This window comes from Rhinatrema bivittatum, chromosome 8, assembly GCF_901001135.1.
Source record: "Rhinatrema bivittatum chromosome 8, aRhiBiv1.1, whole genome shotgun sequence".
Lineage (NCBI taxonomy): Eukaryota > Metazoa > Chordata > Amphibia > Gymnophiona > Rhinatrematidae > Rhinatrema > Rhinatrema bivittatum.
This window is the reverse complement of record NC_042622.1, coordinates 257,963,140-259,060,099: the sequence shown is the minus strand read 5'-3', so window position 1 is coordinate 259,060,099 and position 1,096,960 is coordinate 257,963,140. Positions and strand designations below refer to the sequence as shown.

Sequence of the window (1,096,960 nt, the reverse complement as noted above, 5' to 3'; positions counted from 1 at the left end):
ATCTCTAAACAAGCCTCCATGCTAGCAGAATCCCTTATCTCAATTGCATATACAGAACACAGCAAGACCCTCACCAAATGCAGAACAATTAACCACAAATTAGAAATGTTCAGACAAAATGAAAACTCCAAGAAGGCAGACACTGTCTACAGTGCAACCCTGGAGAAACAGAAATGCATGTCCTCCTATACAGTGCAAAATTCAAGGATAGAAGAAATACATATTCTCAAAACTGAGAAAGAAACTAAAACACTTTCCATGAAAGAATAAACAAGAAAAAATCTGTCTAATCCTGGGGGAAAGAGGAGAAACAGCAGCTAGAGCAGCCCTGGCCACCAGGACCAACACTAGAACCTTTGTTATTTGTCTTCTATACTGTGCAATTCTTTCCTTTTACCATGTCATGTATTACTTTGCTAACACATGGACAGATTTTCAGGCCTAGAAACTTACTTTGCACGTCAGTGCTGTGGGAATCGAACACACACATCCATTTGACAAATGCATAAAATGACAAGTCACATGAGGCCGAATATAAATCTTTTAAATAAATATGAGTGTGTAGATACATGCAGATGTGTGCATGTATGCATTTGCACATACATATGCAAGCATATGGCAACATGATGGCAAAGTTGGCCAGGAGCAAGTGCCATGCACTGCCATGCATAAGGTTCCCAATTCAATTTTTGAGTGGGGGGTCTTCTATTTCCTGGATTAGTTGAGACTAGAGATGTTGTGGAATAAGTGTTTACAGCCCTTGGGAGAAGGGAGCCATGGTCATTGTTTCAGTGGATGAATTCAGGGCCCATGATTGCAGAGTTGACCATAATAGGTTGGCAAATAATAAGCATATAAAAGACCACATATAAGGTGATATCTTTTTATTGGACTAGTTTAATACATATATACAAATGGGGAAGGGAAAAGAAGGCTAACACCCCTGAATATTTACAAAGGAAGGCTTATGGTGCCAGATTGCAGCCCTGATTCTGACTGATCTGGAAATACAAAGGGACAGGAGGAAATTGCCAAACAAAATATGACCACAGGTAAGGACTGTAAGACTCATCCAGTCTGCCCAGTTTCATTCCTGGCTTTCCCTTTGCTTCCTTGAAACTGAGATCCCCTGGGCTTCTGCCAGGCTTCCTGGAATTCTGTTACTGTTTACACCCCGGTCCCTGGGAAGCCACTCCATGTATTCATCACCCCATCTGGGAAGAAGGGCTTCGAACAAGATTTCAACCTTCCCACCAGCTGCCTCAGGCCTCCTTTTCTCTTTGGCAGCTAGCAGGATGGGCTCCACCAGCCACTGGAAGTGACACTGATGAAAGTATGACAAATTAACGGAGAGAATCGGGATGGCCATGAGCTGAGACGATGCTGAGTTTGGAGCTCCAACTCCTTTTCACTTCTCGTGAATGCTGTCCGAGTTGCCTTGTACTTTGTAGTTGTTTGACGGTTCAGTTCTTCCTCACGGTTGCTGAACTCACTGTGATGGCTGAGCAGAGAGTCGGGCATGTGCTTTTGGCAGCGGGGCACAGATCAGTTGCCGCATTGGCTTAGGAGCAGGAAATGTGGGTGAGTGAGCTTAATCTCCCTGCTGTAGATGTAAAGTAATAGGTCCACCTTGGAGGTTCCTGGAGCTGAACTCCAGCCTTGTCAGTGAAGGAGATTACAGAGGGGAAATGTGTTACGCTTCACTAGAAGAAGAATCCTGTTCCTGCTTAATAAGACCCAGAGTATCCCAGCTAACAGAGTATCCTGGGGAAACTAAAGGAGCTCAGACTGCTACCATTAAATTGGAAGCTGCAGTTACAATTTAAAGTGGAGAAGACTAAGTCTTCATTTAAGTGTAACCCTTTGCCAGGAGGTTTGCTGTTTCCCCTAGGGTCATAAAAGTATTTGTTAGTCGGGGCTACTCTCTCCATCTTATTCCTTCTCTCTGCAGGTCCCAGGGAGGGAGTTCTTGCTGTGGAGGTAAAGGAAATCCTTGTTGGTCCAGGTGATGGAGGGGTTCTCCTTAAGTGTGTGTATTTCTTGAGTATTGTGTTCTCCTCACAAGTTGGACCCAGACTAGGTGTTCAAATGAAGTTTACTGATTATTTCCAAAACATCAGTCACTGTCCCACATGCTTGCTACAAATGAAACTATGTACATAGTCTTTCTGCTGGTTTGCTTCTTTCCTTCTCTCTAGTTCCTGGGAAGGAGCTTGCCACTGTTTCCTCATCCCTGTACAAACAGCCTAGTAAGATGGGGAATTCGAATCACAAAAGATCCTACCTGAGTCCAAAGTTCTGTCTTTTGTCCACATCCTGGGTCCTGGTCCCTTGGGAGTCTCCAAATCTTGATGTTTCAATCTCATACTCTCTCTCTTTTCTCTGGGAGAAAAGTCTGATGTTTTCAGTCCTGAACAAAGTTCACTATCTCCTTACTCCAAGTTGTGAGGAGGGGTAGGGAAAAAAAAAACCTCCGCACTAACAAAAAGGGGAAAAAATCTAAATGTCTCTAAGTCCAAAAATCCCACATTGGGTAGTGCTGTCATAGGGAGTAGAGAGGTAGCTGACAGGTCTCCAGCCCTTGCCTCAGGATTGGGGCTTGTCCCTCTCCCAAAGCACAGGGTGTTCCCCAGAATGAGAAAAAGTATCCAAAATCTGATTAGAAGTCTCCAAATATCTCTCCTTCAAAAATGATGCAGACCCTCAAGCAGGGAGTGTACTGATATGGAATCTCCTCTGAACGTAGGAAAAATACCAAGTTGGGTTAGTGGGCCCAACTCAGCAGGGTGAAAGGTAACTAAGGAACCCATTACTCTTCAAGAGCCAACCCAAAATGACCACTCTCTCTATACCTTTAGCTCCACCTTATGTCCTTAGGATAGCCAATCACATTGAGCTCATTGGAGAGACTGAAAAAGGAATGGAAAATCCTGCTATGCTGTTATTAATCCTGATGGCAAGAGACTTTGGGCCATTTAGTGGCTAACCGAAGGGTTGGCCAGACAAGACTTTTGATTCCAAATTTTCCACACAAGAGAAGGAATGAATGTAAGGAACATTTGAAGCAGACCCACAGTGAGCATCAGCACGTTGTAATTCTTTCAATGCTTAGCAGAAGTATAATTAAAGAGCATGCTACCGCCAGAGAAAAATGGAAATACAGAGAATTCTGTTAAAATGAAAACTCTGAGCTGTATTAATGTTCCTGTTCTTAGAGATGTTTCTCCTTTGGTTTATGGCAACGTTATGTGCAGGAAATGTTGAAAGTTCCATCTGAAGCTCTTCCTCCATAGTTGAATGTAAATTTGTTACTGTTCCTTAAATCTGAATCTGTTGGGACATTGGGATCCCAAGCCAATGTGACCCAAGAACTTGAGAAGACAAATGACCAACTAGAGGGAACAAACCACTTAGAAAACGTTAATCGCTTTTTGCAGATCAGAAAATCAGCTTTTATCCTATTACTTGAGCAACTCCGAATCAAGACCAGATTTAAGCTTTTAGCACATGGTGGTGCCCCTTGGAAGCTGTACCAGCACACTGCCCTAAAGCAAGCAGGAGCAGCCTCATCTTTGGCCTGAATATTTGGCACCTTCAAATGGGCCGATGCAATAAAGTGCGCACAGCTTGCTACGTGGTTGTATGCGCATTTTGGACGCGCTAGAATAACTCCCAATGCAATAATGGGATTGGCATGTCCAAAACGCGCGTCCAAACTAGCGCATAGCTAATAGCACTCATCACATGTAAATGCCCTGTATTATGCGATTGCCCCCATGCAAAAAATCTCCATGCACTTGTTTTCTTGAGTGATGAGCTTGTGATTTCTGACTTCCTCACAATGAGGGCAGTGTTGATACTGCACACGGAGCTTGCAAACTCACTTTTAAAGGGAAACCTCCATGGTGGACTGATGGCTTTACCTGAGGTAAAGAATGTGCAAGGATGTCAAAATTAAATCCCCATGAATATCTTATTGGACCTGTCCTAACCTCGCCCCATAGAATCACCATAAGAGATCAGGGGCCAGGCCTGGATTTGACAATAGGCACAGACCTAGTGGCAAAACTCAGGAGGGGGGGAGCAGCAGGCTGGCTGAAGATTTACTGCTTCCGGCTGTGCTGCAACTCACTCAGCAGAGAACAGCCCTCTGCTTCCTGATCCAGCTCCTCCCCAGGCAGCACACAGGGAACAGGACGAGCAGGGAGTGAGCAAAGGTTAGGAGGTTCTGGATGGGGAAGCATTGAGGGGTGAGAAGAGAGGCTGGGGGATGAGAGTGGATCAGCGGGGGAGGAAGGGGCAGTGTTTGTGTGTGTGTGAGAGAAGGAAAAGGTAGTTGTGACTGTGTATGTGGATGCCACATTGAGAGGTTAGAGAGGGGATACCTGTCTCCTCCCCTTCCCGCTGCCCTCCCCTCTCATTACAATTCAGGTTCCCTCTCCCTTGATCTCAGATTCTATCTCCCAGATCCTGGAAACACCCCCTCCCCCCTCCCCCAACATGTCCTACTCCCTTTCTCAATCTCAGCACCACCCTCCTTCTCTCTTTTTTCCTCCCATCCCAAATTCTCGATTTTCCCTCTTTTCTTAATCTCCCATCTTCCATCCTCCCCATCCCCAATCTTTTCTCACCATTCTCCTCCCATCCTCAGTCCCCTTTCCTTCTCAAACTTCTCCCTCCCTCCTTCAGTTTCCCATTCCTAATGCAGCTCCTTATCTCTCTCAATCCCTGGTCCTCTCACCCTCTCCTTCTCTTCTGCCGATCTCTGAGACCTTTTCTCTGTAATGATACTTAAAATACTTTTTCCTCACCCATAAAAAAACATAAATGTTACAGACACAAGCAAGATTGGAAGATTACTTAATTTTTACAACATAATATAAAAGATGGAAATGTCTGCCAATATACTTGAGAATTTTACAATTTCTTCCACAGAATCTGCCCTTGAGCTGAAGTAGCAAACTGTGAGGCTGTGCCTCAGACCTTTTGTTCCCTGTTGTCTGATCATACTGAGGGAAGGCAGGGGCACGACGGCAGCTGCAGTGCCTAGGGGTGGACTCTGGCAGGGAGGCCTTGGATGGCTGGGGACACATTTGCAAATGCTTTCCCCTCTCCTGAACCGGCAAGAGAAAGACGTGAGGGGCAGCACCTGGGGCCCGGTGTCTGCTTTGATCGTGCCCAGCTCAGAGTGGCAGTTGAGCCCCAGGTGGCAGAGAAAGAGGATGGGACTCAAGGTGGTGCTGCTCATTTCCTTCTGCCAGCTCAATCAGCGCAGGAGAGGGAAGGGAGGGGAATCTGTGGGGGGGGGGGGTGAAAAAGGATGAGGAATGAAAGGTTGGGGTGTGTCTGAAAGAGGTCTGGGGGAAGCAGCAAGGTGTGTATGGGAAAGAGAGGCTGGGGGATTTGGGGTACGTAGTCTCACAATGGAGCAATACATTGGCATTATGATATCCTCTGTTTTATTTTGCATTCCTTTCCCAATAATACCTAACATTCTGTTTGAAATCCTTGGCCCTGTGTGTAGTGGTTTTCAAAAAACAAAGTACTATCCACATTGATGCCAAGATCCTTTTCCTGGATGGTGACACCTAATTTGGAACCCAGCATTGTAAATCTATAGTGTGGATTATTCTTCCCTACATGCATCAATTTGCACTAGTTCCCATTAAATATCATCTGCCATGGAGACAACCAAACCCCGGTCTCGCAAGATCCTCTTGTAATTAATCAAAATTGGCTAGTGATCTGACAAGTTTGAGCAATTTTGTGTCATCTAACTTCACCCATCACTCCCTTTTCCAGATAATTTATAGATATTTTTAAAAGCACTGGTCCCAGTACAGATCCTTGAGCACTCTACTATTATGTACTTTTCTCCACTGAAAGTAATGACCATTCAAGCTTACCCACTAAATCCCGCAGGAACTTGGGATTTAGTGGGTAAGCCAATTCACAATTCACAATAGGACATTCCCTTCAGCCAATTCACAATTCACAATAGGACATTCCCTCCTATCCCATAACCATTTAGGGGTAGATTTTAAAAGAAGCGCGATCAGCCTACTTTTGCTTGCGCATCAGACTCAAGCAAAAGTACGCTGGATTTTAGTAGATACGCGCGGAGCCGCGCGTATCCACTAAGGGGCGGATTTTCAGAGCCCTGCTCGCGTAAATCCGCCCAAAACCGGGCGGATTTACACGAGCAGGGCCCTGCGCGCCGGTGAGCCTATTTTACATAGGCTCACCGGCGCGCGCAGAACCCCGGGACTCGCGTAAGTCCCGGGGTTTTCGGAGTGGGCGTGTCGGGGGGCGTGTCGGGGGCGGGGCCGGAGCGTGCGGCGTTGCGGGGGCGTGTCGGCAGCGTTTTGGGGCGGGTACGGGGGCGTGGCTACGGCCCGGGGCGGTCCGGGGGCGTGGCCGCGCCCTCCGTACCCGCCCCCAGGTCGCGGGCCGGCGCGCAGGAGTCCCGCTCGCGCGCGGGGATTTACGCCTCCCTCCGGGAGGCGTAAAATCCCCCGACAAAGGTAGGATGGGGGTTTAGACAGGGCCGGGCGGGTGGGTTAGGGAGGGGAAGGGAGGGGAAGGTGAGGGGAGGGCAAAGGAAAGTTCCCTTCTAGGCCGCTCCGATTTCGGAGCGGCCTAGGAGGGAACGGGGGTAGGCTGCGCGGCTCGGCGCGCGCAGGCTATACGAAATCGATAGCCTTGCGCGCGCCGATCCAGGATTTTAGCCGATACGCGCGACTACGCGCGTATCTACTAAAATCCAGCGTACTTTTGTTTGCGCCTGGAGCGCAAACAAAAGTAGGCTATTCGCGCTCGTCTGAAAATCTACCCCTTAAATCCTGGATCGGCGCGCGCAAGGCTATCGATTTTGTATAGCCTGCGCGCGCCGAGCCGCGCTGCCTCCCCCCGTTCCCTCCAAGGCCGCTCCGAAATCGGAGCGGCCTCGGAGGGAACTTTCCTTTGCCCTCCCCTCACCTTACCCTCCCTTCCCCTACCTAACCCACCCACCCGGCCCTGTCTACACCCCCCCCTTACCTTTGTCGGGGGATTTACGCCTCCCGGAGGGAGACGTAAATCCCCGCGCGCCAGCGGGCCTGCTGCGCGCCGGGCCGCGACCTGGGGGCGGGTACGGAGGGCGCGGCCACGCCCCCGGGCCGTAGCCACGCCCCCGTCCCCGCACCCAAAACGCTGCCGACACGCCCCCGGAACGCCGCGACGACCGGGCCCGCCCCCCCCCCGACACGCCCCCGACACGCCCCCCTCCGAGAACCCCGGGACTTACGCGAGTCCCGGGGCTCTGCGCGCGCCGGGAGGCCTATGTAAAATAGGCTTCCCGACGCGCAGGGCCCTGCTCGCGTAAATCCGCCTGGTTTTGGGCGGATTTACGCGAGCAGGGCTCTGAAAATCCGCCCCTCAATGTACTGAGGAGTCTCTCTTGATGGACCTTCTCATATGCCTTCTAAAAATCCATGTACACTATTTCAGCCAACTCACCCTTGTCCACAGATTTGTTAACCCCTTCAAAAACATCTAACAGATTTGTAAGTCAAGATTTCTCTGCAGAATCCATATTGTTTCTGCCCCATTAGTCTGTATCTATTATATAGTCAATAATTTTGTTTTTCAAAATAGATTCTATCATTTTATCTGGTACTAACGTCAGGCTCATTGGCCTGTAGTTTCCCAGATCAAATCTGAAGCCTTTTAAAAACGGGAATTATTATATTGGCCACCTTCAATCCTCAGATACCGTAGATGATTTGAATAAGAGGTTAGAGATTACTAGTAGCTGTTGCGCTCCTCCCGAGGCTAGAGCCATGGGAGGCGCTTACCTGCGTGGCCCGAAGGCCGCAGAAGCCGGGGCCTTGCCTGCTTCTTCCCCAACGCCAACCTCTCTTCTCCCCGCGGTCCAGCCGCCATCTTGCCGGCACGGCAAGAGCCATGCCGGGCCCCCCTAACACGACAGGAGGCCACCGACATCCCTTGCTCCCTCCGGAGGGAGGGGCCCTCATTTCCGGTCTTTCCTGCGGCAGGGGAGCCACTTCCGGAGGCCTTCCGGTGGCCTGGACGCCGTCGCTCCCTCCTCGACGGGCCATGCTCTGAGGCCTAACTCCTCCTCCGCTCCCTCCTCGATGGGCCATGCTCTGAGGCCTAACTCCTCCTCCTGCAGGGCAGCGGCAGGGATGCCGCTGTCCAAGGTCCTGGACTTCCTCTTCCTGTTTCTCCTAGGGGGCTCTCTTCCCTTCCTATAGGGATAGCGGAGGTGGGGCCCTCCTGTGGACTCCTCCCCAGCCTACAAAAGGCTCCTCCTGTCAGTTCCAACTTGCCTTCGCAAGGAGCTAATCCTCCAGGAGCAGTTCTCTCCAGGACTTTCTGTCTGCTCCAGCTTGGCCTCTCCGTGATGTTCTGAGTTCCTTGATGTTCCAAGGTCCTGCTCCAAGTTCTGTGATGTTCCAAGTTCAGTGATGTTCCAAGTTCCTTGAATTTCCAAGTTCCTGTTCCAAGTTCTGTGATGTTCCTAGTTCCTGATGTTTCGTGTGGCTCCACCGTCCCGTCCCTGCATGGTCCACGACCAGCCCGGTGGGGTTGTGTAGGGCTTGCAGTGGCCGAGTGGTCCGCGTCCACCCCTGCTGGGGTGTGTAGGGTGCTCGGTGGTATTCCAGTGGTTGTCGCCGAGGAACCTCCATGTCTCCGATCTCCTCAGCAGTGCAGGTCTCCGAGACCTTGTTTTAATTCTGAACTTGAATCTGAATGAGAATTCTGCTCTCTCCTGGGTCGGAGCTCCTTGCATGTGCTCATCTTTTAACGTCTGAGTCTTCCTAGCGCTCAGAGTCCTTCCAAGTCCTCGTCTGAGTCCTCGTCTCATCGGTTCTTCAGTTACAGTCCTCGTCTTGTCAGATCTTTAATTCAAGTCCTCATCTCATCTCCTGTGTCCTTCCCAGACTTGGACTTGTCTCACCGCAGGGGCATACACCACTTGTTCCGCACTGGGGAGTGCCCCCTAGCGCTCCCTTCCAACGCAGTGCAACAGATTGCGAAGGCCTCCGAGTGCCCCATGCTCAAGGCCGCCCACAGCGCAACAGTAATAAGTCTGCAATTTCATTTTTTAGTTCTTTCAGAATCTGGGATGTATACCATTGGGTCCCAGTGATTTGTTACTCTTTAGTTTATCTATTTGCTTCATTACATCTTCCCGGTTCATCGTGATTTGATTCATAAGAACATAAGAAATTGCCGTACTTGGTCAGACCAAGGTTCCATCAAACCCAGCATCCTGTTTCCAACAGTGGCCAATCTAGGCTACAAGTACCCAAAAACTAAGTTTATCCCTTGCTACTGATGCAAGTAATAGCAATGGCTATTTTCTAAGTCAACTTGTTTAATAGCAAGTAATGGACTTCTCCTCCAAGAACTTATCCAAACCTTTTTTAAACCCAGCTATACTAACTGCACTAACCACAACCCCTGGCAACAAATTCCAGAGTTTAATTGTGTATTGAGTGAAAAAGAATTTTCCCCGATTAGTTTTAAATGTGCTACATGCTAACTTCATGCAGTGCCCCTTAGTCCTTCTATTATCTGAAAGAGTAAATAACCATTTCACTTTTACCCGTTCTAGTCCTCTCATGATTTTAACCATCTCTAACAAATCCCCCCTCAGCTGTCTGTTCTCCAAGCTGAACAGCCCTAACCTCTGCAGTCTTTCCTCATAGGGGAGCTGTTCCATCCCCTTTATCATTTTGGTTGCCCTTCTCTGTACCTTCTCCATCGCAACTATATATTTTTTGAGATGTGGCGACCAGAATTGTATACAGTATTCAATTTGCGGTCTCACCATGGAGCGATACAGAGGCATTATGCCATTTTCCATTTTATTCACCATTCCCTTCCTAATAATTCCTAACATTCTGTTTGCTTTTTTGACTGCTGCAGCACACTGAGCCGATCATTTCAATGTATTATCCACTATGACGCCTAGATCTCTTTCCTGGGTGGTAGTCCTAATATGGAACCTAACATCATGTAACTATAGCAAGGGTTATTTTTCCCTATATGCATCACCTTGCACTTGTCCACATTAAATTTCATCTGCCATTTCGATGCCCAATTTTCCAGTCTCACAAGGTCCTACTGCAATTTATCACAATCCACTTGTGATTTAACTATTCTGAATAATTTTATATCATCTGCAAATTCGATTACCTCACTCATCATATTCCTTTCCAGACCATTTATAAATATATTGAAAAGCACCGGTACAGGTACAGATCCCTGAGGCACTCCACTGCCAACCTCCCTCCACTGAGAAAATTGTCTATTTAATCCTACTCTCTGTTTCCTGTCTTTTAACCACTTTGAAATCCACGGTATGCACAATGGGACTTTGTGATACTAGGAGACAAAATATCTCTAAAGACAGTGCTGATAGAAGTGGTGTTAGCTGGCACTATATGTTAAGGTGGCATAGAATGAAGCAGGATAAAAGTACTGCAGGAAACACGCTGCATTTTCGGATCTCTATGGATAGAAATTTCATATGTAATAGGGAAGAGTAAAGCAGGAGAGTTATACTGTCATCCACTTTACCAGAGTGCTGAAACAGACTATGAAATACTAACAGAGATTAGACAGGCTAATAAAATTGGGAACACAATAATTCCAATCACCCTGATATTTATTTATTTATTAAAAATGTATACCCACACAATCTAACATTCTTGGCAATTTACAAGAAAGCATACATAATAACACAAAATAAATACATATACAATCATACAATTGCTATCTTTCCTGATGTTGTCAAGGAAATGCAACAAAAGGGGAAAATGTTTCATCTAAAAAAATAAACAGCCGATGCAATACCGTGCGCTATGGCCAGCGCACAGCTCAACACGCGATTGGATGAGCACCCAATCGAGGTGTAGCTAATAGCGCTCATCACCTATAAACTCATGTTGATGGGACCCGTACTTTTCAATATATTTATAAATGATCTGGAAAGAAATACGACGAGTAAGATAATCAAATTTGCAGATGATACAAAATTGTTCAGAGTAGTTAAATCACAAGCAGATTGTGATAAATTGCAGGAAGACCTTCTGAGAGTGGAAAATTGGGCATCCAAATGGCAGATGAAATTTAATTTGGATAAGTGCAAGGTGATGCATATACGGAAAAATAACCCATGCTATAGTTACACAATGTCAGGTTCCATATTAGGAGCTACCACCCAAGAAAGAGATCTAGGCATCATAGTGGATAATACATTGAAATTATCAGTTCAGTGTGCTGCGGCAGTAATGAAAGCAAACAGAATGTTGGGAATTAAGAGAAAGGGAATGGTGAGACCGCACCTTGAATACTGTGTACAATTCTGGTTGCCGCATCTCAAAAAAGATATAGTTGTGATGGAGAAGGTACAGAGAAGGGCGACAAAAATGATAAAGGGGATGAGGAAAGGCTAAAGAGATTAGGGCTGTTCAGCTTTGAGAAGAGACGACTGAGGAGGGGATATGATAGAGATGTTTAAAATCATGAGAGGTCTAGAACGGGTAAATGTGAAACAGTTATTTACTCTTTCGGATAATAGAAGGACTAGGGGGCACTCCATAAAGTTAGCATGTCGCACATTTAAAACTAATCGGAGGAAGTTCTTTTTCACTCAACGCACAATTAAACTCTGGAATTTGTTGCCAGAGGATGTGGTTAGTGCAGTTAGTATAGCTGTGTTTAAAAAAGGATTGGATAAGTTCTTGGAGGAGAAGTCCATTACCTGCTATTAATTAAGTTGACTTAGAAAATAGCCACTGCTATTACTAGCAACAGTAGCATGGAATAGACTTAGTTTTTGGGTACTTGCCAGGTTCTTATGGCCTGGTTTGGGCCATTGTTGGAGACAGGATGCTGGGCTTGATGGACCATTGGTCTGACCCAGTATGGCATGTTCTTATATTCTTATATTAGCTGCAAAAAATAAATGTGCACCTGACGCGCATATTTTTACTCTCAAATATTAATGTTTGCCCTGGAGAAAATACTGCTTTTCTGTAATTCCTCTGACTTAATATCACGGCAATATTAAGTCGGAGGAGACAAAAAGGGAGAACCCTAAAAATATAAATAAATAAATAAAGTGTGCCAGCAGTCAGGTTATGAAAACGGACACTCGATTAAGAAGCATTCGTTTTCCTAACCTGCTGACAGCCACCTCTCCTGGGCATCCGATGCCGAGGAAGCACTAGGGATGCAAAATTTTCCCTAGCGCCTCCTTTTTTAAATATAAAATCGGGTGCCTGGGAGAGATGGATTGGCACTCAATCATGAATGCCTGTTTAATGTGCACTGATATTGCATTGGCCTGATAGAGTGTCTGCTTTAGGAGTCAGTTTTCTGTTAAAATCATACACAACTCAACTGTATAAAATATCACAAAATAACATCCACATAATAATAAAATAGACAATATAACACATCTACAGTAACAGACAGATCCATTATTGCAAACTTACAGAATCTTCTATATATTGCAGGCAAATCATCTTATATCATTGATTATAAACTTCCCTAAACAAGCATGCTTTTAGCTGCTTCTTGAATCTCAACAGTACTACCTCATTTAATCTCTTCCAGCAAAGTATTCCACAGTATTAGTCCTGTGACTCTAAACATACACTGTCTGGATTAACAGAGGGTATTTCCAAAAGATTTTTATATGATTTTTTTATATTGATTGGGTAAAAATCTCACTAAGGCATGCAAGGGAGGTTAAGCCTTTAGATGCCATAAATGACTGCTTCATGAAGCAGCTGGTCCTGAAATCAAGAAGGGGAATTACTTTAGATTTAGTTCTCAATGGAATGCAGGTCCTGGTGCGAAGGGTAATGGTGGTGGAGCCATTTGCCAATAGTGATAACAAGATTATGATAAAATAAGGAAATTAGAAGGAAACTAAAAGAAGCTATTGCAAAGGTTAAAAGTTTGCATAAGGCATGAGGACTGTTTAAAAAGTACCATATTAGAAGCCCAGTTAAAATGTATTGCACACATTAAAAAAGGTCAAACATGACTGCCAATGTGGTGAAACGGTGCTGTGAAAGAGGGTATGGGTGGAAAAAAGGCATCCTTTAGAAAATGGAAAGCAGGACTTTCTGAGAAAAACAGGAAACAAAATAAACACTGGCAAGTTAAATGCAGAACATTAAAATGGCAGAGAATTTGAGAAGAACCTTCCAGGGACGCTGCTAGGTTTTTGTTGCCCTGTGTGAACAATTATTGTGCTGCCCTTTCCACCCCCCACGATTCATTCAGGCTCTGTCCTGGCCCATCAAATAAAGCCAAGCAGACTATCAGGGTCAATTATCAAATCACGTTAGGGCCTTATTGCAGGCCTTAGGGCCCTAACGACCGTGATAATGCCATAACTCCTGTGATAAATAACTCATCATGAGATGCGTATGCAAATTTTAAAATTTTTCACAAGTGGGAGGAGTTTGGGCAGAGTAAATTAAAATTAGGGGTGCCTAGCGTTGCGTGCAATAGCATAATACTATTGAGGGCTAAATCCCCCTTAAGGCACTTCTCCACATGGGACACAAGGATACCAAACCAAATTTAGTAGGAACAAATATAAATGTAGTATTGCATATCCTTGGGAGACACAGGCAGTCAGACCTCTGCTTATGTACAGCACCAGCTCCTGTCCCCCATCCTCTTCCCAACCCCTTTATCCAATCTTCCTCCCTTCTACCCCATCCCTGATCCCATTCTCTTCCTCTCTCCCCATCCCCTATTTCAATCTTCCTTCCTTCTTCTACCCCATCCCTGATCTCCCCATATTCTTCCTCTCCCCATCCCCTATATCCAAGCTTCCTCCCTTCTTCTACCCCATCCTCTTCCTCTCCCCAACCCCTTTATCCAATCTTCCTCCCTTCTTCTACCCCATCCCTGATCCATCCTCTTTTCTTTCCCCATCCCCTATATCCAATATTCCTACCTTCTTCTACCCATCCCTGATTCCCCCATCCTCTTCCTCTCTTCCCATCCCCTATATCCAATCTTCCATCATTCTTCTACCCATCCCTGATTCCCCCATCCTCTTCCTCTCTTCCCATCCCCTATATCCAATCTTCCTGCCTTCTTCTACCCCATCCCTGATCCCCCATCCTCTTTTCTTCTCTCCCCATTCCTGCGTTTAGCTCAAGGTGAGTTACATTCAGGTACAGGAGGTATTTGTCTCCTTCCCCCCCATCTATATTTGAGATCCCCGCTCATAAAATCAAAATCAATTACACAGACACATAAGGTTGGAAACCTACTTAATTTTTATTATGCAAAACAAATGTACATTATGTAATATAGAAAATTATTCAAATATATGCAAATGTACCATAAAACCGCTGCAAAATTTTCTAATTCTTGTCAAGCCCTGGGCTGCCGCACAAAAACCTTGGACTACGGTTTACACTTGAATACTCTTTATTCTTCCTGGTTTGTGGACTTCTAGAAGTTGAAATGGATAGAATGGTTTATTTTTCGCCTTTTCTTATCTGATGTTGTATTTCAGTTCTCACTTTGTTTCTTTGAAGACATTTATCTTTATTGAAAATCTGAAGTAGTAACAAATAGAAAGTTAGCATATATCACCCTCCATTGCCTCAGGTACACACTGAGGGCTGATTTACTTTTCTCCCATTCTGTGTCTATGAGAAAAATGCTTAGTAGATCAGATCCTTAGATTGTAAACCTTCTTGGGACAGGGAAATACCTATAGTACCCAAATATAATCTGCTTCGAAGAGCCTGAAAGCCAGTATAGAAAATTAAATAAATAAAATAAAACAGGTCCAGAACGCGCTGTCATCTTTTCTGATGCTTGTAGCGCATGAGTTGTGGATTCCTCCCCATGTCAGCTGCGGGAGGGCTCATGGCTGAAGTTGACGGTGCACATGACTACATGCTATTGGCTAGGCATGATGGGATGTTTACCTGTGAATAAGGCCCTTTAAAATTGTCCCATGCCCTGAGAGGGGAAAAGGCAGTGCTAGGGGTGGAGCGCAGGACGGCTCAGAAAAGCAAGCACAAGAATACCATTTTCAAATCTATGCACCTGCTTTTCACTGATGCATTTATTTAGATTTAGCTCCTTTTTTAAATTGATATTTCAAGGTGAGTTACATTTAAGTACAACAGGTATTCCCTGTCCCCAGAGGGCTAACAATGGAAGTTGAAGTAACTTATCTAAGGGCACAGAGGAGTATCAGCAGGATTTGAACCCTCAATTCCCTGGTTCTCAGCCCCATGCTCCAAGCACGAGGTTCTCCTCCACTTGCATGCTCTGCTCCTGGAAAGCAAGTGGCTTAAATACTCCCCGAGACACAGGAAGTGTCCCTTTGAAAATCAGCTTGCAGGTCTTCGGGTACTTTGCTCCTGTGGGCCTGTAAGCAGCTGCCAGACATTGAAACTTCCCTCCATATGGTTCACCCTGCTTACAAGACAGCCATGCCACACTCTCTGCTCACAAGTCAGTAACACCATGCACTCTGTTTACACCAGACAATATTTGCTGCTACTACACAGTGAGTGTCCAGGTGCTTGCACACTAGCCTGCTCCCAAGAGCCTGTAATTAACTGGCCCAGGCTGCTGTCCCTGCCCCTTTCCCTTCCTCACACTGAAGGATGGAGGGTTGCATGTACAGACCCTACCCTGAGGGATCAGCTTGACAACTGACAGGTACTTTGCTAAGAAGTAGTAATTGTAGCCATGTACAACTCCAGATGTGTTTCTCTGCTCTGTGACTCCTTGCAACTACTGCCTGGATCAGGGCTGCCTGAGGCGCAGGATAAAATGGCACCCTGTCCTCCAGCACCCAAAAGGGATGCATTCACAATCAATCAATCAATCAATCAATCATTTATTTACATCACGCTCTTTCAGCAGATGAGATCAAAGTGTGTTACAATGCTGCAGAAAAGGGTCTCCACCACTAACATTATACATAAAACGGGGGATTCTGCCACATATACAATTATAGTCATTAACTAGAGGGAATGTAGAAAAGAGGAACCAGCGATATGCAAAACAACATCCAATATCATCTGAGAACACCAACTACGAAGCAATCATAGAGGTCAAAGTCAAACAAGGAGTGGGGAACAGCCTTCTGCTGAGGGCCAAAGGCCTCCATGAAGAACCAGATTTTCAGAGTCTTCCTGAGGGTCATCAGGTCCAGAGAGCATCTTATGTCCAGAGGCAGGGACTTCCAAAGGGTTGGGACTGAGCCAACGAAGGTCCTTTTCCTCATGAAATGAGTCAGATCTCCTTAGAGACAGGGACGATCAGGCAGGTGTTTGGTAGCGTGCGTAGAGGGTGAGCCGGTCATATAGGGAAAGTCGATTGGCCAGGTAGGTGAGGACCTTGAAGGCCAGGACCAGGATTTTAAAAAATGGAATGGTGTGAGATTGGCAGCCAATACAGGGTTTTCAGCAGAGGAGTGACTGGATTGAATTTACTGGCAGTGAACAAGGATTGTGCCATGGCATTCTGGATAAGTTTGCAGATGGTGAATGAGTTTTTTTGTGGAGGCCAGTATTAAAGAGATGTATTTATTCTTGGATTTACTAAACCACCTTTCCCTTTCCCCAAGAATTCAACGCCAATATGTAACATAAAACAAATTACAATATAACAAAAATCAACAAATTGCAACGTAAACATATAAAGAAGGATATAATAAATAACATAACCCAAAAACCAGTCAGCCCCACACCAGTCTCCCTCTCTCTCATCCTCAATAGTCTTTCTCACTCCCAACCAGTGCCTCTCCCAATATCAACCCCCCGAAACATGGCATGAGAAATCCGACTGCTGGCTACGTGCACATACTACGAAGCCCAGAGATGCACATGCCAGGATAGGTCGTGCTCTCAGAACCAGAGCCACAGAGGTGCGAGCTCTTCCCCCCAGTGCTGCTGCCAGAGGGGTCTGCATAGCACCTTCCAGATCTCTTCCCCACTCTCCCCCCAATCCTCAGTTTCTTTGTGTTTTCTCCCATTTCTGCTTCCTGACTCCCACCTCCCCTCCCATGAGCTGCTGCCATAAGAAGGAGCATAATGATAATTTAAATAAGGCCTCCGCCTAGTTAACCTCAAGATCCCTGGCGGCCAAAAACGGTAGCAGGAGGCAGGCGCAGCAAACATGCAACAGCTGCAGCAAGAAGAGTAGAGCCAACCACAGGGTCCAGGACTGCGTCGTCCACAGAGGAGCTGGAGTTCTGCAGCACTAGGCAGACAGCGTGGTGAGCGCCTGTATAGCGACATCAAATGGTGGCGCTCTCATTAGTAGGAGGCCTTTTTTTTTTTGTCAGCTCTCTGGCTCTGGTTCCTTTAGGGATATTTTGGGGTACACTTACAGCCGCCTGACTGCCTGACTGGCTGATGCGTTAAGAACCTAGGTGTTGAATTTCAGTGCACAGTTTTAGTGCACAGGTAACATTGTTTGGTTAATGCATTGGGAGTTAAAATGTGTGTATGATGAATTAAGCATATTTTAACTCAGGGGGGAGAGGCATCCATAAACATACAAAAAAACATACATAGAAACATAAAAATGATGGCAGAAAAGGAATAAAATGCTCCATCCAGTCTGCTCAGCAAGTTTCTTAGGGTGGTATCTGCTGCGCTGTGTAGGTTACCTCCATGTTTCTCTTAAGGGTAGCAACTGCTGCTCTAGGCTGTTATCCCCGAGCCTTGCGCTCTGCTTCAACGACAGGAGGAAAAGGGAGATGGAATTCAGACAGCAACCGAGGGCCCTGACTTTTACGGTCTGCGGAAAATAAGCCTGGGGGTAACTTGCTGGTGCTGCAGTTACTACCCTTAACCAATAAACCTTGATACTGCTGATGCAACTTCATCATTGCTCTCTGCTTCAACGGCAGGGGGGAAAGTGGAATTGGATTCAAACAGCAATCAACGAGGGCCCCGACTTTTAAGGTCTAGGGAACTGATGCACAGACATAAGGCAAAAAAACACAAGACAGCAAAACATGTATCCCTGAAATCACCAGACTTATCCGGCTATCTGGCCAGCTTCACCGAGCAGGAAACCTTTCTTTTGTTTTCACATCCCTCTTGTTTTCAGTGCCAGCCCAGCAATGCCAGAAACGTTACTCCTAAAGGGGTAGATTTTCTAAGGGTTACGCGTGTAACCCCCGAAAACCTACCCCAACCCCCCCCCCCCCCCCCCCCGCGCACGCCGAGCCTATCTTGCATAGGCTCGGCAGCGCTTGCAAGCCCCAGGACGCGCGTAAGTCCCGGGGCTTTCCTGGGGGGGGGGGCGTGTCAGGGGCATGTCGCGGCCGGCGCGGCATTGAGGGCATTCCGGCGCGGCCTCCGGACCAGCCCCTGGACCGGACCATGGTGCGCCGGCAGCCGGCCCGGCGCACGCAAGTTACGCCTGCCTCAGGCAGGTGTAACTTTCGTGATAAAGGTAGGGGGGGCGGGCGACAGTAGCTTGGTTTCTGCCTAAGAAACTGCCTGTGCCTTCGTAGAATGAGCCTTAACCTGTAGTGGTAAGGGCTTTCCTGCCTTTATGTAGGCCGCCTTGATTACTTCCTTGATCCAGTGGGCTATGGTAGCCCGCGAAGCCGCTTCTCCTTGTTTCTTCTCGCTGTGAAGAACGAACAAGTGATCCGTTTTGCGCACCGGTTCCGATCTTTCCAAGTACCGCACTAGCAGTCTGCCGACATTTAGATGGCAAAGAAGGCGTGAGTCTTCAGAGTCCTTATGTTCATCCAAAGATGGTAGTGAGATGGTTTGGTTCAAGTGAAACTCGGAAATCACTTTCGGTAGGAAGGAGGGGACAGTGTGCAGCTGTATGGTTCCAGGAATGAACCTAAGGAACGGTTCCCGACAGGATAGTGCCTGTAGTTCGGAGATGCGACGAGCTGAACATATTGCCACCAGGAATACCATCTTCAATGTTAAGAGGCGTAGTGTTGGTCTGAAGGAAGCCCCCGCTAGGAAGTCTAAATCTAGATTGAGATTCCATAGAGGCACCAGCCACTTTAGGGGTGGTCGGAGTTGTTTAACCCCTTTCAGGAAGCGGACAAATCCGGATGGGTTGATAGCCGGATACCGTCCACTTCGGCTCTGAAGCAGGACAGTGCGGCTACTTGGACCTTGACGGAGTTGAGTGACAACCCCTTCTTCATACCATCCTGTAGGAACTCCAGAATCATGGGAATCTTGGCTGTCTGCGGAAGTATCCCGTGGTCCTCGCACCAGGCTTCGAATACTCTCCAGATCTGTATGTATGACAGGGATGTGGAGAATTTGCGCGCTCGAAGCAGGGTGTCAATCACGGTCTTTGAATAACCGCACTTCTTCAGGTGAGTCCTCTCAAGGGCCAGACTGTAAGAGAGAATCGAGATGGATCTTCGTGGTAAATCAGGCCCTGCCAGAGAAGATCCCTGTGTGGAGGTAGGCACAGAGGGTTCCCCGCAAGAAGTCTTTGCATGTCTGCGTACCATGGTTGTCTTGGCCAATCCGGGGCTACTAGTAGAACTAATCCCCTGTGGTGTTCTATCTTGCAGATGACCTTGCCCAGTAGTGGCCATGGGGGGAAGGCGTAAAGTTAGTCTTCCTCTGGCCAAGTCTGGACGAGAGCGTCAATCCCTTGGGAGTGTGGCTCTCGTCTGCGGCTGAAGAACATGGGGACTTGGGTACTGAGACGGGTGGCCAGTAGATCCATGGATGGGAGGCCCCAGCGATTTACTATCAGTTGGAAGGCTGTGGTCAACAGCGTCCATTCTCCTGGGTCCAGGCTCTCTCTGCTGAGGAAGTCTGCTGAGAAGTTGTCTTTTCCTGAGATGTGGGAGACCGAGATCCCTTGTAGGTTTGTCTCCGCCAATGCCATGAGAGGGTCTATCTCCAGAGACACCTGCTGGCTCCTGGTTCCTCCCTGGCAGTTGATGTAAGCAACCATTGTCGCATTGTCCGACATTACTCGAATTGCTTTGCCTCGGAGTCTGTGGCTGAATCGCAGGCACGCTAGTCTGACTGCTCGAGCTTCCAGGCGGTTTATGTTCCATTCCGCCTCTAACTTGTTCCATTGTCCCTGCGCTGTCACAGTTCCTGACAGTGGGCTCCCCACCCTCGCAGGTTCACATCTTTGGTGAGCAAGGTCCAGTTTGATGGGGATAGGCTTACTCCTCTGCTTAGGTGGTCTTCCTGTAGCCACCACTGGAGCTGAAAATGCACCTCTGCTGGTAGTTGGAGGTGAATTGAGTAGTCCTGGGACAGTGGGTTCCATCGTGACAGTAAGGAGCGCTGGAGCGGTCGCATATGGGCCCTTGCCCATGGGACGACCTCCAGGGTTGATGCCATGAGGCCGACTTGAAGATAGTCCCATACCTTGGGGCGTGCATTGGTCATTAATCGTCATAATTGTTCCATCAGCTTCCTGCTCCTCGGGGGAGGAAGGAAGACTTTGTTCTGTTTGATGTCGAAAAGGGCCCCCAGGTACTCTAGAGATTGAGAGGGCTGCAGACTGCTCTTGCCCATGTTCACGACCCAACCCAGTTCCTGCAGTAGGCTCTTGACTCTGCTGGTCACCTGCCGGCTCTCTTCCGAAGACTTTGCCCTGATCAGCCAGTCGCCAGGTAAGGGTGTACCAAGATCCCTTCCTTCCTCAGTGTTGCTACTACAACCACAGTGATTTTGGTGAAAGTTCTGGGGGCAGTTGCTAGGTTGAAGGGTAGTGCTCGAAACTGGTAATGGTGACCCAGTATCGCAAAGCGCAGGAAGCGCTGGTGATCCTGATGGACTGGTATATGAAGGTAGGCTTCGGAGAGGTCCAGGGAGGTTAAGAACTCTCTCTCCATTATTACGGAGCGAAGAGTTTCCATGCAGAAGTGTAGTACCCACAGATGACAGTTGATGTTCTTGAGATCCAAGATGGGCCGGAATGATCCTTCCTTCTTGGGAACAATAAAATAGATGGAATAGTGCCTCGTATTTTGTTGGGGCATGGGAACCGGAATTATTGCCTTCAGGCAATAACACTTGCCTGAAGTGTTGCCACACTTGTTAGAGTGTTTTCCACTGCCAGTCTCTTGGTGTGGGAGTGGCAGGGTGACATAAATTTGTCTCGAGGAATGCTGCGGAACTCCAGAGAGTAACCTTCTCGAATGATATTTAGTACCCATTTGTCTGATGTTATCTCGACCCATCTTTGGTAGAAGAGGGCAAGTTGACCCCCTATCTCCTCTTCCTGTGGATGGGTCGGCCCATTCTCAATGTGGAGCATGGCTGGAGCCTGCTCCCCGGTCTGCTCTCCTCTTGGTCTGTTGGTTCCGAAAGGGCTGGGACCTTCCGGAGGGATGAGGTACCTGGAACCGCGAGTTCCTGTAGGGACTAAAGCAATGCGAGCCTCTGCCCTTGGTTCTTCTGGGAGAGTGATGCTGAGATCTTTTACTCCTATCTTCTGGTAGCCGAGGCACTGGGGATTCGCCCCATTTGCTGGCTAACTTCTCCAATTCACTTCCGAACAAGAGAGATCCTTTAAACGGCATTCTTGTGAGATTCATTTTAGATGTCGTGTCCGCAGACCAATTCTGTAGCCATAGTTGTCTTCTGGCTGCCACTACCAAGGCAATGCACCTGGCTGAGGTGCGCACCAGGTCTGAGCTTGTGTCCGTCAGGAAGGCTGCTGCAGGTTCCATCGTCTCATCTGTATACTTTCCGGAGTTATTTGCCTCTCTCAAGAGGAGCAAGCAGGAACATGCCACCAGTGCGCAGCATGAAGCAATCTGCAGTGTCATTGCTGTTGCGTCGAAGGCCTGCTTAAGGATGGATTCCAATCATCTGTCCTGAGTGTCCTTCAATGCAGCCCCTCCCTCAACGGGAATCATTGTTCGCTTTGAGATGGCACAGACCATAGCGTCCACTTTCGGGAAACGCAGGCATTCCTTGGTCGCTGGCTCTAGAGGGTATAGGGCTTCCAAGGCCCGACCCCCTTTGAAGCTGGCCTCCGGGGTATCCCACTCCAGGTCAATCAGTTCCTGATGGCTTCCATCATTGGAAAGTAGCATGAGGCCTTATGAAGGGACACCAAGATGGGGTTCTTCTTTGGTTCCGCCATAGGGTCCATGCCTGGAATACCCAGCGTCTTCAGAGTCTGGGAAACAAGGACTGGTAATTCGTCCCTGTGGAAAAAGCGAAGCATGGTTCGGTATGGTTCCATCCCTGGAGGGATTTCTCCTTCTTCCAGGGAGTCGCCGTCATCATCTGAGGTGTCTGGGTCCCTGTCAGGGAAGTTCTTGGTTAGGCGAGGCATGTCTTGAGGCATCCGAGCAGGGCTGGGAGGATCTTGTGCTTCCAGCAGTGGTTGAGCCCGGGGCACAGCCGGGGCTGATTGCGCCTGAATGAAGGCTTGCAAGCCTTGGAAAAATCCCAACCATGAGAAGGTCCCTGGGTCCATGTTAATCCCAGAGGGAGTCGGAGTAGGGGCCCCAGAAGTGCCCTCCTGTTGAGAAGCCATCTCGGAGATCTTGAACGAGGTCTCGGAGGTCTTGAACGAGTAGATGTGACTCAGTTATTTACACTTTCAAATAATAGAAGGACTAGGGGGCATTCCATGAAGTTAGCAAGTAGCACATTTAAGACTAATCAGAGAAAATTCTTTTTCACTCAACGCACAATAAAGCTCAGGAAATTATTGCCAGAGGATGTGGTTAGTGCAGTTGGTATAGCGGGGTTCAATAAAGGTTTGGATAAGTTCTTGGAGGAGAAGTCCATTAACGGCTATTAATCAAGTTTACTTATGGAATAGCCACTGCTATTAATTGCATCAGTAGCATGGGATCTTCTTAAAGTTTGGGTAATTGCCAGGTTCTTGTGGCCTGGTTTGGCCTCTGTTGGAAACAGGATGCTGGGCTTGATGGACCCTTGGTCTGACCCAGCATGGCAATTTCTTATGTCTTTATGTTCTTATGAGATGCACAGATCCAGGGAGCTATCGTCGGTAGTAGTTCCGGACCCATTCCCCGATAGTAAGGGACCAGGCTTTGGTTCCCCCTGGGCTTCTTCACAATGTTGACACAGGTAGGCCTCCATTTCAGTCTGCATGACTCTTATGTGGCAGGCTGTGTAAAGAGAGTGCCTTCTTGGGCGCCAGTGCCATTGTGTTTGCGCGCATGAAGTTGTAAACGCGGCTGTGCGTGGTTATGCACACGGGTGCGCTCAGTTGTGCGCATTGAGTGCGCATGCCACTGTGCACGTAGCTGTGCGTGCAGCTATGCGTGCATCTGTATTGGATGCGCGCAGGTTAGGCGCATTGGTCGCCCGGCCTGCCCCGCATGTACCGCCGGTCGAGAAGGGAAGATGGCGCCAACGACCCCCACACGTAAGATGGCGCCCTCCGAAGGTCTCCACATGTGTGGACCTTTGCACCAGATCGGGGTCTAGCCCAACCAAGGCTGCTCAACTCGATCGGTGCTCCCTTTTAACCTCACTGGAAGAAGAATTCAGTACAGCAATCCGAGCTCTGGAGACCAGAGACCTGAATTTAAAGATTTTTTCTTACCTGGTCTCGGCGCTTACCGATTGTGTGCCAGACGGTCTCCAGCTGCGGGGGGGAGAGGTAATTACCTTCACCGCCGTGCTCGTTTCTGCACTCGCTGCCTTTCAGCCACACTGGGGGCTAGGTCCACACCGGGAACCGGCTACCAGACCAAGACACACCTCTGAGGGATATTGGAGATCACCTCAGGAATTCTTGACTGGGGGAGGGACCCTTAGGTATCACCACAGGAGAGCTGGGCTCGGGCTTCTTTAAGGTAAATTTTGTTTCTTCTCAACACTATTCTAGTGTGTGGGATAGTGTCCGCATCTACTAGGAGACGGAGAGAAACTGAAGAGCTGAGGTTACTGCAGAGGTATATCTAGAGTGACGTCAGCTTTAAAATCTGACTCCGTCTCCCTTCTGCTAGAAGAGCACAATACCCACTGGTCCTGAGTCCATCTGGCTACACGCTAGGAAAAAATGCATTGGGCCTAAACCTAGGCCCGTAGCCTAAGGCTGAAAGGGCCATGGCCTAGGCCCGAGAGCGATGCTGGGGTCTCAGCCTATGTCCAGCCCGATGCGGGGGCCTCAGCCAAGACTCGAAAAAGGTCTTACTTAATCCATTGGTATCTGATGACCCAGGCCCATTGCTGCAACCCAACCAGGAAGCAGGGTTCTGACACTGGGGCCTCGGCCCAGACTCATAACCACGACCCGATCTGGAGGCCGTGTCCCGACACCTGGATCTCGGTCAGCGCCCAAACCCAGGCCTGCTAGTGCAACCTGCCGGGAGGCCATATCCCAATGCCATGGCCTTGGCCCAGACCTAGGCCCGATGCCTGGGCCTGGCCTGGAGGCTGAAGCCGGGGCCTCGGCCTAAGCCTCACGGTGCAACCCCAGTGGATGGTGTCAGAAGAGGATGACGAGGCAGAAGCTGTGAGGCCTGGGTTCCGGGCCAAGTCCCCGGCGTAGGGACCCTGCTTCCAGGTTGAGTCGCAGCAACCGGCCCAGGTTCGATCTAGGCCAGGTTGCAGTGACATACGGCTCCCTCGGCCTAAGCGAGGCTGAGGCTTTGGCCTGGACCTAGGCCTCACTGCTGGATCCCCACTGGACCGGTTAAATAGGGGCCACAGGGATCCTGGCCCTGGCATTTTTCCAGGAGGGTGGGAAGCCCCATTTTCATTTTTTGACCTTTTTTTAAAATTATTTAATTTGTTTTTTTGTCATGAAGTGAATCGTTTCCCCACAAACGAAATTGGGGGGGGGGGGGGGGGGGGGGGAAACCCTCCCAAAAATGAAAACAATTTTTTTCCCCTGCACATTCCTAGGAGAGAGAGAGCGAGGCAGGTTCTTGGATTAAGGAAGAGTTGGGGAGTGGGTTCCAGGATCAGGTGAGAAGGGAGAGGTAGGAAAGGAGCTTCCAGGATTTTGGGGATGGAATCCAAGATCAGGGAAGGGAGGATCTGAATTGCAATGAGTGGGAAGAGAGGAGGGAGATATCTTTCCCATGCTCCGGTCCTGCTCTTTCTTGCATCCCCTCTCTAGTATCCCACCCAATATGACATACACATACACATGACACCAGTCCTTTCTCTCTCACACACATGAACACTGCCCCCTACCCTTGTTCCCCTCTCTCTCACACAGAGACCTACATAGCAGCCGAGCCTCCTCTCATCCCCAGCCTTTCTTCCCACCCTTCAGTTATCTCTGCTCTGCTCCTCCTAATCTCCCCAGAATGATCCTTCTTTGTTCTGTCTGCTGCTCCCTGAACACTGCCTGGAGAGGAGGAGCTGGAGTAGGAAGCAGAGGGCTGTTCTCTGCTGAGGGAGATTCAGATGAAAGGCAGCAAATCTTCAGCCAGCCTGCTGCTCCCCCAGACTTTTGCCACCCCAGGCACAGATCTAGGTTGCCCATTGACAAATCCAGGCCTGCTTCAGTGATGCCAATCTGCTCAAGTTACTGGTGGTCGGTCACTTTTTCACTCTCTTATTAGAGTGGCAATGGAAAAAGAAGTGCGGAAGGTGTTTTGTACCGCCAATAAACCTTTCCCTCAGTGATCCACGTAGGCCCTGTGTAAAACGTAGCTTTGTGGCTCTCCTCTGAGACTCCCAGTCGGATCTGCTACGTTACTAATTAAAAATCTCTTTTTGTTCCGCACCTGGTGCCTACCCGGTTTGCAGCGGAGAGTGCAGTTATTTATCCGGATGTGAGGCGGAGTCCTCGGGGAAGGTTTAAACAGATGCAGGGGGCTATTGATGTCAGCCTGCATCGGAAATCAATAGCCTGGGGTTAAAAAGCCAGGCCTCGCGTGGCAGGCGGCGGGGAGTCCCAGGAACCCACGGGTACAAGGCTAAACTCAGGGCTCGCTCTCCCGTGCAAGCAACAGGAGAGCGGCAACGCTGCCTTTCTGTTCCCTCTGCTCTCTCTCTCTCCTCGCCCATTGGTTTTTAAGCCCTCACAGTAATAGACCGGGGAGAGGGCGAGGGGAGCGCCTGGCAATAGGGGTGGGAAGGGACCCGACTGGGGGGGGGGGCTTTCTAGGTGATCGGGGGGGGCGGGGGCGCCGAAGTAAAATTGAAAGCGAAAGTGAAGCTCTCGACACGGGGTCCGAGGTCATCGGCCACTCCCCTGCCCTCCACGTGGCAGCCCTTCGCCGGCTCCGAGAAAAAGGATTCGATCTTCCCCAGCAGATTCCGGGATCTGTCATCCTCTGAGCCCGACCGAGATCTGGGGGAAACGCCCCTCTCTCTAAATTACAACGCAGACCACAGCCGGAAAGACGAGGGGAAAGCACGACAGAGCCGGTGCAAGGCACCCTCCCTGGTCTTCCCTCCTCCCCCCACCCCCATTTATCTGTTGGTATCGTTGCCAGCATCGTGCTCCCTTCTTTGGTGGCACTGGCTCTGGCCCTACAGCCCCCTTACCTTCCTTCACCTTCTGCCCAGCATCTCCTCTGCCCCCCCCCCGCATTCCACACCCCCCCCCACCACCCTCTCTGTAGTCAGCATCCGTTCTCCCCACCCCATCATCTCCCCAGCACCCTTTCTCTCTCCACCCTGCTAACCAAATCAGCATTCTTGCTTTTTCGTTCACTCTCTCTCTCCCTCTCAGCATTCATTTCCCTCTGTGCCCTACACAGGCTGCCTCCTGCTTTGCCCACCCCAGGCATTGTGCTCCGCTTCAAGGGCAGGGGGGAAATAGGAAAAGGGGAATTAGATTCAGACAGCAAGAAACAAGGATATTGAATTTGGCGGTCCGGGAAAACAAACATAGGGGTAACTTGCGGATGTGGCTGTTACTATCCTTAACCAATAAGCCTGAAACTCTTGATGCAAATCTAACTTTGCTCTCTGCTTCTATGGCAGAAGGTAAGACTCAAACAGCAAGCAACAAGAGCCCTGACTTTGATGGTCTGGGAAACTGATAAGTATGGGGGTGAAATTTCCATGAGCTTGCTGGGCAGACTGGATGGACTGTTGGTCCTTTTCTGCTGTCATTTCTTTATATATTCCAAACTGTGGGTTGGGACCCCAAATGGGGTCACAAAACCTCCAGCCGGGATCACAAATGCCTCAAAGGGCAGTCCTCTCCACACATCACCAGCAGCAGAAGTAGTGGAAATCAGCATGGGATGCACTCAGGTCCTGCAATGGTCCCGCCCTCGCTTGAGTTTCCACGTTAACAGGAAGCCATGTGTGAGGAGGGACTGGGGCCACTGCAGGGCCTGTGAGCTTTTACTGGCTCACAGATCCTGTGCTGACTTTCTTTACTAATGCTGCTGCCAGTTGCAGATCAACATCAGGCATTGGATCAGTCATTGGGGAAGAGTGGGCAGAGTGTGCACAGGTCTGTTCAGGTTGTTACTTCTCTATCCTCTCCCATTACTGAACTTACCTAAGAGAAAAATGTTGCCCTATCATCAGCCTGCCTTCGCTTCCCTCCAGTTGTCACCCACTTATCACCTAATGTTTGGATGGGGGCTCTTTGAAGGGAGGGATCAGATACAGGAAGGGTTTGAGGGTTGGATCAGTGGGAGAGGGATTGGCTGTGGTAGGAGAGGGGGGGATGCAAGAGAGGAACTAGGGATGAGAGTATCAACTGAGGGGGGGGGGGATATGTGAGAAAACAGAGAGGAAGGGGGTTACAAAAATGGCTTGTAGGTGAGAGAGGTTAAGTGGGGAGGATGTAAAAAGCTGGAATGGGTGAGCGAGAGGCTAGGCTGGGAAGGGGAGAGGAACTGGGGGATGTAAGAGATCAGCTGGAGGGGCAGAGGTTGAAAGGCTCCCTGGAGGGGGATGGAGGTTGAGAGAGGGGATCAGTTGGAGTGCAGTTATGGTGAGTGGAGGGATTGTTGGAGGTACAGAGAAGGGCGACCAAAATGATAAGGGGAATGGAACCTCTCCCCTATGAGGAAAGACTAAAGAGATTAGGACTTTTCAGCTTGGTGAAGAGACGGCTGAGGGGGGATATGATAGAGGTGTTTAAAATCATGAGAGGTCTAGAACGGGTAGATGTGAATCGGTTATTTACTCTTTCGGATAGTAGAAAGACTAGGGGGCACTCCATGAAGTTAGCATGTAGCACATTTAAAACTAATCGGAGAAAGTTCTTTTGCACTCAACACACAATTAAACTCTGAAATTTGTTGCCAGAGGATGTGGTTAGTGCAGTTAGTATAGCTGTGTTTAAAAAAGGATTGGATGCTAAAATGGGGTCACATTGGCTAAAAGTTTGGGAAGCCCTGCACTAGAGACAGGATGGGCTCTGCAGGCGGATGGCCCTCTCTCTTCTCACCTCCATTTGTTTCCACCAGTCTCTCTTTCCTATCACACACTCACGTGCGAAACCCCCCCCATTCTTTCCACAACCAGCTTGCCCTCCTTCCCAGGGGCGGCTCAAGGCAATCTGCTGCCTGAGGCGAGGGATGAGATGGTGTCCCTGACCCCCTCACATACACACACATACATATTCTTATACACACCCACAACCTCTCTCACAGACACTGACACACTCTCATATACATACATGCTCTCACTCTCATTGGCTCACTCACATACACACACACACACACTCACCCAGGCAAGCTCCCATTCATTCTCACACCGCTCTCCCCTCCTCCAGGCCTGCACACATTCTCCCCCCCCCCCCACACACACACATACAGACCCCAGGCAGGCACACACACACACAAATCCTCAGGCAGGCACTAATTCACTTTCACATACACACACAAACTCAGGCAGGCACCCATTCTCACACAGACAGACCCCAGAAGGCACCCATTCATTCACGACCCACAGCCAAGCAGTTACACATACACACAGGCTCTCACCCTCCCACTGACACACATGCACACACATGGTCTCCCACACCCACACAGCCTCTCATCCCCCTCCAACACACATACAAGCAGTCACCCACCTGCACGCACACACAGGTGGTCATCCACACACGCCCATAGCGCCTAGACTTTTTCAGCCGTGTCCTCCTCCTCTCTTGGGTTGTCAGTCTCGCGGTAGCAGGAGATGACGAGTCGCGTTTCTCCTGTTATCTCCTGCTGCCACAGGGCCAGTCTCGTGGCAGCAGATCATGTCGAGAAAATCACGACTCCTGCTGCCTGTGGTTGCCACTGAGCGAACTGGGTAGGGTTCGGTTTATCCCTGCCCAATCTGTTTGACTTTGGAGACAGGGTGAGGCAGCAGTTGCAGTACAGGTATTTTGAAGGGGGGACTCTTTGCCGCTCGAGGTCGCCGCCTCACCCTGCCTCATGATAGAACCGCCCCTGCTCCTTCCCCATGCCTGCCCCCCAACCAGCCTTTACCCTTTATCCCCATTCCTCCCCTGCTAGCCAGTCTCTTCCCATCTTGCAGCTGCTTGCAGTTTCTGCCAGAACAACCCCTGAATGATTGATATCTTTCAGCACTGTGCGGCTTTCATCGAATCTGAAGTGCACGGGGCCTGTGCTCCTGCACTGATCTTGCAGTCGCAGTCTTGCAAGGGCAGCATAGACACTATGTGGCTCTGCAAATGCTGCACAGTGGCACAAAATTGTTCCCAGAGAATGTACTAGAGCTGGAGTAGGCAACTCCAGTCCTCACATTGAGCAGGTTTTCAGGATATCCACAATGAATATGCATGGGGTGCATGCAAAAGTATCTCACACATATTCAGTATGGACATCCTGAAAACAACTAGATTGTGGCATTTGAGGACTGGCATTGCCTACGCCAGTACTAGAGCAACCCATGTAAAGTGTTATTAGGACAGATGCCATGATGTGAGGCAAAGATTTCTAGCCCCCAGCAAAACCTGAATGCACCTGTTCTACAGTATTGATTATAAGGGGATGCACACTGTGTACCGTATGCTCCATAGTGTTAGTTACAGTACAATCCATTCTACAATAATGTCACTGTCCGTGCATGCTTTCTAGTGTTATAACATCACACGATGTATAGTACGTACTGAATATAGTACTGTTCCTAACCAGAAGAGCTTCCAGGGAGGTTCCAAAGCCTCCAGCAAAATGTAGGAAGCACAGGGACTAAAAATGTCCATCTGATAATGCTTATTATAAAAGATATGGGCACTTACCTATTGTCTGCCACCTCTTCATGTTGCTGTACATTGTGACCTCATTTCCTCTACAGGAGGGCAGGGTCCCAGGAAGTGAAGGGGGTCTTCATACACTTTGGAGCATTTCTGACCAGCCCATGGCTCTGATTTTAATGCCCCCCCCCCCAACCCTCTCCAAGCATTTTGTGGTTAACAAGAACAGGGAGATCTATGAACATTTCATGATGCCTTGTTTGGTACAGAAATTTGCACATGGTTGACAATGTTCATTATTTGAATTTCTATGTAATAAATCATTAAACATTATAAATAGTTTTACCCTTTAGGAAATTAAGTAAAAAAAGGAGAGCTGCTCACCACAGGCACTAACCAAAGATGGGGCAGTTTTAAACATAATCCAGTGCTCCTGGACAGTCTTGGCTCAGCCTCATGAATTACTTTCAATGCCTCAGCCCCAGGTCACTGCTACTCCCAAACTGCAGCACCTCAGGCTCAGCCCCACAGGTCACTGCTACTTCCAAACTGCAGCATCTCAGGCTCAGCCCCACAGGTCACTGCTACTCCCAGGCTGCAGCACCTCAGGCTCAGCCCCACAGGTCACTGCTACTCCCAAACTGCAGTACCTCAGGCTCAGCCCCACAGGTCACTGCTACTCCCAAACTGCAGCACCTCAGGCTCAGCCCCACAGGTCACTGCTACTCCCAAATTGCAGCCTCAGGCTCAGCCCCACAGGTCACTGCTACTCCCAGGCTGCAGCACCTCAGGCTCAGCCCCACAGGTCACTGCTACTTCCAAACTGCAGCACCTCAGGCTCAGCCCCACAGGTCACTGCTACTCCCAAACTGCAGCACCTCAGGCTCAGCCCCACAGGTCACTGCTACTCCCAAACTGCAGTACCTCAGGCTCAGCCCCACAGGTCACTGCTACTCCCAAACTGCAGCACCTCAGGCTCAGCCCCACAGGTCACTGCTACTCCCAAATTGCAGCCTCAGGCTCAGCCCCACAGGTCACTGCTACTCCCAGGCTGCAGCACCTCAGGCTCAGCCCCACATGTCACTGCTACTTCCAAACTGCAGCACCTCAGGCTCAGCCCCACAGGTCACTGCTACTCCCAAACTGCAGCACCTCAGGCTCAGCCCCACAGGTCACTGCTACTCCCAAACTGCAGCACCTCAGGCTCAGCCCCACAGGTCACTGCTACTCCCAAATTGCAGCCTCAGGCTCAGCCCCACAGGTCACTGCTACTCCCAGGCTGCAGCACCTCAGGCTCAGCCCCACAGGTCACTGCTACTCCCAAACTGCAGCACCTCAGGCTCAGCCCCACAGGTCACTGCTACTCCCAAACTGCAGCACCTCAGGCTCAGCCCCACAGGTCACTGCTACTCCCAAACTGCAGCACCTCAGGCTCAGCCCCACAGGTCACTGCTACTCCCAAATTGCAGCCTCAGGCTCAGCCCCACAGGTCACTGCTACTCCCAAACTGCAGCACCTCAGGCTCAGCCCCACAGGTCACTGCTACTCCCAGGCTGCAGTACCTCAGGCTCAGCCCCACAGGTCACTGCTACTCCCAGGCTGCAGCACCTCAGGCTCAGCCCCACAGGTCACTGCTGCTCCCAGGCTGCAGCACCTCAGGCTCAGCCCCACAGGTCACTGCTACTCCCAAACTGCAGCACCTCAGGCTCAGCCCCACAGGTCACTGCTACTCCCAAACTGCAGCACCTCAGGCTCAGCCCCACAGGTCACTGCTACTCCCAAATTGCAGCCTCAGGCTCAGCCCCACAGGTCACTGCTACTCCCAGGCTGCAGCACCTCAGGCTCAGCCCCACAGGTCACTGCTACTCCCAAACTGCAGCACCTCAGGCTCAGCCCCACAGGTCACTGCTACTCCCAAACTGCAGCACCTCAGGCTCAGCCCCACAGGTCACTGCTACTCCCAAACTGCAGCACCTCAGGCTCAGCCCCACAGGTCACTGCTACTCCCAAATTGCAGCCTCAGGCTCAGCCCCACAGGTCACTGCTACTCCCAGGCTGCAGCACCTCAGGCTCAGCCCCACAGGTCACTGCTACTCCCAGGCTGCAGCACCTCAGGCTCAGCCCCACAGGTCACTGCTACTCCCAGGCTGCAGCACCTCAGGCTCAGCCCCACAGGTCACTGCTACTCCCAGGCTCCAGCACTTTAGACATCCTGACATTTTTTCAGGGTCCAGGCTCTGTTGCCACCCTCCCTTCACGCTCTGAAAATTAGTACACCAGTATTTTTTTTTTTGACAGAAGACACCTGTACTAGTGAAACTTCAAATCCAAATTCAGTTTCTTTAAGCACCTAACCAATTCCATATGCTTGTGTAATTGGGACATTACATAGCAGCGTCAGTGGTATTATACAAAGTCACCTTAGTTAGTGCTGAGATGAGGCCATACTGACCACCACCTAGCTGCTTCTGGTTTGGCCTGTGTTTGGTTCTCTTCTGCTCCAAAGTCAGCATTTCGCTGACTCCTCCCTACTGACTGATGGCATCATCCAAGGCTCAGACCCTTCTTTTTCATGGTATTGGTTCTCTTATCACAACGGTTAAGAACATAAATTTCATCATGCTGGGTCCAACCAACCATCCAGTGAGACTGCATCCAACAGCAGCCAATCCAGATCACCTGAACAAAGTATTCAGAATATCCTAATGGACAGATCCATTCCCTGTTATTCATCCCCAGTTACCGACAGTATGAGGTGATGTCCCCCAGTCCTATCTGGCTAACCATTATTAATAAACCTCTCCTCCACACCATTTTTTACACTCAGCTATACTACTGGTCTTGACCATATTCTCCAGCAACAACTTCCACAGCTTAATCGTGTGTTGATTAAAAAAAATACTTTTCAAATTTTAAATCTGCTGTTAGCTGCATGTAGTATTCCCTGGTTCCCTATTAACCTGTTGCATCCCACTCATGATTTTATAGACCTCTATCATATCCCTTCATCGTCGTGTCTTCTCCAAGTTGAAGAGCCCTAAGCTGTGTAGACTTTCTTCATAGGAACTATTCTGCCCCCTTTATCATTTTTGCCACTCTTCTCTGCACCTTTTCTGGTTCTGCTATGTCTTTATTGAGATAGAGTGATCAGAACTGCATACAAGGTATGCTTGCACAATAGCTTGATATAGAGTCAATATGATATTCACAGTTTTAGTTTCTATTCCTTTCCAAATAATTCCTTTATAGACATAGCTTAAAACATTATAGAGAAAAACAGAATGACTAGGGGCATTCCATGAAGTTAGCAAACAGCACATTTAAGACTAATCAGAGAAAATTCTTTTTCACTCAGTGCACAATTAAGCTCTGGAATTTGTTGCCAGAGGATGTGGTTACTGCAGTTAGTGTAGCTGGGTTCAAAAAAGGTTTGGATAAGTTCTTGGAGGAGAAGTCCATTAACTGCTATTAATCAAGTTTACTTAGGGGCGGATTTTAAAAAGCATTTACATGCGTAAATCTGGGTTTTACGCATGTAAATGCACTTTACTCGAGTAAGTGGGCTTTTGAAAATTGCTACAATATATGCCATTGAATCGTCCATAGGATTTATTCGCATAAGTGCACTTTATGTGAGTAAATGGCTTTTGAAAATTGCTACAATAGTAGTTACATTTATGCACGTAACTCCTTTGAAAATTACCCCCTGAGAGAATAACCACTGCTATTAATTGCATCAGTAGCAGGTTCTTGTGGCCTGGTTTGGCCTCTGTTGGAAACAGGATGCTGGGCTTAATGGACCCTTGGTCTGACCCAGCATGGCAATTTCTTATGTTCTTAGACTAGGTGAGCACTTCTCAAAGGAAGTTCATTTCCTTAATCTCATAATCTGGATACTTAATGTGAACTTTAGGAAAAGTCAAGAACAGAAAACATTTGAAATTAGGATGATCAAACTTGTTGAAACAAACATATAAGGACTTAATAAGGACAATGGCTTGCTCACCTATTAGCAGTTATAAGCCTTTTCAGCTTCTAAATTCTATTGTCTCATCACCTGTCATTGACACTCACTCCCCTTCCCTTTACTGAGCTGCTTGGTGGTAACCTGCACAGAATGGCAGTTACTACCATAAGAAACTTGCTTGGCAGACTGGATGGATCAATTGATCTTTTCCTGACATCATTACTATATTACTATATAATTTTTAAATGGCCCACATAGAATTAAATAAAGACTGCAGATACTGTGCAACCGCAGACTTTAGCCTGAATGGTGATTAGATCTGCTTTGAAAAGGCACAGGTTGCCCCTGAAGGCATATCTTTCTGCATGTATGTTTACATATATACTTTTAAAATCAAAAAAGTGTGCATGCAAATGCTTTCCTTGACCCAACTCTGTCCTGTGAGATGCCTCTTGCAAGTATGTATGGAATTGTGTTTCACATATGCTTTGACTCCCACCAATAACTCCTCTTGATTTTCAAAGAGCAATTTACATACATAAAATAGGGGTTGATGCACATAAAGTGGCTTTGAAAATCCAGTCATGCAGGGCCATTTTCAGTAGCCTGCATCGATGTAAAGAATGTGGGTATTCTTACTGTGCGTACCTTGTAACTAATTTTTAGGGTTGTGTATTCTCCAAGGACAAGCAGGATGTTGGTCCTCACACGTGGGTGACATCATCAGATAGAGCCCCGATGCGGAAACTTATGTCACAGTTTCTAGAACTTTGATTTGGCAGACTAAGCAAGCCCAGCATGCCCTAAGCCACGCATCCACATGGGGGTCCCTCTCCAGTCTCTCTTTTTCCGCAGAGCTGTAGGCATCGCGATGGGAGTGAGCTCACTCTGGCTGTTTTTGGCCTTTGGCGGTTTTCACGTTTTTTCCTTCGTGGTTTGCAAAGCCGTTTCCCTCTTGGTGCTTCCCCTTAGTGCTCCTAATTAGAGTTTTTGATGCATCTGGTAAGTTTCCTTTCACGGTCAATTCTCCCACAGTGGTGTTGGTACGGTGCCTGCTGGCCATCAATGCCCGCCACCATCGATTTTGCAGCCCTTTTATTTCATCCCGTCATGGCCACGTCTGGTTTTCAGCTCCCAGTGCTTGAGGACCATGTCCATTATGGACCCTTAGGAGATATATGTCCTCTACCTGGGAGCATCGCATAACGTCCAGGGTTGCCAATTATGTGCACAGATGACCCCAAAGGGACGACAACATCGGCTTGAGAAGATGGAATAGCTCTTCGGGCTGAAGAAGACCAAGCCAATGGCATCGATGGGCCTTGTAGCCGTACCGATGGACACCATGACATTGACATTGGTGGGACCATCAGTTTCATCAGTACCACTGGTGAATAGTGCCACCATCAATCACCAGGCTGAGGACATCGGGATCCTCATCAATGGGCTCGGCACCGGGGAAGGACCGGTCTAAGCATCAGGAGAAGCTGAAGAAACATGGGTGCCGATCTCTGTTGATGCATGGTGCCGGGCATGGGGACACACTGGCTTATGCTGTGATGTGCCCAAAGTGATCCCCCGGTGAGAAGTGCCAGTCCTCCATTGGTGCCGGGAGTCTGCGATGGTCTCCAACAGTCCTAATGCCAGTCATTGATCTGCCTCTTGGATCCAAAAAAGATCTGGTCAACCCTCCTTCCTCCCAGTCAAAGTTGGCACTGGCAATGTTCGTGGAAGAGCTGGAGCGCCGAGTCCAGCTGATGGTGGAATAGGCGCTGCAAGGCGTCAGTCCTCTGGTACAGACAGCTCTGGAGCTGGTACCAGCTGTCCTGGATCTGCTGCTGGAGAAGCTCAACGTGCTCATCGATGCGTTACTGAACCAACTGGCTTCCCCCTACCGATATGGTGGTTATTGCTGGTTCCATTGGAGGAGGAAGCTCCATCTAGGCTGGCAGAGACACTGAGGCCCGTAGCCCCTGCCAGCTTTGCCGGTGCCTGCACCTCTGGATGAAGGCCGAGCACCTAGGACCCCATCCCCTGTGGCTTACAGTCACTGTGACCCTTGCCTGGGGAAAAGATACCTCAGAGTCCTCCGAGGAGGGCTCAGAGCGTCTCCCATCAGATCCTTCTTCTCCAGAAGAGTGAAGGAAGTCTCCCCGAGGACTTAACCTTAACAGGTTTTGTGAGGGTGATGGCGGAAGCCATCCCGTTTCAATTGCTGACAGAAGAGGATGCCAGGCACAAAATGCTTGAGATCCTCCAGTTCAAGGAGCCCTCCTAAGGAGATCGTGGTGGTCCCAGTATAAGAGATCCTTAAGGAACTGCTGCAGAGGATATGGGAACACCCCCTCACAGTGCCTCCAGCGAATAAGAAGACTGACGGGGTTTACCACATCCAGAAGGCTCCCAGATTCAATAAGCAATAGATGCCCCACCAGTCAGTGGTGGTTGAATCTGCTCTCAAAGAGAGCCAGAAAATCTCAGACCCATTCCTCAGCATCCCCGGGGAAGGACCACAGAGCGATGGATGCTCTTGGAAGAAAGTCTTTCAAGAAGCCATGTTTATTGCCTGCACTGCTTCCTACCAGCTCTACATGAACCAGTACTCGCGGAACATCTGGAAGCATGTGCAGGAGGTGGCCGAGCAGCTGGCTCAACAGCAGCATGAAGCCCTCATGTCGCTGGTGCATAAGGGCCTGGAATGCAGAAAGCACTAGATCCGAGCGACCTATGATGTTTTTGAGATGTCATCGAGGGTCTCTGCAGCGGGAATTGGAGCCCGCAGAATGGCATGGCTGCAGGGCTTGGATTTCCAAACAGAGGTACAGGAAAGACTCGCTAATGTGCCGTGTACTGGGGAGAATCTCTTTGGAGGTAAGGTGAGGGACATGGTGGCCCACCTCAGGGACCCACCATGAAACCCTATAACAACTCTCTGCCAGTACTCCAGATCCATCCTCCTCTTCTAGGAGGCTGACGAGAAGGGGACAGAGGAAGTCTTTCTTTCGCCAGAAGGAATACTATGTTCTGCCCCCTTGCTTCCTTCAACATCATCAGGGCTCCTGCGGCCATCCCAGGCAGCAGAGAGCCCCCAAGCCCCAGCCAGTGCCTCAGTCAACTCCAGGGATGGGGTTTTGACTGGGTCGTAAGGAGCATACAGGAGCATACACCAGTTCCCTGTACACAGGATGTTGGATCTTGTGGTCGGGGGCAGGCTGCAGTTCTTCACAAACTAGTGGCCCAATATAATCTCGGACCAGTGGGTTCTGTCCATCGTCTGTCAAGGCTACTAGTTGAATCTACTGGGTATCCTGCCAAATTGCCCTCTGAGCCCATTTTGGGGGCCGTAGCGCATCAGCTATAGTTAACTCTCCTTCCTCTTTAACAGCCAGAGTGGTCAAGCCTGTACCACCAGGGCAAAGAGGGTGGGGATGCTACTCCAGCTACTTCCTAATTCCAAAGAGAACAGGAGGATTCCATCCCATCCTAGACCTAAGGGCCTTGAACACATTTCTAAAAAAAGAAAAGATTAAGATGGTTTCTGTGGACACCTTGATCCCTTTTTGCAAAAAGGGGACTGGTTATGCTCCCTCGATCTAAACGATGCATGCACTCACATCCATATCTTCCCCAGTCACACAAAGTATCTCCGATTTGTGGTGGGAAAACAGCACTTCTAGTACCAGGTGTTGCCATTCGGACTAGCGTCAGCCCCACGAGTCTTCACAAAATGCCTTGCTGAGGTGGCAGCGCACCTCCGCAGGCCAGAGGTGCATGTTTTCCCCTATCTGGACGATTGACTGGTTAAGAGCACATCTCAGGCAGGGGCCGTCAGTTCCATGCACTTGACCATTCGGATGTTGGAGTCGCTACCCAAAGTTGCATCTCGGCCATCACCTCAATTGGACTTCACAGGAGCCCTGCTAGACATGGCTCATGCCAAAGCCTTCCTGCCTCTTCAAAGAGCTGTCACTTTGATGACTATTGAGGCAGAGATTCAGCAGAGCCAGCATGGCACATGTTGAGGCTATTGGGCCACATGGCTGTAACTGACCATGTAACTCCCTTGGCATGATTACACATACACAGAGCCCAATGGACCCTGAACCTCTGTGGTGCCAGGCCACACAGAACCTTCAGGACAGCATCCAAGTCACCCCGTCTCTCCGGGACGCGTCCTGCTGGCAGGAACTTGCAAATCTGGAATGGGGGATCTCTTTTCAAAGTCTTCCTACCCAAATTGTCTTAAAAACAGATGCTTCAACCCTGGGCTTGGGAGCTCATGTAAATGGGCTCAGACCCAGGGGTTCTGGTCTGCCTAGGAAAGCTGTTACCAAATCAATTTCCTGGAGCTCCGAGCAATAAGGTCCATGCTACGGACTTTCAGAGATTGGCTGTCCAACAAAGTTGTCCTGATGCAAACCAACAACCAAGTAGCCATGTAATATGGCAGCAAGCAGGAAGCATTGGATTGTACTTCCTGTGTCAGCAAGTGGTCCAGATCTCGTCATGTGCTTTGTCCCACGGCATGGTGCTCAGGGCCTTGTACTTGACCGGGACGGGGACAGTGGGAGCAGACAGGCTGAGTTTAGCCTTCAGACCCCACAAGTGGTCCCTGGACCAGGGGGTAGCAAATCAAATATTCCGCTTCTGGGGGAGCCCAGACGTAGATCTATTTGCATCCCACTGCAACAGGAAGGTGCCTCAGTTCTGCTCCCTGCACAGGTCAGACAGCAAACCAGCCTCAGACACTCTTGCCTGTCATTGGGACAAGTATCTTCTGTACGTGTATCCTCCGATTCCCTTAGTAGTGAAGATAATCTTGAAGTTTCATGAGGACAATGGGACTAGGATCTTCATAGCCCCTTTTTGGCCTGGACAAGCTTGGTTTGCACTCCTTCAGGAGTTGTCCATCTGGAGACCCATCAGTCTGGGGACTTCCCCAGATCTTATCATGCAAGATTGATGCAGGTTGTGGCATTCCAATTCCAGGCTCTGCCGCTCACAGCCTGGATGTTGACAGGTTAATTCTGCAACTGCTCAATCTCTCAAAGGATACATCACGGGTCGTGGTGGCTTCTAGAAAGCCTCATGCCACAGTTTTCTATGTGGCATGAGCAGAAGGCCCTAGCCCCGTTCTCCTGCCCCACCTTCTACACCTATCAGAAGCTGGCTTAAAAACCAACTCTGTTAGAGTTTATCTCAGTGCAATTGGTGCATACCATGAAGGTGTAGATGGCACTCCCATCTCTGTACAGCCTATAGTTGTATGATTCATGCGGGGCCTGCTTCGATTGAAGCCTCCCCTAAGGCTTCCCGCTGTGTCTTGGGACCTCAACATGGTGTTAGTTCAGCTGATGAAAGCTACTTCTGAGCCGCTGCATACCTGTGACCTGAAGTACCTGACCTGGAAGGTAATATTTTTGGTGGCAGTCACCTCAGCGGGCAGGGTCAGCGAGTTCCAGGTCTTAGTGGCATATTCACCTTACACTAATTTTTATCATGGTCTTGGTCTTGCGTATGCACCCTAATTTCCTGCCTAAGGTGGTGATGGACTTCCATCTTAACCATTCCATCATCCTCCCAACATTCTTTCCCAGGCCCCATTCACACAAAGGTGAACGAGTACTGCACAGTTTTGACTTCAAGCAAGCATTAGCCTTCTACCTGGAGTGGACAGAAGGTTATAGACAGTCCACCCAACTTTTTTTCTTTTGATAGGAATAGGTTAGACTTTGCTGTTGCCAAGCAGACACCATCCAATTGGCTAGCAGATTGCATCTTGTGGGCCATGTCAAGGCTCATTCTCTCAGAGCCATGGCAGCGGTGGCCCACTTGTGAGCAGCTCCCATGGGGAAGATCTGCAAGGCTGCAAAGTAGAAGTTCTCTCCACACATTCACATCATATTATTATCTGAATAGGGGTGCTGATGTGACAGTAGATTTGGCCAATCTGTCCTTAGGAAACTGTTTGAGGTATAGAACCCAACTCTTCCCACCTAGTGCCTGTTTGGGTTCAGGCTGTCTCCCTCCTCTATTACCAACAGTACTGGTCCAGTTCTGCCCGTTGACACCTGGTTGGATGTCTTTTGGTCCCCTTTTTGTGTTGGGGAGCAGCCTGTAGCTAGGGATTCACCCATGTGTGAGGACTACGATCCTGCTTATCCTTGGAGAAAGCTGAGTTGCTTACCTGTAACAGGTGTTCTCCGAGGACAACAGGATGTTAGTTCTCACGAAACCCGCCCACCACCCCATGGAGTTGGGTTTCTCCTAATTTTCAGTTACATAGAGAATTCTATGTTATTAGACTGGAGAGGGACCCCACATGGAGCAGTGGTTTAGGACATGCTGGGCATGCTCAGTGTGCCAAGTCCAAGTCAAGAAACTTTGATATAAGTTTTCCATTTCGGGGCTCTATCTGATGATGTCACTCATGTGTAAGGACTAAGATCCTGCTGTCCTCGGAGAACATCTGTTGCAGGTAAGCAACTCTGCTTTTGTTTGAAATGAAAAAGAAATTGTCAACAACATTGTCTATTTCATTTTATTTCATTGATACTGCGAAACAGAAAAAAATGCCACTTTTTTTTTATTTCTTGTAAGTGTACACTAATGTCCGTTTACTGTATACTAATTGGATTTAGTGTGCAATAACTGAAAATGTTACAAATAAGTTTAAAAGAGTCAAATGGGGGCGCATTTCGTTAGCTAGAGCTATGGTTCTGCATTCCCACTGGCTGTCTCTAGTTACTTTTTTGTATTGCCAAGATTGCAAGTTGGTGTGTGGGAGAAGGTGCCATCTGGCTGATTACAAATGTAAATAAACAAGTAAAACTAACATCAAGTTCAAATCAGCATATGCATGCAATGCAAGTGCATATGTTGAATTTGCAAATCCATGTTCATTTTGGTATATACATACTTTGAATCACCCAATGCTGCTTACATTTTTTTTTTTTATAGTACATGGTAATTGGTAAAAGTATATTTTGATTCTGCCAATTATGTCTTTTTTTTGCTAATAATTTTTTAGTGCAGATTTATTAAGGGGGCTCTGGTTGTTTTCTGCTTTGTTTTGTGTGAATTGAAGAGACAGCATAGCTCTTTACTCTTTTGAGAGAGATAATAGTTTAATTTGATTTGATTTAGTTAGGCCTGCAAGATACCACATTAGATTTAGTTAGGCTTGCAAGATACTGCATTAGTGAATAGGCTCTGTGGTATGCAACATACTAGCAATGTGGTCTTGCACTAACTGCTACAGTGCTTTTTCATTAATCAGACAGTTTCACCGTCTGCTTTGCCCTCAGTGTGAGATTTTAATATTCTAGTTTTCTGTTTGTCCTTCGTCTTCTGGTCTGGCCTCTGCCCTAAACAACAAGAATACGACCTCTCTTCCACACACATGACTTCAGAACGATCCTACAATCAATCATTTTCGTAAAGCTGGACTATTGCAACACCATCATGCTTGGTCTCCCTTCATCACACACCAAACCATTACAAATGGTACAAAATGCCTCCGCCCGTATACTCACCAACACCAGGAGAAGAGAACACATAACACCTATCTTGATGGACCTCCATTGGCTGCCCATCCACTTCAGAATAATCTACAAGGCCATTCTCACCATTTTCAAAAACATCCATCAATTAGCCCCAATCGATCTCCATATTCCCCTCCGATTACACCATTCCACAAGACCGACAAGAGATGCTTACAAAGGATCACTTCAAGTACCTCCAGCCAAGACTACCAGACACATCACGCTTAGAGATCGGGCATTCTCCACAGCCGGTCCAACATTATGGAACTCCATTCCCCCGGATCTTAGAATGGAACCCAACATCTCAACATTCAAGATAAGACTCAAAACGTGGCTGTTCACGCAGGCCTTTCCTAACTCCAACCCCATCTAATCTCCCTTCACACAACAAGCTCCGCTAGTATTAGCGTTAACAGCCACCTTTCAAAATGTTATTTATACTTATATTTTACTATCTAATCTTCATTTCCCTTCTCATTCCTAGTTATTGTTTTCCCTTGTTTTATGTAACTGCTTTTCTGCACTTTTGTTAAATGGTAAAGTTTCACCCCTGTTTCTTGTGAACCAGCATGATGGGACCACCGTCTTGAATGTTGGTATATAAAAAACTTAAATAAATAAAATAAATAAATAAGGTACTAATATAAAAGAAAAAATTTGAAAAATACTGGAAAAAATTATTTAGAGAGGCTGAGTACACATCTGTGCTGTGCTTTGTCAAAAAATGACTGTGGAAGCTCATGAGGCAAAGCCCACACAGGATTTCCTACACATGCTCAGTAGAACTCAAAGCTTTATGAGATAGGAGAAACAAGTCCTTTGGTGCCACTGTATGATGTCACCCACATATCACAGCTAATTCCATCTGCTTATCGATGGAAAAAGCATTTTTTTGTGCACAGATAGGCCTGTATACCCTGTATCAATCTGGACATTCTTTTGGGAGCCCACCACTCTCAGAGTGCTCCAATTTATATTAATATCTGGTGGTGGGTGCACACAGCCAGAAACTGCACAGTGCCGGTTCTCAGGATATTGGACCATTGGGTGCTCACTCCTCGAGGGCCTATCTTCTTCATATCCTGCACCACGGACCTTTGGTCCCACCAGTCTACCATCAGGAAGACGCCTTCACTCTGTGAGTACCTCTACGAACCGGCGCTCCAACTCCACCCACCAGCCACGGCGTTACCCGCACTGCAGGCTCTTGCCTATCGTGAACATCTGGGTGAGACTATACTTCTGAGCCTGTTGAGCATTTTGGCACCTCGTGGATCAGTGCCTTACCTTCCTGCTTTACATCTGTTTACAGCAGTACAATAAAGACTCTATCATTCTGTGTCTGCTAACTGTGTCAGCCTATTGCAGTGGTTCCCCACGGGGCTCCTCCCCGTGGGTGGAGTCATCTCCATTGTGACCAAGGGTCTACAATGCCTCAAACACAACAGATTGTTAATTCCATAGACTCGGCTCAGCTCGCAGCACTGCAGGCCATTCCTGGCCTAGCCCAGCGGATTATAGAACAACAAAAGTCTTTGGAGAACCTTACTACTGCCTTCAATCAGTTACACACTCAACCGAACTCCTCAGCTCCTCCTGTGAAGGAGTTGCTGTCACTAGTGGTAACCCTTAAGACCACTGTGCCTTTATCTACACCTACCCGCTTTACGGGTGAAGCCAAGATGTGCAGAGGGTTCATCAATCAATGCAGCATGCATTGTTTTACAGCCTACCTACCCTCTTTCTCACTGAGGCTTCGAAGACCACCTACATCCTGTCGTTCCTTGAAGGACGAGCCCTGGCCTGGGCTTCACCATTATGGGAACATGAAGATCCTATCCTGAATGACCTATCAGGATTTCTACAACTTTTTAAGTCTGTGTTTGATGAACCAGCTCACCAAACCATCACTGGATCCGCCTTGCTCAACCTTCAGCAAGGTAACAAGCCACTTACAGACTTTGCCATTGAATTTAAGACTCTAGCATCTGAACTGCATTGGGACACTGGATGCCTATGTGCCATATTCATGGAGGGTCTCAACTCTCGCATAAAGGATGAACTTTTGGCTCACGATTTGCCTGAATCCCTTGAGTCCCTGATGGAACTAGCAGGGAGAATTGACCGCCGTAACTGCGATCGTACTCAAGAGGCTAAGAGTCCACGAAAGTCTACAGTGGGGGCTAACCGTCCAAAACTTGTGCCTATTGCTTCCAGCTTACCGTCTGACCCCTAGAGGAAGAGCCTATGCAACTAGGCCGAAGCCACTTGACCTCTAAGGAGAGACGTTACCGCAAGCGCATGGGCCTGTGCATGTATTGTGGCCAATTGGGCCACGCAGTCCAAACCTGTCCCATTTGGCCGGGAAACTGACGGGCCTGGGATCTGCAAGACTTCTCTTTCTCCTCCATTATCTTTACCTGTATCCCTGCTTTGCGGAGGTCTCGAGTTTCAGACTCGAGCTTTTGACTCCGGTGCCGGAGGTAATTTTATTCTGAAGCGCTTGGTCGAACATCTGAGGATTCCTACCACACCAATAGATAAGCCTCTGCCATTGTCATCCATCCATGGAGAACCACTTCCTGGAGAAGTTTCATTGACCACCCAGGCCATTGGCCTGCGCACTGGAGCCCTACACTCAGAATCAATTTCCTTTTTATTGTTGGAAAAAGCCATGCATCCGGTGGTGTTGGGCCTGCCGTGGCTTCAAGACCATATGCCACAATTTAATTGGGCTACCTTGGAACTCTCCCGGTGGGGACCAGACTGTCATGGTCGGTGTCTTGCTGAAGTTTCACCGCTCATCTGCATGCCTACCACTCCATCATTACCTGGCTTACCTCCACAATATGCCTCCTTTCAGGATGTTTTTTCTAAGCAAGCAGCTGATGTGCTTCCTCCACATCGAGTTTGATTGTGCCATAAATCTGAAGCCAAATTCTGAACCTCCCAAAGGAAGAGTCTACCCTCTTTCTGTAGCTGAGACCAAAGCTATGTCTACCTACGTACAGGAAAATCTACAAAAGGGATTTATCAGACCTTCCAAATCCCCTGCTGGTGCAGGCTTCTTTTTTTGTAGGAAAAAAGGATGGCACCTTACACCTCTGCATCGACTACAGGGGTCTGAATGAGATTACCATCAAGGACAGGTACTGTCCTTGATGTTTGATAAACTCCAAGGAGCCAAAATATTCTCCAAATTGGACCTAAAAGGAGCTTACAACTTGGTGCGTATTCGAGAAGGAGACGAATGGAAGACTGCTTTTAACACCCGTGATGGACACTTTGAATACCTCGTCATGCCCTTCAGTTTAATTAACGCACCTGCAGTCTTTCAAAATATGATGAACTACATCTTACGGGACTTACTGTATCAATGCGTAGTAGTATAGCTTGATGATATACTGATCTTTTCTGAGGAACTGCAAAGTCATCAGGAGGATGTTAAGAAAGTCCTAAGACGCCTGCGTGAGTACCACCTTTACGCAAAGCTTGAGAAGTGCGAATTTCACAAAGAAGCTGTACCCTTCCTGGGATATATCGTTTCGAAGAATGGTTTTCAAATGGACCCCAAGAATCTTGAGAGTATCTGGGACTGGCCTCAACCCACAGGCCTGAAGGCAATTCGTCGCTTCTTAGGATTTACCAATTACTACCGCTCCTTCATTAAAAACTACTCATCATTGACAGTCCCTCTAACTGCTATGACCAAGAAGGGAGCCAACCCTGCCAATTGGTCTCCTGAAGCCATCTCAGCCTTCATGATGTTCAAAGAGGCTTTTCAAAAGAAGCTGTCTCCCCACCACCCTGACCCACACCGTCCTTTCATCGTGGAGGTTGACGCATCCGACGTTGGTGTGGGGGCGGTTCTAAGTCAGTACAACGAATCCAATGTGCTCCATCTTTGCTCCTTCTTTTCTAGGCAATTCTCGCCTACTGAGAGAAACTATGGGATAGGAGACAAGGAGCTTCTCACAATCAAACTGGCTTTTGAAGAGTGGCATCCCTGGCTAGAAGGCGCACAAAACCAAATAGTAGTATACACCGATCATAAGAATCTAGAGTGCCTTTGACATGCTCAACGACTCAACCACTGTCAGGCAAGATGGTCCCTGTTTTTCAACAGGTTCGATTTCCTTCTGAAATACCATTCAGGAGAAAAGAACACCCAGGCTGATGCCCTATCACGCTCCTTCTCACCTCAGGATGTGCCAGATGAACCCTGTCATATCATCAATCCCGCAAGAGTGGTTCTCGCAGCCACCCACATGGTACCTGCTGGGAAGACGGTGGTGGCCAGAAGTTTAAGAAAAAGACTGTTGAAATGGGCATACGATTCTAGTCTGGCAAGCCATCCTGGACAGAGTTGCACCTTAGCAATGTTGCAAAGATACTATTGGTGACCAACCATGAAGAAGGACGTGCAAGCATACGTGGGTTCCTGCGCTGTCTGTGCCAAGCAAAAGCCACCACCCGGGCGACCTTGGGGTTTATTACAACCTCTACCATCACCGGATGAACCTTGGACCCATATCGCTACTGATTTTGTAGTGGACCTGCCATCATACAATGGCAACACCATATGGGTTACTGTTGACCATTTCTCTAAAATGGCACACTTTGTAGCATTACCAGGATTACCCTCTGCTACTGAATTAGCTAAAATCTTCATTAAACACATCTTGCATCTTCATGGGATGCTCAAACATATCCTATCCAACAGAGGAGTACAATTTACTGCAAAGTTTTGGAGAGCATTATGTCAGAAGTTTGACATCGCTTTAGATCTAACCTTTGCCTACCATCCTCAGTCTAATGGTCAGACTGAGAGGATGAATAGGACGCTGAAACAATTTTTGCGATCCTATGTCAACTCTAGACAGAACGACTGGGCTGAATTACTGCCTTGGGCAGAATTTGCCATCAATTCACATCCTGCTTCTTCAACAGGGTCTTCCCCTTTCCAACTTGTCTACAGGAGACAACCTTTACCTCCGCTGCCTATTCCATTGACAGTAGCCTCTCCTGCTGCCCAAGCTACCGCAGCAGAATTATCCCAGCTTTGGAGACAGACGAAGGAGCTCCTTTTTAAAGCAGGACAAAAGGCAAAGAGGACCTATGATGCCCATCATCAAAAGGCACCCCAGTTCCAGCCAGGCGACAAGGTCTGGTTAAGAACAAAATACATCCGACTCAAGCTCCCTTCTGCAAGATTTGCTCCTTGCTTTGTGGGACCTTTTGCCATCCTTCGGCGATTAGGAAATTTAACATACAGTCTCAAACTGTATCCATCAATGAAGATACACAATGCATTTCATGTATCTCTACTAAAGTCAGTAATACTCTCAGAGTTCTCCAGAAAGGAACCAGAGCCCACCAGCCTGGACATGGATGATGACAGTGAATATGCCGTAGACAACATCCTTGATGTATGTAAAAGAGGCAAGACATGGGAGTACCTCTTCTCTTGGGAGAACTATGGCCCAGAGGAAAACTCCTGGGAACCAGTGGCCAATATTATAGACAAGGAGATGCTATGCCAATTCCACCTGGCACACCCACACAAGCCCAGACCACCTGGAAGAGGTCTTGGAGGGGGCCCTTTGAAGGGGGCTACTGTTGCGTCCGGTCGCAGTGGTTCCCCACAGGGCTCCTCCCCGTGGGCGGAGTAATCTCCATTGCGACCAAGGGTCCACAATACCTCAAACACAACATGTGGGTTAGTTAGTGGTGGGGAAGGGGAGGAGACATCCAAACTTTCTCCTCCCTCTTATGTGCTCACTCACTGATACACACGCACACATGCACACTGGCTTTTTCACATTCCTACACACTTGCTCACGTGTTCTCTCTCACACACACACACACATGCTTCCATGCTCCCAGATATACAATCTCTGTCACATTCTCACACATACTGTACCCACTGGCTCACATGCATTTTGTAATGCTCACACACCTGCACCCTGGTTCACTCTTGCATGCTCACACTGGCTCAACCATACTTTCTCATCCTCTTACACATGCATGCTCCCTCACACAGACTCTCTAATGCTGACAAATTCTCTCACATGCTCACACACATGCATGCTCACTCACACGCACTCTCAGTCAATTTTCACCCTCTGGGCCTCTGAATTAAAAAGAAAATGCTTTTACTTATACTGATAGGGGGGATCCAGTCTGGGTTGCCTGTTAATGGTCCTGGAAGTGCCCCATCGTGTGGGCTGAAAGGCCCCAGTGTGGGAGGTAGAGGAGAAGGGTGGTGAGTATTGTTTTGCTATGGCTAAGCATAATGGGGGCCTGCAACCAGACAGCAGTGGGAGACCTTCAGCTGGCAGTGAGGTAGTGGAATGGGAGATCTTCTGGCTTCCTTCCGCTTTCAGAGGAAGAAACAATAGCAGAGAAGCATGAGGAAGCCGCAACAGTGCTTCCTGCCGCTGCAGTGAAGCAGTGGGAGGGACACCTGAGAAGAGTAGGGAGGAGAACCCAGGCCCGTGCAGCCGTGATGCTGATTAGGAAGGAGAGCGGGAAACAGGTAGTCCCATGCTGCTATTAATGCTGCTGCTGTGAAAATGAAAAAGCAGACCACAGCAAGCATAGGGGGAGTTTGCAGCTCTCAAAAAAATGCTACTGCGCAGCTGTCTTGGTCGCAGTGACTCCACGAGCATGGGGCTGCTTTGACCAACACCAACCCATGTGATTAGCTAGATTGGCCCACCAAGGCATGCCAGAAGCCCCACTAGGCCAATCCGCCCCTGGAAAGAGAGATTAATTGAGGAGTGACTGATGAGAGAGAGACTGGTATGAGGTGTGACTGGTGAGAGAGAATGGTTGGGGTGGGTGACTGTTGAGACAGGGAGAGACGAGTGTGTGTGACTGGTGAGAGTGAGAGACTGATGTGGGGCGAGTGGTATGAGGGGTGACTGTTGAGAATGAATGAGATTAGAGAGACTGGTGTGAGGGGTGACTGTTGAAAGACGAGTGGGAGTGAATGGTGAGAGAGGAGCTGGTGTGGGGAGACTGGTGTGATGCGAGAGAGACAGACTGGTTGGGGGTGTGACTGGTGAGAGAGAGACAGGTGTGTGGTTGGCAAGGATTTTACTGGTGAGAGAGGGAGAAAGGTGTAAGAGAGAGACTGATTAAGGGGTGACCGGTGAGAGGGACTGGATTGGGGGTGACTGGTGACAGAGGGACTGATGTGTGGTGTGAGATGAGAGACAGACTGTTTGGAGTGTGACTGGTGAGAGAGAGGGAGAAGGGGGGACTGGTTGGAGGGCAGGGGGTTACTGGTGATAGACGTGTGTGGATGTGACTGTTGACAGAATGAGAGACTGGTGTGTGGGGTGAAAGGTGAGAGACTAGTTTGGGGGGTCTGGTGAGAGGAAGACTTGTGTGTGGGGGGGTCTGGTGAAAGAGAGAGACAGGTTGGAAGGTGACTGATGAGATAGAGAGACTGGAGTGGTGGGTGACTGGTGAGAGAGGAGGACTGGTATGGGCTAACTGGTAAGAGATGTGTGGAGAGGAACTGGTGAGAGAGAGAGATTGGTTGGAGTGGTGACTGGTGAGAGAGAGAATGACTGATGAGAGTGAGAGACTGGTGTGGGGGTGAATGAGGAGAAAGAGAGACTGGTGTTAGGAGGAAGTGACTGATCAGAGAGACTGGCGAGGGGGTGACTGGTAAGAGAGAGAGAGACTGGTTTGGGGGTGTGATTAAAACACCTTCATTTTAAAAAAGGCTGAAGGGAGGCAGTTAGTGCTCCACTGCTTATTAACATACCAATGTACATGATCTTAATGCGCACTGACCATGAAATTAGGGAATAAAACAAAAAACCCAATGAATCATTTTAAAAATGAAATCAAGTTAAAAAAAAAAAAAAAGACAAAATGAAAATGACATTAAAAAAACCACACTATACACCCCTACTAATTTTCAAAGTGAAACAATATGGGTAAGTTCCTTTTGAAAAATAACTAGCATAAAAATTTGCACGCTAAAAGTGCATCTATATTTTGCATCTGGTGATTGGAAGAGGATAAAATAATGTGTGCCACTTAACCATGCCCTAAGAAATGCTTCTTTTTAATGTGGCTACAAATACGTGTTGGGAACCTTGCACATTAATTTTAGCTGCTCCGAGGAAGGCAACTTTCAGATAGTGATTTACCCACATAAATAGCTTTTAGGATTGTCCTCCCTGTTAAGATTTTTTTTCCTACTTGCATTACTTTGCATTTTTCTACCTCAAATTTCATCAGCCATTCAGATGTCCAGGCTCCTAGGCTTGCAAGATCCTCCTGCAATTTCTCACAGTTCACTTGTGTTGTAACAACTTTGAGTAATTTTGTGTCATCTGATAATCTGTTCATTCATTTTTCCTTTTTCGAGATAACAGTTTCCTCACTGACCCAATGAAGAAATAACTCTCAAAAGCTTGTCAGAGATGTATTAAGTTAGTACAATAAAAAGGTATCACCTCAACTTTTGTTGACCTTTATTTCCAGATAATTAATGAATACATTAAACAGTGGTTCCAATATAGATCCCTGAGGCACTTTGCTATTCACCTTTCCCTATTGGGAAACACTGTTTAGTCCTACTCCATTTCCTGTCCTTTAAGTTTACCAATCCACAACAGAACATTACCTCCTAGCCCATGACTTTTTAATTTCCCAAGGAATCTCTCGTGAGAACTTTGTTGAATGCCTTCTGAAATCCAGATACACTATACTATATCAACTGGCTTGATCTTATCCACGTTTATTTACTCACTTCGGACAACGTTGCATGTTATCCATAGGGCTGCTCTCTCAATCATTCAGAATAGGCATCTTTTCCTGCTCCCCCACTCACATCCTTTCCCTCCAGCAGGGCTCCCCAGTTCCTCACCCTTTCCTTTGGGCCATCTCCATAGAAAAGGAAAGCTGTGAACCTGAGGGACCATGCTCTTCAATGCTTTAAAGATTCCTTCCTCTCTCGCGCCAAGCATCGCATCTCTTGCCACAAAACTGATTCACCAGCCTCTCCTTCAAAAGCTGTTCAACTCTGAAAGTTGCTATAGTTGAGAAAAGGAAGCAAGTTCAAAAAGGTTCCAGACCTGTAACCTGGTAGAAAATCCCTAATGATGGGGACACAGGCAGAGAAGGCAAAACCCATCTTGCATTTATCTTATCCACTTCCTTAATATGTATCATACCACATTCTATGGCTATTACTTAATTTGTTATACGCCACAAAATGCTAAATAAAATAACTGATAAACAGCCTTCTGGCCCAGTGTCATGCGGAGGAATCAGAGTTATAGTCCTGGGTCATGTTTTTTCCTCCCAGCATTGGCCAAGGTTGGGGATGCGGCTGAGGAGTTTGAGCCATTGCTCAATGGTGACACTTAGTGGACAAATTCAGTGTGCACATGAACCAATTTCTGGAGACCCCCATGGTCTCTGGCCTCTGACTAATGAGAGTCACTGCTCTGGCTGGGCTAGATAACGATGGGGCTTATATAAAACTAGAGGGAAAACTCCTGGTAATTGCACATGAAGGCGCTATAGCCCAATAAAGCTGTGTTCCAACTGAGATGGAACAGGGCTTTATTTATGTTCTTATGAATGGGAGAAAAAGGTCAAAGTAATTTAATAAAACAACAGCTCATTTGTTCTTTGCCTACAAAATTTCCCCAGGGCTCTGGGGAGGAGAGATACACTTTGGAGAGGATATATTCCTACACCTTACACAGCACAGGTCTTGTTCAAACCAGTGGTGGCCACAAGAGTCCTACCACGCTGTCTCTCTAAAGCACAGTGTGCAAACGGGCAATTGCAGCTGAAAAAGTGAGATAGCACCAGTTTAAAAGAGAATGGGCCTAACAGCATGGTAGAGCAGCATGGGGGCACCCGGGGGGTTTGGAGCGTAAAAAGTGCCAAGTTGGGTATTATAGGGACTTAGATTGTAAACCCTCTAGGGACAGGGAAATTCCTTCTTTACCTGAATATAACTTGCCTTCAGCTGCCAATGAAAAAGGCCTGAGCTAAATAAAACTAAACTAAACTAAAATAAATACCATCTAGCCCAGCATCTCATCTCTGAAAGTGTTCCCAGAATTATTAGTTACACCCTTTAGACCTAAACCAGATGCCATCCTTATGCTCCCTGTACATGCGTAGTGACCTGGCCTCCACCCAATCTCTAATATCTGTTTATGACCTAGGAGTGCATTCAGACCCTTCTTCAACATTGCTTTGCAGCAGATTCCACAATTTAATTACACGCTAACTAAAAAAAATATTTTTGTGTTAGACGGTGAGCAATTAAATTGTGGAATCTGCTGCCATTAGATATAACCACAGCAAACAGCATAACAGGGTTCAAAAAGGGTCTGAATGTGCCCCCAGAAGACAAGGACATAAACAGATATTATAGATTGGGTGGGAGCCAGGTCACTATGTACACTGCCTTTACATTTCCGCCAATTCCTGCCTCCTTCCCAGCCCTCACATTTTAAGAGAACACTGCTAGTCCTCTGACAATCCCAGTCCATTTCCAAATGTAGGTCTGGCCTCCTAACATGCCCAACCCTCATCTTGGCGATGCCCAAATTAAAACAGAGCACACCACACACTGCACCAGGGTCCCTTTAATAAAACCTGAAAGGTAGTGTAACAAAGGAGAGCAAGAACAAATTATAAAAGAAAAAGAAAGAAAAAAATCTTACCATTTACAACCACAAAAACTCTGTACAGCTCTAGCAGTATATCCCGGGGCAGGGTGTGTGTGCGTGTGTGTGTGTGAGGACAAGTGCAGTATCTTACACCTATTTATAGAGAATGTCATAGTGGCCCGGCCGGTACAATAAATAGACGTTGGGCTCCGAACCCTCAGGGAACACGTGGTGGTTGGTGGCGCCCCCTTCGCCACGATCCATGTACTCCACTAGGATGGAGACATTCAGGGCCTGGGCCAGCGCGATGATGTGAATGTGGTCGCTCTCCTTTGCCATCGGCTCCACTTCCTGTGCCGGAGGGAGGGGGGGGGGGGGGTGGAAGGAGACATGGGATTAATAACACGGCGAGACACGAGGCTGCTGATAAATTCCCTTTTATAAATACGCTCCTGAGTTTGCTCTTTATAGAAAGAGCATTGTACTTATGATCTCCCAGAAGCTGAATCCACACTGCCCCACCCCCTCAATCATTCTCTTTTCCTTGGCGTCCTGCACGTCCCTGGCCTCACAGCCTCACCTGCTGACAGAATTCCTTCACTGTCCGGCCGCCCTCGATGAAATGCTGGAAGAACTGGTGCTCCCGCTGCAGGTAGCCTGAGGTCAGTAGCCGCAGATACACCACTAGGTAGTCTGAGACACTCTGGTCATTGAAGGCTCCCAAAAGGTCTGAGATGGAGCTGCGCTTCTCAACCAGCTCAATCAGGTCCATAAACTGCCAGAACAAAGAGAAGCAGTTGAAGTAGCCCAAGCCCCTTCCTCTGCTGCTCCACTAACCACATTCTTCTGGCAAGGTTTATGTTTGTCAGATTCAGTCAAAAGCCACTCAGCATATTGCATAGTTACCTGATAAAAAGTCATTTAACATACTGCAGCATAGACACTACCCCCCCCCCCCCCCCCGGGAAAAATTTCCCACTTTGCTGCTGCATCCCAGTGCACCCGCCCTGCCTCCAGTCCTCACCGTGTTGTGGAAATCTTCAATGGTGAATTCTGTGAAGCCCTGGGTCACCAAGTCCTCTTTGCTTTTGGCAGATATCTCTTTGAACCTTGTGGTGGGGAGACAGAGAAACAGTGGGGGTGAACAAAGAACAGTCAAAAACATGAGCAGCAAAAGGATCATTCCAAAACTTCTCTTTGGTCACTGTTTTGAGTTTTCTATTCTAGCAGGTCAGGGACACAGCTACACTTGTATCAGCAGTGTCCAGTGCAACCCTTTGTACACTGATTCCAGAGAGTCCATTTTTCTATCAAGTTGTTGCTTCTGCTTCAAGGAAACTAGAGACAAGGAAAGAACTAAAGTCTTGGTGTAGAAGTGAACCTATGTTTTAGCTTTCAGCCCTAATTCACTGGTTCAAAAAAAAAGTGTTCCTGCAGAGTGGAAATGGAATACAAAGATTAGTCTGGGTTCTTCTGGCAGCTACTACCTGCCACTTGGATTATCACTCTCTAATGGTATCAGTACTCTGATGTCACTCCCTCTCTCATAAGCCCTGTGGAATGCCTCTGTATATCCAACAAGTTTGCCTATAGTCAAGATTTTTTTTCTGTCATTTTCTCCATTTTCTAGCTATGAGATCTGGTTCTTTAAATTGTATTCCTTTTCTGCTTCTCTATTCCAAGCTACCCCCCACAAGAGTTTTCCTTCAATTAATGCTCTCTTTCATGGAGGGTGAAATTACTTCCTACTTGGTAATTTCATTTCCATGAGTCCAGTCAGACCAGTCCAGACAAATGGTTATCCTCAATGATCAGCAGGTGGAGACAGATCAACAGGTTCGCTGATGTCACCCCTTAGAGAAATCCATGCTGACACCCAACCAGTCAGTATTATCTGTAACAAGCTAACTGTGGACAACTTCAATGCAAATTAAAACATTAAAATGTTTTTAATTAATTCCCAGCATAAATAAGGAATTAGGAGAAACAAAGTTTCATAATAAGCATGAATTCACTCACCTGAGCAGAAGTAGAAAATTGCAGTCCTGTACTATTATTCCAGAATATGCCTGCAAAATTACAACGGATTGGCCACATAAGGAGGATCCTGGACTGGTCTGACTGGACTCAAGGAAAGGAAATTATCAGCTAAGAGGTAATTTCATCTTCCTCTTCATCCAGTCAGGCCAATCCAGACAAATGGAATGTACCCAAGTTACTCCTGAATAAGGCAAGATGCTGCTATTCCCCCCTCTCAATACCTCTCAGGCAAAGAATGCTTCTCCCTGACACTCATGCCTACCAGAGGGATATATGGAAGACCAAGTCACTGCTTACAAATCTCCAAAGCAGATATCAACCTAGTTCTTCTTAAAGAGCAGCCTGATTCCATACAGAATGCCTCCTCACCTGTCTAGGTAAGGAACTACTGAAAACTATATGTGTAGCTGGAAAAAAACAATGCACTACTATAGCTCTAGTTGATGCGCCATCTTTCTGCACTGAACTATTTAATATCCCCCCTCCCCCCCAAAAAAAGAATGATCGAATCTTTGAAGACAGACATTTTCAGGTATCTCCAAGGTACCCAAAGGAACAACAATCAAAAGGCAATGACCACCTTTGGCAGAAGGAATAAAGCAGAGTTGCTTACCTGTAACAGGTGTTCTCACAGGACAGCAGGATGTTAGTTCTCACATATGGGTGACATCATCAGGATGGAGCCCAATCACGGAACACTTTTGTCAAAGTTTCTAGAACTTTGACTGGCCCCTACTGGGCATGCCCAGCATGGCACTAACCCTGCATCCAGCAGGGGTCTCCCTTCAGTCTCATGTAGAGTAAAAGAATGTGCGAAAAATAAAACAACAAATTGCAAGTGTACCCAACTCCGCGGGGTGGGTTTCGTGAGGACTAACATCCTGCTGTCCTGTGAGAACACCTGTTACAGGTAAGCAACTCTGCTTTCTCACAGGACAAGCAGGATGGTAGTCCTCACATATGGGTGAATAACGAACTGAGGATGCCCGTGCATGTACCAAAAGCACCCAAGGACGTGCAACAGGCACAACAGGGGCGATTTTGGAGAACGGGCAGCCTGAAAATCCCAGCGGGCCATTGTAGGAAGTTGGGTATTAAGCTGAGAATAGACTGTGCAGAACCGACTGGCCAAAAAGAGAATCTTGTACACCAGCTTTGTCCAGGCAATAATGGGCTGTAAAGGTATGGAGAGAACTCCAAGTAGCAGCCCTGCAGATGTCAGCAAGAGGTACAGATCGAAGGTTTGCTACCGACGTTGCCATTGCTCCCTGTAGAGGAAGGCCTGCTTGTTGGTAGCAGAAGGAAATACAGTCCGCCAACCAGGACAGGGTCTGCTTACCCACTGGGATATCCAGTTTAATTTTATCAAAAGAGACAAACAGCTGGATGGACTTCCTATGGCCTGCATAGTGCGTTCCAAATAAAAGGCTAACGCACGTTTGCAGTCCAAGGAATGCAGAGCCTGCTCACCTGGATGTGAGTGGGGTTTAGGAAAGAAAGTAGGCAAAACTATAGATTGATTTAAATGGAACTCAGAGACTACGTTCGGCAGAAATTTAGGATGAGTGCGAAGGACCACCCGATCATGAAGAGATTTTGTGTAAGGGGGGTATGTTACTAGCGCCTGTAGCTCACTGATCCTGCGGGCAGACGTCAAAGCAAAAAAGGAAAAGGACTTTCCAAGTAAGATGTCGTAACTCGCAGGAGGAATAAAAAACAGAGAAGCCGAAGTCCTCAAAAGTATTTATTAGAAAAACAATATTCCAGTAAGTGCCTGACTCAAGGCCTGAGTTTCGCCTAATCGAGGGCTGCTTCAGGGGCTAAAATTTTTTACCTTATCCCATGCTAGTCTACTCCCAGACCATGGTCCAGGATTAGAAAAATCTCTGGTATTTTTGTTTTTTTGGAGTTTTGGTTTATCTATAATTCTTATTACGTACGCCTTGTTATATGTATCCCACATGTTCGATGTAATTTCTAACTTTAGTTCTCTGTAAACCGACCCGATATGTACTATTACATGAACATCGGTATATAAAAGCCTTTAAATAAATAAATAAATAAATAAATAAATAAATAAATAAAATAAAACAATCATTGCATGGTTTAATTAAAATATAGTACATAAGCAACACACAGAAAAAAAATTAAAAAAGAAAGGAGGTCAACATGCAACAGAATAAACAGTGGAAGGACAGAAAGCCATATTTAGAAAGAAGACCATGGCACTTATTACCTGTAACTCGCAGGAGTGCAGAGGCTCAAACGGAGGTTTCATGAGTCTCGCTAAAACCACATTAAGGTCACAAGCTGGGGCTGGGGGACGGAGAGGTGGCTTGAGGTGCAACAAGCCTTTCATAAAGCGGACTACTAAGGGCTGTGTCAAAATAGAGACATCCCCTGTACCCCGATGGAAGGTGGCCACCACACTGACATGTACTCTAATGGAGGAAGTTTGTAGACCCAACTCCGAGAGGTGCCAGAGATAGTCTAAAAACTGAGTTGTGGGGCAGATAAAAGGGTCTAATTCTTTTGAAGTGCACCACAATGAAAATCTTTTCCACTTAGAATGATAAAATTTTCTAGTAGAAGGCTTTCATGAAGCTATCAGGACCTGGGATACAGAATCCGAAAGATTGAGAGGCTGCAAGATTAGCCTTTCAACATCCAAGCTGTCAGCGACAAGGCCTGAAGGTTCGGATGGCGCAGCTGTCCGCTCTTCTGAGATATCAGAGATGGATCTGTGCCTAGACAAATTTGCGGACACACTGAGAGGTCGCGAAGGATGGGGAACCATACCTGTCGTGGCCAGTAGGGGGCTATTAGAATCATTAGGCCCCTGTTTCTGCGTAGCTTCACGAGAGTCTTGCTGATGAGAGGAAGTGGTGGGTAGGCATAGAGGAGGGCCTGTCGCCCAGGAAGGGTGAAAGCATCCCGTGGTGGAGTTTTGTGACTGCGATGTAGGGAGCAGAAGTTCTCCACCTTGCAATTGTGAACTGACGCAAAAAGGTCGATGCTCGGATACCCTCACTTCTGAAATATCCAATCCACCACCGCGGGGTTGAGGGACCACTCGTGGGGCTGAAATGTATGACTGAGTTTGTCCGCTAGAACATTGTCCACGCCCGCCAGGTAGGTCGCTCTCAGCAGCATGGCATGAGAGAGAGCTAAGGCCCAAATTTGTGCTACTTCCTGACAAAGGAGGTTGTTGATGTACCACATCGCTACCTGATTGTCCGTTTGGATTAGGATTGTTTTGTTGGATAAGCAATCCTTGAAGGCGCAAAGGGCATATCTGATCGCTCGGAGCTCCAGAAAGTTTATTTGATGTTGTGACTCTGCTGCAGTCCAGGTTCCCTGAGTCTGCAGGTGATTGACATGTGCTCCCAAACCTAGAGTGGAAGCATCGGTTGTTAGGATTATCTGAGGTTCTGGAGCTTGAAACGGCAGCCCTTTGAGAGCAGGTGGCACTCTTGGATTCACCATGCCAGTGAGAGACGAAGCTGCCTAGTGACATGGACAATGTTGGACATTGACTGATGTGCCTGTGACCACTGGGATTTTAATGTCCACTGCGTTATTCCCATGGCAAGTCGAGCCATTGGGGTAACATGGACCGAGGACACCATATGTCCCAGCAAGACGAGGATATGACGAGTGGTCGTGGTTCGGCGAGAATGTACAGTGAGCGCCAACACTGCCAGCATATGAACTTGGTCCCTGGGAAGAAAAGCTTTCGCTTGGCAAGTGTCGAGATCCACTCCGATAAAGGAGAGGAATTGAGACGGAATTAGATGGGACTTCTGATAATTGATTAGAAATCCCAAGGACAGTAGGAGCTGCACCGTAAGATGGAGGGATTAAAGAACCACCTCCGGAGACTGAGCACTCAGTAACCAGTCATCTAGATAAGGATAGACGTGAGTGCCTAGTCTTCTTAAGTATGCGGCTACTACTGCCAGGCATTTCATGAAGACACGAGGGGCCGATGTCAGGCCGAATGGAAGTACTCGGTACTGGAAGTGTTGGCTTCCGACGAGGAACTGAAGGTACTTTCTGTGAGACGGAGTAATTGCTATGTGCATGTACGTGTCTTTGAGATCTAGAGAGCAAAGCCAATCCCCCTGTTGGAGCAGCGGTAGAAAGGAGCCTAAGGTTACCATCCGGAACTTCTCTTTCCGAAGATGTTTGTTTAGGGCATGAAGGTCTAATATGGGGCAAATGCCTCCCGTCTTTTTTGGTATTAAGAAGTATCGGGAGTAGAAGCCCTGTCCCCTTTGCAAAGGAGGAACTGGCTCTATGGCATTGGCTTGCAGGAGGGAAGCTATGTCCACTTGCAGGAGATGAGAGTGGTCAGAGGAAGTCCACCCTGGTCGAGGTGGAGAGTCCGATGGAATGGAGAGGAAGTTTAGATGGTAACCTTGAGCAGTCCTTGGTGATGTCTAACCACCTGGTGGTAAAGTGGCAGAGTCGGCCGCCGACCGGCAGAGGGGGAAGAGGACAGTCGCTCTCTAGCGGGGAGTCAAAACCCCGAGGCAGGACCAGGCTTGCACAGGTGGCTGTGTCTTCTGAGACCTGGGTTGTCATGGTGGCAGCTTCTGGAAAGGTCTGGATGGACGAGACCGGGAAGGTGGAGGATAGTATCTTCGGGCCTTGTAAACCGGTCTCTTCGCCTCCCTCCTAAATGGCCGTTTAGAAGAGGCAGAAAAATCAGCATGAGCAGCGGAAAGTTGTCGCAGCGTTTCATTATGATCCTTCCGCTGTGCTATAGTTTCTTGGATCTTCTCTCCAAAGAGATTATCTCCTGTACAGGGGAGATCCGCTAAGCGGTCTTGAACTTCCGGGCGTAAATCCAAGGATTTCAGCCAAGCCCAATGTCTCACACTTATTCCAGCTGCGGACAACCTGGACACTATCAAAAACGTCATAAGCTGACCGGACTTCATGCTTACCTGCATCGAAGCCTTTTTTGACAATGGAATTCAGTTGATCTTGAAGCTGCTCCAGGAGAGATTCCCAAATTCCTGTAACTGCTTTAACAGATTTCTATTGTAATGGGTCATATACAACTGATATGCCACAATACGAGAGAAATTTTGCTCCTTCCCGGGAGGTGCTGAAGAATGAGGTTTTGGACATTTAGCCCTCTTCTGGGCAGATTCCATCACTACTGAATGATGCACCAACTGCGTCTTTTGGAAACCAGGAGACGGCTGCACCAAATAAGTCACATCCATCTTGCGGTTAACAGGAGGGACCGTCCTGGGATGTTCCCAGTTGCGCTGCAGAAGATCCAGTAGAACATCATGTACTGGGATGGACATTATTTCCTTCCACAGAGGAATGGGCGAAGGAGAAAGGGGAATCTGTGATTTCCCTAGTGCCACCGGCAATGCACCGATGAGGACACTCAGCTTGTCGAGGAGAGGAACCGTGCCGGAGCCAGTACGGGAACCGATGCCGATGGCCTCGGAAGGTTCTGGATGGCTTGTACCACTGCCTCTTGCACCATCCGGTGCAATTCCTCACAGAACGCTGGAGTGGTGAACCCCAGGTCCCGGTGGAGTCTCGGCTGCCGCGCCCACCGAAGGCGGAGAACGCCTCGATGCATCCGGCTTAGAGGAGGGTTGAGGCTACTCAGCCCAGGGCTTCTTCCTCGGTGGCTCGATTCCAGACGTTGAAGCCACCGGTGTCCCCGATGTCGATGGCATAGATTTTCGATGTCTTGTGCTTCCCTCGGTGCTCGGCCTTACCTGTTTCCGGCACCAATGATGGGGACGCTGAAGACTTAGACACCGACTGAGAGTCATCGGTATCAGATCGATGGCACGGTGTAGCCTGTGACGGCGCCGATGAAGTCTTAGATGGCGGGCGCTGCTTCGTGTGGAATAAGAGCACCATTTTCTCCAGTCGCGCCCGGCGGCCCTTCGGCGTCATTTGGGCGCAATTGGTACACGAGTCTACGTCGTGCGTCGGGCCCAGACAACATACACAGACCAAATGGGGGTCTGTGAGACATTGTCCTAGGACAATCAGGGCACCTACGAAAACCCATCGCCATCGTTGCCGTCAAAAATTTAGGCCGGCTGCGGTCGGTGCCGATGAGGCCTATACAGGTCCCCGACGGGAAACGACCGAAAAACGGGGTAAAAACCTACCTCGCGGATGCGGCGATCGACGGTGGAGAAGGAGACCCCAAGGGGATATAAACTTTTGCAAATTTGCAAAAACTTCCTGAGAGAAATTTCCTGACAGGAACTTGTGAAAGGGCTCCAAATCCACGTGGCAAAAGCTGCACGCAAAAAAAGAGACTGAAGGGAGACCCCTGCTGGATGCAGGGTTTATGCCATGCTAGGCATGCCCAGTAGGTGCCAGTCAAAGTTCTAGAAACTATGACAAAAGTGTTCCATGATTGGGCTCCATCCTGATGATGTCACCCATATGTGAGAACTACCATCCTGCTTGTCATAAGAACATGCCATGCTGGGTCAGACCAAGGGTCCATCAAGCCCAGCATCCTGTTTCCAACAGTGGCCAATCCAGGCCGTAAGAACCTGGCAAGTACCCAAAAACTAAGTCTATTCCATGTTACTGTTGCTAGTAATAGCAGTGGCTATTTTCTAAGTCAACTTAATTAACAGCAGGTAATGGACTTCTCCTCCAAGAACTTATCCAATCCTTTTTTAAACACAGCTATACTAACTGCACTAACCACATGCTCTGGCAACAAATTCCAGAGTTTAATTGTGCACTGAGTGAAAAAGAACTTTCTCCGATTAGTTTTAAAAGTGCAACATGCTAACTTCATGGAGTGCCCCCTAGTCTTTCTATTATCCGAAAGAGTAAAAAACCGATTCACATCTACCCGTTCTAGACCTCTCATGATTTTAAACACCTCTATCATATCCCCCCTCAGCCTTCTCTTTTTCAAGCTGAAAAGTCCTAACCTCTTTAGTCTTTCCTCATAGGGGAACTGTTCCATTCCCTTTATCATTTTGGTAGCCCTTCTCTGTACCTTCTCCATCGCAATTATATCTTTTTTGGGATGCGGCGACCAGAATTATACACAATATTCAAAGTGCGGTCTCACCATGGAGCGATACAGAGGCATTATGACATTTTCCGTTTTATTCACCATTCCTTTTCTAATAATTCCCAACATTCTGTTTGCTTTTTTTGACTGCCGCAGCACACTGAACAGACGATTTCAATGTGTTATCCACTATGATGCCTAGATCTCTTTCTTGGGTAGTAGCACCTAATATGGAACCTAACATTGTGTAACTATAGCATGGGTTATTTTTCCCTATATGCATCACCTTGCACTTGTCCACATTAAATTTCATCTGCCATTTAGATGCCCAATTTTCCAGCCTCACAAGGTCTTCCTGCAATTTATCACAATCTGCTTGTGATTTAACTACTCTGAACAATTTTGTATCATCTGCAAATTTGATTACCTCACTCATCGTATTTCTTTCCAGATCATTTATAAATAAATATTGAAAAGTAAGGGTCCCAGTACAGATCCCTGAGGTTCTCCACTGCCCACTCCCTTCCACTGAGAAAATTGTCCATTTAATCCTACTCTCTGTTTCCTGTCTTTTAGCCAGTTTGTAATCCACAAAAGGACATCGCCACCTATCCCATGACTTTTTACTTTTCCTAGAAGCGTCTCATGAGGAACTTTGTCAAACGCCTTCTGAAAATCCAAGTATAATACATCTACCAGTTCACCTTTATCCACGTTTATTAACTCCTTCAAAAACGTGAAGCAGATTTGTGAGGCAAGACTTGCCCTGGGTAAAGCCATGCTGACTTTGTTCCATTAAACCATGTCTTTCTATATGTTCTGTGATTTTGATGTTTAGAACACTTTCCACTATTTTTCCTGGCACTGAAGTCAGGCTAACCGGTCTGTAATTTCCTGGATCTCCCCTGGAGCCCTTTTTAATTATGGGGGTTACATTAGCTATCCTCCAGTCTTCAGGTACGATGGATGATTTTAATGATAGGTTACAAATTTTTACTAATAGGTCTGAAATTTCATTTTTGAGTTCCTTCAGAACTCTGGGGTGTATACCATTCGGTCCAAGTGATTTACTACTCTTCAGTTTATCAATCAGGTCTACCACATCTTCTAGGTTCACAGTGATTTGGTTCAGTCCATCTGAATCATTACCCATGAAAACGTTCTCCAGTACGGGTACCTCCCCAACATCCTCTTCAGTAAACACCAAAGAAAAGAAATTTAATCTTTCCGTGATGGCCTTATCTTCTCTAATTGCCCTTTTAACCCCTCGATCATCTAATGGTCCAACTGACTCCCTCACAGGTTTTCTGCTTCGGATATATTTTTAAAAGTTTTTACTGTGAGTTTTTGCCTCTACGGCCAACTTCTTTTCAAATTCTCTCTTAGCCTGTCTTATCAATGTCTTACATTTAACTTGCCAACGTTTATGCATGATCCTATTTTCTTCTGTTGGATCCTTCTTCCAATTTTTGAATGAAGATCTTTTGGCTAAAATAGCTTCTTTCACCTCCCCTTTTAACCATGCCAGTAATCGTTTTGCCTGCTTTCCACCTTTCTTAATGTGTGGAATACATCTGGATTGTGCTTCTAGGATGGTATTTTTTGTTTTAACAATGACCACGCCTCTTGCACACTTTTTACTTTTGTAGCTGCTCCTTTCAGTTTTTTTCTATTTTTCTCATTTTATCAAAGTTTCCCTTTTGAAAGTTAGTAGCAGTAGAGGAGGACCGGAAGGCTCATCTGCATACTGCTCCCAGCATCCCCCGGGAGAGGAGTCCAGAGGTCACCGCGAGCGATCCAGGGATTGACTTCCACAGCCCAGCTTCCAGAGGCCCCGCAAGGTTTGCAGTAGAGGAGGACCGGAAGTGCGCACCGTGAGGCGTGCGAATCTCAAATCCCTCTTTTGAATGAGTGAAGATTAATTCAACCGTGGTTTAAGAGGATTGGTAAGCATAATTTTCAGAAATTTTTGGGTTTATAAAAGTTTGGTGAACGGTGAAATTAAGGGATATATTCTTTAGAGTTTTTGTGTGTCTGAAGTAATAAGCAAGCCAGAGATAGTTAATTCTAGTGTCTGTCTTTCCCACCCACTCAACCCCTGATTTTTAGGCACAAGACACTTTCTCATTAAAAATCAATCAGGGTCTTATCTAAAACATAATATTGTACCAGCCCTTATTGAAAGTTTAATTATCCCCTTGTAGGACACTAGCTGATTAATTACTAAATTCACCTGTAAATTTAAAGTACTCTCATTCCAACTCCCTTATTATCCTAAACTTAACTAGGAACTCAATAATACTAAGATGAAGGCAGCAGTCCAGCAGCAAGAGGGGGGCTTTCCAGTCTTTTGCATTGAGTGTCACATGTATGATTTTTTACCCGCCGGTGAGAGATTGTGTGTGCACTCGGTGCAAAGAGCTCCTGGCTCTCAGGGAACGAGTCCGATCTCTGGAGGCTAGAGTAGCAGACTTGGAAGAGCTGAGGGAGACAGAGAGGTACATTGACGAGACCTTCAGGGACATAGTAGCCAAGTCCCAAATCCATTCTGGCAGCCCCAGTGCTGCCTTGGATCAGAAAGGTCTCCCAGTAGGAGAACATCACCCTGGTGTAGCAGGAAGTGATCCTGTAGCAAGGACCTGCTCTCCAGGTGATGTATTGTCCTCTCGCACTGAGGACAAATCTCCCAGGGCTACTGCCCAGGAGGGAAGGGTTAGGCCGGTCATCATAGTTGGTGATTCAATTATCAGAAATGTAGATAGCAGGGTGGCTGGTGGACATGAGGACTGCCTGGTAACTTGCCTGCCTGGTGCGAAGGTGGCAGACCTCACGCGTCACCTAGATAGGATTATAGACAGTGCTGGGGAGGAGCCGGCTGTCGTGGTACATGTGGGCACCAACGAGATAGGAAAATGTAGGAGAGAGGTTCTGGAAGCCAAATTTAGGATTTTAGGTAGGAAGCTGAAATCCAGAACCTCCAGGGTGGCATTCTCTGAAATGCTTCCTGTTCCACGTGCAGGTCCCCAAAGGCAGGCAGAGCTCCAGAGTTTCAATGCGTGGATGAGACAATGGTGCAGGGAAGAGGGATTCAGCTTTGTAAGGAACTGGGGAAACTTTTGGGGAAAGGGGAGACTTTTCCGAAAGGACAGGCTCCACCTTAACCAGAGTGGAACCAAGCTGCTGGCACTAACTTTCAAAAAGGAGATAGAGCAGCTTTTAAACTAGAACAAGGGGGAAAGCCGACAGTCACTCAGCAGTGCATGGTTCGGAGAAATGTATCCTTGAAGGATACTAATGAAACAGGAGAGTTAGGGCATCCCAACAGAGAGGTTCCATCAAAAGCAAACATAGTTCAAATGCCTATATGTAAAAAATCACCAAAGCTAATGATTACCGAATTATCCCAAACAACTGAAAAGCAGGTTGTTAAAACAAGCAAAAACCACACTTTGAAATGTCTGTATGCCAATGCCAGAAGTCTAACAAGTAAGATGGGAGAGTTAGAGTGTTTACCAGCAAATGATGAGATTGACATAATTGGCATCACAGAGACTTGGTGGAAGGAGGATAACCAATGGGACAGTGCTATATCAGGGTACAAATTATATCGCAATGATAGGGAGGATCAACTTGGTGGGGGTGTGGCACTTTATGTCCGGGAGGGTATAGAGTCCAACAGGATAAAGATCATACAAGAGAGTAAATGCTCAGTAGAATCTACATGGGTAGAAATCCCATGTGTGTTGGGTAAGAGTATAGTGATAGGAGTATACTACCGTCCACCTGGACAAAATGGTCAGACAGATGATGAAATGCTAAGAGAAATCAGGGAAGCAAACCAATTTGGCAGTGCAATAATAATGGGAGATTTCAATTACCCCAATATTGACTGGGTAAATGTAACATCAGGACTTGCTAGAGACATAAAGTTCCTGGATGTAATAAATGACTGCTTCATGGAGCAATTGGTTCAGGAACCTACAAGAGAGGGAGCTATTTTAGATTTAATTCTTAGTGGAACGCAAGATTTGGTGAAAGAAGTAACGGTGGTGGGGCCACTTGGCAACAGTGATCATAACATGATCAAATTTAAACTAATAACTGGAAGGGGGACAATAAGTAAATCTGCAGCTCTAACACTAAATTTTAAAAAGGGAAACTTTGATAAAATGAGGAAAATAGTTAGAAAAAAACTGAAAGGTGCAGCTGCAAAGGTTAAAAGTGTTCAACAGGCTTGGACATTGTTTAAAAATACAATCCTAGAGGCGCAGTCCATATGTATTCCGTGCATTAAGAAAGGTGGAAGGAAGGCAAAACGATTACAGTCATGGTTAAAAGGTGAGGTGAAAGAGGCTATTTTAGCCAAAAAAAATCCTTCAAAAATTGGAAGAAGGATCCATCTGAAGAAAATAGGATAAAACATAAGCATTGTCAAGGTAAGTGTAAAACATTGATAAGACAGGCGAAGAGAGAATTTGAAATGAAGTTGGCCATAGAGGCAAAAACTCATAATAAAAACTTTTTAAAATATATCCAAAGCAAGAAACCTGTGAGGGAGTCGGTTGGACCATTAGATGACAGAGGGGTTAAAGGGGCTCTTAGGGAAGATAAGGCCATTGCAGAAAGACTAAATGAATTCTTTGCCTCCGTGTTTACTAATGAGGATGTTGGGGAGATACCAGTTCCGGAGATGGTTTTCAGGGGTGATGACTCATACGAACTGAACGAAATCACTGTGAACCTGGAAGATGTAGTAGGCCAGATTGACAAACTAAAGACTAGCAAATCACCTGGACCGGATGGTATGCATCCTAGGATTCTGAAGGAACTCAAAAATGAAATTTCTGATCTATTAGTTAAAATTTGTAACCTATCATTAAAATCATCCATTGTACCTGAAGACTGGAGGGTGGCCAATGTAACCCCAATATTTAAAAAAGGCTCCAGGGGCGATCCGGGTAATTATAGACCAGTGAGCCTGACTTCAGTGCCGGGAAAAATAGTGGAAACTATTCTCAAGATCAAAATTGTAGAGCATATAGAAAGACATGATTTAATGGGACACAGTCAACATGGATTTACCCAAGGGAAGTCTTGCCTAACAAATCTGCTTCATTTTTTTGAAGGGGTTAATAAACATGTGGATAAAGGTGAACCGGTAGATGTAGTGTATTTGGATTTTCAGAAGGCGTTTGACAAAGTCCCTCATGAGAGGCTTCTACGAAAACTAAAAAGTCATGGGATAGGAGGCGATGTCCTTTCGTGGATTACAAACTGGTTAAAAGACAGGAAACAGAGAGTAGGATTAAATGGTCAATATTCTCAGTGGAAAAGGGTAAACAGTGGAGTACCTCAGGGATCTGTATTGGGACCAGTGCTTTTCAATATATATATAAATGATCTGGAAAGGAATACGACGAGTGAGGTTATCAAATTTGCGGATGATACAAAATTATTCAGAGTAGTTAAATCACAGGCAGACTGTGATACATTACAGGAGGACCTTGCAAGACTGGAAGATTGGGCATCCAAATGGCAGATGAAATTTAATGTGGACAAGTGCAAGGTGATGCACATAGGGAAAATGCACATAGGGAAAAATAACCCTTGCTGTAGTTACACGATGTTAGGTTCCATGTTAGGAGCTACCACCCAGGAAAAAGATCTAGGCATCATAGTGGATAATACTTTAAAATCGTCGGTTCAGTGTGCTGCAGCAGTCAAAAAAGCAAATAGAATGTTAGGAATTATTAGGAAGGGAATGGTTAATAGAACGGAAAATGTCATAATGCCTCTGTATCGCTCCATGGTGAGACCGCACCTTGAATACTGTGTACAATTCTGGTCACCGCATCTCAAAAAAGATATAGTTGCGATGGAGAAGGTACAGAGAAGGGCAACCAAAATGATAAAGGGGATGGAACAGCTCCCCTATGAGGAAAGGCTGAAGAGGTTAGGGCTGTTCAGCTTGGAGAAGAGACGGCTGAGGGGGGATATGATAGAGGTCTTTAAGATCATGAGAGGTCTTGAACGAGTAGATGTGACTCCGTTATTTACACTTTCGAATAATAGAAGGACTAGGGGGCATTCCATGAAGTTAGCAAGTAACACATTTAAGACTAATCGGAGAAAATTCTTTTTCACTCAACGCACAATAAAGCTCTGGAATTTGTTGCCAGAGAAGGTAGTTAGTGCAGTTAGTGTAGCTGGGTTCAAAAAAGGTTTGGATAAGTTCTTGGAGGAGAAGTCCATTAATGGCTATTAATCAATTATACTTAGGGAATAGCCACTGCTATTAATTGCATCAGTAGCATGGGTTCTTCTTAGTGTTTGGGGAATTGCCAGGTTCTTGTGGCCTGGTTTTTGGCCTCTGTTGGAAACAGGATGCTGGGCTTGATGGACCCTTGGACTGACCCAGCATGGCAATTTCTTATGTTCTTAAAGTTTAGCACGAGAGCCGTGGATTTGCATACTGTCCCCCTTCCAGTCATTAATTCAAATTTGATCATATTATGATCACTATTGCCAAGTGGCCCCACCACCGTTACCTCTCTCACCAAATCCTGTGCTCCACTGAGAATTAGGTTTAAAATTGCTCCCTCTCTCGTCGGTTCCTGAACCAATTGCTCCATAAAGCTATCATTTATTCCATCCAGGAACTTTATCACTGTAGCGAGTCCCAGGTACTCTAGTGATTGGGAGGGCTGCAGGCAGCTCTTAACTGTGTTGACGACCCATCCGAGATTCTGCTAATGAATAGCATTAATTAGCAGAATCTCGGGTGGGACTGAAACAGATCAGACAGAACTGATATAGATAGGGTCTTGTAGTAAAGACTCATTGAGTCTCCAAAATCTTATACCCGCATCATAACGATCAAATAATATGTCCACCCACACAGGAGCATGGTCTGACCATGTAATTACCCCTATATCGGCAGCTTGTATATTATGGATGATTGTCTTGTCTACCAGGAGGTAATCCAGCCTACAGTAGGAGTCGTGGGGCGTGAGTAGTAGGTATATACCTGGGAAGTAGGGAATCGCGCCCTCCAAGCATCTATGAGGTGGAGATCCATCATCAGAGATCTCACAACTGTATGATAAGCTCTTGCTAAGGAGGAGAAACCTTTTGATGTATCCAAATTGGGAGAGATAGCCGCACTGAAATCACCACCCACCATTAGGTTACTCGTTGTAGATATAAACAGGATTTTGCGAAGTTGCGTGAAGAACTTCCCCATATCTTTGTTTGGGGCATAGATGTTAACTAGTGTATAATTAATGCCATTCACTACATGTAGTATTAAATACTTTCCCAAGGGGTCTTCAATGCTACGGACACATTCACAAATAAAGTTATTTGAAAACATGATGCAGACCCCAGTATATTTCAAAGACTTACTACAGGGAGAAAAGAATATTTGAGAGAGTTTAGGAGAATGGAGGAGATGTTCATATTTTCGTGACAGATGTGTTTCTTGGACAAAAGTAATATCAGCTCTTAATATCTCTAGCTCTCGAAACAAAGTTCTTCTTTTATAAGGGGAGTTGAGACCTTTAGCATTACTGGAGAATATTCGAAATGGTGGCATCTGCCTTAAGGAATAATAGTAATTTTAAGAAGTCAAAAAGACTGATTCCAAGCCAAAAGGAAAGCGAGGGTAGAGTAATGCTCCTCAAACATCAGAAAATGTTTTCAGGAGCCAAAGAGAATCAACAAATGTCATCCCAAGACCGCAGATTGTATTATAGAAACAATTACTCATACTGGTCCAGTTTCTGATACAGATAAAAGTATTTATACAAGATAACAACAGAAAGATCAGGTGGAGGGCAGCATCCCAAAGTTGTATTACATCCATCCCCAAAAAAGAGCAACTGACCTGCATAAACCTCCCTGCAGGCCTTTTCCACTAACATCAGTGGGGGAGTTACTATCAACAGTTTGATGGGGGGTCCTAACACCACCCAGCAAATAAATGAACATAAGTAGAAAGCTAGACAATAGCATCTAGTAAATGTCTGAAAAATATATAGAAAGAAAGCATAAAGAAAATGAAATGTCAGACAACCTGTAATTTAACCTTCAACAGGAAAATAACAAAGGTTCATAAATATCTATCATGAAGAGCTTTACAGTAAAAGTCAGATTGTTCCCTTATTAGGCAGGGAGCCTCCTAAATGATGTCGAAGTCTGCTGTTGCGTTTCCCAACTCTCTGCCAAGTGGGGATAGCAGCTCTTACGGTGATCGATTTTGCTGCTTTTGCTGGCATCTTAGAGGAAGTAAAACCTTGAGGGGACAAGATGGAGACGGCATCCTCGGGAGAGTGAATCTTATGTGTAATTCCCTCTAAAGAAAAGGAGAGGCCAAACGGGTGCATCCATCGGTATTTGATGTTGTTTTTTCTTAGGAAGATAGTCACTTCTTTTAATTCTTGGCGATTTTGTAGTGTGGCTTGTGAGAGGTCTGCGAAGACAGATATATCCTGGCCTTCCCACTGCCAAGTGGACTGCTTTTTAGCAGCCTGAGCCACCCTTGCGCTTTGATGGTGAAATTATGAAAACAGACCACGACATCCCTGCTGCGGTTTGTCATGGGAGCTCTTAGAGCACGGTGAGCTCTGTCTAGTTTAATATCGGGAAGTTCAATATCAGCCTCAGCCTTGGATGAGGAAAATAAATTCTTACAGAAGCGAGTAACCAAGTTAGTGCAGTCCTTATTTTCTGGTAACTCCTTGAAGCCCTGAAATCGCAGATTGCTTCTTCTTGCACAATTTTCAAGGTCTGCTGGCTTTTCTTTGATTAGCAAGTTATTATCCTGTGTCTCGGAGCAAGTTTCCTTTACATTTTTAGCCACTTCAATTTGCTGGTCAAGACATGAGTCCAAGTCATCCACACGATGGCCTTGTGAAGATATGTCCTTGCATATTTCCTCCATTCGGTTGAGCATTTCCTGGCAATATGATTTGATGTCTTTCTGTAGCTCTTGAAACCACTCTCGGAACTCGGCCCAAGTCAGGAGTTCATTTTCCTCATTGATAAGGGTATTGGGAGCAGACAAGTCCCCCTCGGGTCCCGCTATGTCTGCGCCATCTTCGCTAAGGTGCGTGCTCACGCCACCGTCCTCCGCTATAGGGATGCCATCCTTCTGAAAAGAGAAGCGACGGAAGTCGAAATTTTTCCATTTGGCAGCCATAACAGCGTTTCCCTGTATCTAATGGTAGGTTGGAGTACTCGATTTTGTTAGTATGTAGCTTAAATGCTAGTAGGTTGGCTGGGTAGTGAAGGGAGCGCCGAGGCTAAACTACCATCTTCACCAGTGATGTCATTTCCCCCCTGCCAAGATCTTCCTAACCAATCACCAAACCTCAACCAACTTCCAGACTCTCACATACGCCAAACCATGTGGAACATTTTGTACCCCTAAAGGGTATTTACAGCCTTCTGAGAATATTCCTTCTCTGACAGATAAGCCCTCTCAAGGGCGAAGCTGTAAGACAAAACCAAGACAGATCCTCGGGAACCACCGGCCCCTGAACAGTAGGCTTCTGTTCTGAGTCAACAATAATAGTGGATCCTATCCAGCATCCTCATTACATCTGCATACCAGGGACACCTAGGCTAATATGGAGCTATCGATAACATTTCTTCTGCTTTCCGCTTTTTCTTTCCTTTTTTGTTTAATCAGCTTTAACAATAAGCATGAACCAGGCAAAGGCACAGGGCTCAGGAAAAGGGAGGGAAAGATAGCCTTATGTAGTCTTTTTTTTTTTAAAGGATGAGGAAAGACCATGGAAGAAGAGAAAAAAATGGGGAAGCAGGGGTAGAGGCTAAATTCCAGCAACTGGAGCCAGAAAGACTCTTGTTCCAGTAAATGGAAGGCCCCTGATTCACTGGTGTGTTCAGACAAGGGAGGGAGTGCAAGACTTTCACTTCAGGAGCTGCTCATGCACATTTTCATCTTCTTCACCCAGCTTGCCTAACATCTGCTGGAGTCATAGAATACCGACAGGTTGAGTCATCATGGAAGCCTATATAGGGTGGCGTCAGCAAGCCTGTTTTGTTTTCATCTACTGTTTGGGAGGCATAAACCCATGCTTCTAGACTGGGCTGGCTGGCATGAATTTAGTATTCCTCTTCAAAATACTCAGTATACTCACAAACACATCACTCATTCCCAAACTACATAAACTGAACAGTCATACCTTATACATAACTAAGGTGAAATTTGAGAGTAGTAGAAAATTATACTATAACCACCATCTGAAGGCATCCTTTAATAATTCACAAGATCTATATGAAGTAGTTTCTAGATTAACTAATCTGCCTAGAAATGTGAGTTATCAAGATAATCTGAACTGTGAACAATTTGCTCAATTCTGTCTGATGAGATTAGTCCGATTTGTGCATCAGTTGGTTACAGTGTTAGGAAAATCTCACATGTGGCTGTGGAGTCAGGTTGGGATTGTTTTCAACCCCTGCTGAAGTAAACAAAGCTTTGACTAAAGTCTTCAATTAGTCTTTTAGATAGTTGTCCTCTATGGGTTTTACATAGACTAAAAAACATTTTTTGGAGATGCTCACATCTTTAGTCAATCTCTCCTTGGCAAAGGATGTAGTTCCAGACCAATTTAAAAGAATAATTAGAAGTCCAATTTTAAAGAATTGTGATTTGTCAGTTAAAGAACCATCTAGTTAGTTACAGACCTCTCTCTTACTGTCAAAAATTCTAGAGAAAGTTCTAATGACACAACTAGTAGATTACTTGACTGAAAAGCAGGTCTTAAAATTACACCAATGTAAATTTTGTGTTGGATATAACACAGAGATCTTACTGTTCTCTGTAGCTGATTTTGTGCTGAATGTGCAAAAAGATGCTTGGCTGCTTAGGGAGAGAAATGGTCAGCAGAAAAAGGGAGGTGATATTGCCCCTGTACAGGTCCCTAGTGAGACCTCACCTTCAAAAGGATATAAACAGGATGGAGTTGGCCAGAGGGTGGCTACTAAAATGGTTGGTGGTTTTCGTACTAAAGCATATGGGGATCTAAACATGTATACCCAAGAAGAAAGGTGAGATAGGGGAGATATAAGAGATATTCAAATTTCTCAAAGGTTTCCATGCACAGGACGTGAGTCTTTTTTTTTGTTAACAGAAAGGAGGATCTAGAACGAGGGGGCATGTGATGAGGTTGAAAGGGGGTGGACTTAGGAGTAATCTTAGAAAATATATCTTTACAGAGAGTGGTGGATATGTACCAGCCTCCCATGGAGGAAACAAAAACAGTATCTGAATTCAAAAAAGCATGGATTAAATACAGGGAATCTCTAAGGAAGTGATGAGAATTCTAATGCTAAATTAATTGGATGGCTGGGCTCTACGGTCTTTTTCTGCCATCATGTTTCTATATGAATTATAGTGAGAACATAATATTGTTGTTGTGATATTGGATATGTTGTGTGCTTCTGACTCTGTATCATATGTCATTCTGCTGTGATGACTGGAAGAAATAGGAATTGGTTTACATCATTCTTAACAGGGTGTTTACAAGTGAAGGTGGGTCAACAATCTTCTTCTTAGATCCCTGTGCAGTGGGGTGTGCCACAAGGCTCATCCTTGTCAGTGACCTTATTTAATATTTATTGGCGCTCACTGTGTGACAAATTGCAGGATCTAGAGGTTTTTTTCAAAGCGCATGCAGATGATATATAACTATCGTTCCCCATAGGCACTAATGTTGATACTACTTTTGTTTATATTTCTGACATTCTGCAAATGTTAAGTTCTTGGATGAAAGATAATCATTTGTTAACTGTTACAAAGACCAAGACATTATGGATTTCTTGTCCATCAGTATAACCTCCCCCTTATTCTGCAATTTTGTTTTCATTTCATTTTTTCATTTTATTAGAATTTAATATCCTGCTTGATCAAACATGTTACCCAAGCGATATTACAGATAAAAAATACGATCATAATACTCAAAAATTATCACATACAATCACCACACCTAAAATTTAAACATAAAATAATAGCAAACAAACAGATAGGGGCGGATTTTCAGCGCCCTGCTCGCCGGTAAGCCTATTTTACATAGGCCTACCGGCGCGCGCAGACCCCGGGACTCGCGTACGTCCCGGGGTTTTCGGAGGGGGGCGTGTCGGGGGGCGGGCCCGGTCGACGCGGCGTTTCGGGGGCGTGTCGGCCGCGTTTTGGGGGCGGGTACGGGGCGTGGCTACGGCCCGGGGGCGTGGCCGCGCCCTCCGTACCCGCCCCCAGGTCGCGGCCCGGCGCGCAGCAGGCCCGCTGGCGCGCGGGGATTTACGTCTCCCTCCGGGAGGCGTAAATCCCCCGACAACGGTAAGGGGGGGGGTGTAGACAGGGCCGGGTGGGTGGGTTAGGTAGGGGAAGGGAGGGTACGGTGAGGGGAGGGCAAAGGAAAGTTCCCTCCGAGGCCGCTCCGATTTCGGAGCGGCCTTGGAGGGAACGGGGGGAGGCAGCGCGGCTCGGCGCGCGCAGGCTATACAAAATCGATAGCCTTGCGCGCGCCGATCCAGGATTTTAGTGGATACGCGCGGCTGCGCGCGTATCTACTAAAATCCAGCGTACTTTTGCTTGAGTCTGATGCGCAAGCAAAAGTAGGCTGTTCGCGCACCTCTTAAAATCTACCCCATAGGGCGTAGATTTGTGCGCGCAACCCGGCGTGCACAAATCTACCCCGATTTTATAACATGCGCGTCGGCTGGCTGCCGGTGCACAATCCCCCGGCACGGCCGCTGTGCTGGAGGCCTCGGTCTTGCCCCCGGACCGGCGCCCCGCCCATGCCCCCTTCCCGCCCCTTTTTCAAAGCCCCGGGACATAGACACGTCCCGGGGCTTGCGCATGTCGCCGGGCCTATGCAAAATAGGCTCGGCGCGCACAGGGCTTTTAAAATCTGCCCCATAATGTTTTCAAAAAACATAATACTCTTAGCAGGCAACAAATTAGATGCTATCAAATGCCTTGTTAAAAAAACCAGGTCTTCACAGACTTCCTAAATTTCAAATAATCTGGGAGTAAATGGATGTCAGATGGTAAAGCATTCGATAAAAACGGAGTCTGGTAACTAAATGAGGATTCTCTTATGGCTTCTAAACAAATAACAGTTGGAGAGGGGATTGTAAAGCAACCCAGATTGAGAAGAATTTAACAACCTTGAGGGAATACAGGGGATTAACAATTTAGAAAAATAAGAAAGAAATCCAGAAGAAAGAGTCCAAGATACAATACAAAGCACTTTAAACTGAATTCTGTAAATAACCGTCAACCAGTGTAAATATTTGAAATATGATCATATTTTCACAAACGTATGATCAACCTGGCAGCCGTGTTCTGCACCAATTGCAAACGCTTCAAATGATTATTAGAAATTCCCAATAACAAAGAATTACAATAATCGATCTTTGAGATCACAAAAACGTGAACCAGTAACTTCAAGTCTTTTGTTTCAAGTTATGGATAAAGTTTCCTAATATATCTCAAGGAGGAGGAGGATTTCTTAACTGGAGAAGAAATAAAATTCGCCAGAGAAAGAGAAGAATCTAACCGTATGCCCAAAGAAACCACCATAGACTTCAAAGGAATAGGAATATCTATCATCAAAGGTACTGCAGTTGGAGAGAAAGACTTTCAACAAAACTAAACCGCCTCAGATTTTAAAGGATTAACTTGTAATCTATGATCAGTCAACCAAGCAGCTAGCCTATCTAAACAAGTATAGTTTTTCCTAAAAAAACAAAACAAAACAGTAATTTACAAATCATCTGCATTAAGCGATGTTCGAAGACCCATATCTTGAATAAAGATAGCCAAAGGAGCAACAAAAATATAAAAAGTAATGGAGACAAAATTGAAACCTGGGGAAATCCAAATGGGAGTTTAATTTCATTAGAAATGTTTTCATTCCAATTCACATGAAAAGAACATTCTGACAAAAAAGAAAACCAATTCAGGGCCTTGCCTGCAATGCCAATTTCACATAATCTTGAAGTGAGTAACTGATGATTAACAGTATCAAACGCTGTACTCATATCTAAAAAAAACTGTCAGTGCAACTTTAGATGACTCAAAATTAAGTATATCATCATTAACCATAGAAAAAAAGAATGGTTTCCGTACTATGTGCCCTCTGGAAACCTGATTGACACGGATGAAGAACATTGGTCTTACCACAAAGTCACTCAGCAGGTTAAAAACTACCCTCTTGATACGTTTTGACAAGATAGGAAGATTAGAAACCAGCCTATAATTAGACACTTCTGATGAATCCAGTTTCTTTTTTAAGCAGTGGGCGAACTCTAGCCTTTTTTAATTGATAGGGAAAAATACCTGTATTAATGAAGAATTTATTATAGCTGTCAATGGAATAACTAAATCCAAAACTGAATTTGAAATTAACTTTGAAGTACAAGGATCCAATTTAGCAGTAGTTAAACGAACCGACTTCAAAAGAAAATTCACATATATTATAGAAATGGGGTTAAAAAGCCAATAGTTGAGAGCAGCCAGATATTTATATTTCTGAAATCTGACCTGTTCCTACAGGTAACACTGGGAAATTGTTATTAATTTTGTCCACTTTATAAAAAAGGACACCGCAAATTTGTCAGCAGAACAAGAATTCAAATATGGAGGACAGGGAGATGATTGGTTCGCCATATTAGAGATTACTTGAAATAATTGTCTTGCACAACAATCAGCAGAACTAATCTTTTAGAAATAAACTTTTTTTTAGCTACCAAAATAGCCTATTGATAAGCCTTATTTGATTTTCCCCACTTCTTTTTATTTAGAAGAGATCGATCCTTCCTCCAAGTCGTTCAAAACGACAAATGTGCCTTTTTAACAACCTAAGACTAGGATGATATTATGGTTCAGTTTGACGAAAACAATACTTAGTAATCCTAGAAGCACTATTATTATTAGCCTTAGATAATGTTTTATTCCATTGATCGATTTGATCACCCAAAAAAATTGACTCAAAATCAATAAATAATGGCTATAAATCCTTGGCTAATGACTCCATATCTAAATTATTTAAATTTCTAAACTGAATAGTATTACCTGAAGAGCAGCTTGGAACCTCCATATTCAATTGAAATAAAACTAATAAGTGTTCAGACCACGGGACAGAAATACTATATAAAGAATTAGCTTTTAAAGCTTTCTGATGAAAAAAAATGAGATCCAGGGAATGTTCTGCCTCATAAGTAGAAAATTTACTAATTCTTAGTGAAAAAATAAACAAATTTCTATCCATTGATTTTTGTAATGAGTTCCAAAATTACCAGATTCTTAAACTGAATTGACATCTCAGAAATAAACTCCATTGTTTCATAGACTGATAAAAAGAGGAGTCACGTGGACTATAAATAAGAAGAAAGCCCAATTTTGGAGCCAGATTTGATTGTAAAAAGAATAGCATCAATATTTATTTATTTATTTATTTATTTAAATGATTATATGCTGAGATGCTCTTAGTGATAAATTCTCTCAATTTCAAATCGGTACGAAAAATTACTGCAACTCCAACTCCAGAACATCTATTTCTATTAAAAAAAAAAAAAAAAAAAAGGAGGTCACGTAATGTGGTGAGCGCGTGAAGACGTGTTCTTCTGCTGCTCCGGGGCCCCTCTCCCCATATCGCTTTACATCAGCCTTCCCCCACACACTGAATTTGCTGGATTGGGTACTGCAGAGAAATCTAGGAGTGCTTTACAAGAAAACAGCGAAGATAGGTGGTTTTGGTACTACAGATGGCCACTAAAACTCTCCAGAAAGAGCAGCCTAGAAATGTGGGAGGCAAAATGGCGGAAGCCGTGAGTGCCCCCCCCCCTCACCACAGGTGGCTGAAACAGGTCACTTAGCGGCGGTGATATTGGCAGCGATGGACGAGACGTTAGAGAAGCTGCATACTTGTTTTGATGATATTCAGGCGCTTCTACAGGACAATACTCACCGCATAGACCCATATAAGCGCAGTGGAGGAGCAGGTACAAGCTTTAAAAGCGGACTTGAAATGTGAATCTGTTATTTACTCTTTCAGATAATACAAGGACTAGGTGGCACTTCAGGAAGTTGGCAAGAGGCACATTTAAAACAAATCGGAGAAAATTATTTTTCAATCAACATACAACTAAGCTCTGGAATTCGTAGACAGACTGGTTGGGATCCTGCCAAACACTTCTTCTGGTGGGAGACTGCTGCTAATCTGTGCTTGGGTGGGTGTCTATGAAGCCATACTTTGAACAATCTTTGGTTCTAGCCTTTTCCCTGAGCTAAAACAGTGGCCCAACTCCTCCTGAGAGCAGCCACGCTCTCCTACAGGAGGCAAAAGGAACCATGTAGTCTCAGTTCTACATGACCTAATCTCCTTGTGCTAGGAAAGCTTTCACTTAAGCAGTGGCTTCCCAGGTGCATGGAAATGAGATTACCAGAAATGAGCCTGCAAGGCTCCTTTCAGCACACAGACATTAAATCAGTAAGCCCGAGTCTACATGGCTCCTCTTGGCATCTGTAGGGGAGCATGGCTTCCATTGGGAGGAGGTCGGAGACATTTTCACTGCTTGGGAGAGGGGGAGGAGGGAGGAATTTGAACACAGCAGGCAATTCTGCCTGCACTGGCTTCAGTGTGTTTTGGAAAAGATGCCTCAGCAGCTGTTCAAGACACCTAAAATTAAGATGAAAATCGGTTTAAACTAAAAATGAAGGTCCCTATTGGTATTGAACCTAGAGTGACGGACTGTGTTAGAAACTGACTGTGAGAGAGAAGTGACAGAGATAATGATAGATGGCATTTACTCTGAGGAGGGGTGTGCCTCAAGGATCAGTCCTAGGACTGGGTTTTTTTTTTGTTAATTTTTTATTGAGGTCAGAGAACAATAATGCTTCACACATGGTCTTGCTAAAAACAATGGTGTACACACACAAGTACGAAAAGTGAATGTTCATACAACTTTAACTAAACAACTTATTTCTACTCCAACATTTTTTATACACAGTCAACCCCTAACATTATTTCCCCCCAGCCATCTTCCCCTTTCCCTCCCCCTTCTCTTTCATGATTCCAGAGATTATACAACTAAATATACCTCATCCCAGATCAGACATTAAGTATGCCTTAGCAGCCCACAATGAATGAGGTTGCCAATCTTTGTTAAATTTCAGTAGTGCGCTTTTTTTAATAACTGGGAGTTTCTCCATATAATATATCCTTCCAAGGCGAGAACACACAGCCTCCGAAGAAGGACCAGCAGATTTACACCAGCATCTAGCTATCAGCAATTGTTGCAATAGCTGGCTAAGACCATCCGTCAACTGAGAGTCAATAGTGAACATACTGAGCAAAAAATATTTTAGGATCTCTGAGGACTTGTATGTCAGAAATCTACAAAAACAATTGAGTCACTGCATCCCACAATTTCACCACCTTCTGGCACAATCATCAAAGGTGGAAGAACGAACCCATCTCATCTCAATCCCTCCAGCAACGATCATCTACCTGAGGATAGATTCTGTGGAGACGTTCAGAGGTAAGATACCATCTAAATAGCACCTTAAATCCATTCCCCATATTCTGATAAGATATCGAGCTTTTTTTTTTTAAGCCAAGAAACACTGCTCCCATATACCTCATCCACAGGTTCCCACAAATCCTTCTCCCAAGCTCATAAATAAGCTGGTTTAAGCTTTAAATCTGCATTCAATAATGCATAAATCTTTGAGATGGACCTTGTCAATTTATCTGCCTGATCACAGTATCCTTCTAACAGAGCCTGTCCTTTCCCAAGCTCTATTCCTATCCTCTTCTGGCCTAGAAAGTGGGGTAGCTGCATATAGAACTGATCCCTATCAGTCCAGGGACAGGTTTGCTGCAGAATGTTAAAAGAAACCACCCCGAGCTCCCCAAACTTGTTTTAAGATCGTCAATCCCAGGCCATTCCAATGCCTACTCACCGCTAAATCCACTCCCAGAGGAAATGCCTTATTATATAAAAAAAAGCAGTATGATGATTTAATGTCTTACTCCCCACTAAAAGCGACCTCCAATTCCACCACACTTCCAGCATCAATTTAAAGAAGGGTGAAAGGTCCACCATCAACGGTTTACCTCCCAACCAAGTTCTCGTGTTCAAGTGAATAGTCCCTGCAACATCCTGTGCCAACCTAACCCAAGGTTTAGTTCCCTTCACCCTGTGCCTGTCCAGCACTGCCCGTAGCTGAGTTGCCATATAGTACCACTAGTAGACAAGGGACTCCCAAGCCCACCTCTTAATTTACTCAAGTATAACACTCCCCTTGCCACCCTTGGGGGGGGGGGGGGGCGCCTATGCTTTCAGATAAAGCTAAAAATCTCTCTCTGCCAAGCACGCAACAATTGCTCAGAAACCACAACTGGGCGTGTCTGGAAGAATTAACATATCGAAGGTAATATATTCATTTTAATGACTGATATCCTCTCCAACCACAACCATCCCATTCTAACCCATTTATCGAAATCACAATGTATTGCAGACATCAACCCATTTCAATGGAAAACGTTGTCTCAAGTTGGATTCTATACTTATTCCCAGATAATTTATCCAATCCTTAGCAATCCTAAAGAGTAGATATGAATGCATTTGATTGACCTGATCCACAACCTTAGATAGGTTCAATATCTCTGATTTATCCTCATTTACTTTGAAACCAGATACTTTCCCATACCACCTCAACTCTTTCAACAATATTTTCAACAAGATATCCGGCTCGGACAGAGTGGTCAACCGCAATCAAGGTCACCTTATAATTCACAGAACCCACTTGAATACCCCTAACCCTCTCTTCACACCTAATTCTTTCCTCAAAAGTCTCCAAAGATAAATGCAAACAGAGGAGATAAGGGATATCCCTGCCGTGCACCTCTCAACCGACAGGGATGGTCTCACCAGAACTGACCACCCTTTGGGAGGAAGGCTCATATTCACCAGAACTGACCACCCTTTGGGAGGAAGGCTCATACTCTGAGCAAAAAGAACAAAAACTTGGTTTCTTGACTATAGAACTGCAGGTTTTGACCGAGAAATACTGAGGAACTGCAGGTGGCAAAAGTGGTTATGTAGACGTACCAGTAAAAAATTCTCTCTATCTTCATCTGCTGGCAGGGAAGCAAAATCCAGGAGTCTGGACTGATCCGGGTATGTACAGGGAAATAGCTTTTTAATCCAAGTAATGAAAGACATCCCCAACTGCATCTTCTCCATCATCCTGAACCCTTTCTCAACATCTACCGTTAACAAAGTGGCAAGAATCTTTTCATCTTGAGCCCTCCAAATCATATTAAGAACCCTTCTCACATTATCTGAAGCTAACCTACCAAGAACAAACCCTGACTGGGTCAGAGAGTATTAACGGTGCAATCATCCTCAACCTATTGGCCAAGATCTTTGCTAATATTTTCAGATCTATATTGATAAGAGAAATAGGCCTATAGGACCCACAAAGAGTGGGGGTCTCACCCAGGTTTAGCCAAGACCGTGATGCCCGCTATATTTGAATTAGGTGATAATGTGCCCTCAGATCGAAGTGCATTGAACATGGCCACCAAGGGATTAATTAACATTGGTTGTAGCACTTTATAGAATTTAGCAGTGAAGCCGTCCTGGCCAGGGGTCTTTCCCAGCTTCAGATTTTTAATTACCTGCATCACTTCTCTCATGGTTATTTCCATTCCCAGGGCTTCCTGACAATCCTCCGGCAAAAAGGGTAAAGATATACCTTCTAAATCAGTGTTCATATATCTGCCTCCAATACATTCTCATCAGCTGAATATAAATCCTCATGGAACTCATTAAACCTACATCCTATATTGTGTATCAAATAAAAAAGTACCATCCCTATTCTTAACCTTAGTGATACGATTCTGAGTAAATTTTTCTTTTAGTTTTTGCACTAATAGGCAGCTTGGTTTATACCAAATTCAAAAAATTCCTGCTTGACGAGGTCCATCTGGAAGGATTTTTATCCTAATTCATGGCTTGCAATTCTTGCCTCGCAGTCTCTAAATTAGCCAACGTTTGTGGCTCAGGTGACCACTTATGCCGCAGTTCCAGCTTGGCTATCTTCTGCAATACATGACTTGCCTCTTTCTGTTTTCACTCAAGAGGTGAAGCTGAGCCCAAATGGAAATAATCACCGGCATTTGATGTTCTCCTTTTGCATAATAGCCATCAAGTCCTTCAAATCCCTTCTCTTCTGGATCGTGATCTTAGATAGGTCCTGAAAAATTTCAACTATGTGGCCCTTCCACGTATCGAGCCTATCTGGCATGCTTGCATCAGGACTTTCTCTTTAACCGAATAGCTATGAAAGCATGCTACTGTGTTCCTCGGTAAATTTCTTCGGGGTGATCCCAAAGAGAATGAGTTTGTTCAAGTTTTATCACCGGCAATTCAGCATTCTCAGCACTAGAGCCTAAGACAGCTATACATACACTGTCCATCACTTGAAAGCAATCTGCAAATTCTAAGGACATAAGAATTTCCATATTGAGTCAGGCCAAGGGTCCATCAAGTCCAGTATCCTGTTTCCAACAGTGGCCAATCCAAGTCACAAGTACCTGGCAAGTACCCAAACATTAAATAAATCTCAAGCTACTATTGCTTATTAATTAAAAGCAGTTTATGGATTTTTCCTCTAGGAACTTATCAAACCTTTCTTAAACCCAGTTACACTAAATGCTTTAACCATATCCTCTGGCAATGAATTCCAGAGCTTAACTGTGTGCTGAGTGAAAAACAATTTTGATTTGTTTTAAATGAGCTACTTGCTAACTTCATGGAGTGCCCCCTAGTCCTTAATTTACATTCGTTTTTTCAAGTCCTTTCATGATTTTGTAGACCTCTATCATATCCCCCCTCAGTCATCTCTTCTCTAAACTGAACAGTCCTAACTTCCTTAGCCTTACCTCATAAGGGAGTCGTTCCATGCCACTTATTTTGGTTACCCTTCTCTATACTTTCTCCAGTGCAACTATATCTTCTTTGAGATGTGGCGACCAAAATTGCACTCAGTATTCAAGATGCGGTCTCACCATGGAGCGATACAGAGGCATTATGACATCCATTGTTTTATTTGCCATTCCCTTCTTAATAATTCCTAACATTGTTTGCTTTTTTGATTGCCACAGCACACCGAGCAGACGATTTCAATGTATTATTCACTGTGACGCCTAGATCTCCTTCCTGGGTAGTAACTCCTAAGATAGAACCTAACATTGTGTAACTACAGCAAGGGTTATTTTTCCCTATATGCATCACTTTGCACTTGTCCATGTTAAATTTCATCTGCCATTTGGAAGCCCAATCTTCCAGTTTCACAAGGTCCTCCTGCAATTTATCACAATCCGCTTGAGATTTAACTACACTGTATAATTTTGTGTCATCTGCAAATTTGATCACCTCACTCATCGTACCCCTTTCCAGATCATTTATAAATATATTAAAAAGCACTGGTACAGGTACAGATCTCTGAGTAACTCCACTGTTTACCTTTTTCTATTGTTAAAACAGATGATTTAATCCTACTCTCTTTTTCCTGTCTTTTAACCAGCTTGTAATTCACAAAAGGACATCACCTCCTATCCCATGACTGTTTTCTTAGAAGCCTCTCATGCGGGACTTTGTCGAATGCCTTCTGAAAACCCAAATGCACCACATCTACCGGTTCACCTTTGTCCACGTTTATTCACCCCTTCAAAAAAAAAAAAAAAAAAATGTAGGAGATTTGAGAGGCAAGACTTCCCTTGGGTAAATCCATACTGGCTGTGTCCCATTAAACCATGTCTAGCTAAATGTTTTGTGATTTTATTCTTTTTAACAGTTTCCACGATTTTTCTGGCACTGAAGTCAGGCTAACTGGTCTATAGTTTCCCAGATCATCCCTGGAGCCCTATTTAAATATCGGGGTTACATTGGCCAATTTCCAATCTTCAGGTACAATGGATGATTTTAATGATAGGTTATAAATGAATTGAAACAGGTCTGAAATTTCATTTTTTTAGTTCTTTCAAAACCCTGGGGTGTATGTCATCTGCTCCTTCTGAAATACATTTGATCCTTAGGTTCAACCGCCTTGACCTGTTCTCAAGATCTTCGATGCTATCACCCAGTTCTGAATTTGAGCAGCCCAGCTTATCAAATATAATACAGCACTGCACCACATCTGAGGGCCCGGTCATCCAGACTTGTTTCAAATTCCTCCACTAGGCATCCTAGCTCCATCATGGCCTCCTAGCTCCATCATGTCACTTCGCATTTCAGCTGCTGTGTCCACTATCTCATGTTTTATTACCATTATATCGTTCCAAAGTTTATACCAAGATCAGAACATCGCTCTAGATGGCATCTCACTCTCCGACTGCTCCAGCAGATCTTGGTCTACCTCTGCCTGACCAGGCTCTAAGTCCACGCCATCTTGTAAGGACCCTCTGTGCCAAGCACCGCTGCACTTGCATAGAAGTTTTTAAGGTCAATTTTTTTCTTCGATGCTACCATCGAGTGAGTCTTAACAGTATACACAACCATAATTTTGCCTGATACTCGCACCACAGCTCTCGCAAAGTGGGGATGTCTTAAGATTAGGTCAGGACCTAAGATCTTAAGCTACCATAGTGCCAGATGATGTCATTTCCTCGGGATGGTTCTTTTAACATTTTCATAAGCGATATAGTGGAAGGATTGTCAGGAAAGGTTTGTCTTTTTTGCCAATGATGATACCAAAATCTGCAACAGGGTAGATAGCCAAGGAGGTGTGGAAAACATGAGGAGGGGTAGAAATAGCCTAGAAACTGGAGAGAAGATTTAATGCTAAAAAATGCAGAGTTATGCATCTAGGCTGTCAAAATCCAAGGGAGATGTACAGTATTTGAGGCAAAATTCTTCTACAAACTAAAGAGGAATGGGATTTGTAGGTGATTGTATCTGATGATTCTATCTGATGTATCTGATGATCAGACAAAAGCCAGAAAGATGCTTGACTGCATAAGGAGAGGAATGGTTAGCAGAAAAAAAGGAAGTGATATTGCCCCCTATATAGGTTCTTGTGAGACCTCATTTGGAATAAAGTACAATTCTGGAGGACGCACCTACAAAAGGATATAAACCGGTTAGAATCAGTATATATACCCCTGCAGGGACATCAGCTTGCCAGTATTCTCTTCAAAAGTAAACTGTGGACAGACTAGCAAAAACCGATTAAAAACAGATAACCATTACAATACTCAGCCAACAGGAAACACTGTATTAACACTAGTCTAGGGACTGGATTAACACTTACCGGCAATCCCTTTAACATGTAGCCACACAGGAGGACCGTAACATAATCATTCGGCATCCAAGGGTGGGAAGCTGGATTCATCTGACCATCCTAAAGAAAAGGAAATTATCAGGTAAGTAGTAATTTCTCATTTCTTAGCGTCTGGTCAGATGAATCCAAGACCAGTGGGATGTACCAAAGCTATTCCCAAATAGGGTGGAAGGCTGCCCACAGTCCTGTCAAAACCGCACGTGCAAAGGCTGCATCCTCCCGGGTCTGCATATCCAGATGGTAATACCTAGAAAGGGTGGGTAAGGAGGACCAGGTCGCAGTTTGGTAAATGTCGACGGGAGACCACAATCTAAATTCCGCCCATGACACTGCCTGAGCCCTAGTGGAATGAGCCTTAACCTGACTAAGTAACGGCTTTTCAGAATCTACATACACGGCTGTGACTACCTCCTTAATATAGCAAGCTATTGTAAGAAGGGAGAGCCAGCTTTCAGGCTAGTACCACCATGGAGGCAAAGAGGCAATCTGTCTTTCATAAAGGCTTAGTAATCTCCAGATACCTGACGATATGTCTCTTGACATCCAAGAGTCGCAACAGATGATATTCCTCTACATCTCTTTCCCTATCTAGAGACGGCAGGGAGATAGACTGATTCAAGTGAAAATCAGAGACCACTTTCGGTAAAAAAGAAGGAACGGCATGCAGCTATACTGCCCCTGGAGTCATGCAGAGGAATGGCTCCTGGCAAGGCAAGACCTGCAGCTCAGAAATTCTACATGCAGAACAAATCGCCACAAGAAACACCATTTAAGGTCAATAACTGCAAGGAAAGGCTATGCATCGATCTAAACATATGGCCTGCTAAGAAATCCAACACCAAAGACTCTTTTTCAAAGTAAAGCAATCCCCAGTAGGGAGAGGCAAGTCCAATATCTGCTGGAGATGGAGAATACTGACAGGTTGTCACTGCAGGGGTATATATACTGTTATGTCAGTTTTCTCCGTCTCCATCTGCTAATAGAGATGCATAATCCACTGGTCCTGGATTCATCTGACCAGATTCTAAGAAAGTTCGGTGTGGAGTTTCAGATGGCAAATTGGGAGACGATAAGGATAACAACACATACCTCCATATGCTATGCTTCATGGAATGTATCGGGAATAAGTTCGGTATATAAGCACTATAAAAGTTTGCAATATGCAGCCCCAGAAGGTGCAAATAGCACTGTTACAAGAAACTCGCTTCACTGAAATTGAGCACAGGAAGCTACGCCAAGCGTGGGTTAGAGACATTTATTCTACACAAATAAGAGAGCAGCTGGCATAGCTATTTTGATCGGAAAACAAATCCCTTTCCAAGCTCAATGAGTTGTGACAGACCTGGAGGGAAGATTTATATTGATCAGTGGTACTATATTTGATCAATTAGTTATGATTTGCAATGTATATGGCCCTAACAAGTATAGATCCTCAGGTAAAAGCTTAATAGGGGATCAGAGCACTAAAGGAGTCTCATATGTTTGTAAACACCTGGAACTAGTTGATGGCTGGAGAACACTATGCTCATTAACTAAGGAATATACACACATTTCCAGGGCCATGGAACATTCTCCGCTTAGACTATTTACTTATTGGTAGTCAACACGTCTCTAGGGTGGTAAAAGTGGGTATGTGACAAACTGAAATCTCAAATCATGCGATGGTTTGGGTAGACAAAGAGGGTTTCCACACACACACCCCCCCACCCCGGAAACTAAAAGGTTGTGGAAATTCCCAAGGTATTTGTATAAAGACCCAAATTTTTGCACATTTTGGTTTAAAAAAATGGATACATTTTCAAGATTTAATGACGCTCATAAGGAACAGCCTACTTTGTTTGGGAAACCAAGAAGGCGGTATTACAAGGTGAAATAATATCCTTTGTAGTAGAGAGGAGAAAAGCTATGGCAAGGAAGATCCTATAGTTGGAAAGGCAATTATATATAGTCAAACGACTGTACAAAAGTAACCCTAATCATACTAACAAAGAAAGAGGTTTAGAAATCCAGACATCACTTAATTCTTTATTGCATAAATGGGCACAAAAATCAATGTTATACTATAAAGCAAAATTTTATCATCATGATAACAATTCTGGCAGACTGTTGGTGAATCTGACTTGCAGATGTGTTAGTCTAAATTTAGTAAGGCTCTAGGATGATCAGGCCTACTATGAAAGTTTATACACAGCGACTCCCGCTAGTATATCGCAAATTGAGGAATATTTAGGAACAGTCAACTTGCCTAGTCTTACAAGTACGCAAAAGGAGTTTCTGAAGGCCCCTATTCAACAGGAGGAAATTCAGAAGGGAATCAAGCAAGCACAGTTGTTAAAAGCTCCGGGACCGGACAGATACTCTGGAGAGTTCTTCAACATATCTCGTTACCCCCTAGGAGAAATGTATGGTGATCTAATTGAGAGAGGTAATTTTCCATACTCTCCAAACATGGCAATTGTGACAGTATTACCCAAAGTGGGGTGTGATCGCTTACTAGCAAGGTCACACAAACCAATTTCACTCTTAAATGTTGAGGTAAAACTGCTGGCAAAAATTAAAATGAAAAGCATTTGATAAGGTATGTTGCATCTTCGACACCCCCTATTTAACTATTTATGTTATGATATTCTAATAGAACCCTAGAAAAACAGCTTTGTTACCTTACAACGATGGCACAATTCACGATATCTTATACAGATGCCATAATTTCCATAATGTACTACTTTCACTGAACAATATTAGGTTGATCTGTATTATTACTTTCTCCACTGTAAAACTTTATGTTGATGTTGACAATATTCAAAAACTGTTAGGATGCCCTGTACAATTATCTTCTCTGTAAAATGTTATATTGATGTTGACAATGTTCAAACCTATACTGTTGTTATTACTGGAAAACATTGTTATACCTGTAAACCGTAGTGAAGACTAGTACCAAACTATGGTATATAAAAGCTTACAAATAAATAAATAAAGGTAGATTGGCAATTTATGTTCACAGTTTTGAAGTTAGTGGGAACAGAAGTTCCCACTAAAATAACAGAAGTTATTTTCTCAGAGTGATAAAGGAAAATTAGTTCTTACCTGATAATTTTCGTTCCTGTAGTACCATGGATCAGTCCAGACCATGGGTTAAGCCCCCATTCCAGCAGGTGGAGACAGACCAAAGTTCTAAGGGCAGCCCATATAAGGACGGAACCCACCCTGGAACCCTCAGTATAACCATTGTCAAAGCAGAAAATACAAGATCAAGCAAGTAACAGGATAACTAGTAATTTAATTTAAACCAACAAAATAACAGAACAATTGAATGAACTGTGTAACTAAACGCTCTTGTATATCTACCCCCGATCATCGTAACGATGCTTCCGGTGCCTATTAGTAGATTCCAGGAAGATGATGCAGGGATCAAAAAAGAGAGAGTCCTATAAGAAAAAAAAAAAAATAAATAACAGGAAGAAAATTCGAGCGGCCAGAAGAAGAACGGGTGGGTGTCTGGACTGATCTGTGGTACTACAGGAACGAAAATTATCAGGTAAGAACTAATTTACCTTTCCCTGTACGTACCCGGATCAGTCCAGACCACGGGATGTCCCAAAGCTTCCCTTATAGAGGGTGGGACCCAGACAGTCCCGCTCGAAGCACCTGCCGACCAAAGGAACCAAAGGCTGGAGCCTGAACATCGAGTCGGTAGTGACGAGCAAAAGTATGAAGAGATTTCCATGTAGCCGCCCTACATATTTCTTGCGGCGACACATTGAGACTCCACCCAAGAAGTCGCTTGAGAACGTAAAGAATGAGCTTTTAGGCCTTCAGGAACTGGTCGGCCCTTGCAAATGTAGGCCGAAGAAATCACCTCCTTCAACCAGCGAGTGATCGTAGCCTTAGAAGCTTGCTTCCCCCTGTCGGATCCATTCCACAGGACAAAAAGGTGATCGGAAACCCGAAAATCATTAGTGACTTCAAGATAATACAATAAGACTCGTTTGACATCGAGATGATGAAGATCACTATTACCAGACGCCGCGATATCCTCTGGTGAAAAAGCAGGAAGTTCCACAGACTGGTTAACATGAAAAGACGAAACAACCTTGGGTAAGAAAGAAAGTACGGTCTTGAGAGAGACGTCAGAGTCCGAAAAACGCAAGAAAGGGTCTCTACAGGATAGAGCTTGAAGCTCAGACACCCTCCTGGCAGAGCAAACAGCGACCAAGAAGACAATCTTGAGAGTCAAGTCTTTGAGAGTGGCTCAATGGAGAGGCTCGAACGGTGCCGAAGAAAGAGCTCGAAGAACCAAGTTTAAAACTCCACGAAGGACAAATAGACCGAACAAGCGGTTTCAGGTGCTTAGCGCCCCTGAGAAAACGTACAATATCCAGATGAGAGGCAACTGCCCGACCTTTGATAGAGCCCAGGAGGGAACCAAGAGCCGAAACCTGAACTCGCAGGGAGCTAACCGAAAAACCCTTGGAGAGACCACGCTGAAGAAAAGTGAGAATAACCGCAACCGAAGGCGAACGTGCCGAAACACCCAACTCCTCGCAGATGTTTTCAAAAACCTTCCAGACCCGGACGTAGGTAAGTGATGTCGACTGTTTGCGAGACCTGAGGAGTGTGGCAATAACTTCATCCTTATATCCTCTTCGTCTCAAACGTCTCCATTCAAAAGCCATGCCTCTAGACAGAAGCGATCCGCCTGGTCGAAAAATACGGGACCCTGCCGCAGAAGATGGGACAGGTGACCGAGATGAAGAGGTCCGTCCACAGTGAGATTCACCAGATCCGCTAACCACAGCAGTCGGGGTCATTCAATAGTGGAGGCCATGGACCCCAGAACCTGGAGATAATTCCAGGCCATTGGCAGAGCAAGAGAGAGAAAATTGCGCACTTGGCCCCTGAGTTTGAGCGATTGGTCCTCCGGAAGAAACACCCTGCCTACTCGAGTGTCGAACTGCGCCCCCAGGAATTCCAATATCTGGAGGGTTGAAGCTTGCTCTTGGGAAAGTTAATGACCCACCCCAGAGAGGTCAGATACGATAGGACCTTGCTGACCGCCAGCTGGAAAAGAGACTTTGATTTTGCCCGGATAAGCCAATCGTCCAGGCAAGGATGGACTAGGACTCCGTCTCGACGCAGGGTGGCCGCCACTACCACCATTACCTTGGTGAAAGTGCACAGTTCCGTGGCAAGACCGAAGGGGAGTGCGCGAAACTGAAAATGTTGGCCTAGTATCTCGAACCGAAGATACCGCTGGTGATTGCAGCAAATCGGGATGTGTAAATAGGCCTCCATCAGATCGAGTGAGGCCAAGAATTCTCCGGATCGAACTGCCGCTATCACCGCCCTCAAGGTTTCCATCCAAAAATGGGGAACCTTGAGAGCCCGGTTGACGCGCTTGAGATCCAAAATTGGATGAAATAAACCCTCCTTTTTGGGAACGACGAAGTAGATGGAATATTGGCTGGACCCTTGTTCTTCCACTGGGACTGGGACTATGGCCCGCAGTTCCAGCAGCCTGCAGAGGTTTTGTTTGACCGCAGGCCTCTTTCGACTTCCGCAGGGGGAGACCAGGTGAAGATCAGGTAGGTCTCGAGCAAATTCTAACACGTAGCCTTTTTCTATCACCTCTAGGACCCACTGGTCCGTCGTTATGGCGGCCCATTCCCCGAGAAACTGGGACAGTCATCCACCTAAGTCTCGAACGGAGGAATGAGCCGGCCCCATCTCACTGAGAGGAGGGCTTGGTGACCGAGTGTTGCTGGCTACTATCCCTGAAAGGCCGACGTCCCCGAAAGGAATGAGGCCAGGATTGAGATCGGGAAGCATTACCTCTCGGGAACGAGCCCCTTGCCCTTGTAGAAAAACTGTGTTGCTCCCTAAATCTAGTGCGAGAGGGTAAAAAGGACTTAGACTGTTTTGGGCGGTCCTCCGGCAACTTATGAACCTTATTTTCTCCCAGGGATTTGATAAGATGCTCTAGGCCCTCACCAAAAAGCAACTGGCCCTTGAAGGGAAGGGTTCCCAACTGGGTTTTGGAAGAGGCTTCCGCAGACCAATTTCTCAGCCAGAGGAGGCACCTGGCCAAGACTGTGAAGACCATTGCCTTGGCTTGCACTCGCAGAAGATCGTACAGGGCGTCCGCCCCATATGTAATCACTCCCTCCAAGCAATCCGCCTGCTCCGCCTCTGCAGGCGGGAGGTCTTGGGTGCTGAGTAATTGTTGAACCCACCTGAGGCTTGCCCACTGCATGAGACTGCCGCAGATTGTCACCCGAACTCCCAAGGACAGAACCTCAAATATGCGTTTGAGGTAAAATTCCAACTTGCGGTCCTGGACATCCTTTAGAGTCGTAGCCCCAACCACCGGGATGGTGGTATGTTTGGTAACCACCATGACAGAGGAATCTACCTTGGGCATCTTAAGTAGATTCAAGCAGTCCTCAGGAAGGGGGTAGAGCTTGTCCATAGCCCTCCCCACTCGGAGTCCCACCTCAGGGGACTTCCATTCCTTAAGGAGCATCAGCTTATGCATAGGGTGAAAAGGAAAAGTACATGGAAGAGCCCTGAGTCCCACCAGGACCAGGTCCATGTTGGCAGGCATTGCGGCCATAACCGTATCCGCCGGGGGCAACTCAATTCCCAGTTCCTGCAAAATGAAGGGAATGAGCGGTTCTAGTTCCTCCTTTTGAAATAAGCGTAGCACCCGAGGATCGTCCCCCTTGAGAAGAGGCATGGGGGTGGCTTGCTTGTGGGAATGACGGCTACTACCTGGAGATTAATTATCCTTATTCAATAAACATACACACAGTTAATGCGACTCCAACATTGCTCTATGCTTCAACGGCAAGAGGAAATGGGGAAAAAAGGATTTGCATCCACAAAAAAGCAGGGGAGTAGCTTGCTTGTTACGGCGGTTTCTACCCCAAACCAAATAAGCCTGAAACTTCACTTGGAATACATATCCAGCATAGCTCACTGCTTCAACGGCAGGAGGGAATGAAGTAAAAAGGATTTATATTCAGACAACCAACAAGGACTGAATTGCACAGGTAGGGTAAACAAGTGTGGGAGTAGCTTGCTTATTACGGCGGTTACTACCCCAAACCAATTAGCTAGATACTTTACTTAGATGCAGCTCCAGCACTGCTGTCTGCATCGTTGGTGGGAGTGGAAGGGAATTGGAACCAAAAAGTTACAAATAAGGGCCCTGACCTCAGCGGTCAGAGTAACATATAAGTATGAAAAAAATAGGTGTAAAAGCTTGCTGGGCAGACTGGATGGGCCGTTTGGTCTTCTTCTGCTGTCACTTCTATGTTTCTATCAGGCCGATACAGTACAGTGTGCTCCGGCGGAGCACACTGTTAATCCGCGATTGGACGCGCTAATTTCTGCCGGCACCGGGAAAGTGCACAGAAAAGCAGTAAAAACTGCTTTTCTGTGCACCCTCCGACTTAATATCATGGCGATATTAAATCGGACCTCCCGAAAGTTAAAAAACATAAAAAAAAAAAATTTGAAATAGGCCCGCGGCTCACAGGTTCAAAACCGGACGCCCAATTTTGCCGGCGTCCAGTTTCCGAACCCGTGGCTGTCAGCGGGCTCGAGAACAGACACCGGCAAAATTGAGCGTCGGCTGTCAAACCCCCTGACAGCCGCCACTCCTGTCTGAAAAGACAAGAGCGGTATCCCTAGTGCCTCTTTTTACTGCCGGGCCTAATTTAAATAAATTTATTTACTGAATCGCGTGCAGAGGAAAGTGGCCTGCGCTCGCCCGCTCTCCCGCAATTTTACTGTATCGGCCCGTATGTTAGGAAGCAGCGGGTCAACATCTGGATCTGGAATAGAGACCGGCTGTGGCAGATCCAGAGGCGGCGGGACTCCCGGGACCATCCTAACCGAGCCCTGGCCCTCCGGCGCCTTCGGAGGTTGCAGAGGAGAAATTTGCATATTTTTTGGTGGGGGGATCCAGGGATGGATCTTCCTCCTGCTGTAAGCTGGCTAAATAGGACTTGTGCATAAGAAGCACAAACTCCACGGAGAAACAAGACTTAGACTTCCCGGGGGGGGGGGGGGGAAGGGTAGGGGGAGTAGGGAAAGGTCAGTCACCCCTCCGGGGCATGAGGGGGGCTCAAATCCAGAGGAGAAACTTAAAAAAAAAAAAAAAAATCGGGCTCACCTTCCTCCTGCACATCCAATTCTGCATTTGAGCCTGCTTCCAAGATGGCCGCCGTTCCCGCGGTTTTCCGGGCCAGGAACAGCCTGGCCACGCGGTGGGGGACTCGCCCCCGGGTCGCTGTGGGCGAGGGGACAGATGAGGGACCCTCCCCACCCGGTAGGCACTCTGAACAGAGGCCTCCGCAAAAAAAACGTGTGGCAGACTCTCCACATGCTTTACAGGCACTGGAACGGGGCATCAGCGCTGAAGAAAAAAAAATCGCTAAAAAAGTAAAAACAACTGAGCTGTGCAGGGCTGAAGTTGGTCAGCGGAGGCAGCGACTGAACTCTGCACACTATCGGAGCTGTCCACAGTTCTTAAAAAGTAACAAATACAAGTAACAAATACGGCCCTGCTTGTACCCTTTTTTTTTTTTTAAAACTGCTCAGCTAAGCCAGAGGAAAAACACTCCCTGAGAGGGTACTGTTTTACAGTGGACAGCTAGATAATGGGGGAGGGACTGGACCACCGGTATCACCCCAGATGGTCACCAGGAAAAAGGGGCCGAGGATGGGCAAGCCCCATCCCTAGGCTCCCAGCAGAGCGAAGAGACCGAACTGTCTCTGTGAGGAAAAAAAAGGGAGAATACTTTCAAAGTCCTCTTTTTTTTTTTTTTTTTTTTAAAAACAAGAATTTAATACTTGCTTGATCCAGACCAAAAGTAAAGAAAATCCCCTCAGGGAAACTAAGGGAAGAAGAAGAAGGGGAACCGTAGGTTCAGCTGCCTGCACCTGCTGGAGATAGACGAATACTGAAGGGGTGTAGGGATGGCTCTATCCTGATATAGGATACCCTCACAGTTTTGGTCTGTCTCCACCTGCTGCACAGGAGGCTCAACCCACGGTCTGGACTGATCCGGGTACATACAGGGAACCTTGTAGACATACCATATCTTTTCTGTATAAATTGTTGCAGAGAAAACAGGGGGACTTGGGTTATTCAGCTGTTATGAAAGGGTGGAAACGAACTTCTCAAGGGCCAACACAATAACCCCAAACATATTGTTAAGGGAAACTCACTTTAAATTTTTACCACGGCCCTACAGTTCTCAAGTGCAGGCATTTCGAAGTGCGTTATCAGACTCTGGTATGTGCTTAAAGTGCGGTCAAGTATCTGGGACTTTAGGACACAGCTTCTGGTCTTGTACATATATACAACAATTTTGGAAAGGGGTAGAAGTATGTTACTAAAATTACTGGAGTAACTATAAGCATTTGTTGTACAATCTCTTTTATTTGATGATTTGAAAGGATATAATTTTAAGTCTAGATATGTTAAACTTTGGGTAAGAAAGGTCTTACGTTTGGCTAGAAAATGTATATTGCTAATTGGTTTTCCCAAGATGCAGCTGAGATGAGACAACTTCGCAATATAGTACATATGTGATAGAAAAATATTTAGAGCAAGTGGACATGACGAGGAAACAAACTCTTTTTGCTAATTTGGGACTTTTACCTACAATCTTTATCCTCGCAAGCTTAAACAATATGTCTGCTCCTACTGATTAAGAATTGTTTATGGAAAAGAAGCTATATTGTGGTCAGCTATGCTCTATTGCTAGATATAGATGGCTTTGGGGGGTTGGGAGGGTTTGTTGTAGGGGAAGATAACTTATTATGAAAAAAGTGTCATTTCTTGTGGAAGTCTGAGGGGTGCAGAGTCGACCAACCCTCAGACTTTTTCCTACTGTACTATGTTTGATTAATAAAAAAGATTTAAACATTAGATCTGCAACAAATTGGAAATGCTGGAAGGAGTGAGAGTCTGGAAGGAGTGAGAGACTGAGACGAGATTTAAGGAAGCTTGAACAGTGTTCGAAGATATGGCAGCTGGGATTCAATGCCAAGAAGTGCAGCCATGCATCTGGGGTGCAGTAATCCAAAACAGCCGTATATGTTGGGGGTCAAAGGCTGATTATGCATGGACCAAGAGAGGGATCTTGGGGTGATAGAGTCTAGCAATCTGAAGACAGTGAAGCAATATGACAAGGCAATAGCTAAAACCAGAAGAATGTTGGGCTGCATAGAGTAGGGAATAACCAATAAGAAAAAGGAGGTGATAATTCCCTTGTACAGGTCTTTGGTGAGGCCTCACCTGGAGTACTGTGTTCAGTTCTGGAGACCATACCTCAAAAAGGATAGAGACAGCATGGAGGCGGTCCAAAGAAGGGCAACTAAAATGATGGAGGGTCTCCATCAAAAGACTTATGAGGAGAGGTTGAAGGACCTAAATACGTATACCCTGGAGGAGAGGAGGTGCAGGGAGATATGATACCGATCTTCAGATACTGAAAGGTTTTAATGATGCACAAGCAACAACAAACATTTTCCGTTGGAAAGAACTAGGGGTCATGAAATGAAACTCCAGAGAAGACGACTCAGAATCAACATCAGGAAATATTTCTTCACAGAGAGGATGGTGGATGCCTGGAATGCCCTTCCAGAGGAGGTGGGAAGACAAAAACGGTGAAAGAATTCAAGGGGCATGGGATAAAGACTGCGGATCCCGAAAAGCTAGAGGATGGAAATGAAGAAACGAGTGGATGGGGGTAACTTGCTGGAGTGGCAGTTACTACACTTAACTAATAAGCCTTCATACTGCTGAAGCAACTCCATCATTGCTCTCTGCTTCAACGGCAGGGGAAAAGAGGAATTGAATTCAGACAGCAATCAACAGGGACCCTGACTTTTATGGTCTAGGGAAACAAGCATGGGGGCAACTTGCTGATGTGATTGTTACTATCCTTAACCAATAAGCCTGATGCTTTTGGTGCACCTCCAACATTGCTCTCTGCTTCAACCGCAAGAGGTAAAGGGGAACTGGACTCAGACAGAAATAAACAAAGGCACTGACTTTTACGGTCTGGGAAACTGATAAGTATGGGGGTGACCTGTACGGTACAGAAGATACTACTATAACATTGCTGGGCAGACTGAATGGTCCATTTGGTCCTTTTCTGCCTTCATTTCTATATTTCTATGAACTCATAAGCAGAATATAAATGTTTTAAAATAAATAAATATACACCCTCATACAAGCTTCTCTCACTTGCTCACATACACACTTCATGAAGATTCCCTCTCTCTCACACACACCCTCCCTCGGTTTCTCTGTCATACACTTTCTCACAAAGACACTATCTGTCTCTTGCACACACACACACTTCACACAGACTCCTCTCACACACACACACATGCACTCACACACTGGCTCCCAATCTGTCAATTATACACATTTCCTCATACAAGCTCCCTCTCTCTCCCACCACCCCCACACACGCCCCTTCGATCTCTCATACACACACAATCCCTCTCCTTCACATACACACACCCCCGTCATACAAACTCCCATTCTCTCACTCACATACCTATTCCTTCATAGAGGCTCCCTCTCTCTCTCACATACTCTCCCTCTCTCAAACACCCCCTCACACCCATCTGTCTCTTGCACACACATACACACACCCCCCTTCACACAGGCTCCCTCTCTCTCTGGCACACACTTTTCATACAGGCTCCCAATCGGTCACTCATTCTCACTTCCTCACATACACATAGAGGCATCATCACGCCTTCAAACACACACACCCCTTTCCAATCTCTCTTTCTTTCGCTCACAGGATCTCTCGGTCCCTCATTCTGGGCCTCTACCGCAAGCTTTCTCCAGCCTCTCTGTCCCCTCTGTCTTCTGCAACCTGCAGCCCTGCTGGGACTCATCTTTGGTTGTGAGCAGGATGGGCTCCACGCATGGCTTGTTGGGCTTATCTTTGGACATGAGCAGAATGAGAATCTGCGTGTGACCCCTTATGACTGCTCTTTGCCACCCCTTCATGGCTGACGTTCTAGGCGATTGCCTAATTCACCTAATGGAAATGCTGGGCCTGTAAATAGGGGAACTATGATTAAAACAACTCAATACAAACCTGTTGCCGTGTGACATATTTCAGATATTTCCCTGTTTTATGAATGCCCTGGTCCAGTTTATATGAACGTAGTTTTCACTGCTGTTGCATTTTGTTTCTCTCCATAACATCATCAAATCTGTCCCTTCTTTTCTGAACATGCTACCAAAATTTTTATCCAGTCTCTCATTACCTCCCACTTAAGACTGGTGCAATCTGCTCCAAACAAGTCTCCCATTGAACCATCTCTCTCCACTACAATCTATCCATAATTCATCTGCACCACTCATCTTCCTCTAATGCTATTATGACCATGTCACTCCTCTTCTCAAGTCATTACATTTCCTCCCCATCTGCTTCCACATAAAGTTCAAGCTCCTCTTACTCACCTACAAGATCCCTCACTCTGCAGCTCCTCACTACCTCTTCTCTCCCCTATACCCTCTTTCTAAATCCCCATTCATCGGACAAGCCGTTCTTATCTGTACCCTTTTCCTCCACTGCCAGCTCAACTCGGCACCTTCCGCCTTGTTGCATCATTTGCCTGGAATAACATTCCTGAGATGGTGCGTGATGCTTCCTCTCTGGCTATGTTCAAGACCCTCCTAAAAACCCACCTTTCTAAGGCTGCTTTTAAATCTTGAAGCCTGGCTACAGCCTGCTTGCTTTTAACCATTTCCTATAATACATTTCCTGAAACCTCCTCTTTGTCTTTTGTGTGTTTTGACTAGACAGTAAGCTCCAGAGAGCAGGGATTGTCTCTTATGTGTATCTGTTTAGTACTGTGTACACAAGATCAAAGGGGTTTACATACATTCATCTAGTAGTACTATAGATATAAGTAGTCAGAGTAGTAGGGAAGGGCAGAAGCCCTTATTGTTATTTGTGTCATTCTATCCCATTAGTATGGTATTTTAATGTGCCATGCCTGTATTACTCCTGGGGAAATTCTGTGTTACACAGTTGCGCAAATTCTCCTCCCACACAAAAGTTTGCATTTGCCTCACAGAATTATATACGAGGATCAGAAAGCAGCAGTCATGGCACTGGAGGCCTGCGTGAGCCAGGAATAGTGTCTGCGTCAGATGGAAGTGAGAAAGAAGCAGTGATAGGCTGGGAGAATCGGCATTGGCCCACTCAAGTAGTATCAGCCTGCAGTGTCAGCCTTGCCCTGCAAAGCCTGAACAAAAGAGGGAGTAATAGGAGGAAGACAGCAAGCTTGGAAGAAGATAGGAGAGAGCCTGTATCTTGCTACAGAGGGGATTGCAGACAGATAGAAATCTAGGGGGTCTTGCTAAAGTGGGGGTGAGGTCTTGCTTGAGTGAGGGAAGAGGGAACTTTCTCTCTGTCTGCCTCCGAGGAGTGAAACCCAAGATGAAGGCAGATCACGAGAAAGCTGTGGGGTCTTGCTAGGGTGAGAGAAGAAAACTGGAGGAGCAGAGAAAGAGCTGGGGGAGGGTTCAGGTCTTGTGTGGAAGCAGAGAAGAGGAAGCTGGTCTTGCTAGGGGGAGGAACTGGGGAGGAGGGATCAAGCCTGGGAGGGTGGGAGGAGAGATCTTGCTGGGGGTGGGGAGAAAGAGAACTAGGGAGAAGGGGTTAAGCCTGGGGGCACAGCAGAGAGAGTGAGCTGAGAGTGCTCCAAAGAGTGTAGGAGAGAGAGAGAGAAAAGTGAAATTACGTCTTACCCTGATAATTTCCTTTCCTTTAGGACGAGCAGGACAATCTACACAAGAAGGTGATACAATCCTGCCAGCAGATGGAGACAGAAGTCGCTGACGTCACTCCTCTATATAACCCTGCACAGATATCAGAATGCCAATATTCTTGGAAAAGCCAACTGTGGATAACTAAACAACACTTAAATTGAAAAAATCAATATATTCTGAACACACTTTTTTTTTTTTTTTTTTACTTCCAGGAGACCAAAAGCACTGGGCTCAAGAAAAGCAAATCCACTGACAACAGCAGAAAAAAATACAAATCTATCAGAAAACTTCAATAATCCGGAGCCTTTAATGATTTCCAAATATCTGCTGTCCCAAAAAAAAAAAAGATGAACAACAGTAAGAGCAGTTGCAGCCCCAGGCGGTAGCGTGGACTGGCCTGCCTATCCTAAAGGAAAGGAAATCATCAGGTAAGAAGTAATTTCACCTTCCTTATCATCTAGGCAAGCCAGTTCCACCCAAGCGGGATGTACCAAAGCTATTCCCCCAGAGAGGTGGGAGGCTGCCCACGTGCCCAAAAGGACTACCCTTGCAAAAGATGCATCCTCCTGTGTCGAAACATTCTAACGATAGTGCTTGGAGAAGGTATGTAAGGAAGACCATGTTGCAACTCTATAAATATCTAATGGAGATACCAACTTTAATTCCACCCAGGAAACAGCCAGCACTAATTGAATGCACCATAATTTAGCCTGGGCAAAGGCTTCTCCTCCACCACATAGGCTGCTGTTATGATCTCTTTAATCCAACATGCAATTGCTGTTATGATCTCTTTAATCCAACGTGCAATTGTGGCCCGAGAAGCCACTCCCTCTTTCTTAAATCCCACTATACACGACAAATGATCAGTTGTCCAGAAAGGGTTAGTGAACTTAAGATATTGTATCAGAATCCTCCTAACATTCAAGGGACGGAAAACATGATAATCTTGCTCATTGTGCGACCCATCAAAAGAAGATAAGGAAATGGATTGATTTAAATGGAAGTTCAAAACCACCTTCAGCAAAAAAAGAAATCACCGTCCTAATTCAAACTGTGTCCCTCCCAGGTAATTACCAATAATAGTTCCAGTCATGAAAAAGCTTGCAATTCGGAACCTCTTCTTGCTGAACAAATCATGACCAGAAAAACTGTTTTCATAGCAGCAAACAAAGAAAGCAGCCTAAGGGGACGAAAGGTGGAACCCATCATAAAGAATATCACCAGATTCAAATCCCACAGTGGCACTGGAAAAGGCAATGGAGGCCAATCTGGAAACATCCAGATGCAAAGAGAGAAGTTTACCCTGAACATGCCCTCTGTAACAGGCCAAGGCAGCTACAGGAAAATTAGTTCTTACCTGTTGATATTCGTTCCTGTAGTACCACGGATCAGTCCAGACCATGGGTTGAGCCTCCTGTCCAACAGATGGAGACAGACCAAAACTGAAAGGGTATCCTATATCAGGACAGAGCTTACCCTGCAGCCCTTCAGTATAACCATTGGCAAAGCAGTAAAAGGTATAAGATCAAGCAAGTAACAGATTCACTATGAAACTTTGTAAAACAATCAAACAATAGAACTATTGAAGGAAACTGTGTGACTAAGCGCTCTTGCATGACTACCCCATATCATCGTGAAAGATGCTTCCGGTGCCTATGATGAGAATCCAAGAGAGCCATGAAGAGCCACAAAAAGATTTCTACAAGAAGGAAAGAACAGTAAATAGTTCAAGCGGACCGAATATGGGAGGGCGTCTGGACTGATCCGTGGTACTTCAGGAACGAAAATTAACAGGTAAGAACTAATTTTCCTTTCCCTGTACGTACCCGGATCAGTCCAGACTATGGGATGTACCAAAGCTTCCCTACAAAGGGTGGGACCGAGATAGTCCTGCTTGAAGTACCTGCCGACCGAAGGAACAAAACACTGGCGCCTGAACGTCAAGGCGGTAATGACGAGCAAAGGTATGCAGGGATTTCCACATAGCCGCCCTGCAGATTTCCTGAGGAGAGACTGCTTGACTCTCCGCCCAAGAAGTAGCCTGAGAATGCAAGGAATGAGCTTTCAAGCCCTCAGGGACCTCCCGGCCCTTACAGAAATACATTGGAGAAATCACTTCTTTCAACCACCGAGCGATTGTAGTCTTAGAGGCTCGGTCGCCCCTCTTTGGGCCGCCCCACAGAACAAAGAGATGATCTGAAATCCAAAAGTCATTGGTAACCTGGAGGTAACGTAGCAAGATGCGTTTAACATCCAAACGACGAAGGTCATTACCTCCCTCTATATCCACAGAAGAAAACGCGGGAAGTTCCACCGACTGATTGACATGGAAAGAGGAAACAACTTTCGGCAAGAAAGAAGGCACGGTTCTGAGAGAGACGCCAGAGTCCGAAAAACGCAGGAAGGGTTTTCTGTAAGACAGAGCTTGAAGCTCTGTCTTACTCCTGGCGGAGTTTTTGACCCTTAAAGCCGCCCCTGGCTTATGTCCACTTACTCCAGGGGCTTATGTCCATTTACTCCTGGCGGAGTAAATGGCATCCAAAAACACAGTCTTAAGGGTCAAGTCCTTGAGAGTAGCCCGATGGAGAGGTTCAAAAGAAGCCGCGCAGAGAGCCCGAAGGACCAAATTTAGATACCACAAGGGACAAATAACCCGAACGGGCGGCTTTAAGTGTTTAGCGCCCCTAAGAAATCGAATATCCAGGTGCGAGGCCACCGCATGGCCCTCAATGGTGCCCAGGAGGGAACAGAGAGCGGAAACCTGAACGTGCAACGAGACAACGGAAAGGCCCTTGGAGAGTCCCCGTTCAAGAAAGGTGAGAACCATAGAGACCGACGGCGAGCGTGCCGAGACACCCGCTTCTGCGCAGGCATTTGCAAAAACTTTCCAAACGTGGACATAAGCCAGGGGCGTAGACCGCTTACGAGCTTGGAGCAGAGTGGAGATAACCTCTTCTTTATAGCCCTTACGTCTCAAACGGTGCCGTTCAAATGCCATGCTGCTAAGATAGAAGCAATCCGCCTGGTCGAAAAATACGGGACCCAACCGAAGAAGACGAGGAAAGTAGCCGAGATGAAGGGGACCGTCCGTCGCTAGATTTACCAGATCTGCGAACCACGGCCTGCGGGGCCACGAGAACGACCGGTCCCCGATGAAGCTCTATTTTCCTGAGAATTTTTCCCACGAGGGGCCAAGGTGGAAATATGTAAAGGAGAATGTCGGACGGCCAAGGAAGGGCCAGGGCATCCACGCCCTCCGAGCAATGTTCCCTCCAGCGGGTGAAGAACCTGGGAGCCTTGGCATTGGCTAAGGTTGCCATCAAATCCAGGTGAGGGGGACCCCACCTGCAAATAATCAGACCCATTGCCTCCTCTGATAACTCCCACTCGCCAGGATCGAGACATTGTCAGCTGAGGAAGTCAGCTTGAACATTCTCCTTGCCTGCTATGTGAGAGGCCGCTAGGTGATCCAAGTGCCTCTCCACCCAGGCGAAAAGCTTGCTGGCTTCCAGAGCCATCAGGCAACTTCGGATACCTCCCTGACGATTGATATAGGCCACCGTGGTGGTGTTGTCCGAGAGAACACGGACCGCTTTGCGGTGGATTAGGGGAAGAAAGACCTTGAGGGCCAAGCGTACCGCCCGGGCTTCCAGGCGATTGATATGCCAACGGGACTGTCCTGGGGACCAGTTTCCTTGAGTTATTTATTTATTATTTATTTATAGATTTTTCTATACCGGGGTACGTAAAAAAACATCACCTCGGTTTACATTCAAACAGTAATACAGCATTGCGCTTTACAATTTAACATGGTAACTGAACAAATACAATACAGTATATAACTATGTATTAAAAGAATATTGTTGTTTGAGATTGGCAGACCGCCCCCCACCCGGAGAGGCTGGCGTCCGTTGTGACTATGACCCACTTGGGAGTCAGAAGAGGCATCCCCTTCAGGAGATGCGCCAGCGACAGCCACCACTGAATGTCAGAAATGGTAGAGTCAGAGAGGGGGAGGATCTCCTGGAACTGTTCGGACACTGGGTGCCAGCGGGATAACGCTTTCTGTAAAGGACGCATATGCGCAAAAGCCCAGGGGAAAGGTTGATAGTGGAGGCCATGGTCCCCAGTATCTGCAAGTAATCCCATGCCATGGGGAGCGGCAGAGAGATAAAGCTGCGCACTTGATCGGTAAGTTTGAGCACCCGAGCGTCCGGGAGGAACACCTTTCCTACCCGTGTGTCAAAGCGAGCTCCCAGGAATTCCAGGACCTGGGAGGGTTGGAGACTGCTCTTGGGGAAGTTGATAATCCAGCCGAGGGAAGTAAGGAGAGCAAGAATCTGGTCGACAGCTCGTACGCAAAGAGCGGATGACTTGGCCCGCATGAACCAGTTTTCCAGATAAGGGTGGACCAGGACTCCTTCGCGGCGGAGAGCCACCGCTACTACCACCATAATTTTGGTAAAGGTGCGGGGGGCGGTGGCAAGGCCGAAAGGAAGTGCCCGGAACTGGAAGTGTTGATCCAGAATGTGGAACCGAAGATACTTTTGATGGTCTGGTCAAATCTGAATGTGCAGGTAAGCCTCCGTTAAATTGAGGGAGGCAAGGAACTCTCCCAGATGGACTGCCGCTATCACTGCCCTCAGTCTCCATTCGAAAATGGAGCACCTGGAGGGCTCGGTTGACCCGCTTGAGGTCCAGGATCGGACGGAAGGCGTTGTCCTTCTTGGGCACGACGAAGAAAATGGAATACTGGCCGGCGCCTTGTTCCTGCACCGGTACCGGGATTATCGCCCTCAGATCCTGGAGCCTGGTCAAGATTTGGCACACTGCGGGCCTCTTGAGTGGACCGCAAGGGGAGATGAGATGAAGATCCAGTAAGTCCCGGGCAATTCTACTGTGTAGCCTTTTCCTATCACCTTGAGGACCCAGTGGTTGGACGTGATTTTGGCCCATTCCTCGTAAAACAGAGAAAGACGCCCATCTAAGTTTCGTGCGGAGGAATGGACTGGCCATATCTCATTGTGGAGCAGTCTTGGTGGTTGGGTGATGCTGACTCCCATCTCGGAAGGCACGACGGCCACGAAAGGAATGAGACTAAGACTGGGACCTGGAAGTACCACCCCGTGGGAAGGAACCGTGGCCACAGGTGTTGTACTGATGCTGTCCGCGGAAGCAGGTACACGTGGGAAAGAAAGACTTAGACTGCTTAGGGCGGTCCTCCAGCAGCTGGAGGACCGCCCTAAGCAGTCTAAGCAGCTCGTTCCAGGTCCTCTCCGAAAAGCAACTTGCCCTTAAAGGGAAGTGTGCCTAGCTGTGCCTTAGATGAGGAGTCTGCGGATCAGTTGCGCAACCAGAGGAGGTGTCTGGCCGAAACTGCGGAAATCATTGCCTTGGCCTGAATGCGAAGCAAGTCATACAGGGCATCCACGCCATATGCAATGGCGCCCTCTAAGCATTCTGCCTGCTCCGCCTCTGCAGACGGGAGGTCCTGGGTGCTGAGTAATTGTTGCATCCACCTAAGGCTTGCCTGCTGCATGAGACTGCTGCAGATTGTCGCCCGGACCCCTAGAGCTAAGACCTCAAAGATACGCTTCAGATAAAACTCGAGCTTGCGGTCTTGGACATCCCACAACGCTGTGGCGCCCACCACTGGAATAGTGGTATGCTTGGTGACCGCAGAGACAGAAGAGTCCACTTTTGGAATCTTCAGCATGTCCAGGCAATCCTCAGGGAGCGGGTAAAGTTTATCCATAGCCCTCCTGACCCGGAGGCCCGCCTCCAGGGTTTCCCATTCCCATAGGAGCAGTTTATGCATAGGATGGAAGGGGAATGTACGCGGGAGTGCCTTAAGTCCCGCCAGGACCGGGTCCGCATTTGGTGGCATTGCTGCCGTCACAGAATCATCCGGCGGAGCATCAATCCCCAATTCTTGTAGAATGAAAGGTATGAGAGGCTCCAGCTCCTCCCACTGGAATAACCGGAGGACGCGGGGATCGTCGCCCTCGAGCGGGGGGGCCTGAGCCTAAGCCTCCTCATCAAATTCATTAAGAGGGTCCACGGGGGGCTGTGGAGGGTCCACATGGAGGGGGGCTCCCGGGACAACCCGCACCCGTACAGGGCCTTGCGGATCCGGAACCGCGGGAGGGAACGGCGCGGGCATCAGAGGGATTTTCAGAGGGGGGAATTGGGGGGGGGGGGGTGTCCTCCTCCTCCTCCTGCAGGCTAGCTAAATATGATTTGTGCAATAGGAGCACAAAATCAGAAGAAAATCGGGCCAGAGATTATTTTCCTGCGGGGGGAGGAGGGGGGGCAAGGGAGTCGAGGGGGGTCCGGGGCATCCTTCTGAGTGCACACCGGGCTCAAATCGGGGGGTAAAACTGGCAAATCTCACTCCTCTGTCCCCTGTGAGGCAGAATCTGCATCAGGAGAAAAACCCAAAATGGCCGCCGTTCCCACGGTTTGCCGGGTTGGGAATGGCCTGGTCATGCGTCGTGGAGCCCGTCCCCAGGCTTGAGTTTTTGGCGCCGCCGCAGAGGGTTCTCCCCACCCGGGAGGCATCTGGAGCACACCCCATATCTCTGGGGAGCCAGGAGGCTGGCTCTCCACAGGTTAAACAAAAATTTGAACACGGCATGAAGAAAGCAGCACAGCCACGAGAGAAATCAAAAACAGCTGAGTGGGGAGTCCCAGAGGAGAGGAGCAGGAGATCGAACCCTGCTCCCTCCCTAAGAGCCAAAACCTTTCTGCCTCTGATTTTCCACTGAATTAATAGTATTTATTTACTATTTTTCTTTTTTCTTTTTTTTTAAACTGTAGAGATATAGATTAGCAGGGGAATGCGCTTCCCTGAATATGCACCCGAGGTATAGACGTCCCGGGGCAAGGCAGAAGGCTGAGGGGGAGTGACTGGCACCACCAGTATCGCCCCAGGTAAGGAGGTCACCAGGAAGGGAACCTAGGCTGAGCAAGTCAAGGGGCAAAGCCCCCCTAGGAACCCCAAGAGCGAGGGAGACATGGCTGTCTCCCTGACACAGTCAGAAACAAATTTCAATTAAAGATCTCTTCTTTTTCTATATATATATTATTTTTTTAATCAAATAAAGAACAGGTAATACTTGCTTGAGCTTGCTCCCTAAGATAGAAGCAAAGAAGAAAACCCCGTAAGGGAAGGGCAAGCTAACAGGGAACCACAGGGTGAGCTGTCTGGCATCTGCTGGAGACAGACAAATACTGTAGGGCTGCAGGGTAGGCTCTGTCCTGATATAGGATTCCCTTTCAGTTTTGGTCTGTCTCCATCTGCTGGACAGGAGGCTCAACCCATGGTCTGGACTGATCTGGGTACATACAGGGAACTGCACCTTGAGCATATTCAGAGCCAACCCTTTAATCAAACCTTCCTGCATAAAGTCCAAGATTAAAGATACCCCTATTTTAAGAGAGTGACATGCGTGCTCCTTGCACCATTTCTCAAAAATTCTCCAGACTTTGACGTAGACCAAAGAAGTAGAAAATTTTCGAGCCCGTAACAGGGTGTTCACTACCAGCAAAGAATAACCACGTTTCAACAGCCAAGCCCTAAGGGCCAAACCATAAGACAAAACTGATCCAGATTTTCGTGAAAAATCGGTCCCTGATGCAGAAGGTCCTTCCGCACCAGTAATCGCAACAGTCTATTGACTATCAGATCCTGGAGATCTGCAAACCATGGTCTATGTGGCCAATCCGGAGCCACCAGAAGAACTACAACATGATGTCATGCTATGTTTTGCAGTAACCTGCCAATCACTTGCCATGGAGGAAACACATAAAGCAAGTCTGTCTTCGGCCATGACTGCACAAGGACTTCGATCCGAAGAGCTTTGGAGTCCCTCCTTCAACTGAAAAACCGCTGAACCTTTGTATTGTCGTGGTTTGCCATTTGCTAGAGCCAGAGAATACTGGCAGGCTGATGTCAGTGCAGGACTATAGATAGGAGTGACGTCAGAGAGTCAGTGATCTCTGTCTCCATCTGCTGGCAGGACTGCATAACTCGCTTATGTGGACTAGCCTGCCTAGACGATAAGGAAACAGGGGATTGGGTTCAGTCTGCTCAGGCAGAAAGAAAGCTGGGGGGGGGGGGGGGGGGGGGGGGGGGGGGAGAGATGGGAGAGGGGTCAACCCTGGTCGGAGTGGGAAGAAGTGAGCAAACAGGAGGATTAATCAGAGAGGTAGGAGAGAAAAAACATGGGAAAAAGGATTTGATCCATAAGAGGGAGAGATCTGGGGAGCATCATTGAGCATAGGTAAGAGCAATTTTGAGGGCCAGACCTTATTGATTGGAAAATTCTGCACAAAAAATTAAAAAATCTGCATCTTTGAATAATAACTTTTTTCACATTGTATTATGATTTACCATTCAAAGACTGTGATTATATTGTTTTATCTGAATAAAGTCTACAGAATTTAAAAATATTATGTGCAGAATATTTTTATATTTTTGCACAGAATTCCCACAGGCATACTGTATGGATGGACAGATAATTCAAACCAAAATACAGCCGCCAGAATTTTTGTAGAAGTCAAAGCTTCAAACCACATAAGACCTATCTTAAGACAGTTATACTGCCTATCAGTTGAAAACAGAATCCAATTCAAAACTCTATGCTTTATGTTTGGGTGTGTTAACTATATGGCTCCTGTTACCTTTCCCAGCTTTGTTTTCCTAAACCCTAGCAAGAGAACTCTGTTTTTCCCAAATGCCCCTTCTTTCCTCCCCACCTCTGGCTGCCACTAGATTAACCTGCAGTGGACTGCATGCAACAGCTGCTTCATCTCCAAACTCTGGAACAAGATACCCTTTTCCTTATGCCAAGAGACTTCTTACCTCACCCTTCAGGAACAGAGCCAAGGCCTGGTTATTCAGCCAGACCTTCTCCTAGCTCCACCTCCAAACTGTGACAAAACTACGAGAGCCAGTAAAGAAAGCTCCAATCATTCCTTGACTGGCAGACCCAGCATGATCCTCTGGCGATCCCTCTTACTTAAGGACTTCCCCTGCCACATGGCGCTAGGTTCCTACCCCCACCCCCCCCCCACAATTGCATTATTGTATCTTTCACTTATCCTAACTCACATTCCACTACCACCCTTAATTTCCTATTTCTCCTATACTCCAAAAATATCCTGACATGCCCTCCTACATATTACCTTATCTAGGTTATTTACATTGTAAATTGTTCAATATTGTAATAAAATCTAATTGTAATCTTGAAAACTTCTTAGTACAAGCAGAATATCAAATGTGTATAAATAAGTAAATAAATCAATAAGTCTTGCTCCCTTTTTCTCCAGCATGCTTACCGCTGCAGCTCCTTGCTGTCATCCAGCAGGGCCTCCAGATGAGAAAAGCCGAACGCCCGGTAAAAGCAGTTACCATCCGGGCGTGTCTTTCGGATGTATGTGTACTTTTTGTGCAAATCCTGATGAGAGCAGGGGACAAAAGAAAAAACAAACAAACAGGAGTATAGTGAAATGATTAGAAGGATCCGCCACCCCCACTTTACCCTGTTCACTCCTTTCATGCTGCCAGATTCTTCACATAAGGCTTGGGGGTAACCACGGAGCGGCAGTTACTAAGATAAGAAACTTGCTGGGCAGACCAGATGGACCATTTGATCTTTTTCTGCTGTCATTACTTTGGGGCCGATGCAATATGGTGCGCTGAGCCGAGCGCACTCTTAACGTGCAGTTGGACGCGGGTACAATAGGCGCTAATCAATCCCCTAATGCAGTGGTTCTCAACCTTTTTTCGGCCGGGACACAGTTCTCACATGCGTGACACACTGGACATGTGACCGTCACGGGGCTATTTGTAAACATACACTCTGCATCCACGGGAACAACCTTGACCTTCAGCAATGGATGCAGAGGAGAACTAGGGCATTACCCATAGAACTCACCATGCTAAAAAAAAAAAAGATATTCTGGTTCTGATGACATCTCAATAAAAGCAAAACAAACTCCCTTTACTACCAGGCACAATAGCCCTCCTTATTAAAAGGCAATAATTTACCACTGATGCATATCCTATTGAGAAAACACAACAAATAAGATTCATACAATTACCTACATGCTAGTAAAATACCTCACCTCGGTCACACACACAGAACCGACTGACACCAAGTACAGAAAGACCACACATTATAAATATGGAGACAAACTGGAATGACAAACCAAAAAAAGCCACTCTTTTGCATGCAGTGCAAACCTGGAGAAACCTGGAGAAATGGAAAGAAAAATATAGCACCTAACAGAGTCAGTCACAGGATCTGCAATAATGCACAGAAATTAATCTGCAAAAAGTTACCCCTGCATTATGGAACACATAACAACCCTATCTATGAAAAGGCAACACTAAAAATATTAAATCAAGTCCTAAACACTAATACACCTCCTATTAGGAAAACAGAACAAGCCAAGCTGCTATAGATCCCCACACATAAATAATTGTAAGGTATATTAATAAATGTTTCAAAACAACTGATGAACAGAATAAGGTCAAGCAATTAAAACTCATAAAAATTATTTAAAATTGTCCAAATATCAATAAAATTTCAAAAACAGCAGACACATAATACGCAATAATTAAAATGGCAGTCAACCAAGAAAAATAAACTTAAAATGCCACCTTTACTTACCCTCTCCAGCAACTCTCCTACTCCTTTCCCTTGAAGGCACATACCAGGAGCAGCAGCGGCTGCTGAAGCTCTGTCCTCACGGTCCTCTTCTTTAGGGCCCACAAGTCACTCACATGCACATACCCCAATTAAACCCTACAACCAGTCTGTCTCACACACAGACACCAGTCACCTCCCTGCCCAGTCTCTCTCCCACACACACACCCGTCACCTCCCTGCCCAGTCTCTATCTCTCTCACACAGGAAAATTGGTTCTTACCTGCTAATTTTCATTCCTGTAGTACCACGGATCAGTCCAGACAGTGGGTTGAGCCTCCTGTCCAGCAGATGGAGACAGAGAAAAACTGAAAGGGTATCCTATATCAAAACAGAGCCTACCCTGCGTCACTTCAATATAAATTATCAAAGCAGAACCCCAATGTAAAAATGAACTAGAGTAAGATCAAGCAAGTAACACAACTTTAACAATCAAACAGAACCTAAGGTTCAAAGCTAAGTAGACGCTCTTACATAGGAGATAGTATAATGAGTACCTCCGGTGCCTTGTAATTCAAGTAGGCAGAAACCAGTTCCAGATCCTGTGAAAGAAAACATTCGAGCAGACAATTACGAGCAGACATATCAAGGGATGGAGTCTGGACTGATCCGTGGTAGTACAGGAATGAAAATTAGCAGGTAAGAACCAATTTTCTTTTCCCTGTACGTACCCGGATCAATCCAGACATTGGGATGTACCAAAGCTTCCTTAAACAGGTTGTGACCGAGACAGTCCTGCTCAAAGCACCTGCATACCGAAGGAGCCCAATACTGTCGCCCGGACATCAAGGTAATAATGAAGAGCCAAAGCATGCAGAGATTTCCAAGTCACTGCCCTGCAGACTTCTTGCGGAGAGACCGACTGACTTTCCGCCCAAGAGGTAGCCTGTGAACGCAAAGAATGAGCTTTGAAGCCCTCCAGGACCAGCTGGTCTCAACAGATATATTCCGATGCAATCGCCTCCTTTAGCCAGCGAGCAATCGTAGCTTTAGAAGCCTTGTTTCCCTCGTTTAGAATACTCCATAGGACAAAGAGATGATCAGAAACTCGAAAGCAGTGCGTAACCTGTAAATATTGCAGCAGTACTCCCTTTATGTCAAGGTGCGGCAGGTCACAGACAGAAGTGCCTGCAACTTCCTCAGCGGAAAACGTACGGAGTTCCACCAACTGATTGACATGAAAGGAAGACACGACCTTTGGCAAAAAAAACAGCACCTGAAGCTCGGACACCCTCCAGGCGGAACAGATAGAAACGAGGAAAACCGTCTTAAAGGCTAGATCTTGAAGCGCAGCCCGCTGGAAGAGCTCAAAGGGCGCCTCACAAAGGACCTGGAGCACCAAGATGAGACTCCAAGAAGGACAAGTAGCCCGGACAAGCAGATTGAAAGCTTGGCCCCTTTGAGGAAGCAAACGACATTCGGGTGAGACACCACAGCATAATCATCAACAATCTCCAGAAGAGATCTGACGGCCGAAACCTGTATTCTCAAAGAATTGAAAGACAAACCCTTGGAAAAGCCATTCTGTAAGAAAGAAAGAAAGAACATGGGATACCGGAGACTTACGCGCCGACACTCCAGACTTGGCACAGGCCGACTCGAACACTCTCCAGACTCGGACATACGCGAGAGAGGTGAAAGGCCTAAGGGACCGCAACAGTGAAGAAACAACCTCTTCTTTGTAGCCCTTCCTCCTCAGACGCTGCCGCTCAAAAGCCAGGCCGCTAGACAAAAGCGAACCGCCTGAATGAAAAATACTGGACCCTGTCGGAGCAGATCTGGGAGGTGCCCGAGCCGGAGAGGAGCGTCCGCCGCGAGGTTCACCAGATCCACGAACCACGGCTGCTGAGGCTACTCCGGTGCTACGAGAATGACAGGTCTTGTGGAGTCCTATCCTTCTGAGAACCTTACCTACCAGAGGCCAAGGTCAGAACACGTAGAGGAGAACATCGTGGGGCCAAGGAAGAACCAGGGCATCCACCCCTTCGGAACAGTGCTCCCTTTGGTGACGGAAGAATCTGGAAGCCTTCGTGTTGCTTAGAGTGGCCATCTGATCTAGATGAGGGACCCCACACCTGTGCACAAGCAGATCCATTGACCCGTCAGACAATTCCCACTCTCCGGAGTCTAGACGTTGCCGGCTGAGAAAGTCGGCTTGGAAATTCTCTGTCCCCGCTAAGTGGGAGGCTGCCAGCCAATCCAGGTGACGTTCCGCCCAGGCGAACAGCTTGCTGGCTTCCAGGGCTACCGGACGACTCCTGGTGCCCCCCTGCTGAATGATGTATGCTACAGTGGTGGTATGATCGAAAAGGACTCGCATCGCCTTGCGACGAATCAGGGGAAGAAAGACCTTGAGCGCCAGACAGACCGCCCGGGTCTCCAGACGATTAGTGTGCCACGGGATTGTGCCAGGAACCAGCAGCCCTGCGCAGACTGAGCTTGACACACCGCTCCCCAGCCGGAGAGGCTGGTGTCCGTTGTCACAATGATCATCCGAGGAGTTTCCAAGGGCATCCCCTTCAAAAAGTGGACGGGAGAAAGCCACCACTGAATGTCGGCGATGGTAGCATCGGAGAGCAGCAGGGGCGTTTGAAAACTCCTCCAAGACTGGCTTCCAGTGGGACAGCAAGGTTTTCTGTAAAGGACACCTATGCGCAAAAACCCAAGGAACCAAGTCTATAGTTGAAGCCATAGAGCCCAGTACCTGGAGATAGTCCCAGGCCGTGGGAACCAAGAGAGACATCAAATGTTGCACTTAATCCATGAGCTTGAGCGCCCGAGCCAAGGGTAACAGCACTTTGCCCATGTGGATGTTGAATCGGGCTCCCAGGAATTCTAGAACCTGGGAGGGCTCGAGGCAGCTCTCGAAGAAGTTGACTATCCAGCCAAGGGAGGAGAGAACCGATAGAACTCGGTTAACTGCTGTCACACCCAGTTCCTCTGACTTCGCTCGGAGCAGCCCGTCATCCAGGAATGGATGGACCTGAACTCCCTCCTGCCGGAGGAAGGCTGCCACCACCACCATCACTTAGGTGAACGTGCGGGGCGCGGTGGCTAGACTGAATGGGAGCGCCCAAAACTGATAGTGTCTGTCCAGAATGTGGAAACGAAGAAACCTTTGGTGTTCGTGCCAGATTGGGCTGTGAAGGTAGGCCTCTGTGAGATCTAGAGAAGCGAGATATTTGCCCATGCGAACTGCCGCTATGACCGCCCTCAAGGTCTCCAGGCGACCATGGGGAACCTTGAGACCCTGTTGACCCTCTTGAGATCCCGGAGTGGCCGGAAGAAGTCATCCTTTTAGGGGTCAGAGCGCTGTCCGGATCCCTGCTTGTGTTGAGGAACTGGGACTATGCTGTCGGGCATCTGGCACACTGCCGGATGCTTTCGCACTGAGAGGCCAAATAGAGGTCCTGGAGATCCCGAGCAAACTCTAAAACGTAACCTCTTGCGAGCAACTCGAGGACCCACTGATTTGAAGTTATCTTGGCCCATTCCTCGAGAAATAGGGACAGATGACCACCTAAGTCTGGAACGGAGGAATGGGCCGGCCTCATTCCGTTGCGAGGGCTAGGAAGCGGGGCCCTGGTGGGTGGTGTCACGGAAGGGTCTCTCGAAAGGGCTGGGACCATGCCTGACCCCTAGTGGCAGCATTTCGCTGAAAAGCACCCCAGGGCCTGGATCCGCACTGGCCCCAGAAGTGTAAGCGCAACGGAACAAATGACCTGGACCATTTGGGGCGGTCCTCCAGCAGCTTATGCATCTTATTGTCACCTAAGGAATTAATAAGCTGTTCCAGGTCCTCACCAAAAAGCAACTTACCCTTGAAGGGGAGAGTGCCCAATAGGGCTGTCAAAGTGGAGTCTGCAACCAAATTTCTCAGCCCAAGAAGGCATCTGGCAGATACCATGGAAATCATGGCTCTGGCGTACACCCGGAGAAGATCGTAAAGGGCGCCAGCCCCATACGCAATTGTGCCTTCCAGTCTCTCTGCCTGTTCCGCCTCTGCAGACGGAAGGTCCTGGGTGCTGAGTAATTGCTGAACCCACCTGAGGCTTGCCCGCTGCATGAGACTGCTACAGACTGACGCCCAGACTCCAAGCGCCAGAACTTTGAAGATCCTCTTGAGGTGGAGCTACAGCTTCCGATACTGCAAATCCTGCAACGCCGTGGACCCCACCACGGGAATGGAGGTACGCTTGGTGACTGCGGACACCGAAGCATCGACCTTAGGCACTTTCAGCATCACCAGGCACTGGTCAATGGAGTGAAAAAGGAAAAGTGCGCAGTGGAGCCTGCTAGGACCGGGTCCACGGTGCAAGAAGACGAAGGAGTGGGGGGCTCCTCTGGGGGAACATCAATTCCCAGTTCGTCCGGTACAAAGGGATTGAGCAGTTCCAGCTCCTCCCTTTGGAACAGCCGCAGGACCCGTGGATCATCGCCATCGACCGGTGTGCCTGGAGAAACCAGGTCAGCATCAGGATCCGCATCCGGTATGGGGGGACGGGTGAGGGGGGGTCCGGAACGCCCGATACAGTCCTGATCCTAGTAGCATCCTGAGAATCTGGAGCCCTAGGGCCTGTCTCGTGCCCACCCGAAGAATCTTAGCCGGGGGGGGGGGGGGGGGGGGGTAGGGCCTGGGAGGGATCAATGTTTTCCTCCAAACTAGTCAGCAAGAATTTATAGAACAATAAAACAAATTCAGGGGAGAAAATGGTACTGAATTGTGCCAGGCCCGAAGGGAGGGGAAGAACCGCAGGGGGGGGGTGTCAAAAACCGGGCCCGGAGACCCCACGGGACTGAAATCGGGTGGCGAGGAGTTAAAATTTGGCTCTGCAGGGCTTGTATTAGCATTGAGCTCCGCCGACAAAATTGCCGCTGTTCCCGCGGGTTTTCGCTCGGGAGCCAGCCTAGGAGCGCGTCTCATGGCCCGACTGAGCTGGAGAATTTGTTACTGCCCCGGAGGGTCCCTCTCCTCCGGCGAGACATGCAGTGCAAAGCCCGTCGCGGGAGAGCCGCGATTCAGGCTCCCCACCGGCAAGACAGGCAAACAAAAGTGGCAAGACTCCGTGGGGGGGGGGGGGGGGGGCAGGGCACCACGCTGGAGTCGTGAGGAGAAACGGCAGTGCCTGGCTGACCACGAGCTGAAGCCAGGAAACAAACCCTGCTTCGCTCCTTCCCCAGAAGCCGATTATAACGCTGCCGATCACCTGTAAGTCTGCTTGTCTGCTTGAGAGAATTAAATCCTTTATTTTTGTTTGAGCTGTAGAACTTTAGGCAGACAGGGGAGCAAAGCACCTCCTTACAATGGGTGCAGACTAGGCAGAGAAAAGGGGGAGTGACTGGACCATCAGTATCACCCATGCAGCCAGGCTCTAGGTAACCGGGAAGTGGGTCCCAGGCTGAATACTCAAGGGGACAATTCCCCCCTGGGACCCAGTAAGAGCAAGCAGAAAAACAAGTCTCACTTTAAAACTTTACCCTTTTTACTTTCTTTCTTTCTTTTTTAAATTGGAATATCAATAATTGCTTGATCCAGAATCAACCCAGTGGGAAAGAGAAGAGAAAGGAATCCCGAAGGAGCTGAAAGAGAGAAAACTAGGGAATCGCACGTTCCACTGTCTGAATCTGCTGGAGACAGAGAAATACTGAAGGGACGCAGGGTAGGCTCTGTCCTGATATAGGATACCCTTTCAGTTTTTCTGTCTCCATCTGCTAGACAGGAGGCTCAACCCACTGTCTGGACTGATCTGGGTACGTACAGGGAAACACCCATCACCTCCCTGCCCAGTCTGTCTCTCACACACACCTCCAGTCACCTCCCTGCCCAGTCTCTCTCTCTCTCTCTCTCACACACACACACCCCAGTCACCTCCATGCCCAGTCTCTCTCTCTCACACACACCCCCAGTCACCTCCCTGCCCCAGTCTCTCTCTCTCTCACACACACACCCCAGTCACTTCCCTGCCCAGTCTCTCTCTCTCACACATACCCTAGTCACCTCCCTGCCCAGTCTCTCTCTCTCTCACACACCCCAGTCACCTCCCTGCCCAGTCTCTGCCTCTCTCACACATTCGTTACCTCCCTGCCTTGTCTCTCTCACACACCCATCACCTCCCTGCCCAGTCTGTCTCTCACACACACCCCAGTCACCTCCCTGCCCAGTCTGTCTCACACCCCCCCCAGTCACCTCCCTGCCCAGTCTCTGCCTCTCTCACACATTCGTTACCTCCCTGCCTTGTCTCTCTCACACACCCATCACCTCCCTGCCCAGTCTGTCTCTCACACACACCCCAGTCACCTCCCTGCCCAGTCTGTCTCTCACACGCACCCCAGTCACCTCCCTGCCCAGTCTGTCTCTCACACGCACCCCAGTCACCTCCCTGCCCAGTCTGTCTCTCTCACACACCCCAGTCACCTCACTGCCCAGTCTCTCTCTCTCTCTCACACACTTTGATTAGAGCCCTAATGCTGTGTTTCCCTTTAATTTCGCAGTGGCAGATTTCCCAGGGCTGCAGCTGCCTTCTTAGCCACACTGAAGCAGCAAACATTTAACTGTCATCTATTAATGCCTAACAAAATCTAAGCAATGGTTAAACTGGTATTATTTATAGCACACCCAACTGCCATCAAGTTTTGTTGGACCCTTAATCCTAGAGTCAGTATTAACAGCAGACTCTCTTATGATATAGGGTCACTTTGCTTTTATTTAGTAACACTTATGTTTTGTTCTTTTTTATATATATTTTCATTAAAAACCAGTCGCACAAGTTTGCTGACGAGCTTCAAGTCTTAACAACTGACATATTATATTTCCGAAGTAGTGCTGAAAAAAACAAGGTATCTGGTCACAATCCCAAAAACTTTTTACAACATGATACTTATCGCCGAAGAATGCGTCAAAGTCCCAACACAGCCATGTTTCGGACCCCAAGGTCCTGCTTCAGGGGAATTACTTCTTCCAAGCTTATCTGTAACATCCATACAAATCCATAAACCGTTCCATCAGAATATCCAAATGGCTATTCCTGTGTAACCCTTTTCTTCCCGCTGTCTGGGTTCACACTCGCACAATTCAAAAATGGCGACAGACCGGAATCTTATAGACCCCTCACCGGAAAACATGGCAACACCCTCAGTCCTCAATCAAGTCCTCTTCCAAACGAGTGATTTCTACAAGAAAAGTCTTCCACCATGTCCAGCAAATAAATCACGCCCCTCCATTTCTTCAAAATTCTTCCACCTCATTAGTGAAGTCCTCTATTTTGTCCGATCCCCTCTTTACTCCAACATTCAATAAATCTTTTAAAGTATGACTCCCTCACAGGTGTGTGTGTGTGTGTATATATATATATATATATATATATATATGCGGTATATATGGCATCTTCAAAGTGCTCATCATAACGGGCAAAATAGATTGTTCATAGCCATCACAACAGACTAATACATTGTTCATGGCAAAAATGAATGCCTCAGCCCACACGGGGGCCAAACCATCCATGGGCTTCCGCAACCCGATCTTATACTTCCAAAAAATGTCTCCAACAACTCTCTTCTTTTCAAACAAACCTGAATTAAAAACCCACAGCAAACTCTGCAAATCAATGGGTTAAATCAACGAATACCAGTTAATTTTCTCATTAAGGCCATAAGGGACCATAGAATTCAAAGTAAAAATCCAATGATGTTCACGCCTATTAAGCCAGAATTGTATATCATCCCCTCTAGGATTTTGTTGTACTTGCTCTAGAATAGACCACAGTAGATCGGTAAACGTATGATTCTCCTTCATAAAGTGTTGTACGAGCCGAGCTGTGAGCTTCAAAGTTTTAATACAACTCCTATGTTCAATAAGTCTTGTCCGGATTTTTCTCTTGGTCCGCCCAATGTAAATCAAATTGCATGGGCATTGTATAACATAGATAACACCCTCTGAATCCCATGTAGTAAGAGTCTCCAAGTTTACCACAACGTCTGAGTGTGGGGACTGCCATTGGTCACCCATAAGAGCTAGAGGCACATGTCACAATTACCACAAATCTGGTGTCCCTCAGTTTTAAATTCTGTCAGAGTGGAGACAAATGTAGATTTCACAATCAAATCCCGAATATTCTGTCCTCTAAAATACGCAAATCTAGGACCAGACTGAAAAACACGATGTAAAGACAAAACTTGCCAATGAGAACATATAATATTCACTACAGCATTAACATGCGTCGAATATTTCAGTGTACACGTAAGGTTCTGAGTGCAAGGCCGCTGTTGGTATTGTAGCAGTAATGTTCTATTTGCAAAAAGTGCCCGCTTGAAAGCCTTCTTGATTACAGAACTGGGATATCCCTTCTGAGCAAATCTGCTAGATAGAGCCACTGCCTGCATCTTAAACTCAACCGTTGTGGAGCAAAATCTCCGTAGTCGCAAAAACTGAGAGATAGGTAATCCATCCTTCAGTCTTTTGGGACGATGACTTGAGTATCATAAATAATGGTTGGATGTTACAGATAAGAAGCTTGGAAGAAGTCATTCCCCTGAAGCAGGACCTTGGGGTCCGAAACATGGCCGTGTCAGGACTTTGACACGTTCTTCGGCGATAAGTATCATGTTGTAAAACTTTTTTTGGATTGTGACCGGATATCTTGTTTTTTCAGCACTACTTCGGAAATATAATATGTCAGTTGTTAAGACTTGAAGTTCGTCAGCAAACTTGTGCAACTGGTTTTTATTGAAAATATAAGTGTTACTAAATAAAAGCAAAGTGACCCTATATCATAAGAGAGTCTGCTGTTAATACTGACTCTAGGATTAAGGGTCCAACAAAACTTGATGGCAGTTGGGTGTCCTATAAATAATACCAGTTTAACCATTGCTTAGATTTTGTTTACAAATAAGGTTACTGGAATACACAATTTGTGTGTTGGTGGGTGTGGTTTGTGATCTATTAATGCCTGCCAGGAGCAGGCGATAATAGATGTACACATCAAAAAAAGAATAAAAAGAAACGAAAAAAAAAAACTGACAATCGAGCCCATCACAAAAACCAACGCCAAGTTTAACGGTGTCGGTTTTCGAGACTAGAAGAAAGGCATCCATTTCTGCTGGCCATTCCTGACAGTACAGGTGCTGCAAAAGCTCAAAAAAAAAAAAAAAATTCCTTAGCAGCAGATAGCTACGAAAACCAACACCGGGTTTATCAGCGCGGGTTTCCCTTACTGCCGTACAGTGGTCATGAAAACCGAAGCCGGGTTTATCAGCGCGGGTTTCCCTTACTGCCGTACAGCAGTCACGAAAACCGACGCCGGGTTTATCGGCGTCGGTTTTCATGACCGGCGTACAGCAGTCACGAAAACCGTTTGGGTTCGTGTTAGCAAGGATGCACTAAGAGTCACAAGCGACCCTAGCGCATCCTTGCTAACACGACCCCCTAATTTGAATATTGAATAGCGCCCCCCTTTGGGGGGGCCATGCGTGCATTAAGAGAGCGGGCGCTGACTGTTCAGCGCCTGCTTTCTATGTGCCTTTATTGCATCGGCCCCTTTGTTAGATTCGCCCTACTCATAGAAATCTGTGAAATGTCGGCTGAAAAAGAGCCCTTGGTCCACCCAGCCTATCCCTTTTTGCCTCCTTCGCATGGTACAACCAGCTAACTACTATCAATGCACAGCAGGTTCTTCTTTATTCTCCAGGTCTCTGCATTGTGATAAGCTTGCATGAAAGCTTCCATGTAAGACACTGTGGGTTCTGCATCCAGTGACATCCCTCAACCAAGAATGGCGCCGCCTTTGGGGCATAAAGACACTGTGAAATAGAACTGGTTTTATGAGTTCCAATCTTTCTTCCCAGGAAACAAGGATGCCTCTGGAACAGCTTTACAAAGGATAAAAAAAAAAGTGCCTCCTGAAGACCCATGTCCTCAGTCCTGGCCTTTTACTTCTCTTTACAGCTGCAACCCCACCCTTTTCCCATCCTTACTCCTTTTTGTCTGTGAATGCAAGGCCGAGCACTCACCCTGATTTTCTGTTGATATACGTCATCATCCTCCGCATACTCTTTGTACAGCACAGATAGCTCCAGCCTCTCCGACACCAATGCATTCTGAACCGCAATCTGCCAGGGAGGACACACAAGTGATCTTCCACTGCCTGCAGCCCTAAGTAACAAACCCCTGGTTAATCTCCCAGCCTCTAATGAATAAAACCATGAGCTCACAGAGTACATACTGAAATCTGCAAGCTACTTTGTGCTTTCTTAGCTCTCCCCTCCAGTTGATGCCAGGAAACTAATTGAGCAAAATCAAAGTTCTCACCCCCAGGAAGCCCTCATCCCATAACCTTACCTCCTGTTGAATACGGTCCTGCTGAGCCATTATAGCTTCATCATAAGCGAGGCAGTTCACTCCTGAGTAAAAAGATGCAACAGACCAACCAGGAATCAGCAGAAAAGCAAAGTTCTGTGTAGACGACCATGTGTGAAGTCCCTTCCCATTACACAAAGATATTATTCTGCATTTGGGTGATGGAGGGGTCTTTCAACACAACACAGACTCAAAAAGAGAGAGAGGACTGGTGCAGTCTACTGTCACCTGCCTGGGGAACATGCCCAACCTGCAACACATACACACTGTCCTGTCATGAGGGAGATAGATAACAGCATAAAGCTTCTGGTCTAAAGGATAGATGGGAGAAGCACAGTCTAGTCCACATTGTTTCTGGTTTGGGTGGAAGCGGGAGAGGAGAAAAAGAATGGCTGGAAAAGGACAGCCAGCTTTCTGAACTCTGTCTCACCATCATTTTGGAGGAGGTCGGAGTTTGCCTATTGTCTCTTTTGTTGGAAAGACAACTATAATGATGGAGAGGAAAACCTGACCAGGATCCTCTGTCCCAGATAAGGGAGTATGGATGGGGGAGAGCTGTACCTTAAAAGAAGAGGAAAGCCTGGTCTCAGAAAGCAATGAAGGGTGGATGAGAGAAGCTGTGTCCTGGGGTCACGGGGGTTGTAAGAGGTTAAGGGGAGAAGTGGTCGCTGTGTGGATGAAGTTATATTATTGGTGGGATTTGTCATTGGAGAGAGGTTATAGATGAGTTGTTATTGGGGGAGAGACATAGATGGACTTAAATTTTTGGCAAGGACAGAGACATAGTTGGGGCTAAATTATTTGTGAAAGGAGGGAAGATGGGGTTATGCTAGGAGTGCTGGTGGAAGGGATGAAGATGGGAGTTATGTTATTGGGGGGGGGGGGGGGGGGAGGTTGCTAGATGGGTTTATGTTATTGGGCAGAGGGTTGAAAGTTGGCATTATGTTATTGGGCAGTGTAGATGGGTTTATAGTTGGAGGCAGAAAGCTCCCAAGTTCCAAAAGGATGATTTTTGGCCAGTCCTGGTTTTGAACTTATAACCCATGTCACTTATTTTTCTATTTGAAATCAGCACTTCAGGTACAGAATGCATCAAGATGGGGTTGTCAGAAATCCAGAACTGGCACTAAATCTCCTTCCTGGAACTGAGAAACCTGACAACTCTGCAGGGATATAGATGGGGTGATGTTACTGAGGAGGTGGCAGATGAGGTTATATTACTGGAGGTTGATAATAGGGTGAGCATGGTTGGTAGATGGTGTTATATTGGGCATGTATATGAGATGATGTTATTGGGCAGTTTGGTAGATTGGGATGATGTTACTGTAGATTGATAGGGGGGTGATGTTATTGGGTGAATTAGTAGATGAAGTTATGTTGTGAGTATATAGGGGGTGATGTTATAGGGGGTTGGTAGATGGATGACTTTACTGGGGAGCTGGCAGGTGAGGTTATGTTGGGAATGTATATGGGATGGGGGGAGTTGGTAGATGGGGTTTTGTTACAAGTGTATATGAGATGATATTATTGGCGTTTAGTAGATGGGATTATAGCTAAAGGCATACATGGTGATGTTACTGGGGGGGGGGGAGCTGGTAGGTGGGATAATGGGGGTGTATATGAGATGATGTTACTGGGGTTTGGTAGATGGGATTAGAATTGGAGGCATACATGGGGTGATGTTATTGGGGGGATGGTAGATAGGGTTATAGTTAGGGAGAGATGGGGTGAAGCTACTAGGGAGGTTGTTGGATGGAGTATAGTTAGAGGTATATATAGGGGTAAGTTATGGAAGGGGTTGTTGGACGGGATTACAGTTATGTAGGGTGTTTTGGGGGGGGGGTTGGTAGATGGGGTAATGTTATTAGGGGGAAGGGGCATTAGTAGATAGGGCGAAGTAATTGGGGAAAAGATTGGCGGATGAGGATATGGTTGGGGAGAGGTCCCGGCCGATTCTTTGTTTCCTGGCTCCTCCTTTCTTAGGCTGCGACCTCCCTTTTCCCCCCATCTCTCCCTTTCATTACCTTCCGTGTCTCCCACCGTCTCTTGCGAGCGCTGCGCCTCCTCTGCCGCCATCTTTACCCGCCTCCCTCCACCCGTTCACCGGCCCGGGTCACTCGCTGCCTCTCTCAGCGCCTACAGCTTTGCGGGCCAAGCCTCGCTCTGAATCACCTCGGCAACGCCCCGCCCCCCACTCCTCTGCCGGTAGCCAATGAACGCCCGATGTCTGCCGAAGCTTCCGCCTCCCAAACCGAGGCGTGAAACCCAAGGGCCTCCCTGGGACAATGGCGCCTGTCTCTGGATTGGCCCTGAAGTAATTTCAAGTTTCGTTTTTAAATAAACACAAACTACACAAGTAACATACACGTCTCCTTTTTTATTTCTAGTTTTAGCCGTGGCGTTTTAGCTTACGTCCTAATGCCTACGTGGGAGGAGTAATAAGGGAAACGGTCCAGTCTTGCTGATGGAAAAAGTCATCAAATCAGAACTCCAACTCTATGCATGCAAAAGGTGGACTGGCTCAGTCTCTTCACATTGACTGGGTTAAAATAGCAAACTTAACTCATCTGGAAAGAGGAAACAGAACATGCATCTATAATTAGTTTGATATACAGACCTATTTACAGGCAGAAGACATGGATCGAGAATGCGTGGAGGATATTCACAAAGTTGATATGAAAGGGTAGGAAGCACTGTTCCCTGAACTATTAGCTGTCCCATCCCCTAAGCTTACATACCTTGAGGAACCGGCGGATGCGCTTTCTTTGCTGCAGGACCTCTCCTACGGAACGGCCTACCAACGGAAGTAAGGTGTCTCCGAGTAAGAATACTTTAAAAAAAAAGCCTTAAAAACCTTCCTCTTCAAAAAAGCATTCCCACACCTAAACGATAATGGATTGCCCCCAACATGTTCCTCTTCTGAGAATGCTACTTAGCTGACTTCTGACCAGGTTTCTTGCCCCCCTTGTCTCAAGTAAATGACCTCCCTCGTACATATATATTGCTCGCTCCCCCCTTAATGAAGAATTACGTAAAGTCCTGTTCTCTCCTGTCCATTTGTTTATATTCATACTGTACCTCTCTCTGACTATAGGAAGGCAGGTAATAAATGTTTCTAAATAAATAATGGAATCCACATCATAGGGGGCAATACCGAATCCACAGGCCGATACAGTACCTGCCCTTGGACGTGCGTTTTCCCTTACCCCTTATTCAGTAAGGGGTGGAAAACGCGCGTCCAACCCACGGAACCTAATAGCGCCCTCAACATGCAAATGCATGTTGATGGCCCTATTAGGTATTCCCGCGCGATACAGAAAGTAAAATATGCAGCCATGCCGCACATTTTACTTTAAGAAATTAGCGCCTACCTTTGGGTAGGCGCTAGTTTCTGCCGGCACCGGGAAAGTGCACAGAAAAGCAGTAAAAACTGCTTTTCTGTGCACCCTCCGACTTAATATCATGGCGATATTAAGTCAGAGGTACCGAAGGGTAAAAAAAAAAAAAGAAAAACAAAATTTAAAATGGGCCGACGGCTGTCGGGTCGAAAACCGAACGCTCAATTTTTCCGGCGTGCATTTTCCGAGCCCGTGGCTGTCAGCAGGCTCGAGAACAGACGCCGGCAAAATTGAGCGTCGGCTGTCAAACCTGCTGACAGCCGCCGCTCCGGGCTAAAAGGAAGCGCTAGTGTCCCTAGCTCCTCCTTTTGCCCATTTCTACCGCCGGGCCTCATTTAAATAGAGAATCGCGCGCACAGGCGAGTGGGCGTTCGTCCGCTCTCCCGCGGACTTTACTGAATCGGCCTGCCAGTGCTTATGAAAGGGGATGTTTCTGGTGGCAAAAGTCAATGAGCATCTGCGATACAGTGAGCACTACCTGGAATGAGTCAGTATTAGAGCACAGGTGATGTGGTTCATTCAAAGGTAAAAATGATAGACTTCAGTAAAACTACCTTTGTTAAAATGGGGGAGTACTTCAAGGAGTCATTAGCTGGATTAGAAAATCTAAGGGAAGCAGAAGAGCAATGGGCAAAACTGAAAGCAGATATTGTAAAGGCAACTAACCTTAATGTTAGAAAAACAAATAAAGGGAAGAGGAAAAAGAGGCTGTTTTGATTTTCTAAAGAAATAATTAAAAAGGTAAGGAAATAAAGGTTAGAATTCATAGAATACAAGAGTGCGCAGAAGGAGGAAGACAAGCAACAATATATGGAAAAGCTAAGAGAAACTGGGAAGATAGGAGACCAAAGACACAAACGGAAATAAAAAATAGTAAAATAAAATGGGGTTAAGACTTTTATTTAGATATGTTAGTGATAGGAGGAAGTGTAAAAGCATATTGTGAGACTCAGACAGGAAGAAATATATAAGAAGCTAACGAAGTAAAAGCTGAGTTGCTTATCAAATGTTTCTGTTCGGTGTTCATTGAGGAAGGTCCAGGAATAGGATCACACAAAACGGATGCAAATAAGATTGGAAGTGAGGTAAACCTCAAATTTTAAAAAATGTGTGTTCATGAGGAGCTAGTTAAAGTAGCTAAAGTGATGAGGCCAAACAGGGAATATCTATCTTTTCAATGCTTCTTTAGTCAGGAGTAGTTCCATAAGACTGGAGATAGGCAGATGTTTCTCTTCACAAAAGGGTAAAAGGAGGCTGTGAATTACAGGCTGGTAAGTCTGACCTCTGTGATGAGTAAATTAATTGAATTGCTGCTAGCAAGGAATATAGTGCTGTTTCTGGAATCCAATAAATTACAAGATCCTATACAGCCCAATTTTACCAAAGGCAGATCTTGTCAGATGAATCTGATCAATTTTTTGGATAGGTTAACCAGAGAGTTGGACCAAGGGACAGCCTTACATGTCCAATAAGGATTTCAATAAGGAGTTGGACACAGCTCAATATAGGCAATTTATAAACAAACTGAGTGTCCTTGATATGGGCCCTAAAGTGACTGCCTGGGTTAGAAAGTGGTTCAGTGGGAGGTGATAAAGAACGTGGTAAATGGAGCTCATGCCGAAAGGGGCATTCCTCTTTATGTATTTATTTAAAATGATTTATTCATCACACTTTCCCAGACAATACGGACAGTACTGATTGTTGTGCTACACCAACTGTGCTTTTCACCCATTTCAATAATTTATTTCCTGTTTGAATCTGGTATGTTCATCCTTCAAGAAATGAATTCAACTATTTAAGTACTATTACTGACAGGCCAAATTCTTCAAACTGCTTTGAAATAATTTTATGCTAGTTATCAAGAACGAGTATGTAACTAGTGCCATGTAAATGTGAATTGGTTATTTACTCTTTCAGATAACAAGGACTAGGGGGCACTCCATGAAGTTAGCATGGAGCACATTTAAAACTAATCGGAGAAAGTTCTTTTTTACTCAACGCACAATTAAACTCTGGAATTTGTTGCCAGAGGATGTGGTTAGTGCAGTTAGTATAGCGGTGTTTAAAAAAGGATTGGATAAGTTCTGGGAGGAGAAGTCCATTACCTGCTACTAATTAAGTTGACATAGAAAATAGCCACTGCTAGTACTAGCAGCAGTAACATGGGATAGACAGTTTTTGGGAACTTGTCAGGTTCTTATGGCCTGGATTGGCCACTGTTGGGAGACAGGATGCTGGGCTTGATGGACCCTTGGTCTGACCCAGTATGGCATGCTTTTATATTATGTGTTGCAGAAATCAGTCGTAAGATTGTTTCTTTTCAACATTTTCATAAGCAATAAGAACATAAGAAAATGCCATACTGCGTCAGACCAAGGGTCCATCAAGCCCAGCATCCTGTTTCCAACAGTGGCCAATCCAGGCCGTAAGAATCTGGCAAGTACCCAAAAGCTAAGTCCATTCCATGTTACCATTGCTAATGGCAGTGGCTATTCTCTAAGTGAACCTAATAGCAGGTAATGGACTTCTCCTCCAAGAACCTATCCAATCCTTTTTTAAACACAGCTATACTAACTGCACTAACCACATCCTCTGGCAACAAATTCCAGAGTTTAATTGTGCGTTGAGTAAAAAAGAACTTTCTCCGATTAGTTTTAAATGTGCCCCATGCTAACTTCATGGAGTGCCCCCTAGTCTTTCTATTATCCGAAAGAGTAAATAACCGATTCACATCTACCCATTCTAGACCTCTCATAATTTTAAATATCTCTATCATATCCCCCCTCAGCCGTCTCTTCTCCAAGCTGAAAAGTTCTAACCTCTTTAGTCTTTCCTCATAGGGGAGCTGTTCCATTCCCCTTATTATTTTGGTAGCCCTTCTCTGTACCTTCTCCATCGCAATTATATCTTTTTTGAGATGCAGCGACCAGAATTGTACACAGTATTCAAGGTGCGGTCTCACCATGGAGCGATACAGAGGCATTATGACATTTTTCCGTTTTATTCACCATTCCCTTTCTAATAATTCCCAACATTCTGTTTGCGTTTTTGACTGCCGCAGCACACTGAACCGACGATTTCAATGTGTTATCCACTATGACGCCTAGATCTCTTTCTTGGGTTGTAGCACCTAATATGGAACCCAACATTGTGTAATTATAGCATGGGTTATTTTTCCCTATATGCATCACCTTGCACTTATCCACATTAAATTTCATCTGCCATTTGGATGCCCAATTTTCCAGTCTCGCAAGGTCTTCCTGCAATTTATCACAATCTGCTTGTGATTTAACTACTCTGAACAATTTTGTGTCATCTGCAAATTTGATTATCTCACTCGTCGTATTTCTTTCCAGATCATTTATAAATATATTGAAAAGTAAGGGTCTCAATACAGATCCCTGAGGCACTCCACTGTCCACTCCCTTCCACTGAGAAAATTGTCCATTGAATCCTACTCTCTGTTTCCTGTCTTTTAGCCAGTTTGCAATCCACGAAAGGACATCGCCATCTATCCCATGACTTTTTACTTTTCCTAGAAGCCTCTCATGAGGAACTTTGTCAAACGCCTTCTGAAAATCCAAGTATACTACATCTACCGGTTCACCTTTATCCACATGTTTATTAACTCCTTCAAAAAAGTGAAGCAGATTTGTGAGGCAAGACTTGTCTTGGGTAAAGCCATGCTGACTTTGTTCCATTAAACCATGTCTTTCTATATGTTCTGTGATTTTGATGTTTAGAACACTTTCCACTATTTTCCCTGGCACTGAAGTAAGGCTAACCGGTCTGTAGTTTCCTGGATCGCCCCTGGAGCCCTTTTTAAATATTGGGGTTACCATTTGCTATCCTCCAGTCTTCAAGAACAATGGATGATTTTAATGATAGGTTATACATTTTTACTAACAGGTCTGAAATTTCATTTTTGAGTTCCTTCAGAACTCTGGGATGTATACCATCCGGTCCAGGTGATTTACTACTCTTCAGTTTGTCAATCAGGCCTACCACATCTTCTAGGTTCACCGTGATTTGATTCAGTCCATCTCAATCATTACCCATGAAAACCTTCTCCATTACGGGTACCTCCCCAACATCCTCTTCAGTAAACACCGAAGCAAGGAAATCATTTAATCTTTCCGCGATGGCCTTATCTTCTCTAAGTGCCCCTTTAACACCTCGATCATCTAACGGTCCAACTGACTCCCTCACAGGCTTTCTGCTTCGGATATATTTTAAAAAGTTTTTACTGTGAGTTTTTGCCTCTACAGCCAACTTCTTTTCAAATTCTCTCTTAGTCTTTTTGTGGATGATACCAAAATCTACAACATTATAGACAGCCAGCAGGAAGTAGAAAACATGAGGAGGGACCTAGCAAAACTTGAGGAATGGTTTAGAGCAGTGGTTCCCAACCCTGTCCTGAGGACCCCCCCAGCCAGTCGGGTTTTCAGGACATGCATGAGAGAAAATTTGCATGCACTGCCTCCATAACATGCAAATGTTCTCATATGCATATTCATTGTGCATATCCTGAAAACCCGAGTGGCTAGGGGATCCCCAGGACCGGGTTGGGAACCACTGGTCTAGAGTCTGGCAGCTAAGATTTAATGCTAAAAAATGCAGTCATGGATTTAGGCTGCAAAAGCCCAAGGGACAGGTACAGTCTAGGGAGTGAAATTCTTCTTCTGTGCACGAAACAAGAGGGGGCAATTGCATCTGATGATCTCAAAGTGACATCAGCCAGAACGATGCTTGGGTGCATAGGAAAAGGAATGGGTAGCAGAAGAAAGGCGGCAATATTGCCTCTGTGTCCCTGGTAAGACTTCATTTAGAGTACTGTGTTCAGTTCTGGAAATGGCACCTTCAAAAGGAGCTAAACAAGATGTAGTCTTTCCAGAAAGTGGCTACTAAAATACAGACATAAAGATCTGTTCATGTATACCTTACAGGAAAGGAAAGATAGAAGAAAGACTTTTAAATACCTCAGATGTATTAATGCATAGGAGGTGGGTCTCTGGGATGAAGATGAAAGAGGGTAGACAGAGGAGCATAAGGAAGTATTTTTTTTTACAGAAAGATGGAGGATGCATGAAATAGCCGCCCAGTGACAGAGGTGGAGATAAAGACAGTATCTGAATTCAAGAAAGCATGGGACAAACACAGGTGATTTTTGGGGGAGTGGTAGGGATTATAGAGCTGAACAATTATGTGGATAGACTGTATTGTCATTTTCTGCCATCATGTTTCTATGTAAAGGCAGAATATAAATCAATGAAATAAATATATACAGAGTCACAAAGTGACCAAGTATAATGTATTCATTCCAGGGTAACAGAGGTCTCTAGAATCACTGCTCTTGGCTACAGACATTCAAACATCAAAATACAACATACACGTGAGTAGAGGTGCAAATATAGTGAAATGTCACACTTACAATAACAATTTTGCTGACTAGATCCTGCAGACAGATCAGTAGAAGAAAATACATCAGCACTAGAGAAGTTAGTATATACCACCATGGGAAACAAACTTAAAAGTTGGTCCAGCTTGGTTTAGAATCAACACTCTCTCCTTTACATAGTGTTAGGCCCTACAGCCTTTCACGCAGGCCTTTAATTCCACCTATCCCTTCTCCTCCATAGTTTGAAATATCGAGCTTGCTTTTGTGCGGAAAGGTTCCCATGTTTTAGGAACATCATAGAAAAATCTCTGGAATAGAATGTTAAAAGTTCCCTAGTGTACATTTCCCACCACAGCCTCAGCCAGAGAGACAGAAAGGGGATTGCTAAAGACCTCCAATGACAGGCTACAATCCCCCTGGCTGCCACTACCATATGAATAACTAATTTCATCCCACCCCGGCTGTTTGGAAGTGCTCATTTCAGTCAGCAAACCACTGTTGAATCCCTATAATATGAGGGATGCCCACGCTAATTTCAGTCATTGTCCACCAGATATGGAAAAAGAAGCCTTTTTCCCACAATTATGCTAACATCGATCCCAAGTGGAGAGACCCATCTTGGCTAGTCTGGCATGTAATACAAATGGTATACCAATGTGCAGCCATTTTCTTGAGTAGTGACACACAGTGACTTACCTTTTCTAAGCCTTACAAAGCTCTTTGACCATTCCTTGTCCAATATGTCTCAGCCAATATCTTTCACCCATAGGAGCTTAATCCGTTTCAAGGGGGGGGTCTACCACTTCCTCAGTTCATAGTCTGTATAGGCTAGAGATTAGAGCTCAGCTAGAGCATGGATCTAAGGCAATATTTTCAAAAGATAAGGGTCTACCCACTAAAATCTCAAGAGGAGCACTAAAATGTAAGCCCTTCAAATTGCAAATAATGAACTCTGGGATATTGATTGCACAGCAAGTCATGCATATCTTTCCACCGGACATACATTCATCTTCACTGAATAGTTGTCCCATAGTTAGGATCCTTCATTTTCAATTTAAACCAATTTTATTTTATTTTTATTGAAATTTCACATTTTTAAACAAACTATACGATAATATTCTTATACAAAGTGTAATTATTACAAGTACCATTTCCTTATCTCTTTAAAAGAAATCTAATAGGTAATAAAGTCATGAGAGCAAAGGGATTCAAACATCATACTCAGGAGCATATTAATAGGAAAAAGACCAGGAAATATACTTGCTGCTATTTTCCCACCGTATATCACTTTCCCCCTATCACACAGCTTCTTTAGGGTGTGTGTGCAAATATGTACGCAGTTGTTCAGGGTTAGTGAAAATAAATCTATTATTCAAATGCTTTATTAGACATCTACAGGGATATCTTAATTGAAATTGTGCCCCTATTGCTAGTACTTCAGATCTCATTTCTATAAACCTTTTCCGTCTCAGTTGGGTGCGGCGTGCTATGTCCGGAAATATCCTTATAGCTTGCCCATAAAAAATGGACTTTTGATATTTGAAATGCAGTTTTAACACTGCATCTCTATCTGTTTGTGATACAAATTGAACTAACAATATAGCCGTGGAATTGATTTTAGATTCAAAAGATTTTTCTAGAAATTCGGTTAAATTTAATTCCTCTAAAGTCTCTCCATTTTTTACCTTACTCCCTCCTTCTGTTTGTGATAAATAATATAGTTTACTTAATTTGGGAAAATCTTCCTCAGGGTATTTCAAGATGTTTTTCAAATAACTATGGAATAAATCCAAGGGTGTAATCAAATGACTTTTTGGAAAGTTCAACAATCTAAGATTAAACTTTTTTAACTGGTTTTCTAATATCTCAATTTTATTTTCGTGATCTTCTTCAGATTTAATTAGGTTTATCTGAATCTTTTGGAGTTCCCCCATATTTTTATCCATTGTATTAACACATTTCTCAATTTAAACCAATTTTCAACCATAAATTCCCATTTTCTTTCAAAGGTAAAAATCAGTTTAAACCCATTTTCACCCTTAATTTTATACTGACTGAAGAGCTGCTCACACAACATTTGAACACCTCCCATCACTGCTGGAAGTAAATGCAGATTGAAGAGGTACTGTATTTTTAGTTCCACCACACCAGTGCTTGTCCTCCAGTATCACGGATGCCTTTCAAGTCTTATCTCTCCCCCATGACCAGCCAATGCCCGCTGTCCAGCCGCCCCCCCCCCCCCCCCCCCAGAAGCAGTCAAAATTCTTGTATTCTCCAGCCTTCCCCCACCTAAGGCATCAGCTGTCCAGTGCCACCGATTCATTGCTGCATTTGAAGCAACCCCCTCCACTGGTAGCATTTACTGGCAGACACAGAAGTGCAGCTCTGCGGAGTGTGGGCGCAATAAGCATGCAGCTGAAGGAGCAGCCTGAAGCTACCTCCGCCATGGAGAAGGAATGTTGTTTTGGGAAGGGGGGGGGGGGGGAATATCTTTTGAGGATTTTTTTTAATGCATGGTGGCATGTTCATTTTACTTCTACAGCAAATGATCGTAAATTCTGTTTATTAAGAACATAAGAAATTGCCATGCTGGGTCAGACCAAGGATCCATCAAACCCAGCATCCTGTTTCCAACAGAGGCCAAACCAGGCCACAAGAACCTGGCAATTACCCAAACACCTAGAAGATCCCATGCTACTGATGCAATTAATAGCAGTGGCTATTCCCTAAGTAAACTTGATTAATAGCAGTTAATGGACTTCTCTTCCAAGAACTTATCCAAACCTTTTTTGAACCCAGCTACACTAACTGCACTAACCACATCCTCTGGCAACAAATTCCAGAGATTTATTGTGCGTTGAGTGAAAAAGAATTTTCTCCGATTAGTCTTAAATGTGCTACTTGCTAACTTCATGGAATGCCCCCTAGTCCTTCTATTATTCGAAAGTGTAAATAACAGAGTCACATCTACTCGTTCAAGACCTCTCATGATCTTAAAGACCTCTATTATATCCCCCCTCAGCCATCTCTTCTCCATGCTGAACAGTCCTAACCTCTTCAGCCTTTCCTCATGGGGGAGCTGTTCCATCCCCTTTATCATTTTGGTTGCCCTTCTCTGTACCTTCTCCATTGCAACTATATCTTTTTTGAGATACGGCGACCAGAATTGTACACAGTATTCAAGGTGTGGTCTCACCATGGAGCGATATAGAGGCATTATGACATTTTCCGTTTTATTAACCATTCCCTTCCTAATAATTCCTAACATTCTATTTGCTTTTTTGACTGCTGCAGCACACTGAGCAGACGATTTCAATGTGTTATCTACTATGACGCCTAGATCTCTTTCTTGGGTGGTAGCTCCTATCATGGAACCTAACATCGTGTAACTACAGCAAGGGTTATTTTTCCCTATATGCAACACCTTGCACTTGTCCACATTAAATTTCATCTGTCATTTGGATGCTCAATCTTCCAGTCTTGCAAGGTCCTCCTGTAATGTAAAGTCCCCTTGTGATTTAACTACTCTGAATAATTTTGTATCATCCACAAATTTGATAACCTCACTCGTCGTATTCCTTTCCAGATCATTTATATATATTGAAAAGCACCGGTCCAAGTACAGATCCCTGAGGCACTCCACTGTTTACCCTTTGCCACTGAGAAAATTGACCATTTAGTCCTACTCTCTGTTTCCTGTCTTTTAACCAGTTTGTAATCCACGAAAGGACATCGCCTCCTATCCCATGACTTTTTAGTTTTCGTAGAAGCCTCTCATGAGGGACTTTGTCAAACGCCTTCTGAAAATCCAAATACACTACATCTACCGGTTCACCTTTATCCACATGTTTATTAACCCCGTCAAAAAAATGAAGCAGATTTATTAGGCAAGACTTCCCTTGGGTAAATTCACATTGACTGTGTTCCATTAAATCATGTCTTTCTATATGCTCTACAATTTTGATCTTGAGGATAGTTTCCACTATTTTTCCCGGCACTGAAGTTAGGCTCACTGGTCTATAGTTACCCGGATCACCCCTGGAGCCTTTTTTAAATATTGGGGTTACATTGGCCACCCTCCAGTCTTCAGGTACAATTGCTTTTTTTTTTTTTTTCTCTGTCCTGGCTTCTCTCCACCAAAATAAATTCACTATATACCTGGAAAAATTAGCAATTTTTTCTACTGATTTTCTCCTGTGTTTGTTCTTATAATAAATCCTGATACATTTCTGGGAAAAAAAAATGTTAAACTCTAAAACCCAAAAATAAAGGTCCCTAGCCATAGTGTAGAGTTCATGTTCCACTCAATATGAGAAATTACACCTTGTAAAGTGCACTGGGACATCTGCATGATCCAAGGGAGGAAATTGGGGAGGGGGGGGGGGGGGTGGGAGAAGACAGGGAGATAATTGTAATTCATATGTTTTGGCTAGGGAAAGAGGCGAGACCCTTTGTTCTGGACCCAGTCTTTTTTGTACTAGACTAGCCCCCACTGATTCTGCCAATTAAGGAACCAACTGGTCTCCAAGTCACAAGGAGCCAGCACATCAAGCACAGTTTTTCCAGCTCTTGTTTCAATGCATGGTCAGAATTTCAGCAGCCATTTGGGGGTGTTTGGAAGTTCTACAAAGTGCCTCAGAAACATAATGTGCATACAGCTATGCACATTATGTTTCTGTTATAACTTTTTAGTACATTCTGTTGCATTATTTCCTCCTATGGCTGGATGTCAGCTGCATCTGGTTAGATATACTGCTGTTATTGTATATTGCTGGTTAAATAAAAAGTTTAAAACAAAACCTGTATTCAAAAAGCTTTGGGAAAAAAATAAGACCTAGTAGCAAGGAAGAGACAAGACCAGAGAGTTTGATCTTCTGTGGAATCATAGTAGCAGGACCCAAATAGGCAGAGTGGTCGTGGGGGAAAAGGAGAAGGAAGAGAAGAACCAAGCTGCCTCTTATCTGCCAACATCTGATATGTTTCTGTTCCAGGGAGGCATAAGGCCAGGCCTCATTTCCAAAGCCCATAAACGAGATAGCTGCACCAAAAGGACTTCAAAAAGGGGTCAGTCACCATTAAACTAGAAACCAGCAACTGAAAATGTTAGCCAAGAGAGGCAAAACCTAAAATTAGGTTACCAATCAATGGCACCAAGCATAAGGCTACCGATTCTGGAGGTTTATATACCACTTATCCCCACCCCATCTCTTTCTTTCTTTCTTTCTTTATCTATCGAGTTTTATATACCATAGTTTCAATTAAAGACAGACAATTGAAGATGGGGAAAACAAAGATTAAAATTAGTAAATTGAAACATTAGTATGGGAATAGGTACATTTAGAGGCCGGTATCAGAAAGTCAGATAATGGTATTGATCTAGGTAACACTAATAGCGCTAGTAGGTAGTAGTTAGTGGCAGATAATTGGAGTAGATATGTATATCTATACCTGCAGCCTACATTCACAGAGAGATTGTAAAAGCCAAAACCATGGACTATTCAAGCATATAATATGAAACAAACACAAAAGGCCCTTGGGAAGGAGAAGACCTAAAATAGGTAGACACTAAGTGCAGACTAGGTATATTTTATTCTTCTATCTTGCATACATGTAATATTTATGCCAACATCATGGATGTAACCAAGCTATGATTACAGATTGAAGAGTAGCAAAAACATTAAAAATGCCATGTTACAGTACACTGTCTATATAGGGACCTTTGGTAAGTCTGCCACAGTGCAGCAAATCACATTAAACATGTTTTACTGTAATCCTCAAGTAATTACTAGAATGTCCTGTCTGTTTCACACCTAGATTGTAAGCTCCATAGAGTAGGGACTATATATTTTATGTATCGTTGCAGGGCTGCATATGTCTGGTAGAGCTACGGAAATGTTGAGTAGTAGTAGGCAACAGACCAAACAGGACAGGTGCCAAGAAAGGAGAGTATCTAATAAGTTAACCTGTATCCAAGCCGTAAGTATAAATAATGAAAAAAATTAAAAAGGGATCTTTTTCTGTTGACGTGCAAGCTAATGGCCCCCAGGCCAAATATACCAAAGGTTCAGGGTGACCCAGTGTCCTGTTTCTTAAGAAATTGTCCTATACTCAGTTTAAGCAAGAAAAAAAATTACACACACAATTGTCCTGTTTTCAATTCAGTCATACACAGAAAAATAAATTTAGCTGAATTTTATACATAACATACAAGAGCAAATTAAGGATTTTAAAAGGGGGAGGTGCAGATAAAGTGTTGCATCATATTCTCCTCTCTCTATTTCCCCTCACTCTCTCCTGTTCTCTTCCACTTACCCCCTTCATTTCTCTCTACCTTGTTCACCAACTGAGAGAAACCTCTAGGATGCCTAAGGAGAGGCATAACTAATGGAGGCAATAGTGCCTTTTGTACATGCAATTGGTAAGATCTCACCTAGAAAAACAGAGTCCAGTTGTGAAGGCTTTACCTACAAAATAGACAGGCCTGAGGTGGTCCAGAGAAAATGGTGCAGGGTTAAACAAAAGCCATATGAAATGAGACTTAAGGACCTCAACATGTATACCCTAAGAAAAGGTCAAATGGGGGGGGGGGGATAGGAGAGACATTCAGAATCCTCAAAGTATAAATCAGGTACAAGCAGCAAACTTTTTCAGATGAAAGAATGCTCTAGAACAAGAGGTAAACTCAGGAGCAACATCAGAAATATTTCTTCATGCAAAGGATGGTTAATGCATGGCAAGATCTTCCAGAACAGGTGGTGGAGACAAAAAAAAAAAGCAACAGAATTCAAGAGAGCCTGGAAGAAGCCCTAGTAGGAACAAGTGAGGGGAAAAAACCAGATCAAAGAGATTATGGCATTGCATGAGGAATGAAATAGAGTAGACTAGATGGGCCTTTTGGTCCACATCTGCTATCACATTCATGTTTCTACCCCATCTCCACAGGTTGTCTTTCTTTTCTTCTTTAAGTGCATCTCCATACCTTATCCTTCTTATTCATCCACCACTCCTTTATTTTCCCATCTCCTTATTTTTTCCTCATACCAAGGTCCTTTTCATTTCCCTCAGGTTCTCCATCTCCTCTCCTTCAGTTCCTCTCAGTTTCTTAGGGTACAAGGAACAAGGATGGAGGTAGGCCTTGCTGGTGAGGAGAAATAATTCATAGCTAGAGAGCATTTCCCTTACAGTCAATTATTCAGATTCTACAATAGCTGGAGAGCCCCACTTCTTGCCCCTCACTCAATAGCTGGAAAGCAGCCCATCACAATCTCTAGAAGCAATTAACATGAGAAAATTTTAACCCCAGCATTTCTCTGGTAATCCACAGCACAAAGGAGAAATTACGTCTTACCCAATAGTTTCCTTTCCTTTAAGGAAAGTAGGCCAATCCACACCAGTGGGTTAAGCACTCCTTCCAGCAGATGGAGACAGAGTAAAGCTGACTCGCTGACGTCACTGACATATAACCCTGCCCCAACATCAGCCTGCCAGTATCTCTAGAAAAGCCAAACTGACTTGAACATAGACTATTAACAATCAACCACTCATGCTTCAACCAACTGGGAAACCCTGAGCTCAGCAAAAAAGTTCACATCAACTAATCTTTGTGGCTGGTTATGTCACTTATCAGTCCTTCAAACGAATGAACAGAAATAAATCATCTGCTTATAAAAGGACACACTAAAAGTACATAGACAGTCCAGGGAGGGTTGTGGATTCGCCTACCTTCCGCAAAGGGAAAGTAAGTAGTAATTTCTCCTTTCTATGCACTCAGGCAGGCCAATCCACACCAGTGGGATGTACCAAAGCTATTCCCGAGAAGGGAGGGAAGCTGCCCGCTATCCCATCAACACCTCAACCATGAAAGCCCTAACTTCCAAGCAATAATGCTTGAAGAAAGTGTGTAAGGACCACCACATCGCTTCCCAGCAAATCTCAATGGGAGACAACTGACGAAACCACATGAGCTCTAGTGGAATGCATCCTGACCTGTCTAGGTAATGGGACACCTTCACTCAACGGGCTATAAGCACCTGCATCTCAGATTCTCCTTGTTTTACCTCCACCATAGAGCACAATCAGTCAATCAGACTTCCTGAAACAGCAAGTAATTAAGTACCGCACCAGATGCCACTTGACATCCAAGGCATGCCAAAGATTATAATCCTGCTCATCTCCATCCCTGTCCAGGGTAGGCAGGGAAATAGACTGATTCAAAAGAAACTTCAAAATCATTTTTGGCAAAAAAAAATGTACAGTCCTAAGTTGTACCACCCCCAGAGTCATTCATAGAAACGGCTCATAGCAAGAAAGAGCTTGCAGCTCAGAGACCTGCCATACCAAACAGTTTTTTTGGTAACAGTTTATTTTCAAGGTGAGCAGCCACAAAGCGATCACACAGTGGCTGAAACGAAGGACCCACCACAAAAAAACCCCCACAAGACCCGATTAAGGTCCCAAAGAGGCACCAGTAGCGACAAGGGAGGATACATTCCTACCTGGATACATCTGGATGGGAAAACAAGGGTCTACCATTGACCCCCGCCCCCTATAGCAAGAACTACCTGCACTTTGAGTATTTAAGACCAAGCCTTTAACAAAACCTTCCTGCAAAAATTCCAATATCAGTGGAATTTCAACTTTAAGAGAGTGAGAACCTCGCCCCTCATATCAACTCTCGAACACTCTCCAAACTCTAACATAAGCTAGTGATGTAAAAAACTTCCTGGCCCAGAACAAAGTGGAAATCACTGCAGAATAACTACACTTCAGCAGCAAAGCCCTCTCAAGAGCCAAACCAGATCCAGATCAGTGTGCAGTATTGGGCCCTGATTCAATGCCAAAAAGTGCAGTCACACATCTGGGGTACAGTAATCCCTTGTTTTCTTGGAGAAGTCCATTACCTACTATTAATTAAGTTGACTTAGAAAATAGCCACTGCAATTACTAGCAACAGTAACATGGAATAGATTTAGTTTTTGGGTACTTGCCAGGTTCTTATGGCCTGGATTGGCCACTGTTGGAAACAGGATGCTGGGCTTGATGGACCCTTGGTCTGACCCAGTATGGCATGTTCTTATGTTCTTATCAAATCTTGTGTTTTAATCCAAAGAGTTGTATGTGAGGGGAGGTGAAGGGATGTTGAGCATGGAGCAAAAGATGTACCTTGGGGTGATAGTATCTAGCGATCTGAAGTCTGTGAAGCAGTGTGACAAGTCAATAGCTAAAGCCAGAAGAATGCTGGGCTGCATAGGCAAGAGGAATAACTAGTAAGCAAAAGGAAGTGATAATCCCCTTGTACAGGTCCTTGGTGAGGCCTCACCTGCAGTACTGTGTTCATGTCTGGAGACTATATCTCAAAAGGGACATTGACAGGATGGAGGCTGTCCAGAGAAGGGCAAACAAATTGGTGGGTAGTCTCCATCAAATGACTTATGAGGAAAGGTTGAAGGACCTAAATATGTATACCCTGGAGGAGATTAGGTGCAGGGGAGATATGATACAGATCTTCAGATACCTGAAAAGTTTAAATGATGCACAATTAACAACAAACCTTTTCCATTGGAAAGAAATCAGTAGAACTAGGGGTCATGAAATGAAACTCCAGGGAGGACGACTCAGAACCAACATTAGGATATATTTCTTCACAGAGAGAGTGGTGGATTCCTAGAATTCCAGAGGAAGTGGTGAAGACAAAAACAGTAAAAGAATTCAAAGGGGCATGGGATAAACACCGTGGATCTCTAAAGGCTAGACTCTAGCCGCTAGAGGATGGAAATGAAGAAATGTGTGCATGGGGATAACTTGCTGGGGTGGTGGTTACTACCCTTAACCAATAAGTCTTCATACTGTTGATGCTACTCCATCAGGGCTCTCTGCTTCAATGGCAGAAGGAAAAGAGGAAAAGGGAAAATAGATTCAGCCAGCAAACAAGGACACTGAATTTTGCAGTCAGGGAAAGCTAATAAACATGGGGTAACTTGCTGATACAGCTGTTACTACCCTTAACCAATACAAATGAAATTCTTGCTGCAACTCCAACATCGATCTCTGCTTCAACAGCAGGATGTAACAGGGAAATGGACTCAAACAGAAACCAGCAAAGGCCCTGACCTTGATGGTCTGGGAAATTGGTAAGTGCAGAAACTACTATAAGCTTGCTGGGCAGACTGGATGGACCTTTGGTCCTTTTCTGCTGTCATTTCTGTGTTTCTGTTTCCAATGCAATAGATCCCTCCTGAATGACAGTCTGAGGGGACTGTCCAGATATCCTCTGAAGATCGGCATATCACGGCCTCCAGGGCCAATCTGGAGCCACCAGAAGTACGATTTCTGACTTGCAATCTACTGAATGATCCTGCTTATCATTAGCCATGGTGGGAAGGTATAACACTCCGCTCTGTGGCCAAACCTGAATGACAGGATAGATTCCCAGCGCTCTTGGATCTCTTCTGCAACTGAAGAACCATGGTACATGTGTGTTGTTGGAGCTCAACAACATCAAATCCAGGTACAGCCAACCAACACATGAGTTGAAAGGCCTCATCTGCCAACTCCCACTCTCCTGGGTCTAAGACCTGTCTGCTGAGGAAGTCAGCCCAAAAATTGTTCTTCCTGACAACGTGGAAGGCAGATATGTCCTCAAGATATTGTTCTGCCCATACCCTGAGCGCATCTACCTCCACAGACACCTGTTGGCTTCTAGTTCCACCTTGATGATTGATGTAGACCACTGTCATGGCATTCTCTGACATTATCCTTACCGCTCAAGCTTTCAGCCACACAGCGAACCACAAGCATGCCGGTTAAATTGTACACACTTCCAATGGCAAGTGGAGCCTCACTGTGTACTCCTGTGACTGATTTCAGCAAGAGATCAATGCATGCTAAGGGGCCGCATGTGCGCTCTCGTCAAGGGAATTATGTCCATTGTGGCTGTCATCGATTTCAGGACATGCAGGTTAAAACCACACTGTCAGGTGAATAGTCCTTCTCAGGGCCTGAACTTCAGTAATTATCTTCTGAATGTAATTCTCTAGTGGGAACACTCTGCCCTGCTCCATATCGAATCACAGGCCGAGATACTCTAGTGACTGGGATGACTAAACTGCTTTTGGCCAAATTCACCACCCAGCCTAGCTCCTGAAGCAAGGAGATCACCTTGTGAGATGCCAAGTGACTTCTGCACTTTTGGCCTGAATCAACCAGTTGTCCAGATACAGATGGACCAGAATGCCCTCCTTGAACTAATATGCCACTACCACCACCTTGGAGAAGGTCCTGGGTGCAGAAGAGAGCCCGAAGCACAGGGCTTGAAATTGATAACATCCCAGAATGGCGAAGCATAGGAAACTATGTTCCTAGCAATGGTACTATAAAAATAGGCTTCCATCAGATCACGAGACGTGAAAAATTCCCCCTTTTGTACTGCAATTACAGAACGTAAAGTTTCCATCCCGATGCGAGTCACACGCAAATGTCGATAGACTCCTTTCAGAATCAGAATGGGCCGAAAAGATCCCTCTTCCTTCTTGGGAATGACAAAACAAATAGAACGGCGCCCTATATTTTCTTGCAATCTGGAAATAGGAATTATAGCCTTCAAATCCAACAGCCTCCTTAACAGTCTCCACTGCCACTCTCTTCTGTAGAGAGTTGCATGGAGAGACCATAAATGCATCCAGAGGAATTTAGAGAAATTCTAGAGCACAGATGTCCCTTATCACTTCCAAGACCCAATAGTCCACCCTAATCTAAGCCCACCTATCTCCCGATTCAGTAGGTGAGCCCCCACACCTTCATTGTGAAGATCAAGATGCTCCAGACCTGGAGCCTGCATCCTTATGAGGCTTCTTAGTCTTCTGTAAGGATGAAACTGACGGGAATCTCTGGAGTGGCCCTTGGCCCCAAAAGACACACCGCCACTTTCTTGTCCTCCAGCAATCGGGGAACCTTGGCTTTGCTCCAGCTATTTGCCATCTTCTCCAATTCACTTCTGAATAAAAGAGAACCCTTAAAGTGTACCCTTGTGAGACTGGACTTGGTAATAGTGTCTGCCGACCACTTTCATAGCCACAACTGGTGCCTAGCTGCTATCATGGAAGCCACCCCTCTAGCAGCCATTCACACCAAGTCACAGCCCACATTGGCTAAGAATGTGGCTCTCTGTTCCATCACAGATCCACCATCAGACTCCACTTCTTGGGTCTCCTGAGAGATGCAAATCAACCTGAGACACCTGGTAGTATATCAAGAAGCAATTTGCAAATTCATTGCCATGGTTTCAAAGACCTATCCTAATCATCCTTTAGAGCTGCCCCTCCAACTGGGATGGTGGGTCGCTTTGGTAAAAGCAAATACCAAGGCATCCACCTTCAGGAATCACAACTGTTCCCTTGCCTTCAGATCCAAGGGGTACAATACCACCCAAGCATGCCTCTTTTAAACCTTACCTCTGGGGTATTACATTCAAGGTCAATTAACTCTTGAATTGGGATTCAGGAGGGGAAAAGAACAGGATGCTTTGAATCTTCGGGGTCTGCAGTCTTGGCAACTCATCTTTGTGAAAAAACCGGAGTAGAGTCCCCTGTGGTTCCAAATCAGGTGGCATTTCTCCCTCTTCCAAAGGTGAGAAAGCCAAGTCCCCATCGGAATTATCTGACATGTCATGATCTGCATCACCCTGAACATCTCCATGGATAGCCTCCCTGTGGCAGTTGCCTGCAACGGATGACAAATGGGAGGCCCGAAAACGCAATCCCTTCTTAGTAAAGTGCTTTGCCTCCGCTGAACACCCCTGCAGAAAACCTGCAAGCCCTGGTAAAATTCCACCTAGGAGGAAGAGGATGGATCCATCCCAGGGCCCATAGGACCAACCCTGGCATTCTTCAACCCCTCTCCCAAGGATGCCCAACCAAATACTTAACCAGGCCCAACTCTGCTTAGCTTCCAAGATCAGACAAGATAGAGTGCATGCAGAATGGTGTGGCTGAAGGCCCTCTGCCATAGGGAACAAGAGAGAAGGGGGAACTGTCGCTATGTTGCCTCCCACCCCTGCAGAGCCACTATAGTCCAAGCTGTCCCAATGTCAGAAAAACCTTTTAATAATCAAATCACCTTGAGCATCTAAACAGTGCTGACACCAATATAGAGAAAGTGATGGCTGGATTGCCCTTATATGACAAGCTTCAAAGATAAGGTGCTTAGAGGTTTGGGGGTTTTTTGGTCCCTGGCCCCATAGTTTTCCTGAGCTTTTCTCTAAGCAGCTTCCTGTGCGCACACCAATGGTGTGGTGCCCGGGTGTACCCGCACAAATTTAGGTTGTGGCCTTATGTGCATGCACGTCAGGACACCGTCGCACGGCAAGAATGCCTAAGCGCATGGGGAAAAAACACCGCCGCAGCCTACCATGCAGCTGAGAAGCAGGGCCTAGCCAAAAGCTGCTCAACCCAAGCCTGAGCCGCCTTCACTCTTCACTAACTCCCCAGAGATGTGAACGGGAAAAGGGGTTAAGATACGCAGAGCGAAAAGACAAGGAAAAGAAGGACCTAGTAAGGAAAAAAAATAGGGCTCAAACTTCCCGCAACTCTTTTTTACCTGAGCTCAACTTCTTGGCTGATGTCACGATTTGGGTTACCAGCTATATGGGGGGGGGGGGGGGGGTGTTTTACAACCTTCACCACCAAGCAGTTTTATTTATTTTTTTAAGTCTATGCCTGGCTTCCAGACAAAGCCCTCAGAGAGGGAGCGAACAGGTGTCACCTCAGGAGTGCATCTAAATCTTTTTTTTTTTTTTTTTTTTTTTAAACCACAAGTATTCCCCACAAGGGATATGCATGTCCACCATCTAACTGGAGACTGAGAATCCTGGCAGGCTGTCGGGGCAGGGCTATATGTCAACATCAGTGACTCAAGCTTTACTCTTACCTGTTGTTGGGAGTAGACAACTCACTGATGTGGACTGTTCTGCTGAGTGCAGAGAAAAACACAAAATGCCACTCCCTGAGCAAAAAGTCTGTAGGCAGACAAAGAAGTAACATTCTTCACAGCTAACTCACTAGTCCTATTCCCCAAAACTATCCTAGCACTAATAAAATTCATACTGGCTGTACATCTGTAGTGATCCTTGGGAGCACTAGCCACTGTCTTCCTCTACTTGTTTGATATTAGCTTTCATGTCTTCATACTGGTCACCTGTTTCAAACCTGGAGTTGAAACAGCAAGCACAATAGCAAGTAAACCCATCCAAGACCTACAGACGAAAGAGCTTGTGGGAGAGAAGTTAAAGCGAGGGAAGATGTTTGCTTTTTTAATTATCAAAATTTCCTGAGAATTTAAAAGAAAAAAAAGGAATCTATGACGATTAAATATCAAATCATCTGAGTGCGCACATTATACCAGGCATGGCTTCAAGCATCATTACAAATGTGTGAGGCTTAATAAATGGTTATCTAATCAGCTGTCACAAGGACAACTCCCAGTCTGCCATTGCCAGCAGACCCATGCTCAGGAAGACACCAGATAAAATGAGAATTTGAGTTAAGGGGTCCTGCCTTGTCATGGACCATCAAGAGTGCCCCAGGAGTAATTTATAGAGGCATCAGATGAATTTTAACTTAAGCACAACACAGCCAAGAAGGAAGGATTTAAATTAATTGTTTTATTTGTGTAAGACTTCTCACCAGCTGCATTTCAACAAAAATCTTGTACATTAATCTATCAGTAATGGTCCCAAACATAACAGTAAATACAAGCTTAAAGTTTTCTGTCCAAGCCCCTGGTGGCCCTCTTCATAGAGTGAAGGAGACCTTGAATAGGCAGACCCTCAGGAAGTCAGGATGACAGAAAGTGGCTTCAACCTTGTTCAGTCTCTTTTCTTGTATGTCTCGAGGTTGGTCAGAAACCAGCCCGAAGGCAACAGGCAAGTCATCCCAAATACTGTCAGTCCGATAATGGTTTCCTGCAGCAGAACAGAGAAGAATATCAGTGCTGTGACACAAGGCAAAGGAGAGAGAGTCAGAAATACTGTAGAATCTTCACTCAAAATCAGGCACATTAACTAGGTAATGTCAACATCTCATGGTATTTCATTTCCTTCTTTGACCACAGAAATTATTAACCAATGGCAAAGCAGCTTTCAAACTGCTCAATGCCAATAGGAAGATTGTTTTAAAAATACTTGATGACATTACAATGTGCTTTGACTTCTCTGAAATCAACTGGCCTGTTTCCTATAGGAAAGAAAAAGAAATTCTAAGTGTAAGATACACCTAGAGCAAATTAAAGAGTGAATCAGGGGTTGCTGGTCTTTCTATATGTGGTACAATCTGAATGAAACTGGATGAACAGTTCAAATGTTTTTGGGAGAGTACAGACATAATCTAATAGGGCTAGTCAAAGCGGTGGAGGAAGTCTTACCACCCCATGTCTAAGGTGTTTCTCTGCACACAGTGTCATAACCTAATTTATTAGCATTTTACCAACCACTCTACAAAACTATGGTACACCTATCAGAACCAGGTACATTATGCCACTTACAAGTACACACCCATTATCAACAACTAACCCTGAACATTCTAATTGCAAAATAAATCCAGAGAATCCCATTAGCTCCATTTTTATATCAAATGCCATGTCACAATCCATTTTGCTGTCCTCAAACCTATTTTGGTTTCCCAGCTACCATCTTTTATTTCTATTTTATTGCTGTTCTGTTTCTCCTCTAACTCCCAGGCTTCAACACACAGTCTAGTCACAGTTGGTGACAGATCAAAGTTGTGCCATGCTGGGTCAGACCAATGGGTACACTGAATCCACCAGTGGCCAACTGAGTTCACCTGGAGGTATCCAGCCAATCCAAATCTGAAAATTATTTTTTTTTAATTTTGATTTATATTCTGCTTTTCAATACTTCAAAGGCTATCTGGCTAATAATTGTTTATGGAATTGTCCTCTAGAAACCTGTGCAAACCTTTTTTAAACTGTTATACTCCTAGCTTTAACCACATTTTCTGGCAACAAGTTCCATTGCTTAAATTATGCATTGACTGAAAAATGCATCCGTTGTAAAATGTGCTGTTTCAGGGAGATTCCCCTAGTCATATTTGATCGTATAAATAACCATACCACACACCATTTTATAAACTATCATATTCTCATTATGTAGTTGTTTCTGCCAGTGGAAGAGCCCCAAGATGTTTAGCCTTTCTTCATAAGTGAACTGATCTATTCCTGTAATCATTTTTGTTGCCATTCTCTGTGCCTTTTACTTTTTCTAGTTCTGCTGTATCTTTTTTTAGACGCAGTGCAAAGAATTGTACACAATACCCATGCTGCAGTCGCACTATGAATCAATACAGCAATATTATGCTATCCCAGTTTTGCTTTCTATTCTTTACCATTTAATTTCTAACATTCTATTTGTGTTTTTGGCTGAGCTAAAAATTTCAACGTGTTATCCACAGTGTCCTCGGACCCCCCGATGACTCTCTGCTCTTCGGGTCCCAACAAGTCTCAACACCATCGCCCCATAGTCTCTTCCTGTAAATTCGAAAGGATCTTGAGAAAAAAAATGTAGTAACGGGCAGCAGGTATAGGACACGTAACATAGCCTACTCACAACGGTTCCAATCCCACCGTCGCCATCTCTCCATGTGACCTTGCAGTGAGAGTTGAGCTGCGACACCTACAAACGTAGGTTCCAATCCCACTGTTACTACCACCTCTCACCATGTGACCCTTGAGCTAGCAAACATGCAGACTTCGGCTCCAATCGCAGGTCTTTTGTCACCAACGTGCCCAGATTTGGCACCGCCAAGACCCTGGATCCATTCTCACTACTGCCGTCAACTCTGACTTTGTGATGACATTAAAGCACCGAGTCTCAACCTCATGGCCGCCACCAATTTTACATTTGACCGTTAGCCCTGCCCTTCCCTTGCTTACAACGATTCCTACGTGCCCCTTGGCAGGTTTGGATGCAATGCTGGCCCGTTGAGAGACATTCAGACCGGTAGGGAATCTCCCTCGTAGCGGAGCAGCGCGGAAACCTCTCAGCAGCGTAACAGCAGACATGGCTACCAGCCCAAGCACAAACCGGAAGTAACGCCAGAAAGGGATGCGCCGAGCTAAGGCGGAGGGCAGGAAAAGGCGAAGGACGCGTGTGTTCTAAGCCTCGTTCTGAATCTAAGCCGTAGGGGGAGGAAGACGAGAGTGAGGGTTGGAACACTCAAGTCAGGACGTGTGCGTTCTAAGCCTCGTTCTGAATCCAAGCCGTAGGGGGAGGAAGACGAGAGTGACGGTTGGAACACTCAGGTCAGGCGCTGGGTGTTCTAAGCCTCGTTCTGAATCTAAGCCGTAGGAGGAGGAAGACGAGAGTGAGGGTTGGAACACTCAAGTCAGGACGTGTGCGTTCTAAGCCTCGTTCTGAATCCAAGCCGTAGGAGGAGGAAGACGAGAGCGAGGGTTGGAACACTCAAGTCAGGCGCTGGGCGTTCTAACTTTCTTTCTGGGGACCATAGGTTCTTCTTGCAGGAAAGAGAGGGAAAGTAGAAGTTTGTTGGTTGGTTCAGTTTTTTTTCTTACTCACAGTTCTCCTTTTTCTCTAGGTTGTTTACACTTTTTAACCTTAACATACAATATAATAGCAGGTAAGGACCGTAATATTCATTTAGTCTATCCAGTTTAATTACTGTTTCAGTACAATAGTTTAGGATTCAATGGATCTGTGGTTGTTCTTCACTCCTAAGGAGCCTTCTGGTCCTGGCTGCACTCCTTTCCCTAAGATGATGTTTCTAATGTTTCTCCTGAATCTAGCCCCTCTGAGCCTCATAGCATAACCTCTTCTAGAATTTTCTTTTTATTAAAAAAGGTTTGCTTCTTGTTTATTATCTATACCTGTTTGAATGTCTATGATATACTGCTGCTGCTGCTTCCACCACAGCTTGTAAGGTACATATAGGCCATAGGGTTGCCAGGTAATTATGAAAGAACAAGCACTATTTTTTTTCTTTTAAGAGTTATATTCCACTTTTCACAGTGCTTCAAAAGTGGATTACATTCAGGTACTGTAGGTATTTCCCTAGCCCCAGAGGGTTTACAATCTAAAGGGTAGATTTTCAGAGGGTTATGCGTGTACCTCCCGAAAACCTACCCCAAACCCCCCCTGCGCGCGCCGAGCCTATCTTGCATAGGCTTCCGGCGCACGCAAAGCCCTGGGATGGGGGGGACGTGTCGCGATGGTGCATCATCAGGGGGTATGATGCAGCTGGTGTGTCATCCAGGGGTGGGGCCATGGGCATGGTTCCAGCCCGGGGGCATGGCCGCTGCCTCCGGACCAGCCCCCAGACCAGAACATGGCACGGCAGCTGGTGCGTGCAAGTTATGCCTGCCTTGAGCAGGCGTAACTTTCGCAACAAAAGTAGGTGGGGGTGTAGATAGGGCCGGGGGTGGTGGGTTAGGGAGGGGAAGGTGGGGGGAGGCCGAAGGAAAGTTCCCTCCAAGGCTGCTCTGATTTCCGAGCGGCCTCGGAGGGAACTGAGGCAGGCTGCGCGGCTCGGTGTGCGCAGGCTGCCGATTTGGGCAGCCTTGCACGTGCTGACCCTGGATTTTAATGGATACGTGGGTATCTATTGAAATCTCGTGTACTCTTGTTCAAGCGCGCGCAACTTTATAAAATCTACCCCTAAGTTTGTACCTGAGGCAATGGAGGGTAAAGTGACTTGCCCAAGGTCACCAGGAGTGACAGCAGGACTTGAACCCTGGTCTCCTGGTTCGTAGCCCACAGCTCTAACCCCTATGCTACTCCTCCACTCCCAAAAATAAAACATTTGCCAAATAAACAAGCCTAAAACACATGAGATTAAAAGTACTTTTATTAGAAGGTATTTATACACAGAAAACCCTTGAAAATACTTTTGTGAGTTTAATGGAGGAAATATAGAAACATAGAACACAGAACTGCAGAAGACGACCAAACGGCCCATCCAGTCTGCCCAGCAAGCTTTCACACCTATTTGTTTTCATACTTATCTGTTACTCTGACCGCTGAGGTCAGGGCTCTTATTGGTAACTTTTTGGTTCCAATTCCCTTCCACCCCCACCATCGATGCAGACAGCAGTGCTGGAGCTGCATCTAAGTGACGTATCTAGCTAATTGGTTTGTGGTAGTAACTAACCACCATAATAAGCAAGCTACTCCCACGTTGGTTTACCCTGCCTGTGCAATTCAATCATCTTTACTTCATTCCCCCCTGTTGTTGAAGCAGTGAGCTGCACTGGATATGTATTCCAAGTGAATTATCAGGCTTAATTGATTCGGGGTAGTAACCACCATAACAAGCAAGCTACACCCATGGCTTGCAATAGTATTTAACCCCTAAAATATCAGATTTTTGTGGATTACATGACATTACACAGATTGTTTCAGACAGTATGTGCTAAAAGTAAATTTTCAAACTCTCAATTCATTATTCAGTATTGGCTTCTATCTAGCCACCCTTCCATGCAGGCCAGTTGTATGGTTGACTGGTGCACCACCACTCCAGTCTCAGCCACTGACCGCTGTAACTCCTTCAAAATAAAAAAATGGCCCCACACTCATTCCCCCCCCCCCCCCAGCACATCTGGCCTCCTCAAACTCATTCCCCCTCCAGGTACCTCTTCTTTTTGATTGTTGCCAGCTGAGTGCTTCACTCTCTTCAGCATTCAAGCCTGCCATACTGTATAAAATGTTCCTTGGTCACCTGATGCTGTTGCTTGCTGTCAGTGCCTGTCTACCCATGTGCTCCTCTGATGGTGGACAGGCCTCATTGGCAACAGCAGCCAGTCACAGGGACAGCTTGGCACAAGTCCCACCCACCAAGCCCAAAAAACACTATTGACAGAAAAAAAAAATACCCAATAATAAGCAACCCAAAACTGGAAAAAAAAAAAAGTAAATTGCTGGAAAAAGAAAAAGCCAAAACTCATGGGAAATATGTGTGAGGTTGGCAACACTGATGTAGAAACTATGGAGTCTCCACTAGATGGCACTAGTTTCCAGCCATTGTTTAGACAGCAACAAAAGGGCATACATTAGATGCACCATATCCCCCAGAGGAGGTCTGGATTGGAAAACCTTTGAGGCACAAGGTGGGGCGAACCTTGTGCGTTGTGGACCTCAGGTACTGTGGTAGGGAACCCAGTCCAAGTCCACTTGGAATGCTTATTACCCCATTCCATGGAGGATAAGAAAGTTTCAAGCCCCTACCTGGAGGGTCACATACAGAGGCAGATATTCTTTAAAACCTGACTCCTGTATATCTGAGGACCCTGGATGTACTTGGACAATGCATGCGTTGCACCTATTAATTCCTTTGAAATCAATCACAGTACCATTTCATTTGAACACCCATCCAGAGAGTCTAGCCTGTTTTGTAAGTGCACCTGTCCCAAAGAGATACGGTAACACACTCACCTGGGAGATCACTACTGTCTGGGCTAAGAAGGCTAACCCCTCCGCCGCTGAAAAGAATTCAGCCCTTGGGGACAGAGAGTAGGGGAAATGGCAGAGAAGGTAGCCCCCAAAAGAAATTCTTTTGTGTGCTCTTAGGATGACAGTCAAAGCCACTGAAAAGGGTTGCATATACATATTTAGGCCAATCCTTAAGTTTCCTCTCTTAAGATATTTGGTAGCATTTCTCTGGATCACCTCTACGCTGTCGATATCCTTTCAGAGGCACAGCCTTCAGAACAAGACACAATGCTCCAGATAAGGTCTCACCAATGATTTCTACCTCTCCTCTATGCACCTCAGCATTCCTTGACTGCTGCTTTGATACTTTGTTTTGCTACTTTAAAATCCTTAGATATGCTTATCCTGAGTTCTTATAAGTGCCTTATCATATACAGCTCCCTTGGATATCCACACTCCAAATAGATTATTCCTTATTCTATCTCCTCCTCATGTCATAAGAACATAAGAACATGCCATACTGGGTCAGACCAAGGGTCCATCAAGCCCAGCATCCTGTTTCCAACAGAGGCCAAAAACCAGGCCACAGGAACCTGGCAATTACCCAAACACCAAGAAGATCCCATGCTACTGATGCAATTAATAGCAGTGGCTATTCCCTAAGTAAACTTGATTAATAGCAGTTAATGCACTTCTCCTGCAAGAACTTATCCAAGAAACAATTTCTTATTAATTCCTCTGGAATATAGCTTATAAGATATTGATCAGAATTGGTCCCAGGTCCAGGGCCGGTGGAAGCACTAGGACCCGCACCCCCTAATGGTCCGAGCCCTAGGCCCTAGCCTAGCTCACCTAGTGATAAATTCAGCATCCATTTTCCGAACCTGACTGCCGGCACCGTAAGGAGTGAATAAATCAATATTAAAGTGTTGGTCACTTAGTATTAATTTATTTACTTCACTTATTGCCCATTGGTCCTTTTCACTGACATGTCAGTGAAAAGGACCAGTCTCCTTTCAGGACAGCCTTCTGAAAGATGATTGGCCCTATCACTGACATGTAACAGTGAACAGACCAATCGGTAATAAGTGAAGGAGTGAATAAATTAATATTACATGTCCAACGCTTTAATATTGATTTATTCACTCCGTCTGACCTCCTCTAAGCTCCCTCAAGGGTAAGGGAGCTTAGGGGAGGTCAGACACAGTGCCGGCAGTCACTGTATCTGACCTCCCCCACTGTGTCTGAAAATGGACGCTGAGTCCATTTTCCTAACCCGTGGATGTGCGCCGGTTAGGAAAATGGAGGCTGATAAATTCAGCATCGGTTTTCTTAACTGGGGGACAGCCACTGACAGCAGACCTCTCTTGGCGCATGCTGTCAAGGAGGCACTAGAGGCACACAATCACCCCTAGCGCCTCCTTGACAGCGCAAGCCCTAATTTAAATATTGCATCGTGCCCTCAGGAGAGGTACTTGGGGGCGCATTAGGAAAGCGGGCGCTGAATACTCCGCGCCCGCTTTCAGTGCACCTTTTTTTGCATCGGCCCCAAGGTACCTAGGGCTCCGAATCCCCTTGCACCAGCCCTGCCCAGGACAGATCTCACTGATACTCCACTGGTCCATGTGAACTTTATTTACCATTAACATCTATTGTCTATTACTCAACCAGTTTTTAATCCATTCAACCACTTTGTCCCATTCTAGGCTGTTCAGTTTATTTATAAGTCTTGCTGAAATCCAAGTATACTACATTCAGCACACACCTAATTCTCTTTGATCACCCAAGGAAATTGATCATATTTGTTTGATACTATTTCCTTTTGGTAAAATTATGCTGCCTCAGCTTCTGCAACCCACTGTATTCAAGATACTTTACTCTCCTTTCCTGTAGTAGAGTCTCCATTAAGTGGACTATAGTTTCCAATCTTTTCTCTATTTCTGCTGTTATAGAGATAACAATTGTACCTACAGTACCTGAATGTAAACCGGTGTGATATCTCAATTGAGATCGAATGTCGGTATATAAAAATAATAAATAAATAAAATAATTTCCTTTCCTCTAACGAGGGCAGGCCAATCCCCACCAGTGGGTTATGCACCTCTGCCAGCAAATGGAGATGGCGTAAGAAGCTGATGTCATGGATATATAGTCCTGCCCCAACATCAGCCCGCCAGGATCCTCTGGAAAAGCAACACTGTAGACAAACTAATTAAACTCAAATTTGATTATTTCTTAGAGTGTAGACAGATGGACTCAGGACCAGTGGTTATGCTCCCCTGCCATCAGATGGAGACGGAGCAAACTGACATCACGGTATATATACTTTGCAGTGACACCAGTCTGCCAGTATCCTCCATCTCCAGCAGATGGTGGATGTGCATCTCCCTATACGGATTGCTTCAGATTTTGGAAGGAGAATTTAAAATGGAATAAGGAAAGCCCCACTCTCCTGCAGTGATACCATATGGTCCCTCCCCCAGTTGAGAACTCCTGAGGTTATTTCCATGGTCCCTCAGATGTGTGCCTTAGTCCGGGAGCTGGGTTTCCCCAGCATGGACTTAGCTGATTGTACAGCTTAAAGGCAGCGGGTGCAGGAGGCCAAGCATGGTGGTAACAGCACATACCCTCTCCCTCACAGCCAGAGACTGACTCTGTACTCAGCCGGGAAGGCTGAGCTCAGGTAAGTTAAAAAAAAAAATGTAAAGGCAGACACAGTGTAGAGGGGTTTGCAGGACTTCCGCCGGTCTCCGTGCTCAGCGCACCATTCTGACGTTCGTTCAAGCACCCATGGGGGTTAGGGGAACTGGGCAACCTGTGTTGAGCATCCCAGTGGGCTAAGCCCCGGAGTTAGGCTTCTTGCCTGTGCGCTGCATGGTAGGCCGCAGCGGCAATTTTGCACACTTCTGTGCATTCTTTACTGCCCTCTACAGGACATCGGTGTGTGCATTGATTCGGTCCTGCACACACACTGTGCACTCAGTTTTGGGCGTGCCTTTTGCACACAAATTTTTAAGCATCAGTGATGCTCCCAGGCTTTGGCAAAGTTTGTGCATGCGCTTTTTGCGGCACTTACTCTTGGGTTGCCTAATTTTTGTGCACATACATTTTGTGCACATTCTCTGTTACCTGTGCACTGGTGAGCAAGAAACCGAAGTGCCTTTCACTATGCGTTGCCTGTCATATTCGGGCATCTCAGTCTGATGTGTCTTCTAACATGTGTCAGCACTGTTTAGAGGCTCAAGGAGAGTTGTCTTCTCCTGATTTTGCTAATCCTGGATTCTCCCAGCCTGATGATTGTTGTGACTGTCGAAATCCGGAAGTGGATCCTTGGGCCGACCGACGCAGAAGGACAGTCGGGAGGCAGAACACACACTGGAAGGTCTTGGTCTTCACCTGGAAACCCGTGACCCCTCCAGAGGAGCTGTGGGAGCCCGGGTCGCTAGGACTTAGGAGTCTTCGCCCTGGAAGCCCGAGGTCCCCCCAGGAGGAGCCCGTAGGGACCCGGACTGCTGGGACTTAGGAGAAGGAGCAGGAGGACCCAAGAAGCGGAGTCACGGACCGGAGTCAAGGCAGGCAGGCAGAAATCCAAGAAACCAGGCAGGAGTCAGAAACCAGGCAGGCAGGCAGAGATCCAAAGGAACGGGCGGGCAGGCAGGCAGGAATCAGGAACCAGGCAGGCAGGCAGAGATCCAAAGGAACGGGCAGGCAGGCAGGATCTGCAACTAGAGACTCGGCGAGTGACCACGTTGCAAGGCAAAGCAGGAAGAAGAGAAGCTGGTTTAAATCCCCCGCCGGCGTCTGACGTCAGCCGAGGGGCGGTTCAGCACATCCGAGTGCTGGACCTTTAAGAGATCGGCCCGCGCGCGCGCTCCCCTGCAGGGGGAGACGCCGCTGCCATGCGGCTCGGGAGGCCCAGGATCCCGCGACTCGTGGCGCCCGGAGGGCAGGTAAGGGCCCGGTCACTAGGCCAGTGACCGGAATCGTAACAGTACCCCCCCTTTTACGCCCCCTCCGCAGGGGACCGGGTTTCCCGGGGTTGTCCAGGTGAAATTGGGCCAGCAGAGATTTGTCCAGTATGTTCCGTGCAGGTTCCCAAGAGTCCTCCTCGGGGCCGCAGCCCTCCCAGGCCAGTAAATACTCCCATCAGCGATTGTGAAAGCGCACATCCCGTATCTCCTGTACTTGATAAACAGGTTCCTCAGGTGAGGTGGCCAAGGCCGCATCCGGAGTAAGCCGATGGAAGCGAGAGAGCACCACAGGTTTCAACAACGAGACATGAAATACGTTGTGGATGCGCAAGGATGAAGGAAGACGGAGCCTATAGGAGACCAGGCCTATTCGTTCAGCCACCGGAAAGGGACCACAAAATCTGGGAGCCAACTTGCGAGATCGACCCGGAAAGTGGAGGTTCTTAGTACTCAACCACACTTTGGTGCCGGGTAAAAATACTGGTGCGGAGCGTCGGTGGCGATTCGCAACTCTTCGTGCTCTCTCTGCTGCTGTAATGAGCCGGTGCTGAAGGACTCTCCAGAGACGATGAAGTTGGGTGGCCACCGTCTGGGCCGCCGGCGAAGGGACATCGATAGGATCTGGAACGGGTGATCTGAGGTGGCGCCCGAAGACCGTCTGGAAGGGAGACTGACCCGTAACCGAGTGCATGTGATTATTGTAGGCGAATTCGGCCCAAGGCAGAAGGGAGAACCAATTGTCCCTCCTCTCAGAAATGAAGCTGCGAAGAAACGTCTTGAGTGAGCGGTTCATCCGCTCGGTCTGCCCGTTGCTCTGGGGGTGGAACACGGTGGATAAGTTCAATTATACCCCAAACTTCTTGCAAAGGGCGCGCCAGTAGCGGGCTGTAAATTGGGGCCCTCGATCGGAGACAATGCTCTGCGGGAGACCATGAGCCCGAAAGATATGTTGCGTGAATAGAAGTGCCAGCTCCGGCGCTGATGGAAGCTTGGGTAAGGGTACCAGGTGAACCATTTTTGAAAACCGGTCCACGGTGACCCAGATCACCGTGTTACCCTCAGATGGAGGCAAGTCTACCACGAAGTCCATGGCGATGTGAGTCCAGGGCTCGGTGGGAATCGGCAAGGGCTGCAAGAGTCCCCAGGGTCGTCCACTGAGTGGTTTCTGTCTGGCACATACTGGGCAGGACGCAACATACACTTGCACATCTTGTCGTACCTTGGGCCACCAGTAATACCGATTCAAGAGGGCTAACGTTCTTTCCCTGCCGGCGTGGCCCCCCATGAGGGAGTCATGGGCCCACTCTAGGACTTTCCTACGGTCTCGTCGAGGGACTACCACTCTTCCTTGAGTGGATACGCTGGTGCTGGCTACGAAGATCCTGGCCGGATTGATGATATACTGCGGGGGATCATCCTTCTCCTCGAAGATGGTGTTATGGGATAGGGCATCGGCCCGCACATTCTTCGAGGCTGGCCGGTACTTGAGAATGAAGTCAAACCGACTGAAAAATAAGGACCATCGAGCTTGCCTGGGGTTAAGACGTTGGGCCTGCGAGAGAAACTCCAAATTCTTATGGTCAGTATACACAGTGACCTGATGTTGGGCTCCCTCAAGCCACTGCCTCCATTCTTCGAAAGCCAACTTGATGGCTAACAGTTCCTTGTTGCCTATTCCGTAATTACTTTCGGCAGGGGTGAATTTCTTAGAGAAATAGGAGCAAGGTAGTAATCTCCCTGTGCTGGAGTACTGAGAAAGCACAGCTCCTACAGCCACACTGGAAGCGTCTACTTCCACGACGAAGGGGCGTAGTTGATTGGGGTGGCGCAAGCAGGTGTCCAAGAGAAAGGCCTCCTTCAAGTCATAAAACGCTTTACACGCTTCAGGAGTCCAGTGTCGAGTGTCCGCCCCCTTCTTAGTCAGAGCAGTCAGCGGTGCCACCAGCCGCGAATATCCAGGTATGAAGTGCCTGTAGAAATTTGCGAACCCCAGGAAGCGCTGTAATGCTTTCAAGCCAATGGGTTGGGGCCACTTCTTGATTGCGGACACTTTTTCGGGATCCATGCTAAATCCTGTGGCGGAGATAATATAACCTAGGAAGGGCAAAGAGTCCTGTTCAAATAAGCATTTTTCAAGTTTCGCATAAAGATGTTGATCCCGGAGAATCTGGAGTACCTGTCGGACCTGGAGTCGATGAGTGTTCAAGTCTCGAGAGAAAATGAGGACATCATCCAGATATACTATGACACAGGAGTATAACAGTTCTCGGAGAATCTCGTTCATGAGATGCTGGAATACGGCAGGAGCATTACATAAGCCGAACGGCATGACCAGGTACTCGTAATGTCCGTCCCAGGTGTTGAAAGCGGTCTTCCACTCGTCCCCGGGACGGATACAGACCAGATTATAGGCCCCTCTTAAGTCCAACTTAGTAAATACTCGAGCCCCTTGGAGTTTGTCCAGTAGTTCCGGAATCAGCGGTAGCGGGTAGCGGTTCTTCTTGGTAATGGTATTCAGCCCCCGGTAATCGATGCAGGGCCTCAGTGAACCGTCCTTTTTGGCTACAAAAAAGAATCCCGCCCCAGCAGGTGACTTAGACGGACGGATGAACCCCTTCGCGAGGTTCTCGCTGATGTAATCGGACATAGCCCTAGTCTCAGGCTGGGATAGAGGGTACACTCTGCCCCGTGGCGGAACTGTACCAGGGAGTAACTCAATAGCGCAGTCGAAGGGACGGTGTTGAGGTAGCAGTTCCGCCTTTTCCTTAGAAAAGACGTCGGCAAAGTCTGCATAGGGAGCCGGGAGTAGGGACCCGACGTGTGCCAAAGGAATGGGTGGAACCACTTCTGATTTGATGTAGGAGCGGAAACAATGAGAACTCCACTGCGTAATCTGTAGTTCGTCCCACCGGATCACCGGAGAGTGTTGCTGAAGCCAAGGTAGGCCGAGGACTACCGGGTATACCGACCTTTCCAAGACCAGGAATGAAATCTTCTCCGTGTGCAGTAACCCGGTCTGTAGTGTGAGTGGAGTCATGGAAATGGAAATACTACCAGGCAAAGGGGTACCTTGAATAGAGGTAACCCGCAGTGGTGGTTCACGGGGTCGCGTGGATAACTGGAGTTGATGGACAAGTTCTCGAGTAATAAAGTTCCCTCCAGCTCCGGAGTCAATGAGAGCCCGCGTCTCGAAGGAACCCCCCGGGAACTTCAAGGTTACAGGTACTGTACATTGAGGAGCAGCATTAAGACAGCCCAGGAGACACTCCTCCATCACTCCTAGGCGCGGGAGTTTTCCGCCCGTTCTTTACACTGTGAAAGGAAATGTCCCTTTCCACCGCAGAACAGACATAGTCCTAAACTACGGCGGCGGCGTTTCTCCTCCGCAGACAGGGACGTTCTTCCCAGCTGCATGGGTTCTTCAGCGGAAGGTTCGGAGGAAGCCCCGGTGGTCCGAGGACTCGGGGTGAGTGGTCTCAAGAAGACGGGAGCCAGAGACGTCATTCGTCGTGGGGGGCGAATCTCTTTTGCCCTCTGTTGCAGGCGGCGATCTATGCGCCCTGCGAGTTCTATGAGTGCATTGAGGTCTTCCGGAAGATCCCTGGCCGCCAATTCATCCTTTATTCGGGCTGCTAGGCCCTCCAGGAAGATTCCACGAAGAGCGTCGTCACGCCACCCCACCTCCAGTGCAAGCGTGCGGAAGTCGAGTGCTTACTCCGCCAAGGTGCGTGCTCCCTGCCGGAGCTGCAGCAATTCAGAAGTTGCCGAGGTCTGGCGAGCGGGCTCGTCGAAGGCCGATTTGAAGTTCGCTATGAAGCTATTAAGAGTGGCATCATTCTTCTCCCACATAGGTGAAGCCCAGTTCAGAGCCCTGCCGTCCAACAGGGAAAAGATGTATGCCACCTTGACGTCATCTGTAGGGAACTGGTTGGGTAACAAGGCAAACCGCACGAAGCACTGGTTTAGAAAACCGCGACACGCCTTGGGGTCCCCAGCGTATCGTGAGGGAGCAGGAAGTTGAGTGGGAGTTTGGAGCGTGACGACCGGAGCGGGTGCCGGTACTGGCACCGGTGCAGGAGGTTCCACATCCATGCGAGTAGCCAGACGCTCCACAGTGGCTACTAAGGAGTCCAGTACCTGTTGCTGTTGTACCAGCCGTTGAGCAAGCCCCGGAATGGCCTGGAGACCAGCGAGGTCTGCCGGATCCATGGCCTTGCAAACTGTTGTGACTGTCGAAATCCGGAAGTGGATCCTTGGGCCGACCGACGCAGAAGGACGGTCGGGAGGCAGAACACACACTGGAAGGTCTTGGTCTTCACCTGGAAACCCGTGACCCCTCCAGAGGAGCTGTGGGAGCCCGGGTCGCTAGGACTTAGGAGTCTTCGCCCTGGAAGCCCGAGGTCCCCCCAGGAGGAGCCCGTAGGGACCCAGACCGCTGGGACTTAGGAGAAGGAGAAGGAGCAGGAGGACCCAAGAAGCGGAGACACGAACCGGAGTCAAGGCAGGCAGGCAGAAGCGGAGTCACGGACTGGAGTCAAGGCAGGCGGCAGGCAGGCAGAAGCGGAGTCACGGACCGGAGTCAAGGCAGGAGGCAGGCAGGCAGAAATCCAAGAAACCAGGCAGGCAGGCAGGAGTCAGAAACCAGGCAGGCAGGCAGAGATCCAAAGAAACGGGCAGGCAGGCAGGAATCAGGAACCAGACAGGCAGGCATAGATCCAAAGGAACGGACAGGCAGGCAGGATAGGCAACTAGAGACTCGGCGAGTGACCACGTTGCAAGGCAAAGCAGGAAGAAGAGAAGCTGGTTTAAATCCCCCGCCGGCGTCTGACGTCAGCTGAGGGGCGGTTCAGCACATCCGAGTGCTGGACCTTTAAAAGATCAGCGCGCGTTCCCCTGCAGGGGGAGGAGTCTTCGGCGGCGTCTCCCTCGTGGAGACGCCGCTGCCATGCGGCTTGGGAGGCCCAGGATCCCGCGACTCGCGGCGCCCGGAGGGCAGGTAAGGGCCCGGTCACTAGGCCAGTGACCGGAATCGTAACAGATGATGGTCTGGTTAAGGATCTGTCTGGAGGTATGCTGGATCTTGGAACTTCCTTGACTGGTTCCTCCACAGGAGATGGCAGTTCAGTAGGCCCTGCTCCAGTTCCTTCTGTGTTTGGCCTGGATTCGGCTGCCTTTTCTTGGGTGAAGTTTTTTCAAGGTTTGCAATCCTTTCTTCAGGCGCAGTCCTCAGCTTTGCTCACTCCTGTCAGGTCGGATCCTCCCTCTTCCAGTCCTATGTTTAAGCGCCAGAACACACCTTGGTTCGCTGTGGGTAATCCTGACAGGAACCCGTATGGCACTGATGATGAGGCAGATCCTGATTCCCTGGAAGATGGGGAAATTCCTCCGGGACTGGAACCGTATTGGACCATGTTGTGATTCTTTCATTGAGATGAACTGCCGGCCCTGATTTCTCAGATCTTAAAGATGCTGGTTGTTCCTGGTGCAGATTCCATGTCTGAACCGAAGAAGAATCCTATTTTGGTTCCCTTGTGTAAAGCCTGTTTTTCCTTGTTATAGACGCCATTCAGGAATTGACTGATCTTGAATGGGGTGCCCCAGAGGAAACTTTCAAAGGGGGTTGCAAATTGGAAGGCCTGTACCCCCTGGATCCAGCGGTGAGGGAGCATTTGCATTTTCCCAAAGTCGATACACTGGTCTAAGCCATCTCTAAGTGGACGACTATCCCCATGGAGGTACGAGCGGCCCTGAAGGATATACATGAAGGCAAGCCTTTGAAGCAGTGGCGATGAATTTACAGATAGCTTCTTATTGCAGCCTAGAGGCATGATCTTGTCTGCTTCTCTCTCAGGAAGTTGATGATTCTGGAGCAGATTCCAGAGCGGTTATGGAACCCACTGCCACCTTTTTAGCAGATGCGGGCTGCGATTTGGTCTGTACGTCGGCCAGAGGAGTGGCTTCGGTGGTAGCGGCCAGGCATCAACTATGGTTGCGCCATTGGTCCAAAGCTAATCTTACAAAAATGACTTTTAAAGGCTCGCTCTTGTTTGGGAGTTGGAGAAATTGGCCAGTAAGTGGGGCAAATCTCCGGTCCCTCGGTTGCCGGAGAATAAGAAGCAGTTGAAGTGCCCCTCTGGTATAAGGGGTTGTTTCTGGGGTGCCAAATACTTTCGTCTCTACAGAGGATCGACCTTTCAGTGAACTCGGCCTTCCAGGAAGTCTCAGTCCTTTCGTTCCCGATAGCCCAAGAGAGGAGCGGGCTCGAGTGTGAGATCCTTCCGAGCTTCCCAATGAAGGTTTTTCGACCCACCTTTGAGAACAAGAGATAGGGGGATGCCTCTCTCTCTTTTATCAAAGTTGCGTCGAGATCACGTCGGATCAGGGGATCATGGAGGTGATACGAGAATGATTATGTTGGAATTTCACTGTATTCCTCGGAACACGTTCATGTTGTCTCCTTGCCACTCCCCGCAGAAGCAGCAGGCAGTGGAATCTACGCTTCTAAGGCTCCTTTGGCTAAGGGCTGTGGTTCCAGTGCCTACGTCTCAAAAAGGTATGGGGCGATATTCCATTTATTTTGTGGTGCCCAAGAAGGAGGGCTCCTTTCATCCCATCCTGGATCTCATTTTTGCATAGAAACATTATGCTCAGTGATAATGGCCATGCAGTTGAGGGAATTTCTGTTCTTCCTGGATCTGTCTGAGGCCTACCTTCATATTCCCATCAGTTTGGAGCACCAACATTTTCTGTGGGTTTTTTTTGGTGTTGGGACGCCATTATCAGTTTCAGGCGCTGCCTTTTGGTCTAGCCACTGTTTCCAGAATGTTTTCCAAGGTTATGGTGGTAGTAATGGCAGCATTGAGAAGAGATGGGATCCTGGTACACCCATAATTGGATGACTGGCTGATTCGAGCCAAGTCTCAGGAAGAGAGCCGCCTGGTGACCCCTAAGGTGATCTCCCTGTTGCAGGAGCTTGGCTGGGTGGTGAACCTGGCCAAAAGCAGTCTTCAGCCATCTCAGTCATTGGAGTTTCTGGGTGTTCAGTTTGACACGAGGCAGGACAAGGTTTTCCTGCTAAAATTACAGATTCAGAAATTGATGTCACACGTGTATCAGTTGGTAAGCACTATACGTCCAACAGCGTGGTCCTATCTACAGGTCTCAGTTTGATGGCGGCAACACTGGAAGTGGTGCCATGGGCGAGTGCACATAAAAAAAATTTATATGCACCACCACTAAAGACTGTTTCTACAAGCTCCTTGTCCTTAGAAAGCTGAAACCACTTCTCCACTTCAATGATTTTCGGATGGTTTTACAAGCCATTATACTAACAAAAATTGACTATTGCAATTCGCTCCTTTTTGGCCTCCCAACCTCATCCATCAAACCCCTCCAAATGATTCAAAATTCTGCAGCCAGAATCCTTACCAATACGAATAAAAGAGATCACATAACCCCCATACTCAAACTCCTCCACTGGCTGCCAATTAAGCAAAGGATTCTCTATAAAGTGTACATAGCAATTCATAAATCCATTTACAACATATCCCCTCTCCACTTAAGCACCCAACTACGTTTTCACTCTTCATCCAGACCTATCAGAGGAGCTTATAAAGGCACACTCTATGTACCTTCAACAATATCCTCACATCAGAAACGTGCCATATCTTTAGCAGGCCCCGTCCAATGGAATGTGCTCCCGCCAGACAACCGTCTAGAGCTCTGCCATGCCTCCTTCAAAAAGAAAATTAAAACCTGGCTCTTTAGCCAAGCTTTTCCAGAACTATGAGCATATTTTTCACCTCCAGCTATTAAGATTTTCTCTCCGAGGCAATCTTCATGTTCTTTTCTACTACTTGACATTGATTCTAATCCCTTCTGCAGAACACATTTGACTTAGACAGTTACGCCTTATTTTATGATTTGGATGCTCAAAGAGACTTTACAATATTTTCAATGTTAATTTCTGAAACTAGTTTACCCTGTCTCCAAGTTCCTTAACCTTATTACATGTACCGCCTCTTGTCGTAATTTTTGTTCTGTTTCAATGTAAACCGATGTGATCTGTATTTCATACAGGAACACCGGTATATAAAAATCTAAAAATAAATAAATAAATAATGTGCGTCCTCTTCAGTGCTCACTGCTATCTCGTTGGAACCTGCAGTCTCAAGACTATTTGGTTTGGCTCCACTTGCCGATGGAAATCTGTTCCCACATCCAGTGGTGGTTGCAGGAGGCTCACCTGAGAAGGTGTGTTTCCCTGACCTCCCCAAACTGGTTGATATTCACGATAGATGCGAGTCTCCAGGGTTGGGGAGCTCACTGTCAGGAGCTGAAAGCCCAAGAGCATTGGAATGCCAAAGAGTCCCTCTGGGTCATCAATAACCTGGAAGCCCAGGTGGTCCGGTTGGCATGCTTGCAGTTCAGCCAAAGACTGCAGGGTCAAGTGGTCCAAGGGATGTCTGACAACGTAACAATGATGGCCTACATCAATCAACACGGAGGACCCAAGAGCCAGCAAGTGTCGCATGATATGTGTGCCTGAGTTTGAGCCCAACATGGAGACGGCAACTGACCCAGAATCCTCTGCTATCTTAGCCTTTCTGGCTATGTGAACTTTAAATTCCCTACTGAACCTGACCTGGAGGAATTCAAAGGACACCTGGACAGCAGTTGAAACTGGCGACAATTTGTGATGCCTAATTATAGGGTCACAAGAGCAGAAGGCAACGGTTAAAACCTCAGGCTAGAATGTTGGTTATAGGGGCAACATTAACAGGGGCATCTGCAAACACAGCCTAAGATGTAATGATTGCCCTGAACAGCAAGATTTTAACAGAACGAAGGATTATCTAAAGAGTGATGGTAAATGGGCAACAACTTGGATAACTGGTCAGGGTAGCGTAGGGATACTCTATCATGCTGTTGACATGACAATCAATGTAAATGATACTCCAAGTGGACACGCACTTGAGGATTTAAGTTAGTTGTTAAGTGCTGCTTTAAGAAAAACTGCCCCATGTTGACTAGTAACTGAAATACAAGGTCATGGTCAAGCCCAGAGACAGAAAAACAGGCTGTGCAATAGTGCTGAAAAGAATGAGACTGCAGAGCAAATGTGTGAGATAAGAAAGTGCCTGAGAAACTACAAGAACAAAGAAACTAATGAATAAGCAAAATATGTAACGTCTGAGGGGCGCATGAAGGAAAATTACCAGAAAATGTAGGAATGAGAAAGAGGGGGATGTGCAAGCCATGCTAGCAGTGCTTAAAAGACAAAGGTAAATTTAAAACGATCAGTAGATTGGCACTGCCTGAACAGTTAAAATTCTGTGAAACCTTGCTCCATTTACTCCCATAAGGAAAACACAATCTTGATTTCCTTATAGTTTCCGCTATCTTAACTTTGTATGCATGCATGAAATAAACAAATCCTGCCAGCTCTTATAGATCTCTAAGCTACTTAATAAATGTTATGTTTTGAAAGTGAAAAGCAGTTCCATCTTTGGCTTTGTGCCCTGTCTGGGGAAGAGTCCAAACAGGGGTAAGTTTCAACACAATTTAAGAATTTCTGACCTAGTACTGTATTGTATTTTACCTATAAAAGAAGGATCAGTTCATGTATACAACAAGATGTTGGTGGTCAGTTTGTCAGAGAAATGGCATCCAGCAGCTCCCAAGAATACTTATATTGCTCAAAAAAAAATTATACTTTCTACAAAATCTAAGTGTTCTTGTATTCATGGGGAAGCGTCATAAGCATTTTGGCGCTTAACACGTAGGAAATAGACCAATTTATGGATTGGGCAGAATGACATCTTGTTCAGTTCAGAGTTAACAGTCTGCTTGGGATTAGCAGTCTGTTTGTTATTTAGGAGAGTTGTGGGTGGATCCTTGGACCGGTGGCAGATGACCTCGCCCCCGGGGGAAGATCTCGAGAGGGACCACCGGTCAGGCTCAGAGTATGGAGACAGACACACACTAGTTCTTTTATTAGACAGTTTTCTGAACCACCAGAGGTGGCAGTAGTGAGCTGGAATGCCCAGCTGGGCTGTAGTCCCTCAGATACTGGAACAGCGATCCCTGGAGGCTGAGCTGTAGAGAAACTGAAATATAGTGAGTAGGCAGGGTATGCAGGGTTCATGTACTGAACCAGATGGTAACACTCACACAATGTCTCATAGAAGCCCAGGAGCTGGAATGAATAGGCCCTTGAGGAGCGAGTACCTGGTTCCAGGGAAAGCTCTGAGAGAGCAATGGTAACTCACTGATGTAGTTGGCAGTGATGACTTCCAGGCAGAAGAGAGTACCGAGGGCCCTCGAGGAGCGAGTACCAGTTCCAGAATGTCACCTGAAAAAAAAGGAGAGAGCGAGGCCCTCGAGGAGTGAGTACCCCTAGTAAGTCCAAGGAGGCAGAGTAACCCTTGCTAACTTGAGGTGTTAGCAAATTCTAAGACCTTATATATCCATCGCGGGTGGAGTCATCTTCAGAGGACGCCCCCGAGGTTCGCGCCATCGCCGGTACTTCAGTCGGGGCCGCGCCGCGCGCGCACGCCCCTAGGCCTCCAGGAAACATGGCGGTCTGCAGCATTCAGCCGTCCAGGGACGCCGGAGGACTTCGGCAGGAGATCACCGTGGCAGCCAATCGGCTCTCAAATTGTGCTTTCCAGCAAAGAGGGAAGCATAAATGCTAGATGTTGCTCTGCCCACACCATGAGAGCATCTATCTCCTCCAACACCTATTATAGAAACATAGAAACATAGAAACATAGAAATGACGGCAGAAGAAGACCAAACGGCCCATCCAGTCTGCCCAGCAAGCTATGCACTTTTTTTTTCCTCTTACTTGTTACGCTTGGCTCTTAGTACCTTTTAGTTTTATTTCCCTTCCACCCCACCATTAATGTAGAGAGCAGTGTTGGAACTGCATCTAATTGAATATGTAGCTTAGTTAGGGGTAGTAACCGCCTCAATAAGCAAGCTACACCCATGCTTTTGTTTACTCGACTATGTAATTTAGTAACAACGTTATCAGAACCATGAGAGGCGGTGCCAAGACGACTGAGAAAACAAATAATAAAAAGGAAGTACATTGACATTTTCAGCATATTGCAGGGGAGACGCAAAACGGCTGATCGGAAGAAGTCCAAGGAAGGGGCTACATCAGGGGAAAAGGAACAACGAATCCCCAAGACCATTGCCAATTGGATCACCGCTTTCCTTGGTTCAGCCCTGATGATTGATATAGGCTCCATCTTCATGTTGTCTGATAAAATCCGGACCTCCTGATCCTCTAGACGTTCAGCAAATTACAAGCACAATAGACAGATCACCCGCTTGTTTCCAAGTGGTTGATGCTCCACTGCCACTCCTCGGCATTCCACTGACCTTGCACCATCAACTCCTGACAGTGAGCCCCCAACCAGAAGGCTTGCATCTGTTGTGAGCACTAACCAATCCGGCATCTCCAAAGAAACTCCCTTCCTGTGATGATCCACCTGCAGCCACCACTGTAACTAGGCGCTCACCTCTAATGGCAGAAGTCTTACCATGTAGTCCTGTGACTGTGGGCTCCAGCAGGAAAGCAACACGCATTGAAGAGGTCACATATGAGCTCTTGCCCAGGGAACTACTTTCAATGTGGCCACCATCAAACCCAGGACCCATAAATAAGACCACACTGTCGGGCAAGTAGCGCTTATTAGGGTGCGAACCTGAGCAATCAACTTTTGAATTTGACTCTCCAGCAGAAATACTCTGCCCTGCTTCATATCAAAGCGAATGCCGAGATACTCCAGCGTCTGAGATGGCCATAAGCTGTTCATGACAAGGTTCACCACCCAGACTAGCTCTTGTAGTAAGAAGACTACCTTGCAAGAAGCCTGGAGACTTTCTTCCACGATTTTGGCTTAAATCAACCAGTCGTCCAGATACGGGTGTACCAGAATGCCATCCCTGCACAAGATCACTGCTACCTCCATCATGACCTTGAAGAAAGTCCTAGGCACAGTGGCCAGCCTGAAGGGCAAGGCCTGAAACTGGCAATGGTGACCCAGAATGGCAAACCGTAGGAACTATTGATGATTCTGGTGAATGGGAATATGCAAATATGCCTCAGTCAGATCCAGAGAAGTGAAGTATTCCCCTGATTGTATTGCCATTATGATGGAGCAAATAACGAGTGACTCACTTGAGATCCAGGATGGGTCGAAAGGATCCCTCTTTCTTGGGTATGACAAAATATATGGAATAGTGGCCGATATTTTGCTGCAATTCGGGAACGGGAATCATGGCCTGCAGGGCTAACAGCCTTCTCAATGTAGTGTCCACTGCTACTCTCTTCTGAAGGGAGTTGCATGGCGATATAAAGGCATCTGGAGGAATGCAAAAAGTTCTAGAGCAAGCCATCCTAAATTACTTTGAGGATCCACTGGTCCAACGTGATCTGGACCCAGTTCTGATAATAGTGAGATAGACAGTTGTCCATCTCCTGCACCAGCAGGTGAGTCTGTGGACCTTCACTGAGAAGATCGAGAAGCTCCACCTTTGGAGCTTGCAACTTTCCAAGGCTTTCTGAGGTGAAAGGACTGAGATCCACCGAAAGGATGAGATTTCTGAGAAGAAGCTCCCTATAAGGTCAAAATCGCATATGGTCATGAGAGCGACCACTTGCTCAAAAGGACCAAAAAGCCAGCTTATTCTCTGCCAAACAAGGGACCTGGGCTTCCCCCAATCTATTTGCCATCCTTTCCAACTCATTGCCAAACAAAAGGGAATCCTTGAAGGGTAGCTTGGTGAGACTGGACTTAGACACAGTGTCAGCCGACCAATTTCGCAGCCACAGCTGCCGTCTAGCTGTTACTATGGAAGTAACTCTTCTGGCGATTGTGCAAACCATGTGCCATGAAGGCAGCACCCGAATCTATCACTGAAAAGGCACTGCCAGAGTCTTGCGAAAGATGCAAGGTAGCTTAAGCCATCAAGGTACAACAAGAAGCCATCTGCAAATTCATCACCACGGCCTCAAAGGCGTGCTTAAGGATAGCCTCAATCCAACTATCCTGAGCATTCTTTAGAGATGCCCCTCCTTCTGCCAGGATGGTGGTTTGCTTAATGATTGAACACACCAACACATCCACTTTTGGGAAACGCAACTGCTCTCTGGCCTGTGACTCCAAGGAGTATAAACCCACCAATGTGAGAAAAATAAAAGTAGACTGATGCCTTGGAAAGATTTTTATTAATATAGTAATAACTGCCTGACTCTGGCCAAGTTTTGCTCATAGGGCTACATCAGGGGCTCTTGAAATCAGATAAGCAATAGATTATGTATTCGGGCACACTGTGTAGTGTTCAAATTTGTACACTGATTCAATTTTATGGAGTGATTATGGAATGGTTATTGGATCATATCTTGTAAAGTAATCCTTGAATATTCATATCCACGTTTAAGTGGTACAGACCGCCACAGTGTCTCTGTCCGCGATTCGTATGCAGTGTAGTATTGCAGTCTTACTGCACACAATAGAACATTCAATAGAAAAGAGCTTCAATACCAATAGCGCAGTGAACACAAATCAGTGAGATATGATCCAATAATAATTACTCCATAAAACTGAATCAGTGTACAAATTTTAATACTACACAGTGTGCCCGAATACATAATCTATTGCTCATCCGATTTCAAGAGATCCTGATGTAGCCCTATGGGCAAAACTCGGCCAGAGTCGGGCAGTTATTACTGTATTAATAAAAATCTTTCCAAGGCATCAGTCTACTTTTGGTTTTCTCACATCCGTGGCTACCTTAGACCGACTACCGCTCTGTTTTTGGAATCCTTCCTTATCTCGTATAAACTCACCAAGACATGCCCCCTTTTAAAAGTCGCCTCTGGTGCACTCCATTCAAGGTCATTCAACTCTTGAATAGCATCCAGGAGAGGAAAGAAACATGAAGCCTCTCGTAGGGTAAACAATAGAGGCTCCTCCTCCTGCATATCTGAAGAATCACTCCCAGCCACTCCAAGGGTCTTCAGAGTCTGAGAGATCATATCCAGCAACTCATCTCTATGAAAGAGAGAACTATGTGGCTCTAAATCCGGGGGAATCTCCCCTTCCTCAAGGAGGGAGCCAGCCAAATCATCATCGGTTTTATCTTAATCCACATCAACTTGAACACTGTCAGGATGTGCAATGCCACGGCGTTTGCCCAAGGTAGCAAACACGGGAGAACTATGAGCATGTGATCCTGACTTAGAAGGTATTGCCGACTCAGAAGGATGCCCCTGTAGGAAGGTTTGTATTCCCTGAAATAATCTGACTCAGGAAAAGGAAGATGGCTCCATACCAGGCCCCATAGGCCTGAACCTGATGTCCTGAGTGCGCGTCTCCCCTGAAGACTTCTCAGCCAGTGGATCAACCAAAAAAGGGGACACCCTTGTCAGATTGAGGGGATGGACCATCATCGGCAAAATCAGAAGGAGGTAAATTTCCTTGCGCATCCAGGCAGCACTGACAAGGGCTGTAGAAAGCTCAGGCTGTATTATGTAGCATGCAGCACAAATAGCTAAGCGCTTTGACTTCTTTGGCACCAGTACCATAGTTAGTATGCGTTCAATATACACACAGTGGCAGGTACACACTTAACTACACACACAGTTATGCGCTTAACAGAACACACAAAATGCGCTGAAATACACACATAGAAAACACGCAAGTAGAAGAGTACAAAACACACTCAGCGACGCGCTAACTACGTGCACAATTATGCACAAAAATATGCATACAACGGGACATGAATTTAGGCGCATAAGAAGGCGCGCAGATGCGCACTGATGTCACATAAAAACATGCGAAGAAACCACTACAGCCTACCAGGCGGCCCAGAAAGGAAGCCTGAGAGTGGGCCCTAGCCAAAAGGATGCTCAACCTGCTTTGCCTGAGTTGCCTCCTCACTCACAAAACTCCCCAGAGATTTTAGCAGGAGACTCCGAACGCCGAGGAGAAGAACCCAGTAGGAAGAAGCCTTACTAACTCCACTCTTATTTTTTTTTAATGAAAAGTTTTACCTGAACTCAGCCCTCCTTGGCTGAGAGCAGGAATGGGTTCCCAGTTATGGGGGGAGAGGGCAAAAGCTTTCACCGCCGAGCCTCTCTCAGCCTGTAACCACAAATTTATTTTTTTTTTAAGTTCACGCCCGAATAAGGCTACTGGACTAAGGCTCTCAACTGAGGGAGGGACCCAACAGTATCCCCTCAGGAGGCAAGCGGCGCTATATAATCGGTCCGTCGATCTTCTGTTTTCCTCTATTTCTCCTTTATTTATTTATTATTTTTTACAGGCAATCCCCAGCAGGGAAACGCATATCCATCTGCTTGAGACGGAGAATACTGGTGGGCTGATGGGGCAGGGCTATATATCCATGACGTCAGCCTCTTACTCCGTCTCTATCTGCTGGCAGAGGTGCAAAACCCACTGGAGGGGATTGGCCTGCCTGAATGCAGAGGAAGCTGCTATTGCAATTATAATTGGGGGTGGAACTGGTGCTAAAGCAAGGAGAGGGAAGCTGCTGTAGATGCTGAGCACTGTTGGGGATGGGATGGCCTAGGACAGGTTCTGGGCAGCAGGGAAGGAAGAAAGAAGGGTTGTGAGGGCAGGGTACTGGGTGGGGGAGAGAGGGGGCAGAAGCAAGAGGGGGGTCAGGGAAGCATGAGAAAGGGGTGGTGGGGGCAGAGGGAGGAGGTGAGAGGGTAGGTACAAGGGGCAGAGAAAGAGAGAGGAGGGAGGTTGTAAGGGAAAGGTGGATAATTAAATACATTGTGATTTTCTGTGACTCAGTATTGCTATGAGAACCACCAGGATGGGGGTAGCAAATTCAATCATTGGGCCTTGGGCATCAGAGATTCATGGTGTGCCACAGGTCCCTTGTCTCCTCCTAGTCTTACAATCCCACCTCTGCTCTTTTTCCTTTCACTGATGTACCTGGAAGGTCTTGTCACTTCGCTCTATCACCTTAGTTTTCTTCTGCTTTACACACACCTTTTGCTGTTTTGTTTACCTTCTCTGCTTCTTTCAACTTTTCTTCCCTGTGCTCCTCTTTCTGAGATTCTCTATACCTTTTGAATGCTAATCGTTTTGTCCTTACTGTTTTAGCCATCTCCTTGGAAAACCAGAGTAGTATCATTTTCCTCATTTATTTTCATAACAAAAATTTGTTGCCCTTATAATGACTCCTTTTAGTTTAGTGCACTGTTCCTCTATTTCATAAAGATCTTCTCTCCCTGCCAGCACTTCTTTAAGATACTTCCCCATTTATCAAAGTTGGTATTCTTCAAGTCTGGGAACCAGACCTTTATGTGACTTCTCTCTGTTTTGGCTCTCATAATTAAATCATACTATCTGATGATCTCATGAGCTCAGGTGACTGCCTACCTGTTCACTTAGCATCTTGGTCCTTCTCTCAAACGGATGCAGACCATCTCTACAATATAATCTTATTATTTCATGTATGACCCCAATCCCTAAGATAACTAAGACCCTCTTCTTTCCTTCAGTTCTTCAGCCATACATTGAAGATCCTGGGGCGACATACCACTGAAAATTAATCTGCACGGTCTTGGGGATTGGATTAGGAGGGAGGTCTCCAGGATTATTGTATTACAAATGTTCACATTGGCCAGTTGTAACTTGGGGTGTATAAGAAACTCTGCACCTCAGGATATGTTTTGTTTCTGTCAACTTGCATCTGTTTAATAAAAAAAGGTTTGAAGGATCTAAATACTGTGGGGCGGATTTTCAAAGGGTTACGCGTGTAACCCCGAGAATCCGTTCCTGCGCGCGCCAAGCCTATTTTGCATAGTCCTGGCGATGCGCGCAAGCCCCGGGATGCGCATATGTCCTGGGGCTTGAAAAAGGGGGTAGGGCATGGGCGGCGAAGTCTGGGGGCAGAATGGGGGTGGGGCTGGAGCCTCCAGGCACAGCGGCCATTTGCTGCTGTGCCCGGGATCACGGGCTGGCCGTTGGCTGGTGCGCGCAACTTACGCCTGCCCAGAGGCAGGCACAACTTCTAAGTTAAAGGTAAGGGGGGGGGGGTTTAGGTAGGGCTGGGGGGCGGGTTATGTAGGGGAAGGGAGGGGAAGGTGGGGGGGGGGGCAGAAGGAAAGTTCCCTCCGAGGCCGCTCCGATTTCGATGGCGAAACCGAACGATGGTATATAAAACTCGACAAATAAATAAATAAATATCTCCCTACTCTACCAAAAACCACTTTCCTACATTATAGCCAATGGCTGTAAATCGAATCCAGTAAATATAGGAAGAGGGGTTATCTCCCTTGCTATATATTTTATCTATAGACCCACTAATACGGAAAATAGTTCTTTCTTCAGATATAACTGGCTTTTCTCAAGATCCAACCTCATTTAAAGTAGCAGCGTTTGCGGATGATATTCTGATCTTCTTGACGCAACCCTATACATCTCTCCCCCCCTAATGACCTTGCAACACGCCTTCGGCAAGTTCGTAGGTCTAAAAATAAACCACGATAAATCAGAAACCCTAGATATATGCAGCAATATCCTACAGCAGTGGCCAGGTCCCTTTCCATTAAAATGGATATCTGGGGCCATGAAATACCTAGGAATCTGAATACCGGCTGCCTTAGATACACTATACACTATAAACATCTCTCCGCTTATAGAAGGTACGTCTAAGGTCTTGTCAAACTGGAGGAACCTACCACTGTCCTTATGGGGCAAAAACCACCTCTACCAAATGATGATAGTTCCAAAATGGCTCTACTTACTCCAAATGGTCCCAATTTAGATCTCTAAAAAGGATTATAGGGAAACTGAAAAACTCCTTAGAACATATTTATGGAAGGGCAAGAGAGCTCGCCTCCCACTGCAGGTACTTTCCAGACCTCTTGTACAACAGGGTCTCAGGTGCTCGAATTTAAGGCAGTATAACTTTGCCTGTATGCTTCGCTGGATACGAGACTTTATAAGCGAAACACCTCACTTCCTACCGTATACTCTCCTTACACGCTGGTATGGGACTCCTTCTCTTAACTATATAGTAAAATCTATACCCCAGGAACTCCCGACTAGCCTGAAAGCCCACTTAATAATAAGCACCTGTAGAAAAGCATGGTCTTTTTTGTGCAGACAGGTAGGTCACCCCTCCACTATCTCATCTCTTTTACAATTCAGCCATAATCCATTATTTCTTCCAGGTTTAGAGAAATCAGTTTTTGATGCCTGGAGGTCGAAGGGGCTGATCAGTTTTTATCAATTTTTTTCTCCTCTTACCCAACAGCTGCTTAGTTTTCAGGAACTGCAAGAGGCATACCAGATACCTCAACAACACTTTTATGCTTACTTGCAAGTGAGACACTTCATTGAACAAATGGGCAACACAATTCGAGAATCGCCTTCAGCTCTCTTACTTCAGAGGATAGTTTTGGATTCGTCAAAAAGAGGAGCAAAATCATTAATAGCAGTATTTCGTAAAGCTCTACTAGAAGCCACTAAAGATGAGGGGGCCACACACTATTTATCAGAGATGGAAAGACTGGCCACACTTTCACCTCTCTTTTTCTGAATTTAAGAAATGTTTTTCAGAAATCATGTCCATATCAGAAAACATTATCTTACTCGAAATACAATTCAAATTTTTGTAGTATTATTATTGGACCCCTTTCAAAGCACACAAGGCACGTCAAGCCCCTTCGGATAAATGTTTAAAGTGTAGAAATTCCCCAGGGGACTATGTCCATATGTTTTGGGCTTGCCCAATAATACAATTCTGGCATCAGGTGGGAAAATTTGCAACCACGATATTGGGCCAAACTCTTTCAACAGACCCAAACGTATGGCTTTTTGTGACCCCGCTCCCCCTTGAGTCCGCACTAGGGACGGACAGCGTGCTCCTGGTTAAGAAAATGGGGCTCATCGGCAAGAAATTGATATTAGTAAATTGGATAAATAATATTCCCCCTTCGTTTGAATTATGGCTTCAACAGCTGATTTAACTATTTACCTTCGAATTTCTTTCTGCAAAAAAGAGTTCCGCTAAACGTTACCATACCATTCTAAAGGTTTAGAGGCCGTTTTATAACTATTTGTCACCCACAATCAAGGATACACTGATTAATATATAGCAATATGAGTAGGGGCTATCTCCCACCATAATTTCTCTTGCTTGGGTGCTATGGAGAGACACCAGACAAATCCTCGTAGAAATTTGCAATAGGCTTTTGCTGCATTGGAAATGTGTTTCACAGTTTACAACTGTGGTATCTACTAGATTACACACAAATACAGAATATGTATCATGGAATGTATATAAAAAAATGGGTAAGGGGGTGGGTTAGGGGAGGGGAATGGGAATGGGAGGGAAATTTCCGAAGAAGGGAGATTTAAGACTTTCCATTTTGTGAGGCAGTGTCTACATTTGTTCAAAGCTCTTGTGGGCAAACATATTGTATATTGTAATTGTATATTGTAAATGTTATTTGCCTTCAATGTTCAATATACCTTTTGCATTTATATATTGTAAGTAAAATTTCTAATAAACATGAGAGAAAAAAATATTTATAATCCACTTATAATGAAATCATGCTAAATAGAATGCCCTCCTAGAAGAGGTGGTGAAGACAAGAATGGTGTTGGAATTCAAAAGAGCATGGGATAAACACTGTGGATCCCTAGAGGCTAGAGGATGGAAATGTAACAGTTACTATCCTTAACAAAAGGATTGGGGGTAACCTGCACTGAGCGGCAGTTACTACCCTTAACAGAAGGCATGGGGATAACTTGCACGGAATAGCAGTCATTAACCTTAACAAAAAGCATGGGGGTAACCTGCACGGAGCGGCAGTTACTACCCTTAACAAAAGCCATGGGGGTAACCTGCATGGAGAAGGTTGCTGAGCAGACTGGATGGACCATTTGGTCGTTATGTGTGGTCATTTACTATGGTACCATGTCCTTTCCCACTGCCTAAAATCATCCCCTAAAGTTCTTGAACTATGTCTGTACTACACTAATTTGGCTCATAGTCTCATTTTTTGCCCGTTTACTGCTAAATTCATTAAGTGCATCAATAATTTGGATTTTATACGGCAACTCACAACAGCTTCACAACACAAGATAAATGGAACATAAATCAATGGAAGATAAATCAAATATCAGATATTTGAATACATTAAACAGAAATCCATCAATGATGAAGACTTTATCGTTACCCTGGCAGGGAAGGTATAGGGTGGGTTGCTCTCCTCAAGTGTGATTCTCTCCTAAGAGTAATGAAGGAACATAAGAACATGCCATGCTGGGTCAGACCAAGGGTCCATCAAGCCCAGCATCCTGTTTCCATCAGTGGCCAATCCAGGCCACAAGAACCTGGCAAATACCCAAAAACTAAGTCTATTCCATGTTACTGTTGTTAGTAATAGCAGTGGCTATTTTCTAAGTCAGCTTAATTTTGCAAGTAATGGACTTCTCCTCCAAGAACTTATCCAATCCTTTTTTAAACACAGCTATACTAACTAGAGATGTGAATCGTGTGCCAGATCGTCTTAACGATCAGATTCGGCTGGGGGGGGGGGGGAATCTGATCGTTAAGATATGTGAATTGGAATCGTTTCCGATTTCAATTCACATCGCTAATTTTTTTTTTAGGGAGGCCCATGCCGCTAAAAAAAAACAAACCACCCGACCCTTTAAATCGACCCCACCCTCCCGACCCCCCCAAAACCTTTTAAAATTACCTGGTGCTCCAGGGGGGCCTCGGGGAGAGATCCAGGGGGGCCTCGGGGAGAGATTTCCCGTTCCCAGGCATCAGCTGTTCTAAAAAAAAAAAATATGGCGCCAATGCCCCTTTGCCCTTATCATGTGACAGGGTATCCGTGCCATTGGCCGGCCCCTGTCACATGGTAGGAGCACTCAACAGCCAAAACAACAATAGGGGCTATGAGTAAAGATGGCCGGCGCCATCTTTAAAGATGGCGCCAGCCATCCAGTGCTCCTACCATGTGACAGGGGCCGGCCAATGGCATGGATACCCTGTCACATGGTAAGGGCAAAGGGGCATCGGCGCCATTTTTTTTTTAGAACAGCTGATGCCTAGGCAGAAAGCAGCAGGAGAGCTGGAGTCTGTGGCACCAGCATGGTCTCTTCTTCCCGCCCCCTGCAGCCCGGCCCACGCACACGGGAAGAAGAGACCATGCTAATGCGGGCAGCATCAACCTGAAGAAGAGAAGAGAGGTGCAGCCTGAAGAATGAGCAGCGCAATGCTGAGCAAAAGAGGAGCAACGTCAGCCCTGCAGCCAATGGGACTCCTTTCTTGAGGCCGTGAGGGCTGTAAGTGGAGGAGGCTATTGCTGCTGCTAAAATTGAAAGTGGGGGAGGCTGCTGCCTCTGCTAGTTCGGTGGGGGGAGTGAGCAAGCATATGGTTTGAGAACTTGTGTGTGTGAGAGACAGCATGAATGTGAGTGATTGAAAGCCTGTGTGATTGAAAAACCTTTGTCTGAAAGAGTATGTGTGTGTGATTAAGAGCCTGGGTATGTGAGAGATAATGTGTACATATGATTAAGAGCCTGTGTGTATAAGTAAGAGAACATAAGAAAATTCCATACTGGGTCAGACCAAGGGTCCATCAAGCCCAGCATCCTGTTTCCAGCAGTGGCCAATCCAGGCCATAAAAACCTGGCAAGTATCCAAAAACTAAGTCTAATCCATGTTACCATTGCTAATGGAAGTGACTATTCTCTAAGTGAACTTAATAGCAGGTAATGGACTTCTCCTCCAAGAACTTATCCAATCCCTTTTTAAACACAGCTATACTAACTGCACTAACCACATCCTCTGGCAACAAATTCCAGAGTTTAATTGTGCGTTGAGTAAAAAAGAACTTTCTCCGATTAGTTTTAAATGTGCCCCATGCTAACTTCATGGAGTGCCCCCTAGTCTTTCTACTATCCGAAACAGTAAATAACCGATTCACATCTACCCGTTCTATACCTCTCATAATTTTAAACATCTCTATCATATCCCCCCTCAGCCGTCTCTTCTCCAAGCTGAAAAGTCCTAACCTCTTTAGTCTTTCCTCATAGGGGAGCTGTTCCATTCCCTTTATCATTTTGGTAGCCCTTCTCTGTACCTTCTCCATCGCAATTATATCTTTTTTGAGATGTGGCGACCAGAATTGTACACAGTATTCAAGGTGCGGTCTCACCATGGAGCAATACAGAGGCATTATGACATTTCCCAACATTCTGTTTGCTTTTTTGACTGCAGCAGCACACTGAACCGACGATTTCAATATGTTATCCACTATGACGCCTAGATCTCTTTCTTGGGTTGTAGCACCTAATATGGAACCCAACCTTGTGTAATTATAGCATGGGTTATTTTCCCTATATGCATCACCTTGCACTTATCCACATTAAATTTCATCTGCCATTTGGATGCCCAATTTTCCAGTCTCACAAGGTCTTCCTGCAATTTATCACAATCTGCTTGTGATTTAACTACTCTGAACAATTTTGTATCATCTGCAAATTTGATTACCTCACTCGTCATATTTCTTTCCAGATCATTTATAAATATATTGAAAAGTAAGGGTCCCAATACAGATCCCTGAGGCACTCCACTGTCTACTCCCTTCCACTGAGAAAATTGTCCATTTAATCCTACTCTCTGTTTCCTGTCTTTTAGCCAGTTTGCAATCCATGAAAGGACATCGCCACCTATCCCATGACTTTTTACTTTTCCTAGAAGCCTCTCATGAGGAACTTTGTCAAATGCCTTCTGAAAATCCAAGTATGCTACATCTACCGGTTCACCTTTATCCACATGTTTATTAACTCCTTCAAAAATGTAAAGCAGATTTGTGAGGCAAGACTTGCCCTGGGTAAAGCCATGTGTGTCTGTGTGTGACTGAAAGCATATAATTGAAAGCCTGTGTGTTTATGTGTGAAAAGACAGACAGCATGTGTGTAAATGTGTGATTAAGAGCCTATATAAGTGAGAGAGAAAAAGCATGTGTATGTGTGTGACTGAGCACCAGTGTGTGAGAGAGAGCTTGTGAGTGACAGTGTTATTATTTGTGATAATTGTGGGTGGATCCTTGGGCCAGTGGCAGATGACCACGCCCACAGGGAAAGATCCCGAGAGGGGCCACTGGTCAGGCTCAGAGGTGGGAGACAGACACACACTAGATCTCTCTATAGGAGCCTGGCTTGGTCTGTTTTCCTAATAGGAGGAGTATTGGAGTCTTAAGGCATGGTGTAATATTTTCAGTTTTGCCTTTAAGATGGTTACTGTCTGAGTGCTGGAAATTGGTGCTGTTTTGGTATGGGATGATTACTATTTATTCAATTTCAATCTTAGAGAAGATAAGGCCATTGTGGAAAGATTAAATGATTTCTTTGCTTCAGTGTTTACTGAAGAGGATGTTGGGGAGGTACCCGTACCGGAGAAGGTTTTCATGGGTAATGATTCAGATGGACTGAACCAAATCACGGTGAACCTAGAAGATGTGGTAGGCCTGATTGACAAACTGAAGAGTAGTAAATCACCTGGACCGGATGGTATACACCCCAGAGTTCTGAAGGAACTCAAAAATGGAATGTCAGACCTATTAGTAAAAATTTGTAACCTTTCATTAAAATCATCCATTGTACCTGAAAGACTGGAGGATAACTAATGTAACCCCAATATTTAAAAAGGGCTCCAGGGGTGATCCGGGAAACTACAGACCGGTTAGCCTGACTTCAGTGCCAGGAAAAATAGTGGAAAGTGTTCTAAATATCAAAATCACTGAACACATAGAAAGACATGGTTTAATGGAACAAAGTCAGCATGGCTTTACCCAAGGCAAGTCTTGCCTCACAAATCTGCTTCACTTCTTTGAAGGAGTTAATAAACATGTGGATAAAGGTGAACCAGTAGATGTAGTGTATTTGGATTTTCAGAAGGCATTTGACAAAGTTCCTCAGGAGAGGCTTCTAGGAAAATTAAAAAGTCATGGGATAGGTGGCGATGTCCTTTCGTGGATTACAAACTGGCTAAAAGACAGAAACAGAGAGTAAGGATTAAATGGGCAATTTTCTCAGTGGAAGGGAGTGGGCAGTGGAGTGCCTCAGGGATCTGTATTGGGACCCTTACTGTTCAATATATTTATAAATGATCTGGAAAGAAATATGACGAGTGAGGTAATCAAATTTGCAGATGATACAAAATTGTTCAGAGTAGTTAAATCACAAGCAGACTGTGATAAATTGCAGGAAGACCTTGTGAGACTGGAAAATTGGGCATCAAAATGGCAGATGAAATTTAATGTGGATAAGTGCAAGGTGATGCATATAGGGAAAAATAACCCATGCTATAGTTACACAATGTTGGGTTCCATATTAAGTGCTACCACCCAAGAAAGAGATCTATACATCATAGTGGATAACACATTGAAATAATCAGTTCAGTGTGCTGCGGTAGTCAAAAAAGCAAACAGAATGTTGGGAATTATTAGAAAGGGAATGATGAATAAAACAGAAAATGTCATAATGCCTCTGTATCGCTCCACAGTGAGACTGCACCTTGAATACTGTGTATAATTCTGGTCGCCGCATCTCAAAAAAGATATAATTGCGATGGAGAAGGTACAGAGAAGGGCTACCAAAATGATAAGGGGAATGGAACAGCATGGAACAGCTCCCCTATGAGGAAAGACTAAAGAGGTTAGGACTTTTCAGCTTGGAGAAGAGACGGCTGAGGGGGGATATGATAGAGGTGTTTAAAATCATGAGAGGTCTAGAACGGGTGATGTGAATTGGTTATTTACTCTTTCAGATAATAGAAAGACTAGGGAGCACTCCATCAAGTTAGCATGGGGCACATTTAAAACTAATCGGAGAAAGTTCTTCACTCAACGCACAATTAAACTCTGGAATTTGTTGCCAGTGGATGTGGTTAGTGCAGTTAGTATAGCTGTGTTTTAAAAAGGATTGGATAAGTTCTTGGAGGAGAAGTCCATTACCTGCTATTAATCAAGTTGACTTAGAAAATAGCCACTGCTATTACTAGCAATGGTAACATGGCATAGACTTAGTTTTTGGGTACTTGCCAGGTTCTTATGGCCTGGATTGGCCACTGTTGGAAACAGGATGCTGGGCTTGATGGACCCTTGGTCTGACCCAGTATGGCATGTTCTTATGTTCTTACTTATCTTTCCCTTGTGTCATTCTAAACAATAAATATAATACTGGGCCTTTATTTTTTATTTCCACCGTGAATTGTATTGAGCAGTGTGTCACAGATGTGTGATCTGTCAGGTGTGTCACAATGGGAAAAAGGTTGAGAACCACTGCCCCAACCAATACAGCTCAGCTGCTTCCTGATAAGTGAGCCCTGGAGGCCTACAACTATTCCTGGCTTCACGCAGTCAGAGGTATTTTTACTCCCTGGCAGTATTCAGATTTTTGCAGCTAGCAGTGTGACAGAGTTCAGAGACTTCTCCCTTCCCAGCTTCTGCACATACCATGTGCTGTCTAGCTACTCCCTCCCTTTCATGCAGCCACTTGGGATAGAATTATAATCACCTCCTAGACAAATGCATGGACTGACAGGCATGAATACCAAACAACTTCTTTGTAAGCGAGAGAGAGAGAAAGAAAATGCATCTCTCTCAATGCAAGGATATTAGGTGCCCTAGGTGAATCTTCAGTCCTGGGCCCTTATACATTTGCCTAACAGCAGCACCTCTGGCACTGAATCCTCCTCCCTCGCTATGATCAGCAATCACCTCTCACTCTGTGCTAAATCCTGCATCTCCCTCCCTTTGTCGCCTGTCCGCAGTGCTCAGCATCCCTTCTCTATCCCCCAGTCCAGCATTTCTCCTTTCTTCCCTTCATTCCAAGTTCAGCACACCAGCATCACCCCCCTCTTTGCCCTCTTCTTGTACTGCCCCCTACTTGCCCAGAATCCACTCTACCCACCTAGCATCCTCTCTCCACAACTTTCCTTCCTACCCACCCAGCTTCCTCTGTTTCCACCCCTCAATCTATCCAGCATTCATTCACTTCTCTCTTGTGGTGCCATGCCTTAACAACGGGTAAGCAGCATCTGAAGGTTACTGGGGATTTTGTACCCCCCCCCCAAAAAAATTTCAGTGCCTTAGGCACTGCCTAGTTTGCCTAATGGAAGAATCAGCATTGTGCATGTTTGCCTTGTACAAACTCATCATGTTCCTAAAGTGCACTATAGAATAGTGGACAGTTCCTATGAGACTGAGCAAGCACCACCAGAGAGCTGGGGCAGGGCTTTAAAACAAAAACTGGGAGAACAACTGAATTGTATGTTATCATTTCTAAATTCCTTTTTCTTGAAGTGAAAATTCCCTTTGTAAAGGGCTACACTGCAGTAATTGTCCTTACTCTTCTGTTCAATGCCCTCCCTCCCCTCTGGCTAGGGCATTCAGCCCTGGTTGTGGGCAGATGTGACTTTAGAGACCACTTAGTATTGGGTATAATTGATTAGATAATGAAAAGGAGAAAGACAAATTGGTATGGGCTCTCCGTGTATAATTTTTGAGAGGTTTGTGTACAGCAAAGGAGCAAGTGACATTATTAGACCAGATTATCATATAAATATTACAGGTCCTGGGGTTTTTCTTCAGAGGAGAGGTCTCAAGTCCCCACCACCCCTATAAGTTTCAATCTCTAGCCCCTGTTGCCTGTTTCCATTGCCTAAAAAGCTATGGGGCTATGACTTTGTTTGTGTCCCATACTGGACCAGCGTTAGGGGTGTGTGACTGCACAGGATGTTATGCCCAAGGGAGTACCCCCATGCCACCCCCCCCACACACACACAAGCACCCTTCAGCTTGTCTTAATTCAGGCTGCAATTAGCAATCAATCCCCTGGGGCCTGAGCAGTTGCACAGGAACATAAGGTAGTGCTTGCTAAATAAGCAGGAGTTTCGAAGAGGAGGATCTGTTTTGTACTATAGCCGCCTAAGGTCAAATGGAAGCAGACCCTAAGAACCAAGTTTAGAAGAATTATTGACTGTCACAGACAAACAGAATTAACCAGGAAGCACCCCCGAGGAAGAACTGCTGCCTGCATGGAAGAGCCACCACTACCACCACCACAAAACTGAAGCAAGACTAGGGGACTTAGTCTGCAGGTAGGAGGAGGGATTCCAGAGGGGAGACATCACAGTGAATCTCCTTTACGAATATCAGCTTGTGGGGAGACAAGGGAGGACTTTGCAGTTGGGCAGAGGTGGTGGTGGAGGAGCTGCTGCTGAGCACTGGGGTGAGAAAGAACGAGGTCAGAGGAGGATTGTAGGAGATACAAGTGCTGGGTAGAGTACAAGGGATGATGGGGAAAGGAGGTGGCAACAAAGGGATACTGGTGTTGCGGAGGGGGGAATATATTTTATAAATACATAAATAAAAAATGTGTTTTTTATGGAGGGGGAGGAAGCAGGGAAGCACAAAAGGAAAATAGGTTCTTACCTGCTAATTTTCATTCCTGTAGTACCACGGATCAGCCCAGACTGCTGGGTTATGCCTCCCTTCCAGCAGATGGAGACAGAGAAAAGCTTGAAGGGCACCCCTGTAAGTAGGATGCGCCATCTGCAGCCCCTTCAATATAAACAATATCAAAGCAGAATTAAAGTGGTAACAGGAATCCAAAATTTAAATGGTCAAACCAAATTTATGAGACTCAACTATGTACAAAATAAGCGCATTTGTGAAATCTTCATCCTGCTATATAGTGTGACAGAAAAAAAATCGATAAACTCTCGAGCAGAATCAAAAATCCGGGCGGGCGTCTGGGCTATTCCATGGTACTACAGGAACGAAAATTAGCAGGTAAGAACCAATTTTCCTTTCCCTGTACGTACCTGGATCAGCCCAGACTGCTGGGATGTACCCAAGCTGCCTTACATGGAGTGGTACCTAGAAAGCCCCGCTCGAAGCACACCGCTGCCAAAGCTCTCTGAGTCGGGAGCCCAAACATCCAAATGGTAATGCCGAGCAAAGGTATGCAAAGATTTCCAAGTCGCTGCCCTACAGATCTCCTGAGGGGAAATTAATTGACTTTCTGCCCAGGATGCAGAGAACGGAGCAAATGAGCCTTAAGACCCTCTGGAACTGCTCGCCCGTGACATATGTATGCTGAAACAATAGCATCCTTCAACCATCAGGCAATAGTAGCCTTGGAAGTTTTATGCCCTTTTCTGGGACTGCTCCACAAGACAAAAAGGTGATCCGACAGGCGAAAATCATTAGTGACCTCCAAGTAACACATCAGTGCCCACCTGACATCCAAGCGTTTCAATTCTCGAGCATGTAGAGAATTCTGATCCAAATCCAGAAACACAGGCAATGCAACAGACTGGTTCACATGAAAAGCCGATACAACCTTAGGCAGGAAGGATGGCACAGTTCTAAGAGAAATGCCACAATCGGAAAAACCTAAAAAAAGGCTCGCGACAAGATAAAGCCTGAATTTCCGAAACTCTCCAAGCCGAGCAGATAGCTACCAAATACACCGTTTTGAGGGTAAGGTCCTTCAGAGTGACGCACTTGAGCGGTTCAAAAGTAGGGTCACACAACATCCTAAGGACCAAATTCAAACTCCAGGATGGACAAACTGCTCGACGTGGTGGATTCAAATGCTTAGCACCTCGAAGGAAATGAACCATGTCCGGATGAGCTGCTATGGACGCACCGTCCACCTTCCCAAGTAAACAGCCTAACGCCGCCATTTGAACCCGTAGAGAACTGAAAGCTAGCCCCTTCGCCAAACCCTCTTGCAAGAAGGCTAGAACGTGGACTATCGAGGCCCGCCTAGGGGAAACATTCGACCTGCTACACCAAGAGTCAAAAACCTTCCAGACTCAGAGAGGTGGAAGTTTTGCGAGTCCGCAAAAGAGTGGAAATTACCGAATCCAGATACCCCTTCTTTCTCAACTGCCGCCTCTCCTAAGCCAAGCCACTAGACAAAAGCGATTCATCTGGTTGAAAAATACTGGACCCTGCTGCAGGAGATTCAGAAGATGACCCAGACGGAGCGGTCCGTCCACTGCCAGGTTGAGGAGATCTGCGAACCACGGCCTCCGTGGCCATTCTGGAGCCACCAGCACCACCTCTCCTGGATGGGCTTCTACCCTTCTCAAGACCTTGCCTACCAGAGGCCAAGGAGGGAATGTGTAGAGCAGAATGTCACGAAGCCATGGGAGGACAAAAGCGTCCACCCCTTCCGCTCCATGCTCTCTTCTGCGACTGAAGAAGCGCGGTGCCTTGGCATTCCCCTGAGTCGCCAGTAGATCCAATCGGGAAATCCCCCACCGATGAGATATCAATGCAAATGCCTCATCAGACACCTCCCATTCTCCGGAATCTAATCTCTGATGGCTCAGAAAATGCGCCTGTACGTTGTCTACTCCGGCAATGTGCGAAGCTGCTATCCTGGGCAGATGAATTTCTGCCCAGGCCATCAGCTCGTCCGCCTCCGCAGCTACGGGATGGTTCTTTGTGCCTTCCTGTCGGTTGATGTATGCTACCATCGTTGCATTGTTGGAGAGCACTCTCACTGACCGAAGATGAACCAGAGGCAAGAACTGCTGCAAGGCCAACCGTACTGCCCTGGTTTCGAGACGACTGATGGACCCTTGCGCTTCCTGCTGCGTCCACTGGCCTTGCGCTGCCTGAGATTGGCAAACTGCCCCCCAGCCAGAAAGACTGGCATCCGTCATCATAATAGTCCACTGAGGGACCTCCAGATCCCCCCCCCCCCCCCCGGGACAAGTGTTCGGGGCTCAGCCACCAAGCTAGGCTGGACCTGGCCGGTTCCTGGAGGGGTAAGGGGACTTGAAAAGCCTCTGACTTGGGGTCCCAACGTGAGAGCAAAGCCCTTTGCAATAGCCTCATATGAGTGAAAGCCCACGGGACCAACTCCAGAGTAGACGCCATAGAACCAAAGAACCCTGGGAACTGGGAGGGACAAGAGACGCCGAACTTGCGACATGAGTTTGTCTATCCGTTCCTGCATCAGGAATAATTTCCCAATCCAAGTATTGAATCTCGCCCCCAAAAAATCCAGGACCTGGGCAGGGGACAACTGGCTCTTGTCCGCATTGATGATCCAACAGAGTGCGAAGTGTCTGCACCACCTTGGCAACCGCCGCCTCGCATAGTTCCTTTGACTTCGCTCGAATGAGCCAATCGTCCAAGTAGGGATGGTCCACGATCCCCTGGTGATGGAGAGCCGCCGCCGCCACGACCATCATCACCTTGGTAAACGTGCGTGGAGCGGTAGCCAGCTTGAAAGGAAGTGCCTGAAACTGGTAATGCTTGCCAAGGACCATAAACCGGAGATACCACTGATGGTCCTTCTGAATTGCAATGTGTAGGTACGCTTCCCTCAAATCGAGGGACGCTAAAATCTCCCCTGCTCCGACAGAGGCAATTATGGAATGTAGCATCTCCATGCTCTTTGACCTTCTTCAGATCTAAAATCGGACAGAAGGGCCCCTCCTTCTTCGGAACCAGAAAATAAATCAAATATCTGCCGGTTCGAAGTTAGTCCGAAGGAACCGGAACGACCGCCCTGAGGTCTAACAATTGGCGAAGCGTGAAAGACACTTGGCGCCTTTTCTCCAGGGACTCGCAGGGCGACAAACAGAATGTTAGGAATTATTAGGAAGGGAATGGTTAATAAAACGGAAAGTGTCATAGTGCCTCTGTGTCGCTCCATGGTGGGACTGCACCTTGATTACTGTGTGCAATTCTGGTCGCCACATCTCAAGGGAGATCTAGTTGCGATGGAGGGGGTGCGGAGAAGGGCAGACAGGATGACAGGGGGGATGGAGCAGCTTCCCTAGGAGGAAAGGCTGAGGAGGTTAGGGCTGTTCAGCTTGGAGAGGAGACGGCTGAGGGGGGGATATGATAGAGGTCTTTAAGATCATCAGGCCGATTCAGTAAAGTCCGCAGGAGAGCGGGCGAATGCCCGCTCTCCCAGCACGTGCGCACAGGCCACTCACCTGTGCGCGCGATACAGTATTCAAATGAGGCCCATTGGTAGAAACGGGCAAAAGGAGGCGCTAGGGACACTAGCGCGTCCCTAGCACCTCCTTTTTGACAGGAGCGGCGGCTGTCAGCAGGTTTGACACCCGATGGTCAATTTTGTCAGTGTCGGTTCTCGAGCCCACTGACAGCCACGGGCTCAGAAACTGGATGCCGGCAAAATTGAATGTCCGGTTTTCGACCCGACAGCGGCCGGCTTCAAATTTTTTTTCTTTTTTTTTTATCTTTTTTTTACTCTTCGGGACCTCCAACTTAATATCACCACTTTCCCGGTGGTGGAAGAAATTAGCGCCTACCTTTGGGTAGGCGCTAATTTCTGAAAGTAAAATGTGCAGCTTGGCTGCACATTTCACTTTCTGAATCGCGAGCGAATACCTAATCGCGAGCGAATACCTAATAGCTAATAGCGCCCTCAACATGCATTTGCATGTTGAGGGCGCTATTAGGTTCGGCGGGTTGGAAACGCGTTTTTCGCCCCTTACTGAATAAGGGGTAAGGGAAAAGGCGCGTCCAATGACATACGGCCTGTATGAGAGGTCTTGAACAAGTAGATGTGAATCAGTTATTTACACTTTCGGATAATAGGAGGACTAGGGGGCATTCCATGAAGTTAGCAAGTAGCACATTTAAGACTAATCGGAGAAAATTCTTTTTCACTCAACGCACAATTAAGATCTGGAATTTGTTGCCAGAGGATGTGGTTAGTGCAGTTAGTGTAGCTGGGTTCAAAAAAGGTTTGGATAAGTTCTTGGAGAAGTCCATTAATTGCTATTAATCAGTTTACTTAGGGAATAGCCACTGCTATTAATTGCATCAGTAGCATGGGATCTTCTTGGTGTTTGGGTAATTGCCAGGTTCTTGTGGCTTGGTTTGGCCTCTGTTGGAAACAGGATGCTGGGCTTGATGGACCCTTGGTCTGACCCAGCATGGCAATTTCTTATGTTCTTAGATCTTGTAAGGGACAAGCAAAATCTAAGACATAGCCGTGTTCTATAATGTTTAGAACCCAATGGTCCGAAGTTATTTTGACCAACTCCTTGTAAACCAGGGACAGCCGCCCCCCAACGACCGGAACAGGGGAGTGGACCGGCACTATTTCATTGGGAGAACTTGACTCCTGTCGCCCCTGTGGCACCGCCGTCTCGGGCAGGTCTATGGCCAAGAAAGGAAGGAGACCCAGTCTGTGATCTGCTGGATGACTGTCTTTGGCCAAACGGAGCCGGCTTAGACTGGCGAAACAGCGCTGCCCCCGAAAACACGACCGGGAAGCGCCAACCCTCTGGAAGCCTTTGGCCTATCCTTCGGGAGATTTACACCATATTGTCCCCCAAGGACTTAATGAGCTGCTCCAAATCATCTCCAAAAATTAATTTCCCCTGAAACGGAAAGGCACCCAGCTGTGACTTGGAGGAAACATCGGCCGACCAATTACGGTGCCATAAATGCCTGGGGGCTGACACTGCAGAAGCCATAGTACGCGAAGACGTACAAAGGAGATCATACAAGGCATCCGCCCCATACACTACCGCCGCCTTCAAATGATCAGCCTGCTCCGACTCCTCCAGGGAAAGCTCTCTGGCACTCAGTTGTGTCCACCGGAGACTCACACACTGCATTAAACTACTGCAAACGGCCGCTCGAACCCCCAGAGCCGACACTTCGAAGCACCTCAAGCTTACGATCCTGAGGGTCCTTAAGGGCAGCCACCCCAACCACTGGAATAGTCGTACACTTGGTGACTGCGGATACGGCCGCATCCACCTTGGGAACCTTAAGGAGGTTGAGAGAGTCGTCCGGCAGCGGGTACAATTTTTCCATAGCTCTGCCTACGCGAATGCTAGCTTCCGGAGTATCCCACTCCCGAAACATCAGCTGGAGCAACATAGGATGAAAAGGAAAAGTCCTAGCTGAGGGACGAAGACCAGACAGCTCCGGATCCACCATGCCCTGATCCTGAGGAGTCTGTGTCTGACCAGCCGGCATGCCCAACTCCGCTAGGACATATGGAATCATCGGCTCCAACTCACCTCTACGACAGAGCCTAAGGACCCAAGGATCATCCCCTTCCACCGGGGCCACACACTCGGAATCCTCATCCACCTCTGCCTGAAGCAGATCCGCCAGCGGCAACGCACCCTGGCTCCCAGAACCGGACCCTTCCCAGCCCACCCGAATCTGGGGGGGATCCAGCCTAGGAACTTGCACGGGAGGAGAGGGCCCAGTCCCAGGCCTCCCGGAGGCAGCTCAGGATCCCCCATGGGAATAAGGCTAGCTAAATATGCCTTATGTAACAGCAAAATAAAATCAGCTGAAAAAGGATGCTGATTTTCCTGAGGGAGGATACCCAAGGGAGCAGGGAAGGTGGGAAAACAAATCGTGGGGAGATCCGGGGCAAAAATCATGTGGAAATAACTGAGGAGGGAGATTCCCTCCCCCTGTCGAGCTATCTGCATCAGCATCTGCAGCTCCTAAAATGGCCGATATTCCCGTGTTTCGCGGGAGCGAGGCAGGCTGAGTACCACGAGGCAGCATCAGGGCGCCCACACCATTGGACAAATGCGCCTGCCTCCCCCTTCCGCCAGCCACTGCCGGGCCCTCGCCCCCGCAGAGACACCGGGAACAGAGGCTATCTCGGGAGAGCCATGCTGCCGGCTCCCCGCAGGCTTTAGAGGCCGAAGCATGCGGCATTGCTGTGCTGTAAAGGAGGGAAGGCCACCAAAGTAACCATTGGAGCCCGGGAGGCTGAAGAGCAGCGCAGCTCTAAAAAACGACGCGGATTGTTCCTTTTTTTTTTTTTTAGCACGTTGGCCTCACCAGAGCACAACCCACAGTTGTCTCTGGGCCAGGGGAGGAGGGACCAGCCCACCGGTAAATCCCCCCCAGTCACTCACCGGCTGCTGCTCCTGGTATACTAGAGCGAAGAAAAGACTTTCCAGCAGGCTTACCACCGAGGAGAAAATGACTCTGCTCCTTGTGAGGCCCTGCTCTTTTTTTTTTTTTTTCAGTGCACGCATGTTATAAAATCACGCATGTTACAAAACCAGCATCCTAAAGCTGCAGCACTACTGGGCAGACTGGATGTGCCAATTTGTTCTTTTTCTGTTGTCATTTACTGTATTACTACAAAAATCTTGAGTCCCATCCATTTGTTGGATATTTGTCTATCCAACTACTGTGCTTTGTCTTCCTGCCAGAGTGTTGCACCATGCTCAGTGCTAACTGAATGCTAGTCATGCTCCTTATAAATCAGAATTTCTTTGCCTTGACCAGAACACTCTCTTTCTCTTCAGACCCACCTCTATTCTGCTGGCTAAGAGCACCAAACTTTATAATGCCTTAAAAGTCAAGTGATGTAAGACCATAATAACCACCATCCTGAGTGAGACCAAGGGCCCATCTTGCTCAGTGTCTTGTCTCCAACAGAGGCAAGCAACACGTGCTTGGAAGAAGTATGTAGGAAATGGGCCATGGGTAAATGTGTCATCCTTGTTACCCTTCCAATTTCCAGCAACCATGGATTTAGGGATACTCTGAACCTAGGATGATGTCCCTGATTGATCTGCCATAAATCTGTCTAATCCCTTTTAGAACCTAGATGTGTTATATTGTCCTGTGTCCTATAGGTGTATTTTAGGACATAATACAGTAAAACATGAGTGGGACTGCACATGAATTTTCACTTTTCTATATAAAAAACTTTTTCATCTACTCTCTCTCTCTCTCTATATATATATAATTTGCTAGCATTTGTGATTTGGTCACTTTGTCAATCACACTGAAAATCATAATTTTCTTCAGAGTTTGGGCAGAAGGCATCTGATTTGGTGTCCATCTCATCCCATGATTTTCCACCCAAAATGGGGCCATAAGAATGGATATTGCAGTTTAAATATTTGACTGATTACTGTGAGTTCCTACAGCTCTGGGTAGTGAACAACATGCAGTGAAATGCAATTAGTGCACACTAAATGCAAATAATCTGCAATAAATAGTTTTTTCTACACTGCATGTTGCCAGTTGCCAAGGATAAGAACTCTTGCACCACTTATTCCCCAGCCCACACTGTCCTTTTTGCTAGTAAAAAATAACTGTGCTGTAATTTCAAGCCAAAGTAATATGCAATTTCACACTTCAGTTCTGAACAGAATTAAGGTATATTTAACAATTCCAGATGTTTCTGTCTCACTAGCCCTACAGCACTTTTTCAGTTTTCAAAAGTTGCAAACTGGATAAATCAGAAAAACATTTTTTTAAAAACCCAATGTAAAGTTTGCAGTTAGAAAAGTAAAATATGCTAAATTATAATAAATCCAAGAGAACTGAACAAAAATGCTCAGAATTCCAATCAAAGTATCACAGATTGATGTCCTGGGCTGGCAAGCATAGCAGATTCATTTCTCAATTGAAGAATAAATTGGGCCTCAGGAAGCTGTAGCTAAAACTACATGGGTGCATTTATTCATGCTAAGTGTTTTGGTCAGTGATCCTTGATGGGCTTTTATTTTGCAGCTTGAACCAAAATAATTCTGTCATTTTCCCCCGTGGGACTTATCTTTGGGGTAAGTGGGAGTGGTAACCAGGAATAGATCCATATGTTGACTGAATGTATACAAGTCACAGCACGGGACAAATGTGGAGATAGCTGGGATGTGGTGGGTGGGGGCTGTCTGCCACTGTGCCTCTATATATGGCAAAGGAATGTCTTTTACCATGGTCACCACAAGCGTGCACTCCTCTTGCCCCTACATGGTTCTGGACATCAGGGGAGGGAGATGCTGGACCCTTTCCATCTGGTACTTATGAATGGCTTGAGAACAGGTGGTTTGGATCTTTTCCAAATATGGGGTATGTGAAATCCCCTTAATGAGCAGTGAAAGAGGATGGTCAGAGAGAGCCAAGTGGGTGGTTTCTGCCCCCTCCCAGAGAAATGGGTATAAATGATCCTGTGCCAGTTGAGAAGACACCATCCAAAGCTGCCTTCTCCTTTTTCAGCCTGTCTCTGCTCTAGGAGCCGGTAAGAATTTCTTAGAACTGTGGATTTCCTGCAGCACTCAGGCCTCAAGATGTTACTGCAATGGAAGTCAAGCTTTTTATTAATAGCTGCTGAGTCTTAGGGAAGTGAATCTGGAATGGGCTGCAACTGTGTGCTGTAGGGGTAAGGAGACAACGATTATGTAAGCAAAGGTTTACAGAGATGAATAGAAGGGTGCACAAGGTAAGCAGTGTGCAGGAGGGTAAAAGTAAAATAAGGAAAAAGATGACAGAGTAAGAGACAACTAGAGGAAATCAGGTAGAAGGAAAGAAAAGAGAAAGAGAAAACAAGAAAATGGAAGTGAGAGGAAATAATTAGGAGAAAGGAAGAGAAGGTTTTTCTCTCAGGCTGAAAATAAGAGCGAGATTCTTGTAGTGTTCAGAAAGCCTGGCCAGAAGAGCAAGTAATCCTCCATCCCGTGATCTGAAGGAAGACCAGAAGGCTTGGGGGTAGGCAGGAGGAAGCAGACTGTGAAATGATTGGAGAATAGCATTCTATTCTTGGAATTAAAGCAGTGGGCCATTTGCTGAACGCACTCTCAGGACAGACACACCAGTGGTGGCTTTACCAGTGCTGTTAGGCAGGGCCTATCTACAGACAGCAGATTTAGGTTTGAGGATATATAATATACATGTGTTTGTTTATTGTCCTTTTGTCACTGTTTTAAAGCAGCAATGCTAGCTAGTTTGAAATATCAATTTGCCTGCCTCTTGGTGTTCGTGCCAGCTTCCCTTTCTTGTTTTGCCCTTCTGTAACTTTTTTTTTTTTTTTACTAAAACGCCAGTTCCTTCCCCTGCTTTCCTTGTCAGATTTATAATGAATTCATGGAATCCAGTTAGATGAATTTAATGTTAAAATGGAAATCACATATGATCAGGGCAGATTTACCAATAGGCAGAGTAGGCAGGTGCCTATGAGCCGATGTCTCATTTGACATAAACAGCTACAGTATTGTGGGCTTGTGTGTGTGTGAAGGGAAGGAGTGGCAGCTAGCAGATCACTCTGCTGCCCATTATGGTTCATATATCATGGGCAAATCCTCAGTGTGACAACAGTAAGGGTAAAGGGCCATAAAAAAGGGATTGGAATGAGCTCTGTTCATAATGCATTTGGTCTCTCTCTTCCACCATCACCAGACACTCAGCACTACCATGTGTGATGATGAGGAGACGACTGCCTTGGTATGTGACAACGGCTCAGGTCTGGTGAAAGCTGGCTTTGCTGGTGATGATGCTCCCCGTGCTGTCTTCCCCTCAATTGTTGGCCGCCCCCGTCACCAGGTAAACAGCTTTCCTCCACTAACTAGGATTCTTTCCCTCGATCACACCCAGAAGGAAGGCAAGGGTTCCTCAACGTAACAGATATTCTTTCCTCAAGCACAGCAGCTGCTTAGCCACCTAGAGGTAGAAAAAGTGGTGGTCAAATATGTTTGTATGGTTGCCTTCAGACATTAGATTTGTGCCACTCTATGACAAATCTCAGCCTATTCACTGAAGTCCTTATTAAAAGGTGAGATTAAAAAGCATGATGTTCAGGGGAAAGATGTTAGAATCTCATATCTTTACATGAAAATTTTTATTATTTGCCCATCAATAAGGCAACTGGGGTCACTTAAGACTATTTGAAACTGCAATATCAGAATGAAGTAGAGAGTGGTTTAGTCTTTCCCAAAAACCCAGATTAGTGTGCTACAAATTTGTTAAATGAATAAATAAGCCTGGTCATATTTTAACTATATATATGCTGATGTAATCCACTGAGAATTGTACAGCAACGTAATATAAATTTATTAAATAAATAAAATAAATACAAGTTTTGTCTTGTAGACTTACGCTGATGTTAGATCACAGGGATGTACAAATCCAAGACAAATCTTGATCCACTGCACTAAGGCTGCTTAAGTCAAAAGGTTAATTTTGTTAGTCTATGACCATACCTAGAACACACGAGCTATTGTGCACATGCACCCAGCTGCAGTTCAAGCATGACTTCCCCTCATTTCTCTCCTCTCTCCTCCAGGGCGTCATGGTGGGTATGGGTCAGAAAGATTCCTATGTGGGAGATGAAGCCCAAAGCAAGAGAGGCATTTTGACACTGAAGTACCCTATTGAGCACGGCATCATCACTAACTGGGACGACATGGAAAAGATTTGGCACCACACCTTCTACAATGAGCTAAGGGTGGCACCGGAGGAGCATCCTACCCTGCTGACAGAGGCCCCCTTGAACCCAAAGGCCAATCGTGAAAAGATGACTCAGATCATGTTTGAGACCTTCAATGTCCCAGCCATGTATGTTGCCATCCAGGCTGTGCTGTCCCTGTATGCTTCTGGTCGTACGACTGGTAAGAGAACTCTTCTCACTCACTCTCTGTTCTGCTGTATACTTGCAACTTATTTAGCAACACCTATGTTATGCATTTTCAACAATGAATTATTTTCTTTGCTTTCACAGCTGAGCTTAATGCATCCCCCATTAAGGATAAAAATATATATTTTTTAAAGCATATATTAGTCTAAGCTCAGAAAAGCAGTGACCTTTGGAGGCCAAGACCTTTCTTAGCTAGATGTTGATATAGGAATGGCTTCATTGTTGGTTTATATTTCTGTTGCACTGTTAATATTTTTCATCCTTCCCATCATAACCTTAGAACACCAAAACCAGGACAAGGCCCTATAATGTCCTGCCACACTCCTCTCCTTCCCTAGATATTCCCCCCCCCCCCCCCCCCCCCAACCGCTCATCACAATGCCAGAAAATTGTGGCCAGACAGGGCACAACATACAATGGGAAGGGGGAGGGGGGGGGAAGCACATGAAAGTGCCATACAAGCAACAAAACAGGGCTTCCATAAAGTGTTTTCTAATTTTGGCAGTCAATTAAAATATTCCACATCGCGAAACAAATTATTCTCTTGGTTTGGGGACCCAGTTGTTTCCTCCTGCTCCTTTGGGCTTCCAGCTCAATTGGAAGTGGGGCTGGGATCCGGTGCCATGAGCCCTCATAGGCAAGTATATGATGATTTTTCCCCCCATTTAAAATCCCTGTGCCGCTTATTGTCATTACAGTGACATCCTCAGCTGGGTGCCATATACCACAGCTCCTTTGGGGAATATAGCAATCATAGGCCCTAAAGCCAACCACTAGCTGTTACTGTTGCACTATGTCCAACTCCTCCCTTTTCCCCAGTCCCAGCAGGCATGGGGAGCAGAAGACCTGACCCAGGAATGAAGCCCAGGTCTCCAACACCATATTGTGCAGCATTATCACTGAGCTACCAGGCCTTTAACTTATTTTAATGGTGAAAGTTGTAATAAGGCAAAATTAGTTACACACTGAAGGTGTCAGGGTAACAGGGCCTCCCATTTGCTCATCATTTCCTCTCTTCCGCTAGGTATTGTCCTGGATTCTGGGGATGGGGTTACCCACAACGTCCCCATCTATGAAGGTTATGCCCTACCCCATGCTATTCAGCGCCTGGACCTGGCCGGCCGTGATCTCACAGACTACCTGATGAAGATTCTGACTGAGCGTGGCTATTCCTTCGTGACAACTGGTAAATGCCCACACCATCCTGGGTTCCAAAACTGAGATGCCCTCTCATCTCTTCTCCAAGGTGGCAGAATGCAGCAAGTGTAGGGAAAACTTGGGAGAAGTTACTGGGCCTACGGGAAGTGGGGGTTTGAAAAGTGTTGCTTTAGTTTAATTTTTAATTCTATTCTAGATTTTAGACAGAGATAGCGCTTTGAGAGACTGGTAGAATAGGTGATTACACCTAGCTAAGAGACAGGCCGAGCCCCATTAGGCTTATAAACAGAATCTAGCATCAGCTCAGAAATAACAGAGCTCTATTCTAGGCAGTCTCACTGAAATAAGAGCATAAGAATTGCCAACCAAAATTCATCCCCAAGTGCAGCAACAGCATAACAAATGATGGCACCACTATCTTTCCCTTTGGTGTTCTTGATTTACCCTCCCTTTTCTCCTTCTCTACAGCCGAGCGTGAAATTGTGCGGGACATCAAAGAGAAGCTGTGCTACGTGGCCCTGGACTTTGAGAATGAGATGGCCACCGCTGCTTCCTCCTCCTCCCTGGAAAAGAGCTATGAGTTACCCGATGGCCAGGTCATCACTATTGGCAATGAACGTTTCCGGTGCCCTGAGACCCTCTTTCAGCCTTCCTTCATTGGTAAGATGCCATTCCCCACATTCCTAGTCTACTGCACCCCCTGTTTTCTATGCACATCCCAGAAACAGGTCTCTGTTGGAACCTGCTTGGGTAGCTCATTTCTGCATTATGTGAAAAGCCTCAGCCACTTTGCTCCTGCTTACCTTGTGGCATCCTGGCACATGGCCATGTTGTTGGCATTTACCAATCTTTGTACGATGCTGGGGCTCTGCCTGAGAAGGGCTGAAGCAGGCATGGACAACAGGATATGTGTCACAGTTGGCCTAAATGCTGACCTAGCAGGCACCTGTAGAATATGCCCATTGTTCCTGGAAGCTCTACTCCTTGTACACCATACACTACAAACCTTTTACCCTATTACTAATGGCAAACAGGAGTGTAAAAAGCAGGGGAGTGCTGATTTTATTGCCCTACAGCTCTTACTCCAGAAACTTGTAACAATGGGCCCCTAAACTCTCATTCTTCTGTATTCTACTCGAAGGTATGGAATCTGCGGGTATCCATGAGACCACCTACAACTCCATCATGAAATGTGATATTGACATCCGTAAGGACCTCTACGCCAACAATGTGATGTCAGGTGGTACAACCATGTACCCTGGGATTGCTGACAGAATGCAGAAGGAGATCACTGCCCTGGCACCCAGCACAATGAAGATCAAGGTAAGGAAGTTACTTCAAAGTGCTGTAATCAGTGACTGCTGCTAGGGGATGACAAAACCCCTTCCCCCAGAAAACATGTAACTTAATTGGTGTCCATTAAGTAAAGCAAGACCATTCAGTACTTTAATCCCATTAAATAGGTTCTGGGGGCCAGCCTAATGGCAAATGCTGTTCATATCCACATAGAGCACCTGGCTTAGGGTCCCTCCATGGTGGGTGAGAGCTAGGAAGGGAATCTCACTTATTACTTAACAGCAAGACAAAACAGCCAGATGTAGAATCCATGTTAGCCAAGGTCTGGATGAAGCTGGCCAAGGACTGTCACTGTACAGGCTGGGCTGAGTTAGAAGGGGTGGATATAAATAATATAAACTCTCCAGCACGTTGGGAATGAAGGTTCAGGGTATTGTAGCGCAATAGAAGTCTGTTCCAATTGAGGTAGAAGCCTAAAGGAGCAGGGAACAGGGAAAAACTCAGCTTGATGGCTCAGCGTAAGAGAGCAATGAGGCTATAGCACTGCAGAAGACTCAGCAAGTATGGATTATCATCACTGACCAACTCTTCCCTTTCTCTAGATCATTGCTCCACCTGAACGTAAATACTCTGTGTGGATCGGTGGCTCCATCCTGGCATCCCTGTCCACATTCCAGCAAATGTGGATCACCAAACAAGAGTATGATGAGGCAGGACCCTCCATCGTCCACAGGAAATGCTTCTAAACTGAATGGTTGCCCAACTCTGGCTTTCCTGAAGAGTTTACTGGCTATGTTCTCCCTCCTCTATCATCAAGGCAGCTCACTAAACTCTGCCCTTCCTTATGCCTCTTCATGCTGCTGCAAGAAATAAAATATCAGCCTAGTAAGGAAACTAAGGGCCAGATGGATTAAGCTTTTGCTCATAGACCACAAAATGGGAAACATCTTTTACTATATCAGGCACTACAGGGGGGAAGTACTGAACAACAAGACTATTATCGTCCATTCAGCCCCAGCTCTCATGGCACATGCCCAAGATGCTGTCAATACCATGTCCATCTGTCTATCCACAACCCCAGATTTACAACACTGCTCCCTTTGCCTCAATCTGTAAATGCTTCCAACTTTTTTTTTATTTATGAAACTACAGTTGTCTATAACAATAAAAACTAATTAAAAAAAATATCACCAGAACTGTAAATTGCTATTAGAATTATCACTATAAGCTCAGGAGGCATATTAATGTGCTCAAAGATGTAGCATAACAACAGTACCACTAAGAGACTGTCATAATTCAGATGGGTTATACGCAGCTACAAATGTACCTCTGCCAGTGCATCTCATTCCTGTCCAAATCACCCTCCATTCCACTTCAGAAAGTCATAGATACACAGCTATGCACCTCATTCTGTCCTATTATAGCATAGAGACCCACAATACAGCTCTGCCAATATATCCTACTCCTGCCCTTGTAATTCCAGAACAGAGCTTTAAATATATATGTGAGCACACATCAGAACACTTATTTACATAGTCAACAATCTCTGTTTTTCTCTGAAGTGAATACTTACAGCTATTGCCCTCCAAAGTAGATGACCTTGCACAGCAGTATATTTTGATATTTGTATTTGACATCTCAGAGACTACAGCATACAAGATGTCATGTCTTTATGACATCAGAGGTTCCAATTGCTAATCAAATTCATGCTGACTTCTCTGGAGCCATTGAAAAGCCAAGTTTTTTTAAAGTCCTGTGATGGTATTCTCAATATGAGAAGGAAATTACGGTGTGCCAGCTCTCTCCCTTTTTCTGATTTTGAGCATGTCATCACCCCAGACTGTTATTTGCTTTCCGCTCTCCTTTGCTTTCCACATTTTGTCACCAGAATCATGACCAGCAAATCCCATTTTCCTCTGGGGCAGCTCATTCACTCATTTGAGATCTGGTCCTTTCAGCTAATCTTCAGAATTCTACCACATCATAGTTCAAGTGCTTAAATTTTCTTTATACTCTTTTTACTGTAAGCCCATATTACACTTGTCTTTCCTATCTACTGAGCTGTAGCTACTCAGCTTTTTATCTTAAAATCTATTTCCTCTTTGCAGTCCCAAAAATCATTTGTATTCCAAATTCTTCTCTTCACTTTTGTTAAACATTTTCCAGCTACTGAAATAATTATATTACTTGATCTGGTTCAATTTCTGCAACAGCTATCGCATTAGTTTGTTTTTTTTTCATTATGATTTTTATCTTCTTGGTTCAAGCTCATGCCATACTCAATTTATCTCTTATAGGTCTCATTTCTTAAAAACCATTAATACTACATCATTAGCATAATTAATGTTAGATTTATACCACTGATGTCAAAGGTTCCGAAGAAACTAGAACTGAGCTCTCTGCACTTTTGGAATTACAAATCAATTGGTCAAAAAGTTATAGAACTAGGGGTCATGAAATGAAGCTCCAAAGAGGCAGGTTCAGGAGCAATGTCACAAAATACTGTTTCACTGAAAGGGTGGTGGATGCCTGAAATGCCCTCCTGTGGGAAATGGTGGAGGAAAAAAAAAAAGTAACAGATTTCAAGAAAGCAAGAGGATGGGAATGGAAGCACTATGGTAACCTGCATGGAGAACATAAGAACTGGCGTGCTGGGTCAGACCAAGGTCCATCGAGCCCAGCATGCCACCTCCATGCCTATAAATTAGATCTTAGGACCTATATTCCTCTTACTCCCAAGGCTAGCAATGGCTTTCTTTAATCTAGCTGGCTAATAATGTGCTATGGAGTTTTGGTCCAGGGACTTGTGCAAACCTCTTATATTCCACTGCACTGAGTGAAAAAGTACTTTCTACCATCAATTTTGAACCTGCTGGTTGTTAGTTTCATAGACTGTCTCTTTGTTTTAGCAGTATTTTAAAGGGTAAATAACCATCCTTTATTTACCCATGCCAGCCCACTCACGATTTTAGAAACTTTTATCATGTCCCCTTCTCAACTATTTCTTTTCCAAGCTGAAGAGCCTGAGCCTACCTAGCCTATCATCATAGGAAAGATGTTCCAGCCCCTCTATCAATTTTCCTGTCCTCCTCTGCACATTTTTTTAGTTCTGCCATGTCATTCTTGAGATTGTGTGATCAAAACTGGCAGATAGAGCCACAGTACCACTGTGCTTTCAAGAAGGCACTGGGGGTAAATTGCATACAGCAGCAGTTACAGCCAAAGAAAAAGCATGAGCAATGCTTTGTGCTTCTTAGAAGGCATTCAAGTAAGCTGCATGCAACAGTGGTTACAATCTTAAACAGAAGGGATATAAGTGGAATGGTCCTGCATGGAGGGACCAGTGATAAACCTAAACTAATGAGCATAGGTAGGCTAGGTTATTAATATGGAAAAGGCTGCCTAGCAATGAGGGTGGAGGCCATCGCTAACAGATTTTGGGTGTGCTTGGGAGGATATGGAATGGTAGGAAAAGGATACAGAGGTCAGTTTAAAAAATATGAGGAAGGCAAGTTGGTGTTGGCTTGCATACAAATATATAAATATCAAATGGCTAGACTAATGGGCCATTTGGTCTTTATCTGCTATCATTCATTATGTTACGTGACTACTTACAACCAATTAGGAGTCAAAAAGCACTGCAAATGTTCTGCACATCTATGGCACTGCAGTGCAGAGATGGAAAGCTGTTTGTCCAGCTGTATTTGGGGGTCTATGGCTTTGCTTTTACAATCACTATCAGACTACCACCCATGCAATATGGACTCACTGCCGTGTGATAACATCTAGCAAGATTAAACCAAACAATACAGTGGAAGGAAATGTGAATCAATAGCCACACCATGCCCTTTGATCTACAGGAAAGGGGATTTTTAATGGATTACTCATTTTACACCATGTAGTCCATTACTCAGCCGCTGTGCAGCTTGGCTAGTTGGCCGGATAAGTGTTTCCAGTTAACTTAGAGCTGAATTTTAAAACGGGCATGCGTGTAAAATCTGGCAGATATGCGTGTGACCAGGCTATGCGCGCACCAAGTGCATTTTAGAAATGGCCCAGTCACGCGCATATCTGCCGGTACATACAGAAGTGCTGGCAGATCAAAAAGGGGCAGGCCGGGGGCGGGGTCTGGGCAGGGAAGGGGCCCCAGGGCCATTTAGGCCCTGTCCCAGGGAAGCACGTGCTGGCAGTCAGCCAACATGTGGAACTTACTTCATCTATTCAGATGAAGTAAATTCTGAAATAAAAAAAAAAGGTATGAAAGGGTATAGGGAACTGGGAACCAGATAATCACGTCGCCATGCATAGTTTATAAAATTCCGCCCCCCATGAGCAAGTGAGTCCCGACCCACCTGCATATGCACGCGCGGATTTTAAAATCCGGTGCACATGGGAACCATATTTTATATGTGCACCCTGACACGCACATGTTATAAAATAGCCACATCCATGTACGCATGCCAGGAACTGTCCACACATGATTGCCCATGTTTAACCTATATATTCAGCAGCATGGCCACACTGCTGAATAAATATATATATATATACATATACACATACACACCCTAAAATATGCCAATATGCAAAAAGAACTATTATACCCAAAGTCAAATATTCTAATTATTTCAGGAAAAATCTCAGTCCAAAAACTCAATTTATTAATTTCTTGTATTTATACTACGTACTTTAATACCATCCCCCCATAATTTAAACATTCATACCAACCGTATACACACCAGTCACACTTCACTAAAAATTCAGAATACAAATATCACAGTCATAAAAAAAATTCCTTAGTAATCCTTAATCTTGTCATCCACATTGCTTAACAGTAGCGTTAATTTTTAAGCCCACAAAGGCACCTTATTCACCCACCCAACAAATGCCTAAGTTTCACCTAACAAAAGGCTTCATCAGGGGAACATTTCATATCAAATTTTCTTAAATTCAAATAAGGTGACATAGCAGTATTGAAAGTCCATATACATATCTTAAAACACAAAGTTCTTTTCACTTTCTCTGGCTCCTGCCCAACTTGATCCGTTCAAATCAATCATATCCATTTCATCTTGCTTCCGATACAATGTTTCAACTTGTAATGCTATAGCATATGGTACCTTCTAATGGCTTAAAATTTAACGCCAACAGTCTCCAAAGCCTTATTTCAAGCAATGGAGGTGGTCAGTGGTTGTAGTGCATGTTGACACTTAATAAAATTAATATTCCTGGGGGAATGCTTGGGGGAGGAGCACTGGTGGAGAGCAACACCGGGAGATCTAGGCCAGTTGGGAGACCAAGGCGGGCCGTTCCTTCCCTCCCCAGACGTCGCACTGACGTCATTAATGAGGGCCATGGCTGCCTCTTCAAACCTCAAGGCAGTGTGGCGCACAGCTGCCGCTGGTACATTACCAAAGAGGCTCAGCTTTGTTTTGTTCCCTTGATAGTTTGAATTTACGGGTAAGAAAAGGAAATCAAAGCCTATAACATCATCTCCTGCTCTGCATACAACTCATGGCCCCCATGGATGATCACATATTGAGACTGATACGATGTCATCGATAGAGTGCACAGTGAACTCCTCTGGAGTTTCTTTGAGTCCAGGCATAAGCTGACCAACTCTACAACCTCTTGGAGCTGCGTTCCACATGCAGACCTCAGCTGCTTTGCAGAAGTCTCCTACTGGGGTTGAAATTCCTGAGGTAACCTCTCGAGTTTCTTTAGCGGCAGCACCTGTGATAACATCTGAGTCCATAAGTAGTCGGTTATTGATGAAGACCTTTCCTAACCTAGTGATGTGACTCTTTCAGACTTGTGGAGGTTGATAACTAAGTTCATTAAGAATGTGTCACATGTAATTCAGCAGCATGGTTTACTTCTTTCTGAAAATACGTCTCTTTTAAATCTGCAGGGGAAAAAGGTGTAAGAACTAGGAAAGTCAGTGTCTACTTTGAATTCTCAAGTTTCTTTATTACAAAATGCAGAAGCAGCCCATATTAAAGACAGTCTGTCTATTCATAAGGAAGTGGAATTGTTAGCAAATTTATGGAAAGCTAGGAATTTGCGAATTGTTAATTTCCCATGTACTAGGTTATTATCAGGTTTGGAATTATTTATAAAATTCTTAAAAGAAAATCTAGCTTTTCTTGAAGAGAATTTTCTAGCTATATCTAAAGCTTTTTATTTACCTAGTTATAGAAATGCTGCTCAGAAAAAGAATGGTAAAAATGAAGCATCTATTGATAGTTCCGGAATCTCCACTTTTTTTTTTTTTTTTTTTAGAAGAATCACTTGATTTAATTACTACTAGGTCAACACTAGTAGTGTCTTTCTGTGCTGAACAAGATAAAGATCTAGGATTTCAGAGATATTTCAGAAATAAGGATATATTCTTTTGTGGGCAGAGAAAGTGTACATTTTTCCAGATGTCTCTTGAACTACTCAAGCTTGAAGAAGACACTTTCTTTCCTTAAAGAGTAAGGTTTTGGCTCTTGGAGCCTATTTTTGAAATTTCCTTGTAAATGGCCTTATTTCTGATCAATCTAACAAGTTTGGTTTTTTTCATCCTGCTCATCTGGAGACCTTTATATTAGATAAAAATATTGGACAGGAGCTAGTAAGCTAGTAACTTAGGCCTGGATTTTCTAAGTTCGCAGAACTTGGAAAATCCGGCAGTAACAGGGGGCGGCCTGCAAAAGCCAGCAGCGATCGCACCACCGTGGTGCTATCACTGCCGGCTCTCGCAAACCAATAGCGCCACCGTGAAAGGTGGTGCTATTGGCCGCGTTACTGACGGCGATAAGGCTCCTTACCTTTTCGCCGTCAGCAATGTCTTCGCGGTGTCTGCCCCGGTGCCGCCCCGACTCCTCCCCTTCCGGAGTGGACACCACCCAGAACCCGCCCCGATCTAGGTATCACATGCGAAAAATCCCTTTTCGCGTGCGATATCTTTGGAAAATGACCCCCTTAGTTCTCTATGGTGGAACAACTTAGGCTGGAAATGTAATTGTATATACTCTTCGAGCCATTATTTTGTATTCTTATTATATCTTTATTGTTTCCTTAAATACTCCCTCAATTATTTGTTATATAATACAAATCAACAAGTGATTTTTTTTTTATAATTACTATTGTATTTTTTCTGTTTCTGAAATGTAAATATTTTTTGGTTTCATTGTAATATGAACATTTAATAAAGAGAAAATCGAAAACAAAAATTAATGTTCCTTCATTTTCTACAAACTTAAAATTCTAAAATATTTTCATACAATTTTATATTTTCAAACCCCAGTGCTGACTACAACATATCTCTTATGTCAGCCAAAGTCAGTTACACAGCAGGACAAAAACCTTCCTCTCTCACCCCAGGTTTTTTTCTCGAAAGATGGTAATCAGCCACCCTCAACCGGACTTCTGGATTAAACCTCAACTTAATAAACTCAGAAATTTTTTCGGGATACCACGTTGGATAAACAACAGATCCTCCCACTATTATATCATTGGTTTGAGGAAATAAGTGTTCCTAAAATGGCCCCTTGCACCCTATTATCATCACCACTTAATCACCAAATTTAGACTTCTAGGAGCCACTGTTTGCCAGTTATATATATATATATTATCATTGTTCACAGCGGCGAAGAGCTAGAGATACATTACCTCTTCTAAAAAACTGCATTTTCTGGATAATAAAGACACACAATTCATCTTCCATGTGTCCCTTGTCCAGCCAGTGTTGTACCATTGGGACCTCAGCCTTTTTTGTTCTAATGCAGCTTTTATGCTGTATGATCCGTGGCTTTACAGCTCTTTTAGTATGGCCAATATACATTTTATAACTCAGACAAACAACAGCCTAAATCACCTGTACAGAATTACAGGTAAACTGCCCTCTCAGGATGTTGCAATGACTTGATTTTAACATATTAGACAACTACACAGTTACCACATGGGAACTGTTCCCACTTAGCTGGATCCTCCCTCTCCATAGGTAAATCAGTCTCTTAAGTTGCAACTCCTAGTTTTTGCAAAAATAGGTTTCTCTTTAAACATATCGTAAACAGACAACATATACCAATGTTTTAAAAAGATTCCCTGATCTTCCTTTCTGCGAGTTGAATAAGGAAACACACAAATCAGCCTATCTAAAGGATTCTTGATGGAAGGTTGTAAAATTGACTCCCTATTTGCATAACACGCTCTCTTGTATGCACGCTTGATAACCGACCAAGAGTAACCACGCTGCCTAAAGCGGGTATGCATACGTATTACTTGCTCCTTGAAATCTCCCACTGAAGTACAGAGATGCCTCAATCTTAAAAATTGCCCCACTGGGATATTTTCTTTAAGTTTCTGCAGGTGGTGACTATCAAAAGAGAGTAACGTATTTCCATCAGTATCTTTACAAAAGACTTGAAAGTACTTAGGCTACGTTCGTCCTTAATAACCACTATAATCCAAAAAAGTTACTCTCTCAACACTACTGTAGAAATGGAGGTTCTCATTTAAGCCAACCCTCAAATTCCACCAGCTCTGCTTCAGACAACACCCAAATGTAAAACATATTGGGGCAGATTTTAAAACATACACTCGCGGCGTGCACAAATGTACGGCCAATTTTATATATAAATAAAATCAGGGGTCGGTGCACGCAAGGGGGTGCACACTAGTGCAACTTGTGCGTGCCGAGCCCTCGGGGAGACCAGCTGGCTTTCCCTGTTTCCTCCGAGGCCGCTCCGAAATCGGAGCGGCTTCGGAGGGAACTTTTCTTCCCCCTCCCTTCCCCTATCTGTCCCACCCCCCATCCCGAAAAAAAAAGTCCCGTACCTTTGTTTTTGAAGTTACACCTGCCAGAGTGCTGTGCCGGTGCGCAATCCCCTGGCCGCTGTGCCGGAGTCCTCGGCCATGCCTCCCAGACCGCCTCCGGTCCGCCCCACCATGCCCCTGGACCGCCCCCTGCCCGCCCAGTCAGAAAAGCCATACGCGCGTCCAGGGGCTTTATGCGTGCCGCCGGGCCTTTTGAAAATAGGCCCAGCGCGCATAGGGCTTTGAAAATCTGCCCCATTGTCAATAAATTTCACCCATATTCTAATGTGACTCCAAAACACAGAAAGATAGACAAATTGTTCTTCAAAACACAGATCATAAAGCATAAAAGCTGCATTAGAACAAAACAAAACTGAGGCCCCAATGGTACAACACTGCCTGGACAAGGGACACATGGAAAATGAACTGCATTTTCCTATTATCCAGTAAAGGCAGTTTTCTAGAGGAGGTAATGAGTCTCTAGCTCTTCACCACTATGAACAACGATATATATTTAACTGGCAAACAGTGGCTCCTAGAGGTCTAAATTTGGCGACTGAGTGGGGAGTTTTTATTGAGGTTGGTATTGAGTGGTAATAATAGGGTGCAAGGGGTCCTTTAGGAACACTTTTTTCCTCAAACCAATGATATAGTAATGGGAGGATCTGTTGTGTATATAAAGTGGAATCCCAATAAAGTTTCTGGGTTTAAAAAACTGGGGTTTAAATCCAGAAATCCAGTTGAGGGTGGCTGATTACCATCGTTTGTGAAAAAATCTGGTGTGAGAAAGGAAGGCTTTGCCCAGTTGAGGGTGGCTGAATCACCTGTGCAAAAACCTGGGGTGAGAAAAGAAGATTTTGTCCAGCCTTCTGACTTTGGCTGAAATAGAGGTATGATGTAGTCAGTAGTGGGATTTAAAGATATCAAATTGTATGAAAATATTTTAAGAATTTTAAAAGTTTGTAAAAAATAATGAAGGAATATTTATTTTTACTAACAGTGGCAACATGCGCTACAATGTTACCACCCCCATTGCTTGAAATAAGGCTTTGGAGACTGATGGCGTTAAAACTTTAAGCCATCAGAACGTACCATATGCTATAATATTACAAGTTGGGACATTGTATCAGAAGCAAGATGAATTTGATACGATCGATTTGAACGAATCAAGTCAAGCGGGAGCCAGAGAACGTGAAAAGCATTTCGTGTTTAAGATCTAAGAATGGACTTTCAATGCTATGTTACCCGAAAAGAATTTAAGAACATTTCATATAAAATGTTCCTCTGATGAAACCTTTTGTTAGGCGAAATTTAAGTCTTTGTTGGGGGTGAATAAGGTTAAAATTGGTGCCTTTGAAGGCTTAAAAATGAATGCTATTGTTAAGCACTGTGGGTGACAAGATTTAATGATTGCTGAGGATTTTTTTTTTTATGACTGATATTTGTATTTTAAGTTTTTAGTGAAGTGTGATTGGTGTGTATGTGGTTGGTATGAATGTTTAAATTATGGGGGATGGTATTAAAGTATGTAGTATAAATATAAGAAATTAATAAATTGAGTTTTTGGATTGAGATTTTTTCTGAAATATTTAGAGTATTTGATTTTGTGTACAATAGTTTTATATACATACATATACATATATATATACACACACACACACACACACACAAAGGGAGCTATCAAAGTTAGTTGGATAAGTTTATCCAGCTAACTTTAGGAGAGGTATACAGGCTAAGCAGACTATGGGGATCATTTTCAAAAGCGACTTTTCGCATGCGATCACTAAATGGGGGTGGAGTCGACCCCGGCAGAGGAGGAGTCGGGGCGGCACCGGGGCCAACTCTGCGGAGACATTGCTGGCGGCAAAAGATAAGGAACCTTATCGCCGCCAGTTTCGCGCCAAATAACTACATCTTTTATGGTGTAGTTATTCGGTGCAAAAGCCGCCCCCCCCCCCCGCCCATTACCGCTGGACTCTCTAAGGTCGCAGACCTTAGAGAGTCCAGGCCTAAGTCAGAAAAATTATCTGGCTAACTCTGAATATCTGATTTAGCTGGATAATTTATCTGGCTAACTCAGCGACTCCCAGTTACAACCCAGACTTATCTGGCCAAATTTTAGCCAGCAAAAAGGTTATCCAGCTAAAGCTTCTGAATATGAACCTCCATATTAAATAAAAACTTAAAAAGGTAAATCACAAACTAAGAAGAAGGAAAAATATCCCTTTTACACACTGAAATACATGACAACAGATGGACAAAAAATATAAAAATTAAAAGGTGGAATTCATAAAGGTGCTGAAACTTTCAGAGCACACCTTAGGTGCAAATTTTCTGCCTAATCTCCTATCATGCAGAGAAATCTGCCACTCTTGTAAACTGTTACATTAGCTGAAATACTGAAACTGATAAATGAAGAATATGAATCCTAAATTACTTTTAGTTTTTGGTTGAATTAGGCCTCCTAGATAGCTTCAACCGTGCTGATAGCATTAGAATGCAATTTACTACTTTTTTTGTCCATAATTGGAATAGTACACCTCCATAGCGTGCATTAAAGCATTTTCCAAAAGTGATTCCCAGGGCCACTGTAGTACAGCTGTGGCAGGCAAGAGTATGCTGTACTGCCCCCTAGTGGTCCTAGCTTGAAAGAAGGGGGGCATTTACAAGAAAAAGACATGTGACCTACATTCAGTCCCTGAAGAGATCCATATTCCCAATGGCTTGTCCTGAATCTGTGTTTCTAATAGCAATAATCTGGTTTATTGATTTTTGGGTGTAAAAAACAGTTCTTCCTGACTTCAAGCTCCATAAGTCTCTACAACCCAGGAAGAGAGGGTGAGCAGCTGGAAGCAGAGTAGACATGAATTCAGTTCTGCCCTGTTACTCTGCTGGAGTGAGATAGATTCTCGTGGATAAGTCATACAAGTAGCCATATGGGTGACATTGATGGTGCCATTGCAGAAAAAAAGCGATGCCCTATCTAGAGTTGACATTTTTCAAAGGACTTTCAAAGCATGCACTAATGTTCCCTTGCCATGCCAGAATTTCCCCTCAGTAGTTTTCATCTGCTCTGGTGAATGGTTGAACAGAAAAGTTTGGAAACTTTCTCTGCCAAACAATTTTCCTATTTCCTAATTTGAGTATTCTTCGCCCAAAACAATTTTATTTCATCTAATTTCTTTTTATCCAAAGTGGTTTCTCTCAGTTTAAAAAAAACATACATCAGACAAATCTGCTAAACAAGGTAAGGTTCCTTAAAAAAAATGTGCAGTGTGTACTCAAAAAATGGCAGTACAAGATTGCCATGATGAGTGTCTATTGTTTGTATCATATTGAATACCTAATTTCCTGCAAGCCATGCTGAGAAATGTCTCTGAGAGTTTTGATGTATAGAAGGATGAAACTGAAATTACTCTGAGCCACTCTTTCAAATGAGAACTTGGATAGCTCTATTTTAGGAAATTCTAAATCCTCCAGTGAAAAGAAATTTAAAAGAAAGCAAAAATCGGCATCATTTAAGAGTCACACAATTCTAAAAGTGAACCTAAGAAGTGTCAAGTAGAATAACAAAAGCATGAACTAAAAATGGCAGCATCAGCTACTCTTTTGATCCCTAAATCAGATAGTGTAGCCAAACTGGAATTGAAAAAACTATCAGCTTCAACAGTGCAGAGTAAAAAGCACTCTGTCACCACTAGCACCAGTAACGGTGTCCCCAACACCGAAAAATAATTCTGAGAGTTTGGTGCCGAAGTCAACACTCTTTAGTGCCGAAAATGCACAGCTCAATGCCAAAAGTGACAAGTCTGAGTCATTAAACAACACTGTCACAAGCGCTCTGATATGCTAGCAAATACCATGATCTCCAAACACCGTAGGAATTGATAAGACAACACAAATTAAAATATCTTTCTCCTACAACCTGGCATTCATCTAAACATAAAGACCGATTCCCCTCTAGTGTGAAGCCCATAGGAAACAACTGCAGGTATGGGTTATCCCACCACTGCCAGAGACCCTTATTAGAAAATTGTGGGATTTTTATTAGAAACTGTAGTCCATATTCAAAAGCCATATAAACAGATAACTCAAAAGCTATCTAAATGGTAAATATGGCATACTTAGCGTCTTATCTTGCTAAATTATAGCTAGATAAGTAATCTGGCTATAATTTAGCCGGATTAAAAAAAGGGTGTTCTAGGGAAGGGCTGAGAAATCCGGCTAACACAGTGCTTCAGAGCTAAAATTAGAGAAGACAGCCATACTAGCTTACCTGGCTGAAAAAGAAGAATGTGCCAAATACCTTTTATCAGATCAATTTATGACACATTTGATGTCTTCCAAGACTACAGTAGTTGCAATAGCTACCATACAATTTGTCTAGTTGAAAGCCTCAGGTTTGAGAGAGGACATCTTTGAAAAGATAAGCAGACACACCATATTTGGGAGACAGTCTTTTCAGCCAAATAGTCACAGACTATAGATGTCATTTAAAGCCATTGCTCAGCTATGCAGTCATTGCAGTCAGTGGCATCAATCTACTCAAAGAACAATCCAACAATTTTAATACAAAAGACCACAATTATTATCAGAGATGTAGATATTCCTTTCCAGTACTACAGACAAAGGCTATACCATCAACCTCAGTCACAGCCCCAACAACCTCTGCAATCATAAAGGTCTCAGGGTAGGGGACGTGATCAACCAAGACAACCAGTCACAGTTAAAGCAACCTCAGGGATTTTAAATAGAATTCTTCCCCATATCTCAGTGGTAGGCAGGCTGCAATACTTTGCTGGAAGATAGAAGATAAGAATGGACAGATGGATACTGAGAATTATAAATAAGGGATGCCTAATGAATTTCTGTTATCTTCCATAAAAATCAAACATATTCAGAGATTCATCACACAAAAAGGCAGATGAAGGTGCCCAGTAGCTGATGTCTTCTAAAATGAAAAGCAACAGAAGTTGTACACAAAAGTCAAAGAGGTCAGGGATTTTATTAAAGATTCTTCCTAGTACTGAAAAATTAGGTGGTCAGAGACCCATTTTGGATCTCCAAAAACTAAATAGTTGCCTGAAGAAAGAGAAATTCAAGATGAATTCACTGGAAATAATTCTTCCACTCTTATAAAAAGGGGATTGGCTGACCACTTTAGATCTAAAAGATGCCTACTTTCATATTCCCATTCCTGATTTGCACAAGCAATACTTTTGTTTCATCTTCTCAAAAGAAAGATTACCAATACAGGTTACTCCATTTCGATCTCTTAGCAGTTCCAAGGATTTTACCCAATGCTCAGCAGTATTAGCTGTACATCTCCAACAAAAGAGCATTCCAATGTTCCCAGAGCTAGATGAATCGGAAAGCCCTAGTTTTCTCCTACCTTCAATCCTTGAGTTCTCTCATCAATTGGGAGAAATCAAATTTAGAGCCAGCTCAAGTGACAACCTTTCTAGGGACAATCTTTAATACAAGACTTCAGAAGGCCTTTTTGTCAGAAAGCAGGCTCAAAATCCTCAGACATTGTCAAGAAAGTTGCAAAACACCAGGTCTTCATGCAAAAGTTTGCATGAAGATGCTCGATCATATGGCTGCAACAGTTTTCGTAGTTCCCCTACTGAAGCGGAATGGCATCTAAAAACACATTGGAATCAGTTGCTTCAACCTCTATGCCACAAGATAATTATTACCTTGTCCACGAAGAGGTCAATACCATGGTGGACAGAATCAGAATATCTGAAAGTTGGTTGCCTTTTCGTCTTTCATCAATGCTGACTGGAAATTATGACAGATACATCACTCCATGGGTGGATAACACATTTTCAGGGTATTTGCACCCAAGGAGCCTGGACATTTCGGGAGATGACTTTCTATATCAAACTTACTGGAGTTGAGAGTGATACATAAAGCTATTCAGGTATACACGACCTAAATGAAAGGAGCAATTGTCCAAGTGAGAATAGACAATCAGGTCACCACGTACTATATAAACAACTTATTTTTCTATGCACTTGTTATAATTTGTAATGTATACTCTTATGTTTTAGTTATGTTCGTTATAATGTATTGCTCACCCCTTGTTTTATGTAAACCGACATAATACGAACTTCCGTGAATGCCGGTATAGAAAAACACAAATAAATAAATAAATAAAATAAATAAGGTGGAAATGGGTTCCTTTCCCTGTAGAAATGGTCAATTCAAAGGAAGGGTACCAAGCCCATTTACATGAGCTCCCCACCCCAGGGTAGATGCATCTGTGGTTAGGACAATTTGACTGGGGAGACATCGAAACGAGATCCCCTTTTCAAGATTGAAAACTACCCGTCATCAGAACAATGAGACCCGGAAAGGCGGGGTGACCTGGATGCAATTTTGGAGGCTCTGAGTAGCCAGACGACACTGTGACCTCAGGGCCCATTTGGTTCTGTGCATGTATAAACATGCCAAGGGAATAACATGGATGGTTGCTGCTATATGGCCCAACAGCCTCAACATGTGCCAGGCCAAAACCTGCTGACAATCTCTGCTGCAGTGGTCACCACGGCGACAGCAATCTGGCGGGGCAGAAAGGCCTAGGCCTGAGCCATATCTAGCAGGGTTGCTATGAAGTCCAATTGAGGTGACAGGCTGTGATGGGACTTTGGGTAATAAAGAATGAATCCTAATGACTCCAACACTTGAGTGGTCAAGTGCATGGACTTGGTGGCCCCTGCCTGAGATGTGCTCTTGACCAGCCAATCGTCCAGATACGGGAAGACATGCACACCCAGTCTGCGGAGGTGCGCTGCTACCACAGCCAGGCATTTTGTGAAGACCTGCGAGGCGGACGTGACTCCAAATGCCAACACTCGATACTGGAAGTGCTGTGTTCCCACCACAAATCAGAGATATTTCCTAGGAAGATCTCGATATGAGTTTGTGTGTCCTTTAGGTCGAGGGAGCATAGCCAGTCCCCTTTTTGTAAAAGGGAGAGATCAAGATAACCAGGGAAACCATCTTGAACTTTTCTCTTTTTAGAATCTTGTTCAAGGCTCTTAGGTCTAGAATGAGACGGAGTCCTCCTGTTGTCTTTGGAAAGCAGAGTTGCTTACCTATAACAGATGTTCTCACAGGACAGCAGGATGTTAGTCCTCACATATGGGTGACATCATCAGGATGGGGCCCAATCACGGAATACTTTTGTCAAATTTTCTAGAACTTTGACTGGCACCTACTGGGCATGCCCAGCATGGCACTAACCCTGCATTCAGCAGGGCTCTCCCTTCAGTCTCATGTATAGTCAAAAAGCATGTGGAAAATAAAATAATAAATCGCAAGTGTAGCCAACTCCGCGGGGTGGCGGGTGGGTTTTGTGAGGACTAACATCCTGCTGTCCTGTGAGAACAGCAGTTAGAGGTAAGCAACTCTTTCTCACAGGACCACAATCGTGGCATGCCGACTGGTCATAGTCAGAGCCCATGAGATGTAGCAATAGTTGTGGCTGTCGGTAATCAACATCACCTTACGGCATTGGTAGTACTTAAAGCTAGGCGGTTTTGGCCCCATAGTAGCACTGAAAAGTGCTGTTTCTTCTACTTTTTTTTTTTTTGAAGAGAACTTAGAGGGGAGTCAGGAGAGCTCCACGTGCATTCAGCAGCATGGAAAGAAGAGACTGCGTGGAACGAGGGATCGTGCGGGAGGATGTGCACAGCCGCACAGGCAAAGCTCTGTAATGGCTAGGAGAAGCTCTGCCTAATGACTGCCAGAGGACATCCCAGACAGCATGGCTAATTCAGCCCTGCTATCAACGGGAAACCTGCCTTCTGCAGGATGTATTACTTAAGATGAATGTGATTGGTGGATCGACAGTCCTCAATGTGTAGTTGTACGTTCTAAACTACCAGTGTGTTCCTCATGAGTGTACTAACCCAGAGACCTACAAAAATTGTGCACACATCTGGAGTCTTTCATCAAGATCATCTGTCCTGGTGAAAAACCTCTGACCAAGGACTCACAGTTTTTGCTGGTTATTTGTAGCCTCCCCTCCTCCCTATTATGGATAAGAAAAGAGGTAACCGGAGACTGTGACGTCACGAGCTTGAATGGCAGCTTGACTCTGGAGCTCCAGCGAGCCTAGCGCAATCAGCACGAACAATCAGCATCCATCCACTCTCCAGCTACACGAATTTTGCCTTAAACGCCTGGCTTTTACCCTGCATCCATGACATCTAAAAAAAAAGGCACCAATTTGCGGCAATTCTCCTACAATAAGGGGGAAGGAGGATCTGAGACCTTAATGGCGGGGGACAAGCCGGCGTTGCTGGGAAGTCAAAGCGTGCAGGACGAAGAAATGGCAGAAACAACGATAAATCCAGACTCTATCATGCCAACGCGGACTGAATTTAGGCAATGGTTCCAGGACTTACGCCAAGACATGAAAAATAATAAACGTGAGATGTTGGAAAAAATGGCGGAGATCCGGGAGGAAATGGCCGACATTGGTCGGCGGGTAGATGACTGATGTCAGGCTGGATGATCAGGAAGTCAAAATAGATAAGCTCCAGCAGAGGGGCAACTCCCTGCACCAAACTACGGTGGAAATCTCAGCTAAATTAGAAGACCTGGAGAACAGGAACAGAAGGTGTAACCTTCGATTCCGGGGCATACCGGAGACTGACTCCTACAGTTACTGTTCCGCAGTGATCCGCTCCCTGTGCAGATTTTTTTTAACACAGGAACAGAATGGAGGGCAAGCGGACAGCCCGAAGGCTGTGGATATTGAAAGAGCCCACCGCACTTTGGGACCCCGACTCGGCAATCTGCCGAGAGACATTATAGCCTGCTTTCTCCGCTTCCCGCTAAAGGAACGTGTATTAGCTGTGGCGAGGAAGCAGAAATCATGGGAGTGGGAAACTCATCAGGTTTCGGTCTTCACCGATCTCTCCCCACTAACCTTGAAGCAGCGACAAGAATTCCAGCCGGTGACCTCGGTTCTTCGGCAGGAAAACCTCCGGTATCGTTGGTTGTTTCCTGCGGGCATCTCTGTCACTATTAAAGGAACCACAACGAAAGCTACCAACGTGGAGGATGCGGCGGCCATTTTGACTACAGCCGGGTTCCAGGTCAAATTAACAGCGCCACAGCAACAGCGGGAGAGACCGGCAACGGGTGGAGAATGGAAGTAGTCGGCTGCGGCGGCACGCAAGTGGATCCACCCGCTCCGAGGGGGACTGATGGAATGGACTATAAAGTCTAGGTATACTATAAATGCAAAAGTTAACTTTACCAGCGACCAGCTGATGCAGCATGGGCGGTGCACGCGCAGTTGATGCAGTTGACGCCCATGCTGCATCAGCACTGTAAGTATGGTTACAATCACAGTTTATCCATGATTTGATGCAGGACTGATTGTTATTTGGAAGGTTGAAGGCGTTACTGGAGTCTGAGTTTTCTGCCATGTAGACTTCACTGTTCTCATATACCTTTCCTGTTAGGCCATACAGGGTTGGCACATGCAGGAGGGAATAAGAAGGGGGAGGGGGGGAGGGAAAAGGGAGTGTGAGACTGCGCTTTTCATTGTCTTGTGTGGGCAAGATTACTTGGGTTTCTTATATAGCCAGGCAACTTACACATGCTTATAGCTTCATAATGATTCACTTGGCAAGGCAGCAGGGCCAATACCACACGGGGAGCACCAGCAGGCCGGGCGCCTAGTTGGACCATTTAGATCAGATAACCTTTAATGTAACATGATGGCCTTACGATTCTTTTCTCTTAATGTTAAAGGATTGCAGACACCCCGCAAAAGGCAGTTACTCAGGCAAGACATAATGGACCAGGAGGCAATGGTGATATGCTTGCAGGAAACACACCTAAAAAAGCGCTATGAACACCTCCTTGATTGGCCCATGTTTTCTCATAAGTATTTCTCAGCGGCCTGTCAGGCGTCTAAATATACAGGAGTTTGTACGCTATTTCGCCAGGGGCAGGATTTTACAATCCATAGACACATAGGCGACCCCTTGGGATGTTACCTACTAGTCTGTTTTGATTATCAGGGCACCACTTTCACTCTACTGAATATTTACGCTCCCAATACTAACCAGAAGGATTTCTACCTGCAGCTAGATGCGCTACTAGATAAGGAAGGGACAGGAGTGATTATGATAGTAGGTGATTATAACCTCACCACAGACCCAGGCCTAGATAACTCAGGCGGCTCACACGAGGGTACCAAGCCCCATAGGAAGTGCTTAAAATCCCTGATGTCTAAATGGAATCTTGTAGATGGGTGGAGACAGAGGAATCCCCTATTAAGAAACTACACATTCTTTTCTTCTCCTCACCAAAAGTATTCCCGAATAGACTATTACCTACTTGATAGGTCCCTGATAACCAGGGTTGGTGATATGGATATTAATCCAATAACCTGGTCGGATCATGCGTCCGTTACGACAGAAATCAGAACCACCCCAGATGGGACAGGATTTAAATCCTGGAAACTCAATGACTCCCTCTTGAATGACATGCATTTTTGTCAACAGGTTCGGGATGCTATACGGGAGTACTTTGATTCAAACAAGGGGGACCCTGCTTTGATGTGGGATTGTCTAAAAGCAGTGCTGAGAGGCAGATTCATATCTAGAGGTGCACATGTTAAAAAATCCCAACAGCAAGATAAGCAAAGAATAATAGGGGAGATAACACATTTAACACAAGAACACAAAAGAACGCTATCCACACGTGTTTACCAGCAGTTGCAAAAAGCTAGGGAGGATTTGAGGGTCATAACTGACAAGGAACTAGCAGCCCAACTATTTCTACGGAAGGTGGAAAGATTTGAATGGGGCGACCGTTCGGGGAGGTTATTGGCTAGGTACTTGAAGTACAAGCAAACACGGAACCAAATACTAGCAATCAGAGATACCGCAGGGGAACTTATAACGCCGCCCCCGGCCATACGCAGTAGATTTCAGGAATTCTATGGTTCCTTATATGCAGCGAAAACCCATATTTCCTCTGATCATATCCAGGGATACCTGGACTCTGTTACCCTGCCATCATTAGCTGCGGACAAGAAAGATGCCCTGGATAGGGAAATATCCATACTCGAAATTCAGCAGGCTATAGGGGACCTCAAGGCGAATAAAGCGCCGGGCCTCGATGGCTTTACTCCCCAGTTTTACAAAACATTTTCGGCCTCTCTATTGGAACCCCTGAGGGAGCGCTTTAACTTCCTGAGGGAAGGTGGTCAGCTGTGGCCGGGATCGAATGTGGCGGGGATCATGATTTTGGGAAAACCTGGGAGGGATCTCACCCTATGCGGATCATACAGACCCATATCCCTAATAAATATTGACCTTAAATTACTCGCTAAAATACTGGCGAACAGACTGAATAGGATTATGACTAAAACTTATCCACTCCGACCAGGCAGGCTTTATACCAGGTAGGATGGCAGCTGACAACATCCGAAAAATTACTAACCTGATGTGGTGGGCCCGAAAGGAACACCAGCCCATGGTTTTGCTGTCAGTGGACGCGGAAAAGGCCTTCGACATGGTGCACTGGTCTTTTTTGTTCACCACCTTAAGGGCCATGAACTTTGGTGATCAATTTATCAATTGGCTTCAGCAGCTCTATACTCTGCCGACAGCAAGGGTTAAAGTCAATGGGGTCTACTCAGAGGCCTTTCAAATTCAGAGAGGGACGAGGCAGGGCTGCCCTTTGTCGCCGCTACTATTTGCCCTGTTCTTAGAACCTATGGCGATCAGAGTGCGAGCTAACTGTGCGATAAAGGGCGTAGAGCTCGCCGACCGTGTGTATAAGATGTCCCTGTTCGCAGATGATATCTTGTTCACCTTGTCGGAACCGGGCACTTCTTTGAGGGGGGCTCTTGATGAACTTAGCGCTTTTGGGGCGGTGTCCGGGTTCAAGCTCAACATCAAAAAATCTGAACTGTTAAATGTTACATTATCTGCTCCCGAGCTAACGGCCCTGCAGACCCAGTTTCAGTTTCGCTGGGCGCTCACCAAAATTAAGTATTTAGGCGTCTACATTAGTAAGGATCCGGGTGATCTTTATAAACTTAACTACCCGCCTCTCATACACCAAATCTTTGCTGACTTAGATAGGTGGTCCGGGCTCTACCTGTCGTGGTTTGGTAGAATTGCATCCGTGAAAATGAACCTTTTACCCCGCTTAGGCTATTTATTCCAGGCACTACCTATCCCCATATCAAAAATAGCACTCATCAGATGGCAGCGGCGTGTTTTCTCATACATTTGGAGAAGGCGCCCGCCAAGGGTATCTAGAAAGGTCATGTATCGTCCCAAAGAGAGGGGTGGCCTGAGTGTCCCTAACTTGCAGGGGTACTACGCGGCGGCCCAAATCAGGGCCATCTTTGATTGGCATAGAAAAGGGGAACAAAAACAGTGGGTGGTCATAGAGCAAGCTTTATTTGGTAAGACTCCTCTACGATCTATAATATGGCAACCCAGGAATACGCTTCTCCCCTGGAGTTGTATGACGATCTCAACCCAAACCTCTCTATTGGTATGGGAGCAGTGGTGCAAACAACTGACAGGAGCACGAAGATATTACTATAGCTCCTGCATCCAGACTAACAGTCTATTCCAGGCAGGCACCTCTCCTGGTCCTTTCCAACTCTGGCTACGGAAGGGAATAACCAGTTTCGGACAGTTATGGGATGGGGACCGTTTTATCTCATTTCCTGCCCTTCAAGCCAAATATGACCTATCTGGGCTGGATGTCTATCCCTATTTACAGATTCGCCATTTTTTTCAGACAGAGTTGATAGGCCGGGACTTAGCCATGGGCAGAACGCAATTAGAAGCCTGGTGCGACAAGGCTGACAGCCTGAGAAAAGCTATCTCCCAGGTCTATAACTATCTCAACAAAGACCCACAGCAGAAACCTGCCTTTGTGAGGGCTTGGGAGAGAGACTTAGGGCAGACCCTTTCAGAAGACACATGGGACCAAATCTTCCTTTTTACTAAACGAGGCCCTTCCTATTCCCAACTAGCTGAAAATCGTTATAAGGTCCTCTTGTGCTGGTATTGCCCACCAGCTAAAATACATAGGTTCAACTCTGCATATAGTGGCAACTGTTGGAAGGGGTGTGGCATGGAGGGCACATTCTTTCACATGTGGTGGGCCTGCATTTATCTACAGGACTTCTGGACCCAGGTTACTCAATTAATCAGGGACATATTGAAGATAGCAATCACCCTTACTCCGGAGCAAACACTGTTAAACTTACCTTATGATGTCACCATAGCCCAAGGGAAGCTGATCTCTTTTATCCTATCGACAGCAAAATGTGAAATAGCTTTGGAATGGCGAAAGGTGGGTCCCCTGTCGGTGGAGAAGGTATCCCACCGATTAAGCCAGTTGAATCTAGTATATGCACAGATGGGATGCACCAAACCCAGGGACGCAATACGGCGCCAGTACTGTTGGCGACCCTTTAGGGAATGGCAAGAGAGGGGGATGGGGGTTGATCACACCGGCTAAACGACTCTTACCAGATCCATCTCAAGGGAATCGTCCCACTGACTGAGAGCCGCTCTTGCCATGAAAAAAGGAAAATTAGTATCTTACCTGATAATTTTCATTCCTGTAGTACCACGGATCAGTCCAGACACCTGGGTTGTGACTCCGCACCAGCAGGTGGAGACAGAGCAAAACTTGTGAGGCTTCCCTACATATAGTACGGTGCCACCCACAGCCCCTCAGTCTTACGTAATGTCAAAGCAAAACTGCAACCATACTATTTAACAAGATTACCCGAAAAAAACCGGGCCGGTTCCACAACAACCCCCAGCCAGAGCAACACAGCCGGAACTAGAGGCTAACAATCGAAACAAATTGAACCGCAACTGAAGTAACCGAGTGGACTCTCCGTTCTGCAGAAAAAAACATAAAACATTCAGTATCTGTATCTCCTGGGCGGGTCCCTGGACTGATCCGTGGTACTACAGGAACGAAAATGATCAGGTAAGATACTAATTTTCCTTTCCCTGTACGTACCCGGATCAGTCCAGACACCTGGGATGTTCCAGAGCCACAAACTACGGGTGGGACCCGGAGAGTCCCGCTCGGAGAACTCTCCCCCCAAAGCTCCCCGAGTCTGCCGCTTGGACATCCACACGATAATGCCTCGTGAAAGTGTGCAGCGACTTCCAAGTCGCTGCCCTGCAAATCTCCTGAGGAGAAACCAGAGAGGACTCTGCCCAAGACGCAGCGTGTGACCGCGTGGAATGAGCTCGAAGCCCCACCGGGACCGGCTTACCCCGCAGAAGATAGGCCAAAGCAATAGCCTCCTTGAGCCACCGAGCAATCGTAGCTCTGGATGCTGCTCCACCTCTATTGTGACCAGCGTACAACACAAAGAGGTGATCCGAGGTTCGGAAAGGGTTCGTAACCACTAGGTAGCGGAGAAGCACCCTACGAACGTCCAGCTTTCGTAACTCCTGCGAACCTCGGGCCTCCGGAAACGCCGGAAGCTCCACAGACTGATTCAAATGGAAACTTGACACCACCTTCGGCAAGAAGGAGGGAACCGTCCGTAAGGATACTCCCGAATCTGAGAAGCGTAAGAATGGCTCCCTACACGACAACGCCTGTAACTCTGAGACCCGTCTCGCCGAAGCTATTGCCACAAGAAAAACCGTCTTCATGGTAAGGTCCTTCAGCGTAATCCGCCTCAGAGGTTCAAACGGAGGCGAACACAAAGCGGAAAGCACCCAATTGAGGCTCCAGGACGGACAAGGATGACGCAATGGAGGACGTAAATGTTTGGCGCCCCAAAGGAAACGGGCGATATCCGGGTGAAGGGCCAAAGACACCCCATGAACCTTGCCCCGAAGACAGCCGAGCGCCGCTACCTGGACCCGAAGGGTACTACAAGAGAGCCCGGATGAGAGGCCAGCCTGAAGAAAAGCAAGGACTTCTGACACGGGAGCTAGCATAGTATCTACCCTGCGGTCCCGACACCAGTTCTCAAAAACTGTCCACACGCGGACATAGGTCAAAGACGTCGACTGCTTTCTGGACCTCAACAAGGTAGTCACCACCGCAGCAGAGTAACCCTTCTTTAATAAGCGACGCCTCTCAAACGCCATGCCGCGAGACAGAAGTGATCCGCCTCCTCCAAACAAACGGGGCCTTGACGGAGGAGCGCCACGGATCCCCGAAATCGGAGAGGTGGACCGTCTGCCAGGAGCAGAAGATCCGCAAACCAAGGTCTCCGTGGCCACTCTGGCGCCACCAGGATGACGGGCGTCGGGTGCAACTCGATGCGGCGAAGGACCTTGCCGATCAGTGGCCACGGAGGAAATACGTACAGCAACACGTTCGGCGGCCACGGAAGCACCAACGCATCGACCCCTTCGGCTCCTCGCTCTCGCCTTCGGCTGTAGAAACATGGAGCCTTCGCATTCTGCGCGGTAGCCATCAGATCCATGCGTGGCTGACCCCACGTCCTGCAGATGAGTTGATAAGCTTCCTCCGCCAACCCCCATTCTCCGGGATCCAGATGATGGCGACTGAGGAAGTCTGCCTGTACGTTGTCCACCCCGGCGATGTGCGATGCTGCAATGTTGGAGAGGTGCCGCTCCGCCCAGCTCATCAAGCGGCGGGCCTCTTCCGCCACCAGCCGGCTTCTCGTTCCTCCTTGGCGGTTGATATACGCCACTGTCGTTGCATTGTCCGACAACACCCTGACCGCCTTTCCCCGGATCAGCGGAAGGAAAGATTGCAGTGCCAGCGTTACCGCCCTGGTTTCCAGACAATTGATGGACCATCGTGACTGCTCCCTGGACCACAGTCCCTGTGAGCGCCCCAGACAGACTGCTCCCCAGCCGGAGAGACTTGCATCCGTCGTGACCACTGTCCAGTCGGGCATGAGCAGAGACACTCCACACCGGAGATGGTCGGGATGTAACCACCAGCGAAGGCTGTCCCTCGCGATGTCTGTAAGGGGAAGCGGGAGCAGGAACTCCTCCGACACTGGCTTCCAGCGGGATAGTAATGCCGATTGTAACGGCCGTAGATGCGCAAAAGCCCAGGGGACCAAAGCCAGAGTGGACGCCATCGAGCCCAGGACCATTAGGTAATCGCGCACCAAAGGCATCCGGAGGGCCAGTAAACGTCGCACCTGGCCCTGCAGCTTGCAGACTCGCTCCTCGGAGAGATAGACTCTGCCGCGTTTGGTATCGAATAGTGTCCCCAGATACTCCAAGGACTGAGAGGGAACCAAGCGACTCTTGGCTAGATTGACCTCCCATCCTAGGTTGCGTAAGAGCTGGAGGACCCTGTCGACCGCTCGCTGACATTGAATTGCAGACTTCGCCCGAATGAGCCAATCGTCCAAGTAGGGGTGCACCAGCAACCCCTCCCTCCGGAGCTGGGCCGCCACGACTACCATCACCTTGGTAAACGTCCGGGGAGCGGTGGCCAGACCGAAGGGAAGGGCTCGGAATTGGTAGTGTCTGCCCAGTACGCAGAATCTGAGGAACTGCTGATAAGCTGGCTGAATGCCTATGTGCAGATAAGCCTCGGTGAGATCTAAGGACGCGAGGAACTCGCCTGGTCTCACCGCCGCTACCACCGACCGGACCGTCTCCATCTTGAACCGGGGAATGCGAAGGCACCTGTTTACACCCTTCAAATCCAGAATGGGACGGAAGGTGCCTTCTTTCTTTGGTACGATGAAGTAAATGGAGTACCGACCCTGCCGTTGTTGGCTTCACGGGACGGATGGCTCCCAGGGCCTCCAGCCGTCGCACTGTGTCCCAGACCGCTACGCGCTTGAGTGTCCCCTTGCACGGAGACACCAGAAACTTGTCGAAGGGAACTCTTGCAAAATCTAAACCGTAACCGTGTCTTATCACGCTGAGGACCCACTGGTCCGACGTTATCTTGGCCCACTCCTCGGCGAACATTGTTAATCGGGCTCCCACATTCGGCACGCCCGCGAGATGCTGCCCCGAGGAATGGACCGACCTCGTTTCATTGTGGGCCCTTGGATCCTGCCCCCGGCGTGGATCCACTCTGCCTGCCAAAGCGTTTCCCTCGAAACGACGGGGTCCAGGAGGTAGACCTGGCAGAGGAGGCAGGCCGGTAGGAGGAACCAGACGATCTCTGTGGTCGCGATCTTCTAGGCCCACGAAAGCGAGACCGATTGGAAAAAGACGATCGGGTCCTGTGCCTGTCCTCCGGCAGCCTAAAAGCCTTGTTCTCACCGATGGACTGCATCAGGTCGTCCAACTGTTTGCCAAACAGCAGCCTGCCTTTAAAAGGCAGCGCACCCAGGTGAGCCTTAGACGAGCCATCCGCCGCCCAGTTCCTCAGCCAGAGGAGGCAGCGCGCCGAAACCGCCGAGACCATGGCCCTGGCCGAAGTGCGCAGCAGATCATGTAACGCATCTGCCCCATAAGCAATGACCGCTTCCAGCTGGTCCGCCTGCGCTGATTCCTCCGCCGAGAGACCGGCATTAGCCTGAAGCACCTGTGCCCAGCGTAGACCTGCCCGCAGGGCAAAATTAGTACAGATCGCTGCACGCACTCCCAGCGCGGAAACTTCAAACACCTTCTTAAGCTGCATCTCCAGCTTTCTATCCTGGATATCCCGAAGGGCCGTGGCTCCTGTGACTGGGATCGTGGATCTCTTCGTCACCGCCGAGACCGCTGCGTCCACCTTAGGAAGACGGAGAAGTTCCAGCGTGTCCTCAGGGAGCGGGTATAGCTTGTCCATGGTCTTACTGACCTTCAGGCCCAATTCCGGGGTATCCCACTCTCTGAAGAGGATGTCCGACGCAGTAAAGTGGAAAGGAAAAGCGACTGCCGGCCCCGCAAGACCCAACAGCACTGGGTCCATATTGGCTCCCTGCCTGGACTCCACCGGCGGAGCCTCTATGCCCAACTCCTGCAGAATGGCTGGAATCAAAGGAGCCAGTTCCTCCTTCTGAAACAACCGGACCACCTTCGGATCATCCCCCTCACCTGCCGGAGTCCCTTTACCGGCAGCCGGCGGCTTCGGACCCGCAGCATCCGGGTCCCCCGGCCCCCCCAGGGGCTCAGGAAGCTGGTCTTCGTCCCCGAGTCCGTGGATTCACTGTCTGTATCCTGAGGGATGCCCCGTACCGGGCGCTTTCCTGCCGGGGGCTCCGAAGAACTTTTGGACCCATCCGCAGCCTTCCTCTTCCGGGAAGCCGGCCTACGCACCGACTTTCCCACTGCCTTTCTTCTTTACCGAAAAATAAAAAATCGCTGACGACCACGGCAGAACACGGGGACAAACGGAGAGCCGGCTCAGAAATAAAACAGTGCGTTTTTTGTTTTTTTTTCTTTTACTTGCGCTGTCCTGGGTCCTGATGTGTTGCTCCCGCGGGGGTGAGTGAACCGGGCTCCCCGGTGTCACCCCCGACGCTGCTGCCTGTGACCGGCCGGGCCCTCGACCCTCAGCAGCGGCCTCGACCAGGGGGGGATGGTCCCCTCAGAACCTCTCAACCCCCCTGGGAGGCGACCAGGTGAGGGAGACTGCTGTCTTCTTGAAATCTTCTTCCTTTTTTTTTTTTTTTTTTTTAAACACCAAAGAAAAACTTCCAAAACAACTAATCCCTGACTATCAATAGAAAAAAACCCCAGGGATCCCAGAGGCTGTGAGTGACCCTGCACCACCTGCTGGAGACAGAGTAAGACTGAGGGGCTGTGGGTGGCACCTTACTATATGTAGGGAAGCCTCACAAGTTTTGCTCTGTCTCCACCTGCTGGTGCGGAGTCACAACCCAGGTGTCTGGACTGATCCGGGTACGTACAGGGAAATGGATATATGTTAAGGATATTGTTTGCTAAGCTCACACTTCTAGGGGGTGGGGATTGGGGGGGAAGGGATGGGTAGGGGATCATAAATTACTTTCACTATACTCGTAAGTGCACACATGCATTGTTCAGTTATGTAAGATGGATCTTTATATTGTATAATTTGTTATATGCATTGTTATATTTATGCTTATTCAATAAAAATGTTAATAATAAAAAAAAAAGAAACTGTTAAAAAAAGAAAAGAGGTAACCATAAAAAATGTCTTGAAACCCAAAAGAGCACTTGTAAAGAAAAAGCACCATTTTATAGGAAAGGAATGAAGCAATGTCTATTCTGATGCCCCATAGGCCTAAATCCCTGATAGGAAGACAGGTGGCACCTTTGGGGCTCCCTTCTTTCCTCAACAAAGGCACTCACAGTATCACAGGATTTTCAAGGAAGTGAGGGAGGAAGCGGCAGTGCGAAGCATGGCAAGTGGTGGGAAAAATCCACCATTCTCCATAGAGAACATTCTCTCTTTGGTTTCATACGGATATAGTATAGTCCCAAACAGAGGTGTCTCCACTGCTACCGCCTGGACAGGACCATCTGCTTGCACCAACATACATCACAGCTCACAATTTTACTATCCTCCTTTCCAATATTGCATTGCAAAACAAAACTTAACCAAAAAAGGCATTTAATAACTCATTTTTTTCCTCCTGCAAAAGAAAATATAAACATCATATGGCCTTATACTTAACAGGATCTACTAAAAGAAAAACAAAAAAACCCCTCCTCTTTCATTCTACAAGGCAATGGAAGTCAGGTCCTGCAACTCAACTTTCTGTAAAGTCTCTACCAATGCTTAAAAAAAAAAAAGAAAAATGGAAAAAAATAAGGTACCCATGGAGAGAGCACTAACAGTCTGGAATGATCTCCCCCAGCACTCAATGAAGGGAAAAAATCAAGGTACAAGAATCAGGTCTTGAGGGTGTCTTGTACACGTAGATATTGTGATCTCCAGTTTATGGGTTATAAATCACTATAATGCTTGCATGGCAATGGAACAGAGTTCAGAATGTGTTCCCCGCTTTCTGCAGTTTGTGTCAAGTGAAAGACAAACACATCCTGAGCTCTGCAGTTTATTTTCACCTTGCAGTAACTAAGAGCCAGTGCAGGTTAGAAGGTCCCATTAGCATATCCTTGAATCAGAGAAGCAATCTCATAAAGGTATTCTAGCAAAAAGAGCCACTTAGTGCCATTGCACAGTGGTGACCCATCAGCCCAGGTGATGAAAGCAATATCATGGCTAATACTTTATGTTAAGGATGACCAATTTGAACCAATCACGCCTGACATTCTCACCAACACAGCTGCTCCTGGGGCACTGGGCCTAGAAGGATCTGTCCAGCACTCTGTCTTCTATCTGGAAGGTTTCAGAGTATGCTCCAGGGTTCCTCCTCTCAATATGTCTTTTGCCCTCTTCCATCGCCATAACATTGGAGCTTGAGTGTCTGTTTTCAAGGCAGGAACTAAATTTCCTCCTTAGTATTAGTGTCTGGAAACTAGAATAGTTTATGGCAGGCCAGTTTCAGGCTTCCAGACAGAGAAAGGGGGAAGGCGGCTTTTTAGGAGCCTTCAGTCATTGACAGCAACCTCCACAGTGACCAATGCTGTGTGGATGCTGGCCCTCACCATACTTTGTTCTGCGGCTCAGGATCTCATAGCTGCAGTCATCCCCGCAGCACCCAGAAATGCTCGGGGAAGTCTCGTCAATTTCAAATCTGTGTTTAAAAACAAGAACAAAAAAAAACAAACAAATAAATACACAACCATAGTTTGCTTCTATTTCTCTTCAAATTTCATTATTTCTTTCCATCAAATAGAGAAATTTAGTCTTGCCCGATAATTTCCTTTCCATGAATCCTGCTATACCAGTCTAGATATATGGATTTTCTCCTCCTGCTAGCAGATGGAGACAGAACACATACCTTTTTTTCATGGTACCACTGGTAGTTACCATGGTGCCAACTCCATCAAAAAGCCAATATTCTTATGTCAAAGCATGGAAGAATAAACAATTCTTAAATAACTTGTACATAAATTTGAAATAATCCTTCCAATCTTTTCTTGGATAAATATAGAAGCAGCCGATGCTAGCTTTTTTGCTGCCCTGTGCAAAAATTATTGTGCTGCCCCCACTGCCCCCATTTCATTCATTCTGTCTCAGGCCTGCCAAAAAAAGCCCAGCTCCTTCAAGCAACCTAAACTTTAAAAACTGTCACCCTCTACCTTCCGGGTCTTCATCCCCTCCCCCGGAACCCACTGCTGGTACAAGAATATTAAGTGCCCTAAGCAAATCTTATACCCTTGCACCCCCGCCTCCTGCTCTCTCCACGTATATGGTTAAAAATTATGCATTTATAATTGAATATTCTTTTTCATGTAAAATCTAAGTAAATTCTTCTGAGGTAAAAAAAAATATCAAATATTTGCATGTACTTCCTTGGTGCCAACTAGAAAATCCTACAAAAAAAAAAAAAAAAAAAAGACGCTTGGAACCCTTATGGCATTAGGGCTACTGTAATGCGTGTTAGATGTGGGTTTGACCCTCAGAAAGCCATGAGTAATAAACCTCCCACACCAAACCAGCACTTACTGCCAGTACTTAAAAAAGTAACAACTCTATACCAAACCCTAACACACCAATATATCTCCTATTAGGAAAATAGAAGAAACCAAGCTGCTACACGCTGAAATACCCCTCCTCGATCACACATGCAGAACACAGGCAGACCTTCATCAAATACAGGAAAAAGAAACCATAAAATATAAATAGAAACATGCAGGCAAAAACTGAATAGGAAAACTGCAACAAGTCAGACTCTATGCAATGCAACAACGGAAAAACAGATATCACCAATCCTCAGCCATTATATAGAAACATAGAAACAGAGAAATGACGGCAGAAGAAGACCAATTGGTCCATCCAGTCTGCCCAGCAAGCTTCACACTTATTTTTTCTCATACTTATCTGTTTCTCTTGGCTCTTAGTAACCTTATGTTCTAATTCCCTTTCACCCCCACTATTAATGTAGAGAGCAGTGATGGAGCTGCTTCCAAGTGAAATATTAAGTTTGATTAGTTGGGTAAGCGGCAGCATAGCTCTCTGCCATGAAGCAGAGGGCAATGCTGGAAATGTGTGAAGTATCAGTTTTTCTTCTCCCCTGTCATTGAAGCAGGGAGTCATGCCGGACATGCACCGAAAGTGAAGCATGCCTTGAAAGTCACATTAACTATCATCAAATATTGAAAAGCCTAATAACTGATAATACCTATAGCCCATGAACCCATCCCTGTTTTTTTTCTTTTTTTGTTTGTTTTTTTTTAATTGGGAGATGGCTGCCCTTCATCCTTCCGCTCTGTGAAGGTGGACACCTACCACTGGCCACTGGCATCCCGCTCCGTGAATGCCTCTGTGGCTACTGCCGCTCCGTGCAGTGTTTTACTACCTGCTCTTTATATGCGTCCTCTAGACCTGATGGATCCCATCCCTGTTTTTTTTTTTATTTAATTGGGAGATGACAGCCCTCAATCCTTCCGCTCCGTGAAGGTGGAACACCTACCACTGGCCACTGGCATCCCGCTCCGTGAATGCCTCTGTGGCTACTGCTGCTCTGTGCAGTAGCCACATTAAACATTGAAATCAAGAAATAATTGAATCTCCTCTCCAGGTTCTCTCTTCTCTCTCCTTTCAAAACAGTTGGTGAATGGAAGATCCAATAATTAAAAACTCAAACAATTTACTTTAAATTTCTCAAACACCAATAAAATATTTCAAAACAGTAGACATCAAACAACATCCAAAAATGAAAACTAATAAGGATAAAATAATTCACACTCGCCATTCTGGAAACTTTTCATTCTTAAGTCACTCTGAGATTGTCGTGGATTAGTGAGAGAGGGATGCATAAACTTTCTCCTCTCTTTCTCTCTCATATATCTATATCTGTACATACACATACATATGCTCTCACTCATACACGCACATGTTCACTCTTACATACACATTCCCTCTCATATACATTCTCACTCACACACATGCTCACAGATGCTCCCTCCTATATATACACGTTCACACACATTCCCTCTTACACACACACATACACAGAAGATCCCTCTCTCACACATATACATGCTCAGACACACACACTCGCACACACACACGGTCAGACACACACACGAAGAGAAAACCCTATGCTTCAATACAGGAAAATTAGTTCTTACCTGTTAATTTTCGTTCCTGTAGTACCACGGATCAGTCCAGACAGTGGGTTCAGCCTCCCTTCCAGCAGGTGGAGACAGACTAAAACTTGAAGGATGCCCTATATCAGGACAGAGCCTATCCTCTACCCCTTCAGTATAACGTATGTCAAAGCATAAAACAACAAACCCAAGAATAGGATCAAGCAAGCAACTGTAAAGCTCAATGGAGCAAATATAGAATAATGTAGAAAAACATGGTATACCTATACGCTCTTGCATCAACTTGGTATAAGAAAACAACCAAGGCTTCCGGTGTAATTGCCCAGTAATCTTGCACAAAGAAAAACTAGGAAAATCTGTAGACCTGCAAGAAAACAAGCTTCGAGAGGACAGAAGACAGACAGGGAAGGGCGTCTAGACTGATCCGTGGTAATACAGGAACGAAAATTAACAGGTAAGAACTAATTTTCCTTTCCTGTACGTACCCAGATCAGTCCAGACAGTGGGATGTACCAAAGCTTCCTTAAACTGGGTGGGACCGAGACAGTCCCGCTCGAAGCACTTGCCGCCCAAAGGAACCGAACACCGGAGCGTGTACATCCAGACGGTAGTGCCAAGCAAAAAAATGTGCAGAGATGTCCAAGTGGCAGCCCTGCAAATCTCCTGCGGGGAGACAAACTGACTCTCCGCCCACGAAGTAGCCTGAGAACGCAGGGAATGGGCTTTCAGACCCTCAGGAAGCGGACAACCTTGACAAAGGTATGCCGAGGAAATGGCTTCTTTCAACCAATGCACAATCGTGGTCTTAGAAGCCTGCTTACCCCGGTTGGGACCACTCCAAAGGACGAAGAGATGGTCCGATACGCTGAAGTCATTAGTGACCTGGAGATGACGAAGCAAGATTTGTTTGACATCCAGCCGATGGAGGTCACCACCAGCCGTACTCGCGACCTCCTCCGGAGAGAACACGGGGAGTTCTACCGACTGGTTGATGTGAAAAGCGGAGACAACCTTAGGTAAGAAGGAAGGAACCGTCCTGAGAGAGTCCCCGGAATCCGAAAAAAGCAAGAAGGGCTCCCGACAGGACAGCGCCTGAAGCTCGGAAATATGGCGAGCAGAGGAAATAGAGACCAGAAAGACAGTCTTTAGAGTAAGATCCTTGAGCGTAGCGTGGCGAAGAGGCTCGAAGGGAGCTGCACAGAGAGCACGAAAGACTAGGTTGAGACTCCACGATGGACACGTGGCCCGAGAGGGGGGGGGCAGAGGTGTCTAACGCCCCTCAGGAAACGAATCACGTCAGGGTGAGCTGCTAAGGCATGACCATCCACCCGACCCAGGAGAGAGCCGAGCGCAGAGACTTGAATGCGTAGCGAACTGAAGGAGAGGCCCTTAGAGAGACCCTTCTGAAGAAAAGAAAGAATCAAAGGAATCGAGGCGGAGCGCACAGGGACACCCGCCTCCGTACACACGGACTCAAAAACTTTCCAGATGCGCACATAGGCCAGAGAAGTCGACTGCTTCCGGGCTTGCAGCAGGGTGGAGATGACCTCCTCCCTATAACCTTTGCGCCTCAGGCGACGCCGTTCAAAAGCCAGACCGCTAGACAGAAGCGATTGGCCTGGTCGAAATATACAGGCCCCTGCCGGAGGAGACGAGGAAGATGACCGAGGCGCAGGGGCCCGTCCACCGCTAGATTGATGAGGTCCGCGAACCACGGCCTTCGCGGCCACTCGGGAGCAACGAGAATCACCGGTCCCCGGTGGAGCTCGATTCTCCTGATAACTTTCCCCACCAGTGGCCACGGGGGAAACACGTACAGAAGGACGTCCGTTGGCCAAGGTAGAGCCAGAGCATCCACGCCCTCTGCGCCGTGCTCCCTCCAGCGGCTGAAAAACCGATTGGCCTTGGCATTGCGCAGAGTCGCCATGAGGTCGAGGTGAGGAGGACCCCACCTGTCCACTATCAGAGCCATGGCCGCGTCCGAGAGCTCCCACTCTCCCGGATCGAGTGACTGCCGGCTGAGGAAGTCGGTTTTAACATTGTCTTTTCCGGCGATGTAAGAGACCGCAAGGCACTGTAGGTGACCCTCCGCCCAAGCGAGGAGACGGCTGGCTTCTAAGGCTACCAGGGGACTGCGAGTGCCCCCTTGGCGATTGATGTAGGCAACTGTGGTGGAGTTGTCGGACAGGACTCGTACCGCCTTGCCACGGATCAGGGGAAGGAACTCCTGAAGAGCCAGGCGGACTGCCAAAGTTTCCAGTCGATTGAAGTGCCAGCGCGACTGAGTCTGCGACCATGTTCCCTGGGTGGACTGAGAAAGGCAGACCGCACCCCAGCCCAACAGGCTGGCGTCCGTGGTCACTAACGTCCACTGTGGAGCTTGAAGAGGCATCCCTTGCAGAAGATGAGGAAGAGACAGCCACCACTGTAATTCGTCGGCAGTAGAATCCAAGAACGGAAGGACTACGTGGAACTGCTCCGACACTGGCTGCCAACGGGACAGCAAAGCTTTCTGTAATGGACGCATATGAGCAAAAGCCCAGGGGACAAGGTCGATGGTAGAATCCATGGATCCCAGGACTCGGAGATAATCCCAGGCTGTCGGGGAAGGTAGGGCAATCAAAGTCTGGACCTGATCGATCAGCTTGAGGGCTCGTGCCAGAGGTAAGAAACCTTGCCTACTCGGGTGTCGAAGTGGGCTCCCAGAAATTCCAACTCCTGGGAGGGCTGAAGCTTGCTCTTGGAAAAGTTCACTATCCACCCGAGAGAGGCAAGGAGCTCCAAGACGCAATCCACCGCCCGCCGGCAAGAGGTCTCCGACTTGGCCCTGATGAGCCAATCGTCCAGATAGGGATGGACGAGAATGCCCTCCCGGCGCAAGGCCGCTGCTACTACTACCATAACCTTCGTGAAGGTGCGAGGAGCGGTCGCGAGGCCGAAGGGGAGAGCTCGAAACTGGAAGTCCTGGTTGAGAATGTGGAATCGGAGATACTTCTGATAGTTGCGGTGAATGGGAATATGAAAATAAGCTTCTGCGAGATCGAGGGAAGCAAGGAACTCTCCGGGGCGGACTGCCGCAATGACCGCCCGCAGGGTTTCCATGCGGAAGTGGGGGATCTTGAGAGCCCGATTGACCCTCTTGAGGTCCAATAATGGACGGAAGGACCCGTCCTTTTTGGGCACGGTGAAGTAAATAGAATACTGGCTGGCGCCAATTTCCTTTTCCGGGACTGGGACCACCGCTCCCAGATCCAGAAGCTTGGAGAGAGTCTGGACCACCGTGTCCCTCTTGGCCCGGCCGCAAGGCGAGAAAAGAAAGAGATCTGGAAGTTCCCCGACGAGGTCGAAAGCGTACCCGTCTCTGATAATGTCGAGGACCCACTGATCAGACGTGATCTTGACCCATTCCTCGAACAACAGGGAGAGGCGTCCGCCGAGGTAAGGAACCGAGGAATGGGTCGGCTGAACTTCATTGCGTGGCAGGTTTAGCGGTGGCACGCACGGGCTGGCCCTCGCGAAAGGGCCGTCTGCCATGAAAGGACTGCGACCAGGACTGCGCACGAGAAGACCCCCTCGCAGAACCGCCCCGCCCCCGAGAAGCGAAGCGACGCCGGCCCCTGAAGCGAGAGCGAGAGGCCGCGAAGGATCGGGAAGACTTAGGGCGGTCCTCTGGGAGCTTATGGACCTTGTGAGCCAAGGAGTCCATAAACTTCGAGATCCTCGCCAAAGAGCATCTTACCTTTGAAGGGCAGCGTGCCCAGCCGGGTCTTCGAGGACTGATCAGCCGACCATTGGCGTAGCCAAAGGAGCCTCCGTGCCGCCACTGCCGAAACCATCTCCTTCGCCTGGACACGGACCAGATCGTAGAGGGCGTCCGATACGTAAGCGGTTACTGCCTCCAGACATTCGGCTTGTTCTGCCTCACCTGGCGGAAGCTCCCGGGCGCAGAGTAACTGTTGGACCCACTGGAGGCCCGCTCGCATCATGAGACTGCTACAGCAAGACACCCGGACCCCGAGGGCCAGAACGTTGAAGATGCGCTTCAGGTGAGCCTCCAGCTTACGATCTTGTGAATCCTTCAAGGCCGTGGAACCTGCTTGGCCACTGCAGAAACATAAGAATCCACCGATGGATATCGCAACAGCTCCAAGCCCTCTACCGGGAGGGGACAGAGCTTATCCATCGCACGCCCCACCCGAAGCGCACCCTCAGGAGCCTCCCATTCCCGCAGGATAAGGAGCTTAAAGCATGGGGTGGAAGGGAAAGGCCGAGGCCGGAGCCCGGAGTCCTCCCAGAACCGGGTTCATATCCTTAGGGAGCAAGGCCATGAGATTATCCACGGAGGGACTCTCCAGACCCAGCTCCTGCAAAACAAAAGGGAGGAGGGGCTCTAATTTCTCCTTACGAAAAAGACGGAGGGCTCTAGGGTCATCCCCCTCTAAGCGGGGGGGGGGGGTGCATCCGCCGAATCCGAGGAAGCAGCGGGGTCCGAGGACATGGGAGACACCGGGGGGAGGGCACCCCCGGGACCACCCGCATCGGTCCCTGGGGCTCCGCAGCCGGTCCAGTGGTCAACGGCACTGAACGAGGGATTTTTGGCAGGGGAAGCAAGGGGGGGGGGCTTTCGTCTAGCTCGTGCAGGCTAGCTAGATAAGATTTGTGCATGAGGAGGACGAAATCCGCTGAAAAAGGGACCCTGGATTTGGAGGTGGGGGGCGAGGGAAGGTCAGGACCCCCCTCCTGGGCACCCGTGGGGGCCAAATCGTGGGTTAAATCAAAAAAATCTGGCCCCCCAGCCCCAGGGAGCACTGAAATCGGCCCCAATGAAAAATCCAAGATGGCGGCCGTTCCCGGGCTCTGCCGACCCGGGAAAGGCCTAGCCATGCCGGGAGGAGTGGAGCCCCGGGCTAAATTTGCTTGTCCTGCCGAGAAGGGACCTTCCCCACCCGGCAGGCAAGCAGTGCAGAGGCCCTGCTGCAAAAAACGCGAAGAGGGCAGCCCACAAGAAAGGCAGGCTGCAAGCCGGGACATAGCTAAGCCGCGGCTGAAGAAAAAAAAGCTGAGAAAAAAAAAAAAAAAGCTTGATTGACAGCCTGCACAGCAGGAGAGAGCAGGCGGGAAACCTGCTGCCTCCTGCTTCTCTGGCTGCCAGTTCTAGCCCTACTCTGACCAAAAAAAAATTAAAAAGCTGGTCAACTGCTGCAAATAAGTTAGAGGTAGGTGAGTACCTGCAACTTATTGAAAGTTTGAAACTTTTTTAAAGTCTTTTTTTTTTTTTTTTTTACTGAGCACAGCAGCGGGTTAAAAACCCTCTCGGCAGCCAGAGGGGGAACGAGGCCCGGAGAGCGTCGTTCCCCACACCTGGAAGCGTCCACGGACTCAGGACTATGCAGGGAACCCCCTCCTGCAAAAGGGGCAAAGCCCCCCTGAGCCAGGCAAGAGCTGGGAGACGGACATCTCCCACACAAAAACAGTAAAAGCACTAAAAGAAGGCAAAATTTCCTTCATAGATTTTTTCATTTGTTTCTAAAACAAGCGAGAATCAAAAGAACTACTTGCTTGAGCCGAAAAAGAAAGAAGAAGAGGCTGACTAGCCTACAGCAGAGAACCGAAGGGGAGATGCTGCACCTGCTGGAGACAGACGAATACTGAAGGGGTAGAGGATAGGGCTCTGTCCTGATATAGGGCATCCTTCAAGTTTTAGTCTGTCTCCACCTGCTGGAAAGGAGGCTCAACCCACTGTCTGGACTGATCCGGGTACGTACAGGAACTCAAATTTTCCTGATATAAACTGAAGAACTTACTGCTCAAAAAGAACTTACTACTATTTAGATCTCTTATTCCATCAACCCTAGAGCTTGCATCTCTCTCAGCGCTCCCTCTTACACACACCGAACATATGCCTCCTCTCAAACGCACATGCTCAACACCCACACATACTCCGCCTCTGCTCAGACACGCACATACACAGACATGCTCAGACACAAACAAGCTTAGACACACACAGGTTTCCTCCTGCTCGTACATACACTAAGGACATCTCCCAGCAGCCCTGGCCTTCCACTTCTTCCGCGGGGAAGGTTGGGAGCTGTCCGGTGGCTTGTTTTTTTCTTCTGGCCATCCTGCAGCTCATCTTGACCTTGCGTCTCTGCATCTCATCTTTGCTGCGCAGCAGATTGGGAACAGCCACGCGGGCCCTGCAACTCTCTCCTCTTCACCGCTGTGGCACTGCGGCTTCTCCTCTTCTTTGCGGCGCAGCGGCACTAGCATCTCATTTAACTCTGTCATGGCCCTGAGGCTGCCACCCCCTCCAGGCCACCGCCCTATGGAAATGAGGCTTGTACAGTGGGTTGCGGCAGCCCTGCAGTCATATGATGAGCTGAAGAAGTAAGCAGCATGTTTGCTGAGCTCCCACTGCCTCTGTTCTCTAGATTTATTAATTTTTTTTAGTGTACTGTAATGGGTAACATTTGTACTTTGAGATGGCCAAGTATCAGGTTAAAAAAGATCCATACATGGCTGATCAAAGCAAACCAAAAAGGCAAAGCAAATGAAAATAGATGAAATGATGATCGTAGAGGAGACCTGGTCTAATACAAATTTCTTCCCCAGTGGCTGTCAATGGAATTAAGGCGATAATGGAAGGTTTGGCAGATAAAATTTCTAGAAAACTGAACTTATGTCTTGAAATTGTTGTGAACAAAGTAGCATAGTTAGTTTCCTCTCTGCAGACTAATTGTACCCAATTGAATGAGCTTGAGTCTAGAGTTCAGGAACTGGAGGAATAACTGCAGCTACTAGGAAGACTGAGAAGCTGGAATGTGGACAAAAATGTCTTCTTGAGAAGCAGGATATCATCAAGAATCAATTGTGCCACAATACTCTGCACATTATAAGCCTGCCAGGAAAAAAACAAACAACCAACCTTGAAAGGTAAAATGCAGCAACATTTTTCCAAATGGGGACAAAGAATGGCACAATGAAAACTGACAGAGCGCATCAGGCACTAGCTGCAGTTCTAAAGAATAGTGGAGAGCCTCTTGCAGTGATTTTGAGATTAAATAGCTTCATTGACAAAAAGAGACACAGCAAAAAATACTGGCAATCTCTCATTCCAGGGACAGAGAATCTATTTTTTCGGAGATGTCTTGGTGGCTTTATAGCATAAAAAACAACAAAGCTCTCAAGGAGGAGTTGAGACAATGATCCATTCAGTATGCTTTACTTTATCCTGCCAAACTCCAAGTTGTCTTTGAGGATAAAGGAGAAATTAGTTCATAAAAGTATTAAGAAGTTGTCATACTGAGTAAGACCAAGGGTCCATTAAGCCCAGCATCCTGTTTCCATCAGTGGCCAATCCAGGTTACAAGTTCCTGGCAATTACCCAAACATTAAGTAGATCCCAAGCTACTAATGCCAGTAATAGCAGTGGCTATTCCCTAAGTCAACTTGATTAATAGCAGTTAATGGACTTCTCCAAGAACTTATCCAAACCTTTTTTAAACACAGCAACACTAACTACATCCTCTGGCAACAAATTCTACAGCTTAATTGTGCGTTCAGTAAGAAAGAATTTTCTCTGATTTGTTTTAAATGTGCTACTTACTAATTCATGGAATGCCTCCTAGTCCTTCTATAATCTGAAAGAGTAGCCATTTCACAAAATTATTCAGAGTAGTTAAATCACAAGCAGACTGTGATACATTACAGGAGGACCTTGCAAGACTGGAAGATTGGGCATCCAAATGGCAAATGAAATTTAATGTGGACAAGTGCAAGGTGTTGCATATAGGGAAAAATAACCCTTGCTGTAGTTATACGATGTTAGGTTCCATATTAGGAGCTACCACCCAGGAAAAAGATCTAGGCATCATAGTAGATAATACTTTAAAATCGTCAGCTCAGTGTGCTGCAGCAGTCAAAAAAGCAAACAAAATGTTAGGAATTATTAGGAAGGGAATGGTTAATAAAACAGAAAGTGTCATAATGCCTCTATATCGCTCCATGGTGAGACCACACCTTGAATACTGTGTACAATTCTGGTCGCCGCATCTCAAAAAAGATATAGTTGCGATGGAGAACGTACAGAGAAGGGCGACCAAAAAGATAAAGGGGATGGAACAGCTCCCCTATGAGGAAAGGCTGAAGAGGTTAGGGCTGTTCAGCTTGGAGAAGAGACGGCTGAGGGGGGATATGATAGAGGTCTTTAAGATCATGAGAGGTCTTGAACAAGTAGATGTGACTCTTATTTACACTTTCGAATAATAGAAGGACTAGGGGGCATTCCATGAAGTTAGCAAGTAGCACTTAAGAATAATCGGAGAAAATTCTTTTTCACTCAACGCACAATAAAGCTCTGGAATTTGTTGCCAGAGGATGTGGTTAGTGCAGTTAGTGTAGCTGGGTTCAAAAAAGGTTTGGATAAGTTCTTGGAGGAGAAGTCCATTAACGGCTATTAATCAAGTTTACTTAGGGAATAGCCACTGCTATTAATTGCATCAGTAGCAAGGGATCTTCTTAATGTTTGGATAATTGCCAGATTCGGTTCTTGTGGCCTGGTTTGGCCTCTGTTGGAAACAGGATGCTGAGCTTGATGGACCCTTGGTCTGACCCAGCATGGCAATTTCTTATGGTCTTATTTACCTGTTCTAGACCTCATTATTTTATAGACCTCTATCATATCCCCCCTCAGCCATCTCTTCTCCATGCTGAACAGCCCAATCCTCTTTAGCATTCCTCATAGGGGAACCATTCCTTCCCCTTTATCATTTTAGTCACCTTTTTCTGTACCTTCTCCAGTGCAACTATACCTTTTTTGAGATGCGGTGACCAGAATTGTACACAGTACTCAAGGTACCGTCTCACCATGGAGAAATACAGAAGCATTATGACATTTTCAGTTTTATTCACCATTCCCTTCCTAATAATTCCTAACATTCTGTTTGCTTTTTTGACTGTCACAGCACACTGAGCAGTTGATTTCAATGTATTATCTACTTTGATGCCTAGATCTTTTTCCTGGTGGGTAGCTCCTGATATGGAACCTAACATTGTATAAGTACAGTATGTGTTATTTTTCCCTATATACAACACCTTCACTTGTCCACATTAAATTTCATCTGCCTTAGTGGTGAACGCTCTCTTGAAGCTTCGCGAAGACAAGGGGACTATGATCTAAATAGCCCCTTATTGGTCAAGTTTGGTCTGGTTTCCACTCCTATGGGAGTTGTCCAACTGGAAACCGATCATTCTGGGGATTTCTCCAGATCTCATCGTGCAAGATCGAGGCAGGTTGCGGCATCCCAGCCTCCAGGCCCTATCGCTCACAGCCTGGATGTTGAGAGGTTAATTCTGCAACTGCTCAATCTCTGAAAATGTGTTTCGGGTCCTGGTGGCTTCTAGAAAGCCTTCCACTAAAAAGTCCTGTGGACTGAAGTGGAGGAATGTGTGTGAAAGAGAGAGGATAAAATCTTTGCACACCCTAACCCCCTAATCCTTGACAATCTCAGGTTGACTAGAAATAGAGTTTCCAGTTATGGACAGCAGGGACCTTTTTTTTTTTTATCCTTATTAGTTTTAATTATTGGGGGGTGTTTGATGTGTGTGCTATTTTGAAATATTTTATTGGTGCTTGGGAAATTTTTAAAAAAATACCTGATTTTAATTAAAATAAGTTATTCTATTTGTCAATTTTAAAATATTATTTTATTAGTAGGATTTTACTATTATAATTGGTGCTTTATGTTTCTTGATTTTATTTAACAGCTTTTCTATACCGACATTAAAAGTACACATCATATCGGTTTACATAATAACAAAAGGTGGAAAATGCAAATAACAGGGGGTGGATAAACAAGAGAGGGCTCAATAACAGCGAACCTCATAACTAAAGGAATAGGAGAGAGGCGAGATAGGTGGTAACATGTTTAACTAAAATACAAGTGTTACAAGATTACTCATTTTACAGGATTGCATGTGGTTTTATAGTGATTTTGTAGTGATTACTGATTTTATTTGTTTTATGAAGAATGGTGGTTCTGTTTTCCATTGTTACACACAGAGTCTGGCTTCTTGGGGTTTCCATTTCAGTTTTTGTCTGCATATTGCTGGTACTAATTTGTGATCCTTTATTCTGTAGTTGGTGAGGGCATGTCTGCTCTATGCTTGTGACCAAGAAGAGAGATTCTGTTAGCATGTAGTATCTATGTAGGGATCTATAGCAATTAGGTTTGTTTTGTTTCCCCAGTAGGTGGTATATTGGTATTCTGGGACTCAATGTAATATTTACCTGTGCTTTCACAGGTAAGGTTCTTGTCGTTTGAGTCCTTGGTATTACATTAAGTTAGGTTTGCTGTATAGATTTTGCGTATCTTTCTTTTTTGCTGGGTTTTGTGTTAGTTCACAACATGTCTGGCAGTGGAAGGTGTTTGTGCTGCTATTACTATGAGGTGACACCAGAATTAAAAAAAAAAATTTTTTGTATGTGTTAGTCGTCCTGTCCATGGGTGGCCGCGGCCGGCTCCCCTCATCACCTCCTCTGGTGCCGGGGCCGTCGTCTGGATCCGTACGGCGGCAGGGAGACACTCCTGCCGCACACCCCTGGCCTCCTCCGCCCTTGCGGCTCCTGCCACCGAACCTGCGCCGCACTCCACGGCAGGAGGGACGTTTCCTGATCCCCCTCTTCACGGCACCAGGCCGCAGGCCAACGCCTCCAGCAGCTCACTTCAGGCAGGGCCCTTCTGAGGCGCGTGACCGCACCTCTTGCAAACTCTTAAAGGGCCAGCACCGGCTAGATGCAGTTCAGCCCTCTGGATGATGTCAGGAGTCTGGGACTACTTCTACTTCTATTCCTCGACTTGGCAATTTGTCTGCTTCGCCTTGGTGAAGTCTTCTGTGCTTCTTTGGTGCTTCTGAGTCCTGTTCCTGCCTACCGAGTCCTGTTCTTGCTCCTGCTCCATTCCTTTGGCTCCCACGGACGGATCTTCTGGCTTTGGACCCCGGACTGGCTCTCAGCGACTCTCTGACATCTGACCCCGGACTGATTACCGGTGACTCTCTGGCTTCCGAACTTGGACGGACTATCAGTGACTCTTCCAGCTGTGATTCCACCTTCTTCACAGGGGCCCACCTAAGCCCAGCCGGCCCCATGCACCCAAAGGCTCAACCCCGCGGGGAATGGGGTTGGTATTGGTGAAGCTCCAGCTGGCTCCTGCATCAGCTCAGCCTTGCCTCCTGACGGTGGAGACCTGTGGCGGTCCGCCCTCTCAGGTAGCGCCAACTCCCCTTCAGGCAAGGGGTCCAAACTCTCCTCCGTCAGCACAACAGATTGCCAAATCCATGGACCCGACCGAGGCCTCTGCCCTCCAAGCCATTCCAGGCCTAGCTCAAACGATCCTTGAGCAGCAGAAGTCCCTAGAGACGCTTGCCTCCGCAGTAGAGAATCTAAATCGGCGGTTGGACTCCGCAGCTTCTAAGGTCACCGCCACGCCACCGATGCCTATTGCCTCTCTTTTGGTACCAGGAGGTTGCCCGGTGATTTCCCCTATCTGCTCCTCCCCGCTTCGCGGGGAGGAGCAGATAGGGGAAATCACAGGGGCAACCTTAATCAGTGCAGCATGCACTTCACCCTACAACCAGCCCGCTTCCCAGAGGACATCATGAAGACGACTTACATCTTGTCTCTTCTCGATGGGAAAGCCCTGGCCATCGCCCTTGTGGGAACGTGCAGATCCAGTTCTGCGGGATTTGAACGGCTTCCTGACTCTCTTCCGCACCGTATTCGAAGACCCCACTTGGCAAGCGGCATCTGGGGTGACCCTTCTCCACTTACGCCAAGGTTCTCGTACGCTATCAGAATATGTCATCGATTTTTTAACCTTGTCCACCGAGCTCCACTGGGATACTAGTTGCCTGAGGGCCATTTTTCTGGAAGGCTTAAGTCCCAGAATCAAGGATGAGCTTGCAGCCTTGTACGCGGATTTGTTTTCCAAGAAAGTGCCAGGTCCTTACCACCTCATCGGTCCGTTGACTGCGCGATCAATCTGCTACCTGGTCCTCACAGACAATTTTACATCCCCTCCTGTTAATCTCGACTGTGGCGTTCCCCAAGGATCCTCCCTCTCTTCCACCTTATTTAATATTTACATGCTCCCCCTTACAAACCTCCTCTCCAACCTTGGTATCACACATTTCATCTATGCGGATGATGTGCAAATCCTCATCCCTTTCAAAAACTCTGTTCTCACTGCTATCCAAAACTGGAACACCATTCTCGCCTCAATAAACCAGCTCCTCACTGACATGCACCTAGCCCTCAATCCGCAAAAAACTGAGCTCCTCCTCGTCTCCTCTAGACATGCAGCCACACCCACTCTCTCCACCCTACATTCCCCCAACCTTCTCTCTGACACAAGAAACCTGGGTGTTATACTTGATAACCAACTAACCTTCAAACCATATATCAAATCTATCCTTAGCAGCTGCTATTTCAAACTACAAACCCTCAAAAAACTCAAACCCCTTCTCTACTTTTCCGATTTCCGTACAGTACTCCAATCCATAATTTTTTCAAAGATTGACTACTGTAATGCTCTCCTACTTGGACTCCCTTCTACCCACATCAAACCTCTACAACTCCTCCAAAACGCTACTGCTCGCATCCTCACCAATGTCAATAAGAGAGACCACATCACTCCCACCCTCATTGATCTCCACTGGCTTCCCATTCACTCACGAATTATTTACAAGACCCTCACCCTCATCCACAAAAGTATTACTAACGAACACTACAACTGGCTAAACCCACCCTTCCTCCCTCGTACCTCCACAAGACCCACCCGTGCTTCCCTCCGTGGAACCCTTATCCCTCCCTCCATAAAATCCACTAGACTCATCTCCACCACCAACAGAGCCCTTTCCCTTGCAGGCCCCTCCCTCTGGAACTCTATGCCTCTTGACCTACGTACCAAAACCTCCACACCTACTTTCAAAAAGAAACTCAAAACCTGGCTTTTCCTCCAAGCTTACCCCCTTTCCTCATCAGCTCCACCAACTAACATGCTAGCCCAACCCTCATCTCTCTCCAACATCCCCCGTTCAGGTCCTACACCCAATACCCTCCCCTTCTAATGATTCATACAATTTTGTATATAACAAGTGTACATATTTCTCCCTCGAATCCCAATTCATATCTTATCCCCCTGTGTCTGTTTGCACCCTCCCCCTGCCCCCCCCATTTGTCTCGACTACCCCCCTCCATCCCTCCCTTTAGATATTTAGTTATTTATTCTGTTACTGCGTTTATGTTATACACCGTTCTCTGTAAAGGCTACGCCTATATATCTTTTGTTGTAAGTTACTTGTAAACCGGCACGATGTGCAAACGGTTGCCGGTATATAAAATTAAATAAATATTATTAAATATTAAATATTATCCTCTCTCACCTACTGAGACCCAGGTCATGTCCCACTACATTCAAGAAAACCTAGACCAAGGATTCATCCGCAAATCCACCTCTCCAGCACGTGCAGGGTTCTTTTTCGTGGGCAAGAAGGATGGGACGCTCCGCCCCTGTACTGATTACAGCAGTCTGAACGCTATAGCACTCAAGGATCGCTACCCCACTCCCCTTAACTCGGAGCTCTTAGATAGACTCCAGAGGGTGCAGGTCTTCACCAAGTTGGACCTTAGGGGAGCCTACAACTTAATCTGTATCAAGGAGGACGATGAGTGGAAGATGGCCTTCAATACTAGATGGGCACTATGAGTACCTAATCATTAAGAGTCCGATGAAGATTGGATGCAGAGTAGCTGGGTACGGAGAGCGAATCCCATCCGTGAGATTCCCCCTTGCTAACTCAAAGGCTAGCAAACAGTGTACGCTTTAAATAACCGGGCAGCGTGAAGTCATCACAGGGGGATGCCCCTGAGGTTCACGCCAAGTAGGAAATAAGAGTGAGGGCTGCGCGGCGCGCGCCCTAAAGTACAGATAGAACATGGCGGGAGGCAGCGCCCAAGCCGGTCTGGGGACGCCGGAGAGGACGGCAGCCAGACGCCGCGGCAGCCAGACGTCCATTAACAGCAAGAGGAGGAGCAACAGGAGAGAGGTAGGAGGAGTGCAGCCGGACAGGGATGGTTGCAACACAGGCTCAGCCGGCTCCACCTAGGGTTCGACCAAGAGACAGGAAACAACAAAAACCCTCCCAGTCACCATCTTTTTGAGAGATGCTTGCTTTTAGACCGCACCTTGAACACCATGTGCAGTTCTGGTCGTCGCATCTGAAGGAAGATATGGTTGCACTGGAGAAAGTATAGAGAAGGGTGACCAAAATGATAAAGGGGATAGAATGGCTCTCCTATGAGGAAAGGCTAAAGAGGTTAGTGCTGTACAACTTGGAGAAGAGACGGCTGAGGGTGGGGATATAATGGAGGTCCAAAAAATAATGAAAGGACTTGAACAGGTGAATGTGAAATGGTTATTTACTCTTTTGGATAATAAAAGGACTAGGAGGCACTCCATGAAGTTAGCAAGTAGCACATTTAAAACAAATCTGAGAAAATTATTTTTCACTCAAAACAATCGAGCTCTGGAATTCATTGCCAGAGGATGTTGTTGGAGCACCTAGTGTAGTTAGTTTTAAAATAGTTTGGATAATTTCCTGGAGGAGAAGTCCATAAACTATTAATCAATGGGGAGTAGCCACTGCTTTTTGCTGGCTTTGGTAGCATGGAATCTGTTTGGTGTTTGGGTACTTGCCAGATGCTTGTGACTTGTATTGCCTGTTGGAGACAGGAAGCTGGGCTTGATGGACCCTTGGTCTGACCCAGTATGGCCTATCTTATGTTCTTATGGTGTGGGGTCTCCATGGAATGACTTATGAGGACAGGCTGAAGGACTTAAATATGTTTACCCTTGGTCTGACCTAGCATGGCAATTTCTTATGTTCTTAAATTGGAGAAATGCTCCTTCCATCAGGAATCAGTTCCTTTTCTTGGCTATGTGGTATCCAGCCGAGGGTTCCAAATGGACCCACAAAAGACCAAAAGTATCCGGGACTGGCCTCAACCTACTGGTCTCAAGGCTTGCGGAGATTTCTCGGATTCACGAATTATTACAGTTCCTTTATTCACCTCTACTCCACCTTGACTGCAATTCTTACAGCCATGACACAGATGGGAGCCAATTCCTCACATTGGTCTGCTGAAGCCGTTGTAGCCTTTGAGAAACTTAAGGAGGCATTCATCCAAGAGCCATGTCTACGCCATCCCAATCCCTGACAACCATTTATTGTTGAGGTAGATGCTACGGATGTTAGAGTTGGTGCTGTTCCTTAGTCAACACAGTGACACCCACACATTACACCCCTGCTCCTTCTTCTCTCGGCGGTTCTCCCCGGCCGAGAGGAATTATGGGATAGGAGACAAGGAGCTACTTGCCATCAAATTAGCATTCGAAGAATGGCACCCATGGCTCGAAGGTGCACATCAGATAACGGTCTACACTGACCATAAAAATCTTTAATACCTTCGTCATGCGCAACGCTTGAACCACAGACAAGCACGCTGGTCCTTATTCTTTAACTGATTTGATTTTTTTGCTGAAATATCGTCCTATGGACAAGAATACCAGGGCAGATGCACTCTCCCGTTCCTTCGTCCCAGAGGACATACCGGACATACGTCGACACATCATTGACTCTACAAAAGTACTGCTTGAAGCTACCCACACTGTTTCCTCTGGGAAGACAGTGGAACCCCTCTCTCTCAGGATGAAGATCCTCAGATGGGTCCACAACTCTCAGCTTGCAGGTCACCCGGGACAGTCCAGAACTCTTATCATGCTACAGAGACACTATTGGTGGCCTTCTATGAAGGAGGATGTGTGGGTCTTCGTTGAGTCATGCCCTACCTGTGCAAGACAGAAACCTCCAACTGGCCATCCCTGGGGACTTCTCCAACCACTGCCCGCTCCTGGTGGTCCCACAAGGCTCCTCCCTATCCTTCACCCTTTTCAATATATATCTGTTGCGCCTTTGCCAACACCTTTCAGACATGGGCCTCAAGTTTTTCCTGTACGTGGATGATGTCCAAATCCTCATCCCAATACAAGAATCCCTCCCCAAATATCTAAAGTTTTGGGAAAATTGCCTCTTGTCCATTAACATCCTCCTCACCAGTCTCCACCTGGCCTTAAACACCTCAAAAACAGAGCTCCTCATCATATCCAGCCATCACAACCCTATGCCCCTGTACCTTTGCGAACCTGCCCTCCCATGACCTCTTTCCCTCATACTGTACAAGACCTAGGGGTCACTATTGATTACCAACTAAACTTAAAAAAGCACATTAATACTACCTTAAAAGAAGGCTTCTTTAAGCTCCATGTACTCAAAAAACTTAAACCCCTGCTCCATACGCATGACTTCTGCACAGTTATTCAAGCGACCCTGATCTAAAAAATGGATTATTGCAACTCCTTACTCCTAGCCCTACCATTCTCTACAATCAAACAGCTTCAAATGTTGCAGAACACGATAGCCAGAATTCTTACTAACACCCGTAAATCTGATCACATCACCCCGGTTCTTAAAGAACTCCATTGGCTCCCCATCTCCTCCCGTATCCAATACAAAACCCTCACCATCATCCACAAAACCCTCCATAACCACAATCTCCATTGGCTTGATGATGCCCTCCGCTTCCGCCCCTCTAACAGACCCACCAGAACAGCCCACAAAGATATCCTTCATACCCCTACACTGAAGACCGCACACCTCACCAGCACAAGGGAGCGAGCCCTATCTGTTGCAGGCCCAGCCCTTTGGAACACCATGCCCCTGAAATCCATCTAGAGTCATCTACTCAGACATTAAAAAACAAAAACTTAAGACATGGCTCTTTAAACAAGCATACCCTGAATAGGACTCTTATTATTCTTCCCTAGCTTACCTGGCCCATAGCATCCCCTGTTTCCCCTTATGATAATTTTCATTGAATAGACTCTTTTTGTACTCACCCAACCTGTAAATATGCCATTCTTCCATGTTATCGTGTATAAATGCAAAACTTTGTTCCATGCTATATTTGATTATCTTGCAAGTTATTGTTCCCTATAGTTAATCTACCTGTCCTTTTTTCGCCCCCTTGAATATTTGCTCTCTACCTTTCTCTCTGCTCCCCTGTCCCTGTTTTTTGTACTTTCTCTGTTACATGTAAACTGATATGATGTACCCACGAATACCGGTATAAAAAAGCTGTTAATAATAGTGAACCATGGACACACATTGCAACGGACTTTATCGTTGATTTGCCCTTATCCAACGGTAATAATACCATCTGGGTCACCATCGACCGTTTTACAAAAATGGCACATTTTGTGGCACTGCCCGGCTTACTGTCTGCTCCAGAGCTAGCTAAGTTGTTTATCCGGCATATCTTCCGTCTACATGGCATGCCTAAACATATCCTCTCAGATAGAGGTGTGCAGTTTACAGCTAAGTTCTGGAGATCTTAGTGCAAGAAGTTCGACATCTCATTAGATTGAACGTCAGCCTAATCACCCGCAAGCCAACGGACAGATGGAGAGAATGAATCGCACTTTAAAACAATTCCTTTGTGCCTACATCAACGCCAGACAAAGCAACTGGTCAGCATTGCTTCCCTGGGCCGAATTCGCTCTGAACTCACACCTTGTATACCTAATGTTACGCCTGTCGGTTGCAGACGGCTGCGACCCTCTCATGCTCACCTCTTTTTTTTTTTTTTTTCCCCCGCTCCATTTAGTCTGGGAAGAATGGCGGTGTCTTCCACTTCACAACGACCTCTCCCGCATCAACCAGGCCAGCATGGGTGCTGCCAGCCACCATTTTGAACCCGGAGTTACCTAGGCGCACGCGTGCAAGGGCCTTATTTGAATACGTCATGGCGGGAACATCTGGGGCGTCCCCACCCGATGATGTCAACCCACTAGCGTTTTTAATCGAACCAGTCCTTGCTGTGCTCTACTCATTCAAGGACTTCCTGTTCCTGTTTTCAGCTTTGGCAATTGGACGCTCGGAGTACCCGCTCCTCGGGGGGCTCCCCAGTGTTCCCGGCTAGCCGCTCCTCGGAGGGCCTTCCTGCTGCTGGATCTGCTTCTCAGATCTAACCTGCTCCAGGAACCTCCAAGTTGTGAGTACTTCTACAGATATCTTTATTTCTGCATTACACTGAGGAACCTACACGGTGTACCCCAATGCTCGAGCCACTACCACCTATTTTCAGTGAGAGCCTTCACCTTCCTGCTTTACAGTATTCCTGCTGTTGTAAGTTTGACATGTTTGTGGACCCTTGGTTGCTGTACTGATGACTCCTCCCACGGGGAGGGCCCCCGTGGGAAAATACAGCAATAGGCTGACTCTTCAGTAATGACTACAGAGAGAATGGAAGCTTTATTATACAGCAGTTGGCAAGGCCTGAGAAGCAGCCTGCGTTCCTCAGCCAGTGGAGTAGGTCTCTGATTAGTTTAGCCCAGGATCTGAGTTGTACCAAGTAGAGATGAGCTTTTTTGGTCTGATGGAAGACAGTCGGAGCCCTTTTTGGAGGACTCTGAAACATCATCCTCCCAGGGGTCATAGGGTTCCTCATCCTCACTGTAAGCTACAGGGGATGGGGCCCTCTGTGCTCGACCTTCATCCAGAGGTGCAGACACTGGTAAATTTGGACAGGGGACTGCAGGCCTCAGTGTCTCTGCCGGCTTAGGTGGAACTTCCTCCTTCGAAGAACCAGTAATGACCACCGATTCCATAGGGGGAGGCTTCTGTGCCCTGTGGGCACAGATGCTGTTCCGGGGACAGACACCAGCTGAATATGTTTATTTTATTCTGCTTTTCACACTTTTTCAGCATTTCAAATGCAGATTACATTCAGGTACTGTAGGTATTTCCCTATCCCCAGAGGGCTTACAATCTAAGTTTGTACTGAGGCAATGGAGGGTAAAGTGAGAGACAGTGGGACTTGAACCCTGGTCTCCTGGTTCATAGCCCGCTGCTCTAACCACTAGGCTACTCCTCCCCTCCTTGAGCTTCTCCAGCACGGGTACAAGGCAGGTGGCACCGGGTCAGTGTCATCGATGCCACAGGACCAAAACCCTGCAACGCCCGCTCCTCCTCAAATGTTGCTGATGCCAACAGCAACTGGGAGGAAGGGGGCATGGACTGGCATCAGGACTGGTGGATTGCTTCGGGGGCATTGCAGCATGAGCCAGTGCATCCCGTGCCCGTCACCGTGCTTCAATGGGACTGGTGCCGTTGCTTCTTTGGCTTCCCTCAATGCTCAGCCCAGTCCTTCCCCGGTGCCAAGGCTGAGAAACATGACATCCTCGGCCTGAAGGAGATAGACAGTGATCGGTCGCTGGCGCCCCTATCCAATGTCACCCCAATGTCGATGGTGCAGCTTCCAGGTGCATTGATACTGTCGATGGCGCAGACTTATTTGACTCAAAGAGCTGCTCCATCTTGTCGAGTCGAAGCCAACGTCCCTTTGGATGCATCTGGGCACATAAGCGGCAACCATGGATGTCATGCAATGCCCCCAGGAAGAGGACACATCTCATGTGGATCAGTGATGGACATGGCGCTTGGGCAGCAGAGGTATTGCCTGAAACCGGATGTGGCCGTGTCGGGATTAAACAAAAGAGGTGGAAACCAAAACTCATGACAGTGGGCATCGATGGCTAGCAGGCACCGCCACTGCATAGTATCAACTGCAAAAGGAAACTTACCTTGACTAGTAAAACTACAGGAGGGACCCAGCGATGGAATAACGAGAGAAAAAACTATGAAAAACACAAGTTTTCCAAAAGGCCAAAAACTACCAGAAGTGAGCTCACTCACACCACAAGGCTTATAGCTCTGTGGAAAAAGAAAGTGGCAAGAGACCCCATGTGGATACGTGGTATAGGGCATACTGAGCATGCTGTGTGCCACAGGTTTTCTGCATCAGGGCTCCATCTGATGATGTCACTCATGTGTGAGAACTACCATCCTGCTTATCCTCAGAGAATAAACCAACTAACATCTCTCCCCACTTCCATGGATGGATTCTAGATTGATTTGTGGTACTACAGGAATTAAAATTAGCAGGTAAGAATCATATTTTCTTTCCCTGTATCTACCCAGATCAGTCCAGACTCCTGGGATGTACCTAAGCTCCCTATTCAGGGTGAGACCTGGAGAGTCCCGCTCGCAGAACTCTCACCAAAGGCCTTGGAGCACAGGTTTGCAACGCTTAGAAAGGCTGTTCACTGGCGCCAATTTACACATGCACTGCCACATAATGCTGCGGTCTGACTGACAGGGACCCCCCAAGCCACCGCCTGAAGCGTCAACCCGAGAAGCTGCTGGAGCCTCAATTCTCCCTCAGACACAGTGCTCAGTTTGAAGCATCTATTCCAAATGTTTTTTTGGGTTTGGATTTTTTTTTTTTTTTTTTTTTAAACAAACTGTACTGCCCTAGTAAGGAATAAAAAAAAAGATACTTTCATGAATGGTGGCAGAGCTGGCTGCAGGCTACATAGGGCTCAGCAGAGGAAGGAGGGACCTGGACCACCAGCTGTCCTAAATCCCTAGCATAAGCAACACTTGAGTCATCAACTCTCTGCATGGGCACCTCGATCAGGAAGAATGGCCCCACCAAGATCCGACAACCTCCTGGGAGGACTCTTCCAAACTTCTATCTTCTTTTCTTCATTTTTTTTTCCAGTCTACTCCAGAGTTCAGGTTTTTCACCTCTACCATCTGCTAGAGTCAGAGAAATACTGAGGGACTGCAAGTGGCACACTATGTTATGAAGCAGTGTCAGTAAAAGCAAGTTTCCTTACCGTAAACTGTGTTTTCCATAGATAGCAGGATGAATTAGCCATACTGTCTGGGGAGCGCCCTCTGGCGGCCCCAGTGCAGGAACTTCTCATAGAACGTTAAAAAAAACTTCACTCCTGCACGCCTGTGCGGTGCCTTCCCGCTCCTCAGTTGATTAGATAGTAAAGGAACAGGAGCGTATAGGTAGGTAGCATAGAGCATGCAGAAGGATAGAGAGCATCCAGGGAGGTGGGTGGGAACGCATGGCTAATTCATCCTGCTATACAGAAAACACCGAATACGGTAAGCAAACTTGCTTTTTTCCCCCACATATAAGCGGGCTGAATTAACCATGCTGTCTGGGAGACCCCAGCTAGGGAACGATGAAGCATAGGTGGATGTTCCATCCGAAGTATTCCGCATGTTTGGACATGAGGCGAATCGTCTGTCCTTCGTACGCTTGTGAGATGTGGACCGTCTCTTGAAGATTTTTAAGAATTCGTAGCATAATGCTTCAGTTGGGCAGGAGAATCTCCTGCCCAACTGAAGCATCCGAACTTGATGAAGGCAGTAGTGAGACGTGAAGGTATGCAGCAATGACCACATGGCAGCTTTACATATGTCCTGGATTGGCACTTGCCCAAAGTGGGCAATCAAGGTCACCATCGATCTCAACTGATGTGCTTTAACTTTTGATGTCAAGCGCTCTGGCTTCGTAGAATAGCAGAAGTGGATGCATTGAGTCAACCAGTTAGCTAGTGTTCGTTTGGTGACTGGAAACCCTGGGGCATTTGAGTTGAAGGAGAGAAAAAGTTGCAAATGCCAGTTGGGCGCACTAGTTCTTTGCTTATAGCAGGCTAGTGCCCTTTTGCAAGTCAGGTGTGTAGCAGGGCTTCTCGGCTGAATGCATGTGGTTTAGGAAAAAACGTCGATAACGTGATGGTCTGATTGAGGTGAAAGGCCGATAGTACTTTTGGAAGAAAGGATGGATGGGTCCATAAAGTGACTTTGTCATGTAAGAACTGCAGATAAAGTGAGTAATACACCAATGCTTGTAGCTCGTCCACTCATCTTGCCGATGTTATAGCTACCAAAAAGAGAACTTTCCGCGTGAGAAATTTTAGGGAAAAGGTTTGCATTGGCTTGAAGGGTGGGACAACGCTCAAGTCCCAAGGTACAGGAGGGCATGAGGTCGGGGGGCAAAGCCTCAGAGCACCTCTCATGAAACAGGATATGAGTGGATATGGAAGTTCCCTGAACAGTCAGGTGGTAGGCTGATATGGCGCTGAGGTGTACTCGGAGAGATGACACTGCCAGCCCAGAGATGTACAAGTGTAGGTATTCCAATAGTTGTTCTGGTGAGGAATGAAAGGGTCTAATGACACTGAGCTGCACCAATGACTGTATCTGTGCCACTTAGCCACGTAATTCTTTCTTGTGGACAGGCTTCTTGAAGAGATAAGAATGATCTGAATTTCCATCCTGATAGGAAGATGGCTCATTACTTCCCTTTCAATCTCCATGCTGTCAGGAAATGTGCATGGGATGCAGTAGCAACCCTTCCTCCTGTGTCAGTAGATCTACTCTGTTTGGAAAAAGGACCGGTGGTAGAATGGAGAGGTATATGAGGTAGGCGTACCAGGGTTGTCTGGGCCACGCCAACACTATGAGAACCAGATCAGACCTATCTGCAATGCATTTTTGGATCGCTCAAGTGTCGGTTGCGAACCTGAAAACAAAGGTAGTGCCAGGAAAAGGGGTGCATCGGAATGTGAGCATAGGCATCTTTGAGGTCTAATGAGCACATCCAATCATTGGGTTGCAGAAAAGGCAAAATGGTTTTCAGAGACGTCATCTTGAACTCCCGTTGAAGGAAATGATTCAGGCCTCTGAGGTCCAAAATTGGCCTTAAACCTCTGCTCTTTTTGGGGATGAGGAAGTATTGGGAATAAAATCCATGGTGCTGCTGATGTCAAGGCACCTCCTGAATCACCCGCTGATGAAGCAGCGACTGGAATTTGTGACTGAGGAGAGGTAGGATCCTTTCCCCCCTTCACAGATGGAGAAAGGTGTGACATCGGAAAGGTTCAGAAATTTAGGCAGTACCCATTCTGGATGTGTTACAGACCTTGCTAAGAAGTTAGCAATCTATTAGCGTTCACCCCGCCAGGAGGGCAGAGCGAGGGGTCTGGTAGAGGTCAGTTCCTCCCAAAGGGAGGAGGAGTTAGTAATCGGTTAGTGCTCTGCTCCACCAGAGTGGAGTAGTAGCAAACTGTAAGCTTTGTTCCTGATGAGCCAGTAACGTGTATGATCTCCACAGGGAGTTAGCTATCTGATATGGATCAGCTTCCGCAAAGAGAGGAGTAATGGTCTGATATGGTTGGCTCCCACAGAGTGGTAAAAGATAATACCGCTCTATTAGTGTAAGGAGTAACACTTAGTAGAAATAGTGAATCCCTGGGCCGATGGCAGATGACAGCGCCCTCAAGTAGAGATCCTGAGAGGGACCACCGGCTAGGCTGGAGTATTGAGACAAACACAGATAGTTCTTTATTAGACTGGAAGTAGAACCACCAGAGGTGGCAGTAGTGAGCTGAAGTGCCCGGCAGGGCTGAAGTCCCTCTGATACTGGAACTACGATCTCTGAGTTGCTGAGCTGTAAGGAGAGACTATAGGTAGTGAGTAGACAGGGTATGCAGTGGTAGATGATACACTCACACTTGTAGATATTTGTAATGTCTTCTTATGCAAGAGAGTCTTCAGTATTCAGGAACAGGAGCCACAGGCGAGTACTGGTTCCCAAAGGCAGTCTGAAATAGAACTCACAATCACTGTGTATGGGATGGCTTCTGGAATAGAAGAGAGGCTAGGAGAGATTTAGGAACATAGGCCCTCATGGAGCGAGTACCGGTTCCTATCTGTTAATCTGTAATAGTAATCCATAAGATATAGGTATGTGATATCTTCTGAGGAAAAAGGGGGTTTGAGAAAGGTATTAGGAACATAGGCCCTCGTGGAGCGAGTACCGGTTCCTATATGCAATCTGCAATGGTAACTCACGAACTCCGTACCTGCGATGTCAGACTGAAGGGAGTCTTACAGATTAGGAACATGGGCCCTCGTGGAGTGAGTACCGGTTCCTGTTTGTAATAGGATTCACAGTGTTCAGGTCTGCGATCGCCTCCAGGCAATAGGAGTCTTCTGAAACATAGGCCCTCGAGGAGCAAGTACCAGATCCCTTTCAGCAATCTGAAATCAAGAAGAGAGAGAGCGTTGCCCCCGAGGAGCGGGTAATCCTGGTAAGTTGGAAAAGGCCAAGCAATGGAGAAAGGTTTCCCCTTGCTGACTCGGATCGTAGTTGCAAGTAGCGTGGACTGCTGAAGCAAGTCCCGTTGGAGTTCCTTGCTAACTCGTTTGAGGTTAGCAAACAAAGACCTTTTAAATTGAAAACTGATTACATCACTACGGGGGGGACGCCCCCAAGGTTCGCGCCCTCGCCGGTACATCTCTGGAGCGCGTGCGCGCACGCCCTTACATCATCAGGAACATGGCGGATCCGTGGCGTCAGGCCAGCCCGGGGATTCCAGGAAACAAATGGCGAGAAGCAGCCGCGGCAGCATCTGTCCGTCAGACCTGAAGGGAGTCGCCACAAGGTAGAGAGGGTGGAGCGAGGGCAAAAATAGGCAAGAACGCAACAGGATGATATTGAGAACCCAACGATCGGATGTGATTTGAATCCATTCCTGGACAAAGGAAGTAAGGTGACCTCCTACAGTTTGCTGTAGCTATGGCTGGGTTATTTTCAAAAAAAGGCTGTTGGGATTTTGCCAGAGCTGGCGCCGGATTCGGTGCACGCTGGGACCATCCGCAACCACTTTGAGTTTGTTGTGTTTGTGGTCTTTGTACTTGGTAGGAAGGCGATCTGCAACTGGAGAATGGCCTGTAGGATCGTCGTGGATAAAAGGGCTTCCAGTAGGCAGGGTAGTAATGCCTCGCAGGCATTATGTTCTGAGGGTGCTGTAAGGAGGACACCGCTATACTCTGCTCCTTGAGCTAGGGCACAGTTTCTCTGAACTTATCACCAAACAAGTTATCCTACAGACATGGAAGGTCCACTAGTTTTTCATGGATGTCGTCCTGAACTGCGCTTGTTTGAATCCAGGCCAGGGCATTCTTCTGGCGGTAATAGCCGTCGCCGAAGTTCTGGTGGACATGTCAAAGCCTTCATAGATTGTCCGAAGTAAATGCCACAGGCATTCCTCCATATCAGCGACAGCCTGGCACTGGGTCCCTTAGGTTGGTCACTATCTGGCTTTAGGGATTAGAGTCGCTCATATAGATACTGGGTTATATAAAACTGGTGGTGTTGGATCTTGGCATTAAACATAGATCCCTGAAACACCTTTTTCCCCAAAGTCATCTAAAATAATGGCAGTTCTTACTCGGGGGGGGGGGGGGGGGGGGGGGAGCTGGAATACAGAAGGGTCTTTCTGGCCCGCTTCATCATGGATTCAACCACTATTGATGCATGCGGCAATTGGTCTGGGCCAAAGAGGGCAAACTTCTGCAGCCCAAATTTCAAATCCGTCTTCCTAGAGGTTCCAGGGGTAGAAAATGGCAACTTCCATACCTTTTCCATAAGCCTGTCAGGACATCAAAAATTTTAATAGAACATAGACCTCAGCTCTGGGGTCGGTAGTTTCTTAGTTACAAGGTTTAGCATGGCTCCTACCTTTTCTATGAATTTTGAATAGGACAAATCCTCCAGGGGTGATGAGGGGGTCCTGCGACGTACGACGGTTATGCGTCGGTGGCAAGTTCTGCAGCTTCGCTTTTGCCTTTATATGCAACGATGCATGCGTCGACTTCGGATGCATTAATTGCATCTGAGTACAGTCTGGCGCATGGTGCATCAGTATTTTATGCTTCTGCGCTGAATGCGCAAATCGATGGTTTGCATCAGAATAGTTGCCTCGATCGTGTCCCTGCATAGTATCTGACGCTCCAACACTGCATTGGCTATCCCGTAAAGGCGGTGCGGCCACTGCACATGGAGACTGGCCATTTTGTTTCGGCTCTGCCAATGCACTGGATATAGCCAGGGCCCTGGCTGAGTTCTCCAGGATCTGCTAGCCCTACCGGCTGTTTCAGGGGCCTTGGCCCTTTAGACTTACTCGTGGAAGGTTCCAAGGAAGATAACCTCTTTCTGCCATCCGGCCTCCTGGGCCGAACGCTGCATAGGGGCATAAGACCCCATTGGGACCACCTCTGACTCCTGGAGCCTTGCGATCTTCGCGGCACGCTGCCGCTGCGCCCTGGGCTACATCCTGCTGTAGTCCCAGCTGGATGCCTGATTGTGATCAGGCCCTAAGCATAAATACCAATAATTATGTCCGTTGATGACCGACATAATTTTTCCACATTGGCAGAACTTAAACCCAGGCACCTTCGGGGTCATGGAAGCACTGAAAAGTGCTGTTTGGGGTTCCCTTACATGAGGAATTAGAGGAAAGAGAGAAGAATACAGGAGAAGAACCCGCGACCGTTCCTGTGCGGGAAAATACATGCAGGGGCGAAGTTTTGAATGTTCCATGAGAAGTTCCCGCACCAGGCAGCTAGAGGGCACTCCCCAAGACAGCATGGCTAATTCAGCCTGCTTATCTGCAGGAAAAAACTCTCTGTCTCAATCTGCTGGAAGGAATGCAAAATCCAGGAGTCTAGACTGATCTGGGTATGTACTAAAAGTTACCTTTTTTCTCATGCCTTACAACATCTGTCTATCATCAGGACCCATAGAGCACAATCTTTGTTAAATATCCCACCTACATCAGTCTCTTGTCAGGAAGCAGTCATACATGGCCTCTGTCCTTAGTCTTTTCCCACTCAGCTCTCATCAGGAAGCCATCTACCTTGTACCATACCATCCACCTCTTATCAGCCAGCCATCACACTCATTGCTTTGTATATTCTCCTTTTCCTATGTCCCGTTTCATACGTAGAACAGGTGCTGTAGCACTCTCTGGTGACAGAGAGGAAAAAAAGCATTCAGTGCTCGTTATGAACGATCAAATGAGATTCAGTGGGATCATAGTGCAGCCCATAGGCACCTAAACCATAAGGAGAAGCAAATATTAGCAGCTTACTGTAGTGCTTCCCGGAAGAACTGGTAGGCACTGTGGTTGTGTTTGAACACTGTTAGCATGACTTTCTTCATCTGTGTGCTGGAAAGGGAGCAATCAAAGATAATCAGTGGTTTGATAGGACTGCACCAATAGCCAATGGACCACCTAGCCCAGCTCAGCACAAAACGCACAATAGCTCATCTCAATAGCTGTACCAAAAACTTTTCTACTGCTGGATTATATCCAAATGAGTGTTATATTAGCCCTCATCCCCCATACTAAGACACCATGTGGTTTGCAGCGAGAAACTGACCTGTTTGCCATGAGCTGTAGGATCTGTATAAGGAACTTCCCCAGGCCTTTCCTCCTCACCTTGATTTCTAACTGTGCTTCATAGCTGGTGAGAGAGAGATCAAGTACAATTATCAAATATCCTAATCATATTATGCCTTAATCTATCTTACCAATGGTATTATATTTATAATTTCTGCCTGCTCTAACCTATCTTTCCAGCTGATTAAGCCTCCAAGTTCTTACTCCCTGATGAATGTAACTTTGCCTCTTCCACTTCTTTTGTTGACTTACGTTATTTGTCGCTACAGTTTTTACCCTGTTTGATGTAAACCGATCCAATATGGTTTTTAACTATGAAGGTCGGTATAGAAAAGTGTTAAATAAATAAATAAATCATGGGTTCACAACATCTGTCACCTGGGAAAAAGTAAAACTGCTTACCTTGTAATAGGTGTTATCCCAGGACAGCAGGATGTAGTCCTCACATATGGGTGACATCAGTAATGGAGCCCTATGTACAGAAAACTTCTATAAAAGTTTCTATGAAACTTTTGACTGGCACCAGAGTGCCTACTGAGCAAGGCCAGCATGTCATGATATTCCCTGCCACAGGGGTCTCCCTTCGGTCTTGTTTTGTAGCAATTAGCGTTAGCCAAAAATAAAATAATAAAACGTATCGGACCCAACTCCGCGGGGTGGCGGGTGGGTTTCGTGAGGACTACATCCTGCTGTCCTGGGATAACACCTATTACAAGGTAAGCAATTTTGCTTTATCCCAGGACAAGCAGGATGCTAGTCCTCACATATGGGTGATTAGCAAGCTAGAGGCTGAGTCATTTTGTAGTGAAGCAACAGTGAAGTATTGTTGATGAAATGAATCAGCCAAAGATCACAGCAGGTTGGATGTAGAAGGAGTTGGGATTACACTGGAAACAAGTTCTTTAAGACAGATTGTCCATAGGCTGAATCTTGTCTTCCTTCTTTGTCTAAACAATAGTGAGCTGCAAAGGTGTGAAGAGAACTCCATGTTGCTGCTTTACAAATGTCCAGAATAGGTACAGAGCGAAGGTGCGCTACTGAAGTTGACATTGCTCTGACTGCATGTGCTTTTACTCGCCCTTGAAGAGTAAGGCCTGCCTTCTCATAACAAAATTGTATGCAATCTGCTAGCCAATTTGACAAAGTATGTTTACCCACTGGTTTACCAGGTTTGTTAAAATTAATCTGAGAAGTTTTTTTACTCAACACACAATTAAACTCTGGAATTTGTTGCCAGAGGATGTGGTTAGTGCAGTTAGTATAGCAGTGTTTAAAAAAGGATTGGATAAGTTCTTGGAGGAGAAGTCCATTACCTGCTATTAATTTCACTTAGAGAATAGCCACTGCCATTAGTAATGGTAACATGGAATAGACTTAGTTTTTGGGTACTTGCCAGGTTCTTATGGCCTGGATTGGCCACTGTTGGAAACAGGATGCTGGGCTTGATGGACCCTTGGTCTGACCCAGTATGGCATTTTCTTATGTTCTTATAGGATACAAATAGTTGACTGGATTTCCTATGGACTGTAGTGCGGTTTAAGTAGAAAGATAATGCACGCTTACAGTCCAAGGTATGTAAGGCTCTTTCTCCCTGGTGAGAATGAGGCCTTGGAAAGAATGTTGGTAAAACTATAGATTGATTGAGGTGGAATTCCGTGACTACTTTTGGAAGGAATTTAGGATGAGTACGGAGGACCACCCTGTCATGTAGGAACTTTGTAAAGGGTTCGTATGTGACTAGAGCTTGTAGTTCGCCGACCCTTCTAGCTGATGTAATGGCTATAAGGAAAACCGTTTTCCAAGTGAGAAATTTAAGGTCACAGGTATCTATGGGTTCAAATGGAGAACGCATAAGCCTGGTTAAGACTACGTTCAGGTCCCATTGTATGCTTGGGGAATGAACTGGAGGTTTAATGTGAGTTAGGCCTCTCATGAATTTACTGACGAGAGGCTGTGTAGATATAGGTGTGTCTCCCAGCTTGCTATGATAAGCTGAGATTGCACTCAAGTGTACTCTTACAGATGAAGTCTTAAGACCAGAGTCTGAAAGATGGTATAGGTAATCTAGTAGTGAGGTAGTGGGGCAAGTGAAAGGATCTAGTGCTTTCTGAGTGCACCACAAAGTAAACCGTTTCCATTTGTAAGAATAATTATTTCTAGTGGAAGGTTTACGTGAGGCTATTAGCACTTGAGATATAGTGGTTGGAAGGTTGAGTGGTTGGAAGATCAAGCTTTCAACATCCATGCTGTCAGGGACAGGGATTGAAGGTTGGGATGGCGCAACTGACTCTGTTCCTGAGTTATGAGATTGGGAGCTACTCCCAGGCGAACTGGATCCCTGACTGAGAGATCTAGAAGTGTGGGGAACCATACTTGTCGAGGCCAGTAAGGGGCTATGAGTATCATGGTCCCCTTGTCCTGTTGAAGCTTCACTAGAGTTTTGGTTATGAGTGGTATCGGTGGATACGCATATAACAGGCCTGAGTTCCAATGGCGAGCAAAGGCGTCCCTTGGTAGGCTGTTCTGCTGCCAGAGGAGAGAGCAGTAATTGTTCACTTTGTGGTTCAGATGGGATGCAAAGAGATCTATTGTTGGTTGACCCCACCGTTGAAATATCTTGGTTGCTAGCGTTGGGTCTAGAGACCACTCGTGTGGTTGGAAGTGACGGCTGAGGCGATCCGCTACTGTGTTGTGGATGCCTGCTAGGTAGGTGGCCCGTAGAAGAATTGAGTGTGCTAGGGCCCAGTCCCAAATTTGAGCTGCTTCCTGACAAAGGAGGTAGGAACCTGTTCCCCCTTGTTTGTTGATGTACCACATGGCTACTGTGTTGTCCGTTTGGATCAGAACAGTCTTGTGTGAAAGGCAGTCCTTGAACGCATGTAGTGCATAGCGTATAGCTCGAAGCTCCAGAAAGTTTATTTGAAAGGAGGCTTCTTGTTTTGTCCACGTGCCCTGCGTCTTTAGATGACCAATATGTGCTCCCCACCCTAAGGTGGATGCATCTGTAGTTAAAGTCATTTGTGGAACTGGTTGCTGGAAAGGTAGGCCCTTGAGCAAGTTGATCCTTAGACGTCCACCAGAGAAGGGAAGAGTTCAGATCTTGTGTTATCTGAATGGGAGTGGACAATGGTTGAATGGCTTGAATCCACTGATCTTTGAGTGTCCATTGCATTAGTCGCATGGTCAGTCTGGCCATGGGAGTGACATGAACTGTTGAGGCCATGTGTCCGAGTAGGGTGAGGCACTGATGAGCTGTAACTCGAGACTGATTGCGAATAGAGTGCGCTAGGAGAACGAGCGCTTGAGCACAGTCTCTTGGAAGAAAAGCTTTTGCTGTGATGGTGTTGAGATCTGCACCTATGAACTGCAACTGGTGAGATGGTGAGAGATGGGATTTCTCGTAATTGATGAGGAATCCCAAGGAGTGAAGCAACTTTATTGTGAGCTTGAGAGAAGTGAGAGCTCCGCTTTGTGTTTGACTCCTGATGAGCCAGTCGTCCAAGTAAGGAAACACATGCACTCTTTGTTTGTGAAGATGTGCCACCGCTACTGCAAGACACTTTGTGAATACTCGAGGTGCTGAGGCTAGGCTGAATGGTAATACTCGATATTGGAAGTGTTGCCCTTCCACCAGAAATCACAGGTACTGTCGATGAGGGGGAAAGATGGGAATGTGAGCGTAAGTGTCTTGAAGATCCAGAGAGCAGAGCCAATCTCCTTTTTGAAGAAGAGGTAGCATGGTGCCTAACGATACCATCCTGAATTTCTCTTTCTTTAGAAATTTGTTGAGATTTCTGAGGTCTAGAATAGGACGTAGGCCTCCAGTTTTCTTTGGAATGAGGAAATATCGGGAGTAGAATCCTCTGCCCCACCGAGGCCTGGGAACTTGTTCTATGGCCCTGGCATTCAGAAGGGTGGATAATTCTGCTTGTAGAATTGTGGAGTGATGAGACACTGTCCAAGATGAAAGAGGAGGATTTTCGTTTGGTACAGTGAGGAAATCCAAGCGGTACCCTTGAGCTCTAATTGAGAGTACCCATTGGTCTGTTGTGATGGAGGTCCAAGTTTGATGGTAATAAGCTATTCGACCTCCCACTGGTAAGTGTGGAAGAGGATTTTGGGAATGGTTTCTGCTCTCTGGCTGGTTTTCAAAAGCCTGACGTGGATGCAGTAGGCGCAGGCTGCTGGGGCCTAGTAGGCCTCTGTCGAGTTTGGGAACGCTGTGTAGGGCGTTGCTGTCTGGCTCTGGTAGCAGGAGGATAATATCGTCGAGGGCAATAGTACGGTTTCCTGACTTCTCTTCTAGGAGGCCTCCTAGAAGGTTGATGTGTCTCCTGAGGAAGTTGAGACAACTGTTTCAGGGTTTCCGTGTGGTCCTTTATGGTTGCCACCGCCTCTTTGACCTTGTCTCCAAAAAGGTTTTCCCCTAGACAAGGTAGGTCTGCCAACCTTTCTTGTACTTCTGGTCTGAGTTCAGAAGATTTCAACCAGGCCCATCTTCGAGCTGTGATACCTGATGCCGATAACCGGGAGGCTGTTTCAAAGGAATCGTAAGTGGCTCTCACCTCGTGCTTGCCTGCTTCTAGGCCCTTATGCACGAGGCGAAGGAAACCGTCCTAAAATTGGTCAGGTAAATGTTGGGAAAGTGTTTCAACCTGTTTCCACAGGTCACGTTGATACTGGTTCATGAATAGTTGGTATGAGTTTATTCGTGAAACCAGCATTGCTCCTTGGAAGATTTTTCTTCCTAAGCTGTCAAGGAAACGACTGTCTTTACCTGGAGGTGTGGAAGCATGTTGTTTGAGCCTCTTAGCCTTTTTCTGGGCTGATTCAACCACTACAGATTGGTGTGGCAATTGAGACTTTTGGAACCCTGGAATGGGTTGTACGAGATAAGTGGCATCAACTCGTTTATTAACTGCTGCCACAGAGCCAGGGGGCTCCCACATCCGGTACATTAGCTCTTGCAGGACCTCGTGCACTGGAATGGCTAGTATTTCTTTAGGGGGATCCACAAACTGAAGGACCTCCAAGGTTTTCTGCCTAGTGTCTATTTCTGAGAGGAGAGAGAATGGGATAGTGTCAGACATTTCTTTTATGAAATTAGAGAAGGAAAGATCTTCTGATGGTGATTTCCTTCTGTCCTCTGGTGGTGAAGGTTCAGATAGGATATCTTCTTCAGATGATATATCATTCTCTGAGTCAGTACCAGTATCTAGTGGATGTTCTGATGGTCTAAGTGGATTAAATGGGACCTCAGACATTGGGGTACGTGGTCTGACAGGCGGAATAATTCCTGATGGACCAGGCAGTGGTTCTTGATGTGGATCCAATTCCTGAGGTGAAGCAGAAAAAGCCTGAATTAGGGAATCCAATTTATCCATTAATGGTTGAAAAATGGAGGATTCTTGAACTGTCATCGATGGTGGCATCGGTGCCGGTGGCCGAATGGGAATCGACGGCATCGTTGGCATAGACGCCAGAACCGGCACCATCGGCATCGACGGTTGCGGTGGAATCGGCATCGAGAGCACCAGTGTTGGATCCGGGGATGTCATCGGGATCGGTGTCGAGGGCATCGCTGGTGTAGATGGCTGAGGTCGTGGCATCGCCTCGATGAAAGCATCTCTGACCGCTTGACGTATATATACATCAAGTTCCGCCCGCATGGATGGTGAGAACAGAGCACCCATGGGGGGAGGTGGTGGCGGCGATGCCGGTACCTCCTCAGAGCCGAGGAGGCACGGTTCCCTGCGCCGGAATCGGCGGGGATCGCCCTGTCGATGGCTCTGAAGCCTGACCCTGGAGCCGAGGTTTCTTAGTCGGTGTACCGCCCTCTGTCGATGGCTCACCGGGTATCGAGGTAGCGGATGCCGTATGCGGCCTATGATGCCGATGCTTGTCTTTTTCGCGGGCTTTTTCACTGCCCGATGTCGACGCCCTGGACGATGGTGAGGGGGAGGAAAGGGGAGCGTCTCCTGACTCACCTGGTAGACGTTTTTTAAATACGACTTTTCGAATCGACCCAGCCGGAGACGATTGTGTTGAGGTGGATGGAGCTGATACAATCTGTATTTTAAACAACTGCTCCATTTTCTCCACTCGTAGACGTCGGCCCTTTGAAGTCATCGTGGCACACAAGGGACAAGTTTTTACATCATGCCCTTCACCGAGACAGAGGACAGTCCTGGTGAGGGTCCGTAATGGATATGTTCCTGGTGCATTTGGGACACTTTTTGAAGCCTGAAGCCATTTTGGGGCCGGACAGCCATCGACGGCCAATGACTCAGGACAAAAAATTTGGAAAAAGCGGAACGGAACCGCGAAAATGGAAAAACTTACCGCGATCGGTGTTACTAAGGGGAGACCCTTTGCGGTTTGAAGTTTTTTAACTTTTCTGTAAGTAAAAGTTGTGGAGAATTCCACAGGACTCCTAACGACCGCGAGGCTAACTGCTTCGCGGAAAAAAGAAGACTGAAGGGAGACCCCTGTGGCAGGGAATATCATGACATGCTGGGCATGCTCAGTAGGCACTCTGGTGCCAGTCAAAAGTTTCATAGAAACTTTTATAGAAGTTTTCCGTACATAGGGCTCCATTACTGATGTCACCCATATGTGAGGACTAGCATCCTGCTTGTCCTGGGATAAAACAGTTTCCTTAAGGAGAGAGGACAAGAAAGTTGATTTTCCTGTGTTAATTTGGCCTATCTTAACCCAGTGCTACTCTGGTACCAGGGTAGAGATAGACACCAAACTCTCAGAGAGCTACTGAAGTCTAGAGTAATTCATCCCATATGTAGCAAGCAAAACACATCAAAAACAGAACTCCTTAAGTATCCTGTGTGCATCCATGCGCACATGGGAAAAAAAAAAAAAAAGTCAGGGCGCACCAGTATAGGACTTCATCTCCGCACTCCACATCGAAACGGAAATGAATGAAGGCCACTGGGGAAGGGCCTTCCTCCCACGCAATCAAGTACCATGCTCTTTCATCTGTCAACTCGTCCCGCTTCTCCCGGTCCTTCCACCCCCACTCGCTCTGCTCATATCTGTGGAGGAGGGAAATAAAAACAGTGCTCTAAGATTCTATGAAGACTACTGAGAAAGTGCTCGAGGTCACACACTACTGATGGAGCCGTCCTGAGAGTGGCACATAGAATAAGAACATAAGAATGGCTTATTATATGTGGTTTGAATGAAGACTGGGAAGCAGAGAATGACTGGTTATCTCACATTGCGTGGCATGAACATCTTATGCCATAAGAAACATCTCATACGTCCTAGAAATCTCTAAATCACAAGGAAGAAATTAATCAGAAGAAATCAATAATACCTGAATAACTAATGAACTAATTGTTCTGCCTACCAGTTTACTAATTAGAGATGGGTGCAGTTCAAACATGGACCTGTTTAGAATGTGGAGTAGATAAGTTTGTGCAGGAAGTGACATATGCCAAATAAGAGGAACTGTTTAGAGACCACGATACATTTACCTTGCCTCACACAAATTCTGATTGCCAGCTTAGTGTATCTGCAATACCACAGCAAGCCTCTACCCTCCTCCCCCATGCGGGAAATCCAGGCTTACGCTGCTGTTACCCATGTTTCTCAGGGCTCTATATGATGTGGAAGACACAGTCTATTTTCAAGGCCCCCCATGGAGGCCTGCCAGGCAGTTAACACCATTGCATGTCTAATAAGATCACCATGTTTCTCTGCTCTCCCTCAGATGCCTGACCTAGCTAAAGGTACTTACAAGCTTTCCATATTAGTTTTAGTTAATTCAAAGGCCCAGTCCACTGTTGCTTGGTCCAAGCTGGAAACTCTCTTGCATTCGATGGATATATTTAACCTACAATAACACAGATAACATAGTAAATGAAGGCAGATAAAGACCAAAATGGCCCATCCAGTCTGCCCAGGAAGATGTTTTAAGGTTGTAACTCTGCTCTATGCAGGTTAGCCCTGTGCCTTTGATTTAGGGTTATAATTGCTGCTCCGTGAAGTTACCTCCGTGCATTCCTTTTACTGCTGTTTTTGGGTTGAACTGCTGCGCCATGCTTCCGCTTGACCGTAGGTATCCTCTGCACCCATTATCCTACACCCATCTGAATTCCATCACCATTTTTGAGTCTACCATCTTCTCTGGAAGGGCACTCACCACCTTCCCTTAGAAAAAATATTTTCTGATATTGTTTCAGAGTCTACTCTTTTGGAGTAGCACATCATGACTCCCTAGTTTTATAAGTTTATTTCTATTGGAAAAGGTTTTTGGTGCATTAATACCTTTAAGATATTTAAATATCTATCATATCTTCCCTCTCTCCTCTCCTCTGGTATATATATTTAGGTCATTCAGTCTGAACTCATATAGCTTTTAATTGCTTTTTTCTGGACCATTTCTAGTCTCTCTCTATCCTTTATGAGATATGCTTCCAGAATTGAATACAGTACTCTATGAGGCTTCATCAATGACCTATGACCTTTACAGAGGGATTATCACATCTTTTTTTTCTAGTGATTACCCCTTTCCCTATGCCCCCTACCATAATTCTGGCTCTGACCATACTGTTTTATTATCTTGAGATTATCAGACACTATCATCCCGAAGTCCTTCTACTGGTCAGTACCAGCATCTCACCCCCCATCGCATATAGCACTTTTGTGATTTCTACACCCCAAATGTATGACTAAGACCACAGCACAGAAGAGCTTACACAAACACTATCCTGTCACTATCCACACAAAGACAGATTTACCCTCCTAGACTAACTGCCTCTGTCATGCTTAGAAATCATTCACCTGGGGAGGAAGTGACGCCACTGTCGGTAATGGTCGCATGATCCCAGAGCTCCCGAGCCAACCCTTCTAAATCCCTCTGCATCGGGTTCCTGCAGGGCAACACCGTCTGATTTTTTTATCCTGGCAGCTTCTTGTGGTGCAGCGATGGCAGCTCAGGAAAAAATAGACCTGCAAAAATTTTCTTTCGCAATTGCTGCTATGCTGCATGAGTCCAGCACAGACAGCGGAGAGCAGGTGAGCGGGGATGGTAGCGCCGGAGCGGGGGATGGTGCACTGAGCAACGTAGATTTTTTAAAATTGGTTTGGAGAGCTCTGCAGCGATATGGCAGGCTTAAAAAAAAGAAATTCATGGCCTGCTGGCAGAATTGAAGGGGAACTTGGCTGACCTGGGGAGGTGGGTGAAGGAGACTGAAGTCCGCATGGAAGACCAGGCCTCGGAGCTTGCAAGCTGCAAGCTCTCTCAAAACAAACTCCTGCAATACAACTCTGATTTATTAAACCGGACTGAGGACCTGGAAAACAGGTCGCGGAGAGCTAACCTGAGGTTCAGGGGGATCCCGGAGAACCCTGAATTTGCAATTGGTGTCTAGCATATGTGCACAAGTCCTGGGTTCAGATTCGGAATCTCCTGAAGCACTGGAGGTGAAGCCGGAAAGAGCACACAGGGCCCTGGGAGCAGCACGTAATAAATCACTCCAGGGATATAATTGCCTGCTTTCATAGATTTTCTCAAAAGGAGGACATTGCTCTGGCAGCTAGAAAATCAGGGCCTGTGTTCTGGAAGGGTCACAAGGTGGAAATATACCAGGACTTGGCCATCTCTACTATTCAAAAGCACCGGGAGTTCAGAAATTGTGTTGCTATGCTTTGCAGTAACAATACCAAGTATAGATGGTTATTTCCCTTTGGCCTGAGTTTCACTATCGCTGGAGTGACATCTCGGATCTCTAAGGTTACAGAAGCAGCAGATATTCTTCAAGCAGTGGGAATTGCCATCACCTCTTCAGATGGTTCCATATCTGCCGGTGGAAGTACTCTATCACGCAGCGACACACCTAGATGGCAAAGTATGGAGAAAGGTAGCAGGAGACTCTGATGACACTCGGGAGGCTCACAGTCATCCAGGGATCACCCAGCATGAATTGCTTGGACGTTTCATGTTTATTACTGTCCAGTTATGCTGGGGTCAGGTGCTTTATGGTTCTGCTTGAAGCTCTTTTGTGATGTTATATCTTTTCTTTTATAATGGGGCACGGGGGATGTTTTTTCCATTTTTTCCTATTTCATAAATTGTTCCTGGTGGGGGGGGTCGATTGGGGCAGGGATGGGGTGGCCAGACATGACGACCACCTCATTCCTCCAGGAGGTGATCCACATAGGTGGAAAGTGGATCGGTTATAGGGGGTATTTGGAGTTGAGGGTTTTGAGAGGGGAGAAGGATTTACTTAGAAATTTGAGCACGGTAGCAATTTGGTGCGTGGGCATGTAAATATTGTGAGTTGGAGTGACTTTTTAGGACAGGATTTACAGAGGGAGACATATTTCCTTATTAATATTTTAGGATGGAAGATCTTCGAATAATTTATATTAATGTTAAGGGGCTTGACATTCCATCTAAGAGGAAGCTAGGAATTGGCAGGCCAATGTTATTTTCTGTGAGGAGACTCATCTACTTAAACACACAGAACATCTACTATAGGACAGACTCTTCCCCCAACAATATTTGGCTCCTGCTTCTGTTAAAAAGAAATATTGCGGAGTGGGTATATTATTTGCACGTTCTCTAGTGGGAGTTAAGGACAGATAGGATGTGGAGGGCAGATTTATAGCTCTCAAAGGAAAATTGGTTCTTACTTGCTAATTTTCGTTCCTGTAGTACCATGGATCAGTCCAGACCCTGGGTTTTGTCACCAATCCGGCAGAGGGAGACAGAGAAAGATTTGACTGACTGACTTATACCCTGGGGTGCCACCTGCAGTCCGTCAGTATTGAACGATATCAAAGCAGAAGTCTAACCATTAAAATTAACTGGTTAACTATACTGTATATAACATACTTCCTAATCACAAACCCTAAGTGGAAGCAGAATCTCAAGGAACCGCCAAAATAAACAAGCAAACATTGAAATAGTAGACAGCATAAAATGCAGTTTATACACCAAAAACAGTGAATGAGCGGACTCTCCGAAAAAAATTGCTATACACAGACATAACGGGCTGATCCATGGTACTACAGGAACAAGAACCAATTTTCCTTTCCCTGTACGTACCTGGATCAGTCCAGACCCTGGGATGTACCAGAGCTGTTTTACTCGGGGTGGGACCCAGAGAGTCCCGCTAGGAGAACACCCTCTCCGAAGGCTGCCGAACTCAGAGCCTGGACATCCAAACGATGACGATGAGCAAAAGTGTGCAACGACTTCCAAGTCGCTGCCTTACAAATCTCCTGTTGACATTCCGCCCAGGACGTAGCTTGCGACCGAGTGGAATGAGCCCTCAAACCGACCGGAAGATCCCGATGAGCCAGAAGATAAGCGGACCGAATGGTCTCTTTCAACCAGCGAGCAATCATAGCCCTGGAAACTTTATGACCCTTACGAGGACCACTCCACAGTACAAACAAATGATCTGACATTCGAAAACTATTGGTACCTTCAAGATAACGCAACAGCACATGTTGCACGTCCAGTTTCTTGAGATCCTTGGAGGAAGGATCTGTATGATCTAAACACAGAAAAGCTGGAAGCTCTACCAACTGATTTAGATGAAAAGAAGAAACAACTTTGGGTAAAAAAGAAGGCACAGTTCGCAAGGAAACTCAGTCATCGGAAATCCTAAGAAAAGGCTCTCTGCAAGACAAAGCCTGTAACTCCGAAATTCTACGAGCCGAGGAAATGGCCACAAGAAAAACCACCTTCAACGTAAGATCTTTCAAAGTCGTATGTTTGAGGGGTTCAAAAGGTGCAGTACACAGAGCCCTGAGAACCAAATTTAAACTCCATGCCGGACAGGGATTCCGAAACGGAGGACGTAGATGCTTTGCGCCTTGGAGAAAACGCGCTACATCCGGATGCGCCAACAAGGACACTCCACGTACCTTACCCCGAAAGCAACCAAGGGCTGCGACTTGAACTCATAAGGAACTGCAGGACAAACCTTTCACTAAGCCAGCTTGCAAAAAAGACAAAATGTCTGATATGGAAGCCTGCTCCGGATCTAATTGGCGCTCACGCACCAAGTTTCAAAACTTGGTGCGTGAGCGCCAAGTTTCTTCACACTCTCACATACGCCAACGAGGTGGAAGGCTTACGAGAACACAATAAAGTAGCCACCACAGCATCGGAATAACCTTTGTTCTTTAACTGGCGCCTCTCAAAAGCCATGCCACTAGACAGAAGCATTCGACCTCTTCCAAACAAATGGGACCCTGAGACAATAGGCACGGTAGATCCCGAAATCATAGAGGACCATCTAAGCGCCAGACTGATCAAATCCACGAACCACGGACGAAGTGGCCACTCCGGTTCCACTAAAACAACGTCCACTCGTTGTACCTCTATCAGACGCAGGACCTTGCCAACCAGAGGCCAGGGTGGAAACAATTACAGAAGAACGTCCTGTGGCCAAGGGATGACTAGAGCATCTACTCCTTCCGCTCCTCGCTCCCTTCTGCGGCTGAAGAACCGAGGGGGCTTTGGAATTCTGGAATGTTGCCATGAGATCCATTGCTGGTCTGGACCACTTGTTGCATATGAGCTGAAAGGCTTCTTCGCACAGCTCCCACTCCCCCGGGTCGAGATGATGACGACTGAGGAAGTCGGCTTGGACATTGTCCACTCCAGCGATGTGAGAAGCTGCGATGGTGAGCAGATGATGTTCCGCCCAGGTGATCAGCTGTTGTTCCTCCCGCGCCACCAGTTGGCTTCGAGTTCCTCCCTGGCGATTGATGTACGCTACAGTGGTCGCATTGTCGGAGAGAATCCGCACCGATTTCCCCCAAAGGAGAGGTTGGAGAGCCTGCAATGCCAATCGTACCGCTGTGTCTCTAACCAACTGATCGACCACTGTGCTTCTTCGCTGGATCACTGCCTCTGACACACCGCTCCCCAGCCTGAAAGACTGGCGTCCGTGGTGACTACAGTCCACTCCGGAACCTCTAGAGGAACTCCACGCCGCAGATTATCCACCTGTAACCACCAATCCAGATTGGATCAAGCCTCCCCTGTAAGGGGGAGAGGAAGGCGGTATTGTTCCGAAACCGGGCTCCATCGGAAAAGCAACGTGGACTGTAGTGGTCTCATATGCGCAAAGGCCCAGGGAACCAACTCCAGAATGGATGTCATTGAACCGAGAACACGCAAATAATCCCGCACACTTGGTATAGGAATGAACAAGTCTCAGATTTGTGCTTGGAGCTTGAGGAGGCGATGCTCTGGAAGGAACACTCTCCCCCGCAGAGTGTCGAATAGTGCGCCCAGAAATTCCAGCGACTGCAAGGGAACTAGGTGGCTCTGGTCCTCGTTGATTACCCAACCTAGGGATTGCAAGAGGTCGATGACTCTGCTGATCGTTGAGCGACAAAGAGACTCCGACTTCGCCCTAATTAACCAGTCGTCCAAGTATGGATGGACCAAAAGACCTTCCTTCCTGAGTTGCACTGCTACCACAACCATCACCTTGGTAAATGTTCTGGGAGCTGTGGCTAATCTGAACAGGAGTGCCCTGAATTGATAATGCTGCAAAATCTGAGAAACTTCTGATGATCGGCGCAAATGCTGATGTGAAGATAAGTCTCGGTGAGGTACAGAGACACCAGAAACTCTCCCTGGTGTACGGAGGTTATGACTGACCTGAGGGTTTCCATTCGAAACTTGGGACTCCGTAGGCAACGGTTGACTCTTGAGGTCGAGAATGGGACGAAAAGCTCCCTCCTTTTTTGGAACAACAAAGTAAATTGAGTAACGACCTCTCCATTGTTCTGGTCGAGGAACTGGGACGATAGCTCCGAGATCGCTCAGACGCTGCAGAGTGTCCCTTACTGCCCGACGTTTTTCCAGGTAAGAAACCAGAAACCGGTTGTGAAGCCACCAAACAAAATCTAAAGCGTAACCTTGACTTATCACCATGAGAACCCACTGATTTGACGTCCATCTGGTCCATTCTCTGTAAAACAGAGACAGCCTGCCTCCTATAACTGGACCGGGGAATGGACCGGCCCTATCTCATTGGGCAGATTTTGCTCCACCTGCAGCTTGGGAATTTCCTGGTCTTCCAAAAAGGCGGCCACGAAAGGACCGAGGCCAATTCTGCTGCCTCCTGACGACTGCTTTGCAGGTGGAGCCGATGGACGAGAAGAACGGAATCTTCGACCAGACCGAAAACGAGAGCGGGATAAGAAGGAATTTCGAGCTCTAGGACGATCCTCCAGTAGTTTGTGAATCTTATTCTCTCCTAAGGACAGTATCATATCTTCCAAGTCTTTCCCAAAGAGTAATCTTCCCTTAAAGGGCAAAGCTCCCAACTGAGCCTTTGAGGATGCGTCCGCCGACCAATTCCTCAACCAGAGGAGTCTGCGAGCAGACACTGATGACACCATAGAGCGAGCCGAAGTCCTGAGAATATCATATAAAGCATCTGCACTGTAGGCAAAAGTAGCCTCCAATCTACCAGCTTGTGCCTCCTCCTCGTCAGAGAGGGAAGAATTGTTTTGCAACGACTGTACCCAATGCAGCCCCGCTCGCAAAGCCAAGCTGCAACACATAGCCGCCCGCACACCTAGTGCAGAAATCTCAAAAATTCACTTGAGCTGTACCTCCAGTTTACGATCCTGTAGATCTTTAAGGGCTGTAGCTCCCATCACTGGAATAGTTGTCCTCTTAGTGACTGCTGACACTGCCGCATCTACCTTGAGAAGCTTCAAAACCTCCAAGGCCTCCTCTGGTAACGGATATAGCTTGTCCGTGGCCCGTCCTACCTTCAGACTTAATTCAGGAGTGTCCCACTCCCGGTACAAGAGGTCAGTGAGAGAAAGATCGAAAGGAAAAGACGTCATCAGACCCCTAAGGCCCAACAACACTGGATTGATATCACCCACCCGAGAGTCCTTCTTCGGAGCCTCAAGACCCAATTCCAGTAAAATCACCAGGATCAAAGGACTAAGTTCCTCCCTCCTAAAAAGGCGGACCACTTTGGGATCATCCCCGTCCGCTATGTGAGGGGCAGAACCACTGCCCTGACTAGGATCCCCTACGAGATCCACAACCGGCAGGGACTTGTCCCGGATATTCAATGGGTCCTGCTCGGAGTCATCCGAAGTAGTAACCGTGGAGTGAACCGGCCCTGAGCAAAGAGGACGCTTTGGAGCAGAATCAGAACCAAAACCACTTGGTCTCTAACGTTTTGAAGGCCAGGCCCTCGAATCCTGCACAGAGGAACTTTCTCTGCGCTTCCTTCTCTCCTTCTTGGATCTGTAGACCTTATGGAGGAACCTGATAAAATCCCCTGAAAAGGAGGAAGAGGAATTTGAGGCCTCCTCGAGGCTCTCGTCCTCTGAACCTGCTGCATCTTCGCACGGCTTGTCCACCTCCAGGAACGGCCGACTGCCTTGACAAGGGAAGAGGATCCGATGCTCCCTGTATGGCTTGCTGTGTTGCCGCTCGCATGGTACTGAGCAAAGCCTCTGTACCTGCACTGCAACGAAACGGGTCCGGAGTAGGGGAGCAGCCGCACCGAGGCTTCAGGGCTGCGCGAGCCAGCCGACTCGTATCCTTCGCGGCTGAAATAGACGGGCCTTCCCCACCAAGGAGGCAAGCAGAGCAGAGACTCTTCCTTGAGAGCCACGCACGGCATGAAGGAAAAAAATTGAAAAATGGCGCAAACAAGAAATAAAAGAAAAAATACACCCTGACGCGAAAAGAAAGTGCTCGGCGGCGCCGTAGGTTGAGTTAGTGAAAAAAAAACTACAAAAAAAGCTGCCGACCAAACAAAATATAAATATATATATATATTTTTTTTACCTGAGAAAATGCCATGGACCCCGGGAGCTGCTCCAAGTAGGGTGAGTGAGCCGGGCCCCCCCGGTATCACCCTGGCCAGGACTGGTTGCTGGGTAAATAACCTCCCCAACTCCGGCTACCTCAGAACCAAGAGGGATAGCCCTTTCAGGAACTCCCGACCTCCTGGAAGGCAGTGAAGCGACTGCTAACTGAAGTTAGACCATGCGACTTTTTTTTTTTTTTTAAATAAATCTTAAAGGAATAGTCTCAAAACAAAAGACCTGTTATACCTCACTAAAAAGAATTCCTAAACAACCTGACAAAAAAACTACCACAGACTGCAGGATTTGGCACATCCACCTCTGCTGGGAGACAGAGAAATACTGATGGACTGCAGGTGGCACCCCAGAGTCAGTCAAATCTTTCTCTGTCTCCCTCTGCTGGATTGGTGACAAAACCCAGGGTCTGGACTGATCCAGGTACGTACAGGGAAAGTGAAGATTGGTAGCGGATTGTTTACACTTCTTACTCTGTATGGCCCAAACACCGATCAGGGTCCTTCCTTTTTACGCATTTCTGCTCTGTAAGGGGAATGGGCTGAGGGCCAGGTAATAGTAGGGGGTGATTTTAACCTCACTAGATCTCCCCATCTGGATAATTCTGGCTCTGGAGGGGGAGGCCTCAGATCTCACAGGCAGGTATTAAAAAATCTGATTTCTTAGAGGAGTTTAGAGATATTTGGCGGTTGAGAAACCCAACCCAGTGTAATTATACGTATTTTTCCCCATGTGCATCACTATTTCTCTCGTATAGATTTTTTCTTAATTGATTATCATGATGAATGTGTTATACCGTTTCTGTTATTTGTTCCAGACTCTGCCGGTGGGTGTGCCTAACTCTTTGTTGGCACTCTGGCAACAAAAGCTTCTCAGATAAATTTGGAAATACAGGCCATCTAAAGGCACTAGCTCAGTTCTCTATCAGGACAAACTGAAGGGGGGGGGGGGGCTTGCAGGTTCCATATTTGAAGTGGTACTTTGCCGCGTCCCAGTTAAGTGTGTTTATACATTGTCATAAAGAGGGGGAACTGAAGCCCTGGGCTCACATTGCTGCACAGGGTGCTGGTGATCCTCTGTTACATATTAGGGCCGGGGGGAAGAGTTATTCTTTCTGGCCTATTGCCTTTCTCACAATTGATTTTGAAGGTTTGGGGGAAATGGAGGTCTTGGTCTGTATAAATGGGAACATTTGTGGAATGGCCAGAAATTTATATTCTTTACTGAATTGCAACATATATACCAGTTTCCTGATACCGATGCCTACAACCAGGTCTGCCATTTTTTTCTCCTCCTCTACAGTGGGGCTGGAGCTTAGAAAAGGCAGATCTCTTTTTGAAAGCTATGTTTTTCAGCGCTGGGTCCAGCAAGTGGTATTAGCCGCCAAATGAGAAATTGCTTATTGGTGGCGTAGGCCCACTGCTCCCTCCCTATCTGATGTGCAATCTAGATTGGATAGGGTGTACTATTTGGGGAAGTTGACAGCCATCAGCCATACGTAATGAACGGGTTGCCAGTTTTGAGAAGATTTGGCGCCCATTCATATGTTGGTAAGCACGGTCCCATATATGAGCTTTGAGTATGTGCGAGGTTCTGGTGGGGGATGGTAATTGGGTAACGTTACTTTTGCACCTCTGTGTTTGCTGAGCTGCTTCTGGGCCTCATTCACCTGTTTTCTGTTGTATACTCTCTTTGTGGAATGTTTATGTATTTTTCTTATTCCTTACCGCTTGTAGTCTCTGGACTTTGACTGCAGTCTCTAGTGCACATATCTTTCCCTTAGTCATTTTGGTTAGCTTGTCTATGCCTCTGCATCACTTCACCAATTTCTAGCTTTGGGGGGAGGGGGGGGGGGGGGAGGAAGAGAGGCAGGGTTGGGGTATAAAATGAAAATGCTCACAGAGGTTTTATAAAACGTTTTTACTGTAGTACTTACTTCCTTGGTATTGTTATATAGCCTTGTTGTATTAAGGATTTGTACATTGATTTTCTTTTGTTGTGATTAAACATTTAAATTAAAAAAAAAGAAAAAGAAAAAGAAATCATTGTCCTAGCAGAGGGGTGCTCAAACTGGTCCTAAGGGTCCCTCCCATCCAGCTGGATTGTCAGGATAACCTTAATGAATATGCAAAAGATTTATTTGCGTGCACCACCTCCTGTGTATGCAAATATTTCTCATGCACATTCATTAAGGATATTTTAAAATCCAACTGGGGGGGGGGTGGGGGGGGGAGGCCATAGGACCGATTTGAGCACCCCTGCCATAGAAGAAAGCAGACGTGAGCTGAGCCATTATAGTGAGCAGGAACGCAAGTACACATAAGCAACCCCACAACTTCACTGGTATCTAGTCATCCTGTTTTCTTCCTCAGCTTTGTAACTATCTGCCAGGCTCTGTTAACACTCAAGGCAACCTGTATTTTGACAAAAAAACAACTACTGTTTCTCCTCGTCTTTTCCAACCTCACCTAGTAAACCTAGAAGGCAAGTATTTTACTCCTCCCCTATCTACAGTACTATTTAAAAATAGCATCCTTCAAAGAAGGGATTCCTGTGTTTTGTCAGTCACTTACTTACCCATTTCTGTCATACTTCTTGAAGACAGGGAAAGCTTCCAGGGGGTCTCCAAGCTGTCCAAAAAACAAAACAAAACCCCAATGAAACCAGGCAGTCCTAACTCATGAGGGGAAGGGATACAGAGGAAGCTTTGTCATATTTTCTCTCAATAGCAAGAGAGAAGGCAGCTATTTCCTGGGAATTATGGAGCAGGTACACACAAGCAAGTAATCCTTACAGTGTGCCAGTTTCTGCAACATGATTTCAACTACCAGAAGAAAAATGTCACAGCTGTCTTTAACCATTGCCTTCTTTTAAAGATAAATAATCCTGAAATGCTTGTCCATCATGTTGGATGGGGTGAGAAAGCTAATAAATGTACAACTTTTTCCATAATGTATAAAATCTTTCAATAAAGGACATTTTTAAGAAATTATAGCTGAACTCCTGCATTATTCAAAACAAACTCATTAGGCTGCTATTTGCTTTTATGGCTTGGTTTTCAAACGTTCAAACTGCAATCTGGGCAGCTTTGTCACACACTAGTATTTTCAAGGGATTGCGAGAGAAGAATAAAAACAGCAAAAGCAGGTATTCTGTAAAGTTTGCTTACCGTAATCCATGTTTTCCGTGGACAAGCGGGACATCAGTCACAGATGGGATACATCATCTAATGGCATAGAATCGGGCCTGATCAATAGCTGAAATTTCTGGAAGCACCAGTCTGTCAGCATCCAGTACCATTAGACATTGCATACTCAGTCTCTTTCTAATCGCTCATGCGAACAGTTGGGTCTGATCTTCTCTCATGTTTTTTTTTCACTATGTCCAAGGCAAGCTCTTGCAAGGGGGTTTGTCTTTTTGACTTTGTCCTCAATATAATAAGATATCGTTGAGGGATCTTCACAAGGTTTGTCTTCTTTGCTTGGGACCTCATCATGATTCTTCCAAATTGTAAGGCAAGTGGCTGCATGTCTCAGGGTACGCTGTTACAGGGACATTAATATCAAATATGACTTCTCCACCTCATTGGAGAAAGTCTCACCGCTCCAGTAGCCACGACTCCAGAAATCCTCCGGTTCTCTTAGTGGACCTTACCCGTAATCCAGCCAAGTCTCATTGTTCCTCACACAATCTACAACTCAGTACAGACAGCGACCATGAGCTCTGTTATGCTCCAGGAGTCTTCACATCTTCCTCCGGACACAGACCATCTCTTCGAGGGTCCTCATGAGTTCCAGCCATGGAGCTCTTCCGCCCCCCGCATGGTAGCCAGGCTAAGGCCTCTGGGCCTGCTAAGGTGCTCAAGGATGTTGTGCCTATTCAAGGGCACAAACACCAGGCGAAGAAGGCATCTATGCCAAAAGCACCGCAGGATTCAGCGCTGCCCAAAGCGCCAGCTACTTCAGCACCAACCACAGCACTTAAAGATACCACACCTTCAGAGGTGCATCTCAATCTTTTGACTCCAAGGTGCCGAAGATCTCTGTGCTATACAGGCCACTTACTGCGTCCGTGCTGTTCAAAGCGCTAAAGGAGTCCATGCCATCTCTGGCACAGGGGCAAAAGGTGGTAACCAAGGTGCAAAAGAAGTCTGTGCCATCAGGAACTCAGCCAATTGACATCAAGACGAAACCAGTGCAGGACACACCTGGGCCGTCGCATCCTGATTTGCCTCTTGAGCTAACTCCAAGTTTCCGGGCCTATGTTTCCAGTATAAATTGTTCTTGAAAAGGCAAGGGATTGGTTTGCTCCATCGGAACATCTCTCTGACTTGTCTTCCTCTCATCATGATCCTGACCTATTGGATCCTGTCACTAGAGAACATTGGCAGACCTTCTTCCGGCATGTCTTACTGGATGCTCTGGATCCTCCTCCTCCTCCTATGCCTCACACACCATCTCCTTGCTTTACTCCTGTACCTTGTCTCCTCCACTATGTTCTCCGAGGCTTCTAGACAGGGATCGGCCTCGACCTTTTTCCCTTTTCCCTCCACAGACGTCTCAACCAAGATCCAGGTCTCTGGACTCTTTAGACTCTCTGTACTCTCCAATTGGTTCCCCTGCTCCATCCTCTCCAGATCCTACAAATTTAAGATGAAAGCAGCAGTCCAGCAGCCTGAAGGGGGCCTCCCAATCTTCTGCATCGAGTGTCACATGTATGATTTTTACTCGCTGGTGAGAAATTGTATGTGTGCATCCGATGCAAGGAGCTCCTGTCTCAGAGAACAAGTCTGATCTTTGGAGACTAGAGTGGCAGACCTGGAGGAGAAGATGCAGACAGAGATATAAATATGAGACTTTCAAGGGCATTATAGCTAAGTTCCAACTCCAATCTGGCAGCTCTGGTGCTGCCTTGGAGGAGGAAGGTCTCATGATTGGTGAGCATCAACCTGGTGCAGCAGGAAGTGATCCTGTAGCAAGGACCTGATCTCCAGATGGTGCATTGTCCTCTTGCACCTAGGATGCGTCTCCCAGGGCTATTGCCCAGGAGGAAAGGGTTAGGTCGGCCATCATAGCTGGTGATTTGATTATTAGGAATGTAAATGACTGGTGGGCATAAGGATCGCCTGGTGCCTACCTGGTGCGAAGATGGCGGATCTCACGCGTCACCTAGATAGGATTTAAGATAGTGCTGGGGAGGAGCTGGCTGTCGTGGTACATGTGGGCACCAACAACATAGGAAAATGTGGGAAAGAGGTTCTGGAAGCCAAAGTTAGGCTCTTAGGTAGAAAGCTGAAATCCAGAACCTTCAGAGTAGCATTCTCTGAAATGCCCCCTGTTCCACGTGGCGGTCCCCAGAGACAGGCAGAGCCTCTGGAGTCTCAATGTATGGATGAGACGATGTGCAAGGAAGAGGGATTCAGTTTTGTAAGGAAGTGGGGAACCTTGTCTTGCCTCACAAATCTGCTTCACTTTTTTGAAGGAGTTAACAAACATGTGGATAAAGGTGAACCGGTAGATATAGTATACTTGGATTTTCAGAAGGCGTTTGACAAAGTTCCTCATGAGAGGCTTCTAGGAAAAGTAAAAAGTCATGGGATAGGTGGCGATGTCCTTTCGTGGATTGCAAACTGGCTAAAAGACAGGAAACAGAGAGTAGGATTAAATGGGCAATTTTCTCAGTGGAAGGGAGTGGACAGTGGAGTGCCTCAGGGATCTGTATTGGGACCCTTACTGTTCAATATATTTATAAATGATCTGGAAAGAAATACGACGAGTGAGATAATCAAATTTGCAGATGACACAAAATTGTTCAGAGTAGTTAAATCACAAGCAGATTGTGATAAATTGCAGGAAGACCTTGTGAGACTAGAAAATTGGGCATCCAAATGGCAGATGAAATTTAATGTGGATAAGTGCAAGGTGATGCATATAGGGAAAAATAACCCATGCTATAATTACACAATGTTGGGTTCCATATTAGGTGCTACAACCCAAGAAAGAGATCTAGGTGTCATAGTGGATAACACATTGAAATCGTCAGTACAGTGTGCTGCGGCAGTCAAAAAAGCAAACAGAATGTTGGGAATTATTAGAAAGGGAATGGAGAATAAAACGGAAAATGTCATAATGCCTCTGTATCGCTCCATGGTGAGACCGCACCTTGAATACTGTGTACAATTCTGGTCGCCGCATCTGAAAAAAGATATAATTGCAATGGAGAAAGTACAGAGAAGGGCTACCAAAATGATAAGGGAATGGAACAACTCCCCTATGAGGAAAGACTAAAGAGGTTAGGACTTTTCAGCTTGGAGAAGAGACGACTGAGGGGGGATATGATAGAGGTGTTTAAAATCATGAGAGGTCTAGAACGGGTAGATGTGAATCGGTTATTTACTCTTTCGGATAGTAGAAAGACTAGGGGCACTCCATGAAGTTAGCATGGGGCACATTTAAAACTAATCGGAGAAAGTTCTTTTTTACTCAATGCACAATTAAACTCTGGAATTTGTTGCCAGAGGATGTGGTTAGTGCAGTTAGTATAGCTGTGTTTAAAAAAGGATTGGATAAGTTCTTGGAGGAGAAGTCCATTACCTGCTATTAAGTTCACTTAGAGAATAGCCACTGCCATTAGCAATGGTTACATGGAATAGACTTAGTTTTTGGATACTTGCCAGGTTCTTGTGGCCTGGATTGGCTACTGTTGGAGACAGGATGCTGGGCTTGATGGACCCTTGGTCTGACCCATTATGGCATGTTCTTTTGGGGAAGGGAGGAGTCTTTTCCAAAGGGATGGACTCCACCTCAACCAGGGTGGAACCAGGTTACTGGCGCTAACCTATAAAAAGGAGATAGCAGGGGGGAGGCGATGACATCACTGAGTGGGATGGCTGCTTAAGAGGAGAGCTCCCGCACACCACGAGCCTGTAGCAAAGAAAATCGCCATTCATCTTCTCTTATTTGGACTGATTTGTAGCATATCATCTCTCCCAGAACTTTAATTCATGTCTACCAAAAGAAAAGGGGCAGATTTGAGTAAATATTCCTATCTAAAAATGAAAGAAGTTCTGGAGGGCCTGGGCAGCGGCGAGGAGCCTGTGATGGCGGACCATTCTGAAGAAGACTCAGACTCTCAGAGTGAAGAGCAAGGATCGCAAATACCAGGGTTACCCACCAGAAAAGAATTTCGACAATGGTTTAGCGATCTCCGGAGAGACATGAAGTCTAACAAAAAAGAGCTTCTAGAGAAAATAGCGGAACTCCACGATGAAATGGGAGAGATAGGTCTCAGGGTGGATGAATGTGATCTTAAATTGGATTTTCACGCGGACAAGCTAGAAAAATGTAATTCCCAATGCGATGATCTGACCAAGAATGGGGAAGACATTGAATGTTAAATACAAATTCATGGATGACATAATTGCTGTTTGAATATTCTGTATATCATCTATGTATTGTATCTTAAGATATGTAAAATTTAATAAAAATAAAATAAAAAAAAAAAGAATAGGGAAGACTTACTTTTAAAATTAGAAGACCTGGAAAACAGGAATCGAAGGAGCAATCTCCGGTTTCGCGGGATTCCCGAAACAGAGACATACAGTGATTGCCAGGAAGTGGTCCATTCGCTCAGCCAATTCTTTTTGGCACATGGTGGAGGAAGTGGAACAGACACTACACCGTCAATAATAGAACTTGAACGGGCGTATCGCACTTTGGGCTCCTGTCAGGGAAACCAGCCACGCAATATAATCGCTTGTTTCCTTCGCTACCCTGTGAAAGAAAACATTTTGGCGGCAGCAAGACAGCAACAATCTTGGCAGTGGGAGGGGGAGACGATCTCTGTATTTGCAGATTTAGCACCGGGAACTCTCAAAATGCCGACAGACTTACCAACCGGTCACCACCATCTTGAGGAAGGAACACCTTCGCTACCGGTGGCTGTATCCGACGGGGATCGCAATCACCATTCAAGGAACTACGACTCGGGCAAATACCCCGGATGAAGCGGCAGCCATTTTGAAAACAGCCGGCCTTCCAATCAAAACGGTCCCGGAAGTTGAGCACAAAAGTCAGCCGGAGTCCCCAAGATGGCAAAGAATAGAGAAGGGCGGCAGAAGGTTAAGACGCAACCAGGAGACATTGGACAACAACGTGAAGGAAGGCGCGGGCTGACCATCTCACGGACAATTATTTGAGAGGTTATCTTGGACTTGAGCAACAGTTAATATGAGAACTTGGTAACAGTTTTCCATTTAGTTTTAACTGTTTCATAGCAAATGCGCTCACATAGGCTGAAGTTATATGTCTATTGGGAGGATAATACTGCAACAGGAGGGAGATATGGATGGCAGAGTTGAACATTGATGGTGGCGTGGGGGTCGTTGCTATCCCATCTAGGGACGTCTATCGACCTTAACTGCTTAGGCAGAGACGCCAGAGTAATCTGGCCATTACAAAGAGGGGAGGGGGGTAGGGGAAGGGAGAAGGGAGAGGTACATAGTGGGACACAGGGATGTGAGAGGGGGTATGGGATTGTGAGGTGGGAGAGCTACACTTATAAGTTTAGCGTCACTATATACAGAGGAGGAGCGGTTCGGGTTGGAGGATCTCGTAGGGGGGACGGTTAGAGAACATGCAGATCATTCTGCTATTTTCTATAGGTCTAATGGTGCTTGATTTTATTTCTTTAAACGTCAAGGGGCTTAATACTCCCCACAAATGACACTTGTTAAAAGATGCCTTGCAAAACCAGGCAAGAGGGGTTATATGTTTACAGGAAACACACCTGCGGAGGAGATACGAACACCTGGTAGACTGGCCTATGTTTGCATATAAATTTTTCTCACCGGCGAGTAAATTACATAAATATGCAGGGGTTTATATTCTTTTTAAACAGGGACAAGACTACATTATAAAGTCACATATTGCAGATGACCATGGTAGGTTTGTTCTGGTTAAATTTGAATATCAAAGGGAATTGTTTTCTCTTCTGAATATTTATGCTCCAAATACTAACCAGACAGATTTCTTTAATCAGTTAGACCAGCTACTTACCAAAGATGGAGAGGGCCATATTGTAGTGACAGGGGATTTCAACCTAACTCTGTATCCACCACTAGATAATTCGAGTGGACAAAGTCCAGGAACAAAAATGGCGAGGAAGAGATTGTGGTCCTTTCTTTCCAAATGGAATCTTATAGATGTCTGGCGGCAGAGGAATCCTATTGAAAAAAATGATACCTTTTTTTCCACCCCGCATCAAACATATTCCTGCATTGACTACTACTTCGTGGACAAATCCATGATAGGAAAGGTGGGGGGCAGGGGGGGCAGGGGTCTATAGATCCCATAACGTGGTCTGATCATGCTCTCATTAGGTTAAAGGTAGAAACTGTGGCAGATGGAAAAGGCTTCCGACCATGGAAACTAAATGATACCCTAATAGCAGATGATGAGTATTGCAAACATATGGAAGGAGATATCACTACATTTCTCAGCCTTAATGATGGAAACCCTGGGGTAATTTGGGATTGTCTGAAGGTGGTGATAAGGGGAAAACTAATCTCCAAAGGGGCGCATGAAAAAATATTAAGACAGCAGGAGAAACAAAAGCTATTGGGAGAGATTAAGTTGCTAACGGAAAAGTATAGACAAACACTGGCGAAGGCTACCTACGCAAAGTTACAAAAACTAGAGACGCATTGCGAACAATCGCAGATGTTGAAATCAGAGCTAAATTGTCTCTAATCACTCAGGAGAAATTTGAGTGGGGTAACAGATCCGGGAGACTGTTAGCTCGTTATCTGAAACAAAAACAAACACAATCCCAGATTATTGGGATCAGAAGCATCGATGGGGCGTTGCTTGTATCCCCCCCGGATATCAGATACCATTTCCCACAATTTTTTGGAGACTTATATGATGTGAACCCCCTGATCCATACAGATCACATAGAAACTTACCTCCAGGAAATAGATTTGCCGCATCTAACCGAAAAGGAGCGTGAGTATATGGACCGGGAGATTTCACAGGGTGATATCTCCGAAGCCATAAAAGCCTTAAAATAAACAAAGCCCCGGGATTAGATGGCTATACCCCGCAGTTTTATAAAAAACTTGTGTCCGTGTTAACAACCCCAATGCAGAATTTCTTTAATTATTTAAGAGATGGACACCCAATGGGAGAGGGGTCTAATACTGCTGGAATTACCATCCTGGGAAAATCTGGGCGTGATCTGACAAACTGTGGTTCTTATTGCCCAATATCACTAATCAATATCGATTTGAAGATAATGGCCAAAATATTGGCTTCTCGCCTCAATAAGATCATAGCCCGGCTGGTACATACGGATCAGGCGGGCTTCATACCCGGGAGGATGGCGGCTGATAGCATCCGAAAAATAGTGGACTTAATTTGGTGGGTGCGAGACCAAGATATACCGACGGTACTGCTGTCAGTTGATGCCGAAAAGGCCTTTGACATGGTACATTGGCCATTCCTGTTCCGTACCTTACAGAGGCTAAATTTTGGTCCGTATTTCCTAAATTGCTTAAAGCAACTATATACAGATCCTAGGGCTAGGGAGAAAGTGAATGGGATCTATTCAGAAACCTTCCCAATCAAACGAGAGACGAGGCAGAATTGTCCCCTATCCCCATTATTTGCCTTGTTCTTAGAACTCCTGGCCATTAAAGTCCGCACTAATCATGAGATACAGGGAATAGATATAGGAGGTAGCACCTATAAAATGTCAATGTTTGCGGATGATGTATTATTTACCTTGACGAACCCAGCACATACTCTACAAGAAACATTGGCCGAGTTACAAAAATTCAGTAGGGTATCCGGATTTAAGCTCAATGTAGATAAATCGGAAATCCTAAATATTTCCGTCCCTCAAAATGAGATCCATATCTTGAAATTTTCATTCCCGTTTCAGTGGGCATCCAAGAAAATCAAATATCTGGGAGTATATTTAAGCAGAGACCCTACAGAGCTCTTTACCTTGAATTACCCACCACTTATCAAAAAACTTTTGGAGACTTGAACAGGTGGTCGGCACTGTACCTGTCATGGTTTGGCAGAATAGCCTCTATAAAAATGAATATATTGCCTCGAATAGGATACCTCTTTCAATCATTACCTATACCCATCTCTAATGCGATTCTTAAACAGTGGCAACAGAAAATATTCTCCTATATATGGAGAAGGAGACCTCCCAGAGTTGCACGTACTGTAATGTATAGACCTTAAAATAAGAGGGGGGCTAGGAGTGCCCAATTTAAGCTGGTATTACGTAGCCACTCAATTTCGAGCGGTGGGGGACTGGCATCGCAAAGGGGAACAAAAACAATGGGGGGTTACTGAACATGTTAATAGGTAATATGCAAATACGAGCCCTCCCTTGGCTACCTCATAGACTGTGGTATCCACTTTGCCACACACCTCTGCCGGTCAATACCACTTTCTCAATTTGGGAGAAGTGGAAGAATAGTATAGTGGGGGACCGGAAATATTTCTTTAGTTCCAGCTTAATGTCCAACGCACTATTGTCCAAAGGTGGCCACATGAAAATCTTCCAAACTTGGGAGGCAAAGGACCTAGGTAGTCTGGGACAAATTTGGACACAGGGAGCAATGATCCCTTATCCAGACCTGCAGGAGCAACACCAATTACCCCCGGGCGATGTCTTTGCATACCTTCAAGTTAGACATTTTGTTAGGACAGAATTGATTGCTCAGAACTTGGAAATGGACAAAGCACAAATAGAACATTGGTGTGACCATGCAGATAATTTTAAAAAAAGGCAATTTCCAAAATTTATAATTTCCTGAACAAGGAGCCAAAGATAAAGCCATCATAAATGCGAACATGGGAGGCCAATCTAGGTAAAACTTTGCCCGAAGACACCTGGGACTCCCTTTTTCTAGCAACAAAGAAGGGGGTCGCCATATACGACTTTAGCAGAGAACTGTTACAAGGTGTTATTCCGATGGTATCTCCCTCTGGTTCGCCTTCATAAATTTGCAGTAACTAATAATCCGCGTTGTTGGAAGGGCTGCGGACAAACAGGCACTTTTTACCATATGTGGTGGGAGTGCCCCAAAATAGACACTTTTTGGGCTTACATTACAGACTTACTAAAGCAGACTCTGAGAGAGGAGCTTTCTTTAACACCAGAACATGCGGGGCAAGATGGCTGCCGAGGAATGAACGGTTAAACGCTGAGCTCCAGGGCCGTTCTAAACTTTATTTCTATTTGCTTGAATTTTCTTGGAACATTAACTTTGCAAATTACTATGCCACATACTAAAAGAAAAGCAAAGATTAGAGAGATTACCTCTACTCCACCTATTGCTTTGAGACAGCTCCGGATCAAAGACGTTTTTCCCGGACCAGTGCTGCAATCGCCTGAGGGAGGGGCCGTTGGGGGGAGTTGGCGTAGAGCAGATGCTGAGCCCTGTGGCCATGGAGTCATCGTTAAGCCCAGGCACACCAACCACTCCAGATCCACCGCTCGGAAGATTGGACCCCGAGCTGTTTGCAACTGCTCTCCTGGAAAGAAAAACTGCTTTTGAAACAGTGAATGCCCAGAGAGGGAGTGTAAATGGAACACAACCCTCGGTGAGCCCAGGTTCAGATGGCTCCAGGAGCTTCACCGAAGAAGCACAGGATCGAGTTCGAGAAGGAAAGAAACCTTCAGAAGAGGGAGTTCACGAGTCAGATATTCATGTGGTATGTGAAGTTCAAAAATGTAATTCCTCTAAAATGACTTTAGAAGAGATATTAAAAGCTCTCTCATCTATGGAAAGATTGATTGTTACTTTGACTTCTATGGTTAAAGAAAGTATCATGGGGGAAGGAGTCAAGATGGCGGCACGCTAGATGTGGTGGTCCGGAGTGCCTGTGAGTTTCCTCGGATAAACTTCGGTTTTGCTTCTAAAAAATGCCTCCAAAGAGAAAAGGATGTGTGAGGGTCTTTCCCTCTATACCTCCCACACTTCCCGGGCAAAGAACGATCCCCGAACTTACCGCCATTTACCCTGGAGGGGTGGCTAAATTCCCCGCTGACGAGGCGGCATTGGGAGCGTCACTGACGCCTGGGGAAACAACTTTGAGCCCCCCTGACCTGAGGATACCGACCGCTCCAGGTTCATTTTCATCACCACCGACCGCGGATTTGAACACAGAACCGGTGAGTCCAGTGAACAAACAAGAGGGAGCGGAAGTGGTGAGGAGAGATGTGGGAACACCAGAGGAGCAGGGAAGGTCAGAATCGCTGAGCACGGGGTCCCCGAACCTGGCAGGCCTCGGTGGAGGCGGTGAACGATCTCGAGTGGAATCTGGAGAAACCGTGGCAGAGGGAGATCTTTCGGGGGCCCAGGGAGGATCGGCAGCAATAGACCTTGTTAGACTGGGCTCGGTGACTCTAGAATCCCTATGGGAGTTGGTAGCCCACGTTTTCAAGGGCTGACAAGGCAGTTAAATTCGATGTCTGAGAAGTTGGACAAAGTGCCCCAGGAACACGATGTTAAGATTGATGAAAATACAAGCAAGATTATGGAATTACAAACAGTAAAATCGACACAGAATTTTGTCAAGCTTTAATACTGGATAAGCAAGCAACCAACAGAAGAGTGGAACCTATTGAAAATAGACTGAGGAGATTGAATTTAAGACTCTTGAATTTCCCAAAAGTAATTGGGGAACAACCCCGAGTGACTTTGAGGAGATATATAATAGAAATATTAAGAATACCATCGGATCAGATTCCATTTATAAATAAAGTCTATTTCCTCCCATTCAATAGAAATAGGGAAGGTAATCAACCACTATTTGATCTACAGAAATTTATGAGAGCGCGACTTTACTGGTTTCTTTAATAACTGAAACAGATGTTAGCTTGTTTATGAAATTCTATTTTCAACATATGAGTGAAAGTTTCATGGGTCAAAAGATCCAAATATTCCCAGACTTATCGAAGATAACACAGGAGAGGAGGAAAGCCTTTCTATCTATGAGACAGGAATTAAATACAATAGAGGCAAAGTTTCTTCTTAGATACCCATGCAAAGGGGTTGTTACCTTAAATCGTGATGTGTATATATTTTATGCCCCGGAACAGCTTAGGGTATTTATTGACTCTAGAAAGAGGGCTTTTATAACCTCCTCTCCTAATGAGGAACCGGGTTAAAATCCTACTCAGCTGATGGAAAAGTGGTTAAATGTTGCAAGCATGTTAAGCTATTTCATTGAGATATGAATCTTTATAATTTCTTCATTATACTCCCTTGATTTCTGTTTTTTCCTCCCCTTCTTTTACTTGAAATAAGTTGTGGTCTAATAATGGATGATGTCTTTAAAGCTTGTGTGATGAGAAAATATGTTACAAAATTTCTGAGCAAAGTTTTCTTTGTAAATTATGCAAAAATTCAATAAAGAATAAATACAAAAAAAAAAAAAGAATCATGAAAAATCAAAATAGGGAGAATAAAATTGTAAAAATTGAAATGGAAATGGATGGCTTAGGAAAGAAGATGGATGAAATACAAAAGGTTCAAGCAAATCTGATTAAGTCAGAAAATATCCAGATGGTGAAAATGGAAAATCATTTGAGGAGGAATAACTTAAGAATATTAAATTTTCCAAAGATGAGGCTATTAGCACATCGTGAACTTTTCCGAAGTTACTTGCTTAATATTTTAAAAAATACCTGAGTGAGATATTCCTGCAATTGAAAACATTTATTATTTGCCCTCAGCCCAACGGGTGGAAAATTTAAATCAAGAGGAAAAAGAAAATCATTCTTTTGATTTAACATCTATTTTGGAGAAATCACATGAGTTGATGGTTGAAGAAATAAAGTTGTTTATACAATTTACGTCTGCCCAGGGCAGAGACTTAGTTCTGAGAACTTTCCTTCGAAATCAATCCCAAAGGTTTTACGGATATGCAATAAAGATATTTCCTGATATTACAAAAACATCTCAAATCAAGAGGAAAAAGTTTTTAACAATGCGGGAAGAAGTTCAGATGAGGGGAGCTAAATTTATACTTAGATTTCCTTGCTATTGTATTATCATATCTCAAAACTCTCGTTATATATTTAGAGAACCTGAGCAACTCCATGTTTATCTTGACTCGCACTCCAACTAGCCTGTGAAGGGAGTTGGTATAAGGGGAAATTCACTGGTTAATTCCTAAAGCAATCCTATTTTGATTATAATTCCCTATTTTTTCTGCTCATAATACATCATGTCCCCCAGTTTCTTATAAAGATATGACATATAAATGGGGTAGTATTTGTTTATCTTTCGATTTACTGTTCTATTTCTTTGTGTTTGTAAGAATTGATTAATACTGACATTTATACTACTACTGTTCTGTAAAATGTAAAAAAGTCAATAAATATTTAAAAAAAAACCAAAAAAAAAAACCCACCAGAACATGCTCTTTTGAACCTGTCTATTGATATCCCTTCAGACAAATGGAAGCTTGCTCACCTTATTATCATGGCTGCTCACTGTGAGATGGCTTTATTGTGGGGATCGGCTAATTTGCCCTCGGAGGGAGGCCTAGGGTAAGATTACACAAGCTCTGGGTGGTATATAAAGGGATGGCTAATGCAAATCAGTTGCATCAGAGGTATTTGTCAATTTGGCACCCGCTAGAGGATTGGTTGTCTAAGGGATTTAACAAGTAATGGTTGGTCTCCTTCAATATTGATTCGATGCCAACGAAGTGGACCGATAAAGATGTAGCATCACACATAATCCTACATACTCATCTTTATTATACCTCCTCATCATCTTCTACTATCTCATGTTGATATTTTCCTTATAATGATGTAAATGCTGTACTTGTGTTCCACAAACAAATATAATAATCTTCACTTCATAGGGCTTGATTGCTGAGTCTTGCCAAGAACTGAAGTTGTGGAAAGAGAGGGGGGGGGAGGGGAAACAATAGTTTTGATGTTTAATTTATGGAACCTTAAGTATCATTGAATGTTAAATGGTTTATTATTTCTGGATTCCAAAAATGTTGGATATTGTTGAACATTTAAAACTCAAAATATAAATTTAAAAAAAAAAAAAAAAAGAAGAAGGAGATAGCAGCTTTGGAAAAGGTGTGGGGTGTTTCGGCTCTACCGGAGCTGGTTACAAGTTGGAATCAGGAGATGTCTAGATTGGTTACACTTCCCATGATTCAAGACTGCTTTGAACATCTTAATGAAATATCTGAGAATGTGCAATTATGGGAAGTGCAATTTAAATTTCTCCGTTTTATGTATGTATGTTTCGCCGGTATGGGCTTACAAAGTCCAACTAGCCAATTCCGATAGATGTTTAAAGTGTGGGGACGCTCCAGGAACATTATATCATTGTTTTTGGGAATGTATAAGAAAGCAGAGTTGCTCACCTGTAACAGGTGTTCTCCCAGGACAGCAGGATGTTAGTCCTCACATATGGGTGACATCATCAGATGGAGCCCTGTCCCAGAATACTTTTGTCAAAGTTTCTAGAACTTTGACTGGCCCGCTGAGTATGCCCAGCATGCCACTAACCCTGTAGCCACCAGGGGTCCCCCTTCAGTCTCGTTTGTAGCAAAAGTACGAGCGAATAAGAAAATGGTAACGAACCCAACTCCGCAGGGTGGCGGGTGGGTTTCGTGAAGACTAACATCCTGCTGTCCTGGGAGAACACCTAATACAGGTGAGCAACTCTGCTTTCTCCCAGGACAAGCAGGATGGTAGTCCTCACATATGGGTGAACAGCAAGCTACAGGCTGACTTATAATACAGGAGGCCAACCAGCACTCAAAATGTGAAACAGGCACAACAACTGTGGTGCTGTTGGCAATAATAAGGCAGCCTGAAATTTACAGCAGGTCGAGGAAGGAAGAGTTGGGTTTCTACACTGGGAATAAATTCCTTAGGACAGATTGGCCAAAGACAAATCTTGTCGTCCAGCCTTGTCTAGACAGTAGTGAGCTGCAAAGGTATGGAGAGAGCTCCATGTCGCAGCCCTGCAAATGTCGGCAATCGGTACTGAACGGTAGTGTGCTACCGACATTGCCATGGGTCTGACGTAGCGTGCCTTCACTCGTCCCTGCAGTGGAAGGCCTGCTTGCTGGTAGCAGAATGCAATGCAGTCTGCAAGCCAGTTGGAGAGTGTCTGCTTGCCCACCGCAATTCCGAGTTTGTTTTTATCAAAAGAAACAAAAAAGAGTTGGATGGACTTCCTATGGACTGTGGTGCGGTCTAAATAAAAAGCAAGCACACTCTTACAGTCCAAGGTGTGCAGAGCTTACTCACCCAGGTGAGCGTGAGGTCTTGGGAAGAAAGCGGGCAAGGCTATAGACTGATTTAAGTGGAAATCAGTTACCACTTAGGAAGGAATTTAGGGTGAGTATGGTGAACCACCCGGTCATGTAGGGTGAGTAGGACACAAGGGCCTGTAACGCACTTACCCTGCAAGCAGACGTGATGGCTACTAGGAAAAGTACTTTCCATGTAAGATATCTGAGTTCGCAGGAGTGCAAGGGCTCAAAAGGAGTATGCATGAGCCGTGCAAGGACAACACTGAGGTCCCATGCCACGACCGGTGGCCGTAGAGGTGGTTTAAGCTGTAATAAGCCTCTCATGAAGCAACTCACCAGGGGTTCAGCTGTTATCGGGGCATCCCCTACTTCTTGATGGTAAGCAGAGATGGCTCCAAGGTGTACTTGGATAAATGTCTGGAGGCCAGGTATTGAAACATTTTTTTCCTTTTGATAGGGGACCCAAGCTCATCTATATTCCAGGAAATGCATCTGTACTTAACCCCATCATCGTTCTTTGGGGGCATAGGTTGATACAGCATGAAAAGTAAAGAGTAAGAGGGACCAGACTCCCAGCCAACCTGACGCACATCTCAGAAGCATAGTCCCACCACCTCTGTGAACTGTCTTAAAACAGACAGTAAAAACCAAACATCCAATAATGCCCATATTCTGATGTCCCTGCCCTCCCTCTCCCTCCCCACCCTCTCCCTTCCCCTGAACACAACCTGTAAGGCTCAAAGAGTCCCTCTGGGAGATCATTTGGGACGTGACCAGGCTGTGCAGCCCTCCCACTTCTCTTCGTTTATATCCCTGCGCGATACAGAATACAGTTCCAAGAAAGTCACTTATTCAAACTGTCCAAACACACTTTAACTTCATCCGGTGTTTCATAAGATTTCCATTTGCCCTCGTGGTTCACTCGCAGTTTAGCTGGGAACTGTAGGGTGAAGCGAATGCTTTTGTCCACTAAAGAACTGCAAATTGGTACAAATGCTTTTCAAAGCGCTGACACCTTAGCTGAATAATCCGAGTCTTGGAAGGTCAGACCTTCGTGCCTGCGGGCGGCTTGGAGAATAAGTTGTTTATGGTGAAAATTGAGAATTTTTGCGATGACTATCCTGGGCCTCTGGTGCTCTGGAGATCTAGCCCCTAGTCGGTGTATTCTATCTCCAGTGACCCCTGAATATCGTTTAAACCTAAACTGTTAATCAACCATGGCAATAAAGTTGTTCTCAAGGAGGCATCCTCCACTATTTCTAGTATCCCAGAAATCTGATACTGGATCGTCTGGCCCTATTTTCTAAATCGCCCACTTTCTCTCCCTGGGCCTGGCATGTCTTTTCTAGGTTGCTTACTTTGGCAGTGAGATCTCCAACGTCGTCTTCAAGGGCCGAGGTTCTCCCTCCCACTGTGTCCAAACGAAATGCGTAGTCAGCAATAGCGTTTTGTAGGGAAGAAATCTGAGCGGAAATGCTGTTAGTTTGCCATCTAAAGCTTCGATCACTGCCTCTCTTATTTCCTCCATGGTAGAGTGAGGCTTTGCTTAGAGCTGTCTCTGCCATGATCATCTGGCCCCTGCATTGCCATCTTGCCCTCCTGTCCCGCACCTTCTTTCGTCTTTCCTCGCTATCTTTGCAGGCATTGCCAACGGGGATTTCTGCACGATCGACATATGCAGCTTTTGCTGCTTTCAGTGCAGGGATATGTTCTTTAAAATAGCCACAAATTAAGTGGGGAAGTGCTGCACAGCCCGGAGCTCAGCGAGAAGCCGTCCCGCCGCACTCACCACATCATGTGATCTCCACTCCACTGACTTTTAAAAAATGTTTACAATTTCTTGTACTTCCAGGTTTGTTGGTTTGGTTGAATGGAGTCAAAAATACTGATTAAACCTCAATCGTGGCTAATTGCTCTGTCTCTATTGAGAGACATTGCTTAGGCTGTGGCTGCTGAGTTTGTTGCTGCAGTGCTATGCCTCCCTGGAGGCAAGTTGAGGGGGAGAGAGAGAGAGAAGATTGATCACCCCAGATCCCCTTATCAAGACCAAATCCGGCATAGCACTATAGAAGACAATCCAGGTAAAAGGCTGTACTGCAAGCTTTTTTTTTTTTTTTTTTTTTTGGATAAATAAACTTTATGGCCTCCCTTTTGCTCTCCAAGAATAGAGGGAGTGTGTGCTATTAGTAGCTTCTGCTGCCAGACCCAAGTAACAAAGTCACCCAGCACCACCTGAGTTGGTTCCCAAGAGAGAATCAGTCCCACCAGGACCATTGCCCAAAATGCCCCCAAGATTTGGCCTATGCTCCACTGGAAACCTGGGCCTAAAGCATTCCTGAAAACAGCCTATTTGTAGTTGCAACACCAGTCCATACATCTGCACCATTTGCTGGAGACAGTGAAATACTGAAGAAATGACGACAGCACCAGATCCCTTTAGAAGGCGTGAAGTCAGCTTTGAGCTTTTTTCCTGTCTCCATCTGCCATCAGGGGGGACATAACCAATTTGTCTGGACTGGCAAGTCCTATTCTCCTCAGATTGACTCTCTGTAGAGCTGTCTCCCCTGGACAGGTCTCTAGCTCATTACACACCACCTGGAAAAGAAACTGCCCAGATCTCACTATTGGAGGCACTGATCTGCTGCTAGGAGGTAACAATCTTAAAGGATTTATTCACAATACTCTCCGGAGAGGGAAACCAGACACATACCGATTACTACTACACTCATATACAGGACAGATTGATGATCTCATCTGCTTCTGGCTGCCTCCTCAACCCTGCCAGACTCTACCAGAAAGCAACTCACAGAATGCAGACAATATCCCAAAGCAAGGGACAGATAGCTGCCAGGGAGTAAACAATGCATGGTGTGCTGTACCCCTGACAGTACTTAAAGTGTATGTTTCCTCTCTGAAAGTTTAGCTGAATTGAAATGCTGCTTTTAAAGTGCACTTGGGACAAGGAAGTTACCTTATTGGCTGCTTCCACCTTCGCACAGACGGCATCCATGGCTGCCCGCTCTTCCAAGCGCTTCTGTTTCTTCTCCTTTGCTTTACTAGACTTTCTCTGAACAGGATTTAGAAAACAAAAAAGGAAAGGGAAGCTGTGAGTTTTATGAATCATACATCCTAAAAAAGAGATTGGTATGCTATTAAAAGCTGGGTCGACCCCTAAATTTCCATTAGTTGCTCTCCTTTCTCTGTCCTATGTAATATCTACCATTTAACAAAGCTAACTTTGGGGCTGGAGCAATAATGGTGAGTTAGAACTGTGCAATGAAATTCAGCGCAGTTTCGGGTTTTTTTTTATCTCTTTTATTGAAACCAAAGAGAAATTTGGGCCGAAAACAACAACAAATAGTTAACACAGTAAGTTTTTACAGACACAACCGATATCAATGATGACTATCTCCTCTTGTATTTTTCTTTTTTTTCCAATAAAAAGTTTCCTTCCCCTTACCATATACTCACCACACATACATACACACTCACACACACACGTAGAGTTGAGATGGTAGCACTTTTTAAAGTAGTGTGGCTGCTTTCTTCCACAACAGGAAATAGTCCTTCAACATGAGCAGGCGCTTGGTTTGATGGATCGACTTTTTCCAGAAAAGTTTCAGCTGAGCATGTTGCTGCAATGAGATTCACCAATCGTATACTGAAGGCAAAGAGTGAGTTCCAATGGAGCAGAAAGTGTTTTTTAGTCAGGAACAAGGCAATGGAAAGAAACTGGCTACCCCTTCTTGGAAGGGAGGCTCCATCGCTGAGCAGATGTAGATAGAATAGAGCTCCTGACCAGGGCACCGGTCTGCCGAGTACCTGTTCCACTAGTTCCCGAATTTGTGACCAGTATCCATTCAATTTAGGACATCCAGTGAACATGTGGCAGAGAGTCCCCACTTGGACATTGCATGTAAGGCAGTGGTCAGAGTCCCAAAGGTGCATTTTGACCCCCTGCGTTCTCGATAAGTAAACTCAATGCAACAATTTGAATTGAATCTCTCACAGGGTAGCAGATGGTAACTGACACCAAAGAAACATTTTTTCACAATTTCAACTGTGACAGGTTTCCCCAGATCAACCCTCCACTCCCCAGCCAAACAAGTTAGAAGTGGGTTGGGAAGAGTGGGCTTCAATTACATGATCCAAACTGCAATTTTATTAAACTTGTAGGGGGGGGGGGGGCATATTGAAGAAAGTTATGACTGATGAGGAAGATTCTAATAGACTAAGATCTCCCTTACACATTTGATAATTATACTGGCATCCTTGCAGATACACGAAGAACTGCGTTTGGGGGATCTTCCACTGTGTTTGAAGTTGTTGAAAAGAATAAAAGGTATTCGTTTCCTCATCTACCCACTGGGAGAGGAGGCGGAAGCCTTTTTTGGCCCATGTCCTGAAGACCCCACTTCCCCGACCCGGTATGAAATCATTATTACCCACTAAAGATATGAAAGGAGAAACACGCCAGCTGCACCCAATCAACTAGTGCCACACCTTGCCATAGGCTCTCAGCCAAAACAGGATGGGGAGCACAGAGGCTATACTAGTGGGGGGTAAATGTAGAAGGTTGAGGGGTGAAAAAAGGGGTGACCCAATCTTGGAACAAACCTTCAACATCAAATTTGGTGTGCCCTGCAGCCCAATCATGGATTTGACATATAAGGCAAGCAATGTTGTACAGACGTAGGTCAGGTAGTGTTACTCCACCCAATTTCTTATCGAGCCTGAGTACATCAAATTTGACCCTGGCCTGCTTCCCCCCCCCCCCCCGAGAAACGAGCCAACCATAGATCAAAAAGTTCTAATATCCCTCTCCTTTAACCAAATAGGGAGCATCTGAAGACAACAGAAAAACTTTGGAAGGACCACCATCTTGAAAAGAGCACATCGCCCCAGAAAAGATAGTGGAAGGTCTTTCCAACGACGAAGCTGAAGCCTTGGTTTTTCGACTATGGGTATAATATTTGCCTCATAATTTTTTGTTCCTGGCATCCAGGTGAATTCCCAAATAGCATATAGAAGATTGTGCCCAGCTCAAGGGGAAGGGACCCTGCCACTGTTGTGGCAGAAATGCATCAAAGGGCAAGGTTTCAGATTTGTCAAGGTTCAAGTGGAAGCCTGCAAAAAAGCCAAATATGGATATGGTATGCAGTATATCACTTAGCACTTCCCTTGAGTTCCTAATAAAAAGCATCATAATAGCAAATCTCATCTTGACCTGTTGGTTTTGCAAAAGGATACCTTGATACTGGTCTAAGTTGCGCAGCCTGAGAGCCAATGGTTCCAAAGAGAGTATAAAGAGTAGGGGGGGAGAGGGGGCATCCTTGATGGGTACCTCTGCCCAGCGGGAAAAAAAATCTGAAAGTACCCCAATGACCAGGATTTGGGCCTGTGGTTGACAATACAGAAGCCGAACCCCAGGCAATGAAATCTTCCCCAACACCAAAAAACTGTCCAGGGACCAAAAAAATAGGGCCATTCCACACAATCAAACATTTTAGCCGCATCTAAGCTAAGCAACATGCCATCCGGATTGCTTTGAGTGGGAGCCTGTAGGGCCTTAAATTGGTCACTGAGAGGCGGCCTTTAATAAATCTGGTTTGATCTCTATGTACGATCTGTTGTATTACCCGATTCAAGCATGCCACCAACACGGCCGCTAATATTTTTATGTCTTGGTTAAAAAATGATATTGGCCTATAGCAATCAAGGGATTCTGCATTTTTTCCTGGTTTGGGAATTAATACTATAGTGGAAACATTTTGTTCTCCCCCAAAGAAGCCCCAAGTGTGCGCTGCATGAAACATGGGGATCATATATGGTGCTATTTGGGGTCCTAGTAATTTGTAAAACTCAGGGCTGAATCCATCTGGTCCCAGGGACATGGCTAATGGTAGCTTCCAAATAACTTCAAGCACTTCTTTCAATTGAACAGGGGCCGCCAGATATTGTTTGGTCTCTTTGGAGAAGCACGGAACAGTCAGCTCTTTGAAAAATTCATCCCTATTCGAATTGGAAGGTACAGAAGTGTATATTCGCTGAAAATAGTCAACAAAACTGGATAGAATTTCCAAAGTACGAGTGGCATACCGAGACTTCAACTGAAGACCCTGGATTAACCCCCACGGGCCCCTACTGCCCTTAATTACAAGTAACTTCCCGGATTTATTTCCCTACTGATATAATTTAAACATAATACAGCAAGTTGTGCTGCGCTTTTGCTGTGAGAAGGGCGTTCATCTCCTGTCTGATTGCATCAATTCCTTTTTAGTGGAATCAGCTAATGTTTGGGGCATGCAATTGTTTTAGAGAGTATTTTTTTTGTAAGGTCTAGAAGGTCTTGTTGGTATTTCTTTTTTTTTGTATGCAGAGTAAGCCAGGATATGGCTGCGCAACACTGCCTTTGCGACATTCGAAAAGGTAATATTGTCCACATCTTCCGTATCATTAAGACACATAAGCTTCCCATTTCTCCTTAAGAAATAAAACAAATTGGGGATTTTCATGCAACCAGGGGGACATTCTCCAACGCCTGGAGGGTTGGGCATCTGGAGCAAATTCCAGATGGCATAGTACCGTGTCATGGTCTGCGAAGACTACAAGGTCAATATTACAGACTTCCACCCTAGAATATAGAGTTTCCGACAATAGATAGTCCAATCTGGTGTATACCCGGTTGGAGAGAGTAATGTGTGAAGCCCGCCTCCTCCAAGTGAACTGCCTGCCACACATCGATCAGCTGCAAATCCTTACATAAGTAGCTGATATCTAAATCTGCTTGATTTTTTTTTTTTTTTTTTTTTTTTTTTAGTTTTAGGGGGGGTTTACAATCTATGGTGGGATTATCAGTGGTATTAAAATCTCCCCCCATTAGTACTGTATACTCAGACCATGGGGCTACTTGAGAGGTCAACTGAGAAAAAAAAACATTGAAAGTAGGAATTGGGGGCATAAATGTTTACTAGCAGGACTTTGAGCCCCTGCAGGACTCCCCTCACAATTATGTATCTATCTATCTACCTTCCGGATCCGATGTTGTGTCCTTACAAGTAAAAGTGAGGTTCTTGGCTATCAGGATGGCAACACCCCCCCCCCGTTGGCTAGAGAAGGAATAAAAACCATGACCAACCTGCTCTCTTTTGAGCTTCTGATGTTCAGTAGCTGATAAGTGTGTTTCCTGTAAAAAGGCTTCTGCTATGCTTTTGTGTTCAAAATATTGTAGCATTTTCTCTCTTTTGACAGGAGAGTTTAGGCCTATGTTAAGGGATCCTACAGTAAGACTGGACATTCCACCTTTCTGCAGAATAGATCTCCCATGGCAACAGGAGTTCCCAGCAGAGACGACTCCTATACGCTGCCTTTGATATCCTATGAAAGGCCCCTATCACTTTTTTACAGAAAAGACCATAAACATCACCACCCCCTCTTCATTCCATACACACACTCAAACATGCCCATTTATACTTGATTTAAAAGTCATACACCCCGAATACCCACAGCAACAATATTCCCCACAGCCCTAAACATTGAGCCCTGGTCCAGGCCTTGCAACGTTCACGATCCTCTGCTGGCAGCTCCAGTCTCCCACGTGGTAGTCCGCACTGGCCAGGAACTCAGGTGCTCCAGGGGTCTGCGCCCAACTGAAGTGCACGGGTTTAGCCCCTTGAAGTGGCCTGTATGGTCTTAGCAGCATGTTCATCAAGACAGATACTTAATTATGGAGAATTGTGAGTTAGGGTGGCGCAAATAAATAGTCTATTGCAAACCTTCCAACAAGTGCGCCTCGTCCTTCATCGTGAAAACTTTGGCTTCTCCACAATAATGCACTCTCAGTCAAGCAGAGAACTGGAGGGCGAACCGGATCCCTTTATCATATAACTGGGTGCAGTATGGCGTCATGTCTTTGCTGGTGGCCAACACTCTGGTGGAGAAATCAGGAAAGAGAGAGATTTTGTGGCCTTCATACTGTAGCTCTTTTTTTTTTTTTTTTTGATATGCTTGAAGAATATTATTTTTGTCCATATAGTGTAGACAGCGTGCGATGGATTGTCACGGTCTGCGATTCGAGTCTACCAAGGGACCCAATCGGTGTGCTCGTTCCACCATTATGGATCTCGCATTGACGTCGACTCCCAGGGCGTTGGGTAACCATTCTTCAAACCAGTGATGTAGCGAGTTTGCTTGCAGCGATTCTGGAAAACTTACAGCTCAGATGTTGTTTCTCCTTGAACGATTTTCCAGGTTGTCTAGATTCTCTTCCAGCTCTAGATTTTTTGTGCGTAGGGTCACCATATTGGCCTCAGCCTGCTCTTGCCACTCTGTGGCACGTGACACATGCATCTATCGCGGCGATTCGGGGTTGCTCGTTCGCCCATTTATCATGCAGCTCATCGAGAGACGATTACAATTTCTGCAATTTGTCATTTATAAGCAGGATCTCCGAGACGCCGTTTGATGTTGTGTTGAACTCTGTCGCCATTTTGTCTTCTGAACTAGAGGATTTATCTACAGTTGTCCTCCTCCCCCGGCTCGACATGGTGTAAGGTGATAGTAGAGAGAGAAGCAGCAAGGGTCCACAAGAATGCTGTGTAGAAAATTCTAATGATTCTGATGAAATTTGTATAAGATCTCATTTGAAAGGCCACGGACCCCCAAAGAGCATCGAGCATAGACCTCCGCTCAGGAAGATGTCATCTCCAGAAGTCCCAATTTAGCGCAGTTTCTTAATACCTAGGGTTTTGTTGTTTTTGGTTTGGGTTTTTTTTTAAACTCTAGATGCAGTAAGCTAATGTTATGCTAATGCATCAGGAGTTAAAGTGCGCTGACTGGTAAACATGGGCACAAACCAGAGTTAAAATGTGTGTTCGGCATAGGCTGAATACACATTTTAATCTCAGGGGGAGTCTCATTTGTGATTTATATGCACAAAACATTTTTTGTGTGCATAAGGAGAAATTTATACTTACCTGATAATTTCCTTAAGTCCAGCCAGATCAGTCCAAACACGAGTTATGCCCACCAACCAGCAGATGAAGAGAAACTAAAAGGTTTGCTAATGTCACCTCCTATAAGCTCCTGTGTTTGCCGCAGCCTGCCATTGTCCTGTAACAAGCTAAAAAACAACTCAAATGATCTCCCCAACTATAGCGCTTCCAAAAGAATAAAGGACTGCTAAACTTGCTGGTAAGATCTCTGAACCTGAAGCAGCATCCTCTCTGGCTCAGACATACAAGCTATATTGAGCAAATAAACGTAAGAAGGATCATGGAACCCTGATCCTACTGCAGCTTTTGAAGCATTTTTGAGATGAGAGGAAAGGGAGGGTAAGCATACAGCAGCTCGGTGCCCCAGTGAATCGAAAAAGCATCCGCCATCGATCCACTGCTCCTCCAGCCTACAGAGCAGAAGCGGACCACCTTCCTGTTTTCCAGGGAGGCAACGAGGTCTATGTCCAGGGTCCCCCAGGAGCAAAAGATCAGGTTCGCTACCTCTTGACTGAGGGACCACTTGTGAGGTCGAAAGGCATGGCTCAAGGAATCTGCTAGAGTGTTGTCCACACTCGAGAGGTACACTGCCCTAAGAGTGATGCCACTGACGATGGCCCAAGACCAAATGTGGACCGCCTCCTGACAGAGGGTGAAGGACCCCGTTCCCTACTTTTTGTTCAGATACCACATAGCTACCTGATTGTCGATCTAAAACAAGAACCACCTTCTTCAGGAGCTGCTCTCGGAACACCTGTAGAGCATAACGAATCACTCACAACTTCAAGAAGTTGATCTGGGACTGCGATTCCTGTGTGGACCAAAGCCCCTGGGTGTGGAGTCCCGCAACATGTGCTACCCACCCTGTTCGAGACGCGTCGGTGGTGAGGGTGGCCTGGGGTTGTGGGCTCCAAAAGGGGGATCCCTGCTCCAGATTGGAAGGGGGGGGGGGGGGGAATTGCCCACCACTGGAGAGATTGTTATAACAGTGTGGTGATTAGGACATGAGCACACATATCTTGGGTAGGCTGACACCATTGAGAATGCATCGTCCACTGCGCTCTGCAAATGTGCAGTCAAGCAAAGGGAATGATATGCACTGTCGCCACCATGTGGCCCAGCAAACGGAGAAACTGGTGTGCCAAGACACAGGAACAAGCAAGGGTCTCCGCCCTGTCCAGAGGCAGAAAAGCCTTCTCTTGGACGGTATCCAGTCGAGCCCCAATGAAGTCCAGTTGTAAGGATGGTTGGAGGTGGGATTTTGAATAGTTGATCAGAAATCCCAGAGTTTCCAAAATTTGGATCGTGATGTGCATGGTACTCTGTGCCCCTTGTTTGGAGTTGCTCTTGATAAGCCAATCGTCGAGGTTCGGGAAAACACGAATCCTCCACCTCCTAAGATAGGCTCCAACAACTGCCAGACATTTGGTAAAGACACGAAGTGTGGACACCAGGCCAAAGGGCAGAACGCGATACTGAAAGTGATTCCCATCAACAAGGAATCGCAAGTATAGCCAATCTGCCCAAAAGATGGGGATATGGACGTAAGTGTCTTTTAGATCGAGGGAGCAGAGCCAGTCTCCTGCTTTGAGAAGGGGAATCAGGGTGCCCAACGAGACCATTTTGAACTTTTCCTTCACCAAACAAACAGTTTAAGGCCCTCCGGTCCAGAATGGGCCGGAAGCCGCCCATTTTCTTGGGGATTAGAAAATACCTGGAGTAGAACCCCTTGCCCTGCTGACTAGGCGGAACAGATTTGACCGCTTGAGGCAGAACGAGGGCGGAGAGCTCTACCCGAAGTATCTGTAAATCCCCTGTTGCTCTCCACCAGTGACAGAGAGGTGAGCGGGGTGGATCTCGTTGGAAATGCAACCTATAGCCCTGACGCACGATGGATAGGACCCAAAGGTCCAAAGTGATCTATGCACAGCTGGAACTGGGAGGGGGGGGGGTGCCCTGCAGAGAGGGCTGGCTCATGCTCCCTTGCTGCCAGTCAAAACCCCATGGCGGAGTTGTGCAGTAGAACTGTGGTTATCTGGGGCATCCTAGGTTGTCTTGGCCTCGCTCTGGGAGGAGGCCATTGAGGCCTGGCCCTCAGTGCTGATGGGTAGTATTTTCTAAGCTGATAAAAAGGCCTCTTTGGGTATTGCCAAGGGGGCTTCTTGGGTGGCTGGGTGTCAGAGGTACTGGTTGACAATTGCTGAAGAGTCTCCTGATAGTCCCTTCAGTTGTGCTACCGCCTCCAAACAGATTTTCTTCCATACATAGCAAATCAGCCAAGTGGTCCTGGACTTCAGGGCATAGATCTGAGGCACATAGCCATGCCGTTCGCCAAGCCCCAATGCCCGCTGCAGTGGTTCTCATAGCTGTCTCGAAGACATCATAAGCAGAGCGGACTTCGTGCTTTTCACACTCAAGGCCCTGCTGTACAATCTTTTGGAAATCCTCCTGGAATTGCTGTGGCAAGCATTCACTGAACTCCAGGGCCTGTTTCTACAGGTTTTGGGAGTACTGACCTAAATATAATTGGTAACAAGTAATTCAGGCAGTTAACATTGCACCCTGAAAATCACGGTGGCCTAGGGCATCGGTGCGGATCCTCTTCGTCTTCTTCAGAGCTGATTCTACCATCACTGATTGGTGGGGGAGCTGCGGCACTCAAAATCGGTGGTAGGCTGGACTAAAACTGCATCTGTCTTACGGTTCACAGGTGGCACCTAGATGGGGTGCTTCCAAAGGCAGGCTACCAGTTCCTTGAAGATGTCATGGACTGGCACCTCCACTACCTCTTTTGGGGCATCCATGAATTGCAGAATCTCAAGCAACCTGTGCCAAGTGTATTGCTCAGTTAAAAGCTAGAAAGGCACCGATTTTTGCCATGGCTTTCATGAATCCCGCGAATGAGAGATCCTCCGGGGGAGATTTCCACCATTCCTCCGGAGGAGAGGGCTCGGAAAGTAGGTCCTTTGATTCCTCAGTGGAGGACAGACGCCTCCCCTTCCCAGGGGTCATAAGGGGCCCCCCTCTTTACTGCGTCCCTCTGGGGATGCCGGGGGGGGGGGAGGGGGGAGGCAAAGGCACAAATGCGTTTGAAGCACGGGCCTCGAAGGCACCAAGGGAGGAACCAAAGGCATCGGCGGGCCTCAAGGCCATAAAAGCGCAGACGGATCCAACAGTGTCGGGGGGTGCAGGGGAACCGAAGGCACCGATGACACAGACCCTGATGGTCTTGGGGGAGGCGGGAGGTGGTGGAGTGCCATGCATGCCCGAGACGCCACCGAACCAGATGGCCCATCCTCCTCTGAGTCGTCGCTCGCCGGGATAGGGCCCGGTGGCGGTGGCAGCGATGCTCCCTTTGGCCGCAAAAGGGACTTGGGGCATCAGTGCTGGTTGCGTCTGTAAAACACCGAGCAGCATATCAAGCCGTTCCAACAATGGCGTAAGCACCAGTGGATGTGGCTCCTGAAGCGGTGGTGGTCCAGGTGGAACCGGAGGTTCGAAGCCCTGCAGGGCCCAGCCAACCACCAACCGCACGCGCCTAACTCCTCCTCAAAGGCAGAGGATAAAACGGCTTGAGGAAGAGAAGGCTGAATCAAGACATCCCCTGGAGCACTGAAGGGCACAGAGCCCTCCACTGGTGTTGGTGGAGGCCGTCTGGAGGCATTGAAGGGGGGGGTCGGAGGGAATCGCTTCCTCTGCCCAAGACCACTTTGTGGGAGGCACAGACGCCAATGCCTATCCATGGTCTGACTTAGAAGATGATGACCGATGTCGATGTTTCTTCAATCTTTCTTGATGGTCACCCTGGTCTTTGCCTGGAACTGATGGCGAGGAACCCGACTGAGAACGGGATGACAAAGACTGCAGCCAGTCACTGGTTTCTAACTCAGGGCCAGGGAATGGTTGAGGGGGCGACCCCAACAGGGTCGAGACCGGGACCTCCTTCCCGAGCAGGGTGGAGGTCCCCGAGGCCGAAGAAGGATCCAATGTTTTGGGCACAGAGGTCACAATCGCAGACATCATGGGGCACCCCCAGGCAAAGGACGCAGACTTCATGGGGATCTGTGATGGACATAATCCGGGGACACTGGGAACACCGGCGAAAGCCAGTCGATGCCATCGCAAAAAGTACACAGCGCACATTCGATAGTTGGTGGACACTGGGTGAGGAAGCCGTCTGCGATCGACCATGAATGTACAAAGGACTCATCAGATTGCAGAAGAGGACCCTACATGACGCGTGGAAGGGAAAAACTGCAAAAATTGTAAAAACTGCCAAAAAGAGTGCAAGCTCTGCATCCACAAGGCAACAGCTTCACGGAAAGGAAGAGACTGAAGAGAGACCCCGCATGGACACGTAGCTAGCGGTATGCTGGCATGCTCAGTGTGCCAGTCAAAGTTTCTAGAAATTCTGACAAAAAAGTTTCCATGCCGAGTTCCATCGGATAATGTCACCCATGTGTGAGGACTACCATCCTGCTTGTCCTTGGATAATATATGGATCGCCTTCTCAGAGTAATCTCTCAATTAGATAAGCCCTCTCAAGGGTCAAACTGTAAGAGAAAATCATTAGGGGTCCTCGTGTAGCACTTGTCCTTGGAGTAGCAGACCTCTTCTCCGAGGGAGTACCAATGGCCTGCCTTACAACCACCCCACTAGATCTGTATACCATGTGCCATGGCCAATCCAGAGCACTAGATCACAAGACCGTGATGCTTGGATATTCTCTGAATGATTCTGCTAACTAGAGCTCAGACAAAGACTGTATTAACACTAGTCTAAGGACTGGATTAACACTTACCAGAAACCCCTGAACCACATAGCCACACAGGAGGACCATAGCATAATTAATCAGCAGCCAAAAGCAGGAAGCTGGATTCATCTGTCTGTCCTAAAGAAAAGGAAATTGTCAGGTAGGTAGTAATTTCTCATTTCTTAGCAACTAGTTAGATGAATTCAGAATTAATGGGATGTACACAAGCTACTCCCGAATAAGATGGGAGGCTGCCCGCAGTCCAGTCAAAACCGCATGTGCAAAAGCTGCATCCTCCCAGGCCTGCACATCCAGACGATAACATCTGGCAAAGGTGTGTAAGGAGGACCACGTCGCAGTTCGGCAAGTCAACGGGAGATAACCTCACCTCCACCTATGACATTGCCTGAGCCCTACTGGAATGATCTCTAATCTGACTAGGCAACAGCTGCTCAGCATCCACATATGTGGCCGTGACTACCTCCTTAATCCAGCGAGCTATTGTAGCCTGCGAAATCAGCTCTCCCTGTTTAGCTCCACCGTGGAGAATAAACAGGCAATCCATCTTCCTGAGAGGTTTAGAAACCTCCACATACCTCACAATCTCTCTTAACATCCAAGGATCGCAACATGCGATATTCCTCTGCATCCCTTTCTCTATCCAGAAACGGAAGGGAAATGGATGGATTCAAATACAAATCCGAAACCACTTTTGGCAAAAAGAAAAGAACAGTATGCAGCTATATCCCCCCTGGAGTTACTTGAAGGGACAGCTCCCAGCAAGAAAGGTCTGCAGCTTGGATATTCAATGCGCTGAACAAATCGCCACAAGAAACACTGTTTTCAAGGTCAGTAACTGAAAAGAAAGGTTACGCATCAGTCGAAATGTAGGGCCCACTAAGAATTCCAAAACCAGATTGAGACTCCACAGGGGCACTGGTAACTGCAAGGGAGAATGACGATTTTCCACTCCTTTCAAGAGATGGGCCACATCTGGATGAGCTGACAAGAGTCCAATGTTCACAAAACCCCTGAAACAGGCAAGAGCCACTACCTGTACCTTTAATGAATGAAGGGCCAATCCTTTAATCTAACCATCCTGCAAAAATTCCAACAATGAGCGGATCTGAACCAAACGAGGAAGAATTTCTCAAATCTTCACACCAAACCTAAACATTCGCCAAACCCGCACATAGGTTAAGGAAGTACAGAACTTTCTAGCTCGTAGCAAGGTGGCAATCACTGCAGTAGAATATCCAAGTTTCAGCAAGCAGCCCTGTCAAGGGCCATACTGTAAGACAAAATCGAGTCGGATCTTCGTGAAAAACAGGCCCCTGCCACAACAGATCCCTGTGCACTGGAAACCAGGGAGGGGAGTCTACCAGGAACCTTTGCAGATCCATATACCATGGTCTCCTGGGCTAGTCTGGTGTCACCAGAAGCACCATCCCTCTGTGACTCTTGACCCTCCAAACCATTCTGCCCAACATGGGCCACAGGGGAAAGGCATACAGCAGCTTGTCCTCCAGCCATTACTGCACGACAGCATTGATGCCCAATGATTTTGGATCTCTCCCGCAACTGAAAAATCGAGGAACCTTCGCATAGCGAAAAGTCGCCAGCAGGTCCAGAAACAGCAGACCCCAGCGATCCATGATTAGCTGGAATTGTCAGATGAGGCGTTTCATTCTCCTGGCTCCAGACTCTGCCTACTGAGAAAGTCTGCTCTTACATTGACTTTTCCTACAACATGCGAAGCAGAGATCTCCTAAAGATACACTTCCATCCATTCCATAAGTTGGTCTCTTTCATTGAGAGGCTCGGAGTGCTCCACTACCCAAGCCTGCTCCCCCTCTGGGCTGCCTGGGATGAAAGAACGGAGGTCCACCCAAAGATCGAGTCCTCTGAAAGGCCGCTCCTCTGACGTGCCAAAAACATCGTAACCCCCTAGTACAACCTCTCAAGCTGAAGGAACGCGGCACTTGTTTCTTATCCTCTGGCAATTGATGAACCTGGGACTCACCAAACTTATTGTTCATTTTCTCCAGCTCACTTCCAAATAAGAGTGAGCCTTTAAAAGGGCAACTTCATAAGGTTAGACTCTGAAGTAGAATCGGCCGACCCATTTCTCAGGCATAGCTGATGCCTAACTGCAATTATCAAAGCCACTGGCCAAAGTGCGGACTAAATTGCAGCCTGCATCTACCAAAACAGTGGTTGCTGGTTCCATCACTGCCCTGGAATTTACACCAGACTCACTGACCTCCTGAGAGAGCAGCAAACAAGAGCGAGCCACCAGGGAACAACAAGAAGCTATATGCAAGGTCATTGCCTCAAAGGCCTGCTTAAAGATAGCCTCAATTCTTCTATCCTGTGCATCCTTCAAAGCCACGCCCCCTTCAACAGGAATAGGGGTCTGCTTGATAACTGAACAGACAAGAGGATCCACCTTCAGAAAACCCACTTGCTCTCTCGCAACTGGATCCAGTGGGTACAATCCATCCAGGACTTGTCCCCCTTTAAAGTTTGCTTCTGAGGTACCTCATTCAAGATCAATTAACTCTTGAATAGCCTCCATAATAGGAAAGAAACATGAGGCTTTATGCAAGGAAACCAGAATGGGATTTTTCTTTGGCTCAGGTACTTCCAGCATCTTCAATGTCTGGGAAACAAGATCCAGTACTTTATCTCTATGAAAGAATCGCAGGTTCCAAACAAGCATGGTCTTCAGCTGGGAGGGGGGGGGGGGGGGAGGAGGGGTTATACCTTTAGTACCGCACTCGGCTTCCTGCACCCGCTTGCCTTTCAACTTTTTTTTTTTACATAGCTAAGTCTACACCAGCTAAAAAGCCAACTGAGGGAGGGACCTTAAGGTATCACTACAGGAGAGCGGGGCGAATTAATTTCCTTCTTCTTTTCTCCTAAACTTTAAAACAATCCCCAGTAGGGAGATACACGTCCACCATCTGCTGGAAATAGAAAATACAGGCAGATTGATGTTACTGCAGGGGTATATATACTGTGATGTCAGCTTTACTCCGTCTCCATCTGCTGGTAGAGATGCATTACCCACTGGTTCTGGATTCACCTATATGAACACTAAGAAATGAGAGATTTTCCTCTGCCAGTTGCGTGTATAGGTCTGGGAGAGATTCTTTTATGCTAAGATGTCTGGCCATTGTTAAAGCACTGATTCCCCAAACCTGTCCTCATGATCTCATAACCAGCTGGGTTTCCAAGATACACACAATGGATATCCATGAAATAATTTTGCATATCCCATCTTTCCAATGTATGCAAATATATCTTCAGCACATTCATTGTTGATATCCTGAAAACATGACTGGCTATGGCCAGGTGTAGTTAACCACAGTTCTGCACAAGCAACTCTGCTAGTGCTCTTGAAGAACTATGTAACAAATAATCAGGGCTGGATTTTGGGGTGGGCAAGTTGAGCAGTTGCCCAGGGTACCAAGAGCTGGGGGCACCCTGGGCACTGCCAGCATCACCCATCTCATGGTGGCAGATTCCATCCCACCACAGATGAAGAGAGGCCTAGGTTAAGGGGCATCATCAGTTGAGGGAGGGGGCACCTTTTGCCCTAGAGCCTGCCCAGCACATAACACACACTAAATCCAACACATTAACCCTGAAGCCTCTACCCAAGGGAGACAAACAAAATGTGATACCCCATTTATAGCCACATTCAGTATCAGTTTACTTCTGGCTTTTATGTGCATCCTGTAGCCTATATATACATCATCTCCTTTCATGTGTTAATGCTGAGTATATCGACAGTACTGTACAAATAACAGATTTAGCCAAGCACAGGGAATAATCGTGGTGAACAGACAGCACTGCCTATCGTGTGCAGCATTGCACAACTCCCCAAAAAAAAAAAAAAAAAAAAAAAAGCATATTTATCCCACTTAGGTAACTTGTAGGCCTTGGTCAATCAGTCAGCTCTCACCAAAATCGTTTTATGTGCTGGGATACTGGGGAGTTACAAACAGGTATTCTCTATCCTGCCTTAACCCACTACAGTACAAACAAGCAATAATACTAACAAACATAACGTTAGCCGATTCACTCTATGGCTAAAGTAATCAAATTGTTCAATCATATCTCCAGTTTTTTCCACTTCCACAATCATGAACCCCAGTACATCGAGGCCCCGCGCAGACCTTACGGGTATAGGGCAATAAACGGTCAGGGAAAGGGGGATGAACCCAAGCACCTGAGGCCAAAAGGCTGCAGCTACCGTCCTCCGCTCTATGACACGAGAGGGAGGCGATAGAGGCCCTGCTGCTGCTGCCCATTACCCTAAACCCGTGCGTGAGGAGCGGAGAGTCTCACTCACCCCCATGGCGGCGGGTACCGGCTCCCGCTCCGAGACGCGCCAGCACCGAGAGCGCATGAGCAAAGGCTCAAACGCCATCCAGGAAGTTAGGGGCGCGCTCTCTCGGCACGAGCTCACGACGGGCTCTCCGCGCAGGCGCAGAGGCAGGCAGGCAGGCAGTCGGTCCTCGTTCAAGGCCACCTTTACAGACGAGCGGGCGTGCAATGTCCGTCTTTGGAGGCGCTTATCGGTTGGTGCTTTGAGGACGGTTGTTGAGGGAGGGAAGGGAGCGAGAGAGGAAGCAGAGGAGCCTGGGTTTTCAAAACGAACCTTGCAACATGAAGGGACGGGAAGGACAGAAGAGTTGCTTAGTTGGAACAGGCCTGCTCCGCGGACAGCAGGACAAACAGCCTCACATCTGGCATGATGTCGCCCAACGATGCCGAATCTGGTGCCAGCTCAGTAATTTGTTAGAATTTTCCTGAGCATGTGCAGTTGAGTTGGATTCTTGCTGACTGGTTCTTTACCTCAGTCTGTCCTTAATTATCTAATGTAGCAGAGAGGAAGGAGGGTATGAGTAGCAGTTTGTCCTGCTGTCTAAAGAGAACACCTGTGACAGGTAAACAACTCAGCTTTCTCCGTGGACAAGCAGATGATACAGACTGGTATAGAAACGATGGTGGAAAAGGACCAAATGTTCCATCAAGTACAGTCTGCCCAGAAAGTTTCTTTTGGTAGTATCCGCTGGGCCATGCAGGTTACCTCCATGCTTCTCTTAAGCAGGCAGATACAGTAAAAATCACAGGAGAGCGGCACACTCTCCTGTGCGCACGATACAGTAAATTCATTTATTTAAATTAGGGCCGGCGGTAAAAAGAGGCGCTAGGGACACTAGCGCGTCCCTACACTTGAGCGGCGGCTGTCAGCGGGTTTGACAGCTGACGCTCAATTTTGCTGGCATCGGTTCTCGAGCCTGCTGACAGCCACGGGTTCGGAAACCAGATGCCGGCAAATTTGAGCGTCCGGTTTTCGAGCCGTGGGCCTATTTCAAATTTTTATTTTTTTTTTTAACTTTTTTAACTTTTGGGACCTCTGACTTAATATCGCCATGATATTAAGTTGAAGGATGCCGGCAGAAATTAGCGCCTACCTTTTTGCTTTCTGAATCGCGCAGGAATAACTAATAAGGCCATCGACATGCATTTGCATGTTGCGGGCGCTATTAGGTTCAGGGGGGTTGGACACACGTTTTGGACGCGCTATTACCCCTTACTGAATAAGGGGTAAAGCTAGCGCGTCCAAAACGTGTGTCCAATCGCGGGTTAACAGTGCGCTCCACCGGAGCGCACTGTACTGTATAGGCCTGCTTCAGGGTTAGCAATTACTGTTCTGTGCAGTTATTCCCAAGTCTTATGCTTGATGTGTTTTGCTTATGGACTTAGCCATAGAAGCAGTCCTGTGTTTTTTCCCTTATGTCTGCGCATCAGAACCCCAGACATAAAAAAGTCAGGGGTTGTTGGTTGTCTCTGAAACCAATTCCTCTTTACTGCCACACCTCCTCCCCCCCCCCCCCCCCCCGTCAAAGCAGAGAGTGATGCATCAAAAGCATCAAGGCTTATTGTTAAGGGTAGTAATCACTGCACCAGCAAGTTACCCCATGTACTCTTTTCTTCATTTCCATCCTCTAGCCTTTAGGGATCCACAGTGTTTATCCCATGCTCCTTTAAATTCTTTCACTGTTTTTGTCTTCATCACCTCTAGAAGGGCATTCCAGGCATCTACTATCCTCTCCATGAAGAAATATTTCCTGACGGTGCTGAGTTTCACACCCCCCCCCCCCCCAAGTTTCATTTGATGACCTCTAGTTCTACTGATTTCTTTCCAATGGAAAAGGTTTGAAGTTCGTGCATCATTAAAACCTTTTAGGAATCTGAAGATCTGTATCACAGACCACTCTTTCAAGCTTTCTTAAATCACTTTTCCTTCAGGCATGTCCTTTCTGTTAGTATCTTAATATCTGCTGCAAATAGATGAACATTACGTTTTTGTTGCGTCCATCGGTCGCAGACGGCTGTGACTGCTCTGCCTTACCTCTTTTCTAACCTTTTCCTCCTCCTTGGGCAAGATGGCTGCCTCCGGTGCCGAGTGCCGAAACCCTCGGCGTCTCCAACTCAGCATGGGCGTCCCAGTCCGCCATGCTCATTCCTGTGACCTCCTAGGGCGCGCGCGCACGTGCCTACGCCTATGTACACGTCATGGCGGGAACCTCGGGGGCGACCCCACAGCATGACGTCAATACCTCCAGGTATTTAAGCCTCCACTACGCTACCTACTTTGAGTTAGCAAGGACTTCGGTTTAGCTACTCTGACCACTCTAAGCTGCTCACTTAGACGCCTTGCTACCCTCCGGGGAATCTCGCTCTTGACGAAGCTCTAAGCACCCACTCCTTGGGGGCCTCTCGCTTCCAACTACCCTTTGGGGTTTCTACTAACTTAACAACCGCTCCTCGGGGGTCTTTTTCTTTATTTCAGAATCTTCTGTACTATCAGGTACTCGCACCTTGCCGGACTTCAGTGCCTTTCCTTCTTACCTCATACCATCTATCTACAGCAGTACAATAAAGCTTTCCACCTACAAGTGTTCTCTCTCTGCGTTTAGCCTATTGCTGTGGCCTATTTTCAGTTGTCTCTGACTCCATCTGCTGGAGGGGGGGCATAACCCAGCAGTCTGGACTGATTCTTGGTACTACAGGAACGAAAATTATCAGGTAAGAAACTAATTTTCCTTTAGTAGTGGTTTATATGATGAGGTTTGATTTTAATTTTTATAGTGAGTTCGTGTTGGGACTGGTGAGTTCTGTTCCCACTGGTGGAACAGAAGATCACTATGGACATGAAGAGCTTGTAAGGAGAATAATTAGTAAGTGGAACTAATGGTTTAGAATAATTATATTATAATGTAATTATAATGTAATTAGGCAAGGGTACTATTAATGATTTTCATATATATTAGAGAGGTTGACATTCAGATGACATGTGAACAGTGGAGATTGCAGTTTTTGAATTTGCCTGTATAGAAGAGACTGATTCAGGGATTTGAAGGGAATGCTGCAGGAATATTTCCCCTGATGAAGCCCGAGTGGGGCGAAACAAAGGTCCTTATTGGGAAGTAGGAAAGTATATTCGAATTTTATAAGAAGGTTTTAGATATATATGTTGTGTGTATGGTATGATGTATGAATGGGTGAGTATGTATGGGTGTGCGGCAATAGTAAGAGCTGTTTACATGTTTATATGGGTATATGATTATGACCATGTAAGTTGTGGAATGTCTCTTTGATATGTCCATAGGTGTTAACCATGAATGTATATGGGGATTTGAAAAAATATGTGTATACGGTATATTATATACACAAATTTTGTGGTTAAATGATATATAATGAATAAAAATATTGCACTTTGAATTTGATGTATAAGATTTGTGTATGATTAGGTTTATACTGTCCCTGTTGAGGGAGTGCTAGGGAGCGATCCCGATTCCGGGGAGAGTGGTGTGCCTTGAACCACGACGCGACTGCAGAGAGGAACTCCGTGGAAGCGCTGAGGCAGGTGAGATGTGTCCAAACACAGGCGAACAGGCAGAAGACCAGGGACTCGGACCTCCACTGAACCAGACACATCAGTAGAGACCCAACAATGCAATGCTGGTCTCTGGGGTAGCCCTCCAGCCACTCGATAGCCCTTTCGGACCTGCCGTACAGGAATAGCAAATGCGACAGGCCGGACAGAGGTTGAGGGCAGACGATGGAACTGGAACAAGACTTGAAGACTGAAGACACAATCAGACGAGGACTCTTGAAGACATGATCAGACGATACTCGAAGACAAGGTCAGACAATACTTGAAGAATGAGGCAAGGCTGAAGAGAAGAACATCAGGGACACTGATGAAGACACTTGCTGAATGGATAGACAACAGAAGAGTTAAAACTCAGTATGAAGGAATCCGGCCAAGATTCATAGCAGCAACCATCCTGGACTGAGCTTCAGGGACCCAGCGTGATAGGCGCAGGCCAACCTGAAGAAGCGACGGCTTCAGACCCAGCGTGGAAGACGAATCAGAAGGTCATACTGAAGTTGAAGAGAGGACGGTCCACTAGGAGGTAGATCCGGAACCAGGACAACCGAGAAGAAGGCTACCCTGACGAGGGAGCCAAAGAGTCTGAAGGCTTCTTTGACAAAGGAGCCAAAAGGTTCTAAACACTTAGCCGCGAAAGAACTTAAGACGAAGACATCAAAACGATCTGAAGATGAAGACAACTTGACACGAAGACATCTGGAATGTCAGGACATCTGAACTTCATCCCCCAGAGTAGTCAGTTAAGAGCATCGAGGAGGCTCTGAGAGGCAGAACAACAGGATGACTGACTTCAGGAAGGACAGGACATCAGAAGGCGAGGACCTCAGGAGGATCTGAAGGTGAGGACATCAGGAAGGTCGGACAACGAAGACATCTGAAGACAAGGACTTAGGATCCGGTGAGAGACAAAACATGGAACAAAGATGCAGACGAAGGATCAGGAACCACAGATGAAGACAAGGGAATTCCCACGAAGAACAGAGTACCTTGAAGAAGCGGAGGAGGACGACATTGGAGACCCATGGACCGAAGAGCTAGAACGGAGGATCCTGGAGCAGTCCAACTCCATGACTGACTCCTTGCGAAGGCAACAAGGAACTGAAGACTGGGCCCTTTTGTAGGGCTGAAGAGGAACACCCAGGATGATATCACAAGGAAGAGCCAGAAAGACTGGCCCTTTAAATCTGGAGGAGAGGCGTGGCCCTGCACCTAAGAAGGCAGGACCAGGGACAAGTAGCCATGCTGAGAAGAGAAAGATGAAGTGGCACTAGGCTGTGAAACAGGCCCGGCGTCTGCGGCTTCCTGCCACAACGGAGGTTGGCTTCAAGGCAGCCTCCGAGCCGCAAGGGAGGAAGCTGAGGGCGGCTCCACGCTGCATGGGAATGGCGTCAGCGGCCTGCTAGCCGCAGGATGAAGGAGAGATGTTGGCGGCACATTAGCGGCTCCTGCCGCAAGACGGCACGATGGAGTCGGCTGCCTTCAGGCCGCGAAGAGGAGCTCCAGGGTGGCCTCCTAGCCTCATGGGAATGAACAGCGGCAGTGAGCAGCGGCGGCGTCCTGGCCGCAAGGAGGAAGAAACGACAGCGGCGGGCCCGCCGCAGAGCATGGAGGCAGCAGTCTCAGCCACGTGGAATGGTGTTGGGACAGCTGGGAGGAAGAGAGAAAAAAGGTGAGAGGCTGCTCGTGAGCAGAATCATAACAGTCCCTACCTATATATGCTGTTGTTTGAAAGAGCCAGATGCCATAAAATGCAGGGCACACAATAGTTTGATGAGGTCTGGTATAGCACAGGACCTTTCTGTGACTGGATCCAGATCCCCTCTGAGTTCTTGATATAATTCCATGATAACCTGAGAACTAAGGGGTTGATTTTAAAAGGAGCGCATGCACATGGATGCGCCAATTTAATAACATGCACCTGCTGGCGTGCTCATGTCATAAAATCTCATGGACGCGCGCACATGCACGCCAGATTTTAAAATCCGCGTGCACATGTGCAGGCAGCGCACGCAGGGGGGTGAATTTTAGTAAACTGTGCGCAGCGACGCAATCAGGCCTCCCCCAGTTCCCTCCCAGTCCACTCCTATCCCTAACCCTAACCTTCCTACCTCTTCCCCTCTCCTCCCCAACCCCTAACCTAACCCTAACTATTCCCATTGAACGGACTAGTCTCAGTTCATAAATAAGCCTGCTTGAAAAGAAAAGTCTTTAACAAAACCTTAAATATTTTTAGGCAGTCTGACAGGCACATTACCTCTAGAAAGAGTCCCGTAATATAGGAGCTACCACAAAGAAAGAACATTCTCTCATTCCTACGAGACTAACATGTCCTACTGAAGGAATGTACAGCAAACATCTCTGTGAGGATCTCAAATAGCATGTAGGCCGAAAGACCATCAACAAATCATTAGACCAGGGAGAGGTATAAGAAATGTCTAAGCAGTATATACATTTTTATGTTCAAATATTTTTATTGTTTTCCCGCAGATAAACAGGCTGAATTAACCATGCTGTCTGGTGCAACCCCTGGCAGCCCAGTGTGGGAACTTCTCCTAGAACATTCAAAACTTTGCTCCTGTACGCCTGCACGTTGCCCTCCCACGCGATTGACTGTCTCTCTTCAGTTTTTCGCTTTCCCGCACAGCAATAGTCATGGGTTCTTCTCTCTCTTGCCTCTCTCTCTCTCTCTTTCTCTCTCTCTCTTGGGGGTGGACCCTTGTCCTGGGACAGTGAAGGAACATCTCCTGAAAGGGAACAGGAGGTAACTGCTCGCAGGGAACGGAGCACTGGAGGAGACAGAGGCTGTGAAGAGCTTTACCACTGGAAACCCGAGGTCCCCCCGGGAGGAACCCATAGGGACCCGAGCCACTTGAACTTAGGTGGGCCTCGCAGGGTCTCCTGAGAGAATGAAAGTCCGGCGTGCCCACAGAAACAGGGGGAGCGCGATCGGGTTCGAAGGTGGAGGCTTGTTGGAACAAGGAGAACCAGAACAGAGTTTGTAATGCAAGGCGAGGAACAGAGCCAGAATCTGGAGACAAGGTCAGGCAGGCAAAGGGCAAGATCCAGAGGTCAGTCCGAGGAATGGTCAGCAAAGCAGGGGTCAGGTACTGGAGGTCAGACGAGGTCAAAGGCAGGCTGAGGTCTTGAGGAAGGCAGGTCAGGAGCAAGCTGAGGTCTTTGAAGCAGGCAGGTCAGGAACAAGCTGAGGTCTTTGAGGCAGGCTGCAGGCAGGCAGGTCAGGAGCAAGCTGAGGTCAGTACCAGTAAGACAGTCCGAGGTACTACCTGGGTAGACAGACAGACAAACGTAGGAACAAGCAGGACGCAGGAACTAGGATGCAGGAATAAGTCAGGAACAGAACTGGAACAGAAGGATCCTGGAACGAGACTAGGAACAGGTAGGAGCAGGAACAAACGCAGAAGCAATCTTAGAACAAACCGATCCGATTGCCAAGGCAAGGAAGCATAGACAGGAACTTCCTTATATCGAGGGATCAATCAGCGTGCCGCAGAGCTAAGACCTGCCCTTGGCCCTACATGAGTCAGGGCGGTCTGCGCGCACGTCGTGGCGTGGCTAACATGACCGAGGACGCCGAGCCTCGGCGTGAGGCCTGGCGCGCAGTGGAAGGCCCGGCGACCGCCACCGCGGGACGCAGGGGCCTGGCAGGACTGGCAACTACCACGAGGGACGTCGTCCCGGGACCCGCTGTGGAACCATGAAGGTGAGCAGGCCCGTGCGCTGGACAGCCGCAGGCGGGGAGCATAACACTCTCTCACAATATCACTTCGGTGAATCTCAAACGGCACTTTTCAGTGCCCTGATGGCTCCAAAAGCTCCTAGTTTCAAATTTTGCCAATGCAACAAAATCATGCCTGTGACAGAATGACGTACCTACTATTACTTATGTCTTGGACCAGATAATGATTAGGCATCCTGCCGTGATTGTGGCAGTATGTCATCAAGGGCCTAGCAGCAGAGAGCCATGAAAATCGCTAGATTATGGGAATTGGAGGAGGGTCCTTCCGGCTCCTATGCCCGTACCCAGCACTCCGCACAGTCTTCACCTGGGTGAGAACCCAGCAGATCTGAAAAGCAAAAGTGGGCGTCCTCCTTGGAACCGACTTCTAGTAAGTCCACAAAAACCCTGAAGGGCAAGGTGGGAAATATAAAGCCTGGGTATTCCCATAAGGCCTCCGATTGCAGTAAAGCACAGTCAAGCAAGTACCACTGCATCAAATGCATCACCCGGCACATTTAGTGAGGACCGGCATTGGACAGAGCCTTCGAACCCGACGCAGGATTCCGCAAATCGACTGATGAACTGCGTCGACCAACATGCGCGCGAACAGCAACAAGTTTGACGCAGTCAGCCTTGGACCATGCTTCGGGGGCACCGACACATCTGAATCCGACGCATGTGTTGAAGCTGATGAAAATCTTGATGCATTCGATGTAAAAACACTGTGCATCGGAGGATACTGCTAGGGGTCAGTTACACCAGGCCAAGAATTTGCCTATGGTGTTAACCGTCTCTGATCTGGAAGGATCTGGCGATTCAGATGTTGATACCCCTCATATTTTGAGGCGCTCCTCTTCATTGACTTTAGACAACCGTCCCACTAAACACATCCACAAGAGGTCACGGACCCAGGAATCTTCAGAAAATCGAACTGAAAAGTCGGCTTCCCTACAAGGGGTCACGACAGTTCTCCACCAGCAAAAAAGAAAAAGACTACCACACAAGGGTTGCAAGTGCTGCGTCTGTCGGTCTCAGATGGCTTCAACCCTTGTGCCTCACCTTTTTCTCTGCTCTCCCCGCTAGCCTTGGGAAGATGGCTGCCGCCGCGTCTGCAAGCCGCTTCCTCCGGCGTCCCCGAAACGGCTTTGGCAAAGCCTCACGCCATATTTCTCCTAAGGGCCTCCTAGGGTGTGTGCGTGCACGCCACCTACGTTTTTATCCACGTCATGATGGGAACCTCAGGGGCGTCCCCCTCGAGTGACGCCACGCCATCCGGGTATTTGCCTACGCTTGTTTGCTAGCTCGTTGAGTTAGCAAGGATCGTGATACGGATCGATTGGATTGGACTCGTCCGGTCTAAGCCTCTCTGCCGCTTCCTTGCTGCCGCTGGAAGCCCTCTCTGCCCTTTGGGATATACTTATAGAAACATAGAAATGACGGCAGAAGAAGACCAAATGGCCCATCCAGTCTGCCCAGCAAGCTTCCCTCATTTTTTCTCTCATACTTATCTGTTTCTCTTAGCTCTTGGTTCTAATTCCCTTCCACCCCCGCCATTAATGTAGAGAGCGGTGATGGAGCTGCATCCAAGTGAAATATCTAGCTTGATTAGTTAGAGGTAGTAGGGGTAGTAACCGCCGCAATAAGCAAGCTACACCCATGCTTATTTGTTTTTACCCAGATTATGTTATACAGCCCTTATTGGTTGTTTATCTTCTCCCCTGCCGTTGAAGCAGGGAGCTATGCTGGATATGCGTGAGGTATCAGTTTTTTCTTCTCCCCTGCCGTTGAAGCAGAGAGCTATGCTGGATATGCATCGAAAGTGAAGTATCAGGCACATTTGGTTTGGGGTAGTAACCGCCATAACAAGCCAGCTACTCCCCGCTTTGTGAGTGTGAATCCTTTTTTCTTCTCCCCTGCCGTTTAAGCAGAGAGCTCTGCTGGATGTGTGAAGTAACAGTTTTTCTTCTCCCCTGCTGTTGAAGCAGAGAACTATGCTGGATATGCATTGAAAGTGAAGTATAAGAATGGAGTGATCAAGCTAGTTGAAAGGCATCAGGAATAGAGGAAGGTGGAGGTAGTAATTTGGATATTTGGTTGGGGTAGTAACCGCCGTAACAAGCCAGCTACTCCCGTCTTTGAGAGTGCAAATCCTTTTTTCCACATTTCCTCTTGCTGTTGAAGCTTAGAGTGATGTTGGAGTCACAGTAACCATGTGTATGTTTATTGAATAAGGGTATTGTCTCCAGGCAGTAGCCATCATTCTGGCGAGTCACCTACTCTTCATTGGCGGCCTCTTGACTTTATGGATCCACAGTGTTTATCCCACGCCCCTTTGAAGTCCTTCACAGTTCTGGTCTTCACCACTTCCTCCGGAAGGGCATTCCAGGCATCCACCACCCTCTCCGTGAAGAAATACTTCCTGACATTGGTTCTGAATCTTCCTCCCTGGAGCTTCAAATCGTGACCCCTGGTTCTGCTGATTTTTTTCTTATGGTAAAGGTTTGTCGTTGCCTTTGGATCATTAAAACCTTTCAAGTATCTGAAAGTCTGTATCATATCACCTCTGCTCCTCCTTTCCTCCAGGGTGTACATATTTAGATTCTTCAATCTCTCCTCGTACGTCATGCGATGAAGATCCTCCACCTTCCTGGTTGCCCTTCTCTGTACCGCTTCCATCTTGTCTTTGTCTGTTTGTAGATACGGTCTCCAGAACTGAACACAGTACTCCAGGTGAGGCCTCACCAAGGACCTGTACAAGGGAATAATCACTTCCCTTTTCTTACTCGATATTCCTCTCTCTATGCAGCCCAGCATTCTTCTGGCTTTTGCTATCGCCTTGTCGCATTGTTTCGCAGACTTCATATCATTAGACACTATCACCCCAAGGTCCCTCTCCTGCTCCGTGCACGTCAGCTTTTCCCCCCCCATCGAATACAGTTCATTCGGATTTCCGCTCCCCATATGCATGACTTTGCACTTCTTGGCATTGAATCTCAGCTGCCATATCTTCGACCACTCTTCCAGTTTCCTTAGATCCCGTCTCATTCTCTCCACTCCTTCCGGCGTGTCCACTCTGTTGCAGATCTTAGTGTCATCCGCAAAAAGACAAACCTTACCTTCTATCCCGTCCGCAATGTCGCTCACAAAGATATTGAACAGGACCGGTCCCAACACCGATCCTTGCGGTACACCACTTAAAACCGCTCTCTCTTCAGAGAAGGTTCCGTTTACCATCACACATTGTCTTCTGTCCGTCAACCAATTTGCAATCCAGGTCACAACCTTGTCACTCACTCCCAAGCTTCTCGTTTTATTCACCAGTCTCCTGTGCGGAACCGTATCAAAAGCTTTGCTGAAATCCAAGTATATGACATCGAGCGCTCTTCCTCGATCCAATTCCTTGGTTACCCAGTCAAAAAAGTCAATCAGATTTGTCTGACAGGATCTTCCCCTGGTGAATCCATGTTGCCTCTGGTCCATCAATTCTCCGGACTGTAGATAGTTCACTATTCTCTCTTTCAGCAGAGACTCCATTACTTTTCCCACCACCGAAGTGAGGCTAACCGGCCTGTAGTTGCCAGCCTCCTCCCTGTTCCCACTCTTGTGAAGCGGGACCACCACCGCTCTTCTCCAATCTCTCGGCACCACTCCCGTTTCTAGGGATCTATTGAACAGGTCACACAGCGGACCCGCCAGAACATCTCTGAGCTCCCTCAATATCCTTGGATGAATCCCATCAGGCCCCATGGCTTTGTCCACTTTCAGGTTCTTTAGCTCTTCCCACACATTTTCTACTGTAAAAGGATTTTCATCTATTCCACTTCCCTCCAGTTTCTTGTTGTGTAGAGATGGTCCTTCTCCAGGGTCTTCTTTAGTGAACACAGAGCTGAAGTATTCGTTTAATATTTCTGCCATTTCTTCGTCTGTCTCCACACATTGATCATTTCCACCTTTCAATTTCACTATACCACTTTGGACCTTTCTCTTTTCGCTGATGTATCTGAAAAATGTTTTGTCACCATTTTTTATCTCCTTGGCAATCCTCTCTTCTGCTTGATTTTTTGCCAACTTGATTGTTTTCTTCGTCTCCCTCAGTTGATACAAATATTCTTCTTTGTGCTCCTCCCTTTGGGATCCTTTATATTTCTTGAATGCTGTTCTTTTAGCTTTAATTTTGTCAGCCACCTCCTTTGAGAACCAGATAGGTTTCAATTTTCTTTTGCTTTTCTTTATGTTTCTAACATATAGAGCAGTTGCCTTGGTGATTGCTCCTTTTAGATTGGTCCACTGCTGATCCACATCTCTCTCATTCTCCCATCCTTTAAGTTCTTCCTCCAGGTACTTTCCCATTTCCTCAAAGTCTGTGTTTTTGAACTGTAAAACTCGGGTCTTTGTGGTTCTTTTCCCAATTCTATTAGTGATATTAAACCATACCGTTCGATGATCACTGCTGCTGAGGTGGGCGCCCACCTGGACATCTGAGACATTATCTGCATTATTGAGCAATAAGTCGAGTATAGCACCTTCTCTCGTGGGTTCCAACACCATTTGTTTGAACAAAGATACTTGCATGGCATCCATTATTGCTCTACTATTTTTAGTTTCTGCAGATGGGATTTTCCAGTCTACATCTGGCATATTAAAGTCACCCACGATCACCACTTCTCCCTTCCTGCCTATCTTATGGATGTCTTCAATCAGATCTCTGTCCAGCTCTTCCTTTTGGTTTGGAGGCCTGTACACCACTCCAATATAAATGGACACTCCGTCATCTTTTTTTAGGTCGACCCATAGAGCTTCTTCTTTACCCCAACTTCCTTGTAGCTCAGATGCTTGGATGTTGTTTCTGACATAAAGAGCCACACCTCCCCCTTTTCTATCCTCTCTGTCCTTCCTTAACAAGTTGTAGCCTGGTATTGTTGTATCCCATTCATGAGATTCTGTGAACCATGTTTCTGTGATAGCAACAATGTCCAATTCTGCCTCAGCCATTAGGGCCTGCAGATCTGGGATTTTATTTCCCAAACTATGAGCATTTGTGGTCATAGCCTTCCAGGTACTCTCTTTAAGGTTATTGCTTTTCCTGGACTCCTTATGAGATATTAGTTGAGATTTGTTATTCACTTTACTCTTTCTGTTTGTAGTTGTGCCACTGTTGACAGAGTTATCCATCTCAATTAGATTTTTCTTTTGGTTATGGATCGTGAAATACTGCATGCATTGTGTTTTTTCTCTCTTTTCTGGTAATACTGCAATGTTTTTCTCAAGAACTTCCTCAGTTTTTAATATAGAGAGGGCTTGTTCTTTTTGCATTTGGTACATTGTGTGTCTCCTCATCACAGGTCTAATTCTACCAGAGCCCACTGTAATCCTGGATTGTAAAGAATTTCTTAATGACCTGTTTGAGTGGGAGGGTGTACCTGTTGGCTGCCCATCTGTCAAGAATGGATGACTGTGGGTCCTACCTGAGCCTAATGGATCTCCTTTTCTTGACTCCTGGTTTTTCCGTGATATTGGGGAATTATTATCTGTGTAATGCAATGTGGGTGTAATACTTTTAATTGAAGCTAATTGAGCTTTTATCTCAGTCAGCTCCATTTTCAAGGAAGAGAGTTGTGCACAAATTGGGCAAGCTCTAAGTTTCCAGATGCTTTCCCTCAGAATAAAGGCTCCACAGCAGTTACATTGGATAGTCCTCATCTTGGTAGTTTGTGATTTGTATTTCCTTGACTGTTACCAATGTACTAATTTATCTCGCTGCCAATGGGAAGTTAGGCAGTCTTTATTAGAAAACAAGCCCCAGGGGTGGGTGGGTAGGGAGGGAGGGAGTCAAACAGTTTAGCCTGGGACAAGCTGGGTAAAGTAGGGCACTTCTGGACTGTTGCCTTTGCTTTTGGTCAATTGTTTTAAAAAACAGTCTTTATGCCCCAATTTTTAGTTTGAACCGATTTTTTGTGCCAACTAACTCCAAGGGAGAGTTTAAAAGCTGTTTTAAAAGCTGGAGAGCTCTCTGCTTGGAGGTTTCTTTTTTTGGGTTTTTTTTTTTTTTTCCTTCTAGCTTTATTCAAACAGCAAATCAACTTACTAGATTAATAACTTACTATAAAGAAATGAAACACAGACTATAAAGAAAATTAAAAACAGACAGGAATAATCACAGAACCTTTCTACAGTAATAGTAATTACTTTCTACAGTAATAGTAATAACTATAAAGAAATGAAACAGACTAAGAAAATTAAAACCCACAGGAATAATCACAGAACCTTGCAATAATCAAAAACCTTGCAATAATCAAAAAATATACTTAGCCACAATGCAGAGTTCACAATGTAATATACACGTCCACCAAGAGAAAAACCCCTCCAACTTGTGCTCAGGAACACAATGGCTCCCCTCCTCTACGAATACATTGCCCAAGGTCTGGGACACACCCAATTCAGTTAGATTACGTCACTTCTGGACTGTTGCCTTTGCTTTTGGTCAATTGTTTTAAAAAACAGTCTTTATGCCCCAATTTTTAGTTTGAACCGATTTGTTGTGCCTACTCTTACCTGGGTACCCGCTCCTCGGGGGCTCTCTGCTTTCTTTCAGGTACCTTACTGGGATCAGGTACTCGCTCCTCGAGGGCCTGCTCTCCCTGCATCGGTGCCTGTTACCATCTACTTCTGCCTGGTGGAATCATCAACCTTACAGCTACCATCTAGTGAATAATTTATTTCTCAGTCTGCTCATCTACACCTGGATATCTTTATACCATCTTGGTGAGACGGGTTCCCTCTGCTGAGGGTCCCTGGACTGCTACCTCTGGTGATATACATCAGCTGTACAATAAAAGACAAAACTCTGTGTTTGTGCATCCTGAGTCTAGCCCAGTACTGTGGCTCCCCATGGGGCTCCTCCCCATGGGCGTGGTCATCTCCCACAGTACCGAAGAATCCACTCAAACACCTTGAAACCACCTCGGGGAGGTATCCGTACTGGAGAAGGTTTTCATGGGTAATGATTCAGATGGACTGAATCAAATCACGGTGAACCTAGAAGATGTGGTAGGCCTGATTGACAAACTGAAGAGTAGTAAAAACCTGGACCGGATGGTATACACCCCAGAGTTCTGAAGGAACTCAAAAATGAAATTTCAGACCTATTAGTAAAAATTTGTAACCTATCATTAAAATCATCCATTGTACCTGAAGACTGGAGGATAGCTAATGTAACCCCAATATTTAAAAAGGGCTCCAGGAGTGATCCGTGAAACTACAGACATGTTAGCCTGACTTCAGTGCCAGGAAATATAGTGGAAAGTGTTCTAAACATCAAAATCACAGAACATATAGAAATACATGGTTTAATGGAACAAAGTCAGCATGGCTTTACCCAAGGCAAGTCTTGCCTCACAAATCAGCTTCACTTTTTTGAAGGAGTTAATAAACATGTGGATAAAGGTAAACCGGTAGATGTAGTGTACTTGGATTTTAAGAAGGCGTTTGACAAAGTTCCACATGAGAGGCTTCTAGGAAAAGTAAAAAGTAATGGGATAGGTGGCAATGTCCTTTCGTGGATTACAAACTGGCTAAAAGACAGGAAACAGTAGGATTAAATGGACAATTTTATCAGTGGAAGGGTGTGGGCAGTAGAGTGCCTCAGGGATCTGTATTGGGACCCTTACTTTTCAATATATTTATAAATGATCTGGAAAGAAATACGATGAGTGAGGTAATCAAATTTGCAGATGATACAAAATTGTTCAGAGTAGTTAAATCACAAGCAGATTGTGATAAATTGCAGGAAGACCTTGTGAGACTGGAAAATTGGGCATCCAAATGGCAGATGAAATTTAATGTGGATAAGTGCAAGGTGATGCAAGTAGGGAAAAATAACCCATGCTATAGTTACACAATGTTAGGTTCCATATTAGGTGCTACAACCCAAGAAAGAGATCTAGGCGTCGTAGTAGATAACACATTGAAATCGTCGGTTCAGTGTGCTGCGGCAGTCAAAAAAGCAAACAGTATGTTGGGAATTATTAGAAAGATAATGGTGAATAAAACGGAAAATGTCATAATGCCTCCTTATTGCTCCATGGTGAGACCGAACCTTGAATACTGTCTATAATTCTGGTTGCCGAATCTTAAAAAAGATATAATTGCGATGGAGAAGGTACAGAGAAGGGCTACAAAATGATAAGGAAAATGGAACAGCTCCCCTATGAGGAAAGACTAAAGAGGTTAGGACTTTTCAGCTTGGAGAAGAGACAGCTGAGGGGGGATATGATAGAGGTGTTTAAAATCATGAGAGGTCTAGCATGGGTAGATGTGAATTGGTTATTTACTCTTTCGGATAATAGAAAGACTAGGGGGCATTCCATGAAGTTAGCGTGTGGCACATTTAAAACTAATCAGAGAAAGTTCTTTTTCACTCAACGAACAATTAAATTCTGGAATTTGTTGCCAGAGGATGTCGTTAGTGCAGTTAGTATAGCTGTGTTTAAAAAAGGATTGGATAAGTTCTTGGAGGAGAAGTCCATTACCTGCTATTAATTGAGTTGACTTAGAGAATAGCCACTGCTATTACTAGCAATGGTAACATGGAATAGACTTAGTTTTTGGGTACTTGCCAGGTTCTTATGGCCTGGATTGGCCACTGTTGGAAACAGGATCCTGGGCTTGATGGACACTTGGTCTGACCCAGTATGGCATGTTCTTATGTTCTTAAAGGTTGTTGCTACAGCAGCCCTGATGGTATAAAGATCTCAATCATTAATTTTGTACCACCTTTTGCATCTCTGTTTACCACATGCTTTGTTTACAGTTTTAAACCATGTTTGCATGGTTTAAAACTGTAATCACTCTGGAACGCATGACAAGGTAATCACTCTGGAACGCATGACAAGGTATGTAATCACTCTGGAACGCATGACAAGGTATGAACTCCTTTTTACAATCAGGAAATATCATCTTTCATCACTGTTATGCTCTCACCCCTGCTACTTTACTACCAGAAATAATTGACGTAGAAACCCCGGACCATGATTGTGCAATGCTAATGGAATATGAACTGTAGCCCAGGGAAGGCTTAAAAAGATAACCCTCTTTCTAATGCTGATGCAGTTTATTTTTGTAGATGGCTCCACTCTCCATGATGATACAAGTTCACTGAAGGTTGGGTATGCTGTATGTACCCAGTGGGAAGTGCTAGAAGCTGGACCTCTCACTCATGCACGTTCAGCACAGACCGCAGAATTGGTAGCCCTTACTTGGGCTTGTTTTAGAGGAAAGGGATTACATCTCACTGTTTACACTGATTCTCGTAGTCATGGAAAATGAGAGGGTTTTTAACAGCTAATGGGGAAATAATTAAAAATGGGTCTTTTGTTAAAGAGTTACTAGAAGCTATCCTGTTGCCTCTAGAGCTGGCAGTATTTAAATGTGCTGGACATAGCAAAGAAGATTCAATTGTAGCCAAAGGGAATAACTTGGCAGATCAGGCAGCCAAACATGCAGCTCTGACCAACAATACTGTGGGGATTGCGGGATGCCATTTGCTAACACACACCCCACATAGAGAAAACAAAGACTTTAGTATTAAAAATTTGATTCAGTGGCAGGTGCAGGATAAGTATTATTGGAAGCTGTGGGAAAAGGAGGGGCCACTGCCCAAAATCATGGACAAGGTCAAGTATGGTTCGGCCCAAATGGCGAAGTAGTGGCCCCCCCGACATATACTTTCCATACACCAGGCATCCCATGCAGCCCCTGCAGCATTAGTGGTCATGTTCTTTCATCACTGGTGGGGGTTGGTCTCAGCAGTCAGGGCTCCCTAGGCCCTTTCTTGCAAATCCAAACTGATTTTATCGAATTGCCTCTATGCCAAAATTACAAGTACGCACTAACAATGATTTGCTGATCTCAGGGTGGGGGGAGGCTTTTCCAGTAGTAAAGGCAGATGCAATCTCAGTAGCTAAGATTCTGCTGAGAGAATTTATTCCAAGATATGGAATTCCTGAATCAAGTGATAGTAATCAAGGGACACACTTTGTGAATGACATAGTAGTGTCACTAAGTAAGGCTTGTCAGGTCCCACATCCCTTAACAGACCCCAAGCCTCTGCCCTTATAGAAAACATCAATGGCAGGCTAAAAACTAAGCTGGGTATTATCATGGCTGCAACAAAATTAACTTGGCTACGGGCTCTCCCTTTAGCACTAATGGCCCCTGTGGGCATCACCACATTCCAAAAAACAGGGCTTACCACATTTGAAATAGTCACTGGATGACCAATGGCTATTGGTCTAATACCGAAACCCTCCACTGCTCTCATATTTTCCCAAGAGGAATATTTAAACCATTATTTATGTTGCAGAAAGTTTTGACTTCACACTGGCAGAAAGTACGAGCATCTTTTCCTCCAGTGGACCCTGCACCTACTCAGAGTGTGCAACCAGGTGATTTTGTTTTTCTGAGAATTTTCCGACGAAAGAATTCCCTGCCCCGCCGGTGGAGGGGTCCCTATCAGGTACTTTTAACCTCACATTCTGCAGTAAAATTAGAAGGACATCCTACCTGGGTACACCTTTCTCACTGTGAAAGGGCCTACAGTACTACAACAGCAGGAAGCTCTGGGACATAGAACTCTCTCACTAGGCTACTGGAACACCATGATCCTGCTTTTGTTTCTGATTTATCTGCACTCCGCAGAGGCACGGCCCTGTCTGGGGCCCCATGTACAGACTTATCTGACCTATACTAAAACACTGCAGGAATCTTTGAATCTTTCAGATTGCTGGCTATGCTATTATTTAAAGCCGGATGGCTCTGGGTTTGTTCCTGTACCTTTTAATGAATCATCCATCCTCAATCGGGATACTTATATTGCACCTACTGCTGTCTCTTACCCACGCTAATGCTTATGCCCTACCCACCAAACAGGCAGGGTGGTGTTTTCAGCCGGAGGGTGCCACATCCTTGGGCAAACTGTACCGATACTATGACCGTCACCAATAAGAAGGGTTACTATTGTGTGGTAAAATACCGTTTGTCTGCATGATGGAGCTTTGTGCATGAATGTTTTGACCATGAATTAAACATGACTGTTCATCTATACAAGGTTAACAACAAGGTGGTGGCTCTCCCCGGGGAACATCCTTCATACTGCAGAGACTATAAACATAAGTGTCCCACCTATCCCCCATGCTTCAACAGGACTTTACCTTGTTGTGACTACAGCAGAAGCAGCCAGTCAGTCCATGTGGTTCGCCAGCTGTGCCCTATGAAAGCTGGGAATAAGATCCAAGGGACCTGCTCTACTGGCTATGGACACAACCTCAGGTGTACTGGGAATTATACTTATGAGTACACCCCTTCCCCCATGTTCATGCTTGCCAAAGCTTACATTGAAGCGCAAGGCTGTTCTTTGTTGGGCCTTCCTGTTATTACCGGAGGGAACATATCAAAAATCTACTTCACTACCTCTGAGGTAAGAGTAAATGACAGCAGTCTATAATACTTCAGGACTATGGTTCTTTGCACCCTGGGAAGCAGTAAAGACTATTTCCTTTAACACTACTGCTCAGTTTTTCTTTGGATACATTGTACCATTGTTTTCTTAAACAAACATCACCAGAACTGATTGATTGATTTATTTATTTATTTATTTAAAGATTTTTTATATACCAGGGCACGTTAGGAAAAAACATCACCCCGGTTCACATTGTAACATAACATAGCAACAAGCTTTACAATAGTTTAATGTCAAACAAACAGGAGGTAAACTAGGTCAACTATAGAAAGAGGTTAAATATTAACTCTTTAAAATGAGAGAAGAAGGATGATTATTAAATCATCAACATGATGAGAGGGATATAAGCGGTGAACGCTTGGGAGAGGGATGTCAGCAGGGATGAAGTGGGAGGAGGTAGGGGGGAGGGAGGGAGGAGGGGGGACAGGGATGTAGGAGGAGGAGAGGATGAGGGGGGGTCTGGGGTGGGTTAAGTTCGATAAAGGTGTGTCAGTCAGGTAGGGCGTAAGGGATCGGGTGTATATCTTAGGGAATAGTCGGTCAGGGTATGTTAGTTTGAAGAGCCAGTCAGTCAGTCAGTCAGGGTATGCTAGTTTGAAGAGCCAGGTTTTAAGATTCTGTTTGAATGTTTTATGGCATGGCTCCTGACGTAGGTGAGGGGGCATATTATTCCAGTGGGACGTCCCTGCTATGATGATTAGTTGCCTTATTCACGGCAACTAATTTCCCTACCTTATAATTAATATTCCTACATCATAAACACAATTCACTAATGCCTTAAGCACATTGACTGGCATTTACGTTCTTTCGATTTAATCCCCTGCTTCTTTTCTATGCTCCAAGTTGTATTACTCCCTTGTTTTATTGTAACTGCATACCTTAGCCTTCTCTTGTTTAATGTTTTATTATTATTATTATTATTATTAAGATAAATATTAGTTTTTACCTTTTTTGTTACCTATCCACTTGTTAATTGTAAACCGACATGATGCGATATCTATTGTGAATGCCGGTATAGAAAAACTTAAAATAAATAAATAAATAAATGATGAATGATCGTTCTCTAATAGTGGCATGTTTGATGATTTTGGGGGAGGGTGTCAGGAGTTTGGCTTGGTGCTGCTTTCTAGTTGGTCTGGTAGGGTTGCAATGATGGAGATGTTCAGGGAACCAGTGCATGTTTTGGTTGTGAATGGCTTTGTGTATGAGGGTGAGGGATTTATAAATTATCCTAGAGGTTACTGGGAGCCAGTGTAAGGATTTAAGAACTGGGGTGATGTGGTCATGACGGTGAGTATTGGTAAGAATTCGGGCGGCGGCGTTTTGTAGGAGCTGTAACGGTTGAAGGGTATTTTTAGGTAGGCCTAGGAGTATAGCGTTGCAGTAGTCCAGTTTGGACAGGATCATGGCCTGCAGCACTGTGCGGAAGTCAGAAGTGTGTAATAAGGGTTTGATTCTCTTTAAGGTGTGGAGTTTGAAGAAACCGCTCTTTATAGTGGCAGAAATGAATTTTTTGAGGTTAAAGTGGTTGTCTATCCATATGCCTAGGCTGCGGACACATTGTGTGGGAGGACAGCCTGTTGGCGAGGGGGAAGAGAGGCTGAGTGTGGGAATGTTAGGGGGAGAGAGGATGAGTAGCTCTGTTTTGTTGGTGTTGAGTGCCAGAAAGTTGTTAGTGAGTAGTTTGTTTATTTCAGACAGAGCAGAGTTCCAAATCTTCATTGCGTTTGGGATAGTGTCAGTTATTGGTATGAGTATCTGCACGTCATCTGCATATATGAAGTGCTGGAAACCCAGTTTGGAGAGCAGTAGGCAGAGGGGTAGGAGGTAGATATTAAAAATGGTTGAGGAGAGGGATGAGCCTTGTGGTACTCCTTGTGATAGCCTGACTGGTTTGGATTCGTTGCGACCAATTTTTACCTTATAGCTCCTGTCGTGTAGGTAAGACTGGAACCAGCGAAGGGCGGTGTCAGAGATGCCAATTTCCATAAGGCGTTTAATGAGTATGTTGTGATTGACTGTGTCGAATGCCGCCGAAATATCTAGTAGTGCGAGTATGTGGGATTGTCCTTTGTCCAGGGCTCTAAGTATGGTTTCCGAGAGGGAGATAAGTAGGGTTTCTGTGCTATGGTGTTTACGGAAACCAAACTGGGATGAGGAGAGGATATTGTGGTCTTCTATATAATCTGTAAGTTGTCTGTTAATTATTTTTTCAAGTATTTTGGAAAGGAAAGGGAGGTTTGACACTGGGCGATAGTTGGCTGGATCAGTTGTATCTAAGTCTGGTTTTTTGAGAATAGGTTTTATAATGGCTTGCTTAAGTTCAGTTGGAACCTGGCCTAATGTAAGAGATCTGTTCAGGATGTTTGCAATGTGTTTGGCTATTACTGTGGGGTTTGCAATTAATGTTTTGGTGGGCAGGTTATCTGAGGGATGATAGGCAGGTCTGATTTTTTTGATAGTGGATTCGATTTCCAGTGTGGATGTGTTTTCGAAGTTAGAGAGGGTGTGGTTTGAGGTTTGTGTAGATGGATGCAATTGTGTGGCAGGATTGGTGTGGTCAGTAGAGGTATTATTGGGTGTTGTTAGGTACACAAGATTGGGGTGAGATGTAAAGCGTGCCATAATGGTCTCTAGTGTGGAAGTAAGATGCTAATTTTTCGCATTTTGTTTCATCATCGTTGTCAGAGTTATGCCTGTCCGGTGATGTGATAAGGCTGGCTACGTATTGGAAAAGGGCTTGTGGGTTGAACTGGAACTGATGAATTCTTGCGGCATAGAAATCTTTCTTTGCTTTTTCGGTGGCTTTTCGGTAGGTGTGTAGATGGGTGCGAAACTGTGCTAGGGTGGCGGGGATTTGATTCCTCCGCCAGGATTTTTCAATTTTGTGGAGATTAAGTTTCATGGTTTTAAGTTCGTTTGTATACCATGGTTTTTTATTATTTTTGTCTACATTGATTTCTTTAGTTTGGGATGGGCAGAGTCTATCTGCTATGTTTGTGGTGATTTGAAACCATGAGGATATGGCTGTGTTAGCGTCAGTGAGGTCTAGGTTAGGGAGTTCTTTTGAAAGGGCTTCTTTGATGTCGTCAGTCTTGCCTTGTTTGCGAAATTTTATTGTTTTTTTGGGTTGCAAGGGGGGGCGGGTGTCTTTGATTGTGCATCGGGTGTCTATACGGAAGTGGTCTGACCAGGGGATGGGTGTGCAGCTGGGGTGGTCGGTTTGTATTAAGGTATTGGTAAAGATGAGGTCGAGTGTGTGTCCGGCCTTGTGTGTGGGGTCTGAGACGTATTGTTTGAAACCAAGCGCTGTCATAGCTGTTAGAATAGCTTCACAAGAAGGGGAAAGGGGGTCGCGGTCTACATGGATATTCAAGTCTCCCAGAATTATGGCAGGCTTAGTATTGTTTATGTGTTTACCCCTAAGAGAAGGCGCAGGTCACTATTTGATCTCCAGATGGACAGTGATCCCTTACATTTTTCCTGGTTTAGGAGTTTTTGAACTTGAAAGTACTTTAAAAAATCTTTCTGCCACTGTGGAAGTCACAATGAATGAGACAATGAAGATTATGGGACTAATGCAACAAGAGATTAAGTCTCTTAAAGAAATAGTTTTAGATAATCATATGGCACTAAGTTATTAATAATACTTAGCGCCATACGATTATCTAAAATTATTTTATAAATAATACAACAATAATAGTATTCCTTCTTATTCTGTGTGTATCTGTACAATGCATTTTTTTGTGTAAAAGAAGTATTCAAAAAAAAAAAAAATAATGGTCTCAGCCACACTTGCAGTGCCCCAGAATGTATCCTTGGATGAAAAAGTTAATAGGTTATGCACTATGGGTGAAAGGTATAATAGACATTTAAGACAAGCACTGCCCCCTGGACCAAAAGGAGGGACTGTGATAATAAAATTTATAAGGGGCATCTGTTTAGTGGAAATTTACCAAAAGGGTTCCAGGAGGCACTGCTAGATCTTGAAACTGACTCTGAAACTGTCTCACACTTAGATAACAGAAAAGACAAATGTATCTCTTTGTAGTTTTAGGCAACACAATGAAGAGTTATAGAAGCAAGGTTAGAGTTCTCAGGATGTTTAGGAATGTTAATGTCAGCAAATGTTTTTCACCTTGTGATCTTAAATCAAAAGAGGGTTGTACTAATCTGGGCAAATTGTATTTAAGTACAGTCAGTTGGATATCTGATAGGGATGTGCAGAGCAAAATTTTATGTTCATATTTCTTATGTCCGAAAGTGGGTCCCACTTGCGGCCAATATGGACATAAAAAAAATCTAATGAGTTGGGTATATGTACATATGTCGCCCATTAAAGTCAATGGGGGAAGGATTTCCAGCCTATTTTTGGCTGCAGAATTGTGGTTTTCTTATCAATTGGCCCAGGAGAGAGTTCCCTTTCCTTTGTGCAGGGAAGTACTCCCTGGAAAGGGTCCACCCCTAGAGTTGTGTGTACCCGGTGTTTACATTGGCGTCCAGTGAATATCGTTGGCGTCTAGTGAATTCCGTTGGCGTCTAGTGAATTCAGACGGTACTTACGCACTTCAGCAGATGACAAAGGAATTGGAGGATCTCTCAGAAATAAGAATACGTGTGGGAATACAAGGTCTGGATGAACAGGCAGGCACAGCAATGGAGTTAAAACAGCAGTAGGAACACAAGGCCTGGATGAACAGGCACTTCATTCGAGGACAGAGGTCAATCCCAGCTAGGGACACAAGGCCTGCATGAACAGGCACAGGAACTAGGTTAAAACACTGGTAGCTCGCCAGCATCTTTCTGATGCATGCTAGAATATTGGCAGCGGTATGGGCATGGTCCGTCAGGTGGGTGTGCAGTAAAGCCCACCTCCACCCTCATGCTTGTTCAGGGAAGGACTCCCTGGAACGGGTCCACCCCTAGAGTTGTGTGTACCCGGTGTTTACATTGGCGTCCAGTGAATATCGTTGGCGTCTAGTGAATTCCGTTGGCGTCTAGTGAATTCAGACTGTACTTACGCACTTCAGCTGATGACAAACGAATTGGAGCCTAGGATCTCTCACAAATAAGAATACGTGTGGGAACACAAGGCCTGGATGAACAGGTACATCATTCGAGGACAGAGGTCAATTCCAGCTAGGGACACAAGGCCTGCATGAACAGGCACAGCAACCAGGTTAAAACACTTGTGGGAACACAAGGCCTGGATGAACAGGCACAGCCACTGAGTTAAAACACCTGTGGGAACACAAGGCCTGGATGAACAGGCACCGCCACTGAGTTAAAACACCTGTGGGAACACAAGGCCCGGAAGAATGGGTACAGCAACTGAGTTAAAACACCTGTGGGAACACAAGGCCGGGATGAAGAGGCGCAGCAGTCGAGCACAGAGGTCGATCCCAGCTAGGGACACAAGGCCTGGATGAAGAGGCACATCATTCGAGGACAGAGTTCAATCACAGCTAGGGACACAAGCCGCGGAGGAAAAGACACTAACCAGGATCCTCCAAGCCCTCATTTTCTCCAAATTAGACTACTGCAACTCTACATTTCTTGGACTCCCTTCCTCATACACAAAACCACTCCAAATGGTTCAAAACGCAGCAGCCCGTCTACTAACAAACACTAGGAAAAGAGACCACATTTCCCCAGTCCTAAAAGACCTCCACTGGTTACCAATTCAGTTCAGAGTCATTTACAAATCCATCACCTTGATATACAAAATCTTTCACCAACACACCATAATCGACCTACAAATTCCTCTCCGTTTATACAAATGCACAAGACCGACCAGGGAAGCCTACAGAGGATGCCTCCTTGTTCCACCCTCCAAAACCACTTATCACAGCACCTTTAGAGATTGAGCCCTTTCCACAGCAGGTCCACCGTTATGGAACTCCATCCCCCCAGATCTCAGAAATGAACCTTGCCTCCTAACCTTTCGGAAAAGACTCAAGACATGGCTTTTCAGGCAAGCCTTCCCGAACTGCACCTAACACACACCATCAATAAATTCTCAGCTCAGAAGCTGTATATATTGGACGCCATATTTGTAATGTACTCTTGTATATTTTTATATTCTACACATGTATATAATTAACCTCCTCTATCCCTCTTTATTTCTTACACTCCCAGTTCATAGCCCCAGTTAATTGTAACTGCATCTCTTCACCACGTGTATTTATGTTATAGGTTGTTTTCTTTGCACCCCTGTTTTCTGTAAAGCGACATCATGTGAACGATTTCATGAATGCCGGTATAAAAAAACCTTAAATAAAATAAATAAGTAAGTACCGCAAGGGAAAGTTGAAAACAACTTTGAAGAGGGAGTTCAAGAGGGCGTGAAATTGTAAAGAGGTAAATGGGTGGGGTCCGTGCAGTCCGCCCGCAGGATTCAACCCGGCGGGTTCGGTCGGACCGGGGTTTCGGCGGATCCCCCACCCCCACCCCTTTCGCGGGGGGTGGGGGAGGGGCGGGGAACGCCTCCCGGACGGCCCCGGCCCCCGCAGGGCGCATTTCCTCTGCGGCGGTGCGCCGCGACCGGCTACGGTTCGGCTGGGAAGGCCCAGGGGGGGCAGGTGGCCCGCTGCTCCAGCGGCGCGTGTTATAGCCCCCCCTCCCGGCGTTTCCTCCTTCCCCTTTGGCAACTGTTAACTTGTCTTAACCTCATTCACTACATCTATGCAGACGATGTTCAGATTCTTATTCCCATAACAGAATCTATTAACAAACTTGGCTATTCTTACAAGCCTTCCCTGATCCTTCAAACTTTCACTAGATAAGTAAAGCTACTCAGCTTTCAATATGGAACTTCGCCCCTCCAATATTCTCCTCATTTAGCTACCCTACTTATGCACTTCAGAAAATGACAAAGGAATTGGAAGATCTCTCAGAAATAATAATACGTGTGGAAACACAAGGTCTGGATGAACAGGCAGGCACAGCAATGGACTTAAAACACCAGTAGGAACACTAGGCCTGGATGAAGAGGCACATCATTCTAGGACAGAGGTCAATCCCACCTATGGAATCAAGCCGCGGAGGAAAAGAAACTAACCAGGATTCCCTCCGTAACGGCGAGTGAAGAGGGAAGAGCCCAGCGCCGAATCCCCGCTCGTCCGGCGGGCGCGGGAAATGTGGCGTACGGAAGATCGCCTCTCTGGCGCCGCTCGGGGCCCCAAGTCCTTCTCATCAAGCCTCAGCCCGCGGACGGTGTTAGGCCGGTAGCGGCCCCCGGCGCTCCGGGACCGGGTTTTTCTCGTAGTCTGTTTGTTTGGGAATGCAGGCCAAAGTGGGTGGTAAACTCCATCTAAGGTTAAATACCATTTCCGGCGCGTGTTATTGCCCCCCCCCCCCCCGGCAGCAGCTTCGCCGTTTCCCCCGCCGTTTCCTCCTTCCCCTTTGCCAACTGTTAAGTAGTCAACCTCATTCACTACATCTATGCAGACGATGTTCAGATTCTTATTCCCATAACAGAATCTATTAACAAAGCCATCGCACTTTGGAACAACAGCTTACAAGCCATCACTAATCTCCTCAACAGTCAAAGCATGAGATCTTATTAAGAAACTGACATTATCCTCAACAAATTCTTACTCCTAGCAAAACCTATACCAAGTAAGTACACAGGGGTCTGTATTTTCATACCCCATTGCTTGCTGTTTGAATACCGCTCTTGCCGTACCGACCCGCAGGGTCCACCTAGGGACACAAGCTGTGGAGGAAAAGAAACTAACCAGGATTCCCTCAGTAACGGCGAGTGAAGAGGGAAGAGCCCAGCGCCGAATCCCCGCCTGTCCGGCGGGCGCGGGAAATGTGGCATACGGAAGACCGGCTCCCCAGCGCCGCTCGGGGGCCCAAGTCCTTCTGATGGAGGATCAGCCGGCGGACGGTGTTAGGCCGGTAGTGGCCCCCCAATAAAACCACCAAAGACTGCTTCTATAAACTGCAAGTTTAAAAAAGGATAAGACCACTCTTCCACGCCAAACACTTCAGAACCATCCTCCAAGCCCTCATTTTCTACTACTGCAACTCTACATTACTTGGACTCCCTTCCTCATACACGAAACCACTCCAAATGGTTGAAAACGCAGCAGCCCGTCTACTAACAAACACTAGGAAAGGAGGCCACATTTCCCCAGTCCTAAAAGACCTCCACTGGTTACCAATTCAGTTCAGAGTCATTTACAAATCCATCACCTTGATATAAAAAATCATTCACCAACACACCATTATCGACCTACAAATTCCTCTCCGTTATTCAAATGCACAAGACCGACCAGGGAAGCCTACAGCGGATGCAATGCCGGTATAAATAAATAAAATAAATAAATAAAATCAATAAGTACTTAAGGGAAAGTTGAAAACAACTTTCAAGAGCGAGTTCAAAAGGGCGGGAAACCGTTAAGAGTTAAACGGGTGGGGTGCGTGCAGTCCGCCTGGAGGATTGAACCCGGCGGCGGGTTCGGTGGGACCGGGGGTGGTTTCGGCGCATCCCCCACCCCTTTCGCGGGGGGGCGGGGAACGCCTCCCGGACGGCCCCGGCCCCGTCCAGGAATAAAAAAATAAAGTAAAGCAATAAATCAATAAGTACGTAAGGGAAAGTTGAAAACAACTTTCAAGAGCGAGTTCAAAAGGGCGGGAAACCGTTAAGAGTTAAACGGGTGAGGTGCGTGCAGTCCACCTGGAGGATTGAACCCGGCGGGTTCGGTGGGACCGGGGGTGGTTTCGGCGCATCCCCCACCCCTTTCGCGGGGGGGCGGGGAACGCCTCCCGGACGGCCCCGGCCCCGTCCAGGAATAAAAAAATAAAGTAAAGCAGTAAAATCAATAAGTACGTAAGGGAAAGTTGAAAACAACTTTCAAGAGCGAGTTCAAAAGGGCGGGAAACCGTTAAGAGGTAAACGGGTGGGGTGCGTGCAGTCCGCCTGGAGGATTCAACCCGGCGGCGGGTTCGGTGGGACCGGGGGGGCTTTCGGCGCATCCCCCACCCCTTTCGCGGGGGGGCGGGGAACGCCTCCCGGACGGCCGCAGGGCGCATTTCCTCCGCGGCGGAGCGCCGCAACCGGCTCCGTGTCGGCTGGGAAGGCCCAGGGGGGGCAGGTGGCCCGCCGCTCCGGCGGCGCGTGTTATAGCCCCCCCTGGCAGCAGCTTTGCCGTTACCCCCGCCGTTTCCTCCTTCCCCTTTGCCAACTGTTAAGTAGTCTTAACCTCATTCACTACATCTATGCAGACGATGTTCAGATTCTTATTCCCATAACAGAATCTATTAAGAAAGCCATCGCACTTGGAACAACAGCTTACAAGCCGAAGCCACCACTAATCTCCTCAACAGTCTAAACCTGGTCCTCAATGCCTCTAAAACTAAACTCCTCTTCATTTCCTACAAGCAAGAAAACCTCCCATCTCAGATCCATCACAAACACCTTCTCACCCACAACCATGTGAGAGACCTGGGAGTAGTATATAGACAACCGTCTTGACCTAAAGAATATGATCCAAACCACAACTGTAAGATATAATATTATATCTTAATGGGCCTCGACAAAGGAAACTCTTTCCTATTGATCTTGTTAGACCTTTCCGCAGCGTTCGACACGGTCAACCACGCCATCCTCCTAAACCAGCTTTCGTCCATAGGAATCAGCGGCACCGTCCGATCCTGGTTCAAAACGTTTCTCGATAACAGAGGTTACAAAGTTAAACTCCAAAACAAGGAATCCTCAAGATTTGACTCTGTCATAGGAGTCCCTCAAGGTTCTTGATTATCTCCGACCCTATTAATATCTATCTTCTTCCTCTCTGCCAACTTCTTACCGACCTCAATCTAAAGTACTTCCTTTACGCAGATGATATTGAAATCATCATCCATATCAAAGACACATACTCTAAAACTCTTGACTACTGGGAAACATGCCACCAGAAAATCAAACAAGTAGTAAACAACCTACACCTCATCTTAAACTCATCCAAGACAGAAATCCTACTCATCTCTCCTGAAAACAATATCTCCAACACTACTCTTCCCACCAACCTACCTACCACACAAGTTACAGACTTAGGAGTGATAATAGACAACCGGCTAAACTTCAAGGCACATATCAACAAAACAACCAAGACTGCTTCTATAAACTCCAGGTTCGGAAGAGGATAAGACCTCTTTTCCATGCTCAAGACTTCAGAACGATCATCCAAGCAGTCATTTTTGCGAAATTAGACTACTGCAGTTCCCTATTGCTAGGTCTGCCCTCATCCTATTCCAAACCACTACAGATGGTTCAAAATTCAGCAGCCCGATTACTAACAGGCGCAAGAAAGAGACCACATATCTCCCATTCTGAAAGAGTTACATTGGCTACCCGTCCACTTCCGTATCATCTATAAAGCCATATGTGTCATCTTCAAAACTATTCATCAACGCATCTTATGCACTTTAGCTGATGACAAAGGAATCGGAAAATCTCTCAGAAATAAGAATACGCGTGGGAACACAAGGTCTGGATGAACAGGCACATCATTTGAGGACAGATGTCAATCCCAGCTAGGGACACAAGCAGCGTAGGAAAAGAAACTAACCAGGATTCCCTCAGTAACGGCGAGTGAAGAGGGAAGAGCCCAGCGCCGAATCTCCGCCACTCCGGGTTCGGGGATCTGAACCCGACTCCCTTTCGATCGGCCGAGGACGACGGAGGCCATCGCCCGTCCCTTCCGAACGGCGCTCGCCTATCTGTTAGGACCGGCTGACCCATGTTGAACTGCTGTTCACATGGAACCCTTCTCCACTTCGGCCTTGAAGAAGAATGCTCAGTCTGTTTAAAAGAACAAAATTAACGGACCCACTCAAGGAATATGCTCAGTCTGTTTAAAATAAGAAAATTAACGGACCCACTCTGAAGGTCAATGCTCAGTCTGTTTAAAAGAACAAAATTAACGGACCCACTCAAGGACTATGCTCAGTCTGTTTAAAAGAACACAATTAACGGACCCACTCTGAAGGTCAATGCTCAGTCTGTTTAAAATAGCAATATCAACAGACCCACTCTGAAGGACAATGCTCAGTCTGTTTAAAATAACAAAATGGAACTGCCCAGCTAGGGACACAAGGCCTGGAGGAACAGGCACATCATTGGTGGACAGAGGTCAATCCCGGCTAGGGACACAAGGCCTGGAGGGACAGGCAGGCACAGCAATGGAGTTAAAACACCAGTAGAAACACAATGGCTGGAGGTACAGGCAGGAACAGCAACGGAGTTAAAACACTTGTGGGAACACAAGGCCTGGAGGAAACAGGCACATCATTGGTGGACAGAGGTCAATCCCGGCTAGGGACACAAGGCCTGGAGGGACAGGCAGGCACAGCAATGGAGTTAAAACACCAGTAGAAACACAATGGCTGGAGGTACAGGCAGGAACAGCAACGGAGTTAAAACACTTGTGGGAACACAAGGCCTGGAGGAACAGGCACATCATTGGAGGACAGAGGTCAATCCCAGCTAGGGACACAAGTCGCATAGGAAAAGAAACTGACCAGGATTCCCTCAGTAACGGCGAGTGAAGAGGGAAGAGCCCAGCGCCGATTCTCCACCACTCCGGGTTCGTGGATCTGAACCAGACTCCCTTTCGATCGGCCGAGGACGACGGAGGCCATCGCCCGTCCCTTCCGAACGGCGCTCGCCTATCTGTTAGGACCGGCTGACCCATGTTGAACTGCTGTTCACATGGAACCCTTCTCCACTTCGGCCTTGAAGAAGAAAGCTCAGTCTGTTTAAAATAAGAAAATTAACGGACCCACTCTGAAGGTCAATGCTCAGTCTGTTTAAAATAGCAATATCAACAGACCCACTCTGAAGGACAATGCTCAGTCTGTTTAAAATAACAAAATGGAACTGCCCAGCTAGGGACACAAGGCCTGGAGGTACAGGCAGGAACAGCAACGGAGTTAAAACACTTGTGGGAACACTAGGGCTGCACAGTAGATGCCGGTCAGACACAGCGATTCATGTCAAGAACATGTGCTGCAGTGCTTACTGCTTACATTATCTTGAGCATAGGAGGCAATTGGAACTGCTGCAAGGCTCCTTTCAATAGCTTTTATTCATCTTGCCATTCACAAGGAAAATCGGGAAAGCCAAGCACTGGCAGGTTTACTTTCAAAAACACTAGCATTTCCATCAAGACCGGTGAAAGCCTTGAGCGGTGAGGGCTCATGATATCCCCTGTCATTGAAAAAACACGTTCACTGGGCACACTTGTTGGTGGACATGACAGATATCCTTCAGCCACTTTGGCTAGGTGTGGCCAGACAGTGGACTTGTGTGCCCAATATGCCAGCGGATCTGTCTGCGTATTCTCTATCGGCTCTGAGAGATACCGTTTCACTGACAGCTCTGCTGCTGTCTCCTCCTGTGCTTGGGAGGGCTGAGAGTCACTCAATCCAGTTACTTTCTCTCTCGCCTGTTGCACTACTGATGTATCTTTATGGCCAACATGCCTTGGGCGTTCTGACGTGAGGTGGAGGCACTAGTAATAGTATCTGTCACTGACACAGTCCTTCTCCTGCCAGGGATAGCAGCAGCACAACTCTGTGACGTGCCTGCTGTTTCCACCTGTGCTTCAAGCCTAATCTGTCTCTGCCTATGGTGCTCCTGTTCACGGACCTGTGCTAACAACAGCTCCTTCACAAATGACAGACAATTGGTCTGTAGGGCGATTTTACCTTTCACACGGGGATCACAGACAGAGGCGAGCATGTATGTGCTGTCCTCTGTTAAAGGCCTTAATCTGTCTTTCACCTGCTGCTGCAAAACGTCCACACACTGCAGCACCTCAGCAGTCATTCCCTCTTGCCGTTTAATGCCTTCCAAATGGTCATCCAGGAATTTCACTATAGGGATGATGTCAGCCAAGGTGGAACTTCTGGAACTCAGCTCCTCCGTGACGTCCTTGAAGGGCTGCAGGATTTTTACCAGCTGACTCATAACTAACCAATCGTGATGCCCTAGGGGATTCTGTACACCTATGTCTATTGTACCAGAAAGTTCATGAAGGGGTGTCTGCAGCTCCAATAACCTCTCCAGCATCATAAAGGTGGAATTCCACCGGGTGGGAACGTCTTGAATGAGACGCTTCTCGGGCATATCCAAAGCAGTCTGATTTTCTCGGAGAACCTGCCCCGCCCTGACACTTCTGTGGAAGTGTGCTGCTATGTTCCTGCACTTCTGTATTAACCTACGCAGGTATTCAGTCTCCTTGTCCTTGGACTCCAAGCCCAAACCTGACTTCACTACCAGATGCAGAGTGTGTGCAAAACATCGGATGTTCTTAAACCGCCCATCGCTTATTGCCTTAACCATGTTTGCACCGTTGTCTGTGACAAAAAAGCCTGCCCGCGTTTTACTGTCTCGCTGGTGTACTTTCCAGCTCGCCAGCATCTTTCTGATGCATGCTAGAATATTGGCAGCGGTATGGGCATGGTCCGTCAGGTGGGTGTTCAGTAAAGCCCACCTCCACCCTGATGCTTGTTCAGTAATAGAGCTGCTGGCTGCCCCTGCCTCTGCCATGTCCCACCAGTGTGCTGTCAGAGAGAGGTAAGAGTGTGCAGCATTCATGGCGGTCCAGATATCGCAGGTGAAATGCACTCTTCCGTCTGCCTTACCTAGCAGTGCTTGCACGCGACTGACACAGTGCTTGTACAGGCTGGGGATGACCTTTCTACTAAATGTGGTTCTGGAGGGGACTTTGTAATTTGGAAGTACGACCTTCAAGAAACGTTTGAAACCCACATTCTCAACTAACTGCAGGGGCTGGTCATCAAGGGCAATCATTTCCCCAATGCTCCTGGTTACTACTTTTGCGGCTGCCTGCCTCCTACCCCGGGATAGCGTTACCGCACTCCACCCCATTTCCTCCATGGTGCATTGTCGCTTCTCCCACATGTCAGTGGGTTTCTGGCCTGCCGCCTGACTGCTAGAAGGGTATGAGGGCGTGGGCTGACTCTGCTGCTTTCCTACCACTGCACCCTGGTTGGAAGGGGAAGGGTCCCCTGACGGAAAATGCTACCATCCCCAGATGGCAGTAATCTTGTTGGGTGTTGCCTCTTAACATGATACTCCATGCCAAAATTTGACAGATGTCCCAGTTGCTTGCCTCTGCTAATATCCCTGGCACAGTAATTACACCGAGCATAACGCGGGTCTTCTGTCACTTTAAAATGTGCCCAGATCGCAGATTTCTTTTGTGATCCTCCTCTCTTTTCCCGCCCTGGGGGTGGATGGTGGCACTGGAGTTGAGGTACTACTGGTGTGGGTGGTGCACCCACTGCACCCGGCGAAGCAATGCCAGCGGGGGCAACAGTCACCCTCTGTCTCCCTTCTGACAGCTCTTCCTCCTCCTCGATATCAGTGGAATGTCTCCCCTGCCGCAGATTTCTGGAGGTGGAGGCTAAAACAGGACTAACTGACAATTCTACCGAAGATTGCTCAGGTATAACATCTTCCGTTTCTGATGAGAATCCCATCCAAGAAGATTCTTCTTCTGAATCAGAAGCTAACAGTGCCAGCGCTACCTTGTCACCGCAAAGTTTTGCAGGACACTTCTGTCCCCTGGCTGCTCTTGGGTGTGTAACTTTTGTCTGGCTAGACTCTGCCTCCTCTTCACTCTCCTCCAAAACTACAGTGCCAGAAACAGGTGCTGGCGATTGCAAAGTTTCATGGTCTGATTTCTTTTTTTTTTGCCATGGAACTGCCATCCCCTACAAAGACGTTTGATTGCGACAGTTGCCTTTTTACCTGTACTGGTGGTGTTGCGCTGGTGTCTTTTGCGGTGCCTCCGCTGCCATTCCCACTAAGTCGCTTGCATCTCCCTTTCCCTGACATTATGGATTTAATGTCAATGAGTACTAGTGGTAACACTGCCCACTGTCCCACAATAATAATATTCGGTCAGTTTAAAATAACTAAATTAACAGACCCACTCAAGAAGAATGCTCAGTCTGTTTAAAATAACAAAATGAACGGACCAAGTCAAGGACAATGCGGTTAAGTCTGTTTAAAAATAGCAGATTGAACAGACTCGCTGAAGGCCAATCTTCACTCTGTTTACAATGCCCACTGCCTCACTGCCTGCCTGGCAATGCACGGAATGTGTCTGTCTGTGTGTGTGCAGTGAGTGCACAGAGAACAAGCTTCCTTTTCAGTAGATATGAGGCAGGGTACTCCCAGCCCTGGAACTGCTGCCCACCCAGCACTGAACCACTCAAGGACAATGCGGTTAAGTCTGTTTAAAAATAGCAAATGTAACAGACTCGCTGAAGGGCAATGTTCACTCTGTTTACAATGCCCACTGCCTCACTGCCTGCCTGGCAATGCACGGAATGTGTCTGTCTGTGTGTGTGCAGTGAGTGCACAGAGAACAAGCTTCCTTTTCAGTAGATATGAGGCAGGGTACTCCCAGCCCTGGAACTGCTGCCCACCCAGCACTGAACCACTCAAGGACAATGCGGTTAAGTCTGTTTAAAAATAGCAAATGTAACAGACTCGCTGAAGGGCAATGTTCACTCTGTTTACAATGCCCACTGCCTCACTGCCTGCCTGGCAATGCACGGAATGTGTCTGTCTGTGTGCACTGCAGTGCACATAGAACTAAAGTATATATGAGGCAGGGTATTCCCAGCCTTGGAACTGCTGCCCAGTGCCCACCCAGCACTGAACCACTCAAGGAGAATGCTTTTAAGTCTGTTTAAAAATAGCAAATGTAACAGACTCGCTGAAGGGCAATGTTCACTCTGTTTACAATGCCCACTGCCTCACTGCCTGCCTGGCAATGCACGGAATGTGTCTGTCTGTGTGTGTGCAGTGAGTGCACAGAGAACAAGCTTCCTTTTCAGTAGATATGAGGCAGGGTACTCCCAGCCCTGGAACTGCTGCCCACCCAGCACTGAACCACTCAAGGAGAATGCTTTTAAGTCTGTTTAAAAATAGCAAATGTAACAGACTCGCTGAAGGGCAATGTTCACTCTGTTTACAATGCCCACTGCCTCACTGCCTGCCTGGCAATGCACGGAATGTGTCTGTCTGTGTGTGTGCAGTGAGTGCACAGAGAACAAGCTTCCTTTTCAGTAGATATGAGGCAGGGTACTCCCAGCCCTGGAACTGCTGCCCACCCAGCACTGAACCACTCAAGGAGAATGCTTTTAAGTCTGTTTAAAAATAGCAAATGTAACAGACTCGCTGAAGGGCAATGTTCACTCTGTTTACAATGCCCACTGCCTCACTGCCTGCCTGGCAATGCACGGAATGTGTCTGTCTGTGTGTGTGCAGTGAGTGCACAGAGAACAAGCTTCCTTTTCAGTAGATATGAGGCAGGGTACTCCCAGCCCTGGAACTGCTGCCCACCCAGCACTGAACCACTCAAGGAGAATGCTTTTAAGTCTGTTTAAAAATAGCAAATGTAACAGACTCGCTGAAGGGCAATGTTCACTCTGTTTACAATGCCCACTGCCTCACTGCCTGCCTGGCAATGCACGGAATGTGTCTGTGTGTGTGCAGTGAGTGCACAGAGAACAAGCTTCCTTTTCAGTAGATATGAGGCAGAGTACTGCCAGTGCCAGCCCTGGCACTGCCCACCCAGCACTGAACCACTCAAGGAGAATGCTTTTAAGTCTGTTTAAAAATAGCAAATGTAACAGACTCGCTGAAGGGCAATGTTCACTCTGTTTACAATGCCCACTGCCTCACTGCCTGCCTGGCAATGCACGGAATGTGTCTGTCTGTGTGTGTGCAGTGAGTGCACAGAGAACAAGCTTCCTTTTCAGTAGATATGAGGCAGGGTACTCCCAGCCCTGGAACTGCTGCCCACCCAGCACTGAACCACTCAAGGAGAATGCTTTTAAGTCTGTTTAAAAATAGCAAATGTAACAGACTCGCTGAAGGGCAATGTTCACTCTGTTTACAATGCCCACTGCCTCACTGCCTGCCTGGCAATGCACGGAATGTGTCTGTGTGTGTGCAGTGAGTGCACAGAGAACAAGCTTCCTTTTCAGTAGATATGAGGCAGAGTACTGCCAGTGCCAGCCCTGGCACTGCCCACCCAGCACTGAACCACTCAAGGAGAATGCTTTTAAGTCTGTTTAAAAATAGCAAATGTAACAGACTCGCTGAAGGGCAATGTTCACTCTGTTTAAAATGCCCACTGCCTCACTGCCTGCCTGGCAATGCACGGAATGTGTCTGTCTGTGTGCACTGCAGTGCACATAGAACTAAAGTATATATGAGGCAGGGTATTCCCAGCCCTGGAACTGCTGCCCAGTGCCCACCCAGCACTGAACCACTCAAGGAGAATGCTTTTAAGTCTGTTTAAAAATAGCAAATGTAACAGACTTGCTGAAGGGCAATGTTCACTCTGTTTACAATGCCCACTGCCTCACTGTCTGCCTGGCAATGCACGGAATGTGTCTGTCTGTGTGCACTGCAGTGCACATAGAACTAAAGTAGATATGAGGCAGAGTACTCCCAGCCCTGGAACTGCTGCCCAGCCAGCACTGAACCACTCAAGGAGAATGCTTTTAAGTCTGTTTAAAAATAGCAAATATGAGGCAGAGTACTGCCAGCCCTGCCTGGCACTGCCCAGGATAAAATGTACAGACTCACTCAATAAGAATGTTCTTTTTTTTTTTTCCCTAACAAAGAATCTGTTCTGTTTTGTCTATCAAATCTGGTTCTGTTCTGTGTTGTCTATCAAATCGGGTTCTGCTATCTTCTCTGCCTCAGCCTGCCTAAGCCCACCCTGCACGATCCCGATCCCACCTCCCCACTGAATCGCTGAAAATGTCCGTCAGTCCTCGTGCTGCTGCTGCTTTTATAGTGCTGCTGGCTCGTCAGGAAATCCTCAGAGAAGCACGGAATGACAGCGCGATTCGCTGCATTCAGTGCTTCTCTGAAAAGGTGAACGCAGATTCGCTGCGTTCCGGTATCCATGCCGACCTGTCCCACCCTTTCCTGTGAGTCACTGAAACTCACAGGACAGGGTCAGACAGGTTGGCATGGTTACCGCAGGGGCGCCGCCATTTTCAGGTAATCCGGGGCTCCGAGCTCGAGTCGCAGGTAATGGCGGCGAGAAAGCGCGCGCATGGCGATTCGCCGTATCCGACATATCTATGTTCATTTATGTCGGAAATCTGCTCGTATACGCCCCATCTTTTTTTTAAGTAAAAAAAAAAATTTGAGTTGCGTTTTCCATATGCGGTCAATCCGAATGCACATCCCTAATATCTGATTAAGTCAGTCTCTCAAACTTTGGAGCTAGCTTTCTTATGCACATAAGAAATAAAGGCTTTTGATCTTGAGAAATACACTGTCTCTGTTGCCTCGTGTCCTTGGTAAACTTTTTCATTGCAGTGACTATATGCTATAGTCAGAAGTTTGTGCCTGGGAAGGAGTCAGAGGTTTTTAGAGGTTGGAGAGGGAAAGGGCTACAAAATATGGGTCAACTCTCTGATACTGGACTGTTTAACAATTGCCACTTACTGATTCAGATAATTTTATAATACAAGGAACAAAAGTATCTATATAAAGCAAAGCTTCTTGCCTGCAGAAGGTGTTTTCCTTAGATAATAGGACAATTCAGGCACACATAGGTGGATGACATTATCTGATGGGCCAAAATGGATGTACGTTCTAAGCACTCGCAAGTGTTCCTGCACTGCTGCCATTGTACAAGTCTCAAACTAACCCCTAGATTCATCAAAATGTTGTATCGCATGCAGTAAGAGAAAGGGGTGTGTTTAGAATTTCCGCATAGTGTGGAAACATAGCACTTCATTACAGTAAACCTTTTGCACCCCATGATACTTCTGTTTCACAACTCACAAGGTGCCGAGAGAGAGAGAGAGGGAGAGGGAGAGACTATTCATGTGGCCTTCATAGTATCCAACTATTTATCAGGCCGATACAGTAAAGTGCACAGGAGAGCCAGCGTTCTGAGGCGACCGCCTGCTCTCCCAATGCGCGCCCAGGCACCTCTCCTGGGTGCGCGATTCAGTATTCAAATGAGGGCCTGCACTAATAAGGAGGCGCTAGGGACACTAGCACGTCCCCAGCGCCTCCTTATCGGCAGAAGCGGCGGCTATCAGCGGGTTTGACAGCTGACGCTTAATTTTACCTGTGTCGGTTGTCCAGCCCGCTGCCAGCCACGGGTTTGGAAAATGGACGTCAGCAAAATTGAGCGTCCATTTTCCAACCTGCGGGCAGATTTTTTTTTTTTTAAGATTTTTATTTTTTTATTTTTGGGGCCTCCAACTTAATATCGCTATGATATTAAGTCGGAGGGTGTACAGAAAAACATTTTTTCTGCTTTTCTGTACACTTGCCTGGTGCTGTCCGAAATTAACTCCTGCCTTTGACAGGAGTTAAATTTCTGAAAGCAAATTGTGTGGCTTGGCTGCACATTTTACTTTCTGTATTGAGCGTGACTAATTATTAGGCTCATCAACATGCATTTGTATGTGATGCGTGCTATTAGTTTTGGGGGGGTTGGCCGCGCGTTTTCCACGCGCTATTATTCCCCTTACTGTATAAGGGGTAATAATAGCGCGTCCAAACGGGGGCTAACAGTGCACTCGACCTGAGCACACCGTTCTGTATCGGCCTTTAAGTGCCTATAGAGGGCCAGCTAATAGCTTGAGGTGAAGAGTTGGTGGTGGTTTAGGGGCCAGTTTTACATGCATAATGAGACATTCAAACTGCACAGTACACCTCGGTGAAGATTTTATGTCATTTGGAGTGAGGAAAGTGTCACAAAGATGAGATTTCTACAATATTCTCTCGCCTTAGCTTGATAGTACCCTTTTATAGAGTCCATCAAGCTAGAGCGAGAAAACATTGTAGAAATCTCATCTTTGAGACACTTTCCTCACTCCAAATGATGTCAAATCTTCACCGAGGTGTACTGTGCAGTTCGTATGTCTCACTCCGCATGTAAAACTGGTCCCTAAACCCTAAACCATCACCAACACCTCACCTTGAGCTATTAACTGGCCCTCCTATAGGCATATAAAATAGATGATTACTATGAAGGCCTTATAAATAGTCTCTCTCTCAGAAATGGCTGAAAAGCAATTTGTAATGCCTAACATAATTTGCATTAGGGCATATCACATAGCTTAATGCCAGGAAAAAAAAAGGTGTAGTTATTTCTGGTGTTAAAACCATAGGGGTAGATTTTAGAAAAATACGTCAGATTTTAGAAAAGTACGCCAGATTTGATAAGATACGCGCGTAGCCGCGTGTATCTTATAAAATCCGGGGTCGGCGCGTGCAAGGGGGTGCACATTTGTGCACCTTGCGCGCACCGAGCCCTGCGCGCGCTGCCCGTTCCCTCCGAGGCCGCTCTGAAATCGGAGCGGCCTCGGAGGTAACTTTCCTTCAGCCTCCCCCCACCTTCCCCTCCCTTCCCCTACCTAACACACCCCCCAGCCCTATCTACACCCCCCCCCACCTTTATCGTGAAAGTTACGCCTGCCTAACTCGCGCACACCAGTCAGCCACCGCCACGCGATTCCCCAGCCTGGGAGCGATTTCAGAGGCCTCGGCCACGCCCCCGAAACACCCCTGGCCGGAACCACACCCCCCAAATGCTTCGAACGTCGCGCTGCCTCCGACACGCCCCCGGCACGCCCCCCTAGCAAAGCCCCGGGACTTACGTGCGTCCCGGGGCTTGCGTGCGCCACCGAACCTATGCAAAATAGCCTCGGCGCACGCAGGGGTTTTTTAAAAGGTTACGCGCATAACTTATGCGCGTAACTCTTGTAAAATCTACCCCATAATACACAGTGCAATATTGCCTCTCATTTTAATAAACCCTTCCCCAATCCCACCCCTTCTAAAAATTTGCAATCGTGGCATGCGATAATCATATTATCACAGGCATTAAGATACTTTAATGAATGACCCTATAAGCTTCAACTCTACATGGAGGAGGGCAGGATTGTGTGGTTGAATTGCTCTGCTGTCTATGTAGAACACGTTATAGTTAACAACTTTGATTTGTCTGTGGACAAGCAGGACTAATTTCAGCAGTACAATGAGAATTCCCAGGCTGAAGCTTTCAATGAATAATTTTAGTTCTTTGATAAGTGGTGGAAGCATTGCAACCCAGTGCTGAGCAGAAGGAAAGAAAACTGAAATATCTCATTAAACAAGCTTTTCCATACTGCTTGACCAAAGGCTCTATCCCTGAGTCCTCTTCTAGACAGTAATGTTTAACAAAGTTGTGGATACAGGAACATGTAGCCTCTTTGCAGATTTCCTGAATGGAAGCTGAGCAGAGATATACTAAGGCCTTCAAAGTTGCTCATATTTGGTGAGCCTTTACCTTGCTATGAAGTTGTTTACCAAATTTAGCATAGCAACAGGAAATACATAGCGAGGCAGAAAGCATTCGTTTCTTAACTGGAAATTCTTGATTATATGGGTTAGAAGAGACAAATAGTTGAGAAGATTTCCTATACATTTTAGACATTTCAACTAGAATAAAGCCCTTCTGCAGTCCAAGGAATGAAGGGCTTGTTCACCTTTGTTAAAATGAGATTTTGGAAAAAAAACGCTGGTAAAACTATAGGTTGATTCAGGTGGCATTAAGAAACTTAGGTAAGAACTTTGGATGGGTTCTTAAAATTACCCTATTCTTTTGTGTAGAGTGTATGTAAAACTAAGGACTGGAGTTTATTTATTCTGTGTGCTGAGGTAACTACTATCAAAAACAGCTCTTTGCAGGACAGAAAGTTGAGGACCATGGATGCTAAGAGTTCAAAGGGAGGATTCATTATTTGAGATTCCACTGAATAGGCAGTAGTGGTGATATGCCGCAACAACACTCAAGTGTACTCCTACATAATTGGTCTTCAATCCTGACTTGGAGAGGCTGAGAAAATATCACAACAGGGCAGGAATGGAGGAACTGAACAAATCCTCCTTCTCTGACATACACTATATGGACATTTTTTTCCATTTAAAGTTGTTGGAACATCTGGTGGAAGTTCATTTTACTACAAGAATAACTTCCTTTCTTTCTGAGGGTTGGGGCATGGTTTGCACTACCTTGCTTTCAATATCCAAGCTGTGAGTGCCAGAGACAGAAAGATGGGGTGAATAAGTGTTTTATCATATTGCGTTGAGATAGTCACAGATGTACTGACTGAGTAATGGCTATCTGTTGTAGCCATGGAAACCAGACTTGGTATGGCCAGAAAGGGGCTATTAGAAATCATGCTTTGTCTCTTCTTAATTTGAAGCCTTACATATTAGCAGTATTGGTGGACATACATACATTAGTCCTTGATCCCATGGAATGCAAATGGCATCAGATGCCAGGGAGTTGGGTACTGGCCTTTTTGGGCAACAGAGGGGGAGTTTGTGCTCCACTTGCAGATTTCCCCAAAGAGAAATAGCAGTGTGCTAGGGAGCAACCATACAGAGTTTTAGATGACAACTAGATGAATCCACCAAGACATTGTTTCTGCCCAGAAACTGAATGGTATTGAGGAATATTTTCCTTTGAATTGCCCAAATCCATATTTTACATGTTTCTCTGCATAGGTTTGAAAGTCCTGTTCTTCCCTGTTTAGGCAATACATTGCTACTTCATTGTCTGTTCATATTTGAACTACTGTTCCCTTCAATCATAGTTTTAATGCTAAAAGAGCCTTGAAAATGGTTTTAGGCTCCAGAAGATTTATGTAAAGTTTTGGTCTTGTGCATTCCAAGCTCCTTGAGAGCAAACAATGTAGAGATGTGCCCCCAACCCTTGATTGGAAACATCTGAGTCAAAACTTGCTGAGTTTGCAGAGGATGAAAAGGTTGACCACACAGAATATTTGAAGGTTGGGTCCCCTATTTCAGTGAACGAGTAACAAATCTGGCTAGAAGAATTATGTGTGTCATTGGGTGTGAATGTTGGTTCCATCTGAGCTTCTCAGTTATAGATGTGCAAAGGGCCTCACATGAACTGTGACTGCCTATGGCCTAACTGATATTTGGCTGGGTAAGGAGTGAACTAATCATATTAGTGTGCACATTTTTGGATGTAGAAGAAAAACCTTTCCTTACAGGATGTCTAAATAAATTTTTATGAAGTCTATGGAGCAAATGTATTGCTGTAAGTTAACAATGAATCCCAAGGATAGGAGTATGTGAAGAGTGTAGGAAGTCAATAGGTTGACTTCTTGTCAGCATCTCCTCAATATTAGCCAATCATCTTAAGTATGGAAAAATTAACATTGTTTTTTCCTGATATGGTTTGCTACAACTGCTAGGCACTTGGTGAAAACTCTTGGGACTGTAGCCAGCCTGAAGGGGATACTTCCTGTCTGTGTATGTGTGTGCACAAGCATCCTGCAGATCTAGATAATCAACCAATCAGTTTTCAGGTGAGGAAGGATGTTGCTCAGTGAATTCATTTTGAATTTCTTTCTTGAGATATTTGTTTAAACTTTGAGTTCAGAGTAGAATGAAGCCCTCCTGACTTTTTGGGATAAGGAAATACTGCAAGTAAAATCTCTTGTTCTTCTCTGTTATTCTATTATTCGGACTGGCTACCCATACTGAGATTAGCTCCTGTTGCAGGATCTGAAGTTGCAGTAAGAGATTAGCAGAATGAAAGGAGGTAGATTTTGAAAGTTTGGCGATAGCCCTTTACAAATATTTTGAGCGCCCACCAGTCTGTGGTTATGAGACCATTGGGGGTGAAAAACCTGAAGCCTTCTCCCCACTGGAAGAGCTTTAAGGGATGGGAAGGTGGGATAAGATGTTTCATAGTCAAAATTTAGGTCCTGATTTTTGAGTGCCTTGTTAAGCAAACCTTGGTTGCTAGGACGCAATCTGCTTTGCTGATTTTGTTGTTGTTGAGGCAGGTGCTGCTGTGTTGCTGCCTCTGGAACAGGTATGGCTGGTACCTTATTCGAGGGTTACAGAACTACCTTCTGTAGGGTTGCAATGGATATTTCCTATGTACAGACTGTTATTCAGAAATGACTGCAGATAACATTTGGAAGATTGAGCAATAATCATTTAGAACAGGGTTGGCGAACTCCAGTCCTCAAGGGCCGCAAACAGGCCAGGTTTTCAGGAAATCCACAATGAGCACGCATGAGAAAGATTTGCATCCAGTGGAGGCAGTGCATGCAGATCTTTCTCATGCATATTCATTGTGGCTATCCTGAAAACCTGGCCTGTTTGCGGCCCTCGAGGACTGGAGTTCGCCATCCCTGTTTTAGAAGATCAACCATTTCCTTGAATTTGTTCCTGAATAAAATTATCTCCTGTACTCGGGGTGTCTGCCAATCTGTCGTGTATGTCCTCTCATAGGCCTAAACCTCTTAGCCAAGCCAATTTTCTGGCCCCATAACCTATGGCAGAAGATCTTGAGGCTGTCTCAGACATCATATGAAGATTTTATGAGGTGTTCATCAGCTTCATTCAAGTGAGGCATAAACTGGGTCTGTATGTCCAAAGGAAGATGTGGCATCTCTTATTTTTTGTAGTTTATTATAAAGATATTGGACCATTTGGAACGGATGAGCTGAAGTTAAGCTTTGAAAGACAACTGACTGGGAGATTTTGTTTTCCTTTCCTATCTGGTGTCCTTAACTACAGTACTGGAGTTTGATCGTTTTTTGCCTTCTTTAAAGCAGATTCCACTAGTACAGATTCATGAGTCGGCTGGTGCCCCAGTGCCCAGCATTTAAGTAAGGCCACGACCCGAGGCTCTTCCCTTTTCGGCTGTCCCTCCATGCAGCGTGACTTCGGCCTTTCGCTCCCGCTACCGGTGATTGACCCATCGGGGTCTGGAGCAGACCGCACTGAGCCACGTCCCTCAGAAGAATCCATTATGTGCTTCTTAGGCACGCGACACCTCGGGTTGCAGCTTTACTTAAATGCTGGGCACTGGGGTACCAGCCGATGATGTCACCACATGGGTGACATCATCGCGCACCTAAGGAGCACAACCAACGAGCCTGCCCCTTGTTGCGCCCCTTAGTGCTACCCATTAGTTTATCAGCAATCTCTTTTCTTCTTTCCCCACCCTCGCTACTCTCTTTGCAACAGCCCACATCTACTCCCTTACCATCCCCCGCATATACCGCCCCACCCACTGTAATCCCACTCCCGCTTACTTCTGTCCCCTTACTCAGCGTAAATCCCTACTACCTATCATGGTTTCACCACTTACACAATTTCTGGGCCTCACCACTCTAGCTATATCCCTCTTTAATGCTCAATCACTCTTAAAAAAAGCTCCCATTCTCCATCACTTTCTTACTGACTCTAATCCTGATATCTGTGCTATCACGGAGTCCTGGCTCATGAAGACTGACCAAGTCTTCATAAACCAGCTACCTACGCATTCCTACGACATTTTCTCCATCCCAAGACCTAAAAAAAGAGGTGGTGGACTCCTCCTTGCCTCAAAAAAAACACCTCAAACTCAAACTCCAAAACATCAATTCCCCCCACAAACTAGAAATTGGCCTTTTTAAATCCAAAGAGTTACAAATCTGCTTCATTTATGCCCCCCCCCCAGCCTACTTACACAGGACCCTTCCCCCCTTATCAAATTCATATCTGACAATGTCAATATAGACACCCCTGCTGTAATACTAGATTTCAACCTCCATGTAGATGTCTTCCCCACCACCTCCTCTTGTGAGATCCTTCTTAACACCCTTCTTGCCCTGGGTTTCAGACAACTTATCACCGCTCCCACTCATAAAGCAGATCATACCCTCGACCTCATCTTTGTCAACGCCAGCATACATTCTCCCAACACACCCGACACTATCCCGGTCCCATGGTCAGACCACTCCCTCATCAATGTACTCCTCTCAATAAATGTCCCCTCCTCTGTCACCCCTACCCTTAGTAATAAAATCTCCTTTCGCAAACTTTGCACCACAGAAGACCTTATCTCAGCCTTCGACAATGCCATAAACAATCTCATCCTGACCAACCCAGACTCTGCTCTACTATCCTGGAATAATCTCACCTCCACCATAGCCAACAAAATTTGCCCTATTGTCAACAAAGGAATATCCCACACTCAAACAGCAAAAAACCCCCTGGTAAACCACTGAATTAAAAAAGTTGAAAAACGACCTTAGAAATAAAGAGAGAACCTGGCACAAACATCCCTCCCCTAAGCACACAGCCGCCTATAAATCCACACTGCACGCCTACAGACTCTCCACCCTCCAAGCTAAACGCAACTATTACTCTGCAAAAATCCACGACTATCAATTCAATGCAAATGCGCTTTTCTCATATGTGGCAGAACTCACCAATTCTACCCCTCCCCCAGCCACTGATGAAAATGCCAATAGCAAATGTGAAGAACTCGCAATGTACTTCAAAAATAAAATTGCAAACATCCTCCAATGCTTCCCCACTAACCCCTCTCCAGTCAACCTGCTCTCTAATAATACCAACGTCAACCTTGGGTCCCTCAATCTAACCTCAGCCAAGGAAATTGAATCCATCTTAAAAAAAATCAAACCTGCCACCCACACCTCCAACACTATCCCTACCAAAGCACTCCTCTCCATCCCCTCTACTATCGCTAAACCCCTTGCCGACATAATCAACTGCTCCTTTCCCATGGAAAAGTCCCAGACCCCCTCAAACTTGCAGTTGTCAAGCCCCTCCTCAAAAAAACCTAACCTCAATCCCATCAACCCCGCTAACTACCGTCCCATATCCAACCTGTCTTTCATATCAAAAATCATGGAAAAGGTAGTTAACTCCCAGCTTTCCGATTTCCTGGAAGACCATAATATTCTACACCCTTCCCAATTCGGCTTCCGTAAATCTCACAATACAGAAAGCCTCCTACTCTCACTCACAGACATCCTCCTCCATGGACCATGGACAATCTTTTATCCTTGCCCTCCTTGACATTTCGTTGGCCTTTGACACTGTCAGCCATAAAATCCTCCTTACTCGCCTAACTGAGATTGGTATATCAGGCACAGCCCTCCACTGGTTCTCTGTAAGAATTGCTAACTCCGAATCCTCTCACATTCCCCTTACCCAAGGCGTCCCTCAGGGCTCCTCCCTCTCCTCCATGCTCTTTAATATTTATTTATTGCCGCTTTGCCACCTTCTCTCTGACCTTGGTCTAAAGTTTTTCTTATATGCCGATGACGTCCAAATCCTCATCCCTATTCAAGAATCCCTCACCAAATCACTCAGGTTTTGGGAAACATGCCTTGCCTCCATCAACACCCTACTCTGCAACTTCCACCTTGCCTTAAATGCCTCTAAAACTGAACTCCTCATAATTTCTAATCACCCTGACTGTACGCCCCCCTCCATATGCGACCTCACCCTCCTCTCAAACACCCTTCCTTACACCGTGAGAGATCTTGGTGTCTCCCTAGACCACCAATTAAATTTCAAAAATCTCATTAACAATATTATAAAGGGAGGTTTCTTCAAATTCCACATCCTTAAAAAACTTAAACCCCTACTCCATTCTCAAGACTTCCGTACAGTACTACAAGCGACAATACTATCAAAATTGGATTACTGCAACTCCCTATTATTGGGTCTCCCCTACTCTATTATTAAACCCCTTCATGTGTGGCAGAATGCCATGGCTAGGGTTTTAACAAATACCCGCAAAGCTGACCACATCACCCCCATCCTCAAGGACCTCCATTGGTTACCCACCTCCTCCCGCATAAGATACAAAACACTCACCACCCTTCATAACTCTCCTACAATCACAATCACTCTTGGCTCGAGGATGCGCCACGCTTCCGTTCATCCAGTCGTCCCACCAGAACCACACTCACAGGAACTCTCTACACCCCTACCCTTAAAATTGCACACCACACTTCCATTAGAGAAAGAGCCCTCTCCATTGCAGGCCCCTCCCTCTGGAATACCTTGCCAACTGAACTCCGATTAGAACCATGTTTGCGTAAATTCAAAAAAGGGGTTAAGACATGGCTCTTTAAACTGGCTTACCCAGACTCGGACCCAACTTAGCTTGTGCCCTTTCTATTGTACTTGTTCCGCAAGGTTGTATATAATGCTTAATGTATAATTTCTCTGCCATTTTTAGTCCCCTCAGAGTGTATACCTTGTAATGTTTGATTTGCTTACAATATGGTTTTCCTACCTCTGTACCCTCCCCTGCAGGGTCGTTTTCATAATGCTTATGTATAATTTCTCTGCGATGTCTTAGTCCCCTTAGAGTGTATAGTCTGTAAGGTTTATTTTGTGTGTATAATATTATTTTATTTTGTGCTTATAATATGGTTATCCCTGCTTGTACCTCCTCTCCCAGGTACTGTTCCTTTTACCTCATTCTATCTGGTTTTCTTTCCTTCTGCCTCTCGTTTCTCCTCTCTTCTCCGCTGCTCCCCTCCTCCCTGTTTTTTGTATTTTCCTCTTCAGTTATATTGTAAACCGGCATGTACCCACGAATGTCGGTATAAAAAAGTTAACAAACAAATAAATAAATACTATTTAAACACTTCCATTGCATTACTCAACTAATGCAGTGCCGTACAAAACCATATAAGAGACCATCCCTTCTTAACAGAGCTTCCAATCTAATCAAGACAAACATATAGGTCATGAGAGACTGAACTTTAGTACTGCCTTGGGCAGTACTGTACTTTATATTAGAGATCCAGTTTCCTGGAAATAGGGAGGGCTTGGCAGCTGTTCCAGAATGATCCAGGTAATACACTGACAGGGTACAAGGTTTTTTCACCTCACTGAAGCTGGCATATTGTCCAAAATGAACCTGCAATTGGTAGCAGTCCAGCTCTCTCTCTTCTGGTTTTTACAAACAGAGAAAGGCTCAGAAAAAAAAATAACTTACAAACCTGGGGCCTCATTTATTAAGCATTTTTCCCATAGACACAAAATGGGAGGAAAGCCTTAGTAAATCAGGCCCTTGTTTTGCAGCTAGACTAATATATTCACTGGTGAATCAACAATTAAAGGTGAGTTTAAAAAGTGATATGCGAGCAAATATTGCTTATTCGTACTACTGCTATTTTATAAAACTCGCCCAAGTACCAGTGTGTAAATAAGAAACAAAACTAGAATAGAAAGTGGAAAACGAGCCTGGTGAATGAACACTTTCAGCAAGAAGCAATGAGAATGGAAAGAGTCTGCCACACCTTCGCTTGCAGTTCTTGAAGGATTCTGTGGCCTGGAAAAGCAGTAGCCTGTGTAGTTCAAAATCTCAGGGAGACTGACCTTCCCTTCTGAACAACTTCTTTACTCTGACAGGGAATCGGAGCTTAAGCTCTCTATGAGAGCACGCATATGCTTGGCAATTACTCTCATCATGTAAGGGGGCCAAGTAACAGAGGCAGAGCTCATGTAAATCCAGCACAGACATCTTATGATTTCTTCCCCAATATCATGAAAGTCAAAATCAAGAGGAGTAAACACGAGGAAAAGCAACTACCCTACTTTTTTTTTAGGCAACTCAAAGAAAATAATAATAAAAAAAAAAAAAGACTGGAGGAAGAAAATAAACAGAAAGGAGAGAAAAAAAAGTTAACAGTAAAAAAAAATCAGCAAACAGCAGAAGAAATACAACTGAAGAGACTCGTGTGGCGGCAACAAGGAACATCCTCACCTGCTCCAAAAAAACTTCTAGCTCTGAGTTCTAAGAGAGCAGGTCCATGTCAGTGCCATTAGATAATGTCACCCATGTGTGGGGTTGAAATTAGGCCTGTTTGGCCACAAAGATATATGTAGATACATAGTTAAATACATTTTTTCCTTTTATTTAAAATAAAAATTTCATCCTTTTCTTCCAATTAATATATTTCTACTTTTGGCACATTTCTAGTGAATTAATTTGTCTTACAATGCCTTCATTCTAACTCTAATACTTCACTTAAAAAATAAATAAACACAAATTGAAATAAAAGAAATTTTTCTTCCTTGAGAAAAGAATGTAGTCTGGGAAAAATAAAGTTACAATATTTAAATGTATATTTTTCTTTTTTTTTTTTTTTGGGGGGGGGGGGGGGGGAGGAGGTAGGTATCCCAGCTTGGTTCCTACAAGGGGTAGGTGACACCTCTTTTCCCAGGGTTCAGACCAGCCCTGGGCTGCCTAGTGGAGCACAAAGCTGTGACACTTGCAGATCCAAGTTTTAATTCTACTGCTAACACCCTATCTCACTGTTTGACTTTGTGGTGAGCTGTCATCTATAAAAAAATAATCCCAGCTAAAAATCTACCATGTTAGTAAAAGCTGTTTAGGTGAGGATCCTCACCCTCTGCTCCCTCCCTAGACTGCTTACCATATCAACTCACCTGTTACCTCCTTGATTTTCATACTCTGCAGTCTCTTATGCAAAAGGGTCTTTATCATCATTTCTTCCGAATAGAAGATGGGCACCATATAATGATCCCTGCTTTTAACTACCTGTTCCCCTCAGATCACACTGTACTCACATGTTGGGAGTCTCAGGGTGCCCTCACCTTTCCCTTCTGCTATTGCTGCTATATTCATACTTTGGCTATCAGGTGCTATTGTCTCTTCCCATTCATTCCTGCACTACTCCTGCTCAGTGCAGATAATGGATGGAGGCATTGCTAAAGGTTTCTCAAAACTAAACATAGCAGCACCCTACCTTGAGGGGGATGGCCTTTCCAATTTGCTTTGTTATAGCTTAGGATTAAGTACTGCTTTTGTATGTCTCTGGTTACACAGCTGAGTGGGTCATTACTCAAAAGATGAGATAACAGAGGAGTGGGAGGTGCTAAATTGAATGCCCGGGGAAGGGAAGTGATCAGCGTTCCCTGCTTCGCACTGGGTAATGTTTCCGATATCGCATCTGTATCCTTGCTGCAGCATCACAGGGAAGAGGAAACAGGTGACTGAAAACCCCATTCAGAGTGTCCAAGTCATGTCTCTAAAGTTTCAGCATATCCACCAAAGCAAACCAAAACAGGCCCTTATCAGAACCAATTAACAGAGGCTGGGGAAACGTCTGAAAATGTTGAGGGTAGGGAATACTCCTACATTAATCAGTGCATTGGCATCTCAAGACACAATGTATTAAATATCCACAAAGTCTTTGTTTTAAGAAGAAAAACTGTAGAGGAGAGCAGAGAGGTGGGAGACATCTTAGGGAACGGTAGCAGTGTCCCCGCCCATCTCCTCCCAAGGCAGAGCTGCGAACCTCATCTCCATGGAGCCCCAACAATTGCTTTAGGTCCAACTGATCTCTCATAGTGATCCCAAGGTGGGGGGATCCATCTGCACTCCCAGTAGGGAGGGAGGGGCCTGGAGTGCAACCCGTGCATTTTGGCGGGCAGCAGGGGGGTTAGCAGCAGGCCGAATGAGAGGTGGAGGTGGCTGGTTATGAGATGGTCTGGGCTGCAGGAAGCGACCCTGCTGCAGTGGAGGAGGCTGGCGGAGCAGCGTTGGAGCCGTGGGCAGGACAGGCCGCAGGAGTGGTGGGGGCTGGGAGAGAGGGGCAGGGGGCGGCAACGTCGTTGCGACTACCATGGGAACCGGAGCATTGGTAACAGCCGTGATTTGTACCTGCAGAGAAAGCAAAAAAAAGATACTTCAGAAGTCTGCATTGTACCTATAGAGCAAGGACGACACCCCCATACACCCAGAAACGTTTCTATTATCTCTTTTTATAATCTGCAGCCTATGAATGACAGAAGAACTCAGGAATTCCAGGCCCCTGCTTTGCCATACGCTTGGCCCTGTAACTGTTAAAGCACACTGTCACACTTCACACTCAATACAGCCCAGTTGGGTGCTGATCTATGCCATGTTGTGATCGGGGATAACACTGGACATGGCAGAGAAGCAGCTTCCAAAAGTGAGGTGCATTATGGGGGCTAAAATATTATCCAAAGCTTGCAAAACCTATGTAAGTCCCAGGAAGTCCCCCCCCCATGCAGGAGCCAGCATATGACAACCTATCGGTAGAAACGCACTAGCTTACATCAGAGTCTGGGATAACAGCTGGCCACCAGATATTATCATACATCAGTCCATGGCCACCACTACTCATCCATGTAGGAAAGTACTCTCCCGGCTAGAATTTCAGTACTCTGAGTGCTCATACAGGCTCCAGATCCCCAGAAGGGTGGGCCAGGCCAGAGCGTTTTTTGGATTGGTTAGATTAAAAAAAAAATAAATATATATATATATATAAATATAAAAATAAAAACATAGCTAAAAAAAAAATCTCCCTTCCTGGTGCATTCCATAGCTCAGAGGTCTGTGTACGTGTACCACCAGCACACACTAATGCTCCAGAAAGTCATGCCCTACATCAGCTGCTGGAAGCATGGATAAAACTGATGTTTTTTTTTTCCTTCGTCAGTAGATTTTTTTTTTTTTTTTTTAAAGTACAAAAAAAAAAAAATCATTCTTTCTTACTTCATCCTCTTCCTCACTACTAGCTAGCGAGGTGCTGGAACTCCTGCCGTCCCCTGCAGAGGCCACTGCACTCCCAGAATTCCCCTGCAGCTCCTGCTCTGCCTCCCACTCCTGCAGCACCTCCTTCAGGTTGAAGCGACGCCGGTAGCTGACAAGAAAGGTTTTCACCTGTGCCAGGGTCTTGTTCCCCACCACCTCAGCCACTGCCTGGAAGTCCTTGCCATATTTCCGGACAGCTGTGAAAGATTAATAAAAAAAAACACATCAGCTCCAGCACTCTTTCATGCAGCTATCAGCAGGCCTGGATTTGTCAATGGGCACACTAGACCTGTGCCTGGGGTGGCAAAAGTCTGGGGGAGCAGCAGGCTGGCTGAAGATTTGCTGCCTTTCATCTGAATCTCCCTCAGCAGAGAACAGCCCTCTGCTTCCTACTCCAGCTCCTCCTCTCCCAGGCAGTGTTCAGGGAGCAGCAGACAGAACAAAGAAGGATCATTTTGGGAAGATTAGGAGGGGCAGAGCAGAGATAACTGAAGGGTGGGAAGAAAGGCTGGGGATGAGAGGAGGATCGGCTGCTATGTAGGTCTCTGTGTGAGAGAGAGGGGAACAAGGGTAGGGGGCAGTGTTCATGTGTGTGAGAGAGAAAGGACTGGTGCCATGTGTATGTGTATGTCATATTGGGTGGGATACTAGAGAGGGGATGCAAGAAAGAGCAGGACCGGAGCATGGGAAAGATATCTCCCTCCTCTCTTCCCACTCATTGCAATTCAGATCCTCCCTTCCCTGAACTTGGATTCTATCCCCCAAATCCTGGAAGCTCCTTTCCTACCTCTCCCTTCTCACCTGATCCTGGAACCCACTCCCCAACCCTTCCTCAATCCAAGAACCTGCCTCGCTCTACCTCTTCTTCCCCACCCCAGTTTCCTAATCTTCCCCATCTGCCATCCTCCCCATCCCTTGTCCTCTTTCCTTCTCATGCTCCTCCTCCTTTCTCCTCCCCATTCCTGATCTTCCTCCCTTCCTCTCCCCATCTCTGAGGTCTCCTCCATGTACTGATACTTGAGATTACTTTTCTTCGCCACTAAAAATAAAATATATTATAAATTACACCAATACATAGACTGTAAAACTATTTTATTTTTATAATGTAATATAAAAGATAGCAATGTTTGTGTTTCAGAATTTTTGAATATTTCCACAGAATCGACCCTGAGCTGCCACAGGAAATTAGGGGGCTGTATTTTAGAGACCAACAGTGCCCTAGGGGTGCCAAAATCTTAAATCATTCTCTGGGCATCAGCCTGACACTTGCAGGTGCAGGGCTTCACAATACAGGCACTTTAAGCCTCATGAGGTGGCTGCATTCCTGGGGGCGTAATTATATAAGGGCGAAGGAAAATGATACCCAGAGAGAGCATTTTCAAATCTGTGTTTTTTCTTCCATACAAAAAAAGCATCTGCAAAAAAAGCAGGTGTGAATGTTGAGGGAGGACCTGGCTGTGTTCAATTTTAAAAACAGGCTAAAGACTTATTTATTCTCTTTAGCATTTCCTCAGTTTGATTAGATAAGATTTAAGTGATGCTAATCTTAATAGTCCTTTTATAGTTTATATTTTTAGGATTTTATGCCTCTAATTCGAATTTTGTCTATTGTGTTTCATTTTAAATTATATAGTGATGAAATCACCTTGCATACTCTTTACATAAAGAGTTTAAATAAATACGTTGTACTGTTGACAATTTTCAAAGTGATATTATGTATAATTTAGCTTTTTAAATTGGTGGAAGGATCTATAGTGGAAAAAAGGATAGAAATGAGGTATTTGCATAGAGCAGTAACAAGCCAAAATTGGAGAAATTACTTACCTGATAATTTAATTTTCCTTAGTGTAGACAGATGGACTCAGGACCAGTGGGTTATGTGCACCTCTGCTAGCAGATGGGAGACAGAGTCAGATTTCAAAGCTGACGTCACCCTAGATATACCCCTGCCGTGACCTCAGCTCCTCAGTATTTTCTTTGAAAAGCCATTGTGGACATTTATATTGGTTAATTAAAACAGACTGATTAAAAACTGGAGACCTCCAGTGCACGCAACCAACATAACGCTGACACCCATCATAATGTGGGTGCCCTGAATTAAGGGTAGGGTAAAGGCTTACCCGTATTTTTATAGCATCGAGGTTCGCCTTCCAGGCTCTTCTTTGGCGCCTCTCCTGGGCAGTTGTGCATCTGTCTACGCTAAGGAAAACTAAATCATCAGGTAAGTAATTTCTCCATTTCCTAGCGTGTAGCCAGATGGACTCAAGACCAGTGGGATGTACAAAAGCTACTCCCAGATGAGGCAGGAGGCTGCCCGTGGCCCACTTAGCACTGTCCTTGTGAAGGCTACGTCTTTTCGAGCCTGGACATCCAGGTGGTAGAACCTGGAGAAGGTGTGTAGGCAAGACCACATCGCCACTCGACAGATGTCAGCCGGCGACAGTAGTTTGGCCTCTGTCCAGGATACTGCCTGGGCCCTAGTAGAATGAGCCTTAACTTGCAGGGGTAAAGGCTTCCCTGATTACATCCTTGATCCAGCGAGCTATAGTCGCTTGTGAGGCCGCTTCATCTTGTTTCTGCCCGCTGTGAAGAACAAACAAGCGATCCGTTTTGGCACCGGTTCTGATTGTTCTAGGTATTGTACTAGGAATTTGCCAATGTTTAAATGGTGAAGAAGTCAGGAGTCTTCTGAATCCTTATGTCCCTCTGGTGATGGTAGGGAGATGGACTGATTCAAGTGAAACCCTGAGAACACCTTCGGTAGGAAGGAGGGGACGGTGCGAAGCTGTATCGCTCCTGGAGTAAAGCGGAGGAATAGATCCCAACACGATAGTACCTGTAGTTCCGAGACGTGGTGGGCCGAGCATATTGCCACCAAGAAGACTATCTTTAGTGTTAAAAGGCATAGTGACAGACTGCGCATTGGTCTGAAGGAAGGCCCTGCTAGAAAGTCCAATACCAGGTTGAGATTCCATAGGGGGACCGGCCACTTTAGGGGTGGTCAGAGTTGTTAACCCCTTTTAGGAAACGGGCCAAGTCCGGGTGTGCAGACAAACGGTTTCCATTTACTTTGGCTCTGAAGCAGGAGAGGGCTGCTACCTGAACCTTGAGGGAGTTGAGTAACAACCCTTTCTTCATACTGTCCTGTAGGAATTCCAGAATCATAGGGATCTTGGCCGTTCATGGGGGCAGCCCACGGTCCTCGCACCAGGCTTCGAATATTCTCTAGATCCGTATGTATGCCAGGGAGGTTGAGAACTTCCTCGCATGGAGCAAAGTGGCGATCATGGCCTTCGAGTAACCGCACTTCTTCAGGTGAGTCCTCTCAAGGGCCAGACTGTAAGAGAGAATAGAGACAGATCTTTGTGAAGGATCGGGCCCTGCTGGAGAAGGTCCCTGTGTGGAGGGAGGTACAGAGGGCTCCCCACACTAAGTCTTTGCATGTCTGCGTACCACGGGTGACTGGGCCAATCCAGAGCCACTAGGAGGACTAGCCCTCTGTGGTGTTCTGTCTTGCGGATGATCTTGCCCAGTAGAGGCCATGGAGGGAATGCGTACAAGTAAGTCCTCCTCTGGCCAGCTCTGGACGAGGGCGTCAAGCTCTCGTCTGTGGCTGAAGAACCGGGGGACTTTGGCATTACAAGATGTGGCCAGTAGGTTCATGGCCGGGAGGCCCCAGCGATTTACAATCAGCTGGAAGCCTCTGGTCTATAGTGCCCACTCCCCCAGGTCCAGGCTTTAACTGCTGAGGAAGTCCGCTGAGACTTTGTCTTTTCCTGTGATGTGGGAGGCTGAGATCCTTTGTAGCTTTACCTCTGCCCATTCCATGAGGGGTCTCTATCTCCAGAGACACCTGCTAGCTCCTGGTTCCTCCCTGGCAGTTGATGTAGGCAACCGTTGTTGCATTGTCCGACATCACTCGAATCGCTTATCCTTGGAGCCTGCAGCTGAACTGCAGGCATGCTAGTCTGACCACTCGAGCTTCCAGGCGGTTTATGTTCCATTTCGCCTCTTCCTTGGTCCATTGTCCCTGGGCCATCAGTTCCTGGCAGTGGGCTCCCCACCCTCGGATGCTCGCGTCTGTAGTGAGTACGATCCAGTTCGGTGGGGATAGGCTTATGCCTCTGCTTAGGTGGTTTTCCTGCCGCCACCACTGGAGCCGAGAGCATACCTTCGTTGGTAGGTGGAGATGAATCAAGTAATCTTGGGACAGTGGGTTCCAGCGGGACAGTAAGGAGTGTTGGAGTGGCCACATGTGAGCCCTTGCCCATGGTACTACTTTCAGGTACTAGGCCATGAGGCATAGTACCTGAAGGTAGTTCCATAGCTTGGTCATCAATCGGTGTACTTGTTCCATTAGTTTCCTCCTCCTCGGGGGTGGGGGAGGGTGGGGAGGAGGACCTTGTTCTGCTTGGTGTCGAACTGGGCCCCCAGGTACTCTAAGGTCTGAGAGGGCTGTAGACTGCTCTTGTCCATGTTCACGACCCAACCGAGTTCCTGAAGGAGGGACCTGACTCTGTTGGTCACCTGAAGGCTCTCTTCCGGTAACTTCACCCAGATCAGCCAGTCGTCCAAGTAGGGGTGTACTAGGATCCCTTCTTTTCTCAGTGTTGCCGCCACGACCACCATCATTTTGGAGAATGTTCTGGGGGCGGTTGCCAGGCCGAAGGGTAGCGCCCAGAACTCATTATGGTGGCCCAGTACCGCAAAACGTAGAAAACACTGGTGGTCTTGATGGACTGGAATGTAAAGGTAGGCTTCGGAGAGGTCCAGGGAGGTTAGGAACTCTCCCAGTTGCATTGCCATTATTATGGAATGGATAGTTTCCATGCGGAAATGTAATATTCGTAGATGACTGTTGATGTTCTTGAGATCCAGGATGGGTCGGAATGACCGTTCTTTCTTGGGCACGATAAAATAGATGGAATAATGCCCCATATTTAGTTGGGGTGTAGGCACCGGTGTTATAGCATTCAGACTGAGTAGTCTTGTCAGTGTGGATTCCACTGCCAGTCTCGTGAGGTGGGAGTGACAGGGTGATATCATAAACTTGTCTCGAGGGACGCTGTGAAACTCAACAGCGAAGCCTTCTCGTATGATGTTTAGTACCCATTTGTCCGACGTGATCTCGACCCATCGTTGGTGGAAGAGGGAGAGTTGATCTCCTATTTCCTCTTCCTGTGGATGGGTCTGCCCATTCTCATTGGGAAGTTCGGGTCGAACGTGCACCTGGACCTGTGCCTCTTTTGGGTTGTCTGTTCCGAAAGGACTGAGACCTCCCGGAAGGTTGTGCTGTCTGGAAGGACGGGTTTCTATAGGGCCGGAAGCATTGGGAGCCTCTGCCCCGGGCTCTCCTAGGAGAAGGATGCTGGGATCTCTTTCCACTGTCTTCCAGTAGACGAGGCACTGGAGATTCGCTCCACTTATTGGCTAGTTTCTCAATTCACTTCCGATTAGGAGAGATCCCTTAAAGCGCATTCTTGTGAGGTTCACCTTAGAGGTCGCGTCTGCTGACCAGTTGCGCAACCATAATTGCCTTCTGGCCACCACTACCAAGGCTACTCCTCTGGCTGAGGTACACACTAGGTCTGAGCTTGCATCTGAAAGGAAGGCTGCGCCAGGCTCAATCACCTCTCCGGCATATGCTCTGGAACTATCTGTCTCTCTCGAGGGAAGCAAGCAGGAGCGAGCCACTAGAGCACAGAAGGAAGCGATTTGCAGTGCCATTGCTGTCGCGTCGAAGGCTTGCTTAAGGATGGATTCTACTCGTCTCTCTTGAGCATTCTTCAATGCTGCCCCCGCCCTCAACAGGCATGGCTGTTCACTTTGAGACGGCACAGACCATGTGTCCACTTTCAGGAAATGCAGGCGTTCCTTGGTCACGGGTTGCAGAGGGTACAAGGCTTCCAAGGCCCGCCCTCCTTTAAAGTTTGCCTCCAGGGCATCCCATTCCAGGTCAATCAGTTCCTGGATGACTTCCAGCATTGGGAAATAGCAAGAGGCCTTATGAAGAGACACCAGGATGGGGTTCTTCTTTGGTTCTACCATAGAGTCCGTGCCTGGAATCCCCAGAATCTTCAGAGTCTGGGAGGCAAGGGCTGGCAATTCATACTTATGGAAGAAGCGAAGCATGGTTCCAGGCCTGGAGGGATTTCCCCCTCCTCCAGTGAGCCCGGGTTCCTGTCAGGGATGCTCTTGGTGAGGCGAGGCATGTCTCGAGGCCTCTGGACAGGGCCGGGGGGGGGGGGGGGGATCAGGTGCCCCCGGCTGGGGTTCCACCCGGGTCGTGGCCTGGGCTGACTGCACCTAACAAAGGCTTGTAGTCCCTGGAAAAATTCCAAGAGAAGGCCCCTGGGTCCATGTTTAGCCCTTGAGGAGACGGAGTAGGGATTACTGAAGTGCCCTCTCATGGTGAGGACACCTTCTCAGAATTGCTCAGTTCCGGGGAGCTGTTGGATAAGGTCATTGCCGACCCGTCCTCCAACTGGGATGGACCAGACTTGGAAAACTTTTGAGAATATAGTCTTCCCTGGGCTTCCTCACAGTGTTGACAAAGGCAGGACTCCAAGTCGGGCTGTGGCAGGCTGCGCAAAGGGAGTGCCATCTGAGCTTCTTTGCTGCCGGGGCCATAGCCTCTGTGTATGTGGGTTTGGTGTCCAGCACGCACAGGTAATGCGCCTGGATATGCGTGAGTGCGGCTATGCATGCAGTTGTGCGCGCAGTTATGCATGTGACTATGCGCTTGTAAAAGCGCACGTTGTGCACCCAAGAGGCCAGCCTGACCCGCGCGTACTGACAGTTGAAGGGGGGAAGATGGCGTCGCAGCCTACCACGCGCAAGATGGCGCCGCCATGGGTTGCCACATGGCTGACTCACAGAGCCGAAAACGGGGCCTAGCCATCAAAGGCTGCTCAACCCATTTGGAGCCCCCCCTTATTTCCTCGCCAGGATAGAGAAAGGAGTCTGTATGGTGTGCCGAGCAAAGAGACCAGAGTAGAGTTGCTGGAGCCCTCCTTCTCTGGATTGAAGATTTTTCTAAACTTTCCTGGTCTCAGCGCTTACCGTCCGAGTGCAGAGACGGTCTCCATCTGCGGGGGAGAGGGCTTTGGCCTTCACCGCCGTGCTCGGCTTTGCACCTGCTGCCTTTCAGCCACTTCAGTGGCTAAGTCCACGCCGGAAGCCAGCTACCGGATGAAGGCACACCTCTGAGGGATCGGAAATCACCTCAGGAATTCTCGACTGGGGGAAGGACCCTTAGGTATCAGTGCAGGAGAGCGCAGCTAAATCTTCTTAAAGATGAAATGCTTCTCTTCTCTTTCCTTTTTTTTTTTTGTAATCCCGTTAGCACCGTGCTAGCGAGGGGATAGTGTCCACATCTGCTAGGGAGACAGAGAGATACTGAGGAGCTGAGGTCACGGCCGGGGTATATCTAGGGTAACGTCACCTATGAAATCTGACTCAGTCTCCCATCTGCTAGCAGAGGAGCACATAACCCACTGGTCCTGAGTCCATCTGGCTAGGAAAAGCAGGGTTTCATTTGCATCAGGATTCCAAAAAAGCATGGGGGTAACCTGCTTGGAGCAGCAGTTACAAGCCAAAAAGCAGAGTTGCTTACCTGTAACAGGTGTTCTCCCAGGACAGCAGGATGTTAGTCCTCTCGTGTGGGTGACATCATCAGGATGGAGCCCAATCACGGAACACTTTTGTCAAAGTTTCTAGAACTTTGACTGGCACACTGAGCATGCCCAGCATGCCACCAACCCTGCATACAGCAGGGGTCCCCCTACAGTCTCGTGTGCAGTAAAAAGTACGAGCGAAAAATAAAATAATAAAACGTAAGCGAACCCAACTCCACAGGATGGTGGGTGGGTTTCGTGAGGACTAACATCCTGCTGTCCTGGGAGAACACCAGTTACAGGTAAGCAACTCTGCTTTCTCCCAGGACAAGCAGGATGGTAGTCCTCACATGTGGGTGATTAGCAAGCTACAGGATGCCCGAATATAAAGATGCCAAAACACTTAACGACGTGCAACAGGCACAACAACTGTGGTAGTTTTGGCTAGCAGGGCAGCCTGATCATCTCCCTGGGTTGCAGGAAAGAAGTTGGGTTATTTAGATTGGAAACAAATTATGCAGGACCGACTGGTCGAAGAAGGAATCCTGTCTGCCAGCCTTGTCGAGACAATAATGAGCTGCAAATGTATGGAGAGAACGCCATGTGGCAGCTCTGCAGATCTCAGCAAGATGTATGGAATGGAGGTGTGCCACTGGCGTTGCCATTGCCCTTACTGAATGCACTTTTACGCGTTGCTGAAGAGGAAGTCCTGCTTGTTGATAGCAAAAAAAAATGCAATCCGCTAGCTAGGTGGATAAAGTGTGTTTGCCTACCGGAGTGCCCAATTTTGCTTTATTGAAAGAGACAAATAATTGGGTGGACTTCCTATGGGCTGCAGTACTATCTAAATAAAAGGCAAGAGCGAGCTTACACTCCAAGGAATGGAGAGCTCGCTCACCTGGCTGTGAGTGAGGTCTTGAAAAAAAGGTAGGAAGTGTTATGGATTGATTTAAGTGGAAATCCAACACTACTTTTGGAAGGAATTTAGGGTGAGTACAAAGTACCACACGATCGTGAAGGAACCTGGTATATGGTGGGTATGTTACCAGTGCATGTAGCGAGCTGACTCTGCGAGCTGACATTATGGCTACTAGCAAGATCACCTTCCAAGTGAGATGTCGAAGCTCGCAGGAATATAACGGTTCGAAAGAATGTTTCATGAGTCGTGCCAGGACAACATTAAGATCCCATGCTGGAACTGGAGGACGCAGTGGAGGCTTAAGTTGTAGCAAGACTCTCATGCAGCGAGCTGCAAGTGGTTGTGTGGAAATTGAAGTATTCCCTATGCCCTTGTGGTAAGCGGCACTATTGTGTACGCTCATGGAGGAGGTTTGTAGGCCAGACTCCAAGAGATTCCAAAGGTGGTCCAGGAAGCTTGTTGTGGGACAGGAAAAGGGATCTATTTCTTGTGATGTGCACCAAGAGGAGAATATCTTCTATTTTGAACGATAAGATCTCCTAGTAGAAGGCTTTCGTGAAACTACGATGACCTGGGACACATTGTCAGAAAGGTTCAAAGATTGGAGAATCAACCTTTCAACATCCAAGCTGTCAGGGACAGTGAGTGGAGGTTGGGATGACACAAGAGACCGTTGTTCTGTGTTATCAGAGTTGAATCTGTGCCCAGGTGAATTGATTCTTGGACTGACAGGTCGCGCAGGGTGGAGAACCAAATCTGCCGCGGCCAGTGAGGGGCTATGAGAATCATAGTGCCCTTGTCATGATGTAACTTCACAAGAGTCTTGCTGATGAGTGGAAGTGGAGGATAGATGTAGAGGAGACCTGTTGCCCACGAGTGGGCGAACGCATCCAGTGGAGGTGTAGTGCTGCTGCGGTGCAGAGAGTAGAACTTGTTCAGTTAGCGATTGTGAATTGACTCAAAGAGGTCTATGCACGGGTGGCCCCACTGTTGAAATATTTTGTATGCTACAGTGGGATCCAAGGACCTTGGTGGGCGTGGACTATTACATTGTCCACGCCCACCAGATAAGTTGCTCTCAATAGCATGGAGTGGGAGGGAGCCCAGGCCCAGATTTGTGCTGCCTCCTGGCACAGTAGGTAAGAGCCTGTGCCCCCTTGTTTGTTTAAGAACATAAGAACATAAGAAAATGCCATACTGGGTCAGACCAAGGGTCCATCAAGCCCAGCATCCTGTTTCCAACAGTGGCCAATCCAGGCCAAAAGAACCTGGCAAGTACCCAAAAACGAAGTCTAAGTTTAGATACCACATTGCTACCTGATTGCCTGTTTGCATTTCCCAGAAAGTAATCCTGATCCAATCTCGAAAAGTGAGGAGGGCATATCGAATTGCTCAGAGTTCCAGAAAGTTTATTTGGTGCTTTGTTTCTGCTTTGGTCGAGGTTCCCTGGGTTTGGAAGTTGGTGACATGGGCTCCCCAACCCAGGGTAGAAGCATCTGTTGTCAAAGTAATTTGAGGTTGTGGCTGTTGGAAGGGCAGTCCTATCATTAGATTGGAGTCCTGCATCCACCAAGCTAGGGAGAGACTAAGCTGGTTGGTGATGTGGACAATGTGGGACATGTTTTGACTTGATTGGGACCACTGGGACTTTAATGTCCATTGCGCTACTCTCATGGCCAGCTGAGCCATGGGAGTCACATGGACTGTGGACGCCATGTAACCCAGTAAGGTTAATAGATGATGATCTGTAGTGGTTCGGCGAGACTTCACCGACTTGGCTAAGTCTGATAACATGTGCACTCTGTCCTTCGGAAGAGACGCTTTTGCCTGGATGGTGTTTAGATTTATTTATTTTATTTTTTTATTTATTTGCGGCTTTTATATACAGACATTCATTTAGTAACATCACATCAGTTTACAATTAACATAAAGAATAGCAACAGTGCTTTACAAGTGAACAATTGAACTAGATAGAATAGAAACAAAACAAAAACAAGGCTAATTACAAATAAGGAATAGTTGAAGGATTTAGAAGGTCCAAGCTAGTTAAGTCAGTTATTAAGTAGCAGAGCAAATCACATTTAAATAAAGTGGAGTAAATAAAGTGGAATACAGTACTGGATGCAAAAGGTTGGAAAGACTGGAACAAAAAACAAATGTTTAAATATCATAGTTAAATATTGCGCAAAGAAAGCAAATTGTAAAAATGAGCAGAGGGAATGTTAAGTATAAGACGGTAATGGGCAAAAGAGGGGGAGTGGAGTGCAGGCTAGATGCAGGTATGGACCCAGGTATGGGGTGCAGGCTAGATGCAGGTATGGACCCAGGTATGGGGTGCAGGCTAGATGCAGGTATGGACCCAATGAATAGTAATATAGACAAAAACGTGATAGTATAGTGTGGGAAGGAAAAATATGTTACAAAGTTGGGCAAAAGAATGCAGCTATATCGGTTAGGGGAAAGCTGGAGGAGGTAAAGAGGAAATGTTTAATGTTATTATGAGGTTACAAGAGCATTAAGTGAAAGCAATGTAAGAAGAGCCATGTTTTAAGTTTTTGTTTAAACTTTTTTGGGCATGATTCCTGACGGAGGTCAGGGGGCATATTGTTCCAGTTTGAAGGCCCAGCTATGGACATGGCACGTTCTCTAGTTGTGTTGAATAAGGTGGCTTTGTGAGAAGGCGTGTGTAGTGTGGCAGCGTGTTGTGTTCTGGGTGGTCTGGAGTGTATACGGAAGTGTAAGGCATTATTGAGCCAGATCATGTTTTCGGTGTATAGGGCTTTAAGTATTAAGGACAATGTTTTGTATTTTATCCGTTGCGCAATGGGGAGCCAGTGTAAATCTTTGAGTATGGGTGTAATGTGTTCCGATCTACGGGTGTTGGTAAGTATGCGTGCTGCTGCATTTTGCATTTGTAATGGGAGAATGGTGGCTTTGGGGAGGCCAAGAAGAAGTGAGTTACAGTAGTCTACTTTTGTAAGAATGAGAGATTGCAGGACGGTACGGAAGTCACATTGATAGAGTAGTGGTTTTAGTTTTTTCAGCATATGTAATTTAAAATAACCATCTTTTATTATTAATATGTAATTTGAAATTTAGATGGTTGTCTATGGTGACTCCAAGGTTTTTTACATTTGGCGAAAGGGTGATTGCGGGGTATTGTGTATGGAACGAGTTGTCAATATTATTGCTTCTTTGAGGGGAGATAAGTATGATTTCTGTTTTATCGGGGTTGATGGCAAGATTAATGCTCGTAAGGAGTGCACTAATAGTTGTAAGGGCCATGTCCTAGGTTTTAAGGGCATTATTTAGGGAGTCGGTAATAGGGATGATGATTTGCACATCATCAGTGTATATGAAATACATGAGGCCGAGCTCGGAGAGGAGGTGACAGAAGGGGAGAATGTATATATTAAAGAGGGTAGATGAGAGGGCGGACCCTTGTGAGACTCCATGGGTTAGATTATATGGTTGGGATTCCTAGTTTCCAAAGTTGACCTTATATTGCCTACTTTGAAGGTAAGACTCAAACCAACGGAGAGGGGTATCTGAAATGCCTATTTCCTTAAGATGGTTAATGAGGATGTTATGGTTTATGGTGTCAAAAGCAGCAGATATGTTGAGCATGGCTAGTAAATACGATTGCCCTTTATCAAACCCAATGAGGAGGGAGTTTGTGAGTGAGATAAGTAGGGTTTCGGTGCTGAAATGTCTACGAAAACCAAATTGCGAGGGTGAAAGAAATTTAGGTTTTTCTAAGTATTCAGTGAGTTGTATGTTGACAATTCTTTCAAGGATTTTCGCCAGAAAAGGGAGGTTAGAAATGGGGCGGTAATTGGTCAGGTTGGAGGCATCTGCTTTGGTTTTTTTCAGTATGGGTTTAATGATGGCTTGTTTGAGAGAGGTGGGGACTTCACCTAGTGCTAGGGAGCAATTAATAATGTTGGCGATAGGAGGTGCTATTATTTCAGGGATGGTCAGTAGCAGTTTAGTTGGTATGGCGTCACTGGGGTGTGTGGCAAGTTTCATTTTTTTATAGTGGTTTCAATTTCTAAGGAGGCAGTGGGTTCGAAGGCATTGAAAGTGGCATGGGCATTTCGTGGAATAGTTTTAGTTGGAAGATTGCTGTTTGGGAAACGTAACATGATTTTAGCTATTTTCTCATGAAAGAATTCGGCTAATTCATCACTCTTGGTTTCGGCATCTTCGTCAGAGATGGGTGGGGGAGTGATTTTAGTCATTTCAGATACATAGGCAGAGTGCATTTGAATTGAATTGTAAATCATGTATCCTTTTAGCATGGAAGTCTTTTTTGGTGTTGAGGGTTTATTCATGGTATTTATGTAAGGTTGCTCTATATTTATTGAGTCGAGCGGGTGAGGGGTCATTACTCCAGATTTCCTCTAGTTTCCTGAGGGTATGTTTCTTCGTTTTTAGTTCAAGCATAACCCAAGGTTTTTTGCGGGAGTTGGAGTGGTTGATTTTTTTTGTGCGTAAAGGGCAGATTTCATTGGCTCCTATGAATGATATTGTAAGTGTTACCACTCACGATCGGCAGGGTCTCAGGCTCTCAGCGTGTCCAGCGCGCGGAGTCACCGGCAGGCAGCATCATCATCACACTACGTGCTTAGGCTCCGCCCCCTTTAAGCGCGTCATTCCCGGAAGACCGGAAAATTGTGTGGGAAGAACTTTAGTACTTAAACGTCTCGACTTCAGCATAACTTCGCCTCAGCTACAGGCTTCTTGTGCTGGTGCTCTGCTTGGATTCTGATGTCTCGCTGTCTGACTTGGTTTGCCTCTCCATCCATTCTTTTGTTTTGCTGCCTGCCTCGACCCGGACCAGACTTGGATTACTCTTTCCTTGCTACCTGCCTCGACCCGGACTGGACTTGGATTACTCTTGCCTTGCTACCTGCCTCGACCCAGGATCGCATTTGGACTATTCCGGGTGGGCTTAAGTCGGTAGTCTAGTCGAAGAGGGTCCTTCAGTCTTTCCTGAGGCCAACGGAAATCAGCGGCAACAGAGGAATTCTTGGAGAATATGGGATCAAATTCTTTTGGCCCCATAAATAAGAAATCATCCAAGTAGTGTATGATGTTGTCAATGCCCACACAATGTGTAGTCACCCAGTGCAAGAAGGAACTGAATAATCTGAAGTAAGCACTTGACACCAAACACCCTATTGGCATGCACTTATTGAAACAGAATTGGCCATCCATCTTCTTCTGGTCCTTCCTCCCTCAACATCCCTTTCTTTTCCCCCCACCCCGCAGATCTTCCAGATGGATCCACCTGATACTCAGAGCCCGAGTACAGACTGTAAGCCTGGGTACTCTCCGCCACTGGATATTGAAGTAATGTAAATATAAATATATAATTGTCAGGCCCTGAATTGTACACCCTGTTTATTGTAACTTTCTAGTTAAATGGTTTCCCCCGGTTATGCTGTAAACTGGTACGATAAGACTTCGTCTTGAGCATCGGTATATTAAAAGAATTTAAATAAAATAAATAAATATATATATAATTGCCAGCAGTGTGATTTTTTTTGTTGGGAGAGAGGGAGTGATGCACAAGCACATGGCTGAGGCTAGGTGCAATGGCTACTGTACCTCAGTGGTATGATAGTATGTCGCTGCGAGATCTGCTGTTGGGTCACCCACCAGCTGCCACAAGTTCTTGCTCCCGATAAAAGCCGCAGATTCTGCAGATCAGGGATCCCGATTTAAAGCAGAGCTCCCTTCACTGTTGAATTGCTGCTAATCCAGTGAGTTCTGAGCAGGCCAAATCGGAAGCACCACGTGGGGAGATCATGACTGCAACGCTTGAACGCTGGAAGCAGGAAGAGGGAGAGCTGCTCCCCGGACCTTGTATTTAAGAGGTCCAGGATGCCACAAGGCTGCTTCCATCGTCCCTGTCTGTCAACATCACCCAGCGTGACATCATTGGTGCGCCGACAGAGACCACAGCAGAGGCCAGCAATGGGGACCATGTTGCCATCGGATGGAAGAAGGAAAGGTAACCCGGATGCAGCACCAGGTTACTCTTGGGATCTGGCCCATTCGGCCCAGGCCTGCACAGTATTCTTATCTGCAGTTCTTCCACAATAGAATGGTGCTCCGTACCCACCCAAAAGTTAGTCTCAATTTTTCATATGTTCTTAAAACTGCACGCACATGAAGGGAAAAGGCCCTTCATCCCTAAGATTGTAAAAGAGCATTAGCTTGCTATAGAAAAAAAAAAAAAAGGACTCAGCCATAGTCAGGCCTCACAATTATTTATCTTGTACAATTCTGTCTGGCCACAAATGAACATTATCCAATTGACTAGCAGACTATATTGCACACTGATATGTACTAGCAGACTTTCAGATTATAGACTATCAAAGTTCATTAAGAGAGAGCCATGGTTATATCAGTGGCTCATCTGCGAACAGGGCCTATTGAAGACATCTGCAAAGCTGCAATTTGGACATCAATTCAAACCTTCATGTCCCATTATTGTCTGGACAATTTATCAAAAAGTGATAGTAAATTTAGACAGTTTTGCGTAGACTGCTCACCCAGTAGGCCACTCTTCACGGTGGTATCTGAACTGCCTATTCAACAAATGCTCCACTGCAACCCTCAGCTTGGGATTCCCCTCATGTCATGGCTAATGTATGCCTGCTTGTCAACAGGGAAAGCAAGTTTGCTTACTATAAATGGTGTTCTCCATAGACAGCAGGATGAATTAGCCATGCTAAATACCTGCCTGTGCCTGCCTCCCTGGAAAGTTGACTAGTTAGCTAGACTGAGCTGTAAAACTGAAGAGCTTAAAAGGCAACACATGAGCAGGATCTCTCACATATGCTCAATAGAGCAAAAGGAAAGGGTCCATTCAGCACTGTCTGATGATATCACCCCAGGTCATGGCTAATTCATCCTGCTGTCTACAGAGAACACCATTCAAGGTAAGACAATTTACTCTCCACAACACTTCAAAGTAGATTACATTATGGTACTGTTAGGTATTTCACTCTCTCCAGAGGATTTACAATCTAAATTTGGACTTGAGGCAATGAGGGTGAAGTGACTTGCCCAAGGTGACAAGGAGTGTCAGGATTTGAATCCTGGCTTTCTTGGTTCACAGCCTGCTGCTGTAACCACTAGGCAGCTATTCCATTCCATGTTATTTCGCAGCAATGTGCACAATATGAAAATTGCTTCTGTAAAGCAGGAATACAGCACACATAGCTGATGAATAGAAGGAAAAATCTAGTTACAGAAATAGAATGCAGTTAAAATATGATAAATATAATTTGCTTTGGAGGGACTGTGATCAGAGACATTTGACGGAAGGCTGGCAGAGATTAATATGTTCTCAGTGTGTATGTTAGGAGGGTTATTGCATGCTAAACATCATTTGGAGACAAAGCAAAAAAAAGGACAAATGACCGCATGGTAAAATTCCACTTCATGTTCCCAGGCATAATGTGGCCAGACTAACGCCATCATTTCAGTTCCAGATGGCCATTTGGAGAGGAGCTGATACAGTTCTGCAGGACAGGAAGGGGAGAAGTTGTACTTACCCTGCACCGCTAGGAGTTGCTCGTCTGTCGTCCAACGTGAGGTCACCTTTATGTTTGCCTGCAAAATATGAGCCATGTTTAACAGGAGGTGGTGGGAAGTGAGGTAGTCCAGGCCTGTGGCAGAGGGGGAAAATAAAAGCAGCAGTTGTGAAAACAACTACCTCTGACATGCCACTTCAGGGGTGAAACTAGTCAGCAAGTTTCTATGTGCAGGCCTAGCACACTACAATGTATGAAATGGAACTCAGTGACGACTTTAAGGTACAAAGACTATGGAAAGTCTACACCCCCTGAACATTTTTCACATTTTGTTGTGTCGATATGTCAGTCTTGCATGCATTTAAATGAGTATTTTTTTTCCTAGTTCACATTTTTCAGGGCCAAAAATATTTTATTGGGGGACAAAGCGTATATGTATCCAAAAACCAAAACTGAAATTCTATTGGATAAGTTTCCAACTCTCCCAAGTCAACACTTGGTGGAAGCACCTTTGGTAGCAATTGCAGCCGAGTCTCCAGCCGCTTTGTACATCTATGCTGGTCAATATTAGAGCATTCTTCTTTACAAAACAGTTTAAGCTTGACAAGTTACTTGGGGAGTGCTGGACACCAATTTTCAAGTCATGTCACAGACTGGATTGAGGTCGAGGCTCTGACTGGGCCACTTCAAGACTTCTCTTTTTGCTCCTTAGCCATTCCAGTGTAGCTTTGGCTGTGTGCTTCAAGTCGTTGTCATGCCAAAAGGTGAACTTCTGTTCCAGTTTCAGTTTTCTTGCAGAAGACAGAAAGCTTTTTTCCCCAAAAGACTTTTCTTTCATTGTCCCTTCTAGTTCGACAAGTGCCCCAGTCCCCACCACAATGAGAAATATCCCCAAAGCATGATGCTGCCACCACCATGCTTCACAGTAGGGATGGTGTTCTCTGAGTGATGCACAGTGTTGGGTTTACATTTATTAGGTTTATAGACCACCTAACACAGAATGGTCTAGGCAGTTAACAATGAAACACGCATAAAATAACTGACAATAAAAAGAAAACAAAACTACATTAAAAAGCATAAAAGAAATACCGTGGGCCTACAAAATCTAAGGGGCCAATGCCACGTGGAACGAGCGCATAGAATGGGGGTGAAAACATCTGGAAACCCCAGACCCAGGGTCACAATTGCCAGATTCTTCAACTACTCTCATAAGATGCTGATTCTGCAAGCATCTAGGAAACTTGGACAACTAGAATATGAAAAGTCCAGGATCCTAATTTTCCAGGACTTCTCCGCCACGATATCGGCAAAGCGAAGATAATTTTCTGGGATCTGTACACTATTGGTAAAACAACACATTAAATTCTCTCTACAATACCCGGCGAAGCTACGCATGGAATACAATGGCTCCTGGCACTCATTTGACATAGCGGCGAGTGCACAGCTGTTCTTAGATTCTCGTAAGCTGCCTGAATAATCTGAAAATGTCCTGTGACAGGATATGTGCTATGACTTCGCTATACTATAGGCCGCATAGAAGGTTTACCACTGTTTACTTCAGTTTTTCAGAGTTGACAAAGTTATATAATGTTTCGCAGTGTACCATGTATGTTTATATACCTGCAAATTAATATATGTTATTTATTTAAGTTCTTTTAAATATACCGATGCTCAAGACAAGTCTTATCGAACCGGTTTACAATGAACAAGGGGAGAACCAATTAACAGAGCAGGCGTAGAAAAAGTTACAATAAACAGGGAATGAATAACTTGGTCATTATTTATTTATTTATTTATTTATTATTTATTTATTTTTCTATACCGACATTCGATTGGTATATCACATCGGTTTACATCTAACAATATGTCTAAGGCGAACCTTGTAATGACATAGTACATTATAACAGTTTAACTGAGAACTGGTTATGTTACAATAACGGTTTTATACAATTATAACGTGCTTGAATGGCATAAAAGAAATAAAAGAATGGCATTAGAAAAGAGGGATAGATTAAAAAGTAAATAATGAGTAGAGAACTGTTGATTAGATAATAAAGCTTGTACATACATTTCAGTGGTTCAGATATCAAAAGTTAATTGAGTGATCAGTTACTGGCATAATAAGATAATTGTAAAAAACAGATTTCTTGGCTGAACAGGTCCATATTTAGGGGGACTGAGGGTGAGACTGGGAGGGAAGGTGGGCGGGAAGGGGTGGGGGGCAAGGAAGGGAAGCACTAGGGAGAGGGGAAATAGACAGTGCTGGAAGAAGATAGTATCTTCAGCGGTATGCTTGAGTGAATAGCCAGGTTTTCAGTTTTTTTCTGAAGGAGAACTGGCATTTTTCCTGGCGTAGATCAGGGGGGGAGTGAGTTCCAGTAATGCGGTCCGGCCATGGAAAGAGCTCGTTTTTTAATAGAGTTGTGTATAGAGGATTTGCTAGGGGGGACCTGGAAGAAGTCTCTGTAAGCGGATCTAATTGGTCTTGATGAAGAGTGGAAATTGAGAGGAATGGTAAGTTGTAGAGATGATTGCTGATATATGGTTTTGTGAATGATGGTCAGTGTCTTGAAGAGTATTCTATAGTGGATGGGTAGCCAGTGTAGAGATTTTAAAATCGGAGTGATGTGGTCTCTGCGACGGGTATTTGTGAAGATCCTGGCTGCTGCGTTTTGCAGCATCTGTAGAGGTTTAGTGGAGGAGGCAGGGAGACCGAGTAGTAGCGCGTTGCAGTAATCGATCTTTGAGAACAATATGGCTTGAAGGCAGGGCCGCCATCAGGAATTTTGAGGCCCCATACAGTAAGCAGACAGCGACGGCCCGCGCGCTTTGCCGGCGCATACTGTCTGACGCGGCGATGACGTCACAGCCGCGTCAGACAGTGAACGCTGGCAGGACAGAGCGCGCGGACGAGTCTCTGTCTGCGGTGCTCTGTAAATCAATGCTATGCGTGTCTAAAAGACACGCATAGCATTGATTCTCTCCCTTCTCTGGGGCCCGCACCCAGGGCCGGCTCCAGGTTTCAGTAGGCCCCTGGGCAACAGACTGTCGGAGAGAGCCTCAGTGGGCCTCTTTGCCATGAACTAATACATCCCCCAAGCGCACCTGCCGCCTGGCGGCTGCGGCGGGCCCCCATATGTGGCAGTAGATCCTGGGGCCCCATACTGCAGGCCCAAGAATACTGCCCTGATGGCGGCCCTGCTTGAAGGACTGCACGGTAATCAAGAAAGTGTAGGAGAGGTCTAATCTGTTTTAGGACCTGTAGCTTGAAGAAGCCTTCTTTAGGGGTGGCGTTAATTAATTTTTTGAAGCTCATTCTAGAATCCAGGGTGGTCCCTAGGTCTCTCACCTGGTTTGTTAGTGGTATCGAGGCGGAGCTGGCAAAATGTTTATTATCATTGGGGGATACGACCAGGAGTTCGGTTTCTGAATTATTGAGAACCAGATCGAGACTGGTGAGAAGGAGATTGATAGCGTGAAGGCAGCTGTTCCAAAGGTTTAGGGTGTTGGAGATGGTGTCCTTGATGGGGGATTAGGATCTGCACATCGTCGGCGTATATAAAGTGGGTAAGATTGAGGTTATTGAGTAGTTGGCAAAGTGGGAGTAGATATATGTTACATAAGGTAGGGGAAAGTGAGGAACCTTGTGGTACTCCTTGTTTGGATGGTACGGGGGAGATTCTTTACATAGAAACATAGAAATGACGGCAGAAGACGACCAAATGGCCCATCCAGTCTGCCCAGCAAGCTTCACACATTTTTTCTCTCATACTTATCTGTTTCTCTTAGCTCTTTGGTTCTATTTCCCTTCCACCCCCACCTTTAATGTAGAGAGCAGTGATGGAGCTGCATCCAAGTGAAATATCTAGCTTGATTAGTTAGGGGTAGTAGCCACCGCAATAAGCAAGCTACACCCATGCTTATTTGTTTTACACAGACTATGTTGTACAGCCCTTATTGGTTGTTTTTCTTCTCCCCTGCCGTTGAAGCAGGGAGCTATGCTGGATATGCGTGAAGTATCAGTCTTCTCCCATGCTGTTGAAGCAGAGAGCCATGCTGGATATGCATCGAAAGTGAAGTATCAGGCACATTTGGTTTGGGGTAGTAACCGCCGTAACAAGCCAGCTACTCCCCGCTTTGTGAGTACGATCCCTCTTTTCTTCTCCCCTGCCGTTGAAGCAGAGAACTATGCTGTATATGCATTGAAAGTGAAGTATCAGGCTTATTTGATTTGGGGTAGTAACCGCCGTAACAAGCCAGCTACTCCCCTCTTTGTGAGTGTGAATCCTTTTTTCCACATTTCCTCTTCCTGTTGAAGCTTAAGCGATGTTGGAGTCACAGTAAGCATGTGTATGTTTATTTAATAAGGGTATTGTCTCCAGGCAGTAGCCATCATTCTGGCGAGTCACCCACTCTTCATTGGCAGCCTCTTGACTTTATGGATCCACAGTGTTTATCCCACGCCCCTTTGAAGTCCTTCACAGTTCTGGTCTTCACCACATCCTCCGGAAGGGCATTCCAGGCATCCACCACCCTCTCCGTGAAGAAATACTTCCTGACATTGGTTCTGAATCTTCCTCCCTGGAGCTTCAAATCGTGACCCCTGGTTCTGCTGATTTTTTTCCTACGGAAAAGGTTTGTCGTTGTCTTTGGATCATTAACACCTTTCAAGTATCTGAAAGTCTGTATCATATCACCTCTGCTCCTCCTTTCCTCCAGGGTGTACATATTTAGATTCTTCAATCTCTCCTCGTACGTCATCCGATGAAGATCCTCCACCTTCCTGGTCGCCCTTCTCTGTACCGCCTCCATCTTGTCTTTGTCTTTTTGAAGATACGGTCTCCAGAACTGAACACAGTACTCCAGGTGAGGCCTCACCAAGGACCTGTACAAGGGAATAATCACTTCCCTTTTCTTACTCGATATTCCTCTCTCTATGCAGCCCAGCATTCTTCTGGCTTTAGCTATCGCCTTGTCACATTGTTTCGCCGACTTCAGATCATTAGACACTATCACCCCAAGGTCCCTCTCCTGCTCCGTGCACATCAGCCTTTCCCCCCCCATCGAATACAGTTCATTCGGATTTCCACTTCCCATATGCATGACTTTGCACTTCTTGGCATTGAATCTCAGCTGCCATATCTTCGACCACTCTTCCAGTTTCCTTAGATCTCGTCTCATTCTCTCCACTCCTTCCGGCGTGTCCACTCTGTTGCAGATCTTAGTGTCATCCGCAAAAAGACAAACCTTACCTTCTATCCCGTCCGCAATGTCGCTCACAAAGATATTGAACAGGACCGGTCCCAACACCGATCCTTGCGGTACACCACTTAAAACCGCTCTCTCTTCAGAGAAGGTTCTATTTACCATCACACATTGTCTTCTGTCCGTCAACCAATTTGCAATCCAGGTCACCACCTCGGCACTCACTCCTAAGCTTCTTTATTCGATATTTTTACTTTGTAGTATCTGTTGCTTAGGAAGGATTTTAGCCAGAGGAGTGCAGAGCCTGAGATGCCAATTTCCATCAGGCGGTTGATGAGGATAGAGTGATTTACAGTGTCGAAGGCCGCGGAGATGTCGAGCAGAGCTAGCAGGTAAGATTTTCCATTGTCTAGTCCCATTAGGATGTTGTCGGTTAACGAGAGAAGAAGAGATTCTGTGTTTCGTCTTTTTCTGAATCCAAATTGGAAAGGATAAAGAATATCGTGGGTGTCGAGGTAGTCTGTGAGTCGAGTGTTTACTAGTTTTTCCATTAGCTTGGCTATGAAAGGTAAGGAATTGTTGGGAATTACGGGGGGGGGGGGGGGAATGTACTGATCCGTATTGTAAAGTGATCCCTGTGCCTCTCCAGACAGATGCTTTAGTTATTGGTTGTGAGGTATATAATTGGGGATGTTCTGGGGGACGAGGCAGGGGGGGAGGGAGCGGGAGGGGACTGCTTTGGGAGATTTGTTCTGCACCTGAGGGTGAACAGGGTCAGCCACTGAATACCGAATTGAAAGGTGGGAGACCTAAACTTGCTGTTCGATTCCTAAGCTGGGTGGAATGGAACAGGAACCTATTAAAATGGTTACCTACTGTAGCATTTCCTGGATTCTGTTGGATTAAATATGGCTGAGAAGCTATGTTTACTATCATGGAATGTGGCTGGTATAGGCTCACCGGTGAAACACACTAAAATGCTTGCCTCGCTATGTAGGCATAAAAACACAGATAGCTTGCCTACAGGAGACCCTCTTGACTGCCCTTGAGAGTGCAAAGCTTAAGACTGATTGGGTGAAGAAAATTTACTTTTCTCCCACGGATAACAGAAAGGGGGGGGGGGGGGGATTGCAGTTCTAATAGGCAAACAAATTGCATGTGAGTGGATTGCCACAACCCCAGATCCCCGGGGTCGATACATCCTGGTGGCAAAGGGCGGAGTCCACTTCGGATTGTGCAGCTCTCAGGTGGCAGGCTGGGCAGTGGGCTCCAGGAGGCTTAGTTGTGCACTCCGGGTGCCCCAATGATATGCGTGCGGGATGTGCGCACAGGCTACAACTTTGTGCGCCTGGGCGAGATGTGCGCACCACTGCGCACACAGCCCTAGTTATGTGCTCGGGTCGCTTATGCGTGCCGCTATGCGCACGGCACCAGTGTGTGTCACTGTGCGCACAAGTTGTTTGTGCGCCCGGCTCACCACTGTGCACACGGCTCAGATGTGCGGACAATATGGCAATCAAGAGGGGGAAACTGCACCGGCGACCACATGGGCATGATGGCAACCACCCCGGAGTGTCTGCACGTGTGTGGACCCTCACAGCGGATCGGGGTCTAGCCCAGATGGGACGATCCGGGCAGCACTTCGAGCCTCAGAGACCGGAGCCTTAGAAAAAGTTTTCTACCTTACCTGGTCTCGGCGTTTCCCGGTCTCGTGCCGGGCAGTCTCCGGCTGCGGGGGGAGAGGGAAGTTACCTTCACCGCCAAGCTCGGTATTGCACCCGCTGCCTCTAAGCCACCCAAGGGGCTAAGTCCACGACAGGAGCCGGCTACTGGACCGAGGCTTACCTCTGAGGGACCTCAGAAGTCACCTCAGGAAATCTCGACTGGGAGAGGGACCGTTAGGTATCACCGCAGGAGAGCAGGGCTCGTCTTGTAGAAGTAAGTTTTCTTTCTTCTTTGTTTTAAAATTTCTAACAGTATTCTAGTGTGCGTAGTGTCCCTATCTGCTTAGGAGACGGAGAAATACTGAAGAGCTAAGCTTCCTGCATGGGTATATGTAGGCTGACGTCAGCTTTGAAATCTGACTCCGTCTCCCAATCTGCTATCAGATGTACACTAGGAAAGGAAATATTTCTTTACAGTGAGGGTAGGGGATGCAATCAACAACCTCTCCATGAAGGTGGTGGAGACAAGGATAATATCTGAATTCAAGAAGGCATGGGATAAAAACACAGGGGATCTCTGAGGGAGTGGGAAGGACTGTAAAGCTGAGCAGTTGGTGAGGATGGACAAACTAGATAGGTTGTAATGGCCTCTTTCTGCCATCATGTTTCTATATTTTTCTATCTGGAAGCCTGCTGTTCCATCGCAAATTGATTTTCTCATATTTGCTCTCTAGCTTTGTATTGTTTTAGAAAAAAATGATTTGTTGCTGGTTATTTGTTCAGCATAAGTTTTAGCTAAAGATGATGTTATGGAGTGAAGTTAGATAGAACACAGAGTGGGTTCCAGAAAGGACATAGCACCGAGACGATTTTGTTTTCTGTTACAGATGAAGTCTTATGCACCTTAGAGAAGGGTGTGGAAATGGTATTAGTATTACTTGATTTATCTTCAGCTTTTGATTTAGTTGGTCATGGTACATTGGTGCAGAGACGTTGGGATTTAGAACCAAATGTAATGCTTTGCATTCAGGCCAAAAAAATGTTCTATTTTAGTTTCATCAGAACACAAATTCTTTTGCCACATGGCTATAGGATCTCCTCAATGTTCCTTTACATACTTCAAAGGAACTCAAGATGGGCTTTCTTGAGTAATGGCATCCTTCTTCCATACCATACAGGCTAGATATGTATATTGTCGTCATATACACACATTGACTAGTTTTGGTCATGGAAACCTGCCACTCCTCTCTTGGTCACTGTTCCCTCTAAGCTGTGCACATGTGCATGTGCACACAGGTTGTGAGCACTGCATATACGGCAAAACAGAGTGTGCCCAAGAAATCCCAATATGCGTATTGTACTGGCTAATAGCGCACAAGTCTGAAATCAGCTTATAAAAAGTTGCACAAAAGAAAATTCTTGCACATGTAGCCTTTCAAAAATTAGAAGGATTGATTAGCCTCCTCATCAGTCTCATTGTAAGGGGAGATAACCCTTGTGCTGTGGCGTGATTGGCGCAGCCTAGATGATGAACTCACTAGGCCAACGCAGACAGCTGGCAGACACACCCTGGCCCAGGACAACAGGAGCTTCACCTATACCAACCTTGTTCCCTGCAGGTTGAGTGTTTGGGTTCCAGGAGCCAGCAGGACTTTTGCGATTGTCCCACAGGGCGACCAAGATGAGAAATTCTGGGGCCAAACTCAGGTCAGGGTAAGCAACGGTCAGACAGTTAACAGATTCAGTGGAGCACAAGATTTGGTGTCAGAAGTAACGGTGGTTGGGCCATTTGGCATTAGTGATCATAATATGATCAAATTTGAATTATTTATTTATTTATTTATTTATTTATTTATTTATTTATTTATTTAAACGCTTTTATATACCGACAACCGTTTGCACATCGTGTCGGTTTACATATAACTTAAAACCAGGGTATATATAGGCATAGCCTTTACATAGAACAAAGAACAATTAAAATACAGTAGTAAAACAAAAGCTAAATAAATTGGAGGAGGGAGTCAAACAGGGTGCAACATAGAATGGGATGGGGTGGGAACAACAATGAGGGGGTGGGGTTATATACAGGGATTCATAACTAAATACAATGTTGTTTCAGGCAATTGTTCGAGGGAGAGAAGACGGGAAAAACCGGGGGGGGGGGGGGGGGGGGCCCTGGAGAAATGTGATGGCTATATGTGGGTCACAGCGGGGGAGGGGTTATCTGTCGAGGGTGAAGGGGGGTAGGCTTGAAGGAAGAGCCATGTTTTGAGTTTCTTTTTGAAAGTGGGTGTGGAGGTTTCAGTACGTAGGTCACTGGGCATAGAGTTCCAGAGGGAGGGGCCGGCAAGAGAAAAGGCTCTGTTAGTGGTAGATATAAGTCTAGTAGATTTTATAGAAGGAGCACATAGAGTTCCAAGAAGGGCAGTAAGGGTAGGTCTTGAGAATTATTGACTGGAAGGAGGACAGTAAGCAAATCCATGGCTCTAATGCTAAACTTTCAAAAGGAAAATTTTGATAAAATGAGGAAAATAGAAAAAAAACTGAAAGGAGCAGCTACAAAGATAAGCAGTGTGCAAAAGGCATGGACATTGTTAAAAATTATCATCCTAGAAGCACAATCCAGATGTATTCCACACATTAAGAAAGGTGGAAAGAAGGCAAAACGATTACCGGCATGGTTAAAAGGTGAGGTAAAAGAGGCTGTTTTAGCCAAAAGATCTTCATTCAAAAATTGGAAGAAGGATCCAACAGAAGAAAATAAGATAAAGCATAAGCATTGGCAAGTTAAATAGAAGACATTGATAAGACAGAGAGAATTTGAAAATAAGTTGGTCGTAGAGACAAAAACGCACAGTAAACATTTTTTTAAATATATCCGAAGCAGAAAGCCTGCGAGGGAGTCAGTTGGACAGTTAGATGATCAAGGGGTTAAAGGGGCACTTAGAGAAGATAAGGCCATCACGGAAAGATTAAACAATTTCTTTGCTTCGGTGTTTACTGAAGAGGATGTTGGGGAGATACCCGTTCCAGAGAAGGTTTTCATAGGTAATGATTCAGATGGACTGAACCAAATCACGGTAAACCTAGACGATGGTAGGCCTGATTGGTAGGCCTGATTGACAAACTGAAGAGTAGTAAATCACCTGGATCGGATGGTATGTACCCCAGGGTTCTGAAGGAACTAAAAAATGAAATTTCAGATCTATTAGTAAAACTTTGTAACCTAACATTAAAATCATCCATTGTACCTAAAGACTGGAGGGTGGCTAATGTAACCCCAATATTTAAAAAGGGCTCCATTGGCGATAGGGGGGAAACTACAGACCAGTTAGCCTGACTTCAGTGCCAGGAAAAATAGTGGAAAGTGTACTAAAGATCAAAATTACAAAACAGAGAAAGACATGGTTTAATGGAACAGTCAGCATGGCTTTATCCAAGGCAAGTCTTGCCTCACAACTCTGCTTCACTGTTTTGAAGGGGTTAATAAACATGTAGATAAAGGTGAACCAGTAGATGTAGTGTATTTAGATTTTCAGAAGGCATTGACAAAGTTCCTCATGAGAGGTTTCTAGGAGAAGTAAAAAGTCATGGGATAGATGGAGATGTGCTTCATGGATTACAAACTGGTTAAAAGACAGGAAATAGAGAGTAGGATTAAATGGACAATTTTCTCAGTTGAGGAGGGTGGGCAGTGGAGCACCTCAGGGATCTGTACTGGGACCCGTGCTTTTCAATATATTTATAAATGATCTGGAAAGGAATATGACAAGTGGGGTAACCAAATTGGCAGATGATACAAAATTATTCAGAGTAGTTAAATCACAAGCAGATTGTTAATTGCAGGAGGACCTTGTGAGACTAGAAAATTGGGCATCCAAATGGCAGATGAAATTTAATGTGGATAAGTGCAAGGTGATGCATATAGGGAAAAATAACCCATTCTATAGTTATATGATGTTAGAGAGAGTACCTGCACCTATGGGCACGTGTGATGGCGGCGCTGTCCGTGCCATAAAGAAACAGGAATGGCATCTGAGGGTCCTGTCGGCATTCCAGAGTGAGTGCGGCTGGTTGTGGACCTGTTGGCAATCTGCTAGGGAGTTGCTATCTGTTGGGAGTAGCAATCAGATAGGAGTTATCAATCTGTTATTTAGGAGAGTTGTGGGTGGATCCTTGGACCAGTGGCAGATGACTATGCCCCTGGGGGAAGATCCCGAGAGGGACCACCGGTCAGGCTCAGAGTTAGGAGACAGACACACACTAGTTCTTTTATTAGATAGTATACTGAACCACCAGAGGTGGCAGTAGTGAGCTGGAAACCCCGGCTGGGCTGTAGTCCCTCAGATACTGGAACAGCGATCTCTGGAGGCTGAGCTATAGAGAAACTGAAATATAGTGAGTAGGCAGGGTATGCAGAGTTCATGTACCGAACCTGATGGTAACACTCACACAATGTTTCATAGAAGCCCAGGAGCTGGAATGAAGTAGGCCCTCGAGGAGCGAGTACCAGTTCCAGATGGTCACCTGAAAAACAAAGGAGAGAGCGAGGCCCCCGAGGAGTGGGTACCCCTGGTAAGTCCGAAGAGGCAGAGTAGCTTAGGTATTGTAACCCAACCCTTGCTAACAATCTGTTAGCAAATTCTAAGACCTTTTATATCAGTCGCGGTTGACGTCATTCTCAGGGGGACGCCCCTGAGGTTCGTGCCATCGCCGGTACTTCAGTCAGGGCCACGCCGCGCGCGCGCCCCTAGGCCTCCAGGAAACATGGCAGGTTGCAGCGTCTCGCTGGTCCAGGGACCCCGGAGGACCTCGGCAGAAGGACGCCGCGGCAGCCAATCTTCCCGCGGACAAAGAAGGAGGCGCCAAAGAGGTAAGGAGGGCGGAGAGAGGGCGTCGGGAACCAACAGACACAACAGGACCTTCCTGCTGGTGGCCAAACATTACAGTACCCCCCCCCTCCTCCTAAGCCCCCTCCACAAGCCTTTAGGCTTAGGCTTCTGGAGGAAGCGTTGATGGAAGTCCCTTACCATTTGGGGGGCTTGGAGATCGGATGCAGGCTCCCAAAAGTTCTCCTCTGCGACAAAACCTTTCCACGAAATGAGATATTCAAGTTGATTCTTGAGTCTTCTTACAACCAGAATTTCTTGCACCTTAATTCAGGTCAGACTCAGATATTGCTTTTGTGAGGTTGTCATGAAGGCCAGGAGAGAATCAGAGGCTTCAGGAGCAAAACATGAAAGACCTTATGGATTTTCAGAGTGGTTGGAGATTTAATTTGGTAGGCCACGGCTCCTATCTGCTGAAGAGTGGGGAATAGTCCAATAAACCTAGGTTTGAACTTGGTTGAGGGCATCTTAAGGTGCAGGTTCCAGGTGCTTAATCATACCAGTTCTCCAGGTTTGGCATGTCATTAGCCTGTTTTTTTAATCAGCTAGCAGCAATGGTGAGTACCCATTGAGTTCTCTAACAGATTCTGGAGATTGCAACTCATGGTATAGGCTGCAGGGCAGAATACCGAGAGTGGGATTGGGAGTGGTATTCTAGAGTACCTACCATAGACTATTTGAAATGGCGAAAATCCAGCGAAACCACCCACATGATTGTTGACAGAACCCTGCCCAAGGGAGGAGAGGATTACAGTAGTCCTGGTACTCATTGATATAAGCTCTCAGGAAGGTTTTGAGGACCTGATTGACCCTTTCCGTCTGCCCAATACTTTGCAGGTGGTATACCAATGTGAAGTCCAAGGTGATGCCAAACATTTTACCAAAAAGTCTCCAAAACTGAGCCTTCTTAGAAAAGCAATCTACCATGATACATATCATGATATAGTCATTAGAGAAGGGAAGGTCTATGACAGTCGGTGGCTAGATGGGTCCAGGGTTCCCCAGGGGCTGTCAATGGCTGTAACAGCCCCCAAGGGCGAGCATGAGACTCTTATGCTTTGCTCAAGTGGGGCAGGATTCCACATAACTTTTCACGCTTTGCTTCATGTGAGGCCACCAATAGTAGCAGAGTTAATTCCAGGGTTCTGGCCCCTGAGATGTCTTGCAAAGCAGGATTTATGAGCCCATTTGAATACCTTCTCCCTGTCTTTTGGGAACTACAGTTATTCGGGCAGTACAGGAACCACCCTCGCGGCCACTATCCTTGATGGGTCTTAGATGTGGTGAGCCAACTCCTGGACATCTTCAGTCTCAAAAGAAAATAAAAGGGCATTGGCCCGTTGGTTCTTCTCTGCGGGGTGATAACGAAGCTCAAAGTCAAAGCGGTTGAAGAACAATGACCACCTAGCCTGTCAAAGATTTAGCTGCTGGGACTGCTGCAGATACTCTAGGTTCTTGTGGTAGGTATAGATGATCAGGTGTCTAACTTTTTTTTTAGCAGGTACCACCACTCCTCCGCCAGCAGCGCCCAGTCTCCAATCATATTTTGGAGAAGTATGAGCAAGGCAATAGAGTCCCTTGGTCATTGTGTTGTGCAAGAACAGCCCCTACCCAAGGACAGAGGCATCTACCCTCCAAGACAAATGATTTTGATAGATCTGGGTGTCGTAGACCAGGTTTGTGTGAGAATTCTTGTTTGAGACACTGAAAAGCTTGGATGACCTCCTCCAGCTAGTGCTTGGTGTCCACACCCTTCTTGGTAAAGGCAGTAAGGGGAGCTGCTAAAGAGGAGGATCGGGGTATGAACTGCCTGTAATAATTCACAAAGCCCAAGACGTATTGTAATGCCTTAAGATCAACAGGCCGGGGCCAATCCAGAATGGCCTTTCCCATTGTGGGGTCCATTCGTAACCCGTACTGGGAAATGATGTGCCCAGAAATGGCAGCTTTTCCTGTTCAAATGTGCATTTTTCTAGCTTTGCGTATAGGTGGTGCTCCCGTAGCTTCTGTAATACTTGCTTAAAATGCTCTCGATGTTGTGCCAATGATCATGAGAAGATGAGGATATCAATTAAGTACACCACTACGTGAGAATACAGAAGGTCCTGAAAGATCTCACTGACCATGTTTTGGAAGATTGTGGGTGCACTACATAAGCTAAAAGGCATCACAAGATACTCATAACAACCATCTCTGATATTAAAGGCATCTTCCATTCATTGTCTTTTCGTATGAGTATGAGATTATAGACCCCCTAGAGATCAAGCTTGGTAAAGATCTACGCTCCTCGAAGGTGATCAAATAACTCCATGATGAGTGGAAAGGGGTAGTGGTTCTTCTTAGTAATCACATTGAGGCCCCTGTAATCTATACAGGGCCTAAAGGAACTGTACTTTTTCCCTACAAAGAAGAAGCCTGCTTCTGTAGGGGACAAGGAAAGCCAGATGAAGCCCCTTCTAAGTTTTCTTGAATGCTGCTGTCTCAAGTGCTGACAAAGGTAAACCCAACCTCGAGGTGGCATCTTCCCAGATAGGAAGTCTATGGGGCAGTCGTATGATCTGTGCAGGGGCAAGGTCTCAGCCTGTTGCTTGCTGAAGACATCTGAGTATGCTGCGTATAGTAGTGGTAAGCCTGGCAAGGCCAAGGCGGTGGCCTGAGCCACAGTAACTGGTAGCAAGACTGGAGATAGAAATGTCTCAGCACATGGGCTAGCTGCAGCATGCCCCAGTCAATGGAGGGTTGATGAAGCTGGAGCAAGGGCAGTCCCAAGATAATGGGGTTGTCTACCTTGGGAAGCACATAAAAGGTAATGGTTTTCTTGTGGAGAATACCTGTCTGCAATGGTCAGGGGTGCAGTGATCATGGTGAGTTGACAAGCAAGAGGCTCACCCATACACAGAGGCGATAGTAATGGCATTTCCCAAGGTGATTGTGAGCAGGCCATGCTGGCGGATCAGCAACTCTTCAATAAAGTTACCACCTGTCCCGGAGTCCAGAAAAGCCTTGGTATGGATCAGAGATTCTCCTGTGGCGAGGCAGACAGACACCAGCATTTGTGGGGAGGGTGGTATCCAATCTAGGTTTGCCTCTCCAACCAACATTAGGTTCAGGAGTTTCCCCAACTTCTCGGGGCAATGGCTGGCAAAGTGCCCCTGGCCAGAAAAATACTGACAAAGCCCAAGTTGTCTCCATCTCTCCTCTTTGGAGAGCCTTGACTGACCCATTTGTATAGGTTCCTCTGTCAGGAGGGTCAACTACTGGTTAAGTGATGATGTTGGGCAGTGTTGGGAGCCAAACGGATGGGCCGCTGGGAAACTTTGCACTCCTGAGCCCATTCTTGAACATTTTTTATTTATTTATTTATTTATTTTTAATTTTTATATACCGAAGTTCTTGTGGGAATTACAAATCACTCCGGTTTACATAAAACGATGAACTGCCCAACAGCGGAAGGGGGCTTTACATATAACTGTAGAACATAAGGAACAATAAAACCGGATGTCAATTTAACATAGTAATAATAAATATAATATAATATGTACATACTATTTAATGTAGTAGTGATGACCTGTCAAATCTACCATATAGATACAATAAGAATAATATATTGAACTTATGGACTCAAAAATTGATTGAGCAGTTGTGGAGTCCTGAAGGGACTGTATGGAAGGAAACTCCCCCTTTGGGGTATCCTTAAGTCCCAGGTCCACACAATCCCCCTTAGAATCTGCTATAGAACAACTTATTAGTAAGTCTGATGTAGCAAATGTTCCTATAAATTCTTCTTCCTCAGCAATCCCAACCCCCTTGAGAAATGGGAATGCTGGAGAGGGGAATATTCAGATGAGACATACATTTTTGGGGGAACTGGGAACAAAGAGTAATCTTATGGTTCCATGCCCTTCGATAATTCCTGAATTAAGTGATGAAGTGGAGGGAAGTATTGTAGAACCAGAGAATGTTACATTACTAGATGTTTGGAGATTGATTGCTAAAACTGATAATAAGCTGACTAGGTCAGTATCTCAGATACATACCTTCTCAGCAGAAACTAGAGCTAAGTTTGATGATCAAGATGTTAAGAATTAAAAATGTAGAGCTTTCTGTTGCCATGTTGAACTTGCAAGTAAATACATTATAGGCTACTGGTTCATCATTTATTAAGGATAATTTGATTCTTCACAATCAGATAGAAACTTTGGAAAATGAAATAAGATCGTTTAATTTACGTCTATTGAATTTTCCTATGTCTAGATTGCTTTCAGCTAGTGAACGTTTTACGAAGTATGCTAGTGAAGTATTATGTTTTGAACCTGAGAAAATCCCAGCTATATCTAAGATGTGTTATTTGCCAAAAAAAAGAGAACGGTCCATGCGCAGGAAGGGGGTATAGATATTTTGGAAAGTCCTGGGGTCTCTACCTTTTTGGAGGACTCCATAGACAATATCCCAACTAGAGCTACTTTGTTAGTTTCTTTTTCTTTAAAGCAGGATAAAGATTTGTTCTTTTTGAAATATTTCCAAAGTAAAGAATTAGCATTTTGTGCACAAAAGATACAAGTCTTTCCAGATGTTTCATGTGCAATTCAAGCACATAGAAAACACTTTCTTTCTTTCAAGCAAATAGCTCTAGATTTGGGTGCCAGTTTTTTTCTTAAATTCCCTTGTAAGTGTTTGATAACATATCAGAATAATAAATTTGTTTTCCTAGATCCTTTGCAGCTGGATCGTTTTCTAAGGGATAAGTCTCAAAAGTAGCCTGTTATTTAAAGATAGGTAAGGGGTAGAAAGGTTGTATTAGAATATTATTGACACACAGCGGGTCTAGTTCCCCTATTCCCCCTTGACGTGGGCTGGATAACTGGTCAAATGCATATGATAATTTGGATTATTGTTATTTCCTGAATTCCTGGATTATTTCATTTGTATTTAAATGTTATAACTCAATAAATAATAAATTAAAGAAAAAAAAGTATGACACCACAAATATCTTTTAGAATCCATACATAATCAGAATATCCTTCTTCCTCCGGTATCCCTCTGACCCAAATATTATTTCTATGGGATCGATTTATCAGATCCTCCAATTTATTAGCAATCTCCTCATCAATTTCCTGAGCTGTTGCAGTTCTTTTACTTGCTGCATCATGCCATGAGCCTGCTCATCCGCTCTTTCTTCCAGCTCGAGCTCTCTCTGCCCCATCTCATCAACTTCCCGGGGAAAATTCTCCCACCGCGATTTGTGTTTCTGCCTTCACAGCAGCAATAACATAAGGGCCACCCAAATGGCCAGAGCGATCAGACCTTCTAAAGTGGGAGGGATATCACGGCTGGCCAGCTTGTCCTTAATCTGATCTAACAGCCCCTGCCACAAAATGGCTGTCTGGCTATCCTCTCCCTACTGGAACTCTGAAGCCAAGGTACAGAATTGTATCATGTATTCTCCCACTATGCGGGATCCTTGGTGGCTTCATAATAGTTCAGCAGCTGTAGATGCATCAAGGCCTGGCTCAAAGACTAGGCAAAACCGCTGTAGGAAGCCATCCAGACTCTGCAGGATCGGGTTATCATGTTCCTACAATGCGGAAGCCCAGGTGAAAGCAGTGCCACCCATCAAGAAGAGCATGTACCACACCCTTTGCACAATCAGAAGGGAACAGAGCCAGCTGGTGCTCAAAATGCATCTGGCATTGGGTTTTTTTTTATTTTATTTAATATTTTATTAAAGACACAAGAACACATAGGTAACATGGCATAAGGAAAATATAAAGTAGAAACATACAAACTTTCACATGTTAATGCGATCATATGGCATTGGTTTCCTATGTTACACCAGTATTTATCAGTGGTCACAACAAGATAATAAAGTTAACATGGTCTTTTCCCATCACATCGTAGTAAGTCCATAGGTTATGCTTTCCAGGTTTTTTTTGGTTGCCATAATAAACTTGAAAGAGGGATGTCCCCCATTAATTGTTGACTAAAGTGAACCCATGGTTTTATGTTGTGCTTTCTGTGCCAATCTACTAGTGTTTAAAATTTTGCCGCCAAAAAATAGCTCTCTAAATTGGGTACCCCCAAGCCCCCTTGCATTCGATGCTGATACAGAACATGTCGAGCTATCCTGGGTCGTCTACCTCCCCATATATAAAGCAAAAGCCTCTTCTGCCATTTCATAAGATGTTGTCTGGGAACCTGGATGGGCAGAGTTTGAAACAAGTATAGTAGTTTGGGCAAAACCATCATTTTGACAGCTGCGATCCTACCTAGCCATGGGACGAGGATTCTTATCACACCGGTTTACATCAAACCGAAACTTGGGAACAGGTTACAGATAACAGTTGACAAATAACAAATAACATGAATCATCGAAACCATAACTGGGGGAAAAGACAGAGGGAAAAGACAGGGGGAAAAATTACATAACGTTAAATGCAGTGAACACAATAAATAATATCAATGCTGTGTGCGAAAAATAATATAAATCCACAGGGCTGTCAGGGAAGTGGAACTGTGTGGGGTGAGGAGAAAGTGGCGACTGGGTGGGTAAAAAAGATGTAAATAAATAAATATTCAATATCTATTCCATTCTTCCAAGTCCCTTACTATTTTTAGCCAGAGCACATCATAGTTTAATTGAAACAAATCCTGGATGACACAGATGTATCCCTAGATATTTTATCTTCTGAGGTGCCCATTTAAATTTAAATTGGGTGCGGAGTCTGTGTGCTAGGGTAGCCTGTGTGTTAATATTTAGGATTTCGGACTTTTCCCTGTTTATTCGGAACCCAGAAATTATGCTAAAGTTCTCCATTTCATGGGTCAAACTTGGCAATGAGATCTCAGGATTCGTGATAGTACGCAACACATCATCGGCAAATAGCGATAATTTAGATACAAATTGCCCCACCGTTATACCTCTGATGTTCAGATTATTCCTCACCTTTATGGCAAAGGGTTCCAAAAAATGGCAAACAAAAGCGGAGACAAAGGGCAACTTTGTCGCATGCCCTTTTCACTGGGAAGGTAGAGGAGTACCCTCCATTTACCTTTATACAGGCCAGAGAATCACTATATAACTGTTGCAACCATTGTAGGAAATATGGGCCGAAATTCATTCTCCGCATCAAAGTAAAAAGATAAGGCCAGTGCACGATATCAAAAGCTTTCTCGGCGTAACCAAGAGAGCCAATGTAGGGATATTATGTTCCCTCACCCACCAGATCAAATCCAGGATTTTATGAACATTATCGCTTGCCTGTCTCCCTGGAATAAATCCAGCTTGATCTGAGTGTATGATGGACGCGATAAAGCAATTCAACCTAGCTGCCAGGATTTTAGCTAACAGTTTTAAATCAATGTTTATCAAAGAAATTGGTCGATAAGAACCACATAGAATTGGATCTCTTCCCGGTTTTGGTAGGACTGTTATGCCTGCGGTATTTGCCATAGATGAAAGTGGTGTTCCGTCCCTCAAAGCTTGAAAATATTTTACCAAAATGGGTGTTAACTAACTAGCAAAAATTTGATAAAATCTTCCTGTGTAGCCGTCAAGCCCTGGTGATTTCCTGGGTTTCAGCGATTTTATAGCTATTAATATTTCACCCTCAATAACATCCTTATCTAGCATAGCTTGCTGAGCTTCAGTAAGAGATGGTAAATTTAAGGAAGCCAAATATCTATCTATCTCCTCCATCTTAATGTCCCCATCATCGGAACAGAGTTCTGAGAAAAACTGATGGAACCGGTGGCGGTTGGAGGTGTTGTCCGTTAACATAGTGCCATCCTGGTATTTCACCTTTACTATGATAGATTGGGCCTGCCTTTGTTTCAACGTGTGGGCCAACAGTTTTCCCGCCTTGTTGCCGCCCTCAAAGTATTTTTGGTGAGTGCGTTCCAGTTGATGTGCAAGAACTGCTGCATCTAAGGTTTCTATTATACCTCGCAATTCATTTAAGTGTGCTTTAAGTAGCCTTTGTAGTCTTATGGAGCTTCTCCAAATCTGTAAGTTGGGAAAGTATGCAAGCTCGCTCTGAGTCATGCTTTTTTTTTATAAATGCAGCCCTAGTGATGAATTTGCCCCGGAGTACTGCCTTTAAACAGTCCCACACTACCACTGGACTTACCTCCCCTGTGTCATTTGTAGCTAAATATTCTTTAATGTCATCTACTACTTAAGTGGCATAAGTTTCATCATCTATGAGAGAGTCATTTAGTCTCCAATACCTAATACCTTTATCATAGTCCTGTACTCTCAGCGTGAACCAGATGGGGGAATGGTCAGACCAGAGGATAGGCTCAATATCTACCGTAACCACCCTTGGGAGTAGGGCCGTACTTCCCATGAACATATCTAAATGCGAGTAACTCTCGTGTGGATGAGAAAAGAATGTGTAATTACGAGATTTGGGGAATCTAGATCTCCAAACATCAATGATGCCCTGGCTCTTCATGAGTGCTTTCAGTGTGAGTTGAGCCACTTTAGAATCATTGCTCTGGCCCATGGAGTTATCTAGACATGGGCTAGATTAAAATCTCCACCCATGATCGAGCAACCCTCCATTTTAGATGTCAAGATATCATTTAATGACTGACCGAAAATATCTTTGGGAGATATAGGTCCATATACTGACAGTAATGAATAAACTCCCCCCCCCCCCCCTCCATAGTCAGTTTTACCAGTATATATCTGCCGTTAGAGTCAGACTAGGTGTCTTTCAGTTCAAAATGGAGATCTTTATGAATCATAATGCCCACTCCAGTATACTTAGAGGAAGGAGATGCTGCTGCCCAAAATTGATGAGGATATTTGTCAGATTTCATGAGGCCTTGAAAGCGCTTCCGTAAATGTGTTTCTTGGAGGAACACTACTGCTGCTCCCAACCTTTCCAATTCTTTAAAAAGCAGGCTACGCTTTCTTGGGGTATTAAGACCCTTAACATTTAGAGATAGGAGTTTAAATGTCGCTATAAACTACTCCCCCTACCTTATTACTAGATATTACCCACCTCCTGCTATTCATCCAGTGGCCCACCACTAGACAGTTGGATACCAACATTACGTATAAAAAGATGATTGTGAGCGGCAATTTTGAGATAGTCATAAGTGTTTGGTCACCTGGGCCGGTATTGACAATTTCTGCAACGAGAATCCACCCCAATGTGTAATAGGTCATCCGCACGCTATTATTACTTACTGGACGAATCCCAAGCCCCTCCCCTCACCCCTCTTCTCTATATCCCGGGATAGCTTTTCTGCATCCCAGATGTATTCGAAGGAAGTCATGCCTCACCCCCCCTGCCACCCGCTAACAGGGGATGATAATATAGAATAGAATGTTGCCAATTAAACAGTAATAAGATTAACTGAGAGCTCTTATTGGTGCAGCCTATTAATAGAACATAACAAATAGACCCTGAGGTAGGCCCTCACAAAGCAAGATGTATACAGCCTTACTTAGTTCCAAAATGATAAAGCCCAGCTATATGTCCGGTTTTTCTTGCGAGATCACTGTCCTTGCCAGCTCCAGTGGAGTTTCTCTATAGCCGCCATCTGCCCTTCATAGCCCTTTGCCATCTGGGTTGAATCAGAATCGCAGCACTAGTGTTGTTCACATTGTGCCGTTCTGGTTGTGGAACCTCAATGGTCATGCCTGCCTCTCTCAGCAGGGCTGCCGCATCCTCGACAGTGGTGACTCAATGAGTGACCCCTTGTAGCATAAAGACCAGACTGCTGGGAAAAATCCATCGATATCTAATATTGGCCGCTGTCAACTTAGTTGTGACAACGGAATTCCTGTTTCCTCAAAGTGACAGCAGTAAGATCCGCAAAGATGGCGATCTCACATCCTTCCCACATCCAGGAACATTGCTTTCTGGCAATAGTAAAGATCTTTTCCTTTTGAGCGTATGAATGGTAGCACACTACGATATCACGGGGTTTATTTGCCAGTTTAGGCCTCAAGGTTCTGTGGGCTTTATCAATTTTAATGTTCTGATCTGTGTGGCCCAACAGGGCCTCGCTGCTCTCTAGAAGAAATTTGGAGATTTTGCTAACTACTTCAGAGCAGTCTGAAAATTCTTCAGTGTCTGGTACGCCACAAATTTGTATATTACACCTACGGCTACGGTTCTCGATATCTGCTAATTTGTCCATTAGGGATTGGCAGGTTTCTTGCAGGGCATTATGATCTCTGCGCAGTTTATTCCAACTCTCTCCCTGTGCATCTAGGCGAGTCTCTGCCTCATCCGTCCGGCGTCCTCTCTCTGCTGTTTCTTCCCGGATTTCCTCTATTAAGGCATACATCTCGGATTTATAGTTTTTGAGATCCTGTCGCAGTTCCACAAACCATCCCTGCATCTCGGCTCATGTGGGGAAATTGCCGCTTAATTCGCCGGGCCCAGCTTGTTCTTCCTCTTCTTCTGCGTTGGCCTCCTCAGTCTCCATTTTGGATCGCGGGTCCTCCGATTCGTCTCCACTCTTAGAATAAGAATATTTGTATAAAATCGGTGGACTTGCGCTTCGCCGACATCAGCAAGTTGGGCTGGTTAATTTCAGAGAGCACAGTGTGAAAATATAAGCTCCTTTGCTATCACATAAGGCGTGCTAAAAGCCCGGTATGAGCGGGGAGCAAAGATTTAAGCTGCTCGCATGAGGAGTGACGTCACTTCCTCCTCATCTGGCATTGGTTTATAAAGCTCCTGCAATCTTTAGGATCCCCAAGGTACCTGGAAGGCAACAGCAAATGTGGCATGGTTCCACGGAGATGAGCCAGGGACTGGGACCAGTACAGGGAGCTGAGCCTGCATGGCCTTAATTATTACTGCCAATGTTTCAAGCAGGCCAGTCACTTGGTCCAGGATCCCTGTTGCTGCTGAATGTGCTGGGCCAACCCTGGGATAGTGTAAAGGGCGGACGAGTCCACTGGGTCCATGGCCTCAGCAAACATGTAAGGGGAGTGAACCCTTGTGCTATGGTGCAATTGGCGCAGCTTAGTAGGTGAACCCACTAGGCCCATGCTGACAGCTGGTGGGCGCACCATGGATCGGGACAGAGAAGGAGCTTCACCTATACCAACCCTGTTCCTGGCAGGTTGAGCCTTTGGGTTTCAGGAGCCAGCAGGACTTAGGCAATTGTCCCACAGGGCGAGCAAGATGAGAAAGTCTGGGGCTAAACTGAGGTCAGGGCAGGCAACAGTCAGCCTGTTACCGGCATCAAGCAAGGCATAGTCAAGGTCCATAGCAGGGAACAGTGGCAGTGGCAGACAAAGAATAGTCAAAGTCCAAAGCAATGGTTAATACTGGAAGGCAGGCAGAGACAAAATGGACAGACAGGACATGTTACTGAGACAGGACACACACAGGACAACCACAGTAGTGTAGAGCAAGAGGAGGCAATGGAGAGGCAAACAAGGAGGTGAGAAGACAAGGAACCAGCAGGAAGACAAAGGAGAATGGCACAGAACACGGAGCAACACGCACTGCACAGTAAGACAGGAAACCCATTAGTTAGGCGGCGGTTGGGAGCAGGCTGTGGGTTTAAATACCCAGCCGGCACGGATGTCATCTGTGCACGACATCACACGTTTCCCACCATGAAGCCAGTAAAAGGAGAGACACTGCGCGAGCCCATGCCTATGGGAAGAAGCAGGAATGGCATCTAGGGGGTCCGTCAGCTTTCCAGGGTGAGTGTGGCTAGTTTGGGGCCCTTCCCACAGCCAGCCAAACATTACACTCCTCCTCACTTGGTCATCCAGTTTGGAGGGACGACCCGATCTAAGCGGAGTCTTTGTGGGGTCATACACTTATTTCGACCAATTCTTGTATACCCATCCCCAAATGTATATCTTCCCACAGTTTTGCCCCAGAGTTCTTTTGACAGCATCTTGGTGTTTATGGTTACGTCTTTTCTTTGAAATTCACTACCCAGCAAAGAGAGAACGACCTGCTGAATTTATCATGTCATGATACGAATCAGTAGAGTATCACAGATGCAGTTAATTGACAATGTGTGCTTTTGTGAACAGAGCTTAAAGTATTTAGGATTGCTGCAGAAGTACTTACCTGTCCAAACTATCCCATGTTTTAGTTCTACGTCTACTATTTTCCAATGAATTCTGGAATATATTTTTCACTTGGCAGTTGTGGATAAATGAAGCAAACACTGTTTTAATGCATTTTACTTCCAGGCCACAAAAGGTGAACATTTTGGAAGAGGGTGTAAACTTTCTATAGACACTTGTGTGTGTGTGTTCCCCTCCCCCATATTTCCACCTCCCCAGTGAGCTCCAGATATAGTTCCAATAGAAGAGTGTGTGGTGGGCTTTGCCCCCCCCCCCCCCCCCCAATCCTCAAATAAAAAAAAAAACTATGCAGTTCATGCTTCTAGATGTGGTCCCTACCTCCAGGGGCCGTAGCTTATCAATACCTCCTTCCAGGCTCTGTTTCATGCTGCTGGTAATCTGTTTAATGCTTTGCACCTGATAGGGAAAAGAAAGGACAAAATAATCAGAGAAAACCTGGAGTGGGTGAGTCAGAGAGAAGCAGCACATAAAAATTATTCAGGTTCGGGAGAGAGGGAGGGTAAGGTTTCTGTTTCTCATACTCCTAGTGCTGGTGCCTTTACCTGACGTTTCAGGGACACTAGCTGGATGTCAAGGTGCCGGAGACTCAACAGGGACATATCCGGGCTGGCGGTGACCATACTGATGTCACTTGGGCTTAGGTACATCCCCTTGGGAGGCCGCCGACGGGAGCGCAGCGGGTGGTAGCGGTACTGTGAGATCTGTGTCTCTTTCCTGACTGGGCCTGGCTTGCAGGTGATATGCTTCTGATAAGGGGGTTGCTAGGGAAGAAGGAGAGGAAGCAAAGGAAAGAATGATGAGAATTAAAAGCTGGCAGCAGTGTAAACTCCATGCATGACAGTGTCCATGTTTAATATATTCTAAGAGAACTGCATTCCTTATAGCCAAGGTGCATTCTCTGCCCTCAGCAGCTATCCCACGTGTAGGCAATTCTGGTCCTGGAATGCCACAAACAGGTCTGGTTTTCAGGACATCCACAATGAATATACATGAGATATTTGCATATTAAGGAAGGCAATGCATGCAAATATACCTCATGCATATTCATTGTGGATATCCCGAAAACCTGACCTGTTTGTGGCACTCCAGAACAGTTGCCTACCCCTGAGCTATCCACTTCCCTCTTGCAAATGGAAGAACTGTCCTTCTCATAAGAGACATCTCTCAAAAGGTATCTCTGCACATAAAACAAGTCAGAAAAGCCACAGGGTTCTAGGATGCTTCAAGAATGGTGATTAATCCAGTCAAGGGATACTGTGCCCACCCACACCTTTTCCCAGTGCAATGTTTGTTCCTGTGCATGTCACTTCTCTGCAGGGGGCTTATTTTCTCACCTCTTTTTTCACATCAATTGCCTCACTCTCCCCATCGCTGCCTCGGGGCCCCTCCACAGTTTCCCCATCACTGCAAAGGAAGTGGAAGCCATTTACAAGAAACTTCACAGCAAGAGCACCAGTTCAAATATTTAAAAGTAGCAGCTTTCCCTCATCTCTCCAAGAAGCTACAGCCTCTCTTTGGCACAGCTACCTATTTAATCCGCATACATTTTACTTCTATTCATTTCAGGAACATAAAGGTTATACTTTAATGGCCAGATTTTAAATGCCCTACGCGCGTAAATCCGGCACGCGCGTAAGTCCCGGGGCTTCGTAAAAGGGGCGTGTCGGGTGCGTTCCGTGAATGACGCGGCGTTTCGGGGGCGGGCCCGGGGGCGTGGCGCCGGCCTGGGGGCGTGGTCGAGGCCTCCGGACCAGTCCCTGGATCGGGTGATGGCGCGCCAGCAGCCCACTGGCGCGCACAGATTTACATCTGCTTTCAGCAGGCATAAATCTGCCAACAAAGGTAAGGGGGGGGGGAAGGTGGGGGGAGGGCAAAGGAAAGTTCCCTCCGAGGCTGCTCCAAAATCGGAGCGGCCTCGGAGGGAACAGGCAGCACGCGCTGGGCTCGGCGCGTGCAGGTTGCACAAATGTGCACCCCCTTGCGCGCGCCGACCCTGGATTTTATAAGATACGCGCGGCTACGCACATATCTTATAAAATCCAGCGTACTTTTGTTCGCGCCTGGTACGTGAACAAAGGTACGCGCTTGCACAAAATTATAAAATCTACCCCCATGTATTTAAAAAACTCCACTTCTGGTCATCATTACAAAAAGTTCTGCAAAGGAGTTTAGTAAATTTCTTTTTAAACTTAAATTTTTATGAATTATCAACATATAAATCTATTGCATGACTGTGCTGTAAGTACAACAATACAGCATAAATCAAGATTTACCCAACTTTTCCAATTCACTACCCACCCAAAAGATTACATTTCTAAGCACCCCCTATTATCTCCCTTATCTTTAACCTCAATACTCCCCCACTCTCCCCTCCCCAGCTACCCACCCGCTCTACCCAACTTCTCCCCACTCCTTTTATCTCAAAACAGGAGAGGAAAGAGCAGCCTAACTTCAGGCTTACAACAATGGTTTAGAAGCTATTATTCAAAATTTGTAAAAATAAGCTCCTATAAATTTCTTTACTTTTTCCAACTTCTCCTTAATCTTCTCAGTCAAAATGAGAAATTACTACTTACACGATAACTTCCTTTTCTTTAGGACAGAAGGATGAATTCAGAACAAGTGGGTTATGCACCTCTACCAGCAGATGGAGACAGAGCAAACTGACGTGTCAGTATATACAGCCCTGAGTGACATTAGTCTACCAGTATTCTCTGCAAAAACAAACTGTGGACAGACTAGCAAAACTCGATTAAACAGATAACCATTTCAATACTCAGCCAACAGGCAACACTGACCTCAGATAAGAATGTATTAACACTAGCCTAGGGACAGGTCTAACACTTACCAGTAATCCCTGCAACACGTAGCCATGGAAGAGGACCATAATAGGCGTCATAGTGGATAATACATTGAAATCGTCTGTTCAGTGTGCTGCGGCAGTCAAAAAGCAAACAATGTTGGGAATTATTAGAAAAGGAATGGTGAATAAAATGGAAAATGACGTAATGCCTCTGTATCGCTCCAAGGTGAGACCGCACCTTGAATACTGTGTACAATTCTGGTCGCCACATCTCAAAAAAGATATAGTTGTGATGGAGAAGGTACAGAGAAGGGCTACCAAAATGATAAGGGGATGGAACAACTCCCCCATGAGGAAAGACTAAAGAGGTAGGACTTTTCAGCTTGGAGAAGAGACGACTGAGGGGGGATATGATAGAGGTGTTTAAAATCATGAGAGGTCTAGAACGGGTAAATGTGAATCGGTTATTTACTCTTTCGGATAATAGAAGGACTAGGGGGCAGTCCATGAAGTTAGCATGGGGCACATTTAAAACTAATCTGAGAAAGTTCTTTTTCACTCAACGCGCAATTAAACTCTGGAATTTGTTGCTAGGGGATGTGGTTAGTGCAGTTAGTGTAGCTGGGTTTAAAAAAGGTTTGGATAAGTTCTTGGAGAAGTCCATTACCTCCTATTAAGTTGACTTAGAAAATAGCCACTGCTATTACTAGCAATGGTAACATGGAATAGACTTAGTTTTTGGGAACTTGCCAGGTTCTTATGGCCTGGATTGACCACTGTTGGAAACAGGATGCTGGACTTGATGGACCCTTGATCTGACCCAGTATGGCATGATCTTATGTTCTTAACCATTCGGCAGCCAAGGGAGGGAAAATGGATTCATCTGACTGACCTAAAGAAAAGGAAATTATCAGGTAAGTAGTAATTTCTCATTTTTTTGCATCCAGTCAGATGAATCCAGAACAAGTGGGATGTACCCAAGCTACTCCTGAATAGAGCGGCATGCTGCCCGCGGTCCAGTCAAAACTGCACGTACAAAGACTGCGTCCTCCCAGACCTGCACATTCAGACAATAATACCTGGAAAAGGTATGCAAGGCGGACCATGTTGCAGCTTGGTAAATGTTGACGGGAGACCACAATTTCACTTCTGTCCATGACACTGCCTGAGCCCTAATGGAATGAGCCCTGACCTGATTAGGTAACAGCTTCCCAGCATCAAAGTATGCAGCCATGACTACTTCCTTAATCCAGCAAGCTATAGTAACCCGCAAGGCCAGCTCTCCCTGCTTAGTACTCCGTGAAGGACAAACAGGCGATCCATCCTCTGAAAAGGCTTTGTAACCTCCAAATACCTGACAATATGTCTCTTGACATCCAAGGGTCACAACAGACAATACTCCTCTACATCTCTCTCTCTGTCCAGAGAGGGGAGGGAGATGGACTGATTCAAGTGATACTCAGTGACCACCTTCGGTTAAAAAAAGAAAGGAACACTATGCAGCTGTACCACCCCTGGAGTCACCTGGAGGAATGGCTCCCAGCAAGACAAAGCCTGCAGTTTGGAAACCCTACACACAGAACAGATTACCAGAAGAAACACTGTTTTCAAGGTCAGTTACCGCAAATTCAGGTTACGCATTGGTCCAATACCAAATTAAGACTCCATAAGGGCACCAGAAACCACAAGAGGACTCCTTTCAGGAAACGGGCCACATCAGGATGAGCCAAGGATCCATAAGAACATAAGAAATTGCCATGCTGGGTCAGACCAAGGGTCCATCAAGCCCAGCATCCTGTTTCCAACAGAGGCCTATATGCAACACCTTGCACTTGTCCACATTAAATTTCATCTGCCATTTGGATGCCCAATCTTCCAGTCTTGCAAGATCTTCCTGTAATGTATCACAATCCGCTTGTGATTTAACTACTCTGAATAATTTTGTATCATCCGCAAATTTGATAGCCTCACTCGTATTCCTTTCCAGATCATTTATATATATATTGAAAAGCACCGGTCCAAGTACAGATCCCTGAGGCACTCCACTGTTTACCCTTTTCCACTGAGAAAATTGACCATTTAATCCTACTCTGTTTCCTCTCTTTTAACCAGTTTGTAATCCACGAAAGGACATCGCCTCCTATCCCATGACTTTTTAATTTTCTTAGAAGTCTCTCATGAGGGACTTTGTCAAACACCTTCTGAAAATCCAAATACACTATATCTACCAGTTCACACCTTTATCTACATGTTTATTAACCCCTTCAAAAAAATGAAGCAGTTTGTTAGGCAAGACTTCCCTTGGGTAAATCCATGTTGAATTTCGGGAAAAGTTTGTCTTCTTGCTTATATCAAAATCTGAAACACAGTAGACAGTCAGAAAAGTGTGGAAAACATAAGGGATCTAGCAAAACAGGAGGCATGGTCTAGGGTCTGGCAGCTAAAAAATGCAAAGTTATGCCTTTAGGTTGCAAAATCCCAAAGGAAAAATACAGTATTGGGGGTGAAAGTCTTCTAAGCACAAAAAAAGTGGAATTTGGGGGTGATTATCTGATGATCTGATTATCTGATAATTTGTGGCCAAACAGGCCAAAAGTGACAGCAAAAGCCATACAGATGCTTGGCTGCATAGGGAGAGGAATGTTCAGCAGAAAAATGGAGGTGATATTGCCCCTGTATAGGCCCCTTGTGAGTCCTTACTGTGCACAATTCTTTAGACCGCACCTTCAAAAGGAAATAATCTGGTTGGACTCAGTCCAGAGAGTAGCTACTAAAATGGTCAGTGGTCTTCATTGTAAAGCATATGGGGATAGACTTAGAGATCTAAACATGTATATCCTAGAGCAGGGGTGGCCAACTCTGGTCCGAGAGCCACAAACAGGCCAGGTTTTCAAGATATCCACAACAAATATGCAAGAGATAATTATGCATATAATGAAGGCAGTGCATGCAAATCTATTTCATGCATATTTGTTATGGATATCCTGAAAACCTGGCCTGTTTGTGGCTCTCATGGAATAGGCTTAGTTTTTGGGTACTTGCCAGGTTCTTATGGCCTGGATTGGCCCCTGTTGGAAACAGGATGCTGGGCTTGATGGACCCTTGGTCTGACCCATATGGCATGTTCTTATATTCTTAGGAGTTGGCTACCACCGACCTAGAGAAAATGCGCGACAGGAGAAATGTGAGAAAGACATTTAAATACTTCCAAGGTTTTTATGCACAGGTGGTGAGCCACTTTCAACAGAGCGGAGGCTCTAGAATGAGGGGTCAGGGCATAAGGGTGAAAGAGGATATACTCAGGAGTAATCTTAGGAAATATTTCTTTACAGAGAGGGTGGTGGATACATGGTATAGCCTCTCAGTGTTACGCGCACCGGCCTTGGCAGACCCACGGCTCGGCCCCCTCACCTCTTTCAAAGTGATCCAGCACTTGGTCCAGCGGCTGCGGGCCACCGGCTCCGTCCTTGGGCCATCGCTGGGGCCTCCGGCTCTGCTGCAGTTCCTGATGTTCCACGTCGGGCTTCTCCGCATGGCCCGAGGAGAGATGCCCTCCCGACCAGTGTGGCGCACAGCTGATCCTTTCATAGGGCCCGTGGCGGGAACCTGGCCACAGCCCCAGATGACATCGGCAAAGCTCCAGTATATAAGCCGGGCTCCGCTCTCTCAAATCGCCTTTGCAACAGGTCCCCTCGCTAGTCGAGTGCTCACTGCTCGTTGCTTGTTCCTGGTTCCTGATTCTGATTGTCTTCATTCCTGTATCCTTGTTCCTGAATTCTTGTTCCTTCATCTATCCTTTGGATTGCTAACCTGGTTTGACCTCTGCATTGCCTGACTACTCCGTTGCCTCTCTCCAGTCCCGGACCTCTGCATTGCTTGACCACGCCATTGCTTCTCTCCAGCCCTGGACTTCTGCTTCATCCGACCATTCTTTGACTCTCTCCTCGTCCAGACCTCAGCCTTGCTTGCCACTGCTTCCAGCCTGCCGCCAGTCTTGAACCCAGCTTGCTTAAAGATGCCTCTTCAGCTTTTGTCCTGGACGTGGTTCATTCAGGCTTTGGCCTGCTTTTGCTCGGGCGCCCTCTGACAGACTGTGTTCCTATTGGCGCCCAGGTCTCCGGGACTCCGCCTCGTCCAGTACAGACTGTTACCTACACTAGTTGCTGCCTCTGGGCTGACCTCTATCCACCCATTGACGACCACTGACGGAGGCCACCTAAGTCCAGTCAGCCCCGGCACCCAAAGATTCAACCCGCGGGGAACGAGGGCTGGTATTGGTGAAGCGTCAGCCCTCTCCGCCTGCCGATGGTGGGGACCCATAGGATCCCTCCTACGGGTAGTGTCAACCCCACCTCTGCCCAAGGGTCCACCTCCGGCGCAACACTCAGTGGAGGTGATGGACACAAAAACAGTATCTGAATTCAAGAAAGCATGGGATAACCTAGGGGATCTCTGAGGGAGTAATGGGAATTGTAAAACTAAATTAGTTGGGCAGATAGGCAGACCAGATAGGCCATATTTCTCTTTCTGCTACTTCGCACAAATAGGAAAAGACAAATTATGCTTGTGGGATCCAAACATAAGGAATCAAGAAAGTAAACTCTTTAAAGAAATATGTGATCTCGAGAGTTAAGTTAATGCTGTCATGAATGACAAAGTTGAGAAACTAACAAAATTCAATAAAGATTCTTTTTTGAAAAGGGGCATAAACCTGATGTTATTTTAGCTCGACAACTGAAGGGTGTGAGAGCTGCAAACAGTATTAAAATATCTGTAATTTAAAAACTGATCCATGAACCCAGTTTGATATGGCTAAAGAACTCAAACATGTCTATGAATCTGTCTATGAATCTCAAAGGGACGAAGACAATTACATTTCTAGACTTTTTTTTTTTTTTTTTTTAATAAGGAGGCAGCCCTTTCTAAATTACAAGTCAATAATAGCACAATTTGCCTCAATTTGCATGCTGGAGATCCTTGAAGCAATTAAGAGACTGAAGCTAGACAAGGCAAATGGTGTGGATGGGTTTAGCATCAGTTACTACAAACCGTTCACCATAACATCTCTCCCCCACGTTAGCTAGATTAATCCATAATCTTCAGATTTCTGGCTTTCTTCCAAATTCGTTATCTGATATATCCATTTTGGTATTCATGGGAAGGGTTATTTTATATTAGCCTGTTGAGGGCTAAAGTCTGCAGGTACAATTAGCCCACAGAAGACTTATCCGCATAAAGTCCCCTTTGAAAATTCACAGGTTGCTCCGCTTCCAAGCAGGTGTAATTTTTTTCTCCATGAAAATTTATGCAAACACTATTAAAAATCTAAATTCTTTGACGACAAGCAGGCATGAATCAGTCATAACACCTGGGTGATGTCAGAGGGCACCACAGGATCCCACCTCTCAAGAGCACAGTAAAAAAAATAAATAAATAAAGGGACAAAGCAGCAGAAAGACTAGCACCAACACACTGAGGAACCATGATAGTGGCAAGAACACCACAAGGAGTAGAGTGAGTCATCTGGTGTATGGCAGCAAGGCAGAGTGGCAGAAAGTTGATAGGGGCAAGACAGGCTGGCAGAGCTGAGGTAGTCAGGTCGCTGTGGTGTTGATAGGGGGAAGACAAGGAGGCAAGACAATATGAGGCTCAGCCCACGGATGGTGTTACGCCGGTAGTAGTGGCCCCCGGCATGCCGGGACCAAGTCTTCTCGGAGTCGGATTGTTTGTGAATGCAGCTGAAAGTGGGTGGTAAACTCCATCTAAGGATAAATACCGGCACGAGACTGATAGTCAACAATAAAAAAAAGTGCAGTAAAAAAAAGCCTGGCTGCCTAGCAGGCACAGCAGCAAAAAAGAACAAAATATCTTTTTCAGCAATAGAAAATTAATTGTAGCAAACTAGCAATAGCAATTGAATAAAGATTTGAGATACTCAGAGAGCTCAAACAGCAAACAAGCTTCTCAGATAGAACCCAAGAAGAGGGGAGTGGGGTGAAGGGGAACGGGACCCCTGCATGCAGCGCGACTGTCAACCGGGGTGTACTGTCCACTCGACCTGTCTTGAAACACGGACCAAGGAGTCTAACACACGTGCTAGGACCTGAAACATGATGAACTATGCCTGGGTGGGGTGGAGCTGCTGCGGGTGCAGATCTTGGTGGTAGCAGCAAATATTCAAACAAGAGCCCCGGGGAGAGTTCCCTTTCCTTTCTACAGGAAAAGGCTCCCTAGACTGGGTTCGCCCCGAGAGTGTGGTGGTTCCGTTGGTGTCTAGTGAGCCCTCGCTGGTCTTTTAAAATCTGGTGGACATAGCAGATATACAAACGAGAATTTTGAAGGCCAAGGTAGAGGAGATTTCCATATGAACAGCAGTTCAACATGTGCCAGCGGGTACTAAGAGGTAGGCTACACCCAGGAGCATTCCCTTTCCTTTGCGCAGGAAAGGGCTCCCTGAAATGTGTTCGCCCCGAGAGTGGGGCACAAACCTTCAAAGTGTGGCGAAGTGGAGGAGGTTTCCATGTGAACAGCGGTTCAACATGTGTCAGCGGGTACTAAGAGATAGGCTACACTCGGGGAGAGTTTTCTTTCCTTTGTGCAGGTATGTTGTGGTTTGATCTGTCACTTCTTCCTGAACTGGTTCACTGCCAGAAGCAAATGGCATCTTTTTCATTTGTGAAAGATAGTTCACCAGAGCATGCTTTTAGAGCAATAGAGACTGCCATTTGTGAAGCAAGAACTGAGCTGGATATTATTTGTGAATACCCAGAAGCTATTAACTGTACTTATGCACTTCAGCTGATGACAAAGGAACTTGAAGAGCTCTCAGAAATTAGAAAACTGCTACTCAAATCCAAATCTACAATATCAACCTATGTTGACTTTGTACCCTACACATTGCCTCTGTAAACTATGGGAACACAGAGGATGAACTAGAGTACAACTACCACCAGTTTTCTATAGTACTAGAAACATTACTGTTGGCACCTAAGAAAGATTTAGGGAAAATGGCCCATATTATGAATGTCATGAAAACTATTGAGCATATAAAATATGCAACTCCAAACATCTTACGTCAGGTTTTTATGTTCTTACATTCCAAATGTTGCAAAACAGGAAAAAGAATTTTCTGGAAAGAAGTGATGCACAAATACATGAAACTGAAATTAGATACTAGAACTAAACTCAGACAGGCACAGCGTTTGGGGTCAGGCCCTTGTAGTGACATAAGGGCTGGACGGGCAGGCACATCAGTTGAGGTCAGGTCCTTGTAGTGACGCAAGGGCTGGACAGGCACAGCGTTTGGAGTCAGGCTCTTGTAGTGACATAAGGGCTGGACGGACAGGCACAGCAATTGAAGTCAGGTACATGTGCTGATATTATCTGGAGCATATGAGGCAGTTGGAGCTGCTGCAAGGTTTTAAATTGCTTTTATTCATCTTGTCATTCACAGGGAAAATCTGGAAACTCAAGCAAAAGCATGTTTATTTTCAAACACACTAGCATTTCCATCAACTCTGGTGCCAGCCTTGAGCGATGAGGGCTCATGATATCCCCTGTCATTGAAAATACACGTTCACTGGGCACACTGGTTGGTGGACATGACAGATATTGCTGAGCCACTTTGGCTAGGTGTGGCCAGACAGTGGACTTGTGCCCAATATGCCAGCAGATCTGTCTGCATGTCCTCTATGGGCTCTGTGAGATACCGTGTCACTGATATTTGTGCTGGTGTCTCCTTTGCTTGGGTGGGCTGAGAGTCCTTCTTGCCAGTTGCTTTCGCTCTAACCCGTTCCAGAACAAATGATTTTTTAGGGGCAACATGGCTTTGGCGTACTGAAGTGGAGGAGGAAGTACTAGCTGTCGCTGACAGAGTGCTGCTCCTGCTTGGGCTTGCACTACTCTCTGAAGTGTCTGCTGTTTCCTCCTCTGCTTCATGCTTAATCTGTCTCTGCCTATGGTGCTCCTGTTCATGGACGTTTACTAACAGTAGGTCCTTCACAAATGAGAGACAATCGGACTATAGGGCGAGTTTCCCTTTCACACGGGGATCACAGACCGTGGCGAGCATTTATCTGTGGTCTTTTGTTAAAGGTCTTAATCTCTCTTGCACCTGTGTCTGCAAAAAGTCCAGAAAATGCAGCACCTCTGCTGTCAATCCCTCTTCATGTTTAAAGCCTTCCAAATTTTCCTCCAGAAAATTAACTATAGGGATGATGTCAGCCAAGGTGGCACTTCTGGAACTCAGCTCCTCCGTGGCATCCTTGAAGGGCTGCAGGATTTTTACCAGCTGACTCATGACTACCCAATCATGATGCCCTAGGGGACTCTGCACACCTATGTCCATTTCCACAGAAAGGTCATGAAGGGGTGTCTGCTGCTCCACTAACCTCTGCAGCATCATATAGGTGGAATTCCACCGGGTGCCAATGTCTTGAATGAGACGCTTGTGAGGCATCCTCAAATCAGTCTGTTTTTCACGGAGAACCTGCCCCGCCTTCACATTTCTGTGGAAGTGCACTGCTATGTTCTTGCACTTGTGTATTAATGTATTCAGGTATTCATTCTCTTGGTGCTTGGACTCCAACCTCAGAGCTGACTTCACTACCAGGTGCAGAGTGTGTGCAAAACATCGGATGTTCTGAAAGCGCCTGTCGGATATTGTCTTTACCATGTTTGCACCATTGTCTGTGACAAAGAACCTTGCCTGAAGATTCCTGTCTTGCAGGTGTAGCTGCCAGCTCGCCAGCATCTGTCTGATGCATGCTAGAATATTGGCTGAGGTATGGGCATCGTCCGTCAAGTGGGTGTGCAGTAAAGCCCACCTCCACCCTGATACTTGTTCACTAATAGAGCTGCTGTCAGGGAGAGGTAAGAGTGTGCAGCATTCATGGCGGTCCAGATATTGCAGGTGAAATGCACACTCCCCTCTCCCTGAGCTAGCAGTGCTTGAATGCGACTGCAACACTGGTTGTACAGGCTGGGAATGACGTTTCTGCTAAATGTGGTTCTGGAGGGGACTTTATAATTTGGAAGTACGACCTTCAGAAAATGCTTGAAACCCATATTCTCCAGTACCTGCTGGTCATCAAGGGCAATAATTTCCCCAATGCTCCTGGTTACAACTTTTGAGGCTGCCTGCCTCCTTCCCCAGAATATAGTTACCAAACACCACCCCATTTCCTCCATGGTGGGTTGTTGCTTCTGACACATGGCAGGGGGCTGCTGGCCTGCCACCTGACTGCTAGAAGGGGCTGAGGACGTGGAATGACTCTGTTCGTTTTCAACCACTTTACACTGCCTGGAAAAAGGGGGTCCCCTGACCCCCAGATGTCAGTACTGTTGGGTATTGCTTCTATATATGATGCATCATGCCAAAATTAGGTAGATGTCCCATTTGCTTGTCTCTGCTAATAGCCCTGGAACAGTAATTACACTAAGCAAAACGCAGGTCCGCTGTCACTTTAAAGTGGCTCCAGATCACAGATTTCTTTCATGATCCCTTCTCTATAGCCTTCGGGGTGGATGATGGCACTGGAGTTGAAGTAGTGGATGCACCCTGAGAAGCAATGCCGGGGGTATCAGTCACAATCTGTGCCTGCACTGACTGTTCTTCCTCCTCATCATCATCAGTTTCAGCTCTCCCCTCCAGCACTGAAGTGGAGGCTAAGACAGGACTAACTAATCCTCCTAAACCTTCTCCAGCTATTACTTCTTCCATTTCTGATGATTTATTTATTTATTTAGCATTTTTATATACCGACTTTCCAATAACAGAATTACTGATCAATTCGGTTTACATTTTAACAGAACAATAACATTGACAAGTAAATGTCTTACAAAGAACAGGTCGATATAACTTGGATAGGTAAATATGGGGTTAACCAGTAAAGATACATTGCCTAATGTAGGTAAAAGTAAAAGATACAGTGCCTAATGTAGGTTAAATAAACAGTTGCTAATTATAAGACTAGGTTATGATCTTCGACTGCCATAGTTTACGTGAGTTCTATAGAAGATCTAAATAGCTCTCAGGTGGATAAGCATTGGCAGGGATGTTCCGCAGGAAGCTGTTATGGGAAAGCTTGGTTGAACAAGAATCCCACACAAGATTATTCTTCATCAGAATCAGCAGTATCTGCACTACATTGTCAGTGCTAACTAGAGTCTGCTGACGCACTGCTGCTTTTGAGTCTGGCCCTTTTGTCTTGCATGACTCAGCCTCCACTTCCCTCACCTCCAAAACAACAGGGTCAGAAACAGGTGGGGGTGGTGCATAATCTTTAAATTTCAGCTTTTTCCAGATGGAACTGCCTGCCTGTTGTACTTTGGACATTGAGGCGTGGGTCCTTGGTCGCTGCAAAAGATGGCACCTCCCGGAGGGCAGGGCCCTGCGGGACTTGCAGCAATAGGCTAGATCATGAGCAGAGATGGACACAGAGAAGTTAGTTTTTATTAATCTACAACATAGATGGTAACCCGAGGAACGGGTAATGATCCCAGCCAGCAGAGGAGATGTCTGATGGCAATGTTGCATCTGACAGCTGCAGCGTGGAAAAGGCAGCTCCACAGTCTCACCAGGTCCCGGAGAGGGATCTGGGTCCGGTAGTGGTCCGCAAAGCGGGGTAGACTGAGAACCCAGGCCTAGATGGAAAGGCCAGTGAGAGTAGATCCGGTAATGGTCCACGGTACGGGGTAGGCCGAGGATCGATGAAGAGAGAGATGAGACAATGCAGACACAGAACTGGAGCGGTAGTACTCACTCTGATACTGGCAGTTATAGTAGAAGAGAACCCCTGAGGAACGGAGGTCCAGAACGAAATAAGGCCCCCAAGGAGCGGGTACCTTAGGCATCCTTGTTGCTGGCAGATAACCCCGGCCGGGGTAGAGAAGCGAGGCAAAGCCCCCGTGGAGCGGGTACCTAAGTCGTCCTGGAGCGAGAGCACACAGAGTGGAAGTGTCTGGTAACAGAGAGATCAGCATGGAGATTCCTTGCTAACTCATATTAGGAATTGTGAACGGAGTTTAAATACCAGAGCGTGTGTCGTCATGCAGTGGGGATGCCCCCGAGATTGCCACCCTGACACATGTAAAGGACGGGGCTGTGCATGAGCGTGTGCCCTAGGTGCATGGGCGTGTGCCCTAGGTGACGAAAGATGGTGAATGCAATCGCCCATGCCGGACCGGGGACGCCGGAGGGGGGTCGGCCTGGAGAAGCAGAGGCAGCCATCTTCCCAAATTAATACACAACAAAAACACCAAATGGCTTAAAGATGCCCTTCCACCACCACCACATCCAAAGAAACCTCAGATCTATAAACACCGGCCTGCTAAACATACCCTCCACAAAAAACAAGCACACCTAACCACAACCAGAGAGTGCGCCATAACAATAGCTGGCCCATCGCTGTGGAACACACTCCCTGAACAACTCAGACTGGAGCCGTCCACCCAGTCCTTAAAAAAAAAAAAAAAAAAAAATTTAAAAACCTGGCTATTCCAAAAAGCCTTTCAGCCCTCAAACCTAACTCCCCACCCCCCCTCCTTATACCCACCCCAACCTCACAACAAAAGAGAAACGTCACAATCCCAATTAACCTCTAGACATGCCTGCGTACCTCAATAAGCCCCACCCTGCCTCCCATGTACAGACCCCCCCTGTAAATAACTAGAGATGCCTACCTCCCTATGTAACCATAGTTATTGTCCTGCTGAGCTGTTGAATCAAATCGCTCTGTTAAGCCGTTTGAATCAATTCCATTTCAATGTTCATCACTGCTAAAATCTAATTGTACTAACTGTTGATTTGCCTCCTCCATGTAAAATAGTAAGACACGCTCGTTCTACTACTTCTCCACGCCAACATGTAAACCGATGTGATGTACCCCAACGAATGTCGGTATACAAAAGCAAATAAATAAATAAAAGGAACTGAGTCAGGCAGGAAAAAGGTGAGCAATAGAGGGCACAGCCCTCTGCGACCGAAGGGCGCAAAAGTACCCCCTTCCAAGGGCCCCCCCAGGGGGTTTCAGCTTACGAGGATAAGGCTGATGGAAGTGACGGATCATGTCTCTATCCAGGATATTGGCCAAGGGCTCCCAGGAGTTCTCCTCCGGTCCATATCCCTTCTAGGAGATAAGGTACTCCTAACGTTTACCTCTTTTGCGTACATCCAGTATGTCATCAACGGTATACACGATATCCTTTTCGGCATCAGACAGTGCTCGCTCCGGGGCTTTGTTGGAAAATTCAGGCAGGACAAGAGATTTCAATAGTACCATGTGAAAGGCATTATGAAGCTTCATGGATAGCAGTAGCTTCAAACTGCAAGTCAAATTCCCAAGGCGTTGGAGGATGGCAAAAGGTCCGACGTACCGCGGAGCGAAAAGTGCAGAGGAACTTTGTACTAAGCCATACCTTATCCCCAGGCTGAAAATGAGGTGCCGGCCTGTGGTGAGCATCGTAAGTCTTTTTGGCCCTTTCTCCCGCCTTGAGGAGTAGATCCTTAGACTGTTTCCACAATTGTTGTAATTCCATTGCGGTGACTTGAGCTGCTGGAGACGTCACGGAGAGTGGCAGAGGTAATGGAGGTAATGGTTGGCGGCCATACACCACTTGAAAAGGTGTTGATCCCATGGCGGCAGCAGGATGTGAGTTTAGGGCGAATTTGGCCCAAGGGAGTAATTCTGCCCAGTCACTTTGTCTAGTATTCACATATGAGTGTAAGATTTGTTTGAGTGTCCGATTCATTCGCTCTGTTTGGCCATTGGACTGCAGATGATAGGCAGAGGTTAGATCTAAAGCGATGTCAAACTTCCGACACAGAGCTCTCCAGAAGTTTGTGGTAAACTGGACGCCTCTAATCAAACAAAATGTGTTTGGGCATGCCATGGAGGTGAAAGATGTACTTCACAAATAATTTAGCCAATTCAGCAGTGGATGATAATCCTGGCAGGGCCACAAAATGTGCCATTCGAAAATCGATCAACGGTCACCCAGATCAAATTGTTTCTGGCAGAAGGGGGTAAGTCCACCAGGACTTACCCCCTTCTGCCAGAACAATATGTTCCCAGAGGAACTTTGGACACACATCAGTCGCGATGTGTGTCCAAAGTTCCTCTGGCATGGGCTGAGGTTGGAGGAAACCCCAGGGATGTCCGGCAGGAGGTTTTTGTCTCGCGCAGAAGGCCACGTAGGCTTGGAGGCCTTCATGGTAGGCCACCAATAGAAATGTTGAAGCATGGCTAATGTACGGCCTTGCCCGGGATGGCCGGCCAGACGGGAGTCATGTGCCCACTTTAGTAATTTCTCATTCCCAGCAGCACCACAGTTTTCCCAGCAGGGATGGTGTGAGAGGCCGCCAACACTACCTTCTCCGGATTGATGATGTGACTAGGTTCATCGGGTATGTCCACCATAGCGAAGGAGCGCGAAAGGGCATCTGCCCTAACATTCTTTTCTGCAAGATGGTATTTTAGTAGGACGTCAAAGCGGTTGAAAAGCAATGACCACCTCGCTTGCCGGTGATTAAGGCTTGGGCATGTCGTAGATATTCCAAATTTTTATGATCGGTATAGACAGTTATTTGGTGCTGCGCACCTTCCAACCATAGACGCCACTCCTCAAAGGCCAATTTTGTAGCTAGCAATTCTTTATCTCCAATTCCATAATTCTTCTCGGCAGGAGAGAATCATCGAGAGAAGATAGAGCAGGGTTGGAGGACATCGGCATCGCTCTATTGGCTCAGTACTGCTATTATGCAGATGTCAGAGGCGTCAACCTAGACTAGGGGTGGGCACTTCCAGTCCTCGAGGGCCACAAACCAATCTGATTTTCAGGATATCCCTAATGAATATGCATGAGAGAGATTTGCATGCACTCTGCCTCAGTTGTATGCAAATCTATGTCATGCATATTCATTAGGGATAGCCTGAAAACCAGACTGGTTTGTGGCCCTCGAGGACCGGAGGTGCCCACCCCTGACCTAGACGATGAAAGAATGCTGAGGATTGGGATGACGAAGACAAGGCTTGGTTTGGAAGGCTTCTTTGAGAGTTTAAAAGGCCGCTACAGCCTCAGCAGACCATCAAGATGATCAGCCCCTTTTCTGGTCATGGCCGTGAGTGGTGCCATTAGGGTGGAATAGCGCTTGATGAAGGTACGGTAATAGTTTGTGAAGCCGAGGAAATAAGAACATAAGAAATTGCCATCCTGGGTCAGACCAAGGGTCCATCAAGCCCAGCATCCTGTTTCCAACAGAGGTCAAGACCAGGCCACAAGAACCTGGCAATTACCCAAACACTAAGAAGATCCCATGCTGCTGCTGCAATTCCAGAGCTTTATTGTACGTTGAGTGAAAAATAAGTTTCTCCGATTAGTCTTAAATGTGCTACTTGCTAACTTCATGGAATGCACCTTAGTCCTTCTATTATTCAAAAGTGATTTTAAAGACCACTATTATATCCCCCCTCAGCCGTCTCTTCTCCAAGCTGAAAAGCCCTAACCTCTTCAGCCTTTCCTCATAGGGGAGCTGTTCCATCCCCTTTATCATTTTGGTTGCCCTTCTCTGTACCTTCTCCATTACAACTATATCTTTTTTGAGATACGGCAACCAGAATTGTACACAGTATTCAAGGTGTGATCTCACCATGGAGCAATATAGAGGCATTATGACATTTTCCGTTCTATTAACCATTCCCTTCCTAATAATTCCTAACATTCTATTTGCTTTTTTGACTGCTGCAGCACACTGAGCCGAAGATTTTAAAGTATTATCCACTATGATGCCTAGATCTTTTTCTTGGGTGGTAGCTCCTAATATGGAACCTAACATCATGTAACTACAGCAATGGTTATTTTTCCCTATATGCAACACCTTGCACTTGTCCACATTAAATTTCATCTGCCATTTGGATGCCCAACCTTCAAGTCTTGCAAGGTCCTCCTGTAATGTATCAGTCTGCTTGTGATTTAACTACTCTGAATAATTTTGTATCATCCGCAGATTTGATAACCTCACTCGTCGTATTCCTTTCCAGATCATTTATATATATATACAAGCCGTTAAGCCCGTTTGAAACGGGCTACATTACATTTTCCATTTTCTAACACAGCACCCTTCTACACTTTTTCTCCCTCTCTCCCCCTTCCCTCGTTCACTCCTCCCCTTTCCTCCACTCAGTCTTACTCACCCTCTGTCTCCCACTGCCTTCTTCCCCTCACTCTCACCTCCCTCCCCTTCCCTCAGTCACTCCCACCTCTCTCCCCTTCCCTCAGTCACTCCCCACCCTCTCTCAATCCCATCCCCTCCCCCTCAGCCCTCCTCCACTCCCTTTTTCTCTGCTCCACAACTTCTTACCCTTCCACTTACTCACATCCCTGTCTCTCACCTCTCCCTCATTCTTCCTCTCCCCCTTCCACTTACTCACATCCCTGTCTCTCACCTCTCCCTCATTCTCCCTCTCCCCTCACTCTTCCCCACCCCCTACCTCCCTCCCTCCCACACACTCACCCACTCCTCCCTCCCTCTCACTCAGTCCCTCCCTCCCCCTCACTCAATCCCTCCCTCCCAGTCCCTCCCCCTCACTCAGTCCCTCCCTCCCAGTCCCTTCCACTCACTCAGTCCCTCCCTCCCTCCCTCCCACTCAGTCCCTCCCTCTCACTCAGTCACTCCCTCCCACTCTCTCTCTCTCCGTCCCTCCCACTCAGTCCGTCCCTCCCTCTCTACTGGCCGCTGCCGCCCGCCGCCGCCGCTACCGCCGCCGCCATGTTTTTTTTTCCCTGACGCTGCCTAAGACCGACGTGCTCGCCCGCACATGCGCAGTAGAGCTGCTCTCTACTGCGCATTTGCGGCACGTCTGTCAAGCGTCGTTTATCTAGTTAGATATATTGAAAAGCACCGGTCCAAGTACAGATCCCTGAGGCACTCCACTGTTTACCCTTTTCCACTGAGAAAATTGACCATTTAATCCTACTCTGTTTCTTGTCTTTTAACCAGCTTGTAATCCACGAAAGGACATCGCCGCCTATCCCATGACATTTTAGTTTTCGTAGAAGCCTCTCATGAGGGACTTTGTCAAATGCCTTCTGAAAATCCAAATACACTACATCTACTGGTTCACCTTTATCCACATGTTTATTAACCCCTTCAAAAAAAATGAAGCAGATTTGTTAAGCAAGACTTCCCTTGGGTAAATCCATGTTGACTATGTTCCAGTAAATCATGTCTTTCTATATGCTCTACGATTTTGATCTTGAGAATAGTTTCCACTATTTTTCCCAGCACTGAAGTCAGGCTCACTGGTCTATAGTTACCCGGATCGCGCCTGGAGCCTTTTTTAAATATTGGGGTTACATTGGCCACCCTCCAGTCTTCAGGTACAATGGATGATTTTAATGATAGGTTACACTGGCTTAAAGGCGCAATGCCTTTAAGCCAGTGGGTTGAGGCCACTCTAATGCTTTTCAGCTTTTGAGGGTCCATCTGGAAGCCATTCTTGGAAACGATGTACCCCAGAAAGAGCACTGATTCCTGGTGGAAAGCACACTTCTCGAGCTTCGCAAATAGGCGATTGTCACGTAGCCTTTGTAGTACCTTTATAATGTCTGCCTGGTGAGTCTGGATGTCCTGAGAGAAAATCAGGATGTCATCTAAATATACCACCATGCACTGGTACATTAAATCTCGCAGAATATCATTCATCATATTCTGAAACACTGTTGGTGCATTGCATAGTCCAAAAGGCATGACTAAGTATTCAAAGTGTCCGTCACGGGTGTTAAAAGCTGTTTTCCATTCATCCCCCTGACGGATTCGGAACAAGTTGTAGGCCCCTTTTAAGTCCAGCTTAGTAAACATCTTGGCCCCCTAGAGTCTGTCGAACAGCCCAGTTATCTACGGTAGAGGGTAGCGATCCTTGATGGTGATTTCATTGAGACCTCTGTAATTGATACGAGGGCGAAGGGATCAGTCTTTTTTCCTAACAAAAAAGAACCCCATGCCAGCTGGGGACTTAGGTCTAATGAACCCTTTTTGCAGGTTCTCTTGGATCTAGGCTAACATGGCCTCAGTCTCTGTTATTGAGAAGGGGTATACCCTTCCCTTGGGAGGCTCTGAGTTAAGTTTGAGATTTATCGCACAATCAATGGTCCTGTGCGGAGATAATATGTTTGCTGCTTGCTTGGAGAAGACGTCCTGAAAAGAATTATATTGCGGTGGTAAACCAGGTAGAGAGGGAGTCATCATGCAGTGCAGCAGTGAAACTTTGGCAAGACAACGATCATGGCAGCCAGGGCCCCACTCAGAAAGCTCCATGGCGGTCCAATTGAACTGAGGTGTGTGTTCCTATAGCCACAGTAGGCCAAGTACCACAGGGTGAATGGCATTCTCAAGGAGCAGAAAGGAGATGTTCTCAGTGTGTAAGGCCCCTGTGCGAAGGCATATGGGTTGCGTGGTAAGTGAGACCTCCCCTGGAAGTGGTTCTCCATGTTTAGAAGACAGAAGTGAGGGGGTAGCTATTGGTGTAGTGGGAATTCACAGATGGTCTGCAATTCTCTTTAGCATAAAATTTCCTCCCGCACCTGAGTCCACGAGTGCCAGTGTTGAAAATTCAAGGACCCCAGAGAGGAGAGAGATGAGGAGAGATAAGGGAGGAGAAGGTGCAGTTAGACCTAGGAGAAGTCCTCCAGAAGATCCTTTTCCTGGACAGATAGGGCAGGTCTGGACAGCATGGCCGGATTGGCCACAGTATATATAGAGACCTGAGCGTCTGTGAAAACGTCTCTCTTTAGAGGTCAGATGACTGCGCCCTAACTGCATAGGTTCTTCTTCTTCTTCACTGGGCGCAGAAGATTGGGCTGAAGTTGAGTGCATGACTCGAGGGCGATTACCTCCCATACAGTGCTTCTTGTGATACTTTGCCTCGAGTCCGATCGCGTATCCTGCGATCGACTCTCCCACCCAAATCAATAAGATATTCCAGGGTGTCTGGTAAGTCACAAGCCGCTAGTTAGTCTTTTATATGGGTGTTGAGGCCCTCTAAAAATATAGCAAGTAGACATCCCAAGTCCCAATGGAGCTCAGATGCTAGTGTCTTGAATTCAATAACATAGTCTGGTAAAGGCTTACTTCCTTGTTGAAGGTGAAGAAGAGTAGACCCTGCGCTCGTCTGACGTGCTGGAACATCAAATACTGATTTGAACAGGTTCAATAAGTCAGTCAGATCATTTAAAACAGGGTCGCTGCATTCCCAGAGAGGTGAAGCCCAAGCCAGGGCTCTTCCATCGAGTAGCAATAGGATATAGGTAGTCTTGGAAACAGCATTGGGAAAGTAGTTCGGTTGCAACGAGAAGTGCATTCAGCACTGATTAATAAAACCCTTGCACATCTGGGCATCACCAGAGAAGAATGTAGGAGCTGGAAGCAGTACAGTGGTGTGAACTGCAACCACTTGAGGAGAAGAATCTTTCTCTGGAACCGTCGGCGTATTCAGTTGGGCATTCAACTGGTTGAAAGCGGCAGCTAGTGTCTCCAGAGATTTCTGTTGCTCTGTAATCCGCTGGGCCAGGCTAGGAATGGCCTGCAAGCTGAGCCAGGTCCATGGAGTTAGCAATCTGTTGTACTTTGGACATTGAGGCGTGGGCCCTTGGTCACTGCAAGATTGCCCCTCCAGAGATTTTAGATTGGAACAGCTCCCTTTTTAACTTTAATGGGGGACTGGCACTGTCTTTTGAAGTGCCTCCTCTGCCAGTCCCAATCACTCGACCATGTCTACTTTTCCCTGACATTATGGATTTAATGTCACTGCCTACTAGGGATTTCAATTAAAAGAATTATTTCTTTATTGGTGACTGAACACCTCTGTACCAATATAGGTGAGTGTGGAAAACTATACATACACACACACACAGTGCAGTGCCTTGCTGTACATTACAACTGAGACTGCTTTATGTGCACAAAAAAATGAAGCTCCAGAGAAAAGACTGGAAGCCTGAGCAAGCACAATTCCTAGTGATGCTGCTTGTTTGAAAATACCAACTCCCAGACAGCCACTGCAACTCTCATACTATCTGCTATGTGGAACTGCAGATAAAACTGTGTTTGAAAATACCAACTCTCAGACAGCCACTGCAACTCTCACATTAGCTCCCACCCACACCCTGCCTGCAACCTATCCCAGGGGGGTAAAATCAGCAGCAAAATGCCACTGCTGGCAGCTTGTCTCAGTGGGAGAGACAAAGAGACAGTCTGAGTTAAATTTAAAAAAAAGTGCAGTAAAAAACGCCTGGCTGGCACAGCAGCAAAAATTAACAAATATTTTTTTCAATGGAAAATTCTATCAAAGTAGCAAGCAATAGCAATTGAATACAGATTTGAGACACTCGGAGAGCTCAAAAGCAATGAGCTTCTCAGAGAAAAGCCAAGAAGAAAGTGCGTGGCGCGCCACGTGCTTAAGGTAGAAATAGTACAGCAGGAACAGCATCACAGAGCACTGAGAGCAGCGATTGGCTGAATAGAAAAATGCTTTGCTCTGATACGTTGGCATTCTGGTCTCCTTGCCAACCTGTCTGACCCACTCTATGAACGGGCTGTGAGGTCACTTATGACTCACAGGAAAGGGCTGGTTGTTGCTATGGATACTCCCACATGGCCTTCTCCTATTTCAAATGGCTGCTAAGAAAGCAGCACTGCGAACCAAAAGAATGAAACTAATATGATGTGTTTCATTCATGGGGGAATCGCTATGTGTTTCGCGAACCCACAAATCAAACAAACATGGACTTATTCATTGCGGATTGCACATTTGTTAAAAACGAATGCACATCCCTAATGGACTCCCTACAGGGCCCAGGAACAGAAGTATCATTCTGATACTGAAAGGGATAAGAGGAGAAAATACTGGTGCCATTCAGGTACTGTGAGGAACTAAGGAATTCAGAGAAGAAAACAACTTGGAAAGGTAGGAGATAAAATGAATTTCACCTTTAATACTTCACCAACATTGGGAGGGAAGTACTAACATGCCCTATACGCCAGTGGAATGGAAGAAATTAGATTACAGACTGAATCAACTGGCTTTACCATCTTAAACAAAACTGTGAGAAGTCACAAATTTATTTAAAAGCACTTGTAACATCAATAAGTGAACTAAACAGCTGTAAAGAATATTTTCATCACTTCACAACATCTCAGTAAAGTATTGTTGGAAATCACCAGAGCTTCCATTGTTGTTCTTACTGTGTAGCGACTACTACTCAGTGCCGATATCACTGGTGCTACATACAAGAACTGTGAACTAGGATTTAAGTGTTGCAATGCCAAAGGCTTTGACGTTTATCCTTCCCCCCAGCACCTTTTAATATTCTGGAAGCATTCCTCTGTTATCACTATTCAGGTAAAACCATCCCAGGGATTGCATGTGGAAGGTGCCATTGGGTAAGACCCTGAAGCCTCAGCACAATTTCAGGCAACTGAACTGCTCCTCGTCCCAGAGAGCTCCTCTCTGTCTTGCAAGTCAGTGAAGGCTCCCCTCCCCCATAGCGCTTGATATGCCACAAATCAGGGATTGAGAGAGATGTGGAAAATGATGTAGCCAAATTAGGCACCGAGTACCTAAGCAGTGCAAGGGATACCCTCCAGGGCCATCTCCCTCAGTACCAATGCCATTTGCACAGGGCTGTGCCTGAGTGGACCCATCCTTGACGCTAAGACAGGAGATAGTTTTCTCAGCGCAGGTGCCCGAATCCTTCTTGGTACAGAAGATTCCTATAGCACCAAGCCATTTGTTCTACCTGGACCAGGTACTATCCATCTCTTTGGTATGGAGCTTCCCAGTGCATGGTAGGGTGCAGTCAACCTCCTCGGGACTCCAGGCCTCCTTTGATTTTGTCAAAGTAGAGCACCTCAGTAAGCAAATAAAGACATTCTTCAACCTTGGAAGTTAAGAGCCTTGGCAGAGAGAGTGGTCCTACCAATGCAAACAATCAAATTGAGCACTGATCAGCTGGAGGCATCAACACAATGTCAGGACCAGCAGGTCTCAAACCAGAAGCCATAGGGCTAGGACTCTACCTTGGAGAGCCACAATAGTTGTGGAGCTATAGAAGAGTAATACTATTCCTACCTTTCCGGTACGGAGGTCTCCGACACACCCAGTGAAACTCTCCCAAACGGGTCCCCCAATAGCACACACTGAGCCAGCAGAGAGCCTCTGTTGTGAACATGAAACCTTGTTTGCTTTGTAAAGAAATTACCCTGTATCTTCTGTTTTTTTTCCTATATAATATAGGCCAGCATCTTGTTATATGTGCTACATGTGTCTGATTAAAGCCCTGTGAACCCTGAATTGTCGTGCCTGAGCTTGCCACTTAAGATATGCAGTAGTGTCCCATGACTGCCTACATCTCCGATACAGAACCTACGGCTTCTGCAGTTACAACTTTGGCACCTCAGAATTCCTGTTCAGCAATGCCAGTGGCAGTAGCCCTCAATGAAGAGGGACCAATACAGGTGTCCAAAGAAGTCTCTCCTCAAACTTCAGTGCAAAAGATTCTTCAACCAGTGTAAGTCCAGATATCAGAATTCATGGAGAATATCTTTGCTGCTGTAAGCCCTGAAGGCCAGAGAAGGAAGCTGGAACATCTCCTGTCCAGGACTGGGGAACTTTTCCACAGAGTCTTCTGGCGGTAGAAGCGAGTCCATGTTGTGAAAGGCTAGATTCCCCTCCTCTGAATGAGTTCCTGAATGAATCAGAAAGGGAAGAAGTGTGGTCAGCTCATTCCTTGTTCCTGCCAATTGTTTCCCCCTCAAATATGTAGAGGTCGCCTCCTCAGTCTCCCTCATCATTGTCAGAGTTTGTTATATCAGCCAAGGTGTGTGCCTCTGTTGCTCTCCATCTATACTATCAACTATCAGGTTACGCTTTGTGCTGGACCAACTGGACCTTCTGAGGGCATGTAACTACCTGGCAGCTGAAGAGTAAGTCTCTACTGGCCTTTCCTTGCCTCTTTCTCCCATGGCCCCTCTGTAGCTTCCTGGCTTCTGCCCTCCAGGGGCCCCATAGATCCTAACAGTATACCTTCTCTTACAAACTCCATCCTGGGCCTCTGACCTGAATTATCTGGATGTTCTTGGTGGAAACATCCAAGTAGATTATCTGCATTTAAATTCAGAACTGTCTTCTAACTGCAGCTTTCTGGATTAAAATCCCTTCCAATCTACTAAATAATGCAGTTGTCCTCTGATGTACCTTGAGTCCAGAATTTGCTTAACAATGAATTCTGGTTGTCCCGAGTTTCTGCCTAAAGTTGGGTCAGAATTCTTTTTTTTTTTTTTCATTCAAATTTTTATTGAACGATTTCAACATATAGAACAAGTATACAAGCTCACATGGTCAACAAATGAGCACAGTAGTACAACACCCAGCTCCAGTACAATAATCAAAATTATACACATTAGTGTACCCAAACCCCATCCACCCCCCGCTCCTACCCCTCATAAAGCCCGCCTGACCCACATAACTCCCATCCCAAGACAGGCCTACATATCATATCCTGGATGAAATCACAGGTTATCTTTCAGATAATGCAGTTTGAAGAATAGACATAGATTATCCAGCCTACTCAATTTTAATCTCAATTTGACCACGGGACAATATGTTGCATCTATACATTGGTTCCTTTGCTAACTGATAATCATACAGCATTTGGCATCCAAAACCATTCAAATCTGCGCAGGGAACCATTCCTAATTGCTGTCAATTTTTTCATATAGTAACTCTCTGAAATCTTCCCTAAGTGGATAACAGGTTGGGAACCTCTATTAGTCACCATTTATTAGCTATCTCACCTTTAACAGACAACAGCACTTGCTGTTGTGCTCTAACTCAGATACTGACTGGTTGGGAATCCCCAACAAAAACAATTTCAGATCCCTCTCCACAGTCTGCCTCCTTAGTGACTGGAAGAATGAAATGATTGCAGCCCACAACATCTACCCTGATATCATCATTAAGGAGATCTCTACATTCCTCTTTAGAGCTAGCAAATGAATATCCTTGAGATACTTTTCCATCCACCCCTCAGAGTATAACTCCTCGTAAAATTTAGTAAAACACAAACCAATATTAGTAGAATCAAACATTTCCTGTCCCTGTCTTATTTTTGTTACATGGCTCTGTGTAGCTCTCTCCTTTAACTTTCTGGCTAGCAATCTTCCTGATTTATTCCCATATTCAAAGATGACTTGTTTGGATAGATCTAAATGGTGAGCAAGCTTAGCAAGCTCCAAGGCCCTTAGTTCCTGTCTCGCCTTCTCCAGCTTGCCCCATATATTTTGATCTAATGATCTCTTTTGTAAAAGTTCCCACTTGGCTATTTTTTGTAGTAATACCAAATGAGCACCCTCCTTTTCCTTTATTAAAGGAATGAGGCTCTAGAAATCAATTTACCTCTCACTACAGCCTTCATGCATTCCCATAAAGTGACCAGATTACAGTCTTGGTTCTCATTAACTGCAAAATATTCCTTTCTCTCTTTCACCACCTGTTCCACATAAGCTACCATTCAGATGCCAACATTTCCTGCCCCCACCATCTGGAGAAAGGCCTAAGGCCACCCAAGGAAAGGACATGATCAGACCATGTAAAGTTACCCATTCCCACATCCTCAGTCCTGTCTACCAAAATTTTATCAATTAGGAAATAGTCCAGTCTAGAGTAAGACTGGTGAGCTTTAGAAAAAAAAAAGTATAGTTATGAGGTGGCAGATGTGTTAGACACCAAATATCTACTAACCCTCTGTCTGACATCATGTGTTTAAGGACAACACAGGAAGCCCAGGATCCCGCTGCCTCCCTGTTAGAGGGATAGTGAGTGAGGTTAAAATCCCCTCTGCCCAATCAGCCACCATCCCAGAAATCTGATTCAGAAAATAACCTTGCCCCGAATTAGGGGCATAGATATTTACCATAGTAAACAGAGTATTATGTACAACCAAGTTAACCGCTATAAATTGCCCTGAGGTCGCTTTGACATCAACCACTAAATGTTTGAGAATAGTATTCCCATCCCACAATATTTGTTTCAAACCGTTGCAGAAGCTAGGTATTGCTTAGGGAACTGCTGGGACCTCAGTCCCCCTTCATTGCGCCTTCTAAGATGAGTCTCCTGGCAGACGACCACTGAGGCCTGCAAATGTTCCACTTCCTGAAAACTTATCAGGAGAGTTTAGCCCTTTAGCATTTATTGAGAACATTTTCAATGAACCCAAGTCAAAAACCAAACCTCAAGTAGTAACACAGAACACCAACAGTACCCTTGTACTCCATACTGAAATACACATTGATCTCCACACAGACTCACACAGTATCAAAATGACTACACGCTACGCTCCCTCTCCAATATCTCCCTCCCTCCCCCCCCCCCCCCCCCATCCCCGTACACACCACCACTCCCTATAGTGGTCAATCTCCCTTATGAGGAATAATGTCATCTGAAACCACCACCCCAATCTCACCCCTGACCAATAGAACAGATTCACAAACTGAAGTAAGATGAAGATCAACATTCCCAGTTAAATTTAAGTAAACCAAGCAACTGCATTGAAAGGAAATAAAGCAGCAAAAACCTTAAAAGCAGGCTAACCGTTAAGAACAAATCCCTAAATAAACATAGTATCCTTCGAGCTGGCTCCTCTTGAGTTGTTGAATATTGAGAAGGTGGTCCACTCAATTGCCTCTTCAGTCTCTTTCCTCCATTCACCACTCCGCCACCTTGCAGGCTTCATTCCCGCTCACACAAGTCTAATGTCCTGTTGACTAGACACTGCCTTAGATATTTCCACCCCTGCAGCCTTCTTAATCTCCTCTGCTTCAGATACTGTTCTTGGAAGCACAAATGTACACCCGATTTTATAACATGCGCGCACGTTATAAAATACAAGGTTGGCGCACAAGGGGGGTGCACACTTGTGCCCGCCGAGCCCGAGGGGAGCCCCGATGGCTTTCCCCGTTCCCTCCAAGGCCGCTCCGAAATCGGAGCGGCCTTGGAGGGAACCTTTTTTTCGGTCCCCCCCCCACCTTCCCCTATCTAACTCACCCCCCAGCCCTAACTAAATCCCCCCCACCTTTGTTTCTGAAGTTACGCCTGCCCAAGGCAGGCGTAACTTGCATGCGGCTGGCTGCCGGCACACCATCCCCCGAACACAGGCCGCTGTGCCGGAGGACTCGGCCCCGCCCCCTGGACCGTCACCACACTCACAGCCCCGCCCCCGGACCGCCCCTTTCTCGAAGCCCCGGGACATACGCGTTCCCGGTGCTTGCGCGCGCCGCCGAGCCTATGCAAAATACCCCAATATGTACAATGCCTTCTGATGTAAACAATACATTTGCAATATATATAATAGCTTGTCGTCATACAACCTCAATAAACTGATATAACTGTTCAATAAACAATAAAATATTCACTTCTGACTTGTGTCGATCATTTTATTATTTATTTCTCCTCTTTCCTACCCCTGTCCCTACCCCCCTCCCAATAAAGGATTTATCTCTGATAAAATTTCTACAACCCTGGAGATCAAGAATCATTAACAGTTTTCTGCTGCCATTCTATAGACGGTTGCCATTGTTTTTCAAATTTATGCAATCGTTTGTGTCTGATGGCAGTAAGTCTGCTTAATTGATAAATTTGAGCTAAACCTCAGGCACACTCTACACATAGGGGGAGCTGTATATTCCTCTAATGTATATTCCTCTTCTGGTATACTTAATAGAAAAAACCATGGGTCTTTGGGGATGACTACCCCCACTCTCTCGTATATAATCTCCTTTATATTGTCCCAGAATACTGCAATAACAGGACACTCCCACCATATGTGCATGAAGTTGCCTACATTGCCAAATTTTCTCCAACACCTCGCACTCAAATTGGGATATAACTTGTGAAGTCGAGCGGGAGTAAGATACCAACGGTATAGTAATTTATACCCATTTTCCACGATGGTTGCTGAGATTGAACACTTTTTAATGGACATGAAACATAAGTTCCACTGCTTATCGTCCAACGCTCGGTCTAAATATTTCTCCCAACTTTGAATGTGTGGAGGTGGAGAATTTGGATCTTTGTTTAACATGCAATCAATTCTAGATATACCCTTCTTAAAATGAGTGAAGTTTATCACCACAAAGCCCTTCAAACAAGGATTTTCCCTTCTGCGGCCCCTCCCGCACCCTCACCTAGGACATGAAATGTACCAGTTGTACATAAAAGTAATAATCCGCCTTATCTAAATGGAATGATTCTTGGATTTCTTGAAAACTTATCTTCGCCCTGATCCATAAATGCTCCAACCTGCTACAACCCTCCCACCCCCCCCCCCCCCCCCCCCAATTTCTAGCCACTCTCCGAGAGCAACCAGGAAAAAATTCACTATTCATAAATATAGGGGATCTGTAGAAGTACAATTTACTTTCCATTTGTCCCATACCTTCAAACTTAGGGCCACTGGGGGGGGGGGGGGGGGGGGTTTGGCATTTGAATGATCCGGCCTTTGCTAGGTAGCCATACTAGGGTATTTGGATAACACTTGTTTAATAAAGCTGCCTCTAACCCCACCCACTGCTTAACTTCTACTGTGCCAATTGAAAATAAACTGTAGCTGTGCCGCCCCCATAACAGCAAGCCCCCCCTGTCTTTGGGTAAATATAATATACGACGGCTCACTCTAGGTGGGCATTTTTAGCATTCATTTTATTGCATGCCTCATGAAACTGCATCATCTCTGCTGCACAGTTGTCCAGCCTTGACTTGGCCTCTTCTATAAGTTTTCCCAGATCCAGGAGGTCATTTTTAATCTCAGTCACAAAGCTAACGATCTCCTCTTATCTCCAGCATGTTGCCTCATAAGTCCTGGAACCACTGTTGGAACTCTCTTCAGGAAGGAGCCTCTCCCACATCTACCGATGCCGCTCCAATTTCAGCTTCCGACTCCACGCTAGCGGGGAGTGCCTCATTGTCTAGGCCCTCCAACCCATTCCAGCGTATGAGAACTGCTTCAGATTGGTTTTTTCTCTGAGTCATTGTTGCAGAGCACAAACGTTTTCCTCACAGCGGCTGTGGAAAACCAGAGGAATAGATCGCTACAGATAGGGGATGTAGGTATATTTAGTCGGGAACTATCACTTCAAGCAGCCATTAACCAAGATAATGTCACGTCCTTCCTGGTCAGAATTCTATCTTAACCAATCATCGTTCCCCAAGGCCATATACCAACAAAAGTGAATAAGCCCTTCACACCTTGAATTATAAAAAAAAAAAAAATGCTGAGGAAAGCCTTTATGCAAGTTTATAACTTTTATATGATGGTTTTACCCCACATTATCAAAGTGAACTTATGCACATAAGTTTGCTTTGAAAATTCCCAGTTAAGTGCCCTGGTATGTACACAAAGTACAGAGTGTGTAACTTGTGTGGGGTTACATACGCTGCTAAATTTTAAAACATGCACATAAATACTGGGGTTACGCACATGGCTGGGCCTTGTGCATAACCCCCGATATGCGCAGAAGTGCCGGGCCTGCTAAAAAGGGCGGGCTAGGGGTTGGCTAGGACTGCGGCCATTAGGTCCTGTCCCGGGGAAGCGCGTGCCAGCAGCTGGCCGGCACACGGATGTTACTGCTCCTCTGGGACAGAAGTAAGTATCAAAACAAAAAAATAGGGGATAGGTAGAGGTATAGGAGTGTTCCCTCCCAGTCTGCTACTTAATTGGAGTGAACTGGGAGGGAACTGGGCAGAGGCCTGATCGTGTTGCTGCACATACTTTATAAAATTCCCCCTCCATGCGCATGCAAGTCACAGCCCACCTGCACATGCGTGCATGGATGATAAAATCTGGTGCGCATGTGCGCGGGAATATCATATTTTATAACATGCACGCGCTAATGCTTGCACATGGACGCGCCCATGAAGGTTTGAAAACCTAGCTTTGCATTTTCAGATGATAATTCACAAACTTAGGGCCGCTATTTATTCCCTAAATTTAGGATCCCAAATTAGGTGTCTGGTTCCAAAAATCAGTGTTAAGCTCCTACCTTTGGTTCCCTGCCATAACTCCACCCCTGTAGCCACTCATTTCTTAGGGACTCAGCCCTAGTCAGTTTTCAAAAGGGCCAATTTAGGAGCCAAATCCTTTGAAAACTTGTTCTTCTGTATGTCAATCCTACTTCTCTGCCTATGCCCAGCGAGTAAGTGTATGTATGAATTTGGGATTTGTGCTGAACCCCAGGCTATCTTCTGATAGCCATTTACTCACATAAAAACATGTTTTATATGCATAAATAGCTATGAAAATTCATCCCAAAAAGTCTCCTTTTTGCTCCAGTAATGCGTTTAGTAGTATCCTTCACTTACGCCCAAGCTGGTTGGACTTTGGAAGGGCACATCCAAGCCATGACTGTGGCAGTGGCTCATAGTAGGTCATTCTCTATTGAAAAGATGTATGCACGGCTGAGACATGGAGTTCTGGTCACATTTTTTAGATGCAGACCCAATGTGGCAGCAGGTTTAGGTAGTTTACTCTCCAGGGTCTATCTGAAAGTTACAGACCAATTCCAGCCCCCCCCCCCCTCCCCAAGCCTATTTTTGTTTCAGGTTGTCTTCCTGTTTAAAAAAAAAAAAAAAAAAAAGTAATTTAATGCATCAAAACATTTATTTCACCTTGTTAAACAATTGGTAATGTTTTTTTTCCCTTTATTTCTTTTAATCTGGCTTCTTTGGGCTTCCAGCTCAGTCAGAATCAGGACTGGGATCCTGGTGCCATTATTTGCAAATACACAGGGATTTTTCCTTCTATTTTACAGAACTCCCTACTTTAGCCCAGGCACTCTACAGAGAATTCTTGGTTGGGGGCCACTCACCAGGTCTCCTTCCAGAACCCCACAATCAAACTATAAGTCCAGCCAGTATGTGTTGCCACTGCCTCCGTTCCCTAAGGGGCTATGAACACCACCTCTGCAGCAGCTACAGCCCTTGAGGACCTAGGGTGTGGAGCCATGAATCAAACTAGAGTCTCTCTGCATGGTCACTTGGGCACCTTTTTCCCCATTTTTGGTTGTCTTAACCCTTCCCATCTATTTGAGCAAGGGGAACTGCTTGTCTTTAAAGAAAATAAAGGCCACAGTAAGATCTTCCTTTTATAAGCTTTGCCTGTTCAAGAGTGTGTGTCCATTTTTAGAACCAGATGATTTTTGTACAGTTCTACAGGTGTTAATATTAAGCAGTCTGGATTACTGTAATGCACTTTACATTGGTTTCCCGCTTAACATTTTGTCCACTTCAGCTTGTGCAGACCGCAGCAGCACACACTAAGTGATATTTCCATGTGCGACCCTCTCTCTCCAATTCTAGGTACACTCCATTGCTTACCTATTAAATAGAATCCAATATAAAATTGCAAATCTGATATACAGAATAATTCATTCTGTAGTCATAGTCTAAGAGAAATTAGGGAAGTTAACCAAATTGGCAGTGCAGCAAATAATGGGGGATTTCATTTACTCCTATATTAATTGGGTAAATATAACATGAGGACATGCTAAAGAGGTAAAATTCCTGGATGGAATAAATGACTGCTTCATGGAGCAATTGGTTCAGGAACCAATGAGAGAGAGAGCTATTTTAAATTTAATTCTTAGTGGAATGCAGGATTTGGTGAGAGAGTTAACAGTGGTGGTGCCGCTTGGCAATAGTGATCATTATGATCAAATTTGAACTAATGACTGGAAGGAGACAATAAGTAAATCCACGGCTCTTGCACAAAACTTTCAAAAGGGAAACTTTGATAAAATGAGGAAAAACAGAAAAACCTGAAAAGTGCAGCTACAAAGATTAAAGTATACAACAGGCATGGACGTTGTTCAAAAATACCATTCTAGAAGCACAGTCCAGATGTATTCCACGAATTAAGAAAGGTGGAAGGCAGGCAAAACAATTACCAACATGGTTAAAAGGCAAGGTGAAAAGTTTAGCCAAAAAAACTTCCTTCAAAAATTAGAAAGATCCATTTGAAGAAAATAGGAAAAAGCATAAGCATTGGCAAATGAACTATAATCAGCCTAAGAGAGAATTTCAAAACAAGCAGGGTGTAGAGGCATCTGCTGATCAATTCTGAAGCCATAGCTGTCACTCCTCTGGCCGCAGTACAGACTACATCCGAGCCCACGTCAGCTAAAAAGGCGGCGTCGGGTTCCATAATCACTCTGGAGTTCACCCCCGAGTCATCCATCTCCTGAGAGAGGAGTAGGCGTGAATCAGCTACCAGGGCACAACAAGAAGCAATCTATAAGGTCATTGCTTTTGTGTCAAAGGCCTTTTTAAGGATGGACTCCATCCGTCTATCATGCGCATCCTTTAAGGCTGCTCCTCCCTCCACTGGGATAGTTGTTGGCTTAGAGATGGCACAGACCAGTGCATCCACTTTAGAGAAATTCAAATGCTCTCTCCCTGCTGGATCCAGTGGGAATAGAGCTTCTAACGCTCATCTCCCTTTAAAACTTGCTTCTGGGGCATCCTATTCCAGGTCAATCTACTCCTGGATGGCTTCCAGTACTGGAAAGTAGTAAGAGGCTTTTCCCGTAGGAAAATCAGAATGGGATTCATCTTTGGTTCCATCATGGAGTCCGCCCCAGGAACTCCCAGCATCTTCATGGTCTGGGAAATCAGGGCCAGCAATTAGTCTCTATGGAAAAACCATAACATGGTCCAATATGGTTCTAAACCGGGGGAATTTCCCCATCTTCCAAGGAATCTGTATCCTCCTCTTAGTCTGTGTCGTCCGGGTCCCTGCCAGGGATACCCTTAGTGAGGCGAGGCATTCCTCAAGGTCTACCATTAGGACTGGGAGAGGGAGGGCTTACCAGTTGAGGTTCCGTCCGGACTGGGGCAAGAGAAGTAGCAGACTGCACCTGTATGAAGGCTTGAAGGCCCTGGAAAAATTCCTCCCAGGAGATCATAAGAACATGCCATACTGGGTCAGACCAAGGATCCATCAAGCCCAGCATCCTGTTTCCAACAGTGGCCAATCCAGGACATAAGAACCTGGCAAGTACCCAAAAACTAAGTCTATTCCATGTTACCGTTGCTAGTAATAGTGGTGGTTATTATCTAAGTCAACTTAATTAATAGCAGGTAATGGATTTCTCCTCCAAGAACTTTTCCAATCCTTTTTTAAACACAGCTATACTAACTGCACTAACCACATCTTCTGGCAACAAATTCCAGAGTTTAATTGTGCGTTGAGTGAAAAAGAACTTTCTCCGATTAGTTTTAAATGTGCCACATGCTAACTTCATGGAGTGCCCCCTAGTCTTTCTACTATCCGAAAGAGTAAATAACAGATTCACATCTACCCGTTCTAGACCTCTCATGATTTTAAACACCTCTATCATATCCCCCCCTCAGCCGTCTCTTCTCCAAGCTGAAAAGTCCTAACCTCTTTAGTCTTTCCTCATAGGGGAGCTGTTCCATTCCCTTTATCATTTTGGTCGCCCTTCTCTGTAACTTCTCCATCGCAATTATATCTTTTTTGAGATGCGGCAACCAGAATTGTACACAGTATTCAAGATGCGGTCTCACCATGGAGCGATACAGAGGCATTATGACATTTTCCGTTTTATTCACCATTCCCTTTCTAATAATGCTCAACATTCTGTTTGCTTTTTTGACTGCCGCAGCACACTGAACTGACGATTTCAATGTGTTATCCACTATGACGCCTAGATCTCTTTCTTGGGTAGTAGCACCTCATATGGAACCTAACATTGTGTAATAGCATGCGTTATTTTTTCCTATATGCATCACCTTGCACTTGTCCACATTAAATTTCATCTGCCATTTTGATGCCCAATTTTCCAGCCTCACAAGGTCTTCCTGCAATTTATCACAATCTGCTTGTGATTTAACTACTCTGAATAATTTTGTATCATCTGCAAATTTGATTACCTCACTTGTTTTATTTCTCTCCAGATCATTTATAAATATATTGAAAAGTAAGGGTCCCAATACAGATCCCTGAGGCACTCCACCGCCCACACCCTTCTACTGAGAAAATTGTCCATTTAATCCTACTCTCTGTTTCCTGTATTTTTGCCAGTTTGTAATCCATGAAAGGACATCGCCACCTATCCCATGACTTTTTATTTTTCCTAGAAGCCTCTCATGAGGAACTTTGTCAAACGTCTTCTATAAATCCAAGTATACTACATCTACCGGTTCACCTATATCAGGGGTCGGGAACCCATGGCTCGCGAGCCAGATATGGCTCTTTTGAGGGCTGCATCTGGCTCGCAGACAAGTGTCGCCACACTTCGCGGTTCCCCGCTGACCCAGCTGCTCCCCGGTCCTCCGCCGCCCGGGCTTAAAATGCTGTCAGCCCGGGCGGAACGCGGCGGGACAGCTGGAGTCAGCGGCACCGGCGTGCTCTCTTCTCCTCCTCCCCCCCCCGCGGCCCGGAAGAGGAAGTGGTGAGCATCGGGTGCCTGCGCGGAAGAAGAGACCACGCTAGTGTGGTCTCTTCTTCCCGCGCAGGCACCCGATGCTCTCCACTTCCTCTTCCGGGCCGCGGGGGGGGGAGGAGGAGAGAGCACGCCGGCAGCGGCACGACTGGAGTCAGCCGGGTGCCATCGCTGGAGTCATCGGGTGCCTGCAGCGGGAGTCTTCCTGCGCAGGCACCCGATGCTCACCACTTCCTCTTCCGGGCCGCGGGAAGAAGAGAGCACGCCGGTGCTGAGCGGCACCGGCGTGCTCTCTTCTTCCCGCGGCCCGGAAGAGGAAGTGGTGAGCATCGGGTGCCTGCGCGAGAAGAAGAGGCCACGCTTGTGGGAAGAAGACTGCAGCGCGGCTCGGAGGAAAATGAAGAGTTTCAACCGCGGCCAATGGGACTCCGCCTCCGCGAGGGCTGAAAATGAAGGAGGTTAGTGTTGGGAGGAGGCTGCTGCTGCCGCGAGTTCCTGGGGTGGGGGTGGGGGAGAGAGAGAGTGAATGAGCGAGCAAGCGTGTGTGTTTGAGATCCTGTGTGTGTGAGTGAGATTGCATGTATGTGAATGATTGAGAGCCTGTGTATGTGAAAGAGAGTATGTCTGTGATTGAGAGCCTGCCTGTGAGAGAGAGAGCATGAATGTAAGTTTACCATTGGGAACCTGTATGTGTAAGTTTGTGATTCAAAACCTGTTTGTGTGAAAGAGTATGTGTGTATGATTGAGATCCTTTGTGTGTGAGAGAAATCATGTGTATGTATGATTAAGAGCCTGTGTGTATAAGTAAGAGAGAGATCATGTGTGTCTGTGTCTGATTGACAGCTGGTTTAGGTGATGGAGCATGTGAGTATGTGATTGAGAGCCTGTGTTTAAATGAGAGAGAGAGACCATGTGTGTCTGTGTGTGATTGAGAGCTGATTTAGGTGAGGGAGCATGTGAGTATGTGATTGAGAGCCTTTGTGTAAATGAGAGAAAGAGAGGACATGTTTGTAAGCATGTGAATGAGAGTGTGAGAGAGAAAAAGACAGCATGTATTTATGTGATTGAAAGCCTGTGTGTGTGTGTAAGCGTGAAAAGATAGACAGCATGTGTGTAAATGTGTAATTAAGAGCCTATATAAGTGAGTGAGAAAAAACATGTGTATATGTGAGTACTGAGAGCATGTGTGTATAGGTGTGTCATTGAGAGCCAGTGTGAGAGAGAGCGCTGGTATGTGACTGAGAGAGGAGAAAGTTCCAAGCAAACCACCCCACCTCCTGCTAATTCAGAACAATCTCAGGACACCTGGATATCAAACGTTCCCAGGTATGCAGAGCAAAAAAATTTTTGTATCCTTATTATTTTTCATTACTGGATCTTTGTGTCTGCTATTTTGAAATATTTTGTTGGTATCTGGAAATGTTTTATATGAGTTTTAATTATTGGATATTCCTCTCATCAGCTGTTTCGAAATATGTTCTTTTTGTTAGTACAGTTTTACTGCTGATGATTTTATATTTCTTGATTTGTTTTATAAGGATGGGTGATGTTTCTTTTTTCCTTTGTTACACTGCATACAGAGACTCTGGCTTGTTGCAGTTTCCAATTCAGTTTTCTGCATGCTTCTTGTTATGCGTTTTGGTCTCTTTATTCTATGTTAGGTGAGGGACAGCACGTGATTCAGGTGAGGTTTTCTGCTGGCGTGTTGTTTCTGTGTAGGACTCTATAGCAGCCTGACTTGGTCCGTTTTCCTAATAGGAGATGTATTGGTGTCTTAAGGTCTGGTGTAATATTTTCAGAGACTTATTGTACATTAAAAGTGGGATCTTACATAAAATGCACACATTTACTTGTATTTAGTTTTAAACATATTGTATGGCTCTCATGGAATTACATTTTAAAATATGTGGCGTTTATGGCTCTCTCAGCCAAAAAGGTTCCTGACCCCTGACCTATATCCACATGTTTATTAACTCCTTCAAAAAAGTGAAGCAGATTTGTGAGGCAAGACTTGCCCTGGGTAAAGCCATGCTGACTTTGTTCCATTAAACCATGTCTTTCTATATGTTCTGTGATTTTGATGTTTAGAACACTTTCCACTATTTTTCCTGGCACTGAAGTCAGGCTAACCGGTCTGTAGTTTCCCGGATCGCCCCTGGAGTCCTTTCTAAATATGGGGGTTACATTAGCTATCCTCCAGTCTTCAAGTACAATGGATGATTTTAATGACAGGTTACAAATTTTTACTAATAGGTCTGAAATTTCATTTTTTAGTTTGTCAATCAGGTCTACCACATCTTCTAGGTTCACCGTGATTTGGTTCAGTCCATCTGAATCATCACCCATGAAAACCTTCTCCATTACGGGTACCTCACCAACATCCTCCTCAGTAAACACCGAAGTAAAGAAATCATTTAATCTTTCCACGATGGCCTTATCTTCTCTTAGTGCCCCTTTAACCCCTCGATCATCTAACGGTCCAACTGACTCCCTCACAGGCTTTCTGCTTCGGATATATTTTAAAAAGTTTTTACTGTGAGTTTTTGCCTCTACAGCCAACTTCTTTTCAAATTCTCTCTTAGCCTGTCTTATCAATGTCTTACATTTTAACTTGCCAAAGTTTATGCTAGGCAGCTAGGTCCATGCCTAGCCCAGGAGGTACTGGGGTAGCTACTGCTGAATTTCACGGGGATACTAAGATCCAGGGTACTTCCAGTTAAGACCGTGGGAGGAGCCGGGCTTAGCAAAGTCCGGGGGAGGCCAACGCTCCCTGGGCTTCCTCACAGTGCTGACATAAGTTTTTTATTTAGATTTTTTTTTATATTCCGCTTTTTGCACTTTTTTCAGCACTTCAAACCGGATTACATTTATTTATTTATTTATTTAAAATTTTTATAGACCGACATTCATCAGGGATATCACATCGGTTCACATTGTAACGCAAACAGACGCCTGGGGAGGCGTTTTACATCGAACAGAGTTATATCAACAATTTATAACAAATTAACAACAGAACAGTTGAGGGGGGGGGGTAAGGGGGGGGAATATAAGGAGGGGAAAGTAACATTGAATGTTAAATGTTAAGAATAGGCTTTACTAATATATATAAAATAAAATAATATTATAACAGTATATACATATCCAATATGAGGCGATGATATATTAAATAAATTTGAGTATAGTTTGAGAGGAGAAGGGGGCAGAGGAACCTGGGGGGGGGGAGAGGGAAGGAGGGTAGAATGTGTAGGGATTGAATGAGACGTGGGTAGAGAGATGGGGTGGGGGGGAGGGGAAAGAAGCGAGGGTGGAGTGTAGTGGAAGGTGGGGAAAGAGGGAATTGAGGAAAAAGGGAAAATAAGCGAACTGAACAGTAAGGAGAGAGAGGAGAGGGTGGGAAAAGAGAATGGAGAGAAGGATTGAGAAATTAGGTGTAGGCTTTAGTAAAGAGCCAAGTCTTCAGCTTCCGTTTAAAGGTTTTTGAGCATTCTTCTTGCCGTAATTCAACTGGCATTGTGTTCCAAAGGGTCGGCCCGGCGATCGAGAGCGCTCGGGCTCTCGTGGAGGTAAGTTTATAGAGTTTGGGAGAGGGGGTAGGCATGGTGGCGAGATGTTGGTGTCTGGTGGGCCTGTTAGATTGGTGGAGGCGGAAGGATTCATTAAACCAGTTCATTTCGGGATTGTATAAGGCCTTTTGGACAAGAGAGAGAGCCTTATATTGGATGCGGGATGTAATAGGGAGCCAGTGTAAATCTTTTAATACAGGTGTGATATGATCATTTCTGCGTGAGTTAGTCAAGATCCGGGCTGTTGTGTTTTGCAGTATTTGAATGGGGTGGATGGAGTTGTTCGGAAGGCCGAGGAGAAGGGCATTACAGTAATCAGTTTTGGCAAAGATGGTGGTTTGTAGGACTGTACGGAAGTCGGGGGGATGTAATAAGGGTTTCAGTTTTTTTAAGGAGTGGAGTTTAAAGAAACCGTCTTTTAGTATATTACTGATGAATTTCTTCAGCGTGAAATGACCATCAAGGATGACGCCAAGATCACGGACTTGTTGGGCAAATGGAATATGACTAAGGGGGGGGGTTAGGATGGTTTTGAGGTGAGATGAGCATGATTTCAGTTTTGGTAGTGTTAAGAGCTAAATGGATGGAAGATAAGAGTTTGTTAATGGAGTGGAGCGTATCATTCCAGATTTCAATTGCTTTTGATGGGGAGTCAGTGATTGGAATGAGTAACTGAACATCGTCAGCGTAGACATAATGATGCAGGTTGAGATTAGAGAGGAGGTCACAGAGGGGAAGCATGTAAATATTGAAAAGGGTAGAAGAGAGGGATGAGCCTTGTGGGACACCCTGATTGAGGGGGATGGCCTTGGATTTGTGATTTCCTAGTTGGATTTTGCAGTTTCTGTTACTGAGGTAAGAGTTGAACCAGTTGTGAGCAACACCCGTAACACCGATTTCTGTTAATCGTTGTAAGAGAATGGAATGGCTGATGGTATCAAATGCAGAGGAGATGTCGAGAAAGGCCAGAATATAGGATTGCCCTTTATCAAATCCTTTAAGGATATGGTCTGACAGGGAGAGTAGAAGTGTCTCTGTGCTGTGGGATTTCCGGAAACCATATTGAGTAGGTGCAAGGATATGGTTATCCTCGAGGAATTCTGAGAGTTGTTTGTTGACAGTTTTTTCGAGGAGTTTAGAAATAAATGGGAGATTAGAGATAGGGCGGTAGTTGGTGAGATCGGAGGGGTCAAGTTTAGGTTTCTTTAAGATAGGTTTGACGATGGCCTGTTTAAGGGGGACAGGTACCTGTCCCGAGGTAATGGACAAGTTAATGATTTTTGTTAATGGTTTGGCGATAATGGTGGGGATGGTAAGAAGATGTTTGGTGGGTATTGTGTCAGAGGGGTGGGTGGAAGGTTTGGCTTTCCAGGTACTGTAGGTATTTCCCTATCCCCAGAGGTCTTATAATCTAAGTTTGTACCTGAGGCAATGGAGGGTAAAGTGACTTGCCCAAGGTCACAAGGAGCAACAGTGGGACTTGAGGCCTGGTCTCCTGGTTTGCAGCACTAGGCTACTCCTCCACTCCAGGTCAGACTGTGAAGCCCTAATATGAGAAGCAGTGCAGAGAGAAAGGCACTTATGTTTCTTGGCTGCTGGAGCCATTGGCAGTGGTAACTATATGTTCTGTTGGTTCGCGCTTAAAATTTTGTGTGCACAGATTTTGGGTGCCTAGACAGGACGTGGCGAGGCACATGCATAGCCCGAGCCCCCGGCTTTACCTGTATTCTGGAGGGAAATATGGCATGCACAAAGATGCATGCAAGATGGCACCGCTGAGGCCTACCACACAGTGTGCCGACCAAGGAGACTAGAGGAAGTCTTACCGAAACACCTCCAATTGTCTCTGAATTGGGAGGTAAATCTCTCTTTAAAAAAAAAAAAAAAGACTGTCTCCGGCTGCGGGGGGAGAGGGCTTTGGTAGTCACCGCCACACTTGGCTTCCTGCACGAGCAGCTAAGTCCATGCTTGGAACCGGCTACCGGACCAAGGCCCACCTCTGAGGAATCTCTGAAATCACCTCAGGAATTCTCAACTGGGGAAGAGACCTTTAGGTATCACTGCAGGAGAGCGGGGCTCAATTTTTTTTCTCCAATTTAAATATAGAATTTCTCCTTCCAAAAATTAAAGCAGTCCCTATAGGGAGAGGTTCGTCCACCATCTGCTGGAGTCAGAGAAATACTGAAGAGCTGAGGGTCACTGCAGGGGTGTATCTAGGGTGATGTCGGCTTTGAAATCTGACTGTCTCCATCTGCTGGCAGGGGAGCATAACCCATTGGTCCTGAGTCCATCTGGCTATACGCTAGAAAAGTTTAGATCTTTAAGTCTCTCCCTATATGCTTTAGAATGAAGACCACTCACCATTTTAGTAGTCACCCTCTGGCCAGACTCCATCCTGTTTATATCCCTTTGAAGGTGTGATCTCCAGAACTGTACACAGGATTCCAAGTGAGCTCTCACCAGGGACCTATACAGGGGCAATATCACCTCCCTTTTGCTTCTGAACATGCCTCTCCCAATGCATTCATGCATCTTTCTGGTTTTTGCCATCACTTTATCCACCTCTTTGGCCACCATAAGCTCATCAGATCCCATGTTTCTTTTGTGCTTAGAATTTCACCTCCAATACTGAACCTCTCTCTTGGGTCTTTGCATCATAAATGCATTACTCTGCAATTTTAGCATTCTGTGCACAGAATGAGAGTGAGATCTGGGAGTTATCATATCTAACGATCTTAAGGTGTTTAAAGAGGTACCTATAGCAAAAACCAGAAGGATGCTTCAGTACATAAGGAAAGGAATAGCCAACAGGAAAGATGAGATGGTAATGTCTCTGTATAAGTCTCTGATGAAACCTCATTTGGAGTATTGTGTACAATACAAAAGGATATACACTGAATAGTGTCAGCCTGGAGGGCAACTACTAAAATGATCCATGATCTTCATTTTAAAGCATCTAAACATGTATAATCTAGAAGGAAGCAGGGACATTAAAAAACCTGCAAAAAAATAAATGCACAGAAGGCAGGTCTTGCAACAGAAAGGAGGCTCTAGAACAGTGTTCTTAACCTTGGGGGTCCACGGAGGGGCAGCATGGGTTCTGCGAACCAAGGTCAAAAAAAAAAAAAATATAGTGTGTGTATGTGTTTGTGCATTTTCCTGGGGACAGGTTACAAAGATTTATCAGATTCTCAATAAAATAAAGAGCCACTGCTCTACAGCAAGGGGTCATGGGATGAAGAGGATGAGGCGTAATCTAAGAAAATATTTTTTTATAGTAAAGGTGGTGGCTTTATCTGGTGGAATTTGTAAGGTGATCTCTCCACTCTGGTGCAGCACATGATCAATTGGGATCCTAAGATATTTTTATTGAATCATCACCTCGAAAGATGAATCTTCCGATAGCTCAAATCTTTAGTGCTGCTAGATGTGGGACAGCAGCTCATTGGAGGAAAGTGTCTGCTCCAGAATTATTCTTTTTATAAGAGACTTGATGGCATCTATAGGATGGAACGACTTACAGCGATGAAGAAAAACAGACTGCCTTTAAAAGTGTATATAAAAATTAAAAATAAATAAAAATAAATAAAATATATGGCCTCTGAGAGAGGGCGAGCTTAGCTGCTTTGGGGCAGTGTGAGAGGGGAGAGAAGGGAGGGGGTTATGGCACAGGGAAATTGTTTTGCCTTTATATTTGGCTTTGGTTTCTGGACTTTATTCTGCTCTATACCATATGTGGGTGTCATTTGAATTTTGTTATATATCACTTGTTGGCATATCTAATCAAAATTTAAATTAAAAAGAAAAAAAAAGGTGGTGGATGGAGGTGCAGTCCAATTCAAGAAAAGCATGGGATAAGCACAGAGGATCTCTGAGGGAGAGGAAAGGGCTGTAAAAATTAAATGGGAAGCATGGAGGGACCATACGATCTTTAACTACCATCATATTCTCTGTTTCTATACTTTGCTAATATTGCTGCTGTATGGGGGAGGACCTGCAGCATTTCTCCAGCAATCCCATAATTTTACCAGTAGATGGCACTACCATGCCATGTTCACAGCTACAACAGGGAGACATGCCCCCTCCCACCCCTTCATTCACGCCCCCTACCTGTCTTCCCTCTCTTTCTTGGCAATGAGTTTCCGTGCCTGCCGGTCCATTACACTTGTACGCATCCGTGTCTTTTTCCAGGAGTAGTAATGCTTCACTAGGCTGGGGATGAGCTTGTCTGGCAACTGCAATGGAAGAGGGGGAAGGAAAGTAATAAGAGGAAAGCCCAAATCGTATTCTAGCAGTGCATGTGCCTTGCAGTGCCCACTGCTATTTCAGAACTGAGAACCCCATCCCACTACAAACGCAAACCTAAAAATGTACCTCACACTTGCCTGACAGAACTGAGATCCACACATACATTTCTGCAAATATACCTCCACCCTGCCCTGCAGCACCCACTGCTGTTCCACAGTTCTGCCCCAGAGCTGACTGCTGTTACCATTTGCTGGATCCTCTGGAAGGACTTCCCATGGAAGCTGAACGCCTGTTCAAACAGCACCTTGTCTTCTACTGTCCACTCGTCTGGGAAGGGGGTGAAGTTGGCAAGATCAGCCAGGGACTTCTCCACATCATGCTTGTGCCAGAGCAGCATCCCCAGGGCCTGCAGAGGTGGTAGGGGGAAGTAAGAGGAATACATAAGATGTCAGCTCTTCCCGTATCCTTCTGGATAATGGATGGTTACACACAGTGGCAGAACAGTGGAGATTATAAGCTCCCAACCAGGGCGATCCTCTCAGTCAATCACATCATTAGAGGGTAACCCTCTCTTTTCCACACCCACAACTGCAGTTTAGGCCGAGGAGGGCCCTGCTCCTGCCTACCTGCTCAATATTGTATCCATGCTTCTCCTTCGCCATTGCTATGTATTCATCCACTAGAGGGAAACAAAGAATTAGAAGTCAGGATCTCAGGACAGAGTCATCGCAAGTCTGGGGGTGGGGAGTATGCAGGAGAGGATCATGGAAAGGGCAAGAGAGATAAGGAGAGATGGAGGAGAGTGGGGTGGCTGGAGGGGAAGAGACAGAAAAAGACTTAGAATGATTCCAGGGGAGAGAGGGTGCATGGAGGGGAGGAGAGGAGAGTGAGGGAGAGAGGGGAGAAAAGCAAAACACTGCACAGATGTCAGACTGGGTTCTTTCTCAAGCACCAAATCCTGATCTAATTCTATACCCTACAGTCCCTGATAAACATGCAGCAAATATTCTCCCCAGTGGGGTTTAAAAAAATACCCCATTGGGAAGAATATATACACGTTTTATTAACTTTTAAAAAAAACTTTTGGATTACATCTTTATGGGTGGAAATCCCTTGTGTGCTGGGGAAGAGAATAGTAATAGGAGTATATTACCATGCACCTGGCCAAAATGGTGAGATGGACAGTGAAATGCTAAGAGAAATTAGGGAAGCTAACCAAATTGGTAGTGCGGTAATAATGGGAGACTTCAATTACCCCAATACTGACTGGGTAAATGTAACATCAGGACTTGCTAGAGAGATAAAGTTCCTGGATGGAATAAATGACAGTTTTATGGAGCAACTGGTTCAGGAACAGATGAGAGAGCGAGCAATTTTAGATCTAGTTTTCAGTGGAGCACAGGATTTAGTGAGAGAGGTAAAGGTGGTGGGGCCGCTTGCACTACCACTTTCAAAGCATATCCAGCATAGCTCTCTGCTTCAACGGCAGGGGTGAGATAAAGAAAAGTGGATCTATATACAGACAACAGCCAACAAGGACTGAATTACATAGTCTGGGTAAACAAATAAGCATGGGTGTAGCTTGCTTATTGCGGCGGTTACTACCCCTAACTAATTAAGCTAGATATTTCACTTAGAGGCAGTTCCAACACTGCTCTCTACATTAATGGTGGGGGTGGAAGGGAAATAGAACCAAAAGGTTACTAAGGCCAAGAGTAACAGATAAGTATGAGAAAGAAAATAAAAGTGCGAAAGGTTGCTGGGCAGACTGGATGGGCTGTTTGGTCTTCTGCCGTCATTTCTATGTTTCTATATAACATGATCAAATTTTAATTAATGACTGAAAGGAGGACAGTAAGTAAATCCACTGCTCTAGTGCTAAATTTTCAAAAGGGAAACTTTGATAAAATGAGAAAAATAATTAGAAAAAAAACTGAAAGGTGCAGCTACAAAGATTAAAAAAGTGTGCAAGAGGCATAGACATTGTTAAAAAAAATACCATCCTAGACGCACAGACCAGATGTATTCCACGCATTAAGAAAGGAGTAAGGAAGGCAAAACGATTACTGGCGTGGTTAAAAGGTGAGGTGAAATGAAGAAATTACTTAACTGATAATTTCGTTTTCCTTAGTGTAGACAGATTGACTCAGGACCAATGGGTATTGTACTCTTCTGCTAGCAGATGGGAGACAGATTTCAAAGCGGACGTCACTTTACATATACCCGTGCAGGAAGCTTAGCTCTTCAAAATTCTCCCTGAAAAGCCATTGTGGATATAGGTTTGCTTGATTAACTTGGATAAACTCAAATAACTTGATTAAATTTGAACTGGTTCAACTGAATTTTCAAACTGGAGACCGCCAGTGCACTCAATTGATCAACACCGACACCAGATGAGACAGTGGGTGTCTTGCGCTGGGGTAGTCCATGGCTTACCCGTATTACGTTAGTCTCGAGGTTGGTTATCTGAGATTCTCTTTTTCTGGGGCAGCCGTGGGCGGGATGCTGAATCCATCTGTCTACTCTAAGGAAAACGAAATTATCAGGTAAGTAATTTCTCCATTTCCTAGCTTGTAGCCAGATGAACTCAGGACCAATGGGATGTACAAAAGCTACTCCCGAACAGGGTGGGAGGCTGCCTGTGGCCTTAGTACTGCCCTTGCGAATGCTGTGTCTTCCCTGGCTAGAACATCCAGGTGGTAAAACCTGGAGAAGGTGTGTATGGAGGACCACGTCGCCGCCCGACAGATCTTGGCAGGTGACAGCAGCTTGGTTTCCGCCCAGGATACTGCCTGGGCCCTTGTAGAATGTGCCTTAATCTGTAGAGGTGAGAGCTTTCCTGCCTCTTGATTACTTCTTTGATCCAGTGGGCTATGGTTGCCCGCGATGCCGCTTCCCCTTGCTTCTTCCCGCCGTGAAGAACAAACAGGGGATCCGTTTTGCGCACAGGTTCCGATCTTTCCAGGTATCGGACTAGGAGTCTGCCGACATTCAGATGGCAAAGAAGTTGTGAGTCCTCAGAGTCCTTATGCTCATCTGGTGATGGTAGCAAGATGATTTGGTTCATGTGAAACCACTTTTGGTTACAAAATGGCGCCTCCCTGGAAGGTCTCCAAGTGTGTGGGCCCTCGCACCGGATCGGGCCTAGCCGACTTGGGGCTGCTCAACCCGATCGGTGCCCTTTAAACCTTGCCGGGAGAAATGTTCAGTACAGCTGTTCGAGCTCTGGAGACCGGAGACTTAGATTTAAAGGTTTCTACCTTACCTGGTCTCGGCACTTACTGATCGCATGCTGAGAGGTCTCCAGCTGCGGGGGGAGAGGGAAATACCTTCACTGCCGCGCTTGAATCTGCACCCGCTGCCTTTCAGCCACCCAGAGGGGCTAAGTCCACTCCGGGATTCGGCTGCCGGACCAAGGCTTACCTCTGAGGAATCTCGGAAATTACCTCAGGAATTCTCGACTGTGGGAGGGACCCTTTAGGTATCACCGCAGGAGAAGTGGGGCTCGATCTTCTTAAGGTAAATTTTCTTCTTCTTTGTTTTAAATTGTTACACTGTTCTAGTGTGTGGAATAGTGTCCGCATCTGCTGTGAGATGGAAAATACTGAAGAGCTAAGCTTCCTGCACGGGTATATGTAGGGTGACGTCAGCTTTGAAATCTGACTCAGTCTCCCATCTGCTAGCAGAAGAGTACAATACCCATTGGTCCTGAGTCCATCTGGCTACACACTAGGAAAGAGGCTATTTTAGCCAAAAAAGATCTTCATTCAAATATTGGAAGAAGGATCCAACAGAAGAAAATAGGATAAAGCATAAGCACTGGTCTAGGATGAGGGGGAAAGGGGGTAGACTTGGGAGTAACATAAGGAAATATTTCTTTACAGAAATGGTGGTGGATGCATGGAGTAGGTGGAGATGAGGACAGTATCTGAATTCAAGAAAGCACAAGTGATCTCCAAAGCAATGGTAGGGATTGACCTATCTGATACGACATTACCATGGTTCTCGTCCTACCTCTCTGAACGAACATACCAAGTAGTGATCAACAACACCCCATCAAAAATGATAGACCTCAAAACTGGAGTTCCCCAAGGTTCAGCCTTATCTGCTACCCTCTTCAATATACACCTCCTACCCATCTGCCAACTACTAAAAGATCATGGAATCCCACATTTCCTCTATGCTGATGACATTCAGCTTCTAATTCCCATACAAAACTCAATTGAAGACACATACAAAAAAACATCAGATCTACTTATCTCAATCAAGCATCTACTAAACTCCCTGAAACTCATAATCAACTTCGACAAAACTGAAATCCTACTCATGGATAAAAAACACAATCCAACTCCGCCACCCCTGACAATACTAGATAAACAAATCATACCGATAATCCCTACCACCCATACCAGGAACCTTGGAGTTACCATTGATACTGAACTCTCTTTCAAATCCCACATAGTAAATAAAACGAAAGAAGGATACCACAAGCTACTAATCCTAAGACATATAAAGCCATTTCTCAACCCTTCTGATTTCAGAACCGTCCTGCAACTGCTTATTTTCTCCACCTTCGACTACTGCAACTCATTGGAATCCCTTCATCATCCCTCAAACCACTCCAAATACTACAGAACTCAGCTGCCAGAATCCTTACAGGAAAAAAAAGAAATGAACACATAACACCCATTTTGACCTCTCTTCACTGGCTACCTATTTCTGCACAAATTACCTACAAATCTATGACCATCATTCACAAAATCCTAAATGATGATCTTCATGGACTAAAAGGCTTAAACATAACCCCCCAAAACCCACAAAGAAACCTACGCTCTAACAACGCAGGATACCTAAACATCCCCACCTTAAGAGACGCTCATCTTTTCAACTACATGAGAAAGAGCATTTTCCATTGCTTCCCCCAAAATTTGGAACTCCCTACACAAAGACCTTAGGACCCAGCACAACCTGAAAACATTCAAAAAAGACCTTAAAACATTTTTATTCCGCAAATTCTATTCTAACTATCAGACACCTGATCATCCCAGCTCTCAACCGAACTCGCAAACATAATCCTCTTTCTTCATGATCTCCTGATGTACCCCCCTTCCCTCCATTTTCACCCCTCCCTACTCTCTCACTTGATTCGTTAAGTTTTTGAAAATGTTCTCCTCACTCTACTGTTATTCAACTACGAAGAAAAATGTATATTGTTCACAAAACTCTACTGTTCCCAACTACCATGTTAACTCCATTTTATTGTATGATAATTGCATATTTTGTAAACCGTTATGATGGCTCTACCGAATAACGGTATATAAAACTCTACAAATAAATAAATTACAGAGCTCAGCAGTTGGAATGGTTGAGCAGACTAGATAGGCCATGTGGTCTTTTTCTGCTGTCATGTTTCTCTTAGTAAAACCATAAAAATTTTATTGATAGCATCTTTCAACCAATCCTCTTACATGGGAACAAATCCGGGGTCTGTCATTAGCCCAAAACTAACAGAATGGGACAGAACCCCTACAGAAACCCTGCAGCACCAGTCCTATAACAAGCACACTGTGTCTACAGAAACTACCAACAGGCACAGAACAGAATAAAGGCGCTCTCCTGTATTATTCACCATATAAAAAAGCATATTCAAATTCTGGTGTCATGCCAGTCCTTCCATTTCATAAGAATACAAGAACTGCCATGCTGGATCAGACCAATGACATAACACAAACCCCTGCAGAAAACATTCTGCAACCATGTAGCAAACGTGCCATGCTCAAAGCAGCCTAATTCCCAGGACCCCAACAGCAACAAAATGTAACCCTTACTGGAGGGTTTTAAGTCTCAAGGGCACACAAGCACATTTATTTTCTTTGGAGCTGCTCCAGCTAGCAATTTACATCCCATGCAGAACTCTCTATCCCATGGTGAATCCTTTTGATGGGGGAAGCTCTCACTTATGGCCCGGACCATGCTGTCTTGCTTTCAGTTTGCGTTATTAAAGGGTGAGATGCTCGGACAAATCAGACAGGGCCAGGCTCTGGGTATTAAAAGAAAGTTTACTGATTGATAATAATTAAATAAAAGTCCATTTATCCATAATGGTGAAGTTACATCTGACTGTTAGTACATGTGTATTTCTCTGTAGGTAGGTGTCCTTTTGTTTCAGGCATCTTGAGTAGAGCTCCCATGCTGATTTGAATTGCACAAAGCTCACCCAGCGCTAACCAGGAATCCTATTGGAGGGGTTCCTACATTCACAGCAAAACACAGTCCTACCTGGGTCCATATTCTTCCTGGGCACCCAGCCCATCCTGGTCGCATAGTTAGAGATCCGATTGGGGTTCCCTAGCCTTGCTCTTTCATCCTTAGTTATTACTGGGACTTCTCTTGGAGGAAGAGTCAAATTTGGATCAGGCTTTAGCAGCATTGCATCCCTGTGGGAGGGGTGGATCAGTAAAACCTCCCCTCACTATCCATGTCCAAATAATACTTCCAAAAGGTAAAACTGGATACATCCTCAGCCATCATTGTCACTCTCAGAAGGATCTGTCACTGGTGCTTGCCTCATCTAAGGTTTAAATGGGATCACAGGTCTTCAGTCCTGTGGGTGAGAACCATTTCACCCCAATAGAGAATCCAGCATAAAAATCTCTCTTTCTGTGATCAATATGAGGAGGAGTGCTCAATGAGAAATCACTTCAAACTGAAAGTGCAGAGAGTAAAACCATAACATCCTCATTGTTCAGAGACTCTCGAAAACTGATCCCGAGTTCTAAAATGGCTGGGCTAAATAGGGTGCGTCGTCCAATCTGGACCCTCCAGGTTGGGAGGGGCCAAGAGGGATGGAAGACTCATGATATTAAAGTTCTATACAGGAACCCTAGTGGCATCTAGTGGCCAACCCGTAGGCGCATCACATATGAGAAGCTAATAATGCAATGAGTCCAAGAATACCCTATTGAGAAAACAGAACAAGCCAGGCTGATAGTGATACAGATCCCTACACAAACTACAGGCTAGCAGAAATCCTCACCTCAATCACACGCAGAACACAGACCGACCCTCACCAACAGTGGAGATTACTTTTCAAAGGAGTTACGCATGTAAATGTAACATACTATCGCTGGAATTTTCAAAAGACTATTTATATGTGTAAAGTGCATTTACATGTGTAAAAACCAGTTTTAAGCATGTAAATCCTTTTGAAAATTATGCCCAAGAGACCAAAAATTAGAAAGAAATGTGCAGACGTAAACTGGAAACCCCAAGAAGCCAGACTCTGCCTGCAATGCAATACCAGAGAAAGAGAAACAGAAATGCATTTCCTCTCATGCTGTGCAAAATACAAAGAAATCAGAGATGCACATTTCCCAAAGCTGAGAGAGAAAATCAAAGACTTCCCACAAAAGAATGAGCAGGAAAAAAATGTCTAATCCTGGGGGAAAACAGGAGGAATAGCAGCTAGAGCAGCAAAATGTTGTATTCTGCCACCAGGGCAGAAATGTAACCTGACCAGAGATTACATAGATCAGTACCAGAACCCGGGAGTTGTCTGTTATTGTCCTTAATGTCATTTTATTTTACTATTAATTTTCCTCTTTACTTTTAACCACTTTGGGGTCAGTTTTGGGGGTCTAGCCTCCTCACCTTTTGGAGTTAGATGACTAGATCATCCCTTTTGAAAATTAAACAGTGTTGTGCAGCTTTAAAAAAATGGGTGGCCCTGAAAGCATGACTAAAGCACAGAGAGGACATTTTCTGACCAGGACTGATTTTCAGCACTGGCCAGCACTGAGCATACAACTAACCAGCAGGCAGAAATCTAACCATCCACATTTTGGCCGACTAGCTTTAGGAAAACTTTCAGCCCAGGCACCCATCCTCCCTTTTCTCGAAACCCCTTACCATCACCAACCCTGCATTCCCTCCGCCCCACCCAAGTGCCTTGAATGCTGAGAGACCCACTAAAAAGGGTCTGCAGTGCACTGTTGCACTCCCACCGTTGTGATCTCGGGACCCCGATCCCTCATTGGTCCAGATTTTCTCAGCACTAGCTAGCTAAGAGCACCCAAGCCCCAGCATCCTAAATCTAGAGAGCTGGGGGCTGAGTGTGTGTGGTGGTGGGTGAGGGGGATTTCTCCGCAGCTTTCAGCTCAGCCGAAACCAGGGCCAAGCTCTGGCCAGAGAGAAATCATTTGCAATTACCCAGGGATGATTTTTTTCCCTTATTTTAATATATCCCTTCAATCTTAGCAATAGCAATTGGCTGGGGGCCATACACTAGGGCTCCTTCTGGAGCCCAGCAATCGTCGGCCCCCAGATATGGCCACTAAGCCATCTTTGTGCAATTACTGGGAATCGCTGCAAACCCCCCCCCCCCTTCCCCCCCGGGAGGCCTGTGAATGCTGCTTCTGTAGCATCACCAAGCCCGGTCTATCTGGGAAAGAGGACCGGAGCTGGGACTAGAACCCAGATCCCTCTGAATGGAAGTAGGCCGCAGTGCCACCGAGCCATCTCCAGAAAATATTCCTTCACTGGAAGGGCAATGCAGACATGGAATGGCCTCCTAGGGAAAGTGGTAGAGAGGCAAAAGCAGTAACAGAATTCAAGAGAGCCTGAAATACTCACAGTGGATCTCTAGCTGTGAAGAAAGCAGCAGAAAGGATGGATACAGCTGTTTAATGGGCCGATGCAATACAGTGCGCTCAGCCCGAGCGCACCGTATAACCCGCATTCGGACGCGGGATAAATAGGCGCTAATCCACCCCCTAATGCAATAGGGGGATTAGCGCCTATTTAACGCGCGTCCGACGCGGAGTGAATGAGATAGTGCTCATCCCATGCAAATGCACGTGAATGAGCCTATTACTCATTCACTCTAAATGCAAAAAGATAAATGTGCCTGGAGCAGGCGTTAATAGCTGAGTAGCTGAGTGCATTGAAAAGAAGTACAGAAAAGCAGAAAAAAAATGCTTTTCTGTACTTCTTTTTTAAAGTAAAAAAAAATAAAATAACTCGGCAGACCACAGAGTTATGAAGAACGACACCAGTAAACTTGGCGTCTGTTTTCATAGCCGTCCGTCTGCCAGTAATGAAAATGGCCGCCGATAAACTTGGCAGCCGTTTTTATTACTGGCAGACGGGCAGGTTAGGAAGGAGGCGCTAAGGGCCTGCAAGCGACCCCAGCGCCTCCCTTCCTAGCGCGACCCCCTAATTTCCATATTGCATGGCACCCCCCTTGTGGGCACCATGCGTGCATTAAAAAAGCGGGCGCTTAAAAGTCAGTGCCTGCTTTCAGCACACATAACTGCATCGGCCCCTCAGTGAGGAAGAGAGGAAATCCACACACCGATGGAATCGCACACACATGCACAGTATCAGAGAGAGAGACACACACACACACACACCCCCTGGAATCGCACACACGTGCACAGTATCAGAGAGAAACACACACACACTCCCCAATGGAAATCGCACACACATGCACAGTATCAGAGAGAGAGAGAGAGACACACACACACACACACCCCCCCTGGAATCGCACACACATGCACAGTATCAGAGAGAGAGAAAGACACACACACACACACCCCCCCTGGAATCGCACACACGTGCACAGTATCAGAGAGAGATAGAGATAGAGACACACACACACACACCCCAATGGAATCGCACACACATGCACAGTATCAGAGAGAGACACACACACCCCAATGGAATCGCACACACATGCACAGTATCAGAGAGAGACACACAGGCACAGTTCAATACAGAGAAACTCAGAAACTGTCACATACATGAGGGGTGTCACTAGGCATGGGTCTGCAGGGCCATGTCATAATTCAAATTAAAGCCCAGCAAAAACAAAAAAATAAAGCCACAGTCAAGCTGTCCTTGGTCTGGGCTGCACCTTTAATGGAGTGAGGTCTGACACGTATTACAAGCTAGTGCTCTCCCAGTCTGCACTGTCGCTGCTGTGATCCTGGGCCATGTCACTCAAAAGGGATGCCCTACACCTCCACACCCATATTTCTGGAGGGGAATCAACTCCCCACACCATTTGTCCAAATCTTTAAAGTACCTAGTGATGTGGTTAGTGCAGTTAGTATAGCTGTGTTTAAAAAAGGATTGGATGAGTTCTTGGAGGAGAAGTCCATTACCTGCTATTAAGTTCACTTAGGGGTAGATTTTATAATTTTGCACGAGCGCGAACAAAAGTATGCACACCGACCCCTTGTGCACGCCGACCCCTTGTGCACGCCGGGGTCGGCGTGCACAAGGGGGTGCACATTTGTGCAACCTGTGCGTGCCGAGCCCAGCGCGCGCTGCCTGTTCCCTCCGAGGCCGCTCCGATTTCGGAGAGGCCTCAGAGGGAACTTTACTTCGCCCTCCCCCCACGGCCCTATCTAAAAACCCCCCCCCTTACCTTTGTTGGCAGATTTACGCCTGCTGAAAGCAGACGTAAATCTGCGCGCGCCAGCGGGCTGCTGGTGCGCCATCACCCAACCCGGGGGCTGGTCCGGAGGCCTCGACCACGCCCCCGGGCTGGTGCCACACCCCCAGGCCCGCCCCCGACACGCCCCTTTTATGAAGCCCCGGGACTTACACACGTCCTGGGGCTCTGTGCATGCCGGCGGCCTATGCAAAATAGGCGCGCCAGCGCGCGAGGGCCCTGCGCGCGTAAATCCAGCCGGATTTACGCACGCAGGGCATTTAAAATCCAGCCCTTAGAGAATAGCCACTGCCATTAGCAATGGTTACATGGAATAGACTTAGTTTTTGGGTACTTGCCAGGTTCTTATGGCCTGGATTGGCCACTGTAGGAAACAGGATGCTGGGCTTGATGGACCCTTGGTCTGACCCAGTATGGCATGTTCTTATGTTCTTCTTATGCCCCTGACACACAAAGTGACAGAGAGAGATTCAGATTCAATAAACTGTGATGGCCTGACAATTTGTAACTGAGTAAACTCAGGGCCCGAAAGTCACTTGAATACTTTCAAGAGGCAGGCAGAGCTGGCAGACATGTGAGTATTTACCGGTAATTTAGAAATCCCCACACAAATCTAGTCATGTTATATCCTGGTGGCATCATACAACATTTTGCTGTTCTAGCTGCTGTTCCTCTTGTTTCCCCTGCAAATTCTTTTGTGGGAAGTCTGATTTTTTTCTCACAGTTTTGGGAAACGTGCATCTCTGATGTCTTTATATTTTGCACAATTGTCAAACACTGTTCCCAATATTTGCACACATTTGACCAATTAAAATGGACCGTTTTAGAACAGGTACAAATCAACTCAAGGGGCGGTGACGTCATGAACCATCTCAACCAGAGAGAACAATGGTGGATCTTTACTCTGGCCACTGAGGCACCAGCAGGACTCAATGACACTATTGAGTGGACATCATTGCTTTAGCCTGAGTCTGTTAACGTCACTTCCGGCATTATTTCGACTGGTCTGCAGCTGACAGAGATGTCTCTTTAAATAAAGCGCGTTAGTACAATGGCGGATCCTGCTTTTTCAAACTGTGATCGCGCACGAAGCGTCTATAAGATGGGACAAGCTTTCAACCACGTATGCCTACAGCATTGGATGACGTATATTTGAATATAATTTTCATTTGAAATTAAGGTCTAGAAGTTTAACCTGTATTCTTTACATTTCAGACACCGTTGAGAATGTAAAAAACCCCTGAAGAAGTCCACGAAACACGGACGTGTCGGGTTTAGACCGGTGTTTTGGGAAAGAAAAGCTGTCACCCATGCACGCTCAGCATAATACGATAAGTGAACACTTTCCATCGTATAATTTACTTTAAAAAATTCCTTAAAAAAATGTTTTTTTTGCAAATGCATTGCTTTAAGTCCAGGGATTGTTGATACCAGTGATTATAAAAACAACAAGTCCGCACAGCGTATAACCGAGTCCACATATTATGGTTAACGCTTGAAACAAGACTTGACGAGAGCACCCTCTAAAAAATATTGAGAGGCTCCACACAAAATATGAGGTATCACATCCTAATAACACAGTCATATTGATGATGTTCCTTTTGAGCTAAGTATCGATATATGCATCATTACTCATACAGTTCATCTTTAATCAGTCGTTTATATTTTGCACAGCACAGGAGGAAATTCATTATGCAGAGCCAGGACTGGTGGGGGCAGATGCCCCAGGTGTCAAGCCCAAGGCGGTGTTGTCAGCAGGGCTGCTTTTACTTATGGGCAGAAGCTCCCAAGGCTCTGCCCTGATGGATTCTCCCCTCCCAGATAACATGCAAGGAGCAAGGTGATGGGTGGATGAGCCTAGAGCAGACAGAGTGCAGTGCAAAGCACAGAAGAGGCCTCTGTCCCGCCTCCGGACCGGAGACCCGCCCACGCCCCAAAACCCCAGGACATATGCGCATCCCAGGGCTTGCACGCGTCACCGAGTCTATGCAAAATAGGCTCGGCGCGCACAGCTGGACTTTCTCGGGGTTATGCGCGTAGGTTACACATGTAACCCTTTGAAAATCTGCCCCTTACTTTTTGGGTACTTGCCAGGTTCTTACGGCCTGGATTGGCCACTGTTGGAAACAGGATGCTGGGCTTGATGGACCCTTGGTCTGACCCAGTATGACATGTTCTTATGAGTCATCTGCTCCCTTATCCAGCACCTCCTCTTCTCTTGCTCCCCCATCTCCTCCTGTCTGCAGGGAACAGGAATGGTGGAAGGGGAAGGAATAAAGCTGGCCCGAGTGGCAGATCAAAGAAGAATTCAGTTTTTGTCTGCGTATTTCCATTTCTAATTTGTGATCCCTTATTCTGTATTTGGTGAGTGTCTGTGTTCTGCTAGTGTACAGGTTCTGTAGCAGTCCAGCTTGGTGGTGTATTGGTGTTTCAGGGCCTGATGGAATATTTGCACTGTTGCTTTTTAATACAGGGTTGCTGTTTGAGCTCTGGAAGAGATCCTGTTTTGGTACAGCAGGTTTTCTATATAGGTTCAGAGTGCCTTTTACAGGGTTTTGTGTTACTTCAAAGTGCCTGGTAATGGAGGGACTTTTGTCACTGATTATTGAAGTGACAATATAATCGGAATGTTTTTCCTATGATGAGTAGTAAGGTGAGAAAATTCCAGTTCGGCCCAGCCAGCCATTTAAAAACATGATTGTGACGGGGGGAGCTCTCGCCGCGGGACAAAATGGCCACTTGAGTCAAAGCTCCTGCCCTCCCTGGACTGACAAACTCGCAAAAACCTCATTTCCCGATTTTGGAACGCGTTCAAAATATCCAGCGCAGCTGTACAATCCTCCCGACCTGGCTCAAAAGAAAAAAGGGCCGGACTTTCGGCATTTCTCATACACGAGAAATGCATCTCAAGAAGTTGGGCCTACAGACGAGATTGAAGCCCCGGCATTGGGTAAGCACGAGGCTGTGGAGGGGGGCGATTTGGGGGGAGCCATGGCACATGTCAGCGACCTCCCCACACGCGATGAATTCCCTCTCTGGCTTGGGGATATGAGAAGAGAAATGCAGGAGCACAAACAAGAGATTTTAACCACAATGGACAATTTAAAAGAAGAAATGACTGAAATAGGAAGGAGGGTGGATGATTGTGATCTGCGCCTGGACGCCCAGGCAGTAAAAATAGAACTGCTGCAAAAATCAGTCTCACACAACACTCATGAAACTGCAGAAGTACTGACAAAATTAGAAGACCTAGAAAATAGAAACAGGCGCAGCAATTTGAGATTCCATGGCATTCCTGAAACTGCGGATTAAGCAGATTGCAAAGCAACAATCCAAAAACTCTGTGGATTTATTCTGCAGCAGTCTAACCACTCCGCAGAGGCGGGGCAAGCACCAGTGATGGAATTAGAGCGCACTCACAGGTCTATGGGTCCCAAAGTGTCTGGAAAGCCAAGAGATATTATTGTATGCTTTGCCAAATATTCTGTAAAGGAACAGATTTTTATGGCAGCCAGAAAACAGACGTGGGAGTGGGAAACCCATCACATAATGATCTTTGCTGATAATTCTCCCCTTACGCTGAAAAGAAGAATGGATTTTAAAGATATTACTCAGGTTCTGAGAAAGGAAGGAATCCGCTACCGCTGGCTATTTCCATACGGCATTGCAATGACCATTCAAGGAGTAACCACAAAGGCCAAAACCATAGAGGAAGCGGCATCCATTTTGAAGGAAGCGGGCCTCGTGGTGAAATTAGCAACAACTGGGAAGCAAGCTCACTGCACTGCTCCAGTGGATACCCCAAGATGGCAGCGGGTCAGCAAAGGCGGCAAGAGACTTCGCAGGAATTCTGGAGAAAACAATCAGGACCGGGACAAGGGGAAAGGATGAGTACCCCTACTCCAGTAATTAATCCGGGTCTCAGATATCGGAGCAGGAGTGTAGCCTCCAAGAAGTGGTTTACGTTTGGACATATTTTCCAATATACTTGATGTTTAATTCATGTTTGTTATAGTTGGTGTTAAATGATGGTTGGTTCGGGGAGAGGAGGAGCGGGTCCCATGGATGATTATGTCCTCATCTGCTCCTGCAGACATGCCTGAGGTACAGGGCTGCAGGGCTATACAAGGTCCTGGGGGTAGGGTGAGGGGGGAAGACAGTTTTTGCTACTATACAGATATGCAGGATACTAATGATTATGTTAAATGTGTACAATGTTACCACCGATGGGCGTCTAATATGCCGCGACTTACGGATCAAAGGGAGAATGTGATATACAGTTTAGAGGCTGTTGCATGTAACTTTGGCAGGAGGATAGTCTACCCCACATAACTTGTGACTGATGGCTATAAAAATGTTATCCCTTAATGTTAAGGGATTAAACAGTCCGCAGCAACGTCAATTGTTTAAAAATGAGGCTCAAAATTCAAGAGCCAACATTCTGTTTCTTCAGGAAACTCATGTGAATCGCAGGTATGATCGGTTGCTAAATTGGCCACTTTTTCCTCGTCAATACCATGCCTCTAAGATGGCACGCTACTCTGGGGTAAGCATATTCTTACATAAAGACCTACAGTGTCAAGTTTTAAAATCGCTAGAAGACCCTAAGGAGCAATATGTATTACAGCAAGTGGAAATGGATCAGGAAAAATATACATGCTCCCAACTCTGATCACCAGGTAATTTTTGATCATATAGGACACATGTTGGATAACATGGATTATAGCAGGGGACTTTAATATCACCGCACAGCCCAGACTAGATAACTCTTCCGGTGGAGGGGTGGGGGCCAAAATTGGACGCATCAGCCTTAAGAAACTCATTAAAAGGATAGGGACTTGGAGGATGTCTGGAGGCATAGGAACCCAACAAAACGGGAATTCACATTTTTCTCTAATCCCCACACTTCCTATTCTAGGATCAATTTATTTTTAGTGGATAAACTTATGTCTTAGGGTTCGGGAGACAGATATAGGTCCCATTACATGGTCTGATCATGCCCCAATTTGGATAAAAATACAATTATGAGATTCCAAGTTAGGGATTAGATATTGGAAATTAAATGACACCTTATTGGCGGATGGATCTTTTTGTCAATGGGTGCGAACGGCAATAGAGGAATATCAACAGTTTAACGAGGATTCTACGGAATCTAAATTCATTTTTTGGGACTGCTTAAAAGCGGTGCTCAGGGGCAGATTTATTTCACAAGCTTCTTATAATAAAAAGGTGAAACAAAACATTTGATGCACTGAATACCAAAATATCCCAACTGGAGAGGCAACATAAACCATCCCTATCCCCCCATATTTATGCCCAATTACAAAAAAAACTAGAAATTCTCTAAAAGCGGTACAGGCCAACAATATTGTTTTTCAGCTCCAGAGGGTCAAACAGGAACATTTTGAGTGGGGTAATAAGGCTGGTTGGTTATTGGCTCATAAACTAAAAAAACCCAAAAATAACCCAACAGCAGATCACAAGAATTAAGGCAGTAGATGGATCCTTATTAACTTTACTGGCAGAAATCCAACAGAGATTCCAGCAGTTTTACGGGAACCTATATGCAGGAGGCAGGAATTGAGTCATATTTAGCCCAAATTACGCTCCCTCAGCTAACAGAAAAGGAGAAGGAATTCTTTGAAACAGGGATCCTCTCTAGAAATTAACCAAGTCATAAAGGAGCTTAAGACCAACAAAGCCCCGGGACTGGACGGGTATACTGGACTCTTCTACAAAAGGTTTAGAGATCAATTAGTTCCTCATTTAACAGAAGTGTATAATGCTCTCCAAGAGGGAGACTCACTTTCACTGGGGGCCAACGTGGCAGGGATCACAATCTTAGCAAAGCCTGGAAGAGATCCCCTAGAATGTGAGTCTTAGAGGCCCATATCTTTAATAAATATTGATCTGAAAATACTTGCCAAAATATTGGCAAACCATCTCAATAGGGTTATGGCAAAGTTGACTCACCCAGATCAGGCGGGTTTTATCCCTGGGAGGAAAGCTGCCGATAATGTTTGCAAAATTATAGATCTCTTATGGTGGGTTAAACATGATATTCCAGTTCTGTTTGCGAGTGACGCCGAAAAGGCCTTTGACATGGTCCATTGGCCCTTTCTGTTTAAAACTCTAGAAAAAATGAACTTTGGCCCAAAATTTTGTAATTGGCTGTTTAAATTATATGAGAACCTGCAGGCGAGAGTTAAGGTGAATGGTGTATATTCAGAACCTCTCTCTATTTGCCAGGGAACCAGACAGGGATGCCCGTGGTCTCCTTTGCTGTTCGCACTGTTTCTAGAACTGCTTACCACAAGTATTAGAGGGGAAGCATCCATTACAGGGATCAAAGTCGTGGGCACTGATTATAAGATGTCTCTGTTTGCAGATGGCGTATTATTTACTTTATCAGAACCCCAACAATCCTTGGCTGGAGTAGTGGATAGGTTAAAGGACTTTAGCTCGGTGTCAGGATTCAGTCTCAATCTTGATAAATCCGAAATGCTCAACATATCAGTGTTAAAGGAACAGACTACTCATTTGAAACAGCTATTCCCTTTTAAGTGGACGGGGAAACATTAAATATCTGGGTATTATGGTTAGCAATCATCTGGAAGAGCTATTCAAATTGAACTATACCCCTCTACTAGCTAAGATTTTTCAAGATTTGGAAAATTGGATGAATCACTCAAAAGCTTGGACGGGGAGAATAGCGACGGTGAAAATGATAGTCTTACCCAAGTTCAATTATCTCTTTCAATCCCTACCAATTCATATCCCTTCAGTGATGCTGAAATGTTGGCAGAAACGCTTATTTGCGTTTATCTGGAAACGGAGACACCCCCCGCCCCAGAGTGGCCCAAAATGTGCTTTATTTGCATAAATTAAGAGGGGCTATGGGGGTTCCCAGGCTTCAGGGGTATTATGCAGCGGCGCAGTTCAGTGGTATCTTAGCATGGCATAAACAAGGGGAACCTCCAAGTTGGGTAACCATTGAACAGACAGCATTGGGAACAATGCCAATTAAGGCACTAATATGGCAACAACGTGCAACTTGGAGAATCTCAGGAATACCACCTATATCATTACAAACTACACTTCGCACGTAGACACAGTGGAAACACTTAATAATAGGCTTGAGGAACTATTTTCACAACACGAAATTCCCTCCTGGGTGGGATTCCTCACTTTTTCATGAATGGAAGACCAATCGGCATTCTTACTTTGGGTCAGCTTTGGGGTCGGTGCTCTTCGATACCCTGAAAGCATCTTTCCAATTGCGACCTTCTAACTTATTCCTTTACCACCAGATCCGCAACTTCATACAGAAAGAGGCTATAGATGTGGAGCTGGGACAGGTTAAACTGCAGTTTGAGGGATGGTGTGACTTAGCGGATCGGGTCCAGGGAGGTCTTTAAGATCTACGGCCTTCTACAGAATACTTCTTCCTGTCGGCCACAATATATGCAGGCCTGGAAGAGAGACCTCAATAAATCTATTTCCACAGATGAGTGGGGTCAGATCTTTCTGAATACTAAATGTTGTTCTATCTCCGCTTCCCTTATGGAAAACAGATTTAAAGTACTATTTTGGTGGCATCTCACCCCCCCCCCCCCCCCGCAGACATTACTGCACTAAAATCATTACAGATGATTTATGCTGGAAAGGATGTGGGCAGTCGGGCACTTACATTCACATGTGGTGGAATTGGCCCAAAGTGGGCAGATTATGGAAAGATGTGTCAAATATGTTACAAGGTATTTTGGGTTGTCCCATATCCTTGTCCCCAGACCAAGCGCTATTGAATGTGGCACTCGGGGAGTCTCGATGGGAAAATTTATTAACCAGTCAAATATGTTTGGGCACCAGATGTATTTTGGCGGCCACATGGAAACAACCCGTGGTGCCTTCTCTGGACACTCTGCTTTATAAACTAAACAATATGAGCATATTGTATCAAATGACCGCGGAAAAACATCATCACATACCTCGTTTCTACAAGGTGTGGTCTCCCTATCTACAGTGGAGAGAACATAAAGCCTCCAGGGTGAATGGGGGCCAGAGTCAATGACTTTCTTCAGCGAGGGGAAATAAAGACACATGAACAGTTCGAGGGTCTCATAAATGATGTCACTACCTTCTTGATTGCATATTACCATGCTTTATATTTCTGTATTGTCATATACCTGCATTTACTTGTACAATGTTTATAAATTACAATAAGCATTAATAAAATGTAAATTAAAAAAAAAAACAAAAAAAAACAAAACACGGGGATTAATAGGGGCAAGATGGCGGCGTAATCGGACGCATAAACGCTGAGCTCCGTGGATTGGAAAATTTCTTGCAAAGATGCCGGCGAAACGAAAGGGCAAGCTCCGTATTTTTCCCTCAGATACGGAGCTGATGGCCGCTCAACGTTTAATTACCACCTACGCGTCCTTGAAGGTACATGAAGAAGGGGGAGCGGACTCCATTGAGGGTGCCATCGAGGAAGCGCTGGCCTCTCCAGGAGATGTGACTCTTAGCCCCCCAGCTCCCAGAAAACCCGAGATAGCCTTCTCCCCGTCCTGTCCGGAGACCGCCGAGTCACAGGCACATGACGTGGTCCTGGGGAGCTCGGCGCAGGGAGGTCAGAGGGCGGTGGACGCTGAGACGCCGAAACAGGATTCAGAAGTTCCCGGAACATCAGGGGCAGAAAATTTGGCTATGCCCCCCGTATCGACTCCGATTGGAAATGAGGACAAAGAAAACTTGATAGAAGCGGTTTCGACACCATTAAGGGAGACTCAACTGGTTGGAATATCACCGGTATTACAAACGGGTGAGTTTTCGAAACCCCGTTTTCAAATGCCTAATAAACCTGAGAAAATAACTTTAGAAGCTATCTGGGACATAATGGCTGCGCTGGTGAATGCGATTGGAAACTATCAGGATAATATGGAAAACGTAGAGCAGAAAGTAGAACTGTGTGAAAATCAAATAGAAGAAATCAAGCCGAAACTCGTAGTTATGGAGACTGAATTAAAGAAAAACCAGGAATGTAACGTTAAGATTATAAAGGATATCACCACTATTTCCAGGAGGTTGGAATTTATGGAAAATTTCTCCAGACATTTAAACCTGAGGTTTTTAAACTTCCCAAAAATTGTTGGTGAACTTCCATTTATTACCTTGAAAAAATAAGAAGGAGAAATTCCGCTGGTTAATAAATTATATTACTTGCCTACTTCAAATAGAAATTTCTTGCAAAATGTAAATGTTAATGTTAATGAAGGGAATTTAACAAGATTTTTGGAGGATTCTACAATGGAATATTATGAAACTGCTACATTAACGGTATCCTTTGTTGTTGAAAAAGATCTCAATGAGATAATGAAACGTTATTTTAGAAATATTCAGAGTCAGTTTCGAGGGGCACCGATACGAGTGTTCCCAGATTATGCAGACTAGGAGACGTGAGTTTCTGGTAATGAGACCGCAAGTAATAGAAATGGGTTTCTCTTATCTATTAAAATACCCGTGCAAATGTGTTGTAAAATCTGCGAAAGATGTATACGCTTTCCAATACCCTGAACAGTTAAAATCCTCTCTCAACGCTAGGAGGGTAATAGTTCCCTCCTAAATTAAGCCCTAATTTGGGACAAGCAAAGTATAGGTACCTTGATACGTTAAGCTTGTTACGTGCAAATATGTTTATGTAATTTTGAACTTCCCTAGTTTTCTGTCCCCCATGTTATAATTTCTTAATGGAGGAATGCAATGTGTAACTTGAGAAGTTTAATATGGTTATTTTTTTTTTTTTTTTGTATTGGGAAAATGGAGATTTCTTTATCTTTATGTTAACATATTGTATTTCATTTTTCTGAAAGTAAGATAACACTTGCTGTATTTTGAAAATTGGAAAAATTAAAAAAAAACCACACAACTTAGGTGCACAAAATTACACCTACTCTATCATGGGGGCAACTTGTGTGGGTTAACCTAGGCACATACCTGAGACCTAACTCTGTGCCCAGAACGTCTCACCCCAATGCGTGTAAAGGAGGCAGAAGCCAGTCATGCGGATACTATTGTGCACGCTCAACTCTGCCCAATTTTAGAAAAAAAGTAATTTGTGCACATAAAACCTGGTTTTCTGCACATAAACTGTTTTGAAAATTCAGCCTTCAACGTGACACGATCAAGGCAGGGGTTAATTTCTGGAAGAATGGTTCTCTGCCACTTCTTTTTCAGCTTAAGAGGTAAAGCACAGGCAGCAGCACAGATTAGTTCCAGCCCCCTGCCCCTTTCCTCCACCCACCCAAGGAGGGAGAGCAGAGCCAGCATTGTAGACCATGTCTGGTTTCCTGCTTCTACCTCTGTGGAAGCAGAACAAAGTCCAGGCCAGCAGAACCGGCAGGGCTTCACCAAGGCCCCCACTTGGCACACCTTCCCTGTCAGTGGCCATTTTTAATGTCCAGTAGGGTAGAAAACAAATAAGTGCTCGTCAGTGTTGCCACTATTGCCCCCACCTCTCTCATTACTGCCCCCTACTGAAACCCCTGAGGAAAGCAACCAGAAACGGAGCACATCAGGCAACTTACGTGGGAAAGCAACACTAAAGCAGAACTAGGTGGGGCCATTGCTTAGGAGCTGCAGGTAAGAGCTAAGCAGAGGCTGGGATGGGAGAAGCTGCTGCCGAGTACTGGGGTGGTTGGGGAAAACTGCTACTACCGAGCAGTGGGGGGGCCCAAGGGAGCATGGACATGCGTGCAAGAGAGAGTTCAAACCTGGTCCTGACCCAGCCTCTTACATCCCCCCCCCCCCGCTTCCCTGCTGTACAGTTCCACTTCCTTTTTGTCTACAAGAGGAGCGAGTAATTCTGGTCCGTGGGGGCCACCAACCAGTCGGGTTTTCAGGAGACGGATCTGCACATTCACTAGGGATATCCTGGGGATCTGGCAGGTTGGTGGCCCTTGAGGACCACAGTTGCCCACCCCAGTCTACAACTTAAGCCCTGTGCTAAGGAATTGATATTGAAGCTCTATGACACTTCAAATAGGCAAACTGTGCAAAAAGCAGAGTTGGGTGGTTTCCTGGGTAAGAGAGAGTTTGGCATCAGTGGAATGTAATGAAATGGTCCGTCAGAAAATGGTTCTAAAATTGTACACTGGTGATACCTTACGCCACAGAGATTGCTTGCATAAGGCCCTTGAGGGCCGCCGGCGGGTCTGGATTTCGGGACGTCCACAATGATTATGCATGGGATATATTTGCATACAGTGGAGGCTGTGCATGAAAATATACCGATCGGATCTGTTTGTGGCACTCCAGAAGCAGAGTTGCCTACAACTGGCATAAGATTTACTCTGAGATCCCAAAAGCTTGCTGAAAGTAACCGTGGCAATGTGGATAACTTGTTACACCTCTAGAGCCAGGTGCCCAAAAATTGAGCAGCTCTGGGGGGGGGTCATCCAGCTGATTATTACAGAAAGGGAAAATACAGAAAGGGCCTTCTTGGTCCTAGCCTATATCAGCCCTAGCAGGAAGGGACAAGGTAGGAAGCTGCTGCAATTGTTCCTTTCTTTCCTGCAGTATATTGGTTCCTTCTGTAAGCAGGGACACAGCAGTTGAGCTTTTGCCATACAATATGCCCCTGCTGGGCTAAGTCAAGAAGTGACATGGCACTCATATGACGCGAGCTGGTCGGACCAGAACTGTCAGCCAGTTCTTGAGTAAGGGTCCCAATGCAGTTGTTACTCTGAAAGGCTATAATGTTGTGAGATCCAGATGGTAAACCCTCCTCTCATGTTACACTTCTCCGACTAATCAGGCCCGCGCCACCGGAATTGAAGGATGCTCCTTCCCTGTACAAGCTGTTGTATGGATTGATACACCTTTGTGTTTAAAGGTGTTTGCCGATATAAGATGCATGATATTTTGTAAATTGATACCGCCTCTGTATTCATTGTGGGTGTTTAAATAAACAAACCAAAAAAAAAAAAAAAAGAAACATGATTGCAGAAAAAGACTGTATGGCCCATCCAGTCTGCCCATCCATCCAATTAATTAGGTATCGCCTCCTTAGTGATTCCCTGCATTTAACCCCCTCTTTCCTGAATTCAGATACTGTTCGTCTCCACTTCTTCCACTGGGAGGCTGTTCCACTCATCCACCACCTTCTCCGTAAAGAAATATTTCCTAAGATTACTGCTGAGGCTATCCCTTTTACCCTTTCCTCTAAAAAAAAAAAAAAAAAAAAAAAGGCTCACTTCCTGCCCATTAACTTCAGCCAAGGTAGCATGAATGTCTTCTACTTGATACATTTAGGGATTTCTTGGGATTTTGATTTTTTTGCAGTCTCTCCCCAAAAAATCACAGATGACATTCATCAGATATTGTGATATGTAAATTATACAGATATTTTCACTTATTTAAAATGTTTGTTACCCACCATTCCAAGGTTCAAGGCAGGGTACCAAAAACATCCATAAAAAAAAAGAAGAGGTTTTGACAGACCAAGACCAGAGTCAATAAAACAAAAAAGCAAGAATCATGAAATGACAGCCAGAGGCTTGGTTAAACTTCTGTACTGTATGACAAAAAGATTTAAATTTCTGTACCATACACCAATTTAACCAAGTGTGTCTTAAGGGTTTCTTAAAGGCCTTTGAATCGTTTATAACTCAAATAATAACTGGGTTCCACACAGCAGGGCTGGCGGATGAGAAGGCCTGCTCTCGTCAAGACGTGCTGCCATAGAAGGGACATCTAGCAGACCTTGACTGCAGGGCCAGGGGATAGGGGTGTATATCTGTATACAGACAGACACACACACAGTTTTATGTGTATATATACATACAGAACAAAGTTTAATATTTAAAAGTATGATATCCAATTATGTGATTTTACAGGATTGCTGTGGGGGCTGTGATGGGAATATAATGATTCAGTTTAATTATCAAAATTTCAGAGCCTACGGAAAGGGGTTCCCCAAACCTGTCCTGAGGTCTCCTAGCCACTCAGGTCTTCAGGATGCTGTAATGAGCCAGGGAACATAGGAGGGAGGCCACAGAAAGAGAGAGGGAGATGGGAGGCTGCTGCTGCGGAGAGGGGTGGAAGAAAGGTGACCCCCCTGTTGCTGGGCAGGGGGGAGGATGCTACTGCTGGGTTTCTAGTTGTGCTCAATACAGAGATTATATAAACCTAATAGACCGCTCAGATCTATGGATAAATGTATCCTGGAAATCCCATCAATAAAATCAGCAAGTTTGGCATTAACAAGAACACGAGCATTCTCAGTTGCCGGTCCTATATGATGGAACTCAATGCCAGAATGCATTCGACTCACAGCAAGTACTGAAAACATATTTATTCACTTGCGCTTATAATATACCTCAATGACCTCCCTAACATTAATATGGCTGATAATGTTTTAGTTTGAATGTATTCACACCGTATTTTTAATTTGTCGTACTGTTATGAAATTATGTATGTTTTTATTATGTGCACCGCCCAGACGGATAAAATATTATCCCTTGGCGCGGGATATAAAAACGTTTAAATAAATAAATAAATAAATATTGTTGAGCAGACAGTTGGGAGAGGAACTCCTTGAGATTAAAGGAAGAGAGAGGGGCGAGCTGCTAGTCAAAGAATGGGTGGTGGAGAGAAAGGATGCTGGACAAGGAGTGAGTGGAGAAGAATGATGGGCATGGGTTAAAGAGGAGTGCAGGGGGAGGAGATACAGGGCAGAAAGTGGACTGTGGGGAGGGAGATGCAGGGGAAGGAATGAGGATGTGGGAAGGGGGTGGGGGAAGAGAGTAGGATGTTGGGTAGGAGGGGGGAGAGAGGACTGTGCTTTGCTGGAACTGCTGTCACCAGAGCCCTTTAAATCCTCCTAACCCCCAACTTATTTCATATTTAAGTGAATACATTTAAGTGAATGTCTCTCAATACCTCCTTAGCTCTACAATTTGATTGTGACTGTACATATTATCAACTGTATATAGTTGCCTCTATTGTGTTTCTCACTTCTGCTATCAGTTCAGCCTTTGCCCATCCCCTCTCCCTCCCTTCCTGTATCCTCCCTCCCCACTCTCCTCCCCTGAATTATTGCTCTATTGTTTTTATTTATTTTATTTATTTGTTTTACTGTTTTACTGTTTTATTGTTATACTGTAACTCTCCTCTGAGTTTTTTGTAAACCGGCATGATGTGTTTCACGAATGTCGGTAAATAAAAGTTAATAAATAAAATAAAATAAATAAAAAATAAAGCTGTGCCAAAGCTAGTGGCAGCAGAAGTGGTGGGGAGCGCATTTCTGAGTATCTGCCCCGGTGGGGCAGAACAGCTGCTCCCAACACTGCATTTCTCTTTCTCTGGTTTGTTGTGCTGCAGGCAGGGTCTGGCTTCTTGGGGTTTCCAGTTTAGTTTTTGCATGCACATTGCTATTTCTAAATTTATGGTCCATTATTCTGTATTTGGCAAGGATCCGTGTGTGTTCTGTGCGTGACCAAGTTGAGGGATTCTGCTAGCGTGTAGTTTGTATGTAGGGATCTGTTTTCCCAGTAGGTGGTGCATTGGTGTTCTAGGAGCCAGTGTAATATTTACATTACTGCCCTTCTATAACTAGAATTGTTGTTAGGAGTCCTGAAAGTTAGGGCTGATATGGAATTGCAAATTTGTTACTTAGATGCCAGATGTGCTTTTTACAGAGTTGTGTGTCATACAGAAATATAGAAGGTATCAGCAAAAAAGGATCATTTGATTCACCCATCATTTAATTGCCCATTTGTACCTGTCTACAGTGTTCTCCCTCCCTCCACCACTAAAGTCTCCTTGTGTTTGTCCCATACATGTTTGATTTCTGGCACAATTTTGGCTCCTATAATCTCTACTGGAAGTCTGTGCAAGGTGTCCAGCACCCACTCAGGGAAAAAGTAACTTCTCACATTCCTTTTCAGCTTCCCTCACTTCAGCTTCATAAGAACATAAGATATGCCTTACTGGGTCAGAGCAAGGGTCCGTCAAGCACCCTGTTTCCAAAAGTGGCCAATCCAAGTCACAAGTACCTGGCAAGTACCTAAACATTAAATAAATCTCAAGCTACTATTGCTTATTAATTACAGTCATAGCAGTTTATGGATTTTTCCTCTACAAACTTATCCAAACCTTTTTTTTAAACCCAGCTACACTAATTACTGTAACCACATCCTCTGGCAATGAATTCCAGAGCTTAACTATGCACCGAGTGAAAATGAATTTTCTTCGATTTGTTTTAAATGAGCTGCTTGCTAACTTCATGGAGTGCCCCCTGGTCCTTCTATTATCTGAGAGAGTAAATAACCAATTTACATTAACTTGTTCAAGTCCCTTCATGATTTTTTAGACCTCTATCATATCTCCTCTCAGTCGTCTTTTCTCCAAACTGAACAGCCCTAACTTTTTCAGCCTTTCCATGCCCCTTATTTTGGTCGCCCTTCTCTGCACTTTCTCCAGTGCAGCTGTATCTTTTTTGAGATGCGGCAACCAGAATTGCACACAGTATTTAAGGTGCGGTCTCACCATGGAGTGATATAGAGGCATTATGACATCCTCCGTTTTATTTGCTATTCCCTTCTTAATAATTCCTAACACTGTATGCTTTTTTGATTGCCATAGCACACTGAGCCAAAGATTTCAATGTATTATCCACTATGACACCTAGAACTCTTTCCTGGGTGGTAACTCCAAAGATAGAACCTAATATTTCAGCAAGGGTTATTTTTCCCTATATGCATCACTTTGCACTTGTCCATGTTAAATTTCATCTGCCATTTGTAAGCCCAGTCTTCCATTCTTGCAATATATCACATTTCTCTTGAGATTTAACTAATCTGAATAATTGTATGTCATGTGCAAATTTGATCACCTCACTCATCATACCCTTTCCAGATCATTTATAAATATATTAAAAAGCAACTGTCGAAGTACAGATCCCTGAGGCACTCCACTGTTTACCTTTTTCCTCTGTGAAAACAGACCATTTAATCCTTCTCTCTGTTTCCTGTCTTTTAACCAGCTTGCAATCCACAAAAAGACATCGCCTCCTATCCCATTAACTTTTTAGTTTCCTTAGAAGCCTCTCATGCTGGACTTTGTTGAACGCCTTCTGAAAATCTACCGTTTCATCTTTATCCACGTGTTTATTAACCCCTTCAAAAAAAAAAAAATGTAGGAGATTTATGAGGCAACCCTTTCCTTGGGTAAATCCATGCTGTGTCCCATCAAACCATGTCTATCTAAATGTTTTGTGATTTTATTCTTTATAACAGTTTCCATGATTTTTCCTGGCACTGAAGTCAGGCTCACCGGTCTATAGTTCCCCAAATCACCCCTGGAGCCATTTTTAAATAATCTGGGTTACGTTGGCCATCTTCCAATAGTCAGGTACAACAGATGATTTTAATGATAGGTTACAAATTAAATTGAAATAAGTCTGAAATTTCATTTTTGAGGTCCAGGTGATTTACCACTCTTCAATTTGTCAATCTGGCCTCCCACATCTTCCAGGTTCACCAGTGATTTGGATCAGTTCATCTGACTCCTCACCCTTGAAATCTGTCTCCAGAACCAATGTCTCCAACATCCTCTTCAGTAAACACCGAAGCAAAGATTAATTTAGTCTTTCCACAATGGCTTTTCTTCCTTAAGTGCCCCTTTAACCCTTCAATCGTTTAATGGTCCAATCGACTCCCCCACAGGCTTTCTGCTTTGGGTATATTTTTTAAAGTTTTTATTGTTAGTTTTTGCCTCTATGGCCAATTTATTTTGAAATTCTCTCTTAGCCTGTCTCATCAATGTCTTACATTTAACTTGCCATATGATGATAGCCCTTGGCCAAGAGTCTTCCATTCTATGGAAAAGGCTTCCTTCTGGTACGTTATTGAATGTTTAGTTCAGAGTTCTCTTTTCCCTTTTTTAGCTCCTTCAAGCGCTTTGTGTGGCTTATAGTGCAGGACGTACAGCATTTTGGAAGTCCTCCTCTGAGCTGCCTCTGCTTTGTCAATGTTCATTTGTAGACGAGGTCTCCAAAACTCAACACAGTACTCAAGGTGGGGGTGTCCCCAGAGACCTGTAGAGAAGTAACATTACTTCCCTCTCCAGGTACCCAAGAATACTATTAGCTTTCCCATCTGCTTTGGCGTGCTGACTGGCCTCCTTGAGGTCAGTGCCCAGTAGTGAAGGGAGTTTGTGTCTCTGTTACCGGGGTTAACACCAGAATCTGAATATTCTTTTTTGGATGGTGAGCAATTGGGAGGAGCATCCAAGTTCTGCTCAACCCCCATTGCTGGGAAGTTTCTGTGGACATAGCATGCTTGTTATAGAACTGGAGGTGCAGAGTTTGGTGGGGTCTGTCCCATTCTGTATAGTTTTGTGTTAATGATAGACCCCAGATTTTGTTCCCATTTAAGAGGACTGCTTGAAAGATACAATGAGATGATTTTAACAGTTTTGCTGGAGGAATGAAACTGACCGAGGGTTTCTTTATTGCATATAAGGCCGTAAGAGCTATTTCTCGTAGCATTTTTATCGCCAGTTTATAACTGCCCAAAGCCCTTAGAGTCAGGCCAAGGTCTACATAATCTATGGAGTGCTCAGCTTCTTGGTATTCTGTGTAAAAAAAAAAACACAAAACTCCCCACACAAAAATCAAACTTTAACTTTTGTCTCTGCTTCTGTGTGTATGTGAGGGGGACATTTCCTTCCACACACAGACAACCAGAGAGAGTATACACACATTGTTTCTCTCTCTCATTCATGCACATGGAGAAACGTGCAGAAGACAGTCACACCCACATGTACAAACACAAGTGACACCTCCATACAGAGAAACACACACACACACACACAGTGTGACAGTCACACACGTCATCTGGAGAAGGGCCCTCTGTGCTCTCATATGTTTTTGTGTGGTTCCTGTAAGAGCTCTCACAACCTACAAAGATTCTACTTTTTTCTCAGGACTAATGCAGCTACAAGAACTACACTACACACACAAAAACAAATACAGGGACATTTCCATAACCTCAAAATCAGTTACATACATGGTCTCAGCACTGGAGAAGAGGACACTGTCTCCGACACATACTCCGCCCTCCATTCCAAGCCTGGAACCTTTGGTGATTTGCTCAAGGCACTTGCTGCTCTCAGCCTCCCTGCACTCCTGGCCGGCTCAGCCTCTCCTCTTCTGGCCTCCCTGCACTCCTGGCCGGCTCAGCCTCTCCTCTTCTGGCCTCCTGCTGCGCCTGGCCGGCCCAGCCTCTCCTCTTCTGGCCTCCTGCTGCGCCTGGCCGGCCCAGCCTCTCCTCTTCTGGCCTCCTGCTGCGCCTGGCCGGCCCAGCCTCTCCTCTTCTGGCCTCCTGCTGCGCCTGGCCGGCCCAGCCTCTCCTCTTCTGGCCTCCTGCTGCGCCTGGCCGGCTCAGCCTCTCCTCTTCTGGCCTCCTGCTGCGCCTGGCCGGCCCAGCCTCTCCTCTTCTGGCCTCCTGCTGCGCCTGGCCGGCTCAGCCTCTCCTCTTCTGGCCTCCTGCTGCGCCTGGCCGGCTCAGCCTCTCCTCTTCTGGCCTCCTGCTGCGCCTGGCCGGCTCAGCCTCTATCACCCTTCTGCAACAGTTCCCTCCCCCACCCACCTGCTGCTTGTCCCTGGGCTCAACCGATCTCAGCATCCTCATGCTCTCCTTATTGAACTGTCCTGCTGCTTCTCACTGGCTCAGTCTCTCCCACCCTCCTGGCTGCTTCTCCCAGGCTCAGCCTCTCTTCTTTCAAATTAATAAATCAACCCTTAGAAGACTGGAAACCTCTGGCTCTGTAATTGCTTTTATCAGTCCCTGGAGGCCAGCTGTCACTCAGGCACTACTCCCAGCTCAGAGCAGTCAGCAATAATCTCAACCTCTGCCTTCTCCAAACCTGTGCCAATGAGCGAGAAGAGGGGCTCCCCTCAAAGCTGCTCCCCAAGCTTGTCTGTAGAAGTGATGGGGAGGCTCTCAGCTCATGAAAGCAGCACCCCCCTCTCATACCATGCCGAGCATAGCACCTGATCTTACAGCCTGCTGTTGTCTCAGACAGGAGGTAGGGGGCTTCTTACAGAAGAAACAGTACACCTGCAGAAAAGCATTAATGACGGGTCTATATCTCCCCCCCCCCCCCCTCAAAGAATCAAATCAGTACTACTTCTCCAAGGGGGGCCCAAACAGCTCCATTTGAAATTCGCACATACACGCTCATATATAAATCACACGCAGCATGTGCTGGAGACTCACGTTTTGTGTCCGACACACAGTGTGTGGGGCTCCATACCAGCATCCCCTTCAGTTCCTTGTTACTGTATCTTGCTGGACTGTCTGGATTGTGAATGAAATAAGCAGAGTCAGAAGCTGGTGAAACAGAGCCAAGCAGGGAATCCAGGGGCGAAAACACCCAACCGGATTATCTTGTCATTCTGTCCCACTTTATCACATATCTCAGAAAATAAAAGACAATTTCCCAGATGTTTCTCCCCATTCTGTCTCATTGTGTCATGCAGTGAGGAGAATAAAGATCATCCCCCAGGTGTTTCTATCCCTTCTGTCTCATGGTATGACACAGTGAATGCCGACGGCAATACTCCACTCCTTGCAAAGCCACTGTTCACATCCCTGCACAACTCAGACATCATTCCCCCAACTGTCCTGAAACCTTTTCTTGAAAACCAATATGGCAATTCTAAGAAAGGCTTTGCGAGGTGCTCAGGGGCCTTTGTATGTCCCTAGAAAGATCAAATGTCATGAATGCACTCCCAGCTTCTTCTCTGTGCCCTGAGCAACACCCCCACACAGCAAAATATGCAAACAGTAGAAATTGAATGAGAAAAAAAAATACAAACTCTTCCCAGGAAAAAAAAATAATAAAGTGCGCTACCTGGCTTACACTCTGGAATAAGGGCCTGATAGTCAGCTCCAACCCGGATCATGCTGTCTGAAAAGGAGAAAGATCAGAAGGCATCAAAACAGAGCAGCCAGCCCATTTCCAGTCCACATAAAGAGTGCCGAATTCAGGCTTAGCAGTATCCATGCTGTCAGCAATGGAAACCTCTTAAACAGACGAGCATGTCTCGCTGGCCCCCTTTAAATGGGAGAACTTGCAAATGTCTGCTGAAATCAACAGCTGCCACTAAAAAGTACAAGGCCCTTACCAATAATATACTAAACATGCTGAGCAAAAAAATGCAGCCAATATAGCCTACATAACCATAATGTAACTCTTAACTTGAGACCAAGACCCAGGTCTGCTAACCACTGCTGTGTCCCCACCAGGGAGAAGTCTATGCCAGGAATGCAACCCAGCGCTCTTAACTTTTGACCAAGACAAGAATGAAACCCAGATCGCCAGTCCTAAGGAGCAGGGGACGTGGATGAAAATGAAGCCCAGAATTCTCCCAGTTTCAGAATCTCATACCAGGAATGGAGCACAGGAGTCTTAGCCTCCATATACAGCTGCCTCTAGCGTCCAGCTGGGCTGTGTAAATGCAGAGGGAGTACCCAGGAGTTCCTGTCTCTCCTGTCTGGGGGATCTCTGACCTTGTCTTTGGCTGCTGAGGTGCTAGGGATCTGGAAGTTGATAACTCAGCCTGGCTGACCAGTGCCAACAAACTGTCCTGGCACAGGGAACCAAGCAGCTAAAAGATTCTATGTTCTCCCTCCTTGCATCAGAGTGCCATCATTCCTCTTTAAGGCTCATCCAGCTCTCATCAGGCTCCAACACACTTACTCTTGCCCCATCGTCACCCAGCTCTCATCAGGGAGGTACTTTCTCTCCGTGCTGCTCACACAGCTCTCCTTCAGGGAAACAACATGCACGACTTCTCACCTTACTCCACCCAGCTCTGATCAGGGGAGTCATCACCTACAAACACTCTCCCTATTCCTCCTCATGTGGCTCTCATTAGGGAGCTTCCCTCTAGTACCTTTCTCCAGAGAGAAACACATGCCAGGCAGAGAAGAGAGCAACAGGCAGAGGCTCAAGAAAGCAAAATCAAAACAGCATGAGACCAGACAGGGTGGCTAGTGGCCTTCCAGCTAGCCGAGAAAGCCCAGAAGACAGACAGCTAAAGTGGCGGGAGATGGCCAGAGAGAGAGCTAGAGAAAAAGCCCAGGAGCCAGCAGCAGTGGAGAAAAAACAGCGAGGAGCTGGAGAGACAGGTAGAGAAAGAAAGCAGCAGCAGAAAGACAGGGAGAGAAGCAGCACAGCCAGCCAGCGAGAGAGATCAGAGGAAAGAGAGAGGCACAAAAGAGAGCGAGTGCCCAGGGTAGGGCACTCGCTCCAAGCACAGAGAGAGCTGCACACACAATGAACAAAGATCAGACCCCAGGAACCAATCCCTCCCGAGTCCCGAGGGCGCCTTTCAGGGGCTCCCACTTGCCCTCCTATAAGCTGTACAATGGCAGGAGCAGCCTGGAGGGAGGGGAAAGGTCCTTTGTTCTGAGACAGGGTCATCTCAGGCTACTCAGCTCATTTTACACTCAGCTCTTCGGCCATTTCTATCTCCCTCTTTCCCCAAAACTTTTCAGTTTCCTTGTCCATCTGCAATTTCTTTTTACAAAATCTCGTCCCTGCTCCTAATTAACACTATTCTCAGTAGCACATAAAACTCCTCCTAGCCCGACACACCTGCTGCCCGCAGTCCAGGCACTTCTGGTATAATAGAAGGTGCTGCTGTGATGTCACCAAGCAAACTCCCTATATCACAATGAGACCCCGTACACACACCCACACCCACACCCTCACATCCTCACCCATGAATCCCTGTAGACTGCACTGAGCCACCAGTGTGATGAGATTCCCTGGTCTCTGATCCAAACTCATCCAACCCTTACACATGCTTCCAAACACAAAGAAAGCAAGAAATAAAATATCCCCCCCCCCCCCAACATACACACATATAAACAATCTCTTCCCAAAAATTATCCTTCACTTTTCAAATATTAGCAGCAAACTTTTCATTAAAAAAAAAAAAAAAGAAGGCAGTTAGTATTAGCTTGGTAAGCACTCCCTGCCAGCATCAGGGCTGGCAAGAAGCTGCTGTGGGTATGAAAAGTGGGCGAGGACAATGCTGCCACAGAAGGGGGGGAGATTCTCACCACGGGAGTGTTCTTCCTCACTGCTCTCCTCTTCTGAAGTCTGCACCTGGGTCCCATTGGGTGCTGGTTTAGCCCGGCTCCGGGACAAGATTCCAGATCCAGGGCCAGGCTTCTCCATCACAGACGGCATAGTAACCACCAAGTACAGCCGCACTGCCCCCCACCCCAGCAATGTACACACTCCCCACCACCAAATCAAGCTGCAGAAAGGAAAAAAAAGTAAAACACACACCTGGCACTCTCAAAACAATTCTAAAACCCCAAATTCTGCCATTGTCTTTTAAAATTAATAATAATAAATTATTAAGGTTGTAAAATGTAATTAGAAGCAGAATGCCTCAATTGCAAACTTACACCAAATGGTTAATAATTTTTTTGAAACAAAATTAAATTTCCAAAAGTTTTTTTTTCTTTTATGAAAAGTTTTTACCTGCAGAAAAAAATAAAAAATAAATAAATTTGCAAACATTAAAATATAAAAAATGTGTGCGAGTCCAAAAGATATGAAAGAGAGGAAGGGGACGGGGAGAGAGATCAAATCACAACCTCTTTCAGCATCTCAGGCTAGCTGAGGGTCTCTGTGCATGGGACAGAGACAGCTGCCTCAGACAATGAGAGCCAGCAAAGGGCACAAGATGTATCCGAAAGAAAAGCAGCCAGAATACCACAACGTAACAAGACAAGAAAAATCTATTCCTCAGGAAGACGGCAGATCCCCAAGCAACTGAGCTCCCAGGGAGCGAGTTTGCAGAGTTTGTGAGTGAAGGTTGGAAGCAGTCTGTTCTGTTCCTTTTCAGAGTAAGAGAGGAAGGAAGGTGACTCTGGTGTCCCCTGGCCCAGGACAGCCCCATGGATAGATGAGGAGCCCCCTAGACTGCTGGTGCAAGCTGGGTCCTAAAGGAAGCCCTCTTACTCCTTCTCTTCCTGCTGCGCTTCACACAATGAGCCCGGCACTTAGGATCAGGCAGGATGCAACTCAAAGTAGTGCCGGCCCCAACCGCAGCACTAGCCTTTGCCTACGGGTTCCCTCCGCTTCTTCATGCAATGCCTCCTCCTCCTTCTCCTCTTGCATCGGGAGCCGAGCAGCGGGAACAAGAGGAGAAGGAAGAAGAGGAGAAGGAGGAGGAGGAGGAGGAAGGGTGCCGGTGGGGGGAGGCGAGGGAGCTGCAGGACAGCAGCAGCATTAAAGGCAGGGAGCATGCACCGAGCCTGGGCACTCTTTCTCTTTGCGGAAGAGGCAGATCCCCCACCCTAGCACACAGATGGGCGGGCGGCGTGGGGGAGCTGCTGACACTGTCTGGGGACCAAGGCTTGGGGGGGATTTCCCCCTAATACTCCATTTCCAAATATTGTCTGTCTCTCTGTTTATCCTAATACTCTCTCCCTAGTATTTGCTGTTCCTCCTCTAGTAATTTCTTTTCTCTAATGTCTCTGTGCCCCTGTAAGCTCTCTCGTTACTCTTTCCATGGCTCTGCCGCCTTCAGTAATTTCTCTCACCTAATACTCTGCTTCTGTCCTGTAGTAATCTCTCTCCTTCCCTCCTAATACTCTGTCTCTTTCCCTTGATACTGTCTCTGTAAAATGCTTTCTGTCAGGATTCATTTCTATACATCTCTGCAAACTTTTGTTTGTTCTTAATTAAAAAAAAAAATGCCAAGGGTTTATTATTATTATTATTATTATCATTACATGCCAGAAAAAAAAATAGTTGCTCATTTTCTTTTCCCCTCCACGGGTTTATTCCTAATCAGTGAAAGTGGGTGTAAAAGTTAAAATTCACCTAATTATTATTATACTATGTAGCTGTAGATGTGTATTCAAAACAGCATCGAGAGCTGCACATCCATATATAAAAATGTATATCGTTACATATACATAAGAAAAATACTGAAAGAGCAAACCTAGAAAAGTTTAAACGCTGAGAAACTAGCAAGCAGCTCTCAAAGGCCAGGAATTAAGACTCCATTCCTGAGGTTTTCTTTCTTTTTTTTTAATTTATAGCTATTTTTTCGTGGTTTATTTGTTTTGTTTTTATGTTTGCTTGTTTTTGTTTTTTTTTGCCATCTCCAGTGCATATTTCAAATTAGAAGGCGCCCCCACCCCAAGCATGGGCTGAAGGGGGGTTAGTCCTCAGCAGCTCCAGGAGACTCCGGGTTACAGGAGAGCCCCCCCACCTTGCAATCTCAGGGCGCACGCGCTTCTGGGCTTGCTGCCAAGAGAGCGTGGGATGCCCGGGGGAGCTCCAGCCAGCCGTCGGCCCAGACTCTCCTCCGTGTGGGAAGCATCCTGTGTCCGAAGGGCCCCCAGAAGCTGAGCCGAGGCTGTGGAAAGGCACTGGACTGAGAGACTTCCTGATCCGCCTGCACAGGAGACCGTGAAAAGCTTCATTGGGAAAGTGCTAGGCGAAGAGCAGAGACTGGGGGAAAGTCCTTCCCCAGAGACTGTGCCATATGCTGGGAGACTGTTAAAACTCCTCAGATGGGAGAGGCGCCAGACACTGAACTGAGGCTTTTCGACCTCGTGGCACGGAGCTGGGTATTGGATGCAGGAGAAAGAGAGTATGAGGCAGGTTAAATGTTGCCGGGTCCACACCGTTTCTGCCTTCCTGCCGCAGTACTGAGGACCCTAATCGATTTCTGACTTTACCCGCCCCTCCCCCATGGTGGACGATCCTCCGTCCCTCCCCCGCCACTCAGGATCCTCTGTGCCTGTTTTCCAGGCTTTATCCCTCCCCACTGCTGAGACTCCCCTCCCCCATCTCTGAGAAGCCTTTACCCTCCCCCACAGCTGAGGAGCTTCTGTGCCAGTCTGGGGCTTTATCCTGCTCTCCCCCATCATTAAAAATCCTCTGTGCTTATCCCAAGCTTTACTCCTCACGCCCCCACTGCTGAGGACCTGCTATACTTGTCCCAGGCTTTACCCGTTCCCCTCTCCCCTGTCCTGCTGAGGATCTGCTGTGCTGCTTGTAGGCTTGCCATCCGCCCCGATCACTAAGGATCTTCTGCTCTTATCCCAGGCTTCCTCCAAGTCTGTTATTGTTTTGCCTTCAGTATTCCCACTGGGAAGCTGTTCCATGCGCCCACCACTATGAAGAAATATCTACTTCAGTTCTGTATAGTCTGCCCTCTTTCAGCCTCACACAATGATGACCCTTTGCCATGGAGCTTCCTTTCCACTAGTAGCTGCTTGCCTGGTGTGCATTATTTATACCCTTTAAAGAAGCAAGTAAATAAAATCCCACCCACGCAGAGAGACCTAGAGAAAATGTTCTTTGGAGGGGGGGATAACATGGGGCACATTCTGCAGAGCTCACAGCAGCTTGTTCTCTGGCGGCCCTGCAGGTCCAGGCTCCTGCTCTCTGAGGCAGAGAAGCATGCCTGTATTCCTCCCTAGCCAGCAGGAAATGGCAGGGGCTGACATTATTCCTATTAAAATAACATGCAGACACTAACTTCTACTGATAAACGCAGACCTTTCCTGCTCTTTGGCAGTCAGAGTGCCTGTATTTCTTTTTTTTTTTTGGGGGGGGGGGGGGGGTGCGAAGGGAGGCTGGTGGTTGTGTTAGATAGATAACCTGAGCAGAATTTGCCCTCTTTTTTTTTTTTTTTTATAAATAGGAGACTATGTTTCCCCCTTCCTCGGCCTCCTACTTATGACACTACTGCCTCAACTTCCTCATGTGTGGAAAAGAGGGAGAGATGGACATAAACTCCCTCCCCTAGCTGCTCTCTTCCGAACTCCCTCCAGGGCTATAACAGCAAAGGCCTCTCTGTCCCTATATTCTCTGTGATGTCACAGACACTAGATTATGACATCACTGGATGAGCTAGCTGTGATGGTATAGAAGAAAGGCTTCCTTTTTTACACATATTTACACACACACACACACACACAGTATCCTCAGTAATGAGCCAAGATAGGAAAGCAGGCTGAGAACTCCTTGTTAAATAAGATTTAGATGACTTATAAAATATGTTTTTCATGTGGGCGGAGAGAAGAAGATGAAATGAGAAAATCTGGGACTGAGATTGAAAGGAGAGCAAAGGGACTGGGAGATAGTTGGGGAGGCAGAGGAGAATGGCAGGAGCTGTCTGAAGCCGCTGGGGGCTCTACTAGAAAGGAGTTATTTTAGGAATTGCAACGTCAAGGCATGGGAGAGATGCCAAAAGATCTGTGCAATTCACCCACACAGCTCGGGGGAGGGGGGAGGACAAGGAGTGGGGTGGGGGGGGGGGGCACATGTAGTAATGTAGTGAAAACAGTACCTACATATCAGTTGCTATGCACACTCACTCACAAAGACCCACACTCACACTCTCATGCCTTACCCAGAGATACAACATAAACCACCGCCCACCCATCTGGCAGGGAGGGTAAAATGGGGATAGCTATACCCCCTTCTCTAGTATTTGTCACCATTCACTGGCAGAGAGAGGGGCACAAAAATGGACACGTTTTTGGAAATTGTTTTGAAAGGGGAAGGGGTGAGATGGGTCTGAAGTTCCACCTCCCCACCTAAGATCCTGAAGATTATTTTAACATCTCATGGCAAAAATCATACTAGCCAGGTGTAATAAATCTACTTTGACCCATCCACCCCAAACCCCTCCATCCCTTTGTGCAAAGCTCACACAAAGAGGCAACAGCAGATGCTCTCTGCAGGCTCAGACTCTTAAAGGGACAGGCTCACTTCCCCCTCCTCCACCCACCCGCCCCAGCTCCTCTTTGTTCGGTGGGAGCAGGCAGTAGGAGGCAGGTAATGGCAGAAAAGATCTTGCTTAGATCAGGGGGGGGGCACAAAAAAAAAGTCATCACACTTAAAACAAAATCTTTTTTTAAAAATCTTTTTTAACAGTCTCCCTTTCTTTCATTCTGACTCCTGCAGAGCTGCTGGCTTTTATTTTCTGCCGAGAATAAGATATTTAGAAAAATAGAATTTTCATACCCCCTCCCCCACTTAAACTCAGCCTGAGTCCCGAGCATTTCAATGGAGGATTAATAGATTCCATCCAAAACTCCCACTGAAGACATTTTATGATTGCACCCATGCAGGGACATCTTCAATGTTTCCTCTTTCAGTTCTTTGTTTCTTGCCCCTATCTCTCTCTCTCTCTCTCCTCAGCAGTTCCTCTATCTGTTTATTGCTCCTGCCTCTCTGCTCCCAGCAATTCTTGTATCTCTTTATAGCCTCTGTTTTTTTGCCTCCCTCCTCTGCAGTTTATAAAACTCTAATTATTGCCCCTCCCTGCTGCTAACCACTCAACAGTAAGCTGTATCTGTTTATTGCCCTTGCTTTCTTCCTGCTTGCCCCTCTCTCTGCTGTTTTTCTCTTGGTGCAGAAACCCAGACACACTAGATCATGGATGACTAACAATAACCTAGCTTTTGACTCAGACCAGCCCTGTTTTGGGTTGTTTTTTAGGTTTTCTGTAGAAAGATTCCCCCAGACTCTGGTCACTGAGCTAATAATGGGGAATGGGGAGAGGGGTGGGGTGATAGAGGGAGTGGTTATGTTATCCTGTCCCTTTAAATTATGAAGATTAATAGTAAGGGGGCCAGACAGCTCCACAGCCTGATGCATGGCTTGCCTCCCAGGAAACAGGGCTGTGTCAGAGGTGTGGAACAGAGAGACCGAGAGATATAAGGACAGACACAGAAGAATGCCGAGAGAGAAAAGTCTTCAGCCGGTCCTCTCAGAAAGAAGGGCTGTGTCAGAGGTGTGGAAGAGAGAGACAGACACACAGAGATAAAAAGGCAGACAGAGAGGAGGACACAGAGAAAAAAAGGCCCTCGGCCACCCTCCCAAAAAGTATGTCAAAGGTGTGTAACAGAAGGAACTGAGCTACACAGAGATAAAGAGACAAAAGGAACAGAGGAGGGGGCAGGAGAGGACATAAAGTGTGGTGGGGGAGGGAGAAAGAGGGGACAAAGAGAGAAGCAGAGAGGGGAGCAGAAATCAATAGGGTAAATCATATTTGCATAATTCTGCTTTATATATGTGTGTGTGCATACGTGCGCAGTAGACTGCAAGTGCAGCCTTTGTGCTTCTGTTTCCAGGTTTGTGTGTGTCACGGTATATTTTTATATGTAGGTGCATGTCTGTGCCATGCCTGTGTAGAGAGAGCTTGTGCGTGAGTCTCTGGAACTGTCCTTTCTGTTCTTTGTAATTTTATTTTAATGTTATTGTCTCCGTATATAAAAAAAAAATAAAGGGACTCCTGGCTGTATTTCTGGCCGGATGTCATGCTGGAAGGTTTGTGATTAAAAAAAAAAAAAAGTCTTGCTGACCAATCAGCACAAGCACTGAATGACTGCTCATACTGTTTGGTTGACAAGAGAGCAACAGGAACATGGCCGGAGTATCTATCAGGAAAATTAGGTGGTTGCCTAAACCACTAAAATTTTAGGGGTGGCAAAAACCTGCTAGCACAAGGCTCAGAGGAGTTCTGTGCCAGAGTCAATATCACTGATGTGGCAGGGGACTACAGTACATGTCCATGCCCCCATGAGCATGTATTTGTGTGAGGCTTGGGGATGGACAATGAGTGCTGTTGAATAGCTATACTAACTCCCAGTTGCATATCCTTCACCTTTGACATCATCAGCCACGAGATCCTCCTAAACCGCCTCACCGAAATTGCCATTACCGGCAATACTCTCCGATGGCTTGAATCCTACCTTACCAATAGACACTACATAGTCAAAATTGGCAACAACGAGTCAGAACCTATAAACCTAACTCGGGGCATCCCCCAAGGCTCCTCCCTATCCTCCACCCTTTTCAGTAAATACATGCTGCCCCTATGCCAACTCCTATCCAGTTTAGGACTCACTCACTTCATCTACGCTGACAACGTCCAAATCCTTATCCCCATCACCGAATCCATCCCTAAATCCCTCAAGATCTGGGAAAGCTGCCTCGAAACATTACCATCCTCCTTTCTAACCTCAATCTCACCCTAAACACTTCCAAAATGGAACTCCTCATCATCTCTCAGAACCACAACACCTCATCCACCTCTGACATTAACACCCTTCCCACCTCAACCCATATCGCCCAACAAGTTAGAGACCTTGGCGTCATCCTAGACAGCCATCTGAACCTTAAACAATTCATAAACTCCACAATAAAAGAAGGCTACTACAAACTTCATGTTTTAAAAAAACTTAAACCCCCTACTCCACTTTAATGCCTTTCGCACCGTACTCCAAGCCCTTAATATTCTCCAAATTAGACTATTGCAACTCCCTCCTTCTAGGCCTCCCTACATCAACTATCAAACCCCTACAATTGCTACAAAATGCTGCAGCCAGAATACTCACCAACACACGCAGAACAGACCATATTACCCCCATCCTCAAAGACCTTCACTGGCTCCCAATCCCATTCTGAATCCACTACAAGAGCCTCACCATCCTACACAAGACTCTACATAACCGGGATGTACACTGGCTCAATGACTCTATACATTTCCACACTCCCATAAGACCCACCAGATCTGCCTTCAATGGAACTTACACACACCCTCTTCTAAACCTACCCGCCTCACTGCCACTTAAGAAAGAGCGCCATCTATAGCAGGACCCGCTAACTGGAATACCAGGCCTCCTGACCTGCGGCTGGAGCCCTGCCCCCATAAATTAAAAAAAAACCTTAAAACATGGCTCTTCAAACAGGCCTTTGCATAAATCACTAATCCCCACTCCCTAGCCCCCCCTCCCCCCCAGTACCAATTAGTTTTATCAATAAGAGCACTTTTCTATTACCCCCCCCCCCCCCCCCCCCCGCTCTTACACCTTACCACCCCTGTTCCCGCATAACCCTTTCACGTCCCTCTCCCTTCTACTTTCAGGTCATTCTACCTCATGTACCTCCAAGTTAATTTGCCTCTTGTACTTCCAAGTTATCATGCCCTAACATTTCGCACTTATATTCATTATCTAGATTTTATACTGTTACTCCTCCTTTTTGCATTTATTATTTACTGTAAAGTTACTGAGTTCTTTGTAATGTTTCCCCAAATGTTACATGTAAACCGATGTGATATCCTTCGAATGTCGGTATAAAAAAAAAAAAAAAAAGGCTTTAAATAAATAAATACTAAATAAAAGAGAGAAACTCACAATCTTTAGCAGGCCACTGCTACAAGAAAGGAAAATAATAAAGGAAATCGTCGGGAGAATTGCTGGACCAGAGGCACCATGGATTCACCAGGGGAAGATCCTGTCAGACAAATCTGATTGACTTTTTTGACTGGGTAACCAAGGAATTGGATCAAGGAAGAGCACTAGATGTCATCTACTTGGATTTCAGCAAAGCTTTTGATATGGTTCCGCACAGGCGACTGGTGAATAAAATGAGAAGCTTAGGAGTGAGTGCCGAGGTGGTGGCCTGGATTGCAAATTGGTTGACGGACAGAAGACAATGTGTGATGGTAAATGGAACTCTCTCTGAAGAGAGAGCGGTTTTAAGCGGTGTACCACAAGGATCGGTGTTGGGACCGGTCCTGTTCAATATCTTTGTGAGCGACATTGCGGACGGGATAGAAGGTAAGGTTTGTCTTTTTTTTGTGTAATTATTTGTTTATTGCAAATAGAACCATAACAGCAACACGTGTAAACATCAACCATTCATTTCTAATACAGAACATAGATGACCTGAGACCTATAGGACCTTGTATTTAGCATAACATTACACAGCAATACACAGAAGGCAACATGTCCGTCCCATTCAACACAAATACAGTAACTGTACTGCAAAAACAGTTCAACTCATGATAATTGGTTCTACAGTATTACACCCATAGAGAAATAATCTCCCAAAAGAAAATTAACCCCTTTAAAGGAAGCCCATCCTCCCCCTCTCTCATACTGTTATATTTTTCAACCGTGTGTGGATTCAGACCATTGTTTATAGACCCGCCATATTTTTTGTAATTTGGCCAGTTTATCCCTCCTGGAGGCTGTGAGATATTCCATATAATAAATCCATTTCAGTCTCAGTAACACATCTGATAATGTAGGCACACAGGGATCCTTCCAACGCCTAGCAATTTTGCCCCTCACTGCATGAGCCACCGCCCGTAATAGCAGACTGTGCTCGTGAGACGACATAGGGTCTGGGATATGTAAAAGAACTTCTTTTGGTATGAAAGGTATCGGTATTCCCACCAGATCACTGTACCATTTTTCCACTTGTGACCACAAGTGTTGTATTGCCGGGCAAGACCACCACATATGATAAAAGTCTCCTACCATACCACATTTCCTCCAACATATTGAATCCCTTCTAAGCCCCATCTGTTTTAGCTTATGTGGTGTAATGTACCAGCGGAATAAAGCTTATAACCGTTTTCCACCATAGACGCTGCAGTAGAGCTGCGCCCAATTGCAGAGAAACAGATCTCCCAATCTTCTTCCGACAAAGGTCCCCCCAAGTCCTTTTCCCATGCCTTGATATGACACGGAATGGGAGACACAGCTCTGTTTAACAAAGAATATATTTTTTATATAACTCCTCTCACCATATGAGCGTTATCACAATATCCTTCCAAAAGGGTCTTCCCTTTCATCAAGTCATAAGAACATAAGAACATAAGAAAATGCCATACTGGGTCAGACCAAGGGTCCATCAAGCCCAGCATCCTGTTTCCAACAGTGGCCAATCCAGGCCATAAGAACCTGGCAAGTACCCAAAAACTAAGTCTATTCCATGTAACCATTGCTAATGGCAGTGGCTATTCTCTAAGTGAACTTAATAGCAGGTAATGGACTTCTCCTCCAAGAACTTATCCAATCCTTTTTTAAACACAGCTATACTAACTGCACGAACCACATTCTCTGGCAACAAATTCCAGAGTTTAATTGTGCGTTGAGTAAAAAAGAACTGACGTACTGACCTATAGAGCAGAAAATGTCGCACTTGAAGGTATGCATAATAATCAGAGGAACCCAGCTGATATATATTTTGGAGTTCCTCCAGTGATTTTACCCCTTGATCAAACCAAAGTTGACCAAGTGTCTTCAACCCTTTATGTGCCCACTCCCGGAAAACTTTCCCTTCACATCCTGCTGGGAACTCCTTACAACCCCTAAGTTTGGTAGAGTAAAAAAGGTGCGGTCACCCACCAAATGCTTCCGCCATCGCTGCCATAGGAGCAAGGTAATGACTGTGCAGGGTGACCTAGTCCCCAAATCTGATGGTGGTGGCCGCTGTCCCCAGAACCAGTCATCATAGCAAACATCATGGACCATAGCTTTCTCTAATTGCACCCATTGTTTAACTTCCTTAAGATTATAAAAGTCCACCAACACTCGAAGTTGGAAGGCAATATAATATTTTAAAAGGTTGGGGACCCCCACACCTCCATCCTTTTTATTTTGGTATAAGACTGCCCGAGCCACCCTCGGCGGCCTCCATTTCCAAATAAAGGAGAAGACTTTAACCTGAAGATGTTTCAACACCTGAGACGGTATAAGACAAGGCAAGGTTTGAAAAAGATATGCAATCCTGGGCAGAAATGTCATCTTAATGGCTGCAATTCTTCCTAACCACGTTAAAGTCAGGGGTCTGCAGATCCCTCTCCAATTTTTTGATTAACGGCATGTAATTTAAATTGAACAGATCCTTATAATCCAGACCTAGCAAAACCCCTAAATATTTCACCGTCCGTTTTGCCCAAATAAAGGGAAACTGTAACTTCAGTTGAGAGGTCATGGATGGTGATAGCACAATCGGCAAAATCTCCGATTTGTCTTTGTTTACCTTAAAACCCGACACCTTCCCATATTCTTCTAAGAGAGGTAGTAGGCCCTGTAAGGAAAGGTCAGGATTGGCTAACGTGAACAAAACATCATCAGCATATAGGGCTAATTTATACATTTTGTCCCCAATGGTAATCCCCTGGACTACCTCTGCTTCCCTAATTTTCGCAGCGAGAGGTTCTAAGCATAAAGCAAATAACAATGGTGATAAGGGGCATCCCTGACGGGTTCCCCGCTGCACCTCGAAATTAGCCGAATATCCCCCGTTTATCTTAATGCATGCTGCCGGTAATCGGTAAAGTTCTTGAACCCACGTGAGGACACCCCCCCAAGTCCAACCTTCCTAAGCACCTGAAACAGAAAGGGCCAATGAACCCTGTCAAAGGCCTTCTCAGCATCGACACCAAAGAGAACAGAAGGGATGGAACACCGCTTGGCATGGTATATGATATTCACCACTTTCCTAATATTGTCTCCCGCCATTCTGCCGGGCATGAAACCAGATTGATTGTTATGTACTAACGATGGAATGACAAATTTCAGACGATTTGCCAAAATTTTCGCTAGCAATTTTAAATCGATATTAATGAGTGATATGGGTCGATAGGAGCTGCAGAGCAAGGGGTCCTTCCCTGGCTTAGGTACGATCGTTATGCCTGCCACATTCGCCGCTGGTAACATATGGGCCCCAGATCCCAATGCATTGAACATGGCAACTAAGGGGCTCACCAGGATGCCCTTAAACTTTTTATAAAAAAGAGGTGTGTAGCCACCCAATCCGGGTGCTTTTCCCGGCTCCAGGTCTGATATGGCCGCCAATACCTCCGCAGAGGTAATAGCTTGACCCACTCCCTCTGCCAAAGAATCTTCTAAGCACGGTAACTGAACCCCTGCCAGGTAGTCCTGTATGGCCGCCTCAGAGGCATTATCCTCTTTTGAGTATAACTTGGCAAAAAACAGAGTATAGAAACATAGAAATAACGGCAGAAGAAGACCAAACGGCCCATCCAGTCTGCCCAGCAAGTTTCACACATTTTTTTCTCATACTTATCTGTTTCTCTTAGCTCTTTGGTTCTATTTCCCTTCCACCCCCACCATTAATGTAGAGAGCAGTGATAGAGCTGCATCCAAGTGAAATATCAAGCTTGATTAGTTAGGGGTAGTAGGGGTAGTAACCGCCGCAATAAGCAAGCTACACCCATGCTTATTTGTTTTACCCAGACTATGTTATTCAGCCCTTAATGGTTGTTTTTCTTCTCCCCTGCCGTTGGAGCAGGGAGCTATGCTGGATATGCGTGAAGTATCAGTTTTTCTTCTCCCCTGCCGTTGAAGCAGAGAGCTATGCTGGATATGCGTGAAGTATCAGTTTTTCTTCTCCCCTGCCGTTGAAGCAGAGAGCTATGCTGGATATGCGTGAAGTATCAGTTTTTCTTCTCCCCTGCCGTTGAAGCAGAGAGCTATGCTGGATATGCGTGAAGTATCAGTTTTTCTTCTCCCCTGCCGTTGAAGCAGAGAGCTATGCTGGATATGCGTGAAGTATCAGTTTTTCTTCTCCCCTGCCGTTGACGCAGAGAGCTATGCTGGATATGCGTGAAGTATCAGTTTTTCTTCTCCCCTGCCGTTGAAGCAGAGAGCTATGCTGGATATGCGTGAAGTATCAGTTTTTCTTCTCCCCTGCCGTTGAAGCAGAGAGCTATGCTGGATATGCGTGAAGTATCAGTTTTTTCTTCTCCCCTGCCGTTGAAGCAGAGAGCTATGCTGGATATGCGTGAAGTATCAGTTTTTCTTCTCCCCTGCCGTTGAAGCAGAGAGCTATGCTGGATATGCGTGAAGTATCAGTTTTTCTTCTCCCCTGCCGTTGAAGCAGAGAGCTATGCTGGATATGCGTGTAGTATCAGTTTTTCTTCTCCCCTGCCGTTGAAGCAGAGAGCTATGCTGGATATGCGTGAAGTATCAGTTTTTCTTCTCCCCTGCCGTTGAAGCAGAGAGCTATGCTGGATATGCGTGAAGTATCAGTTTTTCTTCTCCCCTGCCGTTGAAGCAGAGAGCTATGCTGGATATGCGTGAAGTATCAGTTTTTCTTCTCCCCTGCCGTTGAAGCAGAGAGCTATGCTGGATATGCGTGAAGTATCAGTTTTTCTTCTCCCCTGCCGTTGAAGCAGAGAGCTATGCTGGATATGCGTGAAGTATCAGTTTTTCTTCTCCCCTGCCGTTGAAGCAGAGAGCTATGCTGGATATGCGTGAAGTATCAGTTTTTCTTCTCCCCTGCCGTTGAAGCAGAGAGCTATGCTGGATATGCGTGAAGTATCAGTTTTTCTTCTCCCCTGCCGTTGAAGCAGAGAGCTATGCTGGATATGCGTGAAGTATCAGTTTTTCTTCTCCCCTGCCGTTGAAGCAGAGAGCTATGCTGGATATGCGTGAAGTATCAGTTTTTCTTCTCCCCTGCCGTTGAAGCAGAGAGCTATGCTGGATATGCGTGAAGTATCAGTTTTTCTTCTCCCCTGCCGTTGAAGCAGAGAGCTATGCTGGATATGCGTGAAGTATCAGTTTTTCTTCTCCCCTGCCGTTGAAGCAGAGAGCTATGCTGGATATGCGTGAAGTATCAGTTTTTCTTCTCCCCTGCCGTTGAAGCAGAGAGCTATGCTGGATATGCGTGAAGTATCAGTTTTTCTTCTCCCCTGCCGTTGAAGCAGAGAGCTATGCTGGATATGCCTGTAGTATCAGTTTTTCTTCTCCCCTGCCGTTGAAGCAGGGAGCTATGCTGGATATGCGTGAAGTATCAGTTTTTCTTCTCCCCTGCCGTTGAAGCAGAGAGCTGTGCTCGTATCTCTTTCCCTACCGTAACCGCCTCCCCCCCCCCCCCCCCCCCGAGGTTTTAGTTTTAGTGATTTGGGTTTGAGCCATTCTGGACTTCAGTGCATGTGCTAACAATTTTCCAGCACGATTGCCATGCTCATAATAAGTTAGACGCACTAGATCTAACTGATGGGCCCTCTCATCAGCATCCAGCTGTTGTAGCTTATATCTAATATCCCCCAGCTCCTGCAACAGCCTCTTAGAAGGGGTCGATTTGAGAGCTGCTTCCACTATTGCTAATTTGTCTCGCAACTCATTACTTTGTCTAAGCTTTTCTTTCTTTCTGTGAGATGCTAGGGCAATGAACTTACCCCGAAGGACTGCTTTTAGGCAATCCCATAACACCACCGGTGTAGTCCCCTCCTTGTTATTAGTTATTAAATATTCCTGAATAGCTGAACGAATGTCTTGTTCAGCCTCCTTATCCTTAATTAGGGAATCGTTCAACCGCCAGAATCTGCGGCCGTTGTCAGATCCCGTGGTCTGGAAGGACCACCAGATGGGGGCGTGGTCAGACCAGGTAATTTGGCCAATATCAGTATCTGCGGTTAACCCCAACATAGTATTATCAATAAATAGGTAGTCAATTCTGGTGTACACATCGTGAGCTTTCGAATAGTAAGAATAATCCCTGTCAGGATGTCGTTCCCTCCAAATATCTACCACCTGCCACTTTTTAAGAAATGTTTGTAAGGCTCTGCTATCTATAGCAGCATAATGCCCCACACCTTTGGAACAGTCCAACTTTGGGTTGCATGCCAAATTGAAATCTCCCCCTATAATCAGTCTACCACAGTTTGACCGAAGCAATTGATCATCCATCCGCTGTAGTGTTTCCCGTTGCAGCGTATTGGGGTTATATACATTAACCAGAGTATATAAAGTCTGATTAATATAAATAGACACTATTATGAATCTGCCCTCAGGATCTCGGAATACAGAGTCTAGTTGTGCCGTGATATCCCTAGAGAATAGGATCCCCACCCCAGTAAATTTGGACTTCGGTGTACTAGCAGCCAAAAACGCTAATGGAAAACACACATGTTGCAGTAAGCCCTCATGTCGTCGACGTAAATGAGTCTCCTGAATAAATAAAATGTCAGCCTTCAGTCTAATCGCTTCTTTAAACAAACTGTGGCGTTTGGCAGGGTGGTTGAGGCCCTTTACATTTAGAGACATTACTTTAATAGACGTCATTAGAAAAACTTCCCTCCCCTCTCTTCCCTTCTACCACAATGTTCTCCCCCTCTCCATAAACAGTATGAAGGTCCTCCAGGAACAATATATAGCCCCCTCTAATGTCCAATGAACTGTCCAATGATCTGACCTCCACCTTCCATATAAATTTCCCTCCCACACCTCCCTAATCCTCCCCCTCAACCCTCCCATCCCCTTCCCTCTTACAATGCCCCCGCCATTGTAACATTGGCAGGGAATTCACTGAGGTGAAGTGAGGTCCCCCTCTCCCCTTCCCATCATCCTAGCACCCAAAATTTTCAAACAACTTACAACAGAAAACAGTAAGAAATATATTGCATTTAAGAATGTGAGACATCCGAAGAGTACACGATTCTCATAACCCTGAAAGTTAGCAATCAACAATTATCCGCAGAGAAACCTGCAGGCCCAATTGAAGATCTCCTTTGTAAGAGCCGGAACTGAGTAAAGCTCGCCCAAGTGGGCTGAAAATCAGAGATCGAAAATCAAGTATCTGTGAAAACAGTCCCGCCAGTCAGCGCAATATTTGACCCAGAAGAATTGCGTCGCAATCTAGAGCCAGAGGTCCCTTTCCGCTGCCAATGTGGTCGGTCAGCTACTGTGGGTTTTGGTACTCCGTTCGCCACCTCAGGTAGTGTCAATCCCTCTCCTGCTAGAACTGAGGCTGCTTCCGACGCCATCTTGATGAAGCGAGTGCGGCCATCTTTGGTGAAAGCGAGCCCCGTTAGATAAACCCATCTATATCTCAAATTTTCGCTGCGAAGGAACGCTGTGACTGGCTGGAAGTCTTGTCTTCTTTGTAGCATAGCCGCCGCTAAGTCATTGTATATAGTAACACTTTGACCTTCCCAAGTTATGGTGTCCATCTTACGAGCTTGTTGCATTATGGCTTCCTTCAATCTAAAACTGTGTAGACATGCGATTATGTCTCTGGGTAGGTTTGTCCGGGGAGCCCTCAGTGTTCTGTGAGCTCTGTCCAAAATAATATTGCCATCCAGCAGGTCTCCCTGCTCCGATCCGTTATTTAAAACGGCTTTACAGAGTTTTTGCACCACCATGGTCACATCCGCAAACTCCGCCGTTTCAGATATTCCCCTCACCCTGATATTGGCGCGTTGTGAGCGATTTTCCAAGTCCTCTATTTTAAGTAGCATCTCCTCGTTAGACTTTTGGAGCGCAGTGATGTCTTGTCGGAGACTCGAGGTTTCCACCACCTGTCCCTCGACTATACTTTCCACATCTTCAACTCGTCTACCAAAGTCCCCAAGTTCAGACCTGAACTCTGCCAGCGCCGCCTGCATATCTTTGCGAATAGATTTGATATCCTTTTGAATCTCACGAAACTATTGCTGAAAGTCACTTTTAGTAGGTTCGGACATCTCTCCTGGCTTACTTATTTCTTTTCTGTCTGCCGCCGCACAAGTACCCACTGTACCTGGCTGAAGCGCGGCGTCCGCCATTTCTTGTTCTTCCGGCTCGGGCTCTTCACACAGGGCCGCAAATCGTGAGCCTCCCGGTTCATATGAAAAAGCTTTTAGATCTGTGGATTTTTTCCTGGGATGCATCTCTAAGGAATTAGACACCCCCTGATGCTGTCCAGAAGCAAAAATTCGTCCCAGGGGAGCCGAGAAAGCTTAAAGCAGGATGAATGGGAGCGGAGCTATCGCCTCAAGCGTCCTTGCTGTAGGGATGACGTCACTTCCCTCCCAAGGTTTGTCTTTTTGCAGATGACACTAAGATCTGCAACAGAGTGGACACGCCGGAAGGAGTGGAGAGAATGAGACGGGATTTAAGCGAGCTGGAAGAGTGGTCGAAGATATGGCAGCTGAGATTCAATGCCAAGAAGTGCAGAGTCATGCATATGGGGAGTGGAAATCTGAATGAACTGTATTCGATGGGGCGAGAAAGGCTGATGTGCAAGGAGCAGGAGAGAGACCTTGGGGTGATAGTGTCTAATGATCTGAAGTCGGCGAAACAATGTGACAAGGCAATAGCTAAAGCCAGAAGAATGCTGGGCTGCATAGAGAGAGGAATATTGAGTAAGGAAAGGGAAGTAATTATCCCCTTGTACAGGTCCTTGGTGAGGCCTCACCTGGAGTACTGTGTTCGGTTCTGGAGACCGTATCTACAAAAAGACAAAGACAAGATGGAAGCGGTACAGAGAAGGGCGACCAAAAAGGTGGATGGTCTTCATCAAATGACTTATGAGGAGAGATTGAAGAATCTAAATATGTACACCTTGGAAGAAAGGAGGAGCAGAGGTGATATGATACAGACTTTCAAATACTTGAAAGGTTTTAATGATCCAAAGACAACGACAAACCTTTTCCGTCAGAAAAAAATCAGCAAAACCAGGGGCCACGATTTGAAGCTCCAGGGAGGAAGACTCAGAACCAATGTCAGGAAGTATTTCTTCATGGAGAGGGTGGTGGATGCCTGGAATGCCCTTCTGGAGGAAGTGGTGAAGACCAGAACTGTGAAGGACTTCAAAGGGGCGTGGGATAAACACTGTGGATCCATAAAGTCTAGAGGACGTGAATGAAAAGTGGGTGGCTCGTGGGAATGACGGCTAGTACCTGGAGATAATACCCTTATTCAATAAACATACACACGGTTAATGCGACTCCAACATTGCACTAAGACTCCAATATTGCTCTAAGCTTCAACGGCAAGACGAAATGTGGAAAAAAGGATTTGCATTCACAAAAAAGCGGGGAGTAGCTTGCTTGTTACGGCGGTTACTATCCAAACCAAATAAGCCTGATATTTCACTTTCAATGCATATCCAGCATAGCTCTCTGCTTCAACGGCAGGGGAGAAAGACTGATACTTCATGCATATCCAGCATAGCTCTCTGCTTCAACGGCAGGGAAGAAAGTCTGATACTTCACTTTCAATGCATATTCAGCATAGCTCTCTGCTTCAACGGTAGGGGAGAAAGTCTGATACTTCACTTTCAATGCATATCCAGCATAACTCTTTGCTTCAACGGCAGGGGGGTGGAATGAAGAAAAGTGGATATATATACAGACAACAACCAACAAGGACTGAATAACATAGTCTGGGTAAACAAATAAGCATGGGTGTAGCTTGCTTATTGCGGCAGTTGCTACCCTTAACTAATTAAGCTTGATATTTCACATAGATGTAGTTCTAACACTGCTCTCTCATTAATGGTGGGGGTGGAAGGGAAATAGAACCAAAAGGTTACTAAGAGCCAAGAGTAATAGATAAGTATGAGAAAAAAAAATGTGTGAAGCTTGCTGGGCAGACTGGATGGGCCGTTTGGTCTTCTTCTGCCGTCATTTCTATGTTTCTATGTAAATCAGAAGAAACTGTCTGTAGGTGCTGCCAGACTTGTTTCACTGCAGCAGTTGTGCTGTTTCAGAACCATATGCTTTAGGGTAAGACCTAAGGAGCAAGAAGCTCCCTTCCTGAGACTGACATAATCCTGGAGGTCCCATGCCTTGAGTCAGCGAATGGGAGCTCAGCACAGATCCAGGAAGCAAAATCAAGGGGAGCCTAGCCGATGGAGAGCCAGATGAGAAAAACGGTGCATTGTATTTATTTTTGCTAGAGGGTTTTGTATGTGCCTTTAGTCAGAAACAAGGGCTGAAAAGAGGAAGAATCCAGAGATAGACTGCAGTCTGAGCACAGAGAAGCTTGCTGGTTTCCAGAGATCTGCGAAACCTAAGGAAAAGTAAAAAAAACAAACCAGAGCTGGAGTGGAAGAAACAGAGGAGAAGTAACAGTGTTTGAACAGCAGCTGCACAGAGCAGTTTCAGGCTGCTGGGAGGATTCTCCTTCCCCACCTTCCTCCTCCATTTCACAGTGACAAGGAGCCTAGGGGTTCAGAAGAAAGGTTGCCAAGGTTTCTGGACACAGGAGCTGGATGTCTGCGCCCTCCTCCAAAAGACAGAGTTGAGATAAGTAACCCTAAAAATAAACATTAACATTGTCAGGAGCAATACACACAGAGGGTCCTTCTGTGTCTGTGAGCCTGCATTATAAAATCTACACAGTCACAGTAACTGTTACACTGGCTCATCAGTTAAATTTCCAGAGATGGACTGCTGCTTGTCCTAGACTGAGTAAAAACCAAGTCAGGTGTTCAAGGACCCACTAGAGGGCTAGTGGGGTTCCAGCTTAACTGGGCAAGTTGAATATTTATGGAACTGGAGTGTGGCAGACCCTCCTAGTCTGGCCACTATATGCCACTATCCTTGTCCTTAACACCTTTTACATAGAAGCCATCCATACCCTTCAGTCCCTCCCACCTGGAGGTTCTGGATTGGATGTCTCAGTGCTATTTAGCTCAGCCATGTTAGCACTCGGGGTGGAGGTTCAGTTTGAGGAAGCAGTCAGAGAGTAAAAATGTATTTTTATCCACAGTCTGGTAGGGTCTTCTGGCCTTGCTGAAGGAGTTTTCTTTTAGGAGAGATACCTTATAGCAGCGCGTCTCAACTGATGTGTCGCCAAACACCGGCAGGTGTGTCGCGTCTCCCAATGTCCCACTGCCCCAATGTACTTTCCTTCTCCCTTTCTCCCCCCCCCCCCAGAGGCCAATTGGGAGCCTCCTTTCTTCCTACCTCCACTGCCCAATGGGAAGCCTCCTTCATTCTGCCTGCCCCCGCACAGGCCAATCGGAAGCCTCCTCCCTTCTACCTGCCAGTGGGAGTAGGAAGAAGGGAGGAAGCTTTTGATTGGCCAGTGAGGCAGGCATCGCATAGCCTGGGGGTGGGGTGGGAGGAATGGCAGTGTCGAACCCTGACGAAGCAAGGCTGCCACGGGAACTCATCCCCATGGTGGTGAAGAGAAAAACCCAACCCCGACCAAGCAAGGCTACCATGGGAGCCCATCCCCCTGGTGGCGAAGAGGAAACCCGACCCCAACCAAGGTCACCACGGGAGCCCATCCCTGTGGCGGCAAAAAAAGAAGGCCCACTGGAGTAAAGCTGCAGCAGAACTGGAGCCCATCCTTGCATTGAAGGAAGAAGAAGTTTTTGATGAGAGTTTGTGTGTGTGGGTGTGAATGAGTGCCTGGGTGAGAGCTTGTGTGTTTGTGTGTGAATGGGTGCCTGGGTGAGAGCTTGTGTCTGAGGGTGTGAATGGGTGCCTGGGTGAGAGCTTGTGTTTGTGGGTGTGAATGGGTGCCTGGGTGAGAGCTTGTGTGTGTGCGTGTGAATGGGTGCCTAAGTGAGAGCTTGTGTCTGTGGGTGTTAATGGATGCATGGGTGAGAGCTTGTGTGTCTGTGTGTGAATAGGCGCCTGGGTGAGAGCTTGTGTCTGTGGGTGTGAATGGGTGAGAGCTTGTGTGTGTGGGTGCCTGGGTGAGAGCTTGTGTGAATGGGTGCCAGGGTGAGAGCAGGTGTGAATGGGTGCTTGGGTGAGAGCTTGTGTGTGGGGGTGTGAATGGAAGCCTGGGTGAGAGCTTGTGGGTGTGAATCAGTGCCTGGATGAGAGCTGGTGTGAATGGGTGTGAGAGCATTTGTGTGTGATTGAGAGCTTGTATATAAGAGAGCATGAGTGTGATTGAGAGAGAGACTGATCAGGGAGGTGATGTGTTTCTGTGGGAGAAAGAGACTGGTCAGGAAGATGACTAGTGTGCGATGTGAGAGAGAGACTGGTCAGGAAGATGACTGGGGTGAAAGAGACCGAGACTGGTCATGGGGTCTAATTGGGGGTGTTTGTGTGTGTGTGAGTGACTGGTTGTGGGCGCTAATGGGGACTGTGAGGACAGAGCTTCAGCAGCCCTTGCTGCTTCTGGTGAGTGCTATTGGCCTAGAAGGGAAAGGAGTAGGAGAGTTGCTGGAGAGGGTAAGTAAAGGTGGCTTTTTAAATTTATTTTTCTTGATTGACTGCCATTTTAATTATTGGGTATTATATGATGTCTGCTGTTTTGAAATATTTTATTGATATTTGGACATGTTTTAATAATTTTTATGAGTTTTTACTTGTTGGATATTATTCTGTTCAGCAGCTGTTTTGTAACATTTTTAGTATAGCTTTACAATTATTTCTGTGTGGGGCTCTATAGCAGCTTGGCTTATTCTGTTTTCCCAATAGGAAATGTATTAGTGTTTAGGGCCTGGTTAATAGTTGCATTTCTTAGATAGGGTTGTTACTGTTTGAGTGTTTCCATAATACAGGTGTAACTTTGTGCGGATTAGTTTTTGTGCATTATTGCAAATCCTGAGAGTCTGTTAGGTGCTATATTTCTCTTTCCATTTCTCCAGGTTCGCACTGCATGCAGAGTGGCTTTTTTGGTTTTCCATTCCAGTTTGTGTCCATATTTATAATTTGTGATCTTTCTGTACTTGGTGAAGGTCGGTTCTGTGTGTGTGACTGAGGTGAGGTATTTTACTAGCATGTAGGCATTTGTATCAATCTTATTTGTTGTGTTTTCTCAATAGGATATGCATTAGTGGTAAATTACTGTCTTTTCATAAGGAAGGCTATTGTGCTTGGTAGTAAAGGGAGTTTGTTTTGCTTTTACTGAGATGTCATCAGAACCAGAATATCTTTTTTGTATGGCGCGTTGTACAGGGTAATGCCCTAGATCTGCTCTGCACTCATTGCTGGGGGTTGAGGGGATTCATGTGGATGCAGAGTGCATGTTTACATGTAGCCTCATGATGGTCACATGTTCAGTATGTCACACACGTGAGAACCATCTGTCAGGTGTGTCCTGGCCAAAAAAAAAAGGTTCAGAACCACTGCCTTCTAGTACAATCCCTGCCAGAGGGTCCTTCTCATTATACATTACAGAGAGAGAGATTGTTGGGCCTGATACCCTGGTAGGGCTCTCACCGGGAGACCAAAGACCTACTCTGAACCCTAGGTAGGCCAGAACCAGTGATGATCCTGCTGCGAGAGATTTTGGAGGCTAGAAGAGTTCTATTTTTTGGAAGGAACTGAAGCTCACTCTGCTTCTTTGGGGAGAGTCATCCTCACTGGCGGTACTCAAGGGACAGGCCACTCACAATCTGAATGTGGCAAGCACCTGTGACAGCAGGAACACCAGTGAATACCAGTTTAGGAAGAAGTATACAGGTTAAGCTTTAAAGTAATTTCTGGACTTTGAGTAGAGTGGGGAGGTTTTGGATCCCCCTTTCCCACTGGGATTGCAAGGCTTGCGGTAAAACCTGATCCCACTGTCTTTTCCCTAAGAGAAGTTTCTAGAAAAAAGAAGCAATCAAGGGTAAAGGAACAAGTGAACTAAAGGAGTGAAGCACCTAAATCAGGAGATCCCATCCGGATTTCCACCCATCAAGGGAACAGGACAGGCTGGGTGTTCAAGGAGGAGAAGATGACTAAAGGTAGGATTTTTGCAATGCCTGACTTTTTACTGCATCTCACTTCATGGGAAGCACTTACATTTTAACGGTTTACACCGGCGACCTTTTTTCATTGTCTGGGCCATAAGCGAGAGCTACCACCAGTAAAAAGAATCCCTCCCCCCAGGGACTGAGTTAAGCTGGGAAGTAAAATGCTAGCCGGACATGCCCTGAAGAAATAAAACATCCACAAGGGGTTACAGGAGTTTTACCACAAGGGAATTCAACCCATACCAAAATACAGGAGCACTCGAAGTGGTGGTTTGCCAACATCTTGTGCCAAAATACACAGGCCCCAACTTTCATACATATGTAACCCCTTTTTGGAAGACTGTTGCTCCTCAGGGCACTTAATTAATTTATATCTTCAGGGGCTAAATGTTAGATCTCACGCTTGACTCTTAATTCCGGGGGTGGGGGGGATTCATTTTATGGGGGAAGCTCTCGCTTGGGGCCCAGACGATGTTAAAAGGTTGTCAGAGAAAAGGGAAGTGATTATCCCCTTGTACAGGTCCTTGGTGAGGCCTCACCTGGAGTACTGTGTTCATTTCTGGAGACCGTATCTCCAAAGAGACAGAGACAAGATGGAGGCGGTCCAGAGAAGGCCGACCAAAAAGGTGGAGGGTCTTCATCGAATTACTTATGAGGAGAGATTGAAGAATCTAGGAGGAAAGGAGGAGCAGAGGTGATATGATACAGACTTTCAGATACTTGAAAGGTTTTAATGATCCAAAGACAATGACAAACCTTTTCCGTCGGAAAAAAATCAACAGAACCAGGGGTCACGATTTGAAGCTCCAGGGAGGAAGACTCAGAACCAATGTCAGGAAGTATTTCTTCACGGAGAGGGTGGTGGATGCCTGGAATGCCCTTCCGGAGGAAGTGGTGAAGACCAGAACTATGAAGGACTTCAAAGGGGCGTGGGATAAACACTGTGGATCCATAAAGCCTAGAGGACGTGAATGAAGAGTGGGTGGCTCGTGGGAATGACGGCTAGTACCTGGAGATAATACCCTTATTCAATAAACATACACACGGTTAATGCGACTCCAACATTGCTCTAAGCTTCAACAGCAAGAGGAAATGTGGAAAAAAGGATTTGCATTCACAAAAAAGCGGGGAATAGCTTGCTTGTTACGGCGGTTACTACCCCAAACCAAATAAGCCTATTTCACTTTCAATGTATATCCAGCATAGCTCTCTGCTTCAACGGCAGGGGAGAAAGACTGATAGTTCACGCATATCCAACATAGCTCTCTGCTTCAACGGCAGAGGAGAAAGTCTGATACTTCACTCATATCCAGCATAGCTCTCTGCTTCAATGGCAGGGGAGAAAGTCTGATACTTCACACATATCCAGCATAGCTCTCTGCTTCAACGGCAGGGGAGAAAGTCTGATACTTCACTTTCAATGCATATCCTGCATAACTCTCTGCTTCAACGGCAGGGGGAATGAAGAAAAGTGGATCTATATACAGACAACAACCAACAAGGACTGAATTACATAGTCTGGGTAAACAAATAAGCATGGGTATAGCTTGCTTATTGCGGCGGTTACTACCCCTAACTAATTAAGCTAGATATTTCACTTAGATGCAGTTCCAACACTGCTCTCTAATTAATGGTGGGGGTGGAAGGGAAATAAAAACAAAAGGTTACTAAGAGCGAAGAGTAACAGATAAGTATGAGAAAAAAAATGTACAACACTTGCTGAGCAGACTGGATGGGCCATTTGGTCTTCTGCTGTCATTTCTATGTTTCTATATATATCTATATCTATATATATATATATATATATATATATATATATATATATATATATATATATATATATGGTGCTTCCCATGAGGTGAAAGACTGTAATAACTCAAACAGCAGCAGATCTGGCTGTTAAAAGTTTACTGATTGATTCTCATAAATTAAAGTCCATCCATCCATAATACTGCAATTACATCTGAATATTGGTACATGTGTGGCTCTAGGTAGGCAGGTATCCTTTACCAGGCATCTGGGTAACCCCATGGTGATTTTAATGTGTGCAGCATACCCAGCAGCTGTGAAAGAATCCTAGTGGAGGGATCTCCAACTTTACAGCAAAAATCCTACCTTTGATCATCATCTCCTCGGACACCCAGCCCATCCTGGTCCCTTGGTGTTTGTGGAGATCTGGTTGGGGTCTCTGCTCTTGTTCTTCCTTCTTTAGAAGTCTTTCATCCTTTATTCACTGATGTTCTGTGGGTCTTCTCTTGGGGAAAAGTCAGTGGGATCAGGCAAGTTCTCAGCTCTGAAATCCCAGTGGGGAAGGGGGATCCAAAAACCTCCTTATTCTGCTAAAGACTAAAAAATACTTTAAAGCTTAAACTGATCTCTTCTGCCTTCACCGTCTCTCACAGCAGGATCCATCAATGGTGCTTGCCTACCTAGCGTTTAGAGTAGGCTCACATGTCTTTGGTTCCCCGGTGAGAGCCCTTTTGCCCCTAAAGGGTATCAAGCATAAAAGTCTATCTCTCTGTAAATTATAAGAAGAACCCTCTGGAGGGGGTGCACAATGAGGTATCACCTCTAACAGAAACTTCTTTGGGATGAAGGTGGGAGGCCTCATCAGACTGTAAAACTGAAACATCCTTATTTCTTAGCATTCAGATACGTGGATCCACATTTCCTTTTGCCGTTGAAGCATAGAGCACTGTCGTAGTTGCATTAACCATGTGTATGTCTATTGAATAAGGGTATTATCTCCAGTTATTAGCTGTCATTCCTGCAAGCCACCCACTCTTCATTCACATCCTCTAGACTTTATGGATCCACAGTGTTTATCCCATGCCCCTTTGAAGTCCTTCACAGTTTTGGTCTTCACCACTTCCTCTGGAAGGGCGTTCCAGGGATCCACAACCCTCTCCGTGAAGAAATACTTCCTGACATTGGTTCTGAGTCTTCCTCCTTGGAGCTTCAATTCGTGACTCCTGGTTCTCCTGATTGTTTTCCAACAGAAAAGGTTTGTCGTTGTCTTTGGACCATTAAAACTTGTCAAGTATCTGAAAGTCTGTATCATATCACCTCTGTTCCTCCTTTCCTCCATGGTGTACATATTTAGATTCTTCAATCTCTCCTCATAAGTCATTCGATAAAGACCCTCCACCTTTTTGGTTGCCCTTCTCTGGACCGCCTCCATCCTGTCTCTGTCCCTTCGGAGATACGGTCTCCAGAACTGTGCATAGTACTCCAGGTGAGGCCTCACCAAGGACCTGTACAAGGGGATAATCACTTCCCTTTTCTTACTCGATATTCCTCTCTCTATGCAGCCCAGCATTCTTCTGGCTTTAGCTATCGCCTTGTCACATTGTTTCCCCGACTTCAGATCGTTTGACACCATTACCCCAAGGACTCTCTCCTGCTCCGTGCACATCAGCCCTACACCCCCCACTGAATACAGTTCTTTTAGATTTCCTCACCTCATATGCATGACTCTGCACTTCTTGGCATTGAATCTCAGCTGCCATATCTTCGACCACTCTTCCATCTTCCTTAAATCCCGTCTCATTCTCTCCACTCCAACCGGCCAATTTCGCTTCCAAGAGAGCCAAGGTCACCTTTATCTTTTCTTTGCTCATCAAACCTAGTTTCTAGTTTATTAGATTTTTAAATACCGTCGCATCAGTAAAACCTTCATAACGGTTTACAATAAAATGAAAGTAAGAACAATACAATAAATCATTAATAACCTGCATTGACTTGTGCATTCCCCCTGTGGGACAGAAAGGTTCCCTCTTTCCACCAATTCTTGACGGCATTCCATAGAGTCTTTGACAAACTGGCTCGAGCCTCCTCCTCTGCCACAGAACCTCTCCACCTCAGACAGACTTCCATGACTTTGGGACAATACGCGGTGCAATTCTGTATCCTGGCAGCAGAATTGGACTGGAATGAGGAGGCAGATAGCTGTCCCCCACCAGGCACTTTCAGAGCGCATCAAGGATGAGCTAGCCGGCCATGACATCCCTAGTCACCTGGATGACCTGATATCCCCATGCCTACAAATTGATGTCTGATTTAAAGAACATTTGTGAGAATGAGAATCCACTAGACACCCAGTAAGGTTGGCCCCACACTTTTACCAATCTATTCAGTCTCCTGCTTATTCTTCTCTGCAAAACTGCACAGATGAGGAACTTATGCAGCTCAGGAAAGCTAGAATACCTGAGGAGGAGAAACGCCGACACAGGCTTCAAACCTCTGCTTGTACTGTGCTGGCTCAGGATATTATGTCTCCAAATGCCCCGAAAACCCAGGAAACCTCAAAGACTAGGGTTGATTGGGGAAGCAGCCCTAGGCCTTCCTGATTCTATTTCTTCCTCCCAGATCATGCTGCCAGTAATCCAGCAGGAAGATTAATTGATGAGAGGATGGTCTGGCAACTTGGCATACCTGTGACCCGTCTGGAATCCCATCACTATTTCATCCGTCTTTGGGGAGCACCTGCCGGGAAGCTTCTGGCTATTACCTTACCTTTCACCCTGAGGATTGGGGCACTATACCAAGAACGAGTCTCTTTATGCATGCTACTGAAGTCCATTAACCCCATTATACTGGGGTTGCCCCTGGCTCCAGCTTCATAACCCCAGCATTGACTGATGCACAGCAGATATCACTGCCTGGGGAACCAGTTGCTTCCAGCATTGTCTTCAGCCTGTGTTACCACCTCTTACTCTTGCAGCCTCTGATGTCCAGTTACCACTAGGCTTTCCTTGACCCTATGCTGATTTTGTTGATGACAAAAATGACAAGCAGAGAAGTTATGTCCATGCTGTCCTTATGACTGTCCAATAGACCTTATGCTAGGCAAGGTGGCATCAAAGGGAACTGTGTATCCACTCTCAATTCCAGAAACCAAGGCCATGTTGGAATACATTAAAGAAAACTTAGAGGCTTCATCCAGCCATCCACATCCCCTACAGGGGCTGGGTTCTTTTTCGTTGGGAAAAAAAATGGATCCCTGAGACCTTGTATTAATTACAGAGGTTTAAATGCTATAACAATCAAGAACAAATAGCCACTAACCCTCATAATCTGAATTATTTGACCACCTACAGGGAGCAACCATATTTACAAAACTAGACCAAAACTAGACCTTCGAGGGGCTTACAATTTAATTCGTATCCAAGCAGGAGATGAATGGAAAATGGCTTTCAATACTCATGATAAGCATTACAAATATCTCATAATGCCCTTTGGCCTCTGTATCGCCCCTGCTGTATTCAAAGTTTGTCAATGATATAAGAACATAAGAACATGCCATACTGGGTCAGACCAAGGGTCCATCAAGCCCAGCATCCTGTTTCCAACAGTGGCCAATCCAGGCATTAAGAACCTGGCAAGTACCCAAAAACTAAGTCTAGTCCATGTTACCATTGCTAGTAATAGTAGAGCAGTGGCTATTTTCTAATTCAACTTAATTAATAACAGGTAATGGACTTCTCCTCCAAGAACTTAACCAATCATTTTTTAAACACAGCTATACTAAATGAACTAACCACGTCCTATGGCAACAAATTCCAGAGTTTAATTGTGCGTTGAGTGAAGAAGAACTTTCTCCGATTAGTTTTAAATGTGCCACATGCTAACTTCATGGAGTGCCCCCTTGTCTTTCTATTATCTGAAAGACTAAATAACCGATTCACAGCTACCCGTTCTAGACCTCTCATGATTTTAAGCACCTCTTTCATATCCCCCCTCAGCCGTCTCCTCTCGAAGCTGAACAGCCTTAATCTCTTCAGCTTTTCCTCATAGGGGAGCTGTTCCATTCCCCTTATCATTTTGGTCGCCCTTCTCTGTACCTTCTCCATCACAATTATATCTTTTTTGAGATGCGGCAACCAGAATTGTACACAGTATTCAAGGTGGGGGTCTCACCATGGAGCGATACAGAGGCATTATGGCATTTTCTGTTTTATTCACCATTCCCTTCCTAATAATTCCCAACATTCTGTTTGCTTTTTTGACTGCTGCAGCACACTGAACCGATGATTTCAAGGTGTTATCCACTATGACGCCTAGATCTCTTTCTTGGGTGGTAGCACCTAATATGGAACCTAACATTGTGTAACTATAGCATGGGTTATTTTTCCCTAAATGCATCACCTTGCACTTATCCACATTAAATTTCATCTGCCATTTCGATGCCCAATTTTCCAGTCTCACAAGGTCTTCCTGCAATTTATGACAATCTGCTTGTGATTTAACTATTCTGAACAATTTTGTATCATCTGCAAATTTGATTACCTCACTCGTCGTATTTCTTTCCAGATCATTTATAAATATATTGAAAAATAAGGGTCCCAATATAGATCCCTGAGGCACTCCACTGCCCACTCCCTTCCACTGAGAAAATTGTCCATTTAATCCTACTCTCTGTTTCCTGTCTTTTAGCCAGTTTGTAATCCACGAAAGGACATCGCCACCTATCCCATGACTTTTTACTTTTCCTAGAAGTCTCTCATGAGGAACTTTGTCAAACGCCTTCTGAAAATCCAAGTACACTACATCTACCGGTTCACCTTTATCCACATGTTTATTAACTCCTTCAAAAATGTGAAGCAGATTTGTGAGGCAAGACTTGCCTTGGGTAAAGCCATGCTGACTTTGTTCCATTAAACCATGTCTTTCTATATGTTCTGGGATTTTGATGTTTAGAACACTTTCCACTATTTTTCCTGGCACTGAAGTCAGGCTAACCGGTCTGTAGTTTCCCGGATCGCCCCTGGAGCTCTTTTTAAATATAGGGGTTACATTAGCTATCCTCCAGTCTTCAGGTACAATGGATGATTTTAATGATAGGTTACAAATTTTTACTAATAGGTCTGAAATTTAATTTTTTAGTTCCTTCAGAACCCTGGCGTGTATACCATCCGGTCCAGGTGATTAACTACTCTTCAGTTTGTCAATCAGACCTACCACATCTTCTAGGTTCACCGTGATTTGTTTCAGTCCATCTGAATCATTACCCATGAAAATCTTCTCCGGAACGGGAATCTCCCCAACATACTCTTTAGTAAACACCGAAGCAAATAAATCATTTTATCTTTCCGTGATGGCCTTATGTTGTCTAAATGCCCCTTTAACCCCTCGATCATCTAACGGTCCAACTGACTCCCTCACAGGCTTTCTGCTTCGGATATATTTTTAAAAGTTTTTAATTTGGCACCATTCAGGCTCATAGCTCCCTGCTCGCAGCCCGTCCTGGACAGCTGCCGGCATCAAGGGGACGCAAGCCTGCCAACAGGTCCGATACGCTTTATTCAGCTGCCTCATACCCAATACACAGTCCAAGCGTTCCAACTGGAGAAGTGAGGCCATGGGGGGGGGGGGGGGGGGGAGGGAGGGAGCAGGGCTGTGGGGGGTGGTGTGAATGGAGTGTGATTGCCTGGGGAAGAGTGTGGTGTCAGAGTGGTTAGTCTGGGTGGGAAGGGTTGGGGGTGAAAATGAAAACTAAGTTGGGATGTAGACACATGGGCAATTTTTGGATTATGTTTCATTGTTCTACACAGTTTGTACTGTATTGCCTGTTCAATACCTTGGTTTTATTTGTTCTTGGTGGGACTTTCTGCCTGCACATGTTTCCTCCCAATAAAAAAAAAACTATTTTGTAAAAAAAAAAAAAGTTTTTACTGTGAGTTTTTGCCTATACGGCCAACTTCTTTTCAAATTCTCTCTTAGCCTGTCTTATCAATGTCTTACATTTAACTTGCCAACACTTATGCATTATCCTATTTTCTTCTGTTGGATCCTTCTTCCAATTTTTGAATGAAGATCTTTTGGCTAAAATAGCTTCTTTCACCTCCCCTTTTAACCATGCCGGTAATCGTTTTACCTTCCTTCCACCTTTCTTAATGTGTGGAATACATCCGGATTGTGCTTCTAGGATGGTATTTTTTAACAATGACCACGCCTCTTGCACACTTTTTACCTTTGTAGCTGCTCCTTTCAGTTTTTTTCTAACAATTTTTCTCATTTTATCAAAGTTTCCCTTTTGAAAGTTAAGCACTAGAGCCGTGGATTTTCTTACTGTCCCCTTTCCAGTCATTAATTCAAATTTGATTATATTATGATCACTATTGCCAAGCGGCCCCACTACGATTACCTCTCTCACCAAATCATGTCCTCCACTGAGAATTAGATCTAAAATTGCTCCCCCTCTTGTCGGTTCCTGGACCAATTGCTCCATAAAAATGTCATTTATTCCATCCAGGAACTTTATATCTTTAGTATGTACCGATGATACATTTACCCAGTCAATATTGGGGGAATTGAATTCTCCCATTATTACTGCACTATGAATTTGGTTAGCTTCCCTAATTTCTCTTAGCATTTCACTGTCCGTCTCACCATCTTGACCAGGTGGATGGTAGTATACTCCTATCACTATAGTCTTCCCCGACACACAAGGGATTTCTACCCATAAAGATTCAATTTTGTATTTAGTCTCATGCAGGATGTTTATCCTATTGGACTCTATGCCATCCCGGACATAAAGCGCCACACCTCCTTCCGAGTGCTCTCTCTGTCATTGAGATATAATTTGTACCCCGGTATAGCACTGTCCCATTGGTTATCCTCTTTCCACCATGTCTCTGAGATGCCAATTAAGTCAATGTCATCATTCACTGCTATACATTCTAATTCTCCCATCTTACTTCTTAGACTTCTGGCATTAGCATACAAACATTTCAAAGTTTGTTTTTTGTTTGTATTTTCATTCTGCTTTTTACTTGATAGGGATAAGTTAGAATTTTTTAGGTCAGGTGAGTTTTTAGTTACAGGCACTTGGACTACTTTTCTTATAATTGGACCCTCACTGTCGGGATGCCCTAATTCTAATGCATCATTGGTATCCTTTGAAGATACCTCTCTCCGAACCATGTGCTGCTGAGCGACTGTCGACTTTCCCCTTTGTTCTAGTTTAAAAGCTGCTCTATCTCCTTTTTAAAAGTTAGCGCCAGCAGTCTGGTTCCACCCTGGTTAAGGTGGAACCCATCCCTTCGGAAGAGACTTCCCCTTCCCCAAAAGATTCCCCAGTTCCTAACAAAACTGAATCCCTCTTCTTTGCACCATCATCTCATCCACGCATTGAGACTCCAGAGTTCTGCCTGTCTCTGATGACCTGCGCATGGAACAGGAAGCATTTCAGAGAATGCTACCCTGGAGGTTCTGGATTTAAGCTTTCTACCTAAGAGTCTAAATTTGGCTTCCAGAACCTCCCTCCCACATTTTCTTATGTCGTTGGTGCCCACATGTACCACAGCAGCCGGCTCCTCCCCAGCCCTGTCTAAAATCCTATCTATGTGACACGTGAGGTCCGCCACCTTCGCACCAGGTAGACTTTGGATATTAAGCCTCTCTGGGGGCGAGCAGAAACACAATTTATTTATTTAACACTTTTTTATACCGACCTTCATAGTAATAACCATATCGGATCGGTTTACATTTAACAAGGGTATAACTGAAGCGACAACTAAAGTAAATTAAACAATAGATGTGAATAAGGCAAAGTTACAATCAACAAGGAGTAAAGAACTTGGAAGCTTAAATAGCTGGAAAGAAGGTAAAGGCAGGTAGTAATTATAAAGTGATACAATAGAGAATACGGGTTAAAGCTTAAAGTGCTTTAACCTTGAAGTGCCAGAGTCCATCGTTCATGAAGATAAAAGACCATAGTCCAGGTAAGAATAAGGGCAACTAGTGATTGTCTGGCGGATCAGAGAAGGCTTGGTGAAAGAGCCACGTCTTGAGTTTTTTGCTGAATGTTAAAAGGCAGGGTTCCAATCTGAGGTCTGATGGGATGTTATTCCAGATAGATGGGCCTGCTATTGAAAATGCTCGGTCTTTGGTCGAGGAGAGGCGTGTGGCTTTAGTAGGGGGAAATTTCAGAGTGCCTTTGTGAATATCTCTAGTTGGTCTGTTGGAGGAGTGAAGTTTGAAGGGGATTTCCAGGTCGAGTTGAAGTTGATGATGGATGGTTTTGTGTATTAGGGTGATTGATTTGTATAGAATTCTAAAATTCACTGGTAACCAATGTAGGTTTCTGAGGATGGGTGAGATGTGTTCATCCCGGCTGGTGTTGGTCAGCAATCTCGCTGCAGCATTTTGTATCATCTGCAGTGGTTTGGTGGTAGATTTGGGGAGGCCTAGGAAGAGGGCACTGCAGTAGTCTATTTTGGCGAGTAGCAACGCTTGGAGGACTGTCCTGAAGTCATCGAAAAATAAGAGTGGTTTGAGTCGTTTTAGAACCTGTAGTCTGTAGAAGCAGTCTTTGGATGTGGTGGTGACCATTTTCTTTAGGTTTAGTCGATTATCTAGAATTACCCCAAGGTCTCTAACATGCTTATGGGTGATGTGGGAGTTGTGTGGTGATGGTGGGGGGATATTGTTTTCATTTGAAGAGATGAGGAGGAGCTCCGTCTTTGAGGCATTGAGAACCAAGTTTAAGCTGTTGAGAAGACTGGTGATAGATAGAAGGCAGTTATTCCAGTGGGTGAGAGCTTTTGAGATAGATTCTGTTATAGGGATTAGAATCTGCACGTCGTCTGCGTACAGATAATGAATTAGATTAAGATCGGTTAACAATTGGCAGAGGGGGAGGAGGTAGATGTTAAAGAGGGTGGTACCCCAAGAGTGGACTTTGTTAAGGGTGACTCTTTATTATTGATTTTGACTTTGAAAGTTCTATTGCCGAGGTAGGACTTGAACCAACTGTGGGCTGATCCGGAGATACTGATATCTGCTAGGCGATCCAGAAGGATGGAGTGGTTGACGGTGTCAAATGCCGCTGAGATGTCTAGCAGGACTAATAAAAAGGAGTAGCCTTTGTCTAAACCCATTATAATATGGTCTGTAAGTGAAATGAGGAGGGTTTCCGTGTTGCGTGATTTGCGGAAACCATATTGCGAAGGGTATAGGATATTGTGATCTTCTAGATACTCTGAAAGCTGGGTGTTTACCAGTTTCTCCATTAGTTTGGCTACGAATGGGAGATTAGAGATGGGTCTGAGGTTAGCTAGTTCATTAGGGTCTAAATTGTGTTTCTTAAGGAGGAGTTTGAGTGAAGCGGTTTTTAGACTGTCTGGGTAAATCCCTTGAGTTAGAAGGCAGTTTATGATACTTGTCAGAGGTCCTGAGATCGTGTTTGGGATGAGAAGTAAGAGTTTCGACGGGATATTATCTGCAGGTTGGCTAGATGGTTTCTGTCTTTTTAGGAGGGATTCGATCTCTTTGGTGGAGATTGATTCGAAACTGTCAAGCTTGGCTCTCATAAGGGAATTGGGATTCTCGCCTGAAGTGAGAGGTGTTGTAATTGGAGGTAGGAGGGCGAGCGTATTCAAAATCTTCTGTTGAAAGAATGAAGCGAGCTCATTAGCCTTGGATAGTGCTTGTTCGTCTGGAATAGATGGAGGAGTTGATTTAGTGATTTGTGTTACGTATGCAAATAGGGCCTGGGCATCATACTGGAGATGGTGTATTTTGTTGGCATAGTATTCCTTTTTTTTTTTGTAGAATAGAGGTCCTGTAGTGATGTAAGAATCCCTTGTAAGTTGAAAGGGTAGATGTGTTGGGGGTTTTGCGCCATCTATTTTCTTTATGACGTAAGTCCTGTTTCATCTGTTTTAGTTCTGTGCTGAACCAGGGTTGATTTCCCTTTTTTGTTGGGTTGATTGTTTTGGAGACTATTGGGCACAATTTGTTTGCGACTGCTTCCGTAATCTTGTGCCAGGAGGATAGGGCTGAGTCAGGATTTGATAGGTCTAGGTTAGAGAGTTCCTTGGAGAGCTGATCACTAAGTATATCGGATGGGCATGCTTTCCTGAATTGAATGGTAGAAAGGTGAGGTGAGGTGTGTGTCTGTTTGTATGTGGAAAAGGAAGATTCTATCAGGAAATGATCTGACCAGGGGATTGGGGTACAAGAGGGTTCTATTGTGCAAGAGAAGTTAGAGTTGATGAAAATTAGATCCAGAGTGTGTCCAGCTTTGTGTGTAGGGCTGTTGATGGTCTGAGAGAATCCCATTGCACTGAGGGTGGTGAGGAGGGCTTCACAATTCGCGGAGCGAGGTATAGCGTCAGTATGGAGGTTGAAGTCACCCATAATCATAGTTGGGAGGTCTGAGTTGATATGTTTCACAATGGATTCTATGAGGGGCGAGGGGTCCGTTTCTAGAACTCCAGGAGGAGCGTAGACTAACAGTAGTTGTAGTTGTTTTGATTTGACTAGACCTAATTCCAATTTGGACTCAGTCTTGATTGTATGTGCGGTTAGCCTGAGTTCTTTCTTGGTAGCTAGAAGAAGACCGCCTCCTCTTTTTTTGTGTCTTTGGAAGGTGAAGATGTCATATGTATGAATAGGTAGTTGGTTGGTTAGAGCAATGTCCGAGTTTTTTAACCAGGTTTCTGTGATGGCACAGATGTCTGGGTTGGAATCCAGGAGGTAGTCATTGAGGATGTGTGTCTTTTTAGTTAGGGATTGCGCATTGATAAGGGTTACTGAGAGAAGCGTGAGGCCTAGTAGTTGGTTCAATGGTGAGGTCATGATTGGAATAATTCTTTTTTGTATGACGTTGGTGAAGTTACCCCTCTATCAGTGTTTTCCCTTGAGCAAAGTTGTCTTTTAGTAATTTTACGTCGCAATAATGTCTTATCTGCTGGTAAGTTAAAAATTACAAAGTTGGAAGACCATATTTTTTACATAAAGAATTAAAGGAAATAAAGGTCTCCCCCTCCCGTATATGCTCTAAACGGATAATTCCCCTGTTTTTCCACTCAGGAAAAGCCTCCAAGGGAATTGCAGGCAGGAAGGCGGTACTATGAAATAATTGTGTGGTGTAATAAAATGAACGCTGTCCCGTTAATTTGGGCTTCCATTTCTCCCAAATGCTCAAGGTATGTCTAGTAGTAGGTAAAATATTGGAGCATGGCCTCCATGTATTCTTAGTTTGCCACGGCATTGCAGATCGAGGCATTGCTCTACAATTGTCCAATGTCTACGGTCTGAGGTCAGATGCCATAAACAGCAGTGGTCGTATTTGTGCTGTGACATAATACCAAAGTATATTTGGCACTCCTAAACCCCCGTCTAATTTGTTTTGATATAATGTGTTTCTGCTAACCCTAGGCAGTCGCCTTTTCCATATGAAACTGAATATCTTTTTCTGCCAATGTCTCAGAATGTCATTAGATATTGGTATAGGAAATGCTTGAAATAAATATAATAAGCGTGGTAAGACATTCATTTTTGTCATTGCAATCCTACCCAACCACGAGATACGTTGGCTGCCCCAACAATCTAGCTCAGTAAATGTTCGTTATATTAGTGGTAGGTAATTAACCTTAAATAGATCTTTCGGGTGAGCGGAAGGTGTATATGCTCAGATATTTCAGCTTGCTACTAGCCCATCTGAATGGGTGGTGTTGATGCACTATTTGTACCGTGTTCGGGGCGCATGTAAGATTGAGTATTTCTGACTTTTCCCAGTTAACCTTGAATCCCGATACACTGCTAAAGATCTGGATATCCTTTTCTATGGCTTTCAGGGAATTGTGGGGATCGGTTATAGAGAACATAATATCGTCAACAAAGAAAATTAGTTTAAATTTGTGACTGGCAAACCTGAATCCTGACACCTTCTCGTTGTTTCTAATCATAATAGCTAAGGGTTCTACAAAAATAGCAAATAGAAGAGGTGATAAAGGGCACCCTTGTCTGGTACCTCATCCCACTATGAGATTATTGGAGTACCCCCCATTTATTTTCAGGCAAGCCTTCGGGTTGTTATATAGTTTGGATATCCAAGTGCAGAAATATGGTCCAAAGCCCATTCTCTCTAGCACCCCAAAGAGGAAAGGCCAGTAGATCATATCGAAGGCCTTTTCAGTGTTAATTGAAAGTAGAACAGCTTCTGTTTTGTTCTGATGAGCCCACCACATGATATCTATGAGCTTGCATATATTGTCTCCCCCTAATCTTCCAGGCATGAAGCCAGCCTGATCTTGATGTATCAAGGTAGTTATAAAATTATTAATTAGTTTGGCTAAAAGTTTTGCTAGAATTTTGATATCTAGATTAAGGAGTGATATAGGTCTATAGGACCCACACGTTGTCGGATCTCGCCCTGGTTTGAGTAGAATAGTTATTCCCGCCAAATTGGAGCGCAAGGCTAAATCCCCCCCATTTCTCAAATGATTGAAAACCTTCTGTAGAGATACCACCAGGTAGGGAGCAAATTGCTTGTAAAATTTGGCTGTTAAGCCATCAGGCCCTGGTGATTTTCCCACTTTTAAGTCTTTAATAGTATGGAGTATCTCTGAGGTTGTGATTTCCACCTCTAATAGGTTCCGGGCTTCTACAGAAAGCGAAGGTAGTTTAAAGATATCTAAAAACATATCAACCATTTCTTGCGTGATATGGAGTTCTGCAGAATATAGATTAGTATAAAAGTTTAAGAATCTCCTCTGAATTTCGGTATTGTTAGTGAGCAGGCCATCATGCTCATCCTTAATCTTTATTATTAAATTTTGACTTATGTGGATCTTTAATTTCCGTGCCAGCTTTCGACCTGCTTTATTTCCCCCTTCGAAGTATTCTTGTTTAGCCGTATTCAAATGGTGTACCATCTGGTTAGATTCTATCCTCATGAGATCTTCCCTAGCTTGCGATAAATGAGTTAATGTGCGTGGATCCCCTGTTGTCTGGTGTTTGTGGGATAAGTTGTCAATTTTAGTTCTCAAGTCCTGGGCTTCCTTAGCTTTTTGGTTTTTTATATAGGATGCTCGAGAGATAAAATGTTCCCTCATATATGCCTTAAAAGTGTCCCAAACTATCGGTGGTGATAAGGACTCAGAGTCATTCCTTTGAAAGAATTTGGGAATTAACAAATTGAGATTCTGGACATGCTTTTCATCGTCTAATAATGTATCGTTAAGTCTCCAGAACTGGATGCCTTTATCATAAGTAATGAGCTTAATTTCTATGGAAATGGCAGCATGGTCTGACCAGGCTACTGAAGTGATATCTGGTGTGGAGATAGAGTGGAACAGTAATTTATCAATAAGGAAATAATCAATTCTGGAATGGGAATCGTGAGGCGTAGAATAAAAAGTGTAGGAATGAGAATTTGGGAAATGTGTTCTCCAAATGTCTAACAATTGCCATTGATCGATGAGACTTTGCAGTTTTCTCCTATGGGACAAAGCAACTGTCACGCTACCCTTAGAGGCATCCAGTTCAGGATTTCTTACAAGATTGATGTCCCCTTCAATTATTAGATTCCCTTTTCCATGTTTTTGAAGACTGTGATTCAATCTCTCAAAGAAGTTCCACTGATCTTGATTAGGGGCATATATATTAAACAGGGTATAGGTCAATCCCTCTATCACCAATTGTAGAATGATATATCTACTAGGGATGTGAATCGTTTTTTGACGATTTAAAATATCGTCCGATATATTTTAAATCATCAAAAGTCGTTAGGGCCACGATACAATACCAATTCCCCCGATTTATCGTTAAAAAATCATAAATCGGGGGAAGGGGGAGGGCAGGAAAACCGGCACACTAAAACCCCCTAAAACCCACCCCTGACCCTTTAAATTAAATCCCCCACCCTCCCGAACCCCCCCCCAATGCTTTAAATTACCTGGGGATCCAGCGGTGGTCCAGAACGGCAGCGGTCCGAAACGGCCCCCTCAATTGAATCCTTTTGTCTTCAGCCGGCGCCATTTTGCAAAATGGCCGCCGCAAAATGGCGGCGGCCATAGACAAAAACGATTCGACGCAGAAGGTCGTTCCGGACCCCCGCTGGACTTTTGGCAAGTCTTGTGGGGGTCAGGAGGCCCCCCCAAGCTGGCCAAAAGTTTCTGGGAGTCCAGCGGGGTTCAGGAAGCGATTTCTTGCTGCGAATCGTTTTCCGTACGGAAAATGGCGCCGGCAGGAGATCGACTGCAGGAGGTCGTTCAGCGGGGGTTCCGGGCCGCCGCTGAATGACCTCCTGCAGTCGATCTCCTGCCGGCGCCATTTTCCGTACGGAAAACGATTCGCGGCAAGAAATCGCTTCCTGAACCCCGCTGGACTCCCAGAAACTTTTGGCCAGCTTGGGGGGGCCTCCTGACCCCCACAAGACTTGCCAAAAGTCCAGCCAGGGTCCGGAACAACCTCCTGCGTCGAATCGTTTTTGTCTATGGCCGCCGCCATTTTGCAGCGGCCATTTTGCAAAATGGCGCCGGCTGAAGACAAAAGGATTCAATTGAGGGGGCCGTTCCGGACCGCCGCCGTTCTGGACCACCGCTGGATCCCCAGGTAATTTAAAGCATTTGGGGGGGGTTCGGGAGGGTGGGGGATTTAATTTAAAGGGTCGGGGGTGGGTTTTAGGGGGTTGGCTCACGATTTTAACGATTTTTCATGATATTTTTAAAACCCAAATGGCAACAATACGATTCCCTCCCCCTCCCAGCCGAAATCGATCGTTAAGACGATCGAGGACACGATTCACATCTCTAATATCTACCAGAAGGATCCTGAAAGCAATATACTGACCCCAGTATATTTGGCCCCTTTCGCACAAGGCATCATATATTGATTGGGATAAAGATTAGATTGCAGGAGAGCTTCGTGTCTTCCTTTTAAGTGGGTCTCCTGTATGAATAAAATGTTAGCCTGTAAGGCCTGCGCTTCCTTAAGAAGAAGATGTCTCTTAAAGGGGGAGTTCAATCCTTTTACATTAAGTGATATTAGCTTAAAGGATGCCATATTTTAATACAATAGTTGTAATTATCCCATATGTAGGGCCATAGTATTACTACTACCTTCGCATTGATATTACCCCTACATTCATCCCCTGAGACAAGTATTATCCAAACATAATACATAATCCCCCAAGCACAGAGCCAGAAAGTATCTACCCCCGTGGGGCATCCAAAGAATAAATCTGTAACACATCCGTCCCCCTTGAGCTTGAGTAGCTCTCCAAGCAAAACCTCTCGAAACAGTATAGTGCCCTTCATATTTACAAACCCTGCTGCATGTATGTGTTTCCCCCCTTTCCCCTCCCTTTTTTTGCCCCCTGATAACCATGACCCACTCGAACCTCCTGGTGAGTCAGCTCTCCCGGAGGAAATGTATGTCACCATCATCTCGAGTCTCCTTAAGCCCTTTCATTAGCATTGAGGCTTTAAATTAGTAAAGATGCCAATATATGGTGGAAAACAGATATATATATATATATATAAAAAAAAGTAGATGTGCCATCTAGTAATTATTATCCATGTTATTTTTCACATGGACTAACTTGGGCGCAAGCTACCATTTTTTGTGGCAGATAAAAAATAAAAAGAAAAAAAGGTAAGAGATCCCAAAATAAAGATAAATGTGCATAAAAGAAAATACATTCCCCGTCGAGGCGTATCTGGTATACCGCAGGTGCTCCAATTCCAGAGCCTGATATGTTGGTAGAAAAATAACTTCAGCTTTCAGCTGATCTTCAGGTGTCCTCCCTTTCTTTCCTCTAGGTGTCGGAGTTGCATTTTAGCCGGCTGTTCCTGGAGCTCGCCCTCTGCCAGCTAGGCTGTTGATCCTTAGGAGGAATTTTCCTGATATCTGGAGCAGTTTCTGGAGTGAATCCTCTGTCCTTGAGGAAAGTTGCAGCATCAGCTACATTTTGAATGCGTTGAGATTTCCCATCACGAGTGTAGGTTAACCCAAATGGATGTAGCCATCTATATTGATGTTTTCTTTGCGAAGAAATGCTGTAACTTCTGCATTAAACTCTTAATTCCCGTCGATTTTGCAAGGTTGCTTCGGATAGGTCAGTGTATACCGAAATGTCTTGGTTGTTTCATGCCCATCTCTGCTGTTTTCTGGCGATGCTCGCTATTGTTTCCTTGACTGAATAGTCGTGGAAACATACTATGTCCCGTGGGAGATTAGAGCCAGCCTCATTCAAAGATTTATGACCTCGATCCAGTTGAATTGTTTGGGAGATATCTGTGGAGCTCTCGGTATTAGCTTCCAATAAAAAGAGACAGAATTTTTTGATGGTTTCTGCACAGTCATTATTATCAGGGACTTCTTTAAAACCCCTAAATCTTAAATTTCCCTGTCGGGAGCGATTTTCAAGGTCTGCGAGTTTAGTGCATGTAACTAGATTCTCATCTTCGAGTTCGGTATAAGTTTCCTGTAGCTGTCGGGTAGTTTCAAATTGTGCATCAGCTCTGTTATCAAGATCGTCGACCCTGTGACAGAGTCCTGAAAGTTCTTCACGAAACTCCCCTAGCATATCTTTTATTTCTTTTTTTATAATTTTTAAGGTCTTGCCTTAAATCACAGAACCAAGCCTGGAATTCTGCTCATGTCGGGGCCTCTCCCGATTGAATGTTGAATGCGTCCTCCATTTCTAGTATAGGATCACCTGCCTCTGGGGAGTCATCCTCGGCCTGTGGCCCTGCATCAGCGTCTCTCTAGCCGGCTTTCCAATAAGAAAAGCACTGGAAATCGACGGATTTCCGCTTTGTCGTCATCTTTGGGGTATGTGAAACAAATTATTTTGGTTTTCGCCATCAAAGTAAGGATTAATAAGCCCCGAAATCTAGATTTAATATAGCTTCTCAGAGAGCTCGTGGCTTATGCAGCCATTCAGTCCGATGACGTCACTTCTTCCAGGATATGGGTCTCTTTCAATGGAAAGGAGGCTCTGAATGAAAATGAAAGGAGGTAAACTTAGGAGTAATCTAAGGAAATATTTCTTTACAGAAAGAGTGGTGGATGCAAAGAACAGCCTCCCTGTGCACTACCTCCTGTGCATGCAAATATTTCTCATGCATGTTCATTAGGGATATCCTGAAAACCCGACTGGCTGGGGGGTCTGTAGGACCCCTGCTTTAGGACATGGTTCAATTATCATAAATTGAAACAATTTAGCAGTAGTGACAGGTCTCCTGTCATTTCCCCTGAAATCGGTACCTTTTTTTTTTTTTTTTTAATCACTCCTGACAGTGTCACAGATGTTTGCCATCTTCCCTGCTGTACTGTGTTAAACGCTTTAAAATGTCTCTGCTTTTAGTACTGTATCGTTTAAATTCAGGGCTATTTTAGTGAAAATTGAGTACTGGACCTTGGTGCTGGAAAAAAAATCCTCCATGTATAATATTGTTTTATATGGGAAAAACTGTTTTGACTTAAGACACTGTATTCAGCTACCAATTGTGTCTAAGTTGGATGATTTCCTGTAGTTTTAATAGTAGTTTTGCAGGAAGGTTGAAACTGACCTGAGGTTCCTTTATTGCATATATAGGGCCTATATTATATAGGTCCCTTAGCGCTTTTCCTGTAGTGTTTTTATAGTAAGTTTATAACGCCCAGACACACTTTGTCAGGCCAAGCTCTGCATTGATTAGGAACTGCATTTTTTCTTGGTTATTTATGTAAGGTTTAATTTGCATTAGAGACTTTTGGGCTTTTTTTTCTGGAAATTATAATTGTCTTTTACGCAGATTCACCTCTAGGGCTCGTGATTTGCAGTAGGCCTCTAACATACATCAGAGACATTCACTTACAGTCCTGGGCCTGAGGATGTCTTCTGTAGTGTGGAGAGATCTGGTAGATAGAATAGATATTAAAGAGGGGGCTGCTGAGACTGATCAAGCCTTCAGCATTCTCTCTTCCTGATATTTATCTTTATCCTACAGATGATGGACCAATACATGGATTTAATTATATCAGAGGTTTCCCCACCCCACCAATTCCAAGTTGCAAGAAATAGAGATTGAGGACTAGGTGTCAAATAGTAAAAAATGCATTTGATTAAGTCAATAAAACATGCAAATATTATACCCAAGGGGCTGTTTTTTTTTTGGTTTTTTTTTTTTTACATACATGATAATCAGCACCTAGGGGTCCAGGATAAAGATGTAGTCAGTACTTGGTGAAGAACGCAATCTGATTTCTGTACAGGCTTTCACCATTTCCTGGAAATGATAGTATTGTTCCACCCTCCACTCCCCAATTATGTGTTCACTTCCATCCCTTGCTGACCTAGTTGGCCATGGACACATCCTCCACAGAACATAAGTAAAAGCCAGGGCTGGGAAAAAATTTAAAAAATGTAGGTGCTTGCACTTATGCTTTTCTTTATAGTAATTTTGTACTGTTATTGTATATCCATGACCTTTTATTTTTACTTTTCTTCCTCCCTTTATTTTAATCATTCTGTATATTACTTTGACAACACACGCAAAATTGTCTTGCTAATGAAGTTATCTGAACCAGAAACTCATTTTTGGAGTTTTTCTCCTTTCCCTTCATTTTTACACAAGGACAGATTTCTGCCTCCGCCAGCCCGAGGCACTGATTCAGTGCTGTCAACCCTGCCTCCTTGCCAAGCCATCAACAATTACTTGGTGGCAGCACCATCCCCTTGGACCTCAGCTTCAAAATCAAACAGAATTCCTCATGGGGAAGCAAGTGGTGGGGGACCAAGCCTGCACTCACATACACATCCCTTCATATGGAGACTTGGCCTGTGCACACCAGCTTAATCCCCCACACTTACTGCACTGGGTAGATGGCCACTGGAGCTGGGAGCAGAGATCTGGGGCAGGAGAGTAACAAACATGACAGTGGCAACAGGCAGGGCAGGATGAGTCAGGAAATTTACTGGCCGCCCCCCCTTCCTACTAGGCACAGGCCTATGCATAAATCCAAACCTGGTTTTACATTGTTTTCTTTTTCTTTTCACTTCTGCCCTCCTGGCACTCCAGGGACAGCTGCTAGGGACACCGTAGAACACCCAGAGTCCAGTTCAAAGGACTAAAAGACACAGAGGACCATGGGCATGTGCAATTAAATTAGGGCAAGGTGTAAAGATGTTCTTACCTCATCCCGGGGGCAGGGGCCACCAGAGAGAAAGTGTGTGGAAAAACAAAATCCAGGGGACATGGAAAGGTGTGGTGGTGGCAGAAGAGAGCCAGAGCCAGACACAGAAAAAAAAAAAGCAGAACCCAGGGGACATCAGAGAAGAGAGGGAAAAGCAGAAAGGGAAGAAATGAGAACAGACGAATGTCTCATGAATGATTCAGTTATGGCAGGCACCAGAGGTCTCATAGACCCTCCTTCCAAAATTTTACTAAAGACATGTGAGGGAAGCACAGGCACTGGCTCATCTTGCTCACAATCACTACTATGCACCTAGCCTGCTTGCTTTACCTCTCACACGCCTTTTATTCTTCACTTTAGATTTAGCAGTGGTTTAAATAAGAGTGATGCAGCTGCCAAAACATCCACATCATACTACTTTTTCTTTTCAGCTGTTTATGCTGTATTCCAGGGATGGCCAACCTGTGGCTTTCATGTGCAAAATGTGACTTTTACCCTCTGGCAACTGCGTAGCAGGCACTGGAGCTGAAAGCCCACCCAACAGAACATAGCAGCCATTCTGCTCCAGCCTTCCTCCCTGTCCCGTTCCCCCCCCCCCCAACCCCACGCTGCTGGTTGCTGCAGAGACCAGAAGGGAAATTATGTGCAAAGTGTTTCCCTTGCTTATCCCTGCTCTCACCCTGCTTCTTCTCCCTGCCCCCCCACCCCCCCATCTGCAATCAGCAACAGTGGAGGATAGAAGTGAGTTTGGAGTTGTCAGGATAGCAAAGAGCCATTCCTGAACATAACCCAGATCAGTTCAGACAAGTGGGTTTTGCCTCCCTACCAGCAGATGAAGTCAGAGAAACAAAACTTTGAGGCACTGCTGCATAACAGAGAGTGGCACCTGCAGTCCCTCAGTATTTCTCTGACTCCAGTAGATGGTAGAGGTGCAACCCTGCAGTCTGAGATTAAGAAAGAGAAATTGAAGTAGGAGAATTTCGGAGGAAGCTCCCTGAGGTGTTAGGCTCCTTGGTGGACCATCCCTCAGGTTGAGCAGGGCGTGCTCGCCCACATTGTGCCGGGAGTCCTGAAAGCCAGGGGACTGGTTCCCTCAGGGCCTTCAAGGCCTCTGTCTGCAAGGCCCTGGAATCAGGGAAGTACCTCTGTGTGTGTTTTTTGCATTTGTATCTCTGATTTTAAAGTAAAAAAAAATAGGAAAGGAGCAGAAAAGTGAGCAGCTGGTTGCTGGGTGGTGGAAGGTATGGCCATGAGACAGTGAGGGCTGCAGGCCTCGGCAGACAGAAGGTAACTACTGCTTCTGGTCTGCGTGTGTCCTGAAGGGTCCCAGGGGGAGCGGCGTTAGCAGTCAGGCCTGTAGTGGAGGAGGCGCGGCAGCGCTTGGTGTGGCTTCGTTTGTTTTCTTGCGCATCCCTGGACCATGCTGAGGCCGGAGAGCAGCGGTCTTTTCCGCGGCAGTGCCAGGCTGATTTTTCTGCGCCTTGGGAAATGGCGCAGCATGCTTAGAAAGAAAAAAAAAAAGGCGTGTGCCAGAGCGGCGATTGAGGCTGGCAGTGTTTGCAGGCTGTGGGGGCGGCCATTGTTGCGGGATCACATGGTATGGCACCAGAACCGCTCAGAGAAGTGTGCCGCCCGTGTGAACTGGCTTGAAATCTCGCTCCCTCTGTCCTGGTTGTGTTTCGGGAGAGCAAGGTTCCTCAGCAGGGTTGCACCAGGGGAAGCGTATTTCCCACCCTTTGGGGGGGAACGTCAGTGTTGGTGGCTGAGGGGTCCGGAGGGCCCTGCAAGGCAGCTGGATCCATGGAGGGCTGCGGGCAGGACTTCTTTTTAACTATTTATTTATTTATTTGTTGAGTTTTATATACCGTCATTCGGTGAAGCCATCATAACGGTTTACAAAATGTAAATTGTAAATCTCTTAACAATTGTGAAAAAAAGTATAACTAGGTGCACATTAAACAGAGGCTAAACATTTCTAGTCCAAAAAGAATCATTATGAGGGAGGAGGAGGGTTTGTTTGGTTCTGGTTGGAGACAAGTTATTTTGAGGTTTTTGGATGGAAGGAAACCAGAGATTCACCTACCCCGTTTTCTCCTGTGGTTGAGGGGGACTCTGATTGGGGGGGGGGATGGACTCCAACAACAGCTTGGAGCAGAGTCGGTTGGCCCTGAGGGATTTTCGCCAAAATTTATCCTCTTGGTGCATAAAGCCTTCCTGGTAAGGAAGGAGGTGAAGGGGAAGTGGGTGAGAGTCGGGCCTCCCCTATCCGCACTAAAGAAGCCTAAGAGGGCTGCAGGTGGGTCTGGGGAGCTACTGCATCACCTGGGACTGTGTCAGGCGGAGGCGGAGATTGACCCCAGGGATGGGGGGCGGACTCCATGGATAATCCACCGGATGTACATTTGGACCACTAGGGGGTGGTTCCAGATTCTGACATGACTGTGGCACCTGGTGTGGACCAGGATGTAGCTAAGGATGACCCGGATCCAGATGAAAGATCGGAAGGGAGATTACCCTCGAGTTGTCCATTTATTTAAGAAGGTGGAGCTATGCTCTCTGATTCCCCAGGTCTTGGGAGGAATTGGGGGTTAAAGTGAATCAGGAGGAGGCGGATAGCGAGGGGGTGAGTCCGTTCCTTGATGGGCTGCAGGCCCCCCCCCCGAGTGCATTTCCCTTACCTAAGAAGATCAGGAATTTGGGAAGTTATATCCCCTGCTGGAGGAGACTTTGGAGGTACTGCAGGTACCAAAGGTGGATGCTGCGGTGTTGGCGGTCACTTAAAAGATGTCCATCCCGGTGGGGAAGGCTTCCGTTTTGAAGGATGCGCAGGACTAAGTTGGAGATTCACCTAAAGCGTATGTTTGAGGTCCCCACGCTGAGTCTTTGGGCTGCCGTTTGTGCCAGCTTGATGCAGGGGACCTCTCTGTGTGGGGTGCAGAAAGCACAGGATCTGACTTCGACAGGAGATGGTGCCCTGCAATCAGCTCTTTTAGAGGCTGGGGTGGCTTATGTAGCCGATACATTCTATGATTTGGTTGGCATGTCAGCCAGGAGTTTGGTCCTGGTGGTGGTGGCCCATAGGCTTTTGTGGCTGTGCAATTGGTCAGTGGACATGTGGTCGAAGGCTCAGCTGTGCAATCTCCCTTTCAAAGGGAAGCTTCTCTTCAAGGAGGATTTGGATCAGCTGACGCAGACATTGGGGGAATCTAAGGTGAACGGGCTGCCTGAGAAAAAGCGCACTAGTAAGAAGGTGTTCTCGCCTCGAACCCAGTTCAGGGATTTGAGGAGATTTTGGTCTGGTAGGAGCACCTCCAATGCATCTGCGAAGCCAATGGCAACCGCCAGCAGACCTTTCATGGAGGCAGTAGAAGCTCCAGGGATGGTGCCGGTTAAGGGACCAGTGGTGGAAAGTCAACACAAGAGAGCCAGGGGGTCCCACTCCTACATAGAAGCCATAGGGGGCAGCTTGTCCAGCTTTTACATGGAGTGGACCAGGATTACCTTGGACCATTGGGTGATAGAGTTCATAAGAGATGGCTATGCTCTCAAATATTTGTGTCTGGTTAGAGAGGCCTTTCTCGAGACTCACGTGATCTCGCAGCAATCTGGAAGCTGTGTGGTGGATGCTGCAAAGGTTACTGGATTTACGTGCCATGGTGCCCATGTCATGGGAGGTACAAGGGCAGGGCAGGTACTCCATTTACTTTGTGGTTCCCAAAAAGGAGGGTCCCTTCCGTCCCATTTTCGACCTGCAGAAGGTGAACAGGGTGCTTTAGGTGCTGTGTTTTCATATGGGGACACTGCACACAGTTGTAGCGTCAATCCGCAAAGGAGAGTTCCTAGCGTCTCTGGACCTGACGGAGGTGCATCTTCATATTTCGATTTAGATGGACCATCAGAAGTTTCTTTGTTTCATAGTGCTGGGTCAGCATTTTCAGTTTCAGGCCCTTCCTTTCAGACTGGCGACGGCGCCAGAAACCTTCACCAAGATGATGGTGGTGGTTGCTGCAGCCCGACACAAAGAAGGAGTTTTGGTTCATCTATACCTGGATGATTGGCTCATTTGAGTAAAGTCAGAGGAGGAGTGCAAGTGATGAACAGCAGGTGATGAACACCTTGCAATCACTAGATTGGGTCATAAATATGTCAAAGAGCCATCTGGTTCCAACCCAATCCTTGGAGTATCTGGGGCCTCTATTCGATACTAGAAAGGGCAGGGTGTTCTTGTCGGAAGACCGAGTGAGGAGGTTTCAGGCATAGGTGACACACCTGCTTTGTCTTATGTTGCCAACGGCTTGGGATTACTTTCAAGTGCTCTCTTCCATGGCATCCACGTTAGATCTGATTCTCTGCAGTGCACTCTGTTGTCCAAGTGGGACCTGTTGGGTCAATATCATCTGCCATTGCCCCTTCTGTGAGAATCCAGGTCTAGTCTCTATTGGTGGCTGTCTCAGCGCAATCTGATGAAGGGAATGGACCTGAAACCCCCAGTCTGGGTGGTGGTCACCACGGACGCAGGTTCACATGTTTTTGGACAATGCGACAACGGTGGCATATATCAACAGTCAAGGTGGGACAATATGTGGTAGCTCTGGAGGCATAGTGTTTGTTCATGGGCAGAAGTTCATCTTGAGGGCATAGCGGCCTCGCATGTCGCAGGGGTGGAAAACACACAGGCAGATTTCCTCAGCAGGTAGCAACTGGACCCTGGGGAATGGGAGTTGTCCCATGAGGCCTGGAACCACATTGGTGCTTAGTGGGATGTTCCCCAGCTGGGCCTCATAGAAACATAGAAACATAGAAATGACGGCAGAAGAAGACCAAACGGCCCATCCAGTCTGCCCAGCAAGCTTCACACATTTTTTCTCTCATACTTATCTATTTCTCTTAGCTCTTGGTTCTATTTCCCTTCCTCCCCCACCATTAATGTAGAGAGCAGTGATGGACCTGCATCCAAGTGAAATATCTAGCTTGATTAGTTAGGGGTAGTAGGGGTAGTAACCGCCGCAATAAGCAAGCTACACCCATGCTTATTTGTTTTACCCAGATTATGTTATACAGCCCTTATTGGTTGTTTTTCTTCTCCCCTGCCGTTGAAGCAGAGAGCCATGCTGGATATGCGTGAGGTATCAGTTTTTTTCTTCTCCCTTGCCGTTGAAGCAGAGAGCCATGCTGGATATGCATCGAAAGTGAAGTATCAGGCACATTTGGTTTGGGGTAGTAACCGCCGTAACAAGCCAGCTACTCCCCGCTTTGTGAGTGCGAACCCTTTTTTTTTTTCTTCTCCCCTGCCGTTGAAGCGGAGAGCTCTGCTGGATGTGTGAAGTATCAGTTTTTCTTCTCCCCTGCCGTTGAAGCAGGGAGCTATGCTGGATATGCGTGAAGTATCAGTTTTTCTTCTCCCCTGCCGTTGAAGCAGAGAGCTATGCTGGATATGCGTGAAGTATCAGTTTTTCTTCTCCCCTGCCGTTGAAGCAGAGAGCTATGCTGGATATGCATTGAAAGTGAAGTATCAGGCTTATTTGGTTTGGGGTAGTAACCGCCGTAACAAGCCAGCTACTCCCGGCTTTGTGAGTGCAAATCCTTTTTTCCACATTTCCTCTTGCTGTTGAAGCTAGAACGATATTGGAGTCACAGTAACCATGTGTACGTTTATTGAATAAGGGTATTGTCTCCAGGCAGTAGCCGTCATTCTGGCGAGTCACCCACTCTTCATTGGCGGCCTCTTGACTTTATGGATCCACAGTGTTTATCCCACGCCCCTTTGAAGTCCTTCACAGTTCTGGCGACATGGTTCAATGCAAAGACAGAAAGGTTTCTCAGACACAGAAGTGTGGTCGGTTCAGTGGGCCTGGGTGCTCTAGTGTGCCCTTGGCCATCGGGGATCCTGCTGTATGTGTTTCCTCCTTGGCCTCTGGTTAGTCATATTCTGAGGCGTATAGAGGCGCATCCCAGTTCCGTGGTGTTGATTGTGCCTGAGTGGCCACGGTTTGCAGATCTGGTGCATTTGGCGTGGTCGGATCCCATCGGCTGGCTCATCGACCCAAGTTGCTGCATCAGGGGCCCATATTTTTGGATCGAGAGGATCACTTTTGATTCACAGCTTGGTTTTTGAGAGGTGGCGGCTGCGCCTGGAAGGTTATTCGGAGCAGGTCTGAAGGGTATTTAAGTCTTGGTGACTTCAGAGACAGATGCATCCCCTGTCAGTGGAGATTCCTCTCATCTTGAATTTGTGGAACAGGGTTTGTCCAAGGGTCTCACCAATAGTACCATTCACGTTCAGGTGTCAGCTTTTGGCTCTCTTAGGGGCAAATGGCGAGGCAGGTTCTTGGCCTCGCGTCCGGATGTGGTTCATTTCTTAAAAGAGGTCAACCAGTTGGGACTTACGGTCCGGAAGTTTTGCCCAGTTTGGAGCCGTAATTTGGTCTTGCGAGTTTTGTGTGGGGCTCCTTTTGAGCCTTTCAGAGTGACACTGAAGGCTTAGACTCTGAAGGCAATGTTCCTGGTGGCCTTCTGTTTGGCTAGACAGGTTTCAGAGAGCAGAGTTGCTTACCTGTAACAGGTGTTCTCACAGGACAGCAGGATGTTAGTCCTCACATATGGGTGACATCATCAGGATGGAGCCCAATCACGGAACACTTTTGTTAAAGTTTCTAGAACTTTGTCTGGCACCACTGAGCATGCCCAGCATGGTACCAACCCTGCATCCAGTAGGGGTCCCCCTTCAGTCTCGTGTATAGTAAAAAGTATGTGCGAAAAATAACATAAATTGCAAGTGTACCCAACTCCGCGGGGTGGCGGGTGGGTTTTGTGAGGACTAACATCCTCCTGTCCTGTGAGAACACTGTTATAGGTAAGCAACTCTGCTTTCTCACAGGACAAGCAGGATAGTAGTCCTCACATATGGTTGAATAGCAAGCTGAGGCTGCCCGAGCAATGTACCAAAAGCACCCAAAGACATGCAACAGGCACAACAACAGGGGTGATTTTGAATTAAAGGGCAGCCTGAAATTCCCAGCGGGCTGTTGGAAGGAAGTTGGGTATTAAGCTGAGAATAAATTGCGCAGAACAGACTGGCCAAAGATGGAATCTTGTCTGCCAGCCTTATCCAGGCAATAATGAGCTGAAAAGGTATGGAGAGAACTCCATGTAGCAGCCCTGCAGATGTCAGCAAGAGGTACAGACCCGAAGGTGTGCTACCAACGTTACCATTGCTCTAATGGAGTGTGCTTAAACGCGGACCTGGAGTGGAAGGTCTCCTTGCTGCTAATTTTTGTTCCTGTAATACCACAGATCAGTCCAGAGACCCATCCCATCACTGCCGAAAGACTATGTTTTTTGCCAACTGGTGGTTCAAGTTGGTTTGCCTTTCAGGGTATTTGGGCAGTTGTTGATCATAGTTTTGGTTTTCCAGATTTAGTTTTTGGTAGTGTTTTTGGCTCCAGTTTTTGGGGGGTTTCCAACCCTATGTTAGCCTGAGAAAGGGGTTTTAGGGTTACATCTTGGCTTGGGTACAGGTCAATACTGAGGGACTGCAGGTGCCACTCTCTGTTATGTAGCAGTGCCTCAAGGTTTTGTTTCTCTGACTCCATCTGCTGGTAGGGAGCCAAAACTCACTTGTTTGGATTGATCTGTGGTATTACAGAACAAAAATTAGCAGGTAAGAAACAATTTTCCTGTTAGCTCTCTGCTCCAGACCTCCCCAGTCTGTCCAAATCCCCACCCCCCACTTGCTGCCGGGTGTAGCAGTCTCTGCTGAGAGGAAGGGCTGAAATGCACACTGTTCAGGCTCAGCCGCTCAAGATGCTTTCATGACATGGGGGTTCAGCTGACAGGAGTCACTCAAAGCTCCAATCAGGCCATAATAATTTGTGGCAAGGAAAAGGGAGTGAATGCTGAAAGGGGATGAGGGGAGAAGAGGGTGAATGTAGGTAATGAATAGTTAGAGAAACAGTCATCAAGTGAAGGCATAAAGAAGTGGTACAAAAGGGGGTGAATGCTTCTGACAGAAGCTATGAAACAGGGTGAATGTTGTAAGATTTGGGGAGAACAGTACGAGTAGCTTATGGTGTGGGGAAATTGGGGTGTGTGTGTGAATATTGTTTTATTCCCTATCTCCCTGGTCAGCAATGAGATTGGAATATCTGGCACCTTATACCTCCCCAAGGACTATCCTGCCACATGTTCTGCAACAGGTATAAGAGGACCAAGCTTGGTTGGGGAAAATGGAGAGAGGAATGACCATGATAGAAGGTTATATGAGAGCCATGGGGGAGGAGTGAAGATGGCATGAATCAGGGATGGGGATGGAAGGGGTTTGAAAGAATGGGGAATGGCTGTGATAAAACCAGGGAGAGGATATATGAGCAAGAAAGTCAACAGTGGTGATTGGGAGGGTAAAAAAAAAACCAGGGTGGGGCAGAGGTGGTAATGAGTGTATGTATGAGAGTCAGAGCGGGTGAAAGGGGAAGGAGAGTGAGGATGTGTGACAATCATAGATAGTGAAGGTGGAAGGGAGAGTGAGAGAGAACTAGAGGGGGAGAAAAGGGAGACGACCATACCAGAATCAGAAGCAGTGATGGAACAGAGGGGAGAATGGAAGTTAGAGATGTGATGAGGTAGAGGGTTAAGAGAGCAAGGGATGGTGAATAAGAGGGCAAAGGATTTGAGAAAAAGACACATTCAAGAAGCATCAAATACTTCTGGGAAGTGACTTGAAAAGGGGTGAATTGGGGGGGGGGGGGGGCAAAGTGGTGGTTTTGTAAGAGCCAGAAGGGATAATGTTGAGTGTATATGAGAGTCAAAGAAGGCACTGAAGGGGAGGTGTCAAGAGGGAGAAAAGGGTGAGGGCAGGGGGAGTTACCTGTGGTAGACAGAGGGTGACTGAGGTGGTGGAGGACAGAGTAGCTCAAGGGGTTGGAAGGGAGGTGTTAATGCTGGAGCCAATCATTTTGGTGAGGTTTGGGGAATGTTATGCTGGAGCTGACTGAGGGAGAGTGATTGGGACAAGATCGAGATATTGGGCAGCACATAACATAGAAACGGAATTGGCTGCAGAAAAAGATCACATGTCCCATCAAGTCTGCCCTGGAATCTTGTTTTGAATTCGAATCACAGACCTTTAGTCTGGGCTCTTATTTGTCACATTGTCAGTAGGGTTACATCTTCATACAGTATAATTTGTTACTGCTAACCCCTCCCTGTCACTTATCTTAATGCTAACCTTCATCCATCTTAGCTATAGCACCTTAGACAGCCACAGTCTGTCCCATTGTTTTTTGATGGGGCAAGAAAGAAGATGCTGGTCAGAGGTAAGTAGGGACACGGTGTGAGGATTGAGAGAGATAGTGGTGGGGTCAAGGTGGGAAGATTGAGAGTCTTGTGGGAACAGGATGAGAGGATTGAAAGACTTGGGCAGACAGGGTGGAAGGATTTGTAAGAGGTTTGGGAGATTAAGAGAGGCTAGTGGGAACAGAATATGACTGACAAAACCTGATGGGCACATAATGTTAGAAGGGGGTCTCCCCCCCACAACCTTTAATCTTTTTAAAAGATGAGATTCTTTGGTACTGTGGATCCTGATTTCTTGGCTTTTGCTGAATGAAAGGTTGTCTACCCCTGCTCTATTCATACTCTGGCTGACTCAGGGTGCTGCTTTCTCTTGCTTGGAGGTCTCACTTCAGTTGTTCATGGTGTAGTCTTAGCCTGGGAGGCTCTGGCTGCAGCTTCAGCTCTTCTTGCTATAAGCACTATGTAACATACATAAGTACACCTGCATAGTCATCTTTACTCAGCACCTCCAGCTTCCCTGCAGCTGCAAGGCTGATGTCACTACTCAAATTTTCACAAAGTGAAAGAATAACAGTAGTAATGGATGCTGGCTTGCACCAGGTCTTTAGGTTTAAGAAATTATGAGGAAATTCTGTGCACAAAAACTTAAAATTCTGCATGTTTTATATTTGTTAAAATAACACAATTTACATGACAGTCTAAGTAATTACATTTTAAATTAAAACAGAAAAAAGTTATTAAAGATGCAGAATTGTAAATATTTTGAGCTGAATTCCCCTAGAAATTCAGTGTAAGTATCCCTTCCACTTGCTCTCCCCACTCCTCTGGACACTTTGCCCTCTCAGGCCCCAACTCTTCCACCTGCCCGCATCTCTTCCCTCCACCTCTAGCCTCAACCCCTTCCACTCTATTGCCACTCCCAGAGTTTGACCCCCTTCTCAGTACTGCCCCTCAGACATGCTCCCTCTCTCTAGTGTACATTCACACATCCCCCTCATACAGGCTCCCTTCTCTCTTGCATATACACCCACACAAGCTCCCTTTCTATTTCACACATACACCCCCACACAAGCTACCTTTGTCTTTCTCTCACTCACCCCTTCACACAGGCTCACACATACACAATCCCTTCACACAGGCTAGCACCCTCACATACACACGATCCCCCCCCCCCCCCCCCCGCTCTCTCTCCCCCATACCCCTCTCCCCTCACACAGAGAGCTCTCACCAGGGCCTTCAGCTATGCTGCAAGCAGAGCTCATCCTGCAGGGGCCTTTATCTTCGCTGCAAACGCGCACACTCCATTTGCGGCATGCCGCGGCCTTCATCTTTGCCGCACATGGTGCGCCGGGGCCTTCATCTTCTATGCCATTTTCTGCACAGACTTTGGCAATTCTGTCAGAGGGGGAATTCTGCGCTCCACAGTGGCGCAGGTTTCTCCACAGAGGCAGGTTTCCCCACAAAGGCTAGTATCAGTTTTCTTTTAACTCAGTTTGTAACATTTTTAGGAGAAATAAGGATGGCCATTTCCAATGACCTTACACTTCATCTCCTAGCATTCTTTGCACCAAAATATCACACCCACCTCCAGCCAAGTTCACCAGGAAAGGAACAGTGACACGAGACACTGCCACCCCAAGACCTGTGGACAGTAAAGGCACTAAAACATTAATGCTATTTGGTTCAAGGAGAAGTAGATTCAGCCCTGCTTTTATGGCTACCTGCTGCTCAGGCTGGCAGTGACTCTCACATGCCTGCCATAACATCTAGCAGCTGCCCAAACAGCAATAGAAAGGGATCGAGGTTGTCATACAACCTAGGGGAGGGGAAGAAGAGGACATCACAGCACAGCACAAAAGTGTGTATAGATGAGAAAGCAAATGTTGTTTACCTGTAACAGGTGTTCTCACAGGACAGCAGGATGTTAGTCCTCACATATGGGTGACGTCACAGGACGGAGCCCAATCACGGAACACTTTTATCAAAGTTTCTAGAACTTTGACTGGCCCCTACTGGGCATGCCCAGCATAGCACTAACCCTGCAGCCAGCAAGAGTCCCCCTTCAGTCTTGTTTTGAAAGCTACAGGTAGTGCCAAAAAATAGAATAAAACGAACCCAACACTGCGGGGCGGCGGGCAGGTTTCGTGAGGACTAACATCCTGCTGTCCTGTGAGAACACCTGTTACAGGTAAGCAACATTTGCTTTCTCACAGGACAAGCAGGATGGTAGTCCTCACATATGGGTGAGTACCGAGCTGAGGATGTCCGCACATGCACCAAATGTACCCAACGGCATGCAACAGGCACAACAACTGGGGTGGAATTTGGCAGAGGGCATCCTGAACCCCACCGGGCAGGCGGAAGGGTGTTGGTACGTCCTGTTGGAAAAAGGTTACGGAGGTCAGATTGGCCGAAGATGGAATCCTGTCTTCCGGCTTTGTCCAAGCAATAGTGGGCTGCGAAAGTATGGAGTGAGCTCCAGGTAGCAGCTCTGCAAATGTCAGGAAGTGGCACCGATCGTAGGTGTGCTACTGAAGTTGCCATGGCCCTCACAGAGTGTGCTTCAACACGGTCTTGGAAAGGAATGCCTGCTTGCTGATAGCAAAAAGATATGCAATCCGCCAACCAGGAGGAAAGAACCTGCTTACCCACAGGTTGCCCTAATTTATTTGGATGGAAAGAGATGAATAACTGAGTGCTCTTCCTGTAGGCAACTGTACGGTCTAGATAGAAGGCTAGAGCCCGTTTACAGACAAGGGTATGCAGAGTCTGTTCCCCTGGGTTGGAGTGAAGCCTGGAAAAGAAGATAGGTAGTATGATGGATTGATTAATGTGAAACTCCGAAACTACCTTGGGCAAAAACTTAGGGTGAGTGCGGAGTACCGCCCGGTCTTGCAGGAGTTTAGTGTAAGGCGGATAGGTGACTAGGGCCTGTAACTCACTAACCCTGCAAGCAGAAGTGATAGCTAAAAGGAATAACACTTTCCATGTGAGAAATTTAAGGTCACAGGAGTGGAGAGGTTCGAAAGGTGGTTTCATGAGCCGACCGAGAACCAGATTAAGGTCCCAAGAAGGGGCCGGAGGACGTAAAGGTGGCTTGATATGGAGCAAGCCTTTAAGAAATCGTGTTACGAGGGGTTGTACCGAAATAGGGACATCCCCGATTCCTTTATGGAAGGCGGCTACCGCGCTGACATGCATTCTAATGGAAGAGGTCTTTAGACCGGATTCTGATAAATGCCAGAGATAGTCCAAGAATTTTGGGATTGGACAGGAAAAGGGATCAAGGGACTGGGAAGTGCACCATGATGTGTACCTTTTCCATTTATAGGAATAAGATTTTCTTGTGGAAGGCTTCCGTGAAGTAATCAGGACACGAGAAACTGATTCGGAAAGGTTAAGAGGTTGAAGGATTAACCTTTCAATATCCATGCTGTCAGGGACAAGGCTTGAAGATTGGGATGGAGTAGGCATCCGTCGTTTTGAGTGATCAGATGTGGGTCCGTTCCTAAGGGAATGTGCCTGCGGATGGAGAGATCCTGGAGTATGGGAAACCACACTTGGCGTGTCCAGTGAGGTGCTATCAGGATCATGGTTCCTTTGCCCTGACGTAGCTTCACCAGAGTCTTCGAGAGAAGAGGAAGTGGAGGGAATGCATAAAGCAGACCGGTTGCCCACGTGAGGGAGAATGCATCTCTGGGCCGAGAGTGCTTGCTCCGAATTAGGGAGCAGTAATTGTCCACTGTGTGGTTCTGAGGGGACGCAAAGAGGTCTATTTGGGGATAACCCCATTGCTGGAAGAGAGAGATCGCTACCGATGGATTGAGCGACCACTCGTGCGGTTGGAAGACACGGCTCAGTTTGTCTGCCAAGACATTGTTCACTCCCGGCAAGTAGGTGGCCCTGAGGTACATAGAGCGGGAGAGTGCTTCCGCCCAAATCTGCGCAGCTTCCTGACACAGAAGAAAGGAGCCTGTGCCGCCTTGCTTGTTGATGTACCACATGGCCACCTGGTTGTCTGTCTGAATCAGGATTACGTGATTTGATAGGCAATCCTGAAAAGCTCTGAGAGCATCGCTCGAAGTTCCAGGAAATTTATCTGGTGTTTGGCTTCCTCTGGAGACCAAGATCCTTGCGTCTGTAGATTGCTTGCATGAGCTCCCCAACCGATGTTGGAAGCGTCGGTGGTGAGAATGATTTGAGGATCTGGTAGGTGAAAAGGCAGTCCCTGGAGGAGATTGGTGTGATCTTTCCACCAGGCGAGAGATAGACGGAGTGCGTCAGTGATGTAAACAATGGTCGACAGAGGCTGAGTGGCTTGAATCCATTGTGACCTCAGAGTCCAATGCATGACTCTTATGGCCAGGCGGGCCATTGGTGTCACATAGACTGAGGACGCCATGTGTCCCAGCAGGAAGAGGAATTGGCGAGCTGTTGCTGTGTATTGAGACTGCAACTGGTGAGCTAGAGCCACGAGGGTTTGAACTCGTTGTTGAGGAAAAAAGGCTTTTGCCTGTAAGGTGTCCAAGTCTGCCCCAATGAAAGATAAGGTTTGAGATGGGAGTAAATAGGATTTCTCGTAATTGACGAGAAATCCTAGAGATATTAGATTGTGAATGGTCAGGTTCAGGGAGGACCGAGCAACTTGCTGGGTTGGGGCCCTGATCAGCCAGTCGTCCAGATAGGGGTAGACATGGACACCTTCCTTCCTGAGAAAAGCTGCGACAACTACGAGGCATTTGGTGAAAACTCGTGGTGCCGATGCTAGGCCGAAAGGGAGCACTCGATATTGGTAGTGCTTTTGGCCTACTAAAAAGCGGAGATACTTGCGATGAGCCGGAGCTATTGCAATGTGGGTGTAAGTGTCTCGGAGGTCTAGAGAGCAGAGCCAATCTTCTCTTTGTAGCAGAGGTAGAAGAGAGCCTAAGGTTACCATCTTGAATTTCTCTCTTTGAAGGTACTTGTTGAGGGCTCGTAGGTCCAGAATTGGACGAAGTCCTCCTGACATTTTTGGAATCAGAAAGTACCGGGAATAGAATCCTAGGCCTTGTTGTGAAAGAGGGACGGGTTCTATTGCATTTGACTGGAGAAGGAGGGAAACCTCTTGCTCCAGAAGGACAGAGTGGCCGGTTAGTCCCCATGTTTGCAGAGGTGGGGAGTCCGGTGGAAGTGTTAAGAAGTTTAGGTGGTAACCCTGAGCAATGATTGCCAGCACCCATTGGTCGGTTGTGATTGAGTGCCACTTTTCGTGAAAGTGACCTAATCGACCTCCCACTGGTATGCTTTGTAGAGGGATCTGGCTTCCGCTCTCCAAGTGAAAGTCAAAAACCCGAAGCAGGCCCTGGCTGGGGAGCTGCTTGCGGTTTTTGCTTTCGAGGCTGGCGAGGCTGAGATTTTTGATAAGGCTTCGGTCTGGATCTTGTTGGTGGGGGATAATACTTCCGTGTATGGAAGAATGATTTCTTAGAGTCCTTCTTGAAGGGCTGTTTAGAAGGGAAATCAGAAGGTATCGATGAGAGCTGTTTGAGGGTCTCATGATGGTCCTTTAATTCAGCAACTATTTGTTGAATTTGTTCTCCAAATAGATTATCCCCTAAGCAGGGCAGGTCAGAAAGTGTGTCTTGAAGTTCTGGGCGAAGATCAGAAGACTTGAGCCATGCCCAGCGCCTTGCCGAAATGGCAGCTGCAAACACTCTAGTGGAAGTGTCAAAAATATCATAAGCTGTTCTAATTTCATGTTTTCCTGCTTCAAAGCCCTTAGTTATAAGGGTTTGAAGATGCTGTTGGAATTGTTCAGGCAGGGTTTCAAAGAAATCTTGTATTTGCTTGAAAATGACCCTATTGTATTGGGTCATGTACAGCTGATAAGAAGCTATTCTGGAGATAAGCATGGCCCCTTGGTATACTCATCGACCAATATTATCTAAGAACTTGTGTTCTTTGATAGGAGGTATAGATGAGGATGGCTTCGTTCTTTTTGCTTTCTTTTGGGCTGATTCAACCACTACTGAGTGGTGGTCAAGCTGAGGTTTGTGAAAGCCAGGTGCTGACTGTACGAGATAAGTAGAGTCAGCTTTTTTTATGTACTGGAGCAATGGATCCAGGATTCCCCCAATTCTTTTTTAGAAGGTCAAGAAAAACCTGATGAATTGGAATGGAAATGATCACTTTAGGGGCATCCAGGAATTGGAGAAGCTCCATCCTCTGGTGCCTGTCATCTTGCTCCATCTGAAGCTGAAAAGGGACCAATTCCGACATTTCCTTCACAAAATTGATGAAAGAGAGGTCCTCTGGAGGAGAACGCTTTCTACTTTCAGTAGGAGAGGGTGTTGAAGGTAAATCATCTGTGTCTGTGGACATATCATCCCCCCCCCAGGTGTCATAAGGATCAGCGGGCTGACCTGTAGGACCAGGAGGGGATTGGATACCCGAAGGTCCCGGCTGAGGCTCCGAAAAAGTCGAAGGAATCAATGGGGGCACCGAGAATGCCCTGGCGGGCATTGGTGCCGGCATCGAAGGTATCGATGGTCCGATGTGCGCATCGCCCCCGATGAATGAATCGGTGGCAAGGGACGACACGGCATTGATGGTTGAGGCACAACTCCCGAAGGAGGAATGCAGAACGGTGTTTCTCCTCCTGATGAAGCTGTCATCGGGGAGCGCACTGGGGCTGTTGGCGACCCAGGAATTACCGGTGGAAGGGCGGTCATGAGCGCTTCCATCCGGGACAGCAGCGGTGCCAGCGCTGCTGGAATCGGGTAGGTGACTGGTTCCACTCTTTGCGCCGGAGTCGGTGCCAGAGGGACCTGGAGCCGTTGCATCGCCTTGTTGATGGCCTCCTGGACCAGCCGGTCCAGTTCTTCCCGGAGACCTGAGGTAACAAGACCTGGCTCTGTAACAGAAAAGGGAGGCTGAGGCAGAGCCAGAGGGACCACCTTTACAGGCAGAATCGCGACTCCCAAACCCCGATCGGGTGAGGGTTGCCTTGATGTCTCGGTCACAGGAGTGGACGGTGCCGCTCCTGGCCGGGGCTTCTTCGATGGAGGTTCGGACGATATCGAGGTCGATGGCTTCGGTTCCTCGAGGGTCCGAGACTTGTGATACCGGTGGCGATGTTTCTCCCTCCGATCCCCTCGATCTTCGGGGGAAGGGACGGGAGTCGATGGCCGTGAAGATGTCGATGGCAGGTGGTCACCGGACGGTTGTCAATGGTGGTGCGACTTCGACGGTGCCGGTTCCGATGACGTCGATGCAATGGACGGCGTCGGGGTGTGAGCACAGAAAAGGAGTCCCATCTTCTCCATTCTGGCTTTGCGACCTTTTGGTGTCACAAGGGCACATTTGGTGCAAGTCAGGACGTCATGCTCACTACCTAAACACAATACACAGACTCTATGAGGGTCTGTAATAGACATGGTGCGCGTACAATCTGGGCACTGACGGAAACCAGACGCCATGGCCATGGGAAAAAATTGAGCCACGGTACGGTCGACGGCCAGTAGGCCGCGAGGGCCAAACTAGACAGTAATAGACGAAAAAACCGGCAAAAACTTACCGAAGTACCGCGGGTGAGTAAAGAAAGAGGAGGGACCCCTGTGGGGCAACTTTAACCTTAAAGAAGTCCGTGAAGAAATTCCTGTCAGGAATGTGGTCAGAGCTCCTTAACCGCGAGGCTACTGCTGCGTGGAAAAAAGAAAACTGAAGGGGGACCCCTGCTGGCTGCAGGGTTAGTGCCATGCTGGGCATGCCCAGTAGGGACCAGTCAAAGTTCTAGAAACTTTGATAAAATTGTTCCGTGATTGGGCTCCGTCCTGTGACGTCACCCATATGTGAGGACTACCATCCTGCTTGTCCTGTGAGAAAACAGATAAAATTATTATACTGTACATGAAGGATTCCCAATGAGAGCTGGAAAAAAAACCAACATAAAGAGATGGGCCCTGCACATTGGCTCCTGGATGACTCTCAAAGAGGCAGGAATAAACTACAGGGAAGCAGAGTTGCTTACCTGTAACAGGTGTTCTCACAGGACAGCAGGATGTTAGTCCTCACATATGGGTGACATCATCAGGATGGAGCCCAATCATGGAAAACTTTTGTCAAAGTTTCTAGAACTTTGACTGGGACCTGCTGGGCAGGCCCAGCAATGCACTGACCCTGGATCCAGCAGAGGTCCCCCTTCAGTCTCGTCTTATAGTAAAATGTATGTGTGAAAAATAAAATAAGAAATGTAAACAACCCCAACTCCGCGGGGTGGCGGGCAGATTTCGTGAGGACTACCATCCTGCGGGAATACCTGTTACAGGTAAGCAACTCTGCTTTCTCACAGGACAAGCAGGATGGTAGTCCTCACATATGGGTGAGTACTGAGCTGAGGAAGCCTGAGCAAAGCACCAACTGCACCCAAAGACATGCAACAGGCACAACAACAGGGGTGGAAATTTGGTTAGAAGGGGATCCTGAACGGGTTAGTGGAAGGATGTTGGGAAGCTAAACTGAAAACAAGTTGCGTAGAATGGACTTGCCAAAGATGGAATCCTGTGTGCCAGCCTTATCTAAGCATGGAGAGAACTCCAAGTAGCAGCTTTACAAATATCAGCAAGCGGCACCGAACAGAAGGGCGCTACTAATGTTGCCATCGCCCTGACTGAGTGTGCTTTTACACAGTCTTGTAGCGGAATGCCTGCTTGGTGGTAGCAAAAAGACATGCATTCCGCCAAGCAGGAGGAGAGGGTCTGCTTTCACACAGGATTTCGCACTTTGATGGTATCAAAAGAAACAAACAATTGAGTTAAATTCCTGTGGGCAAACATGCGGTCCATATAGAAATCTAGAGCACATTTGCAGTCCAAAGAATGCAGCGTCTGTTCTCCTGGGTTCGAATGGGGCCTGGGAGACAGGGTAGTGCAGAGCACTACCCTGTCATGCAGAATTTTAGTGTAAGGCAGGTAGGTATCTAACACCTGTAATTCACTAACTCTGTGCGTGGACATGATCACAAGAAGAAAAATTACCTTCCAGGTGAGATAGCGGAGAGCACAGGAGTGGAGAGGCTCAAACAGAGGTTTCATGAGCCATCCCAAAACCACATTAAGGTACCAAGCAGGGGCAGGAGGGCACAGTAGAGGTTTGAAATGGAGCAAGCCTCTCATGAAATGTGATACTAAGGATTGTGTTGAAATGGAAACATCTCCTACACCCTTATGGTACATAGACACTGCACTAACATGCACTCTGACAGAGGAAGTTTTTAGGCCTAACTCTCACGCTAGCTTTACCCCTTATTCAGTAAGGGGTAATAGCACGTTGAAAACACGCGGGCAACCCCCCCGAAACTAATAGCGCCCGCAACATGCAAATGCATGTTGATGGCCCTATTAGTTATTCCTACGTGATTCAGTAAATAAAATGTGCAGCCAAGCTGCACATTTTACTTTCAGAAATTAGCGCCTACCCAAAGGTAGGCGTTAATTTCTGCCGGCACCAGGAAAGTGTACAGAAAAGCAGTAAAAACTGCTTTTCTTTACACCCTCCGACTTAATATCATGGCGATATTAAGTCAGAGGTCCCAAAAGTAAAAAATAACTAAAAATTTAAAAAAAATAAATTTAAAAATCAGCCCACGGCTCGCAGGTTGAAAACCGGACGCTCAATTTTGCTGGCGTCTGGTTTCCGAACCCGTGGCTGTCAGCGGGTTTGAGAACCGACGCCGGCAAAATTGAGTGTCGGCTGTCAAACTCGCTGACAGCCGCTGCTCCTGTCAAAAAAGAGGTGCTAGGGACACGCTAGCGTCCCTAGCGCCTCTTTTTACCGCGGGCCATAATTTGAATTTTTTTTTTACTGAATCGCACGCACAGGAGAGCAGGCAAGGCTCTCCCATGACTTTTACTGTATCGGCCTGTTAGACAGGTGCCACAGATAGTCTAGGAACCTCGCAGTGGAACAAGTGAAGGGGTCTATGGCCATGGAAGTGCACCAGACTGTAAACCTTTTCCATTTAGAGCGTTAAGACCTTCTCGTTGAAGGCTTTTGTGAAGCCACCAGGACTCGGGATACCGACTCTGAAAGTTAAGAGGTTGGAGTATTAACTTTTCAACATACAGGCTATCAGTGATAGAGCCTGGAGGTTGGGATGACGCAGATACCCTTCGTTCTGAGTTATTAGAAGGGGATCATTCCCCAGAAGAATGTGCCGGCATACTGATAGGTCCTGGAGAATTGGAAACCACACCTGGCGTGGCCAGTGGGGAGCTATCAGGATCATTAATCCCTTGTCCTGCTGGAGCTTCACGAGAGTCTTTGAAATGAGAGGAAGTGGAGGGTATGCATAAAGGAGACCGCTGGCCCAGGAGAGGGTGAAGGCATCTCTTGGTTGTGAGTGGTGACTGTGAATGAGAGAGCAGAAGTTGTCTACTTTGTGGTTGTGGACCGACACAAAGATGTCTATGTGAGGGTAACCCCAGCGTTGGAATATCGTGTCCGCTATCGTGGGCTTGAGAGACCAGTCGTGCGGATGGAAAGTGCGACTCAGCCTGTCCGCCAAAAGATTGTCCACTCCCGGCAAGTAAGTTGCTTTGAGGTACATCGAGCGGAAAAGGGCCCATGCCCATATCTGTGCAGCTTCCTGACATAGGAGCCCATTCCCCCTTGTTTGTTGATGTACCACATCGCAACCTGATTGTCAGTTTGAATCAGGATGGCTTTGTTTGATAGGCAATCCTGAAAGGCCTGATTGCTCATAGATCCAGGAAATTTATTTGGTGTTTGGCTTCCTCTGGAGACCAGGTTCCCTGAGTCTGCAGGTCACCTACATGTGCACCCCACCCGAGGTGGGATGTGTCTGTTAAGGTAATTTGAGGTTCTGGAGCCTGAGATGGAAGGGCTTGAATGAGATTGGAGTGGTGTATCCACCAGGCTAGTGACAGTGGGAGCTGTTTGGTAACTTGGATAATGCTGGACATTGGCTGACAAGCTTGAATCCACTGGTATTTTAAGGTCCACTGCATCACTCTCATGGCTAGGTGAGCCATCGGAGTGACATGCATTGAGGACGCCATGTGACCCACCAGTATGAGGAAGTGACGAGCAGTTGAAGATACAAGAGTCTGTAGGTGATGTGCCAGAGATGCTATGGTGAAAGTGCGATCCTGGGGGAGTAAGGTTTTTGCCTGTATAGTGTTTAGGTCGGCCCCGATGAAGATTTGGGATAGTTGATTAGAAACTCTAAGGAGATCAGGGTGTGGATAGTGAGACATAGGGAGGCTACAGCACCCTGCTGAGTTGGAGCCCTTATCAACCAATTGTCGAGATAAGGGTAGACATGCGACCACTACCAGGCACTTGGTGAACACTCGTGGAGCAGACGCTAGGCCGAATGGTAGTACATGGTACTGGAAGTGACGAGGGCCGACCAGGAACTGCAGGTACTTGCAATGAGATGGAGTAATTGAAATGTGTGTGTAAGCATCTTGGAGATCTAGAAGAGGAAGTAGAGAGTCCAAGGTTACCATTTTGAATTTTTCTCTCTGCAAAAATTTGTTTAGAGTGCGGAAGTTCAGTATCGGGCGTACGCCACCTGACGTTTTTGGTATTACAAAATACCAGGAATAAAACCCTTGCCCCTGCTGGGAGTGGGGCATTGGTTCTAATGCTCGGGATTTGAGGAGGGATGAGAACTCCTGTTCGAGCAAGGGAGAGTGGTCGGATGTCCCCCACGTCAGCCGAAGTGGAGAGTCTGCTGGAACAGTCAGGAAATTTAGGTAGTACCCCTGAGTGACCACTGCACGTACCGACTGGTCTGTGGTGACTGCCAAACGCTGTTGAAGTGGTAGAGCCAACCGCCAACCGGTATGGATGGAAGAGGAGGTTGGCTTACACTCTTTAGGAAGGACTCAAAAGCCTGACGCTGGTCCAGGCTGAGAAGCTGGCTGAGACTTCTGAGGCCGAGTCTGCCTGGATTGACCTTTTTGGTAAGGTCTAGAAGGGCATCCTCTAGAAGCCAGAGGATAAAATTTCCTTGGCTTGTAGGCCAGCCGCTTAGAGTCATGCCTGAAAGTTCTCTTAGGGGTAGAAGGAAACTCAGATGGCACAGAAGAAAGCTGGCGAAGCATTTCATGGTGGTCCCTCAACTGCGCCACGGTCTCTTGGATCTTTCCCCCAAAGAGATTATCACCTACACAGGGTAGATCTGCTAACCTGTCTTGGACGTCTGGTCTTAAGTCCGAGGATCTTCTTGCACTAATCCCTGCTGCAGACACTCTAGAGGCAGTGTCAAAGATATCATAGGCAGCGCAGACCTCGTGCTTTCCAGCATCCAGACCTTTTTGAGCCAGAGTATGAAGTTGAGCCTGGAGTTGCTCTGGTAAAGAATCAGAGAAATCTTGGATCCTCTTATAAAGGTCTCTGTTATAATGGGTCATGTATAACTGGTAAGAGGCATTGAGCCATGGAAGACACGCCTGCCAAAAGCATCCAAGGATTTTTGTTCTTTTCCTGGAGGTATGGAGGAATGAGGTTTTGAACGTCATGCCTTCTTCTGGGCTGATTCAACAACAGAGTGATGATCCAACTGTGACTTTTGGAACCCAGGAGCTGACTGCACAAGATAGGTGGCATCAAACATGGGTGTTCCCAGTTTCTCTTCAGGAGATCAAGCAGGATTTCATGAATAGGTATAGACATGCTTTCCTTAGGAGCATCTAGAAATTGGAGTACTTCCAGCATCTTGTGCCTAGAGTACTCTTCTGTCTGAAGTTGAAAAGGAATGGTTTCAGACATTTCCTTGATGAAATTAATAAAAGATCTTCTGGTGGAGAATGTAGTCTTTCATCTGGGGGAGAGGGCTCTGATGGTATCTGTATCTTGGGACGAATCATCGGTCCAAGGATCATAGGGCTGATCTCCAGTACCTAGTGGGTCTTCAGCGGGGAGAAATGGTGCTAATCTTAAAGGACCAGGCCTAGGCATTGGAGGTGGCACCGATGGAAGCACCAACGGGACCGGTGACATCGATGGACAAGTTGTTGGTAAAATCCCAGACGGTGGAATGGGTATTGGTGTTTCCTCATCATCCGATGATAATGGAATCTGTGTGGAAGGCACCGGAGCTATCGGTGCTCTCGGTTCCATCTGTGGAAGGGCACCGATCAACGCACCCAGTCTACCCTGTAGCGGTGCGAGCGCTATGGGAATCGGATCGGTGACCGGCTCGGGGGCTGATACTGGCGTCGATAGAGGTTGGAAGCCCTGAAGTGCTTTACCGATGGCCTCTTGGATCATCTGATCCAATTCCTCGTGGAAGCCTGGGGCGTGGAACCCCGGCACCGGAGTAGGAGGCAGCACTGGCGTAGCCGGAGGGTCCAATGGTGAAGGTGGAATCGCGGATCCCGGCACCACTGAAGGTGGGAACGCCTCGGTGACCCGGTCACAGAAGAGGATGGGGCCTTTTCTGGAAGGGGCTTCTTTGTCTGTGGCTCTGTCAACGTCGATGCCGAGGACTTGCCTGGATCGGCCAACTGAGCCTTGCGATGAACGGTGTTGACGTTTTTCAAGATGATCTCCTCGCTCCTTTTCTTGAGGAGGCAAGGAGGGAATAGACACCTTTGGAATTGTCGATACCGGTCGGGCAGCAGCTGTGGCCTGGTGCTGGCGAGAGGTCGATGGCACCAGCTTGGACGAAGTCGAAGCTATCGATGTAGTCTGAGTTTTTGACTGAAAGAGAAACTCCATTTTCTCTAAAATGAGCCTTACGGCCCTTCGGTGTCATTTGGGCACATTTGGTGCAAGTTAGGACATCGTGGTCAGACCCCAAACAATTAACACAGACCCCATGCGGGTCAGTGATGGACATTGTTCGAGTACAGTCGGGGCACAGACGAAAACCCGACGCCATGACTCTGACAAAAATTTAACCACGGTGTGGTTGATGGCCGGTAGGCCCCGAAGGGATAACTTGACGGTAATCGACCGCAACAAGGGTGAAACCTTACCTTTCGACCGCGGAATATGGATATCGATAGGGAGACCCCTATGGGGTAGAATGTTTTTAGAAATTTTGAAAGAAGTTCCATGAGGAAAATTCCTGTCAGGAATCTCAAGAGAGCTCCTTAACCCGCGTGGCTACTGCTGCGCAGAAAAAAGAAGACTAAAGGGGGACCCCTGCTGGATGCAGGGTTGATGCATTGCTGGGCATGCCCAGTAGGTGCCAGTCAAAGTGCTAGAAACTTTGACAAAAGAGTTCCGTGATTGGGCTCCATCCTGATGTCACCCATATGTGAGGACTACCATCCTGCTTGTTCTGAGATAACATGGTTAACTGTTCTCTCCTGGACCCTGAATGGAGAAAGAAAAGTCTTTAGGATAGCTCCCTGAAGAGTTGCTGGGATAGAGAAAGCATGACAGCTGAAAAGGTGGGCAGAGAGTGAGAGACACACATTTAGGTCCACGCTTTCTGGAAAGTTTAATCTAGACCTGTAAATCTACAGTCAATGGCATTGTTGTCTTATCCCATAATAATCTTGTTTGGGGTGGGGGGGCAATGACATGATTTAAAAAGAAAAAAAAAAACAAAAACAAAAGAAAATCCAAGCAAAATCACAAAACTGAGGTATCAATATAACTATATATACAGCTCATATTTATAAACATCTCCAGAGAAAAATCAAACCCACCTACAGCTTTCTCTTCTTTTAATACATTTGTTTCTTTAACGAGCACTAGTAAATTTACTGAGGGATCAAAGTCGGAGCCTCCAGGCTGAAGGCCTGGTTGTGTTTTACAGTATTCTCCAGTGCCTGGGGAGGGCTGGGGATTGACTCAGTCTCACATGCTTGTGCTTTTGTAAGGTGCCTATAGTTTCCCTGCTCTTGCCCCTCCCCAAGAGAGCACCAGTCTTCACCACAGATGGGGCAAAATGGGATGCTGCTTAGCATTATATCCATGCTGGAAATCCTTGGGGAAAAAAAAAAAGCTCCATGTCTCACTCTTTCAGGTATGTGGAAGGAGATCTGATAAGCAAAGCAGTAAGAAATCTATCAGTGGCCAATCTAAGCTAGTGCAGCTCTTATAGCGCCCCCCCCCCCCCCCCATTGCATGCATGCTGTTCAAAGGAACAACAAAACTACAAGTGCTTGCATGCATGCAATGGGGAAGAAGTATGATTGGCTCTACCTGTCTAATAAAAAATAAAATACAATTTTTAGAACTAGAGTGCCCTTATTCTCATCTTTTGTAACACGTGGGGGTGGAAGATGGGCTCTTCATTTTCCCACCTCTAAGACTATTTTTAAATTCCCACATATGCAGAAAAAGAACAAACGACAGGCACAAGGTGGAAATCCAGGCCTGGCTCATCTGTTCCTCAGTACTTGATGCCAAGGAAGTGACACTGGAACCTCCACAAGACACAGCCTGCAGGACCATGAACGAACATTGCTAGATCCAAAGAACCAACGATGTGCCAACTACATCACAAACACCACACCTCAGCTTTGCACAATGATTTCTTCCTGGTGTTTCACATATTTTTTTTTATCATATAAAAAGATAATGCCACTCCCAGATATATATTTGTTTAGCATAAAAAAAACCCTCTCTCTCAATATGTGTGTGTGTGTGTGTATATATATATATTAGATATAAATAAATAAAAACTGGAAAATGAAGAGCCCTGGAGTGAAACCTCCAAAAATGAGGTGTGATGGGTGTTGTTTTCTGGTACAGCAGTGTGCATGAAGACAGCCTCCTCTTGCCCTAGCTAGTCATGGGCAAACAGCAGCTAAAAGATGCAGAACAGGTGCAGGAGCTGCTACCTGGCCCCATCAATAGGACATGTGGCACTCAGAAAGCACAATCAGTCACAGAGAAGCATGCACTATCTATGGCAGACGTGACCCAGTCCAATCCTCAAGAGCCAAAAACAGGCCAGGTTTTCAGGATATCCGCAATGAATATGCATGAGATAAGTTTTCAAATAGTAAAAGCAGGGCATGCATATCTATCTCATGCATATTCATTGCGGATATCCTGAAAACCTGACCTGTCTGTGACTTTCAAGGACCAGAGAGTCAGCCATCCCTGGCCGCTGGCCTAGTAAAGCCCTGGCTCCCCAATAAGCATGTTTGGATATTGAACATATTGACAATGTTTTCTGCACCGGAGCAGTTAATAGAGTAGCACAGTACCTTTATTTAGAGGCCTTTTTTTTTTTTATTATGGAGTGGGCTATTTCCTCCTGCTCCTTTGGCTTCTAGGGCTGGAATCTGGAGCCAGGACCCTTCATTCACAACAATGCAGGTATTTCTCCCCCTATTTTATATCACTGCCTGACTGACTTTAGTCCAGTTACTGTAGCCAGTCCTCAGCCTGCGCTCATGCACCAACACTCCTTCCAGAAACCTGCCATCATAGGACCTAAATCCAGCCACTAGCTATCACCAGCAGCCCCATCCCACCAGAAAGCAAAACACTGGAACTGGGAACTAGAACTCCTGTAGGGAGCAGGCTCCTCTGCAGAGCAGTGCACAGCACTGGCACTGAGCTATGGGGCTGGCCTGTTTTCCAACTGCTAAAGATGTTGGAAGAGAGAAAGTATGTACTGCTCTTCTAGGGCTAAAGGAAAGCTTCCACATTTTCTTACCTTTCCTGTAACATGATCACACCCCAGGATCAAAACTAGAGGGCTCTCCAACCATTGCTGGGTTGCATGTGCAACTGACATCTGTCAAGCCTGCTGTATCTGTCCCAAGATCAAGGCCTGGCCCCTAAAGTCACCCCACCCCCAAGGGATTGGGCCTTCCTCCCATCCTTATACTCACACAATATTGCCCCAAGTAAATATCTTTTCTTTCACACTCAGAACAGAGCTGAATATCCTCCAGGCCCAGTGCACAGATTATCTGTTTTTCTCAACAGGTGGCACTGTGACCATCTTTATGGAACACTTTTTGGCACAGTCAATTGCTCAGAACAGAATTACCAACAAGGTAGCAGCTGAGTGTCACATGGCAAAAGCAGAGTTAAAACAGTAGGTGTAGCTGACTAACCCCCAACATGGGTGAAACGAACAGAGCACATCTGGAGGGTGGTGAGAGATCTTCTCTCCCTCAAGGGAAAAGGTGCTCTCTCATCACACCCCAGGTAGAAAAGACAAGCAGCAGCCATAACCGTACTATATCCTGCATCACCCCACTAACTCTCTGAACTTATGGTACAACATAGAAACAAAATACTCCTAGCCTCTGCATCGTACAGCAGAGGAAATCTCTCTGTAATTTATTTCTAGGTAAATAGATTTACCCAGTTATAGCAACATTAACACATGGAGTGCTTATTGCAACTTCCTACCTCCCATCCAGCAGCACAGAGAGACAGCAGGAAATCTCAATGGGTTGGAAAGTCAGAACAGCTTCAAACTGAAAATCAGTTCCTCTACCACTCAGTAAAAAGGCTAGGAAGATACTGTGAGCCATGAGTGTATGTCAGAGGACAGGAACTTAAGCAGGATGTGCAAGAGATGATCTCTTATACTAGCTAAAGATATGGCTTCAACAAGAGTATGGCTACAAAGTTCAGAGAGGGAGAAGTGCAGCTGCATGAATAGGCAGGGACACACACATTGCTCTATTTCTCTCTATTCTGCTGTCTCCTGCTATGAATGACATCCACCCTCAGCCCACTGCAGGGAACAGAGCAGAAACCTGCCTGCACATGAGCCAGGAGACAGTCTGGGAATTTTCCCAGACATGCAGCTCCCTACTTTAATAAAAACAAGATAAAGATGACAGCAAGAACCAATAATTAAATGTAGAAAAAAAAAAATAAAATCCACCCTCCCACAAGTAAACCCTCAAAATAAATGTACATCTCAACATGGGAGGGGCAATGAAATAAGCTGGTACCCTTTTCTCCTCTCGAGAGAACCAAACTGTCCTGTAATAAATAAGCGCCAGACCAGCATGTGGTAAGAAAAGAACAGCATAGAGCTTCCATCATCTCCTGCAATGGAAGGAAGCCAACTGCTTAGAGAACCAGGCCCAGTTGTGTAACCTAAAGGGCTGGTACCTCTCTCTCTCTCTCTGTGTTTCTATGAATTGGGAGAGCTGGTGAGAAGGAACGGCTGTGGAAGTCGCAAATTCACTACATCCAGTACTGAGCAAAAAGCTCCATCATTCTTTACAAGAAAAAACAAAAAATATTTTACAGGAGCAGATTTCCACCATCTACAGCTGTGTTAACATTAAGCCCTAGAGGCACAGCAGGTACATTAAAACTGGTTTCCTCCATGAACACAGAAAGCATCACCCAGAGCTCTCTGCCTTAAAGACACAGCTAAACAACTCTGCTGCCACCATGAACCACCTGACTCTGCATACGAGAGCTCCTTCAGCACGGCTCAGTCACTGCAGCACAGCAAAGGAGGAAGTACAGACTGTGTCCCTCACCCTGGCTGATAATAGCAAAACCAGTAAGGTTGAGTCACTGGTTTGGTGGTGCGAAACACCTTCTGAGCACTGCATTCCACTGCCACAGGAAGCACAGCGAGGGAAAGGGTTAAGGCTGGGGTACAGAATCATTTTAGAATGCATCATGCTAGTAACATGGGCCATTGCTCCCAGAGTGCTATTCCATTTTCAATTGTGAATTGAAGAAGTCAAAATTGTTTTTCCATGCATCCAAATCTGTGCAATTTATCTGCATATTTGCTTGAAGTTACTGAAAGCTAAAGCAATACTTAGTTAAACCTGGTGCTCCTTGAGCTCCCAGTGTTCTCCACAATGGCAGAAGCTCTAGCAGGCTGATGCAATACCATCGCATAAAAAATGTGTCTCCAAACTGCACACACGTTTTTTGAACCTGCGCCTATCCCCCCTTTCCTGTGCTTTAGATGCAATAGACAAATGAGCTGCCGCGCTAAAAAGGACATGCAATAGATAATTTGTGCATCCCTAGCGCTCTGCATCAGGTGCCCAGGAGAGGTGGTTGTGCACCCAGAACAGCCTGGCCAAAGCTCCCTCCCCCACCCTAGGCAGGGCTGTTCCCCGACTGGTCCTTGTCAGTGAAAGGACCAAGCCCCTTTCAGGATAGTCTTCTGAAAGAGGACTGGTCCTTTCATTGATATACGACAGTGAATGGACCAAGTGTTAGGCACTTAATATTAATCTATTCACTCCTTCACTTACTGCTGGGCAGGGGTTCCTGGCCTGGAAGGGGGGGTGGGGGGATTTGGAGTCCGGCAAGGGCTGTATTACCACAGGGACCTCAGATGTGCCATTTCAGGTACAAGACAGCTGGGTCTGACCTGGACCACTTGGTCAAGTGGGTCACACCATGGGGATGCTGCTTTTTGTGATTCTTCCTATAAGGAACCACAGATCACAGGATTTTTTTTTTAGCCCTTGAACACAGCATGATTCTGGTTTCTGTGGTTGCCCCTACTTAGTATCACAACAATACTAACAGAAGGAATCACGGAAAGCAGACTTTTTGGGGTTTTTTTTCCAGTGAACTCCTTAGCGCGGCCTGCTTTAACAGCAGCTCCCAGGCAGGATTTAATTTGCCTCATTAAATTGGTACATTGGTCCTGCGGCAATTTTTGACATTGTGGGATAATAGCTAATAGCCTCATCTACATGGAATTTGCATGTAATGAGCGCTATTAGCTATGTGCTGCGCTGGACATGCATTTTGGACACACTAATCGCCGTATTGCAGCTGAGGTTATTTTAGAGCATCCAGAATGCACATCCAATAGAGTGTTAGCTGGTGCATTAGCCTGAGCGCACTATATTGCATCTGCCTGAGGGTGGGGGGATCTGGAGGAGCAATCCTCCCACCCACTCAAGCTTCATTAACTTTTAGGAAAGAAAAATATGCAGGAAGGAGGCAGCTAATACCCAAGCAACCACGAATGCCAGCCTGCCATTGCCCCTTTCATCCTACCTCAAGAGAGACAGTGACACCATCAGGCAAATTCCTTCCTTCACCTCCCCGAATTCGAAGCCTACCATGGCCACAGAGGCAGCAGGAGGAAGGGGCTGCCTACGATTCCATGTCACAAGACACAGGCTGAGCCAGTCCTAGTTTTACGCTAGTGCATGCCCTGCTTTTCTGAAGGAACAACCATGCCTGCAGTAGGATAAAAACAGGACTGGATGACCCTATCCTGTATGACATGGAACTGTTGGCCACCCTAGCAGGGTGAGGGAGAGCAGCATCTATCCATCCCCAGAGAGGAAGGCATGGCCCATCTCCACCCTCAGAACTATATACAAGTAATGTCCATTCACAGCTGCAGCCTCCCCACCTCAATATTACAGATCGTCTACAGTTCAGAGGCAGATGAGTTACACACCAGGAAATGCACATTTCCATCCTCCTCCGTCCTAGTATCTCTGAAGTTCTGAACATGGTTCTTTACAAAACAAAACAAAAAACTGGTGAAACAAAACCTGTGCAAATAGAAAACAGGCCAGAAAAGTACCATAAAGTCCTGATGCATTGGGGGGGGAGCTGCATTTTCCATGCCACATACATTACCCCTGCAACCTGCCCCTTTCTACATTGAGCCAGACGCTGGCTGGCTTGGACTTTTTTTTTTTTTTTTTTTTTTAGTTGATCAAAAATAGACTTTTTTCATCTTTATATTACAATGCTTTTCTCTTCCGCTTCATTCGTTCTTACCCTTCACCCCCCCCCCCCCCCACATAAAAATGGAAAGCACATGTAGTCCCCTTCTTCCCCTTTTGCCAATCTGGACCACACGCCTGCTCCTGCGGTAGGCGCCCTACAGCAGGTCTGAGACAACTGGCCTGCAGCCGGGTCCTTTGATCTAGGCGTAGGGCTTCCCTGCTGGGTTAAAGTTTCAGTTCATTGGCGATCTTGGAGGCAATGTTCTTGAAAGCAATGGAGGTGCCCGAGATACGTTTGAAGCGCACACCATTGAGCGAGAGGCGGGGTAGCTTGCACACCTCCATCTCCCATTGCACAAAGCTGTCATGGCCCGGCAGGCCGTGCATGCAGAGCAGTGTGTAGGCTTCCTGAACCTCACACTGACAGCTGTTGGCGTCCAGCACCTTACGAATCTCCCGCATCATCTCGTTGGGCTCCATGGAGCTAGTGGTCTTCATGCTCCAGGTGAAACGCAGTGAGCGGGGCTTCGAGTCCCGGGATTCCTCCTTCTCCAAGCCTAGGTGAGGTCTGAGAGAGAGGGAGAGACACAGACTGTTAAAAATCTGTTAACTACAAGGAAAGAACACTGACAAATTTGTTAAACAAAAATTGGCTTTGCAACTTATGCATTTTATGGTATAAGAAGTCGTCTACGAGCTAATGTGCAAAAACCAAAGTTGATGTCTTATGGTGTAAAAGATGTTCCTTACAGCATAAACTTTTACAAAGGGACGAGACTGAATTCTGGAACTTCCAAAGAAGAGCATTTAGTGGGAGGACTCACTAAATGTTATTGGCCCACTGTTAGTAATACTCATTTTGAGTGACATTATTTCATTTTATTCTTGTATGTCTGAAATCTTTTTCTGCCTGTTCTGGGGTCTTCTCGAGGAAGAGAATGGGGGTCTTAGCATCAGGAAGCTGACAAAACCAAAAGGATGCCAAGGTACCAAAGCAAGGCAGTGCAACAATTGATTTAGAATGGAGACATAAGCCTATTGATATACAAGGATTCAACTAGATAACACAGTGTTTAAGACACTGGCAGCAAGAACACCTTCACATACTGTTTCCTTCTCCCCAGAAACATTTCCATTCAAATGAGGAGGCATATTATCCTCCTCACAATACACAAAAGGCAAACCCTCCAATCCCTTCATACTTTACCCTCCCTCAAGCCAGGCTGCACATTAAAAATAAATACAGATCTTCTAAAGGAAAAGAGAGACTGTTTCCATCAGTGTCTGAGGAGAGGAGAAAGACCAGACAATTGCAGTGTCTCAGAATGCCTGAGGCAGTGGTACCAAGGAGAGAATGCAGAGGAGGAAAGGTGAGACCATGTCCCCTCAGCAGCTGTAAGTGCCTGAAGAGGCAGTGTCAGGGAAACACTGCAGTCAGAGGGTGACATGAAACACCAAAGAGGAGAGACCATATCCCTTTAGTGTCCAAGTGCCTGAAGAGGCAGTGCTATGGAGAGAGCAAGAATAAAGGAAACCACATTCTCTCAATGTTGTACAGCGCCTGAGGCAGTAGCACAAGGGAGACTCTGCATCCCCATTGTGTGATCTCCTGAGGAGGCCGTGCAAGGGAGAATCTGCATAGGAGGAAAGGAGAGACTGTGCCCCTGAGCATCTCTAAACACCTTAAGCAGTGGTACCAGGGAGAGACTGCAAAGTCAGAGAGTGAGAAATGAGACCCCAGAGGAATGGAGAGACAGATACCAAAGGGATGCAGAATACCTGAGGCAGCAATTCCAGGAAAAGAACACAGAATAAAAGAAAGATTGTATTTAATCATTCTCTCTGAACTGCTTGAAGAAGCGTGCTAGGGAAAGACTGCAGAGCAGGGGTGAGAGATGAGACGTCAGATGAAAGCATAAAGAAGACTAGGTGGTCATTTCTAGACCTAAGTCTCACCTGACACTCTCCACTCGGTCTTTGCCTTCTGGCTCATTCAGGTTCCTCAAAAAACAGAGTTGTGAAGTTTAGATTTTTGTTTCTGTATTTATAAAATATGTCATATTCAATAAGCTTTTCTTTAGTCTAAAAACTCTCCATTTACCAGGCAGGTAACTCTACCAGCTCCTTCATAGCACACAACAGGTGGGGGACAGTGCTGTTCTACTGTGAGACCTTCAAAAGTTATTCAAGACCTACAGATTATGGGTGCTGCAGGCTACATCGCTGGTGCATTTTAGGAGGGCCAGTATCCCTTCATATCAATATCCCAACATGACAGCAGGGGAGCTCCTCCATCTAAGTCAGTACTAACTCGGTATCACAGCATGGCGTTAGGCACTCCCTCTCTTTGAGCCAGTACTGTCCCATCATCCCAACATAGTGTTAAGGGCGCTCTTTCTTCTGGACCAGAACTGTCCAGTGTCCCAGTATGGTGTCAGAGGCGTTCCTTTCTAAGCCAGTACATTTTCCCAGTGTCCCAGCATGATGCTAGAGGGCACCATTTTTGCCTGCCATGAGTTGGCATCTGCTGTAGTTGGCACTGATGCCCAACTGGCACATGGCATGCTTAGCAGGAATGGCAGCTTGCCATTTGCCAGGTGACAGTTAGTATAAAGCTGCATCTGGCTTCTTAGTAGGAAAGCATTATACATTTTTCTCATGGAGCAATGTCTATCCAATTTTTTTTTTCAAATTATTTTGAGCAATGTACAGGGGGAGCCCTGATGGATGAAAGAAAAGAAATAGATGCCTGTAGTCTTAAAACAATCCTTTATTGTAGTGGAGACACAAGGGTAGCCCGACTCTGGCCGAGTTTCGCCGTTTCAAAACGGCTGCCTCAGGGGCTTACAATAATCTTCTTGAAATCATTAGTTATATATCAACTAAGAATATAATGTGATCATATAAAGAGCTGTATGATCTCTTATGTTGCGTCTTGAAGCATTCGCGATGGCAGAACTCCACTAGCAAAGGCAAACATGGACGGTCACATTATATTCTTAGTTGATATATAACTAATGAATTCAAGAAGATTATTGTAAGCCCCTGAGGCAGCCGTTTTGAAACGGCGAAACTCGGCCAGAGTCGGGCTACCCTTGTGTCTCCACTGCAATAAAGGATTGTTTTAAGACTACAGGCATCTATTTCTTTTCTTTCATCCAGGGGGAGCCCTGATGACATAGCAGCACCATCTAGTGTCCTGAAGAGGGAATGGAATTTATAAAGTGCCACTGCTCTGAATCTTTGCCAGCACATGGTTGATCATAGAGCAACAGCAACTACACTCCCTCTATTTCTCTGCAGCAGCACAGCAGCTATGCGTCCTCTCCTTCCTCTGCAAGAGTTGCAGCGACTTCACATCCCACCCTCCCTCCGCCTGCTTCTCTGTAGCAACAGCAGCAGCTGCACCTTTCCACTTCTCTGCAGAAGCAACAGCAAATACATATCCCCACCCCCTGCTGAACCTTGACCTCAGTTCCTTTGCAGAAATGGCAGTAGCATCTGCACCCCACCCCACCTCCAGCTTTCCTCTCCAGGAGCAGCAGCAGCTGCATCCCGAACACCATTCCTCTGCAGGAAGAGGATTCTCTCTTCTCCAGGTGCACAGCATGGGGCTAATGGGCCAAAGAGCTCTTAGTATGCACTCATTCACCTCCAACTTCAAATGTTGCCTCTCACATATCATATGGGTTAAGAATAAGATGTATTAGCAAAACTGTGCAGATATATCTGTGCTGCGGGGGATGGGGAGAAGATCTCAGTACCAGAATAGCAGGGGGTACTATAAGGCAGGATGAGGTGAATGGGCAGAGTTATGGTGGGGGGCTCAGTACTAAAATAGCAGGGTAATTCTATTTTATTTGTAAACAAAATATTTACATATACAATACATACATTTTTTTCCCAGCAGAAACGGACCTTAGTATCATATAGTTAAGGGATGCTATCGGACAGGAGTAAGGTGCATTAGCACACCTTGGGGCTAATGCAATAACAGTGCATAGAAAATGGGTGCTCGTATTGAGCGCCTGTTTTCCTAATGCACGCCCATCTACCTCTCCTGGGCATGCAATGCAATATGTTAATGAGATGCCACTCTAAAAAGGATGCGCTAGGGATCATGTGTGTGTCCCTAGCGCATCCTTGGCATCATAAGAACATGCCATACTGGGTCAGACCAAGGGTCCATCAAGCCCAGCATCCTGTTTCCAACAGTGGCCAATCCAGGCCATAAGAACCTGGCAATTACCCAAACACTAAGTCTATTCCATGTAACCATTGCTAATGGCAGTGGCTATTCTCTAAGTGAACTTAATAGCAGGTAATGGACTTCTCCTCCAAGAACTTATCCAATCCTTTTTTAAACACAGCTATATTAACTGCACCAACCACATCCTCCGGCAACAAATTCCAGAGTCTAATTGTGCGTTGAGTAAAAAAGAACTTTCTCCGATTAGTTTTAAATGTGCCCCATGCTAACTTCATGGAGTGCCCCCTAGTCTTTCTACTATCCGAAAGAGTAAATAACCGATTCACATCTACCCGTTCTAGACCTCTCATGATTTTAAACACCTCTATCATATCCCCCCTCAGTCGTCTCTTCTCCAAGCTGAAAAGTCCAAACCTCTTTAGTCTTTCCTCATAGGGGAGTTGTTCCATTCCCCTTATCATTTTGGTAGCCCTTCTCTGTACCTTCTCCATCGCAATTATATCTTTTTTGAGATGCGGCGACCAGAATTGTACACAGTATTCAAGGTGCGGTCTCACCATGGAGCGATATAGAGGCATTATGACATTTTCCGTTTTATTCACCATTCCCTTTCTAATAATTCCCAACATTGTTTGCTTTTTTGACTGCCGCAACACACTGTACCGACGATTTCAATGTGTTATCCACTATGACACCTAGATCTCTTTCTTGGGTTGTAGCACCTAATATGGAACCTAACATTGTGTAATTATAGCATGGGTTATTTTTCCCTATATGCATCACCTTGCACTTATCCATATTAAATTTCATCTGCCATTTGGATGCCCAATTTTCCAGTCTCACAAGATCTTCCTGCAATTTATCACAATCTGCTTGTGATTTAACTACTCTGAACAATTTTGTGTCATCTGCAAATTTGATTATCTCACTCGTCGTATTTCTTTCCAGATCATTTATAAATATATTGAAAAGTAAGGGTCCCAATACAGATCCCTGAGGCACTCCACTGTCCACTCCCTTCCACTGAGAAAATTGCCCATTTAATCCTACTCTCTGTTTCCTGTCTTTTAGCCAGTTTGAAATCCACGAAAGGACATCGCCACCTATCCCATGACTTTTTACTTTTCCTAGAAGCCTCTCATGAGGAACTTTGTCAAACGCCTTCTGAAAATCCAAGTATACTATATCTACCGGTTCATCTTTATCCACATGTTTATTAACTCCTTCAAAAAAGTGAAGCAGATTTGTGAGGCAAGACTTGCCCTGGGTAAAGCCATGCTGACTTTGTTCCATTAAACCATGTATTTCTATATGTTCTGTGATTTTGATGTTTAGAACACTTTCCACTATTTTTCCTGGCACTGAAGTCAGGCTAACCGGTCTGTAGTTTCCCGGATCGCCCCTGGAGCCCTTTTTAAATATTGGGGTTACATTTGCTATCCTCCAGTCTTCAGGTACAATGGATGATTTTAATGATAAGTTACAAATTTTTACTAATAGGTCTGAAATTTCATTTTTTAGTTCCTTCAGAACTCTGGGGTGTATACCATCCGGTCCAGGTGATTTACTACTCTTCAGTTTGTCAATCAGACCTACCACATCTTCTAGGTTCACCGTGATTTGATTCAGTCCATCTGAATCATTACCCATGAAAACCACCTCCATTACGGGTACCTCCCCAAAATCCTCTTCAGTAAACACCGAAGCAAAGAAATTATTTAATCTTTCCGCGATGGCCTTATTTTCTCTAAGTGCCCCTTTAACCCCTCGATCATCTAACGGTCCAACTGACTCCCTCACAGGCTTTCTGCTTCGGATATATTTTAAAAAGTTTTTACTGTGAGTTTTTGCCCCTACAGCCAACTTCTTTTCAAATTCTCTCTTAGCCTGTCTTATCAATGTCTTACATTTAACTTGCCAATGTTTATGCTTTATCCTATTTTCTTCTGTTGGATCCTTCTTCCAATTTTTGAATGAAGATCTTTTGGCTAACATAGCTTCTTTCACCTCCCCTTTTAACCATGCCGGTAATTGTTTTGCCTTCTTTCCACCTTTCTTAATGTGTGGAGTACATCTGGACTGTGCTTCTAGAATGGTATTTTTTAACAATGACCACGCCTCTTGGACATTTTTTACTTTTGTAGCTGCTCCTTTCAGTTTTTTTCTAACAATTTTTCTCATTTTATCAAAGTTTCCCTTTTGAAAGTTTAGCACGAGAGCCTTGGATTTGCACACTGTTCCTTTTCCAGTCATTAAATCAAATTTGATCATATTATGATCACTATTGCCAAGTGGCCCCACCACCGTTACCTCTCTCACCAAGTCCTGTGCTCCACTGAGAATAGATCTAAAATTGCTCCTTCTCTCGTCGGTTCCTGAACCAGTTGCTCCATAAAGCTATCATTTATTCCATCCAGGAACGTTATCTCTCTAGCGTGACCCGATGATACATTTATCCAGTCTATATTGGGGTAATTGAAGTCTCCCATTATTACTGCACTACCAATTTGATTAGCTTCCCTAATTTCTCTTAGCATTTCACTGTCCATCTCACCATCTTGACCAGGTGGACGGTAGTATACCCCTGTCACTATAGTCTTCCCTGACACACAAGGGATTTCTACCCATAAAGATTCAATTTTGTATTTAGTCTCATGCAGGATGTTTATCCTGTTGGACTCTATGCCATCCCGGACATAAAGTGCCACACCTCCTCCCGAGTGGTCCTCTCTGTCATTGCGATATAATTTGTACCCTGGTATAGCACTGTCCCATTGGTTATCCTCTTTCCACCATGTCTCTGAGATGCCAATTAAGTCTATGTCATCATTTACTGCTATACATTCTAATTCTCCCATCTTACTTCTTAGACTTCTGGCATTAGCATACAAACATTTCAAAGTTTGTTTTTTGTTTGTACTTTCATTCTGCTTTTTAATTGATAGGGATAAGTTAGAATTTTTTAGCTCAGGTGAGTTTTTAGTTACAGGCACTTGGACTACTTTTCTAATTATTGGAACCTCACTGTCGGGATGCCCTAATTCTAATGCATCATTAGTATCCTTTAAAGATACCTGTCTCCGAACCATGCACTGCTGAGCGACTGTTGGCTTTCCCCTTTGTTCTAGTTTAAAAGCTGCTCTATCTCCTTTTTAAAGGTTAGCGCCAGCAGTCTGGTTCCACCCTGGTTAAGGTGGAGCCCATCCCTTCGGAAGAGATTCCCCCCTTCCCCAAAAGATTCCCCAGTTCCTAACAAAACTGAATCCCTCTTCCTTGCACCATCGTCTCATCCACGTATTGAGACTCCGAAGCTCTGCCTGCCTCTGGTGACCTGCACGTGGAACAGGGAGCATTTCAGAGAATGCTACCCTGGAGGTTCTGGATTTAATCTTTCTACCTAAGAGCCTAAATTTGGCTTCCAAAACCTCCCTCCCACATTTTCCTATGTCGTTGGTGCCCACATGTACCACGACAGCCGGCTCCTTCCCAGCACTGTCTAAAATCCTATCTAGGTGACGCGTGAGGTCCACCACCTTCGCACCAGGTAGGCATGTTACCAGGCGATCCTCACGCCCACCAGCCACCCAGCTATCTACATTCCTAATAATCGAATCACCAACTATGACGGCCGACCTAACCCTTCCCTCCTGGGCAGTAAGCCTTGGGGAGATATCCTCAGTGCGAAAGGATAATGCATCACCTAGAGAGCAGGTCCTTGCTACAGGATCCTTTCCTGCTACACCTGGTTGGTGCTCTCCCATCATGAGACCTTCTTCCTCCAAGGCAGCACCAGGGCTGCCAGTCTGAAGTTGGGACTTGACTACTATGTCCCTGAAGGTCTCATCTATATACCTCTCTGTCTGCCTCAGCTCCTCCAGGTCTGCTACTCTAGCCTCCAGAGATCGGACTCGTTCTCTGAGAGCCAGGAGCTCTTTGCATCGCATGCACATGTACAACTTCTCACCGGTGGGTAAAAAATCATACATGTGACACTCGATGCAAAAGACTGGGAAGCCCCCCTCTTGCTGCTGGACTGCTGCCTTCATCTCAATTTTGATCAGTTCCTAGTTAAGTTTTAGGTTGCTATGGGAGTAGGAATGTGTCTAACGACCTTTAAATGTATTAATGAATTCACTATGTGTCTGGTAGTGGCCTACCGGGGTCTGATCGAATTCTCAATAACTTCAGTTAGTCAGCCTGAGTGACTCACTGCTCCCTTGATTAACAAATGTTGTTCCCTATTCAAACCCAATCACACTACCTCAACACCTTTCCAAGGTGAGTAACTGAGCTGAACTATTCAACTTTTTTACTTTGGTATATACTGCTCCTAGCTTATTTCTAGCTTCTGGCTACTTTTTGTGGTTTTTTTTTTTTTCAATACAAGCACTCAATTAGTATTAAATACAAACACTCAGCTCTTTAAAAGTCTGGAGAACACTCAGTTCTGCAGACTTTTAAAAATAAACACACTACCTCCTGCTACCTTATTGACTGACTAAAAATACAAACAGTCTAACTTGTTTATTCGCTGCCTACCTACTGCTACCTTATTGACTGACTAAAAATAGAAACAGTCTAACTTGTTTATTCACTGCCTACCTACTGCTACCTTATTGACTGACTACTTAAAAATGTAAACAGTCTAACTTGTTTATTCACTGCCTTTCTGACTATTAAAGGCACAAACACACAAACACACTAAATAATATTCCCAAATAGTTAACTTTGCCCCAGTACTTTAAAAAAAGACAATGTCCCAAGCAAAAACTTACTGATTCCTTTCAGCCACCAGCAAGGTGATCCTCTCCTCTCAGTGTTTCCACTGGAATGTCACCCAGGCACCCAGGAGACATGGCTGTGCACGGGTTAGGAAAATGGAAGCTCAATTTATGAGTGTCTGTTTTCCTATCTTGCGCACAGCCTTGGGTTAGGAAGATGGACACTCTTAAACTGAGCGTCCATTTTCCTAACCCACCGGGAGTTTTCTAGTGCATCCAATCGCACATCAAGCTGTGCACTAGGCCAAACGCATTATAATGCATCGGCCCCCTTGTTTGGGGAGTTTCAATACTATAATCACAGAGGTGACACAGGGTAGGACTGAGGCATACTGTTAGAATGGTTTGTGTAGGGAAAGGATGGGGGGGAGGGGGGGCGTGGTTCAAATCGGCTCCTCTTATATGCTAACTGGGTTGTCTTTCACATACAGTCTCTGCTTTCCATTCTAAACTGTCCCCATGAAGAGAAGGCCTAGGCTAGGGGCTTGTTTTTCTCTATTACTGCTCCCCCCCTCCCAGTATGGGGAATGCCCCACGAGATAGTCCTTCCAAGGTGTATGTATCATTCACACATGCCTACCAGGGCTTACTATCTCCATCTCCTATTTATACAAAATTGCATCTCTTGGAGAGGCTTACGTACCGCTTTTAGTGACTGACCAGTGCACAGGAGATTGACTTTCCTCACTGGTTTATTAGTTGTAAAAGCAGAGTTGCTTACCTGTAACAGATGTTCTCCCAGGACAGCAGGATGTTAGTCCACACAGATGGGTGACATCAGATGGAGCCATGTAACGGAACACTTTTGTCAAAGTTTCTAGAACTTTGACTGGCACACTGAGCATGCCCAGCATGCCACTAACCCTGTGGCCATACGGGGTCCCCCTTCAGTCTCGTTTTATAGCAAAAAAGTACGAGCGAAAAATAAAATAAGAAAATGTTATTGAACCCAACTCCGCGGGGTGGCGGGCAGGTTTCATGAGGACTAACATCCTGCTGTCCTGGGAGAACACCTGTTACACTTAAGCAACTCTGCTTTCTCCCAGGACAAGCAGGATGGTAGTCCTCACAGATGGATGAATAGCAAGCTACAGGCTGCCTTAGAACATAGTGGTCCAACCAGCATTCAAAATGTGCAACAGGCACAACAACCGGGGTGCTGTTGAAATTCACAGCGGGCTTAGGTAGGAAGAGTTGGGTTCTTACACTGGGAACAAATTCCGTAGGACAGACTGGCCAAAGATGCTATCTTGCCGACCAGCCTTGTCCAGACAGTAGTGAGCTGCGAAGGTGTGGAGAGAGCTCCACTTTGCGGCCCTGCAGATGTTGGCAATAGGTACTGAACGGTAGTGTGCTACTGACATTTCCATGGCCCTGATTGAGTGCACCTTCACTCGTCCTTGAAGTGGAAGGCCTGCTTGCTGGTAGCAGAATGCAATGCAGTCTGCTAACCAGTTAGATAGTCTGCTTGCCCACCGCAACTCCAAGTTTGTTTTTGTCAAAGGAAACAAAGAGTTGGGTGGACTGCCTGTGGACTGCAGTGCAGTCTAAGTAAAAGGCAAGCACACACTTGCAGTCCAAGGTGTGCAGAGCCCGTTCACCCGGGTGAGTGTGAGGTCTTGGAAAGAAAGTGGGCAACATGATGGACTGATTTAAGTGGAAGTCAGTTACCACCTTAGGTAGGAATTTAGGGTGAGTGCGCAGTACCACCCGGTCATGGAGGAACCTTGTGAAGGGTGAGTAGGTCAGAAGGGCCTGCAACTCACTGACCCTGCGAGCGGATGTAATTGCTATCAGGAAAATGACTTTCCATGTGAGGTATCCGAGTTCGCAGGAGTGCAGGGGCTCAAACGGAGGACTCATGAGCCATGCAAGTACTACGCTGAGGTCCCAGGCCACGACCGGTGGACGTAGTGGAGGCTTAAGCTGTAGTAAGCCTCTCATGAAGCACACCACAAGGGGTTGAGCCGATATCAGAGCATCCCCTATACATCGGTGGTAAGCAGGGATGGCACTCAGGTGTTCTCAGATGGAGGAAGTCTGGAGACCAGATTCCGAGAGGTGCCAGAGATAGTCTAGGAGTTGCAGCGTGGGGCAAGAAAAGGAATCAAAGCCTTTCTGCATGCACCACAAAGTGAATCTCTTCCACTTAGACCGATAAGACTTTCGCATAGGCTTTCGTGAAGCTACTAGCGAGACATCAGTAGAAAGGTTGAGGGGTTGCAGTATTAACCTTTCAACATCCAGGCTGTCAGAGATAGGGTCTGGAGGTTCAGGTGGTGCAATTTGCCGTGATTCTGTGTAATGAGGTTGGGCGCCATGCCCAGGCAAATGGGTTCCTGGACAGAGAGGTCGCGGAGAATGGGAAACCAGACTTGGCGTGGCCAATAAGGGGCTATTTGAATCACTGAGCCTCTGTTCTGTTGTAGTTTCACAAGAGTCTTGCTTATCAGCGGAATCGAGACCTGTAGTCCAGGGGTGGGCAAAGGTGTCCACGGCTGGTGTCCTTTGCTTCCTGTGTAGGGAGCAGAATTGTTCTACTTTGTGGTTCTGGTTGGACGCAAAGAGGTCGATGTCTGGTTGACCCCACCGGTGGGAGATTCTGCTCACAACAGAGGGATCCAGAGACCGCTCGTGGGGCTGGAATGTCCGGCTGAGGCGGTCTGTGACTACCTTCTGTGTGCCTGCCAGATAAGTGGCTCGCAGTAGTATGGAATGCGACAGGGCCCAGGCCCAAATCTGCACCGCCTCCTGGCAGAGCAGGTAAGAGCCCGTGCCCCCCTGTTTGTTCAGGTACCACACAGCTACTTGGTTGTCTGTTTGAATCAAGACGACCTTGTTGGACAGAAGTCCCGGAATGCATAAAGGGCGTACTGCATTGCCCGAAGCTTTAAGAAATTGATCTGACAGGTTGCTTCGGTTTTTGTCCAAACCCATTGGGTTTGCAGGCCTTCAACATGGGATCCCTAATCAAGGTTGGATTAGGGATTAAGGTCACCTGAGGAGCTGATGGCTGGAAGGAGAGACCTTTGCGCAAGTTGGCCTTGTGCGTCCACCAAGCGAGGGATAAACAAAGCAGGTTGGTTATTTGGATTACAGATGAGAATGGCTGACTGGCTTGATTCCACTGAGATCTCAGGGTCCATTGTGTGACTCTCATGGCTAGGCGGGCCATTAGGGTGACGTGGACCGTTGACGCCATATGGCCTAGCAACGTGAGTAGCTGGCGAGTCGAGGCTGCTTGCCGACAGCGGATTGAGCTGGCGAGGTTGGACAGCGTGGTTGCGCGTTCGTTGGGGAGGAATGCCTAGGCCACGGTGGCGTCCAGGTCTGCTCCAATAAAGGACAGATGATGAGACTGTGTCAAATGGGATTTTGGGTAATCTATCAGAAACCCCAATGACCGGAGAATTCGTATGGTGAGGTGGAGGGAGTTGAGGGCCCCCTTCTCTGAATGGGCTTTTTAGGAGCCAATCATCCAGATTAAGGAAAGACATGGACGCCCTTGCGGTGTAACTGTGCTGCCACAACTGCCAGGCATTTTGTGAACACTTGGGGCGCCGAGGCAAGGCCGAATGGCAGTACCTTGTACTGACAGTGCCCATGTCCCACTACAAATCGCAGGTATTTGCGATGAGGAGGAAAGACTGCATTATGGGCATAAGCGTCCTGTAGATGCAGAGAGCAGAGCCAATCCCCCTGCTGTAGGAGCAGGAGCATGGTGCCCAAGGACACCATTCTGAACCATTCTTTGTGGAGGTACCTGTTTAAGTCTTGAAGATCTAGGATAGGTCGGAGGCTGCTGGTCTTTTTTGGGATTAGAAAATACCGGGAGTAGAATCCTCTCCCCTGCTGAGTCGAGGGAACAGGGTTCTACGGCTCTGGCACGCAGAAGGGCTAAGAGCCCTGACTCGAGAATTACTGTGTGATTATTCCGGCTCCACGCCGGAATGGGTGGGGAGTCCAGGGGCACAATTGAAAAATGTAGGCGTTAACGGTGGGTTATGATGGACAATACCCATTGGTTGGTGGTGATTGGGCGCCAATTGGTTGCAAAGTGGCAGAGGCGGCCTCCCACTGGTGAACTGGGTTGTGGGATCGGGGGGGGGGGGGGGGGGGGGGTGTGGCTGCTGCTCTCTAGATAAGAATCAAAATCCAGCTGCAGGTCCAGATTGGGGAGCTGGCCGCACTCTAAAGTCCTTGTTTGACGTGTATGTCCTCTCTGGGGGGACAGAGTATGGGACGGAGGAGGGTAGTACCTACGTGGTCTATAAAATTGTTTTCTAGTGTCCCTACATGTGCCCCTATGGGCTACGGAAGGGGCATCTGAGGTGGCAATTGATAGTTGACGCAGGGTTTCATGATGGTCCTTAAGATGGGCCACTGCATCCTGGAACTTGTCCCCAAACAGGTTATCTCCTGTACAGGGGAGATCAGCCAATTTGTCCCGTACCTATGGGCGTAGGTCTGAGGCCCTGAGGCAGGCCCAGCATCATAGGCTGCTCTGACCTTGTGTTTCCCAGCTTCTAATCCTTTCGGTAGGATGGAGGCTAAGCTTTCCTGGTACTGCTGTGGTAGGGTCTCTGAGAATTCTTGGACTTGTTTCCAGAGATTTCTATTATATAAGGTCATGTATAGTTGGTACGCTGCTATACGAGCAATTAACATGGACCCTTCAAACAATCTGCACCCTAATGCATCCAATGCATTCTGTTCCTTTCTAGGAGGAGCAAAGGAGTGTGGATGTGATCTTTTAGTCTTCTTTTGGGCTGATTCCACAACCACAGAATGGTGGGGCAATTGGCTCTTCTGAAACCCTGGGGCTTGTTGAACTAGGTATGTGGCATCTGTCTTTCTATTGACTGGAGGTACAGTACCTGGGTGATCCCATAGGCAGTGTAAGAGGTCGAGAAGAACTTTGTTCACTGGGATTGCCATTACCTTTTTTGGAGCATTTACGAATTGTAAAACCTCCAACATTTTGTGCTGAGGGTCCTCCTCCGTTACCAGTTGGAATGGGTTAGTTTCAGACATCTCCTTGACAAAACTGGAAAAGAAGAGGTCTTCCGGAGGAGAACAACGCCTTTCTTCTGGGGGTGAAGGCTCCGAGAGAAGTTCCTCAGAAGCTTGTGAGGAGTGCTCAGAGGATGCATCCTCCCATGGATCATAGGGAGTCTCCCCTTCACCAGCTGGGCATCCAGAGGGAGGGAAAACACCAAACCTGAGAGGGTGGGAAGGTGGCATCGATGGATGGCAAGGCGGCATCGAGGCAGGCGGTGCTGGCACAGAGGTGTGCCGAGGCATCGATAAACCTGATGGCCCTGGAACGGGTTCTGGCATAGGCGGGTCCCGTGTAGGGGCTGGGCCGGAGACCGACTCTTCCTCCTCCGAGGAACCTAGAATTGGAATTGGTGGAGGCATCGATGGTTGACTCTGTGCCAGCGGATCCGATGGCACGGGTTGAGTCGGTAGGGCACCGATGAGTGTCCAAACGCTCGAGGAGCAGTGCAAATATTGAGGGCACCGGTGGCAATTGGAAGCTCCAGAGGGCATTCAGCACTGCCTGTTGAACTGGTCTGTCCAATTTCTCCCTAAAGGCTGGCGTAGATAACACTGCACCTGGGGCAGGAGACAGGCTAGGCGTTACTGGAGTCTCCACAGGAGTCTGTGGAGGCTCAGTACCTGGCACAGATATCAGTGGGGAATAAGAACATAAGAAATTGCCATGCTGGGTCAGACCAAGGGTCCATCAAGCCCAGCATCCTGTTTCCAACAGAGGCCAAACCAGGCCACAAGAACCTGGCAATTATCCAAACACTAAGAAGATCCCATGCTACTGATGCAATTAATAGCAGTGGCTATTCCCTAAGTAAACTTGATCAATAGCCGTTAATGGACTTCTCCAAGAACTTATCCAAACCTTTTTTGAACCCAGCTACATTAACTGCACTAACCACATCCTCTGGCAACAAATTCCAGAGGTTTATTGTGCGTTGAGTGAAAAAGAATTTTCTCCGATTAGTCTTAAATGTGCTACTTGCTAACTTCATGGAATGCCTCCTAGTCCTTCTATTATTCGAAAGTGTAAATCACCGAGTCACATCTACTAGTTCAAGACCTCTCATGATCTTAAAGACCTTTATCATATCCCCCCTCAGCTGTCTCTTCTCCAAGCTGAACAGCCCTAACCTCTTCAGCCTTTCCTCATAGGGGAGCTGTTCCATCCCCTTTATCATTTTGGTTGCCCTTCTCTGTACCTTCTCCATCTCAACTATATCTTTTTTTGAGATGCGGGGTCCCTGGTCCAGAGGAGGATGGGCGGATCCTTTCCCCAGGCCCTCTTTGAGGGCAGCTCGGTTGAGGCCGATACTGCTACTGTGTTGGTGCCGGCACCGGACAGGGATTTACGTCAGTGCCAGTGACTATGTTTCCCACGGTGCTTGGCCCAGTCTTTCTCCGGCACAGAGGACGATGACACAGATGTTTTAGAATGGGTTGATGTCGGTGACGGACAGTCACCCGCTCTATGGTCTTCCTGGCGAGGCGACTCCGAGGTAGATGGGCCTTCTAGACTCTGTCCGCCCTGCACCGCGGTCGATGGAGCAGAGCGTTTTGAAGCAAACAGATGCTCCATCTTTTCCAGTCGGGCAAACCGGCCTTTGGGGGTCATCTGTGCACAACTCAGGCAGCAACGGACATTGTAGGAAGGCCTGAGGCACAAAACACAAACATTGTGCAGGACCGTTATGGACACAGTCCACGGACACTCTGGGCACTTCCTAAACCCAGTCGCTAAGTTGGAAAAAAGCTGTCAGACACCGAAGGGTATGCTGCCGGGAACAGACTGCAAAATGCAGAAAAACACTTACCGAGCGTCAGAGGAGATGAAGTATGATGGGGGGGGGGGGGGGGGGGGGGCAGGAGGGAACCTGGTGAGGGTGAAAAAACGAAGATGGACTTCAAATTTTTCAGTGAGGAAAGGTGTGAGGAAATTTCTCAGAGCTCCTAAACTGCGAGGCAACTGCTGCGCGGAAAAAAAAGAGACTGAAGGGGGACCCCTTGTGGTCATAGGGTTAGTGGCATGCTCAGTGTGCCAGTCAAAGTTCTAGAAACTTTGACAAAAGTTTTCCGTGACAGGGCTCTATCTGATGATGTCATCCATCTGTGAGGACTACCATCCTGCTTGTCCTGGGAGAACCACTTTTATTGTATTTGTACTGATTATGCAGTATATAAATTTTATAAATAAGTCATTAGCTTGTGTACTGCTCCACTACAGAGCTGACCATGTTCCAGGTTTGACTAATGATATAATAAGGCAGCTTTTCCTAACTGGTGTGCCAGTATTATGGCAGTTAGTTTATCTTTCCCCTACAAAAGCAGTCAGGATATCCCCCCACCAGTAGGGGGAGGCAGTGAGCAGCACTTATCTGTTTCTGCTTTAACCTTTGCAATTGAAATTGCATGGGGTACTGCAGTCTCAAGTCTTCATGGTCTCATGCAGGTCCAATTCTAGAGGGAAATGGACAGAGGAGGAAGCAGCAGCATCAGGTAAATGCTGCTGGTGGACATGGGGGAGAAGGAACAGTTGAAGATAGGGAAGAAGGAAGGGAAGCTGATGGCGCGGGGGACAAGAACAAAGGGAAAAAAAAAAAGAGCTGATGCCAGGGATGGGAGGGTAGAGAGGGGAAGGTGATGATGATGAGGATGTTGGGGGGGGGGGGGGGGGGGGAGGGAAGGTAAGAAGGGGAAAGTGATGGTGATGATGCTAGGTAGAGGAAGAGGGAAAGTGATGATGAAAGAGGTTGGGGTGGGAGATAGGAAGATGATGATCCCAGGGCATTAGGGGAGAGAAAAGGGAAGAGAAGGCGATTATGCCAGGGGGGTAGAAGGAGAGGGAAGAGTGGGGACATAGTAGCCAAGTCCCAACTCCAGTCTGGCAGCCCTGGTGCTGCCTTGGAGGAGGAAGGTCTCATGATCGGAGAGCATCAACCTGTTGCAGCAGGAAAGGATCCTGTGGCAAGGACTGCTCTTCAGGTGGTGCATGATCTTCTCGCACTGAGGATGTCTCTCCCAGGGCTACTGCCCAGGAGGAAAGGGTTAGGGTTGGCGGTCATAGTTGGTAATTCGATTATTAGGAATGTAGACAGCTGGGTGGTTGTGGGCATGAGGATCGCCTGATAACATGCCTACCTGGTGCGAAGGTGGTGGACCTCACACATCACCCTAGATAGGATTTTAGACAGTGCTGGGAAGGAGCCGGCTGTCATGGTACCTGTGGGCACCAACAACATAGGAAAATGTGGGAGGGAGGTTCTAGAAGCCAAATTTAGGCTCTTAGGTAGAAAAGCTTAAATCCAGAACCTTCATAAGAACATAAAAACATGCCATACTGGGTCAGACCAAAGGTCCATCAAGCCCAGCATCCTGTTTCTAACAGTGGCCAATCCAGGCCATAAGAACCAGGCAAGTACCCAAAAACTAAGCTATTCCATGTTACCATTTGCTAGTAATGGCAGTAGCTATTGGACTTCTCCTCCAAGAACTTATCCAATCCTTACAAATTCCAGAGTATAATTGGGCATTGAGTGAAAAAGAACTTTCGCCGATTATTTTTTTAATGTGCCACATGCTAACTTCATGGAGTGCCCCCTAGTCTTTCTATTATCCGAAAGAGTAAATAACCGATTCACATCTACCCGTTCTAGACCTCTCATGATTTTAAACACCTCTATCATATCCCCCCTCAGCCGTCTCTTCTCCAAGCTGAAAAATCTTAACCTCTTTAGTCTTTCCTCATAAGGGAGCTGTTCCATTCCCCTTATTTTGGTAGCCCTTCTCTGTACCTTCTCCATCGCAATTATATCTTTTTTGAGATGCGGCGACCAGAATTTTACACAGTATTCAAGGTGCGGTCTCACCATGGAGCGATACAGAGGCATTATGACATTTTCCATTTTATTCACCATTCCCTTTCTAATAATTCCCACCATTGTTTGCTTTTTTGACTGCCGCAGCACACTGAACCGACGATTTCAATGTGTTATCCACTATGATGCCTAGATCTCTTTCTTGGGTTGTAGCACCTAATATGGAACCTAACATTGTGTAACTATAGCATGGGTTATTTTTCCCTATATGCATCACCTTGTACTTATCCACATTAAATTTCATCTGCCATTTTGATGCCCAATTTCCAAGTCTCACAAGGTCTTCCTGCAATTTATCACAATCTACTTGTGATTTAACTACTCTGAACAATTTTGTATCATCTGCAAATCTGATTACCTCACTCGTCGTATTTCTTTCCAGATCATTTATAAATATATTGAAAAGTAAAGGTCCCAATACAGATCCCTGAAGTACTCCACTGCCCACTCCCTTCCACTGAGAAAATTGTCCATTTAATCCTACTCTCTGTTTCCTATCTTTTAGCCAGTTTGTAATCCACGAAAGGACCTGGCCACCTATCCCATGACTATCATGGGGAAGACTTGCTTTATGGGATATGGCCTGGTATGGCCATATCCCATAAATAGGATATAGCCATATCAGGCTACAATTTATTCAGGAAGGAATAGATAAGGCAGAAAAAAAAATACAAAAACTAAAATGAAAAGGAAATGGGGAAAGGATGTGGCACCATGTATTATCTTGGAAAGGTGGGAATTGCTATTACTAGCAACGGTAACATGGAATAGACAGTTTTTGGATACTTGCCAGGTTCTTATGGCCTGGACTGGCCACTGTTGGAAACAGGATGCTGGGCTTAATGGACCCTTGGTCTGACCCAGTATGGCATGTTCTTATGTTCTTATGATGCCAAGGATATTAAGTCGGAGGTCCCAAAAGTAAAAAATAATTAAAAAAAAAAAAATGTAAAATCAGCACCCGGTTTGAAAACCGGATGCTCAATGTTGCTGGCGTCCGGTTTTCGAACCTGTGGCTGTCAGCGGGTTTCAGAACAGACGCTGGCAAAATTGAGCGTCGGTTGTCAAACTCGCTGACAGCCGCTGTTCCTGTCAAAAAAGAGGCGCTATGGATGCGCTAGTGTCCCTAGCGCCTCTTTTTACCGCGGGCCCTCATTTGAATACTAAATTGCGCGCATAGGAGAGTGGCCTGTGCGCTCGCCTGCTCTCCCGCGACTTTTACTGTATCGGCCCGTAAGAGCCTGAGGACTGGTTGATTATTTGGAAGCTAAGTTTCAGTATTAAAAAAATACAAAATTATAGATTTGGGGGCACAAAAATGCAAGGGAATCGAATAAATGGTTAGCAAGATACTGATATCCACTAAACCAGACACAGCTTGGGATATTTGATGATTTCAAGGCAGCAAAAAAGTGTCATAAGGTGGTGGCCTAACACAAAAGGCCTAGGCGATGAACATTTTTACAAACATAACCATAAAGTAAAATAAAACATACATTAAATGATTGTAATAAAATTAAAACAGCACATAAAACTGAAATCAAATAAAACCAATAGAAACAACAAATAAATAACTCAGTAATTAAAACAAATAAAATACATTTCAGAATTAAACAAAAAAAAGTTAATTTAAAATGAGCCAACTTAAAAGGTAAACTTAATATGCCAACTTAAAAAGAAAGGTTTTAATTTCTTTTCTAAAATTTTAAGTGAGTCATTTTGTCTGAGGTCAATAGGAAGTGAATTCCAAAATATTGGTCCAGCAACTGAGAAAGCATTCTCACGGGTAGTATGGAGTTGAGCGAGACGGGGAGATGGAATATCCAATTGCCCCCCTTTGGGACGAGCGCAAGATTCTAGATAGTTGATACAATTTTAAAATCACGTTGGCCCAACTGCAAGAGTGATCATTCAGAAGCTTATAGACTAGCATTCCTTCTGATTGGTAGCCAGTGCAACTCTGCTAGAGTTGGAGTAATATGATCACACATCCTTAGGCCAGAAATGAGTTTAGCAGCTGAGTGTAAAAGTAGATGTAGGGAAAGAAGAGAGGAAGAAGGAATTCCCAAATAAAGACTATTACAATGGTTGATAATTGGGAAGATGGAAGCTTGCAAAACTCTGCGGAAATCTGGTGTATGAAGAAGTTTGAGGCATGAGAGTACTCTGAGTCTATAGAATTCCTGAGAACTGACTTGTTTGATCTGGGGGTGAAAAGATAAGGTATTATCCAAAACAACGCCAAGACTTATCTGGTTTTTGATGGTATAAACTAAATCATCAATTGTAAGACAGATCTGTTAGGGAGACATGTGGACTATGAATGACAATGAATTCTGTTTTGGCAATATTCAGAGCAAGTTTATTATGGTTTAACCATTTTTTTAGGGTAGAAAAACAGATATTGAGATCTTCAAGAGTTTCCTGCCATGTTGAATGCATTTGCAGGACACAGGAATAGGCATAAATAGAAGGAAAGTATTATGCTGTTGTACAGGTCACTGATGAGACCTCACCTGGAGTATTGTGTCCAGTAGAGATGCTAAACATTAACCATTTAGTGTCCTACTGTTTAGTCTCCATTTTACTGTTAATAAAATCTGGTTTTATCTGTTGCAAGGACAGGTAGAAGAAAGTTGACCCCGGGCTGATTTCAGTGCTTCTTGTTTGTGCATTCCAAGCCTCAGTCTGGGTTTGCCTGACATCAAGCTGCCTTCCTGTGCTGGGCTCCCTACCAGTAAGAGTGCCACTGCCCCATCTCTCTTTATTGTTTAAATCAAAAGTGGGCAAACTACGAGCTGTGGACCAGAAAAGGCTCAAGAGGCTCTTTCATCCTGACCCCTCAGGGTTGCAATATTTGCATGCTTACTGGCATGCTGATGCTACAATGCTGGTAAGTATGCCGATGCTGTCACTCCAAGGAGGACATCAAATGAAGCCTAGTGTTGCGTCTGCTTCTACTTCTATGCTGATTTTGTAGGCAGGGAGTAGGGATAGCCTCTACCACAGCTGAAGTGGCTGGCCATGATTCTCCAACTGCTTGCCCTTCCCATTACAGCCCCAGTGAACTAGGTAGTCAGATCCATGCTAATTTTAAAAAAGTGGCAATATCATAGGTCAGGGAAGAGTTGAAAGAATTATGTAAGCTTTGCAGAATTGCTTGACCAAAACTGCTGTCTTACACCAGGAAGCATTTTCTAGGCAGTAATGAGTAGTGAACTTGTGAATGGAAGGTCAAGTGGCAGCTAAAACTGGTGCTGAAGTCTGACATCATGGTGCTTGATGTTTATTGTGCTGAAATGGCACTGGAGGAAGATGGCGCTGACTGCACACTGAAGGAGTCTTGGCACGGTGCATTTTATGGACATGCTTGATCCTCTGTGCCAACAGATGTTTTCTCCTCCCCTCTTGTACCCAGATGCTGAAGCCAGAGTCTCTGCTCCAGTGATATAGGGACTCAACTTTTTTGGTATTTGCCCCTTTAAACTTTTCATGTCCCCTTCCTCTGAAGGGGAGGAAAGGTGAAATTTCAATTTGAAATCCCTATATGAGAGGTGTTGAAGGGACATTCTTCCATATGCTGTGCAGTTGCTCAAATCATGAGAAAGGCCCAGGGAGTGGAGGCAAAGCTCATGGAAATTGAAACTTGGCATTTTGTGATGGCACTTCACTTAAAGTTTAAAGGGTTTTTTTAAAAAATAGTGACGGTGCATGTGGATGTGTGAGAGACTGTAGGAGAATATGATGAGTTATGGGTTAGGATGTGGTATTAAAGGGAGGTTTGGTATGGGATAGGATAAATAGAAAGAATTTAAGGGTAGGAAGGGGATGTCATTACAGAAAATCATGGGTTGTTAGTACTGTTATCACTACTGGATATATGTGGGTCCACTTTGAAGATGTATAAAGGATTTTTGTATGCCTTATGTATATAATCATATCAAGCTTTATGTATCAGTTTGTTTGGACCTGTGGGACTTGTTTTTGTATTTCACTGTCCACCTGTTGAAAAAAAAAGGGTTTCTTTCCCAACATTATGAAAAAAAATAACCAAAAAGACATAGACCTTAAGGCAGCGGTTCTCAACCTGTGGGTCGCGACCCCGGCGGGGGTCGAACAACCAAAACACAGGGGTCGCCTAAAGCAGGGGTCCCCAACCACCGGTCCGCAGACCAGTACCGGGCCGTTGGGGTTTTTTGCCGGTCCGCGGCGCCGCGGCTGCTGCGGGGAGGCAGGGCGAAGCTGGCGACCTGCCTCCTCCAACCCCAAAAGGGAAGAGACATGGCCCAAAAAGCTAGCGTGTCGCAATGACGTATGTGGCTGGAGCCGCGCAGGCAGGAAGGAGGTGTATCAGCCACTGCAGGTGCTCCTCCTACTTCCTTCCTGCCCGCACAGCCCCGGAAGACAAATGTTGCCGGAGCTGCACGGGGAGGAAGGAGGAGGCGCGTCAGCCGCGTGGGTAGAAGAGGCGCTTCAGCCGCGTGCAGCAGAGGAGCAGCGGGGCCGGGAAGACTAGGGCCGCTGCAGAGCCCATCCTGTGGCAACCCGTAAAGAAGAGGCCCAGAGGTGAGAGAGAGGTGTGTGCGAGTATGAGATGAGTTGAGAGATTGTGTGTGAGAGTGAGTTGAGAGACTGTGTGTGTTTGCAGAGACAGCATGTGAGAGCCTCTGTCTGTGTGAAAGAGACAGCATGTAAGAGTGAGAGCCTGTGCTTGAGCAAGGCAGCATGTGGGGGTGTGAGAGAGCCTGTGTACGAGACTCAGACAGCCTGTGCCAGTGAGAGACTGTGTGTATGAATGATTGCATGAGAGAGAGAGCATGTGCCAGTGAGAGCCTGTGTGTGTGTGTGTGAGAGAGAAATGCATGTGAGAATGAGAACCTGACTGTGTGTTTGAGGGAAGAAGACAGGTAGAGAGAAAAGAAATAGAAAAAAAGGCAATATAAAAGGAAATTGCAAAAAAATAAGAAAGGGAAGCAGATGTAAAAAAATAAATAAATTACTTTTTAGTGATTGGCACATGTAATCTTTGGGAATGTGCAAGAGTAGCACTTTCTCTATGGTGGATCTCACAATGTACGAGATCAACATGGAGGAAGTGGAAACCCACGGGGCCTGCACAGAGGAGGCAGCAGAATGGGCTTCAGTGCCAATAGCAGCAATCAGTGCCTCCCCAATAGCCACGTGGCAGCAGTGGCAGTAATTAGATTAATTGTTTGACTCAGCTGGAGGTGACAAAGTATGAAGTGGGATGTGAAATCAGCTTGATCTGGTGGAGAATTAGGATTGCTGTTACACATGAACTGTATTTGGCAAACAAAGGGAGCCAGGATAATCAATTGATGCCTGCAGCTGAGGACTGATTCATTATGACTCATGTAGAAATTAGTGCATTTTCCAGATTAGTGTGCATAACACAATTCTCAACATTCAGCATTATTTCTGCTGCATAGAGTTTTATCTGAGAGGCTCTGAGGTTGTGAGGGAGCCAGTAAGAGTGAGAGCATGAGTGTGTATGAGAAAATCCAGGGGAGTAAGAGTGTGTGTGAGTTGGGGGGGGGGGGGGGGGGGAAGAGAGTGTCTTACACCCTGAGAGTGTGTCAGTGTCTGTGAGAGCGAGAGGTTATGGTTGGGTATAAGAGCATGAATGTGTAAGTATGTGACAGTGTATGTGTGAGAGAGAATGGACATGTGAGTGTATGTGTGAGAGAGAGAGGATAACCTCCTAATCCTCGACAATATCAGGGTGACTGGAAATCAAGAGCTCCCATGTATGGACAGCAGGGGCTTTTTAAAATCCTTATTAGTTTTAATTATTGTGTGTTATTTGATATATGTGCTGTTTTGAAATATTATTGATGTTTGGGAAATTATAAAAATGTATATGATTTTAATTAATAGAAATTCTATTTATCAGTAATTTTAAAATATTCTTTTATTAGTATGGTTTTACTATTATAACTGATGCTTTATGTTTCTTAATTTTATTGTTTTATGAGGAATGGTGGTTCTGTTTATAAATGTCATAATAAATAAGTATGCACTAAAATCCAACCCCATCCATAACCCCGCCCCCATATGACCAAAGCCCCGCCCTCGCCCCGCCCTCGCAGGGCGAGGGCGGGGGGTCACCGCAACATGAGGAACTGTATTTCGGGGTCACGGCATTAGAAAGGTTGAGAACCACTGCCTTAAGGTAACTGCAAATACTTTTTTCCCCCCAGACACTCATGAAAAAAAGGCTAGAAAAAAAAAAGTTTACTCATCTGTAACCTGAGTTCTCCATGAGAAGGTTGATGGCATCGAACAAACCCATCTCAGTAAAAAGTTTACTGAGCATGCATGGTGGTTCCAGTTTGTGTGTTGCCTCATGAGCCCCTCAATCAATTTCAGAGCTTAGTAAGCTTTAGTGAGGTAGATGACTCTCCAGGGAGGTGGACAGGAAATAAGCATGGCTAATTCATCCTGCTGTCTACAGAGAATTCTGTTTACAGGTAAGCAAACTTACTTTCTCTGTCTACAAGCAAGGGAGCCTTCCAAGTTAAAGGATGTACAAAGGAGCACTTACTGAATGACAACCTGGCCCCACCAGTGGACTACTAGGAGAACAGTCTGCTAGCCAATTTGGTAGAGCTCTTTTGGCAACTGCCACTATTCAGTCAAAAGACAGATACTTTTTGATGAGGTTGAGTTGTTTTTAAATAGTAAGCCAAGGCTCTCATAGTTCAAAGAATGGAGAGATTACTTACCTGATAATCTCGTTTTCCTTAGTGTAGGCAGATGGACTCATTACAAATGAGTATAGTGTGCTCGTGCTAGCAGTTGGAGATGGATCTGACGTCAGCACGTAGTACATATACCCCTGCAGGAAGTGCAGACGCTCAGTAATCTTCCTTGCAAAAGCATTATGGATATATGTGTGACTGACCGATTAATTAACTGAACATGATTAACCTGACCGACTGACAGAGGCTGGAGACCGCCAGTGTTCTCAACCGGAAGGCGTCGACGCCCGGCAGGGTGGATGCCCTATGTAAGAAAACATGGCTTACCTTGAATCGGTGAAACCCCATGTATATCGGCAGCCGGGCGGGATGCTGAGTCCATCTGCCTACACTAAGGAAAACGAGATTATCAGGTAAGTAATCTCTCCATTTCCTAGCGTGTAGCAGATGGACTCATTACAAATGGGATGTACAAAAGCTACTCCCGGACTGGGTGGGAGGCTGCCCGAGGTTCGTTTAGAATTGCCCTTGCAAATGCTGTGTCCTCCCTGGCCTGGACGTCCAGACGGTAGAATCTGGAGAAGGTATGGCTGGAGGACCACATTGCTGCTCCTCATATCTCCGCAGGCGACAGCATCCTAGTTTCTGCCCAGGAGGCCGCTTGTGCTCTGGTAGAGTGAGCCTTGACTCGTAGAGGTGGTGGTTTTCCCGCTTCTACGTAGGCCGCCTTGATAACTTCTTTGATCCAGCGAGCAATCGTCGCCCGTGAGGCCGCTTCACCTTGCCTCTTCCCACTGTGAAGGACGAACAGGTGGTCCGTCTTTCGTACTGCTTCCGACATTTCCAGGTATCTGGACAGCAGCCTGCCGATGTCGAGATGACGCAGTATTCGACCTTCTTCCGACTTCTCCAAACCTTCCATGGTTGGCAAGGATATGGTTTGGTTGAGGTGGAAGTGTGACACTACCTTGGGTAAGAAGGAAGGAACCGTGCGAAGATGGATAGCCCCTGGGGTGAATCTGAGAAACGGATCGCGGCAGGACAGCGCCTGTAGTTCTGAGATGCAACGTGCTGAGCATACGGCCAGCAAGAACACCATCTTCAAGGTTAACAAACAGATGGACAGGCCTCGGAGGGGTCTGAAGGCGGGTCCCGCTAGGAATTCCAAAACTAGGTTGAGGTTCCACAGGGGCACTGGCCACTTCAGTGGAGGGCGAATGTGTTTAACTCCTTTCAGGAAACGTGAAACGTCTGGGTGGGTGGCAATGCTGTTGCCGAGACTCCTGGGGCCATAGCAGGATAGCGCTGCCACCTGAACCTTGATTGAATTGAGGGACAGCCCCTTCTGAAGTCCATCTTGCAGGAAATCCAGAATGATGGGGATCTTAGCGGCATGTGGATTGGTGCTGCGAGTTTCGCACCAGGCTTCAAATACTCTCCAGATCCTTATATAAGTTAATGATGTGGAGAACTTGTGTGCTTGGAGGAGTGTATCTATTACCGACCCAGAGTATCCCCTTTTCTTCAGTCTATCCCTCTCAATGGCCAGACCGTAAGAAAGAATTGAGCTGGATCCTCGTGGAGAATGGGACCTTGTCGCAGCAGGTCCCTGTGAGGGGGCAGGGGTAGAGGATTTAGTTGTTAGAATTTGGAAAAACGCTCAGCGAGCGTAAGGTAGCTCCAAACTGCTTTGGAGACGGAAATTACTGAGCTTCTGCACTTCCTGCAGGGGTATATGTACTACGTGCTGACGTCAGATCAGTCTCCAACTGCTAGCACGAGCACACTATACCCATTTGTAATGAGTCCATCTGCTACATGCTAGGAAATGAAAAACTTTTTTGCCTTCAGGAGCATGAGGCCTTGGGAAAAAGTGAAAGCCAACACCATTTTAGGAAGGACCTTAAGGTAACTGCAAAGTATCACCCTGCTATGTAAGAACTGGAGATATGGTGAGCAATATTCCAAAGCTTGTAACTCACTGACCCATAAGCATATGTGACAGTAACTAGAAACTTTAAAGAAGCCGACTCTAGTGGATCATATGGAATCTTAATAAGCTGAGTCAAGATGCCATTCAGATCCCAAGGCACCAGGAGTTTTGTATGCCAGTAAATATGGATACCAGAAGATAAGTGGATATTGGGGCATCCACCACTTCTTGATGGTATACTGCAATGACACTAAGGTGCACTTTCACTGAGGACGTGTGAATTCCTAACAAAGAAAGAAAGCAAGTAACCAGCTACAAGAGAACAGGTCCAGAGAGCCAGAATGGCATCAGGCTAAAAACCCCTTCATGGTGCCAGTCTGGCTCTCTCGGCCTGAAAGCTTCCTAGCTGAGATCAAGATATCTATCTTTAGAAAGGAGGAAGCCACTATGCGTTCAACACTCTTGCCATGAGGGCTAGAGAGGACAGATTTGGATGGCAAAAATGGCTGTCCTCAGTGATGATGGACAGAGACGTCCCTAGTGGAATCGAAGGCCATTCGGACAACCAATGTGAGGATCTGTTGGGCAGTTATTGCCTCCAGCCAGTAGAGGGCTTCAGTGGGTCTCTTGGACTATATGTCTAGCCTTCCCAACTCTATGGCCTGTAGTCTAGATATTATGGGTGGTCTACCCAGTTCTATAGCCTATACCTCCTGCTGGTTGTCATCTTGGTTCCTGTTCAAATTCAATTATATTCGAATCTCTCAGTCTGCATTTCGTAAATGCTTCATCCATGTTTTGATCCTGCTTTGTGGTCTTAAGACTCTGGTCCCATTTGATCCTACTCTTGGGCCTATGTTTCTTGTTCCTGTTTTGTCCAAGATTGCTCCGCTCCTATGTCCCCGAAGTGGTCCTGATTTTGTGGGCACCTTCATGTCTCCAGGTTTGGGTTCTTCCTGTGACTTGTGCTTCTAGTTCTTGTTCTCCAAGTCCTGCCAGCCATCAGAATCTTAGGGATCAACCAAAAGGGAAGGTGGCTATGACAGGCAGAAGACTGTCCCCTTGCTTAAAGTTGTATCCAAGTTTATTTCCTCCTTGTTCATTGTAAGACAATTATTTTTACTGTCTGTTTTTATGGTTGAAATGTAAACCGTAGTGATAAGTAAGTTATTTGAACTTCGGTATAGAAGAGTTATAAATAAATAAATAAGACATCCTGTTCCTGCTCTGGTTATACCCACCAGTCTCATCTTATTTGCACATAGCTCGCTCCTGACTTTGGGGTCACACCCTTGGCAGACTATGCTGTCACAATTGAAGAAAGTAGGGGAACTACATTTGCTTGGCCATACTAATGCAATGAGAATTATTCTTGCTCGATCCCGAAGCACTTTCTGCATTGTCTTTACAATCAGTGGGATTAGTGGGTAGGCATATAGAAGATTTGCATTTCAGTGTAGCAGAAAAGCATCAGAAGCTGAGCTTAACCTGCTTGATAGCATGAAGCAAAACCTTCTGACTTTTCTGTTGCAAACAAGTCGATTGTTGGCCAGCCCCAGAGGTCAAGCAAACTATTTGCCACTTACTGATCCACAGACCACTCGTGAGATGGGAAGACTCAGCTGAAGTGCCAGAGTGTTCTAGGATCCCAGAAGGTATGCTGCTTTGTAGATGAGCTCTGTTGCGGATAGCCCACACCCAGATCCTGAGAACTTGTCAACGTATGGCAAATGAGCCCATGCCACCCCCCTCCCCACTCTTGTTTATGCAGAACATGACAACCTATCATTAAAATCATCCACTGTACTTGAAGAATGGAAGGTGGCCAATGTAACCCCGATCTTTAAAAAGGGGTGATCCAGGAAATTATCTGAGAGTGACTGAAATGGTGGCAAAAATTGTGGAAACTATTCTAAAGAACAAAATCACAGTTCATATAGAAAGACATGATTTAATGGGACATAGCCAGCACGGTTTTACACAAGGGAGATCTTGCCTCACCAATTTATTACATTTTTTTGAAGGTGTTAATAAACATATGGATAACAGTGAGCTGGTGGATTTAGTGTATTTAGAATTTCAGAAGGCATGTGACAGTGCCCCATGATGGACTCCTGAGAAAATTAGAATGTCATGGGATAGGAGGCAAACTATTGTGGATTGCAAACTGGTTAAAAAGAAACAGAGAACATAAGAACATAAGAAATTGCCATACTGGGTCAGACCAAGGGTCCATCAAGCCCAGCATACTGTTTCCAACTGTGGCCAATCCAGGCTACAAGTACCTGGCAAGTACCCAAACATTAAGTACCGTATTTTTCGCTCCATAAGACGCACTTTTTCCCCCCCAAAAGTGGGGGGAAAATGTATGTGCGTCTTATGGAGCGAATATAAAAAAAAAATAAAAAAATCTAACAACCCCCCCCTCCTGACTCCCCCAAGACCTGCCGACTTAATTTACTGCAACCCCCCACCCTCCTGACCCCCCCAAGACCTGCCGACTTCATTTACTGCAACCCCCCACCCTCCTGACCCCCCAAGACCTGCCAAACGTCCCTGGTGGTCCAGCGGGGGTCCAGGAGCGGTCCGGGAACGATCTCCTGGGCTTCAGCCGTCGGCTGCCAGTAAACAAAATGGCGCCGACGGCCCTTTGCCCTCACTATGTCACTGAGACCGACCAATAGCAGCGGTCGGTCCCAGTGACATAGTGAGGGCAAAGGGCCGTCTGCGCCATTTTGATTACTGGCAGCCGACGGCCCACGCCCAGGAGATCGTTCCCGGACCGCTCCTGGACCCCCGCTGGACCACCAGGGACGTTTGGCAGGTCTTGGGGGGGTCAGGAGGGTGGGGGGTTGAAGTAAATTAAGTCGGCAGGTCTTGGGGGGGGTCAGGAGGGTGGGGGGTTGCAGTAAATTAAGTCAGCAGGTCTTGGGGGAGTCAGGAGGGTGGGAGGTTGCAGTAAATTAAGTCGGCAGGTCTTGGGGGAGTCAGGAGGGTGGGGGGTTGTAGTAAATTAAGTCGGCAGGTCTTGGGGGAGGGTCAGGAGGGTGGGGGTTGTTAATTTAAAGGGTTGGGATGGGGGGTTTTTTTGGGGGGGGGGAGGGGTTCCCAGAGAAAGAAACGTTTTCTGATCTGGGGAGTGGACCGAAATGGCCCTCCCCAGACCCGAAAACAAAATGGGGAGAAAAAAAAAGCTATGCACTCCCCTAATTTGCTCCATAAGACGCCCAGACGCAGAGCCGGTTTAGCACAATTTTTTTTTTTTTTATTTTCCCTCTCTGAAGCCTAGGTGCGTCTTATGGTCAGGTGCGTCTTATGGAGCGAAAAATACGGTAGATACCATGCTACTGATACCAGTAATAGCAGTGGCTATTCCCTAAGCCAACTTGATTAATAGCAGTTAATGGACTTCTTCTCCAAGAACTTATCCAAACCTTTTTAAACCCAGCTACACTAACTGCACTAACCACATCCTCTGGCAACAAATTCCAGAAGTTAATGATCAGTTCTCTCAGTGGAGAAGGGTAAAATAGTGGAGTGCCTCAGGGATCTGTATTGGGAGTGGTGCTTTTTAATATATTTATAAATGTTCTGAAAAGGGGCACAACGAGTGAGGTGATCAAGTTTGCACACAACACAAAATTATTCTGAGTTGTTAAATCACAAGTAGATTGTGAAAAACCGCGGAAGGATCTTGCAGACTGGACATACAAATGGCAGATGAAATTTAATGCAGACAAGTCCAAAGTGATGAACATGGGAAAAAGTAACCCACACTGTAGTTACATAACATTAGGCTCCATATTAGGAGTTACCATCCAGGAAAAGGATCTGAGCATTACAGTGGTCAATACTTTGAAATCCTTGGCAGTGTGTGGGGTGGCTGTCACTCCGGCACAACTACAATCACCCTTCCTGGGTGCTGCTCTATGCGTCACAACACTCGCCTGATGAGAGGCCATGGGGGAAACACGTATAGCAGAATTTCTGTTGGTCAAGGATGGACCAGAGGGTTGATCTTCTCGGTCCCGACCTCTCACCTGCGACTGAAGAACTGAACCATCTTGGCATTGCCTCATGACGCCATCAGATCCACTCAGGGATTGCCTCATCTAACTCGAATGAGGTCTAAGGCCTCTGTGGACAACTCCCATTCTTCCGGGTCTAACTTCTGCTTGCTGAGATAATCCGCCTGTACATTGTTCACTCCGGCCACATGAGACGCTGCTAATCCTGCCAGATACTTCTCTGCCCAGACAAACAGTTCCTGGGCCTCCATTAGCTACAAAGCGACTTTTTGTCCTGCTCGGACTATTGATATATGCCACCGTTGTTGCATTGTCTGAGAAAAACTCGCACTGTCCTCTCGTGGACCCCAGGAAGGAAAGAAAGCAACGCCCTGCGAACTGCTCTCATTTCCAAATGATTGATAGACCAGGACACTTCCATTGCTGAACCACAGATCTTAAGCCATCCGCCTTGACAAACAGTCCACCAAGTCTTGAGGCTGGTATCCGTGGTCACCACCAACCAGTCTGGAATCTCCAGATTCACCCCTCTTTCCAAACTGGGGCGAGACAGCTAAAATGAGAGACTGGATATGAAGTCCCCCTGAAGTGGTAAAGAAAGCTGAAACTCCTCCAACGGGACAAAAGTGCTCACTGGAGATATCACGTGAGCAAAGGCCCAAAGACCAATTCTAGCATAGACGCCATAGAGCCTAGGATCTGAAATAATCCCAGACCCTGGGCACTGAAAGCTGGAGCAGATGAATCACCTGCACCTCTAGCTTCACCTCCCTCTCAAAGATAAGGAATACCTTGCTAATACAGGTACTGAACTGCGTCCCCAGGTACTCCAAAGACTGGGATGGCACTAGATTACTCTTTGCTAGGTTGCCCACCCAGCCCAGCGACTGCAACATCTCCATGACTCGCTGAATCGACTGATGACACTCCAATTCTGACTTCGCCCAGATGAGCCAGTCATCCAAGTAAGGATGAGTTAAAATCCTTTCCCTTTCTCAGTGCCACAGCCACCACTACCATCATCTTCATGAAAGTCCATGGTGCTGTTGCTAACCCAAAAGGAAGAGCTTGAAATTGAAAATGCTGCCCTAGCACCATGAACCACAGAAACCTCTGATGCTTTGAATGTATGGGGATGTGCAGATAGGCCTCTGTCAAATCCGATGCCAGAAATTCCTTTTTGCGGACTGTTATCCAGAATGGGCTGAAAGGTGCCTTCCTTCTTGGGAACCAGAAAGTAAATAGTATACATTCCTTGGTCCTGTTCCTTTGGTGGTACCAGCACAACGACATTTAGACTTCGTAGTTGCTCCAATGTATCCCGAACAGCCTCTCACTTGATGCAGGATGTGCGATAGGACATGATGTAGGCTTCTCTGACTGGTCGAGAAAATTCAAAAGCTTAGCTGTCTCATCACTTCTAAGACCCATTGATCAGACGTGATCTTGGTCCACTTCTCATAAAAGAGAGTTAGCCTCCTTTCAACGGCTTCCAAGAAAGAGTGGCCCATTGAAACTTCATTGAGAGGATTTACCCTCTCTGGCCCCCTGTCCAGAATTATCCCATGGAGGTCTACAGGTGCCTCAAAAGGACTGCTGCCTTCTCAAGCTTTGCTTTTGTAACGAAGCTGAAGAATTTCTGCTGGAGTGAAATCTCCTCATATCCCTCATATCCCGGAAAAGCCTTATCCTCTGGCAACTTATTTTCTTTTGACTTCCCCAAATGCTTTATTAGCTGCTCCAGATCTTCCCCAAACAGTTTTCCTTTAAAAGGGAGATTACATAGTTGAGACTTGGACCATACATCTGCTAATTACTCACTCTACAAAAGGAGTCTTCATGCTGCCATTGCTGAGACCATGTTCCTGGCGGACATCTGGATCAAATCATACAGCACATCTGTCCACATAGGCCACTCCGGCTTCCAAGCAGATTGCCACCCAAAGGCTCAAGGCTGAGACCTCAAGCATCCTCTTCAACTAAACCTTGGGTTTTTGGTCTTGAGCATGCTTCAGCGCTGCCGACCCCACCATGGGAATGGTCTTTTTGTTCACCGCAGCGACTGAAGTATCCACCTTAGTCAGCATCAAAAGCTCCAAGGTCTCCTCCGGCAATGGATATAACTTTGCCACTGCCCTGCCTACCTTAAGGCCTGCCTCAGGAGTATCCCCCACTTCCGGCTCACCAGTTTTCTCATCTTCTTAGGCAAAGGAAAAGTCTTTGGAGGTCCCTATAGCCCATGAATAAGGGGACACAACTCTTCCTTGCAGAATAAACGGACAACCCTTGGTCATCCCCTTCGGTGACCAGGATCTCCTCCAGATCAGACAAGTCTTTGATAGCATCTGGATCAGCATTCATGGGGCCGTTCCCAAGATCATCACTAGGATCACCTCCATGATACTCTTGTGGTTCTTCAGAACTCTGAATCCAAACAGGTCCCCTCATCTCCCGAAGGGCGTCCAAAGCCCAGGTGTCACAAAAGACCTCCAGACTTTCTGTGTGGGGCCATCTTAACAGGGCTTTGAGACTTTTTTTTTTTTTTTAATCTTTATGCAATTTTACAAAATCAAACGATAACACTCTTGAAAGGAAATACGAAGAAGAATATATCAATAAATTTGCAAGAAATAAACAAATTACAGAAGTCAAACCTTTCTTCTCTGATTTCTAGTCCTCAATATTGGGGGACAGGAATACATAACTTAAGGAAATATGCAAATCAATACAATCAAAGGAAAAAAAGGACATCCTCAGTAGCATTCTCGAGAACCTCACTATTATGAGGAATTAGTTACATTTTCTCTGGAAACTGTGGAACTCACAGGGAGTTTCCTTGCTAGAAACTGAGATAGTTGCGGGGGGGTGGGGGGGAGGTCATAAAATACATAAGAATTACCATCATGCTTAACCAAGCCCTTGCAAGGAAACCTTCAAAAAATAAACTAACAACTATACATTTTCTGGAGGTGCACTGTCTGAGGTTTTTCCCTTTTCCGTTGTTTCTAGCTAAAGTAAAACAGGCTCTAGAATTAAATTTTGATGATTTTTTTGTACACTACATAATTGAAAGAGTTTGATATGTAATATTAGAAAAATAATTCAAGAAATAAATATATTAAAAAATAAAAAGAAAATTTAAAATATAAAAGAAAAAAGAAAAAATTGTATTGAGAGGTTCTAGGTGTTTGGGTTTGTACACAGATTATGTGTTGGCATACCATTTGGGTCATTTTTGTAAACTGTGATTTATCCACGAAGGAACTTAACATCTCAGGGAGTACATCTACTTTTATTTGTCTTTTTTTCCCCAGACTGCAGGTTTGTATCTCTACTACCATCTGCTGGAGACAGAGAAATACAAAAATACTGAGGAACTGCAGGTGGTACTCTCAGTTATGTAGCAGTGCCTGAAAAGTTTTTATTCTATGCCTCCATCTGCTGGTAGGGATGCAAAGCCCACTTGTCAGGATTGATCTGGGGTATGAACAGTTATTTACTCTTTCAAAAAATACAAAGACTAGGGGGATTTCAAGATGGCCACCGCGTGAACGGTTGGCGAAAACGTTCTCTCCCCGACTTCTTTGAAAACTTTTTTCCTGAACCATGCCGCATTCAAAAAGAAGCGCCAAGCTCAGAGAAGTTTTGGCCTCATCATCGCCTATCTCTGAAGGTGGCCAAATGAGGATAGATTCGTTTTTCGCTACTGGTGTAGCAACAGGATTGCCGGTGGAGGTGGCCGCGCAAACGCCGACATAGGGCAGAGTTCGGCCTTGCTGGCCGACGAGATCACACTGAGTCCCGGCGCTCCGATGACCGGTTCCATCTGATGCTGTGATAGTTGGGGTAAGTCCTCAAGAACTTTGCATACTAGCTGGGAAAAATATTAACTTGGATAAATTAAATTTGAGTGACTTACCCAGAAGCAGTGAAGATGAGGAAAAGAGAGCTATTGAGGAATTTGTGGAGAGGGAATACGACAGGAGGGGGAGAATTGGCTCAGAAGCAGATTTTGGAAACTTACATATTTAAACAGTTTTTATATACCGTTGATTAGACAAAAGTCCATCTCTACGGTTCACATTCTATACATCAATTAACATAAAGAGAAAGGAAAAAATTACAATTTCTCATAAATATAAAATCACTAAAAACAATTATTTATAATAGAAATAAAACTTCTAAAATTGCCATATAAATATGAATTATAAAATCCCAAGAGTATATAAAATTATAAATTACAGATAAAGCTAAAAACAAATTAAAAAGTAAAGATAGATAAGATAAAAGGTGAAGCACTTAAAGAGATTCCAATTGCTTACATGGGAACACTACCATTTATTCCGCATCAAATGCTCGATGGAATAACCATGTTTTCAGATCTTTCCTAAATTTCTTCTTGTCTTGCTGTAATCTCAGGTCAGTGGGCATTTCATTCCAGTATTTAGGGCCCGCAATTGATAGCGCTCGCTCCCTGACTTCACATAAATGGGCAGATTTAACATAAATGGGCAGACTTCACATAAATGGGCAGATTTAACATACTTATGGAAACATCGAAGGTAATAACTATGGAGTCCTTGTGGCATGCTATGAAGGGCCTGGAAAGAGCCGTTATGAATCTGACCAAGATAACGCTGGAATCAAATAATAGGTTTATAAATATAGAGAGATATGAATGTGCAGACTACAAAGATTCAAGCGATGGAACAACGTATGGATAAAATGGAGAGTATTCAAACAGATTTTGAGAGTGGAAGATGTAAATATGAAAAAGTTAGAGAATGTTGAAAATCAAATAAAATATCTAAATCTGCATGCATTGAACTTTCCATTCATTAAAGAGATCTCTGCTTATGAAATGTTAAAGGATTATATGATAAAAATACTAAAAATTCCTGTGGAAGGGCTTCCTGTGATATCAAGAGTATATTATCTTCCGAATAAAGGAGAAAAAGTTAAAGAAATGGTCCAGGAGGAAGAGAACCCTTTGAATTTGACCCAGATCTTGGAATTATCACTGGACTCTGAAGTCAAAAAGCGAATGAAATTTTTTTCATGTGCTTTTTCAGCTGATAGAGATTTGATTTTGAAGAGATTCATGTGGAGTCGGGCAGAAGTTTATTATGGGAAAAAGATCTGGATCTATCCAGACATTTCCCGTATTACACAGGAAAGACGCAAGAAATTTTTGTCTTTCAGACCTGAAGTAGTTACGAGGGGTGCCAGTTTTAGCCTGAGGTATCCTAGTAAATGCATTATTAGACATCTGAATGCAAAGTATATTTTCTTCGAACCTGTTCAGTTGCAGAAGTTTCTTGAACCAAATAACCCCCAGATTCTGGAGTAAATCGTAGCAGTCATGTAGAGTCTTGCTACATTCATGTGACGGTCTAATATTTGGTAAATGAGAGTAATTTGATTTCTTTGTAAACCGCCAATGTAAATCCCCAACAGGATTGCTTGGAATAGTAGATGTGAACTATGAATATTTAAACTGAGTAAGAAATGAAAAGTTTACCAATTGTGATGTAAATTTAATATAGAAACATAGAAATGACGGCAGAAGAAGACCAAACGGCCCATCCAGTCTGCCCAGCAAGCTTCACACATTTTTTCTCATACTTATCTGTTTCTCTTAGCTCTTTGGTTCTATTTCCCTTCCACCCCCACCATTAATGTAGAGAGCAGTGATGGAGCTGCATCCAAGTGAAATATCAAGCTTGATTAGTTAGGGGTAGTAGGGGAAGTAACCGCCGCAATAAGCAAGCTACACCCATGCTTATTTGTTTTACCCAGACTATGTTATTCAGCCCTTATTGGTTGTTTTTCTTCTCCCCTGCCGTTGAAGCAGGGAGCTATGCTGGATATGCGTGTAGTATCAGTTTTTCTTCTCCCCTGCCGTTGAAGCAGAGAGCTATGCTGCATATGCGTGAAGTATCAGTTTTTCTTCTCCCCTGCCGTTGAAGCAGAGAGCTATGCTGGATATGCGTGAAGTATCAGTTTTTCTTCTCCCCTGCCGTTAAAGCAGAGAGCTATGCTGGAAATGCATTGAAAGTGAAGTATCAGGCTTATTTGGTTTGGGGTAGTAACCGCCGTAACAAGCCAGCTACTCCCCGCTTTGTGAGTGCGAATTCTTTTTTCTTCTCCCCTGCCGTTGAAGCAGTGAGCTATGCTGGATATGCGTGAAGTATCAGTTTTTCTTCTCCCCTGCCGTTGAAGCAGGGAGCTATGCTGGATATGGGTTGAACGTGAAGTATCAGGCTTATTTGGTTTGGGGTAGTAACCGCCATAACAAGCCAGCTACTCCCCGCTTTGTGAGTGCGAATCCTTTTTTCCACATTTCCTCTTGCTGTTGTAGCTTAGAGCGATATTGGAGTCACAGTAACCATGTGTATGTTTATTGAATAAGGATATTATCTCCAGGCAGTAGCCGTCATTCTGGCGAGCCACCCACTCTTTATTGACGGCCTCTTGATTTTATGGATCCACAGTGTTTATCCCACGCCCCTTTGAAGTCCTTCACAGTTCTGGTCTTCACCACTTCCTCCGGAAGGGCATTCCAGGCATCCACCACCCTCTCCGTGAAGAAATACTTCCTGACATTGGTTCTGAATCTTCCTCCCTGGAGCTTCAAATCGTGACCCCTGGTTTTGCTGATTTTTTTCCTACGGAAAAGGTTTGTCGTTGTCATTGGATCATTAAAACCTTTCAAGTATCTGAAAGTCTGTATCATATCACCTCTGCTCCTCCTTTCCTCCAGGGTGTACATATTTAGATTCTTCAATCTCTCCTCATAAGTCATTTGATGAAGACCTTCCACCTTTTTGGTCGCCCTTCTCTGGACCGCCTCCATCTTGTCTCTGTCTCTTCGGAGATACGGTCTCCAGAACTGAACACAATACTCCAGGTGAGGTCTCACCAAGGACCTGTACAAGGGGATAATCACTTCCCTTTTCTTACTCGATATTCCTCTCTCTATGCAGCCCAGCATTCTTCTGGCTTTAGCTATCGCCTTGTCACATTGTTTCGCCGACTTCAGATCATTAGACACCATCACCCCAAGGTCTCTCTCCTGCTCAGTGCACATCAGCCTCTCTCCCACCATCGAATACAGTTCATTCGGATTTCCACTCCCCATATGCATGACTCTGTACTGTCCGTAAAGAAACTCCGGATTCCGAAATCTGAAGGAAAGGATCTCGTCAAGATAATACCTGTAACTCAGAAATTCTTCTAGCCAAACGGCGACGAGAAAAATTAGCTTAAGTGTCAAATCCTTTAACGTAGCCCTTCGGAGAGGCTCAAAGGGAGGTTCACACAGAGCTTTAAGAACTAGATTAAGGTTCCAGGACGGACAAGATTTCCGAACTGGAAACCTCTAAGAAAACCTCTAAGAAAACTGGAGTACCTCTAAGAAAACAAACCATGTCCGAATGAGACGAAATAGAGGAACCCTCAATTTTGCCATGGAGAGAGCCCAGTGCTGCTACCTGCACTTTAAGAGAACTAAGAGATAAGACCTTGGTGAAGCCATCCTGTAAGAAAGATAATATTTCAGGAATTAAGGCCCTAAGAGGGCAAATTCCCCTGATGGAACACCAGGACTCAAAAATCTTCCATACCCGAACATAAGAGAGGTTAGTAGACTTCCTTCTAGACTGTAACAATGTGGTGACTACCAAGTCCGGATAACCTTTCCTTTTCAAACGCCTCCTCTCAAAAGCCATGCCGCTAGACAAAAGCAAGCAGCCTTGTTGAAAAAGAGGACCTTGCCAAAGAAGACGCGTCAGGTGGCTGAAGCGAAGCGGGCCGTCCACCGCCACGGACGCAGAGGCCACTCCAGAGCCACCAGAATCACCTCTCCGCAATGCTTTTCTATGCGATGTAGAACCTTGCCCACCAACGGCCACGGAGGAAAAACATATAGTAGAACTCCCTGAGGCTATGGTAGAACCGGAGGTCGACCCCTTCAGCCCTGTACTGTCTTCGGCGACTGACGAATCGGAAGGTCCTGGCATTCTGAGAGGTCGCCATAAGGTCAACTTGAGGTAGACCCAATGATCTCGAATTAACTGCATGGCTGTCTCAGAGTTCCCACTTGCCTAGATCCAAGTGTGTGCGACTCAAGAAATCCGCCTGAACATTCTCTGTTCCTGTGACGTGGGATGCCGCTAATCTCTCTAGATGTCGTTCCGCCCAGAGCACCAACCTCTGCACCTCTAGAGCCACTACCTTGCTTTAGGTTCCGCCCTGTCGATTTATATACGCTGCTTTTGTCACGTTGTCCAACAGAACTCGAACCGGACGATTCCGTAGTAACAGCAGAAACTCCTTCAAGGCCAAGCGAACTGCCCTGGTCTCTAGACTGCTGATAGACCACGCAGACTATCTTGTGGACCAGGATCCCTGAACCAAATGGGACTGACAAACTGCTCCCCATCCAGAAAGACTGGCATCGGTAGTAACCACCATCCAATCAGGCACTTCGAGGTCCACTCCCCGACTGAAACTGGAAGTCTGAAGCCACCATGACAGACTGTCTCTCAGCATACCCTCGAGAGTAAGCGGATATGATATTCTTCTGATACTGGCTTCCAGCAGGACAACAATGCTGTATGTAGTGGTCTCATATGAGAAAACATCCAGGGAACCAAGTCTAGCATGGAGGCCACCGAGCCGAGTACCTGTAAATAGTCCCAGACCTTGGGTACCTGCAACTGCAAAACCTGGCAGATCTGGGCCTGAAGTTTCAAAATTCGATCTTGAGAGAGAAAGACTCTGCCTATAAGAGTATCGAACCGAGCTCCTAAATACTCTGAAGTTTGTGTTGGTGATAGCTGACTTTTGTCGTGATTCACTACCCAACCTAGGGACTGTAGGACTTCTATAACTCGATGAAGTGACTTGCGGCATAGAGACTCTGACTTGGCTCTGATCAACCAATCGTCCAAATATGGGTGAACTAGAATACCCTCCTTTCAAAGGAAAGCTGCCACCACCACCATCACCTTGGTGAAAGTCCGCGGAGCTGTGGCAAGACCAAACGGAAGAGCTTGAAACTGAAAATGTTGACCCAGAATCATGAAGCGGAGAAAACGCTGAGAGTCCTGATGGATGGGAATATGAAGATAAGCCTCCATGAGATCCAAGGAAGCCAGGAATTCTCCTTTGCGTACATCCGCTATGACCAACCTGAGGGTTTCCATCCTGAAGTGTGAAACTTTGAGTTTTGCATTGACCTTCTTTAAATCGAGTATCAGCCGAAACAAGCCTTCCTTTTTGGGGACCAGGAAATAAATGGAGAATCTCCCCTGATGGAGCTCCGCTCTGGGAACTGGTACTATCGCACTTAACTGACATAACCAGTCTAGAGTCAGTTGTACCGCCGCTCACTTGACCGGATAGCTGCATGGGGAAATTAGAAAAATTTTCCGTATGGGACGAGCAAATTCTAAAACATAACCATTTCTTATCACATTGAGAACCCACTGGTCCTGAGTGATCTTGGCCCACTCATCGTAAAAGTGCCGTAAGCGACCTCCTTTAATAGGAACGACAGAATGGATGAGCCTGGCATCACTGGGTAGACTTACTCCTGCCGAGGAACCACCAGAGGACCCCCCCCCCCCCAAAAGGACCTTCTGGCTCCACAAAAGAAATGTCCCCATGCTTGCCCCCGCAAAAAATATTCTCTGCGGTCCCTGCATACCACGGGTAGGCCGTGATCTTCTGTCGGACCAAAAACGAAACCTTGATTGAAAAAAATCTCTTACCCTTAGGTTTATCCTCTGGTAACCCGAGGACTTTATTGTCTCCAAGAGAATTTACCTTTGAAAGGCAAGGATGCCAATTGTGCCTTAGAGGAAACATCCGCTGCGCAATTGCGAAGCCAAAGCAACCTTCGGGCGGCCACAGCTGATGCCATTACACTGGAGGAAGTATGCACAAAATCATAGAGGGCATCCACACTATAAGCCACAGCTGTTTCCACACACTCAGCCGTATCCACGTCCACACCTGAATGAGACAAATTACCTTGAATCTGCTGTACCCACCGGAGACAAGCCGCTGCAAGAAACGAACAAAGCACTGCCTGCAAACCCAGGGACGCTACCTCAAAAATCCTTTTAAGGTGTAACGCCATCTTACGATCTTGTATCTCTTTTACAGCGACCGAACCAATAACTGGAATCGTGGTGCGCTTAGTCACAGCAGACACCGCCGCATCTACGTTCGGGAGAGAAAAAAATTCTAAATCCTGTTCTGGTAGAGGGTAAAGTTTCTCCATGGCTCTGCCAACCTTTAAACCAGAATCAGGAGTCCCCCATTCCGCTTCTACTAACTTCCTAACCGACTTATGGTAAGGGAAAGAAGTTGGAGGATCTCGGATGCCACATAGTGCCGAGTCCTCGCCGTCAAAATCCTGGTTCTCCTGAGGCATTTTAACCCCAAGAACCTGGTAAGCCAAGGGAAGCAAAACCTCCAGCTCTTCCCTTTAAAAAAGGCAGACCACCTTGGGATCCTCCACCTCATGAATAAAAGAGATCGGGTCATCCCCTTGACCAGCATCCTCGGTAGCTGGAATAACTGGAGCCACCAGGGGAGCTTGGCCAGACCCCTAACCAGTACCACCAGGAGCTACGATAGTGTCCTCTGGATCAACCGCCCCAGCTGCATCACCCTGCGGGCGAAAAATCAAGCCCTGTGCTGAGGGAATCCTATTAAGAACATAAGAACATAAGAAATTGCCATGCTGGGTCAGACCAAGGGTCCATCAAGCCCAGCATCCTGTTTCCAAGAGAGGCCAAACCAGGCCACAAGAACCTGGCAATTAATCAAACACTAAGAAGATCCCATGCTACTGATGCAATTAATAGCAGTGGCTATTCCCAAGAACTTATCCAAATCTTTTTTGAACCCAGCTACACTAACCACATCCTCTGGCAACAAATTCCAGAGCTTTATTGTGCGTTGAGTGAAAAAGAATTTTCTCTGATTAGTCTTAAATGTGCTACTTGCTAACTTTATGGAATGCCCCCTAGTCCTTCTATTATTCAAAAGTGTAAATAACCGATTCACATCTACTCGTTCAAGATCTCTCATGATCTTAAAGACCTCTATCATATCCCCCCTCAGCCATCTCTTCTCCAAGCTGAACAGCCCTAACCTCTTCAGCCTTTCCTCATAGGGGAGCTGTTCCATCCCCTTTATCATTTTGGTTGCCCTTCTCTGTACCTTCTCCATCGCAACTATATCTTTTTTGAGATGCGGCGACCAGAATTGTACACAGTATTCCAGGTGCGGTCTCACCATGGAGCGATAGAGGCATTATGACATTTTCTGTTGTATTAACCTTTCCTTTCCTAATAATTCTTAACATTGTTTGCTTTTTTGACTGCTGCAGCACACTGAGCTGACGATTTAAAAGTATTATCCACTATGATGCCTAGATCTTTTTCCTGGGTGGTAGCTCCTAATATGGAACCTAACATCGTGTAACTACAGAAAAGGTTATTTTTCCCTATATGTAACATCTTGCACTTGTCATTTGGAAAGTCCTGCCTGAAGAAAACCGAGAATATCAGAGATCGACGCCAGCGTAGGGTCTACCGCGCGCCCTGCACACCAGGAATCAAAAACTTTCCAGACTCTGACATAAGCCAGGGAAGTGGATGGTTTTCGCGACCTCAACAACATGGTCACTACTGCATCAGAATAACCCTTGTTCTTCAGCCGTTGCCTCTCAAAAGCCATGCCGCTAGACAAAAGCAATCTGCCTCTTCCAAACAGATGGGACCTTGATGCAGAAGAGCCACTGATTCCCGAAACCGTAGCGGCTTTGCGGCGGACAAACTGAGCAGGTCCGCGAACCAGGGACGTCTCGGCCACTCCGGCGTTACTAGAATCACCTCTGCCGGATGAAGCTCTATCCACCTGATCACCTTGCCCATCAGCAGCCAGGGAGGAAACACGTATAATAAGATGTTCGTCAGCCAGGGAAGGGCCAGGGCATCTACCCCCCCTCTGCCCCTGTTTCCCTGTGACGGCTGTAAAACCGTGGAGCCTTGGAATTCTTGAATGTGGCCATCAGATCCATGCATGGCCTGCCCCACTGGTCGCATGTGAGCTGAAAGGCTTCGTCGGCTAACTCCCACTCTCCGGGATCGAGATGGTGACAACTGAGAAAGCCTGCCTGTATGTTGTCCATGCCGGTGATGTGAGATACCACAATGCTGACTAGATGCTCTTTCCGCCCAGCTCATCAAGTGTTGTGTCTCCGTTGCCACCGGGTGACTCTTGGTTCCTCCTTGGTGATTGATGTAGGCCACCGTAGTTGCATTGTCTGACATGACCCTGACCGATTTCCCCCGAAGGAGCGGGAGGAAGGCCTTCAATGCGAGAGCCACTGCCCTGGTCTCCAAACGGTTGATCGACCACTGAGATTGGAGTGTAGACCACTGCCCCTGTACCAACTTCCCCAGACAAACCGCTCCCCAACCAAAGAGACTGGCATCCGTGGTGACGACTGTCCAGTCGGGTATTACCAGGGGAACCCCACACGCCAGATGTTCCGAGACCAGCCACCAGTCGAGACTGGCTCTCGCAGAGTCCGTAAGTGGAAGCGGGAGATGAAACTGCTCTGACACCGGATTCCAACGGGACAGCAATGCTGATTGTAAGGGACGCATATGAGCAAAGGCCCAGGGTACCAACTCTAGAGTGGATGTCATGGAGCCCAATACCCACAGGTAATCTTTCACCGTGGGCATCTGCATGGACAACAAGTCCCTCACCTGGCCCTGGAGCTTGACTGCACGTTCTGTGGTGAGGAAAACTCTGCCCCGGAACATATCAAACAGGGCTCCCAGGAAGTCTAGAGACTGGGAGGGTGATCAGATGACTCTTGGCAAGATTGACCACCCAGCCGAGCGATCATAAGAGCTGAAGCACCCGGTTGATTGCTGACTGGCACAGAGCCTCAGATTTTGCTCGAATTAGCCAATCGTCCAGGTAAGAATGGACTAGAAACCTTCCCTCCTGAGTTGCGCTGCAACCATGACCATGACCGTGGAGAACATCCTGGGTGCCGTGGCGAGACCGGAAGGTAGAGCCCGGAACTGATAGTGTTTTCCCAGAATACAGAAGCTGAGGAACTTCTGATGCGCTGGGTCGTTTATGGAAATAGGCTTTCGTGAGATCCAGAGAAGCCAGGAACTTCCCTTGCCGTACCGAGGCGATGACTGATCGAAGGGTCTCCATTCGGAAACGAGGTACCTGAAGGCACCTGTTTACTCTTTTTAGATCCAAGATTGGTCTGAAAGTCCCTTCCTTTTTTGGGACTACGAAGTAAATGGAATAGCGATCCCTTCGTTGTTCCGCGGACGGAACAAGTGTGATAGCCCCCAAGGCCAGTAGGCGCTGTAGCGTGCCTAGCACTGCCTGTCGCTTCTTGCGGTATGTGCAGGGAGATATCAGGAATTTGTCCCGAGGGCACTGTACAAAATCTAAAGCGTAACCTTGACTTATCACGGTGAGGACCCACTGGTCCGACGTAATCATGGTCCATTCCTCAAAGAAGAGCGAGAGTCTGGCTCCCACGATTGGCACGCGATGGACAAGCGATACCGAGGAATGAACCCGGCAGTATCTCATTGAGAGGCCTTGGCCCTCGCCGCCTGCGGGGTACCTGGTCTGCCAAAACATCTGCTGCGAAAGGACTGAGACCATGACTGTTGTCTGTTGGAACTTGTGCGAAAGGATGACCCGGACGACCGCGCCGGCCTGGGTCGTTTACCACTATGGAACCATGACTGAGCCGCAAAAGATCCTCTTGACCTGGGCTTGTCCTCCGGTAGTTTATGAACCTTGTTCTCTCCCAGAGACTGGATCATGTCCTCCAATTCCTTGCTGAATAACAGCTTCCCTTTGAAAGGAAGCGAACCAAGATGGGCCTTGGATGACATCCGCAGCCCAATTCCGAAGCCAGAGGAGTCGCCGCGCGGCTACTGCAGAAACCATGGATCTGGCCGACGTGCGCAGAAGATCATAAAGAGCATCAGCGCTATAGACTATGACCACCTCCAGCTGATTCGCCTGGGCAGCCTCCTCCACCGAGAGGTCGGAATTGGCTTGGAGTTGCTGTGCCCATCGAAGACCGGCACGTAATGCAAAATTACTGCACATCGCTGCCCGGACCCCCAGTGCTGAGAATGCTCTAGCTTTCTCTCCTGTAAATCCTTGAGGGCCGTTGCTCCCATAACAGGGATTGTGGACTTCTTAGTAACAGCTGATACTGCTGCATCCACCTTAGGGACATGTAGAAGCTCTAAAGCGTCCTCCGGAAGGGGATATAACTTGTCCATAGCCTTACTCACCTTTAGTCCCAAATCTGGGGTGTCCCATTCTCGGAACAGAAGATCCGTCGCTGAGAAATGAAACGGGAAGGAAAACATAGGACCTCAGACCTAATAAGACAGGATCCATAGCTCCCAGCCGGGACTCCCCCAGCGGCATCTCCAGACCTAGCTCCTGTAGGATGCTGGAATAAGTGGAGACAGCTCATCCTTCTTGAAGAGACGAACTATCTTTGGATCATCCCCTTCCATCGCCTGGGATCCCCTGCCTAAAACTGGTGGGGGATCCGCGTCACCCTCAGCCCCCTCCCGGGGGCTTAACCGGCGGATCTTGCTCATCCTGAGAAGTAGAGTCTGAATCCGTCTCCACCAGTATGGACCGTAAGGGCTTCTTACCCCTATTTGGGTCAGGACCCTCTGCTGACCTGTCCCTCTTCCTAAACCCCTGGGCATGCGGCGTCAGCAAAGGCCTCTTAGAGACTTGCTTCTTTCCTAGCTTTCTTTCTCTGAAGGCCTTGTGCATCAATAACACAAATTCAGAGGAAAAGGAAGATTCTGAGGAGGAATCCGTAGCCCCCTTCAGGGCTCTCCTCGTAAACAGGAGAGGCTGCACCTGTAGGAGTGCCCCCCCCCGGCAGGAATCTGTTGTGGAGAGAGCGAGGGGGGTAAAATTCCCTCCCCCATCGCTGCCTGCGTGGCCTCCCGAAATGTGCTCAAAATGGCTTCCGTTCCTGCGCTTAGCGGGAACGGGTCTGCTGACAACAAGCCACTCGTCCCTGCACGCGCTGTGGAACGCGAAGCTCGACCCCCCCCCCCCCCCCCCCCCGGAGCGAAATGGAGGATCCTTCATCCCCTGCACGCAATTGGAACAGAGGCCGTCCCTCGACAAACGCGAGCACGACGAGCCGCTCGGCCCCCCCCGATAACCCTCACTACGTTTTGGAGAGCTGGCGTGCACAAGAAAAAATAAAGGAGGCTGCCAAACAAAGCCGTGGAGGCAACAATACAGAATCAGCAGCCAAATGTCCCAACTAGAAATCTTTATTGAATGGAGACAAAATCTTGCAAACAAGCCCGACTCAGGCCGAGTTTCGCCCTCTTTCAGTGGGGCTGCGTCAGGGGCTACAATATACAATAAATGACACATACGAATAAATAAATAAAAATAATAAAAAAACAATTTAAACATATAAAATGGACATATAAAATGGTAACATGGATATATGTGGTGTGACATATAAAATTGAAAAATAAAATGAGTAATATTGACTGTGTAACTAATGAAGTCTTAATCAATACCAAAACAAAATACATATTGCCTTTACCTCAAATTTATCGTTTTGTTGTAACTGAGTTTCCAAATTCCAAATGTAAATATGCAAATGATCTGTAATTTGTTGAATGCAATAACACAAGTGAGAACAATGAATAATTTTATAAATATAGAGGTTATTACATCACATTAGAATTTGTAAATGTACCTCAGATGTCAAGTCCTTCGTGAAAATTTATGAGCAATGCTCTCCAATGCTATATATAATACTGAAACGTGAAAAGTTGAAAAATTTTAATAAAAAAACGCTTGAGTATAAAATAGATATTTAAAAAAACAAAAGTGAGCTATAACTGTTACCCAACAAAAAAAGTGTAGTCAAAAAATACACCAACTAAAAAGATACATTAAAATAACAGTTATTGTAAATACAAGGTGGTGAGATGCTATGTATGTGAAAAAATACTGATTGTATAGCTGGTTAAAAAACAGACATTGGCCAAAAATACTTAAGTTAAAAAATATCAAAAGTATGTTAACAAAAGCCATATAAAATATGTATTTCCTCAAAACTTTTCAGAACTCATACATAACTAATGATGATGCTTGCCATCGAATACGATAAAAAATGTCATACATCTAGGCGGTATTCTTTTGCTCACTTTATTGTTAAAAGGTTAGAATGCATTAAAAATAAAAAAATTGAGCCCAATGAGCATACTAGCGTAAGTAATTAGAAAAATTAAACTACTAGGGTAGAACCGTACCAAAAACGGCAATAATAAGACTGACTCAGATGAATAACTTAATGTCGATACTGAAAAATACAGCTCATGCATACCTGCTTAGTATAAAAATACAAGAAAACACTAACTTAAACGGAGATGGCAAACTGTTATGAACAAATCGGCGATATTGTCTGTGAAAATTAAATACGTCAATAGATAAAACGATGAGCTTGAAAAACTCAATCAAAAAATGTACCGACTCAAAAAATGTGCCGTTGTTCAAGAAAGTTGAAACCGCAAAAACAAACACTGCAATAATTTAGAGAAAATAAAACAAATGCTTACTATTAGATGCGTTGTGGAACTCAGACACAAATCAGCAAAATGCTCTGTCTCCGACAATCATAGAAAAGACTGAGACGCTGGCGTCTTTTTTTATAGCAATTGGAAAACACGCCAAAGTGGCTGTCACTCAGCGAAAAAAGGCGTGGCTAAAAAATACCCGTATGTTCGTGACAAATAAAGCTGGAAATCAAAAAAACATACCATGCAATTGTGCACCTTATTCAAGTGAAACAATGTACAACAAAGTGCAAAAAAAGTGAAAAAGTTATTGCAATAAAAAATGGAATCTCTGTAATAACTAGTGAAAACTAGTAAAAAGGAAAATAGGTGAGAACTGATGACAAAGATATCTATCAAAAAATATAACAACCAAGTAGATCAAAAAGGTGAAATATAGGAAATAAATATGAAGAATGTGACAAAAGAATATTAGACCGCAGAATGAACTAAATAAAAAGCCACCTAAGTGAGAAAATAAATAAATAACGCAAAAAACAACATCCGATGAAATAAAAAATAAATTAAACAAAAAATATATATCAAACAGTAATATCATAAAATATGATACAAGGTATATAATTATAAAAAATATAATAATTAGATATTAAAAAATTGAAAAGCATAGGAGAGCATATGGTGATCAATTAAAAATCATCAACTAAAGACTATAAAAAGTGAACAGCAATAACTGAAGGAAAGGCAATATGATATATACAGTATGAATTTAAAGAAAAACAGAGTAGTCTATATCTGAATTCAAACCATTAGGTTCCATAGCCTTAAAATCAAATATATATTTTTGTTCTGTCTGTAATAATATATTGTCTAAATCACCTCCTCTCCAACTGGGAATAACTTGTTGCAAAACACAGAATTTATATTAGTAAAGGTTCTAAGTTTGAACTCTTTATTGCAACTAGGAATGTTCAATACTGTTGTTTTCATATTAACACCACATACCGAACAATTACCACAGGGACGGTGACCTGGTGGTCTTTTGTCTTTAAAGCGAGTAATAGGTAGAGCAGAAGGAGATATAAATTCCTTGATGTTTCTTTCTCTCTTATTGGCAATCATCAAATTTTTATCTTTAAAACAAGGTAATATTTGCAGAATCGACCAATGTTTCTTTAAAATATTTGTGATATGATACGACATTTGTGTGTATGTAATGGGACACAATCAATTGCCATTGAAGGTAAATTCTACTTTTTTGTCATCTATTTTTATTTTTTTATTTAACAGCATTTCTTAAATGCTATACAGATTAAAAATCATACAAATCAATCTAGGTTCACCTCTATGAATACTAGTTGCTACACAGAGACCAAGTTAGATTTTTTTTTAAGTTTATCATCAGGAATCCCAGATATTGTATTGTATGAACTACTAAATTTGCATCTAATATTGACTCTTCATAGGATATACTCAATATTAGTAGGTTGTCTATAGAAAAACCAACAGCCTGTGAGCCTCCTCAGGTGTGCCGCTACTACTACTAGAACCTTTGTAAAGACTCTGGGAGCTGCTGCCAACTGTCTTCTAATGCAAACCTTATATACTTTGTGTCTTTTGGTGATTGGAATATGCTTATAAGCATTCTTGAGATCTAGAGATATGAGCCAGTCTCCTTTTTGCGGAAGAGGAAGAACTGTGCCTAATTAAGTGTTCAAATCTCTGAGATTCAGTACTGAACGAAGATGCCCCAGTTTCTTCAGTATCAAAAGTACCTTGCATGGTGATAATTTCCTTTCCTCTAGTGAAGTCAGGCCAGTCCATCATGCATAGGTTGTGCACACCTATCAGTAGATGGAGATAGATTTACAGGCTTGCAGATGTCACTTCTCATATAGCCTCACGCTGACATCAGCCTGCCAATATTTTCTGCAAAAGCTGTGGACACCTGAAAAAATCCACATCTAATATTAAACATTATTAGTTTTGTGTTTCTTTCTTTTTTTAAGTTTCCAAGATACAGAACTGCAGTTCATTATAGTGTTCTGTTACATCAAAGGAACTCTTCACAAAATCTGAAAGACTGAAAGTAGCAGTGTCAGGAAAGAGCATGGACTGGCCTGACTTCTCTAGAGGAAAGGAAATTATTAGGTAAGTAGTAATTTCAATTTCCTCTATGTTTAGTCAGGTCAGTCTATCACACTTGGGATGTACCAAAGCTATTCTGTGTGGGAAGCTGCTCGAGCCCCTCTCAAAACAGCTGCTGCAAAGGATGCTTCCTCCCGAACATCCAATATGTTGTGTCTTGCAAATGTATGTAATGATGACCAGGTTGCCACTTTACAGATCTCTAGTTCTACCCATGATGTAGCCTGTGCTATCGTAAAGTTGAATCTGCTTCAGTAATGGTACACTGACCGCTACATATGCCAGAGTGATCCCTTCCTTGATCCAGTGAGCTACCATAACCTGCTTCATTTTTATGCACATCGTCAAACAGAACAAAAAGATGATTAAACCTCTGAAATGCACTGTGACCTTGAGATACCTCAAAAGATGGTGCTTCACATCCAAGGGATGCAAAAGCGCATATTCTTCCACATTCCACTGCTTATCCAAGGATGGCAATATCACCACCTGGATCATATGAAAACTCAAAACCACCTCTGGCAGAAAGGAGAGTACTGTACAAAGTTGTACCCTATTGTGTGTGATTGTCAGGAAGGGTTCCCTACAGAAAGCACTTGCAATTCAGATACTCAATGCGCCATACAAATAGCAATAAGAAAAGGTGAGCAAACAGACACAGCCTTTAAATGGCAGAGAACTGAGATCCAGCTAAGGGGTACAGGACCAGATTCAGATCCCACAACAGAACCAGAACTTTCAGAGGCAGCCGAACGTGCCCAACACTCCTTAGGAAATGAGATATTTCAGGGTGAGAGGACAACAGATGATCCTGCATCCTGCCTCTATAACATGGAAACGCCACAACCTGCACCTTCAAAATATTGAGGACTATTCCCCTTGGTTAGACAGAATCTGGAGATATTTCTCCACCCAGGGAAGAAGTAGATCTGTTTCCAGAGAGACATGTTAACTGTGTTCCTCTTAGATGGTTGATGTACACCACCACTATGGCATTGTCTTACTGCCTTGCTGAGTAACTGAGGGGCAAATTGGAATAATGCTAAACGAACTGCCTGAGCTTTCCACGGTTGATGGACCAGCTTGCTTCCTTGCTGGACCTCGTTCCCTGCGTGGTGAGCTCCTGACAGTGAGTTCCCCAATCTGTTAGGCTCAAATCTGTGGTCACCACCATCTACACAGGAGGCATCAAATCTATGCCCCACAATAAGCTCTGGCAGTTCAACCACCACTGAAGACTCTGTACAGCTTCCTTTGGCAGAGGCAATTGCAGAGTAATCCTGACTCTGAGGATTCTGATGAGAAAGCAAGCACCTCTGCAGAAGGTGCTTGTGAGCTCTCAACCAGAGAACCAAATCTAAAGTCAATATCATCAATCGCAGGGCCTGGTATCACTCGCAACCTTCTGACTTGGTCCTCCAGCTTCAGGATGCGCTGTTCTGGAAGATATACCTGTCTGGCGCAAGTATTGAAGTGAGCGCCCAGATACAATAAGTTTCGAGATGGATGCAGATTGCTTTTGGCCAGGCTGGCAACCAAGCCTAGTTCTTGCAACAATTGAACTATCCACTGGAAAGCCAACTAACTCTCTTCAAAGGACTTTGCATGAATTAACCAATAGTCCAAATATGAGTGAACGAGGAGTCCCACTTTTCGTAAGGCCACCACTACCATCACTTTGGAAAATGTCCGAGGTGCTGACAACAAACCAAAAGGAAGCAATTGAAACTGAAACTGACGACCCAATACGGCAAATCAGATACTGCTGGTACTTCTTCCTTAACAGAAAAATGGGGTAACTTGCATACATCAGCAGTTGCAACTATAGGAAACTTGCTGGGCAGACTAGATGGACCATTTGGTTATCAGCGTGGGTTTTGATCACCATGCACAACTGAAGCTGCTTCTTCCGTGGGATGCAAAAAAAAAAAAAAAATTATGAAAATGATTTGCATGCAGAAATCCGTGTACATACGGGAAAATGCGCATACCTAAGCGTGATAAGGCCCTATGTAATAAGCGGCCGCATCCGCGCTCAAAAACTGCGCTGATAACCTGCGCATAAAAGCAAGCGAATGGGTCTCCCCTATTATGTGAAAGTATGCCCCTGGAAAGTATTTTTAATATTTCAAATAACCGTGCTGCAGAAAATATGGCAAATATTTTCATGGATGCTAATTCACACTGGCATAGCAGCAAGATAATTAACTTACATCCAAATTGAGCACTTAATCTTGCCACTCTTCTGGCCGTGTATCTGTCCATCCAGGGAAGCGCCTACCTAAGCTAGCCGCTTGGACGCTGAGAAAAGCGCCTAGGGAAGCACCTACCTAAGCTGGCCATTCCGACGCCCAGGAAAGCTCCTAGGGAAGAATCTACCTAAGCTGGCCATTCCGACGCCCAGTAAAGCGCCTAAGCTCAGCTGACCACTCGGACGCCGAGACAGGCGCTCAGTTAGGCAGTTTTCATGCTGCTCGGCCACCGACATAGGCCTCCTGAGTCGGTGATGACACTTGACCATGGTGATAAAAAATCTGCATTAAAAAACCTGCACTAGCATTAGCGCGGCTCCCTGCATTGCTTATGATTAGCTAATCGCCTCCTTTGCATGCACTTGCGCAGGAAAAACCGCGGGTCTCTAACGCCTTTTTCCCCACATACAAAACCATTACATCCCTGCATAGGGCTTTGAGCAGGAAAACGCGTGTACAAACGTGCATAAACCCGCAGCAGCTTCAGCGCACCTTATTACATCGGCCTCTTAATGCAGAGATGTGATGGGCAAGCCCACTAGGCCCACACTGTCAGTTTACAGAAAAGTCCTGTGGTGGGATGGGCTGGAGTTTCGCATATACCAGCTGCCTCTCCTGTAGATTGAACCCTTGGGTTTTGGCAGCTAGGTCTTAAGTGGGTCCCTAGGGCAATCCAGAGGCGAGAGTCTAAGCAAAGACATAGGTCATGGCAGGCGGCAGACAATAGAAATGGTAGACAGGCCAAAGGTCGAAGAAGGCGGCAGGCAAAGTAAAGTAGGGACCAAGGCAAGAGGTCATGTCCGAGCAGCAGTCAAGAGGATTCCAAAGCCAAACCAAGGTCGACAGGAAGACAACCCAAGGGAACAAAGAACGAGACAGACCAGACAAACAGCACCAGAGAACAAGATGCCGAAGAGACAAAGGCAGGCTATGGACAAAGCAGGAGCGAGGAACAGAGAACGAGAAGGGAAAGAGCAGGACAAGTTAGGAACAAGACGACAAGGTACAGGTGACAGCATGAACAAGAACCATACAAGGAAGCAACATGCACTGGGACAAGCACCAGCGGATCTGTTGCTGAGGTAAGGAGGAAGTGTCCTGGAAGCCCTATATTTAGAGCAAAGAAGCAATCATCAAGGGGTGCCTCAGTTGTTTCCCGCCATAGGCTCTTTAAATCTTCTGATGTTGGGCATGCTCCAAGGATACTGATCCAAGAAATGATGCAGGTGGCGTCCTGCCACTGTCAACAATGTGGCCATGTCCAGCCTCAGGGAGGAGGCCTGGAAGATGCTGGGTGGTGTGTGCGATGGTTCGTGGGGCTTTCCCGTGAGCTGCCCATCATAACACATAACTGAACTGAGTGTAAGGTTTCCATCCTGAAGTGGGTAACTTTGAAAAATGTGTTTACCCCTTTTAGATATAGAATAGGCGAATAAGAACCCTCATTTTTTGGAAGCAAAAAATACATGGTGCAATGCCCTAGACCCTTCTGGTCTTCCAGTACAGAGACTGCCTTCAACTCTTCAGCATGGTTAACAACCCTGTTTTCTTTTCGAACCGATTGATGGGGGAAACCATAAAAGCATCGGAAACATGACCCTCAAAATACCAGAGCATAACTGTGCTGTACAATCTTGATGACTCATTGATCCGCTGTTAGCTGGACCTACCTGTGATAGAATGGAGAAAAAGACATACGCCTATCTTCAGTACCTGCAGGTGGGACCCAAGTCCTCACTGTGTTGCTCTGGAGGTGACAGCCCCCGCCAAACCATCCTTGTTCTTTTTGTCGCGAAAGGATTGGTAATGGAAAAAGTACGAGATCTCTGTCCTGAAAACCCCACAGCCTGTAAAGATACCCTGATGCCTCTTGTACAGCCTAAAGGCAAATGGATGGAATGAGAATCTGTTCCTATCCTCTGGCAGCCGGGGAACCTTAGTCCCCCCCCAAACCTTAAGCTGTCTTTTCCAAGTCTTCTCCAAATAATAATTGCTCTTTAAAGGGCAGTTTAGTCAAATTGGACTTGGATTTGTTATCCACCGACTAATAGTGCAACCATAAAAGCTGCTGGGATATGATGCTGGAACTAGCTCTGCTAAGTCATATCCAGCATCAGCCAGGAAGGCAGATCCTAGTTCTAGGGAAACAGTAATGTCACCTGTGTGTCTTGCACTAAATGCAAACCTGAACACACCACAATACAACAGTCAGCTATTTATAAATTCATCGCCATCGCTTCAAAAGCCTGCTTGAGCATGGGCCTCTATCTTCCTATCCTGAGCATCCTGGAGTGAACAGACCAAGGCATCCACTTTGGGAACCACAGCTTTTCTCTCACTTGAGGATCTAAAGGATATATCAATGCCAGAGCTCTAACCCCTTTGAAGTTAGCCACTACTGAACTCCATCAAATCTTGTACCACTTCATTAAGGGGTTAAAAACAGGAGGACTTTCTCAAACTAACCATGATGAGATCTCCCTGTGCTACCTAGAGCCCATAGCCTCGGGGGTTTTTTCTGAAAGCTCTTACATCTTTGACTCTTCAATTGTGGGAAAAATCTAGGATTTTGCTAACTGGGGATAAAGAATATTTACCATTGATGCCAATAGGTCTTGGACAAAGTGATTGACTGGAACATCAGCACTTCCTGATTTCTCTCAGATTGTCTTTAAAGACTTGTGGAGCAACTTGTTTATGATACTAAAATACTAAATTTTGATGAGTTGAGGGATAAATCTGGGTTATCAAAGACAAATCTGGATGTCTACAACTACGCCATTTTCTGACTCAGAGATCAAGTAGGAGGTAGATTTTTGGAAATTTAATCTCTCGAGGTGCCTTGTTCCTCATCCACAAAAGCGAAGGGCCTCATTTCCAAACTCTACATATTGTTGCTTGGGAAAAAGATTTAGGATATGAACTTGATGAACATTTATGGGACAAATATTTTTGGTGGGCTGTCAAGTGTTCATTGTTTACTCTTATAGTGGAAAATAGTTATAAGATCTTATATAGATGGTATCTCACTCCTATTAAACTACATAAGATCAATTGGCAGCCATGTGGGGCACAGGGAACTTTTTCCACATTTGGTGGGAGTGTGCAAAGATCCAAACTTTTTGGAGGATAAAAGAGGATTTGATTATAGATGTTACTAACATAAGATACCACAGGACTCTTAAAATTTACCACCTTTATTTCTGGATGAATGACCTGCCAAGAAAATGAAGCTTATAGCCCAAATAATTGTGATGAGATGTGAAATAGCATTTTACTGGAAAAGGGACCCTGCTTTGTCTTTTTCTTTTCTGGTTTAAAAGTCTATGGACGCTGTAGTATATGACTGAAATCTGCAGAGACTTATTGCCACAATACATGACTATGGAAATCTTTTATGAAATGGCATGAAGCACATAGCTAGATTATAAATTTAATAATTGACCCAGTTTGCATAAAGTATCCTATCCAATATAAGGGAAGGTGAGAGGGGAGGAGTGTGTGTGGGTTGAAGGGGGGGGGGAGGGGGGTAAAAAAATTAAAATTTTGTCATACATATGTATCAGTGTTGTATCTTTTGATGTTTGGACATAGTATAACTTGTATACATGATATATTTTTAATAATCAATAAACATTAAATTACAAAAAAAAAACCCTCTCAAATACCTTTCACCAGGTTGTCCCTTCAGAATGAAGGCTGGAATACTGGCTATGAACTCTTGATGCAGTCAAAAAATCACCCCTTGTTTTGATTGGGTAGTGGTGTATGGCTTAGAGTTTCTACCTTCATGGAAGTCTGAAGACCTGATGTTGCCTGCAGCAAGATGGACTCTGGGAGTGCCTTCTTGGTTGAAAATATTGCTTCCTCAGTTCTTGAATCCAATAGCTCCTTCATATGGAGCTTATTTCAGAGGCAATAATGTAGAGAGAGTTTGAAGCACTGAGCAATTGTTTTTGAAGACTTATACAACCCTCCTTGAGTTTAGAACTCTAGCTTAGAAAAGATGACCAATGGGTTACAATAGAAGAAGTTTATAAAATCATGAATGAGGTGGAACAAGTAAATAAGGGATAGTCCATGTTAACCAGGAAGACTTGGGAAAGCCATTGCTTATCCCTGGGAGTGAACAAGAAACGGAGCTACTTTTTGTGATCCACTGGGTATTTATGACCCAAACTGGCTACTGCATTGACAGGATATTGGGCTTGATGGACTTTGGTCTGACTCAGTATGGTGTATCTTATTCTCATCTCCAAAGAGATTCCCTGCACACCAGTAAGCCTTTGCTGCAGGTTTTCACGAAGGGTAGATGCCTGCAGGGATGAGAGTCTGTGCTCATCTTTAGCCACTGCAGAGGCACTTGATGTTGTATCAAAAACATATGTCAAGTAGATACGATGTTTCTTTTATGCCTCAACTTGAGCCAATAGCAAATTCATTTTGTTCCTCTCGAAGGAGGTAACTGGTGAATCCCTATGTTCTTTCCAGAATGGTGTATAAGTGATAGATCATTTAGGTCTGGTAGAACATTATGTGAGATTAAAGCCAGGGCTGGATTTATCTTTGAAGTGTCCCTAGGGACAGAAATGGAACAAGGGGTGGGAGTGACCCCACCCCCTCCAAGAATGCAGAAATGGTGACAGGCAAGTATGTATGCCATAAAAATGTGTCTTGCTCAAAGGAACACTTCCTCCTCTGTCCTGGAGTATGATGGCACTTTCTTATGAGCTTCACTCAGCCTGAGCAGAAGTGCATCCATCATGCCTGCCTCCTTAAAAGCAAAGAGTCAGGTCGGCTGAGATTCTAGTTTACAATGCCATGAATACTGCCAGCCTATGAGGCCCTATGCCTTTAAGGGGGCAAGTCTGATGTGGCATCGCTCTGAGTGTTGCTTGTGAGAAAATGACACTGGGACAGAGGATTTGGCACACTTTGGCAGCTGCCTGCTTCACTTAGTGGAAAATCTGGGCCTGACTGGAGCATAGCATTTTGACAAATGCCTCCTAATAAAACAATCCAGTGCACATTCTAAGGGAATCAAAGTATACTTCTTACACTTTAAGACTCATTTCAGTGCAAATTTGACCACCACAGACTGATGTGGCAGCTTGAACCAGACAAACCTTCAGCCATCTGGATACAGTATTTAGCATCTACCTTATCATCAACTGGGAGGAAAGAGTGGGGTATTTCATACATTCTTTTGTGCACCACTTGGTAGAAGGATGGACAGGCACTGCTAGACTCCTTTGGGGCAATCATGTACTTGAGGCCACTGAATAATGATGCCTCAGGCTCTTCCTCAACCTGAAAATCAATGGGAACTGACAGCAACAGCCTGAACAAAATCTGAAAAGGACAGATATTCAGGTGGAGACCTACTCCTTGCTTGTGGAAGAAGGGGTCAGAAGAGAATTCTGGTGAGAATTTCTATTTGGAACAAGTTTCCTCTGACTAACAAAGGGACTCCTATGAGCATTCAGAACGATTTTCTATGTAAACTGGAAGTGACATCTGGAGGGTGTGTTGGCTACATTTTGATGCCAATAAGATGACTTATGGAATTAACCCTTAAATGTCTGGATAGCAAAATTGCTTACCTTGTAAAAGGTGTTCTCAGGACAGCAGGATGTAGTCCTCACATGTGGGTGACATCATTGATGAAGCCCTATGCAGGAAAACTTTCTGTCAAAGTTTCTAGAAACCTTTGACTGGCCCTGTGAGGCCACTGAGCATGCCCAGCATGCCATATTCTCTGCCACAGGGGTCTCTCTTCAGTCTCGTATGTAGCAATAAGCTTTAGCAAAAAATAAAATAATAAAACGTATCAGTCCCACCTCCGCGGGGAGGTGGGTGGGTTTCGTGAGGACTGCATCCTGCTGTCCTGGGATAAAGCAAATGTTGCTTACCTGTAACAGGTGTTCTCACAGGACAGCAGGATATTAGACCTCACATATGGGTGACATCATCAGGATGGAGCCCAATCACGGAAAACTTCTGTCAAAGTTTCCAGAACTTTGACTGGCCCCTACTGGGCATGCCCAGCATGGCACTAACCCTGCAGCCAGCAGAGGTCCCCCTTTAGTCTTATTTGATAGCTACAGGCAGTGCCGAAAAAATAAAACAAAACGTTACGAACCCAACACTGCGGGGCGGCGGGCGGGTTTCGTGAGGACTAACATCCTGCTGTCCTGTGAGAGCACCTGTTACAGGTAAGCAACATTTGCTTTCTCACAGGACAAGCAGGATGGTAGTCCTCACATATGGGTGAGTACCGAGCTGAGGATGTCCGAACATGCACCAAATGTACCCAACGGCGTGCAACAGGCACAACAACTGGGGTGGAATTTGGTAGAGGGCATCCTGAACCCCAACGGGCAGGCGGAAGGGTGTTGGTACGTCACGTTGGAAATAGGTTATGCAGGACAGATTGGCCGAAGATGGAATCCTGTCTTCCGGCTTTGTCTAGGCAATAGTGGGCTGCGAAAGTGTGGAGAGAACTCCAGGTGGCAGCCCTGCAAATGTCAGGAAGCGGCACCGATCGTAGGTGTGCTACTGAAGTCGCCATGGCCCTCACAGAGTGTGCTTTATCACGGTCTTGGAAAGGAATGCCTGCTTGCTGATAGCAAAAAGATATGCAGTCCGCCAACCAGGAGGAGAGAGAGTCTGCTTACCCACAGGTTGCCCTAGTTTGTTGGGATGGAAAGAGACGAATAACTGAGTGCTCTTCCTGTGGGCAACTGTACGGTCTAGGTAGAACGCAAGAGCCCTTTTACAGTCAAGGGTATGCAGAGCCTGTTCCCCTGAGTTGGAGTGGGGCCTGGGAAAGAAGATAGGTAGTATGATGGATTGATTAATGTGAAACGCCGAAACTACCTTAGGCAAAAACTTAGGGTGAGTGCGGAGTACCGCCCGGTCCTACAGGAGTTTAGTGTAAGGCGGATAGGTAACTAGGGCCTGTAACTCACTAACCCTGCTAGCTGAAGTGAAAGCCAAAAGGAAAATCACTTTCCATGTGAGATATTTTAGGTCTCAGGAGTGAAGAGGTTCAAAGGGTGGTTTCATGAGTCGCCCGAGAACTAGATTAAGATCCCAAGAAGGGGCTGGAGGACGTAAAGGTGGCTTGATATGGAGCAAGCCTTTCAGAAAACGTGTTACGAGGGGTTATGGAAGGCGGCTACCGCACTGACATGCATTCTGATAGAAGAGGTCTTTAGACCTGATTCCGACAAGTGCCAGAGATAGTCCAAAAACCTTGGGATTGGAGAAGAAAAGGGATCAAGGGATTGCAAAGAACACCATGATGTGTACCTTTTCCATTTATAGGAATAAGATTTTCTTGTGGAAGGCTTTTGTGAAGCAATCAGGACACGAGAAACCGAATCTGAAAGGTTAAGTGGTTGAAGAATTAACCTTTCAACATCCATGCCGTCAGGGACAAGGCCTGAAGATTGGGATGGCATAGACATCCGTCGTTCTGAGTGATCAGAAGCGAGTGCGTTCCCAAGGAATGTGCCTGCGGATGGAGAAATCCTGGAGTATGGGAAACCTCACTTGGCGTGGCCAATGAGGTGCTATCAGGATCATGGTTCCCTTGTCCTGACGGAGCTTCACGAGAGTCTTCGAGAGAAGAGGAAGTGGAGGGAATGCATAAAGCAGACTGGCTGCCCAGGAGAGGGAGAATGCATCTCTGGGCTGAGAGCGCTTGCTGCGAATGAGGGAGCAGTAATTGTCCACCTTGCGGTTCTGAGGGGACGCAAAGAGGTCTATTTGGGGACGACCCCATTGCTGGAAGATTGAGTTCGCCACCGAGGGATTGAGAGACCACTCATGCGGTTGGAAGACACGATTCAGTTTGTCTGAATCGTGTCTTCCAACCTGAGGTGGTCCTGAGGTACATCGAGTGGGAGAGCGCTTCCGCCCAAATCTGTGCAGCTTCCTGACACAGAAGGAAGGAGCCTGTGCCTCCCTGCTTGTTGATGTACCACATGGCCACCTGGTTGTCAGTCTGAATCAGGATGATGTGATTTGATAGAGAATCGTGAAAAGCTCTGAGAGCATATCGCATCGCTCGAAGCTCCAGGAAATTTATCTGGTGTTTGGCTTCCTCTAGAGACCAAAATCCTTGTGACTGCAGATCGTTCACATGAGCTCCCCAGCCGAGGTTGGAAGCGTCAGTGGTGAGAATGAGTTGAGGATCTGGCAGGTGAAAAGGCAGTCCCTGGAGGAGATTGTTCTGATCTTTCCATCAGGTGAGAGACAGGCGGAGTGCGTCTGTGATGTGGACAATGGTTGACAGAGGCTGAGTCGCTTGAATCCATTGTGACCTCAGAGTCCAATGCATGACTCTCATGGCCAGGCGGGCCATTGGTGTGAGATGGACTGAGGATGTCATGTGTCCGAGAAGGACAAGGAATTGTCGAGCTGTTGCTGTATACTGAGACTGCAATTGGTGAGCGAGAGATACGAGGGTTTGCACTCGTTAAGGTAGAAAGGCTTTTGCTTGTAAGGTGTCCAAGTCTGCCCCAATGAACGACAAGGTTTGAGATGGGACTAAATAGGATTTCTCGTAATTGACGAGAAATCCTAGAGAAATTAGAGTGTGTAGGGTCAAATCCAGGGACGATCGAGCGGCTTGCTGGGTTGGGGCCCTGATTAACCAGTCATCTAGATAGGGGTAGACGTGAACACCTTCTTTCCTGAGAAAGGCTGCGACAACCACGAGACATTTGGTAAAGACTCGTGGTGCCGATGCTAGGCCGAATGTAAGCACTCGGTATTGATAGTGCTTTGGGCCTACTAAAAACCTGAGATACTTGCGATGAGCTGAAGCTATCGCAATGTAGGTGTAAGCGTCCTGGAGGTCCAGAGAGCAGAGCCAGTCTCCTCTTTGTAGAAGAGGTAGAAGCGAGCCCTGGGTTACCATCTTGAACTTTTCCCGCTGGAGGTACTTGTTGAGGGCAAGTAGGTCCAGAACTGGACGAAGCCCCCCGGATTTTTTGGGGATCAAAAAGTACCGGGAATAGAACCCTAGGCCTGTTGTGAAAGAGGGACGGGTTCTATTGCTCTTAACTGGAGAAGGGGGGAAACCTCCTGGCTCCAGAGGGACAGAGTGGTCGGTTACTCTCCACGCTTGTAGAGGTAGTGAATCCGGTGGAAGAGCAAGAAAGTTCAGGTGGTAACCCTGAGCAATGTTTGCTAGCACCCATTGGTCGGTTGTGATTGATTGCCACATGCCGTGAAAGTGGCACAATCGACCTCCCACTGGTATGGCTGGCAGAGGGATCAGGCTGCGGCTCTAAGGGAACGTCAAAAACCTGAAGCAGGCCCCGGCTGGGGAGCTGCTTGTGACTTTTGCTTCCGGGGCTGAGATTTCTGATAAGGCCTCGTAACTCGGGACCTTGATGGTGGAGGATAGTACTTCCTTGGGCGGAAGAATGACTTCTTAGAGTCCCTTCTTGAAGGGCTGTCTAGAGGGGAAGTCAGAAGGTATCGATGAGAGCTGTTTGAGGGTCTCATGATGGTCCTTTAATTCAGCCACTATTTGCTGAATCTGTTCACCGAACAGATTATCTCCTATACAGGGCAGGTCAGACAGCCTGTCTTGTACTTCTGGGCGAAGGTCAGAAGACTTGAGCCAGGCCCAGCGTCTTGCCGAAATGGCAGTTGCAGACACTCTAGTGGAGGTGTCGAAGATATTGTAAGCTCTTATCTCATGCTTTCCTGCCTCAAACCCCTTGTTGACAAGGGTTTGAAGATGTTCTTGAAATTGGTCAGGCAGGGTTTCAGAGAAGTCCTGTATTTGATTGAAAATGACTCTGTTGTATTGGGTCATATACAGCTGGTAAGAAGCAATCCTGGAGATAAGCATGGCCTCTTGGAACACTCGATGACCAATATTGTCGAGGAACTTGTGTTCTTTGACAGGAGGGGTAGAAGAGTGTGGTTGCGTCCTTTTTGCTTTCTTTTGAGCTGATTCCACCACAACTGAGTGGTGGGGTCAAGCTAAGATTTTTGAAAGCCAGGGGCTGACTGTACCAGATAAGTAGTGTCAGCCTTTCTGTGTACTGGGGCAATGGATCCAGGGTTTTCCCAGTTCTTTTTGAGGAGGTCAAGAAGAACCTGACGAATGGGAATAGAAGTGATCACCTTAGGGACATCCAGGAATTGGAGAAGCTCCATCATCTGATGCCTATCATCTTGCTCCGTCTGAAGCTGGAAAGGGACCAATTCTGACATTTCCTTCACAAAATTAATGAAAGAGAGGTCCTCTGGAGGAGAACGCTTTCTACTTTCAGTAGGAGAGGGAGGTGAAGGTAAGTCATCAGTGTCTGTGGAAGTATCATCACCCCAGGTGTCATAAGGATCAGTAGGCTGACCTATAGGACGAGAAGGGGGTTGGATACCCGAAGGGCCTGGCTGAGGCTCCGAGAAAATCGAAGGAATCACCGGGGGCACCGTGGACGCCCTGGGGGGCATCGGTGCCGGCATCGAAGGCATCGATGGTGCCGATGTGCGTATCGCTCCCGATGAATGAATCGGTGGCGAGGGACGACATGGCATCGATGGCTGAGGCAATACCCCTGAAGGATGAGGCTGTCATCGGGGAGCGCACCGGGGCCATCGGAGACCCGGGAATTACCGGTGAAGGGCAGTCATAAGCGCCTCCATCCGGGATAGCAGTGGTGCCAGCGCTGCTGGAATCGGGTCAGTGACCGGTTCCACTCTCGGTGCCGGAGGGACCTGGAGTCGTTGCATCGCCTTGTCGATAGCCTCCTGGACCAGCCGGTCCAGTTCTTCCCGGAGACCTGGGGCAATCAGCTCCGGCTCCGTGACGGAAGAGGGAGGCTGAGGCACAGTCGAAAGGACCACTTTTACAGGCGGAATCGCGACTCCCAAACCCCGATCGGGTGAGGGTGGCCTCGATGTCCCGGTCGCAGGAGTGGTCGGTGCCGTTCCTGGATTGGGCTTCTTTGATGGTGGCTCGGACAGTGGCGAGGTCGATGATTTCGCTCCCTCGACGGTCCGAGACTTACGATGCCGATGGCGATGTTTCTCCCTACGATCCCCTCGATCTTGAGGGGGAGAAACGGGAGTCGATGGCTGTGGAGACATCGATGGCGGGCGGTCACCGGACGGTTGTTGATGCTGGTGCGACTTCGTCAGTGCCGGTTCCGATGACGTCGATGCGATGGACGGTGTCGGGGTGTGAGCACGGAAAAGGAGTCCCATCTTCGGGTCTGTGATAGACATGGTGCGAGTACAGTCCGGGCACCGACGAATACCCGACGCCATGGTCATAGACGCCATGGTCATAGACGGCCAGTAGGCTGCGAGGGCCAAACTCGACGGTAATAGACGAAAAACGGTGAAAAAGCTTACTGGAGTACCGCGGCCAGAGAAAAGTTAGAGGAGGGACCCCTGTGGGGCAAAATAATTTTAAACAAGTCCGTGAGGAAAATTCCTGTCAGGAATGTGTTCAGAGCTCCTAAACCACGAGGCTACTGCTGCGCGGAAAAAAGAAGACTGAAGGGGGACCCCTGCTGGCTGCAATGTTAGTGCCATGCTGGACATGCCCAGTAGGGGCCAGTCAAAGTTCTGGAAACTTTGACAGAAGTTTTCCGTGATTGGGCTCCATCCTGATGATGTCACCCATATGTGAGGACTACCATCCTGCTTGTCCTGTGAGAACACCTATTACAAGGTAAGCAATTTTGGTTTATCCCAGGACAAGCAGGATGCTAGTCCTCACATGTGGGTGATTAGCAAGCTAGAGGCTGAGTCATTTTGTAGCGAAGCAACAGTGAAGTATTGTTGGTGTAAATGAGGCAGCCGAAGATCACAGCAGGTTGGATGTAGGAGTTGGGATTAAACTGGAAACAAGTTCTTTAAGACAGATTGTCCATAGGCTGAATCTTGTCGTCCTTCTTTGTCTAAACAGTAATGAGCTGCAAAGGTGTGAAGAGAACTCCATGTTGCTGCTTTACATAGGTCAAGAATTGGCACTGAACGATAGTGTGCTACTGAGGTTGACATTGCTCTTACTGAATGCGCCTTTACTCGCCCTTGGAGAGGAAGGCCTGCTTTTTCATAGCAAAACTGAATGCAATCTGCTAGCCAGTTTACCCACTGCTTTATCCGGTTTGTTTGGATCATAAGATACAAAGAGCTGAGTGGATTTCCTATGGACTGCAGTGCGGTCTAAGTCAAATGCTAGCGCACGCTTACAGTCCAAGGTATGTAAAGCCTGTTCTCCTTGGTGAGAATGAGGCCTTGGAAAGAATGTGGGTAAAACTATGGATTGGTTCAAGTGGAATTCCGTAATTACCTTGGGTAGGAATTTTGGATGTGTTCAGAGAACCACTCTGTCATGTAGGAATTTTGTATAGGGTGAGTACATAAGTGCTTGTAACTCACTAACCCTTCTAGCCGATGTAATGGCTATGAGGAAAATGGTCTTCCATGTGAGAAATTTAAGATCACAGGAGTTCATGTGTTCAAAAGGAGAACGCATGAGTCTTGTTAAGACCAGATTCAGGTCCCATTCTGTGACTGGTGGCCGAATTAGTGGTTTGAGGTGAATTAAACCTCTCATAAATCTACTGATAAGGGGATGTATGAATATTGGTGCATCTCCCATCTTGTTATGGTAAGCTGAGATTGCACTTAAGTGTACTCTGACAGATGACGTCTGGAGACCAGAATCTGAAAGATGGGATAAGTAGTCTAGTAGAGAAGTTGTGGGGCAGGAGAAAGGATCAATACTCTTTTGTCTGCACCACAAAGTAAACCTTTTCCATTTCGAAGAATAATTCTTTCGTGTTGAAGGTTTACATGAAGCTATAAGCACTTGAGATACATTGGTTGAAAGATTGAGTGGTTGTAAAATCAAGCTTTCATCATCCATGCTGTCAGGGATAGGGATTGAAGGTTGGGATGGCGCAACCGACCCTGATCCTGAGTTATGAGAGTGGGAGCTACACCCAGGCGAACTGGTTCCCTGATCAAGAGGTCTAGAAGTGTGGGAAACCATACCTGTCGAGGCCAATACGGGGCTATGAGTATCATGGACCCCTTTGTCCTGCTGTAGCTTCACTAGAGTTTTGGTTATGAGTGGTATCGGAGGATACGTGTATAGAAGGCCTGAGTTCCAAGGGCGAGCAAAGGCGTCCTTGGCTAGATGGTGATTCCGTCTGTGCAGAATGCAGAAACTGTCCACTTTGTGATTCAGGTGTGACGCAAAGAGGTCTATTGTTGGTTGTCCCCAACGCTGAAATATCCTGGTTGCTACTAAGGGATCCAGGGACCAATCGTGTGGTTGGAACTGGCGACTGAGTTGATCGGACACTACATTGTGAATGCCTGCCAGATAAGTGGCCCGGAGAAACATTGAGTGTGTCAGGGCCCAGTCCCAAATTTGTGCAGCTTCTTGACAAAGGAGATACGAGCCCGTACCTCCCTGTTTGCTGATGTACCACATGGCTACCGTGTTGTCCGTTTGGATCAGAACAGTCTTGTGTGAAAGGCAGTCCTTGAACGCATGCAGCGCATAATGTATAGCTCGGAGTTCCAGGAAATTGATTTGAAATGTTGCTTCGAGTTTCGTCCAAGTACCTTGGGTTTGGAGATTGTTTATGTGAGCTCCCCAACCCAAGGTGGATGCATCTGTAGTTAAAGTTATCTGTGGGACTGGCTGTTGGAAGGGTAGGCCCTTGCGCAAATTGTCCTTGTTCGCCCACCAAAGTAGAGAAGAACGTAGCTGGTGGGTCACTTGAATTGGAGAGGACAGTGGTTGAATGGCTTGGATCCATTGTGATCTTAAAGTCCATTGGGTTACCCTCATGGCTAACCTTGCCATAGGAGTGACATGAACTGTGGATGCCATATGGCCTAGTAAGGTTAGAAACTGATGAGCTGTTGCTTGTTTCTTTGAATGAATTGAGTTTGCCAGAAGGGAGAGTGTCTCTGCCTGATCCTCGGATAGAAAGGCCTTTGAGAGGATGGTGTTCAATTCTGCTCCTATGAATTGAAGCAAGTGAGATGGAATGAGATGGGACTTTTGATAACTGATGAGAAAACCCATGGAGTGAAGTAGAGTAATTGTTCGACAGAGAAGCTAGAGCTCCTTGTTGAGATTGACTTCTGATGAGCCAGTCTAGATAGGGAAAATCATGGACACTTTGTGTAAGTGTGCTGCTATTACTGCCAGACATTTGGTGAATACTCTGGGAGTAGAGGAGAGTCCAAATGGTAGTACTCTGTACTGGAAATGCTGATGATCCACCATGAAGCGCAGGTACTTGCGATGAGGGGGGAAAATTGGAATGTGAGCGTAAGCATCTTGAAGATCCAGAGAACAAAGCCAGTCTCCTGTTTGAAGAAGAGGAAGCATGGTGCCTAGAGAGACCATTCTGAACTTTTCTTTCTTCAGAAATTTGTTGAGATTTCTGAGGTCTAGGATGTGACGTAGGCCTCCGGTTTTCTTTGGAATGAGGAAATAACGAGAATAAAACCCTCTGCCCTGCTGAGTCTGGGGCATGAGCTCTACACTGCTCTGGCTCTCAGAAGGGTGGATAATTCTACTTGTAATTGGGTTATGTGATTTTCAGTTAGAGAAAGATCTCGGAGGAGAATCTTTTGGAATTGAAAGGAAATTGAGTTGGTAACCTCGAGATATTATTGCAAGTACCCATTGGTCTGTTATTTGTAACCAATGGTTGTAAAAAGAGGATACTCGACCTCCTACCGGAAGCTGTGGATGAGGATTGGAGAGATGGCTTCGGTCTCTGGGAAAAATCTCAAAAGCCAGCCGCCGGTCCCATCTGTGGCGGAGGTTGAGGCCTAGCTGCCCTAGGTTGTCTGGGCTGAGGTCTTTGTTGCGGCCTAGAAGATCTGCTCCTAGATGTTGGAGGGTAATAAAGTCTCTGTCGGTAGAAGGGTCTTCTAGGTTTTTTCCTTTGAGGCCTATGAGTTGACTGTGTAGCCTGATCCTGTGGAATCAATGAAAGTTGTCACAGGGTTTCTGTGTGCTCTTAATTGAGCAACCGCATCTTGTACCTTGGAACCAAAAAGGTTATGACTAAGACATGGGAGGACAACCAGTTTTTCCTGGACTTCAGGCCTGAGGCTTTAAGCCACGCCCAACGTCTTGCACTTATACCCGATGCAGCCACTCTGGATGCTGTTTCAAAGCCATCACAGGCAGCACGGACCTCGTGCTTGCCTGCCTCCAGCCCTTTGTGGAGAATTGCCTGGGCTGCTTCTTGATGTTGTTTTGGCAATGATGGTATAAACTCCTGCATCTGCTTCCATAGATTTCTTTGGTACTGAGTCATGTATAATTGATAAGAAGATATCTTAGAATTTAACATGGCTCCTTGATACACCTTCCTTCCCAGGGAATCCAAGAATCTGTGGTCCTTTCCCGGGGGAGTTGAGGAATGTGGTCTTATCCTCTGACTTCTTTTGTGCAGATTCTACCACCACCGATTAGTGTGGAAGCTGTGACTTTTGGTAGCCAGGAGCAGACTGCACCAAATATGTTGTGTCCATTCTTTTGTTTACAGCAGGCACTGAGCATGGATGCTCCCAAAGCCGATGTTGTAGGTCCAGAAGGACATCATGGACCGGTATGGCTACTACTTGCCATACCGGTCCAAATTGAAGAACCTCCAATGTTTGTTGCCTTGAATCTTCTTCCGTCACCAAGGGAAAAGGTATGGTGTCCGCCATTTCCTGGATGAAATTGGTGAATGATAAATCCTCCGGTGGAGATTTCTTTCTTGGGTCTGGAGGTGAAGGATCTGACATGAAATCCTCAGATGAGGTGTCTGTGTGTCCCTCGTCCCAAGTGTCGTAAGGATCTTCTCTAGGAGATATTGGAGAAGATCTAGGTGGACGAGGAAGCCCTGAAGGACCTGGTTGCGGGTCATCGAAGGGTGTCCCTTCAGGCTGTTCTTTCTGAGGCTTGGGAGGAAGAGCTCCGACTACCTCATCAAATCTCTTCATTATGAGCTGATAGAGTGCCAGTTCTGGATGTCCTGGGTCCCCAGGTGAGATTGGCATTGATGGTATCGGGGTCAGAATCGAAGATGGTGTCTGTGTCATTGTTGGTCGTGTCGGTATTACTTTGACTGGTATCGGTGTAGGCACCGGCATCTACTGAATCGTCAGTATCGGTGTAGACACCGGCATCAACGGAATTGTCGGCATCGGTGTAGGCACCAGCTTCGGTGCAAGCACCGGCATCGGTGAAGGCACCGGCATAGGCATCTGATCCTTAAGGGCCTGGAGCAGCGCCGCTGGAGTCTATGTGTGCCGATGTCTGTGACGGTGTTTCGGTGGGTGCTCGACTACTTACTTTGTCGATGCCGATGGATGATCTCCGGACCCCTCCGGACAACGTTTTTTCAATATTATTCGTTTTGAAACTCCGGCCGGAGACGATTTTGTTGATGTTGAGGGAGAAGGCAGAAGCTGAAGGTGAAAAAGATGTTCCATCTTCTCTTGGCGAAGTTTTCTTCCTTTGGGAGTCAACTCTGCACATTTAGGGCAGGTTGAGACATCATATTTGTCCCCCAAACAAAGGACACACTCGAGGTGTGGATCTGTAATGGACATTGTCTGATTACAGACAGGACATTTTTTAAATCCGGTAGCCATTTTCTATTGACAGCCATCGATGAAATGAGGGAAAAAATTATGAGAAAAACGTTTTTACTCAGGGAATAAAAATGAGACTATGATTACTCACCAGCCGGTGGAAATCTGAGAGAGATCCCTTGTGGGAGAAAAAGAATGAGAAAAAAAAAGTGACTTTTCAGTCAGCAAGCACTGTGAGAAAACTCACAAGGCTCCTTGCTCCGCGGTGCTTACAGCAGCGTGGAAAAACGAAGACTGAAGAGAGACCCCTGTGGCAGAGAATATCATGGCATGCTGGGCATGCTCAGTGGCCTCACAGGGCCGGTCAAATGTTTCTAGAAACTTTTCCCCGCATAGGGCTCCATCAATGTCGTCACCCACATGTGAGGACTAGCATCCTGCTTGTCCTGGGATAAAGATTTTCCTTTCAGAGGCTGTCAGACAATGGTTTGGTATGCTCTGCACTAACACTGATCTTTGATACGAAGCTCAATGAAGGGCCTAAAGTGCTTAACAGCATAGGAGAAGCAGGTCACTAGCTGCTTCAAGTGAAGTTGAACTAGTTGACACATGCTGCCCAGCAATCTTCATGTACTCAATGACCGCCTCTTATTTGCCACTGAATTCTTCCTCAGAGTCAATGGAACTCAGCAGGAGGATCAGCTTTCTTCAGAGTGTCTTGGTTCCCCTCTAGAAACTGGAGCAGTAAGCGTACATAGCCACTTCAGTGGTGGGAGTGAATTCTTCAGTATCCCCCTATTCTTTGTACTGTGCATCAAAGAAGATTGACATTGATAAGAACATAAGAAATTGCCATGCTAGGTCAGACCAAGGGTCCATCAAGCCCAGCATCCTGTTTCCAACAGAGGCCAAAACCAGGCCACAAAAACCTGGCAATTACCCAAACACTAAGAAGAACCCATGCTACTGATGCAATTAATAGCAGTGGCTATTCCCCAAGTATAACTGATTAATAGCCATTAATGGACTTCTCCTCCAAGAACTTATCCAAACCTTTTTTGAACCCAGCTACACCAACTGCACTAACCACCTCCTCCAGCAACAAATTCCAGAGCTTTATTGTGCGTTGAGTGAAAATTTTTTTTCTCCGATTAGTCTTAAATGTGTTACTTGCTAACTTCATGGAATGCCCCCTAGTCCTTCTATTATTCGAAAGTATAAATAACCGAGTCACATCTACTTGTTCAAGACCTCTCATGATCTTAAAGTCCTCTATTATATCCCCCCTCAGCCGTCTCTTCTCCAAGCTGAACAGCCCTAACCTCTTCAGCCTTTCCTCATAGGGGAGCTGTTCCATCCCCTTTATCATTTTGGTTGCCCTTCTCTGTACCTTCTCCATCGCAACTATATCTTTTTTGAGATGCGGCGACCAGAATTGTACACAGTATTCAAGGTGTGGTCTCACCATGGAGCGATACAGAGGCATTATGACATTTTCCGTTCTATTAACCATTCCCTTTCTAATAATTCTTAACATTCTATTTGCTTTTTTGACTACTGCAGCACACTGAGCCGACGATTTTAAAGTATTATCCACTATGATGCCTAGATCTTTTTCCTGGGTGGTAGCTCCTAATATGAAACCTAACATCGTGTAACTACAGCAAGGGTTATTTTTCCCTATATGCAACACCTTGCACTTGTCCACATTAAATTTCATCTGCCATTTGGATGCCCAATCTTCCAGTCTTGCAAGGTCCTCCTGTAATGTATCACAGTCTGCTTGTGATTTAACTACTCTGAATAATTTTGTATCATCCGCAAATTTGATAACCTCACTCGTCGTATTCCTTTCCAGATCATTTATATATATATTGAAAAGCACCAGTCCAAGTACAGATCCCTGAGGCATTCCACTGTTTACCCTTTTCCACTGAGAAAATTGACCATTTAATCCTACTCTCTGTTTCCTGTCTTTTAATCAGTTTGTAATCCACAAAAGGACATCGCCTCCTATCCCATGACTTTATACTTTTCCTAGAAGCCTCTCATGAGGGACTTTGTCAAACGCCTTCTGAAAATCCAAATACACTACATCTACCGGTTTACCTTTATCTACATGTTTATTAACCCCTTCAAAAAAATGAAGCAGATTTGTTAGGCAAGACTTCCCTCGGGTAAATCCATGTTGACTGTGTCCCATTAAATCATGTCTTTCTATATGCTCTATGATTTTGATCTTGAGAATAGTTTCCACTATTTTTCCCGGCACTGAAGTCAGGCTCACTGGTCTATAGTTACCCGGATCGCCCCGGAGCCTTTTTTAAATATCGGGGTTACATTGGCCACCCTCCAGTCTTCAGGTACAATGGATGATTTTAATGATAGTTTACAAATTTTAACTAATAGATCAGAAATTTCATTTTTGAGTTCCTTCAGAACCCTAGGATGCATACCATCTGGTCCAGGTGATTTGCTACTCTTTAGTTTGTCAATCTGGCCTACTACATCTTCCAGGTTCACAGTGATTTCGTTTAGTTCGTCTGAGTCATCACCCCTGAAAACCATCTCTGGAACTGGTATCTCCCCAACATCCTCATTAGTAAACACGGAGGCAAAGAATTCATTTAGTCTTTCTGCAATGGCCTTATCTTACCTAAGAGCCCCTTTAACCCCTCTGTCATCTAATGGTCCAACCGACTCCCTCACAGGTTTCTTGCTTTGGATATATTTAAAAAAGTTTTTATTATGAGTTTTTGCCTCTATGGCCAACTTCATTTCAAATTCTCTCTTCGCCTGCCTTATCAATGTTTTACACTTACCTTGACAATGCTTATGTTTTATCCTATTTTCTTCAGATGGATCCTTCTTCCAATTTTTGAAGGTTTTTGTTTTGGCTAAAATAGCCTCTTTCACCTCACCTTTTAACCATGAAGGTAATCGTTTTGCCTTCCTTCCACCTTTCTTAATGCGCGGAATACATATGGACTGCGCCTCTGGGATTGTATTTTTAAACAATGTCCAAGCCTGTTGAACACTTAACCTTTGCAGATGCACCTTTCAGTTTTTTTCTAACTATTTTCCTCATTTTATCAAAGTTTCCCTTTTTAAAATTTAGTGCTAGAGCTGCAGATTTACTTAATTGTCCCCCTTCCAGTTATTAGTTTAAATTTGATCATGTTATGATCACTGTTGCCAAGTGGCCCCACCACCGTTACTTCTTTCACCAAATCTTGCGTTCCACTAAGAATTAAATCTAAAATAGCTCCCTCTCTTGTTGGTTCCTGAACCAATTGCTCCATGAAGCAATCATTTATTACATCCAGGAACTTTATGTCTCTAGCAAGTCCTGATGTTACATTTACCCAGTCAATATTGGGGTAATTGAAATCTCCCATTATTATTGCACTGCCAAATTGGTTTGCTTCCCTGATTTCTCTTAGCATTTCATCATCTGTCTATTTTGTCCAGGTGGACGGTAGTATACTCCTATCACTATACTCTTACCCTACACACATGGGATTTCTACCCATATAGATTCTACTGAGCATTTACTCTCTTGTATGATCTTTATCCTGTTGGACTCTATACCCTCCCGGACATAGTGCCACACCCCCGCCAAGTTGATCCTCCCTATCATTGCGATATAATTTGTACCCTGATATAGCACTGTCCCATTGGTTATCCTCCTTCCACCAAGTCTCTGTGATGCCAATTATGTCAATCTCATCATTTGCTGCTATACATTCTAACTCTCCCATCTTACTTTTTAGACTTCTGGCATTGGCATACAGACATTTCAAAGTGTGGTTTTTGCTTGTTTTAACAACCTGCTTTTCAGTTGTTTGGGATAATTCGGAAATCATTAGCTTTGGTGATTTTTTACATATAGGCATATGAACTATGTTTGCTTTTGATGGAACCTCTCTGTTGGGATGCCCTAACTCTCCTGTCTCATTAGTATCCTTCAAGGATACATTTCTCCAAACCATGCACTGCTGAGTGACTGTCGGCTTTCCCCCTTGTTCTAGTTTAAAAGCTGCTCTATCTCCTTTTTGAAAGTTAGTGCCAGCAGCTTGGTTCCACTCTGGTTAAGGTGGAGTCCGTCCTTTCGGAAAAGTCTCCCCTTTCCCCAAAAGTTTCCCCAGTTCCTTACAAAGCTGAATCCCTCTTCCCTGCACCATCGTCTCATCCACGCATTGAAACTCTGGAGCTATGCCTGCCTCTGGGGACCTGCACGTGGAACAGGAAGCATTTCAGAGAATGCCACCCTGGAGGTTCTGGATTTCAGCTTCCTACCTAAAATCCTAAATTTGGCTTCCAAAACCTCTCTCCCACATTTTCCTATGTCATTGGTGCCCACATGTACCACGACAGCCGGCTCCTCTCCAGCACTGTCTATAATCCTATCTAGGTGACGCGTGAGGTCTGCCACCTTCGCACCAGGCAGGCAAGTTACCAGGCGGTCCTCACGTCCACCAGCCACCTTGCTATCTACATTTCTAATAATTGAATCACCAACTTTGATGGCTGGTCTAACTCAGTGCGAGAGGACAATACATCACCTGAGGAGCAGGTCCTTGCTACAGATCACTTCCTGCTACACCAGGGTGATGTTCTCCTACTGGGAGACCTTTCTGATCCAAGGCAGCACTCAGGCTGCCAGAATGGATTTGGGACTTGGCTATGTCCCTGAAGGTCTCATCAATGTACCTCCCTGTCTCCCTCTTCTCCTTTAGCGTGTCCTTGGCACTATTTCTTCTCTGTTCCATTAATGAGCATAAAGACCCTGGATGCTTGCTGTGAGCTGGGAGAATAAGACTTCCAGTGGTTGGCATGGCTCCATGGTACTTATGCTTCTTCAGAACTTTCGGTGCCATCATGGAGCAGATGCTGCAGCAAGTCAGATCAAGATCCTTACCAAGACATTTTTTAACAGGTCTTATGATGGCTGGTGATGGACACCTGACTTTAATCTGGGCATTTCTTGAAATCGTTCTATCTTTGGCAGAAAAACTGGATGCAAAATCAAAGGGAGACAAATATTTTTAAAACAGACAGCTCAAACAGAAAAACGGGATCGGCAGCTGGGCAAACTGTCAGAAGTCACTGCAAGAAATACCTGCTGCTACTGACAAAGATGTTGAAAAAGTAAACAAGCCCGAAGGATGCTGAAAACTCTAAGAACTAAGGATGAAACACACACTAATCCACACCATTGCCTAAGAACAAACTGAAGAGAGAAAACTTACCAAAAGTACTGCAAGGAGAGTGGAAAATGAACATAGCTAAAGAGCCTGAGCATCATTAACAGTGGAAAAAAAAAGATGAACCGAGGTACACCATGCCACACATGACATGAAAGGTCTTCAAATATTCTCTGGAAAACATGGTCCATGTCTGTACCATCAGATAACATCATTCACCTGTAAGACTGGTGAACCAATTGTCTTCACAGAACTAGTAGTAAGCAACTGAACTTAGACTGTGAGGAATCAACGAAGACAGCTACATATTGAAATATAATATGATAGATGAAAGGATGATGATTAAGAGGGAATTTTCAAAGCGATTTCTATGCATAAAAGCATTTTGCCCATATAAATCACCTATTTGAAAATTGCCCTCACTCAATGTGGTTAAAAGACCGCATATGTTGTTGGCCATATTTAGAAGAGATATTTCCAGGTGAGGAAAAATAGCCTGTAGATTGCAATTTAAAAGTTAGTGTGTGCTTTTCCAGCAAAATTCTACCTGTACAAAAAAGCAGGCACAAGTGTCTGTACATACTTTATACCTATGGCATTTTTTCAAAGTGAAAGTATACAATACTTTGTGGGTAAAAAAATAAGTGTGGATTTTGCAACAATGTCGCCAGTTTGAATATTGACGCCTAAATTTGCAATTACGTAAATAAAACTTCAACGCCTCAAACTAGTTGGGTCGGTGCAGCAGGCTTGCAGTGGCAGCAGAATAGCACCCAGAAAGGCTATGGGGCGCCCTAGAAGGCTGGATGTTCAAGTCAACGGCCATATTAATATTGGCAACTAGATTATTACAGAACTTTGTCGTTAAACATGGGAAGGGAGGAGCACTGGTTGCAGACCAAATAGAGGATCTTATATACTCATCTACCTGAGATGCCTGAGTACAATGGAGGAAGACATAATGGTATAAACTGTCTTGGATAAGATGTGATATCTTATAAGCGATCATGCTTTTCGGCTGAAAATTGGAATGTATGCTTAGCAATGTGGACAGAATAACTGGGCACACTGGATGGGCTGTTTTGTCTTTTATCATCTATGTTAAGATCTGGAAGAAATCAGTGGGAAAAGATCATCAAAATTGACTGGTCCAGACTGATGTCATTTGTGACAACCTAGCCAAACACACACGCTGCAAGAGTCTGTGGCGTTCCCAAGCGAGATGGCAGCTCCTGAGGTACAGTCAGCTTCGGTGTATATCTGCCTGCCCCAGAATTCTAGCCGTGTGTGTGTATTCTCATCTTCTTATACATAGCATGGAACCAGAATAACACACTCCTCCTCCTCCTTTATGAAGCTAGCAGTGAGTGAGATTGGCAATTTTCATCCCATGAGTATTAGCACAGAAGGACACCACCACAGATCCTCATAGGTGGCCTAAGGACATTACACAAAGACAGAGGACCAGCAAGGAGGTGAGAGAACACAGGGTAGGAAGAACAAGACTTTACACAAAAATGTCCACACTGCTGCAGAATGTAAACTTCCCACAGCCTCAACCCTCAGGTGATCCTGAGGGGCTCACTGGCAGTTTCCAATTTTTTTTTGCAAGCATGAAAAGGTTACAAATACAGCAGCAAAGTCTGAGATGATGAAAGCCTTCTGTCAGAGAGGAATACAGGGAATATGGTCTGTCATATCTTGGGCCCAATAGGCTCCATCTTAGTTCTAAAGATCCCCACTGGCATTTTCCTTAGGCAAGGCCCTATGATGATCCCCTTCAGAAAACTACAGGAAGAATAAGGACAGGGGAAAGTATGAGGGAGAGAGCCAGGAACAGGTTAGGATCCATAGCAGGAATGGGAGTGGGAGCTAATATCTAACAGAACAATTCTCAGCGCTCATAACTGGAGATACTTTGACTCGTTTGCAAGCTGGACAGCTCACTGTCTGAAGACAGCACAATCAACTCCACTCAGAGCATCACTAACCAGTGAAGTGAGCTGAAAGGTACAAGCCCGGGTTGTATTTTCACATCTGAGGGAGACGTTGTGGCTGAGTGCCAACAGAATCCACCTTTCCATATCAACGCTTTTAGGTTTTTTTTTTGTTTGTTTTTTTTTAAACCAAATGCACAGACAATTTTAAAACATCACAAAGATAAATTCCACATTTTCTGCCCCCACCCCAACCAGAAAACCAGTAATGCCCCCAGAAAACTTGAGGGTTAACAAAGGCTCGATTGGGTTTGTGCTTAGAGTTAAATAGATTTTTTAAAAAAAGCAAATTTTTGAGAGCAGTGAACCCCCGGGAACACCCCTGATGCATAGAAAAGGGGTTAGTTGGCTAGTTTCTCCCCAGCTCGTGAGGGAAGAGAATGAGAGGGCAGTGGGGAAGCAAATCAAATAAAAGGCTCCATGGTTAGAAGAGACCCTCAGCCTTTGTAACCAGGATAAAGAGATGAGGGGCTCCAGGCTCCTTATAGAGACAGTGGTGCTTGGAAGACCCCTCTGGGTTTGGAGGCACAGACTTTCATTCCATTCAAAGCAAGTCAGAGAGAACCTTGATCTTCCCACCAATGCCTGAAGCAAAACAGCCTATGTGCCCCATCCTTTGGCTTACACCCTAGCTAGCTCTTAGCAAGGAGGCATTGAACGTTCTCAGCCAGCTCTCAGCAGGGAGGGATTGCATCTGGCACCTCTGCTCTCACCTTTGCTGACTTTATTGTTTCTCACCTGTTTTATCAGGGAGCCATCTCTCCTTACTCCTTTCCCACGTGGTTCTCACCCAGGAAGCACCCCACATTACCTTAATTCCTTTTCCCTCTGGGTCTTATCAGGGAGGCACCTCTCATGACTCTAATCAGGAGGTACCTCACATGGCCTCTCTCCTTCCCAATTGCCTTTCATTTCATATGATTCAAACCCTCCAGTCCCATCCATACCTGGGACCTCACAGTAGCTCTCACTGACAGAAAGACTTCATTCACACAAAGGAAAAGGGCTTTGGAAGGAAACTGAAGGTTATGGGTATTGGGGGAGCAATGGGAGAAAAAAGAAGCAAGTTTGCTTATCGTAAATGGTGTTTTCCATAGATAGCAGGATGAATTAGCCATGCTGTCTGGGTGACGTCATCCGACAGTGTACCATGCGGCGCGCTTTCTCCAAGAATTCAGTCTTGCTCTGCTGCGCTTGTGTGGCAGTTTCCATGTGAAAGCACATCACACATATCTCCTCAGTCTGTAATTACGCATATCGGCAAGCGCTGTAGACTGGAAAGGAAGGGCTGTCCAAGGAGGAGGGTGGGTTCGCATGGCTAATTCATCCTGCTATCTACTATGGAAAACATCTTTTATGGTAAGCAAACTTGTTTGTTCTGTCGATAAGCAAGCTGAATTAGTCATGCTATCTGGGTAGTCCCAACTGACCATATTATTTAAAACTGCTCGTCCCACTGCACTGTCTGATGCTGCTAGCTGGTCTCGACAATAGTGAGATGTGAATATTTGAAATGAGGACAAAATGGCTGCTCTGCAGATCTCTAGGGCAACACCACGTTAAGGTCCCAAGAGACCATAGAGGGCCTCAGGGGAGGCAGCAGCTGTAGCAACCCACACATGAATCGCCCTACCAAGATGGGCGAACCATCCACCCCCTGGTGGTAAGTGCCTCTGGCACTCAGATGTACCTGAACGGAGTTGGTTTTAAGCCCAGCCTCTGAGAGGTGCAGCAGGTAATTCAGGAGTTGCTGGACAGAAGGGGTTGAGATCCTTCTGCTCACACAAAACGGTAAACCTCCTTCATTCTGCAGCATAAGACTTCCTGGTGGAAGGCTTTCTCAAAGCCACCAAGACTCAGGACACCTCCTCTGAGAGATCAAGAAACTGCAAGATCAAACCACTCAAGATCCAGGCTGTGAGCGACAGGGCCTGGAGGTTGGGGTAGTGCAGCCTACTTTGATGCTGCATGAGGTGGTCTGGGGCAGTTCCTGGATAGACAGGGTCCCACCGAGAGAGGTACCACAGGAATGGGAGCCAAACCTTCTCGTCCAATAGGGGGGGGGGGGGGGGGGGGGGGGGGGCTATGAGGATCATAGTCCCCTTAACTTGGCGAAGCTTCAAGAGAGTCCTCAACACCAACAGATGTGGAGGATACGCATACAGGAGGCCTGTCCCCCAGTGAAGGGCAAAGGCTTCTGTTGCTGACTGGCCATCCAACCTGGTCACGAAGCAGTATCAGGGGAACTTTCCTGTTGCAGAGGGAGGCAAATAGATCCACGTCAGGTGATCCCTCAGAGACGGAAGATCTGATCCACCACCTCCTGCTTTAGGGACCACTCATGGGGTCTGAAAGTTCGACTCAGCCTGTCCGCCAGGGTGTTCTCCGTACCGGCCAAGTACACGGCTCTGAGCAGCATTCCCTGAGCTAGTGCCCAGGCCCAAATCTGCACAGTTTCCTGACAGAGGAGAAAGGACGTGGTCCTCCCTGCTTGTTGATATACCACATAGCTACTTGATTGTCGGTCCGGAGGAGGACCACCCTGTCAACTAGCCAATCCTGGAAGGCCAACATAACATACCGGATTGCCTGCAGCTCCAAGAAGTTGATTTGACACAGAGCTTCTTGTGTGGTCAAGAGATCTTGGGTGCAGAAGCCATCGACATGGGCCCCCCCCAACCCAGGTAGGAAGCATCCGTGGTAAGCACAACCTGAGTAGGGGGAAGCCTGGAAGGGAACACCCTGCTCCAGAATGAATGAAAAGAGTTCTTCATCAAAAAAAGGGAGGCTCTGAGAGAGGGGGAGACTTGAATGCGAACTTGAAGATCCTGGGTGGCCGGACGTCACTGAGACTGCAGGGACCACAGGGCCCGGCACATATGGAGACAGGCAAAAGGGATAACATGAACAGTCACGGCCATGTGTCCCAGGAGCTGCAGAATACGGCCACACCAATACCCTCTGGTGCTGCTGGACATCTCCTACCAGGGTCATTGTGTCTGCCCTGTTGCAGTGATGATGGATAAAGATGAGACTTCGGGTAATTAATCAGTAACCCCAGGGACTCCAGAACTGGAATGGTGTGCTGAAGCGACTTCAAAGCTCCCGCCTGGGTGCTGCTTTTGACCAGCCAGTCGTCCAGGTATGGAAAGACCTGGATCCCCTGCTGGCGCAAATAGGCTCTGACCACAGCCAGACAGTGCAGAGGCCAAGCTGAACGGAAGCACACAGTACTGAAAATGTTGATGGCCTACCATAAAGTGGAGATACTTCCTGTGACCTGGGAAGATTCTGATGTGTGCATAGGCATCTTGGAGGTCAAGGAAGCAAAACTAGTCCCCTCTTTTCAGAAGGGGAATCAGGGTGCCCAGGGATGCCATCTTGAACTTTTCTCTTTTGAGATACCTATTCAAGGCTCACAGGTTGAGGATAGGTTGGAGGCTTCCTGTTCTCTTTGGAATCAAGAAATAACGGGAATAAAGCTCCCAACCTTGCTGGTCCCAAGGAATGGGCTGCACCCTGGCTTGTGTTCCCTCACTGCTAGTCAAAACCCTGTAGCGGGGTTAGTCTGAGGCAGTGGCTGAGGGTTGGGGCCCCGCTGCTGCCAAGATCTGCCCCTAGAACTGACCTGCTGCAGGCGGCAGTGAGGAGCAGGAGATAATACTTTCTAAGCATGTAGAAGGGTCTTCTCAGACCCGGTCTAGAGGACCTCTTGAAAGAGGACGGGGAAGCAGACACATCAGCCGACAGATGCTGAGGTGTCTCATGGTGATCCTCCAGTTGTGCCATCACGTCCTTTACCTTGTCACCGAAAAGGTTATCCCCAGTGCAAGGTAAGTCAGCCAGTCTTTCCTGAATCTCAGGACAAAGGTCCGAGGCATGGAGCCAAGCGAGATCCTCATAGAAGTGCCTGCAGCCGCAACTCAGCCTGCCATTTCAAAGACATCATAGGTAGCCCGCACTTCATGCTTTCTGCACGCGAAGCTCTTCTGGGCCTGTTGTGGTAGGCTGTCTGCAACCTCCTGGACCTGCTTCCAGAGATTATGGGTATATTGGATCATGTACAGAAGGTAGGAGGCGATACGGGCTTCTAACATGTAGCTCTGAAACACCCTCCTACCCATAGCATCCCACGCCCTGTGCTCTTTGCCAGGGGGAATGGAGGCATGCGTTTTTTACCTCTTTGCCTTCTTTAGTGCTGAATCCACCACTACTGGCTGATGGGGGAGCTGACACTTCTCAAACTCCGTAGTCTGCTGCACCAAATACACCCTATCAGCCTTTCAGTTCACTGGAGCAATAGAGGGGGGTGCTGCCATAGTCTGAGAAGCAACTCACGAAAGATCTCATGAATGGGGACTGTCACTACTTCTTTTGGGGCATCCACGAATTGGTCAATCTCCAGCATTTTATGCCAGTCATCTTCTTCCATCATAAATTGGAGGGGAATGGCTTCCGCCATAGCGCAGACGAATCCTGCGAAATTAGGTCTCCTGCGGAGATAGACGCCCCTCCTACAAGGGGGATGGATCAGAGGAAAGACCATCGGAATCCACAGACAAACCATCAGAAGTATCGTCTCCCCAAGGAGACAATATATCGAGACTGTCCAGGGAGAAAGGCCAGAGAGCGCTATGTGCATCTCGGGGCTAAGGCACCAGGGGACCCATGGGCAACAGGGAGTGCAAGGGTTCAGGCACTGGCCCAGGCAGCTTGGGCTGAGGCACACAAGATCCCAACGGTGGAAAGGGCACCAAAGGTCCCTTGTCCCCTGAGGAGTCTCCGACGGGGATTTGCTCTGATGCCCTGTGCTTCGTGCCCGATGGGCCACCAAGGCACTGTGGTGTGTCAGTACCAACTGGCTCGTGAGAATACCAAGGAGGGCATCAAGCCAATCCAATAGAGGTTCCAACCTGGGTACCATCAGCACTGGCATCGATGAAGACACCGGCATTGAGGGAGGCACCGGTGTCTGTGGTGGGAGCTCTGGCTCCCTGTTGTGCAAAGCACATTCCACCGCCAGGCACACTCAATGTTCAAGCTCCGCCTCAAAAGCCTCCGATGAAAGGGTAGGCTGCGAGGGAAGGGGTGAGGCCAGCTTCTCCTCGGGATGCCAAGGAGGATCTACACCCGACACTGGAATTGGTGTAGACGGCCTCAGGCTACCAGATTCGATGGGGGGGGGGGGGGGGAGGGGGTGATATCTCCTCTTGCCGTGGCCACTTCGGTGGCAAGCCAAGCAAGCACTGAGGCCAACCCGAGTCTCACACCGTGCAAAGACAAAGACCGATGGTGGTGCTTCCGAGATCTCCCACTGTGTTTGGCCTGGTCTTTCCCCGGTGCAGAGGTCGAAGATGTCGATCCAGAGGTCCTGGACTTAGAAGAAAGCGACATCAGCTGATTGCTGGTGCCCCCCTCACCTGAAGGGTCCAGGAGAGGAGACTCGGAAGGAACGAGTGGCACCCCCCGATTCTTGGGCATCGATGGCATCAATGCCAGGGTGGAAGGATCAGACCTACCTGCTCCGAAAACCTCCTCCATCTTGTCCAGCTGGGCACAGCAGCCCTTTGGGGTCATCTGAGTGCACAATTCGCAGCCCTGAACATCGTGCAATGCCCCCAGGAACAGAATGCACACATCATGGGGATCTATTAGGGATATAGTCCAAGGGCACTAGGGTTACTGACAGAAGCCTGAGGCCGCCATGAGGTGCACAGAAGACCACATCAAAGAAAAGCGAAGGGGAACCAGAGAGAGATCCAGCGCAGGAAGAAATTGAAACATACATGCTTTGTGGAGTGTTTCCTGCAAAAAGGAGCATGAGCTCCAGAACCATGAGACGGGTAGCTCCGGGGAAAAAAAAGACTGAAGAGACCCTACATGAATGCATGGAATGCTGTGCATGCTCAATGTGAAGTTTTCCATGCCAGGCTCTGTACTGCTTGTCCTAGGAGAAAACTCGCTTACTGATGCTAGTTCCTTAAAACTGTTTCTGGTGTTGCTCACCTGTCCCTTGGAGAAAGTTCCTGCGGAAGGGGGGAGACTCTATGCCGGGACCAAGTTGAAAGGTCCGAGTAGATCAGTCAGCCCTCCTGTGTGGAAGAGGATGCTAAACTCACTAAGTAAGCTTTCGAAAGTGAGGACCAAGGTTAGTGAGACAAGATGTCCAGAATGGGATCCAAGTCCCTGGAATGTAGAGGAAAGGTGGAAGAGGCCACCTTACTCTTTTTTGTTTCAGAGTCTGGTATTCCAATCATTAGGCTGACTTCCGGGACAGGCATACAGAGGCAAGCTCTCTCACTGGGGACGCAGCCTGCATCATATAACTTGTCTCCTGAGCTGCACGCTTGTGGGCCTTTGGAGGTCTTGGCACGTCTGTTAGCTGAATGCCTGCCTCGCATTGCTGCGCCATCTCAGTGCCACTGTGCATTGGAGAGACACAACTTTTGTGAGTTGTCCTTTCTACTCCATGCGTAGTCTCGTGGCTGAACTTCATTGAAGCAACATGGCTCTTACTGTCTAATGTCTCTGCTCCATGCGTCGGCACGTTAACAGCTATCTTTTGGTCACTTTGCAATGTGGGTACAGTTCAATGCTTCCTTGCCCTTGATGAGTTGAGGTGCATTGTGCATCTATGCTGATAACACTCCTATATACGGCGCTGGTTGATTTTTGTCAGCGCAGGTCAGCTGCTTCGGTAGGCTTTGGCTTGGGATGACCTGATCCCCTGGGGCTTCACTCACCCTAGTAAGAGGGACTGCCTTCTGGTGGTTCACTGCCTTATCCTTATGCCTTGACACCACAGATGCAGGTTCCATGGATGTCGACCTTCTGTGCGGGCCTAGATGGTGCTTTTTTGGGCCCGGTGGAGTGCCTTGGAGATGGTACGTTGCTCTCTGATGCAGAGGATCCACAGTCTCTTTCCTTCAACACTGCTATTTTCGCAGTTCTCTGGTATTGAGCTCTCGTAACATGTCTGTGGTCACGGTATGAGGCTTAGGCAGAGAGAATTGCTTACCTATAACTCAGAGGACAGCAGCATGTTAATCCTCACATGTGTGACATCATCAGATGGAGCCCCGATGTGGAAAACTTGTTAAAAGTTTCTAAAACTTTGACTAGGCACACTGAGTATGCCCAGCATGCCCTATACCACGCGTCCACCTGGGGTCCCTCTTCAGTCTCATAACATAGAATTACAATTAAAACAAAAAATAAGAGAACCCAACTCCACAGGGTGGCAGGCAGGTTTCGTGAGGACTAACAGTCTGCTGTCCTCGGAGAACACCTGTTACAGGTAAACAACTTTGCTCTCTCCGAGGACAAGTAGGATATTAGTCCTCACACATGGGTGAATACGTAGCTACAGTCTGCTTCCCCAACAAAAAAGGGGATCGACAGACAACTAACCAGGTGCCAAAGGGCACAATATCAGTGTAGGTAACAGAGGGGGAGACTGCAAAGGGTCCTAGACCGGAGAGTTTGGTTCTAGACCTCGAACAGATTTCGAAGGACAGATTAACTGAACCTACTGTTGAGTCAGCCATTCCTATCCAAACAGTAATGAGATGTGAATGTGTGGAGAGAGCTCCACTTTGCAGCCTTGAGATCTCCACGGAAACTGCTTGCAAGTGGGCGACCAATGCTGCCATGGCTCTGACAGAATGAGCCTGGACATGACCCCCAAAGATGCAGTCCTGCATGGGCATTAATAGGAGATGCAATCTGCTAGCCAATTGGATAGTGTGTGTTTGGCAATGGCAACGCTCAACCTATTCTTATCAAAAGAAACAAAAAAGTTGGATGGACTGTCTATGGGTTTCTGTCTGCTCCAAAAAGAAGGCTAGGGCTTGGTTGCAGTCCAAACTGTGCAGTGCTCGTTTGCCTTGGTGTGAATGGGGTCTGTTGGCAGACAATTTACTGATTAAGATGGAAATCCATCACCACTTTAGGCAAGACCATCCTGTCGTGATAAAACTTAGTATAAGGGGAATAAGTCACTAAGGCCAAGCACTCTGGGACCTAATTCCTCAATGCCCCCGGGGAAGGACCACAGAGCGATGGGCGCTCTTGGGAAGAAGGTGTTCCAAGGTGCCATGTTTTTATTGCCTGCATCGCTGCCTACCAACTGTACTTGAGCCAATACTTGTGGGACATCTGGAAGCAGGTGCAGGAGGTGGCTGAACTGCTGCCTCAGCAGCAGCAAGACACCCTCATGTTGCTGGTGCACAGGGATCTGGAATGCAGAAAACACGAGGTCCATGCAACCTATGAAATTTTTAAAACAGTATCGAGACTCTTTGCAGCGGAATCAGTGCCCGCAGAATGGCATGGCTGTGGGCCTCGGATGTCCGACCAGAGGTACAGAAGCAACTCGCTGACATGCCGTGTACTGGAAAGAATCTCTTTGGGGATAGTGTGAGGGATGCTGTGACCCAACTTCAGGACCACCAACAACTCTCTGCCAGTTATCTGGACCTGTACTCCTCATTCAGAGGCTGTCGAGACTGGGGCCAAGGAAGTCTGTCTTTCACCAGAGGAAGTACTATCCTCCGCCTCCTCGCTCCTGTCAAACACCATCAGGGATCCCATGGCCATCCCAGGCAGCAGCAAGCCCCCAAACCCCAGCCAGCTCATCAGTCAACTCCAGGGATGGGATTTTGACTAGGCCGGAGCATAAACTAGTTGCCTGTACGCAGGACAAAAGACCCTCCGGTCGGGGGCAGGCTGCAGTTCTTCGCGAAACAGTGGCCCAGTGTAACCTCAGAACAGTGGGTTTTGTCTATTGTCTGCCAAGGGTACCAATTGAATCTATTGGGTGTCCCACCAAATTGCCCTCCGTGCCCATATTGGGGGCCGTTAATGCGTCAGGAGATACTACAAATGGAGCTCTCCTCCCTCTTTATGGTCAAACCAATACCACCAGTGCAAAGATGGCAGGATTCTACTCCAGGAACTTCCTGATTCCAAAAGAACAGAAGGACTTCGTCCCATCCTAGAACCAGTTTCTAACAAGAGAAAAGTTCAAGATGGTTTCCCTGGGCAGCTTGATCCCCCCTTTTGCAAAAAGGGGACTGGCTATGCTCCCTTAACCTAAAAGATGCATACACTCATATCAAGATCTTCCCCTGTCACAGGCAGTACCTCCGATTTGTGATGGGAACACACCACTTCCAGTACCAGATGTTGCCTTTCAGGCTCGCGTCTGCCCCACGGGTCTTCACAAAATGTCTGGCCGTGGTGGTGGTGCACCTCCACAGATTGGACAATTGGTCAAGAGCACATCTCAGATAGGGCCGTCGGGTACATGCGCTTGACCATTCAGGTGTTTGTCACTAGGGTTTGTGCTCAACTACCCAAAGTCCCATATCAGCCCGTCACCTCATTTGAACTTCATAGGAGCCCTGCTATAAACAGCTCAGGTCAAGGCCTTTCTGCCTCGCCAGAGGGCCATCACTGTGGTGACCATTGCGGCAGAAATTCAACAGACAGCAAGTTTCAGTCTGGCACATGTTGAGGCTGTTGGGCCATATGGCCACAACCGTCCATGTTACTCCCTTGACATGTTTACATATGCATAGAGCCCAATGGACCTTGAGGTCACTGTGGCACCAGGCCACGTAAAGCCTTCAGGATTGCATCCAAGTAATCCCATCTTTCCAGGACTCATTGTCCTGGTGGTGGGTACTTTCCAATCTGGAACAGGGATTTTGTTTTTCCCCACTCAAATTGTCCTAACCATGGATGCATCTATCCTGGGGTGGGGAACTCATGTAGATTGGCTCAGTACCCAAGGCCTTTAGTCCACTCGAACGTCAAATCAGCTTCCTGGAGCTTTGGGCGATCAGGTACACGCTATGGGCTTTCAGAGATTGGCTGTCCAACAAAGTTGTCCTGATTCAGACCAACAACCAGGTAGCCATGTGGTATGTCCTTAGAATCCCTTGGATCTCAATGGATGAAGTTAGATCCAGTTCTTCTAATCGAGTATTGTTGATTGCGGATTGAGGAGAGGATAATGGTACAGTGGCGTTAGCAGGGAGCTGAGTTAGAAGACTGCTGATTTTGTTGCTGAAGAATAGTGCTAATTCTTCCGCTTTAGATTGAGCTTGGTCATGTGCAATCTCTGCCTGGTTTATTTGTGTGAGGTTAGCTACATAGCTGAAGAGGGCTTTGGCATCGAAGACAAGGTCGTGTATCTTGGAAGTGTAGAAGTCCCTCTTGGATCTTAAGGTGTTTGATTTGTATTGATGAAGAGTTGATTTGTAGATCGAAAGAGTATTGGTTCCTGGGTTTTTGCGCCATTTAGCCTCATTTTGTCTTAGTTGAAGTTTGAGCTTTCTTAATTCTAAGGTGAACCAAGGCTGTCTTTTGGAGGAGTTGGGGTGCGGTTTTTTTGTTATTAGAGGGCATAACTTGGTAGCTATAGTTTCAGTAATGATATTCCATGATCGGAGCGCTGAGTTCGGATCAGTGAGGTCCAGATGGTGGAGATGTGATGATAAGTGGTTGTTGAGATCTTCTGTGGAGCAAGTTTTCCTATATGTGAAGGAGGGCGAGGGAGTGTAAGACTGGCTGGTATCTTTTATTGAGAATGAGGTAGTTATGAGGGAGTGGTCTGACCATGGGACCTTTGTGCAGTTGGGGAGAGACACGGGCTTGATTGCAGAGTTAACGAAGATAAGGTCTAACGTATGGCCGGCTTTGTGGGTGGGTTTGTTAACTAATTGGGTGAAACCCAGTGCGGAGAATGCTGTGAGTAAGGCTTCACAATTGGTTGACAGTGTGGGGTTATCAACGTGCAGAATGATAGCTGGAGCATCTAAGTTGATAAGGGAGGTGGTTAATTCGACCAGAGGTGAGGCATCTGATTCCAGGAAACCTGGGGGAGCATAGACTAGTAGGATTTGGAGTTTGTCTGAAGTGAAGAAGCCGATTTCAAGTTTTGAATCAGAGTTAGTCTGGTGCAGAGAGAATCTGAGGTCTTTTTTGGTTGCTAAGAGAATTCCTCCTCCCTTTTTTTTATGACGAGGAAGCGAGAAGTCGTACGCCTCTGTAGGTAACTGGTTGATTATTGCGGTGTCTGATGGTTTTAACCAAGTTTCAGTAATTGCACATATATCAGGCTTCACATCGATGAGATAGTCGTTTAGTATTAAGGACTTCTTTGTTAGAGATTGAGCATTAAATAGGCTTAAAGAAAATAGGGTGAGGCCTAGAAGTTGAGTGGTAGGAGTGATCATGATTGAAGAGAGGGATTTTAGGTTGTGGTGTTGAGCTTGTCGGAATGATTCTCTTTTGGGTGGTAAACTATGTTGGAGGATTGGGAAAGATGGGACATTCTTGTGGGAGAGATGAAAACAGGTGAGAGTAGTGCAAGGCGAAGGGTGAGGGTGTTAGCTGTTTGCAGTTGGTTGTGGTTTGGAAGTTAATTGTTGTATGATCTTACCAATGGCCTTTCGGTGATGGAGGTATAGGGAGAGGTGTCTGTGTTGAGGGGGAGTGATATCGTCAGTCCAGTCCTCCGTCCTCAGGGTCCGCACGAAGGGGCGCACAAAGGGGCGGGCCCCTTTGTCGCGCTCCTTCGGCGTGCGACGCCTGATGGCGTGTGGGTTAAATGTCTGCCCGGCTGACCCTGATTGGGTCGCAGGTTGTGGTGTGGGCGGGCCTTGGTGCGGTTATCAGCCTTTTTTCTTTTCAGGTTTTCGGCGATTTTGTAGCGCGGCTGGCGCTGGGGTCTCCCGGGTGTGGAGGGCGGGCACTGACCTGACCTTCCCCCGGCGGGGCTTTGGCGCCGGTCGCGCAGGTCTTCGGTCGCGATCCGGGAGCAGCAGAGAAGAGGAAGATGGCGCTTCTCAGCGCAAGATTTGGTGACCGCTGTCTCGCAGAGGACTCTCGACTTTGCTCGGATGAGCCAGTTCTCCAGATAAGGGTGAACCAGTACCCCCTCCCTCCTGAGAGCCGCTGCCACGGCCATTACCTTGGTGAATGTGCGAGGCACCATAGCCAGACCGAATAGCAGGGCACAGAACCGGAAATGCATGCCGAGCATCATGAACTGAAAAACAAAACTTATGGTGATCCCTGCGGATGGCTATGTGCAAATACGCTTCTGTTAAATCCAGGGAAGCCAAGAACTCACCGCTGCAGACCACCACAATGACCGAGCGCAGGGTCTCCATTCGGAATGTGGAACTTTGAGTGCCCTGTTCATCTTTTTCAGGTCTAGGATCGGCCGGAAGGACCTTTCCCTTCTCTGGGGCCACGAAATAGATGGAATAGCATCTCATCGTTCACTCCGCCTGGGGACGGGAACTATGGCCCCCAGACAGTTCAGCCGGTCTAGGGTTTGTCAAACAATCTGTTCTTTCATGCGAGAGCCGCAAGGGGAGACTATAAAAATGTCTTGGAGAGGCCGAGCAAATTCTAACACTTAGCCATGTTCTAGGATGTTTAGAACTCACTGATTGGAGATTATCTTGACCCATTCCTCGTAAAAACTGGATGGCCGTCCCCCTACTAGAGGCACCAAGGAATGGGCCGACCGCATCTCATTGAGTGGATTTGGCTCCAAGCAACGCGGAACTGACCCTGTCGCGAGAGGGTCTACGGCCCCAAAAGGAATGAGACTAGGCTTGCGACCTGCCAGCGGGCTGTCTCTGACCCGAAGCCGGCACCCTGCTTTGCCAGAATCTCCATTGTCCCTGAAAATGAGAGCGGGTCGGAAGGAAGCCACTTGAAGACTTAGGCTTATCCTCCAGGAGTTTGTGAACCTTGTTCTCCCCCCAGCGACTTGATCAGCTGCTTCAAGTCTTCAAAGAGAAACTTCCCCTTGAAAAGTAAAGCACTCAACTGGGCCTTGGAAGAGACATCGGCCGACCAGTTGCGTAGCCACAGGAGCCTCCTGGCTGAAACTTTGTCGCCATGGTCCTAGAGGAAGTATGCAGAAGATCGTATAAGGCATCTGCCCCATATGCAACTGTTGCCTCCAAGCGCTCCGCCTGTGCCGATTCCTGAGGCGGAAGGTCTCGGGAAGTCAATAACTGTTGTACCCAGCGGAGGCCCGCCCAGAGCATGAAGCTACTGCAAACGGCTGCCTGGATACCCAGTGCCGAAACTTCGAATATCCGCTTTAAAAGGACCACAAGTTTCCTATCCTGGAGGTCCCTGAAGGCCGCTGCTCCTGCTACCGGGATCGCACAGCGGGAACAGGTCGGCCTGGTTCCCTGACTAGCAGATCATGTGGTGTGGTGTGCCGTTGCATGACGTCATCCAGACAGCATGGCTAATTCACCCTGCTTATCAACAGAAAATGCCAGGACCGCCCTCCAAAAGGGTAACCAACACAGCCACTGCCTCTACCTTCTGTCCTCTCATTACAAATAGACACCAGACACAGAGAGGAAAAGCAGAGGAATGTAAACAGCAGCTAAGGATGCAAGAGGGAGAGAGAAACTGGGTATGGCGGAGTTAGTAGTCAGCAGGCAGACACAAAATCACATAATAATGGGGATCAATGCCTACCTTCTCGGAAACCTGAAAGACAGATTTCTATAAAAATAAAAAAAAATGGAAAAACGTGTGGGGATAAATGACTAATAGACTCCCCACCCCACCCCTGAAGATTTGATAGAACATGGCAGCAGGACAGCAGCACAGAGTGGTGAGTGTGGGGGTAAAAATGATCAGCCTCCAACCTTCTCCCAGGGTGAAGTGAGGGACTAGCAATATCCTCTCCAACTCTACTTTCAATTCTGGGAGCAAAAACCACCCCACACCTCCTGCTGCATGTACTTCTGACTCAGTGCCAGGGTCCATTCTGAGAATCAAATTAACTCTATAGATATCTACACTCCCTACTCAGCCCTGACCAAAAAAAGGAAGGAAATGTTGTGGAGATGAGAATTTCACCATTCCATCATGATGTCATCAGTTGTGCAATAGGGACACAGTCTCACATTATAGAGAAACTGTGGGTATATATAGGATTGGATTAACTGGGCCCCATTGCTATTTTCAAGAAGACAGACCACTATATTCCCACCTCAATTCAAAGCCTAGCCATCACTCGAGTTGCCCCTCCACATCCTACCCAAAGACCTAACCCTGAGCCATATTTCCCCATTAGCCAAAGCTGACACTCTCTACCCTACCCATCAGCAAAAGCCACTACCCCATCATGCTATAGAAATATTTCCTAAACACAGTTATGAAAGCCCTAACCCTACACCTGTCTAGCTCTGGTTGTTCTCCAGTGCTCTGATCATCAGGGCACAGCTTGGTAGGAGGAGAGAGGAAGGAAGACAAAGGGCAGTTGGGAGAGCACCACATTTAACCCAGTGTACCTACTTTTATAGCCATTTTCTCTGCAGCGATGGGCATGGCTTTAGGAAAGCAGTAGTAGCTGGATGGAGCACTGGCTTTGACAGAGCTGACAGTGAAACTTGGATAACTTACAGTTAGTAACATGGGACAGCCTCTAGAGCTCCCTCATTAATCTGTGTTTGCATTAAATGTTTTGTTCCTCTTATTGGGGATCTCTCACTTTTCATTAGACATACTAAGACAGCTTATTTAAGCTGTTGGGGTGATGGTGCATTCAGACAAATCTAGTGCCTCCTCTCTACTTCCTATTTAAGGTGTCCTTCAAAGTACAATACCTAGACTGTGTTGTGCATTCTCAAGGAATTGCAGGCCTTCTGTATTCATTATTTTTGTTGTTCTTACCTACGCACAAATTTGGAGGTGAACTTGCTGAAGATGCTGCCAGAGGCACCCCCACGCCGGCCTTGGCTGTTGCCAGAGGGTGATGCAGGTGACGCATTGTATTGCATGTTCTGCTGATCACGCACCTGCCGCAGCTGACCAGCATGGAAGGTGCTGCGACTGGAGACGCCACGTGGGAAGTTGGTGCGCTCAGGGAGGACGCTGCTGATGTTGTGTGCAGATGGGGAGGCCACAGGGACCCTCTGGGGGGCAGTGCTGCCAAAGAGGAAGAAACAGAACAGGGCTGTTAAGTACATTAAAAAAACAAAACAGGCAAAGCAGAGTTGCTTACCATTAACAGGTGTGCTCCCAGGACAGCAGGATGTAGTCCTCACATACAGGTGACGTCACTGGACGGAGCCCTGTTATGGAAAATATTTCTGTCAATGTTTCTAGAACTTTTGACTGGCACACTGAGCATGCCCAGCATGCCATGATCCCTGCAGCCACAGGGGTCTTCCTTCAGTCTTCAGTTTGTAGCAAAAAGTGCGAGTGAAAAATAAAATAAAATGTTTCGGACCCAACTCCGCGGGGTGGCGGGTGGGTTTCGTGAGGACTACATCCTTCTATCCTGGGAGAACACCTGTTACAGGTATGCAATTCTGCTTTCTCCCAGGACAAGCAGGATGGTAGTCCTCACATATGGGTGATTAGCAAGCTCTAGGCTGACTCATATTTAATTTGGACCAACAGCGTACAACTTGTGCAACAGGCACAATAACTGGTGTACTGTTGGGAAAAATGAGGCAGCCTGAAAATCACAGCAGGTGGATGTGGAAGCAGTTGGGATTAAACTGGAAATAAGTTCTTTAAGACGGATTGGCCAAAGGCAGAGTCTTGATGTCCCTTCCTTGTCCAGGCAGTAATGTCCTGCAAATGTGTGAAGAGAGCTCCATGAGATGTCAGCAATCGGTACTGAATGTGCTACTGAGGTTGCCATGGCTTACTGAATGCGCCTTCACTCGTCCCTGAAGAGGAAGGCCTGCTTTTTTCTTTTTTTTTTGAAAGTTTTTATTCACATTGGCACAAGTTTTTGGGTACTTGCCAGGTTCTTTTGGCCTGGATTGGCCACTGTTGGAAACAGGATGCTGGGCTTGATGGACCCTTGGTCTGACCCAGTATGGCATTTTCTTATGTTCTTAAGTGTATACATTAATTCAACAAATCAAATATCACAATAGCACAAAACAACAAATGTTATCATGCTCTAAGCCATCATCAACTCGCCAATACGAGAACAATAGTTCATCCCCCCCACACACATTCCCTCTCTCTGATGCATAGCTTGAGTCGAATCCAAGCGGTCTCAGTCAAGTAGCGGAAGGTCTGGCATCCATTTTATGAACATGGTCACATAATTCTAGTAAGATCCTTAATTTAGAAGTACAGTTTAACCGGGGCTGGTCCAAAGGGTCGAAATGAGAGATTGTCCAATGTTATCACCAAGAAGATAACGCCAAGAAGATCATTCTCCACGTGCTTGCGAAACTGGAGTACAACAGCTTAAGTGCTGGGGGATCGCCTGACGCTTCCCATGATAATTACAGACTATTATACCATCGCAGAAATTCTATTTATTTATTTATTTATTTAAAGGATTTATATACTGGAGGTTCCTGTATAATATACATATCACCCCGGTTTACAAGGAACAGAAACTATTGCTTCATTTAGCGGTTTACATTGAACAGATTAATCAAAGTAACAAATTAGTATATATTGTTAAACAGTTAATAAATAACATGCGAGTTAATAAATAAATAAAATGGTTATATGTTTGTCAAAATGATTATATGTATATATGATTATGTAATAAATAAATAACATGATTATATGATTAAATACAATTCAATATTGATCTCTTCAGGAAGTTATATGCTAGGGGCTGGGGAAAGAACGAATAATTTGAAATGTCTTTCTTCCTGCTCTTAGCTCTAAGGGAATGCTTGTTTGAACAACCAAGTCTTAAGTTTCTTTTTAAATGTAGCATGACAAGGTTCAAGGCGAAGGTCTGGAGGTAGCGAGTTCCAGAGTGAAGGGCCCGCTGTGATAGTGCGCGTTTCCTCAGAGAGGATTTCGCCGGTTGGGTGATTAGTCTGTTCTAATACGCCCTTCTAGTCGGTTTCACGGATGTGTGTAGCTGAATTTGAAACGTTAAGTTAAGAGGAGCGATGTTATACAAGGCCTTGTGTATCATCATTATGGACTTGAATTGGATCCTGTATTTAATCGGAAGCCAGTGGAGATGATGAAGGATTGGGGTGATATGATCTCTTTTTTTGGCGTTTGAGAGAATTCTTGCCGAGGCATTCAGGACCATCTGAAGTGGTTTGGTGGTGCATGCTGGTAGGCCTAGGAGGAGAGAGTTACAGTAGTCCAGTTTTGGGAGTATGATGGCTTGTAGCACCATGCGGAAGTCTCTGTATAGAAGGAGTGGTTTTAGTTTCTTTAAGGTTTGTAGTTTAAAGAAACATTCTTTTGTTGTGTTATTAACGAATTTGTTGAGGCTGAATCCGCTGTCTATGACGACTCCCAGGTCTTTTACTTGTTGCGAGGTGGAGTGCACGGAGGTATCCGGACGTTGGCTAGCGTTAGGAGGTGTGGGTGGGACATAGTTTTCCGGTGCTATAATGAGGATTTCGGTTTTGTTTGTGTTTAAGACTAGGTTGAGGCTGGTGAGTAGGTTGTTGATAGCTGAAAGACATTTATTCCAGTATGACATGGCTTTGTGTAGTGAGTCTTCTATAGGGATGAGAATTTGTATGTCATCCGCATATAGGAAGTGTGTTAGCTTGAGGTTGGTGAGTAAGTGACAGAGCGGGAGAAGATATATATTGAAAAGAGTCGGAGAGAGGGATGATCCTTGTGGTACCCCCCTCTTGGATTCGATGGCGTGAGACTCTTTGTTATTTATCTTGACCTTGTATGATCTGTTCTCCAAAAACGATTTGAACCAGTTGAATGCTGCTCCTGTGATGCCAATGTCCGTTAGGCGTTGCAGGAGGCACGGGTGGTTTACGGTATCAAACGCTGATGAGAGATCCAGAAGAGCGAGGAGGCAAGGTTGGCCTTTTTCTAGATTAAAGATAATAGTGTCTGATAGTGAGGCTAATAGCGATTCGGTATTCCTAGTCTTACGAAAACCAAATTGGTTTGGTGTGAGGATGTTGTTTTCGTCGAGAAATTCTGTAAGTTGTTTGTTAACAACTTTCTCCATAATTTTGGCTATCATAGGGAGGTTTGCTATGGATCTGAAGTTAGCTGGGTCTGAGGTGGGAAGGTTGGGTTTTTTGAGGAGCGGTTTGAGCATGGCTAACTTGAGTTGGTTAGGGACTTGGCCTTGGGTGAGAGAGCAGTTAATGATGTCTGCCACAGGTTTGGCTATGGTGTTAGTGATCAGACTCAGTATGTTTGAAGGAATATGGTCTGATGGATGAGAGGATGGTTTTATCTTCTTGAGGATATTCTCTATTTCTAATGTTGATGTGGGCTCAAAGGTGTCGAGCACTGTTGGGGTTGTGTTGGGTTGTTGAGTGGTTGAGTGCGATGATTGTTGGACGGTGGAGTGCGATGATTGTTGGACGGTTGAGTGCGATGATTGTTGAACGGTTGAGTGCGATGATTGTTGAACGGTTGAGTGCGATGATTGTTGAACGGTTGAGTGCGATGATTGTTGAACAGTTGAGTGCGATGATTGTTGAACGGTTGAGTGCGATGATTGTTGAACGGTTGAGTGCGATGATTGGGAGCTGTAGTTGATTACGTGGTTTGGATGTGTAGATGATCCCTTGAGGGGGGCTAGGAGTGAGGTGATTTTATTGTCAAAGAAGTCTGCTAGTTCGTTCGCTTTGTTGAGAGCTTGATCGTCTGGAATGGTAGGCGCCGGGGGTTTAGTGAGGGTTGAAACATAGGAGAAAAGAGCTCTTGAATCAAAAATGAGGTGGTGGATTTTTTGGAGAAGAATTCTCTCTTGGTTTTGTTGATGTCGTTTCTGTATGAGTTGAGGCACGATTTGTAGATGAGGAGGGTGGTTGAAGATGGGTTTTTTCGCCAATTTTGTTCCTTGCATCTCAATTCATGTTTACGTTTTTTCAACTCCGGAGTGAACCAATGTTTCCTGTTGTCTTTGTTTGGATTGATATATTTAGTCGTCATGGGGCACATTTGATCTGCAACCTTTTTAGTGATGTTGGTCCATGATGAAGTTGCTGAGTTGGCGTCGGAGAGGTCCAGGTGCACTAGTTCCTTGGCCAGGTGTTCGCTGAGTTGGTCTCCTGAGCACTGTTTCCTGACTGATATAGTTATTGATTGTGTGGATTGCGGAGGAAGCTCTTTTATTTTTAACACCGATGATACGATTCGGTGGTCTGTCCACGGTACCGGAAGGCAAGTTGGGATAGTGTGGGTTGCGATTCCCTCGTTTATGAAGATAAGGTCCAACGTATGACCTGCTTTGTGGGTTGGTTCTGTCACAATTTGTCTGAAACCCATATTGCTGAGAGAGGAGAGAAGAGTTTTACAGTTGGTAGAATGAGGTTGGACATCTACGTGAAGGTTAAAATCTCCCAAGAGGATGGCAGGTTTTCTGGAGTTTAGGTGTTTTGCTGTTAGTTCTATGATTGAGGATGGGTCTGCTTCCAGTATTCCAGGAGGGGCATAAATTAATCCGATCGTCAGATGTTTCGAGTTGAATAGCGCAAATTCGATATTTGATAGGTTATTAGAAGCCTGCAATGCCAGACCTAGCGTTTTTTGGCTGCGAGGAGAAGTCCACCTCCTCTTTTTTTAGGTCTGGGTATAGAGAGAAGATCGTATGCCTGGATGGGAAGCTGATTTATTAGAGCAGTGTCGGTGGGTTTTAACCAGGTTTCTGTGATGGCACAGATGTCAGGTTTTGCATCGGATAGGAAGTCATTGAGTATATGACTTTTCTTAGAGATGGATTGTGCGTTAACAAGAGTGAGAGAGAAGAGAGCCAGTCCAAGAAATTGGGTGACCAGTGTCAGCAGGATGGGCCTGAGCCTCTGTTGACGGTTGTGATGGGGGGGAGTGGGGGGCTTTGGTGCTCTCCACTTGTGGTTGTGGATGATGGGAATTGTGAGGGGGTACATGTTAGAGGATGGAGGTGGCTGAAGTCAGATGACAGTAGGAATCGTTGGGGTTTCTTGTTAGGTGCAGGTGGTGACCTGTTTGGTGATATCCTGATGGAGGTGAGGCGTTTAGTGTTTAGTTTCCCCTGGGAAAACTAGTCAAGTGTGTGTGCTCACAGCGTGAGGAAGTATGTTGAGGGCCTGTTGGTAACTGTTAGAGAATAGAAATCAAGGCACTGATTTATATTAGCAGAGGGAGGCTGTGCTGTGCTTACCCTGCAGGCCTTTCCGGAACAGGATTTTCTAGTTAAGGGCGAGTGCAGAAGGATGCTGGGCGAATGCAGTCAGAAGAATGCTGGGCGAATGTGGTCGGTTGCGTGATGCGTGCTGTGCTCGCGATGTCTAAAGTCGGTTTGAGTCTGGGACGCTCCAAGGGGCACGCTAAGAGGCAGGCCCCTTAGGTCGCGCTCCTACGGGCGCGCGACGCCACCGGGAAGGGCTGAGATTTAAAGGGCTCTAGCCGCCTGCTGATAGGCCGGCTGCCTTAGGGGCGCGGTTACAGACTCACCGCGATGTTTCTCTGCTTCCTCGGGTTCCAAACTTTGCTTCCCTTCCGCTTTAAATCTTATTTTTATTTTGAGGTTGTGCCGCTCTGTTCTCTGCTCGGCTCACGTGGGGTGAGCGGGCTCTTGCCCCGAATGGGCCACGCCGGTTGTGCGAGCCCCGGCAGAGGTAAGGTGGCAGCGGGAGGGGCGTCGAAAAGGAAGGCCCCCGGGAAGCGCTGAGATTTAAAGGGCTCTAGCCGCCTGCTGATAGGCCGGCTGCCTTAGGGGCGCGGTTACAGACTCACCGCGATGTTTCTCTGCTTCGTCGGGTTCCAAACTTTGCTTCCCTTCCGCTTTAAATCTTATTTTTATTTTGAGGTTGTGCCGCTCTGTTCTCTGCTCGGCTCACGTGGGGTGAGCCGGCTCTTGCCCCGAATGGGCCACGCCGGTCGTGCGAGGATCCCACACTTGAAAGTGTTTCTCCACTGTAATCCTGGGTGGCTATTAATTGCATCAGTAGCATGGGTTCTTCTTAGTGTTTGGGTAATTGCCAGGTTCTTGTGGCCTGGTTTTGGCCTCTTGTTGGAAACAGGATGCTGGGCTTGATGGACCCTTGGTCTGACCCAGCATGGCAATTTCTTATGTACTTATGTCAAGTAGTACCAATAATGTACTGTCCAAAGCCGATGTATCACATCTTCCGCCAGGGGAGAGGAAATCTGGTGCCAATGATTAGCAATCACTTGTCGAGCCACACACAAGATCTGATTAATAAGGGCTCTTATATTTGGTTCCCACGACGTAGGGTAGGCCGAAAGCAGATAAATTTGAGGGACAAAAGGTACATCCACGGAGGTCACCTGTTTAAGTACTCCTTCAATCCACCTCCAATACAGGGATAGCTTAGGACACAACCACCAGATATGGTAGAAGGAGCCTTCTGGATTGCATTGTCTCCAACACTTGTCTCGAGTCGGATAAATCCTGCTCAGCTTTACAGGTGAGAGGTACCAACGATATAACAATTTATAGTTAGTTTCAACAACATTAGCAGATATGGAACTTTTGGCAATATTCATATGGCAGTTAGCCCATTGTTTCTCAGTCCAGGTTGTCCCCAATCTCTCTCCACTTACGTTGACTCAAACAAGGAGCAGAAGGCGACGCTCCTAGCCATTGATATATATTAGAAATAATCCCCTTATCCGTATTATGCTTAAAACACAATGCTTCAAGTTTAGATTTTTCCCTGTTCACATATGGCTGCATGTCTCGGGCTTTAAGACAGTGTTGTACTTGGAGGTAATGGAAATATTCATTATCTGGGAGAGAGAAACGCTGTTGTAACTCAGAGAAAGACAATAATTTACCACCATCAAACAACTGTCCACAGCACCAAATACCTCTCGAGGCCCATAACTGGAAAATATTCCCCAACTCCGTGACCATAAATGCCCCTTTATATATACCCAGTGGGAGCATCGGCATCACCATGGCTTGGCCCGTGAGAACAATCCGCCAACTATCCCATAGCCGCAGGGACCATTTAGTAAATGGGTTATTCACTCTGCTAAAACCCTCCTTTGGAGGCAGGCCCCACAGCCTGTTATAGAGCCATTCCCGAACCCCTTATTGCTCTATAGCTATCCACGGTTTAACATAAGCTCATGAAAACCACTCAAACTATTCGCAGCTGAGCCGCATGGTACTATTGCATAAAGTTGGGTACAGCTAAGCCTCCTAGCTTCTAGGACCGAAACAGGGTTCTCCGTGCCACCCGTGGGGGTCTTCTCCTCCAGATATAATGAAAAATCTTAGTATGCAGGGTTTTCAAAAATTTAAGCGGAACTTCCAATGGAAGCGTCTGGAAAAGGTACAGCCACCGTGGCAGAACTGTCATTTTAAAAGCTGCCATGCGGCCCATCCAAGACAGAGAATAGAGTCCCCAGATATCCAAATCCCGAGCCATGCTAGCCATCAGCGGTAAATAGTTTAATTTAAATAGCTGTGTGCAGTCTGTGCATAACTGGATCCCCAAATATTTAATACTTTGAGTCGTCCATTTAAAAGGGAAATGTTTTTTTTAAGTCCCATAACCTGGTCAGGGATAATGAAACATTTAAGATTTCTGATTTGGACATATTCACTTTAAAGCCCGACATTTTACTGAACCTATCCATCTCCCTCATCAGCCCCGGCAATCTCAGCTGCGGATCGGCCACTGAAAACAAAATATTGTCCGCAAAAAAATATTTTATATTGCTGATCCCCAACATGAATGCCCTTTATATATCAGTAGCATTTCGTATGGTAGTTGCTAAGGGCTCCATAAAAAGAACAAAAAGCAGGAGTGATAGTGGGCGCCCCCTGGCTAGTTCCTCTCCCCAAAGCAAATAAGAACGAATACTCACCATTAACCTTAATACAGGCCTGAGGTGATGCATACATTGCTTGCAGCCAAGTCCTAAAATTGTCCCCCAGCCCTACTTTCTTCAAGACCTTAAACAAGAATCCCCAGTGTACTCTATCGAAGGCCTTTTCTGCGTCTACCGCCATTAAGACGGCTGATGTCTTACTTTCTCGGGCCTTCCAAATGAGATTTACTATCTTGCAAAGGTTATCCCCCACTTGCCTGCCTATTCCCCTCAATATAGGAAGTATGTTTGAATCTATCCATCTGATGTAATATTTATTTATTTTATTTATTTATTTTAGTTTTTTCTATACCGGCATTCGTGAGAGTATCACATCATGCCGGTTTACAATAAACAGGGAGAGTGAAAATGTTACAGTAAAAGAAATAAATAACAGGTGTTGAACGAAAACAATTTCAGTTACAATAAAACAGGGAAAAGTACAACTAGGAGCAGAGAAAATTGATAGGAAATTAACAGAATATATTAACCAAAATTTAATAGAGTGCATTTACAGAGTTTATGGTATTTACTACGACATGTCGTTTGCCATTTTGAAGTTTTTGCGTAAGGGTAGTGGTTGGGAGTTATAGTTTTCTGCGTAAGGGTAGTGATTGGAAGTTGGTTAGAGGTGAATTATGATTTATTCGGAGTCAGGGAAGGCTTTTTTTAAATAGCCACATTTTGAGTCTTTTCCTGAATGTTGGGAGGCAGGGTTCCTGCCATAGCTCCGGTGGGATGGAGTTCCAAAGAGGAGGTCCCGCTGTGGAGAATGCTCTGTCTCTGAAGGTTATATGATGGGAGATTTTGGAGTGAGGTACCTGTAGAGATTCCTTATAGTACTCTCTTATGGGTCTGGAGGATGTATGTTTCTTGAAAGGGATTTGAAGGCTGAGCGGAGCGTATTGTTGGATAGCTTTGTATATTATGGTGATGGACTTATATAAGATTCTATAATGAATCGGCAGCCAGTGTAGGTCTTTGAGGACTGGGGAAATATGATCTCTTCTCCATGTAGTTAATATCCTGGCTGCTGTGTTTTGAACCATCTGAAGAGGTTTAGTGTGCGAGGATGGGAGACCTAATAATAAAGAATTGCAATAGTCTAACTTGGAGAAGATTATTGCTTGTAAGATTGTTCTGTAGTCCTGATTGTGGAACAGTGGTTTTATTCTTTTTAGGACATGCAGTTTATGAAAGCAGTCCTTGGTGGTTTGGTTTATAAAAGCTTTTAGGTTTAGCCGATTATCAATGATCGTTCCTAGATCTCTTACTTGGACTGTTTGTAAGTTTGCTGAAGGATTAGTGGTGCTGCTGCTGTTCTCTGTGGATATGAGAAGGAGTTCCGTTTGACGAATTTAGAATTTTTTTTACTCTATAATAGATTAATCGTTTGATATGTTCCATGTAAATCGCCATCCCGGCGATAGTTATCTCTGTTACCTGTGAACCGGAGTGATATGTATTGTATACAGGAACTTCCGGTATATAAAAAAACCAAAAATAAAAAATAAATAAATAAATTCAGACTAGAGAGGAGGGAGTTGATTTCTCGAAGGCATGTTTCCCATAGGTCTAGGGTTTTTTTTGATGGATTCTTTGATGGGGATCACAATCTGGACATCGTCCGCGTATAAATAGTATTTTAAGTTCAGTTTGGTTAGTAACTGGCAGAGAGGGAGAAGGTAAATGTTAAAGAGTGTGGGTGAGAGGGATGAGCCTTGCGGGACTCCTAGAGATGAAGGGTAGCGCTTAGATTCTTTGTTGTGTATTTTGACCTTGTATCCTCTATTTCTCAAGAATGTATTGAACCATGCTAATGCTTTGCCTGTTATGCCGATGTTCGATAGCTGGTATAGGAGCATAGCGTGGTTAACAGTGTCAAAAGCGGCTGAGAGGTCCAAAAGGATCAATAAATAGGACTGACCTTTGTCGAGGCCCATGATGAGGTAATCTGTCAAGGAGATAAGTGATTCGGTACTTAATGATTTCCTGAAGCCATATTGAGATGGGAAAAGAATTTTGTGATCCTCAAAGTAGTCTGATAATTTAGTGTTAACTAGTTTGTCCATGACCTTGGCTATGAAAGGGAGGTTGGAGATTGGGCGAAAGTTGGTGGAGTCTTTTGGATCTAGGTTTGGTTTTTTCAGGAGCGGTTTGATGGAAGCCATTTTAAGGTCGTCTGGGTAGATTCCTTGGGATAACGAGCAGTTGGATAATGTCTGCCAGAGCTTTGGAGATGGTGTCTGGAATAAGAAGTAGTAGTTTGGACGGTATATGGTCGAATGGGTGACACGAGGGTTTCATTTTTTTCAGTACTCTTAGGATCTCTGAAGTTCAGATAGGTTCAAACGAGTTGAGAGAGATGTTTTTGTTAGGGTGGAGATAGGTACTGGAAGGCAAAGAGGTATTGGATGTCAAATTTGTTAGAAGGTTAGTGATTTTGTTGCTGAAGAAGAGGGCCAGCTCCTCTCTTTTTCTTGAGCTTGGTTGAATGGTATGTCCGGTACATGGATTTGAGTTAGGTTAGAGACGTAGGCAAACAGGGTTTTAGCGTCAAAGATCATGTGATGAATCTTATGAGCGTAGAAGTCTCTTTTTGTTTTTAACATGGAATTCTTGTAGCGATGGAGGGCAAGTTTGTAGGCGGAGAGGGAGGATGCTGTTGGTGCTTTGCGCCATTTGCTTTCATTCCGTCTGAGGGAGAGTTTTAGATTTTGCAGTTCTTCATTAAACCATGGTTGTCTTTTAGAAATGTTGTGTTTGAGTTTTTTTGTTGTCAGTGGACAGAGTTTGTTTGCCGCAGTTTCTGTTATATTGTGCCATGAGTGAAGGGCTGAGTTAGGAGTGGAAACGTCTATGAGGGGGGAGTTCTAAAATTAGGTGATTGCGGAGGTCATCTGAGGTGCATAATTTCCTGTAAGTGAATTGTTGTTGAGGGGCGTGATTGCTGCTCCTTTGTGCCAGAGAGATGGTGGTCGAGATTAGGGTGTGGTCTGACCAGGGTACTGGTTTGCAGACCGGTTGTGTTGAGTGAGAGATGCCCGTGTTTATGAAGATGAGGTCCAAGGTATGGCCTGCTCTATGGGTGGGTTTATTGATTATCTGCTTGAAACCCATGGCTGACATGGCGGTAAGGAGTGTTTCGCCATTGGTAGAAAGAGAGGGGTCGTTGACATGTAAGTTGAAATCTCCGAGTATAATTGCTGGGGAATCCAAATTTAGGTATGTGGCTGTTAGTTCCAGAAAGGGTGAGGCGTCCGCATCGAGAAGGCCTGGGGGGGCATAGACAAGAAGGATTTGAAGATAGTCTGATTTGAACAGGCCTGTTTCAAGTTTGGTAGGTGAGTTGACTGGATATTGTGTGAGACTCAGATCTTTTTTGGCAGCAAGGAGAATACCCCCTCCTCTTTTTTTCTGTCGGGGAATAGAGAAGAAATCATAGGTATGCGTTGGTAATTGATTAATTAGTGCAGTGTCTGTGGGTTTAAGCCATGTTTCAGTTATGGCGAGGAAGTCTGGATTTGTGTCAAGTAGAAGGTCGTTGAGTATAAGAGTTTTCTTGATGAGGGATTGGGCGTTGAATAGAATTAGGGAGAAAAGAGTTAGGCCTAGCAATTGTGTAATGGGGGAGACCATGATGGGAATGAGGGCTTTGTAGGTGTGCGGACGGGAAATCATTAAAGGTTTACCAGTGAAAATGGTCCTCCTATGATGGAGAGTTGGAATAGGGAGACCACGAAGCATAGTGGCCAGTTGTAACCAGAGAACTGTTTGTTAAAGCACAGAGTTTAGTTACTGAGGTGGAGGTCGGGAGAAAGCTGGATGCGGTCGGATGAGTGCTAGGACCTGGTCAGTTAAGTGTTGGAGGCTGGTGGGAGAAATGCTTCAATGAAGTTTGGAAGACTGAGGTATGAATGCAGGGTGAAGATTAGTTGATGTTTGCTTGTAGATTGGATGAAGATGGGATGAATGGTAGGGTGAGTGGTGGATGAAGTTTGGCTGTATTGCTCCATCCATAATAGTTTGAAGTTGCTTTCTCTTACAATCTAGAGCCCGTAACGTACTACTACCCCCCTGTACTTTATGAAGTTTTTCCAACCGGGTTATATCCTGTTGCAGCTCTTCTTGAGCTTGCTGGCGTAATTTCTTATGTGCCACTGCCTTAGCAATTAGTTTCCCGTGCATTACTGCCTTAAAACAATCCCATGCTATACTTGGTTTCACCTCCCCATTATCATTTGTGCAAAAGTAGTCCTTAATGTCGTCCCTCACCTCCTCATAAATCTGTTTATTAGACAGAAGGGAATTATTCAACCTCCAATATTTTTGCCCATGCTGCTCCGCTGTTAAGCAGAAAGATCCCAGTACTGGGGCGTGATCAGACCATGTAATGGATCCTATTTTCATTCTCCTACATCCCATGATCCATATTTTGCATCCGAACCACATATCTAATCGAGAATAGGTGCCATGAGCTCTGGAGTAAAAGGAATAATCCTTTTCAGTGGAGTTTTATACAGCTCCATACATCTTGTACCCCCCAGGTATTCATAATGATCTTTAACCTTTGCCTATGTGTTTTTAAGATGTCTCTGGATGTGTTACTCTGGTCCACTTTGGGGTTTAATGTCAGGTTGAAATACCCTCCCCATCAAGCATGACCCTTGTATAAAGTCACTCAAAGATTGCTCTAAATACGTGAAAAAGTCGCCTTGATTCACATTGGGCGCGTAGATATTGAGCAGTGTAACCAATTTTGTATCCAGTCTAATCACTAGAGCCAGATAGCGGCCTTGTTTATCTTTTTTTTTTTTTTTTTTTTAATCTAGCACTTCAGCTTGAAGATCCTTATATAATCATAATCCCAACCCCACCCTTTTTACACTCTTCTGTATTAGAAGCCAAATAAATTTGGGGGTAGTTTTTAATACAAAGTAAACGCTCATCTTTAAGCAAATGTGTTTCTTGGATGAAAAAGACCGATGCACTAAGGAGATTAGCCTCCTCAAATAGTAACTGCCGCTTTCGCTGGTGGTTTAGCCCCTTAACATTAAGAGTCACTAAAGTTATCTCATCCATTATTGTGAGAAACGAAGTTCTTACTAACTACACTGGATTGCCATGTTCCCCTCCCCCACAACCCCCAGCCTGAAAACCTACCCTGCACAGAATCCCATCATTCACCCCTTCGAATTCCCCCCTCCCCTACCCCATAACCATCCTTAGGTGAGGCTACCCCCTCACCCTCTCCTTGTACACGAGGAATGATGTCACTTTGCATGGCCTATTATCATGTTAGCTTACATGTGGTAATACATTTGTTTCAACTCTGACCACCACCCAACTCAAACAGTCCCATTTTCAAACTTTGAATGAAACAAACTATTGCAGTAAGTTCACCAGTGACCTCAGGGTGGTGGGTCAGACTGCGTGGCCTTGTCTCCAGAGTTTCTTCGTAACCACTTGCCGCCTTTGCCAGCCCTCTGCCAGCGGGTGGTATCTTTATGCGAGGAGTTTTTCCAGGGGTTCCTGAGGGCTTTGGACTTCAATTCCTTCCTGCCGGAGAAGTTTTTCCGCCGCCTCTGCTGACCGGGCAGTGCAGGAGTGGCTGCTGATGGTAAATGCGATACCTAATGGATACAGCCACTTATATCTGACGTTGCTCGCCCTCAGGGTGTCAGTGATATACTTCATAGCTTTCCTCCTCTGCAATGTAATGATAGAGAGATCACTAAAGAGTTGAATTTTGGCTCCTTTCCACATAATGGTCCCCAGGGTCCAGGCTTTATTCATAATCGCCTCTTTCATAGTGTAGTGATGCAGACATGCAATTATATCCCTGGGCAGGTTGTTAACAGGTTTGCTCAAGGAACGATGAACCCGGTCGATCTTAATGTCCTTTTCAGGTGCTGAGGTCCCTTCAGTATTCAAAATAGCACGACAGAGGTCCTGTACCAACTTAACATAATTGGTATCACCTTCTTCCTCTGGCACCCCTCTTATCCTGATTTTCTGCCATCTATTTCGATTTTCCAAGTCTTCTAACTTGGAAGTGAGCTCCTCAGTGGTTTGCTTAAGTGCCTGTATATCCTTTGTTTGCTGCGTCACTGAAGAGGCCTGCTCCTCTGCCGTCTGTTCCAGCTCTTGAACTTGATCTCCCAGGTCCCCCACCTCTTTCATCAGGTCTCAGACCGCTTCTTGAATCTCATTTTTAATCACGGCAATTATTTCAGTTTTAATGTTCGCAAACCAGGCCACAAATTCTTTGTGGGTAGGCCCCGCCTCTGTTTCGGTGCCGCGTGATGTCCCTGCCGTCTCGTGCTCCTCCTGCACCGCTCCATCTTTCTTTCTCCCCAGCCACCGCTGATTTAGCGAGTGCGGCGTTGCCGCCATAAGAGAATTCGGCCAGGTCCACGGTTTGCCGTCGGGAGGACATGGCTGCCGGCCCCGACTCCTGAGACAATTTTTGTGCGGTCAGGAAGACCCTGAAGGGGAGAGATTACTACTTTTTTATTTTAGCCCTGCGGAGCTTCGCTTCTAAGTGGCCATTTGTAGATGCTGACGTCACTTCCTCCAAAGGCCTGCTTTTTCACAGCAGAATTCGATACAGTCTGCTAGCCAGTTGGAGTTTGTTTGCCCTTATCAAAAGAAACAAAGAGTTGGGTGGATTTCCTATGAATTGCAGTGTGGCCTAGGTAAAATGCAAGTGCATGTTTACATCCAAGGTGTGTAAAACTCTCTCGCCCTAGTGAGAGTGAGGCTTTGGGAAAAATGTGGACAAGACTATAGACTGATTCAAGTGGAAGGCAGAAACCACCTTGGGAAGGAATTTAGGGTGAGTAGGTAGGACCACTCGGTCATGTAGGAACCTTGTATAGGGTGAGCATGTGACAAGCGCTTGTAACTCACTAACCCTTCGAGCAGATGTAATGGCTACTAGGAAGAGAACTTTCCATGTAAGAAATTTAACATCGCAGGAGTGCAAAGGCTCAAAAGGGGAGCGCATGAGCCTTGAGTTGTAGTAGGCCCCTCATAATTCCACTCACAAAGGGTTGAGCTGTTACCGGGGCACCCCCAACTCCTTTGTGGTACACTGAGATAGCACTCAGGTGTACCCTCACCGAGGAAGTCTGGAGACCAGAGTCTGAAAGGTGCCAGAGATAGTCTAATAGAGATGGCGTGGGGCAGGAAAAGGGGTTGATATCTTTTTGTATGCACCACATGGTGAATCTTTTCCCACTTAGAATGGTAGGATTTTCGTGTGGAAGGCTTTCGTGAGGCCACAAACACTTGAGACACATTAGTTGAAAGGTTGAGTGGTTGGAGGATCAAGCTTTGGATGGCGTAACATGCATTGGTTCTGAGTTATGAGAGTAGGCGCTGTGCCCAGATGAATGGGTTCTCTGATCGAGAGGTCGAGAAGCATGGAAAACCATACTTATCGAGGCCAATACAGGGCTATGAGTATCATTGACCCTTTGCCCTGTTGTAGCTTTACAAGAGTTTTGGCTATTAGAGGTATCAGGGGATACACGTATAGGAGGCCTGTGTTCCAGGGGCAAGCGAAGGCGTCCATGGTTAACTTGTTGCCTGTGCAGGGAGCAGTATCTGTCCACTTTATGATTCAGTTCGGATACAAAGAGGTCTATTGTTGGCTGACCCCAACGTTGAAAGATTCTGGTCACCACAGGATCCACAGACCACTCGTGGGGATGAAACTGTTGGCTGAGGTGATCTGCTACTACGTTCTGCATGCCTGCCAGATAAGAGACCCATAGATACATGGAGTGTGCAAGGGCCCAGTCCCAGATCTGCGCTTCTTCTTGGCACAGGAGATAAGAGCCTGTGCCGCCCTGCTTGTTCAAGTAGCACATTGCAACTGTATTGTCTGTTTGTATGAGAACAGTCTTATATGAAAGGCAGTCCTTGAACGCATATAGAGCATAACGTATAGCTCGAAGCTCTAAGAAGTTGATCTGAAACATTGCTTCGAGCTGTGTCCAAGTACGTTGAGTTTGAAGATTGTTCACATGAGCTCCCCAACTCAAGGTGGATGCGTCTGTGGTCAAAGTTATCTGTGGAACTGGTTGCTGAAAAGGTAGACTTGTTAGCAAGTTGTCTTTGTTCGTCCACCAGAGAAGCGATAAACGTAACTAGTGGGTTACTTGGATCTGGGATGAGAGCGGTTGAGTGGCTTGGAGCCACTGAGTTTTCAAAGTCCACAGAGTTATTCTCATGGGCAGCCTTGCCATAGGAGTGATGTGGACCGTGGAAGCCATGTGGCCCAGCAACGCTAGGAATTGATGGGCTGAGGCTGTTTTCTTTGTGCACAGAGATACAACTAGTCGGAAGAGTGTGTCTGCGCGGTCGTTGGGCAGGAAGGCCTTCGCCACTGTGGTGTCCAAATCTGCTCCGATGAAATTCAGGAGGTGAGATGGAGTCAGGTGGGATTTTTGGTAGTTGATGAGAAATCTCAACTAGTGCAGTAGATTGATAGTGAGTTTGAGGCCATAGAGAGCTCCTTGTTTGGATTTGGCTCTTGATGAGCCAGTCATCCAGGTAAGGAAAGACATGTATGTTTTTCTTGCGTAGATGGGCCGCAGCGACTGCTAGGTACTTTGTTAATACACGTGGTGCCGAGGCAGCCCAAAAGGCAGGACCCAGTACTGAAAGTGTTGATGTCCCACTAGGAAGTGCAGGTACTTGCGGTGAGGTGGGAATATAGGAATGTGAGCGTAAGCATCTTGAAGATCCAGAGAACAGAGCCTTTTTGCAGTAGGGGACGTATGGTGCCCAAGGACACCATCCTGAATTTTTCTTTTCGTAGAAATTTGTTGAGATTGTGGAGGTCTAAGATAGGGCGGAGGCCGCCTGTTTTCTTTGGAATGAGGAAATAGCAGGAATAGAACCCTCTTCCCTGAGGTGCCCGGGGAACAGGTTCCACAGCCCTGGTGCCCAGAAGGATAGACAGCTCTGACTCTAGAAGACTTGTGTGATCTTTTTGCATCCACAGAGGATTGGGTGGTAAGTTCAGGGGTACCATGAGAAGGTTTAGATGGTATCCCTGGGTTATGATGGATATAACCCATTGGTCTGTGGTAATGTTGAGCCAGTTGGTTATGAGGTGGCAAATTTAACCTCCTACTGGCAAATCTTGTTTTAGATTTGTGGAGTGACTGCTGTTCTGAGTACGTTTCAAAATCCAGAGGCCTAGCCTGTTTGTGGTGGTGGCTGAGGCCTGGATGTTTTGGGTTGTCGAGGATTTGTTCTCTGAGACCGCCTAGTAGGTCTCACGTGAAATGCAGGTGGGTAGTATCTGCGCGGGCGATAAAATTGTTTTCTAGGGTCCCTTATAGTGGACTTTCTTACAGAAGAAGGGGCCTCGGTAGTCACTGTTGATAATTACCGCAGGGTCTCATTATGGTCTTTTAATTGAGCCACTGCGTCTTGTATCTTCTCACCGAATAGGTTTTCACTGGTACATGGTAAATCGGCAAGTTTGTCTTAGACTTCAGGTCTCAGATCAGAGGATTTTAGCCAGGACCACACCTCCTGACACTGATTCCTGTCGCTGACATGCGAGAAGCTGTTTCAAAGGAGTCGTATGCAGCACGAACCTCATGTTTACCAGCCTCAAGGCCTTTATGTAGTATGGCATTGAGACTATCTTGTTGCTGTTGGGGAAGAGAGTCAGTTATTTCTTGAACCTGCTTCCAGAGATTCGTTTGATGCTGTGCCATGTAAAGTTGGTATGCAGCTATGCGTGACACTAGCATAGAACCTTGAAACATTTTGCAACCCAAGATGTCAAGGAATTTTTGGTCCTTGCCAGGAGGTGTTGAAGAATGTGGTCGCAGTCTTCTGGCCTTCTTTTGTGCAGATTCAACTACCACCGATTGATGGGGCAGTTGTGGTTTTTGGAATCCAGGAATATGTTGGACGAGATAAATGGCATCTGTCCTCTTATTCACAGGCTGCACAGCACAAGGATGCTCCCAGAGATGATGTTGCAGATCTACTAGCACTTCGTATACTGGGATAGCCATTACTTGTTTCGGTACATCCACAAATTGGAGAACCTCTAATGTTTTGTTGCATGTGTCCTCCTCTGTAATAAGTTCAAAGGGAATTGTTTCTGACATTTCCTTAACAAAATTGGCAAAGGAGAGATCTTCTGGGGGAGATTTTCTCCTTTCCTCTGGAGCAGATGGTTCTGATAAGATATCCTCCATAGATGTGTCAGTGTCAACATCTTCCCATATGTCAGAAAAGGTCTCCTGTCGGAGGGAAGAAGATTGGTAGAGGAGGATGGGTTGGCACTGATGGATGCTTCGATAGCCTCGATGGAATACGCGGTGGCACCGATAAGGTCTTCAGTAGCACCGGAGGCATCGATGGAAAACTAAGGCCTCTCGGTCCTGAGAGCCCTAATGGACCAGGCATTGGGTCAGGCATTGGTGACAGAACTGGAATCCGTTCCTTTGTCGTCTGAGGACCCCGGAATGGGAATCGGGGATTTCAGAGGTTTTGCAGGTTGCTTTGGCATCGGTGGCCTGGGTTGTGTTGGAAGGGCACCGATGAGTGTATCCAACCTGGTTAGCAATGGTGCAAATATCGATGGCTCCAGTGTCGGTATGGGGGCTGGCATCGATGGCTGTAAGTCTCGGAGAGCATCGAGCATGGCCTGGCGGATGAAACCGTCCAGTTCCTCCCTGAAAGCTGGTGTAGATATCGCAGCTACAGGGGGTGGAAAGCTAGGCATTACTGATAACTCCACAGGAACTTGTGGGGGCTCAGTACCCCGCACCAATATCGGTGGGGATTGCCTTGATTTCTCGGGTAGAGAGGGAATTGAAGGCTCCTCTACCCGTGTACTCTTCACAATCGGCTCGATAGCCACCGAGGCCGATGCGGTGTTGCTGCTGGCACCGGGAATTGACTCACGTCGGTGCCTGTGCTTCCCCTGGTGCTCAGTCTGGTCTTTCCCCAGCACCGAGGTAGATGATGTAGATGCCTTAGACGGAGTCGGTGACGGATGGTCACCGCTGCCCTGGTGCTCCCAGTGAGGTTTGATAACTAATTTTTTCAATACTCTTGCCGGTGACGATTGGGTGGACATCGATGGAGTCAACTTGATTTTGAACAGAGTCTCCATCTTGTCGAGGCGAGTCTGCCTACCCTTCGGGGTCATCTGGGCACAACTTGGGCAGTTAGACACGTTGTGTGATGAGCCAAGGCACAGCACACAGACATCGTGCGGGTCGGTGATCGACATGGTTCAGGGGCACTCCAGACATTTTCTGAAACCTGTTGCCATAATGACAGAGGTTGAGGCCCCAAAAACGGTTGATGACCTGCGGGCACCGAAAAAGGTGAGAGTGGGAATTGACCGGGAATAGTGATTTTACTCACCGAACGATGGAAAAAATATCCCGATGGGAGACCCCTATGAGGAAATCTTTTTCTGAAGTAAATTTTAAGATTTTTCCGTGAGGAAATTTGTGTGAGAATTCTCAGAGTTCCTAACCGCGAGGCAAACTGCAGCGTGGAAAAAGAGACTGAAGGGAGACCCCTGTGGCTGCAGGGATCATGGCATGCTGGGCATGCTCAGTGTGCCAGTCAAAAGTTCTAGAAACTTTGACAGAAAAGTTTTCTGTGATAGGGCTCCATCCAGTGACATCACCCATATGTGAGGACTACCATCCTGCTTGTCCTGGGAGAAATACCAAATGCTACTGAGAAGCCAGCCCCTCTAGTCAGGAAGCCACAATTCAGAATCCTCATTCTCCCAGGTCACCTCTAGTCATCTTCACAAAACTCACTGCTTGGAAGTGAGCAATGCTTAGGCCCACAGCCCACGTTATACTCTGCCACCTCCCATCTCTCTGTCACACAAGAGTCACTCCAGTATAAAGCCTTTAAGAAGGGAAGGAGGGAGCAGGAGCTGCCAGGACAGTGCTAAGGATGGCTAATGTGAAGGGAGAGGAGGAAGCAGCCTCCAGGAACCCTCAACCAGCAATCCCTGGCCTCTCTTAGTGGCTCTTTTTTTCTATTCAAATGTTTTTGGCCCAGCAGTTTCTTCCTGCTCCTTTGGGCTTCAAGCTCAATCAGAATCAGCCTCAGTTGGGATACAGAGCTATGAGCCTTTATTCACATCTATGTTAGGTTTTTCCCTTATTTTCTAAAGCCTCCCTCTCTTACCTCACACCTCATCCTTGCCCAGAAGCCCCAGACTGCAGCTCCCACAGGAACCTGGTACACATAGATCCTAAGTCTAACCAGTTGTGCAATGGCCGAGACTTCCTTCCCCCTTTCCCCCCCCCCCCCAATAGGGGTTGTCAATATTGCCTCTGCTGTATCTCCAGCCCTGGCCAGCTGGGAAGTAAAAACTTGGTCTGGGAATCAAACCTAGGACCTCCATTCGGCACAGCACTGACACTGAACTACTGGGCTGGCCCAACAGCTGCAACTTTCTAAGACAAAGCTAATACAGAACAGGCATGTGTCATTTGCTTGCTCAGCCTCCCTTCAGGAAAGGCAGACTGCCTTAACTATTTTCCAGCAGGGGCAGGTATTTACTAATTTGTAAACAGGCTCTAAGTCTAGATTGGATAACTGCTTCCTGATCTTGAGGAACAAGAGCAGACTGTCACAGATCTGTGGCTCTACACAGGAGTGAAACTTTCTTCAGTGGCGCCGCAGCTATAAGTGCCATTCAAGACACTGCTCTAGTGATAAGCTATCAACAGAACCCCATGTAGCATTCACTGTGTGAAAAGCAAAGCTAGCAAACTTGCTTGGTGACTTCCCAACCACACCATACTTTTTGTGAAAATAGGGACAGCTCAGAACCTGCTCGTTCCTGGGCTGATACCAGACAGGGACTGGACTGTTGTCTTAAGGGCCAATGCAATAAAAAATCTGCATTAAAATCAGAGTTGGATTTTAGTGTGGGTTTTAACATGCGTGCTAAAACTTCGGACCCCCCCCCAAACAGACCAGGAGTACAAAAAAAAAATAAGCACACTAAACTGAAAAAACCCAAACCAACCCATATTTCTGCCTCCTGATTGGCCTATGGCCACTAATCCCACTGGATGGTAGCCTAGCCGGGCTGGCAAGCCCTCCCCCCCCCCATTCACCTTAAACAAAGGAGTCCAGGGTTCCTCCCTCCCTCTTCTGAAAACCCCACCTCAGCTGGAGAAGACTTTACCTCCTTTGGCTGGACTGTTCGCTTTCTGGCAGTGTCACATGTCAGTGAAAGAACCAATGCCCTATCAGAATTCTAAAAGGCCAGCCTTCTGAAAGGGGAATGGTGTTTTCACTGAAATGTGACAGTGGAGGAATTGAAATCAGCTGCCATAAAGGGAACAGCTGGAGGAAGTAAGGTCCTGCTGGGATTCCCAGAGGTGGAATTGAGGGAGGGAGAGACCCTGGGCCCATTTATTTAAGGTGAGAAGGGTTTCTGCTTTCTTGGGAGGGAAGGGAGAGAGGGACTTGTTGGCTTTGCTAGCCATGCTACAAGCCAGTTATTGGGGTGCTCTCTACTGCAGGTTTAACTCCTGCATCTAAACCAGGAGTTAAATTTCCTGTGATAAAAGGAGTCGCGCTAGGCTGCCTTACTCTTAGCGTACCTCCTTGCTTATTATGCTGCAATTTGCATGAGACAGGCTAACCTTGCTGCGGATTGTATAGCGCAGGTTTTTCTGGCACTAAAATCTCTATTACATATTGGGCTTAGGTTAGCGACGAAAACCCCACACTAAAACAGGATTTAAAACCTGCAGCAAGGTCAGAGTAGATTACATCAGCCCCTTAATGCCAGCTCTGGGAAAGACAAAGTGAACAGATTAAACTTTGCACTCTTATCACTGGAAGGCATGAAAAGAAAGTATTTTGAATGGTAGAGTGAGCAGAGGTAACAGACTTCAGCTATTCTCTCTTCACAGCATCTCAGAACTGGTCCCGTCCCCCGTCCCAACTTGCCTGGGCCGCTGCACCTCGCAGTTAATCTCGGCAGGGGGCAGAAAGGATTTGCTGGGGTGTACGGACGTGGACATAGATTTCTGGTGCTGGCGGGGCCGCGCTGACGTCACTGAGGAGGTGGTGGAAGCAGTGGAGGCACGGGACCCAGGTGTGGTTAAACTAGGAAACAAAAGCATGGAAGCAGAGTTTTAAGGGGTTGGGGGGGGGGGGGAGGGGACAGGAGGGGAGGGGGGAGGGGGGGCTGTATTCATGGCACATGAAAAGTGATGTATCACGTCACTCCCTGCTAAAGGGATGCTGCTCCTTGAAATAGGTCTTCCATGGTAAGGGACTGCCACTTTACAACAATAAGAACAATAAAAAGGAGTTTGAGCAAGGCTGTCACATACCTGCTTCGGGCCTGTGAAGCAGGAAACTCTTGGGTTCTAATCCTAGCTTAGTCACCTTTTGGTTCACAATACCCAACTGTAATTGAGTTGTAATAATGTATGATGCACTACCCCTATTGTCATCAGTAGGCCACAACGAATGGGGCTTAAAAGGAAAATGGGTTCTTACCTGCAAAATTTCGTTCCTGGAATACCATAGATCAGTCCAGACTCCTGGGTTTTGCCTCCCTGCCACAGATGGAGGCAGAGAAAGTTTCACTGACACAATCTAGTGTGCCACCTGCAGTCCTTCAATATTGACCTGTACCCAAGCCAAGATTATTTCAAATGCACTAAAATGTTTGAATTCTATCTCCCACACCAAGCAGGAGGAAGGGGAAGTTATAAAAAAAAATGTTAACTCATTCCCATGAACAAAGTAGATCATGGAGGCCATTAACATCGCTACAAAATATTGGTATGAGCAGAGGACTATTCTCCCTCCAGTGGGTGGGTCTCTGGACTGAGCTGTGGTATTCCAGGAATGAAAATTAGCAGATAAGAACCAATTTTCCTTTCCTGTTCATACACAGATAGTCCAGACTCCTAGGATGCATCTAAGCTCCCCTAAACAGGGTGGGACCTCGAGAGTCAAATTCATAAAACACACTCACCAGAGCACATGGAAACCGGAGCCCGGACATGCAAGTGACAATGTCTGGTGAAAGTGTGCAATGACTTCCAAGTAGCCTCCCTGCAAACCACCTGCGGAGACTCGACCTAAGAGGTCACCTGAGAATGAGTCGAGTGAGTCCTTAAACCCTCAGGCACAGGATGACTCTTACAAAAATTATCCATGTCAATAGCCTCTTTTAGTTGATGTGCAATCGTAGCTATTGAAGCTTTGCACCCCTTCTTTGGAGCAGTACACAGCACAAAGAGGTGATCTGTTCTCCGAAAATCATTAGCAACCTTAAGCTACATCAACAATGCCTGGACTCGGACAAATCCAAAAAAGCTGGAAGTTCCATAGTTTGACTAAGATGGAACGCGAAAACCAATTCTGGCAGAAAGGAAAGCACCATGCGTAACAATGCCCCAGATTTTTGCACCATGCGCAAAAAGATCTCGATATGACAAAGCCTGAAGCTCTCCAATTCTCCTGGCTGAACAAATAGCCACCTGAAAAATTTTCTTCTGCATTTAGTCCTTCATGGTAACCCTTTGCAGTGGCTCAAACAGAGCCTTACACATTCCTCAGAGCACCAGATCAAGGTTCCAAGAGGGACAGATCTTTCTTACCAGTGGATGCAAATTCTGCGCTCCTCAAAGAAGACGCATCATATCTGAATGCATGGACAGAGAATCTCCCTGTCAGACACTCTAAATGGCGTTTTACCCAAAGAATGAACTCCTAGGCCTTCTGAGCCACTGCTCAACTCTTCGTTCCTCCCTGCCGGTTGATGTAGGCCACCGTCGTTACATTATCTGACAGAACCAGCAAGGGACGCCTGTGTAACCATGGCAGAAAGGCAAGCAATGCGAAAAGCACCGCTCTAGTCTCTAACTGAATGATAGACTATGATGCCTCCTTCTTCAACCACTGGCCCTGTACCAACTGATCCTGACGCACTGCTGCCACCCCCCCCAGCTAGAAAGGCTGGTATCGGTGGTGACTATCACCCTGTTTGGAACCTCAAATTCCACACTACGCTCCAGATTGGCATGAATAAGCCACCTTGAAAGGCAGTCTCTGCCTTCTCCCTTGGGTGGAAGGGGAAGATGAAACTCCTCCGATAACGGATTCCACTGGGAGTGAAGCGCTCTCTGAAGAGGTCGTGTAAGTACAATACCCAGGACACCAGCTCCAACATCAATGCCATAGAGTCCAGGACCTGTAAATAGTCCCAGACCCTGTGCATTGAAAGCTCCAACAGGTGACGAATCTGACTCTGTACCATCAGCATCGAAACTCTTCCATGTGTCGAACCAAGCCCCCAGATTCTCCAAGATGTGAGAGAGAACGAGATGGCTCCTTGCCAGATTTACAAGCCAGCCCAGAGACCTTAAACACAGCAATACCTGCTGCACTACCTGCCAAGAGGTCCTCAGACTTCACTCAACTGAGCCAGTTGTCCAGATATGGATACACCAACATACCTTGTCTCCGTAGGGCCATCACCACCCACACCATCACTTTGGTGAACGTACATGGAGCTGTTGCAAACCTGAAAGGAAGGGCCCAAAACTGAAAGTGTTTCCCTAGGATCAAGAACCTCAAAAAACAAACTCTCAAAAAACAAACTGCTGATACTCCAGACTGATGGCTATGTGCAGATATACCTCTGTCAAGTCCAGGGATGCCACTTTTGGTGGCTGAGTGGGGAGCCCTCTGCAGACAACCATCTTCCTCCTGCAGGTCATAACTGGAGGTGCTGAACCTGCTCTGCAGACCCTGCCTCCCTGCTTCTACTGGGCGCAATTATTCTGGAGGGAACCTCTGTCATGGCTCCATGGAACTCCTCCTCCCGCTCTCTATGGGAGTGCTGTCCCTTCAGTCAAGATGATATAAGGAAAACTCCGTAACCACGCCCCTGAAGTGCTTCTAAATTTAACTGCGTGTGCTGAGAGCACCCGCTCCCATGATGCCGCCGGTCTCCTCTCTCTGCATCGAAGAATGAGCACATTGGCGCTGCAATTAAACTGCCTGCGCTGAGTGTGAATGATTGTCATAGCGCCATGGGATTCCTCTTCCTCTCTTCAATAGGAGCTCGCACAACAGCGGTGCAAATTCATTTTTCCTGTGCTAAGCAGGAATATTCTCCCTGTCGTCAGTGGACTTCTTGAATAAAGTGACTATGGAAAATTAATCTGTGTAAAACAATGAATCAGGACACCAGTGAACTCTTCTCGCCCCTGGAAGGAGTGAGTACAACGCCTTTTTTTTTTTTTTTTTTTTAAATAAAATTTAGAATGTTAGAAAAAAGAAAAATGTTAGAAAAAAAGAAAAATGTTAGAAAAAAAGAAAAATGTTAGAAAAAAAGAAAAATGTTAGAAAAAAGAAAAATGTTAGAAAAAAGAAAAATGTTAGAAAAAAGAAAAATGTTAGAAAAAAGAAAAATGTTAGAAAAAAGAAAAATGTTAGAAAAAAAGTCTGATTTATGTGGAATAACTGAAACATGGTTTAAATCTTCTGATGCTGTTCTCATAAACCAATTACCTAGAGACCTTTATGATTTTCATTTTGTATCAAGGACTAATAAAAGAGGGGGTGGCTTAATGATTCTTTCCAAAAAGGAACTACAGTTGAGATCCCAACAGGTTAAAATCCCCAATCACTTTGAAATTCTTTTGCTTAAAGCCCCATGTTTTCAAATTTGCTTAATTTATGCCCCACCAGGACTATTAGAATCTAATGTTTCGCCATTAGTTGAATTCTTTGTACAACAATTAGAGCTGATTTACCTATTATTTTGGGGGATTTTAACCTGCATGTTGATGCAGATCCGAAATCACACAATTGTGAAACCTTCCTTAATATCATGGATGCATTAGGTTTCCAGCAATTAATCAATCTTCCTACGCATAGGGCTGGTCACACATTAGATCTCATATTCTTTAACTCACATATAGAAAATATCACTTCCCTAGTGATTACAATTCCTTGGTCTGATCACAGTCTTATTTATATTGATTGCAAAATTAAACATCCAAGTAGCATTACATGTCCAAATAAAAAAAATCATAGAATTTAGAAAACCTTGTAAGTTAGATGATCTATCTAAGCATTTCCCTAAAGCTTTGGAAAAATTAAATCTAACAAATACTGATCTGGCCATACAAACATGGTATACCCTCAATAATGATGTAGCTAATATTTGCTGCCCCAATATAAAAAAAAAAATTGTCATCACCAAAAAACAAAAATCACCATGGTACATGGCAGAATTAAAACATATGAAGTGTGCTTTAAGAAAAGAAATGGAGAAGGAGCCCCCATGACTCCCTTGTTGAGTAACTATAGGATTCTCCTTCATAAATATAATTCACTGACAAATAAAACTAAAAAAGTCTTTTTTGCTGACAAAATACATAACTTTCAGTACAATCCTAAAGCATTGTTTTCTTATGTAGCTGACCTTACCAGACCTATAGGGGATTCTAATTTTCAAGAAATGAATACTGAAAAATGTAATGAGATTGCATTCTTTTTTTTAATGATAAAGCCCTCAATCTAGTCAATAATACCAATACAAACAACGCAAGTGAAATTGTTCTCCCTACCAATCACAACATCGAATGGACCACTTTTGAAACCGTCTCAACTGAAATTGATATTATAAAAACTCTCAACCCTGCTATGCATTCATTGATCCTGTTCCCATTAAGCTGCTAAAAACTATTCCTAACCTTATTTCTAAACCAATAGCCAACATTGTTAATCTTTCCTTAAATGAAGAGTTCGTCCCTGAACAACTTAAATGCGCAACAGTCAAACCAATTTTAAAGAAACCCCAATTAGACCCTTCTGATTTCGTTAATCTTAAGGCCTATATCGAATTTACCCTGTTTAGCTAAAATTCTTGAAAAGGTTGTGAACAATCAGCTTGCAGAACATTTAGAAAAGCACAACCTTCCCTTTTCTGCGCAACATGGATTTAGAAAATACTATAGCACAGAAACTTTATTAGTAGCCCTACATGATACCATCTTGAGAGGTACTGACAATGGACAAACCTATTTTTTGATGATGTTGAACATTTCTTCAGCATTTGACACAGTGAATCATTCAACCTTAGACAGATTGAAAGAAATAGGCTTACAAGAATTGACACCTTGCTGGTTCAGATCTTACCTGGAAAATAGATCATATAAAATTAGGATAGACAATGCTGAATCTGATCTTCACTCTCTGCTACTCTTTTTAATATTTATATATGTTTCTACTCTGCAAGCTTTTATCTGGTCTTAATCTAACATTTTCTTTATGCGGACGATGTGCAGATTTTAATACCTATTGAAAATTCTATAGCTTCCACGTTAAAACTTTGGGACATCTGGTCTTCACTCTCTGCTACTCTTTTTAATATTTATATATGTTTCCACTCTGCAAGCTTTTATCTGGTCTTAATCTAACATTTTCTTTATGCGGACGATGTGCAGATCTTAATATCTATTGAAAATTCTATAGCTTCTACGTTAAAACTTTGGGACATCTATTTAGGCGAAAAAAGTTTTAATACAAATGAACCTTGCGCTTAATGACAAAAAATCTGAAATCTTATACATCTGTCCAAAATTAAGTACATTGAAAGAACTTGAAGTACGAGAAGCTGCTAAAGACCATCCTATTGCCTTTGATGTTAGGGATCTAGGGATGATAGATTGCGAAGTGAGTCTCAAAAAATGGATCAGCAGTACAAAGATGGATATTTTAAGTTGAATATTTTAAAGAGACTATAACATCTTTTATATTCCAATGATTTTAGGACTGTTTTACAAGCTCTTATTTTTAGTAAATTAGACTATCGCAACTCACTTTTGCTGGGCCTACCTACCAATGTTATACGTCCATTACAACTCCTGCAGAATTCTGCTGCCAGACTGCTGACTAATACAAAGAAATTTGACCATATCACTCCGTACTAAAAGAACTTAATTGGCTCCCTATTGGTTACAGATCACAGTATAAAGCACTTGTCCTAATTCACAAATCCCTGTACAATGAGAAGGTTGAATGGTTCAATGCAGCACTCCATTTTCATATACTAACACGATTAACTAGATCAGCTAATACTGGGCTACTACCAATCCAGACTGTAAAATCCGCACACATGAATACCGTTAGAGAAAGAGCGCTATCCATTGCTGGACCCAACCTATAGAACTCTCTACCATCACAATTGAGAATGGAAACCAAAACCAAAGTATTTAAGAAAGGAGTTAAAACAAAGGAGATTTAACAAAGCATTTAATAACAACAGTTGACTTTGATGGTGTTTTTTACTTTTATTTATATTTTAGTTTTTATGATTTTATCTTCCGATGTATAGTTGTTTCTTTTATCTTTCTTTTATTTAGATATTTTAAGCAAAATGGATAATCTGTAACTAGATTTTAAATGTTTATTTTAGATCGCAAATTACCAATGCCTAATCTGAGATGTAACAGACGTGATGTTTTTACATGAATGCCGGTATATAAAGACAAATAAAATAATTTTTTGCACTAATGCCACTGGATCCTTATTACCTGTACATGATGCCACTGGATCCTTATTACCTGTTCTCAGTGGCTCATACACTGAGCAGTATGATTCAACTGCCAGCAATTAGGTACTCCCGCATTCAGCCACATAGCCACTGGCTGCAATCTCCACTTCCCCACAGCAAATACACTGCCTACAAACCAACCGCTCGACGATAGAGGCTGCCTCCACATTCCCCAGCTCCAGCCACTCTTTTTTTTTTTGTAAAGGAAAAATACTTCCCTGTCAGTAGCCGTCTTCTTTTCAGGAGCTACCACGGGGAGCGCAGAAAAGCGGAAAGGGGGAGAGAGGCATGAGAGATCTGGTACCACCGGATTTCAGCATTCTTTCAGGGCAGAAGCATCACAAGGGTTACCAAACCCCTAAGTTGTCCAACTCAACCAGGAGGGATGACTCCAACAGGAACTAAAAACCTTCTGGGAGGCTTTTCCAAACTTGCTTTTTTTCTCTCTCTTTTTTTCTTTTTTAAATATACTCCAAACTAAGAACATAAGATGGTTCCAAAAAACAAACCAGAAGCTGATCCAATATAGTTGTGTAGCGACCAAGAAGGATGAGATCAGTGTATTGTCAAAAAGTTTTATTTCACAGTATATCAGCCCGACTCTGGCTGAGTTTCACTCTATAGGTAGAGCAATCTGGTCAGTGTAGCTTCCACTGCCATCCTCTTGGAAGGATATTGGCAGGGGGATTCCACAAACTTGTCCGGAGGGAGATGGTGGAAATCCAGGTAATATCCCTCTCGAATGATGGCTAGGAACCCACTTGTCCGAAGTTATCTCGACCCATCTTTGGTAGAATAGGGCAAGTCTGCCCCCTATGGCTTCTTCTTTTGGACAGGTCGGCTGATTTTCATTGTGGGGTGCAGCTGGGGCCTGGGCCCGAGCTGGCTCCCCTTTTGTTGTGCTTGTTCCAAAAGGCCTGGCTCCTGCCTGCGGAACAAGCCGCTTGATATGTGCTTCAGTATGGGTTGAAGCGCTGTGATCCTCTGCCCCTGGAAGTTCGGGGGAAGAGTCGCTGGTTTCTCTTATTCCTGTCCTCCGGTAGCCGCGGCAGTGGAGTTCCCCTTCCTCCAGGGGTTCTGATTCCTCATCTGAGTTGTCTGTGTCCCCGAAGGTGGGGCTTCTGGGTGTTGGAATCACTTCCCTGGGCATAGAGGGTCCTGGGATGTTGAGGTCCACTGGAGGAGGCTGTGGCCATATTATTGGAGGCCCCGGTTGCATGTGGACGAAGGTATGTAGGCCTTTGAAGAATTCCACCCAGGAGATAGATGCTGGGTCTAAATTAAGATGCTCTGTGTCCCTGGGGAACCCTGTTTGAGGGAGGGCCCTGCTGGGAGATGCTACATCCGGCGTACTGTTCGAGAAGCTGGAACCTGGTACCAGCTGGGGATGGCCATGGGCTGGATCCCCCAGGGCCTCCTCACACTGTATACACAGGGTCGTGGCCTCCTCATGCTGTGCAGCTCTAATGTGGCATGCAGGGCAAAGGCCCTGAGCCTTGAGCTTCTTTTCCGGTGGTGCCATGACTTGTGTGCGTAAAATACAGTTATGCGCTCCGGTGCGTCAAAGTTGTGCGCGAAGAATTGGTATGTACTGTTGTGCGCATAGATCGAAGTTATGCGCCCGGCACAGTAAGCGCATGGCTATGCGCGTCGCTTGTGCGCACGGTACTTGGGCACGCGACGTTGTGTGCACAAGGTATTTGTGTGCACGGATCAGGACGGCAGACAGGGCGGCGAACAGATCAAGATGGTGACTGTGACCACGCGGACAATATGGCAACCACCTCGGAGGGTCTCCACGTGGGAGGACCCTCTGATCTGACCGGGGTCTAGCCCTGCTAGGGCAGATCAACCCGGTGGCACTGGTCCCAGCTGGTGACCTGTGCGACTCCTCGAGCTTCAGGGACTGGAGATTTTTAAATAGATTTCTACCTTACCTTGTCTCGGCGCTTCCCGGTCTCGTTCTGGGCGGTCTCCGGCTGCGGGGGAAGAGGGAAAATACCTTCACCGCTGTGCTCGAAGTTGCACCCGCTGCCTCTCAGCCTCACCCGATGTCGGGTCTAGGTCCTCACCGAGGGTTGGCCGCCGGACCGAGGCTTACCTCCGAGGGATCACGGAAATCACCTCGGGAATTCTCAACTGGGGGAGGGACCCAATGGGTGTCACCGCAGGAGAGTGGGGCTCGTCTGTAGAGGTAAGATTTCTTGTTTTGGTTTTCTTTGCTAAATTACTCTAACGCTGTGTTAGCTTGCAGAGTCCCGAACTGCTATGGAGACAGAAAATACTGAAGAGCTGCACTTCCTGCAGGGGTATAATTTATTTATTTATTTAACATTTTTTTATATACCAAGGTTCTGGTAACAATGTTATCAATCACTTCGGTTTACATTTAACTTTGGGATGACATAACTCGAATGTCTTACATAGAACAAGGCAGTGAGAACTGCCTTGTACTATATGTATGTGTGTATATATATATATATGTATATGTACTAGGGCTGATGTCAGATTGAAATCTGATCAGTCTCTAACTGCTATCAGGAGTACACTATACCCATTGGTTCTGAGCCCATCTGCTACACGCTAGGAAACTAAGTTTATCCCATGCTACTGATGCTAGTAATAGCAGTGGCTTTTTTCTAAGTCAACTTGATTAATAGCAGGTAATGGACTTCTCCTCCAAGAACTTTTCCAAACCTTTTTTTAAACCCAGCTACATTAACTGCACTAATCACATCCCCTGGCAACAAATTCCAGAGCTAAATTGTGCATTTAGTGAAAAAGAACTTTCTCTGATTAGTTTTAAATGTGCTTAGTGGTACTACAGGAAAGAAAATTAGCAGGTAAGAACCAATTTTCCTTTCCCTGTACGTACCCAGATCAGTCCAGACTCCTGGGATGAATCTGAACCCTCCTCCAGCCCATCCCCCTCTGAATAATGCGGGCTTAAGGCAATTCGGCCCCCACCAGAGGCATCCTCTTGCAGAGACAATGACAGAGAGAAATCCTTCCCCCCCCCCCCCGTGCGACGGACTTGAATGCAGCTAAGATGCCCTCTGTTCTCGTGCTAAGCGGGAAGGGGTCCTCGAGGAGTTGCCGCGCCAGGGAGAGCCTGCCTGGCTCACAGTGACCACTTGATTTTTCCCCCGCTCCACTCCACGATGATCCTTCCCTGCCAGGGAGGCAACTTGCACACAATCCACCGAGCGAGAGGCTGTGCGCGTGTCGCCGCAAGACTTACATGCCGCGCCATGCAGCATGATCGGGCGAAGCTGGCGGTGCAGGAATGGAGGGGTAGACGCCGGAATGACAGGGAGCCGGAGAACTGCTGAGAAAACAGACAATTCGCGCCATGAGCGCACTGGCGTCTGGAAAAACTGACTCTGGTCTTGTTTCCTTGTCCGTTTTTTTTTTTTTTTTTGTAGTAACTTTAAAACAAAGACACAAATGGTTAACTTCTTTGAGAAGGCAGCAGGCTATGGCTGTCCGGAGGAGGGTGAGTGAGCCGGGACCCCTGGTATCAACCCTGACTGGCCTCGAAGAATCCCCGGGCGAGAGAAGGGTCACTGACCCTCAGCTCCTCTGCTTCAAATACCAGGGGGGGATGGTCCACCCGGAACCTAACCTAACTACCCTCTGGGAGGCTGTAGAAAACTTCAGTCTTCTTCTGATCCTATTTTCTTTTTCTTTTTGGTTTTTTTTAAACTTAGTCTCCAGACTGCAGGTTTTATACCTCTACCATCTGCTGGAGACAGAGAAATAATGAGGGAATGCAGGTGGCATACTAGGTTAGGAGGAAGTGTCAGTGAAACTTTCTCTATCTCCATTTGCTGGCAGGAAGCAAAATCCAGGAGTCTGGACTGATTTGGATAAGAACAGGAAATGGGTATCATCTCCCCTGCCTATCCTTAGTCTTGCTTCAGGGATGTGAGGGGGTGGGGTGGCTGACCTGAAGGGCTCAATGAGCTGGCTGGCCTGTGTTGGAAATTCCATGAATACAGACTCCCCTCTTTGGAGTAGCTAGGTATGGAAAGCAAGGTGATATACAATATACATACATGTATATGTGTATATGGAATGAAGTTACACTGTATTAACCAAAATAAAAACAAACTGTACTGAAAGAAAATGTGTTAATGCAAAGTTGTAAGGAGAGTACACAAAGGGTGGGGGAGGGAGGGGGAATCAGCAGCTCTTTTCCAGAGAGGTGGCACAATATATCCCAGGATGCATCACATGGGAGCAGAAGAAAGTAGGGAAAGAAAGGGTTGGGTGTCTGTGGCCTGTCTGTGCCTGCACTCTTACACTAGGGGATTCCAAAGTCCATATGGTCATACGGTGGCTTGATGGGGGAAGACCCTGGTATGGTGGGAATACTGACCAGTAGTTGGGCTTCACACACACAGGAGGGTGCTGCATCCTTGCTATTCACTACTTACCTATATAGTGTGGAATGTAGCCAGCCAGAATGATAGACACTATTCACTATGCTAGTGAAGCAGGAGAGCTGTGCCCATCACATGACAGTATGACGGCAGGATGTGAGGAGGAGCAATAAGCTTAAGCCCAAGGAAACAGTGTGAGATTATACATAAATCACAGGATGTTCTGGTCAGTGCAGCCAACCCCAAAGGCCTAAGTGCATCTGGTATGCACAGAGGATGAGAGGCATGAGTCCATGCCTATATTTCTGCTGCTTAAGGTATCAGCAGCTGCCCACTGATACACTAAGTATTCTTCCCATAAACACAAAATGGGAAAACCCCATTAGCACATCTGGCTCTGGCGAGGGGGGGGGGGGGCTGTTTGTAAGCTTCAGAGATCTAGCAACTAGAACACAATCATTTCAAATAGCTTAAAACCCCTCTGGACTTTGCTGGCTGTTGATTCCAAGTTCTTTTTGAGTTTCTGATTAACTCTGCCTCCAGTGCCAAGACTCCCTAAGCAGGGATTTACACATTTGCTGCCAAACTTGCCTGAGCCCTACAAACCTAGATGGCCTTGGCTAACTCACTCTGCAGTAGGATCCTACCTGTCTTTGCCATTCTGCACAGAGCCTGGTCCGAGGCTGGCCCGTTCCACCATGGGTGAGTTGCGGCTGCGGTTTGTGCCAGTGGAGAGAACACTGTTCTGTAAGGGAGAGAGAATAATACAGATGAGAGGACAGGGGCTCATGGGCCATGGCTCTGTCTGCAGGGAGCCATCAGCAATCCCTCACTCCACCAATGAGGGAGGGTCCTGTGACACTGCATCCTTAGAAGTGAATTAGGTAAAATAGATATGACAGAAATCTATGAGGGAGAACAAAGTGGAGGAGGATGACTGTCTTCCCAGGAAGGGGCTGCCCTTGCAAAGATGGAGTAAGCATATAGAAAATCCCTGCATGTTTCTGCCCAGCTTCACCCCATTAAACATTATGATCGCATTTCCTTCCCATCTCCCATGTATTTCCCTCACTGGTCGAAATTAATAGAAAAAACGGTACAAAAACAACTAGTGGAACATCTAGACAACAATAGCATACTTTATCCTTCACCAACACAGTTCAGGAATATTATAGTACCGAAACATTGCTAATTTCTCTAACAGATAATGTACTGCGAGGATCTGATAGTGGAAAACACTACATTTATGATACTATTAGATTTGTCAGCAGCTTTCAACATAGTTAATCATACCATACTACTCAAAAGACTAGACGAGATAGGACTACAAAACAAAACAATTGAATGGTTCAGGTCTTACCTAAACAATAGATTTTTCCAAGTACAGATAAAACACACAATATCAGACAAAATTAAGCTAAAAACAGGTGTGCCCCAGGGATCAGCCCTCTCAGTGACACTAACATCTACATGTTACTGCTCTGCCACCTCCTGGCAGGAATAGGTATCATACACCCATCATGCCCATTCAGCGCCTCACTTTTACATCTCTAAATAAATTGTCATCTCTCACAAAAAACTATTCGCAAAAATAAAAAGAACTTCATTCAGGAATAATGGACACAGCAAGCAAAATCCAAAAAAAAAAAAAAAAAAAATCACATATCCTTTAAAACATCCAATCCAAAGGAAATATATCTTATAATCCTCATCATTCAAAAAAACAACTTTCAAACAACTCAAACAACATTTACATCCAATACTCAAATTATTTTCTTCTTTCATTCACTCTAGTCAATGCACGTTCTAGTCTCAAAAATTCCACTTATTTAATGACATGCTCTATGACTCCAAACCTGACTTCATTGCCAATAACAGAAACCTGGCTAAAAACACTGATACAGTATTAACCAATCAACTAAACAACCATAGATCCAACATATTCTCAATTCCTAGAAAAGAAAAAAAAGGAGGTGGTGACTTAATGTTTATTTCTAACAAAGAACTACAGATGACACACCGTCCAACAAACATTGCTGCACCAATATGAAATCTCATTATTAGATTCTCATAAACTTCAAATAGCAAATGTTGCTTACCTGATGTAACAGGTGTTTCTCACAGGACAGCAGGTGTTAGTCCTCGCAAATGGGTGACATCGAGGATGGAGCCCAACCACGGAAAACTTCTGTCAAAGTTTCAGGAACTTTGACTGGCCCAGGGTTGGTGCCCAGCACGGCACCAACCCTGCAGCCAGCAGGGGTCTCCCTTCAGTCTTGTTTCAAAGCTACAGGCAGTGCCGAAAAATAAAATAAAAACGAACCCAACACCGCAGGGTGGCGGGTGGGTTTCGTGAGGACTAACATCCTGCTGTCCTGTGAGAACACCTGTTACATCAGGTAAGCAACATTTGCTTTCTCACAGGACAAGCAGGATGGTTGTCCTCACAAATGGGTGAGTACCGAGCTGAGGATGTCCTAACATGCACCAAATGTACCCAACGGCGTGCAACAGGCACAACAACTGGGGTGGAATTTGGGAGAGGGCATCCGCACCCTACCGGGAAGGTGGAAGGGTGTTGGTACATCATGTTGGAAAAAGGTTACGCAAGACAGATTGGCCGAAGATGGAATCCTGTCTTCCAGCTTTGTCCAGGCAATAATGGGCTGCAAAGGTATGGAGAGAACTCCAGGTTGCAGCTTTACAGATGTCAGGAAGCGGCACCGATCAAAGGTGTGCCACTGAAGTCGCCATGGCCCTCACAGAGTGTGCTTTGACACGGTCTTGGAAAGGAATGCCAGCTTGCTGATAGCAGAAGGAGATGCAATCCGCCAACCAGGAGGACAGAGCCTGCTTACCCACAGGTTGCCCTAACTTGTTAGGATGGAAAGAGACAAATAATTGAGTGCTCTTCCTGTGGGCAACTGTACGGTCTAGATAGAAAGCTAGAGCCCGTTTACAGTCGAGGGTATGCAGAGTCTGTTCCCCGGAGTTGGAGTGGGGCCTGGGAAAAAAGATAGGTAGTATAATGGATTGATTAATATGAAACTCCGAAACTACCTTAGGTAAAAATTTAGGGTGAGTGCGGAGTACCGCCCGGTCCTGCAGGAGTTTAGTGTAAGGCGGATAGGTAACTAGGGCCTGTAATTCACTAACCCTGCGAGCTGAAGTGATAGCCAAAAGGAATAATACTTTCCATGTGAGATATTTTAAGTCACAGGAGTAAAGAGGTTCGAAAGGTGGTTTCATAAGGCGACCAAGAACCAGGTTAAGGTCCCAAGATGGGGCCGGAGGACGTAAAGGAGGCTTCAAATGGAGCAATCCTTTAAGAAAACATGTAACAAGGGGTTGTACTGAAATAGGGACACCCCCGATACCTTTATGGAAGGCGGCTACCGAACTGACATGCATTCTAATGGAAGAGGTCTTTAGACCTGATTCTGATAGATGCCAGAGATAGTCCAAGAATTTAGAGATTGGACAGGAAAGGGGATCAAGGGACTGAGAAGTGCACCATGATGTATACCTTTTCCATTTGTAGGAATAAGATTTCCTTGTGGAAGGCTTTCGTGAAGCGATCAGGACACGAGAAACTGAATCCGAAAGGTTAAATGGTTGAAGGACTAACCTTTCAACATCCATGCCGTCAGGGACAAGGCTTGGAGGTTGGGATGGAGGAGGCATCCGTCGTTTTGAGTGATCAGATGCGGGTCGTTTCCCAGAGGAATATGCCTGCGGATGGAGAGATCCTGGAGTATGGGAAACCACACTTGGCGTGGCCAGTGCAGTGCTGTCAGGATCATAGTTCCCCTGTCCTGACGCAGCTTCACGAGAGTCTTCGACAGAAGAGGAAGTGGAGGGAATGCATAGAGCAGACCGGTTGTCCACGTGAGGGAGAATGCATCCCTTGGCCGAGAGTGCTGGCTCCGAATGAGAGAGCAGTAATTGTCCACTTTGTGGTTCTGAGGGGACGCAAAGAGGTCTATTTGGGGATAACCCCATTTGTGAAACAGAGAGGTCGCTACCAAGGGGTCGAGTGACCACTCGTGTGGTTGGAAGACACGGCTCAGCTGATCTGCCAATACATTGTCTACTCCCGGCAGGTAGGTGGCCCTGAGGTACATAAGTGGGAGAGGGCTTCTGCCCAGATCTGCGCAGCTTCCTGACACAGAAGGAAGGAGCCTGTGCCTCCCTGCTTGTTTATGTACCACATGGCCACCTGGTTGTCCGTCTGAATTAAGATTGTGTTGGTTTGATAGGCAATCTTGAAAGGTCCTGAGAGCATAGCGGATTGCTCTCAGTTCCAGGAAATTTATCTGGTGTTTTGGCTTCCTCTGGTGACCAGAACCCTTGAGTTTGTAAATTGTTTACATGGGCTCCCCAACCGATGTTGGAAGCGTCGGTGGGGAGGATTACCTGGGGATCTGGTGGAAGAAAAGGCAAGCCCTGTCGGAGGTTGGATTTGATTTGTCCACCAGGCAAGAGACAGACGGAGAGCATCGGTGATGCGAACAATGGAGGACAGAGACCTGAACAGCTTGTGTCCATTGCAGTCGCAGAGTCCATTGCATGACTCTCATGGCCAGGCGGGCCATGGGAGTCACATAAACTGAGGAGGCCATTGTCCCAGTAAAATGAGGAATTGGCGAGCTGTAGCTGTGGGTTGAGACTGCAGCTGGCGAGCTAGGGACACAAGGATTTGAACTCGTGGATGAGGAAGGAAGGCTTTTGCTTGTAAGGTGTCCAAGTCCGCCCCAATGAAGGATAAGGTCTGTGATGGGACTAAGTAGGATTTGTCGTAATTGACAAGAAACCCTAGAGAAAGCAGAGTTTGAATTGTTAGGGTCAGGGAGGACCGAGCTATCTGCTGGGTTGGGGCCCTGATTAACCAATCGTCCAGGTAGGGGTAGACAAGGACACCTGCCTTCCTCAGAAAGCTGCCACTACTACGAGGCATTTGGTAAAAACTCGTGGTGCGGATGCTAGGGCCGAAAGGTAGCACTCGATATTGGTAGTGATTTCGGCCTACTAGAAAACGCAGATATTTGCGATGAGATTGCGTGATCGCAATATGGGTATATGCGTCTTTTAGGTCTAGAGAGCATAGCCAATCCCCTCTTTGCAGCAGAGGGAGAAGCGAGCCCAGGGTTACCATCTTGAACTTCTCTCCTTGTGAAGGTACTTGTTGAGGGCCCGTAGGTCCAAGATGGGACGAAGTCCCCCTGACTTTTTTGGGATCAGGAAGTACCTGGAGTAGAACCCTAGTCTTGTTGTAAGGGAGGGAACAGGTTCTATAGCGTTTGACTGAGGAGAAGAGAAACTTCCTGCTCTAAAAGAACAGAGTGATCGGTGAGTCTCCACGCCTGCAGGGGTGGGGAGTCGGAAGGTAGGGTCAGGAAGTTGAGATGGTAACCCTGTGCAATTATCGCTATCACCCACTGATCTGTGGTGATATGACGCCACCTTTCTAGAAAGTGGCTCAGCCGACCTCCTACTGGTATGGCTGGAAGAGGGGTTTGGCAAGTGCTCTCTAAATGAGAGTCAAAAAACCCGCCGCGGCCAGGTTGTGGAGCTGGTGCGGGCTTTTGTTTACGAGACTGGCGAGGTTGAGGTTTATGGTAAGACCTCGCAGGCCTAGCCTTGGTTAGTGGGGGATAATACTTCCGTGGCCGGAAGAAAGACTTTTTGGAGTCTTTTCTAAACGGCTGTTTAGAAGGCAAGTCAGGAGGAATGGATGAGAGCTGTTTAAGTGTCTCATGATGATCCTTTAGTTCAGCAACAATTTGCTGAATCTGCTCACCAAACAAGTTATCCCTAGACAAGGCAAGTCAGAGAGTCTGTCTTGAACCTCCGGACGAAGGTCAGATGACTTGAGCCAAGCCCAGCGTCTAGCAGAGATAGCCGTAGCAGAAGTCTAGTGGAAGCATCAAAGATGTCATAAGCTGTTCTTATTTCATGCTTCCCAGCTTCAAATCCTTTATTTAGTAGGGATTGAAGCTGTGGCTGGAACTGTTCTGGTAAGGCATCGGAGAACTCCTGCATTTGTTTAAGGATGACTATTATATTGAGTCATATACAGCTGATAAGAAGCTATCCTAGAAATGTTGTCCTTAGTAGGAGGTATGGAAGAATGTGGCTTTACTCGTTTAGCTTTCTTTTGAGCTGATTCTACCACAACAGAATGATGGTCTAATTGTGGCTAATTGTGGCTTCTGAAAGCCAGGTGCTGACTGTACAAGGTAGGTAGAGTCAGCTTTTTTGTTTACCGGAGCAACAGATCCAGGAGATTCCCAATTCTTTTTGAGAAGGTCTAGAAAAACCTGATGAATTGGAATAGAGGTGATGACCTTAGGGGCATCCAGGAATTGGAGCAATTCCATCATCTGGTGCCTGTCATCTTGTTCAGATTGAAGCTGGAAAGGGACCAACTCTGACATGTCCTTCACAAAATTTATGAAAGAGAGGTCCTCAGGGGGAGAACGCTTTCTACTCTCAGGAGGAGAGGGTGGTGAAGGCAAATCATCGGTGTCAGTCGAGGTATCATCACCCCAAGTGTCATAAGGATCAGGTTGCTGACCCTTAGGACCATGAGCGGGCTGAATACCTGAAGGCCCCGGTTGAGGCTCCGAGAAACTCGAAGGAATCACCGGGGGCATCGAGAATGTCCTCGATGGAATCGATGCCGGTATCGGTGCCAGCATCGAAGGAACCGGTGTCGGCATCGAAGGAATCTGTGTCGGCATCGGAATACTCGGTGGAGCTGTTGTGTGTATCGCCCCCAAGGAATGTATCGGTGGCGAGGGACGACAAGGCACCGATGGAACTACCCCCGAAGGGGGAATTCGATACGGTGTTTCTCCACCTGATGAGAATGCTGTCGGCGATCCGGGTATTGCCGGTGGAAGGGCATTCATGAGCGCTTCCATCCGGGCAAGCAGCGGCACCAGTGCTGCTGGAATCGGATCGGTGACCGGTTCCACTCTCGGTGCCGGAGTCGGTGCCGGAGGAGTCTGGATCCGTAGTATCACCTTGTTGATGGCCTCCTGGACCAGCCGGTCCAGTTCTGCCCGGAGACCTGGGGTAACGAGACCCGGCTCGACGGGAGAGGGAGGCTGAGGCTGAGCCGGAAGGACCACCGTCACCGGTGGAATCGCGGCTCCCAAACCCCGGAGGGGTGAGGGTTGCCTCGGTGTCTGCGAGACAGGAGTGGACGGTGCCACTTCTGGTCGAGACTTCTTTGGCGGAGGCTCGGACGGTACGGAGGTCGATGACATCGATTCCTCGACGGGCCGAGACTTATGACGTCGATGGCGATGTTTCTCCTTCCGATCCCCTCGATGATCAGGGGAAGGGACAGGAGTCGATGGCCGTGAAGTCGTCGATGGCGGACTGTCACCGGAGGGCTGTCGATGACGATGAGACTTCGATGGTGCTGGTTCCGATGACGTCGATGCAATCGATGGCGTTGGGGTCCGAGCATGGAAGAGGAGTCCCATCTTTTCCATTCTGGCTTTGCGACCTTTTGGTGTCATTAGGGCACATTTGGTGCAAATCAGGACATCATGCTCGCTTCCTAAGCACAAAACACAGACTCTATGCGGGTCTGTGATTGACATAGTTCGGGTACAGTCCGGACATCGACAGAACCCCGACGCCATGGCCATAGGCCAAAAATTTAGCCGCGGGACTGTCAACTGCCAACGGGCCTCAAGGGCCAAACTCGACGGAAGTCGGTCAAACGACGGCAAAAACTTACCGAAGTTCCGCGGATGAAAAAATTTGAAGAAGGGAGACCCCTGAGGGGCAAATTTTCTTCAGAAATTTCTAAGTGAAGAATTCCTGTCAGGAACGTGGTTTAGAGCTCTTTGACCGCGTGGCTACTGCTGCGCGGAAAAAAGAAGACTGAAGGGAGACCCTGCTGGCTGCAGGGTTGGTGCCGTGCTGGGCATGCCCAGTAGGGGCCAGTCAAAGTTCCTGAAACTTTGACTGGCCCCGTGGTTGGGCTCCATCCTCGATGTCACCCATTTGTGAGGACAACCATCCTGCTTGTCCTGTGAGAAATGCCTTGTCTATTGCCCGCCTGGAGTACTTGAAAAAAAACTGCTCACCTTTAATTGAATATTTCATGAACAATATATCATTAAACAAACCAATCATAATCCTGGGTGATTTCAACATTCACTTCGACCTAATCAATAACTCAAAAACCTTTCAAATCATCGACGCACTTGGTTCACTACAGCTAAAACAAATCGTTGTTAATCCAACTCACAAAGCAGGCCATACAATTGACCTCATATTAGTCAATACTAATGACTGGCACAACATCAATACCCGCACCACAGAAATACCTTGGTCTGATCACCACCTAATCCAAGCTACCTTATCTTCTAATACCATCCTTACCCCTCCTCGATACCCACAAAACAAAATAACTTATCGACCACCTTTCAACACTGAACTCCTTCAAGAAACTCTTCAAGAAGAACTGACTAATATTAATCTTTCAAATTCTGATGAAGCTGTATCATCTTGGTTTAAGATCACTAAAAAAGTAGCTGATAATATCAATCCCTTAATAACTAAGCTAATCAAACCATCAAAACACAATAATCCATGGTAATAATAATAACATCAGAGCGTCTAAACGTCAACTTCGAAAGAAAAAGAATGGAGATGAAACAAAACTCCAACCACCCTAAGTAAATATCGAACATACCTAGCCCAATATAAGCTTATTATCAATAATGCAAAAAAAGATTATTTCTCAAAAAAACCCATTAAATTCCACCACAACCCTAGAATGCTCTTCTCAATAGTGCAGAAGCTCACAAAAATAACTCTAAAACTACTTGTACTTCACACAACAGTGATGATTTTGCAGAATTCTTCAATAATAAAATTTTAAACTTAATACAATCAAACCTCAATGTTAATACCCAATCTGTATCTCTGAACAAAAAAGCAAAATCAAAATGGACTCTTTTTGACACCTCTTCCACTATCCAAATCCAATCAATTATCAAAAAAATGAACCCGGATAGCCATCCTTTAGATAGCATCCATATTACAAGCCTAAAGAATATTGAATCTACTATTACAAATACAATCACAAAGATCATCAACCTATCTCTTACTGAAGGTTCATACCCAAATTCTCTTAAGTCAGCTATAATAAAACCTATCCTAAAAAAGACCAACCATTGACCCAAATTACCGCCCAATTTCAAACCTTCCCTTCATTGCCAAAATAATAGAAAAAGTAGTTAACTCACAACTTGATGAATACCTTGAATCAAACAATATATTATCTCCAAACCATATGGTTTTAGAAAAACCTCAATACTGAGATGCTCCTTCTTTCATTAAATGATACCATATTAAGAGGTTTTGACAATGAAAAACAATACTTACTTGTATTACTTGACCTCTCTGCAGCATCGATACTATAAATCATCAAATACTTCTAGATCGATTATCAGAAATTGGTCTAGCTGGCAATACTTTACAATGGTTCATATCATTTCTTAACAGGAGCTACCAAGTCTCATTCAATAATAACGTATCAAAGAAAATTGACCTCAAAACTGGAGTACCACAAGGATCTGCATTATCTGCCACTTTTTTAAATATTTAACCTTTTACCAATCTGCCAACTACTAGATGATCTTCAAATAACATACTACCTCTATGCAGATGATATACAACTTCTTATTCCTATAAAAAAATCCATTGATGAAACATACAAAGATACTTCCATGATTCTTGATGCACTAAAACAACTTTCAAATTTAAAACTAATAATCAATATTGATAAAACTGAATTAATCATGAACAAAAAACCCAACTTAATTCCACCACCTCAATTCACCACTAACAATCAAATCAACTTTATTTCCCCTGTCAATCACGCCAGAAATCTTGGAATTATCATGGTTAGGAACCTATACTACAATATACACATAACAACTAAAATCAAAGAAGGATATCATAAGCTCCTAGTTCTCAGACGTTTAAAACCTTTTTTTAAATTCAATGGACTTCAGAACCGTCTTGCAACTTATAATTTTCTCAACAATAGACTACTGTAATTCTCTTCTGATTGGCCTTCCATCAACAAGCATCAAACCTCTGCAGATTCTTCAGAATTCAGCAGCTAGAATTTTAACAGGAACAAAAAAATATGTTCACATCATCCCAATACTAATGTCGCTTCATTGGCTTCCTATTAAATCTCGAATAGATTATAAGATCCTGATCATCACTCACAAATTAAATCATGCTGATCATCATAAACATAACATACTGGTTTAAAAACCACTCCACAAATTACCAGAACAAATCTTCGATCTAACAACACTTCTTGTCTAAAAATTCCTCCCATTAAAGATGCTCGACTATCAACTACTAGAAACAGAGCATTCTCCATTGCTTCCCCAAAAAAATGGAACTCTCTACCGCCTTATTTAAGAACTCAATCTAACATCAAAAAGTTCAAGAAGGACCTAAAAACTTTCCTCTTCCATACAGTCTACATCAATGATCATCCTTAACAATCCATCTACAATCAATTCAACCATTCAAACCCAAACAAGAAAAAAAACAGTAACTACAACTGGCATCAACCTTAAGTGTTACAATTTCAGAAATTTAATATGAAGCCCTCCTTTAAGATGAATTAATACTATTTTTGTTACTTTCCTTTTTACATCTTTCCCTTCTCCCCCTCTTTCACCCCCACTATCCTCCTCTACCTATCATTTCACTATTGTTATTGTTTTCTTCTTTTGCAACTATGTATAATTTATCTGATTGTTGTTTTGATCCTGTAAACTGTTTGTGATGGCTAAACCCGAATGACGGTATATAAAAACGAATAAATAAATAAATAAATATATACGCTGACGACATTCAACTAATCTTGCCTGTAGATGAAACAATTGAAAAAACCTTAATTCTATCTAGGTACATCATTGCTAGATTTAAACAACTTCTAAATCAAATGGAATTAGTGATTAACATAGAAAAAACAGAATTTATTATACACTTGAACGAAAAAACATTGAGTTAATTCAAAACCCCATCAAACTTAAAAATGATCAGAAAGTAGAGCTAGCCAAGAAAGCTCGAAACCTAGGAGTAATAATTGACAGAACTCAACCTTAGGCAACAGATATCGCTATAAGTTAAAGAAGGCTATGCCAAACTTTTGGTCCTCCGGAGGCTAAAACCCTTGCTAACACAAGCACACTTTAGAACAGTCCTACAGGCACTCATATTCGCTACCACTGATTACTGTAACACTTTTTCTGGGATTACCATATTCAACAATTAGACCATTACAAATCCTACAAAACTCTGCTGCCAGAATACTTACTGGTAAAACCAAGAGAGATCACATCACTCAAACACTTGCCGAATTACACTGGCTGCCAATAGAACAGAGTACAATATAAAACACTTTGCACGATTCACAAACTAATCAACAAAGAAACAGCAGACTAGTTAAACACAGCACTACGCTTACATGTCCCCCCAAAAAACCTCAGATCAGCCAATAAAGCCCTTTTAACTATCCCTTCAGTCAAGACAGCGAGACTGACCCAAGTAAGTGAACGAGCACTATCCTTAGCCGGTCCAATATTATGGAACACAATGCCACTCGGAACAAGATTACAGAGAGATTTAAAACTCTTCAAAAAAAAGTTTAAAAAGTTGGCTTTTCAAAAAAGCATTTTACAGTGAGAACGGAGAATAAGAATTATAAACGAACAGGCAAATGAACTTCAACACAGCACAAAGTCACCAGATGCATTTTTGCATATTTTATTTTCTCATACTTAACTACTAAGAATAAAGAAATTCAGTATAAAGTACAATAATTGTATGGTTACCCCTGTAACCATATAAATGGACAAGATCCATGTCACCTATCATTTAATTTTATTAGTAAAACATGTAACCGAAATGTTATTGGCATTTTGTTAGAGATTTTTTACCCAATCATGAATGTACATGCCTCCCTGTAAACCGTTGTGATGGTGCATGACTAAACGACGGTATAGAAAAGTTTTTAAATTTATTTATTTATGTAGTGATTTTTATATACCGCGGCACGTAAAATGATACATCACCTCGGTTTACAATAAATAAAAATAAAGTAGCCAAACCAGGCCATAAGAACCTGGCAAGTACCCAAAAACTAAGTCTATTCCATGTTACAGTTGCTAGTAATAGCAGTGGCTATTTTCTAAGTCAACTTAATTAATAGCAGGAATGGACTTCTCCAAGAACTTATCCAGTCCTTTTTTAAACACAACTACACTAACTGCACTAACCACATCTTCTGGCAACAAATTCCAGAGTTTAATTGTGCGTTGAGTGAAAAAGAACTTTCTCCTATTAGTTTTAAAACGTGCCACATGCTAACTTCATGGAGTGTCCCCTAGTCTTTCTATTATGTGAAAGAGTAAATAACCGATTCACATCTATCTGTTCTAGACCTCTCATGATTTTAAACACCTTTATCATATCCCCCCCTCAGCCGTTTCTTCTCCAAGCTGAAAAGTCCTAACCTCTTTAGTCTTTCCTCATAGGGGTGCTGTTCCATTACCCTTATCATTTTGGTCACCATTCTCTGTACCTTCTCCATCGCAATTATATCTTTTTTGAGATGCGGCAACCAGAATTGTACACAGTATTCAAGGTGCGATCTCACCATGGAGCGATACAGAGGCATTATGACATTTTCCGTTTTATTCCAGAGGAATGGGCTCCACAGCCCTGGATATTAAGAGGGCTAAGAGCTCCGCCAGGGGCGAATCTGGTGGATCGTCCATGAGGTTCAGTCTGTACCCATGATCGATGATAGCCAGGACCCAGTGGTCCGAAGTCACAGATGGCCATCTGTCCGTAAAGAATTAGAGATGGCTCCCAACTGGTAGGCCCTCTGGTGGTTGAAACCCCTAGCTTGTCCTCCCTTGCTGCCAGTCAAAACCCTGTAGCAGGGCTAGTCTGAGGCTTGGGGCCCCACTGTTGCCGAGATCTGCCCCTAGAACTGACCTGCTGTGGGTGGGAGCAAGGGGCAAGAGAATAATACTTTCTCGGCCTGTAGAAGGGGCTTCTCGGACCCAGTCTCGAGGACGGCGAAGACACCAGCCAACAGATGCTGAAGTGTCTTCATCGTGATCCTTCAGTTGTGTCACCTTGTCACCGAAAATTTATCCCCGGTGCAAGGTAAATCAGCCAGCCTTTCCTGAACCTCAGGATGAAAGTCCGAGGCATGGAGCCAAGCGAGACACCTCACAGAAATGCCTGCAGCTGCAACTCGTCCTGCCGTTTCGAAGACATCATAGGTAACCCGCACTTCATGCTTTCTGCACTATAAACCCTTCTGAACAATGGATATAAGGACCTCCTGGGGCTGTTGTGCTAGGCTGTCTGCAACCTCCTGGATCTGCTTCCAGAGATTACAGGTATTTTGGGTCATGTACAGAAGATAGGAGGCAATACAAGCTTCTATCTGAGCCCTGAAAAACCCTCCTACCCATAGCATCCCACACCCTGAGCTGTTTGCCAGAGGGAGCCGAGACGCGCATTTTTGACCTCTTTTCCTTCTTTAGTGCAGACTCCACCACCAATGACTAGTGGGGGAGCTGACACATCTCAAACTCCATAGTCTGCGGCACCAAATACACCCCCATTGGCCTTCAGGTTCACCACAGCAACAGAGGAGGTGCTCCCATAGCTGGAGAAGCAACTCACGAAAGATCTCATGAACGGGGATTGCCACTACCTCTTTCGGGGCATCCATGAACTGGAGGATTCTCCAGGATTTTATGGCAGGCATCTTCTGTCATAAATTGGAAGGGAATGGCCTCTGCCATAGCACGGATGAACCCCATGAAAGTTAGGTCCTCCAGCGAAGATAGACGCCTCTCCTCAGAGGGGGATGGATCTGAAAGGAGACCATCTGAATCCACAGATGAACCATCGGAAGTATTGTCGCCCCAAGGGTCATAAGGGCCCTCAGACCCATCAAGACCACCCAGGGAGCACTAGACGCATCCTGGGGCTGAGGCACCAGGGGGATCTGTGGGCAACGGGGAGCCCAAGGGTACAGGCACCGGCCCGGGCATGCAAGGTCCCAATGGTGCAGAGGGCACTGACTGTTCCTTGTTCCCAGAGGAGTCTCCGACAGGGATTGGCTCGGATGCCCTGCACTTCAGTGCCTGACCAGCCACAGAGGGATCGTGGGGTGCCGGCACCAACTAAATCAGGGACGACACAGAGGAGGGCATCAAGCCGAAATGGGTCCAACCTGGGTACCACCAGTGCAGGCACAGTCATTGGTGTGGGCACAGCATTGGTGAAGAAAGTCATCAGTGAAAGCACCGGCATCGGTGGTGGTGGCTCCAGTTCCCTGTTGCACAAAGCACATTCCACCGCCAGGTGCACACAACGCTCAAGCTCCGCCTCAAAAGCCTCACATGAAAGGGTAAGCTGTGAGGGAAGGGGTGAGGCCAGCTCTCCTTGGGATGCCGAGGAGAATCTACGTCCGACACCAGAATCGGTGTGGTCGGCCTCGGGCTACCGGATGCAATGGGGAGGGGGAGTTCTCCTCTCACCGTAGCCGCTTTGGTGGCAAGCAGCAAGCACCAAGGCCAACCCAAACCCGCACTGAGCGAAGATGGTGCTTCCAATATCTCCCAGAGTGCTTGGCCCAGTCTTTCCCTGGAGCAGAGGATGAAAATGACACTCCAGAGGTCCGTTGCTTAGAAGAAATCGACACTGGCCGATCTCCAGTACCCTCCTCACCCGAAGGCCCAGGGAGGAGTCACTGAAGGAACGAGTGGTTCCCCCTGATCCTTGGGCGTTGATGGTATCGATGCCGGGGGTGGAAGGATCAGAATTTACCTGATCCGAAACTTTCTCCATCTTCTCCAGCCAGGAACGGCGGTCCTTCGGGGTCATCTGAATGCACAATTCGCAGCCCCCTGAACATCATGCAATGCCCCCAGGCACAGGATGCACACATCATAGGAATCTGTTAGGGACATAGTCCAAGGGCACTGGCGGCACCAACGGAAGTCCGAGATTGCCATGAGGCGTAGAGCCACGGCGACTGGAGAATACCCAGAAGACGAAAAAGGAAAAGCTCACTGACCGAAGAAAAGTGAAGGGGAAACTGGATAAAGACCCAGCATAAGAAGAAATTGAAAAATATGCACTTAGAACATAAGAACATAGGAAATTGCCTCGCTAGGTCAGACCAAGGGTCCATCAAGCCCAGCATCCTATTTCCAACAGAGACCAAACCAGGCCTCAAGAACTGGCAAGTACCCAAACACTAAGACGATCCCATGCCAGTAATAGCAGAGGCCATTCTCTAAGTCAACTTGATTAATAGCAGTTAATAGACTTTTTGCTCCAAGAACTTATCCAAACCTTTTTTAAACCCAGCTACACTAACTGCACTAACCACATCCTCTGGCAACAAATTCCAGAGCTTAATTGTGCGTTGAGTGAAAAAGAATTTTCTCCGATTAGTCTTAAATGTGCTACATACTAATTTCATGGCGTGCCCCTAGTCTATTATCCGAAAATGTAAATAACCGATTCACATCTACTCATTCAAGACCACTCATTATTTTAAAGACCTCTATCATATCCCTCCCCTCAGCCGTCTCTTCTCCAAGCTGAACAGCCCCTAACCTTTCTCATAGGAGAGCTATTCCATCCCCTTTATCATTTTGGTTGCCCTTCTCTGTACCTTCTCCATCGCAACTAAATCTTTTTTTAGATGCGGCGACCAGAATTGTACACAGTATTCAAGGTGCGGTCTCACCATGGTGCGATACAGAGGCATTATGACATTTTCTGTTTTGTTAACCATTCCCTTCTTAATAATTCCTAACATTCTGTGTGGCATTTTGACTGCTGCAGCACACTGAGCCGACGATTTCAAAGTATTATCCACTATGATGCCTAGATCTTTTTCCTGGGTGGTAGCTCCTAATATGGAACCCTAACATCATGTAACTACAGCAAGGGTTATTTTTCCCTATATGCAACACCTTGCACTTGTCCACATTAAATTTCATCTGCCATTTGGATGCCCAATCTTCCAGTCTCACAAGGTCCTCCTGCAACGTATCACAATCCGCTTGTGATTTAACTACTCTGAATAATTTTGTATCTGCAAATTTGATAACCTCACTAGTCGTATTCCTTTCCAGATTATTTATAAAATATATTGAAAAGCACTGGTCCAAGAACAGATCCCTGAGGTACTCCACTGTTTACCCTTTTCCACTGAGAAAATTGACCATTTAGTCCTACTCTCTGTTTCCTGACTTTTAACCAGTTTGTAATCCATGAAAGGACATCGCCTCCTATCCTATGACTTTTTAGTTTCTTAGAAGCCTCTCATGAGGGCCTTTGTCAAAAGCCTTCTGAAAATCCAATTCCCTGTACGTACCCGGATCAGTCCAGACTCCTGTGTTCATTCCCCTGCCAGCAGATGGAGACAGAAAAGCTTTGCTGACACTGCATCATAACCCCCAGTGCCCCCTGCAGTTCCCTCAGTATTTCTCTGTCTCCAGCAGATGGCTAATTTTTTTTACAGCTCATTTTTCCTTTTGAGCCTTCTTTCCAGGGATTTCTTTTGGTTTTTTAAGAATCCCAGTGGTTCTGCCTTGTCCGGTTGAGGCGGCCGAGCCGAGGGTTGGTGCCCTTGTGTGTGCTCGGTCTGTGTGCCATGGTTGTCCAGATCCCTCCCCTTCATGAGGCCGCTGAGGCGGCTGCAGGCTCTATTTCATGATTTTTTGGTTTTTTCCCCGTTTCTTTAAGGGCACTTTGTCTCTTTGGGGATAAAGTTGAAAAAAAAAAAAGCCTTGTTTTCGCACTGGAGCACAGCTTGCCTGTGCGGACGGCTTCCTCTCCTTAGGTGGGACTTCTTTAGGGGTCCTGGTGTTTTTGGGGAGCTCTTTTGGTGTTTTTGGAGGTGATATCCAGCATTGTTCTCTGCTTCAACGGCAGAGAGCTATGCTGCCGCTTACCCAACTAATCAAATTTAATATTTCACTTGGAAGCAGCTCCATCACTGCTCTCTACATTAATAGTGGGGGTGAAAGGGAAATGGAAACCTAAGGTTACTAAGAGCCAAGAGAAACAGATAAGTATGAGAAAAAAGAAGTGTGAAGCTTGCCGGCAGACTGGATGGACCGATTGGTCTTCTTCTCTACCGTCATTTCTATGTTTCTATGAGTGTGCTTTTTCCTTCTTTCTCTGGGTAATGGCTCGCGACAGGGCTTGCTGTTCGTACGGCTCGATTTTCTCCCGTTTGAATCAATTGGGGCTGTGCGCAGCATGTGTGGATGGTGGGGAGGGGTCCTCAGACAGCCTCCCTCCAGCTAAGCAGCTTCGCGTTTCAGTCGTTTTCGAGCCAGCTGTGAGCAAGTTTTCTGCTTTCCCTCACCCCGGTCGACCCTGGGAAACGGTGGCCATTTTGGATTTCTCTGCGGGCAGTTCCCGGCGGCACCGGATAGGTGGGGGAGGGTCCCTCATGTTTGTACAATGCTGCCAGTTTTTCCAGCCAGGCCTTGCAGGGGTTACTGCAGGGAGGCTTTTTCCACAGATTTTTATTTTAATTGCTTCATGATGCTCATTTACCAGACAGAAGGTGGCTTGGGGTGCTACTCAGCCACAACTGACACCAGTTCAGCCGACTGAGGGAGCTACAAGGTGGCAGTCTGCCCTCCTATGCCCAGTAGGGGAGTTCCCTCAGGACAAGGCTTGCTGCTTCACCCGTGAGGAGATTTGTCTAGGGGTGCTGAGCCCGAGGACTCTAGCGGGGCCCCTGTGGCCCTGGGTCTGTGTCTGGCCACTATGTACCGGTAGGTCCGGTTCTTCCGGCAACTGGGGATGCGTGTCTAGGGGATGACCCAGTATCTTCCATTCATTCACGAGGCGGAGGGCCCTAAAGTGGTGTACACCTTTTTTAAAAGGGAGGAGTTGGGTGTTTTTGCTTCCTCTGGCCTTCAGTCCTTGGGGGGTGAAAATGCCACAGGAGGACCAGGAGTTGGAGGGAAAGGAACCCGGTCCTGGATGGCATGCGGGGTCCTCAGACTTCTTTTCCGTACCACAAATCAGTTAGGAAGTTGGTGGAGGTGGAATGGGGGACGCCTGATTCTGGCTTAAAGGTTGGCAGATCCATGGGGAAGCTTCATCATCTTTTACCGGAGGCAGGATTTGGAACTTTTTTTCTCCTGAAGGGAGACTCAGCGGTTTCCGCTGTTACTAAACAGACCACAATTCCTGTGATTGGTTCAGCCGCTTTGAAGAATGTTCAAGATAGTAAGATGGAGTTGCATCTTAAAAGGATTTTTGAGGTGGCATCCCTGGTCTTGCGTGCGGCTGTTTGTTCCAGCTTTTTACAGTGTGCTGGTCTACGCTGGGTACAGCAACTCCTTGGGAACTTACCGCATTGAGTGTGGACGCAGACATGGCTGAAAGGGTGGAAGTAGCTATGGCTTACAGAGCGGATGCCCTCTATGATTTGGTGCGTACCTCCTTGAGGGTTATGGCATCAGCAGTGGTCGCCAGAAGGTTACTCCAGCTCCACAATTAGGCGGCAAATGTTTCCTCCAAAGCGCAGTTGGCTTCATTGCCTTTTAAAGGTAAGTTCTTATTTGGGGAGGATCTCGAGCAGTTAATGCAGTCCCTTGGAGACAATAAGGCCCTCAGGTCGCTAGAGGATAAGCCTAAGGCTAAGAGATTTTTTCAATCAAGGTCTTGTTTTCGGTCCGACAGAAGGGCATGGCCTGTGCGAGGAGTGTCGGGGCCTCAGAGGCAATTTTTTTCATGAAGGTAGACATGGGGGCAGCCCCTTTCGTGGAGTTCAAAAGTTTTTCCGGGGCACGTCTGGTGGCTCTTCAGGCAGGAGTCAAGTCTTCATAATGAAGCGAGGCTGGTCCACTCTGTCGTTCCTACTATAGGTGGTCGGTTGCGGCAGTTTTTACAACGAGTGGGCCAGGATCACTCAGGACCAGGGGTTCTCAGCGTTGGTAAGAAACGGCTACGCTTTAGAATTTGTTCGTCCCGTGAGAGAACTTTTTCTGATTTTCCCATGCAGCTACCCGGACAAGAGGGCTGTGGTTCAAGTGACTCTGGATCGACTAAATCGCTTAGGGGCTGTGGTGCCGGTTCCCCAGGCAGAGCTCTGCCAGGGGAGATATTCCCATTTATTTTCTTGTCCCCAAGAAGTGAGGGCTCTTTCTGGCCAATACTTGATTTAAAGAAGGTCAATGCGGTGCTCAGTGTGCCGCGCTTCAGGATGGAGACCCTGAGATCGGTCATAGCGGTGGTTCGCAAAAAGAGAGTTCCCTAGCTTCTCTAGATCTCACGGAGGCTTATCTGCATATTCTCATACATCAGGACTCAGCGTTTTCTTCACTTCATGATGATTCTGGGACAAACCATTTTCAGTTCCAGGCCCTTCCGTTTGGGCTCGCCACAGCTCAGCGGACTTTCACCAAGGTAATGGTGGTGGTGGCAGCATTCCTTTGAAAGGAAGATATTCTAGTGCACCCACATTGACAACTGGCTGATCAGGGCAAAGTTTGAGCATCTATGCCGCAAATCTGTTCATCGGGTGTTCGAGGTTCTCCAGTCCTCTTGGTTGGGTGGTGAATCACACCAAGAGTCAGTTGTCGCCAATGCAGACCTTGGAATATTTGGGGGCTCAGTTCGACACACGGGTAGCAGGGGTGTACCTTCTTAAGACTGAGTCCTGAAACTTCAGACTCAGATTTGGTAGTTGTTGCAGTTGCATGTACCCAAGGTATGGGACTATTTGCAGGTTCTCAGCTTAGCGGCCTCCAGGCTGGACTTACTTCTGTGGGCGTTTTCCCATATGAGGCCTCTTCAGACGTGGTTGTTGGCTTGCTGGAAGTCTGTGTCAGAGGAGTATCATCTCCAGTTGCCTCTCGAGGGCTTTGCGCGCGAGTCTCTCTCGTGGTGGCTTCAGACCCCCAACCTTGTTTGTGGAGTGGACCTCGAAGTCCCGAATTGGATGGTGGTCACTACCAATGCCAGTCTCTCTTGATGGGGAACAGTTGTCAATCTCATTCTGTTCAGGGGTTCTGGTCTGAGAGAGAGTCTGCGTGGTCTATCAACCGGCAAGAGACCAGGGTGGTTCGCTTGGCCTTGTAGGAGTGTTCTGCCTCTGCTATGGAATAGAGCGGTGCGAGTGCTGTCAGACAATGCCACAACAGTGGCATATATCAATTGACAGGGCGGAACCAAGAGCCAGGCGGCTGCTCGGGAAGTGCAGAGGTTGGTGCTCTGGGCGGAACGACATCTAAAGCGATTAGCGGCGTCCTACATAGCCGGAGTCGAGAATGTTCAAGTGGACTTCTTGAGCCAGTAGCGCTTGGATCCGGGCGAGTGGGAATTGTCAGAGACCACCATGCAGCTGATTCGAGATCATTGGGGATCTCCTCATGTGGACCTAATGGCGACTTCTCGGAATGCCAAGGCGTTTCGGTTCTTCAGTCGCTGAAGGCAACCCGGGGCTGAAGTGTCAACACTCTAGCCATGGCCTTAGGGGTTTCTACTTTATGTCTTCCCCCCCCCCGGCCACTGGTCAGCAAAGTTCTGCGTTGCATAGAGCAACACTGCGGCGAGGTGATTCTGGTGGCTCCGGAGTGCCTCGGCGTCCGTGGTTTGTGGATCTAGTCAACCTGGTGGTGGACGGAACATTTCGCTTCGGCCACCTGACGTGTCTACTTCGACAGGGTCCAATATTTTCAGACCAGGCAGCTCACTTTTGTCTAGCGGCATGGCTTTTGAGAGGAGGCGTTTGAGAAGGAAAGGTTGTCCGGAATTGTGGTCACTACATTGTTACAGTCTAGAAGGAAGTCTACTAACCTGTCTTACGTTAGGGTATGAAAGGTTTTTGAGAACTGGTGTTCTGTCAAGGACGTATGTTCACTCAGGGCTTTAATCCCAGACATTATATCTTTCTTGCAAGGTGGCTTTGCCAAGGGCTTGTGTCTCAGTTCACTTAAGGTACAGGTGGCAGCGCTGGCTCTCTTCATGGCATGATTATGGTTCTTTTATTTCGGCTCATCCGGATGTCATTCGGTTTCTCAGAGGGATAATGAATTTACGACCTCCGGTTCGGAGGTCCTGCCCATCTTGGAATCTTAATCTCGTCCTTAGAGGTTTGTGTGAATCTCCTTTCGAACCACTCTGGAGGTCTATGTTGAAGGATTTGATGCTTAAAGTGGTTTTTCCTGTGGCCATCTGTTCAGCTAGAAGGATTTCTGAGTTGCAGGCTCTATCTTGCCATGATCCTTTCCTTCAGATTTCAGATGCCGGAGTTTCTTTACAGACAGTACTTTTTTTTTTTTTTTTTTTACTAAAGGGTGGTCTCGACATTTCATGTCAGTCAGTCAGTGGAGCTTCCGGCTTTCCCTGCCTTATCGGCGTCTGATCCTCAGGCGAGGGAGCTCAGACATCTGGATGTACATAGAGCTTTGTTGTGTTACCTTGAGGTTATGAATGACTTTAGGAGGTCTGATCTCTTTGTACTCTGGAGTAGTGTGAACAGAGGTTCCAAGGCTTCAAAACCTCTATTGTGCGTTGGTTGAAGGAGGCGATTTCTTTTGCGTATATTACACAGGGCCGTCCAGTTCTGGAAGGGTTGCCTGCTCATTCCACACGTTCGCAAGCGACCTCATGTGCGGAATCACAATTTGTTTCTCCACAGGAAATTTGCAGGGCTGCGACCTGGAAGTCTTTGCATACCTTTGCAAGACACTATTGTCTAGATGTGGGGGATATGGCATCCCCTTCTTTTGGCGAGAGTGTTCTGCGAGTGGGACTCTCCAGGTCCCACCCTGGATAAAGGCTTTGGTACATCTCAGGAGTCTGGACTGATCTGGGTACGTACAGGGAAAGGATAATTGGTTCTTACCTGCTAAATTTCGTTCCTGTAGTACCACAGATCAGTTCAGAACCCGCCCAATTAGGGAAGGGGAATATTTAGGGGAGAGACGTCCGCTCAGCATTTTGTCTTGTTGGTTTTCGTTTAATTATTCACAGTTCTTTTTTGCTATTTTCTGCTTTGATATAGATATATACTGAGGAACTGCAGGGGGCACTGGGGGTTATAATGCAGTGTCAGCGAAGCTTTTCTCTGTCTCCATCTGCTGGCAGGGGGGGAATGAACTCAGGAATCTGGACTGATCTGTGGTACTACAGGAACAAAAATTAGCAGGTAAGAACCAATTTTCCTATACACTACATTTATCGGTTCACCTTTATCCACATGTTTATTAACCCTTTCAAAAAAATGAAGCTGATTTGTGAGACAAGATTTCCCTTGGGTAAATCCAACTTTGTGGAGTGTTTCCCGCAAAAGAGCACGAGCTCCAGAACCACGAGACAGTAGCTCCGTGGGAAAAAAAAGAAAGGCTGAAGTGAGACCCCGTGTGGATAGTGGCATGCTGGGCATGCTCAGTGTGCCAGTCACCGTTTCTAGAAATTCTGACAGAAGTTTTCTCTTCCGGGCTCCATCTGATGATGTCACCCACATGTGAGAACTACCATCCTGCTTGTCCTAGGAGAAAGACCACTCTCCTTCCACGTGGCCTCCTGCATACACATCAATGCATGCACTGACGTACTCATGCAATTCCATGCTCAAATTTAGGCTGCTGGCTTGCGTACACACAGACGCATATGTGCACGCCTGCTGTAAGACCCAACCACCCTGTGTGTACGTGCACTTCAGCGAGCGGGAAAAAACCACCCACTGTGGCCTAAGCATGCTTGGCTGCAGCCTAGCCATCCACCATACAGCCGACTGACAGGGCCTGCAATGCGGGGCCTAGAAGCAAATGCTGCTCTAGCCACCCAGCTGTGCCGCCTCGACTCTCCACTAACTCCCCACAGTTGTGAGTTGGGAGGGGTTAATGGTGAGGGAGAGAAATGTCCTGGTGAGGAAGGGGGGGGGGCTATCACTTTCCTCCTTTTCTCTTTATTACCTGAGCTCATTCCTTCCACGGCTGGAAACACATTTGGGTCGGCGGCTAAAGGGAGAGGGGGCACAAGCCTTCACTGCCAAGGTCTCCCTTGCCCTCCAACACTTTTTTTGTTTTTTTAAGCCTAAGCCTAGCCAGGAATTGAGGCACAACTGCTCAACTGAGGGAGACCAGCCTAGTGTTACCTCAGGAGCAAAACCTCTTCTTTTAAAACACAGGCAATCCCCACTAGAGAGATGCATGTCCACCATCTGCTAGAGACACTGGCAGGCTAATGTTGGGGCAGGGCTATATAACAGTGATGTTAGTGAGTCAGTTTTCTCCATCTGCTCGAGGGAGTGCATATTCCACCGGTGTGGACTGGCCTGCCTGAGAGCAGATGAAGCAGGGTTGCTCTGAGGGGAAAAGACTGAAATTTACCGTGGAAGGTGTGGGGGTGCCCCTCTTCCGGTCCAGTCCAGAAAGAGGGCTTGCTGGGACTTTGGCAGTACTGCTGGATTTGCGGCTGGATTCTCGCTCCTCATCAGGGCGCTTATTCTCTGCGTTGTTGGTCTGCGTTTTCTTGGAATAGGAATTAGAGGTTGGGATGTTTGGGCCCGCTACAAAAAGAGAAATAGACACAAACTCAATCTTTCGGCTACTGAACTCACACTTATCCCAGCTAAAAGGCATGAAGTGGATTGAGAGCACTGCTGAGCAGAAACCTGTGACTGCATCACAATCCATGATTTCTGCAAAAAGCCCGAACAGATCCCACAAATTGGATTTCATACCACCAGGCAAATCCCTTATTTAAACCACGCAGACTGTCCAGGCTTTTCCTCGAAGTCCTGACTATGTCAGGAAGCGACCACATGTAGTTTAACATGGTATTCTAGGCACAGTCTTAGAACTATTCATGCTGCAGAGGAAAAAGTGGCCAGGGCTCACAAGATTTCCCCGTTAAGCCACAGCAAACCCAGCTCTCCACCAATTACCATTTGCATCCTCCCAATGCTGTAGTTTCCAAGAGCCACATTACTCACCCTGGTCACTGAACCTTCTCTTGGGGTTTGCTGACACACTGCGCTGTACCTTGTGCGACGGGGAGGGAGCTGAGCTGTTTGTCAGGTCTTGTGCAGGTCTCTGTTTTATGGTGATACTGTCACTATCCAGCTGAAAGGCGAGAGAGAAGTGAGTGTGGCTGCAAGGTCACCCATAGAGTGAACCACATGGACCTTCTGTATCCACAGACTGTTGCTTACACTTATTGCTCAGATCCAAGACCCAGCCCTCCAATGCTGTGCCATGCCTGTACCTGTTTTCAGCAACCTTTACCCAGGAGCGTAGAAGGAAGCAGAGGAGGTGGCACGTCATGCCTGCCAGGAAACCACCCCCCCATCACTACCCAGAGTTTCCGAAGGAGCAAGCCAGCATCTGCAGTCCTGGCCCTCATCAACATCAAGGGGTCAACACTTCAACAACAGTCTGCTGCAGGTGGAAGGTCACTGCTGAAGGGACAAGTCAAAGAAGCTTGCCAATTTGTGACCCACCAGTGAGTCATAATTTGTTAAATGTGCTCTTTAAGCGACTTGTTCAAATGGTGCAATGTGTTTCTTCACACCCGAATGTATTGGGTTTCACTGTTTGGGTCACATTATTGGCCAATACTTGTAAATAAGGGGGAAGAGGAAGGTATGAGCATTTTTCTACAAAGAACCCCCCCCCCCCCCGACAAAGAATGGCTTCTTTTTTAATTAGTTCCACAATCCAGTCCATCTTTTAGCTCTCCAAATGGAATGGAGAAATTACTTACCTGATAATTTTGTTTTCCTTAGTGTAGACAGATGGACTCAGGACCAATGGGTTATGCTCCCCTGCCAGCAGATGGAGACAGTTTTCAAAGCTGACATCACCCTACATACATCCCTGAGTGACTTCAGCCCTTCAGTATTCTCAGCAAAAGCCACTGTGGACATACTATAGAAAAAGGAAAATTGGTTCTAACCTACTAATTTTTTCGTTCCTCTAGTACCACGGATCAGTCCAGACAGTTGGTTGAGCCTCCTGTCCAGCAGATGGAGACAGAAAAACTGATCCTATATCAGGACAGTGCCACCCCTGCATCCCTTCAGTATATATGTTATCAAAGCAGAAAAACAGATGGTGAACCAATATAAGATCAAGCAAGTAAACAACTGTAACTTTCAAATTGAAAACCAGGAAATTTAAACATGTAGTAAGAACGCTCTTACATAGCTAGCAATATAGCAGATACTTCTGGTACCGCATAGCTCATATAGTAAGAAGACATTTCCAAAAAACCTGTAAATGCGAACTTTGAGCGGACGGATGAAGAATACTAGTCAGGGAGGGAGTCTGGACTGATCCGTTCTTCGCATTTCTCACTGGCGTCTAGAGATGTGATTCGGAACTGAAATCCGAACCGATTCTGGTTCCGATTCACATCTCTACTGGCGTCTGCTTCGTTGTGTGTCGGGGTTGTGGGGTGTGTAAGTTCTGCAACATATGCGAATAAGGAATTTGGGTTGTATTGATAGTCGTGAATTTTTGCAGAATAGAAGTCACATTTAGCTTGGAGGATAGCTTGACGATAGATGTGTAGGGTGTGTTTGTAAGCAGCTGTGAGGGGGAGGGTTGTTTGCGCCATGCCCGTTCATTGGATCTCAGGCTCTGCTTTATCTCTTTTAGATCAGCTGAGTACCAAGGTTTTTTCTTAGTTTGCGTGAGGGGTATTTCTTTGTGTACAAGAGGGCAGATCTCATTGGCTGCTGTAGTGGTGAGATTATTCCAAGAGTGAAACGCAGTGTCAGGGTTGGTGAGGTCAAGATTATTGGAAATTTTATTGAATGCTAGGGCTAGGTCCTCTGTGGAGCATGGTTTCCTGAAAGAGATGGTTTTACTATGTTTTTGTGATGCGGGAGAGGGGGAGATCATAAAGAGCATCAGCTCCATAGACGACCGCAGCTTCGAGCCGTTCCGCCTGTTCCGTCTCTGGAGACTGGAGGTCCTGGGTGCTGAGTAATCGTTGAACTCACCTGAGACTTGGCTGCTGCATGAGACTGCTAGAGACTGCCGCCCGGACACCTAAGGCCAGGACTTCAAAAATCCTCTTGAGATAGAGTTCCAACTTGCGGTCCTGAAGATCTTTTAACGCGGTTGCCTCTACAACAGGGTTGGTGGTCCGTTTAGTGACCGTGGACACAGATGTGTCAACATTGGGGATCTTGAGCATCTCGAAGCATTGGTCTGGTAGAGGATAGCGCTTGTCCATCGCTCTACCCACCCGGAGACCGGAATCGGGGGACTCCCACTCCCAAAGCAGGAGCTTCATTAGCATGGGATGGCATGGGAAAGTACATGGAGGGACCCTAAGCCCCGCCAGGACCGGGTCCACTGTCTTTGAAGCGGAGGCACTCTTGGATTCCTCAGGAGGTACCTCTATATCCAGCTCGTCCAGAAAAGGAATGAGCGGATCAAGCTCTTCCCGATGGAATAAACGCAAGACCCGTGGGTCATCCCCCTCGACGGGCGGATTAGGGAGCAGCAAGCCAGCATCCTCATCTGGGTCTGGCAGCGGAGAGGGATGAGGCAGATCAGGGGGATCTGGTATGCTTGGCACAATCCTAACCCTGACTCCCTGCGAATCCGGGGCTTGAGGGGCCTGTCCGGTGGGAACCTGAGGGACTTTCACTGGCGGGAGGGGCCCGAGGGAGGATCGTCCTGCTCTTCCGGACTGGCTAGAAGAGCAAGTTTACTTACTGTAAACGGTGTTTTCTGTAGATAGCAGATGAATTAGCCATGCTGTCTGGGTACATCTTCCGTGTCACTAGGTGGCGGAGCTCTCTAAGACTAGCAGAGTCTTTCAGTTAAGTGCTCTCTCATTATCTTCTCTGATCCACCTCCTCAGTCAGTAATAAAGCAAGTGCAGTGTATGCTGGAACTGTCCGAGGAGGCGGGCGGGTCAGCATGGCTAATTCATCTATCTACGGAAAACACTGTTTACGGTAAGCAAACTTGCTCTTTTCATGTAGATAAGCAGCTGAATTAGCCATGCTGTCTGGGATTCCCCAGCTGATGTATTGAGCATGAGAGAGTTAATTAAAGTGTAACTCAATACCAAAGTTCATGGCGGACAGGTCCTAAGAAGGCTGTATGTGAGAGGAACGTGTGCTCTTCTGTAGGATAGTCTGGCCCATTAATGAGTCATCCTTTGCCTGTCTATCCAAGCAGTAATGGGATGTGAAACCCTTTGAACCATTAGACACTTGTCATCTCTGATACTTGTCATGGAAAGTACTCTTTCTAGTAGCTTTAACTTCTGCACGACGGATTAGTGAATTACAAGCCTTAGCCCACTACCCCCTTATCTTCAATTTTACCATGACAAGGTGACTTTGCGAACTCACCCCAAATTCCTACCATGTTGCTGCTTTACAAATGTCTATGATCAGAACATCATGTAGATGAGTCATCGAGGCTGCTAGAGCACGTACTTGGTGCGCTTTCGGAGTTGTAGGTAGATTCTACGAGCATTGCTGGTAGCAGAATCAAATGCAATTGGAAATCCAGATGGATAGAGTTCTTTTCGTTTCTGGATGTCCTTGTGCATTTGGATTGAAGGAAATAAAAAGTTGAGATGGTCTGGTAGGTGAATGGGTGCTCTGCTTATAGTAGGCAAGCGCATGCTTGCAATCCAAAGTTTGGAGCTTTTTCTCATTATCATTCACATGAGGTTTTGGTTGAAAAATAGGTAAGGTTATGGTTTGGTTGATGTGGAAACTGGAAATCACCTTTGGTAGATATTTGGGGTGAGTTCGCAAAGTCACCTTGTCATGGTAAAATTGAAGATAAAGGGGGGTAGTGGGCTAAGGCTTGTAATTCACTAATCCGTCATGTAGAAGTTAAAGCTACTAGAAAGAGTACTTTCCATGACAAGTATCAGAGATGACAAGTGTCTAATGGTTCAAAGGGTGGAAGCATTAGTTGTTCAATGACAATATTAACGTCCCATGGTACCGGTGGTTTCTGTAAAGGCGGACGTAAGCGTTAAGATACCCTTCATGAATCTGGGGTTTCCGTTGAGAGGTTTGTGGTAAGCTGCTATAGCACTTAAATGGGCTCGAAGTGATGATGTTGCAAGGCCTCTCATATAGAGCAAATGGAGGTATGATAGAAGTTGTTCAGGTGAACAAGATAAAGGGTCAAGATCTCTGGTGGAACACCAGGCAGCATAGCGGTTCCATTTCCTATTGTAATTAACTCTTGTGGACTGTTTCCTAGAAGACAGTAAGATATCCTGAAGATCAGGTGAAATGTCTAGGTGTTGGTATGCGATCCATTCAATCTCCATGCCATGAGGTGTAAAGACGAGTGAAGCGGGTGAAGAAGAGTTCCCTTGTCCTGGGTGAGTAGTTGGGGGCTGCTGCCCACGGGTATGGGGGTCGCAAATTGATAGGTGCAATAGGTAGCTGTACCAGGGTTGTCTTGACCACGCTGGTGCTATTAGAATTAAATCCGCTTGGTCTTCTATGCATCTCTGGATAGTGTGGGATATGAGCGGAATCGGAGGGAACGCATAAAGGAGGTCGTGCGATCAACTCACTAGAAAATCGTCCGGGGCAAGTCGATGAGGGCTCGGGTAGACTGAACAAAAGGCTTTCAGTTTCCTATTCTCTGTTGCAAAGAGGTCTATAGTAGGGAGACCCCATACGGAGATTTTTTGAACTATTGCCTGGTCTAGTTCCCATTCGTGGGGATGAAAAATTCTGCTGAGCTTGTCTGCTCTGGAGTTTTGGATGCCGGGCAGATAAGTTGCTTGAAGAGAAATGCATCTCTGATGAGCCCATTCCAGGATCAGGTCAGTTTCTTTGCAAAGGTTCCATGAACCAGACCCTCCTTCCTTGTTTATGTAGAACATTGTTACCTGGTTGTCTGTGTGAATCATTACAATCTTCCTTCGTAAAGGTTCTTCGAAGGCTCGAAGGGCGTTCTTACTGCTTTGATTTCTAGGAGGTTTGTGTGTTGTGTCCTTTTGTATGCAGTCCATAGACCTTGAGTCGTTAAGTGATCCAGATGAGCTCCCCAACCCTTGGGGGACGCATCTGTGGTGAGTATTATCTGATGACGAAGGGGTCGAAGGGGCGAGCCCATCCATAGCATTGACGGAGTAAGCCACCACAGGAGGTCTCTTTTCATACTGTCTGTCAAGGTAATTGGAGTAGAAAGTGGATGAAGGAATTGGATCCATTGTGACTTTAGGCCCCTTTGCATCCGACATGTGTAGGCGTGTATGAGGGACAACATATATGGCTGCTGCCATGTGTCCCAGAACAGTTAGTATCTGGTGAGCTGTAGCATATGTACTGTGCAGATCTGTAGCCAGAAAGGAGAGGGCTAGAGTTCAGATGAGGGAGGAAAGCTTTGTCCTGAATTGTATCTATAAGGCGCCTATGAATTGCAGAGTCTGAGTGGGCTCCAGGTTCGACTTTTCGTAATTTATGAGAAGACCTAGGTTGTCGAGGCAAAAGATCATGAGGAGAAGATTGGATCTCAGTAGGTCTCGATTGGGTGCTACTAGAAGCCAATCGTCCAGATAAGGGAATATTTGCACCCCTGATGACGAAGGTGCGCCACCGCCACTGCGAGACATTTGGTAAATCTGGGGGCAGAAGAAAGGCCACTTGGAAGCATAGGTACCGCCAGGAACTGGGAAGCATTAGGATATGTGCATACGCATCCTTCAGATTTAGCGAACACATCCAATCCCCTGATTGAAGATAGGGAAGGATGGATTTGAGCAAAGTCATTTTGAATTTCTCCCCATAGAGATGTTTGTTGAGGGATCGCAGATCCAAGATTGGACGCAGACCTCCCGATTTCTTGGGAATTAGGAAATATTGGGAATAAAATCCCTGACGGAATCCTTCGGAAGGTAATTTCTGAATGCAATTATTGTGCAGAAGCATTTGAAGTTCTTTCAACAGAGGTTCTTTGTGAGATGTTAATTGCTTCTGTGGAACCCAATCAGGAAGGGTCGGGAGGGAGGAAAAGTGAAGGGTATAACCCTGGCGTATGATAGGAAGGACCCATTGATCCGTGGTTATTTGATTCCAGGCTGGTAGATACTTGGTTAATCTGCCTCCCACAGGAAAGGGTTGTGATGGTGGCGAAGGTAGGTTCAAAAACTGGATTGAGGCTTTGCGGGTGGAGGATCTGCCTGCTGTCATGGTGGACTGGCAGCCCTTGCACGTTGACGTGGTGCTTGAGAGTGATAGGGAGGTTGGCAAGGCTGCTGGTAGGTTTGAGGTTTATTGTATGAAAAGGGCTTAAAAGATTTAAATGTGGCCCTTCTGTAGGTTGTCGAGGACGTATAAGGATGCCTCGAGGTCGATGGCATGTGAGGAGTTGTCAAGGAAAGGACATCCGTCTTTTGTTCCTTGAGCTTAGCTATCGTTTCGGTAAATTTGTCTCCAAACAAATTTTCGGGACGACAGGGTAGATTGGCCAATTTTTCATGGACATCGTCCCATATGGCACTGGATTGCAACCATGCCAAGCGCCTCACTGCAACTGCATTTGCTGAAGATTTTGAGGAAATCTCAAATCCCTCATAAATTGATCGTAATAAGTGACGAAGACCTTCTTCAATATTATGATATTGATGAGGAAGGGTGACATTTGGTGAAGCTTGTTGCATGGACAATTTCGATGCCTGGAGATTCTCAAACAGGTATTGGGTTATGTAGAATTGATGATTCTGGATGCATGCATTCAACATCGCGGACTGGAAGTTTTTCTTTGCAAAATCGGCCAGCGACTTTTGGTCCCAGTGTGGTGGGGTATTAGCATGAATTCTTGATTTTCTGGCTTTTTGCATTGCGGATTCAACTACCACAGAATTATGAGGTAGTTGAACCGACATATGAAAGGAGGAATCTTTCATCTGGTATTTTAAGTCAATTTTCCTTGATGTAGGAGGCCTAGTCAGTGGCGTGTCCCAGGATTTTTCCATCAGAGATGTTAATACCGGGTGCTGTGGGAGGGCCACGGGTTCCGTAGGAGCGTAAAAAATCTTTAATATGCCAAGCATTTCTTGGCGGGGATCAGGAAGTCGACACGTTTCTACGTTCAAGAGTTGTCCGACTTTTTCAATAAACTGTGAATTAGTCAGGTCTTCTGGAGGCAAAGATGGTTCTGGGGAACCTCTGTCGGGTCAGAGAGGTATCCCGTAGATGAAGTATCCGCATCTGTTAAGTCGTGTGTCGGAGATGGTGGTTGAGTGAAAGGAACCTTTGGGGCTGGTCCTGGAATGACTGGCTCCACTGCAGGTTGTGGTGCGTCTGCAGGTAATGAAGGCGGAAGTTGAGATTGGTCTACTGACTGTAAAAATTGAGACAGTATGGTTGTGATTTGATTCATGGCCTGTGTAGCCAAGCCTGAAGTGGAAGGTGTCGGCTCAGGTTGAGGTGGAGTGGGACGAAGCCCCTCTTGTGGTAGCCGCCGTTTCTGTGGAGGCGGTTTCAGTGGTAGAAGTTGTGGAATATCTAAAGGTTGTTCTGGAGCCAGAGGCATTTCCGATGGAAGGGAAGTAGAAGACATCTCTTCCAGTGAAGGAGAAGTGAAAGGTGAATGAAATGGTGAAATATCCCTGCCCAGATCCCCCATTGAAGATAGCAATGCTTCCCGAGGCCTCTTATGACCAGAATGGTGCTTTTTGTGTTGACCGAGAGGTGTCTGCGACGGTTGTGCACCGACGAGCATCGTCTGTGTCTGTGGTGCGTCGGTGAGTCGAGGGTGCGTCGCAGTGGCACTCCTGCGTCGATGCGTTGGCATGATAAAGCTTCGGCGCATAATCCTCTTTGCGCCAGTACGCCGACCACTTGCCCTTGCTTCGATGAGTCGACGCATCTGTCCTCCGGGAGTGGATGCGTCGGTGAGACATGCGGCCGCGATGCCGCTGACGCATCGCCCACTCCGAGCTCCGATCCCAGCCGGGGGAGCAACTGCGGGTGTCCTGATGAAGGAGGGTCGACAGAAGAAGCCCTACCCTATGAGGGGGGCGGCTCTTTTTCGCTTTGGGCCTGGGGAGCATCGCACAGAGGCCTCAGAAGGGGCATAAGAACCTGAAGCATTTAGTTGTAGCTCCTGCATTTTTGCAGCCCACTGACGCTAGGCACGTGGGGACATGCGTCCGCAGTCTGCACAATTTAACTAGTCATGGGATGGTCCCAGACAGATATAGCACAGCCTGTGGCTATCCGTGGCTGACATAATTTTGCCGCAGGAGCAAAATTTAAAGCCAGGACGTGGCATTCTTTGTTTGCTGAAGATTTTCTGACTAAACCTTTAAGTTTAAGTAGATTTTCTTTTCTTCACAAAGTTCTCTCACAGGAGAGCAGAGCTCCGCGTGCCAACTACCACGTGGAAAAAAACTGACTGAGGAGCCTGAGGTGGATCAGAGAAGATATAAGAGGGAGCACCTAGCTGAAAGACTTTGCTAGACTTAGAGAGCTCTGCTACCTAGTTGCACGGAAGACGTATCCAGACAGCATGGCTAATTCAGCTGCTTATCTACGTGAAAAAGGATTTGTGCATCAAAAGCACAAACTCCGGGGAAAACCGGTGATGGGTCTTCCCGTGTGAGGGGAGGGGGGGAAATCAGGGTCTGGCCCTGGAGAGTCCACGGGGCTTAGATCCGGTGGCGAATCAGCAAAATCAGGCTCCCTTCCCCCCGCCAGAGCCGAATCAGCAGCAATCCCTGAAACTAAGATGGCCGCAGTTCCTGTGGTTTTTCGGGAGGACAACGGCCTGAGAAAGCAAATGTTGCTTACCTGTAACAGGTGTTCTCACAGGACAGCAAGATGTTAGTCCTCACATATGGGTGACATCATCAGGATGGAGCCCAATCACGGAAAACGTCTGTCAAAGTTTCCAGAACTTTGACTGGCCCCTACTGGGCATGCCCAGCATGGTACTAACCCTGCGGCCAGCAGGAGTCCCCCTTCAGTCTTATTTGATAGCTACAGGCAGTGCCGAAAAAATAAAACAACAAAACGTTATGAACCCAACACCTCGGGGTGGCGGGTGGGTTTCGTGAGGACTAACATCATGCTGTCCTGTGAGAATACCTGTTACAGGTAAGCAACATTTGCTTTCTCACAGGACAAGTAGGATGGTAGTCCTCACATATGGGTGAGTACCGAGCTGAGGATGTCTGAACATGCCCCAAATGTTCCCAACGGCGTGCAACAGGCACAACAACGGGTGGAATTTGGTAGAGGGCATCCTGAACCCTACCGGGCAGACGGAAGGGTGTTGGTACGTCACGTTGGAAATAGGTTACGCAGGACAGATTGGCCGAAGATGGAATCTTGTCTTCCGGCTTTGTCCAAGCAATAGTGGGCTGCGAAAGTGTGGAGGGAACTCCAGGTGGCAGCCCTGCAAATGTCAGGAAGCGGCACTGATCGTAGGTGTGCTACTGAAGTCGCCATGACCCTCACAGAGTGTGCTTTAACACGGTCTTGAAAAGGAATGCCTGCTTGCTGATAGCAAAAAGATATGCAGTCCGCCAACCAGGAGGAGAGAGTCTGCTTACCCACAGGTTGCCCTAATTTGTTGGGATGGAAAGACGAATAACTGAGTGCTTTTCCTGTGGGCAACTGTACGGTCTAGGTAAAACGCTAGAGCCCGCTTACAGTCAAGGGTATGCAGAGCCTGTTCCCCTGTGTTGGAGTGGGGCCTGGGAAAGAAGATAGGTAGTATGATGGATTGATTAATGTGAAAGTCCGAAACTACCTTAGGCAAAAACTTAGGGTGAGTGCGGAGTACCGCCCGGTCCTGCAGGAGTTTAGTGTAATGCGGATAGGTAACTAGGGCCTGTAACTCACTAACCCTGCGAGCTGAAGTGATAGCCAAAAGGAAAATCACTTTCCATGTGAGATATTTTAGGTCTCAGGAGTGAAGAGGTTCGAATGGTGGTTTCATGAGCCGCCCGAGAACCAGATTAAGGTCCCAAGAAGGGGCCAGAGGACGTAAAGGTGGCTTGATATGGAGCAAGCCTTTCAGAAAACATGTTACGAGGGGTTGTACTGATATAGGGACATCCCTGACACATTTATGGAAGGCGGCTACCGCACTGACATGCATTCTGATGGAAGAGGTCTTTAGACCTGATTCCGATAAATGCCAGAGATAGTCCAAAAACCATGGGATTGGACAGGAAAAGGGATCAAGGGATTGCGAACACCATGATGTATACCTTTTCCATTTATAGGAATAAGACTGTCTTGTGGAAGGCTTCCGTGAAGCAATCAGGACATGAGAAACTGAATCTGAAAGGTTAAGTGGTTGAAGGATTAACCTTTCAACATTCATGCCTTCAGGGACAAGGCCTGAAGATTGGGATGGCGTAGACATCCGTCTTTCTGAGTGATCAGAAGCGGGTCCGTTCCCAAGGGAATGTGCCTGCGGATGATCCTGGAGTATGGGAAACCACACTTAGCGTGGCTAGTGAGGTGCTATCAGGATCATGGTTTCCTTGTCCTGACGGAGCTTCACGAGAGTCTTCGAGAGAAGAGGAAGTGGAGGGAATGCATAAAGCAGACTGGTTGCCCACGAGAGGGAGAATGTATTTCTGGGCTGAAAGCGCTCGCTCCGAACGAGGGAGCAGTAATTGTCCACTTTGTGGTTCTGAGGGGACGCAAAGAGGTCTATTTGGGGATAACCCCATTGCTGGAAGATGGAGTTCGCTACCGAGGGGTTGAGAGGCCACTCGTGCAGTTGGAAGACGCGACTCAGCTTGTCTGCTAGAACATTGTCCACTCCCGGCAAGTAGGTGGCCCTGAGGTACATCGAGTGGGAGAGCGCTTCCGCCCAAATCTGCGCAGCTTCCTGACACAGAAGGAAGGAGCCTGTGCCTCCCTGCTTGTTGATGTACCATATGGCCACCTGGTTGTCTGTCAATCAGGATGATGTGATTTGATAGGTAATCCTGAAAAGCTCTGAGAGCATATTGCATTGCTTGAAGCTCCAGGAAATTTATCTGGTGTTTGGCTTCCTCTGGAGACCACGATCCTTGTGTCTGCAGATCGTTCACAATGGCTCCCCACCCGAGGTTGGAAGCGTCGGTGGTGAGAATGAGTTGAGGATCTGGTAGTTGAAAGGGCAGTCCCTGGAGAAGATTGTTCTGATCTTTCCACCAGGCGAGAGACAGATGGAGTGCGTCGGTGATGTGGACAATAGTCGACAGAGGCTGAGTAGCTTGAATCCATTGTGACCTCAGAGTCCAATGCATGAGCCTCATGGCCAGGCAGGCCATTGGTGTGAGATGGACTGAGGATGCCATGTGTCCGAGAAGGACAAGGAATTGCCGAGCTGTTGCTGTATGCTGAGACTGCAACTGGTGAGCGAGGGACACGAGGGTTTGCACTCGTTGTTGAGGTAGAAAGGCCTTTGCCTGTAAGGTGTCCAAGTGTGCCCCAATGAACGACAAGGTTTGAGATGGGACTAAATAGGATTTCTCATAATTGATGAGAAATCCTAGAGAAATTAGAGTGTGTAGGGTCAAATCCAGGGACGACTGAGCGGCTTGCTGGGTTGGGGCCCTGATTAACCAATTGTCTAGATAGGGGTAGATGTGAACACCTTCTTTCCTGAGAAAAGCTGCGACAACTACGAGACATTTGGTAGAGACTCGTAGTGCCGGATGCTAGGCCGAATGGAAGCACTCTGTATTGATAGTGCTTTGGGCCTACTAAAAACCTGAGATACTTGCGATGAGCTGGAGCTATTGCAATGTGGGTGTATGCATCCTGGAGGTCCAGAGAGCAGAGCCGAGCCAGTCTCCTCTTTGTAGAAGAGGTAGAAGCGAGCCCAAGGTTACCATCTTGAACTTTTCCCGCCTGAGGTACTTGAGGGCACGAAGGTCCAGGATTGGACGAAGCCCCCGGATTTTTTGGGGATCAAAAAGTACCGGGAATAGAACCCTAGGCCTTGTTGCGAAAGAGGGACGGGTTCTATTGCTCTTAACTGGAGAAGGGAAACCTCCTGCTCCAGAAGGACAGAGTGGTCGGTTACTCTCCACGCTTGTAGAGGTGGTGAGTCCAGAAGAGCAAGAAAGTTTAGGTGGTAACCCTGAGCAATGATTGCTAGCACCCATTGGTCGGTTGTGTTTGATTGCCACATGCCGTGAAAGTGGCACAATCGACCTCCCACTGGTATGCTTGGCAGAGGAATCAGGCTGCTGCTCTCCAAGTGAAAGTCAAAAAACTGAAGCAGGCCCTGGCTGGGGAGCTGCTTGTGGCTTTTGCTTCCGGGGCTGGCGAGGCTGAGATTTCTGATAAGGCCTCATAACTCGGAACCTTGCTGGTGGAGGATAGTACTTCCTTGGACGGAAGAATGACTTCTTAGAGTCCTTCTTGAAGGGCTGTCTAGAAGGGAAGTCAGAAGGTATCGATGAGAGCTGTTTGAGGGTCTCATGATGGTCCTTTAATTCAGCCACTATTTGCTGAATCTGTTCACCGAACAGATTATCTCCTATACAGGGCAGGTCAGAGAGCCTGTCTTGTACTTCTGGGCGAAGGTCAGAAGACTTGAGCCAGGCCCAGCGCCTTGCCAAAATGGCAGTTGCAGAAACTCTAGTGGAGGTGTCGAAGATATCATAAGCTGTTCTTATCTCATGCTTTCCTGCCTCAAACCCCTTGTTGACAAGGCTTTGAAGATGTTCTTGGAATTGGTCAGGCAGGGTTTCAGAGAAGTCCTGTATTTGTTTGAAAATGACCCTGTTGAATTGGGTCATGTTCAGCTGGTAAGAAGCAATTCTGGAGATGAGCATGGCCCCTTGGAACACTCGTCGACCAATATTGTCTAGGAACTTGTGTTCCTTAACAGGAGGGGGTAGAGGAGTGAGGCTTCGTCCTTTTTGCTTTCTTTTGAGCTGATTCTACCACAACTGAGTGGTGGTCGAGCTGAGATTTATGAAAGCCAGGGGCTGACTGTACTAAATAGGTAGTGTCAGCCTTTCTGTGTACTGGGGCAATGGATCCAGGATTTTCCCAGTTCTTTTTGAGGAGGTAAAGAAGAACTTGATGAATGGGAATAGAAGTGATCACTTTAGGGGCATCCAGGAACTGGAGAAGCTCCATCATCTGGTGCCTATCATCTTGTTCCGTCTGAAGCTGAAAAGGGACCAACTCAGACATTTCCTTCACAAAATTATTGAAAGAAAGGTCCTCTGGAGAAGAACACTTTCTACTTTCAGTAGGAGAGGGAGGTGAAGGTAAGTCATCGGTGTCTGTGGAAGTATCATCACCCCAAGTGTCATAAGGATCAGCAGGCTGACCTGTAGGACGAGGAAGGGGTTGGATACCCGAAGGCCCCGGCTGAGGCTCCGAGAAAATCGAAGGAATCACCGGGGGCACCGGTGCCGGCATCGATGGTGCCGATGTGCGTATCACCCCCGATGAATGAATCGGTGGCGAGGGACGACATGGCATCGATGGCTGAGGCAATACCCCCGAATGAGGAATGCGGAATGGTGTTTCTCCTCCCGATGAAGCTGTCATTGGGGAGCGCACCGGAGCCATCGGAGACCCGGGAATCACCGGTGGAAGGGCAGTCATGAGTGCCTCCATCCGGGATAGCAGCGGTGCCAGCGCTGCTGGAATTGGGTCGGTGATCAGTTCCACTCTTGGTGCCGGAGGAACCTGGAGTCGTTGCATTGCTTTGTCGATGGCCTCCTGGACCAGCCAGTCCAGTTCTTCCCAGAGACCTAGGGCAATCAGCCCCGGCTCTGTGACGGAAGAGGGAGGCTGAGGCACAGTCGGAGGGACCACCTTTACAGGCGGAATCGCGACTCCCAAACCCCGATTGGGTGAGGGTGGCCTCGATGGCCCGGTCGCAGGAATGGTCGGTGCCATTCCTGGACGGGGCTTCTTCGATGGTGGCTCGGACGGTGGCGAGGTCGATGATTTTGCTCCCTCGACGGTCCGAGACTTACGATGCCGATGTTTCTCCCTACGATCCCCTCGTCCCGTCAGCCAACCAATTCCGGAGCCATAATTGTCTTCTTGCCGCCACTGCAGCGGCGACACCCCTGGATGAGGTGCACACAAGGTCTGCGGTAGCATCGTTGAGGAAGGAGACCGCAGGCTCCATTGCTTCTCCGGGCGTGGTTGCATCTCTGGCGAGGATCAAACAGAAACATGCTACTAATGCGCAGCAGGAAGCAATTTGTAGCATCATTGCTGATACATCAAAGGACTGCTTAAGGATGGCTTCCAGCCTTCTATCCCGGGCATCCTTCAGTGCTGCTCCTCCCTCCACTGGGATCATAGTGCGTTTTGAGACTGCACAGATCATAGCATCCACTTTGGGGAAATGTAGAAGTTCCTTAGCCATGGGTTCCAGCGGGTATAGGGCTTCTAGAGCCCTCCCCCCTTTGAAAGTGGCCTCTGGAGCATTCCATTCCAGGACAATCAGTTCCTTAATGGGCTCCAACATAGGGAAATAGCATGAGGCCTTACGGAGGTACACCAGCATGGGATTCTTTTTTGGTTCTGCTGCGGACTCCGTGCCTGGAAGATCCAGTGTCTTCATAGTCTGGGACACTAGGGTTGGTAACTTGTCCTTGTGGAAGAATCAGAGCATGGTCCGGTATGGCACCATCCCTGGGGGAATTTCTCCTTCTTCCAGGGTGTCTGTTTCGTCCTCTGAGGTATCTGGATCCCCAGAGAAGCTCTTGGTTAGGAGAGGCATGTCTCGAGAAGCCCGGGAGGTGCCAGGAAGGACTTGTGCTTCCGGATGGGTTTGAGTCAGGTGGGCAGCAGGGGCTGGTTGTGCCTGGACAAAGGTTCACAGCCCTTTGAAAAATTCCACCCAGCAGAAGGTTCCTGGATCCATGTTGATCCCAGGAGGGGTTGTAGTGGTAGCTTTGGAGGAATTTTCCTGCGGGGACGCAGAGTTGGAAATACTTAGATCCGGGATGCCATCATCCGTGGTACTGGATCCCTTCTCCTGGCTGAAGAGGTTCTTGATTTGGTTCTCCCTGGTTCTGTTCGCACTGTTGGCACAGGATGGATTCCGATCCAGGCTGTGCGGCTCGTAAGTGGCAGGCTGGGCAGAGGAAGGGTCCCTTGGCTTTCTTGGATGGCGGTGCCATTATTTGTGCACGTATAGGGCTTAGGAACTCGCCCGTGCGTGGAATTATGTGCACAGATGCGCTTAGTTGTGAGTGTTGGATGTGCAGAAGTTATGCGCACGAAGTGCGCACAAGTTGTGTGTGCGGGCAATGGAGTTTGTGCGCGCGGCACAGTTAAGCGCCCAGTTGTGTGCATCGCTGTGCGCACAACCCAAATGTGCGCGCCGCTGTGTGCTCAAACCGTAGTTAAGCGCTTAAGTTAGGCATTTCGGGTCTCCGGCCAATGGTACATTGGTCGGATGGGGAAAATGGCGCAGACGACCCCGAAGGCAAGATGGCAACCCCCTCGGAGGGTCTCCACGTGTGTGGACCCTTGCACCGAATTGGGGCCTGCCCCAAGGAAAGCTGCTCAACCCGATTTAAACCTTGGAGGAGGGAGGACGGTACAGCTGTTCGAGCTTTGGAGACCGGAGACTTAGAAGTAAAGGTTTCTACCTTACCTGGTCTCGGCACTTACCGGTCGTGTGCTGGGTGGTCTCCAGCTGCTTGGGGAGAGGGGAATACCTTCACCGCTGCACTCAAATCTGCACCCGCTGCCTTTCAGCCACCCTGGGGCTAAGTCCACGCTGGGAATCAGCCGGCAGACTAAGACTCACCTCTGAGAGATATCGAAAATCACCTCAGGAAAGTCTCGACTGGGGGAGGGACCGGTAGGTTTCACCGCAGAAGAAACCTAAGCAGGACTCTTCGTAAACTATTCTCGTTTGGGATAGTGTCCACATCTGCTATGGAGACTGAGAAATATTGAAGAGCTAAGCATGCTGCACGGGTATATGTAGGCTGACATCAGCTTTGAAATCTGACTCAGTCTCCCATCTGCTATCAGGAGAGCGCAATACCCATTGGTCCTGAGCCCATCTGGCTACACGCTAGGAAACTTCTTTTTTTAAGAGGCTGATTTTGAAAGGTTTTCAGTTCCAGATGGTACAGAATGCCACAGCCAGAGTTCTTTCCAGTATTAAGTTTCAAGTATTTCCATAATTTTACCTTTTTTTTTTTTTTGTTGAGCTGGTTTGGGATGAGGTACAGTTTTTATACTTGTGTTTCAGTCATTTTGACTATTTGGGGTTTGGTTCAAATCCAATGATATTATTCTGATTTTAGTATGTGTTGAAAGTTGAAGGTCCTAAATATGAATATCCTGGAGGAGAGGAAGTGCAGGGGAGATATGATACAGACCTTCAGATACCTGAAAGGTTTTAATGATGCACAAACAAACCTTTTCCATTGGAAAGAAATCAGTAGAACTAGGGGTCATGAAATGAAACTCCAGAGAGGATGACTCATAACCAACATCAGGAAATATTTCTTCCGTGAGAGGGTGGTGGATACCTGGAATGCCCTTCCAGAGGAGATGGTGAAGACAAAAACAGTGAAAGATTTCAAAGGGGCATAGATAAACACTGTGGACCCTAAAGGCTAGAGGATGGAAATGAAGTAGAGTGCTTGGGGGTAACTTGCTGGTATGGCAGTTACTACCCTTACCCAATCAACCTGAAACTTTTGATGTAACTCCAACATTGCTCGCTGCTTCAATGGCAAGAGGTGATGGGTAATTGGACTCAAACAGCAGATACTACCATAAGCTTGCTGAGCAGACTGGATGGACCGTTTGGTCCTTTTCTGCTGTTATTTCTATGTTTATGGTTTTTTGTTGTACTTGTATTTAAGGTAATTTATCAATTTCTATATTTTGTTGATTGTTTTGTTTTTGTTTGTAATTTTAATTCTTCTGCACCTTGCTTTGAGCTTTTGGAGTCATAAATGGGATACATAATACATAAATCCATACATACATACCTCTGAGTTCTTGTACCCTAGCAGCAGATATGTGGCCATGACCTCATTATATTTCTGGCCGACTAGCGACTCCTGGATCTCTTCACGAGTGTAACCCATGGAGACCATCAAATCTGCAGAGGGAGGCAGAGAGACCAGAGGTTTGTGTTATCCATGCCTTGATAAGGCAGAGAACAGGAGACCATTCCAATCCTAGAGCTCTACGATGCCAGCATTCACTGTCCAAATGTCACCACAGTGCTCGTTCCTGATGAGAGTTTGTAAAAGTGAACACATTGTCCTTCGTAGGAGATGCTGGCCATGAGTAGATACCCTCAGTCTCCTGCTGTTAAAACTATCGTGCTGCAAGGCAACTCCTGACTTGCATCACAGATGCATTGGCTTCTAACAAAGCGGGAAATAGAGATGCAATAGAAGAGGCAGGGAGGAAACAGGGAGGTGAAGTTATCTACATTTCTTAAAAAAAAAAAAAATTGTGGCCCTATCAGCGTCACTGATCAGATTACAGGTTATAATGTCCTCTGCTTCCTTTCACACTCCCAGCAGTAGGTGGAAAGAAATGGAAGGGAAAAAGAGGTAGGGATTCTCAGGGAATGTGATGAGAAGAGCAGCAAGCTTCCTAAAACTTGGAGAAATGGAGGAGAGGGAGGGACAATGTGATCAGAACAGGACATGGTGGCAGGGGGGAATCTGGCAGATCACCTCACCTGTTCTCCTGGGGTCTTTGTAATCTGGAACCGGCTCCACATAGGGCTTCAGCTCATCATCCTCATGACCTACATTCATCCAACGGTCTCGCATGATTTGCTGGTGGGGGTAAAAACCAGAAGAGATGAGAAAATCACAGAAGTCTCCTGCATACTATACTGGGCCAGGGTCCTGCCTGGGAAAGAAAGGTAGCAAAAGTGACTCTTGCAGTCCCAGTGAAGGAAGGCAGAGGGCTTTTATTTCTGGAAGGCATACAACAAGGTAGGTCAGATTCTATGGGATTTCACAGAAACTCCGGATTCTTGTTTGGCTTCACTACATAGTGCCCATGCAGAGTCCATGCTTTGTGAGACTGTGATTGGAAACAGTAGCCATGCCCCTTAGATGATACATTGCCCACTGCTCTTCCAGACCAAGGGCCTTTAAACCTGCCTGTAGATGCCATCGGGACAGCTGCAATAGAGACCCAGGCGCTGCTTTCTTTCTGCAGTGGCAACTAGCCCAACACTTTGAGGCTGCTGTTGAATGAGACTAATCAGAAGTGGTAGCCCTACTCCCACTGCCATGCAATGCCCATTGCTCTGCCCACTTATAGAGCTGAGGGCCTTTAAGCTGGTGCTTAGATGCCACTGGGAGTGAGCACAAGTGGGGGAGGGGGAGGATGGTCACTTTAATGGATCAGAGGGTAGGGGGAGATCAGCTTATTTTGGGTGTAATACGGCAGGGAAGGTATATTGGGGGAAGAATAATTATAAGAGGGAGGGAACAGTATGGTTGTGGCAGGATAGGTCCGGAAGTAGGGGATAATAAAGATTGAATGGAGTGGTTTTCTGGTCAGTGTTGGCTCTGTTATGAATAAATTATTTTTCTTTTATAATACGTTAGATTCCGAGAAGCCAGATTTGTTGTTTATTACTGAACCTTGGTAATCAGTAGGGGGTGGGATAGCAATGTTGCTTACCTATAATAGGGATTCTCTGTGGGCAGGAGAACAAAATCAGCCACATAAATGTCATCAACGGTACTGCTAAGGAGAAGTAAACTCTTACAGCTCTTGAAGACTAAATGTCTTTTGTACAAGCACAGGAGTTCCTGTGCTGCTGTTGCTGCACAAGATCCTTCAACTTCAGGAGGCGGGTTAGTTTGGCCTGTGGCTTTGTGCTGCTGTCCATGGAGAACCCCCTTACAGGCAAGCAACATTGCTTTCTCCATGGACAAGCAGCACAAACAGCCACTCAAGTAGGGACTCCTTAGCTAATGGCTGCAAAAATCATTGTTCCTTTTTCTGTGGTCCATAATATATGAAAAGTTGAAGCAGTTAACCAAACAAAATTTGAAGAAGCCTGCTCAAATTTGCTATCAGTTTGGGATTGTTTTGAGCAGTAGTGTTTTGTAAAAGTGTGAACAGATGACCCTGAAGCTGCTTTACAGATGTCCTGAACTGAGACTTGTCCGAAATGCACAACTGATGCAGCAGTAGCTCTTAACAGGTGTGTTCTCTCTGTGGAAGAGGGATCTTGGACTTTGAATAGCAGAAGGAAATACAATGTCATGAGGACAATGTCCATTTCTTTATCCATGATAATTAGTAGCATATGACAGGAACAACTGGGTAGATTTTCTTACTACTATAGACAAAAAATGTGGATGTGTTCTCAAAATAACTATTGTAAGTGTAAAGTAGGTATATTACAAATGTTTGATGCTCACTTATTCTTCTTGCTGATGTTATGGCTATGATAAAATGAAATTTCCATTTAACTTTTATGGTTGCTCAGGGTTCAAAGGGAGATCTTGAAAGCTGCACAAGAACTTTTAAATCCCATTGGGCATACAGTGTTTTAAATGGTGGTGTGAAATGAAACAAACCTTTTATAAGTTTAGATACTAAAGGCACTAGAGATATAGAGACTCTTTTCACATATTGATAAGCAGCAATTGAACTTAAATTAATTCTTACCAAGTTTGACTTCAATCCTGAATTGGATAGATGGCAAAAGTTTCGAAGTAAGGAAGATATAATAGCATGTGAAAGGATCTTGACTTTAGAACACCAAGGGGTAGATTTTAAAAGGTGCGCGTGGGAGTAGATTTGTTTGCGCAACCTGGCGCGAACAAATCTGCTACCGCGCGCATGTTATAAAATACAGGGTCGGCGAGCGCAAGGCTGCGCAAAATCGGCAGCCTGCACGCGCGGAGCAGCCTCGGAGGTAACTTTCCTTTTGGCCTCCCCCACTTTCCCCTCCCTTCCCCTATTTAACCCAACCCCCAACCCTAACTAATTCCCCCCCCCCCCCCACCTTTATTTTACAAGTTACGCCTGCAGGCTGCTGAGGCGCCATGTTCCGGTCTGGGGGCTGGTTTGGAGGCTGCAGCCACGCCCCCAGATTGCACCTGGGCCAGAACCATGCCCCCAGCCCCCCCCCCCCCCCCGATGATGCACCCACTGCGACATGCGCCCGCCCCCCCCCCGGAAAGCCCCGGGACTTACGCGCGTCCCGGGGCTCGGCGCACGCAGGGGGTGGAAGGGGCAGCTTTTCGGGGGTTACGCGCATAACCCTTTGAAAATCTGCCCCCAAATGTTTTCCTTTTACATTACAAGATTGTCTCATGACTTTTCTTTTTTTTTTTTTTTGTTTACAATTTTTATTGGTGATCATATCACAAAGTACAACGAACAATCTACAACTCCATGAACATACACATCACCATGAGGTTTCCATTTATCCCCCTTTGGAATCCCCATCCCTCCCATACAGGCAAATCAGAAAACCAATGTAGGCAAAAAGTAACAGCAGAAGCCCATCGTACCAAAAACCTAAACAATAAAGTCCATGAAACAGTAATAGTACTCATAATTCGTCCGAGGTGTGTGCGTCTTGTGCAATCCCTGCACGGCTTATGCCAAAGAGCTATGAATCCCAAGTTTGTCTCCAGCAGAGATAGGAGTCCCAAGTCTTATGGAATTTCTCCATCCGTTTATGCTTGTCAGCTGTGATGCGATACATGGTGCAAAGGTGATCAATCCGATGTAGTACTGATGCAAACGTTGGTCCCTTGCCATCCTTCCATGCCCGTGCGATTTCCATCCGCATAGCAGTACACACTTGGGTACAAAACTCCGATGTTGAAGATAGTTCGCCATCCGGAGGAGTATTTAACAAGGCTCCTGCAATTGAAAGGCTCACTGACCTTTCCAAAACAGTCGTTAGCCACTGCTCCAACTTCTGCCATAGTGGTTTAACACAATCCCCCTCCCACCACATGTGCAGAAAAGTCCCTCGGGTCCGGCATCCCCTCCAGCATAATCCCTCATAGTGAGGTAGCATTTTACTCAATCGGTCCGGGGTGATATACCATCGGTACAGTAATTTATACCCATTCTCTATCACTGTCGAGGAGACAGAGGCTTTGCTTATATTGAGATATATCTGTTCCCACTCACTCTCATCTAGCTGTCTACCAAGATCACCATGCCAGGCCTTAATGTGAGCGGATGTCTCCACCCGTTTAGTATTTAAAAGTTTGTAGATTTTAGAGAGCAAACCTGTGTGTTTATGCGGATCCGAACAATATCCCTCAAAAAGGGTCTTCCCAACCCCCAAAGCCGCAGCAATCTCATGTACCTGACAGAAATGAGATATCTGCTTATAGGCGAGAAATTCCGTAACCGGGAGATGATACTTCTCTCTGATCTGTGCAAAAGTAAGAAAACCCGCACCTCCCCATACATGTTCCATACGCAATACGCCCCTCTGTTTCCAGGACTGAAATGCTAGCTCGGGGAGACCCGTCTGAAAGGAGGTATTATGGTAGAGACTAGTGAGATAATAGTAGGATCTGTCTCCCACAACCTTGACCTTCCACCTCTTCCATAAAGACAATGTGTGTCTGGTGGTGGGCAACATACCCGAGCAGTCCCTCCATGTAGTGGCAGGCTGCCAAGGTAGGGCAGCGAGGCTACATGCGCCCCACCCTCTGCTGCTCGATCAACACCCAATGCCTTGGATCCCGGACATCATGCCAAGCAACCATCGGTCTCAATTGGCCTGCTATATAATACTGGAGAATATTAGGTACACCCAGTCCCCCCTCCACTTTAAATTGGTATAACACTTGTTTACCTACTCGAGATGGCCGTCTGCGCCAAAGAAACCCAAAAAACCGCCGTTGCCAATATTTAATAGCAGCTTCAGGTATAGGGATAGGAAGTGACTGGAAAAGGTATAGCAGCTTGGGTAAGGTATTCATCTTCAGAGTAGCTATTCTGCCTAACCAAGATAGCGGGAGCCGGTGCCATTTATCAAGATCAAGGAAAATCTTTTGAATAAGCGGAGAGTAATTGGAAGTATATAGATCCTTGGGGTGCGAGGTCATGTACACTCCCAGGTATTTGAGTTTTTGAGCGGCCCAGCGAAATGGATGTAAAGGCTTCAAAGCTTGAACGACCCCCGGGGAACAGGTAACGTTCAAGATTTCAGATTTGTCCCAGTTAACTTTGTACCCCGAGGCCTCACTGAACCGGCGGATTTCCTGTTCTATGGTTAGTAAAGAGAAATGAGGGTCCCGGACTGTAAATATGATGTCGTCTGCAAAGAGACAAAGTTTATAACATTGCCCGCCCACCTCAAATCCCTTGATGGCCGCATTATTGCGGATCCGAATAGCCAAGGGCTCTAGAAAAATGGCGAACAATAGGGGAGAGAGGGGACAACCCTGTCTGGTACCCCGTCCAACCTCAAAGCTGTCTGAGTACCCACCATTTATCTTGAGGCATGCTCTGGGATGTTCATATAACTGTTGAAGCCATGCACAGAAATAAGGACCGAACCCCATCCGTCTTAGCACCCCAAATAAGAAAGGCCAGTGGACCATATCAAAAGCTTTCTCCGCGTCCATTGAAAGAAGCAGAGAATCGTCCCGTCGGTCGTGGGCTAACCATAATATATTGACCAATTTACGAATGTTGTCGCCCGCCATCCTCCCAGGCATAAATCCCGCTTGATCTTGATGAATAATAGTGAGAATATACTTGTTCACCCGGCCTGCCAGGATTCTCGCTAATATTTTAAGATCCAGGTTAATTAAGGAAATTGGGCGATATGAGCCACAGTTCGCTGGGTCCCGCCCCGGTTTGGGCAGAACCGTTATGCCCGCCAGGTTTGCTTGGGCCCCGAGAGATTCTCCCCCCCGCAAGGAATTATAAACCTTTTGCAAGTACGCCACCAAGTATGGGCCAAATTGTTTGTAAAATTTAGCCGTCAAGCCATCCGGGCCAGGGGATTTCCCTGATTTCATGGAGTGAATACTTTCCAATATCTCAACCGTCGTGATCTCGGCCTCCAACTCCTGTTGCGCTTCACCCGACAAGTTTGGTAAAGGCGTATCAGACAGATATGCATCTACCTGTGTCTGGAGGATATCCTGATTAGCGCCATAGAGTTTGGAATAGAATTCCAGAAACCTCTGGCGAATTTCGGTGTTGGTGGTGCAAATGGTATCAGTTTCAGTCTTGATTTTGGCAATGTTGTTCTGATATTGGAGTTTTTTCAATTTATTGGCCAGTTGCTTCCCCGCCTTATTCCCACCCTCGAAATACGCTTGCTTCGTTAATAACATTTGATAATTGATGTTATGGGTGTCTAATCTCAACAGGTCCTCTCTCGCTTTAGTAAGTCTCGTTAACGTCTGCCCTGCCCCTGTGGCCTGGTGTTGCTGGGTCAAGATAGTGATAGTATCTCGCAGCTCTTGCGCGGCCTTAGAGTCCCTCTTTTTAATATATGTCCCCCTGGAGATTAATAAGCCCCTAAGATAAGCCTTAAAGGCATCCCAGACCACTGGTGCTGATATCTCTCCTGTGTCATTAAGTGCAAAAAAAGACTTTATCTGTGAAATAAGGACCTTGTTAAACTCTTCATCCCCCAGCAAGGCCTCATTTAGGCGCCAGAACTTACGACCAGCATCATACCCGCGAAGCTCAACCTCTATACAAACAGCCGCATGGTCAGACCATACTACAGGATTAATTTCAGCTTTTTTTATGTGGTTAAACAGCCCCTTATCCGACAAGAAGTAATCAATTCTGGTATATAAGGAATGAGGGGCAGAGTAAAAGGTATAGGAGCGCGATCGAGGATATAGCGTTCTCCACACATCCAGCAGCAGCCAATGCTCTATCAGCTCATTTAAACGTGCTCTGTGAGAGCTAGAAGCAGTGACATACCCTCTGGAGGCATCCAAGGGAGGACTCCGCACCAAGTTGAAGTCCCCTCCCACCAAAATATAACCCTGGCCGTGAGTAGAAAGCAGCGTGCTCAGCCGATCAAAAAAAAGGCCCTGATCTCGATTAGGGGCATAGATATTGATTAAAGTGTACAGGACCCCGTTAATAGCTATAGTGAGGATTAGATACCGCCCCAAAGGGTCTCGCACACATGCCTTATATTCATAAACCAAGGAGCGTGCCAAGAGTACCCCCACCCCCGTGTACTTGGAGTGGCGAGTGCAGGCTGAGTAATATTGGTAAGGATAGGTGTTGGACGACATTAGGGATTCATATCTGGCCTTTAAATGCGTCTCCTGTATGAAAACTACATCTGCTCTTAGTTGACCCAATTCCTTATACAAATGGCGCCGTTTTTGGGGGGTGTTTAGCCCCTTGACATTAAGGGATACAATGCGGATAGTCGTCATAATGTCAATTTGGCAAAACCACCCGCGCGCCAATATACAGTGAAAGCATCCTGAATATCTCGAAGTTCCCCCCCTCCACAGAACCCCTTCGGCATACACACACACATACATTGATCATGAGGTACATATACAGGGTTTCCAATTATTGCCTGCCCCCATATTCTTCCCCCCCGCTTCCCCTCCCCCCTCCCCTCCTCCCTTCCCACCCACTGCTCAGACCTGCATGTTCCTCCCCGCAGATCCATCAATCCACAACCTGAGGAGGACAGTAAGAACTAACGATGCCCCCCCACCTTCCCTAACTGATGAATTAAACAGAGGTAGCCGACCTGCTATAACCATAATACATCAATATAACTCGAATGGCTAGAAACCTAACCAACCGTAGTATAAACTGCATGAACCCTGCAGCCTCGCAATCTTCCTTGCATAAGTAGTACTGCAGTAAAACTGATATTCATCTAACAGGCACGTCTCTCATGTTTTGCCATTCGCTGCCTTGGCATTGTCCGAATTCCGTTTGAGCCTGCTGTTCCTTGAGGTGGCTCTCTGCCATCTGGGAAGTTGCTCCTTGTTGAGGGGTGTACGCGTTTTCCGATCCATCCTGGCGGTGGGACGAAAACCTTTGTCTTTCAGCACGTTTGCCGCCTCTTCCACGGTACGCAGCTGTGTTGATGCGCCATCCCACGTATAAATGAGGCCAAACGGATGAAGCCACCTGTATTTAACATTCTTCTCACGTAAAAATTGTGTAACTTCTCGAAGGTCAAATCTGCTTTGCATGGTGGCCTGAGAAAGATCAGCATAAATGGAGATTTCTTGTGCTTCCCAAGGCCATTTATTATGCTGTCTCGCTGCCGTTGCAATCCTCTCCTTCTGCGGGTAACTATGAAAGCACACAATCACATCTCGAGGGAGGTTAGCTCGGGTTGCGCGCAACGCACGGTGCGCTCTATCAATTTTAATGTCCTCCGGTAAAATTGGGGACTCGGCGCCCCCTGAGGCCAGCATATGAGCACAAAAGCGGGCTACAAGCTTCTCACAGTCTGCATTCTCTGCCGTCTCCAGAAAGCCTCTGAAGCGCAGGTTTCCCCGCCGAGCCCTATTTTCGAGATCTGCCATCTTGGCCCGCATGGCAGCATTCTCTTCCTGCAAATCATTGCAAACCTCTTGGAGCTGCGTAGTAATAACCGATTGACCATCCATTTTGTTGTCTAGCTCATCCACTCGCCTGCCGACAGAGTGGAGCTCCTCGCGGAAATCCTCCATCATCTCATGTATTTCCTTTTTATAAGTTTTTAAATCTTGGCGGATGCCGCAAAACCAGGATCTGAACTCCGAGCGAGAGGGCGCCTCTTCCGCTCCTATGTTAAAATCATCTTCAGGCTCCGGCTGCGCCACCAGCGATGCGGCCGCACCCGATTCCCCAGGCCCGGGATCCGCCTCGCCTCCCTTTTGGTAGGAGAAGCATTGGAAGTCCACCGTTTTTTTTTTCGCTGCCATGCCTAAGCGTTCCAGCAATCGACCGCGTTAGGAGAAAAGTTTTAGGCGTCGGCTAACTCCTATGTATTAGCTTTCTTTACAGGTCGGTGCCGGGAGCTCGGGAGTTAGGCAGCCATCTAGTGGCTGACGTCACTTCCTCCTCGTCTCATGACTTTTCTAGCAGCCAAAATTACTTCCTTTACTTCAGATGGAAATGGTAAACTCATTACTATATTGCCTTCAACATCCAGTCTGTGAGTGCCAGAGTCTGGAGGCGGGAATGGAGAAGAGCTCCTTTGAATTGAGTTAGGACATTTGGAAAAAAACTGGAAGAAGCACCAGTGGAGATATGACCAGTCTTTGAAGCCATGGAAACCATAATTGGTGAGGCCAAAAAAGAGTGCCAATAGTATCATTGTATCCTTGTCTTTTCTTAGCTTTAACAGTGTTTTGGCAGTCAAAAGTATTGGTGGAAATGTGTCCATCAGACCTCTTCCCCAATATAAGAAACACACATTGTGGACTTAGATTGATGGCCTCTTTAAACAGACTAGTGGACGCTTGAGGTTGCACGGTGATGCAAAAAGATTTACAAGAGGTGTCCCCCCCCCTTTTTTTTTTATATTTTGTACTATTGCAGGATGTAGAGACCACTCATGCAGTTAAAGATGACAACTAAGGGTATCTTCTGAAATCCTGTCTTTGGCTGGGAGAGATATCTCACAGACATCTTAATTCCCCTTTGAGAAGCCCAATTCCAAATCACTACCAACTCCATGCATAAAACTATTAAACCTGTGCCTCCCTGCTTGTTTTACATATCCACTTGATGGTTGTTTGAATCTGGATGGATGAGGTCTTTACGCAATTTTCAAAAACTAGGAAATGCATATCTAAAGAGAGAAAAATTCAAAATGAATTCTTTAGGGATGATCCTCTCTTATCTTGAGAAAAATGATTGGATAGCTACTCTAGATCCAAGACACAAATCTTCATATTTCTATTTTCAAAACTATATTTCTCGGAGTTTCAGTAGATTGAAGTGTTTTACTTCTTGTCTGGACCAGATTCCTTGAGTGTATATGCTATCTAGGTGAGTTCACCATCCTAGAGTAGAACTTTCCTTAGCTATGATCTGCTGAATCTCTGGCAGATGAAAAGGCAGTTTGCTCATAAGGTTTAAGGTTCCACCACTTTATTAATCACTTGAGTTCTTTTGTTACTAATATTGTTTGGGGCATTGGATTGAGATATTTGATTCCAATTCAATTTCAGATGTCTGAATTTCTCTCATTCTTAATCTTGCCAGTGGGGTACAATGTACTGTGGCTGCCATGTGTCCCATTATCTGTATATACCTTCTTGCTGTCACAAATGGGTGGGGTTAGATAGGGATCACACTATCATATTTGTTTATATACCATCATTCTGAACATACAATCATGGCAGTTTACATTAAAACAGTAATAAAACAATAGTATAAACAATGTACAAAACATAGTATATCATCACAATTAAAATTAAACAAATCATTCTTTTGATGGTAAGAAAAGCTCTGCAGAGTTTGGTATCTATTTGTGTCCTATAAATTCCAGGTTTCTGGATGGTTTTAGGTGAGATTGTTCTACATTAACAATGAATCCTAATGTGGTTAACATCCTGATAACCATCCATTCGATCCACTTAGATTGAGTGAAGGATCTGCTCGATATGAGCCAATTGTTTAAGAAAGGAAACAATAGAATTATTTTTTCTGAGAGAAGCCACAACGATCAAACACTTTGTGACCAAAAGTAGCACTCTATATTGGTAGTGTTGATTGCCTAACATAAAACGCAGGTGTTTCCTGTAGGTTTTGAAAATAGGAACATGAAGATATGTGTCTTGTTCTAGAGAGCTAGCCAATTGCTTTTCTCAAGGTAAGGAAGGATCATCCCTAAAGAATTCATTTTGAATTTTTCTCTCTTTAGACATGTACTTAGTTCTCCGAGATCCAGAATTGGGCAAAGTCCTCTTGATATTTCGTGGATAAGGAAGTACCTTAGGGACAGCTTTTCACTCAAGGGTCTTGGAAAGGTACTTCTACCACAGAAACTTGTATTAATGAATTCATCTCTGCCTGAAAAATGGGATGACAATGAGATCAAGGCGGGGTATCTGGAGGGTAACATTTGAAGTTTAAATAACCTGATTTTTAGTATTGAGAGAACCCATTGATCTGTTATATTGGTCCATTTAGGAAAAATAATTGAACCCTTCCACCCACTGGAAGGGATTGCGAGGAAGGGTAGTCAAAAATCCTTATTTGCTCTTTGAGATTACTGTTCTACTTTTGACTCGATCTATCCCTGGATAGTGGGTGTGACCACTGTGGTTGTTGCTGCTGTTGATATTGTTGCTTCAAGTACAGTGTTTGTAGTAAGGGTACTGAAAGTATCCTCTCTTACTATAGTATGGTGTTTTGTTTTTTTGTTGTTGATTTTTTTTTAATGAAAGGCTAGTATCTCCTTTGGGATTGATGTTCCAAAGCAGTCAACATTAAAGTTTGCAGAGCAGTGCAATATTCTTTATGTCCACTATCTCCTTTACTTTTTCTCCATAGAGATTGTCTCCGGAACAAGGCACATCAGCTATTTTCTCATGTACGTCCTTCATGCAAGCCAGACACCTTCAGCCACGCAAGTCTTCTGGTAGGTTTTGCAATAGCAGAGGATCTAAAAGTGGAATCATGAGAATCATAAATCGATCTTGCCATATGTTTTGCATATTTATCTGCATCATACAGGAGATAAATGAATTTTCCTTGACATTCCTGCTCCAGAGAACTGAAGTAATTTTCTGCAAGGTGTTGTACAAAAAATTGCACCATTTGTATTTGATATGCTGTCACTCTAGATTGAAACATAGCTGCCTAAAATGTTTCTTCCCAATGGAATCCATTAGTCTTGATTCCTTGGATATGGGAGGGGGGAAGAGGATGGAAGAAAAAGCTTTTGATTTTCTAGCCTTCTTCACTGCAGACTCTACAAGAGTCATTTGTCAAATGAACTTTTGCATAACCCTGTATTTTATATCAATGTTTTTAGCCACTGGAAGAAGTCAATGAATTTTTCCAGTTTTAAATTTTAAAATCTTGTAGTGCCTTAAGAACAGGTACAGCCTTCATTTTTTTTGAAGTTAGATAAATGTAAATCCTCTGGAAGTTGTCCAATTCCTCATTAATTTCTTCAAACTGGAAAGGGATATTCTCTGCCATTTTCTATAGGGAAGCCATATATGCCAAATCTTCCAGAAGTATACTACTACTTTGAGACTCTGGTGATGGTTCTGGTATATTCTTCTAATGCATGGAAGGAAAAGCAAATTCCATAAACTGTGTTTTCTGTAGATAGCTAGATGATTTAGCTATGCTTTCTGGGTGACCTCCGGCGGCATGGGACAGAGCTCTCTCCCCAAGACTGCAGAGCTTTGATCTATGAGCATGCATGGTTATTCCCACATGTTCCTGCAGGTCTCCTCAGTTGATAAAGCCACATTTATGCAGCGATAGAGAAGACTGTCCAGGGAGGAGGGCAGGGTCGCATGGCTAAATCTTTCTATGAAAAACACCGTTTACAGTAAGCAAAGTTGTTTTTTTTCCATAAGTAGGCTGAATTATTGCCATGCTTTCTGGGAGTCCCAAGCTTAGGGTTGCTGCTAGATTGTATGAAACATTTCATGTCTGCACTCTTTTTTTTTTTTTTTTTTAACCCATGCTCCTCGTGGACAGCCCTAAGACCTTGTGATGTGGTTTAACACTGCTGCTCCCACCGAACTGTCTGACGCTGACTGTTGATCAAGACAATAGTGGGATGTGAACGTGTGAACCAATGACCATGTAGCCGTTTTACAAAATGTCCCAAATTGGAACATGGTAAAGATGTACTATGGTAGCTGCAGTTAGTTGCTCGCACCTGATGGGCTTTAATCGACCCCCCCCCCCCCCCCTCTGTGCTGTGTAGCAGAACTGAATATACTGAGTTATCCAATTTGATAACGTTCTTATTGTCACTCTGAACCTGATGAATTTGGATTAAGAGAGACGAACAACAGATGTATGCCTAATAGATTGAGTTGTTCTCTTATAATAGGCTAAAGCTCTCTTACAGACCAAAGTGTGTTAATTTCTCTCTGTCATTCTTGTGCGGTTTTGGGAACAATGTGGGCATTGTGATGGCTTGGTTCAAATGAAAAGCAGATTCGACCTTTGGCAAAAAGGATGGATGAATTGGAAGTAAGACCTTGTCATGATAAAATTGCAAGTACAGAGAATAATGTACTAGTGTGCTTGAAGCTCACTAACTCTTTTGCTGAAGTCACTGTGACAAGAAACACTACCTTCCAAGTTAAGTGTTTTAAAGAGGTGGTTTCCAGAGGTTCAAATGGAAATATAAGCTTCTTTAAGACCATGTTTATGTTCTATGGAACCAGAGGCTTATAAACTGGTCACAAGTCAAATAAGATCTTTCAAAAAACAAGACACCAGTGGGTGAGCTGAAATGGAAAATCCATCTTTTGTCTTATGATAGGTACACTTAAGCGAAATAGCTTATTTAGATGATGTTGCTAAACCCATTACTGCTACAGTATGAATGTATTCTAATAAGGACTCGGGAGTGCATGTGAATGGATCAATATTCTTGATAACACACCACTCATAGTATCTTCTCCATTTAAAGGCATAGTTCTTTCATGTTGAAGGTTTTCTAGCGGATACTAGAATGTCTTGAATGTGTTGCAGCAACTTGAAGTGCTCTAGCACCACCCATTCAATCTCCATGCCATCAGCTGTAGGGAGAACGCATGGGATGAAGTAGAGTTCTTCCCTCCTGTGTTAGCAGATCTGCACTGTTACCCAGGGAAATTAGGGGATGAATGTAAAATTATATTAGATAGGCATACCAAGGTTGCCTCGGCCACACAGGAGCAATGAGAATCATGTCCGCTCCATCACAGGTGCATTTTTGTTATGTTCGAGCTATCAGAAGTATTGGTGGATATGTGTTGAACAGGCCCCCTTGTCCAGGGAATGAGGAACACGTCCTAAAATTCCCTCCGTGGGCTCGGGTAGATTGAGCAGAACCTGTGCAGTTTCCTGTTGCGCTGTATTGCAAATAGGTCTACGTAAGGTAGACTACCATCTGTTAAAGAGATCATTTGCTACTCCCTGGTCGAGAGACCATTTGTGAGGGTGAAAAATCCTGCTGAGTGTCGGCTTCTGACTTTGCCACCCCTGGCATGTAAGTTACCTGTAGGGTGATGGAGAGTCCTTCTGCCCTTTCCAAAATCTGCACTGCTTCCTTGCATAGTGACCTGGAATCAGATCCTCTGTTTATGTAAAAACATGGCTACTTGTTTGTCCATATGGATCATCACACATTTCCCCTGAAGTTCTGGTGTGAATGTGTGGATTGCATTTTTTATTGCTCTTAACTCCAATAGGTTGATCTGGAAATTGCTTTCCTTTGGAGACCACAAGCCTTGTCTTTTGAGATGAGCAAATGTGCTCCCTCCTCCGAATTGAGTCATCTGTTGTGAGGATTAGTTGGTGTGGCAGAGTCCAAAAGGGTGCTCCCTTTATTAAGAATGATAGACTCAGCCATCAAGATATGTCCACTTTCATGGCAGCTGTTATGTTTACTCTTCTCAACATGGGCTGTTTGTATTGCGACCATTGGGCCTTTAGACCCCATTGTAAGTGGGGCATGTGAAGGCGGGTGTCTGGGATTACGTGAATAGCCACCACCAAGTGGCCTAGCAATACAAGAAGCCGGCGAAGAGTAGAGTGTGTCTGCTGTTGAAGATGGAGTGCAAGAGATCATAGCACTTGAGCTCTGTCACTGGGTAGAAAGGCCTTGCACAGGGATGTATTTATCCCTGCACAAATAAACTGAAGAATCTGAGTTGGAGACAGGTTGGACTTCTTGTAATTTATGAGAAAGCCCAGGTTTTCAAGGCAACAAATTGTCTCAACAAGATGTACTTGAAGATTTTCAAAGTTTGGGGACACAATCAACCAGTCGTCCAGATATGGGAAAATCCTTAATCCCTGTTTCCGTAAATGCCTTGCGGTGGCTGTGGCGCACTAAGTAAAAACTCTTGGGGCAGATGAGAGAACAAAGGGAAGAACCTTGTACTGATAATGCTGTGCATTTATCTGAAAGCACAGATAACATCAACATGATTTGTGGATTGGAATGTGTGTGTAAGCATCCTTCATATCCAGGGAACACATCTAATTGAACTGAATGAAAGGCAGAATTGAATTCAGAGAGGCTTGTTGAGGATCTTGTTGAGTGAACGAAGGTCCAAGATCGGATTGAGACCCCAAACCTTTCTGCGGGATAAGGAAGTACTGGGAGTAATAATGGAGAAATTATTTACCTGATAATTTTATTTTCCTTAGTGTAGATAGATGGACTCAGGACCAATGGGTTATGCTCCGCTGCCAGCAGATGGAGATGGAGTCAGGTTTCAAAGCTGATGTCACTCTACATACAGACTTCTATCCGGTGCAAGAAAGTAGATCATATTAAAAGCACTACACTGGCTACCAATACAATCTAGAATATAATTTAAAACATTAACGATCAAATTCAATAACAGTAACAATAACAACAATAACCTATTTGGGGTATCACTTAAACAACACAAACCACAATGAACTCTGAGATCACAAAATAAAGATCTCCTCTCTATCCCAACATTACAAACCTCTCACTTGTCGTAAACAAGAGAAAGAGTGCTATCTATAGTGGGTCCTGAACTATGGAACTCTATGCCGGAAGAACTAAACTACAACAGACAAAAAGAAATTCAAACAAGACCTGAAAACTTGGAGGTTCCAAAATGCATATAGTACAAAATGGAGAAATTACTTACCTGATAATTTCGTTTTCCTTAGTGTAGACAGATGGACTCAGGACCAATAGGTATAGTGTACTCGTGCTAGCAGTTGGAGACGGATCAGATTTCAATCTGACGTCAGCACCTAGTACATATACCCCTGCAGGAAGTGCAGATTCTCAGTATTCTTCCTTGCAAAGCATTATGGATATATGTGTGACTGACCGATTAACTTAATGTGTTTACTCTGATTGGATTGAATTGGTTGATCGACCATAGCTGGAGACCGCCAGTGTCCTCAACCGGAAAGCGTTGAAACCCGGCAGGGTGGATGCCCTATGATGAGTAAAACATGGCTTACCTTGATTCAATGAACGATCATGTGTAATGGCAGCCGAGGGTGGGCTGCTGAGTCCATCTGTCTACACTAAGGAAACCGAAATTATCAGGTAAGTAATTTCTCCATTTCCTAGCGTGTAGCAGATGGACTCAGGACCAATGGGATGTATAACAGCTACTCCCGAACTGGGTGGGAGGCTGCCCGTGGTCCAATAAGGATTGCCCTTGCAAATGCTGTGTCCTCCCGAGCCTGAACATCCAGACGGTAGAATCTGGAGAAGGTATGAATGGAGGACCACGTTGCCGCCCTGCAGATCTCGGCAGGCGACAGCATTTTGGTTTCTGCCCAGGAGACTGCCTGGGCTCTGGTGGAATGGGTCTTGACCTGTAGAGGTGGTGGTTTTCCCGCTTCTACGTAGGCCGCCTTGATGACTGCTTTGATCCAGCGGGCAATGGTTGCCCGTGAGGCCGCTTCCCCTTGCTTCTTCCCGCTGTGCAGGACGAACAGGTGGTCCGTCTTTCGTACCGGTTCTGACATTTCCAGATATCTGGATAGTAGTCTGCCGATGTCGAGATGGCGTAGAGACCGGCCTTCTTCCGACTTCTTCACACCTTCCATGGTTGGTAATGAAATGGTTTGGTTGAGGTGGAAATGTGAGACCACTTTGGGGAGGAAGGATGGGACCGTGCGTAGATGGATGGTCCCCGGGGTGATTCTGAGAAATGGATCACGGCAGGACAGTGCTTGTAGCTCTGAAATGCGACGGGCCGAGCATACGGCCAGCAAGAACACCATTTTTAGGGTTAGTAGACGGAGGGACAGGCCTCAGAGGGGTCTGAAGGCGGGTCCCGCTAGGAATTCCAGGACGAGGTTGAGGTTCCACAGGGGCACTGGCCACTTTAGTGGTGGGCGAATGTGCTTGACCCCTTTCAGGAATCTTGATATGTCTGGGTGCGTGGCTATGCTGTCACCCTTGTTCCTGGGGCCGTAGCATGACAGCGCTGCCACCTGTACCTTGATTTGAGGGACAGGCCCTTCTGGAGTCCATTCTGTAGGAATTCTAAGATTATTGGGACTTTAGAGGCGTGTGGTTTGATGTTGTGATCTTCGCACCAGGCCTCAAAAACTCTCCAGATCCTTATACATGTTAGTGATGTGGAGAACTTGCGTGCTCGGAGGAGGGTATCTATTACTGCCCCCGAGTATCCCCTCTTCCTCAGTCGGGCCCTCTCAATGGCCAGACCGTAAGAGAGAATTGAGCTGGATCCTCGTGAAGGATGGGACCTTGTTGTAGTAGGTCCCTGTGTGGGGGCAGGGGTAGAGGGTCCCCTGCCAGTAGTCTTCTCATGTCTGCGTTCCAGGGTCTTCTTGGCCAGTCCGGGGCCACCAGAAGAACTAGACCTCTGTCTCGCTGCGCCTTGTGAATGATTGCGCCCAGCAGGGGCCATGGTGGAAAGGCGTATAGGAGGGTCCCCAGTGGCCAGGTCTGCACCAGGGCGTCGATCCCTTGTGACTGCGGATCTCGCCTGCGACTGAAGTATCTGGGTACTTGGGCGTTGGATCTGTTTGCCAGTAGATCCATGTCTGGGGTCCCCCACCGATCCACTATCATCTTGAAGGCTGTGGTTGACAGCTTCCATTCTCCCGGGTTTAGGCTTTCCCTGCTGAGGAAGTCTGCCGTGGTGTTGTCTTTCCCGGCGATATGGATGGCGGAGATGTCCTGGAGGTTTGCTTCCGCCCAGGTCATCAGGGGGGCTCTCTAAGGATACCTGTTGGCTTCTGGTTCCGCCCTGCCTGTTGATGTAGGCCACCGTGGTGGCGTTGTCCGACATCACTCTGACCGCTTTGTTTCGAAGTCTGTGGGCAAACCGGAGGCAGGCTAGCCGGACTGCCCGCGCCTCTAAACGGTTGATGTTCCACCCCGACTCGACTTTGTTCCACCGCCCTTGGTTGGTTAGCTCTTCGCAGTGTGCTCCCCATCCATGTAGGCTGGCATCTGTGGTGAGCAGGGTCCAGGTCGGGGAGGATATTCTTGATCCCCGGCTCATGTGGTTGGACTGCAGCCACCACCTTAGCTGGGTCCGAACTCTGGACGGTAGAGGTGGATGCACGGTGTAGTTCTGGGATCGTGGACTCCACCGTGATAGGAGTGAGCGCTGCAAGGGCCTCAGGTGGGCTCACACCCATGGTACCACTTCTAGTGTGGATGCCATTAGACCGAGGGCTTGAAGGTAATCCCATGCTGTGGGCCGGGTGGCGCTCAGCAGGGTCTGTAGTCGGTCCCGCAGCTTTGATCTCCTTGTGGGGGTCAGGCTGACCTTGTCCTCCTTGGTGTCGAATCGGACTCCTAGGTATTCCAGCGACTGCAATGGCTGTAGGGAGCTCTTGTTTGTGTTGACTACCCATCCCAGGCTTTCCAGTAGAGTTATAACTCTGTTGGTTGCTCGGTGGCTCTCCTCCGGTGATTTTGCTCTGATCAGCCAGTCGTCCAGGTAGGGATGGACAAGGATTCTCTCCTTCCTGAGTGTCGCCGCTGCCACTACTATTACCTTGGTGAAGGTCCGCGGTGCAGTGGCTAACCCGAAGGGTAGTGCCCGGAATTGATAGTGGTGATTCAGGATCTTGAAGCATAGGTAGCGTTGGTGTTCCTGATGGATTGGGATGTGCAAGTAGGCTTCCGACAGATCCAGGGATGTGAGGTATTCTCCTGGCTGTATTGCCCGAAAGACTGACCGCAGGGTTTCCATTCGAAATCTTGGGACCCTTATGTGTCGGTTGACTGACTTGAGGTCCAGGATGGGTCTGAACGGACCCTCTTTCTTGGGTACTATGAAGTAAATGGAGTAATGCCCGGAATTTAATTCCCGGGCTGGAACCGGGGTTATGGCCTCTAGGGTCAGGAGTCTGGTCAGGGTAGCTTCCACTGGCGCCCTCCTGAAGGGGTCGTGGCAGGGAGATTCCACGAACTTGTCCGGAGGAAGTCCAGGTAGTATCCTTCTCTGATGATGGTTAGGACCCACTTGTCTGAAGTTATCTCAACCCATCTGCGGTAGAATAGGGTTAAGTCTGCCCCCTATGGTTTCTTCCCTTGGATGGGTCGGCTGAATCTCATTGTGGGGTGTGGCTGGGGCCTGGACCTGAGCTGATTCCCCTCTTTCTGTGTTTGTTCCGAAAGGACTGGTTCCTGCCTGTAGGGCAGGGCGCTTGGTAGTTGTTCCTGATAGGGTTGAAGCGCTGTGAGCTTCTGCCTCTGGAGGGCCTGGGAAAGGAACGCTGGTTTCTTTTCGTCTTGTCTTCTGGTAGGCGAGGTACTGGGGAGTTGCCCCATTTGTTAGCCAGCTTCTCTAGTTCGCTGCCGAACAGGAGGGATCCCCTGAAGGGCAGTCTTGTGAGGCGTGCTTGGAGGAGGCGTCGGCCGACCAATTACGTAGCCAGAGTTGTCTCCTGGCTGCCACTGTGGATGACACTCCTCTGGCTGCCATGCGTACTAGGTCGGAGGCAGCATCAGTGAGGAACGAAAGTGCCGGTTCCATGTCTTCCCCCGGGGTGTTGTTCCTGGCTTGGGATAAACAGGAGCGTGTCACCACGGTACAGCAGGACGCAATTTGTAGGGACATGGCTGCTACCTCAAAGGCCTGTTTCAGTATGACTTCCAGGCGTCGGTCGTGTGCATCTTTGAGGGCCGCTCCTCCTTCCACTGGTATGGTGGTGCGCTTAGTGACTGCGCAAACCATGGCGTCCACCTTGGGGCACGCCAGAAGCTCCTTGGTTGCTGGGTCCAGGGGGTACATGGCCGATAAGGCTCAACTCCCTTTGAATGAGGATTCTGGTGCATTCCACTCCAGGTCAATTAGCTGTTGTGCTGCCTGTAAGAGGGGAAAATGGTGGGACGTCTGTCGAAGGCCCTCCAGCAGGGGGTTCATTCTGGCTTCCCCCGGGGTGCCTTGGCCCGGGATAGCGAGTTCCGACAGGCATTGAGATACCAGGTCCGGAAGCTCATCCTTTGAGAAGAAGCGTCTCATGGTTCGATGCGGCTCCGTCCCCGAGGGGAGTTCTCCCTCCTCGAGGGGCTCAACTTCTTCCTCGGAGAAATCCGTGTCCCCGTAGGTGGGGCTTCTGGGTGGTGGGAGCCTGTGCCTAGGCCTCGAGGGTCCTGGGGCATGAGGGTCTTCCGGGGCATATGGATGGCCGGCCCGGGGTTCAGTCTGCATCTTGACAAAGGCATGAATCCCTTTAAATAACTCCACCCAGGAGATCGATGCCGGGTCTAAGTTGAGGGGCGCCGGTTCCCTGGGGTTCCCCATCTGAGGGATGGAATCACTGGGGCCAGCTAGATCCGGGGTGCCTCCCGAGGAGCTAGCACTGGGGCCTCCTCACACTGTGAGGAGGCCCCCTAGCCTCCTCACAGTGTGCGCATAGGGCGTCCGCTTCCTCGCTCTGTGCGGCTCTGATGTGGCATGCAGGGCAGAGGCCTTGGGCTTTTATGCCTATTACTGGAGGTGCCGCTTCTGTGGACGCGTAAGCTCTTATGCGCTCCATTGCGTCTGGTATATGTGCGCCGGTTTTGCTCCGAGCTGTAGGTATGCGCCTTGCACTATGCGCAAAGCTTATGCGCGGAGGTTTTAAAGTGCGCCCAAAATCTTGTGCGCCTACAATGCGCGCCCAAAAAAAAAAATTGGTGCCTACAATATGCGCCCAAAAATCGGCACCTAAAATACACGCCCAAATATTGGGCGCCTAGCTTAAAATATGCGCCCCGCCAATTTCGGGCGCCTATAACATGCGCTTAGCTTAATTTGTGCGCTCGATCGGGCGGCAAAGCCGCCAAAACGGCGATGGCGAACGAGTGGGCAATATGGCGACCTCCCTGGAGGGTCTCCACGTAGGCAGACCCTGCTCCTCCTCGATCTTCGGAGACCGTTTAAATAGAAGATGTACGCCTTACCTTGTCTTCGGCGCTTCCCGGTTTCGACCCGGGCGGTCTCCGGCTGCGGGGGGGAGAGGGTAAATACCTTCACCGCCGCACTCGAGGGGATGCACCCGCTGCCTCTCAGCCGCGCCCGAACTCCGCTCGCTCGGGGGCTAAGTCCTCGCCGCGATTCGGCTCCGGACCGAGGCTGCCTCTGTGCCGCGCCCGAACCCTTCTCGCGCGGGGGCTTGGTCCCTGCTGCGATTCGGCCACCGGACTGAGGCTCTTGCCTCCGAGGGACCACGGAAATCACCTCGGGGAAACTCAACTGGGGGAGGGACCCGAGGGTATCACCGCAGGAGTGCGGGGCTCGTCTTCAGGATGTTTTTGTTCTTAAATTTTGTTCTAACGCTCGGCGAGCGTGAAGATAGCTCCTAACTGCTTTGGAGATGGAAAAATACTGAGAATCTGCACTTCCTGCAGGGGTATATGTACTAGGTGCTGACGTCAGATTGAAATCTGATCTGTCTCCAACTGCTAGCACGAGTACACTATACCCATTGGTCCTGAGTCCATCTACTACATGCTAGGAAATAACCTGTTTGATTACATAAACTCTTAAAACAATCTGCCTGATGTCTCAACCCATTTTATATAAATAACAACCCCCTTCAGAATGACCCCTGAAAACAATCTGATAATTTGCAATTTTTACCATCCCCTTCATTCCTAACCAGAGTTCTACCCCTCTATGATCAATTAATACATGTTGTTCCCCTTTGTCTAGTCACTAATAATTGTGAAATGATACTGCTGAAATCAACAATTTGTGATACGTGGTATATAATTAGTGAATGTCAACACTATAAACCATGGTGATCTAGTGAATACACCCCTGCAGTGACCTCAGCCCTTCAGTATTCTCTTCAAAGGTCACTGTGGACATACTAGTGAAAAAACGATTAAAAACTTGAAAAAAATGGATAACCATAACTGTATTCAACCAAACATTGAACCCCAGTAAGATAGATGCCCTGATCTAGGGAATGGATGATGGCTTACCCGTAATCTCTTGGAATCTATCTGCACCCCACGGGCGAATCCTTGGTACCATTTCTTGGGCAGCCATGGGTGGGATGCTGAGTCCAACTGTCTACACTAAGGCTGCATCCTCTCGGGCCTGAACGTCCAGACGATAGAACTGTAGAGAAGGTGTGCAAGGAGGACCACGTTGCCGCTCGGCAGATATCGACAGGTGACAGCAGTCTAGCTTCCGACCATGAGACCGCCTGAGCCCTAGTGGAATGAGCTTTAATCTGAAATGGTAATGACTTTCGTGCCTCCACCCAGGCCCCCCGTGACCACCATCCCTATGGTAGCCTGTGAAGCTGGTTTCCCCGCTTCCTTCTACTGTGAAGGACAAACAGGCGGTCCGTTTTTCGGACCGGTTCTGAAACTTCCTGATACCGCACAGAAAGCCTGACATTCAAATGACAGAGGAGGCAGAATTCTTCCGTGCCTTGTGCTCGTCTAGGGATGGCAACAAAATGGACTGATTGAAATGAAACTCCGAAACTACCTTGGGCAAGAAGGATGGAATGGTACAAAGCTGTAACACTCCTGGAGTCATCCGGAAGAAAGGCTCCCAATATGACAACGCCTGTAGTTCAGAGATGCAACGTGATGAGCATATAGCCACCAGGAACACAGTTTTCAAGATTAATAAACGCAAGGAAAGACTGCACAGTGGCCGAAAGGAGGGCCCTGCCAAAAACCCCAATACTAGATTAAGATTCCACAAGGGAACTGGCCACCGTAGGGGTGGCTGGAGGTGCTTCACTCCTTTCAGAAAACAGGCCAAACCTGGATGAGCAGACAGACAGGTTCCGTTCACCTCGCCCCTGGAACAGAAGAGAGCCGCTACCTGGACTTTCAGGGTCAAACCTTTACTCAAGCCATCCTGCAAAAATTCCAGAATTAGTGGTATTTTGACCATCCAAGGGGAAAAGCAGAGTTGCTTGCCTGTAACAGGCGTTCTCCCAGGACAGCAGGATGTAGTCCTCACATATGGGTGAAGTCACTGGACGGAGCCCTATCACAGAAAAGAGAATTTAGAGCTGCTTGTTTGGATTAATTCCTTATTAGGCAGTCGTCCAGGAAAGGAAACGCGTGAATGCTGCGGTTCTTTGTAGATGAACGGCAGTCACTGCTAGGTATTTGGTGAAAAACACAAGTTGTCGAAGCTAGTTCGAATGGCAGAACTTGGTATTGAAAATGTTATTGACTCACCATGAAGCGTATAGAAATTCCAGAGAATAGAGGCAACCCCTGTCCCGAAAGTTTAAAAAAGTAAAAAAAAAATAATTTAAAATGGGCCCGCGGCTGGCAGGTCTAAAACCGGACGCTCAATTTTGCCGGCGTCCGGTTTCCGAACCCGTGGCTGTCAGCGGGCTCAAGAACTGATGCCGGCAAAATTGAGTGTCAGCTGTCAAACCCGCTGACAGCTGCCGCTTCCATCAAAAAAGAGGCGCTAGGGACGCGGTAGTGTCCCTAATGCCTCTTTTTACCGCCGGGCCCAATTTTAATAAATTAAAATACTGAATTGCGTGCACAGGAGAGTGGCCTGTGCCCGCTCTCCCGCATTTTTACTGTATCGGCCCGTAAGTCTTTCAAAGTCTTTCAGCTAGGTGCTCCCTCCTGTATCCTGACAGGATTACCTCAGTCTCCTCAGTCAGTATCAAAGCAAGTTAGGTATGCTAGAACTGTCCGGGAAGGCAGGCGGGTCAGCATGGCTAATTCATCTGTCTACGGAAAACACCATTTATGGTAAGCAAACTTGCTCTTTTCACGTAGATAAGCAGCTGAATTAGCCATGCTGTCTGGGAGTCCCCAGCTGATGTATTAAGCAGGTAATGTGGAATAAACTTTTTTTTTTTTTTGCTCAATACATGGAAACATAGCGGACAGCTCCTATGAAGGCTGTAATTATATGGAATCTGTGCTCTTCTGAAGGATAATCCGCCCCACTAGGGCATCATTCGCCGTTTATCTAAACAATAGCGGGATGTGAAGGTGTGAAGCGAGGACCATGTCGCCGCTTTACATATGTCTACGATAGGAACTTGATGTAGAGAGGCGATCGAGGCTGCCATGGCACGCACCTGATGCGCCTTAGGTGTTTCAGGTAAAGTTTGCGACCTTTGTTGATAACAAAACTGTATACAGTTCAATATCCATGTGGATAAAGTTCTTTTTGTCACAGGATGCACTGGAGCGTTTGGATTGAATGAAATAAATAGTTGTGAAGGTCAATTGGGTGAAAGCGTGCGTCTTTTGTAGTACGCTAGTGCATGTTTGCAATCTAAAGTGTGTAATTTCTTCTCATTGGTGTTAGCATGAGGTTTAGGATGGAATGTAGGCAAGGTGATGGTCTGGTTAATGTGGAAACTGGAAACCCCCCTTATTAGCAAGTTAGGGTGAGTGCGTAGGGTCACCTTGTCATGGTGAAATTGAAGATAAGGAGGGTAGTGAACTAAAGCTTGCAATTCACTAACTCTCCTTGCAGAAGTTAAAGCAACCAGAAAAAACACCTTCCAGGAAAGGTAGCGCAGGTGACAAGTTTCCAAAGGTTCAAAAGGCGAAAGCATCAACTGTTCGAGAACTGTATTAATGTCCTACAGTACCAGTGGTTTGTGTACAGGTGGAGGCGGTGTAATACGCTTTTCATAAATCTGGATACTAAGGTATGACATGATATAGGCTCTCCATCTAGAGGGGTATGATAAGCGGCTATAGCGCTTAAATGAACTCGTAGCGAGGATGTAGCAATTCCTTTGCTGTACAGTAGATGGAGATATGAAAGAAGCCGTTCAGGTGGGCAAGTTAACGGGTCGATACCTAGTGATGTACACCAAGAAGTGTAACATGTCCACTTTCTCTGGTAATTCAGTCTGGTTGATAGTTTTCTAGAGGACAGCAGTATGTCCTGAAGAGTAGGAGAAATGTTTAGACTCTGGTAAGCAAACCTTTCAATCTCCACACAGTGAGGTGTAGTGAGGAGTGTAGAGGATGTAGCAGTGTTCCCTTGTCCTGGGTGAGAAGGTTTGGACTTTCGCCCAGGGGAACCGGGCTGTGGATTGATAGTTGTAGTAGGTAACTGTACCATGGTTGACGAGGCCATGCTGGTGCAATTAGGATTAGATCCACTTGATCCTCGATGCATCTCTGGAGTGTTCAAGAGATGAATGGTATCAGGGGGAATGCATAGAGTAGGTCTTGTGACCAATCAATGAGAAAGGCATCTGAGGAGAGTCTGAGGGGGCTTGGGTAAACCGAGCAAAATTTCTCTAGTTTCCTGTTGTTCTCTGTTGTAAACAGGTCGACTGTAGGGAGACCCCATGTTGCAAAAAGTTCCTGAGTCACCTCTGGATTCAGTTCCCATTCGTGTGGGCGAAAAACTCTGCTGAGTTTGTCTGCTCTGGAATTGTGTATCCCTGGCAGATAAGTTGCCTGTAGTAAGATGGATCTTTGATGAGCCCATTCCAGCATTTGCACTGCTTCCTTGCAGAGGTTCCAAGAACCGGACCCTCCTTCTTTGTTTATATAAAACATGGTCACTTGGTTGTCTGTGTGCACCATGACTATTTTCTCTTGTAAGGAATCTTTGAAGGCTTGAAGGGCGTTTTTTTTACTGCCCGAAGCTCCAGAAGGTTGATATAAAGTGTCCGCTCGAATGGGGTCCATAGACCTTGTGTCTGTAACGTTTGCAGATGAGCTCCCCATCTTGTGGGAGATGCATCCATGGTGAGTATCACTTGATGTCGAAGGGGTCTCAGTGGTGAACCCATGGTGTTTGTGGAAGTAACCACCATTGTAGGTCCCATTTCATGCTGGTGGTCAAGGAAACGGGCATGGACAATGGCTGTAGATATTGAGTCCATTGAAGATATTGAGATCCCATTGTAGGCGGCGCTTATGAAGGCGTGTGTGTGTGGAACCACATAAACAGCTGCCGCCATGTGCCTCAGAACAGTGAGCACTTGAGGAGCTGGTACTGTCGCACTGTGAAGTAGTGTTGAAGAGATTGTAGAGAGCGCTAGTGCTCTTGGGTGAGGTAGGAAAGCCTCGTCTTGGATCGTATCAATGTAGGCTCCTATGAATTATAAAGTGTGAGTGGGCTCCAGTTTCAACTTCTCGTAGTTGATGAGGAGTCAGAGGTAGTCCCGGCAAGAAATCATTTTGAGAAGATTGTCCCGTAGTAGGTGTGGATTGGATGCTACTAGGAGCCAATCGTCCAGGTAGGGAAAGATTTGCACCTTCTGACGACGAAGGTGCACCACCGCCATTGCCATGCATTTGGTGAAAACTCTGGGGGCCAAAGCCAGGCCGAATGGAAGAAGTTTGTACTGGAAATGTTGATTGTCCGCCTGGAAAGAAAGGTAACACCAGGAATTGGGGTGCATTGGTATGTGAGCATAAGCACCTTTCAAGTCCAGTGAGCACATCAAGTCCCCGGGTTGAAGGAATGGAAGAATGGATTTGAGAGAAGTCATTTTGAACTTCTCCTTGTGTGTTTGTTGAGGGAACGTAGGTCCAGAATCAGGCATAAACCTTCTGTTTTCTTGGGAATTAGGAAATATTGGGAATAGAAGCCCTGATGAAATTCCTGGGGAGGTAGCTTCTGGTTGCACTGATTTGTAAAAGAAGTTTGATTTCTTGTAGGATATGTTCCTTCTGAGTTACGAACTTCTGAGGAACCCAGTGTGGGAGGGTTGGGAGGGATGAGAAATTGATCAGTTGAGACAGGTTCTAGATGCGACTTGTAACCCGCTGCCACTCTCAGATCTTGTTTCTTTGCATGGTTTGGGTAAGCCATACCCCTTCAACCACAGGTCTTTACCATCTTAGAGGTACTGTTTGAGCTAAGTAAGGAGCACCCACCATCATTGTCCTATTACTATAAGCAGTTGAAGGGTCATACCCGTTGTGATCCTCTCCCTTGGTTGGTCGAGAAATGGAATGGTGAGGGACATTTTGAGCTTTCTGTCCCTATGTTAAAGGCTAGTTTTCATAAGATAGCGTCGACCTCACCTAACATGTATTTCAGGGAAATGCAGCACAAGTTCCTTTGGAGGGCCCATATGTCTACTGTTGTAGCCTTTCACTCCCACATTATAGCCTCTCCTCTCTGTGTGAAGTGTAGATGGGAAGACGGGTCTCTTACTCATTTATTTTGGATTTGCATCTATATTAAACGCTTTTGGGCTAGGAATTATCAGCTACTTAAATGATTTGGTCCATGCTCCGATTTTACTTTCACCAAAGTGGATATTGTTTGACGTCATCCCCAACAGACTGCTCCGGAATCCGGGGACTCGACTCCTGATCCGCAAGGCATGTTACGTGGGGAAAAAGTTAATTCTGTTGCATTGGCAGAGCCCAGAACTGCCTACTTATTGGGCATGGCGCAATCATCTTCATAAAATGATGTTAATGGACGGAATGGTGTCACAGACCAACTCCTAACCATAAACGGCGTTTTCAGCAGATGTGGAATCCATACATTCAGTCGCTGCCACCAAACTCCAGGAATCTACTCTTCAACGTCTTTAGCCAAGGACAGTTTTCCTGATTGATCTTACTAGGACTATAATACCATCCTCTTGGACCTTAACTACATTATTTCATCCAGTACTTAGGAAAGGGGTTGGGGGTTGAGGGAGATGGGCGGAGGGGGGTGGGAGACCTGGGTGCTTCAAAATGTGAAACTAATTGAACATCTAATGTGATGGCATATTCGTACACTAGGGTACAACAACCCGCGTTTCTGTGATAATCTTGTTTGAATCATTGCACCTTTATTTGTTTCTAATAAAAACGAGTTAAACAAAAAATGAGGATTAAGTAAGAAGCTAAACTGTGAAAAAAAATTAAAGTTTGGGGACTGCAGAGAGCTGAAAATTCTCAACCACTTGATACTACAGATGGAAAAAACTGAAGGAGCTCATGTGGGAACGCCCGCACGTGCTCAAAAGGCATTTAGTCTTCAAGAGCTGTAAAAGTTTACTTCTCAGCACTGATGCCATCTGATATCGTCACCAACTTGCATGGCCTATTTATGCTGCTTGTCCATGGAGAAAGCATTATCACAGATGTAACTTCTGGACTATGAGATTATTCACTAGACAAGGTAGGGTGGCAGTAGTTTTCAATATTAAATGGGGAGTTTAAGCAGGTTCATTGTGAACAGTCTGCTGCATCAAGGATAGAGTAGATTTTAGTGCTTTTGGAATCTTTTCACAACACAAGGATTTTGGTGATTTGTAATCCAACAGGGGCCTCTGTTCAGGACTTGGGGGGAGAAGTGGAATTTATTGTTGAAGTGGCGATTTCAATATTTGTGTGGACAAGATGGGCTATGCTTTGGCTATGGGGTTTTTGGCAAATATGGAGATGAGTGGATTACATCAGTTAGTTGATGTGGCCACCCATTATATGGTGTTTGTTTCTTCAAGAATGCAGATTTTTTTTTAGGAGTATAGTCTATCCTATTGTCAGACTACTACCCTGGTAAGGTTTGCATTTTGAGACTTTTTTTTTTTTTTTTTAGGGAAACCAAGTATGGGAGCTAGAGATAATCTGGGAAGGTTAGAAGTAGATGTGAATATATTTTGGGAGGAGGAAGAGAAAAAAAACTAAATGTGGCAGCTGATTCTGTGAAAAGTAGATAAATGGTATGTGAATATTATGGAGGTATTGATGAGATTGTTCTTTGGAAAAAGCAAATTAATAAGAGGATTGAGGGATTCCATCATTTTCAGAATCTTTACAAAAGGTGATGATGAAGGTAAGACAGCTGGAGGTGTATTAAGTCATAATGTAAGACACAGGAAGAGCTGGAAAATTGCAGCAAATAAGTACTATTCTGTGATTATTAGAACTAAAAAGGAAATGTATAATATAATTAAAGCTGCATGGAATAAGCCTATGGAGGTCTTCTATACAGTGAATACTCTCTATTGGGTAAGATGGTTTCTAGGGGAAGAAACAGTCTAAGTTGTGAGGAATTTCAAGCTTTTTTTGTGGGAAGATTAAGGGACTGCAAGGTTTAGTGCAATCTAAGATTCAGGAGATGAGATTGGTGGAATAGGATTTTCTCCAGTTGAGGTAAGGATAGGAAAGAGTGGGGATTGTTCTGGAGGATTTTAACCCCATCTTTGGAAAGGTGTTAAGACAAACTTTGAATAGGATTCAGAACACTTTTTGTTTGTTGGATCTATGTACTACAGATTTGGTGAATTCCTCTCAGATGCAGGATTGACAGTTTTGGCTAAATTGGAAAACTGCTCCCTGAGTGAAGGGCTGTTACCAGGAAGATCAAAATGTGCTATAGTAACCCTTATTTTGAAGAAACCTTCCTTAGATGTAGTGGTTTGCAGAAATTATAAGCCAATTGCAAATATGCCCTTTGTAACAAAGGTAACAAAAGGTGGTGACTGATCAGGTGGATACTGAAAGGTTAGATGTAGTCAGGCTAGGTTCAGGAAAGAGCATAGTACAGACTTTTTTTTACGGCTCTGTCTGAAGTTTTGCGAAGAATGGATTGGAAGGGGAAGGGGGAACTATGTCCTTAAATTGTTAAACTTGTCTTGTGCCTTTGACTTGGTAGGCCATGATATTTTAGTTTTGAGTTATAAAGAAATAGGGTTGGATAGAATGGTGTTAAACTAGATTTCTTCCATTTTACAGGAGAAATCATTCATTGTTAGGGCAAGGAACTCACTTCTAATTTTTCCCATCTACAATGCGGTGTCCCCAAAGGCTTGGCCTTGTTGCCATTGCTGTGTAATTTCTTTCTGCACACTTTGGGAGAGGTGATCTGAGCTCTGGGGTTGACTGGTTATATCTATACAGATGATACCCAGCTGGTACTTTCTGTGGAGGAAGTGGAAAGTCAGAAAAGGAACTGAATAGCAGCAGCAATGATTCATTTCATATGTGATGAGGGGGGGAAATCAAATTGTAAGAATAGGACTCCCTGATTTTGAGTTTCCCTCTGAAGATAGTGTTGGAAGGTGATGTGATATGTACCTTTCTCTGGGGGTACACATAGATACTTTGTTTAATTTTGCGTATCATATACAGTTAGTGGCAGAGCATGCTTTTTAAGCTTTGGATGGTTAGTAAGTTACAGCCTTTTCTGGATGTACACTCAGTTAAGATGGTGGTACATGCGAAGGTTATCTCCATTCTGGATTAGAATAGCCTATGGATGTGCCTACCTGACAGGCTTACTCATAGGCTTCAGATGGTCCAGAATGTTGCAGCCTGAGTGATTTTATGGAAGGCACATCAGGTGAAAGCATCACCACTGCTTTGCAAGTTGCATTTGGCTTTCAATCAAGGCACAGGCCAAGTTTAAAGTTTTGGCATTAGTCCATCGGGTGATGAGAAGAAATAGTCCAGAGTATCTTAGGATAAATGAAACTGTTAGACTGGTGCATGCCCTCCAATCCAGCCAGGCTGTGTTACTGAGATCCTGTCACTGAGAAAACTTGGGTGAAAGCAAAAACTTTCTGAAATAGCTCCCTCATTATGGAATTCACTTTCATCAGATTTAAGGCTGAAAGTTGATAATGCCCCGTTTTGGAAAAATCTGAAGACTTGGAATTTTCCAGATTCTTAGACTAATAGATGGGAAGTGAGCTGATGAAAAGTTTTGGCGTCAAGATGGGGTTAGAGAGAGATGTATGAATAAAAAGAGGTGTTTTTAAAAAAGTTTTATGTTTGACATTGGTGTTAAGGATAGATTTGTTTGTTTGTTTTTGTATACCGACATTCGATCGAGATATCACATCGGTTCACATGTAACAAACAGAAATAAGACAATGGATGTTTATTTTTACATTGTAACTTATAGGGACCTTCATCTTCAGTTTTTATTGTTCTTTATTTTTCCCAGGAAATTTATCAGGGTTTTTGTTTAGCAGTTCTTATTGGATCACTTATTTAATTTGTAAAATACAATGTTGAACAATAGTCAAAATGTAGACAGTAACTAATAGAGCAAAAACTAACAAAACAAATTAATATCAATAATATATAAAACAAACAATAAAACGATAAATTACTTTCAAAATAAAACTAGCAAAACCACAACTATAATATAGTAAAATAATATATAAAAGTGCTGGAATAAAAAATACAAAAAATAGGCAGCAGTAGAAACTAAAAGTAGGTTTAACAGGAATTAATGTGGGGATAGGCTTGCTGAAAGCGATGAGCCTTCAGTGTTTTCCTGAACTTTAAGTAATCCCTTTCAAGTTGAATACTAAGTGGCAGTGAGTTCCAAAAACAGGGGGATAAGAAAGAAGCAAATTTCTCTGCATTCCTCAAACTGTATATCTCTAATTGAGGGCAGTACCAAGAGCTCCTGCTGGGAAGAAGGTAAAGTGCAAGTAGGCAGATAAGGAGAGATAGCAGATGAAAGATAAAATGGAGAACCCCAGCATAAGGTTAAAGTTAGGCATTCAATTTTAAGCTGGATATGCAGTGAAATTGGGAGCCAATATAGTTCAATAAGGAGGAGAATCACATGATCAAATTTAGATTTAACAAAAAGATTACCTTAGCAGTTGTATTCTGAACTATTTGGAGACATTTGATTTGTACAGAAGAGAGATCAGGCAAGAGTGTTACAACAGTCTAGTCTAGAAAGGACGAGCAAATGAGAGTTTTGAAATCAGAGCGGAGTCTGGGAATGAACCTCAGAACGAAGTATGAAGTCTGCAAAAGCTTAGAAATGTGGTAAGCGAGGAGGAAGTGACATCACGAGAGGAAATGGCTGCTTGAAGGCTGAGCTCTCTATCCCGATTAGCTTAATCCCTCTAATATTCTGTCAGACTACTTACCACTCCTCAATTGGGTGATTCAACTCCAGTTTGTTCAGAGATAGCCACGTGCAAAAAAATGGAGAAATTACTTACTTGAAAACTTCGTTTTCCTTAGTGTAGACAGATGAACTCAGGGCCAATGGGTTATGTGCTCCCCTGCTAGCAAATGGAGACGGAGTCAGATTTCAAAGCTGACATCACCCTAGATATACCCCTGCAGTGACCTCAGCCATTCAGTATTCCCTTCAAAAGCCATTGGGACATACTATTGAAAACCTTGATTAGAATTTGGATACAACCTAATGACTTGATTAAAAACTGGAGACCGCAACTGTACTCAACCAAACATAAGTGCTGAATCCCAGCAGTACTATAGATGCCCTGATATAGGGATAGGGCGACCACTTACCCGTAACCTCATGGAATTGAGATTTACCTCATGGGCGATTCCTTGGTACCACTCATGGGCAGCCGTGGGTGGGATGCTGAGTCCATCTGTTTACACTAAGGTAAACAAAATAATCAGGTAAATAATTTCTCCATTTCCTAGTGTGTAGCCAGATGAACTCAGGTCCAATGGGATGTACAAAAGGTACTCCCAAACGGGGCGGGAGGCTGCCTGCAATCCGGTTAGCACCGCCCTTGCAAAGGCTGCGTCCTCTTGGGCCTGGACATTCAGGCGATAGAACCTGGAGGTGTGTAAGGAGGACCATGTTGTGGCTCGACAGATGTTGACGGGAGATAGTAGCTTAGCTTCCGCCCAGGACACTGCCTGGGCCCTAGTGGAATGAGCTTTAACCTGAAGGGGTAAAGGCTTCCCTGCCTCTACATAAGCTCCCGTGATCACGTCCTTGATCCAGCGAGCTATGGAAGCTCGTGAAGCCACTTTGCCTTATTTTCGTCCCCTATGAAGAACAAAGTGGTCTGTCTTGGGCACAGATTCTGAACATTCCAGATACCGTACTAAAAGCCTACTGACGTTTAAGTGGCGTAGGAAGCAGTAGTCTTCCGTGTCCTTGCGTCTATCAGGGGACGGAAAGGAAATGGACTGGTTCAGGTGAAACTCCGAGACTACCTTTGGTAAGAAGGAGGGGATGGTGTGAAGCTGTACTTTTCCTAGAGTAAACCAAAGGAACGGCTCCAGACATGACAGCGCCTGTAGTTCAGAGATGAGAAGAGCTGAGCATATCGCCACCAAGAATACAGTCTTCAGCATTAAGAGGTGTAGAGACAGACTGCACAGGGGCAAAAAGAAAGGTCCTGCTAAAAAATCCAATACTAGATTGAGGTTCCATAGTGGGCCCGGCCACTTTAACGGGCTGATACAGTACAGTGTGCTCCGACTGAGCACACTGTTAACCCGCCATTGGACGCACGTTTTCGACACGCTAGCGTTACCCCTTATTCAGTAAGGGGCCGAAAACGCGCGACCAATCCCCCGAACCTAATAGCGCCCGCAACATGCAAATGCATGTTGCTGGCCCTATTATTTATTTATTTATTTAAAACTTTTATATACCGACATTTGATCGAGATATCACATCGGTTTACATGAAAACAAGAAACCAATAAGGCAGGGACTGCTTTAAGGCAGGGACTGCTTATTTTACATTGTAACAAGATAACTTACATTGTAACATAGTAACTTGCATAATGGTTAACGCGGAAAATATGTTAACTGGTTAATATTGAAAAAAAGCATAACATTTAAACTTGAAAGGATACGTGAGCTATAGAGAATAATGTTTAGAAAGGAGATTGGGAGGAAGCGTTGTAGTTAATGACCAGTTATGGATCCCTGAGTAGGGATGCGGGGGAGGGAGGGTGGTGGGGAGAGGGGAGGTAGATATATAAATAATTAAGGGGAGGGTTAGGTCAGGGCGGAGCAGTGGAGGGGGGTCTAGTTGGAGGCAGGCTGGATCTCAGTGCAGGAGGTTGGATCCCATTGGAGGGGTTATGTATCAGGGGGGAAGGCTTTTCTGAAGAGCCAGGTTTTGAGTTGTTTTTTGAATACTTGAGTGGAGGGTTCGTTCCTAAGTGTTTTTTGAATACTTGAGTGGAGGGAGGGAATTCCAAAGGGTGGGGCCGGCAACTGACAAGGCTCGTCTTCTGGTGGAGGAGAGGTGCGCAGTTTTAGAGCTGGGAATGATGAGTAGGCCGGTGTCTGAGGATCTGAGGCTTCTTTGGGGGGAGTATGGGAGAATGGCGATGTTTAGCCAGTTCATCTCGTTGTTTATTTTTTTGTGGATGAGGGTGAGGGTTTTATATTGTATTCTTTGGGCGATGGGCAGCCAGTGCAGTTCTTTTAGTGTGGGTGTGATGTGGTTACATTTTTTGATGTTAGTGATGGTCCTGGCGGCTGCGTTTTGCAGTACTTGTAGAGGTCGGATGGTGGTTTCAGGTAGTCCAAGGAGTAATGCATTGCAGTAATCCAGTTTGGAAAAAATTATTGACTGTAGGTATTCCTGCGCGATTCAGAAAACAAAATGTGCAGCCAAGCCGTCCATTTTGCTTTCAGAAATTAGCGCCTACCCAAAGGTAGGCGCTAATTTCTTCAGGCACCAGGAAAGTGCACAGAAAAGCAGTAAAAACTGCTTTTCTGTGCACCCTCAGACCCAGTATCATGGTGATATTAAGTCTGAGGTCCCGAAGGGTAAAAAAAAAGTAAAAAAACAAAACCTGAAGTCGGCCCGCGGCTGTAGGCCGACAACCGGATGCTCAATTTTGCCAGCGTCTGGTTTCCAAGCCCATGGCTGATAGCAGCAGGCTCGAGAACAGACGCCGGTAAAATTGAGCGTCGGCTGTCAAACCCGCTGACAGCCTCCGCTCCGGTCCAAAAGGAGGTGCTAGGGACGCGCTAGTGTCCCTAGCGCCTCCTTTTGCCTGTTTTTACCGCTGGGCCTCATTTAAATACAGAATCGCGTGCACAGGAGTGGCCTGTGCGCGTGCCAGGAGAGCTGGCGCTCACCCGCTCTCCCGCGTTTTTATTGTATCTGCCCGTAAGAGAGGTCGGTGTTTAACCTCATTTAGGAAACAGGCCAAGTCCGGATGCGTCGACAGGCGGGTTCCATTTACCTTGTCCCTGAAACAGGAGAGCGCCACCACCTGGACCTTCAAGGAGTTGAGGGGCAATCCTTTGGTTCAGGCCATCCTGTAAAAATTCCAGAATCATGAGGATCTTGGTTGTTCGCGGGTGCACCCCGCATTCCTTGCACCAGGCCTCAAATATTCTCCAGATCCGTACGTATGCCAAGGACGTTAAGACGTTCAGTGCGCGGAGCAAGGTGGTGATTATGGCCGCCGATTATACATGCTTCGTCAGATGAGCCCTCTCAAGGGCCAAACAGTAAGACAAAATTGAGTTGGGTCCTCGAGAAGAATCGGACCCTGTTGGAGAAGGTCCCTGAGCGGGGAGGCAGGCATAGGGGGCTCTCCATGAGGAGCCTCCACATATCTGCATACCACGGGCATCTGGGCCAATCCGGGGCCACCAGAAGGACTAATCCTCTGTGGCATTCGATCCTGCAAATGACCTTGCCCAGCAGAGGCCATGGAAGGAAGGTATATACTAACTCTTACTCTGGCTAGATCTGGACAAGGGCCTTGATCCTTTGTGAGCGCTGATCTCGTCTGCAGCTGAAGAATCGGGGGACCTTTGCATTGTGAGATGTAGCCAGTAGGTCGATGGATGGATGGCCCCAGAAATGGACTAGGAGTTGGAAGGCTCTTGTCAACAATGCCCATTCCCCTGGATCCAGACTCTCCCTGCTAAGAAAGTCTGCTCTGACGTTGTCTTTTCCGTGGAAGGCAGAGATCCCTTGTAGATTTAACTCCGCCCATTCCATAAGGGGGTCTCTATCTTCAGAGACACTTGGTGGCTTTTGGTTCCTCCCTGGCGGTTTATGTAGGCTACCATTGTTGCGTTGTCAGACATCACGTGGACTGCCTGTCCCTGGAGCCTGTGGCTGAACTGCAGACATGCTAATCTGACCACTTGTGCTTCCAGGTGGTTTATGTTCCAGCGTGCCTTTTTCTCGGTCCATCGCCCCTGGGTTGTTAATTCCTGACAGTGAGCTCCCCACCCTCAGAGACTCGTGTCCATCATGAAGACTATCCAGTTCCATGGGGACAGGCTTACACCCTTGCTTAGGTGAACTTCCTGTAGCCACCACTGGAACCGAGAACATACTTCCATCAATAGGTGGAAGCGAATAGAGTAGATTTGAGACAGTGGGTTCCAACGTGACAGCAGGGAGCATTGGAGTGGCCGCATGTGTGCCCTCATCCACAGTACTACTTCCAGCGTTGACACCATCAGCAGAGGACCTGGAGATAGCTCCACACCCTGGCACATTGTGTTTGTCAACTGACGCACTTGGTACATCAGCTTCCTTATCTTCAAGGGAGGGAGGGAAGACCTTGTCCTGCTTGGTGTTGAACCAGATTTGCAAGTACTCTAAGGACTGGGAGGGCTTGAGGCTGCTCTTGCCCATGTTCATGATCCAAATGAGTTCTATAGGAGGGACCTGACCCTGCTGGTCACCTGGAGGCTCTTTTCAGACTACTCAGCTTGGATCAGCCAGTCATTTAAGTAAGTGTGCACAAGGATCCTTTCTTTCCTCAGAGCCACTGCCACAACCACCTTAATTTTGGAGAATGTTCTGGGGGCTGTTCCCAGGCCGAAGTGCAATGCCCGGAACTGATAATGGCAGCCCAGTACTGCAAAGCATAGGAAACGCTGGTGGTCTTTATGGATTGGAATATGAAGGTAGGCCTCCGAGAGGTCAAGGGAGGTAAAGAACTCTCCCGGTTGTAATGCCATTGCAGGTAACAACTGACGCTCTTGAGATCCAGGATGGGTCGGAATGAGCCCTCCTTCTTGGGTACCATGAAATAGATGGAATAACGCCCGTATTTACTTGGGTGTAAGTAGCGGGGTTATAGCCCTCAGACTGAGGAGCTTTAGCGTGGATTCTGCCAGTTTTTTGTGCTGGGAGTGGCAAGGTGACGTCATGAACCTGTCCCAAGGGATGCTGCGAAATCCCAGAGCATATCCTGCTCGTATGATGTCCAGTACCCATTTGTTGGACATAATCTCGACCCACCACTGATGGAAGAGGGATAGTCAGCTCCCTATCTCCTCGTCCCATGGATGGGTTGGTCAAATTTCATTGGGAAGTTTGGGTCGAACCTGAGCCGAACCAGTTCCTCTTTTTGGTTGTCTGCTCCAAAAGGACAGAGACCTTCCCAAGGGCCGAGATATCTGAAATAATGAGTTTCTGTAGGGCCACAAGCGCTGGTAAGCCCCTGGCCCGACCCCTCATGGGTGAGGGGCGCTGCGATCTCTTAATCTTCTGGTAATTGAGGCACTGGAGATTCACCCCACTTACTGGTTAGCTTTTCCAATTTGCGTCCGAATAGGAGGGATCCCCTTAAAGGGCATTTTTGTGAGGTTTGCCTTAGAGGTCGTGTCCACTGACTTATTTCGTAACCATAGCTGTCTTCTGGCCGCTGCCACCAAGGTTACTCCTCTGGCCGAGGTACACACTAGGTTCGAGCTTGCATCCACTAGGAAGGCTGCGGCGGGCTTGATCGCCTCTCTGGTATGCGCCCCTGAGCTATCTTCCTCTCTCTCTCTCTCTCTCGAGAGAAGCAGACACCAACGAGCCACCAGGGCACAACAGGAAGCGATCTGCAGTGTCATTGCTGTCACATCAAAAGCTTGCTTAAGGATGGACTCCAACCGCCTATCATGAGCATCCTTCAAGGCCGCTCCTCCCTCTACTGAGATAGTTGTCTGCTTCGAGACGGCGCAGACCAGGGCTTCCACTTTCAGGAAACTCAGGCGTTCTTCGGCCGCTGGATCCTGAGAGTACAAGGCCTCCAAGGCCCGACCTCCTTTGAAACTGGCTTCCAGGGCGTCCCATTCCAGGTCAATCAACTCCTGGATGGCTTCCAGCATCAGGAAATAGCAAGAGGCTTTCCGTTGAGACACCAGGATGGGATTCTTGTTTGATTCCGACATAGGGTCCATGCCAGGAACTCCCTAGAGTCTTCAAGGTCTGGGAGACCAGGGCTGGTAATTCATCTTTGTGGAAAAATCGAAGCATGGTCTGGTATGGCTCCAGGCCTGGAGGGATTTCCCCGCCCACCAATGAGTCTGCATCCCCTTCATTGTCCGTGGTGTCTGGGGTCCCTGTTAGGGATACCCTGGTGAGGCAAGGCATGTCCCGAGGCATGCTGATAGGGCTGGGAAGGCAAGGCCTTCCCAGCAGGGACTCGGACTAGGCAGGGGCAGTAGCTGACTGCGCCTGAACAAAGGCTTGTAGGCCATGAAAGTACTCCAACCAAGAAAAGGCCACTGGGTCCATATTTAGCCCAGGAGGAACTGGGGTAGGGGTCGCTGAACTGCTCTCTCCCGAGTAAGATGCAGCCCCGGAATTGCTCAGGTCCAGGGTGCTACCAGATAAGGTTGTGGCTGACCCATCCTCCGACTGGGAGAGGCTGGACTTGGAAAGGCTCTGAGAGTTCAGCCCTCCCTAGGCTTCCTCACTCTGCTGACACAGGAAGGATTCCAGGTCAGACTGTGCAGCTTTAATATGGCAGGCAGCACAAAGGCCGTTTCGCTTGAGCTTCTTTGCTGCCAGGGCCATAGTACTCTGTAGCTTGTGTGTTCAGCCGTTTAGTGCCTTCTTGAGCGCATACAAACTTGCCACGGAGCGCGTAAGTCTAAGAGGTCGGTTGTGCGCTAATGTATGTGTGTGCTTATGCACGCGGGTACGCACATAGGAGTGTGCGCACTTATGCATGTGTTAGGCGCACAAAGGGCTGGCCCGCACCGCGCATACCAACAGACAAAGGGGGAAAATGGCACCACAACAATCCACGCACAAGACGGTGCCGCTGCAGCCTGCCGTGTGGAGTGCCCATGACCCTGAAGCGGGACCTAGCCCATTGGGGGAGGGGGGGCTGTTCACCCGCTCAGAAACCCCTTTCCCTTGCCTTAACAGGTTTGGGAACGATGACGGTACGGCAAGCCAAGCAAGGAGACCGGAGGAAAGACTTACCAAAGCCCTTCCATGTCTCTGAATACAAGGAGTTCTTCCCTACTTATCTGGGCTCAGTGCTTACCGGCTGAGTACAGAGACTGTCTCCGGCTGCGGGGGAAGAGGGCTTAGGCAGTCACCGCCATGCTCAGCTTCTTGCACCCGCTGCTTTTCAGCTGCTTCAGCAGCAAAGTCCACACCGGGAACCGGCTACCGGACCAAGGCACACCTCTGAGGGATCTCGGAAATCATCTCAGGAATTCTCAACTGGGGGAAGGACCCTTAGGTATCACCGCAGGAGAGCGGGGCTCGATCTTTCTTCCAATTTAGAGATAAGTTTATATTTCTTCTTTAAACTAGTGCTGCAATCCCGCTAAGCACCACTGCTGGTGTGGGGATAGCACATCCACATCTGCTTTGAGACAGAGAGATACTGAAGGGCTGAGGTCACTGCAAGGGTGTAGGTCACTGCAAGGGTGTATCTAGGGTGACGTCAGCTTTGAAACCTGACTCCGCCTCCATCTGTTAGCAGGGGAGCATATAACCCATTGGTCCTGAGTCTATCTGGCTACATGCTAAGAAAATCAGTTTAAACTGAAAATGAAGGACCCTAGGGATAGAGGAGGAGGGTTGAGGGCTGGTGGAAAGGAAGGGAAAGTTGATGAATGGCTGCTGTTTTCTTGACCTCATAGATATGTTTGTTTTGTACTGTTTCCTTTGTTGTGCTTTTAGATTTTAGATTCATTGTACACTGTCTTGGGCAATTTCTTGGGAAACCAGGGAATCAATCAATCAAATTATTTACACCAGTTAGCCCTACCCATGCAAGCCTTGGAATTCCACTAAGCATATGATTGGGCTTTATTTGAACAAAAAATTAAAATGTTACCTTATTGCTGGTAAGCAAGGGAAGAACAGCCCTCATCCCACACACTAATTTCTTTAGTTAACAGTCCCAGACACATACCAGACAGGCCTCCCCAGTTGGCTGCTTCAGCTCTGGCCAGCTTCCTAGTTGGCCATGGAGGAGCTATTTCACAGTCACCCTCTTATAACAGAAATATCTGCAATTCCCACCCTATCACCCTGCTATGGACCATATCTGCAGCAGTGGTAATTATTTCCTGAGTGCCAGAACACTCAGCACCATCAGCACTTAGGGAGCCTATGCATGCTCCTGCCACTTACCTCTAAAGTGCCCCTCTTGCTGGGGTTCAGAATTAGGAACTTCTTCAGCAGATTTTCACAGTCCGTTGACATGTAGAAAGGGATACGATACTTTCCCCTCAACACTCGTTCACGCAGTTCCTGGAGAAGATAGCTCAGGTGAGAGGCTGCAAATTACATTACCCAAAGTACAGCTACTTCTTGGGTGAAAGCAGAGTTGCTTACCTGTAACAGGTGTTCTCACAGGACAGCAGGATGTTAGTCCTCACATATGGGTGACATCATCAGGATGGAACCCAATCACGGAACACTTTTGTCAAAGTTTCTAGAACTTTGACTGGCATGCCCAGCCATGCACTGATCCTGCATCCAGCAGGGGTCCCCCTTCAGTCTTGTCTTATAATAAAAAATACGTGTGAAAAATAAAATAAGAAAACGTAAATGAACCCAACTCTGCAGGGTGGCGGGTGGGTTTCATGAGGACTAACATCCTGCTGTCCTGTGAGAACACCTGTTACAGGTAAGCAACTCTGCTTTTTCACAGGACAAGCAGGATGGAAGTCCTCACATATGGGTGAGTACCGAACTGAGGATGCCCGAACAATGCACCAAATGTACCCAAGACGTGCAACGGGCACAACAACAGGGGTGGAGATTTGGTAGGAGGGCATCCTGAACGGGTCAGTGGAAGGATGCTAGGAAGTTAAACAGAAAACAAGTTGTGTAGAACAGACTGGCCAAAGATGGAATCCTGTATGCCAGCCTTATCTAAGCAATAACGGGTTGCGAAGGTATGGAGAGAACTCCAGGTAGCAGCCTTACAAATATCAGCAAGCGGCACCGAACGGAGGTATGCTACTGATGTCGCCATGGCCCTAACAGAGTGTGCTTTTACACAGTCTTGTAGTGGAATGCTTGCTTGCTGGTAGCAAAAAGAAATGCAGTCCGCTAACCAGGAGGAGAGGGTCTGCTTTCCCACAGGATTTCCCAATTTGATGGTATCGAAAGAAACAAATAATTGACTGGATTTCCTGTGGGCCGACGTGCGGTATAGATAGAAGGCTAGGGCACGTTTGCAGTCCAAGGAATGCAGAGCCTGTTCTCCTGGGTTTGAATGGGGCCTGGGAAAAAAGGTAGGTAGAATAATAGATTGATTGATATGAAATTCTGACACTACTTTTGGCAAAAATTTAGGGCGAGTGCGGAGCACTACCCTGTCATGCAGAAGGCAGGTAGGCAACTAATGCCTGCAATTCACTAACTCTGCGAACGGACATGACAGCAAGAAGGAAAACTACTTTCCATGTGAGATAATGGAGATTACATGAGTGGAGAGGCTCAAACGGAGGTTTCATGAGCCATCCCAAAACCACAATGAGGTCCCAAGAAGGGGCTGGGGAGCGCAGTGGAGGTTTTAAGTGGAGCAAGCCTCTCAAAGCGCGTTACTAAGGGTTGTGTCGAAATAGGAACATCCCCCACGCCTTTATGAAACGCGGCTACCGTACTGATGTGCACCCTGATGGAGGAGGTCTTGAGGCCTGCCTCAGACAAGTGCCAGAAATAGTCCAGAAACGTCACTGTGGAACAAGTGAAGGGGTCTAAGGACATAGATGTACACCATACTGTAAACCTCTTCCATTTGGAACGATAAGACCTTCTCGTGGAAGACTTTCTTGAAGCTACGAGGACTCGGGACACCGACTCTGAAAGGTTAAGAGGTTGGAGTATTAACCTTTCAACATCCAGGCAGTCAGAGATAGGGCCTGGAGGTTGGGGTGGCACAGGCATATGTTGTTCTGAGTTATCAGAAGCGGATTCTTCCCCAGAGGAATGTGGTGGCGTACTGATAAATCCTAGAGGATTGGAAACCACACCTGGTGTGGCCAGCGAGGAGCTATCAGAATCATTACGCCCTTGTCCTTCCGTAACTTCACGAGAGTCTTTGATATGAGTGGAAGTGGAGGGTATGCTAAGAGGAGACCGCTGGCCCATGAGAGGGCGAAAGCATCTCTCAGTTGCGAGTGGCGACTGCAATTGAGAGAGCAGAAGTTTTCCACTTTGCGGTTGTGTACTGATGCAATGAGGTCTATGTGAGGATAACCCCAACGTTGGACTACTGAGTCCGCTATTGTGGGGTTGAGAGACCATTTATGTGGAAAAACGTGCGGCTCAACTTGTCCACCAACACATTGTCCACGCCCGGCAAGTAGGTGCCTGTGAGGTACATCGAGTGGGAAAGGGCCCATGCCCATATCTGTGCAGCTTCCTGACACAGGAGGTAGGAGCCCGTTCCCCCTTGCTTGTTGAGGAGCAGGTTGGGTCTTCTGAGGTCGGGACTGCCTGGACTGACCTTTTTGATAAGGCTTAGAAGGGCGACCTCGGGAAGCCGGAGGGTAGTACCTTTTCGGTTTATAGGCCGGCTGCTTAGAATCTAGTCTGAATGTCCTCTTAGAGGTAGACGAGAAATCAGAAGACACTGAAGAAAGTTGATGCAGCATCTCATGGTGGTCTTTTAGCTGCGCCACAGTCTCCTGGATTTTTTCTCCAAAGAGATTATCTCCAACATAGGGCAGATCAGCCAGTCTGTCCTGTACTTCTGGCCTTAGGTCGGAGGACTTCAGCCAGGCCCACCTTCGTGCACTGATTCCAGCTGCAGACACTCTGGAAGCAGTGTCAAAAATGTCATAGGCAGTATGGACCTCATGCTTGCCGGCATCCAGGCCTTTCTGAGCCAGAGTATTGAGTGGATCCAAGAATTGTTCTGGTAAAGACTCAGAAAAATCTTGGATATACTGGGTCATGTATAATTGGTATGCAGCAATGTGAGATATAAGCATTGATCCATGGAATACCCTGCTGCCAAAAGCATCCAGGGATTTCTGTTCCTTCCCTGGAGGTATGGAGGAATGAGGTTTGGAACGCCTTGCTTTCTTCTGGGCTGACTCTACAACCACTGAGTGATGATCCAGTTGAGACCTTTGAAATCCAGGAGCTGATTGCACAAGGTAAGTGGCATCTGTTTTACGGTTTACAGGCGGAATGGAGCCTGGGTGCTCCCAATTTCTCTTTAACAAATCAATAAGGATTTCATGAATAGGAATAGGGGCATCAAGGAACTGGAGTACTTCTAGCATCTTGTGCCGTGAATCTTCTTCTGTCTCAAGATGAAAAAGAATAGTCTCAGACATTTCCTTAATGAAGGTAATGAAGGACAGATCCTCTGGAGGAGAACACCGTCTCTCTTCAGGAGGAGAGGGTTCTGAGGGGAGATCATCTGTATCCTGGGAAGAATCATCAGTCCAAGGATCATAAGGTTGATCACCAGCTCCCTGAGGATCTTCCAAGGGGAGAAATGGTGTTATTCCCGAAGGTCCAGGTCTAGGCATCGATGGTATCGGATGTGGCACCGAAGGCATCGATGGAGGCACAGACGGCATCGAAAGAGGCACTGACGGCACCGATGGAACTGGCAACATAGATGGATGAGTCGGTGGTAAAACTCCAGATGGTGGAATGGGAATCTGTGTTTCCTCGTCTTCCGATGACAAAGGTTCCAACGGTGGAAGGGCACCGATCAGTGCATCCAGTCTCCCTAGAAGCGGTGCTAGCACTGTAGGAATCGGCTCTGTGACTGCTGTTGGCACCGCGTCGATGGTGGCTGGAAGCTCTTCAGTGCTTTACTGATGGCCTCTTGGACCATCTGATCCAATTCCTAGCGGAAGCCTGGGGCAGAGAACCCCGGCACCGGAGTAGGAGGCAGCACTGGCGTAGCCGGAGGGTCCACCAGTGAAAGTGGAATCATGGCTCCCTGCACCGATGAAGGTGGGGGGGGGGGGGGGGAACACCTCGGTGACCCGGTCGCAGAGGATGGGGCCTTCTCTGGACGAGATTTCTTTGACAGTGGCTCTGTTGACGCCGATGCTGAGGGTTTGCCTGGATCAGCGGACTGAGCCTTCTGATGCCGGTGTCGACGCTTTTCTCGATGCTCTCCTCGGTCCTTCTCCTGAGGTGAGGAGGAAGATGTTGACACCTTCGGAGTAGTCTATGCCAGTCCAGCAGCCCCGGTGTTCCGCTGCTGGCGAGAGGTCGATGGCACCGGCTCAGATGAAGTCGAAGCGGTCAATGGAGTAGGGGGTTTTGAATGAAAAAAAAAAACTCCATCTTCTCCAAGCAGGCTTTTCGACCCTTCGGCGTCATTTGGGCACATTTAGGACAAGTTAGGGTATCGTGGTAAGCCCCTAAGCACAATACACAAACTCTGTGTGGGTCCGCGATGGACATTGTCCGAGGACAATCGGGGCACCGACGAAAACCCGAAGCCATGGCTTCGACAAACATTTAGCCGCAGTGCGGTCGATGGCCAGTAGACCCCGAAGAGAAAACTCGACGGGAATTGACTGCAAATGAGGTCAATTCCCTTCGACCGCGGAGTACGGATATCGATAGGGGGACCCTTATGGGGTAGAATTTTTTGAAAATTTTTAAAGAAGTTCCGTGAGGAAAATTCCTGTCAGGAATCTCAAGAGAGCTCCTTAACCCGCGTGGCTACTGCTGCGTGGAAAAAAAGAGACTGAAGGGGGACCCCTGCTGGATGCAGGGCAGTGCATGGCTGGGTATGCCCAGTAGGTGCCAGTCAAAGTTCTAGAAACTTTGACAAAAGTGTTCCCTGATTGGGCTCCATCCTGATGTCACCCATATGTGAGGACTACCATCCTGCTTGTCCTGTGAGAATGACAAATACTCAAGAAGCATGGCAGCAAGAGTTTGGATAGATAGGGGAGCTTGAAACAGCAGTCACACTAAAGAAAAAATGCTGCCGTTTCTCCCTTATAACACAGGGCTAGTTATAAAAGAAGATGGACAAGCATGCAGCATCCAGATATTCCTGGCTGTGAAAAGCCAGGAAGAGACTGATTTAAGTCATAGGTACTTTCGCTTCCCCCAAAAAAACATTGACAGTAACTACAGGATATACATATTATATTCATACATTTTTCAGCTGGGTCTCTACACTCCCTAACCCTGAGGCTTAAGTGTGGATTTCTCAAACCCCCCCCCCCCACCACCCTCCCTCTCCAGCTCCCTGTGCCTTCAGAAGCATCTGTCTCACCAGCTGGGAAGAGGAGGATTCAGTAAGAAAGCTGAGGCAGGCTGGCTGCATATCACAAACACCCCCACCTATGCAGATGGAGCCATTCACGGCTGGGGATAAATATATACTTATCTGACAGTGCCTTTTAGGAGGGGTGGAAAGGAAAAGAGGGAAGGGCAGAGACTGCTGATACAGAGAAGTGGAATCTGGAGTTAAGATGGGACAGGAGTTCCAAGCCCAGCTCAGCCACAAAATCCCAAGTCTCACTTTTATCTAGCCAAGTAATAACTGCTCTACCATATATACTGTGCAAGCATGAAGAACTTGCCCAGCAGGTAGTTGCATACTAATCTCCTCCACCCCCACAACGTATTGCTGGTTTGAAAGGTACTATTCACAAAGTGTATGACACTACCAGCATGTTATCCTATATGCACCCAGCCCATGCTCCATGTAAGTGACATACCTTTGAGCAGTAGAACTCTAACATGAGCATATCAAAAAACACCTGCTGCTGATCAGTTACTAAACAGCAGCAGATCATTATGAGTAGGGCAGGTAAGGGAGAATGGTCTTGTATAGGGTAAAAAGAGGACTTGTGCCCAAGTATGGAAGAAGAGCAGGGAAAACTCATACCTTTAAGTTCTGACCATCGAAAGGCAGGGAGCCGCTGACCAGCGTATAAAGGATGACTCCCAGGCTCCAGACATCCACCTCGGGCCCATCGTACTTCTTGCCCTGGAAGAGCTCAGGAGCAGCATAGGGTGGGCTCCCGCAGAAAGTGTCCAGCTTGTTCCCGAAGATGAACTCGTTGCTGAAACCGAAGTCTGCGATCTTGATGTTCATGTCTGCATCCAGCAGCAGGTTCTCAGCCTGGAGATGTAAAGCCCAGAGCAGTCAGGCTCACACAACGACTTGGGCTCTGCTAGGGCTTAGGGAGAAGAATGAGATGGCAAACAGGGCCCAGTTGTAGCGAGCTCTCTTGGAAAAGGCCCTGACATCTCACTCCTAGAGCAATGCCATCTTGACATCATCTGTCGCAGATATGAAGAGATTGGCACAAACTGTGCCACCTGGAAGGCTGCAATCTCTATGAGTGGGAGAGACAAGACTAAGACAGCTAATGATGGTTAGTTAGGGGTTGGGGCAGCCTAATTTGTTTTCTGGTGCAGATTTCCAACCTTGTTATTGAACAGAAAGGTTTATGACTGTCAAGACTCAAGGGTCAGGAAGGAGCTATTCTGAAACACCTATTTCCATTGCACTCTGTCTTACCTTCAAGTCTCGATGTACGATGAATTTCTGATGGCAGTACTGTACTGCAGACACAATCTGGGAAAGAGAGTAGTATCATTAGAAAGCGTAATGGCATGGTGGCAACCCTGCTGCTCTTAAGAACTCCTTAAAATTCAGGTCCCAGAATGGAGCGGGAGATTTAAAGGGCGTGCCTGGGAGACATGCATAAGAGCTCTGGGGGGGAAAAAGAAAAAAAAAAAAAAGAGCAAAAATACAATGCCAGAACTCTGATTAAAAAAATCAGTGAAGCAGCCTTCACTTCTCGAGGCCCTGCAACTGCCAAATTGGGGTTGGTCTCATTACTTAACTGCAATGCTGTGTGTTGCCAGGTGTAGACCTATGTTCGATTTCCATATTGTTCCTACTATAGAAGTAGCACTCACAGCTTTCAAGCAGGGGTTTCCACCATCACTCAACACCTACACCTTGTGGCCACACTGAAGTCACATACATGCTGGGCTCCAGAGGGAGCCGCAGTCTTTGGCACCAGCCCAGGACCATCACCTTAATGGCTGGGATAGGTGAGGGTTATCAAAACAAAAGAAATCCCCAGGCAGCTGCAAATGAAGATTCATGGCACTGTAGTTCAGAGACTGAGTCCAACTGAACTGAAAGCCCAAAAGGAAACACCTGAAAATTACTTTAATGGAAAGGGTAGTGGTGGGTGCCTGGAACAGCCTTCCAGGAGAAATGGTGAAGTCAAAAACTAACAGGTAACCGAGGTGATGTTATCAACGTGCCGTGGTATATAAAAAAAATACGAAATAAATAAATAAATAAACAACAGAATTCCAGAAAGCCTGGGATAAGCACAGAAGAACCCTAGTTGTGAAGAAACAAAAGGAAAACCAGAGATAGCGCAGTTGCTTAACTGTAACAGATGTTCTCCTAGGACAGCAGGATGTTAGTCCTCACATGTGGGTGACATCATCAGATAGAGCCTGGCATGGAAAACTGGCAGACTGGCACGCTCAGCCTGCTGCTATCTGTGCGTCCATGCGAGGTCCCCCTTCAGTCTCATGACATAGCAAAAATACGAGCGAGAAAAACAACAATAAACCGAAAGAGAACCCAATACCGTGGGGAGGTGGGTGGGATTCCTGAGGAATAACATCATGCTGTCCTACAGCTGGTAAGCAACTGAGCTTTCTCCTAGGACAAGCAGGATAGTAGTCCTCACATGTGGGTGATTACAAAGCTCCAGACTGCCCTCTGTGATCAGTAGCCGAACAAGTTGCCAACAGGCACAACACAACTGCGGTGCTGTGGGAAACAGGGACAGTCTGGCCCCACAGAGAGCACGATGAAAACAGACTGGAATAGATTGCGGAGGACAGACTGGCCAAAAGCGCTGTCCTGGCAACTATCCCTGTCGAGGCAGTAGTGAGCTGGAGGGAACTCCAGGTCATGGCCCTGCAGATTTCGGCAACAGGTACTGCATGCAGATGGGCCATTGATGCCGCCATAGCCCACACAGAGTGAGCCTTTACCCTGCCAGCCAGCTGGAGGCCTGCCTGCTCGTAGCAGAAGGCAATGCAGTCTGCTAGCCAGTTGGATAGGGCCTGCTTCCCCACTGCTGCTCCTAGCCTATTGGTGTCAAAAGACAAAGAGCTGGGTGGACTGTCTATGACTCGCTGTACGGTCAAGTAGAAAGCGAGCATCCGCTTGAAGTTCAGGGTGTGAAGAGCACTCTCCCCCAGGTGAGAAGGCGGCCGTGGGAAGGATGATTGACTGGTTGATGTGGAAAACAGTCACCACCGTCGGCAGAAATTCTGGATGCATGCGCAGCACCACACGATCATGGAAGAATTTCGTGTACGGAGCATATGTAACCAGGGCCTGGGTCTCACTGACCCTGCAAGCGGAAGTAATCACCTCCAAGAACATAACTTTCCATGTGAGGAACTTCAGGTCTCAGGATTTGAGAGGCTCGAATGGATGCCACATGAGCCTCGCCAGGACAACACTGAGATACCACGGGGTTGCTGGCGGGCGAACCGGGGGCTTCAATTGAACCGGGTCCCGCATGAAACACCCGAGCAGTGGATGGAATAAGATGGTCGCCCCGGCGACCCCCTAGTGGTAGGCGCTGAGGTGTACTCGGACCGAGCTGGTTTGGAGGCCAGACTCTGACAGGTGCCAAAAATAATCCAGCAGGTTGGGGGAGCGGACAGTAGAAAGGGTCCAGTCTGTGGCTGTTGCACCAGGTGGAGAAATGCTACCACTTTGAGCTGTAAGATCTCCGGGTAGAAGGTATCCGGGATTCAATCAAGATCCTGGAAACACCATCCGAGAACTGTAAGGGCTGGAGGATCATGCGCTCAACACCCACGCCGTGAGGGCCAGAGCCCTGAGGTTCAGGTGGCACAGGGTGCCCTGGTTCTGCGATTGGAGGTTGGGAGCTGTCCGCAGCAGAACCGGTGCACTCATGGAGAGGTCCCTGGAGCAGAGGAAACCACAGCTGCTTTGGCCAGGAGGGTGCTCCCAGGATCATGGTCCCCCCATCCTCTTGCAGCTTCATCTGAGTCCTCGAGAGAAGCAGAATAGGGGGGGGGGGGGGGAATGCATACATGAGACCTTGTCCCAGGATGGTCCTCCCTGGAATCAGGGGGCAGAACATGTTCACCTTATGATTGTGGGGAGAGGCAAACAGGTCTATGCACAGCATGTCCCAGTGACGGAATAGGTCAGCTGCCACTGCTGGGTTCAGGGACCACTCGTGTGGCTGGAAGGACTGGCTGAGGTGGTCCGCCAGCTCGTTCAGGAGGCCCGGCAGGTAGGTGGCCCGTAGATACATCCCCATACAGGGGAGATCCACAAGCCTGTCCTGAACTTCCGATTGGAGATTAGAGACCCGGAGCCACACCAGCCATCTGTCTCCAACGCCTCTGGCAGCTAGGCGGGCTGCAGTTTTGAAGATGTCATAGGTACACGGGACCTCGTGTCTACCAGCCTCAAGCCCCAGCGTGGCTGGGGGAGGCACTCTGCAAACTCCTAGACCTGCTTCCATAGGTTGGGGTCGTATTGGGTCATGTCAAGTTGGTAGGCCGCAATACGGGCCACCAGCATAGTCCCCTGGAACATTTTCCTCCCTATGCCATTGAGCTCCCTGTGTTTGTGCCCCGGAGGGGCAGAAGCGTGAGTCTGAGAGCGCCTGGCCTTTTTAAGCGCGGACTCCACCACCGCAGACTGGTGGGGTAAGAGCCGCCGTTCAAAGCCCACGGCCTGTTGAACCAGATAAGTTGCATCAGCCTTCCTGTTCACCGGAACAACAGACACCGGGTGTTCCCACATACAGAGGAGGAGCTCCTTTAAGATGTCGTGGCGTCGAACTGGAGGACTTCCAGCATCTTATGACAGGTATCCTCCTCTGATAGGAAATGGAAGGGGATGGCCTCAGCCATGGCCTTTACAAAGCTGGCGAATGACAGGTCTTTGGGCAGAGAGTGACGCTGCTCTTCCAGAGGGGAAGGCTCTGAGAGGGGGTCATCTGAGAACTCGGAAGATGCATCTGAGGAGTCATCTCTCCATGGGTCATAGGGGCCCTCCTCCTCACTAGGGTCCGGACGCCGAGGGCAGGGACTGGGAGGGGCACTAGGCCTGGGCCCCAAAGGCACAGACGGCATCAATGGACCCTCAGGCATCGAGGGGGGCATCGGCCGTGGCACACTGAGGGGGGTACCGTGGGCATGGGGCACCCGGTCCCTGCGGCCTTATTCTCCTCGGAGGACCCGGGAATCGGGATCGCTCCGGTGGAGGGCATCGGTGGCCGAGGAGGAAGACGCCTCTCAGGCACCAGGTGCATCGGTAGGGCGCCAAGAAGGGCATCCAGACACTCCAGCAGGAGAGCGAGCATCGAAGGCGGAGGCTCGGGCACCGGTATGAGGGCTTTTGGCACCAGCAGCTCGATGCTCTGAAGCGCTTTGTAATTTATATTTTTATTGATTTTCCAAAAATTATAAGAAACATCATTCATAATCAATATGAAGCTGTATATAGTGGACTCCATATTTATTTTGTTCTCTTGTATATATAGAGGACTCCTTATTTACATTGTACACTTGTATATAATTATCCTCTTCTATCTCTTTTATTTCTTATAATCCCAGTTCATGAACCCTTGTTAATTGTAACTGCTTCTCTTCTCCACGTTTATTTATGTTTTTGGTTATATTTTTGCACCCCTGTTTCTCTGTAAACCGACATGATGAGAACGAGTTCTTGAATGCCGGTATAAAAAAACCTTAAATAAATAAAATAAATATTTCCAAATACACAAACTTACAGTAATTCCTATCCACAATTTGTATTATAATCAATCAAATGGCAATTTTCTACTTGTCATCTTTGAGCACCGCCGATTGCACCCTGTAGTCCAACTCCTCCTGAAAGTCATGGGTAGTAAGGACTGATGGAGGGGGACGAGGCTTGCCGGCAATCCTTCAGAGGGATCACGAGGGGGCATGGCATCCAGTACTGCTGCCGGTGGAGAATGCCTCTGGCTACCGGGGGCACAGGAGGATGGGGCGCCTCTGGTGGCTGCAGCCACTTCAATGGTAGCTCAGCAGCCGCTGATGCTGCTCCAGAACTGGAATCATGTCAGGACGATGACTGGTGTCTATGCTTCCTGGGTTTCTGGCGCTCGGCCCGGGCTTTCCCTGGCGCCGAGGACGATGATGAACCTGAGGTCAGGGGGAGGGGAGAGACCACCGAGGATTGATCTCCCTCTCCTCGATCCTTAGGGGTACTAGAGAGTGGGACCACCAGTGGAAGAGATGGGGACGGTTCCCCATGGTCCTTAGGCGTGGAAGACACCGACGCCGAAGCAGAGGGTTTTGGAGAGCCAAAAAGCTTCTTCATTTTTTCCATGTGTGCACGATGCCCTTTGGGGATCATTTGATCACACGAACACCCTCTGACATCGTGTGAGGCCCCTAGGCAGAGGATACACACCAGATCCATGATGGACACGGTCCACGGGCACTGGGGGCACCATTGAAAACCTGACGCCATCGAAAAAGAGACCGGCGTGCGGTCGATGACCGGAGACCCAATGGGAGTCGGGAATCGACCGCGAATAATGATGGCAAAAGCCAAGGGTACCTACCGGAGGAACCGAACGTGAAGGGGGACCCGACGCAGAAACAAACCCCCAAATTAAGCAAAAATGCTTTCAAGGGTTTGGAGCTCCACAACCACGAGGTTATTGCACTGTGGAAAAGAAGAGACTGAAGGGGGACCTTGCGCGAACGCGCGCATAGCAGCAGGTTGGGCATGCTCAGTCTGCTCAAGTTTCTAGAAACTTTGACAAAAGTTTTCCATGCTGGGCTCCATCTGATGTCACCCACATGTGAGGACTACCATCCTGTTTTTCCTAGGAGAAGAAATAGAGTTTTATGGCACTGCACCAAGAATTAAACTGATTAAACTGGATGGGCCTTATTTTTCATCATATTCTATAGGGGAGAAAGTGAAGATGCTTACCTGTAACAGGTATTCTCTGTGGAAAGTAAATCAAACAGCCACACAAGATGAAGGATGACATTATCCAACAGGTCGTTTTTCATTCAACGCCCAGAAAGTTGTTCTTTGCTTTCTGAGCATGCAAGAACATGTGTCATGGATTGTTGATTATAAATTGGGGGATTTGATGGTGGCAATTGTACCTCAGTCTTTTACCAAGCTAGATAAACTTCCCAGGGAGAAGGGAGGGACTGCATAGTTGATTGTTTTGCTGTCCACGGAGAACATCTGTTATAGGTGAGCAAGTTCACTTTCTCTGTGGACAAGTACAAGCAGCTACACAAGATGGAACTCCCCAGCTGAGGTTGTTTAAAATTAGTTTTGAGATCTGGATACAGATCACCTGTTTTTTTCGGAATCAGAAAGTATTTGGAATAGAAACCTATTTCCCGTTGTGACTGGGGAACCAGCTGAACTGCCTTTGCTTGAAGAAATGATTGCAACTCCTTTAGTATGGTGAGGTGGTCTTTTGAATGTTGATTGTAAACTGGGGGATTTGATGGTGGCAAACTTGAAATTTAGAAAATACCCTTTGTTATGTTCAAAACTAATTTGTTATCGGACTCCAATGATTTTCAAAAATTTTAATCTCCCCCCTTTTAGCTCTGGAAATGGTTGGTGTTGATAGGCTTGATTGGAATAAAAAAGAATGGATCTCTGCAGAGACTGATTATTCCTCTTTTGTTGAGATCTGTTTTGATTGTTGCCTGAATTGCAGCTGCTGAGCAATCTGCGCCTGGTGCTACTGCTGAATGATGACTGGACATGGTCTATATGAATTGTAAGGATATCTTCTCTTTTGTGAGTAGAAATATTTTTTGTAATGTTCTTGCCTGAAACTTTATTTTTGTTTCTTGGTGAGAAGTGAGAGACTGCAGAGCCATATTCTGGATTTTTATTGCCTCTTTCACCAAATAAATTGTCAAATGCACAAGACGTATCCGCTAGTTTTTCATGAACATCTCTGAAACCTGATGCCCTTAGCCATGCTAGTCTTCTTGCTGCAATAGCTATAGCAGTATCAAAGGAGTCATAAATGGACTGAGATATGCTTTGCATATTCTTTCATATCTGCCATGATTTTATTGAAAGGATTGTTCTTCATGTGGAACTTTGATCACTCATGAAGTTCAAGACACTGGATCATATTAATGATTCCTTTCCTGGAGGTGAATTTGAGTAGGTCTTTTCCTCATTGCAGATTCAATGGAGTCATGAGGTAGTTGTACTTTCTCATATACTGGGAATTTCTGTATCCTACATTTTACATCACTGTTTTTTTTTTTGGGGGGGGGGGGGGTTTGCTATCTGTAGTTTGGTGAAAGGTGTTTTTCAAATTTTTGTTTGGATTTTCATTAGTGTGTCATGGATTGGTAGCGCTCTGATTTGCTTCGGTGGTAGGATGAATCTTAGGACTCCTTGTAAGTTGCTAATTTCTTCTAAGCTGAATGGTATTGTTTCTGACATTTTCTGTAGGAAATTTAGGCATGTGTCCTCTGGTAGAGTTAAACTTCTGTGTTGTTCAGGTTTCATGTCAGATGGTGGATCTATTAACATGGAGTCACAGGAACTGTGAGTTGTCTGATATGGTCTGTATAAAAGAAGATGTTTGTTTCATTCTTATCTTGTTTTCTTTTTTCGCAAAATGAGAAGCCTGTAGGTGCTTTTTCAATCCAATATTGGCTATGTGAAAGACTTCTGTTCAGCAGGCATTTGCTTCATTTACGAAATCTGCCCATAATTTTTATATAAATGCATGACATTCCTGTATTGGCAGTAGTGGTAGGATGCTTGGACGTAGAAGTTTTGTCAATTCCGTCTGAAGCTCTAAAATCAGAGGTAAAGATGTGCCACTTGCTTAGTCGATGTGCTTCATTTTCTTTGTACATTTATCCCCATCTTAACTTGCTCTGAGGCTGAGCTCAGCGCTAAAGAGTTTTCTCGCAGCATGTAAAAATGTTGGTGTTGTCTTTTTGGTGCTAGTGAATGTTGGTGCCATCGTTTTGGCACTGATGATTCTGCACAATGTTTGTTTGGCATAGGTGACTCTCGGCCCCAATTGTGTTCTGGCACTGGAAACTCAGGTATGAGCTTTTGACGCTGATGGCTTGTCGCTGTGCCACAACAGCACTGAATATTTCCAGCTCTGTTTTGGTGCTGAAGTTTCTTAACTTTGTTTTGGCATCCGTGACTATCGGTGCCTATGCTGATTTTCTCAACTTGTCAATTCTGACAACTTTTTTCTGACCTCTCTGATTAGATGATCATGGTTGCTCATATTTCACATGGAGTTAATTGTAAACAAGTGCCCTCAGGGACATTTGACCACAGATCACTATATTAGGAGTCTGGTCAGAGGCATTTAAAGCAAAGTGAATGTAAATCCAATATGGACATGTGTCCATTTTTTTTTTTTTTTTACATTTCTTAAAAGGTCTTTTGCCGTTCTGTTCAGAAGATTATTTTTTTAACAACACACTGAAGATTGATGTAGTGATGCTGAGAGACACTTTTTTCCATGATTGTTCGCTGTATGAACAAAAATAGGCAGGTCCAATCGTGCATGGGAAGATCCACATATGCTCTGGGCTTTGAGAAAAAAACAAGCTGTCATGGCACTGTAAGATGTCGTAACCCTTCATCTTGTATGGCTGTTTGGTGTACTCAGGGCTTAATTTGTGCCTGAACAAAAAGCCGTTCCAGCACTTGTTTGAGGATTCTGGTGTGGAAGCATCACTAGATCAGAAGTGGCTCGCTTCTGGTCCCACCCTCCCAAGGCACAAAGCAGAGCAAGGGTGTGTGTCAAACAGGAAGATCTCAGCACCAGTGAAGCAGTCTAAGCCAGGAAGGGTTAAACAGCAGCCAGAAGTTCAGCGACAGGGAGGTAAGGTTCTTGCGGCATGATATAGCGCACTGCCCAAGAGGAGTCTGTGAGGAGGCCTTTCAGCAGCAGCACACGACAGGCCCTAGCGGGAACAAGGATCAGCCTCTGGTCGGGCACAGTATGGCACCATTGTAATGCTGCTCCAACCAAGAAGCTGCAGAAGCACTTTCAGTGGCAACACTGTGGCAGGGCTAGGAAGAAGCGAGGATCAGCATCTGTGCAGCTCAGCAAGTGGAGGACCGAAGACAAGGATGGAGTCAGATTGTGCCTCTACCACCATGTCAGATAAGGCAATGTGAGCATGAGGCTGTTTAAGTTTTGAGCACTGCTGCCTCAATCTACCGTAGCAGTCTTTAGTTTGCCTACGAGTGTAAGGAGGCTGGGTGGGGGGAGGAGTGAGTATGAGGTGTCTGGGGCTTGGGAAGAGGGAAATAAGCATGTGTAAGGTGGCGAGGTTTGTGGGGGGAATGACTGGAGGCTAGATCTTCTTGGGGGGGGGGGGATTAATGTGAGAAGACTGGGGATGGGCTGGATGACAGTTTTGTAGATTGGTAATGGGCTGGAGGTGAAAGTGAGAGGACTGAGGTAGGCTTGCAGAAAAGGGACGAGGGTGAAGGGCCTGGAGGCCAGGGCTTTGCATGAAGGGTATGAATATGAGGGAGCCAGGGTTGGTCTTGGGAGTAGGGGAGATGAGTGTGAGGGCTGGGGCTGGTCTTGGAGAATAGGGATGAGTGAAGGGGAGGCTGGAGGCCAGAGTTGGGTTCGGAGATAGGGGACTAATGTGAGGGGGCTGGGCTTGGAGAAGAGGGATGAGTGTGAGGGGGCTGGGCATTAGTTTAAAGGAGTGAGGGGGCATGGACCAAGCTTAGAGGGAGGTTGCAGAGGTGATGAATATAAGAGGGATGGGGGGCTTGGGAGGGGGATAATTGTTTGGGATGGGGGAAGTATAGGTGATGAAACTTATCTCCCTGCCCCCAGCAGTCTCTCAACCCTGGTGCTCTCCACTATGGGGGAAGGAGGACATAGAGAGAGAGAGAGACTCCTACAAACATGTTGAGAGATTCAGGAAACCTGCCTGGCATGACAATCTGTACATGTGTTTATTTATTTATTTATTAGTTTTTATATGCCGGTGTTCATGAGGACATGTCACATCGGTTTACATTTGTTAGCAAATATTCATTTAAAAACATTTGCATTTCAAAAGTTAAAGAAAAAGATATAAATACATAATTTTATAATAAAATAAAACAATAAAATATTAGAATAGTTAAAGCATTAAAAATTAAAAGTTTAAATATTCAAAAGGTTAAGGACAGCAATAAGATAAATAAATATTAAATACTAAAAGGGTATAAAATCTATTAAAATTCTTGAAAGGCCTGTTGGAATAGCCAAGTTTTTACACCCTTTCTGAATACTTTAATATGTGTTGCCAAAGTAATACAAAGTGATTACAATAAAAGTAATATTTGTGAAATATAACAATATAAAAAAATGGAGAAATTACTTACCTGATAATTTCGTTTTCCTTAGTGTAGACAGATGGACTCAGGACCAATGGGTATAGTGTGCTCCTGATAGCAGTTGGAGACTGAGTCAGATTTCAATCTGACCTCAGCCCTAGTACATATACCCCTGCAGGAAGTGCACCTCTTCAGTATTCTCTTCGAAAAGCAATTGTGGATAAATGTGTGACTGAATAACTTGGTTAACGTGATTAACTTGAACTGGTTGATGTGGTTATAGCTGGAGACTGCCAATGCACTCAACCAAGAAACACAGACACCTGGTAGGTATGGGTGTCTTAATTAGCGGGAAGCTTGTCTTACCTGTGTTTGTCTTGCTCTCGGGGATTGTCACCCGAGGATTCTATGAATAACGGCAGCCGTGGAAGGGATGCTGAGTCCATCTGTCTACACTAAGGAAAATGAAATTATCAGGTAAGTAATTTCTCCATTTCCTAGTGTGTAGCAGATGGACTCAGGACCAATGGGATGTACAAAAGCTACTCCCGAACTGTGTGGGAGGCTGCCCGTGGCCCACTTATGACTGCGCTTGCGAATGCTGTGTCCTCCAGAGCCTGAACATCCAGGCGGTAGAACGAACCTAGAGAAGGTGTGGATGGAGGACCATGTCGCCACCCGACAGATCTCGGCGGGTGACAGCATCTTGGTTTCCGCCCAGGGCACTGTCTGGGCTCTAGTGAAATGGGCCTTGAGGTGGAGGCTTGCCTGCCTCTACGTAGGCCATCTTGATAACTTCTTTGATCCAGTGGGCTATGGTTGCCCGTGAGGCTGCTTCCCCTAGTTTATTCCCGCTGTGAAGGAAGAATAAATAGGTGGTCTTTCTTTCGTACGGATTCCGACCTTTCCAGGTATTGGACTAGAAGTCTGCCGATGTTAAGATGGCGAAGGCGGCGAGATTCTTCCGAGTCCTTATGCTCGTCAGGCGATGGCAGTGAGATGGTTTGGTTTAGATGGAAGTGGGAAACCACTTTTGGGAGGAAGGAGGGAACCGTGCTTAGTTGTATGGACCCCAGTGGGAACCTGAGGAATGGTTGTCGACAGGAAAGTGCTTGAAGCTTGGAGATGCGACGGGCCGAACAGACTGCCACTAGAAATGCAGTCGTCAATGTTAGTAGTAGGAGGGACAGACCGCGGGTGGGTCTGAAGGAGGCACCTGCTAGGAAGTCTAGTACTAGATTGAGATTCCATAAAGGTACCGGCCACTTCAGGGGTGGTCGGATCTGTTTGACCCCTTTCAGGAAACGGGAGACGTCCGGTTGAGAGGCTAGGCTGCCGCCCTCCACCTTGGCTCTGTAGCAAGCCAACGTGGCCACCTACACCTTGATGGCATTGAGAGACAACCCCTTCTGTAAGCCGTTCTGCAGGAATTCCAGGATCGTGGGCATTTTGACTGTCTGCGGGAGGATGTCGCAGTCTTCACACCAGGCTTCGAAAATTCTCCATATTCGTATGTAGGTTAGAATGTGGAAAACTTGCCTACTCGGAGCAGAGTGTCAATCACCGCCCCCAAGTATCCGCTCTTCTTCAGGCGTATCCTCTCAATGGCCAGACCCGTAAGAGAGAATCGATTTGGGTCTTCGTGGAGGATCAGGCCTTGTTGGAGCAGAACCTGGTGTGGAGGTAGAGGGCTCCCTGTCAGTAGTCTTCGCATGTATGTGTACCACGGCCTTCTTGGCCAGTCTAGGGCCACTAGAAGTACTGGTACCCTATGGTGTTCTATCTTGTGGATGATCCCGCCCAGTAGCGGCCACCGAGGGAAGACGTATATAGCAGGATTTCCTGTGGCCAGGCCTGGACAAGGACATCGATCCCTTGGGATTGTGGTTCCCGTCTGCGGCTGAAGAATTTGGGAACTTGGGCGTTGGACCGGGTTGCCAGGAGGTCCATGGCTGGTGTTCCCCAGTGGTTTACTATCAACTGGAAGGCTGTGGCCGACAGCTTCCATTCCCCTGGGTCTAGACTTTCTCTGCTGAGATAATCCGCAGTGACATTGTCTTTTCCCGCGATGTGGGTGGCTGAGATCTCTTGTAGGTTTGATTCCGCCCATGACATTAGGGGGTCTATTTCCAGAGACACCTGTTGGCTTCTGGTTCCTCCCTGGCAGTTGATGTAGGCAATGGTTGTGTCATTGTCCGACATGACTGACCGATTTGCCCTGGAGTCTGTGACTGAAATGTAGGCAGGCTAGCCTGACTGCCCATGCTTTCAGTCGGTTGATGTTCCATCCTGACTTTTTCTTGTCCCATTGCCCCTGGGCGGTCAGTTCCAGGCAGTAGGCTCCCCACCCTTGTAGGCTTGCGTCCGTGGTGAGCAGGATCCAGGTCTGTGGGGATAGCCATACTCCCTTGCTCAGATAGTCTTCTTGTAGCCACCATTGTAGCTGAGTTCGAACTTCCTCCAGGAGCTGGAGGTGAACGGAGTAGTTCTGGGACATTAGATTCCATCGTGACAGTAGGGAACGCTGTAGGGGTCGCATGTGAGCTCTTGCCTATGGAACCACTTCCAAAGTGGATGTCATGAGACCGAGGACTTGGAGGTAGTCCCACACCTTGGGGCAAAGACTGTTTAACAGGTTTCGCAATTGGTTCATCAGTTTTGTTCTCCTTGGAGGAGTCAGAATGACCTTGTCTTGGCTGGTGTCTAACCGGACTCCCAGGTATTCCAGAGATTGGGAGGGCTGCAGACAGCTCTTGTTTGTGTTGGCCATCCACCTGAGGTTCTCCAGTAGAGTTTTGACTCTGGTGGCCGCCTGATGACTTTCCTCTGGGGATTTTGCCCTGATCAGCCAATGGGTGTACGAGGATTCCTTCCTTCCTCGGTGTCGCCGCCACTACAACCATGATGTTGGTGAACATTCAGGGTGCTGTGGCTAGCCCAAAGGGTAGTGCCCGGAACTGGTAGTGGTGGTCCAGGATCGCGAAGCGTAAAAAAAACGCTGATGCTCGGGATGGACCGGGATGTGCAAGTAGGCTTCTGACAGATCCAGGGATGTGAGAAATTCACCCGGCAGTATCGCACTTATGACGGAGTGTAGGGTTTCCATGCGGAAGCAAGGTACCCTCAAGGTGGCGGTTGACGGACTTGAGGTCCAGGATGGGCCAGAACGTACCCTCTTTCTTGGGAACGATAAAATAGATGGAATAGTGCTCAGTAATTTGTTGATGCGTGGCCACCGGCATTATGGCTTTTAAGTCGTGCAATTTGGTCAGTGTGGTTTTCACTGCCGTCCTCTTGGAAGGGTCGTGGCAGGGAGATTTCACAAATTTGTCCGGAGGAATATTGTGGAAGTCCAGATAATATCCCTCTCGAATGATGGTTACGACCCATTTGTCTGAAGTTATCTCGACCCATCTTTGGAAGAATAGGGCATGTTGGCCCCTATGGTTTCTTCCTGTGGATGGGTCGGCTGATCTTCACTGCGGGGTGCGGCTAGGGCCTGGACCTGCGCCAGTTCCCCTTTTGCTGTGTTTGTTCCGAAAGGACTGGCCCCTGCCTACGGGTCGAGATGCTTGATATGTACTTTTGTACGGTTTAAGCACTGTGATCCCCTGCCCTTAGGTATTCCGGGGGAGGGGCACTGGCTTCTCTTGTTCTTGTCCTCCGGTAGCCGTGGTACTGGGGATTCACCCCATTTGTCGGCTAACTTCTCCAGTTTGCTTGCGAACAGGAGGGTTCCCTTAAAAGGCACTCTCGTGAGTCTCGTCTTGGATGTCGCATCAGCTGACCAGCTTCGGAGCCAGAGTTGCCTTCTGGCTGCCACAACGGACGAAACGCCTCTGGCTGCGGTGCGCACCAGGTCAGAGGTCGAATCCGTGAGGAATGATACTGCTGATTCTAGTGCCTCAATGGGTGTGATGGCATTCCTGGTCTTTGATAAGCAGGCGCGGGTCACCATGGCACAGAAGGCCGCGATCTGTAGTGACATAGCTGATACGTCGAATGACTGTTTGAGGATGGATTCCAGACGTCTGTCCTGGGCATCCTTGAGTGCTGCTCCTCCCTCGATTGGGATGGTAGTGTGCTTTGAGACCGCGCAGACCATGGCATCCACTTTGGGGAATGCCAGGAGTTCTTTGGCAGCGGGGTCCAGGGGGTATAGGGCTGCCAGGGTCCATCCCCCCTTGAACGTGGCCTCTGGAGCCTGCCATTCCAGGTCAATCAGCTGTTGAATGGCTTGCAGCAAAGGGAAATGGTAGGAGGCCTGATGGAGTCCCTTGAGGAGGGGGTTCGGTTCCCCTGTGGCACTCTTGCCCGGGATAGCGGGCTCTTTCAAGCTGTGAGCCACGAGGTCTGCTAGTTCGTCTTTGGCGAAGAACCGCCTCATGGTTCGGTAAGGTTCCATTCCTGGAGGGATTTCCCCTTCCTCCAGGGAGTCTTTATTTATTTATTTAAGTTCTTTTAATATACCGATGCTCAAGACAAGTCTTATCGAACCGGTTTACAGTGAACAAGGGGAGAACCAATTAACACAGCAGGCGTGGAAAAGTTACAATAAAACAGGGAATGAATAACTTGGTCATTAGAAAAAAGGGATAGATTAAACAGTAAAAAACAATGAGTAGAGAGCTGTTGATTAAATAATAAAGCATGTACATTCATTTAGTGGTTCAGGTATCAAAAGTTAATTGAATGATCAGTTACTGGCATAATAAGATAATTGTATGAACAGATTTAGGCTGAACAGTTCCATAGTTAGAGGGACTGAGGGTGAGACTGGGAGGGTCAGGTGGGAGGGAAGGGGGGGGGGGGACGGACAAGGAAGGTAGGTACTAGGGAGAGGGGAGATAGATGGTGCTAGATGAAGAAGGTATCTTCAGCGGTATGCTTGAGTGAATAGCCAGGTTTTCAGTTTTTTTCCAAAGGAGAACTGGCATTTTTCCTGGCGTAGATCAGGGGGGAGTGAGTTCCAGTGATGCGGTCCGGCCGTGGAAAGAGCTCGTTTTTTTATTGAGTTGTGTAGAGGATTTGCTATGGGGCACCTGGAGGCAGTCTCTGTAAGCGGATCTGATTGGCATGATGAAGCGTGGAGATCGAGAGGAATGGTAAGTTGTAGTGATTGCTAATGTATGGTTTTGTGAATGATGGTCAGTGTCTTGAAGAGTATTCTATAGTGGATGGGTAGCCAGTGTAGAGATTTTAAAATCGGAGTGATGTGGTCTCTGCGATGGGTTTTTGTGAGGATCCTGGTTGCCGCGTTTTGCAGCACCTGTAGAGGTTTAGTGGAGGAGGCAGGGAGACCGAGTAGTAGCGCGTTGCAGTAATCTATCTTTGAGAACAATATGGCTTGAAGGACTGCGTGGTAATCCTGAAAGTGTAGGAGAGGTCTAGTCTGTTTTAGGACCTGTAGCTTGAAGAAGCCTTCTTTAGTGGTGGCGTTAATGAATTTTTTGAAGTTCATTCTAGAGTCCAGGGTGGTCCCTAGGTCTCTCACCTGGTTTGGTTTGTTAGTGGTATATTGGCGGTGCTGGTGTCATGGTTATTATCGTTGGGGGTAAGACCAGGAGTTTATCCTCGTCCGAGGTGTCCATGTCCCCAATGTTGGGGCTTTGAGGTGGGAGGGGCACTTCTCTGGGTTTAGAGGGTCCCGGGATGTTAGGGTCCTCTGGGGGAGGCTGTGGTTGTGTCATCAGGGGCGCCGGTTGCATGTGGACAAAGGTATGTAGGCCTTTGAAAAATTCTAACCATGAGAAAGATGCTGGGTCTAAATTGAGAGGTGCTGTGTTCCCGGGAAGCCCCATTTGAGGGAGGCTCCCGCTGGGGGTAGCCAGATCTGGTGTACTGTCTGTGGATCCGGATTCCAGTGCCGGCTGAAGAGGACCTTGGCCTGGTTCACCCAGAGCCTCCTCGCACTGTAGACACAGGGCTGTGGCCTCTTTGTGCTGCGCAGCTCTAATGTAGCATGCTGGGCAGAAGCCCTGAGCCTTGAGCTTCTTGTCCGGTGGTGCCATGCTTTGTGCGCGTAGGATTGCAGAAACTCCGGTTTGTGCATTCAAGCGTACGCTGGGAGCCTGAGTTATGTGCTCCAGGTGCGATGAAGTTGTGCGTGTAGTTTGGATGCGGGCTCCCATAAGATGCGCGCGCCACTGTGCACACGGGGTTTACTTATGCGCCTGGCACAGTTGAGGGTGTGGCTGTGCGTCCAGCGCCCTTGTGTGCATCGCTGTGCGCATGGCACTTATGCGCGCACCGGTGTGCGCACAAGTGATTTTGTGCACACGGATCGAATCAGCAGATTGGGCAGCGATCAAGTGAAAATGGCGACGGCGACCACGCAAGCAATATGGCGACCACCTCGGAGGGTCTCCACGTGGGAGGACCCTCATATCGGACCGGGGTCTAGCCCGGATAGGGCTGATCAACCCGGTAGCACTGACTCCGGCTGGTGATCTGTGCGGCTATTCGAGCCTCAGAGACCGGACACTTTTAAGAAGTTTTCTACCTTACCTTGTCTCTGTGTTTCCTGGTCTCGTTCCGGGCAGTCTCCGGCTGCGGGGGGAGAAGGAAATGTACCTTCACCGCCGTGCTTGAAATTGCACCCGCTGCCTCTCAGCTGCACCCGTTGCCAGGAGCTAAGTCCACGCCGGGAACCGGCTGTCGGACCGATGCCTACCTCTGAGGGATCATGGAAATCACCTCAGGAATTCTCAAATGGGAGAGGGACCCATAGGTATCACCGCAGGAGAGCGGGGCTCATCTGTAGAGGTAAGATTTCTTCTTTGTTTTAGATTTCTTTGGTTAGAATACTCTAACGCCGTGCAAGCGTGGATAGAGTCCCGAACTGCTATGGAGACGGAGAAATACTGAAGAGCAGAGCTTCTGCAGGGGTACTCAAAACTGCTATAGAATCAAACGGGACATGATAGCGTTCACTCTCATTTAACAACTAACATTGATTAAAACTATGTTACCGAACATTATGGCACCTGTGTAAACTGATAGAGGTTAATAGCATTTCTTTTGTGCCTTACTGTAAACCGTTGTGACGGTACCCACCTTAACGACGGTATAGAAAAAGTTTTAAATAAATAAATAAACAAACAAACAAACATGTACTAGGACTGACGTCCGATTGAAATCTGACTCCGTCTCCAACTGCTATCAGGAGCACACTATACCCATTGGTCCTTTGTCCATCTGCTACACGCTAGGAAATTACAGGTTAAAGAAAAGTAATCAAGAACCATTCCCAGGTTTTGGTGCTGGTCCTTATATCTAATCAGATCAAGTTTATGGCCTATTGGCAGGATATAGCATATTTTGTTGCTATAACTGCTGTTTTTTCTCCTGTCTTAGTAGTAGAGGATGGATGCACTTTTGGACTAAAGATGGCATTTTGTTAGGTTATTTTTGCCTATGTGTTTTTTTATAATTTATGCTTATTGCATTGGGTCTGCTTTGAGTAAGGAAGGTAATATAATGTTATATTGTTGCAGGAGTTTCTTGCTCATTCTGTCAGCTTTGAAAGATGTGTGTCTAATATCTTGGTATTTTGCTCAGTACAAGAGGAAATGTATTTTTTTTCACTGGTATTGCATTGCAGGCAGATTCTGGCTTTGTGGGATTTCCAGTTCAGCTTCTGACTGCATATTTCTAATTAATGATCACATTCTGTATTTGGTAGGGTCTATCTGTGTTTTGCATGTGCGATCAAGATTACGTAATCTGCTGGTATGTTTATGTGTAGAGATTTGTAGCAGTCCAGTTTGTTTTCCAAACTACACTTCCCATTAGAAGGGTGTATCATCTTCTAGGGCATTGGTTCTCTCCTATTCAAAAAGGTGCTTTGAATGTTAAGCCAAAACACACACAATTTAATGCAGGCCCCATTATTTTCAGTAGGCCCTATTTACTAATAAAGGACATTTTGGTGCGTTAACACAATTCATCTTTTTGAATAGGAGCCTATATTGCAATTATAATTCTATAACTATATTGTAACTAATTTAGTTTACTCATGACTTTCTGCAGACCAGTCTCACACCTAACACGCATTATAATAAGCCTAAAACCATATGGGATCCGAGTGCCGTTTTTGCAGGGTTTTCTAGTCAGCACCACAGCACTGCATGCAAATATAATATAATTTACTGCATGTAAATATAATATAATTATACGACAAGACACACAAGACGTATTGTCGTAAATGACCCATACAACATCCTTTCCAAAGACGTACTTCCGTCACTGTTTCAGGTTTAATCTCCTAGTAAGAATTTAATAAAGTGTAAAGTTACAATGTTAAATAAAAGTTAATTACAATGTTAAATAAGACCTATTTACAATGTTAAATAAGACTATATTGATGTTATAATGTAAAACAGGAAGCCCCTTCTTCTCGAATACAGTTACAATGTAAACAGATGTGATATTCCAAATTGAACACCGGTATACAAAAACTAATAAAAATAACACATGTATATTATATTTATTATTTATCTCAGAAGACTGCACTTTGAATGTTCATTTTCATGTAAAATCTGTTATAAATGCATACATTTTTAATTGTGTATGAGGAAAACTAGGGGATGGGGGTACAAGGTTTTAGGGTTCACATGGGGTATCTAACACCCTTGTACCAGCCCTACATGCAGCAGCCTGGCTCTAGTGACAAAGAAACGGAGCTACTGCTGGCATACCTAATATGCAGATATACCTCCATTCAAGCTCAGGTCATATCCAGCCTTGGCCTCATCTCTCACAGGACACATATGGCTTCACCGCTGCCCAACTACGGTTCCAATTCCTTTTTATCTACAAATTAAGCCCTGATTGTGCTTGTCCACAGAGAACACTGCAGAGACAACCCCCATTTCCTATGCCACCCCTAAAAAAAACAAAAACCTAGAGGTTCCACACAAACTAATGAAGCCTACTTTCAAAAATGTGTATACACCCCTATGTGGATCTTGGAAAAAATATCTTTGTCCAACTCCTCTTCACTCCTATGACATCTATTGAAAATCTGGTATGGGTTGGATAAAAAAAAAAAAAAAACAAATGGAACGTGAGTGAGGGCAGTAGTGGACAGTGGTATGTTTCCCTTCATAGAAACATAGAAATGACGGCAGAAGACGAGCAAACGGCCCATCCAGTCTGCCCAGCAAGCTTCACACATTTTTTCCATACTTATCTGTTTCTCTTAGCTCTTTGGTTCTATTTCCCTTCACCCCCACCATTAATGTAGAGAGCAGTGATGGAGCTGCATCCAAGTGAAATATCAAGCTTGATTAGTTAGGGGTAGTAGGGGAAGTAACCGCCGCAATAAGCAAGCTACACCCATGCTTATTTGTTTTACCCAGACTATGTTATTCAGCCCTTATTGGTTGTTTTTCTTCTCCCGTGCCGTTGAAGCAGGGAGCTATGCTGGATATGCGTGTAGTATCAGTTTTTCTTCTCCCCTGCCGTTGAAGCAGAGAGCTATGCTGGATATGCGTGAAGTATCAGTTTTTCTTCTCCCCTGCCGTTGAAGCAGAGAGCTATGCTGGATATGCATGAAGTATCAGTTTTTCTTCTCCCCTGCCGTTGAAGCAGAGAGCTATGCTGGATATGGGTTGAACGTGAAGTATCAGGCTTATTTGGTTTGGGGTTCAGGCACAGCGCCAATCCTCTCCTCTCACCCCCACCTCTAAGTTTGCAGGGTTGGCACAATTAGGAGATCACCGGTGGCAGGGACACAGATGCCTGATGCTCCTCCCACTCAAAAGTGCCATAGGGTTGGAGATGGACAGCATGGACTCCCATTGCTCCTCCTGGGGCCTTTGCTATCTGACACGAGGCATGCATGGCTGCTTGACTGAGGTCCGCACACATGCACCTGTACATAGATATGGACCCTCTAAAACACCCCCTATCACTCTAGTGAAATGTGCCTAAAAAGTTACAGGAAACATATCTGTGCACTCATATTTGTGGAATATGTATATCGCCCCCCCCCCCCAAAAAAAAAAAACCCTACCTCTTATGATCCTTGTAAATTCCCTGATATGGCCTGAAAGTTTGGTGTGGGTCAAATGAAAAACTAAAAAGCTGATAAAGTGGGGTAATTGTATGCATGTATTTGTGTAATATGTGAAATCCTGCCACCGCCCCCCCCCCCAAAAAAAAAAACAAACCCTAGTCATGATCTTTGTGTATCCTCTAACATGTGGTATAAACGCTGTGTGGATTAGATGCAGGAATGATGCACAACAAAAATATCAGGACATTGCAAATGTGAAGTATGTGAATACAGAAAAAATGTATACCCCCACCCCCCACAAAAAAAAAATTGGTGTCAGAAGGACATTAAATAGGAAAAATTATTAGTGGGGGAACAGACACACACATACTGACATCATAACTGCATAAGTCTCCTTCCCTTCAGAAAGAAGGCTAAAAAGAAAACTAACCTGCCGAAACTTTGCCCGGGCTTCTTTCTCTTTCATTCTTCCATGTGCAACTAAGTAGTCAAAAACTTCACCTTGGAGAAAGAGAGAAGATGGGACCAGAATTTGAGAGAGATGACGACAGGAGCAGAGCAAGATAGGTGGGGAGAACAGGAAGAATTTGTTACAGAAATAAACAGATCAAAGCAAGCTCTGGGGGAGCTTCCTGTACATCAAGAGACCTGTACTCAGGAAAAGGGTCTTGCCCTCAGATATCAGGGCCAGCTGCAGCTCTTACGACGCAGTTGCCTTCCTGACTGAGGAAGCCAGTGCTGGCCCTAGTTGGTAGTAACATATGGCTTTACCAAAAGTGAGCTGAAGGATAAACAAGAGTATTGGAAAGCAGATATTTGCTGTGGACAGAAGCATGGTCACTTCTCCCTCCACAGAACAGAGAGAAAATGAGGGGAGAAGACTCACCTCCACTGGCGTATTCCATGACTAAGTACAACGTTTTCTCAGTCTCTATAACTTCAAATAATTTAACTGCAAGACACAGATGGGAAATGCATAAGGATCAGCAAAACTATCCAAAGTCACAGGCAGGAAAGTTTTAAAAACTTCTTAATGATTCAAGGTCACACAAAGTCAGTGACAGAGCCTGGGATGAGAAAGGCGACAGAGTGATAAAGTTAACTGATTTATTATTTAAATTGTTACCGTTTTTGTAAGCTCTTTAGATCCTCTGACTGGACAGGCATCTCATAAATGTGATAAAGTGACTCGCTTGATATTAGTCATTGCTAGAGGAGGGACTTGAACTCACATCCCATCAGCAGTCCTGATTGAAAGTGTTACTGTAAAGCCAGCTAACAGATACATAAATGAATTCAGCAGCAAACATTTACTAACCTACCTATCTCAGGTACTGGGCAGGAGGAAGGGAAGAGGGAGAAACATTTCATGCACTGTACCACAGGGATATAATGTCAGAAAGGGATAATTAAAGTTCCCTTGGCAGAACTGAGCTGCTGCTATGATCCTAACATTGGGGAAATTTACTCACCTATGTTGGGGTGATTTAAAACCTTCATTATTCGTACTTCACGGAACAACTGGAAATAAAAAACAAAAAAAAACAACTCACTCAGCCTGATAGGGGAGTAGATGCAGGTAAACTGAGCAGCACATCCAGTCTTGTCAAACCATGCTGTGTAGGCCATGATCAAATCAGCAGAGAATTCCCAAAACTCATGTACTGGAAACAGCTGATTCATGAAGCTCAGGGCTGGTGAGCTCTGCTCACAATTAAGAGACTGACATGAAGTCCTGAGGGAACCAAACTGAGCTATATCCCTTCCCTTACCCTACATCCCTTCCCTTCCCGTCCCCACTTTCCCACACTAGGCCTTTACCAAACACACAGGCCGATGCAGTAAAGTGCGCTCAGGCTGAGCGCACTGTTAGCTCCCGTTTGGCCGCAAGGAAAACACGCAGCCAACCCCCCCCAAACTAATAGCGCCCGCAACATGCAAATGCATGATGATGGGCCTATTAGTCATTCCCGAGCGATACAGAAAGTAAAATGTGCAGCTAAGCCGCACATTTTACTTTCAGAAATTAACGCCTGCCAAAGGCAGGAGTTCATTTTGGCTGGCACCAGGAAAGTGTACAGAAAAGCAGAAAAAACTGCTTTTCTGTACACCCTCTAACTTAATATCATAGCGATATTAAGTCTGAGGTCCCCCCCCCCCCCCCCCCAAAAAAATTAAAAATCTGCCCGCAGGTTGGAAGACGGACGCTCAGTTTAGCTGGTGTCTGTTTTCCGAACCCGTGGCTGTCAGCGGGTTCGAGAACAGACGCTGGTAAAATTGAGCGTCTGCTGTCAAACCCGCTGACAGCCGCCGCTTCTGTCAAAAAGGAGGCGCTAGGGACGCGCTAGTGTCCCTAGCGCCTCCTTTTACCGTGGACCCTCATTTGCATATGGGCAGATACTGAATCACACGCCCAGGACACTGGCCTGTGCGCGTGTCGGGAGAACGGGCGCTCGCTGGCTCTCCCGCGACTTTTACTGTATTGGCCCAACAGAAACAGAAAATATGGGCAGATTATTTATTTATTTTATTTTGTTTTATATACCGGCAACCGTTTGCACATCGTGCCGGTTTACAGATAACTTACAACCAAGGATATATAGGCAAAGCCTTTACATGGAATAATGACCCCTTAGTCCACCCAGTCTGTGCTTCCTATTGTGCTGTCGCAAGTCTTAATCCACCTGTGGTCATCTGAGGTCCCTCCCTCCTGCTCCTGTCACTAAGATCCCTCTGTATGCCTGAATTTGGACACAACGTCTGCTTCTATTGTCTCTGCTAGGAGTCTCAAGTTACCCACAAAGCAGCAACTGTCTCCCCCAGTAAACAGACTTTGCACCTTTCATAGTTTGTTCCTGAGTGCTTTACAGGAAGACATACATGACACCTGTCATGAGTTCCACATGAGAGTAAATTGTGACAAAGCAAGGCAATGAGAGAGAATACACAGTGACAGATTAAGAAACGGGGTGGTACAGATAGAGAATTTGCCCAGGGATCAAGCCCATAAAGGGAACCCATACATGGTTGAATTACGGGTAAGAATAATGGATGTGTATGTGTTTGGGAGGGAGGCATGGCTGTGTGGCACAAAACACCCCTTAATCCGTCTCTTACTTGTCAGCGGGTTCAAGAACCGACGCCGGTAAAATTGAGCGTCTGCTGTCAAGCCTACTGACAGCCGCTTCTGTCAAAAAGGAAGCGCTAGGGACGCGCTAGTGTTCCTAGCGCCTCCTTTTACCACAGGCTCTCATTTGCATACGGGCCAATACTGAATCTTGCCCCCAGGACACTGGCCTGTGTGTGCGTCGGGAGAGTGGGCGCACAGGCCAAAGCACATTCACAAACAGTTTCTGGACTCAGAGAGAGAACATTACCCTTTTACAGAAACAGGAAAACTGTGAAAAGTAGCAGTAAAGCAGCAGGCCTGATGACATGAAAGGGAGAGTGTGTGTACTGGAGGTGAGATCCTGACAACATAAGCCAGGGCTGAACAGCCAGCACCTTGCTCACAGCTCTGAATGTGCCCTGCACCTCATTTCCTATTTTCTCTTGTGTACACACAGATAGGGCACAACCATGAAGGAGCAAGGTGTCACAGCTGTTCCACCACCACCACTTCTTTCCATCTGGTTCTCATTAATAAGCCATGAAGCAAAACCACTTCCCCCATTCCCATATCTACCTCTCATCAGGGTTCCACCAGGCACAGCCTCTTCATCTCAATCCTTCCACCTCTGGCTCTCAACAGGACGCCATTGAGCACAACCTATCCCTCCTCAAGCCTTCCCTTCTGGCTCTCATCAGGAAGCCATCAGGCACACATTCATCCTCCCTACACTCCTTCCCATCTGGCTCTCAACAGGAAACCATCAGGCAACATATCTCTTCACTTTTTCCTAATCGGCTGGTTTCAGGGAGCTTGAAACTTGAAAGTGGTCACACCACCAATCAATGTTTCAGCTCCTCCTACAGTTCATTCACTCACCAGTAGAATAGCCTGCTTGAGTGCTACCTCTTAACACTCTGGAAATGGAAGATTCTGAACTTCTGTCTCTCAGCCCATAAAAAAATGAAAGAGTATGAAAAGGCTTAGCTTGGAGTTTAAACTGGATTGCAACTCTGCTCGGAGAAGGCATGGAATACATTTTTACATTCTTATAGGTTCCACTGGACTGAACTCACCAAAGAACCACCCTACAGTAAACCTTGAACAAAACTGCAGCTTCCACTTTCTCCTTTCCTAAAAGTTCTTCAGCAATAAAATTAAGCAGGAAATCAATCTGACACTGAAAACCAGGGGAGAAGAAAGATTCTAATCATTGCCAAGGAAATTAAAGTGTTAACAGAAATCATTACAAAAACAGATGATTTCTGACTCACTTAAAATCTTTCCCTGGATACTGGAGGCGGCTTCAAGGCCAGATCTCTGTGCTATAAACTATTTTCTAAGTTAGGCCCAATGATAATTTAGGTAAAAAAAGAATTTGAAGAGGTGCAACATCGAGTCAGTCTTTCAGCTATGTTCTATTTTTCCTATACAGAAGACAGGACTTTTGCCCATTTATCCTTCAGAAAAGGAAACAGAGGTGCTGCTAACACATATACAAAGCAGTCACTTAATACACCCACCGTTCTGAATACCTCAAGCCAGCCCTGCGGCAAACCCCCTCCCTCCTCCAATCCTGATACTCACATACACAGTTCTGCTAATGCACCCGGCTCGCTATTCCAGTACTGACACATTCACAGTTCTGCCAATACACCTCACTTCTGCCCTGCAGCATTTCCTGATATTCAAATACTGACACACACAATGATCTGCCAATGTTCTTGCTCTACAACACCCACCTTGCTATTCCATTACTAAAACACATAGCTCTTCCAATGCACCTCACTTCTGCCCTGCAGCATCCTCCACTATTCGAGTACTGACACATATCCAACTCATGCCTGCCCTGCAGCACCCCCTGCTGTTCTGGTGGTGTGAGGAAGCTGGGAATGGAAGTTCAGTGCACAGAAGCCACAGGTATGGCTGCTGCTGAGTGCATGGAGCTGGAAGAAATTTTGCTGGAAAATGGTGAAAGTACCTTGAAAGAAATGAAAGCAAGCCAGCCAAAGACAAATTGTGCTTGGAACTGGAGCAAACACCTTAAGAGATAAAAATAGTAAGTCAAAGTCAAGAAACTGTGCTGATAACCAGAGAAAATATCCAGAAGGAATCTGAAGGACAAAACCCAGGCAACAAACTGCAAGTAAATCTTTATTTTCAGAACTGTTTATACAGAATCAGCATAGAAGCAAAATATGTAATGAGATTCCACTGTATGGGTCACTACTTGCCTTCCTGACAGAGAATATGTTGGGAAAGTTTTATTAAAGAAAAGCTGAAAGTTTTCCCCCAGCATGTAATGACCTCAGGAAGCTCTCAATATGATATTGCATTTAGAGCTAGGAATCACCTAATGGCCTTCTGGAAGCCGTATGAAAAGGTGAAGGAAACCCAAGAGTGTAAGGTTTCCCTGCAATGATGCTTTCACAGAACACTGTGAGAACAGTGAATTGCGCTTTATAACTGAGGACACTGAGGCCTGCATGGTAGCACCTGGCTGCAGAGATACTGCACAGTGCTGGAAGAGCCATGGCCTGTGCTGGACTCAGAGAGGTTTTGGACTGCAGGCTGGAAAGCAGTGGTGCTTCTCCCACTGACCGATAGCCGCATACAACACCTGCTGAATAGCTTCGTGACTGGAAGGGAGAGGGGCTCCTGTTCTACCCTGGACAGATAAAGAAATGTTTTAAGTGGAGCTCTACAGAGCATCTTAGATTGTCCTGCAAATACATAAAGTGTGGGAGATGTGAACAGAATTACCATACCAATGTTGAGCAAATGAAATGCAACATACATACAGTGGAGGGCCATGAGTTTGTGCATTGTCTTCAGGCATATCATAATTGCCCCCTCACACCCCCAGGAGAAAGTACCCAGTGAGGAGCAAGAGACTCAGCTGGGGCCTCAGCCAGAGCAGGAACCTACTGCAAGACAGCTGCGCTGCCAAAAGGATTGGGAGGCTGCTGAATGTCAGCCTGTGTAAGAAGCTGCTGTGAGCCAGCCTACAATTCAGCCAGAACAGGCAGCAAAAGCTGCAGTGGCTGATGCATCTGAGCAGGACATGAGTATCCTGGGACTAGATGGAAACAACAGAGAGTTAAAAATGGTAGCAGAAACGTCACAGTGCACTAATAAAGGTGGAAAGAGGAGACATCCAGAATGTGATGGTCTGAAGCAGTGATAAAGGAAATCCTTGAGACAGAGATTGGTATCTTCTGGGCTGATACTCCAATTTCTTATGACATCCTGACAGGATTGGAAGCCCTCCCTTTTATAAGTGCAAAGAAAGGGAAGAAGAAGGCCAGCAAAACCTTGAAAGAAAGATCTCAGGAATAAAAAAAAAAAGGAAACAGAGCAATAAAACTCTAATCACCTCAGTGATTAGAGGTGAAGTGAGACTTTCAGAGTCAGAGGGACTTTATTGCTCTCTGTTTCCTTCTCTTTCCTTCCTTGTGCTTTTCTCTGTTGCCCCCCACAGCAGAGGACAGCACAATCTCCTGAAGACAATACTGGAGACTCAGTAAGCCCAGGCGTGGATCACAGATCCTAATCACTACTGAACATGACAGCGTGAATATGGACATTCCTTTGGTGTCCTTTAAGAGGCACCTATCCTTACCACAGGATGAAGTTGTAGGCAAAGACAGTAATGTGAAGGAGTAATAAAAAAAAATACCTCTGTGAAATATGGCCACATTACAGCCAGGGAAGTTACCTCCACTTATTGTTGCAACATTCAAGCAAGTTTGCTTACCATAAGTGGTGTTTTCCACAGATAGCAGGATGAATTAGCCATGCTTTCTGGGACATCCTCCAGGCGGCTCGGGGCAGAGCTTATCTCAAGATACAGACCTTTGCTCTCTGTGGCTGTGCAAGGCGGTTCCTGCCCGACTGCCTGGTCTCCTCAGTTCATAACATACGGGTCGATACAGTAAAACCCGCGGGAGAGCCGGCACTCCAAGGCGAGCGCCCGCTCTCCTAGGCACGCGATCAAGTATTTAAATGAGGGCCCGTGGTAAAAAAACGTGCTAGGGACATTAGCGCGTCCCTAGCACCTCCTTTTTGACAGGAGCGGCAGTTGTCAGTGGGTTTGACAGCCGACGCTCAATTTTTCCAGTGTCGGTTCTCGAGCCCGCTGACAGCCACGGGCTCGGAAAACGGACGCCGGCATAACTGAGCATCCGTCTTCCGACCCACGGGCTGTGGGCACATTTTAAATTTTTTTTTTTTTTTTTTTAATTTAAAATTTTTTTTTTATTTTTGGGGCCTCCAACTTAATATCGCTATGCTATTAAGTCGCAGGGTGTACAGAAAAGCAGTTTTTTCTGCTTTTCTGTACACTTTCCCACTGCCGGCAGAAATTAACGCCTGACTTTGGGCAGGCGTTAATTTCTGAAAGTTAAAATGTGCAGCTTTGCTGCACATTTTGCTTTCTGGATCGCGCAGGAATAACTAATAGCGCCCACAACATGCATTTGCATGTTGTGGGCGCTATTAGTTTCGGGGGGGGGGGGGGGGGGGGGGGGGGGGGGGGGGGGTTGGCCGCACGTTTTCGACGCGCTATTACCCCTTACTGTATAAGGGGTAAAAATAGCGTGGCGAAAACGCGTGGCGAAACGCAGGCTAACAGTGCGCTCCACCTTAGAGCTATAGAAATACGTAGTAGTAGGTCTCGAAGGTTGAGTCGAGTGAACAAAAGTGAATATATTGAGTTAACCAGTTAGCTAATGTCCTCTTCGAACTCTGGCACATTCGGGCTGAAAAACACAAAAAACTGGGATTCCCGATTAATGGCATTAGTTCTCTTCTTGTAATATGCAAATGCTCTCTTAACAGTCCAGACTGTGCAGTAATCTTTTCCTATCATTGTCATGAGGTTTTGGGAAAAAAAATATGCAAAAGTAATCATCTGATTCAGGTGAAAAGCTGAGACTGCCTTTGGTAAGAAAGATGGGTTCTTAAGGTGGCCTCATCGTGATAGGATAATAAACCAATGCTTGAAGTTCACAGACACGTCTTGCTGAAGTTACTGCTACCAGGAACAAGACTTTCCACGTCCAAAATTTCATGGAAGTGGTCTCCAAGGGTGGAAGCATGAGCTTTTTCAATATCAAGTTGATATCCCTAGAGAGAGGTGGCTTTGAGATCAGTGGACAAAGCCTTAGAACCCATGAAGCATGACACCAGAGGATGGGTTGAGATTGACAGTCCATCCTTGGCAGGATGAGGTTGACAGTCCATCCTTGGCAGGATGATATGCCGCTATCGAGCTAAAATGCACCCTGATGGATGATGCCGCAAGTCCAGTAGCAAACGTATACAGATTCTGCAACAGCTGTTCCGGGGAACAACAGAATGGGTCTACGTCTGTTGATCAACACCAGCGAAGGTATCCATGCCATTTAGAAGGTATAATTCTCTCACATAGATGGCTTCCTGGAGGATACTAGAATGTCCTGAATTTCTGATGATAGAGGAAGGTGACTTAACGCCTCCCTTTCCATCTCCAAGCTATCAAAGAGACAAATATATGGGGGTGTAACAGCATGCCGGCTCCCCCCCCCCCGAGACAGGTCTGCAGTGTTCCCCAGCGAGAATGGTGATTGAATTGAAAGTTGTGCTAGATAGGAGCACCATGGTTGCCTAGTCCAAGTTGGGGCAATGAAGATGAGATCTACTTCCTCCGTGATGCACTTTTGGATTGCTCGACCTAATACTGGTATCGGCGGGTATGCATAAAATCTCCTATCCAGGGAATCAGGAACGCATCCTGAGAGACTCTGCCTCAGCTTGGGTACAGAGAGCAAAATCTTGGCAGTTTTGTGTTGCTCTCTGTGGCGAAGAGGTCTAGGCACGGGACACTATTTCCTGAAGAGGCTGTTCCCCACCCTCTAATGGAAAATCCGTGAGGATTTTTCACAAAGACTCGTAAGGATGGAAAATCCGGCTGAGTGTCTGCTTCAGTGTTTATAACCCTGGTGTATGTATGCACTGTTTTTCTGAGACACTTCTTTCTGCTGTATTCCTGTATACTAGTGTTAGACAAAGGAAACAGAGGACCCTGGCTACATGCTGGAATGCAGCGAGCCAACACCCCAGACCATTAGCTGATTGGTCTAATACATTCTCAAATCAGATGTACTGCACTTATCTAGAAACAACACTCTGACTATGCTCTGATTGGTCAGTATGAAGGATATATATTGTTATACACACCTCTGTAAAAATTGGGTAACTGGGTGTTTTTACAATTGTATAGATCTGTTACTCCTCGTGCTTTGTTCCGGTCCCTGTCCCCTTTGTCTCTGTCTTTCTCTAATTAAAGTTTCTGATTACATATTGCTGCAGAAGTTTCTTTAGAATAAACACCGGGAAGGTAAGTCGCTTTTAACTGAATAGCATGATTCTCTACCCATTCTAGAATCTGTACTGCTTCTTTGCATAGTATCCTGGAACCAGACCTGCCTTCCTCGTTTATATAAAACATGGCTACTTTGTTATCCGTATGAATCATCACTCTCTTCCCTTGGAGTTGATGAGAAAAGGGTATACTGCATGCCTTATCGCCCTTAATTCCAATACATTGATTTGGAGAGTCCTTTCCTGTGGTTACCAAAGGCATTGTGTGTCTTTAGGAGTAGCAGATGAGCTCCCCACCCCCTTGTGGATGCAACTGTGGTTAAGATTAGTTGATGTGTTGAGTTGTGAAACTGGGCTCCTTCTTCTAGGATCGAGGGAGACAGCCATCAGTTTATGTCCCTCTTCATGAACTAAGCCATAATTACTTGCACCGACATTGGTTGGGTGTATTGTGACTATTGGGTCTTGACTCCCCACTGCAGTTGTGAAGGCAAGTGTGTGGAACAACAAATGGCCACCGCAATGTGGCCTAAGATGGTAAGTATTTGAAGTGCAGAAGGATACGACTGGGTTCGTAAGTAAAGAGCCAACTTGCAAAATGTTTTGACCCTCTCGGACGGCAGAAAAAGATAACCATGTTTATCATGGCTCCTATGAACTGAAGAACCTGAGATGGTTGAAAGCTGGACTTCTCGTATTTTATTATGAAACCTAGATTTTCAAGGCAGTTTATCATCTGGAAGAGATGTGAGTGTAGAATTCTGGACTTCGATGAAACAAGAAGCCTGTCAACCCTTTCCTCCCCTTTAGGTGGGCTGCAGCTAGGCATTTTGTGAACACTCTGGGGGGCTGATAGTCCAAAAGATAGGACCCTGTATTGGTAATGCTGAGCATTCACCTGAAAACGCAGGTAACAGCATGAGGAATGGTGAATCAGAATGTGGGATCTTTGAGATCCAAAGAACACATCCCATCGTTGGGTTGTAGAAATGGAAGAATGGTTTTGATAGATGTCATCTTGAATTTTTCCCTCCACGTGAATTTATTGAGAGCCCAAAGGTCCAGTATGCAGCAAAGACCTCCACTCTTCTTTGGGATGAGGAAGTATTGAGAATAAAATCTCTGATCGCGCTGCTGCTGAGGCAGCAGCTGGATCACTTGTTGTTGAAGTAGCGAGTGCACTTCCTGCTGCAGAAGTAGGTTGTTTGACCGCTCCCAAAAAGATGGTACAAGGTGAGGGAGGAATGGATTTTTCTTGAGGTTAGTCTGTATCCATTGCGAACCACATTGAGAACCCAACGATCTGATGTAATGGACATCCAAAGCCTGATCAAAAAGGAAATCCTGCCCCCTAACGCCAACAGTAATTGTGGCCGAAGTATATTCAAAAAACTTTTTGTGGCTTTGATTAGAGGCCTGCTGCTGCTTCTTGGTAAGTTGAACACTTTGGCACCCTCTAGGCTGAGGCTGTCTCTGAGCCTGTAGGGAGTGTATGCTCTGCACTGTCACCTCTGGTAAAAAGGCTTCTTATAGCTTGAATAAAACCTTTTTATGATGACTGTTCTGGTGGCAATGTCAATGAAGAAACAGCCACATTCTGTACCTTCAATTGAGAGACTGTCCTATGTAGCTTGTCCCCAAATAAATTATCTCCCTTGCAAGGCAGGTCAGCCAGCTTTTCATGGACAGTCGCGTATAGCGCTCGCTCGGAGTCAGGCTATTCTGCAGGCTGCTATCAATGACGCCAACATTGAAGCAGATGTTTTGAATGCTTCGTATATCGTGTGAAGGAGATGACGCAGTCCCTCTTCCATATTTGCTACTGTTCAGCTCTGTATTTGTCCATCCGCTGCTGTACGGGCATGCGGCTTGATGGTTTGCAAGCACTCATACAAATACTGAGTGATGTAAATCTGGTGTTGCTGTATCTTATCTTTGAACATTACTGCCTGAAAAACTTTCCTACTGAAGTCATCCAGGTACTCGTTATCTTTATCTGGAAGTGCGTTGGGACTGCAGGTGTGATGTTTTGGCCTGTTTCATGGCCAACTCAACCACTATCGATGTGTGAGAGACTTGGATTGCACAGATTTCCACATACGAAACAAAGTCAGTTTTCCGAGATGTGGGAGGACCTGAATATAGCGACTTCCACGACTAATCCATAAACTCATGAGATGGGAGTGCGGTTGGTTCCAACGGGACAAAGAGTTTTAGTATGCCCATTACTTCAGATCTGGTACCTTTCTCATTTCAATTTTTAAAACAGAGCCTACCTTTCACACATTTAGAATATGATAGCTCTTCTGGAGGCGAATATGGCTCTAGCAGCTCATCTGGAGCATCAGATGGAATCCCTCTCGACGTACCCAGCGAAGTTGGGGAGGGTGGGGAGTTTTGGGGCTTTCTGCCTAGTTCCAGGGAAGCTGCCAGATCTGGATACCAATCACGACACCCTGACATGTCTCGTTCATGGTGTGGCGAAGATGGAACTGAAGGCAGGGATGAGGCCTCCTCGATAGACTTGCTGGAGGTCGAAGTTGGTGACTCATTTCCAGAGAAACAGAAAAGGACTGAAGAACCACACCTATCAGGTTTGTCATGGGAAGAAAATCCTTCTTTTGTGGAGAAGTGGTCTCATCTCCTAACCACGAATATGAGATGGAGGTCTTTTTAGTTACAATCTTAAATGGCCTTAACACTGCAAGAACTGAGGAATCAGGAACCCTGCAGTGTTCAGATGGACCCTGATCCTTGCAGACTGACTTATGCCTCTTAGATATAGGCTCTTGAAACTAAGGCAGTTTCCTCTTCTGCTTGGAAACATTCGAAATGCCTGCATGGACCTTCCTGGATGAAGAAAGTTCTCCTTCAGAAAAAAAGCCAGTTCTCCTTCAGAAGTTCAGAAAACTGCAGAAGTTTTTCTAAGTTCTCCTTCAGAAAAAAAGCCAGTTCTCCTTCAGAAAAAAACTGAAAAACTGGCTATTCACTCAAGCATACCGCTGAAGATACTGTCTTCCTCCAGCACCATCTGTTTCCCCTCTCCCTAGTGCTTCCCTTCCTTGCCCCCCACCCCTTCCCGCCTACCTGACCTCCCAGTCTCACCCTCCGTCCCCCTAAATATGGAACTGTTCGGCCAAGAAATCTGTTTTTACAATTATCTTATTATGCCAGTAACTGATCACTCAATCAACTTTTGATATCTGAACTACTGAAATGTATGTACAAACTTTATTATCTAATCAACAGTTCTCTACTCATTTTTACTGTTTAATCTATCCCTCTTTTCTAATGACCAAGTTATTCATTCCTGTTTATTGTAACTTTTTCTACGCCTGCTCTGTTAATTGGTTCCCCCTTGTTCATTGTAAACCAGTTCGATAAGACTTGTCTTGAGCATCGGTATATTAAAGAACTTAAATAAATAAGAACCATTAGAACCTTGATGCTTTGGGGAAGATGTTATGTTCTCCAGATCAGACATATCAGAAGCCAATAGCTGCCCTGGCATGAATATGACTTGTGGATCCTGATGCCACTGATCCTGAGTGGCTCTCTTATTACTCCATTATGCTTTGATGCTTGCTGTTTAAGTATTGGGTGCATCGACGACTGATGCATTTGCATCATATGCATCGTAGGTGGTTCCTCTCTCAACTCGTATTGATGGTCAGTGCATCGTGCGCCATAGGCGTCAATTACACCACCTCCTTTGGCTGGGATGCGTTATGCCTCGCAGGGCATGATGTTTCTCAACTCCCGACACTCTTAGGCGACAGTCTTGACGACACTTTCGGCCTCTTATGAGGCTTTGAGACCACTTTTGCGGTCTCTAGCTCTATGGGAGCTTTTCCCACCTGGTTCTATCTCCATTGGTCCGTAGCGGTCATTGGCCCCAGTGATGACGCTTGCTTAGGCTGAGTAAGCCGTTGAGTTCTGGGCCCCAGGGAGGAATGAGTAGAATGATTCTGCAGTGTTGGGGCATAGGAGCTTGACAAGGCTTCTTCCTTTTCCCTCAGTCTGGCTATCTTCTCAGCCCGCTGTTGTTGGGCTCTTGGCGGCATTCTGTCACAATCGCGGCAGGATTCTTGCTCATGGTCAGGGCCCAAGCACAGGTAGCAATAATTATATCTGTTGGTGACAAGTTTGCCACACTGGCAGTATTTGAACCCTGGGTTCTTTGGAGCCATTGCAGCACTGAAAAGTGATGTTTGGGGTTCACTGAAGTGACGAGAAAGTGAAGAGGAAAAGAAATGGAGAAATTACTTACCTGATAATTTTGTTTTCCTTAGTGTAGACAGATGGACTCAGGACCACTGGATTATGTGCTCCCCTGCTAGCAGATGGAGATGGAGTCAAGTTTCAAAGTTGTCGTCACCCTAGATGTATCCCTGCAGTAACCTCAGCCATTCAGTATTCTCTTCAAAAGTTTCATGTGCGATTCCTTGGCACTGTTCATGGGCAGCCGTGGGCAGGACCCCGAGTCCATCTGTCTATACTAAGGAAAACAAAATTATCTGGTTAGTGATTTCTCCATTTCCTAGCGTTAAGCCAGATGGACCCAGGACCAATGGGATGTACAAAAGCTACTCCCAAACGGGGTGGGAGGCTGCCCATGGTCCAGTAAGCACCGCCCTCGCAAAGGCTGCATCTTCTTGGGCTTGGACATTCAGGTGATAGATCCTGAAGGTGTGCAAGGAAGACCATGTTGATGCTCTGCAGATGTCGATGGGAGACAGTAGCTTAGCTTCTGCCCAGGATACTGCCTGGGCCCTAGTGGAATGAGCTTTAAGCAGAAGGGATAAAGGCTTCCCTGCTTCTACATAAGCTCCCGTGATCACTTTCTTGATCCAGCAAGCTATGGTAGCTCGCAAAGCTGCTTCGCCTTGTTTCCTTCCACCGTGAAGAACAAACAAGCAGTCCACCTTGTGCACTAGATACTGCACTAACAGCCTACTGACATTTAAATGGTGTCGGAGGCAGTAGTCTTTCGAGTCCTTGCGTCTATCTAGGGACGGTAAGGAAATGGACTGGTTCAGGTGAAACTCCAAGAAGGAAGGGACGGCACGAAGCTGCTACGTTTCTGGAGTCAACCGGAGGAACGGCTCCAGACATGACAACGCCTGTCTGAGATGCAACAAGTCAAGCATATCGCCATCAAGAATACAGTCTTCGGTGTTAACAGGCGTAGAGACAAGAGCGTGAAGTGGTTGAAAGAAAGGCCCTGCTAAGAAGTCCAATTCTAGATTGAGGTTCCATAGAGGGGACTGGCCACTTTAAGGGAGGTTGGAGGTGTTTAACTCTTTTTAGGAATGACATGTCTTACCTGGAAGTGGCAAAAATCCATGTATACTGGCAGCCGGGCGGGATGGTGAGTCCATCTGCATACACTAAGGAAAAGGAGATTATCAGGTAAGTAATCTCAACATTTCCTAGCGTGTAGCAGATGGACTCAGAACAAGTGGGATGTACAAAAGCTACTCCCGAACTGGGCGGGAGGCTGCCTGAGGACCGCGTAGGACTGCCCTCGCAAATGCTGTGTCCTCACTGGCCTGGACATCCAGACGGTAAAATCTGGAAAAGGTATGGAGGGAGGACCATGTCGCCGCCTTACATATCTCCGCGGGCGACAGCATCCTAGATTCTGCCCAAGAGGCGCCTGCGCTCTGGTGTAATGAGCCTTGACCTGCAGAGGTGGTGACTTTCCGGCCTCTACGTAGGCCGCTCTGATAACTTCTTTGATCCAGCGGGCTATGGTGGACCGAGAGGCCGCTTCCCCTTGCTTCCTCCCGCTGTGAAGGACGAACAGATGGTCCGTCTTTCGTACTGCTTCTGTCTTTTCCAGGTATCTGGGCAGCAATCTGCTGATGTCGAGATGGCGTAGCAAACGCCCTTCTTCTGATTTCTTGGTTGGCAAAGATATGGTTTGGTTGAGGTGAAATTGTGAGACTACTTTAGGTAAGAAAGAGGGAACCGTGCGAAGATGGATAGCCTCTGGAGTGATTCTCAGAAAGGGATCACGGCAGGACAGCGCTTGTAGCTCTGAGATGTGGCGTGTGGAACACACTGCCAGCAAGAACACCATCTTCAAAGTTAGCGACCGGAGAGACAGGCCCCGAAGGGGTCCGAAGGTGCATCCCGCGAGGAAATCCAAAACTATGTTGAGGTTCCACAGGGGCACTGGCCACTTCAGTGGCGGACGAATGTGCTTGACTCCTTTCAGGAAGCGGGAAACATCTGGGTGCGTGGCAATAGTCTTGCCATCCCTCCTGGGACTGTAACAAGACAGTGCAGCCACCTGAACCTTGATGGAACTTAGGGAGAGACCCTTCTGAAGCCCATCCTGCAGGAAATCCAGAACAATAGGGATTGTGGTCGCATGTGGATTGGTGCCATGAGTGTCGCACCAGGCTTCAAATACTCTCCAGATCCTAATGTAGGTGAGGGATGTGGAAAACTTGCGAGCTCGGAGGAGTGTATCTATCACCGGCTCAGAGTAACCTCTTTTCTTCAGTCTAGCCCTCTCAATGGCCAGACCGTAAGAGAGAATTGAGCCGGAATTGGAACGCGTTACCACTGTGCAGCAGGTTGCGATTCGCAGAGACAGAGCTGCCACCTCAAAGGTTTGTTTCAGGATGGCGACCAGGCGTCTGTCATGAGCCTCCTTGAGGGCTGCCCCCCCCCCCACTGGAATGGTAGTGCGCTTGACCACAGCGCTAACCAAGGCGTCCACTTAGGGCACGCCAGCATATCCTTGATTGCCGGGTCCAGGGGGTACGTGCCGGACAGGGCCCGACCCCCTTTGAATGAGGCCTCCGGCGCATTCCACTCCAAATCGATCAGCTGTTGCGCTGCTTGCAGGAAGGGAAAATGGCAGGCTGCGGGACGAAGACCCTCCAGCAGGGGGTTCTGCGTAGATGCCTCCATGGTGCTGGGGCCTGGAATAGCCAACTCAGTCAGGCACTGAGAAACCAGGTCGGAGAGATCCTCCTTGGGAAAGAACCGCCTCATAGTTCGATATGGCTCTATCCCAGAGGGAAGTTCCCCCTCCTCGGGGGGTTCGGACTCGTCCTCCAAGACATCAGGGTCTGCAGGAGGCGGACTGCCCGGAGGCGGGTGCCCGCGGTAAGGGCGAGAGGGTCCGGGGGCAGGGGCAGCAGGGCCTGGACGGGAAGCCGACTGCATCTGTACGAAGGTGTGGATCCCCTTAAATAAGTCCACCCAGGAAATGGAAGCGGTCTCCAGCCATCGGGGTACCAGGTCCCCCGGGATTCCTGGCTGTTCGAGACGGCCCGCTAGATCCGGGGTGGCCCCTGGGAAACTGTTGGTAAACCTCGGTTGAGACTGGTCCTGGCCCGAGGCTCCCACGGCCTCCTCACATTGGGCACAAAGGGAGTCTGGCTCCTCGCTCTGCGTGGCTCTAAGCTGGCACGCTGAGCACAGGCCAAGAGCTTTCACGCCGGAAGCAGGAGGTGCCACCTCTGGAGACGCCGGGGCATTTAGGTGTTCCATCGCGTCTTGTGAATGCAGGGCACCGGCGCTTATGTGTCAGCGATATGCGCTCAATAATAATATGAGCCCACTAATAATATGCGCTCAAGAATATGCACTCAAGAATATGCGCTCAGCAATAAGCGCTCAGCAATAAGCGCTCAATAAACAATATGCGCTCAATAATATGCATTCAGCAATATGCGCTCAATAATAAACAATATGTGCTCAATAATATGCGTTCAGCAATATGCGCTCAATAATAAACAATATGCGCTCAATAATAAACAATATGTGCTCAATAATATGCGTTCAGCAATATGTGCTCAATAATAAACAATATGCGCTCAATAATATGCGTTCAGCAATATGCGCTCAATAATATGCTCAATAATATACGCTTAGCAATCCATATGCTGCGTTGTGCGCCTATCAACAGGCGCCTATCCGAGTGCGCCTATCCATGGGCGCTCAATACCTGAACAAGGCAGACAAAATGGCGACCTCCACGGCGTGCCGCATGCAGGCAATGCCGCCGATCTTCGTACCTCGGAGACCAAAAGTAAAAGATGTACGCCTTACCTGATCCTCGGCGCTTCCCGGCTGTAACCCGGGCGGTCTCCGGCTGCGGGGGGAGAGGGGAAATACCTTCACCGCCGCGCTTGAGGAAGTGCGCCCGCTGCCTCTAAGCCGCCGAACTCGTCTCGCTCGGGGCTAAGTCCTCGCGGGGACCGAGGCGCCTCTCAGCCAGGCCCGAGCCCTTCTCGCTCGGGGGCTAGATCCCTGCCGCGGTTCAGCCAACGGACCGAGGCGTAGACCTCCGAGGGGTCGCGGAAACCACCTTGGGAAACTCAACTGGGGGAGGGACCCGAGGGTATCACCGCAGGAGTGCGGGGCTCGTCTTCTGAGAAATTTGGAAAGTAGAAAGTAGTATTGGAAAACACGCTCAGCGAGCGTGCAGGCACTCCAAACTGCTTTGGAGATGGAAATTACTGAGTTGCTTCACTTCCTGTGGGGTATATGTACCCGTGCTGACGTCAGATCCGTCTCCAACTGCTAGCACGAGCACATTATACCCACTTGTTCTGAGTCCATCTGCTACACGCTAGGAAATCTCTATTTATTTGTATGGCTGTCTCAGGTACTGTATAGTGTCTTTGCACCCAGCAGATGAAATTCGAACAGAGTTGGAATTTCTCTAAGGTTGGAAACAAAAAATCCCAGTGCACTCGGTCGAATGCTTTTTCGGCATCTACAGCCATTAAAATAGTGGGTAATTATTTTGTCTTCGCAAACCAGATCAGAGTAATTGCTCTATGGACATTGTCTGCTGCCATGCATCCAGGAATAAAGCCTGATTGATCTGCATGGACCAATTCAGGTATCAGATGCCCCAGCCTATTAGCTAATATTTTAGCCAATAGTCTTATGTCTATATTTAGTAAAGAGATAGGACGGTAAGAACCGCATTGCGTAGCATCCTTTCCCGGTTTAGGTAATACCGTTATACCTGCTATGTTGGTATTTGGAGCCAAGTTAAGATTCCCCTAGCAATGAATTAAATGCTGTAATTAACAATGGAGATATTAGATCAGAGAAAATTTTGTAAAATTTCCCTGTAAATCCATTTAAACCTAGTGCCTTCCCGGTTTTCAGTTCTTGATTGCCTGATTTGTTTCACTCACTGTTATTCTCCTGTTCAAGAATTCCTTTTGGCGCTCGTTGGGTTGAGGTAGGGAAACTGAGGATATATACTCCATTACTGCAACTGGGTCTATGGTGGTGTCCTTATATAATTCATTATAGAATCGCACAAACCTATCCCTAATTTGGTTGCTTTTAATTAACAGATTATCCGCCTCATCTTTAAAGTTTAAGGATTTGTGCTTGTGTGTTTTGCTTTTTTAGGGCCTGCGCTAACATCCTTCCAGCTTTATTGCCTCCCTCAAAGTGACATTGCTTTACTAGATCTAGTTCGAAAGCAGTTTCAGATCTATTCAAATGTTGTAATTCTTGGCATGCTTCATATAATTTTTTCAAGTCATTAGTGACTTTAAATCTTTTTTGGGCAACTTCGAGCTTCCTTATTTGTTTTTCCAGTGTGGTTCTGATTTGAATTTTTACTTTTTTCTTATAGAATCCTGTGATATTAGATGACCTCTTATCACCACCTTAAGACCTTCCCACAATGACATCAGGGAAACTTCACCATTATCATTGACCTGTATTATATTCCTGAATTATATTCTGAATTTTATGAAATCGTTTTATCCTCAAAGAATCATTGTCATGCCACTAACGTTTCTCTGGGTCTTGTGGTAGATGCATGTCACACGTTATAGGAGCATGATCAAACCAGGATATAATATCTATAGAAACTGCTGAGATCCTATTAACTAACAATTTGTCCACTAAGAGCATATCAATCCTGGAGTAGGAATCATATACCAGTGAATAATATGTGTAGTCGCAAACAATGGTATTAAAATGTCACCATATATCTACCATCCACAAATGATCCAGCAAGTGTTTCAGACCTTTACATTGGATTGTTGATACTGAGCTTCTGCCTGAAGAAGTATCATAAGGGGATTCAATGCCATATTAAAGTCTCCTCCAACTATACAGTTGTCCCCTTGCACCATGTCTAATTTAGATTGAAGTTGCTGATAAAATTAATATTGATTATGGGTAGGGACATATGTTTACTAATATATACTTCCCTTGAGAAACGTTCATTTATAAAATTAGAAATCTCCCCTCTGTATCTTGGTGTAACAAATGGAAGTCAGCGCATATATTGTTAGCTATCAAAACTCCAACTCCTCCATATCTATTAGTGGCAGTGCTGGATATTAAGAATACCTTATAAAAATAATGGTTATCCCGCAACAAGCCCCCATCTTTGTGACTTAGATGTGTCTCTTGGATAAAGATAATATCTGCTCTTAGACGTTTTGCTTCCTTGAATAACATGCTTGGTGTCCTCTGTATTTCCCTGCCCCCCCCCCCCCCCCCCCCCCCCCGACATTTAATATTATATTCTAACAGTTGCAACATAATTATAATTTTTACCTCAGCCTATGAATGGGATATTGTCACGGCCTAACATTTCAACATATACATTTACCCATTGATAACCCAATTTAATATTCAATTGCCATTACGTACCTTCAGCAAGTAATCAAAGCTGTTAATCAACCACGAGGTTCACCTGGATCCACATAAGGCACAAGAGAAATACAAAAGAAAAAAAAAAACAACAAAAACTGCAGAGAGCCCCTGGTAAACTTGTACACCCACTCATGGCGTGATGCCCAAAAAAATAAATAGCATTCAAGTTTCGAAAAGCCTTGAGGATGATCTGCCGGTGGATAATACTTTAAAATCGTCAGCTCAGTCTGCTGCAGCAGTCAAAAAAGCAAATAGAATGTTAGGAATTATTAGGAAGGGAATGGTTAATAGAACGGAAAATGTCATAATGCCTCTATATCGCTCCATGGTGAGACCACACCTTGAATACTGTGTACAATTCTGGTCGCTGCATCTCAAAAAAGATATAGTTGCGATGGAGAAGGTACAGAGAAGGGCAACCAAAATGATAAAGGGGATGGAACAGCTTCCCTATGAGGAAAGGCTGAAGAGGTTAGGGCTGTTCAGCTTGGAGAAGAGACGGCTGAGGGGGAATATGATAGAGGTCTTTAAGATCATGAGAGGTCTTGAACGAGTAGATGTGACTTATTTTCACTTTCGAATAATAGAAGGACTAGGGGGCATTCCATGAAGTTAGCAAGTAGCACATTTAAGACTAATCGGAGAAAATTCTTTTTCACTCAACGCACAATAAAGCTCTGGAATTTGTTGCCAGAGGATGTGGTTAGTGCAGTTAGTGTAGCTGGGTTCAAAAAAGGTTTGGATAAGTTCTTGGAGGAGAAGTCCATTAATGGCTATTAATCAATTTTACTTAGGGAACAGCCACTGCTATTAATTGCATCAGTAGCATGGGATCTTCTTAGTGTTTGGGTAATTGCCAGGTTCTTGTGGCCTGGTTTTGGCCTCTGTTGGAAACAGGATGCTGGGCTTGATGGACCCTTGGTCTGACCCAGCATGGCAATTTCTTATGTTCTCGGTAAGAATCGCCAACTCTAATTCCTCCAATATTCCTCTTACACAAGGCATTCCCCAGGGATCTTCTCTCTCATCTACACTATTCAAACATCTACCTACTGCCCCCTCTGCCGCCTCCTCGCTGACCTTGGTCTAAAATTTTTCTTATATGCAGATGACTTACAAATACTCATCCCCATCCAAGAATCGCTCGCCAAAACTCTCCAGTTCTGGGAATCATGCCTTGCAACCATCAACACCCTACTCGCCAACCTTCACCTCATCTTAAATGCCTCCAAAACAGAACTCCTCATTATCTCCAAGCAACCATTCCACACACCCCACTCCTCTCCTGACAATATACCCCCAGCAAACGACCACCCCCTCTCTGTGAGAGACCTGGGTGTCTCCTTAGACCAACATTTAAATTTCAAACATCATATCAACTCAATGATAAAAGGGGGTTTCTTCATAGAAACATAGAATGACGGCAGAAGAAGACCAAACGGCCCATCCAGTCTGCCCAGCAAGCTACGCACTTTATCCATCCTTTTTTTCCCCCCCTTTTTCTCTCTCCCACCTGCTACTATTGGCTTCCAGTACCCTCCAGCCCTAATTCCCCTCCACCCCACCACCAATTTAGAGAGCAGCGCCGTATCTGCATCCAAGTGACATCCAGCTCAATTAGGGGTAGCAACCGCTGTAACAAGCAGGCCACACCCTTGCCCCATACTCTTACCCACCCCTGTTTCTATTTTTTTGTTTGTTTTTTTATTTTTTTGGAGATAGCAGCCCTCCATCCTTCCGCTCTGTGAAGGTGGAACACTAACTACTGGCCACTGGCATCCCGTTCCGTGAATGCCTCTGTGGCTACTGCCGCTCCGTGCCGTGTTTGAATGCCTCTGTGGCTACTGCCACTCCGTGCAGTGTTTTGCTGCCTCCACTTTATTCACTGGCATCCCGCTCCGTGAATGCCTCTGTGGCTACTGCCGCTCCGTGCAGTGTTTTGCTGCCTCCACTTTATTCACGCCCTCTAGACTTGATGGATCCACAGTGTTTATCCCACGCCCCTTTGAAGTCGTTCCCAGTTTTAGACTTCACCACTTCCACCGGAAGGGCATTCCAGGCATCCACCACCCTTTCCGTGAAGAAATACTTCCTGACATTGGTTCTTAGTCTTCCTCCCTGGAGCCTCAGCTCATGACCTCTGGTTCTGCTGATTTTTTTCTGATGGAAAAGGTTTGTCGTTGTCTTTGGATCATTAAAACCTTTCAAGTATCTGAAAGTCTGAATCATATCACCCCTGCTCCTCCTTTCCTCCAGGGAGTACATAATTAGATTCTTCAATCTCTCCTTGTATGTCATCCGATGAAGACCCTCCACCTTCCTGGTCGCCCTTCTCTGTACCGCTTCCATCTTGTCCTTGTCTCTTTGTAGATACGGTCTCCAGAACTGAACACAGTACTCCAGGTGAGGCCTCACCAAGGACCTGTACAAGGGGATAATCGCTTCCCTTTTCTTACTCGATATTCCTCTCTCTATGCATCCCTGCATTCTTCTGGCTTTTGCTATCGCCTTGTCGCCTTGTTTCGCAGACTTCATATCATTAGACACTATCACCCCAAGGTCTCTCTCCTGCTCCGTGCACATCAGCCTTCCCCCCACCCCCCCCCCCCCCCCCCCCCAATCGAATACAGTTCATTCGGATTTCCACTCCCCATATGCATGACACTGCACTTCTTGGCATTGAATCTCAGCTGCAATATCTTCGACCACTCTTCCAGTTTCCTTAAATCCCGTCTCATTCTCTCCACTCCTTCCGGCGTATCCACTCTGTTGCAGATCTTAGTGTCATCCGCAAAAAGACAAACCTTACCTTCTATCCCGTCCGCAATGTCGCTCACAAAGATATTGAACAGGACCGGTCCCAACACCGATCCTTGCGGTACACCACTTAAAACCGCTCTCTCTTCAGAGAAAGTTCCATTTACCATCACACAATGTCTTCTGTCCGTCAACCAGTTTGCAATCCAGGTCACCACCTTGGCACTCACTCCTAAGCTTCTCGTTTTATTCAGTCTCCTGTGCGGAACCGTATCAAAAGCTTTGCTGAAATCCAAGTAGATGACATTGAGCGCTCTTCCTCGACCCAATTCCTTGGTTACCCAGTCAAAAAAGCCAATCAGATTTGTCTGACAGGACCTTCCTCTGGTGAATCCATGCTGCCTCTGGTCCATCAATTCTCCGGACTGTAGATAGTTCACTATTCTCTCTTTCAACAGTGACTCCATTACTTTTCCCACCACCGAAGTGAGGCTAACCGGTCTTCAAACTCCATACCCTAAAAAAACTTAAACCCCTCCTCCACACAAGATTTTCGTACAGTACTTCAGACAACTATACTATCTAAATTGGATTACTGCAACTCCTTATTACTCGGTCTCCCCTATTCTTCTATCAAACCCTTGCAACTATTGCAGAATGCCATGGCTAGGATCATAACTAACACATGCAAAAGTGACCACATCACCCCTATTCTAAAGGACCTTCACTGGTTACCCATCTCCTCCTGAATAAGATACAAGACCCTCACTATCCTTCACAACTCCTTGTACAATCATAATCATCCCTGGATCGAGGAGGCTCCATGTTTCCGCTCATCCAATCGCCCCACCAGATCTTCCCTGCAGGAACTCTCTATACTCCCACCCTCAAGGCCGCACAACATGCACTCACCAGAGAAAGAGCCATCTCCATAGCTGACCCCTCCCTCTAGAACACCCTGCCCACTGAACTTCGTCTAGAACCAAGTATGCGCAAATTCAAAAAAGGAATTAAGACCTGGCTTTTCAAATTAGCCTACCCAGATGCAGACCAAACTTAGCATGTGCCCCTTTTCCTGTACTCCTGTACCCCCCCCCCCCCCTTTTTACAGTCCCTCCGTCCAAATGCTTTCTTCTTCACTGTTTGCCTCTTCCGAATCCCCGGATGCAACACTTGTAAAAACGGTTTTCTCTGCAGATACGTTTTTGTGATTTTCTGCTTATTTAATAATTTTGTCTATTCCTCCCCTACGTTACCCTACCCCCTAATTTAACACCTGTAAAAAAAATGTTCTCCTTTTGTAATTGGGTTTACTCTCTGTACATACTATTTTGCCTTCTGCTTATATAATAAGTCATTGTTCTGCTCTCTACTAATCCCCCAAAGTCTCCCATATGTAACGATTTATTTCCCCCTGTAAATACAAGTTGGCCTCTCTCTGCCCATTTATAACTCTGCCTGTACCACCTCCTGGTACTGTTCCTATTGCCTTCCTGCTGCCTTTTTTCGCTGCTGTTACTCTCTCTCCTATCTTCCTCTCTGCTCCCCTCCCCTGTTCATTGTACTTTTCCGCCTTTCTTCAGTTTTTATGTAAACTGGTGCAATGTTTCACACGAATGTCGGTATAAAAAAAGCTAATAAATTAAATAAATAAAAATTCAAATTACAAAAAATTGGTCTGTTTTTGGGCCAGGGAGGATTAGGGCATCAATCCCCCTGAAGCCTGTTTCTTTGCGGTGGCTAAATAGCCAGTTTGTTTTGGCATCAACTTGGGTCACCATTAGGTCCACTGACAGGTGCCTGTCCACTGACAGGTGCTGAGCTCCTATTCCCCTAGGTCCAGCTTGTTTCAACTGAGAAAATCTGCTTGCACATTTTCTCTTCCTACAATATGTGCCATTGATAATTGGGAGAGGTTTCTCTTTGCTCAAAAGAGTATCCCAATCACTTTCTTTGCCAGTCTGAGGCTGCGAGTCCCTCCCTGTTTGTTCATGTATGTCACCGCTGGGGCAGCGTCAGAGTATTCTGACTGCCTTCCCTTCTATCACTGGCGCAGGAAGACCTGCAATACTAGGCTCTCTCTTAGTTCCAAAGAGTGGTTTGGCCAGAGTGCGCCTCTTCCTTTGACCAGGTCCCTTGGGCCAATTGGCCCTGGGAATGGGCTTCCCACCCACTCATGCTGGCATCTGTGGTTAGCATGACCTGGGTCTGATGGCTCAATATCTACCCTTTTTGTGAGGTTGCCTGGGTCTATCCATCAACTTAAGTTCTCTGCCATCTCTTGGGAGCCCTTAAGTGATTATCATAATTGCAGGAAGCTGTGGACCAGCAGGCTAGTTGTGCATGCTATAATGAATACACATGTGACCACGGGACTACATCTATGGTTGCTGCCATTAAGCCCCAGCAACTATGATAACCTGGGAGAGTTCAGTATGCAAAACACTTACTTGTTTCATTATTTTGGCTAACCTCTTGTAGGGACAGAACACTTTTCCTTCTTGCATGTTGTAGAGAGCCCCTAACATCTCTGTAGCTTGTAAAGGGCTCCAGATTGCTTTTCATGTAGCTCACTACCCAGTCCAGCCTTTTTAAGAGCTGCATCACTATGGTCAAAACTTGTCGGTTCTCCTAGAAGGTTTTTGCTCTGATCAGCCAATCACCTAAACAGGGATGTATCATAATTCCCTGATTGTGTAGTGCTGCCACTACTATGACCATGCCCTTGAAGGTCCTTGAGGTCGTTGCAATTAAAAGGGTACAGCCTGAAACTGAAAATGATAGGCCAAAACAAAAACAAAAATCCTTGAAAGGAGGCCCTCATGGAAATGTGGAGATATGCCTCCACCAGGTCCAATGACAATAGAAATGCTCCTTTTCTTATGGGTGCCATGATTGAGCAGTGTCTCCATTCAGAAAGGGGCTACCTTCAGACATCAGTTGATGCCTTTTAAATCCAACACAGGACTAAAAGTGCTGTCTGTCTTTAGCACCATAAAATAAATCAAATATGCTCCTTGCCCCTTCTCTTGGAGTGGTACTGGAGCTATTGCTTTTAAATCCCACAATCTTTGCAGGGTTGCCTCTGCCACCTCCCTTCTGACCTGCAAGGAGAAACCATGAACTCATTTAATACTGGGAAAATGCCCTCTGGTACATAGACCCTTAAGATTATGTCCAAGACCCACTGGTCAGATGTGATCTGGGACCACTCTGCACAATACTGCAATATGCATCCACCTACTAGTATTACCGCCAGTGGAGCACGAAGATATCATTGCTGGAGGCAACTGACCCCTACAGCTGCAAGTTATTCTGCTCTTGGTTTTCTAAATCCCCAGCCCCCCCCCCCCCCCCCGGAAAGGACTGGGACCTGCCTCTTGCCTGCTGAGCAGCCAATGCTCCCGACATTTTGATCTTGCGTTTGGACCTAAAGTATTGACATATAAACCTTCGAACAGCTGACAGTTTCTTTCTTCTGGGAGTCTGGAGTTTTGACTCCCTCAATTCGTTCACTAATTTTTCCAGCTCTACCCTGAAGAGTGGACCCCCTCTTTAAAGAGAAGCTTGCATAGGGGGAATCTCGATGCAGATTCTGCCGCCCAACTGCATAGCCAAAGAAGTTTCCTGGTTGCTACCCCAGAGGCCATTGATCTCAAGGACAATCTGATAAAAGTCATAATGTATCCACCAGAAGGACTATGGCAGACTCTAGATGTACGGTTTTCCTGGCTTTGGGGCAGTTGTTGGACCCAGTATAGGGCTGCCCATGCTACACAGCTACCACCAATTAAATCCTGATTTGCCATGGATCCTGTAGAGAAGGTCTGCTTCAGTGCAGCTTCTATTTTCCTATCATGAGGGTCCTTTAGGGCCATCCCCCCCCCCAATATGGGATCCGAAATAGACCCTATCTTTCTTCTGCAGGTAGGGGGTACAGTTTCCCCATAACCCTGCCTCCTATGAGATCCCCCATTGGAGGGTCCTATTCTGTTAGCACTATCTGACTTAAGACATCATGTAGAATAAAGAATCTTCCTTATCCCCTGCAGAACAGAGTCACCCTCTGCCAAGTTGTCCGTTTTGATGTTTGAAGTCTTTAGGGCTCCCTGTATGTAAGCAATATGGGCTGAGAACTCCTCCTTCTGGAACAACCCGACTACCGGAGTGCTCTCTTCCTCCAACAAGCCCTGCCTCTCATCTTGGGAGGACAGGGATCTGCTCCGCTCAGAATCAGACTAACCAGCTCTCTTCACTGGATTCCAGTAATGAAAGATGATCTGGGTCTCAGCATATCTTGTGTTGATTTGGAAGCACACCTCCCTTCAATCCTGGGGACAAAATCCTGAATCTGCTACTGAGCGAGGCTTTCCCTCCCCACCTGTTGCCTCTTCGCACTCACTACCACCAGGAAGAGTTGTCCCAGCTGTAGCTCCCGTCTGGAGTGGTCGACTTCCTTCCCTGTTGCTTTCCTGTTTTTTGGGTTTTTTTGTTGTTGTTTTAAACTTTACTGCTCCTGCTGTACCCAGGGAGCAGACAAGGTAAAGGAAGAAGGTCAATAGAGAGTCTAGGGAGAGAGAAGAGAGACCACAAGATACCTATTAAGAAAAAACTTTTTTTTTGTCAATGGGCCCAGGTCCACTAGGAATCTCTCTATGCTCTACAGAGTAAGTGGAGGGAGATGTCTTCCTAGGAGGAGATTCAGTCCCTAAGGAGAAGAGGGTTCTCACCTAGGAGCCTAAAACCAGGTAGGGACATACTTGGGAGGCAGATATACTGGGAAAAGTTACCACGAGGCTAGTTGCCCCAGGAGCTCAGCAGGCTCAGATCAGACCAGGGCAGAACCCGAACTCTGGAAGCTTCTTGAAGTCCACAGCTGCAGGAGAGAGACAGACAGACTACTAGCAAGGCCTCGACTCCTCACCCCTTTTATGATGGAGACTGAAGTCTTGAAGGGGGTGTGCACGGTCTCTGACAGCTGAGGAGTGAGGAAACCCCAAGTGTATTCGACTGGTCCAGCAGGTGAAAAGGAATATTAGCTTTTGCTTCTTTAGTAAGTCTCTCCTCAATAAAGTAGGCGAAGAGAGAATTTAATGTTTTACATCTAAAGTGTCAATGTTTGTGTTCCTCAATAGGTCATGTTTTTCATTGTTTTAAAAGATGCCTTTTTGTCTGATATCCTCTTTCATAGCACCATTTAGCCATGCTTGCAAGTGTTTGTTTTCCTAACTTGTGGAATACACTTCATCTGGGCTTCCAAAATTATGTTTTAAAAACAGCCTCCATCCCACATGCAGACTTTTAACCCTTGTAACTGCTCCTTTTAGTTTTCTTCTAACTAGACTTCTCACTTCATTATAGTCTCCTCTTTTAATGTTATATGTTATTGCAGCAGTTTTATACATTTTTCCTCCAGTGACTATCTCAAACTTGATTGTATTATGATGCTGCCAAGTGGCTCTACCTCTAGCATAAAATGTTCTATTACAGTAAAAATGTGATCTAACGTAGCACCCATCCTCCCCTCGTTAGTTCTAGGACCAGCTACTCAATGAAGCAGTCATTTATGGTATCTATAATCTTAATTTCCTTGTCAACCCTAATAAGAGACATTCACCCAATCAATTTTAGGGTAAGTGAAGCCTCCCATTATTATTGTGTTCCCAAGCTTAGTACCCTGTCTAATCTCTCCTAGTATTTCACATTCTTTTTCACTATCCTGGTTGGGTGGGTGCATGCATGGAATTTCTATCCAAAAGATTCCAGATTGCATTTTCTGGAAAAATCTCTATTTTTCTTGATTTTACGGAATCCATGATATACAGTGCCAAACCACAGCCGCTTATCTGCTTTGTCATTTTGATATAGCCTGAGAGTGGGCACTGCAAAACTAACTCAAGTCAGAGAAAGAGCACTATCATTGGCCGGACCGTTACTATGGAACACCATGCCCATAGAGATAAGACTACAGAGAGATTTCAAGACTTTCAAAAAGAGCTTAAAGACATGGCTCTTTAGAGAAGCCTTTCCACAAAGAGAGGGAGAGAGAGAAAAACGCTGAAAGCTGTACACATAAAATCTTCATACAGCACTAGCACATTTTATGTATGTCATGGTTTTGTCTATTGCAACTTTTAAATTAAATGTATAATTTAAGTCTTTATCTTAAGTCACAGGTCAGATTAATCATCACTAAACTCTTAGCCATTACTATGAAACGATGTTACCGAGATAATCAGGCACCTCCATTACTAATAATAGGAACAGTTTGCATGTACAATTTACTATATGTGCCTATATGTAAACCGTTGTGACGGTATTCTACTAAACGACGGTATAGAAAAGATTTTAAATAAATAAATAACTCAAAACCAAGGCATGTTACACCATCTGAACCTCCAGACCCTATCCCTCACAGCCTGGATGTTGAAAGCTTGATCCTGCAACCGCTCAACCTTTCAAGTGATGTCTCTCAAGTGCTTGTAGCCTCAAGAAAGCCTTCCACACGAAAATCCTGTCATTCTAAGTGAAATAGATTCACCACATAGTGCATTAAAAAAAGTATCGACCCCTTTTCCTGCCCCATGCCATCTCTATTAGACTATCTCTAGCACCTTTCAGACTCTGGTCTCCAGACTTCTTCGGTAAGGGTACACCTGAGTGCTATCTCAGCTACAACAAAGGAGTTGGGGTTGCCCCGGTAACAGCTCAACCCCTTGTGAGTCGGTTTATGACGGGCCTACTAAAACGTAAGCCCCCTCTACGGCCACCAATCACTGAATGGGATCTCATTGTAAAAGTTTGAGCCTTTGCACTCCTGCGATGTTAAATTTCTTACATAGAAAGTTCTCTTCCTAGTAGCCATTACATCTGCTCGAAGGGTTAGTGAGTTACAAGCACTTGTCACATACCCACCCTACACAAGGTTCCTACATGACCGAGTGGTCCTGCGAACTTCACCCTAAATTCCTTCCCAAGGTGGTTTTCTGCCTTCCACTTGAATCAGTCTATAGTCTTGCCCACATTTTTCCCAAGGCCTCACTCTCACCAGGGCGAGAGAGTTTTCACACCTTATACTGTAAACGTGCACTTGCATTTTACCTCGACTGCACAGCAGTCCATAGGAAATCCACCCAACTCTGTTTCTTTTGACAAAAACAGACTAGGAGTTGCAGTGGGCAAACAAATTCTTTCCAACTGGCTAGCAGACTGTATCGAATTCTGCTATAAAAAACGGATTCTCTGATCGAGAAGCGTGGGAAACCACACTTGTCAAGGCCAGTAAGGGGCTATGAGTATCACTGACCCTTTGTCCTGTTGTAGCTTCACGAGAGTTTTGGCTAGCAGCGGTATCGGGGGATACGCGTACAGGAGGCCTGTGTTCCAGGGGTGAGCAAAGGCGACCATGGCTAACTTGTTTTGTTGCCTGGCAGGGAGCAGAATCTGTCCACTTTGTGATTCAGTTCAGATGCAAAGAGGTCTATTGTTCGTTGACCCCAGAGTTGGAAGATTCTGGTCGTCACCACAGGATCCAGAGACCACTCGTGGGGATGGAACTGTTGGCTGAGGCGATCTGCTACCACGTTCTGCATGCCTGCCAGATAAGTGGCCCATAGATACATGAAGTATGCAAGGGCCCAGTCCCAGATCTGCGCGGTTTCTTGGCACAGGAGATAAGAACCTGTGCCGCCCTGCTTGTTCAAGTACCACATTGCAACTGTGTTATCTGTATGAGAATAGTCTTGTGTGAAAGGCAGTCCTTGAATGCATATAGAGCATAACGTATAGCTCGAAGCTCTAGGAAATTGATCTGAAACGTTGCTTTGAGCTGTATGAAAGTACCTTGAGTTTGAAGATTGTTCACATGGGCTCCCCAACCTAAGGTGGATGTGTCTGTGGTCAAAGTTATTTGTGGAACCAGTTGCTGAAAGGGTAGACCTGTTAGCAAGTTGTTCTTGTTTGACCACCAGAGAAGTGATAAACTTAACTGGTGGGTTACTTGAATCTGGGATGAAAGCGGTTGACTGGCTTGGAGCCATTCAGATTTCAAGGTCCATTGAGTTAGTCACATGGCCAGCCTGGCCATAGGAGTGACGTGGACTATGGAAGCCATGTGGCCCAGCAACATTAGGAATCTGACTCTAGAAGAGCTGTGTGATCTTTGCGGATCCACAGTGGATTGGGTGGTGAATCTGGAGTACCGTGAGAAAGTTTAGACGGCATCCCTGGGTTGTGATGTAAATAACCCATTGGTCTGTGGTGATGTTGAGTCAATTGGTTATGAAATGAGGAATTCGACCTCCTACTGGTAAATCTGGTTCTGGATTTGTGGAGGGGCTGCTGTTCTTTGGAAATGTCTCAAAATCCAGATGCTTGGCCTGTTTGTGGAGTAGGCTGAGGTCTGGATGTTTTAAGCTATCGAGGATGTCCTCTTTGAGACAGCCTAGCTGTCCTCAAGCAAGATGTAGGTGGGTATCATCTGCGTGGGCAATAAAATTTTTAGGGTCCCTTCATGATGATCTTCTCACAGAAGAAGGGGCCTCGGTGGTCACTGTTGATAATTGACGCAGTGTTTCATTGTGGTCTTTTCAACTGAGTCATTGCATCTTGTATTTTGTCACCGAATAGATTTTCACCGGTGCAAGGTAAATCTGCAAGTCTGTCCTGGATTTCAGGTCTCAGGTCAGAGGCTTTTAGCCAGGCCCATCTCCTGGCACTAATTCCTTTCGCTGACATACAAGAAGCTGTCTCAAAGGAGTCGTAAGCAGCACGAGCTTCATGTTTACCAGCCTCAAGGCCTTTATGTAATATGGCATTGAGAGCGTCTTCTTGTTGTTGAGGAAGAGAGTCGGCTACTTCCTGAACCTGTTTCCACAGATTCCTCTGGTACTGTGTCATGTAAAGTTGGTATGCAGCTATCCGTGACACCAGCATAGATCCTTGAAACATTTTGCGGCCTAATATGTCAAGGAATTTTTTATCTTTACCAGGAGGATTGGAAGAATGTGGTCGCAGTCTTCTGGATTTCTTTTGTGCGGATTCAACTACCACTGACTGATGGGGTAGTTGTGGTTTTTGGAATCCAGGGATGTGTTGGACAAGATACGTTGCATCTGTCCTTTTTATTTATTGGCTGAACAGCACAAGGATACTCCCAGAGACAATGCTGTAGATCTACTAGTACCTCGTGTACTGGTATTGCTACGATTTCTTTTGGAGCATCAACAAATTGGAGAACTTCCAAAGTTTTGTGCCTTGTATCTTCCTCAGTAATGAGATCAAAGGGGATTGTCTCTGACATCTCTCTAACAAAACTGGCAAAGGAAAGGTCTTCTGAGAGAGATTTTCTCCTTTCCTCCGGAGAAAATGGTTCTGACAGAATATCCTCCGCAGAAGTGTTGGTGTCTACATCTTCCCATGTATCAGAAAAGGTCTGTGGACGAGATCCTGAAGGTGGGAAGAAGGTTGGTACTGTAGGACATATTGGCACCGATGGATCCTTCGATGGCCTCGATGGATGGTGCGATAGCATTGATGCAGGTTTCGGTGGCATCGGAGACATCAATGAAATACACAGGTCTCTCGGTCCCTAGAGCCCTGATGGACCAGGCATCGGTGAAATGGGACTGGAATCCATGCCCTCCTCGTCTGAAGACCCGGGAATTGGAATCGGGGCTTTCAGAGGTTGCGTAGGTTTCTTTGGCATCGGTGGTCCCGGTTGCATTGGCAGGGCACCGATGAGTGCATCCAGCCTGGTTAGCAATGGTGCAAATATCGATGGCTCTGGTGTCTGTAAGGGGGCCGGTACTGGTGGCTGTAGGTCTCAGAGAGCATCAAGCACTGCCTAGCGGATAAAATCGTCCAGTTCCTCCCTGAAAGCTGGTGTAGATATCGCAGCTACAGGGGGTGGCAGGCTAGGCGCTACTGGCACCTCCACAGGACTCTGTGGGGGCTCAGTACCCCGCAACGATATCGGTGGGGATAGCCTTGGCAGTTCGGGTGGAGAGGGTATTAACTCCTCTACCTGTGTCCTCTTTGCAAGTGGCTCGATAGCCATCGAGGTCGATGTGGTGTCAGTGCCGGCACCAGGAGTAGACTCACGGCGGTGCCGGTGTTTTCCTCGGTGCTGAGCCAGGACTTTCCCCAGCGCAGAGGTAGATGCTGTCGATGACTTAGACGGAGTCTGTGAAAGAGTCACTGCTGCCCTGGTGCTCCCGGCGAGGTTTTATGATCAACTTTTTCGATGCTCCTGCCGGTGACAATTGAGTGGACACTGATGGAGTCAGTTTAATTTTAAACAGGGTGTCCATCTTGTCGAGACGAACCCGCCTACCCTTAGGAGTCCTCTGAGCACAACTTGGGCAAGTAGATACATTGTTTGATGAGCTGAGGCACAGCACACAAACATCATGTGGGTGGGTAATTGACATGGTTCAGGGGCATTCCAGACATTTTCGGAAACCTGTTGCCATGGTGGCAGAGGCTGAGGCCCACAAAACGGTCGATGGACTGCAGGCTCCGAAAGAGTGCAGAGGGAACCAACCCGAATAGTACATTTTTTACTCGCTGAAGGGAGACCCCTATGAGGAAATGTTTTTCTGAGGTAAATTTTGAGATATTTCCGTGAGGAAATATGTTTGAGAATTCTCACAGAGCTCCTAACTGCGAGGCAAACTGCAGCGTGGAAAAAGACTGAAGGGAGACCCCTGTGGCTTGAGGTATCATGGCATGCTAAGCATCATCCAGCATTCATCCTACCAGTCTCCAGCACTCATCCTACCAGTCTCCAGCACTCACCTAAGCATCATCCAGCACTCATCCTACCAACGTCAAACTCTCATCAAACCACCTTTCATCCTGCGCTCATCCCCCCATCCAAGAAATTAAGACTCAGTTTTCTAGTAACCAGGACACCGGTTTACATCAGGTCACAATGTTGATTGGTCTCCCAATACCTCTTCTCCATCATAGGACCATACGCACAGGAAAACCTTCCTTGATTTCCCATCCACTCACTTACAAATCCCTCATTCCCATCATGATTTCCCCTTTGACACAGATTCTAGGCCTAGCTCTATTCTCCTTGATTCTATTCAACGCCCAATCTCTCACCAAGAAAACACTAATTCTCAATGACCTTCTCCTGGACACTAATCCGGACTTCTGCGCCATAACAGAAACATGGCTTAAAGATATGAACACTGCACTAATAAATCAACTCCCAACCCAAAACTACGATTTCTTCTCCATTCCCCGACGGAAAAAAAGAGGTGGGGGTATTCTCCTAGCAGCCAAAAAAGAGCTAAGACTTACACATTTCCCAATCAATTCACTGTCAAAAATTGAAACAGGTCTTTTCAAATCAGACCATCTGCAATTCCTTCTAGTCTACGCCCCACCAGGCCTTCTTGAATCTGATGCCTCACCCATTCTGGAATTAACAGCGTCACACCTAAACCTGGAGTCCCCAGCCATTATCCTGGGAGATTTTAACTTACATGTCGACGACCCCACTCTCTCAACTAACTGCGAAACATTCCTAACCGCCATGTCTGCCATGGGTTTCAAGCAGATAATTAACAAACCTACCCACAGAGCAGGTCACACCTTGGATCTCATTTTTGTAAACTCAGGCATCTCACACTCAGCACATCCTGTTTGCAAACCAGTCCCCTGGTCAGACCATGCATTAATCTCTACCACCTTTTCACTAGCACAAACGAGCAACAAACACGTCCCTCAACCTCAATTTACCTACAGGAAATCTTGCTCCTCTGATGAACTACACAAACACCTTGTTCTAGAACTCCCTCTCAGACATCTCCACTCCTAATTTAGCCCTCCACTCCTGGTCCAATATAACAAACGCAGCAAACAAACTCTGTCCACTGACAACAAAAAAACTTAAACACAACGCCTCCAAAAGACAAGCATGGTTTAACGAAGAACTCCAAAATGTGGAGATTACTTACCTGATAATCTCGTTTTCCTTAGTGTAGACAGATGGACTCAGAACAAGTGGGCATAGTGTGCTCGTGCTAGCAGTTGGAGACTGATCTGACGTCAGCACGGGTACATATACCCCACAGGAAGTGAAGCAACTCAGTAATCTTCCTTGCAAAAGCTGTTACGGATATATGTGTACTGACGATCAATGAAATAGTGAAAACAGGATTCCCCTGACCGATTGATAGGAGCTGGAGACCGCCAGCATTCCCAACCGGAAGGCGTCGACACCTGGCAGAGTGGACGCACTCATGTAAGAAGTGATAAGGCTTACCTTGAATAGGTGAACCCAATGACTACAGGCAGCTGAGCGGGATGCTGAGTCCATCTGTCTACACTAAGGAAAACGAGATTATCAGGTAAGTAATCTCCACATTTCCTGTCGTGTAGCCAGATGGACTCAGAACAAGTGGGATGTACAAAAGCTTTACTCCCGGACTGGGCGGGAGGCTACCTGAGGACCGTGTAAGACCGCCCTCGCAAATGCTGTATCCTCCCTGGCCTGGACATCCAGACGGTAAAACCTGGAGAAGGTATGGAGGGAGGACCAAGCCACCGCTCTACATATTTCTGCAGGCGACCGCATCCTAGATTCCGCCCAAGATGCTGCCTGGGCTCTGGTAGAATGAGCCCTGACCTGAAGAGGCGGTGACTTCCCGGCCTCTACGTAGGCTGCTCTGATAACCTCCTTAATCCAGCAGGCGATGGTGGGCCGAGAGGCCGCTTCACCTTGTTTCTTCCCGCTGTGAAGGACAAACAGATGGTCAGTCTTTCGTACTGTTTCTGTCATTTCCAGATATCTGGGCAGCAATCTGCCGATGTCGAGATGGCGTAGCAAACGCCCTTCTTCAGATTTCTTCAAACCTGCCGTAGTTGGCAAGGATATGGTCTGGTTGAGGTGAAATTGTGAGACTACCTTAGGCAAGAAGGATGGAACTGTATGAAGATGGATAGCCTCAGGAGTGATTCTGAGAAAGGGATCACGGCAGGACAGTGCTTGTAGCTCTGAGATGCGGCGTGCTGAACATACAGCCAGCAAGAACACCATCTTCAAAGTGAGAGAACGGAGAGACAGGCCCCGAAGGGGTCTGAAGGTGGATCCCGCGAGGAAATCCAAAACAATGTTGAGGTTCCACAAAGGAACTGGCCACTTCAGTGGCGGACGAATGTGCTTAACTCCTTTCAGGAAGCGAGAAACATCTGGATGCGTGGCAATGGTCTTGCCATCCCTCCTGGGACCATAGCAAGACAGCGCAGCCACCTGAACCTTGATAGAGCTTAGGGATAGACCCTTCTGAAGCCCATCCTGCAGGAAATCCAAAACAATAGGGATAGTAGTCGCATGTGGATTGGTGCCATGAGTGTCGCACCAGGCTTCAAACACTCTCCAAATCCTGACGTAGGTGAGGGATGTGGAGAACTTGCAAGCTCGGAGGAGTGTATCTATCACTGGCTCCGAGTAACCTCTTTTCTTCAGTCTAGCCCTCTCAATGGCCACACCGTAAGAGAGAATTGAGCTGGATCCTCGTGAAGGATGGGACCTTGACGTAGCAGGTCCCTGAGCGGAGGCAGGGGAAGCGGCTCCCCTGCCAATAGTCTTCTCATGTCCGCATACCAGGGTCTTCTTGGCCAATCTGGTGCCACTAGAAGAACTAGGCCCCGGTACTTCTGAATCTTGTGGATAAGGGTGCCCAGCAGGGGCCACGGAGGAAAGGCGTATAGAAGGGCCCCTGGAGGCCATGGCTGAACCAGGGCGTCGATCCCGTGAGAGAACAGATCTCGCTTGCGGCTGAAGTATCTGGGTACTTGAGCATTGGACCTGTCCGCTAGTAAGTCCATGTCCAGAATCCCCCAGTGATCCACAATCATCTGGAAGGCTGTGGGAGACAGCTGCCATTCCCCCGGATTTAGGCTTTCTCTGCTGAGGAAGTCTGCCGTGGTGTTGTCCCTTCCGGCAATGTGGACGGCGGAGATGTCCTGGAGATTCGCCTCTGCCCAAGCCATTAGCGGGGCTATCTCGAGGGACACCTGTTGGCTTCTGGTTCCGCCCTGTCGGTTGATGTATGCCACCATGGTGGCGTTGTCTGACATCACTCTGACTGCTCTGTTCCTCAGTATGTGAGCAAATCGCAGGCAGGCTAGCCGGACTGCTCGTGCCTCTAGACGGTTGATGTTCCACCCTGACTCCTCTCTGTTCCACCGCCCTTGCGCGGTGAGTTCTTCGCAGTGTGCTCCCCATCTGCTCAGGCTGGCATCTGTGGTGAGCAGAGTCCACGTGGGGAGGACATCTTTGACCCCCTGCTCGTGTGGTTGGACTGCAACCACCACCGAAGCTGAGTCCGCACTCTGGCCGGTAGAGGTAGATGCATGGAGTAATGCCGGAAGCAGGGGCTCCAACGAGAGAGCAGGGAGCATTGTAGAGGTCTCATATGGGCCCTTGCCCAGGGTACCACTTCCAGGGTGGATGCCATGAGACCAAGAACCTGCAGGTAATCCCAAGCTGTGGGCCGACTGGCTCCCATCAAGGACCGAAGACGCGTCTGAAGTTTTAATCTTCTCTTGGTGGTGAGACTGACTGTGTCTGCCTGGGTGTCGAACTGGACTCCCAGATATTCCAGAGATTGGGAAGGCTGTAGGCAACTCTTGTTTAGGTTGACTACCCATCCCAGGCTTTCCAGAAGGGCGATCACTCTGTTGGTTGCCCGATGGCTCTCCTCTCGCGATTTCGCCCTGATCAGCCAATCGTCTAGGTAGGGATGGACAAGGATTCCTTCCCGTGTGAGCGCCACTGCTACCACTACGATCACCTTGGTGAAGGTCCGCGGCAACGTGGCCAGCTCGAAGGGCAAAGCCCGGAACTGGAAGTGGCGTCCCAGCATCTTGAAGCGTAGGTAGTGCTGATGATCCTGGTGAATCGGGATATGCAAGTAGGCTTCTGATAAATCTAAGGCCATGAGGAATTCTCCTGGCTGTACTGCGTTCTTGACTGAGCGCAGCGTTTCCATGCGAAACCTCGGGACCCGTAAGTATCGACTGACTGACTTGAGGTCCAATACGGGCCGGAAAGTGCCCTCTTTCTTGGGTACCATGAAATAAATGGAATAATGCCCAGAATTCATTTCCCATGCAGGTACCGGGATTATGGCTTTCAAGGACAGGAGCCTCGCCAAGGTAGCTTCCAATGCTGCCTTCTTGTGGATCGGACATGAAGATTCCACGAACCTGTCTGGAGGTAGATGATGGAAGTCCAGAAAATAACCCTCTCGGGTGATGGCGAGGACCCACTGGTCCGACGTAATCTCGACCCATCTGGGGTAGAAGAGGGTCAACCTGCCCCCTATGGCCCCGTCCCCCAGATGGACCGGCTGAATCTCATTGGGAGGCGTGGCCTGGGCGTGAACCCGAGCCGGCTCCCCTCTTCTGCTGCTTGGGCCGAAAGGACTGATTCCTGGCCTGAGGTCGGGTTGCCTGATAGCGACCCCTATACGGAATGAAGCGTTGGGAGCTTCTGCCTCTGGAAGGCCTTGGAAAGGCGCACTGGTTCCTTTTGAACCTGTCTTCCGGCAGTCGAGGTATAGGAGAGGCACCCCATGTGCTGACCAGTTTATCAAGGTCGCTGCCGAACAGGAAAGAACCCCTAAAGGGCATTCTGGTGAGGCGTGTCTTCGAAGGAGCATCCGCTGACCAATTCCGTATCCAGAGCTGCCTCCTGGCAGCCACAGAAGATGAGATCCCTTTGGCTGTTCTACGGACCAGGTCGGATGCAGCATCCGTGAGGAACGAGAGAGCGGACTCCATGTCTGCCGCCGGAGCATTGTTCCTGACCTGTGACAAACAGGAACGCGTCACCACTGTGCAGCAGGTTGCAATTCGCAAAGACAGAGCTGCCACCTCAAATGTCTGTTTCAGGATGGCGTCCAGTCGCCGGTCGTGAGGTTCCTTGAGGGCCGCCCCCCCCTCAACTGGAATGGTAGTGCGCTTGACCACCGCGCTAACCAAGGCGTCCACCTGAGGGCACGCCAGCATCTCCTTGATTGCCGGATCCAGGGGGTACATGCCTATCAGGCCTCGACCCCCTTTGAATGAGGCCACTGGTGCAGCCCATTCCAGATCTACCAGTTGCTATGCGGCTTGCAAGAAGGGAAAATGGAGGGCTGTAGGGCGAAGACCTTCCAGCAGAGGGTTCTGTGTAGATGGCACCGTAGTGCTGGGGCCTGTAATATCCAACTCCGCCAGGCACTGAGATATTAGGTCGGAGATATCTTCCTTGGGAAAGAACCGCCTCATGGTTCGATATGGCTCCATCCCCGAGGGAAGTTCCCCCTCCTCGGAGGGTTCTGATTCAGTCTCCGAGATATCAGGGCCCGCCTGAAGCGGACTGCCCGGAGGTGGGTGTGCTTGCCCACGATAAGGGCGCGAAGGTCTAGGGGCAGGATCCGCTGGAGCAGAAACAGGAGCAGCCGCCACAGCAACAGGAGGGCCTGGACGGGAAGCTGATTGCATCTGTACAAAGGCATGGATCCCCTTAAAGAGATCCACCCAGGCAATGAAGCGGTCTCTAGTCGTCGGGGTACCAGGTCCCCCAGGATCCCAGGTTGTTCGAGACTGCCTGCGAGATCCGGGGTGGCCCCTGGGGAACTGTCAACAAACCTTGGTTGAGACTGGTCCTGGACCGAGGTTCCCACTGCCTCCTCACATTGGGCACAAAGGGAGTCTGGCTCCTCGCTGTGTGTGGCTCTGAGCTGGCATGCTGAGCAGAGGCCGAGAGCTTTCACGCCGGAATCAGGAGGCACCGCCGCCGGGGACATCGGGGCATTCGACTGTTCCATAGCGTGCTGAAGAATATGCGCTGAATAATATGTGGCAGCAATATGCGCTTAATACAATAAGCGCTTAATATAATATGCGCTCAATATAAAATGCCCTCAACAATATGCGCTCAATAATAAGCGACAGCTATATACGCTTAATACAATATGCGCTCAATAGTAAGCAGCAGCTATATACGCTTAATCCAATATGCACTCATTAATATGCGGTCAGCAATATACGCTCAACACAATATATGCTCAGCAACATGCAATATACGCTGAATACGATACAGGCGCCTATCATGGGCGCTCAATACCTGAACAGGGCCAACAAAATGGCAACCTCCGCGGCGTGCCGCATACAGGCAACGCCGCCGATCCTCGAACTTCGGATACCAAAAGTAAAAGTTGTGCGCCTTACCTGATCCTCGGCGCTTCCCGGCTGAAACCCGGGCGGTCTCCGGCTGCGGGGGGGAGAGGGGAAATACCGTCACCGCCGCGCTTGAGGAATGCACCCGCTGCCTCCCAAGTCCACGCCGGGACCGAGGCGCCTCTTAGCCCGCCCAAGCCTCGCTCAGGGGCTGGGTCCCTGCCGTGATTCGGCCACCGGACCGAGGCCTAAACCTCCGAGGGACCACGGAAATCACCTCGGGAAACTCAACTGGGGGAGGGACCGAATGGTATCACCGCAGGAGTGCGGGGCTCGATGTTCCTGTAGGAATTTAGTAAGTAGAAAGTAGATTGGAAACACGCTCAACGAGCGTGCAGGCTCTCCAAACTGCTTTGGAGACGGAAATTACTGAAGAGCTTCACTTCCTGTGGGGGTATATGTACCCGTGCTGACGTCAGATCCGTCTCCAACTGCTAGCACGAGCACACTATACCGACTTGTTCTGAGTCCATCTGGCTACACGACAGGAAAACTCAAACTCTCCCTTCGACAGAAAGAAAGCAAATGGCGTAAAGCACCATCACCGACCTCCCTCTCCGCTTACAAACTCGCCCTCCACCTATACAAGAGCTCCACATTAAAAACAAAAAGGGACTTCTACGCTCACAAAATCCATCACCTCATTTTCGATTCTAAAGCCCTCTTCTCTTACGTATCAAATTTAACACAAATCAATACACCTGATATTCCACTCAACCAAGCGCAAGAAAAAGCAGAGGAGTTGGCCCTTTTCTTCAGCAACAAAATCTCTAACCTTCTAACACAGCTTAAGTCTAATACAGTAGCGACATCCAGCACATTCCTCCACCCCAACAAAGACACTTCTCTACAATCCTTTGAACCCATCACAATTTCGGAGATCCAAACAGTATTGAAGAAAATGAAACCCTCTTCACATCCTTTTGACCATATCCCATCCAAACTACTTCTACTAATACTAGACACCATCTCCAAAGCTCTAACAGACATGATCAATTGTTCTTTAGCCCAAGGAATCTATCCAGATGACCTTAAAATTGCCTCCATCAAACCGCTCTTAAAAAACCTAACTTAGATCCTAAAGATCCTTCCAACTTTCGTCCAATCTCCAATCTCCCTTTCATAGCCAAGGTAATGGAAAAATTAGTTAACTCTAGATTATCGGACTACCTCGAAGACCATAAAATACTGTTCCCTACCCAATATGGCTTCCGAAAATCATTAAGTACGGAATCACTACTCATATCCCTGACAGATTACCTCATCATGGGTCTCGACAAAGGTCATGCCTACTTACTGATCCTCCTGGACCTCTCAGCCGCTTTTGATACTGTTAACCACTCCATCCTCCTAAATCAGTTAGTGAACATCGGAATAACAGGCACGGCACTGGCCTGGTTCAAAACATTCCTTGGGAACAGAGGCTACAAGGTCAGATTACACAACAAAGAATCTAAGCAGTATACTTCCTCTCTAAGAGTTCCGCAGGGCTCCTCCCTCTCACCTTCGCTCTTTAACATTTACCTTCTACCGCTCTGCCAAATTTTAACCAAACTAAACCTTAAACATTTTTTATACGCGGATGATGTCCAGATAGTCATCCCCCTCAAAGAATCCTTCACAAAACTCTAGAATTCTGGGAAAATTGCCTTCTAGAAATAAGACAGCCTTCTATCCAGTCCAAACCTAATACTAAACTCCACAAAAAGTGAACTCCTCCTCATATCCCCGGAAAACAATAACATCTCTTCAGCTCCTCCAGCCAACTTACAAACATCACAAGTAAGAGACCTAGGAGCTATCATTGATAACTGGCTAAACCTAAAATCATTCATTAATCAAACTACCAAGGACTGCTTTCACAAACTTCATGTCTTAAAAAGAATAAGACCTCTTTTCCACTACGACTACAGAACAGTCTTGCAATCAATAATCTTCTCAAAGTTAGATTATTGCAACTCTATATTATTAGGTCTCCCGGCATCTCACACTAAACCCCTTCAGATGGTTCAAAACACGGCAGCCAGAATATTGACAAACACAAGGAGACCACATATCTCCAATCCTCAAGGACCTACATTGGTTGCCAATTCACTATAGAATCATATATAAGCCTTCCATCAACTCTCTCCGCTCAACCTACAAATCCCATTCAGAAAATATACCTCCTCCAGACCTTCAGAGAATCCTTCAGAGAATCTCTACAGGTGCCATATGCCAAAACCTCTCAGCATATAACCTTCAGAGACAGGGCATTCTCCACAGCAGGACCGCCTCTATGGAACTCCATTCCACCGGACTTACGACAGGAACCCTGCCTTCCAACATTTAGGAAAAGACTCAAAACGTGGTTATTTAAGAAAGCCTTCCCAGACCCCAACGAAAATTTAATGCACCATTAACCGATGCTCAGACTTTACCTTTAACCTGGTAAATAACTAACTTTGCAAAAATCCATAACTTAGTAAATACCATTATTTGGTAATTTTGTTCTCTTTGTTAATTTCCTATCGCCTCTTCACTGCTCCAAGTTATGTAATTCCCTGTTTTATTGTAATTGCAACCTTTTCGTTCAGCACCTGTTAATGTTCTTATTGTTTCTTCCTTCTCACCCCTTTGTTAATTGTAAACCGGCATGATGCGACGCGAATGCCGGTATAGAAAAACACAAAATAAATAAAGTGTGCCAGTCAAAAGTTCTAGAAACTGACAGAAAAGTTTTCCGTGATAGGGCTCCATCCAGTGACGTCACCCACATGTGAGGACTACCATCCTGCTTGTCCTGGGAGAAATTTTGTATTCATATCTCCATGTCCATTGGTTGCTATTATGTCAATGCCTTCATCTAGTGCCAGATACACTAACTCTCCCATCTTATTTTTCAGACTTCTGGTATTTACATACAGACATCTACATGTATTCTTTCAAGCAACTGATTCAGGTAATTTGCTTACCTGTAACAGGTGTTCTCAGAGGACAGCAGGATGTTAGTCTTCACAAATGGGTGACATCATCAGATGGAGCCCCGATGCAGAAAACTTATGTCAGACTTTCTAGAACTTTGATTAGGCACACTGAGCATGCCCAGCATGCCCTATGAACACACATCCATGTGGGGTCCCTCTCCAGTTGTGTAACATAGAATTATGATTAAAATAAAAAATAGAAACCCAACTCTGCAGGGTGGTGGGTGGGTTTCGTGAAGACTAACATCCTGCTGTCCTTGGAGAACACATGTTACAGGTAAGCAACTCTTTCGAGGACAAGCAGGATGGTAAGCCCTCACAGACAGGTGAATCGCTAGCTACAGGCTGCTCCCCAACACAAAAAGAGACCAAAAGACACCCAACCAGGTGTCAACGGGCACAACAAAACCGGTGCTATTGGTAACAGAGCGGGAGACAGTCTGAACCCAAACAATGGGCCCTAGACGGGAAAATTGGGTTCTACACCTCAAATAGGTTCTGAAGGACAGTCTGGTTGAACCTACTGTCACGTAGGCCATCCCTTATCCAGACAGTAATGATAGGTGAATGTGTGGAGAGAACCCCACGTCGCAGCCTTGAAGATCTCCTCCATGGGAAATGCTCACAAGTGGGCCATTGACATTGCCATGGCTCTAACAGAATGAGCCTTGACATGACCCCAAGATGCAGCCCCGCCTAGGCATAACAGAAGGAGATGCAATCTGCTAGCCAATTGGACAGAGTGTTTGGCAAAGGCAATGCTCAACCTATTCTTGTCAAAAGAAATAAAAAGTTGGGTGGACTGTCTATGGGCTTCTGCCTGCTCCAGTTATAAGGCTAAGGCTTGCTTGCAGGCCAAACTGTGCAGTGCTCTTTCACCTTGGTGCGAATAGAGCCTGGGAAAGAATATTGGCAGGACGATTGACTGGTTAAGATGGAAATATATCCCCACATTATGCAGGAACTTGGGGTGCGTATGCAAGACCACCCTGTCATGATAAGGTTACTAAGGTCTGGAACTTGCTGATTCAGCGCACTGAAGTGACCGCCATCAAAGATACAACCTTTCAGGTCATGTTCTTCAGTTCACATGTGTGCAGCAGCTCAAAAAGTGCTTTCATCAGCTGAACTAACACCACGTTGAGGTCCCCAGACGCAGCAGGAGGCCTTAGGGGAAGCTTCAATTAAAGCAGGCTCCACATGAAGCATACAACTATAGCCTGTACAGAGATGGGCATACCATCTACATCTTGGTAGTATCTGCCAACTGCATCAGGACCACTGGAGACCATCAAAGACTCCCAGCATCAATGGAGGATTGGTACTCTTCGCTGTGTGGTCACTTCAGGGGCATCGTAGCGAAAGCTGGTACATCCCTGTGCCCGGCACCATGCATCGATGGAGACCAGTGACAATGCTTCTTCGGCTTCCTTAATGCTCAGCCCGGTCTTTCCCCGGTGCCAAGGTCGATGAAGAGGAACCAGATGACCTCAGCCTGGAGGAGAATGATGATGGTCAATCTCTGGTGCCCCTGTCCACAGACAGCAATGATGGAACCACTATCCTGCCAATGTCAATGGCTCGGTGTCCATCGCTGTGGCTCCTTGGTCCTTTGATGCCGATGGCTTGGACTTCGACCCGAAGAGCTGCTTCATCTTGTCAAGTCGAAGCCTACTTCCCTTCGGGGTCATCTGGGCACATAAGCAGCAATCCCAGACATCATGCGGTGCCCCCAGGCAGAGGACATCTCTCATGTGGATCCGTGATGGACATGGTCCTCCGGCACCAGGGGCATTGCCGAAATCAGGCCTGGCCATGTCGGGCGAAAGGGGTACAAACCGAAAACGATGGCTTCAGGTTGGCAATGGCCACCGCCATCCCAGGGAATCGACTGTGAAAGGAAACTTACCCAAATTGCCAAAAAGCCTGACTAGGAGCACTAAGAGAATGGCATCAAAAGGGACCCGGTGACAGAACAGCACAGAAAAAAAATGCGAAAATGTAAGAAAAAGGAAAGTTTTCCACAAAGGACAAAAACAGCCAAAAGTGAGCTCACTCACACCACGAGGTTTACAGCTCCATAGAAAAAGAGAAACTGGAGAGGGATCCCATGTGGACGCGTGATTATAGGACATGCTGGGCATAATCAGTTTCCCAAGTCAAAGTTCTAGAAACTATGACATAAGTTTTCCGCAGTGGGGTTCCTACCATCCTGCTTGTCCTCAGAGAATAAGTTTTTCCCCATCCTCAATCATGAGGATCTATTATCCCTTCTTTAAAAAGGTATCCTGGATAGATACCCCACTGCAAACCATGCATTCCTGAGCAGCTGTTGGCTTCCCCCATGGTTTAGTTTATAAGCTACTCTACTTCCTTTTAATTGTTGGCACTGGCAGCCGGGATCCGCTTTGGTTAAGGTGAAGCCTATCATGCCAACAACTAAGATATTAGGGAGAAAAAAATCATAGAAAGTAGCTTTTCATTCAGCACACAATCAAGTTATGGAGTCTGTTGCTAGAGGACATGGTCAAAGCAACATAGTGGTTTAAAACAGGTCTGGACACATTCCTAGAGGAAAAGTCAATAAGACATAAGCCAAACAGATTCCTATCCCTAGGAATGTGTAACAAGAAATAGATCTACTTTGTGGGATTTACCAGGTTCTTGTGACCCAGACTGGCCATTATCAGAGACAGAATGCTGGGCTCACTGAACCTTAATCTGACCAACCATGGTATTTCTTAGGTACTTATGGGTATGACTACCCTCCTGCTGCCTTCTCAGAGCAGAAAGGCATTTCTCCCAACAAACCTTGCAGGCTACCAACCCCAGCTACTCTACACCAGCCACACTTCAGGCATACAAAGGTTTAAGTCATCTCCATGGGAACCCCGATGTCTATCAAACTAAGGAGCCTAGAAAGTCAGTGCCACAGAAGAAAATATGGCTGTGTTGGCCAATCATACACACAATCAAGGTGGTAATGGCAGGGAAGAGATGGGAACCCACATCTCCAGCCTACAGAAGGGCCTCTGAACATGCAGAGTCCTATGCATTAAAAAGAGAGAGAGAAAGAGAAAACTGTTGCTGTAAGAAGAGGTGAGAGTAAAAGAGCCAGGATGAAACCAGTAACAGAGCAAAAGAAGAAAGGAAACTGGAGGAAAGCAGAGCTGCTTACCTGTAACAGGTATTCTCACAGGAGAAGCAGGATGGTAGTCCTCACATGTGGGTGATTAGCAAGCTATAGGATGCACGAAAGTAATATAGCCAAAAATACTGAATGACATGCAACAGGCACAAGAACTGTGGTAGTTTCGGCTGGTCGGGCAGCCTGATCATCTCCCTGGGTCACAGGAAGGAAGTTGGGTATTTAAATAGGAAACAGGTTTCATAGGACCGACTGGCCGAAGATGGAATCCTGTCTACCAACCTTATCTAGGCAGTAATAAGATGCAAAAGTATGGAGAGAGCTCCATGTAGCAGCTCTGCAGATGTCAGCATAAGGTACAGAATGGAGGTGTGCCACAGACATTGCCATTGCTCTTACTGAGTGTGCCTTCACCTATTCTTGAAGAGGAATACTTGCTTGACGATAGCAAAAAGAAATGCAATCTGCTAGCCAGGTGGATAGAGTTTGTTTGCCTACAGGAGAGCCCAATTTTGTTTTGTCGAAAGAGACAGAGTTGGGTGGACTTTCTGTGCGGTGAAATGCGATCTAGATAAAAGGCAAGAGTGTGTTTACACCAAGGAGTGGAGAGCTCGTTCTCCTGGTTGAGGATAAGGTCTTGGAAAAAAGAGTTATAGATTGATTTAGATGAAACTCAGACTACTTTTGGCAGAAATTTAGGGTGTGTACGAAATACCACCCAGTCATGACGGAACCTAGTGTAAGGTGGGTATGTTACTAATGCGTGTAACTCACTGACTCTGCGAGCAGAGGTTATGGCTATGAGAAAGATCACCTTCCAAGTGAGATGTCGAAGCTCAAAAGGAATGTAAGGGCTCAAAGGGAGGCTTCATAAGTTGTACAAGAACTATGTTAAGGTTCCATAAAGGGACTGGAGGGAGTAGTGGAGGTTTTAGCTGTAGTAAACCTCTCATGAAGCGAGCCACCAGTGGTTGTGCTGATATCGTGGTATTGTTGATACCTTTGTGGTAAGCAGCAATAGCACTAATGTGTACTTGAATGGAGGAAGACTGTAACCCTGACTCAGAGATGCCAGAGGTAATCCAGAAATTTGTCTATGGGACAGGAAAAAGGGTCTATTTCCTTTATTGCGCATCATGATGAAAATCTTTTCCATTTTGCGCGATACGATCTTCTGGTAGAAAGCTTTCATGAAGCTACGAGGACTTGTGATACCTGTCTGAAAGGTTTAAAGATTGCAGAATCAACCTTTCAACATCCAAGCTGTCAGGGACAGTGAATGGAGGTTGGGATGACTTAGTAGACCGTTGTTCTGCGTTATTAGCATTGGGTCCATGCCCAGGCGAATGGGTGGGTGGACTGATAGGTCTCGGAGGATGGGAAACCAAACTTGATGTGGCCAGTGAGGGGCTATGAGAATCATCGTGCCCCTGTCCTGCCGCAACTTCACGAGAGTCTTGCTGATGAGTGGAAGTGGAGGATAAGCATAGAGGAGACCCATTGACCATGAGTGGGCGAAGGCATCGTGTGGGGGTGCATTGTGGCTGTGGTGCAGAGTGTAGAAGTTTGCGTTTGTATATTGACACAAAGAGGTCTATGTGCGGATGGCCCCACTGGTGAAATATGCATTCTGCTACTGTGGGGTTCAGGGACCATTCGTGGGGATGAAAAGCCCGACAGATTGTACGCCATCACATTGTCCACGCCTGCCAGATAAGTTGCTCTCAAAAGCATGGAATGGGAGAGAGCCCAGGCCCAGATCTGCGCTGTCTCTTGGCATAGTAGATAAGAGCCTGTACCCCCTTGTTTGTTCATATACCACATTGCTACCTGATTGTCTATTTGGATCAGGATTACTTTGTTTGATAGACAGTCCTGAAAAGCGAAGAGGGCATATTGAATTGCCCGGAGTTCCAGAAATGTTATCTGATGCTTTGCCTCCGCCTTGGTCCAAATACCCTGGGGTTTGGAGGTTGTTGACATAAGCTCCCCATCCCAGGGTGGATGCATCTGTGGTTAATATGATTTGGGATTGTGGAGGTTGGAAAGGTAGTCCTATAAGAAGATTGGACTCCTGTATCCACCAATCCAGGAGAGCCGAAGTTGGTTGGTGATGTGGACAATGTGAGACATCTTTTGACTTGACTGGGGCCACTGGGATTTTAAAGTCCATTGTGACATACTCATGGCCAAGTGAGCCATGGGGTTACATGAACTGTGGATGCCATGTGACCTAGTAAGGTCAAGAGGTGACGAGCTGTAGTGGTTTGGCGAGATCATATAGATCTTGCTATGATGGATAACGAGTGTGCCCTGCTGTGTGGGAGAAACACTTTTGCCTGGATAGTGTCGAGATCTGCTCCTATGAATGATATTGTTTGAGATGGAGTCAGATTTGACTTGGGGTAGTTGATAAGAAACCCCAGTGATTGGAGCAGACTGATTGTGTATCAGAGTGATTGAAATGCTCCCTTTTGAGTCTGAGCCCTGTTAAGCCAATCGTCTAGGTTTGGATAGACGTGGACATTGTTTTTCCTTAAATGGGCTGCTACAACTGCTAGGTATTTTGTGAATACCCATGGGGCTGATGCAAGCCTGAATGGTAGTACACTGTATTGAAAATGAAGTTGACCTACTGTGAATCTGAGGTATTTGTGATGAGGAGGATATATCGCGATGTGTGCGTAAGCCTCCTGCAGGTCTAGAGAGCAGAGCCAATCTTTCTTTTGGATCAGCGGAAGCATGGTACCCAAAGGTTACCATTCTGAACTTTTCTTTTTTTGAGATATTTGTTTAGGGCATGTTAAGTCCAAAATTGGACGAATGCCTCCTGATTTTTTTGGGATCAGGAAGTAACTAGAGTAGAACCACTGACCCCACTGCTGTCGAGGTACTGGTTCTACAGCATTTGATTGCAGAAGGGTCAAGAGCTCCGCTTTGAGGAGCGGGGAGTGAATGTTTGGGTTTGTGAGGGGACGGGATAACCCGTTCGGTGGTATAGTTTATTACAGTTAGCACCCACTGATCTGTTGTGATGGTGTGCCATAGATTGGAAAAAAGGCAAAAGCGGCCTCCCACTGGAGTGACATGGGAAGGAAGAGATTGGCTGTTGCTCTCTAGAAGAGAGTCAAAAACCCGAAGCTGGGCCTGTCTGTGGGGCTGGCTGGGCTTTTGGTATTCTGGTTTGACGAGTCTGGCCTCTTTGTGGAGGTTTAGATTGTCAAGGACGAGATTGAGATGGATAATACCTTCTGGGTTTATATGTGAACTGTCGAGGATCTCGTCTGAAAGATCTTTTTGTGGTGGATTGATAATCAACAGGAAGAGTAGACAACTAACGTAGGGTGTTGTGGTGGTCATTTAATTGTGCAACTGTTTCTTGGACTTTAGTTATTTTTTTATTATTATTATTTAAAGGATTTTATATACCGATGTTCATGTACTAGTACATATTGCGTCGGTTTACATAGAACCAAAGTTGGAAATTACATCGAACAAGTGGGTACAAATAACAGGCTAACTTTGTAAGACTAATAGATAAAGCAGAGAACAAAACTTCGAAAACTATAACAAAATTACAAATGAACGTCAGGAAACTTTAGTGCCAAATAAGTTGTCACCAGTACATGTGAGGTCTGCTAGTCGATCTTGGACCTCTTGTCGTAAGTCAGAGGACTTAAGCCATGCCCAATGTTGTGCACTTATTCCTGCTGCGGAAACCCTGGAGGGGGTGTCAAAAGATATCATACACCACTCTTATTTCATGCTTGCCAGCATCTAGGCCTTTAAGGAGAATGTTAAGTCCTTCCTGGTATTCGTCAGGTAGAGATTTGGAATACTCCTATACTCTCTTCTAGAGGTTTCTGGAGTATTGAGTCATATATAATTGATATGCTGGCAATGCGTGCTATAAGCAGTGATCCATGGAAGACTCTTCATCAGAAGGTGTCTAATGATTTTTGCTCTTTAACTGGAGGTGCTGAGGAATGAGACCTGGACTTTTTAGATTTCTTTTGGGCCAACACCACGACTACAGACTGGTGGGGTAGTTGTGCTTTTGGAAACAGAGGGCTGATTGTACCAGATATATGGCATCAGCTTTCCTATTTACCGGAAGAACTGAGCCAGGATGCTCCCAGTTACGATGCAGTAAGTCCAGCAGTACTTCATGAACTGAGACTGCCATGACCTCCTTAGGTGCATCTACAAATTGTAGCACTTCAAGCATTTTATGCCTGGCATCCTCTTCTGTTTGCAAATTAAAAGGAATTGTCTCAGACATTTCCTTTATGAAGTTTGCAAATGTCAAGTCTTCTGGTGGGGAGCGTCGGCGTTCATCTGGGGGTGAAGGCTCTGAAGGAAGATCTTCTGAATCAGTCTGTAGTATCATCTCCCCATGGAATAATAGGATTGGTCACCAGCACCTCTAGGGCCTTGAGGTTGATGTATAGGTCCCAATTCAGCCAGATCCAGAGGTGGCACTGATGGAAATCAAGGTGGCATCGATGGAGGCACAGAGGAAGGTGAAGGCATCGGTGTTTTCGAAGGACGGTGAGATGGTGCGAAACCAGATGGCCCCTGCGTCGGTTCAGGCATCAGCCGATCCAGTTCCTCATCTGAGGATAATTGTATCAGTGTCGGTGACTTCAAGGAAGCCGGTGGTGCGGCTGGAAGCAGCGTTGAAGGAAGAGCACCGATTAATGAGTCCAGTCTATCTAGAAGTAGAGCTAGCATCAGCATCGGATCGGGCATCAGTATGGGGGCCGGTGCCGGTGGAGACTGGAATGTTCGTAAAGCTTGAAGCACCACCTCTTGGACAATCCTGTCCAATTCCACCCAAGAAACTGGCATGGGAGGCCCAGTAATCGGGGGTGGAGGCTCGGAAAGCATAGCTGGAAGCTCCACTGGTGGCGATGGAGTTTCGGATCCCGGCACCAATATCGGTGGGGAACGCCTCTGTGTCCAGACGAGGATGAGACCTCGTCTCCTCGGGACTTTTTGGTCGGTGGCTCTGTCGATGGCCTTCCGGTTCCAGCATCGGAAGAGACACTGTGTCGATGACTGTGTCGATGCTTCTCTCGGATGATTGGTCCGCTGTTTTTCTGGCATCGAGGAAGAGGATGTCGATGCTTTGGACTGGGAAGAGGAAGGTGAAGGGACATCACAGGTAGATTTTTGCCGTTTAGGCTTCGGTGGCGATGGAGTCTTCGAAGCTGGAGCATTTTGACTTGATGACAGTTTCTTTGAAGTCGATGGAGATACCTTAAAAAGGAGTTCCATCTTCTCCAAGCAGGCCCTGCGGCCTTTTGGAGTCATTTGAGAACAGCTTGTACACTGTTGCACGTCATGAACAGGTCCAAGGCACAGAACGCACACATCATTCAGGTCTGTGATGGACATGGTTCTTGGGCACTCTGAGCCCTTGCGGAACCCGATAGCCATAATGTTTGAAAAAGAAAACAGACGCGCAGTCAGTGACCATTGGATACCGTTGAGGAAAACTGCCTGGAACTGACCGGAAAACAACAGGAATCAACTTACCCGGTGTCGACGATGGTCAGTGGGGAACCCAGGATAGGGAAACATTTTTAAATTTTAAGTTTGAATTTGGTGAGAAACATTTGTGAGGTAAACTCACAGAGCTCCAGAGTCCACGAGGCTACTGCTGCGTGGGGAAAAAAAAAAAAAAGAGACTGAAGGAGGACCCCTGCTGGATGCAGGGTTGGTGCCATGTTGAGCATGCTCAGTGGTTCCAGTGAAAGTTCTAGAAACTTTGACAGAAGTTTTCTGTGATTGGGCTCCATTCTGACGATGTCACCCACATGTGAGGACTACCATCCTGCTTGTCCTATGAGAAAATCCATAAACAATTATTAGCCAAGTGGACTCAGGGAAACCTATTGCTTAACCCTGGGTGAGCAATAAGGAACTGGATGTACTCTTTGGGATCAGTCGGTACTTCCTGATGACATGGATTAGCCACTGTTGGGGACAGGATGATAGGTTTGATGAACCTCTGATCTGACCCACTTCTTTGAATAAAAGCTGCATTTACTCTTGGTGACCACCTTCATGGATTTTTTTTCAATTTCCTATTGCTCGGGTCATCTTAAGCATCCTATGGCCACAAACCCAGCTGCAAATGAATATTTCAACTCAAGGCTTCTCCTGACACCAGGTCTCACATGCACATGTACATCTTTGGGAAGCTCCAGAGAGGAGACAGTTACTGATCATATGGAAACAGGCAGCCAGGATTTACCTAGGAGCCAACTCCAGATGTCAGATCCACCACTGAGGCAGCAGTAGGCACAGTGATTTACGGTGTAATAGCTGACATGGTCGTCTCTTGGCACCCAGAGGCCATGAAAACCTTGGAGGGGATCCAGCATTTCCAGCACGTTGGAACACAGTGGAGACTGTTTCTCACACAGGATGACTGAATTCAATCTGAAGCTACAGAGCAAGGTGCTGGGGGAGGAAATACTTAAGAGACGAGTGGGAGACCCATCAGGACTCACAAAAAAATGAGTCAGCCTCAGCTGCTTTCATCCTCCCAAACCAAAAGACCTCCTCTCTCTTAGCCTCTGGAAGGGATATCAACGTTAGATCAGGTGGTTGTGAAGGCAGAAACTTGTCCCTTCACAATTGCAAAATTTCTTCATAAAACTATCACAGAAGGATCAAGGTATAGGAAAAGTATGTCAGATTCCTCCAAGATAGCACTTTGATGGATGAACAGTGTCCAAGAAGCAGCCTTTGCCAGGGCACAAAAGATTCTTCTGCCATCACAGGCCTTATGCTCACTACCACCAAGCACTGCCCTCTCACAATCTCCTGCCTGCCCTGGGACCCACTATCTGCCCCACCCCAATCTAGAAGTTTGCAAATGGCATGAGACATCCTGCAACATTCTCATTGATTCATTTTAATTTATCCCCCAAAAGTGGAGACAGGTGAAGGGAGGAGCCAAAAATCCCTGGTACTTACCTTCTGCAGGCTGGAAGAATTCAGCTGAGTTTTGTCGATTATTTTCACAGCGACCTTCAAAGAAAGGAGAGGCAGAAGAGGCAAGTCAATAGCATAGGGAGACACACAATGGCAAGTATCAAGGTTAACAGGGAAAATGTACACAAGTACAAGTCATGCACATTTTTTAAGCTATGCTTTCATTTAATCCAACCCATCATCATACATTCTGGAGAGCCATTCTGGACAAAGCTAGAGTTCTTTTGCTAGATAAGAACATAAGATATACCATACTGGGTCAGACTAAGATCTATCAAGCCCAGCATCCTGTCTCAAATAGTGGCCAATCTGGGTCACAAGTACCAGGCAGGAAAGAGCAGGAAAGAACAGGAAAGGGAGCACCCCCCCCCGCAGCACTGAATTCCAAGAGAGGAAAATTGGTTCTTACCTGCTAATTTTCGTTCCTGTAATACCACAGATCAGTCCAGACCAGTGGGTTATGCACTCCCCCCAGCAGTTGGAGGCAGATAACAAAACTTTGAGGCACGGCTATATAACCCTAGTGCCATCTGCAGTTCCTCAGTATTGGTAGATTACCAAGCAAAAAAACCAATCTTAAACATCTATTCATCCCGAACAAGGCGAACATCAAAAAACAGGAGGGTTGGATATCCTACCCCATCTCAGTTAGTATCGAAATAAAGATTACTTCCTTCAGAATTCTTCAACACGGTAGCTCACCTAAGGGTCAGCCAATCTTTTGGCAGTCACATCTGGGAGGCCTCTGGACTGATCTGTGGTATTACAGGAATGAAAATTAGCAGGTAAGAACCAATTTTCCTTTCCTAGACATAGCCCAAACCAGTGGGATGTACCAAAGCCCAACTACTCTTGGGGGGAGGGGAAGGAGGGGGTGCAGGGAGGGGGAAGGGGGAAGGGATCCCGAAAGACCCGCTCGAAGCACTCATTCCTCAAAATTGGAGTCCTCCAGCACTTTAACATCCAAGTGGTAATGCTTGGAAAAGGTATGCAGAAAGGGCCAAACCACAGCTCTACATATCTCCTACGGCGAAACCAGCTGGCACTCTGCCCAAGAGTCCGCATGTGCCAGTGTCGAATGTGCTGTCAAGCTGACCAGGACGGAGCAGCCGTTGCAAATGTATGCTGAAGCAATGGTCTCCTTCAGCCACCTAGACAGAGTGGCTTTGGACGCCTTGTTCCCTCGCCTAGGACCAGGGGCATTCCATGAAGTTAGCAAGTAGCACATTTAAGACTAATCGTAGAAAATTATTTTTCACTCAATGCACAATTAAGATCTGGAATTTGTTGCCAGAGGATGTGGTTAGTGAAGTTAGTGTAACTGGGTTCAAAAAAGGTTTGGATAAGTTCTTGGAGAAGTCCATTAACTACTATTAATCAAGTTTACTTAGGAAATAGCCACTGCTATTAACTGCATCAGTAGCATGGGATCTTCTTGGTGTTTGGGTACTTGCCTGGTTCTTGTAGCCTGGTTTGGCCTCTGTTGGAAACAGGATGCTGGGCTTGATGGACCCTTCGTCTGACCCAGCTTGGCAATTTCTTATGTTCTTATGTTCTTAAACAGAACAAATAAATGATCCGATTTCTGGAAGGGATTGGTGATCTTCAAATAGTGCAATAGAATCAGACGCACATCCAACAAATGCAGGTCTTTATCTGTTGTCGAATCGCGAAACCAGTCTGGGAAGCCAGGGAGCTCTACCGACTGATTAAGAAGAAATGCCAACACCACCTTAGGCAGAAAGGATAGCACCATGCGTAAGGACATTCTGTCCGCTGAAAACCGCAAAAACGGATCCCGGCAGGACAGAGCCTGCAATTCAGAAATGCGCCTCGCTGAACAAATAGCCACTAAGACTGTCTTCAGACAGGTCCTTGAGAGAAGCCTGACCCACTGGCTCAAAGGGCGGTACACATCAAGCCCATAGGACGAGGTTCAAGTTCCTCTCTGGACACAGTTTCTGAACAGGCGGCTGCAAATGCTTGACCCCTATGAGGAAGCGAACCACATCGGGATGGCAGGCCAGGGATCTGCCGTCTATTCGTCCCCTAAAAACATCCCAGAGCGTAAACCTGAACACGTAGGGAATTGTACGTCCAGCCCTTGGAGAGACCCTGCTGTAGAAAAGCCAGACTATGAGGGACGGTCGCCGACCCCGGCCCAATCCCCTGTTGTGCACACCAGGACTCGAACACTATCCACACTCGCACGTACGCCATGGAAGTGGAAGGGCGTCTGGCCTGTAACAACATGGCAATCACCGGCTCTGAATACCCCTTCAGTTGCAGACGTCGCTTCTCAAAAGCCAAGCCATGAGAGATAAGTGATCCTCCCAATCCGAGAAGATGGGACCATGACACAACAGGTCCGGTAAATGCACCAGCCGTAAGGGCCCGTCCGTGGCTAGTCGTACCAGATATGCAAACCAAGGGCAAAGTGGCCCCTCCGGAGCCACCAGCACTACCTGACCTCAGTGCTGTTCCATTCATTTGAGGATTCGACCAATGAGAGGCCAAGGAGGAAAGGCGTACAACAGAATCCGTCTGCCATTTGGACACCAGGGCATCGAGACCTACCGACTCCATCTCCTTCCGTTGACTGAAAAAAACGCGTCTTCGCGTTGAGACAGGTCGCCATGAGGTTCAACTGGGGAGTCCTCCATCTGGCACAAATGAGGTTCCACCCTCTCTGAACAGCTCCCACTCTCCTGGATCCAGCTGGTTTCCTGCTGAGGAAGTCCACCTGGAGGTTGTCCATGCCTGCCACTTGTGAGGCAGCAATGCCCTCCAGATGGCGTTCAGCCCAGGTGAAGAGGAGATGAGCTTCTCGGGCTACGGCAGGGCGCTTTGTACCACCCTGGTGGTTGAGGTACTCCCCACTGTGGTGGTGAGAACACTCGAACCATCCGACCCTGCACCAGATCCAGAAATGCTTCCAACGCCCTGCGCACTTGCCCTAGTTTCTAGGCGGTTGATGGACCAAGTTCATCCTGACTCCAACCACACGCCCTGTGGCGCTCTGCCCAGCCACACCGCTCCCCAGCCTCAGAGGCTGGCGTCCGTGGACACTACTACCCAGTCTGGGGTTTCGAGGGGCATTCTTCTCTGCAGATTGGAATCCACTAGCCACCATGCCAGGCTGGATCTGGACTGCGAGGTCAGGGGCAGCTGCTGTAACAGCCTCAACTGAGCAAACACCCACGGGACGAGATCTAGCGTCGAGGCCATGGATCCCAGTATCTGTAGATAGTCCCAGAGAGTAGGAGTCTGTGTTGTCCTCAAGCAATTCACCTGTAGTTGCAATTTGCGCATCTGCTCCTTTGTCATAAACACCCGGCCCAGGCGAGTGTCGAAGCGAGCCCCTAGGTATTCCAGGACCTGGGAAGGAATCAGGTGACTCTTCACAAGGTTGATCACTCACCCTAACGACTGCATGTGGGTCACATGACGAATAGTCCGCTGACAGTCTTCCTCCGACTTCGCCCGGAGGAGCCAGTCGTTGAGTTACGGGTGCACCAAAACTTCTTCCCGCCGGAGGGCTGCCGCAACTATCACCATCACCTTGGTGAAGGTGCGGGGTACCGATGCCAGCCCGAAGGGGAGCGCACGAAACTGGAAATGCTGTCCCAGGATCAAGAACTGCAAGACCCACCGATGATCGCTCCGGATCTGGATATGGAAGTAGGCCTCTGTGAGGTCCGAGGAGGCAAGGCACTCTCCCTTGTGCACCGCCGCAATCACCCTGCACAGGGTTTCCATTCAAAAACGCGGGACTTTCAGACTCTGGTTCACTTGCTGGAGGACCAGAGTGGGATGAAATGTCTCCTAATTTTTTGGCACCACGGAGTACCAACCAGTCCCTTGATCCGCCTTTGGAACTGGAACGATGGCCTGCAGGCTTATCAGATGGCATAGCGTGGCCTCCACTGAGGTTCGCTTGTTTAGGGAAGAGCCGAGCGACACCAGGAAAGAGTCTCTGGGAGGGTGAGAAAATTCTAAGGCGTAACCGACGCGGATCACCTGCAGTACCCACTGGTCGGTCATAATTCTTGCCCACTTCTCATAGAATTCGGACAGCCGTCCCCCTACCACTGCCTCCGGGGAGTGGGTGCTTCTGATTTCATTGGGAGGCTTTGCCGGATACAGCTCCCTGGCCAGAACCTCCTCTCGCTGCCCAGTTAGGTCCCCAAAAGGACTGTTGACGTCCTGAGGAAGGCCTGGATCCATAGGAAGCGGAGGAACCCCCCTTCCCAACTTAAATCTTCTGGAATCTCTGATCTGGGTCCTTGGGACAAAGGCCTTCCCGAAAGGGCTTTCTATCCTCCGGGAGCCTATTTTCTTCGGAATTGGGAAAACAGAAGGGGGTCCTCACCGCCCATCCCCGGCCGGGTTGATCCCTTCGCTGTCCGAATTCTCCTGTGACAGTTGGCGCAACAGTTCCTCCAGTACCTGGGGAATAAGGGGACGCAATCTTTTCTTTTTTTTTCTTTTTACTTTGTAAGTAACAGAAAAAATCCCCAGAGGGGTACTTTCCTTTAGGAGGCGCTGGAAGAGGGTTTCGGGGCATGGAGGGAACCAGTCCCCTGGCTATCCAACTCCCCGGAATCCAAGGGCTCTAAAGCCAGGGGTATCCAACCCCCTGTTCGCCCTGCTTGACCCAAGGGATGGCCCACGATCGGAACCTCACACCTCGGGAAGCCCTGCTAAAACTCAGTCCAGAGCTGCAGGATGCACAACCATCTGCTGGAGACAGAGAAATACTGAGGAACTGCAGATGGCACTAGGGTTATATAGCCGTGCCTCAAAGTTTTGTTCTCTGCCTCAATCTCCTGGTGGAAGTGCATAACCCACTGGTCTGGACTGATCTGGGTATGTCCAGGAACTCTAGATTCTAGAGGGGGTGGGAAGGATTGGGTGGAGTAGACACTTAATATTGACACCAGAGATATGGATAGTTACAAGAGCAACACTAGATATGTCAGAGCTGTGCTCTGCATGTTGGACCAAAAGCAGCAGAGGAAGAGTATAGAGTCTGTATGGATTCAAGACAAACTCAGAATACAGTGCTGCAGTTCCTTGGGACCTGATGTCTGAGGCTGAAGCGAGCCCTAAGCTTTAAGTATATAAAGTGCATTTTCAGCCCTGAGCCACTGCATTAACCACAATTCCCTCTACGCATCAGGAACAGCCAGACAAAGGCTATGATTCACCAGAACCTGCTGCAGACCTATGAGCTGGAGGCTTGTTCTCCAAAGGCCACTTCTTAAACCCTTCCCCATTTAGCACATCTTATGACGAACATATATTTATTCCTCTCTCTGCTACTCTGCTGTACTGAACGGAAAAGGCCAGGCAGGGCCAGTCTCTAGCCACATTCACCAAATTCAAAATAGTCTGGCTTATCTAACATTCTTGTAATCTAGACTAGCCACCGTGAGAACAGCCAGTATCCCTGGTGTCTCAAATTGGTACTGCCTCCCTACAGCTATATTGGCACTAGATGCTGGACCTAGGGCATGCTCAAGGAATCTCTGGACTGGCAACTTCCCATTGCTTTACTGGAACCAGATCCAGATACATTCAGGGACTCCTGGGCCCATCAGCTTCCTGTTGCTATACTGTGGATGGATCCCAGGCATGCTCAGGGCACTCTTAGGTAGGTAGCTTCCCACTATACAGAGGCTGGATCCAGGGTATGCTCAGGGCCTTCCAGACTGGCTGCTAATGTGTGTTCAGGCAGAGATAATCTATTCCCATGAGCTACAACCTTCAAGAAGCAGCAAACAGGTGATGCTCTGACATATCATCACTTGTCAAAAACCTGGTATATGTCCCCACTCTGACCCCGCAAATCTGTGCTACCCTTACCTCTTTCCCTGTCAGGACATGGCGGGCCAGTTTGACTTTGGCGAAGTTGCCCTTGCCAATGGTCTTCAACAGTCGGTAATTGCCGATGTGTGGCTGCTCATCAGCAGAGGTAGCGATAGAGGTCCGGCACCGCAGCATGTTGGACTTGCTGCTTGGCTTTGGCTCCGTGTGTCCCAGCACTGGCTGCAGAGAAGAAGACGGAGAGTGAGATTTTAAGGATACCTTTGGCAAAATACCCAGCTCAAGGTTCAATGGGGCCCTCCTTCTCCTAAGGAATCTACAGGGTCCCAGAGGAGAAGGAAGACCAGTAGGTGCATCCTTTCAAGACAGGATTGTTTTAGTAGGATTTCCAGGCTTGGACATGGCACAACTCATCACATGTTCAAACAATGGAAAACACCACCACTAAGGTTCTAACTTCAGCTCTGCTCTGACTGCTTGTAAACCTAAAGCAAGGCTTCCCAAATTGTGGGTCGGGATCCAAATGGTGTCAAAGCCTTCAGCTTGTGGTCACAGCTAAAGTTTGTGTGACCTATTCGGGTTCACAAAACCTTCAGCAACAACAGTAACATTAGTAATGGAAGTCAGCATGCACACACAGGACCTGCTGTGGCACTGCCCATGCATGACTTTCTATGGAAACAGGAAGCCCTGCATAAGGAGAGACTGGGGCTGCTACAGGGTACAAAGTCCACCACCAACCTTACACCCTCAGGACCCTCGGGACCTTATTGCACACCTGATATGAAAGATCCTCTCTTGATCCCCTTCCCATGGTTATGTCCTTTGACATGGAACACGGTCTCCTGTATACTCTACCTGTACAATTCAATCTTATCAACTATTTTGCAGTATCCGCACCATTTATTTAAGTTATTAATCAAAACATTTTTTTGTCGTCTATTCTATATTTTATATATTTTATTTTACATTTATTACTTAATATTAATTGATTTTCATTTTTTTGTTCAATATTCTGTTGATTGTTTAATGTAAAGATACACGTTCCCTGTTCAATACTATGTTTATTGTTCAATGTAACGCCCCCGGCGACAGTTCAATACTATGTTCATTGTTCAATGTAACGCCCCGGCGACAGTTGTGTTATATGGAAACCGACTTGATTTGATATGTATATATCAAGAAAGGCGGTATATAAAAACCCTAAATAAACAAATAAATAAATAAATAAATAACAGGGTTGAAAAATAAAATATAAATAAAATAAATACTAGCTTACAGACCCTGTGCTGACTTTCATTACTAAGAGTGCTGCTGCTTGCAGTCTGTGCTGACTTTCATTACTAAGAGTGCTGCTGCTTGCAGTTCACCGTCAGGCTAGGGACCAGCCATGAGGGAAGGGCGAAATGTGCATGGGCTGGTGGAGATTGCCACTGCTTCTCTTCTCTCACCCACCACTGTTCCTACCTAAAAGAAAAATGTTGCCCATATCATCAGCTTGCTCTCACTTCCCAACAGTTATCTTTGCCCTGGGGCAAGGGGATGTTTAGAGGTGTTGCTGTTTGTAGGAAGGGATCAGATGCTGGAGAGGTTTGACAGTTGGGTCAGATAGATAGGGATTGGCTGTGGTAGGCAAATGACAGATCAACGGGGGTGGAGGGTGAGAGATCAGCTAAGGGTTATGAGAGAAGAGTTAGAGGGGAGGAGGTGAGGCTGGGAGGTGAGAAGGAATGAAAGAAGATTAGTTGGGGTTATAAAAAGGGCTTGGAGTGAGAATCTGCTGGGGAAATGTGAAAAAGGCTGGAAGGGGTGAGAGTTGATGGGCTGTTGAGGTGAGAAGATCTGGGGGTTCTAAGAGGAGATCAGCTAGAGGGGCAAAGGTTGGAAAAAGGGGTTCGCTGGTGAGGAAGAAGTTAAGAAGGAAGTCCTGGGGGGGGAGGGGGAGGTTGAAGGAGGATCGACTACAGAGGGTTTGAGAGAAGAAATCAGCAAGAGTACAGGAGGGGGAGAGTGGAGTAATTCTTGAAAGGGGACCACACACCTGCTATCTGTTTTGGTCATCCTCTGGGGTCATGTGAACTTTCAAGGGCTAAAATGGGGTTAACATTGGCTAAAAGTTTGAGAAGCTCTCTTCTAGTAGGTCACTATTTGATTTATACTCCACTTGTTCAGCACGTCAAAGCGGATAACATTCAGGTACTATAGGTATTTCTTTGTTCCCACAGAGACTCACAATCTAAGTTTGTACCTGAAGTAATGGAGGGTAAAAGCAAGTTTGCTTACCATAAACAGTGATTTCTGTAGATAGCAAGATGAATTAGCCATACTGTCTGGGACATCCTCCAGGCGGCCCAAGGCACAGCTTCTTTCGAGATACACAGAGCTTTGCTCTGTGTGGCTGCGCAGTGATTCCCACGCAATTGCCTAGTCTCCTCAGTTCATTAGATAGTAGTGAAATGCAGTGAACAGAAAAATCAGGCAGAGATCAGAAGAGGCTGTCCAGGGAGGAGGATGGGATCGCATGGATAATTCATCCTGCTATCTACGGAAAACACCATTTACAATAAGCAAACTTGCTTTATTCCCGTCAATAAGCAAGCTGAATTAGCCTTGCTGTCTGGGAGTCCCCAGCTTAGGGAGTAGATGTGAGTTTAGAATCCTGGACTTCAATGAAACGAGAAGCCAATTGTCCAGATAGGGGGGAAGACTTATCCCCTTCCTCCACTTTAGGTGGGCTATAGCTATGGCTAGGCATTTTGTGAACACGCTGGGGGGCTCATGATAGTCCAAAAGATAGGACCTTGTATTGGTAGTGCTGGGCATTCACCTGAAAACACAGATAACACCATAGGGAATGGTGCATCAGAATGTGGGAATAAGTATCTATGAGATTCAAAGAACACATCCAATCATTGGATTGTAGAAATGGAATAAAGGTTTTGAGAGATGTCATCTTATCTGCTGCAGAAGTAGGTTGTTTGACAGATCCCAAAAAGATGGTTCAAGGTGTGGGAGGGATGGACTTTTCTTGAGGTTTATTTATCGAGTTTTATATACCGTCGTTCGGTTTCACCATCACAACGGTTTAGTCTGTATCCATTGCAAACCACATTGAGAACCCAACAATCTGACATAATGAACATCCAGGCCTGCTTTATATTTAAAAAAAAAAAAAAAAAAGGGATATCCTGTCCCCCACTGTCAATGGCAACTTTGGCCGAACTATACTCAAAAATTTTGTTGTGACTTTTGATTAGAGGTCTGCTGCTGCTTCTGGGTAAGTTTCACCCTTTGGTGTCCTCTAGGCTGCAGTTGCTGCCCCTGCTGTCTTGGAGCCTGATAAGGCAGTGGCCTGTATGGAATGTACACCCTTTACTGGACTTCTTATAGCTTGAATAAAACCTTTTTGATGATGACTGTTCTAGTAACAACGTCAACAAAGAAACAGACACGTTCTGTTCCTTCAACTGAGCTTGCCCCAAATAAATTATCTCCCTTGTAAGGCAGTAAAGCCAGCTTCTCATGGACACTGTCGTATATAGCGCTCACTCGGAGCCAGGATATTCTGCAAGCTGCTATTGATGACGCCGATATCCAAACAGATGTTTCGAATGCTTCGTATATCGTGCGAAGATGACGCAGTCCCTCTTCCATATCTGCTATTGCTTGGCTCTGCATTTGTCCATCCGCTGCTGTACTGACATGCAGCTTGATGGTTTGCAAGCACTCATACAAATACTGAGTGATGTAAAACTGGTATTGCTGTATCTTAGCATTGAGCATTGCTGCCTGAAAAACCTTATCAAAGTCATCCAGGTACTTGTTATCTTTACCTGGAGGAGCGTTGGAATGCAGGCGCAATTTTCATGGCCGTTGGAATGCAGGCCTTTTTCATGGCCGACTCAACCACTACCAATGCATGAGGGAGTTGGACTGTGCCCTAATACACGGATTTCCACATGCAAAACTTAAAGTCTGTTTTCCACAATGTAGGGGGGACCTGAATATAGGGACTCCCACAACTTATTCATAACCGCATCCAAACTCGTATGAGATGGCAGTGTGGTTGGTTCCATCGGGACAAAGATTTTTAGTATATCCATTACTTCTAGAGGCAAATATGGCTCTAGCGGCTCATGTGAAAGATCAGATGGAATCCCTATTCTCATACCCACCAAAACAGGGGGGGGGGGGGGGGATTTTTGGGGATCGCGGTCTGGTTCCAGGGAAGTTGCCAGATCTGGATACTGGTCAACACCCTGACATGTCTCGTTCCTGGTCTGGTAAAATGGAACCGAAGGCAGGGATAGGGCCTCCTCTGATGATCTTGCTGGAGGTTGAGTTGGTAATTCATTTCAAAGGAAACAAAAAGGGTCCAAAGGCCATCTGAGATTTGGGGTATGGGCTGCAAGGCCAATCCTGCCGGGTTTGTCATGGGAAGAAAATTCATCTCCTGCCCCATGAAAACAAGATGGAGGTCTCTTAGTTCCAATCCTAGAAGGGTTTAATGCCACAAGGAGAAATGAGAATCAGGACCCCTGCGGTGTTCAGATGGTTATGCCTCTTAGATATAGGCTCTTGAAATAGCACTTTAAGTGATGTTTGTAACCTATCATTAAAATCATCCATTCTAGTAAATTTCAGAAATTCAAAATATGTATTCAATGAACCTGAGCAATTACGTTTATATTTAGATTCTCATTCTTAAATCCTAGTGAAACTCTGTGTAGTAGTTGGAAAAGAAATAGATGGTGTCACTCACTGAACGGTTTTGGCGTTAATATGGTATAAATATTTCTTAGTGGTATTGCTCTAGTTTCCCCTTGGCCTCCCTTTTGATTTCTTTGGGATTTAATCAATGTGTCTACAGATATATGAAAGGTTTTTTTTTCCCTTTGTTTCTTTTTTTGAATGTTACATTAATGTGATATACTTTACTTTGTAAGAACTTTTTATCTGTAAGAACCATATTGAAATTTGTTTTTCCTGTAATAATGCAAAAATTCAATAAAATATAAATTAAAAAAAAAAATCATCCATTCTACCTGAAGACTAGAGGATAGCTAATGTAACCCCAATATTTAAAAAGGGCTCCAGGGGCGATCCGGGAAACTACAGACCGGTTAGCCTGACTTCAGTGCCAGGAAAAATATTGGAAAGTGTTCTAAACATCATAATCACAGAACATACAGAAAGACATGGTTTAATGGAACAAAGTCAGCATGGCTTTATCCAAGGCAAGTCTTGCCTCACAAATCTGCTTCACTTTTTTGAAGGAGTTAATAAACAAGTGGATAAAGGTGAACCGGTAAATGTAGTGTACTTGGATTTTCAGAAGGCGTTTGACAAAGTTCCTCATGAGAGCCTTCTAGGAAAAGTAAAAAGTCATGGGATAGGTGGTGATGTCCTTTCGTGGATTACAAACTAGCTAAAAGACAGGAAACAGAGTAGGATTAAATGGACAATTTTCTCAGTGGAAGGGAGTGGACAGTGGAGTACCTCAGGGATCTGTATTGGGACCCTTACGTTTCAATATATTTATAAATGATCTGGAAAGAAATACGACGAGTGAGGTAAACAAATTTGCAGATGATACAAAATTGTTCAGAGTAGTTAAATCACAAGCAGATTGTGATAAATTGCAGGAAGACCTTGTGAGACTGGAAAATTGGGCATCGAAATGGCAGATGAAATTTAATGTGGATAAATGCAAGGTGGTGCATATACGGAAAAATAACCCATGCTATAGTTACACCGTGCTAGGTTCCATATTAGGTGCTACCATCCAAGAAAGAGCTCTAGGTGTCATAGTGGATAACACATTGAAATTGTTGGTTCAGTGTGCTGCGGCAGTCAAAAAGCAAACAGAATGTTGGGAATTATTAGAAAGGGAATAGTGAATGAAACGGAAAATGTCATAATGCCTCTGTATCGCTCCATACTGAGACCGCACCTTGAATACTGTGTACAATTCTGGTCGCCGCATTTCAAAAAAAGATATACCGGTAATTGCGATGGAGAAGGTACAGAGAAGGGCGACCAAAATGATAAGGGGAATGGAACAGCTCCCCTATGAGGAAAGACTAAAGAGGTTAGGTCTTTTCAGCTTGGAGAAGAGATGGCTGAGGGGGGATATGAGAGAGGTTTAAAATCATGAGAGGTCTAGAACGGGTAGATGTGAATCAGTTATTTACTCTTTCAGATAATAGAAAGACTAGGGGGCACGCCATGAAGTTAGCATGTGGCACATTTAAAACTAATCTGAGAAAGTTCTTTTTCACTCAACGCACAATTAAACTCTGGAATTTGTTGCCAGAGGATGTGGTTAGTGCAGTTAGTATAGCTGTGTTTAAAAAAGGATTGGATAAGTTCTTGGAGGAGAAGTCCATTACCTGCTATTAATTAAGTTGACTTACGGGCCGATACAGTACAGTGCGCTCCGACGGAGTGCACTGTTAACCCGCCATTGGACGCGCATTTTCCCTTATCCCTTATTCAGTAAGGGACCGAAAACGTGCGTCCAATCCCCCAAACCTAATAGCGCCCGCAACATGCAAATGCTTGTTAATGGCCCTATTAGGTATTCCCCGCGCGATTCCGAAAACAAAATGTGCAGCCAAGCCGCACATTTTGCTTTCAGAAATTAGGGCCTACCCAAAGGTAGGCGTTAATTTCTTTGGGCACCGGGAAAGTGCACAGAAAAGCAGTAAAAACTGCTTTAGTGTGCACCCTCCGACTTAATATCATGGCGATATTGGGTCGGAGGTCCCTAAACTTTCCAAAATTAAAAAAAAAAAAAAAAAATTGGAAGTCGGCCCTCGGGTTGAAAACCAGACGCTCAATTTTGCCGGCGTCCGGTTTCCAAGCCCGTGGCTGTCAGCGTGCTTGGGAACCGACGCCGGCAAAATTGAGCGTCAGCTGTCAAACCCGCTGACAGCCGCCGCTCCGATCCAAAAGGAGGCTCTATTGACGCGCTAGTGTCCCTAGCGCCTCCTTTTACTTGGTTTTACCGACGGCCCTAATTAGCATACTGAATCACGCGCACAAGAGAGTGGCCTGTGCGCGCGCCGGGAGAGCGGGCGTTCGCCCTCTCTCCCGCGGACTTTACTGAATCGGCCCGTTAGAAAATAGCCACTGCTTTTACTAGCAACAGTAACATGGAATAGACTTAGTTTTTGGGTACTTGCCAGGTTCTTATGGCCTGGATTGGCCACTGTTGGAAACAGGATGCTGGGCTAGATGGACCCTTGGTCTGACCCAGTATGGCATGTTCTTATGGTCTTATGGGCAATTTCCTCTTCTGCTTGGAAATGTCAGAGATGTCTGCATGGATCTTCCTGGATGAAGAACCACCACCATAGAACCTTGATGCACTGGGGAAGAAGTCATGTTCCCCACATCAGACGTATCAGAAGCCAATAGCTGCTCTGGCATGGACATGACTTATGGATCCTGACACCACTGCCCTTTAGTGGATCCCTTATTACTTCCTTTCCCATTATGCTTCGACATGTGCTGTTAAGCATCAGGAATGTGATGACAGACATTTGCGGAGTCAACTTTGTCTTATGTGTCGCAGATGTCATCTCGCAACTCTTGCATTGAGGGTCGGTGCGTCAACTTCATGTGTCGCCCTGTGTTGTGCAGCATAGGCGTTGACTGCACCACCGGGTTGCGTTGTAGGGCACGATGTTTCTCCACTCCAGACGCTCTTAGGGAACAGTTTTGAGGATGCTTTTGGCCTCTTATAATGCTTTGAGATGGCTTTTGCGGTCAAGCTCTCTGGGAGTTTTTTCCATCTGGCTCTGCCTGCCTTGGTCCATAGCGGTCATCGGCCCCACCGATGATGCTCGCTAAGGCTGAGTAGGCCGCTGAGTTTTGGGCCCTAGGGAGGAATGAGTGGAAAAATGCTCTGGGCTTGGGGCACAGGAGCCCAACAAGGCTCCTTCCTTTTGCCTCAGTCTGGCTATCTTCTCAGACCATTGTCTCTGCGCTCTTGGCAACATTCTGCCACAATTGTGGCAGGATGCTTGCTCGTGATCAGGTTCCAGGCACGTAGCAATAATTATGTCTGCTGGTGACAGACAATTTTGTCACAATGGCAATATTTCAACCCTGGGTTCTAGGGATCCATTGGAGCACTGAAAAGTGCTGTTTGAGATTCACTGAAGTGAAGAGAAAGTTATGAGGAGAAGAGAAAGAGAGAGAAAAATCGAACCGCTCATCTGTGAGCTGCACGGGAAAAAACAGGAGACCAGGCAATCGCGTAGGAACTATTGCTCAGCTGCACTGAGCAAAAGCACTGTGTATGTTGAGAGAAGCTCTGCACCAAGCCACCCAGACGACATCCCAGACAGCATGGCTAATTCCGGCTGCTTACCAACGGGAAAAAGTTACTTACCCAATGTCACAAGCAGTGGCAGTGGGAGCTAACGCATAGTTTACCTGGTTTGCAACCAGATGCTCTAACCACTAGGCTACTCCTCCACTTTATTCCCCTGTTATGTTTCATTCTAGTCCCTGACTCTGTATGTAAACCCTGGGGCATATCACTTTATTTCAAGGCAGTGGGGTAATCTGCACAGAGTGGCAGCTACAACTTTAAACAGTGTTATGACTGCACTGGGCACCCAAAATGGCTGAGAAAATCTGCTTGGAGGGACCACAGTTAAATTCAATCAGGTTGATGCAATATAGTGTGCTCAGCTGAGCGCATGCATGGCTTTACATGTGCTAGGACGCGCGTCCAAAACCCCTCATGCAATAAGGGGACTAGAATGTCCAAAACACACATCCAAACCAGCAAGTAGCTAATAGTGCATATCACATGTAGATTCATGTTGATGAGGCTATTGGCTATTACCCCCAATGCAAAAAATAATAATAATGTGCGCCTGACATGCACGTTTTTACTCTCAAAAATTAACACCTGCCCCAGAGCAGGTGTTAATGCTTGAGGAGCCCCAAAAGTAAATACTGCTTTTCTGTAGTTCCTATGACTTAATATCATGGTGATATTAAGTTGGAGGAACCAAAAAAAAAAGAGAACTGGTAAAAAAAAAAAAAAAAAAGTCACCAACGATCAGGTTAGGAAAACAGACAATGAGTGTCCATTTTCCTAACCTGTGTCAGCACAATTTAGGAAAACGGACCCTCGTAAAATTGAGCGTCCATTTTACTAACCACCTGATAGCCGCCTCTACTGGGCACCCAATGCTGAGGAGGTGCTAAGGACGTATAGTTTTCCCTAGCACCTCCTTTTTACCATGGTAGTCCATTTAAATATTAAATCAGGCACCTGGGAGAGGTGGATCGGCGCATGTTAAGAGCAGTTGTTCAATCATGAGCGCCCATTTTAACATGCGCTGAAATTGCATCTGCCTGAATGAGCATGAGGCAGCTGGATATTTTTCAGACAACCTAATTTTGTTAGCTGTGGAGGATTATGGTGAAAAGATATGAACAGGGGCCTGGATGTTTGTTCGTGATCATAAGTTTACATACCTCTGGCAGAATTTGTAAGATGGGACGCATTTTAAGAAAACATGAGTAATCAGACAAAATGTGTCTTTTTGAATTTGTTTCAAATTAAACTATTATGCATCACAGAATAGCACAATCATTAAACAAACCATTCTAATCCCTGGCTCTGCCACTGCCTCCCTGTGCCTCAGCTGACTCAGCAGATAACTGCTTGTACATGGAGAGGGGTGAGTAGTTATGTCAATTACATGGCACAGAGCCTCCCACCCCAGAGGGACCCTGTGCTCCTATTACTTCCCTGTGCATGGGCTACAGTCTGAATTGTGATTCCAAGGCACTGTCTCCAAATACCAAAATAAAGTGGAGGCCCTGCCCCTCTCTGCACATCCCCCCATCCCTTGAAGCAACAGATTCTTCAGGTGAGGACAGCTTTCCTACTCATTCACTCAGGAATGCTAATGTGAAGAGCTGGATGAGTCAGAGATAAAGGGATGGGAGGTGGGTGGAGAGGAGAAAAGAGAAGAGAGGGGAGGTAGGAGGATCAGCAGGAAGGAGAGAAGTGGGAGAGCAGGAAGGAGAAAGGCAGGTGGGTGAACAGAGGGAGACAGGCAACCTAGCAGAAAGCGGTAAGAGGGAGAGAGGAAGGAAAGTGAGAAGAGAGCTTGGCACACAGGGGAGCTACAGACAGCACAGAGAAGCAGAGCAGTCTGCCTCCTTGTCCAGTGCACTTCTATCTTCTGCCAGGCTATTCATGAACCCAACCATTCTTCAGCACACATATACACTGCACCTCCAATTCCATACTCAGCTCCCTTCCTCCTCATAAGAACGTGCCATACTGGGTCAGACCAAAGGTCCATCAAGCCCAGCATCCTGTTTCCAGCAGTGGCCAATCCAGGCCATAAGAACCTGGCAAGTACCCAAAAACTAAGTCTATTCCATGCTACTGTTGCTAGTAATAGCAGTGGCTATTTTCTAAGTCAACTTAATTAATAGCAGTAATGAACTTGTCCTCCAAGAACTTATCCAATCCTTTTTTAAATACAGCTACACTAACTGCACTAACCACATCCTCTGGCAACAAATTCCAGGGTTTAATTGTGTGTTGAGTGAAAAAGAACTTTCTCTGATTAGTTTTAAATGTGCCACATGCTAACTTCAAGGAGTGCCCCCTAGTCTATTATCTGAAAGAGTAAACAACTGATTCACATTAACCCGTTCTAGACCTCTCATGATTTTAAACACCTCTATCATATCCCCCCTCAGCCATCTCTTCTCCAAGCTGAAAAGTCCTAACCTCTTTAGTCTTTCTTCATAGGGGAGCTGTTCCATTCCCTTTATCATTTTGGTCGCCCTTCTCTGTACCTTCTCCATCGCAACTTTATCTTTTTTTTAGATGCGGCAACCACAATTGTACACAGTATTCAAGGTGCAGTCTCACCATGGAGCGTAGACACATTATGACATTTTATGTTTTATTCACCATTCCCTTTCTAATAATTCCTAACATTCTGTTTGCTTTTTGGACTGCCAAGGCACACTGAACCGATTTCAATGTGTTTCCACTATGATGCCTAGATCTTTCTTGGGTGGTAGCTCCTAATATGGAACCTAACATTGTATAACTATAGCATGGGTTATTTTTCCCTTTGTGTATCACCTTGCACTTATCCACATTAAATTTCATCAGCCATTTGGATGCCCAATTTTCCAGTCTCAGAAGGTCTTCCTGCAATTTATCACAATCTGCTTGGATTTAACTACTCTGAACAATTTTGTATCATCTGCAAATTGGATTACCTCACTCGTCTTATTTCTTTCCAGATTATTTATAAATATATTGAACAGTACGGGTCCCAATACAGATCCCTGAGGCACTCCACTGCCCACTCCCTTCCATTGAGAAAATTGTCCATTTAATCCTACTCTTTTGTTTCCTGTTTTTTAGTCAGTTTGTGATCCACGAAAGGGCATCGCCACCTATCCCAGGACTTTTTACTTTGGAAACAAGTGGTTAGTGCAGTTAGTATAGCTGTGTTTAAAAAAGGATTGGATAAGTTCTTGGAGGAGAAGTCCATTACCCTGCTATTAAGTTCACTTAGAGAATAGCCACTGCCATTAGCAATGGTAACATGGAATAGACTTAGTTTTTGGGTACTTGCCAGGTTCTTATGGCCTGGATTGGCCACTGTTGGAAACAGGATGCTGGGCTTGATGGACCCTTGGTCTGACCCAGTATGGCATTTTCTTATGTTCTTATGGTAAGCGACGACCCTCTGGCACCTGACCTTGGACTTCTTCTGGACCATCGTCTCCAGGGGCCCACATAAGTCCCAATGGCCCAGGTCTCTTCGGGCTCCTCCCAGGGGGACCGCGGGCTTCCAGGGGTGAAGCTCCAGTTAGCCCTTGCACCAAACTCTCAACTCCTTGACCTCTCAAAGGTCCACCTAAGTCCCAGCGGTCTGGGTCCCTACAGGCTCCTCCTGGGGGGACCGCCGACTTCCAGTGGCAAAGTCTCCGTTCTTCTCCTTGACATCACAACTCTTCGTCTGCTTCCACAGTCGCCTCAGTCTCCAGTGCAGAGGGTCAGCTGGTCGCATCTTCTGTTCTGCCTCGCCACCCGACAGGAGAACCTACGGATCTTCCTCCTGAGGTATACCATCTTCCCGTCGGCCCAAGGGTTCACATGCCTGAGCATAACATTTTCTGTGCACTTCCCAGGCACCGGCAGAAATTAACGCCAGCCTTTGGGTAAGCGCTAATTTCTGAAAGTAAAATGTGCTGCTTGGCTGCACAATTTACTGTCTGTCTCGCGTGGGAATAACTAATAGGGTCAACAACAAGCATTTGCATGTTGCGGGTGCTATTAGTTTCGGGGGGGGGGGGGGTTGGAAGTGCGTTTTCGACACGCTATTACCCCTTACTGAATAAGGGGTAAAGCTAGCTCGTCAAAAACGCATGTCTAAATGCGGGTTAACAGTGCGCTCCACTGGAGCGCACTGTACTGTATCGGCCTGTTAGTTAGCCAGAGTGACTCACTGCTCTCTTGATTAACAAATGTTGGTACCTAATCAAACCAAATCACACTACCTTAACAGCTTTCTGAGATGAGTGCTAACAATTTCAACCTTTTTATTTAGGTATACACTGTTCCTAGCTTATTTATAGCTTCTGGCTTTTTTTTTTTTTTTTTAAATATACAAACACTAACTTCTGCTGCCTTACAGATTATTAAAAATAAACACACTAACTACTGCTTACTAGCTGCCTTACTATTTAAAAATACAGTCTAACTTCAGTTTATTCCCTTCCTTACTGACTATTATAAGCACAAACACACAATAATATTTCCAAAGAAAATTTCCCAAGCAAAAAACTTACTGATTCCTTTCAGTCACCAGCAAGGTGATCCTCTCCTCTCAGTGCTCCCACTTTTAAAAAAGAAAATTTTCCAAGCAAAAGCTTACTGATTTCTTTCAGCCACCAGCAAGGTGATCCTCTCCTCAGTGTTTTTCAGAGCCATCCAGGTCCCTGCTTTACACATTTGGGCTCTATCCCAACATGTTTCCTTTGACTCCACATAGAGCTAATCCAGGAGCTCTACCAGTGTGCACACCACCTCATCCTTTCCCTCCTGCCTCTAAACTTACTCTTTATTCCCCCTTTTATTTTTCTTACAACTAAGATTACTGGGGTGGGAGCATGGGTTTTAACACTGAGCAGTAATCTATTTTAAAATGATTTATACCACTTCCCTGACTCAAAGGGCCCCCTAAATTGGTGAACAAGTTAAAAACAAATACAAGCATACACAGTCATAATGAGTCACAGAACCAAAACACAACAATCTCAAACAAAGCACATCAACCCCTAAAGAATATTAAGGACTCAAGAGACACCCTCTAAACCAGTGGTTCTCAACCTTTTTCCTATCGTGACACACCTGACTAGCCATGCTGTCTGGGTACATTTTCTGTGCCACTAGGTGGCAGAGCTCTCTAAGTCTAGTAAAGTCTTTCAGCTAGGTACTCCCTCTTGTATCTTCCCAGGTTTGACTAAGGCTCCTCAATCCATATCAAAGCAAGTTAGTATGCCATGTTGGAACTGTCCAGGGAGGCGGGAGGGTTAGCATGGCTAATTCATCTATCTACGGAAAACACCGTTTATGGTAAGCAAACTTGCTTTTTTCACGTAGATAAGCAGCTGAATTAGCCATGCTGTCTGGAGTCCCCAGCTGTCGTATTGAACAGAGATATAATTGTAGTTTGTTGTGCTCAATATGAGAATTATAGGCGAACAGTTCTGTAGTATAGTCTGGCCCGTGTGTGCATCGTCTGCAGTCTGTTTGTCTAAACAGTAATGGGATGTGAAAGTATGCAGAGATGACCACGTTGCTACTTTTCAGATGTCTATGAGAGGTACTTCATGGATGTGAGCGATCGATGAAGCCATTGCATGAACCTGATGCACCATAGGTGTTGATAAACGTTCTGAACTTTGCTGGTAGCAGAACTGTATACAATTGGATATCCAGGAAGATAAAGTTCGCTTTGTCACTGGAAGTCCTGATGCATTTGGATTAAAGGAGAGGAAGAGTTGTGAGGGTCTGTTAGGTGTTTGGGTGCACTGTTTATAATAGGCAAGTGCACATTTACAGTCCAGGGCAGGGGTCGGGAACCCATGGCTCGCGAGCCAGATATGGCTCTTTTGAGGGCTGCATCTGGCTCGCAGACAGTCGCCACTCTTCCCCGCTGACCCAGCTGCTCCCCGGTCCTCCTCCGCCCGGGCTTAAAATGCTGTCAGCCCGGGCGGAACGCGACAGGACAGCTGGAGTCAGCGGCACCGGCGTGCTCTCTTCTTCCCGCCCCCCGCGGCCCGGAAGAGGAAGTGGAGAGTATCGGGTGCCTGCGTGGCAAGAAGAGGCCACGCTAGTGCGCTCGGCATCGGCCCGAAGAAAAGAAGACTGCAGCGCGGCTCGGAGGAAAATGAAGAGCTTCAACCACGGCCGATGGGACTCCGCCTCCACGAGGGCTGAAAATGAAGAGGTTAGCGTTGGGAGGAGGCTGCTGCTGCCACGAGTTCCCAGGGTGGGGGTGGGGGAGAGAGAGTGAATGAGCGAGCTCATTCACTCTCTCCCCCCACCCCCACCCCCATTCCCGGGGTGGGGGTGAGAGAGTGAATGAGCGAGCTCATTCACTCTCTCTCTCCCCCACCCCGGGAACTCGCGGCAGCAGCAGCCTCCTCCCAACGCTAACCTCTTCATTTTCAGCCCTCGCGGAGGCGGAGTCCCATCGGCCGCGGTTGAACCTCTTCATTTTCCTCCGAGCCGCGCTGCAGTCTTCTTTTCTTCGGGCCGATGCCGAGCGCACTAGCGTGGCCTCTTCTTGCCGCGCAGGCACCCGATACTCTCCACTTCCTCTTCCGGGCCGCGGGGGGGCCTGTGTGAGAGTGTGTGTGAGAGAGATTGCATGTATGTGAATGATTGAGAGCCTGTATATGTGAAAGAGAGTATGTCTGATTGAGAGCCTGCCTGTGTGAGAGAGAGAGAGAGCATGAATGTAAGTTTACCATTGGGAACCTGTATGTGTAAGTTTGTGATTGAAAACCTGTTTGTGTGAAAGAGTATGTGTGTATGATTGAGATCCTTTGTGTGTGAGAGAAATCATGTGTATGTATGATTAAGAGCCTGTGTTTAAATGAGAGAGAGAGACCATGTGTGTCTGTGTGTGATTGAGAACTGATTTAGGTGAGGGAGCATGTGAGTATGTGATTGAGAGCCTTTGTGTAAATGAGAGAAAGAGAGGACATGTTTGTAAGCATGTGAATGAGAGTGTGTGTGAGAGAAAAAGACAGCATGTATTTATGTGATTGAAAGCCTGTGTGTGTGTGTAAGCGTGAAAAGATGGACAGCATGTGTGTAAATGTGTAATTAAGAGCCTATATAAGTGAGAGAAAACACATATGTATATGTGAGTACTGAGAGCATGTGTGTATAGGTGTGTCATTGAGAGCCAGTGTGAGAGAGAGCGCTGGTATGTGACAGAGAGGAGAAAGTTCCAAGCAAACCACCCCACCTCCTGCTAATTCAGAACAATCTCAGGACACCTGGATATCAAACGTTCCCAGGTATGCAGAGCAAAAAAATTTTTGTTTCCTTATTATTTTTCATTACTGGGTCTTTGTGCCTGCTATTTTGAAATATTTTGTTGGTATCTGGAAATGTTTTATATGCGTTTTTAATTATTGGATATTCCACTCATCAGCTGTTTCGAAATATGTTCTTTTTGTTAGTACATTTTTACTGCTGATGATTTTATATTTCTTGATTTGTTTTATAAGGTTGGGTGATGTTTCTTTTTTCCTTTGTTACACTGCATATAGAGACTCTGGCTTGTTGCAGTTTCCAATTCAGTTTTTTCTGCATGCTTCTAGTTATGCGTTTTGGTCTCTTTATTCTATGTTAGGTGAGGGTCAGCACGTGATTCAGGTGAGGTTTTCTGCTGGCGTGTAGTTTCTGTGTAGGACTCTATAGCAGCCTGACTTGGTCCGTTTTTCTAATAGGAGATGTATTGGTGTCTTAAGGCCTGGTGTAATATTTTCAGAGACTTATTGTACTTTAAAAGTGTGATCTTACATAAAATGCACACATTTACTTGTATTTAGTTTTAAACATATTGTATGGCTCTCATGGAATTACATTTTAAAATATGTGGCGTTTATGGCTCTCTCAGCCAAAATCTAGATACAAGAGAGTGGCAGGAGTATGATAAGCTGCTATAGCACTTAAATGTACTCTTAAAGAGGCCTTCGCTAGGCCTTTTGTGTAGAGTAGATGAAGGTAGGAGAGAAGGCATTCTGGTGGGCAGGTAAATGGGTCAATACCTTTCGTTGTGCACCAGGCAGCATAGCATGACCACTTTCTTTGGTAGTTGAGTTTAGTGGACAGTTTTCTAGAGGAGACTAAAATGTCCTGAAGTGGAGAAGCAATATTTAAGTTCTTGAAAGCGAGCCGCTCAATCTCCATGCCGTGAGGTGCAGGGAGGAATGTAGTGGGTGAAGGAGTGATCCGTTCTCCTGTGTAAGTAGTTGAGGGTTGTTGCCCAGAGGAACAGGGTCCATTATTGATAGTTGTATGAGATAGCTGTACCAGGGTTGTCTTGGCCAGGCTGGTGCTATGAGAATCCACTGTGCTTTGTCTTCGATGCATCATTGAACTGTGCGAGAGATTAATGGTACTGGAGGAAATGCATACAGTAGGCCTCGAGACCAGGGTATGAGGAAAGCATCTGGAGCAAGTCAGAAAGCGCTTGGGTACACTGGGCAGAAGGCGTCTACTTTTCTGTTGCGTTCTGTCACGAACAGATTGGTGCAGAGGAAACCCCATATGGAGAATATGTGATCCGTTGTCTCCTGATGTAGTTCCCATTCGTGGGGGTGAAATATCCTGCTCAATTTGTCCGCTCTGGAGTTGTTGACTCCTGGTAAGTAAGTTGCTTGTAGGTGAATGGATCTGTTGTGTACCCATTCCAGGATCTGTATTGTCTCTTTGAACAGGTTTCAGGAACCTGACCCTCCCTTCTTTATGTAAAACATTGTGACCTGATTATCTGTGTGAATCATTATTGTTTGCCCTTTTAAGAAGTGTTCGAAGGGGGTTCTGTACCGCTCGGAGCTCCAATAGGTTTATGAGGTAGTTCCATTGTGGACCATACACACTGAGTTTGAAGATGGTTCAGATGAGCTCCCCAGCCCGTGGGAGAGGCGTCTGTGGTGAGCATTACTTGATGTCGAGGAGGGTGTAGGGGCGATCCCGTACAGTGTCGATAGTAGCAGCCACCATTGTCGGTCTTTCTTCATGCTGATCGTTATGTGTACAGGGGTCGACAATGGATGCAGGAACCGAGTCCATTGATGCTTGAGGTCCCATTGAAGGCGGCACATGTGTAAACGAGTATGCGGAATTACATAAATGGAAGCTGCCATGTGTCCCAGAATTGTCATAATTTGGCGGGCTGGGGCAGTTGTAGTGTGTAGAAGGGTTGAAGACAACATGTGAATAGCAAGTGCCCTTGGGTGCGGTAGGAATGCTTTGTCTTGAATGGTGTTTATATAGGCTCCAATGAAATGCAAGGTTTGCATCGATTGAAGGTTTGACTTCTCATAGTTGATCAGGAGACCTAGATTGTTGAGGCAAGAAATTGTGCAAAGAAAGTTCTTGCACAGGAGAGACTGGTTGGGTGCTACTAAGAGCCAGTCATCCAGGTAAGGAAATATTTGAATCCCTTGACGACGAAGGTGTGCCACTGCTACTGCTAGACATTTGGTGAATACCCTGGGGCAGAAGATAGGCCAAATGGCAGGACCTTGTATTGGAAATGCCGGTTGTTCATCTGGAAACAGAGGTAACACCAGGAATTGGGATGCATTGCTATGTGGGCATACGCATCCTTCAAGTCCAGTGAACACATCCAATCTTTGGGCTGAAGAAAAGGTAGGATGGACTTGAGAAGTCATTTTGAATTTCTCTTTGTGAATGTATTTGTTGAGCGCACGTAGGTCTAGAATTGGACGTAGACCTCCCGATTTCTTGGGAATAAGGAAGTATTGAGAATAGAAACCGGTGTGCGGTGTTGTGGAAAGTAGTTCCCAAATGCAACTTTGCTGGAGAAGAATGTTAACTTCCCATAGGAGAGGGCTTTTGTGCGCTGCTCGATGTTTCTGTGGAACTAAGTGTGGTGTGGTTGGAACCGATGTAAAATGAAGAGAATAACCTTTTATTATTGTGAGAACCCATTGATCGGATGTGACTGTGGACCATGCTGGGAGGAATTTGGTCAATCTTCCTCCTACTGCCAATGTCAAAGCTGGTGGCGAAAATATCCTCAAAAAGATTGCTGTGATTTTGCTGGTTGGGATTCTGTTGTTGGGTGAGCTTGTCTAGGGGCTCTTGGCCTAGGACACGAACCCTGTTGCTGGTAAGGTTGTTGTCGAGTCGGCTGGTACAGCTGAGGCCGATAATAAGAATATGGCCTGTAGCTGCACTGTTAAGTTTGTTTTTTGTATGATGGGTATTGTCTTCTAAACGAGCCAGGTTGATGTGGAGACCTTAGGGACAATACAGCCGTTTTTTTGTTCTTTCAGTTTTGTGGCTGTTTCATTGAATGTCACCAAATAGATTATCAGGTCGACATGGGAGGTTAGCCAACTTATCATGGATATTGTCTTGCAGCTATAGAATTTGCTGACATTTTGGAAGATCACTCGAACACTTCATATATGGATCATAACAGATGCCATAAACCTTCTTCCATGTTATGGAATTCAGTAGGCAGGGTAGAATCTGAGGAGGCCTGCGTCAGGTGTGGTCTAAGATTTTGCAAATTTTCAAAGAGGTACTGGGCGATAAAAAACTGATGGTTTTGAATTTTGGCATTGATCATACTGGATTGATACGATCGCCTCACAAAGTCATCCAATAATTTGGCATCTCTGGATGGTGGTGTATTTGATTGCAATCTAGACGTTTTTGCCTTTTGCATTGCCGATTCTACAACAACTGACTGATGTGGTAATTGTACTGTCACATAATAGGGGGGAGTCCCTCATGTGATATTTAATATCTGTTTTGCAGGAAGTAGATGGAGTGGTGAGAGGTGTGTCCCATGACTTCTCCATGAGGGCGTTGAGCACTTCTTGTTGGGGCAGTGCAACTGGTTCGCTTGGAGTATCAAATATTTTTTAAATGCTCATCATCCCCTGTCTAGGATCGTGGAGTTTTCTTCTCTCCACTTTTAGAAGTAGATCTACTTTCTCAAACAGGGAGTAGGTTAAATCCTCCGGTGGGGATGCCGGGTCAGGTGGGACCTCAGCTGGGTCTGAGGGGTATCCTATTGAAGAAACATCCGAGGAAGATGTCAAAGTAAATTCTTCTAGGGGTGTTGAAGGCTGTCTTGGTTGTATCCTTCGGAATAGATGGGCTTTCTGGAATAGATGGGCCTTCCGGCAATGGAGAATGTGGTGAAGGCGGGATTTGTTGTTGTTGCTCTATAGACTTCAAAACTTGCGATAGGATGTCTGTTATCTGGGTCATAGCTTGTGAAGCTAGCTTATATGTTGATGGTGTAGACGGCATAGGCTGTATCGGCGATGGCAGTGTAGGAGGTACAGTGGTCAATGGGCCTTTCGGATGCACTGGTGGATCTGGTATGTCCCCAGAGGAGGATGAAAGGCTGTCTGAAAGCTGAGGTGGAGACATGTCTGCATCAGAATCGACCACAAGTAATGGGGAAGGCTCCCTAGGCCTGGTAATCCTGTGTCGACATGAGTCAGCTGTTTTTGCCCTTGCAAACCTGCGTCAACATGCGTTGGATGTGTCAGTGGAGCGTCGACTCGACGCACCTGCGACTTGCTTTGTGCCTTGCGGTGCTTCAATGCGCCCGAGCTTTGATGCTCTTTTGTGCGTCGATGCTTCGATGCGTCTGTGCTTCGGACACTGCTCCTTATCTTTGCTTTGGGAAGCCATTGGCATCTGTGAGGCGCGCGGCCCGATACATCCCCCGAATCCTGCCCTTGTTCTTGAAGGGGCATCGGGTGTGGGTATTGTACCCTAGGGGGTTCAACAGAAGAAGCCCTTCTGTGGAATGCTGCCTTCTTTTTCCTCTCAGGCCCCGGAGATGATCTAACAGAAGCCTCTGAAGGGGCATAAGAGCCCGATGGTGGTGCCTTGAGTTGCTGTATCTGAGCTGCGTGCTGGTGCTGCGCTCTGGGGGACATATGTCCGCAGTCCCTGCAACTTTCCTGATCATGATCAGGTCCCCAGGCATATGTAATGTGACTGATGGCCATCAGTCACTGACATTTTTGCCACAAGCGCAGATTTTAAATCCTGGGCGAGGCATGATAATAAATTTAGCCTGTTTTGTGGTAAAAAGTTTTCTTTCTTCCTATTTTTACCTCACAACTAACTCAGAGTCTGGAGAGACAGAGCTCCGCGTGCTATTAGTTGCGCGGAAAAAAAACGGACTGAGGCGCCTCAGGCAAACCCAGGAAGATACAAGAGGGAGTACCTAGCTGAAAGACTTTACTAGACTTAGAGAGCTCCGCCACTTAGTGGCACGGAAGACATACCCAGACAGCATGGCTAATTCAGCTGCTTATCTACGTGAAAATAAAAAGACCATAAAACATAAATAGAAACATGCAGACAAAAACTGAACTGGAAATTGCAACAAGCCACAGAGACTGTAAGCAGTGTAACAAAGGGAAAACTTCACCAGGCCTCAAAAGAAATCAAGAAATATAAAATCAATAGCAGTAAAACCATACTAACAAAAAGAACAGATTTCAAAATAGCTGATGAATGGAATATCCAATAATTAAAAACTCATATCAAAAATGTCTAGATACCAATAAAATATTTCAAAATTATAGATACAAAGACCCAATAATGAAAAATAAGGATAAAATAAGGATAAAAAATGCTTTGCTCTGCATACCTGTGAACATTTCATTTCATTTATTAAAATTTATTAATCGCCTAACACTTAAAAAGGCCAGGTGCCCTGAGATTGTTTTGAATTAGCAGGAGGAGGGATGGTTTGTTTTCAACTTTCTCCTCTCTGTCACACTGGCTTCTCAATCACACATATACACATGCTCTCACTTTCATTGGCTCTCAATCACACACATATACACATGCTTTTTCTCTCTCACTTATATAGGCTCTTAATCACCATTTACACAAGCTGTCTGTTTTCACACTTACACACACAGGCTTTCATTCACACACTTACACAAATGCTCTTTCTTTCTCTCACTTACACACAGGCTCTCAATCACACTCTCTCACCTACACTGACTCTCAATCTCAGACACATGCTCTCTCTTACTTATACATGCAAGCTCTTAATCATACATACACATGATCTCTCATTTACACATACAGGTTCTCAATCATACATTTACATTCATGCTCTCATACACACACACAGGCTCTCAATCTCACACATACTCTTTCACATAGAGGGTTTCAATCACACACTTACACATACATATTCTCAATTACTCACATACATGCTGTCACACACACACACAGGATCTGAAATATATATGCTTGCTCACTCACCCCACCAAACTAGCGACAGTTGCAGCCTCCTCCATTTCCTGCCTTAGCAGCAGCAGCCTCCTCCACTTACAGCCCTCGCAGCCTTGAGAAGACTCACATCCGCCGCAGGGGGTGATATTGCTCCTCTTTTGCTCCACGCCGCTCTACGTCAGACCGTGCCTCTTTTTTGGGCCGATGCAGCACATACTAGCATGGTCTCTTCTTCCCGCGCTCGCAGCCGTTGCATAACATTTCCTCTTCTGGGCTGGGGGGGGGGGGGGGGGGGCGGAAAGAAGAGATCATGCTGGTGCTGCTGACTCCAGCTTTCCCACTGCGTTGTGACCAGGCTGTAAGCATTCTAAGCCCGGGTGGAGGATGAGTTCCTATTTCGCTAGGACAGGGGGATCAGCTGAGTCAGCGGGGGACCGGGAAGTGTGGCGACACCTGCGTGTGCTTGGCGACACACACTGGTTGAGAACTGCTGCTCTAAGCATCCATAACCAGGATACCCAATACTTAAAAACCCAAAGGTCCCATTTTCATTCTCCCATAACATATTAAATCATACTTAAAGCCAAACTTAACAGCAACAATTCATATTTTTGGGAAGAGCCAGATCTTCCAAAAGAAAAGGTAATTCACTTCCAAATGAAGCTCCGGAGGAAAAGAATTATAGTGTGGGAGAAGCAACAGAAAAAGCCCTGGCTCTATATTGTATCATCACATTTCGCTCGCTGCAGGAATCCTTAACAAAGCTGCCCAATTAGACCTAAGGGTTCTTCCTGGTACACATGACCCATGTGGTCTGGACTTTTACCATGCAGGATTTTAAAACCACATTAAATAGTTTGAATTATACCATGGTCTTTATAGGAAGCCAAGGAGGCTGCTGCAACAAAGGTGTGGCATTTTCCCATTTAGAGGTTTTTTTTTTAGGATCACTCTGGCCACCAAATTAACTACATCTCCAATACTATTCCTGCTGATAGGGCAACATCTGGAAGTCAAACGCTGTACTGAATGCAGCTCTCAGAAAAACTGTTATGTTCAGATATGAGGGATTGGGGGCAGTTGGGGAGGAGAAATCAAAATACTGATGATCATAATCAAAGGGAGGTAGACTTGGGAGTAAAATTAGGAAAAGGTTGTGGATCCACAAAACGTTCCTCTCAGTGGAGGAGGCCACAACTAACAACTCAAGACTGGAGTTAGCACAGAGGATCATTATATTCAAGAATGCAAGAGGACAGCCTAAGATCAGGTAGGTTCTGGGAAGTTGCATCCGGCATGGGCAGACTAGATGGGCCTCACAGCCCTTATCTGCCATTAGTTTTTAAAGTACATCAGCATCCTGATGAGAGCTAGATAGAAAAGTAAGCAACATACAGCAAAGTTGCTTACTTGTAACAGGTATTCTCCTAGGACAGCAAGATGTTAGTCCTCACACATGGGTGACATCATCGGATGAAGGCCGGCACGGAAAACTTATGTTAAAGTTTCTAGAAACTTTGACTGGCACACTGAGCATGCCCAGCATGCCACTATCCACGCAGGATCTCTCTTCAGTCTCGTAACATAGAATTACGAAAAAATAAAACAAACATATAAGAAACCCAACTCCATGGGGTGGCAGGCAGGTTTTGTGAGGATTAACATCCTGCTGTCCTAGGAGAAAACCTGTTACATGAAAGCAACTCTATTTTATTTAGATTTATATTCCGCTTTTTGCACTTTCAGTGCTTCAAAGTGGATTATATTCAGGTAATGTAGGTATTTCCCTATCCCCAGAGGGCTTACAATCTAAATTTGTATCTGAGGCAATGGAGGGTAAAGTGACTTGCCCAAGGTCACAAGGAGCGACAGTAGGACTCAAACCCTGGTCTCCTAACCACTAGGCTACTCCTCCACTTCACTCTACTCTCTCCTAGGACAAGAATGATGGTAGTCATCACACTTGGGTAAATCCCTAGCTACAGGCTATTTCCGAACAACAAAGAGAGCAACAGACACCTAATCAGGTGCCAATGGGCACAACACTGGTGTTGTTGGTTACAGAGGGAGACTGCCTGAACCCTAACAATGGAAAAATTACTTACCTGATAATTTCGTTTTCCTTAGTGTAGACAGATGGACTCAGGACCAATGGGTATAGTGTACTCCTGATAGCAGTTGGAGACGGATCAGACTTCAATCTGCAGGAAGTGCAGCTCTTCAGTATTCTCCTCGAAAAGCATTGTGGATATATGTGTAACTGACTAATTTGATTAACTTGAATAACTTCATAACTTGATTAAACTTTATAACTTGATCTGGTTGAATTGGCTATAGCTGGAGACCACCAGTGCCCTCAACCGGAAAGCGTCGACACCTGGTATGTCCTAAGTGAAGGGAGCATGGCTTACCCATGAATCATTCGAAATTCCATGAGTAATGGCAGCCAAGGGTGGGATGCTGAGTCCATCTGTCTACACTAAGGAAAACGAAATTATCAGGTAAGTAATTTCTCCATTTCCTAGCGTGTAGCAGATGGACTCAGGACCAATGGTATGTATAAAAGCTACTCCCGAACCGGGTGGGAGGCTGCCCGTGACTCACTTAGTACTGCCCTTGCAAATGCCGTGTCCTCCGGAGCCTGAACATCCAGGCGGTAGAACTTGGAGAAAGTGTGGATGGACGACCATGTTGCCGCCCTGCAAATCTTGGTGGGTGACAACATTTTGGTTTCTGCCCAGGACACTGCTTGGGCTCTAGTAGAATGGGCCTTGACTTGTAGAGGCAGTGGCTTGCCTGCTTCTACGTAGGCCGCCTTGATGACTTCTTTGATCCAGCGGGCTATGGTTGCCCGCGAGGCCGCTTCCCCTTGTCTCTTCCCACTGCGAAGGACGAATAGGTGGTCCGTTTTTCATACGGGTTAAGACATTTCCAGGTATCTGGATAGGAGTCTGCCGATGTTGAGGTGGCGTAGATTTCGAGCTTCTTCCGAATTCTTAAACTCATCCGGCGATGGTAGCAAGATGGTTTGGTTGAGATGGAAGTGTGACACCACTTTGGGAAGGAACGAAGGGACCGTGTGCAGCTAGATGGTTCCTGGGGTGAGCCTGAGGAATGGCTCGCAGCAGGACAGTGCTTGTAGTTCTGAAATGCGGCGGGCTGAACAAACTGCCAGCAGGAATGCTGTCTTCAAAGTCAATAGTCGGAGAGACAGTCCGCAGAGGGGCTTGAAGGAGGCTCCTGCTAGAAAATCCAGGACCAGGTTGAGGTTCCAAAGAGGTACTGGCCACTTTAGGGATGGGCGGATGCGTGATTCCTTTCAGGAAGTTTGAAACGTCCGGGTGAGAGGCTATGCTGTCGCTCTCACTCTTGTTGCCGTAGCATGACAATGCGGCCACCTGCACCCTTGATGGAGTTGAGGGGCAATCCCTTTTGTAGCCCGTTCTGTAGGAATTCCAAGATCGCGGGAACTTTGAGCGTGGTATGATGTCGTGGTCTTCGCACCAGGCTTCGACTACTCTCCAAATCCTTATGTACTTTAAAGATGTGGAGAACTTGCATGCTCGAAATAGGGTGTCGATTACAGCCCCCGAGTATTCGCTCTCTCAGGCAAGCCCTCTCAATGGCCAGGCCGTAAGAGAGAATCGAGCTGAATCTTCGTGGAGGATCGGCCCTTGTTGGAGCAGGCCTCTGTGTGGAGGCAGCGGCAGGGGGGGTCCCTGCCACTAGTCTTTTCATGTCTACGTACCACGGTCTTCTTGGCCAGTCTGGGGCCACCAGACGTACTAGTCCCCTGTGTAGCTGTATCTTGTGAATGATTGCGCCCAATAGGGGCCACGGCAGGAAGGCGTATAATAGAATCTCCTGTGGCCAGGTCTGTACCAGGGCATCGATCCCTTGGGACTGAGGTTCCTGCCTGCGGCTGAAGTACCTGGGTACTTGGGCATTGGACCGGTTTGCCAGAAGGTCCATGTCTGGTGTTCCCCACTGGTTCACTATCATTTGGAACACTGCGGACAACAGCTTCCATTCTCCTGGGTCTAAACTTTCTCTGCTGAGGTAGTCCACTGTGATGTCTTTCCCGGCGATGTGGACGGCCGAGATCTCCTGAAGATTTACTTCCGCCCACGACATTAGGGGGTCTATTTCCAGAGACACCTGTTGGCTTCTGGTTCCCCCCCCTGACGGTTGATGTAGGCCACTGTTATGGCATTGTCCGACATTACTCTGACCGCTTTGTCTGGGAGTCTGTGAACGAACCGTGGGCAGGCTAGTCTGACTGCCCGTGCTTCTACGCGGTTGATGTTCCATCCCAACTCTTCTGTGTTCCACTGCCCTTGGGCGGTTAGCTCCTCGCAGTGTGCTCCCCATCCTCGTAGGCTGGCGTCTGTGGTGAGCAGGGTCCAGGTTGGTGAAGACAGTCTTGTTCCCTGGCTCAGGAGGCTGGCCTGCAGCTACCATCGTAGCTGAGTCCGAACTCTGCCCGGGAGTGGAAGACGTACGGCATAGTTCTGAGACAGTGGGCTCCATCGCGATAGGAGTGAGCACTGTAGGGGTCTCATGTGAGCTCGCACCCATGATACCACCTCCAGTGTGGATGCCATCAGACCGAGGACTTGCAGGTAATCCCATGCTGTGGGGCAAGGTTCGCTCAGCAGGATTTGTAACTGGTTCTTCAGTTTTGATCTCCTTGTGGGAGTCAGGCTGACCTTGTCTTCTTTGGTGTCGAATCGGACTCCTATGTATTCTAGAGACTGTGAGGGCTGCAGACAACTCTTGTTTGTGTTGACCACCCATCCGAGGCTCTCCAGTAGAATTTTGACTGTTGGATGCCTGGTGACTTTTCTCTGGGGATTTCACCCTGATCAGCCAATCATCTAGGTAAGGGTGTATGAGGATGCTTTCCTTCCTCAGTGTTGCCGCCGCCACCACCACTATGATCTTGGTGAACGTCCGGGGTGCTGTGACTAACCCGAAGGGTAGTGCCCGGAACTGGTAGTGACGGTCCAGGATTTTGAAGCGTAGGAAGCGCTGATGTTCCTGATGGATCGGGATGTGTAGGTAGGCTTCCGAAAGATCCAGGGATGTGAGAAACTCTCCCGTTTGTATCGCCCTTATTACAGAGCATAGGGTTTCCTTGCGGAAGCAGGGAATCTTCAGGTGGCTGTTGACCGAATTGAGGTCCAGGATGGGTCTGAACATCCCCTCTTTCTTGGGGACGATAAAATTAATGAAATAATGTCCAGTATTTATTTCTTGTGGAGGTACTGGGGTTATGGCCTCGAGGGCCAGGAGTCTGATCAGTGTAGCTTCCACTGCCATCCTCTTGGAGGGGTCGTGGCAGAGGGATTCCACGAACTTGTCCGGAGGGGTTCGTAACCCTCTTGAATGATGGCTAGGACCCACTTGTCCGAAGTTATCTCGACCCATCTGTGGTAGAATAGGGCTAGTCTGCCCCCTATGGCTTCTTCCCTTGGACGGGTCGGCTGAATCTCATCGTGGGGTGCGGCTGGGGCCTGGACCCGAGCTGATTCCCCTTTTGTGCTTGTTCCGAAAGGATGGGTTCCTGCCTGTAGGGCGGGGCGCTTGATAATTATTTCTGTATGGATTGAAGCGCTGTGATCCTCTGCCCCTGGAGAATCGGGGGAAGGGTTGCTGGTTTCTCTTGCTTTTGTCCTCCGGTAACCACGGTAGTGGGGACTCGCCTCATTTGTCAGCCAGTTTCTTTAGTTCACTGCCGAACAGGAGGGATCCCTTGAAGGGCATCCTTGTGAGTCTCGATTTGGAAGATGCGTCGACCGACCAGGTTCAGAGCCAGAGTTGTCTCCTGGCTGCCACAGCTGATGACACTCCTCTAGCTGCGGTGCGTACCAGGTCGGAAGCAGCATCCGCGAGGAATGATACTGCTGGATCCATGGCTTCCCCAGGGGTGTTGCTCCTGGTCTGTGATAGGCAGGCACATGTCACAACAGTGCAGCAGGCTATTTGTAGGGACATAGCAGTGACGTCAAAGGACTGTTTAAGGATGGATTCCAGACGTCTGTCTTGCGCATCTTTGAGTGCTGCACCTCCCTCCACTGGGATAGTGGTGCGCTTCGAGACCGCGCAGACCATAGCATCCACTTTTGGGCATGTCAGAAGGTCTTTGGCTGCCGGGTCCAGAGGGTACATGGCTGCCATAGCCCGTCCCCCCTTTGAATGTGGACTCTGGAGCAATCCATTCCAGGCCAATTAGCTGTTGAATGGCTTGTAGCAGAGGGAAATGGCGGGAGGTCTGACGGAGTCCCTCTAGCACAGGATTAGTCTTAGGTTCCCTCAAGGCACTTGTGCCCGGGATCGCAAGTTACTTCAGGCTGCTGGTGACCAGGTTTGGAAGCTCATCCTTGGTGAAGAAGTGTCTCATGGTCCAGTGAGGCTCTGTCCCCGGAGGGAGTTCCCCTTCCTCCAGGGGCTCTGATTCCTCCTCCGAGATGTCAGTGTCCCCCGTAAGTGGGGCTTCCAGGTGGTGGATTCACTACCCTGGGCCTAGCGGGGCCCAGAGCGTAGCGGTCCTCTGGTGAAGGCTGTGGCCGTGTTACCGGAGGCTCCGTCTGCATGTGAACGAAGATGTGCAGGCCTTTGAATAATTCCACCCAGGAGATAGGCGCTGGGTCCAAGCTAAGAGGCACCGTGTCCCTGGGGGGGCTCCGTTTGAGGGGGGTCCCGCTGGGATTTGCTAGGTCCGGGGTGCTTATTGAGGAACTAGCACTCAGGCCCGTATGGGGCTGGCCCTGGGCTTGATTCCCCAGGGCCTCCTCGCACTGGATACACAGGGCATCGGCCTCTTCGTGTTGTGCGGCTCTGATGTGGCATGCTGGGCAGAAGCCCTGAACCTTGAGCTTCTTTTCTGGTGGTACCATAGGTATAGACGCGGAAATCTCGTGCGAATATGTGCGCGTGAACGGATGTGCTCGCTGGTGTGGCACAAGTCGTAGTTATGTGCCTGGCCTATTATGCGCGAGTTGCAAGCATAACTTGTGCGTATTGCACTTAAGCGTGTAACGTTGTGCGCATGACTCGCCCTATGTGCACAGATCGAGATGGCGGTCAGGACAGCGAACAGGGCCAAAATGGCGACGGCGACCACGCGGGCAATATGGCGATCACCTCGGAGGGTCCCCACGTGGGAGAGCCCTTTGTTCTAACCGGGGCCAAGCCCTGCTAGGGCGGATCAACCCAGTGGCACTGGTCCCGGCCGACGACTTGTGCGACTCCTCGAGCTTCGGAGACCGGAGACTTTAAACAAGATTTCTACCTTACCTTGTCTCGGCACTTCCCGGTTTTGTTCCGGGCGGTCTCTGGCTGCGGGGGGAGAGGGCAAATACCTTCACCGCCGAGCTCGTGGTTGCACTCGCTAGGTCCCCGCCGAGGATCGGCCGCCAGACCAAGGCTCACCTCCGAGGGACCACGGAAATCACCTCGGGAATTCTCAACTGGGGGAGGGACCCTAGGGTGTCACCGCAGGAGAGTGGGACTCGCTGTTGAGGTAGGTTTTCTTCTTATTTTGTGTTTTCTCCGTTAAATTTTTCTCTAACATTGTGAGAGCGTGCAGGTAGTCCCTAACTGCTATGGAGACAGAAAATACTGAAGAGCTGCACTTCCTGCAGGGGTATATGTATTAGTGCGGACGTCAGATTGAAATCTGATCCGTCTCCAACTGCTATCAGGAGTACACAATACCCATTGGTCTTGAGACAATCCGCTACCCACTAGGAAATGGGCCCTAGGCAGGAAGAGTTGGGTTCTGCAACTGAAAGATTCCAATGGACGGACTGGCCGAAATTGCTATCGCATCAGCCATCCCTGTCCAAACAGACAGTAGTGAGAGGTGAAGGTGTGGAGAGAACTCCACGTCGTAGCCTTGCAGTTCTTGTCCACTGGGACCACTCACAAGTGGCCCACAGAAGCTGAAATGGCTCTGACAGCAGTCCTGCTTGATTGTAGCAGGAGATGCAATCCGCCAACCAGCTGGACAGATTCTGCTTAGTAACAGCAGCTCCCAATCTATTCCTGTCAAAAGAGATGAAGAGTTGCGTTGACTGCCTATGGCCTGCTATTGCTCCAGGTAGAAGGCTAAGGCTCTCTTGCAAACCAAACTGTGCAGAGCCCATTCGCCTTGGTAAAAAAGGTTTGCAGGACAATTGTCTGGTTAAGATGGAAATCCATCACCATCTTAGGCAGGAACTTAGGGTGTGTACACAGAACCACCCTATCATGAAAGAACTTGGTATAGGGTGGATATGTCACCAAGGCCTGAAGCTCGCTGACTGCGCATTGAAATGACTGGTACCAAAAACATGACCTTCCAGGTCAGGTACTTGAGGTCCCAGGAACACAGTGGCTCAAAAGGAGCCTTCATGAGCTGAGCCAACAGGGGGGCTTCACCTGAAGCAGATCCCGCATGATGTGACCCACCAGGGGCTGCTCAGAGATGGGCAAACCATCCTCACCCTGGTGGTAGGAAACAATAGAACTCGGGTGTTCCCTAACAGAGTTGGTTTTTAAACCAGCATCCGAGAGGTGCAGGAGGTAATCAAGCAGTTTCCGTGTGGAGCAAGAGAACGGATCCAAGCCACGACAGTCACACTACATGGAAAACCTCCATTTCAGGTCATAAGACTTCCTAGTAGAAGGTTTCTTAGAAGCCATCAGGACTCGAGACACCTCGTCAGATAGGTCAAGGGGCTGCAGAATTAACTTCTCAACATCCAGGCTGTCAGGAACAAGGCCTGGATGTTGGGGTGGTGTAGCCTACTCTGATCCTGCGTGATGAGGTCTGGGGAAGTCCCCAGTCTGATCGGTTCCCGGAAGAGCAGGAACCAGATCTGTCTTGGCCAGCAAGGGGCTATGAGAATCACGACCCCCTGTCCTGTTGAAGCTTCAGAAGAGTCTTTGTCACCAGAGGAATCAGAGGATATGTGTACAGAAGTCCCTTACCCCAATGGTGGGCAAAGGCATCCGAGGCTGGTTTGCCTTCCGCCCTATGCAGGGAGCAGAACTGATCTATCTTTCTGTTGCAGGTGGATGCGAACATATCCACGTCCAGGGATCCCCAGAGACGGAAGGTCTGATCCACTACTGCCTGGTTTAGGGACCATTCATGGGGCCGAAAGGCATGACTCAGCCTGTCCGCCACCACATTCTCCATTCCGGCCAGATACATAGCTCAGAGCACCATACCCTGGGACACAGCCAAATCTGCACCGCCTCCTGTCACAGGAGAAACGACCTCGTACCTCCCTGCTTGTTAATGTACCACATTGCCACCTGGTTAGCCAATCTCTGAAGGCCCAAAGGGCATACCGGATTGCGCAGAGCTCCAGGAAATTGATTTGACACAGTTTCCTGGGTGGACCACAGGCCCTGGGTGCGGAACCCTTCCACATGGGCCCCTCACCCCAAGTTGGACGCATTCGTGGCGAGTACAATTTGGACAGGTGGATTTTGAAAGGGTACTCCCCCTGCTCCAAATCTGACGAACTCCCCCACCAAGACAAGGAGTCCCGGAGAGGACGAGTAATATGGATGCGCACATGGAGGTCCTGGGAGGCCCACCGCCACTGGACCACAAGGTCCACTGAGTTCTGCACATATGTAAGTGAGCGAAGGGAGTAACATGGATGGTTGCGGCCATGCATCCCAGGAGTCGCAACATGCAGTTAACCAAAATCTGCCAGCTCTGTTGGACCACTCCTTCCATGGACATCAGTGTGAGCACCTGATCGCGGGGAAGAAAAGCTCTGGCCCGAACCGTGTCCAACAGGGCGCCAATGAAGCCCAACTGAGGCGACGGGTCGAGATGGGACTTGGGTAGCTGATGATAAATCCAGGAAGTCCAACACCTGAATGGTCAAGCACAGGGATAGCACTGCTCCTGCCTGGGTAGCACTCTTGATCAGCCAATCGTCCAGTAGGGAAACACCTGCACTCCCATCCTGCGGAGGTACACCTCCACCACAGCCAGACATTTGGTAAAGACGCATGGGGCAGAGGCCAGTCCAAACAGCAACACCCTGTACTAGAAGTGTCGCTCGCCCACCACAAAGTATAGATACTTCCTGTGATCATGGAAGATCTCGATGTGAGTGTAGGCGATATGAGCGTAGCCAGTCCCCTCTTTGAAGGAGGGGAATCAGAGTGCCATTTCTTAGAAATGTATTCAAGGCTCTCAGGTCTAGAATAGGACGGAGTCCCCCAGTTCTCTTTGGAATCAGGAAATAATCAGGAGTAGAACCCCCAACCCTGCTGTTTCAGCAGAACGGGCTAGACGGCCCAGGCCATTACGAGGGTGGAGAGCCCCTCCCAAAAGCATGTCCTGATGCATCGTTGGACCCCAGGAGGTGCACCGGGGGGGGGGGGGGGGAGTCTGAAGGGACACCCAGAAAGTTCAGCCTGTACCCCCAAACAAATGGACAGAACCCACTGGTCTGAGAGGATGCTGGGCCAACAGTCCATGAAGAACTGGAGCCAGCCGATCAACCATGAGACTAGAACTCCATGGAAAAGAAGAAACTGAAGGGGGACTCCATGTGGAGGCATGGATAGTGGCATGCTGAGCAGTTTTCCATGCCGGACTTCATCAGATGATGTCACCCATGTGTGAGGACTACCATCCTGCTTATCCTAGGAGAACATAGGAGTATCTGGATAAGCAAACATGGCAAGCATACAGAGGGTCTAAATAGGTAATCCTGAGGCACAATCCACTCCACTACCTTTGAAAAGGCACATGGAGCTGCTATTGCCCACTCCCAGGACATTAACAAGCTTGAGTGAAAGACAGTACTGGGGAGAAAGATGAGAGAAACAGAAATTGTAAAGATTACATATGAAGAAGCACAGAGGGCCCCAGTGATGCCTACGGTTCCTTTTGTACCATGCAGCTGCCACCATCATTTCAGAACAATGGCTAGAAAGAGGCAGTCTCTGCCTTCACCTATTGATAAAAAAATGAATACAATTCTGACTTAGAGTATTGGAAACAAAGAAAGATCAGATTTCCCTTAGCCAGAGCTGATGTTTGTGGCTAAGAATTTTTATCCTGCAGTAGTCACAGCCTTGTGATAAATAACGGGAGCAGTATAAGAACACAGAACTTCAGCCAGGCTGCATCCAGCATACAGTCTTTGCACTGGCTGAGAAACCAGGTCAGTGTTCATATGACCCTGACAGTCTTATCTGGACTGCCAACATACTGACAGCCTGAGCAATCACTGGCAACATGTAAGGTAAGCTCAACCCAACAGAGTCACTGCACAATTCTAAGGAATGCTTAGAATATTCAGATAGGACTCCTCTGTGGGATGGCAGCACAGCCCTTGGCCATGCACCACTAGCAACATCTTTCATGACACTGAGATGTGAAGGACTGCAAAGTGGAGGGCTCTGCTCTCCTCAAACAGCACACAACAGCGCTTCTTGTGAATCTTGTTTATTATATAAAATGGCTTGCAAAAGTATTCGACCCCTTAAAAAGTGAGATTTGTGTGGATTACAAATGACACTAGACAGTATGTTTACTACAAACCAGTATACTCTTAAAGTAAAATTTCAAAGTCACAATTCATTATTTCTCTGCAATTTTTTGTAAAAATAAATAAATAAAAGCTAAAAATGCTGCTTGCATAAATATTCAACCCATTTGCTGTGGAAGCTCCAAGTTTAAATAGAGATTAAATATATTGCCCTAACAACTGGCTTAAAATTGGCATCTACCTGTGAAGCGTTAAAAAAAGGTCAGCTTTTCTGGATTAAAAAAAAACCTGTGAATCTAAAGGAAAGCTGTGAAATTTAAGACCAAAGAGCACTCTAAGGAAATTAAGGCTACCTGTAACGGGAGTTGCTTACCTGTAACGGGTGTTCTCCTAGGACAGCAGGATGTTAGTCATCACATTTCGCGGGGTCTCCCTTCAGTCTCGTTACAGAAAATTACAAAAATAAAATAAACTTAAAGGAAACCCAACTTCGCAGGATGGCGGGTAGGTTTCGTAAGGACTAACATCTTGCTGTCCTAGGAGAAAACCTGTTACAGGTAAGCAACTCTTTCTCCTAGGACAAGCAGGATGGTAGTCCTCACATATGGGTGAATACCTAGCTGCAGGCTGCTTCCGAACAAAGCGAACCAACAGACACTAAACAGGTGCCAACAGGCACAACAACCTAGGTGCTGTAGGTAAGAGGAAAACAGCCTGAACCCAAAAAAAAAATACAAAAAAAAAGGGGGGCCTTAGGCGGAAGAGATAGGTTTAGACCCGAAAAAGGTTTCAGAGGACAGACTGGCTGAAGCTACTATCCTGGCGGCTGTCTCTGTCCAAGCAATAGTAAGCCATGAACGTTTGGAGAAAACTCCACATTGCAGCTCTGCAGATCTCCACCATGGGAACTTCACGCAAGTAAGCCACCGAAGTTGTCATGGCCTGGACGGAGTGAGCCTTAACATGGCCCTCAGGCTGCAATCCCACTCACCCACAGCAGAACAAGATGCAGTCCACTAGCCAAGTAGAGTGTGCTTGGCCACAACAACTCCCATTCTGTTCTTATCAAATGAGATGAAGAGTTGTGTGGACTCTCTGGGTTTCCTCTGACCCCCAGCGGCCATTGTTGCCTCCCCCCCTCTGGTGCTATACCTATCGCTGGTTCCTCTGAGGAAGGCTCAGTGCTTCCAGGGCCCTTGGGCCACTAGCGCTTAGACTGCTGCTCCTGGCTCCGGCACTGGACCCTTCAGGGACCTCGATGCCCTTGGTGTCCCTGGTACTTCCAGTGCCCAGACCATGGGCAGTTAGCATGGGTCCCCACGCTGACCTCTCCTGGGGATCTCAGTGAGGAGGAAGCCCCATACGACCCTGGGGAGATGATACTTCCGAGTCCTCCTCCGATGTCTTTGAGGATTTCCTATCGGAACTGTCAAACCCGGAGGTCTCCTCCAGAGGACTTGACCTTTGCCAGTTTTGTCCGCCCCATAGCGGAGTCTTCATTTCAGCTCCTCACGGAAGAGGATGATGGGCACCATGTGCTGGAGATGCTCCAGTTTGTGGATGCACCGAAGGAGGTGGTAGCTGTCCTTGTGAATGAAATCTTCAAGAAGTTGCTTCTGCGTATTTGGGAACATCCTGTTCTCCTAGGACAAGCAGGATAGTAGTCCTCACATGTAGGTGACATCATCCAATGGAGCCTGGCACGGGAAAACGTTTGTCAAAGTTTCTAGAAACTTTGGCTAGCAGATTGAGCATGCCCAGCCTGCTACTATCCATGCATCCATGTGAGGCTTGTACCCCATTCTCGACCTCAGGGTGTTGAACAGGTTTCTCGTAAGAGAAAAATTCAAAATGGTGTCTCTGGGCATGCTGATCCCACTCCTCAGAAGAGGAGACTGGCTTTGTTCCCTCGACCTGAAGGAGGCTTATGCACATATTGCAATTGTCCCCAGCCACAGGAAGTTTCATGGTGGGAAGTGCACATTTCCAGTACAAAGTGCTGCCCTTTGGGCTGGCATCAGCCCCCTGCGTCTTTACCAAATGCTTGGCGGTGGTAGCTGCCCACCTCAGGCTTTGCTTTGTCCATGTGTTCCCATACCTGGGCAACTAGCTGGTCAGGAGTGATTCCTACTCTGGCCTTGATGGTTCAGACCCTGCAGACTGTGGGATTTATCAACTTCCCCAAGTTGCACCTCTGTCCATCCCTTCAGCTGGACTTCATAGGTGCCAGGTTGGACATGGCACAAGCGAAAGCTTTCCTGCATAGGGACCTTGCAATTGCCCTCACCTTGCTGGCCACCCTTGTCCGCAACAACAGGAGGGTGCCAGCCCATCTCCTGCTCCGCCTGGTGGGCCACATGACTGCCTCTGATCCTGCGGAGCCTGATCCTTCGCATGCGGAGCCCTCAGTGGGCTCTGCATGTGGAGTGGCAACAGGCATCTCAGGATCTAGAGGTTCTGATCACGGTCACAGACCCTCTCAGGGTATCTTTGGCCTGGTGGGAAGCCCTCCCCAATCTGGAATGCAGACTTCCAGATTGGGGAGGGCTTCAGGGCCTCTGGTGGGAAGCCCACATGAATGGCCTCCACACTCAAGGCCTTTGGACCACTGCTGAAGCATGTTGCCAGATAAACTTTCTAGAGCTTTGGTCGATACGATACATCTTGTGGGCATTCCAGGATCAGTTGTCGTTCAAGGAAGTTCTGATCAGGACTGACAACCAGGTCGCGATGTGGTACATCAACAAGCAGGGCGGCACGGGCTCATTCCTCCTGTGACAAGAGGCAGTACAGGTCTGGGACTGGGCCCTCTCCCAAGGGATGTATCTGCGGGCGACTTACCTGTTGAGTCACCTAAATGTACTGGCAGACCGCCTCAGTCAGTCCCTGCAGTGGCGGCCCACTTGTTCCACAGCTGAAGTACGCCGGATGTGGACCTGTTCGCCTTCCCTCACAACCACAATGTGACAGGTTCTGCTCCCTGGTAGTGGGGAATGGCCATCCGGCCTGCAATGCCTTCTCCCTCCACTGGGTACAGGTCCTCCTTGTATGCATACCAACCTCTCCCGCTCCTCTCAAAGACTGTCGAAGCTCCAGGAGGATGGGGGGGGACACTATGATTCTCGTGGCACCCTCCTGGCCTCAGCAGGTTTGGTTCCCACTTCTCCCAGGACCTGTCTGTGTGTGCGCCCATTCTGCTAGGGACAGCGCCTGACCTCGTCACAGAACCAGGGCCCTTAAAGGCCCATCAGTCTTACCAGGACAACATTGAGGTTCCAGGATGCTGCCGGTGGCCGAAGAGGGGGTTTCAATTGAAGGAGACCTCGCATGAAATGGCCAACGAGGGGCTTGACCGAAACGGTCCTTACAACTCTCAGACTGTTTCTTGGGTTCTGATCGAATCCGAGAAGCCTTTGACCAGGAAGACCTACAGCTCAAAATGGAAATACTTTTCCATTTGGTGCGGGGGTCATGGCCTAGACCCTTTCTCATGACCCCTCCCCCAGCAGCTGGGACTACCTGTGGCACCTGTCTGAGTCTGTACTCCAGACCACTTCTGTCAGGGTGCACCTCTGTGCTGCCAGCGAGTTTCATCGAGGTGTCTCTGGCACGCCTGTTTCGGTCCAGCCCCTCATTGGCTGTTTCATGCGGGGTCTCCTCCAATTGAAGCACCCTCTTCGGCCACTGGCAGCATCCTGTGACCTCAATGTTGTCCTGGCAAGACTTATGCGGCCTCCCTTTAAGCTTCTGCAGTCCTGCGATCTGAAGTTCCTCACCTTGAAAGTCATGTTCCTAGTGGCGATTACTTCCGCCCGCAGGGTCAGTGAGCTTCAGGCCCTGGTTATGTATGCACCCTACACGAAGTTCTTCTACAACCATGTGGTCCTGTGTATGCATCCTAAGTTCCTGCCCAAGGTGGTGACTGATTTCCACATCAATCAGTCAATTGTTTTACTCACCTTCTTTCAGAGACCACATTCCCACCTGGGGGAAGGTGCTCTCCACACCCTGGACTGTAAACTGGCACTAGCCTTTTACCTAGATCTCACGGAGATCCACAGACGGTCCACCCAGCTCTTCATGTCATTTGACCCCAACCGACTGGGTGCAGTGGTGGGTAAGCAAACCCTATCGAACTGGCTGGTGGATCGCATCACCTTCTGCTAGGCACAAGCAGGTCTTCAGCTAGCCAGCAGAGTGAAGGCTCACTCGGTGCAGGCCATGGCAGCATCAGTGGCCCATTTGTGTGCAGTCCCCATTGCAGAAATCTGCTGGGCTGCAACCTGGTGTGCTCTCCACATGTTTGCAGCTCACTACTGCCTTGACAGGGATATCCGTTAGGACATGACTTTGGTCGGTCCATCTTGTGCAACCTGTTCCAGACCTGAACCCAACTCTCTCTACTCGTGCTCCTTGAGGAACCAGACCGCCCCATTTTCCCCACAGCGCCACAGTTGTGTTGTGCCTGTTGGCACCTTGTTTGGCTGCTGTTGCGCTCTCTCTGGTTGAATGGGGCAGTCTGGATCTCTGTACTCACCCACATGTGAGGATTACCATCCTGCTTGTCCTAGGAGAAAGCGCAGTTGCTTACCTGTAACAGGTGTTCTTCTAGGACAGCAGAATGTTAGTCCTCAGGAATCCCACCCACTTCCCCACGATGTTGGGTTCACCTTCGGTTTGCTTTTCGTTTTTTTCGCTCGTATTTTTTGCTGAGTTACGAGTCTGAAAGGGGACCTCGCATGGACGCGCAGATTGTAGCGGGCTGATCATGCTCAGTCTGCTGGCCAAAGTTTCTAGAAACTTTGACAAAAGTTTTCTGTGCCGGGTTCCATCGGATGATGTCACCCACATGTGAGGACTAACAAACTGCTGTCCTAGGAGAACACCTGTTATAGGTAAGCAACTGCGCTTTTCCATGTCTCCAGTAAATAGGAAGCCTGACGCTGTCTACCTCGTTCAGAAGTCCCTTGGATTTGAACAGTGCCAACTTCCCCACCAGTAGGTGGTGGAATCTGCTCTCAAAAAGGTGAAGCAGTCCCGAACCTATACGTTTGCACCTCTAGGCCGGGACCATAGGGAATTGGATGCGCTGAGTAGGAAGGTATCGCCTCCTACCAGTTATATATGGCTCAATACTCCTGGAGCCTCTGGAAGAAGGTTCAACAATTGGCAGAACGCCTCCTTCAACAGCAGCAGGATGCGTTCTAAGCGCATGTCCAGCAGGGCTTCGACTGTGGTAAGCACGAGTTGCGTTCCACGTATGACTTTTTGAGATGTCAGCCCAAGTGGCCGCAATGGGTATTAGAGCCCGCAGAATGGCCTGGCTCAGAGCCTTGGATCTTCGGCTGGAGGTACATGAGAAATTTGCAGACCTCCCCTGTACAGGGGATAACCTTTTTGGACATAAGGTCCCTTCCAGCACACCCCATGCTCCCCCTAACTCCCCCCCCCACTCCCCCCCCCCCCCCCCCCCGCCTTTTAGCCTCTTCAGCCCCCCCCCCCCCCCGCCTTCTTTACCATATCAATCCCTCCCTTACCTCTACCTCCCCTTTCGCATATATTCTCCCCCCCTTTCCCTCTCCCCTCACCCCTCCCCCCAATGTTGTAAATAAGTTCACATATGTAATATGTAATTTTAAACCCATATCTTTCCAATTAAGTTATCCATGCTTGCTTTCTCTTTTCTCTCGTACTTCGCTTTTTACCTTGTTCTTTTTATCCAATTATTATCCAATTTCTCCCAGTTAAACCCCCTTGTTCAATGTAATTTCCTTTCTCAGTTAATTGTGAACCGACATGATGTGTCCTACGAATGCCGGTATATAAAAATGTTAAATAATAATAATAATAAAAGATGCTGTGGCTCAGCTAAAGGATCATCATGAGACACTGCAGCATTTTCTCCCAGGACAAGCAGGATGGTGGTACTCACAGATGGATGGCATCATCAGATGGAGCCCTGTCACGGAATACTTTTTGTCAAAGTTTCTAGAACTTTGACTGGCATACTGAGCACACTCAGCATGCCACCAACCCTGTGGCTACACGGGGTCCCCCTTCAGTATCTCTTTTTCCATGCAGTATTTGCCTCGCGGTTCTTGGAGCTCTGTGCGAGTTTTTCCTCACAGAAATTTTTTGATGTTTATCTTCACTCTCTACCCCATGCCTCTCGCCTTCCCATGATGTCCGAGCTGCGCCCAGATGACCCCCAAAGGCCGGCGTGACTGCCTGGAGAAGATGGGCCCAAGCAACCTGCTTCATCGACTCCGGTGCGGGTACATCAGGTCGAAGGGGTCCATCTGATTCTGGTCCCTTAAGCCCTGCCATGAGGACCGAGGAGCAGGAGACAGACCTTCACTGGCATCGACCCATTCAAAAGCTTCCACATAGTCATCCTCTGCGCCGGAGAAAGACTGGGCTGAGCACCATGGGAAGCATCACCACAGACACGGATCTCCGTCCTGTGCTGGCACCAGCCTCGACTGAGCCTCCTCCGAATTGGCCCCGGGGAAAGGAGCACCCATCCTCCTCTGGACCCAGGAGCCCAAGGTGTTCCCCACCGGTAACGGTGACGGGCACAGAGCCCCCACGGACTCCCGTGGATGCTCCAGTGATGCCTAGCCTGCCGCCGCCTCCTCCAGGGTCGGTTCTCTCCACACCCTCGTTCGGGGGTGAGTTGGACAGCATGGTCCAACAGGCAGTGCTCAATGCCCTTCGGGGTTTTCAATTGCCACCGCCACCAAACCCCATACCGGCATTGGAACCAGTGACATCCATGTTGGCACTCCTGGAAAAGCTGGACATCCTGCTCAATGCTCTACCGACACAGCCCATACCAGCCAGGCCTCTGGCGCCCAGCCAGCCACCAATACCTCATCCGGTCTCCATCCCGATCCCGGGCACCTCAGAGGAGGAAGATGCGCCTGGACCACCGATACCGTACCCGGACCATCGGGCCTTCCAGTGCCCTGGCATCCCTCTCAGGTCCCGGTGCCCTCTATGCCGGCACCACCATTATCAGTGCTGCCCCACCGCCCATTGGTGCCTGCACCTCGTACTCTGGGGTTAGCTCTCTCTCCTTGACCCAGGCACATCCCTGGTGAGGAACAGGCCCCCGAAGACCCAAGGGGTGACACCTCCTCGGACCATTCTTCGGAGGCTTCCGAGGACCTTCTTTCAGAACCTTCTCTCCCGAAGGAGAGACTGCGTTCACCTCCGGAAGACCTCTCCTTTGCTAGCTTTGTAAGGGAAATGGAGACCATACCCTTTCAACTTGCAACAGAAGAAGATGCTCACCACAAGATGTTGGAGATCCTACAGTTTGTGGACACTCCAAAACAGGTCATGGATATCCCAGTCCATGAGGTTCTCCTAGACCACCTGCACCATCTCTGGGAACATCCCGGTACTGTGCCTCCAATCAATAAAAAGACCGACGTCATGTACCCTAGTGCAACAGGCCCTAGGTAGTAGAGTCAGCCCAGAAGAAGTCCAAGAGGAACCGCTCTCATTTCTCTGCCCCTCCGGGAAAAGACCAAAAAGCCCTAGATGCCCTTGGTCGACGGGTTTTCCAGGAGTCTCTGCTGGTTGCTCATATAGCGGCATACCAGCTCTGTATGACCCAGTATAAAACAAAACCTTTGGAAACAAGTGGTTAGTGCAGTTAGTATAGCTGTGTTTAAAAAAGGATTGGATAAGTTCTTGGAGGAGAAGTCCATTACCTGCTATTAAGTTCACTTAGAGAATAGCCACTGCCATTAGCAATGGTAACATGGAATAGACTTAGTTTTTGGGTACTTGCCAGGTTCTTATGGCCTGGATTGGCCACTGTTGGAAACAGGATGCTGGGCTTGATGGACCCTTGGTCTGACCCAGTATGGCATTTTCTTATGTTCTTAGTTTTCGGAAACCCTGCCACAGCAGTTTCAGGAGGGTCTGGACTCCATACTTCAAAAGGGGTTGGAAGCTGGAAAGCACGAGTGAGGGCAGCTTATGATGCCTTCAAAACAGCCTCAAGAATCTCAGCAGCTGGCATTAGCATCAGATGCTGGGCCTGGCTTAAGGCCTCAGACCTTTGTCCTGAGGTACTAGACAAATTGGCGGACCTCCTCTATACAGGAAAAAATCTGTTTGGTGATAAAACCAGTGACGCAGTGGCCCAACTCAAGGATCACCTTTGTATTGCCCTGAGCGAATGTTGTAGTTACATTGTAAACCGATGTGATATGTATATTTTACAGGAACTTCGGTATAGAAAAGCTAAAAATAAATAAATAAATAAATAAATCACCATGAGACCCTGTGTCAGCTCTCCGCACCACCGATGCCCTCTCAGCGGCCCTTAGTGGTCCACATAGGTACACCAGAAAACAGTTCTACAAACCATGGAGATACTACTCCCCAGCAGCCTGTGCAAGTCAGCCCTCTCAACGAGGCCATCTTCGCTAACAGAGGGCCCCCAAGGGCACAGCCAGCTCCCCAGCCTAGCCCTGCAGCTGGGTTTTGACTGGCATCCAGAGAGCAGAATCCAACACCCCCCCCTGCTTGCACCAGCCAACCCACCTGTCAGAGGTCGTCTGTGCCGCTTCGCCAGGAATTGGATACCAGTCACCACCGATCGATGGGTATTGTCCATCATAGCCCACGGTTACCACCTCAATCTTCTCGCAGTGCCGCCAGACTCTCCTCCTCCGTCGTGCAGTCTGGTCGATCACACAGCGGCTCTTGAGTTAGAACTCTCGGCCCTGCTACAGTCCAGAGCCATGGGGCCAAGGGTTCTACTCCCGCTATTTTCTCATACCAAAAGAGACAGGGGGCCTCCATCCCATCCTCTACCTTTGAGCCTTAAACAGGTTCCTTCGCAGAGAATGGTTCAGAATGGTGTCCTTGGGCACCCTAGTCCCGCAACTGCAGCAGGAGGAATGGCTCTGCTCTCTGGATCTACAGGATGCTTACGCACATATTACGATTTTCCCACCTCATCGCAAATATCTGCGGTTCATCGTGGGTCACCGTCACTTCCAGTACAGGGTTCTCCCCTTCGGGCTCCGCGCCCCAGGTATTCACAAAGTGCCTGGCAGTTGTTGGAGCACAGTTGTGCCGGAACGGTGTACATGTATTCCCATATCTGGACGATTGGCTCGTCCAAGGAGGGAGCCCTTCACTCCCTCCACTTAAACTTACATCTCCTTCAGTCACTGGGTTTCCTGGTCAACTACCCAAAATGCCACTTGACTGCGTCTCAAAAACTGTCATTCATCTGGGCAGACTTGGAAACAACTTTGGCCAAGGCATTGGTTCCCAACGAATGCAAGGCCAACCTGGCGGCCTCCATCCAACGCCAGCAGACTACCTCTGCCCACCTGCTCCTCAGGTTGTTGGGGCACATGGCATAGTCTGTCCATGTCACCCCAATGGCCCCCCCTAGCCGTGAGAGTCACGCAGTGGAGCCAACCTGCTCAAAAATTGTCGGCCCGGGTCCACATAACCACTCCACTCTGGTTCTCCCTAGCCTGGTGGATGCAGAAATCCAACTTGAACAAAGGGCTGCTTTTTCAGCCCCTGGCTGCTCAACTAACTTTGACCACTGATGCCTCCAACCTGGGCTGGGGTACCCATGTCAACGGCCTCCACACTCAAGGGATGTGGTCGAGAGCTGAGGCAGCCTGCCAGATCAACTTCTTGGAACTCCAGGTGATGCAGTACGCCCTCTACGCATTCCAAGACTACCTGTCCAACAAGATCATCCAGAACCAGACTGATAACCAGGTAGCCATGTGGGTACCTCAACAAACAGGGGGGCACAGGCTCTTACCTGCTCTGCCAAGAGGCAGCACAGATTTGGGCCGAAGCCCTGTCTTGTTCCATGCTCCTGCGAGCCACTTATCTGGCAGGTACACAGAATGTAGTGGTGGACCGCCTCAGCTGGACATTCCAGCCCCACGATTGGTCTCTGAATCCCTGTGTGGCGACCAGGATCTTCCGCCGGCGGGGTCAGCCGGACGATGATCTCTTTGTCTTCGCAGAACCACAAAGGGGATTGAAGGACACCACCTGTGGATGCCTTCCCCCCCCACTCCTGGAGCTCGGGTCTGTTATGTGTACCCTCTGATTCCGCTAATAACCAAGACTCTTGTGAAGCTACAGCAGGACCGAGGCTCCATGATCCTCATAGCCCCACTTTGGCCGCGTCAGGTATGGTTCCTCATCCTCCGCGACCTCTCTGTTCAGGATCCTATTCGCCTGGGTACCTCGCCCGACCTTATCACGCAGGATCAGGGCAGGCTACGCCACCCAAACCTCCGGTCCCTGTCCCTGACAGCCTGGATGTTGAAAGCCTGACACTCCAGCCTCTCAACCTTTAGACCAATGTCTCGCAAGTCCTAGTAGCTTCGTGAAAGCCTTCCATGCAGCAGTCATATCAGGCGAAGTGGAAAAGGTTCTCCTTGTGGTGAGGCAAGAGAAGAGGTAAAGGCAAAAAGGCCTTTACCTCTTCTCTTGCCCCACGATGACCTTTTTGGACTACCTCTGGTGCCTTTCAGAGTCCGGACTACAGATCAGCTCAATTCGGGTACATCTGAGTGCCATTAGCACATATCACCGAGGGGTGGGTGAGACCCCAATCTCTGTGCAACCCCTACTGAAGCGCTTCATGAGATGCTTTCTACAGCTAAATCCTCCGCTACGCCCTCCTGCTGTGGCATGGGACCTCAACATTGTGTTGAAATGGTTCATGTGACCTCCGTTTGAGCCCCTGTGAGTTCAAGCACCTCACTTGGAAAGTCCTCTCTCGTGGTGGTTACTTCTGCTCGCAGAGTCAGTAAAGCTGCAGGCCCTGGTAACCTATCCACCTTACACGAGGTTCTTCCACGACAGGGTGGTACTGCGCACTCACCCCAAGTTCCTGTCTAAGGTAGTGATGGACTTCCACTTAAATCAGTCCATTGTTTTGCCCACTTTTTTCCCTGAGGCCACACATTCACACCCAGGTGTTCGGGCTTTGCATACCTTGGACTGCAAGCGTGCTCTCGCCTTTTATTTAGAGCACACCACAGCCCATGGGCAGTCCACCCAACTTTTTGTCTCCTTCAATAAGAATAGACTAGGAGTTACGGTGGGCAAGCAAACTCTCTTTAATTGGTTGGCGGACTGTATTGCTTTCGGCTACCAGAAAGCAGGTCTTCCGCTAGAGGGCAGAGTAAAAGCACAATCAGTGAAGGCCATGGCAGCGTCAGTAGCACACTTCCGAGCAGTCCTTGTTTCTGAAATCTGCAAAGCCGTGACATGGAGTTCCCGTCACACTTTTGCAGCCCATTACTGTCTGGATAAGGATGGTCGACAGGACAGAGTCTTTGGCCAGTCTGTCCTCCATAATCTGTTTCCAGTGTAACAACCCAACCTAGGGCCTACCTAGGGCCAGGTCTAGTGTTCAGGCTGCCCCGTTGTTGCCAACAGCACCCCTGTTGTGCTTGTTGCATGTTATTGGGTGTCTGTTGGCCCAGGGTGTTCTGGGAGCAGCCTACAGCTTGCTGTTCATCCATCTGTGAGGACTACCATCCTGCTTGTCCTGGGAGAAAGCAGAGTTGCTTACCTGTAACAGGTGTTCTCTCAGGACAGCAGGATGGTAGTCCTCACAAGATCCACCCACCACCCCGTGTAGTCGGGTTCGCTTTCATTTTGTTATTTTATTTTTCGCTCGTACTTTTGCTATAAAACAGGACTGAAGGGGGACCCCGTGTGGCCACAGGGTTGGTGGCATGCTGAGCATGCTCAGTGTGCCAGTCAAAGTTCTAGAAACTTTGAGAAAAGTATTCCGTGACAGGGCTCCATCTGATGATGTCGCCCATCTGTGAGGACTAACATCCTGCTGTCCTGGGAGAACACCTGTTATAGGCAAGCAACTCTGCTTTTCCGCTAGCACCTCTGATCCCCACCCCTCCTCGGCCAGAAGATAGGCGAGGCAAGGGGCCAGACTATCGTTTTTATCATCAGAGAAAATATTATCCTCTGTTCTCCCATGGGCATTCTCAGCAGGTGCCCTCTAGAGGCCGCTCCAAACAGCCATGGATGCCTAGACCCAGCCAGTGCTTCAGCCAAGCCCTGGAGAGGGAGCACAAGTCTAGTCACCATACCCTCTGAGCCAGATCCACACTAGGAGGTCGTCTGTGCCTCTTTTTGAATTGCTGGTTAGCGAACACGTTGGATCAGTAGGTCTTATCCATCCTTCGCTGAGGGTATTGTTTAAATTTAGTGAGTGCACCCTGGGACGCTCCTCCGTGCCCCTCTTGGGATCAGTCTCCCCTTCAGGAGATTCTGTCTGAGCTCTCGGCTCTTATTCATTCCAGGGCAGTCGAGCCAGTTCCTCTGCAGCAACAGGGACGGGGTTTTTACTCCTAATATTTCCTGATCTGCAAGAGGACCGGGGGACTCCGTCCCATTCTGGACCTGAGAGCTCTAAATCGTTTTCTCCTGAGAGAAGTTTAAGATGGTCTTCCTTGGCACTCTGATCCCTCTCGTGCAGGGAGGAGACTGGCTTTGCTGCCTTGAGCACAAGGACGTGTACGCGCACATCGAGATCTCCTGCAGTCACCGGAGATATCTTCTCTTCTTGGTGGGCTCAAGGCATTTTCAATACAGGGTGCTGCTGTTTGGCTTCGCCTCAGTTCCATGCATCTTCACCAAATGTTACTTTGAGCCGTGTACCTAGCAGGGTCGGAGAATGTAGTAGCAGACCAGCTCAGTTGGGCTTTTCAGCCCCACGTGTGGTCTATGGCCCCAGTGATGGCAAACATGGTCTTCCGTCTGTGGGGAACCTCAGACGTGGATCTGTTTGCCTCCCTCTGCAACCACAAGGTAGAGTCCTTTTTGCTCCCTCTACCGGGGAGCATGGCAAACCAGCTTCGGGTGCCTTTGCCATTGGGGCAAGGGGTTTCTATATGCATATCTTCTCCATTGGTGCTGAAGATGCTCATGCAGGATGGGGGAACCATGATCCTTATAGCCCCCTGTTGGTCACGTCAGATTTGTTTACCACTCCTGCAGGACCTCTCGGTCCGGAACCCGATCAGTCTGGGCACCTCCCTAACCCTAGTCATGCAGGATCAGGGAAGGATGGGTCATCCAAACCTCAGGGCATTTTATCTCTGATGGCCTGGATGTTGAAAAGCTAGTCTTTCTGCACCTGTCTCTGTCTGACGATGTCTGCCAGGTTCTGGTTGCCTCAAGGAAGCCTTCGACTAGAAAGTCGTAGAGCCTGAAGTGGAAGAGGTTTACAGTCTGATGTGAGCAGCATCAGTTGGATCTGTTTTCCTGCTCCACCCCAAAGCTCTTAGACTATCTGTTGCACCTGTCGAAAGCTGGTTTAAAGACCAATTCACTCAGAGTGTATCTCAGTGCCACTGGGGCATATCATCACGGGATGAATGGTACACCCATCTCAATGCAATCACTGGTTGGGCAGTTCATGCACGGTCTGCTTCAGTTGAAGCCCCTTCTGTGCCCTCCATCTGTGTCCTGGGACTTTAATGTGGTCTTGGCTTACCTCATGAAGGACCCTTTTGAGACTATGTGCACCAGTGACCTGAAATATCTGACCTGGAAGGTCATCTTGGTTGCAGTCTCCTCAGTGTGTCGGGTCAGCAAACGTACTCACCCTAAGTTCTTGCCTAAGGTGGTGTCTGACTTCCATTTGAACCAGTCTGTCATCCTGCCTACTCTGTGTAGGCAGGATGACAGACTGTAGAGTAATACAGATGTATTACTCTGCACCCTCTGTGTAGGGAGGGCGCAGAGTAATACATCAAGACGTTCCAGCAGCGGTGCTAGAATCAAGGGAGTGGGCTCTGGCATCGGTGGATGCACAGATACCCCTGAGAGCTCGGAGTACTGCCAACTGAATACTACGATCCAGCTCCTCCTTGAAGGTTGCTGTGGAGGAGGAGCAGGTGCCACTAGATCACCCTGGAAACTAGGAGGATCAGTGCCCAGCACAGACATGGGAATCTGTGGGGATTGCCTCGGACTCCCGGGTTCGACCAATGGCAAAGCCTGGTCTCCAAGGGGCCACTTCGGGGGCAAAACGGCTGATGTCTGTGCCGTCCTGGAACTGGAGCCATGCCCAGATGGCGATTGGTGACAGCGCTTCCTCAAGCTCCGGTGCTCGGCCCAGACTTTACCCGGCACCAAGGAGGGCGAAGAATCAAACATCTTGGAATGGGAGGACACCAACAGAGGTCAATCTCTAGCGCCCCCCTCCAGAGAGGGAGCCTGAGTAGGGGTGGACAATGAGGGTTCAGTGTCCATGGGTTCCCCTCGACCTTGCGGCGATGTGCTGTATGCCAATGTGGATGTCCCTGACTTCTTGGGGCCAAAATGCGCCCAACAGTCCTTGGAAGATATCTGGTTGCAAAAACGGCAACCCCGGACATCATGTGATGGCCCCAGGCAAATAATATAGAGTTCATGTGGATCAGTCACAGACATGGTCCATGGGAACTGGGGGCATTGCCGGAAATTGGAGGCCATACCTAGAGCCGACGATGCAGGGTGGACTAAAGATGTAAAAAAAAAAAACCCTAGGAACCGACCACAAAGAAGGTAAAACTTACTGCGCTAACCCACCGACTGGGGGGGGGGGAACCAGGGAAGGGGAACCCCATGCGAAGGTGACAAAAAAAATAACCTATCATTAAAATCATCCATTGGACCTGAAGACTGGAGGGTGGCCAATGTAACCCCAATATTTAAAAAGGGCTCCAGGGGCGATCCAGGTAACTATAGACCAATGAGCCTGACTTCAATGCCGGGAAAAAAAGTGGAATCTATTCTAAAGATCAAAATCATAGAGCATATAGAAAGACATGGTTTAATGAAACACAGCCAACATGGATTTACCCAAGGGAAGTCTTGTCTAACAAATCTGCTTCATTTTTTTGAAGGGGTTAATAAACATGTGGATAAGGTGAACCGGTAGATGTAGTGTATTTGGATTTTCAGAAGGCATTTGACAAAGAAAACTAAAGTCATGGGATAGGAAGCGATGTCCTTTCATGGATTACAAACTGGTTAAAAGACAGGAAACAGAGTAGGATTAAATGGTCAACTTTCTCAGTGGAAAAGGGTAAACAGTGGAGTGCCTCAGGGATCTGTACTTGGAATGGTGCTTTTCAATATATTTATAAATGATCTGGGAAGGAATAAGACGAATAAAGTAATAAAATTTGCAGATGATACAAAATTATTCAGAGTAGTTAAATCACAAACAGATTGTGATAAATTGCAGGATAACCTGGTGGGACTGGAAGACTGGCTTCCAAATGGCAGATGAAATTTAATGTGGACAAGTGCAAAGTGATGCATATTGGGAAAATAACCCATGCTGTAGTTGCCCAATGTCAGGTTCCATATTAGGAGCTACCATCCAGGAAAAATATCTAGGCGTACCTCCCTGTTTGTTGTTGTACCACATTGCCACCTGGTTGTCAGTCTGGTTCAGGACCGCCTTGGTAGACAAGCTCCAGGAAGAAGACCTGGCATTGAGCTTCTTGAGCAGACCACAGGCCCTGTGTGCAGAGGCCCTCCACTTGGGCACCCCACCCCATGGTTGATGCATCCATGGTGAATATAATCTGGGAAGAGGGAGACTGGAATGGAATGGAACCCCCTGTTCCAAATTGGGAAGGTTCTCCCACCAAGACAAGGAGGCCTGGAGCAGCAGAGTAATGTGGATGCACACGTGGAGGTCCTGGGTGGCTTGCTGCCACTGGGACCGCAGGGTCCAATGAGCATATGCAAGAGAGTCAAAAGGTGTGACATGGACAGTGGCTGACATGTGAACCAGAAGGCAGAGCATGAGGCGGACAGAGACCTGCCAGCTGCGGTGAACCAGACCCACAAGGGACGCCAGTGCAAGCTGCTGATCACAGGACAAATAGGCCTGAGCACTGTCCAGCCGGGCACCAATGAAGCTCAACTGCAGCAACTTTGTCAGATGGCACTTCAGGTAGTTCATGACAAACCCGAGGGACTCCAATACCCGAATGGTCAAGTGCAAAGAACAAAGCGCCCCATCCTGGGAGCTGCTCTTGACCAGCCAGTCGTCCAAGTAGTGGAATACCTGTACCCCTAGACGGCGAAGGTGCGCTTCCACCGCTGCCAGGCACTTGCTGAAGACACAGGGAGCTGAGGCAAGGCCAAAAGGCAACACCCTGTACTGAAAATGTCTCACCCACGACAAACCGAAGATACTTCCTGTGGCTAGGTAAGATTTCGATATGGGCATATGCATCCTTGAGATCAAAGGAGCAAAGCCAATCCCCTCCCTGAAGGAATGGAATCAGGGGGCTCAGAGAGACCATTTGGAATTTTTCTTTTTTTAGAAACCAGTTCAAAGCTCTCAGGTCCAGAATAGGGCAGAGTTCCCCTGTTCTCTCTGGAACCAGGAAATAGCAAGAATAGAACCCCCCTCCCTTGCTGCTGCAAAGGGACGGGTTCGACTGCTCCAGCCGTTATGAGGGTGGAGAGCTCCATCAAGAGAATTTCCTAATGCAAGGACCAACCCCAAGAGATGACACCGGGCCAGCGGTCCACAAAGAATCACAGGCGGCCCCTGACTGGAGGGCCCAGCATCAAGGATACAGTCAATTGACTTATGCTCCCCTGCAGCCAGTCAAAACCCCATAGTTGGGCTCGGCTGGGTCACCAGCTGAGGCCTGGGAGTCCACTGCTGTCTGGGGCGGCCTCAAGAATTCACCCACTGAGCATGGGTACAAGAGGCCGGAGAATAGAGATGTGAATCGGAACTTAAATCCGAACCGATTCTGGTTCGATTCACATCTCTAGAGAATAATATTTCCTCTGGTAGTAAAAAGACCTTCACGAGCCCTGTCGCAAAGATTTCCTGGCAGAGGGCAGTGGGTCCAATTTACTGGCTGACAGAAGCTGAAGGGTCTCGTGGTGATCCTTCAATTGAGCCACAGCATCTCTGTCACCAAAAACATTCTCGCCAGTGCATGGAGGGTCCATGACTTTCTCCTGGACCTCCAGTCGGAGATCCGAGGCTCGGAGCCAGGCCATTCTGCGGGGACCAATGCCTGCCACTGCCACCCTAGTAGACGTTTCAAATATGTCGTAGGTGGAGCACACCTCATGCTTGCCACATTCCAAGCCTTGCTGGACAAGAGCAGTAAAAGCATCCTGTTGCTGCTGGGGCAGATGCTTGGATAACTCCTGGACTTGTTTCCAGAGGTTCCGAGAGTACTGCGTCATATACAACTGGTAGGAAGCAATACGGGCAATACATATGGTGTCCTGGAATACCTTCCTGCCCAGTGCATCCAGCACTCTATGCTCTCGGCCCAGAGGGGCGGAGGCATGGGTACGGGAACGCATGGCCTTCTTGAGCACAGACTACCACACTAGACTGATGTGAGAGCCGATGCCTCTCAAACCCTAAGGCCTGCTGTACCAGATAGACAGCATTTGCCATGTCATGCATGGGAACAGCCACCACTTCCTTAGGGTCATCAACAAACAGGAGAACCTCCATCAGAAGCTGGAACGAAATGGTTTCAGCTATGGCCCGGACAAATCCCGCAAAGGTTAAGTCATCAGGTGGAGACCGGCACCGCTCCTCTGGAGGAGATGGGTCTGAGAGAAGGTCCCTGGTGTCATCAGATGAGGACTCAGGTATCATCCCCTCCCCATGGGTCAAATGGGGCATCTTCTTCACTGAGATCACCTGGAGACACTGGTGGTGGGCCCCTGCTCAGGCCCCTCAGTTTAGGCACAGAGGGCATCGAGGCCCCCAAAGGACACGTAACTGGACCAGGAAACACCGGTCTTGGAACCAATGGCCTCAGCAGTGCTGCAAGCTGTGCCAGACCCTTTGAGAAGGAGGAACCCACAATGGGAATCGCCGCAGACAGAGGAGGCAATGGTGGCCGCAGGGGCATCGATGGATTCCCCAAGTACCGTCAGCAGCAGCATGGGGAGGACGCCAAGAAGGACATTGAGGTGATCCAGCAGCGGTGCAAACATAGAGGGTGCAGGCTCTGGCGCCAGTGGAAGCGCCAGAGGGGCCAGTGTCTCAATGCCCTGAAGAGCTCGGATCACCGCCAATTGCACTCTACAATCCAACTCCTCCTGAAAGTCCACTGATGAAAGAACAGACAGAGGAGGGGGAGGCATCACCAGATCTCCCTCAGAGCCTCGAGGGAGGTCGGTGCCCGGCACCGGTATCAGTGGGGAATGCCTGGTACTCCCAAGGTTTGATGTTCTGTGACTTCCCCCAGGGCTCGGTCCTGTCTTTCCCCAATGCTGAGGATGGAGACTATCCGAACATCCTGGAGCGTGAAGACACAAGATGATGGTCAATCTCCTGCCCCTCTCTCCAGAGGGGACCATGGATGGGGAGTGGACAGCGAGGGCATGGTGTTCATCGGCTCTCCGCAGCGTCTCAAAGTCTATGCCCCCCGACACCGGAGTCAAGGGTTCCGATTTCTTGGAACTGAAAAGTTTTTCCATCTTACCCAGCCAGGCACGACAGCCTTTGGGGTTCATCTGGTTGCAAAAATGACACCCCCTGACCCCATGCGACACCCCCCAGACAAAGGATACAAACCTCATGTGGGTCTGTGATGAACATGGTTCAAGGACACTAAGGGCACCAGTGAAAACCCAACAACGCCATAGCAAAAAGTACCCTTCGAGCAGTCTGTGCCCAGCAGCCACTAAGAGCAAGACATACCGGGAACGGACCACAGAGAAGGAAAATAAAAGCTCCCTGCCCCAGGGAGAAGGGGAACCCTGGTGCAGGCAAAGTCGGAACCGACCAAGATTTTTTGAAAAACACTGCAAAGAAAAGCAAAGTTCCACAACCATGATAGCTCCATGGAAAAGGAGAGACGGAAGGGGGACCCCCACATGGACACATGGATAGAGGCATGCTGGGCATGCTCAGTGTGCCAAAGTTCTAAAAACTTTGAAATAAGTTTTCTGTGCTGGGCACCATCTGATGTCACCCATGTGTGAGGACTACCATCCTGCTTGTCCTAGGAGAATACATTGAGATCATCGGCTCAGTGTGTTGGGGCAGTCAAAAAAGCAAACAATGTAACGAATTATTAGGAAGGGAATGGTGAATAAAACGGAAAATGTCTTAATGCCTCTGTATCGCTCCATGGTGAGACCTCACCTTGAGTACTGTGTACAATTCTGGTTGCCACATTTCAAAAAAGAAAGTTGCACTGGAGAAGGTAGAGAGAAGGGTGATCAAAATGATGAAGGAGATGGAATAGCTCTCCTATCAGGAAAGGCTAAAGAGGTTAGGGCCGCTCAGCTTGGAGAAGAGACAGCTGAGGGGGGATTTGATAGAAGTGTGTAAAAGTCATGAGGTCGAGAATGGGTAAATGTGAATCAGTTATTTAATTTTTCGGATAACAGAAGGACTAGGGGCACTTCAAGAAGGCACATTTAAAACTAATTGGAGAAAAGTTTCACTCAATGCTCAATTAAGCTCTGGAATTTGTAGCCAGAGGATGTGGTTGGTGCAGTTGGTGTAGCTGGGTTTAAAAAAGGTCCGAATAAGTTCTTGGAGGAGAAGTCCATTAACTATTAATCAAGCTGACTTGGGGAATATAGCCACTGCTATTACTGGCATCAGTAACATGGGATCTACTTAGTGTTTGGGTACTTACCAGGTACTTGTAGCCTGGCTTGGCCACTGTTGGAAATAGGATGCTGGGCTTGATGGACCCTTGGTCTAACCCAGTATGGCAACTTATGTTCTTTTGACAAAGCTGTTATTGCAGCAAAAGGTGGTTCTACCAAGTACTAATCTAAAGGGGTTGAATACTACTCAAGCAGCATTTTTCAGGTTTTTAATTTTATTTTACAAATAATGCAGAGAAATAATGAACTGTGACTTTAAAAATTTACTTTAAGAGCATACAGGTTTGCAACAAACATTCAGTCTGGTACAATTTGTGTGTCATGTGTAATCTACACAAATCTGCTGGAGTCGAAAGCTTTTGCAAGCCACTGTATATTTAACTTTACTACATTGCATTGAGCCGTTCCAGAATGGAAACCACGGGCATCGGTACAGTCTGTGCTACAGGCCCGATGCCCTGCATTACTCGGTCCACCACCAGCTGGACCCTCTGCTCCAGCTCCTCCTCAAACGTTGTCAATGCCAACACAGACTGGGAGGCAGAAGGGGTGGCCAGATCTTTCTCGGATCCCCAAGGTAAATCAGCAACTGTTACCAGGACCGGTGGAGACCGTTGCAGACCCCTGGCACCGATGAAGGATTGGCACTCCTCACTGCAGGGTCGCTTTGGGCACATCACAACATGAGCCGGTGCCTCTCCAAGCCTGGCACCATGCATCAAAGGTGACTGGTGCCAATGCTTCCTCGGCTACCCACAGTGCTCGGCCCAGTATTTCCCTGGTGCCAAGGTCAGCGACGATGATGAACCTGAAGTCCTCAACCTGGAAGAAACTGGCAGGGGTTATGCCCCAGTGTCCGAGGACTCGAAAACCAGACGAGGCCATGACGAATGAAAAAAGGGAAGTAAAACGAAAGTGATGACGGTGGGTGGGTCGTAGCCAGCAGGTACAGAGGCACCACCACCTCGGTGGGGGGGGGGAGAACGAAAGTGAAAAGAAATTTGCTGAGAATGCCGAAAAACCTGATTAAGGAACCTACAGGAAGGAACTGAGAGGGACCCAGTGTTGATGGAAACACAAAAAACCCCAAAAATAACCGGTGAAAGTTTTCCCAAAGGCAATTTTCCAAGGAAAAAGCCAAGAGCTCACTAAACCATGAGGCGAAAGCTCTGAGGGAAAAAAAAAAAAAAAAAAGAGAGAGACAGACTGAAGTGGACAAGTTGGTATAGGGCAAGCTGGGCTTGCTCAGTGTGCATAGTCAAAGTTCCAGAAACTTTGACAAGTTTGCTGTGCCAGGCTCCATCCAATGATGTCAGCCACATATGATGACTACCATCTTGCTTGTCCTAGGAGAAAAAACTTCCCACCTTTCCTTATCTTGATCTCCTCACATTAAATGTACCTTTTTTTTTTTTTTTTTTTTTTTTAATATTTAAACAATTACATAAAATAGAGATGCAGGCAAATGTCTAGTATCCCTTTACAGCACTATGAATGTCTAATAGCATTATAGAAATATTAAGCAATAGTAGTCATAGCATATTAACTTTTAAAAGTACCAACAGATGGCAGCAATCTCCATTTCCCACTCTCTTTGCAGGTAACACTAAGAAGGGTAGAGATGATAGACTAGCACTATCTGGTTGGTGCTAAAGATGGGACCACTGGTCTGTGTGTGTTACAGACAGGCATGTAGTGTATAGTTAAAACATATGCTAAGGGAAACCTGAATTTCTTTGACGTGCTTTTGCCCCTAGGCCAGTTTTTTGCCCTGGATGGCTATAAACCCTCTTGAGAGTGGCAGGAGCACAGAAGAAGCCTCACCTGCAGGAAGGCCCAAGGCAACTGAGCCAGGCCCAGACAGCTGCCGCCACCACAGTTTGAGCCTGCTGAGCAAACAAGCCACGACATGGCAGAGTCTGAACAGGAAGGTCAGGCCTGATGCTGCAAGGAGAGTATTAAGAGAGAAAGGGAGGGGGTGGAAAAGAAAGAGAAAGAGAAGCAAAGATAGGAAAGACAAAGGCAGAGCAAAGAGGGAAGAAGTGAGATACAAGGGCAAAAACAGGATAGTAAGGGAAACATTTATTTAAAAGTGCTTTTTATTCCACTTATAGCAATAAAGCGTGCTAAACAGATTACAATAAAAGAGAACGACAGATGGAAAGAGATACAGTGATGTTACACTAAGTGATGAAATGCATACTAAAGGGAGAAAGGTCCTGCCAGAAGTGAACAGAACTAAGCCAATGCTCGAAAGTCACAGGAGTCCTGTCTTTTTGCTCTGATCTGCAGCCTCTTCGCACTCCATTATCCATGGGCATGCCACTCGGCTTCCATTCCTGCCTCTCTTTGCCACAGTAAGCAGGTATTATTGCCAGGGAGAAATCCTTCCAGATACTGGTGGGTAAATATGGCCACTGCCTCAGATTCTATACAGGCAGCTAGAGAAGCTCTGGGAGCTGTCCCATGACAGCATGTCAAAAACTCTGCCGGACTGGCTCCTCTCTCTCTCTAAAGCAAAAAGCTAGAGGAGGAAGAGCAATGGGGGGGGCAGAACTGCAGTTCCCTTCTTTATATTCCTCTCACAAAGCAAGGGAACACAAGCCTACCTAGCTCATCACACACTGCAGCCCTAAGGTGAATCTTTCCTCCACAGAAACCAAGCCTGGGGGGGGGGGGGGGGGACGGACCCACAGCTATCAAGTGTGAAAAAGGTAGAGAGTCTGTATGTAACAGTCTGCAAAACGAAAGTGTGCCTGAGATGCAGCATGAGTGTGTGCAAGGAAATCTATAAAGAAATCTGGTAAAAACAGATCAAACCAAAAACAAATCTGTGTTTTCTCTGCTGAATGGGACTTGATTGCACAGAGGGGCAGACAGTTTTACCTCATGGTGGTCTCCCCAAACCAGCTGTGAATGCTGAACTGCAGAAGGTCTGGCATGGTGAACTCCACCATCCCCCTCCATGGTGTGGTTGCCTGGGGGGTGAGCAGGGAGAAGGGGGAATGGCAGGCATTTGAGAGCCTCTGCCGTGCTGAGTCAGCAAATAAAAAGGGAGGGGATCCCAGCACAGAGACCGTGAATCTTATGTAGTCTCTCCTGATCAGCACTGTAAAAGCAGGAAGAATTCGGAAAGCCTTTTAACTGTCAGAACTGGCTGCCATCAATTTATCTAAGAGTGGGTGTGAGTTGCAGGGTGGGATGTGCACATTACTGGCCTCTAGAGAGGAAGCAGTGACCACAACTATAACATTACCTAGAGTCACCACTACCTCTCTCCTCCAAGGGGGCAATATAGTAACATAGTAAATGACAGCAGATAAACATCTAGTCTGTCCAGCAGCAATTTTATATTTCCCCAAACAGTCACTGTTTTGCCACAATTACACCTCTAAAAGCTGCAGCAGTGTCACTTCTTTCCTTGTCACAAATATTCCAAATTCTTTCATAACTGGATCCCCAGCTACAGATACATTGCCTCTCACTTCCCTGCCACATTAAATGAGACCTGCAGGGCAGTTGCTTTCAGTTTGCTGGTTTAAAAAAAAAAAGTTTAAATTATACATACAATAATCTCATTTCAGGATATTCAATTACTGCACAGAGAAACTGGACTGTGAAGTTCAGGATGCATTTTTATAGTGGGCAGCCATCTGAATTATGACGACTTCAGATAAAGAGTAGGTATATTTAAAAGATAAAACATCAGTTCCCTTAATGTCTGCAATAGCTGAATTACAAATACCAGAACAAGTGAACAGCAGCAATGAAGGTTTGTATTACATGCTTTGTATTTTTTTTCTATAAAATTGTAATTTTGTTATTTGTTGTGTACCTGCCTTGAGCCTCTGGGAAAGGCAGTTAAATAGAAAAATAAACAAACTTGCTGCTGCTGGGACATGCCCAAGGTCACAGAGAGGGAACTCGGGAGATCTCTGGACTGCAGGCCCTGACTGTAATGAAGGCAAAGCAGTAGGCAGAGATTAATTAGCTGTAATCTCTGGCGGCGGCCAATGTGGGGCAGGGATCAGGAGTAGAGTCCTGTTTCAACCAGCAGAGCTAAACGGGCAGGCCAGGGGCACCCCAGCGAGCAGCCACACAGAGTGCGCATTCCCCTGCAGAATTAAGAGAGACTGATACAAGGCTTTCAAGATTTTTGCAGGAGATAAAAATACCTCGTTTTCATGGGAACCACTGAACAGAACAAAGCAGCTCAGAAGGGGATCGAAACAAGCAGCCTGACACTCAAGGACCTGCCACTGTTCCCATCTCTGTGTTTACCCAGCTTGTTTCAAGAAATGGAAATCAAAGAACTGGCATGACACCTCCTGAGGCAGGCTGGGAAATCTGGTCTCCTGATCCATTGTATTGGATCTAGTTCTAGAAGCGAGCAGAGGGCCCGCAGCATGAGTGCTGTGCCATCAGATTTAAGCACCTAAATATGAAAACTCCAATACCTCAAAAGCTATATAAAATGCACAAGGGGCAAGCAGTTCTCAGTGGAAAAGAGGCTGTAAAACTAGAGGCTGGGGCAGAGGTGTAAATGCATAAGTAATGTAAGGAAGCAAACCATGGGTGTAGAAGATCCTCAGTGGTATGGGAAGCCAGAGATCCGGCTTATTTGCCTTCATATTCAGTGCTTTAAAAAAAAAACAGGAGGGAGAGAGCTCCCTGTACAGCCCAAATCAGTGTTGCCTATCCAATAATTATAGAAAGAAAAAAAAGGCAGTACTGGAGAGGCTATCAGACAGGGAGAGAGCAGGAGGCGAGATGAGCAGCATCCAAGAAAAGAAGAGAAGTGCATCCAAGGATCATGAGACCCATCCAGTTCACCCATTCCTGCTGAAGCAGCGCAGCAGAGCCTGCCTAATCTCAGGCTTTCCTCACATATCCTGGGATCTAAGGATCTTCTGCACTGACAACAGTCTGGAAACACAGCTGACTCATGCTTTGTCTGAGTGTCTCACTGCACCTCCTAGCACTGGTTCTCTGCCTGCCTCACCCTCACTCAGAGACCAAAGAACAGCATCCTTCTCTGCAACACAGATTGGGGGTAAAGGGGATCAGGGAATAAGGACAGCAAGGAGAAAGCATCCAAAACAGGGCATGTCTCTTCATGCCAGCACTGCTTGTAGGAAAACCAGACACAAGCCTTGCAGCCCCTCTTACTTAGGCATCCTAACTACATATTGCTGTTACTAGTGTACAGCATAAGGTGCAAGGATCAGCAAAAGCATCAACTAAGTTACCAGGGAGCTGAGGGAGACACCTGACAAGACAAGCCAGTAACCTCATGTTCTTAGGGTACAAAAAGGCACCTGCTCCATTTACACTTATACCTGGAGGATGGAAGGAGGTGAACGCAGAGACCCAGCCCTCATCTTTACATGCAAGGGGAGGGGGAACCCCCCTCCCTTACTTGTACTTACAGAAGAGGGCATATATCCCACTGATATACCTACAAAAGGATGTAGAGAGACTCCCTCGCACCGCTAATAGAGGGGGAAAAATTCTGCCCCTTACCTGCACAAATATGATATATCCCCCCTACTGCACCCCTAAAGGGGGGCTTTGGAGCAAGGAAACAACATCCCCAACCCCAAGGAGGACAGCAAAGCAGCGTTTCTTTTAAATTTATGGTCATTAGTGCAGGTGCTTTTAACATCAGGACCATAGCAAAATGCAACTTCCTCCAAGACAATTCTGTGGCCCAATTCAGACAATTGGGCACTGTTGCCCCTAGAGAAAGAAGCAACATTTAGATTTCATTGGGAGTCAGCTCCACTGCAAAGACTAGGTACAGGTAACAGAGTAGGAAAGAAGCTCCATAGAGACACTATCACACATCCTGGCCAGGGAAAGGGAGTGACTTAGTTGTCAACACACAAAAAGTCCCTATGAATAATATAGCACTGCACAGGACTCTGGCAGGGAGCACAAACTGCAGCATCCAGGGACAGGAGCCCTGTAATGCCTCACTGCAGCTGGGAACTGCTCTTTAGTTTAAATATGACCATGATCTTGCACTTATGTAGCAGGACAATTTGGAAATTCAGTCTGTCACCTAGTAGCATCCATTAACCAGTCAAGCAGACCCATTCATCCTGCTAAAAGCAATAGCTGGATTCAGAGATCCTCAGTAAAATGTAGTGTTCACCCCAAGACTGTCGCTGTCACAGATCCATCTAAGAGCAGCAAACGGCTACAGCCCCAGGCCATAGGTACTGCATCACCTACAGCCCACAGGCAAGCATACTGTCTTCAAAACAAACCCCCAAAACCAAAAAGATACTTAACAACTCCCAGGAGAGAGAGAGTTATTGACTAACTCCAATCCAGCACTTAAAAGCAAAACAAGTTTTTAAAAAATGCAAGTTCCTTCCGCTGTGAGTTTCACAAGCACTGCACAGCTTCCTCTCACTGTCCTACAACAGCCGGAACACCTCAAGGTGGTCTTCAAGTTCTGTTGAGCCACAGCAGAAAGAAAATTGATAGAAACAATACAGAAGCCCTAGAAAGCTCCAGTGCTCTCACTACAGGCTAATAATGGCACAATCCTTGGACTCCACACAGCTCTCATTCCCAGGCTGGATTTAAGATTTTGCCACCAATAGGCAGTACCAGAAATTAAGGACAGAGAAAGAAGATGGTTTACATACCATAGTGGTGCCTCTCTGAATTGGCGCCAGCAAATAGCTTGAAAGTGGGAATTTACTAAAAATCAGGAAAGAAACTATGAAGATCCTTAAAGACAAGAGAGAGGCTGACCTACTTTTAATTAGTAGACCTAGACTCTGAGCACCCTCCTCTCATCCCAGATAGCCTTCACTGCTGTTTTACATTTAGCCCATACCTTTCCATCAACAGAAAGTGTGATCTGCATTTAAATCTACAATCTGCAGCTCCCTTGAAACAGCTGCTCTGGGCCTTTCTGCAAATATCCACTCACTTATTTTCCCAATACATAAGCCATTTCCTAAAAACTAGAAATGGACCAAGGAAGCCCATATATTGCATCAAATCAAAACAAAGCTCATGCAACCAGAAATGACGATTTAAAAATATGCATCTGCTCCAAATCATCTTAATCCATCAATTCCTGGGAATCTTTTTCTAAGAATAGATAAATATTTTTTCATCATGTTTTTCAAATCAATTTTTGCTATTAAATCTCAAAGACTTGGTCAACATAAAGTAAATGTCTTTGGCTGACTTCCCAACAAAGTACAAAAAGCAAAGGGGATAACCTCCTGCAGTAGGTCAAGCTTGTACAGCTGACAGAAGGGAAATATCTTTAGCTAGAGCATTGTAGGCAGGGGGCAACGGGGAGACTGGGTGAGCCAAATGATTCTTATCTACCAACATCCAATATGTACTATGTATGCATGTGTACCATCAATGATATCAATAGTATGGGAGGATAAGAAAACATGAACCGGACTTCCACTGTTAAAATAGGCCATGATTAGCAGAAAGGGTTTCTGCCTTCCTTAGAAACACATGCACAAAACTAGTACTTGACTCTCCAGGCCCTACTGTAGTGATATTTCATGATCTGGCTCCTGGTAGTAACTGAGCTTTCCTCCTGCCTGTTCAAGTATATGGCATTCCCCTAGTTTGCATCCTCCGATTACCCCCCGCCCCCAAAATACCCTTTTCTGATGAAGCTCTCACATCTGGCCAGCTATGAGGCACTCAGCTAGTTCCTGGCTGCACTGTAACTCAAGAGGGAAAGTTTTAGCAGTGCCTCTACATGTCCCTACATTCCCCAAGCATGTCTGTCTGCTCCAATATTCTAACATATTATGTACAGCTTAGCATAAGGAAACCTGCCCAGTCCTGATGGGTATCTTGGGGGGGGGGGGGGGGGGGGGGGTTGTTTCAATGAAGGAAGCCAGGAATCTGGAGATCTAAAGAAGGATCCACTTTCTGCTGCATTCAGGGAGCCACTTTTCAAGTGAAATTAAACTGGACAACCTGCCCATGAGTCTCAGGTAGCTGCACTACTTCAGGATACCGGCCTTCCCAGGCAGAGACAAAGAGGGAGAGGAAGACAGACAGCAAAATAGTTGTGGTGCAAAAACACTGAAGGAAAAAAAAAAAAAAAAAATGTTTCACACTAGAAAATACCTTGTTTAAAAAAAATAAAAATTGTCAGTTATTCTTTCTATTTCAGAATCTAAGAATACCACAACCATGTTTTCTGGGAGCATAAACATCCCACTTTCCAGCCTACGTAAGATCTAATCCAGACAAGCAGCCCTGAAAATGAAAATCAGTCACACACACACAAACACCCTCCCACCCACAGCCTACTACTGTCTCCCCTGGAGTCAAACAGGTGTGACCGAGAAATGCAAGTTGAGGGCAGAGTGAGCAAGATGCTAATTTGTCACAAAAAAAAAAAAACACTCCAGGACTTTTGCAAGTACTCACGAGTAACTTAACCCGTTTCCATAGCGTTGCCGTCATTGGGAACGGCGGAACCTTGGCGCTAGCAGGTCCAGTCTAAGCACTGCACAGCACAGGCTCTCCCAGGAATTACTTCTCTGTCCCTTGGGTGGGAACTCAGTAACCTAAGCACCTCCCCATGACGGGAGAGCTTGGGCTCCTGCCCAAAATCACTCCCTGCAGCCGGCGGCACAGGGCGCCAAGTAGCTGTGTGCCCTGGCATATCTGGGCGATGTGAGATTACGTTTAAAAAAAAAAAAAAATCAGTCTCTAGGAAGACTAAGAGGGAAATCTCCCAGCAGCTTTCAAAGCATTGCTGCAAGCTGCATCCTTTACATACCCTCTGATCAGAGACAAGAAACACACAACCAAGAAACACACAACCAAGAAACACACAAGGCTTCTCTTCCTTTGTACTATAAACCTAAGTTCTTGTGCCACATTTTGCTCTGAGTGGCCCCCCTATCTAAATAGTTTGTGGCCACTGCCAGGCATAATGCAAAAGAGGGAGGAAGGATATAAAACTTGGAGAGTGCAGAGGGGTGGCAATTTTGCTAACGGTCATCCCTCTGTTTGTAAATACAAAAGCAGCTTACATAGTAACAAAGTAAAATAATGGCAGAAAAAAAAAAAAGATAAATTGGCCCATCTAATTTGCCCAGTTGTGATTCTTCCTCTTTGGGTTAATGTGCCTATAAAATTCCCATACTCAACCTAACACCACACCTCCTCACCTTGCCATGTCTTTTACCCGAATTTTAAACATCTTTCCTAACAATACCCCCATTTAAGTGACTGGGTCAGGGGAAGACAGCAACAGACCCAGGCTACCTTCCTCACCTTTCCTAGGCCAGTGTTTTCTATTACCCACTCTGCAAGCTCTGTTGGGGTGAAGGTAGAACAGAGCCATGAGAAGAGACATGAAGTAGGGTCGGAGCAGGTGTACAATTCAAAGATGGGAACCTGCCAGTGGAAGGCAACTGTATTGTTTTTTCTAGGTTCTGCTTTATAACAGAATCTGCCATAAAAATAAGACTAGGAAAAGTTGCCAGGCAGTACAGAATCATCTTAGAGGTTGTCAATGAACAGCATCTGGCCAAGCTGAGCACCATGGTGTCAAAAGAACTGAAGATTCTCTACCACCTTGTCTGAAGGTTATATTACCGTCACCTTGTTGCTTAGCTAGTGGCCAGAGAGCAGTGGTAGAGGGTACAACTACAGAATAAAAACAATCAAAGGGAAAAAAGTGAGGAAACATATCCAAGAATCTGTAGGTCAGCTGCTAATAGTAAATCTTATCTCGTACTTCAAGCCATTGATCCACAAAAAATTCAAATTACAGGCATATAGCATGGTGGCTGCTGATCAGAAAATTCTCTCCTCAAAACTTAATGTACTGTACAGCATGGGGAGTGAAAGCTTCCCTGGCATGCGCGCGCACGCACACACACAAACACACTGCCTAACCAAAGAGATACAGCACAGCAGGGCAAGCTTTGTGTAGTTAGTGGATTTGCCTACAGCAACCATGAAACCTGGCAAAGTTGAGCCCAGTCATCCTCCAATCAAGGAAGGTGCTAGGCCTTGAATGCATGGACTAGTCTAGCCAGTCCCCTGACAAACCTGAGCCTGCAAACAGCTCAAAGGCAAGCTCCAGACAGATTGTGCTAGAATGAAGCAAGCGGCAAGGGGCGCTGGGAGCAATCCGAGAAAAAGTGCTCAAAGTACAGCAACATCACCATTTTTGGTCTAATTCAGATTACAATCTTTTCTTCTTTGAGTGTGTGGGGGCCAGACATGTGCTTGGGGGAGAGAGAGATGAGTGTGTGGTGGACAGACAATTTGTTTTATTATTGTTACTCAAACTATAACAATAACATTAATCTTGGAATATATATTTTTTTAATATAAATGAAAGGTTTTCATGAGATAGGTTAAGGATAAGGAAACATACATAAATTGTCGAAATAGGTTTCATTCGTTTAACCTTTAACCTCTGGTTTGCTAGTAGACTGAATTACTGAGTCATGAAATTATGTTTGTCTAAAAAGTGTGTCACCAACATGAAAAGTTTGGAAAGCTCTGCACTAAGCGATGTATTATTGGAGTCTCCATCCTTGCCAGCCCCTTCTGTTTTCCCACAGCATCAGTCCAACATTGACTCCTCCAGATCCTATTGCCCGAAAAACCACTCCAGGCCAACAGCAGGGTTCAGCGCCAAAGGCCACAACTATAGAGGGAGAATAAAAAAATCAAGGAAAGAAGAGGGGAGAGTGACAGTAGGAGCAAACAGTGAGAAATGAATTCAGCAAGAGATGGCCAACATTAATAGAAACCAAGCAACCCCCAGAAGGGAGCTAGAGTGCGGAGACAGAAGTTTTCACTGTCACATTCCATGCTGTCTACTTCTGAATGAAACATCTACTGTTGCATCCCCTGGACGGACCAAAGACCCCTAAAAACCCAAATGAGAGCAGCTACAATGCCGCTGCTAGCCACAAAGGGTGTAGAAAATTCTCAAATGAATTAAAAAAACATTAACAGGGTAGAAAGCTTCTGGAAAAGACAACATTCACTAAGCTTCCCCCTTCTACCAATACATGCTTGCCTTAAATAATTTCTCTAAATTCCAGAAGCGATTTTAAGAAAATAATCTATTTCATATATACATTATTCAAAAGAGAGAAAAAATGATACACAGGATGGTCACTTGATGATGGAGTAACAGGCTCCTTATGCCAACATTTTGAGCATCTCAAAACCCCAAATTCCACACCACCCACCATTATTCTCTTTACAGCAATTCCTCGATATACATTTCGAGATATGAATCCTATTATAAACCTGAAGATGAGTTTCTATAAAAAAAAAAAAAAAAAAAAAGAAAAACAGGCAAGCAGTATCAAAAACAAAGATTTTTGTATTCTTTTGCAAAATGTACATAACATAAGAAGTTGCCATACTGGGTCAGACCAAAGGTCCATTAGGCCCAGCATCCTGTTTCTAACAGTGGCCAATCCAGGCTACAAGTACCTGGCAAGTGCCCAAACACTAAGTAGATAGAAACATAGAAATGACGGCAGAAGACGACCAAATGGCCCATCCAGTCTGGCCAGCAAACTATGCACATTTTTTTCTCATACTTATCTGTTACTCTTGGCTCTTAGTAACCTTTTGGTTCTATTTCCCTTCCACCCCCACCATTAATGCAGAGAGCAGTGTTAGAACTACATCTATGTGAAATATTTAGCTTAATTAGTTAGGGGTAGTAACCGCCGCAATAAGCAAGCTACACCCATGCTTATTTGTTTTCCCAGACTATGTAATTCAGTCCTTTTTGGTTGTTGTCTGTATATAGATCCTCTTTTCTTCATTCCCCCTGCCGTTGAAGCAGAGAGTTATGCTGGATATGCATTGAAAGTGAAGCATCAGTCTTTCTCCCCTGCCATTGAAGCAGAGAGCTATGCTGGATATGCATTGAAAGTGAAATATCAGGCTTATTTGGTTTGGGGTAGTAACCGCCGTAACAAGCAAACTACTCCCTGCTTTTTTGTGAATGCAAACCTTTTTCCACATTCATTCACGCCCTCTAGACTTTATGGATCCACAGTGTTTATCCCACGCCCCTTTGAAGTCCTTCACAGTTCTGGTCTTCACCACTTCCTCCGGAAGGGCATTCCAAGCATCCACCACCCGCTCCGTGAAGAAATACTTCCTGACATTGGTTCTGAGTCTTCCTACCTGGAGCTTCAAATCGTGACCCCTGGTTCTGCTGATTTTTTTCCCGACGGAAAAGGTTGTCGTTGTCTTTGGATCATTAAAACCTTTCAAGTATCTGAAAGTCTATCATATCACCTCTGCTCCTCCTTTCCTCCAGGGTGTACATATTTAGATTCTTCAATCTCTCCTCATAAGTCATTCGATGAAGACCTTCTACCTTTTTGGTCGCCCTTCTCTGGACTGCCTCCATCTTGTCTCTGTCTTTTTGGAGATACGGTCTCCAGAACTGAAAACAGTACTCCAGGTGGGGCCTCACCAGGGACCTGTACAAGGGGATAATCACTTCCCTTTTCCTACTCGATATTCCTCTCTCTATGCAGCCCAGCATTCTTCTGGCTTTAGCTATCGCCTTGTCACATTGTTTTGCCGACTTCAGATAGTTAGAAATCACCACCCCAAGGTCTCTCTCCTGCTCCGTGCACATCAGCCTTTCTCCCCCCATCAAATACAGTTCATTCGGCTTTACACTCCCCATATGCATGACTCTGCACTTCTTGGCATTGAATCTCAGCTGCCATATCTTCGACCACTCTTCCAGCTTCCTTAAATCCCATCTCATTCTCTCCACTCCTTCCGGCGTGTCCACTCTGTTGCAGATCTTAGTGTCGTCCGCAAAAAGACAAACCTTACCTTCTATCCTGTCCGCAATGTCGCTCACAAAGATATTGAACAGGACCGGTCCCAATACCGATCCTTGCGGTACCCCGCTTAACACCGCTCTCTCTTCGGAGAGAGTTCCATTTACCAACACACATTGTTTTCTGTCCTTCAACCAGTTTGCAATCCAGGCCACCACCTCGACACTCACTCCTAAGCTTCTCATTTTATTCACAAGTCTCCTGTGTGGGACCGTATCAAAAGCTTTGCTGAAATCCAAGTAGATGACATCGAGTGCCCTTCCTTGATCCAATTCCTTGGTTACCCAGTCAAAAAAGTCAGATTTGTCTGACAGGATCTTCCCCTGGTGAATCCGTGCTGCCTCTGGTCCAGCAATTCTCCTGACTGTAGATAGTTCACTATTCTCTCTTTCAACAGTGACTCCATTACTTTTCCCACCACCGAAGTGAGGCTAACTGGTCTGTAGTTACCAACCTCTTCTCTGTTCCCACTCTTGTGAAGCGGGACCACCACCGCTCTTCTCCAATCACTCGGCTCCACTTCCGTTTCTAGGGATCTATTGAACAGGTCACACAGCGGATCCGCCAGCACATCTCTGAGCTCCCTCAGTATCCTGGGATGAACTTCATCAGGCCCCATGGCTTTGTCCACTTTCAGTTTCTCCAGCTCTTCCCATACATTTTCTACTGTAAATGGAGTTACATCTACTCCACTCCCCTCCAATTTCTTGTTAACTAGCGACGGTCCTTCGCCAGGGTCCTCTTTAGTGAACACAGAACTGAAGTATTCGTTTAATATTTCTACCATTTCTTCATCTCTCTCCACACACTGATCCTTTCCACCTTTCAATTTCACTATACCACTATGAACTTTTCTCCTTTCACCGATGTATCTGAAAAATGTTTTGTCACCTCTCTTTACCTCCTTGGCAATCCTCTCTTCCGCTTGACTTTTTGCCATCTTGATTAATTTCTTCATCTCCCTCAGTTCTACCAGATATTCTTCTTTGTGCTCCTCCCTTTGGGATCTTTTATATTTCTTGAACGCTGTTCTTTTAGCCTTTATTTTGTCAGCTACCTCCTTTGAGAACCAGATAGGTTTCATTTTTCTTTTACTTTTCTTTACTTTTCTAACATATAGATTAGTTGCCTTGGTAACTGCTCCTTTTAGATTGGTCCACTGTTGATCCACATCTCTCACATTCTCCCAGCCTTTTAGTTCTTCCTCCAGGTAATTCCCCATTTCATCAAAGTCCGTGTTTTTGAACTGCAAAACTTGGGTTTTTGTGCTTCTTTTCTGTATCTTTTTTGTGATATTAAACCATATCGTTTGATGATCACTGGTGCTGAGGTGGGCACCCATCTGGACATCAGAGACATTATCTCCATTAGTGAGCACTAAGATCCCACGCTACTGATGCCAGTAATAGCAGTGGCTATTCCCTAAATCAACTTGATTAATTAATTTATTTGGTTTTATATACTGGTGTTCTGGATCAATCACATCAGTTTTCAGCGATAAAATATTACAAATTTGAAATACAACATCAAATACATCAATTGAAAATACACCTTAAATATAAAAAAGAAATAATTAACCTCTTAAAAACAAAAAATAAAATAAACAAAATTCTATAATAAAAGGTTCAGTAAAATCCAGCAATAACCATTAAAGTCCAGCTAAAAATACTCTCTTCTCCAGATGCTTGTCTACAAAGTTATGTATTACTCTCTTTCTCATCTCCATGCACCTGCCTAAAAAGCCATGTTTTAAGATTTTTTTTTAAAAGATGAAAAATTGGTTTCTAATCTTAACTCTATTGGCATAGAGTTCCATAGTTTAGGCCCAGCTAAAGGTAAAGATCTCTCTCGTACTTTATTAAGTCACACCGTTTTTAGAGATGGAATAGTTAAGAGGCCCTTATTCCCTGATTCTTAAGAGGCCCTTATTCCCTGATTCTTAAGAGGCCCTTATTCCCTGATTCTTAAGAGGCCCTTAATAGCAGTTAATGGACTTCTTCTCCAAGAACTTATTCAAACCTTTTTTAAACCCAGCTACACTAACTGTACCAACCATATCATCTGGCAACACTTTCCAGAGTTTAATTGAGCACTGAGTGAAAAAGAATTTTCTCCAATTAGTTTTAAATATGCTACTTGCTAACTTCATGGAGTGCCTCCTAGTCCTATTATCCGAAAGAGAAAATAACCAATTCACATTTACCAGTTCTAAACTCATGATTTTAAAGACCTCTATCATGTCACCCCTCAGCTGTCTCTTCTCCAAACCTTTCCTCATAAGGGAGCTGTTCCATCCCCTTTATCATTTTGGTTGTCCTTCTCTGACCCTTCTCCAGTGCAACTATATCTTTTTCAAGATGCGGAGACCAAAACTGTACACTGTACTCAAGGTACGGACTCATCATGGAGCAACAGAGGCATTATGACCTACATTCACCATTCCCTTCCTAATAATACCTAACACTTTGCTTTTTTGACTGCCGCAGCACCCTGTGCCAATGATTTCAATGTTATTATCCACTATAAACACCTAGATCTTTTTTCTGGGTGGTAGCTCCTAATTTCCTGATTTTTGATTATTTTCCTTCTCATCCTATCCTCCAAATCATCTGGCTGCTGTAGATCATGGTGAATCTTCCATCTTATCTGTGAGGTCATCTGTCTCTTTCTCGTGCTCATTTTCCTCATCTCTTGGATCCTTTACTGGAGCTTTTGTTGGGTGGGGGGAATGCATCCAAACAGCTACTTTGAACATCTTCTCCCTCTACTACTCCATAAGGCTTAAGACTTATCTGTGAGGATATGCAAGTCAGCCTCAGTCTGTAAAAGCTTCAGACAATTGCCACAGGATGGTTGAAGCTTCTACATTCTCTTCTCTGATTCTAGCAGTGTCAAGTCCATATTGAACAAATTCACTATATGTGACTAACAATGCAATTGCATCTGATTCTACATCTTCAACTCTTATTTGCGAGGGACTCTGTTCTCTTGAATTTGTGGAATGGTTTCCAATTATGATGGACCCTTATTGCGCATACACACTGGCCATCATCTTCTTTACTCCATTCAAAGTGGATATTTTCAGTTCCTCTCAGGACTTCGTGGCGATGTAGTTTTATCAGAACTCTCTAACCATTGGCTTATCCTTCTTATCAATTTCTTTTATAAGTTGCTCAAAGGTTTGCCTCAGATAAGACTTGAATATGGCTATTGCTCCTTGATGCATGGTTTGGATCCATGCTGCTGTGTTCTTAGGAAAATACAGTTGTTAAACAGATCCCTTAGGTCAAGGGTGGACATCTCCAGTCCTCAAAAACCACAAACAGGTATGGTTTTCAGGTTATCCACGATGAATATGCATGAGATATTTGCATACAATGGAGATAGTGTGTGCAAACTTAATATGGGTATCCTGAAAACCAGGCCCGTTTATGGCTCGAGGACTTGCATTATCCTGACCTAAAGTATCTGTCTGACAACTGTACCTTACCAAGAACACAACAGCATGGATCAAGGAACAATAGGCACATTCAAGTCTTATCTGAGGCAAACCTTTCAGCAACTCATAAAAGAAACTGATAAGAAGGATAAGCCAACGGTTAGAGAGTTCCGATAAAAATATATCGCCACCAAGTCCTGGAGAGGAACTGAAAATATCCACTCTGAATGGAGAATAGAAGATTATGGCCAGTGTGTGGTTTTTAAGGACTGAAGTTGGCCACCTCTGTCCCAGGACGACAGAATGGCATGGGATGGGGTGGCCAACTTCAGTCTTGTTGGTAAGATTCTTCCTTGCACAGTACTGTTCCATGAAGAACAAAATTTAATCACTCCAGAAAAAAAATGTGCAGAGTCACCCAAGTCAGTTCTCCAAATGACAGGTAAATTTGGTTTTACAAAGCCTTTTACAACCCTTGGATTTTTGGAATGGTACAGCAGCAGGAGCTTTAATTTAAAATCAGCTGCAAGCCTACCTCCCAGGAGAAGTATCAGACCATATTTGGCATCTTTAAAACAGACTACAGACTATTCTTCATTAGCAGCAAAGGTCCTGCAAGGCATTCACTTCCAGAAAAGGGCCATCTCATCAACACTGAAAACTTGATATGGTTTGTACCCCTCTGTTCAGCAGCTCAGGATACTCAAGAGCAGCATCTACATCTGTACTGGTTCTTTTACCAGTCATCTTGATGTTGTACAAAACCTTTATATCTTAAGACCACCTTTTTACTCGCTGTAAGTTTCACTTTCAGAACTTTCTCCACTCTCACGCTTTAAGACTTCATAAAGACTTTGTGCCTTCTCCTGAATAATCACTGGGCTTACAGGGACATTTACTTATCAATCCACACCTTCAGCAGTCTATGTTTTCCATGACATCACTTCCATGACGAGACATCCTGAAAACTCTTAAAGGTGTTAATACTCAAGAACTTACGTTAATGTCTTCATCATTATGGATTATTCCTACTGTAGATGTTATAAGCCCTGATACCTTAGATACTGCTGAAAATTTTACAACAAACACAAAGCACCTAAAAAGGAGAGTTGCTTACCTGTAACAGGTGCTCTCCAAAGACAGCAGGATGTCAGTCCTCACACATGGGTGACATCCTCTGATGGAGTCCAGCACGGAAAATTGATGTCAAAGTTTCTAAAACGTTGAGCCTCATTGAGCAAGCTCAGCAAGGATTATACCATGCGGAGTCCCCTTCAGTCTTATAACAGAGAATTCAAGAACAAAATAAAATAAATAAAACTAAGTAGAAGAAACTCACATAGTGGAAACCCAACTCCACAGGGTGGCAGGCAGGTTTCGTGAGGACTGGCATACTACTATCCTCTGAGAACACCTACTACAGGTAAGCAACTCTGCTTTCTCAGAGGACAAGAGGATGGCAGTTCTAACACATGGGTGAATCCCTAGCTACAGGCTACACACCCCCCCCCCCCCCCAACATAGAACGGGACCAACAAAACATACAATAAGTGCCACGGGCAAACTAGTTTTGTTGGTAACAGTTGTGGGGTGGGGGGCAGCTTGAACAAAAAATAATGGGCCCTAGGTGGGAACAGAGTTGGGTTCTAAACCTCAAACAAGTTCCAAAGGACAGATTGGCCAAACCTTTTGTCATGTCAGCCATGCTTATCTCACCAATGTGATGTGAATGTGTGGAGAGAACTTTGTTCTACAGCTCGGCAGATTGCCTCCATGGGAACGGCCCACAAGTGGGCCACCAACACTGACTAAGAGTGAGCCTTGACATGATCCCCAAGATGCAATCCTGCCTGGGTATAACAGAAGGAGATGCAGTCTGCTAATCACATGGAAAGCATATGCTTGGCAACGGCAATGTCCAACTTAATCATATCAAAAGACACAAAAAGCTGGGTGAACTGTCTATGGGCTTCTGTCCCCTCCAGATAGAAAGCTAAGGCTGTTTTGCAGTCCAAGTCGTGTAGTGCTTGTTCACTTTGGTGCGAATGGGGCATAGGAAAGACTGTTGGCAGGACGATGCACTGGTTAATATGGAAGTCCAACACCACGTTAGGCAAGAACTTAGGGTGCGTACAAAAGACTACCCCATCATGGAAAAACAGTGTACAGTGGATAAGTCACTAAGGCCTGGAGCTTGCTGACCCTGCGTGCTGAAAAGACCACCACCAAAAATATGACCTTCCAGAAAATTTACTTCAAGTCACAAGACCACAGCAACTGAAAGAGAGCTTTTATCAGCTGAGCTAATACTACATTGAGGTCTCAAGATACAGTAAGAGATCTTAGGGAAGGCTTCAATTGAAGCAGGCCCTGCATGAAATGTACAACTAAAGGGCTGAACAGAGATGAATATAACATCTACACCACGGTGGTAATTGCCAATTGCAATTAAATGAATTCTGAGTCGATCTTCAAGCCAGCTTCTGGTAGGTGTAGAAGGTAGTCAAGCAGTTTTTGTGTGGAGCAGGAGAAAGGATTTAAGGCCTTCTACTAATACCACATGGAAAACCTCCTCCAGTCTACAGAACTTTCTAGTGGAAGGCTTTCAGGAAACCACCAGGATCCGAGATGTATCTTTTGAGAGATCAAGCATTTGCAATATTAACCTCTCAACATACAGGCTGTGAGCAACAGGGTCTAGATGTTGCAACCTGTCTCTATCCTGTGTTTGAGATCTGGGGAAGTCCCCAGAGTGATTGGTTTCCAGATGGACAACTCCCCCAGGAGTGGAAACCTAATCTGTCTCAGCCAATGAGGGACTATACAGGTACTATGATCTTTGTCTTTGCGAAGCTTCAAGAGAGTCTTCACTACCAGTGGAGCTGAAGGATACGTGTACAGAAGACCCTCACCCCAATGCGTGTGAGGGCATCTGAGGCTGGTTTGCCGCTTGTCCTATACAGGGAGCAGAACTGAGGAACCTTCCTGTTCCAAGATAGTGTAAATAGATTCACATCCAGGCTTCCCCAGAGATGGAAGTTCCAATTTGCAACTCCTTGGTCCAGAGACCATTTGTGGGGTCTAAAGGCACAACTCTGTTTGTCCGCTATCAAATTCTCCATTCTGGTCAGGTACATAGCCCTGAGCACCATTCCGTGGGACAGAGCACATGATCAAATCTAGACCGCTTCTAGGCACAGGAGGTACAATCTCATACCTCCCTGCTTGTTGACACACCACATAGCCACTTGTTTGTCAGTTTGGATCGGGACAACTTTGTTGGACAGCCGATCTCTGAAAGCCCATAGTGTATACCTGGTCCTCCAGGAAATTGATTTGATAGATATGTTCCTGGGTGGACCCTAGACCCTGAATGCTGAGCCCATCTACATGAGCTCCCCAACCCAGAGTGGACGTTCCTGTGGTGAAAACAATTTGGGTAGGACAACTTTGAAATGAGATCCCCCTGTTCCAGATTTGAAATTACTCGCCAGCGGGACAGAGTGTCCCGGACAGACAAGGTGACTCTGATGCAATCCAGGAGGTTCAGTGTAGCCTTACACAGAACCTCCAGGATTGAATCTGAGGAAGGTGCCAAAGGAGTGGCATGAACTGTCGCAGCCATCCTCAACTTGTACTGATCTGACACCTGCTACTGTTCAATCCCTGCCACAATGGTCATCAGGATGATGGTCCTTGTCAAGGCAGGAAGGCCTTGGCCTCAGCTGTGTCTAGCAGGGCTCCAATAAAGTCCAATTGAGGTGATTGGCTGAGATGGGGTAGTTGATGACGAACCCTAGTTTCTCCAACACCCAGATTGTCAAGTGCACAGACCCACTGGCACCCCCAAGAGATAGCAAATGTTGCTTACCTGATGTAACAGGTGTTCTCACAGGACAGCAGGATGTTAGTCCTCACAAATGGGTGACATCGAGGATGGAGCCCACCACGGAAACTTCTGTCAAAGTTTAACAGAACTTTGACTGGCCCCTACTGGGCATGCCCAGCACGGCACTGACCCTGCAGCCAGCAGGGGTCTCCCTTCAGTCTGATTTTCAAAGCTACAGGCAGTGCCTAAAAAATAAAAGAAACGAACCCAACACCGCGGGGTGGTGGGCGGGTTTCGTGAGGACTAACATCCTGCTGTCCTGTGAGAACACCTGTTACATCAGGTAAGCAACATTTGCTTTCTCACAGGACAAGCAGGATGGTTGTCCTCACAAATGGGTGAGTACCGAGCTGAGGATGCCCTGACTTGCACCAAAGGCACCCAACGGCGTGCAACAGGCACAACAATTGGGGTGTAATTTGGGAAAAGGCATGCGCACCCTACCGGAAAGGTGGAAGGGTGTTGGTACATTATGATGGAAAAAGGTTACGCAAGACAGATTGGCCGAAGATGGAGTCCTGTCTTCCAGCTTTGTCCAAACAATAGTGGGCTGCAAAGGTATGGAGTGAACTCCAGGTTGCAGCTTTACAGATGTCAGGAAGCCGCACCGATCGAAGGTGTGCTACTGAAGTCGCCATGGCCCTCACAGAGTGTGCCTTGACACGGTCTTGGAAAGGAATGCCAGCTTGCTGATAGCAAAAGGAAATGCAGTCCGCCAACCAGGAGGAAAGAGCCTGCTTACCCACAGGTTGTCCTAACTTGTTAGGATGGAAAGAGACGAATAATTGAGTGCTCTTTCTATGAGAAACTGTACGGTCTAGATAAAAAGCTAGAGCCCGTTTACAGTCTAAGGTATGCAGAGTCTGTTCCCCGGAGTTGGAGTGGGGCCTGGGAAAAAAGATAGGTAGTATGATGGATTGATTGATATGGAACTCCGAAACTACCTTAGGTAAAAATTTAGGGTGAGTGCGGAGTACCGCCCGGTCCTGCAGGAGCTTAGTGTAAGGCGGATAGGTAACTAGAGCCTGCAATTCACTAACTCTGCGAGCTGAAGTGATAGCCAAAAGGAATAACACCTTCCATGTGAGATATCTTAAGTCACAGGAGTGAAGAGGTTCGAAGGGTGGTTTCATTAGATGACCAAGAACCAGATTAAGGTCCCAAGATGGGGCCGGAGGACGTAAGGGTGGCTTCAGATGGAGCAAGCCTTTGAGAAAGCGTGTTACCAGGGGTTGTACTGAGATAGGGACACCCCCGAAACCCTTGTGGAAGGCGGCTACCGCACTGACATGCATCCTGATAGAAGAGGTTTTAAGACCTGATTCCGAGAGATGCCATAAATAGTCCAAGAAGTCAGAGATTGGACAGGAAAGGGGATCAAGGGACTGAGAAGTGCACCATGATGTATACCTTTTCCATTTGTATGAATAGGATCTTCTAGTGGAGGGCTTTCGTGAAGCTATCAGGACACGAGAAACCGAATCCGAAAGGTTAAAAGGCTGGAGAACTAGCCTTTCAACATCCATGCCGTCAGGGACAAGGCTTGGAGGTTGGGATGGAGAAGGCATCCGTCGTTTTGAGTGAGTAGATGCGGATCCTTTCCCAGGGGAATGTGTCTGCGGATGGAGAGATCTCGGAGTATGGGAAACCACACTTGGCGTGGCCAGTGCGGTGCTACCAGGATCATGGTTCCCCTGTCCTGGCGTAGCTTCACGAGAGTCCTGGACAGAAGAGGAAGTGGAGGGAATGCGTAGAGCAGACCGGTTGTCCACTTGAGGGAGAAGGCATCCCTTGGCCGCGAGTGCTGGCTCCGAATGAGAGAGCAATAATTGTCCACTTTGTGGTTCTGAGGGGACGCAAAGAGGTCTATGTGTGGGTATCCCCACTTGTGGAATAGAGAGGTCACTACTAGAGGATTGAGAGACCACTCGTGGGGTTGAAAGACACGGCTCAGCTGGTCTGCCAATACATTGTCTACACCCGGCAGGTAGGTGGCCCTGAGGTACATGGAGCGGGAGAGGGCTTCTGCCCAAATCTGCGCAGCTTCCTGACACAGAAGGAAGGAGCCTGTGCCTCCCTGCTTGTTTATGTACCACATGGCCACCTGGTTGTCCGTCTGGATCAAGACTATCTGATTGGATACGCGAGCTTGGAAAGTTCTGAGCGCGTAGCGGATTGCTCGCAGCTCCAAGAAATTTATCTGGTGTTCGGCTTCTTCTCGAGACCAGAGACCCTGAGTTTGCAACTCGTCTACATGGGCCCCCCAACCGATGTGGGAAGCGTCGGTGGTTAGGATTACTTGTGGATCTGGTAGGAGAAAGGGTAAGCCCTGAAGAAGGTTGACTTGATTCGTCCACCAGATTAACGATAGGCGTAGCGCTTGTGTAACTGTGACAATGGAGGACAGTGGCTGAAGAGCTTGAATCCATTGGTGTCGCAGAGTCCATTGTGTAACTCTCATGGCTAGTCGGGCCGTGGGAGTTACTTGAACTGAGGATGCCATATGTCCTAGGAGAACTAGGAATTGGCGAGCTGTGGCAGTGTCCTGACACCGGAGCTGGAGAGCTAGGGATATCAGGGTTTGAGCTCTTTGAGGAGGAAGGTAAGCCTTTGCTTGTAAGGTGTCCAAGTCTGCTCCAATGAAAGATAAATTTTGAGATGGGACTAAGCAAGATTTCTCGTAATTGACAAGAAACCCTAAGGAAAGGAGAGTCTGAATTGTCAATTTTAGGGAGGATTGAGCAATCTGTTGGGCGGAAGCCCTGATTAGCCAATCGTCCAGGTAGGGGTAGACGTGGACACCTTCCTTCCGGAGGAATGCTGCAACCACGACAAGGCATTTGGTAAAGACTCGTGGTGCGGATGCCAGGCCGAAAGGTAGTACTCGATATTGGTAATGGTTTCGGCCCACCAGAAACCGCAGGTACTTGCGATGGGATTGCGTTATCGCAATGTGGGTATACGCGTCTTTGAGATCGAGAGAGCATAGCCAATCCCCTCTTTGCAGCAGAGGGAGAAGCGAGCCCAGGGTTACCATCTTGAACTTTCTTTTGAAGGTACTTGTTGAGGGCTCGAAGGTCTAAGATGGGACGAAGCCCCCCTGATTTCTTTGGTATCAGGAAGTACCTGGAGTAGAATCCCTTTCCTTGCTGAGATGGAGGAACGGGTTCTATAGCATTTGATTGCAGAAGAAGGGATACTTCTTGTTGTAACTGAGCCAAGTGATTGGTGAGACTCCATGCTTGTAGAGGCGGGGAGTCTGCAGGAAGAGTAGTGAAGTTGAGGTGGTAACCCTGTGCTATGATTGCTAGTACCCACTGATCTGAGGTGATCTGAAGCCAGCGGTCTAGAAAGTGGCACAGTCGACCTCCCACAGGGATGGCTGGAAGAGGGGTTTGGCACGTGCTCTTTACAAGGAAGTCAAAGGCCCGCCGTAGGCCCAGGGGGTGGGGCCACGGTAGGTCTTTGTTTCCGAGGCTGACGTGGCTGAGCTCTATTGGAAGACCGTGAAGGTTGAGGCTTAGCCGATGGAGGGTAATACCGACGTGGCCTAAAGAAAGACTTTTTAGAGTCCCTCTTAGGTGGTTGCTTGGCGGTCACCTCAGATGGAGTAGATGAGAGTTGTTTTAACGTCTCATGGTGATCCTTTAATTCGGCTACTATTTGCTGAATTTGATCTCCAAACAAGTTGTCGCCTAGGCAGGGTAAATCAGACAGTCGGTCCTGGACCTCTGGGCGTAGGTCTGATGATTTTAGCCAAGCCCAACGTCTGGCTGAGATGGCTGTAGCTGAAACTTTAGTGGAAGCATCGAAGATGTCGTATGCGGACCTAATTTCATGCTTACCGGCCTCGAACCCTTTGTTAAGGAGGGCTTGAAGCTGTGGCTGATATTGGTCAGGCAAGGTGTCCGTATACTCTTGCATCTGTTTGAGGATGGCTCTGTTGTATTGAGTCATATAGAGCTGATATGAAGCTATGCGTGAAATTAGCATAGCTCCGTGATACACTTTTCTTCCTACACTATCCAGGAATTTGTTGTCCTTGGTAGGTGGGGTTGAAGAGTGTGGTTTTTGGCGCTTTGCTTTCTTTTGAGCCGACTCAACGACGACAGAGCGATGATCCAGCTGAAGCTTCTGAAAACCTGGTGCTGACTAGACTAGGTATGTGGAGTCAGCTTTTTTGTTGACTGGGGAAATCGATGAAGGGGACTCCCAGTTCTTCTTCAGAAGATCCAGAAACACCTGGTGAATAGGGATGGAAGCGATGATTTTAGGAGCATCCAGAAATTGGAGAAGTTCCATCATCTGGTGTCTGTCATCTTTTTCAGATTGTAGCTGAAAGGGGACCACCTCTGACATCTCCTTCACAAAATTAATAAAGGAGAGATCCTCAGGAGGAGAACACTTTCTACTCTCTGTAGGGGACGGTGGCGAAGGCAAATCCGTGTCAGAAGAGGTGTTATCTCCCCAGGTATCATAGGGATCCTGTGGGGCTTGAAGCCCTGAAGGTCCTGGTTGAGGGTCCGGGATATTGAGAGGAATCACCGAGGGTATGGAGAATAATCTCGATGGCATCGGTGCTGAAGGCAGAACCGGAAACGGCATCGAGGGCTTCGGTGCTGTCGATGGAATCGGTGCCGGCCTTGGAATCGGTGGAGCCGACGGATATATCGGTGAGGGATGAGAAGGCACCGATGGGACCACCCCTGAAGGGGGAATAACAAACGGTGTTTCCCCTCCCGATGATAATCCCGTCGGAGACGGTGGTGTTGCAGGTGGTACTGGAATCATCGATGGAAGGGCCGTTAGCAGCGCTTCCATACGGTGTAGTAACGGTGCTAGTGTTCCCACTAGTGGCTCGACTGTCGGGTCCTTGCTCGGTGGCGGAGTCGGTGCCGGTGCGAACTTCTGCATCGCCTTTTCGATGGCCTCCTGAACCAGCCGGTCCAGTTCTTCCCGGAGACCAGGGGTAACGAGACCCGGCTCAACAGGAGAGGGAGGCGGAGGCAGAGCCGGAGGGACCACCGTAACCGGTGGGATCACGGCTCCCACACCCGGAAGGGGTGAGGGTTTCCTCGGTGCCTGCGAGCGAGACACGGACGGTGCCAGGTCCGATCGAGGCTTTTTAGTCGGTGGCTCGGTCTGTGCGGAGGTCGATGGTAGTGGATCCTCGACAGGCCGAGACTTGTGTCGTCGGTGGCGATGCTTTTCTTTCCGATCCCCTCGCCCATCCGGGGAAGGGACGGGAGTCGACGGCCGTGAAGTCATCGATGGTGGACGGTCACCGGAGGGTTGACGATGATGGTGCAACTTCGACGGTGCCGGTTCCGATGACGTCGATGCTATCGATGGCGTTGGGGTGCGAGCATGGAAGAGGAGCCCCATCTTCTCCATCCTGGCCTTGCGACCTTTGGGCGTCATTAAGGCACATTTGGTGCAAGTCAGGACATCATGCTCGCTGCCTAGACACAAAACACAGACCCTGTGGGGGTCTGTGATTGACATAGTCCGGGTTCAATCCGGACATCGGCGAAACCCCATCGCCATGGCTTTGGGCCAAAAATTTAGCCGCGGGATTAGCGACTGTCGACAGGCCTCAAGGGCCAAATTCGACGTAAGTCGACAAAAAACGGTAAAAACTTACCGGAATTCCGCGAATGTAAAAATTTGCTGAAGGGAGACCCCCGAGGGGCAAATTTTCTTCAGAATATAGAAATTCAGATTTCCTGTCAGGAAACGTGGTTAGGAGCTCCTTTCACCGCGTGGCAACTGCTGCGCGGAAAAAAGAAGACTGAAGGGAGACCCCTGCTGGCTGCAGGGTCAGTGCCGTGCTGGGCATGCCCAGTAGGGGCCAGTCAAAGTTCTGTTAAACTTTGACAGAAGTTTCCGTGGTGGGCTCCATCCTCGATGTCACCCATTTGTGAGGACAACCATCCTGCTTGTCCTGTGAGAAGCTCTTGACTAGCTAATCGTCCAGATATGGGAAAATGTGAGATTCCAGTCCGCGAAAGTGTACCACCACCACGGCCAGGCATTTCATAGAGATACATGGAGCTGACATAAGCCCAAATGGCAGTATGTGATATTAGAAGTGGTGTTTTCCCACCACGAATTGGAGATACTTCAGGTGACTTGGGAAGATCTCAATGTGTGTGTACATGTCCTTTAGATCCAGAGAGCATAGTCAGTCCCCTTTTCGCAAGAAGGGGATCAAGGTGACCAGGAAATCATTTTGAACTTTTCTTTTTTGATGAATCTGTTCAAGGCCCTTAGGTCTAGGATTGGACAGAGTCCTCCTGTTTTCTTTATCATCAGGAAGTACTGGAAGTAAATTCCCTGCCCTCTTTGCCCTGGAGGAACAGGTTTGATCACTCTGGCCGTTAAGAGGGAGGAGAACTCCATTAATTGTACCTCCCTATGCACTACCGGGCCCCAAAACGAGATCAGGGGGCAATTTGGTGGGGCATCCAATAAGTTCAATCAGTACCCTTGGCAGACGATGGACAGAACTCACTGATCTCTAAGGTTATACTGGGCCACCAGTTTGCAAAGAACTGCAACAGATCCATCAAACCGGGTACGGACAACTGGGCTACGCTCTCTATGATCTGGTCAAAACCCTGTCCCTGGAGTTGACTGAAGTGCTGGCTAGGGCGTCAGGGCTATTTGCTGCCTGGTAAAGCCACGAGAGCCCTGGTGTTATTGATGGGAGCAAGAAGGCAGATGATAGTACTTCCTTAGGCAGGATGTCCTTGAGCCTGACCTCCTGGATGAGGGCGGGTCCAGAGTGCTGGTGAAGAGCTGCTGGTCGCATGGTGGTCCTAGATTTGGGCCACTGCTTCCTTGACCTTATTTCTGAAGAGATTCTCTTCAGTACACAGCATATCAGCAAGTCGCTTCTGCAACTCTGGTCTGAGATCAGAGGCCTGCAGTCATGCAAGTCTGTGGGCACTGATTCCTGCTGCAGAGACCCTCTATGCTGTTTCAAAAACATTGTAGGTCAAGCAGACCTTGTGTTTTCCACACTCCAGGCCCTTATGCACCAGCAACAGGAATGTGTCTTGCTGCTGCTGAGACAGTTGCTCGGCAACATCTTGCACCTGCTTCCAGATATCCCGCATATACTGGCTCATATAGAGCTGGTAGGCATCTATGCGGGCAATGAGCATAGCCCCCTGGCACTCCTTCCTCCCAAGAGCATCCATTGCCCTGTGATCCTTCCCCAGGGGTGCCAAGAAATGGGTCAGAGAACGCTTGACCTTCTTGAGAGTGGATATGACTACCACCAACTGGTGGGGCAGATGATGCTTGTCGAATCAGACAGCCTTCTGGACAAATAGACCGTGTCTACTTTCCTATCCATGGGAGGCACTGTGAGGGGGTGTTCCCACATTCTCAGCAGTATCTCCACAAGGATCTCATGCACTGGAACTGCCACAATCTCTTTGGGAGGCTCCACGAAATGGAGAATATTGAGAATTTTGTGCTTGGTATACTCTTCAATCATTAACTGAAAGGGGATAGATTCTATCAACCGAACAAAACCTGCGAAGGAGAGTCCTCTGGCGGGGACTTCCTTCCCTCCTCTGGAGGAAATGGATCTGAGGGGAGACCATCATTTACATGAGTCACTCCCCCAGGAATCTTACGTGCCCTCATCCCCATTGTCAACGACCAGGGATGGGGCCCTGGGCGCTCAGCCTTTGTCCAGCAGTACAGGCACAGACGGAACTGGACATGGGGCCACAGGTCCCAGTGCCTTTGCAGGTTTAAGAGGCCTTTCCTCTTCAGAGGACCCAGCAACAAAGACCTGATCCGCAACAGGCGGTGGCAGTGCACTGCATGGCATTGATGCCACCCCGGGAACTGAAGTCAACTGTGTCAGTAACACGCCAATTAGTGTATGCAGGGATTCCAGCAATGGCTTTTAGAATGACGGTGCTATCAGTATCACGACGCTGAGGCCGCGCATTGCCTTCTTGACGGCCAGCTGCACACGCCTCTCCAGTTCCTCCTCAAACAAACAATAAGGGCTGGGAAGGAAGAGGTGTAATTAGATCCTCTGGAACAGAGAGGAGGATCTGTGGCTGGCAACGGGACCGATGGAATCTGAGGCGCATCCCTGGCATTGACATAGGACCAGCTCTCCTCGCTGCAGGGTCGCTTTGGGGGCATCACAGCAGAACCTCATGCATTCCCATGCCTGGCACCGTGCATTGACCAATGCCAATTCTTATTTGGTTTCCCTCAATGCTTGGCACAGTCCTTCCCCAGTGCAGAGGTCGATGACTAAGAACCAGACATCCTCGACATAGAGTAGCCCAACAATGGCCTGTCTCCAGCATCTCTTTCAACCGATGACCTCAACCTGATGGCCCTGCCAATGTCGACAGCTCTGTCTATCTGTGCAACTCCAAGATATCTCTATGCCAATGGGTCGGTCTTATCCAGTCCGAGGAGGTGCTCCATCTTATCAAGCCAGATCTTATGTCTCTTCTGGATCATCTTGGCCACTTGCTGCAACCCTGGACATTGTGCAATGCCCCAAGGCAGAGGACATATCTATCATGGGAGTCCATGATAGACATGGTCCTCATGTACCGGGGGCAGCGCTTAAATCCCAAAGTGGATATGTCATCACAAAATAAAAGTAACGCAAGATCGAAATCGCGTTACTTTTAACTGCTATTAATCAAGTTTACTTAGGGAACAGCCACTGCTATTAATTGCATCAGTAGCATGGGGTCTTCTTAGTGTTTGGGTAATTGCCAGGTTCTTGTGGTCTGGTTTGGCCTCTGTTGGAAACAGGATACTGGGCTTGATGGACCCTTGGTCTGACCCATATGGTAATTTCTTATGTTCTTATGATGGCAGTAGCTACTGATGGCTGGCGGGCACTGAACGCACTGCTATCCAAGGTGTATCGTCAATGAAAAGAAACTTACTGATTAACGCCGAAAAACCTACCAAGGTGCTAATAGGAGAATCAGGGGAACCCCGAAGTTTTCCAAAAACAGGCCAAAGTAGGCCCAAAAGAAAGAAAAAAAAACAAGGCTCTCATCCAACCGCAAAACAGGTTTCGCAGAAAAAAGGAGACTGAAGAGGACCCCTTGTGGATGCGTGATATAATGCATGCTGAGCATGCCCAGAGGCTCGAAGTTTTTTAAACTTTGACAAAGTTTTCCATGCTCGGCTCCATCCAATGTCATCCACATGTGAGGACTGACATCCTGCTTATCCTTGTAGAATTTCTAATTTTGCATCTATGGTATTGCTTTTTCTACCTCTTTTGGAACTTCTGCTCTGACCTCCAGATCAATGGTTTGCAAACTTTTTTGTTTCATGGCACAAATGGCACAAGGTGCATTTCATTGTGGCACACCAACCACTACCCCATCATCACTTTCTCTTTTCTTCCCTCTCCCCCCTTTCCACTATCACCACCACATTCACTTTCCCCCATCTCTTGGTACCATCACATTTCCCTTCTCTCTTCCTCTAGTCCCCTGGCATTATCACCTTCTCCCTTCCCTCATCCCCCTCTCCCCTTGCATCATCATCTTCTTCCCTTCCCTCTCCCGGCATCATTATTTTCTCTAGGCCTCCACCTCTTTCCCCTTCCCAACTCCTGGTATCATCATCTTCCACCATCTCTTCCCTCCCCAAATCATTACCTTCCCTCTTCTATCCCCACCCCCCATCAGTATCACCTTCCAACTCTCCCCCACTCCCTGTTCTCCTCATCCCAAGCATCATTACCACCTTCCCTTTCCCACTAACCCTCTTCCCCTTACCCCATCTTCACCTTCTCTCCCCTTCCTATTCCTCTGCACCTCTCCTGGCATCAAGCCTTTGTTTCCACCCCTCTTCCCCATCCCCCGGCATCATCATCACTTTGCCTTTCTCCTGCCCCCCCCCCCCCCCCCCCGGTATCATTCCCTTCCCTCTCCCCCACCCCCTGGCATCACCACCTTCCCTCTCCCTCCATCCCTCTTCCCCCACCTCTAGGCATTATCACCTTCCCTTTCCCTCTCCCTCATCACCAGCTATCATCACCTTCCCACTCCAACCATCTCTTTCTCCTGACTTGCATCATCATTACCTTTTCCACATCCACACTCCTGGTAACATCATGGTCAATGCTTTCCCTTTCTTTCTACCCTTCTCTCTCACCTCCAGCATCACCACCACCTCTTCCCTCCATCTTTTCTCCTTGCCCCAGCATCATCAGCTTCCCTTTCCCCATACCTCTCTCCCTCACCCCTGGGCATCATCATCCCTCTCTCCACCCCGGCATCATCACTTTCTCTTCCCTCTACCTTCATCCCCCATGTCATTCAGCATCTTTCATTCCACCCTCTGGCATCACCATCTTCCCTCTCCCTTTACCCCTGGCATCACCACCATCCCTCTCTCTCCACTCCTCTCCCCCCCCCAACATAATCCTCATCATAATCTTCCATCTTCCTCACCGCCTGTCATCTCTTTTCCTTTTCCCTCCACCCTCTGGAATCCCCTTCCCTCAACCTCAGTTTCTTGCATCACCACCTTCCTTTTCCCTCCACATCTCCTTCCCATCCCGATGAAGCATCATCACCTTCCCTTCACTCTCCCCTCACCCGGTGGCATATTCAGCTTTCCTTTCTTCACCCCAACCCCAATCCTTGTACAGAAGTAGTCTGAGCAGGCTTACCAAGTGCTGCTTCTTCCTCCTTTCCGGCTTCCCTCTGCAATCTTAGCTGCATGGTTTCATGAGTCTACAGGGTCCCTTGCAGTTTCTGTTGCAGAGGAAAGCCAAAGGGGAAAGCAGGAGCAGCTGCTGCTAAGTGCTGCTCTCTGACACCCCCTGCAGGCCACGAAGGAAACAGGGAATGAGACTGTAAGCCATGGCACACTAGTTGGGAAATGCTGCTGCAGACAAACTTCACCATGGAGTTTTTGAAATGGAGCGCTCTCTCTCTCTCTCTCTATACACACACACATATATATACACACACACATATACATATATACACACACATACATACACACACATACATACACACATATATATATATATATATAAATAAATATAAAACATTTTTTAAATATATATATCCATTTCAAAAACTCCATGCTACAGTACACATGGAGTTTTTGTTCCAGGCTTTCCTCTCTTGAAATGGATCTACAGCACTATATGTTTTCAAAGTATACAAAAGCATTCTCCTTTCCTCTTAGGGCACTGTTTAGAATGATTTTGGACTGTACCAAGGCTTTACCTCCATTCAGAACAGAAGTGGCCTGTGGGAAGCCAAGTAGTACAGGAAGAGTGCTGGATCAAAATTAATTTAAAGAAAATCCATGCTTTTCATGTATTGCATTCCAGTCCCAGAATAGAATCTATTAAAGCAAAATTCCATTAGGCAAGTTGCCATATAACAAGGGATTGCTTGTACTGTTCTCTAAAGAATTATTCCATCTACCAAAAGCTTTTGATAAAGCTGATTTTAAATGGAGAAATTACTTACCTGATAATTTTGTTTTCCTTAGTGCAGACAGATGGATTCAGGACCAGTGGGTTTGTGCTCCCCTGCCCTCAGATGGAAACTGAGCAAGCTGACGTCACAGTATATATAACCCTGCAGTGACCCCAGCCTGCCAGTATTCTCTTCAAAAGCAACTGTGAACAGGCAAGCAAAAAACAATTAAAAACAGATAACCAGAACTGTACTCAACCAATCATAACCACTGAACTCACATAAGATTCTAGGTACCCCAAACTAGGGACTGGATGAACACTTACCAGTAATCCCTTGGGACCTAGAGCCCCTCAGGACAACTATTGACACACTCATGCCACAGTCTAGGGCAGGAAGCTGAGTCCATCTATCTACACTAAGGAAAACAAAATCAGGTAATTTCTCTATTTCCTAGCGCATAGACAGATGGACTCAGGGCCAGTGGGATGTACCAAAGTTACTTGGCAACAGGGTGGGAGGCTGCCCTCTGTCCAGTCAACACTGCACATGCAAAGGCTGCATCCTCCCGGGCCTGCACATCCAGACGATAAAACCTAGAAAAAGTGTGTAAGGAGGACCAAGTCACAGCTTAGCAGATATCGACTGGAGACAACAGACTAACCTCCGCCCATGATATTGCCTGAGCCCTAGTGGAATGAGCCTTAACTTGAGTAGGCAACGACTTTCCAGCACCCACATTTGCAGCCGTGACCACCTCCTTAATCCAATGAGCTATGGTAGCCCGCGAAGCCAGAGCACCCTACTTACTCCCACTATGAAGAACAAACAGGCGATCCATCTTTCAAAAAGACTCAGACCTCTAGATATCACATGACAAGATGCCCAACATCCAAGGAGCACAAAAGGCAAAACTCCTCCATATCCTTGACCTTATCCAGGGATGGCAAGGAGATCGACTGATTCAAATGAAAGTCCGAGACTAACCTGGGCAAGAAGATTGGAAAAGTACCCAGCTGTAATGTCCCCAGAGTCACCCGAAGGAACGGGTCCCAGCAAGACAAGGCCTGCAGCTCAGAAATCCAAAGCGCAGAACATATAGCCAACAAGGACACAGTCTTCAAAGTCAACAACCGTAAGGAAAACTACGCAGTGGTCAGAACGTAGGGTATGCCATAAAGTCCAGCACCAAATAAAGACTCCACAATGGAACCAGTAACCTCAAGGGAGGCCTAAGGTGCTTCACTCCCTTCAAAAAAATGGGCTACATCAGGATGAGACAAGAAAACACCATTCACCAGGCCTCTGAAACAGGCAAGAGCCGCAACCTGCACCTTCAATCCGTTGAGAAGGAGACTGACGCGCTGCTTGATTCAACGTTTTGATTTGATATTCGCAGCCTTGAGTGCCAATTAGCTTCGGAATGCACAAATGCGCATTGACAAACACTGTCTTTATAAAACTCCGTGCAGAAGACCAGATTCAAACTTCAATTCAAAACCTTTCAGAAAAAGTCATTGGCAATAAGGTCATCCTTATACGCATATGAGATTATCTTATACAGCCCCTGAGGCAGCCCCCATGAGGGGCGGCAAAACTCTGCCTGAGTCGGGCATTGTTTGTATTGGATCAACAAGTCTCCTAAATAAAGCATTTTAATAGACATTATCAGGCATCTATTGCGTGTGTTGCCCCCACGGCTTTTTTAGATCGCCTACCTCCTTGTTTTATCAACCCAAGCCTTTATTCAATCCATCCTGCAAAAAATTCAGAATGAGAGGGATCTTAATGAGGAAAAACACCCCGCTCCCCACACCAGGCCTCAAAAACTCTCCTTGTGAAGAACCAGTCCCTGCTGAAGCAGATCCATGTGTGGCAGAAGACGAAGGGGGGCCTCCAAAAGGAGTAGTCACAAATCCACATATCACGGATGCCTGGGCCAGTTGGTGCCAAAAGGAGTACTAGCCCCCTGTGGCCTTTGATCTTGCGAATTATCCACATATGCGAAGGGACCCACATTATCCACAAATGCGAAGGGTCCTTCGCATTTCTATAGTCGCATGAGAGATACATGGTCCCTGGGAATAGACACTTTTGTACAGGTCTGGCCGGAAGAAAATTTGTTTTATGCCTTTCCTCCATGGCCCTTGCTAGGCAGGATAATTCGCAAGATCAAAGGCCACAGGGGGCTAGTACTCCTGGTGGCGCCAGACCGGCCCAGGCATCTGTGATATGTGGATTTGTGACTACTCCTTTTGGAGGCCCCCCTTTGTCTTCTGCCACACATGGATCTGCTTCAGCAGGGACTGGTTCTTCTGAGTCCTTATGCTCATCTGGAGAAGGCAGCGAGATGGTTTGGTTTAAATGGAAGTATGAGAGAGATCACATGACACCTTGACGGGAGAGGATGTGATCCCCCGTCGCGGAGCTCAGGCCCCTGCCTTTATACCTCATCCAACTCAATCGGTAGCCCTTTCTGCCTCTGCTTAGCTCGGCGGAGTTCACCTGCACTACCATTTCGCTGGCAGGACCCGATGGCGGCGCGAGCCGGGAAAAAAGAAAAGGAGAAAGAGAGACCGCGAGAAGGCTCGCCCGGCCGACAACAACCCGGAAGTGGTGGCTGGGATGCCGGAGCAAAGCGCGGGCCGCGCCGAGCGCAATGGCTGAACTGACAGCGGCTGTTCTCGCCGCACTTACCCTGGAGCTCCAAAAGATATCCGAGCAGCTGAAGAAACTGAATGCCGGGATAGCAACTATTGATCGCCGTTTTGTTGCTCTGGAAGCGCGTGTTTCTGAGAATCAAGATGGCCTCCACTGACATCGTGTCCCTGAAAGCAGAGCTTGGAAAGCAGGCCCTCAAGATAGAAGATCTTGAGAACCGCTCATGGAGGGCCAATATCAGGTTAGTCGGGCTGCCGGAGAGCCTACTAGAATATCAATTGCCCGGCTCCCGCAGGCCCTGAAGCTTACCGGGCTGTTGGGCCCCCTCCGCGTGGAACGGGCCCACTGGCTGGGCCCCAGGCAAGAAGGCCAGGCTAAACCCCGAGTGGTTATTGCCAAAGTTCTGAATTATTCCCATAAGGCGGCCATTATCAGGGCTTTCCAGCAAGGGAACAAACCGAACTATGAGAACAAACTGGTTTTAATATTCCACGATTTTTCTCAGGTGGTCTCTCAGCAACACAGAGCTCTGGGGCCATACTGTTCGCAGCTTTACCAAAGAGGCATCCGTGCGGTGCTCATTTACCCAGCTAAGATGCGGGTACAATCGGACCAGGGTGTGCGCGTTGGTTCACCAATGTGGAATCTGTACAGCAATATCTGCAGGGCTTGCCTGTGCAGGCCGCCACTGCTACCTGAGTGGGGGTTGAGGAATGGCCGAGTAGGGATTGCAACCTCTTGTCCATGTGGAGGACCGCTCGATAAATTCGGTTAGATAGTTGGACTGTCTTAACCTGTTTCCATTACCAGTTTCATGTTTGCGGACTCCAGTGGTGTTCTTGATCCGCAGCGGTAGGTATAATTTATCTCCCATCATCACTTATCACAGAAGAGGACTTATAATGACTTGGCATGGGAGACCTGTTCACCTGTTGACCTCAACTGAGGGGAAGGGATGTAACATTTTTCATATGACCATAAGCCAATTTGATGGCTAACAGCATCTAACGCTAAGGTCCCCCCCAGTCAGTGAGGGATAGAGCTCTGATATCGACTGTCTTGTGATGCCCGGTAACGGGCCTTGTCACTGCCTTTTACCACCCTTGGTGTCACTTTCTTTTTTTATCTTCTCTCAGTTAAATGGTTGTACTTGATGGTGTATTGTCTGGTGGGAATGGAGGGGGGTGGAGGAGGGGCCGAGCATTGGGTCAATGTGATCTCCCCCTACTGTCCCCTAAGATGGTGGGCTTTGGGATGTTGGATTGAAGGGATGGGCGGGGGAAGGGTTAGGGCGGGGTTGGAGACCAGTTTTGGGTTCCATGGGGGAACCTACTATATCTTCCAGTTACTCTCACTACATGTTTCTGAGGGGGGGGGGGGCGCTCAGCTGGGAGGCATCTTTCCTCACTTGATCGGATTTGTATTATGTTCTTTACAACCCACCATTCTTGAGCCTCTCTGAGTACTCGTAATTTTCATTACCTCTCTTGGAACGTAGGGAGTATTAAGTCTCCTATCAAACGGACTAAGATTCTGCAGGCATTACATAGGAAGAAGGCAGATGTTGCTTTCATACAGGAAACCCATTTATCTGATTCAGAACATGAGAAATTGAGGCAGTGGTGGGTGGGTTCGGTTCATTACACATCGGCTGGTTCTAAATCGGCCGGTGTGGCCATTTTGGTTCAACGGTCCTTTCCTCTCAAGATAACCAAGGAAATTAAGGACCCTAATGGTAGATAGATTATTTTGTTGGGGGAATCTAATCAAATCCCTGTTATTTTATGTAACATATATGCCCCTAATGTATATTGAGTGTCCTTTTTTCACGAGCTCTGTGCTTTACTTCTTCCACACATTGATGATTTGATCATAGTAGGTGGGGATTTCAATGCGGTTAGGGACCCACTTCTAGATAAATCCACGACGGCCAAAACTCAGGGAATACCTAGCAAGGGACTAGCCCTTTTAGAAAGTTCCTTGCACCTCACAGATGTCTGGCGCATGTTACACCCCCAAGAAAGGGAATTTACACATATTTCAAGGGTCCATGCCACCCTTTCCAGGCTGGACTACTTGTTGCTGAGCACTGCTCATTTTTCTAAGGTAGTGGGGGCGGGGATTGAGGATATCAATTTCTGACCATGCCCCGATTTGGCTTGAATTGATGAATCCCCTAGTTCCATCATATTCCACCTATACCTGGAAGTACCCCTACTTTTTAGCGGAGGATGTCGCCTTTCAAGACTATTTAAAGGAATGCTGGGCCACATTTGAAACTTTAAACACCCAACACAAAGATGACCCTATTCTTTTTTGGAATACAGCCAAAGCAGTTTTGCGAGGAGATATAATCTCCTACGTATCATACCAGAAAAAAATCTATAGATAAGCGGCTCCTCAATCTCAGTGCTCAACTTCAAAAAGAAAGGTGGGATCTGGTGCGCTGTCACTCATTGGAAAACAGGGAAAAATACCTCTCATTGCAAACTGCTATAAACTCCCTAATTCACCAACTAAGAAAAGCTTACTTTATCAATATAAGCTTTTTCAATTTGGGCAAAAATCAGGAAAATTGATGGCGAACTTAATCAAATCGGCCAGAGGGAATAGACATATCCCTGCGATTAAAAATGCAAGACAACAGATAGTAACTGATGCCGAAAGTATTCGACAGGCATTTCATACGTACTATTCTAAGTTGTACAGTACAGAGGGGTGGGATACCTCCAAGTGGGAGACCTTTGGGGAACTAATTCAGCTCCCTTCTTTAACATTGGAATATAGTCGTTATTTAAATGAACCCATCTCAGAAGAAGAGGTCAGCTGGGTTATAATGCAATTGCACAAATTGAAGGCCCCCAGCCCTGACGGATACAGCTCGGAATTTTACAAGTGTCTGGTGGACCCGATATCTAAATTTCTTCCCACAGTTTTTCAGACCTTAATTGGTCAGGGGACCTTTCCTCCAGGAGGAAATCAGGTATATGTAACTATCATCCCAAAACCGGGTAAAGACCAGACCCATTGTTGCCTATGTCCTACCGTCCCATATCCCTGTTGAATGTGGACCATAAAATATTGGCAAAGATTCTCGCTGATCATCTGAGGAATGTCCTGCCTTTTCTAATACAACCAGGGCAGGTGGGTTTTATTAAAAGAAGATACGCCTTACGAAATATTCATCAAATTGTCACAGCTATGGCGCTCTGTCAACGGGTAGACGATCCATATTTGGTGGTCAGTCTAGATGCAGAGAAAGCCTTTGACAGAGTGGAGTGGGGTTATATGTTCCATGTGCTAAAACTGATAGGGTTTGGAGGGTTTGGTGGGTTTTTCTACCAAGCTGTGGAACTCTTGTATAGTGCCCCCGAGGCCTGTATATTGGTTAACGGGGGACTGACCGACTCCTTCGCCGTCGGCAGAGGAACCAGACAGGGCTGCCCGCTGTCCCCGTTACTTTTTCTACTCATTTTAGAACTTTTTTTGCTGGCCATCCAGTCCACTCCGGCCATCAGGGGAATCCAATTTCAGGGTGGGGGGGCGAGTGGAGATTTTTAAGTATGCGGCCTTCGCTGACGACGTGATGCTTTTTCTCACATCCCCACACAGGTCGCTACAGGCGCTTCTTGGTCTATTTAACCACTATGCTGCCTTCTCAGGCATGCAAATTAATTGGGATAAATCTGAAGCTCTGGCCTTCCCTGATTCACTTAAGAAGCACTGGGGGGCTTCTTTTCCCCTACAGTGGGCGGGGGCTTTCTTAAATATTTGGGGATATACCTCACTATTGATGTACACCAAATTTATTCTCGCAACATTACCTTGCTGCTACAAACCACTCAGGAGAAGTTACAAGCGTGGCATAACCTGCCGTTATCCTTAAGCGGACAGATTAATTTGTTTAAAATGGTAATATTACCTAAATGGTTGTACGTTTTCCAAAACTTTCCCCTGTTACTATTTGCCCGTGATCTCACATGTGTGGACCAGTTATTGCGCCGGTTTATATGGAAGGGAGGGAAGGCTAGAATGCCACTGCAATGGCTAAAGCATCCGTGGAATAGGAGAGATATGGGGGTACCTAACCTCCTTCGATATGGAATGGCAGCTAATCTCCGCTTAGTCCGAGGTTGGCTTGTGGGGAAGTCCCCTTTCATTAACATAGTGGCTGAGGCCACCTTCACCAGACCTGTGGCTTTGAGCTATATTCTTATGAACCCTAGAACCAAGGTCCCACCTTCACTGGTTAACCATCCCTTGATAGTGCCACTGAGGAAAATGTGGACACAACTTACTCACCAATTGGGCATTCCCCAACACTGCACATATTTAAACATCCCTCAGAGGTAACCTAGATTTTGCCCCAGGGTCTACGACCGCATACTTTAGGATCTGGGACAAAAATGGTATATTGTACTTGGGACATGTAATGGATGATGAAGGCAGTCTCCTACCTTTTGACCGAATGCAAGAATTGTATAGGCTCCCTGTGTCTCATTTCTTTGGATATTTGCAATTAAGTCATGACTATCAATCCTTGGGAACCCCCGACCAACATTTAGCAGCGTTTAAAGCCTTGGATGTTTTTTTTCAATTTGATCAACCAAGGGACCCATCTCTCTCGATTTATTATAGGCGGCTGGCCTGTGGTATCCCCCCGGATTCCTATCAAGTCTCTGTGGACCGCTGGAATCGTGATGGAGCGTTCTTGCTAACTCCTCCCATTTTTTCATTTAGTGTGAGGAGTATACTCTCTATTACTGGCAAAATGTATCTTAGGGAGATGCATCTAAAATTTTTGCTTAGGGCCTATCTCTCTCCCCAGATTGCCTTTAAAGCAGATTGCCTTTAAAGCAGTATCGTCTGTGTCCCCTAAGGGGAGGTATTTGTCCAGGGGCAGCTCTGGTGGAGGCTGGGAGGGCCCTGGGAGGTTCTAAGCCACTGGCGGTGGTCGTGGTTGTGCCGCTGGTGGTCCTGTCTGTGCATGGATATAGGATTGTAGTTCCACGAAGAATCCCGCCCAGGTGAACTTGCCCGAGACCGCATTGGGTCCGGCGGCACTCCCCGAGGGCCCCCACTGTGGGACGGCCGAGTCGGGAAGAGAGAGGTCCAGGGTAGTCTCGCTGGTAGACCCAGAGTCCTCTACAGGCTGAGGGGGACCTTGTTTCGGCTCCCCCGGAGCTTCTTCACACAACGGGTGAGGACTGGGCCTTTAGCTGTCTTGGACAGCAGTGCCATGATTTGCGCGTGTATCTTGTACAGATGCGCGTGCCGAGAGGCCTGGTTATGGCGTTCCGGGTGCGCCTACGTTGTGCGCCTAGGAATGGAAGATGCACGCGTGGCTGTGCGCACGGGCCTGGTTGTGCGCGGCGCTGTGCGCACAAGTATTTTATACACCCGGCTCAGTTGTGCGGACAAGCGGCAACTAAGGGGGGGGAAATGGCGCCGGCGACCACGCAGGCAAGATGGCACCCCCCCCCCCCCCCCCCGGAGGGTCTCCACTTGGGAGGACCCTCGAGCCGGATCGGGGTCTAGCCCGGACGGGGCTGCTCAACCCGATTAGACAGACGCCAGAGGGACGATCTGTGCGGATATCCGAGCCTCGGAAACCAGAGACTTAGATGAAAATTGTTTTCTACCTTACCTTGTCTCGGCGCTTCCCGGTCTCTTGCTGGGCAGTCTCCAGCTGCAGGGGGAGAGGGGAATACCTTCGCCGCAGCGCTCTGTCTTGTGCCCGCTGCCTCTCAGCCGCTCCCTTTTCAGGGGGCTAAGTCCACGCCGGGTCAGCGATCGGGCCGAGGCTGCCTCTCAGCCGCTCCCTTCACAGGGGGCTAAGTCCACGCCGGGTCAGCGATCGGGCCGAGGCTGCCTCTCAGCCGCTCCCTTCACCGGGGGCTAAGTCCATGCCAGGACCAAGGCTTACCTACAAGGGATCTCGGAAATCACCTCAGGAATTCGACTGGGGGAGGGACCCTTAGGTATCACTGCAGGAGAGCGGGGCTTGTCTGTATGTAAGATTCTTTAATTGTTTCTTATCCTCTGGCAACTAAGGCACCAGAGACTCACCCCACTTACTGGCCAGTTTCTCCAACTCGCTCCCAAACAAGAGCGAGCCTTTAAAGGGCATCTTGGTAAGATTAGCTTTGGAAACTGTGTCAGCTGACCAATCTCACAACCAAAGTTGATTGATGCCTGGCCACCATCACTGAAGCCACTCCTCTGGCCGAGGACCGGACCAAATCACAGCCTGCGTCTACTAAAAAGATGGCAGCAAGCTCCATAACTGCTCTGGAATTCCCTCCAGACCATCAACCTCCTAAGAGAGAAGCAGACAAGATCTTGCCATTAGGGTGCGACAGGAGACAATCTGTAAATTCATCGCCACTGCCTCAAAGGCTTGCTTAAGAATAGCCTCATCCTTCTATCATGTACATCCTTCAAGGCCGCTCCTCCCTCTACAGAGATAGTCATCCGCGTAAACATGGCACATACCAGAGCATCCACTTTGGGAAAACACAAACACTCTTTCACAGCCAGATCCAGGGGTATAGGCCTTCCAATGTCTGATCCCCTTTAAAATTTGCCTCTGGGGAGTCCCATTCCAGATCAATCAATTCCTGGATGGCATCCATCTTCGGGAAAAAATAAGAGGCTTTACGTAAGGAAACCAAAATGGGATTCTTCCTCGGCTCAGACATAGCATCCGAACCAGGAACACCCAGCTATGAAAGAACCGCAACATGGTTCAATACAGTTCCAGCCCTGGAGGAATTTCCCCATCTTCCAGAGAATCAGGATCAACCTCATCCTCAGTGCCATTGGATTCCTGTTGGGAACACCCGCAGGGAGCCAAGGCGAGCCCCGGCACTTAAGGATAGGACCGGAAGAGGGAGGAGCCACAGGCAGAAGTGGGGGAAGCAGAGGACTGTACCTGAAAAAGGCTTGTAAGCCTTGAAAAAATTCCACCCAAGAAAATGCAGCCAGATCCAGACCAAGCCCAGAAGGAAGTGGAGCTCGTCCCACAGAACTGCCCTCACCAGTGGAGGAGCCAGTCAAGGGAGAACCAAAATCTGGCATCCTCCCAGTCAAGGCCGTGACCAAACCATCATCAGAATAAGAAGAGCCAGGCTTAGCAAAACCTGAGGAAGACAACTCTCCCTAAGCATCTGAGCAGCACGGACAGGTTAGAAGCCAGGTCAGCTGAGAAGCCCTAATATGATAGGCAACACAAATAGGAAGACGCTTAGGCTTCTTGCTTAACGGCACCATCACTGCGGTAAACGTGCATCAGAACAGTTTGCCCTCAAAAATGAAATGTGCCCAAAAATAAGTGCCTAGAAGAAAGCACGGCAAGGCACATGCACAACCTGTGCACCAGGTGCGTAAAAACGTTTGCGCACGTAAAAAGCGCACCCAAAAACCACGCGAACAACGGCACACAGAGCTGACACACTGCGCACACCGATGGACAATAGAGGGCAGCAGAACACGCATAAGAGCGCAAAAATGGTCACCGTGGTCTACCACCCAGTGTGCAAGAAAAAAGCCTAAGTGCAGGGCCTAGCCCACAAGGCTGCCCAGCTACCCAATCAACAGGAGCAGGAACAAATGTTGGCATGGCGCACTAAGAACGGAGACAGGAGGAAGTCCTGAAACCCCTGTGTCTCTGATTCAGGTAAAAAAAAAAATGTTTTTTTAAATCTTACCCAAACTCAGAGACGGTCTCGGCTGGGGGGGGGGAAGAGGGCATCTGCCGTCACCCGCCTCGCTTGGCCTCCTGCACCTGCTGCCTCTCAGCTGAACTAGCAGCTAAGTCCTTGCCAGGAATCCTAGATACCAGACCAAGGCACACCTCTGAGGGACCACGGAAATTGCCTTGGCAACTCTGAACGGGGGGTGGGACCTTTAGTTATCACCACAGGAGAGCAGGGCTTTCTTTTCCTGAATTTAGAATTTCTAATTTCTCTTTCCAAAAAGCTCAAAGCAATCCCCACAGGGAGATGCATATCCACCATATGCTGGAGATGGAGAATACTGGCAGGCTGGGGTCATTGCAGGGTTATATATACTGTGACATCAGCTTGCTCCATTTCCATCTGTTGGCAGGGAAGCATAAATCCACTGGTCCTGAATCCATCTGTCTACGCACTAGGAAAGCTGATTTTAAAATCTCCAGACCTTAAGCAACCTGCAGCAGTAAAAGGGAAACATGAGCCAACTGCTAGTGTCCTAGGGGCCCAAGGCCTTCTATGGCAATAAGGGATGCCCCTTCTGTGCTGGCCAACTTTATAAAACCCCTACCCAACTCCTAATCCATCTTCCGAAGGCAATTCTAATCAATCGATAAGCCACTTGGGGGTATTAACTTCCCTGCTCTCGATATCATAGAATACAGACAGCTGAGGTCCCAGCCAGCACCATACCATTCAATAACCATATTCTCAATTTTGATTACACAATGGATGGGTCCCAGTTTAGCAGAGTATTTATCACGGAGGATGCTGTGTGGTTGAGTATTTATTTTCAAGGCTACAATCCAAGCTGCACAAGTTCATATCACGTAAACATCTAACAAAAAAATGAAATGAGAAATATCAAAGTGGAATCCACTTCTCTCAGCAGGTGGGTTAACATTGGCTGTCAGAACAGCAGGCAGGAATTCAAAAGGGAGGTTAAGCTGGGTGCTGGAGACCACACAGCTTGAGGAAGCAATTGGATCTGGATCAGATTCAAGTTTTGCAGCTCTGTGATCCCTAGAAGCAGTACACACAGCACCAAGGTGTAGGTTTTTAGAGAGTACCACAGCTTTCCCACCCAGACTTATTTTTTAACATGTTTCTTTCTCAGGATCAGCAAGAAGCACACAATGGAAACAAAAAACATCTGTGGGCTCCTGCCAATCTTGTGAATGTGTAACCACCATGGAGCCCCTGACTGAACAAGATTTCTGATAACTAACACAACAGTATTACCTCTACTGCTGGGAAATGTCAAATCAAGTAGAACTTCCAGGACCGTTTAAATGCTTTGAGACTGAATGCGAAAAAATGAAGGAAAAATGGGGACTGGGAGATTTTAGTCTTTTTGCTTGTTTAAAACTATGGCATGAATTATTACGTGAAATGAAAAACAGAGGTATGTAACCTAGCTTCAAAATCTAAAAATTGAACAAGCTGAAGAAACTTAAATTCTCATTTCTGCCATGCTGTAAGAATATCCTACCTCCAGGAAGCAGCACTCCCTAAATATAAAATCCTGTAGCTTCTAAAATTACAGATGGGGCCACATACAGCCAAGCTCCTGCTGCTCTGACATTTCAAAGCCAAGCTAGGTGTGGATCCATCTTCTCTCAATGCCACCACAAGATCTCAAAACCATGCACAAGAGTCAGCTGCAAAACCAACATCATGAAACAAAGGACCCCACTGGAAGGATTTTACATTCTGCTCCTTTCTTGGAAGGAGAACCTAAGGCCTCCTCTGTATTTAATACTTGAACATATTCATACGACAATCTAGATTCTAGATTGATCTAGAGCCATTGCTGATGCATTGCTTAGTTTCCTACATAGAAATGGGGTAGATAATCTATGCTTATTTACAGAAAATAGCAAAAAGCGGACTAGAAACATTCACTCTAATAACTCAGGTTACCTAAACATTCCCCCCTATCAAAGATGCGCATTTGGCAACCACAAGAGAAAGAGCCTTTTCAATTGCCTCACCTAAACTTTGGAACACCCTACCTAAATTCCTGAGAACCCAACACGACCTAAAAACCACTAATGTTCCATAAATTCTACATTGACCTTCAGAAGTCTGATCATCCCAACTCTCAACTGAACTCTCAGTTGTAAACCTCTTAATACATTCTCTTCACCCTGAACCTGCATACCCTCCTCATCCAACCTAATAATGCTCTCTGGACTTGATATGCTTATTTCTGATATTGTTCAAATTGTTTTTACTGTTGCACAATTGCTAAGAAAAATGTATACTTTTGTAAACCGTTGTGATGGCTCTACCGAATGACGGTATATAAAACTCAACAAATAAATAAATAAAAACAAATACACATAACCAGAGCTCTCCTTTAAATATTTACAGACTCCATCATATTTAATTGATAATAAATATCCTCAATTTAATCCTATTTTAATTCTTCTCAGTCATGTATCTGTGCAGGACTGTGCACATCTGGTATATGCTTTACCAGATGTTCTCAACCTTTTTCCCCATTGTGACACACCTGACAGACCATGCTCACATCCATGACACACTGCTCATTACAATTCACAGCAGAAATAAAAAAAAAAAATACCAGTATTATTTTTATTGTTAGAAATGACACAAGGGAAACATAAGTACTCTGTCTCAACAGAAATTGCATAAATAGTAAACATTTACATCCCACCCTGGACAGAATTTCCAAATTCTGCGCAGAAAATGCAGAGGAGACCCCAGCATGCTGCGAAGGGAGCGCGTGAAGATGAAGGCCCCCGTCTGCTGCGGGACGTGCTTCACTCGCGGTAAAGATGAAGGCCCCAGTGAGAGTAAATTTGTGTGTCTGAGACAGAGCCTGTGTGAAGGGGTACATGAGAGAGAGACAGGTAGCCTGTGTGAGGATGTATAAGAGAGATAAAGGGCTCTTGTGTGGGTATGAATGCAAGAGAGAGGGACCCTGGATGAGATGATGTGTGTGTGCGCGCGAGAGAGTGAGGGAGCCTGTATGAGGGTATGTGTACTATAGAGAGGGAGCCTGTGTGTGAGAGAGGGAGGGACAGAGGGAGCCTGTGTGAGGGGTTTGACCCCGTTCCATGAGAACGGGGTCAAACCCTGGGACTGGCAATAGAGTGGAAGGGGTTGAGCCTAGAGGTGGAGGGGAGAGATACTGGCAGGTTTGGGGCCTGAGAGGGCAAAGTGGCCAGGGGAATAGGGAAAGCGAGTGGAAGGGACACACTTACAATGAATTTCTAGGGAAATTCTGCATCTCTAAGTAAAAACTTTTTTCTGTATTAATTTAAAATGTAATTACTTAAATACTATCGTGTAAATTGTGTTTTGATCAATATAAAGTTTGCAGAATTTTAAGTTTTTGTGCACAGAACGGAGAAATTACTTACCTGATAATTTCGTTTTCCTTAGTGTAGACAGATGAACTCAGGACCAATGGGTATAGTGTACTCCTGATAGCAGTTGGAGACGGATCAGATTTCAATCTGATGTCAGCCCTAGTACATATACCCCTGCAGGAAGTGCACCTCTTCAGTATTCTCCTCGAAAAGCATTGTGGATATATGTATGACTGAATAATTTGAATAACTTGATTAACTTGGTTAACCTAATTAATTTGAACCGGTTGAATTGGTTATAGCTGGAGAGGCTTACCAGTGAATCACTCGCTTTCGGGCATGTCACCCGAGAATTCTATGAGTAACGGCAGCCGAGGGTGGGATACTGAGTCAATCTGTCTACACTAAGGAAAACAAAATTATTAGGTAAGTAATTTCTCCATTTCCTAGCGTGTAGCAGATGGACTCAGGATCAACGGGATGTATAAAAGCTACTCCCGAACCGGGTGGGAGGCTGCCCGTGACCAACTTAGTACTGCCTTTGCAAATGCTGTGTCCTCCCGAGCCTGAACATCCAGGCGGTAAAACCTGAAGAAGTTGTGGATGGAGGACCAAGTCGCCGTCTCGCAGATCTCAGCGGGTGACAGCATCTTGATTTCCGCCCAGGACACTGCCTGGGCTCTAGGAGAATGGGCCTTGACTTGTAAAGGCGGTGGCTTGCCTGCTTCTATGTAGGCCGCCTTGATGACTTCTTTGATCCAGCAAGCTATGGTTGCTCGCGAGGCCGCTTCCCCTTGCTTCTTCCTGCTGTGAAGGACGAACAGATGGTCCGTCTTTCGTATGGATTCCGACCTTTCCGGGTATCAGACTAGGAGTCTGCCGACATTGAGATGGCATAGGCTGCGAGACTCTTCCGAATTCCTTTGCTCATCTGGCGATGGTAGCGAGATGGTTTGGTTGAGATGGAAGTGAGATACCACTTTGGGGAGGAATGATGGAACTGTGCGCAACTGGATATTCCCGGGGTGAGTCTGAGGAACGGCTCCCGGCAGGACAGTGCTTGTAGCTCGGATATACGACGGGCCGAACAGACTGCCACCAGGAAGGCTGTCTTCAATATTAATAGTCGGAGAGACAGGCCGCGAAGAGGTCTGAAGGAAGCTCCTGCTAAGAAATCTAGGACCAGGTTGAGGTTCCAAAGAGGCACCGGCCACTTTAGGGGTGGTCGGATCTGCTTGACTCCTTTCAGAAAGTGGGAGACATCCGAGTGAGAGGCTATGCTGCCGCTCTCGCTCTTAGTTCGTAGCATGACAATGCAGCTACCTGTCCCTTGATAGAGTTGAACAATAATCCATTCTGTAGACCGTTCTGCAGGAATTCCAAAATCGCAGGAATTTTGACTGAGCGTGGAACGGTGTCGCAGTCCTCACACCAGGCTTCAAATACACTCCAAATCCTTATATATGTTAGGGATGTGGAGAACTTGCGTGCTCAGAGCAGGGTGTCAATTACTGACCCTGAGTATCCGCTCTTCCTCAGGCGAGTCCTCTCAATGGCCAGACCGTAAGAGAGAATTGAGCTGGATCCTCGTGGTCCTTGTTGAAGCAGGTCTCTGTGTGGAAATAGCGGGAGGGGGCTCCCTGTCAGCAGCCTTCGCATGTCTGCATACCACGGTCTTCTTGGCCAGTCCTGGGCCACTAGAAGTACTGGTCCCCTGTGGTGTTCTATCTTGTGGATGACTGCGCACAATAGGGGCCACGGCGGGAAGGCCTGTAGATAGTCCCATGCTGTGGGGCGAAGTTCGCTCAACAGGGTTGGCAACTGGGTCATCAATTTCAATCTCCTTGTCGGTGTCAGGATGACCTTTATCTTGTTTGGTGTCGAACCGGACTCCCAAGTATTCTAGAGATTGGGAGGGCTGCAGACTGCTCTTGTTTGTGTTAACCACCCACCCGAGGCTCTCCAGTAGAATTTTGACTCTGTTGGTTGCCTGGTGGCTTTCCTCTGGGGATTTCACCCTAAACAGCCAATCGTCTAGATAAGGGTGTATGAGGATTCCTTCCTTCGTCAGTGTTGCTGCCACTACCACCATGATCTTGGTGAACGTCCGGGGGTGCTGTGGCTAACCCGAATGGTAGTGCCCAGAACTGCTAGTGACAGTCCAGGATTGTGAAGCGTAGAAAACGCTGATGCTCTTGATGGATCAGAATGTGTAGGTAGGCTTCCGACAGGTCCAGGGATGTAAGGAACTCTCCCGGTTGTATCGCTCTTATTACGGAGTGTAGGGTTTCCATGCAGAAGCAAGGAATCTTCAGGTGGTGGTTGACCGACTTGAGGTCCAGGATGGGCCTGAACGTTCCTTCTTTCTTGGGAAAGATAAAATAAATGGAATAATGTCCAGTATTTATTTGTTGTGCGGGCACCGGTGTTATAGCCTCTAAGGCTGGCAATCTGGTCAGTGTAGCTTCCACTGCCATCCTCTTGGAAGGGTCGTGGCAGGGGGATCCCACAAACTTGTCCGGAGGGAGGTGGTGGAAATCCAGGTAATATCCCTCTCGAATGATGGCTTGGACCCATTTGTCCGAAGTTCTCGACCCATCTTTGGTAGAATAGGGCAAGTCTGCCCCCTATGGCTTCTTCCTTTGGACGGGACGGCAGATTTTCATTGTGGGGTGCGTTGAGGGCCTAGGCCCGAGCTGGCTCCCCTTTTGTGTGTTTGTTCCGAAAGGACTGGCTCCAGCCTGCGGGGCGGGCCGCTTGATATGTGCTTCTGTATGGGTTGAAGCGCTGTGATCCTCTGCCCCTGGAAGTTCAGGGGAAGGGTCGCTGGTTTCTCTTATTCCTGTCCTCCAGTAGCCGTGGCAGTGGGGATTCGCCCCATTTGTTGGCTAGTTTCTCTAGTTCGCTTCCGAACAGGAGGGTTCCCTTGAAGGGACATCCTTGTGAGTCTCGTTTTGGAAGAAGCGTCGGCCGAGCAGCTTCGGAGCCAGAGTTGTCTTCTGGCTGCCACAGCTGATGACACTCCTCTAGCTGCGGTGCGCATCAGGTCAGAAGCAACATCCGTGAGGAATGATACTGCTGGTTCCAGGGCTTCCCCAGGAGTGTTGTTCCTGGTCTGTGATAAGCAGGCGCATGTCACCAGGGCACAGCATGCCGCGATCTGTAAAGACATAGCGGAGACGTCAAAGGACTGTTTGAGGATGGATTCCAGATGTCTGTCTTGAGCATCCTTGAGTGCTGCTCCTCCCTCCACTGGGATAGTAGAGCGCTTCGAAACCACACAGACCATGGCATCCACCTTCGGACACGCCAGGAGATCTTTGGCAGCTGGGTCCAGAGGGTACATGGCTGCCAGAGCACGTCCCCCTTTGAACATAGTCTCCAGGGCATCCCATTCCAGGTCAATTAGCTGCTGGATGGCTTGTAATAGTGGGAAATGACGGGAGGTCTGATGGAGTCCCTCAGTAGGGGATTTGACTTAGGTTCCCCCGAGGCACTTCTGCCCGGGATAGCAAGCTCCTTCAAGCTGTGTGTGACCAGGTCTGGAAGCTCATCATTGGTGAAGAAGCGTCTCATGGTTTGGTGGGGCTCTGTCCCCGGAGGGAGTTCCCCTTCCTCCAGGGGTTCTGAATCCTCATCTGAGGTGTCTGTGTCCCAGAAGGTGGGGCTTCTGGGCGGTGGAATCACTTCCCTGGGCATAGAGGGTCTCGGGATGTTGAGGTCCTCTGGTGGAGCTTGTGGCCGTATTATCAGAGGCTCCGGTTGCATGTGGCGAAGGAATGCAGACCTTTGAAGAATTCCACCCAGGAGATAGATGCTGGGTCTAAATTCAGAGGCGCCGTGTCCCTGGGGATCCCCTTTTGAAGGAGCATTCCGCTGGGAGATGCTACGTCCGGCGTACTGTTTGAGAGGCTGGAACCCGGCACCGGCTAGGGAGGGCCATGGGCTGGATCCCCTAGGGCCTCCTCGCACTGTATATACACAGGGCCGTGGCCTCCTCATGCTGTGCAGCTCTAATGTGGCATGCTGGACAAAGGCCCTGAGCTTTGAGTTTCTTTTCCGATGGTGCCATGGCTTGTACGCATAAAATACAGTTGTGCGCTCCGGTGTGAAGTTGTGCGCGTAGATTTGGTGCACGCTCAGGAGATGTGCGCGCTGTTGTGCGCACAGATCGAAGTTATGCGCCCGGCACAGTAAGCGCGTGGCTATGCGTGTCGCTTGCACGCACACTACTTGGGCGCACAACGTTGTGCATACAAGGTATTTGTGCGCACGGCTCACCTCTGTGCGCACGGATCGGGACGGCAGACAGGGCGGCGAACAGATCAAAATGGTGATGGTGACCATGCAGACAATATGGCGACCACCTCGGAAGGTCTCCACGTGGGAGGGCCCTCAGATCTAACCGGGGTCTAGCCCTGCTAGGGCAGATCAACTCGGTGGCACTGGTCCCCGCTGGCGACCTGTGCGACTCCTCGAGCTTCGGAGACAGGAGACTTTTAAATAGATTTCTACCTTACCTTGTCTCGGCGCTTCCCGGTCTCGTTCTGGGCGGTCTCCGGCTGTGGGGGGAGAGGGAAAATACCTTCACCGCCGAGCTCGAAGTTGCCCCTGCTGCCTCTCAGCCTCACCCGATGTCGGGGGCTAGGTCCCCGCCGAGGGTCGGCCGCCGGACTGAGGCTTACCTCAGAGGGATCGTGGAAATCACCTCGAGAATTCTCAACTGGGGGAGGGACCCAATGGGTGTCACCAAAGGAGAGCGGGGCTCGTCTGTAGAGGTAAGATTTCTTCTTATTTTGGTTTTCTTTGGTAAAATTACTCTAACGCTGTGCGAGCGTGCATAGAGTCCTTAACTGCTATGGAGACGGAAAATACTGAAGGGCTGCACTTCCTGCAGGGATATATGTACTAGGGCTGACGTCAGATTGAAATCTGATCAGTCTTCAACTGCTTTCAGGAGTACACTATACCCATTGGTCCTGAGTCCATCTGCTACACGCTAGGAAATTTAAAATGTTTTTGTGCAGAATTCCCCCAGGAGTAAACAGTAATCACCTTACAAGGTAAAACTGAAAATATTACACCAGGCCTTAAAACTCCAATACGCCTCCTATTGGGAAAACGGACCAAGCAAGGCTGCTACAGAGCTCTACACAGAAACTACACACCAGCAGAATACCTCACCTCACACATGTGCAGACCCTCACCTAATAAAAAACAAAGAGACCATAAAGCATGCCTAAACATGCAGACAAAAACTGAACTGGGCACCGCAACAAGCCAGAGAGACTGTTTGCAGAGTAACAAAGGAAAAAGAGAAACTTTACCAGTCCTCATAAAATAAATCAAGAAATATAAAATCAACAGCAGTAAAACCATAATAATAAAAAGAACAGATTATTTCAAAACAGCAGAAGAATGGAATATCCAATAATTAAAAAAAAACTTATAAAAAAATTTCTAGAGACCAATAAAATATAATTCAAAATAGCAGGCACAAAGACCCAATAATTAAAAATAAGGAGAAAAAGTGCTTTGCTCTGCATACCTGGGAATGTTTGATATCCAGGTGCCCTGAGATTGTTTTGAATTAGCAGGAGGAGAGATGGTTTTGCTTGCAACTTTCTCCTCTCTCTCAGTCACACACAAGCTCTCTCTCTCTCTCTCTCTCACACTGGCTCTCAATCATGCGCACACACATGCTTTTTCTCATTTATATAGGCTCTAATCACACATTTACACACACACACTTTCTTTCAAACAGGTTTTCAATCACTCACCTACATGCTGTCTCTCTCTCTCTCACACAGGATCTCAAACACATATGCATGCTCGCTCACTCACTCTCTCTCACCCCACCAAACTAGCGGCAGCAGCACCCTCCTCCTCCAGCCCTCTTGACCTCAAGAAAGGACTCCCATTGGCCGCAGGGAGTGACATTGCTCCTCTTGTGCTCCGCGCCTCTTCTTTGGGCCAATGCTGCCCACACTAGCATGGTTTCTTCTTCCTGTGCGTGCAGCCGCTGCACTCCACTTCCTCTTCTGGGCCGGAGACGATGCCGGTGCCGCTGACTCCAGCTTTCCTGCCGCGTTCCGCACCGGCTAACAGCATTTTAAGCCTAGGCAGAAGATAAGTTCCTATCTCACTGGGGCAGGGGGAGCAGCTGGGCCAGCAGGGGACCGGGAAATGTGGCGACAAAGCGGTTGAGAACCGCTGTGCTATACAAATCATAAAAGAAATCTGCAGCTTTGTAGATCCATGTACACTGGATGGAGGCCTCTTTCTTGTGATGAAGAATCTATCTTCCTCTCTCTCCCCACACTTGATCACTACTAATCTGAGCCAGATACACAAAACAGAAGACAATACAGATCAACATATGTAGTTCTAACATTAGAAGAGAAGTTTCTTGGGTCATTGGGTGTTAAAGTACTTTTTTTTTTTTTTTTTTTTTTAATACAGGAAAACCCCCAATACTTCTTTACCAGGAGCTCCAAACAAACCATGCCAGTATTCCCTAATTAAATGGCAAGAACAGAAGTAGCAAGTGCAAGGCCAGTAGCTGTGCTGACCAGAAAGAGCTGGGTTCAATAATCTGCTGGAGAGAGATGTCAGAGCCTGCATTCAGTACTTTGATAATGCAGTGCAGCTCAGAACCAACTGCACACTCACTAAACCAGGACACCCTTCTCCTCCAGACCCCAACACCCCCAAGTCTGGAACGTCTCCCTTCTTAAGAGTGAACTCACTAAAGTCATCAGTCTCGAATGCACTCATCCCCCCTCTTCCAATGCCTCTCGGTAATAGCACCTATGAACAGGCTACAGAGAGGCACACAAGGGACTTCTGCATATTTCTAGATCCTGCAGATCTTTTTCCTTGCTCAAGGATAGGGATTTTCAAAGTTATGAGGCTTTGAAGAAAAGTTGACAGGATGGCCATCACCACATCAATGTAGTAAGGGACATGTACTAAGATGCCATCATTTTAAATTTCTCTATACTCAGATACCCAAAATACGCCAAGAAACATGGGGTTGATGGTCATGTCAACAAGTAAAAACAGACATTACCTCAGGAGAGAGCAGAGACCCTACCTTCAATACTACTACTGTCACCAGCTCACTGCAGGCCTTTGTAAGAAGCCACTTGCTCAAATTCTAGGACCTGCTCACCAAAGGGATTTCAGAGACAGGAAAAGTGCAACACCTCACCAAATCTCAAGAGATGGAGATGACACATTGCTTGCTCTTCTTGTGCCCAATTTCCTAATCACTTTTAATTGCTTGAACAGTGTTATTAAACCAAGTATATAGAAAATCAACCATCTGAAACACAACAGGCTGGGTCACAGATAAACAATTCCAAAGGGGTCATTAAACAGAAAAGGGAAGAGCAAGTTTGCTTACCGTAAACAGTGTTTTCCATAGATAGCAGATGAATTAGCCATGCTGTCTGGGACGTCCTCCCGTCCTGTAGGTGGCAGAGCTCTCAAAGTAAAGTTCGTCTTGCTGTAGTGTGTGCCTGCTTGGCACCTCTCCCTCCCCTCTGCAGTCTCCTCAGTCCGTGAAAAAGCTAGGTAGAGAGATGCAAAACTGTCCGGGGAGGCGGGAGGGTCAGCATGGCTAATTCATCTGCTATCTACGGAAAACACCGTTTACGGTAAGCAAACTTGCTCTTTTCACGTAGATAAGCAGGCTGAATTAGCCATGCTGTCTGGGAGTCCCTAGCTGACAGCTTGAGCATCTGTGTTCGTCAGATATTGTATTATCAAGTTCTCAAGCTGCAAAGGTAGATTGCGGACAGTCCTTGGTGAAAAAGGTTTAGGAGGTGCCCACTGTCAGTATCTGTTTGCCCATGGATGCATCTTCTGATGTGAGTTTGTCCAAACAGTAATAGTAGTGAAGGTATGGAGGGATGACCAAGTTGCTGCCTTACAAGTGTCTAATATTGGCACATCCAATATTAGATATTTGTAAGGAGGAATAGCCTAGTGGTTAGAGCTGTTGCTCCTTGTGACCTTGGGCAAGTCACTTTACCCTCCATTGCCTCGGGTACAAAAACTTAGATTGTAAGCCCTCTGGGGATAGAGAAATACCTACAGTACCTGAATGTAAACCGGTGTGATATCTCAATTGAGATCGAATGTCGGTATATAAAAATAATAAATAAATAAATAGACATCCTTTAGATGGGCAATGGAAGCTGCCACTGCTCACACTTGATGAGCCTTAGGTGAAGCTGAGAGCTGTTCTGAACGACTTTGGTAGCAAAATTGAATGCAGTTGGTTAACCAGGATGATAAAGTTCTTTTTGATGCTGGTAATCCTGGTTCATTTGGGTTGAATGAGAGAAAGTTGTGCTGCTCTAGATTTGGAAGCAGTGCGCTGTTTGTAGTAGGCCAGTGCTCTCTTGCAATCTAGGGTATGAAACCAGCGTTGAGCCTCATCGGTGTGAGGCTTGGGATGGAACATTGGTAAAGTTATAGATTGGTTCAGGTGGAATGCCGAAACTACCTTTGGCAGGAAATGCGGGAGTAGACGCAAGACCACCTTGTTGTGGTAAAACACTAGATACAGAGAGTAGTGGACTAGAGCTTGAAGTTCGCTAATCTGTCTAGCCAAAGTGAGCGCTACTAGAAAAAGAACCTTCCAAGCCAGGTATCTGGGGTGACAGGTTTCCAGAAGTTCAAATGGTGGCCACCATGAGTTGTTGTAGGACTAGGTTCAAGTCCCACGGCACAGGGGTTTTTGTAGTGGTGGGCAGAAACATAATATCCCATTCATAAATCTGGAAATGAGCAGGTGGGTAGAAATTGGCGATGTCGTGCAACGAATGGTAAGCTGCTATGGCACTGAGATGGACCCGTAGTAAAGCTGTAGCTAGGCCCCTCTGATAAAGAGTATGAAGATAAGTCAGTAAGTTTTCTGCTGGGCAGGTAAATGGATCTATATTAGTAGTAGAACACCAAGCGGCATAGCTTGACCATTTCCTTCTGTAGTTTGACCTAGTTGAAGTTTTCTAGAGGAAAATAGAATGTCCTCTAAGTGAGGTGAAAGGTTTAAATTTTGAAATAGCAGCTTTTCAATCTCCATGCTGTGAGGTTCAGAGAGGAGTGGAGTGGATGTAGAAGTGTTCCCCCCTCTTGTGTGAGGAGGCGAGGGCTGTTTCCTAGAGGAAATGGAGTGTCCACTGATAGACGAATGAGGTATGCGTACCACGGTTGTCTGGGCCATGCTGGAGCTATTAAGATGAGGTTCACCTTGTCCCTGATGCATTTTTGCAGTGTGAGAAATCAGTGGTATTGGAGGATAGGCGTAAAGGAGGCCTTGTGACCAGTCCATGAGGAACGCGTCTTGCATGAGTCTTAGGTGGCTGGGATATATGGAGCAGAAAGTCGTTACCTTGTGATTGCGTTCTATGGCAAATAGGTAGACACATGGCCATCCCCAGGTTTGGAAGATCTTTAGTGCTACCTTGCGCTGAAGTTCCCACTCGTGGGGATGGAAGATTCTGCTGAGTTTGTCCGCTTTGGTGTTGTCTATTCCCGGTAGGTATGTTGCCTGAGGGGTAATGGAGTTGTTGGCCACCCATTCCAAGATATATACTGCCTCCTTGCAGAGTGTCCTGGAACCAGACCCGCCTTCCTTGTTTATGCAGAACATTGCTACTTGGTTGTCTAGGTGGATCATTACCGTTTTCCCTTGTAGCTGTAGTTGGAAAGTTTGAAGAGCATTTCAGATCGCTCGTAGTTCCAAAAAATGTATTTGTTGTGTACTTTCCCAGGCCGACCAGAGGCCTTGAGTTTGAAGGCGTGTTAGGTGAGCTCCCCAACCTTTCAGTGAGGCATCTGTGGTGAGAATGATATGATGAATCGGGGGTCGTAGTGGAGCACCCATGGTGAGGGTTGTGGATTGTAGCCACCAATCCAAATCCCTCTTCATGCTGTTTGTAATGTCGAAAGGTGATCTGAAAATTGTTTCCAATGAGTCTTTAAGCCCCACTGAAGACGTCTCATATGAAGTCTGGTGTGGGGAACCACATAGATAGACACCGCCATATGCCCCAGAATTGTCAATATCTTATGGGCTGGAATCTTGATCAAGTGTCTTAGAGTTTGAGCTAGAGTTTGCAGAACTATAGCCCTGGTTGTGGAAGGAAAGCTTTGTCCTTTAAAGTATCTATAATGGCCCCTATGCACTACAATACCTGTGTGGGATGCAGATTCAATTTTTCGTAGTTGATTAGTAGTCCCAATGAATCCAAACATTGAATGGTTGTTAGGAGATTGTTCTGTAGAATGGAGGGGCTGGGTGCGACTAGAAGCCAGTCGTCCAGGTAGGGAAAAATGTGGATACACTGGCGACATAAGTGAGCCACCGCTAGGCATTTTTTGTGAAAACTCTGGGAGCCGATGATAGGCCAAATGGAAGAACCTTGTATTGGAAATGACAATTCAGTGCTTTGAAGCGAAGGTACCTCCATGAGGCTTTGTGAATCGGTATGTGGGAGTATGCGTCTTTTAGGTCGATGGAACACATCCAGTCTTTGGGTTGGAGAAAAGGAAGTCATCTTGAATTTCTCCAATATCAGATGCTTGTTGAGTGCTCTGACATCTAGGATAGGGCAGAACCCTCCTGATTTCTTTGGAATGAGGAAATAAGGGGAATACAACCCTGTGTGGTGATGAGATACAGGTAAATTCTTGTATGCAGTGTTGCTGCAGGAGATTGTTGATCTCAAGAAGTAAATGTGGGGAGTGAACATTTTGTTCCCATTTTCCTACTAAATGTGGTGTAACCGGAAGTGTTTGGAAGTTTAACGCGTAACCAATCTCTATGATTTTTAACACCCAGTTGTCGGTGGAGATGTTGGTCCATGCAGATAAGAAATTAGTTAATCTGCCCCAGACACAGAGAGGTAGCGGTGGTGTAGGATCTTCTAAAAACTCTGGGAAGATTTAGGCTGGGTCTGTTCCTGAGGAGTCCTGGTTTGCCTGGGAGTCCTCTGACGTTGCAGAGAGGTTTGGTGAGAAGTTTGAGGGCGTGGTGTAGAATAGTATGAAGGCCGAGAAGGCGGATATGGTCTGAAAGGGCAGCATTGGTATTGAGGTCTTCTGTAACTGGAATAGTAACCTCGGTAATAAGAGAACGGTGTGGGCATGGTGAGTGACTGGACCGCTAATTTTTGTTCTTTTAATTAAGCCACTGTATCTTTAAAGTGATCTCCAAACAAATTATCTGGCAAACATGGAAGATTTGCCAATTTTTTCTGTACATCGTCTCTTATAGCACTGGCTCTAAGCCATGCCATTCTTCTGGTGGCTATAGCATTTGCTGTAGATTTTGCTGATGTTTCAAATCCCTCATATACTGTACATATTAGGTGCCGCAGCCCTTCTTCCATGTGATGGAATTAATCTGGCAGTTGTTGGCAGGAGAGCCCTCCTGCAATGTTGAGATTACTTACCTGATAATCTCCTTTTCCTTAGTGTAGACAGATGGACTCAGAACAAATGGGTATAGTATGCTCGTGCTAGCAATTGGAGACTGATCTGACGTCAGCACGGGTATATATACCCCCACAAGAAGCGTAGCAACTTAGTAATCTTCCTTGCAAAAGCTGTTATGGATGTGTGTACTGACGCTCAGTGAAATAGTGAAACAGGATTCCCCTGACCGATTGATAATAGCTGGAGACCGCCAGCATTCCCAACTGGAAGGAGTTGACACCTGATAGAGTGTACGCTCTTATGGAAACAGATGACATGGCTTACCTTGAATCGGTGAAACCCATGTACACAGGCAGCTGGGCGGGATGCTGAGTCCATCTGTCTACACTAAGGAAAAGGAGATTATCAGGTAAGTAATCTCAACATTTCCTGTCGTGTAGCCAGATGGACTCAGAACAAATGGGATGTACAAAAGCTTTACTCCCAGCCTGGGCAGGAGGCTGCCTGAGGACCATGTAGGACCGCCCTCGCAAATGCTGTGTCCTCCCTGGCCTGGACGTCCAGACGGTAGAACCTGGAGAAGGTATGGAGGGAGGACCACATCGCCGCTTTACAGATTTCTGCAGGCGACAGCATCCTGGATTCTGCCCAAGATGCCGCTTGTGCTCTGGTAGAATGAGCCTTGACTTATAGATTTGGAAACACACTCAGCGAGCGTGCAGGCTCTCCAAACTGCTTTGGAGACGGAAATTACTAAGTTGCTACGCTTCCTGTGGGGTATATATACCCGTGCTGACGTCAGATCCGTCTCCAACTGCTAGCACGAGCATACTATACCCATTTGTTCTGAGTCCATCTGGCTACACGACAGGAAATTTTGATTTTAAAGATTGCAAACATTCAAACAAATATTGAGTTATTGCAAACTGGTGGTGTTGTATTCGGGTACTGAGCATGCCAGACTCATACGCTCATTTCCTGAAGTCGTCCAGGTGTTTATTATCTCAACCCGGTGGTGTATTTGAATGAAGTTTTGGTTTACGTGCTTTTTGCATCGCGGATTCCACTACCACCGATGCATGCGGCATTTGTACGTGAGTGTAAAAGGAAGATTTACGCATTCTGCACTTCAACTCTGATTTCCTAGATGTGGAAGGTCCTGTTAAAGGTGTTTCCCAGGCTCTTTTCATAAGAGTATCCAGTACATCATGGGAAGGTAATGCAACCGGTTCCGTCGGAGTTTCAAAAACTTTGAGAAGACCTAGAACGTCTGCCCTAGGATTAGGTATTTTGTGTGTTTCTATATTGAGGGTTTGGCCCACTTTCTCGAGAAACTTTGAATAAGTTAAGTCCTCGGGCGGTGAGACTGGCTCTGGTTGATCCTCAGGAGGATCAGAAGGGTAGCCTATAGAAGAATCGGAAGAAGATGTTACTGGAGAAATGTCATGTGGCGGTAGTGAAGGTGATGCTGGTGCCAGCTCTGGAGTGGGGGTTCCTGAATGTGATCGTGGTTCCTCCACTGGCAGGCAGCGCCTCATCTGCAACTGAAGATAAGAATTGCGCCAGAATCAACAATATTTGAGTCATTGCTTGAGATACTAGAGCTTGTTGTGGCTGTCTAGCTGGTGGAATCACCCTTGGGGTAGGTAGAGGGTGTTTAGTAGGTATGTCAGGTTCTTCAAATGACTTACGAGGTTTTTTTTGACAATGGTTATTCCTGTTCCGATGAAAGCGATGGAGAGGAAGAACCCGGGTGAGATGAAACCAGATCCTCATCCACAATAAGCAATGGGGATGGTTCTCTGCATTTATTGTGCTCAGAGACATGTTTTTTAGGTGGTTTCAGACCCCTATGCTTGGATGGAGTCGAGTCCGAATGCTTTTTATGATGAGCATGGCTTGGCACATCTAAGCCAAGCCATGCTTCAAGCCCGAAGCATGGCTTGGCTTAGATGTGCCGGGTGCGATGTGTCTGCGTCAATGTGCCAGTGATGGACGCACTGGCGCCGGTCGACGCAATTGACTTTTTATACACAGAAGATGCGTCACCCGATCTGGGTATCTGCCTCGATGGTAACTGTCTTCGGCGTGGTTGACGCCGAATTGCCTACTGACGCCGCTTGCGGCCGAGTCAACTCCCTCGATGCACAAGGCGGCCCTGGGGAGGATTCTGCCGATCCCTCTGAGGGGGCATAAGATCCTGCTGCGGCTCTTCTTAATCCTTCAATTTTCGCGGCTCTCTGCCTTTGTGCCCTGAGGGACATCCGTCCACAGGCATCACAAGTGGCTTGTTCATGCTGACAAATGTAACAAATGTAACAAAATTCATGTCTGTCAGTAACTGACATGATTTTGCCACAGTTACAGAACTTAAAGACTGGACGAGGCATTTTTTTAAAAAATTTGATGAATTTCAACAGTAGTAGTTAAGCCTAACTACTAGAAGGATTTTAACCTTACAAAAACTCCTTCTCTGAAAACTAATTTTTTCTCACAGAAACAAACGGCTCAAGAAGACAGAGCTCCGCGTGCTGTCAGGCTCGCGGAAAAAAAACGGACTGTGGAGACTCTGCAGAGGGGAGGGGGAGGTGCCAAGCAAGCACACACTACAGCAAAACTTAGAACTTTACTTTGAGAGCTCCGCCACCTACAGGACGGGAGGACGTCTCAGACAGCATGGCTAATTCAGCCTGCTTATCTTCGTGAAAATAATTCTTCCACACTGCTCTTATGATCCTACTATAGGTTAGAGGGTAGGAAAGATTACAGAGATTTGCTCTTTACACTCTTGATTCCATCCTTCAGGCTTAGAGATGACCGATGGACTTCAATGCTGAGTGGTTCAGTGCTAACAGCAACACACTCATGCTCTGTGCATCTGTGTGCTTTGGCTGAGGACTGTGTTCTTCAGAGCCTCTTGGTCAGAGTCCAGAACAGAAGGGAAGACAGAAGGCTCTTGAAAAAATCAGCCTCCTTCTAATGGGTTGCTGGGTTATGTTTGTTTCTCCAGACAGAGCAGTGCAAGGCAGGTAGGGCACAGGGACACAAAGACACTGTGCTGTCTCACCCAGGCTAGCTTAGCCAGGCCTTCCCAACATGCAGAGTGGAACAGCTACAGACAGTGCACTTATTTAGAATTGCTTGTATTTTGCCTACATTAGAACTTCTATACTATTTATTTTATTTATTTTAATTTTTTCTATACCGGCAATCGTGATAACATCACATCAAGCCGGTTTACAATAAACAATGGGGTAATAACCGGAACCAAGAACAAATATGTAATATACATATTATAAATGCAGTTACAATAAACAAGGAAACATGCAACTGGGAGTAAGAAGAAGAAAGATAGTAACTTTAACATGGTGTATAAACCTGTAGAAGGTAAAGTTTTCAAAAAAAAAAAAAAAAAAAAATAATTAATTGTATTATTTACAATGAGTTGTTCAGTTCAAAAATGCAGTTTTTAATAATAAAGAAGAAATCATAAGTAATGAAGATACTGGGTGTTTATAAAGTTTAGAAGAAGATTATCAGGATGGTTATAAAAGAAAATTGTTGCTTGGAATTTGAAAATCAGAGAGAATTATTTTTAGTCTGAGTCTAGGAAGGCTTGTTTGAAAAGCCATGTTTTGAGTCTTTTTCTGAATGTCAATAAGCAGGGTTCTTGTCTAAGTTCCGTTGGTATGGAGTTCCAAAGAGTGGGTCCTGCTGTGGAGAAAGCCCTATCTCTATAAGTTATGTGGAAGGAAGTTTTGGAGGGCGGTACCTGCAGAGACTCTTTGTAGTACTCTCTTATGGGTCTGGAGGAAGTATGCTTTATGAAAGGGATTTGTAGGTTGAGAGGAGCGATTTGTTGGATGGATTTATAGATTATGGTGATTGACTTATAAAGAATTCTGAAATGGATTGGCAGCCAGTGTAAATCTTTAAGGATCGGGGTGATGTGCTCTCTTCTCCTTGTATTTGTTAGAATTCTAGCTGCCGTATTTTGAACCATTTGTAGCGGTTTGGTATGTGCTGATGGGGTACCTAATAATAAAGAATTGCAATAGTCTAGCTTGGAGAAGATTATTGCTTATTATTATATATTATATATTATTATTATATACTAAGCAGATTCCGTAACAAAAGCATTAATACATAAAACAAATATACTAGGCAATATACCCAGTCAATTAAACAACCAAATTGCAAAAAAAAACCCAGAACACGATAATATAAAATGATATAAGCAAAATGCATGATCACAGCCTTACTTGTATCACCAAGATCAAAAATATCCTTGTCAACGAATCTAATTATAAATTTCAAATGACGTTGCAAGCAAGTTTTAACTAATCAAAAAATCCAGAGGTAAAAAATACTTTAGACACCAATTAAATATTTGTGATGTGGACCTTCATACCACTCCAGCGTATAATTTTTGCTCAGTATTTTCACCGCTCGGGGTCTTTAATCATCGATCCATACTCAACTATAGTTTTTAAATTTTATAATTAACATTTTTAGAATAGATAAAACAGAGGTAATGGACTTTCCTTGTAAGCTTTCCTTACTCGCCACAACCATTATGTTTTTCTATGGATAATGTATCTCTTGAAAAGTCCCTGAAGGATGTGAAACATGGTATCATGTCGGACTCTGGACTCTTGATCTGAAGGGGAAGTATATTTTATCTTTTCTAAAAATTTTAAAAATTATAAAATTTAACAACTATAGTTGAGTATGGACCGATGATTAAAGAAGACCCTGAGCAGTGAAAATACTGAGCAAAAATTATACTCTTTATCCACGGGGTAATATGAAGGTCCAAATCACAAATATTTAATTAGTGTCTAAAGTATTTTTTACCTCTGGATTTTTTGATTAGTTAAAACTTGCTTGCAACATAGTTTGAAATTTATTCACAGCCTTACTTGTGTCATAAAGTTAACACAGGGTGAAGGGAAGAGAGCTGTCAGGGTAATACAAAGATTCTAAGTCAAACATTTGTATGAACAAAAAAGTCATTCAGGAATAGAGAATCTATAAGTAATAACTGGCCATTTTTTTTTTTAGAATCTCTAATCAGCTACTACACAGCTCTACCAATGCATCACACCATGCAGCAGTACCTGCTATTCCAGTATGGCATCCCTCACTGATTCCTAAAGCTCTACACTAATCTACTTCCTTTTCACCCTGCAGCACTCCCTGCTATTCCATTATGAAGAACCCCATAGCTCTGGACCTCACTCCCATCCTGCAGCATTCCCTTCTGTTCTAGTACAAAGAGTCCCAAACCCTCTCTTTTACACACACACACACACACAGAGTTGTGCTTATGCACTTCACTGCTGCTGCGCAGCATCGCCTACTACTCTGGTACTGAGCACCACATATGCACAGCTAAGCCAGTGCACCTCATTCCCTATTATTCCACGCCATCTCCTTCTCATGAGGACACTAACCTTTGCTCTTCTCCAGCACAGTAGTGTAGCTGTTCCAGGATCAGTTTATTACTTACACTGTAAAAGGAGTGGCCAGGAAAGACCCAGGACAGAAGAAAAGGTAACTGAAGGCTGAATTAGCTGCTTTGTTTACACAAGAACTTTTTTTTTTTAATCTACACAGAATTATCTGTTGAGCCACTTTACTGTAACTTGTGAGAAGTCACCGCTCTAGAGGAAGAGCGAAAGCTATTTGTAATCACCTATGAACATATCAGGCCACACTGGAAGAGATTCTGGAATTTAAACTGCAATCCTCCCTCTGTTAACAAGATCCCATGACACATAAAACTCGGATTGTTGGATGATTCCTGAGTGTGCAACTTAACCACACTCCCCTACCCACAGTTCATATCCACTCAGTTTAAACTGATAAAATCATTTTGTCTTTTCAGAAAAATCAATATGGACAGCAATGTACAGGAAAAACGGGGGTAGGGAGAACACACTGAAAACAGCCTGAAGAATCTCCCTGGAAATATACTTGCCAACGCTATAAATGTACAATTACTCAGTGAATACAGGAGGGATTTATTGAAAAGAAAGCGCACACACACACACACACTACTTTATTGCTAATGAATGTGGAAGGTATAAAAGGTTCAAACCTTTGGCGACAATGGTCCTCAAAATATATTTGCTTCAGAGATAATGCATCCAGGTACAAAAGCAGAGGTCTCTCCATCTCCTAGTGACTTTGGGAGCAGTAAAAGAGACCCAACCCATACCGTCACTGTAAATATGACCTCATGGGCCTGAACTTCCTCCCTACAGGATGGACTAGCATGAAAACAGGTAGTTAGCAAGAACCAGACCGACTGGTTTTTTTCAAGCTATGTGATCTGGATTTACCATTTCTCAATGAAAGGAGAAGGGTGTTCAAAAGACAGTCATTAATGGCTCCCAGAGCCTTGTACACACAGGAAATACCCAGGATGCTACTCCCAACATCAAAATGATCCTTGTAATGCTTTCCAACCCTTTCTGTGCTACAAAGTAGGTTTCTATGAAGAAAGGGTTGCTTAGTCTTTTCAAAAAAAGTTTACATTGGTACAATAGTAATCACCATGCAAGCTTGTGATGCCATATGGATGGAGATCACCAGTCCTCAGCCCTCTTTGAACAGACTAAGAATGGAGCTCACCCAGGCAGGATTTTTGGGCAGGAAAGCTACCCTCTGCTGTAATGCCAAAAGGTAGCCAGGCACAGCAAACAGGATAAATACCACATAGTTATCACCAGAGGTAAACTACTACAAAAGTTAACACATTGCAGGCATAACTGGTGTAGGTTAACTTGCACAAATTCTACCTGAAGTATGCATAAAAGTCTCAACTTTGCCTGGCTCTGCCCACCAGAACACCTTTACCCAGTACACACAGAAGCGAACGGTGCAAAATCAAGTTACATGCATATTTTTACATGCATTGAGTCTTGGCTTATTTTAGAACAGGCATTTTAGACAGTGGCTTTAAAAAAGTTACCCCTAAATGCATAGTGGTTCATATTTAAAAGATGTAAAACAAAGTGCCAGATTCAGCTGCACTCCAATACAACTTTAGCTTTTAGCTGTTAAAAAACAGACTCTTCTTGAGGAATGGGGAAAAGATTTAAATCAAATAATAGCACAAATCCATATAGAATACACAAGCCATCAGACAATATAGTCTCTAGTGAGCGCCGCCCCCCACCCCCCCTCACCGATAACCTTCTCATATAGACTATTTTCCAAGCTATGTAATTACTGCTCTTACCACAAATGAAAGTACTGCAGGTAGAGAGAGTTTATCAAGCATTGATAGATGTGGTTAACAACAGCACAGGTGGCACAAATACAGTTAGAAAAATAGAAACATAGAAATGACGGCAGAAAGAGACCAATCGGCCCCATCCAGTCTGCCCAGCAAGCTCCCACACTTATTTTCCCATGCTTGTCTGTTTCACCAGCCACCAAGTTCAGGGCCCTTGTTGGTAACTGAGTTCTGAAGGGAAGGTTCCCAGAGATCTTAGGAATCCAACCATCCCTGAACTGTCTCCTCCGCCACATGTGAAATTTTAGTCACATCTCACTTATGGCAATGTCTTTCATCACACATCTTGTCAGATAATTCCACTCTGTCCACTGGATACCAAACTGATACATCACACACACATCCACAGCTTATGTCAGCAGCATATAAACCCAGGATATTCTTAAGGCACAAGACTGGCACCCAGGAAGCAGATTCCTTTTATGAGCAGGTATACAGAAGTACCTCATTACACCCATAAAACATTTCTCATTAAAAGAAACACACACACACGTTCAGCTGGTTCAAGGCAATGATAAAATCACTGGCTGCAGATGAGGGCCACAATGAAAAGCTACCAATTTGCAAAAGGAGCCAGCACATAATACACTGAGCCACTGGCCAAGAACATTGCTGGTTGTTGGGAACAAGAACTGTAAACCTGGGATTATACACCCAGGTAACACACACACACTAATATAGTAGATGACGACAGAAAAATACCAACCAACTTATACAGTCTGCTGCATGGAAAAACTTTATTCTAAGGGCTCCTTCCATGGCCCACAATTTAACATGTCAAGTTATTTCAAGAGTCAGTGGATATATGCTGCTATGAACATATAATCATATTATTAAATACAGCACTGGGAAAAGGTCTGGGGGCAGAGGGAAGCAAAGGTGGTCTCTTCAGGGACACTGCCAGGCCAATGCCCTTAAGAGCTCACTTGTCCTCCAGGAGCAAAGGCTCACTCTCCCATACAAGAATACGAGTTGCAATCAGAAAGGTGCTGCTGTGCCCAGAATATATTTTGAGCTTTTTGTCAGTTTTACTGTCCAGCAGCTATCTTTAAAGGGAAATAAATGGATTTATATGAGAAAAAACAGGCCATGGACAACAAATAATGAAACAAACTTTTTTCTCTTTACAAAGTCACCAGGGAACAGTTATCTAAAACAAATTATACATATGATTTTTTTCTCATTACATGACAAAAGCGGTTTCTTCCTCTTCTTGTGTAGTTACCAGTAATGGCAAGAATTTTTCTAAATGGGCAAGTGAAAAGATAAGGGAACTGAGATGAACTTCAGGACTGCTCCTGCCACATCATGATTTCCAGGCACTGATGAATCTTAACATGAGGCACTGCACTAGTCAATATCGGCAGATAATCTGATAGGTCGCTAGTGCTTGCAGAATTCCAGCACCCAAATCTCTCTCTCTGATCCAAGGATCCACAGTGTCTTGCAATTCATAATTTATGCCTCAAAATCGCAGGCCTCATAAAACTCTTCCAGATTGTGGATGCCCAGCTCCCAGTAACCCTGATCACTGAAAATACAGAACTGCTACAACTAGTAAGGCAGCTAAATCCATTTCCCATGAGTTACAACTGAAGGTGGCACTAGAAGTTATTTTAGCTCTGCAAGCAGGCTTCTACCTCCAGACTTCTGTTTCACTACAGAGAGAAGGGGAAATGGGGAAGGCCTATCAGGTTCCATCATGACACTAAACAGCAACTCTTACAGAGGAAGCTGCACAATGAGTTAACAGACTCCAAGGTCCAAGCATCACAAAGCAAGATCTATTCCCTCCCTTCATTTGGTTGCAGAGAATTCCCTAACATTTCTGAAGTGGCTGGCTGTGGTTCGGTCATTCGTTGTATAGCAATACAAACTCACTTTGTTGCTTATAACTCCTTGAACTTTATCCCATCCCATAATAAGGAATTGATGGCATGGAAAAAGTAGCAGTAAATGCAAAGGCAGGCAAAAATGACCTCTTTATGTAGCAGACATGGACCAGAAAAAGACATGTAGCTGAAAAATAATCCCACTCAAGAGAGGCTCCAACTACAACTCCTGTTCTTGTATAGGAGAACTAGCAACTGTACCTGTTCTACTCCCGGGCGGCGAGCCTTTTTTTTTTGGCACATATGCTCTTGTATGGAAGCATTAGCTGAAAAGGAAAAACTAAATTTTCACCCAGGGCAAGGGACGTGGAGGCACATTTGCTAAAGCCAGGGCTGGCAAAGTTTATTTACCAAGTTCTCTCACACTCCCCCACAAGAGTAATATAATATTGCTTAACCCCACGTCTGCAGCATCTCTCTTGGTCTCGATAGAATACAACTCTGAGGCTTGTTCAACAAAATAAGGTAAAGTGAACTAAATATGTTATATATCAATATTAAACGCCATTGGGCCACACACAGTAAATTTTCCCTGTAGCCTTTGCCATGAGTGGGATTGGTGTTTCCGACAGGGTGTCCCAGACTATAGATACTCAGACAAAGCATGGAAATCAATCAGGCTTCTTTTGATGTTTCGACCAAAACAAGAATGGGCCCCAAATCCTCTGGAATTTATCTATGATATGGTTTTTTTAGTGCAGTTAACCGGTAAAGGGAGAAAATCCTCTCCATTTGCAAAAGAACTGACTCTTTTGAAGGAATAATGCTAGATTTCCAGTGGGCCACTAGCTCGCAACGTGCTGTTATAAATATGAGGTGGATTGATCTATTTTTATCAGCATGGTGTTCAGGAGGTAGATTGAGTAATACACATTCAGGTGATCCTGTCACCGATTCTGACAGTATTTCATTTATGACTGAATTTAGCATTCCCCAAAACGGAGAGACTTTAGGACACTCCCACCCCATATGGAAAAAGGTACCCCTCATACCACACCCTTTCCAACATAAGTCATCCCTCTGAGGATAGGCCTTATGAAGCCTCACAGGTGTGAGATGCCATTGTAGTAAGACCTTATAACTATTTTCAGATAGTGCAGCCGAGAAAGAACCCATCTTAGTATTATAAAAAATGATATCCCATTGTTTCTCTGACGGAGAACACTTCAGATTCTGCTCCCATGCTCTGACAAATGTCGGCTTGTCCACCGGGTCTACATTAAGATACTTAGAATGAAGGGCCTGATCTCTTGCTTATATATCGGCTTGATCACACCAGTGTTCAAATTGTGTTCTGCCCAGGGACAAGTCTTTTCCTATTCTCTCTGTTGTCATGAAGTGGTGTATTTGGAGATAGGGAAACACATCAAGTGGGGTTAATTGGAACCTGTCCCTAAGGGTTGAAAAAGCTAAAAAGGTGCCCGATTCCCAAAGCTGGCCTAATCGGGTGAGCCCTTTCCCTGCCCATAAGGAAAAGGAACTGGCTTCCCATCCTGCTGTAAAAGAGATTGTGGTGAATGGCAGAGCTAAAAAAAATATCTCCGTAAACCCACCAATCTTGTTTGCCAGGACTGCCACGATTTTAAAGAAATAGCCGTAGCAGATGGCATATTTCGAGTGGGTAACCATCACTCCCGTGGTTCCCCCCCCCCCTCTCTTTTTTTTTGTATTTATATATTTTATTGGTAGTGAAATAACCATAAAATATTAAAGGCAAACCTATCCATACAACCAACTTTTCATTATGCTTTACAAAGTTTTTGAACTCCCTTTTCCCTCCCTCCCCCCTTACCTCACAATATTGGAGCCCTCTTCCATAGAACAATCGTCCTGCACACATCATTTTTGTTAGATAATTCTGCATGATTTTTTATACATACCCTGTTTCCCCGAAAATAAGACCTAGTAGAGGTTTTGCTGAATTGCTAAATATAAGACCTCCCCCGAAAGTAAGACCTAGCAAAGTTTTTATTTGGGAGCATGCCCATCGCACAGAACACCAGAGCATGCAGCTGTGATTTTTTTACCCTGCAGGATTCACAGTTAGTTGTCATCACAAACCAGCATAACCAGACAACTATTCAGAATATGATAAATGTTAATTTTTTTGTTCAACAATATATGTGAATTCTTCTTCATGGAAAAATAAGACATCCCCTGAAAATAAGGCCTAGTACATCTTTGGTAGCAAAAATTAATATAAGACACTGTCTTATTTTCGGGGAAACACGGTATGCTTAATCTCCTTACTGATACAAGAGATCATTCAGACCTTATACAACATTAACCATCATACTATAAGCATATTCTATTACCATAGAATACTTAGCACAGTGAGAAAAGATACAATGTTTAATTTTGCTTTTTGATTTTATACTTAAAATACTCCACTCCAGATATTTGTCCCTATGACCCCAAAGTCTGTTCCCATTTTCTAAACATGCACCATGTTTTCTGGAAAGCAGATACTCTATGGTGCTTATATGCATCAATAGAAGCCATTCTATAATAGAAGCGTAATCTTTTGAGCACCAGTTGCAGTGAGGGGACCTCTGGGCATTTTCATAATAATGCCAATTCAAACCTAGCTGCAATCGAGACCTGATGACTAAAACGCTGTTGAAATTTATCTAATTTGGGGTGGGGTATATTTAGTAATACTAGGCCAGCATCTTTCAAACCTTGGACTCCCAGAACCAATTCCAACCACTGCAAGACCTGATCCCAAAAGACCGATACCTTTTGACATTTCCTCCATATATGAAAGAAGGTGCCCAACTCACCACAGTTCCTCCAGCAATATGGATCTATTGTTGGGTAAATGCGATGTAGCTTAGATGGAGTAAGGTACCATCGTAACAGCAATTTATAACAATTTTCTTGCAGATTAGCTAATACAGAGCATTTATAGATTGACAAACTTGGTCCCACACTTCTGGTTCTAAATTAACTTCCAAGTCTGCTTCCCAAGCTGCCATATGTGGGAAGAGGTCCCTTCCTGAACCTAAAAGTATTTTATAAATCTTAGAAAACAATCCTCCCTTTTTTTCCACATCCATTCATAGATGTTCAAAAAGGGTCTTCCCCAGCTCTAAGGAGGTGCGTATCTGTTTTGTGGATAAAAAGTGTCGTAACTGCGCATATGCTAAAAAGTCCATCCCTTCCAGATTATAGCGAGTCTAAAGTTTCTGCAGGTATTAATGTTCCTCTCTCCATTACCTGTTCAATGCACCGTATGCCCCGTTTTTTTCCCATAACAAAAAGGTTTTATTCTGGGAGTCAGCAGGGAAAGAATTATTGCAAAAAAATATGAGGAAAAATAATCTAGATCCCCTACTAGTCTTTTCTACCATTTATTCCATACTTTAAGAAGGGACTGAAGTGCAAACGGAATAAGTTAACTTCCGCACCAGGTATTCCTTGGCTGCCATGGCATTACCTCCAGCGGCATATTACCTACTAAGTGTTGCTCCAGAAGAACCCATTTTTTGACATAGGCTTGTCTATGCATGCCTGGAATCGCTCTAAGTTGGGCAGCCACGTAATACCAGGCAAGATTGGGGACACCTAGACCTCCCCTGGACTTAGGTTGATACATTAACACTCATGAGAACTGTGGGGGATAGTTTTTTCCATATAAGACTAAAAATTTTCCTCTGCCACAATCACAGGGTAGCCGATGGTATAAAGCCTGGGAGAGTGGTGAAGAAATAAAGAAACCTAGGTAGGATGTTCATTTTAACAATCACCACTCGTCTCGGCCATGAAAAATATTTTCTGCCCCATTTATGAATATCCTCATCTAGCTTTTTTATTAATGGATAATAATTTAGTGCAATTAGATCATGAACACTAGCCCAATCTGTATTCCTAAATATTATATTGATTTTTTTGCCCACTTAAATGGAAACATGGTTTTAAGATGACTAACCTCATTATCGGCTAATATCACATTGAATATCTCACATTTATCTAGATTTACCCGGAAGCCAGAAGATTTCCCAAATGCCTGCAACTCATCCGTAACAGCTGACCGGGACAGAGCAGGGTTAGTAAGCGTAAATAAGATGATATCTGCAAATAATGATAGTTTTAAATGCAAATCTCCCAAATATATACATGAGATCGCAGGGGAAGCACATATATGTGCTGCAAAAGGTTCTAAAAATAGGGCAAATAATGGGGAGAGCGGACGCCCCTGTCTGGTGCCCTTCTCTGCAGAGAAACATTTGCCATAATCCCCATTTACCTTGACCTGGGCCTTTGGCTGATAGTATAAGGATCATATCCAGGTCAGGAAGAGAGGGCTAAATTGCATAATAAAAGGCCAATGGACCATATCAAACGCCTTTTCGGCATCTAAAGAAAATAATCTAAAAGGGTTTTTTTCTTTGGTGGCCCACCAGAGTATTTCATCAACCTTCCTAATATTGTCTGCCGCCATACATTTTGGGATAAATCCTACCTGGTCATCATTCACCAGTCTAGGTAAAATCCCATTTAAATGTCTAGCCTATATTCCCACTAGTATTTTTAAATCCACATTTATAAGCGAGATTGGTCGATAAGATCCGTGTGGGATCACGACCAGGTTTTGCGATGATGGAGATGCCAGCTACATTGGTATGAAGCGGGAGGCTTTCACCATCTCTAATGCTATTAAAGTAATCAGTCAGTGGTTTACTATTTCATGGACAAAACTAATAGCTACTGGTGCATCCATCCAACCCCGGTGCTTTTCCCACCGTCTGGGATTTTATTTATTTATTTATTTAAAGGCTTTTATATACTGAAGATCATGTACCTGTACATATCGCTTCGGTTTACAGAGAACCAAAAATTGGAAATTACAGCAAACAAAATGAATGAATACATTGAACATGGAATACATAATAAGGATTAAAGAGAACCTCAAGAAAGGCAAAACATCCAAACATAATAACAAGCATAGTATCAACTCAAACACAGAGTATAAAGAGTATACTAGCTTGCATTACTTCTAATGGGCTAATTGGGGCATCTAGTTGATCCTCCGTTAATACGGGCAGAGACACTGAGACTAAGTAAGTATTGATATCTGCTTCTGTAATGAATGAATCCTTAGAATATAAGGATGCATAAAATTCAATGAAACGCTCCTGTACGGCTTCCGATGCTATGACAATTTCACCATTATCTTTTTTAATCTTTGCGATCACGTTCTGTGTAATAGATGCTTTTAATTTTCGTGCAATCCTCCCCGCCTTATTGTCTCCTTAAAAATGAGTGAGTTTGGCTATTTCCAGTTTGAGCCACATAAGCTGAGTCTATAAGGGCCAGTTCATGGCGAACATCCTGCATTTTCTTTAAGAGACGGGGTGAGGGGGGTAGCATGTGATTTTGTGACAATTGGGAGTTCCATTAACAACTGAAGTCTATTTTCCTCAGCCTGTCTCTTGCAGTATGAGGCATGCGCTATAAAGATTCCTCTCATGATACCTTTGAGCACTCCCATAGGGTGCCCGTGGCAATAGTAGGTGAGACATTGAATTGGAAATACTCTCTCAATGAGTCCTTAAGGGTTAGGCATAGTTTTTCATCTTATAATAATAAGCTATCGTTTTAAGCACCATGTTCTTTTCCCTACTTCCTCGTCTGCAAGTTTCAAAGATAAAAATATGGAGGCATGATCAGACCATGTAATATATCTCAGCCTCCAGCACTCTATTTTGCAGTAATTTGTCTATTAAAAAATAATCCAAGTGTGTATATGAGCTATGCAAATTTGAATAAAAGGTGTAATGTCTAGAAGAGTGGTTAAGCTGTCGCTATATGTCCTCAAGTCTCCATTTATACATTTGAAAAATAACTCCTTTCTTGCTTTTGGATTGCAGCAACTACTACCCCTGGAGGCATCCATCTTAGGGTTGCGGACAAAGTTAAAGGCTCTGTCCATTATCACCGTGCCTTCAGAATGTTGCTCCAATAGCTTATTGATCTCATGCAAAAATATGTTGATCACAATTAGGAGCGTATAGAGTCAATATAGTAAACACTTCCTTACCAGTTCTCAATTTCAAAACCACATAGCAGCCTTGTATGTCCACTATATGTGTGATATACCGTATTTTTCGCTCCATAAGACGCACTTTTTTTCCCCCAAAGGTGGGGGGAAAATGTATGTGCGTCTTATGGAGCGAATATAAAAAAAAAACCAAACAAAAATCTAACAAACACCCCCCCCCCCCCCGACTCCCCCAAGACCTGCCGACTTAATTTCCTACAACCCCCCCCCCCCAAGACCTGACAAATTAATTTCCTGCAACCCCCCACCCTCCTGACCCCCCCAAGACCTGCCAAACGTCCCTGGTGGTCCAGCGGGGGTCCGGGAATGATTTCCTGGGCGTGGGCCGTCGGCTGCCAGTAAACAAAATGGCGCCGACGGCCCTATGCCCTCACTATGTCACTGAGACCGACCGCTGCTATTGGTCGATCTCAGTGACATAGTGAGGGCATAGGGCCGTCGGCGCCATTTTGTTTACTGGCAGCCGACGGCCCTATGCCCTCACTATGTCACTGAGACCGATCGCTGCTATTGGTCGGTCTCAGTGACATAGTGAGGGCATAGGGCCGTCGGCTGCCAGTAAACAAAATGGCGCCGACGGCCCTATGCCCTCACTATGTCACTGAGACCGACCAATAGCAGCGGTCGGTCTCAGTGACATAGTGAGGGCATAGGGCCGTCGGCGCCATTTTGTTTACTGGCAGCCGACGGCTCACGCCCAGGAGATCGTTCCCGGACCGCTCCTGGACCCCCGCTGGACCACCAGGGACGTTTGGCAGGTCTTGGGGGGGTCAGGAGGGTGGGGGGTTGCAGGAAATTAATTCGGCAGGTCTTGGGAGGGTCAGGAGGGTGGGGGGTTGCAGGAAATTAATTCGGCAGGTCTTGGGGGGGGTCAGGGGGGTGGAGGTTGTTAATTTAAAGGGTTGGGATGGGGGGGGGTTTTGGGGGTTCCCACAGAAAGAAAAATTTTCTGATCTGGGGAGTGGACCGAAATGGCCCTCCCCAGACCCGAAAACAAAATGGGGAGAAAAAAAAAAACTATGCACTCCCCTAATTTGCTCCATAAGACGCCCAGACGCAGAGCCGGTTTAGCACAATTTTTTTTTTTTTTAATTTTCCCCCTCTGAATCCTAGGTGCGTCTTATGGTCAGGTGCGTCTTATGGAGCGAAAAATACGGTAGTCAAAAGTGAGGTTATGAAAAATTAAAATTCCTACACCTGAATATTTCGCACACCTTGTACTAGCAGCTAGATATTGGTGTGGATATTGCGCTGAGGAAAGTAAATGCTCATGCCTCGTTTTCACATGAGTCTCTTGTGTTGCAGAGAGAACAGTGGACCCTTGGGCCAGCCTGGCGGAGTGCGCAGATGGGAAGAGTGAATTCCTTGGAGATGGCACAGGCCGGGAGGCAGAACCAAGACAGAGATGAAAGTGAAGTGTTCACCCTGGAAGCCCAAGAACCCCCCCCCCCCCCCCCCCTCCCCGAGAGGATCTCGTGAGGACCCGGACCGCTGGGACTTAGGAGAAGGAACGAGACGACAAGCCAAGGGTCGAGGCAGGTGGCAGACACGGAGAATCGGTGACAGAGCCAAAATCAGAAACCAAAGAACTAAGAAAGAAATCCTGAAGCGGAGTGGGATCTGGAACAGCAGGATCAGGAGCGGCAAGACCAGGATTAAGGTCAGGATCAGCAGGAACTGGAACAGAAACAGCAGTAACAGCACAAAACAAACACTGAGTAACTTCGTTGCTAAGCAACCTCCACAGGGCAGACGCCAGCCTTAAGTAGTAGCTGGCATCTGACATCACCAAAGGGGGCAGGCTGGAGCTCCCCGTGGTTGGACCGTTAAAAGCTCCCCTCTCACGAGGCAGCAAGTAAGAACCCAGTCGCTAGTCTAGCGACCGGAATCGCAACAGTACCCCCCTCCCTTACGCCCCCTCTTCAAAGGACCCGGTTTACCAAGATGATCCAAGTGAAACTGTTGCAGAAGAGATTTGTCTAGGATGTTGCAAGCGGGCTCCCAAGTGTTCTCCTCCTCACCACAGCTTTCCCAAGCTAAGAAGTATTCCCAGCGACGATTAAAGAAACGCACATCAAGACCACCTGGCTTGTCTGGGCTTCAGCCTCTGTGCTTGGCACAAGAATTCCAAGTTTTTATGATCAGTGTAGACTGTGACAGCATGGATTGCACCTTCTAGCCATTGCCTCCATTCCTCGAAGGCCAACTTAATTTCCAAAAGCTCCTTGTCCCCTATACTGTAGCTACACTCAGCCGGTGAGAATTTTTTGGAGAAATAGGAGCATGGAAGCAACTTGCCTGTGTCTGAGTGCTGACTGAGTATCGCTCCTACTGCAATGCTAGACGCATCTACCTCCACAATAAAAGGACGCTGCTAATCCGGATGATACAAACAAGTGTCCATCAGGAATGCCTGTTTTAAATCCTCAAAGGCTTGACAAGCTGTTTCGGACCATTCCTTGGCATCCGCCCCTTTACGAGTCAGTGCAGTGAGGGGTGCAACTCTCAAAGAGTAATTAGGAATAAAATGTCTGTAGAAGTTCGCGAATCTGAGGAAACGCTGCAAGGCTTTCACCCCCACGGGACGGAGCCAGTTTGTGATTGCTGATACTTTCTCTGGATCCATTTGAAAACCGGTAGATGACACGATGTACCCCAAGAAGGGAAGCGACTCACATTCGAACATACATTTCTCGAGTTTGGCATACAGGTGATTGCCTTTCAAGACTTGCAACACTTGTCTAACGTGTTGGCGGTGGGACTTCAGATCTTGGCAATAAATTAAGACGTCATCCAAATACATTATGACTTAAGAGTGCAGCATCTCTCTCAACACCTCATTCATAAGATTTTGGAAGACTGCTGGAGCGTTACCCAAGCCAAACGGCATTACTAGGTATTCATAATGCCCATTTCTTGTATTAAAAGGCAATCTTCCATTCGTCTCCAGGACGGATGCGAACTAAATTGTATGTTCCCCGCAGATCAAGCTTTGTAAAGATCTTTGCCCCCTGCAGTCTGTCCAAGAGTTCTGGAATTAAAGGAAGGGGGTACCGATCTCGCTTTGTAATGGCGTTTAAGCCTCTGCAATCTATACAAGGTCTAAGTGTACCATCCTTCTTCCCCACGAAGAAAAACCCCGCTCCGGATGGTGATCGAGAAGGACGGATAAATCCCTTGGTGAGGTTTTCAGTGATGTATTCAGACATTGTGCGTGACTCCGGCAGAGACAAAGGATACACTCTACCACGCGGCAGCATGGTGCCGGGCAATAAGTCTATGGCGCATCAAAAGGGCGATGACGTGGCAAAATCTCTGCTTTTTTTTTTTTTTAAAAAACACCTCTGCAAAGTCCATGTAAGGTGTAGGAAGCAATACAGAAGTACTTAGCATGTGTATGACAGAAGGCCTCGGCACCTTGAGACAATTGGAAAAACAAAGGGGCTCCACTGAGCTATTTGTAATGAGTCCCAATGAATTATGGGAGAGTGCTGCTGTAACCACGGCAACCCCAGTACCACCGGATGCACAGCTTTCTCCACAATCAAAAAAGATAACTCTTCCGAATGCAGCACTCTGGTCCGAAGAGTCAGAGGAACCGTAGAGTCAGAAATACTCCCAGGAAGGACTGTACCTCGGATAGAAGTGATGCGTAGTGGGGAACTTCGAGGAACAGTAGGCAAATGCAGTTGTTGCACCAAATCCAATAAAATGAAGTTTCCACCCGCTCCAGAGTCTATGAAGGTGAGAGTGTGAAAGGACCCTCCTGGGTATTCTAGAGTCACCGGTACAGTACATTGAGGAGTAGAATTAACACAACCTAGGAGTAGCTCCTCTGTACTGCCTAGGCTTTGGCGTTTTCCGGTCGCTCCTTGCACTGGGCTAGAAAGTGGCCCTTGTTGCCACAGTAGAGACACAATCCCAGTGCGCGGCGTCTTCACCTCTCCTCAGCAGTCAACAGCGTGCAACCTAACTGTATAGGTTCTTCAGCTGATGGCTCTGATTGTGCCATCCCGTGACTTGAAGGCGTCGTCATGGGTCTAGCGAAGACTGGTGCTAAAGATATGGACCGGCATAAAAGAACGGCCCTCCGTGGCCCTTTGCTGGAGGCAGTCTATCCGACCGGCTAAATCAATTACGTCGTTGAGAATATCAGGAATGTCTGGCAGCCAACTCATCCTTATGCGACCAGACAAACCTTCCAAAAAGACTCCCCGCAAGCTGTCATCGCGCCAGTCTACCTCCATTGCGAGAGTACGAAACTCAATAGCATAGTCTACCAGGGACAGAGATCCCTGTCTTAGCTGTAACAGCTCTGAAGTAGCTATAGGCAGACATGCGGATTCGTCAAAGGCGTTTGAAGTTGCGAACAAACTGCTGCAGATTGTTCAACAAAGGATCCTGGCGCTCCTACATCAGTGAAGCCCAATTCAACGCCTTCCCTGCCAGTAGCGACAAGATGTAGGCAACCTTCACTGAATCTGACAGGAACTGACCCGGAAGTAGCGAGAACCTAACGTAACACTGGTTCAGGAATCCTCGGCAACCCTTGGCTTCACCCGCGTAGCGGGAGGGAGCTGGAAGCTGAGTGGATGCAGATAAGCTTACTGTGGGAACCAGCGGAGGTACCGGTGGTGGCACTGGCGAAGTGGCATCCAGCCGATTTGACAATCACTCGACTGTGACAGCCAGGACGTCAAGACAATGTTGCTGCTGCTGCAGTCGTTGGGCCACCCCGGGAATGGCTTGCAGTCCGGAGATGTCTGCCAGGTCCGTGGCTTAGCAAACTATTGCTGACAGAACGGTGGACCCTTGGGCCGGCCTGGCGGAGTGCGCAAATGGGAAGAGCGAATTCCTTGGAGATGGCACAGGCCGGGAGGCGGAACCAAGACAGAGATGAAAGTGAAGTCTTCACCCTGGAAGCCCAAGATCCCCCCCGAGAGGAGCTCGTGAGAACCCGGACCGCTGGGACTTAGGAGAAGGAACAAGACGGGAGGGATATGAACGGAAAGTGGTCACTATGGTGCAGCATTCGGAAAATATAAAATATAGTCATTTCCATTTGGTCTCCTTTTCACTGTTCAAGGTGTCACTTACAAGATAGTCAGTGCCGGAGGCGGAGAAAGCTTTCAAACAAGCTAATCGGCCCCTTACTTTTCAAGCACAACATATTGAGGAGGAATCAGCAAAAATAAGTGCGACACCAAGATGGCAGCACGCAGGTAATCACAGAAGGCTGGAGCACCAATCTGTTTCCAATTGCTTAGCTACAACTGGCGATGGCTGAACTATAGCAGCAGGCCTGAAAGGAATTTTATCTCTAATCCTGAAATCCAGCAACAAGAGGGAAGTTGGTGAATTTCTAAAATAAGTGTCTTATTAAATCAAAGCCAGAGTTGACCTTTAAAGATGGTATTATTACGAAAATAATGTGCTTTTAGTTGCAAGTTTTGGTTTTTATATTAATGCTTATCCCATCACGGGTGTCGGGGAGGGGGTGAAGGGGTTGGACGGGCTTCTCGTATGAGTAACTGACCCCCAATGCTGAAAGTAGTCCACAAGAGGGAAGAGGTGGACAGATTACGGGAAATTAGTGAAAGTGGTTTGGGTGAATATACCTCATGGCTCTCAGATACTACTGATAAAGGGGGACCCCATAACCCTTCCAGAGTAATCTATCTAGCTTTAAATATTTTTTTAATCTAAGTTGACATGACTATGTGGGTATGGTCCCTTAATGTTAAGGGACTGAATACTTATAAAAAATGAAATTGTTTTAGAGACCTACACCATCAAAAAGTCACCACTAGCGACCGGATTCTTACCTGCTGCCTCGTGAGAGGGGAGCTTTTAACGGTCCAACCACGGGGAGCTCCGGCCCGCCCCCTTTGGTGATGTCAGATGCCAGCTACTACTTAAAGCCGGCGTCTGCCCTGTAGAGGTTGCTTAGCAACAAACTTACTCAGTGTTTGAATGTTTTGTGCTGTTACTGCTGTTTCTGTTCTGCTGTTCCAGTTCCTGCCCTTAATCCTGGTCTTGCCGCTCCTGATCCTGCTGTTCCAGATCCCACTCTACTTCAGGATTTCTCTCTGTTAGTGCTTTGGTTTCTGACTTTGGCTCTGTCACCGATTCTCCGTGTCTGCCACCTGCCTCGACCCTTGGCTTGTCGTCTCATTCCTTCTCCTAAGTCCCAGCGGTCCGGGTCCACACAAGATCCTCTCGGGGGGGCGGGGGGGGGGGGGTGTTCCTTGGGCTTCCAGGATGAACACTTCACTTTCATCTCTGTCTTGGTTTTTTCTATCAGTGAGGTATGTTCCTCTTGCAATGTTTTATGTTGAGAGGCCAGCTTTCATAATGAGTCTTCCTGGCCCTTCCAGCCGGACGTCTATTTCATTCACTCGGGTTCCCCAGCGTTGCTACCTCCTCTTGAACTTCTGAGATTGATGCTAACATGTTGGCCTTGTTCTGTTTCATGTCCGATTTAATGTCCATAAACCAATCCCTCAGTTCGTCTCGGGTTGGAATCTCAGAGACCTGCTAGACCTTCGGTTCTAGGTGTTGGCTTAAACATGTGTCATTGCGGCCTGGTCGGCACTCTCCTCCACTGAGTCGAAAGCATTTTTAGCATAGGAGAATTGCTTTAGATTAGCCATCTTCCGTTTCAATACTATCTGGGAGGTTTTAGGTTTGGCGAGGATAGGTTTGCGAACCACGAGGACCTCGGAGGGTACGGATGTGTTGCAGATTTTCTTGGGTTTTTTTGGGAGCTCGTGGGTTAGGCGGCTATCTTCCTCGGTGATGTCACATGCCCCAGGTTCCCCCTTTGAATTCCAATCAAATATTGCTCTAAGTTGTACTGCCGCATAGTTCCAGTCAAGGCGAGGTACCCCTAATCCCCCCCTTTAATTTGGACCTGTACATGATATTCCTAGCGATTCTAGGGGGTCTGCGCTTCCAGATAAATGCAAAAAATCACTGCTGCCACTGCTTTAACACAGCTGAAGTTAAATAAATAGGCAGGGACTGAAATAAGTAACACATTCGTGGTAAAGTATTCATTTTTATAGAAGCAATTCTACCAGACCAGGAGTCCAAGACATAAAAAAATTTTGTTGAGAAGGAATTTATAATTAAGTTTAAATAGGTCTTCTAAAGTGTTACTAATACATACCTCAAGGTATTTGATCTTCCGAGTATCCCACTTGAAGGGAAAAGCTAGCGTTAGCCAAGATAGAACATCAGCAGAAGGGGAAATATTCAGCAGCTCGGATTTCTCTAGATTTAACTTGAATCCTGATACTTTACTGAACTCTTGTAAGGTATTCACCGCTCCTGCTAGCGACTCCTCCATGGAGGTCAACGTAAATAAAATGTCATCAGTGAAAAGGGACATTTTGTAATCAACCCCTCCCACTGCCACCCCCTGTACTAGAGAAGTTACGCATCCGCATAGCGAAGGGCTCTAAAAATAAGGCAAAGAGCAATGGGGTTAAGGGACAGCCCTGACTAGTTCCTCGTTGGATCTCGAAAGGATTCGAGTAGAAACCGTTTACCTTTACCCTTGTCCTTGGAACGTTGTATAACTGCTTTTAACCAATTTATTTATTTAAAACTTTTCTATACCGTCGTTAAGTTAGATAACCGTCACAACGGTTTACAGCAAGGCACGATAATAAAGATGTGAGTGGTATAGATTACAAATTAATCATGTGCCATCATAGTGCGGTAACAATTCATTTCAATAAACTATGTGTGTAAATTAAGCTTGTCTGTTGGGAACATATTAAGCGGATTGAATTTAACATTAATGTGCATTTGTAGCTTACAAGTAACCACTTCTAGTTCGGTGCGTCCTTATCAATCAACTGAGAAACATAGGGCCAAAATGTATCTTCTCCAAGACATTAAGCAGGAATGGCCAGTGCACTAAGTCCAAAGCTTTCTCAGTGTCTACAAATAGGAGAACCGCTGGAATTCTCTCTTTCTTCCTTCACCCACCAGATAAGATCAGTGATTTTACGGACGTTGTCAGCAGCCATCTTGCCTGGGATGAAATCCGCTTGATCTGAATGAACTAATCGAGCCATTACTTTATTCAATCGGGTAGCTAGAATTTTTGCCAAGACTAAGATCCACATTTATTAAGGAAATAGGGAGATATGACTCACATAATGACAAGTCTATCCCAGGTTTGCCCACTATGGAAATTCCTGCTGCATTTGCACCGTGAAGTAAAGAGTTGCCCTCCCTTAATAAGTTGAACATGGCCCTTAAAAGGATTAACTATGGATGAGAAGAATTTCTTATAAAACTGGGATGTAAATCCATCTAGGCCTGGAGTCTTATTAGCCTTAAGATACTTGATTACTTGTTGTATTTCAAAAATTGAGATTTCCTGATAAAAACTTCTCCTCTTCCTCAGTGAGACTCTGAAGATCAAAAAGAAATAAGGCTGTGATTTGATCAGTGGAGATAGAGGGATCAGCACTGTACAGATCTCCATAGAACTGCTGGAACCTCTTCCTGATATCAATAGGGGATTTCAATAAGGAACCATCTTTATCCTTTATCCCCGTGATCTGATTTTGAGAGAGATGCTTTTTCAACTGCTGTGCTAGCAAGCAGCCAGACCTATTGCCCCATTCGAACTATTCTTGCTTTATTAGGCTGAGCTGTAAGGCAATTCTATTCATCTCCAATGACTGCAAGGCAGTCCTAGCCTTTTGTAGGTGGAAAAATACTGATTTTGAAAGTGTATTTTTATGCTGGGTCTCCAATTTTGCTATTTCTGCTTGTTGCATCAGCTTTTTATGCATTTTATCTTTTTTCACGAAAGATACCCTTGAAATCAATTCTAAGATAATCTGTCAACTGAGCACAAAAGCCTTCTAAGAGGAGCGTATCATTAAGCTTCCAGAAGTGGCTCCTTGAGTAGACACACCCACTCGAAGTCCAACCATATGGGAGCATGGTCTGTCCAGGTGATTGAGCCGATCTCCGCAGCTGTAATCTTATAGGAACACAATTTTCATTGAGTTAGATCTGAAACTTGTTTTTGACATCTGAATCAAAAAATGACCCCAGTTTTTCTCTATCACGTCAACTTTTTAAGGTACAGGATACCCTCCATTTGTCCCAAAAATCATACAAAATGTACATACAAAGGAAATAAAAGAAAAAATTACCTGAATATACTATTTATTTTATTCATACAAAGACTATATATTGTTACTGTAAGTCAAATTGTGTACAAGTAGTAAAGTTCTGCTACCAAAAGTACATATTAAGGTAAAAATTTACGCTTATTGTTGCGGGGTCGGATCCGCTTACCTCCACTCTGGCCCGCAAGAAGATACGCCGAGATCCCAGTCCGGTGGGCCGCATGGTCACGGTCCCGCCACGTGGAGAACGCCGTCCAGGCCGCCAGAAGCTCCGCCCCTCTCTTTGCCGCGCGCGAGGAAGGCCCTTATGTGTGTCCAGCACCCGGAAGTTCGGGACAACCCCCCAGCTGGCGTCACACCCCAGGCCCGCATATAACCAGCATCCAGACTCCTAGCAGAAGCCTTGCAACGAGGTTCCTTGAATGCTAGTTGCCTTCCCATCTCTGCTGGTTCCTGATTCTCTTGTGCGGTTCCCGTTCCTGCTTCAGCAACCTTCTTGATTGTCTTCCTGGTTCTCGATCCCGGTCTGCTTCAGAACTCTGCCTGCCTGCCGCCTGCCTCGATCCCGGTCTGCTTCAGAACTCTGCCTGCTCACTGTCAGCCACGACTCTGGCCAGTCCCTGATCTCTGCCTGCTGGCTGCCGGCCTTGTCCTGGGCCCGCTTCCGAACTCTGCTTACCTTTTCCTGTCTTGACCTTGCCCGGTTCCTGTACGCTGTTGCCAGTCGCCTGCCTGCCATGGGCCTGCTTCTGGACTATCTTGCTAACCCCCACTCTCACCTTGGGCCTGCTTCAGCCACCACCTCTGCAGCCCTACTCCAGCTTAAGTCCCAAGGGCCCGGATCCCTACGGGCTCCTCCCAGGGGGATTCTGGGTCCCGGGTGAAGCCTGTTGCCAGACCCATTGACTCCGCCTCCCGGTCTGCCTTAGGAACCCTCCTGGCAGCCTGGCCTAAGGGTCCACTGTAACACCTCCGCAGTAACCGTAACAGTTTGCAAGGCCATGGACCCGGCGGAGGCCCCTAGCCTACAGGCCATTCCCGGAATGGCACAGCGTCTTCAACAGCAGCAACACTGCATCGACGCCCTTGCTGCTACCGTGGAGAGGCTGGTTACCCGCTTGGAAGCACCGGCTCCGGACACGCCTCCAGCGCCACCACCGGCTTCCAGCTTCAGTACCTCATCAGTTACTCAACTACCTGCGCCCACTCGCTACGCAGGGGATACCAAGGCGTGCCGGGGTTTCTTGAACCAGTGCTACGTCCGGTTCTCCTTGCTACCTACACAGTTCCCATCGGATTCAGTAAAGGTAGCCTACATCTTCTCCCTTCTTGATGGAAGGGCACTCGACTGGGCTTCTCCCATGTGGGAGCGGCAAGACCCCTTATTGCACAACCTCCAGGAATTTGTGCTTAACTTCCGACAAGCTTTCGACGACCCAGCCCGCCAAACTACTGCGGCCTCCAAACTATTGCATCTGAAGCAAGGAACTCGGTCCATGGTGGATTCTACTATCGAATTCCGTACCCTCGCCATGGAGGTAGGCTGGCGGGACGACTGCTTGAGAGGCATTTATCTGGAGGGTTTGGTAGGTCATATCAAGGACGAACTAGCCAGTCGGGACCTTCCTGACAATATCAATGACCTCATCGACGTAGCTGGTCGGGTGGATCGCAGGCTACAGCAACGGGACAGGGAGTCTAAGGTGACTTCCTCTAACCCCTCGCCGGGCGAGCCGATGCAACTGGGCCGCGCTCCGCTAACTGCAGAGGAAAGAAGGAGACGGACTCAGGGCTTGTGCCTGTATTGTGGCGGAGACACTTTCTTGCCAATTGCCCGGTTATTCAGAGGAGCTACTCCTAGGCTACGCTGGTTCAGCTCCTCAATGCTCCGCTCCTGTGACCCTCAAGTATCCTGGGGGTGAACTCCAGACCCTGGCCTTCATCGATTCTGGGGCAGAGGGGAACTTTATAGTAGCAGACTTTGTTCAGCAACTGCGCTTGCCAACACTTCCCAGATATCCTCCGCTACGGGTCACATCCATCCATGGCACTTTACTCCCCGGGACCATTTCCCGCTCTACGACGCCTCTGACACTTCTAACGGGAGCGCTCCACTCCGAGGAAATCTCCTTTTTGGTGTTGGAGAGAGCCGTGCACACTGTGGTGCTAGGACTACCGTGGTTGCGCCGCCACTCTCCCGTGATTCAGTGGGACACCCTCCAATTGACTCAGTGGAGTCCCTTCTGCTTCTCGCACTGCCTCCAGATACCACGTCCTCCGCAACCAGTCCTGCTTAGTGCCTCAACCCTCCTACCAGCACCCTACCAAGCCTTCGCAGAGGTATTCTCCAAGAAGATGGCAGAGATCCTCCCTCAACATCGGCCCTTCGACTGTGCCATAGACTTGCTACCTGGTACCACACCGCCTCGTGGCCGAGTATACCCACTGTCCCTGCCAGAGACCACCGCCATGTCCAAGTATATCGCTGAAAACTTTGCCAAGGGCTTCATTTGCCCCTCTCGCTCCGGGGCTGGCTTCTTTTTCGTGGGGAAAAAGGATGGTTCGCTCCGGCCCTGCATTGATTATCATGGGTTGAACGCCATCACCAAGAGGGATCGCTACCCGCTTCCACTGATCCCTGAGCTCTTGGATCGGCTACAAGGAGCCAAGCTGTTCACTAAACTTGACCTCAGGGGAGCCTACAACCTCATCCGCATACGCCCAGGAGACGAGTGGAAGACTGCCTTCAACACCAGGGATGGGCATTACGAGTACCTGGTAATGCCGTTTGGACTTTGCAATGCTCCGGCAGTCTTCCAGAACCTCATGAATGAGGTCCTGAGGGAGATGCTCCACTCCCACGTCATAATGTATCTGGATGTCGTGCTAATTTATTCCAAGGATTTGGAGACCCACCGACGGCACGTCAAGCAGGTGTTACAGGTTTTAAAGAATAACCGCCTGTACGCCAAACTGGAAAAGTGCTTGTTAGAGTGTGAATCGTTGCCCTTCCTAGGGTACATCGTCTCCTCTACGGGCTTTCGGATGGACCCAGAAAAGTCTCCGCCATTACCAACTGGCCCCGCCCATCCGGGTTGAAGGCTCTGCAGAGGTTTCTGGGATTTGCCAACTTCTACAGGCATTTCATTCCCCACTTCTCCCGTAGAGTGGCCCCCCTCACGGCCTTGACCCGTAAGGGAGCTGACGCCAAGTCTTGGCCCGATTCCGCTGCTGAAGCCTTCGCAGACCTAAAACAGGCCTTTCTGACTGATACTTGCCTACATCATCCAGACCCGTCACGCCCCTTTATTGTAGAGGTAGATGCCTCAAGCCTCGCAGTGGGAGCTGTACTCAGCCAGCACTCACCTTCTGGACAATTACTATTCTGATCGTACTATTCTAAGAAATTCTCACCTGCTGAGACTAATTACTCCATTGGCGACAAGAACTCCTAGCTATCAAGCTAGCCTTTGAAGAGTGGAGACAATGGCTAGAAGGAGCGGCTCATCCAGTAACGGTCTACACAGACCACAAGAATTTGGAATTCTTGACCCAAGCACAGCGGTTGAACCCCCGACAAGCCAGGTAGTCGCTTTTCTTCAACCGGTTCAATTTCACACTCCAGTATCGCCCTGCCTCAAAGAACATCCGGGCCGACGCGTTATCCCGGACTTCGATGTCTGAGGAGGATCAAGAACCCCCTCGATACATCCTTGACCCATCCAAAGTTTGGGTGACGGCTCTGACTGTTCTATCTCAGGGTAGAACCGTAGTCTCCAAGCGCGACCGGCTAAAGGTACTACGCTGGGCCCACGACTCGCTGACAGGAGGGCATGCTGGGCAAGAACGGACACTGGAGCTGTTGAACCGATACTACTGGTGGCCCAACCTCAGTCGGGACGTTCGCGCCTACGTGAGCTCCTGTCCCATCTGTGCAAAACAAAAACCCAACTGTGGACCCCCGTGGGGCTTGCTCCAGCCGCTTCCGATCCCTAAGAACCTTGGGCCCACATTACCACGGACTTCATTGTGGATTTGCCACCTTCCCAAGGAAAGACTGTGATTTGGGTCATCATGGACCGTTTTTCTAAAATGGCCCACTTCGTGCCTCTACCCAAGCTACCATCAGCCCCGGAACTGGCACTCTTGTTCGCACAGCATATCTTCCGTATCCACGGATTCCCCCAGGACATTGTCTCCGACCAGGGACCGCAGTTCACAGCCCGGTACTGGAGGGCTCTCTGTAAGTGTTTCAAGGTCCAGCTCGGCTTCTCCACAGCCTTCCACCCACAGAGCAACAGCCAATCAGAGAGAATGAATCGCTCTTTGAAAACATTCCTGCGCGCCTTCATAAATGAGAGGCAAGATAAATGGACCGAACTCCTACCCTGGGCGGAGTTCGCGTATAATAACCAAAGCCATGCTGCCACAGGAAGCTCTCCTTTCCAGGTGGTGTACGGGAAACAACTCAAGCCTCCGTTGCCCCTCGCTACACCCAGCTCCTCTCCCGCAGCTCAACTATCCGCATAGTGGCTACAGAATCTCTGGCAGACTACCCAAAACAAGCTTGCCTCCACCGCCGCGACAGCCAAACGTTGTGCAGACCGACACCGCCGACCTGCTCCAGTATTCCTCCCTGGGGATCGTGTCTGGCTCAGTACTCGGAACATCCATTTAATGATGCCCTCCAGAAAATTCGCTCCCAAGTTCTGCGGACCCTTTCGAATCGCCGAAAGGGTGGGACTGTCTCCTACAGGTTGCGGTTGCCGTCCTCCTTACGGATCCACGACGTCTTCCACGTCTCCCTCCTGAAACCACTGGTCCTCTCCCGCTTCCACCGCAAGCCTCCTGGCACTTCTGCCACACCCGTGGCCGAGGATCCTACTTACCAAGTGAGAGAGGTTGTCGACGTACGCTTCTTCAATCGTCAATGGGAATACCTCTTAGCCTGGGAGGGCTGCGGAGATGAGGACAACACCTGGGAAATGGCCCGCAACATCCTGGATAAATCCCTCCTCCGACAGTTCCATCTCGACCACCCGGGGAAACTTGGTCCCCTGAAGAGGGGGCATAAAGGGGGGCGTACTGTTGCGGTCCCGACCGCCTCCCCCATGTTCGGGGTCGGGTCCGCTTACCTCCACTCCGGCCCGCAAGAAGACACGCCGAGATCCCGGTCCGGTGGGCCGCATGGTCGCGGTCCCGCCCCGTGGAGAACGCGGTCCAGGCCGCCAGAAGCTCCGCCCCTCTCTTTGCCGCGCGCGAGGAAGGCCCTTATGTGCATCCAGCACCCGGAAGTTCGGGACAGTCCCCCGGCTGACGTCACACCCCAGGCCCACATATAACCAGCGTCCAGACTCCTAGCAGACGCCTTGCAACGAGGTTCCTTGAATGCTAGTTGCCTTCCCGTCTCTGCTGGTTCCGGGTTCTCTTGTGCGGTTCCCGTTCCTGCTTCAGCAACCTTCTTGATTGTCTTCCTGGTTCTCGATCCCAGTCTGCTTCAGAACTCTGCCTGCCTGCCTCGATCCCGGCCTGCTTCAGAACTCTGCCTGCCTGCCGCCTGCCTCGATCCCGGTCTGCCTCGGACTTCTGCCTTGACCCGGTCTGCTTCAGAACTCTGCCTGCTCACCGTCAGCCACGACCGTGGCCAGTCCCTGATCTCTGCCTGCCGGCCTTGTCCTGGGCCCGCTTCCAAACTCTGCTCACCTTTTCCTGTACGCTGTTGCCCGTCGCCTACCTGCCACGGGCCTGCTTCTGGACTATCTTGCTAACCCCCACTCTCACCTTGGGCCTGCTTGGCCACCACCTCTGCGGCCCTACTCCAGCTTAAGTCCCAAAGGCCCGGATCCCTATGGGCTTCCCCCGGGGGGATTCTGGGTCCCGGGTGAAGCCTGTTGCTAGACCCATTGACTCCGCCTCCCAGTCTGCCTTAGGAACCCTCCTGGCAGCCCGGCCTAAGGGTCCACTGTAACACCTCCGCAGTAACCGGAACACTTATAGCTTTTCTGGCAGTGTTCAATCTGTGGACAATCTTGCCTGATGCTCCAACAATAGTCAGCCATCATATGTACATCCCATCTACCCTGATACCGTGCCTCCATGACCTTCAAATCTTGGTGGAATCGTTCACCTTGCTCATCACTGACTGCATCAAGGTTTTTCGGGAAGTCAGCAAGATGGCTATGCAGAAAATGCACCTTGATGCTCAAGTTGCAACAAAGCATTTTGAAGCTCTCCAAGAGTTTCTGGACAATTTCGGTGTAATTCTGTGTTCGTGTATTTCCAAGAAAGTCCTTGACAAGGTTTTTGAATGACAACCAAGCATTCTTTTGGAGTTCTGACATTGTCCCGATGAAATGTTCATCTTTAATGAGCTGCGGTAATACCTATGTGAAGCGCTAAGCGCACTTTGCGATAAACAGCCTATTACCATAAAACAAGCCCCTTTTCCTATCGCATGCGGTATTTAGTGCATTTTGATAAATCCAGGCCTAAGATAGGCCGTAGAGAAAAAAAAACTTGACATAAGAGAAAACTGCAGTTTTGAAATCAGCATGCCTATTTTAGTCTAAAACAGCTGAAAAATCAAACTCAAAGGAATTATGTTAAAAATTGTGGTAAAGTGTTCACTTACCATGGTAGCATCTACAAGGAAAAGATCTATCCTTGAATACAAGTTGTGCGGGTTAGAATAAAATGAAAAGCTCCTAGTATTAGGGGACCGCTGCCTCCAAATATCAAGCAGACCCCATCGTTTTATAAGTGATTTTAGGCGTTTGCGATGTGAGCCAGCTCTTAAGCCTCCACCTCCCGAGTTATTGAGCTGGGGGGAAAGAGTCAGATTGAAATCCCCCACAATTATGATATATCCTTCCCCCTCCTTTTCAGTTAGCTGAGATATGGTCAAAAAAGAGACTCTGCTCTACATTAGGGGCATTAATATTCAGTAACGTATAAACTTCTCCCAACAGTCAAGGGTCTTCAGGAACAAGATCCCCACCTCTAAGTATTTTGCCTCCTTGGTGGCTGATGCAAAAAATAGGAAGAAAACATAGACCATGCCATAACATGTTCATAGTGTCGTTTCAGGTGGGTTTCCGAGGCCCCTGAATCTAAAATCACACATCTCTGTAATTGTCTTTTGCAGTGAGACTTCAACCTCTTCACATTCATGGATAAAATCCTAATATGAGCCATCCTGTACTAAGTATATCATAGGTTTATGTATTGTCTGGGGAAAGGGCACCCACTGAATAGCAATTACATAATAACCCCTCCAATCAAAAGCCCGCCACTCTCGGCCACCCTCCAGATAATCTAACATTTTGTAGGACGACCTTACCCAAAATGATTATAAATAAAATGTGTAGAGATGAAGTCGAAATAGGCAACAGCATTAATAGTAATAGAACCTCTAATGGTAATCTCTAATGGTCCCAGATCCAACCATTACTCTCTTGTAGCAGAACTACCAGCGCAGGTGAGGCTGGTAAAACTATATAGGGTACTAAGCCATCCCCCCCCCCCCCAAGTCCCTGACCCATCCCAACATTCGCACACGTCTATCCTCTCACTTTTATACTATCCATACAAAAAGGCAAACTTTCTTACACACAAGTAAACTGTCCTCTCAACCATCCTTGGTTTGGTCCCAATCGGACTTTCTTAGGTACAGCCGGAAGCGCAAATTTCAGCTAAGGCCAGTGTCTTTAACCATGATGGGGTCGCCCGAGTGCCGTCACAACCTTCTTCCACCTTTCCCCACTCTTTGCCATCAAGGGATTTCTTCGCGCTCTGACGTGGACTGTACAGCAGAAGCAGCTGGCATCTTGACTGCGATCCCTGCTGTCTTCAATATGACTGCCTCCTCACTGATCATGTTAGCTTTTGAAGTGGTGCCCCAAATTGTGATGGCTATCCCGAAGGGGAACAGCCAGCGATATTGGAAGCCCTCTTTTTGTAGGGAAGATGTAATTTCCTAGCGTGTAGCAGATGGACTCAGGACCAATGGATATAGTGTGCTCCTGATAGCAGTTGGAGACTGAGTCAGATTTCAATCTGATGTCAGCCCTAGTACATATACCCCTGCAGGAAGCTCTGCTCTCCAGTATTTCTCCGTCTCCATAGCAGTTCGGGACTCTATCCACGCTTGCACAGCATTGGAGTATTTAACCAAAGAAATCTAAAACAAAGAAAAAAATCTTACCTCTACAGACAAGCCCTGCTCTCCTGCAGTGATACCTACGGGTCCCTCCCCCAGTTGAGAATTCCTGAGGTGATTTCCGCGATCCCTCAGAGGTAGGACTCGGTCCGGCAGCCGGTTCCCGGCGTGGACTTAGCCCCTGGCAACGGGTGCGATTGAAAGGCAGCGGGTGCAACTTCGAGTGCGGCGGTGAAGGTACTTTCCCCTCTCCCCCCACAGCTGGAGACCGCCCGGAACGAAACCGGGAAACGCCGAGACAAGGTAAAGCAGAAAACTTCTTAAAAGTCTCCGGTCTCTGAGGCTCGAACAGCCGCACAGATCGCCAGCCGGCGTCAATGCTACCAGGTTGATCAGCCCTATCCAGGCTAGAACCCAGTCCGATACGAGGGTCCTCTCACGTGGAGACCCTCCGAGGTGGTCGCCATATTGCTCGCGTGGTCGCCGTTGCCATTTTCACTTGATCGCTGCCCTACCTGCCGATTCGATCCATGCGTATAAGGGCCGTGCACACTGCGACGCGCACAAGGGCACACAGCCACACGCTCAACAGTGCCGGGCACATAAATAAACCTCGTGCACACAGCGGAACGCACATCTTTTTGAGTGCGCATCTGACCTACATGTACAACTTAGGGGCACTCTCAGCGCATAACTCTGCCTCCCGGCGTACACACGAACGCATAAACCGGAGTTTTCTACAAGCCTACACGCACAAACCATGGCACCACTGGACAAGAAGCTCAAGGCTCAGGGCCTCTGCCCAGCATGCTACATTAGAGCTGCGCAATACGAAGAGCCCACAGCCCTGTGTCTACGGTGCGAGGAGGCTCTGGGTGAACCAGGCCAAGGTCCTCTCCAGCCGGCACTGGGATCCGGATCCGACAGTACACCAGATCTGGGGGGGGGGGGGGGAGGAGCGATGAGGTTACTGGGGTAGGGGGATGGGCACTGATGATGGAGGGGGGGGAAGGTGAGAGAGGGGAGGGTGGATGGGAGGGGGAGGTTGAGAGTCAATACAGGTGGGTGATTGGGATGTGATGCATGTTATATGTTTACTTACATTACTACTTTGGAAATGGGAAACTTTGGGGGAGGCCTCTGCTGGGAGGGCCTATACCCAACCGTTATAGTTACCAAACTGTTGTTGTATTTCTTTCAGACTCACTCATGAGTAATTGCACACGCTTTGTTTCCTGGAATGTATGTGGCCTACATACGCCCATTAAGCGATCCAAAGTGTTAAAGAAAAAAATAGACTTTGATGGCCTACTTACAGGAGACCCATCTATCAGCGGTGGAGCATGCAAAGTTGCGCCGTGACTGGGTGGGGGAGGTCAGGTTTGCCTCATCCTCCCCTAGAAGTGCAGGAGTAGCCATTTTGATACATAAATGCCTCCCTATTAAGATTCTTCAAGAAACTGTAGTTTCTTTGGGTCTTTATATTATTTTGGTTACTAAATTATATGAGCAGACAGTCATGTTTTGCAATATCTATGCATCTAATGTTTATAGTCCCACCTTTTTCAGAACTCTATTCTCATTTGCTCCCACACTTAGATAACCTGCTTGTTATTGGGGGAGATTTCAATACGATCCGGGATGGGACTCTGGACGCCTCTCACTCTCGTAGACGGGAACAGGGTATGGGTAAAGGCCCGCAATACCTGGAAGATACACTACATGTGCTAGATGTTTGGCAGGTTTTACACCCTACTGAACGTGATTTTACCCATATCTCCCGCGCTCACGCATCTTTCTCACGACTTGACTATTTTCTTGTTAGTAACCATGCGTTTCCAATCGTTCAAAGTGCAGGAATTGACAATATTGTAACCTCAGACCACGCTCCTGTCTGGGTAGACTTTTACTCGTGGTCAGCCCACGTCAAAAATTTGGCGCTACCCCTATTTTCTGACTAATGATATGAAATTTCGTGATTATTTACACGCTAAGTGGGCTGATTATGCTAAGCTAAACCAGCTGCACACCTCCCAACCAGCCTTGTTTTGGTATACGGCAAAGGCTGTTTTAAGAGGAGATATTATTTATGTTTCTCACCGACGTAAAGTACTCAGAGAATTTTAACACTAAATTCACAGTTACACAAAGCCCGCACCAGCAAGGGATCTCTACCGCACTCTGCAGGTGTCTGAATTCTCTTCATCAACGTGCAAAGTTTTACTTACTACCAATTTCGCCTTTATCAATATGGTAATAAACAAACAGGGCGAATGATGTCTAATTTGATTCGTTCAACTAGAGCGAGTTGGTTTATTCCGGCTTTGCGTACCCCTCCCAGAGGAGTAACTAGGGACATTCCCTCTATTTTGCGGGGATTTCAGGCGTCATCGAAGGTCGCTGAAGACAAATGCCCGCCAAGGACCCGGAAGGCACCGTGCTTCCCCTACCTCTGGAGCCAACTGAGGCTCTCTCTCACTGTTTCTCTCCTTTTTTTTTTCTCTCTCAGGTTTTCTTTTTTGTCTCCCGACAGGTTTCCCAATGTGCTGCCGAGCCTCCCTGGACTTCCGGGATGTGCCCCTCCCCCCTCGGTGATGCGGCCGATGTCATCGAGGGTTGCTGAGGACAAAAGCCAGCCAAGGACCCAGAAGGCACCATGCTTCCCCTACCTCTGGAGCCAACTGAGGTACTCACTCTTTCTCTCCCTTTTTTTTAATCTCTCAGGATCCGGAAGGCGCTGCGCACCGGCGACGCACACCAAAGGGGCGCACCGAAGGGGCATGCCCCTTCAGAAAACAATAATACGTCCACAAATAACCTAATTCCAGTAAAACGTAGCAACTATACCAAATTAAACATCCTACTAATGATCTCTTTTCTTCTAGTCAATGCACAATCAGTGACAAAAAATTTTCCCATTATCACGGACCTGCTATATGATACAAAACCTAATTTTATAGCAATAATAGAATCATGGCTTAAAAAAAAAAATCAGATGACGTTCTAAAGAATCAGTTACCAAACAAAAACTATATGGTCTTCTCCATCCTGAGAACAAATAAAAGAGGGGGCAGACTATTACTAATTATTGAAAAAATATTTAAAACTAAATTACTCTTTATCACAACGCAAATGAATCATGAAATTGCCCTTTTTGACACTTATTTTCAGATCTCCCTGGTCTACTGCCCACCCAGTCTCCTCGAACAAAATGTCTCCCCTCTAATAGAATTTTTCGCAACTCATCTAAACCCCTCTAAACCCACCATAATATTAGGCGACTTTAATCTACACATGGACGCTCAACCCCTAATACCTGCCAAACACTAATTGATATAATGACTGCACTAGGTTTCAAACGGATCACAGATAAACCAACACACAAAGCCGGCCACTCACTAGATCTAACCTTCATTAACAGTAGCTTCCTTGAAAACATAAAAACCGAATACACACAAACCCCATGGTCAGACCACTTCCTCATTAACTCTCAGATCAAGCACACAGGACCAATAAAAAAACAAAACATGGAACCAGATGAATTCTCATACCGCCCCCCGTTCAACTCAGATATTCTCAAAGAAAAATTAATTGAAGAATTAACATACATCAACTTCGCAAATAGCCACAACGCTACAACTGACTGGTTAAACAGAATCACTTCAGAGTGTCCAGGAACATGGGCCCTTGAGGAGCGAGTACCGGTTCCTATCGTAATCTGAAATAAAAAAAAGAGAGCGAGGCCCCCGAGGAGTGGGTACCTCTGTTAAGTCCAAGGAGGCAGAGTAGCTTGGATAGCCAAAGCGAGTCCTTAGCGAATCCTTGCTAACTCACTTAGTTAGCGATAACAGAGACCTTTAAATATTAAAAGCGGATGACGTCATCTCAGGGGGACATCCCTGAGGTTCGGCGCCCTTGCAGTTACTTCAGAGTGCGCGCCCTAAGTTTTTAGGCAACATGGCGGATCTGCAACGTTGAGCCAGTCCGGGGACGCCGTAGGGAGATGGCATGGAGATACCGCGGCAGCTGGCCATCCATCAGACCCGGAGGGAGTCGCCACAGAGGTAAAGAGGGCAGAGTGAGGGCGTCGAGCAGCGACGGTCGCATCAATATATAAATGATCTAGAAAGGAATATGACGAGTGAGGTTATCAAATTTGCGGATGATACAAAATTATTCAGAGTAGTTAAATCACAAGCGGATTGTGATACATGACAGGAGGACCTTGCAAGACTAGAAGATTGGGAATCCAAATGGCAGATGAAATTTAATGTGGACAAGTGCAAAGTGTTGCATATAGGGAAAAATAACCCTTGCTGTAGTTACACGATGTTAGGTTCCATATTGGGAGCCACCACCCAGGAAAAAGATCTAGGCATCATAGTGGATAATACTTTAAAATCTTCAGCTCAGTGTGCTGCAGCAGTCAAAAAAAATCAAACACAATGTTAGGAATTATTAAGAAGGGAATGGTTAATAAAACGGAAAATGTCATAATGCCTCTATATCACTCCATGGTGAGAGCGCACCTTGAATACTGTATACCATTCTGGTCGCCGCATCTCAAAAAAAGATATAGTTGCAATGTAGAAGGTACAGAGAAGGGCAACCAAAATGATAAAGGGGATGGAACAGCTGCCCTATGATGAAAGGCTGAAGAGTTTAGGGCTGTTCAGCTTGGAGAAGAGACAGCTGAGGGGAGATATGATAGAGGTCTTTAAGATCATGAGAGGTCTTGAACGAGTAGATGTGAATCGGTTATTTACACTTTCAAATAATAGAAGGACTAGGGAGCATTCCATGAAGTTAGCAAGTAGCACATTTAAGACTAATCGGAGAAAATTCTTTTTCATTCAACGCACAATAAAGCAACAATACAATCTCTTAACCCTACAAGAGAACCAATGCAATGATGTAGCCCAATTCTTTAAAGACAAAATTGAGAACCTAAGAAAAAAAATCCCTAACACTGCAAAACAAGAGATTAAGATGCCCACTAGAGACGTCAGTATCTGGTCATAATTTGAGGAGGTATCTCATTTTGAAGTCTAAAAAATGATTAATCAACTGAACCCTGCTACCCATGTAATCGACACCATACCCATTACAGAATTTTAAAAAACTAGCCAACACAATAAACCCAACATTAACTAAAATCATCAACCTCTCACTAGATGAAGGAGTAATGCCAGATACCTTGAACGGAGCTATAATCAAACTAATTAAGAAAAAGAACCTCGACCCCCTTAATTTGAGCAACTAAAGACCAGTCTCCAACTTACCCCTAATAGCCAAGCTAATCGAAAAAACAGTACAAAAACAACTATCAAATCACCTTGAAAGTAACAAATTATACCCAGCACAACATGGATTCCGCAAACACTACAGTACAGAAACTTTGCTATTAGCTCTACCAGATAATATCTTAAGAGGCTTCGACACAGGAACACACTACATTATGGTCCTATTAGATCTCTCCGCAGCATTTGACACCGTAAATCACAGAATACTAATCGATAGACTGAAAGAAATAGGACTCACTAATAAAACAATAAAATGGCTTGAGTCATACTTAAACAGATGTTTCCAAGTACAAATCAAAAAATACACTTTCAGACAAAGTCACATTGCTTACCGGTGTCCCACAGTGATCAGTCCTGTCTGCAACACTCTAACATTTATCTCCTCCCAGTATGTCACCTACTAGCTGGACTTGGAATCATACACTACATATTCGCAGATGATATACAACTGTTACCCACTGTAAACACCATTGAAGAAACAATGAAACTAGGTAATATGTATCTTGAAATAATCAAACAGCTCCTAAACCAGATGGAACTGGTAATGAACATAGATAAAACTGAATTCATACACCTTGAACGTAAAAACATATACCATATACAACCAACATTCACAATCAAAAATATTCAAGCCGTTGAGTTAGCATTAAAAGTACGGAATCTAGGAGTAATAATTGACCCTGAGCTAAACATGAAGCAACACATCTCACAGAAAATAAAAAGAAGGACATGCGAAACTAATGATCCTGAGAAGACTAAAACCTCTACTAACGCTAAACAATTTTGCACAGTTTTACAGGCAATGATATTCGCCAGCACAGATTATTGTAACTCCCTGCTATTAGGACTACCTAATCCACGATTCGGCCACTGCAAATATTGCAAAATTCCACTGCTAGAATTTTGACTGGCAAAAAAAAAAAAAAAAAAAAAAAAAAGAGTGACCACATTACAGGAAAACTTGCTGAACTACACTGGCTTCCAATTGAACAAAGAATACAATATAAGGTACTATGTATAATCCATAAACTAATCCACGATGAAAAAGCAGACTGGCTTAACACTGCATTGCGCGTACATGACCCGCAAAGAAACCTGAGATCCGCGAATAAGGCTCTACTATCTGTCCCCTCTGTCAAATCAGCACATCTCACGCAAGTAAGGGAAAGAGCACTGTCACTGGCTGGTCCCGTACTATGGAACACCATGACACTCGAAATAAGGCTGCAGAGAAATTTGAAAATATTCAAAGCTAATCTGAAAACCTGGCCTTTTATAAAGATAAAAAGAAGGAGAAAAACAGTTGATTGATAAGGACGCACCAAGCTAGATGTTATTTTTAACCTACACATGCATATTAATATTCAAACCACCTAATATGTTCCTAATAAACAGGCTCCACTTACACACTTAGTTTATTATATTAACTTGTTACTGTACTATGTTGGCACATGATTAATTTGTAATCTATACCACCCATATTCTTTCATTATCATGCCTTTATGTAAACTGTTGTGATGGTTATCTAACTTAACGACGGTATAGAAGAGTTTTTAAATAAAGAGATTTTATTCGACATTATACACCTCCAAGGGGGGGGGGGGGGGGGGGGAGTGATGATCTTAGTGAACTGTTCTGCTCTGAGTTATCTCTACCGTATTTAACTACAGATCAGAAGGAGAGGCTCAAATCAGCCCATAACGGAAAATGAGGTCAGGTCGGTTATTGGCAGTGCGCGCGTTTTTAAAGCTCCGGGCCCTGATGGCTATACTGCAGAATTCTTTAAATTATTAGTAGATCAAGTGTCCGGTCCCTTGGTTGCGGGGTTTTCGGAAATGATTACTCGTGGTTCTTTTCCTGCTCGGGAAAATCTGGCTCAAATTACTCTTATACCTAAGGCCGGCAAAGACCCGCTTTTACCTTGCATCAGCAATGAGACCAGTGCCGCATGACAACAGTCTTCCTGTTCCAAATACCAGAGGTGTGGACACTTGATGACTAGGAGGAAGACAATGAAGATGGAAGCTGCGGCTGATCCTAACTTTGTGCCATCAACATCCAGTGATCCTCATTTAATATATCAGTCAGAGCTGAACGATCTGGTCAGAGATTTGGCTTTATCAAAGAGTCAGGTTGAGCTGCTTGGGTCAAGGCTGCAAGGATGGAATCTTTTGTCATCTGATACGAAAACTTCAGTATTTCGCAGCAGTCAAAGATTTGACAAAATATTTCAACCAAGTAGACAGTCTGACTTTTTGCTGTGACATTAATGGATTGTTTTGTGCTCTCGGATGTGGCCATGACCCAACAAAATGGCGACTGTTTATTGATTCATCAATTTTAAGTTTGAAGGCTGTTTTGCTACACAACAGCAATATCTACCCATCAATACCTGTCGGACATGCCGTTCATATGAAAGAAACATATGAGAACATGCAGCTACTGCTGAACCACATTGAGTATTTGAGATACAACTGGAATTTGTGTAGTGACCTCAAGGTAGTTGCAATTCTACTGGGTCTGCAGCTTGGTTACACCAAGTATTGTTTCCTTTGTGAGTGGGACAGTCGAGTAAGAAATTCGCACTATGTCAGAAAAATCTGGCCTCTCCGCAAGAAGTTGGTTCCAGGGCAGAAGAATGTTACGCATGACCCATTGGTGGATCCAAGTAAGATATTTCTTCCACCTTTGCAAATCAAACTTGGGCTGACGAAAAACTTCATTAAAGCAATGAACAAGCAAAGTAAAGCCTTTGATTTTTTGCAGCAAATGTTTCTACGCATAAGTGACGCCAAAATAAAAGGTGTTTTCATTGGCCCACAAATCCGAGCTGTGTGGAAGGACAGCCACTTTGGTGGTCTTCTGCAAGGTACAGAACGTGTTTAATGGACAGCCTTCAAGAATGTCGTTTGTAACTTTCTAGGCAACTATAAGTGCAACATGTCATTGAAAATACATTTTCTTCATTCCCAGTTGGACTTCTTCCCAGACAACCTTGGTGCTGTGAGTGACTAACATGGTGAAAAGTTTCATCAAGACATTGTCAAAATGGAGAAACGGTATCAAGGCAAGTGGAACCCCACCATGCTGGGTGACTATTGTTGGACTCTCATCCGCAAAGCGTTGAACAGTGATTATAAATGAAAATCTGCAGCAAAACTTTTAGTTTTGTTTTCTGGTGCCAACATTGCCATTATAGCTTATGCCGCTACAGACATGTAACAATGCTTAATGTATATCGCACTTTTCTGGCAAACGGTACGTGATAGAGACATAATAAATGCATATTTGTGTTCAGCTTGTTAAAATCTACTTGTTTCACCGAAGGTTGTGGAGGAAACAAAATGTTCCCAAAACAGCATTACTAATGAAAGTCAGCATAGGTCCTGTGGACTAGTGCAATCCCACAGGCCCTGAAGCGGCCCTGATCCCTCCTCTTATGCAAGGCTTCCTGTTACCACAGAAGCTTGTGCCACGGCAATGCCACTGCAGGGCCTGTGAGTGCATGATGGCTCACAGTCCCCATACTGACTTCCATTGCTAATGTTGCTGGCACCTGAAGAATGTTGCCATTCGAGGCACTTTTGACCCTAGCTGAAGGTTGTGTGACCCCATTTGGAGTCCTGACCCCCAGTTTGGGAAACCCTGGCTTAGGCAATGGCATGTCCAACTTTAAAATAACCAACCTCAACACTACTAACCTTTAAGCATATAGTGTGTCATGCTAGCAATGGCCAAGTTCTTTCTAACCCTACAATATTTAAAGCTCTAGCTCCATTCTGGGAAGTTTTCAAGTCCCTCTGAGGTAGAAAAGCCACAGCTAGAGGGTCCCTGATCTGCAAGACATGAGCACCTATGGCATAGCTAGTTCCTAAATGACTGTATGACAGGAGCTGGTATGTATATGCCAGCTGGTCTTATAATTTACCAGTCAGAGACTGCAGAGCTGCTGAAAAAGGAATTGAAAGGAAGCTTGAAAATCCATGGCATATACATGACCTAAACTGCTGGCCAAGCAAACAAAAGCCCTGGAAATCCATATCCCGCTCTCAGCAGTATCCAGAGTTTGAACTGGACTAGGGAAATACGGGAAGCCAGAAATGACAGCTCCCTGAAGAAAATCTGACAGCCTTACAATGCAGAGGCAAAGTAAAAAAATAAATAAAACACCGCCACCAACAAGGCTCTAAACTGTCCATATGACCTAAGAAAGAAAAGGTCAGAAATGTATCCCTCAGTGCCAAGAAAAGCACTTAATAATCAAATGATTTTCTCATTCAACTGAGACGACAGTGTGCTTCCATTGCTTATCCATTTCTAGAATGCAGGACAAGGTGCATGTAAATGCATTTCTTTAATTACAAAGGGCAGGGTGAAGAACAATAATGCTCAGGTCACCTAGGTGCCTAAAATTTGGCATTTGGTGCCTAAACTAAAAAAAAGATCAAAATAAGAAAATAAAGCCAAAACAAGAAAAAATAAAGAAAAAATGTACTTTGACTCCTAAAAAAAATTGACTGGTACATCAATTTTCTACCTATTTTTCCATCTCTGGTAATGTTCATTGTGAACTCCCTGTGCTTCGATTTTGACACATACCTGAGAACATGGCCAGGACACTTTACTGCCATTCCTCAATTTATCCAACCACATGCAGATACTAATTTTATGGGTTCCCTCACCCTTAACTTCTTATAGGGAAGTTTGTGTAAAACCACTGTATACTAGCAACCTCTCCTTAGAACTGGATGTGCGACTAGAGGAAGAAGGAACAAAAAAACCCCCCAAAAAACAAACATCAAGACACTAACCCAACTGGCATGTGATCAGATATTCTTCCTGAATCCAATGAAAATCACTAAAATAACGGCTCACTTCCTCAAATTAATACAAAATAATTAGAGTCCTTGAGGAAAATTGCAAATTTGCAGATTTTGTATTCATAAATACCTGTTTAAGATACTTTCAAAAAACCAACAGGGAATGGTATCAGAATAATTAGTGCTTCCAATCTCATGGGCTCTTGCCCTTACAGGGCTACAACCCCTCTCTTGTGTGAGCACTATCTGATCACGTCACTTACCACTTGCCATATGGTATTTTTTGTATTTTTATTTGTGTATATATTTTTTTCTATTTAACCCAAGTTTAATGTGCAAAAACCTCCCATTTAAAATTACCCGTTTAAAACGCACACCTCACCTTCCCATTTAAGTCATATTGCTGAGATTACTTACCTGATAATCTCCTTTGCCTTAGTGTAGACAGATGGACTCAGAACAAGTGGGTATAGTGTGCTCGTGCTAGCAGTTGGAGACTGATCTGACGTCAGCACGGGTACATATACCCCCACAGGAAGTGAAGCAACTCAGTAATCTTCCTTGCCAAAGCTGTTATGGATATATGTGTACTGACCGATCAATGAATTAGTGAAACAGGATTCCCCTGACCAATTGATAGTAGCTGGAGACCGCCAGCGCTTCCAACGGGAAGGCGTCGACACCTGGTAGAGTGGACGCTCTTATGTAAGAAACTGACATGGCTTACCTTGAATTGGTGAAACCCATGTACACCGGCAGCCGGGCGGGATGCTGAGTCCATCTGTCTACACTAAGGAAAAGGAGATTATCAGGTAAGTAATCTCAGCATTTCCTAGCGTGTAGCCAGATGGACTCAGAACAAGTGGGATGTACAAAAGCTTTACTCCCGGACTGGGCGGGAGGCTGCCTGAGGACCACGTAGGACTGCCCTCGCAAATGCTGTGGCCTGGACATCCAGACGGTAAAATCTGGAAAAGGTATGGAGGGAGGACCATGTCGCCGCCTTACATATTTCTGCGGGCGACAGCATCCTCGATTCTGCCCAAGATGCTGCTTGTGCTCTGGTAGAATGAGCCTTGACCTGTAAAGATGGTGACTTTCCGGCCTCTACGTAGGCTGCTCTGATAACTTCTTTGATCCAAAGGGCTATGGTAGGCCGAGAGGCCGCTTCCCCTTGCTTCTTTCCGCTGTGAAGGACGAACAAATGGTCCATCTTTCTTACTGCTTCTGTCTGTTCCAGGTATCTGGGTAGCAATCTGCGATGTCGAGATGGCGTAGCAAACGCCCTTCATCTGATTTCTTCAAGCCCGCCGTGGTTGGCAAAGATATGGTTTGGTTGAGGTGAAATTGTGAGACCACTTTAGGTAAAAAGGAGGGAACCGTGCGAAGATGGATAGCCTCAGGAGTGATTCTGAGAAAGGGATCACGGCAGGACAGCGCTTGTAGCTCAGAGATGCGGCGTGCGGAACACACTGCCAGCAAGAACACCATCTTCGAATGGAGAGACAGGCCCCAAAGGGGTCTGAAGGTGGATCCCGCGAGGAAATCCAAAACTATGTTGAGGTTCCACAGGGGCACTGGCCACTTCAGTGGCGGACGAATATGCTTGACTCCTTTCAGGAAGCGGGAAACATCTGGGTGCGTGGCAATGGTCTTGCCATCCCTCCTGGGACTGTAGCAAGACAGCGCAGCCACCTGAACCTTGATGGAGCTTAGGGAGAGACCCTTCTAAAGCCCATCCTGTAGGAAATCCAGAACAATAGGGATTGTGGTCGCATGTGGATTGGTGCCATAAGTGTCGCACCAGGCTTCAAATACTCTCCAGATCCTTATGTAGGTGAGGGATGTGGAAAACTTGCGAGCTCGGAGGAGTGTATCTATCACCAGCTCAGAGTAATCTCTTTTCTTCAGTCTAGCCCTCTCAATGGCCAAACCGTAAGAGAGAATTGAGCCGGATCCTCGTGGAGGATGGGACCTTGACGAAGCAGGTCCCAGAGAGGAGGCAGGGGAAGGGGCTCCCCTGCCAGTAGTCTTCTCATGTCCGTGTACCAAGGTCTTCTGGGCCAGTCTGGTGCCACTAGAAGAACTAGGCCTCTGTGTCTCTGAATCTTGTGAAGCAGGGCGCCCAGCAGGGGCCACGGAGGAAAGGCGTATAGCAGAGTCCCTGGAGGCCATGGCTGAACCAGGGCGTCGATCCCGTGAGACAACGGATCTCGCTTGCGGCTGAAGTATCTGGGTTCTTGAGCATTGGCCCTGTCCGCTAATAGGTCCATGTCCGGAATCCCCCAGTGATCCACGATCATCTGGAAGGCTGTGGGGGACAGCTGCCACTCTCCCGGATTTAGGCTTTCCCTGCTGAGGAAGTCGGCCGCGGTGTTGTCTCTTCTGGCAATGTGGACGGCGGAGATGTCCTGGAGATTCACCTCTGCCCAAGCCATCAGCGGGGCTATCTCTAGGGACACCTGTTGGCTTCTGGCTCCGCCTTGTCGATTGATGTATGCCACCGTGGTGGCGTTGTCGGACAACACTCTGACTGCTCTGTTCCTCAGTCTGTGGGCAAATCGCAGGCATGCGAATCGGACTGCCCGTGCCTCTAGACGGTTGATGTTCCACCCCGACTCTTCTCTGTTCCACCGCCCTTGGGCGGTAAGCTCTTCGCAGTGCGCTCCCCATCCACTCAGGCTGGCATCTGTGGTGAGCAGAGTCCACGTGGGGGAGGACATCTTCGACCCCCTGCTCGTGTGGTCGGACTGCAACCACCACCGTAGCTGGGTCCGCAGTCTGGCTGGTAGAGGGAGATGCACGGAGTAATTCCGGAAGCGAGGGCTCCATCGAGAGAGGAGGGAGCGTTGTAGTGGTCTCATATGGGCCCTTGCCCAGGGTACCACTTCCAGGGTGGATGCCATGAGACCGAGAACCTGCAGATAGTCCCAGGCTATGGGCCGACTGGCTCCCATCAAGGACCGTAGACGCGTCTGTAGTTTTAACCTCCTCTTGGTAGTGAGGCTGACTGTCTGCCTGGGTGTCGAACCGGACTCCCAGGTATTCCAGTGATTGGGAAGGCTGTAGGCAACTCTTGCTTAGGTTGACTACCCATCCCAGGCTTTCCAGAAGGGTGATCACTCTGTCGGTTGCCCGATGGCTCTCCTCTCATGATTTCGCTCTGATCAGCCAATCGTCTAGGTAGGGATGGACAAGGATTCCTTCCCGTCTGAGCGCCGCTGCTACGATCACCTTGGTGAAGGTCCGCGGCGCCGTGGCTAACCCGAAGGGCAAAGCCCGGAATTGAAAGTGTTGTCCCAGAACCTTGAAGCGTAGGTAGCGCTGATGATCCTGATGGATCGGGATATGCAGGTAGGCTTCTGATAAGTCTAAGGCCGTGAGGAATTCCCCTGGCTGTACTGCGGTCTTGACTGAGAGCAGAGTTTCCATGCAAAACCTCGGGACCCTTAAGTATCGGTTGACTGACTTGAGGTCCGGAAAGTGCCCTCTTTCTTGGGCACCATGAAATAAATGGAATAGTGCCCAGAATCCATTTCCCATGCAGGTACTGGGATTATGGCTTTCAAGGACAGGAGCCTTGCCAGGGTGGCTTCCAATGCTGCTTTCTTGTGGACTGGACACGGAGATTCCACGAACCTGTCTGGAGGGATGTGATGGAAGTCCAGATAATACCCCTCTCGGATGATGGCAAGGACCCACTGGTCCGATGTAATCTCGACCCACCTGGGGTAGAAGAGGATTAACCTGCCCCCTATGGCTTCGACCCCCGGATGGATCAGCTGATTCTCATTGGGGGGTGCAGCCGGGACCCGAACCCAAGCCGGCTCCCCTCTTGCGCTGCTTGGTCCGAAAGGACTGGTTCCTAGCCTGAGGACGAGGCGCCTGGTAGCGACTCCTATAGGGAGTGAAGCGTTGGGAGTTTCTACCTCTGGAGTGCCTTGGAAAGGTGCGCTGGTTCCTCTTGGACCTGTCTTCTGGTAGTCGAGGTACTGGAGAGGCAACCCATGTGCTGGCCAGTTTATCTAGGTCGCTGCCAAACAGAAGAGACCCCTTGAACGGCATTCTAGTGAGACGTGTCTTAGAAGGGGCGTCGGCTGACCAGTTTCGTATCCAGAGCTGCCTCCTGGCTGCTACTGAGGATGACACCCCCTTGGCTGTCTTACGGACTAGGTCGGAGGTGGCATCCGTAAGGAACGAGAGAGCTGACTCCATGTCAGCTGCCGGGGCATTGTTCCTGACCTGTGACAAACAGGAACACGTTACCACGGTGCAGCAGGTTGCGATTTGCAAAGACAGAGCTGCTACCCCAAAGGTGTGTTTCAGGATGGCGTCCAGGCGGTCATGAGCGTCCTTGAGGGCCGCCCCCCCCTCCACTGGAATGGTGGTGCGCTTGACCACAGCGCTAACCAAGGCGTCCACCTGAGGGCATGCCAGCATATCCTTGATTGCCGGGTCCAGGGGGTATATGCCAGACAGGGCCCGACCCCCTTTGAATGAGGCCTCCGGCGCATTCCACTCCAGATCGATCAGCTGTTGCGCCGCTTGCAGGAAGGGAAAATGGCGGGCTGTAGGATGAAGACCCTCCAGCAGGGGGTTCTGCGTAGATGCCTCCATGGTACTGGAGCCTGGAATAGCCAACTCAGTCAGGCACTGAGAGACCAGGTCGGAGAGATCCTCCTTGGGAAAGAACCGCCTCATAGTTCGATATGGCTCTATCCCCGGGGGGAGTTCCCCCTCCTCGGGGGGTTCGGACTCGTCCTCCGAGACATCAGGGTCCACATGAGCGGGACTGCCCGGAGGCGGATGGCCGCAATAAGGGCAAGAAGGGCCAGGGGTAGGGTCAGCCGGAGCGGCAGCAGGGCCTGGACGGGATGCTGACTGCATCTGTACAAAGGCGTGGATCCCCTTAAATAAGTCAACCCAGGAAATGGAAGCTGTCTCTAGCCGTCGGGGTACTAGGTCCCCCGGAATTTCTGGCTGTTCAGGGCGCCCCGCTAGATCCAGGGTGGCCCCTGGGGAACTGTCGGTAAACCTCGGTTGAGACTGGTCCTGGCCCGAGGCTCCCACAGCCTCCTCACATTGGGCACAAAGGGAGTCTGGCTCCTCGCTCTGCGTGGCTCTAAGCTGGCACGCTGAGCATAGGCCAAGAGCTTTCACGCCGGAAGCAGGAGGCGCCTCCCCTGGAAATGCCGGGGCGTTCAAGTGTTCCATCGCTGTGAATGCAGGGCGCCGGCTTATACCAATAATATGCGCTTAATAATATACAATATGCGCTCAATATACAATATGCGCTCAAGAATATGCATTCAAATAACGTACAATATGCGCTCAAGCCTATGCGTTCAGCAATATGTGGTGAATAATATCCAATATGCGCTCAAATATACAATATGCGCTCAAGAATATGCGTTCAGCACTACACGCTCAATAATATACAGCATGTGCTTAAGAATATGCGTTCAGCTATATGCGCTCAAGAACATACGATATGCGCTCAAACCTACAGTAGGCGCTCAAATTATGCGTACAGCACTATGCGCTCAATAATATACAATATGCGCACAAAAACATACGCTTAGTAATGTATGTGCTGCGTTGTGCGCCTCTCCACAGGCACCTATCCTGGGCGCTTAATACCTTAACAAGGCTAACAAAATGGCGACCTCCACGGCGTGTCGTCCACCGGCAACGCCGCCGATCCTCGTACCTCGGAGATCAAAAGTAAGAGATGTACGCCTTACCTGATCTTCGGCGCTTCCCGGCTGTAACCCGGGCGGTCTCCAGCTGCGGGGGGAGAGGGGAAATACCTTCACCGCCGCGCTCGAGGAAATGCACCCGCTGCCTCTAAGCCACCGAACTCGTCACGCTCGGGGCGAAGTCCACGCCGGGACTGAGGCGCCTCTCAGCCGGGCCCGAGCCCTTCTCGCTCGGAGGCTAGATCCCTGCCGCGATTCGGCCACCGGACCGAGGCCTAAACCTCCGAGGGATCGCGGAAATCACCTCAGGAAACTCAACTGGGGGAGGGACCCAAGGGTATCACCACAGGAGTGCGGGGCTCGTTGTCTGTATCTTCGTAGTAATTTAGTAAGACAAAGTAGAAAGTAGATTTGGAAAACACGCTCAGCGAGCATGCAGGAGCTCCAAACTGCTTTGGAGACGGAAATTAATGAGTTGCTTCACTTCCTGTGGGGGTATATGTACCCGTGCTGACGTCAGATCCGTCTCCAACTGCTAGCACAAGCACACTATACCCACTTGTTCTGAGTCCATCTGGCTACACGCTAGGAAAATTAACTTTTCTCTTATAGTGTAGTCACCCCTCTCTTATTATATATAAACTTATCTCTTTTATGCCAAATCACAATCGCCTTGCTCGTTGTTATTTTCTGGTTCGCCCGCCTGACATTGGCAATGTTTCAGTGCACTCCCTGCGCCTGCTTCAGGGGCATTCAACTATATTCAATTTAGCTCGGCATGACTTCTCCCAACTTCTTCCTGCATTCAAATATGGCGCTCAGACACTGTCTGAGCGCCAGGGAGGTGACTGGGTTGCGTGAGAGAGACAGAGAGAGATAAGACTAGGCAGGGAGGTGACTGGTGTCTGTATGTGAGACAGAGACTGGTCATAGGGTTTAATGGGGGGGCGGGGGTGACCTAAAGAAGAGGACCGAGAGGACAGAGCTTCAGCGTCTGAGCGCCATATTTGAATGCAGGAAGAAGTTGGGAGAAGTCATGCCGAGCTAAATTGAATATAGTTGAATGCCCCTGAAGCAGGCGCAGGGACTGCGCCGAAACATTGCCAATGTCGGGCGGGCGAACCAGAAAATAACAACGAGCAAGGCGATTGTGATTTGGCATAAAAGAGATAAGTTTATATATAATAAGAGAGGTGACTACACTATAAGAGAAAAGTTAATATATGACTTAAATGGGAAGGTGAGGTGTGCGTTTTAAACGGGTAATTTTAAATGGGAGGTTTTTGCACATTAAAATAGGATTAAATAGAAAAAAATATATACACAAATAAAAATACAAAAAATACCATATGGGAAGTGGTAAGTGACGTGATCAGATAGTGCTCACACAAGAGAGGGGTTGTAGCCCTGTAAGGGCAAGAGCCCATGAGATTGGAAGCACTAATTATTCTGATACCATTCCCTGTTGGTTTTTTGAAAGTAATGTGATCAGATATGACATCTTCTCTATACCAGCGGTTCTCAACGGTTGTGTTGCGACACACCAATGTGTCACGGCTCCCGGTGTCCCAAAGCCCCAGTTATACTTCTTTTTTTCTTTTCCTGCCCCCGCGGGCCAATCAGAAGCCTACTCCCTTCTTCCTGCCAGTGAGAGGAGGAAGCCGATGATTGGCCGATGGGGCAGGAAGAAGGGGGGCATCTCACAGCCCAGGGGTGGGGTGGTTTGAGGGGGGGCTGGGAGGAGTGGCAGTGTCCAGGCCCGTGGCAGCGAAGAAGCCCGACCCTGTGACCACCACATGGAAGTGCTGAAATTAAACACAGTGGCGAGCCACAAAGAAAAGAAGCCAGGCGCGCCAGGATTTACCGCTTCCAAAGTGGCAGGGAACCGCGACAGAGTAGGGATTCTCCAAAGCAGCAGTGAGTCGCAAGCACGAAGAGGCCGGTTGCTCCGGGGATTCCCCTCCCCAATGCAACGTGGCACTCAGCCATGCTGATTACAGATGGGGCAATTGGAGCTCCCAGCGTCCGTAAAAGCAGGCAGATGGGGGGCCGCGGGAGCCTAGGGATATCCCGACAGCCAGAAGAAAGGCTTGAGTGCTGTGGCATATTTTATTTCTCTTTCCATTTCTCCAGGTTTGCACCGCATACAGAGTGGCTTTTTTTGGATTTCCATTCCAGTTTGTCTCCATATTTATAATGTGTGGTCTTTCTGTATTTGGTGAAGGTCTGTATTTGGTGAAGGTCTGTATTTTACTAGAATGTAGGCAATTGTATCAATCTTATTTGTTGTGTTTTCTCAATAGGATATGCATTAGTGGTAAATTATTGCCTTTTCATAAGAAGGGCTATTGTGTTTTGCTTTTACTGAGATGTCATCAGAACCAGAATATCTTTTTTTTTTTAGCATGGTAAGTTCTATGGATAATGCCCTAGTTCTGCTCTGCATCCATTGTTGGAGGTCAAGGGGGTTCCCGTGGATGCAGAGTGTATGTTTACATATAGCCCCGTGACGGTCACATGTTCAGTGTGTCACGCACGCGAGAACCATCTATCCGGTATGTCCCGGCCGAAAAAAGGTTGAGAACCACTGCTCTATACAACTACCTAACATGTAATGATGTAGTTTCTACAGAAATGTCAGTCTTTTAATCATGGGATGGATATCATTAGTTTACTGTACAATGCACAAGTTTTCCTAACGAATTTAACCACCACCATGCCAGAAAGCAAGTGGACAATGACAATATTAGGACAGTCATGGTCAATAGAATACAGTACTTTCCACACCAAGTTACTGGTCTCTTTCTAAAATTACTGTGGCTGTGAAATGGTTCGGATCCTGTGCAGTACTGTGGAGTGTAAATGATTTTATCATCGAGGCATGAAGATCTAAGGATCACCAGAAAAGGCACAAAACTGGAGAATGCAGTACCACCAGGCACCAAACCCATCTTAAAACATCCTGCAAGCTCCTGCTGCTCTTATGGGCTCCTCATTCAGCACCAACTTCTTCATCCAAACTTCCAGATTTAAGGCAAACAGCAGATCAACAGATGCTTTTTCCTTACCACCTAGATCATCAAACAAGTAACAGAAGGCAGGTCATATCAGTTTCCCTGCCAGGACAGAGTCATTGTAAAAGAATTAACTTGACTAAATGTACCGAATGGCACTGGTAAAATTACAATTGGCTCCTAACTGCCTCCTGGAAAGAATCCCACAGGCATCTGGTGGAGGAAGATGGGTTAGCTATGGATGTGGACTTATAGTTTTAAATTTTATTATAATAGGATTTGATTTTTGTATTTTTCATTTCATATTTATATACCACACATACCAAACTTACAAAAAACAGATCAAGGCAGTTCACAACAAAATATCATATAAAATACATAAAACAGGTTAAAACCTCTATATCCAGCCCCTCTCCACACCATTTAATACTTAATCTTCCCTAGCCCTCTAATAGAACTGACATCTCGCCACCTGCCATCAGTGAAATTACTCCTCATTGCCTAAAAAGCCTCTCTGGCACTTACAGTTTTTGCCACTATTTCCATGACTGCCACCAATAAAATGACTCCTCACTGTCTAAAAAGCCAAGTTTTCACTTTCATCCTAAATAAATAATATTCCTCTTGCTATACCTCCTTGGGGGCTGAATTCCATAATTCAGATCCCATTACCGAGAACATTCTCTTACAATTTGTTTTACTTTGCCTACTTCTCTCCATGAAGGTACTTGTAAGAGGTTTTCATTTCCTGACTGAAGCTTCCTTAGTGGAATGTACATTTCTAATAAGTGACGCAGATAACCTTGCTCCTTTCCTTTCACTGCCTTGAAAATTTAGGTCATGATCTTAAACCTAATGCGTTCTCTCATCGGGAGCCACTGCAACTGATACAGCAAAGGGCCAGCGCTCGACCTCCTTGGGCACCCATAGATCAACCTAGCCGCCATATTCTGAACCACCTGCAATCAATGGATAGATTTTTCTGGTAACCTCACAAACATAGCTTAACAGCAGTCCAGTAACGGTGTAAAATAGGCTTGAAGAGCTTTACAAAAAGTACTTCTATTCAATAACAGCAGCCATAACTGACACAATTTTAAGAATGCTCTTTGCAAAATTCCTGAAATTTGTATATCCAGGGAAAAAAATCAGAATTGAAAATTACTCCCAAATTCCGCACTTTTTCCACTAACCCAACTTCCTTCAAATCAATTTTTATCTTTATCAGGATGCACGGATCTTCACTTGCTTTTACTAACAGCATTTGGTTTTCACTGTATTCAACAATCAATCTGTAGTCTAACCAATTTAAGATCTTCTGTAAACTCTCATTCACCCTACTCATCATCACACCCAAATCGTTCCCCATTGGGATCATCAACTGTATGCTGGAAGACAACCTTCCTGCAAAGAGGAATTCACAATCTGACCCAAAGTAGAAATGAAGCCATCAGAGAATATTTTGTTCACAAATGATGGGCAGGGATCAAACAAACACGAAGTTGCTCTACACCCTGATAACATTCTTAACTCCATCATACTCACTTCCTCAAACTCAAAACAAGCCTTCCTTCAGTTGTAAGTTCAAACTCCACTCTCCCATTTCCTCCTCACCCATTCTTGTTTATTTGCTTAATTTGTTCACCGCTTTAGGCGATTGTGTCAATCTGAAAAGCGATTCATAAATGCTGCTCAATAAATAAATATTTCTGGTAGCAAGTGACACATACCAAGAATTGGCTTCTCAGTCCTCACAACAACTCCAACTAAGAACAGGATCCTAACTAAAAGATAAACAGCACTCCAGGAAGATGAGGCCACCAGGGCTACTTCACACACCCCTTGATGCCAAGTGGTACGTTGGCTCACCTTTCACCTCCACTACACGTTTTGGGGTGCTGCCTTTCTAATACCCAAACAGAAGGCTGAAATGCAACTCCATCTCAGTGATCATTTGGCTCATTAACATATTTAGGTGCATCCACCAATCAAATAAGTAATCCCCCAAGAACTGATTAATCTGATCATTTGCTCAGATTAAAAAAAAAAAAATATATATATATATAGGTCTCCTATATATCAGAACAAAATAGATTTTTTCCTCAAATGTATTCACAGGAGAGTGGAGTGGGGGCAGAAAGAGAACCTACCCGTCATGTGATATTTCAGACCATTATATGGAAAACCTCATCGGTATGGGTCATTGACTTATTACATTCACTTTTCATTGCACAGCTGAGGAAGTGAACTTATGTGCTCAGAAAAAAAAAATTCTGTGATATACAGACAGGACACCCTTCTCTTGAACATCAATCTTGTCCAATTTGTTAATCTAACACTCACTAATGACACCTTGATATATGCTGCACTAACAAAAGTAAAAACGTCAGGATTTAGTTGCACCTGTGAAACCATGACCCTGTTTTTATAAGAGGAATCCCTGGACAGGAAGGGATGAGTCAGGATGCCAATAAGATTCTTAAGAGGAATGCTGTTATAAGGACTGACCAGCTGGTTAGATCAGATTATCTCCTTTCCTTTTTGAACAAAGTTTCTGCTCTCCCATCTTGCTTGTGTCACAGATGAGCATGGCTCTTGGCATAAACAGCGTCAAAGCATCCTTTCTCCACTGATTGCTTTGATAACAGGGATTCTAAGCCAAACACAGCACAAGCTGAATAAGGAGGCTCCCTGAAATCACACACAGGAGGAATTCCCCAAGGCCAATGGAGCGATGAGACAAGGCCCTCCTCCCCAATTCCACTCTGTCTTTTACCACATAAAAGGGAAAAGAAACTCCCAATGTCCAGTTAAACACCCTGCCCGATTCTGCGAAGCAGAGAAAATACAAATGAAAACTCAAGGCTTACAGAGTATCTCAGGCACCCATCAACATGTGCAGGCCAGAAACGCAGGCCCTGCACAGAGCCACTTCATATCACAGTAATCTCCCCCCACCTCTAATAATGAAGTGTGCCAATATACCAAAGTGTACAACTTGCTCAGGTACTGACAGTTGTAACATACCCTCTAACACAAATCAAGTCCTCCAACCCAGGCCCTACACACCCACACACACACACACATATATATATATATATATATATATATTTTTCCTTTCCTTTCAAGCAGGTTTCCATTGGACTGCAATCTCAGAGCCTTCTTTTAAAATCAATCATAAATAACTATATAAAATTAATATTAACCAGCAAATCCCCTCCCTTCCACTCTCATTCACAAGGAAGGCTCTGGATTAGGGAGAGGGGCAAGGAGAAAAAAAAAAAGGAGGGCAAGGAAAAAGCAGAGGCAAAAAAAAAGATGACTATGGCATTGAAGAGAAAGAAAAGAGAAAGAACAGAAGGAAGCAGGGAAGGGAGAAAAGAGGAGGAATAGGAGCAGAATGGCAGATAAGGAAAGAACCAGAGTAGCTCGTGCTATAAGGAGAGTATGGGTGAATAAAGCAGCATGCATGAGGAATGTTATAAGCAGTATGCTATCAAGGCAAGGAGGTCAAAGCAGTAAGAGAAAGGTGTTATTTGGGGGGCAATGGTTAAGTGGGAGAAGCAATATAGTGTGTAGTTGTGTTGTGGCAAGCATGTCAGGGTGGTAGTGTTATACTCAGGTCTCACAGCGAGCAATGAAATAGACATATGGTTGGGGTGGAGAGATGGTACTTATACATAGGTCTCATGGGGAGGGGGGAGGAGGAAGCAGCTATGTATAAAGGGGGTGTGTGTAGGGAATGACAGGTTTCACAGTGGGCAGTGCAAATGTGCTGGGGAGGTGGTAGCCCAAGTTGACATTAAGTTGATGGATTGTATGTTTTTAGGTTTATATATGTTTGATTTGATATATGTAATGATTGAGATTTATGCTTTTATAATTATTACTAACCGCTTTGGTTAGTACAGAAAGACAGTATATCAAAAGAAGCAATACACTAAACACAAGTGTTAAACATGGGTCTCAAGAGACAGTGATATATACAGTGTGCGTGTATATGAGGGGGGTAGTAGTGTTACGCACAAATCTCAGAGGGTCATAATATAGGCAGTGCTAAGTGCATGGGGAGGGTGGTAGTGTTATACACAAGTCTTACAGTGAGGCAATGACACATGTGGGGTGGAGGGTGTTATACACAAGTTCTACATATTATAATGGTATATGTGGAGTGTATAAGGGGGAGGGATGGCAGGTTTCTGCAAGGGTTTTACAGTGGGCAGTAATGTATGTGGGGTGGAGGTTTATACATAGGTCCTACAGGTGACAGTGATTTCTGCAGGGTGAGGGGTGGTTGCGTTATACACGAATCTCAAGGAGAACAGCGATATATGCCGTGGTGGGTGTTATATACGGGTCACGCAGAGGACAGTGATATATGCAGTGAGGGATGTTATAGGCCGGTCTCATCTCATATACAGCGGACAAGAGAATGCAGGAAGCGTAAGGAAGGACTGGTATAATGGAATCTCACGGTGGGCAGCGGTAAGGACAAGGAAAGTAGACGGGAACGGTATAATCGGGTATCTTTCTTAGTTGGTTTTGTTCACGATGGGCAGTGGTATATAAAGGGGAAGGGGCCATAAGGGAGGGTGTGAAGAAGGGGAAGGAAGAGAAGCGGAATAGAAACTGGAGGAGGAAGTCATATAGCATATGGGTTGCACTATAAGCGGTATAGGCGGGTTTCTCACCTGGTCGCTTTCATTCACGGTGGGCAGCGGGCTGCGGGCGGACATGACTCCCCTCTCTTCCCCTCGCCCCTCTGTGCAGGGGGAGGCTCCGCCGGATGCTCCCCGGGCTCCCGTCTCTCTTTCCCCACTCCCCTCACAGCGACCGAGACCAAAACAGGAGCCGCTTCCTCCTCAACATGGCGCCGCCGCCGCTGCTCCCGCCTCCTCCCGACACGACGCAGTACCGCCCCCGAACCGCCCGACGCTCACCTTCGGCAACTTCCGCCGGGTGCTCCCGCCTCCAAACTTCGGCAACTTCCGCCTCCGGGAGATGCTCCCGCCCTCGCGCTGCTTCGGCTACTTCCACCCGCCTCTCGGCTAGCTGGTTTCCGCACGCTTCCGAGCTTGGACAACTGTGGGAAGCCGCTGTCCCCGTGCATTATGGGCGTTGTAGTGTCCAACTGCAGCCTCTGGAATCGCCGAAATTTCTGGCGTTACGCTTGGTATCTGCTACTCTGCAGGAACCGTATATTACAGTTCATGTTTGAGCCTGGTCTTATGCTTAGAAGTGTAACTCTGATTGCCCACCTCGAAGAGAAACATATGGACTACAAGTCCCAGAATGCAATAGAAATTTATTCTATGAAATATATATCATATCCTGGACTGCCAAAAAAATAGATCCATCGGTGTCTATGGCACTGTACCATGAAATAAATTGGACAGACTGGATGGGCTTTATGGTCCTTAACTACCAATACCGTTCACTGAGTTAGGCTGAAAAAGACCTCACCCCATGTTCCCTGTGCTGAGGTTCACATGCAACGCCACTAGGAAACGGATTCTATCCAGGGCAGCTGCAGATTGATCCGCAGCTTGGTCAGGGATTGGAGAAACGAGGACTAAGGACTTAATTTTTTAAATGAAATACATTGCAAGCCAAATTGTAGCTGTGTCATTGCTTACAGGCTGACATACCCTGAGAGACCAACCAGGTCTGTTTGGCAAGTTGTTGGAGGGTAGCCGAGTTCCTACAAGCCAGCCAAATCATACCAATATCAACTGGGTCTGTACGGCAGGTTGCGGTGGCCTTTCAACAGTTAGGATGTATAAAATATATGCAATGTATGTATTTACTAAGAACAGAATGCCACGCAAGTCAATATCCACGTCATGGCGGGAACCTCAGGGGCATCCCCCCGAGTGACATCATCACATCCTGGTATCTAGCCTGCCCTTCGTTTGCTAACAAACTGAGTTAGCAAGGATTGGATTGGACTGGACTGCCTCTGGTCTAAGCTGCTCTGCCGCTTCCCAGATGCTGCGGGAAGCTCTCTCTGCCCTTCTGGGTATTTCTACACTAACCTGGGTACCCGCTCCTCGGAGGCCCTTCTGCTCTGTTTCAGGTACCTATCTTGGAATACCGGGTACTCGCTCCTCGAAGGCCTGCTCTCCCTAACTTGGTGCCTGCTACTGATCAACTTCTGCCTGCAGGACCTTCAACTACACAGCTTCTGCTTCAGTGAGTACTAACCCTTTCAGTCTGTCCCACCTGCAGATTCAGCGCTCTGTGCCTACATCCGGGACCTGTCCCTGCAACACTACGCTGCCTATCACTTACTCCAGTGTGAGGCTGGTCTCCTTTGCTGAAGGCCCCTGGACTACTTCACTGGGTTACCTCCACTGCTGCCCGCTCCCCGGGCAGTACCATCAAGCTGTACAATAAATACAACTTCTCTGTGTCTGCGTGTATAGAGTCTAGCCTAGTACTGCGGTTCCTCACGGGGCTCCTCCCCGTGGAAGTGGCCATCACCGCAGTACCCAAGAATCCACTCCAACACCTCATAACCATAATAGTTTCCATTCGAAAGCACGGTACCTTCAGACTCCGGTTCACTTGCTGGAGGTCCAGGATGGGGCGAAAGGTTCCTTCTTTCTTTGGCACCACAAAGTACACGGAGTACCGACCGGCTCCCTGTTCCACCCCTGAAACTGGAACAATGGCCTGCAGGCTTAACAGACACCGTAGCATGTCCTCCACCGCTGCACGCTTGTTTCTGGAAGAACAGCGCGACACCAGGAAGGCGTCCCTGGGAGGGTGTGAAAATTCTAAGGCGTTAGTCTATGTGGATCACCCGGAGAACCCACTGGTCAGTCGTGATCCTTGCCCACTCCTCGTAAAACTGGGACAGCCGTCCTCTTACGGCTGTCTCCAAGGAGTGGGTGATCCAGATTTCATTGTGAAGATTTTCCGGCCCCAGAGTCCTGGCCGGCACCTCCCCTTCCTACTTGGTTGACTCCCCGAAAGGACTGTTGTCACCCCGAGAAAGGTCTGGATCTATAGGAAGAGGAGGAACCCCCCTTCCCAACTTAAATCTCCTTGAGTCACTAACCCGGCTCCTTGGGGCAAATGCTTTCTGGAAGGGCTTTCGATCCTCTGGGAGCCTATTGCCTTTGGACTCTCCCAACAACTTCACCAGGTGGTCCAGGTCCTCACTAAACAGGAGCTTCCCCCTGAAGGGGAGATTGCACAAGCGAGCTTTAGAAAAAGAGTCAGCCGTCCAATTCCGGAGCCACAGCAAGCGTTGGGCCGCCACCGAAGAGACCATGGAATGCACCGATGTTTGTACCAGGTCATATAGGGCATCTGCCTTGTCTGCCACCCCTGCCTCCAGGTGAGCCACCTGTGTCTGAGACATGATCCCCGCGGAGGCCAGGTCCAGTGGCTTCTGAATCCAACACAGGCAGGTGCGCTGCATCATACTGGCACAGTCTGCTGCTCTGAGGCTCAAAGCTGAAACTTCAAAAAGGCGCTTCATGTGGACCTCCAATATGCGGTCTTGAGCGTCCTTCAGAGCGGCCAACCCTGCCACCGGAATGGTAGTTTTCTTAATAACTGCTGCTACCGCAGCATCCACCTTGGAGTTCCTTAAGGGCTCCAATGCTCTTCCGACAGTGAGTACAGCTTGGCAATGGCCCGTCCCACCTTGAGACCAACCTGTGGGGCATCCCACTCCCTGCTGATAAGCTTCTGAATTTTCTTCGGAATTGGGAAAGCCGAGGGGGGTCCTCGCAGCCCGTCCAGGACCGAGTTGACCCCTTCGCTGTCCGAATCCTCCTGTGACAGTTTGAGCCCCAGTGACCAGTATCTGGGTCCGGATCGGGGTCAGTGTCACCCTGGGGCGTGGCTAGATCCCCCAACAGGGTGTCCCTCACGGTCCCTGCCTCTCCACGGCTCTCTTGTGCCTGAGGGCCCGGAGAAGGTAGAACCTGAGACTTCAGGCGCTTGGCAGAGCCGCCAGTGCTATACTGAGACCTCCTCTTCGCAGCCATCCTGGCCAGGAAGGCTTCATGCTTTAGTAGCACAAACTCCGGGGAGAAACCTCCGGGTCCCACATCATCACTACTGGAATTCAAAGTTGTATCCTTCGGGTCTCCCTGGCCCGGTTCTACCACTGCCAGGGGAAAGCGGGGAGGGGACTTCCTGAGCTTCCTTCCCCTGGGGGTTTACCTTTTGTTCCCGATCGTCCCCCAGGTACGCGCCTAGGCTTTCTGGGCTTCTGGCCCTTGGCAGATGACCCCTCGCCTCCCGCAGCACATGAGGCACAGAGAGAGTGAGTATCCAACTCTAAAACCAGGCCACAGGCCCTACAGACCTCCACAAGGGCACTTTCAGACATGGCAGTCCTTCCCCCAGCTCCCCTGGAGTCCCAGAAGAAAGAAAGTCGGTTGGGCTGAGCACTCACATGGGACCCGCAAAAAAACAAAATGGCGCCCGTGCCAAAAAATAGCCTGGGCTCAGTGCCCCGCGGAGGAGGAAGCAATTTAAAAATGACTGCAAACCTCCGATTTGACTGCCCAGGCCCTCAGGACACCTGCCCTGAGGCCAAAAACACCCAGGAGCTGCTTTCCCGACCCGAGGAGGCTCCGGGCACTAGGATGCTCCTCCCCCCCCCCCCCCCCCCCAGCCGAGCACTGCCTGAAACGGCAAGCCTCAGAGAAAATCCCCTGCAGAGAAAAAAACTGAAGACAAAAATCCTTTTTTTTTTTTTAACTCTGCAAGTAACAAAAAAAATCCCCACGGGGTACTTTCCTTTAGGAGGTGCTGGCAGAGGGCGTAGAGGGAACCAGTCCTCTGGCTATCCAACTCCCTAGAATCCGAGGGCTCTACAGCTAGGGGATGGACCGCGATCAGAACCTCACACCTCAGGGAGCCTTGCTAAAACTCAGTCCAGAGCTGCAGAATACACAACCACTATCTGCTGGAGACAGAGAAATACTGAGGAGCAGCAGGTGGCACTAGTGGTATATAATAGCAGTGCCTCGAAGTTTTTTTCTCTGCCTCCATCTGCTGGGGGGAGTGCATAACCCACTGGTCTGGAATGAACTGGGTATGTTCAAGAACCTATTATCCTGTACATAGTTAACTAGTTGGCTCTGGACAACATGTTCCAAAAACAACCAGGGGAAGGAAAGACTGAGATGGAAGGCCATGGAAGGGAGAGAAGGCCCTCAGGAAAATCATGGCGAACACTGTTGCCTTTGCCGATCCGGGGACACCAGAGAGAGCGGCATGAAGACACGGCAGCAGCCATCTTCCCAAGGCTTGAGGAGAGAGAAGGAAGAAAGGTGAGGCACAAAGGTCGAAGCCGACTGAGACTGGACGCAACAGTACCCCCCTTCAAGGGCCCCCTCCAGACCCCCCCTACCTGGTCTAGGTTTTTGAGGATGCGATCAATTAAATTGATGAAGCATCTCTTTGTCCATGATATTAGCCAAAGGTTCCCAAGAGTTTTCTTCTGGTCCGTATCCCTCCCATGACGAGATATTCCCAAACTCTGCCTCTCTTTCTTACATCAAGGATGGCATCAACCTTATATTCGATGTCTTCTTCTGCATCGACTGGGGTTGGTTCAGGTGTCTTGGTGGAAAACTCGCTAAGAACAAGCAGTTTCAGCAGTGAAACATGGAATACATTGTGAATCCTTATAGCTGGAAGGAGTCTCAGACTATAGGTGAGAGAGCCCATACGTCGGAGAACAGGAAAGGGTCCGACAAAGCGTGGAGCAAATCAAGCAGATGGAAGCTTAAGTCTCAGATGCCTGGTAGAAAGCCAAACTTTATCTCCAGGCTGGAAATCAGGAGCCTTGCTTTGGTGAGCGTCATAGCCTTTCTTTGCTCTTTGTCCTGCTTTTTGGAGCATCTCTTTAGTCTTTCTCCAGAGCTGCTGTATATTTTTGGCAGTAGATTTAGCTGCCGGGGATGACACAGAAAGTGGAAGTGGTAAAGGCGGTAAAGGTTGTCGTCCATAGACCACTTGAAATGGAGTAGATCCAGTAGATGACGCTGGATGCGAATTGATGGCAGATTCAACCCAGGGCAACAGTTCAGCCCAGTCATTCTGTCGTGAACTGACATAGGCGCAGAGGAACTGTTTGAGAATTCTATTCATTCTCTCAGATTGGCCATTCGACTGAGGATGATACGCAGAGGTGAAGTCAAGTGTGATGTCGAATCTCTTACACAAGGCTTTCCAGAACTTTGCTGTAAATTGAGCTCCTCTGTCAGAAACAATGTGTTTAGGCATGCCATGTAGGAGAAAGATGTGACTGATGAATAACTTAGCAAGTTCCATGGCTGATGGCAAGCCAGGGAGAGCCACGAAGTGAGCCATCTTTGAAAATCGGTCCACTGTAACCCAATTGGTATTGTTACCTCCGGAAAGTGGCAGGTCCACCACAAAATCTGTTGCAGTATGGGTCCAGGGCTCATCTGGTGCTGGCAAGGGTTGAAGCAGGCCCCATGAACGTCCAGGCGGAGGTTTCTCTCTGGCACAATTGGAATAGGAGGCTACATAAGAGATACTCCAGATTTTTGTGATCAGTGTAAACAGTAATCTGATGTTGGGCACCTTCAAGCCAGGGGCGCCATTCTTCAGATACCATTTTTATTGCCAACAGTTCTTTATCCCCAATGCTGTAGTTTTTCTCCGCTGGTGAGAAGTGTCGGGAAAAGAATGAACAGGGGTGTAAGATCTTTGAATCACAGGTCTGGCTTAGCACGGCCCCTACACCTACATCAGAGGCATCGACTTCCACAATGAAGGGTCAAGTAGGGTCCAGATGGCGGAGACATGGCTTGCTTTGAAAGGCGTCTTTTAATTTATGGAACGCAATCACAGCTTCCATAGACCAAGTAGCAACGTTGGCTCCCTTCTTAGTCATTGCTGTTAATGGAATAGTCAATGAAGAGTAATTTTTAATAAAGGTCCGGTAATAATTGGTAAATCCCAAAAATCATCTTAGAGCTTTTAGGCCCGTGGGTTGTGGCCATTTTTTAATATTTATTTATTTATTTAAAGATTTTTATATACCGCGGCACGTGTGGCACATCACCTCGGTTTACAGATAACAGTAACTCAGCAAAGCGCTTTACAATAAAACATATTAACTGATAACATCAGCAAAAAAGTTTAACCATAAACTAGGAGAAGGATCATCAATGTTATGAGGGAGGCAAAGGAATCTGGGGAGAAAATATCATGTACAAAGGGGTAATTGCAATTTACTTACAGAAATAATTAACAAGAAGAAAAATAATTTACTTACAGAAATAATTAACAAGAAGGGAGCGTTTCTAGGTGAGAGGGGGTAGGGGAGGAGAGGGGAAGACAGGGGGAGGTTGTGACAGTGACGTAAAAGGATAGTATAGGTCCAGGTCAGTTAATAGTAGGCTTTTTAGAACAACCAGGTTTTTAGGTTTTGTTTAAATTTTTTGTGGCAAAGTTCTTGTCGCAGTTCAGAGGGCATGCTGTTCCATATAGTGGAACCAGCTATAATGAGCGATCGTTCTTTTGTAGAGGCAAGTTTGGTCATTTTAGGAGAGGGAATCGGCAGTCTGGCTAGATGCTGGGATCTGCTTGGTCGGTTTGACTTTTTGAAGTGTAGGTGTTCAGAGAACCAAAGCATATTTCTGTTGTGGATGGCTTTATGTATTAGCGTAATGGCTTTATATGTTATCCTGGATGAGATGGGTAGCCAGTGTAGCGACTGAAGTGCTATGGGGCAGAAATTGGCAGGGTTGTCTGGCGACAGATTAGGTTTCTTCAGTAGCGGCTTTAGGATAGCAATTTTGAGGGGGTCGGGGACTATACCTTGAGATAAAGAGCAGTTGATAATCTCTGCAATAGGTTTGGCTATGGTTTTGGGGATGGTGATGAGTAGGTTGGTTGGGATCGAGTCCAAAGAATGAGAGGCCGGTTTGAGTTTCTTTAACACGTTTTCGACTTCTAAAGAGGAAGTCGGCTCAAAGGTTTCCAAGATTGAGGGCGGAAGTAGAGATGTGAGGCCGGAAGGTGGGACACGAAGGTCTTTATTATCTGACAGTGGAGCGATGAGATTTGAGATTTTGTTCTTGAAGTAAATGGCTAGTTCTTCAGCTTTGGTAGCAGCTTGTTCAACCGGGATAGGCGTGGGGGATGGTTTGGTGAGGGATGTGACGAGAGAATAGGGCTTTCGGATCAAAGATGAAGTGGTGGATTTTCTGCGAATAGAAGTCTCTCTTTGTGTGGAGGATGGAGGTCCTGTAATGGTGCATAAGGGATTTGTATTCCATCAGATTGGATGATGAAGGATTTTTACACCATAAATGTTCTTTGTTTCTGAGATCCCGCTTGATGGTTTTTAGTTCCGGAGTATACCATGGATTTCTGTTGTCTTTATTTGCAAGATGGACTTTGGTAGTTAAAGGGCAAGTTAGGTCTGCCACTTTTTTTAGTGATTTTGGACCAGGATGAGGAGGCCGAGACCGCGTCTGAGAGGTCCAGCTGATCTAACTCTTCAGCTAGGTGAGAGCTGAGGATGTCCTAGTTGCACAATTTCCTGAATTGTACCGTGGTTTTTTGAGTCGATGAGGGGATAGGATGACTGTTCTTCAATGTCGTGGAGATCATCTTATGGTCCGACCATGGGAGAGGAGAATAAACTGTGTGAGAGGAAGGGGTGAGGCTGTCATTTATGAATATTAGGTCCAACATGTGTCCTGCTTTATGTGTGGGTTCGGTGATGATTTGTTTGAAGCCCATGAAGTTTAGCGTGTTGAGGAATGTGTCACAGCTGGCGGACCGGGGAGTCACATCCACGTGGAGATTGAAGTCTCCCAAAAGTATGGCGGGAGTGTCAGTGTTGATGTGTTTGGCTATACGTTCAATTAAAGGAGATGGGTCTGAATCAAGGCAACCGGGAGGGGCATAGGTGAGGCCGATTTGGAGGTGGGCAGATTTGAAGACTGCAAATTCAAGAGAGGGAGTTGAGTTTGTAAGCTGAAATGACAGTCCTAGTTTTTTGTTCGCGGCTAAAAGCAGGCCGCCTCCTCTTTTTTTTCAATCTGGGGATAGAGAAGATATCGTAGGAGTATAGAGGGAGTTGGTTGATCAGCGCGATATCTTCTGGTTTTAGCCAAGTTTCGGTGATGGCACATAAATCTGGTTGGGCTTCCATGAGATAGTCATAAAGGAGGTGAGTTTTTTTCGAGAGGGATTGTGCGTTGAATAGGGTTAGGGTGAATAGGGTGAGGCCCAGTAGTTGATTAAGGGGTGAAATCATTATTGGAATGAGCCTTTTTTTGTGGTTGGCGGGATCTGTATGCTTTTTTTCTATGGTTCTCCTGAAATTGTGGATGATCGGGATCGTTGCAGAGATCATAGTTACCTCCCGAAGAGGTAGCGAGCGAGGGGGGTGGAGCAAAGTTGTGAGGGAGAAAAAGGGCGGGGGCCTCCCTGGGAATATCCTGGGCTGGGAGGTCACTGTTGGCTGTGGAGCACTCAGAGGGGGGAAGGTATACTGGAGGTTAAGGAGTACAGTCTGTATACTAACAGCTGTCCTAAGGGGGCTGCACTAAGGGGCGCACAAAGGGGTGGGCCCCTTTGTCGAGCTCGACGCCCGGTGCGCGACGCCGGATGGGAGAGCCCAAATTTAAAGGGCTCTTACCTTTTTTTTTTCTTTTTCTATCGTCAATTCCGTTTTTGTCAGGTCCCTGACTTCTGGCTTCTGATAGGGTTGGTGGCAGCGGGTGGGTGGGCCGGCTGGGGTCCACGTGGCCTGCGGGCTCTGGCCTGGGTGGCTCGGGGCTGCGTTCGTCGGTCGACGGGGCTTGAGTCCCTGAACGGGGCGGCGCCGACTGGATGGCCCTGTCCGGCTGCGGAGCGGGTGAGTCGCTGAAAAGAGCGCCAGATGGGAGAGCCCAAATTTAAAGGGCTCTTACCTTTTTTTTTTCTTTTTCTGTCGTCAGTTCCGTTTTTCTCAGGTCCCTGACTTCTGGCTTCTGATAGGGTTGGTGGCAGCGGGTGGGTGGGCCGGCTGGGGTCCACGTGGCCTGCGGGCTCGGGCGGCTCGGGGCTGCGTTCGTCGGTCAGCGGGGCTTGAGTCCCTGAAAGGGGCAGCGCCGACTGGATGGCCCTGTCCGGCTGCGGAGCCGGTGAGTCGCTGAAAGGAGCGCCGGATGGGAGAGCCCAAATTTAAAGGGCTCTTACCTTTTTTTTTTCCCGATCATCTGATAGTGCATTAATGATGTCTTCCGTTTGACACTGTTTTCGGTAGTATATCGTTTTTTTGCTGTGAGCATTAGTTGGTGGGTGCTTAATTGTGCAGCATGTATTGATCCGGTAGTGGTCTGACCAGGGGATAGGGGTGCAGCCGGGTTGTTCTGTTTGGATATGTGAGTTGGTAAATATGATATCAAGGGTGTGTCCAGCCTTGTGAGTAGGGTTAGTTATAGCTTGTTGAAAGCCTAGGGCAGTGATGGCCAACCTTTTGAGCTCAGTGTGTCAAAATTCATTAAAAAACCGAGCATAACTCGGGTGGTGTGTCACTTCTAGAAAAATCCATAATTGTGATATTTGTAGCTCTAATTAATAACAAGTTATAATTTTAATATATGTACTGTATTTATTAATAAAGCAAAAACAAATAATTCTTTACCTTGCCTGCTTAGTGACTTTTTTGTTGCTGAATTTCGTCGGCTAAATCTTCAATTAAAACACTCTCTCCCCCTCCACCCCCCCTCCCACACAAACTCTTACTCCCCTGGATTTTCTCATACACACTCATGCTCTCACACTCACTGGCTCCCTCACATACACACAAACACATACACCCAGGCAGGCTCCCAGTCATTTTCACACCACTCCCGCTCCATCCTCCAGGCAGGCACCAATTCATTCTCACACACACAGACCCCCAGGCAGGCACCAATTCATTCTCACACACAGACCCCCAGGCAAGCACCAATTCATTCTCACACACACAGACCCCCAGGCAGGCACCTATGCATTCACACACATACACCCCCAGGCAGAGTCCCATTCATTCACATGCACACATTAAAGGCAGACCCCCCTCTCTTTTGCCAGCAACTTCGGAACCTCTCTCATTCCTCTGCTGCCACTGTTGCCACATGACTATTGGGGATGTTGCTATTCTTGCACATTCCCAAAGATTACATGTGCCCGTCACTAAAAATATATATATTTTTTTTAACCTTTGCTGTCTGATCTTAGTTTTCTAATTGATTGGTCACAGGCTTTTTTTTTTTTTTCCACCTTCCCTTTCTTATTTTTTTCACCTTCCCTTTCTTATTTTTTTTTTTTTGCCAATTCCTTTTATATTGTCTTTTTTCTGTTTCTTTTCTCTCCATCTTCTTCCCTCAAACACACAGTCAGGTTCTCATTCTCACATTCATGTCTCTCTCTCTCACACACACACACACACACACACACACACAGCTCTCACTGGCACATGTTGTCTGACTCTCACACACACAGGCTCTCTCTCACTCCCACATGCTGTCTTGCTCAAGCACATGCAGTCTCTGCAAACATTCAGGTCCTCACACACACAATCTCTCAACTCATGTCATACACGCACGCGCACACACACAGACCCTCAGCCTCTCTCTCACCTCTCGGCCTCCTCTTCGTGGGTCGCGCAGGATGGGCTCTGCAGCGGCCCTGCTACCGGGCTTCTTCCTCTTCTCGGGCCGCTGCGATTTGAGATTCGCGGCGGCCCGTAAGCGCAAGCGATGCTCCTCTTCTGCACGCACTGATGCTTCTTCTCCTTCCTGCCCACGCGGCTCCGGCAACGTTTACTTCCGGGGCCGCACAGGCAGGAAGGAGGAGGAGCATCAGCGCGTTCAACACGATCTTTTTGTTTGGGCCGTGGTGACGTGAGCTCCACCACGGCCCTACCTGTCTGCCTGTCGCTGCGCCGCATGTGCCTCCCTGCGCCCTGGGGCATTGGGGGGGGGGCTGGAGGGATACTAAAAAACTAATTTTATAGGGTTGGCACAGCCGAAAAAAAAAAATAAAAAGGCTCGGCACAGCCGATAAAAAAAAAAATCGATTGTCCCAAAACGCTACGCGTGTCAGCAAAAACGGCTCGGCGTGTCACCTCTGACACGCGTGTCATAGGTTAGCCATCACTGGCCTAGGGCATTCATAGAGGTCATTAATGCTTCACAAGCTGGGGTTAGTGGGAGACGATCGACGTGAAGGTTCAAGTCCCCGAGGATAATAGCTGGGGAGTGTATTTCGATGTGTTTGGTGATGAATTCTATGAGTAGAGAAGGGTTATTTTCGAGAATGCTAGGGGGGGCGTAGATTAGGCAGATTTGAAGTTCCTTCGATTTAAATAGGCCGGTCTCAAGTTTGTGAGGGGGGGAAATGGCTTGTACGGCGAGGTTGAATTTCTTTTTGGCAGCTAGAAGGATGCCTCCGCCTTTCTTTTTGTTCCTCGGAATGGAAAAAACATTGTATATGTCTGTGGGTAGTTGATTAATTAAGGCTGTGTCGGTGTCTTTTAGCCATGATTCGGTGATCGCACAAATGTCTGGCGTTTCTTCTGTGAGAATGTCGCTTAGTAGTGTGACCTTTTTTAGCAATGATTGTGTGTTTAATAGTAAGACAGAGAAAGTTATCAGACCTAGTATTTGAGTGATAGATGTTACCATAATGGGATTTAGTGTTCTGAAAAATGGTGTGTGTTGGTAATATCTTCCTGGTTTGTAATTTGTGTTGAAGTGTTTGATAGTGGGTATGTGGTGGGTAGTCATTCTTTCGGTATTCTTATTCCTCATCTTTACAGGCAGTTATCTCGCGAGATCTGAAGAGCTTCCTAGCGATGGAATAGTTTGTAGGTGAATTGCATGTGAAGGAGCGGGTGAAATTAGTTATGGGAGAGAATCAGAGTATTTAGTCAGTCTGTAATGAGACAGGGCAGGCTTAACTTGAGTGTGACGCTTCAGTTTAAGTAATCTGCGTCAGGGGCTGCACGAAGGGGCGCACGAAGGGGCAAGCTCCTTTGTTGTGCTCCTTCGGCGCGCAGCGCACGGCGCCTGAAGCTCACATTCAAATTTAAATCCCCCGCCTTAGTCGTGTTCGCCTGACGTCTTCGGTGCGACTCCGCTCTTGGAGGAGAAGGGATGCCGACTGGTAAGTGAGGGATTCCGGCCTCGTGGCCGGCGTAGGGCCATCGTGGTAGGGCGAGAATTTGAGGCCTTACCCCGATGGGTCCGGCGCCGGCTGCGCACCGGACCCATCAGGGTAAGGCCTCAAATACTCTCAAGCTTCTAAGGGTCCATTTGGAAACCTTTGTTTGAGATAATGTAACCCAAGAAGTGAACGGATTCTTTATGAAATTCTCTTTTAGACAATTTGACATACAAGCAGTTCCCACGAAGTCTCTGCAGAACTCTTTTGACATCTTCCTGATGGGATTGCAGGTCCTGAGAAGATATCAAGATGTCGTCTAAGTAGACAACGACACATTGCTAGAGTAAATCACACAGAATATCATTCGTCATGTTTTGGAAGACAGCCAGGGCGTTGCACAAGACGAACGGCATCACCAAGTATTCAAAGTGTCCATCCCGGATATTAAAAGCTGTCTTGCATTCATCGCCAGAGCAGATGCGAACTAAATTATATGCTTCTTTGAGGTCAAGCTTGGAGAATATCTTGGCTCCCTGTAACCTATCAAATAGCTCCGAGATGAGTGGTAAAGGGTAGCGGTCCTTTATAGTGATCTCATTCAGACCTCTGTAGTCAATGCACGGACGTAATGTTCCGTCCTTTTTCCCCATGAAGAAAAATCCTGCGCCGGCAGGAGACTTAGAAGGTCTTATGAAGCCTTTCTGGAGATTCTCCTGGATGTATTCCGACATCGCCTTATTCTCCACTACGGAGAGGGGGTAGACCCTTCCTTTGGGTGGTTCTGTATTTGGCTTCAGATTGATTGCGCAGTCGTATGATCTGTGTGGAAGTAATACATCATCAGCTTCTTTTGAGAATACATCTTGTTAAAATGCATATTGAGGCGGCAACCCAGGCAACAACGGGGTAGTTGGCATGCATGGTATTGGAGAGACTTCCATTAAACATTTGCCATGACAATCTGGACCCCAACATGAAAGCTCCAAAGTGGTCCAGTTGAATTGTGGCATGTGTTTCTGCAGCCACGGTAGCCCTAGTACCAAAGGGTGCATGGCCTTCTCTAGCACAAAGAAGGAAATAGTCTCTGTATGAAGAGCACCGGTACGCAAGCTCACTGGTTCTGTAAGCAGAGTTATTTCACCCGGGACGGGTTCTCCATGAATAGAGGGCAATAGTAATGGAGACGTCATAGTAGTGGTAGGGATCCACAAGTGTTCCACTAGACATTTCGAAATGAAATTTCCCCCTGCCCCAGAGTCTACTAAGGCAAGGGTCTGATATTCCAAAGGCCCGCAGATTAAAGATACTGGAAGAGAGAGTGGAGGAGAGGGTGCAGTTAGACCTAAGAAGAGTCCTCCCACAGGACTTAGGTCTGCCAGTTTCCCATACATATAGGGCATGTTTGATCAGCATGACCAGCTTGTCCACAATACATGCATAGTCCCAACCTCTTTCGGAATTGTCTCTCTTTAGAAGTCAAATGACTGCGGCCCGACTGCATTGGTTCTTCTTCGCCAGCAGCAGGCCCTAGGAGTGTAGGCCTTGGTACAGACTTGACATGAGTCTCTCCCTGGAGTGGTTCTGGGACTCTTGACCTCTTGAAATTTGTCGCCAATTCGACGATCAATCTTTGCTGCCAACTTCATAAGTTCCACTAAGGTCTCGGGCATCTCATGAGTCACCAGTTCATCTTTCAACCGGGAGTTCAGGCCTTCAAAAAATAGAGTTTTCAGGCACCTAGGGTCCCAATGTAATTCAGAAGCCAATGTCTTGAATTCAATGGCGAAGTCTGGTAAAGGTTTGTTACCTTGTTTCAGATGAACCAAAGCTGATCCTGCTATTGAGTACAGTACCCCCCTTAAGCCCCCTCCCTGAGGCCTTTTGTTTCTTGGGGTACTGCTGATGAAAGTCCTGGAGCAGGTTGGGATCCAATATGTTGGACAATAGCTCCCAAGAATTCTCTGGGCCATCATTCTTCCAGGAGATCAAATACTCTTTTCTTTTGCTTCATTGGCGGGAATCCAGGACCTCTTGGACTTTGTATGTTGTGTCTCTGTCAGCAACAACCTCCTGAGATTTGGGCACCACTCTGGAGGGCCAAGAAAGCACTAGTGGCTTGAGCAGAGAGACATGAAAAACACTGTGGATTTTTAGGGTAGGTGGCAGCCTTAGCTGGTACATGACAGGGCCCACCTTCCGTAACATTGGAAAAGGTCCAATAAAGCATCATGCCAAGCACATTGAGGGAAGCCACAGGCATAAGTATCAGGTATTTAGCCAAACCTTACCCATCTTGAATTGGGGCTCTGGCCTCCCTCGGGCATCTGCCATATTCTTGGCTCTGGTGGCGGCCTTTTCAGCCAATTGCGTGGTTTGTTTTCATAGATTGTGCAATTCCTGTGCCAAGAGTTGAACCACCACGAGTAGTGAAAGCAAAGACTGCGTTGACATGGTTGTTGTGGGAGAATTTGGACCAATTCAGGAGGGCGGCCCAGTTTTCTTGACGCTCACTGGTATAAGTGCAGAGGAATATTTTAAGGGTTCAGTTCGTGAATTCCACTTGTCCATTGCCCTACGGGTGGTAGACAGTCATGTAGTCTAGTGTGAAACCAGACTTTTTACAGAGCAAGTGCCAGTACTGCACGGTGAACTGAACTCCTCTGTTCAATAATATATACTTCAATAAGCTATGTAAGCGGAAGATGTGGAGGGTAAACAGATGTGCAAACTCTGGAGTGAAAGGAAGGCCAGGCAATGGGACGAGGTATGCCATCTTGGAGAATCGATCAATCACTATCCATATTACGGTGGTGCCATTAGAGACAGGGAGGTCCATGATAAAGTCTATGGACAGGTGCGTTCAGAGTTCCCTGGGGCCTGGCAATAGCTATAACAGCCCCCAGGATCAGCCATGCTACGCTTTTTGCTGTGTGTAGGTGGGACACATGTCAACATAGGCCTTGATGTCCTGCTTCATTCGGGATAACCTGTAATGTTATTGAAGCAGTTCAAGGGTTCATTCCCATCCAGGGTATCCTGCCACATGGGAGTCAATACTTTCTCAAGCAATCTGGAAGGCACTATTGTCTTCCCTCGAGGCCCAGAGGGGGAGAGCCAATACTGCCAAATAAGGGAACGCTGCTGTGCTGGAGAGGTTGGCGAGGGCCCCCCCCCCCCTCGCCAACCTCTCCAGCATGCATGTCTGAAGTTTTGCCTAAGGCGCCAAATACTCTTGCACCAGCCCTGCCCATATTAATCCCAACAATACAATCTCCAAGTTGCACCTGCCACAGATGTGTCCTCTATTGTCATGAGAGAGTTCCTGTGCAACCTTAGGCATTTATTTCCTAAGGACTCTCACAACCATAGTTTACAACTACTACCTCACCATAGCTCCACTGAACAGACTGATCCAGCCCTGGTTCTGTACCATTGCATGCATGGATTTATAATTCTGATTTTTGTCCCATGAACTTGCCTAAGAAAATCAGAACTATAGACCTGTGCATGTAATGGGGCAAAACCAGGACTGGATCAGTATGTTCAGTGGATTTAGGATAAGATGGCATCCTTACATCACCCCAAACCAAAAATCTTCAAAAACAGCCCCATTCCTCTTTCTAGTCAATACTAGCCTATTGTAATCTGTGAATCACACGGATGGGTTATCACTTAGCAAAAACAAAGCAACAACATAAATAGGTTAGAACTGGCACCTTCCTCCATTTCAATTGCATTAAAGGTCAGCTGGCCATGAATAAGAGGCTGGAGCAGGCATCAGTAATGAATTGCCGCATCCCGCACTCGTACAGGACCTCTGACTTTGAACTCCAAGGCAATAGAAAGTGTATTATAAAGGTACCTATCCCTGCCCTGCTATTCCAATACTGAGACTCCCCACTCCAGCTCTATTAATGCACCTCAGCCCTACCTTGCAGCATCCCCTGCTCAGGGCTAAAATTCGGTAGTGAGGCCCAGGGCAGACACTTGGGAGACGTCCCCAGATCCTGGGTGCTCTCCCTCCTACCTTCAACCACTCCTACACCTGTCCCTTCCTGAATGTTCTCCTATCTGCCCTCCTACCCTGATGGCCCCTTCTTGGGTACTCTCCTTCCTCCCCGCCTCCCTTCATTTCATGGTGTCTTCCTCCCTCCTGTTCTCCACCCACCTCAGTCCTTCCTGGATGCTCTTCCTCCCATGGCCACTTCCCAAGTATTCTCCATCCTTCTCTCCAATCCCACTCCCCCATGGCTCATTCTTGGTGTTTTTCCTCAAGTTTTCCTTCCCTACGCCCATGGTCCTTCTCCTCCCTCTCCCCAATGGCTGCTTTCCCTTCTGCTTCTCACCTTTGACCCTTCAAGTCCTCTGTCTCCAACCCACCCCTTTCCCCTCATCCCTCATCTCTCATCATATTTGGCTGGCTCCTAAATGGCAGCAGTGGCAATATTCAGGCCATGGACACATCAAAGAGAATCAGCATGGAGTCTGTGAGTTGGCATGCACTCACAGTACCTGTGCTGGCCCTGCCCCTTCCTCTTGCATGGGTTTCATTTACCACGGAAACCTGTGGAAAGACCAGGGCCACTGCAGGGCTTGTGAGCATGCACTGGCTCAAAGGCCATGCAAATCATAGGCATCAGAACAGTCCCCACCCCAAACTTTCCACCAGAAGCGTCATTGGTGGCAGATGGGACAGCACATTATGTCCTTTCCACCGCTGCTGCTACCCATCCACTCACTTACCTTCCCTGCTTCTGGAGGATATAGGGCTTGCAATACCTCGGGCTGCTCCCTCCTTCTCGGCTGCGGGGATCATGAGGCGCTAATAGCCAAGGAGAAGGAAGCAGACTACATGGCAAGGATTCAGTCCTCCAACAAAAAATCTGCCTGGGCCACTGCGAAGCCCACTCAACGGCGGACAACAAAGAAGTCCAGACAACAGCCACTGCAGCTGAAAACGAGACCCTGTGAGTGCCTTCCTACCTGCATAATTGTATAAGAACATAAGAAATTGCCATTTTGGGTCAGACCAAGGGTCCATCAAGCCCCGCATCCTGTTTCCAACAGAGGCCCCAAACCAGGCCACAAGAACCTGGCAATTACCCAAACACCAAGAAGATCCCATGCTACTGATGCAATTAATAGCAGTGGCTGTTCCCTAAGTAAACTTGATTAATAGCAGTTAATGGAATTCTCCTCCAAGATCTTATCCAAACCGTTTTTGAACCCAGCTACACTAACTGCACTAACCACATCCTCTGGCAACAAATTCCAGAGCTTAATTGTGCAATTAAATCTTAAATGTGCTACTTGCTAACTTCATGGAATGCCCCCTAGCCCTTCTATTATCCGAAACTGTAAATAACCGATTCACATCTACTCTTTCAAGACCTCTCATGATCTTAAATACCTCTATCATTGTTATTAATGAGCTTAGTTGACAAGCTAGGAGTTAGCAATCTGTTAGGATTCTGTTATGTTCAGCTATCTGATGGGAGGAGCATTCAGATAGGAGTAGCAATCTGTTAGGAAAGCTCTATGATAGAGCTGTGAGGTAGCAATAAGATGTAATGGCTCTTAAAGGAGGAGGAGTCAGCAATCTTGTAGTGTCTCAGATATTGTCTTGCTAAGGAGTAGCAATCTGTAATGAATCTGATATAGTTGTAGGTGAATCCCTGGGCCGGTGGCGGATGACCACGCCCACGAGAGAATATCCCGAGAGGGACCACCGGAGACAGACACACATTAGTTCTTTTATTAAACAGGTTTTTTAAACCACCAGAGGTGGCAGTAGTGAGCTGATATGCCCGGCAGGGCTGTAGTCCCTCAGGTACTGGAACAGCGATCCAGAATGGCTGAGCTGTTGAAAAACTGTAGAAAGTGAGTAGGCAGAGTTCATGAACAGAACTAGATAACAAAACTCACATAAGGTCTCAAGGAAGCTCAGGAGCTGGAAAGGTTTAGGCCCTCGAGGAGCGAGTACCTGGTTCCAAGGAAAGCTCTGGGAGAGCGATGGTAACTCACAATTGTTTGTAGCAGCGATAGCTTCCATGCAGTAGCGAATCTTCAGACTGTCCAGGAACATGGGCCCTCAAGGAGCGAGTACTGGTTCCTATCTGTAATCTGAAAGAAAGAAAATGTGCGAGGCCCCCGAGGAGCAGGTACCTCTGGTAAGTCCGAGGAGGCAGAGTAGCTTGGGAGGTGTAGCCGAAGCAATCCCCCTAGGCAGAGTAGCTTGGACAGCCGAAGCGAGTCCTTGCTAACCCAGTTTGTTAGCAAAATAGAGACCTTTAAATATTGGAAGCGGATGACATAATCTCAGGGGGACGCCCCTGAGGTTTGCGTTCTTGCTGGTACTTCAATCAGAGCGCACGCACGCGTGCCCTAGGTCTTCAGGCAACATGGCGGATCTGCAACATCGACCCGGTCCGGGGACCCGAAGGGAGACGGCATGGAGACGCCGCGGCAGCCAACCATCCATCAGACCCAGAGGGAGTCGCCACAGAAGTAAAGAGGGTGGAGTGAAGGCGTCGAGCAGCAACGGACGCAACAATCATATCCCCCCTCAGCTATCTCTTCTCCAAGCTGAACAGCCTTAACCTCTTCAGCCTTTCCTCATAGGGGAGCGGTTCCATCCCCTTTATCATTTTGATTGCCCTTCTCTTACTTTCTCCATCGCAACAATATCTTCTTTGAGATGCGGCAACCAGAATTGTATACAGTATTCAAGGTGCGGTCTCACCATGGAGCGATACAGAGGCATTATGACATTTTCCGTTTTATTAACCATTCCCTTCCTAATAATTCCTAACATTCTATTTGCTTTTTTGATTGCTGCAGCACACTGAGCTGACGATTTTAAAGTATTATCCACTATGATGCCTAGATCTTTTTCCTGGATGGTAGTTCCTAATATGGAACTACCTACCTACAGCAAGGGTTATTTTTCCCTATGTGCAACACCTTGCACTTGTCCACATTAAATTTCATCTGCCATTTGAACATAAGAACATAAGAAAATGCCATACTGGGTCAGACCAAGGGTCCATCAAGCCCAGCATCCTGTTTCCAACAGTGGCCAATCCAGGCCATAAGAACCTGGCAAGTACCCAAAAAACTAAGTCTATTCCATGTAACCATTGCTAATGGCAGTGGCTATTCTCTAAGTGAACTTAATAGCAGGTAATGGACTTCTCCTCCAAGAACTTATCCAATCCTTTTTTAAACAAAGCTATATTAACTGCACTAACCACATCCTCCGGCAACAAATTCCAGAGTCTAATTGTGCGTTGAGTAAAAAAGAACTTTCTCCGATTAGTTTTAAATGTGCCCCATGCTAACTTCATGGAGTGCCCCCTAGTCTTTCTACTATCCGAAAGAGTAAATAACCGATTCACATCTACCCGTTCTAGACCTCTCATGATTTTAAACACCTCTATCATATCCCCCCTCAGTCGTCTCTTCTCCAAGCTGAAAAGTCCTAACCTCGTTAGTCTTTCCTCATAGGAGAGTTGTTCCATTCCCCTTATCATTTTGGTAGCCCTTCTCTGTACCTTCTCCATCGCAATTATATCTTTTTTGAGATGCGGCGACCAGAATTGTACACAGTATTCAAGGTGCGGTCTCACCATGGAGCGATACAGAGGCATTATGACATTTTCCGTTTTATTCACCATTCCCTTTCTAATAATTCCCAACATTCTGTTTGATTTTTGACTGCCGCAGCACACTGAACCGACAATTTCAATGTGTTATCCACTATGACACCTAGATCTCTTTCTTGGGTTGTAGCACCTAATATGGAACCCAACATTGTGTAATTATAGCATGGGTTATTTTTCCCTATATGCATCACCTTGCACTTATCCACATTAAATTTCATCTGCCATTTGGATGCCCAATTTTCCAGTCTCACAAGGTCTTCCTGCAATTTATCACAATCTGCTTGTGATTTAACTACTCTGAACAATTTTGTGTCATCTGCAAATTTGATTATCTCACTCGTCGTATTTCTTTCCAGATCATTTATAAATATATTGAAAAGTAAGGGTCCCAATACAAATCCCTGAGGCACTCCACTGTCCACTCCCTTCCACTGAGAAAATTGCCCATTTAATCCTACTCTCTGTTTCCTGTCTTTTAGCCAGTTTGCAATCCACGAAAGGACATCGCCACCTATCCCATGACTTTTTACTTTTCCTAGAAGCCTCTCATGAGGAACTTTGTCATTGGATGCCCAATCTTCCAGTCTTGCAAGGTCCTCCTGTAATGTATCACAATCCACTTGTGATTTAACTACTCTGAATAATTTTGTATCGTCCGCAAATTTGATAACCTCACACGTCGTATTCCTTTTCAGATTATTTATATATATATTGAAACGCACCGGTTCAAGTACAGATCCCTGAGGCACTCCACTGTTTACCCTTTTCCACTGAGAAAATTGACCATTTAATCCTACTCTCTGTTTCCTGTCTTTTAACCAGTTTGTAATCCACGAAAGGACATTGCCTCTTATTCAATGACTTTTTAGTTTTCTTAGAAGCCTCTCATGAGGGACTTTGTCAAAAGCCTTCTGAAAATCCAAATACACTACACCTTCCGGTTCACCTTTATCCACGTTTATTAACCCCTTCAAAAAAATGAAGCAGATTTGTTAGGCAAGACTTCCCTTGGGTAAATCCATGTTGACTGTGTTCAATTAAACCATGTCTTTCTATATGTTCTACGATTTTGATCTTTAGAGTAGTTTCCACTATTTTTCCCGCACTGAAGTCAGGCTCACTGCTCTATAGTTACCCGCATCGCCCCTGGAGCCTTTTTTAAATATTGGGGTTACATTGGCCACCCTCCAGTCTTCAGGTACAATGGATGATTTTAATGATAGATTACAAATTTTAACTAATAGATCAGAAATTTTATTTTTGAGTTCCTTCAGTACCCTAGGAGGCATACCATCGGTCCAGGTGAGTTGCTACTCTTTAGTTTGTCAATCTGGCCTACTATATCTTCCAGGTTCACAGTGATTTCATTCAGTTCGTCTGACTCATCACTCCTGAAAACCATCTCTGGAACTGGTATCTCCCCAACATCCTCATTAATTTAGTCTTTCTGCAATGGCCTTATCTTCCCTAAGAGCCCCTTTAACCCCTCGGTCATCTAATGGTCCAAACGACTCCATCACAGGTTTCTTGCTTTAAAATCCAAATACACTACATCTTCCGGTTCACCTTTATCCACGTTTATTAACCCCTTCAAAAAAATGAAGCAGATTTGTTAGGCAAGACTTCCCTTGGGTAAATCCATGTTGACTGTGTTCAATTAAACCATGTCTTTCTATATGTTCTACGATTTTGATCTTTAGAGTAGTTTCCACTATTTTTCCCGCACTGAAGTCAGGCTCACTGCTCTATAGTTACCCGCATCGCCCCTGGAGCCTTTTTTAAATATTGGGGTTACATTGGCCACCCTCCAGTCTTCAGGTACAATGGATGATTTTAATGATAGATTACAAATTTTAACTAATAGATCAGAAATTTTATTTTTGAGTTCCTTCAGTACCCTAGGAGGCATACCATCCGGTCCAGGTGAGTTGCTACTCTTTAGTTTGTCAATCTGGCCTACTATATCTTCCAGGTTCACAGTGATTTCATTCAGTTCGTCTGACTCATCACTCCTGAAAACCATCTCTGGAACTGGTATCTCCCCAACATCCTCAATTAATTTAGTCTTTCTGCAATGGCCTTATCTTCCCTAAGAGCCCCTTTAACCCCTCGGTCATCTAATGGTCCAACCGACTCCCTCACAGGTTTCTTGCTTTGGATATATTTAAAAAGTTTTTATTATGAGTTTTTGCCTCTATGGCCAACTTCATTTCAAATTCTCTCTTCGCCTGTCTTATCAATGTTTTACACTTAACTTGACAATGCTTATGTTTTATCCTATTTTCTTCAGATGGATCCGTCTTCCAATTTTTGAAGGATTTTTTTTGGCTAAAATAGCCTCTTTCACCTCACCTTTTAACCATGACGGTATTTGTTTTGCCTTCTTTCCACCTTTCTTAATGCGTGGAATACTTATAGACTGCGCCTCTAGGATTGTATTTTTAAACAATGTCCAAGCCTGTTGAACACTTTTAACCTTTGCAGCTGCACCTTTCAGTTTTTTTCTAACTATTTTCCTCATTTTATCAAAGTTTCCCTTTTTAAAATTTAGTGTTAGAGCTGCAGATTTACTTATTGTCCCCCTTCCAGTTATTAGTTTAAATTTGATCATGTTATGATCACTGCTGCCAAGTGGCCCCACCACCGTTACCTCTCTCACCAAATCCAGCGTTCCACTAAGAATTAAATCTAAAATAGCTCCCTCTCTTGTTGGTTCCTGAACCAACTGCTCCATGAAGCAATCATTTATTACATCCAGGAACATTATGTCTCTAGCAAGTCCTGATGTTACATTTACCCAGTCAATATTGGGGTAATTGAAATCTCCCATTATTATTGCACTGCCAAATTGGTTTGCTTCCCTGATTTCTCTTAGCATTTCATCATCTGTCTATTTTGTCCAGGTGGACGGTAGTATACTCCTATCACTATACTCTTACCCAACACACATGGGATGTCTACCCATATTCTACTGAGCATTTAGTCTCTTGTATGATCTTTATACCCTTTATACCCTCCCGGACATAAAGTGCCACACCCCCACCAAGTTGATCCTCCCTATCATTGTGATATAATTTGTACCCTTATATAGCACTGTCCCATTGGTTATCCTCCTTCCACCAAGTCTCTGTGATGCCAGTTATGTCAATCTCATCATTTGCTGCTATACACTCTAACTCTCCCATCTTACTTCTTAGACATCTGGCATTGGCATACAGACAGTTCAAAGTGTGGTTTTTGCTTGTTTTAACAACCTGCTTTTCAGTTGTTTGGGATAATTCAGAAATCATTAGCTTTGGTGATTTTTTACATATACCAATATGGACTATGTTTGCTTTTAATGGAACCTCTCTGTTGGGATGCCCTAACTCTCTTGTTTCATTAGTATCCTTCAAGGATACATTTCTCTGAACCATGCACTGCTGAGTGAATGTCGGCTTTCCCCCTTGTTCTAGTTTAGTTCAAACAATTTTATTGGTTTTTCAAATAAACACAAACATACAAACAACAGAGGAAGGTTGGTTCCTGACCTACCCTCTGATGATCAAACAACCAACTTACAGAATACATCATCTCCTCCCACCCTCCCCCAACCCCTCCTGTCCCCCCTAACCCTCGTCGTCCTGGTCAATGGAATGTCCAACAGTGAACATAACTATGTTATCGATGTGGGATGGTCCATCAGTCATTCAGGACCAAGCTCCGAGCCCGGTGTGGCAGTTGCTGTAAATAGAGAGTCCAGGTTTTGAGAAACATCTTCCGCTTGCGGGGAGTGACATGTGAGGACAGATTTTCCATGGTCATCAAGGCATGAAATTGATTCCGCCATGCCCAGAATGATGGGGGAGTTGTCGAGCGCCAAACTGACAGAATTATCTTTTTTCCAACCAGGGTAGCCTTGTGTAGCAAAGGCGGGAGCCAGGATCCCGTATCCGAATAGGAGAAATGCAGCCAAATAGAAGCCATAAAGGAGAAATGGGGAAGGCCACATCTAGGACATCGGCCATGTAGTCAGCTATCTTGCCCCAAAATCTATGTATTGGGGGGCAAGACCAAAAAGCATGAGAAAGAGTGTCCACCGAAGTTTGGCACCTCTGGCACAGCTCAGAGCTCGTTATAGATTGCTGACAAGCGATTTGGGGGGAGACATAAGCTCGGCTTAGGAACTTATACTGCATTTCTCGGTAGTATTGGTTACCAGATATCCTGGCTACCCGTCGGAAACATACCCGCAATATTTGGCGAGTGACCATAAAATCCCCATCTCGATTCCAACGGGTAACCAAGTGTTGACTTACATCCAATTGGCCTTTTTTCCCTAGGAAAGCATGATAAGCAGACAGAGATGGGACCTTAGCCTGGGTGAAATGAAACACCTCATCCAACGCCTCATACCCCGAAGGCAATTTAGACGGCTCAGGTAATGAGGTGATATAATGGCGAATTTGTAAGTATGGGAAGATATGAGATTTCCCCAGCCCAGAAACATGACCAAATTCCGTAAAGTTCAGGATCTTCCCCTCTCTAGACAGTAATTGCCCCAACCAGTATAATCCTCGAGTTTCCCATTCCTGAAAAGAACCATTTTGGGAACCTGGTGTAAAGTCTACATTCCTCTTTATTGGTAAAAAGTAAGCACATACGCGTGAGATCTTTAAAATTCTAGCCAATCGTTGCCAGGTGAACCTAAGCGGTTTAATCATCACCGACTGGGATAAAAAGGGAGGGAGAGATGCGGCCTGCGACTGGAGGAAATAAGAAAGCGCCAGGGGATGGGTCATCGCTCTGTCCGCTGCCTGTTCATCACCCTGCTTGGTGTCTAACAACCATGCACGGAGCACCCGCAAGTTACATGCCAAGTTATACAATGCTAAATCAGGAAGACTCAGACCTCCATCCCCCCATCTTATCTGAAGCCAGGCCAAGGGAAGCCTCAACTTCCCACCCCGCCAAATGAACCTACGAATAGTACTATTCAGCAGATTAAGATCTTTCTTTTTCAGCCATAGTGATATATTTTGCAAAAGATAAAGCCATTTAGGCAGTATAGTCATTTTAAAAAGATTGATACGGCCCCCCCCAGGGAGAGCAGCAGAGTACCCCACAACTTCAAACTTGCCCCGGTCCGCTGCAGCAATCCAGGAACATTGCCCCATATAGCCGTTCCGGATCCGAAGGGAGAAATACCCCCAAGTACCGAAGCCTACCCTCTGCCCACTGTAAGGGGAACGTGTCAGGCCATTGGCTCTTTAATGTCTTCGGATATGCCAGAGCTTGAGATTTAGATTCATTCGGTTTAAATCCTGAAAAAACTCCAAAATTCCAAATTAACCGCAGCAAGGAGGACAACGACCGTTGAGGGTCGGTAATAAAAACTAAAAGGTCATCAGCTAAGGCAACACACTTAAAAATAGTCTGGTCCATCCAAATTCCCCGAATACCAGCGCAATTTTCAATGGCCAGTAAAAGGGGCTCCAATTGTAAAATGAACAAGGGGGACAACGGGTAACCCTGCCTGGTGCCTCTCGTGATTGGGAAAATGTCAGATAAGGCGCCATTGGCTATAATCTGGGCTCGTGGATCCGCATATAACAAATGCAACGCCTGGAAAAACCACCCCTTAAAACCCATCTTCAGCAAAATGTGAAACAGGTAAGACCACTCCACCCTGTCAAAGGCCTTTTCCGCATCAAAACTAATGGTCAGGTACAGGGTTTCCATTTGCTGGCTCATTGTCATGGCAGCTAATATCTTACGAATGTTAGCCCAGGCATATCTGTGACGGATAAACCCTACCTGGTGGGTGCCAATCAGATTGGGAAGAATGAGTGCGAGTCTGTCCGCCAAAATTTTCGCTAACAATTTCTGGTCGTAATTTAGCAGAGAGATAGGGCGGTACGATTCAGGCGCTAAGGGATCCTTGTCTTCTTTAGGGATAAGGGTGATGTGGGCAAGGTTCATGTTTACTGGGAAGGACCCCTGCTGCACCAATGCCGAAAATACCCTTGCCAGCGGTTGGGACACCTGATCGCCCAGGAGTTTAAAAAATTCTGCAGTATAACCATCGGGGCCGGGGGCCTTGAAACATTTGGAACATTGAATGGCCCTCTGGACTTCCCCCACTGTGATGGGTTGATTTAGCTCATATTGTTGCGTGGTGGTTAACCTTGGAAGAGAAACTCGGGTACAAAACTCCTCACAGGCTTCTGCACTCCAACCCTCAGTGGAATAAAGGAAAGTGAAAAAGTCTTTAAAACTAGTTAAGATTCCCGAAGTATCATTTAAGATCTGACCGGAAGGTCTCCGTAATGCTGGGGACATAGCGACTTGCCCTTGAAGTTGCAATTAAGTTAGACATCAATTTTCCTGCCTTATTACCGTATTGAAAAAATTTGAATTTATAATACAATAAGCTCTTTTTCTCTCTCTGATGGAGCAGGGAGTTTAAAGCATATTGTTGGGAGAAATATTGGGCCCTCACCTCCTTCCTCTCTGATGCCGCCAGTTGGCGACGGGTTTTACATAACTGAGCACTGAGAGAAAGGATGCGATGGTTAAGAATTTTCCTACGCTGAGCTACGTAAGAGATAATTTCCCCCCGTAGCACCACTTTCGTGGTATACCAAAACAGGATAGACTCCGATTCATGTTCTTTGTTGAGTTGAACGTACTCTGCCCATTTGGCCCTAATGTATTCCCGAAATTTCTCATCAGTGGCAAGGAAATAAGCGTAACGCCAAATCCGGGCATGGGGACCTTGGACAGTAAAACTAAAATCTACCCAAACTGGTGCATGGTCAGAAATCACAATATTGTCTATACCCGCGGACATCACTTGAGTAAAAACATGGGTGCTTAGAAGGAAATAGTCCAAGCAAGCACTAGTAGCATGCGCCCGGGACACATGTGTGAAGTCTTTTTCTGTCGGATGTAGCATCCTCCAAACATCTAACAAGTGCAGCCCTTTCCCCAGCATCGCAGGACCTCGACCTTGACCCGGTTCTCGGCTTCACCCCGTTGACGCATCCAGGAGAGGGTCCTGGATGGTGTTAAAGTCTCCCCCAATTAGCAGGGTCTCAGATGCGTAAGGTATCAGGTGAGCGTAGAGCCCTTTAAAGAAATTGGCGTCATACACATTGGGGGCATAGACATTACACAATACAGCTGTTTGATGAAAGATTTCGGTAACCAGGATAAGATATCGGCCTTTCGGGTCTTTAATCTCCTTGAGAATTTTTACCGGGAGTTTCTTATCAAAAAGTATTGCTACTCCCCCCGAATGTGAATTCGCTGAGGCGAAGCGGACCTCTCCCACCCACTGCCTTCGGAGTTTTGCATGTTCTGTGTCTGTTAGGTGTGTTTCTTGCAAGTAAGCAATCGCTGTGAGTTTCTTTTTTAATAGGGTAAGCATTTTGGAACGTTTGATAGGCGAGTTAAGGCCACAAACGTTCCAGGATATCAGACGGGTGGACTTAGCCAGCACTCCCCGACATGGAATATAAAGTAAAGAATTGTATAGAAATTATAATCCTGGTGACCCTCCCAGCCAAGGCCACCAGCCATTTAGACTCCTGCTCGAGCCCCAGACCTGGCCCAAACGCAGCAAAATTGACCCATCCCATGAACCAACAACATTGACCCAGGACTTCACCAAAGACCCCTCCACCCCTACCTTCCTCCCCTACCTCCTCCCCTGCCCCCCTCCCAAACTCCCCCTGAGACCCTTCCCCCCTTCTCCCAAGAGCCTGTGTCATAGCCTTCCTATGGGAGACTTGGAGATCCGGTCCGATGTGTCCAGGCCCACTCCATTTTACAACAAAGGTGCATATAAACTGCAAGGTACCAGACAGTAACTTGGATAAAATAAAAAAAACAGTCGCCCCTGTATGACTTCCCGCAGTTTCCAGAGTAAAGCAGCAGTAAACAGCCCTTGTCTGCTGCCTCTGGGAGTCTCAAGCATGAGCCTTAGTTCTCCAGGAAGGGTCTATTCCCCACTGGCCTCAGGGCTTTCCGGTGCGGCAACAAAGAGAGAAAAAAAAAAACTGAAGAGAAAAAAGGGAAAAAGGAGGAAAGAAAAGGCTGCCAGCGACATGTCCTTGTCTCCCTAAAGCAGGCCCAGGTTTGGCCATAGTGTTCCGTGAGAGTTGCAGTGCGTCCTGTCTCGGGGCAACTGCGGGATTAACCGAACCATCGTTAGGTATTTCAGGGAGCCATAGTAAGGTCTGGTCAGCCAGGCGATTGTAAGGTTCACAACAGCGTTAAAAAAGAAAGAAAAAAACAGTTAATATGAACCAGATGCATCACCTGCCATCGAGTCTTGAGTTCCCGGGTAGTATAGAAGAAAGTGCAGAGGCACCCACGTTAAAGTCCTTTTCAGGCATCCCCTTAGGTCTGGATCACGACCGCACGAGTTCCCTCCGGGTGGACCTCCCTGGCCGAACACGGGCCACTGGATAAACTAGTGTCCGGGCCCGCCGAATTGAGGACTCCAGGGCTGATCAGGCAGCCATTTTGTCCACGAAAGTTTGGGCTCCATCCGGGCTATCAAACACATGGACTTTATCAGAGGCCCATATACGCAGACGAGCAGGAAATAGTAAAGAGAATTTTATTCCTCGCTGATGCAGAGAGGTGCAAATCGGCGAAAAGTTCTTCCGGGCAGCAGAAACCAAGGCCGAAAAATCTTGGAATACTCTAATCTGGTGTTCTTGGTAAGTAAGGGTAGAGGTGTTGCGTGTGGCGCGCCAAATCATTGATTTATGGGCCGAATTTAAAATTTTTGCGATAATGAGGCGCGGCCTCCCAGCATTGTTATGGCGCACCCCAAGGTGATGGGCTCTCTCGATCACCAATTTCCCTTGTAACTGGGGAAGACTGAGCGCATTCGGCAGCCACTCCGCCAAAACATCACATAGGGTGTTTTCTGCCATGTCCTCGGGAAAGCCCATAAATCGGAGGTTATCCCTCCGTGGTCTGTTCTCCAGGTCGTCTACTTTCGCTTGGAGCGCCGCTATTTGTTTCTCTTGTGACGCCCAGGCCGCCGATCGGGAGGCCGCGCCATCTTCTAGGGCTGAAATTCTGAGTTCCGCCTGTTCCAAACGGGGGTTCAGAGCGGACAGCGTTTCTCTTACCTCCCCCAGCTGAGAGTTAATTTGCTCCCATTTTTCATCCAGGGCATCTCGGATGGCGTCTTTAATTTCCGTGACAGTAAGTGCCGTGCCAGGGGAGGGAGGCTCACTATCGCTGGATGCCGCCATCTTCCCCTCCGAGGCGCGTGGTTTCTCCTTCTCTCTGCGCCCACTTTTGGTAGCCATTCCGGGCGATTTTCGGCACCAGGATTTAATAGAGGTCATACACCCGTCTTGATCCTCGGCCCTGCAGGTTAATGTCAGCTGTATATGCGGTGATGGGCCTGGATATACGGAGTGGGCCTAGGAGCTAGAGAGCTATGCTTCCTCTCTGCTCAGCCCCCCTTGTTCTAGTTTAAAAGCTGCTCTATCTCCTTTTTGAAAGTTAGTGCCAGCAGCTTGGTTCCACTCTGGTTAAAGTGGAGCCCATCCTTTCAGAAAAGTCTCCCCTTTCCCCAAAAGTTTCCCCAGTTCCTTACAAAGCTGAATCCCTCTTCCCTGCACCATTGTCTCATCCATGCATTGAAACTCTGGAGCTCTGCCTGCCTCTGGGGACCTGCACGTGGAACAGGAAGGATTTCAGAGAATGCCACTCTGGAGGTTCTGGATTTCAGCTTCCTAGCTAAAATCCTAAATTTGGCTTCCAGAACCTCTCTCCCATATTTTCCTACGTCGTTGGTGCCCACATGTACCATGTCAGCCGGCTCCTCCCCAGCACTGTCTATAATCCTATCTAGGTGACGCGTGAGGTCTGCCACCTTCGCACCAGGCAGGCAAGTTACCAGGCGGTCCTCACGTCCATCAGCCACCCTACTATCTACATTTCTAATAATCGAATCACCAACTATGATGGCCGGCCTAACCCTTCCCTCCTGGGCAGTAGCCCTGGGAGATTTGTCCTCAGTGCGAGAGAACAATACATCACCTGGAGAGCAGGTCCTTGCTACAGGATCATTTCCTGCTACACCAGGGTGATGTTCTCCTACTGGGAGACCTTTCTGATTCAAGGCAGCACTGGGGCTGCCAGGATGGATTTGGGACTTGGCTACTATGTCCCTGAAGGTCTCGTCAATGTACCTCTCTGTCTCCCTCAGCTCCTCCAAGTCTGCTACTCTAGCCTCCAGAGATCAGACTCGTTCCCTGAGAGCCAGGACCTCTTTGCACCGAGTGCACACATACAATCTCTCACCGGTGGGCAAAAAATCATTCATGTGACACTCAATGCAAAAGACTGGAAAGCCCCCCTCTTGCTGCTGGACTGCTGCCTTCATCTTAGTTTTATTGAGTTCCTAGTTAAGTTTAGGATACTAAGGGAGTTGCAATGAGAGTACTTTAAATTTACAGGTGAATTTAGTAATTAATCAGCTAGTGTCCTACAAGGGGATGATTAAAGTTTCAATAAGGGCTGGTACAATAGTATGATTTAGATAAGACCCTGATTGATTTTTAATGAGAAAGTGTCTTGTGCCTAAAAATCAAGGGTTGAGTGGGTGGGAAAGACAGACACTAGAATTAACTATATCTGGCTTGCTTATTACCTCAGACACACACAAACTCTAAAGAATATATCCCTTAATTTCACCTTTCACCAAACCTTTATAAGCCCAAAAATTTCTGAAAGCTATACTTACAAATCCTCTTTAACCAAATGAATCTTCACTCAGTTAATGGAAAGGTTTGAGATGGCGTGCACTTCCGGTCCTCCTCTACTGCAAAGGGTGCGGGGCCTCTGGAAGCTGGGGCTGTGGAAGTCAATTCCTGGATCGCTTGCGGTGACCTCTGGACTCCTCTCCTGGGGGATGCTGGGAGCAGTATGCAGATGAGCCTTCCGGTCCTCTCTATTGTTGCGCCCGTCGGTCGCAGGCGGCTGCGATCTTTGCTGCTCACCTCCTTTCTATATGCAGCTCCGAGTCTGGGGAGAATGGCGGTCTCTGCTTCCACACTCCGACCCTCATGGTCTGCCCGATATGGCGTGGGCGCTCCCGGCAACCATCTTACATCCAGGTTCACCTAAGGCGCACGCCTGCCCTCTTCTTAACCACGTCATGGTGGGAACCTCAGGGGCGTCCCCATCGCATGACGTCGTCCGCTTACCATACTTAAACTCAGCTGACCTCTTGCTATATGAGATAGCAAGGATTCCTTCCTGCTATTTCCACCATGCTGGGACTTCGTCTCTCTGATTGTCCTAGGTACCCGCTCCTCTGGGGTCTTGCCACACTCAGGGAACACAGAGAAGCAGGAGCAGGAACACAAAGAAGCAACTTGCTGACTCAGGAGAGTGTGACCAGTTGCTGAAGCAAGGTTAGAGCAGCAGGGGCTGCCTTAAATAGGCCATCCCTGCTGACATGGACATCCGGGGCCGCGGGAAGCTTTCCCTCAGCGGCCCCTTTAAATGTTGTGAGGAACCGCGTGCCTAGGAAGGGCTGAGGCTAGTGGCGTGGTGGCGGCAGTACCAGCTCCCTGCCGTGCGGAAAGGAAGTGGTAGAGGTGGCTCCGGGGCGTTGGAGAAAGGGCAGGGCCGGCTTGGGGGGTAAGTGTGGCTGGCCGTGTGGGTGCTGTGGCCAGCCATCACAACACTTTGCCTGTTAGTCCTCATCTAGACCTTACCCTTCCATGGAAGAGAGCCCAACAGAGTAGCTCTAGCTGGACTCATCTCTATCTTTCTTTTACTCACAGGTCCTCTGTCTGGGTCAATGTGTAACAGAAACCACTTAGACCTAGTGAGGCAACATTGTGATCATGGAGCAATAGGTGCAATAGACAGTAGTAAATAAAGTAGACACTAAATAAACCTAACAAAGAGATGTGGCTAGCCTAATGTATTCAGAGTGATTGTCAGTCCAAAAAAGTCGTGTCCCAGCATAGCCTTTGTATAGAAACATAGAAACATACATAGAAACATAGAAATGACGGCAGAAGAAGACCAAACGGCCCATCCAGTCTGCCCAGCAAGTTTTGCACTTTTTTTTTTCTCATACTTATCTGTTACTCTTGGCTCTTAGTAACCTTTTGATTCTATTTCCCTTCCACCTCCACCATTAATGTAGTGAGCAGTGTTGGAACTGCCTCTAAGTGAAATATCTAGCTTAATTAGTTAGGGGTAGTAACCGCCGCAATAAGCAAGCTATACCCATGCTTATTTGTTTACCCAGACTAAATAATTCAGACCTTGTTGATTGTTGTCTGTATATAGATCTACTTTTCTTCATTCCCCCTGCCGTTGAAGCAGAGAGTTATGCTGAATATGCATTGAAAGTTAACTATGAGACTTTCTCCCCTGCCGTTGAAGCAGAGAGCTATGCTGGATATGCATTGAAAGTGAAGTACCAGGCTTATTTGGTTTGGGGTAGTAACCGCCGTAACAAGCAAGCTACTCCCTGCTTTTTTTGTGAATGCAAATCTTTTACATGTTTCCTCTTGCCGTTGAAGCTTAGAGCAATGTTGGAGTCACATTAACCGTGTGTATGTTTATTGAATAAGGGTATTATCTCCAGGCAGTAGCAGTCATTCCCGCGAGCCACCCACTCTTCATTCACGTCCTCTAGACTTTATGGATCCACAGTGTTTATCCCACGCCCCTTTGAAGTCCTTCACAGATCTGGTCTTCACCACTTCTTCCGGAAGGGCATTCCAGGCATCCACCACCCTCTCCCTGAAGAAATACTTCCTGACATTGGTTCTGAGTCTTCCTCCCTGGAGCTTCAAATCGTGACCCCTGGTTCTGCTGATTTTTTCTGACGGAAAAGGTTTGTCGTTGTCTTTGGATCATTAAAACCTTTCAAGTATCTGAAAGTCTGTTTCATGTCACCTCTGCTCCTCCTTTCCTCCAGGGTGTACATATTTAGATTCTTCAATCTCTCCTCATAAATCATTCGATGAAGACCATTCACCCTTTTGGTCGCCCTTCTCTGGACCGCCTCCATCTTGTCTCTGTCTCTTCGGAGACATGGTCTCCAGAACTGAACACAGTACTCCAGGTGAGGCCTCACCAAGGATCTGTACAAGGGGATAATCACTTCCCTTTTCTTACTCGATATCCCTCTCTCTGTGCAGCCCAGCATTCTTCTGGCTTTAGCTATCGCCTTGTCACATTGTTTCGCCGACTTCAGATCATTAGACACTATCACCCCAAGGTCTCTCTCCTGCTCCGTGCACATCAGCCCTTCTCCCCCCATTGAATACAGTTCATTCGGATTTCCACTCCCCATATGCATGACTCTGCACTTCTTGGCATTGAATCTCAGCTGCCATATCTTCGACCACTCTTCCAGCTTCCTTAAATCCCGTCTCATTCTCTCCACTCCTTCCGGCGTGTCCACTCTGTTGCAGATCTTAGTGTCATCTCAAAAAGACAAACCTTACCTTCTATCCCGTCCGTAATGTCGCTCACAAAGATATTGAACAGGACCGGTCCCAATACGGATCCTTGCAGTACACCGCTTAAAACCGCTCTCTCTTCAGAGAGAGTTCCATTTACCATCACACATTGTCTTCTGTCCGTCAACCAGTTTGCAATCCAGGCCACCATCTCGGCACTCATTCCTAAGCTTCTCATTTTATTCACCAGTCTCCTGTGCGGGACCGTATCAAAAGCTTTGCTGAAATCCAAGTAGATGACATCAAGTGCTCTTCCTTGATCCAATTCCTTGGTTACCCAGTCAAAAAACTCTATCAGATTTGTCTGACAGGATGTTCGCCTGGTGAATCCATGCTGCCTCTGGTCCATCAGTTCTCCCGACTGTAGATAGTTCACTATTCTCTCTTTCAACAGTGACTCCATTACTTTTCCCACCACTGAAGTGAGGCTAACTAGTCTGTAGTTACCAACCTCTTCTCTGTTCCCACTCTTGTGAAGCGGGACCACCGCTTCACAAGAGTGGGAACAGAGAAGGACTGCCAACACAATGTACATAGCTTGCCTTAGATTGCACCTTCTTGCTTGCCTTGGCTACGTCTTGGACCCAGTCCTAGCCCTCACATGTGGGCAAAATAGTGGCATAGGTATGATGGACATGGAGCCCAAGTGCTATAGAAGACATAAAAATCACAAGTTGCTCAGGTACTTCAAGGCTCAGCCTGAAGTTACAAGTTGACAGCTACAATCATCAATTACAGACTCTACATGTTATAGCCAGATTCCCTAGCTGACATTTGTGTGCATTTGAAGATATCCACAGGTACATTGGATTCATAGTTTCACATGGGCCTGTAAAAGACACAGTTGTCAGCGCTGCCTCAGCTATTTCTGAGGCAGTGCTTTTGGGAAGCACATATCAATGATAAGCAAACAGTCAACACTCATGTACAGATGGTGAGGGCCTTGGCATGTTTTCATGTTGATTATGTTAGCTGCTCAGGGAGGCTAAACATGAATGCTGGTCTGACTATCTATTGCGCCCGTCGGTCTCAGACAGCTTAGATCCTTGAGTCTCACCTTTTTCTCTGCTCTCCCCGCTAGCCTTGGGAAGATGGCTGCCACCGCGTCTGCAAGCCATGTCCTCCGGCGTCCCCGGAATGGCTGTGGCAAAGCCTCACCCCATGTTTCTCCTAAGGGCCTCCTAAGGCTGCGCGTGCGCACGCCACCCATATCTTTATCTACGTCATGGCGGGAACCTCGGGGGCGTCCCCCTCGAGTGACGTCACGCCATCTGCGTATTTAGCCTACGCTTGTTTGCTAACTCGTTGAGTTAGCAAGGATTGGACTTGTCTAGTCCAAGCTACTCTGCCGCTTCCGTGCTGCCCCTGGAAGCTCTCTCTGCCCTTCTGGGTATTCATCTAACCTGGGTACCCGCTCCTCGGGGGCCCTTTGCTTTCTTTCAGGTGCCTTACTGGGATCAGGTACTCGCTCTCTCCCTGCATCGGTGCCTGTTACCATCGACTGCTGCCTGGTGGAATCATCAACCTTACAGCTACCATCTAGTGACTAATCTAATTCTCAGTCTGTCTGATCTACAGCTCTGCCGTGCTGGGAAACCTACACCTGGATATCCCTATACCATCTTGGTGAGACGGGTTCCCTCTGCTGAGGGTCCCTGGACTGCTACCTCTGGATCAATTCAATAATGCCACCTCTGGTGGTATACATCAGCTGTACAATAAAAGACAAAACTCTGTTTGTGTGTCCTGAGTCTAGCCCAGTACTGTGGCTCCCCAGGGGGTTCCTCCCCATGGGCGTGATCATCTCCCACAGTACCCAAGAATCCACTCAAACACCTCAAAATCATGTTTTTTGTAAACCGATGTGATATGCCAAATCGAATGTCGGTATAGAAAAGCAAATAAATAAATAAATACGACAGAGTCTTTCTTCGGGGCCTAAGCAGCAGCAGCCCAACTGCATCGGTTTCTCGGGTGGAGAAGCCGAGGGTGTGCTAGGGGAAGGCAAGAGTGGGCTTGTCATGGGGCACCAGAGTGACACTTCTCTATGCCAGATGGGTCTCTCAGATTCTTTGCTGTAAGCGCCAATCTATTTTATCAGTTAAGGCAATGAAGGCCTCCAGTGAGGTGGGAAGCTTGGGGGCAGCAAGCTCATCCTTAATTTTCCCAGAAAAACCTTACCGAAAGATTGCGATCAAGTTGTCCTACTGCCAGTTTAGTTTGGAGTCCAGGGTCCTAAATTCTATAGTGTACTTGCTCAGCATTCAGGAGCCCTGGCAAAGATGGAGTAGATCCAAGGCCATGGCAACCACAAAGCCTGGTTCCTCAAAAATGGAATGGAATTGCTCCATGAATTGCTGGAGATCGAATAGGAGAGGATCCCATCATTCCCAGAGGGGAGAAGCCCAGGCCAGTGCTATTCCATCCAGTAGTGACAGAATATGTTGCGGTCCCGGGTCGGCCCCGGGAGCGCCGCCTACCTTGTCGGGCCTCCGGGCCCTGTCTGCCCTCCCCGGGCCTCCGGGGACTCTTGCCGCCGCGCTCCCGACGCGTGCACACCTCGCCCGGGCCTGCACCCTCTCCTGCCGCCACGCTCCCACTCCGTCTGAGCAGCTGGCGTCTCGCCGCGGCTGGCTCTGCCCCCTAGGCGCACGTGCGCGTCCCGGCTCCATATTTAAAGGGCCAGTGCGGGAAAACCTGGTTCCTCCCTCGGGTGACGTCAGACGCTGCAGGGCTACTTAAGCCCTGCAGTTACAGTTCCCAGGGCCTTGCAACGAGGTTCCCAGGTTGTTCCTGTTCCAGTTGCGGAGTTCCTGTTTGTTCGTGTGATTCTCTGGTTCCTGACTCGGTTTGGCTGACGTTGATTCTCTGGTTCCTGACTCAGATTGGCTGACGGTGATTCTCTGGCACTCGACCCTGGACTGGTGAGCGACGACCCGCTAGGATCCCTTCAAGACTCCATCTCTGAGGACTCTCCTAAGTCCCAGCGGCCGGGTCCCTACGGGCTCCTCCTGGGGGGACACCGGCTTCCAGGGTGAATCTCCTAAGTCCCAGCGGCCGGACTCTTACGAGCTCCTCTCGGGGGAGTACCGGCTTCCAGGGCGAAGACCTTCTACTACCAGGCCATTCTCACCTTCTCTTCATTCCCCTCCTGAGCCCTTGGTTGCATAGGGCCCTCCGTGGTTCTTTCTCCGGCCATCCTCGAGTCTGCCTCTGCCGCCTCCCGGTCGGGACCACTGCTGCGAACCCTCACAGCAGCTCATCCATCGGTTCCAATCGGCCCAAGGGTCCACGAAGCCAACAGATTGCAAGGCCATGGACCCGGCGGACCTTGCCGGCCTGAAGGCTATTCCGGGCATAGCCCAGAAGCTACAGCAGCAACAGATTTGCCTGGACACCCTGATGTCAACCGTACAACGGCTAGCGGACCGTGTAGAAGGGGCTCCGACCGCCAGTGCTGCGGCATCCGCCTCCCAGGCCAGCACCGGATTCCCCGCTCCCGTACAGATGCCGGCTCCATCCCGGTATTCTGGGGATCCCAAGGCGTGTCGGGGCTTCCTCAACCAGTGTTACATCCGCTTTGATTTGCTGCCAGCGCAATTTCCCTCCGATCGGGTCAAAACAACGTACATAATCTCCCTCCTGGATGGGAGGCCTTTGTCTTGGGCGTCGGCCCTCTGGGAACGCCAGGATTCCCGACTGAACAACTTAGTACAGTTCATCACCTCCTTCCGCAGAGTCTTCGATGAACCATCTCGAGCCTCCACGGCCGCCTCAGAACTGCTTCAGTTAAGACAAGGGAACCGGGCCCTGGAGGAGTATGCCATGGAGTTCCAGACTCTTGCCACAGAATTGGCGTGGGGAGCCGACAGCCTGCACGGTATTTTTATGGAGGGGCTTTCCTCACGTCTCCAGGATGAGCTCGCAGGTCGAGATCTTCCGGACGACCTTCAAGAGCTCATCGAGCTGGCCGGTCGGGTAGACCGGCGTATACAACGCCGATTTCGAGAGTGACGGCCCACTCAGGGACAGACCATCCGCAGGACCACTCCGCCTCGTACCCGGCCTTCCCCACCTGCAGTCACGACCACCTCGGCAGAAGAGCCCATGCAATTGGGTCGGGGTCCCCTGTCTTCTGAAGAGCGGAGACGCCGTCGCACCCAAGGACTGTGTCTCTATTGTGGGGGCAAGGGGCATTTCCTGGCCCGCTGTACCGAGCGTCCGGGAAACGCCCGAACCTAGAGTCTAGTGGGGAGTTGATTCTAGGCAATATCTCACCCAACTCCCCATGTACCGTACCGGTACGACTTTGTCTCCCAGAGGGAGGATTTGACACTTTAGCCCTGCTAGACTCTGGGTCCGGGGGGAATTTCATCCTCCAAGAACTGGTGCAGCAGCTCCAGCTCGGGGTCCTGCCCCAGGAACCACCCGTGCGTGTCTCTTCTATCCAGGGGATCCCACTTCCGGGTACCATCTCTACTCGCTCAAGTCCTCTGAAGCTTCAGGTCAGTGCCCTGCATAAGGAGGAGATCTCCTTTCTTATTCTTGAGAAGTCTATCCACCCAGTCGTCCTGGGTCTACCCTGGCTCAGGGAACACTCGCCAGTGATAGATTGAGGGTCGCTTCAGATTACGTCCTGGGGTTCGGCGTGCTTCCATCGTTGTCTTCCCGCTCGTCCTTTGCAAATGCTACCTCTCCTCATGACCCCCTTGACGGTTCCACCACAGTACCACGCCTTCAGGGACGTCTTTTCCAAAGAAAAAGCTGAACTACTCCCGGAGCATCGACCCTTCGATTGCGCAATCAACCTGCTGCCAGGGACCACACCGCCCCGTGGGAGGGTCTACCCTTTGTCCCTGCCAGAGACTCAGGCTATGTCAGCATATATTAAGGAGAACTTGGAACGGGGTTTTATTAGACCATCTAACTCCCCAGCTGGGGCCGGGTTTTTTTTCGTAGGGAAGAAGGACGGGTCTCTTCGCCCCTGTATCGATTACCGGGGTCTGAACCAAATCACTCGTGATCGCTACCCGTTGCCCTTGATCCCGGAGCTCCTGGATCGTCTTCAAGGGGCTCGAGTATTCACCAAACTGGACCTCAGAGGGGCGTACAATCTCGTACGGATCCGCCCGGGAGATGAGTGGAAGACCGCTTTCAATACCAGGGACGGTCACTACGAGTACCTTGTCATGCCATTTGGTCTCTGTAACGCCCCGGCGGTGTTCCAAAATCTGATGAACGAGGTCCATCGTGACCTCTTATATACCTCAGTCATTGTGTATCTGGACGACGTGTTGATATATTCCCAGGACCTTGAAGCGCACCGTCAACACGTGCGCCAAGTTCTGCTGAAACTACGGGAGAACTGGTTGTATGCCAAACTGGAGAAGTACCAATTCAAACAAGAATCACTGCCTTTCCTGGGATACATTGTCTCCTCTACCGGCTTCCGCATGGACCCGGATAAAGTAACCGCCATCAAGAACTGGCCGCAACCGTTGGGAGTGAAAGCGCTCTAGCGCTTTTTAGGCTTCGCCAATTTCTACCGCCAGTTTATCCCGCACTACTCCAGCCTGGTGGCTCCTCTGACAGCCCTCACACGTAAGGGTGCGGATGCGCGAAGGTGGCCTCCTACCGCTGTACAGGCCTTCCAGGATCTCAAGGAGGCCTTTCTGCAGGACACTTGCCTCCGACATCCTGATCCTCAGCGCCAGTTCATTATAGAGGTGGATGCTTCAAACGTAGCGGTGGGGGCTGTGCTGGTCCAAACATCCAAGAATGGCAAGTCCTGGCCATGCTCTTACTTCTCCCGCAAGTTTTCGCCCGCGGAGAGGAATTACGGGATTGGCGACAAAGAATTGCTGGCCATCAAGTTAGCTTTCGAGGAGTGGCGCCAGTGGCTGGAGGGAGCTCAGCATCCAATCATAGTTTACACCGACCACAAAAATCTGGAGTACCTATCTCGCGCTCAGAGGCTCAATCCCCGGCAGGCACGCTGGTCTCTCTTTTTCAGTCGGTTCAACTTCTCTCTTCATTACCGACCCGCGGCCAAGAACGCTAGGGCAGATGCCCTCTCCCGCGCCACAGAGGTCGAAGATGTCTTAGAAGCTCCTCAATACATTCTGGACCCGGCCAAGGTTCAACTGGCGGCCACAGAACTTGGACCGGCTGGGAAGACGGTGGTTCCAGCCCACTCGAGAAGGAAGGTCCTAGCATGGGCGCATGACTCTCTGACGGCTGGTCACCCAGGAATTGCCTGGACTCTTGAGCTACTAACAGAGTTCTATTGGTGGCCACGGGTCAAGGAGGATGTCCGGCACTATGTCCAATCTTGTACCACGTGCGCACAGCAGAAACCGCTACCGGGCCGCCCCTGGGGTTTGCTCCAGCCGCTCCCCATTCCCACGGAATCATGGTCGCACATATCCACAGATTTCATCGTGGAACTGCCTCCGTCAGAGGGTAAAACCGTAATTTGGGTCACGGTTGACCGGTTTTCGAAAATGGCCCATTTTGTGCCTCTTGCCAAGCTGCCCACGGCTCCAGAACTGGCCGAACTATTCGTCCATCATATTTTTCGACTACATGGACTGCCTTCGCATATTACCTCGGACCGGGGTCCCCAATTCACAGCCAAATACTGGAGGGCACTATGCAGGAAATTCGGGATACAATTGGATTTTACCACGGCTTTTCACCCTCAGAGCAACAGACAAGTGGAACGGACAAACCGCACTCTGAAAACCTTCCTTCGAGCCTTTGTAGGAGAGCTCCAAGACAATTGGGTCACCCTCATACCATGGGCTGAGTTTTCTTATAATCGCCACAAACACTCCGCTACGTTACAACCCCCCTTCCAGATGGTTTATGGGAGGGTTCCCAAGCCTCCTCTGCCATTGTCAGTACAGGTCTCTTCTCCAGCGGCGCAACTGATGGCCAGCCAGCTCCACCACCTCTGGCACACCACCCAGGAGAAGCTTTGTAGGACCGCAGCCCGCTTCAAGGAGTACGCGGATCGATCTCGACGGCCCGCTCCGGTCTTCTTACCTGGATCTAGGGTATGGTTAAGCACCAAACACCTTCAATTGCGGACTCCCTCCATGAGATTGGCGCCTCGTTATATTGGACCCTTCCCGGTGGCCGAACGTATAGGGGCAGTGTCCTATAGGTTACGTCTGCCTTCGACCCTCAAGATCCATGATGTCTTCCATGTGTCCTTACTTAAGCCGCTGGTTCTCTCTCGATTTCGAGCTCCTCCGCCAGAGCCCACCGATATCTCCTCTGACCAGGGTGCCACATACACAGTAAAAGAAATGTTGGACGTCCGTTGCCGCCGCCATCGGTGGGAATACCTTCTGTCGTGGGAGGGATATGGCCCAGAGGAAAATTCCTGGGAACCCTCTTCACATATCCTGGATAAAGACCTTCTTCGCCAGTTCCATTCCAGGCACCCGGACAAGCCGCGGCCCCCCGGGAGGGGGCGTAGGAGGGGGGGTACTGTTGCGGTCCCGGGTCGGCCCCGGGAGCGCCACCTACCTTGTTGGGCCTCCGGGCCCTGTCTGCCCTCCCCGGGCCTCCGGGGACTCTTGCCGCCGCACTCCCGACGCGTGCACACCTCGCCCGGGCCTGCACCCTCTCCTGCCACCACGCTCCCGCTCCGTCGGAGCAGCCGGCGTCTCGCCGCAGCTGGCTCCGCCCCCTAGGTGCACGCGCGCGTCCCGGCTCCATATTTAAAGGGCCAGCGCGGGAAAACCTGGTTCCTCCCTCGGGTGACGTCAGACGCTGCAGGGCTACTTAAGCCCTGCAGTTACAGTTCCCAGGGCCTTGCAACGAGGTTCCCAGGTTGTTCCTGTTCCAGTTGCGGAGTTCCTGTTTGTTCGTGTGATTCTCTGGTTCCTGACTCGGTTTGGCTGACGTTGATTCTCTGGTTCCTGACTCGGATTGGCTGACGGTGATTCCCTGGTTCCTGACTCGGTTTGGCTGACGTTGATTCTCTGGTTCCTGACTCGGATTGGCTGACGGTGATTCTCTGGCACTCGACCCTGGACTGGTGAGCGACGACCCGCTAGGATCCCTTCAAGACTCCATCTCCGAGGACTCTCCTAAGTCCCAGCGGCCAGGTCCCTACGGGCTCCTCCTGGGGGGACACTGGCTTCCAGGGTGAATCTCCTAAGTCCCAGCGGCCGGACTCTTACGAGCTCCTCTCGGGGGAGTACCGGCTTCCAGGGCGAAGACCTTCTACTACCAGGCCAGTCTCACCTTCTCTTCATTCCCCTCCTGAGCCCTTGGTTGCATAGGGCCCTCCGTGGTTCTTTCTCCGGCCATCCTCGAGTCTGCCTCTGCCGCCTCCCGGTCGGGACCACTGCTGCGAACCCTCACAGCAGCTCATCCATCGGTTCCAATCGGCCCAAGGGTCCACGAAGCCAACAGGAAGCATGCAGTAAGTTTACTTTTGTTACAATTTCTATTTGCTTTAATAACATGTCGAGTTGATTTTCGCCCTGCGTCTTTCTTCGGGAGGGGGGGGGAGAGAGGACTGGCAATCCCCCATGCCCGAGCGTAGGAGAACCAGGCCCGAGCGTAGGAGAACCAGAGCACACCATGTTACTCGCTTGCTCCAACCCACCCACTTATTTGACCGGAGCCTGCCTATTGTTGTCACATCCCTCTAACGCCAGGGTCAGGGTAGGCGGTAAATTAGCGGGTTAAAGATGCGGCAAAACAGTTGGTTAAAAAGGCGATAATCGGGCCGCTCCTAGAGATGTGAATTGGAACCAGAATCGGATCCGATATCAGTTCCGATTCACATCTCTACGCTCGCTACTGTATGGGAGGGAATAGCTAATACGATCGTTTACATATCATATACATGCCGCGGGCGGAAAGGGATACGCGTTGATTTAAAGAAGCGGTAAAGATTGGTAAAAATGGATAGTGAATTGTGGGTTAGACTTAAGCGGCCAAATTGTGGGTAGAAAGCGGGTTAGAAACAGGGTAACCGTGGCCGCGCTTTACTGTATCGGCCTGTGTGTGTGAGTGACTGGTTGTGGGCCCTAAGGAAGAGGACCGAGAGGACAGAGCTTCAGCAGCCAGTGCTGCTTCTGGTTTGTGCTATTGGCCTGCAAGGGAAAGTAGTAGGAGAGTTGCTGGAGAGGGTAAGTAAAGGTGGCTTTTTAAGTTTATTTTTCTTGATTGACTGCCATTTTAATTATTGGGTATTATGTGATGTGTCTGCTGTTTTGAAATATTTTATTGATATTTGGACAATTTAAAATAATTTTTATGAGTTTTTAATTGTTGGATGTTATTCTGTTCAGCAGCTGTTTTGTAAATTTTATTAGTATAGTTTTATAATTATTTCTGTGTGGGGATCTATAGCTGCTTGCTAGTTCTGTTTTCCTAATAGGAGGTGTATTGGTGTTTAGGGCCTGGTTAAATATTTGTAGTGTTGCCTTTTCATAGATAGGGTTGTTACTGTTTGAGTGTGTTCCATAATGCAGATGTAACTTTGTGCGGGTTAGTTTGTGTACATTATTGCAGATCCTGGGACTATATTAGGTGCTATATTTCTCTTTCCGTTTCTCCAGGTTTGCACTGCATGCAGAGTGGCTGTTTTGGTTTTCCATTCCAGTTTGTCTCCATATTTATAATTTATGGTCTTGGTGAAGGTTAGTTCTGGGTGTGAAATCGAGGTGAGGTATTTTACTAGCATGTAGGCATTTGTATCAATCTTATTTGTTGTGTTTTCTCAATAGGACATGCATTAGAGGAAAATTAGTTTCTTACCTGATAATTTTCGTTCCTGTAGTCCACGAATCAGTCCAGACACCTGGATTTTGCCTCCGCACCAGCAGATGGAGTCAGAGCAAGATTTGACGGGCTCTGCCACATATAGCAGGGTGCCACCCACAGCCTCTCAGTCTTACGTAATGTCAAAGTAGAGTGGAACAAACAACCAAACTACTTAACTATGTTTCGCCTAAACAAGGCCAAGTCCAAACCCCCAACTGGAACAGAACTCTCAGAACCAAAAGAATGAACAACAATATAAAGAATATCCAGGTAAATGAATCTACGAGCGGACTCTCCGTTACCTCAGAATACCCAGAGACACGGGCAGGTCCCTGGACTGATCCGTGGTACTACAGGAACGAAAATTATCAGGTAAGAAACTAATTTTCCTTTCCCTGTACGTACCCGGATCAGTCCAGACACCTGGGATGTACCAGAGCCAACTTACCGAGGGTGGGGACCAGAGAGTCCCGCTTGGGGCACTCCCTCACCGAATGTACCCGAATTCGAGGTGTGGACATCCAGGCGGTAATGCCTTGCAAAAGTATGCAACGACTTCCAAGTAGCCGCCCTGCAAATTTCCTGAGGCGACATCTGAGAAGATTCCGCCCAAGAAGCGGCCTGAGACCATGTAGAATGAGCCCGAAGGCCCACGGGAACAGGTTTCCCACACAGTAAGTATGCAGACCCAATGGCCTCTGAGCCAGCGAGCTATCGTAGTTTTCGATGCTGCACCTCCTCTCTTTGGACCATTGCACAACACAAAGAGATGGTCAGATACACGGAAGAGATTCGTAACCTTGAGATATCGCAGCAGCACCCTGTGAACATCCAGTTTCTGTAAATCCTGTGCCATAGTATCAGTCCGCTCCCCCTCTGGAAACGAGGGAAGCTCCACCGACTGATTCAAGTGGAAAGAAGTCACCACCTTTGGCAGAAAGGAAGAAACCGTCCTCAAAGAGACCCCTGAATCCGAGATCCGCAAAAATGGCTCCCTACACGACAGAGCCTGCAATTCAGATACTCGCCTAGCCGAAGCAATCGCAATTAGAAACACCACTTTCAGCATAAGATCCTTCAGCGTCGCCCGCTTGATAGGCTCATAAGGCGGCGAACATAAGGCCGAAAGCACCCAATTAAGGTTCCAGGATGGACAAGGATGGCGAAACGGAGGACGTAAATGCGCCACATCGGGGTGTAATGCCAAAGACACTCCGTGAACCTTACTTCTGAGAGATAACGTTCCTGGATGGAATAAATGATAGCTTTATGGAGCAATTGGTTCAGGAACCGATGAGAGAGGGAGCAATTTTAGATCTAATTCTCAGTGGAGCACAGGACTTGGTGAGAGAGGTAACGGTGGTGGGGCCGCTTGGCAATAGTGATCATAATATGATCAAATTTGATTTAATGACTAGAAGAGGAACAGTGTGCAAATCCACAGCTCTCGTGCTAAACTTTCAAAAGGGAAACATTGATAAAATGAGAAAAATTGTTAGAAAAAAACTGAAAGGAGCAGCTACAAAAGTAAAAAATGTCCAAGAGGCGTGGTCATTGTTAAAAAATACCATTCTAGAAGCACAGTCCAGATGTATTCCACACATTAAGAAAGGTGGAAAGAAGGCAAAACGATTACCAGCATGGTTAAAAGGGGAGGTGAAAGAAGCTATTTTAGCCAAAAGATCTTCATTCAAAATTGGAAGAAGGATCCAACAGAAGAAAATAGGATAAAGCATAAACATTGGCAAGTTAAATGTAAAACATTGATAAGACAGGCTAAGAGAGAATTTGAAAAGAAGTTGGCTGTAGAGGCAAAAACTCACAGTAAAAACTTTTTAAAATATATCCGAAGCAGAAAGCCTGTGAGGGAGTCAGTTGGACCGTTAGATGATCGAGGGGTTAAAGGGGCACTTAGAGAAGATAAGGCCATCGTGGAAAGATTAAATGATTTCTTTGCTTCGGTGTTTACTGAAGAGGATGTTGGGGAGGTACCCGTAATGGAGAAGGTTTTCATGGGTAAAGATTCAGATGGACTGAATCAAATCACGGTGAACCTAGAAGATGTGGTAGGCCTGATTGACAAACTGAAGAGTAGTAAATCACCCGGACCGGATGGTATACACCCCCGACTTCTGAAGGAACTAAAAAATGAAATTTCAGACCTATTAGTAAAAATTTGTAACTTATCATTAAAATCATCCAATGTACCTGAAGACTGGAGGATAGCAAATGTAACCCCATTATTTAAAAAGGGCTCCAGGGGTGATCCGGGAAACTACAGACCAGTTAGCCTGACTTCAGTGCCAGGAAAAATAGTGGAAAGTGTTCTAAACATCAAAATCATAGAACATATAGAAAGACATGGTTTAATGGAACAAAGTCAGCATGGCTTTACCAGGGCAAGTCTTGCCTCACAAATCTGCTTCACTTTATTGAAGGAGTTAATAAACATGTGGATAAAGGTGAACGGGTAGATATAGTATACTTGGATTTTCAGAAGGCATTTGACAAAGTTCCTCATGAGAGGCTTCTAGGAAAAGTAAAAAGTCATGGGATAGGTGGCGATGTCCTTTCATGGATTGCAAACTGGCTAAAAGACAGGAAGCAGAGAGTAGGATTAAATGGACAATTTTCTCAGTGGAAGGGAGTAGACAGTGGAGTGCCTCAGGGATCTGTATTGGGACCCTTACTTTTCAATATATTTATAAATGATCTGGAAAGAAATACGACGAATGAGATAATCAAATTTGCAGATGACACAAAATTGTTCAGAGTAGTTAAATCACAAGCAGATTGTGATAAATTGCAGGAAGACCTTGTGAGACTGGAAAATTGGGCATCCAAATGGCAGATGAAATTTAATGTGGATAAGTGCAAGGTGATGCATATAGGGAAAAATAACCCATGCTATAATTACACAATGTTGGGTTCCATATTAGGTGCTACAACCCAAGAAAGAGATCTAGGTGTCATAGTGGATAACACATTGAAATTGTCGGTTCAGTGTGCTGCGGCAGTCAAAAAAGCAAAAGAATGTTGGGAATTATTAGAAAGGGAATGGTGAATAAAACGGAAAATGTCATAATGCCTCTGTATCGCTCCATGGTGAGACCGCACCTTGAATACTGGGTACAATTCTGGTCGCCGCATCTCAAAAAAGATATAATTGCGATGGAGAAAGTACAGAGAAGGGCTACCAAAATGATAAGGGGAATGGAACAACTTCCCTACGAGGAAAGACTAAAGAGGTTAGGACTTTTCAGCTTGGAGAAGAGACGACTGAGGGGGGATATGATAGAGGTGTTTAAAATCATGAGAGGTCTAGAATGGGTAGATGTGAATCGGTTATTTACTCTTTCGGATAGTAGAAAGACTAGGGGGCACTCCATGAAGTTAGCATGGGGCACATTTAAAACTAATCGGAGAAAGTTCTTTTTTACTCAACGCACAATTAAACTCTGGAATATGTTACCAGAGGATGTGGTCAGTGCAGTTAGTATAGCTATGTTTAAAAAAGGATTGGATAAGTTCTTGGAGGAGAAGTCCATTACCTGCTATTAAGTTCACTTAGAGAATAGCCACTGACATTAGCAATGGTAACATGGAATAGACTTAGTTTTTGGGTACTTGCCAGGTTCTTATGGCCTGGATTGGCCACTGTTGGAAACAGGATGCTGGGCTTGATGGACCCTTGGTTTGACCCAGTATGGCATTTTCTTATGTTCTTAACCTAGAGCCGTCACCTGAACCTGAAGGGTACTACAAGAGAGACTTTTAGAAAGTCCTGCCTGAAGGAAAGCTAGAATATCGGAAACCAAAGCCCTCATGGGATCCACTACACGACCCCCACACCGGTCTTCAAACACCGTCCAGACCCGAGCGTAAGCTAAGGACGTAGACTGTTTCCTAGACCTCAATAACGTGTCTGCTACTGCATCAAAATACCCTTTATTCTTCAAGCATTGCCTTTCAAAAGCCATGCCACGAGACAGAAGTGATCCGCTTCCTCCAAACAGACGGGGCCTTGATGAAGAAGAGCCGCGATCTCCCGAAATCGAAGGGGTGACTCGACTGCCAAATTGAGTAGGTCTGCAAACCACGGACGCCGCGGCCACTCCGGCGCCACCAAAATCATGTCCGTCGGATGAAGTTCTATGTGCCGAAGCACCTTGCCTATCAGAGGCCAGGGAGGGAACACGTACAGTAACACGTTTGTGGGCCAGGGAAGCCCTGCGCATCAACCCCTTCAGCCCCTCTCTCCCTGCGCCGGCTGTAGAACCGTGGAGCCTTTGCATTCTGGAAGGTGGCCATCAGGTCCATGTGTGGTGTGCCCCACTGCTCGCAGATGAGTTGAAACGCCTCCTCGGCTAGTTCCCATTCTCCAGGATCTAGATGGTGCCGACTGAGGAAGTCTGCCTGAACGTTGTCTACCCCGGAGATGTGAGATGCTACAATGTTGCTGAGATTCCGCTCCACCCAGCTCATCAATTGTTGCGCCTCCATCGCAACTTGTTGACTCCTTGTCCCTCCCTGGCAATTTATGTATGCCACTGTAGTTGCATTGTCTGACAAGACTCTGACTGCCTTTCCCCGAAGAATCGGAAGGAAGGATTGCAGAACCAGAGCCACCGCCCTGGTCTCCAAGCGATTGATGGACCACTGAGATTGTGCCCTTGACCACTGTCCCTGCACCAACCGTCCAAGACAGACCGCTCCCCAGCCGGAGAGACTGGCATCCATGGTGACTACCGTCCAGTCGGGCATGATCAGTGACACTCTACATGTCAGATGATCTGATACCAGCCACCAGTGGAGACTGGCTCTCGCCTGGTCCGTGAGTGGAAGCTGTAGATGGAATTGTTCTGACACAGGACTCCAGCGGGACAGCAATGCGAATTGCAAAGGATGCAGATGAGCGAAAGCCCAGGGAACCAAAGCTATCATGAACGCCATGGAACCCAAGACCTTCAGATAATCCTGTACCTGAGGCATCTGTAGGGACAATAGGTGCCTCACCTGACTTTGTAGCTTGACCACTCGTTCCTTGGTGAGAAAGACCTTGCCCTGCCTCGTGTCGAACAGCGCTCCCAGAAACTCCAAGGACTGAGTAGGAGTCAAACGACTCTTGGCCAGGTTGACCACCCATCCGAGAGAGCGCAAAGCAGAAGGACTCTGGTGACCGCCATCTGACACTGCAGCTCGGACTTCGCCCGAATCAGCCAATCGTCCAGGTAGGGATGCACCAGGAGCCCCTCTCTCCGGAGCTGTGCCGCCACCACCACCATCACCTTGGTGAACATGCGAGGAGCGGTGGCGAGGCCGAAAGGGAGAGCTCTGAACTGATAGTGCCTGCCCAGGATGCAGAACCTGAGGAACCTTTGGTAAAACGGCTGGATGCCGATATGGAGATATGCTTCCGTGAGATCCAGAGAGGCCAGGAACTTGCCTGGCCGAACTGAGGCGACAACCGACCGAATCGTCTCCATTTTGAAGCGCGGTATCCGAAGACACCTGTTGACACTCTTCAAGTCTAATATCGGTCTGAATGTCCCCTCCTTTTTGGGGACTATGAAGTAAATGGAGTATTGTCCCTTGCGTTGTTGCTCGGGAGGTACCGAAATTATCGCCCCCAAGTCCTGCAGGCGTTGTAGAGTTCCCTGCCACTCGCTTCTCCCGGTAATCGCAGGGTGAGACGAGGAACTTGTCTGCAGGAGTCTGTACAAAATCTAAAGCGTAACCTTGACTTATCACGGTGAGGACCCACTGGTCCGACGTTATTTTGGTCCATTCCTCGAAGAACAGCACCAGTCTGGCTCCCATGTTTGGCACTGGGTGAAGAATCTGCAGAGAGGAATGGACCGGTCGAATTTCATTGCGAAGTCTTAGCCCCCGTCCCCAATGGAGGGCCACCTTGTTTCCCGAATCTTCTGCCACGAAAGGACTGAGGCCAAGATGGCTGCCGGGACGAGCTTGTACGGTAAGATGACCCAGAAGACCTCTCTGGACGAGACCTCCAGTTCTCCCGAAACCGAGTCCTATTTGGATATGAACCCCGAGGCCGAGGCCTGTCCTCTGGAAGTTTATAAGCCTTGTTCTCTCCGAGGGATTGCATCATATCATCCAACTCCTTGCCAAACAACAACTTTCCCTTGAAAGGAAGAGAGCCGAGGTGGGCCTTGGAAGAACCATCCGCCGCCCAATTCCGAAGCCAAAGGAGACTGCGCACGGAAACCACGGAGACCATGGATCTGGCCGACGTGCGTAAGAGGTCATACAGTGCATCTGTGCTGTAAGCAATCACCGCCTCCAAACGATTAGCTTGAGCAGCTTCTCCTTCTGAGAGATCGGCGTTGGCCTGGAGTTGCTGAGCCCAACGAAGACCCGCCCGCAGGGCAAAATTACTGCATATTGCTGCGCGGACGCCCAGAGCAGAAACCTCAAAGACCTTCTTAAGCTGAAGTTCCAGCTTCCTATCTTGCAAGTCCTTAAGGGCTGTAGCCCCTGTCACTGGAATCGTGGACCTCTTTGTCACGGCCGACACCGCTGCGTCCACCCTAGGTAGTCGGAGAAGCTCCAAAGCGTCCTCTGGAAGAGGATGTAACTTATCCATGGCCTTGCTAACCCTCAGGCCGAAATCCTGAGTGTCCCATTCCCAGAAGAGAAGATCCGACGCCGAGAAGTGGAACGGAAAGGCCACCGTAGGACCCCTGAGGCCCAACAAAACCGGATCCATCTTGGCTCCCGGACGGGACTCCACCGGCAGAGCGTCTAAGCCGAGCTCCTGAAGAATGGCCGGGATAAGCAGTGCCAGGTCATCCTTCTTAAAGAGACATACCACCTTTGGGTCGTCCCCTTCCATTGCAGGAGCTCCTTTGCCGGTACCGGGCTGAGCCGGTACCTCCACATCTGCCTCATTGGCCCCCCCCCCCAGGGGCCTCACCTGCGGATCCGTCTCGTCCTGAGACGTGGACTCCGTGTCCGTCTCCTGAGGGGCGAACCGCAAAGGTCGTTTGTCTTTTGGCGGGTCCGAGTCCCTCCGGGACCTATTTCTTTTCCGCCGCTTCTGGGACTTTGGCTGCAGCCCCAGCCCCCCAGGAGCTAACTTCTTCCCTGTCTTCTTGGCTTTAAAGACTTTGTGCATCAGCCGCACAAAGTCTGAAGAAAAAGATGATTCCGACGAAGAGGAAGCCTCCCCCGGGCTATCCTCCTGCAATTGAGAGGCAGCTCCCCCCCGGGGCGCCCCCCCCCCCCCCCCCCCGAGCGGCAGCTGCTGTGGAGAGAGCGCGGGAGGCAGCGACCCATCCCCCAGCGCTGACCGCGTGGCTTCCCTGAAGGAGCCTAAAATGGCTGCCGTTCCCGTGCTGAGCGGGAACGGACCTTCACTGTCTGCAGCACCAGGTCCGGCGTACGATGACGAACGCGGCGCCCGAATCCGGCCCCCCTGACCAGGATCGGACGAACCTTCGCCGCCCGGCACGCAGCCAGAACAAAGACAGTCGCGCGACAGATGCGCGAGCGCCGAGCCGCACGCGCCACACGAAAATCCCCGGGGCATCCTCCCCCCTCTGCCGGCAAACACAAGGACACTGAAATAAAAGTAAAAGAAAAAACCGCGAACGAGGCAGCGGAGAGTCGGCACGCACAGACCTGCAAAAACACTTTTTTTTTCTTTTCAACTTGCCATTCGCTGTCCCTGGTACTGGTCTCCTGCTCCAGTGGGGGGTGAGTGAACCGGGCTCCCCGGTGTCACCCCCGAAGCTGCTAACCAGAAGGGGCCGGGTCCTCGACCCTTAGCAGCAGCCTCGACCAGGGGGGGATGGTCCCCTCAGAACCTTCCACCCCCCTGGGAGGCTCTCTCGACGAGGAACTGGTCTTCTTTTTCTTTTTTTTAAAGAAACTAAAACTTCAAAGAAACTAACACAAGTAACAAATCCTGACTAACACTAAACTACCAAAACTTCCCAAACAGGGATCCCAGAGGCTGTGGACTCTGCACCTGTACCATCTGCTGGAGACAGAGTAAGACTGAGAGGCTGTGGGTGGCACCCTGCTATATGTGGCAGAGCCCGTCAAATCTTGCTCTGTCTCCTTTTGCTGGTGCGAAGGCAAAACCCAGGTGTCTGGACTGATCCGGTTACGTACAGGGAATGGTAAATTACTGTCTTTTCATAAGAAGGACTATTGTGCCTGGTAGCAGAGGGAGTTTGTTTTGCTTTTACTGAGATGTCATCAGAACCAGAATATCTTTTTCTGTATGGTGAGTTCTATGGGCACCCATTGTTGGGGGTCGAGGGGGGGTTCCTGAGGATGCAGAATGTATATTTACATTTAGCCCCGTGATGGTCACATGTAATAGTAACAGGTGGGGATGGTCACATGCAATAGTAACAGGTGGGAGAGAGAAAAAGGGAAATAAAAAATGGATACATGCAATAGTAACAGGTGGGAGAGAGAAAAAGGGAAATAAAAAATGGATACATGCAATAGTAATAGGTGGGAGAGAGAAAAAGGGAAATAAAAAATGGATAAAGTGCACAGCTTGCTGGGCAGACTGGATGGGCCGTTTGGTCTTCTTCTGCCATCATTTCTATGTTTCTATGTTTCTATGTTCTATGTTTAGTGTGTCACGCATGTGAGAATCATCTGTCAGGTATGTCCCGGCCAAAGAACATCTGGACTCTCCTCCTTACTTATCTACCTGCAATCTTACCTATTACACGTCAGTGCACCAAAAAGGAAAACAAAGATTTGGGTTTACAGGGGAACAGATCATCTTTAAAACCAAATTCTATGCAGCAGCATAATCGGGGTAATTCTGTCTACTTAAAAAATGTTAATTTTTCCTCTGCCAATCTCATCCAGATCCAGTCCATGAGTCAAACCATGGTTTGGTTAGTTCAGAAACCTGTTCCAGGAAGCAGGAAATGAATAATTAGACTGGCGTTTTTTGTTCCTGGGTAAATTCCATAAATAGGTAAAATCAAAATACCAGTAGATCCTTGGGAAATGGCTTTTGAAATCAATGAAATCTCACTGCAGTATGTGAGGAAATGCTGCCACCTGCTGGGGTAGCACTGTAAGATCAGAACTGAGTCCACATCCAACATGAGTTTGGTGGCACAGAAATACAAGATCGTTAGTACAATCTTCAAAATGTTTTATCCACATTAATCAGCTATCTGAAAATTGTCCAGGAAAAATGCATGTGTTCTTCCACAATATACCATTCTTTTAGCCACACTGAGAGGAGGGCCTAACAAGTGGAGTGTTCATGTCAGGGGAGGGAAAATTCCGAGTGTAGATTGCACTAACTCTTCGCATTTACTTTTCCAGCATAATTCTTATGCTGCAAAGGTACAAAAACCAGGTGCAAATTACTGCTCTTACTTTGTACTGTTGAGGCAAGCTTCAAAGAGAAAGTGGGTGTGTTATTTTTGCTTTGAGAACTGATTTAAAAAGTACTCACTATCTTTATTCTAATGTGGACAGTTTGAAAATTACCTTTAGCAGGAGAAACGGAGAAGCATGGGGAGGAAGCTCTTAAAACAAGGGATGGGGAGGAGATTACTCCAGGCCTCAGCAGCAGTTTGGGCCAAGTATGATGCTGTCTTCCTGGCTCAGTTGGAAAGGAAATCCTCCCAGATCAGAACAGCTCCATGTCAGAGACAGGCCAAGCCAGTCATGGTTTCCACCCCACCCTCTCCTATTACATGCTAAGGCTTGTGGTTTCTGCATTTCTAAGAGTCAAAAAGGTGAAACTACTCCTTACCTGATGATTTTCTTTCCTCTAGAGAAGGCAGGACAGCCCACTCAAGTGGGTTATGCACTCCTACCAGCAGATGGAGTCGGAGAAATCTGACTCACTGATGTCACCCCTATAGCTGTACACAGACATCAACCTGCCAGTATTCCTGCAAAAGCTAACTGTGGACAACTGAATGACATATGAACCATAACTTTACCTATCTCCTTAACCCACACTATATCACATTTATTTTCTTTGGCCTCCATTTTTTTTTAAAACTTACATGAGACCAAGACGCAGTTGGCCCAGTAGCAAGACTGAACATAAATCATAGCCAGAAATGGGAAATTTGATTTATTAGGAGCTCCAATGATCCAAAGCGCTTCTTAATAATGTCCTTTGTCCAATCTTCTATATGTCTGCAATAAAACAAACAAAATGACCATACAAACATAGAAACATAGAAATGACGGCAGAAGAAGACCAAACAGCCCATCCAGTCTGCCCAGCAAGCTCTGCACTTTTTTTTTTTTCATGCTTATCTGTTTCTCTTGGCTCTTAGTAACCTTTTGGTTCTATTTCCCTTCCACCCCCACCATTAATGTAGAGAGCAGTGTTGGAGCTGCATCTAAGTGAAATATCTAGCTTAATTAGTTAGGGGTAGTAACCACCGCAATAAGCAAGCTACACCCATGCTTATTTGTTTACCCAGACTATGTAATTCAATGCTTGTTGGTTGTCTGTATATAGATCCACTTTTCTTCATTCCCCCTGCCGTTGAAGCAGAGAGTTATGCTGGATATGCATTGAAAGTGAAGTATCAGTCTTTCTCCCCTGCCGTTGAAGCAGAGAGCCATGCTGGATATGGTTGAAGTGTCAGTCTTTCTCCCCTGCCATTGAAGCAGAGAGCTATGCTGGATATGCTTGAAGTGTCAGACTTTCTCCCCTGCCGTAGAAGCAGAGAGCTATGCTGGATATGCTTGAAGTGTCAGACTTTCTCCCCTGCCGTAGAAGCAGAGAGCTATGCTGGATATGCTTGAAGTGTCAGACTTTCTCCCCTGCCGTAGAAGCAGAGAGCTATGCTGGATATGCTTGAAGTGTCAGACTTTCTCCCCTCCTGTTGAAGCAGAGAGCTATGCTGGATATGCTTGAAGTGTCAGACTATCTCCCCTGCCGTTGAAGCAGAGAGCTAAGCTGGGTGTGCTTGAAGTATCAGACTATCTCCCCTGCCGTTGAAGCAGAGAGCTATGCTGGGTATTAGGGATGTGAATCGCTTTTTGACGATTTAAAATATCGTCCAATATATTTTAAATCGTAAAAAATCGTTAGAGGCGCGATACAATAGGAATTCCCCCGATTTATCGTCAAAAATCGTAAATGGGGGAGGGGGGAGGGCGGGAAAACCGGCACACTAAAACAACTCTAAAACCCACTCCGACCCTTTAAAATAAATCCCCCACCCTCCCGAACCCCCCCAAAATGTTTTAAATTACCTGGGGTCCAGTGGGGGGTCCCGGTGTGATCTTCCACTCTCGGGCCACGGCTGCGTTAATAGAAATGGCGCCGGCGCTACCTTTGCCCTGTCATATGACAGGGCAAAGGTAGCACCAGCGCCATTTTGGTTCCTGTCCCCCGACATCACGAGCGCAGGAGATCGCTCCCGGACCCCCGCTGGACCCCCAGGGACTTTTGGCCAGCTTGGGGGGGCCTCCTGACCCCCACAAGACTTGCCAAAAGTCCAGCGGGGGTCCGGGAGCGACCTCCTGCACTCGTTGCCGTATTGCAAAATGGCGCCGGCCGTATGGCCGTATTGCTGTATTGCAAAATGGCGCCGGCCGTATAATACGGCGCTACCTTTGCCCTGTCATATGACAGTCACACATACATTTTCACCCAGTGTTTATTTTTATTAATGATTTTCCATGAAGCTGCTCAAATTATTTCCTATCATAATGTCTCTATATATTAATGATAATAATATATAGGAAAACGGGTGGAAATTTCATATATTATACAACACCATCCGGGTGTCGACGTTTTTTCTTATAATCATAAATAACCTCCCGCCTCCAATTTTTATTTGTAAATCATAACTTTAAAATTCATTGAACTGGATCATAGAAAATCAATTTTTTATATATGTCTGTTTAATTATTTTTCTTTTTTATTATATTTTCAAATGTTTTCTCCGTGAATAACACTTTTTCACTTATTTTTATCTCATACCGTCGTCGGAAGAATCACAATTACTTAGCTCTTTTAAATGTCTTTAGCTCCCCGACTTGCGCAAGTTTCGACAATCTGTCTTCCTCAGGGTACTTTCATTTCCTTGTTGTTCTTCTTCAAGTAATGATGTTTAATTCCTTCGGTGCTTAATCAAAAGCCTCCGTCTTTGCCAAGTTCCCGACGGCGTCTGCACTTTAGCTTACTACAACGTCTGTTTTTAAACCCACTTCCTGGATACTGGCTCGTCCTATCAACAGTCTTTATACTAATGAAAACCAATCTAATTGGTCATTGAGTCCCCTTGGTTGTTCCGTATTCAATCTGAATATCCATGCTTGCTCTCGACGATTCAAAGCTGACATACCTCCTTGGTTTTCCCCCATGCTGTCTATGACAGTCCATTTCAACTGTTCAAACGTGTGTTGATTTTCCAAACAGTGCTGGACAATGGGTGCAGTGACAGTGGCGTTATTGATGCGGGATCGATGTTCCGCTATTCTATATTTAACTGCCCTACTTGTTCGTCCCACGTACACCTTCGGGCAGTTGCACATTATTATATATATTACAGCTTTGGTCATGCAGTCCGTATCCAATTTTCGATATACTTTATATCCAGAAACCGGATCTATCCATATGTCTCCCTCCACGGTGTTATCACATACCGTACATTTGCCACATTTTCTGTGGTAATTTCTAGCATTTTTTACTCTACTTTGTAACCTGGAATGAATAACATGATCTTTAATATTTCTTCCTCTACTCGTTGTTATAAGCGGTTCTTCTATTAACTCGCTATGGAGGGCTACAATATGCCAGTGTTTCTTTATGGATCTCATTATTTCAATGGTGGACGTACTTTGCGGCAACACACATACCAATCTTTTCTGTTCCTTAACTGGCTGATACTGTAATAGGGATTCCCTATCACTGTATCTTGCTCTTTTAAAAGCTTTTCGTACCACTTTTTTAGGATACCCTCTTTCCAAAAATTTTTTACTGAGAATATCTGCCTGTTTTACAAACTCCTCCGTTGTGTCACATATTCGACGTATACGAAAGAACTGGGACACCGGTAACCCTCGTTTAAATCCCACAGGATGAAAACTTTCATATCGAAGTAAGTTGTTTTTATCAGTTAATTTTCTATTAACTGTAGTGTGAACGATATCATCAACAATCTGTATAAGCACATCTAAATATGCAATACTGTGAATACTGCTAGTGTATGTAAATTTTAAGTTTTCATCCTGTGAATTGATCCATTCTATAAACTGAGCGAGTTCTTCTTCTGTCCCTCGCCATACGAAGAATATGTCAGTATTGCATATTTAGATGTGCTTATACAGATTGTTGATGATATCGTTCACACTACAGTTAATAGAAAATTAACTGATAAAAACAACTTACTTCGATATGAAAGTTTTCATCCTGTGGGATTTAAACGAGGGTTACCGGTGTCCCAGTTCTTTCGTATACGTCGAATATGTGACACAACGGAGGAGTTTGTAAAACAGGCAGATATTCTCAGTAAAAAATTTTTGGAAAGAGGGTATCCTAAAAAAGTGGTACGAAAAGCTTTTAAAAGAGCAAGATACAGTGATAGGGAATCCCTATTACAGTATCAGCCAGTTAAGGAACAGAAAAGATTGGTATGTGTGTTGCCGCAAAGTACGTCCACCATTGAAATAATGAGATCCATAAAGAAACACTGGCATATTGTAGCCCTCCATAGCGAGTTAATAGAAGAACCGCTTATAACAACGAGTAGAGGAAGAAATATTAAAGATCATGTTATTCATTCCAGGTTACAAAGTAGAGTAAAAAATGCTAGAAATTACCACAGAAAATGTGGCAAATGTACGGTATGTGATAACACCGTGGAGGGAGACATATGGATAGATCCGGTTTCTGGATATAAAGTATATCGAAAATTGGATACGGACTGCATGACCAAAGCTGTAATATATATAACAAGCCGTAAAGCCCGTTAAAACGGGCTACATCCCTCTGTCTCTCACCTCCCCCTCATTCTCTCTCCCCTCACTCTTCACCACCCCCCTCCCCCACTCCTCCCCACCCTCCCTCTCCTCTCACTCAGTCCCCCCTCTCCCTCACTCCCTCCCACTCAGTCCCCCCTCTCCCTCCCTCCCACTCACTCAGTCCCCCTCTCCCTCCCTCCCACTCACTTAGTCCCCCTCTCCCTCCCTCCCACTCAGTCCCTCCCTTCACCCACCTCCATTTCCTCCCGGCGCCGTAAGCGCGACTTCCCGCAACCCTCACCCGGCTCCATTAACTCCTCCCGCTCCTGCCGGCAGATCTCGGGGGGGGGGGGGGGGGGGGTCACTCCCGCGCGCGCGGCAGATCTGGGGAGAAGTAGCGGCACCGAGCGCGCGCGGTGCCGCTACTTCTCCTCCCGCTCCTGCCGGCAGATCTCGGGGGGGGGGGGGGGGCGCGGGAGTGACCCCCCCCCCCGAGATCTGCCGGCAGATCTGGGGAGGAGAAGTAGCGGTGCTACTTCTCCTCCCGCTCCTGCCGGCAGATCTCGGGGGGGGGGGGGCGCGGGAGTGACACCCCCCCCCACCCGAGATCTGCCGGCAGATCTGGGGAGGAGAAGTAGCGGCACCGCGCGCACGCGGCGCCACTGCTTCTCCTCCCGCTCCTGCGGCCCCACCGCCATTTTTTTTTTCTGACCAACGTCCTTGCCCGCACATGCGCAGTAGAGCTGTGCTCTACTGCGCATTTGCGGGCCGTCGGTCACAGGCCATTTATAAGGTAGATAATGTGCAACTGCCCGAAGGTGTACGTGGGACGAACAAGTAGGGCAGTTAAATATAGAATAGCGGAACATCGATCCCGCATCAATAACGCCACTGTCACTGCACCCATTGTCCAGCACTGTTTGGAAAATCAACACACGTTTGAACAGTTGAAATGGACTGTCATAGACAGCATGGGGGAAAACCAAGGAGGTATGTCAGCTTTGAATCGTCGAGAGCAAGCATGGATATTCAGATTGAATACGGAACAACCAAGGGGACTCAATGACCAATTAGATTGGTTTTCATTAGTATAAAGACTGTTGATAGGACGAGCCAGTATCCAGGAAGTGGGTTTAAAAACAGACGTGTAGTAAGCTAAAGTGCAGACGCCGTCGGGAACTTGGCAAAGACGGAGGCTTTTGATTAAGCACCGAAGGAATTAAACATCATTACTTGAAGAAGAACAACAAGGAAATGAAAGTACCCTGAGGAAGACAGATTGTCGAAACTTGCGCAAGTCGGGGAGCTAAAGACATTTAAAAGAGCTAAGTAATTGTGATTCTTCCGACGACGGTATGAGATAAAAATAAGTGAAAAAGTGTTATTCACGGAGAAAACATTTGAAAATATAATAAAAAAGAAAAATAATTAAACAGACATATATAAAAAATTGATTTTCTATGATCCAGTTCAATGAATTTTAAAGTTATGATTTACAAATAAAAATTGGAGGCGGGAGGTTATTTATGATTATAAGAAAAAACGTCGACACCCGGATGGTGTTGTATAATATATGAAATTTCCACCCGTTTTCCTATATATTATTATCATTAATATATAGAGACATTATGATAGGAAATAATTTGAGCAGCTTCATGGAAAATCATTAATAAAAATAAACACTGGGTGAAAATGTATGTGTGATTGATTAGGTGTTCATCCGGTCAGGATCTTAATTGTGAAAACTGTCATATGACAGGGCAAAGGTAGCACCGGCGCCATTTCTATTAACGCAGCCGTGGCCCGAGAGTGGAAGATCACACCGGGGACCCCCCCACTGGACCCCAGGTAATTTAAAACATTTTGGGGGGGTTCAGGAGGGTGGGGGATTTATTTTAAAGGGTCGGGGTGGGTTTTAGGGTTGTTTTAGTGTGCCAGTTTTCCCACCCTCCCCGATTTATGATTTAAACGATTTAAAAACAAAACAAAACAAAACCGCGACGATCAGATTCCCTCCCCCCCAGCCAAAATCGTTAAGACGATCGATCACACAATTCACATCTCTACTGGGTATGCTTGAAGTATCAGACTTTCTCCCCTGCCGTTGAAGCAGAGAGCTATGCTGGATATGCTTGAAGATTCAGACTATCTCCCATGCTGTTGAAGCAGAGAGCTATGCTGGATATGCATTGAAAGTGAAGTATCAGGCTTGTTTGGTTTGGGGTAGTAACTGCCATAAAAAGCAAGCTACTCCCTGCTTTTTTGTGAATGCAAATCTTTTTTTTTTCCACATTCATTTACGTCCTGTAGACTTTATGGATCCACAGTGTTTATCCCATGCCCCTTTGAAGTCTTTCACACTTCTGGTCTTCACTTCCTCCGGAAGGGCATTCCAGGCATCCACCACCCTCTCCGTGAAGAAATACTTCCTGACATTGGTTCTGAGTCTTCCTCCCTGGAGCTTCAAATCGTGACCCCTGGTTCTGCTGATTTTTTTCCGACGGAAAAGGTTTGTCGTTGTCTTTGGATCATTAAAACCTTTCAAGTATCTGAAAGTCTGTATCATATCACCTCTGCTCCTCCTTTCCTCCATGGTGTACATTTTTAGATTCTTCAATCTCTCCTCATAAGTCATTCGATGAAGACCTTCCACCTTTTTGGTCGCCCTTCTCTGGACCGCCTCCATCTTGTCTCTGTCTCTTTGGAGATACGGTCTCCAGAACTGAACACAGTATTCCAGGTGAGGCCTCACCAAGGACCTGTACAAGGGGATAATCACTTCCCTTTTCTTACTCGATATTCCTCTCTCTATGCAGCCCAGCATTCTTCTGGCTTTAGCTATCGCCTTGTCACATTGTTTTGCCGACTTCAGACCATGCAACAGAGGTAGCCTAGGGCAGTATTGTGGACTGGCCTGCCTTCTCTAGAGGAAAGGAAATTAACAGGAAAGAAATAACTTCACCTTCCTCTTCGTTCAGGCAAGCTAGTCCCCACACATGGGATGTACCCAAGCTACTCCCCAGAAGGGGGGAGGCTGCCCCACTCCCCTCAAGAGTCTCCTCGCAAAAGGATGCCTGCCCCTGCACTCGAATATCCAATCGATGCTTGGAGAAGGCATGCAAACAGGACCAGGTCGCTGCTTTACAGATCTCCGATGGAGACTATAACTGCAATTCTGCCAAGGATATCGCCTGCACTTTAGTCGAAGGAGATTTTTAGTCCAGCAGGACACTGTGGCCCATGACACTGCTACCAGTTTCCTAATTCCACCATAAAGGACAAAAAAATCAGTCTTCAAGGAGTTAGTAACTTAAGAAACCATAATAAATTATTCCTAATATCCAGGGGGGTGCAGGAAACGAAACTCCTACTCATCCCAAGAACTGTCTAAAATGGTAAGGAAATGGACTAATTTAAATGAAAGACCAAAACCACCTTTGGTTCCTTCTAGGCAATCAACATGAACAGTTCTCGATGCGAAAGAGCCTGTAACTCCAAAACCCTTCTTGCTGAGCAAATTGCAACCAGGAACACTGACTTCAAGTTTAGTAAATGCAAAGAAAGCCAAATCAGACGAAAAGCTGGGCCTGACAAAAAAGGCAAAACCAAATTTGGGTTCCAGAGAAGACCCAGAATGCATAACGGCCGTCAAATGTGTTTAACTCCTCTCAAAAACTTTGCCATGTCCAGATGCGACAAGAGGAATTTGCCTTGGAAATGCCCTCTATAACAAGGAAAAGCAGACACCTGAACTTTGAGCATACTGAGAGCTAACCCTTATTACAGACCTTCCTGCAGAAAGTCCAAGATCAACAGCATCTGTGCTCTGAAAGGGTGAAATGTTATCTTTCAACACCAATCCTCAATTCTGCATACCTTACCATACACCAAGGACGTGGAAACAATTTTTTTTGAACCCATAACAGGGTGCTCACCACCACTGAGGAATAGCCATGACTCATCAGTCAAGCCCTCTCAAGGATCAAACTGTAAGACAAAACTGATCCAGTTGTCCTACCTGAATGATCCCTGATGGAGGAGGACCTTCCGCTGTGGCAATGTCAACAGACTGCCGACAATCAGTCGCTGGAGATTTGCGACCACAGACTTGCAACCAATATGGAGCCACTAGAAGAACCAAACTGGGATGCTGCGCAGTCTTTTGCTGAAACCTGCCTACCATTGGCATAGGGAAAACACCTACAGCATTTCCTCTGTTGGCCAAGACTGCAGAAAAATGTAAATTCCCCTGCAAAAGGGAAAGTCCCTCCTGCGCCTGTAGAATCGCGGTACCTTTGCATTGCTGTGGGTTGCCATGAGATCCCACCAGGGATGACTCCACCAAGAGACAACGAGTTGAAAGGTCTCTTTTGCCACCTTCCATTCCTTTGTATCTATTCTTCCTGAGATGTGAGCCACGGACAGCACCTGAAGGTGTAGTTCTGCCCAGGGTAGCAACTCATCCATTTCCAGAGAGACTCATTGTCTCCGAGGTCCGTCTTGATGGCTTATGCATGCCACTGCTGTGATGTTGTCTGATATCACCTTCACTGCTCCTCCGCTTATTTGCCCTGTGAAGCTCAGGAACGCCAAGCGAATTTCACGAGCCTCCAGATGGTTGATGGACCAGCCCATCTCTTAGGTATACAATTGCCCCTGAGATTCACACCATCGCTGGTACTTCAATCAGGGCCACGCCAAGCGCGCGCCCCTAGGCCTCCAGGAAACATGGCGGGTTGCAGCGTCTAGCCAGTCCAGGGACGCCAGAGGACTTCAGCAGGAGGTCGCCGCGGCAGCCAATCTTCCCGCGGTCGAAGAGGGAGGCGCCAAAGAGGTAAGGAGGGCAGAGAGAGGGCGTCGGGAACAGATGGACACAACATAATAATAGCAGTGGCTATTCTCTAAGTCAACTTAATTAATAGTAGGTAATGGATTTCTCCTCCAAGAACTTATCCAATCCTTTTTTAAACACAGCTATACTAACTGCACTAACCACATCCTCTGGCAACAAATTCCAGAGTTTAATTGTGCGTTGAGTGAAAAAGAACTTTCTCCGATTAGTTTTAAATGTGCCACATGCTAACTTCATGGAGTGCCCCCTAGTCTTTCTATTATCTGAAAGAGTAAATAACCGATTCACATCTACCCGTTCTAGACCTCTCATGATTTTAAAGACCTCTATCATATCCCCCCTCAGCCGTCTCTTCTCCAAGCTGAAAATTCCTAACCTCTTTAGTCTTTCCTCATAGGGGAGCTGTTCCATACCCCTTATCATTTTGGTTGCCCTTCTCTGTACCTTCTCCATCGCAATTATATCTTTTTTGAGATGTGGCGACCAGAATTGTACACAGTATTCAAGGTGCGGTTTCACCATGGAGCGATACAGAGGCATTATGACATTTTCCGTTTTATTCACCATTCCCTTTCTAATAATTCCCAACATTCTGTTTGCTTTTTTGACTGCCGAAGCACATTGAACCGACGATTTCAATGTGTTATCCACTATGATGCCTAGATCTCTTTCTTGGGTGGTAGCACATAATATGGAACCTAACATTGTGTAACTATAGCATGGGTTATTTTTCCCTATATGCATCACCTTGCACTTATCCACATTAAATTTCATCTGCCATTTCCATGCCCAATTTTCCAGTCTCACAAGGACTTCCTGCAATTTATCACAATCTACTTGTGATTTAACTACTCTGAACAATTTTGTATCATCTGCAAATTTGATTACCTCACTCGTCGTATTTCTTTCCAGATCATTTATAAATATATTGAAAAGTAAGGGTCTCAATACAGATCCCTGAGGCACTCCACTGTCCACTCCCTTCCACTGAGAAAATTGTCCATTTAATCCTACTCTCTGTTTCCTGTCTTTTAGCCAGTTTGTAATCCACGAAAGGACATTGCCACCTAACCCATGACTTTTTACTTTTCCTAGAAGCCTCTCATGAGGAACTTTGTCAAATGCCTTCTGAAAATCCAAGTACACTACATCTACCGGTTCACCTTTATCCACATGTTTATTAACTCCTTCAAAAAAGTGAAGCAGATTTGTGAGGCAAAACTTGCCTTGGGTAAAGCCATGCTGACTTTGTTCCATTAAACCATGTCTTTCTATATGTTCTGTGATTTTGATGTTTAGAACACTTTCCACTATTTTTCCTGGCACTGAAGTCAGACTAACCGGTCTGTAGTTTCCCGGATTGCCCCTGGAGAACCTTTTTAAATATTGTGGTTATATTAGCTATCCTCCAATCTTCAGGTACAATGGATGATTTTAATGATAGGATACAAATTTTTACTAATAAGTCTGAAATTTCATTTTTTAGTTCCTTCAAGTGATTTACTACTCTTTAGTTTGTCAATGAGGCCTACCACATCTTCTAGGTTCACGTGATTTGGTTCAGTCCATCTAAATCATTACCCATGAAAACCTTCTCCAGTATGGGTACCTCCCCAACATCCCTCAGTAAACACCAAAGCAAAGAAATCATTTAATCTTTCCACGATGGCCTTATCATCTCTAAGTGCCCCTTTAACCCCTCGATCATCTAACGGTCCAACAGACTCCCTCACAGGCTTTCTGCTTCGGATATATTTTAAAAAGTTTTTATTGTGAGTTTTTGCCTCTACGGCCAACTTCATTTCAAATTCTCTCTTAGCCCGTGTTATCAATGTCTTACATTTAAGTTCCTGCCATTGAGCTCTCCAGCCATAGAAACTTGCATCCATAGTGACTACTATCCAATTGGGAATATCTAGGTCCATGCCTCTCTCCAGATGATCCCTCTGAATCCACTCTAGCAACTTCTGCCATCCATTCAATGGAAGGGTTCGCCTCAGCTTGTACTCCTGGGATCGTGGATTCCACCTAGACAACAAACACCGCTGAAGAGGCCACATAAGGGCCCATGCCCATGGGACAACCTCCTATGTCACCACCATGGACCCCAAGACCTTCAAATAGTCCCATACCATTGGATTAACCTGTGCTGTCAGGGCCCATATTTGTTTTCACATCTTCTGGATCCATTGCTCTGGAAGAAATATTGTGCCCTGCACCATAGTTCACTCTTGGTTAGATTCAATACCCAACCTGGCTCCTGGATCAACTGTGCCACCCTGCGTAACATGAACTGGCTTTCCTCAGCCGACTTGACCCTGGTTAAACAATCATCTAGCTATGGATAAATCGTGATCATTCCTTGTGCAGGGAAGCAGCTACCACTACCAGGACACTGGGAAAAAGGTTCTTGGCTCCATAGACAAGCCAAATGGAAGCACTTAAAAACGAGAATGATGACCAATCACAGTGAACCACAGGAAGCGCTGATGAGGTCCCCTTATGGGAACATGCAGATAGGCTTCTGTCTGATCGAGGAACATGAAAAAATCTCCCCACGCTGCACAACCATAATTACCAAATGCACAGTTTCCATCCGGAAGTGAGCTATGCACCACAAATAAATGGAATAATGCCCCCTACCTTCCTGTCCCTTTGGGACCAGAACCACAGCATTCAGATCGACCAACTTTTGCAGGGTGGCTAGTATGGCAGCTCTCTTTCCTGCAGAGCTGCACCAGAACTGCATAAAAGTGTCTTTAGGTAACCAGCAAAATTCCAGGGCATAGCCCTCCATTACCACATCCAGAATCCACTGGTCTGAGGTGATGTGGGTTCACCTTCGATAAAAGTGAAATAGACACCTGCCTGTCTCTGGAATTGGAAGGTGGACCCCCAAATCTTTGCGAGGAACTGAAAACCCCAAACTTGGAGCTTCCGCCTGTACCAGGTTTCTTGGCTTGAAAGAACTGCGACCTCCCAAACGAGCAAGACTTCAGTGCCCCTGAATTTCTGGAGGAGCGAAAGTGACATGAGTCCCAGAATCTACCTCTCGAAAAAAAAGAAGTGGGGATTAGCCTTTTTATCCCCCAGTAAATGTAGAATCTTGGATTCGCCCCAGTGGGTCACCATTTTCTCTAACTCCTCCAAACAGTAGATGGCCCTTGAAGGGCAACGTGGTCAAGTTGAGTATCCTTCAGAGCCGTTTCATCTTCTACAGAAATTGTGGTCTTTTTAGCAAAGGCATACAGCAGGATATCCACCATTGTAAACCAAAATTGTTTCCGTGCATTAGGATCCAGGAGGTAAATCCCAGTCAGGGAGCTGCCCCTCATTAAAAGTTGCCTCCAGCACACACTACTCCAAATCAACAGCTCTGAATTGCTTCAGGAAGAGGGAAGAAAACATGACGCTGTGCACAGACTGACCATAAGCGGAACCTTCTTCTGCGCCTTTGCCGAGTCTGTAGTGACAGCTTCCATTCTCAGTGTCTTAAATGTTTGAGCCAATGATCCTGGCAACTTGCGCCACACCCAGTGGGATTTTGCCCTCTTTCAATGCCACACCGTCCGAGCCCTTAGAAGAAGAGCTTGACCCATCAAAGGACTCATCTGAGGAAGCCTGATACTTGCCTACATGAGCTTCCTCATCTCCGCTATGTGTCACTTCGTGGAGGAATGGGGATGGCCTCGAGTGCTTCTAGCCCCTCAGGAAGGGAGGTCTCTGCTGGGGTTTTGATTAGGGTGACCAACTGCCCAGTTTGGTTTTCCAGCTTGTTGTACAGTGTCCGGTTACAAGGGCAACTGGACACTGTAAAAACCGGTCAGGCAAGGCCAGGGGCCAATCAGTGGTGGCAGCCTTGCAGCGCTCCAATCCCTTGCCTGTCTTTGGGGCTCGGTTTGACTCTCCTCCTCCTCTGCCTCTCCCATAGCTGTGCCATACTTGTTGCTGCTTCGCACCTCCTGGGAGTTGAAGAGGAGAGTCGAACCCGAGCCCCAAAGACAGGCAGGCAGAATCTACCTAGGAAAAAATCAACGCTCAATTTGAAAGGGAAAAAGGGGGAGGCTGCTGTGGCCGGCTGTCCCCTGCCCCCACCCCCCAAGTGTCTGGTCCTGCTCCATGGAAAAAGTTGGCAACCCTAGCTTTAATCCATACCCGGCACATTGCCCTTCCTGCAGGACTGGAGTTCCTTTGCATAAGGATCAGCAATGGGGGGGAAGGGGAGAAGGTTGATTCCATCCCTTCACTGAGAAATTCAAATTCCTCACCACTATCGCAAGAAGACCCTCCCTGTAGCCAGTTTCCCTCGCCCCCGAGAGAAAAGATCCCTGCAAGTGTCAAATCTGCAGGAGGCAGCTCCCCGCAAGCCTTGCAGCACATTAAGTACATGCAGAGGGAGAGATAGGGCTGAACAGCCCTCATATGACAGGTAGTGCCAAGCAGGAGTCTTTTCCCACGTTTGCTGCCCAGCGCCATTGCTCTCCATCTAGTCCTGCAACTCAAAATGGTGGCTGGAGTTCCTTGCTGTGTGGATACCGTGTGCTCTCCTCGATCAGGCTGCATTAACCCACTCTCACGGCCCCTGTCTTCAATGCACTGGTGTTGCATGCTTCAATCAGCTGGTCGCCGAACTGCTGTTCAAGTCACCACGGCTGTTTCTGAAACATAGAAACATAGACAATGACGACAGAAAAGGACCAATCGGTTCATCTAGTCTGCCCAGTAAGCCTGTGTTAGCATCTGCTGTGCCATACATGTCACCCCCATATTTAGTTTCCCAAACCATCAAAGTCAGAGCCCTTGGTTGGTTGCTGTCTGAGTCCAATTTCCCATTCTCTCTTGCTGTTGAAACAGAGAGCAATGTTGGAGTTGCATTAGATATATCAGGCTTAAAGCTAGTAACCACCACACCAACAAGTTACCGCCATGCACTCTTCATTTCCATCCTCTAGCATTTAGGGATCCACAGTGTTTATCCCATGCTCCTTTGAAATCTTTCACTGATTTAGTCTTCACCACCTCCTCTGGAAGAGCATTCCAGGCATCAGGCATCCACCTGGAGGGCATTCTGAGTCATCCCCCCTGGAGTTTCATTCCATGACCCCTAGTTCTACTAATTTCTTTCCAATGAAGAAGGTTTGACGATTGTGCATCATTAAAATCTTTTAGGTATCTGAAGGTCTGTATCATATCTCCCCTGCACCTCCTCTCCTCCAGGGTATATATATTTAAGTTCTTCAATCTCTCCTCATAAATCAATTGATGGAGACACCCCCCCCCCCCTTCTCTGGACAGCCTCCAACCTGTCTCTGTCCCTTTTAATATACTGTCTCCAGGACTGAACACAGTACTCCTGGTGAGGCCTTACAAAGGGCCTGTACAAGGGGATTATCACCTCCTTTTCTTACTGGTTATTCCTCTCTCTATGCAGCGCAACATTCATCTGGCTTTAGCTATTGCCTTGTCACTTTGCTTCGCCATCTTCAGATATCCTGACACTATCACCCAAGGTCCCTCTCTTGTTCCGTGCACAACAGCCTTTCACCCCCTATTACATACAGGTCTTTTGGATTACCGCACCCCAGATAAACGACTCTGCACTTCTTGCCATTGAATCCCAGCTGCTTTGTTGTTGGGTTTTTTTATTACCTTGGCGTGACAACGTACATCCAGGACTTCCTTCACCGTGTACGTGTCTCCCTGGACGGTGGAGGCAACTGTGGGCTCGGGCGGACTGGTCCGGAAGCGAGAGAGTACCAGCGGCTTGAGAAGGGAAACATGGAAAACATCATGAATCTTCAGCGTGGATGGGAGGCGTAATCTGTAGGACACTGCTCCTATGCGTTCGGCTACCGGGAAGGGTCCAATGTAGCGAGGCGCTAGTCTCATGGAGGGAGTCCGCAACTGGATTGTTTAGTGCTCAGCCAAACCTTTGTCCCAGGTAAAAAAACTGGCGCGGAGCGTCGAGACCGGTCTGCATATTCCTTGAACCGGGCCGCGGTCTTGCGAAGTCTCTCCTGAGTGGAGAGCCAGAGCTGATGGATCTGGTCAGCTGTCACCTGTGCTGCTGGAGAGGAGACCGTCACAGATAAGGGCAAAGGAGGCTTGGGTACCTTCCCGTAGACCAACTGGAAGGGAGACTGTAGCGTGGCGGAGTGCTTGTGTCGGTTATAAGAGAACTCAGCCCAGGGGATAAGCGAGACCCAGTTGTCTTGGAGGTCCCCCACAAAGGCTCGGAGAAAGGCCTTGAGAGTACGATTTGTCCGTTCGACCTGACCGTTACCCTGCGGATGAAAAGCTATAGTTAGATCCAGCTGTACCCCGAACTTCCTGCAAAGGGCCCTCCAGTACTTTGCTGTGAATTGGGGGCCTCGGTCCGAGGTAATATGCAGGGGTAATCCATGTAGCCGAAAGATATGATGGACAAATAGGTCGGCCAGTTCAGGAGCTGAAGGCAGTTTGGCCAGTGGCACAAAGTGGGCCATCTTTGAGAAACGGTCAATAGTGACCCAAATCACGGTCTTCCCCTCAGACGGCGGCAACTCCACAATGAAATCCGTGGATATGTGCGTCCACGGTTCCGTGGGAATGGGAAGCGGCTGAAGGAGGCCCCAGGGACGACCTGGTAATGGTTTCTGCTGGGCGCACGTAGGACAGGACTGTACATAGAGGCGGACATCCTCCCTCATCCGTGGCCACCAATAGAACTCCGTTAGGAGCTCAAAAGTCCGGGCAATCCCTGGGTGCCCACCCGTGAGGGAATCGTGCGCCCATGCTAAGACCCTCCTCCTGGAGCGGACTGGGACTACAGTCTTCCCTGCGGGTCCGATGTCAGAAGCGGCCAGACACACTTTAGCTGGATCCAGAATGTAGCGGAGCGGTTCTGGAGTATCGTCCGTCTCAGTAGCACGAGAGAGGGCATCTGCCCTTACGTTCTTGGCCGCCGGTCGATAATGGAGGGTAAAGTTGAATCGGCTGAAGAAAAGAGACCAGCGTGCCTGCCGGGGGTTGAGTCTTTGGGCATGGCACAAGTACTCCAAATTTTTATGATCGGTGTAGACTATGATGGGATGCTGGGCTCCCTCCAGCCACTGGCGCCACTCCTCAAAGGCTAACTTGACGGCGAGTAGTTCCTTGTCGCCGATACCGTAGTTCTTCTCGGCGGAAGAAAACTTACGGGAGAAATAGGAGCAGGGCCAGATTTTCCCATTCTCGGAGGGTTGAGCCAGCACAGCCCCCACTGCCACGTCGGAGGCGTCCACTTCTACAATAAATTGGCGCAAAGGATCAGGGTGTCGGAGGCAGGTATCCCGTAGAAAGGCCTTCTTGAGTTCCTGGAAGGCTTGTATTGCGGTGGGGGTCCACCTACGCGCATCGGCTCCTTTACGGGTGAGGGCCGTCAGAGGCGCCACCAGGCTGGAGTAGTGCGGGATGAAGTGGCGATAAAAGTTGACGAAGCCTAAGAAGCGTTGGAGCGCTTTCACCCCCTGTGGCTGTGGCCAGTTCTCGATGGCTGCGACCTTATCCGGGTCCATCTGAAAGCCGGTTGAGGAGACAATGTATCCCAAAAAAGGCAGCGATTCTTGTTCGAATTGGAATTTTTCCAATTTGGCGTACAGCCGGTTCTCCCTTAGTTTCAGGAGTACTTGGCGGACATGTTGACGATGAGAGGCAAGGTCCCGGGAGTAGATTAGGACATCATCCAAGTACACGATAACCGTGGTATGCAGCAGCTCGCGAAGAACCTCGTTCATAAGGTTTTGGAACACGGCTGGGGTGTTACAGAGACCGAACGGCATGACGAGATATTCGTAGTGACCGTCCCTGGTGTTAAAGGCGGTCTTCCACTCATCACCCGGGTGGATCCGCACGAGGTTATATGCCCCTCGGAGGTCAAGCTTGGTGAAAATGCGGGCCCCTTGAAGGCGATCCAAGAGCTCCAGAATCAAAGGCAATGGGTAACGATCTCGTCGAGTAATCTGGTTCAGCCCCCGGTAGTCAATGCAGGGCCGGAGAGACCCATCTTTCTTTGCCACAAAGAAGAAGCCAGCACCAGCTGGGGAATTAGATGGTCTTATGAACCCCCGGTCCAAGTTTTCTTTAATATACGTAGACATAGCCTTGGTTTCAGGTAGTGATAGGGGATATACCCTGCCGCGGGGAGGCATGGTCCCAGGCAGCAGATTAATCGCGCAGTCGAAAGGCCGATGTTCCGGGAGTAATTCAGCCCCCTCTTTGGAAAAGTCATCCCGGAAGGCGTGGTACTGTGGCGGAACCGACAGTGGGGCTGCCAGGAGCGGAAGCATCTGCACGGGACGAGCAGGAAGACAGTGGTGAAAGCATGAAGGTCCCCATGCCGTGATCTGAAGCGAGCTCCAGTCAATCACTGGCGAGTGTTTCCTCAGCCACGGCAGACCTAACACAAGCGGGTGGATGGACTTTTCAAGGACGAGGAATGAAATCTCCTCCTTATGAAGGAGGCCAACCTGAAGCTGGAGAGAGCAGATCCGGGTGGTAATGGTCCCAGGAAGAGGGGTCCCCTGGATGGAGGATACCCGCACGGGCGGTTCTTGGGGCAAGACCTCAAGCTGGAGTTGTTGTACCAAGTCTCGGAGGATAAAATTCCCCCCGGACCCGGAGTCTAGCAGAGCCAAGGCGTCAAATCCCCCCTCAGGGAGACAGAGTTTGACCGGTACGGTACATGGGGAGTTTGGAGAAGTATTGCCTAGAATCAACTCCCCACTAGACTCTAGGTTCGGGCGTTTCCCGGGCGCTCGGTGCAGCGAGCTAGGAAATGCCCCTTACCGCCACAGTAGAGACATAACCCCTGCGAGCGTCTGCGCCTCCGTTCTTCGGAAGAGAGAGGGCCCCGGCCTAATTGCATGGGTTCTTCCGTCGGGACGGCAGTGACCGCGGGTGGTGATGATCGAACCCGAGGCGGCGTGGTCCTACGGCCGGTCTGTCCCGGGGTGGCTCTTTGCACACGGAAGCGACGCTGGATGCGTCGATCGACTCGCCCGGCCAGCTCAATCAGGTCTTGGAGATCGTCAGGGAGGTCCCGAGCTGCGAGTTCGTCCTGGAGCCGTGGAGAAAGCCCCTCCAGGAAAATTCCAAGCAGACTGTCCTCCCCCCAGGCCAGTTCAGAGGCGAGGGTCTGGAACTCCATTGCGTATTCTTCCAGAGGCCGGTTCCCCTGTCTCAGCTGGAGTAGTTCCGAAGCGGCTGTGGAGGCGCAAGACGGTTCGTCAAAAACTCTCCGAAAGGACTTGATAAACTGCACTAGGTTGTTCAGTCGGGAATCCTGACGTTCCCAGAGGGACGAAGCCCAGGCCAAAGGTCTTCCATCAAGGAGGGAAACAATATAAGTCGTCTTGACTCGATCCGTGGGAAATTGCGCGGGCAGCAGGTCAAAGCGGATATAACATTGATTGAGGAATCCTCGGCATGACTTCGGATCTCCTGAGTACCGGGCTGGTGCAGGCATCTGTACTGGGACGGTGGGACCGATATTGGCCTGAGACGAGGATGCCACCGTGGCGGCTGCAGAAGCCCCCTCCACACGATCCGCCGGGCGTTGAACAGTCGACATCAAAGTGTCGAGGCAGATCTGTTGCTGCTGTAGCTTCTGGGCTATGCCCGGAATGGCTTTGAGACCGGCAAGGTCCGCCGGGTCCATGGCCTTGCAATCTGTTAGATTCGTGGACCCTTGGGCCGATCGGAACCAGAGGGTGAGCCGCTGAGTGAGGTGGCAGCGGTGGTCCCGACCGGGAGGCGGCAAGGACGGAGTTGTGGGTGGCTGGAGGAAGATCCTAGGAAGCCCTATGCGACCAAGGGCCTTGGCAAGGAAGGATGAAACGGAGGAGCTGGCACAGTGGTGAGAGGATCTTCGCCCTGGAAGCCGATCCTCCCCCAAGAGGGGCTCGTAGGAGTTCGGCCGCTGGGACTTAGGAGATTCACCCTGGAAGCCGGAGTCCCCCCAGGAGGAGCCCGTAGGGACCCGGCCGCTGGGACTTAGGAGGGCCCGCGGGGGCTGCGTCAGACGGAGTCCAAGGTCGTCGCTCACCAGTCCAGAGTCGTGTACCAGAGAATCGTCGCTTGCCAGTCCAGGATCAGAAGCCAAGGGATCGCTGTAAGCCAAACCGGGGTCAGAGGCCAGAGAGTCGTCATAAGCCAGTCCGGGGTCAGGAACCACAGGAGACCGAGACGACACAGGAACGCAGCAACTGGAGACAGGTAAACCTGGGAACCTCGTTGCAAGGCGATTTAGACTTGTAACTGCAGGGCTTAAGTAGCCCTGCAGCGTCTGATGTCAGTCGGAGGCGGAACCTGGCTTTCCCGCGCTGGCCCCTTTAAATTAGGAGCCTGAACGCGCGCGTGCATCTAGGGGGCGGAGCCAGCCGTGGAGAGACGCCGGCTGCTCCGCCGAAGCGAGGACGAGGCGGTAGAGGAGCCTGCAGGCCCGGGCGAGGTGGGAGCGCGCCGGGCCTGCGGCGGCAGAGGTCCCCGGAGGCACGGGGAAGGGAGCCGGGGCTGCCACGGGGTAAGCGGCGATTCCGGGGCCAACCCGGAATCGCAACAGTGATGGCTGAGGGGGGATATGATAGAGGTGTTTAAAATCATGAGAGGTCTAGAACGGGTAGATGTGAATCGGTTATTTACTCTTTCAGATAGTAGAAAGACTAGGGGGCACTCCATGAAGTTAGCATGGGGCACATTTAAAACTAATCGGAGAAAGTTCTTCTTCACTCAACGCACAATTAAACTCTGGAATTTGTTGCCAAAGGACGTGGTTAGTGCAGTTAGTATAGCGGTGTTTAAAAAAGGATTGGATAAGTACTTGGAGGAGAAGTCCATTACCTGCTATTAATTAAGTTGACTTAGAAAATAGCCACTGCTATTACTAGCAGTAGCTGTCATGTATAGGCCAAAACTCCGGGGAGGATCGGTAGTCCCTAACCTGAGTTGGTACCTTTTAGCCGCCCAAATGAGAGCTATATTTGACTGGCATAGAAAAGGAGAACAAAAACAGTGGGCTGACATAGAACAGTTCTTGGCTGGACGAACACCGCTAAGGTCATTAATTTGGCAGCCCAGAGGCACTTGGCATCCGTGCTCTATATGCTGTCTGCGACTAGCAATACCATAAAGATGTGGGAAAAGTGGAAGGAGGCGCTGGTAAGAAATCGGAGATATTTTTACAGCTCTGATGTGTCCACCAACATAAGATTTCCTGCAGGGAGTCAATCTACAATTTTTAAACAGTGGGCAGACAAAGGATTAAGCTATATTGGGCAAATGTGGGAAGGTGGGGCAATGCTCGCATTCTCAGTCCTACAAGAAAAATTTCAGTTACCAGAGAGCGATGTCTCCCCTTATCTACAAGTTTGCAACTTTATTCAGGGTGAAAATATGGGACAAGACTTAGCGATGGGCAAGACTCAAATTAAAAATTGGTGTGATCTGGCTGATAGTGTTAAAAGGGCAATATCACAAGTTTACAGTTTCCTGAACACAGACCCCAAGGATAAACCAGCATTTATGAAGGCTTGAGAGACAGACTTGGGCACTTTGTTATCTGAGGCCACATGTGACTATCTTTTTAAGTACCAAAAAGAGCTCCCCTTTTTCTTCCCTCGGTGAGAATAGCTACAAAGTGCTACTCAAGTGGTATCTGACTCCTACACACCTTCACAAATTCAATGCTTCCAGTGACCCTAAATGCTGGAAAGGATGTGGTCAGTTAGGAACATTCTACCACATGTGGTGGTCTTGCCCCCAACTAGAGACCTGTTGGCAGTCAATCAATACTATCATACAGCAAGTTACTGGGATTGCTGTCTCTTCAACTCCAGAAAATGCCCTCTTGAACCTGCCCTTGGAAGTCGCTCCTCAACAGGGGAAAATTATAACTCTCATAATTCTTGCAGCACAATGTGAGTTAGCGAGGGTCTGGAGATCTAGCACATTGCCCACGTTATTTGATCTTAAGACCAGAATATCAAAGCTTTGTTCCCTTCATGTCAAGGCTGTCTCCACGCGGAAGAACCAAGCATTGTGGCGGCCCATACAAGCGTGGTTAGAACTAAATACAGGGACTCAGGGAATACCCTCAACACCACCATAGATTGCCAGGCTCTCGTCACTTCTATAAGAAACTACTATGAAGCATTGTAATGTATATACTTCTTTATTACATCCCAGCATAGTATGATAGGGAAAGGGGGGGGGGGGTGATCAAGGAGGGTTTTACAGATTTAAAGATTGGATAATACATGTCATTTAACCAATGTAGGCATTTAACAATGTCAGTTTCTGGACACTATGTATATGTGGTTTAATTTACAATGTTTATTGAGCTGTGTTTAGCAACTGTATAACAAGCATTAATGACAACAAATATGGTGTAATGCGCTTTGTGATAAAATTTAATAAAATATAAAAAAAAAAAAAAAGTTGTAACAAAGGCCAAATGATTGCTGGCATGTTTAAAAGGTGAGGTGAGGGAGAGCCCTGAAGTGGAAGAAACACTGGTCAGATCTGTGAGCAGAGAGTTAGAGATCCACGTCATCACTCAGTGCCCCGAGACCTTTAAATTTGGATGCTCCTGCAACGTGTGTTGGGAAGCTTGAAGTGGAAAAAACACCAATGTGATCTGTGGGTGAAGAATTAGAGAACCACATCATCGTTCAGTGCCCCTGAACCTTTAAATTTGGATTCTCCTGCAGCGTGGCACCACCAGCATGCCTCTCTGCCTGTTTTTCTCCACTTCTTGCTTCAACTAGGGGAGGGAAAAAAGAGAAAATATTCCATTAATATTGAACCAGCTACTGCTGGAGCCAAACCTCAAGATCTTCAAACAAGGTTACAGACCTTCTTTTACAGCTCAACTCAATCAGGTAATAGGGAGTTTGAAGGGTCTCCTTTTTCTCGGTCTGTGATTGATACATCTATCAGCCTTGATTATCAACGTCCTCCCCCTCTAGTTCCTCTGGAGATAAGAAAATAGCTATAGTACCTGAACCTAATCCGCTTTGAAGTGCCAAAAAGCAGAACAGAAATCAAATAAATAAATAAAATAGTTGGGGATAAGACTGCAGATTTGGTGGGGCAGGATTGTCTATCTGAAGTGGGTTGACTCAGGCTGGTCCCAGTTCTGCTATGGTCAGAACTATTGTCCTGGAGGGTACTAATTTAAAATGTTCCTCTGGAGCTTCAGGATTACTATCGATCTCCTCCTATCATTCTAGAGATGGAATGGGCTTCAGTTATTACACTGGAGAGATCGCTGGTAGCTCAAATAGACCATGCTATGTCAGCTTTTGAACAGTTGCGTTTCCAAGTGGGGAATCAATCACAAACTATTCAGGAAATGCAGAATAAAATTGGAACAATGGAAGAAAAGATTCTGACTCTTCAGAACTCTTCTTTGGCTTTAATCAAGGATAATTAAAGTTTGCATTATAAAATGAATGTAGGGAAAATCATGCAGGGAGATTTAATTTGCGGTTTATTAATTTTCCTTTTTCCTTGTTAATATTGTCTAAAGATATGTTATTGAGGCTTTATTCTGAACAATTATCAGTGTCTCCTTGTGGCACCGTGAGCGGTCTGTGGCTGGCCAGAGAATAAACTCAAAAAAACAGCTCTCCTTACCGTAGCAGTTCCTTAAACAAGAAAAACAGCTATGTAGTTTGTAGCTTCGCAATCTGGGCCTTCGCTAGGTTCTTTCTAGTCCCGGGGCCCCCTCTCCCCTCCTGAGCCTGGCTAGTTATTTTCTCTCTCTAGGGAACTACCCCTGCTGCTACAGGGCTTAAGGTGGACAAATCCAGATCTCTGGAGCCAGTCCTTTAAAGTGTTCTGGGAGCTTCTTCTCTATACTCCTTCACATACCCTTCCCTTTAGCTCAAACCTCTCAGGTTGAGTGATTGCCCTTACTAGAGGTGTACTCTTGAGAAAACCGATATGCCTATTTTCATTCCCAGTCCTATGCTGGAGCTGTTTTATCCTCCTAGGTATTCCCTTCCCTGCCCATTCTGAGAAACCCAGTCAAGGTTCCGCAGAGTGACCCCTGTTCTGCCTTTGTCACAGTAAGTTCCTTTAGTTTGTCTTTTGGGTAGCTGAAATACCCCACCTTCCTTTGGCGCTCATCCAGGAAAGTGAACATAAGAAATTGTCATACTGGGTCAGACCAAGGGTCCATCAAGCCCTGCATCCTGTTTCCAACAATGGCCAATCCAGGCTACAAGTACCTAGCAAGTACCCAAACACTAAGTAGATCCCATGCTACTGATGCCAGTAATAGAAGTGGCTATTCCCTAAAGCCCGAATTTTAAATCCAGGGGTTATGCGCATGGCTAGGCTGTGTGTGTGCTGAGCACATTTTAGAAAGGGCCGAGCCACGTGCATATCTCCCAGTATGAATGAGATCGGAATATGGTAAAAGACCTTTATTCTTACAGTATTCAAGCCCGACTCTGGCCGAGTTTCACTCTATAGAGTAGAGCTGCCTCAGGGGCTACTATAATTAAAACACATATAAGACATAAGTATAGAGAAAGTTAAAAGCAAATGATAAAAATCAACAATTAAAAACATATATATGTGTTAAGACATCACAATGTAACACAAATAATATAAATAATAATGACATTAATAAATATATTACATGCATGAACAATGGATCAGATTGAAATCATGTCAAGCAAAGGAAACCATAAGATGCTAGTACAGAAGTAAATGTGGCATAGTGATGCGTAGTACCTGTTTAGAATATTCTTTTTTTTTCATTATTTCCAAATAAGATCATGTGGGTCATATTTAAGCAATGGGATGTATTAATACAGTGTGACAATTTAAAAAAGACAACTTGGTGTCAGTATAAAAACATATCTTAAACCATATGGACTATGGTGACATATTTGAATGGTGACTAGCATTCAAAAGATAAAACAAAATATAATATAGAGCTGGATTTTCTAAGGTCGCAGACCTTAGAAAATCCAGAGGTAACGGGGGGTGAAGCAGGGGGCAGGCCTGCGAAAGCCAGCAGCCATCGCACCACTGCGGTGCGCTGGCTGCCGGCTTTCGCACCGAATAACTGCACTATAAAAGGAGTAGTTATTCGGTGCCAAACTGGTGGCGATAAAGGTCCTTACCTTTCACCACTAGCGATGTCTGCACAGTGTCGGCCCCGGTGCCACCCCGACTCCTCCTCTTCCGGGGCCGACTCTGCTCCAACTCCGCCCCCATTTAGGTTGAGAGAACATTGCACAAATCTCATCTTTGAGTGAGTGTCCTCACTCCGAGGGTCATCAAATCTTCACTAGACAGCACTGTTCTATTCGTACGTTTCACTTTGAATGTCAACGTGGCCCCTAACCCCTACACTAATTACCTAAACCTCACCTCGAGTTACTAGGTGGACCTCCCATAGGGATATCTCTCTCTCTCTCTCTCTCTCTCTCTCTCTTCTTCTTCCTCCTCCTCCTCCTCCTCCCCCCCCCCCCCCCCAGTGGTTGTATGTAGGAAATACCACACTCTGGCACATCTCAAAGTGCAAAAATGTTATCACACTAGGTATTAGTGCAAATTGCAATAAAGTGCCTATTACCATAAACACACCCCTTTTTTAATCACAGGCAACATTTAGTGCATTTTGATAAATCCAGGCCTAAGTTTGTACCTGAGGCAAGGGAGGGTAACGTGACTTGCCCAAGGTCACAAAGAGCGACAGCAGGACTCCTTGTTCATAGCCCACTGCTCTAACCACTAGGCTACTCCTCCACTGTTTTTCATGAATTTTATATACTAAATAATTAAGAAAAAAAACAGTGATCCCCTTATCCTAAACAACTACAGACCAGTATCAAATCTTCCTTTAATAGCTAAACTAATCGAAAAAACAGTACAGAAACAGCTAGCTGAACACCTGGATAACAATAACATACTGTACCCATCTCAACACGGTTTTCGAAAACACTACAGCACTGAGACTCTTCTCCTCTCTCTAACAGATGACATTCTGAGAGGCTTTGATAGTGGTAAACACTATATTCTACTAATGCTTGATCTATCGGCAGCTTTTGACACAGTAAACCATAAAATACTACTAAATAGACTGGAAGAAATCGGATTACACGGCCAAACATTAAAATGGTTCAGTTCATATCTAAAAAACAGGTTTTTCCAAGTTCAGATCAACAACACAGTATCAGAAAAAATTAATCTCAAAACAGGAGTTCCACAGGGATCAGCACTATCTGCGACCCTTTTTAACATATACATGCTGCCATTATGCCACCTACTTGCAGGACTAGGAATTATCCACTACAGTAACGCCGACGACATCCAACTAATTCTACCCATAGATGACACTTTGGAGGAAACATTAAACCTAGCCAACATGTACCTAAGCATTATAAAACAACTACTGACACAAATGGAACTTGTAATTAATATTGATAAAACAGAATTTCTACACTTAGAACGAAAAAATTCTGAAATCAGTCAAACCTCAATAATTCTCAAAGACAACCAGAAAATTGAACTAACTGGAAAAGTAAGTAACCTGGGAATAATTATAGATCCTGAAATAAATCTGAAACAACACATATCACTAAAAGTAAAGGAAGGTTATGCAAAGCTCATGGTACTCAGAAAACTTAAAACCACTACTAACTCAAAATGACTTCCGAACAATACTACAGGCACTAATTTTCTCCAGCACAGACTACTGCAATGCCCTTATGCTAGGACTACCTAATACGACATTAAGACCACTGCAAATACTACAGAACACAGCAGCCAGAATACTAACCGGAAAAAGAAGGAGGGACCATATAACTGAAACCCTAGCAGAGTTACATTGGCTACCAATTGAACACAGAATTAAATACAAAACCCTATGTATCATTCACAAACTAATTTATGATGAGAAATCTGATTGGCTAAACACAGCATTATGGGTACACACTCCACACAGGAATCTCCGATCAGCAAATAAAGTACTCCTAACCATTCCATCAGTTAAAACAGCAAGACTGACCCAAGTGAGGGAGAGAGCCCTATCACTAGCAGGACCCATAATCTGAAATACAATGCCTCCAGAGATCAGGCTACAAAGTGATCTCAAGACATTTAAGAAAAGTTTAAAAACATGGCTTTTTAAACAAGCATTTTACAAAGAGACGAAAGAATAGAGAGAAATTATTCAGGAAAAGACAGTACGTAGAACTTTACAATAGATTAGTCTATGAACTCTACACCACAACAAACATAACTATAATGCTATGTGTGATAAAACAACCCGTTAAGTACCTTGGTACAACTGGTCATGAACTACTTCACTAAATGTCTATGTCTAATGATATATTGTAACCGAACCTTTAACGGCACCTGTTAGAATGTACTATAGTACGCTTTTACCCTCATTAAATATGTGCCTACATGTAAACCGTTGCGATGGTATTTAACTTAGCAACGGTATAGAAAAGTTTTAAAACAAATAAATAAATAAATCCATTTGATTGTATTAATACATCCCATTGCTTACATATGACCCACATGATCTCATTTGGAAATAATGAAAAAAAGAATATTCTAAACAGGTACTACGCATCACTATGCCACATTTACTTCTAGACTAGCATCTTATGGTTTCCTTTACTTGACATGATTTCAATCTGATCCATTGTTCATGTGTGTAATGTATTTATTAATGTCTTTATTATTTATATTATTTATGTTACATTGTGATGTCTTAACACATATATATGTTTTTAATTGTTGAGTTTTATCGTTTGCTTTTAACTATCTCTATACTTATGTTTTATATGTTTTTTAATTATAGTAGCCCCTGAGGCAGCTCTGCTCTATAGAGCGAAACTCAGCCAGAGTTGGGCTTGAATACTGTAAGAATAAAGATCTTTTACCATATTCCGATCTCCTTCTTCTTGGTCGCTACATAGCCAAATCTATCTCCCAGTATGCGTAGAAGTGCTGGGCCATCGAAAGGGGGCGGGCTGGGGGGGTCTGGGCGGGGAGGGGGGTCGACCGGGACAGCGGCCATTAGGCCCTGTCCCAGGGAAACGTTCGCCAGCAGCTGGCTGGTGCGCTGAAGTTACTTCTGCTCGGAAGGAGCAGTAAGTAATAAAACAAACAAATTTGGGCTAGCTAGGTAGAGGTTAGAGATAGGGGAGAGAAGAAAAGGTAGGAAGGGTAGTTAGTGGGATAGGGAAGTTCCCTCCCAGTCATCTCTTTAATTGGAGTGGACAGGGAGAAAACCCTACTTGCATCACCACACGCATTAAAATCTGGCACGCATGTGTGCGCCGACGAACACATATTATAAAATAGCCATGGCCATGTGCGCGCACTGGGAACTATGCGCACATGGACGTCCACGCGCGTTTTTGAAAATTGACCCCTAAGTCAACTTGATTAATAGCAGTTAATGGACTTCTCCTCTAAGAACTTATCAAAACCTTTTTTAAACCCAGCTACATTAACTGCACTAACCACATCCTCTGGCAACAAATTCCAGAGCTTATTTGTGTGTTGAGAAAAAAAGAATTTTCTACGATTAGTTTTAAATGTGCTACTTGCTAACTTCATGGAGTGCCCCCTAGTCCTTCTATTATCTGAAAGAGTAAATAACTGATTCACATCTACCCTTCAAGACTTCATGATTTTAAAGACCTTGACCATCTCTTCTCCAAGCTGAACAGCCCTAACCTCTTCAGCCTTTCCTCATAGGGGAGATGTTCCATCCCCTTTATCATTTTGGTCGCCCTTCTCTGTACCTTCTCCAGTGCAACTATATCTTTTTTGAGATGCGGCTACCAGAAATGTAAACAGTTCTCAAGGCGCGGTCTCACCATGGAGTGATACAGAGGCATTATGACATTTTCTGTTATTCACCATTTCCTTCCTAATAATTCCTAACATTTTGTTTGCTTTTTTGACTGCTACAGCACACTGAGCTAACAATTTCAATGTATTATCCACTATGATGCCTAGATCTTTTTCCTGGGTGGTAACTTCTAATATAGAACCTAACATCATGTATTACACTATGGGTTATTTTTCCCTATATGCATCATCTTGCACTTGTCCACATTAAATTTCCTCTGCCATTTGGATGCCCAATCTTCCAGTCTCACAAGGTCTTCCTGCAATTTATCACAATCCGCATGTGATTTAACTACTCTGAATAATTTTGTATCATCTGCAAATTTGATAACCTCACTCGTCGTATTCCTTTCCAGATCATTTATAAATACATTGAAAAGCATCGGCCCATTGTTTACCCTTTTCCACTGATAAAATTGACCATTTAATACTACTCTGTTTCCTGTCTTTTAACCAGTTTGTAATCCACAAAAGGACATTGCCTCCTATCCCATGATTTTTTAGTATTCTTAGAAGCCTCTCATGAGGGACTTTGTCAAACACCTACTGAAAATCCATCTACTGGTTCACCTTTATCCACATGTTTATTAACCCCTTCAAAAAAATGAAGATTTGTGAGGCAAGACTTCCCTTGGGTAAATCCATGTTGACAGTGTTCCATTAAACCATGTCTTTCTATATGCTCTGTGATTTTGATCTTTAGAATAGTTTCCTCTATGTTTCCCGGCACTGAAGTCAGGCTCACTGGTCTATAGTTTCCCGGATCATGCCTGGAGCCCTTTTTAAATATTGGAGTTACATTGACCACCCTCCAGTCCTCAGGTACAATGGAGGATTTTAATGATAGTTTACTCATTTTAACTAATAGATCTGAAATTTCATTTTTGAGTTCCTTCAGAACCCTGGGTTGCATACCATATGGTCCAGGTGATTTGCTACTCTTTAGTTTGTCAATCTGGCCTACTATATCTTCCAGGTTCACAGCGGTTTGGTTCAGTTCATCTGACTCATCACCCTTGAACACCATCTCTGGAACCGGTATCTCCCCAACATCCTCATTAGTAAACACAGAAGCAAAGAATTAATTTAGTCTTTGTGCAATGGCCTTATCTTCCCTAAGAGCCCCTTCAACCCCTTGGTCATCTAACAGTCCACCCGACTCCCTCACAAGTTTCTAGCTTCGGCTATATTTAAAAAAATGTTTTATTATGAGTTTTTGCCTCTACAGCCAACTTCAATTCAAATTCAAATTCTCTCTTAACCTGCCTTATCAATGTTTTACACTGAACTTACACTACCCTCCATTGCCTCAGGTACAAACTTAGGCCTGGTTTTATCAAAATGCGATAAGTATCGCATGCGATAGCAAAAGAGGCGTGTTTTATGCAAATAGACAGTTTATTGCAATCTTGGAGAGGGGGAGAGTATGTGTGTGTGAGAGAGAGAGAGAGAGAGAGAGAGCACCTAGCCATAATGTCCTCTCCCTAGGTAGGTATTTGTATCCCAATGGGAGGGCCACCTAGTAACTCGAGGCGAGGTTTAGGTATTAGTGTAGGAGGTTAGGGGCCACTTTGACATTCAACGTGAGACGTACGAACAGAACAGATGTTACCCAGGTAGAGAGTCCATCAAGCTAGGTGGAGAGAACATTGCACCAATCTCATCTTTGAGTGATTTTCCTCTCTCCATAGGTCATCAAATCTTCACAAGAGACCACTGTTCTGTTCATACGTCTCACGTTGAATGTCAAAGTGGCCCCTAACCCCCTACACTAATATCTAAACCTCGCCTTGAGTTACTAGGTGGGCCTCCCATTGGGATACAAATACCTACCTAGGGAGAGGACATTATGGCTAGGTGCGCTCGCTTTCTCTCTCTCTCTCTCTCAAATAGGCCTTTCAGGAGACATCACAAAATGCACTAACACCTTACCACCCTGTAACACAAGCTATCACACAGCTTAAGGCTACTGAAAAAGGTGTAGCTAAAATCAGCGTTAAGTCTGTGCAAAAGGACTTCACAAACTGGTAAGTCTGCTCCTCCTCTTTTTCGAATTTGCATCGCACCATACGATATGGTGCCATCACATGCATTAAAGGCGTTTTTGCATGCGGTAAGGGCTTATCACATGCGTTAACGGGGCTTTTCACATACGATAAGCCCTTAACGCATGCGAAAATGCCTTAGCGCATTTTGATAAATGACCCCCTTAGATTGTAAGTCCTCTGGGGATAGGGAAATACCTACAATACCTGAATGTAATCCACTTTGAAGTGCTGAAAAAAGTGAAATATAGATTTTTATATTCCACTTTTCTTTTCAGCACTTCATAGTGAATTATATTCAGGTACTGTAGGTATTTCCCTATCCCAGAGGGCTTATAATCTAAGTTTGTACCTGAGGAAATGGAGAGTAAAGTGACTTGCCCAAGGTCACAAGGAGTAACAGGGGGACTTGAACCCTGGTCTCCAGCCCACTGCTCTAACCACTAGGCTACGCCTCCACTCCAGAGCAGGTGTTATTGCTGAGCACTCCCACAAGTTGAACAGAAAAGCTGAAAAAACCGCTTTTCTGTAAATCTTTAAAAAACTAAAAAAAAAAAGTAAAAAATTAAACAAAAAGCATTCAGGACATGGCCGCTCAGTTAACAAGCGTCCGTTTTCCGAACCCCTGGCTGTGCGCCAATTAGGAAAACTGATGCCGATAAATTCTTTGTCTGTTTTCCTAACCGGCAAGCAGCCTACCGCTTGCGGGCTCCCGTTCTCAAGGAGGTGCTAGGATCGTGCCCCTAATTTAAATATTACATGGCACCCCCAGGAGGGGTGCCTGGGGGTGGTAGGAGAGTGGGCACTGAGTGTTCAGCGCCTGCTTTCAGTGCACATATATTGCATCGGTCCCTTAGTGGGAAGGGGATAGTGTGTCTTCAAATCTCCCCTTTTGATTCTAAAATGTGGAGTTTTTTTTTCAGAGACAATGGGATGGCTAGAACAACAGAAGCAGTGGAAAACTGCTATGTAAAAAAAATCTGTTAGAGCTGAGCAGAGAAGCTAGGCTGCTTTCTGGAGTAAGATGTAGGGTGTTATTGTCATCAGGACTGGCCATTTTCATAATCTGCACATTGGAATAAAGCTGGCTGGTTGTAGTTCTCAAGCTGCTGCTGCAGATGAGTTGCTAGCAGAAGGCCAGAAGAGGAGGAAAGAGGCAGCTGCCTGCTCTGCCTCCCGGGTGTCACTGAGCTGTCTGGGGTATGTTCTGTTGTGTCCCTGTGTAAGCAGATGTGCAGTTGCTTCAACACATGGACTTTTTGCCTGCTCTAGTCCAGCAAGCCTCAAAAACAGCTTCATTCAAACTGCCCCTTAACTTCTACTTCCAACCAAAACCTCATGTCATTTTCTGTAACAAAACAATTTCACTAAAGACCTGGCCAGGATCCTGGGGGTGGATCTTATGTGAACACTATTCAGAACTCTTATTCTGAACAATACATTTGGAGGAGCAAAAGAGAGTGAAAGGGGCACTTGCTGGGGGCAGGGGAATTTCTGACTGGTTTTTTCATGCTCAGCCTGCAAGGAGATAACCCCTGGCAGCTATCACGGAAGTGACTGAAGTGAACTGTGCCTGTGGGTCTCAGTACTGGCACAGCAGGAGCCGCTGCATGGCAGGATTCAGGTGCACTGGCAGAGTTATTGGGGGCTGGAGTGCCTTGTTACTGGCATAGGAGGGGCTGATGCTCCGATTGCACCTACTAAATTAGGTCGAGTTTAAAAGACCCCATAGAATTACCAAAAAATATAAAACTTGAAATTATAGTTTAGGTAGCTTGTTCCTAAATTCGGCAATGGGCATATAGTCATTTAATGTTGATACTGAAAAGGCAGGAAGAGAAATCCCAGAAAGGTGAGAGAGAGAAATTACGGAAGTCAATCCAAGCTTGGCACATCTTTGCTAGATCGGAGTCAGCCTGGCAATGAGCTTTACAGATTGTTTTTCCGCGGACAGATCTCATCTATTCCGCCCCCACCAGTCACCCTGCCTCCAGCTGCTCACAAGCTCACAGCATCCCCCAAAGAGCTTTTAAATTTTTTTTTTTTAGATAGGTGGCGTCCGATTGGCTGGTGATGATGTCATGCTCTCCCCTCCCCTTTTCCTCCTCCCTTCCAAACTCAGAATATAGGAAACAAAATAAAAGAAAAATCCCAAAAGAAAAAGGGACATCTAAGGAGGATAAGAGGCTCTGGGTACTGAGCGAAGAATCCTCCTTTACACCCCCGACTGGCTCCAGATTGGCATCGGCGCTGATGCAGGTGGGGCAACGACTCCCGACATAAGGAAAGGACTCTGACTGATCTACCTCTTCGCTCCTTGGGATACAGCCCCCCATGCAATTCCTTCTGCACCTGGGTAGAGACAAACACCTGGTAGAAGACATAGGGGGATCCTGTCTTAGGCCAGAGGGGACATGCAGTGGCTCCCTATCCTGTCCTCGTTAGCTGTCGCTGCCAGCCCTGAAATGGACCCATGGTTGTGACACTGCAGGCAGTGTCAAGGTGTGTAGCAAAATGCGCAGACTAAAATCTAACAAGGCCCGCAGTGTGAACACGTCTGTCCCGATCCGTGGCGGAGGGGAAGGCAGGGGATGCAGACCCGGGCTAATTTCGCCAGGGATACTCGTGGGGGATTTCTTTTCTCGTTGGTTTCATGCTGGCTGGGTCTGTGTTAGCTGGAATTTGGCATTGCAGCAGGCACTGCTTCTGCTGCTGCCCTGCCTCTTGCCTTTTCCTCGGGGCTTTTCAAACTGCAAAAGCTGGGGAGGTAGGTGACAGATTTGTCATGAGATCTATAGCGCCTACGGGGGGGAACAGGTGAGTGATATAAGAGCAGACGGAAAGCACGGAAGAGGCAAAGATCAAGGGAGACAAGTCAGACCCCCCTGACGGGAGCAAAGGGGTTAATGTCCGGCATCATGGCTAAAACTCGGGTATGGGAGAATGATTCCGCACCTGCCGAAAATCAGATCCTCCTCCTTACGTCGGCTGCTGTCAGCCAATCCGCACGGCGTCACGCACGTGCTCGCGGCCGCGCCCGTGGAAATGCCTGAGAGGTGAGCGCGAGAGGCGCGTTTCCTGCATGGCCTAAGGCCCGGAAGCGGCGCTGGAACGTGTTTAGTGTGACATCAGCGCGGCCTGCCTGCACGTGTCACTGTGCCTCTGATTGTCTGACTGGGCGGTAACGGTCCTGTCATCCTATCCCCAGTGGAATTCCGTGGTATTGTCCGGGGTCTCAGTCTTAACCAAAAGGTCCTCAGCTGAGAGTTCAAACCCGTCGTTTATATTCTGCTTGAATTTAGCCAAAAGGCCAGGAAGGCATGTGAAATCACTTTGCAGGTCACCCTCTTGTGGTCCAGGGTAATTTGAAGCTCATTTTTTCTTTGCTTTATGCCTGGGGCAACTTATCCTGTGCTCCCCTGAATGGCTGAACACTTTGGATTGTAAATTTTATTTTTCACCTTTTTAACTGCAAGCTACAATCAGATACAGTAGGTAGTTCCTTACCCAAAAGGTTTGCAATCTGTGGGCCTGATTTATTAAGGCTTTTCTCCCATTCTGTGTCTATGGAAAAATGCTTAGCAAATAAGACCTAAATTGGTAAGTGAGGCAATAGGAGAATGAAGTGACTTGCCCAAGATCACTAGGAATAGCAGTTAAAGAAGCAGGATTTGAATCATATCTACCCTAGGACTCAGCATACTGCTCTAATGACAAACGAGCTGATACAGTAAAAGTCGCGGGAGAGCCGGTGAGCGCCCGCTCTCCCGACGCGCACACAGGCCAGTGTCCTGGACACGCGATTCAGTATCGGCCTCTATGCAAATTAGGGCCTGCGGTAAAAGGGGCTAGGGACACTAGCGCATCCCTAGCGCCTCCTTTTTGACAAGTGGCGGCTGACAGCGGGTTTGACAGCCGACGCTCAATTTTACCGGCATCGGTTCTTGAACCTGCTGACAGCCACGGGTTCGGAAAACGGACACTGGCAAAATTGAGTGTCCGTTTTCCAACCTGCGGGCCATGGGCAGATTTTTAATTTTTTTTTATTTTTGGGGCCTCCGACTTAATATCACTGTGATATCACTGGGCAACAATGAAAGTGTTACTGACCTAAAAAGGTCCTACTCTGTAGTATCTTGATGTGTTGAACACGAATATGACCATGAAAAGTTTTTATTGGCTCTCGTTTTGAAGATATTTAATATAGTTCACTTTCTATGTTTAGTCATGTAAATTTATCCAGTAGGACTGTAAATAAGCCTAGAACGATGTAATATTGCATCATTATTTATTTATTTATTTTTATTTTTTTCTATACCGACATTCCTGTAAAAGTACAAATCATATCGGTTCACAATGAAACTTCAATTTCGCTCTAGGGCGGTACATGGAACAATGTTGCCAGTTAACAGCAAACACTTCAAAGTGAAAAGTGGCATAAACGTAGCTCAAAACTCTAGAAACTCATTTTAACTTAATCTAAAACTCATGAAACTCATCTTAGCAGTAAATACAGTAATTAAAATAAATCAATATAAGTAATATAAATCAGCTCGGGAGACGGAGGTACAGGGGAGATGGTAAGTGGGGGAAAGAGAAGAACTAATACCATCATGCACACATCATCCAGAGTTTATTACATTATTTTCTGATGCAATGCAGTTCTACTGCCATGCTACTGCTGAGTAAGCTGACGTCAGCAGTGTACTATATGAAGCCCAGTCAGAAAGGGTGAGCATTTGAAATATTCATGCTGGTTGACTACTGCTGGACACTCCGCAGAGATGCTCCCGAACAGGTGTACAAGAGACAAGCAAAGAAATCTAAGACGTAGTCTATGACTTCATTTTTCAAACGGTATTAACCGTAGGTCTCCTACTATTGGCATACAATTCAAGATGTAATTATATTATTGCATATTACAAAAAAACTAGAGCCAATTTTGCATTTTCACAGTCACATTCATGTTTAGCACATGGAAATTTATAAGAATTGACTAATTTCATTTCCGTAACATGACTTTTGTGAAAATTTGTTGCCCAGTGATTAAGTCGGAGGGTGTACAGAAAAGCAGTTTTTTCTGCTTTTCTGTACACTTTTCTGGTGCCGGCCGAAATTAACTCCTGCCTTAAAAACATAAGAAATAGGATGCTGGGCTTGATGGACCCTTGGTCTGACCCAGCATGGCAGTTTCCAACAGAGGCCAAACCAGGCCACAAGAACCTGGCAAATACCCAAACACTAAGAAAATCCCATGCCACTGATGCAATTAATAGAAGTGGCTATTCCCTAAGGGGTAGATTTTCAAAAACGGCGCGTTGGCGTACTTTTGTTGGCGCTCCAGGCGCCAACAAAAGTACGCGGGATTTTAGTTGATACACGCGTAGCCGCTAAAATCCTGGATCGGCCCGCGCAAGGCTACCGATTTCGTGTCTTTTAACCAGTTTGTAATCCAAGACTATCCCATGACTTTTTAGTTTTCTTAGAAGCCTCTCATGAGGGACTTTGTCAAAAGCCTTCTGAAAATCCAAATACACTACATCTACCGGTTCACCTTTATCCACATGTTTATTAACCCCTTCAAAAAAATGAAGCAGATTTGTTAGGCAAGACTTCCCTTGGGTAAATCCATGTTGACTGTATTCCATTAAACCAAGTCTTTCTATATGCTCTACGATTTTGATCTTGAGAATAGTTTCCACTATTTTTCCTGGCGCTGAAGTCAGGCTCACTGGTCTATAGTTACCCGGATTGCCCCTGGAGCCTTTTTTAAATATTGGGGTTAGATTGGCTACCCTCCAGTCTTCAGGGTACAATGGATGATTTTAATGATAGGTTACAAATTTTAACTAATAGATCAGAAATTTCATTTTTGAGTTCCTTCAGTACCCTAGGATGCATACCATCTGGTCCAGGTGATTTGCTACTCCTTAGTTTGTCAATCTGGCCTACTACATCTTCCAGTTCACGGTGATTTCGTTCAGTTCGACTGACTCATCACCCCTGAAAACCATCTCCGGAACTGGTATCTCCCCAATATCCTCATTAGTAAACACGGAAGCAAAGAATTCATGCTGAGGTAGATCTTAAATAAGTACGTGCGTGCACTTTTGTTCGCGCAACCGGCGCAAACAAAAGGACGCCGGGATTTTATAAGATACGCGCGTAGCCGCACGTATCTTATAAAATCCGGGGTCGGCGCGCGCAAGGCTGCGCAAAATCGGCAGCCTGTGCTCGCCGAGCTGCGCAGCTTACCTCCGTTCCCTCTGAAATCGGAGCGGTCTCGGAAGGAACTTTCCTTCCGCGTCCCCCCACCTTCCCCTCTCTTCCCCTATCTAACCCACCCCCCAGCACTTGAAGCAGGCGTAACTTGCGCACGCCGCCTCGGCATCCCCCGGCATAGGCCACAGTGCCAGGGGACTCGGGACCGTCCTCCCGGACCGCCCCTGACCCTAGACATGCCCCCGGACACGCCTCCCGCCCCTTTTACGAAGCCCCGGGACTTACGCGCGTCCCAGGGCTTTGCGTGCGCCGCCGGCCTATGCAAAATAGGCGCGCCGGCGCCAAGTGCCCTGCGCGCGTAAATCCGGCAGGATTTACGCGCGCAGGGCTTTTAAAATCTAGCCCTTAGCCTTTCTTCAATGGCCTTATCTTCCCTAAGAGCCCGTTTAAACCCCTCTGTCATCTAATGGTCCAACCGACTCCCTCACAGGTTTCTTGCTTCGGATATATTTAAAAATGTTTTTATTATGAGTTTTTGCCTCTATGGCCAACTTCAATTCAAATTCTCTCTTCGCCTGTCTTATCAATGTTTTACACTTAACTTGACAATGCTTATGTTTTATCCTATTTTCTTCAGATGGATCCTTCTTCCAATTTTTGAAGGATTTTTTTTGGCTAAAATAGCCTCTTTCACCTCCTTTTAACCATGACGTTAATCGTTTTGCCTTCCTTCCACCTTTCTTAATGTGTGGAATAAATATGGACTGCGCCTCTAGGATTGTATTTTTAAACAATGTCCATGCCTGTTGAACACTTTTAACCTTTGCAGTGCCCCTTTCAGTTTTTTTCTATTTTCATTTTATCAAAGTTTCCCTTTTGAAAGTTTAATGTTAGAGCTGCAGATTTACTTATTGTTCCCCTTCCAGTTATTAGTTTAAATTTGATCATGTTATGATCACTGTTGCCAAGTGGCCCCACCACCGTTACCTCTCTCACCAAATCCTGCGTTCCACTAAGAATTAAATCTAAAATAGCTCCCTCTCTTGTTGGTTCCTGAACCAATTGCTCCATGAAGCAGTCATTTATTACATCCAGGAACTTTATGTCTCTAGCAAGTCCTGATGTTACATTTACCCAGTCAATATTGGGGTAATTGAAATCTCCCATTATTATTTCACTGCCAAATTGGTTAGCTTCCCTGATTTCTCTTAGCATTTCATCATCTGTCTGACCATTTTGTCCAGGTGGACGGTAGTATACTCCTATCACTATGCTCTTACCCAACACATATGGGATTTCTACCCATATAGATTCTACTGATCATTTAGTCTCTTGTATGATCTTTATCCTCTTGGACTCTATAACCTCCCGGACATAAAGTGCCACACCCCCACCAAGTTGATCCTCCCTATCATTGCGATATAATTTGTACCCTGATATAGCACTGTCCCATTGGTTATCCTCCTTCCACCAAGTCTCTGTGATGCCAATTATGTCTATGTCATCATTTGCTGCTATACACTCTAACTCTCCCATCTTATTTCTTAGACTTCTGGCATTGGCATACAGACATTTCAAAGTGTGTTTTTTGTTTGCATTAACAACCTGCTTTTCAGTTGTTAGGGATAATTCGGAAACCATTAGCTTCGGTGATTTTTTATATATAGGCACATGGACTATGTTTGCTTTTAATGGAACCTCTCTGTTGGGATGCCCTAACTCTTCTATGTCATTAGTATCCTTCAAGGATACATTTCTCCGAACCATGCACTGCTGAGTGACTGTTGGCTTTCCCCCTTGTTCTAGTTTAAAAGCTGCTCTATCTCCTGCCTTTGGCAGGTGTTACTTTCTGTATTGCTCGGGAATGACTAATAGGTCCATCAACATGCATTTACATGTTGCGGGTGCTATTAGTTTCGGGGGGGGGGGGGGGGTTAGCCGAGCGTTTTCCACGCGCTATTACCCCTTTCCTAGCGTGTAGCAGATGGACTCAGAACCAATGGGTATAGTGTACTCGTGCTAGCAGTTGGAGACGGATCAGATTTCAATCTGACGTCAGCCCCTAGTACATATACCCCTGCAGGAAGTGCAGAGCCTCAGTATTTTCCGTCTCCATAGCAGTTAGGAGCTGTCTGCACGCTCTCAGAGCGTTGGAACCAAATTTAAAGAAGAAAATTCTACTGAAGACGAGCCCCGCTCTCCTGCGGTGATACCTAAGGGTCCCTCCCCAGTCGAGATTCCCGAGGTGATTTCCGTGATCCCTCGGAGGTGAGCCTCGGTCCGGTGGCCGAATCGCGGCGGGACCTAGCCCCCGAAGGATCGGGTGCGGCATAGAGGCAGCCTCGGTCTGGCAGCCGAATCGCGGCAAGGACTTACAGCCCCCGAGCGAGAGGAGTTTGGGCGCGGCTGAGAGGCAGCGGGTGCACCCTCAAAAGCGGCGGTGAAGGTAGTTGCCCTCTCCCCCCGCAGCCGGAGACCGCTAGGGTCGAGACCGGGAAGCGCCGAAGATAAGGTAAGGTAGAAATCTTTACTTGTGCCGGTCTCCGAGGATTGAGGACGAGTGCAGGCCATCGGCCGAAGCCAGCGCCACCGGGTTGATTTGCCCTAGTAGAGCCAGACCCCGGCATTTCCAAGGGCCCTCCCATGTGGAGACCCTCCGAGGTAGTCGCCATCTTGCCCGCATGGTCGCCGTCGCCATCTTGGCCTTAATCTCGCCATTCACATCGCCGCCCGGCCGAGCGCACAAAACTTACCTGTGCGCACAAACCTACTTCTGCGCGTAAGTTATACGCACAAGAACCCTTGGACGCACAAGCGGCGCGCGCAAGTCCCGGTTGCACGGACTACGCGCACTCGACTACCCGCGCGCACATCCCGGGTTAAGTGCTCAGATACGCGCACAAACCCCGACTAAAGCGCACAGATACGCGTGCACGCGGCCAGGCGCTCTGGAACGAAACATGTACGCGCAGGCAACCTCGACACCTCCAATAACGGAAGTAAAATCCCTAGGTCTCTGCTCAGCATGCCACCTCAGGGCCGCCCCGAGCCAGGAAGCCGATGCCTTATGCACCCAATGCGAGGAGGCCCTGGGAGATCCACCACAGGCTCAGTCTTGCCCAGGGCTGGGGACTAGCTCTTCAGGGGGCTCCCTGGAGCTAGCAACCCCCAGTGGGTCTCCCTCTCAGCCGGAGGCTCCCAGGGAAGCAGCGCCACTCAATGTGGACCCCTCGTCTATTTCTTGGGTGGAACTCTTCAAGGGGATTCACGCCTTTGTCCGAATGCAAACGGATTCCCGGGCGGACCAACCACATATGTCGCAGGAGGACCCCTATGCTCCAGGCCCCTCAAGACCTAGGCATAGGCTTTTACCGCCAAGTAGTCCCACCTTCGGGGTACGGACATCTCAGAAGAAGAAGTCGAACCCCTAGAAGAAGGAGAACTCCCCCCGGGGACAGAACCCCACCGAACCATGAGACGGTTCTTCACAAGGGAGGAGCTCCCGGATCTGGTCTCCCAATGCCTGGCGGAACTGGCGATTCCGGATTCAGAAACCCAGGGGGATCCTGAGGAGAACCCATTTCTGGAAGGCCTTCGACAGACCTCCCGTCATTTCCCGCTCTTGCGAGCCGCTCAACAGCTAATTGACCTGGAATGGAACACCCCAGAGTCTGCCTTTAAAGGGGGGCGGGCCTTGGCCAGCTTGTACCCCCTGGATCCAGCAACCAAAGACATGCTCGCTTGCCCTAGAGTGGATGCCATGGTCTGTGCAGTCTCCAAGCGCACCACCATTCCGGTAGAGGGAGGAGCAGCACTCAAGGACACGCATGACCGGCGGCTAGAAGCCATGCTTAAACAGTCATTTGACGTGGCCGCTATGTCTCTTCAGATTGCGGCCTGCTGCTCCGTGGTGACACGTGCCTGCTTTTCCCAGGCCAGGAACGGCACCCCGGGAGATATCTTGGACCCAGCGCTATCCTTTCTAACGGACGCAGCCTCAGACCTCGTACGCACAGCGGCCAGAGGAGTATCATCGGCGGTGGCGGCCAGGAGACTGCTCTGGCTCAGAAGCTGGTCGGCCGACCCATCTTCCAAAACACGCCTCACAAGGATGCCCTTCAAAGGAACACTTCTGTTCGGCAGCGATTTAGAAAAGATGGCGGGCAAATGGGGCGAATCCCCAGTACCGCGCCTTCCGGAAGACAAGTCAAGGAGAGCCCAGCGACAGCCTTCCAGGGCCTCCAGGGGCAGAAGCTCGCAGCGCTTCAACCCATACAGGAGCAGCTACCAGGCGCCCCGCCCTCCGGGCAGGAACCAGTCCTTTCGGAACAAGCACAACAAGAGGGGAAACAGCTCGGGCCCAGGGCCCGGCCGCGCTCCGCATTGAGAATCAGCCGACCCATCCAAGGGAAGCCATAGTGGGCAGACTGGCCCTGTTCTACCAAAGATAGGTCGAGATAACTTCGGACAAGTGGGTCCTAGCCATCATCTGGGAAGGGTACTACCTGGACTTCATACGCACCCCCCCGGACAAGTTTGTGGAGTCCCCCTGCCACGACCCCACCAAAAAGGTGGCAGTGGAAGTTACACTGGCCAGACTACTGAACCTCGAGGCCATAACTCCGGTACCTCCTCAGGAGATAAACTCTGGTCATTATTCCATATATTTTCTTGTTCCCAAGAAAGAGGGAACGTTCTGACCAATCCTGGACCTCAAATCCGTAAACCGATAATTGAAGGTCCCCCGCTTCCGCATGGAAACCCTGAGATCCGTAATAAAGGCAATACAGCCGGGAGAGTTCCTCACCTCCCTGGACCTGTCAGAGGCGTACCTGCACATCCCAATTCATCAGGAACACCAGCGTTACCTACGTTTCAAGATCCTGGGCCATCACTACCAGTTCCGGGCCCTACCCTTCGGGCTAGCCACAGCACCACGGACGTTCACCAAGGTGATAGTGGTAGTGGTGGCAATACTGCGGAAGGAAGGAGTCCTCATTCATCCTTACTTGGACGACTGGCTGATCAGGGCAAAGTCACCAGAGGAAAGCATCCAATCAACCAACAGAGTCAAGTCTCTACTGGAGAGCCTCGGATGGGTGGTCAACACGAACAAGAGTTCCCTGCAGCCCTCACAATCGTTGGAGTACCTGGGGGTCCACTTTGACACCAAGGAAGACAAGTCAGCCTGACTCCCACAAGGAGGTCAAAACTGTGGAACCGGTTGCAATCCTTGATGAGCGACCCTCGCCCCACGGCATGGGATTACCTGCAGGCCCTAGGGCTGATGGCATCCACACTGGAAGTGGTCCCCTGGGCGAGGGCCCACATGAGGCCTCTACAACACTCACTGCTGTCCCGTTGGAACCCACGGTCGCACAACTACACCGTACGCTTAGCCCTCCCGGGCACAGGTCGGACCAAACTACACTGGTGGCTGCAGCCCAGCCACATGAACAGAGGCTCAAGACTATCATCCCCAACCTGGACTCTGCTAACTACAGATGCCAGCCTACGGGGATGGGGAGCACACTGCGAGGAATTAACCGCCCAAGGGCAGTGGAACACAGAAGAGGCAGGATGGAACATCAATCGCCTAGAAGCGCGGGCAGTCAGACTCGCCTGCCTGCGGTTCACCCAAAGACTCCGAGGCAAAGCGGTCAGGGTGATGTCCGACAACGCCACAATGGTAGCCTACATCAACAGGCAAGGGGAACCAGAAGCCAACAGGTGTCACTGGAGATAAACCCACTGATGGCATGGGCAGAAGCAAATCTACAGGAGATCTCTGCCGCCCACATCGCTGGGAAGGACAACATCACGGCGGACTTCCTCAGCAGGGAAAGTCTAGACCCAGGAGAATGGAAGCTGTCTCCTGCAGCCTTCCGGATGATAGTAAACCGGTGGGGAACACCGGAAATGGACCTTCTGGTGAACAGAACCAATGCCCAAGTACCCAGATATTTCAGCCGCAAGCGGGATCTACAATCCCAAGGGATCGATGCCCTGGTGCAGGCCTGGCCACGGGGGACCCTACTATACGCCTTCCCGCCGTGGCCCCTCTTGGGCGCAATCATTCACAAGATACAGCTACACAAGGGACTAGTTCTTCTGGTGGCCCCGGATTGGCCAAGAAGACTGTGGTACGTAGACATGAGAAGACTGCTGGCAGGGAACCCTCTACCCCTGCCCCCTCTCAGGGACCTGCTACAACAGGGTCCGATCCTCCATGAGGACCCAGCTCAATTCTCTCTTATGGTCTTGGCCATTGAGAGGGCTCACCTGAAGAAGAGCGGATACTCGGGGGTGGTAATAGACACCCTCCTCCGAGCACACAAGTTCTCCACATTGTTAACATACATAAGGATCTGGAGAATATTTGAAGCCTGGTGCGAAGATCACGACATCAAGATACGTTCACTTAAAGTTCCCGTGATGCTGGAGTTCCTACAAAGCGGACTCCAGAAAGGACTGTCCCTCAACTCCATCAAGGTACAGGTGGCAGCACTGGCATGCTTTGGCACCAGGGGCGAGAGCGATAGCCTAGCCTTTCACCCGGATGTGTCACGTTTCCTGAAAGGAGTCAAACACATTCGTCCACCTCTGAAGTGGCCAGTACCTCTGTGGAATCTCAACCTCATCTTGGACTTCCTATCTGGAACCACCTTCAGACCTCTTCGAGGGCTATCACTCCATCAGCTGACCCTGAAGATTGTCTTCCTACTGGCAGTTTGTTCAGCGCGACGCATCTCTGAACTACAAGCGCTGTCTTGCCGTGAACCCTTTCTTAGGTTCACTCCGGGATCCATCCAGCTGCGCACGGTACCGTCATTCCTTCCCAAAGTAGTCTCCCACTTCCATCTGAACCAGACCATCTCGCTCCCGTCGGCGGGAGCCCTGAAGAATTCGGAAGAAGCCCGTAGTCTGCGTCACCTCAACGTTGGCAGAATCCTTTCCAGATACCTGGAAATGTCAGAACCCGTACGGAAGACGGACCACCTTTTCGTCCTTCACAGCGGGAAAAGACTAGGGGAAGCAGCCTCACGGGCAACCATAGCCCGATGGATCAATGAAGTCATCAAGGCGGCCTACGTAGAAGCAGGGAAACCTCCGCCTCTACAGATCAAGGCCCATTCGACCAGAGCCCAGGCAGCATCCTGGGCAGAAACAAGAATGATGTCACCCGCCGAGATTTGCAGGGCGGCGACATGGTCCTCCATCCATACCTTCTCCAGATTCTACCGTCTGGATGTTCAGGCCCGAGAGGACACGACATTTGCAAGGGCAATACTGAGGGGGTCACAGGCAGCCTCCCACCCGGTTCGGAAGTAGCTCTTATACATCCCATTGGTTCTGAGTCCATCTGCTACACGCTAGGAAATGGAGAAATTACTTACCTGATAATTTCGTTTTCCTTAGTGTAGACAGATGGACTCAGCAGCCCGCCCTTGGCTGCCATCATGCATTGAATTGCAAATGATTCAAGGGTAAGCCTCCTTTTCGTTTACCTAGGTCTCCACCTGGCTGGGTGTCGACGCTTTCCGGTTGAGCTCCCTGGTGGTCTCCAGCTATACTCAATCGACCAGTTCAAATTAATCTAGTTAATCAAGTTATAACGTTTATATAGTTATGAAGTTATACAAGTTAATCAAATTAACCAATCGGTCAGTCAAACATATATCCACAATGCTTTGCAAGGAAGAATACTGAGGCTCTGCACTTCCTGCAGGGGTATATGTACTAGGGGCTGACGTC

General features: G+C 46.6%; 6 protein-coding genes and 2 long non-coding RNA genes across 17 annotated transcripts in view; 2 read left to right on the top strand and 6 right to left on the bottom strand.

Annotated features, from left to right (window-relative positions):
- Nucleotides 1-52,244: 52,244 nt before the first annotated feature.
- Nucleotides 52,245-121,803, bottom strand: OTUB1 (OTU deubiquitinase, ubiquitin aldehyde binding 1). The gene is made up of 7 exons (XM_029614723.1): nt 121,655-121,803; nt 119,613-119,674; nt 119,285-119,383; nt 107,907-108,025; nt 53,311-53,395; nt 52,867-53,061; nt 52,245-52,637 (listed from the first exon to the last, which is right to left on the bottom strand). Exons 1-7 carry the CDS (start codon nt 121,704-121,706, stop codon nt 52,440-52,442), a joined length of 810 nt encoding a protein of 269 aa, XP_029470583.1. The 5' UTR covers nt 121,707-121,803; the 3' UTR covers nt 52,245-52,439.
- Nucleotides 121,804-143,061: 21,258 nt separating this feature from the next.
- LOC115098249 lies at nt 143,062-145,582 on the bottom strand. Its single transcript, XR_003858454.1, has 2 exons — nt 145,368-145,582; nt 143,062-143,382 (listed from the first exon to the last, which is right to left on the bottom strand). It is a non-coding gene; the product is annotated as an uncharacterized LOC115098249 (long non-coding RNA).
- Nucleotides 145,583-188,806: 43,224 nt separating this feature from the next.
- On the top strand, nt 188,807-194,997 carry LOC115098247 (actin, alpha cardiac muscle 1-like). Its single transcript, XM_029614721.1, has 7 exons — nt 188,807-188,959; nt 190,114-190,257; nt 190,997-191,321; nt 192,372-192,533; nt 192,974-193,165; nt 193,647-193,828; nt 194,404-194,997. The coding sequence occupies exons 2-7, from the start codon at nt 190,129-190,131 to the stop codon at nt 194,545-194,547; spliced, it is 1,134 nt and encodes a 377-aa protein (XP_029470581.1). The 5' UTR covers nt 188,807-188,959; nt 190,114-190,128; the 3' UTR covers nt 194,548-194,997.
- On the bottom strand, nt 189,734-195,422 carry LOC115098248. The gene is made up of 2 exons (XR_003858453.1): nt 195,375-195,422; nt 189,734-190,374 (listed from the first exon to the last, which is right to left on the bottom strand). It is a non-coding gene; the product is annotated as an uncharacterized LOC115098248 (long non-coding RNA).
- A 26,679-nt stretch (nt 195,423-222,101) lies between these two features.
- NAA40 (N(alpha)-acetyltransferase 40, NatD catalytic subunit) lies at nt 222,102-304,693 on the bottom strand. 3 transcript variants are annotated; one of them, XM_029614716.1, is made up of 8 exons: nt 304,569-304,693; nt 289,125-289,220; nt 271,407-271,459; nt 260,734-260,829; nt 259,868-260,026; nt 252,958-253,041; nt 252,666-252,743; nt 222,102-223,205 (listed from the first exon to the last, which is right to left on the bottom strand). In XM_029614716.1, the coding sequence occupies exons 2-8, from the start codon at nt 289,161-289,163 to the stop codon at nt 223,064-223,066; spliced, it is 651 nt and encodes a 216-aa protein (XP_029470576.1). In that variant the 5' UTR covers nt 289,164-289,220; nt 304,569-304,693; the 3' UTR covers nt 222,102-223,063. The 3 variants fall into 3 exon arrangements, with proteins under 3 accessions (XP_029470576.1, XP_029470575.1, XP_029470577.1); XM_029614715.1 differs by lacking the exon at nt 304,569-304,693 and adding an exon at nt 304,260-304,469; XM_029614717.1 differs by lacking the exon at nt 304,569-304,693 and adding an exon at nt 304,137-304,155.
- A 48,487-nt stretch (nt 304,694-353,180) lies between these two features.
- RCOR2 (REST corepressor 2) lies at nt 353,181-472,181 on the bottom strand. Of its 2 annotated transcripts, none has more exons than XM_029614712.1 (12): nt 471,246-472,181; nt 469,027-469,083; nt 468,390-468,470; nt 439,277-439,329; nt 438,895-439,056; nt 438,513-438,637; nt 396,865-396,934; nt 396,073-396,291; nt 395,849-395,926; nt 371,712-371,769; nt 355,567-355,802; nt 353,181-354,708 (listed from the first exon to the last, which is right to left on the bottom strand). In XM_029614712.1, the coding sequence occupies exons 1-12, from the start codon at nt 471,373-471,375 to the stop codon at nt 354,391-354,393; spliced, it is 1,587 nt and encodes a 528-aa protein (XP_029470572.1). In that variant the 5' UTR covers nt 471,376-472,181; the 3' UTR covers nt 353,181-354,390. The 2 variants fall into 2 exon arrangements, with proteins under 2 accessions (XP_029470572.1, XP_029470573.1); XM_029614713.1 differs by having other exon boundaries at nt 355,735-355,802.
- Nucleotides 472,182-538,056: 65,875 nt separating this feature from the next.
- On the bottom strand, nt 538,057-1,000,074 carry MARK2 (microtubule affinity regulating kinase 2). 6 transcript variants are annotated; one of them, XM_029614697.1, is made up of 19 exons: nt 1,000,047-1,000,074; nt 834,129-834,311; nt 828,243-828,296; nt 776,470-776,518; nt 775,884-775,949; nt 775,428-775,498; nt 755,083-755,139; nt 754,444-754,680; nt 748,737-748,856; nt 709,301-709,400; nt 708,594-708,706; nt 691,621-691,750; nt 691,016-691,194; nt 668,192-668,289; nt 656,520-656,678; nt 634,443-634,697; nt 633,240-633,266; nt 546,201-546,245; nt 538,057-544,812 (listed from the first exon to the last, which is right to left on the bottom strand). In XM_029614697.1, the coding sequence occupies exons 2-19, from the start codon at nt 834,264-834,266 to the stop codon at nt 544,470-544,472; spliced, it is 2,241 nt and encodes a 746-aa protein (XP_029470557.1). In that variant the 5' UTR covers nt 834,267-834,311; nt 1,000,047-1,000,074; the 3' UTR covers nt 538,057-544,469. The 6 variants fall into 6 exon arrangements, with proteins under 6 accessions (XP_029470557.1, XP_029470554.1, XP_029470555.1 ...); XM_029614694.1 differs by lacking the exon at nt 1,000,047-1,000,074 and adding an exon at nt 999,798-999,997; XM_029614695.1 differs by lacking the exons at nt 633,240-633,266; nt 1,000,047-1,000,074 and adding an exon at nt 999,798-999,997.
- An 85,034-nt stretch (nt 1,000,075-1,085,108) lies between these two features.
- LOC115098233 (dual specificity protein phosphatase 10-like) overlaps nt 1,085,109-1,096,960 on the top strand; it is a 42,096-nt gene continuing 30,244 nt past the window's right edge. The window contains exon 1 of one of the 2 annotated variants that reach the window (XM_029614691.1): nt 1,085,109-1,085,242. Coding sequence is in view for 1 of the 2 variants with exons in the window: in XM_029614690.1 (XP_029470550.1) it covers nt 1,085,457-1,085,485 (29 nt within the window). In the remaining variant the exon portion in view is untranslated. Of the gene's footprint in view, nt 1,085,243-1,085,268; nt 1,085,486-1,096,960 lie in introns of those variants that run through there. The other variant, XM_029614690.1, reaches the window with a different exon arrangement.

Coding starts and splice junctions, on each gene's coding strand:
- OTUB1 (XM_029614723.1), bottom strand. CDS start 121,706: ATGGCGGCAGAGGAGGCGCAGCGCTCGCAAGAGACGGTGGGAGACACG. Junction 53,062..53,310: donor TTGAAGATTTCCACAACACG/GTGAGGACTGGA, acceptor TTGTTCTGGCAG/TTTATGGACCTGATTGAGCT. Junction 52,638..52,866: donor TGAAGGAATTCTGTCAGCAG/GTGAGGCTGTGA, acceptor CCTCCGGCACAG/GAAGTGGAGCCGATGGCAAA.
- LOC115098247 (XM_029614721.1), top strand. CDS start 190,129: ATGTGTGATGATGAGGAGACGACTGCCTTGGTATGTGACAACGGCTCA. Junction 190,258..190,996: donor TTGGCCGCCCCCGTCACCAG/GTAAACAGCTTT, acceptor TCTCTCCTCCAG/GGCGTCATGGTGGGTATGGG. Junction 192,534..192,973: donor CTATTCCTTCGTGACAACTG/GTAAATGCCCAC, acceptor CCTTCTCTACAG/CCGAGCGTGAAATTGTGCGG.
- NAA40 (XM_029614715.1), bottom strand. CDS start 304,337: ATGGCGTTTGAGCCTTTGCTCATGCGCTCTCGGTGCTGGCGCGTCTCG. Junction 253,042..259,867: donor GGAGATGAAGTCCTATACTG/GTGCGCCCTGAC, acceptor CTCTCTCACCAG/CTATGAAGCACAGTTAGAAA. Junction 252,744..252,957: donor CTACAGCTCATGGCAAACAG/GTCAGTTTCTCG, acceptor CTCCCTTTCCAG/CACACAGATGAAGAAAGTCA.
- RCOR2 (XM_029614712.1), bottom strand. CDS start 471,375: ATGCCGTCTGTGATGGAGAAGCCTGGCCCTGGATCTGGAATCTTGTCC. Junction 439,330..468,389: donor CTGTGTGTCGGACACAAAAC/GTGAGTCTCCAG, acceptor GTTTCCCTCTAG/TGGATGAATACATAGCAATG. Junction 439,057..439,276: donor ATGGATACAATATTGAGCAG/GTAGGCAGGAGC, acceptor CCACCTCTGCAG/GCCCTGGGGATGCTGCTCTG.
- MARK2 (XM_029614694.1), bottom strand. CDS start 999,842: ATGTCCGCCCGCAGCCCGCTGCCCACCGTGAATGAAAGCGACCAG. Junction 708,707..709,300: donor CAAAGACCCCAGGAGAACAG/GTGAGGTGATCT, acceptor CTCCCTCTGCAG/ATTTGATGGTCTCCATGGGT. Junction 544,813..546,200: donor GACCGAGTGGAGAGTGTCAG/GTGAGACTTAGG, acceptor CCTCTCTCTCAG/ACCTCACCTAGGCTTGGAGA.